Source organism: Gopherus flavomarginatus, chromosome 9 (genome assembly GCF_025201925.1).
Source record: "Gopherus flavomarginatus isolate rGopFla2 chromosome 9, rGopFla2.mat.asm, whole genome shotgun sequence".
NCBI lineage: Eukaryota > Metazoa > Chordata > Testudines > Testudinidae > Gopherus > Gopherus flavomarginatus.
In genome coordinates, this window is record NC_066625.1 from 6,962,106 (window position 1) to 7,963,481 (window position 1,001,376).

The 1,001,376-nt window shown below is 49.6% G+C and overlaps 21 protein-coding genes and 3 long non-coding RNA genes across 56 annotated transcripts; 9 read left to right on the forward strand and 15 right to left on the reverse strand.

Annotated features, from left to right (window-relative positions):
• Positions 1-4,929: 4,929 nt before the first annotated feature.
• On the reverse strand, positions 4,930-36,127 carry PRPSAP2 (phosphoribosyl pyrophosphate synthetase associated protein 2). Its single transcript, XM_050967298.1, has 12 exons — positions 36,029-36,127; positions 32,682-32,802; positions 31,886-32,037; positions 30,614-30,666; positions 29,910-29,976; positions 28,750-28,922; positions 27,560-27,675; positions 22,935-22,990; positions 18,781-18,929; positions 8,586-8,656; positions 6,249-6,395; positions 4,930-5,597 (listed from the first exon to the last, which is right to left on the reverse strand). Exons 3-12 carry the CDS (start codon positions 32,002-32,004, stop codon positions 5,439-5,441), a joined length of 1,110 nt encoding a protein of 369 aa, XP_050823255.1. The 5' UTR covers positions 32,005-32,037; positions 32,682-32,802; positions 36,029-36,127; the 3' UTR covers positions 4,930-5,438.
• A 14,968-nt stretch (positions 36,128-51,095) lies between these two features.
• LOC127058636 (chemerin-like receptor 1) lies at positions 51,096-52,181 on the reverse strand. Its single transcript, XM_050968862.1, has one exon. The coding sequence runs from the start codon at positions 52,179-52,181 to the stop codon at positions 51,096-51,098; it is 1,086 nt and encodes a 361-aa protein (XP_050824819.1).
• A 2,877-nt stretch (positions 52,182-55,058) lies between these two features.
• On the forward strand, positions 55,059-70,062 carry SHMT1 (serine hydroxymethyltransferase 1). Of its 2 annotated transcripts, none has more exons than XM_050968857.1 (12): positions 55,059-55,112; positions 58,364-58,499; positions 59,562-59,707; positions 60,106-60,221; positions 60,462-60,622; positions 61,662-61,743; positions 62,743-62,955; positions 64,051-64,167; positions 65,407-65,529; positions 66,072-66,188; positions 68,368-68,478; positions 69,089-70,062. In XM_050968857.1, exons 2-12 carry the CDS (start codon positions 58,398-58,400, stop codon positions 69,259-69,261), a joined length of 1,461 nt encoding a protein of 486 aa, XP_050824814.1. In that variant the 5' UTR covers positions 55,059-55,112; positions 58,364-58,397; the 3' UTR covers positions 69,262-70,062. The 2 variants fall into 2 exon arrangements, with proteins under 2 accessions (XP_050824814.1, XP_050824813.1); XM_050968856.1 differs by lacking the exon at positions 55,059-55,112 and adding an exon at positions 55,557-55,633.
• Positions 70,063-70,271: 209 nt separating this feature from the next.
• SMCR8 (SMCR8-C9orf72 complex subunit) lies at positions 70,272-81,322 on the reverse strand. The gene is made up of 2 exons (XM_050968855.1): positions 78,427-81,322; positions 70,272-75,055 (listed from the first exon to the last, which is right to left on the reverse strand). Exons 1-2 carry the CDS (start codon positions 80,769-80,771, stop codon positions 74,602-74,604), a joined length of 2,799 nt encoding a protein of 932 aa, XP_050824812.1. The 5' UTR covers positions 80,772-81,322; the 3' UTR covers positions 70,272-74,601.
• A 706-nt stretch (positions 81,323-82,028) lies between these two features.
• TOP3A (DNA topoisomerase III alpha) lies at positions 82,029-97,612 on the forward strand. The gene is made up of 19 exons (XM_050968854.1): positions 82,029-82,627; positions 84,941-85,000; positions 85,719-85,792; positions 86,099-86,174; positions 87,077-87,185; positions 88,237-88,380; positions 88,921-89,091; positions 89,391-89,491; positions 89,663-89,737; positions 89,863-89,945; positions 90,092-90,299; positions 91,156-91,341; positions 91,942-92,071; positions 92,595-92,708; positions 92,790-92,955; positions 93,367-93,510; positions 93,863-93,985; positions 94,374-95,104; positions 96,493-97,612. Exons 1-19 carry the CDS (start codon positions 82,442-82,444, stop codon positions 96,666-96,668), a joined length of 3,057 nt encoding a protein of 1,018 aa, XP_050824811.1. The 5' UTR covers positions 82,029-82,441; the 3' UTR covers positions 96,669-97,612.
• Positions 97,613-99,413: 1,801 nt separating this feature from the next.
• On the reverse strand, positions 99,414-109,953 carry MIEF2 (mitochondrial elongation factor 2). Of its 3 annotated transcripts, none has more exons than XM_050968858.1 (4): positions 109,742-109,953; positions 105,752-105,905; positions 103,400-103,580; positions 99,414-101,896 (listed from the first exon to the last, which is right to left on the reverse strand). In XM_050968858.1, exons 2-4 carry the CDS (start codon positions 105,896-105,898, stop codon positions 100,827-100,829), a joined length of 1,398 nt encoding a protein of 465 aa, XP_050824815.1. In that variant the 5' UTR covers positions 105,899-105,905; positions 109,742-109,953; the 3' UTR covers positions 99,414-100,826. The 3 variants fall into 3 exon arrangements, with proteins under 3 accessions (XP_050824815.1, XP_050824818.1, XP_050824817.1); XM_050968861.1 differs by lacking the exon at positions 109,742-109,953 and adding an exon at positions 107,865-108,097; XM_050968860.1 differs by lacking the exon at positions 109,742-109,953 and having other exon boundaries at positions 105,752-108,438.
• A 1,597-nt stretch (positions 109,954-111,550) lies between these two features.
• Positions 111,551-367,398, forward strand: FLII (FLII actin remodeling protein). Of its 2 annotated transcripts, none has more exons than XM_050967857.1 (31): positions 111,551-111,703; positions 114,361-114,471; positions 116,126-116,197; positions 117,766-117,846; positions 119,942-120,027; positions 120,767-120,928; positions 121,685-121,788; positions 122,605-122,780; positions 123,276-123,433; positions 124,245-124,329; positions 125,389-125,536; positions 125,832-125,968; positions 126,640-126,852; positions 127,431-127,610; positions 127,824-127,906; positions 128,441-128,515; positions 129,164-129,247; positions 129,786-129,957; positions 130,089-130,193; positions 130,964-131,155; positions 131,461-131,649; positions 132,053-132,192; positions 132,436-132,676; positions 134,437-134,591; positions 134,721-134,781; positions 135,647-135,775; positions 136,033-136,139; positions 136,514-136,619; positions 136,957-137,022; positions 137,451-138,361; positions 367,389-367,398. In XM_050967857.1, the coding sequence occupies exons 1-30, from the start codon at positions 111,641-111,643 to the stop codon at positions 137,583-137,585; spliced, it is 3,816 nt and encodes a 1,271-aa protein (XP_050823814.1). In that variant the 5' UTR covers positions 111,551-111,640; the 3' UTR covers positions 137,586-138,361; positions 367,389-367,398. The 2 variants fall into 2 exon arrangements, with proteins under 2 accessions (XP_050823814.1, XP_050823815.1); XM_050967858.1 differs by lacking the exon at positions 111,551-111,703 and adding an exon at positions 113,542-113,561.
• Positions 145,788-206,738, reverse strand: LLGL1 (LLGL scribble cell polarity complex component 1). Of its 3 annotated transcripts, none has more exons than XM_050967869.1 (23): positions 206,570-206,738; positions 191,313-191,410; positions 169,508-169,589; positions 168,892-169,007; positions 165,019-165,177; positions 163,972-164,134; positions 163,263-163,398; positions 162,000-162,054; positions 160,258-160,412; positions 159,938-160,155; positions 159,557-159,624; positions 157,085-157,238; positions 156,358-156,462; positions 155,187-155,479; positions 154,032-154,185; positions 153,251-153,404; positions 152,170-152,453; positions 151,285-151,549; positions 150,824-150,938; positions 150,361-150,455; positions 149,406-149,526; positions 148,143-148,222; positions 145,788-146,480 (listed from the first exon to the last, which is right to left on the reverse strand). In XM_050967869.1, the coding sequence occupies exons 1-22, from the start codon at positions 206,648-206,650 to the stop codon at positions 148,144-148,146; spliced, it is 3,150 nt and encodes a 1,049-aa protein (XP_050823826.1). In that variant the 5' UTR covers positions 206,651-206,738; the 3' UTR covers positions 145,788-146,480; position 148,143. The 3 variants fall into 3 exon arrangements, with proteins under 3 accessions (XP_050823826.1, XP_050823825.1, XP_050823824.1); XM_050967868.1 differs by having other exon boundaries at positions 163,263-163,395; positions 168,877-169,007; XM_050967867.1 differs by having other exon boundaries at positions 168,877-169,007.
• Positions 237,276-259,767, reverse strand: ALKBH5 (alkB homolog 5, RNA demethylase). 2 transcript variants are annotated; one of them, XM_050967877.1, is made up of 5 exons: positions 259,545-259,767; positions 258,366-259,213; positions 249,583-249,663; positions 241,960-242,115; positions 237,276-239,413 (listed from the first exon to the last, which is right to left on the reverse strand). In XM_050967877.1, exons 2-5 carry the CDS (start codon positions 259,112-259,114, stop codon positions 239,230-239,232), a joined length of 1,170 nt encoding a protein of 389 aa, XP_050823834.1. In that variant the 5' UTR covers positions 259,115-259,213; positions 259,545-259,767; the 3' UTR covers positions 237,276-239,229. The 2 variants fall into 2 exon arrangements, with proteins under 2 accessions (XP_050823834.1, XP_050823833.1); XM_050967876.1 differs by having other exon boundaries at positions 258,366-259,767.
• On the reverse strand, positions 267,563-348,778 carry MYO15A (myosin XVA). Its single transcript, XM_050967845.1, is given in 62 exon segments — positions 267,563-270,156; positions 272,469-272,609; positions 274,030-274,163; positions 275,025-275,158; positions 277,330-277,463; positions 279,737-279,897; positions 282,613-282,709; positions 283,613-283,690; positions 284,605-284,699; positions 291,921-292,051; positions 292,650-292,732; positions 293,134-293,207; positions 294,156-294,228; positions 295,473-295,545; positions 296,458-296,600; positions 296,925-297,130; positions 300,015-300,126; positions 300,633-300,774; positions 301,725-301,843; positions 302,517-302,632; positions 303,194-303,269; positions 304,369-304,428; positions 305,459-305,580; positions 307,624-307,747; positions 308,111-308,219; positions 308,597-308,735; positions 309,753-309,807; positions 312,164-312,316; positions 312,769-312,830; positions 314,148-314,268; positions 315,200-315,294; positions 315,904-316,016; positions 316,700-316,891; positions 317,461-317,533; positions 318,171-318,349; positions 318,865-319,100; positions 319,857-319,952; positions 321,115-321,222; positions 322,014-322,148; positions 325,034-325,118; positions 325,970-326,145; positions 327,667-327,784; positions 328,171-328,295; positions 329,887-329,932; positions 330,356-330,510; positions 331,961-332,038; positions 332,273-332,398; positions 333,949-334,080; positions 334,840-334,935; positions 336,494-336,617; positions 338,170-338,228; positions 338,811-338,924; positions 339,696-339,857; positions 340,201-340,314; positions 340,400-340,463; positions 342,327-342,430; positions 345,501-345,506; positions 346,315-346,405; positions 346,877-346,951; positions 347,550-347,659; positions 348,059-348,122; positions 348,696-348,778. Coding segments are annotated over 62 exon segments (6,903 nt in total). The 3' UTR covers positions 267,563-270,054.
• A 16,846-nt stretch (positions 367,399-384,244) lies between the features above and the next one.
• DRG2 (developmentally regulated GTP binding protein 2) lies at positions 384,245-398,434 on the reverse strand. The gene is made up of 13 exons (XM_050967878.1): positions 398,267-398,434; positions 396,984-397,144; positions 396,394-396,483; positions 394,571-394,631; positions 392,678-392,768; positions 391,775-391,847; positions 391,490-391,580; positions 391,056-391,153; positions 390,266-390,342; positions 389,674-389,762; positions 388,370-388,428; positions 386,437-386,490; positions 384,245-386,346 (listed from the first exon to the last, which is right to left on the reverse strand). Exons 1-13 carry the CDS (start codon positions 398,328-398,330, stop codon positions 386,260-386,262), a joined length of 1,095 nt encoding a protein of 364 aa, XP_050823835.1. The 5' UTR covers positions 398,331-398,434; the 3' UTR covers positions 384,245-386,259.
• Positions 398,435-400,570: 2,136 nt separating this feature from the next.
• GID4 (GID complex subunit 4 homolog) lies at positions 400,571-416,580 on the reverse strand. Its single transcript, XM_050967882.1, has 6 exons — positions 416,278-416,580; positions 409,537-409,596; positions 408,216-408,323; positions 406,260-406,361; positions 405,300-405,430; positions 400,571-403,375 (listed from the first exon to the last, which is right to left on the reverse strand). The coding sequence occupies exons 1-6, from the start codon at positions 416,467-416,469 to the stop codon at positions 403,312-403,314; spliced, it is 657 nt and encodes a 218-aa protein (XP_050823839.1). The 5' UTR covers positions 416,470-416,580; the 3' UTR covers positions 400,571-403,311.
• A 487-nt stretch (positions 416,581-417,067) lies between these two features.
• On the forward strand, positions 417,068-429,625 carry ATPAF2 (ATP synthase mitochondrial F1 complex assembly factor 2). Its single transcript, XM_050967879.1, has 8 exons — positions 417,068-417,446; positions 422,157-422,201; positions 422,632-422,777; positions 423,433-423,530; positions 425,809-425,889; positions 426,405-426,517; positions 428,134-428,249; positions 428,887-429,625. Exons 1-8 carry the CDS (start codon positions 417,317-417,319, stop codon positions 429,022-429,024), a joined length of 867 nt encoding a protein of 288 aa, XP_050823836.1. The 5' UTR covers positions 417,068-417,316; the 3' UTR covers positions 429,025-429,625.
• Positions 429,626-429,975: 350 nt separating this feature from the next.
• Positions 429,976-451,819, reverse strand: DRC3 (dynein regulatory complex subunit 3). Its single transcript, XM_050967875.1, has 13 exons — positions 451,763-451,819; positions 450,944-451,120; positions 449,176-449,292; positions 444,202-444,368; positions 443,142-443,288; positions 442,681-442,800; positions 441,160-441,275; positions 438,858-439,029; positions 435,798-435,929; positions 434,591-434,661; positions 433,510-433,633; positions 431,716-431,847; positions 429,976-431,445 (listed from the first exon to the last, which is right to left on the reverse strand). The coding sequence occupies exons 2-13, from the start codon at positions 451,101-451,103 to the stop codon at positions 431,332-431,334; spliced, it is 1,572 nt and encodes a 523-aa protein (XP_050823832.1). The 5' UTR covers positions 451,104-451,120; positions 451,763-451,819; the 3' UTR covers positions 429,976-431,331.
• A 682-nt stretch (positions 451,820-452,501) lies between these two features.
• TOM1L2 (target of myb1 like 2 membrane trafficking protein) lies at positions 452,502-514,901 on the forward strand. Of its 4 annotated transcripts, none has more exons than XM_050967871.1 (16): positions 452,502-452,612; positions 477,175-477,259; positions 479,323-479,401; positions 481,545-481,694; positions 485,875-486,009; positions 487,128-487,286; positions 489,214-489,330; positions 492,007-492,140; positions 495,896-495,944; positions 496,477-496,600; positions 498,575-498,692; positions 501,421-501,496; positions 503,943-504,008; positions 510,138-510,197; positions 512,068-512,104; positions 514,445-514,901. In XM_050967871.1, the coding sequence occupies exons 1-16, from the start codon at positions 452,561-452,563 to the stop codon at positions 514,591-514,593; spliced, it is 1,590 nt and encodes a 529-aa protein (XP_050823828.1). In that variant the 5' UTR covers positions 452,502-452,560; the 3' UTR covers positions 514,594-514,901. The 4 variants fall into 4 exon arrangements, with proteins under 4 accessions (XP_050823828.1, XP_050823829.1, XP_050823831.1 ...); XM_050967873.1 differs by lacking the exon at positions 452,502-452,612 and adding an exon at positions 454,060-454,302; XM_050967872.1 differs by lacking the exon at positions 503,943-504,008.
• Positions 511,490-526,432, reverse strand: LOC127058239 (uncharacterized). Of its 4 annotated transcripts, none has more exons than XR_007776323.1 (4): positions 526,371-526,432; positions 514,895-515,014; positions 514,502-514,622; positions 511,490-512,270 (listed from the first exon to the last, which is right to left on the reverse strand). It is a non-coding gene; the product is annotated as an uncharacterized LOC127058239 (long non-coding RNA). The 4 variants fall into 4 exon arrangements; XR_007776322.1 differs by having other exon boundaries at positions 526,330-526,389; XR_007776321.1 differs by lacking the exon at positions 526,371-526,432 and adding an exon at positions 525,006-526,186.
• An 83-nt stretch (positions 526,433-526,515) lies between these two features.
• SREBF1 (sterol regulatory element binding transcription factor 1) lies at positions 526,516-552,841 on the forward strand. 7 transcript variants are annotated; one of them, XM_050967866.1, is made up of 20 exons: positions 526,826-526,922; positions 535,672-535,879; positions 539,690-540,115; positions 540,832-541,004; positions 541,111-541,251; positions 542,107-542,325; positions 542,756-542,870; positions 543,319-543,512; positions 544,194-544,395; positions 545,611-545,780; positions 546,177-546,438; positions 546,825-546,991; positions 547,351-547,519; positions 548,015-548,153; positions 548,505-548,614; positions 548,974-549,106; positions 549,436-549,598; positions 550,338-550,523; positions 550,735-550,846; positions 551,517-552,841. In XM_050967866.1, exons 2-20 carry the CDS (start codon positions 535,864-535,866, stop codon positions 551,738-551,740), a joined length of 3,321 nt encoding a protein of 1,106 aa, XP_050823823.1. In that variant the 5' UTR covers positions 526,826-526,922; positions 535,672-535,863; the 3' UTR covers positions 551,741-552,841. The 7 variants fall into 7 exon arrangements, with proteins under 7 accessions (XP_050823817.1, XP_050823818.1, XP_050823819.1 ...); XM_050967864.1 differs by having other exon boundaries at positions 526,828-526,922; positions 535,669-535,879; XM_050967863.1 differs by lacking the exon at positions 526,826-526,922 and adding an exon at positions 535,001-535,098 and having other exon boundaries at positions 535,669-535,879.
• Positions 552,842-560,581: 7,740 nt separating this feature from the next.
• RAI1 (retinoic acid induced 1) lies at positions 560,582-696,609 on the reverse strand. Of its 12 annotated transcripts, none has more exons than XR_007776318.1 (7): positions 696,249-696,609; positions 643,990-644,085; positions 569,633-575,249; positions 565,189-565,282; positions 562,889-562,938; positions 560,943-561,272; positions 560,582-560,832 (listed from the first exon to the last, which is right to left on the reverse strand). XR_007776318.1 is itself a non-coding variant. In XM_050967848.1 (7 exons), the coding sequence occupies exons 4-7, from the start codon at positions 575,231-575,233 to the stop codon at positions 561,258-561,260; spliced, it is 5,760 nt and encodes a 1,919-aa protein (XP_050823805.1). In that variant the 5' UTR covers positions 575,234-575,249; positions 643,990-644,085; positions 692,033-692,142; positions 696,249-696,609; the 3' UTR covers positions 560,582-561,257. The 12 variants fall into 12 exon arrangements, 11 of the variants coding, with proteins under 11 accessions (XP_050823805.1, XP_050823806.1, XP_050823803.1 ...); XM_050967848.1 differs by adding an exon at positions 692,033-692,142 and having other exon boundaries at positions 560,582-561,272; XM_050967849.1 differs by lacking the exon at positions 696,249-696,609 and adding exons at positions 677,483-677,795; positions 680,142-680,343 and having other exon boundaries at positions 560,582-561,272.
• On the forward strand, positions 695,083-712,224 carry LOC127058240 (uncharacterized). 2 transcript variants are annotated; one of them, XR_007776325.1, is made up of 4 exons: positions 695,083-695,642; positions 707,360-707,433; positions 708,332-710,040; positions 711,962-712,224. It is a non-coding gene; the product is annotated as an uncharacterized LOC127058240 (long non-coding RNA). The 2 variants fall into 2 exon arrangements; XR_007776324.1 differs by lacking the exon at positions 707,360-707,433.
• Positions 712,225-766,993: 54,769 nt separating this feature from the next.
• LOC127058242 (uncharacterized) lies at positions 766,994-768,756 on the reverse strand. Its single transcript, XR_007776326.1, has 2 exons — positions 768,584-768,756; positions 766,994-767,781 (listed from the first exon to the last, which is right to left on the reverse strand). It is a non-coding gene; the product is annotated as an uncharacterized LOC127058242 (long non-coding RNA).
• Positions 768,757-792,067: 23,311 nt separating this feature from the next.
• Positions 792,068-885,726, forward strand: PEMT (phosphatidylethanolamine N-methyltransferase). Of its 2 annotated transcripts, XM_050967881.1 has the most exons (8): positions 792,068-792,304; positions 798,600-798,707; positions 835,640-835,755; positions 855,942-856,087; positions 867,771-867,882; positions 880,177-880,251; positions 881,950-882,013; positions 884,877-885,726. In XM_050967881.1, the coding sequence occupies exons 1-7, from the start codon at positions 792,233-792,235 to the stop codon at positions 882,002-882,004; spliced, it is 684 nt and encodes a 227-aa protein (XP_050823838.1). In that variant the 5' UTR covers positions 792,068-792,232; the 3' UTR covers positions 882,005-882,013; positions 884,877-885,726. The 2 variants fall into 2 exon arrangements, with proteins under 2 accessions (XP_050823838.1, XP_050823837.1); XM_050967880.1 differs by lacking the exon at positions 884,877-885,726 and having other exon boundaries at positions 881,950-884,719.
• Positions 885,727-909,757: 24,031 nt separating this feature from the next.
• On the forward strand, positions 909,758-912,427 carry RASD1 (ras related dexamethasone induced 1). Its single transcript, XM_050966600.1, has 2 exons — positions 909,758-910,096; positions 911,103-912,427. Exons 1-2 carry the CDS (start codon positions 909,811-909,813, stop codon positions 911,651-911,653), a joined length of 837 nt encoding a protein of 278 aa, XP_050822557.1. The 5' UTR covers positions 909,758-909,810; the 3' UTR covers positions 911,654-912,427.
• A 2,954-nt stretch (positions 912,428-915,381) lies between these two features.
• Positions 915,382-920,885, reverse strand: MED9 (mediator complex subunit 9). The gene is made up of 2 exons (XM_050966611.1): positions 920,644-920,885; positions 915,382-916,201 (listed from the first exon to the last, which is right to left on the reverse strand). Exons 1-2 carry the CDS (start codon positions 920,844-920,846, stop codon positions 915,985-915,987), a joined length of 420 nt encoding a protein of 139 aa, XP_050822568.1. The 5' UTR covers positions 920,847-920,885; the 3' UTR covers positions 915,382-915,984.
• Positions 920,886-920,958: 73 nt separating this feature from the next.
• LOC127058517 (basic salivary proline-rich protein 3-like) lies at positions 920,959-921,711 on the reverse strand. The gene has a single exon (XM_050968644.1). It carries the CDS (start codon positions 921,709-921,711, stop codon positions 920,959-920,961), a length of 753 nt encoding a protein of 250 aa, XP_050824601.1.
• Between the last annotated feature and the right edge of the window lie 79,665 nt (positions 921,712-1,001,376).

Below are 1,001,376 nucleotides of genomic sequence, written 5' to 3' on the forward strand. Positions count from 1 at the left end.
GTCTCAATGCATGGATGAGACGATGGTGTAAGGAGGAGGGGTTTAGATTTATTAGGAACTGAGAAAATTTTGGGATGAGGGAGCCTATACAGGAAGGATGGGCTCCACCTAAACCAAAATGGAACCAGACTGCTGGTGCTTAACATTAAAAAGGTTGCAGAGCAGTTTTTAAACTAAGAGATGGGGAAAGCCGACCGCTGCAGAGGAGCACGTGGATCGGACAGAGACTTCTCTTAGAGGAGAGTCTATTGACAGAGATTCTCTAGGTTTTAGTCAGGAGGAGAGGATGGAAGAGGATAATGTAAGGGCCAGATCAGATGAGAAACATTCACATAAAAAAGAATCAGACACATCAGAAAAGGGCAGACAAATAAATGGTGACAAGTTTTTAAAGTGCTTGTACACAAATACTAGAAGTCTAAATAATAAGATGAGTGAACTGGAGTGTATCGTGTTAAAGGAGGATATTATATATCATGTACATATTATGATAATATGTATCACGGAAACCTGGCAGAGTGAGGACAATCAATGGAACACAATCATTCCGGGGTACAAAACATATCGGAAGGACAGAACAGGTCATACAGGGCCTGGGCCGTGGCACTGCATGTGAAAGAAAATGTAGAATCAAATGAAGTAAAAATCTTAAATGAATCCACATGTTCCATAGAATCTCTATGGATAGTAATTTAATTCTCTACTAAGAATATAACAGTAGGGATCTATTATCGATCACCTGACCAGGACAGTGATAGTGACTCTGAAATGCTAAGGGAGATTAGAGAGGCTATCAAAATAAAGAACTCAATAATAGTGAGGGATTTCAATTATCCTCATATCTGGACCAAGAGGTAACTATAACAGGACCAGTTGGAAATAGTGACCATAATATAACAACATTTAACATTCCTGTGGTGGGAAGAACCCCTCAACAGCCCAACACTCCGACATTTAATTTCAGAAAGGGGAACTATGCAAAAATGAGGTTAGTTAACCAGAAATTTAAAGGTACAGTCACTAGAGTGCAATCCCTGCAAGCTGTGTGGACACTTTTCAAAGACACCATAAGAGAGGCTCAACTTAAATGTAAACCCCAAAGTAAAAAACACAGTAAAAGAACTAAAAAAGAGCCACCGTGGCTTAACAACCATGTAAAAGAAGCAGTGAGAGATACAAAGGCATCTTTTACACAGTGGAAGTCAAATCCTTGTGAGGTAAATAGAAAGGTGCATAAACACTGCCAAATTAAGTGTAAAAATGTAATAAGAAAAGCCAAAAAGGAGTTTGAAGGACAGCTAGTCAAAAACTCCAAAGGTAATAACAAAATGTTTTTTAAGTACATCAGAAGCAGGAAGCCTGTGAAACAATCAGTGGGTCCCCTAGACAATCGAGATACAAAAGGAGCACTTATAGACGATAAAAGTCATTGCAGAGAAACTAAATGAATTTTTTGCTTCTGTCTTCACAGCTGAGAATGTTAGGGAGATTCCCAAACCTGAGCCGTCCTTTGTAGGTGACAAATCTGAGGAATTGTCACAGATTGAAGTGTCATTAGAGGTGGTTTTGGAATTAATTGATAACAGTAACAAATCACCGGGACCGGATGGTATTCACCCAAGAGTTCTGAAAGAACTCAAATGTGAAATTGCGGAACTATTAACTATGGTTTGTAACCTGTCTTTTAAATCAGCTTCTGTTCCCAATGACTGGAAAATAGCTAATGTAACGCCAATATTTAAAAAAGGGCTCTAGAGGTGATCCCAGCAACTACAGACCGATAAGTATAAGGTCAGTACCAGGCAAATTAGTAAAGAATAAAATTGTCAGACATATAGAAGAACATAAATTGTTGGGCATAAGGCAACATGGTTTCTGTAAAGGGAAATCGTGCCTTACTAATCTCTTAAGAGTTCTTTAAAGGGGTCAACGAACATGTGGACAAAGGGGATCCAGTGGACATAGTGTACTTAGATTTCCAGAAAGCCTTTGACAAGGTCCCTCACTAAAGGTGCTTACATAAATTAAGTTGTCATAGGATAAGAGGGAAGATCCTTCCATGGATTGAGAACTGGTTAAAAGACAGGGAACAAAGGGTAGGAATAAATGGTAAATTCTCAGAATGGAGAGAGGTAACTAGTGGTGTTCCCCAAGGGTCAGTCCTAGGACCAATTCTATTCAACTTATTCAAAAATGATCTGGAGGAAGGGGTAGACAGTAAGGTGGCAAAGTTTGCAGACAATACTAAACTGCTCAAGATAGTTAAGACCAAAGCAGACTGTGAAGAACTTAAAAAAGATCTCACAAAACTAAGTGATTGGGAAACAAAACAGCAAATGAAATTTAATGTGGATAAATGTAAAGTAATGCACATTGGAAAAGATAACCCCAACTATACATGCAATATGATGGGGGCTAATTTAGCCACAACTAATCAGGAAAGAGATCTTGGAATCACCGTGGATAGTTCTCTGAAGATGTCCACACAGTGTGAAGCAGCAGTCAAAAATCAAACAGGATGTTACACATCATTAAAAAAGGGATAGAGAATAAGACAGAAAATATCTTATTGCCCTTATATAAATCCATGGTACGCCCACATCTTGAATACTGCATACAGATGTGGTCTCCTCACCTCAAAAAAGATATACTAGCATTAGAAAAGGTTCAGAAAAGGGCAACTAAAATGATTAGGGGGGTTTGGAACGGGTCCCATATGAGGAGAGATTAAAGAGGCTAGGACTTTTCAGCTTGGAAAAGAGGAGACTAAGGGGGGATATGATAGAAGTATATAAAATCATGAGTGGTGTGGAGAAAGTGAATAAGGACAAGTTATTTACTTGTTCCCATGATATAAGAAATAGGGGTCACCAAATGAAATTAATGGGAAGCAGGTTTAAAACAAAAAGGAAGTTCTTCACACAGCGCTGAGTCAACCCATGGAACTCTTTACCTGAGGAGGTTGTGAAGGCTAGCACTATAACAGGGTTTAAAAGAGAACTAGATAAATTAATGGAGGTTAAGTCCATTAATGGCTATTAGCCAGGATGGGTAAGGAATGGTGTCCCTAGCCTCTGTTTGCCAGAGGATGGAGATGGATGGCAGGAGAGAGATCACATCTGTTAGGTTCACTCCCTCTGGGGCACCTGACACTGGCCACTGTCAGTAGACAGGATACTGGGCTGGATGGACCTTTGGTTTGACTCAGTATGGCTGTTCTTATGTTCCTAAGGATATTTACTTTGTATATTTTGATGTGATATTTACAATTTAGGTTAACAGTTAAAAGCTTGAATGTTTTGAATATCAATGTCTACTGTCATTAAATTGTCTGACCCCCAACTGTCTGATCTCCCAGTAATTTCCCACAACTGCAAAAACTTAAATCAATAAAAATAGGAAAAATGTGCTTTAAAATAAACAGATTATCTGTGGAAATTATAAAAACTATATTCTGATGCTAATAATTTGCGCTGAAATTTTCCATGACTGTTTTTGTAAGTTTCAGCCATAGCAGTTCAGCTGTTTGAGAACAAGGCTAGGGACATTTATATATTTTGCCCATGGTAAAAAATTCTTGAGAACTTTTCTTTCAAATGTTCTAGCATTTCTACGCTTTAGAGCAGGGACCTAAAGTTTGTTAAGGAGTGGTCTTTATGTCAGGGATGTGCCTTTTCCATCCCCATGAAAATCCACCTGAATTTGACCAAGTTAAAGCTTTTGGGAGGGAAAAAATGCAGTCTGTACATGCTCAGCAGGACTTTAACAAATCTCTGAAGACTGTCCTCCCTGAGCATGGGGAAAAAAAAGTAGTATGTGATCATGTAATTAGTGACTATTATAATGCTTACCCACAAGGGGGCTTTATTAAAGTTGCACAGGCAACCTCCATTCTGGCATTTCCTAACTTTTGAATGCTTACCCTTCTAACTTGAATTATCTTGCAATGTAGTTTATTCCTGCGTAACTATAGACAAGAGTCTGAGCTGGGAACACATCTCCAAAACTGTACTGAGTTTTCAAAGAGATTATGGCCTTAATTCCCTCCTTGCCAGAACCTGTGGGGTCCTTTAAGCTCCCTGACTCTCACACATTGTCTAAACTGACTGTGTATATCCTCCCCCCTAGAGTATGCCAAACTCGCTCAAGGCTCCTGATACCACCACAATTCCAGGGCTTGGTGATTTAAGCAGTGGTAGAGGCCTGTGTTTCTATTCCATAACATAAATGGCCTGAAACCTAAGATCAGAAGCCAGTGTTGTTGCTTTGCATGCTTGTCTCTAGTCCAACCCTCCTCACACACTGGCAGGCTGGAAAAACCCAGGGAAGCACTATTTTCTTGTTTTTGACACAATGACTCATCCCTAATGAAGCATAGCAATATTTATTTGCCATTGCCAGTAAACAGCACTCAAAAAGAGTACCCAGCAAATGAATGGCTGCAGACTGATCTAACGAAGCATGTGTGAAACACACACATCTGGATAATGGAGGTTAAGGAAAGCCAAGCCTTCCAAGTTACAAACAGGATGGTCAACAGCAAGACATGGAACAGAAATTGATACCATGACAGTGAATAATAAATAATATACATATTTATTATAGATGAGCCCTATCTACTTGTCTGTAAAGTACCTTGCACACCCCTGGTGCCATATAAACTACTTAGAGAAGTATGGCAGTTGAACCAAAAAGTGATAATATATTTGTTTCCCTCCCCACCACCCCCTTTGCTCTTTTACAGTAAAGCAGCGACAATATGCAGCCAATTACCTTCCCTAATGTTTATGCACACTCAGCTTATATTAGTAAGGAACATGTACCAAACCTTACAACTTTATTCAACATCGCAACCCCCCAAACGGCAATTTTTGATAGGGCCACATTCTGAAATGCAAGTAATTACTGAATAAACATTTTTTAAAAAGCTCACACAAAACAAATCTTTATTCTTTGTTGCAGAAAATAAATACAGGTGCATATTTCATATGCTTTTCTATAAAAGCACTTCTACAAAATGTCACTTAACTGCATACAACAGTACAACCTTTTTGGCTTTTAAAATGCAAATATTATACAGTCACTTCATTTATCAACTTTTTAAAGCACTTGTAGCAAGCAGCTTTGGAAAAGGAATGTTTAGTTTATGAGCTAAATTCTTGCTTCAAGTGTTTGTTTTCCATACATAGTGCAACTAACCTAAAAGCAACTAGAACAACTTTTTTTCCTCTCTTTTTGGAAAACGTTTGGGTCTTTTTCAAAAACTGCAAAGAAAAATAGCTCTTGAAATCTGGTTTAACTTCAAATTTAAACCAAGAAAAACAACAAAACAGAAAATGACTCAATTGAAATATTAAGGTAAGCATGATGCTTCACAGCTTGTTTTCTATACAATTCCAGTTTGGCCCTTGGTTTTTCTTTAGAATAAACAGAAAAGATTAATCATCTAGTCCTATATTTCTGAAAAGGTAAGACATGGACTCCCCATTATGGATTCTGCGAATGGCTTCTGAGAGTATCATACTGATATCCACAGTCTTAATTTTGGGACACTGGAGTTTTTGTATTTCATGTGGAATCGTGTTGGTTACAACAACCTAGAGAGAGAAAGAGAGAAGCTGTCACAGTAGAAGTGATTTTTCCCTGATCTTTTCCCTTCAGTTTCTGATCTGCACCCTACCACATCAGAGTCTGAAAAGGCAAGTTCTACCCTCCAGATCCCGAGAAAGTTAAATAGTTGATGCAAAGCAGGATCTCCTTTTGCGGCTGTTTATTGACAGGATTATAGCCTTACAAAAGGTTAGCCATTGCTGTTGGATGCCTTCCAACTCACCTATCTACGAATGCTAAAGAAACAGTCCTTCCTTGCCTTCATCCTGTCAAACAGGCACAAGGGGATGCACTCTTAATTACTCTTCACTTAAGGAGACTCTCCATATGTTGACAATCCTTTACCTAGGCCCTTATTATTATGCTGCACTCATCACTAAAGTAGTCATGAAGACTTGAAAAAAAGGAATAATTATATGTTATAACCTTAATCTGTACTGAAAAGTAAAGCCAGTAACAAATAGCCACAGTATTGTTCCTGTAATTTGTAATTGATATTGTAATTAGTAATAATCCATATTAAAAATTTTAGGAGCCAAGCCAGTGGGGATTTTAAAGCTGGCTGAATTTTCGGAAGAGTTTTCATCATTTTCATTTGCTTCTGGACTTTGAAGCTAGCCCATCCTGCCCACACTTACTTCATCAATAGCAGACTCTTCTATCAACCTGGGAGCATCTGAAGACAGCAGGCCGTGGGTCGCCATTACAAAAATCTTGTATGCTCCCCTTTCCTTGAGAGTCTCTGCTGCAGCAAGGAAGCTGTCAACATCATCTATAATGTCATCCTGTCAAAATAAGACCAGGCCAATGAAGACTCCACACTTCCTCGAACAGGCCATGCAACAGAGGCAGACAGATCTAGTGTAATTCTACTGGTGTCAAGGCAGTAGATTTCTCTAGTCTATATACAAACCATATTATTAATTTACTGATAGTAACCCTTACTATCCTATATGGTGGCTCAAGGAACAGAGTGAGGGAGAGGAGAATTGCCATGGCTCTAAATATGAAACCAAAGATTCCCCTATAGAAAATGTTACTCCAAACATTAAAATCTCAAATTAATAACATTTTATATTAAAAACCCTAAGAATAAGGCAATTTCTCCAGTGTCCTTTAAGACAACAACATCAGTCTTTACGTCATTGGCACTTCTAGATCTGCAATGTTAATATCCATGATACTTTGTTTCTCTGAAATGATGCAGAGTCCAGCTACCAGGTTTTCACCTTATCAAAACTCTCATGGACAGAGTTTCAGATAACCCATTCAGTAGATACTATCAGGGCCAGATCCTGCTTTTCTGTGTCTATCACTGTGTATTTTGGACAATTAATAGCAGTGTTGTTCACTAAAGCACAAGAGGATTTTTAAAACCTATATAGCAAGATTCAGTCATGTAACCAGGAGGGCACACAAGGGAAGAAACCAAGCATTTTAAAAAAATTCCAGAATGTATTTACTAATAAAATAATAAATATTCCCACAGGACAGTTAAAAACCTGGAATATTTTTTTTATTTTTGAACTTTGAAATTCAAAGGATAAAACGTTTGATTTTAAAAAGATGTGGAAAGACAGACAAAACAACCATTAATCCAAGATGATGTACAGGGACCCCAAAACTTACAGTCATTATGTAAAGCTTTTCCAAATCATCTCAATTTTTACCCAAAGTTTAGTTAATATGGCAAAGAAACTGGTCCATCCTTTCTTTCATTTTATTCTTATACATGATATTTAGTCCTTTAATATCTTGCATGCAGCCCTGTTAACTACTATTAACTGTAGAAGATAATTTCTAATCAGTCCTTTTTTCTTCACTCTGCCTTCCCCAACACACTGATGTCCTCCTGGCTTTTAATACAGGAGCAGTGCCCGGAGAGTCTATTAAAGTACAAGAACTGGATTAACCAATCAGTTTCAGAAGTTACATCAGAAATTTTCATCAGCAAGTTACATTGGCACCATCATCAAGAACTAAAACAGCACTTAAGTATTTTATTAAAAAATAAAAAAGACTTCAGAGAGATAGAAGGGAGTGATCCATTTTATTTTTAAACTCCCTCAAATGTCAACGTATGTGTAATTCGTATTAAAAATTCTCTTGGTCATTTAAATTATGAAAGTGGAAAGAAAATTGAAATTAATGGCCTTAAATGCAATTTTTCCATTAAGGCTGAGCAGCTTGCCATTCTGCTCAAACTTATGAGCCACTACACACAATTACACCAATATTCTGAGCGTAAGCTTCGGAGAAATCCAATGTATTTTAGCAACATCTTCTACTTAATTATCTTCAACTACTTTACTAATCTTAATTAACCTCTCTATTCCTGTAAAGTAACCTGCTAAACTCATTTTATCGAAGGGACACAGAAATATTAAGTCCATAATCAAGGAGATTTATACTGCAATTTCAGCTGCCCTCAGATAACAGAGCCTGTCAAGGGTATTAGGAAACCCCAGAGTCAACCTAAATGTCTTCCTTATGTTCTTACAATGTCTGTGTAGTGAGCAAACACCCAGATAATCCATGTTTTTGCACTAGTTAAAAGTTTTAAATGCCAACAGCTCAGCATTTAATAATGACCCTTCAACAAGAAACTGGCAAGATTTGTGGAAGGCCATTTCAAGCTTATTATAAAGAGAGAGAACTAGAGTGTGATGGGATCTTTTAAAAAATAATCAAACAAGTTGCTTTCAAAAGATTTCACTTATATTTGGGAACCAGGACATGAATTTTTGAGGCTAAAAACAAAGATTGGATCTCCCACTGAATTCTTGCCCTGTGTATCCTTAATTTAAGACTAGAGTGACCACGAGCTCTCTTATATCTCAGGAGTTTGACAATTTTAGCTTAGATACAATAAGAAAACCTTCAAAATTAGCCCTACTTTAAAGGATACCCACAAATATACACACACATTCCTAAATTCAAAGCTATCAGAGTTTTGATCCAAAACATTCACTTACCACAATGATGGCTATTCTTCCTCCTACATCTCCAACAACTGTGATAGGTGGTTTTTCCTTTGGAATCAGCACTGATAAAAGGATTTAAAAAAAGGGGGGGGGGGAGAGAAAAAATGTACATGCTAAAATTAATGAGGAAATTCTTGCTTTGCATTAGTCATCATTTCTCATTTTTTCCATAGATAAAAGCAAAGCAGCAACTGTCTCCACCATCACTGCTCTGCTTCCTTGGACAGCAGAGTCTCGTGCACAACGCACTGAGTCTTTCCACATAGGATATCCACTATAAATATTTAGGTCCTGATCCTGCAAGTTACCCTGTATGAGTAAACACCTGCACAGAGCCCCTCTGAAATCAGTGGGGTTCCAGATGGGCACAGGGATCCACCCATAAAATAATTTGCAGGACTGGTGCCTTAAAGGCATATGTTTGCTGTCTGCTAACTCATGTCATTAAGTCTTGTATGCAGTGCAATTTGTCCAGTAAAATTTAGGAATGCTGTGCTGACACTCAATTCCTAGGGAGAAACTGGGATTTCTGGGCTCAACAATGGTGTAAAAATCATATGAAAAAATGGTTACTTTCCTGCACAGTAACTGTTGTTCTTTGAGATGTGCTGGCCATGTAGTCATTCCACTGTAGGGGCGTATGTGCCCAATACACTGGAATCAGAGACTTTTGCCTGCAGTATCACTAGGTAGCACTTGTGTCCCCGCTGTCCTCTCGCTCAGAGCCGAAGGGGACTTGGCTGCCATCTCTCTTTCCATTCATTCATATGCCCATCCAATACCCAAAGCAGTGGGGAATGTGGGATGGTCATGGAATGTATATGTGCATGACATCTCAAAGAACAACAGTTATGTAACATTTTTCTCCTTAAAGTGATTGTGCACGTATACATTCCAGTGTAGGTCACTCGTCAGCAGTTCTCTTAGAGGCTAGGACACAGATTACTTGAAAAGCAGACTGCAGCACTGACTGGCTGAAACTGACACTCTCTCAGGAACCTGAGTGATAATAGCATGGTGTTTAGAGAAGATATGTACTTATGTCTATTAGCAGCCTTGCAAATGTCCACTACTGGTATGTTACTCAGGAAGGCTGATGAAGTGGAACAAGCCCTAGTGCAATGGGCCATTGTTCTCAGAGGAGACGCAACCTTTACGAGATCATAGCAAAGCTTGATACTGTCAGACATTCAGTGAGATATAGGATAAGATTAAAGGGCAGCCAGTTACAGCCTATCAAAAACGGTTACAAAAAGAGTCTAAGAGATGACCTAAAAGATTGTTCAGGCAAGATTGTCACGGAGTCACCAGGCGATGTTCTGGAACTGCTCCCCACCAAGCCAGTCAGGACTTTGGGGAGCCTCCTCTCCCTTGGAGCAGACTTGTTCAGGGCAAGAAGCTCACACAGCTTCACCTCCTGGGTCTCTCCTTGGAGCATTCAGCATCCTCTGCCCCTCCGTGCGCTTCCCACAGCGAGTCCACCCCAGCGGGGTCCTGGGGAAGCCACAGGGTCCTGCACCCCCACTTTGCAGTCAGACGTGACTCTCAGCCAGCCAGTAAAACAGAGGTTTATTCGAGGACAGGAACAGGGTCTAAAACAGCTTGTAGGTACAGCGAACCGGCCCCCTCGGCTGGGTCCATTCTGGGGGGCAGTGAGCCAGACCCCCAGGTCTGCCCTCCACCCTTGACTCCAGCCAGCTCCAGACTAACAACCCCTCCCAGCCCCTGCTCTCTCCTCAGCCCCTTTCCCGGGCCAGGAGGTCACCTGATCCCTTTGTCTCCAACACCTTCAGCTGGCACCTTTGCAGAGGAGGGGCCCAGGCCATCAGTTGCTAGGAGACAGAGTGTCAGGCATTTAGGTGCACTGGCCCTTTGCTCTGCCAGATACTTAAGAACTGCCATGGGGACACTGAGGCACCAACACAGTACTCAGAGAAAACATTAAGAACTTTCCCAGTTCGTCACAAAGATGAAAGGAGAGAACCCTTTGAACATCCGAAGTATGAAGCCTCTCCTCAGCTTTGCTATAGTGAAGCTTTGGAAAACATACTGTAAGAGGAATAGGTTTGTTGAGGTGGAGTGCAAATACTACAAATAGGCATAAACTTACAGTGTGGCCTAAGAGAAACCTTGTCAGAGCTTCTGGTGGTGGTAGCAGGACCCTTCTTTCACAGAGACATGTTTCTCACAGACATAATCGCTATCAAAACCACTGTATTTACTGATGGCAATTACAAAGAATTTGTTGCTAGAGGTTTGAAGGGGGAACCCATTAAACAGGACAAAACTAAATTCAGGTCCCTTGAGTATATGTGTAAATGAGACCCTTTAAAACCCAAGACAAGAAAGGATGCGAAAAAACCAAAACCCATCTACTGGAAGATGTATCAGGAGATGGAGCCTAGATACACTCTTATAGAACAGATACAGAGATCGGAAGATTTCAAATGTAGCAGGAAGTCTAATATATGTCTAATTTCAACAGTGTTCAGTGACTACTGGCAAGACTCAATTCAGGCTGAGAATCTTTTCCAATTTGCTACGTAAGTGCCCATGGATGTATCCTTCCCTTCTATGCACCAACTAGCATAGACGTCTTGGGAGCAAATTCTTTCCTCATTTCTAAACCAGAAATCAGACACACTATAAGTTCCATGGCTCAGTTCTGAGACAGGAGGTCCTCAAACAGAGGCAGAACTATGGGAGGTCAAACTGATAGTTGATGTATGTCAGTGTACCAGTATTGTTTTGGGAAGGCCAGCACAACAAGGATTAAAGTTGCTTTGTTGCTTTCAGCTCCATGATCACGTTCAGGATTAGGAGGATGGAGAAAACATACACTGGAAGATCTGACCAAAGGAGAAGGATGGACTGTGACCTGTTCTGGAACAGAACTTCCTGCATTTGTTGTTCAGAGTGGTTGCAAAGACAGTGCTAGCATCGGTGCTTCCAACCAGACCCTGACTTGGCAGCAGAGATTTTTTTTTTTTTAAGCACCTTTTTATGAGAAAAGAAGTGCAGCCTATCAGCCTCAGAAGGCTTTGAGTATGTCGAGGAGACCATAGGCGAGGAAGAAGATCTCATACAAAGACTGTTTTGGAGCAGAGACCACTGAAGGGGAAATCCCTGGAAAGGAATTCTCTTCTCTGTCGTGGTCAGGGTCAGGGCCAGGCTCTAAAGAGGGATGCATTGTCTGTTCCAGAAGAGGAAACTTAAGACAGAAATCCCTCTGTTTCCCTGTCCTCTTGGGGAACGAGGTACAGATAGGACATTTGTCCCTCACATACTACTCACCTAAATGAATTAGACTTTTGCGCCTGTAAGAGGGATGACAGACCCGCTCATGCATATTGCTGTGGAGAAATCACCTGGATTTAAACCAAAATAACCCCTGAAAGGACTATAAACTAACTAATTGAACTAAATACACACAAAGAAGAAAAATGTTTCTAAGGTGGATAACCAGAGGTCAAGATCAACAGGGGAGCTCCAACTCTCATCACAAGCGATAAGAAGGAACTGTGAGGGAGGTGGCAAACACATCCCTTTTATGCCCTCAGCTCTGAGCACAAGGACAGCAGGGGTACATGCTCTACTCAGCAGTACTGCTGGCAAAAGTCTCCAACTCAAGTGCAATATTAAAGTGGAATGTATGTGTGCATAATCACTCGAAGGAGAACTTTATCAAACCCCCCATACACACAAATCAATGCAATACGAGATGTTAAGATATTTTATTTCCTTCCAATGAACTGCTAACAGAAAAGGCCCTACCTAATGACCAGGTACACATGAAGCATGCATTCATTAATAAAGCACAAGACTATTTGTTAGGACTCCAAACCTATTCATCATTTGTACAGTGTAAATGTAAAGTGATCTGCAAACACTTTCCCTTCTGGATTCTCTCACAAAGACTTGTGAGGCACCCTAGAGAAGCCTCTAACTCAGTTTCCCCATCTGTAAAATTGAATTAAACAAACCTCCCAGCATCCTGGGTGTTAATGTCTATAAAATGCTGTAAGAGCCTCAGATGAAAGAGGCTGCAGAAGTACAAAACATCATAAAGCAATGTTTCCACACATGGTCACTTGCCCTTTTCTTCAGCAGCTTGGTTCAGTTGAAATGTTAGCACCGCTGCATTCTTTTCTGGATGTCTGACAAGGTGTACAGAGGGCTAAATTTCTGACACAGGCACCTAACGCTAATGTATACTAACAGATCTCCAACTTCTGAATGGCCATCAGTCCTATGCTCTGCTGAGCAGCATTTCTGGAAGCAATGACCCTGACAAGAAAAGCAAGTGCCACCTTCAGAAGAGTGGGCTCAGTGTGGCAACTGAAAACCATGCAAACCTTTAAAGCTGGCAGTCTTAAATAAGGCTGCTGCTTTGCCTTAATTTATACCACATGCCCTATTGCAAAGCAGCATGATATGTTCTTCTGATAATGACTCATCCTTCACACAGGGATCACAAGAATTGGGAAGATACAAGAAGGAATTGCCACATTTGAGACAGAACAAAACTGATATATAAAGGACAAGCAGATGTATAAATAAAGCTTTCAGCCATTACGAGATCATATAGTCAAACATACTTTAAGCATATTTGGGATCTTTACTTTTTTTTTTTTTTTTGCGCCATTTTCTGCTCTGTAAGTTTGTATTTCCCTAAAACTTTTAAATCTCACTGACAGAAGTGACACCTGCTGGTGAATAAGTTTACAGTCTGTCCTTTTGCTAAATTATTCTCAGCTCCAACAACTAGCTGATATTAAAGGTTGTTAAGGGGTAACATTTATCCCACAAAAGCAAGAAAATTCAAAGCTTTAAAAAAAACTGACATCCTTCATCTACTCAGTGCATTTTCAATTTTATTTTATTTTCCACAATTACAAAGGGAAGGGGAAAACACAAGCTAAAAGAAAAATATAAATGTTAAAGTTAAACCTTTTCACGGTGCTGGTTATATTTGTTGTAATTTTGAAGACACTGATTGCAACTCCATAGTTAAGCTTCCGTTCTGAGATTACTTTAAAATGGAACATAAGTTTCTGTTTTTCCTATATTTGAGGTGGCCTTTTGGTGTGAAATTTCAATATTAGAAACCTAAAGGGTATAAATACTGTCATTTTTATCCACAGATGTATTTCAGACCAACTTCAATCGGACATTTTTGTCAACTGGTATTTTTTTTTTAAAAAAACATTGGTCTATCTAAACAAAATTAATAGAAGAATCTTTATTAGATCTGTTACATAAGGTTTTTTGGGTTTCTTTTTTTTTTTAAAATACATTTTTATCACTACAGGTCTTTTTTTGCCATTGTTCATCACAACAGAAAGTTTATACACAATAGGTGACCAATTGACAAAATCTTCAGCATACACAAAATCCTCTGCACAGATAAAAATCTTTTCCATCAGAAGCTATATTCTATCAGTTTTTAAGTGCCAAGAAAGCATAGCTGTTAATGGAGAAATCTGTATACAGTGTTGTAGCCACACCAGTTGCAGGATATTAGAGACACGGTGTGTGAGGCAACATCTTCTATTGGACCAAATTCTGTTGGGGAGAGAGAGAAGCTTTCGAGCTTACACAGAGGTCTTCTTCAGGTCTGAAGCTCGAAAGCTTGTCTCTCTCACCCACAGAAGTTGGTCCAATGAAAAAATATTACCTAATTCACCTTGTCTCTCTAATGGAGAAAGTTGTCATTAGCCACTGCTCTAGTATATTTCCAGGAACCACACTCCCTGGAGATCCACCAGCAATACCTTGCTCACAATCTTGTCCCTCCACCCCAACTAAAACATTAAAAAGCCTACGAAAATAAAAACACAAAAAATGCTGTGGAACTGTTACAGTTGCTACACACACCATATGACAAAACTACTTCAGCAAAGAAATGAAAAGTTAAGCCACGCCACTTTACAGTACATGCCTTCTACTCTTCCATCCACAGGAATGCACCTAACCACTACCACAGCTACCATACACACAACCATAACTGTACCCCAATATGGACAGCAGCCTTTATCACTTTATTAAACTGCGAGGAGGGGAAAGATCCTATCTGCACAAGGACTGGCTAACCTAGTGAGGAGGGCTTTAAACTAGGTTCGACGGGGACAGGTGAGCAAAGCCCACAGGTAAGTGGGGAACATAAAGATCTGGGAGATGGGTTGGAAACAAGAGGGAGCGTGGGCTATAACGGCAGAGAAAAAGGAGGGTCAGGGCAAAACTGGGAGGCAAGATCAAACCAGTATCTTAGATGCCTCTATACAAATGTGAGAAGTATGGGTAAATAGGCAGGAAGAACTGGCAGTGCTAATAAATAAATACAACTATGACATTGTTGGCATCACTGAAACTTGGTGGGATAATACACATGATTGGAATGTTGGTGTGGATGGGTATAGTTTGCTCAGGAAGGATAGACGGGAAAAAGGGAGGAGGTGTTGCCTTATATATTAAAAATGTACACACTTGGACTGAGGTGGAGATGGACATAGGAGACGGAAGTGTTGAGAGTCTCTGGGTTAGGTCGTGCTAGGAGTCTACCACAGGCCACCTAACCAGGTGGAAGAGGTGGACGAGGCTTTTTTTAAACAACTAACAAAATCATCCAAAGCCCAAGATTTGGTGGTGATAGGGGACTTCAACTATCCAGATAGATGTTGGGAAAATAACACCACGGGGCACAGACTATCCAATAAGTTCCTGGACTGCATTGCGGACAACTTTTTATTTCAGTAGGTTGAAAAAGCTACGAGGGGGGAAGCTGTTCTAGACCTGATTTTAACAAATAGGGAGGAACTCGTTGAGAATTTGAAAGTAGAAGGAAGCTTGGGTGAAAGTGATCATGAAATCATAGAGTTTGCAATTCTAAAGAAGGGTAGAAGGGAGTACAGCAAAATAGAGAACGGATTTCAGGAAGGCGGATTTTGGTAAGCTCAGAGAGCTGATCGGTAAGGTCCATGGGACTCAAGACTGAGGGGAAAAACAACTGAGGAGAGTTGGAAGTTTTTCAAAGGGACACAATTAAGGGCCCAAAAGCAAGCTATTCCGATGGGTAGGAAAGATAGAAAATGTGGCAAAAGACCACCTCGGCTTAACCACGAGATCTTGCATGACCTACAAAATAAAAAGGAGTCATATAAAAAACGGAAACTAGGTCAGATTACGAAGGATGAATATAGGCAAATAACACAGGAATGCAGGGGCAAGATTAGAAAGGCAAAGGCACAAAATGAGCTCAAACTAGCTATGGGAATAAAGGGAAACAAGACAACTTTTTATCAATACATTAGAAGCAAGAGGAAGACCAAGGTCAGGGTAGGCCCACTGCTCAGTGAGGAGGGAGAAACAGTAACAGGAAACTTGGAAATGGCAGAGATGCTTAATGACTTCTTTGTTTCGGTCTTCACTGAGAAGTCTGAAGGAATGTCTAATATAGTGAATGCTTATGGGAAGGGGGTAGGTTTAGAAGATAAAATAAAAAAAGAGCAAGTTAAAAATCACTTAGAAAAGTTAGATGCCTGCAAAGTCACCAGGGCCTGATGAAATGCATCCTAGAATACTCAAGGAGTTACTAGAGGAGGTATCTGAGCCTCTAGCTATTATCTTTGGAAAGTCATGGGAGACGGGAGAGATTCCGGAAGACTGGAAAACGGCAAATATAGTGCCCATCTATAAAAAGGGAAATAAAAACAACCCAGGAAACTACAGATCAGTTAGTTTAACTTCTGTGCCAGGGAAGATAATGGAGCAAGTATTTAAAGAAATCATCTGCAAACACTTGGAAGGTGGTAAGGTGATAGGGAATAGCCAGCATGGATTTGTAAAGAACAAATCGTGCCAAACCAATCTGATAGCTTTCTTTCATAGGATAACGAGTCTTGTGGATAAGGGAGAAGCGGTGGATGTGGTATACCTAGACTTTAGTAAGGCATTTGATACGGTCTCACATGATATCCTTATCGATAAACTAGGCAAATACAATTTAGATGGGGCTACTATAAGGTGGGTAAATAACTGGCTGGATAACCGTACTCCGAGTAGTTATTAATGGCTCCCAATCCTGCTGGAAAGGTATAACAAGTGGGGTTCCGCAGGGGTCTGTTTTGGGACTGGCTCTGTTCAATATCTTCATCAACGACTTAGATGTTGGCATCGAAAGTACGCTTATTAAGTTTGCAGACGATACCAAACTGGGAGGGATTGCAACTGCTTTGGAGAACAGGGTCAAAATTAAAAATGGTCTGGACATATTGGAGAAATGGTCTGAGGTAAACCGGATGAAGTTCAATAAAGACAAATGCAAAGTGCTCCACTTAGGAAGGAACAATCAGTTTCACACATACAGAATGGAAAGAGACTGTCTAGGAAGGAGTATGGCAGAAAGAGATCTAGAGGTCATAGTGGACCACAAGCTAAATATGAGTCAACAGTGTGATACCGTTGCAAAAAAAAAAAAAAAAAAAACCACACCACACCAAACCTGATTCTGGGATGCATTAACAGGTGTGTTGTAAACAAGACACGAGAAGTCATTCTTCCGCTCTACTCTGCGCTGGTTAGGCCTCAACTGGAGTATTGTGTTCAGTTCTGGGCACAGCATTTCAAGAAAGATGTGGAGAAACTGGAGAGGGTCCAGAGAAGAGCAACAAGAATGATTAAAGGTCTTGAGAACATGACCTATGAAGGAAGGCTGAAAGTACTGGGTTTATTTAGTTTGGAAAAGAGAAGACTGAGAGGGGACATGATAGCAGTTTTCGGGTATCTAAAAGGGTGTCATCAGGAGGAGGGAGAAAACTTGTTCACTTTAGCCTCTAATGATAGAACAAGCAGCAATGGGCTTAAACTGCAGCAAGGGAGATTTAGGTTGGACATTAGGAAAAAGTTCCTAACTGTCAGGGTAGTTAAACACTGGAATAGATTGCCTAGGGAAGTTGTGGAATCTCCATCTCTGGAGATATTTAAGAGTAGGTTAGATAAACGTCTCTTAGGGATGGTCTAGACAGTATTTGGTCCTGCCATGAGGGCAGGGGACTGGACTCTATGACCTCTCGAGGTCCCTTTCAGTCCTAGAGTCTATGAATCTATGAATACACACAACCATAACTGTACCCCAATATGGACGGCAGCTTTTATCACTTTATTAAACTGCTACTCTAACAAATATCCAAAACTGGTAGGCACTGCGAGGACTTACTTTAGCAGAAAGGTTTGTGCAGAAAGAAGAGCTGAAGTAGCAGAATTACAGATGTGGTCGGGGTGTTCCCTTGCTTTTGTGGGTTTGAGTCTAATGCATTGTGCATATGTAGAAACCCCACCTGTTACACACAATTTTTACACCAAAATTAGCTTATAAACAATATGGAGCACTCCTTGGGATTAATTCTTTTCAGCCAGGAAAATCTCCATCTCAGCTGTTTAGTTCTCTCTCACTTTGTGGCAGTTAACAGATACACTTCTCACCACAAAAAATCCCATTTAATTATACTTGACTCTCACATAGCATTTTAACTAAAGTAATCATGAGCGGAACCTGAAGCAAATGACTTGTCGAAGATCATACAGTGGGTCAGTGGCAGACAGGAACAGACTCCAGGTTTCCTGACTCACAGTTCAATGCTCTATCTGCTGGACCATGCTACCTTCCTAAATTGATTTATTTACCTCAAGTGGAGAAGGGAAGGGAGAAGAGGGCTTTTGTCTGGGAGGTTGCTGTTGTTGGTTTTTTGTTGTTGTTGTTTCTTTGTTTTTTTGGGTGGAAGATGGGGGGTTATATACTGTTAACAAAAAAAAAATATTTAAATAAATCAAACCTAAACAGCCTTAAAGTAATGTGGAAGATATGAACCAATGAAATTATGAGGCAGAGGAACTCACTAGTCTATTTACCCAGGTCAGTGTTGATATTGCAAACTCATACAGGATACACAGTCAGACCTAAAGAAGAGCTCTGGGTAAGATCGAAAGCTTGTCTCTCCCAAGAACAAAAGTTGGTCAATAAGAGATATCTCACCCACACAGTCTTGCACTGCTGCAAACCATAGGCACCACAGGAAAAGGGTATCTGTAGTAATGCTTTGCTAGTGTATTTCTGGCAGACCCTTTTTAACATCCTCAAATCGGCTAGAAAAACCCAATATATACGCAGTTACACACACAAATTACTTACTGGGTATCTCCAAACTGGGATGAATAGCAGCTACACTTTTGGCTGTAGGAGGTGAATGTCGACCATCTACCAGGTCAGATTCAGCATCTTGGGCTTCCCCATGAATCACAGCAATTCCCAGCCTCAGGCGCTCAGCAAATGACTGTGCCCTGCCGGAAAGAATACATTACATTTAAAATAACCTGAACATTCAGCACAAGCCTATTTTTTTCTTCTGAAATAGAGGAAAAATTGAATGATTCCTACAACTGAGGGAAAGAAAGCAGGGACTACTTCTAGAAGACACCTTCGAATCATTGGGTTTAGAAAAGTTTGATAATCCTGAAAGCATTTGCACTCGTCTTGCCAAGTGTTCCAAGCCTTTGCAAGTAACAGAACAAGTGTTAATCGTTAAATTCAGATTATCATCTTGCTTCTTCCATTTTTCGGCTGTAACATGAATTAAAAATCAACTGTTAAAATCATATAAGATTGCCTTACGCTCTTCTACTTCACTTCTGGCAGGAGTTTAAGGGCCACAGTGCCAAGACCCAACGTTGCTAGAAATTAATGCTGTATACCATTGGAAAACTAGGGATCTCAAGTGAACTTTTCCAACTGTATATATCCCTCGTTTCCAGTCCTGAGGGAACCTGAGATCTTGGGCCTTAAAACTGTCACTAGTCTCTCAGTGTTTCTGAAAGTGGTCCATAACTGACTGCAGCAGATTCAAGACTTCAGATTAACTTGCATTCCCTTGGTAAACATTTTTTCAAATGGGAATAAGTAAAACCCAATTTAAAATTAAGTATACGAACACAAGAGGTGGACTAAATGAGCCAGAATAACCTAGACAGTCTGGTTTGCAACTATGGATATCCTATAGGAATAACAAAACTCAAGAAATCAGCTATTTAACCTATTGCCAGATCACCTGCTGCAAGTCAAAATCTGAGTTTTAGTAAATTTGCTAAATGAAAAAAAATCCCTTACCATACACCATTTCTTCAGTTGCAATCTGGAATTACGTAAACAGTTAATATCAAGGAGTTTAGGGTACAAATTTAGATGTGTTAAAAATAAAGCTTTCAATGACATTTTAAAATGTCAGTGAACTGTTTGATTGCTTGGGGGAAGAAAAGAAGGTAGATATATTTTTTCCTGCAGTATTAGCATCTCAAATGCTGAGTGGACGAGGATAACAAGTGAAAAATCAGAACTAACAAGTCCCGTTTCATTGTACAAGCCAAATGAAGTGCAATAAATAAAGAAGCAGCATCACTGGCAAGCTAAGTTAGATTTAAGAGTTTTTCACTTACAATGTATGGAGTTAATAAGGGTTTCTTAAAACAAATATTTAAATACAGCATATGATTTTTATTCCAATCACCTGCTTTTTTAATTAAAAATTCCAGTTAAACAAAGAGTTTTATAAAGTCTAACTGGCAAAATTAGGAACCATACTAAACTGAATAAAAGCTCAGACTATGCAAAATGATTTTTACCTGAATTTTTCAATGAGACCAGAAACTGAACAAACATTCTGAATTACAACAGACTAAGCCACCTCCTGTCACAGATATACAATCTAAAGAAAAAATTGTTTCAGGCTGACATTTGTCTTCCTTGGTTAAACTCTTGACAAAAAAGTATCTCCCCTGCCCAAACAATTTATTTTCTTACAGAACATTTCAGCTTTCTCAGATTTACAAATGACTACTTAAGTAAACAATAGTAGGAACCAACATTTTGACTAACAGTTGCCTTCAATGTTTTCTAGGTCATGCTATTTAGGCCAAATTTTCAGCCACAGATGCACATACAGAAACAGGAGTATATGCAACCCCTCATATATTCCTGTGAAAATTTATTAATTGTGCATTTAGGTTCTCTATTTGCACGCACAATTAAGTGACAGGCATAAGCAAATGCAAGGACTTATATTTTCATTTTTGGATAGTATGTGCAGATATGTCCCAATAATACATCTAGGGAATGGGGGAAGAGAATGCAGGCACCCATGCAGGAACTAGATGCTTCAAGAGGAGCAAAAACACAGCACCCCCACCTTTCCTCAACACCAGCCACTGGAGCCAGTCAGCTCAAAAGAAAAAAGGCATCATGTATCTCCTTAAGGAGTAGAGCAGATATACTCTACACCCGCATGCCTGAGAGCTCTGAAAAACTTTGTGCTTCCTTGATGCACAATGCCTACAGGAGCTGCCAGAAGAGAACGGCAGCTCTGCTCACCCTCCAACACAAACCTGTGACTAACAGGCATGATTAAGCCCCAAGAAACACTAAGGGATCACTTTACTCATCACCAAAATGCAAGCAGTTGTAGAATGGAAGGCCAAAGACTAGATACCACTTCAGGACAGAAAAATAATCTTTTATTACCTTACACTGTTACAGCTTCACAGATTTAGATGCATACTTACAATTCAGATATTTAAGACATCAAACTGGTGCCAGAAACAGAATTAATATTTCACAGTGCTCATAGGACTTTATGTATGCTTCACTACAAGCAATAAGGAGGTATTCCCAGAACAGTAAACTAAGAAATCAAAATGATCCTGTTAATATTATTAGCTGCATAATCCTGTTGACAACAGCTTATATGAAAAACAGTAAAACTTAGAAGTTGAATTACAAGACAGGGATGCAGTTGGGGACCAGAATAATAATTTGTAAACAACTTCTATTTAAAAAAATAAAGTGCATCCGCTCATATAGCATCTGTCACATGGAAGGCAGATTAAACAGGTATTTAATACAAGTAGTGGAATATTTAGTTCATATGAAGAATACTGCTAGATAAAAACATTAAATTGTTTTTCCTAGTACACTACTACCAGTTAGAAACTGTTCTGATGTGCTACAAAACAAATGTTTCCTACTAACAAAGTCATAATACCTGATATAAAAGTCTAGGTTACACTTCCACAAGTAATTAGTTGTGACTGCAGAAAAGCCACCATTAATTCTTAAACTATCATCCAACTCCTTATCAGCTTTTTAAAAGGAGTGAAATTCCATCAGAGAGCAGAGGGATAGCTAGCCATAAACAAACAAAACCAGAAATCAATGATGATCACTTAACAAGCATGTTAACATGATAAAAAACACTCATCTCAATGAGTAGAGAAAGCTTGCCCTGGACCCTGCACACTTTAGCCAGACTAGAGAATAAAGTCCCTATCTTTAGGATTTGGCCAGTCACTTTCTAATCGCGATCACATTAAGCAACCATTTTGGACCACTGGAGTTGTAATATCTGCCTTGCCATTGTTCTTTGTCCATAGTTGAAATTTTATATACTAGATTTTTAAATATAAATACACGTTTAAACGTAATAAAATATTCCTAAAATATTTTTAGAATGCTAAATACTCTTTGTTCTTCCACTGTTGGATTCACTTTTTCATGCTTTCAATTTTTAAAAGACCCTCTAAAATAGCAATGAGTTATAATAAAACTGGAAGAGGCTGAAGGCCGTATCTTAAATATTAGAACAAAGGTACTGAGATATGGACAATTTCACAAACATTCAACTAACTGCTTGCAATATTAAAAAAAAGAAAGGTAAAGCATAATGTCTAAGAAATAGCAATATGCATTAGGTAGTGAATCAGTTATTTTTATCCATATACTTTATTAATCAGAAAAATATTTCATTCTGCAGATTTGGCAGAAGATGGAGAAGCTATCTTTTTAACCTTCGAACCATGGCAGTGTTCCTTTATACTACTATGCTTTTATTTATCCCCTTCACGTTGACTTCAAGTCCCACATTAGGACAGAGATTCAGATGTAACAACATATAGAAACAGTTTCTATATATTCATACATACATATATATCTCCACCCACATTGGTAAAACTTCAAATATTTTGAATAAAGCTTCACTGAAAAAACTAGTCATCGAGGCCACAATGATTTCTGAAGTATTCTATGCCCACATTGTTAACTGCACAGTGCTGTAAATTATTAGTATTGGCAATACTGACCACTGAAACAATATGGAAACTTTCATGTATAAACTGGTCATCGGAGTCTTTCATTTTGAGTCTCTCATTTCATAGGACAGTGCCCTGAACTTAATGCTAAAATCAGGGACCACGTTAGTTACATATTGCTTGCTTAAATCAAAGAGAGTAGCTCTTACTCACCTCTTTGCAGATGCAGGTGATTTGGCCACAATCACAGCATTCCTGTAATCTGGGATCTGTAGCAAACAACAGAGATCAACTATGTCATATCTTTTATGGAAATTTAAGCTCATTAAGTGCCACAGATAATTTAAAATTTTTAAGAATGTAAAAAAAATCTAAAGTATCAAATACTTCAAGTTTAAGCAAATAACCCTAGCTTTGAATGCCTAGATTTTACAACCTTAAAAATGTTCTTTTAATGTTGTTTTCTATGTGTAATTTCCTACATTTTTAAAAACAAACTGAAAAAAACCCAAATTCCATCATGTGGCATCATACTGACACCCATATGGATCATCAGCAGGGATGGAATATTTACATCCACTCCACAGATCACTACCACTTGATCAAACAGAATAACTGATAGCAGTAGTAGGTTGTCATCTTCTGTGGACCAGCACTACAGGTGGATGGGACACTTATCCAGAGGGTTTCACAGTTATTTGCTGACAGCAGAGGAATGGTGAGACTGATGAATCTATTTTGGGTTCTGGAGGGGAATGCAACCTAGTGGGCACAAATTCTTCAACTCACTCCTCCCAAGCATGACTTGCCTCAGTCTGGTCTCTTTCCCACGCTTGGCTTCTCAGCCAAGTTCCATTCTCCACACTTAGCCAGTCTCTTTCTTTCCCCTCTCCCTACATCCCTGTTCTCCACCCCCACTGGGTCCCACCTCAGGCTCCTTGTCCAATCTCAGTGTTCTTACCCCCACCCATAGCTCCGTGTTCCAATATCTTTCCCCAGCCAGTCCCAGTTCTCCCCCCCAACCTTGGCTCCTTATCAGTTCTCTCTCTTCCCCTCTCACCACTGGTTCTGGATCTCAATCTACTCTCCCCCTCCATCCCAATTCCCTCTCCCTGTTCAGTCTCATCTTCCTCCAACCCCAGGGTCCTTGACCTGATCTACCATCCATCCGCACCACCCCCCTCAAGTTCAGGTCTTGTCCCCTCCACATTTAAAATCAGGAAGCTTACTCCTTCATGATGCCTGGGCCCAATGGGGAAGAGGAGTCACTGAGAGCACATAGGCTCCCTGCCCCACAGTTCAGATGGCCAGACACCTTTGCAAGGAAAGTCCTCCTCTGCCCCAAGCTAGAACATGTGGATAGCGGAGAAGCAGTAGACATGGTATATCTGACTTTAGCAAAGCTTTTGATACTGTCTCGCATGACCGTCTCATAAATAAACTAGGAAAATGCAACCTAGATGGAGCTACTATAAGGTGGGTGCAAAACTGGCTGGAAAACCATTCCCAGAGAGTAGTTATTAGTGGTTCAGTCATGCTGGAAGGACATAATGAGTGGGGTCCCACAGAGATCAGTTCTGGGTCCGGTTCTGTTCAATAACTTCATCAATGATTTAGAGAATGGCATAGACAGTACACTTATAAAGTTTGCAAATGATACCAAGCTGGGAGGGGTTGGAAGTGCTTTGGAGGACAGGATTAAAATTCAAAATGAACTGGACAAACTGGAGAAATGGTCTGAAGTAAATAGGATGAAATTCAGTAAGGACAAATGCCAAGTATTCCACTTAGGAAGGAACAATCGGTTGCACACACACAAAATGGGAAACGACTGCCTAGGAAGAAGTACTACAGAAAAGGATCTGAGGGTCATAGTGGACCACAAGCTAAATATGAGACAACAGTGTAATGCTGTTGCAAAAAAAGCAAACATCACTTTGGGATGTATTAGCAGGAATGTTGTAAGCAAGACATGAGAAGTAATTCTTCCACTCTGCTCTGTGCTGATTAGGCCTCAACTATTGTGTCCAGTTCTGGGCACCAAATTTCAGGGAGGATGTGCACAAATTGGAGAGAGTCCAAAGAAGAGCAACAAAAAATATTAAAGTTCTAGAAAACATGACTTATAAGGGAAGATTGAAAAAACTGGGTTTGTTTAGTCTGGAAAAGAGAAGACTGAGGGGGGATATGATAACAGTTTTCAAGTATATAAAAGGCTGTTACAAGGAGGAGGGAGAAAAATTGTTTTTCTTAACCACTGAGGATAGGACAAGAAGCAATGGGCTTAAATTGCAGCAAGGGAGATTTAGGTTGGACATTAGGAAAAACTTCCTAATTGTCAGGGTGGTTAAGCACTGGTATAAATTGCCTAGGAGGTTGTGAAATCTCCATTGTTAAAGATTTTTAACAGCAGGTTAGACAAACACCTGTCAGGAATGATCTAGATAATGCTTAGTCCTGACATGAATGCAGGGGACTGGACTAGATGACCTCTCAAGGTGCCTTCCAGTCTTATGATTGTACGCCCAGTGCGAGCAGAATTTTTGTGGAATTTAGCTGCTAAAATCTAAGAAGCCTCTACTAAATATATTTAAATTGATTTTTCAAAGGCTTACATTACAATTTAGCCAAATTTGGGTGGATTTTCATGGCACAGCAAAAGGCACATCCCCGACACCAAGACCACCCCCCTTTCCACATGTCAAATCCCCCCTCCAAAGCATGGGGTGCTAGATAAAAGATACTGAAGTTTTAATGTGGGCAAAATAATGTATTTTCCCCTAGTCTCACTTCTGATACAATGATCCATTTTGGCTAAAAACTTCCAAATTATTCAGCTTGAGGCAGACACCCAGAATGGAAAATGTTAACCAAAACAGTTAAGTTTGGCAAAAGTTCTAAGCAATAGAAGGTAGAGTCTTACAATGGGAAGTGTCAGGCAACATTAATAATAGATAGGACTACTAGCCCTGCTTATAATACAAGAAAAACGACCAGGAAAAAAAAAAGTGCTGAAATTTCCCTCCTCCCCTTGTAATTGTGCTCCTTTACAGACCTTGTAAAATTAGACAGGCCATATGAAAGAGGCATACAATGCAAGGTATGGACAAGGTAGGACATGCCATTTAACATATTGAAGGCTCTATTTCTGTTCAAACAGGATTGTCTCACTTATAACTGCCAAATCTCCAAAGGTGATTTCCATTACTCAGTTCATGCAAAAGCTAAGTCAACAACCTGGAACTGTTCAACAATGCCCTTTAAAACTTTAAATATGAGCACTGGCAACTCCTAGCAGCAGAGAATTATGACAAGTCACTAACATCTAATGTGCACGCTGTACAGTGTGTGAAGGTGATATGAAATGTTCACTAAATAAGCATGCTCAGACATATACACAAACATGAAGGCTTTTGCCACACAGTATCCAACTAATAGGTATGCTGGGATGAAGAAAATCCAATCTCATCTTAGATTCTCATAGGATCTGGGTGGGAAGTGATCATAGAATGGCCACCAGCAGCTCCCAACCTTTACAATTTGACTTATGGTTTAAGTTCTTTGTAAATAATCTTCATTCTTATCAAGCTGAACTTGTTTCATGCTATTCAATACATCCCATTAAAGACACTAACAAACATTTAGCAGGCTGTAGTATTTAAAATGCATGACATCCAAAGCATATTTGGTAATCATGAAATGTAGATGATGTATTAAGTTCTTCCTGATCAGCGTTACATGGCAATTTTATGAAGAGATACACACAACTTAGGCCTTTAGATTGGCTAGAAAGCACTAAGAAACCAAGTATGTCAGGTCCTTTTAGTTAGCTTACTTTCCTTTAAGTCATTCTATGAAGCAGAGAAAAGATAAAGGAAGTGAAATAAGAAAAACACCTTCTAAATATTCCACCCCCACCTCCCCAAGGAGTTTGCTAGGTTCCGAAAATCTGCAGATGAGTTTTATACTATTGCCATCTTAATTTGAGAGAATTTTCTAATGCCAAACATATATAACCAGCTAACCATTGGCTGAGAAATAATCACTGCCATAAATTTGCTAACTTCCCCACACCAGTTTAAAATAATGTCATAACAAAAGTGCATCATGGAGTTTTTAGTACAGACGAAAGCTATACCTATATAAAACAATCCCTTGGGTTGAAGAGTACCCTCCATTTGACAGGTTAGCTATGTGTCTGTTTTAAGGTGGGAAGCATTCATGTTCTTCCAAAGCACTGGATATTAACCACTGACAGAAGCAGGATGTTACAACAAATATTTTTCACTAAAACAGCACTTTACATTCACAAGTCTCTTGGTACTTTGTAAAATGAGTACTGCCCTCTTTTATAATGGAGAAACTGGGGTACAGAAGTTCAGTTTCCCAAGATCCCACACTCTAAGGAGGTAGCTGATCAACAGATCAAGGTCTCTTGACTACCAGTCATCTGTTCTCACCATTAGACAATGCTGCCTAGGTGACCTCTAGTTTGATCTATTATAATTTTACTAAATGTCCTCAATTAACATTTGCACAATGCTCTGTACATTTACGCTTTCACAATTAAAGATCTCTATTCTTAACTTTTTATTTTGGTGTCTATAGAGTGGGAAGAATGTTGATGCCAAGAATAGAAAAAACAAAAAACTTACCATTTTAAAACTCTCAAAAAATATTCCTCCTCTCTTCAAAAGACTTAAAAAAAAAAAAAAAAAAAGTACTCAATTTCACTTGATAGTATCTTTACTGATGTTCTAAACCCAACAAATGTAGGGATAACCTGAAATACAACATTGAAATGACAACTCTCATACACATTAGTAGGCCTTGCTCACCTCTTCTTGAATGTACTGAAGCAAGAATGGAGAGGCTCTCAAATTATCAACCGGAATATTAAAGAATCCCTGTATTTCCTTCTGATGTAAATCCATTGTAATAAGGTGAGTTAGACCTTTGAAAAGAGAGTAACACTTAAAAGCCACTGTATGAAAAACAAGCAGGACAAACCTAAATATTATCTGTAGATACCAAATTTACTCCTCCTGTAATTTTCACAAAAGGCTGTTTAGAACATTAATATTTTGTTATAGTGCAACAGAATATTCTAGTTTTTATTGCAGTATACATGGTAAATAAAATCTTCCATTAAGGTTTATGGGGTATCAAATAAACAGGAGTACTTTGCATTTCTATGGTACCTTTTACCAAAGCCCACAGAGCAATTTACAAAAATTGACTATCTATATTATGGGCGTGTTGAGAATTTTAAATGCCACCTTCTTTCCACATTTGAAGAAATTAAGGTAGAGATTAAGTAATTTGCCCACGGTCACACAGTAAGATTGTGACAGAGCTCAGATTGTAACTCAGAACTCCGGACTCTCAATCCCAAATTCTAATTACTCCCACACTTCTTCCCATGAAATGAGAATCAATATTTAATTAAATCTACAAGACCAGACTGCACAATTACACAGCATATATATATGAAATGTTCATTATAACCATCCACATGCTCCCTGGACAGATGCCATGGGAAAGAGCAGGCAGGTGGTTGCCCTGGAGGAATCAAGGGAGTTTCATCCCATTCTCAGATGCCACCTTAAAAGTAGGTGTAAGTGCGATCACCCAACAGAAAGGTAAGAGAGAAATTGACAGAAATACAACTGCCTAAGAGAGAGTTAGGAAGGGAGAGAAGGGACCCAGCAGCAGTATCACAGCAAAGGAACCCCACCTTCCAGGATAGTAGGAATTCCAGAAGACTTATCTCACCAACTCAGCTTGGCATGGACTCTGCAATGGATGTTATAAAGATGTGCTCGTTTTTAATGCAGCATTTCAATCACTTTGTATTGCTTTTACGTTGGATTTTCCTCTCTAGGGTTTAAAATTTCCTCTTGCTAAAAATCTTTATAGCTATTTCTTATTAAAGTTCCCAGTTTAATGCACACAGCTGTCTAGAAGTTAAATATGACATCAGAAGCCCACCATGCCCTGATTATTTCACAACATCCTGCATTCTTACCAGCTTTGCACATCATCGAAGCCAGTAATTTAGAGACAATGGAGCCCCTTTTCCTCATCTTGCACTGCTTGCTGTATGGGAAGTAGGGAATCACTCCAATAATGCTTTTGGCACAGGAGGTTTTACAAGCATACACCATGATCAGGAGTTCCATGATCGTAGTATTCACATCCCTGGAATGAGAAGTTTCTAGTTCTGTATCCATGCATAAATATCCTTTAGCTGAATTCAATGTGATACCTACATCTGCTTCAAGGGACTTGAAGAAAAACTGGCAATTGAAATATCCCTATAAGGAATCCAAATATGTACCCTAGGTAGGCCACTGCACTTGACATACTATTTTAATTTCTCACTAGGACTATACTTCATTATTTCTTCTCCCATTGTCTGTTCACCAACCTCATTGCTTAGAAAGTCATTTTCAGGACCGTATCAACACAACATGTTGCTGCAATAAGGCCTACATTGTAATTTGTCTCCCACATCTTTGCACCACAAGATAAAAATTGAGTAAATATGTTTTAACTATGGACAGGACTAACAGTTTTAGATTCCCACAATACATTCTCCTATTATTTTGGCCAAAAATAGGCCTTGGCCAACACTAGGCTTTAAATATCTAGCAACTAACATCCTATCTCCTGTCTCTAAAGAAAAAGATTGAGTGGTATATAACTGATCGTCAGGTAAACCAGTCCCATCATTTCTGCTGCTGTTAGAAACTGGAAGTATGCCTTTGAATTGTAGAGCTGTGTATGTTCTTGAGAACATACAATTATGTTGCTTAATGAGTCACATGAGCCATTTGCTTTGAAGAGAGTGCTCCCACATTTAAAAGCATTAAGTGGTGCTGCACTCAGGGTAGTCGATCACAAGATTTTAAAGAGAACAAAGTAAGGAACAGAGTCTACATTGCAAAAGAATGCAGAAACCCATAGAGCAAAATCCAGATTCATCTGAATATAAACAAAGTAAATGGTCAGATTATAAGAAGATCCCTCACATACACACCTTTTAAATCACAGAGACCAACTGGCCCCTCTGTGAATCTCTCACATGTACAAAAAAAAGAAAACCTAAGAGAAAAGAATTCTTAAAGATAAACCATGTCTGGAACTACTCTAGTTTCTTTAGAATATGTGTTAGCTGTTACTCACTTTGAAACTGTTTGGATGATAAAGACATCTTTTCCTCTCACAGACTCTTGAATCTGCACCCTTGTTTCTGCCAAGAAGAGAAACATACAAAGATTTAAGAAACATACAACAGGACTTCAAGGAATTACTCCATGAGGTCGTCATACGCTATAGACAAATCTAAAAAATAAATAATTTCTCCATCTTCAAACTGAAAGAGAATAGCCGTATTGAAGACAATACTTAAGGTCAAGTTTACAGACTTCTGTGCATTAGGTGCACAACTCCCACTAAAGATGACGTGAGTCATGCGGTAAGTTCCCACACGAGGACTTGAAAATGTACCCTTTGGATCTAAGGAAGGTGATGATGTTGGCTACATACATGAACCCTCTGACCAATAATATTGCACCATGACAATACCAGCATTTAATAAGGATGAAGGAACAACATAAAAAAAACTAATCAGAGAGAGAGAGCATACCACAGTGTGTGTGAGAGAGACAGATGTATGCTAGTGATCACACACAAAAATAGGTGGTCTGGAAGAATGACAGTCCTCAGAAGGCAGGAAGAGGAAAAGTGAAAGTTCACATGTATGAGAGAACACAAATGTGAGAAAGTGGTGCTTCACTTTTCTGTAAGTAAGTTCTAAGGAGGGTTAGGTAATATACTGTCTCCCACAGAGGCAGAATGAAAGGTTTATTTAACCATTAAATGCTCACCTCTGTTTGGCTCCTGATAAACCTGAACTTTGCCCATCTCTACCCCCAAGCGTCTGAAGAAAAAGAAAAGCAAAAATCAGTACATTACACCAAAGGGAATGGAAACCAGCATAAAGAAGCCCAACGCAATGTTCATAACACTGTACAAATTTACACTTCATAAATCACGGTGCAGCTGGAGCGGCAGCGCTGGGGGTGGGGAGTTGGGGACCAAAAGAAAAACAGCACGGCCAGCAAAGCGGGGAAAAAAACAAAACAAAAATCTCTACAGGGCGGCCAGAGCCAGGGAGCAGGAGGACTCCCTGTGCTGCAGAGTGCGCGCCCGGACTGGTGGAGGGGAGGGGAAGGTGACAGGGGGGAGGCCAGCACTTCAGCAGGGCGCTCACCCCGCGGCCCCGACTGCCGCGCCACCTGCCGGGAGGGCTCCACTCCGCTCTGGTCGATAGGGAGGGAAGGACGCAGGCTGCCCTGCTGAGTTTGCTGCAGGGCACTCCCCTCCTCCGCCCCCTACAGGGTGGCCGGAGCAACGAACAAAAATAAATAAATAAATAAATAAATAAATAGCGGCCGTGCTGCCCTAGGTTTGGCCAGAATGCCACCCTGTAGAATCTGCAGCCCCAAGCACGAGCTTGCTCAGCTGGTGCCTGGAGCCAGCCCTGTTAATGGGGCCTTTCACAGCTTGAAAACGAACAGGCCGAGCTTAAGTGTTTTCTTTGTTATTTCGTGAATAAATTACACAGTATATTTACAAAATTCAACTACTATAAAGATTTTAGGTGAGGTATTGACAACCTATCGCTGGAAATTGTGTTCTCTAATTTGCATATCCTACAGTAATGAAAAAAGGTTTGTCAGGGGCCATACTACTCTACATGTAGTTGTTAAATGCTATGGATGCCAGGGCAAGATGATCCAACAACAAACTCTCCCAGCTTGCTATACTAAGCTTCACGGTTAACACCTTTATTACATGTACTACAGACTGCCCTGGGGCACAGTTCCCTAATTAATTCTTTAAAATAATAGCTCAAAACAAACATCGATAATATTTATTTTCAGAGATGCAAGTTTAGTTAATTAGGAACAAAGATTTATTGTACTGACTGTGTACCTTGTAGGTAACTTTATTTTTCCAAACAATGGCTCCGTTTTACTAAGTAACTTTACAAAATATTCTTATCTGTTGAAGACTGATCTCTACTCCCAACCCACCTACACCAATATCCTACATGCTATGATGGCAGCAAAGACTAACCACAGGATATTACTCACTCAGCAATTCTCCTCGATAGTTCCATGCATGATGAATTGGAATTAGCTGAAAACAGCACCAGCCCACCCTTTGTTATATTCATGATGGCTCCTATTTCAGTTGATGCCACACAAAACATCAAAACCTACTTTGTCTTTCCGCTTCTAAAACACTGCAAAAAAAATAAGACATATTAAGCATTACAATATCTACTGTAGAAACAAGTTTCCTTTGAATATGGGCTGCAGACTAATTCATCCTCCTGCATCCTCATACAGAATTGTTTAGTAAAACATAAAGAACAATACTACAAAGATTTAATCCTTACAACAATCCTCTGTGCCATGTAAGCATTACTCTTTTTAAAGATCTGGGCACTAAACAGTGCAACCAGCAACAAAACATGAGGAGTGAGAGTGGATCTGGTCCTCTCTACCTTGTCTTGTCCTGAGCACTCATGGCAGCATCTAGCAGAAAGGCACCGAGAATGGTTTCTTCAAACTCCCATCAGATCATATCACAAATTCTACAAAATTTTTAATCATCTTCCTCAGTTTACATCTGACAGAGCAGACTGTTTGCCTACCAATTTTATCTGCTTGTCTAATTAACTTTCTGCCATTGTCATTCTCCAGCTGGGAGAAAAAGACAAAAATTAAGTGATTTTTCCAAGATTACACCATCAAATTGGTGATAGGATTGTTATTAGAATGGAGTTCCCAGTTCTGTGCTAAATCCACTACTGCAGCCTCTCTATGTATATACTATACATGCACTGTATGTGTTTGCTTATTTTGCAATAAATTATAAACTTACAAATAACGGCTGAACTTAAGGAAGAGTTCAATAAAAGTTGGCAGATGTAACTAACGCCCTCTTGTACAATGCATCCACTTGGTCATGTAGCTGCTGTCATTCTTCGACACTAAAATTGCTCCTATGGAAACACCACAGAGAAAACAAACATCAAGAGACAATTTAGACACTTTTATTCAATAAAGGCGCACACACAAAAATCAATGAATCACTTCAGGGTTTCTCCATACTCTTTATTCCAGTTTGTAATATCACATTTTTGTGCCACAAGGTAATAGAACACTTAAGTGACAGTATCACGCTGAACTGCAGCCATCATTAGAGAGATAAAATAAGTACCATCTTAATTATCAAAGTGCTAAAAACCAGGGCTTTGGGGCAGAGCCCAGAGCAGCTCCAGAGCAATGGGGCTGCAGGTTTTTCCCTGGAGCTGGAGCACAGCTCCAAAAAGCCCTGCTAAAAACTCAGCAACTTGATTTTTTAATATATAAATACTCCAATATTACTCAAATAACTGAACGTATCAATATCAGCAGCATAACTCAAACAAAGGAAGTTAATTTAGGCCAGTGTCTTCATCTCATACCTTACCACAAATGTTTCCCAGACAGGGATTGTAAGCATCTAGCAAAGGTACAGAATCCATTTTAGGACTGTTAGTACACCCTCTTATTAAGTACTCTAAAATAGCATATACAAAAATGACTGTGTATTAGTCACATTTATGGAAGCAGCTGCTGGATTCAAACGCTGACCAGCTATAGTAAAGCTGTTTTACCAGCCTTTGCAACTAGACCTACTGTTACTCAGTCTGTCCAGGATGCAGAAGCTATATTTGTCTCATCAGCAGTTGAGAGCCAAAAAGAGGATGGGTATTTCTACAAATAAAACATGCCACCACTGTGCAGCATTATGCTCAGTTCCTGTGAATCAAAAACTGGCTCATGATACCACAGAAACTTTTAATAGGGAGAGGTTGCAACAGGTACAACAGTAGAGCAGAACCCAGGAGTGTGCCTCAATTCTAACCTTAAAAAACAACCTGGACAGTTAAGAAGACAGAACAGACCTTGGATCCTTTCAATCCCTGCCCTCAGCTGAGTCTATCAACAAGGAAAACTATCAGGTTATGTCTACACTAGCACTTTTGTCAGTACAACTTATGTCGCTGGGGGTATGCCCCTCTGAGTGACATAAGTAACACCGACAAAAGCATCAGCGTGGACAGTGCTATGTCAGCAGGAGAGTCATATTTTGGGGGTTCTCTATAAAGTGAGCCTAAAAACAATAATACTTAATATTTGTGCAATGCTTTTCAAACTTTGGCCTTGTTCTTATCCATTTTTCATAGATGGGGAAACCCAGGCAGAAGAGTTAAGAGATTTTCCCCAAAGTTATGAGTTCCTGGCTTCCAATTTATTGTTCAGATCACATCTCACTTTTTAGTAGGACAGGAACATTTTCATGAGTGATTTTGAAGCACCAGTTCTGCAGGTCAGTAGGATATACTGCAGACGTAAGAATTGGGCTAAAATAGGGGAGGAAATGCTAGGTATATGCATAATGCAAGCTCCAGGATGGTAAATCTGGGGATAATATTGACCTGGTCATCCTGAAACAGGTGTTGGGGTTACCGTCAACTCATTCAGCAAAACTATGAGTAAAGTCATGGTCTTGAAACAAGTGCATATCTATGCAAACACATAACTCAATGGCTCTGTCCAGACTGACCTTCGAAGTTTGGATCAGGATTGAGAAAAGAACATTTATCCAAGATTGCCTTCCCAGCACCATCTTACCCTCCCCACCTTCCCCAAGCCCCCAATTCCCATTGTGTTGCTTTGGCTATAAAGTAACATACCACTGCCACTCAGGTACATAAGGAAAATAACATTGTCGGATTAAGCCCCAGTGAAAACTGATCTCAATTCATAATAGATTCTAGACCCTCTGGGATTTCAGGGCCCTTTGATAGAAAGAAGGGAATGGAGACAAAAAATACCCAAATATCACAGCTTCCAGAGCATAAGGGAGATGAGCCATTGCCACCAGGTCCCGCCCTCATTGCTCCTACAGAGGATGATGGACAGAGATGAACTTCCCACTCCCACCTCACCCACTCCAGAGGAAGGCTAGGGATTAATCCCTCCCCTCTCACACACACACACACACACACACACACACTTCCCCTCCCCATTTGCAGCTGGAAATATTTATACTATGATAGAACCCAAAGGTCCCAGTTGGGATTGGGAACCCATTGCATACAAATACACAAAGGAAATTCCCATTCCCTGGAGGGCTTACAATTTATTTCCTATGCTAGGAAAGGAAACTCCCCCACCACAAGATTTCCCCTTGGGAGGAGGAAGAGGAGAATGGTGATGAACCCATTCCCCAACCCACCTACCCAGAGACACGGAGGCGGGGGAAATAGGAATTAACCCATCCCCTCTCATCCCACACCTCTTTCTCTGTGGAGCAGGGGCAGGAGGAAAGGGTACAGCAATGAACCCATCCCCCCCATTACCCACCCTGAGGCAAGGAGGAGGGGAAATAGTGAACCCAACCCCCACTCCATCCAGAGGCACAGAGGGGAGAGTAGGAATAACTCATCCCCCATCCCACCTGCCCCCAGCTCATGGGGGGGGGGGAAGGGAAGAGAGGGAATAGCAATGAACCCATCCTGCACCTTACCTGCCCTGAGGCTGCGGGGGGGGGGGGGGGGGGCATAGCAGTGAACCCATCCCCCACCTTACCTGCCCTGAGGCTGCGGGGGGGGGGGGGGGATAGCAGTGAACCCATCCCCCACCTTACCTGCCCTGAGGCTGGGGGGGGGGGAAGAGCAGTGACCCCATCCCCCACCTTACCTGCCCTGAGGCTGCGGGGGGGGGATAGCAGTGAACCCATCCCCCACCTTACCTGCCCTGAGGCTGCAGGGGGGGGGGGAATAGCAGTGACCCCATCCCCCACCTTACCTGCCCTGAGGCTGCGGGGGGGGGAGAATAGCAGTGACCCCATCCCCCACCTTACCTGCCCTGAGGCTGCGGGGGGGGGAGAATAGCAGTGACCCCATCCCCCACCTTACCTGCCCTGAGGCTGCGGGGGGGGGGGGATAGCAGTGACCCCATCCCCCACCTTACCTGCCCGGAGGCGGGGGGGGGGCACAGCAGTGATCTCACGCCCCGAGCCGCCCCGGGGTGCCCACCGCGCTGGGCAGGAGGACGGGCCGGTGGCCCTCCCCGGCCGGGGCAGAGCGGGGCCGCCCGCGGCGGAGAACAGGCTGGTCCCCGCCGGAGGACGGAGCGCGCCCCAGGCGGAGATGGCGGCGTGGCCGAGCCTCTTACCTGCCGTTCAGCGCCACTCCGGCCCCCCCGGGTCCCGGGAGAAGGCGGCGGCCCAGCCGGCCGGCGCAGGGAGGGGAGGCGGCGGCTTGGCTCAGCCCCTCGCCGTCCGGCTGTAAAATGGCGGCGCCGTGCGAGGGGGAGGGGCAGGGGCAGCCGCGAGACTCCCCTCAGCGCCCCGCTCGGGTGGGGGGGTGGCGGCCATGGGGCACCACTCCCCTCAGCATCCCCCCCTCGGGTAGTGTGTGTGGGGGGTGGCTGTGGGGCCTTACTCCCCTCAGCGCCCCCCTCGGCTCGTGTGGGGGGGTGGCTGTGGGGCACTACTCCCCTCACAGCTCCCCAACTCATGGGGGGGGCTGTGGGGCACTAGTGCCCTCAACATCCCCCCAGCTCATGGAGGGGGGGCTGGGGGGCATTACTCCCCTCAGCATCCCCCCAGCTCATGGAGGGGGGGCTGGGGGGCATTACTCCCCTCAGCATCCCCCCAGCTCATGGAGGGGGGGCTGGGGGGCATTACTCCCCTCAGCATCCCCCCAGCTCATGGAGGGGGGGCTGGGGGGCACTACTGCCCTCAGCTTCCCCCCAGCTCATGGGGGGGAGCCTGTGGGGCAGTATTATATTGGGTGTGGCAGGCAGGAGTATCCATGGGCGGAGATGCATGTTGCGGGGTAGGGTGACCAGACAGCAAATGTGAAAAATCAGGACGGGTGGAGGGTAATAGGCGCCTATTAAGAAAAAGACTAAAAAATCAGGACTATTCTTATAAAATCAGGACATCTAGTCACCCTGTTTGGGGGGAAGATGGTATAGGAGTAGTGACAGGGTCCATGTGTAGGGGTAGATAGATGGGGGCCCCTGAGCTGTGATTGCCTGGGGAGAAGAGGCGGGTGGTAGTAGGTGGATGTAAATAAGGGGGTGAAGGGCTTGTGGCGGGGGCAGATTTGAATAGGAGTCAGGAAGTAGGTGGCAACAGAAGTAGACGTAAGGGGCCAGGAGTCAGGGTAGAATTGATTGCACAAGGAGAGCAGTGTGTTGGAGGAACATTACACTGAATGGGAGAGCAAGCGTAGGAGAAACCAAAGTTGTGTATGGTAAAACACCCTGTGCAGTGATGGAGCCCAAATAATATCATTTATTACAACCATTTCCTGAAAATAATGAGCCTCCTCTCTAAGTCACACTTTGGCAAGTCAAAAACACAGGGCCCAGAATCATAGGATTAGAAGGGATCGCAAGAGTCATCTAGTCTGACCCCCTGCCAACATGCAGGATTTGTTGCATCTAAACCAGTGAATTTCAACCTTTTTTCATTTGTGTACCCCTAAAATTTCAAATGGAGGTGCAGGTACCTTTGGAAATCTTAAACATGGTCTGCAGACCCCCAGGGGTCCACAGACAGTTTGAAAACCACAAGGCTTTGTCAACACAACAAATCTTACAGATGCACAGCTGTACCCGTACAGCTGTGCAGCTCTAATGTCTCCTGTGTAGCTGTTCTTTGCTGGCAGGAGAGAGCTCTCCTGCTGGCATAATTAAATCATCCCCATAGCAGGATTAGCTATGTCAGCAAGAAAGCCTCTCCTGCCCACATAGCACTGTACACACCAGCACTTTTGTCAGTGAAACTTATGTCCACCACGGGGGTGTTTTTTTCACACCCCTGACAGACAAAAGTTTTACCAACAAAAGTGCTACTGTAGACAAAGCCCAAAACACATAGCTCTCCAGCCTCCTTTTGAAAATCTCTAGTGAAGGAGCATCCACGGCCCCTCTAGGCAGTCTGTTCCATTGTCCTACTGTTCGTACAGTTAGGATGTTTTTCCTGAGATTTCATCTAAATCTGCTCTGCTATTGTTTGAACCCATTGCCTCTTGCCCAGCCTTCTGTGGCAAGAGAGAACAACTTTCCTCAATCTTTTTTATGGCAGCCTTTCAAGTATTTGAAGATTCATGTCCTTCCTTAATCTCCCTTTTCTAAACTAAACATATCCAGTTCCTTCAGCCTTTGTTCGTATGGCTTGCATTCCACCTGTTTGATCATTTTTGTCGCTCGCCTCTGGATCTTTTCCAGTGTCTCTACATCCCTTCTATACATTGGTGATCAAAATTGGACACAGTACTCTGGTGGAGGCCTAACCAGAGCTGACTAGAGTTGTACTATCACCTACCGTGACTTGTATGCTATGCCTCTGTTAATGCAACCCAAAATTTTGTTTGCAACAGCATCACATTGCTGACTCATGCTGAGGTTGTGATCCACTTCAACTCCCAGATCCTTCTTAGCAGTCAGCTGCTGCCAAGCCAGTTATCCCCCATTTTGTATCTGTGCGTTTGGTTTTTCTTCCCTAGATGTAGCACCTTCCATTTGTCTTTGAGGAATTTCATTTTATCGTCTGTCTCTAATTTATCATGATCCCTCTAAATTTTAGCTCTATCCTCCAAAGTGTTGGCAATGCCCCCAGCTTTATGTCATTTGCAAATTTGCTTGCCTGATTCGCTATAGCCTAGTACTGCCTTTACGCTTCTCTGGTTGCACAAAGAGGTCCTAAACCTGATGGATCCAACCCCTGGAAAATATCCTGGAGCAGGGGAAATTTTAATGTGACATAGTGTGACATCAGGCAGGTATAACATCTACATTACCTACCTTCACCATCCCAACATAGAGGATATGGTAGAGGCATGAGTAGGGAAAGAGGTTGTGGCTGGAACACTGCTGAGCTCTGGCTATTCTCAGCTACAAGAATGGTCCTTTGAGGGCTTGACAGGCCCCAGAATATGTGAAGGCCTCAAAAGGTGTGGTAAAGTCACCCCTGCCCCCCACCCTAGTCTTTTTTAGTCACTTACAAACATAGAATCATGTATCAGAGGGGTAGCCATGTTAGTCTGTATCCACAAAAACAACGAGGAGTCCGGTGGTACCTTAAAGACTAAGATTTATTTGGGCATAAGTTTTTGTGGGTAAAAACCACTTCTTACCGATGAAAACTTATGCCCAAATAAATCTGTTAGTCTTTAAGGTGCCACTGGATTTAACATAGAATCATAGAACTGGAAGGGACCTCGAGAGATCATCTAGTCCAGTCCCTTACACTCATGGCACATCAAACACAATTGTACTTAATTTTGAGTTTCTTAGCAGGACCCCCTGCATTCTGTATCTAACATTGGCTGAAAAGGTAATTTAAATCCCCAACTGCTTTGCAGAAAGAGGCAGAGTTAGCTATTCTGTCTTTAAGCCTCTATGTTTATCACAGCCATGATTTCAATGATTTTCAGATTTTTTTTATTTTTATAAAATCATGGTCTTTGTCATCCTGCAAATAAGTAAGACTGCCATGAATTTTCACACGTTTGGATTTGTATCTTATATGAGGGATTTTTTAAATGGCTTTTGGTTTTTAAATGAGTTTAAAACTTTTTATTGTAAAATGGAGGATACTTTAGTTTTTTCAGTTTCCCATGATAAATAATGTTAATTATAATCTGTTCCACAATTTTAGCTTTTTTAAAAACCAAAGTTATGATTTGTGCAATTTTTGCCATGACAAAGCTGTGGGGGTTTTTTCCATGACGAGCAGCCAACCTCTATTTTTCATTGTGTGGCTACATATATCATTACTTTGGAGTGAAACCTTGGGCTCCTAGGCAGTTATTAATATCAGTACTGAACCCTCCCCCTCTCCTTCATAGTTCTGAGAGCCCAACATAAATGGGGAAGTGAAGTCAAGTGATATCCATTGCCTCCTGGCAGGCAAGTGGTCCTGCATTCAGTTTCATATCTTTAAATTACAGCTTTCGCTAACATGAGATGGATTATTTATTTTTGGTCTGCATATAGCACATATCACTCTAGTATCTCATGGTTGCTCATTTCACTTAGATTCCATAACCTTTGCTTATATTTTTAAAACTTCCTTCCATCAACCAGTTTATCATCTCTCTTCATATTCTGGTAAAACTGAATGGAGCTTATCGATCCATTTAACATGGGAGCACAGAACAGATTCCAGATGAGAAAGCATCATTTTTCTTCTCCACGTGTTCACACAGAACTAAAGCATTTATTTCTGCTGTGTGAACAAAATAAATTCCATACTGTGAGCCTGATTCACCAGTTACACATTTTCTGTTCAAGTAACTTTGTTTACTTCTGTGGAGTTCTGATTTTACACTGTTAAGTGAAAGGAAAAAATCAAGCCCTGTAAATGTATTTCTCTGTAACCTGACAGGTGTTTCCCAAGCTCACTGAGCCCTACATTTCTTTTAACTATTTTTCAGTATCTTGGGTTGATTCCCTCCCTGGTGCAGCATTGATTTTGCCCCTAACAGGAGCATCCACTGTAGCACCTCACCTCTAGCAAGCAGGGCAGGTCTGAAAGTTATTTCAGAAGTGATGGCAATAAAATGTCTTGGAGCACTTGATCATTGACACAATTGGCAACTTCCCCTAGAAACATTTAGCTAGCTTAGTACACCCAGAATCTGCTGGTTGAGGGTCTGATCTGGACTGCATTGCTCCAGTTCCCTGACATTATTGCTACAGGTCCAAGCAAAGAGAGCAGCATTGTCTTACCACAGGTCTGGGAACCAAGAACATCTGACTTCTGATCCCTGCTCTGACACGAACTGCTTTCTGTCGCTTTAATCAAGTCACTTTACCTCTCTCTGTGTCTCCTTTTGCAAATCTGTAAAATGGGAATAATTAACTCCCAGGGAGAACAGGATTTGTTAATTTTACAATGTGTATACAAGTGCTAAGAATTACTAATACACCTGTGCCAAAGGATCGGGCATGAGCATGGTTCTTTTTGTGTTTGTATTTTATAAAATATAATTATTCAGCTAACAGTCACTTGAAGGCCTATGCAAGACACCTCAGCTGGGACTGAGCCCTTGGTATAAGCCTACTACAGTTCATACTGACTCACACAGGGAAGTTTGCTTTTGGCAGCTGTGACAGAATTGGTGCTCACTGAAGTCCCTGTTTGATACTTGGGAGCAGTAACATGCACCAGGATGGGGGATTCTGCTAATTGGTTAAGTCTCCTCTAGAATCTGGCCATAACATAGACACAACAGTTCCCCTCTAACACCTGTCATGTAGTCCACAGTATCGCCAACCCCAAATGTTCAAAAATCATGAGTCAGGCTCACCAAAAATCATGAGATTGGCTTTAAAGTCATGTGATGATGTACATAAAATAAAGTTGATGGTGGTCTTATTTGCCTTCTCTTTTTGATCCTTTAGTGAACTGAGGTCACATTTTGAAGCTTTCTTCACAGCCACATGGGCTAGAAACTTATTTTTTCTTTAAGAAAAGAATGAAGACTGGAATCAGCACATATCCACTTGACTCCAGGAGCTGGGGCTTTATGGAAAACAATAATCATCATCAGACTCATGATAAAATCATGAGAGTTGGCAACACTGAGTCCAATACTTCCCCCTCCCCTGGCTACCATCACCCAACTGTCTTCCATCCAGCAAAGCTCAGCAGCATGTTTTTAAAGTGTGTTTATTACACAATCTTTCTGATTATGATTGTTAGCAAGACTGGAATACCATTAGGGAACCACAGATGTACTCAGAAACTACAGTGATGGAGCCATATAAACAGGATTCATCTTCCCCTGTAAATTGGAGTTCAACAGTGCATACAGCCTCCATTACAATGCATTGTCTTCTAGAGCCTGCAAGAGTGGTCTGCACTACTCAAATACTTTCACATGGATGGGAGTTTTCAAAAACCACCATCTCTGCTGTGAGCCATTATCAGCCTCTCCCTCTTCGCTGCCTTGTAAGTAATGGACGAGAAGAGCTGTTCCCAAGTCAACATAGTGGGAGAGATGGACAGTGGCCAGCAAAGGAGGCAGAACATACCAATGAAGCTATAAATACTGTTACAAGTCTAAGCAGCCATTGGTGCAATTTTCTCATTCCTTCCCCACCCTTGAAAACATTCTGGGAAACAGCATTTCCCACATTTTGATTCTTGACAACAGCCTGGTTCACTACACTCATGGAGCAGGTCTTATCTATGCTATGTTAAGTGTCATGTAAACACTATATAAATATTTTATCAACAACTACTGCCTTATGGTGACTTAATAGCCTAAGAGAAATAGGCACCCTAGCTATTTGTTACAGTCTAGTTTCTGCAGAGTTGGGAGACTTTTCACTGATAAACACACCTTTCAATTGTGGTTTTCCTGTTCGCAGGAGTTCTCAGCTTCGGGGTTAGTCTGAACTGACTCACAGATTTGCCGTGTTTGCAGGAATTAAAATGGCAGCATACGTTATGGGCACTTGGCTATTCCTTCCAGCTGGTTTTAAGTGTTTGTGAGGGATGAGGAGCTTGACAGAGTATCTAGTGTCTAACGAGAAATAGCTCACTGTGCACGCACGCACATACACACAATGTCTCACATTTGGAACAAAAGTTGGGAGAGAACAGATGTGTAACAAGTGTTGCCTTAAAAGTAGAACCCTTAGTGCACGGGTGAGCAAACTTTTTGGCCCAAGGGCCACATCGGGGTTGTGAAACTGTATGGCAGGCCGGATAGGGAAGGCTGTGCCTCCTCAGCCTGGCCCCTGTCCCCTATCTGCCCCCTGACTGCCCCCCTCAGAACCCCTGACCCATCCAACCCCCTCACTCCCTGTCCCCTGACTTCCCCGATCCTATCCACACCCCCATCCAAACAGCCTCCCCCAGCCCAGAATCCCATGCCTATCCAACTGCTCCTACTCTCCGTCCCCTGACCACCCCCCCATCCAACCGCCCCCTGCTCCCTGTCCCTTGACTGCCCCCCGGAACCCCCTGCCCCTTATCTAACCCTCCCTGCCCCCTTACCATGCCGCTCAGAGCAGCAGGAGCTTACAGCTGTGTGGCCCAGTCGGAGCCAGCCACCCCACCCAGAGTGCTGGCAGCGGGGGAGGAGGGACAGCAGGGGACGGGCCGGGGACTAGCCTCCCCAGCCAGGAGCTCAGGGGCCAGGCAGGATGGGCCCGTGGGCCAGATGTGGCCTGCGGGCCATAGTTTGCCCACCTCTGCTTTAGTGGCATCTGTTTCCCTCTGAACCAACTGATATTTCCACCTGCCAGGCCTGTCTGGGCCCAATCCTGTGATTTAGAGTCCTGTCATTTGGCAAAATTTTTTAGTAATATCATTCAATTTGCTATTTTACAGACACTTTTTGCACTCAAACTCATTTACAAAAGAGGGAAGTTCAGTCGAGCCGATTCACTGGAGTCATCAAGTTTTAGAACAGGGAAAACGAAAAGCTAAGTACTAGTGGTGAAATACCCAGGCACCACTTAGCACTTCATTTGCGTCCTCCAGTGCCTTGCATTTACTGCTTCACTAAAGATTAGGGCAGGAGTGGGCAAACTTTTTGGCTCAAGGGCCACATCTGGGTATGGAAATTGTATGGTGGGCCATGAATGCTCACAACATTGGGGCTTGGTGTGCAGGAAGGAGAGAGGGCTCCAGCTGGGGGTGCAGGCTGTGGGGTGGGGCCAGAAATGAGGAGTTCGGGGTGCGGTAGAGGGCTCTGGGCTGGAGCAGGGGGTTGGGGTGCAGGTGGGGCAGGTGAGAGCTCCAGCTGGTAGTATGGCCTCTGAGATGCAGGAGGGTGGGACTGAGGGGTTTGGAGGGTGAGAGGGGGATCGGGGCTGGGATAGGGGGTTGGAGCACTGGAGAGGGTCAGGAGTGCAGGCTCCAGACAGCACTTACCTCAAGCAGCTCCTGGAAACAGCGGTGTGTCCCCCCTCCAGCTCCTACACAGAGGCATGGCCAGGCAGCTCTGCACACTGACTTGTCCATAGGCGCCGCACCTGTAGCTCCCATTGGCCACGGTTGCCAGCCAATGGGAGCTGCCTGGGCCACGCTTGGGGTGGTGGTAGTGTCCGGAGCCCCCTGGCTGCCCCTATACGTAGGAGCCCGAGGGGAGACATGCTGCTACTTCTGGGAGACGTGTGGAGCCATGTCATGTGCGGAGGGGGGCAAGCCCCGGACCCCACTCCCTGGGAGGAGCTCGAGGGCCAAATTAAAACATCTGAAGGGCCGGATGCAGCCCCCAGGCCGTAGTTTGCCCACCCCTGGATTAGAGGATTCAGTCAGTGTTATGGCCTGAGTAGGCATTTGGTTAGTAGCAGTAGCATTTTCTTCATAGGAGTTGGTATGGAACAGGCTGTAATTACTTGGATATGCTAATCCAGAACAGGTTTGTATTTTAGCATAGCAAGAATCTATACAGAGGCACAAAATTCACACAACAGAGACAAAAATTCTGTTCATAGCATACATAGTGGGGCGAGCAGAGCAGCATTTACATCTGGCTCCAGGGCGGCTCAGGGCAACCGGCAGGAATTGTGTTACTGACTGCACTTTTCTGACCCTTACAGGAGCAGCCTGCACCGTGGCTAGTGGGTGCTGCATGCTGCATATGTTTTGGCCTCACCCCTGAGCCTGCAGACCACACTTCCTTAGGCCGCAATGCACTGGCAGGGTAAACAGACCCCTTCCCTGCTGCTTTTGAACACTGGGTGGGAATCTGACCTTTCTGCTGCACAAAGAGGCTGTGGTACCATTTCCATTCATTAGCTTAGCACAGGTCAAGCTATGCCTCTAAGCTTGCTAGGCCAAGGTCAACAATAGTCTTAGTATCCTGTATTCTGCAAACAGAGCCAGCCTTCCTACTAACCAATCCCTGTCTAGCCACAGACAATTGCCCTGCTTGCTACCCCTTAACGCCAGCCCTGGCTTTGAATCTACTCTGGATAGGCAGAAAAACAGTTGTTGTGGCACAGGTGAGCCATGGAGGTTTTTATAGCATGTTGGGGGGGGGGGGGCTCAGAAAGAAAAAGGTTCAGAACCCCTGGGCTTGCCTGCCTCATCTTCAAGTCTTAACCACATCTCATTCATGACAGGAAACTGTAGCCTACATTTCCTGTCAAATCAGCAGGCTCTAAAAATGCTCCCCTTTCTCTGAGCACCTGCGTACTATGTTCTGCTTGAACTCAGAGCTGGGCTATTCAACCAGTCCATCTCCCAGCCCAGCAAGGAGACACTTATTTAAAAGGTTGACTTACCAGGAAAGTCTCATAGGAGGCAGCCTCTTAGCTCCATTGGAAGGCGTGGTGGGTGGGGGTGTCATTAGGTTTTACAAGAGGTTCCTCATGTCTGAGTCACCAAACAGCTTGAACTTCCTCCCCTGTCACATTGCCTCCCCTCTCCTTCCCTTCCCTGGCCCTTCCTTCTCCACAACATTCAGCCCAAGCACCCTGTTCTCATCTTCAAGGCTCGGTGTAACTCTTCCTCTGCTTCCATCTCGGCTCTCAGTTCCTCTGGAGCCCTCTCTGGCTTCCTCTTACCTGTTCTGTGTTCCCCTCTACCCTTAGCTTCAGTCCTTTCCTGGGTATTCTCCTAATCTCCTGAAGGAAATGCCCTCTCCTCCAAACCCACTTTTCACCATGGCCTCCTTGATGGGTCTCCTGCCTGATGCTCACACCTGTACAGTAGCCGCTCAGACCTGGGTCAGGCTAAGATCATTCTTGCCTAGGGGCTCACCAAACACTTCTGAATCTACAGTGCCCCTTCCAGCAAGAGTCATCCTCCCTCCCAGCCTGCATATCTCCCTCACCAAGCTACTCTGAATACTTCTGTTCACCAAACAGTACCAGCCTTGCCAGCTCCACCTCTGCTGTTAATCCACGTCACTAATCCACATTCATTCTTCCTATCCCCTGCTGAGGCTCATCCCTCACTCAGACCATTCCTAGCAGTGCAGATTTAACCCTCCACTTGGCTCAAACAAGCTGTGCTTTCATAGGCTCATCCAGGGAGCTGATCATCACAGGAACCAATCAGGTCTTCACATCGGTTGGGACAGCAGATTTAACACGTTTCAGCTACTGCAAACACTCACAATGAACTCTCAGCCTTTTCTGAGAACACCTCTTCCTCCCTGCCCCCCCCCATTAAATTTAAAATCACCTTGAAAGTACAACTGCATCGGGGGGAGGAGCTGGGAATCTATTGCCTGGACTCACTGGTCAGCTTTGAAAGAGTTTTATGGTTTTGCTGACTATTTTATGCTTTTTTCATAATTAACCTTTTCCCATAAGAGAGTGACAACTAAAATGGACATGGAAGAAAATCAATAGGTTGCCCTTCGGTTACAAATGAGAGATCCTGTGATAGTGAGGGAGTCTGACATGGGAAAACTCAGCACAAGGGAAGATTTATGTTGGGACTGATCTTGTCTCCAGCGCCAGCTGTATTGATGTTACTGGGGTGTTCGGTTGGGTAAGGGCTATAGGATCAGACTATGATACTACCAGGCATGTCTCCAGAGTGTTCATTAACAGAGCCAGGACTGTGAGCAGTTAATTATTTTGTTAAAAAAATCATCACTGCCCTTCCTGTGTGTAGCATTTTGCAATACCTACAATATTTTTTGGCAGGTGTCAGCAGGTGGTGCTGCTACAGAGTCTTCCAAGTTCTTTTTCCTGGCATGCGCAACCAAATGTTCAGTCCTGGGAAGACATGTTGTGTTGTTGTTAACTTTGGCTAGGCACAGTTCTGCGTTGAAGCCAGTTTCTCTGCGAGCAGCAGGACAGTTTGATTTCTGGCCTCGGAATCTGATTTGAGTCAGTTCTTAGGGCAGAGTGTCCTGTGAGAATTGAGGATGGCTGAGAGTCCTGGAAAAAGGGATTGCCTGCTGTGTTGTTTGACCACCTCTGTTCCAGGCCTGGAGTACATGTGTTAATGACACAAGTTACACTTAGAATATACCCAGGCATCACTGATTTCTTCTCTACTGGGAAGCCACCTGGAAGGCCTCAGACATCTGCTGCTGCTCAGCAGAGGGGCAACGCTGCTGTCAGAATGGGACACTGGCATCAGGAGAAGGCAGTATATAAAGGACTAAGGAGGGGACATGAGGGTGCTCAGCACCTGTGAACAATCATGGCACATGGATATTATCACTGGTACGCTGTGCAGAAGGCATGGGTTTTTGGAAGTGATTTGAAGATGGGGCACCTGGCAGGCATTATGGGGAAGCTTTCTGGAGCATACAGGGAGGCCTGAAAGAAGGCACCAAGTTCAAGGTAGGATGAATTGACAAAAAGATCTGTAAGGAGGCATGTCTAGGCAGAGGACAGAGTGAGTGGGAGTTAATGAGGGCAAAGGTAAACAATGGCAAGAAAGGAGGTGGGTCAAGTGGGGACATGGGACTTGTAGGTAGAATTCCAGGATTCTATTTCTGACTCTGTGTGACCTTCCCATGCCTTAGTTTACCCCTAAGATTTTAGTCTGCCATAGGGTTTTCTATAATGCCTAACATTAACATCTAATATCAGAGGGGTAGCCGTGTTAGTCTGGATCTGTAAAAGCAGCAAAGAATCCTGTGGCACCTTATAGACTAACAGACGTTTTGGAGCATGAGCTTTCGTGGGTGAATACCCACTTCGTCAGATGCATGGCATGCTATTCACCCACGAAAGCTCATGCTCCAAAACGTCTGTTAGTCTATAAGGTGCCACAGGATTCTTTGCTGCTTTTATTAACATCTAAGTTCCTGCAGGTAATAATACCTACCATACAGGGGCATTGTGGGGCTTGATTTACTAACATTTGCACACTGTTTTGAGAGTCACTAGTGTATTTTCTTTCTTTCTAGGCACTACAGCATTACAAATAATAACTAAGGCTCACGGCACCCTTGAGACATGCTGCAGGGTATGTATTATCCCCATTTTACAGGTATGGAAACAGAGGCATATAGCTGTTGAGTCCTGCATTTTCATATTTGGGCACCTGAATAAGTAACCTGATTTTCAAAGGCACTAGGCACCTGCTGCTCCCACTGAAATTAGTACAAATCTAGGCAATTAATGTTAGGTACCCACGGTTGCCCAGTTTGGTCTAAGTCATTTTCTCTCTGTCACATGGGGTGCTGGAGTCTGTGGTTCATAAAGGCTGCTTTGTGGTTGTGCCTCTCGGAGGGACAAAGGGCTGTTGTGGGGGCACCCAGAACCCTGCTGCCTGAATGCCCCCTGAAGGCTGCTCACTTTTATGTTGGGGACTGGGTCAGTGTCCAGAGGCTTTGGGATTGAGGCCTCCTCCTCTGGATTTCTACCAAACATAGTGTAGCTAGTCCAGAGAATCTGTGTCAGAGTCAGAGCCAGGATCAGAAATGCCAAGGTCTGTGCTGTGAGAGCCACTCCTCTGTAGGAATTACATGGACTTTGCAAACATAAGTAAAAAGCAAGGAGGTCAAATGCTGGTCTGAACAACCTTGATACTGTAGTTCACCTCCGGGACTAAGTAAATATCCCCTCAGCTGCATGCTGCAGAGCAAACATTGCACTTGTTGGGTGCAGTTTGATCTGGAGAACAGTCAGCAATTTCTGGCAAAGGTCAACTCTCTCTGAACCCAGCCCTGCAAGCGCTTACCAGGGTGCCTGACTTTGTGAATAGTCCCATTGAGTTGAGTGGAATTACTCACATGCTTAAAGTTAAGCACCTCTGTGGCATTGGAAGGATCAATGTCTACATTAATTCTGTTAAATACTGCATGGGCCAATGGACCCCTACTGCCTCCCTCCATGTATGTGAGCGACAGTGCTCATTCTACGCAGCCACACAATGTGTTCATATGAATGTGAACCATACTGACAAGTAGGGAGAGCAGAGCAGATATAATTTATGTTCTTTTTTCTCACTTGGATTAACAGACTGCTATTGAACACCGGGTTTTCCAAACCTGGTAGGTGAAAGGAAAGGCAGCAGAGGACAAGTTACACAAGGACAGGAAGAAGAGAATGATACTCTCCTAGAACAGCATCTCACTCTATGCTGAAATGCCTTTTCTGATCATTGAGGTTTTCTCTTCTAAAAAATAAACCTGGCCAAAGACTGGTCACTCCTGCTGAACAAAAACCCAGATCCTCATCCGCAGCAGTTTCCAGGCTGATGCTCAAGCAGATACCGTCTGGAGGCATAAGGGGGGTTATTATTTTGTCATTCTCAAGCAACTGGTTTTCCAATGTATCAAAACCACTGAGATCGACTCATAAGCGAGGACCCCAGTCTTGCAACTGGATCCACAGGTACAGATCCCTGAGCCCAGGTTGGAGCCCCATTTACTTCAGTTTTGCCCCTAACTCCGGTGGTCTCTGAATTCCAGATGGTTCGGCTGTTTTGGTTAGTTGTCCCATTGTCCAAGGTGAACTTGCATGGTCAGTTGTGATCACTGAGGATTTCCATGTATTTCAGCACAGGGTGACACGACAGTCAGTAGAGCCATGGGCTGTGTGTTTTTAAATGTTTTTATTGATTTTTAACATTCATTACGTGAAGTACAAACTATCAGGTCTCAGCTATTTGAGGGACAGTAAAATGTCTAACATTGAGAGCTGCCAGTCAGAAAAGCGTGTATTTTATATCAAACTTGAGTAACAGGGCACAGCTATTAGTCCATGTCCCAGTATATATTGGGAGGAAAATGATATAGTTTTACTACCTAGAGTCCTGGTCCTGCAAAAACACATCACTTTACTCACATGAGTAGTCTCATTAACTCTAAAGGGATTACTCCTAGGAGTAAAGTTATGCTGTTATTACACCCGTTGAAGGCAAAGGAAGCCTTTCTATTGACTTCAGTACATTTTGGATTGTGCCCATACACAATAGCATCAGCGAGGATAAGGGCACAATGTGAGGAGGATCAATAATCCTTGTGGATCCTACAGGTCTTCCAGTCACCTTTTTGCTGAACAAGTTATTTTCTCCTAAGCCTCTAGTTCACTAGGACCAGTGCACCAGATAAAAATACATGACATGAAAAAGGATCTTCACATCTGCTGATCTGACTTATTTGTAAACAGGACTCAGCAGATTATCTTCCCTCTTTCTCCTCTGTGTGTGGATATATATATATATATATATATATATATAGGAGCAGCAATGCAGCATGTTGCCACTTAGTGGTGCCCAAGCATTTTGGGACCTCTGCAAAGAGCAGTTTATAGGACACTTGGCAACAGCTATAGCTACGCTCCTGCCACCGGACCAGTCAGGTGAAGTCAATGAAGCTACACAGCTGTAAATATAAGTGGGGTTTGGCCCTGGGTATATTGCATCAGAATCCACAAGGTGACCCCCGAGGCGACACTGGATAGAAGACATTTGTTAGATGAGTCACTGTGGAGAGGATCCTAATATTTCTTTATGGGGAACCCGAGTAAGATAAGGAAGATGCTGGGAGACCTGTCAGCGGATCAACAAAATAACAAAATGCACAAGCCATTAGGTCTAAAGGGCTGGCTCATCAGGTCCTGGATGTTTGTACAGAAGGTGAGCAACACGGAACTGATTACTGGTATGGTCTGACTGCTGGTAAAGGAAACCTGAAATGGCACCTTAATCTTTTAAACATGGGTATTGTAGAACACATTTTGCTAAGCAAATATTAGCTTTTTTCCAAGGGAACACTGCAGCGGGTATCAGAGAAGGCAGGGCAATAAAACAGACAAGCTTTATCTAGAAATAACGGGCCAGGTGCAGACTGGGTATAACCCGCCTGCTGTTACATTCTCTGGGCCACATTCAGTGCTTATGTTTCAAGTTAAAAATGAGCAGAAGTGGCAAAAACAGAATAACTTGCACTGATCTGGTCCTCCACGGCTGTGTCAAAATGAGTGCGACTTACACACCGAGGGAAATGAAAAAGGGGGAAATAGCAGGAAAAGCAACCAACAGGAGAGTGTAAAGTGTATGTGGCAGGGGGTTGCTACTTATTTAACAACCCTCTGTCAGTTGCTTTTCATTCTACAGCCCCGCTCCATCCACCTGTTTCACCTCCTTGGTGTGTAAGTCCACCTTGGGCTTTGCACATCCAAACTGGAGCAAATCAAACTTCTTTATTACTCAGAGCCCATTTCTGCCTTCAGTGACACAATACGACTCTGACTGAAATCCACGGGAACTGCACCGGTGTGGCAGAGGACAGAACTGGGTCTCCTGTAACTTACCACTAAAATTTGGGCCATTAGCTATTGATTAAACCCCTGGAACTTCCGCTTCAGAAGTGGCTCTGGATTTTCTCTTGCTGGCCAGGGTGATCAGGATGGAGTCCTCACTGAAAGCCCCCTCGAAGGCAGAGAGGATGGACTGTCGGAACTTCTCCTTGAAGTCCTGCCCCACAAAGACATAGAGGATGGGGTTGATACAGCTATTGAAGAAGGCAAGACTGGAAACCAAGGGGATCCCTATGTAAAGGGCCATTTTCAGCTCCTGATTGGAAGAGTTTTTAGACATTTCCAGCAAGCAGAAGACATGGTACGGGAAATAGCAGAGGAAAAAAGACACTGTGACAGCAACAATGATCCTGAAAGGCTTAGTGGACCTGACTAGATGGCTCCTTTTCATCCTGACCGCAATGATGCTGTAGCAGACGAGGATCACGGTGAAGGGGATGAGGAACCCACATAAGAATCTGGTTATGATCATAGCTTTGTGTCTCATTCTCCACAGCTGACGTGTCACCTCAGATTTATAGTCATCGGACAGGGCAAAGTTATTGTAACAGCTGGTGACATTCTTTGAATTAGTAGCCGTGTCTCGAAAAACAAGATATGGAGAGCTGATGATGAAGGCTAGGACCCATGTGACCAGGGCAATGTTGGAAGCCAACTTTGGTGTCCGGTGGTTACGAGACCACACAGGGCAGATCACCGAAATGCACCGGTCTATGCTGATCACCGTGAGGAGGAAAACGCTAGCAAACATGTTGAGGAAGGCAACGGTGCTGTTCAGTTTGCACAGGAGCTTCCCAAATGGCCAGTGAAAGCCCAGGGCAGTGTAGGCGATGCTGAAGGGGAGAAAAAAGGTGAAGATGAAATCAGCAACAGCCAGATTTAGAAACCACACGGCATTAACTGTCTTCTTCATCTTGAAGCCAGCGATCCAGATGACAAGGCCATTGCCCGTCACCCCCAACAGACACGCAATGCTGTAGACCACCATGGAAAGGATATGCATGCTCTTTTGGAGGCCAGAGAAGTAATTGGACACGGTGGAGTTTTCATGTTGAGTGGTGAAGCTGGTTGAGAACAGCGAAGAGGAAGAGACGTTCTCCATCACCATCTGGACTCCTGAAACTAGACAAGCACACTTCTGCTATTATTTGCGGCACTGGCAGTTGCCAGGCAATTGGTGTGAGGTGAAAATCTTTGCCAACAACAGCGCACCTAAAACCCGTAAGACCACGAATCTGGGAAATAACTGACATTTAGTATTGACTGTGCTTCTCTAGAGCTTTTCATCTGAGGCTCTCAACAACCCTTTACAAAGGCAGACCTATGTTACTGATGGGGAAAGTCAGGCCTAAGGTATTTAATTGCCTTGGCCGAGATCCCAGAAAGGCAGTGCCACAGCTGGGAGTAGGGAAGAGCTGCATGTGAATATCAGAGGGCTGAAACTGGTCCTGAAGGAGCCCTGTAGCTGGTTCCTGATTTTGTCCAGCAGTTAAAATAAGCTGGTCAGGCGTAAGCTCAGCTGCCATTGGAGCATCTTGGAGCCCCACTACTACAAATGGAAACTTTGAAAGCACAATACCCAACTCACCGGGAGAATCGCACCGGGACGCTTTTCTCCTCTAACAGCATAAAAGAAGAAAGCCAGACACAAAAAGTCTCTATTTCCCTCCAAGCACAGTTGCCAACTTTCACATGGTAAACTAGCACCCTGATTTTCACAATCAGCCCAAAATCAAGCTAATCCCATCTCAAAACAAGGCCAAAACAAGCCAGTCCCTACGAACCCCAACACTCTGTGTGACTAGATCCCCCCCGGCATGCAGTCTGGGACTGTGGTGGGCCCGCTCTGCCCCTCTGATTCTCTCCCCCTTTCCCCCCCCTTTTCCCCTGCTTGCCAGGAGCCGATCAAAAAAAAAGAAGCTACAAGTCAAACAAGCAACAAGCCAAAAACTAGCCAACAAGCAACTCACAAGCCAATTAAGCCAAAAACGAGCCCAATTTCTGCATTTTTTTCACAGGTTTGGCATGTCTGCCTCCAAGAAGGAGCACATTTTTGTGGAAAGGTTACGTGGAGGTGACGCTCCAGTTAGGAGGAGATGGTATTCCAAAGGCTGGCACTCAGCTGGTCCTGGAGACCCTAGAGGTTTAAGTGCTGTGTTAACACTGGGCACAGAAGCTACTCTTTATCTCAGTAGGTGTGAAACGGTCACTAGCAAGTGGAACATTTTAGGATGGGCATGTGGTCTTGTCACTGCTCTAAACGTCATGGGTGAAATCCTGGTCCCCTAGAAATCAGTGGATGTTTTGCCATCAATTTCAGTGGACTCAGGATCAAAGCCCATGTGAAAACTACCCAGGAAATTAATCAGCCATGGGCAAACTAGCAAAAAAAAACCCCTCTCTTGCCAGCAGACATCTGCCCACACCTCCCTTAATATGCTCTGAATGGCCCTGCATCTCGCCAGCGATGCTGGTAGGATCTGAGTCTCATGCACTGACATGCATCCCACGAAGTGGGTATTCACCCATGAAAGCTCATGCTCCAATACGTCTGTTAGTCTATAAGGTGCCACTGGACTCTGCTGCGTGCACTGAATGGTACCTTATTCTAGCCCTCAGTGATCCTGTTACCTGGTGCTTTATAATTGAATTCTGTTTCAGCACGGTGCCTTCTAGGATACATCTTTAAGTACAAAGTATAATAATTTATTATAATCTCCCATTTACAAGCAAATCCCCCTTTGAAGTCCCAGCCACCTCCTGCTTTTTTCACTGCATCCCATCCCCATTTAATTCCTGGCACTTGGATTAATTTGGGACCACTCACCGCTGCCTTATGCCTCTCACCGCTTCTCTGCTCTCAGCTTCTGGGCACAGTGAGCAGTGCAGCCGCTGGACTTATTGTAAAGAAGCTTTCGAGACAGTGAGTGGCTCTGAGAGTGATTCAGGTTAGCTTGTCTGGTCTTTCCATGGCCTGAGTTCATGGGGAATTTACGGGGCATCATTTATTCCACTGCCTTGTTCCTCAATTTACAGGGAGTAGAATTTAGCCATAGCCTGTCCCGAGATGTTGTCCTAAGCAATCACTTTGGTTGGCAGGATGAAAGACGTCTCAAAGGTGCAGCTGTGAAAATGTGCCAAGTGACCCAATCCCATCCCCAGCGGAAGCTGTAATGGTGGGGACATGTGGCCCAATTCACTATTATATTGGGATCACAAGTCAAAGAGAATTCCCCAAGCGGATCACAAAGGGACAGATGCCTTGAGAGACCATCTGAGGTGGGTACAATCTGGCCAGAATGAGGATTCACGTTGTATTTGGGGGTTGATCCTCAGTGTCTATTTAGCATCACTGTCTATTCGTGCCCCATAGACCTCCTGTCTGTCCACAGCGGGGCAGTTTTTCCTCCTGGCTTTTAAATCATTACCGAGAACAGGAGGGAACCTGCTCTTACTGCTTTCGATCTCCGGTCTCGCTGCCTCCTCTGCCATGCGAGACGCACAGGCGTCTGCAGAAGTTACGGAGGCCCCCTTCTAGGATTCATTAATTCAAAATCACATCCTTAATATTGCGTGACGGCTGCCCTCTTGGCTGACATACTGCGGACTGAACCAGTGACCCAGACAGCTATAAAGCACAGGCAACTGCAACTTGAACTGCAGAGAAACGGGTGCACCTAGGCTGTGCGGTGCCGATCCCAGCCCACTGGGGGCCCTAAATTGGACTATCCCCCCGCCCTACATACTAATAATTAAGGGAGTGGGGGGCTTGAGCTGCTCAGGGCCCTAGGCAATTGCTTAGCCTGTTATGCCTAGCGCCTGCTCTGGCTGCACGGACTCCTAGTCTCTGCGGACTGGCACAGATGGGGGGTCCGGGGAGCAGGGGGTCTGTAATACACATCCCCAGTGGGTAACATTTGCATTAGTGCAGGTGCCCAGTGGGGGAAGGAGGAGCGATGCACCGCGATGAGCCGGCTAGTGAAGAGCTCTGGGTGTTAGCCAGGCTCCCAGAGGCAAAGCGCTCGCCCTTCCTCAGCCGGTGAGGGGGTCCCCTTTGCCCACCCAGAGGCGGATCGACCTCCCCCCCCGCCCGCTGCCTGCTGGGGTCGATCTCCCCCTCCCCGCATGCTGAGAGCCGGCGGGGCTCTGCGTCTCTCCGGTCTCCCCGCGCCGGCAGCCATGCTCCCCTCCGCTGGGCATCGGGCCCCTCTTCCGCCCTCGCCACCCCCCACGCGGCCCGGCCCCGGGCGAGGGGCTCTAGCAACGCACGACCACCACCAGCCACCCACGTGCTGCCCTGGGCTCGGCAAGGCCCGGCCGGCGAACTCGGCCTGGGCCAATCGTGCGAGGGGAGAGGGCGGGACGGCTGGCATGCGCGCCTCCGATTGGTTGAGGGGATTCCGAGGGTTCCATGTGCGGGGCCCGCGGGCTGCTCGGCGATTGGCTGAGACCGAGGCGGGGCGTGTCTGAAGGTTCCAGCGCCGGGGCATGGTGCCGCGCTAGGTGCGAGCCGGTTGAGTCTGCTCCGAGCTGCGGCAGCCCAGGCGCGCCGGGAGCCCGGTGAGTGCGGCGGAGTCCCAGCCTGGGGGCTGCAGTCCCGCGAGGCTCTGGGCCGGGGACACCGGGATCCGTGTAAACCTGGGCTGGGGGTGACTTCGGTTAGCTCCAGGTGCACGTGGGGCTGGGGGTCGCTGTGTCTCCCCTTCTCCTGAACTGTGTGGGCTAGCGCGTGGCTGGGCTGGGCTGGGCTGGGCTGAAAGGAGTTTAGCGGCAGCTGCCTCTGCTTTCTGCATGGGGGGCTGGGAAAGCAGCAGGAAGTTGCACCCAGGGTCTTGATGTGTCTGTTTTGGGGATCCATAGACTCCCAGGGCTGGAAGGGACCTCAGGAGGGATCTAGTCCAACCCCCTGCTCAAAGCAGGACCAACCCCAACTGTATCATCCCAGCCAGGGCTTTGTCAAGCCTGACCTTAAAAACCTCTAAGGAAGGAGATTCCACCACCTCCCTAGGGAGCCCATTCCAGTGCTTCACCACCCTCCTAGTGAAATAATCACAGACTGCCTGCCTGTGTCTTTTATGCCCCCAGCACCTCGCTGGCTGGGGTGGCAGAATTGAAGTTGGAGGTAACATCGCAGAGGCTGGGGCAAAACCACTGTTGAGATGGAACATGATTTCCTCCCTCTTTTGCAGCAGCATACGAAGATTTGGGGTTGTTTTAAAGAATGGGTCTGTTGGGAAAGTGGGTTTCAAGTGTAAACTAAATTTCCTCTTACATCACAGTGACTGAAAGTAGTTAAAGGTTGTGAAGTGGGAGGGAATGGATTTAAAAGTTTATTAGAGAATGTTTAAATAAAAATGATACAAAGTTCTACACTCTCCTTCTGTCTAAAACAAACAATCTTTTCTTTGAGGCCTACTGCAGCTGCACAGGAAAATAATTATTTTACTGATTGTAATATTTTATAAATTGAATGGTAGCTGTCTCCAGCCAAAATGTATAACAGACCCTAGCTGAAGGGCACAAAGTGAACTACATAGAGCTTTTCCTGAAGCATCAGATGTTGGCTACTGCCAGAGTTGAGATACAGGATTTGATGGACCCGTGGGTCGGATATGATCCTTGGATCAGGGACTGTATCCTTTGTTGCCTATATTGTGCTGAATAAACAATAAGCACTTAATGGACAGCATGGTCCAGTGGCTAGGGCCCTAGAATGGGAGGGAGGGAGGGAGAGACTCAATTTTGTACACTGGGTTCCACTTCTGCCACTTACTCTTTGTGACTTTCGGCAATTTGCTTAACCCTGCCTTGCTTTCCCCATTGGTGAAGTGGAGAGAAGGGTACTTGTCCACCCACCTTCTGTAAAGTACTTGGGGATATGCTAGTGAAAAATGCTATACAAGAGCTTATTATTTGTTAGTTAATGATGATCTGGTCTGGCAGGAGCTGGGATATCAGCCTGGACGGAATGGCAAATCCTACTTTTCCAACCTAAGCAACATTTAATTCTGACTCCATTTTTGCAATTCAGCTTTTCTGAGGTGCAGAAGTTACAGTGCCACAAAGAGATAACAGCAGATTCATAGGGGAATAAAGGTACATTTAGAATTGCAAGGGCGGGGCAGGGGGGAGCTCTTCTAACCAGCTGCTCCTTGCCAAGACAAGGCAGACAGATTTCCAGATGGACTTTAGTTATTTGGCACTAGCAAACAAAATGTGATTGCCTAATTAGCTGTACATAGCCTTTCACTAGCCTTGAGGAGTTAATGTTTAAAAGGAGTTTTTGTTTTTGACTAAGACATGACTCTGAGAGTTTATGCTTGTTAGCTTATGATCTCCACAGAAGTCACATTGATGGACTTTGATTAGTGGATGCCTAGCTTTTTGGATTGCATTGGTCAGGCCTGATTGTCATGCTTACTGTGAATATGGAGCTTGGCATGGATCCAGTGTACTATAACACACATGCTCTGGGCCTTTGACCTGCTCTGCAACCCTTATTCATTTCGAGCAGAGCCTTGCTCGTATGAGAAATCCTGTCATCTTACATGGGATTACTCCTGCATGCAAGGTGCTATTTGTAAATAAGGGTGGCAGAGACATTTATTAGACATTGTGGTGAATTTAATCTCTCTTGTATGTGTCAAGCAGATTGTCGCTTTAAGTAGAGCAGCCATTTAAAAAATATATATACTTCTGTCCAACAATGTATTTACTAATTACTGTTACAAATAGTCCTAACCTTTCTAGAACTAAGAGTTTGGAGGAAAAAACATAACTTCTCTCTCTTCAGTGTGATTTTGACCACACCAAGTGCTGGCAAATGCCCAGTTTCTCTATTTCCTGTATAGAGTCAGGTCAACAGGTTCCCCAGTTGTATGTGTGGATCTCTACCCCAGCAACAAGCAAAAGAAAAGCAGCTAAAATAACCAAGTGATTGTGGAACCACAACACTTGGCAGGGGGAGGGATAGCCCTGAAATGACACACTTTTTAAAAAAATTGACTAGATTTTAAATGGATGGGATCTCTAAGAATTGTAGGGTTTTCATTATCAGATTGGTCCCAACCCCACTGATTTGGATCAAGCCCTGTATTCATAGATTTTTTGGAATTCATAATTTATAACTCAGCATTTAATTCACTGCAGGCTTCAGACTGGAATGTCAGGTCACAGCCGGGAAGGAATCTATTTAAAAACAAGAGAGGAGTGCTATAGGGAGAGCTGACCTCCGGTGGGGGGCTCTTTTTAACAGTGCTCTACAATCTGTCCCACTCTGTTCGTTTTCAGACCACGTTATACCAAGCAAGCAACTGCCCCCGCCATGGCTTATTTAACCAGGGTCAATGGAGAGCTCCCCAGTGCTGAACTCTGGGTGTCCCATAACAAGATGGTCCTGGAGCCGCTTGATACCAGTGACCCGGAGGTGAGACGTGTTTGTGGTGGGGAGAGGGTTGCGTGCATTTTGGCAGCGGGGAAACCCATGCAGTCGCGGCACAAGGTCTTGATTCATCCTCCCAGCTCTGGAAACCGTGCAACCAAAAGGGATGTTGATCTTCCTGAGGCAATGACTCGGGCTGGTGGGTCAGTGCAAGTTTGATCATCCAGTCCTGGGTTGTCACTTGCCTCTACTTACCTCATTTCCCATTCCCCCTGCCTCATGCTGCAGCCCCAGGGGGGTGGCAAAGGAGAATGGTGGTAGCTCTCCTCACCAGTGACTGGGAGCATCTGAAGGTCCCTCCAAACCCAACGCTCCCATGTGCTAACCTACAGCTGTACCACATAATAGGTCTATTCAGCGTCTCATCCCAGATTTCTCAGACCCAAGGTCTCTCTTTCCTTTGTGGGATCGGATATTATTTATACGGCAATGGGCACAGCTGTGGCCCTTGCAGCTAGCACCTTGTTCCATGACAATGGAGCGAACGAGAAGGGGAGATCTATAGACATTAGAAAGTCATCTGCTTCTTTCTTCCAGCCAGTTTTCACTTCCGTAGTGCCTTGCTCCGTTCAATTTAAATGTTCTTGCACGTGCTCACTTTTGGGAAACATCTTCTAACATGCAGGCTAATGTGTCCTTAATTTCATCGTGTTAGGCCTAGGTTATTACCCCTGGCACCGCCCTAAAGTAACTTCTCCCCATCCTGCGTATTCACATCTTTCCAATATTTGTGGATGTGTCTTTCCTCCGTCTACATTCCCTTAGCAAAGCTCTATTTTTAACTGCAGTGAGTCAGCCTCCCTCCCCGGGTCTCTCCTTGCTCTTCTCTGCACGCACTCCAGTTTGTCAGCATCTTTCTGGTAGAACGACGCCCAGACCTGAGCCCAGTGGGCCAGGTTCAGAGCCACAAGGGAGGATTCTGCCTCCCTTGTTCATGGGGGGATGTCTCTGTATCTTTCCATTCTACCGTCGGTCGCGAGAGAGCGTCTCCCAGCGTCCAATGCTCTGTACAGAACTGATAAGGATGGGGCTTCTTCTCTCTCAAAGGTGTACAACCTCATCAAGAAAGAGAAGCGGCGCCAAAGGCTTGGGTTGGAGCTGATTGCATCTGAGAACTTTGCAAGCCGAGCGGTTCTGGAGGCTCTGGGCTCCTGCATGAACAATAAATACTCGGAGGGGTACCCGGGACAGAGGTGTGGAACATGGGGGATATTCACATCCAAAGGTGGTCTCTGTGCGTGGGAGAGAGTCCAACTCTCCCTGGCTTGGCTCACTGTCCTGGAGGAAGCGATTGCTGCTCCACTGCGGGCCCAAGCAGCCGCTGGCTGTAAATTGTTCCTTTCCCAAGGCAGCAACAGACCCCCTGCACTTTGCTCCTCGCAGAAGGAGGTCAACGTGGCCCGTCGCCCTGCAGCTTCCCTGCTAGGACTGTCATTTCCAAGCTTGTGGAGCATCAGGCCGGATCCTGCCCAGACCCCTGAGGGAGGGAAGAGGGGTCCGGTTCGCTCTCGCTCTGCCACTGGCATTGGGGATGGAAACACAGGGCGTCGCTGATGCTGTGAGACTCCTGCTCTTCTCGTTCGTGTTACAGGTACTACGGCGGGACGGAGTTTGTGGATGAGCTGGAGATCCTCTGCCAGAAGAGAGCTCTGGAGGCTTATGGGCTGGACCCACAGAAATGGGGGGTCAATGTCCAGCCATACTCAGGTAACAAAGCCCAGATCCTCCCTGGGAGTAGGGGAAAGGGGATGGCCTTGCCAACTGCCGAGCCATTGGGACCCTTGCATTCCATATCCTGATCATCTCTTCGTGGGCTGGGTAGAAGTGGGGGTGCTCAGAGGAGACTGCGTTTAAAAACCCCTTCCCAAGGTCACAGTCCGGATCTTGCCCCCCTGAGAGCTGCGGTACCAAAGGCTCGGGGTGCTCAGGGGCTGCCTTTTGTTGTAGGCTCCCCCGCTAACTTTGCGGTGTACACGGCCCTGGTGGAGCCCCATGGCAGGATCATGGGTCTGGACTTGCCTGACGGGGGGCACTTGACACACGGCTTCATGACAGACAAGAAGAAAATCTCGGCTACCTCGATCTTCTTTGAATCCATGCCCTACAAGGTAAGCGGACTCCGCCTGGCTTCAGAAATCACTGACTGTGGAGATCAGTGCAGGCCAGCAATTGTCATCCCTCTTCGATGCAAGCTACTTACGTTGGCTTCATGCCCTGCCTTGGGAGCTGGGATTTCTTAGTGTGTCCCGTATTAGCAAAGAGAGGGTGTGCTAAGATGGTGGATACCGAAGGGTTAAATAGTTAAATAGTTTTCCTGAGGCAACCGACTGCAGGGTTATTTCAGCAGCGATGGAGCCCCCGCTGAAACAGTGCTCACCAGGGTGGAAGTGCGAATTAGCCAGGATGGTGCTGAGCTCACCTTTATATTCCAATCACAAAGGACATGTGAGCAGAACATCTGCCCAGGACTCAAGAGATCTGCTTTCTGTTGCCAGCTCTGCCAGTGATTCAAGTGGGTGACCCTGGGTTAGTCACTTCAGTGCCTCAGTTTCCCTATCAAATGGGAACAGTGATATTTACATCTTTCACAGGTTGGTTCCCAGACTGTGTTAACATCTTTGACCCGCTCTGTAAAGGTTCCATCTTATTAAAACATGGCAAATTCTCTCGCTAGCGTGGTATTTGGGCTGCCATATTGAGCCTGAATGCCCTTTTTGTTACTGTTCAGCATGACCCATGGCTATGACTGACTGACTTTGGGTTCTGTGTTCTCAGAGAACAGGTGGGGAGGCCAGTTGTTCCCTCCCACACTTGGTAACGACTTGCTGTGTGATGTCACGGGGTCCCAACAGCTGACTCGACCTGTGGTTCTTTAATGGAGGATACCAGGGAGATCAGACCATGGCGGTGCAGAAAGTTCTCTCTGACAACCCCAGAGCAGAGAATAGCCACTGTCTGCTCTGCAGACCTGTCACGGAGCCGCCGTTGTTAACCCTTTAACTCTGCGAGGGCTTCATGGGAGGCTGGGGCGGGCAGTGCTGCTAGCTGATGAGCTCTGCCGCAGAGTGAGATGTAGCTATCTCACCTCTAAGGCTAGAGGTGCATGGTGCTTACCCTGCACGTCTCCTCTGGCTGCTCCCTTACCAGGTCAATCCCACCACTGGCTATATCGACTATGACCGGCTGGAGGAGAACGCCCGTTTGTTCCACCCAAAGTTGATCATAGCAGGTAAGCGGCTGGGGAAGGAAAAACAACTGTCGGAGGCTCTGGGCAGCAGGTAGATTCTGTTCAAAATCCAGCAGTCCCCAACCTTTTTTGTCTGGTGGGCGCCAGACAACGAGCCACTCTGTGGTGGCGGACGAGCATCCACCGAAATGCCACCAACAAGCGGCAACATCAATAGGTGTCACCGCCAAAATGCTGCTGACAAATAGTGTCATCCAGAGACGTCGCCACTGAAATGCCGCTGAAAATCGGTTGCATTTCAGCGGCGCTGCCTCTGGGTGATGCAGCTTGTCGGCGGCATTTCAGTGGATGCTCGTCCACCGGCCAGTACGCGGGTGCACTTAGATGCCCCAGCAGGCACCATGGCACCCGTGGGCACTGCGTTGGGACCCCTGCTCCAGGCTATTGAAGAATCCCAGCCACAGGGCTTAGTCGCTGGCTAGACACTTGGGAGCAGCGTGGCCAATTTCAGCAAGCATGCAGCATCCTGACTTCTGTTCTGAGCTGGCGACTTGGGGAGGGGGCCTTGTGGTAAGAGCCAGGATTCCTGTGTTCTGCCCCCACCAATGCATTGCATGGCCAGCAGCAAGTCACTGCCCCCTCTCTTCCTGTCTTCAGTCTCCGCAGGATGCACTGCTTTGGATCTGAGCCCAAGCACCCTGGGGGGCAGTTTAGCAGCTGCTACTTTGGTGGCCTGGACCAAGCGTCTGCCTCTTCCTGCTGGGCAGTCGGACTTTTCCTGCCACTTGTCTCACCGTGGCCTCATGGCCATATCCTGGGCCCTTCCCATGGTCTGGCTCCTGGGCTTTGAAATATTTCCTCCATGTGGTCTTGTGCTGAGAGAGCTGCCTGACTAATTACCCAGGGTTTGGGTGGGTTGTACAGCCCGTGCTGCCGCAGCTACACTGCTGTTGATGCACAAGCTAGCTCGATTAGCACTCACTTGGGTGTCAATCACACAGCATAGACACACCCTGAGGCTGGTGTTTTCTCCTGGCCCAGGCGTCAGCTGTTACTCGCGTAACCTGGACTACGCCCGCATGCGGAAGATCGCAGACGAGAACGGGGCTTACCTCCTGGCCGACATGGCCCACATCAGCGGCTTGGTGGCAGCTGGGGTGGTGCCGTCGCCCTTTGAACACTGTGACGTTGTGTCAACCACGACGCACAAGACGCTGAGAGGCTGCCGGGCCGGCATGATTTTCTATCGGAAAGGTTTGGGCCGCGGAATGAGCAGAGGATGAGAGGCCCCGGGCTGGGCTGGGTGGGCCATTGGGGACCTTGAGCTACTGCAGAATAGGAGCCAAGGCTGGTCCGTCCTCCCTCTGGCTAGCGGGAGCCATGGAAGTAAAGTTTGCAGCTTTCAGAGAAGGGGGGGAAAGGGCTTGTCCTTTCCCTGGAAGTATTGGATCCCTAACCGAATGGGACAGGCTGGGTGATCAGCTTGCTTGGCAGATGCCCAAGGATGAACTAGAAGTTCCAGGGAGCGGTGCGGGCTATTCAGTAGAGGACACGCTTCCCGTGAAGCCTGCCTGGAACCAGTTCCGCTGGAGCAGCCCTCGTGTTCGATATGAGTTAACTAAGTCCCAGGCTGCATGTGGTCAGCGATGCTCCCAGGTGGAGCTGGACAGATTTATCATCACCTTCTTGCAAAGCTTCTCAGTCTGGCTTCCTCGGCTCTGCTCAGCCGGGCTTCCCTCTCTGCTCTCTTTTACCTCCACCCTGAGCCGGGCTTTGCCAGTGAATCCCGGTTTGCCGTTCCCTTGGGAGTTCCTCCATGCTGCCCCCTGCCGGCCCTCCCTCCCTAGACCAGCTCAATTCCCTGTACAGGCCTGGGGCAAGGCAGCAGGGATTGAACCGAGGGCTGTGGATTTTATGGCCTGAGCCTCTACTGCCTGAGTTAAAAGATCGACCTTCATCCAGCAGGGCTGTCGCAGGCTCATTAACCTCAGTCTGTGGCCCCGTCACCCCTTGAAGGGGAAAGAGCACCACAGAGCGGGTTACACATTCACCCTTTCCTCATTCAAATCCCTCCTCAACTCTCTCCTGCTAAGCCCGCCACCCTCCTCTCCCACTCCCCTGCCTAGCACCGAGCTGGTGCCCGCGTGTCCTGGGGCGCTTTGAGTTTGCAAGTTCCACAGGCTGTAGTGGGCTCTGCACAGCTCCAAGCACAGTGCTGGGGCGTACCATTGTGATGGCCTGACTCCAGCCACCCCGGGGTTAAAAAGGGACTGATCTAAACTCACCCGGGTACAGAACATGGGAGTGAGCTGTTCCCCTTAGACAGTGACCATCCCCCTTCCCTCCTAGGAGCTCGCAGCGCGGATCCCAAGACTGGCAAGGAAATTCCGTACAACCTAGAAAGCCTCATCAACCAGGCTGTCTTCCCAGGGCTTCAGGGAGGGCCTCACAACCATGCCATTGCAGGTAAGGGGCCCTGCAGGGCTGCTCAGGGGCTGAACTTTAGCGCTGCACCACCACTCAGGGCTGGGGGGTGTCTAGTTCTAGCCAAAGTTGCAGGGCTTGAAGCAGGAGAAAATGTGCTTGTTGCTTAATGGTGCCCGCTGCAGCTCACGGCCAAAGGCATATTTGGCTCCATGCAGGAGTCCCAGCCAGGCCACATAAGCTGGGGAGGCAGGGCCCCACGGATGAGTGGGAAGGATGAGTTTGCAGCCCCCCCGCCGCCCAATATTCTGCTGGTCTCTTGTACTTCCTCTTACCTTGTACCATATGGGAGCTAAAACGCCAGTACTGAAGGTGGCCAAGGCTGCTGGCTGTGCACGGGGACATGAAGGTCAAGGGCTAGCGCCCCAGGACTGACCCTACCTCCACAGGCAGGCCCCAGCATGAGAGTGGGGAGCCCTGCCTTCCTGTCAATCTGGGTCAGATTCCTTTCTGCCTCTTTCCCCAGCTGTACAATGGCCCTACAGGTCAGAGGGCGGGAGGGTTAGTCAGTTTGCAGCAAGCTTTGAGATCCTCTGATAGCCGGCACTGAAGAACAGCAGAGCAAAATCCTCTGGCTGGAACCCTTCTCCCCTGGCCGAGCCCCTCCTGTTGATCAGCAAGAAGAGCCTTTTTTCTGTGGATTCCCACATTCCTCTCCCTATTGATAGAAATAGGCAGCAGGTGATTTTCCTCCAGTTGGGAGAGTGCAGATCCACATCTTGGTATTCAGTGCTGAGGTGAGAGAAAGACACCACGCAAAAGACAGTTGCACTCCACCCATCTGGCCGCTGCACTGGAGAAATCTGGAATCCCTCTGGAGAAATCTTCCCCTGCAGTGGGCCTATGACTGACTCATCAGACCATTGGGCATCAGCTAGTGAGATTTTGGCAGCTGTATAAATGGAATTAAATCCTGCCGTGGGGTTCACAAGCCCCTTGTGCCTTGCACTAGAGCAGATCACCAGGACTCATCGTGAAACACAGCTAGCATAGACGTGGACTCTGCAGCACTGACGGCCAATAGGTGCTTTGTGTAGCGAAGATCAGCTCTGGGACATTGCACTGCTGTGTCTTTAAAGCCTCGCAGCCGTGATTCTAGTTCCTCAGCTTTCCAGGCCAGGGTTTCGTTGTCAATGCTCCCGGTCACTGCTGACCTCAGGCACGGAGCAGCCTGGCTTCCCGCTGCCACCTGGAGATGCCACACTTTTCCTTTCTGCCCAGGAATCGCTGTCACTTTGAAGCAAGCCATGACCCCGGAATTCAAAGCCTATCAACGGCAGGTTGTCGCAAACTGCCAGGCACTGTCTGCCACTATGATCGCACTGGGCTACCATGTCGTCACTGGTAAGGACAACTACTAGGTAGCCCCTGCATTTCCTGCTGCCTAGGGCCCGCTCCCAACCCTAGTGAAGGCCACTGACTTAGGCTGAGTCGGGATGATTATAGAAAGGGCCGGAGCTCTGTTATAACACAGCCTTTTGGGATACACATGCAGGGAGATCTTCCCCTGGCCACCCGTCCGGGGAGAGTTTGAGCACAGAGCTTGGTGCACAGAAATGATATAGATGCTTAATACATTGTTGTGGCCCGAGCCATAGACACAGCAGCGAACCTCAAGCCAATAAGAGGGACACGTTAGCTAGTAGGCCGGTTTCCTTTGGACGCGAGATAGTTCCTGTTCTCCCAGCCCTGCCTTTGCCGGAAAACTTCCCTGCCCCATGGCAGCCTGTTCCACTACCCTGTGGCCCGACTCTTGCTCCCTGCAGCATTGTGGTTATAACTACAACAGTCAGTGGGAGTAGGACTGAGCTCAAGTGCTTAACTTCCACTATCCCAGCCTCAGCGACTTCCAACGCACTAGATTTCATGTCCTTGTATTCTCCCAGGTGGCTCTGACAACCACTTGATCCTCGTGGACCTGCGCAACAGAGGGACAGATGGCGGGAGAGCCGAACGGGTGCTGGAAGTCTGTTCCATTGCCTGTAACAAGAACACCTGTCCTGGTGAGGAGGTCCTCTTTCAACTGACTACTTAGCGGAGTTTGCAGTTTCACACAGGTTGCAGCCTGATACAGGGCAGCACCCAGAGAGCTGGGATTGCTCAGGATCCCTGGGGAAACAGGGAAATTTTGGTAGGTGCCAAAATATGGATTTAGGAGCCTTATCTTGAGGGCTGCAGATCTGAGGTCTTGGCTGGCAACTGAGTGTTGCAGGTGATTTGAGCATTGGCCTGCTAAACCCAGGGTTGTGAGTTCAATCCTTGCGGGGGAGGCAATTAGGGATCTGGGGCAAAATCAGTACTTGGTCCTGCTCGTGAAGGCAGGGTCTGGATTCGATAACCCTTTGGGGTCCCTTCCAGCTCTATGAGATATTATTTATTATGATAGGCCCACTAGTGGCCACATTTAGAATTGTTTCAATCAGTGAGGGGAAGAGACTTCATTGAAGTAAGAGGTAAGGTCAAGCCAGACAAACCTGCCCTCACTTGAGAAGCCTTCCCTTGGTGGCGGGGACAGATCTCTGCTCTGGGGTAAGATCCCAAGAGGAGGAAGGTCTGAGGCAGGCAAGGTGGTTTCCTACAGCGTAAGGATTGAAACGGGGCAGGTGGTTCTGTACTTGGTGTGTTCGGCTGAAGGCTGGAGAGCCACCAAGGACAGCACCTGGGAATGTTCCTTCAGCATGAATAGGTCTTTCTTTCCCAGCGTTAACCCTTCACCTCCCTGTGCCCCTGGGGTTCTCGCTTGTGAGCTTGTTCTCTGGGAAGCCCTTCAGGTAGAGTTCCTCTGGAGTATTGTTGGTAAAACTAAGATTTAGTCATGGGTATTTTTAGTAAAAGTCATGGACAGGTCGCCAGCAATAAACAAAACTTCACAGGCAGTGACTTTTACTATAAATACCCAGAATGACTAAACTTCTGCTCCTGGGGCCCTGCTGTTCTGGGGTCCCCCTGCTCTAGCAGAGGGGGCTGACTGCCCCCGGGGAACTGCTCTCGGGACATGCTCGGGCATTCCCTGCGGTTGCTGCTCGGGCCATCCCCATGGCCAGCCGCACCGGCCGCCCGAGCAACGGCTCGCCAAAGGACACCCGAGCGGCTGGCCCCAGGGTGGGTCCTGGGGTCAGCTGCACCAGCTGCTGCAACTGCGGGGGTTGTGGAATGAATGACTTCCGCAACCTCCATGACAGAATCACAGCCTTAATTTCTGGAGGAGCCAGCTTCACGCTGATGCGTTTGGTCTGTGGCCCAAGCAGCCCCCATGCCACACTTCCAAGCCTAGGGCTAGTTCAGGGAGGTGAACTCAGCTCCTCTTCCCTGCCTCATGAGCTTGGAAACACTGGGCAGGGATAGTTCAGGCTTCACTCTGCTAAGTTCTCTGGTGCATGTGCAAAGCCGTTAAAGCAGCACATGCCCAGCTCCTCTGCAGACACTCCCACGATCGAGTACTTGTTTTCCTACTGCCCTCCACTGCATTGCGCTACACTCCACCCCAGAAGTGGTTGCATTTCCATGCTGGAGCTGCCTGTATAAAAGGAACTACATAACCATGTAGCATTTAAGTAGGTGCTCCTGCTCTCTCCACATCTGATCAGTGCGTCAGACCAGTGGGCTTGGGGGAAGCCTATAGATACAGGAGCTTTGCAGGCTGGAAGCAGGGGCAGGCTTCTCTCTCCCATGCTGACAGCGAATCCTAGAATGCAAATGTCCTAGAACGAGACTCACCTCATGGCCTTGCTGGCTGGAGACGTTTCCCATGGGAAGCAATGACAGGCTGGAGCATGGCAGCTGCTCTTTCTTTCCTTCTAAGCTCTGGTTCATGCTGGGGCTGAAAGGGAATTGGCACTGGCTGATCAGGACCTGGCTTCCAGTTCCCACCAGCCCAATGACCATTAAATGTACCTCTTCACCGTTGCTTCCAGGCGATCAGTGGGGTCACGGCCAAGTCTTGGGGCTGTAAACCTAGAGGCCAGTGGCTTTCCTGTTTCGCCATGCAGCCTCCTTATGAGAGCTGGGCAGAGAGGGGCATGTGGACAACCCCAAACCAAGCTAGAGAGAGCTCCAAGATCCCACTCTCCTGCCGCTCCCCCCCAAATAACTCCAGCCAAGACCACTGGTCCTGGGATTACGCTTGCTTCCTTCAGTGGTGCTTGTGGGAGCATGGTTCTCCTGACTGTTCTTTTGACACAGGTGACAAGAGTGCCTTGCGCCCAAGCGGCCTGAGGCTTGGGACACCAGCTTTGACCTCCAGGGGATTCCGGGAAGGGGACTTCCAAAAAGTAGCTCATTTCATTCACAAAGGTAAGGCTGAGGCAGCTGCAGTTGGCTGAGAAAGGGGGAGCTGTGGCTCCAGCAGGTTACAGAGCAAAGGTTTCTGCTGTAGAGGCCTAAGCCAGCTCCTTTTGTGACTCTGCGGATTACACTGGGAGTTGGACCACGGCCTGGGTGAACACTAGATTTCAGTGTGGCTCTACTGTACCAAAGGATCCTGGCCGGTCCCTGTGCTGTGTCCACTCCTTATCTAACTTGCCCATTTTCCAACTCGAAGGCGCTTTCCGAATGGTTGGTGCCACAGACTCCCCTTCAGGCCTGTAGTAACCTGGCACTAACGGTGGCTGCTGGGACGCACTCAGACCTGCTCTGTGTTGCCCCGTGGTGGAAACAACCACACTTCTGCTGAGAGCAGCAGATCCCATGCAGGCTAGGCCCAGCGTCCTCCTGACTCCCCCCCAGTTGCATTTGTTAGAGGAAGGTGTCTTCAGCCCACCAGCGTGGTGCAGGGTACAGCCTGCGCCATGCATTCAGACCCAATCTCCCCTCAGTGCCGGGGGCTGGAGAGCTAACGGGTTTGCGGTACATGAGCTATGGGGAGGGAACGTTTGTCAGTCTGAGCCCTCGATCGCCCACACAGGGATAGAGCTGACGCTGAGGATTCAGAACGACATGAGCCCCAAAGCGACGCTGAAGGAATTCAAGGAGAGGCTGGTGAGCGATGAGAAGTACCAGGCAGCTCTCAAGTCTCTCAAAGAGGAGGTGGAGACCTTTGCTGCTGCCTTCCCGCTCCCTGGCCTGCCTGTCCTTTAAAACAGGGCAGCAGCTGCACCCAATCCAGAGCTACCAGAGAGCTCTGGGGAAGCAAACAGGGATTGTGGTGCATTCACACCCACTAGCAAAGCCTCTGTTGCCATCTGACAAGCAAAGAGACCTGACAGAAATGTGTCATTCCCCCCTTCCTCCCCCACACTTCTGTTAACCTCCTCTCTTCTCCTCTTTGTGATTTGTTCCCACAAGGCAGGTGGCTTTTTAAAAGTTAATTTTTTTACCCGCCTGTCCCCCTAGGCTACCCCTGTAGGGCATTGCCCCAGGCTTGTGGGCACAACCAAGGGACTGGTAAGCCTCCGTTTAGGAAACGGTTTCTTTTCTAGTAACTGAATGGTGCAGCACTTAATTCTTTTTAAAGGATTGAAATTGGCACCTGATTTTTAATACATCAACTGCACTTTTAATGAGGACAAACATGGTTGCTCTAAAGTCCAATTACTGACAGATCTGCAAAGGTGCTGATGTGCCCCCCCCCCACACACTGGGGTTAAGGGGGGCTGCAGATGCTCAACTTATAGCTAGCATATTTCCGAACTACTGATTAATGGAATGCATGAACAGGCCTTGCTCTGAGCCAGGGATCTAGGCCATATTTTAAAGAGATTCTCAGCAATATAAGCTGTTATATTCAGATTTCCCATGGGAGCCACTTAACATACAGTCACATTTTGTATTTAAAGGTTGCAGTAGGAAAGCATCAGACTTTACTACCTTAAAACATGTCTTGCTAGTTTCAGAATAGCGAATTCACAATCCCACTCTCCATGGGAAAGTAACTCTGACCAGCAGATTTCCATTGTAATCGTGACTGGCAAACATACTAGTCCAGATGCAATTTTGCAAGACTGAGCTAGTGAAAGAAACCAATTTCTGGTGCTTTTCTAACTCCAAAGCACACACCACAGACTTCCCCTATTAATCCACGTTCCGAATGAGGTCAGTATTTCAAGCCAGCACATCCAGACAGTTTTTCAGACATCTGAGCCCAAAGCTTAGTTAGGACCATTTTTTAATAAGCACAGTCAAATTAGAATTTAACCACAATGTATGACAAGAATAAGCTTTAAAAAATACAACCAACTTTTTTTGTATTTCAAAAATATCTGAACCCAAATAAATAATTCTTTTAAAAAGTACATTTGTCCTACGATTCATTTGGTGTTAACATCTGTTAAGCTCTTGTGCAGCAACACCTACATCACTACACATTAGAACATGCGGCTTGGATTTCTTCCAGGTGACACTCCGTCTAACTACTGAGGCAGGTGCTCAGTACCCAGGTACAGACAAGGAACTTGACATGCAGTAATAAGATATGGTGCTTTAAAATGAGACGAGAATTCATCACAGCCTACTCATGGCCCTCAAAGGCAGTTCTCAGCCCAGCCCCACGGGTGAGCTAGATACCCTGTGCTTCTGCCTTCCAGTTAAAATGCATCTCTCAGCAACCAGCATGTAGTAGGGTTATGATTTCTCAAGCTATGGTAGCAGGTTCTAGGCTCTCACTTTAAAATGTCTTGGCGGTCCAGTCTCCCATCTGTCACTGGCTGGCTACGGATACGTCTACACTTAACACACTACAGTGCCAAAGCTGTAGTGCTTCAGTGTAGACACTACTCCAGTGGGAGGGGTTCTCCCATTGCTGGAGCTAGTCCACCTCCCTGAGAGGCAGGAGCTAGGTCGACGGAGTGAAGAATTCTTCCAGCGACCAAGTAATTTTTCACACCCCTGAGACGAAGTTCTGTCGACGTAAGCCCTTACGTAGCACTATTCACTTGGGGTCCCGTGGACAACGGGCGCTCTGTATTTCAGGACCAACCTCCTTTGCAGCTCACTGAATTTCCAGTTGTAACGCTTGTTCTAGCTTTTCACTGGGACAGTTGGCTTTTGTAACTGCTGTAACCCAACAGCAGCCCCATGTGTGTAGCAGCTCCCTCCCATCCACTGCGGGGGGTGGGGGCCCAAACCTCCCAGGCACTGAGTCTGAAAGTTAGTTGGGCACTCAGTATCTTGCACCATCAGGCTTTCTGACTGCACTGATGCTGCTGCCTCACGAAAACCGAGAACAGCATGCGATGCAGAGCCCTCAGTCAGTCCTACAGGCTTTCAAACCCCAGCCACATATACAACCCCTTAAAAAGTGATCGATTTCTATTGCTATAGCACAGGTAGTACTTCCCTATTATAGCTGAAAGGCAAAACAGCTTCTGAGCTGCTTAGAAATGATCACTACTGGCTTACGGTAAATCTGAGCACTATTCTCTGAGAAACAGAGCTGGTAGAGGTGATGTTAATCACCTCTCTCCGTATGGCTGACCATCCTAACTGTTGTTAACCCCACCTGGCAGAACATTAGACACCACTGCAGTTTTGCACGTAGAGAAAAATGAGAATCTTCATTTACCACCTTAGGAATCTGATTACAAAGTACAGATAAAGGCTGCTGCAATTAGAAAGTCCCATAATACTGTATCCTGCAACCATCACCAGTCCTGCTCCACTGTTCTGAGCTGTCAGCTAGGGACAGACAAAAGTCTTCACGGACTTGGATGCATCTTAGCCTCCTCAATCCCAATTAGCATCAGGTTATTTTTCAGTACAAAGATGAGGTCTTGAGATTAATATATTTCCACTCTGTCAGTTAATAGGTAGAGAGGTTATGACTGAATCATATTACCTGTACTATTCATTTACAATCCCAGCTGTTCTTTTTCTACTTGGAATCTTGTCTAGGCTTAAGGTTATTAAGACATACCCTTGATTTAACAAGCAGTGGCTTCAGTCACCTAGTACATTACAGTGTTTTTATATAAGCATAAAAATAGCTTTCACGTAGCAGATCCAATAGCTGCATGCAGGCGGTCAAATTTAGAATCTGATAAAAGAAAAGTTCTTTAAACATGCTTTCTAAACGTGAAAACAATTCTGCAGCGTGGTGCACAGACACATGTAAAGCTGACAGTACACATGCACACACTGCTCAGCCCTTCAGCAAAAAGCTACTTTACGCCGGCTCCCAACTGCATGCTAAAAAAATCACAAGCAACCTCCAACTTTAGTGAGCCTGCAGTAACTCACTATGTCCTGTTTCACCTGGTCGCACTGTAGTAGTGATCCTAACACTTAAGACAGTCTTCCCTCCCCATTGCTGCGCCTGGCCTGCTTCAGTCCTGTCTCAAAGACATTTCTCTGTGTGTGAAGGAGTCAGTGTTACAGCACTATAAACGCTAGGAACATACAGTGCAATATGTCTCTAAGGAGCCTCTCTTTGGCCACGTGGGTAGTAATCAATCTATTGGGGATCCATTTATTGCGTCTCACCTAGACGCGATAAATGGATCCCTGAATCGACGCCTGTACTCCAATTTGGCAGGAGGAGTAAGGGGAGTTGACGGGGGAGCCGCAGCGGTCAACTTGCTGCCACAAGGATGGCCAGGTAAGTCGAACTAAGATACTTCGACTTCAGCTGCGCGAATAGCATAGCTGAAGTTGCTATCTTAGATCAATCCCTCCCCCCCACAGTGTAGACCAACCCTTAGTTTGGGATGCACGTTACATAAGAGCGCAGCTATCGCATCAAGTTTCAGCAGAATCTAAAACTAACAAACCCAACACTCTGCATTGCAGCTTCCTCTGGTACATTAGAAATTTACATTCAATTTCAGCACTGTCTCACATAATCACATTAGACAGACATTTAAAAATATATATATACGGTTCAGCTATTCTAGTAAAACCCATGTCCCCCCCGAATCAGACAAGAACAGTGCTAAAAAGAAATAAAACCAAGGTGATCTTTTCCACCAAGACTTTTCTCTCACGTAAAAGAACTTTGGGGGCTGGCATCGGATGTACTGCAGTAATCTCTAGCCAAGGGGTGGCAATGGATGAGATGTAACTTCAGAGATTCTCCTGGAAGGAAGAGATGCATGACAAAAGCAGAGCATGAATCCTTCAGCACTCACCATAAAGGCATTATGAAAGTTCTGGCACAGTTTGCAATGTGAGAGGAGCTTTGAAAGTCCTCAATATCCAACAAAAAGGCTCAGTGAAATGCAGTACTGCATGCAGCATCCAGAACTACCCAAGGGATGCTATGGGAGAGGTAGTAGAGAAGTTGCAAAGGCATTAAAAAATAAATAAATAACTTGGAGTGGTGAGCCAGAAGCAGCACTCGCTGCCGCCGAGCCTATGCTCGTTTTCTGATCCAATGCAAATCTAGCCCCCGACACAAAACTACAAAGAATAAAACATTTAATCCAGTCCATTCATTCCAGATCTCTCCTGAGTGCCTGCCCTAAGAGGCTCCTTGTCCCCCCACTCGCGTGCAGCTTCAGCCGAGTTGCGCTATTCGTTCTCTACACTCAGAGAGCAACCAACAGGGGTCCTTTTTGCTATTCAACTAGCATATTTCCTTCAAGGTTACACCACAGCAGTGCTGCAAAGGCCTAGCAAGCTTTAAAGACGACTAAGTCTCCTTCCCCATCCCCAGGTCATCAAGAAAAGAGTCTGCTGCAAATTAACAAGGCACAGTGCTCTACATTCACGCTGAAAGGGGAGCCTCCATGCAGTCTAAGATACAGAAGGACTCCTTACACCTTTTCATCTTCCAGCAAAGCTGAGACGTCAACAGAAAAATACATGCTTTGATCTCTAGCTCATAGGCTCAGCAACAATCAATTCCATGAACCATTAATGAACCCAGACAATGCAAAGGGGCACTGTGAACTATTTAATGTGGGCAGGTAATTTTTAGCCTCCATCATAGTTGGAAGCTTTAATATATATCTCAGTATCACCCCCACGCTTGGGCAAATGTATTTTGCTGTATATATAAAACAGTCAAAACCCACAGGGGTCACACTTTATTCCTGTCTATGCACTAGCCAGGAAAATGCGAAGTTTTAACTTGAATATACAAGTTGTCATGCACTGAGGGGACTGGACGCTACTCAACAGATATCACCCTATAATGATAGCCGACTTCTCCCGCCCTCCCTGTGCCGTGAACATGATAGGAATGGGGTTCTTGGTAAGGTTTTTAAAAGTTCACAGTGTCCCTTTAACATTTAAAGATGGAGTGACCAATATTTTTAGATCTCATTTCTTTGCTGGGGTACAACACATCCAGTTCTCAGCTGCTGGGAGTCGCACAGAAATCAGGTTCCTTCAGACACTGTTTTCTACACAGCAGACTCTTGCTTGCAAATATGTTGACTACTTTGCATTCTTCCCGATACATCAGATATTTGTAAATAGCCAAGTCAAGCATAGATGATCTTCATCAAAATCAGAGTCCACAGAAGGACAGCCCAGGTGATGCTAAATTTTGTACAAAAAGCTGGGAACATAGTCAAATCTGAGCATAGGGTTAATACCGCTGACAGATTCCTGAATGTACTGCAATTTCAGCAGCTCTGCTAGGTACTGTACGACTTTGACATCTTCATTCACAAGTCCCAGATGAAGTTTCAGAAAGTTCATCCTGCGAGACGCAATGGATTCCTCTGTTTCTGTCTCATTGATGGGAAGGTGCAAGTGATGGCAGAAGGCGTACAGGAAGGCCTTAGAACACAGCTGAGTTAGAATATTTTGGACGTGCATATAATAGGTGCTTCCTCGTTTGATCTGAGTGCGGTGATCGGCAAGCCTGGGCACCAGGGTTCCTTTATACAGGGGGCAGCGCAGAGTCTTACTGTCTGCATCCAGAATGCTGATGTACCGGCTGTATCGACCCAAGGAGTGCAGCATATTAACACCAGCAGGGGAAACCACTCTGCGAAAGAGAAGAGAGAAACAGCATGCTAAGGAACACACGGGAAGCTGTGAAACACTGACAGACGATACAAAGACACGACATTTGTAGAAACTAGATTGAAAGGTTTCATAAATTACAGTGTGATCATCTTTAAGAGGAAACTTGTCACTTGGATTTGGTAGCAGAGATCGAATGTAGAGGAGCCTCTAAAAGTGTCCATAGTGAACCTTGGCTTACACTGAAATACCCCTGAGGGAATTCTGCACCAAAAAATTAAAAATGATACGCACAATATTTTAAAATTCTGCAAATTTTGTCAATAAATAAATGTGGCCCCAGCATGGTATGGGGAGCAGAGGCCACTGGCTGCACTGAGGTGAGAGATCACCCTGAAGCCCCCACCTCTCCCAGTACAGGGGCTTGGCAGTGAGCCTGCACCTCTGAGCCTGACACAGTGCAGGGGCTAGGCCTACCCCAGAAACATCTCGGGGCCCTGCCCCTCTGTGCCAAGGACACCTGTTGTGGATGGGCAGGCTCAGCCCAGCAGGATCCAAGTGTGGGCGGGCCTATTGTGGGGTGAGAGGTTTCTGTGTGGGGCAGTGTGGATGCAGGCGGCTCAGTGAGAGATCTAGATGCACAGGGGCTCATTGGGGGGTTCCAGGTGCAGGGGCAATGGGACTCTGCAGGGGATGCAGGTGAAAGTGGTTGGGGCTCAGCAGAGCGGGGTGCTGTCTGGGTGTGGGGAGAGGGGGCTCGGTGAAGGCATTGATGTGAGGAGTCCAGATGCTGGGGAGGGCTCATTGAAGGGGTCCAGATGTAAGGTGGTAGGGCTTGTCAGGGTGAGGGTTCAATGGACCTGCTTAACGGGGGAGCCGAGGGGATACCGCTTCCCACCCACAATTCCTCTATTCCCTTTTCTTCTCCATTCCCCTCCCACATTCCTCTGCCCCGTTCTATTCCACCCCCTCAACTCCCTCACCTTGGGCACTCACTGCTGCACAAAAAACAGGAAGGCTCCCAGCACAGAAAAGGGTAGCAAAATTGGCACTAGGATCCAGGAGGCAACATTCAGCTGCAGAGTCAGCAGAGCAGAGATGCAGCCTCCTTCCTTCAGCTGGGCAGCTCTGTACTTGCAGAAATGAAGGGCGGAGGCAGCGGCATAACCTGTGTGCCCCCCCAGGCCTCGCCTCTGTTTGGGGGAGCGACCCCGCTCCCCCTCCAAAAAAAAAAAACCAAAAACTCTGCACCTGTGGTCATCCCCCAGCCCTGGGCGGCTTCCCTTCAGTTTTCGGCAGGCATACACAGGAATTCTGCAGGGGTGTGGGGTGTTCTCCGGGCGCACTGTCCCGCAGAATCCCCCCAGGAATAACTTAACCAAAATGCCTGAAGTGCTTCAATGGGATGTCAGTTCTCAGCAAAGCACCAGTTCAACTAGAGCAGTGAGCCAGTGTGCTAACTGGCAATGCACAATCACCACCTGGAAGTTAAATACTACACCCCAGGGGATTACTGCTTCCTGCTGAGTGGGGGATAAGAAGTCAAGTCACTACTATCCAGGGGCGTGCGAGAACTAAGAAGAAATCGCTGGTGAATAGATACAAATATTGCTACTGTTCTCTGCTAGAAGTGAAGGAATAGCCTTTAGGGGTCCCCTTTCCAACAGCTGACTATGTCCCCCAGAATTATTTTTGCTAGATAGTTGCTTTTATATTGGTGAAACTCTACCTGTAGAGAAACTTTTTCTAAACAATCCTTAGACAACAGAGTTCCACTACAGAGTCTGGGCATTTCTCCCTGAGATGGGAAGTCAAAGGATATTCACAACATGCAGTCCCCTAACAAGCGTGTGTGATTTAACCAAGATAATCATAACCCTAAGACAACTCTGTCCAGTGTTCCCAATTCTGCGTGGTTATGGTCGCCTTGTCAGGAGAGGTGCACCCCACCCTCAAACCAGAGGAAAGAGGTGCTGATCTGTAGCGGGCGGTACTAGCCATCCCTCCAACCTCTGCTTTCCACCCAGATACCAATGCCGGAGCACAGTAGTAACTGGTAGCACAGTTAAAGAACTGTCATTTTGACTTACATGGATGTTTGAATAAACGTACTATTCAAGAACACAGCTTAATTCTATAAAGGTAAGAAAAGCAACATGCAAAGGCACTGTTGTATGGCTGTTTTTATATAGCAGCAAACAAAGTAATACCGTACATTTTAAGAACTGAATAATTAGATTTTAGAAATATCTTACAGCCCCAGGGAAACCCTCTTCCAGTGCTGCTTTTCCACCAGATATCTTCACGTAAAGCAGAAGTTTCCCAATAAGCCAAACTGAAGTTTGAACCTTGCAGCACATGGAGCAATTTGGGCCTTTCGTGCCATTTTACAGTGCACTTTCACTCTAAACACGTTCCACTGTATTTAGACATCACCACAGGGCTCAGAACAGGACTTTTGCATCTCTCCCCATCACCTGAATGGCAGGGTTGCTAATACATGGATACAAGCAGGCTGCTTTCCCTCTAACTCAAACAACTGCTGTTGGTCAGATGTTCCAGCCTTTCATTTAATCGAAAGCACATTTCTTAATAGAAACCTAATGGAAAACTAAAGGCCTATGTGACAAGAAGGATGGTTTAAAACAAACTTTAGCTAGACGAAAAGCAGCCTTCTACCCAAGAGGTTCCGACCCCTCTGGTGGGAGCACAAGAAGGAATTAAAAGAGACACCTTAAAGTATTACGGCCCTGCTCCAGCAAAGCACTGGACCAATACACTTGCTTGAGTGCTTTGCTGGATGGGGGTCTTTGGTATTTCAGCTGTATGATTTCCCATTGACTTTAACAGGAATCTGATGGCTGACACCCAACAGAATGCACTGGAAGTTTAACACTTAAAAGGATTTCTGGGAAACTGGAGGAAATACCACTCTTTGCACCAGTGGTCCCCAAACTGCGGAGCATGCCACCATAGGGGGGCACAGAGGAACATTTGGGGGGGGGTGCAGCAGGTTCAGGCCAGCTCCTACAGAGGACAGGGAGGTAGCGCCCACCAGCTCCAGCCCCACCCCCTGCAGAGGCCCTAGCTTCAGCTCTTGGCCCCCAACCGCGGCACTGCTCCTGGCCCCTGGGTGGGGTGTGACATAAGTTAGGGGACCACTGCCTTATACAGATACATGTGTACACCTAACAAGCAGAAATGTGTAGCAACAAGCCCCACTCAATGAAAGTGACTAGGGTGGTGGTGGTGGGGGGTGCTTCCACTATCAATTCCCCTTCAATACTTCCTTTTTTAACATAAGAAGTCTCAAAAAAGGAACTATTCACTTGGACCTCTTAACATTAATAAGCCCATGAATCTACTATTTGAAGGAGATCTGTGTTAGTTTACCTCTGCAGTCCAATCAGCTTCCACTTCTGAAAATCCATGATATTCAAAGGGGAAGTGACCCAGTGTTTCACAGGCTTGGCATACACCCCACAATTAGGAACAAAGATGGAGAGAGCAGTCACAAGTTTCTTTACCATTGCTTCATCTTCCCCCAGCACTATCAGCGTCCTTCCACTGAGCAGAGAATATATTGCAGGATGAGCAAAGGGATATTGCCTAATGAACTTCAAGGCATTCTGGCCAGCCTTTTTTTTGTGCCTTTCATTAATGTGACTGAGAGGATGAGCAGGAGAAGGAGTCTCAGAACATGTGGATGCTGCACTGCTCACATAGCTTGTGGAGTCTGAGTGTTCATCCAGACTAATTCTACTGGCCTCTCTACTGCTTAAGTAATGGGGATCAAGTTCATATGAAAGCAGTCCTCCTGAGACGACATCATGTGAAGAACAGTCTGTGAAGTTCACATGAAATCCCTGATCCACCTGTCTATATGGCTGTGGTGGAATACTGACCACACCATCATCATCACAATGTTTGTGTGTTAGGTCAGCTAGAGGTTCTAAAAAGTTTGGAGACTCTTTCCCAATACAACAGGCAGAATCAACTGGCAATAATTTCTCCTGTTCAGAATTGCCTTCCATCTCTTCAATATTAGATGGATTTAAACTTGGGCTGATGTGAATAACTCGACCTTCATCATCTGCATAAGATTCTTCATTAATGGCACTTGGGTAGCTTGCTTTAAAATCTTCAGGGATCAAAGATTCTGAAGGACACAAGCTGAGGACTTCAATGCTGTCCTCACTGATGGTCCTTCGGCTGACTGCCTTGCTCCTGACCACCTGTGGACTTGGGTGGATAGGCAAACTTGCCTGGCTCTCAGATTTTGTCAGAACAATAGTAGACTTTTCTGTTCCCAAAACCTCAATGCTTTCACCACTACTAATACTCCCTTTAATGTCTGCATCAAGGTATTCCAAATTCTCCTGGTCAAAAGCAATAGGTTCAGTCACTTCTGGTTCTCGGGAATCTTCAATCTCCCGCTCCATCTTGATAGGTACAGACTCCACACTAGATTTGTAAGATTCCAAGCTGATTAACACTTTAGGAATTGGAGATTCTTCCAAACACTTGGTGTTGACAGTGTCTTGATTAGATCCCTGGCAACCACTGTATTGTTTTTCAGCTGGTTTTTCATCTAAAACAGACTTATCTTCAAAAAGGAAGTTAGTTATACTTTGCTGCTTTAAAAGTGCTTCACAGATCTGATTTGTCAAAAGGTAGCACACATCACCTCTAAATGTTTTCTCTATTTGATTTAACTGATCAAGAGTTTGGGTGAAAAAATAAACATCACAGAGTTCCTCCAAGGTTTTCAGCTTCTTGTCAAAACATTTGGCAGATTTTGCTTTGATGAGTTTAGGGGTGTAAGATGGCATCCGTGCATAAAGATGCGTTTCACCAGGATCATCAAGGTTAGAGGTAGTAGAGTCTTGATCAACGCTTGCGTTAGCTTGATCCAGTGCACACTCTGGCTCATATGGATGGAAATCAGAATCCTTCAGTTTTCTATAAGGATATGACCTGATTTGCTTTAACAGGTCTTGATGCTCAATAATGGACTTTTCAACACTAGCCAGTTCATTAGCTTTCTCAATGGCCTGGGTTGTGTAAAATCCTTTGTCATTTGCCTTCTTCTGTATCTCTGTTTCATTGTGCAGCACTGTCCTGGTGTAATCAAGGTCTTTCAGTTTCTTTTCAAGTTCATTGGCAAAAGCTTTCCTGTTACCAGTCTTTAAGCACTCTGATGCTTTGGAGAACTCTATAGAGAGCTCCTGAAACTGTTGCATGATTTTGTGCTCGTCAGTGGAAATGTACGCCATGCAGAAAGGCCTCACAAAGCCTCTAGCTTCAAGGTCATAAAGAGTTAAATGGTGCACATAAGCAAAAGCCCCTTCCTTGGAATCTCCCAACACCACTTTGGAATCCTCCACAAAATTTAGCTTTGGGTAGGAGCATCCAGGAGGGTGCCCCACAAAGGAGGCTTGATAATCCACAGACATGATCCGGAGGGAAAAATAGTTCAGATCAAAAGTGCCAGAAACTTTGGCATCATTCGGGATGGTCAACAAAGGCTGTGGGCCCACTTGCTCTGAGAACTCGGAGATGAGAATGAAGTCCTTAGTGAACTTGGAGCCTGAAAACTTGGACCAGGGGTTGGCACCATGGTTAGAAAAGGGGAACAGGGGCACAGAGTACTCCTCAGGCAGGGATGGTTCATTGTATGCCTCCTCTTCAAACTCTTCCTCTCTGGTAAAAGCCACCACATCAGGGGCGCTGATCATATTTATAGGTGAGGTGAAAGGACATGGAAAAAGAAACCCTACCCCCAATCCCAAAAATGGAAATATTAACCAGAACCCATCCGGGGAAAAAATGCTTCTCGCACTAAAGGAACTGCCTCCTTTCCCAAGCCCTGTCCAGGGCTAAGGTCCTCCCACCTCAGGGTTTCTGCGGGTGGGAGGGGAGGAAGTCGGCCCTCCTCATCCAAGGTGCCTGGCAAGTTAGTTCCCCATATCCCTTGGTTCTCAGCCCCAGCCACGCACTCAGCACCCCAGGGATCAGCCTTACACGTTTCCCGGTACCCCTAAGTCCCGCAGTCCCTGGGGCTCAGTCTCAGCCTCTCCCCCCAGCGCAGGTTCACGTCACGAGCCCAAAGGACCGGGCCCCCCGGCAGCCCCTCGCTCACGCTGGCCGCCTCCCGCACAGGGCCGGTTCTCCCCCCGACTCCGGACACGGGCAGGGGCCGGCTCTTCCCCGCCAGCTCGGCCTGTCCTGGCGAGCACGGAGGGCGGGCTGCTCCCTCGGCCCGGGGCCTCCTCCAAGCCGGGCGCTAACGCCAGCCCAGCCGCCCCGGCCCGGCCCGCTTCGCCCCGGCTGGCGCTCGAACCAGGAACCGTCACTTCCCTCACGGGGCCCGCGCCCCGGCAGACATCTGCCGATCACATGACCCGTTCGGGCTGTGACCTCTGACCCGGAAATGGTTTCCGCGCCCGCAGGGACTGTTCTGTTTACCGTTGTCAGGGTAACCCTCCAGACGTTATTGAAAGCCTGGGCGGCGCCTCGCGGGCAGGAGCAGAAACGAATCACCGTTTTAAAAATAGAAATGAAGCTGCGAGGCCTCTTGGGAGTTGTAGTTCTCGCCCGCAGCAGGCGGCGGTGTCACTTTACGGCAAGGCGTAAAATAGGTAAACGGCGCCCTTTCCCTATCTCGTCACGACAGTGTGCGCCGCGGCGGCGTGGAATTCGGCTGGGAGGCGGGAAGGGGAAGTATTGGAGGGAGTCGTGGCGCCCTGGTTCTAGGAGCCCTCAGCACAGCGGGGACCGGAGCCCCTGGCATTAGGCTGAGGGGAGAGGGGGATCCCTGCCATTGGGCTGAGAGGGGGCGGGGGGAGGGGGATCCCTGCTATTGGGCTGGGGGAGCGGGGGGGCTTGTAACTGGGCTGAGGGGGGGACAGAGGGGGAGCCCTTGCCATTGGGCTGGGGGGACGAGGGGGGCTTTTCATTGGGCTGAGGGGGGGGAAGGGAGGAGGAGGGGAAACCCTTGCTATTGGGCTGAGAGGGGGAGGGTTCAGGAGGTTGGGTCTAGTTGGGAAAGGACATGGATGATGGGCTAAATAGTGCATTGTTATTGGGGAGGGGACTGGAAGTCTCATAGCTGAGATATACATCCTCAGCTAGCATCTGCTTTAACTTTTAAAAACACGTGGGGTGGAATTTAGAGTGAGCTGCCAGCAGACATCAGTGGGGAAGCTTGAGGGTCTCTAACTACTGCCCCATCAAAATCATGCCAGGGGTACTTTAGAGTGGTTGCTCACCGTGTGAGATTGCCTCCTGGAGGTGGAATCCTTAAGCCAAGACTTTTACTGATACCTGTTTGGTGTCTGAAAGTGGCAGCAGCCTGAGGAAACGGCAACATGTCTTGGCAAGTTGGGAGCTGCCCTCAGCTCTCAGAATGAACTTTCAGGCCAGGCTTTTTGCCCGCTGTGGGGTCAGGTTGTTGTCTCAGTCCTGGAGTCTCTTCTCCCAGGCTGCAGAGGATATGACATTCCGAAAGATTCAGAAGGTCCTCTGTGTGGCAGAGAAAAATGATGCTGCCAGAGGAATTGCAGATATTCTCTCCAATAGCAGAATGAGGCGGGTAAGAGAGTAAAAACAATGGTTTCTTTTTGGGTCTAGTTGTGCTTTGTTTTCCCAGCTACATAAACAACTTATTAGAGGTACTTGCCAATCATTCAGTTGTTTCTTGGTTAATTCATTTTGTCTTAAAATAGATATAATGTAGTGGGGCTGCCCTAGCGAGTCTAAATACCACTGCTGAGACTGTTTAAAGCTGGTGTTATTTGGATGTGATCACATTAAAATGCAAGGCTTGCGTTGTCTGCTTGAGCGCCCATTAGAGCCAGGAAATGTGCAAGCTGCATCCTTATTCTAGTACCAATTTAAACCAGTCCCGACCTGCAGCTCCTTGTTTTGTTAGAACCGTGGGCCACTCTGCAGCGCACTACCAGTGCACTTCAATCCTTACATGCAACAGCTTGTGCTATTCCAGTTCTGGCCTTTCCCAAACAGATTCCTACTGAAGGTGAACTGTGCCAGGTTAGATGAGATGGAAAAATGCATATTGGACAAGATGAGGCTGACAGCACTAGGCTCATTTCCCCTTATGACTGAAGCAATATAAGAATCCTGTTCTTTAGTCCCAATTCTTGTTTCCAGATGCACAGAAATATGGACTGTGTCTTGTCTGTTTGCAGTGAGGTGTTGCCTTGGTGAATTTTCCGCTGTCATTCGTAACTTGCAATCTGTTGTATATGTGAGAAATATTAGAACCTGAAACAGCCACGGGCATCCCCTGCCACGTATTATAATTGGTTTAGCAGGTCAAAAAATGCTGCTTCTTGCAGTGCTGTTATTGCTTATCGAATTCCAGTGGCTTAAATTTTTAACACAGTGAATATGATTTAATGGTTAGAGCAGAGAACTCAAATGTTCTGTTCCTGTTCTGCCATTGATATAAAGCAACGCTTTCCTTTTTCCCCTTCCTGAGCAAGCTATACCCTTCTGTACCAATATTCCAGTCATGCATATTATCCCACCTCTGTGATGCCAACTGTGCCATCGTTGTGTTCATTAACTAGCATTTCAAGTTCTTCCTGCTTTTTCCCCATACTTCAAAGGGCATGGCTACACTGGAAATTTCAAAGTGCTGTCGGAGGACCCGTCGCAGTGCTTTGAAGTGTGAGTGTGGTCACGCGTTCTCCCAGCGCTCCTGGTAATCCACCTCCATGTGCTCCCAGCGCTCGGAGACTGTTTACAGTAGCGCTTTAAAGTGCTCAGACTTGCTGCACTCAGAGTGATTTTTCACACCCTCGAGCCAGCAAGTTAGAGCTCTATAAAATGGAAGTGTAGACAAATACTGATTTGATTTCCCCTGTATGTTCTCTCTCATCTCTCCCTTATCCCTGCTACAACACCCATGCTCCCACCAGATCCGACCCTTTTCCCAGGTCTCCATATTTTTGACTTACCTGTGGGCTTTTGTCATCTGCCCCTGTCGAACTTGGTTTAAAGCCCGCCTCGCTAGGTTAGCTAGTCTGTATCCAAATATGCTCTTCCCCTTCCTAGATAGATGGACCCCCCATCTCTGCTTAGCAGTCCTTCTTCCTGGAACAGCATCCTGTCATCAAGGAAACCATTGTTATGTGACAATGGTCAATTCATATAACCTATCAGTACCTCAATCAACCCTTATGTAAAATAGGTCTAATATCCTTATGGCAGGGTGCTGGGAGGCTTAATGTTTATAAAAGTGCAGGTAGATCCTAGGTTGAAAGATATGGTAGAAGTAAAAAAATTATTGATTACTTGAGAATTGATGGTCTGAATCAATCTAGATAACGACACACTTCCAAAGAAGATAATGTGAAATGTTTGGGCCCACTCTAGAAACCTCTACAAACCTTGATAAGTGGAGGATACCTTCGGAACAGTGTGTGCTGGATTAGGTATCGTTTTTGTGAGCTGACAGTTGTTCACTGGAAACTTGGAATATTTTTCAGTCTTCATCCAAAGAGTTAAATCTCAGCTGTGCCACTGGCTAACTGAGTGACTTCTTCAATCTCTCATTGCACCTGTTTCCCCATCTATAAGAGGGTGATAACTCTTAAATGTCTCTCAGGGGTGCTCTACAGTGCTCTGACGCTGTAAAGCACCATTAACTGTCAACTGTTTCTATAAATGGCCGGTATTATTTCCATTCAGCCTGCCTTTCCTCTAGATCTTATTTAATTCACTGTGAAATGATTGGACACCTGAACACCAGCAGCCTGTTTTTCATTTGTCATGTGTTTACATAGTTTCTGCTATAGCTGTCATTTGTGTACATTGATTTGGAGTGGGTTTTTTTTGTGGGGGAGCAATTTTTTAAACATCTTTTCCATTTTTTGTCTAGAGAGAAGGGTTTTCCAAATTCAACAAGATCTATGAATATGACTATCATATGTTTGGCCAGGTAAGGTTCCATCTCTTTTTCATAACACTGTATAACCATTCTGGTTCAGGGAAACACAACATGCTGATTGATCATCTAACAAAAACATTAAGTACAATGGTACAGAATTATGTATTTGGTAATGGAGATATCTGTGCAAGGAATATTTGTACGAAGAATAACCAAATTACTGTGAAATTGAGATCTCAAGTTTTCATTTGAACACATAGGGGAAATGTCTTTTCCACTATTAGTGTTGTGCTGTCTTTATCTCCTACAGATACAGCATGGTTCAGTGGTTAAGGGATGGGTCTAAGAGTCGGGAGATCTGACTTCTACGTCTGGCTCTGCCACTGACCTCCAGTGTGGCCTGAAGTCACTTTACATCTCTTTGCCCTGGTTTTCCCATCTGTAAAATAGCATTGTGAGATCCGCCGACGAAAAGCTCTCCATACATGCTAAGCATTATAAAGTCAAGGAGGCATTTTCCATCTGACCACTCATATATTCAGAATTCCCAGATTACATACGATAACGTATGTACAATGCTCAGCTGTGGCTGGAAGGGAGAACTATTACTATGTCAATAGAAGCAAGGCAGATATCATTGACTAGAAACTGATGTGTCCAATCCATCAAATGAAAGCCATGTGTCTAGAGCTCGTGGACACCAACATAACCAGGCTTTAACAAAACAGAAGCAACTGTGAGAAACTAATTCTTAATCCATTTCCTGCAGAATGTTACTGTGGCGATGACCTCTGTTTCAGGACACTTGCTGGCTCATGACTTTAAGATGCCATTTCGCAAATGGTTAGTACCACTGATCTGAGAGAGATGGTGACATGCTGCTTTCATCTTTTTTATGCTGAGATGTGCAGTGCAATGAGCCATTAAGGTCAGCCTGTGAAACGTTACTTATGACAATTAATGAACTGGCTAATGTGTATGTGTACCAGTGTCCTCATCTAAGACAAGGACAGTAATACTGCCACTATAACCACCATTCTGGCACTTCATCGGTACACCGATAAAAGATAGAAAGCACCAGGTAATCACTTGTGAATGTTTTGATTTCTTTTGTACATTGAGTCCTGCTGTTTATCATCTCTTCCCCAGGCATAGCTGCAACCCACTTGTACTCTTTGAAGCTGAAATTGAGAAATACTGCCCTGAAAACTTTGTGGATATTAAGGTATGTGCTTTTAAAAGGCTACATGATACTCAAATATTAGTGACAGGTTCCACAAATATTGGTGCAGACAGAGAGAGGACTGGACCTCTGTCCATAACCTTTAGCTGTCTGGGACTGTAGCCAACATAAATATTTCCTCTCTCATTCTTCAGACTATACATGCTGTCTGCCTTTGAACTTAGTTTCCTAGCCTACGCAGTCAGGCTCAAAGGACTGATTTATTTAAAGTAGAATCCCCTGTATTGGAATCAATATATTAATGGCCCCAGTTCCATCTAGATTACATCGGAAAGTCCTGTGTTTAATAAAAAATAATAAGGGATATTTTTTGTAAAAAATGGATGCAGATAAGTGAGTATTTAGTATAGTCATCAAAACCTGTTAGCTCACTGACTAGCCTTGTGAGATACAAATCTTGTTCTCATAAATGGTCATGTGGAGCTGCTCTCATACAGTGTTACTCCAGCAGCCCGTTACAACCAGGAAATTAGTACAATGCCTGAACACTCCTCTAATTAGCTTAAGGAAAATTAATGAGGTCCTACTCTCTCTGTATTCATACAAAACACACCAATTATATTTTAGCTGAAAATTTGCAGAGCAGCCAATGCAGTTAATTTCAGATATATGCACAAGAGAGAGGAAAACATACGGAAAGCACACACATGGAGGTCTCATGTGCACATACATCTCTACAGTCAGTAAAGCTAAAATATGTTGCATGCAATAGAATGGAAAATGAGAACAATTCATTAGAATAAATTTGTCACTATGGATACGTGTTCCATTTCAAGATCAAGTTAGACTGTTGACATTGCTGTTGGTGATTCACTCCTGGACTAAATTAGGTGGCATGATAAGTAACTTGCTGTGTCTCATGCTGTGCCATTCTCTCATCTCAGAAAACCCTAGAACGAGAAGCCCGGCAGTGCCAGGCTCTGGTGATCTGGACCGACTGTGATCGAGAAGGAGAGAACATTGGTTTTGAGATAATCCATGTTTGCAAAGCTGGTGGGTGGAAGTCTTACTGTTTCATTCTTTGAAATGCTGACTAAAAAGATACCTTGTTCAGCATGTAACCCCAAAGGCTGCTGCTGAATGTTTGCAGGAGATTCAAGAAGAATTCACTGGCTGTGGTGTTGACTGTACCAGGGATGTGTTAATGTAACACGTCACCAGCAACAGGGCTACGTTTCCACGTTTCCAGTCCATTGATTTCGATGGAGTCTTGGTGGGTGGAGGCAGCACATCTGGTATGAACAGGGTTAACATTTAGTGAGGGGGTTTTGTCCACAAATTTGTTGCTGTGATAGCCAAAATATACAGTTTAAGTTGGACAGAACTTGCAGTCAAGGTATAAAAGCTCGTCTTGGCTCTTTGGTACTGGTGGGTATCAGAAGTGAACATAGAATTTTCTCAGCTGTATTGTAAACACATCTTTCTACCCGTACAGTGAAATTCCATCTAGGCTTGCTTAATTGTCACTGGGCCAGTTCACTTCCCAGATAATGTAAAGAGATGAGATGGGGAGTGTGAACATAGTCACATTAAGATGACCCAGCAGGAGTAACTTAGGTTCTACTCTCTCGAAAGTAACTGAGCTTTTCCCTCTGTCCCTCCCTCCCACTGCTAGAGGTCTTGTCAGCACTTTTCCATTTATGTTACGATAACTCTAGGCCAGTTTTGGGAGCTGCAGCCTGCAGCTGGGAGTGCAGAGGGGTGTAATTGGAAACCAACACCTGGATCCTTTTGACTGCAAAGATATAAAAATGGCCCCCATTTACTAGATGCGGTGTGTGTGTGTGTGTTTGTTTTTTAACTAGATTTACAAGAGTGAAATCAGTGAAACTAACTAGGACATTATAAAGCTTCAGTGGGCTAAAAAGGACTTTATTTTTGGACTCCAGATCAGCCTATATATGTCGTCTACCTTGAATGGGGTTACTTTGAAAGCTTAAACTGGTTCTGGTTCTACTACCAATAGTTTTAAAGGAAATCACTGAGTATTCAGTCTCTGCCATTGGGTTGAAAATCATGTTTGATCCCTCTTTCTGGTTGACAGTGAAGCCAAGCCTTCAGGTATTCCGAGCCCGCTTTTCTGAGATCACTCCTCGTGCCGTAAGAGCAGCCTGCGAAAACCTCGTCCAACCCGATCAGAATGTTAGTGATGCTGTGGATGTCAGGCAAGAGCTGGACCTTAGGATAGGTATGAAGCTAGGGTGGGCAGTAGCTAAGTTTTTGATGCTCTGTAAATCTCTCCTTAAAGGGATTCTGTAAAATTGCCCTGGCAGGTAATTGATGTTCGGGAGCGTTCATTGCTTTACTATCAATATATAGCTCAACTAATTTGAAGGGTTAAAGTATCTAAACTCCTTTAGACTATTGTGTTAGTTCCAGGATAAAGAGCTGGCATCAACCTCTCATCCTTTATTCTTCCAAAGCACAGCAGGTGATAGTGGTTCAAAATAATCTGTTAGCACATCCCTGTGACATGAGACAAATGCAAAAATTGATTCCTGGGGCAGGAGATTTCGTTCTGAGACAAATAGATCATGCCTTCACTCAGTTGTTTCCAATAAAATAGTTGCTCTTTGAAGGAGCTGTTAGGTTCTTAACTATTCCTGTGACACTTGCTTGGCCTCTGCATTTCATGTTAGTTGAGTGACAGAAACCAAGCTTGCAGGTAGTGTGATTACTGTTTAAAATGATTATCCCAACTTTAAAATCCCTTTTTGTTTTCTTCCAGGTGCTGCCTTCACCAGATTCCAGACCCTTAGGCTCCAGAAGCTCTTCCCCGACGTTCTAGCCGAGCAGTTGATCAGCTATGGCAGCTGTCAGTTCCCAACTCTGGGATTTGTGGTAGAAAGGTTTAAAGCCATCCAGGCCTTTGTTCCTGAGGCCTTCTATAAAATTAAAGGTATGTTCTGGGACATAAGTACAGTGCTCTCAGTGTCCGACAGGGTTCAGCGCCTTTGAAAAGAAAACAAAACATGGCTTTACTGAAAAATACGAATGAGGGAGATGCTTCTGAGTAATGCACAAATATTGGTACAGACATGCGATTTTCCCCTTCCTTTGCCATGGTCATTCAGCACAGTTGGGAAGGTCTTCCCAAAAGTATGCAAGCTTTCTATGGCCCCCTTTCCTTCCCTGTCTAGCCAGTGCAGTCTTGCTCTGCACCGTATCTCTGATGTAGTGACCTCCTTTTCAATGCAGTGACCCATGAACATGAGGACGGTATGGTGGACTTCAACTGGAAGAGGAACCGACTCTTTAACCACACAGCATGCCTTGTCCTGTACCACATGTGTATGGAGGTAGGAAACCTTGTCAGCCATACAGGGTCCAGCATCAAACAAGCATTTCTGTCTTTTACCTTCTGGTTGGCAGAAGCGTTAGACAGCAACTGATGCCTCGTGGGGACCCTTAAACAGCACTCCATTTAGACACTTCAGTTTGATTTTCCTTTCTGCGTGCTCTGTTCTTAGGATCCGATGGCAACTGTTGTCGAGATTGGGAGCAAACCAAAGAGCAAATGGAGACCCCTGGCACTAGACACTGTGGTACGTTTGATATGATCCTGAAAAGATTTATTATTTTTTTTAAGGAGCATTGAATATGAGTTTTAGTGACTGCCCAGGTTTGGGTGGTGAATATTCCCATTCTTCTTTGTCTCTTTCTGACACAGGAACTTGAGAAGCTGGCTTCCCGGAAGCTGAAAATAAATGCCAAAGAAACCATGAAAATCGCAGAAAAGCTGTACACTCAAGGGTAAGAATCCCAGACCTGGATGTGCTGGAATTAAATACCTTGTACGAAACAGCAGACCTTTAATCAGAAATGGGAAGAGCCCACAAGAGGAACGGTGACTGGTTAGCATCCAGTGTGGCTTATTTGTTTTTCTTTTTGTCTCTAAGGTACATAAGCTATCCCCGAACTGAGACCAACATTTTCCCCAAAGACCTAAACCTCTCCTCTTTGGTACAACAGCAGACCCAAGACCCCAGCTGGGGAGCCTTTGCACAGGGGATTCTAGACCAGGGTGGGCCAACCCCTCGGAATGGGACCAAATCCGATCAGGCTCACCCTCCCATTCACCCCACTAAATATACATGCAACCTGCAGGTGAGTCTAACACAGAGCAGAGTTAAGTCACTAACACGATTTCTGCTACTGACAATGCACCTTACCAGTGACTGGGTAACATGGTGATTATAAAAGACAGGGGCTTGCTGTGCATTTATTAGCAAACTGAATTAGACTTTCCATATCTTCAAAAGTGGGTTTCTCTCCTGAAAGATCCTTTCTAAAATATGCTACCCTAATAATAAATGTTTCTGCACAGAAAACTGGCTGAAAAATACTAGATGCTATAGAAAACCTAAGCTGGAAATATGCACCTCTTACCCACTTCCAAGTTTTGACCTTTGAAGTCCACGTCAGATTTTCAGTGGAGGTTCTCTTTGCTTATCCTAAAGCTGGTCACTGCCCTTAGTTACATTTCCTCATGAGTCCCAATACAAAGAAGATGCTGCTTTCAGTGCATGCTGGACCTCCTACTTATAGACACTTTTTTTTAAAAAACATAGGGACCTAAACCACTTGACAGCCTGAAGCAAGTGATGTTTTAAAGTCCTGCTTCGTGTCTATGGGGGGAGTAATTATTATTATAAGTCCCTTTCATGCAAAGATCTTAGTGCTTAATAGAGGTGTATAAGTACCTGTTAGATGTATTTTAAAGCACAGAAGCTAAATGACTTGCCTAACAAGGTCAGTGGTATAGCTGGGAATAGAACCTACATCTCTTGACTCTTAATCTCTTGCTCTGATCTGCACTTGTACTGGATTCCTTTTGATGTCTTCACTTCTGGTCTCAAGGGACTTGCATTCTGAAGAGGACTCTTAAACTTATACTTGAAGAGTGTGGTGTCCATTATTTGGAGGAGACTCCTGACCCTCTTCTCTTCATGTGTGGTCTTAGGGGAATGAACAGCGACTATATGAATTCATTGTGCGTCACTTTTTGGCTTGCTGCTCCCAGGATGCCAAGGGACAAGAAACAACTGTAGAGATTGACATTGCTAATGAGCGATTTGTTGCTCATGGGCTAATGATCCTGGCCAGAAACTATCTGGATGTCTATCCTTATGAGAAGTGGAGTGACAAGGTAACCGTCTTGATCAAAGTGTATGTGAGATGGTAAATTGGGGAGAGATCCTTACAAGATGCAACTGGGTTTAATGTTACTCAGTAGTTCAGCTTGCCTTGGCTCTATGTGGATGTGTAAACACTTAAGGGCCAAATTCTGCTGTCAGATATACCTGCAGGACTTCCACTCAGAACTTCCTTGTTTCAATTGTTGTTCTACCTAGAGGTTCATCTCTCACCTGAAGACCTCTGCAGCTCATTTTGGCAGTTTTGATTGCTCAACTCCCTTTCCCCTCCCACATTTTACCTCCCGAGGAAGGGGCCATGTCACTGGTCTGCATGAGGGCCTGATTGATTATTTTTTTTTGTTGCAAACTTGTTGGTGCTGTCCCTTAACTTGCCAAAAGGGGTCGTTGTTGAACAATGCTGGGCCCACTTTTTCTTCCCAAGTATTGAGCGTGCTATGCTCAAACCCTGTTAAACCCCCGGAAATCAGACACGAGTCTCCTGCAGAACAGTACCCCATGACCCACGCCTGCGTTGGGTTTTTAAATTCTATCTTAAACAAATGTTGCAGAAGGTTGTTTCATTGGAGTCTGCACTTTTCTCCCTCCTTCAGGTTCTCCCAGTGTATGAAAGGGGGTCTCGCTTTCAGCCCACCACAGTGGAGATGGTGGATGGGGAGACCAGCCCACCCCAGCTCCTCACGGAAGCCGATCTCATTTCACTCATGGAGAAACATGGCATTGGTCAGTATCCGCAGCATGCGGAACCATGTGACCTCATGCTGTCTAGCAGAATGGAGTTTGTATACCTCTCCCCCTTTCGTGGTCATCTGTTAATCTGTAGCTGTAATGGTCTCTCGCTTCCACCAGGTGGAGAATTCTCTAAATACAGCTGATCCAAGATAAAATAAATTGTGTGGACGCTTGCATTCCCAAAGTAACTTATGGAGTAATGGAAGGGGGAGGATCTCCAGGCCAGGTCTGGAGTCTATTGTATAAGACTCTGCAGATTGCAGTTTAGCGCACTGGAGATACAGCTTTACTTCCCATCTCAGTCTATTTAGGGCCCAGTTGTGGCCTCCGAGGCTCCCTTACAATTGGCATTGGAGTCAGTGGGGGACAAGGGCAGTATAGGCCTGTACGTGCCAATTGTGATAAATTTGTGCCTGTATTTAGCATCCCACATCTCTGCATTAATAAATACCAGCTTGCAAGCCCTGATGGTTTCTTCATGCCGGCTATTAAATGACTGTACAACCGCTTTCAGGGACTGATGCCACTCACGCTGAGCACATCGAGACCATCAAGTCACGGATGTACGTGGGGCTTACTCCAGATCAGAGGTTCCTTCCGGGGCACCTGGGCATGGGGCTGGTAGAAGGTAAGGATGATGATCGCAATTAGGCGTGCAGATCCCTTCGCTATCCCTTCCTTTCGCTTAAAGCAAGGTATTGTTCCTCAGGCTACGATTCCATGGGCTATGAGATGTCAAAACCTGACCTTCGTGCTGAGCTGGAGGCTGATCTGAAGCTGATTTGCGAGGGGAAGAAGGACAAATTTGTGGTGCTGAGGCAGCAGATCGAGAAGTATCAAAAAGTCTTCACAGAAGCTGTGGCCAAAGCCAACAAGTGAGTATCAGTAAAACCCCCGCTTTGCCTCTGCAGTCTCCCAGAAAATGGAGGACTTAGCTTCGTCTGGGGGTCTGATCATGTCCGTGACATGTGCATACGCATTTCCAAGAGGAGGCGTGGAGTCTGAGTGCTGATGCTGTGTAACAACCCTTCATTTACATCTTGTGGACAGCTTCAGAGCTGGTGTCCAAAGGTGCCAGTCTGTGCTGACCTCTGGAGTTGCACCCACACCACAACTGAAATGGACGCATTTTTTCCTCATGACATTCCTAAACGGACTTACTGTGAACTTTGTTGGAGCCCAGCTGGGGGAGCAGCTACTCACCCACCATCTCCGTGGTATGGAAAGTGAGAGCAAATGTAAATGCTTATGGCAGAGGAAACCAATGGGACTGTATGTTTTTCCAGGTTGGATCAGGCTTTGTCTCAGTATTTCGGAGAAGTAGCGACACTTGCGCAGCAAGAGGAGATCTACCCAGCCATGCCCGTTTCCATTCGGAAATGTCCACAGTGCAACAGTGACATGGTCCTGAAGAGCAAGAAGAATGGCGGGTCAGTGATCTCTGTTAAACAGATGACAGCTCAGCCTGTTCATGTTGTATGGCTCCCTTGTAGCTCAGCATAGAGCACTCTCCCAGCGACAATGACAAGGTGTGTGGTTATGCCACCAGGCCCCTGGGCATAAGGCCAAAGTTCACATGCTGTCTGCTGTAAGAACTGTGCAACCCAGTTGAGCTGTAATTCTGGAAGCACATGATCGCTTTTATAAAACAGCCTCATTACGCTTGTCTTTAACAGTGGGCTGCTGAACCCTGTCCCATACACTTTGTAGCTGCAGGTGGAATGGCTGCTGAGTTCTCTTGACTATTCCTCTTCCTCATACTAGCCCTTTACTCCTCCACAGGTTTTATCTTGGCTGCATGAGCTATCCTACCTGTAAAGTGGCTGTGTGGTTTCCTGACTCTGTGCTGGAAGTCAGCAAGGATGACAGTGTCTGTGCTGTGTGTAAACCCCATCCCGTTCATAGGTGAGTATCATGAGTTACATACAGACACACACAACTGCCCTGTAGAACATACTGGTTGGCTGCAGTGGCCTGCACTGCTCTGTAGGAAGCCATGTCCAGTTTTTGAGCTGGGCTTGGATTGCTACAGAGACTGCACATCCAGTCCCAGGACAGTCTGAGGAGGATGCTTCAGCTGGCTATGGCCACTTTAAAAGCAACATTGACTGGCTTCCAAAGAAGTGCAGTCCTGGACTGGCCCTAGACTGGATGAATGATAGGTGCAGCACAAGCCCAGGAGGGCAGGTAGAATAGAATAAGCCTGTTGAGTCTCGAGGTTCCAGCGAAGAGATGGAGGTCCGAAGAGGAGGAGAACTCTGTTCTGAGATACGGATTTTAATTTTTCATTTAGGCTGAAATTTAAGTTCAAGCGAGGTAGTGTCCCACCCCTGCTACCCCTGGAACTTGTTGGATGTATTGGAGGTTGCGATGAGATGTTGAGAGAGATCTTAGACCTGAAATATTTACAAGGACCATCCAGACCGGTACAGTCAGTCAACCCGCCAGCTAACCACCTACAAGTCAACCAGTCCCTTAACCGCATGGCCAGCTATGAGAATGGCCACGTGAGACCTATCACAAACCCTGGTGCAGCAAGGGCATCCAGAGCTGCTAGTCACCCAGCTCCCACCGCTGCTGCTGCTGAGAACAATGCAGTGGTGTGCAACTGTCGGGAGGAGGCAGCATTGCTCACGGTGCGTAAAGAAGGGCCCAACCAGGGCAGGCAGTTCTATAAATGCAGTGCTGGCAGCTGCAACTTCTTCCTCTGGGCCGATCAGCAATCCGATGATGGAAACAGTGTGACCCACAGGGGCTTTTCTGCACCCCCTGATTCCTTGGGTGAAAGGCCTCCAGGAAGCTTCAGGAGCATTGGAGGAGGAAGAGGTCTGGGCCGCTATGGAAGCAGCGGTTTCGACTCGGGCGGAGAGGGCGGTGGCGCGATGTGTAAGTGCGATCAGCCGGCCATCACACGCACCGTCCAGAAGGAGGGACCCAACAAAGGACGTCAGTTCCACACCTGCCCGAAGCCGAGAGAGCAGCAGTGCGGCTTCTTCCAGTGGGTGGATGAAAACGTGGCCCCAGGTGAGGCTGGGCTTGTGCTCGGAGTTGGGGTTTGGGTGGGATGCAATGGCGGGGGGCTGTGTTTTCAAGCTGAACTGAAGGGAGATACTGGTTAGTCCTCAGGCACCATCTTAAAACACTTAAGATAAAAATAGGAAAAGGATTGTAGAGGTACAGAGCTTGGCAGAGAGACTCGGGCTGCTGTAAGGTAACTCGTTTGAAATGCATCAGATGCGTCCTTTAAAGAACAGTCAGTTTATTCTAAAAACCTTACCTGGCTCTTTGTAACAATAAGGAAACTCCGAAGTCCCTTTGACTGAGCTGGAGCGGAGTATGTAACAGGTACACAGGTGCCCTGATACAATGTAGTTCTGGGCCGATTTATTCAGGTAAGAGGACATCTTGCGGCTGGCTGTGGTAAGCTGAGTGGGTGTTCATTTCAAAGGCACAGTTCAGTGCACAGAACGCTTGACCTTTCCTAACCTAAACTTCATCGGTTGGGGAACGTCCTCCCAACTGGAAATACCCGTTTTCAGAAAAGCTGGTGCTGAGTGGATGAGAAGTTGAAAAGGGGAGTGGGCACCAATTTGGTGCTTATACGCCCTCTGCTGGCACTGGAGCTGCATTTCATCCCACCAGCTGAGCTGCTACCTCTGTTTAAGCTCCAGTAAAAGTGGATCCTCCTCCCTCTTGTATTTCTTAATGGGAAAAGCTAAAACTGCCAGGTAGGGCAGCATCAAACCTTCCTCAGAGGGACAACTGGTGCAATCAAATATTAAAGGGACACAAATTGCCTGTTTTTAAGAACTTTAAATCCTCTCTGGAATCCTTTCATTCCTGCTCCCTTTGATTCCTAATGGTCTCTTCAGCAACCGAGAAACTGACCATATGGGGGGAATCGTGAAAGTGACTATTCCCGGAGTGCTGGCAAATTACAAAGGAGGAGGAGCTGAAAAAAGATGTTTGTACAGCTCCTTTCACTTATAGTAGGTACAGAAAGTTTTTTTTTTTTTTTAAAGAGATTCAAGTTTTTGATGTGACCTTTAAAAAAATTGAAACAATCAGGATATTTTTAGAAAATTTAGGGGCGGGGGGAGAAGGAAGTGAACTTAGCTAAAGTCAAGTAGACACTATTTTTGCTGTTTGCAGTCTGGACTTTGTATAGTTTAACAGCTGGGGCAGCTTCTCATTTTTATCTCGTGGACTAGCCCGGAGCTGCAAGATGCTGCACAAGAACATATATAGCCAAACAAGACAGGAGCATCTTTAGTTTCCTGAACACTTTGAATAGTGGGATTAATAAATGGACCCAAGCTCCTTGGCCATGTCCCCTCATCACTCTTCCCCTATTCCTGTGGCTCACATGGTGTTAAACTGCTTAGAACCAACTGCCCCCTCTCTCTCTGCAGGAGCCTTCTCTTCAAACCAGTTCAGGAGCGAAGGGCACTCAAGAGGGTCTGGAAGCAGAGCTAAAAGACCAAGTAATTTCTCTTCTGAGAAAGGACCTACTGTCAAGAGACAACGGACCTGTGGCATTTGCCACCAGCTTGGTCACACTAGGAAGACATGTCCTCAGGACCACTGAGGAAGGACAGTAGATGGGATGCTCTTGTAAGAAATGCTGAAAAAGCCAGAGTCCTGAAGGGCTCCAGGCGTGGCTGGCTGTAGAGATGCAGTGGATTTTAGAAGCAGAATATCTCTAGGGCTTGTGTTCAAACTACTTCCTGGAAATGCTGGCAAAAGCCAGTGTTCTCCTAGTGGTGACCAGTTCATTCAACTATGCCTTGGAAAGTTTCATTCTGACTTATTCAGACACTGGGCTGTCTTCTAAAGGAGGCTCAACTACTGCTGCCTTTCCTTGGCTTATTATTCTGGGGGATATTTTTATAAACACAGGCAGTGTGTTTTGAAACCCAAAAGACTGGGTCCCTTCTCAGCTAAAGCTTTGGACAAAAATACAGATGGTTATTGGGAAGTGGGAGAAGATTTTCAGAGCTGCAAATCCCAAATCTCACCCAGCCTCCATTCCCCCCGGCCCTTCAGTCTACGAAATAATACGGGGCCAAAAAGAGTAGCATTAAAGGAATTGGAGGAAACCTTCTACAGACGCTGCTGGAGCAGCTGGTGTGGGTTGTTTGCAGACCAGGGAGCAGTTGGGGATGATGCTGTCCAGGAAACCATCTGCTGATGGTTGTGAATCAGTTTTTCTGACTTTTCACAGGGTGGGGTTTGATATTTTAAGTTACCCTTCCAGGTTTGGGTTAGTCAGTCAGTGCTCCCTAATTCCCCTGGCCCTCACCTGGAAGGAGAATGAATGGCAGAGAATGTAAAGCCACAATCCCTTGCCCTGAAGGGGGAGCTCAGTGCAAGTGCTCGCAGAAGAGAACCTGCACTTCAGCCGATACTGAATTTAGAACCTAGCTACTCATCGGACACTGTCAGCAAGGGAACTTAATGAAGCTGCTAGTTAATGCAAATTATTTTGGGCAGATTGGTGCCTTTTAATAAAGAGGAGAACTCAGTGACGCCGTTCCTGGGCATAATTTAAAACACACTCTCCCCTCATTACTGCCTCTTGCTTAAAGAAGTTGAGTGTAGGCTCAGCTGAAGCCTCTTTTCCTAGAAGCAGCTGTTTCCACTATTCTCTCCTCCCTCCCCAGCTAGTCACAGGAACAACGTGGCCACGTGGTGGGCAGTAAGTCCAGGGAGCTTTATTTAGACGTGATCTGCAAAAGAAAAAAAGCCTGAACTTGTTCCCTGCTGGCTGCTTTTATGGCGTCTTCCCCAGTCTAACGAACTAACGAAACAGTTACAAGCAGGTGAAAGTCAAATGGAAGGGGATTCTGAGTCACACTATTTTCTTCCTTTCTCCAAGCTGTTAAAAGGTGTTAAGTTTATTAGTCTGTGCATAATCACCTGCAAACCAAGAGTTGACTTGATATTGCTCAGGAAAGAGGAAGAATTAAGGCTGCCTTTATACATCACAGCATAAAAGGGCATACAAGCCTAGTTTAAAGTCCTTCGGCATTCAACATGCAGCTTGCCTGTACCTCTGAAAGAACCCCCCCCCCCCCCTCTGGTGGCTAGTGGAGCTGTTCAGAAGAGCCTTGACTTCCCTTTCCTCAGCAGGCACTGCAAATGAAGCTCTAGAAATACATGAACTGGACTCCCTTTGTTAGTACAGAGAAGAGGCCAAAGGTTCAGCAGACAGGAGGGAAAGAAGCAAAAATACTTACTTGAGGTGACTTGAGTCAGAGAAGCTGATTTGATCAGTTATAGGTAGCCCTGCTCATTTCCTGGGGTGAGTACATCAACTGAACCCCATGGAGTTCTTCCCCAGAGAGCCAGTCCCATTTTAAAATGCTGGAGGATGAGGGCAGGGGAAGTATCCTTCCTCAAACTGAGTTACAGCAGCTTCCCCACCTTCAGCCAGCTTTGCAGGAATCCTCCTGGGATCAGGTTAACAGAAATACCACGGAACATGTTCCATTTTACTTCCCTGTCCCTCACTTCTACTGGTAGGAGCAGCTGTGGCCTAAAAATACATCCCACACCTGCTGGCTAAAATCGAAGGCTTAAGAGAGCTTTGTAGCCCAAGCACTGAGCTGGCTGAATACTGTAGCAGAACTTTAGTCAGCACTATTATTACAGAAACAGTAAGCTGGCTGCAGTCTATTCAACCCACAGAAACACGCCTCTGCTGCTTACTGCCACACAGCTAAAACATTCACAGCGTGATCTCATAGCAGTTTCACCGCACCACACAGTGTGGTTTAAAGGTAGTGTCCCCAGTTGGCCAGCTGAGTATTTCAGGTGCCAGAGCAATATACATGCATTCAGCTAAATGGAACGTAAGAGTGAGCTCAAGACGGTTTTGAAACTAGTAGCACATACAGGAATCTTGTTCTCCCAAAAAACGAAGGCAGCAAGAAATGCCTTTTACACTACAGGTGATCATGAAATAAAATTAAAGGCCTGAGCCCCTCAACTGGTAAACTGCTATTTCCTGAGTGGAATCTCCCCTCAGTGTGAAATTTGTGTAGGGGCTAGGGGAAAGTGAGAGTTGTACTATCTTTAAAGCAGGGGGAGTCGTCATCTGGTAGCAAAGGCAATAAGTACCCGGATAGGCAGAGCAAATGCTGTTATCCAACACGAGACCCATTCCGCAGTGAGATTTTATTCTCGTCACTAACATCTGGAACATGGTTTAGTGCCTACAGATCACGTAGTCTTCAGATTAGAGGGAATCACGGTACTCAGAGAAATAGATTATTCTCCCCTCACAAACAAAATCCCATCTCTGTGGAGAAAACTAAACACCAGTCGATACTCACAGTAAAAGGCTGCAGGTTTATTTTCTACCCATAGTGTGCAAAACAGGCATGGGTCTTAATTCATGAGAACAGTCAGAAAACGTATTCTAGTATCTGAAATAGAGCTGGTACCAAAGTAAATCTCTCAGCAGCACTATAAAACCATCTCATTCTTAACAGGAAGACAAACATAAAATCACTTCAGCTCTTGCTAACAGGAAGCCTTCTGATTAAAGCATTGTCCCCTCCTGCCCCTTTCCGGGGGTAAGCAGAGTCTTACTGGTGACCGAGAAGGGGCAGGATCTAGATAGCAGCAACACATGCATAAAAACACTTTAATCTGAAAAGCTGGAGTGGGGACTGTCAACATGATTCATTTTAAAGCAGAGGGGGACTTGGGAACAGCACTGTCCTATCTTGCAGCCATGTGACAGTCTTGTGTGTCTTCTCGACAGCTGTAGCAAGATTCAGGATCACTTAGTTCCATCTACACGGAAAGGCTTTGTGGAAACAACCCTGTAGGACTCATCTCTCTCCCTCAATCACCACCACCCTTAATCCTGCCGTGGAGCCCCTGCTGAAGTGCATAAGGAGGGAGAGTTAAAACATAAAAAGACTCACGATCAGGATACTGAACCCCTAGTATTAGAGCTCACACGAACAGAACGAGTAACACCGGTTAGATTTAGCTTGCCCTGTTGGGAGCTACACTAGTAACACTGAAAATGGGTCAGGAAAAAGCAGATGGGATTGGATTGGCTATGGCAATTTCTTGTGGTGCTTAATCAGTTTCAACTGATCCTCCCCTCAGCCCTGTCCTTTCATGCTGCCAGCATCCTGGGTCTGCAAATACATAGAGGGTGGTGCTGGAATCTGCTGATAAGTTTAGAGTCTGGCACTTTCAGAATGAATTTTGTGCTCATGAAAGGGGCTGGACTGAGAGCCCTGAAGACAAGTCCAGTTTAGACACAGCCAAGGTGCAGCGGCAGTGTAAGGTTTCCTACTCACCAGCGAGGGTCTTGGTTTGGAAGGGACTACCTCCAAGAACAAGGGGAAGTTCAGGTTCCAGGCCCATACAATCCTGGGCTGCCTCACGCTACCGTGACAACCATGATGGCAGTTTGGTAGGGACAGGACAGAGACCAAACACTTCACCCAGGCCTCACCACTCAATAGATGGTACCTGACTTCTCATGACTACAGCCATGGGCTGGATTGGAAGTGACGAGACCTGGTGGTGACGGGCTCCAGATCCCTTTTCCCCTTCCCTTTACTCAGGCACCTTGGGTCAAAAAAAGTGACGACTTTGATCACTAAGTGCAAGAATTTCACCTGGTAGCAACTAGGACGTGAAAAGCTTTGCAATCCACTCAGCTTGGAGAAGTGGATGCAGAGAAGCGCAAAAAACCAGGAACGCCCAGGCTAGCAATTCATTTATCCGCATGTTCCTGCAACAAGAGGTCTGGCTGAGATACAGCACTGTAGAGTGCATACCCCAGCTCATCTATCTCCTCTTCCAGCAGCTCGCAGAAGAGATTAATTTGACTGTTGAAATAGCAGGGGAGGAAGCCAGTCTCCAGGTAGCCAACCAATGCTTCAAGCACGTGCTGGAACCTCGCAGCCAGGGCTTCCTCTGCCCAGTCGGACTGAGTTTCACTCATGTGGAGGAGGACATGAGTCAGGTGGCTGCCAGTCAGTCTGCTCAAGAAGGGATGATTTTTACAGATGCCTTTTAGGATTTTGAGGCAGCACTGCCTGGCTCCAGAGTCTGCAGCATCCAGATCTTTAAGCTTGGAGACCTCTGATCTATAAAAGCTTTGTCGCCAGAGGTTTTCCACTAGTCCTTTTGAAGGCTTAGCAAGAAGAACCTTATCCCCAGCTTCTGTCACTGGGCAGAGGGTTATGTTCAGCTGGGTCTCGTAATGCATAACCTCCAACTTCAGCTCCTCAGAAGCCATCACGGGTCTGATGAGGCAGTCCAACATGCTGCCTATGGCAGGCCAGTTGACGGAGGCCACCAGCATTTTATGGAGCGCCTCATTGATCACGTTGGAGGAGAGGTACCCGCCCACTAGGAACCTGTCCCAAGGGCTGCTCCCACGCGGGAAGTACTCCAGGTCAGTCCGCCTGATCATCCAGAACTGGGGGTCTTTTACGATGGTGTCCTCTCCTGGGATGAGGCTCCAGAGCGTGGTTTCAAGTACCAAGGGCAGCATGAAGCAGACATGGTCGGCAGCAACAACCTGGAGGTCATCACAGAGGGAACCACTGAGGAACATGCTGCCGAAGGGCAGTTCTGGGCACTTGTTTTGCAGGAAGCTCTGCAGTTCAATGCAGATGTCCTTTGCCAGCTGCTTACCAAGGGCCACGTCCGTCTCCGGGATGGTGACATGGTTTCTGTAGTAAGAGAGGAGTTTCTCCTGGAATGTGAGACAAAGCAGAGTCCTGGATTCTACTTGGGGAGTCTCTGGGGAGGTGGGATGGCCAAAAGGCTCAGCGGCTGGGAAGGAAATACAGAGATGTATTAGAGTCAGTGCTTCCCAAGGGGGCACAGCAAGTACAAAAAATAATGATCATGATCATCATCATCAGAGCTGGAGACCAAATCTGTACTCAGAGCAGCAGCAGCATGGACAGTGGCAGTGCCAGGTTCCCCCATGCAAGCTGCATCTGACCTTGACCTGGAAGGATCTTCAAGACTTCAGCTTGATATCCAGGGTCATCCAATCCTTGGCCTCTTAGCTGAGATTGCCAGCAAAGTACCAGTGAATGCTTTCACTGAAAGATCACAACCATGCTGGGACAGGGATTACCCGCATATGTCAGACTGAGAAGCCACAGTAGGAAAGAATTTGTGACTTGCCTTGGGTCATCAATTCAGTGCCAAAGCTGGAAATGAGACCCAGGTCTCCTGACCCAGTCTGGTCCTCTAGAGACTCAGGGTATGTCTGCCTGCCATAAGAGATATGCAGCTGGCTTGGGCCAGGCTGACTGGACTCAGGCTACATGCAGCGTAGATGCCTGGGCTCAGCCTGGAGCCTGGCCTCTGGGACCCTAGGAGAGGGGACAGTCTCTGAGCCTGAACCTCTACTCTGCAATTTTATAGCCCCGTGAGCCTGAGTCAATTGGCCCGTAGGTCTTTTATCACTGCACAGACATCCCCTCAAGTGCCACAGTGAGGGCACCCTACCCTGGTGGCTTTGATTCAGGAATACCCCTCACACCTCATTATAAACTGGACTAAAGCCACCACACAAGCTCTTGGGGGCAGTTACTGTCTGTTCTGTGTTTGTACAATCGTCAGTGATGAGGCTCCTCCAGGCTACAATACTACAAGGAATTGATGGAAGCCAATGCCGACATGGAAACAGTGACTTGCAATCACTGCCAGATGGGCTGGCTTTGAACGGGCACCTAGATGAGAAGAGCTCCACAGTTCAGGACCACGGTCTGCTTGATGCAGCAGAGTATCTGAATTTCTACCCCGACTACCTGGCTGATGTTCCAAGCTGTCTAGATAACCCTCCCACAATCCAGCCAGCTTTCCCATTTCTGGATTAAAATATGCCCTACCTGGTCTAGATGGCAAGGAGACTCAGGAGTGAGTGTAACCATTTCTGCCTACTAAAGTGATGTGGAACCAGCTGTGAACTGTGCCATCAGCAACCCACTAGCCAGCCAGCTGGAACATAGTGGGCCAAATTAACATTGGTGTCACACCCCAATGCCAAGCAAGGAGCCCATGGAGACCAGTCGAGGTGGCTAGCTGGAAAGGGTAGGCAAGGACTGGTCCCATGACAGGAGACAGGATGAGTTCCCCAGGAGCCAGAGGATAGAGTTCTCATACGGTCGTGTAGCATAGTGTTACGTAGGGAACACCAATCAGTACGAAAACAAGAGGTTGCCTGATGGCAGCAACACACAGTGAACACCTAGGATGGGTGTTTTAACACTGTCTAGAACTTGGACACTAGGTGTACGGAGACGCAGCATAGATCCTGACCTTGGGCAGGAAGGGTCGCAGATGGGGACAGCAGAGACTCGCTGAGGTCTGCCCGGCTTTGCTTCTTTGAAGGCTTCGGCTCTGCCTTGATCAAGCTCAGATCTTGCCAGCTCTCCTTGATGGACTTCTGCTCTGCCTTAGCATCGTCCTCGTCAGGCGAGCTGGTGGCTCGGTCTATCAGCTGTGGGAGCAAATGGAAGAACAAAGGTTCACAGCTGCATCGATGCTCTTATCAGCTATGATCTCTGAGTGACTCACCCCAGCTCTGCTGCCAAAGCATCCATCCACCCAGAAGCAGATTGAAATAAAACTGTTATAGAGTATTTTCATGTAAGTTTTTACTGCTCACGAAAGGCGCTCAGCTGCCAGCACTACAGAACAAAGAATACAGACGGCAAGCAGCAGTGCAGCACCCGCACACTGCCCCACACTGGATGTGGAGGGAGCATGTCTAGACATGCAGAGGGTACCATAGATTAACTGGTTCTGCAGACTGACGCGTTTGTTTCAGAGCTGCAGCCACAGATCAGCTTTTCTTCCCCCTTGTGACTGTTACAAGGGATTTGCTGTGTCTTAGTCTAACTATAAGAAATTAGAATTTCCATGCCAGACAAACAGACTCTAGACAAATCACAGAGCGCTTCTGTCAGGGGTGAACATGTAGAAAGAGCACAGTCTTTCCTCGCCCTTTGAGGATAAGGAGCAAGGATTCAATCAGGAGGGATTAAAAAAAGGGATTAAAAAAAATTTCCTTATTTTAAATGAAAACAAGGATGATTTTTTAAAAATAAATCGATTTAAAATTAGCAACCTATGTTAAGGCCTAAACTTCTTATAGGCATTTAAACTAAACACCCTAGATAAAATTAAGCAGTGAACACTTGCTGCCAAGTTGTAAACAAGTCAATTCACTGCACTGATGGAAGTCTCTGGCCCAGAACCTAGAGCCAGAGTTTGATGATGTGCTTAACTACTTGTGACAGCAGTGGCCTCTTCTACAGACTCAGATGAAAATATTTTCTTTATTTCAGTTTATTCAACTAGTTCAGTTCAATGATTAGTTCATTCAAAGATAAAAACACCAACTGGAGCTGAAAAACCAGGAGAGCTTCAATCTACGGGTGAAAACTAGCTGTGAGAGGACCTAAAATCTTGACGGATGCAGTGGCCAGAAATAATGAGTTCAAGTCACTAACTATAGTTAATACTTCTTTTGTTTAATACATCAGTTAATTTGCTATGAGGGGAGAGACAAGCTCAGTGGTTTGAGCACTGGCCTGCTAAACCCAGCGTTGTGAGCTCAATCCCTGATGGGGCAATTTAGGGATCTGGGGCAAAATCAGTCCTTGGTCTTGCTAATGAAGGCCGGGGGCTGGACTCGATGACCTTTCAGGGTCCCTGCCAGTTCTAGGAGATAAGTATATCTCCATATATTATTTAAGGTTGTTTTAGTTAATAAAAAATTTAAATGCTGGTTTTGTGCATTTTAATTGAATTTGACATTCAAATTCAAATCCCATTTGGATTGACTCAAACAACAAGTAAAAAATTCATCTACTAAAGATGGAATGCATCATTCACCACTTTCTAACTAAAAAATTTAAGTTATGCTATATAATTGCATAAATAAATGTTTAGACACTATGTATCCTCCTGGTTAGCAAAAAAAGAACCACCAAATATACCTAAATATAGCTGTTACAGTTTAATTTCAAATCAACGTAAGAACATACAGTTACCAGTCAATGAAAATCAACCTTTCTTTAGGGAAAATAACTAAATAGTACAAATGCAAAACATAATTAAAATCATTTAAATCTCTTGGATTGAAAACAATTCACCTTGTTCTAAATGAGAAAATCTTGCACTCCTGTTGTTGTTGGGTTTTTTTGTTGAGGAAACTAAAAGGTTATTTTCCTTTTAACAGAAAGCCAAATCGCCTTCATAGGCAGAGTTCAGGGATATTTCAGTGTCCCAGGCTGGGAAGAATGATGGAGACAAGTCACTCTCTCTCCCTTCCCCCCTGTAGTAATGCTCTTCCCTCAAAAAATACACTCAACGGGTTTTGTGATCTTTGATCACAGGGGTATCACATGCAGGGCTTCTACAGGCTCAGATCAGACTCTGCTTAGAGAAGGCCAAGGACCGTTTGGAAAGAGACGTGTATGGAACATCTGCTGCACTGGTGTGGCTAGGGTGGTTTTGGGAAGGATGCATTGCAAAGTCTTGTTCCTTTGCAATCTGAGAGTATCGCTCTTTTTTCAGTTCCTGAAGTCCCAATGCATAAGTCACGGCTTGACAGTGAAGAGGACATTAGTCACTTGTCATGGTCCAGAGGGAACCCTGGCTTACCCGTTTCACCACCAGAGTTGCGATGGCCAGCACAGCAGCACCCCCCACCCCAAGCACCAGCCTGGCATTGGCCAACAGGAAGTCAACAGCACCGCCCAGTCCATTGTCATCCCGCCTCTTCCCCCTTTTATGAACCAGGTCAGCCATGTTCAACCTGCAGAAGAGAAAGAAAAACGCAAGGTTAGGAGCCCAGGCTGGGGTCCAAAGTGGCTTTGTGGAACCATTTGAGGATACTGAAAAAATCAGGGAAATTTCTCTCACAAGAGGATCTACTAGTTTGTAGAACAGCCTCCCCAGGGAAGGGACGGATTAGGGTTGGAAGAGACCTCGGGATGTCATCTAGTCCAACCCCCTGCTCAAAGCAGGCCCAACCCCGACTAAATCATCCCAGCCAGGGCTTTGTCAAGCTGGGCCTTAAAAACCTCTAAGGATGGAGATTCCACCACTTCCCTAGGTAACCCATTCCAGTGCTTCACCATCCTCCTAGTGAAATAGTGTTTCCTAATATCCAGCCTAAACCTCCCCCACTGCAACTTGAGACCATTGCTCCTTGTTCTGTCATCTGCCACCACCGAGACCAGCCGAGCTCCATCCTCTTTGGAACCCCCCCTACACCCTTTTTCAGGTACTTGAAGGCTGCTATTAAATCCCCCCTCACTCTTCTCTTCTGCAGACTAAATAAGCCCAGTTTTCTCAGCCTCTCATAAGTCATGTGCCCCTAGCCCACTGATCATTTTTGTTGCCCTCTGCTGGACTCTCCAATTTGTCCACATCCCTTCTGTGGTGGGGGACAGGGGGCAAAACTGGACACAATACTCCAGATGTGGCCTCACCAGTGCCGAATAGAGGGGAATAATCACTTCCTTGATCTGCTCGCAACGCTCCTACTAATGCAGCCCAATATGCCGTTGGCCTTCTCGGCAATGAGGGCACACTGCTGACTCCTATCCAGCTTCTTGTTCACCAAAATCCCCATGCAGCCAAATCTAGACTAGACAAAGCAGGAAACAGACCCAGTAGATCTCTTTGGTCTTTGATAGCTTCTTCACACTCACCTTCCTGGGTCTACATAATCACACCTCCATCTCCCCTCTTAGATCCTCCTGCTCCCTGTCCTCGTCAACACCTTCTTACCATTGTCAGCTCTGTGCCCTCCTCCCACCAAACCTGGAATTGCCTCCAAGTTGCTAGAACAGCCCCAATAACCAGCACTTGGTGATCAAAGGAGAAGTTCTCCATTTAACACGTTTCTGCTACAGTGCGAACACTGAGTCCTCTATAGGGTACTGAACCCAGCCCTGGAAACATGACAGGGATGGGAGAGAGATGATTAAACAATGATGGACACTAACAGATGTCCTCCCCTGTTTCTCTTACACTGAGAAAGGGAGTTATTTGGTGCAGCAGGATTTTCAGACTCTTGTAATGGAAAATTAACTGAGACCGAGATGGGGCTCAAATTCAGTTTCTAGACAAGATCTTTGCTTTAAGATGGTAGTTAGAGCAGGGGGCTGGGACAGGAGTCCAGACCACTAGTGACTCACTGCAGTACCACAGTCACATGACCTCTGTGACTCTGTTTACCCAGAGGTATGTTGTAAAGTGCTTTTAGAGCTTCAGCCCAAAGGAAGTAGGCAGTTACAGAGCATCATTATAAAGCATTGGCCAAAGCCTAGACAGGACTCCCTTAAAGATACAGTGCAGGGGGACTGTCTAAGATTGCTCAAGCAGCTCAAAGTCCATTCAAGATAAAGGCACCTCACCCTGCCCTTTACTTGGAGATTCTGCTTCCGTCAGCCAGTGAACAAGGGCACGAGCGCCTCAGGCAGCACTAGCAACCAAGCAGCTGCCTTGTCCTATTTCCACCAGGCCCTATATCCACGCTCTTGGTTTAACGTTGCAATCCTCCCTTGCCAAGCTGCATAGAGTGACCAGATGCCCCAATTTTATAGGGACAGTCCTGATTTTTGGGTCTATTTTTATATAGGCTCCTATTACCCCCCACCCCCTGTCCTGATTTTTCACTCTTGCTGTCTGGTCACCCTAAAGCTGCAGGACCACAGGGGCATTATTCTAACTCCACAGCCCGCAGAGGAGACCGCCGCACACATACCTTCACAGGCCAAGCACTACGTCTTTCCTACTGCAGCTTTGCAGCAGAAATGGGCCGCGACCAAATGATTAGATCCTGCAACACTGAGAGTGTACAAATCTGTACGGGAACACCACAGCCTAGACCTCCCCTTCCCTAGAGTTTGAAACCCACACAGCATCTGTGTCCAATCTTCACAAGGCAGGCACAGCTCATGAATAATGATCCCAATATGGCTCAGTTTCACTGTGTCACTAAGGGAACAGAAGAGATGCAAATCAACAGTTTATCAGGGGCTAGGATCTCAGGCTACTAAGAGCTCAAAATCTAGTTCCGAGCAACAGTTCCTGTTTCAGAACACAGGCACCACAGGGCAGCCTGCCTATCGCTTGGCGTTCTGGTGCCAAGCCACTCACTCTAGTACGCACCACCCTCATGAGTGGGCAGTCACCGAATGCTGAGTGGGCCTGTACTGGGAGCTGCTCTGTAAATTCAAGCTCTCAGGATTTTCCAATGAGTAATGGAATGGTTTTAAAGGGTCCCAACAGGGCAAACTCTAGATCAAGGAATCAGCAAAGCTGTGACCATGCAGTAGGCTCACCGAGTTAACTGGGTTAAAGAGAGGAAAAGAGTCCGTTAGTCCCTCGAGCATACGGCATTTATGGGAGTGGGCAGCATGTCCCTGAATACGCTGGAGCTTGTCGTCTACAGACACGAAACAAGAACATTGTCCTGGGCACAGAATGTCTCCCTCTCTGTTTGGAGATGATCCATCACAAGCCACACATGGCTGCACTGACGCATTAACATGCGATTAACTAGCACACTCCATGCAAAACAAATTTAATATTAAGCCCCAGCACCACACCAGCAGGCAAGTACCCCACCCTCGCCCAATCTGTCTGCCTGCAGATAAAATAGGCCCAACAAGCCTAATGGCTCAAATGTACACAGCCATTTAAGTTGCTGAGCTAGCTACACCAGATACCCTTCCTGCTCTAACCACTAGACTACACTTCCACTGGGAACAACACAACCCACAGCCAACCCTGGTGGGTGGCTGCCCACAGCAGGACTGACAGGTGCAGAAAATTTAGGACACCAGAGCAGGAGTCTCCAGGTGGGGCACGGAGGGGGGACGCCACCTCTGCTAGCTCGCAACCCCACAGCTACTTGAGCATTGCCACTTTTGTCACTCTGCTTAGCTGCCATTTTCAGCCATCCCCCCAGCCAGAGCAGCTCCCCATTCACACCCTGGGGTGCAGAGAACTACACAGGGGAGGGATGAACGGGTCACATCGCATTCCCCAGCCCCACTACACAGCAGGAGGCAGAGTCACCCCCACAACACCCACCCTGTAGGGCCCGATTCGGTTTGCCCCCTCAGCTGTGGGCTCCTGTCCCCGCAGGGTGGGGGAGAGCGGGCAGCGTGGCAAGAAGCCAAAGGTGCCCGAGTCGGAGAGCGTAGGCTGGAAGCGCTCACCCAGGGGGATCGGCCCGGCCTGAGAGCCAACGGGGATCAACGCCGCGTCCCAGGCGGGACCGGACGTAGGCTGCCAGAAACACCCAGCGGGAAGCGCCCCCTCTCCCCTACGGTAACCGGACGCACCCGGTCCCCTACACCGGCCCGACCTACGCAGCTGCAGAGCAGGGACTCTGCTCCCGCCCCCACGTGCCCCCTTACTGTGTAAACCAACGGGGAGCGCGCACACAGCGCTCTAGATTACCCCCCCCACCGTGCCCCCTTCTAGATCACCCCCCCCACCGTGCCCCCTTCTAGATCACCCCCTCCCCACGCGAGTCTCCTCCCCAGGTCCAGATCACGGGACCCGCGCTCTGGATCCACCCCCCGAGGCCTCCTTGAGCCCGGCCCCTGGGGGAGGCGCGGCCGCGCTCACCTTGCGCAGCGAGCCCCGCTAGGTCAGGGCATGTTGAGGCGGCTCCCGGCAGAGCCCGGGCCCCGGGGGCTGGAACACGCCTCAGCCGGCCCCGCAGTTAGGCCAGCGGCCGGTTCTCCTGCAGCCGCCCCGCAGCGAACGTTGGCGGCCGTGAGATTCCGACGGGCTGCGGCAGCCAATGGGAGCGCCCGCCCGCTGTCTCAGCGTTCCGAAATGGAACGACCGGTTGGGTTGCCAATCTCACCCCGCCCCGGCTGCGGGCTCGTCGCACGTGGGCGGAACCCTGCAGCTCTTCGCCTTAAAGACACAGCGGGGCCAGGGCAGGGCTTGGGGCCATGGGAGCTCCGCTCTAGCACAAGCAGATGGTCCTACATACCGAGCTGACAGAGACTCTGGGGGGAAGTGCTGAAAACCCGACCCTCCCCCGCCACACACACGCATCTTAAATTAGGGTTGCCACCTATGCATGTTTTCCCAGAATCGTCCCTTTTTGGAGGTCGCTGTCCAGGGAGTGGGAGATCTGTAACTGTAGGGAGGTTCAGTACACACTGCTACCTGTGCAGCTTTATGGGCTCAGGATCTTCCCCGATGTCCTGGCTTTTGGGTAGCTCAGAGGTGGCAACCATAGCTTGCCCCAGTCGCGGCCCAGGAGGAGGCTGCTGTGCTGGCATGGTACAAACAGAACCAAAAGAGGGTCCCTGCCCCCACAGGATCTGAGTATGAAACAAGAGGGAGCAAGTGAATACAGACAGAAGGGGTGGGGGGAGCACAATGAGACAATTAGCATTATTTTATTACTTAATATTTGTTAGTTATGATTAATAACCTGTCTCCTTTTGCCCACAAAGACAGCCAGTGTGTGGTGCAGACAATGAAATACACTGAAATCAATTAAAACAATGAGGAGTCCGGTGGCACCTTAAAAGATTTATTTGGTCATAATTTTCATCAGTAAAAACCCCCACTTCATGTGCAAAGCCTAAGGGAGACCTTAAAGGCTGAGGCCCTACATGCTCCATGTTGATGTTGACGAGAGGACTGGACTAGACGAGACCTCTAGACCTAGGTTCTAGTCCCAGCTGGGTGACTTTGGGAAAGCACCTTGACTCAGTTCCCCCTTCTGTGAAATGGGGCTAATGATGCTGACCTTGTTTGTAAAGCATTTTGAGATCCGCTCAATATTATTTTCCTAGCAGTAGATATCCATCCCAGCATCCTTCACAAATACATCCCCTCTCTTTCACCGATTGCTGCCCTTCACCCCAAAATGGCTGTGTTTCAGTAGTTTGGGGAGCACTTTGGATCTTTCATGAGGACAGGAGCTATAATAAAAATGAACAAAGCACCTCTAATGACTGCAAACAACACATACGAACAATAAGGCTGCGGTGCGAGTAGCGTGCCATTAAAATGTTCCACGTCACACATGAAAATAGTGAGGTTGTATCACTGGTGTTCTCTTCTCGCCATCGCTGTTAGGGGGGGCTCTGCCGGGATACATGAGGGTATGAGAAGCTATCTAAACACCGTGCTAGGAGCAGCACAGCTCGAAGAGTTCTCAGCTGTAGGCAAATGAACTGCAAAAGAGAATGGGGACAGATTTCCCCCCCGGGACCAAATAAAGGGGGATTTGCACCAAATGGTGTGTCTGCACAAGACAGGCAGCTGCAATCACTTCTCCCCCGGGGGGAGGGGAGGGTCAAAGCAGGCATCCTCCAAGCCTGGGAAATGTGTTAGCACCCCTGTCGATGAAGGGGTTAAAAGAGGGAGAGCCCTGCCTCCATCAAGCTTGTCTGTAGTGTGCGAAGGGCCGGCCCCTGCTTCCTTTGGGGCTGTGTCAATGTAACACACCCTGCCAGGAGGAACAGGCAGCCCCGCTGGCTGCAGCTGAGAGGAGTAATGGCTGCCACTGGAGTGCTCCCCTTTATCAGGGGGGTGGATCTGAGTGGGAATGACTTCAAGGTAACTCAGGGCCCCCCTTAAACCGGGCTGGGTGGGGGGAGGGAGAGTTTAATTCTGGGGCTGGGCGGTGGGCATAGCCCAGGGCTGGGAGACAGACAGGGAGGTGGCCGGGCAGCTCCAGAGCCTGGGCCCTGCCTGCTTCCTGCCTGGCTAATTTTAGACAGTTGCTCACCCCTGTGGCTGCACTGTGGGGCCTGAGATCACGCCCTGAGCCACTGTGGTGGATTTTTACCCCCCACAAGCCCCCAGGGGTTTGAGCTGTGCCTGCCTCTGTTGAGCTGATTTTTGGGAGAGGAGGAGAGATGGTGTTTAGTTGCCAGAGATGCCTGGCAATTTCAGAGCCCCTTTGTGGGGCCGTGGAGGGAGAGATGAATGGGTCCCATGGTAGGCCTGTGGCTGAAAAGCGCCATGTATTGGCACCTTGATTCTGGCCCGTGCTGTGATTAATGGCTGCATCGATGACATCTGGCGTGTGTCTAGCAGTTTTAATTCAGGGCTCCATGCACCGAAACTAACCGTGATCCCTGTAAAGGAGACAGGTATGTAAAACAGCAGTTCTCAGCTGGGGGCCCGAGCAGGGTCCGGGGGGTTTGCCAAGCAGGGCCGGCATTAGACTTGCTGTGCTCAAGCCAAAGCCCCACCATCTGGGGATGAAGCCCAGGTCCCTGAGCCCCGACTTAGCTTCATGGGGGCCCCCGTGAACTGCCCTGCTTGCTACCCCTTAATGCTGGCCCTGGCTTTTATATGCAGAAAACCAGTTGTTGTGACACAGGTGGGCCGTGGAGTTTTACAGCTGGTTGTGGGAGTCTGAGGCTCAGAAGGAAAAAGGTTGAGAACCTCTGATGCATCCTGAAGAGATGAAATGACTCGGCCAAGGCCACGCTGGCAGAATTGGGAATGGAACCCAGGCGCTGTTCCCAGACCCCTGCTCTAATCCCACAGTCGTGTTTCCTCCTTGGCAATGCTGCTCTTCTGAGCTCTGTTTCCCCAGCCTAAGTGCCGACCAGGGGTTAAAATGCTGCTGGGGGCTAGTAGTCCTTTGGCCATGCTTGCAGGTCACCCCGGTTTCCCTGGGCCCCTTACTTGCCCTTGGCCACAAGTGGTTTTGCTTGTGTACGTGAGCCATAAGTGACTCACCCAGCTTTGCCCCGTGGTGTGACAAGACTGATATTTTATGCATGCATAGTCTGACTGTGTTACTCAGGAGCTTGACCCCTGGGCTGACCCAGTGTGCTACATTTATACGGATTCCTACCGTGTGTGAGACTCTAACCAGGCCTGGCAGATGAGCTCATGCTAGCCCATGAGGAACAAGATTTCAGCTCTGCCAGCCCTTGATGGGGCCCACAGAGATTTTACCTCCTCTGCAGTTAAAATTCAGGTTCTTCCTTTGCGATTGCTCCCCCCCCAACAACTGAGCCCCCCTCCCATTCCAGTGTTGGCATACCTGACCTGGAAGGTAGGTAAACAAAATAATAGCCACTTGGGCCCTGGTCGTGCCAGCGGTTCTGTGCAGGTGGGCCCCCATTGGTATGACTGGGGATGGGCGCAGGGGTCTGTCTTGTGAAGTGGCTGGCAGGGTCGAGGCCTCCGCCTGTCGCTGGGAACCTACTGCTAAGCAGGCCCTTAAAATGCAGTTACACAATCTGGGTTAAGCAGTTTGCACCTTAGAAAGGCCTTTTGTTGTGGGTGTGTGGATCTGCCTCTCCTCTCCCAGGATGGGGCTCTGGAGGCTGGGTTGTTTTTTTAGAAAAGAAATCGTCTTCCTAACAGAGGTGGCAACATGCCTGCTAAGGCCGTGATCCTGCAGTGACCGAAACTCGTGCATGACGTCACTCCTGGGAGCAGCTCCCTTGAAGTCAGTGAGCAGATGCTTGTGAATGAAGTCACATGTGTGCTTGGGCCTCTGCAGAATCAGGGCCAGCTGGTGTCAGTTCATGTGACTTATGCTACCTCCAAGCCCCCTAATATTGCATAACCTGCCTGACCATTGCTCCATTCATACTCTGCTGTGGAGATGTTCCCCTCCCCTGTGTCCATTCCCAGGGCCGATCCTAGCTGGGCATGTGTGCACTGGGATAGTTTCTCTAAAACCTGTAGACAAGGCACCTGTAGCCACCCGTATTCTAAGCTAAGAGGGCAACCATGATCCTCAGCTGCATAAGCGGGGAAGTAAACCATAAGCAGGGTGGGAGAGGGGAGGGGTTGAGAGCCACACCAGAGGGACAGCAGGGGGCTGCTGTTGGGGTGGAAGGGCCCAGGGTAAGAATCCCATGTGGGAGTTGCAGGATGTTTGGGGGAGGGAGTCAGGGGCTGAGAGCCCGTGGGGTGGGGGCGGCGGGGTGCTGCTCAGAGTCCTGTCCAGCTGTCTCTGTGCCGATCCGATGCGTCAGGCTCTTGGTATCTGCGACATCCGATTGCATTTCATTGGGAGTTTGTTACAATAAGTCATACACTGTCAGAACAGCCTGTCACCTTGGTATGTTTGGCAGGGATCTTGGGAAAGTGGCCTTGGTTGGTTTCACACCTGGGGTGTGGTGGAGGGTGTTAAGAGCACAGGATCTGTTTCATCTCAGGTGGATGAGAAACCCGGCAATGCACATTTCTCTGCCCGTCGGATGCCGTCAAATGCCTCTTTCTCTCCCCTCTCCTCTCAGGGTGGCTATTTTCCTGACCACGTGAAGGCCATGACCAGCTTGCGATGGCTGAAGCTGAACAGGACGGGCCTGTGCTACCTGCCGGAGGAGCTCTCTTCCCTCCAGAAACTGGTAAGGGCTATGCAGAGACCCGCCAGTCCTTGCTGCTGCATAGACACTGCTCTTGGGAAGCTGGGCTTTTGGGGGGTGGGGGGGTGAGTTGTAATGCAGATGATTGCATGGAGCGGTTGAGCACCAATGAACAGAGCTGGCAGGCTTCAAACGGAAAGCATTGTGGGCAGGCAGACCCACCCGAAAGCTTCCCCTACAATCATCACCCTCATAATACCTAGTTTTTAACTAGTGCTTTTCATCCATACAGTCTCCAAGAGCTTTGCAAAGGAGGTCAGTGTGATTATCTGCATTTCACAGCTGGGGAAACTGAAGCTTGGGGAAGTGCTGTGACTTGCCCAAGCTCACCCAGCAGGCCAGTGGCCAAGCCAGGAATAAAACCCTTGTGACTTGGTCCAGTGCTCTATCTGCTAGGCCATACTGTCTCTCCTGCTGTGCATTCTAATGTGCGTGCATACACACCCTCTTTAAGGGTGACCTGCAAAGGGTCTTTAAAAACTAGGCATGGGGCTTTTCTTTAGCCAAAGTGCTCATTAGATGTTGGAATGAAACCAAGAATGGAGTCCCCCTGTGTGCGGCACTGCACGGTCTCTCTCTCCCGCCACTGCTTGGCTTTCACTGTCTTATGATAAGAGGAATGTGGTGGATTCACCATCACTTGAAGTCTTTTTAAGTCCAGACTGGGTGTCTTTCTAAAAGATCTCTTGTAGCTCAATCAGAAGTGATGGGCTTGATGCAGGAACTGCTCTGTGGTTTTGTGTGGCCTGTGTTCTAACTAGGTAATTCCAAGGCCTTGGAATCTGTGCATCTGTGTCATAACTTCACTAGTTCTCCATAGAGCCTTTCTTCGTAGACACGATCTGACCATCTAGTGGTGTGGGCCTTTCCGGCCTGCTTTCTACATTATAAAGAAGCAGAAAGAACTTTACAAAGGAGGCTCTTCTCTGTTCAAGGCATTTATCTTAGCCCCCACACAGTCTTTTCACGTATTTATCCTCACAACACCACTGGTGGTAGGGAATCTGGTAAACTGAGGCACAGAGACTGTGATGTGCCCAAGACTACTCAGGAAGTCTGTGGAATAGCAGGGAATTGAAAGAACCTGGGTCTCCTGAGTCCGATTGAGGCCACCCTGCCGCTCAACAAAATCCTGCAATGTATGGGATGCAGCAGGGTGAATATTTAAAAAATAAATAAATCCCAGTTTCTGTTAGAATGAGAAAAGCAAATGCTGGGAAACTCTTCTCTAGCATCCATCTGCCTAGGGGTGTCTAGGGCCTATAAAAACAATGTTTTGGAAAATAAGCCGGAGTGTTTGGGACTTGACTGAAGGAGTCTGCCTGTGTTTGGAGCATGGTTTGATGCTCTAGCTCCTAACGGGATGACGAAAGCAGGATGATCCTTTATTTCCCTTTGAAAGCACCAAGACGCTGGTTAGGCAGTAGCTTTTGGCCAACCACAAATGGGGTCCCGCTGTGCTAGGTCAGTAGTAGACAGTCCCTGCCCCAAAGAGCTGGACAGTCTAAAGAGACAAGGCACCCACAAGCCGGGGGAAGGGGCAGAAGGCTCAAGCAGAGTCCAAATGTCCTGGCAGTGCCACCGTTTCTTTTCATTCTGTTTATAACCAGGCGTTTGTTCTTCGCTTTCCAAACAGGAGCACCTGTCTGTGAGTCACAACAACCTCACCACGCTCCATGGAGAGCTCTCCGGCCTGCCGTGCCTCCGGGTGAGTAACCCGCGCCGTGTGCCTCTGTGGCCCAGCACCCTGCTGCGCCAGGAGAGAGCATTTCTCTGCAGACGCTCGGCAGCCAGCCCTTAGCGGCTGGCCTCTCCTCTCCCGCTCATCGACACGAACCCGCCCCGGACGTGTCTGTTGGCCTTGCCAAGCCTGGGCCCCGCTGGGCCAATGGAAGAGCTCGGAGAGCTCCCCAGTGCTGCCGAGTGGCACCCATCCGAACAGGGCCACCGAGCTCTTCAATATGGCCTTAGAAACTCACCCCGCTCTAGAGGTGGAATCTAGCTGCGTGGAAATGCTCTGGGGCTGCCTCGGTGTGGGGGTTGCTCTTCTCTGCAGTTACCGCACGCAGGCGTCCTGTGCGGCTTCTCCTTTTGCAATTCCAAGAGTGAGTGCCAGTGCCTTCCCTGTGGCCCCTGTAGCCGGTCCGCCTTGCGCAGGGGAAGAGGGATCGGCTGCTCTGGAGCCGGATTCTCCCCACGCCCTGGTCGGGGAATGTTTTGGGTCTGCTGCAAACCCTGAAGGAGGGCTTAGTCCACAAAGATCCAACCCCCCTTTCCACCCTGCCGCCCTGTGCTTTGGTAACTTCCTGAACCGCTTGCTGTTCTGTAACCCGGCCGGCTTCCTGGCTGCCGCTCCTTCAAGGGGCTGGCAGCCTGGGTCGCTCTCGGGCGGAGGGCCAGGCTGCCGGGGCTGGGTGTCTTTTAAAGCGTCTCATTGCCAGGGTCAGCAGAGCGATGGTGGAGCTGAATGGTTATCTCCTCACTAGGGGAGAGGAGCTCTGCCTTTTGGGGCTCACTGCCTGCGGAGGTCCCTCTTGGTGCACCTGTGCCCATGACGATGCTGTCAGCATATTTAAGGCTTTAACCTCCAGACGGGGGTGTCACGTTACACTTGGGAACCCCTGTTAGCTAGTGGTGACAGGGGATGGATCACTTGGTGATTCCCTGCTCTGTTCATTCCCTCTGCGGCACCTGGCACTGGCCACTGTTGGAAAACAGGAGACTGGGTTAGATGGACCTTTGGTCTGACCCAGTATGGCCGTTCTTATGACACCTAGCATGGCCCAACTGTGGCGATGCATCCTGGGGCTCTCTCCTGGTGGGGGTGGTGCTGGTGCCCTTCTCTGGGGGGCGGGGGAGGCTAGATGCCCTTAACAGCCATTGGCACTGCTGGGAGATGACAGGATCGGGCCCTTAGTCTGGCTAAAGCTTTGTTTGGTGGTGGGTCGGAGGAGATCCCTGGATGTAGCACTGTGGCTGAGAGGCTGAATGGGTCGGTATCCACCCCCTCCCCCAACCCACGGCTTCCCTTGCATGTGGCAGGAGCTTTTCTGTTCTCAACCCTGATCCCACCCAGCTTCTCCTCTGTCTCTCTTTGCCCTTCCTTCCACATGCTCCCTCCCTCTGCTGATCCCCCCACTTTGGACCCAGTGGGACCTGCTCACGTCTGTCGGTCTCTGTCCCCGTCTGATGTGGGTGCTGAGTCAGGGGCTTGCGAAGGCCCGGCCCGGGCCTGGCTCCAGAGCTGTGACTATAAATCTCTCTTCCCCTTTTAAGGCAATTGTGGCTCGAGCGAACAGCTTGAAGAATTCAGGAGTTCCTGATGACATTTTCCAGCTCGATGACCTCTCGGTGCTGGTATGTGCTGCCTGTTCGCTCCGGGTCCCTCCTTGCTCTGCTAACCCAATCAGTGCAGTGAAACTAAAGAAGCAGAGAGATTCCAACAGCATCAGTGGGGAAGGGAAGGGAATCCTAAACCAGCATGTTCAATCAACCCAAAAGAGAGGCAGCATTGTCTAGTGATTAGAGCAAAGGGTGCGAGCCCAGACTCCAGGGTTCAATTCCTGCCTCTGCCACTGACTTGCTGTGTGACCTCTGCCAAGTCTCTTTGCCTGTCTGTGCCCCTTTTTAAAATGGGGATTGTACCCATCTTTCTGAATTGCATTGAGTCACACTTTGTATTAAGGGCACATTCATGAATGGTTTCATGCTATAGAGGCTCAGTAAATCCGTGTTTTAATAAATGGCTCCTCGGTTGTTAAAGTCCAATAGCACCAAAGGTTGCTTATAAACTAGAGCTTAGAACTATCTCTAACCCCACCTACTGATGTGCTTATCCCCACCTATAGCGAGGCGAAGCAGCGTGGGATTTATTTATTTTTAAATTTATTTTACAATGTCAGTGAAAAATAATCAGTGTTTATTTTTAAGCATTTCTTAGATTTTTATCCGTTTAAATGATCTCAATTGTGTGAAATTATGGGGAGGTCTGACAGAAATTAGTCAATGACAGTAGATGTTGAGATTCAAAAAGTTAAAGCTTTATAACCGTGAAAACACAAATTGTTAACATCCCAGGTCAATATATATATAATTTTAATTTCGTTCGATCAAACTCCCAAGTTCTCAAGCAGCATTTTTCTGACATTGCCTATCTGTAAATTATGACTGTTGGAAATATTTTTCCGGTGGTTGGTGTGTGCGTGCGGTGAAATCCACGTTTCCAGTAAAATCGAATCCTTCCAAACCTACCTAATACCACATTCTACCTGATTGTTTGCAACATGCATATCACATCTATTAATCCTTGATTAACCCTTTACAAATGTACGTGTGCCGCAAGGTGTGACTGTTTGAGATTTCTGGCTGTAAAGGCACCATCCTGTTACTGAGGGTGAGCCTGTTAAAAAGTGCCTAACTCCCATTGGCTCCCCTTGGGAATTGGGAGTGTAACTTTCGTCGGCAGGTTTGACGGTCCCGGCTCTTATTAATAAAACCTGGCAAAAGAACCCAGCTACGGACAGTATAATGGCTTCATTCTTAGATCCCCTTTTCAAAGGGACAGGCTGTTAACTCTGGGGCAGGGTTTTTCTTATGTGTCTGTACAACAATGGAGCCCAGATCCTGATTGGGACCTTAGGTGATCATTGTATTATGATAATGCCCAGTTTGACGTCTGATCAGGATCTTAGGGCATCACTGTAATACCCTTTGCCATAATTCGCATCATAACCTGCTTGACCTCTAAATTAGTCTCCATTTTAAAGCTGATCTTGTCTGCTCAGGAATATCCTTGGGGATTTCTAATCTTTCTTTCATAAACACTGTGATCCAGCTGAGAAATAAGTAAAGGTCAAATAAGCAGCCTCCATTTTGGTGTGAGACACCAAACCCCCAACATGCGTGAGCTCTCCCCGGGTAGCTGGCAGTTGCCAACTCCATTAGCGGCACTGATGCCCCTCGGAAGGGAATCGACGAAGGGCTGCTGCTGTCTTGGAAATGGCACAGTACATGGCGTCCTTGTGATCTGCTGGGCAGGTGGCACAAACCACAGCTAAGTTAGAGAGACTGGCGGCCGCATCCTGGCTTTGGATGTATGCACAGAAAGGGGGCAGGCGTTGAAATCAGTGGGAGCTGGGTGCATGTCCCCAGAGCTAGAATCTGAGCCTAGGATTGATGCTGGCTGTGGGGTCTTAGAAGCTGGACTTCCTTGGTCTCTTCAGGTTGAATTTTCCAGCAGGGAGGTCCCAGAGCTGGGTGCTCTGATGAGGTGCAGTCATGGTGACTGCACTTTGTGCACAATCCAGGGCATGTGTTTGCCCTTGGGCCTGTTCAGCAGTGTGGCCCTGAAGAGCCTTGCGGTGATGGGAGGGGACTGTTGCTGAGCGGACCACTCCGTGCCAGCTGAGATGGAGGGGTTCTCCTGACAGCTCTCTTGCTTCCTCTCCCCCAGGACCTGAGCTACAACCAGCTCACGGAGTGTCCCCGGGACCTGGAGAATGCCAAGAACATGCTGGTGCTCAACCTCGGCCACAACAGGTGGGTCTGGCTGCTCTGGGGTTCCGCCAAGGCTGCGTGCAGGGGGTTCCTGGGCTGGCTGCACCAGCTGGGCATGCAGGCGGGGACCCCCGGCTCACCAGGCGTGGATTTCCCTTTCAGACAACTCCCCTCTCCAGAGCTAGGGGAGGCCTGTGCCTCTGGGGGCTGGTGGCGTGTGAGAGAAGGGAGGCGGAACTGATGCAAGGGGCACTTGAAAGCAGCTGGTGAAGATCACTGTGCACTTGTCCCATGCCGCCCGGCTCCTCCATGTAAATGCCTTCCCTCCCCAGGCCGGGGAAGCCCCTGTGTCCCTGTCGAAACCCGGGAGAGCCCCAGTCTTTGCCTTGCTGCCAGGATCATGCCCCTGGCTGTGCTGGGTAGCTAGGCTGGGTCACCTCCCTGCTGCCCTGTTGAGCGGAGGAGAGAGCTGAGAGCCTGGGCTCGTGTCTGCACCCAGTTGGGGGGCAGGGTGACTGCTGCGCGTGGAGACCTGAGCTAGCGTCTGTAACCGCAGCAGTGAAGCTGCAGCAACCCAGGCTGTATGACCCTGACCTGTGCTGCTTCACTGGCCAAAGATCAAAGCCAGCACAGGGACGTCTCTCGTGCTGCGGTCCCGCCTGCTGCAATGTAGACTCTCGGTACCCTTCCCAGCATGGTGCAGCGCGGCTCTGGGGAGCTCCCTCCGTCCCTCCCCCTCTCCTGGCTGGTAAGCAGAGCGTGGCTTGTCTGTCTTCTCCAGCATCGATAACATCCCCAACCAGCTGTTCATCAACCTGACGGACCTGCTATACCTGGACCTGAGCGAGAACAAGCTGGAGAGCCTGCCGCCGCAGATGAGGCGTCTGGTGCACCTGCAGACTCTGATCCTGAACAACAACCCGCTGCTGCACGCCCAGCTCAGGTAGAGCGGTGTCCTGCTGCGCTGCCTGGGCGCAGGCTGCTGGCGCTGGTAGGGGGCGGGATGTGCTCCAGAGAGGTCCCCTTTGGCTGGACTCTCTTCTAGCCGCTCTCCTGGGAAGAGCCGTGTCCGGCCAGGGGTCTGGTTTCTTGACGGGTTTCTGGTTGCATAGGGCCGCTGACAGACAACCAGAAAGGTCTTCTCCCTGCTAAACGTCCGAGAACCCAGCCTGGGGGGCGCCTTCGCTCCTCTCCAATGAGCCCTTTTGGAAGGGACATGGCCAGCCTCTTGGGGCCTGATCCAGAGCGCCCCCGTGCCATCAATGGAAACCTCACCCTTCTGAAGCTTGGGATCCGGCCCTGAAGTCTTTAAATAAGACCAGTTTCTTGGACCTCGTGGTGCTGGCCACAGCCCTAAAGACTGGTCGACTCTCTCTGCCTAGCTCTGGCAGACACAGGTCCTGTCCCCCGCCCCCTAGCAGCACGGCCTCTAGGAAGGAAGGGCTGAGCCGGTTCCCACGGCCCAGTCCACCCTGGGCCTCCAGGAATGGCTCTTGTGGAATGGGCTCATGTCCCTGGGGAGCTGGGCTGAAACCCAGCAAAGCTGAGACCAGGTTTAAACCAGTCCTGGTGTGGACGTGCTGCATCTCTTGAACCAGAGCTTGGGCTCCTGCTCTGCTCCGGGATCTCCCCTGCAGTCCTAGGCTCGGCCCAGCGGTGGATCTTCCCTCACTGCTTCTCTCTCTCTTTCCATGTAAAGGCAGCTCCCTGCAATGACCGCTCTGCAGACCCTGCACCTGAGGAACACGCAGCGCACTCAGAGCAATCTGCCCACCAGCCTGGAGGGCCTCACCAACCTCGCAGGTGAGCCGCCCATGGGGTTTCACTGCAGAGTCCGGGGCTGAGGGCGCACGTGTGGGGACAAGGTGGGGAAACAGCACCTCTCCAGGCCTCCTTCCGACTGCTGCCGGGCAACAGGGCCAGTCCAGCAAGGAGGCCCTGCACTAGGAGAAAGGTGTCCCACTCCTGATAAGCCATTGGCTGAGCTCACGCCACCCACGTGGCAGCTCGTGTCTGCAAGCAGTGGGTGAGCTGGCTGGGTGCATCTCCCAGGACCAGGCCTGGCTGACCCTGTCTTCCACAGCAGCATCTTCCCTGATGACAACCCACAACTGTTGCATCTTCCCTGGTCCAGCTGTTCCTCCTCCCTCCATCCCACAATGCGGTGCCTTGTGTCTGGGGAAATTACCCAGAAGCCCCTGCTCCCAGTACCCGTGTGGGCAGCCCATGGCATAGCTTCTCCTGCAGTCCCAGAGTGCACTGGGACAGCCACCTGGTTGAGCCACATGGCTGGGTGGGGCAAGCTGTTGCAAGGATGATGCCTCTGTAATGATCCTGTCGCATCCGGCCCCGTCCTGAGCCTGCTGGCCAAGCTCCTATTGGTGGAGATGGTCCAGGCTCTGACGCTGGGAAGAGCGCAGCTGTTAGATGGGCTGCCTGCCCCGTCCCTGTGCCAGTGGATGCATTCGGGCCAGGACCTGCTGGATTATCCTGGCATCACATCCGTGCACTCGCAATTACTGTGTAACCCAGCCAGAGCCCTGGGTTCTCCGTGCCTCTCAGCTGACCTGGGCCCAGTCCAGTTGGTGGCATCACATCCCTTGTGCTCTTCTTCCCCAGACATGGACCTGGCCTGCAACGAGCTGAGCCGGGTCCCCGAGTGCCTCTACACCCTCTCCAGCCTCCGCCGTCTCAACCTTAGCAGCAACCAGATCTCCGAGCTCTCGCTCTGCATCGACCAGTGGACCCAGCTGGAGACCCTCAATCTGTCACGGAACCAGCTCACGTCGCTGCCCGTACGTACAGATCTCCCCCGAGACGATGTCCGGAGCTGGCTGGCTTCCCACGGCCAAGCTTAGGGCAAGGTCTCAGTGAGACGGGCCTGGTGGCTTTCTCTGGAGTTTGGTCCTTGGCTTGTGAAGCTGTGAATGCCACAGAGGCATCACAGACCCAAGGGGATGCTCCCACCTTCCCACTGGCTCCCCATCCTCTGACTCAACAGGCCTGAGCTTTCCTTGCTGATTCAGGCCGAGCTAAGAGCTCCTAGGCCCCCCACTTACCATAGCATCAGCACCCCTTGCAGTTTGTAATGGGTTTATCCTCACAGAACCTCAGGGAGGCAGATGGTGCTGTTATCCCCATGGTACAGTTGGGGAAACTGAGGCACAAAGCGGCTAAGTGACTTGTCCAAGGAGCTGGCAGGATGCCCTGGATGGTAGCCTCTGCAGAGCCCAGTGGCCCAGGCTATCAACTCCCCCTGATCTGTGGCATGTGTCTCTCTCCGTCCCTAGTCTGCCATCTGCAAGCTGACCAAGCTGAAGAAACTCTACCTAAACTCCAACAAGCTGGACTTCGATGGCATTCCCTCTGGCATTGGCAAACTGACCAGCCTGGAGGAGTTCATGGCAGCCAACAACAACCTGGAGCTGATCCCTGAGAGCCTGTGCAGGTGAGCGACCCGCCGGCTGCCCTGGCCTGGTGGAGTTGGGTTGGGTCTGGGAGGACAGAAGCGGGATCTTCCCCACACTCTGGGGCAGAGTCTCCCCCAGGTGGCTGCTGTGTGGGGATAGGGAAGGAAGCCGTTTGCTTGCTGTGGATCTCTCTCTCTCACACACGCACGCACGCACGGCTGGTCTGACCTCGGTGAGGACTCAGCACCTCCGACATCAGCCCTGCTATGTGCTGAGTTCACCTGCCGCTGACAGCGTCCGCAGCCTGGCTGCAAAAGACCCCGCCCCACCCCCTGCAAGCTCACAGCCCACCCCCCGAAGCCCAGCGGGGGTGGATCCCTAGCGCGGAGTGCTCACGACTCAGTCTGACTTCTCCAGGGCAGACCAGCTTGGTGCAGAGCGCTGAGCTGCCGCCCTCCTCCCTGGCATGTCTGGGGCGGAGGGGAGGGAGGAGCAGGCGGGTGCGTTCTGCAGAGGGGAAGGAAGGACTTTGCATTTCTTGCAGGCGAAGCTGGGCCTGAGCATAGAGCAGTGTCCGGGTGGGACGGGACAGATGGACGACGTACGGAGCAGGGAAAATCTAAGGACTCGGCTCAGGCCGAGCCGGCTTCCCAGCCTCCTTCCATGAAGAGCTGAGCTGGCTTGTGACGGCTCCCCCAGCTCCTTCCTCTGGATGGCACTGTCCCCTCTGCCCCCTGTGTCCCTCCTTCCTTCCCTTCTGGGATCCCCCTGCCCGGCAGCTCAGCATCAGCCCAGCGCGTCTCGGGAGCGGGGGCCAGGCTTCTCCTAGCGTCTCTTCTGCCCCTCCAGGTGCACGAAGCTGAAGAAGCTGGTGCTGAACAAGAACCGCCTGGTCACCCTGCCAGAGGCTGTTCATTTCCTGACGGATGTCGAGGTGAGGCTGCAGAGGGACGGGCCTCCGTGCTTCTCTGGCGCCTGCCGGGCAGACATCCCAGGCCCCATGCTTCTGTGGGAGCCGGTCCCTGGGGAGATCCATGCACCCCAGGGGAGTGCTGGCTGGCGTGCGAGCGGAGGGCAAGGCTCCACTCTTGACCCCTCTGCGGAGGGTAACCCCACCAGCAGGGCCAGCCTGTGCTCCCCACCCCCGACACATGGCAGGGGGGAGGCTCTCTGCGCCCCTTGCCAACCGTGGGGTGGCCCGAGTTAATGTACTGGGTCGGGATAATCCCATTGCCCAGAGGTAGGAAACTGGGAGCCTAAACCCATCAAGGATGTGGGCCTGACGGTCTATGGGTTAAGACCTGCGGCCATGCAGCAAGGCACTGGGACTACAGCTAAGGGACTGTGGGGCTCTAGCCCCATGGCCAGTCCTACTGATCATGCTGCCCCTCGCCCTCGCCCAGCACATCCCTGGGCAGGAGCTGCTCCGATGGAGCCATCTGGGAGCCCTTTGTTCCCTCTGCTGCACAGCGGTTCGGTCTGGGGCGCCCAGCCAGGCCTAGCGAGCTGGTGCCATGCTGAAGGGGGTTATGCCGTGCAGCACGAGTGAGTGGGGAGACCCTGAATCACCCCTGCTGGGCCTTGCCTGGCGTAGACTCCCTGCCCGCTGGGCCTGCCTGCCGACAACCAGTGTGTTCGGCAAGGGGCCTGTTTCTGGGGTCGTCGGGTCTGTTCTGAATGGCGCTTGGCTGGCCATAGGCCCTTCTGCCTTGATTAATCCTGGGCCCCTGTGTGGCCGGTGCTGGACGTGGGTCTCGTGTTGGCAGGGGAGGGCGTGGCATCCCAGCGCCTGGGAAACGAGTCCCATTCGCCCTGCCCAACTGCAGCCTTGCGCCCTCAGATGCTGACCCTAAACCCTGATGGGGCACAGGAGGATCCCCTCCCTCGGCCAATGCCCCCTGAGCTCTCCAGGGTAGAGCGAGAACCAGCTGGTGCCCAGGTCTCTCTCTTGTGGCTGGTGTTTGGATCACCTCTCTGTCCCGTGCCTCTGCAGATCCTGGACGTCCGGGAGAACCCCAACCTGGTGATGCCCCCCAAGCCAGTGGACAAAACCTCTGAGTGGTACAACATCGACTTCTCCCTGCAGAACCAGCTGCGCCTGGCTGGCGCCTCACCCGCCACCGTCGCAGCAGCTGCAGCAGGTGAACTATGGGGCGGGGGGCGGGAAACGTCACCTCCAGCTGAAGCCTGGCTCCTGGGGAGCCAGGAGGACTGGGAATCTCAGACGCTGGGAGCAGGGTACAGAACCAGAGGGCTCCTGGCCATGCTGTGGCATGTCTCTCCTGTTGTGGCACCGGCAGTGCCAAGCGATTCCCGCCTTGGGCTGAGAGCGCCCTATGGCGCAGGGTCCCCAGTCCAGCCTGGGGTCTTGAGTAGGTGTCAGTGATTTCTGGGCTGTGATCTGCCGCTGCTCACCCATATTGCCCGTGTTCCCAGGGAGCGGCACGAAGGACCCCACGGCCCGCAAGATGCGACTTCGCCGGCGCAAGGACTCGGCAGCACAGGACGATCAGGCCAAGCAGGTGTTGAAGGGGATGTCAGACGTGGCTCAGGAGAAGAACAAGAAACTGGAGGTAGGAAGGGATGGGGTGGGGTGGGGCGGTGGGTGCTGTCTGTCCGTCCGCACACACAAACCTTTCTCCACCTCAGCTACCTCCCTTCCACAGCCCACGTGCGTCCACCCTCGTCCCGAGGCCAATGCAAGCAGCAGGGGCTCGGTGCCTCTGCCTGCCAGACCCTCACTCTCTCCCATTGGGCACCCAGAAACGGGGGCACCCGACGGTCGAGGCCGCTCCTGAGAACGCAGGTCTCGCTGCCTTGTCCCAGGCCGCAGCGGGGAGTCCGCGTCGAAGCCGGGATCGGAACTCGCAGCATCGTGTATGTTGTGAGCATGGGGTTCAGGACAAGGGCGTCCATCTGCGGAGGGTGCTCCCGACCCAGCTGGTCCCTGGGTGTCTGAGTCACAGTTGCTGGCATCACTCCCATGAGCCCTAGTGGAACCAACGCAGCGGGCTGGATCCCGCTTCTGCCTTGCGCGTGGCCGGCCAAGCTCCAGGGAGGAGCCTCGATTGCTGGAGCCTGGCGTGAAAGTCGGGTCCCAGCCCCAGTTTGCCCCTAGGAAGATGCTCAGCATCTAGGGACGCTGTGGGCTCGAACATGGCCCAAGGTCTAGGCCTAGGGCTGTGAGTGGAGAGAAGCCAGGCCGCGTCTCACCACCCTTTCTCCCCGCCCCCGCCCCCGCCAGGAGAATGGGGACATGAAATACACGGATCCGAAGACGCGCCGCTGGGACCAGAGCCTGGAGAAGCCCCAGCTCAGCTACTCGGATTTCTTCACGGAGGACGTGGGGCAGATCCCCGGCGTCTCCGTCTGGCAGATCGAGAACTTCGTGCCCACGCTGGTGGACGAGGCCTTCAACGGGAAGTTCTACGAAGCCGACTGCTACATTGTGCTGAAGGTACCGGCGCACCCGTACCCTGCCCCATGCCTTCCTGCGGGGTGCCTGGAGCATGGCCCAGGGTCCTGAGTCCCCAATCCGCTGGGGAAAGTGAGCATGGAGCAGCGCAGTGACTCATCTAAGGCCAGGCAGGGCCGAATTGGGAATAGGATCCAGGCGTCCTGGCTCAGAGACCCCCCTGCTCTAGCCAGTAGGCAACACTCCCTCCCAGCTACAGCTAGAACCCAGGGGTCCTGGCTCCCTGCTCTACGTTCAGAGGGTTTCCTGTGAAGAGGTTTAATACTCTGGGTGGAAGATAAAATAAGACAAAATCCGAGGTCCCACCATCCCCAGGCTCCCTCGAGGCGAGTGACAGTCTGCCGGGAATGGTTCCCTCATCCCAGTCGCCCCTACCGCGGCTCCAGTTCCTCCCATGCCGGGGGCCGCGAGCTGTGCCAGGCTGCAGGGAGCGTCCCAGGGCCGTGTGGGTAGGCAGGGCTTCTGTGGGTGGCCCAGAGAGCAGGGAAACTTCCCCCCAGCGACCCACGCAGCTTCCTCCAGCCCCACCGACTGCTCTGCCTGTTGGCCTCTCCCTGCAGACGTTCCTGGACGACAGCAGCTCCTTGACCTGGGAGATCTACTACTGGATCGGGCAGGAGGCCACGCTGGACAAGAAGGCCAGCGCCGCCATCCATGCCGTCAACCTGCGCAACTACCTGGGGGCCCAGTGCCGCACCATCCGGGAGGAGATGGGGGACGAGAGTGACGAATTCAGCCAGGTACCTCCCCCCTCGACCACCCTCCTCCCAGCCCCTCCACACAACCCCATACAGACCAATCCACCCCTGTATGGACCCTGCCCCCCCCTTCCTTCCCCAGCTGTCCCAGGGCTGGAGAACTGGGCACCAACCCCCTGCAGCCAATCCTCGCCCTGCCGGGAGGGAGGCAAAGAAGCCTTTTGCTGCAGGCTGACCCCTTGTCCCCACCCCTAGGTGTTCAACCACGAGATCTCCTACATCGAGGGGGGCTCAGCCAGCGGCTTCTACACCGTCGAGGACGCGCAGTACATCACCAGGTAGGCCGCTGCGGGGGAGCCGGGGGGTGCACTACCGGCCACAGTCACCCTCTGCGGTGCCGTGATTACACGGCGTACAGGCACAGAGAAGCCGCCTGACCGGAGCAGAGCCACAGCCCGTCAGGTCTCTGGGCCCAGTCTGTCTCAGCACCCATCCGCGGGAGCCCGTCCATTGTCCTCAATGGGAGCTGGCTCGGGCACTCCAGTCCTAGACACATGCCCACAGGATGAGCTTCTCCAGGCCCTCTCTGTTCCCCTAGAGCAGGAGGCCTCATGAATAAAGCAGCTGTCACCAGAGGTGCCTGTGACCCACGGAAAGGTCTAAGCCCGGCTGGAATCCGACAGAGCACTTGAGGTGTTCTATTATCTTGTGGCAGTGAGTTCCAGAGGCCAGGCCACCCCTTGATCCATTCGGAGCGCATTGCTGCCCAGTCCTGTGGGGCGCGTTGTCCCCCTGCTGCCCCTGTGAAGGCAGGTTCTCCTCAGGCGGTGGGCTCTCTCGTGACCCCCCTCACGTACCATGTGTCCTTGCAGGCTGTATCGCGTCTATGGGAAAAAGAATATTAAGCTGGAGCCTGTGACGCTTAAGGCTGCTTCGCTGGACCCCCGGTGAGTGTGGAGGGGGATTGGGACGCTCTGCAGACATGCGGTACCCAAGTCCATGCCTCTCGTGCGGAGGGGCGGGGGGACTGGCCTGCCGGGATAGGTGTGGGGACCTGCAGACCCCCATCCGGCAGTGGAAGCTGCAGAGATCGTAGTGATTCAGCTTGTCTGGACTGGAGCCTGCAGTGTTAACACCGGGGCAGCCGGCGGGAACGGTGCGTCAGGCCCCACGTGCATCGGCAGAGGCTCTCGTCACTGCCCTGGGTTGGGACTCAGGATATTCGGCTCCATTTTCTGCTCTGAACAGGCTCCCTGGGCGACCGCGGGTGAGGAATGGGGCCTCTGGGCTTGTCCCGTCTGGGCAGTGGGCCTGCGAGCCCTGCCCTGCCTCCCTCGGGCTCGGGGGTAAATGCATTCGTTGCTGGGAGGGGCTCGGGTGCTGCCCTCCAGAGCTCGAATTGCCCTCCCCTGCCAGCAAACCAAGCCATTGCTATTCGTGTCGGCAGCCACCGGACCAGTAGCTCTCTCCTGTCCCCGCTCCCCCAAGCAGCCACCAGCTGGGGAGCAGGGGCATGTCTCTGCCACTGAGTTCCCATCACAGCTCTTGGATTCAACCACGCTGACCCCTCCACCCCTCACCTGTCCTGGCTTCAGGTTCGTCTTCCTCCTGGACAACGGCCTTGAGATCTCCGTGTGGAGGGGGACCCAGGCCACGCTGAGCAGCACCACCAAAGCCAGGTAGTGTCCGCAGAGGGGCAGCCGGGAGGGGGCATGGCAGGGACGGAGCCAGTGGGCGCTGACACTAGGGGGCACAGAGTGCGCTCTGCCCCCTTCCGCTGCTCCCACTCCACCAGCACCCGTCGGGGAGCAGGATGATTGCCACACACGCCAGCTGGGAGCTTGCCAGGCTGGACAGAGATGTGTGAAAGGCACCTGCTGCTGCTCTGCCATCACTGGGCATGGTGACCCCTGGCCACCTGCCCTCCCTTTTGCCATCATGGGCTGGGCGACCCCTACGCCGCCTCCTGCAGTCGCAGGACATGGCATCCGCCACCCCCTGGCCTCCCACCTGCCATCACAGGGCATGGTGGCCCCCTGCCATCTTCCCTTCCTCCTGCCATCGTGGGCTGGGTGGCCCTACCCCCCCACACTCACCTGCTGTTGCCGGCCTGGTGCCTCCTGCTCTGCCAGCCCCACTTGGCCCCAGCAGTGCAGCTGGACTGGGACCTAACTGGAGTCTCTCCGGCCCCTCCTCTCCCCCAATCGTCCCGCGTAGGCTTTTTGCTGAGAAGATCAACAAGAATGAGCGGAAGGGGAAGGCGGAGATCACGCTCCTGAGCCAGAGCCAGGAGCCACCCGAGTTCTGGGAGGTGCTGGGGGGCCGGCCTGAGGAGATCAAGGCCAACGTCCCGGACGACTTCCAGCCAGCCAAGCCCAAGCTGTATAAGGTAGAGACCCCTTCCCGCTCCGCGTGCCCCCGGAGCAGCCTCTCTGTGGCAGAGGGGTGCCCGTGCCCTGGGACTGGGCTCTGAGTCGTCTTGCCACTCCCCCTCATCCCTCTCCTCTCTCCTCGGCTCAGGTCGGCCTGGGGCTGGGCTACCTGGAGCTGCCCCAGATCAACTACAAGCTCTCAGTGGAGCACCAGAAGCGGCTCAAGGTGGACCTGCTGCCGGAGATGCGACTGGTATGGCAGGGTGGGGCGGGCCGGAGACGGAGGGGTCCGTTCCATCAGGCTGTGCGCCATAGGCCGTGCCTGGCCGGGGTGGGGCCGTGCCTGCTAAGGCAACGGGGGCTGGGTATGTGGATGGAGGATCTGAGATTTGCCGGCCCTCTACTGCCTCTTCCCCCTGCCCCTGTTCCCGCCAGGCTCTGGAGCGGGAAATGGCCTGGAGTTCAGGCCCCGCTCACAAACTTCTCCGGATTGCTTCAGCAGTGGATGGTGCCCCCAGGCGGGAGAGCCATTCCCTGGGGTGGGGCCTGGGTGGAGCTCCCAGGCGGGAGAGCCGTTCCCTGGGGCGAGGCCTGGGTGGAGCCCCCAGGCGGGAGAGCTGTTCCCTGGGATGGGGCCTGCGTGGAGCCCTGGAGCGGGAGAGCCGTTCCCTGGGGCAGGGCCCCGGTCTCCATTTCCAGCCCAGTGGGAGGTGGAGACTGTCGGGGAAACCCCCTCCTTTTTGGAGCAGGGTGGTGGGAATCAGGGTCGGGAGCTGAGCTCGGGCCCTGCTCCCAGCTGGAGGATGCTGCCAGGGCCTGGCCCTGAGGCAGGGCGAGGGGCCGGGCGGCTCTTGCTGGGAGGGGGAGTTATCTGAAGGTGCTGGGCTGGCAGCCTGTACGGCTCCCTCTCCCTCCTGCTTAGCCCCCCAGGTCCTGTTATGGGAGTGGGGGGAGATCCCAGCAGGGGGCAGGCCCCCCTTTCTCCCGCCTGCTCAATTCCTCCTCTGCCCGGTTGCCCCGCAGCTGCAGAGCCTGCTCGACACCAAGGCCGTGTACATCCTCGACTGCTGGTCCGACGTCTTCATCTGGGTGGGCAGGAAGTCCCCGCGCCTGGTGCGGGCGGCGGCCCTCAAGCTGGGGCAGGAGCTGTGCAGCATGTTGCACCGGCCCAGGCATGCCATGGTCATCCGCAACCTGGAGGGCACCGAGTGCCAGGTAGGGGGGCGCTGGGCTCCGGGCTTGCCTTGCCCCTCGGGAGTGGCCAGCGGCGCTGTGCTGGGACTGGCTGGGGAATCCGGGTCTGGCCAGCTGCCGCCCTGGGGTGGCCCGACCGGTCTGCGGGGTGGGAGAGGGTGTCCATCACGCTTCCCTTCTAGCCATGCCGGGAGCTGTTCTGCGGGGTGGGAGAGGTGTCCATCTCGCTTCCCTTCTAGCCATGCCGGGAGCTGTTCTGCGGGGGGGCTGTGCCCCCTGGGAGAAGCTGAAAGGCCCCGTGCCAGCGTGTCTTCCCCCGGCTGCAGGTGTTCAAGTCCAAATTCAAGAACTGGGACGACGTGCTGAAGGTGGACTACACCCGCAACGCGGAGAGCGTGCTGCAGGCCAAGGGGCTGGCCGGCAAGGTGAAGAAAGACGCTGAGAAGAAGGATCAGATGAAGGCTGACCTGACGGCGCTGTTCCTGCCCCGCCAGCCCCCCATGGCCCTGACGGAGGTATGACGCAGGGGTCGAGGGGTAAATGAAAGACCCACGGGGGAGTCATCTGGGCCCTTCCTTCCTCCCGTCTGGGCTGGAACCTTCTATGCCAACACAGCTGCCCTAGGCTCCCCCTCCTGAGGCCTTGGGACCAGCATTGTGTCCCTTCCAGCTGGCCATGGGGCAGCCAAGGCTGGGGTGGGAGAGAGAGGGGGTGGGCTGGGGCTCTGGCTATGCTCTGGATATCCCCTTATTTGCGGGGGGGGAATGCTATTGCAAGCCCCTCCCCCCCAGCCCCGTTCTCAGGACTAGGACTGGCCCCAGGGTCCCCTAGGCTGCCATGCCTAGCAGTTAGCGCTCTGCCAGCTTGCTGCCCGTTGCAACGTCCTCCTAAGTGTGCGTCTCTTGGCGTGCGGCACAGGCGGAGCAGCTGATGGAGGAGTGGAATGAGGACCTGGACGGCATGGAGGGCTTTGTCCTGGAGGGCAAGAAATTTGCTCGCCTGCCCGAAGAGGAGTTCGGACACTTCCACACGCAGGATTGCTACGTCTTCCTGTGCAGGTAACACCCGCCCCTGCCTTCTCTAGGCAGCTCTCACCCCCTCCCGCTGCCCCCTTTCTTAGGTGTCAGAGCCCCCATCCCTCAGGCTGATCCTCTGCCAGCAGCGCCCCCCCCCTGCCCCCCCAGCCCCCAAGTGAGCGTGACACGAGGCTGCTGGGTTGGGGAGGCCAGGAGAGCTCTGGGATATGGGGGGACTGGGACTGCCCTCCAACCACATCACTGGGATCCCGCCCGTGCTGGCAGGTACTGGGTGCCGGTGGAGTACGAGGACGAGGCGGAGAAGAAGAAGACGAGCGGTGGCAAAGGGGACGGAGAGGGAGGGGAGGAGGACGAGGAGGAAGAGGAGGAGGAGAAGCAGCCGGAGGAAGACTTCCAGTGCATCGTGTACTTCTGGCAGGGGCGCGAGGCCTCCAACATGGGCTGGCTCACCTTCACCTTCAGCCTGCAGAAGAAGTTCGAGAGCCTCTTCCCTGGCAAGCTGGAGGTGAGCTGGGAGCCTGATTTCCCACCCCCCCCATCCCCAAGGGCTGGGAGCCTGAGCACCAGCACCCCCCTCTGCTCTCAGGACCCAGGCTAGGAGCCTCAAGACCCCTGCCCTATATGTGCCCTCCCATGGGCTGGGAGGGGGGCTGTATGGAAGGGGGGCCCATACAGCCCCATGGGCCCCCCCTTCCATACAGCCCCATGGGCCATACCACGAGCTGGGCCGTAGCAGGCAAAATCCCATTCCCCAAGGCCATTTAATCTCTGCTCCATGGGGCAGGACAGGACATTACCCGTCCTCCTCCCAGCTGCAGAGCTCAGCCTTGATGCCAGGACCCTCTGGGGGCTGCTGTCCACCCGGGGGGGGGGGGCACCTCGAGCTGCCCTGAGGTCGGTGTGACACATGCAGGTGCTCCCGTTGGCTGGGGCAGGTGATGCTGACCTGTCCTGGCTAACAGCAGAGGATCCAGTCTGGCTCCTGCAGGAGCCGGTGAGGGTGACGCAGGCCCAGCCCCATCCAGGTGGCTGGAGCATACAGCTGAGCATTCCTGGGGTCAGGCAAGCTCCTGCGCTTGCCTGCAGGGGGCAGCCTGCTCCTCGTGTGGCTGCATCCCAGAAGGCAGCTGGGGCAGGGTCTCATTTGCATGTAGGTACAGGAACTCCTCGCTTCACATAGTAGTTCTGTTCCTGAAAAATGCGACTTTGAGCGAAGCGACTTTAAGCGAATCCAATTTCTACATAAGAATTAATGTAAATGGGGGGGTTAGGTTCCAGGGAAATTGTTTTTCACCAAACAAAAAAAACTATATAGACACACCGTATAAGTTTTAAACAAACAGCTGAATACTGTACACAGCCATGAATGATTGTAAAGCTTGGTTGAGGTGGAGGAATCATAGGGAGGGATATTTCCCAGGGAATGTCTTACTGCTCAGAGCTGAACTAGCACTCGCTGAGCCCTCCAGGGTTAACACATTGTTGTTAATATAGCCTCACCCTCTACAGGGCAGCAGGAATGGAGGGAGGGGAGACAGCATGGCAGAGAGAGACAGAGACACACACACTGTGTGTGAGAAAGAGAGATGCCATTGCCCCTTTTAAGTACGCTGACACCACACTCTTAAGTATGTTGCCTTTAAAAAGTTCATGAAGTTGAGACAGCGGCTGCGGCCAGCTCTCTCCGTCCTGAGCCCTGTTGTCTCCCCCCTGCTCTATATGGAGAAGGGGTAAGCGAGGGGCAGGAGCAGGGGAGAGGGGGACACCTTAACATTAGCCCCCCCCGCACAGCAAGCAGGAGGCTCCCAAGAGAAGCTCCAAGGCAGAGGGCAGGAGCAGCACATGGCAGTGGTGGGAGGGACAGCTGAACTGCCAGCAATTGGTAGCCTGCTGGGCGGCTACTGCACAGGGAACTTAGGGGAGCGGGGAGCTAATAGGGGGGCTGCTGGTCCACCCTGGTTCCAAGCCCCCACCAGCTAGCTTCAATGGGCTGTTCTTCCTGAAAGCAGTGGACAAAGCAGGCGGCAGACAAACAAGGTTATAAGGGAGCACTGCGCAACTTTAAACGAGCACGTTCTCCAATTGATCAGCAACGAAACAACCCTTAACCGGGACGACTTTAAGTGAGGAGTTACTGTACCCAGCATGCTTTGCTAGCCATGGCTCTCTGTCACTTGATGGGTCTGCACATGTCCTGGGGTCCCCTCCAAGTGTGAGCGAACTCCCCGGCCCTGGATGTCTCTAACACAATCCCCTGGCACCTAGGTTGTGCGCATGACCCAGCAGCAGGAGAACCCCAAGTTCCTGTCTCACTTCAAGAGGAAGTTCATTATCCACAAGGGCAAGAGGAAATCCAAGGACAACAACTTGCAGCCCAGCCTGTACCACGTCCGCACCAACGGCAGCGCCCTCTGCACCCGGTGAGAGCCAGAGGAGCTGCTCTGCTAACCGGAGCCGCCTCCTCGGAGGGGTTGAATAGGCCGGCCCTGCTGGGGTGGGTGGGGATCCAGGCCGGGGCTGAGAACTCCTCCTCCTCTCGTCCCTTGCAGGTGCATCCAGATCAACACCGACTCCTGCCTGCTGAACTCAGAGTTCTGCTTCATCCTGAAGGTGAGCATCCTTGGGACTAGTGTCAGGGCTAGCACCGTCTCCAGCTGGGCCCGCTGCAGCGAGGGCTCACGCCGCAGCCCTGGGTCCACACGGAGCGAGGACAAGAACCTTTGTAGAAGTGGGGTGGCCAAGACCAAAGTTCTCCCCCGTCTCTGCAGCTGGCTGCTCCAGGGGTGACACCCCAGCAGCCCCTGGTGGGCAAAGAGTGTAATTGCAGCACCTCCCCAGCAGAATGGATTGTTCTGTGAGGGGTGGGGGTGAAATCTGTAGGGGACATGAATTCTGTGCTTTGTTTCTTTTGTTTAAAAAGTGGGAGCAGGCATGACCCCCTCCCCCCGGGTTCCAGCGCCGGTGAGCAAGGAGGACAAGGTGGAGTCCTTTGAAGCTTTCTGCTGCCACCCTCCTCGTCTTGACTTTGCTCCAGCACATACCGCTCACGGGCGTCCTTCTTGTGGCTGGTCCAAGGAGGCGCCTTGCATCCATGGCTGCCCTTGAAGGTGCTGGTTGCCCCACAGATTGTGGGCAAGGAGCATCTAAGAGAGAAGAGGAATGGAAGCCTCCAGCTTGGGGGAGGAGGGTGTGGGGCAGGATCAGGACCCTGCATAGACTGGCTGGCAGAAGAACCTGGTCCATGTCCATGAAGCCACTTTGTGGGGTGACCTTGGGAGCATCAAGCTCTCTAAACTCTGGTTTAAGCCAAAGCAGCACCTCCCTCCACGTGCAGCCTCCCTCCGCCCTTCTCTGTGTGTTTCCCCTGTCGATGGAAACTCCATCTGCTCCCACGTCTCCTCTCCTTATGCCTGGGCTTCCCATCCAGCCCAAGGGCTCTGCTCCTGCCACTCTGACCCACTCTCCACTCCCCTAGGTGCCGTTCGAGAGCACCGATAACCAAGGCATCGTCTATACCTGGGTGGGCCGGGCCGCCGACCCCGAGGAGGCCAAGCTAGCCGAGGAAATCATGAACCACATGTTCGACGATTCGTACAGCAAGCAGGTGAGGCAGGCCAGAGCCTCTGTGGGCATGGTCCGGTGGCTGGTTCTCAGTGGTGCTCTATGCCATATGGGCAAGGCTGTTCTAGCTATGCTGCCAGCCACTGCTCTGGGGTGCAGCCATGGAGAGCAGAGCCGGGGAGAGCTTGGGCCTCTCCCTGCTTCTGCTCCCAGAACCCTAGAGCAGGAAGTGACTCAGGAGCCATCTGAAACCCTCCAGCCCTCGCGGGCGCACCCTGACACCTCCACTCTGTGTGCCAGGTGATAAACGAGGGAGAGGAGCCAGAGAACTTTTTCTGGGTTGGCATCGGGGGCCAGAAGGCCTACGACGAAGATGCCGACTACATGAAGTACTCGCGACTGTTCAGGTGCGTGCCCGGAGCCCACGCTGGGTAGACAGGTCCCCCGCTGGTCAGCGCTCATGCCATCCGTTTGCTAGGTGCCTGTTCAAACCACGGGGTCGCACGTCCCCTGCTCAGCCTGCTCCTTAAGCCACCAGGGCACCAGGATAGTCCTTTGGGCTGGCCAAGGCGGGAGGAGACCCTAGGCACTGGGACATGCTGCCCACTGGACCAGCAGAGCTCGGGAAAATGTTCCCCAGGGTTCGGCTGTGATCTGACAAACTCATGGCCACTGGGGGCCTTCCCGCAGTCTGACACTCAGGATCTGCCCGGGACAGCCGGGCTGGCCCGAGGCAGGGCACGCCCCCCCTCGCTAATGGTGGCTTGGCTCTCCACTGCAGGTGCTCCAACGAGAAGGGCTATTTCTCCGTGTCGGAGAAGTGCTCCGATTTCTGCCAGGATGACCTGGCGGACGACGACATCATGCTGCTGGACAACGGCCGAGAGGTGAGTTCCCAGGGCCTGGCGCCCCCCAGTGGGGAGGGGGCATAGCCACGTGATTATCCTCGGTAACTGTTCTGCATTCTGCAGCCACGTCTAGGCTCCCTTGCAGGGAACCTCTCGCTGCAACCCCCGAGAACCCAGTCTCTCTCCCAGGACCTTCCAGCGGGGCTTCCTGGCCCAGATCCTCCCACTTCCAGTGAGTGCTAGATGCCACGTGAGGCCCTGCCCGTGTGCGGCAGGGGAGGAGCCAGGCCTGGGTGGGCTGCAGTGGATCTGCTCTTCCCGTCTCGCGCTCTGGCCAGCGCTCCCCTAACCCTGCTGTCTCTGCTGTACCCTGCAGGTTTACATGTGGGTGGGAACCCAGACAAGTCAGGTGGAAATCAAGCTGAGTTTGAAGGCTTGCCAGGTAAGGGCCGGGCCCAGGCCTTGGGATTGCCCCCTCCTGGGGCTGGGCTGGAGCATCTCGAAAGGCTTCCCTGGCTATGAATGAAAGCTGCTGTGGAGGGAGACGCTCCTCCAGCCTCTGACAGCTCCTGGGAGGCGGGGGGTGGGGGGGGAGGGTGGGATTCTACTGCCCTGGCACATGGTTCCTGGAGGGTGGGTCCAGCAGCTTGGCCCCTTCCCCTTGAGATGCTGCAGCATCTGCCCTGACACCCGCTAGGGCCTGGGGTACGGGGGCAGCGGAAGGCCTGTTTTGCGGCTCCAAAGCCCCTGGCTGGGAGCACAGCAGCCCTGGATCCCCAGGGCCTCCTCCCAGTTTGTGCAATAGGAACGGAGCAGGATCTGGCCTTCGGGGGGGCCAGTGCCTGAGGCTGCCCCTCCCGCTTCTTTCAGGTGTATATCCAGCACATGCGCTCGAAGGCAGCCGAGCACCCCCGGAAGCTGCGCCTGGTGCGGAAAGGCAACGAGCCCCATCCCTTCACCCGCTGCTTCCATGCCTGGGGTGTCTTCCGAAAGCCGCCTGCCTAAGGGGCCGTGGGGGAGCACCTGCCCTGCTGGAGCCGGCACCCAGCCCGTGGAGAGCACGGGGTCCTCTGCAGCGTGACACTTCCCCAAGGGGAGGAACAGAACCTGCCTCTGCCCTTCAGGGCTGCCTGTCCCACCCCTTCCTCCCCGCTGCTTTGCTGCTGCGTGCTGCCGCCTCTCGCTTGCGCAGGGGCTGGTTCCTAGCCAGGCCTGGCCTGGAGTTGCCCTTCTCCCGCAGAGACACCCCAAAGGGAGTGGGGAGCAGCCCATGGGGCAGGCTGCGCTGCTGAAGCTACATGACTAAAACTTCTCAGCCTGACCTGAGTGGCTGGAGGGGGCTGCATCTCACTTGCCCCTAAAGCGACAAGGCCCAGCCCCCCTCCGCTCTGGTACCAGCTCCTGGCACTGAAGAGGGGCTCAGGCAGCATCAGGCTGTAGCACAGTGTAACGGACTGGGGCCATGGCTATATTGGGCTGATAAGGTTATTTCTTCCCCTGCCACTGTGCGAGGGGCTTTGGGTACTTTTGACCAGGCCACAGCTTGTGGTCTGACCCTAGCAGGCAGGGGCACACTTTGGGGAGAGCAGAGTGCAGGGCCTGCAGGGAACAGAGCCAAGCCAGGGCAGAGGGGGGAACTCGGCTCTAGGCAGGAGAGGCTGGGTGCTGTTAGCTGGCTCTGGAGAGGTGCCTGTAGCTTCCTGTTGAGGGAATGCAGGTCAGGGCTGGGCCCAGAGCATAGGCCTAGCGCCAGCTCAACAGCAGGGAGGGGAGCAGTGGGTGTTATCAGCCACAAGGCTACATAAGCGCCAGGAACCTCCCGCTCTCCATGGTAAGACTGTGGCTGTATTTAAAATCCCTGAAGCAGCTGCCCCCAGGAGAGCAGCGGCCTGGTGCCAGCCTGCACCTCACACTGTGTAAGTCCCCACCCTGCTGTGTGCTGCCTGCAGCAGCCTGGCTCTTTACCCTCCTGCAAGCAGGCTGGGGCCTCTGTCTGGTAAAGGCGCAGGCCACAGGTTGGTACCAGCCTCCTATTGATTTTCCATAGGCAATAGGTGCCTTTCACCTCCCTTCCAGCCACTGTGACACTGCTGATAGGGGAGCTATTCTTCCTGAGGGCAGGAGCCCCTTCTCTTGCCCGCCTGGGGGACAGTTAGAGGCAGGTGGGGGCTTTGCTGCTGTCTGTTAAACAGCATGAAGTCAGGCAGCCAAAGCTGGGATTGTAACCAGGATCCTTCGGCTGGCACCAGTGACTGGCCCCAGCCCCAGCTGTGCCAGGCACCTGTGCAGCTGCCCCCTGCTGAACCTTGAAGCCTGCTGCTGTGGTGAGCCATGTTGTGGTCAGCGCTGGCCACGAGGGGGCACGGTAAGACCACCCGGGGCACTTGGGTTTTAGCACAGAGTTTTTCCCACATGCTGCAGCGACTGGAACCAGCTGGCTGGGCCCCCTGCCCTGCACTAGGGCAGTGCTGCTTGCTGAGCCGCAGGAGCAGGGTTAAATACCATTCCCTCCCCCCTCCCTTGGCACTCAAGGTTGAGAAGCACAGTTTGCACTCAGTGGCCCCCTCAGTGACTGTAAGTGCCAGCTCTGTGCCTGGCTGCTGCGTTCTGGATCATATCAATAAAGACTGCACTTCACCGAGCCCGGCCTCACCTGCTCCCATTTCACTTGTGGCAATGTAACTTGAGGTCTTTGAACCATGTGCTGAGGCCACCAGTAACACAGCTGGAGGTTAGGGGACTGTTACAGGAGTGGGATCAGGGTGCAGGTCACACTGGAGCAGGGGTGGGAGTTGCTCTGTGGGGCTCGCAGAAGCACTGGCATTTCTCCCTCCCGCTCCTATGCATGGGCTCTGTTCTGCTCATGGCCCCCCACCCCAAGCACCACCCCCATTGGTCAGGAACCCAAGAAAGCTGCAGAGACAGCACCTGCAGAGTCAGATGGGTGAGCATGGAGCAGAGCTGCCTGGCTGTGCCTCCACCTAGGAGCCGGAGAGGGGAACCTGCCACTGCTTCTCGGAGCTGCTTGACATAAGTGCTGCCTGCAGCCCTGATTGCCCGCTGCAGCATTCGGTCCCAGCCCAGAGCAACTGCTGCATCCCCCAACTAGAGCCCTCACCCTCCATGCCCCAGCCCTGATCCTTCTCCCACCCCACCAGTCCCAGCTTAGCACACCCTCCTACCCCTCAAACCCCTCAGTCCCAGAGCCCCCTCCCACTCCAACTCCTAATTTCTGGCCCCATGCTGAAGCCTGCACACCAACCCCACATTCAGGCACATTCATGGCCCACCATACAATTTCTATACCCAGATGTGGCCCTCAGGCCAAAAAGTTTGCCCACCCCTGGACTAGCTGGGCCCATCTGCTCCCAGAGTCTGAGCACAAGGGTAGCTGCAGCACAGTGAGCTGTGCTGGCACATGAAGTTTTACAGAAGTGTGACAGAAAAAAAAAGCAGCCAGAACCTGTGCCCTGCTTTAAGTGGAAATAGGCTGTTCTAAAGTGTCCCCTTGCCTGGGTGGGTGGGGGTCACATGGCACTAGCCCACTTCAAGAGACAGGGGAGGAGAGGGGCTCTGGGCATGGGAACAAACCAAACAGAAACCTGCCCCCCTGGTCTTTACCCTGGAACCCAATGCCCAAGGAAGAGGGTTTTCTACCCCAGCTCCTCCAGGGCAGGGTTCTGGGCCTTGCTCTGGTTACACACAGCCCACGAGGTGAGCACAAGGGTCCCAGCCAGCCTTGGACTCTGGGTCCATCGGCATTGCAATAAAACCCCTGCGGCAGCCAGTCTCTGAGGCCAGGTCAGTGGCCTCTGGCTCCCAGGGCTCTGGCCACACAACTACCTATAGCAGCGCAGGCCGGCGGCTTTGGGCTGGAGCCCTCATGGGGTGGGAGCACCAAGGGGCTGAGCCCAGGCTCCAGCCCAAAGGGTGGCACTACAGTTAGCTGGTGAAGGCTGGATTTAGCCATGCCCAGCTGGGCTTCCTCACCAGGGAGGAGCTGAACTGGGGGTGGGGCCGACCTGCTTTTCCATTGCTTCCCTTTCTCCACAGCACAGGGCTGCGAGAGGGTTTGGCCACAACCCAAGGCAGCTGCTTACCTGGGAATGTGGTTTTCCTTTTTAAGCTGGGGGGTGTGCAGCATTGGGGGCTGCACAGGGCCCTCCCTCCTCTTCCTCTGCGTGCAAACAGCAGCCTCCTTGGGCAGGGCACATGCTCAGCCCCATGCTGGATGGTGGAAAGGCCCATGAATGCAGGCTCTGACTGGAAGCCCCCCTCCCCAGCTGCTAAGGCTTTAGCCAAGCCAGACTAACCCCTCCCCACAAGCTGGTTTCCCTATCAGGCCCCACTCCGTCTAGCACTTTGCCCTAGCACTGCCACAATGGCCATCCCTGCACCAGGCCTTTGGCACACAGGTTAGCGACTGTTCGGACCAGGAAGGTGCAGCACAAGGGAAAGAGGCACCCGGTGCACAGCCAGGACCAGCCTGGTGTGGGCAGGGACCAACCCCCAGGTCCTAGGGCTGGTGATACAGAGGGGAAGGGGAGGAAACAGCTCCCTGCCCCAATGGTGCAGGCACAGGCTGTGCTTAATGACTTCTTTGTTTCGGTCTTCACTGAGAAGTCTGAAGGAATGTCTAACATAGTGAATGCTTACGGGAAGGGGGTAGGTTTAGAAGATAAAATAAAAAAAGAGCAAGTAAAAAATCACTTAGAAAAGTTAGATGCCTGCAAGTCACCAGGGCCTGATGAAATGCATCCTAGAATACTCAAGGAGTTAATAGAGGAGGTATCTGAGCCTCTAGCTATTATCTTTGGGAAATCATGGGAGACGGGGGAGATTCCAGAAGACTGGAAGGGGGCAAATACAGTGTCCATCTATAAAAAGGGAAATAAAAACAACCCAGGAAACTACAGATCAGTTAGTTTAACTTCTGTGCCAGGGAAGGTAATGGAGAAAGTAATTAAAGAAATCATCTGCAAACACTTGGAAGGTGGTAAGGTGATAGGGAATAGCCAGCATGGATTTGTAAAGAACAAATCGTGTCAAACTAATCTGATAGCGTTCTTTGATAGGATAACGAGCCTTGTGGATAAGGGAGAAGCGGTGGATGTGATATACCTAGACTTTAGTAAGGCATTTGACACAGTCTCGCATGATATTCTTATAGATAAACTAGGAAAGTACAATTTAGATGGGGCTACTATAAGGTGGGTGCATAACTGGCTGGATAACCGTACTCAGAGAGTAGTTATTAATGGCTCCCAATCCTGCTGGAAAGGTATAACAAGTGGGGTTCCGCAGGGGTCTGTTTTGGGACCGGCTCTGTTCAATATCTTCATCAACGATTTAGATGTTGGCATAGAAAGTACGCTTATTAAGTTTGCGGACGATACCAAACTGGGAGGGATTGCAACTGCTTTGGAGGACAGGGTCAAAATTCAAAATGATCTGGACAAATTGGAGAAATGGTCTGAGGTAAACAGGATGAAGTTCAATAAAGATAAATGCAAAGTGCTCCACTTAGGAAGGAACAATCAGTTTCACACATACAGAATGGGAAGAGACTGTCTAGGAAGGAGTATGGCAGAAAGAGATCTAGGGGTCATAGTAGACCACAAGCTTAATATGAGTCAACAGTGTGATACTGTTGCAAAAAAAGCAAACATGATTCTGGGATGCATTAACAGGTGTGTTGTAAACAAGACACGAGAAGTCATTCTTCCGCTCTACTCTGCGCTGGTTAGGCCTCAGCTGGAGTATTGTGTCCAGTTCTGGGCACAGCATTTCAAGAAAGATGTGGAGAAACTGGAGAGGGTCCAGAGAAGAGCAACAAGAATGATTAAAGGTCTTGAGAACATGACCTATGAAGGAAGGCTGAAGGAATTGGGTTTGTTTAGTTTGGAAAAGAGAAGACAGAGGGGACATGATAGCAGTTTTCAGGTATCTAAAAGGGTGTCATCAGGAGGAGGGAGAAAACTTGTTCACCATAGCCTCCAATGATAGAACAAGAAGCAATGGGCTTAAACTGCAGCAAGGGAGATTTAGGTTGGACATTAGGAAAAAGTTCCTAACTGTCAGGGTAGTTAAACACTGGAATAGATTGCCTAGGGAAGTTGTGGAATCTCCATCTCTGGAGATATTTAAGAGCAGGTTAGATAAATGTCTATAATGGATGGTCTAGACAGTATTTGGTCCTGCCATGAGGGCAGGGGACTGGACTCGATGACCTCTCGAGGTCCCTTCCAGTCCTAGAGTCTATGAGCTCCCTCCTCACGTGAATTTTGCCTTGGAGAAGAGGCAGAGTTTAACTCTCTGCTCCCCTCGCTCCAGCAGCAGGTACCTTGTGCTGCCAGGCTCCAGCCCAGGCACGGCTGCTGTGCGACGAGTACACTGGTGCCCTGCTCCCTAGGCAGATCCCAGCCTCCTGGCCGGAGTGCAGCTGCCCTTGAACACAGGGCTTCTGATGCCCAGTCCCCCCACCCCCAGGCCCCGCTTGCAGAGGGAGAGAGATGCTCCGCTGGGTGTGAGCAGGGACAGGCACTGCCACAGCTAAGAGATATTAAATGCTTTATTTTCAATATTAAAAACCAGTATTTCATAACTAGACAATGCTAAATTCATCTTACCAAAGACACGGGGGGAGAGGAGGGAACGTTCTACCGGGGCCACTAGAACCCCACAGGGCTGGGTTAGACTGCAGGGGACCCCATGACAACTACATTTCTCCCCTCCCTCCTGCCTCTGCCCCCTACAGTTCTAGTACCAAAACAGCCACACAAAGTATCGGTTCTGCAGCAAAGGTTGGGTGTAGAAAAATACTATTAGCAAACAGAACCGGGAGGGGTTCAGAGGGTTTGTGCAGTTCAGATTCTTCCTCTGCCCCAGCCCCAGCTCAGCCAGTTCCTTCAAAGACTCAAAGTATCGGCCGCTGACTAACTGAGCCCCCCACCCCACCCCCAACACGCTTCCGAGTAACAGCATTCCATCTCCGGTACCAGGCTGACACGGGGCCATGCTCTGCCAGGCACCTCCCGATTAAAGAGCCACAGAGAGAACCGGGGTTGGCCCAGAGCCTACAGCCATGTGACAAGGCAGCCAGGGGCCATTCCCAGGCCAGCTGTTTGCGCGCACTGGTAAGAGGTGGGGCTGATGACCCATAAAGGCCTGGTGAGGGGGCTGCAGGCGGATGCCCCCATCCCAACCCTTGTAACTCCGGCTTTCAGGCCTCCAGGAGTCAGGGCCCAACAGGCCCGTTGGCACTTTGGAAAGAGGAAAGCAGCCTGAATCAGGCACCGACGGGGTATGGCACTTGCTCTATCCTGGGCCTGCCCTGGCCTCCAGCTCCAGGCTCCCAGTCCTTGCAATGGGGGTGGAGGAAGAGGAAACAATTCCTGCCCAGTGGCCTTGGGAGTGGGTGCGCACCCTGCGAAGGGGCCTCCTGAGACGAGGGAGAACACTCAGAGGGCTAAAGCTTGGGATGAAGGAACGAGAGCTGACCTGGCTGCGAGATTCCCCCCCCTTCCCCGTGGGAAGAACAGAGCGGAGCAGGTGATGTTCCCCAGGCACAACGCTGGTCAGGCAAGAATGGAGAGCTCAAAGCAGAGAGATGGCAGCCAGAGACTGCTAGGGAAGCCAGGCCAGGCTTGATCACTTCAGCTTCCTCCTTCCCAGCCCCGGGGGGAGAAAGGCTGGAACATTTGGGCCCAGGAGAGCCCAAGCCAGCTGGTTCCTTTGGTCCCAGAAGTCACCTTCCAATCCAGTTTAGAGTCAGGAATCCCCAGCGGCCACTGGGCTTTGCTCTACATGCCAGCTCAGAGCAACCAAGGAAACTGATACTGCAGGAAACGGGACCTACCGCTCGACAGCGGCTCAGGCTACGTTCTTTAGTGCTGTCTTCGCCCCATTCCCCTACCCGAATTTTAAGTTTGACCAAGTCAAAACAAACCATCTTCAACATTCGCGGAGCGTGGCCTCCCCGCCCTCCATCCAAAAGCCTCGTCCCACCTGTGCAAAGAGCTCACGCAGCGCTGAAGGAAAAACAGGATCCTAAGGAAATGGATTAAAATATCCCCACTGAAACTGACCGGTCTGCCAGCAACAAGCCTTTTGATCAACAGGCACCTGCATTTCCGCTGCCTGGGAATGAACTTCCCGGACCCGCAGCCACCTTTCACCCAGTGGATGGGGAAGTTTCAAATGCCACATGGGGTTAAAAGTCTAACTCGGGCCAGGGTCCCCCCTCCCCCCGAGAGGGGCCAGGGGCTGTCGGGTGGCCCACATTAAAAGCCAGTTCAGAGGCTGCTTTGCCCTGAAGCAGCAGGAGCTGGCTGGGCCCCAGTCTGCTTGCAAAGCCTGGCTGAAAGGAGAGGCAGGGAACCTCCTCCAGCAGAACTCAGGCCCTGTCTCACACCTGGCTGAGGCTGCGAGCGGCCTGTAAATTCACACCTGCATGTAAACGGTCTTGGCGCAGGCAGGCAAACAAACATCTGGGGCCATTTTCATACAGAGGTGCTGGAAACCAAGTGTGTAATCGCCAGGGACTGGGTTCCAGAGCACTTGCAACAACCGGTGACACCAAGAGGCAGCTGCTCAGCACCTTGGAGGGGGAGGGGGGAAAAGAGATGTTTTGGCATCTAACTCTTAGGCACGCCTGTCTGAAGGCGCAAGCCTTGGGTCACCCATGCCTGGCTCAGCATGGCAAGGTCCCATCTTGGGCGAGCCGTGCCTGGGGCTGACTGGCTGTGCCCTGGTCTCCTTCATCCCAAGGTGTTCCAAAGGCTTCGGGGGGTTGGGGGCGAGAAAAACCAGCTGGAGCCAGATGTGAAGATGGAAGATGAAGGCCCTTAGAGACAACCAGCCCCCAAAATAAAGGCTGCTAAACCAGAGCAGGAACTTGGCTCTCCTGCCCCCCAGGAGGAGGGAAAGGTGCTAAGAAAGGAGCTGGACCCTAGTGTGGCTGTTTCACCTCCAGTGCCAGTGAGACGCTCTGGAGTTGTGCTATTGTCACAGCCATCACCTGCCCACTACACAACGGAGGAGCTGGCACCAGCCCTCCGCCCCCGCCAGCTTCCCCTGTCCTCCTGTCACTTTACAGCGAGAGCCAGTGGGTCACCAGAGGGTGAACCCTGCCCCTTGAGACAAATGGAGATCACTCCCCACGAGCCTTGTGGGGGGAAAGCTGCCAACCCCACTGAGACACCAATCCAGTATTGAGTGAGAGGGCCCCCAAAGGGCAGATGGGTGTTAAGGCGAGTCCAGCCAGCCCTCCCGGACTTACCATCTGCAGCAGGCCAGCTGGTTCCGTGGAAAGTAGAAGTATTCAAAGAGCGGCTGGAGTGAGGAGTAAACATGTAAACACTCCCCCCCAGGCCAAGCAATGTCCCTATCCCCCCCCCCCCCCTGCCCCATCCCAGATCAGAGTCCTTCTGGGAGCTCAGCAGAGGGGGGGCGGGGAGGGGAAAAAACAACCCAAACCAGAGACGATAACTGTGTAAAACCCTCCCCCCAGGTGTCCGTGCGATGCTGTGCCCCAGCAATGGGTCCTGGGAGCTGGATGCAGTCCCTCCCGGTCTAGGCCAGGCGGAAGCAGTGATTCCACCCCGCTGCCCCAGGTGCGGATTCTGCTTTAGGGGGACAAGGTCAGAGCTGTAGTGTTGCAGTGCACTGGGCCCGCTGGCGGAAGGCGGCTCGGCTCGGCAGAGAGAGAGAGAGAACCTTCGAACCGGGGCAGAGCGGGGGGGCGGCAGCGTCACGCTCCAGCTTCCCGGCCGGATGTTAGAGAGAAGAGGCGAGTCTAAGTTATGCGGAGGGTCTCTGAGGAGAAGCGGAGCTGACAGCCTGGCTCAGTCAAGTCTTGTGTCCATGGAATCCAGGCACAGAGATGGGCCGGCATGGTCCCTGCGGAGAGCACAGGCAAATCCATCAGTACAGCATCCCGGGCGTGTCCTGTCAATTACATTATTAGCCACGGTGCAGCTGGGGGCGTGGGTGGGGACAGGAGATGCCCCCCCCAGGGTCATAGACAGCTTTCAAGCAGTCACACCCACCCTCCGTTTATGACTGGGGGCGAGGGGATCCGAGAGTTTGTTGTACTATGGGGTGGCAGCGTGGAACGGTAGAAACCTCTGAGCCTTGAGCAGAGTTTAAAATCAGGCAGCGTCAAGAGGCTTTTCAAACAGCAAAACAACTGCACGAAAACCAGGCTCCTCTCAAGGGTTTTTGTTTAGCTGTGGTCTGCCAGCTCTTGGGCTTTGTTCTTCATTTAGAAGGGGAAGGGGGAAAGCTTTTATTTCTTTATTTTTTAAACTGGCAAACAATAAGGGAAGTTATCAAAAAAGGGCCACTTCAAACCTTGTGCAGGGAAAAGTGGCTTAACAAACAAACAAACCCAAACCAGAAGTTTCCCCAGCTCTACTCATGAAGTGGCTAATTCAGATGCTGCCCTCTGCTGGACACAATCAGCACTAGGTCATGAGCCCTGTACTGCTGGCAGCCAATGGAGATTCTTTCGCCCCATGGCAGCAGCTCTGCTCTCAGTTTGGTTAGGTAGCAAGCAGCAGAGAGTTGTGTAACCCACCCAGCCTAGCACTTTGCGCCCTCTCTAATAGTGGCTGGGCCATGGAGGTGATAAGCCTCCTCTAGGCATGGCTGACAGAGCTGGGTTTTTTTAAACTCAGGCTTTAAGATTCAAGGTTCAATCCCCACTGCAGACAACCCACCCCAGGGCACAGGCACAGAAACAAAGGACCGTGCAGACCCCAGGCCTGCACTAGTGCAGTCTAAGACTCTCCAGTTGAGCCCCACCTTGCACAGCTTCACAGAACCAGCCCGGAGATTGCCCCAGAGCGCACCCCCGCCCTCCCTGCAGGACCATGTGCTGCCACTTATTAAACCTAGAAGATCCCCCAGGGGCCAACTATTAAATTAACACACTGCCCAGCTGCCTTTATTAAATGAGGAAATGATGCAGGACAACTGCAGCAGCTCCCGGAATGACATTAAGGCCCTAAGTGGAGCATTTCAAACCAAACCATTTCACAGCTGGGGAAACAGGGCCCAAGCTCGGCCAGGAACAGCACCCAGGAATTCCTGATTCCAAGCCCCAGGCCCAATCCACTAGCCTGCAGCAGCCCTGAGGTCTGCTCCCAAGTCAGTCATCTGGGCAGGAAATTCTCTCGCTGCAGCGCAGACGCTAGGACCCTGCTTCCTATGAGGGTTCCCACGCTGGGCAGAGCCATGTGCCCAGCTAACGGGGCCCCGCACCCCAAGCCAGTGCAGAGCAGGCAGATCCAGCATGGCTGCCTCCCAGGGGCATCCACACAGCCTCACAAAGCCCAGCAGAGCCCGGGCCAGGTGCAGGAGGAAGAAAGGCAGCCACAGCGAGTAGAACAAGCCAGGCACTGGGCTCCAGCGGCCAGGTGAACAGGCACTACCGGCAGAGTGGCGCTCTGAGCAAGCTCTCAGCAGCAGCACCAGGGCCTAGGGAGGCAGGGCGCGGGAGAGCGTGGCACCAAGTCCTGCCTGACCCGCAGGGCAAGAACCCCCTGCCTCCCCGCGCACCTCATTTAATCAGGATCCCAGGAGAGCGGGCCTCCTCCTCGCTCACGTTCCTCAGGTTCCTCTCCACTTCCTCCGAGGAGCTGGAAGACAGACACGCTGACACTGAGACTGCAGCCGGGAACTGGGCCAGAGACGCCCTCCCACAGCCGCTGGGCCAGCACAGCCAAGCTAGGAGCTCCTGGGCTCCGGACACTCCCCAGCCTCCTGGACATTAAGGACAAGCCAAGACAATCCATTGCTCCTGCTTGGCAGGGGATGCTGGTCGAATCGCCCACCTGCGTGTGCCCCATCAGAGCAGGGCAACGCAGACCCGCATCTGAGGCCAGACGCGGGACGCGCCAAGCGGCTTCCCCACTAATGGAGACAGCTGGGCCTGGGGACGAAGTCCAGCTCCTAGGGAAGGTGCCCACCCCACAGAACCATCCGCAGCCCCAGTCGCTCCTGTTGATGCCTGCTGGAGAGGTCGACTGGGCAGGATCGCTGACCCGCCGGCAGAGACGAGCTCTCCAGGTCTTGGCTGCGCACTGAGGCCTCTCGTCGTAAGGAGCTAGGCTCCCGCAGCACTGCCTGAAGACAGAACTAGCTCACGAGAGGGCCCAAGGCCAGCCATGTCGCTGGGCAGTGCTGACTCCAGGCCGTGCCACGCACAGAGCGACACTGGCTGGGGCAGGCCAGCCAGCACTGCACAAACCCAGCTGCACGGCAGAACGTGTACAGAGGCGGAGGGAGCCCCTCGACTGGCCTAATGTCCCAGGCTCTCCATGCGCCCGGCCAAGGGGCTCCCAGCAGAGAGGCTGCCCTGTCCGTACAGCTGAGGTCTGACCCAGGTGCAGGACCCTTACAGCTAGGGACGGGCCCTAGGGGAACAGACCAGGGTGAAACTCCTCTGCCACCCTTCAGGTGCACCTCTCCCCTCTAACACTGCAGAGCGCTCTGGCCTCAGGGCAGGCAGCTCTGTGCAGGTACAGCGCCCCCCAGAGGAGCGCAGGCGCCATCTCACCGGATTCCAGTTTGCAGTAATCAAGTGCACGCTTCGATCCCTAGGCATGGCCGGACGGGGCTGCATGCAGGGAGGGAGAACAAAGTGACTGCAGCCTAGGAGACAGGGACTCCTCTGTCTTGCACACATCCCCTAGGCCAGATGCTGACTATTGGCAGGGAGCACCAATGGCACAGCTGATGCTGCCAGGCCCCAGAGCGGAGCCCCCCAGCCGAGAACACTCAGGCTTGTTGCACCAGTGACTCCCCAGAGCCTGAACTTACGCCAGGAAATCTTTCACTTCCTCCACGGTGATGTCCCCGGTGGTGTCCAGGGAGCTCTCTGGGCTGCTCGGCGAGTCGGTGGGCGTCGGGGAGAAGGCAGCCTGGGGTTCCTCAGGCGTCCCTGGAGAACATAGGCAGCACTGGGATTGGTTCCAGGACACACCTCATGGAGCCAGCCCTGCTAGAGGGCTGGCCGAGCATCTGCACCCCAGCCCAGCAGAGCAAGGGGCTGACGACTCCCCCAGACAACACCCCCTGCCCTCAAAGACTGCACATCTGGAGCTGTGCCAATTACACTTGTGCCTCTTCCTATGCCAGGAGCGTCCCGACTGCCGCACCCATGGGATGAGCCTTCCCACGGGACCCAAACTGTCCCAGCAGCTGTTCAGACCAGAGGCAGGGAAGTCCCCGGTCCACAAGATGGGGCATGCTTTGGGAACCGCCTGGGGCACTGGGTGGGCCACGTGGGACAGTCACTCTGCCAGGCTGCACTCCAGCCTCCTGTCTCTCAGCAGGGTTCCCAGCTGCCAGCCTGTCGGAGGGGCCTGCTTTGGCATAAGGCCTTTTGGCTGGAGATGCTGCGTGCACCGGAGAGGGAGAAAGATTCACCACCCAGCAGCACTTCATCTCACCACAGGCCAGGGAGAGATCCCGTCCCTTTGGGCAGCACATGTCAAGGATTGCCAGTGCAGCTAGAGTGCATTGTATTCCCACGGGCTTTGCCTAGGGAGGAGACGGGCAGCCTTGCAGCGAAAAGCACAAGGACCCTCCTTCTGCCATGATCCCCACAGATCTTAGCCAAGTCCCAGCCCCCCATGCCTCGGTTTCCCCATCTGTATCACCGAGCAGTGGAGGTTCGGCAGGCTGTGAAGCCCAGCTCTGTCGGTGGCTGCAGCACACCGAGCCCCTCAGCAGATGGGCAGGGCAGTTCAGAGAGTCAGAGCGGTTTCCTTACGGGTGCCATCACCAGGGGAGCCGTTCGCTTCAGAGCCCTGCAGCATGTGAGTCCCATTGGCCTGGGTCATTTTCGGTGTCTCGGTGAAATTGGGGCTGACAAGGAAGAAGAGCGAGTTATTTCCGTCACCGCCAGCTTCCAGCCTGTGCAGAGGGGAGGGCAGCGAAAGGGTGATGGGGACACTTTGCTGCAAGGGACCGAACTGTAGATGGGCCCACGGTCACCCCCAGCTTCTGCGTCACCGCACCGGACAGAGGGCAGGGCCTTTGGGATCTAGGGGCAGTTAGCCAGCCCAATCAGGGCAGAGAGACTAAGGGGTCATGACACAGACAGCAGCCAGTTTGCTTCGGCCAAACAGTGCTGGGAGGCTGCTCCCGCCCTACAACCCCAGCATTCCCCCCAGGGACACCCTACTCAAGGCGGCAGCAGCTTGCAGTTTCTGCAGCCCAGGCGGCCGGCCTACCTGCGACAGGTGGTGCCCCGAAGCCGGACGAGCTCCAGCGAGCACAGCGGCTCTGTGATGTTCCGGGCGCTCAGGGAGAATCGCTCGAACTCGGAAGGCGAGATCAGGTAGAAACCTGGGGAGAGGGAGCCAGAGGGACTCAACAGCGGGCACCCACTCGGACAGATTAATGAGGGTGGCTTACGCTCTCCTGGTGTCTCAATGCACCATCATTCCCCAAGAACTGGTCCCCAAAGCTGCCCCCTCGGTGGCCCAGCAGGCAGCACAGACGGAGAGTCCATGCCAGCCAAGAGATGAGAGGGCAGGTCCCAGGTCCCAGGTCCCAGCCCAGCGCTCTATCCACTGTGCAGCACCGTCCCCCACACCACGGTCGCCTGGAGCCAAGCAAGTGGCGCCGAAGGAGCCCAAGCTGGGAATCCATGTCCCGGCCACCGCCAGTCCCACTGGCGCAGCGCACTCACCTTGCCCATGCTTGGTGAAGACGCAGGAGGCGATGCCGCTGATGTCCTCCTTGCGGATGCAGTTGTAGTGCACCTGCGGCCGCAGGCCGGGCACCGTGAAGATGTGGATGTCCCCCAGGTTGGTGAGGCAGGCCAGGCAGTTCTCCGTGTAGTCCTCGCACGCCAGGCTGGTGAAGCTCACCAGTGCCACCTTCCGCACCCGGCAGCCCTCGTGGGCCGTCAGCTTGAATTTGGTCTTGGCACTGACTTTTGGCAGCGTGAACACCTGGGTCAAGGCGGAGAGCAAGCCAGCTGGAGAGCGGAGACCTGGTCCTGCTCCCCACCCCACTACTGTGGGGCAAGGGACCCATGTCGTCTATGGTTATAAACTCCATAGAGGCTCCAACCGCAGGCCGGCTGAGTCTTACCAGCAAGGATCAAGCCTTCTGGTGTAGCAGGGCTCTAGTCAGCAGCAGCAGCAATGGCCACTCACGCAGCCATGTCCATGCCCTTCACTAGCCCCTGGCCACCAGCCTAGAAAGCCCATGGCTGGCTTAAAGGGATCACTCTCTCAGGGTGGAAGCCACTGCCCTGCTGGGTTAGGGAGCGTGTTCCCGAGAACCAGGCCCAGCTCCAAGGGAGGTGTGGTCTGTGGAAAGGCATATGCCCAGGACACTCACTTTTTTTAGAGCTGAAATGCCCTGCACCCAAGCCAGGGTTTGCCGTGTCCGCCCTCTTGCCCCCTGCCAGACACCCCTTTCCCTCAGGAACGGGAACGTCCCCACGGGAGAAGCCAGCATGAGGCAGCGTCTCCTGCTACCTACGCCACTCGGGTCAGGGTAACGGCGGCAAAAGGCAGCAACTCAGCAGCGCGAGACGCAGCCATCGGCCCCTCCCCTCTCTTACCTTGAACTGCTCCTCCGAGGCGATGAGCACAGAATGGCTGCCCTGCATGTCAGGGGCTTTGGCCAGGTCCCGGGACACCTCGTAGGGCTCTGGGAGAGGGTTCCCCCGCCCGTCCAGGACCGCGATCGACACCACCGGTGCCCTGTGCATCAGCTGGATCTCCTTGCCCAGCACCGCTTCCACCGAGCGCTCCGAGAACTTCTCCTGGGACGGGACCTCCAGGGCGTAGGCAAACACAGAGCCCGAGTTGGTTCCAGCCCACATGGTGGGCCCGTGGTGTGCAGCTGAGGAGCCGGGGGAAAGCAGCAGCATTAGCAGGGCTGTGCAGAGGTCCTGGGGGGGCCTTGCCCCCTCAAAAGAGACCGACTGAGGGGTGGCCCCAGGGCGAGGAAGTATTGAAGTCACCTCACCCCACAGCAGTGTTTCCTATCCCACGGGGCTGGGTCCAGATCCCCATTCTGGACACTGCAATCAGGCGTACGGGGTCACAGCACCACTCAGGTTTGGGCCAGGCCACTCTGTTTGGGGGCCCTCGCAAATGGGGGCCTCTGGGGCAAACTGCCTCCCCCCAGGCAGCCTGAGTGTTAGCACAACATCAACCCACACCAGAGCCCTAGAGGCAACCCAAGTCAAATCGGCACTTTGAGCTTGAGGTTTTTAGCACTGGCTAGTCTACAGACCAAAGGAAGAACTGCACAAGGCAGTGGTAGCCTGGGGAACTCTCTGCCACATGGTTTTACTGAAGTAAGCAGGGTTTAAAGATTAGACCTTTCTATGGAGTAGAAACTCTCTCTGCAGCACTACTAGACAGCATAGCTAGAAACGATTAATCCTCATGTCTCAGGGCATCAGGTGAGCACCAGATGAGGTTAGGAAGAAACTGCTCCTGCTTCAGTACAGTGCTGTACCAGCTGGGGATCAGGGGTGTTGAACACCTGCCTCTTGGGCATCCTGTATTGGGTCCGGCCAGGAGAGCTGTCACTCCAGCCCAGCACGGTAGTGCTTGTGCCAACAGGCCTCACGGGATCCCCTCCCTGGCTGCACAGTTGTACCCCCTCTCAGAGCTGCGGCCAGGCCTTACCGTCGCGGAGAAAGGTATCAGCAAAGTACAGGCAGCGCACGACCCCCGAGAGCGAGTCATCAGCTGACCGGGGTTCGATCCGCCTCTGCACGGGGGTCATCTCCACGTCGGTGGGGCCGGCCTGCTCGGCCAGCTGGGCATTAGCTTCCTGCACCTGGGGGAGGAGACACCAGTCCTGTGAACAGCCTGGATTCCAGGGGACAACTTCTTTCCTCCATCAGCTAGGGAGCAGCCCCACAGGACAGCCCCTCCTGGGGTCCCTGAGAGAGAGCAGGGACTCTCCAGGTGCTGGGAGTTAGAGCTGAGGTATTTGGGGGGAGGGGGGAGAAGAGGATGGTCATGGCACTAGTAAGAGACATGGGAGGGTCAATTCTCTCCTCTGCCACAGACTTCCTGTGGGAACTTGGGCAGGTCACATAGCCACTCCGGGCCTCAGTTTCCCTTTGCCTGGAAGACTTGTGTCAAAGAAACGCAGGAGCACGGATTCTGCTTGGTTTATACATTTGAAACTCAGGCCTCACTGGCCCTGGGGGATTCTACTGAGTGGAGGTGACTCGGAAGCAGCTGCAAGGGACGGGGAAAGGGCAGTTTTATTTTTAAACGGTCTGACGAACCCCCTGCTCCGTCCACATCCCACTCCAGTGCGTCTAACGCACTAGGGACAAAGGACGTCTGTGTTAAAGAGCCAACACGACGCCCTGGCAGTTCAGGTGCGAGAGGTCACAACCCCCCAGCCCAGGGGGTAGGCGCAGGATGGGACTGTCCCCCACCCCATGGTTACCTTGCTGGAGGAGCTGTTGGCACCAACTCTCTTCTTGCCAGAGACTCGGCTTTTGCGGATCCTGCGGAAGGACTGGCGCAGGGACTTCTTCAGCGACTTCACTCGGGAGAGGGGCCCCTCCATGGCCAGGGAGTCGTTGGGGTGGAGCGTGCACCTGGGGCGGCACAAACAGCTGCTTAGCGCCAGCCTGGGGTGCAGAGCAGGGAGCCTCAAGGATTCACCACGTTCAGAGGGGAGACTCGTCCCAGACCTTCTCCCCAACCATGCCTATGCCTAGCTCTGCCCTGGCGGCTCAGCAGGGCCTTCTCCCCAACCATGCCTATGCCTAGCTCTGCCCTGGCGGCTCAGCAGGGCCTTCTCCCCAACCATGCCTATGCCTAGCTCTGCCCTGGCGGCTCAGCAGGGCCTTCTCCCCAACCATGCCTATGCCTAGCTCTGCCCTGGCGGCTCAGCAGGGCCTGCCATGTAGACTTCCCCCTGCCCCCCCGCCTGTGTCACTTGGAACAGGCGGTTATCAGGTAACCCAAAAAACACGGGGGACCCCCCTCAGCAAGGCCCCTCTGCAGGCTGCGGCCACCAGAGGGCATCTCTCAGCCACCCTATGACACTAGGATCAGGTGTCCCCAGGGGAGCCCCTTTCATCCCAAAGCATTCCACGACGCTGAGCGCCGAGCAGCCTGGGTCCAGCTAGGACACTGCCCCGCAAGCATTCGAGTGGCCAAGCCAGTCAGGACACCCAGGTCGGCACCTGCTGCCCCCCAATCAAGGAACTGATCCATCGAGGGACTCTCTTCCTGGCCACACTCCCACAATGCATTCCACTGCCCCATGCAGCGCTCTGCCCCCGGGCTGCAGCAGGAGAAGGAATGGCCCTCCCAGGGCTGTCTGGAGAGGTTCCCGACGCAAGGATGGAGCAGCTGCTGCCAGGCGGGGGAGATGGACAGCTCTTCCCTGGGCAGGGACAACGGGGGGCATAGCCCCTTCTGCAGAGTCATCCATTCCCCCCTAAGCAAGCCCAGATGGCCACATCCGCTCTGTGGGAGGCCAGAGAGTGGCAGCAGAGGGGGGTGAAACCCCCAGGGCTTCTGCTGATCTGCTCCGTGGCTGGAGCCAGTCCCCTGGGGAGGAGGGAGTGCAGCTCCCAGGTGCCCCTACCGGGCCAGCACCGGGTTGCGTCGGTAATAGTCGAAGAGCCCGAAGCCATGGCTGGTGCCGAAGGCCACTAGGTTCCACTCGGAGTGCAGCGTCACGGCGGTGACGGCAGCCGGTGGCATGCACTGCACCAGCACGCTGGGCTGGAAGCCTGGTCTGAAGGTGATGGAGCCGTTCTTGGGGGTGAGCCGGTCGTGCCCCTTCCAGGTGAAGCCCTCCCGGTCCTGCAGCAGGTCCACCATGGCCACACTGATCATGTGATTAGACTTCTCATCACTCAGCTCCATGACGAGCACCTGGAGAGAGGTAGACGGGGCACTGAGGGTCAGTTCCACCGAGGCATCTCCACACTACTGCCAGAGGCGGGCGATGCATACAGCTCAGGGGAGAGCTCCTGGTCTCCAGCTGGGAACCTGGTGCCCATGAAAGCAAGGCACAGACAGCACTGGGTCTGGTAGACAAGTGCAGGCTCCAAGCAACCCTCTGCCCTGAGCAGCAGCATCCGCCGTTCTCCAGGGCCAACACCCGCCCTGGCGCCAATGCTCAGTGCCCCCACCCTCCCTACCCAGTCCTGCCAAAGCCAGGTGAGGGTTGCAATGAGAGCAGACGCTCAAGCCATGGAATCTCATGCAACAGCTGGGCCGGGGGAACCTCTCCTCTAGGAAGCCACAGGTATATTCCTGCCGCCATCAGTGCAACGGCCCAGGGGTAGCTGGTCACTAACAAAGAGGTTTATCCCTGCTCGGACTGACGCTTTGCAGCTGGATGGCTCCCCAGAAGCAGAGCACAGAGCAGACGCTCCACAGCTGATTGGAAAAGTACAAAGCTTCCCCAGCCAAGTCAAACCCACTCCCAGCAAGGCTGCCAAGCCCTGGGGCAGATCCCACCAGCCAAAGGGGTGCTGCCCTTCATCCTACAGACCAGGTCACTGGGACGGCTGGGGGAAACACCCTGGCATCAGCTCTCTAGCCCCAGGAGAATCCCTTTTAAGAGGCAGAGCGAGAGCACGGTCTGAGAATCCCACCCTCCCCCACCAAATACTAGCGCTCTGCCCCTGGCCCCCGCACTCCCTTCCCCCTCCCCAACTTTGCCCATAAGCAAAACCTGGCAACACAACAGGGCTGGCTCGCTGTTCCCATGGAGCGTCACCCCCCACCCCCTCAAGCTGCCCTACCTGCCCGGCAGTCCCAGCCACCACCATCCGGGCCGTGTATTTACACAGCGCAATCTTCTGGATGCCCAGCCGGGGGTCGTCGCTGTACGGATCAAAGCAGCCAACCTGGATGACGGAGACAGGGCAGCGGGGGTCAGAGGCGCGAGAGGGCAGGACATAGCTTGCGTTCAGGGTGCCGGTGAGCCATTGCACACACCGACTCCTCCCAAGTGCAGGCACCCCTTCTGCCCCCTCCCTTCAATAGTCTCAGGATCCTACCTTAACGCCCTGCCAGGACCGGCCCTCGCCAGGGGCCCCTGATCTGTGACATTAGGCTGCATTATTAGACAGCTCCTTTCTATCTGCATTTGAGACGGGCCTGGACAGACACCCCAGGACTGATGCTCCCCACACAGCCTGCCCTGGCCCTGCTCAGAAGGAGAGAGCCCATGGCCTGGCCTCTCTCCAGAGGCAGCAGAAGGGTCCCCTGGGGTGGGTGATGTGCAGAGCGAGTCTGGCTCTCTGGCTGCCCCATCAGATGGCAGCACCTTGCCACCCACCACAGCCCTGGGCTGGCAGCAAGCCACCCTGCACGGGGGGAGCTTATCCAATCCAGGAGCATCCTGGGAAATCCTCAGTCAGCCGGGCCCGGGCTGTGACATGGCAGCACAGGGACACTCCTGGAGAGGCCCAATGTGAAGGGGCCCCACAAGGAGCTGCCAGCATGAGGATGGGGTGAGGGCAGTACCTTGCGGAAGGGAGGCCACTCCTCCTCGCTGGCCTGGTTGAGGCAGTCGCTGTGCTCGCAGTCCGTCTGGAAGATGTTGGCCGTGCCCAGTTTGTACAGAGGCCGCAGCGACACCCCCGAGGCATCCCAGAAGCGGACCGTGCCATCCTCGTGCCTGGGAAGGGAGAGGGAGAGACGTGCCGCTCGCTGAGAAGCTGGGAGAGCTGTGTCTGTCCCCTGCTCGGGGCCCTGACTCCCCACATGCGACCTGCTAAGCTGCTCCATCCACGCCAGCCCCATGCCTTACAGTTGGGCCTGCCACAATGCCCTGGCCTGCCCACTTCTGCGAGGAAGAGGCAGAAGAGGGGAACAGACTCTCCATTGCCTCTGTTAGCGTGGAACTGGTTTTGACTCCTGTCCAGTGGCTCTGCCACTCCAGTGCCATTGCATGCCGCCACCCCACCCCACAGCCATCAGGGCCGATCTCCGCACGCTCGGATTCGGTCCCTCCTCCCTCCCCCAGCCCGGAAGCTTAGGAACGAGCTCAGGGGACCAGCAGTCACACCCAGTTGGCTCAGGAGGGTGGCGAGGTGAGGCAGAGATCTCCTTGGTCCACAGCATGTCTGGATTCTGGACTAGTCACTGGACCACGGACCAGGCGATCTGCCGCTATGGGGATGCCCTCAGGATGGAGCCGTCACAGAGCTCGATGGGTCCATCAGGCAGGGGTCAGGAGGAAGGGATGTGGCTGCACAGCCGGCCCCTGCTCAGCTTGGCTTAAGCCAGCAGTGCCTCGGTAGCACTAGACCATCCCACGATGGTGAAGGGAAGCAGTTCCTCAGCAACCACGGGCCAAGCTGACATTTCCCTACTGACGTCAGGGCTAGAAGCCACCCAAAAACTCCGTGCTTCACAACAGCTCGAGGTGAGCAACCGACACGCCATAAATACAGGTTGCTAAGCAATGGGAAGAGTGAGGGGCGTTCTGTGGTCGGCTGCCCATGGCTCCCCATTCCGGGCACAGCACAGCGATGGGAGCCAGCTCCCCGACGCAGCCCCTGAGCACACCAGTCACCACTACCCAGGCATAGCTCCTCTGTAACATATCAGCCCCCCTGCCCCCCCCCCCACACACCCCATCCCCAGCCTGCCCCATCTAGCAGCAGGCAGAGCAGCTTGAGTGCTGTCATCCCCACTGGATCAGGTCTCTGGCTAGGGCAGCCCCAGGAAACGGACCAGAAGTAACCATGCAAATGGGACACAGAGGCTGCCTGCCTCCCAGTCAGCAGGGCAGCGAGCCACCCAGGAGCCCCCAGGCAGGCGTGCGTGTCAGGACAGCAGGCTCCACCCAGCATGACAAAGTTCGTCTCGAATTTTCCTTTGCCCCCACCTCCCCCGCTCCAGCCTGAACATCTGCGGACACTAACAAGCCCTGTCTGCATCTTCAGAGAAGCCAGGGCAGCGCTCAGCCAGCGATGCCTCTGGCAACAAGTCGCCAACTCGGAGCCAGGATAAAACAACCACCAAGAGTGAGGAGAAGGAAAAATAAACAGAGTGACGCATCCTTGCCAGGCTCAACAGGGAGGACTGTTAGCTAGCCCAGCCAAACAACTGAGGAGGGGCTTCCCCCACCTCTCCCCTGGCATCTGTCCACCCCCACACCTCTCGCCCGGCCTCCTGGCTTTACATGCCTCTTCCCTTCCCCACTCTGGAGCAGCAACATCCCCCACCCTGCAACTCTGCAGCAGCAAATCCAGCTCTCCCAGCCCCCTGCTCTAGCCAGGACACACTGCTACCCTCCTGCAGTGGCAGAGAAGGCCCTTCAGGACAATCAGCCAGGAAGAGGCCCCCTTGCCCCGCAGCCCCCCGAGATGTGGCTTTCTCCGCTGGACGAGGGCTGGCAGAATCCCTCGCTGGCAGCCTCTAGGGCATGACACAAGCCACAGCCGTTCCAGCACGTTTTAGCCTCGCCCATTGTATGTCTCTGCCCCAGTCCCTTTGCTGCCCCTACTGGGCCCTCTGTTGGAGGGGTGGCTGCTAGACGGCCATGGGGCCAGCACCTGCCAGAGAGCTGCATTCAGGTTGGGTGGTTCTGGGTTTTCCCGCTTTGTGCCTGTGCTTTTATACCTCACGCTCCCTTCACGTACATCCACACTGCAATTAAAAACCCACGGCTGGCCCATGCCAGCTGACTCGGGCTAAGGGGCAGTTTCATTGCCGTGTAGAGGTTCGGGCTCGGGCTGGAGCCAAGGCTCTAAGACCCTGTGAGGGGGGAGGTCGTTAAACCGCCCCTTGGCCTGAGCCTGCAGGCATGGGCCAGTTGTGAGATTTTAACCAGAGTGTAGACGTACCCTTCGATACCCCACACGCTGCTCCCTGGGACACCTGCCAGGGACCAAGACCCAGTGAAAACCCCAGCACCCGCCCGCTCTCTAGGGCAGGGCTGAGGAAAAGATTAGCCATTCGAAGGGGTGGTGGCCAAGCAGCACTTACCCAGTGAGAAGAAGGCCCCTCTGGGTGGGTTCCTGGGCTAAGTTTTTCCCTCCACTGATCGGCCAGTTCTAGAAGACAGATCCCACCCACACAGGGTGGGGCGGAAACATTAAGCAACAGCCCATTCCACAGGCCTATTGGGGCTCTCACCCACATGCACCCCTCCCGCCCTGCTGCTGGCATCCAAGCAAATCGAGATGGGTTTGTGCAGCCCAACTGGATGCTGCTTGCCGAGCCAGGAGGTCGGCGTGACAACTCCCCACGGAGGCTGCAAGTGTCATCAGGCTCATTGTGCCAGTTGCTGCATGGACCCCACCCACCTTCTGGCAAGACCCAGTTGCAGCTCAGTGGCTTTTTCTCCAGCAGGGGTCGCTCCCTTACCACAGAAGAATGCGGGGGACTCTGCTGCTCTCCAGCGCTGATGATCCGCTCCCACAGCTTCAGGGGGACATTGGAGATGTGATAGGAGCAGGTGATGGCGGAGGAATGGAGGGGCGCCAGGTAGGGGGCAGGAACCGTAGGCCAGCCGGGCGTCTGTAGGTCAAGAACCACCAGCTCTTCCTCCACCAGGACCACCAGGGCACTTGGGTTATCGAACTCTAGAAGGCAGAGCAGCAAGATGTCAGCCGCCAGGTGTCAGGCTGGGGGGGCGGGAGGGGGGAGACCGAGACACGCTCAGTTCTGAAGAGCTGGCCGCCTACCCTCCTCCGGCTCCGTGTGGTGCACGGTGAAGAAGTCGATCACGCGCGACGTGAAGTCCAGGGTGACCAGGCTCTGGCCCTGCAGGATGCTGACGCAGTGCCGGTCCCCGTAGCTGGCGCGGGGCATGCCCCCGCTGAAGATGATGAAGTGATTTCTGCAGGTAGAGGAGAAGTAGCTGGCTATCGCCATGTTTGCTGATAGAATTTCCCCCTACCCCACGGGCTGGGGCTTGAGACCTCGCAGGCCCCTATGGGAATTCAGTGCCCCACTAAAACGTGATGGGGGTGGGGTGCCCAATCCCCTCAGGAAATCCCCAGCCAGACCCACCTCCAAGGACAATAACCCAAGGCTTTATGGGCCTGGCAGGACACCACTGGCAGGGGAGCAGGGTGCCTCAGCCAGCCCTGGGACACCAACACATTCCCTTCTCCCGACGGCTTGTGTGACGCCCAAACATTAGCTGCCTGCGGGGTACAAAGGCCATCGCCCCCAGGGAGAGTTTTGCTTGAAGGTGTTTGCTGGCAGCATTTTGAATGGGGAGCTGCACCCAGGAGGGCATGGGTCAGGCACCCTGTGTCCCTGGAAGGGGCCATTCAGAGGAAGGAGGGTACTGGGGTTGGGGCACTAACCTAGGCACAGGGAGAGCCAGGTTTAATTCCCTGCTCTAACCCAGCTTCCTCTGGTGAAGGCATCATTCATGCTATTCCCCACCCACTCTGTAGAGCAGCTTGGCCAGTTCTGCCGAGACGTCCTACATGCCCCCCGCCACTCCACACAGGCTGGGAGGAGCTAGATGAACGCAGCAGATGCAAGACATGGCCATGCTGCCCCGATGAAGAGGCAGAGCACAGAGAGGCTGGTCGAATGGACATTTCTCCAGAGAGAGAGAGAAAGCCTGGATTAACAGAGACATTACGAACGGAACAACGATGCTCGCTCTAGGTCTGCAGTCTCTACCCATATCCCTCGCCTGCCCACTCAGGAAGGCCAAGATGCCGGCATTGCACATGCCATGGCTACCCGGGCTGGATGTTCAGCTTATGTGGATTTGGGTTCAAGACAGCCCAGGAGCTGGACTTCCCTGCGTTGGAGTCCAGGGTTTTTAATCCCCTTGGCAAAACTTCAGACCCAGGTTTGGATTCCATGAGCTCCTAGAGCTCCGGCTTGCTTAGATCCAGGCTTTGGTTTAGGGCTCCCACAGCTCCCTTTCAAGCCTTCCCCCTACTTTGGTCCTACCCCTCGAGGCCTCACCACAGCCAAGCAGCCTGTCCCTGACCGGAGTGACTGCAGCTGAACTACACCAGTAGCTTCCGCAGGGCCATGTGCTCCTGGGCAGTGCTCCCGTTACAGGGGACTTGGGTGGACCGAGCTCTCCTTCCTACTTTTTGGGGCTACCCCATCTCTGTCTTATTCAAGGGCGCCAGGGGACCACATTTTAGCTAGTTCACAAGTTTACCTGCCAGCGGTGAAAATGTGATTTGTCAGGTACTGTCAGTTGTATTAAAGAGCGTTTAAAACAGGAACTTGGGTGCCTGTCCTGAAAATAAAGTCTCCGACTTCCATTAAAGGTGCCCTCTAGTCGTCCCCCGCCATTAATTCGCACACTGCTCCGCACCCAGTGGGACGGTCCCCCACGGACACAGCCCTTTGCTGCAGGAGCTGCGCCAGAGATGAGGACCGAGATCAGAACCAAGTGCCACCTCCCCAGCGGTCCGACAACATTTGCCTGCAGGGGACGTACCCAGAGTCACAGGTTCTCCACAGGATTTTGTTGATGGCTTTACAGGGGAACGGACCTGGAATGAAGACACTCGTCACACTAAAGCCAGCCTCCCTGCTCAACACCAGCTCCAAGGAGCCCCCGTAAATCCACTCTGTCTTAGCCCCCGTAAATCAACCCACTCCCATTTCTTTAACCCACAGCAGCTCCCCCAGCAGGCTTAAGAGTACATTTTCTCTCCTAGCCACCTCAGCTGGAGCCCAGTTTAAGCTCCCAGATATTCCCTTCTGTATCAAGATAGATGCTCAGCACAGCACAGCACTCTGTGCTGACATACACAGCATCTGTCCCCCCCGCCCCCATTAGAGCAGCCTTCAGGGCCCGACTGGGACAAAGGACACAACCATCACGAGCTGCTCTGGGCTTGTCTTTGATGTAGCATTAAATCGAAAGTTCCCAGTGATTCCTGAACTGTACTTCGAGCAGCCTTTACATCACCCTTCCCTAGCCTGCTAGGGTCTGCAAGGGATCCAAGCTCGGGCCTCCCTCCCCACCTGCACACCACGCAGAGGCCGTAGGGTTCTGCCCACAGAAGGAGCTTCTGGGGGAAACACCCCACTAGCAGCAAGTTGCTGATCCGGGCTTGGTGATGCGGGCTTGCTCCATCCATCCAGGTAACGGGACAACGGCCAACTCCAGAAGGAAGCTGGAGCCGAGTCATCCTAAATTATGGGGATCACTATCCAGCCACAGTATGTGACTCCATCTTGCACCACGTATGAAGCAATAGGTTTAGCCTCCTGTTCCCACCTCCAAGGGCCCAGAGGGGAGCCTCCATTGCTCTCTGTAGGTGGGCTCTTTTCGGGAATTCAACATTTCTGGGATCCTCAAGGTGTAGGAGATGTAGCTATAGGATCCACTGACATGCCAGAGCCCAAGTTAAAGCAGGGAGCCCTAGCAGCTAAGACAAAGTTTGCTGGCAACCCAGGTCTGCAGCAGTTCTACGACACTTCGTGTCCCTCTCCCAAGCCCTAGGACACCAGTGGTCAGTTTCATAGAGCATCCTGTCGAGAACAGGCACGACTGACCATGTGAGTTAATGGCTCAATCAAGAGGCTCCCTGTGGCCCCATATCTACCTCCCCCTCCAAGCTTGCCCCCAACACCTTATTGAAGTCAGAAGTGGTGTAAGGACAAATCCTGTTAGAGGGTAAAACTGCCCTTGGGGCTGTAGCTTTCTCGCAACGGAACAAGGCGGGTGGGTCACGAGGCAAAGCAAACTCACCATAGGGAATAGTTGACATGAGTGGCTGCAGAGTCTTATGGCAGCTACTGTTGATGGACCACACCATGTAACCTCCATCACTGTGCGAACTCACCACCGTCCTGCCACTTCGCTCCCAGCCAAGGCTCTCCAGCTGCTGCAAGGAACAGATGTTGCCAATAAACCGAAGGTGGCGGGAGACAGGGGGCTACAGGAGGCAGCTGTGCCATCTGGTCCCCTGTGCATACGTAGCCCAGGGAGAATCTGGTTTTGCCAAAGGGACATGGGGAGCAAGGCATAGCACTTCAGAGCAGAGATGGAACAAGAGGTCAGCAATGGATGTTTGGGAACCACTGCAATATCACAGGTGCGGCTGTAAGTTAGAAGAGTTAAGTCAAATGCATCAAATTCAGTTTGGCAATAGGTCATTGCCTGCGAACCCTCCTGTCTCCCTGACCCCGAAAGGAGGGAGCCTGGTTGAAAGCATGATGGACTCTGTAAGCGTAGCCTCTGTGATGAGGCCAGCAGCATTCTTCGAACTCCGGGCTATCAGCTTCCAGCAGGCGAGCCATCATGTCTGGCAGAGCCCGGGAAGCTGGCTTACAGGGAAGCCACAGAACTCATCTAACAGATGGCTTGGCCAAAGCTCCTGTGTTCTGTGTTAAGTGGGACACCCACAGGCCACAGCGCGCGGTGTTCTCGGCTCTTCATGAAACCCCATTCAAGGTACCTGATTGCCCAGGAAGAGGTGATGGACGTTTCTGGTGCTTTGGTCCCACACGATCACCAGCCCCCTGCTATAGCCAATCAGGATCTTGGAGGAGTCTTGAGGGTGTTCCTGCAGCGACTCCACTGGCCCAAGAGCCTTCCCGCAGCGGTAGTCATCTGGCACGCTAGTATGGAAGTGGAGGGGTTGGGGAACACCAGGCTGGTTAATAGCCATGAAGCTTAGTACCTTGCTTTCTCCTCTCTAATCCCTCCCCAGCACTGTGGGCAAGACAGCGCAGCCCCACTGTTCCGTAACGGGGTGGAGGAAGATGGTGTCCTCTCAGCCCAGGATCAGGATATTTACATCCCCGACAGCCAGTGAGGACACAGACGGACCAGCCAGGGCAGCCTGTTCACACAGGGCACAGAATCAGTAGCTCATCCCTCCAATGCGCCAGGAGGAATGCAAACACAGACAAGCGTGTTAGGGAGCCCCTTAAATCAAGGGACAGGCTTGAAACTGAACTTGAACTTCATTGATCATCCCCGCTGCACAAGGATACACCCAGCACTGCTAGTCCCCAGAGTCCTGTCTCAGCGGAACTAGGATCCATGTAAGACCTGGGATGGATTCTCTGGCGGCGGTACCCACTTTGGTCTTTCCCAAGTCCTGCTTGGGAATCTGGGAGAGGACAGGGTGTTGTAAAGGTGGAGAGGTACTAGCTCACCACTATGTGACCTACGTAGATGCTACCCATCAGTCATGGGGCTGCGGCATCTCCAGAAACATCTCAGAGGGAGCAGCCTCCAAGCATCCCAGATCCACCTTAGGAAATTGCTCAACACAGCCCTCTGAAGAGCTGCAGACTCTCTACACTTGCCAGGCAGCATACTAGCTTTACAGCTAACATTTAACAGGTGCAACCGCAGCCAGTGCAACCCTGGGTCGGATGGCTCTTTCCACAGACCCCTGCCGGCAACCCGCCCCATCTGCCATGTACCTTGGTGCCTACAACCATGAGCTGATCTCTACTGGTACCAGTTCACGGAGCTCCCCAGGCCAGCTCACCTCTGCATGATCTCCTCTTGATACAGGGTTTTATCTTCCAGCAGCGTTAAGCCAGAGAGCTCCAGGAAGTACACGCCACCCCCTTCTGTGCCCAGGCAGGCCACATCACAGGCCGATTTCAGCAAGATCACCGTCACCCGGGTAATGCTGGGAGGAGAGCTACCAGGAAGACAAGATTCAGACAATGAGAGCCACACCGGTTTACAGGCTGGATGTTTACATGCAAAGTTGCAATTGCTCATTCTGAGAGGACTTCCCGTTCCCTCCAGGAGAGGCACAGGCTGCACCATGGGCCAAAGAGGAGCCTGGGCTGGTTTCCTCCGGCCAATACTGGGTTGACAAAAGTCACTTCCTTTTATGGACCCCAGAGGGGCCTGAAGGAGGAGCAGACTGGCCCCCAGCAGCCTCTGGAGTAAGTCAGCAGGGCACGGTTCTCCCCAGCCCACCCTCCATCATAGACACTTAGCCAAGCAGCCTCTTGCTCTCTATTAACACAAGCCCGCCATGGGCATGAGGGTGTTTTAAAAGCGGGTTTGGACTTTGGCTTCTAGCACTGGGCCTGAATTCAATGCACAGCAGGTGCGGCAGAGGCATGCAGAGAGAGATTCCAGCAATAAAATGACACGCTCCAACGGAGGGCGTGGGTCTGCATGTCAATTAGCCCTCAAGACCCCTCCTCTGCTGTCAGAAGGGTTGCTCCGGGCCCTCCTGAATGAGGGCTGCTGGATGCAGCACCAACGCAGAGGCAGCAGGGAGCAGCGTTGCCTAGCATGGAAGGAAGCCAACAGGCCAGTCGAGCCAAGCCCCATCAGTACCTGGGCTCACACAGTTGTTTATTGGGGATTTGATATGCCATGTGCTGTGGAGTCCCCGCCTTCCTCGGAGGTGCCAGCTCTTGGAGTGATCCTCCACAGCAGCACATGGCCGACAGGGATATACCCTACCCCTGGCCTAGCGCTTGAGCGGGGCTTGGGACTTCCTTAAGCTCATTCAGTCTCAGATGTTGCCTTTTACTGTCACCTTCCATAGCGGGCGAGCAGCATCTCTGACCTGGGATTTGTAACCCTACAGATCCCACCTCATGGTCCTCTTCAACCGGCCACCGCAGCAGCTGGTTCTCTGACTGCAACGCTTCACTCCCTCCTCACCCCCAAACCGCCTTCCCTGTGGGCTTTGGAACCAGGAGTTAAGTTACGTCCATGGAGCCTGCTCAGCTCACTGGAAACCGGAATAAGACAGGTCTACTGCCAAGATCAGTCATTCCAAGCTGTGGATTAGCTTCCTGAATTGCTATAGCTGGGCCAGTTTCTATTCCCGCTCTCTTTAGGAGATCTCATTGTCTAGGGAAGCGATCAGTTAACTTTTGCTCCGAGTCTGTATTGTTCTCGAAAGTATGAGATCCAAATAAAGACGGCCCCAGGCAATGATCCAGGCAGTCTCTCTTTGTAAACCCAGATGCTGCACTGGCAGGTTGTGGACGTACTGAGAGGTAAATAGGAACTATCAGGTATTTGTATGTACACTAGAATCCTGGAAAAGCCACGACTGCAAAGCGACTCACACTCCTTTCGCGTGCTGCAAGTTTTCACAGCCCCTTCACAGGGCTTTCCACCCAGAGAATGAATAATGCCACTGCCTGCACTCCATGGTGCAAACGGCACAAGAACAAAGCCTTCATTTAAGGAGACTGCTACACAGGAAGAAGATCTTGCATCTTCCAGAACTCGCCAGCGTTAAAGGGACACAGAATTTACCCCTTGGTTTTTAATACTGTGATCCTCTCAGATGAGTAGCTGTAGATGCAAAACGCATCATTTGAGCATGCAGTTGTGGCAACCGAATGCTCAAATAAGTAATTCTTGGCCCTGAGCATCTGCTCAAGTCGCACACAAAGGGATTACTTCCAGAGATGCTAAGCATCCACCTCATCTGCCATTAGTTTCAACTGGAATTCTGGGTATCCAGCACTACTGAAAATCAGGCCAAAGGGCGTGGGGAGTCCTGGCACCAGATGGTTTTAAGAACCATCTTGCTTTGCTGACATTCTAATTTTAGAAATTAAAAAATGTCAACATTTTTTGAAATGTTACTCTTCAATTTTTGCTCTTCTTTATTTAATGCCCAGAAACAAACGGGCTAATGAATTCTACTCTGTTTATCACAGGCTGTGCAGCAACTCGAGGTTTGCTGAACTTTGGGAAAATGTCTTCCATTATCTTTCCAGAAAGATCGCAGAAGTATCTCCATCAGCAGCAGGCGCCGCAAAATTTAACTCCCGACAGCATCCATTTAAAAAAAGGAACAAGTGCTACCTCCCTAGAAGAGTCAGTATCAAGTTTAACAGAGTTTATTTGGGCTACATTCAGAACCAAAGAGCAAGATCTGCAGTTGAAGGAGTCCTTAAAATGAACTCCAACCATGTTTGGTTTATACTGATGATTGGCCAAAGAGATCCATCCCATCCCAGGAGAATTAGGCTTGTTTCGTCATTCCCCACCCTTGTCAGTAAAAAGCGGCCAAGCAGATTTAAATCATTTTTTAAAAGAATAAACGTTTGCATCTGGCAACACTGGAGCCAAATTTCACCCCAGCACAGAGACTTGAGAATAAACTCTGGCAGACCTTTCGCAAGAGCTCTGCTGCTATCCTTGCTGCTCGTTCAGGAGGGGTTTTGTTTAAATTTAAAGACAAGAACATGCAGAGTCCAGCAAGAGCTGAAACTCAGACATCAATTCATTGTCCTGTCAGTTACTCATCCATGCTTCCTTTCCCCATTTATAAGCCGAGGTGTTTGCAGAGCCAACACTAATCTCAGTCTAGCAGGCTCTGTCTATTTTCTCCACCAGTGCAACCATTCCCATGGTAACCGATTGATAGGCAAACTATACAGCTGGGTACAAAAGGGACAGCTTTGGAAACCACAGAGCCAGATTCCCAGAGGGGAGAAGGAATGAAACTGCATCTTGGGCAAAGTGATTGAACCAGATGGATAAAATTAAACTGGGGGGTTCAGCCTTCTAAATACCCTTTGGCTGTTTCCATAGAGTGGCACGTACAGGGCACAGACTGGAATTTCGATTCAGTTCAAACAGCCCAAGACCTTTTATGCTGAAATCTGGGCTGTTTGGACAGCCTCACGAGGCAGAGCCATTAAAGATTTCACGGCTGGCATGCCAAGCCCGTAACGAGTGCTTTAAAGCAGGGCTCCATGGTGAACAGTGGCTCCAACACCTGCCTCACGTCCCAAAACGAGCAAGGCACAGTCAGGGGCTGCAGCCTCAAGTTACTGCTGGGTAAGTTGGCTCAGTTTGCCCTGCAGCTGGTGAGAGACTGGCTCTGCAAACGCAACCTAGGATCTGACAGGCCCATGCCGAGCTCTTTCTGAGTCGCACATCACCACCAGCAACACTGGCAGGCCCATGGTTCCCCAATGCATGTGAGGTTAAAACTGGGCCCTGGAACTCCCTAGGAGGTGGTTCTGGGGGGCTGGGGGAGAGGGCATTTGGATGATGCACAAAGCAGAACAGAGCCCAGGTCCCTCGGAACTGAGCTGATTCTGCAGCACTGCCAGCAGCAAGGGGCAGTAATGGTCACTGAGTCAACAAGACACAGGTCTGGCAATGCTGGCAGAGCTGCACAAGGCAGCCTGGGTCCTGTGCCGGCTCTAAGCACCATCTACGGACAGGCCCTATCTGAGCCATGGCCGGGCCCGGATGGATTGTCGGGTCAGCCAATCAGGGCCATGCACAATTAAATCCTAGGAGCACTTGGTACCCAGCAGAGCCCAGGAGCAGCCCCTGCTACAGTTAGGCCTGAACTCCTCAGACCAGCGTGAAAGAGGAAGGCAGCAGTGAGTACTTAGTGCTGTCGAACCCTGGTCGGCCTGGGAGGATGAAGCTGCGGGTCTCCTCCAAGTGCGAGTAGCCATCCTTCTGGTCGATGTCCCACAGGTGCAGGGTGTTGTCATCCAGCAAGGACAGCAGCCGACCCTGGGAGAGAGACCGACAGGGAAGGAAACAAAGGATGTCACAAGATGATGAGTTCAGTCTCCCCCACTCCACAACAAGGCCCCTGCTGCGGCAGTGAGCACGCTGGACTTGGCCACACCAGCCCATGCATCTGGATCAGGACATTGGGGTGCAGGTATCTTTACGCATCATCCCAATGGCACAGCCTGGCATCCACTTACTGGCCTGTTGGCCGTACCCTCCCACCCACCCCAAAGTACTTGCTAAAAACTCTTCCCAGGCCCTGCCCAGCAGAGCTATCAGAAAGGGGCAGAGGATTTTATAAAAGGCAGGAGGCCCCAGTAGGGGGATCAGCAGGCCAGGAGGAGTCCACGGGGTTGGAGACATTGGCCTGCCGCCTTCCTTGCCAGAGAATGATCATGAGTCTGGCTAGTTCAGTGGATGGGCTGCTGCACCCTAGTGACAGCATGACATGGGTTATTCTCCTCCACAAGCAACGAGAACCGAAAGCAGCAACGTACCTGTCCAGGCAAAAAGTGTATCTGTGTGACGGCGGCAGTCTCCTTGTGTAAGCCAGTGAACTCCACTCCTGGAGCACCGTATCTGGCACGGGCAGAGAGTCAAGGAGGCAACGAGCGGACAGAGACAGCCCTGAACCGACCCAACCCGCCCTTCACCCCAAAACCAACTCTGCCAGCACCTGGGGAACTCTGCCTTTAGCGCACCAGCAAGTAACACCAAGGTTAAGAACTGAGGACTAAACACTTAAGACCCAGCTATGCCCATTTTAGTGGCATCTTGCTTGCCACCCAGCTATCCCTGCACCGAAGCTGGTCCCTCTACAGGAGACTTTAAAAGCCTGGCATTGCCATTCTGCAGCCAGGCATTCCACCGGACTGCTCAGCAAGAAGCCACCCTCCCCCAAAGCACCTGAATGAGGCTCAAGGTTTACGTGGTCCTCAGACACCTCCAGAGAGTTTCACACCATCGTCTGCCTGCCCGGTCTAGGCACACCTACTGGACTGCACAACACACACCGGGGTGGTGCCTGCCAGAAGACGGGTCCCAGCAACCCGTGTGTTTGGGAGCTCAACGGGCAGCAGGAGAGGGACTGGGGTTATTCCGCTATACCCAGCAGGGGATGTATTGTCTTGGGGAGGGGGCTAGGAACTGCTTGCGCTTTCCACGCCTGGGTTGGGTAGAGCAATACAGGATAGCGTTAGACTGGTAAAAGCAACACACCAGCTCCCACAGCTGATCCACTCCAGTGCCTCCGTCCAGGATGCTCAGAAAGAACTCTAGGGTCTGTCTACACTGCAGTTAGACACCTGCGGCTGGCCCATGCCGGCTGACTCAGGCTCGCAGGGCTCAGAGGCTGTTTCACTGTGGTGTTGACGTTTGGGGTCAGGCTGGAGCCCAGGCTTTGGGACCCCACAAGATGGGAGGGTCCCAGAGCTCAGACTGCAGCCCAAGCCCAAACATCTACATAGCTGTTAAACAGCCCCTTAGCCTGAGCCCCTTAGCCCGATTCGGCAGGCACGGGTCAGCTGCGAGTGTCTAACTGCATGGGGGGAGGGGACGACACAGAGTGGCTGCAGTAAGAGCATGTGGGTGGGACGCGAGGGCCCCCACAACCTGCCTGTTTAGCCGCAGCACAGCAATGAAGCCAAAGATGCTAATTCTTTCAGCAGGATTAGAGTGCAGCAATTCCTGATCCCTTCACACAAAGCCCCCTGGTAAGACCGGCTCAAGCAAAGTCCCATATTGGAGTCGACAGCCTGTGGCGTCCATCTTGGCTGTGTGGGCACACAGCAGACCCGGCCTTCTGCAGCGAGTCAGGCTGGCAGGAGGGGTTCTTGGGGCAACCACAGATCAAGGTCCGTGTGACGAACTAGGAATGTTCTTAATGTTTTCTCTGAATACTGTGTTGGTGCCTCAGTGTCCCCATGGCAGTTCTTAAGTATCTGGCAGAGCAAAGGGCCAGTGCACCTAAATGCCTGACACTCTGTCTCCTAGCAACTGATGGCCTGGGCCCCTCCTCTGCAAAGGTGCCAGCTGAAGGTGTTGGAGACAAAGGGATCAGGTGACCTCCTGGCCCGGGAAAGGAGCTGAGCAGAGAGGAGGGGTTGGGGGGGGTTGTTAGTCTGGAGCTGGCTGGGGACGAGGAGTGAAGTGCAGACGGGGTCTGGTTCACTGCCCCCCAGAATGGACCCGACTGAGGGGTCCGGTTCGCTGTATCTACAAGCTCTGTTTTAGACCCTGTTCCTGTCATCGAATAAACCTCTGTGTTACTGGTTGGCTGAGAGTCACGTCTGACTGCAAAGTGGGGGTGCAGGACCTGGTGGCTTCCCCAGGACCCCGCTGGGGTGGACTCGCTGTGGGAAGCGCACGGAGGGGCAGAGGATGCTGAATGCTCCAAGGAGAGACCCAGGAGGTGAAGCCGTGTGAGCTTCTTGCCCTGAACAAGTCTGCTCCAAGGGAGAGGAGGCTCCCCAAAGTCCTGACTGGCTTGGTGGGGAGCAGTTCCAGAGCATCGCCCGGTGACTCTGTGACAGTCCGCACAACAGCCAATGCAGTCTGACAAGGTGGCAGTTCCACCCCACTGTCCTGGTCGTGGCTAGGCAGGGCAGGGGCTGCCCACCCACCTCATTAGGGAGCATGTTTATCTGCAGCAGATAGGCAGAACAGGGCTGCACAAGGACAGGAGTTCATGCTCCGAGTTGGTCTTGGCAGGGTGAGTCTAGACAACACTGTCATGCCCCAGACATCCCGCACTTTGGCACAGCCAGCAGGTGTTCTGGCCCCAGGGCTGTTCTTGATTTGCATAAGGCAGAGCTGGTTTCCCCAGCCCTGATCTTCAGAGAGGCTGCTCATGTCGAGGCCTGCAGCCTTCACATGGTCCCCCCTCAGAAGCAGGACCACCTCCAAGGTCTGCATTGGAGAGCTGTGCTTTCCACAGACAGCCACCTGTAGAAGTTGGAGTTCACACACACATCTGACTGTAGAGGTGCACGACTGTCGGCATCCTGCACCTTCAGCCCCACAGCAGCCAACACAAGCGCTCTACCTTTCTCCTCCGGGATTTGTAACTGCTAGAACAGTACCTTAATTTGTCTCGCTGCAGCCAAGGGAGGAAGCTCCTTTAACATCCCTGGGGACGACAGGCAGCTGGAACTCAACAAGCACTCCTTAGAGGGCTCACTAATTCAAAAGCCTGTGTGCTCGGGAACTGTACATATCCAGGTGGGGAGAGGTTGGGGCAGATCCGTCCACAGGTACAGGTTTGTCAGTAGTCTGCCTGGCAGGCCCTGCCTGGCTCTGTCTCTGCACCTTCTGAGAGGTTAACAGGGTGGATATCAGCTCCTGAGCCCACAGTGCTGCATTCTCCACCCTCAAGCGTTTATTCTTGCAGCATCCAACGTGCTAGTAAAATCTACCCAGCTAGCAACTCGGGAGACCAGAGTCGGCTAGCCCCAGAGCAGGCACCAGGACCTGGAAGCAATGCCAGATAGGCCATGCTGGCCAGGTATGCCTCCAGACAGATCAATTCTCTGGACAAGCGAGTATTTCAGCCTTTGGGCCCATTCAGTCCTTACCCGCACTGCCAAAGTGCCAGCTGATAGACAGTCACAGATCTGCCTGCTCTCTCGGGTGAGTTTGGATAAGTCAACCCCTACCTCAGGTAGGTTAAGACGGGGTCTCTCGGGAAGACTGTCCCATTGCTCATGATGGATCTCCCAGAAGCACTGCAAGTGGCTTAGGGATAGAGAAAGTTGCACTGAGAATGTGCTCTCCCCTCCCCCTTCTAACAAAGGCTAAATGCTCTGGCAGAGCCCCAGGACACCTGGGTTCTGCTGTCTCCATCACATTCTTCTGGAGCCCCCTCTCACAGCTGGCTGAGTACCACAATCCCACCATGACGTTTCCTGGGTCCCGCCAGTACCTCAGCTCCTGGAAAGGAACAGGCTGCCCCCGTTAAGCTAACCAGACTGAACTCCTTGAGTCTATCACCGTAAGACATGCTTTCTAACCTGGTAATTATGTCCACAGCTCTTCTCTGAACAATGCATCAACATCATTCTTGAATTGCAGGCACCAGAACTAGACACAGGATTCCAGTCGCAGTCGCGCCAGTGCCAAATACAGAGATAAAATAACTTCTACTCAAGATTCCCGTTTACACATCCAAGGATTGCACTGGCCCCTTTATGTCCCAGCATCACACTGGGAACTCATGTTCAGCTGATTATCCACCAAGACCCCCAAATCTTTCAGTCACTGCTTCCCAGAACAGAACCCCACTCCCCATGCTGTAAGCACGACCTGCTTTCTTTGTTCCTAGATGTACACATTTAGCCCTATTAAAATGCATATTGTTTGTTTGCGCCCATCTTAACAAGCAATCCATTTGACTCTGTATCAGCAATCTGGCCTCTTCCTGATTTACCATTCCACCAATTTTGGTGTCATCTGAAAATCATCACTGATAAAGTTTGATGTTTTCTTTCAGATTACTGATGTGTTAAATAGCGAAGGGTCAAGCACCAATGCCCGCAGGACTGCACTAGAAACAGAACCTCTCAATGATGAGTCCCCATTTAGAGGTAGATTTTGAGACCTATCAGCCAGCTTTTAACCCATTTAAAACATGCCAGGTTAATTTTACATCATTTTCGTTTTTAATCAAAACATCATGCACTACCAAGTCAAATGCTTTACAGAGGTAGATTACATCGTCACCTTTATCAACCAAACTTGTAACCTCAAAAATATACATCAAGCTAATGTAACAATTTATTTTCCATGAACTCATGTTAATTGGAATTAGTTATATTTTCCCCTAATTCTTTATTAAAATTCCATATCACACACTCCAATATCTTGCCCAGGTTTGATGTCAGACTGTTCCACCAATAATTACCTGGACCATACCATTTACCCTTTTTAAATGCCGACAACTTTAGCTTTCTTCCAGTCTTCTCCAAGTTCCAACATTTACTGAAAGTCATTAATGGTCCTGTCAGCTCCTCAGCCAGCTCTTTTAAAACTTATGGATGCAAGTTATCTAGACCTGGTGATTTAAAAATGTCTAATTTCCATAGCTGCTATTTAACATCCTCAAGAGATACTAGTGGAAAGGAAAGTGTTATATTATATGACTACATCATCTGTGTTTGGGGAAAAACAGAACACAAATATTTATTAAACACTTCTGCCTTTTCTACATAATTTCTAATTCTACCATTTTCATCTAGTAATTGACAAATACCATAGTTAGGATTCTTTTTTGTTCCCAATATAATTTAAAAACTCTTCCTTATTGTCCTTAACGATGCTGGCCATAGATTTCTCCTTGTGTCCCTTTGCTTTCCTTATCAATTTTCTACAATTCCTTGCTTCTGATTTATATTCATTGCTATTAACTTTCCCTTTCTTCCCCTCTAAACCAGGTCAGGTGTTTTTTTTTAAAAAAAGGAAAAAAATACCACTACAGCCTTCTTCCTCAATTGAGATGAAGGAAGCCATTGACTAAGTAGCCAGAAGCAAGACTGCTATTCCATTCTCTGCAATGAGCCTGTAGAAGTTGGTCTTGGGTATTAAGACTGTGAGCTCTTTGAGGCAGGCACTCACTATGTATGTGCAGCACCCAACACAACGAGGTCCTGTTTTCGGTTGGGCCAGAGATACAAACAGAGCAGTACCTACTGGAGCCATTACAAGGAGTACTATGCTAATAGAGTGAGCCTACAGTTTGCAGCAGGAACACGCCAGGGTTATTACCCAATGCTGCAGTCTCTCTAAAGTGCTAACGGGAACAGCAGCCCACAACATGGTTCCCAAAGGATCACCAAGATACGAGCAATCGCTCTGTCCGGGGAGAGAGCTATCGAGTAGCCAAACGGCCTTTTGTTGCCAGCTGAGGCTTAAAGTTTAAATCGCACAGAATCTGCTGCCCTCCCAATCTGAATTACGGTGTCCCTTTCAGAGACCCCATGTCTGCCTGTCACTTGTTTCCAGGGACATTTCTCACCGGCTTTCGCTGAGAGCAGCTTGAATGTCTCTCCCTGCAATTCCCCTAGGAGCAGAGTGCCCTGTGAGGAGTCCCTTGCTTCTCCTGGTGCCTCCCTTCCTTTCTTTTTGGTTTACTGTGGCCTCCCAGAGCTGTATTCTCTGGAATCCCTCACTAGAGGGTCACCAGGCAACCAGCTGCCTGCTTGCCCGTTGCTCGGAGCAACCACCTCTTCTAACTCCAGACTCCACGCTATGCTTATTCAGCAACTCTCCAGCGCTCGTTTCCTGTCCCAGAAAAACAAAAAGAACTTCTGAAAACACAAGGAAACGGAACGTGAGCAGAAAAATCCAGTGCATCCGAAATGGGGATGCAGCAGCTGGAGGATCTGGGCTCCTTCCTCGCTCAAGGGCCAGGGGTGCCTCCTTTGCCATGAGGTTCCCCTAGAAGTTTGGGGATGGGTACAGATTAACCCTTGACTGAACACCAGGCCACAGAACCTGGGGGACAGCTGATATGGGAAAGCCACTCCCCTTGAAGAGGATCATGCTATGCCTAAGGTATTGCAGAGGTGTAGTACAAACACAGAATTTCAAGTGTAAACATCTCCAATGCTTGGAAGAAGATTTGGTCAGATCTTCACCAGAGACACTTTCCCCAGACAAGATTCAAACTAGGTCGATTCAGTTAGTCTGATGTGGGTTTATACAAGCATGGAGGAGACTTGACCCTCCCACTTTGAAGTTAACCAAAGGGAAGGGGCAGGCTGGAGTTACAGGCTGCACCTGGATTCGTTCCCTGGACCATCCGCACTCATGCTATTGTCCTGACTCCGTAAAGCAGCAGCTGCCGCCGCGTCCGCAATGCAGCAGGAGCATGGGGAGGAAAGAGGGTGACATGATGAATTTAAGTCACTTTCATAAACTCGTTTCATTGCCCAATTAAAATCCCAAACCGCTGGCGCTCCCAAGATGGGTAATGCGATAGGCTGGGTATGTCTGCAATTAGCTTTGCTCCTTTGGGCACACACAATGGCATTAGCGCTCATGCTCTCTAGGACCCTGAACTTTCCCATGGGTTCATTCTTCTGGCTTTCCTACTGCAGAGGCCAAGCCGCAGTCTACCTGCGCAGTCAGCTGCCAGAGCCATGCTACTGCAGTTGCAGGAAGGCAGTTTAAGAGGGATTAGTGGCACAGGACCAGCCTGGGCTGGCAGGTCTGAGTTCAATTTCTAACACTAGGGAGCCAGGTCAGCTATGGTCCTGGGAGACATTAACCCACATGATAGCAGGGCCACACAACTCAGCCCCATCAGTGCTACCTCCGCCCACTGCAGGACAGGACTGACATATGCTGACAGTCCTGCCTTCCACAAGGCCAGGCTGCAGCAAGACACCTGAGATCAGGGGTGGGCAAACTCCGGCCCGTCAGACGTTTTAATCCGGCCCGCGAGCTCCTGCCAGGGAGCGGGTTTGGGACTTACCCCACTCTGCACGGCTCCCACAACCAGCGGCACGTCCCCCTCCAGCTCCCACAAGGCTCAAAAACAGACACTATGTACTGGTTAGGTGCTTGTATGCAGAACCCCAGGTCACTCTTATAGTAACCTGCCGAGTTCAAGGATCAAGAGACTCCAGCCACGTCTACACTACAGGTGAAACAGCAGCATGGCTACTGTGCACTAGTGCCATGGTGCAGACGCACACCACAGCGAGGGAAGGGGCTGGCCCCTTGCTGTAGTAACTCTACCTCCCCCGTGGCGGAGAAGACAGAGGTTTTAATGAGGCTGGCAGCAGCTGGAAAGCCAGGGTAACTGGTTTTCAATAAACTGGCAATAGCTAGTAATTAACCACTCAGTGAGAGGAAACAGCCCTGAAACTCCCACTGCTTCACTGAAGGGGAGGAAAGTAGCCCCAAGACATGGCATAGAGGGAAAGAGGGTGGAGGGTTTCAGATTCCCCCACTCAATTCAGTTTTGCGTGTGGGTTTCAAAGCTGATTAGCAGCCCAGAGAGCAAGGAGGAGCAACTTGGATTCTTAAAAGTAAATGTTTAGTGATATAGAGCTTGAACGCTTCCCATTCCCTTAACCCGCCACACCGAGCCCTTCCGACTCATCCAAGCAGCTGTTGCAGATGGAATACAGATGCCCGGAGACAGGAAGTCCCCTGGCTGGACGCCTAAGCCTGCTGCAAGGCAAAGCGTGCTAGGTAAGCTAGTGGGCTGAGCCCAGATTCCTCCTTCCTGACACCCTCCTTCCCACTCATGAACTGCTGGAGAGCCAGACACCCCTGGATGCTAAGCAAGTGCCTGGTCCCCCAACAAGGATCTCTGCTTCCTGCCCACAGGAAAGTCCTGCACAAGAAGCTAGTCCGAGCACCGCACGCTTGGGTTGATTTGGAATAGTATAAATATGCTCCATCTGGGATCAGCTCTACAAAGCTTCCAGCAGCAAGTAGCCAGAGAAAGACTGGAACCCCTTATCCAGCCAGGCCACTACAGCTGAAGTACGGTAAACATTCCATTCTTGGGGGGATTACAGCCCTGGCCCGTTGTCACAGCGTCCTACACTCAAGCACGGACAAGATCAAGGAAGTCTGGTAGGTTTCCTCTCCTGACTCCATGGGAGTTTGATACAAGGTGCGTTGGCTTGGTGACACAATAGAACCATGGGCAGGGCGGCTGTAGGCACGTGGATTTTGGGAACAGTGACTGTAGCCCAGCCATTTCATTCCCCTAAATACCCAGAACAGTGTAGAAAGATCCCACGCTCATTCCACCCAGGCCTGGAGATCACAGCCTTGCACTGGAATTGGAACGAATCCCCTCCCCTGGCAGAGACGCTGGTCACAAGAGGGCACAACACTTGCCACTCCATCACTGCTCCCGACCTCTTAGCGCTGCCTCATTCACACCTTGTGCCCACGGGGGAGGCCAGGGTCACCTTGCACTGGAAGAGCCCGAGTGTATAATGCCTACTTGACAGCCAGGCTCTAACCCACACCAGCCAGCACTCCAAAGAGTCAGTCGTGCACTGGTGGGTGCCCCACATGGCAGACTGGGAAATGCAGACGGGCTCCTAGAACAGCTACCGGCTCGGTCAGCAGCTTGGTACAATTCAGGGGGTTGCACGCAGCAGCGGATTCCCAGATTGAAAAGCCAGAAAGGATCAGCATGGTTATCTAGTCCCACTTCCAGTATGACACAGGTCACAGAACTTCCCCAAAATAATACCTAGAGCAGATCTTAGAAAAGACATCCTATCTCGATTTTAAAATGGTCAATGATGGAGAATCCACCATCACCCTTGGTGAGTTGCTCCAAAGATCAAATTACTCACTGTTAACACCTTATCTCCAGTCTGAATTCGTCTGGCTTCAACTTCCAGCCATTGGAGCAGGTTAGATCTTTCTCTGCTAGATGGAATAGCCCACTATTAAATATTTGTTATAGACATAGACTAACTAAATTACCCTTAAATCTTCTCTTTGTTAAGGTAAATAGATTGAGCTCCTTCAGTCTGTCACTATAAGGCAGGTTTTTCTAGTTCTTGAATCATTTTTCATGGCTCTTCTCTGAATCCGCTCCAATTTATCAACATCATTAATTGTGGACCCCAGATCTGGACACAGTATTCCCGCGGTGGTCGCAACAGTGCCAAAAATAGAGAGAAAATAACCACTCTAGCCCTACTCGCAATTCCTCAGTTTATGGATTCAAGGATTGCATTAGCCCTTTCCGCCAGCGTCAGAGAGTTCACATTCATTTGATTATCCACCATGACCCCAAGTCCTTTGCAGAGTCACTGCTTCCCAGAAGAGTCTCCCTCCACCATCCCGTAACCCTGGCCTGCATTCTTTTCCCTTTGATGTATAACTTTGGCCATATTAAAATGCGTATTGTTTGCTTGCGCTCAGCTTACCAAGCGATCCAGATTGCTCTATTTCAGTTTCTTGTCCTCTTCATTTATCACTCCGCCAATTTTGGGGTCATTTGGGAACTTTAAAGATGATTTTATGTTGCTTTCTTCCAGGTCATTGATAAAGGTGTTAAACAGAGTAGGACCAAGCAAGCACCAACGCCTGCAGCACCCGACTAGAAACACAACCACTTGATCACTCTCCATTTACAGTTACATTGACACCTAGCCGTTAGCTAATTTTTAAATCCATTTAATGTGTGCCATGTTAATTTTATATCATTCTTTAATCAAAATGTCATGGGACACCAAGGCAAATGCCTTACAGAAGTCTAAGTATATTACAACAACACTACTGCCTTTATCAACCAAACACGATTCCTTTTTTACAAGCTTGGCTGACGGGCGCTATTCCTCATCAATCCACATTGATTGGAATTAGTTACCTGCCTTAAATTAATAGAGTCTCATATCAGCCACTCCATTATCTTGCCCAGGATCAATGTCAAACTGCCAGGCCTAGAATTATCCGGATCATGCTGATCACTCATTTTAAATATTGGCACAAAATTAGCTTTCTTCCAGTCTCCTGGAACATCCCATTTTCCAAAAACTTATTAAAACAAAACCCAAAATTAACAGTCTAATGAGCTCCTCAGCCAGCTCTTTTAAAATACTCTTGGATGAAAGTTATCTGACCTGGTGATTTAAATACGTCTAACTTTAGTAGCTGCTGTTTAACATACTCCAGAGGTACTAGTGACACCAAAAGCAAAGTGTGTCACATGGTATGACTATATTTGTCCCCCAAGCCCACCCTAGTACAGAACATAAATATTAATTGAACACTTCTGCATTTTCCTGCACTATTGATGAGTCTACCATTTCCATCTAGTAATTGACCAATACCTTTGTTAAGATTCTTTTTGTTGTTAGTATACTTCAAAAACTCCTCCTTATTGTCGTCCTCTCTGCTGGACACAGATTTCTTCATGTGTCCCTTTGCTTTCCTTATCAATTTTCTACAATTTCTAGCTTCTGATTTCTATTCATTACTATCAACTTCCCTTTTCTTCTATGATCTGTGATCAATTCCACTTATCTGTCAAGACAAGGTCTAATATACAACTCACCTGTGCTGCATGTAACACTAATTTAGGAAATTGTCATTTCTAATATTTAGAAATATTAAGTAACCCTCACCTTCACACTAAGCTTTATGGTCAGGAAGGTGTGGAAAAGCCAGACCTGAAAAGCAAGCTGCAGAGTTGCAAAAAGAAACAGCCCTTCTCAAAGGGAACCAACCAGCCAATAGCCTGAATAGATGCAGCTCTCTGCAGCATTTTGCAAGCATCTCTGCAAGGAGGAGAGACCAGGCCCCATGAAAAGCCAGGCTGTGGGCTCCAAGGCACCACAATTAAATGTCTTTTTCCTCCTCTCAGGCTCTCCCCTCCGGCAGGAAAGCAGCAATAAATTAGCGCAACCCCTGCAATGCCATCTACATAAATCATCAGCAGTCACCCATTGGTGCCACAACACAGGGCCAGACTTAGCCCCAGTGGATGAGTTTCTGGACAGGATGCAGTTGCCACAGGCCCCACGCAGAAGGGTGTTTGAGGAGCTGTTCAGCTAGCGGAGGAAGCTGTTAGGAAAAGGCTTACGTTGCTCGTTTTACAGTGTTTGAGCCAGGCAAATTCACAACAGAACTGCCAAGGCATTGAAAGTCTTGTTCTTTGAGGACTATTTTAAATGCAAGGCTGCCTGGCAATGGATTTGCCACGCGGATGCGTGCTCTCCAGGATGGTGAGTAGGGAGAGGTTTTAACCAGCTAGTGCAGAAACCCAAAGATAAAAGCCAAAACACTCAGGCTTCATTAGGGATTTTGCAGCCCAAGTGTAGGCTTGTCAGAGGGAGCTGCAAATAAATCCAAGTCCTGGACCGTTTCTATTTAAATTCCAGCGAGAGTTCTGGACGCAAGTATTCCCTCCACCCAACCTGCTTCTGCACATAGGGTGACCAGACAGCAAACGTGAAACATCGTGACGGAGTGTGGGGGAGAATAGGAGCCTATATTAGAAAGATTAAAAAAATCAGGACTGTCCCTATAAAATCGAGACATCTGGTCACCCTAACTGCACAAGGCAGGTGCAAGAGAACTCGAAAGTGAAACCCACCAGTCTGTTGTTGGCATTAAAGCCAAGCAAGGTGTCAAAAGACATTCTGCTTAAGTCGCTCTCTTTCGGTGCCGCTTTAAAAGGTGTTTTAGTAACAGATAAGGCAGCATGGGAAAGACCAGCTCAGTGTGATAGTGCTCCTTCTCTAAAGGCATTTCCTCATTTGTTTATCTGACCTCATTTCCGGGGCTCACTTCACAGCATCCAAATGTTTAACCACACAGGAAAATACAACTGGCAGCAAACAATTTACAGAGGAGCCTAATGCAAGAAGTGGATTTTATTTTTTTAAACCCAACAGTTTGCATATATGTTATCACCTATCACGAAATCCTCTGCTGTGATAAACTCAGAGTGCCAGTGAAAGGAGAATTTGCTATACTGCAAGTGCATCAAAGGCTTCAGCGTTATGCATTTGATGTCATCAGTATCTTTTACAGAGAGAAGCCTGTAAATCTGGTCATTTATAAAGGTTTAGGCAATGTACTTGTGTTACATGCTAATTCGATATACACCATCTCACTAAGTGTCTCCAACAGGACAGCACCAGAGGCAAGGTGACTGTCCCTCTGCTCAAACTCGTTATCGTAAGCCTCATTCTAAAACTCTGCCTATGCACTCATTAAGATCCTGCTGACTCCTACATGCATCTTGGCTGGAGCTGCAAGCAGTGCACCAGCGTTAACCAAAAGCTACGTTTCAGTTGGAAGCTTACAACAAATTCCCCCCAATAAAGACACTGCACGTTAGCAGGAGACAGGATCTCTTCAAGGGAGACTGCACACTCCACAAAGGCAGCCTTAGAGCAAGGGGATGCTAGCAGTGGATGCTTCCAGACTGCCACAGCTGGAAGTCCTACAGACGCCAGAACAGCAATTAGAGGCTGCCGATGGGAGGAGTTTAAAATGATCCCACGCTGGCAGTTAGCCTATCTGCATTCATGATCACCAAAGAGCCTTCTGTAGCAGGAACTGGTGAGCTCCCTGCACAGAGGGGAAACTGCTAATGCCCCAGCTGAGACGAGGACGTTACAGGGAAAAAGGCTGCTAGAGCTCCAGGACCAGAACTGAAGCCATGCGAGACAGGAAGGAATACAAATCCAGAAGGAATTTGATCCTCAAAGGCAGCAATCCCATGGCAGCATCTAAAGGGGCATTTGCTCTCTGCTCCCACTTGACAGCATTCTGTCCAGCCACTAGGATGATGTTGGAGAACCTTTGGCACCTACTTTGCAACACAACCAGGGACAGTAGCTAGTGCTACAAGGAATTGGAGAGCAGTGCCCGCCAGCCACAGAGCTGGTACCGAAGCAGTGCACGTCTCCCACAGGAGCGTACTGGAGTAACTTCACACCAGCTTTAACAGAAAACCCAATGGCAAGAGAGATGCACACTTGTGCCAGAGTGCGGGCGAAGCGCTCATTAAGAGCGACACTACCAAGGAGATTTCCTTATGCTCTCGTTACAAACAAGGTGAACTGCTTTGCGTTTCAGACACCACGCTGGTTACTATCTGCACTTCCCTCAGGTTGGGCATGGGCAGCAAGCTACTGACTGTTGCTTCCAGATTCTCATGCACAACCCTGCTTTGTTTAGAACTCTGGTCCCATCGTTCTAGTGTTTTAAGTCTTAGGTTTGTTTAGTAAAATGTGGTCAAAATTACCTTTTTAGCTAATCAAGGTCCCTCAGATACATAGGAGAATGGAGCAGGGACTACAATAAGCAAGAGCTATTCGAGGCCAGTTAAGAGCAAATCTGGTATATGATAGCATCTCCACGAGAGATGCTAAGACTGCAGTTTCTTTCTGCAGACATCGGTTAGGTGTCACTTGACCATCTGTACAGCTCTATTCCACAGGACCACGGACGCTCGCAACAACTGTACAGGAGGAGGGCTGCAGACTCCCTCCAAAGCCAGGCCGAGCAGATCAGAGGGAGGACTGTTGCATAATGAAACCTTTCCATTGACTACTGCAGCACGACAACACACAAACCCCTCGCTTTTAACACCTCAAAACCAAAAACACATTGAAACTCTCATTTACTTTTGCACTTTGCTCAGCTTAAGTAGGTAAAACAGATGGGTCACTTTCATTTCTACTGCTACGCAGTTCCAGCAGCTCACCTGACAGCCCAGGCCCAGGCCATAAAGAAACACAAGACACTTTTCATGGTAATTCTGACGGGGGAAAGTTTCCATGTTCAGTATTCTCTTTTGTCAAGCGCAGGCACTCACGCATCCTGCCAGTACTTTAATGTCTGGGGGAGAGTGAAGAGTTAACAATAGCAATGCCTGAAAAAAACACCCACTAAGCACTCTAGCTAAGCAGTAATATAGGGAATTGAAAGCTTTTAATATTCCTGGGGTAGATCCCTTGAATTCACCACACACAAGTGCCCCACAGATCCATGTACACAAAGAGAAGGGCTATTAGCTCTCCTCCCTTCCCCCCACTGTCAACATTATCCACAGCGGTGCTCGTTTGCATCAGGCTGTGGTTTGCACAGCTACTGTTCTACATTTCACAGCAACGCTGGAGCCAGTTGTAGGAGTTTAAAGACTGAGCTCAAAACAGTGTCAGAGCAGCCTTCCACGCTGCTGCTAGTCCTCCAGAGCTGTGTGAAGTGCTGAAACCACACCCCCAGAGTGGCTTTTTTTTTACTGTGAGTGTTTGCACTAGCTTTTCCCCCCTGGCATTCCCCCACCATTTCATTATTTCTTGCACAGCTTCACCAGAAGCAGCTCAAGAGCGAGCCTGCCTATAGCCTGGGTAAGCTGAGTCCTAGTGGGTAAGACCACCAGCGCCCTTTCCACACTGGCACTGCCAGAGAAGTTAAGTTACATGCTATCGGAGAGAAAACCTGCCCTCAAATATAGGGGGGTCCGACGGATAACCAGGCTAACTAGGGACCACCTCAGGTCAGGACTATTCAGAAAGTGCCAAGTATTCTTGCAGGACCAAGCCATTGACATCTGCTTTCAACAATAAGCCTTATCCACTGAAGGTGAATTAGCAGTAAGAGGACGTCCAGTGAGCTGAGCCTCCCAGACACAAGCCCAGATGTGAGCTCTTGTAACAGGGTGCAATAGGTATACGACACCCAGAAGGGCTGGGGAAAAAGGATGTCATTCCTCCTCCCTCCTCCACCAGTCAGGGTTATAACGGGTTAACACCAGATCTGTGACAGGCCTAGTGTGCACCATTCCACTAGTTACTGCTAGTGAATCATTTGGCACACCTTTAGCCCTCATCTACAGGACAGCCGTGGTGTGTCACCAGATCGAGAGGCAGCAAGACAGGAGGGCATCCAACGAAGGTCTGTTTCTGTCCTCCCAAGCAGGCTTGGACGGGTCACTAACAGGTACCGCTAACCTAGGTAACCTGAGGCAACTGAAGCCTAGCCTCCCTGTGCCTATGGACACAGCTGCATTGTTCTCCTGGCTACCCAAGTCTTCCAGCACCTCTCTCTACCCCACTGCAGTTCCAGAATGAGACTCGTCCTCTGGAAACAGCCCCTGGAGAAGGGAAAGGCCGTTGTGCACTGGAATGACAGGCTTCCTTAATGGCACACGGCAGCTCTATACAAGGCCCAGGTATGTATCCAGATCCACTGGAATTTAGCAGCCTCTTGACAACACCTCAAGCCACTGGGGGTAGAAACCAGCCTTGCCCAGACCCCAATAGGAAGTGGCTGATTTAAGCTATTTCTGTCTCCAAGTCAGGCTAGGGTTGGGGAACCCCCACATCAAGGACTTTCCCTCCGAGCGCTGAAGTCACTGCTGCATGGCCTTGGGCAGAACATTTCACCCCAGTGTCTTCAATCGTTGGATGGCCAGCGATGAAGGGTTGATCCAGACACCCAATCCCCAACCTCAAAGAAGTATCCCCCGGGTGCCTCTCTCTGCAAAAAGAGCTTAACAGTCATCCAGGGGCCACAGGCCAAAGGTTGCTGACCCCAATGTGGAACAAGCCCTTGGAGGAGTCTGCTGGGAGGGGCCTGCAGCTTTCTAAAGCGGAGTTGCTGTGGGAGGAGGGGAAGCTGGAACCCAGTTCTCCAATGGAGCCAGTCAGAGTGAAAAACAGGCCCCTGCATTTCCGCATACGCAGCTCATTTCTTTGGCCGACTCAGGAGGAATGGAGTGTTTTGGAACAAAATCGGACAAATAAACGGCAATAAGTCACCAGGACCAGATGGGATTCATCGGAGAATTCTGAAGGAACTCAAATATGAAATCGAAGAACTGTGGTATGTAACCTATTGCTTAAATCAGCCTCTGTACCAGATAACTGGCGGACAAATGTAATGTCGATTTTTATTTTTAATTTTTTAAAGGCAATTACAAGCCAGTAAACCTATCATCAGTACCAAGAAATTGGCTGAAACTATAATAAAGGACACAATTATCAGACATAAGACGACCACAATTTGTTGGACAAGAGTCAACAGAGTTTTTGTAAAAGGAAATCACGCCTCACTAATCTATTAGAATTCTTTGATGGGGTCTAACATGTGGACAAAGGTGATCCAGTGCATATGATGTACTTGGACTTTCAGAAAGTCTTTGACAAGTTCCTTCACTAAAGGCTATTAAACAAAAAGTTAGCAGTCATGGGATGTGTGACGGTCCTCTTATGGATCAGTAATTGGTTAAAAGATAGGAAAAAGGTTAGGAATAAATGGGCAGTTTTCACAGTGGAGAGAGGTAAATAGCTGCATCCCTCAAGGATCTGTACTGGGGCTGGTCAATATTCATAAATGACCTGGAAAGGGGGGTAGACAGTGAGGTGGTAAAGTTTGCAGATGATAACTAACTAACTATCTTGAGTAATTTTGTAAGTCCAAAGTTTACTGTGAGGAGTTACAAAAGGGATCTCTCAAAACTGGGTGACTGGGCAACAAAATGGGAGATTAAATTGACTGTTGCTAATTACAAAGCAATGCACATGGGATTATTTGTTTTCCCAAAACTATACATACAAAATGATGGAGTCTAAATCAGCTGTTACCACATGAGAAAGACCTTTGAGCCATTGTGGACAGTTCTCTGAAAAACATCCCATCAACGTACAGAGGCAGTCAAAAAAAGCTAACAATCTCAGGAACCATGCTACTATAGAAATCCATGGGACACTGATGCTTTGAATACTGCGTGCAGACTTGGTCACTCCAGCTCAAAAAAGGTATCACAATTGGAAAAGGTACAGAGAAGGGCAACAAAAATGATCAGGGGAATGGAACAGCTTCCATAGCCTGGGACTGTTCAGCTTGGAACAGACAGTTGGGGTTGGGGGGAAGAATAGAGGTCTATAAAATCATGACTGGTGTGCAGAAAGCAAACAGGGAAGCGTTATCTACCCTTTCACATAACCACAAGAACCCAATTCAGTTGATAAGCAGCAGGCTTAAAACAAAGGGGAAAGAAACAGTCGGTGCAGCCAGCAGTTAGTTAGGATCTTGCTTCCGCCAATTGGGCTGAGCTAGCAGGCGCTGACCCTCCTGGATCCAGCTCTTGCTCCCGTGGAGAAGTGGGCTTGGAGATTGGGAGCAAGGGGAATGGGAAGCCGCTCACTTTGTCTAAGTTATCCACTGCCACTGGCAGATGTTCAGTCTTACCCAACTGAGGCTATTCCTTGCTGGGTACAATCCACCCAGCCGATGCTAAAGCGGCTCTAGCCGGCCCTGTCAAAAGCAATAGCTTCAGATACGGGCTACGTGACCTGGCAACGGTGGCTTTCCTTTGGTGATGAAGGGAGGAGCTTTTATGCTGCTAACTCAAACCAGGATGGAGTGAGAGAAAAAGGCATGGAGGCCGCCCCTGCCCAGTTATTCGTACTGTTACTGCGCGTCACCCCGTAGGGGTGCACAGCATAGAACAGAGATGGTCCCTGCCCCAAGGAGCTTACCGTCTAGATGGCTATTTGCACGCCAGTTAGGCAGTACCGCCAGCACACGTATGGTTAACGTGGACCAGCTCAAGTACAACTCCTGAGGAAGGGTATGTTTTATTCCCCCATCAAGTAAGGAACAACTTGTGCCAGGCCAGAACAGGTTCTCTAGAGCTAAACTCGACCTGTACAAGCATCTGTGCTCCGAGGTCAGTTTTGTGTAACTGGGGCGTGGGAGGGGGGCGAGTTGCCAGGGCAACATACTGGTGCCAACACACACACACAGTCTGTTGTGCCTGTCAACTCAGCTCTCTGCTCCGGGGACAAACAGAGCCATCTTCTGGCTGCATGGCAAGCGATGTCGCAGCTGGGCCGGCATTCAGGCCTGGTACACAATGGAAAGAAATGCCAGCTTTGTGCTAGGACGCTGAATAAAGGGAGCCCCTCTCGGATGCGCACACAGTGACTGGGTCTTCCATTTCCTCCCCCTCTCCCATGCAGAGAGGCTGCAGTGGTGCTGGGAGAAGATCCTACGGCTAGGACAGGGCCAGTTCTGCACCTTGTCCTGTCCGGCACGTCCGACCAATTTCTGACTAACACCCCCTCGCATTCCTGCGGGGCGGGGCCCGGAGAACAGAGCCTCAAAACCCCTGGGACAAATTGATTCCTGGCCTGCAGCCAGCAAGCCCTCTGAAGTCCCTCCACACAGCAAGCAACAAAGGATGCTCTCTGCCAGGCCTCGCAGAACATGCCAGCTCCCCTCTCCTCCGAGTGCCTTTGGCTATGTGCAGCAGACTGGTCAAGGATGCCCTGGATACAATGGGTCAGCTTCCCCCCGCCCACAACCGCTCGAGACAGACGCTCGATTCAGGGGCAGCCAGTTAGCCTCGGAGCTGGGAAAAGCCCTTTCCCAAAGGATCCCTGTAAGGCTGCGCCCTGATTCCCTGAAAACGCCAGCCTGAGTCATTAGGCTGCTGTCCAGGGCGTTCCGGTCCATTACTGGGGCTCCCAGACAATGGTAATAAAAACAAATGCATAGCAGCATCCCTGCAAGAGATGTGCTGGTAGCCGCATGCAGACACCCCATTTCTAAGGCTGTGGTTTGGGCCCATATCTTGCCTCTGGAGAGCAGTCTTTCCTCTGCACTGCAGAGAACAAAAACAAAACAAAACAGCATATTTGCTAACAAGTGTTGTCCAAGCCCTGGGCCGTGATGCACAAGAATCGGGTGGGCCTCAGCATTTAACTGATTGCAGTTTAAGCTGGACGTACATGTATTATTTTTTCAGAAAAATCCAGCTCCTAATTGGACACAGACTTGTGAGCTCCATGTATGGACACATTTATTATTTGTAACAACATACACCTCTACCCCAATATAACGCTGTCCTCAGGAGCCAAAACATCTTACCGCGTTATAGGTGAAACAGCGTTATAGTGAACTTGCTTTGATCTGGCGGAGCGTGCAGCCCCGCCACACTGGAGCGCTGCTTTACCGCGTTATATCCAAATTTGTGTTATATCGGGGTAGAGGTGTAGCACTTATGAGCCCGCCGTGGGTCAGCACTCCACTGTGCTAGGCCCTATACTAACAGAACAAAAAAAAAAAACAAAAACCCACAGTTCCTTCTCCCAAAGTCCTGCCAATCTATGTAGAACCCAGATTTCCAGCTCAGGTTATTAGACCTTGCTAATAACTGCCCTATTCGTTTGGGGGAGAGAGGGACCCCTACAGCTTCTTGTAAGCCCACTTGGCGGGCTAGTGGTCCCCATTCCAGGTTCGCCTTCCCCACCGATTGTTTGCAGAGGTGGAAGAACAAAAAGACAAACACCGGGCAAGGAGCTTTAAACACCAAGTACCTGGCACCCCAGACGGCAGCTGGCCTAGTGTGTCCCCACCAGCCCTGCTCTCCCCAACCACCTCTGCAATTTGTCATCCTCAATCTGCAATTTGTGCTCCTTAAATAAACCCCTGGGATGAAGGTTTGTTGGAGCAGGAGGAGGAAGAAACACACATATCTGCTCCTTCTCCCCAGCCTGCATCACTGCTCAATCCCGACTTGCCATTGGCACGTATTCTTCATGGAGAGAGGAAATGAACAGCATCACAGCACCATGAAGAGAGCTGGAGGGACGCAGCAGGAAGCCGCCAGCAGAGGAAGAGTGTGAGCGTGAACGTTCTCCCTATTGCAGGTCACCAGCGGGATCCGAGAATGTCAATTTTTAGTGCCTGATCTGCCGTTTCCTCTACGCACCGCTCCACGGTGAGCAATGACACTACGTCTACTTAGAGCGGAGGTGGACTCCATTCATAAGTCACACGCCGTATTTTTGGAAGATTGAGCAAGTTCAGCTGTTTCCTTTCCCACCCTTTGGGAATGAGGAGTTTGGATTTATCCTCTACTCAGCCATCCACACACACACAGCCAGACAGCCCAGCTGCTGCAGAGATCCATGTAGGCCCTGGCTTTGGCTCTCCATGGAGAGATCCCCGATGCCCAGGGCAAGCTATAACCCGGTTATGCCAACAGGACAGGCTTGTGCTTGAAGCGAGGGACCGCAGAGAGGCGTTTGGTTTGCCACACTTGAAGGAAATCTAAGATCTTCAATCAGGTGGCCCCTTTGGCTCACGTGGGCACTGTTTTACCCCGTCCATTAAGGGCAGAAAGTAGAGCCATGGCAGGAAAGCCACTGCCGCCGTGGCTGGAGGCAGGAGGAGAGCACAGGATGGCAAGGCTCGCTGGCATCAGACGCGAGGCTGCCATTTGGTCACTGCTCCCACGTCTGCCCCTACCCGCAAGCTGGTTTCTATGACCACTTTGCCAAGCCAAGGCCCATACGCGGCCATTCAGCTATTTACCAGAGGGCCGGTTGCTAGGCACGGAGTAGGAAACATGCTAGAAGAGGAAAAAGCCATGCCCCTGCTGAGAGCTGGAGGATCAACTCTGAGTCACTGCTCTGCACAGACAGCTGAGTGCAGAGGCTGGAATCTTGGCAAGACCGATTTGCAGCAACACCCTTGCAGGGAGAGGGCAGGCGCTCCCCCCTGCCCACCCTATCTGGAGCACTAGCAGCCTTCCCCTCCCCCACCCCAACCTGGCCTATGCGGCCATGACTTCACTTCCCATCCCCAAGGCGTGGTGACTAACCCTTACGCAACAACACTCCTGAGAAGCAGGTAAACACCATCATCCCTGTTTAACAGATGGGGAAAACTAGAGGCACAAGCGAGGACCCATGAACAGAAGGGATCAGTGTCAGAACTAAGAGGTCCTGAGCTCCAGTTCTGTGCTCCAAACACTACCTCCAATGTGGGCACTCGGAGGTTAAGATCTACACCCTCTCCATACAGACACCTTTCCCAGATGCTGGCTGTCCTCCCACCCACCTCGAGCCACTCTGCTCCACCCCATCCCCTCCACTCTCACCTGCCAAAGAAGGTTGGAACAGTACGGCCCCCTTGTTTTCCAAATTTTAGATGCGTATAAACAAACCACACCCACAAGAAGCCAGGTACTAGCAAACTCACGTGCACAGCAAGAACACACCCATTCGCAGTGGGCACAATGCTCATGACACAGCCTAGCCTTGCTTCCAAGAGGGCTATGTACAGTCCTCCAAAGCTACAGGCTCTGCAGCCTTCGGCCCTGGGTGGGCACCGAAGTGAAGCAGTTAATCCAGGCCTTACGCTTGGTTGCAATCACCGCTGTGAGATTTTGCAGAGACAAGAAAAGTAACTGAAAGTTCCATGCTGTAAGCCTGAATTTTCACTCTCATCTGGACAATGCAGTCAACCAGGGTCCGAGCCCCAGGACATCTGCTGGGAAGCTCACAACACTCAAGGCTATTTCATGGGACAAGAAACCCCACTTTCCCGACCAGCACTACAGGCTCTCACCCAGAGGTTCCCGTTTTCAAAGTTGCAGATGAGCTACTGAATCGAGATCAGCAGTCATATTAATCCCGGAACCACAGTGGGCTGAGCTGAAATACAGCCCTAGCGTAGAGTGGTCCCAACACCTTCCCGAGCCAGGAAGGAATGCTTCTGCCTAAGCCAAGGCTGAATCATTCCCCCAGGTCCCAGCCGTTTGGCCTGCGAGGTATTTTGAGAAACCATACGAAATGCTTAGCTAGCACCTACCAAGGTGAACAGAGCAGACCAAGCCAGTGTCTACAGTTAGCCAAAGAGTTCGAATGAGACCAACACAACACTGGAGCTATGTGCAGTGGCCATGTCAGGCCAATTTGTAGCTACGGCGAGTCTGCCCCCCAGCTGGCAGGAAGTGACCTTACCTTCCGCCCCTTTCCGGAGAGTCCCACAAGTCCCTGGAAAGGATACATTTTCACAGCCCCTGATTTGGTGCCAACAGCCATAATTCGCAGCTTGGGGTCGTAGGCCAGAGAACTCGGCTGGTTGGGGAACCCATGTTCCACAGTCTAGGAGGAAGACGAGAGAAACAAGACAGCGTCACATGTCACGGAGCTCAGCAGTGCAAGACTGACTCTCTTGTAGCCCCCAGAGATGATTACACGGGGCCCATCCCAAAGTCTTCGGCTGGCGCTGCCTCCATAGGCTTGGACAGCGCATGCAAAAAAAGTTCAGTTGCATCCCTATTTACAGGGCCCAAGAAGATCTCACAATTTACATGTCCCCCTTCTCCCCAGCATTGCAGGGAAGGGTGAGGACTCTCGCTAACTTGCCGCTCAGAGACTGACTCCCTCTTGAGCACCTGCCTGAAAGCCTTTTCAATGGGATGTGCGAGCAGTGTCAGGCAGTTCTGTTGCCCCACTGCCCAGGCGAGCTAGGCAAGGACCACACACACAATAGCCTCATCTAACGTTTCTAGCTCTTGGCCAAACCTGGGCCTTGGCATTGTCTGAAAATGGTCAGACCTCGCCTTCCCTGCTCCTCAGAGAGGGACTTGTGACTCAGAGCTCAGCCAAGGACCAGGGTCCATTGGGCTTGGCAAGGTCCAGAACGTGGGAAGCGGGGCCCTGCCCCAGACAGACTGGCAGGAGCATTACAGGGAGACAGTAGGTCCAGTCTCCACCCAGCTTGTAAACTGCAGCCGAATTTAAGCGCCACAGCCCAAGACACTTTGCAGCTACCAAGCCTCGGGACGTCCCTGGAATAACCAGCTAAGTAGGGGGTGGCCAATAACTGTGCATCCCACTGACTTCATCGAAGCCTTTCAAACAGCCTGCGTGAGCCCTGACTGGGAGGCAGCACCAGAATTGCCACGGCTCCGGCCCACGCCTGTTCTTTGCCGTGAGGATTCCCAGCAGCAGCTATAAAAGCAGCACTGGACAGACAGCACCACTCCTTAGCCTGCTGGCAGTCGTCTATTACTGGCCACAGCTTCCTTTCAGGAAGGTTAATAAGAGTCAACGCAGCCCACACAGTGCAGGTGCAGCCTCCCTTAGCGCTGCTCCCACCCCAGTGGCCTCCTAGAAGGCCATATTTTAGGAGAAGTGGAAGGGAGGAAGAAGAGAAGAGATTAATCAGGCTTGGCTGGAAGAGCCGCCTGGAGCAACCGCTCCCTCCCACCTCCCCTGAGCAATCCCAGCAAGGCTCCAGCCAAGGACTGGGAGGTTGTTTTGTTTTTTTCAGGACCAACGTGCAAGTATCCGAATTCCAGCTACGTGTCTCAAGTGTCAGGGTCAATCTGAGCTCAGTACAGGAAGGGACTGAACCTTAGCTCTCGCTCAGCAAACACTCCCCGCTTCCCCTTGGCAATCAGTGTGCAGCTCTTAATGCGGTCACGCAGGGAATATAGTCCTTACCCACAGAATGGATGGAGTCCCTTGCAGCCGAGCAGAGGTGGGCAGTGGGATAAGGGCATTCTACTAGGTACCTGCAACCAGAGCTGGGGGACAGCCCAGCATAAAGGCTGCCTAGAGGGAGGACTCCTCTTAGCAACTGGATAGAGATTACTGGATGAACTTCAATCACTTGCCAACTCCGAGAAACAGAGGCTGTTTTTGTATCGAAAGTTTTCATAGCGGACAAGTTATCCAGGAAGCGATGGCAGTAAGAGACCCTATTACAGGCTCAGCGTACAGACCAGTTAATTCCTCCTACCCCAAGTGAAGGAAGCGTGTTCCGTCTCCGGCACCCCTTTCCCTAATGCTCACGGGCAGGACCCATCTCACCAAGCAGAGGTATTTAATACTTGGCATTTCTCAGACTCTCCCCAGCGCTTCACAGCTGGTTCTAGGAATAAGGCCACGTCGATATGCACAGTGCCGCTGCGGCAGCTGTGCCACTGTAATGCATCTGGTGAAGACGCTCTGTGTCGATGGGCGAGAGCTCTCCCGTTGGCATAAAAATCCCACCTCTACAAGTAGCAGAAGCTCTCCCGCCGACATGGCACCGTGCACACGAATGCTTATGTCTGTGAAACTTACATCGCTGGGGGGGGAGGGGCGGCACAGTCACACCCGAGTGACATAAGTTTTGCTGACACAGGTTATGGGGTAAACATAGCCATAGTGTCACCATATGGTCTGTAGGATCTTCTCAACTTCACCCTCCACACGCACTCTTAACTCTTGCGTCCACTTAGCGCAGGGTTCTCAAACTGGAGGCCGGGACTCCTCGGGGGGGGTCATGAGGTTATTACATGGAGGGGTTACAAGCTATCAGCCTCCACCCCAAACCCTGCTTTGCCTTCAGCATTTATAATAGTGTTAAATATATCTTAAAGCGTTTTTAATTTATTCGGGGGGAGGGGGGGAGTCGCACTCAGTGGCTTGCTATGTAAAAGGGATCACCAGTACCAAAGTTTGAGAACCACTGGACTTAGCAGATCTTAACCACCTGCTTCCTCATGGCTGCTGTGGGTGACAGGTGTTTCAAGCGCCCCTTTTAACGCAAAAGTGTTTTCTCCAACAGTACGTAACAGGGAGTTAGACGAGGACCAGACTAAGGATGCTCTTGTGCAAAAGAAAGGCCAGAAAAAAAATGGTTTTTTGTAAACTTACAGTCCAAGGACAACTAAATTTTTAAATATACAATCAGATTGTAACAAGGCAGCTCGAGAGGTAGTGGGAGAAGTTTGCTAGAAGCCAGTAAGAGGATGGCTTGGCAAAAACCCCTTGAGAAATCAGTGATCAGCCCCACCTGAAACATACGACTTGTTCTGAAGACCATGCACTCCACAGACACCAACTGCAGCATCACCAAATAAGGCCCCCCTGAAATCGCGGCCCCATGTGGTTACTTTGCAAAGCAGCAACACAAACCAGACTCAGGATCTGGTCATGGTAAGTACGAATCGTAAAACCGCTGATTTGCTAGTGGCTGCTGGGCCTACTCTGGCATTTCGAGACCAACAGCTCTCTTTACTTGTGGGATATTCTGAACCAACATTACACACAAGGTTAGTGGAAAGACTCTGAAATGCCATGGGACCACCACAAAGCTCTAGTCCGATGAAGAGCAGGTTTGGGGACTGTCTGCCGGCAGAGGCTTCGCACCCTGGACAAGGGGACACCTTGTCACACCTTGCACTTGAGGATGCACTGGACATGATACCACCACAATTCTCTTGGGAACAGCGCTGGGACCAGAACTAAAGTTTGCCATATTTTCAAGTGGAGAGTTCCAGTGAACAGCCGTCAGGCAAAGGCGATCCAGGGAGCAAGACATGGGTATCCTCTCTCCCACCCTGAAAGACAGCAATCAGATAGCTTCGAAAGACGTGGGCGCCAATGTTACCCTTCCTGCAGGACATACCATTGCCAAGCCTGACAGCTCAGCTCCCTGCCGTCATGCCACCCTGGCCGGTCAGATTTCTTAAGCTAAGCAGGGCAGGGCCTGGTGACTGCATGGATGAGACCAAGGAAAACAGATTCAGCAGCGGGTAGCGTTGGCTGTTAACGTAGTTGCTACTGCTCAGAGCCAGTACTGCACCCACTGTCCCTACTGCCATCCCACGGACTGAAGACACAGTCCATGGGAGGAAGAAGGGGACAGGAGTTGTATCCTCCGCAAGCCAGAGTCGTCACTGAGTATGAAGCAAGGGTTTGGAATGCAGGCTCCTTGGAGCTAGACCAGAGCAAGCCGACCCACCCTTCCGCCCCAGGGCACTTTACTAACCACACTCCCTCTGCACCTTCCATCCAAGGGCCTCTAGTGCTTTGCAGCTACCAGTTTGCCTCCAGCCCCTCTGGGATGTAGGTCTCCATTCTGTAAGTGCGGATACACCAAAGAGGCTGAGTGACTTGCCAAAGGTCTCAAAGTAAGTGGCTGAGCCAGGAGAGTCTTTGCTTTAACTACTGGGCTGTTTTGCCAGCAGAGGCGCTCCAACATGTGGGCTGGAGACAGCCAGCGTATGACATCACCACCGAGCTTCTCACAAGTAGCGAGTGACATTTACAGTCTTCAACACCCGCTCTCACAGGGGAAGCGTCACCCACAGTCTAGGTTGGGAACAGTGCCAAGATCATAGGTCAGCATGAGCGCCAAGAATTCAACCCAGCTCTCCCAAGTTCCTTTCACAGGGAAATCCTTTGTTATTGACAAGACACTGCACAGTTGCAAGAGGTGAATGGAGGGGAAACAGTCACATATCTCCTACATCAAGGGCTACGGGATCTCCTGAGTCCACAAAAGGATATCACCGCTGAAATAAAACAGGTATGGAGTTCTCTCTGTAACTGGAGGCTTCACCTCCAACTCCCCGAGAGGGGAACGGCACACAGTAGTTAGGCCACAGGAGACCCAGGTTTAATTCCTTGCTCTGCTACAGACTTCCTGTACAACCTTGGGCAAGTCACTTAGTCTGTGCACCACCTATATAATGGTCATTAATATTTCCCTACCTGCAAGGAGAGATGCACGAAAGACTGCAAGGCGCTCAAATATAATGGGACTGGGGATCATATAAGCCCCTAAGACACATCACTGCATAGAGCAGGGATGGGAAAACTTTTTGGTTCAATGGCCACATCTGGGCATAGATGTTGTATGGCAGGCCATGAATGCACACAAAATTGGGATTGGGGGGGGGTGCAGGCTGTGGGGTGAGGGTGGGGCTGGGGATGAGGGGTTTGAGGTGCAGGAGGGTGCTCCAGGCTGGGATCGAGGGGTTTGGAGGGTTGGAGGGGGATCAGGGCTGGGGCAGGGGGGTTGGGAGGAGGCTCAGGGGTTTAGGCTCCAGGCGGTGCTTACCTCAAAACAGCTCCCAGAAGTTGCAATATGTCCCGTCCCCCACTACAGCTCCTATGTGGAGGTGCGGCCAGGCAGCTCTGTGCACTATCCTGTCCACAGGCACTGTCCCTGCAGCTCCCATTGGCCACAGTTCCCAGCCAATAGGAGCTGCAGGGGTGGTGCTTGGGGTGGGGGCAGCATGCAGAGTGGAGCCCCCTGGCTGCCCCTACGTGTAAGAGCCGGAATGGAGCCACTCCTCCCATAGAGTATTCCCAGATGATCAACCTGCCAGGCCTGGCCAGGAGACAACCTTTCCCTTTCAGCTGAAGCAGGACATACTGCAGATGCATATAGTACTTCCTCACGTTTCTCTTGTGCTACAACGAGCAGCAGATTAGCATGTTGTCCCCTACCACGCACTCACTGACATTAGCCATCTGCCATTTTATGTTTCCCCCAGCTCCCACCTCTCAAACCTCCTCCTCCGGTTTTCCCACTGGGAGCTGAAGATTTGGTTTCTCCCGAGCCATCAGCAGCAAACACACTTTATTTTTATCTCAGGCTCCAGCTGCTCTGAGCTCTTCCCTTGCACTGGTGTTCTCACTTAATTGGTGTGTGGAAGCCTTTCCAAAAAGAGGTAGGTATTGCAGGTGCACAGCTGTTTAACAGCCATCCAGCTGCATGTCTCACCCTGGTTTAATTACTCAAATATCAGATCAATCACTGTCCCAGGACAACTAGGAACCCAGAAAGCAGTCCAGCTGCAGGATTCCTTACAAAGCTAATTAATTAGCTCTTTCCCCATTTTCCTACAGACACCAGATTCCTAGCCTGGCCTATTTGGAAGGGGAGTTCAGGTGCAGCTACCCAGATGGCTCCTCCCCCTCTCCAGCCAGAGGAACAATATGATAGGGAGGGAACATCAGCTGCATCTGGTATTGAATTCAGACATCAAGGCAGGAGACAGGGCTGCGAGATTAAATTCTTGGCCTTGCCACAGATCTGTACACGACCTGAGGAGGGCGTGTGGATCTGTTTGGCCCTTTGAGCGGCGACGGGGTTTCCTCACCTGGGGGAGGCTAGAATACTTTGAAGCCTTCCAACGGGAGGAACTATGAACATTCAAATTAATAAAGAATTTGTCGAGGCCGAGCACATGGTTGCGATTGTCCCCGCCCGGCTGGCCATTCTCATCTGGCCAAGGATTTGTCATTTTCAGAGGGCCAGTGGTCAGATTTCCTGTGCTGTCAGCCAGCTTGCAAACAGTCCTCTCGTTCCGTTTTTCTCAACCTTTTTGATACCAGGGACCAGTTTGCTGCCCTCCTAAACTGTGTCAGGGAGAGCTCAGGGACCAGAGCCGATCCACGGACCCATCGTTGAAAAACACTGCTTCAGTTGGCCATCGAGCCACTAACGGAAGCAAAACTGAACCAAGGGAACAATACTTCGCGCATCTTTCTAGGGAGCTTAGGGAAAACCACCCAGAGAGCTGAATATTCAAGCACTTTACACATCTGGAGAATACCGCAGCACCAGGACAATCTATGACGACTCTGGGAGGCAGCTTACCAAAGCTCATGGGCCCATCCTGCTCAAGCAGATCCAGTTCGCACTGTACTTGTCACCACAACGTCCAAGGACTGCCCGATTATAACTACTCCAAAGATTACAGCAGGAATCAGTGGGGGCATCATGCCTGTAATTAGCCTGGCCTCCTCCAATCCCCTTGTCCGGTTTCATGCAAAGCCTTTCAGGGCAGGAACTATGTCCTCTTGTTTGGTTGCATTCCAGTTTGCGTTCCTCTGCCTAGCTCTGCTCTCGAACCGTTCTTTGTGGTCACTTTTACAGCCAACAACTGACAAAGCAGAATCTTGGCACAGGGCTGCTGCCACCACCAGGCCCCACTTGGACAAGACGCAGTGCATTCTTCTGGTCAGGAGTTACCCATCTTGAAAACAAGGCGCTTCATTTCTAGCGCATTGGAGATGGGTTATTTTGAGAGAGGACCTTCAGACATTCATAAGTGGCCTGAACAATCATATCTCCCCTTGGAAAAGAGACGGCTAAGGGGAGATATGATTGAGGTCTATAAAATCATGACTGGTGTAGAGAAAGTAAATAAGGAAGTGTTGATTACTACTTCTCATAACACACGAACTAGGGGTCACCAAATGAAATTAATAGGCAGCAGGTTTTAAACTAGCAAAGGAAGTATTTCTTCACACAACACACAGTCAACCAGCGGAACTCCTTGCCAGAGGATGTTCTGAAGGCCAAGACCATAACAGGGTTCAAAAAAGAACTAGATAAATTCATGGAGGTTAGATCCATCAATGGCTATTAGCCAGGATGGGCAGGGACGGTGTCCCCAGCCTCTGTTTGCCAGAAGCTGGGACTGTGCGACAGGGGATGGATCACTTGATGATTACCCGCTCTGTTCATTCCCTCTGGGGCACCTGGCATTGGCCACTGTCAGCAGACAGGATACTGGGCTAGATGGACCCTTGGTCTGACCCAGTAGGGCCATTCTTATGTTTTTTTAAACACTCCCTCAGAACCAGAACGGAGAGGAAGAGACAAGGAGCCCTGAACCGCAACAGATCCCTTTAAAGCACCCATTTACAAGTGGCCATCACTCAGCCTCGAGACATTCCTTCCTCCATAACCCACGCACCATTCTCTAGACTAGCGAGTGCCCCAGGATGAGAGGCCACCTCAGAGTCATGCCAACCCTTTTCATTCTGTTGCCATTTAGTGGGAAAAAGGGCCCAGGAGCTAGTTCCCCATAGTCAGCCCTCCTTTATAGTAAGCACCATTGCTGCTTGAGCCATCCAGAATATAGCTTCAAGAATATACCAAAAAATAGCTATAGGGCTCCAAGTCACGTGCTCCTCATCCCCATGTGATGGAACAACACTGGGGAGTCAGATTAAGTCATTCATGACTTAGGGGGAGCATGGCCATGAACACGACCTGGGGCAACAAGAAGGACCAAAGCAGATCAATAGGTGTGATGGGAGGGAGATGAGCTCCCTTCTCATGAATGACAAGCTAGAGCATCTACAAACTCCCCCCAGATACTACACACTGAGAGACACCCAGTGCCACCAACCCCCTCCCCAGATTTACAGAGCCAAAGCTCTGGTGAGTTACAGATTTCAGGGAGCTGTCAAGCACCCCGAGGGGACTGAGTAAGTCTTGTGTTTTGACAAGGCTAAAGGTTTAGCAACTGGGCCGTGCAGAAACACAGCTTATTTGGGAAGAGCACTGGTCCCACCGCTGGAATCAGGATCTGTCATTGCCCGCGAGATGCTCTTCTCCCCACCGATCAGGGGCCCACCCTCCCAACCTCCATCTGGTGTTGGAAGAGGTCTGTAGTCAGACAACTCTGCACTCCTCAGAGACAGTGAGTGAGAGGAAGAGGAGAGCCACACACATAGTGCATGACAGTGCCATCAAGGAGCCATCGGTGCCAGTGGAATGGCTATCAAGAGGTACCTGCCACTCCAGTGCTAGGTCTCGTGCACGGGCTGCCTGAGTTATGCAGTGAGAGAGAGTCGGTGACCTCTAGGGATCAGATTCAGAGGCAACGCATTTTACTTGTTAACTGACAGGTCTCCAGGGTGAAAGGTTAGTGCATTAATCCTGCTACAAGCCTCCACTATTACCCCTCCCTAACATCTTCCTTCTGCCACTAAATCCACAGAGAGCTTTCAAATTCCTCGTCAGAGCGACAGCTTAACGAGCTATTCTGTACGACCCAAGCCCATATTACAGCACATCCCCTCCCTCGCCAGACGACATTCCCAAGAGCTGTATCTGGCACGCAGAGGCCGCCTTCTCGAACGCAAGCTCTGGGCCTGGTTACAGCAGACACAAATCAGATTTCAAGCAAGCTGAGAAGGAGGGAAAAAAAGTCTTAATAGAAGTCAGGTGGACGATCCTACCCCGAAGTGCTTAGCAGAGCAGAACGCGGTTCAGAGCCGCTCCTTAACAAGTTCCTGCTGCAGTGCAGAGACCCCAGCCACATGCAAGTCCTGCATCACAGAAAGCCCTTCAGAGAAACAACCTTGCTTTCCCCGGCATGCCTCCCAGCACTAGACAAAACTGCCTAGGGACTCAAAGCAAGAACTGCACCACACTGCCCCACCCCTGCAGCTTGTAACAGCCTTGAATGTATCTGGTTTAACACAAAGATAAAAATCATACACCCAATTCCTGAAAACGCTCCTCCTGAGTGAGACTAGCCAGGCAATAAGTGCTATGACCGGAACCGTCCGCAGGATCAGGTCCCGTGTCAGCGATTACAGAGGCCTGCCTATAGCATGGGCAGGCCACATGGCCACACTACACAGGGCCGGTGCACTACAACAGTCTGTTCAGAGCTTGGGTTGAGACCGCACTTCAGTCTGCACGTGGAATGGGACCAAATCAGTGGCCCACCTTAGCCCTGGCTGGGAAGGATTTAGCCATCTACTTCCACCAGCCACCCAAGGTGGCGAGCAGACCTCTGGAAACGGGAGGTGAGACTTACTTCCGTCAAGCGCTTCGAGATCTACTGATAAGCACTACGACACAGTGCAGCACTATTCTATCCACCGAGGACGGGGCCGGCTGGGGTCCAACATGTGGTGGGGCCACAATATGTTATCAGCCACACATGCTCCCAACTAGACTATTCATTTATACTCATCTCTGACTTGACAGAGGAAGACAAGTTACTCAAATTGAAGGACCGTCTCTTTACCCTGCAGTTTCACAGGGCAGGCTGCATTCGGCCGCCCAGCACCAGTATGGACAGTGCTATGTCGATGGAAGAGCTTCTCCCACCAACACAGCTACCGCCTCTCGCGGGGGTGGCATTAAGCGCTACAGCAGCGCAGCTACACGGCTGGATATTTGTAGCGTAGACCTGTCCTTACTCAAACTGAACAAATGTCTCTGTGCCCTGCACTTTCCATAGAGAAAGCCACATTCGGCCTCCCAACTAGATGCGAGCAAACTGATTTTTCAGTTGGGTGGCAGAACCGAGCAAAGTTTTCCTTTGGGTCAAACCCAACCTGGAATGTTTGTTTTTTTTCACCAAAATAAAAACTGTTTGGGGTTGAGCTAAATGTTTTGTTTGACCCCAAAAAACCCACCATGTTTACCCTTTAAAAAAATCAAACCAATCTAATCCCCTTTTTAAATACGTTTCAGCATGAAAAGTTAAACGCTTGGCTTGCAAAGTGTCAAAATCAGCTGTTGTGATTTTCTTTTTTTAAATTCAGCCAAAACTATTCACCAAAATCACAAATGGCTTTGGCTGCCCTGAACATTTTGGGGCACATAAGCTATTTGACTGAAAAGTTTCACCCAGCTCCATTTCCAACCCTTTAAAGGTGCAAGAACAGCGGCAAGGGCTAGAAAAGCAAGAGCGCTCACGTCTAGTTTGCATTTTGCAAGAACCCTAATCCAGGCACTCGTGGCCAGCAACCCCAATGCTGACCCCAAAGCACAGCACCTGGGTTTGCTCCTACTGAGCAAACTGGCATTCGCCTCAATTCCAAGTGAGAGTAAACCTCATGTAGCTCTTCCAGTGCAGCCCTGTTCACGCCCTTGCTTGCACTTTGGGGTCAGCACTGGCGCAGTTGCTCCAGGGCAGAGTTGGAATTACTCCCATCTGCAGCCTGACTGTGAATACAAAGGTTCTGTAAACACAAATTGATGTCAGGACTGCGGGAGGGGATGATATAAGCTCACTGACTGTCCAAACGGTTTAGGATGGGTGCCCGAGCTTGGCCTCAGAGCCATCTGGATTCCTTTGCAGTTGTCTGCAAGCATTGATCAGTCCAGGCCTTTCTCTGGAATGCTCTGACCCAGTCCTTAGAGGAACCATTGCCAACGCTGACAGTCCTTCTTCCCTTTCTAAGTCCAGAACTCGCAAGGAGCCTCAGGAAGGAGACAGCCTGAATGAGGGACAGATCTGGAGGTTGTAACTCTCAGTCAGGATTTCACAGCCCTTAATCCAGTGAGATCCAGTTCAAAACCCTCACCATGAAGTGACCCCCTAGGGTTTGTCGCTTAACCTGCTTGGGGAGGTGACTAACAGGGCTCCATGCACAGACGATGTAGACATCTATACCCTAAAAGACTGGTCAAAGTTCAGCACATCACAGACCATCACGTGAGTAATTCAGATCCCAGTCCTGCAAGGTACAGAGCCCTTGCCTACGCTTCAGTTGGGATGGAGAGAACATCCTACCTCATGGGATCAAGCCCTGGATATGAAGGCAGTTAACACCAAGAGACCAACTGCACTGGCCACAGATCTTCTTGTACACAGCTCTGCCCTGTATCTGACCCACAGCATTTCCTGGCTTCTGTAGCAGAGGCTACCCTTTAGGGAGATCGCTGTGCGATTGGGACAGGTATCCAGGCCAGACTGGCTTTCAGTTGCAGACAAAACTATCCCCAGGTCTACAGAGGCAGAGAGGCTGTGCTGACCCATTTCTGACATGGACAATGCAGCATCTAAAGCAATCTGTTACTATTCTATCCCTGATCACGATGATCTGGCAGAGACCCTGGCAGATCTAACCCAATCCCTTGCAAAACCAAGAGCTACCACGGCCAGTGCACGAGAGATGGCCATTGTGCATCTGTTTATGAAATCTGAATCTATACCAGCTTCGTTCGCTGCCTGCTGGCATCGGAATTCTATAGCTAGCTCCAGGCATACAGCCCATTAAGTCTTCTTATGCTAACAGGAATGGATAAAACCAATATTTGCTCACAACTGTCAGCATGAAGCACCACAACAGGAGTCACTATCGGTTCAGACCACGCTCAGCTTCATGGTCACGCTTCCCGTATTGAACGCGGAACACAATGGGCCTGCCAGTTATAATGCTGGCTATGCCCACCCCAGATCAACTACGCTTGTCTCATTGATAGCCATGCTCCTGGCCATTAAGAGACATCCCCACATTCCAGAGCATCACGCAGAGTGGAGCTTTGCCTCCTTCCCAAGCTGCTGTTTACCGCCGCTCCCTCCGGATCCTTCATTCAAGGCAGATGGAAAACCCAATTGCAAGTCAATGGGCGTCCAGCATTTTGCTCCTCTGGGGGCAGGCTAGTCATCGGAAAGCACAGCTGCCTGCGGAGGTGAAGGCAGCAAAGGAAACTGCTTCTGGCAGGCTGCAGAAGAGATTGGGAGGTTCCGAGCCTGGCGCCCCACCAGTTGCCAGAGATATCCAGGCGATGTCCCAGAACCGGGAGCTGTGTGCCAATCCTATCAAATGTAGTTAGCTGCTGGGGGAGTGGTCCGTTCTTCCTGCTCAGGAGATTAATGGAAGACTGTCTAATTCCCTAGCGCAGCTAGAGGAGGAGATTATGCGATCACAGTCACTGTACATTTCATATGCAGACTTAAAAGACTCCACACACAGCTCATTTTTCCTATTTCACATCAATGGGAAATCCACTGCAGATCAAAAGGTAGCACAAGACCCAGAATCCTTCAGGGCTTTGGCCCCAGCCCCACTGAGGAGACCTACATAATGAGGGAGCTTTAGCAAAGACAGGAACAGCCAGTAAATTGGCTACAGGACTCAAGTGCTAGTAACATTCCCAAGCCCAAAACACACAGCTCGCTGATTTGGAAGACGTCTGCATCACTACCCCCCTTTGAATCCTGGACTAGGAGCCCTAGCCACTGCTGGCTTTAGAAATTCCCCAAGCAGGCTGTTCTTGAGCTACCTCTCCAAAGCTGCCTAAATTCACATACAGCACTAGTGTGCTGAGCGAGCAGCACAGCCACACAGCCTGACACGGGAAGTGTAGGACCACCAAGCACAAAGGGGGGGGGGGGGCCTGGCCTGGCCGTTTAGGCACCCAAGCCTCACGGTTTGTGGGTCCCCAGAGCCTGCTTTCTCACATCCCCTATTTCATTAGGTAAGTTACAGCTTCGCTTTGGGAACAGATTAACACCATGAGAGAAGGTGGGCAAAACCTCCACAATCTGACAAAATGAGCCCCAAGACAGGGGTGTTTTATCCCCATTTCAGATCCACTATGAGCTTTCCAAGGAAAAATCATCCCCACTAAAGTCCAGCTCTACCTCCATTATGGGGCAACTGGGAGGCCTGTGAAACATACAGACAACACACAAGAGCTCCGAGGCCCATGGGAGGTGGACAGAGCTCTGGACTGGGACTCGGATCCTGGGTTCTATTCCCCAACTCAGCCACTGACCTACTGCGTGCCAGTGGGCAAGTCATCACCTTTCCACTGGCTTCCCCTTTCCACTCGCCCTGCCAGCTCTCTGGGGCCGGGATTGCACAGTGGGGCCCTGCTCTCTGCTCCAGTATTACTGCAATCCAGGAGACACCGAAGGACAAGCACTAGGGAACAGAGCAAGGCTGGGAAGAGACGGCCAGACAAAGTCTTCAGGTATTGATTTTTCGGGGATCGATATATCGCGTCTCATCTAGATGCAATATATCGATCCCCGAACACGTTCCCGTCGACTCCAGAACTCCACCGGAGCGAGCGGCGGTAGCAGAGTCGACACGGGGAGCCGCAGACGTCGATCCCGCGCCGGCAGGACCTGCGGTAAATCGATCTAAGATACTTCAACTTCAGCTACACTATTCACGTAGCTGAAGCTGCGTATCTTTGATCGATATCCCCCGCAGTGTAGACCAGCCCATCAGGTCAGAGCTCCCAGGTGTGACCTACAACTCCACAGCGGTACAGCAACAGGCATTCTTCCTTCAAGTATCCCACGGCCTGTCAAGCCACGAGCACAGATGTTTGCACAAAGCAAGTAAGGCTCCTGCAGCAGGATCATGCTGCATTCCCTTCCAAGCTAAACAAGCGATAAGGTGGAACTGATCTCCCTTCCTTTAGTGTGCAAGTGGCAGGACAGAAAAAGCATCAACCTTTGACGTGCTCATTCAGGATGGACTCCAAGCAAGTGGGGAGATTTTATTTAACTTCATTTAAAAAAAACAAACAAAAAACCCAGACCACACAGCTGTGCCGAGGGGGTGCTGATCGGAAGTGCACGGGGGTGCAGCACAAGGGAGGGGCATCCCTCCACTTCCCAGATCAGAGAGCTTGGGGAGCCCCTAAAGAGACCCAGTGAGAGATGCGAAAACAAAAGTGCAGCCACATTTACAGCATTTCTACCGAGGCGGCTTCTGGCTGCCTCATAAAATGTGTTTGTGGCCAGGAGGCCAAGGACCGCAGAGTCCCGTTTGGCCGTAAAGGAAGGAACAGAATGTCAGTATTTTCAGGGAGAGCGCGCATGCATTTGTCCACAGAGCGTCGCCCCCCTTCTGGGATCCCTGGTCTTCTTCTGTATCACTCCCCCCACCAGTCACTTACCAGGTCCATGCAAAGATCCCAGGGGGCTTATTAAGCCTGCACAATAAGAGAGACAAAAGTCTGGGATGAAAAGGGCTATAAATCAAAGGGACACAGCTCTGCCCCTTCAAAGGGGAAGGGAGCACGCAGCTCAGAAGGGAATTTGGCATTTTAAAGCCCCCTTTGCTGAGATGCGTCAGAACTCGCTGCAGAGTTTCACCGCCAAAAGCCACACCACTTATCAGCCTCTGCACCAGAATAAAACTCAGGTGCTAAGCTCCATCTCAGCTCCATTCCCTCCCCTACAAAACGCCTATTTCCAGACCATGTCCGAGCACAGGAGTAAGTGAAAACTAACTGTTTCTAGCCTAGCCCTGCCCGCACCAGCCTGGCCTGTGTTCCTGTAAGTCTGCTGGCTGCCTCCTACTGGAGACGGAGTATTCCTCGAGCGCCCAACATACACCTATTGTTTCGCTTGAGCGTGCAAGGCACATGCAGAGCCTGACTCTTGCAAGGGGGATGGATGGATGGGGGAAGAGATGCACAACTGGGGGAGGGGGAAGGGGGGCTCAGCTTTCGGAACCGACGTGGTATTTCCCTGCACCCGAAATTCAGCGGTGCACACAGGAAACATCAGGCAAGTCGCCTCCCCTGCCCAGTCTCAAGCAGCCACGCTCAGCCCCGCAACGCTGCAAGAAAAACGCTCTTGCAACAAACTCCAGCCCCCCCGGGGCCTGCAGGAGAAGTGGAGAGAGAGACGCGATGACAAACGCCCCGAGAGAGGGAGCAAACGCAGCCAACGGCATCGCAACGGAGCCCGGCTCAGCCCCTCCAGCCCCAGCCGGGGAGAGGGCGCGGGAGCGCGGGGCGAGCCGCCGCCAGCCCCGGCCCTGGCTTTGCAATGCGCTCGGATCCCGGCCAGCCCCCCGAGCGCCCCCCAACCGCAGGGGATGGGGAGCTGCTGGCTGAGGCGCTGCACGGGCTCCCTGCCCCCCCACGCCCCGGAGTGCAGCGCCGAGCACCCCAGCTGGGACGGGCGGGGGGGGGGTCGGTCTGCCCCCCCCGCCTCCCGGGGCCGCCCCCCCGCCCACCTTGTTGAAGGCGAAGAGATCCAGCTTGAGCTTCTCCCGCTGGGGGTCGTGCCCCTGCCTCCGGAACCGAAACTTCATCATGGTGCCGGGCTGGGCGCTCGCCGCCGGGCTCCCTGCGACGCCAGCCAGGCAGCGGGCTCGCCTGCCCCATGCACCCGGCCGGCCCGCAGCCTGGATGCGGCGGGGGGAGGGGAAGGGGGCGGGGCGGGGGGTGAGCGACGCCCGGCCGAGCCAATCAGCGACCCCGGGGGAGAGCGAACCAGACAATGGGGGAGAGAAGCAGGCCAGAGTTCCGCGGACGGCTTCTGCTGGGAGCATGCGCCCTGGCGCGGGGGTGCCTGGGAGATGTAGTTTTCTCCCCTCCCACGGGGGGCCCGATCCGGAGTGGGGATGCAGAGCACTCCTGCAGGATAAGCCATGAGTCCGCAATGAAGCACTTGGGCCAGATCCTAGGTACAGCTGCCTTAGGAGGGGAGATGCAAAAGATGAGCACTGTTCAGCTTAGAGAGAGATGACTGGGGGTGGGGAGGGTATGACACAGGGCTGGAAAATCACCAGTGGTGTGGTGGAAAAAACGAGAAGGGAAGTGTTATTTACCCCTTCACATAACACAGCAACCAGCGGTCTCCCAATGAAATGAACAGGCAGCGGGTTTAAAACAAACATAAGGAAGCCCTTCTTCCAGCAACATACCATCACCTGTGGAACTCCTTGCCAGGGGATGTTGTGAAGGCCACAAGTGTAACTGGGTTCAGAAAAGAATTAGATGAGTTCATGGAAGACAGGTCCATCAGTGGCCATTAGCCAGTATGGTCAGGGACCCATGCTCTGAGTGCTTTTAAACCTCTGATTGCCAAAAGCTGGGACTGGCCGACAGCAACGGGGGATGGCTCCTTCGATAATTGCCCAGTTCTGGTCATTCCCTCTGAAGCACCCGGCATTGGCCACTGTCAGAAGACAGGACACTGGGCTAGATGGACCTTTGTTCTGACCCAGTCGGTCCACTCTTACTTTGGCCTAATCCTGCCAATGCTTGCACATGCAGCTTTCCTTATCTCACTGAGGTGACTCACATGCTGGACTGTTGGCACCTGGCAGAAACAGGCCTTGCTTTGAACACATCAGCCCCCCTAGTCCCCCAACTTTCTGCTGGGCTCCCCTCCCCCAACCCCATCAGGCTCAGGCATGTTGTCCTCAACCCCTCCCTAGCTCTTGCACACAGGGCTCCCTCCTCTGTCACTTATGCTGAGCATGCTAAGCAGAAAACTACGATGGTCTAGGCCTGAGTTTCTCAACCTTTTTCTTTCTGAGACCCCTCAACACGCTATAAAAACGCTGTGGCCCACCTGTGCCACAGCAACTGTTTTTCTGCATATCCAGTAGATTAAAAGCCAGAGGCGGAGTTAGGGGGTTGCAAGCAGGTCAATTTCTTGGGGCCTCACACCACAGGGGGCCCCACGAAGCTAAGGTGCTTGGGCTTCAGCTTCAGCCTCTCATGGTGGGGCTCAGGCTTCAGCTTTCTGCCCTGGACTCTGGTGAGTCTAATGCTAGCCTTGCTTTCTGGTTTATTTGGAGGATCCCCTGAAACCTGCTCGCAGTCCTCCCGGAGCCCTGTTGAGAACCTCTGGTCTATGCTTTGAAATGCCAGGGTAGCACTCATATGGTGGCTAAGTAATCATCATTAGTATTATCATACTAAGCAGCACTCGCCTACTTTCAGCAGGGAATTACTTGCTGCTTTTTGCAGCACTCAATAACTCCCAAGCTTCTTGTACAGAGATGAAACAATAAGAGACGTGTCTTGTAATAAGGGACTGCTGGTGACCCTACCTGAGGGCTTGAAAACTGAGTTTCTCATGCAGTCACCTCCAGGATCCAGGGCTTTAAGAAAATCACCAGCTATCCTGAGTCTCACAGGAGGTGCCGGCGCTGGTTCCGTCCGGAGCAGTTTGTGGTTTTTGTGTCATGGGTGGTGGCAGCAATTTTATTGAGCTTGTAAACGCTGCGGAAGAAGGGAGAACTGAGGAAGGATCGTAGCTTAATCTTCGGAGAGGCTCAAGCCCAGCAAAACATTTAAGCACATGCTTAAATCTCTGCTCCTTACGTAAGTGTTTGCTGACTCAAGGCCATAGGGTTCCGGTACGTATGCACAGACCAATGCATATAGCACTGGATGTCTGGCGTTTCTTTCTGTGTTTCAAGCACACGAACAGCGCTTCAAAACAAATATTGGCTTTCCCAACCTCTCTAGGCTTCTCCTTGTACAGATTAGAAATGGGGGCCATGGGGGCAGCTTTTAAAGTATCTCATTCACATTGGAAGTGTTCATCAGAGACATGCCGATAAAGAAGCCCATCGCAGGGCATTCGTGTCGCTGCAGAAGCAGTGTTGCCAACTCTCAGGCTTTTGTCAGGAGTCTCATGGTAATTATTGTTTTCCCTAAAGCCCCAGCTCCTGGAGTCAAGTGGAAATGTGGTGATTTTCCCCTTCATTCTGAAAGAAAAAGGAAGTTTCTAGCCCTCGTGGCTGCGGAGAAAGCATCCGAATGTGACCCTCAGTGCACCGTAAAGGCTCAAAAAGAGGCAGGCGAATAAAAAGAACACCAAATCTAGTATTTTACATAATCTTATGACTTCAAAGGCAATCTCAGGATTTTTGGTGAGCCTGACTCGCAATTGCTGACCACTTGGGGTTGATGATACCGCTGCTGACAAACCAGTGCAGAGCTGAGCTCTGCAAGGGGTGGGACCGAAAAGGAGCAGTGCGATTTGTACCGGCCAGCAGAGTACAGGTCACACACCTGAGGGCACGCCGAAGCGAGTCACCATGATGCTGTGGGTGGGTGGTGTTGCTTGCACCGTTGGGGGTTTTACACCAGCGCTGGCTGGCACAGCGTGGGTAGAGACTGGTATGGTGTTCTGGATTCATTCCAAAGCAGCTTTTACAACACCCGTCTCGTGCCATGCAGGGTTTTGGTCTGTGTGTTGCAAAGGAAGATGCAGAAGCTCACTTGTGTAGGTTTGCTTTGCTTTGATTTTTCCAAACATCTCTGAAATTAGCACAGCTTGACAGACCTATTTCTCCAGGAGGTGTGTGGGAAGTGGAGGGGGAAAGCACAGAATAAAGCCCTGAGCCAAAGCCCTTTGAAACTAACTCACTGACCGTTTGGATCAGGCCCTAAACAGGTGAAACTGCAGGCTTCTGAATAGGTCCTGCAAGATGCTGCCTGCTTTCACGGACAGCAGTGGGAGCTGGGGGTGTTAACGCTTTGCAAGATTGCACCCAATATCTAGGGAACTGGGTTATTTTGAACTGGAAATAAGAAGGGTTATGATATCAGTCTATAAATTCATGAATGATGTGGACAAAGTGAACAGAGAAGTATTATTTATCCTTTCCCACATTACAAAAAACAGGGGTCACCTGATGAAATTAATAGGCAGCAGGTTTATTACAAACAAGAGGAAGTATTTAATCACACAAAACACAGTTAACCTGCGGAACTCCTTGCTACGGGATGTTGTGATGACCAAACATATAACTGGGTTCCAAAAAGAACTGGATAAATTCATGGAGGATAGGTCCATCAATGGTTATTAGCCAAGAGAGGGACAGGGTTATAACCTCATGCTCAGGGTGATCCTAAATGTCTGACTGCCAGAAGCCAGGAGCGGAAGATGGGGTAGATCTCCCCAAATTACCCTGTTTTGTACACTCGCCCTGAAGCTCTGGTACTGGCCTATGTCAGAGACAGGATAGTGGGTTAGATGGATTGTTGGTCTGACCTAGTATGGCCATTCTTATGAAATGGATAATAAGAAACATTTGCATCTGGAGCTGTCTCAGACATCTGGAGCACTACATAATTCCAATTCCTGTCCCTGGTGTCATTCCATTAGGGCCAGTGTCGCAACGTGGATCATTAACTTTAATTAGCAAATGACTGCACAGTGCTTTGAAACATAAACTCCCCTATAGCTGCTAAATATGATCACAAGTGAGTCACATTCACCCCTGGGGTAAAAGCAGTGATCTGAGTTAGCCAAGGGACGATTTTGGCCCACAGTAGGTGAGAAAGAGCTGAATGCTGGAAAGAAAGGGACATTGTAAGGCGAGAATAAAGTCAGCATTTTCCAAAGTGGCTAGGGGTTCTGGGTCCCTCAGTTTTGGGGGAACCCAGCCAGACCCCAACAGCCTAATGTTCAGAGATGCTGAGCACCTGCAGCTCCGTCACAGAGGGCTATGGGGTTATGAGTGACTGGTTTTGGGAGGTGTTAGAGCAGGATGCAGGATTGTACTGGATAGTTTGGGGGTGATTTTCTGGGGAGGGAGAATCCCCTTCTGGTACATTCATTGGCCTTTGCTTTCTTTATGAGCTCTCGTTAGTTTCACTTGGAGGAAGCGCCACCTAAAGTCATTTAAAAGATTATGATTTGTATCACAGTAGCCTTGCAACCCAGCTCAGGCTTCTACTGTGCTGGGAAGTGTACAGCCCCAAAGTGAGAAACCCGAAGTGCCTGCAGGCTAATTGACAAGACAAATAAAGGTTAGGAGGGGAAACTGAGGCACAGAGAGTCAAAGTGGTTCACCCAACATCATCCAGCAGGCCAATGGCAGGGCCAAGAATAGAATCCAGCTTTCCTGATTCTCAACCCAGCGTCCTACCCACTTGACCACACCACCTAATTAGTGATTATTATTCACATGAGGATGCCAGAGATATGAAACTACGTATCACACGCACATAGACCAGAAGAACAAGAAGATCTATTGCCTCATGCTTGCTCCTGACTCTACTCTGGCTAGGGGCCAGTTTGCCATACTTTTTAAATTTACATCAGCCACAAATTCAAACATCCCCTGAGTTCAGCTCCAGGGTTTTAATTAATTCCATTGTAGAGATGACAGGAGCTAACTGAAAAATCTGGATTTGGATTTTGCTCCAGATCCCAACTTCCCCAGAGTTCTGCAGTGATTCAGACCTCGGGGTTGGGTTTGGTTCCAGCTAGAAAACATATACCAGGAAGGTCAGTGATGGCTTGAAAGAAAGATCTGAGAGGAGATTTTCACAGTTTCCTTGGGCAGTTGGCTGTCCAGTTCCCATTCGAATTAACCAGAATTGGGTCTCCAAATCTCAGTCTGGGGTTTACGTCCAGTGTTACCCCTTTTAAAGAGAGCCAGAATTCGTGCTCTTTCATGTTGTTTCCATTAGGAGGAGAAAATGGCGATGGAGTCGGGTATTTCTCTGATGCAACCCTGTTAATTTACAAAGAATGTACATAAAGCTCTGTTTCCCTGAATGCAACAGGTATCAAAGAGCAAGAGACAGTTTCCTTGCTCACAGTTCCAAGCCTCTTTCTAGCCAGCACTCTACCCACAAGCTCTTCCTTTAAGCTTTTTCTCAGGGTCATACTACAAATGCTTGTGGGGCTGTTTGGGGCTTCCTTGCTGCCTTTGCTGTGTGCCTCTGTGGCATTTGTGCAGCTTCTCTCTGTCTCTCCCACTTTCATTCACTCACGCACATGCACAGAGCTGCAATCAAAACAATCCTCTGTCCCTGTATGCAGGGCCGGCTCCAGGCACCAGCACAGCAAGCAGGTGTTTGGGCGGCCAGCCGGAAAGGGTGGCACATCCGGCTCTTCGGCAGCAATTCGGTGGCGGGTCTCTCAGTCCCTCTCGGAGGGAAGGACCTGCTGCCGAATTGCTGCCGAAGAATGAAGTGGCGGCGGGAAAGCTGCCGCCAAAGTGCCGCCGATCGTGGCTTTTCCTTTTTTTTCTTTTTTCTTTTTTTTTTTTGCCACTTGGTGTGGCAAAAACACCGTAGCCGGCCCTGCCTGCCTGTGTCATCAGAACCCCAGGAAATCCCTTAGACCACATGGCCCAGCCACTGCCCCACATGGTGTAGTCCTTGGGCAGTGATTTTCCAAGATTTCACCTATCACTAAATAAAAGGGGATTTAATAGTTCCATCACTGAGCCTGCATGGAAGGCAGCTGTCACACTCAACTGCTTGAAAGAGGACTGTGACCGCCCAACCCCCAACATCACATCCATAATTGAAGGCATGATAGAATGAAGCACTTTGTGGCCGAGGAAAGAAAGATTTTTTATTATTACCACCCTGTCCCTTCAGCCCTGAGCACAATTTGTTGCCCTAACAAGGTCTCATCTTCAGGTGCCTCCGTCAGGGGTTTGCATCCTCCAGCTGCAGATCCCCGGTGAAGCTGCTCTTCCGTGGCTTGATCTTTGCAAACTGTAGCACATTCTGCAATCCCGCCCTGCCCCGAGAGACGGGACCCACGGGAGCTGGCTCCCAGGCCTAGAAACATGCTCGTTCCCCTTTGCCGATCACGCTGCTGAGCCTGCTGGGAACCCGCTCTTCTGATTAGAGATACAGCCAGTTCCTCAAACTGATAGCCCCCTAGCGCCACACAAGGGAGAAGAGTGTCTGCCTAGGGGGCTGCTACCTGCCCTCCACTGGGGAACACCCAGCCTGCCAGCACAGCCCTCAAAGTGGATGGCACTGGATGGGGCGGGAGCACGCGTAGGCTAGGTGGGAGATGCACTGAATCAGGACACCTCACGGGCAGCCTCTGCTGGCAGGGCACCTTAGCAGTCCTGGCTGTCACCCAGTGCCTTCCCCCGGCAAAAAAAACCCAGGGAGGGCATGTGGCGAGTTCTCCCCATGGGGTCCAAAGCGCTGGCAGGGGACAAATTCTGACCTATGTGCTTGTGCTGCTGAGAACCGTGGTTGCCGCTCCCTGCCTGGCCAGGGCAGATCACCACGCACAAGAAGGGAACCAAGCCGGGTGGCTCAGCTGACTGCAGCCTGAAGTGCCATGTGCCAAACAACCAACGCAGAGACAGAAGCTGCTAAGTCGTGTATGTTCCTCCCCTCCCTGCCGCCTAATGGGGCCTTTGTGTGCAGTGCTGCCAGGATGGATTTACCTGTAAGTGCCTCAGGGCAGAAGCCCTTCTGAGTCCCCCAGCAGTGCAGCCCCATGCACACCAGTGGCATTATTGAAATAATAATTCTATGGGATAGTAAGGAGTCTTGGCATGCAGCTTATCAGAGACCTGACTACCCCCACCCTCACGCCCTCCTTCTGACCAAGGAGAACTAGACAGAATTCCACTTGGGATCTGCATGGACCACCTGCTAACAGGCTGCAGGGCTCACCATAGAGCATGGCCCAGGCCCGTTTCCATCTCTGGGTGCTAAAGGCAAACCTCCTGCATTCCCAAGGCTGAGACCACACCCAGCTGCACTGAGAAGCATCGTGAATTAGGGTACCAGGCTGGCAGAGCTGCTGGCTGGTAACAAAGAGAATAATCAGATAGGAGAGAGAGCGCTGTGGTGATTACACAGGAAGTGGATGATTCACCAGGCAGGTTTACGGGGCGACTGGTTGAACATGTCTGTGCCTCTGTCTCAGACGCTGACATCTCCTCACGAGGGCCAGCTGGATCCTGGGTGTAACTGGAGAAATCGGGCCTGGGTGGTTACCAAAAACATGTTCCATTTAAAGGAGAAAAAAAAATTCTCCTGCCCCGGTCTTTGCAACTAGCCCAGGAAGGAAAATTTTAGTGTGTTACAAAGGCATAGTTTGGGTCCAGCTTCCCTGCTATGAATCCCATCCCCTCCCCAGCCCCACGCAGTCACTCACACCCGACAGCTGTAATAAGCCATTTTCAGAGCCCTGCCACCGGAGGGGTCAGATTGGCCCCATGCAGCATCCACCAGCAGACAGAATCGCCAGCCCCAGGCATTCCAAATCCCTAGCTAGCCCCTGCTCCCCAAATGAGATTGGTGTCAGAACAAGGAGATTTAAAAAAAATAAAATGGGGGAGGGCATAATCTTTGCCTTCTGGTGCCTAAGCCTTTTGGAGTCCACTTCTCAAGCTGTCTTCACCCCCAGAAGGCTGAAAATTTTGGGTCCCCCCCTCAGTTCAAGCTGATATTCCTGCATAATCACCAGAGTCCAGGAGCTGGGGCTTCAAGAAATTCACCAAGTCATCAATGGTGAAAAAAAAGGCTTCTAGCCATTCTGGCTGCAAAGCCCAGCCAGCCAGCAGGACCAGCGGCAGTGCTGTCTCCGAATCTGCACGCAGACAGTGCCAAACACCTATCCACGTCCTGATCTTGCCGTGTGATTGTGGAGAAACTCTCTGCCCCTTGTAGACTAGCCTTCACTGGGTGGGTGAACATCAGTGCTAACAGGAAAGGGGGCAGTGAGTATAGTGCCCTCTTCTGGCTCCGGCTAGTGGCCACGCACTGGAGCAGGCAGCCAATTAGCATGTCGTGTTTGTTACTGCAGCCGGCTGAGTCCCCCCGGTGTGATGCTCGGGGGACCGTCACCAGGGGTATGAGGCACCTGCCAGTGGCATGACATGTCTTGTCTGGGCCTGCTGAAGAGCAGCTCCCTGACCGTACCAGCCTCTGGCAGCACAAATCCTGCTGTCCTGGCCTCCGCAGACCTGGCTCCCTCTGTCCAGGGAGTGACAGGCACACGCCGGGTCCCCGAAGCGTGCCCTGCGGCGTCCAGCCCCTTGGCCACTCGACCTAGTTCAGAGTTACCCAGCCTGCTGGTCCCAAAGGAACGGGACACACCAGCTTGTCAGGGTCCACTCCAGCTCATCACTTTGCTTTGCACCGCAGCACGGAGGTCTGGCTGTAGTGAACACGGGAGTGTTTATTAGCAAAGAGCTGAGATTCAAGAGATAGGGAGCAAGACGATTGGAAGCCAATGGTTACATAGAAAATGAAATCAGAACATGCTTCCTGGAGACTGAATGTCACTGATAAGTTACCCTCCTGTCTAAAGCTTGGCTCACCCCGCGTTCTCTCCAGCATCTTCAACCAGGCCTGGTTGAGACCCTTGTTCATGAAGCAAACTCACTGGTCCTTTACTTCCTCAGTGAAGGATGCCAGGGTGTCTGCCTTGACTCTCAAATATACTCGAGAGCACCTTTGATGTGCACCTCAAGCTAGGCTCCCCCCTCCCCGCTTGCTTTTCCTGTTACTTTCCTCTTTTTGAAGTTTTCACAAGCCTTCATTAGCATTCAGTTCCGACTGGTGAGAGGAGACGCACTGTGAACTATACAATACTTAACTCAGCTAGAAAAACATTTCTTGTCGGACAGAAAACCTGGTTTTCACCTTCGCTGGTGCCCAGTCTCTAGACACAGGCCTTAAGGATACAATTTTCAGTGCACAGACATCACCCATGGGCCTGCGTTTTGTGACTCTATCGAAGGCCAGTGCGACACTGGTTTTTGTTAGAGACCTCTCTCTGGCGAATGAAATGTACATACCAGACCCAGGAGATCCCTGCAACCCCTCGGTGCCCCGAAGAGGTTCTGGGGTCCCACTGGACAGCAATGCAGCCAAGTGAGCCAAAACCGGAGTGGGCAGCAGGAGCTGTACCAAGCCAGTGTCTGTGGAAAACTGCCCTTTGTGGCCCTCGCACAGGCTTGTCACTGTGAGCAAGGCCCAGAGCCTCAAAGGTATTTAGGCTCCTAACATCCATTTCAAAGCCTAAATACCTTTTGAGGATCTGGGCCCAGACATTTAGTACATGGGAGGCAGGTCTCAGTGAAAGCTCCTTCTGGGTGGGTTTGTAGTCTGTGTCTGCGAGCATTTGTGCCCCGAGAGATCCCTGGCGCCAGTCAAATGCTGGCAATGTGCCGCCTTTACTTCAATTGTGGGCTCATTGGGGCAGAGACCCACTTCACCTTGTTCTGGGTTTCTCTAGCGCCTGGCACTCTGGGGGCAGGCTCCATGCCGAGGGCATTCACTGGCTCTAACCCCGCACAAATTAATAATAATAATATTGGTTTCCTGGTGGCACAAAACCACCTCTTCCTGCTTCCTTTGGTGGTAAGTTCTTATGGGGCCAGGAGTGGTGTTTCATCATATACATGTACAGTGCCCGCACCCCGAGCAGGGCCTCTCCACCCCACCAGAAGATGAGTAATAAAAGCAGCACTTGGGCTAATACTGATTCTGAAACAGTAGCCATGGTGCTAAGGCAGTGGGGGTGCAGAATCACAGCACCAGGGCTGCACGGGCACCGTCACCAGCTGGCAGTGGCCCTGGCCTAGTGCCAAACTCGAACATCAGCAAGCTGCAGTCAGGCAGCACCTCCAGCCTGTTGCTAACATGTTGTCCCCAGCCCCTCGCTGTGCGTTTGTATGTCGTGTGCTGCCTGGGGCAGGAATGGGGCCCCGTTTTCCATTTGGAAAGCGTCTGGTGCTGGGCCAGTGGACACAACTAATGACAATAATCCGTGTAATGGCCACGCACAGTAAACTTGCTTTGCTGCAGGCACCCATGACGGCAGCTACTGTGATGTGGTGAATCAGGGCAGTCTTTGAAGTGCTTACATTCCGCTATGGCGAGGCCGTACCTGCTAACTGCAGCAGCAGTAGATGTGCATCTGCTGCCGGGTACCTGGTGGTGCTGCACAGCACAATTCTGCTGGTGGAAGTGAATGATCCAGATGCATTCATCACAGCCCTTTGGGATGGGCTGCACATCCCTAGCTGTTTGCCCTCACCTAGCATGGTCTGTATTATTGAATAGTGGCAGGTGAAAAGAGGATGGGTAACGTGGTGGCAGAAGTAGCCCTGGCTTGATGGGTGAATGTCTCTGCATAAGGAGGCGCTTGTCGGGAGCAGGATGTAACAGAAGACAAGCCTCACATTTAATAATGCATTTGTTGAGCAGCAGCAGAGGCAACAGAACTCCAGAGTCCTATTCCCAGTTCTGACACGAACTCCTTGATCAAGTCAGCTCACATCATGTGCCTCAGTTTCCCCATCCATAAAATACTAATGCCCCTTTGCAAACGTTTTGACTCATTCAAAGAAAGGTTGTTATAGAAGGGCAAGGCCTTATTAGTAACTATGTTTCCACTGGTGACCAGAAGCGCATTCTGAGGTTTCCAAAGCCTGCGCTACACCTGAAGACTAAAGGTGAGATTGGGAACCTATTTAGTGCCACTGGTGCCACTGTGTGTGTATACACCGCTCAGCAGATTTAATCCTGCTTTATAGCGGTTTAGATTGCACACACCATTTTTGTGCTGGCATAACTAGCTGTGTCAGCGAGCAGGGGATATTTACCATTATAGAAAATAATATACCACACCTTAGCATAGACAGTTAAACCAGTATAAAGTCCCCTTCTTGTACCACAATAAGCTATATCAGTATAAAGCACCTTCATATGATACCACTGCATTCGCACTGGGAAAGAATATTCTGCTTTAACTCTGTCAGTACGTTCACAATGGTCCAACTGTCTAGCGTAGACATGGCCTGAGAAATGAACCAGTATAGCCAGTTTGAAACCAACAGAAGCATGACCATACATTAAGTTGTCCCTGTTTAACGAACCAGGTGGTTTAAACCAGCGGTTCTCAGCAGGGGTACACGTACCCCTGGGGGTACCCAGAGGTCTTCCTACGGGTAACCAACTCACCTAGATTATTGCCTAGTTTTACAAGAGGCTACACAAACAGCACTAGCGAAGTCAGTACAAATTAAAATTTCATTCAGACATTGACTTGTTTATACTGCTCTACATACCATACATTGACATTTTAGGAACAATATTTATATTGCAATTGCTTCATTTTATAACATGGTAAAAATGAGAGTCAGCAATTATTCGGTACTAACAGGCTGTGACACTTTGGTATTTTGATGCCTGATTTTGTAAGAAAGTAGGTTTTAGGTGAGATGAAACTTGAGGGTACACAAGACAAATCAGACTCCTGAAAGGGGTAAATAGTCTGCGAAGCTTGAGAGCTACCGGTTTAAACCAACCAGCGTTAATTTGGGGGACACTTGTCCAAAGGTTGCCTAGATGTCCTAGCAAGAGAGGCAGAGGTGGTCTGGATCCCCCCTCCCAATCAAAGCCTGCTGCTCTCTGGGAGTAGGGAGGGCTACGCACTCTTGCAGTTGTAACAGATATTCGCGGGTAACTGCACCACAGTGGAGGTCACGCACCTGTCAAGCCACACAAAAGGTTAGCAGCGGCTATTAGAAGGAAAACCGCTAAGCCAAGAAGACATGCCTTGTTTTGCTTGACACGTTCACAGGCCAGCTGCCTGTGTGAGTGCATGAGAGTGGGATTGACGGGAGAGTCACCCACAGGGCTCCTCACAGACGGGACACAGCTGGCCCCTACCATTACATTGCAATGACTCAAGCTTCAGCAGCGATAGCATTTAAATAGTCACCCCTGGGCTTTGAAGTTAACACCCCATTAAAAAGAAATGAGGGCAGTTTGCACCGCTGCTGGAGCTATTGTTCCAGACCATCAGGATGCAGGACACTGATTTCCGAGGCTGGGGAGTGTTTAAGTGCAGCTTCGGGCCTGGTCTGTTTTCTCTATCTACAAACAATAAACACATCCTCTCCGCCAAATCATGGTTGACAGCAAACCAAGAAAGAACCAACGCCAAGTGTCCGTGGGTGAGAGCACAGTGTGTGTGTCTCTCCTCTGCACTGAACACTGGAACCCAGAAATAACCCCTGTTTCTGCATCTAGGAGAGTCTCCAAGATTTAAACACATGACACAAAGAAAAGAAAAGGCATAACAGTTATGTCCACATCTGATTCCACAGGTTCATTGAAATGTTCCTCTCAGGCCAGGGCTATACTAGAGATTTTGTCCAGTTTGGGGTGTGAGTCCCCTACTCCGACACTTCTATGCTAGCCCAACCTCTAGCACAGATGCCATTATACCAGCATGAAAGTCCTTTTGCTGGCATAGCTTATTTTGCTCAGGGAACTGGTATCAGCTGCACTGGCCAGAACATTTCTGTTGCTGGTATAAGCTGCATCTCCGCTAGGGAGGTTGGCTGGTGCACTGATGCCAGTGTTGCCCCATTTCGACCAAAGCAGCTAGTCAGAAGTTCAGGGCTCTCTGGATGGTCCAGCTGAGAGCAGAAATTGACAGGAGCTGGGGGGTGATTTCTTTGATGTGCTCTGGTTTATTTACAACGGAACCTACAAAGTCCTGTGTCTCTGAACAGAGAAGGAACAGAAACAAACGCAACAAGGTGAGTGAGGCAACGCCTTTACTGGGCCAACTTCTGCAGGTGGGAGAGAGAAACTCGTCCAATAAATGGTGTCAAATATCAGGGGGTAGCTGTGTTAGTCTGTATTCACAAAACCAACAAGGAGTAAAAACGTCACTGATGAAAGCTTATGTCTAAATAAACTGGTTAGTCTTTAAGGTGCCACCGGACTCCTTGTTAGTTTTGTCCAATACAAGATATTACCTTCCCCATCTCTCATATCCTGGGACCAACATCACTAACTACATTCAAAGAGAAAAGCATCAGTTTCCTAGCTCTACACACCTCCCCAAGCCTCTTTAGCCAACACCAGACCCAAAAGCAGTCGCTCTCTCTCTCTCTCCTCCCTCCCCTCTTTTTCCTGGGTCACACAGGCTCCTGCTTGGCTTTCTTGCCTCTCTTCTTCTGAATGTCTCTCTTTTTGTTCTTGTCTCTGACCTGATCAGCTGCGTGCTCACTCCCCGCCACACCTACCCAAAACAACACTCAGTCCAGAAGCTCCTGGGCAGGTTCATACACACTTTTTGTCTTCACCAGGGGTTAGGTTTACAGTTATGTTAATTGCAGGCTGAGTTCACACTGGGGTTATAACCCATCAATAAGAAGGTTTCACCCAGCTCATAACACCTGCCAGCCTGTAGTATAGACCTGACCTGAGCCAGTTTTGATTGCCCCTGTGTACGCCCTGATGGTTAACACCAGCTATTGGAAATGGGCTTCGGGGTATGATCAGGGTGCTAGCCAGACACTCACGTTTAATTCCCTGCTCTGCCACAGACTTCTTATGTGACCTTGGGCACGTCTGTCCGTGCCTCAGTTTCCAGTGTGGAGATAACAGCCCTGCCTCTCCTGACAGGGGGTTGTGAGGAGAAATTAACCAAGGACCGTGAGGTGCTCAGATACCATGGGAACAGGGGCTGTGTATGTACCACTGACAGGGATGATTGCGTTCATGGAAACAAGGTCTAGTGAGAAGGGGAATCTGTCAGGCCGTGAGCCACATTTCAATTTTTTGAATGGTTTGACAAGGGGATCGGCTGCTTTACACATATTTGCTCTGAAATAACAGACAGGTGTGAATTGCTCCTGATCTTGTTATTTCCGGACACGTCTCTGGGTGACCACTTTTGTTTTGGAATGAAAAGGGTTAAATTTGATTTAGCTCAAGTCAGTTTGTGTCCAACCTAAAGCCTGGTCTCCATGGCGAAATGTCTCCAGCAATTTCACATCACTCCTGTAAATGGAACTAAAACCAGATACATTGGTGCAAACCCCTGCCCTGGACACAGTTATATCAATTTCAAAGTGGTGAGATTTATTGCAAGTTTCAAAGTATTGTGTCCATATGATACAAGCTGGTCTGATAAAAGCTGAAATTGATGAAACTGATGTAAACACTTACATTGATATAACTGCATCCACTCTAGGCAAATGCACTCATTTAACTGGTCTGTTTTCATTCTGCTTTGGTGAGATCAGTGGAAAAACTACACATAGATGGATCCTTAGTTAAATTAATTTTAATCACTTTCATTCCAAAATAGGAGCGTCCACATGTCGACTCAAACCGAAATAAATGCATGATGTCACAGTCTTACCCGTTCTCCAGTCATCCATGAAGTCTTTTCAAAACCAAACTATATGACCGCTGAATCTCAAAAATACGCAGATTCTAGAGCTGAGATTTGAACTCCGCTCTGCATCCAGGGCCTTAACTGTAAGACCATCCTTCTTTTTTTTCGATCCATAGCAAGAGTTCATTTCAAGCGGCCTGAGGCTGGGTGCAGAATTCCCAAGGGGGGGTGGGTTATACATGATGTGCAGGGGGTCTCTCAGGCTACAGAGGTATATTTCAACCCACGGAAAATACCACTTCACAGCATAAAGCCATGACATGGGGGAGACAATTATGCAGCGCTGAGGGACAACCACGTTAGCTAAATGCTGGCAGCGCTGCTGAGCTTGTCAAGTCTGGAGATAATCTCCTCCAGGTGCCAATGGCTGAGGACCCAGGCAATTCAAGAACCTGCTTCTCGGATGGCAGGGAAGGGGTCTGGCTTATACACAGGCTAGTTTAATTCTACATGTGAGATCTCCATGCTGCCCAATCAAATTCTAGCTTCTGCAGCAAGATCACTTTGTCTAGCCTCAGATGCCTCTACCTGGCCATGAGGTCTATTTCCTATTTCTTTGGCCTCAGAAGTGCTTCCTCCCTCCTGGGAAGGATTGGAGGAGGCCCACAAGCAGTCAGTCCCTCGTGGATATTTTTAGCAGGACTAATCACAGCCGCTCGCCATCAGAGGGTGTGTGAAGAGCCCGCTAGGACCGGAGCAGGGAGATAAGCACCGCTGTGGTGCCAGGCCTCGCCAGCGAGTGGCTGCTGGGCTCTTCCCCGGATACCCAGCTGACCCTGCATCCAGGATGTGGGCTGGTGGCTGGCAGTGAGAAGGATATTCCCATCTCCCTCCAGCTGGGAGTTCTTTGGTAACGATTCTCTCCCTCTCCCGCCAGCTCGGGGTTATTGACTAGAGAGCAGAAATGCTGTGGGGAGTTTCCTATGGGCCAGGCGCGTGGCCAGATGCGCTATTGCTGTGGGAGCTGAGCCAGAGAACGGCCTGGTCACCTCATTCACAGGCTGCTCCCTCCCTGTGGCCTTGTGCCGAAAGCAGCAGATCAGCCCGGGCCCTGTAGCCAGATGCACACGTGCTGCCTCGTACAGCCCCTGCACTCTGCCCACCAGCACCGCACCTCACTAGCTACAGCCAGGAATCACTCCTAAAGGCTGCTGCTGTTTAATGGCACAACAACAGGGTGTAGGGCAGGAAGTGAAGGAGGAGACTATCCTTGATTGAGGGGGGTTAAGTAGGTCCCAAGGTCCTCTCCACCTCGGCTGGGTTTGGTTAGGACACAGAAGCCTCTCTCTAAACCCCTGAGCCAGCCATTTTCACCCCCAAAACTCCCATCAACACGCAGACGTGCTAAAGCAGAATCTGAGCAGGTTAAGACAGCATTAGGCAGTTCTCTAGATGTTTTCAGAGTTTCTGAGAATAGTCCCACTTGGATGCCAAAGCAGAAGCTGTAGGTGGAATTTCCCTGGGAACCCTTCAGCCCTGGGGAGGATGATGAGGGCTAGGGACAGAAACAACATCATGGGAGCAAGCCTGTGTCACTGGCTGAAAAAACAGCTGTGGTTGGGGTGGGATCTGATGAGAGAAGGGGTAAATAGCTGAGAGGAAACCCAGAGCCCCCCGGCCCCAGTCAGGGCAACTCGCAGCCCCCAGTGATGTTCCATCCCTGTTAACACCGCAAGGATTTGAGGAGGCATCGTGTGGTCTAGCCATTTATCACTGGACTGGGCGACAGGACTCCAGGGTTCTGTTCCCAGCTCTACCCCAACACGCTGTGTAAGTCACTCCATTCCACTGTGTCTCAGTCCCCCCTCCACTGATGATATTTCACCCCTTTCTACATTGCTTTGCGATCTCTGGGTGAAAACGGCCTTCTCAGTGCCAAGCGTTATTATCAAGAGCTAGTTATTAAAAGATTAGCTCAGGTCCTAAAATTCCCTGTCCATGTCCCACTCTAGAATGGCTCATTGCAACCGAGACCTCAATGGCGATAAAGGAGCTGAAAGGTCCCGGACAGCTAGAGCAGAGGTGACATGGTTCTGACCGACCAACGGACACAATTTGGGGTGGCGTGAGACGCAAGGCCAAGGATCAAAGGCCTTTAATCACCTAGCTGTGCAGCAATAAACGAACAGGCTGCTGAGCCCTTCACACAGAGACAAAATGCTCCTGGGATGACATCACTCAAGGGCTGCTATAAAAAGGACCGTGATCAATTGCTCTCCTTGTCCCCTGAAGGTCGGACATGAAGTAATGGGCTTAATCTGCAGCCAGGGAGATTTAGGTTAGAGATGGGGGGAAACTCTCTCACTCTAGTGAAGCATTCTGTTCAGGTTAGCAAGGGAGGTTGTGGAATCCCCAGCATTGGAGGCTTTTAAGGGGTTGGGCTAGGATTACTTGGGCCTGTCTCAGCGCAGGGGGGCTGGACTAGGTGTCACTCGAGGTCCTTTCCAGCCCCGACATTTCCCTGTTTTTTCTCGCAGACAGAAAACTCTGTTAGTGAGGGAATGCCTGAGTTCGGGAATTTGGAATAACTGAGACAGATGCCTTAGCAGCAGCCTTAGCATCTGACAGCTGCCCCCCATGGGTCTGGTAAAGTCACCACTGGACTTGGGGGCACAGTCTGCTGGTATGTGACAGGTGGCACGTGGGACAGGTCTCCTCCCAGCATGATTCAAACTGCTGCCTCCAAGCACAGCATGAGCTGGCAGCAAGGCCCCCCAGAGGATTCAGGGGGCTTGGGGCAAAGCAAGTTCTGGGGCCCCTTCCATAGAAAAAAGTTGCAATACTATAGAATACTATATTCTCATGGGGGCCTGGGGCAAATTGCCCCACTTCCCCCCCCCCCGCACCCAGGCGGCACTGGCTGGCAGCCCCAGTAGTAGCCTCAGAGAAAGGCCAAGGAATAAATGGCTCAGGAGACTGAAGTCCCTTCTGAGCCCTAAAAGCAGCCCCTCCAGGGCACAGGAGAAGCACTCTGGCAGGAAGCTCCCAGTGCTGCTCCCATTAGACTGAGCAGACAATAGCCATCGCCACAGAAAAGCATCCAGCCCAGAGAGCCAGCCCCAACAGCTGTGAAAGATGGAACCCTGGCACCAGCTGTGTGACCCCGTCCACGGGGAAATTGCCTCCGAAGCCCAGCCTGTGCCCTGGCGCCCGAGGAGTCATGGTCTGTGGCCCTCCGCCAGGAGCACTGCAGATGTGCCTCTGAAGCAGGACTGGTTAACCCTTTACTCTGAAATGCTGCAGCGGTCTGGGCACAGGACTGGGAACCAGATGTTCTAATCCCAGCTCCGACTCACTCGACGGCCTTGAGTGAATCCGTTTGTCGCTCTGTGCCTCAGTTTCCCCCTCATTAAAATGGTTTGGCTGGTGCTCACTGGCCAGCCTCCCTGGGGGTTCCCAGGATTGGCTAGTTAAGGAGGCAATGGTTAAGTGCTGCGTTTTACCTACATACTGGGGCCCTGGTTTCAGCGGGGGCCGCTAGGCACTACCGTGACCCAGGCGTGATGCTGGTGTCTCTAGAACACACTGCAGTGGGATACCCCAGTGCCTCTGTGCATGGACAGGCCTGTTGCTCACACACCTAAGCAGCATTCCCTAAAAAGAGACACTGAGGTGCATTGTGGGCCAGTCCCAGCTGGCTAGGGAGAGCTCGAGGCGCTTTGCTCGGCTGCTTTCTAGCTGTGGGGGTGAGGTGGCTTTGCTGTAGCAAGCAGGCTCCCTGCACCCTGGCAGGAGTCCGCTCCATGCTGTGGCTGGGCTCAGCAATCGGCAGATACAGCTGTTCTTCCAGGCCTGCTGGGCGTCCCCAGCCCAGGTACGAGCAGTGCTGGGCCCGGGCCACCACAGCTTTTTTAAATTAATTGGGTGGATTTTTCCTTCCTCCCCCTCCCCTTTCCACCCACTCCCACGTCAGCCACATGCTGTCCAGCCGCATCCCGCAGAGTGTCGACACCTCCGCTCACAAACGACATCCAGCTGCAGCCACCAAAAGGCAGGGGGAGGGTCACGACAGTTTCCACCAGGAGCTGCCCCAGCCTTTCACGCCAGTTTCCTCTGCTCCTCACCCCAGCGCAGGGTTTGGGGTAGATAGAGCCAGGATCCCCCAAGGATGTCCAGCCCCCCTTACTCCCTCATACGGCCCCTTCCTCCTAGTGTCACTTCTCTCTGCTTTGCACCCTCCCCCTTAGCTTTCCTCTCTCAGCCCCCCAGATGGGCGCTTGGTTTCTGTATCATACAGCTCCAGCTGGAAGCAGCAGAGACCATGGGCGCTGCGTGGCGGGGGCGTGTGTGTGTGTCTGAATTTGGTTGCCTGAGTGGCTCGAGCAGCTCCCCTCCCGTGCGAGAGGATGAGCTCTTAGCAGATGTGCATGTGGTTTGTTAAGCAAAGCTGAAGACACTGACTGTATTAATCCCAGGGAAATGCTTTAATGTGGGGCCCGGGGATGTTTTTAAAGCTCCCAAGCACACAGGCCCCTGTCGCTGCCAAAGCAGACAGCCGGAATTTGCACAGGGCATGACTTGCACAGGAAATGCCAGCAGAGAGAGGGGTTTTGCCCCTACAAACAGCCCAGTAACTGTTGCTCCCCACTCCTTACCCCGGCCCCTCCGCCTGTCCCCAAACAAGCACAAGTTTCCGGGATTAGGGGTCGCATCTGTGGGGATCTTAGGAAGGAGCTGGCAGCTCTGCTTCCCCCTGCATAGAGTGAACTGTGAGGAATGATAATCTCTCAGCAGAGAAGCGGGACAAGACTCTGCTTTCGAAAGGCTCTGCTCAGCGGCCTCAGACCCAGCCCTGAAGAAAACGGGCTGGTCCTGGGCCTTGAGAGAAGACATCAGCTCCATGCACCTAGAAACTCCATCTCTGCTGTGAAAGCCCCAAGCTTTGCCTCCTGTAAGGCCAGGAAGTACTTTGAGTGACATTTACATGGGCTAAGTGCTGATAGAGCACTAATTAAACAAGGCTCCTGCAGGCCTGTGAGGTGGGTGTTATCCCTGTTTTACTGGTGAGAAAACGAAACACAGAACAGGGACCGGCTGCAGGTCACTCAGCGAGTCAGGAGCTGGCTTAGAACTCAGCAGCTCCAGGCTCCCAATCGATGTATAGCTCACGAGAGCATGCTCCAATTAAGGACAGGTGAAAAAAAGTGTTAGAATTGACGAAGCGAAGCTTGTTATGGAGCTGCATCGCCCCGGCAGAGTCAAAGCAAGCTTCCCCTGGGACCACTGACAGAGCTAGTGCTGGCCCTGGCTGCTGAGACTGCGTGAGTCTACACCATCTCCTACACCAGCAAAGAGCTCCGAGGGTGGACACAACGTGCTCCGGCAACGCTGCATTTTGGCCAGCGACTGGCAAAAAAAAATACCGTGTAGATGCTAGGGGCTTTGCTGGCACAGCCACATCCCCCAGAGATCACACAACCGTCTGACAGCTGTGCTGGCACAAGGGTGTAGCGCAGACCTGGCCTGCCAGCTGTGAGAGCCTGGTTGTGATGTTGACATGTACCTCTGGGGAAGTGTCTTGAGACCCCCAAACTCATTTCACACAGGAGCCGCCCAGAGTGTTATCAGGCAGGGGTGGGATTTGAACCGGTGACCCACTAGAGAGGTGAAAAAGCAGCTCCTGTGCTAATTAGCGCTCCCCTAGGCTGGCTAGCCCCTGCTAGGCTCCCAAAGCCTCAGAGCAGGGCAGCAGCACTCTCCCCAATCCAGGACTAATGGAAGGTAGCTCTGGAGCTCATGCTGCATGTTGATCTGGAGGACGGATAGACTCTGATGGGACGTGAAGCCCCAACCACAGAGAGCCAGCCAGGAGATTTACACGCTGGTGCCGCTCAGCTGCTGGGCTGCAGTTTCCAATGCGGTTTCAGGCAGCCGTGCAAAGCATTAGCAGAGAGGACCGGGGGCTGGATTGATCCATGCCCCAGACACCTCACAGAGGGAAGCACCGGCTCATCAGAGGCTGTTCCCTAAGCAGACTCACTCTCCATGTGTCAGGGACCTCAGTTCAGACCGGCACTGAATTCTGGGAAATGCAAGGGCAGCTCAGCTCTAGCACAGGGCTCAGGCCCCTGGCTGGGCCAGTCTGGGGAACTTAAACTGAAGCTAGACACTTCTCTGTTTCCAGGGGCCCTTAATGCTCTAACAAGGCACCTGAATATTGAGTGAGAGCCATTGTTCTCTCTGCTGATCCTGTTCCAGGGGGACCCTAAGGAGGGCTGAGAAATTCCTGGGGAATATCATCTTCCCCCCCCTCCTTGCTCAGTACAACAGCTCCGAAGCCAGGCTGTGGGGAGCAGGGGTTCGCCCACCTCATTTCTCACAGGGTTTTTTGTTTTGTAGCCGTTAAGTTTCAGGGCTAGTTTCCAGGGATGGGAAATGAGAGACACATGGAGACTTCCCCAGCTTGACTGCTCTGCAATGTTAAGTGCCCTTCTTGAAAACACCTGGGCACATGTGTAACCAACGCAGACCACAAACATTCAGCCTTTCACCATCCCTCCCACTGCAAGCAAGGCTCCCTCCCCCCACCCCCTCCTCCAGGAAAGGCTGATGGACCCTGCAGCATGGCCTGTGAATCTCTGGCAGACCAAAGGGAGGGGGAAGCTCAGGATCAGCCTGCTCCCAACCCATCCTCTGAGAGCTGCTGGTTCAGGCACCGGGACTGCATCTCCCTGTGGTGGCAGGTCACAAGGAGACCCTTGTGATGAGCTCTGGAGGAGAAAGTCAGCTCAACCAGGTCACAGCTTGAAGCTCACCACATTTGAAGAGACAGTCCTCCTGATTTAGGCTCAGCTGGTACAACCAGGAACCCTGACCCCAGTCCCAGCCACGCTTTGCACGGGAAGAAGGCACCAGGGCCGGCTTTAGGAAGTGTGGGGCCCAATTCAAACAGTTTCGACGGGGCCCTGGCAGGGATGACTTAAAAAAAAGAAACACATTAAAACAAACACATGGGGTTGTATTCACCGGGTGGTGCTCTGAGTCTTTGGTGGCACTTTGGCGGTGGGTCCTTCACTCGCTCCAGGTCTTCAGTGGCACTGAAGGACCCGGTGCTGAAGTGTCGCCGAAGACCCAGAGTGAGCGAAGGACCCGCCGCTGAAGTACCATTGAAGACCCGGAGAGAGCGAAGGACCCGCCGCTGAAGTGCCGCTGAAAACCCAAAGCGCTGCCAGGTGAGTGAAAATTAAAAAGGCGCCTCTAGCCAGGGAAGGGATTCTCACTGGGCGTGGGGCCCGATTCGGGGGAATTAGTGGAACAGGCCTAAAGCCGGCCCTGGAAGGCACGCTGGGAGCTTGGCCTCGGGGAAAGGTGCCGGACTGACAGCCCTGCAAGCGTCTATTTACCCATCTGCTGTCCAGCTTGGAGCCTGGAACAACTGCACCGCTCTGGGTTTAGACCAGGAACAGATGCAGCATGAGCAGCCAAACAGTGAGCTCCCCGCATCCCTGGTGCCCCACCCCAGACCTCAAGGGACAGCTGGGCTGTTCAGACTCTTTGGCCCATCCCATCTGGAGCCTACTGCTGAGATACCGCTGGGGGCTGGGGCTAGCGCTACTGGTAGTGGGTTGCTGTAGGCACAGAAGCCTGCATTAGATTTGGGTGAACGATGGTTCTGAATTGAATTGGGAGATTGGCATGAGCAACAGGCCCAAAGCAAATAGGGACCAGAAAGCGCTCAGGAGAAAGAAGAGTAGTTGTGTTAAACTGGGAGTGACCCTTTGAAATACTGGTGTTATCCTGGTTAAGGATTGGGCTGAAATAATAGAAATAAAACACACTGACTTGGCACCAGGTGCAGTTGCAGTAAATAAGCGCCTAGATCAGTTGGTTTAATGTATTATCAAAAAACTGCTTCCTCTGGCCTTAGCTAAGGTCTGAGAATGGGCAAGGATATCATTTCTTTGTTAAAGGGGTATAAAAAGGAAAACTGCTAATGGCTGCTGTGACCCGAAGTCTGAAGGCCACCCAAGTTACACGGCAGGTGGTGACACCTCTTACATTCTGGTTTTCAATCCAGACTAGTGACCCCTACCTGCCCACGTTGGAGCCAACCTATATGGGTTTAGCCCTCCTGTAAGTATTTCTAATGCAATGCTTGTCAGTGTTTTGGCACTGTTTTTATGTAGTACACAGCTTAAGATTTAGGATTGTTTTAGACTGTTTAGAGCAATTGTAGGAATGCTGTTCGGCCTTAAGATTTAATAAAGGAATTTTGGTTGAAATGGATATTGTGGTAGTATCCTACGTTAATAATAATTCCAGCAGTTGCCTGATGACTAGGAGTTGGGCTGAGCCTCACCCAACTCACTGCACTGCTGCAGGGGGACACAAATTGGGAATAACTTTCAGCCCCTACTGTACCGGGCTGGCTTGAAAGCCTTGTGAGAAGAGGTCACCACAGGGTGGAGGGAGGGGAGAACCTTAAGTGCAAAGGAGAACCCAATGATAGACTTGGCCAGTGAGAGGTGGATTTGCAGCCGCTGTTGCACTGATCCACATCAAAACCCAGAGAGCACAAATCCCTACCCCTCGCCTGCTCTATTTCAGTAGGGCTCGTTTTCAGGGAAGCTTTCCCACCGCAGTTCCTTATCTTTGCTTCTGACGCCACCAGGTGGGCGAAATGGGGCATTGCAGCTGACAGGATGCAGTCCAAACCCCAGCTTGCAATTTACTGCGTTGCCAGAGTGATGATGTGTATTATTGGAGAAGCGACCGGGGGGGGCACAAAAGGCAACATGGCATTTAATTCTGGGAGTGTGAATCACGGCTGGATGACTCAGCCTTAAAGTCCAGAGAGACAGATGCTGGATTTACATTCCTTGCGCACCAGCAGCCCATGGGGGCAGAACCAGAATAGTTAATGAGAGAAAAGAGGGGAGGAAAGCGGCATGTCACTGGGATGGCGCAGCCGAGAGCTGGCCTAGTTTCTTGTGAGTCATCCTAGAATGCCAGCAAAGGCTTTAGGACAACTCGGGAACAGGACTGAAGGTGAAAAGCTAACTGCAAACATCCATCAAGAACCTGTCAGTCAATGGCATATATACCAAGGTGAGCAAGCGCAGGCCAGGAGCATATACACACAGCTCACCGTGAAATCCAAACTTCCCAGAATGTTTACACCACAAACTCGGGTATCAGACATGAGTGGAAAAAGTAATTTACATGCATCTGGCAGCTTCCAGCCTAAATGACTTGACATTTGGATTTTATTGTCCCCCAGTCATTGGGACACAGCTAGCTCTAGGGTGGAGCACACCAGCAGCCATTTTAAACAGCAGGAGGAATTTAGGTGGCAGGAAAGGGTTGTGTGTGCTGAAAGTTAGCCACCACATGTGGGTTAATGCTTTCAAACACAGGATGACAGGACTGCAAGTGGTCAGGATTTCATGATGAGCATCACTTCTGTCATTATCACACACTTGGAGGGCACTGACTAGGTAAGCAGCCAGCAAGCACCACTTGCTGACTTTCCTCCCACAGCCATCACTACCTATTACACCACCTTTCTACCCAGGTCTGATACACAGTGCCCATTCCTGGCAGCCTCCAATGCCATTCAGTGCTAGACACAACAAAGGGAGCTGTCAGAGTACCATGGTTTTCGCATTCTCCCCCTGCCTGCCCAGACTGTACCCCATCTGCTCATCGGGTGGGTAAGAGCCCAGAATCCCATCCCAACCCTGCATAGCGCGCTGCACTTGTTACAAGGCAGTAGAATTCAGTGCAAGCACCAGGAAGCATCCACATTCTTCTTAGGTGGTATTAACTCTTCCCCTCCGAACCAGGCAACACCCGGAGACCTCCCAGGTCCTGCTCCCAGCCATGAAATCAGACCTGCTTCTTACACCTTCAGCCTCTCTGGAGCAGATTAACGTACAGTACAGTGTACCCCATCCCAGAGATCATTGCAATAGACCCCTTTTAAAGGCCGCTCAGAGATATGAAACTGCTGCCTGCCCGATTGCTTGCTTTGTATAGTGTTCTCAGGTCCAGGGAACGCCAGGAAGAACAATTCTATCTGTCCAACTCAACTAGACTGATGAGCGTCAAGATAAGCCGATTCTGGACAGCTCTCCAGGAATGGAGGAAGAAGCTGACCTCACCCCTAGCAACCACATCAGGGTACAGGGAACTCCCCCTACTTCAATCCCCTCTGCGGGTCAACTGGATGCAGCATTTGTGCTAAAATTACACTCTTCCAAGCTGGATTTTTGCTTCCTCTATAGACTGCCTCTAAGCATCCATCATGGAGGATCAGTCCATCAATAGCTGTTAGCCAGGATGATGTCCCTGGCCTCTGTTTGCCAGAAGCTGGGAATGGGCAACTGGGGAATGGATCACTTGATGATTCCCTGTTCTGTTCATTCCCTCTGGGGCACCTGGCACTGGCCACTGTCAGAAGACAGGATACTGAGCTAGATGGACCTTTGGTCTGACCCAGTATGGCCGTTATGATGTTCTTAAGTGAGGGCCAAGGCTGTGACGAGCCAATGAAGTTAGTTTCATTAGCAGGTCACAAGATATTAGGGCTGAGACAACTTGTCTGGATACATTTCCTGTGGGTAGGGCCAGGTAGAGAAGCATTTTTAATGCAGTATCAGAGGGGTAGTCGTGTTAGTCTGGATCTGTAAAAAGCAGAGTCCTGTGGCACCTTATAGGCTAACAGACGTACTGGAGCATGAGCTTTCATGGGTGAATATCCAGTCTGTCAGTGTAGCAGAAGAGTGGATACCCACATAAAATGGTTGTCTTTGCCCTTTGGGGGAGCCGCCATGCCGCACAGGGACTAGCCAGGCCTGGCACACTAGGACAAAGCCCTCGTCTCCGAAGGGCAAACAGCAGGTCTGCTAAACCCATGAGAGGAAATGGCAAAGGCAGGTTTATTTCCACTCTGAAAAGCTCCAGAGGTCTCTTGTGCCTGCCCATTGGGACCCAGACTGTCCAACCTGGCTGACTGAAGTCAGGTTCTTAAATCCATGGATTCTCAGGCCAGACAGGACCACTGTGAGCCTCTGATCTGACCTCCTACAGGGCACAGGCCATAGGACTTCCCCACGCTAACTCCCAGAGCAGAGCTGTAGGAAAATAGAAGTCTCACATTTAGAAATTGCCAGTGATAAAGAAACCACCAAAGCGCAGGCACCCACAACTCCCTCTGCAGCTGCAGACCACTTATGGTAGGTGCTAAACATGGATTTAGGAGTTTAAGCTTGAAACCTGGGGCAATAACATTCAGGACTTCGGCATCCTTGGATGCAGCAACATGAGGAGCCTTGCAGGAAAATATTGTGCCTGGTGGTGTGAGCAATTGCTGCTGCTTCTTGGTTGAATCCCTCTTTCGGGAGATTCTGAGATGTTGGGTAACAGCAGCCAATTGGCTTAGCCCTTTTCTCCATCTACGTCTCAGAAAGGAACGTATGGGAACATAGGGCTCCCTGCTGCTGAGAATTAGCCTCCGCCATCCTGTCCCCAATCCCTAAAACCCAGTTGGTGGGTCTCACTTCCTTTTACCTCCTGGGGGAGTGGTGGATAACACTGCTCCTTCATAGTCAGTCTCACTCACTCACGCCCATCACCCCAATCGGGGTATGGGCCGCCAACCACAGATCTCCAGAGTCCTCTATCCTGGGCCATTCGCTCTAGCTGGTTCCAGGTATAGCCCATATTTTTGCTATACAGCCCCTCAATTGGGGCGGGGGGGGGGGAATGAAGCACAGAAGGAACTTCATTCACCTCAGGTCACGGAAGGAGCCAGTGAGGGAGTTGGGTGCAGAACTCAGGTCCCCCGACCTCTAATCACAAGCTCTACCACTCCCTAAATAACTGGAGCATGTGTAACAGGTGTCCTGTGATTGGCCTGTTACCTTTCAGCTGTAAGGTATTTGGGGGAGATTCCGACACTATTACAGAGACATGGATACCTCAAAGATAGAGGGGAAAAAAGCTACTTCTCACTAATAATCCAAGGACTGGGCTAAACCATCCAATCCAAGAATTATCTTAAACCAAAACCCATGAGGTGGCCCCACAGCAGAATGACCACCAGTAACTCCATTTATAAGACTGGGACCCTGCAGACTGAATAGGGAAGCGAGCACAGCCGCTGGTAGTTGTGCCAAGACTTCGGATAGAGCCTGCAGAGAGAATGGAAACCATCTTCCAAGCAGTTTGTAGGCTGTGGCACATTCTATCCAAGAGAAGAGAAGTGGTGAAGTCCCACTGTGACAAGATGCACTAGCAGCATACAATGGAGGCGGGAGAATGCTTCACATCCACCAGAAAAGGTGGTTTCCAAGTCTATATTCTAGCATAGCACCAGAAGGGATGAATATTTCTTTGCATGTATGATGCTTTTTGTTCAGGCAATCTAGAAACTACTCCTTTGTAGAGGTGGTAAGTAATATTCTCTCCTTTCCTACTCATATGTGGGTATGCAAAGCCCAGAGATTAATGGCCCAATATTCACAAGTGCTGAGTACCAGCAACTTCAACTGAAAAGCATTTGTTCCCTTGGGTTCCCTGAAGCAGTATGAGCCTAAGCAACTCATTGTAGATAACACAGCAAGTCAGTAGCCTACCTGGGATCAGAACTGAAGTGTACCCCGCAAAAAATCCCACAGAGTCAAGTGATGCTTTCTGCTTTTATTCAATTAAATGCAGCATTCTATACAAGGAAAAAAAATGAAATCCATGAAATTCCAAACCCTGACAGTGAAGAACTAAATTCTTCCTAAGAATCAACCAGAATTAAAAGATTCCCCCATGGTACTGTACATAAAATAATCTCTTCCCCATTTACAGCGTTCCACACAGTACTTTGTTTTGTATCTCAAACTTCAGAACTGTACAACTTTGTTACAAACTACGCTTTCCTATGAAAAACTTATTACAGAAAAAAATATTGCCACTTTTTATTTATTTATTTGTAACAAAAAGTTAGAATCTTTTAAAAAACAAAATTTAAGTCAGCCAGAACTCTGTTACGAGCATGGGGGGGAGAGAGGGGTTTGAAAATGAGGGAAGGGGTACTGTGGAGCTTGTCAGAGCATCAGATTAGCATTCCCTTTCTCTGTCTCAAAAAGGGAAACTGCATTTGGCATATAAAACTACTTATCACTAGAGGTGGGTCCAAGCCACAGGGTTCAGGTCCAGCTCTGAACATCTCCCAAATTTCAGGGCTGTTTGGATCTGGGAGTTTTGGTTTAGAGCCATCTCCAGTGAGCACTGCTATCAAAACCTCATACTAACAATATTACAAACCAAGAAACAGAGCCCTACCCTTTCCCTGCACAGGAACCCTGGGAAAGAGTTTGAGAACTTGGGGAAAGAAAAAAAAAAGCTTACGCCCGCATGTGTGTGTGCGCGTGCGTTACAGTAGAAGCTACCTGACTGACTAACTCAGAAGTGTGCATGTCAGTTGCCAAAATATCAACTCATGGACTAACCTTCAAGATGAACCAAGCCTTTGGATTACAGCTCATGTGTGCCACAGATCAAATTTATTTACAACAGCTGGATTAGAATTTAGCAGGTGGTAAAAGCCAGATGTGCCAACCCACATCTTCCCATCATTGTGTAATTTACCTAGATGCGGTTAAATGGAATGGCTGAGGTTGCCAGATGCTTAAGCAGCAAAGCAATGTTCTAAAGAAATCCCCGTGCCAACGCTTCTCTTCTGTTACTAGCAAAGCTTTTCACTCTCTTCCTAGGGGGACACCAAGCCCAGGCGACGGGCTCAGAATTTTGATTCCACCACTAGAACTGATTAATTTCAGCTACATAGAGCCACATGTAGCAAAAATACAAATTCCTCCCCAGCCTTTGTTTGCAGAGAAACAAAAAGCATCCACTTTCCTTAGGTACGAAAAATACCGTCATGGTTGAGGTTGGGGGGCGTGGGGTGTTTTTTGGGTTAATTTTACAGTGTCTCAGATTTAGATGATAGTTTAATGAATTATGCATACTATATGCAGATTTACAGAGAGGAATTGGGACCACATTACTGTACCAGACTATGAAAGATTTTAAAGCCAAGTTGGTCAAGTCTGTGAATAAGGCCTTGTTAGAAGCTACCTGGCTCTAGCTTCCATTTCTGAACAGCTGGTAATGACCCAAGCTTCACCCCCTGACCCCAGAAATGAAAAAGAGGTGGGACTGGAGTGGTCATTAACCAAACCAGAGTTGCCAGAACTCACCTCACATCTGGACATTCTCCAGGTTAGGAGAGTGTATGGAAGTCTGACCTGGGACTTGCAAGCAGCCCCATAAGCCACCGCAAGCCAGCTACAGAGTACATGTGGGTGTCACTAACACCATGAGCCATTGTTCCAGCAAATAAAATACAGTAGGTTCTCTAGACATTAGATCTGTGTGAAAATGGAAAGACTCCATTTTTTTTTTAATTCAAGATTTCACTTTGAGTGATGATCAGTGCAAAACGTTAAAAAACCATGTATCTACAGATATACATACGTGTGGTCTATATAAAATATCTGTACAACTGGGGAGGATGGCCTGCCAATACACAGGGTGACATCTGCCCGAAAGAGAAAGATGCCTTGAGTCCAACTAGTTGTGCCCCAATCTCTCCAGGCAGTCAGTTTAAAAAAAAACCCAAACAAACAAAAACCCAACGAACAACAAAAAAAACCCCACACCAAACAAACCCACAACCAGCTCAAAGAGTTGAGACTAACCCTGAAAGGCTTTCCTGACCACTTCGGCAAAACCTGTACAACTGAACAAACAGCAAAGATGGAAAACGGGAAAAAGTTGCACTGAAGAATACAAAAATAAATCTGAAGTAAAGGTACCTGTTGTCTACACAGAATGCATAAGAGTTAGAATGAGGTGTCATTTGTACCATGTTAGAGGAGAGGCCTCTATAGATAATGCATAAGTTGGTCTTGAGCTCCTTTAAGACAAATCCAGTACCTCATTCCCATCTGGGTCACACAGCAAACCTTGCTCTATCAAGTGCTGCTTTGGGAGCCACTAATATCACATCACAAAGGAGGCACAATTGCAATCAACTTCATTTTAAGTTGGAGCCAGAACACAGTATCCTTACTGCAGAGGTAGACTTAAGGTAGCGTGTTTAGGATGGGGGTGCACTGCGCATCAGCAGAGGACTGTCACAGGAAATAGAGGCACAGATCACTATGGTTTCTGCTATTTATCCAGCCAGAGCTACGTTTAAGCAAATCAGAACGCTACTATTTAGAAAAAAAAAAAAAAAAAAAAAATGATGTACTCAGCATGGCACCCTAGAAGCACAGAGGGCATTTTAGCGGTATTTAAATTGTGAATCCAGAAGTGTTCTAATTAAAACCATTCCTCAGCCTCCTGCTAGGAGTCACCATCTTAAATCAGTGACATTCACGAGGCCTGCCAGAGACAGACAAGTTTGCAGCAGATCCAGCATGAGAAATGGAAAGAGAAGAGTTTTTCCCCTTTCTGATTGTTAAGCTGGTCTTGGGGCGGGGTTGCTACTCTCCTCAGCAAGCTAGGAGACAGAGCAATAGCAGTTCTAATTTAACAGCTTATTTTCAAATGCAATTTACATTTTAAAGACAGACAGCCAGAAGCACAAACTTCTAGAACTCTGCAGAGAGGTGGGGCTCTCTTCTAAAGAGCTGGCAAAAAAGTCTTCTCAACTTTGAGCGATGCCAACTAAAGTTTTACCCAGGAAAAAAAACACAAAACAAAAACACTGCAAAAAGACAACTCTAGGATAACCTTTGAAAGACTTGGTCTAGTAATCCTTATGCAGATAGCACTTACGCTGACATCTGTAGTAGTTTTGTTTGCATTACCACCAATGGTGGATCTAGTTTGAAATAGACTCAGCATTGAAGAGGGACCACCTGTACACTTTGGGGTAAGAGAACCACACATGAAAAGTCCGAAGGTTGGTAAGCACATGAGGGAACAATGCTTGGTTTCTGGACTGGAAACTCCTCATGACAGCACCAGACATGTTTCAAAATATATTAGATCTTTTTATTGTAAAGTACATAAACCATAGCTAGTGTTCAAGACACAATACCAAGGAAAACTATCAAAAAAAAGTAGTTAGGGAAGGCAAAGCTGTAAAAAAGAAAAAAGCTTTTAAAAATAAAGACCAATCTTTTTGCAATTGCTGACATTTGGATTGAAGGAATCAAATGGAGGAGAGTTTTACTATTTATTAAAATTAGGGTACTAAATAAGTTATTAGACCCCAAACTTTGACAACTCATTGAGGCTTCAAGCCAGGATAATGCAGATTGAATGTGGAAAGATGATCAGAAAAACATATTAGAATATCTAAAGTCTCCTGTTAACTCCTGGAGCTCCAGGAGTCTTATTTGCAGCACTTTAAGTAGCTGGCCAAGAGGCTCATGGCACCAGAATTCCTATTGTCTCTCGGTAAATAGAAGAGGGACACAGACCAGTTGTGATATTTGTTGAGGCTAGGAACAGACAGTGCTATGCAATTTAAATGGGAGGCATCTGACACCTAAGCAGAAGGTTCCTGCCTCAAAAGGCCAACCCCCAGACATCCCCAAGGTACTGAGGGCAGAATAAGTCTGCTAGTTCTACTGGGGTGACAATATCACACACTTCTTCTATGCCTCAGCACATCTTTGTGGCTGAGAAGTTTGAGAGTTTCTTCAAACTGCTGCAATGCTCTGGAGTACCCTATTTGAGGATCCTTCAGAGACAATGCAGTCTGGGGATCCTTTTCCTCCTGAACCAAGAAGGGAGAGATCCACTTCCACCAAGATGCCAGCCAGCATAAAGACACCCCTTCCCAGGGTGTTGCCAAGTCACATTTCCTCACAAGTGCAATCTGCTAGCCCTCCACATTGTTCTGGCTATTCTCTAGCTTGGAGTGGGAAAAAGCACGTATCCAAAATACACACACACACCAACCAATCATTTTCATACTCAAAGGCCTACGGGGCCAATACAAATTTCAGTCCCGTAGTTTGACAGGCCTCAATAAAGCCAACTAAGACACTTATCCAGAGATTAAAAATCCAAACACAATATACTTCTGAAAAATTGTAATGATGCTGTTAGCGAGAAGGGTCAAGTGGATGGAGCAACTTAAAGTCCAATATGCCTCCCTCCTTCAAACAAGCCTATTCTCTCCTTGAGGAGCCCCTCAGAACCACCACCGATGTGAGCAAGAGCTTATGTATGGCCTTCGCAGACAGAATACACCCTCTAGTCAGCAGCGCAGAAAACGAGAGGCTTGCAAGCCCAAACTAGCTGAGGGGGGAAGTGGAGGGAAGCATAGGGCATTAAAAACTGTTACTAAAGTGCAACAAATATCCTAAATCCTTTGTAATCGATTGCAGCAAGGAGGTGCCTGCAAAGCTTCAAACGTCCAGTTGCTGCAGGACACCTTTAAAAACAAAAAGCCCAAACTATGTAATAGCAGTCGTAGGAATTCAGGAACCCTTTGGTGTAGCATGGAGTATGAGGCCACTACAAAGAGTTTCAACTCTTGGGGTCGAACAAGATATTTAGAACATTTTAAAAAGAAACTTAGTTAAACTTAAAGCAAAGGAAAATTAATTTCTTAAATCTTCAGTAACGAAAACAGTTAACTTTTTGGTGTTTTCAAAAATACAGACCAGGCAGCCTGCCACAGCATTAACAATATCCACTTCATGAGGGAGGGGATGCCCATCTGATACACCCCTTGGGAAACTGCAGGTGACACCTTACACATTCCATCAATATTTCTGCCTCAGTATTACCCCATTCATAAAAACAAATAGCCAGATCCTTCCCAATTACTCTTCAGCCTGAAAGGAAACAACAAAACTGAAGCTAGATGAGAAATAGCCGGGGGCAGGGGGGGGAGAAGGGAGGGAGGGAGAAGTTTTCATAGACTGGAGGCCAATCTCTTCAGCTTTGAGACTCCAGAAAGCTCATGCCTCAATGTCGCCTCATTTTAACTTTGCGGGCTGGACTTCCATCCTCCTCCTCCTCATCATAGTCCTCTGTATACTCGTAAGACCTTCGCCAATAGTTCTCAGAGCTGAAGTTGCTCCGTCTCCTATGTTTTGGTAAGAGGACCGAGCGCCTGTTCTCCTCCTTATCCATTTCTAAAATCCGTGGCCTAAGGAAAAGAAGAGAGAGAAACATTTGGAGCAGATACTCAGTTGTGAATTTAAGAGATGTCTCAGACTAGCTGTGTTATTTAAGCTACAATTTCTTGAATATTTTGACCAAATGGACCACTTGGAGCACATGGCAGATTGGACTTCCAATATTGTCAGGTTACAACATTGCAGTATTCCTACAAGTACAGGACGCCTGTGGAGTCCAACACAGGCAAAGCAGACTAGAGTCACATGAATGCTGAGGGGAGGATTTTGCCTGTAGCGATGCATGTTCTTTCTGAATCAAGATCACAAGTTATTAAAAGGCTCTTTATTTACTCTTGTCCTACACTGAAGCTGTTAAACTACAAGAGAAACTACCAAAATATGCAACCGCTCTGCCATTCCTTCCTAGGTGTACCTGACTGTACCAAATATTACCCCCTTTTATGGGAGATTCTTCACCTGTGCTCAGGACCGGCGCTAGGGGTTTTAGCGCCCTAGGCGCACGGCAATTTCACTGCCCCGCGCCCTGGTCCCGCAGCTCCAGTGGAGCTGCTGCGGTCGTGCCTGCGGAGGGTCCGCTGGCTCCAGTGGAGCTGCCGCAGTGGTGCCTGCAGGAGGTCCACCAGAGCCGCGGGAGCAGCCAACCATCCGCAGGCACGACTGCAGCAGCTCCACCAGAGCCGCCTGCCGCACCCTCCAGCAAAATGCCACCCACCAATAATCCTGGCGCCCTAGGCGATTGCCTAGGCCGCCTAAATGGAAGCACTGGCCCTGCCTGTGCTTATCACAGTGGGAATGTCAGCATTAAGGGCATGATCCTTTTTAAGTCAATGGGATTATTGCCATTGTTTTTAATGGGAGCAGGACTCCCTATGCCCTTGCTCTTTTAGGAGCTAGTTTACTGTTTTTTTAAATATATAAAAAGTAGTTCCATAAGGGCTGGGGTTTTTGTGTGTGTAGGGGGCAAGGTTTCTTGCTCTCCCCTCCCAGCTCTGAAACATCTGGTACTGGCCACTGTCAATGGCAAAATCCTAAACTATATGGACCAATGACCTGATCCGGCACAGCAGTAGTTACTGTCCCCATAACAAATGCATCATGTTGACATCCATGGATCATGCATATACTATACTAGAGTCTCTCAGGCTACATAAGGGGACAGACCCAAACAGTGTTGGACATAAGTGACAGAGTAAGAACATAACCTTCAGGTTAAGGAGAAACAACTCCCACCACCACCCACGTTGTACTGACAGTGACTGTTTTTCCTGTACACTCAATTGCGTTTATGTTATATATTTACTCCACATTAGTTTGTGGTACATTTAGATGCAACGCTACATTTGTAGATGTGTCTCGTCTTGGCTTATGCTCATACAGTTAGTCTGGGACTTGAGTGGGATGCTACACAAATAAGACTCCCCTCAAGTGACTGGCTGCAGCATGGACTGGACCTTGCTGTAGCCAAACCATGAAACCAGGCCAATCTTTTGGTTTTACATGATGTTGAGAAGTCTTAACCCTTGCTAAGGCTCAGACACACCCCTGGGTACCACGAATACTGGTTAGACTTTACACAGAACAGCCGGCTTTGAACTATCATGATTCTGCACCAACACACAAGTATGCCAACATTTTTTTTTTCTATAATAGGAGTTATCTATCACTCCTGGCTAGAAACCACTATATAGGCCAAATGCATCACTGTAGTCACAGGTAAAATCTCATTAGGGACAGGATTCCATAAACACTCTCTAAAAGACTGGCTCAACTTCTGGCACTGCTAGACTAACTGGCCTATTTCCAAGAAGGAGTCAGTGTCCAAATCTCTCTTAAAACCAAATCCTGCAAGAGTTCACCAGGAGTTTGGGTATGGAAGGAATGCAGGATTGGGACCACAGCAGGTATGAGAAACATCACAGATTAAAAAACAAACAAACAAAAACAAAAACCCTCACTCTTCCCTGTGAGTGAAGCCTTTTATACTTTTCAAAAAAGTCATTTCGTTTTACACAATAGCTTGGCAATAAAGGTCAAAATTAGCTGCAGGGAAACTTTATTGTTCTGAATGAGTGCACTACCAGGAGGAAGCTGAATCTACTACGTCTCAACCCTGCCAACCATTTGACAAGAAAAAATAAACAGCTTAAAATTCAAGCTCAGCTTTAAATTTACAGGTTTGGCGCTAAAAAAAAAAAGCCATTTTGATTAAACAGACCTATATTGCCTATGAAGTGTGTGTGGAGTAAGCAGCCCTCAGGCAGGGAAGGGGAGAAAACTCGAGTAGAACTTTAATGCACAAGAAAAGAAAAAGCCAAACTAAATAGGATAGACAGAGTTTCAGTTGTTACACAATAGCATTACAGGAATGATGCTGCATTATCTTTGCAAGAATCACACCAAGACCTATGAAATGGGCGGTTCTAGTAACTGTGATTACTACCAGGCTGATGGTGGGTGGGATTTACCATTGTTTTGCCATACCATGAAACCTTGCAGTTCACTGAGACCAGAAGCACTGGAGCCAGATCACTACTTTCACAAGCTCTCATCCTACCTGTGAGCAGCATCAGGGTCTGCTTTGCGATGGGACCGCTTTGGTTTCAGGATCTGATCCCTGTTGCTTCCTGATAGACGGTCAGAGGTGTAACCTGGTGGCAGCACAGAGCTGCTCAGCGATTTTGTTTCCAGTCGAGGAGCATCTAGTCTTGTTCTGTGAATGTTAAAAGACAAGTGTTTCCAAAGAGTCTTTTGAGGAAAGTACTGACGTAGCAAAGTAGCTGTTCTGTCTACAGAGCCAGCTCTAACTTTTTTGCCGCCCCAAGTACTGCGCTGTCCAAAGCTCCCGCCCCCCCCTCCGAGTGCCACCTGGCGGAAAAAAAACAAACAACCCTCCAGGCTGCCCCGCTAAACCAAAACAAAAACAAACAAACAACCCACCACCCACACATACAACCCTGAGCGCCAGCCCCTCCCAAGCACATGCTTGGTTGGTTGGTGCCTGGAGCCAGCCCTGTCTGTCTAATCAAACTGAAGTAGCTACCCTGATCCAGGCCCACCAGCAAGGTTTATGTGACAAGCAGGACAAAGTTCCACAAGGCAAAACTTGCAATCCTCCCCTTCAAACTCCCACTTCCCTATTCAAAAAGAAAATGTGCATGGGATCTAGCACATAAAGCTGATATATTGGCCTATATTAACTCAACTATTAATTCTGAGGGTTAATGACAGTTTAGCAACTTCAAACCCTGGATAAAGTATCTAGAAGTGATGAAGCAAAATTCCCATTTCTGATCCATATTGCAGTGCCTAGCTTCACCATTGTGTTCTCTCTACAAATCTAGCTCTCTTGCTGGGATGAGGAGAGCTAACCTGTGCAAATCAAGAGAGTTTTGCTGGAGGAGATTTTCTGACAAACTCAACAAAAATATCCAGTAGTCATCAGGTGAAGGTCTGGAAGGAAGTCCAAGCAAGCTGCAACATGGTATCTCAACTAAAATATTCAAGATCTAGTCCACACTAGAAGGGAACCGTGCTAATAGCTGCATCAATGTGAAATACGGTCTGGCAAGCACAGTTCAGCTAAAAACAGAATCATTCTGTCCAGCAGCACTGTTTGCTCAGACACAGCTGTAGCTGGCTCACTTTGCGTGCCCAGGAAACAGAGTTGGCAGAAACTATCCTGCAGAAAGACCAGGAGTACTTGTGGCACCTTAGAGACAAAATCCTACAGAACATTCAGTATATAGATTCTTAATGTGGTTGCATTGTTGCTATGCACAGACAAGCTTTTGGCTTCAGCAGTGTCATTTCAAACATGGATCCCAGCCCTAGCACTGAAAGGATGCAAGATGAAAAGGTACCAGTGCTTAGAGCAGCGCGTCTAGTGGAGATGATCCATGCAATCTTCATGAAAGAAAGATGGCTGCAGATTCCTCCTGCTTCCTAATATTATTTTACAATGTGCATCTCCCATAAGGGAAGTTTGCTAAAAATCAGGTTATGGGGTTGGGTTGTAAGAAAGGGGAAAATTAGCTTTCGCGTTATTCTTGAACTATTCTTGAACTTTCAACAGGGGTCTGAAAAAACTTCAGATCCTTTCAAACTCCAATTACAAACTGTTTGCAGTTGCAGAGCAAACCATCGTCTCCACCAACCCTCACCAGCGTACTCTCTTTGCTGCAGGTACAATGTGTCGACACATGAATGAGTATGTAGGTTTGTCAATTACACTGCGCACAGGAAGTAGGTTTGTGTCAGACTAATAACAGTCCAGATTACCTGCCAGTATCCTACTGGAATTCAGATCCAAATCAATTTGTTAGAACACTGAATGCAGAAATGATGGCAGGCCATATGCTGAACCAGTTTATTGCCATTCCAACACTACTCACAAATATGCCAAACATAACACAAAGTTGCAAAGAGTCCTGTGGCACCTTATAGACTAACAGACGTATTGGAACATAAGCTTTTGTGGGTGAATACCCACTTCGTCGGATGCATGTTCTGGAAGTTTCCAGAACATGCATCCGACGAAGTGGGTATTCACCCACAAAAGCTTATGTTCCAATACGTCTGTTAGTCTATAAGGTGCCACAGGACTCTCTGCTGCTTTTACAGATCCAGACTAACACGGCTACCCCTCTGATGCAGACAACTTGTGTTATGTTTCTGATTCATGAAAGCTACAATCAGCATTCCAACAGCGGTTGTAAGCTCGGCAACAGAACCTTGAAGTTCTTCCTCACCCCCAAGCACTTCATGATGGCTCACACAAAAGTGATTTTATGAAAGAGTCAACTTTTGGAGGGAGAATAAAGCTTCTGAGGCTGTGGGATGATATAGCCACCCCCTGAAGTTAATGGATTAAATAAAAAAAATTAAAAAAATTTTCGCACAGAAATTAAATGTGATTGGAAATGCAAGTCTCAAAGTTTTAATTGGATTACAAAAGAGCATAAAATCTTGGCTTGAACTCTCTGAGTTTTTAGGTCCTCTAAAATGTAGCTAGACAGCAAAGGACACTAAAAAAGGAAAGATACGCACAGGCAAGTAAATTATGAAAAGCTGAAGTCATTTAATACACAGTTTCCTTGTAAAGTATTGTACAGGTACAGTATGCAAGATGTATTACAAAGAGCTTGAACTATCGTTTGGAAGTTACTCCCAAAGCCTGTCTGAGCAGGTCTCAGTAGGTTGCACTAACACACTGCTTATTTCCCTAGTTAGAGTTATGCTAAAACAAAATGGGTAGGTGTTTTTTTAAATTTAGGAGTTTCAGCCCCCCTCAGGGCCTCCAACCTCTTAAGCTGAAGATAAATTCCAGCCCTTTCTGTTGCCCTCACAGGCCTACACTCTAGTACACAGGGAAAGCTGTAAATATCATTATGTTCTCGCTGCACTGAAGCGTTTATGACCTACTTGGTAACCATGCGGCTCTCAAAATATTCCACGAAACTAACCAAACATCAGAGCATTTCTCCAATACACAAAGTTTGTTTTACACTCCCTGCTAAAGTAGTACAGAGCTTCACACATATAACTATTCAGGAACAGACTCAAGCCCAAAAGTTTTGCCTGTTGGTCCCTTCACCATGTGACTAGATATACTAGTTCTTAACTATACCGAAGTCTAAAGCTAAACACCCTTGCCATAATACATTGATCTCGGTGAGAATCAGATTCTCAGGCTACCCAAGCAGCCCCTGCAGAAAGAATGCTCTTTATGACATCAATATTAGGTAGTCTGTTGCTAGCATAAAGAGAAAGTAGCTATTTTCCTGGTTGCATAACACACTATTTAAATCTGCAACAGTCACATGACTTAGGATGTGATAAACTTCACCACAGCAATCTGCACTATGGGATGCCAGTGTTTACGAAGGTCACCGCAGTCCTGCGGTGTATGGATGCAGACCAGGTTCAACAGCGAGCAGATGTTTTAGCATTACAGCGGGTATGCAATAGCTAAATAATCTGTAGGGTGCAATGTCCAGAGTGTAGGTACCCTTTTGCAGAGTGGTATATCTGCATTTTAGGGATCAGGCCTGGTAGGTGCTATAAAGAGTGCGGGAAAAGGGGGATTCCACTCCTTCCTTTTAGGCAGATATACCACCACCCTCCCTCATCACACCAGTCAGTCAAGCAGCTATCAGAATCTTACTCGGTAAAGGCACAGAAGTTCTCACTGTGCTCTCTCCTGCTCTAACCTTGAGTGACGCACAGTGTAGGATGCTCAAATACACAAGACCATTCAATTTCACTGACTAAAAAGCAAGCTCTAGAGGCATTGTGATGCCAGCATTCCCAACACAGTTCTGTCAAGACATATAAATCCCTGCACACCTAGGCCTTCTCTAGTATAGACACCTGCACCAGTTTAATGTCAAGTTCAAATCTATTTAAACTGCAATGTAAAAGAAACAAAAGCGTCATCCTTTGTTTACATCTAGATATTGAACTAAACAAAAACATAACCAAGAGATAAAAACACTTCAAGCATGTCCACATTATAGGTTTCTGATAGTTTAAATCTAGTTCACAGGTAGGCAACCTATGGCATGGGTACCGAAGGCGGCACACGAGCTGATTTTCAGTGGCACTCACACTGCCTGGGTCCTGGCCATCGGTCAGGGAGGCTCTGCATTTTAATTTAATTTTAAATGAAGCTTCTTAAACATTTTGAAACCTTATTTACTTTACATACAACAATAGTTTTATTATAGACTTATAGAAAGAGACCTTCGAAAAACATTAAAATGTATGACTGGCACATGAAACCTTAAATTAGAAAGTGAATAAATGAAGACTCGGCACAGCACTTCTGAAAGGTTGCCGACCCCTGATCTGGTTAGTTAACCCAATGCTCTTCTCTAGCACAGAAGAATCTCTAGGCACCGGCCTTTCACGAAGCTCGGATACCAGGCTAGATGGATCATTGGCCTGATCCAGCGTGGCCACTCGTGTTCTGAAGTCTGAAAGGCCCATTTCTCCCATAACCCTGCCAATGCACCTCAATCCGGCCCCACAGTACCCTTGCGTCCCTTCAAATATTTCAACAGCTACAGAATTTGTGAGAACACCTCTAGTGGCACTAGTCCAGATTGGTTTTGTTTCTCTCTGGCAGCAGTACTCTCACTCCAGCTGGTTTCAACTGCAACTGCCCCTACTTCGCACCTCTGCCCTGTGTTTCCACAAGCTGATTTTGCCTCACTAATGTCTCAGGGCTCTTGCCTCTCTCATTCCACGGCTTCTCTCTAACCAGTCGTCTTAGTCTTCACTTTGTCCTTGAGTTGATCTAACTGGCACTGTGCCACATCTTCCATGAGGCTACGTTTCCTTGAAACCAGCTAAGCTGCTTGAAAGCTCAGAGGATCTGGAGCCAGATTTCTGATGACTAGCCTCACTCTTTCCTGGGCTGCAATTCCAGCAGCCTGCCATTGTGTCTACTTCCTTCTGGGTTTTCAGTACTTTAAGCCAGAAGAGCTCCATTGGTTTACACTTTTTTCGTAAGGGAATTTATTGACAATGCAATTACTGGTTGGACACCCCACGGAAGGGACGACCCCAAAACGAGTTTTAAAAACAGAGGCTGCCATGTATTTTCAAGTTACTCAAAACAGTGTTGTTGTTTCTGCTACCAGGACCCAATGAAACAAGAGATACCCAAGGGGATAAGGGGGAGTTAAGAACATAAGAATGGCCATAGAAGGCAAGACCCAATGATCCATCTAGACCAGGATCCTGTCTTCTGATAGTGGCCAGTGCCAGAGACCTCAGAGGGAATGAGCAGAACAATTACTGTGCAATTTATCCCCTGTTGTCCAATCCCAGCTTCTGGCAGTTGGAAGTTTAGGGACAGAAGAGCATGGGGTTGCATCCCTGACCATCTTGGCTAATAGCCATTCATAGATCCAGCCTCCATGAACTCATCTAATTCTTTTTTTCAACCGAGTTATATTTTTGGCCTTCACAACACCCCGGGCAATGAGTTCCACAGGTTGACTGCGCACTATGCTTGTTTTAAACCTCCTGGCCTACTAATTTCATCAGCTGACCCCATCTTCTGTGTTAGATGGAAGCATTGTTACCCCTTCTTATTCACTTTCTCCCACCTTTCATGATGTTACAGACCTCTATTATAGCTCCCCTTTGTAGTCTCTTTTCTAAGATGAATAGTCCCGGTCTTTTTAATCTCTCTTCATATGGAAGTTGTTCCACACCCAAAATAATTTGTTGCCCATCTCTACAACTGTTCCAATTCGAATACATCTTTTCTGAGATGGAGCAACCAGAACTGCATGCTGTATTGAAGACATGGGTGTCCCATGGATTTATATAGTGGCATTATGATATTTACTGTCTTATTATCTATCCCTTTCCTAAGGGTTCCTAACACAGCCAGCTTATGATTGCCGCTGCACACGGAGTGGATGGTTTTGGAGAACTATCTATGATAACTCCAAGATCTTTTCTGAGTGGTAATGGCTAATTTAGACTCCAATATTTTGTATGTATAGTTGGGATGTTTTTCAACATGTACTAGTTTGCACTTATCAACATTGAATTTCATCTGCCTTTTTGTTGCCCAGTCACCCAATTTTGTGAGCTCCATTTGTAACTCGTTGGACTTGAGTAATTTAGTATCAGCGAGGCGCAAAGCTTGCGGATGTTTACCACTTTTTCCAGCTCATTTAGGAGTATGCTGAACAGCACCAGTCCCGATACAGATCGGTGGGGGACCCTGCTGTTTACCTCTCTCCATTCTGAAAACCGACCATTTATTCCTACCCTTTGTTTCCTGTCTTTTAACTAGTTACTGATCCATGAGAGGACCGTCCCTTTTACCCCATGAGAGGACCGTCCCTTTTACCCCATGACGGATTACTTTGCGTAAGAGCCTTTGGCATGGGACCTTGTCAAAGGCTTTCTGACAGTCTAAATACACTATATCCACTTGATTGTTGACACCCTCAAAGAATTCTAACAGATTGGTGAAGCATGATTTCCCTTTATAAAGACCATGCTGACTCTTCTCCAACATACCGTGTTTATCTGTGTATGATAACTTTGTTCTTTACTGTAATTTCAACCAGTTTGCCTAAGGCTGAAATTAGGCTTACCAGCCTGTAATTGCCAGGATCCCCTCTAGAGCTTTTTTAAAAATCAGCACAACATTAGCTACCCTTCAGTCATCTGGTATAGAGGCAGATTCAAGCAATAGGTTACATACCACAGTTGTTAGTTCTGCAATTCCATATTCGAGTTCCTTCAGATCTCTTGGGTGATTACCATCTGGTTCTGGTGACTTATTAGTGTTTAAATTTATCAATTCATTCCAAAACCATCTCTACTGACACCTCATTCTGGGAAAGTTCCTCAGATTTGTCATTTAAAAAGAATGGCTCAGGTGTGGGAATCTCCCTCACATTCCATGTAAAGAATGAAGGTAACTTTTACGCTGCTGAAACTTTAAAGCTATAGGGACAAACACTGGCCAGAAGAAATGCCATCTATGGAATAACATGGTGTCATAAGATGGTGTCATGGGTGAGGAGAAAATTTACAGGGCACTACTTCACACTGCCAATCCCTAAAAATACATTTATAGGCCTAGTTCTGTAATCCACGTGTGTCAGACATCAGCATTTCTATTTCCTTGTTGGAAATGAGTCATCCTCCTCCCAGAGGAAAAAAATTTCTCTGGCTTATTGTGAAAGATGCCCCATATAAAAGTTGATATGGACAATATCTACTTGAAGGGACCATGTCAGGTCATTCACTACTTAGAGATCATGTAAACAGGCCTTAAATTGAGGCCAAAAATTTTTTTTTAAATAAGGCAGCCAACCAAAGACAGCTGTTTGGATGTGAACATACCCTCTGCAGTGTTTTCAAATGTTACCAAAAATATGCTGTTGCAAGAGTCAGAAAATGAACCTAAGAACTTACAGTAACAAAGAAGAGATCAGAATCAAGTAGTCTGTTTTCATTGTTAGAAGCTAGTGCAGTCAGTAATCAGATATTTAAGATTTAAAATGCTGAATAATCTAGTGTTTTATACCAAGTGATTTACCACCTGATACTGTCCTTTTAAAAATGTTCTGAAATGACAGAGTGCTATAGAGTCAAACTTTTTTCTGTCTTTCTTCATCACCCAAAATGTTTTAACACTTACTTTCTAAGAATGATGACAGCTCTCCTCTCCTTGATGTCCTGCGGTCGAATGCAGTGCGTAATTTCATCAGCTGCATATCCACTGGAAAAAAAAACCAACAAAAGCCAAAGAACTATGAGCAGACTGATAAACAAATGAGTCCCTGTTTCAGAGAATCAAGCACTGCTACCTGCTCTATAACTTCCATGGTGCAGTTCCTAAACTTCACACTATTCTGAAAACAAATTAATGTTGTTATCAGCCTTATGGAATTTTTGCTTTAAAGTTCAGGCAGGCCGAGAAACAGATGGACATTAACATTTTTTGCTCCTGGTCATTTTCTGCCACAGTATGTAAGTACCCATCTAAAGAAAATTAACACGAGCCATATTCATAAATAAAGTGACATTTAAAGCATGACCACAGAATGTACAGTCAGCTACCTCATTTAGTAAAGTATGATCAGGATAATTTAAATGAACATAATACCACCACATTACCAAAAGAGATATTCCCATGCAATTCCTCCCATAGAAAGCCATCTCAATTGTAACGGAGATAAATGTGAGCAAGCTGTAGACAAGTGCTGATTACTGGAAGATTCTGCTCTATCTTTTGAGTTTCCCCTTAAGGGTTGTGGCTTTGAGATCACAGGTGGATTTTTAGCCTGGTGAAAAGCAGAGTGACAATGAGTGCCCTTGTGCTAGAAAGACTAACCTGCGTCCCCAACAAGTTCAGATACTTCCCTGCATTCCACAACCACTCCCTGCTCAGCTGCCCCAAGAAAGCAACACAGACTGCCCTATGTAACCAGAGAGAGATTCTACTGCTGGAGTTACCAAGGCCCAGGAACAGAAGCATGCATGAAGAGGATTTAGCTAGACCTGTGTCTTTAGACTAATTTCTGTAAAACAAGACACTGTGCTAAGAGCCACATACTATGGGCATTCAGAAGCATTTGAGGTGTATTGTTGGCACTATCAAGTAGTACAAGTATCAACATTCTCGTTAGAATTCTGTTCTCATGGTTGCCTTTTTGTTGAAAAGTACAGTTTTCAGAGTTCAGGGCAAGCAGCAAGGTATGTAGTCTGAGGTTTCACTGAGCAGGGCCACACTTTACCTTAATATGGATGATTGCAGGCAACATCTGCTTAGACAAATTACCTTGTAAGAACTTCTGGAAATACAACCATTCTTACGATGTTAATTGAAGGTAAGGAATGAAGCTCACTCAGTCTGGGAGGGAAGGGAACACACCACGCCAATGCTTCTCCCGCTTTTTTTCCTAGAGCAGGGGTGGGCAAACTTTTTGGCCTGAGGGCCACATCGGGGTTCCAAAACTGTATGGAGGGCTGGGTAGGGAAGGCTGTGCCTCCCCAAACAGCCTGTTCCCTGCTCTCTCCCAGAACCCCAAGCCTATCCAACCCCCCTGCTCCTTGTCCCCTGATCGCCCCCTCCAGCCCCCCCTGCTCTCTGTCCCAACCCCTATCCACAACCCCCTACCCTGACAGGGCCCCCCCCCACCTATCCCTTACTCCCTGTCCCGACTGCCCCTTATCCAACCCCGCCACCTTACCATGCTGCTCAGAGCAGCAGGACTGGCAGCCGTGCCACCCAGCTGGATCCAGACATGCGGCCACGCTGCCTGGTAGGAGCTTATAGCCCCACCACCCAGAGCACTGGCGGCTCAGCGAGCTGAGGCTGTGGGGGAGGGGAGACAGCAGGGGAGGGGCCAGGAGCCGGGCAGGACGGTCCCGCGGGTCAGATGCGACCTGTGGACTGTAGTTTGCCCACCTCTGTTCTAGAGCATTCTGGAGACATAGAGTGAATCTCCATCCCAGCACAGAGTGAATCTCCATCCCAGCACAGAGTGCCCCATGCCCGAATGAGGCTTAAGAGGGCCCTTCTGGCAAGATAAAAGTCTTTCAGAATGTTCTGAGATAGATGGCAGGGGCTTTCAAGGATGCAAAGGATTTCTAAGGGGACTTGAGAACAGATTGGAGAGATCAGAGTGGGGCACTATGGGCCACTCTCCCATCTCCTCTTTAAAACTTAACACAGATAGCTTGCACATTCTGCAGTGCATCCACATCATTCCATAATTCAGTGATTCTATAAGAGGCTTCTATTTTCATTTTATTTGCTCATTTCCCAAGTGCTTAGAGACTGGCTGGGAAGACACGGCATACCCTCCCCAAAGTAAAGCCCTAACACTAGCCTTCCTCATTGCAAAGTCTAGTAGTCAGCAGTAAGCATTCTTGCATGGCCTGGCTCAGTGGGCTGTAGGTTACTCAAGCAGGTCTATCCAGAGGATAGATGGCACAGGACAGCCCCTCCTAGATGCAGTTACCTTGTAGATAGGACTGTAATTCTTCCTCCAACTGCCCTAAAAGAGAGGGAGCTACCTTTCACTCCTTCCAAGATACAGCACCTGTTGTTTCTAGGACTGAGAAATTCTGGAGAGAAGATCAGTGTGTTTTATTCAGATGTATCACAAAGAATTAAGAAGCGTTATGCAAGTGGGCTTATTATAGGGCTCTATTATGTTTCAGTATCTTTGCTTCAAACTCCAGTGAATCAATTAAGATCAGATCACCCACATTAGCGTTCATCTTAACAGAACCCTAATAATGCCTTTAACTTAAGAGACCAAGCCAATTTCTAAACGTGAACACTCCATAAGACGTCAGGCTGCATGTTCTGATTATTTACTGGGCGGGAGCCTATTTCACAGAGGAGTTTAACACCAATTTGAAACTAACAGGACTCTTGGCACAAAGATTATAAACCTAGATATTCTGCCTCCCTGCTTCAAGAGGCATGTGCCAATAAGATGGCAGCAATAAGTATCCGAAGCTGGTCAGCCCAAGCTCTATGCAGACTGAAATGAAAGTTATATTTGAAATAGCAGAAAATGCTCTGTCCCTCAACAGCCCCATACTGAATACGATCATCGAGGTGAGATCTGACAAAACAAAGTCACTGTTTTGCTAAGGTCAGTCTGCTACATCCCCAAGCCTCCCAACACCACTAACACTAACGCTACAAAGCAAACATTTGTTCCTCATTGTATCGTTTTGAGAATATCTGGATTCTATTCCCTGTTCTTCTGAAGGCTTCCTCCAGGACTTTGGTCAAATCCATTAACCAGTGTGCCTGTTTACACTGCTGTAAAATGAGGTCAATACCTACCACACAGGGGTGAAGAGAGGCTTAGTTTATTGTCTGAAGTGATTTGAGATTCTCAGCTACACCATCTACTATAAGTAGAAGTTTCATCCTAATTTTACAGGCAGGTGAACTGAGGCACAGCCTGGTTAAGTGAGTTGCCCATGGCTGGCATCCCAGTCTCATTCACAGAAGCATAGACTTAAGGTCAAAGGGACCATTATGATCATCTAGTCTGACCTCCTGCACAACGCAGGCCACAGAATCTCACCCACCCACGCCTGTATCAATCCCCTAACCTATGTCTGAGCTACTGAAGTCTTCAAGTCATGGTTTAAAAAGACTTCAAGGTGCAGAGAATCCTCCAGCAAGTGACCCGTGCCCCATGCTGCAGAGAAGGGCAAAACACCCCAGGGCCTCTGCCAATCTGCCCTGGAGGAAAATTCCTTCCCAACCCCAAATATGGTGATCAGTTAAACCCTGAGCATGTGGGCAAGACTCACCAGCCAGACACCCAGGAAAGAATTATCTGTAGTAACTAAGATCCCACCCCATCTAACATCCCATCACAGGCCATTGGGCATATTTACTGCTAACAGTCAAAGATCAATTAATTGCCAGAATTGGGATATCCCATCGTACCATCCCCTCCATAAATTTATCAAGCTTAGTCTTGAAGCCAGATATGTCTTTTGCCCCCACTGCTCCCCTTGGAAGGCTGTTCCAGAACGTTACTCCTCTGATGGTTAGAAACTTTCATCTAATTTCAAGTCTAAACTTCCCGATGGCCAATTTATATCCATCTGTTCTTGTGTCCACAGTGGTACTGAGCTCAAATAATTCTTCTCCCTCCCTGATATTTATCCTTCTGATATATTTATAAAGAGCAATCATATCTCCCCTCAGCCTTCTTTTGGTTAGGCTACACAAGCCAAGCTCTTTGAGTCTCCTTTCATAAGACAGGTTTTCCATTCCTCGGATTGTCCTAGTAGCCCTTCTCCGTATCTGTTCCAGTTTGAATTCATCCTTCTTAAACATGGGAGACCAGAACTGCACACAGAATTCCAGATGAGGTCTCATCAATGCCTCGTATAACGGTACTAACACCTCCTTATCTCTACTGGAAATACCTTGCCTGATGCATCCCATGACTGCATTAGCTTTTTTCACAGCCATATCACATTGGCAGCTCATAGTCATCCTGTCATCAACCAATACTCCAAGGTCCTCCACCTCCTCTGTTACTTCCAACTGATGCATTCCCAGCTTATAGTCCAAAGAGTGCTGCTGAGCAATGAGGTACTCATCTCTGCTGCAGCGGAGCGTATTCCCTACACACGGAACCAACCTCAACAACCTGCTGAGAAGACAGACATAGGCTGTGTACTTGATGCTGCCAGTATAAATCACTAGCGCACTAGACAAAGTGTGTTTGAAGATCTCAGAAGTGCTTTGCATGTTACCCCATTAGCATCTCTCTAGATTTCAAATCAGTGGCAATTGGGTTTAAGGCATCAGCCTATTTTCAGTGATCAGTGGTTTTGAAGGAGCGCTCCCTCCCATCAGCAGAGTCAGTGATTCTCTAGGTTGAAGCAAAGCTTGAAAAATTCACATGCCCACTCATCACTGGCATGAAGTTTCCTTGGAAAAGGGGATCTACACCAATTTCTGAAGTTTAAGCTCTCTTCTTAAAATAAGTTTCTAGCCTGAACAGCTAAGAAGGATTTCTTGAACCACAAGGAAAGCAGGCTCATTCTGAGTCTGCAGCCAGCTCTAGTGTTTCTGCTATTTGGAGCCTTGCCAGCAGCAGGAGAGTGAAACTAACATATTGTCAGTTTCAGAACTGGTCAGCAAGAAGCAAGCAGTGGAGCATGACAGCAGTTTTCAGGTATCTAAAAGGGTGTTGTCAGGAGGAGGGAGAAAATTTGTTCACCTTAGCCTCTAAGGATAGAGCAAGAAGCAATGGGCTTAAACTGCAGCAAGGGAGGTTTAGGTTGGACATTAGGAAAAGCTTCCTGTCAGGGTGGTTAAACACTGGAATAAACTGCCTAGGGAGGTTGTGGAATCTCCATCTCTGGAGATATTTAAGAGTAGGATAGATAAATGTCTATCTGGGATGGTCTAGACAGTATTTGGTCCTGCCATGAGGGCAGGGGACTGGACTCGATGACCTCTCGAGGTCCCTTTCAGTCCTGGAGTCTATGAATATACTGAGGAGGAGAGCCCAAAGAATGGCACAGGGAAGGCAAGAGTGTTAGAGATCTTCCCCTCATAGCAGCCAGAAGGCACCGGGGATCAAGAGTAGAAAGCAAGGTTCCCCCTCCACCCTTTCCAGCATCCAGATGGGGACTTGGTGGAGGCATCATTACCCTAAGACTGATACAAGTGATGTAGTTCCACCACCCCAGTAAAGTTCAGAGATAGCACCTAACTCCAGCTGCTGGACCTTTCATGTGGGCATCGCTCATGAAGCGCACTAGTGTCCATCCCCCTCACACATCTCTGTTAATAATCTCTCACTATTCCTCTAGTTAATAGCAACCTAATCAGTTGTTTTCCAGACTCAAGCTGAAAGATGCATCATTTTTAGCAATCAAGAGAAAGATTTGCTTTCTGCTGAATTTTGTACCTTGCAAAGATCATCACGGCACATTTATGAACAGTCTAATATTCTTAGTGATACAGCAGTAGCTATCAAGACATATCGTTAGATATAATGAAGCTCCCCCACTATGCTCTGAATTTCTTTTTTTTTTGCCGCAGTTTAGGTATTCTTCCCCTCCTCCCCCATCAAGACACATTCTCTTCAGAATGACTGGGAAACTGTTGTATTCCCACTGCCTCATGCACACCAGTTCTATCCTACCAGTACTCGTCAGATTCCCTTAAAAAGGAAACGCTAATATGGCTGAGTCAGTAGTCAACAGCATCCCTTGCATAACTCTAGCCTACAAAGAGTGGCACTGAATGAAAGGTACACAGTACTTCCACCAAGCTTGATTTACACTTCCTAATGGGAAAAGAAATTCAGCTATGGGTTGAAAGTTGGGGAGAAAGAGGTTTAAAAAGGTCAACTTTAAACAAGAGAGAAAGTACCATTATACCTCGGAGGGAGGGATATGACATAGCAAGATACAACCCTTCCTCCGCCCCATAAAAAAAATAAAAGCCTCCAAAAACTCTACTGCAGAGAGTGATAGAATCTTCGGCCAATGGAGCAGAATGAGCGGAAGGGGGAATAGGTGGCTACAAGGTCAGAGAATGAAACAGAGAGCTTTGAAAACCAGGAAGACAGTCATAAATTGACTGTTGATATTAGTAGGAACACCACAGTAAAGGTGACATGGGGAGGGAAAAAGAGAGGTGGAAAAGTGAGTTAAAATGAGAGGGAGAGATGCAACTCCCTCCCCCTCCACACCCCAGACTCTTTGATGGTTCCCACATAGATCTAATCCACACAGCCAAAGCAATGCTGATACATTGGCTTCCCGGAGAACACAGCCCTGCTGAGAACAGCCACTGACCCAGCAATGCTTGAGTCACACAGATATTTTTACAAGCATGTTACTTCTATCCATGCAGTTTCTCATAACAATTGCCTTCAGGAAGTATTTACTTGGATTCTTCCTCCCTCCCACTTTGGAGAACTGACTTTTCAATGTGCCTGAGAGGGATGGATCTTAGGCATCACCTTCAGCAGGATCTAGAAGACTTGCAAGTCATGTTCATTCTCTCTCTAACCTGGAAACTTTAATAAGTCATTACAACTTCAATCCAGCGTGGATCACAGTATCACAAAGTAATCCCTCTGACAGAATGTCCTGGACGTGCTAAGTATTTACTAACTGCTGCATTTAAATGGAAATAATCCATATTTTAAAATATATTATTTACTAGAAACTAATCTCTTCTCTTGGATTAAGCAAATGAATTCCAGCAAGGGTTCAGTAACAAGAAACCCTCAAAGCACTATTCCAAAATCTTCTGTTTCCATTCTACGCTTGTCTCACTCACTGACGTTATTTGTCAATACCGAGCTGACATCCTCCAATAGGAGGCAATGAAAGTTTCGCCATTAACTTAATTTGGAGCAGCCCATATTCTTTCCTTTAACACCTGTCCAGTTAGAATGCTTTGCAGCAATGTCAGATTTACTATTCCAGATCAAACTGCTGGTCCATTAAGGCTGGTTATCCTGCCTATCAGTCTCTAGTACCTTACCTCAGGCCAATATTCCCCACTGGAATAAGCAGGTGGAATTTTGTTAGCTCTCAGAGAGCTGTGCCCACTTACATGTCAATTTTCTATCCCCACCAATCTGAAAGTCACTTATCACAAGGGGTACTGGGGAGAATTACTTAATGTTTGTGCAGCAGTTTAAAGATAAAAAGCAATGAGAGTGCTCAGTATCTGTTATTAATGCACCTGGTCAATTGTACAATGCTGTACGTACATGAGGGGGGAAATTCCTTCCTGACCCCCTGCAGCAATCTTTTTACAAGCCAAAGCATGAGACTGAGTTACCCACAGACTGCCTTACTGCTAGCATAAGCATTTACCAACTCAGACATTAGAACAGCTAAAATACTTCCCTTTGGCAATGTTGAAAAAGTTAGGGGTATTCGACTACCCCTGTCGAAATGAATTCTGCAGAACTGCCCTTAGCATCAGGACTATACATGTTGATCATAAAATTATGCAGCCCCAGCATGTGACTTCCTCCCGTCACTGATACCTAAAAGCCCACCTGCTCCACAAAGCCACATGCACCAATCTCCACATGCAATTTAACTGGCCGCTACCTGTGCCAGTTTCAACACTACATATGTTGTTAAAGAGGCAGCATGACTCGGGGACAGAGAAAGGGATTAGAAGGTTGGGACTTGGAAGTCCCAATCCTGGCTGTACTAGTGACTTGCTGCATGACCTTGGGCAGGTCATTTCACTTCTAGGGCTGTTTTCCCATCTGTAAGAGCGTGGGAGGGACCTTACTGTACCTACCATACAGGGCTGCTGCGCACAGTTCGGACAGGCTTTGAAGTGCTACATGATTTGCACTTGCAAACTATGTTTCACAGGAGATCTCGGAGCAGTCTACAAAAAGGCAGCTAAGACATAATATCCCCACTTTACAGACAGCAAAATGAGGCCAGTCACCTCACCTCACCCAGTTTACCGTCACACAGGAAGTCAGTGAACAAGCTAAGAATAGACTCCAGGAGTCCTAACTTCTAAATCAGCTGCTCTATCACAGACACGCTATTGGGCAGGGGCTCCATTTTATGCCTTACTGTGTATTCTAACCGTAGACAGGAGTGCGCTTCAATCCACCAACGTTTCATGCACAGTCTCACTGAGGCCATTGCAGATGGGCTTGTCTTCCTCCCAAGCATAGCTGCGTCACTGCCTGCTGCCCGAGCTGAATCACTGCTCCAGCCAGATCCCCACTGACCATAATGCCCCCGTCTCAAGCTTCCTTCCTTCATCCTCCCACTCAGTCAGTGGAAAGCCCGTGTAACTAGGATGCTATATAAACAACTCAGGCATGTGTCTCTGCTGATGTTTTGTATTGATAAACAAACTACTAAAGAGCCTCAGTTTAGTCCCTGAAACTCAGAGGCCTTCCACTTAGTTACCTTAGCACAGTGACACTCCCTCTCCTCACTGGCAGGAACAAGACAGGTTCGGAGACTCTGATGGGCTTGAACTGGAACTTACAGCCAAAGCAGAGGGCAGAGTCGCTGAAGAAAGACACGGAGACGATGGGTCTCTCAAAGATGTGGATAGGGTCCACGTGGGAGACAATGCAGCCACCAGGCTGGTAGTCGTTGATCACCGCACTGTTCACAAAGCCCTCAGGGATCACCCTGTGCTCCACGAGCTTTTGGATCACCAGGTCATGCACCCATTCCGGGATGGCATCCACCTCCCCCTGAGGGTACAGCCTTTCCTGACCAGGGCCTCGCCTCTGCAGCTGGGACCCATATGTGTAGCCCTCTCCAAAGAAATACTTGTTCCGAAGAGGGGCCCTGTCCACCGTATGCTCTTTATAGAGGCCTTTCTCAGCTCTAGATACAACATCCTCAATTCGTGCTTCGATCTTGGCACACTCGTCTGGGCTGAAGAGACGAAGCTGCCGGATGCCACTTTTGACTTTCCGGGCCTCCTCCTCCTCCTTCTGCTGCTGCTCCTCCTCGTAGTCACTGGGCTCAGAGTCAGAGTCCTCATGGTACTTGCGTTTTCGCTCCGCAGCAGCAGCAACCCCCCCAACTGCCCCATAGGGGGACTCTGTAGGATCCCGTAGGCTGTTGCCTTTGTAGTTGTCCCGATAAGGCATCATGGACTTCAGCTTCTCTCGCAGGTCTTTGTAGCCACTCCCCGCCATGGTGTGCTCGCAACCCACCTCCTCTATTGATCTCCTCTGTGCACGACTCTTTGGGTTAGAGAGTGGGAAGTGCTGCGGCTATTCATGGCCTCCACCGTCCTGCTGGGATAGTTCCAAAAGGAAGGAGGTACACGGAGTGGATTCTATAGTCAAAACTTCCACATACAGGGGACCCACCCAACTCTCTCCTTTGGTGGGGTAGGAACCTTTGATATAGGTAGCTCAGCTCCACTCTTCCATAAGAGCCCTGACCCCTTGGAGGGGAGAGGGACGTGCTCTGCTCCAAAACAGGAAGTTCGCCCCCCCCCTTTCTTTTGGATAGCAAAACAAGAGACGTATCTTGCACTGCTATAAACTTGCACGTAGGGTGCCCCCTCTCTCCTTGCTGACACGCGTGTGTGTGTGTGGGGGGGGGGATTAGGAAGCTCACCTCCGTCTATGCGTGCAGGCTCTTCTCTCGCTACTGCGTAGGGCAAGAGGGGAGGAGGAGACAGGCAGGCAACACAGGCCAAGCCTCCCCTCTTCCCTCCTAGGGCCGGGGGAAGCTAGCTCGGCCCCCCCTGCCACTTTCTGGTTTGCAGGGGGGGGCTGGGTAGCTCGGGTCCCCGTGTCTTCCCGGGGCGGGAGCGCGCAGTTCCCCGAGCCGATGCCAAACTCACGGCCGGGCCGGCGTGGGAGCAGGGCTCCGCTCTGCGGGGCCACGCGGCCAGCCTCCCTGCAGCACGGCGAGGCCTCCGGGCCGCCCGCGGGCTGTCAGCTGCTGGGCCCCACGCTCCGCGCTCGGAGCCCGCCGCCCATGGGGCGCTTCCTCAGGCAGTGGCGGAGCCTGGCACATGCCCAGCTGCTGGCCCGGCTCCCGGCAGCCCCCGGGCCGCCACCTCTCTCCCCATCGCAGCAGCAGGGGCTGGGGGCGGGGGCTCCGACGCGCTCGCAGACGCTACTCGGACTCCTCGCTACGTCACCAGGAACCAGCCCGACATTATAAATAACTCAGGGGCAGCCTGGAGCGCAGGGCGCGCACTGCGCAGGCGCGGTCACTGCGCCGTCCCACTGCGCCTGCGCCGATGGCCTCCCCTCCCCGCCGCCGGCGCTTGCGCGCTAGGCCCGTCGCGTCTTTTTGCTGCCGACGCACTTCAGAGCCGGCGCCGCTTGGCAAGGCCACCGGGGCTTTTCGGTCGGGGTGGCCCGGAAGGCGGGTGGGGCCGAGCTGGGTTGAGTGAGTGACTGAGGGCAGTATCGTTCTGTGAGGGCATCACCGATACCTCAACATCGCCCCCCTCTTTACGGTGCAACCTACCCTACTCCCCCCCCCCGACGCGATGCTGATTGGCTGAGCTGCCCTGATGAGGCGGGCACAAAAAGAAAAAAATCTAGCTGATTGGTCGTTGTGAGATGGGGTCCTTGTGCAGCAGTTGCGTAGCGCTGTGCGGGATGCCGAGGACCCCTCTGAGAGGAGGTACTGGGGTGCCCCGAGAGGGGCCTGCTTAGGTTGGAGGTGAGAGACGCGCCTAGAAACGAGCTCTTTTCCCGATAGCAAGGTGGGCGATGGCGGATAGATGGGAGCAGGCTGGTGGGGATAGGCAAAAAGAATCAGGCATCGGGCAGGACACCCCAACCCTGGAGCATCTGCTGCGCACCGTATGGCTGCCACATGGCACTGGCAGTTCTGCCAGGAGTAGGGGGGAAATGATGGGACAGACCATGTACCCCCCACCCCCAGGGCACAGGGGATAGTCACCCACCTTACCACCCCTAGGGCACAAGGAATAGGCATTCACTCCAGGGGCTTGCTACCCACCACTGAGGTTTGGATACCAGGTACCAGCCCACCCTTGCTTTGGAGACTGAGCATTGCCATGGGCTAGGGGCATGACCTTTACAATACTGGCCCAGGTCAGGGGAGTCTCTGCACTCGTTCATTCTTCTCTCAGCATCACTGAGCATTTGTGCATCATGCCTTTTCTACATAACTCAGAAGCATCAAGTCCTTTGGAGTAGCAAAGAACTTACTTTTTAAGAAGCCCTGGTAGATTCAAGAGATCAGCTCATAGCATTGTTATAATCTTGCAATCCACCTCACAGTGCTTTATTGGGGTCTTCCGTTCAGAGACTTAGGGGCTGAAGGACATAAACCTTTGTGCCAACATCTGCAGTAACAGTTTTCTTGAGCCCAAGGGTGTGAACTCTGAAGTAGTTACCAAACCCTGTACTAAGTATAGGGAACTAGAATAGGATAAGGCCGATAAGAATTCTAAATAGTTGCCCACATTGCCCACATGTCCCTCGGCCTGCGCCACTTCCAGCAGCTCCCATCGGCCCAGAGCGGTGAACCGCGGCCAGTGGGAGCCACGATCGGCCAGACCTGTGGACGCGGCAGGTAAACAAACCGGCCTGGCCCACCAGGGGATTTCCCTACACAAGCAGCATCCCAAGTTTGGGAAACACTGCAGTAGAGTATTAAGTGATATGACTGACATCTGTCACCTGTAATTTCTTCTTCCATCCTCTCCTGGGGGTGAGTTGTGTGTGCAGTGGAGTATTTTGGTGTGGTAGGGTTGCGTTTGGTTTTTAAATGCACATGCTGCTTTGTGTGAAGGCAGGCCAAAGAAGTGCCCCTCATACTTGGAGCAGAAGGTGGGGAGATGTGGAACAGTCCTTGGTTCCTGGGGGCGTTCATTCCACAGTTTTGGGCCAGCCCCCAAGAGCGCTCGGTCTCTTTCCACAGATGAGCTATATCCATACAGTAGAAAGTTCAGTGTGCAGAAGCAGCGTTGTCAATCATGGCTCTCATCCCAGAGCTTTAGATGATCTAGGTGTCTTGAGCCCAAGTGTGCAAGTCTTTAGATCCTAAGGGATCTGTCTGCAGTTGAGGAGACCCATGTCACCTGTGCCCTACTTTGTTCATTCCAAGGACTCTCAGTCTCTTCCTTGCAGCCACGTTTCCTTTCAAGAGGCTCTAACTCCTTTAACTCGCCCTCCAAGGAAATGCTAGGCAAAGAGAACTGATGTTTCTCGGTTTTCCTTTTCTCAGAGGGTCTGTCTTTCATGGGATTTTTTTCAGCAAGATTTCTGACCTCTGCCTGTTGCTCCATTTCAGACTGACTTGTCCCAAAGGGGAGATTGCTGTCCTAGATGACATACTGAGCTCTGTCACATTGTCTCTTCGGGGACTCATGGTGTTAACCTGTGTATGTGTGCAAACCCCAGCAACACTGGACAGCTAATTCTGTCCATGCCCAACTTGGAAGCATTCAAAATCGCTAAGCTTCTGGATGACCTCGCATGGCAGCAATCATGTTTCTTAGAAGACCTCAGGTTTGAGGGGATGGCGGTGGGGATTAGTAGGGCACTGGACAATTAAATGGCTTCCTAATACTGCAGTGCTTGGAGAGATGGTTATTATTACCAGGCACAAACATGAAGCACTATCACCGTAAACCAGAAGGGGAGAGACTAAGGGAAATAGAGTAAAGGGTGTTTGTGAACTAGGAAGAGCATGGGGAATAACGTTCACTAACTGCATCACCTCAGGCTATTTCCTCCTCCTTTAGGCTAAATAATGCTCTGAAACAGATGTATGGATAGTTATTTCATTTCTCTGTCTATAATTTCTCCTCTGCCTCGTCCTCTAATATCCTGGCATCAGTAGTTAATAATACTTCACACTTCTGTAGCACTTGTCATCCAAAGATCTCAAAGCACTTTGCGAAGTGGGTATTGTTATCCTCATTGGACAGTGGGGAAACTGAGGCACAAAGCGGGACAGGAAATCACCCATGGGGACACTGCCATTGCATGGCCAAACTGGGACTAGAATGCAAGTGTCAGGGCTCCTGGTGCCAGACTCTCGCCACTTAGCACGTATATAGCGCTTTATAGTTCTCAAAGCACTGAGTGTGCGGTGTGCAGTGGAAATCTTCACATACAAACAGTATTTGTAATATCTATAAAAGAGCGAGACCATGAGAGGAAAAGCAGGTCACACGGAAAGCCCAGAATTTAATTTCGCCTCTGCCCTAGTCTCTTACCGCCCTTTGGGAATCATTATCTTTAAAGCTTGGAGCACCAGAAATAAGTGACCTGCTAACCCCTGATTGTAAGTTCTGCTGTGACCCTTGTAAAACTTCTTTCTTTCTTGCTTGCCTGCCAGTTCAATTAACACAGTGTAGCTGGATCCTTAATATGCTCTGGCAGGTTTGTGCTGCTGTCGTGCCATTGATGCCTCCATTGTGGGGAGGCCCCACCCGCCCTCGGTAGAGTTAGGCCTTCCACTGGGGTGGTGGTGAGAGATGAACGTCTGACTGGGTTACCCCTCCAGCATGGCTTGTTCAGTACACGGTGGGCGGTGGAGGTAAATGGCCTGTGTAACTCAGGCTGTAGCATTTGGATACTGAGTCATGCGTGGTTGCCCAGAAAGAGTTGAGGGGGAGGGATTGGCATCTCGGCGCTGTCATCCCCGTAAAGATTAGATTGAAAATGATTCACACACCTGCCCCTTGGAAGGGAAGAATTCTGCTGCCCTGGCTGCGCCCGTCAGGCTCCACAGCTGATCTGAAGACTTGCCCCAGACTGAGAGAACCAAAAACTAATTAGGGGGAGGAGGTCAGGCTTTTAGGTCTCTGTGACTTTGAGGTTGACCAGCTGGTCTCTTCCCAGGTCTTCCGAAGTTCTGGATTCACACTGCTCATTGAAAGAAATGTGACTCTATTTTTACAAATGTTTACTTTAAAACTTAAATCAAGAAAACATATCCGCAAAGCTAAGCTTGTGTTAAGTAACAAAGCTATCAAATCAATATCAAGTCGACAAATTAGTCTCAATGTTGGATTGAAGTTAAATCATCAAATTAGTTAAATGGTCAAATTAATAAAAAAAAAACACCTTCAAATTGTAAAGAGGATTCCAAGAATGTAGCTGCCGGTTTGGATATATAATTAAAGGATTTTACCAAAATCATCCAGTCTGGAACTTGGAGCTGGCTAAAGATCTAAATATGGAAACCAAATTATTATCTAATCCAGGGGTCGGCAACCTTTCAGCAGTGGCATGCCAAGTCTTCATTTATTCACTCTAATTTAAGGTTTTGCATGCCAGTAACACATTTTAATGTTTTTAGAAGGTCTCTTTCTATAAGTCTATAATATATAACTAAACTATTGTTGTATGTAAAGTAAATAAGGTTTTAAAAAATGTTTAAGAAGGTTCATTAAAAATTAAATTAAGATGCAGAGGCCCCGGACCGGTGGCCAGGACCAGGGCAGTGAGTGCCACTGAAAATCAGCTTGCGTGCCACCTTAGGCACGCATGCCATAGGTTGCCTACCCCTGATCTAAAGGCTGAGCCACAACCTCAGACCCAATTATAAATCTTCCTCTTAGCTTTCCATTTTTGCCTGGTGACTAACCCTTTCCTTCTGCCCTCCTATAACACAGACTAACAAAACACTCTTGATAAACCACAGTTTGACAACCATTAGTTTCTAGAAATTACAGGTGACAATCACATTTTAGAGAGTAATTTTATGAGACAATATTTAGAGCTGTTTAACCCTGGGGAACTTTTCTTTCAAATACCTGTCCCATTTGGACTTTCTGGGTGTTCACACACGCACACAGCCATGCTTTCACTTGCATACCCTAACAATGTAAAGGCTGAATAGCTAGGATGTCAGCCAGCTGGTTAAAAACAAAAGACAAAACCAGAAAAAAAAGAGAGTAGCTACTTGAGGGACCAGGGGTTTAGGAGCTCTTGCAGTCTCCTCAACGTTCAGAGTAGGAGTTGGGGCTGCCGTGATGGAGCCAGACAGTGATATGCTGCTGGCACAGCACTTGTTGCTAACAGGCCTCCTTCAGATGCAGGGGCAGACTGATCAAAGTAGTGGGCTGGCCCTTGATGTCATGACTTCCTGTCCCAAACTGAAGGTGGCTGCTCTTGGGGATTTTGGAAGGTCTCTCTTCCCACTAATGGCTTGTTGACCTGAAGGCGAGGCATCTTGGCCTTACGGTTTGTGAACTCCGCTTACTGTGCCTTGCGACACCTTCCTCCAAGATCTTTGCACAAATCAGGTACAAGGCTGACATTGGAGCCATGGAACTTGGGTCAGTCAGGTTTGAATGAGGTCATCTGTAGTGAGCGTCAGTTTTGGGAATAGGCCACTTAAGGCCAGCAATTACAAAAGTATTTGAGTTTTGCATACTGTGGGGACTGGTGTCTGTGATTCCCCTCCAAAAAAATCAAAGTTCCGCACACACAAGACCTGTTTTGAGGTGGCCTTGAGATGACATGATGGGACCAGAAAGTTTGACACCAAAATCTTATAAAAATAGCCGATGTCTCAGGGGGCAGGGGGTTCCCCAACAACCAGTTGCTCGACATTCTGCCATCAACAAAATTAAAAATAACCTGGAGAAACTTCTGATTGATGCCCTCATTCTCGCAAACAAGACAATGTACCGTAACAGTTCTAGTTTGGAACTGGGCTATAAGTCAAACTTTTGGAATCTTTCTCTTGGTGGAGAAAAGCTACTTTGAAACCTATTGAGATAAAACCCACTTCAGATAGAACATTTTATAGGTCAGGCTTCCCACAAAAGTTATAGACTCCAGACCCAGATGATATGCTATTGTTCATTGCGCACAGCTATGCTCTGGAATCTAGTTGGGAAACAAGACAGAACTATACTCTGACAATATTACCTGTCAATAGATTAATTTCCTGCTTCTAAATGAACCCATCCTGAGGCACAGATCATATACAGGAAACCAGCACTGGCTGAATTCGGGCTAGGAACTTGATCATGTTCTTGTCCTAGCTTGTCGCACCACCGTGTAAAATTACACTAGAAGTGGATGATGTTGCAGTTTTGGTTCCTCTCCTTTCGCAGGCTGGATTGGGCACGCTGTACGCAAGGATGTTACGTGAATAGTAAATGATTAATTAACAGACATAGGAGAAGGACAAGTGATGTTTAGGAGAAGGCAGCAATTAATCAGCATCAGTGACTACTGCAGAGATGATGGACTAGAACACGGACAGGAGAACTAGGATGGAGTGCGCACTGGCTCCGAGGGGCTACAAGGAGTCATAGATTGCTTCTCCTCAGCCTGCTAGAGTGAAGTATAGCATCAGCTGAACATCTAATAGAACCTCTCTTGGGCGACTTTATTCTACCCTTCTCTAGTACTTTCCTTCTCCATCTGCCCTGAAGAAGGCTGGTTAAGATCCTCTCCTCACTGTCCATACCTAATGGGAACGGAAGTGACAATGGTAAGGGTTGAGCAGGCCAGAAAAGTGACTTCAGAGACCTAGGGAGAGATCAGAAGACCAGTACCAGGCAGGTGGCTTCAGAACTTGTCCTGAGATCTGTTTTGTGAGCCGAGGATTCACCATAAGCAATAGGGATGTAAATACCATTTAAAAAGTTAAACATTTAAAAGATTACAGATATTTCATTTAAATGGTTTACTGATTAAAGGACCATCAGGGGCCGATCTGGCCAGGCGGTGCTGCTCCAGCCATGCAGTGCGGCTGGGGCCGATCTGGCCGAGCGGTATGGCTGTGGCCGATCTGGCCAGGTGGTGCGGCTGGGGCTGCTCCGACTAACACGGGCTACTGGGGTTGGCCGGCCAGGTGTTAACGGTTAAGACAGGTTAACCGGTAAGACTAGTGCTTACCGGTTAACATTTTACATCCCTAGTAAGCAATTAGGTCAGCCCAGCTGTCTCTTGTCAAACAACAGGGGGTCTGAGAGCAGGATGCAAGCTTGCACCCAAACAACTCAGCTGGTGGGAGCAGTGGTCTCAGCCCCAGCGAGAGGAAAGATCAGCTCACCCGACAACCGTATCTGGCTGTCAAGGCTGGCATCTTCCTCCAAAGGAGCAGGGTCAGTCTGTGGTGATGGGGGGCAGGGTGGAGAAACACAAGGGAAAAGAGACACACACAGATTTCCTCAGTGAGCAATTGCAGCTGAGTGGGGACAGAAGGGGGAGCTCACTCCCTGCCCGGCTCTGTTGTTTCACTGCTTACTGTGTCCAGCCCCCCCAACTCTCAGGGAAGTGGATGGAAGTCTCTCTCCGCCAGCACACGGCCATACACAGGGCTGCTTTATCAGGAAGCAGGAGAACAGACCCTGGGGGATCCAACCCCTCTCCTGCCAGTGAGTCACAGAAGTTGAGTCCAAAACTAGCTCTGCTCTGCAGCTGCCAACAAACAGTCCCACTTGTTGAGATTATCAGCGGCTGGGTGAACCAGCACCGCAACAATCCTCTCCTTCAAAAAGGCCGCACAGTCCAGCCAGCCTGGGAGAGGTGCCTGCAGTGACGTGCTGGTGTCCCGAGTTGTGGTAACACCCTATCCCTTCCAATTCTGGTCCCAAATTTCATACCAGACATAAAGTACATTTTGGGACCAATGCTGCACCTGAGACCAATAAGAACTTTGTCCTGGACTTCAGTGGGAGCAAGGCTGGACAGGTCCTTTCAGGGTGCTGGAGAAGAGAGCTAATCTCTCTACCTGAGTACCTGGCTGGCCCTCTTCTCAGTAGTGTCGGAGCACCTCCCAGTCTCTAATTCCTCACAACACCCCTGTCAGGCACAGAAGTGCTTTATCCCCCTGACAGATTAAATGACTTGCCCAAAATCACACAGGAAGTTTTGTAAATGAGGAACTGAACCTTGGTTTCCTGAGTCACATGCCAGCACCCATCCCACTAGCCCATCCTGCCTTGCAGGCTGTCAAGGCTGTGCTATAGGGGTTTGCTTTTGAGCTGGGTCTGAGCCAGCGCCCCTGCTCAGACTCTCCATCTCTCCCATCCTGGGGGGAGTTCCACTCCACTTGTCACACCCAGCCTCTAGTAAATCAAACCTACCCCAGCCCACTCTCTGCCAACAGTATGATGTGAAACGAGCCTCTGCGTTGGCCTCAAGGAACTCACTGGTTATGAGCTCCTAGGGCCAGGATTTAGGTGCCTAAAGAGGCAGCTAGGCTCCTAGTGGGAATTTCAGAACTCCCAGGGCACCTGGCTGCTCACGGAATACAGTTAGGCCTGTCCGTGGTGAAGGCAGAGGTCATGCTATACAAAGATCTCTGGTTCAGTTCATGGGAGTCACTGTTAACATTTTGGCTGATGCTGGTTCTGCCGAGTTTGTGGCAGCCTTTAACTCTGAGTCCCTTGCAGACAATCTGCCGAGTCACCAACCCAGGCTTGTCTCAGTTCTGCGTTTACATTAGGGCAGGGGTTCAGTTGGCGAACGCTCCCGATATCGCTACAGCTTGGATGCTGCTTTAAATGCCACAGTAATCCCTAAGGGACATGTCCAAAGTCACGTGGAAAGTCTGGCAGGGCCACTAACATAACCTGGATTCCTGGTCCTGTGCCTTAACCACATGATCATCTGTCATGTAAAGAAATGCAGTGATTCAGATGAAGGGCCTGAATGGATTCAGTGAATCGCAGTGTAGAAACTGCAGTTTCTCAAGGCCTAGTTGCCATGGTGGTAAAGCACTTATGGCTGGTCCAGGCTAGCGCCGCCTCTGTTGCTAGCAGCAGAGAAGCTGTAGCGATCCTCGAATATCACCAGAACCTGAGTGCAAATATGACCATCGAGTGCTTCACTGTTCTGTGGGGATCCGTCCGGACTAGAGTTTGGGGGCTTCTTTTAACCTGCGTTAACTGACGGCCAGTTAATGAACATGACTGTAAATAGTCTAGTCCTGGCACACATTTGTCTTAGGATACAGCCTAGGGTAAAGCATAAACACTCTTGTCCTGGCATAAATGTCTGTGAGGTGGTCAGACTGGCATTGACAGTAGGGTTCACTGGCAAGCAGTTGCAACTAGACTGCAAGCTCTGCTCTTGGCTCTACACCAGCGGTTCTCAAACTGGGGGTCAAGACCTCAAAGTAGGTCACGACCCCATTTTAATGGGGTTGCCAGGGCTGGCTTAGACTTGCCGGGACCAAAGCTAAAGCCCCTGCCCAAGGGCTTCAGCCCTGGGCAGCAGAGCTTTGTCTTTGGCCTCCCGGCCTGGGGAAATGGAGCTTTGGTTTGCGCCCTGCTCCGGGGTGACAGGGCTCCGTCGGACTCAGGCTTCGTTCCCCCCCTCTGGGGTCCTGTAGTAATTTTTGTTGTCAGAAGGAGGCGATGAAGTTTGAGAACCCCTGCTCTACACAAATCCTGGGTTGAGGAAAGAGAAAGCACTTAGTTCCCCAGCACACCCAAATGACAGGTGGCTTTGGACTTTAAAGGAATTTTTAATTTTGCACAAATTAGAAACAAAATAAAATCTCAAAGCAACGCTGAGTGCAAAAAGTTAAAAAACGGGAAGCCATTTACAGGGCTAGCGCTACAGAGCAGTATACAAATACAGGCGCCAGTGACACTTATAAAAACGAGAATTAGCTCACAGGACAAACAAGACCAAAAAAGCAGGAGCGAACACAAATAAAAGCCATCTGGTGTATGCAGCATGTTAGCAGTTAGATTGCCGGGTCCTTGGAACAGGCAGATGTGCAAAACTGGGCATGTCCTGCTCAAGGACAATCTGTTAATACGTTGCTAGTAAAATAATGGATTAAATACACTTGATTCTGGAAAAAGGTCATGCCCTATGTCCAGGAGGGCAGTTATTAAATATAAATTAAGGCATCTGTGTTCACCTGTTAACTGGCCGGACTGCATTCCCCACACTCTTCACACTTCAGACCTCACATATGGTCTGTAAATCCCACCACCCCAGCCCCTCAGCAGATGTCCGTCAGCCCCAGCCACTGAAATCAGTGGGGCTATGCTGACTCGAACCAGTTGGGAATCTGTCCCATCGGTGTCTATATTTAGTCTACGTTGCCTCTCCCAGGACATAGAGATATTTGCTTATCTCCATGCTGGCTCTCACTCAAGTAGCTGTTAGGGAGGGAGCGTGCGTGTGTGTAACATGCCTGATCAGAGCAGCGTAATCTCACTGGGAGGGAGGGTGAGTCTCTTCTCGCGAGCGTACAACAGACTTTCCATGTGGGTGGCGATCACGCGGCTCAACTCTAGGCCCTAAAGAGGGAAGGAAGCACAATGCAGCATTACAGCATTTTAACTCGGGTTCCCCCGTGCTGAAATTTTGTTGTGTGGCGTCCAGTCTCGCAGTGGCGAAAGCCGAATGCCAAACCCTCGGCATACACCTCCCAAGTACCTGCGCCCGGTAAAGCAGGGGCCTCTGCTGCCTTTGGGCTCGCTGTTTTGTTGCATTGGAATGAAAATGGTGCCTGCCTGCAGGCGCACAATGCTGTGTGAGCCAGTTGTACTCACAGGGCCCAATCCTGAGAGCTGCTGAGCGCCACCCACGCCTACTGCTGTTGCTGGGAGCACTTCCCAGGCCTGAGCCCGTAATGGTTACCAATACCCAGCTTCTCCGATTTTCTGCTTCTCTCCCTGCTGGTCCTTCCCTCTAGTTACTGTTCTGCTGTGGCCTCCCATTGGCGCTTGACTGGACTCTCTGTGAAACCCCCTCACTCCGCTGGCCTGGAGGTGCCCTTTGCACAACCCACGCATCACAATAGGCAGCACCAGAGCAGCGCCTGCTTCTCCCATGTCCCCCGTATCTGGCAGTGCCGCTGAGCTACAAAATTACAAGCAGTTAGTGTAACACGGCCCTGGTCCACGCAGGGACATTGAGCAGCTCCGAACACTGGTAGCAAGACCGTTGGAAAGGTGTAATAACGAGCCCCAGTTTTCTTGCCTCCCAGTCCTGGGCTTTAAACCATGAGGTCACCTTCCCCTCTGCATCCTGGAGAGATGAACAGAAATTGCTCCTTGCAGGAGTCCACCAGCAATAAAAACCTGTAGATGATTTACTGGGTCCTCATGTTGCAGTTAAAAGGAGAATGCAATGGTGCATTAGACTTTGGACACTGCTGGGCCAGCTGGGCATCTGGCAGAGCCAGGATTTCATTGGGTTTTAGACTCTGAGGATACGTCTAGATTGCAACTGGGGGCTCTGACTGCAGCATGGGTAGACGTACCTGGGATAGCTTTAATCTAGCCAGCTTGAGTAACACCAGCAGTGAAGCCGCGGCAGCCTGGGTGGCACAACCCCGCCCAAGGCTGTGGCTAGATACTTGAGCAAGTAGTCCATGCTGCAGTCTGTGTCGTCACAGCTTCACTGCTGTTGTTTCTCAAGCTGGCTTTGATCAAAGCTACCATACAGGCTGCAATCCCACCTCTGACTGCAGCACAGATGCACCTCGAGTTTTTTTCACTTGGATTCCCTTGTATTTAAGCAGTTGCCTCCATGCGCTGGTTGCCCAAGCAAGTTAGGCAGGGAAAAAGCAAACCCTGTAATGAGGAAATCCTTGCAATGATGTGCTTAGTTTGTGTGCAGCGTTACCGGGATTGCATGTGGGTGGGTAACTGCACATGCAGAGCAGCCTGCTTAGCACAAACGCACACTCACTGCATGTGCTGCTGCACACCTAACTTGTCTGAAGATGTCTCTTAGTTTGCCGATGCGGAGTATGTGGTGCGGAAGCACTTTTGTGCAGTGATCCGGGAAGAGACAGGCTGGGGACGGTGCTGGCTTTACTGTATTTCTGTACCCTCACCAAACACAACCCATGAGCATTCTCTCTGGGAGGCAGCGGCTACCTACCATCTGAAGGTTTAGCTTCAGAGATCCGGGTGAAGAAGCCAGAAGGAGACAGTAGGAAGAGAAGCGACAAGGAGAGAATTAAGAGGGCTGTAGAGAGGATGAGTCACATGGAGCATCCTCTGGGGGGTATTATCCTGAAGAGATACAGGCGCCCTGCCTGCGTTCCCTGCCCTGAGCCTCACCCTGGTGGGGTTCTGTGCTCCCCCAACCCGCTGGCCAGGGACACTGCTGTCTTTACTGTGTTGTAATACAGGGGCTCAGGGTGTCTCACAAGTGCAGTGCACAGGGCCCATGTTGCCCATCTCATTTGTGGGGAGGGGGCAAGCTAGCTCCACACCCTTCACTCCCTGCTCCCAGAGGCCACAGAAACCCTCCCTGGTGCTTTGTGCGGTGGGGTGGGGTAGGATGGGCTCCTGGCATCCTGCCCCCTGCAGAGAGGAACCAGAAAGGCTAGGCTGCATCCCGCCAGCCCCATGGCTGGGGAGCAGGGCCTCGGCAGTGCCATTCGACCCACAAATCCCTGGGAAGCCAACCATCAGGAGTCACATTAGAGTCTAAGAGCCTAAATGGCCATGCAAAGTCAGGGGAGGCGGTAACACCATGGAGCCTTCGCCATGGCCCTCCCATCCCCTAAGCACATCCTGGCATTACCCTGCGCCAGGCCGTGAATCTAGGCAGGGCCGAGGGGTTTAAAGAGAGGGAAAGGCAAGCTCCGTACCTGCTGCAGCTGCAGCTGCATCATCCTCTGTGACATCAAGTCTCCCAGCATGATCTCCACATAGGGGTAGCTGGAGCCGGCTGTGGACCGCTGGGTCCTCGTGGACTGAATCTCCTTCAGCGAGAACTTCACCATCAGCTCCTGGGGATGGATGCACAGCTCCTTCACACGTGCACCCCACCAGGGACCCGGCCCCAATGTATGGACTACAAGCTCATCCTACCAGTTCATCCCATCCTTCCCGGCTACTGTCATTTATCATTCGCACTGCAATCCCGCCTAGGAGCCCGAGCCACGGACCAGGACTCCTCTGTGCTAGGTGCTGTACAACTCCAGAAACACAGGACAGTCCCTGCCCCAAAGAGCTTCCAATCTCAGCACAGGACAGGAAACAAAGGATGGATACAGACAGAGGGACGGGGGAGCACAAGCCATCCCTGCCTTAGGCCCCCTGAATAATACATCTCCATTAGTCTTTGGAAAAATTGCCGTATATCATGAGGCAATAGTTTTCAGGAGCGGCGCCAGGGTTTCTGATGCCCTAGGCGGACGGCCATTTCGCCGCCCCCCAGGGCTCCGGTGGACTTACCGCAGTAATGCCGGCGGACGGTCTGCTGCTGGAAAGGCTCCAGTGGAGCTGCCGCAGTGATGCTGGCGGGCGGTCCGCTGGTCTAAAGGCTCCGGTGGACCTGCCGCAGGCATGCCTGCGGCAAGTCCACTGGAGCCTTTAGACCAGCGCACCGTCCGCCAAAATGACTGCGGCAGCTCCACCGGAGCCTTTCCAGCAGCGGACCATCCGCCAGCATTACTGCGTTAAGTCCACCGGACCCGCGTGCCACCCCCACCCCGGCAAAATAGCACCCCCCAAAAATTCTGGCGCCCTTGGCCATTGCCTAGGTCGCCTAAATGGTAGCGCCAGCCCTGATAGCTTTGCACTGAAAGGTAGATGAGAATGGGGTTGGCACTCTATGTACAGGACATCCACCCTTTCTGGGCCACTGGGGTTAGCCCTCTAGCCCGGTCCAACAGCCAGGGTAACAGCGACAGCAGAATTAAGCTATCACCTGAATCCATTGCACAACAGAGTGAAGGCTCCGGTGTCTAACATGCGGGTCACTGCCGTATTATGAGGCACACGGCTGAGCCCGGGGGGTCGGGGGGGAGGGAAGGGGGCCTCTCTGTGATGTACTAGAGCACACGGCCCCGCTCCCAACCTGTATGATGCCAGTCCCGATGGGTTCCACTCTCAGATCCAGCCCTCCCAGGGCAGACGTCACCCGCCAGCCAATGGGCCTGGCCGACATGCTTCTGTCCTTTCCTGATGGGCCCCTTTCAGAGGGGGCAGCAGGCCTTGACCAAACTTGCAGAGGCGGGGGCAGTTTGGCTCTTTCCAGGCCCAGTGAGCTCTCCTGGAGCCTCACCATGCTGGTGGGTAGCTCTCTGAGCCAGAGCCAGCCCACACGTAGACCAGGCCCCGGCTGCAACTGTGCCCTGCACGTCAGGAGCAAGCACCTCCTGGAGGGACCGGGTGAGGGGCTGGCCTGCTGCCCCCTACACCTACGTGGGTGTCCTTGTGGAGGAAGTGGAGGCCATTCTGGTTGACGGCCAGGATGCACGGCGAGACGATGGCGTTGTTACTGCAGCTCTGGATGTAGAAGAAGGAAGAGCCGAACATGGAGAAGGCGCTCAGGAGCCCTGCGGAGATGACGTGCAGTCAGCAAAGCCAGGGACCTGCCCAGAACCCAACCCTGGTGCTGAGCCACAATGATCAGCTGGGACATAGGGAAAGGGGGGGGTCCCCTCCAGGACAGGGAGATCCTCCCCATTGGGGCAGGCGGTAGTACTGCCACTGCCCAGTAGGGGGAGGCAGCATTCGGTCCTGCCGCCCTGCTGGTGGAATCTGCTAAGGCAGGGAGATGATCCATCATTGCATCTGGCCACATCCCCTTCTAAACAGCCCTGCCCCCTCTGGGCTCCCGCGTGCCCCCAGCGGAGGGGGAAGATTGTCTCCCACGAGGCTCTTCGTGTGGGTTTATGCCGGTAGAGGCCAGGGCCTAGCCATGGAGGGCAGGAGGGGGGTAACTGGGCTCCTTGAGCCTGCTAGATGGGGGAGGGGGGGCATGGTCGGGGGACTCTAACTCGCCCCTCCCTCGACATGCCAGGTACCCAGCACAGCACACACTGTCTCTTCCAGAGCAAGAGCCCCTCCTGCTTCCTCCCCACCCTCTGCCACTGGCTTGGGAATCGGCCTGGGCAGCAACATTTTGCATTGCTGACGAATGAACAAAAGCCAGGACACCCAAGGCAGCACCGAGGACACGGCAAGTGCCTGCGGGGGGAGGGGAGGGGAGAAGCACTGCCGAGACCCACCCAGAGCTGTCACTGCAAAGGCCCTCAACATCAGGGCAGCACTCAGCTGCTTCCGCTCCTGGCTGTCCCATCTTTGACCACGTTCCCCTCTGATCTAAAAACGCTCCCCTAATCCCCAGCTCGGCCAACTCTCAGCAGCGGCTCCCTCGCGAGCCTGCCCCCGGTCCCGGCGAAGGGAAGACTTACCTAGGAACTGAGCTCTGGCCTGGTGGGCGCTCAGGGCCTGGACCTGCGGCATATGCTGCAGCACCGCGTTGAGCCACGACTGAGCCTTCAGCGCTTGGCAGAACTGGGGTGGGACGTAACCCTGCACCTCGCAGCTGGGGGGGAGAGACGCAGGGAAAGGTCACAGCCAGCCCCAGGCAAACGCCTCCCTGCCCATGTCGCAGGACAGAAAGCCCACTGCGGGAGAGTGCTGCCCACCCATCCCTCAGCTCGGAGTACGTGCTGAGCACCGGGGCAGCAGAGAACCAGGGGGTGGGAAGGACAAAGACCCCTCCTTGAGTAATAGCAGCCAGAGCTCAGCCCTCAGGAGAGCTCCTTACTGGCAAGTCCCATGGTGCCTTGCTGAAGTGGGGAGTCCCTCATCCCTGAATCAGTCTCATACAGTGATGAGGGAACTCCCCACCCCACTCCTAATGCAGCACATTCACCACAGGAATTGTCCAGCCTCAGCCCCGTCCCCCGCCCATGCTGGGGCTCTGCCTCCATTAAATAACAAAACTGTACAGCAGGAGTGTGCTTCTGAGCATAGGTCCCCATCCTGCAAAGACCCACACACATGCTTAGCTTTATGAAACCAGTTAAATCACATGTAAAAGCCTTTGAGGGACTGGGGCCTCCTTCCTGAGCAGGCTGATGAGTGTTTCCCCCTGCAGGATTCCTGCCTTCCCACTAGCTGTCTCTTGCAGCAGAGCAGATCTGCTCCTCAGTGGCACTAATGAGACTCACCTGGTCTGGTTACCAGGGAGAGTCAGCAGAACAGCTCTGCACCTCCATGCAGGGTCCTACAGCTTGACATCCAGAGACAAGCACATATATACTGAGTTCAGTCTGAATACATTGCAAACCTAGGCCCAGATCCTGCAAGCTGATCTGTGCAGATGGACCCTGGCACCTGTTGGGAATCTCACTGATGTCAGTGGGGCTCTGCAAGGGCATACCCACATGTATCAGATTGCAGGGCCACCGCAGCTACACACTCAGTTTAATAAGACTGGAGGATTTTGGAGTTGAGCCACGAGGTCACTGCTACCAGGAAACCCAAGTTCACAAAGCAGCCTTAAGCCAACAGCCCCTCAGTCCTTGGCATTTGGTCTGGAACTGAAGTTCCTACATGAGTTCATCTTTCTTCTCATTTAGGTCTTATGTAAGCGGTAGTAGTCTCCCACCTCTCCTCTCCCCTCAGGGCAGCAATTCTGCAGGCTCTCTGCACACCTCTAAAAGCTTCACCTTCCAGGAGATTTTTTGTAGTGACTGAAACTCCAGGAATTCCCCAACCCCCAAGTACATGTGGGATTTAATTCACCGCAACAGGAATAGTTAGTGCTCTGATCTGAGACCGGAATTTTGAATCTTCTCATTCCATGCAACCATTTCTCTGTGCAAGCACAGCTCAGGGGGGATGTCCTGCGCAGACAGCCCAGGTGATCAGCACCAGGGTGAGAGCACTCGGGTTTAGCACCGCCCTGGTGTGAGCAGCCCCACTGCAAAGTCCAACCCGAGTTCCTGTGTCCATGCTGGTGCTATGCTCTCCCACCTGTCTCACTAGTTCTGTTGTGTGGATGCCCCATTGTCCTTGGTGCTGCAGTCAGATGAGCCGCTCTATAATTCTTTCCCAGTGAATTGTGGGAGAACTTGTCTGTCCTTCTGGGCATGCGGGGGGGTGGGGGAATTGTGGGAAGGCACTGGAGGACTATCCACACTCTTTAGCCAGTGTCCTCGCTGCAGAGTGCGTGCGTTAGCAGCCTGAGTGGAAGTGGAACCTGGACTCGAATCCAGAGCCTCAGCCAGGCCGGCTAGCCTGGGTTGAAAGCACCACTAGACTCGGCTGAGAGGTTGTGTGTGTGTGGATGGGAGGTGGGTTAGGGGCAACACCCAGATAAGACACTGTGCTGACTGCAGTGAAGACAGACTCTGGGGTGGCCTGTCAGCTCATACCGATGCCGATGACACCTAGTCTGTCTATAGCATACACCCGTCGAGGACCTGGAGGCACTCTGCAAACAATGGAGCCAAGCAGCTCTGGGAGGTGGCAGGACGTGTCACACACGTTTTAGAGCAACATTAGGCAGAGAGAGGCTAAGTGACTCGCCCAAGGTCGCATGACAAGTAAGCAGCAAAGTGTGGAACAGAACCCAGGAGTTCTGGCTGCTCTGCTCCAGCCACTAGCCGGGGCTCCCTACTCACTAAGGTGCAAACACACCAGGATGGGATACAAGCCGTGATTAGCAGGGTAGCACCCAAGCGCCACCACGCCCAGGGTACCTACACGGTGGGCAGGTACATGCTGTCCTTGGCCCGGTGCTGGAGGGCTGCGAGTTTGGAGACCTGCTGGCATTGCTGTTCGCTGGGTTGCAGGGGAGGTAGGATGTTGAAAAGCCCCTTGAGATAATCGGGCAGGACCTGAAAGAAGATATAGAGCATGCCGGGCGTGCCTTTGTCACACTCTCTCATCAGGAGTCAATGGGAGCTGATCTGGGAGCTGTTGGGCTCCATGGGATGTGCCCAGGAAGTGCACAGCCTGGTGTGAATGCGTTGACACACATACAGGCAGTCAGATACCATGGAGAGGGCCCCGGCATAACAACTCACAATGCAGATTGTGGTAAAGCACGTAACTTTGCATGGACTTCAAAGAGACGCGTGGGGGCATGAGTACTGAACGGAGATGCTTTCCTGAATCGCGGTCTTGGACTGTACAGGCACATCCACACACCCACTCTTTGGGGGACACACTTTGAAGAGTCAGGGAGGGATGCCCAGGGCAGAGGGGGGCACCTGAGATCTGCAGAGGAACTAGGGGAATTCTGGGACTGGCTGGGCAAGGAGACTGGGACACAGTGGGGCAAGGAGAAGAAGGTGGACCTGTTGGAGGGAAAGGGACATCAGGAGTCTAGCTTGAGGGAAATAGGCATAGAGGATGCGCCCATTAGAGAACACTCCCCTCCAGAGGCTGGAATGGAACCCAAGATTCCTGAGTCTCACCATTCCTCCACTGTCAGCAAATATCCATGAAACCTTCTGGCTAAGTGTCCCAACCCCCTCTAGTGCTGGTCCATACAGAAGATGACAACCTACTACTGCTGGACTCCAGTAACTCCATTAGCACACATGGCAGAGGTCTGGGCGATGGATCTATAGGTTCCAGCCCTGCCGATGACACACTTGGGTGGCAGTATGATGCCACATAATGGAATTGCTGGGGGTTTTTCAGTTTGCTTGTCAATAAACTGAGTAAATCACACACAGCAAATGACATTCAAAGAACATTGTTAAGGTTGCCAAGTCAAGCATACAAGTTAGAGAATGCCAGAATCAACAAATAAATACAAAGTACAGTTTAAATAACAAAACACTACTAATAATCTCTAAAAGAAAAAGAAAGTGCCAGAATTAAGGGGGTCTTTGCAGCCTTAATGTGGCTCCTTTGTGCATGCACAGTATGATACAGTTGTTAATTACACGGTCACATCTTATCCTTTTCACAAGCCTCCTGCCTCATTCAATGCCCAGGACGGATCTGCCCTGGGGATGAGTCAGGGTTGTGTAATGAAGGAGGCTGTTGTCTGTTGAATCCTGATTTATTTGCTGCAGAAGTGAAAAGGTCTGTAGTGACCGAGACAGGGGACTGCAGGAAGAGAAAGGCGGAACTCACAGTTAAGGCGGTTGAAAGCTGCCTTGGAGGACTGGATTCGATCCCTGCCTCTGCCACAGAATTTCTTTGTGATTCTGAGCAAGTCCCTTAAACCAAACTTTTCAGAGGTGGTCACTGATTGTGTGCACTTCATTTTCTGGGTTCCCAACTTGACACCTGGGGTCTGATTTGCAGAGGTGCTGAGCACTCACAACTGGAGCTGGGCTTTGAACACACAGAACTAAGGACTCTGAAAAAACAGGGCTTAAGTGTCTCAAATTGGCCACCCAAAATTAGTGGAAATTGTTTACCTTAATCTCTCTGTGCCTCAATTCCCCAACTGTAAAATGGGAATAATACCATCCCTACGTCACAGGGATAAAAATAAATCCACTAATGTCTGCGAAGTGATCAGACACTACAGTGACCAGCACCAGAGAAAAAAGCCCATGAGGAAATGAATAATTCGGCCTTCAGAGCTGGGTTAGAATAGCATACAGCAGCTAAGGCCTGGGGCCAGCCTCTGAACAACCTAGAAAAACTGAAACATTGAATAGCTGCTCAGTAAGTGAAAACCATCCATCCTGTGCACTAAATGAGGCCGTGTCCTGAGGAAAAAAATAGTACGTGATCAAGTTAGGAAGGACTGTACCATAATGCATGGGCACACACTGGCTGAATGACGATTGCACACAGGCCACATCAGTTCTGGCATTTCCTAACTTTTGGGGGCTTGGCTTTGCAACCTGCCCAATGTTCTCTTGTCATTTTTCCAGACCGGTGGGGTGGGAGTGTGAGCTTAGGCAGACAGAAGCTAATTACCTGGCAGTGGAAGCTGGCTGGGACACTGGAGCTAACCCCACTGCTCTGCCAGAAAGGGGCCAGGGGATCTTTAATGACCGCGAGGGGTCAGGAGCTTGGTTTTATGAAAGATTGCTCCTCAGACACCCCTGAGCCCATACTTCAGGGAAGAGAGGAGGATGAGGCCCTTCTTAAACTAAGGTAACTGCCCCTCTGGCCCTGGCTGGGTCTGAGCTGCTACCTGGTTATAGAGCATGGTGACATACAGCTCATTGTCAAATTTCAGCGGCTGGGTCCAGATGATGCGCCGGTACCAGAACATGTAGCTGTTGTCCACTTGCTCCATCTCCGTGGCCACGTCAAGGATATACTCCCGTCTACTCAAGGGGCGGACATTCTGACCTATGGGGAGCACAGGGGAACAGTCAGCTGCGTGGTTCTGATTTTAAAGGCTGCTCTGGTTTTGCTTCTTTCCAATGCGGAAGGGTAAAGCTGGCTGGAGAACTGAATGGCGTATGCAGAGCAGAGATACTGAAGGCAGGAAATCGGATTCATTGCTACTCTTTGACACTTTGGGTTGTGTCCACAGCTACTTAACCCCCGGGAGAACAGCTTGGTTTGTTTAGGATTCAACCACCCAGCCAAGCCGAGAACGCTGCCAGGCCCCATCTCTGAGGCTGTGTCTACATGACAGAGCCTGTGTCGGCGTAGCCCCATCAGCACCTCTTCGCCGGCGTTGTCCCTTTGTGAAGGCGCAGCGTATGCTGACAGAAGGCGATTGTCCTAATCCTGGCAGACACCACCTCCCCACACATTAGCTATGGCGGCATAGCTGAGTCTACTCTGTTGGGGTTGGCGGCAGGGGGACATGGCTAGCTTGAGTGACATAGCTATGCCGGGGTAAGTTTTACATGTAGACAAAGCCTCAGTCATCCGTCAAAAACCGGGAAGACAAGACTGACCATTCCTGATAGTTCTAAGATAAAAAACAGGCAGAAAAAAATCCATAAAACCCCTTTAAAATAAAAGTCCAGGCCTTCTTTACACGTCGTGCCAAAAGGACACAAGCTGAGTCTGTGTTTCCTTCTGCAGCTCGGCTCTAAATGCTTCAGGATTTGGGACACTTGGAATCATCCATGGAACTCCTGAAAGCATGTTATAATTCCAGAGTTCAGGAGAGCCCTTACACAGACAGATGAATGTGGGTGTCATAAGCCCTATTTTATAGATGGGGAAACTGAGGCAGGAGGAGGTGAATTGATTTGCCCCAGGACACAGAACAAGTCAGAGGCAGGGCTAGGATTAGATCCCATGAACCTGTGTCACTGGACTGTGCTGCCCTCTCTCACGGCACAGCCCCCCAGCCAGGGATCAGATCGACTGTGGAGAATCCACATTCAGAGCCTGAGGGCTCCATTTCCAAGAAGAGGCTTCCAACTATCCTCATAAAAAGCAGTGGAGAGGGAGTGAGAGGGTTGGTGGGGCTAAGAAGGCGAGTGACATTCCTAGGGTGATGCAGTGCTTTCCCAGAAAGCAGGATATGACTCAGATATGCTATTTCCTGGCGGTTCTGGGCCCATCCACAATACCATGAACAATTTCCTGGCTTTTCAGCATTTCAGAAGAAAGTCGAGGCCAATAATCCACCCCCCTCTCCTGGCACTGCCCTGGAAGTTGCAAAAATACCAAGCAGGACACCCCTCAAAGGCAGCACAAGCCCCCAGCCAGCCCCAGGGATGGGATACTCCACTGGGACAGGGTGAGGTGGAAACCTGCACGGCTGCTGCCTGCACTGTACCCGTCCTGTGCCTAGAAACGCCAGGGCTGTGACCCTGGCACCATTCACCCGCCCTGAGCTCCGCTGAGAAAGGACAGCACTTTCCTCCTCCCGTCACTGCCTGTGGCTTTCCATCCTCTCTGTGTCTCCAAGCCCAGCAGCTCAGCACCAATGCCATCTGGAGAGGCCTGGCGCTGCCAGAAGATGCCCAGAAAGAGATGTTCTAGGACCACGCGGCAGGCCTCGCTTGTGCCAGGGAGCATCACCGGGCGCTGGATCGACTGGTGATTGCCTCGCACTCCCGCTGTCGGGCAGCCACTGGCCGTTAGGAATAAGCTACACTGGCACAGAAATGGCCGTCTGGGTCACTTTGCCCGTTCTTCAGGGAGGTGGTGGGCTCTCAGTGCAGTATTTTACCTCAGCTGGGAATGCACATCACACAGGGCTTAGCCTCTGGACACACAAAGGGCTTAACCGGACAGCGTCAAGATAAAAACATCCCAATCCAGTCAGTGCCTCCTGAGCCATCTCCTAGGGCAGCCATTTAACTTGGCAGTGAACAGCAGCAACAGCCAGTTCATTAGGCAAGAGACAGCATTGTTCAGCCAACACCCAGGAGCTGACTGGTGTTTAGCCTGGTGCGAAAGTCTCTTACGCTTGTCTTTTCACACAAGTTATATCAGGAGGCAATGTGGGCTAGTGGGCAGAGCGCTGCACTGGGAATCAGGAGGCCTGGGTTATATTCCCAGCTGACCTGCTGCAGGACAGTGATCAAGTCACTTGTTTGCTCTGTGCCTCAGTTTCCCCTCCCACCCTCTGCCTGTTTACACTGTAACCTCTGTCTGTGCCTAGATGCTCGCCCAGCACCTAGCACAATGGCTTAACTGGGATTTCTAGGCAATAATACTCAACAGGGCGAGTATTCCCTCTCCTATGTTTTCATTCCGTACAAGGGTTTCATTTCTCTTCTCTTAATGGGGCAGTGTCTTGATCCGAACAATGGCCTGTGCCGTTACTCCTCGAAGGAGGGGGGACGCCAGGGCTCAGAACCAGGAGGCTGCTGCCCACAGCTAGTCTCTGGAGGCGGGCCACGGAAATCAGGTCAGCCAGGAAGTCCCCCCACAATGCATTTGGGACCTGAGTGCCATCACCTGCTCTGATGCCACCTGCGGGCCTGGGGAAGCAGACTCCGGTCAGCTCAGGCTGCCTGTCGGTGGGCATGCAATATGGGAATGCCCAACGGCAGAGGCAGGTCACTGGGCAGGACTCAAGGGGTGGGATGGGACCACTTCAGAGGAGAAAATGGGGAGAGCCACCCCCTGCCTGCCCCCAAGCCTCACCTCCGTTGGTAACGGCAAAGATGACATATTCGTCAAAGGCCTCGGGCCGATGCAACCCCATTTCATAGCACATCTCCTCGATCACGTCCAGTGCAACCTAGAGAGAGGGGAAAACCACCCGGCTGAGCCCCTCAAAGGCTGGGAAGGAGGCTTTAGCGCTGGCATTGTGCCCCCACCACCATGGTCTCTGCCCAGCACGGCTGGTGGGACTTCCTGGAAGAACACCCCTTCCTGGCTGTCTGGCAAAGCCCTGGATGGCCTGATCCCGCAAGGTGCTGAGCGCCCCGGTGCCCAGGGTGGGCTAAGCATGCAGGAGCAGGCCATGAGGAGGAGCAGCAGGGGAATCTGCGATGGGTTCAGAGACATGGCCAGAAGTTTGGGTGCTTTGCTGCTCCGTCCTAGGGCTGGGCCAGCGACCTCATGGGATCTTTCCCCCCTCTCAGGTGAGAGCAGCCGGCTCTGCCTGAGGTATGCAAGAACCTGAACATACCTTTGATGGGCAGCCAGGTGCCAGCTGCGTCGGGTTAACTGGGGCTCCGAGAAAACACTCCACTCTGGGCAAACCTTAAACATCAGCCCCACTCCCCTGCCATTATCCCCTTCCGCCCCCTGAGCCTATGGACCCTGCAAGCCCCGGCGCTGACCTTTGGAGCCTGGGCCCAGCTGTAGGTGAAACCGATAGCCCTGACATGTCCTATCCCCGCCCAACTGCTGAGCTGGAGGAACAGCTGGCCAGCGCTGCAGCCACCTGGCAGGATTCCACCATGCACTGCGCCAGGGAGAGACGCTGCCTGGAAGCATTGCCTTCCCACCGTAGCCCCCCAAGGGAAATCAGCGACTTTGGGGAGCTCTCCCTAATGCCGCTGTTGGGGAGGGGCTGAGCTCAGCTCCTGGTTGGGGCTCTCTCCGCTCCCGCGCTCGGCTCCATCACTGCACTGAGGGAGCATCCTGAGCGGGAGCGGGGAGATCTGGGCAGTGCCGTGCCCCTGTGCTGACCTACCGAGCACGTTTTGATCTTCAGGTGCCTCTCGATCCCTCCCGGCAGGAGAAACAGCTGACGTTTTGCGCTCCGGCCAGCCTTGGTTGGGGGGTAAAGCACAGAGAAGCAGGAAGGTTTCCGAACCGTTAAGCCATCCATCAGCTCCAGAGGCCAGGCTAAAGACCCCAGGCTAGGTTCTCCCACATTGGTGCAGGGAGATTTCCTGTGGAGGATCCTATTCTGCCTAGCAGAATCCCCGTGCGCTTTCTGTCTGGCTGCAGCACCCCTCTGTTTCCTGCCCTGCGCTGGTAGGTGGGGCTCACACACCTCGGTTAGCCACCAGGGGCATTTCAGGGAGGCGGGAAGCCGTCTTCACGATGCACTCGCCAAGTCCCCAATTTGCAAAAGTGACTCGTGAGCCTAGGGCCCTCTGTTCCCAGGTTCCCGGGCCCCATTTCCAGAGGGCAGGTGCCCAGCACTGCCTGACAAACAGGCTCCCCGCAGGCCTCTTGAGTCACCAGCCCCTTGGTAAAACCGTGGCCTGATCTGCAGAAGTGCTGAGCTACCCAGAGCTCTGGCTGCAGTCAATGGGAGAGGGCAAGCAGGCCGAGACCATCCCCATCCTTGCAAGTTCCTGTCCATTTCAGCCCTTGCCACCACGGAAAGGCCTCTGCTCTCCTCCCCGCAGCCCTATCATTGGCATCACAGGGGTTACACGCCCTGGCTGCAGCCACCCACAGGTGTAGCCGCCTGCTCAGCCCCATTCTAGCCTTCCCAGCTGGAAGCAAGGCACAGACAAACAGCGTAGGCCATGCAGGGGAGCCCGGAAAGTGGAGCCCCCTGGAGGAACTCGGCCTTTGTAAGCCCAGGGAGCTCAAGGGGTACAGTCCCATGCCATCCCCATGGCGAGCTGTTTGTGACCCAGTCTAGCCCCTCAGAGAGCCTTCTCCCCCTGTGCCCACCTGGTGCATGCTGACACCATAGCAGGGCTCCTGTGCGAGCGCCGGACTCACCACCATGGCTTTGAGCTCCAGGCTGCTGGGAAATTCGCGCCGGCCACCAAACTGGAAGGTCTTCCTGAGGTTCTGCTCGCAGGCCTTGGCAATACCTTAAATGTACGGACACCAGAACCCCGTCAAAGCAGAGCCGGGCCCCAGGCTCAGCGCGGGGTTCCAGGCCTCCAGCTCCCCAAACGAGGGGAAGCAGGCCAGACCCAGAGCGTAGCTTTGGGTCACTACAAAGACACTGGTTAACAGTGAAATTCAGGTCTGGTTCAGAGGGGGAACAACCCCAAAATCGTGAGGTGTTGGGGGGGGTATCATAGCACCTATCTGTAATCGAAGGTTACGTTTATTTCTAGGGCTGTCGATTAATCACAGTTGTGACGAACTGGGAAAGTTCTTAATGTTTTCTCTGAATACTGTGTTGGTGCCTCAGTGTCCCCATGGCAGTTCTTAAGTATCTGGCAGAGCAAAGGGCCAGTGCACCTAAATGCCTGACACTCTGTCTCCTAGCAACTGATGGCCTGGGCCCCTCCTCTGCAAAGGTGCCAGCTGAAGGTGTTGGAGACAAAGGGATCAGGTGACCTCCTGGCCCGGGAAAGGGGCTGAGGAGAGAGGAGGGGCTGGGAGGGGTTGTTAGTCTGGAGCTGGCTGGGGTCAAGGGTGGAGGGCAGACCTGGGGGTCTGGCTCACTGCCCCCCAGAATGGACCCAGCCGAGGGGTCCGGTTCGCAGTATCTACAAGCTCTGTTTTAGACCCTGTTCCTGTCATCGAATAAACCTCTGTTTTACTGGCTGGCTGAGAGTCACGTCTGACTGCAAAGTGGGGGTGCAGAACCCGGTGGCTTCCTCAGGACCCCGCTGGGGTGGACTCGCTGTGGGAAGCGCACGGAGGGGCAGAGGATGCTGAATGCTCCAAGGAGAGACCCAGGAGGTGAAGCCGTGTGAGCTTCTTGCCCTGAACAAGTCTGCTCCAAGGGAGAGGAGGCTCCCCAAAGTCCTGACTGGCTTGGTGGGGAGCAGTTCCAGAGCATCGCCCGGTGACTCCGTGACAACTGGTGGCAGAGGTGGGATGTACTGCACCCCGTGAATGGCGCTGCTTGCAGTAAGTGACTGGGGAGCAGTAAAACAAAGGAGGGATAATGAGGACCAGGCGCGCTGAAGGCTCAGAGAGGGACGGTTTCAGGGGGCAGTTAACCTCTGGGAGTGTGTGACCAGCGAGAAGGACTGTTGGAGTAACGGGGTCCCCCTGAGGACGGCAGCGAGCAGTCTCAGGGGCGGAGGAGCTTGCCGCTCGACCCTGGGAGAGAGAAGGATTTTTGCAGTAGCAGGGTTCCCCGGGGGATTGCAGGAGCAGTCCCAGGGGCGGAGGAGTCTGCAGCTCGACCCTGGCAAAGAGGTGGTGATCACAAGAAGGGCTGGCACACCAGGGGTTCTTCCTGGAAACCATGGGAGAGCCAAGAGCACACAGGCCTGTGAGTCCAGAGCCACTTGGGAACGGTGAAGTGATGGCCAATCACCATCTCCTTAAGAAGGACATTGTGATCCTGTGCACAAAGAGAGGGTTACGCATGGGGACGTTCACCAAGGCACAGTTAATCGTGCAGTTGGAGGAGGAGGAGGACCACTCTGAGGAGCAGATTCCTGACCCCGATGGGGCTACAAGAGAATCTGGGAGCAGCTGGAGCAGCAGCCAGGCATTCCCGAGAATCTGGTCCCCAATCAGACAAGGGTCTTCACGATTGGGTTCCCCATCAGGAGATTGGAGATGGATGGGATGGGAGCAGAGCCCGAGAGAGCAAGAGGACCGTGAGAGAGAGCAAGAGCCCGAGGAAAAGCTGCAGGAGAAGCAGCAGCAGCGTGGACTGGTGATGGTGGATCAGAGAGACACAGGGGGCTACCCAGGGGTTAGTGGGGAACCACACCTGCGGGGGCGAGACCCTGGGACAGAGAGAACTGTGGTGGTGCAGCCCCAGACGCTGAGGGACTGTGGGACCTGGGTGAAGTTCCCTGGGGTGAAGCCCCTCGCCCTGCCTATGGCCCAGATCCCTGTGCAGACCCAGGAGGGGTTGGTTCTCCAGGATATCGGCTGGGAGGCCCTGTTGGGGGGTAACTGTCTCCCCATGGGACAGGATCCAGGCCCCGCTCCTGTAACGGCCGAGGGTTTGAATTCAAATCCAGGGAACCAATTGGCTAGGATGGAAATGGTCAGTGAAAATGCAAATGACCTGGCTGGCAGGGGGGAGGGGCTGCAGGGCTCAGGATACCTGCCTACCTGTAACCAGCCCCCTGGGGCTGAGTGGGAGGGAGAGATGCTCCCTGCCCCCCTGCACACCGGAGAGGGGGCTCACGCTGGCTCTGATGCTGTGACCAGAGCAGAGAGCTCGCTGCCCGCCCCCACTGGGACAGCAAGGGCAGCGCTGAGCACGGGGGGAGCTGAGATCCCATCTGAGTGGGGGGACACCCGGGCAGGGCAGGTCAGCTGCCAAACAGGTTTGCCTGGTCCAGACGCGCTGCTGGGAAGTGATTACACAGCAGGGAGGGAGCTACCAGGGACAGGGCTCAGGGGGGCTGCGACCCCAGGCCCAGCCAGCGAGAGGGAGCAGGTCCCACTCCCTGCCCCAGCCGCTGAATCCCAGACCGAGCTGCAGAGGGATCCCTCCTTGGAGAAGCTGCAGGAACTTGCTGGCCACAGCGCTGCAAACCCCCTTGGGGAAGGCTGCAGGGACAGAGTCCTGCAGGAGGAGGGATTCCTGTACCGGAAATGGGCTCCCCAAGGGGAAGTAGAACTGGGGGGAATTGGGAGGCAGCTGGTGGTGCCCCAGGAATCCACAGGGTTCTTCCCGTTCGAGCTGCTGGATGGGAGGAGAGTGAGGGGACCCCTGGACCTGAAGAGGGAGGATTGGATGAAGAAGGGGGAAGACCCCCGGGGGGATCTCTTCGCTGAGGTGGGAGACAATCTCCCCATCAGGTGTTCCCCATTCAGAGTCACTGGGAAAGCAGCCCAGATCCTGGAGAGAGAGGTCAGGAACATGCTGGCTTTAGATGGGATCCAGCCGTTTTACAGCCCATGGGCCTCACCCGTGGGGCTGATCCCCAAGGGAGACAGGATGATCTGGTTTTATGGGGGCTATCAGAAGCTTAAAGCCATCACAGTGTCCAATGCCGACCCCATGCCTAGGCCTGGGGAGATTCTAGACAAGCAGAGGGCGATGGAGAACTTGGCCCTGGCAGACACTGATAACATGTGCATCTTTAGCCAGACCTGGGAGGAACAGGTGTCCCAGGTGAAGAGGGGGTTGGGCTGCCTCAAGGAGGTGGGACTGACCTTAAAAGCTGGAAAGTGTAAGGGGGGACGGCAGAGGTGTTGCGTCTGGGCCACAAAGTGGGAAGCGGCTGCCCAAGCCCAGAGCTGGCCAAGGCCAAGATGGGGGCTCTTAAGTGCTGGGAGAAGACCCCGTCCCAGTTTGGACCCCAGAGGTATTGGGGTAGCAAAAGGGTTCAAACCGCATAAACCTTCCCACATGCGGCCTGCAAGTGCCATCAAGCACACCCGACCTAAGGGAGGGCGTGAGACTGGACTGTCCTGGTGTAACTCACACCAAGGAATGGGAGAGATGCTGGGGCATCCATGGGAACCTTGGTGGGTTCGAACTTCCCCAGGTCACTGGCTGGAGTGACCTCGCTCAGTTCGGTCTCAAAGGGGGGAGAGATGTGACGAACTGAGAAAGTTCTTAATGTTTTCTCTGAATACTGTGTTGGTGCCTCAGTGTCCCCATGGCAGTTCTTAAGTATCTGGCAGAGCAAAGGGCCAGTGCACCTAAATGCCTGACACTCTGTCTCCTAGCAACTGATGGCCTGGGCCCCTCCTCTGCAAAGGTGCCAGCTGAAGGTGTTGGAGACAAAGGGATCAGGTGACCTCCTGGCCCGGGAAAGGGGCTGAGGAGAGAGGAGTGGCTGGGAGGGGTTGTTAGTCTGGAGCTGGCTGGGGTCAAGGGTGGAGGGCAGACCTGGGGGTCTGGCTCACTGCCCCCCAGAATGGACCCAGCCGAGGGGTCCGGTTCGCTGTATCTACAAGCTCTGTTTTAGACCCTGTTCCTGTCATCGAATAAACCTCTGTTTTACTGGCTGGCTGAGAGTCACGTCTGACTGCAAAGTGGGGGTGCAGAACCCGGTGGCTTCCTCAGGACCCCGCTGGGGTGGACTCGCTGTGGGAAGCGCACGGAGGGGCAGAGGATGCTGAATGCTCCAAGGAGAGACCCAGGAGGTGAAGCTGTGTGAGCTTCTTGCCCTGAACAAGTCTGCTCCAAGGGAGAGGAGGCTCCCCAAAGTCCTGACTGGCTTGGTGGGGAGCAGTTCCAGAGCATCGCCCGGTGACTCCGTGACAACAGTTAACTCACGCCATTATCTAAAAAAAATTAACTGCAGTTAATTGCAGTTTTTCTACATTTTTCAATATATTGTATTTTGTGTTGTAGTCTGTTGGCACAAATACTTCTATGTGAAAATAAATACAGTGAGCACTGCACACTTTCTATTCTGTGTTGTAATTGAAATCAATATATTTGAAAATGTAGAAAGCATCCAAAAATATTTAAATAAATGGTATTGTATTCATTTTAACAGTGCGATTAATCATGCGATTAATTTTTTTAATCGCTTGACAGCCCAGTTTATTTCATTTCCTGTCCCCACATTTTCCCCTTTCCCCTCCCTTATTTGCCTGGCATGTTGCCTCAGGCATAGCAGAGGCTCCGGTGCTCTGACTACCATTGTACTGCAGTAGCATCTAGTGGCCCCAATTAGGGATTGGGCCCCATTGTGCAAGGAGCTGTACACACACGTATAATGACAAGACAGTCCCTGCCCTACAGGCCACGCAGCCAGCTAGTCCTGCAGCGCTGCCTGCACTGCTCCATAGATCAGGTTCGGCTCAGGGTGTGAGCATCACCAGATCGGTCTCAGTCCTCGCCCTGGCACCAGTGGGCCCTGCCCTCCCAGCCGCTCCTGGATGCAGAGCCTGTGGGAGGAGGTCCCATTAAGGGCAGCTGAAGCAGGTCTGGCCGGGAGCCAGGCTGGGGCAATCTATCACTGCAGACAATTCTCCTCCCCGAGATCCATTTAAACAGCTAAAAGAACAAGAGTACTTGTGGAGTGTTTAATGAGGAAATAAGTGGTGGCTGGGCTCAGGAATCAGGGGCTGGCTGATAAAGGCTTCACAGATGGGCCGCACTGCCATTTATTAATGGCTCTAGGACAGGCCTGGGCAAGCCCGCCTGGCGCTGTTTCCAAAAAGGGAGCTGCCAGGATTTCTGAGACTGTGTGTAAATGCTGCTAATTCCCCATCCTCACAGCCCTGCTCCTCTGGGCTGGACAAACGCCACGATTCCTAGACCCTGCCAGTCACAGGGAACAGCCTTCACTTGCTCTTCAGCAAGGCTTCTCGGCCACATGGCCAGGGCGCACCTCTGCATGTGAGATACTAGTGTGGAACGGGGGGAGAGTGGGATTCCAAAGAGATGGGCCAGACCAGAGCCAGGGACAAGACTGGGAAACTGAGCCTTTGCCGGCTAGACTGCTACCAGCAGTGACTGAAAGCCAGTGCCATCTGAGAGCTGCTTGGGGGGCCACCACAGGAAAAACAGGTGAGTGAGGCTCAGTTGTAGAAGACAAGTGTCCACAGCACCATGGCCCAGTGGTTTGGCGTTAGCTATCTGGCCCTGTGGCATGTCAGGTTTTGTCTGACCTAGAATGCCAAGTGCAGAGGGCAGATGCAGCTTTGTGTCCGCCACTGACAGCAAACCAGCATTCAGACTCATTCCCAATGCAGCAATAGGACTGGGGCAGCACCTGCTGTGCTGTGCAGGCCACTATGATCCAAGTGACTCAATAAGAGAAGCCAGCCTGAGATTCCCCCCCTCTCGCCAAGGGGGAAACTGAGGCACAGGGAGGGAATGTGCCTTGCCCAAGGTCTATGGGGAGTTTGATGTCAGAGCTGGGTCTGGAATTCCAGAGTTCCTAGCCCTCAGGTTTGGGCTTAAGCCATGCCCCTTGTACGGGGCTGAGCCGGGAGGGTCCCTCTAGCCCTCTGCCCCCGCCCCTCGTCTCTGCTATTCAGAGGAAAGGGCTCAGCGAACATTCCTGACGCGCCCTGTCCCTCCCTGGGGTTCTATTGGCTTTGTCCTGCTTCCGCTTCTCTTTCCATTTGGCAGGTGCCTGGTTCCCGTGTGCAATAAGTGCCTGCCCTGCTCCTTTGAAGCATGTTCGCTGCTATGGAAACTGATGTGGTGGTGACGGAGCATATTTCCAGGCAGTGTCATCCTGGCTGGGACAGCAGCTGAGCTCGTGACGTCCAGCAGACAGAGGGGTTGGGTGCAGGGTTTACACTGAGCCTTGGCACACAAGAGGTGGCCTGATGGCTTCCAGGAGCAGGTCCGTGGTATCAAACACACACGAGCACAACCAGGGAGGTGGAGAGGCACAGTCCAGGGCGTGGGGCAGGGCGATCTAATGGAGTCCGGAAATCCCGGTGTGACCATGGGCGAATTGCTCCCCTGGTCTGTACCTCACCTTCCCTGTCTGTAAAGGGGAGTGATGATACCTGACCTTCACCTTCAGCCTCCTCTCAGCTTAGCCGGAGACTGCAGGGTAGGGGCTCAGGGGCTGAGAGCTGCAGGCAGGCCCACGGGCTGAGCACTGCCCTCGCTATCCACCACCAGCCCTGGGGCTGTGGGGGAGGCCCCCCTGCTGACCCAGAGCGCCCCCCCGGGGGTCCTGCTCTGCTCCCCACGGAGGGAGGTACCTTGATGTAGGTACCAATGACATAGGGAAGGAAAGGAGAGAGGTTCTGGAGGCCAAATTTAGGCTGTCACATAAGAGATTGAAGTCCAGGACCTCCACGGTAGCATTCTCTGAAATGCTTCCAGTTCCATGGGCTGGGCCAGTTAGCCAGGCAGAATTGCAAGGTCTCAATGCATGGATGAGATGATGGTGTAGGGAGGAGGGGTTTAGATTTATTAGGAACTTAGGAAACTTTTGGGAAAGGGGGAGCCTATACAGGAAGAATGGGCTCCATCTAAACCAAAATGGAACCTGATTGCTGGTGCTTAAAATTAAAACGGTCATAGAGCAGTTTTTAAACTAGGGCTGGGGGAAAGTCAACAGGTGCAGAAGAGCACGTGGTTCGGACCTCCCTTAGGAGAGGATCTATAAATGTCCTAATAAGGAAGAGAGGATGGGAGATGATAAAATAAAGGTAAGATCTGATGAGAATAGGCCCCCATGCCAGTCCAGGTCGGGGTTCCCGGCTTTGCAGATCGAGCGTCCTACCTTGGAACTGCGCCCCAGGGCTCCTGCAGGTCTCCTGGAGGTGCCACAGCAGGTAGGGCTTCAGGACCTCGGAGCACTTGTAGTAGGCGGTCAGGATATAGAGCAGCCGCCATCCCTTCTGACAGCTGTCCCTGTTCAAGCCACGGGGCGGGGTGGGGGGAAGAGGTCTCAGAGAGGGAGAGGCCCAGGCTGCTCAGCACAGCTTCGGCCCCAGAAAGTCTTTGGGGCAGACCTGGAACCCGCACCCCCTACCCCCTTCCATGCCAGGCCTCCAGGCAGGCGGGTGGGACCCTGCCCAATCAGCTCTGGTATGTGGGGAGAGCAGGAGAAGGCGAGGAAGAGGAATTGGAGGAGTAAAAAGAAGACACGAAGGAGGAGGAGAGAGCCGAGGGGAAGAGGAGAGAGCAGAGGCCCGGAGTGGTGCTGTAACGTGGAGGGGGGTGGCAGGGTGGAAGGGACCTCCAGTGGCCAAGAAAGGCTCTTCCAGCTGCCGGGGTGGCTAGGATGGCAGGAGCCATATTGACCCATCCAGGCCCATCGTGCCGCAGTGACGCTATCAGCCAGTCCCAACCAGACTGGGGGCGCAGGAGGCTCCCTGGGATTCTCTCCCCAGACCCTGCACTGAGGAGGCCACATAGCCCAGGCCAGCGAGGGGAGAACGGGGTCGGGCTGCCGCACTAGAAGGCCAACCGGGGCCCCACACCATGGGAAGGGGAGGGACTTGCTCACATCTTGGGGCTGGTGTTGTCTGTGGTCTGCTTGACGATCTGGCAATACACTTCATCCCTCATGACCTCCTGGTCAGTGCACAGCTGGAGACAGAAAGGCACAGGTGGGGGTCACTGCCCTGGTGCTGGGGAGCCCCCTGCCCCTCCAGCTGTTCCCCACTCCCCCATCATGCCGGCCGCCATCCCGCCCCCCTACTGCTGTGTCGGAGGGGTGCAGTTTGCAGGCTGCTCCTGGGGCCTCTCCAGGGCCATGTGGCTTGTTCCCTCGCTGGCCAATATGCAGCCGTCTGCTCCCACCTTCAGCCTCCTCCCTGCTTAGCTGCAGACTGCGGGGCAGGGGTTTGGGCTGGGAGCTGCAGGCAGGCCCACGAGCTGAGCGCTGCCCTTGCTACCCACCACCAGCCCTGGGGCTGCGGGGCAGGGCCACCCCACTAACCCAGAGAGCCCCCCGGGGCTCCTGCTCTGCTCCCCAGGGAGGGAAGTACCTTGAGCACAGCACAGACGACGTCCAGCTCCGTCTGCCCCTTGAGAGGCCAGTCGCCCATGAACTTCATCACGGCTGGGGATGACAAACCAATGCACGATGACAGGCTCCACCTCCCCTCGCCCCGAGCAAGGGGGTGGCTTTCCTGGCTCTGGACCCGCTGGGTCGGTCCTGTGACCCGCAGGAGAGCAGGTCACAGTGCCCCAGATGGGGGGAGGGGCTGAGGAGTTCACAGCACCCCCACACCAGTGCGGGAGGAGGATGGTCAAATGAAATCCAGAGCCATCAAACCTCCTGGCTCTCTTCCAGTGGGCTCTCCCTCCCCGGCCCCCGTGGGCTCTCCTTCCCCGGCTCCCATGGGCTCTCCCTCCCCGGCCCCAGTCCCAGGCGCCTCCTGAAGCATTGGCTCCCGGATTCCTAGTTTCTCACTGACTCACTGGTTGCCAGCCCCACGGAAACTGCCAGATCTGGGCCCACAGGCTGGCCTGAGCCCACTCCTGAGTAGGGGCAGCAGAGATTCCAGTGCCCCACCATGGGGTGAGGTCTTTGAGCTTCACTGCCCCTGCCCCACATGGGGCGTAGGGAGGTGGAGGGCAGGCCGCAGTGCCCTATGTGGGGTGGAGGGGGGCAGAAGGCAGACCACAGTGCCCCGTGTGGGGTGGAGGGGGGCAGAGGGCAGGCTGCGGCATCCCACGTGGGGGGCAGGGGCGGGCAGGTTCACGGGGGTTGAGTTTTCAGCTGGACTCTCAATAACAAACCCAAGGCTTTAGGGCATCCCACGAACCAGGCAATGGCACAAGCAGGCTGCCCCCTGCTGAGCATGTTGCTCTCAGACGCCCCTGAGCGGCCGACACCAGAGATCAAAGGCAGGAACGAACCCTGCCTCTGTGGGGTTAAACAACACAAGGGGACAGACCAGGGGAAATGAACTGGCCCAAGACAAGTACCAGGGCCCCTCCCACTGTGGTGGCCCAGCGCCCGTTCCCCCGAGCACCCCAGGGAGACGCAGCACCTCCCATGCACCTTGGAAGGCCTCGGCTGCGGCTCTGTTCAGGCAGCTGTCGGTGAATTTGATCAGCGACTCCTGGAGTGGGCACTGGCCGGGGAGAGCAGAAGCAGAGCTTGCGTTAGTTACCAGTGGGGAACGCTGGTGGGCTTTGCAGCTGAGCTTGCCAAGCCCTACGCTCAGTGAGCCCGCAGGCGCCGAGCCCCTGCCATCGGTTTAGCAGAGCCACAGCCTCCACCCCTCACTGCAACTGGAGATCAACCAATGGGCTGACGGCACCTATCCACACATAGCAATACCCCAATTCTCTCTGCCCAGCCACCCGAGAGTACCACAGAGTGGCACTGAACGACTGGCCTCCCAGGTGGAAAGAAGGGTTGGGAGGAAGGGAGGACACACAGAGCCCCTGGCAGGGAGGAGATGGGGTGGGGGACAGGAAAATGGGGGCACAGGAAGAATGAGGGTGCACAGAGCCCCTGGCATGGGGGAGGGGCAGGAGGAGGGTGCACAGTTCCACGTCAGGCGGGGGCCCCACCAGAAGGACACGGAGCGAAGAGCCTAGCCCGAGAGAGGCACAGGGCGCTATGGTACGTCCCCTGGTCTCATGCCAGCCCATGAGCTGAGTTTACAGGTGTCTGAATGGAGTGCAAATGGTGCATTACTACAGATACCCTGCAGGGACCAGCAGCTCAGGCAGAGCCATTAACACAGCCAGGAAACAGCCTGAGATCTGGTTTGCATCCACAGCCGGCAGGCGTCCTCTGAGTGTCTATCCCACACTACACAGGCATTCCCAGCAAACCCACACTGCACCTGCCTGTGGAAATGGATCCTGACCGTATCAGACACCGCTGGAGACCAAGCTCCTCCACTGAGCCACAGATCAGGTTCAGCCTGACCTTCCCACCTATAGGGACCATCTACCGTCTCCTGTCTCCGTGGCCTGCTCAGCCTCTGACCTGTCTCAGCTCGGCTGATTGCAAATGATTGCAATGGACTTGCATCTCCTAGCAGCCAAATGGAGTCAACGTGTTCATTTCACAGAGGTCATCAAACAGCTTTCTGCTCCCACCAGTGGATTCGAACCAACAGCCCGGAGGGGAGAGACTCTCTAGCACTTTAGCAGGGCCCGGAGCTAATCTGGCCTCCCTCTGGGTTGGCTCCATGTGGAGGCGGTAAGAGGGCCAGCAGGTCCGGTGCCTTTTCCAGCAGGGGCTGCCCTAATGCAAAGGGGGCAGGCAACAGCCTGAAATCGGCAGGTGGTGAGGCTAGGGGGCTGCCCTGCTCCGCTCCCCAACAAAGAGCATGCGCAGCGAGCTAGGGCTCCCCGTTACCTTGGTGAATTTCAGCATCTCCGCTACGCCTGGTGAGTCCTTCCCTTTCCGGGGTTTCTGCTTACAGGAATCCCTGGAATAAATCGCAGACAGAGAATGACAGGTCCCTCTCTGGGCACGAGCTGCTGGGGGCTGGGATGGGGGATCCCTCGGGGGTCAGCACATCTGCCTCCCCCATGGATAGGAGCTGTGGGCCCAAGAACAGCCTCCCTTCTGCTGCTGCAATTGCAAAATCTGTGCCTGAAGTCAGGGGCGGCTCCAGGCACCAGCGCTCCAAGCGTGTGCCTGGGGCGGCACGCCACGGGGGGAGCTCTGCCGGTCGCCGCAAGGGCGGCAGGCAGGGTGCCTTCGGCAGCTTGCCTGCGGAGAGTCCGCTAGTCCCGCGGCTTCGATGGATCTCCCGCAGGCTGGTCCCGCAGCTTCGGCGGACCCTCCGTGCTTGGGGGGCAAACTGTCTAGAGCTGCCCCTGCCTGAAGTTCTGGCTCCCGCCACAAACCGCGGGCTCCCATATGAGAGTCTGATGAGCAGAACCACCCCAGCTGACACACAAGTGCTAGCATTGATGGCTGCAGCTCCCACACAGGCCAATGACGATGCAAGCGCAGGCAGGAGGCTGCGCTGGGAACAGTGCCAGGTGAGCAGTAGGACGAGGGCCAGGCATGCAGCTGGACTGACCGGAAAGCCCGTCAGTGCAGTTCCATAATCAGCTAGAGAGGTCGCTCTCAAGAAATACCAGGCCCTTCCTTCTCTGTATGCTGCCTCCGCAGGCAGCCCTTGGGCTGGGCACTGAGCCTGGGTCCGCAGCGGGGCAGTCAGCCCCAGGGTGCCAACCAGGGGTCAGGTAGCGCCACGGAGGATGGTGCTTTCTGTGACGTGGCTACTGTCCCACTGGGAACTGGGCTGAACCCCACCAAACTCATTGCACACAGGGTCACAGGAGGCTGGAAGGTTAAAGGTCACTCCCTCCCCTTGGCCAGCACTCACGTCTTCATCCTCTGTGCCGCCCGGAAATACTTCATAGCAAACTCCTGCATGGGGAACTGCCTGCCCTGCAGGGCACCGTCCCCAGGAAGCTCGCAGCCATACTCCTCCACGCTCTCCGCACAGTCGCTGCCCATGGGGTACACCTGGGGAGAGGGGGACCATGGGCTGCAGGGGATGCAATGCGCACCTGTGCTGCCAGCGTACGACTCCATGGGTCCTAGAACCATTAACCCTCAGAGGACCTACAGACACTGCAGCTGCATCCTCCTGGTGCCCACTGATCAGTGCCCCACCCTGTGCCAGCTGCAATGTCTCCCTCCCCAGTTAGCCTCCTACCCAGCTGCTTAACCAGCCCCGAGGATCAAGCCCTCCCCGCCACCCACCCCAACCAACTCCCCACCCACCCCAGCCCTCTGAGAGCTCCCAGTTTCCAGCACTGCAAGGGTTACTTGGGGACAGTCCCTCACCTCGATCTTCCTGTCCAGCTCCTGAGCCACGGCCGTGGAGGCCACGGCCACTGCCATGGCCGCCGAGGCCGCCACCTTGCCCTGCTTGTTCTTGGGTTCCTCTTTCCTGTCTGCTGGCAGGTGGATAAAATCTGGGGCTGCCACGGGCTGGACGTACTCGGCAGGGAAGCGCCCCGACCTCCCGTGGATGGCACCGAATTTCCACCCTGCACCGGGACATGTTGTTAACAGCCTAGTGCTCAGACACACACTCCAGCCAGGCTTATACACCCCGCCCTGTCGCGCCGGGCCCGGTTATCGGTCCATCCAATCCCATACGCTCCTGCCTGCTGCGCCATGCCCAGTTATCGGTCCATCCAGCCCCGTACACTCCTGCCTACTGTGGCATGCTCAGTTATCAGTTCATCCAGCCCCGTACGCCCTCCCTGCCGCACCACACCTGGTTATCGGTCCATCCAGCCCCATATGCTCCTGCCTGCTGCGCCACGCCCGGTTATCGGTCCATCCAGCCCTGTATGCACCTCCCTACCGCACCACACCCGGTTATCGGTCCATCCAGCCCTGTACGCCCTTCTCTACCCCACCACGCCCAGTTATCGGTCCATCCAGCCCTGTACGCCCTTCTCTACCCCACCACGCCCAGTTATCGGTCCATCCAGCCCTGTACGCCCTTCTCTACCCCACCACGCCCAGTTATCGGTCCATCCAGCCCCATATGCTCCTGCCTGCTGTGCCACACCCACTTATCAGTTCATCTAGTCCCGTACGCCCTCCCTGCAGCACTGAGCCTGGTTATCAGTCCATCTAGCCCCGTACGCCCTTCCCTACTGCACCATACCCGGTTATCAGTCCATCCAGCCCCATATGCTTCTGCCTGCTGCCCCATGCCCGGTTATCGGTCCATCCAGCCCTGTATGCACCTTCCTACCGCACCAGACCTGGCTATCATTCCATCCAGCCCTGTACGCCCTTCTCTACCCCACCACGCCTGGTTATCGGTCCATCCAGCCCTGTATGCACCTCCCTACCGCACCACGCCTGGTTATCGGTCCATCCAGTCCCATATGCTCCTGCCTGCTGCGCCACACCTGGTTATCAGTTCATCCAGCCCTGTATGCACCTCCCTACCGCACCACACCCGGTTCTCGGTCCATCCAGCCCCATATGCCCCGCCCTGTCACACCAGGCCCGGTTATTGGTCTATCCAGCCCCGTTTCTTGCCTCCCTTCTCTAGCATTTTAGACCTGTCCATTCAAACCAGCACCCCATACCCTGCTGCCCTAGATCAGACATGTTGTCTCTCAAATCCAGCATCTGCCTGCAGCAGTGGCCAATGCCTGGGGCTTGCTAGGGAGGCGCAAACTCCCCATAAAGACATCACATAGCCAGAGCTGTGATTGCATTCAGGGAAGGAAAGGAAGGTTCCTTCCTGACCTCTGCAGAGACCTGTCCTGAAGCACAAGATTTGATTCTCCATATCTCACCATAAACACAGCCAGCCCCCTTTGAAAATCCAGCCGCAGCGGTTGACTGGGAATGGCTGGTATTTAGACCCATATACGCTTCCTTTTGCACAGCACTCTTAAACAAGGGGTCTGGGGCCCATGCACACTGCACATACCACCCCGTCCTGCATGCAGCAACCTGCTGTTCTCCTGGGGTTAGCTAGAGCTTCCCCCCAGAGACTGGATGGGCTAGGGACCAGGATTACATGCACAGAGCAGATACAGGAGTGGGCAGATACAGTAGGGGAAGCAATGTGGTTACAGTTATGGGCTGTTATCGAGAGCATGGCCAAGGGGGCTGTTAGGACTCCAGCCAGTTCTACAACGGCTTCTCCGCACACAGAGTCTGGAGGCCCATGGACAAATAACCCCCATGCCCTGCACTCAGCATACCCCCTAGAGTGCCAATCGCTGGAGTTGCGTGCCCCATACAAAACCGCCCCTAGGATGGCATAACAACATCCTCTCCAGATGCACTTGTGCCAATTCCTGTCCGTTCCCCATTAGCATCCGAGTGAGCGCACTCTGCTCAGGCTAATGCCCATGGTGAGCTGGTGCTAATGGGTTTCTCGGGGCCTGGAATGTGCTCATCTCTCCTGGGGAGCTCTGTTTCTCTTTGGTGGACACGGCAGGGGTCCAGCTTCCCCAATCTCTTGCCAGAGCCCTGGCACAGACACCACTAGAGGAGCAGCTGGAAATCTGACAGCAGCCTGTGCCCTTAGGCCCCTGCATGGGAAATGGATCATCAGCACCACAAGCACAGGCTTTTACAGCTCAGGCTAAAGCAGGAACTCCATTCGCTGGTAGTGATAGTAGGCGCTTGTCCTGTATATGGACTGGCCCCTAGGGGGCGATACAACACACTATGTCAATGTGTTACAGTGACAGAAAGAGGCAGGCCAGGCTACATGCCCTGACCTGGTGCTTTGATCCAGCCCCGGGCAGCAGAATGGGGTCTGGCCATGTGGGTTGCAGTGGGGTCCTCGGGATTCATTGCCGGGAGGGGGGCTGGAGAGCACACGCTTTGTCAGAGGGGAGGGGCGAGCTGGCTCCAGAGAAGAGAGTCCCGCAGGAGAATGGGCGCAGGGGGACAGGGCTCACGCAGGGACAGCACAACATGACACTCCAGAGCCACCCACCAAAGTCCTGGGTGCCCCTCTTCAGCTCCTCCAGGTACGTCACCTTCTTGCGGACCACACATCCATGCCAGTGGTCTGTGGGGAGGGGACAGCCTCAGGGCACCGCGGCAGGACTAAGTGCACCCACCCAACCAGCTCCATCCCCCCAGGCTGCCCAAGAGCGACCAGGGCTGGGGAGGGATCCGGGCAGGACTCTGCTCTCTGGGGAGGTGGCTGGCAGCGTTCCCTTTGTGGGCCCCAGCGCTATAGGGGGTGGGTGGCCCAGGAGGTTATAAGCCCAGAAGGACAGGGCTGGGTGGTCCCATTCAGCTCATTGTGCTCATGCAGGGGAAAGGGGCCCCTGCTAAGACACTCCTTTCCTCTCCTTTGCAAACCGCCCCGTGACTCCCCAAAGGTGGCTCCCAGCAGAGAGTGCAGCAGCGCCAAGAGCGTCCCGCGCTGCTCACCTCTTTCAGGCTGCTCCAGCGGCTGCAAGTGGATGATGTCCCCCTTGTGGAAGCTCAACAGGCTCCTGTCATCTGTAACGTAGCTCTTCACGGCAACCACGTACTGCGAGTCCTGGCACGTGGGAGAGGGGCTGGGTTTGGTGCTGCTGCGGGAGGTTGTGCATGCACACACACACACAGAATACACTCATACATCCAACAGCCCGCTCACATTCAGAATACAATGACACAAAGACAAACCCTGTGCTCAGAGTATAACTGCACAATCAAACACACACACAGCCTGCTCAGAGTACAACACCCCCCTGCCACACACACAAACACTACCCCTAGCTGAACACACTTATATACAACTGTGGCCAGGGGACCGGTTCTGGGGCTCTGTATGGAGGTGTAGAGCTCTCCGGCTGATTCACTCCGGCAGCCAGACCAGGGGGCTCTCATTGGCACCAAGACAGAAGTATAAAAGCTTGAGCTTTTCTAAGGCAAAGGTGAGCAGGGTGAGGGACAGGGCAGTATCTCATAGCATGTGTATGCTGGAGACCCTGCCCCATGGACTGGGTGCGGGAGATGTCAAGAGAGGCCATTCTGGCTCCATTCCCACGGTCGGCCTCTCACCTTCTTGAGCTCCGTGATGAAATAGTCGATCATGGCCTTAACCTGGGGGGCTTTGGGGGAGAAGAGGATGAGCTTCTCGTTGGTCAGATTGAACTCCAGCATGTGCTTGGAGGGGATGGTCACGAACAGGATATCGGTGTAGCTGCGGAGGGGAAGGACGGGGTTAAAAACCAGGGTAGGAGAGCACAGCTGAGAAAGCCAGAGGGCTGGGCACAGCAGCGAGGGGGAGAGTAGTCTTACTGCCAGACCAAGGGCAGAACTAAGATGCCACATATGCCTCCCATGCGCCATGTTCTCCAGCCACTGGACCCTGGCTGTTTGCCACGGACTTGGATGGAGCTGAGGGGACTAGGAGTCAGGAGTCCTGGCTCGTGGGGCTGGGCTCCATGGGGAGTGAGGGGCAGAGCTGGGGGGCCTGGGGCCTGTCCTTTACTCCATCACTGGGAGTGAGCAGTGGACGCACACCAGGACTGTATACAGCAAAGGATAAATCACACTTTGGAGCCTCTCCTCCTGGGGATCCCAAAGCGCCACAGGCACTGACCCCCTGGGTCGGTAGGCATGTGTCGGTGTGTACATAGGCGGGTGTCTGTGGGCTCGTGTGTATAGAGGTGTGTGCAGAGGTGCATGTGTGTGTCTATATGCATTTGTTTCTCTGTGCATCCAGGCGTGCTTATATGTTTGTGTGTGTATATACAGGGGTGTGTGTATGGTTGTGTGTGTGTGTGTGTATGGTTGTGTGTGCGTTACTGCTCACAGCGCTTTGCAAAGGGAGCTCACAGGCCTGATTTGCACAGGGAAGTGGCTCTGTCTAACTGAATCCATTAAAGCAATTCCTTCAACCCTGCACCCGCTGTTCATTGGCAAGGAACCGCCAGGCCCTTGGCTGGAGGCTGGAATTGCCTGGCGTGGTGTGCTAGTGACAGTGCCAGGCAGCATGTGCCCAGCCTGACCCTCCAGCACAGCAGGGTGCTGGCAGCCACATGCCAATCCTTCTCCACAGGTGCACGCAGGGCTGGCTCCTCTGCTTGCATCCCCTTCCTGAGAGCTGCAGGAGTCCCAGCCCTAGCGGGCCGGCTGCCCTGGCCTTACCTGTAGCCCCGCAGCACCCGTAGCTGCTCCCCTGGCATGTTAGTGCCCTTGACCAGCCGCAGCAGTTTAATCCCCGTGTGAGACACTGCCAAGATCTGCACCCCGGTGCCAACACTGCCCTGGGGATAGAAGGAAAGGGGGTACAAGATAAACCAATGAGTATCAGCACCCACCCCGTGCAGCGATGAGCCCTCTTGGACTGGCACGCAGGGCCGGCTTCAGGTACCAGCTAAAGAAGCAGGTGCTTGGGGCGGCCAATACCAAGGGGCGGCATTCCAGCCGCTATCGGGGCGGCATGTCCTGGTCTTTGGCAGTAATTTGGTGGCGGGTCCCTCAGTCCCTCTCGGAGTGAAGGCCCTGCCGCCGAATTGCCGCCGAAGAGTGGAGCGGTGCGATTGCGCTGCCATGGCTTTTTTAAATTTTTTTTTTGCCACTTGAGGTAGCAGAAAACCTGGAGCCAGACCTGCTGTCATGGTAGCAGTGCTGGGCAGAGACCTTCTGCTGTGGAAATGCAGGGAACCAGCCTGATTCACCCCAAAAAACCCAGGAGCACTGACAATTCTGGCCCCTGGGATCTTCCTGGGGCCTGTCTCTAAATCCACAATGGCCTCAGGCCTGTGAACAATCTGACAGTCCCCGGAAAGAGGTTTGCATCCCCTGGCCAGCACAGAGCAGCGGTTATGGGCAGCAGAGGCATCAGACCTGAGTATATCAGGGTCTGCTGCTGAGACCTGTCCCAGCCCCTAGACTATCCCCATGCTCCCTCCTGCTGGGCGTGGGGCAGGCCCTTACCGTGGCGGGGAAGAGGCGGGAGAAGTAAACCTCCCAGCTGTCCCGGGCTGCAATCACAATCTCCTTCTTAACGCTGTCGTCGGCCACTGGGCTGAATGAGTCTAGCTTGTTTTCCGCTGTGGTGAGAAACACACGTCCCCCACCCCCGCCCCGAGAGAGATGTCAGGTGCTGGCTCCCCCTCCCCGGCCAAAGCGGATCTGCTGCTGGGGCAAGGGAATCTGGGCACAGGGGTCCAGCTGGAGAACAAGGACTTCCCCAGGGGGTATGAGCTTTGCTCTTTGCTGTGGTACGGCCCCAGACAGCATGGGACAGAGCAGGTGTTTCCCACCAGCACAAAAGACAACAGCTCCTTGTCGCTGCCGGAGACCCAACCTTCCCACGGGGACTGGGAGACCCCTAATGCCCAGGGCAGGCCAAGCACAAGCAGAACTTCTGACATTCGAGTCCCAGCTCAGACTAAACCATGGCCCAAGAGGTGAGAGGCTGTGGGGGCCAAACCCGATGGCAAACCTCCCGTCGCCTTCCAGGAGGGAAGCTTTGCCCTACGCACTAGACATCCCCTGCCCCAAGGAAGAGCAGGGAAGTTGGGCTGGAGAGAGGAGGCCATCACCCCCAGCGGTGGGGAGGCCAGCCCCTCGGCGTGACGCAGGACTCAGTGGGCAGGACTGGGCGTTACCGAAGAGGGATCTCATGCACAGCCGCTCCTCCGGGGTGATCCTAAGGCAAGCGTCGGAGAGCGTGTCGTGGAAGATCTGAGGGGGGAACCCACGATGTTTTGGTTAGGAGCTTCAGGGCCGAGGCCTCTGTGTCCCTGATGCAGCCTCACTGACTCCTTCCTGTAAGACCTATCCCCCACCCATTGCCACAGTACAGAGGTCAGGACATTGGCCCAGCCTCCCTGAAGCCTCTCAATCCTGCTGCTGAACAGGCTGCAAAGGGCAGAGTTTACCTGAAACACACCACTCCCAGGTGTCAATCCTGCTGGGAAAAGGTTCAGTGGGTCCTGAACCCACCTGCGTTTAACAGAGGTGGGAGTGGCTCTTTACAGAGGACCTAGGGTGTGGGCTGAGCAGTCCTCATGGAGGAACCTTGGGAACAACCCAGCCCAGTGACAAGGCATGGGCTGGACTGTACATTCCTTTTATGAATAAGGCCAAGTCCTAGGCAAGGGAATAAGTAGATCTGAGCCACTACATCTTGCATGGCCTGTGCTTGAACAGGGCAGGGAAGCTGCTGGCTCCCAGGGGCGTTGCTGAGTAAGAGGAGGCATTTCCTGCAGAAGGACAGACTGGGAAACAGAAGTCACGTTGCACATCTATGGGTCTGGGTTCCTCCTACCCCAGGGTCTGCCTGAACCCGTGATTCCGCAGCATGCCTACACCCTGCCCAGACTTTGAGGGAATACAAGCAGACTGAGCTGACAATGCTTTGACTTTCTCAAGTGCTCCCTGCTGAGGATCTCAAGGCATTTCCCGAATGTTCTTTAGCCCTCGCAACCATTCTGTGGGGAACTATCTCTGCTGTACATATGGGGAGAGGGAGACAGGGATAGGGGCTGGTTCACTCAAGTTCACATGGCGAGTTTGTAAAAGCAGCAAAGAATCCTGTGGCACCGTATAGACCAACAGTCTGTTGGTCTATAAGGTGCCACAGGATTCTTTGTTGCTTTTACAGATCCAGACTAACACGGCTACCTCTCTGATACATGGCGAGTTTGTGACCTAGCCAGGAACAGAACCCAGGAGTCCTGACTCCCAGCTCTGGACTTTAAGCCAGAAACTATCCTTCCCTCTTATAATACAGACAACTCTACAGCAGAAAAAGCTTTGGATCTGGAGCCTGGAACCTGACCTGTCTGAAAATGAGATCCAGCAACAAAGGGTTGTTGAAGTTATCCTTAGGATAGAACACCTGCAAGGAAAGAGATCAGAGGGGCATGGTCAGGTGCGGAAAGATCCATTAGTGAACAATTCCCTCGGCCTGTGTTACTAGCTGCTGAGATCAGTGAACCCGAAAGGATTTTCACTGCTTAGGCCCTTTATTTCATTCCTCCATTATACTCAAAGCAGGACAGGAACTCTGGGTGACATTTTCAAAGCGTCTGCATAACTTAGCACTTACGTCTCATCGAATCTGAAGTGCCTCGGCCACTTTGGAAAATAGGACTTAGGCTTTTAGGCACTTTTGAAAAGGCTACCTCAAGACTAGTCAATTTCACCTCTATTCACTTACCAGGGAACGCATCAGCGAATACTGCAGCTAAAGACGGGAAGACGCACAAAACTCTTTCTGTTAATAACGGGGGGGGGGGCCCTGTGGAGCTTTTTTATTTTAATAAAGAATTTAAATTTTAGGCCTCAGCTCCCTGACCATGTCCCTTTGAGGGAAAGTTTCCCTGATTTGGTACATCTGAGAGGCAGTAATGGGCCTGCCTGTGATGTGATACTGATGGCCTCCAGTAGAGTGAGGACCTGATCCCTGACTGGAACCTCTGGGAGTTACCACAATAACAAATCACTCATAAATCGTAATGATACCACTCATGTTAACGACACCCCCTCCCACAGTAGCCAGTGAGCCCTTCTGCTCTGGGGTCTCCTGCCATATCCACAGTAACACCTCTCCACTCTCTTTCATTCAGTATCACAGCCTTGCAAGCTCCCCTCCCCTTCTAAAGAATCCCAGGGCAGCTGGATCTGTTTGGAACATAAGTTCCTAAGGAGAAAACGGACCCGGAAACACACTTTCTCCTCCATGGGGGCGCTTGCCCCTCAGTAGCCTTAACAACCACTAGATGGCACTGTTCCCTCACCGAAACAGAGAAGGGGTAGTTTTCAGGCCAGTTCTTTTGGGGCTCAGGATCTGGCCTGGGCACTGATTTCCCCTGGTCTGGTGGGAGAGGGAGGAGGGGGCTGTGTGGAGCTGTGCCCCAGGCAAGTACCTCTTTCCTGATGTATATCTTCCAGGACACGTTGCGGTAGGCGTAGCACTCCTCGCTGCAGCACCGGTGCAGCTGTGTCTGGACCTGCTCATGCTCGGCTGGGAGCTCCCGGGAGACTGGGACTGAAAAGAGATTGAGGGCAGAGTGCTCACAGGCAGCAGGGTTAGGTGTTAGTACCATTATACGAGGCACTGGTGAGACCTCATCTGGAATATTGTGTGCAGTTCTGGTCTCCCATGTTTAAGAAGGATGAATTCAGACTGGAACAGGTTCAGAGAAGGGCTACTGGGGCAATCAAGGAATGGAAAACCTGTCTTATGAAAGGAGCAAAGAGCTTGGCTTGTTTAGCCTAACCAAAAGAAGGCTGAGGGGAGATATGATTGCTCTCTACAAATATATCAGAGGGATAAATACCAGGGAGGGAGAGGAATTATTTAAGATCAGAACCAATGTGGACACAAGAACAAATGGATATAAACTGGCCATCAGGAAGTTTAGACTTGAAATTAAACGAAGGTTTCTAACCATCAGAGGAGTGAAGTTCTGGAACAGCCTTCCCAGGGGAGCAGTGGAGGCAAAAGACATATCTGGCTTCAAGACTAAACTTGATAAGTTTATGGAGGGGATGGTATAATAGGATAGCCTAATTCTGGCAATTAATTGATCTTTGACTATTGGCAGTAAATATGCCCAATGGCCTGTGATGGGATGGGAACTTAGTTACTACAGAGAATTCTTTCCTGGGTGCTGGCTGGTGAGTATTGCCCACATGCTCAGGGTTTAACTGATCGCCATATTTGGGGTCGGGAAAGAATTTTCCTCCAGGGCAGATTGGCAGAGGCCCTGGGGGTTTTTCACCTTCCTCTGCAGCATGGGGCACGGGTCACTTGCTGGAGGAGTCTCTGCACCCTGAAGTCTTTAAACCACAAGTTGAGGACTTCAGTAGCTCAGACATAGGTCAGAGGTTTGTTACAGGAGTGGGTGGGTGAGATTCTGTGGCCTGCGTTGTGCAGGAGGTCAGACTAGAAGATCATAATGGTCCTTCTGACCTTGAAGTCTATGAGTCACTGTGAATGCAGGGGGAAGACCATTAGCTGGACCACAGCTATTTCCTACTGCACCAGGGCAAATCAGGCCTATGCTGTCTATCCATCCTACTTAACCTGCCCCCTACCCCGTAGCATCTGGGCACCTCGCAGCCTTCAGTGCATTTCTCCTCCCAACCTCCTGGGGGGCAGGGCAGTGCTATGGTCACTAGAGGGGAAACGAAGGCACAGAAAGACTAAAGTGACTTATCCAGGGTCCCTCACAGGAAGTCTGTAGCAGAACAGGAAACAACCTGGGTTTCCTGAGTTCTCGGCCAGTGCACTAACCACTGCACCAGCCTTCCACCAGGGGGTTGGTATCAGTGCAGCTACATGTGTGGCAAAGCCTACAAGTTTCTGCCCCCATGGGATCTGGTATGTATTGGTGCAGCGATAACGCCCAGCCTGTTCCTTCTCCCCTGTTCCACATTGTGCCCAGACTAATGCTCTCTTGGATTTATGGTGCATCTTTTATCCTGAAGGATCTCAACGCACCTTACAAAGTAAAGATGATACACAAGGATCGGTTCACCCACCACTAAAATGCAGCTTCTGGAATGGAAGGCAGCAGGTGTGTAAGAGCAACACAGCACAACTGTTTAATACATGAAGTGATGGGGAAGGCCATATCCAACTGAAATTGCAGGGAGGGTTTAGTGAAGCAGGATGTCATTACTCAAGGGGGAATTTAATCTGGGCATCAGGGTTTTGCCCTTTGATCCCAGGCTCAACTCTTGCAGAAGATACCAGGGGATCTTTAATGGCCATAAACCATCAGGAGCTTGGCTTAACCCTTCTTCAGAAATGGTTTGATACTCTCCCATGCTTCCTGATCTCATCAGGGAATCGATCATATCCCCTGAAACATGAGGATCAAGAGCTCTGGCCACTTTTTCTCCCTCGTGTCACTGCCTTCACTGCTAGGAAAACCTCTGAAAATATCCTGGCTGCAGGGCAGTCGGTGAGGGAACGGCAGCCACTTGCCCAGCCCTCTCCTTCAGAACCTGGCAGGACAGTGTGAGGCTCCAGCATCCAGCCCTGAACCCCGAGATGAAGCTGCGCTGCCTCTCATGCTGTTACCTGGAGGCGACACTGGAGAAGACCTGGCTGTGGCAGCCGGTGAGGGAACGGCGGTTGGTGATGGCAGCGAAGACCTCTTGGTGCTGGTAACAGGCTTCACCATGGCTATTGCTTCCTTGGCCACCTACAACACAGAGGTGGAGACCAACTTCCTGTGAGGGATCAGGCCATTTCCCCGGGCTGAGGGGCTCTCCCTCATCACACCCATGGGCAGGAGCAGGGGACACTGGCTGGCCCATGCGGTGCCCTGCCAGCTATCACTGCGGTTCAGCCCAGGCAGTGGCCAGCCTGGGGATCATGCTCTCCTTGGGAGCCCTGACTCTGATCCCCAGCTGGTGGGGACTCTGAATGCTCGACTGCAGAGCAGCACCCCATGCCCCTGCATTCGCCAGGCAAGCAGCTGGATCTCCCGGTCCACACCCCGCAGTGCCCCAGGTTATTGACAGGGAGAACAGCCGCCTGTGCCTTCCAATCAGCATTTTCGTACCGGAGCGGCTGTTGGGGGGCCCGGCGCCACTGACATCTGCCCCTTTAAGATCATCATAGCCTCCTCATGGGGATCCATCTTCTTCACAAAGACCTTCCCACCTTCCTTCCTGCAGAGACAAACAGCCAGGGGCCAGAGCAGGCTCTGTGAGCAGCTTCTGGCGCACGCGCATGTGTGGTAGAGATACGCACAAGGCCTCATCCCCTGACCTAAAGGGGTTGCCCCTTGAGCCAGCAACAGACTGTTACAGTTCCTGAGACTCTGCTGCTCCAGGGAGATCCCAGCCTCCCAGCCAGTGCATCATCCGGGGAGCCCAGCCAGCCTCGCTGCTGCTAATGCATGGCTGGGAAATACAACCCAGCGGCTGTCCCTGCAGCTTTAAGGGAACGAGCACGAGCCCAGCATCAGATGCTGATGTCTGCAGGGGCTCAGGCAGGAGATCCAAGTTCTGGCCCATCTTTCAGGTCTGGCAGCCCAGGGTCTCACCTGATGGGCTCGGGGAGCCTGGCGGGCCGCTGGCACTGCTTAATGATGTTCTTGATGTGCTGTGTGGGCTCAGGGAAGTGCTGCGAGCTCAGCTTGGCCGGCCGCACCAGCTCACCAGCCTGCAGCCTGGAGGCAGGAGCTGTCGTGGAGGGAGGAAGCAAGCGGGAGGCTGGGGGTTGAGAATCTCAAGGAGGCGGGTAGGCTCCAGAATTGAAATCCTGCCCCACGAAGGTGGGGAAAGGCTCCTGCTCTGGTTTGCAAAGCTCAGGCTACAATTGTAACTTCTGTCCAGTATCGTGCACAAGCCCAGTGCCCCCTGGGCCGCCTCTCCCTGCTGGGCTTCTATCTCCACCTTTTCAGAAATTAGGGTGACCAGATGTCCCGATTTTATAGGGACAGTCCTGATTTTTGGGTCTTTTTCTTATATAGGCGCCTATTGCTCCCCACATCCGTCCCAATATTTCACATTTTCTGTCCAGTCGCCCTCGCAGGAACCTTCCACCACCATGGCCTAGGCTCTGGGACACGCCCTGCAGAGCAGGCACAGGTGTCTGAACAGCTCTTTGCTCCCATCAAGTGTTTGTCACGTGCCAGGGAGAGCTTGAGGCTCCAGCCAGAGACTGTGCAAGCTCCTGTCACCCCTCACGCTTTCCCCCATGCCTGCCTCCCCACCCCCAGCTCTGTCAATACTTCCCAGGTTTGACCTGCAGTCCCCACCCCCGCCTAGTCCCACCTTCCCTCCCTTCTCTGCCCTGAAACCTTAGCTGGAGCCCCTGTACCTGTCCTGGGCTCCCCCCACCTGCTCTGCTGATGCCCCTCACTCCCCACCCACAGTTCTCCTGCACTCCCAGCCCTATGGCGGGTCATTTTCAAATAATAGCAGCAAACCACACCAATGGGAACTAGACCCAAAGCCAGGCTCCCCTCAGTGCTAAGCCAGGATTCGAACCCAGGTCTCCAAAGGCAAGCGCTGCCACGTTAGCCCACAGCACCACTATGCATCTGGGCGGGGTGTCAGCGTCCCCCGACAGCTGCAAGCTCGGAGTTGGAAGGAGTTAGAAAGCTGATCTCGGTGTCCCTGCAGGGGTGGAGGGGTTAGACCCCAACCCAAGACAGGTTTTTCCAGGGGAGGCTGTATTTGTGGCTGATCCCTTACCGGCTTTCTGCAAGAGGGCCGCCGTCCTGGCTGGTGTCCCGCTCACAGCCGTCCTCTGGCCAGGGGGAAGGAGAAGGAGTGTGTCACATCAGCAGGCTTTAACGGGAGAGGTTTCTGAAGCACCATTCTAGGAATTATTTGGGGGAAGTGCTGTCCTAGGCAGGAGGCCAGACTATGTGATTCCTTCTGGCTTTAGCAGCCATGAAAACTGTCTTGGCGAGGGGTGGCCATGACGGGGCAGGGCTGTCCAGCTGCTACGGTGGCTTCTGTTTCAATAGGGTCTTTCACCCCGAAAGATTCCAGAGCACTTTAAAGTGTACAGGGATCATTTCACACACACACCCCACTCCCGAAATGCAGCTGCCTCGGGGTGGGAGGGTGCCAAGCAGCCCAGTGCGCTGTAGAACAAGCGTGGAGGCAGAAAGGCAATTCTGGCCCAGGTTAGATGGTAAATGCCTTGTCTTTCCTTGTCTGCCCTGGGGTCTTTAACGTCCTCCCAGAGCAACGAGGGGTGGCAGGAGGAGGGTGATTAAGCCTCCATCGTAACATTTCCACCATAGAAAGCTGCCTGGAGCGGAGTCATAATTACTAGTGTGGGCAGGTGGTATCTGGGCACCCCCCAGGATCCAAGACCTCCAGGAGGCAGAAAACACTGGAGCCTTTCCCAGCGCACAGCCGCACCACCCAACAGCTGGGGGCAGGAAACAAAACGGAGACCTTTCAGCTGAGAGCGCAGAGGGGAGCTCAGGGAGCCCACAGGAATCATCTGTTGGAATCTGGCCAGGACTGGGGGCTGTGACCCCTCGAGGGGCTTAAATTGTCACCACAGGTCAGGACCTCACTTTTCTCTCTCCAAAGTTGGGGCCTCAGGGTCAGTGCTGATTCCAAAGGGAGAGTGACCCCCACGGCCACGCTGGGGCACTGGGGCCCCAGCACCGACACCCGCTCCCTGTGACACAGGGTCCCCTAGCAACGCACAGGGGCCAGCATGGACTCCCCATCACCTACCTCCCTCCCTGTGGCATAGGGTCCCTTTGCACCACACTGGGCCCAGCACCGACTCCCTGAGTCACCTACCCGACTCCCTGCAGCACAGGGTCCCCTACGATGCCAATTACTTAGTTGATTATTCATGTATTGAGTGTTGTGTGAGGTTAGGATTATAGAAGTAGATGCCTGATCAGCAGTCAAGGGATAAGTATGCATTAGGTAAGGAAGGTGAAACGCAAAGCCTACAGGCTGAGGCCTATAAGATTTTAGCTTAGCCATACTAGGCCATAAGTAAGTGACCAAAGAATGACCCAATGACATAAGTTTACCGGAAGAGAAGTGCCAAGAGATGGTATTGTGAAAAATTAGCTGTAAGATTAATTTTAGATCACAAAATGCTCTCGTGGCACATTTTTGCAAACACATGCCTTAACCGCAGGATACAGGTCCAGAGAATAAAAGGAACTACACACCACCTATGGGAAACAGGGTACCTCCATATTTTGGGGAGACACAATACAAATAAGGAAAAAGAGGGTTGATACTTTCACGCACAGGCGCAGAGGATGAGGTACAGTCAGAATCACATGATAAAAGAGGGTGCCCAGAGTGGGAAAATTGAGCTTCCTATGGGAAAACTCCAGCAGAAGCCATCCCTCTCCTGATAATCCATGAGAGCCCTGTCAGACTAACATTCTCTAGGAGGAAGTGAGAACAACCGTAGCTATAATTTGTGCCTGGACAGATGTAGGATGTATCTATCCTTGGATACTCATAACGCTGTTGGCAGCATCAATACAATGGAGAAAAGATATTAGACATTGTTCTTGTGAATGTCCGTGTTTCTTTCCTTGGTCTTCGTGTGTTCCTAGCAGCTCTAGATCTGAGACTAGTGGCAGAGGTAACTCTGTTGAGACCACGGCCACCGGGGCTGAACCCACAACGCCAGTCCTAAATTCACTTTCAATACAAACAAAAGACTACTCCTAGCACCGCACTGGGGCCGGCATTCCCTCCATGGAGGGAGTCCATCTCCCTCATTCCCTGGGGCTTCTTTTTCTCTCTTCACCCCCAGGACACACAGCTCCAGGGAGGGTCCATTAAGCAGGGCTAGGGCCATGCCAGCCTGTGAGAGAAGAATGAGATGGCCCTGCCTGGGAGCCTGCCATCCGGTGTCCGGCAGCATTCGGCCTCCCTGGAGGGCAGCCTCACACCTTCTCAGGGCTCAGCTGCCTGCAGTGGGGACACGAGATCTGCCAAGAGATGCAGGGTCCTGTCCACTCTGTTCTATTCCTCACTGGGGCTGGTTTGGGCTCACAGCGGAGAAAAGGGATTTTAGGGCCATATGGTTAACTTCTTGCTCTGAACATGGGCTGGGTGCGTTCCCACCCCCCCAGCAGGGGCACATGAGACAGACCCACCTGCAGCGGCAGTGCTGTGCAGGGCACGCTCTGGACTGTGCTGGGGGCTCCATGGGCAGGTCTGGGGCTGGTGGCCTGGGAGGCATTGGGAGAGGCTGTGCCGTCCACCTGATGCTGCTGCAGAGCCGTGGCCTGCCTGGTGATCTGACGAGCCTGTGCCGCCGAGATGAGGGAGCAGGTGTGAGCCCAGACTGCGCGCTGCCCCATGGCTGGATTCCACCGCATCCTCAGACACCCCCTCACTCATCCCAGGTGCTCCCACAGGGCAGGACAGAGATGCGAACCAGTGGCCAGGCCCCCTTCCTCCAAGGCTGCTCCAAATCTCCAGCCCCAACCACATCCCGCTTTGGATAGGAGGGGAGTGTTAAAACCCTGACGTTCTTGTGGCCTGTCATCTCTACCGCCCCTTACTGCCTGGGGCCTCTGCCCACTCCAGCACCCCAGTCACTATCCCGGGCAGGGATTTTACACATTTTGAACTAAGGCACTGGAATCGACAAGGGAAACGCCCCACAGCTCCTGCAGCACTAACATGCATGTTGCGTGTGCTTTACACCTCCCCACTTCCCCCTACTGTGCCCCCCACGTCCCCCGACCCCACTGACCCGGAGCAGGGCCTGCTGCTTGATGTGGTCGCGCTGCAGCACCAAGCTGGGATCCCGCAAAGCTGCAAATGCAAAGAGGAGGGAGCTGGGATGAAACCAGAACAGGAAGCACTTGCCAAAGGCCGGTGGATAGAGCTGCTGCCTGGGCGTGCGCAGAGAAGGGGGCAGTCCAGCAAACACAGGAGCCTAGAAGTGTGCACTGGGGCTCAGACACCACAGTGATGGGTGTAGGGCATGGATCTGGAGAGGACAGAGTGGCTGGGAAAGCAGGGGCAGGGTGCACAGCCCAGCGACACCTGACCCCTCTAGACTGTGGCTTCAAAGGGAGCACTCTCCACCCTTCCTTGGCTGAAGGCCCCATGCTGGTTTGCAGCGCTGCCACCCCTTACCAGCCGGGGCTGGATCCTGTGTGTATCGTGTTCCGAGGAGCCGCATTTTCTGCAGCAGGACAGCTCGCTCACAGCCCATCTGACCGACCGGCCTGGGTGCAGCAATATGGGCATGTTGCTCCCAGAGGCGCCTGCATTCCAGGCACCACCCCTCTTTGTGGGAAGGATATGGGAATGCCCTTGGCTGGCAGGTTGAGATCTCCACCCACCCCACTGAAGCCTCCCCCCCATTACTCCAGTCCCAGCCTTCAGCCAATCACCTCAAAGCTGGGGGTGGAGTGAGGAGGTGGGTAGTTAAGACTCATTTCAAGCCTCAGAAAGGGAAGGCCCCATGGTCACTGAGCCAGCCAGACCCACTGAAATCAGGTGGGATGGAAGGAGGTAGACTGTCCCAGCTCCTAGTGATTTCAACTTCCCTGAGGGAATCTGGCCCTAGCATACCCCTATAGCTTCTCTCGGGGCTGAGGCCTCCCCTGGGATGTGCTCAGAGTCCCCTAACACAGACAGCCCTCTGCTCACAAGCACAGGGCAAGCAATCTCCCTGCAGCTCCTTCTGGCCACAGATCTCACACATCCACACACCTGACCTCGCCCCTCCCAGCTGAGGAAGGAGGCTGTGTTGTCTAGTGGATAGGACACTGGACTGAGACTTAGACCTGGGTTCAAGTTCCAGCTCTGCTCTGCCACTGCTATGCTGAATGACTGTCGGCGAGTCACTTCCCCTCCCACGCCTCAGTTTCCCCATCTGTATAATGGGGACAGTGATCCTGCCCTCCTGTGTAAAGCGACTTAGATCCATGGATGAAAAGTGCTAGGCATGAGCTAGGTATTATGATTATTATGATCATCATCCTGCAGATGGGGAAACCGAGGCCCAGAGCAGGGCAGTGACTTGCCTAAGGTCACCTAGCAGGCCCGTGGCAGAGTTGGGAATAGAGCCTCTGGCAGGCATTGCCCTGTGCAAGGCCAGGAGGCTCTGCCCACACTCACCAGTCTGCTGAGGCATCTCCATGGTTGCTCTGGCACTGCCTTGGTCCACATTGCTGCCCCCACCTCCTACCCGGCCTCCTCCTTTCATCTTCCAGGAGAGAGCAGCCGGCTTCTCCAAGTCCTGGCACGGGAGAGAGGCGGGAACAGAGCACACAAAGGTTCAAGGGTGGCAGGTGCAGGAGCCTCGGTGGCAGGCTGGAAAGTGATCCCAGCCACGGCAGACGAGTGCCAGGGAGATCGAGTAACAGCTCCTTCCCCGCTAACGCTGCACTCGCAGTGGACAGGCAGGGAACCGAAAGCGAACACGGCTGAGGTTGTAACAACTGAGGTTTCATGCCTCCCAGCTTCTCCCGGGCTAACTCGTCCCCGTGCCCCCATTCCGGGAGCCTACCTAATGGTTTTGCCTAGACGGGGGCGTCAGCTCCATGCAGCCCTCCCAACTGCAATGTAACTGATCCCCTTCCCGGGGCCTGCCACCTGGCGCAGCACAAGAGACAAGAATAAACTCCAGCAACATAATAGCAGGTGACATTTATACAGCACCTTTCCTGCCCCTCCCAAAGGGCCACCCCTGCTATGGAAATGCAGCCACCTCTGGGGTGGGAAGGGAAGCGGGAAAACAGAGGCCACCCAGCTCAGATTCTCACCAAAAAGCTGTGGGATCATAGGGGCCCACACAGGTGCTTAGGTGCCAGAGACTTAAAGCCGCAGTGCTTCCAACCTGGTGCTTAAGCCATCCAGCAGAGACAGCAGATTAAACCCGCCAGCCTTGCTGACACCGGGCATGGGGCCTGGTTCGCAAACACAGATTCTGCTGCCCCGTGAATCCAGCCCCAAAGAGTTTTCTGCTGTGGTTCATTCCCTTCTTACCCCCAAGCGCCTCAGGGTCCTGGGGGGAAACTGTTGCAGTTAAGACAGGGACTCCCTTGATCTATCTATGGTCTTTGCCTGGGCCCCATTTCCCTAGTCACTGGGCCCCTCACAGTCCTTAATGACACCCCCGTGATGTAGGGCAGGGCTCCTTCTCATTCCCAACAGGGAACTGTCCTTACCCCATTCCCATAGGACAGGACCGGGTCAAACAGACTGTCCAGGTAACGATCCAACCCCTTGTGCGTTCGAGCTTCGCTGACAGTGTCGGAATCTGCTGGTGGGGTCACAACAGGCAGAGGAAGAGTTAGCTGAAGAGGAAGGTGTTGGCTGACTAGTGCCTATTGCTTCCAAACGCTTCCCAGGTTCATGGGCTAATGGCCCATAACCGCAAAACTCCCTGCACTCCAGAGTCTATAGCTGGATAATTCCATTACAATGGTGACATTAACATCTCTGCAGGCTAAAGTGGGGGTGACCAAATCTCATGCTTCAGGGCATCGGGTCAGGAGGGCCCTCAAACCCCCCTCCTCCATAGAGACCAGGAGTGGTCAGGTCCATTGTGGGAAGGGTTGCCTTTTTATAAAGCAGGGCTGCCCGGGGCGGGGGGGCAAGTGGGGCAATTTGCCCCAGGCCCCGGGCTCCGCAGGGGCCCCCATGAGAATACAGTATTCGATAGTATTGCAACTTTTTTTTATGGAAGGGGCCCCCAAAATTGCTTTGCCCCAGGCCCCCTGAATCCTCTGGGTGGCCCTGTTCTAAAGCCCCAGGCCAAGATGGTTTTGAGCTGGATCCTGAAGTGACTGGGAGTTGCACTGCTTTGTCCGTGGAAAGAGGGGCCCAGTCTGGGGGGAGAAGGCTACAGGAAGGAGAGTTTGACTCTTACCACGACTGTAATATCCATCTGAGTCAGGGGTGTTTGGAGGTGGCACAGTGGGGGCCTTTGTGAATGGGGGAGGAGGGACTTCCTCGTCCGAATCCAAGCCCTGTCCGAATACTCTACAGAGAAAAAAAGGGGAGGAGGCAGAAAGAGGGAACAGCTGTTTAATCTCCACCCCTCATTGCTTTCTCTTCCTCTGCTCATGACCGCAGGCAGTTGCTGGCATCATCGCTGCTTGTGATGTGCTGAGGTGGAGACCCTGCGTGCAGCCAGCTCTGAGGCAGGGCTAGGCTGAGGGTCTGGCAATGGGCTCTCATCCCACTATGCCCAGACACTCCTACCAGCAGCTGATCTCGCAAGATTTCTGCCCTTCCGGATACCTAAGGTCAAAGTGAGCCAGTGGCCCTGATGTGATAAGATCCCAGCTGTTCCTGGCTCCCAGTCCTATGCTTCGCTCCCTCCAGAGGCCACACCTCCCTCCACAGGCCACACCCCTCCTGGCCACGCCTCCTTCTGATGGCCACTCTTCACGCCTCTCAGAATGCATTTGCAGTGCATGCAGTGGTACGCATGCTGCACGCTATGCAGCTGAATGATCAGGAGCGTCAAAGGGGCCCAGCGCTCTGGTAACTGTCACTTTAAAAGCAGGGCTGCTGCGAAGGGCGTCCAGATGCTCCAAGCCGCTCTGGAATAGGTCTGTACATTGGGGTTCTGACCTCCCCCGCAGCCGCTGGGAGCTCATGGGCCCCTGGGCCCAGCCGGGCTCTCCCCCCTAGGCTACTCAGCATCCTCGGATACCCACGCGCTGGTGGCACCGCTGCCCTTGTCCGCCCCTTCTGAAGAGACGATGAAATAAGATTTCTGCTTGGGGAAGCCCCTGGGCAGCTCCAGGTCGGAAACGAGGTCCAGGATGTAATCATGGCCAGCCAGCTCGGCCCACTGGACGCCATCCTTCATGGAGATGGACCAGCCCCTCCAGCCTTCCGTCAGCCCCCTGCAGGCAAAGCACAGCCTCTGAGGCAGGACAGCGCACCCGAGGGGGGACACAGCGAGGAGGAGACAGAGCAGGCCCAGGGCAGGCCTTTGTGGGGTGAGCCCTGCCTGCTCAACCCCATCACTAGGCCAGGCCCTGGCCCTCCATGCATCGGGACCCAGCAGCAGCTGCTCTGATATTCACTCCCCAACATGCACCCACAGCCGCCAAAATAGAACAGGGCCCACCAGCTCCAGAGCCAGCAACTGCTGCGATACCCCACAGCTCTGCTGGGGAAGGGCTCATTGCTTTGTGCCCAAGGGGCTGCGTATGGCTGGAGATGAGGCTTGAACAAGCCCCCTTGCTCCCCAGATCTGGATGCACCCTGCCCATTGGGAATCTGGATCCAAATGGTGTAGGTCAGCTATTCACTGCTTCTTACATGACTAGAGAGCCCCAGCCTAGCCAGCTCTGCCTAGCACAGTGTGGGACAAGGGCTTTCACGGTCCCTGTGGGACCTGGAGCAGACAGATCCATGGCGCAGGTGGTCGGGGTGCTGGCCGTCCCCAGCAGGGCCAAAGCCCGCCTACCTGTGCTTCAGCACGTCCCCTGCCAGCTCCTCCCCTGTGCTCCAGGAGTGGATGGGGCAGGAGAAGCGGTCACCTGAGAAGTTAAGAGCAGACGGTCAAATCATTGCATGTCACCGAGCAGCCGAACCCCAGCCCTGACCCATGCATCCCCCACGTGGGGTCTGTTTGGGTACATGGGGCAATGAGCGCACACTGGCAAAACTGCCCCCGGGGCTAGGGAGGGAAAGAAGGGCCTGGGGAAGGGATGGAAACAGAGGATGGTTAAGGCTAAATGAGGGCTGGGGCGCACTCAAATGTTGGGCTCCCCCAAATTTCTGAGCTCCCACTCTCTCACTCCCATCCCATTTTCCCCTTGCACATCACTTCCCAGAGTGCCTCTGCCTCTCAGTCCTGATCTCCCCCTGCAAGTGCAGCAGCCCAGCCACCAGCCTCCCTGCTTCCCCCACACCCCTGCACTCTGGGGCCGGTTCCCCAAGATCCTGGCTTTATACGCCCCAAAGAGCCCAGAGTCTGGGCCACGTTCTGTCTTCACTAACCCCCATGCGTCCCCACTGAGCCATGGGGGTGTGCGTGGCGTGCCAGCCGGGCCCACCAGCGTCTGGCCCACCAGGGCAGTGGCATCACCTCTCCCTGCAGCCGCCCTCGATCCCCCTCGCCCCTCAGGCTGAGTCTTGACCAAGGCCCCTGGGTTCGTCCCAGAGGCCTCTCACCGTTGAAGCAGTAGATGTCCAAGGCCATGCTTGCTCTCTGCCTGTTGGCCATCCACTCAAGCAGCGATGGTGGGTAGGCCCGGGCCGTCTCAGGGCCAAGCTGGGACCTCAGCATGGCCTGCATCAGCTTGTGCTGGCACACTGGCTTGTAGCCATCAAAGGCGTAGTCGGAAACAAACCTACACAGGAAGGACGGACGTGGTGGGACGGGGCTGGGCCAGCATGACATGCATCTGCACAATGGAGCAGGACCCAACCTCCTTTGACTTTCACTGACTTGTGCTGTCCAGGCCACGCCACGGGCCACCTGGAAGCCCTGAAAGAGCCGTGAGGCAGGGGCATGTCTCCGGCTGTGCATCCAACAGCCCCAACCTTTCCAGGTGCTGATGGACTACCCTGTGCTTAGTGTGAGTGCTGATGTCTCCCCTAGAGGCCAGACCAGGGATTACAATAGCCTCCTGCTGCTGCACAGCTAAAGGAGTTCCTGCTTTAGCTCAAGGGGTACAAGCCAGAGGTTTTGAGGCAGAGGGTTGCAGGTTTGAGCCCTGCGGAGGAGCTGTATGTGCAGATGCCCTTGATTCCCATAGGGTTTGCTGGCAGCTAAGGGGGCTAGAAGAAGCCCAAGACTGGGACCATCAGAGGGATGTTCGTCCTCTGGGCTCCCTCACAGCCTGTCCCCAGCCCTAGTGCTCACTTGAGCAGGTGTTTCTCCAGGCCAGCGGAGGGGGCAAAGCCGCTGAGGCAGGCGGCCAGGAGGAGCCAGCCCCGCTCCTCGTTGTTGACGTTGGTGTTGCGCCACACCTGGTTGGCGATCTGAGCCAGGATCTCATCCCGCAGGCCCGGCACTGAGAGCCCCTTCTGCACGATGTAGTTCCCAAACAGATTCTCCGGGATGCCACCGAGGTGCGGGTCACCCATGAAGCGCAGAATCTACCGCCGAGAGAGGGGCCAGGAGATATGGGATACCAAGCAATGGTCAAAAATCTCTCCTTCCCTTCCCCCAACACAAACAGGCTTCCCCCCTCTTTCTAAGGGTGCCCCCAGAAATTTTTCTCCTGGGAGGCATCATCAATCTCCATGGAGCCATCCGCGCTGCAGCAGCTGGTCCCAGCACCACACCCAGCCCCTGCCTTTGTGCCCAGCCTGCCCTGGTGCAGTGTCACTCCCCATCCCTGACAGGGGACAGGGGTGGCAGGTCCCTGGGCAGAGCACTGGTGCAGGAGCTGGCCCTCTTCCTGAAGAGCTCCCTCTCCCAGCCCCACACACTGGGCTCTGAGTGGGCTGGTTTCACCCCTTTGGAGATGGTGGGTCAAGATCTTTAGCATCACCCGTCATGGGCACTGGGCTGGTGCTGGAGAAACCATGAGGTCCCATAGCAATGCTGTGAACTCCTGGTGGTCTTTTTCTCTCCATCCCTGCTGAAAGGCCCCTCTGAGCATGTGCCTGTGGCCAGGTCAGCAGTCAGGCCAGGGATCAGGGGCTGGAGGCAGCACATGAGGGGACATCCCAGGCCTCCAGCCCAAATTGATTTATGGACTTATGCCCATTAGCCATGAATCCTCCTACCCGTTGGATGGACGGAGCCTTGCTCCCTTCCCTCTGCAATCCCCAGACTGCAAGGGGACGCTCTGGACAAACCAGAGGCCTTGGGGATGAGGCCAGGAGACGCTGTGAATGCTGACCTACCAGCTTGAACAGACTGAGCGCTTCCGACACCAGCTCCTCCTCCAGCTGGGTCAGTGGGGACGCCAGTGGCACGGTGAGCATCCCAAACGACGGCTCCTGCGGGGCAACAGAGGACAGGCTCGTTGAACTCTGCTGCAGGGATTCAACAAAGCTCAGGCTATGAGCAGCCATGAAGGCCAATGATGGGCAAGGCCCATTGCAAGATCCTGGCTTGAACGTGACTAAAGGAACGTTACAAAATCCCCCAGCACCGAATTTCTAATCCTGGCATGTTCTGCTGGGAAGTGAGGGGGGTAGGGCAGCATCCCGCTGTAGAAAAATAGAGCGGTCTGTCAGATAGCAGCCCTACGTGGGCACACACCACTTCCACGAGATAGGCACAGGCCAAATGCCAACTGAGGGGCCATATTCTGCTCTCAGACACAGAGTGACTCCATCACTCCAGAAGAAGTGCAGAAAGCAGGACCCAGCCCCTGTGCACCAACAGATGCTGTGCACAATCTCCTGGGAAGAGAAACGTGTGAGACAGCAAGATCTTCTGGACAAAAATGCAAACATCTGCCTGTGGATTGTGGCATCCTGCTGTATGCAAGACCCGAACGACACACTGGACTAGAACAAAACCGGCTAGGATCCCAGTCTGGGCTGAGTGAAACTCAGAAGGCACATGGCACACACAGGGCAGGGCAGGGACGTTGATTCAGTGATCAAAGGGGAGCCGGTAGCACAGAGAAACATGCTTCCTTTCTCCAATCGTCTGATTTTCTCTCAACCGAGTCCCTTTAAGCTCAGGCCCATTCACAGACGCTACAATCTGCCTGGAGGGAGCCCCTTGCATCCAAGCCTCAGTGTCCTCTGTACTCAGCATGTCACAGGATCAGGCCTCTCCTAACTTCCCTGGGAGGTCAGTAAGCACCACTCGCTCTGTTTTGCAGCCAGGGAAAACATAGGTAAGTAACTTGCCGAAGGTCACTCAGTGAGTCAGTGGCAGAGGCAGGAAGAGACTCCAGAGTTCTGACACCCAGGCCCCTGCTGTAACCACTTAACACTCCCTCCCAGAGCTGGAGGAGAGCCCTGGAGTTTTAACTCCCAGCACGCTTTCTAACCACTAGGATTGACTCCCTCCCAGAGACACGAGTAGAACCCCGGTGTCCTGGCTTCCGGTCCCAGCTAACTACCGAGCATCATTCCCTCCTTGTACTGCCGGTTCTTTAGAGGGCGCGGGGTGGCTCCGGGGGCTGCTCAGTGCCTCCCTTACCTGGAAGTGGACTCGCACGTACTTGGCCATGGAGTAGTTGTTGATGTCGAGTGGCAGGGTGAGCTGGGAGTCCATTTGCAGTTTGGGCGCAGGGATTGGAACGATGCACTGAGCATTCACCGGCTTGTGAGCTGGGGGAGAACAGAGGCACCAGGAGTCAGTGGGAGGAGAGGCTCCAGCCCCTGCCGCTGGCTTAGGCAACAAACAGATGCTCCTTGGGGTGTCTCAGCCTGGGATCCTTCGGCTCCAGGGCAGGGCAGAATCCAATCCATGTTGGTGCAGCCAGGAGGCTGGACTGAGCACCTTCTGGGGGCAGGGCAGAGACAGCGCTTGCTGACTCTTTCTGGAGACTCCTAGACCAGCGTGGCCCAGCTAAACCTCACAGTATTCCAGGGGGAAACTGAGGCCCAGAGGCCAATGACAGAACTGGGAATAGAACCCAGACATCCTGAACCCTGTCCCATGCTCTAACCACTAGACAGCACTACCTAGAATCGAGTGTGGTTGGCCCCCTGCTGCCTCCTCTCTGGGAAGGGGTTGCTCTAGTTGCAGACTTGGTCATGATAACAGCTTCCATCTCTAGCCGGGTTTTCTCCCTGATGGTCCCAAGGCATTTAACAGGCTGGGGGACAGGTCCTTTTTCTCCACTGCATCCTTGTGACTCCCATGGGGTGCTAGGGGTGCAGTAGTTGGCTAGAATTTGACCCCCTAGATTTAGGGAGCTCCTCACCTACCATTGCAGGGCAACCACCTCTGGGGTGGAGTCTGGCATCTGAGCTGCACAAGAGCAGGCAGATGCTGAGTAGAGCAATCTTGGGTTAACAGCCCTGTGGGATCGTCCGCAGAGACAGGAGGCCGGTGCTGCTGAAGCTGACTTTGCTAGTGGCCTGGATCTCCACTGGACCATTCCCAGCTGCTCTGACCTAGCCCTCTGTGGGAAATGAGCGCTTACCTGCTGCCAGCTCCAGCAGCCCCGCCAGCTCAGCAGGGACTTCCAGGTGCGTTACATCCACCACCTCCCTCTTGGTCAGCTCCTGAGAGCAGAGCACAGACACCTGTCACCATCCATGCTCTCCTCCGGTGCTGAGCTGGAGCGCTGGATGACCTAACAGGCTCCCCCCAACATCACCTCTCTAGGTTCAATCCCCTGTGCAGGCTGAGCTCCCAGACCACAGCTGTAGCAGAGCCCAGAGATGGAGAGACGGACACCTGCTTCGCTCAGCCAGGCCCTGAGCCCTTCGACTATCCTAGCCAAGCATAAGGATGAGGGTGAATCCAGCTAACATAGGCAACAGCGGAACGTGACTCAGAACTGCTCCAGTGGGCAGCTACCGTAACCCCACCGTCAGCCCAGGCAAACCTCACCCACCACACAAACAAACACAAACACAAAAACACACTCACACACACACACAGAGTGGCACTGGCATGCACCCCGCACAGCCGTCCAACGTGAGCCCTCTACCCACCTCAGCATGCATCCATCACACCCACACACCAGTGCACTCACGCACCCACCACTGCATGTGCTACACACACACTTCACACACCAGCATCACACTCACACACCAGCATGCGTGCACTTGAGCTCACCAGGCATTACCTGCTCAGCCTTTTTCTTCTCCTCCTCCGCCCGCCTGCGAACCTCCTCCTTCCTCTGAAACCAGAGCACATTGGCACGTGGAGAGCAGCAGCGACACACACCCAGCCGGCTGCTGTGCAAATGGCTCTGGTTGCCTGGGCCTGGTCGTTTGCCCGCTAGGAATCTGGCTGGGATGGGAGGGGCGCGGGAGGATGATGCGGGAATGAAGCCAAACCAGCAGGATCAGAGGTCTGTACCGCGAGGTACAGCAGGCTGGGCTGGTGGCTGGACAGCACATGGACACGCATGACATGGAGGGGCTCCCCTGTTGCCATCACCCCCTTGGCAGAACGGTGAGGGGGAGCCCAGCGCTGGGATAGCAGGGGGCTTCAGGTTGTATTGTGGGGGCATCAGCAGAGCTGGGTGTGGGAAGGGTGCCCAGCCCCTGCCTGCACCACGCCTGGCTCTATCCTCTCCTGAGTGCTCAGATCCACCCTAGTGAAAGGCAGCAGGAGACCAGCCCCGGGGGCCATTGGTATCAGAAGACAGCCCAGTGCCTGCACACAGGAAGGCCCTGGGAGAGGGCACCAGGATCCCTCCTGCACATGCACAGATGCTGCCCCTAGCTCCCCTGGGCTCGTCCCTGTCACCCTGCTAGCCTGGGCAGATGCTCTTGCTGGTTACTCACCGCATCCTTGCCATCCAGCTGGAACCGGACACTCTTCATGGGCCCCGACTGGCTCCCGGGGGCACAGTGCTGCTACTGCTGCTGGGCTTGGGGCAGGGGATGTGCCAGTCCCTGCACAGCTGGCTGGGGCGGGACTCACTGCTTTGAGGCTGCTCTGTTTGTTTGCCTACAGAGCTGGCTAAGCCAAGGCTTAACCCATCCTCCTATGCCGGCACTCGGGTGCCTGGCTCGGATCTCCCGCCTCCAGCACAGCAGCCAGAGCGTCTCTGCTCCAAACTGGGAGCACTGGGGGCCATATGGGGGGGAGAGATAGCTTTAAGCATTGGCCTGCTAAACTCAGGGTTGTGAGTTCAATCCTTGAGGGGGCCATTTGGGGAACTGGGGTAAAAATTTGGGGATTGGTCCTGCTCTGAGCAGGGGGTTGGACTAGATGACCTCCTGAGGTCCCTTCCAACCCTAGTATTCTGTGATTCTATGGTGAGGAGGGAGCCAGGGGCAGGGCTAGGCTGGGCATTAGCACAGGCAAGTAGCCACTAAGGGCTCCTCACCCTGCGGGAGCATGTCATAAGCTCTGCAGCTCCCGGCCCTCCATCCTTCCCTTAGGCAGTGGGGTCAGGCACAGCTGGATCTGTGCCCCCCCTGTAGGCTACTCAGAGCCTCCTGAGTCCCCAACCAGCAGGGGAAAATGCCCAGCCACCACCATGGGTAAGAAGATCAGACGCCACTGACAGTGGACCAGGAGCATACAGGATGCTCTGAGTTCCAGCAGCTGGCTCTGGCCCACAGAATCCGGGACTGGCCTCTCAGAGACCAAGATCTGAATGCCATTCCCTATGCAATCTCACATCTCTCCAGGGGCTTCTGGGCACGTGCCGGCATTGGGATCTTGCTCCTCTTAGGCAGACCAGTTCCTGGCCCACATGAAAGCCAGTCAATGCCCCTGCGTTGGTGGGGCAGGGAGCAGATACACTTTCAAAGACTCCCATCAGGTTTGGGTGAATTCCGTCAATGTCGGTGTCTCCCACATGTCTGGTCGGAGTCACACCCGCTGGGCACAATGACGCAGCGTCGCTGACCCTGTGCAAAGTGGCTGTCACAAACACCAGCCCCGAGTGGCACAGGCCCATAGCTTCTAGATGGTATGACTGCACCACCGCCACACAGTGCAGGAGCCAGGACCCGCTGGGACTACACAACAGGGGATGGATCACTCGATAAATTGCCGTTCTCTTCACTCCCTCTGGGGCATCTGGCACTGGCTGCCATCGGAAGACAGGATCCTGCACTAGATGGACCATTGGTGTGACCCAGCCTGGCTGTTCTTATGTCCTTACTTCTGCCTGGGCGTTTGGTAGCGACACCCCTACACTAAATACACTCTGGATTTTCTGAGTGAATTTGGTGCTACAGACCAAGCTAGAGACAAGTACAGACAGTGCAAGCTTCTGCCAGTGCCCCTCAATCCTGACCTGCTATTCCACCCCGAGTCCCTCACAGTTCTGCTGTTGCCCCTTAGTCCTGACTGACGGAGCTCCCTGCGATACAGGCCCACAGCACACTGCATGACCCCCTTCCCACCCACACCCTCCCCCTGCACCACATCTGCCCTGGCCATTCCGCCACGTCAGCCAGCGGCCACTTGCTCTCACCTTGAGGTACCTCCTGCGATTCACATACATGTGCACCAGGGACCTGAACTTGATCAGACTCTTCCTCAGCCGCTTGTACCTCTGCCTGCAGGGGACAGCAATCCTGTGGTTAGAGGGGGAGGGGGAGTCTCTACACCGGGCCCCGTACATGGATCCCAGCCCAGGGGGAAAGCCCCTGGCACTGCCCAAGCAGCAGGAACAGGTAGCTCAGCTTCGGAAAGGTGGGAAGTCAGGCACAGGGAAGGGACTCTGGGCTCTGCCTGAGCAGCACTGGCCATAGGTGCGTGACACCGGAGTGCTCCTATAGCACCAAATCAGCCTGTCCCCCGTCTGCTGTCAGATGCTCCCAGTCCAGCTCCCCGTCCTCCCCTCCCCAACTTCTGGCTGGAATGGTTAGGGAGAGAACAGTGATTTTCAGCCCAGCCTCTAATTACGGTGGGCAGCTTGGCTTGCTTGCAGGTGCCCCGCTGGTTTGGACTCTACCCCAAGGATTCTGCATACAGGTAACACAGAGGCTGGGGGCCCAAGCCAAGCCCCACTGATGTTGATGGGAGTCTTGCCTTTGGATCAGGTCCTCGGGGGGTGGGGGTTGCCGTGGGGTGAAAGGTCATGCCTACTCCACAGGCCCTGACACCAAGTGCAGTGGGGGCAGATTTTCCCCTCTGTGTTTCATTTTGGAACATGTCCCCAATAGTCTATGCTCTGCCCATTGAAATGGTTTGGGTTTGCCTGGATCCTGCCTGATCCCAAAGCTCAGCGTAGGGCCACTTGAAACTCAGCCCAGGGGCTCCCTGAAGGGCTTGGGGCCTTGGTGTTGGCTTTGGTCCCCCAGTAGCTCGTCCCCATGGCCCTGCCCAAGCAGGAGAGTGAGCGGCTGGCTGGGCCCCTGCGCAGCAGGGCGGAGCAGCATCCTGGCAGTGCCCCGTCCCCCAGCACCTGGCCAGGTAGCCCCGGGACTGGCTTTGGAGGAGGATGATCTTGCGGCGCAGCGAGCGGAAGCGTTTCTTAATGAAGAAGGCGCGGGCGTAGCGCTGCAGGATGAGCGCTGCCAGGTCCAGGGCATGGTCCCGCTTGCTCTCCAGCAGCTGGTACAGGTGCTCCTTCATGAACAGCTGGCAGCAGGGAGAGAGAGAAAAGGCATCGGGGGCAGCTTCTGACCAGCTCACCCACCTACCCAAACGACAGCAGCCAGACTGGGTCCTGCTCCTGCTCCTGCCCCAGCAGCTCCCACTGGCCTGCCCTGAGGATCTTTTTGCTTCCTCCTGCCCCTCCCTCCTGTGAGCACTGGGTCAGTTTGCTCCCTGCTCTTCGCGCCCCCCCTCCCTTCCCCCAGTCCCTCTTGATTCTTGCTACACTAAGGCTGGGAAGCGAGGCAGTGAGGAGTCCCTGAACTTGCAAGTGAGGCTGTGGGTTGTGGGGGCAGAGCTGATGTGGGGCTGGGGGAGGGACAGAGAATTCATTAATTAGAATTTGGGGGTTGGGGAGAAGTTGGAAGCTCTGCACCATCAAGCAACAGCAAGAGCTTCTACAGCAGGGCCAGAACCACCTTACTGGCTATACTAATTGTCCCACACACCCCAGGGGGTGGAGTAGGGGGAGATCACACACTGTAACTGCCCCACATGGGGAATTCAAAAATCAAAGCCAAATCAAAAACATAATCCATTTTTTGAAATCTCATAATATTGAGGCCAATCACATGATAGTCGGGGGGTCTGACTCATGATTTTTGAACTTCTGGGGTTGGCGATACTGGCGTGGTTTAGCACCTTTCTTGCAGGAGGCCTCTGGCAGGCACGACCTGATGAGATTCAGACAAATGAGTTTTTCACAATCTGGGCTGGATTATTATTATAATTAGCATTATTATTATTTGTATGGCGGTAGCATGTAGGAGCTCCAGTCAGAGACCAAGACCCCACACAGAACCACATGCAGCTCCAGCCCCAAAGAGCTTCCAATCTAAGCTGAAGACACAAGACAACAGATGGACACAGACAGGGCAGACCCAGGAAATATCGTTAGGGTTAGGGTTTAATGTCCATATCGTGCATGTGCTAAAAGTGCGTGTGCAATGGTGTGCACGGCGTTGCCAGGATTGCAATGCAAGCAGGTAAGCATTCATGTGGAGAACCCACTCTGTACACCAGGTCCACTGGTGAGTGCAGTTACTTGATTCACAAATGCCGTGCCAGGTGCAAGCAGGGCATGCCGTTCTGTGGGCATGGCTGCACGTGCCCGCTGAGTGGGCACAACTGAAAATTTGACCTCAGGCCCGACATTACAGTTTGGGATTTCACTCTCTTTGCAGGCATTGACCCTAACAGTCCATCAACCTTGACAAATGTCACCTGGCCACCTAGGCCCTTCTCTGCCCTCCCTGGAGTGGCTGGTTCATGCAGAGAACCTGCAGAGGTAGCTTCCCCTGCCAGTCCCTGCAAACAGACCCAGTGACCCACAGGATACAAATGGTGCAGGGTTCCCCCAGACTGAGACATCATCCCATTCCCAGCCAGCCATAAGCCCTCACTATGGGCAGAATCTGCACAACATCTTGCCCTTGATTTCCCTTCCCCTGTTCAGGCTATTCAGACATTCTTAGCCGTGGTCAAAGGGAAAGGCAACAGCCGTACCTTGCTGACTCCAATGCAGTACGTGGTGGGACTCACGGCACACAGCTTCTTCAGCACCTCCACGCAGCTCACACCATCTGGGGTGAGGCCAGGCCAGATATCTACAAGGCACCTGTACCTACAGAGCCCCGGGAGCACAGTTAATGAATGAGATCCAGACTCAACTCAAGTCAAACCTTCATGAGTAATTCCACCCACATCAGAGCCAGGGACAGGGCCCAGAACAGAAATCCGGGAGACATACTCCCCAGTACTCATTTAAATTAGAGAGGGAGGAGACCCGTTAGGACATCTGCAGGGGGCGGAACTGGATTGTTGTCTACAGTGCATTCCACCTGTGTGGGGGACCAGCCCCTTTACAACTGATTTGAATGATGAGGAATCTACCTTGCCCTCCCTCCCACCACTTCCACTGTCTGCTCGAGCTCACTCTTGGGAAATGCCCCTTCCCACCCCCATCCCAAAGCTTCTCAGTCTGGAATCCACAACTCCAGGCAGCAGCACCTGTTGATGAAGATCTGGAAGGGGATGCGAACTGGGAAGCCCTCTTTGCGGATGCGGATGGTCTCGAGGATTCCAGAGTACCGGAGCTGGCTGCTGACAATGTCCTCCTCGAAGACAGCTGGCTCCTGAGCAAGGGGAAAGGTGTGTGGGGGGGGATGTCGTTACAGTCTGGCTTTAATTGCCTGTTCAAGCCAAAGGGGGATAGGGCAGTGGGGACCAGACAACTCGTGAGTGAAGCAGGAGCAAGGAAGACAGGGCTGGTGGCTGTGTGGGGACAATGCAGCATCCTTAGAGCTTCGATTCAGCAAAGCACTCAAACACATGCTCAACTTCAGGCCACTGACTTCAGTGGGACCAGAAGCTACACAGTTACTTAAGAGCTTTGCTGAATCAGAGTCTGGGTGCGAGGAGTGTCACTGGTTGGGGAGAGGTTTCAGGGAGAAGAGAGAAGGCAAAATGAAGAAGGCAGCAGTGAGGAGGAGGAAGCCCTTCCATACGAGACAGCATGGCTAGAGCATCACATTTCCTGATGTTATTGAAATGCTTTTGTGCAATTCATCTGCTTGCAAACCTCCCGCCACCGGCAACTAAAGCCCGATCTCCAAGGGGGTTCTCCTCTCTGGACAGAGCTCTTTTGCCTCACTCTTTGTGACAAAGTGTCAAGCAGCACGTTTGCAAAGAGCTTATATCTGCTCGGCTGTGACAAATGCTATTCCAGGAACAAAGTGGTTGGTGCCACCCAGACCAGATGTGTCTTAAGTGACCAAATGCGCAGTCTGTGGTGGTGATATTAAGGCTTATAGGCTCTCACAATTTCAGCCTCTAGAGGGCGATGTGATCACACACACTTAAGCAGGCCTGAGATTCCAACCAGCGGAGCCCAGGACAGTTGGTACACACATTGCGTGAGGCCAGAGACAGACATCAATGCAGCGTGTTATTGGCTCTCTGGCCAGGTAAAGAGCAGGAAGTGTGTTTGCTCGAGAGCAAACAAGCCAGACAATGGGTGAGGTCCGGTCTCGGTGCATTGTCTCCCTTCGTTCAATGAGACAGCTGCAGGCCAGACATCTCACCAGCAGCCTTTAGAGCGATAGGATCCAGGCTGGGGAACAGTGTCACTGGAGATGCCTGGTGCACTGCAGGCCGCGTGGCACAGAACTGAAAGGCACTGAGCTACCAGCTGCCCCCTCCCTTTACAGCACCCGCTGTGACCCCAGCCAGGGCTGGGCGCACTTATCACAATGCCCATACGGGACACCCAGGCCTTACTTCCTGTGCTAAGAAGAAGCAGGATCTAGTGGGTAAAGCCCAGGGCTGAGAGTCAGGAACTGCAGCTTCCATTCCCGGCCCCGCCACAGGCTCACAGGGTGCCTTGGGCATGTCACTTTGGCCCCCCGTTTTTAAAAGCGGGATCCCTTTGTGGGTGCCTTGCTAGGATGTGATGTTCAGAGGTGCCGCTGAGCACCCACAGCTCCAGCTGATGTCAGTGGGCACTGCATTGCTCAGCACAGGAACAAGACCTCTCGGGACACCGACCCCCTCTCCATACAGCCCGTTCCCCAGCCCACCATTTGTATCACACCCAGGACTAATAGAAACAGGGAGGGAAGGGGGAACTCCCTCTCCAGGGTTATGTCAATGAGACGTGCCTTTGGCACTGCTAACCCAGCATCTGGCCCCCACCACCACCACCTCAGCTGCATGGCGCGTTCTTACCTTCTTGTTGTTGGGTTTGAGGCAGCGGACGAAGAACGGGTTGCACCTGAATCGAAGAGAGAGAGACACGTTTATCCACTGGGGGAGCTGAGACAAAGAAACCCACGAGCTTGGAGGCCACGGGGCTTCCTGGGAAGTGCTGGGAGGTCTTCAGCACAGATCATTCTGGGCACGTCAGCCACGCTGGCAGGGACTTCCCAAGGCACCTAACTCCCCTAGGCCCACTGAGAGTCTTAGCTTCTGGTTCTGGAGACCAATGTATTGCAACTATGTGGTTACAATGTCCTGGAAAGATCCCTTCCCTCTGTGTTCCAGACCAGGACTCTGTGGAACAACTCTCTGAGCAGGTCCATACCCCACTCTGGAATGTGGAACGACGAGGAGCTGCCGGATTTTCCCACCAGCCCATTTCCCCCCCTCTGAATAGTCAATTTCTGAATCCGTTTCTTTAAGCTCCCTGCTCACTCACCTCTCCATCTTCTCCACCAAGTCCAGGAGTGACTGCTGGAACTTAGCTGCCACCGTCGGTGCTTTATACCGCCGGGTGACTGTGCTATTCTTCCCCATCATGGTCCTCTGCTGGGCCACCAGCTGGGCATGGCCGAAGAAGAGGTTGGCCACCACCTTGGAAGGGAGGGGCATGGTTAAAAAGCAGGATGGAATAGGGCTTTGTTGAGATGTTTTCTGTGGTGTTGCCTAGTGGATAGAGCACTGGACTGGGACTCAGGAGGCCTGGATTGATTCCCAGCTCTGCCAATGTCCTGCTGGGTGATCCTTGGCAAGTCACTGCCCCACTCTGTGCCTCAGTTTCCCCATCTGTACAATGGGCATAATGGTACTGACCTCCTCTGTGAAGCTCTTTGAGATCTACTGATGATAAGAGCTAGGGATTATTATTGTTTTTATGTCCACAGTGTATCCTCACAGACTTCAACTCTTAAAGCACAGGAATGGGAGTCAGGACTCTTGGGTTCTTTTCCCAGCTCTGTCACTGACTTACTGTGTGATCCTGGACAAGTCACCTCCCTGCTCTGTGCCTTGGTTTCCCCACCTACAAAATGGGATCACCTATACTGTGTCCTCATGGGATGCTGGGAAGCTTGTTTGGTTTTTGCCACGTGATCTGTCTGAGATACTCAGACCAAAGGCGCTATGGGAGAGCAAAGTGCTATCAGCCAAGTTAGCTGGAGTGAGATAGGGCTAGTATGTCAGGAATGAGTGGAGTTCAGTGGCTGTTAAAGTACTTGTCTCTAGCATCTGCATATGAGTATTCTTCAAAATCCTAGAGCGGCCTCGTCTGTTACATTTTATCCGCTCTGCCCAGGAGCATTGTCTTGGGGGAAGGTGGTACCTTTACAAACCACGTTGGCCAACTTGCCAGGTGGATTAACAAGTGCCCGTAGGTTGGCGGGTGTATCCGTGTTCTGGGTTACTCACAGATCTCTCTAGTTCCAGCTCCACTCACATCCACACAAGCTTCTTGAATGGACTTCAGCAGCTGGACAAATCCCTGGGAAACCTATTATAGAGACCGATCCTGCCCCAAGCTCCTGGGAAGAAGGAGGTGACATCACAGGCCTTCTCCAGCTCCATGATTCAGCCTGGGCAGCCAGGACTTGCATTGTTTGGCAGAGAGCAAGCTGAACAAATACCGCCCAGAGGCATGACAGAGTTCCCAGGAGGGAAATCACATGGCAGCCCCGTTACGTTCACTGCAGCCACTGCTCTGCGTGGGAAAGGGAGTCCCACCAGTGGCAGTACATGTAACAATAACACCCAGCTCTTCTCATCCGTAGACTTCGACACACTTTACAGAGGAGGTCAGTATTATCTGCGGACACTGAGGTCCAGAGGGAGGTCTATTCCTGGTAGGCCAGAGACAGAGCTGGGACTAGAATCCTGATTTCCTGACTCCAGTCCACTGCTCTGTCTAATAGGTCACACTGCCTCTTAGAGAAAATGCAATCCTGCTGTACTATACCATCAGGCAACCCCCAGATCCATCACCAGTGCCCCCCCGCCACTCTCCCAGCCAGCACCGCCAGCAACGGCAGAGGCCAGCGTGAGCTCTTACTTTGGTTTTGCTGTTGACAAAAAGGTCCAGAACGTCCTGGCGAACTTGATCATAGTTTTTATCCAGGAACTTGTGCACCTGGGAAAATAAACAGATCCCTCTCCAATTACTCAAACCCATCGGGTATGACATGGAAGATCTAGAAATGAAGGGCCAGATTCTCTGCTGGGAAATGCCAGCAGAGCACCACTGGAGTTGTGATTTACACCAGCTGAGGATCTAGCGCTCGCTGGACATCTGTGGGAAAGAGAGCCAGACTGGCAGTTAAAGAGCACTGGTCCTACTCCGAATCCCAGTTCTCCAGCTACTCACCTGGTAGGTTACTTTGCCAGCATAGTGTTTGATGGTGAACTCTGGGAGAGGCATCTTTGGTTTGGTGTATAATGCATTGGAGCCATGGTGGTAATGACACTTCTGGAGGAAGGTATGGTCTGTGGCCTGGAAGTAGGAAGTAGGGGTGCACAGGGTTAATTAGGCAACCTGACTGCCTGCAGGCTACAGCCACAAGCATGCACCCTCACTGTTTCTAGCCAGCCTTTATCACTGTTTAATCAGCCCCTATGGACTGCTCTGCATCAGCAGGCAGCCAGATCGAGGGCTGGATGATGATATGAGCATTGGAAACACTTGTAGCCATTCATATTAACTTTGGGGTGGGAAAAAAAATTCATGCTTCAGGGCATGTAAACTGATAGCCTGAAGGGTTAGGAAGGAACTGCTGATACCTGCACTCATCATCACCATGTTCAGCATTGGCTTATAGGTGAGGGGTATTACATCACAAGGAGCACTTGGCAGAGCTGGCAAAACATTTGGAATGAAACCTATAACCAGATGAAACTCACCTGGATTTGGGGCAACAAGCTGGAAGGAGCACTGCCTAATGGCTAGAGCACAGAACTCAGAGTCAGACAGGCGGGTTTTGGGGATCTGTTCCTAGCTCTGCCACTGACTCACTAGGTGACCCCAACCAAGTCACCTCACTGCTACATGTCTCAGTGCCCCCTCCTTCCTAGGGGGCTTGGAAGGCGTCATTTATTAACATCTGCAAAAGTTCTTTGAGATTCCTGGCTAGAAGCCACTCTAACTTCCTGAACCTCTCCATGCTGCACAGGGATCCCATGACCACTCACAACTCCATAGCAACACAGCAGCTGAACTGCAGACCCTCCTGCTCAAAGGGTATGTCTGCACTGGAGCTAGAGTGTAATTTCTTGGGTAGACATGCCCTTAACAGCGTAGCCACAGCAGAATGGGCGATGGGAGAGACTAGCTGCTCCGAGTACATTCCAAGGGTTTCAGACAGGATTGTACTCAGGAAAGTTAACTTGTCCCACCCCTCATGTGGCCACAGCTACACTGCTATTTTTAGCATGCCAGCTCTGTCAGGTATGGCTGCCTGAGCTGGAGATTACATCTCCAGCTTCAGTGTGGACATAGCTTGAAAGCCAAGCCCTCCTACCACACGAGCTAAGGGAGAATCTCATGCAGCAGCACAGGATCTGTGACACACAGTTGTGCAACTCTGATTCCATCCAGTAGGGGGCCCTGGTGTGTGCACATGCACCCACAGAGAGGAAATACTTCCTGTTTCAAGGCAGTTTTGCTCCAATCTTGCCCTTGCTCCAGTTCATTTGCCCTGCTTGGCCACCTTCATCCCTGGTGGGGAGACAGTGGAATTGCACCTGCTCACGCAGCAGCTCTGAATTTGAACCAATGCCTTCCATGTGACCATAGGATGCGTCCAGGATCCCTCTCTAAAGCTACGGTACACATGGATCAGAGTATATAAATAAGGCTATCTGCCTTTATAGAGATCAAGGCATCAGAATGAACCGAGGGACTGGCGGATCAACCCCATCATCACTGAATCTGCAGGAGCTAATGGCACTCGCCTCTCTGGTTAGCTTGCCATGATCACTTTTAAAAATGAATAGCACTTTGCCAATAAGCAGCTGGCAATGCTGAGCCCTCTGCAGCGCCACTACCTGAGGGAAGGAGCTCTGATCATCCAGGATCCTCAGAATCCCGTGTGGCTTTTGAGCAATGAGATCGATGCAGGGCTGGTTGTCGCTGAAGGTGATTTCTTTCCACTCTATCTGTTCCCGGACATACTCCTCCTGCAGGAAGCATATGCAAAGTCATGGGGAAGCAAAAGGCCTCAGTGATTTGGGCTTAATCTGCCAGCTCAATAGGCAGCAGGTTTAAAAATACAAGGAAGTTCTTCACGCAGCACACAGTCAACCTGTGGAACTCCTTGCCAGAGGAGGTTGTGAAGGCTGGGACTATAACAGCGTTTGAAAGAGAACTGGATAAATTCATGGTGGTTAAGTCTATAAATGGCTATTAGCCAGGATGGGTAAGGAATGGTGTCTCTAGCCTCTGTTTGTCAGAAGGCGGAGATGGATGGCAGGAGAGAGATCACTTTGATCATTGCCTGTTAGGTTCACTCCCTCTGGGGCACCTGGCATTGGCCACTGTCGGTAGACAGGATACTGGGATAGATGGACCTTTGGTCTGACCCGGTATGGCCGTTCTTATGTTTTTATGTTCTCTAGGTCTTTATTATGATTAATTGGCCTTGACATAGTTCTTACTAGGCCAACCTTTTCCAGAAGAACTCCCATTATCCAGAGGGCACAGGGATCAACCAAAGGCCTTCAAAGAATGAGGGTGTCAAATAATTCTGGAGCCTGCCCTGCTGGCTTTGAAGTAAGCTCTGGGGACTGGGAATGGTTGCACCCTGTGTAGCTTTCCCTGAGGGGCTGGTGTTATGCAGGGGCACCGGACTGTTCTCTCACTTGCAGGTTTGGCAGGTAGCGTGCACTGAAGCAAGAGGCCAGGCACTACCCCAATTCCAACCAGCTTCCCCAGCTCACCTGCTCCTCCTTAAAGATGATCTTGTTGAAGAAGAATTGCAGATATTCATTTGCATAATTGATACATAGCTGCTCGAAGCTGTTAAAGCTGAGGTCCTGTGGAAAATACACGCCCATGTAAAGCATGCCTGGAAGCAGGAACAGCAGGGCTAAGGGATAGTGAGTGAGCACAGCAGACTTTCACCCCTGGACCTAGAAGTTTAATCCCAGCGTTGCTCTGAACTGCAAATGCATTTGCTGGGCCGCAGCCTCGTTCCCATTGGTGTTCACCAGAGAAGGACCATGTAAAATGGCACCATTGGACACATCCAGCTGCATCTCTCGAGGAGAGGCCCAGGACTGGAATAGCAAGGGGTGCTGCAGGTCAGGGTTTGAGGGGCGAGCAGCAGAGGAGGCCCCATGAAGGGGAGAGAGGGGGATCAGGACTGAGATGCACTGGTGCAGCTGGACTGGAACGGCAGGTAATGATATACAGTGAGACAGCCCAGGGCTGGCATAGGAAAGAACTGGATTGCGTAGGTAGAGGTTACTGACCTAGATGGTCTGATCCCTCCTGGCACCTCCTGTGTTCTTATGCATAGGAAGTTCGCAGGGGGCGCGTGGGGAGTTGTTGGAGGGGAAGGCGGGGAACAGGAGCTCAGGAGCATGACAGCAGAGAGCTAGAGATCAGGGCGGGCTGGGGTGGTGGGTGAGGATCAGCGGAGCTGGGGTGGCGAGGCCAAGACTGGAACACACACAAACACCCCCGATTCTGAAGATATCAGTGCCTGGGGCCTGACAAACCGTTCAGGGGGATTTGCTCTGCTGAGGATGGGAAGAAACTGGGCCTGGACTTTACTGAGCCTCCTGCCCCAGGCAGCAAAACTATCCGAGTCTCCAGACCATTCCCGGATTCTCTGCCACTGGCATGTTTACAGGACATCGAGAGATGTGTCACCCAGGCCTGTACTGGATTAAAACCCACAAGGCTGGAACCAGACGCATGTTAAACAGATCTACTGTTTTACAGTAAGACACCTCGGCTGAGGACCCAACAGAGCAGCAATGATTTACACCAGCTGCGGATCTGGCCCTGAGTTGGGACTATTTTGAGTGCACAGCTGCAAAACGCAAAGCATGCAGGGAAATGCTGGCCAGGCTCCGTGGAGGGGGAAGGGGGAGCCCTGGCCATTGATAACTCTCTCCACAGGTGTCATTAAAAAATTGGGGAGTGAAACGGCCTGGGGCTGCTAGCTCATGGGAGCTGGGGGTGTTGTGGCAGCATCAGAAAGCAGGAGGGCACATCTCAGGTCATGGATGGGATTCCTGTGAATCCTAGCGGGGAGTTGGGGGCAGGAGAGTTTAATTTATGGTTTGATCATTTCCATTCACAATGTCTTTTGTTTCTGACCCAGGTCCCAGTCAGTCACGCTGTGGCTCCCAGTAGGTCACACTGGTGCCAGTATGAGTTGGTAACACACATTTGTACCACCAGGGCCTTCGGTGTTATCTGCTGAGCTCATGAGGAGCCGGATTCAGGTCTGGCCTGAGACCCGCGTAGGCTTCAGTGGGAGATGCCCATACGCACACCCAGGCTACACTTAATCCCACGTTCTGATTCTCCTGACCTGCCACAGGAACATGAGGGATGGGTGCAGCCCTCTGCCTTGCTCACCTCGAACCCATAGATATCCAGAATGGCTATGGAAAGAGCCTCCTTTTTAGGGTAGACCAGTTTGTTGATCCTGTCTGTGAGCCAGCTGAAGAGCAGGGAGTACAGGATCTTGGCAATGGCATCTCTGGGAAAAGGAGGAGACAAGCACAGCTGTTGGGACACAGCGGAACATGTGGAAGGGTCTGCCAGACTGAGACCCAGTTGCTTTGGGAGATTGGTAGCGCTCCCTCCCACCCCACCCCCCGCCCCCAATCCCTCTGTCCCAGTCTGCCCTGGGCATGACCCGGCTGAAATCTGCCAGCCCTTCAGTAGCATTTTGAGCTACATGCATCAATAAAATGATCTTGAATAGGCTTGAATAGAGACTGGGAATGGCTGAGCCATTATACACATTGAATCTATTTCCTCATGTTAAGTATCCTCACATCTTCTTGTCATTATCACTGGAAAAGTTTTTTTATTCCTGCTGATAATTGCTCATCTTTATTAATTAGCCTCTTAGAGTTGGTAGGGCAACTCCCACCTTTTCATGTTCTCTGTATGTGTATATATATCTCCTTACTATATGTTCCATTCTATGCATCCGATGAAGTGGGCGGTAGCCCACGAAAGCTTTGCTCAAACAAACATGTTCATCTCTAAGGTGCCACAAGTACGCCTGTTCTTTTTTTTAATAAAATGATTGAAATAGTTGGTGCATAGTGGAAAGTAACCAGATGGCCAGACTCAAAACCGTAGGATGTCTGTTTCCACCTGGCAGCACTGTAAAATTCTTCCAGCCAGCTCATCCATGGGTGTGAATGGCCACAGCTTCACTGAAGCCAAGAGAGTGACACTGATTTACACCAGCTGAGGATCTGGCCCAGCCTGATGGGTGGGTGACATATGATTCATTTTTTCCATCGTTCTAGAAAAAAGAGGGCACATCAATTGTGTGCCTGGGCTGGTAACTCTCCAGGGCAATTTTGCAAGGCTGAAATAATACAGCACAGGTAAAACCAGGTTGTGCTCTGGGGCATTTCTCACTCAAGTGTGGGTCCCAGGCAGAACAAACAGCCTCAAAATGCCCTCAGATTTGAGACACACATTGGAAAAAAGGCTCTCAGCATTCTCTGGGTTTGTGTCAGTCACAAGGGGGAAGGTTTCCTGCCTTTGCACTGGTTAGCCACAGGGTGGGATACCATGGGAAGAAGCAGGACAGTCTTACAACAGGGAAAGGAAAGGAAGGGTAACACAACGGATAGAGAGAAGGAAAACCTAGTGGTAAGGGCGCTAGCCTGGACTTGGGACACCTGGATTCAATTCCCTGCTCTGCCACAGGTGCCCTGTACAACCTCGAGCAAGTCACTTAGTCTCTCTGTGGCTCCATGCCCCATCTATTAAATGGGAGTAGCCATGCCCTACCTGACAGGTAAAGACTGCGAGGTGCGCAGACACTGTGGGAAGGGGGGCGTATAAGTAGAGAGGGCAGGTACAAAGTAGATTGGTCTGCTGAATCCCGCCTAAAGCAGGACAGCGGGGCTTGCCTGCCACCCTGTCCCTAGCGTCTGGCTGTGTTTATTACATGTTTTGATAAGCTGCCACTGCCTGCCAGCCTTTCCTCATTCTGAATCCCTCAGTCTCCATGTGCAGCGTGCTGATGAGCCAGAGTTAGATCCCAGCATCTCCTCCTTTACCTGGCATCAACGGCACTTTCCACAGTGAGGGGGGTGAAAATCTTCTCCCTCAGCGTTTCCTGTTGAGAAGGGCAAAATCGAACAAATAGGTGAAATCCTCCCTAAAGCCAGTGTGGGGATGCCATCACCTCTTAATGCAGACATGCGGCCCACGGGAGACTACAAGCCCCAGCATGCATTGCTCCATTCTGAACCAGGCAGATCGAGAGCGGGAGAAGAGGGAAGAGATGAAACCGGGTGAAGGAAAATTCAGAAAAAGCGTCACTGTCAGTGAGGCCTATTAGAGGGTGGGACAGTCGTCCACAGGGAGCATCTCTTGAGTCCTTCAGAAATGGATGGAACAAAGGGCTGGTGACTGTCCATGTCAGGAGATGCCAAGACACACTTAGATGTTGTATAAATGGAGAGAGAGATGAGGGGCGCAGAGGACTCCACAGGGATGTTCCACAAACATGAAAAACAAAGCAGCAGTGTCCTGCTGGCAGCTCAGATACCGAAAATACACCAGTCCCCTGTGGGGCAATGAAGTGAGCAGAGTCTCAGAGCAGAGACTCTCTTCACTGCTGTCTACCTCCCCAAGATGTCCCTCTAGCCACAGCACCCATCTGTCCAACCAGCCATCTCGAATCCGTGGGCCTTACTGTCACTTTGAACGTGATGGCCTTCTGCAGCCCCTCTGGGGAGATCTGGAGCAGGTCGGCTACCACACGGATCTCTCTCGCACTCACCACCGACGCAACCTCCTGGCAGTCTGTCTGTGAAGCACAAAGACAGTCCGTTGGCAGGCAACTTCCCAGGGGCCAGCGCAGTTGGTACCCAGGGACAACCTAGGGGACCTCATACTGAAGGCTTTGTCCATCTCTCTTTATGAATATAGGCCCTGATCCTGAGCTGGAGTACATCAGTGTAGCCCCATTGATCTGGTGTTCATAGAAGCACTGACTTCACTTGGGCTACACTGATTTACACTAGCAGAGGATCTGGCCCATTGTCAACATTATTGTTTAGCGCTAGCGGAAGAATCAGAACGTCCCTGCCGTGGGAAAGGCTGATATTCTGATGTTGGTTTTTGACCCAGATGGACCCTAAAATGTCCAAATCTCAATTTGTTTTGCAGAACGGCAAGTTCAGAAAAGTGCTGATTTGGAAACATCAAAACATTTTGTGTCTGCCGGTTCGATGTGGAACTGCGTCTGCCAAAGCTGTTGTGGGGCTTCCTGGGTGTTGTAGTTCAGGTGTCCCATGGTGCCAGGATCCTCTGTGGGCCAGGGATTTTTTTTGGATGCAGATTCCACAAAATGGAGAGAAGCTAAAATCTTGAGTTCAATTTTCTTTTGAGAGCTTCCTCCCTGCACAGGGGCTTAGGGTCTGATCCAGATTCCATGGAAACTAAACTGGAATCTTTGCATTGGCTCCAACAGACATTGGATCAAAGCCCTAGTTGGCAGCATGCATCTCAAGTCCCTGCTATCAGTATCTCTTTGCGCCCTGGGTCCCCTTCCCGTCTTCCCCCAGGAGATGATTACCTCATATTTTTCAAAGTAGACGTTCCCCAGGTGGAGGATGGAAGACAGAATTCGGAAGATGCTGTTTTGGTCTTCGGTGCTGAAGTTCAGGATCTCCATGGCGCTGAGCAACCTCCAGAAATCCTCAGCATCACTCTTGCCAGGAATCTCGCAGTTACCCCCCTGCAAAAGTCCCAATCAAAGCATATCTGTGGAACATGCAACCCGAGGCCCAGGAATTAGACACAACAGGGGACGCAAATTTACTGGAACTGGGGATTTACCGATCTGGGGAGCGAAGCAACCTGAATGTCACAAGGACATGGCTGCTATCACAGCTCCAGAAAGAAATGGAATTGCAGGTTGTCAGCTGTTTGAGGCGGGGCTGCATCTGCCTGTGTGTTTGTACAAGGCCTTGGACAATGGGTCCCAGGTCCTGATTGGGGTTTTCGGGTGCTGCACCAGTAGACACAATAAATCAAGTGAGCCTGATTGCTGAGCTCACGTGCGGACGTGGGCTCCATACCTGGTTCAGGTAATAGTAAGTTTCTGCATCTTGAAGGCAGAATTGCTGCTTCTGCTGAGCAGGAAGGCCAGCCAGCATCTCATAGAATATGTGATAGTTCCTTTCATTTTTGGCCTATGAAACAAGAGGTACAACACTAAGGAAGCATCATGACATGGTGATGGCAGCGGGGGGTGGCACAATAAATGCTGGGACTCACCTGAAACACGATCCTTGATTTCTCAAGAAGGTACTGTGAGGTTATGGCACCACAGATCAAGCCTCTGGGAGAGACAAAGGTTAGCGCCTGGGGGCTGGGAATCTTAGCAAGGCATCTCGTCAGACACAAGAGAGTGAAGGAACTTGGAAGGATTGAGGATCTATCCACACCCAGCCCTCTGCACCTGCAGGACAGTGGCTGTGTGGGAGGTGCCCAACCGATGCCAACCAATGGCTCCTGCTCATCACTCCAGAGGGACATGAATGTTCCCCAAGGTCCCAGGCTGTCTGCTCAGTGGGAAACATCCTACTCCAGTACTGTTCAGCTCCATAGCTGGCACTGCCGGCCCAGCGTCTCATCTAATCTCTCCCCTGAAGTACCTCTGGGTCCAAGGACTAGTCATTGCCCATTGTTTTCCCTTGAATCCGAGCTGAATCTGCCTCAGAGCTCAGCACTGTGGGTATCCTGCTACCCAGGTGCCCATGCTGCAACTCCCAGCACAGCTGAGTGAGGGGAGAGCCACCAGTATGGCATCTGCCTGCTGCTGCCTCTGGTAAACAAAGAACCAACCATGTGCAGCCATCAAAGACAATGGATTGGCTGTTACAGCCTGGCAGACTATGTCAGATAGGCAGCAATTAAACCTCCTGCACTAAAAGCCAATGCAGAAGAGAACCACCTCCTTGTTCTCAGTGGGGAGAGATGGATTCTAGCCTATTCTGCAAAGGTTCTTATGCTGCCCTCATCACCACAGTATCTGAGTGCCTTCCAGCTGTGCATTAAGCAACGTTTGGATGGATGGGCAGACAGAAAACCACAATAGCTGCCCAAGTCCCAGGCTAAGCGAGAGGACCAAGGAGAAGGGTGGAGGATTTGAGTTGCTGAGTGTGGTGTATTGAGGACTGTGTTGGAATTGCAAGCCATCACTTTAAGAGTGGGAGGGGGGTAAAAGGGGGAAAGCAGTTCCTGGTCCTGCTTGCATGCTGGAGGGCTCTGTTGTGAAGTGGCTGGGAGCAGCAGGCAATCTGCAGGCAGCCAGCCTAAGAGCAAGGTGGGGTGACTTATGCTTCTTTGTTTTAGGGAACAGCCTGCTCTGTCACTCTCTGGTTTTGGTTACTGTGTGTTATCATTCTGAATTCTAAGAAATAAAGTCATATTGCATTGCAACCTTCCAGCAAGAGCAGTTACATTTTTGTCTAGCTTCTCAGTGTGTGCCATTAACTGAGGAAGTCACTGCCTTCTGCTGGGGAGCTGGTGCTCCCATGTCCTATATCCCAGCCCCAATGGAAGCCCTCCCCTGCCCCATTCATGTATCTAAATGAGGGACTGAGATGTATCCAGAGACTGGAGGAATGGCAGCCCCGCTACAAGGCCATGTCAGTTGGGACTTGGGGAGCTCAAAAGGAGGAATATTTTTAGGGCCTTATATTTGAAGCAAAGGACTGAGTTGTGCACGTGGTTACCGCGACTGCGTATGCAGCTCTAGCAGTTGGGTGTGCATGCAGCCAGTTATGCATCTATTAGGCAGTGCTCACAGTCACACAACTGGCAGTGCAAATTAGGTGTGCAATGGCACACACATGGTTTTTTTAAAAGCAGGCCCTTAAAATCAAACAACCCCTCCCCATATGCAAGAGGGACAAGGATACAATCTGTCTGGGGAGACACCTTTCCACAAAGTGTTGCCTATGGCTGGGTTGGCTGACTGCCCAGCCCGAGGAGCTGAATGGTTCCTGTGCTTTGAATGGAACCATTAAATCACAGCCACGGAGCACAAGGATCTAACATCTCCCAGGGGTTCTGGTGGTCCCTCCACTCAGCAGCCCAGAGGCAGGATCGTGGGGCAGAATTCCCTCGGGCTGGGGGTCAGTTTCAGACACACAGAGTAGGTTGTTAGAGGGACACTCATAGGCTCATCATTACTTACTCCTCCAGAAAGATTTCCACAAATTTCCCAAACCTGCTGGAGTTGTCGTTCCTCACTGTTTTGGCATTTCCGAAGGATTCCAGCAGGGGGGTCGCTTCGAGGATCTGCCCCAGCCAGACAAAAAAAACCCACCAAGCACTGGTCAGAGTGAGACAGTGCAACCAGGGATGCCAAGACGCTGCAGTGATGGGCACAGTGCAGAAACAAAAGACGGCTAGACACATCAGATTAACCCTCATGGCTGCCCTGGGTCAGGGATAAACATGGTGCCTCCACCTCCAGCCTGCTCCTCTTGGGGACAGGAAGTAAAAGCCTTCCCCATCCTTTGCATAAGAAAATAAGAAGGGCCACAATGCTCCAGCTAGCCCAGTATCCTGTCTTCCAACAGTGGCCAGTGCCGGGTGCTTCAGAGGGAATGAACAGAACTGGGCAATTGTTGAGTGATCCATTCCCTGTCGCCCAGTCCCAGCTTCTGGCAATCAGAAGGTTAGGGACATCCAAAGCATGGGGTTGTGTCTATGACCATCTTGGCTAATAGCCATTGATGGAACCATCCTCCATGAGTTTATCTAATTCTTTTTTGAACCCATTTATACTTTTGGCCTTCTCAGCATCCCCCGGCAACGAGTACCACAGTTGACAAATGTGCATCGTGTGAAGTACTTCCTTTGTTTTTTTAAACCAGATGCCTATTCATTTTATTGTGTGATCATCCGGTTCCTGTGTTATGTGAAGCGGTTAATAACACTTCCTTTTTCCCTTTCTCCACACCAGTCATGATTTTATAGACCTCTATCATATCCTTACTTAATCGTCTCTTTTCCAAGCTGAAAAGTCCCAGCCTTACTAATCTCTCCTCATATGGAAGCCATGCCATACCCCTAATAATTTTTGTTGCCCTTCCCTGAACCTTTTCCAAGTCTAATATATCTTTTTTGAGATGGGGCAACCACATCGGCACGCAGTATTCAAGATGTGGGCGCACCATGGATTTATATAGCGGCAATATGATATTTTCTGTTTTACTATCTATCCCTTTCTTAATGATTCCTAACATTCTGTTCACTTTTCTGACTGCCGCTGCACATTGAGTGGATGTTTTTAGAGAACTATGCACAATCACTCCAAGATCTCTTTCTTGAGTAGTAACAGCTAATTTAGACCCCATCATATTATATGTATAGTTGGGATTATGTTTTCCAATGTGCATTACTTTGCATTTATCAACATTGAATTCATCTGCCATTTTGTTGCCCAGTCACCAGTTTTGTGAGATCCTTTTGTAACTCTTTGCAGTCTGCTTGGGACTTAACTATCTTGAGTAGTTTTGTATCTGCAAATTTTGCCACCTCACTGTTTACTCCTTTTTCCAGATCATTTATGAATATGTTAAATAGGACTGGTCCCAGTGCAGACCCCTGGGGGACACTATTATTTACCCCTCTCCACTCTGAAAACTGACCATTTATTCCTACCCTTTGTTTCCTATCTTTTAACCAGTTACCAATCTATGAGAGGACCTTCCCTCTCATCCCATGACAGCTTACTTTGCTTAAGAGCCTTTGGTGAGGGACCTTGTCAAAGAACATAAGAACAGCCATACTGAGTCAGACCAAAGGTCCATCCAGCCCAGTATCCTGTCTACTGACAGTGGCCAATGCCAGGTGCCCCAGAGGGAGTGAACCTAACAGGCAATGATCAACTGATCTCTCTCCTACCATCCATCTCCACCCTCTGATAAACAGAGGCTAGGGACACCATTCCTTACCCATCCTGGCTAAAAGCCATTAATGGACTTAACCTCCATGAATTTATCTAGTTCTCTTTTAAACCCTGTTATAGTGCTAGCCTTCACAACCTCCTCAGGCAAGGAGTTCCACAGGTTGACTGTGGCTGTGTGAAGAAAAACTTCCTTTTATTGTTTTAAACCTGCTGCCTATTAATTTCATTTGGTGGCCTCTAGTTCTTATATTATGGGAACAAGTAAATAACTATACCTCTATCATATCCCCCCTTAGTCTCTTTTCCAAGCTGAAAAGTCCTAGCCTCTTTAATCTCTCCTCATATGGGACCCGTTCCAAACACCTAATCATTTTAGTTGCCTTTTTCTGAACTTTTTCTAATTCCAGTATATCTTTTTTGAAATGAGGAGACCACATCTGTACGCAGTATTCAAGATGTGGGCATACCATGGATTTCTATAAGGGCAATAAGATATTCTTAATCTTATTCTCTATCCCTTTTTTAATGATTCCTAACATCCTGTTCGCTTTTTTGACTGCTTTCTGAAAATCTAAGTACACTATATCTACTGGATCCCCTTCGTCCACAAGCTTGTTGACCCCCTCAAAGAATTCTAGTAGATTGGTGAGGCATGATTTCCCTTTACAAAAACCATGTTGACTTTTCCCCAAGAAATCTTTTTGTTGTTTGTACAGCAACAGGCACAATGGGGTCCTGGTCCTTGACTGGGGCTCTTAGATGCCATGGTAATAATTTTAAATTAATAAGTACATTTTTTTAAAAAAGATGTTGCCTTGGACATTAGGACCTCTGGCCCATTGGTGGACCCAGCACTGCTCGGAAATGTTTTTCACCATCAGTAGTTGTGACCGACACAAGCCATCCCAGGCATTCAGGACCTGAAAACTGGCGAACACAGCAAAACCTCCATTCTCCCCCAGACGCAGCCTCAGGAAAATGGTGCTTCCAAGTTAAACATTTGGCTGAGCAATGAAGAGAGACCAGGGTTTTGCTTCCTTTAGTTCCTTTTCTATTTAAGGAGTGGAATAAAGTGACCTGTCCGCAAATGCAACAGTCATTGTCTGTTCTGCAACAGCTCCCACACAAGCCTTGGAGCGAGGGTCGGTTCTAATGCGAGAAGGGTTTTCTAGCCTGTCCACTGAGTGCCTGGGGACCTGTAACTCCCCCCTTGATGATGGCTGAAGGAGGGCAGGAGGGGAGAAGGAGAGTAGGGGAGTGAAAGAAAAGATAGTCACTGCAAAGCCATGCACACACACAGGGCTCAAGGCTGCAGGCAAAAAAACTCCCAGTGACTCCTAGGGGAGTTCTGAGCTGCAGGATTTAGCCTCAGCAGAGATAACACAGCAGGCCACTTCGGCATCACTCTGTTAGGGAAGTGGAAATTTTACATCCCATGCACACACCCCGTACCTCTATCTATGGTAGTGCAGCAGGGACGCATAGGAACAACAACAGGTCAGGATCATCAACATACCGGCAGCGAGAAGAGGATAATAAGCCACATTCTATTGCAAAGAACTGTACGTTTACCCAGGAATCACCTGGGGAATGGGACCTACCTCCCTAGAATGGGACCAACATCTGCCCATCCTGCTGCTGCAGGGGGGCTTTGTGAGGCTTCCTAGAATGCAGACCCTTCTCTGGCTTTCACACGGGGTCCGTCTGATGCTCTCTTTGCCAGGCAGAACGAGGAAGGCCCCTGCTCTGGCAGGAGGGGCACAGCTTGGTGTCCCCAGAGATCCCTGAGTTTAGCCACGGAGAGCAAGGGAGAGAGGGATTTGGAGGGAGCCGAGAGACCTCAAGTGGGTCCCAAGGAAAAATGCCTGCCTGCAAATGGCTCCGGGAATAAGGTGCTGAAAGCCATCATGGGAAAAGGCTCCAAACAGCCTTCGGTTTTAACTGCCTCCTGCTGCATGTGCCAGGTACCTCTGGAAGGAATGCTTGCACCTGCTGGGTTGCAAAATGTGCTGATTTTGTCCATGAGGACACATCTGCCAAGCTGCCAGCCAGGTTGGGACATCTGAGGGGGAAGGCACCTGCCGTGCTGCGGGGCAGGCCAGTACATCCTGGTCCAATGCACCTGCCAGGCAGCTGCTCACCTCTGGTACCTCCTGCCAAGCTGCCAGCTCTCAGGGCACATTGGTGGCTTACGGCAGCACAGCAGCTGTAGCCGGCCAGGAGCCAGCGGCACCATAGCGCGTGGCGTCTGGGAAGGACACTGTACCTGCTGCATCACATTGCGTTTCTGATTAACTGCTGCGAGGTAACGCAGGACCAGCTTGGTGGCTTCCGTTTTGCCAGAACCACTTTCGCCACTAGAAAGAGAAGACGCAAACATAAGGAAGGTCGCTGAGCGTGCAGTCAAACAGCTGGAGCCAACCGAGAGGTTACCGAACCGAGCGGCAGCTACACATGCTATGGGTGCTGTGCTCGGCCCTGCTCCCATTGAAATCAATGGCCAAATTCCTACTGGCTTCAGCAGGGGCTGGAGCAGGCCTGGCGGTTTTACCATTATATTGATTTTAATACTGTCGGGCTGGTTAAAGATGCCAGCTAGAGATCGATGCGCTTAATCGACATCCCTTTGGGATTTGCCATGACGATGATGATAAAGATGCCAGCTTCGCAGCCCTGCAGAAGGACGTCTCAGATCTACCTGCAGGCCAGGTATGGCATGGGTGGTGGCTGGGCAAGCTGCCATGAGCGGGCTCAAGCCGGAGCTAGAGGGGCCACCTCTTGGAACGAAAGGGAAGCTCCCTTTCCCCAGCGAGGCCGCAGGTTCTCACCTGATGATAATACACTGGTTGTGTTTGGCATCCATCATTTTGGTATAGGCGACGTTTGCAATAGCAAAAAGGTGTCTGCAAAAGAGCCAGACACACAGAGTGTTAGGGGAAAAATGGTCCCTGCAGAGGAGGGTTCCCACCGGCTCAACACCTTGGCTGGCAGCAGGACAAGGCTTCTGATGCTCTGAGCTGAGCCAGCTCCCTCGCCTTAGGTCAGCCACTGGCACCAAGGAAGTCGGAAGACACCCAGCAGATCAAACCCCAGGCTTGCTACCCATGGGCAGGAAAGATCTGTTCTGCAATCTCCACTCAAGAGAGAGGACAGCTGCTTCATCATCAGACAGACCGTTTGGGCCTGAGTGCCCTGTGCAGCACCTCCCTTAAACTGCTCAGCACTGCCCAGAATCTTGCCAAACCCCGTGGCCTGATCCTGCAAACCCTTACTGCCCCAAGTGGTTGTGGATTGCAGTAGGCCTACTGGGGTGAGAGAGGATTACTCCCTGGAGTAAAGCTCTGCAGGCTTGGGTCCCCGGCCATGACAATCTGAGCTCAAGGAGAACGCAAGGAGCCTGAGCAGCCAGGCTGTGCAACAGGGACACCAGCCGGAAGGGGATTGTAACATGCCAGGAAAAGATAGACAGCACACTGCACTCTGGGTGGGGGATGTACTTACGGGGGATTCTCTCCCAGCGCCCTTCCTTCATACTGCAGCACCTGCTCCGTCCCGTAGATGTTGTACATTTTGTAGGGGTTCACGGACACTAAGATGCTGCCTATGTAGGTCTGCAGCAGCAAGAGACACACAGAGGAAGAGCTGCTCATGTTTTTACACTCAGCCACCGCTCGGCGGAAGATGAGCAGCAGGCATCTAAGCTGAGTGACAGTAATGTCTAATGCCATTTACCAAAGGATCTCAAAGCACTTTACAAAAGAGGGGGAAGGTCCATCTCTGGGAAACAGTGGCACACATTGGGTAAGTCACTTGCTCAAAAAATCACACAGCGAGATGTGGGTGAAGCAGACTAGAACCCAGGCATCCTGACACGCTGCACTGTGAGTGACCCACCCACCAGACACACACTCTGCACATCAGTGTCAGACAGGACCCTCCACCGGTAATGCCAAGGAGACCCTGAGGTTTGTAATAAACTCTGAGTGTGACTTCAGCTGCCAGGAACTTACATAGATTAACTCGCGGTCAAACCTCATCTTGATGTTCTGTAGCACTGCGCCCTCCTGGAGGTCCCTGGAACACACAGCACAAAAAGGGATCAAGGCCACGGCCCTAGTGCAGAGCACCTTCAGAAAGAGGATGAGGCTGATGGCCAACAAATCCGCTCCTGTCCTCTCCACCCAGCCAGCTCAGTGCCACCAATGTGCACCCCTCCCTGGCACAGGCAGTCAAAGCTCCGAAAAGTGAGGCTGGAGTCAGACTAAGGGAATCCACTGCCGAGGCTGGTGAGATCTTAAAGTGGTTCGGGGGAGGGAATCTGCAGGAGCTGTTCACAGCAGTGGGCACGGTCCATGCTAGGGCCTGGGGAGCACATTGTGCTAGTCACTCTACAGAACCAAGGAGAGACAACGGCCCCTGCCTCAAACAGCTAAGACGGAGGGTCGAAGGTGACACCGAGATGATGGGACTCACCCAAGGTCACACAGCAGGTCAGTGGCAAAGCTGGGCCTGTACCCTAGATTCCTGATTCCCAGGCCAGTGCCCTGGCCCCAAGCCCACAATGGTGCTCTGCTGAGTGACACCAGCCAGCCCATGATGATTAGCACTCCTTTTAGATCAACCAGAGCATGCTGGCCAGTCACTTACTGCAGCTGGGTCATGTCCTCCACGCCATCTTCCTTCGGCTCTTCTCGGGGGCTCCTGGATGGTAGTTTGCGGATGGAGTGCATCTACACTCAGGGAGTAAGACATGCAGATTGGGGAGTTATTGCAGGGTGCAGCTGGGTAGAGAACTTCTCTGGCCAGCTCGGGGGCCTCATGAGACAGAGAGTCGGGGTCAGACCCCAAGCCAAGCTATTGCTCCCAAACTGGTCCAACTGGCATGTCTATCTGCCGGGGCTGGGGACAAGATCCCCACTGCTCTATAGTGACTGGACTGGCTCAACCTTCTCCCATCAGCAAGAGGAAACCCTAGGGAGCAATGAGGCTTGTGCAGGTGGAGCTGGAGGTTACAGAAGGGACTTTGCAAAGGGGGAGATCTGACCCAAACCCTTTGCTGCCAAGTCCCTTCATTGCAGCAGGCCACCAGGTGGCATCACCTGGTACAGCCACCGATAAGGCCAGGGACTGTGTGGGGGTTGGGACACCAGGCCCTGGAACAGTTCCGTTCTCCTCATCCCTTTTTGGGCATGGGTGTGTGACGGCCGCCATCTTGGCCAGCATGACTGGGATTAAACTAGGGACCTGCAGAGCTAAAAGCATGAGCTGCGACATCTTGAGCTAAAGAGCCAGCCCTTGTAGCTAGGGCCTGTCACAGGGCCAGATCTCTGCAAATTGGGACATGCATAACACACTAACCAGTGGGTTGCAGTTGTAGCTATGGAGGCACAAAAATCAATTGCCTGATGGAGGTGGCTTTCCAATAAAGTAGAACAGAACTGGCCCTGTTCAGGGGTACAGCAGCTATGGAGTGACCCCTTTAGGCAGGAGCTTCAGCAGAGAGATGTCTTGAGAGCAGACCATGCCACTTCCCTCTGCATCACTCCCCAGACTCCCCCTCACCTACCATATCCAGCTCACACCTCTCAGCCTTGGTTTCCAAACCCTGCACAACTCTGCTCTGGTCTGCATCTCTAACCACATTCCCTGCCCCTCCACTTTGTTCCACTGATGATACCAGCCCTGCTGCCCTGTCTTACCCCTCTTCACCCAGGCTTTCATGCTGGGCCCTATGTGAGACCAGCCCATCAACCCCCTCCCAAAGATTCATTTCTTCTACAAGCTGCAACCCCTCGCTTGCACACACACAGAATATTAGAATGAGGACTTGTCTACATGGGGACATTCAGGAAAGTTAATCCAAATTAATTTTTAAAGCAAATTCATTAAACCATACTTAATCCCTTTGTGGACACTCTTGTGAATTAAGCTAAACCAAATTAAGGCCACTTTAATTCTGAATGAGAGTCTCCATGCATGGGTTCAATGTGGTTTGACTAATCCACTTTTAATCTGAATTAACACAAGGTGTGAATTTATTTTCCTGATTGTTCCCATGTAGACAGAGAGAGAAAATGAAAATGACCGTTAATTATTTGCATTACTGTAGCACCGAGAGCAGGGACTGAAACAGTCTCTGACATAAAAGGATCACAATCTAACCAGACAATGTGGATGGGGAATCCATGCAGTGCCCTACCCACTAAACCACACTGTCCCTCAGTGTGCTAAAGCAGCTCCCCCAGTGTATTGTCCCTCTGCATTCCACTACAGCGCATGCCTTGAACTGCTGGGTAACATACACAGGCCCCTATATTGTCACACTGACACCTATTTAGCTTTCAAGAACAATGCAAAGGGTAGCTGAGGCGCTGCTACAATCCCTGTGTGACATTCAGAGGTGGAAGATACCCATTGGGTCCCCAGGTCACCACCTGCCAGCCAGTGCAGGATTGGTCCCTATCATCTCATTCCCTGTGCTTTGTCTAACGTGATTTTAAATGCCTCGCGCAGCGTCAGCTGAATGCACAGAAGAGCCACAGAGCGTCTGTTACTTCACAGAAAGCCCAGGTAACTAAGAGTCACCAGCTTGGAAGAGCAGACAATAAACCCTGGAGCTTTTTCAATCATCACTGTAGCTCCTAACCTGGAGAGCATCCAGCCCCAGGGTAGGCAGCAAGCATGTAAGCAAATCACCATCCACAGCAAGCCAGTCACGTACTGGGCTAGGTCTCAGATGAGCTCTGTCAGCCAGTGCGTGCCAAGAGAGGCCCCTCTAATTAAAATGCTCCTTCTGTTCCAATGCAGCTACCTGCCACAGATCAAGTCTCTGCATTTACATATATCTCTTTTGTTCCATTGCTATGACAGAGGCCAAACGGCTCCAAAAGTACCAGCTGCCACTCTGGCTGCAGTGCGAGGACTTATAGTTTTACAGTGACAGAGCCCAGGGATAGCTCTGTGCCTTTATTAAACCTCAGTCTGGACTGAGCTGGTTTCCCCTTTCCAGCGTAGGTGCCAGTTGCTAGCTGTGCCAGCTTTGTGGTGCCAGCTGTGGTCTCTGGGGGGTTGGCTGTCAGTGGGTAAGTCAGCCCGAGCAGGGGATGTTTGCATGGGAGCACAGGCTGGCCACTTTAGCTTCTCTCCTGCTCAGAACTGCCAGGTGGGTAAAGCCACGCTCCCACTGGCATGGTCTGAATGTAACAGCGCGAGTCTCATCTTGCCGACACCACCAGGCATCCTTACCCCACAGCAAGCAAGAGGAGCGTCAGAGCCAGGGCCGGATGGCACAGAGGAGAAAACATTTTTTTATTTTCACTTCTGCGGCCAGCTCTTTTGCAAGAGAAGGGAGCCAGATCTAGTGGTTAGAACAGGAGGCTGGCAGTCAGGACTCCTGGGTTCCTCGGCTGGCTGGCTGCAAGCGCTTGATGCTCATTCCATGCTGTGAGGAGGGTGGGGAAGGGGCACAACCAGGGGCTGCACATTAACTCTACTAATAGACAGGGTCTGGTTTTAACCCTTCAAACCGGGGTGTTTTCCAGAGCACTCGGCCAATTTGTTTCTCTGTCCAATGTGTAACTTACACCCCACATCTCACTGCAGATTTGGCCCAGAGGATTTTAAGAGAGCTGTACCTGCTTACCCAAGGGGCCAAATGTTGCTCACTCTTCAGTGTAAGGGCCTGATCCAACGCCCCCTGACATCATTTGGATCTGGATCTTTGGATCCGGTCCTACATTCAGATTAACCCCCGTGGGTTTACTATAACGTAAACTGGCCCCAGGTCTGGATTCTGCTCCAAATGAACCAAACTGACCCATATCCCTGGAATTACCTTATCATGCCAGGGTGGTTTTTTGCCCGTGTTCCCACGCTCCCAGTGGTTCCCATCACCCTGGTTCTGCACTGAGGATCTGTGGGTCAGGTACCTAGCAGTGCTGTCTCCTCGCCGGCCCGACCACTTGTTCAGGCTCTCAGTGGGAGGGTTATGAAGCAGTTTCTCAGAAGACCACGCGTTGGGTGACGCACGGACATTCACCATCTGCTGCTTAGCCCAGTGCTGCTTGTGCATGCAGGACATATTTCTGAAGGTGCCCAACCTCTGGACCTGTGGCGTGACAACAGCGTACCTCCCCGTGCCGTCCTCCCCTGACATGTCCTCATTCTCAAATTGCTCAGCAGGGAGTTTTGCTGGTCTGCTGCATGCTTCCTGCAGGGATGGGGACCTGGCAAAGGAGGGGCCAGCTCCCGTCACAGAATGGGAGCCTTTGAAGGCCACAGTTCTTTGCGACTGAGGGTCCAGATTTGCTTTGCCATTCAGCACAGCGTGGGGGCTGCAGGTGGCTGAATAAGACAAATTCCCACCAGGAACCTTATGTGCCCAGTTTGGGGTAGGTGACCGTGACCTGTTTGCTTCTCCCATTGGCATCGTAGCATGTTTTAGGGACGGAGCAGGAGAGGCCAGCTTCTGATAAAGGATCCTACCAAGGGGGCGTCTAGGATCTGTCGGTGATGGTGGGCATTGTCCCTGGGGTCCATGTCCGCCCTCTCTTACTGAGCATTTGAGAGCCGTGGGTCCTGATGTCTGACCTGCCACTGGCTGTCCAAATTGTTTCAGGAATGCATTCCCACCTCCTGCTCTGCTCGCAGGCATGCTGCTGGTTTCTGCAGGAGAAGGCCTCCTCATGGAAGGGGTGTGGGTCATCCCAGCCAGAGGCTGACCGATGCGTTTGATAAATGCCTTAGGGATCCTAGGAGCAGGGCTGGGAGGTGGAGGTAGCTTTGAAATGCTCCTCATGCTTCCGCCTCCTGCCATCTTGGGTGATGGAGTTCGCTGAGCTGGCATTTCGTTCCCAGGCGCCCCGTCCCAATGCGACCGTGCAGGCAGCTGCCCTGCTGGCCCATTAGCATCCATGGGGAGCGAGGGCCAGCCAGGTAGAAAGTTAGGAGAGTCTTTGATGGTAACACGATGGCTTCCTTGGCGTGTCAGCATCTGAGGGGAGAGTGTTCTTGCCGATCCCCGGGAAGGCGGCCCGCCTCTGACGGACGGCATCAGGGATGGTGGGAGGGGAGACTGAGCTCCCGCTGGACGGCCCAACTGCTTCAGAAACGAGTTTCTCATTAAAGGCTTCACTGCTTTAGTTGGGGGCTCGGGCTGCCTGTTCCAAGCCTGGGGGAGCTGCCTGTGCATTTCCACGGGTGAGCAGCTCAGTCTCCTTGATAGCTGAGGGGAAGATGACTGTCTGCTCCCAGCGCCCCTGGCTGAAAAGCTAGGAGACCTTGCCTCAGGAGGAGACCCAAACTGCCTCAGGGATGGGTGAGGTGAAGAGGGTGCTTTCAGCTCCCTAGGGGCAGGATTATGGAGCCCTGGAGGGGCTAAGCTCCTAGGCAGGGTGGCTGGGGTGGTGCCTTGGGGGGTTGAGCCAAACATTTGAAACCTCGATAAGCTGGATTTTAGGGTGGGCTGTGGGGATGGTAGGCTGGAAGGTGGCTCACCCTTTGTGCGATTGACTTGCTTTAGCACAGGCTGTGGAGACCAACTCCTCTGACTGATAAATGGGTTATGAGCTGTTGGCCTGGGAGATGGCATGGGCTGGAAGGTGGAATCTATAGGTGCTGTGCTCCCAGCGGTGGAGGAGTTTTGTCTCCATGATAGAGGAGAAGAGGAGACATTTTCTCTGGCCACTGGAGACCCTGGTCTCCTCAAAGAGGGAGGAGGAGCAGTAGGAGGGTTCTTCATCCTCAGAGAGGATCGTGGTGAAGGAGGGGGACTTTTGGGTCTCATTGATGTCTGGTAAGAGGGAAGCTGTGGAGAATTCCTGGTCATGTGACTACCAAACCGCTGCAGAAAGGGGTTGTTCGTCTCTGGCTTTTGAAAATCCGGCTGCGACTGGTTAAAGTTGAGCCTTTTCACACTGGGTTTTGGAGAAGGGGGTCTCTGCCACACAGAAGAATGAGACGGTGGCCTGAGGGGCTCCAGGCTGCTTCTGCTTCCCACTCTCCTTAAAGGATGTGGGGAGGAGGAGATGCTCCTCCGGGAAGGCTGAGGGGAAGGAGGCCTTTGGGAGTTGTTGTTGTTACTGGCTGTGTAATCGAATTTCCTCATAGGCAAGAAAGGTGCCGAGTCCAAGGTCTCCATCCCTGCTAATTTATGGCCAAACTTTTTATAGGACAGCTCAATAAATGGATGCTGGTCATGCGATTTCTCCTGGGGGAGGTCAAAACGTCTTACAGAGGGCTGTGGAGAAGAGTGATGAAAGCTCTGTCTCTCTGGACTCCTACGCTGCCTGCTAAGTTTCGGGGAAGAGGTAGAACTTGGCATGTCGCCATGTCTAATTAATGGCTGAGGGGAAGGTGACCTCAGAGGCCCGCTCTCACCAAATGACAAAGATGTTGCCCTCCTTACTGGAGAGGGCGTGGGGGGCCTGCTCTTCACCTCGCTCCCACGGTGTTTTAAAATGGGTTTTGGTTGCATGAGGGATCTTTGTAAGAACTGCCCTAGGGGACTCCCACATCCTCGCGGACAGAAACTTTGCAAATGCGCCTCCTGGACATTGCCTTGCTGGCCACTAGGGTCGAACCTGCTTCCCATTGACTTTGGAGAGTGAGGCCTTGGAAGCCAGCTGCCATGAGCCTGGCCAACATGGCCGTATGTCACTGAGGGTTGGGGATCCCCAACGCTGAACTGGGCGAATGGAGATGCCAGCGGCTCATATTCACCATAGTCATCCTCATCTTGATACACACTGCCAAGAGAAATATGCGGAGAAGGAGGGAGGGGAACGTCAAGTTTGTCTCTTCCAAACAGCTTCACCTGAGGCCTGGGGAAGAGCCTGAACTTCCTGTTTAACGACAGTTTAGAAGGCAACGTTTCCTCGATCCCCTGCTGCTCAAAGAAGGAAGAATTAGGGAGCATAAAAGGGTAATCTCCATTCTCATCCGCCAACTCCTCTGGCTCATCCATCTCTGTTATGTCATCCAAGGGATATGCATAAGGGTTATAAGAAGACTGAGTTGGAGGGCCCCATTCGTATTCACTGTAACTGATTTCATGCTGAGGGGAATAATCATCCAGATAGCCCATTTCATCTACCCTCAGGTTGTAGGGCCCTCCAGAAGGACCATATTTGTCTTCAAAAGAGCTGTATGGCCCTGTTTGCTCTTCATTGTAATCCATATCACTCCTATATTGGTCATAGGGTTCGTATGGTGAATAGCCAGAAGGTGACTCATAATCCTGGTCTTCATAGTCATAGTAGTCAGACTGGTTTTGCAGCGGATCATCGTAGTAGTCCAGGGGCTCTTCGTAAAGCCCATAGTCTTCTTCCATATCATATCCGGGGTAGTCCTCGTAATCAGATACCCTTCTGTTATGAAAGTCGTGTCCGTCTGCATAGTCAGTTGGTGCCTGGAGGTAGCTTTCTTCCTCAGGGTAGCCATACTGAGCTGGGGCCTGCTGGTCATAAAAGCTGCTGTCATCCTGGTAACAGTTGTAATAGTCCAGTGGGACTGCAGGGCCCCCATATCCGCTTCGCCTGGGCTGTGAGAACCTCCCAGAGGGCTGCCTCACAAGGCCACCATGTTCAAAATTTGGCTGGTAGCCATATTCCTCTTCCCCTTGGCCATAGAGCCTCCTGGCTCCAGAGAACCTTTTCATGTTGGCTCTGTGCCTCAGAATCTCGTCCTCTGACGGGAAGGGGAGTTTCTTGGCTCCAATCCTAGACAGCCAGGCCTCATTCATGGACCTCTCACTGTAGGTAAGCCTGGCCCGTTTGGACAGGAACTTTCTTGTCAGCCAGCTGGTGGCAGCAGCAGCTTTGCTCAAGATCTGAGCCCGGGGTTTGAATTTCCCTTTCGTTGTCCTTCGGCGGAAGAGGCTGCTGAAGAACCCACCCTCCTCCGGTTTCTCGCCTCCTAGTCCCAGCCGTATCAGCAGGAAAGAGGGCTTTTTTGGGTTGCCACTGGCCTCCGCTTTCTTCTTCTTCTTCCCTACACTCTTGAAGCGCATCATAAGGTTGGAGGTGGATTTCAGCACTGCCTTCTTCTTCTTCATCTTCTTCTTCGTGCTGTATTTATTCAGCCCCCAGAAAAACCGGGAGGTGTTCTTGAACTGCCCCTTCTTGGAGCGCTTCAGGCCTAGCCTCTTGAAGCCCATGAAGAGCTTGGACGCACTCTTAAGGCTCTTCTTCGTTTTGGACTGGGGCAGTTCCACTTCCCTCCTAGCTAGACCAGCCATAGCCTTGGTAGCCCCTTTCAGCTGAGCCTTGGCATGCTCCTTCTTCGCCCCCTTCTTCTTCCGGGCATCATCACCTGCCAGCCCCATCACCAGGTGGGAGGCACCTTTGAGGTGCAGGTCTTTCTTCTTTTTCTTTGCAGAATAATCTTCCTCCTCCTCCTCTTCTTCCTCCTCCTCTTCCGACAGCACCTTTTTCCCTTTCCCCTGCTTCTTACCACCCATGACTTTGGAGGCCTCCTTTTTGTCCTTCCCTTTTTTTTTCTTAGGGTCTTCCTCACTGTCCTCGTCTTCGTCCTCCTCCTCCACCATCTCACTCTCCTCATCGCTGTCTTCCTCTGCATTGCTCTTCGTTAGTTCAGAGTCCGAGGCCTCCTCCGACTCACTGAGGACCTCCTTCTTCCCCTTCTTGGCATCCTTCCCTTTCTTCTCATCCTTCCCTTTCCCCTTTGCCACTTCCTTCCTCTTCCCCCCTTTGGCATTGCTCTTTCCCCCCTTGACCTCGTCCTTGCCCTTCTTGGCATTGCCACCCTTCTCAGCGGTCTTTTTGGTCTCACCTTTTTTGCCACCCATGCTCCTGGTGTTTCAGGCTCATACTCTACCCTCCAGGTGTGGCAGTGCCATATGTCACCCACGATCCTGAGTATAGGTGTGGGTTATAACAGTGTCTCCCTGGGCGGTCAATCCCCCAAAACCAGGCAGCAGCAAGCCTTCAAAGCCAAACCTTCATGCTGCCCATGCACATTCATGAGACAATTGTAATGTCTTCCCAGCAGCAAAAGGAAAGCTTTTCTGCATTGCCCTGAAACAGGGGCATGCAGTGCCAGGAGCTAGTGCTCGTATACAGGTCTTGGTTTTATTTACCTTTGCAGGATTTCAGTGAGACAGAGCAGTTCTCCATCCTTCCCCTCCTAGGCTTAGTTGTTCCTTCTTAGTCCCCTCTACTGCACTTTAGAATGTGAATGCAGTGTCCCACCGGTGATGAGAACATTTGATACTTGCAGCTGCATCCTCTGGGAGACCCTGCTTCATCCTTCCACTGGGAAGTCCCTGGTCCTGGCTCTTAACATTCCTTACCGACTCCTCAGTCAAAATGTCTCATCCCATCCTGCGATGCACCTTTCTGCCAGGCACGGGGAGTTAAGAACTCAAGTTATTACGACTGTTCTGCTAGACTGTAACTGAATCTCCTTGGCTCCTGGCCCTATGAATAATGCAAGTGGGCTGCCCTGCTTCCACTCAGAGACTCTTCTGAAGGAGATAGAAGAAGCGAAGGAAGAGAACTCAGAAATGGCCTCTGGCCAGCTCTCCAAATGCACTGGCCACAGTAATTGGAAGATAAATCTGGATGAAGGCAGAGTGGAACCATCCTTCTTAGAGGGTGAAATTCACATTCACCACTAGCAGCCTACGCCTCACGTCACCCAAAGGGCTTCAATCGGATAAAAAGTGGTGCATAGTCTCTCTGCCTAGGGGGTGAATTTTCTCCCAGACAGCATAGGTCTTCTCTTGGTTTTCTCCCCACAGTATCGATTCCCACCAGGGATGTTCGCATTAAAACAGGGGCTCTGATTCTCCTTTTGCTCACAGTGCCGTAAATCAGGAGTAAATCAGGAGTCACTGAGAGTCACAGCAGTGTTCCTAGTGGGAACAGTGAGAGGGGCTTGTCCGCCTCTTTCTGCCCCAGACTAGGAGGCTACATTTACGTGTCAAAATTAGAAGACAATGATCATGTTACAGAGGGTGGGACAGATTCAACTTTCATCTACACTGGGGACAGTTGCTGGGGTTGCTCTAACATAGCTGAGAGCACGACCTCAGTTCAGGAGTAAGCAGCAGGGATGGGTGAAATCTAGCCTGAAGACCCTGTTCTCATCCATCATCTTAGCCATTGACAAGGGGAGAACACAAAGGCACAGTCTTTGAATAGAACCTTTCCCATGAGACGTCAGTGACTCGCTCATGCTAAGAAAGCCCCAGCTCTTCAGAGCCAAATTCTGCTCTCAAGGCCACGCACCCGCTGACTCCAGTAGGACTGCCTGGGTGAGAGACCTTCACCCTGCGTTGTTTTTTTTTAACCTTGCAAATCTGACAGCTGTGGTGAAATGAACCCTGAAGAATAAATAATAAGCACGTGGCTTTCCAAGGGAGCCAATGAAAAGAGCAGGACGGGACATCCTGGTTTATAGAGGGCAGCACCTTCCATCGGTGAGCCTGAATTCCACAGCGTTAGTGACACTGGATCTCCAGCCTTCTCCAACTGCCTAAGGGGACATAGGAGCAAGCAGGCCTAAGGCAATACCACTCAGGGGGACTCAGGTGAGCTCCAGAGTCGATAAACAACAGAGAAAAGGACAGGAGGATTGGAATGATCATAAGACGCTAGGCACATCCACGCAGCTTTCCACTGACAGTCTGAGCCCTACAGTAGTTCACATCCCAGGCAGAGACAGCTGTCCGCAGCCTACACACCTGCTAAAAGCATGAGCTGCTACAGATGTGCTTACACTAAACCTGCCTGGCAGGGGAGGGGGACTGTAACAGCTCATAGCCTGTGTGGATCAGGCATGAAGGGGGCCCCATAACATGCACTTGCCAGTGGGTTACGCGTGCAGTTAGCAGGGCAATGCAGGAATGTGAACGTGCATGTTTGCTTGTTGTGTGCACAAGATTGTCTATGAAAAGGCAGGGGTATGTGTAGCGTGCCCGCACGCGACTAGTGTGTTTGCCTGGCCAGGGAGTGCACAGGAACAGCAACTGTGGAATGGGAAATCAGAGCCCTGCAAGAATTTTCAGCCGAGCCCGGTTTTCCATCCCCTAGTTTCCCCATCGCGCACTGCAGGACAATGGGGATAGTCTCCATGTGTTTTAAATTTACTTCCCAAGCCGGGTGGAAAGAATACAGAGATCCTGCCACCACCACCTGCACTGTTCTGGAGGACACTGGTATCTCCTCTAGCATAAGGCAGGCCCTAAGGGCAGCCAGAAAGCCTGGCAAGCTTTCTGCTGGCTGGTATAATGCTGAGGATGATTTCTGAACCTTCAGTCACTGCCAGCTCCCTGTGACATTAATATCACTCCACAGCAAGCCCTGCAGCATGTTTTCTGTGACCAGTAGCAAGTGGCTTAATAGCACTGGGCACTGCTGTGGTTTTTCTATCCCTTCCCCAGGAATTTCAGGCCCCAAGGCCCTTTCTAAGACCCAGACGTCCGTGCTCCTGGCTCAGGTTTCATAAGGAAAGCAAAGGAGCACATTTCATATCGGAGCGCGACTAACTTGAAATCAGACACTCAAATCTTCCCCAGCCTTGCTCTTATTGCAAATCAGGAGGGCTGTTCTCCTGTGAATTCAGTGGCAGGGGAGGCCCAGCCATGCCTCCTTGCGCAGACGAGCAGCGATCAGGCTTGCTTTTCAGCCAGGCAAAATTGTGCTGAGGATACTTGTTAGCTTTGCAGCATGCCGCCTCCACTCCCAGATCCCTGCATAGTGAACTCTGCTCCCCCAGTGACTGTTTCTACAGCGCAATAGGCAGCGCTGTGGGAAATGCATTAATTGGTGGGTGTGCCAGAGCTCTCAGGGCTGTGTACGTGGCGCCCTCACCCGTCTTAGGCTTATTTCCCCTTTGCAATGAGGAGGATTGATCCCCACAGAGACAGCAGGGGGTCCTGTTTTCACCTGCAGCCCTTCCTGACTGACCTCTCCTGAGTCTCTTAGGCCCAGAGCCACCGAGGTATTTAGGCTCCTAACTGCCACTGAAATCAATAGATGCCAGGAGCCTAAATCCCTTGGTGGACCATGGTCGCAGGTGTTACTCACTCCTAGCCTTCACTGAAGTGTGGCCTTGGGTGTCTCACCTGAGTAAAGGCCACAACATAAAGGGCCAAATCCTCAGCTGGTGTAAATCCATGTAGCTCCACTGAGGTCAGAGCTCTGTCACTTTACACCAGCTGAGGATCGGGCTCGTTAAGGTTTGGCCTTTACTCGGGATTCTGAAGGACATTTTTATGCCTCTCTATGTACATCGCCGATCTCCAGACCCAAACCCAGCCAGGCTGTGCTGCTTGCAGGCTTGCTGAAAGCCACCCAGCCAGCGAGCATCACAGCTGACAGCATCTCAGGAGGAAGGAGACGAAGCAAATGAGCATTTTGTTGCATTCAGGCCTCTCTTACCCAAGCTTACTAAGGTCAGACAGCTGCTCCTGCTCCAGCTGACCTCAATGGTAAAAAGCTCCCATTGACTTAAGGGTTCAGGATCAGGGCCTGTGTAAACGAAAAGATTCTTGACTATTTGAGCAGGCGTCACAAACAGGCCAGCTCCTCGGTGTGTGTACATGGCAAAGCTCAATAACGAAGCTAAGCCAATCTAGGATCAGTGCAAAATCTCACCCCTGCCTAAAGCCCTGGAGAAAAATTCACGAAGAGAATGAAAATTGACCTTTTCTGGAGAGACCTGAAGGTGAGTGCTGCAGAGCTGGAAAGCTTTTCTCTTTCACCAACAGAAGTCGGTCCAGTAAAATATATTACCTCGCCCACCTTGTCTTCTAGGGAGAGAGAGAAAGAGTGTAGAGCAGTGTTAGCAACTCTCACAATTTCAACAAGTCTCACAATCATTGCTGCTTTTTCTTAAAGCTCCAGCTCCTGGAATCATGGGAATGTGTGAGAATCTTGGCTTGTGATATTACCTCGCCCACCTTGTCTTTTAGGGAGAGAGAGACAAGGTGTAGGGGTGTGTATGTGTGTGGGTTATACACAAGGAGTGTGTGTGTGGTGTGTGAATGCATAGTGTGCGGGAGGGTGATACAGGGGGGAGTGTGGTGTGTGAATGAATATATAGTGTGTATGGGGGCGGTGGCGCATATGCTCACACTGTTTGTTGCACTACTCTTTTCCACCTTCTTCTATTCACACTCCCCCACCAATCCTGCAGCTTGCTGCCAGCATCAACTATTAATGATGGACCTGGATTCAAGTGGCTGCAAATTCATGAAAATTTAAGCAGAGATGTTCTAAATTTGTCATTTGTTTCACCCACCTGGATCACCTTCCCACCGAAAAGACACTCAGAGCCACAGTCAGTCACCTTTACACTAGATTTCAAAGCTGGCCAGCTCTCCTGCCCCTGAGATGCTGCATCTCTCAGGGGTCAGAGAGCTGGTCTGCCAGCCGATATTTTACATGTACAACTGCTGAATGCTAAGTGCCAAGGACATTATCTCCAGGCATGCTGGTGATTTACATGCAAACAGGACATTTTATGAAACATATGAGCACGTGGACAATAGAGAGTTTTGTACAGAATCAAGGGAAATCAAGACACTATTCCTTAACATGAACTAACAGCTTCTGTGCAGGGGTTTGTGGCCACTCGATCTGGGACACTGCAGATCCACTAACCATCCCGCTCCCCAGCCTGCTCCCAACCCCTCTCCTTGTGCTGGCTGGAGGAGAATCCAGCTTCACCATGCAACAAGACGGTGGAATTCCTGCCTGCCCCTACTGCACTGCCACCCTTCCAACCCACTGCGCAGCAAACCCCCCTGATCCTACTGAGCTGGAGCCTTCTGCAGCCCCTGCTGGCTGGCTTCTGGTTTTCCTCTGTACAAGTGAGGCAGTGCCTATCATGGGTACATCCCCAGGTTTTCTGATGGTCTGTTTTACATGGTTGTTGTAAAGAATGAACAGAGGAAACAAGGCTGGAGCATTGCCAAGTGGCTGGGTTAAACAAAGACAGGGCAGGCCCATGCAAAGAAGTCGACCTTAATGTTGCCAACCCCAAATACTCAAAAATGATGAGATTGGTTTAATAATCATGAGATTATTTAAAAAATGGGTTCTTTTTATTTTCTCTTTGGTTGGTGAGCCTTTAGGGTGCACTGGCTTCACATTTTCACGCTGTTTTCACCTCCCATGAGGGCTGACACTTTAAAAAAAAAAGCCAAGATTCTCACATATTCCCATGACTCCAGGAACTAGAGCTTTAAGAAAAAGCAGCAATGATTGAGACACTCATGTTAAAATTGTGAGAGTTGGTAACACTGCTCTACATTCTGTCTCTATGTCCCTAGAAAACAAGATGGGTGAGGTAATCTCTTTTCCTGGACCGACTTCTATTGGTGAAAGAGACAAGCTTTCCAGCTCCGCAGCGCTCACCTTCAGATCTTTCCAGAAAAAGTCGTTTTTCATTCTCTTCGTGAATTTTTCCCCAGGGCTTTAGACAGAGGTGAGATTTTGCACCAATCCTAGGTTGGCATAGCTCCATTACTGAACTTTGCCATGTACACACACCGAGGAGCTGGCCTGTTTGTGACACCTGCTCAAATAGTCAAGAATCTCTTTGTTCACACAGATGCTGATCCTGAACCCTTAAGTCAATGGGAGCTTTTTACCATTGAGGTCAGCTGGAGCAGGCCCCTAGTACCAAATGTTGACAGACCCTAGGAAGCTCTGGGTAAGAGAGTTCTGAATGCAGTGGAAATGCCACCTTTCCCCAATGACTGGGATCTGCATTGCAGATAGCTCACGTTGGGACTCTGTACTCCCCTGCTCTGTGGAGAATTGATCCATGGTATATGTCTATGTATGGCCATGTGTACTGAGAAGGCTGCTGGTGGGTTGGAGGAGTGGCAGGGCATGGGCAGTGGATCCAATCAGTGCCAACCCACTAGACCTGAACAACACACTAGGGGAGTACTGAGGCAGGGCTTTTTGGAAGGTAAAGGGCTTTTCACCTGCCAAGATGGAGGTCCTCATGTCTCCTCTCACAATGATAATCTCTCTTAGCAGCTACCACCATACAGGGAGTTGTGTTCCTTACCCACCCGCAGAAACACTTTGCTTACCTGCTAATCTGACATCAGGAATTATAACATTCAAAAACCAGTACGAAACACTTCAATCTCTCTGGACACTCAATAACAGACTTAAAATTGGCAATTCTTCCACAAAAAAACTTCAGAAACAGACTCCAACAAGAAACTGCAGAACTGGAATTAATTTGCTAACTGGACACCATCAAATTAGGCCTGAATAAAGACTGGAAGTGGATGGATCACTACAAAAACTAATTTCCCCCCTGCTGATACTCACACCTTCTTGTCAACTGGTTTGAAATGGGCCGCCTTGTTTACATTGGCCTCATTAGCACTACAAAAGTGATTTCCACCCCTTCTTGTCAACTGTTGAGAATAGCCTACTTCCACCTTAATTGAATTGGCTCATTAACACTGACCCCGCCACTTGGTAAGGCAACTCCCATCTTTTCATATGCTGTGTATGTATACCTCCCTACTGTATGTTCCACTCCATGCATCTGATGAAGTGGGCTGTAGCCCACAAAAGCTTATGCCCAAATACATTTGTTAGTCTCTAAGGTGTCACAGGACTCCTCATTGTTTTTGCTTACTGAAATTCAACATTTATGCACAGATCTAGTATGGCAGCATGGGCACCAGCCATGGTAGCCTTGAGGGCTCGTCTACACGCGGGGGCGGGATCGATCTAAGGCCACATCCAGACTACCCGCCGTATCGGCGGGTTAAAATCGATTGCTTGGGGATCGATATATCGCGTCTAATCTAGAGGCGATATATCGATCCCTGAGCGCGCTTATATCGATTCCGGAACTCCATCAACCCCAACGGAGTTCCGGAATCGACACGGAGAGCCGCGAACATCAATCCCGCGCGGTGTGGACAGGTGAGTAATCCGATCTTAGATATTCGACTTCAGCTACGTTATTCACGTAGCTGAAGTTGCATATCTAAGATCGATTTCCCCCCCCTAGTGTGGACCAGCCCTAAGATATGCAACTTCAGCTATGGGAGTCGACGGGGAGTGCAACGGGAATCGATTTATTGTGTCTAGACGAGACACGATAAATCAATCCCCAATCAATCGATCGCTACCCGCCAATCCGATGGGTAGTGCGGACGTACCCTGAGTGTTGGCCAATTGTATCTGTCAGTGTGGCCCTTTGCAGAACATAATACCTGACCTGTTCAATAGATTGTGTGTGTCACCATCTAGAGGCCAGAGCCTGCTGAGGTTACAAATCCTACGCAGCTAACGGTGATTTGATTTTGGTCAAATGGCTTTAGCCTGTGTTTTTGGAGCAAAGGTCCTAAGTTTTGTCTCCAATGCTGCACATGAACCATTTGGCTAGCAATGGCAATGTCCATTGAATGGACCATGTGGCTTCCTTACACATTTAAACTCATGGTCTCATTTCACATAGGCCACCAAACAGCCATCAGATGGCAACAACTTTGGGTTTCTACAGCCCCACACTGGGTTTGATTGGGTGAACTAGAAACAAAAGGCTACAAATCCCCATATTAATGCCCAGGACCAGCTAACCTCCCTTACATTGTTATTTTGAGCACAGAGCTGGGAGATATTTTTCATATGAAACTTTTTTTGACAAAAAATACAGAGTTGGTGACACCAAAATACGTTGCGAATTTGTGCCAGTTTCACCAAATTTTTTTGGTTTAAAAAAAAGGCCAAAAAGTCAAAATGTTTCAATTTTTTTAAAATTACTTTTAATTTCAAAATTTCTTTAAAAAAATGCTCTGTGCGCCTGCCCCACACTGGGTTCTAAGGGGTTAATAGAGCCCTAGAGTGGCAGAGAGGCAGCCGATCAGAGAAGGGCTGAAGGGAGCAGTCATTTAGGGCCCAGCAGACCCATATTAAAAGGGGAGCTGCAAGGCAGAGGAAGGCAGTTCTCTGCTGGGAGCCCAGGGAGGAAGGACTGTGTCTCTGGAGGCTGCCAGCACCCTAAACAAAGCAGTGCTGCTAGCAGGGACTGGGGGAGTGAGAGATAGCTCCTGGCTGGCTGCTGGGGTTTGCGGCTGAAGCCCTGAGGCAAGGGCAAAGAGAATACCAGGGGCCACAAGGAAGTGGCCAGACAATTTGTTGCAGTAGCCACTAAGGGAAATGGCTGAACAGTGGACTGCAAGTCCCCCAGAATGGGGGAGCACAACCTGTGGCACAGCCAGAGGTCTGTGTCGCTGAAGAGGATGCCGCAGTCCTTGGAGAGACATAGGTCCTAGAGCAAGAGTGACGGCAGCGAGGCACCACCCGAAGAGGGCGCACTACCATGCAGAGCTAATTCCCAGGACAGCTAGCAGGAGGCGCAGCAGCGGTGAGTGAACCCCATTACATGCTCAAAATCAAACCAAAACATTTTGTTTTGGGTCAAATTAAACTTTTTTTTTATCTGAAACAAAACATTTTTTGACTTTTTGATTTGCTGAAAATGATGGAAAATGTTGGTTTTGGTTCTACCTGAAACAATTACCACCTCCTTTTCATTTCTGGAGTGCCAGCAAACCGAAAAATCCATTATTCTCCCAGCGCTATTTGATCAGAGTTCTCTCTCAGTGACTGAGTGGTGGTTAAAGCAAGATCTGTATTTATGATCAACAGAACTCAGAGAAATCAAGATTAAACTGACTCCTGCCTGTTACCCTTCAACATAATTCAGTCACAAAGACTGCAGCCTAGGGAATATTTTTAGTGAAGGGAAACAGAAGTCATCTGGACTCAGCTGGAATAGGAGGCTCCTGTGGAGACACCATTAATTTCGTGCTTGGAAGCTTCAGCAAGGAGGCATCCGTGGAGGAGGTTTATCAAAGGCAGAGGATTAGCATAGTTGCAGAAAAGCAAGGGCATGGAGCAGGGAATAAAATTGCAGCTGGGGACAGTCAACCTGGGAGTGCATCTGTGCGGATAATTAGATATCAGTACAATGTCTGTAGGGCTGATATTAAGACTAATTCAACCAAAAATTATCATTTGGATCTAACAGACTCCAAGACTTCAACAGGGACAGGAGCACATCCTAAAGGCTTGTCTGCCCTACTGGGTCTACAATGGCATAGCTGGAGATCTACCACGGTAACCCCACAGCGTAGACACCTCCTACAGAAACAGGAGTTTTCCCATCACTATAGGAATGCCACCTCCCCAAGCCACGGTAGCTAAACTGGGTCAACAGGAGCATTCCTCCATCGACCTAGCCATGGTTACACCCAGGGTTAGACTAACTTAACTATGGCACTCAGGGGTGTGAATTTTTCGTAGATATGTCAATCTACATTTGTAGTGTAGAGCAGGCCGAAGGAAGGGGGGCGTTGAGCTGGGGAGTTGCTCCAGAGCAGTGCTTGCTGTGCAGGGGGTGCCATATTTTGCATGCCCCTGGATTTATGCTTCTTAAAGGGACCCACTCAAGATTCCAAGGCTGGAAGATCGACCTGATCTGACAAAGCCCATCCACAGCATCCTGCAAACCCAGCTGCTTGTCGGGCTGCAAACACCAATCTAAACCACACTGAGACACGGCTTACCAAGACTCTCAGTAACCGGTGCTAGGCCCTACCATAGGGGAGAAGGCATTGGTGCCTGGAGAGTGAACACAACCTAGTGCACAGCACATAGCAACAGACAGAGCTGCACAGACACCTCCTCAGCTGGCAGGACCAAGCCAGAAATACAACTCTCACAAGAGTCTGGGTCTGCCTCCACTGCAAACCCAGCTCGGTGGCGACTGGAAGGTATGTCCCATCCCACAATGCCTGCCTACTGGCCCTCCCTGTGCAAAATGAGTTTGCCAAAATGAGCCCAGTCAAATCCACCCTCACAATTGGCAATAACTGGTCCCCTCGTTAGCAGCTGCAGTAGAAAGGCCAAGCATAGGATGGGGCATGGAAACCCACAGTCCCTCTGATGCCTGTAGGTGAGCCCTATAGCTCAGGGCTGAGGCTCCAGGGCAGGGTGCCTGTCTCAGCACACAGTGAGGTGGCCCATGCTCATGTTTTCTGAATAAAAAAGGGACTTGTCTCCAGCGCTCCAAGGATTTCCCATCAGCCTCCTGGCCAGGGGTACAAGAAGGAGGGGGGGAAGGAGGCCCAACCCCCTGCCCCCTCCAGACCACAGATGTCAATCAGCCCTGCCTGAGCTTACCTGGGGCCTGAACCCCAGAGTTGCACCCTGCAGGGGTCTGCAGAGAAACACTGGCTGGGTGGCTTCATGGCACATGTGTGGTGTGTGGGATCAAGGGCTCCGGGCTCTGCCTGAGGCTGCCCTGGCCCAGCATGGAGCTGCTCAGCAAGGCCAGGCTGCTGAGCTTTCCTCCGTGGCTGTGAGAGTGGCCGAGTCTGCAGCGCAGCATGCTGGAGTGAGCCAGGCCAATAATCCAGCACGGTGACCCATGGCTCCAAGGCGGGGACAGGTCAGGTGGGAGGAGCTGGTGCGGACGGAGGCTTAAGGAGATGATGGTCCCTAACAGGGGAAGCCTCCCATACCTCTGTGCATTGGGCTTCCCCATCACACACTTGGCCCTGGGGAGACACCCTGCCCCAGCCCCTTCCTTAGGAAAATCCTGGCTTGCCTGTCAGCTGTTGCCGGACAGGGAGTTCTGTGACTGTGGGGCCCTCTGCTGTCCACGCGCACATCTGGGCAGAGTTCCTTGGAGGACTCAGAGCAGCGGGCGTTGTCCCGACTCTCTGCTCCCTGTCCCCTTCTGCTGCCCACATTTTGGCCCTATGGCCTGCACCCTGTGAGGTTTTTGTCCCCCAGACTCAGCCGAATTCTGAGTTCTGTCGGTGGCCTCTCCCTCCTCTGAGAGGCTGGAGCCTTTCTGTGTTCTGGTTGGCTCTGCCCAGGTTTTAAATCAGCCAGCACGTTTCCAAAGCACCAAAATGCTACAGACAATTTAAAATAAAGGCCCAAATTTATTCAAACTCAATTTAAATTCCGTGTCCAACACCATCTTTTTTTTTCTAGGGGGCGGGGGAATGGGACTTTGCATGGGGGGACTATGACTGGTATTCAATCTAGAGAAAACATTCTGGGGAGAAGTAACTACACAGTGAAGGTAAATCAAGTCCCCTTAAAGCCAGACTGAGTTCAGTTCCATTGAACTCTCCAGCCAGCCACACCTGACATGCAAACCAGGATGCAATCACCTTGATGCTTTAGGCTGATTACAGTGCAGGGCAGATAAAAGTGGCCTTTGGACTGCTTGGGTTTGTGACAGGGACATAGCACCCCCTCCCTGTGCTAGATGAGAGGGTAAGAGGGCGGGGGGCTATGCCAGCAGATATAGGGGACACCAACCACTGGGCAGAGAACAGAGACTGTTCCACCTTCCCCGGGTCAGATGTCGTACTGATCACTTGCTGAGAATAATAAATGCTGCCGTGCCTTGAGAAGCAAGAGGATCATTGCCCATCAGGGCCAGATTGAGGCAGGGAGACTCTAGGCCCATGCCAAGGGCCCAGCTGCTGGAGTCATGTGATCAGTTCAGAATCTCAGTTTCATTTAAAGAAAAAGTTATGCTTCTATCCCTCAAGGGAAGCAAAGAAACATGCTGTTCACATTTCAGTTTAACAGACACCTGGCTGAGTCTGCAGACAGTCACTCCAACTGCTCCAAGAGAAGTGAAAACTGCCCAATTCAGCTGAACTCTGTTGCCATCCTAAGAAGAAACAGGCCACAGCAAGGGGGTGCAGCCATAGGGGGCCAATGCGGCTTGTACCTATGGCAACAGATTGCCTTAATTCTTCCCTGGTAGTAGAGTGACCAGACAGCAAATGTGAAAAATCAGGATGGGGTGGGGAGTAATAGGAGCCTATATAAGAAAAAGACCCAAAAATCAGGACTGTCCCTATAAAATCGGGACATCTGGTCACCCTACCTGGTAGTGATAACTAAAGGGGGAAGGGTCTGAGAGCCTGCCTAGCCAGCCACTGAGTTGTCAGCGGCGATGCATATGACAAGCAGGCTGAGCCCAGACCTGCAGACGGAGGGAGGGGAAATGCGTTATCTGCAATCTAAAGCTATGTGACTTTCTTGCACCTAACCCTAGGATCCAAAGCCCGCTAAAGTCAATGCAGAGATTCCCCTGGAGTCCAAGGGGTAGGGATTAGGCAAGCCATGGCTGGGGCTCGGGCTGGATTTGTTCTGCATATCCTCGCTCTTCTTAACAGATTCCGTTTTAATGGGTCTCCAGCTGCTGGTTGGGGAGTGCCATGCCGAGCACCCCATCGAGGAAAGGCCCTCGATTCCCAAAGTCAGGGAACAAACAGGGGGCCTAGATCCTCCCATCCCCCCTCAGGGCTCTGGGTCCAAAGGAGCATGGACAACGGAGCCTCTCCTCCATACCGAATTTGCGTTGCTAGCAGGGCTGCTTCCATTGGCCCTCTCAAACTGAGCAGAAGTGAGTGGAGGTGACCGGGGTAGACAGATTCATCATGACAGGACAGGGCCACTTTCCCACCTGAAAACCTTGGCAGCATCCTATTAATCAACCCTCCCCAGGCTGGTGGCTGCAGTGTCACCGGTCAGCATCTGTGAAGATTAGGGGACATCAGCAGGGTATTTGGGATGTAGGACAGAAACCACATGGTGGGCTGTCTAATCTGCTTAGCACATGGGGCTGGCTGGCACGTGTCACAGTAAGGATACAGGGGGGAACAGGCAGGGTTTACAAGGAGCTGTTTCTCACTGGATCTTTGCAGGTGTGAGAATTGGAGGACACAGAGGGATCAGAGATCACTCCGGGCCACTTTGTTATGGACAAGGTGGGACTTGCTGTATTGACCAGTCCCTAGAGTCAGGGATAGTCAAATAATGGTCTCTAACACCTCACTGCAGTACCACAATGGTGACACCCATTAAAGGGTTAATTTAGTGCTCTAAATTGCTAGGGCACAGGGCACTGCCCTCAGGGTAGGTCCAGCCAATGAGCATTTTCTAGCTGTAGTGATTCTACCTTGTGCTTCATAGGTGGAGGGCAGCATCACCGACAAACTGTGTGTGGAGGTCTGTGACCTGCTCACACCTGGAATTAGCTCTCTCCATGCTGCTCGCCTAGTGGAAATTAGCTCCTCACAGAGCAGCTGTTACTTTTCTAAATCACAGCTGGGTCCTGTTATACTTCTCCTCCAAATGCAAAACACTTATCAGTCATGCTTCTGGAATCTGATTGGCTAGTGCAGCCAGCCTAATGTTATTCCCAATTAACACCTGCTGCCGTAGACAATGAGATTCCAGGCTCTTGAATATACTATAATGTATCACATTTTATGGAACAAAACAAGGTTGTGCCAGCTCACAAAAGACACAGAGATGCCTTCAGCTTTCATATCACCAGCAGAAAATCACATCAAAAAGTTTACATCTGACCGATGACCTCATCAGAGGCAACAGTGACATCATAGCCTTGAAACGCGGCCTTGTAATATGTAAATAAAAACCCAAATGTCTTTTACAGCTGTGCCTGAGATCCCTTTTCGGGCACAGTCCTGGCCACAAGCTGTTCACAGCTGATGCGTCCTAATAAAATCTTGTTCTGCACAATCCCTCGTGAAAAGGGCCGTGCCTGAGATCTACCTGATGGGATAGTCACCCTAGACAAATAAATGTGATCACGTCACCCTCTAGTGGCCAAGCTGCGTTGCCTTCTTCAAAAGAGGCCCTTCCAGCTGGGTGAGGAATGCTGCAACTAGGCTTCCAAGGAAACTCCAGCTACTTTTCCTTTGCAAAACCCCATGGGTGGGCTAGCAGAACTATTCTCCAAGGTATACCAGGGACTCCTCTGCCCCATTCCCCACACACACAAAATAACTCCACACTGGTATAAGCCTCTAGCATCGAGCGCACAGCACAGTCTCTGCCTGCCACAGCACATGACCCTGTGCTCTCAGTCACAGTGCTGTAACTATGTCTGTATGCTGATGCCATCAAACACCTGTTCCTGCAGGGAAGTGCCTCATGTCCTGCGAGCAATGATTTACTTCTCATTGTTGCACTTCTGTGCTCTGGGAGACCCCGGCCACAGGGCTGTCTCCTGCCTGCCTGCAGACTAGCAGGAAGCCCTCCCCCAGGGTAGCCAGTCCTAGGAGCCTTCTCCTCTAGTTCTGTCCAGTTGGATGTGATGCAAATCGCTCCGTTGCTGGGTACAGCACCCCGAGATCTGTGAGAGACCCTGCCTGAGCCAGTCAGGAAATGCTAAGACTTACCTTCAGGAATCAGAGCCACCGGGCCACTGCCAGCCACCACGAGTTACACCCCTGAGCCAGATACACAGTCCCCATAGCAACCCCTGGCAAATCTGCACCGCCAGAGAGCACGAGGTCAACAGCCCATCAGGTGAGTCAAATCTGCCCCCAAAACCAAGAACAGGAGGAAGCTAAAAGCCCACAAGGGGCTGGGATCTTAAAATGGGTCCAAGGTGAAGGGCAGCTGCCCTAAGGGAGCTCTTCCAGTGCTCTAGCTTCTGTGGCAGGCTGCTTTCTACCCCCACACCTGAGCTCTTAACAACTGGTGCTTCCCCTCAGACATGCCATAGAATCCCCCCAGCTGGGCACGGCCAATGCCAGCTCACCAGCTGAAAGGGAGCTCTGGCGTCACAGCCGGCAGGAGTAAATAACAGAGACAATGAACTCTGACAAGCCGTGCTCTCCAGCCCACGCCGGGGCAGTCCGGCTATTCTCCTCCTCCTCAGGCAGCCGGCTCTGGGGCAGCACAGGAGGGCAGGGCCTTGCTAGCCAGCCTTTCACAGCTTCTCCTTTAGGGTGCAAAGGTTTCTGTTGTGCATGGGACCAGTCACCAGTGTGGATCAGATCAGAGGTCCCTCTCTCCCAGTATCCTCTCTCTGGCAATGGCTAATGCCTGATGCTTCATCACAGCAGGCTGCTGTGGGATAACCTAGTGCTTTTAATGCCGCAATTGGGTTCTGTCCATGCTTACAGCAGCCGACCGGTTAGACCTGTGAAGGGTTAACACATGGAGCAAAGAGGTGAAGAGCAGCCCCCTCTGCCTTTGGCTGCGCTTTCCTCCCCTGTGCATTCACACTGGCAAACCCTCTGGGTGAATTCTCTCTCCAGCAGCAGTGGCTGCATCACAGCTGATCCACACAGGAGAGAGATGAGACTTTCCCCTTTGGCCCCTGGGTGGACAGTTCCTGCAATCCCAAAGAGTTAACTCTTGGAGATGGGGGAATATGGCTATAGTGCTCTGCCTGGGGCATTCTCGTATCTGGCAGCTTGGCAATCCACAGTGCATGGGCTTAGACAGAGGTCAGTCATTCTCTGCAGTCACTGGAGCCAATTTCAATACCTGGGAAAGGGTTAACTTACCCACAGGTCCAGTTCTCCCTAGTGCTAACAGTGGTGTTGTACCCCGGGGTATGGTCAGCCTATGAGAGCCTGTTTTGACACTATCACGTTTGTATTTTGATCCTGGAGTGCTGAGTCCAACTTGGCTGGGCAACCTGGGCACGCGGAGAGTGACAGTGGGTGGTGCATGGATGGAAGTGGAGAGAACTGGTGTCAGCCCTCGCCAGCTGGCTCCTGAGGTTTTCACTGAGCTCCGTGGAATTGGTCTTTCTCTTAATAAAATTGACTCTTTATTTTTTGAACTCACCTTCGGGCTCTTTGCTGCACTGACTCCAAAGGCACCTCTCTTGCTTTCAGAAGTAGGAGAGACCCTGGTTTTAGACTTGCTGACTAGAGATGAGATGGGAGCCACCCCTGTAACCAGGTCGCCTGACACTTTCCATTATAAGAGATCCTGTGCGCTGAATGAAGCAGGGCTCCTGGGGATAAAATAGTACGTGATCATGTCATTAAAGACTGTATTGTAAGGCGTACTCACAAGGGGACTGAAATAAGGTTGCACAGGCAACTTAATTCTGGCATTTCCTAGCTTTTGAGTGCTTAACTTTACAACCTAAATAACCATCTTTTAATGTAATATTAATTTAGATGTATAAAACCCAAGACATTAGAAAGACCTTTCCTGAGCTCTGACTGTCTCTTCCAATAGTTAATGCTCTGTGATCAATCAGATCACATTAACCCATTCAAACCCACTGCCAGGAGATTCCCCACAGCTCTGCTCCAGCCAGCAACCAGAGAACCTTTCGGATAGATGGCTCTCTACTGTGAGCAGCTCCCAGACACTGTCTGCTGTTCAGATCTATATTTTTCTAGAGCATTTTTGCCGGGGGATTTTCCCAGGTGTGGCGAGAAATGTTTTTCCTCAAGGAAGAGAGGGCATTTTCATAGTGCTGAAGGTTGGGATTTTCAAAGAAACCTAAGGGAATTAAGTATCAGAGGGGTAGCCGTGTTAGTCTGGATCTGTAAGGGCATGCATCTGACGAAGTGGGTATTCACCCACGAAAGCTCATGCTCCAAAACGTCTGTTAGTCTATAAGGTGCCACAGGACTCTTTGCTGCTAAGGGAATTAGGTGCCTAGATATTCTAATTCCCTTGGACTCTCTCAAAAATCCCAATAAAATGTCTCAGTTGCTGCTTAATCAGGAAACCATTAGCAATGAACAATAGCTCTGTTGACCCTACCAGCTGATGAACCATGCTGCATATCCTGATGAATCAGTAGTTGGTGCACACACTATCGATTCTTTCTCTCTCAACACACACACACACACACACACACACACACAAAATCCCCCATTTTAATTAGCACTTCTGTAATGGGATGGAGGAAACCATCAGTTTCCTTTTGAATTTAGAAACCTGGGCGAGGAACCAAAGGCATTGGAAGGAAAAAAGAAAGAGAGAGAGAAAGAAACCGTGGTAAGTGATGGAGATTGCCATTGCACAGCTACCAGAGCAGTTGCCATGGTTTTCCCCAGAAAAGCCATTTTGCTCACCATGATAAGGGCCCTCCAGGAGGGAACCAGATGCCGAGAGATAGGGAGAGGCAGTGGGCACCTGGCACAGCGCGAGTTCCTGGACCTGCTCCCCTGCAGCTGCCTCTTTTATATGCACACACAGAGGTTACGCATCTCTCTCAAACCCACCCATCCCTCACAGGTTAGACACCCATCCCATGCCTGTTTCCCCCCCCCATCACACACACATGCACAATTCCCCCCCCTCATCTCCCCCCCTCACACCCCTGCTGAATGTTGCTCTTCCTGTACTTTCTGTGGCCTTTGTCGTTTCTGTTCACACAGGAAGCCGGAGGCCCAATCCCACCAGACCCCTTAGACACCCCTTCTCCTGGCCCATTATAAATGTAAAGTGCTCACGTGCTCTCCTAAGCTCTCCAGTTTCTTTTCCTCTGGCCCCCATCCCCACAGCACTGAGCACCTGACATACCCCAGTGGTTTACCCTCCCCATGCCCCGGCAGGAGGCACATCTCATCCTCCCCCTTTCCGGACATCCCCTAGGCCCCAGCCCTGGTGTCACTAGGCTCCCACTCACAGAAATTGTGCTACCACCATGTAAGGTGTTGGGTAAGATTCAGGCTCCTAAATAACTCAGGTGCTGTTGTTTCCTCATCTCTAACATGCAACCCCCAGCTCCTACATAGATTTTAAAATGCTGGAAAAAATGCCTCTGGGGTAAGTGCCAATGAGTTACACCAGGGGTGAGTTGACTCAGCGGGCCACATTCTGATCTCACAGCTGTCAATCCAGAGTAACTTCATTGACTCTTCTGGAGATGCTCTGGATTTGCACCCGTGTAACTGAGATCAGAATCTGATCTCACGCCCTGAAGTACAGATGGTAATTTCTGGGTATTATACAGGATCAAAAGAACATCCTTCCTCTCAGCTAGCAGCCTGGACCATCCTGTACCCAGTTCCCATAGCTTGTCTTGTCCAACCAACAGCATCTCCCCACAAATCCCCCACACCAATTGCTAACCACAGTGCAACTCCATCCAGGAGAGTGCACTAGTATTATCAGGGTAGGGGTGATGGGGATGGGGGGGGGGCAAAGGGCCATTCCCCCCCAATTTTTAAACAGGGGTCCATGCTCCCCACTTTTGACAAACTGAACTCAACAGGGGCTCACATTTGACCCAGTTTGGGTGCTTGCCTCCCCCCCCATTTTTGCAGTCCTTCCAGTGCCCCTGAGTCAGGGCACCAGGCACTTTAACGACCTCTTTATGACATGGGGTTAGAGGGCCCCAAGCAGACACCTAGCAGTGTTAGAAAACAACAGAAAACATGCCCTAGTGTAGACAGAGCCATCCCTTCCCGGGCCTTAAGGTATCGGCCACATGGGACTCCAGGAATAATCTCTGTGAGGCTGGAATTAGGAGTGGAATTGCTCTGGCTGCTGGCCTCTGAGACTGCTGTCAAGGTGGAGACAATAATGACTCACTCATGGAGACACCAGGTCCTCAGGGGCTGAAATTGCTGGGAGCATGATCAGGGCAAAATTAGGCCACGTGGCAGCTGCATTTCTTCTGTACACACCTCTGGGGAGTGAGGAAGGCATAGCGCTGCAGACGCTTCTCCCACAGCTGGCCACTTCCCTGGGGTAAAGTTTGTCACGGTTATCATAGACACGTGTGTCTGCCACTGCCCCCTTAGCAACTGGGGCTGAGACCTCATCGGGGGACGGCTTCCAGGATCCTTGGTTGAACCTCGTGGTGGGAGTCAGCGCCTACGCCAGCAGTGCTGATGGGTTCAGAAGTTCAGGAAACTCAATCCGTGTGTGCACCTGCAGGGTGCAGTTATTTTCAAAGCTGTCTGGGTCTGGCCATTTATATCAGACTAAACATGGATGGAAGCCAGATGGAGGCTAGGGTGGAGCACAGGCACTAAAGAAAAATTAGAAACCCAATGAGTGCTCGGCCCTTGGTGCTGAACTAGGGTGCTGCAGCACCCCCTGGACTGAAGTGGTTTCCATCCCACACAGGGTTGATAGTTTGGTTCAATGGCTCTCACCACCCCCAGTATACACATTGTTCCAGCCAGTAGCGTAGCTGGCGGGATTCAGCGGAAGCAGCCGCTTCCCCTCAGGCCGGCAGCTGCGGAGGCGGCGCCTGCCGGCCGGCGCTGCCCACCACACAGCCAGAGGAGCCGCGGGGCTGCAGGCTGGCGTGGAAGCTGTGCCTGCTGGCCGCTGCAGACACAGCCGAGCGCTGGGACAGGAGCCAGGGACAGGCAGCAGCGCAGGAGGGAAGGTGAGCGGGGTGGGGGTCCAGTCTGGGGGCGTGGCCAGAGGGGAGCCAAGGCGGGGGGCGCCTTTTTTATGTTTTTTGCTCCCCCTACACTGAAAACCTGGCTACGCCACTGGTTCCAGCCCCCCGTGCTGTGGGAGAAAACTTTACCCAGAGATTCCCGTATGGAGTGGGTCCAGGCGGGAAAACAGCTCAAAAGTCCATTTCTCGTAGAACAACCTATTGTCCTATATTTGCATCATACTGAAGATTTAAGCTGAAGAAGGGGCTGTCAGCAGGGGTGGTTTTGGGAAGGGAACTTTCCCACTGGAGCAAACACAATAATACCAGTACTTAGCACTCCTGGCTTCCGGCCCTGTACAGACTCCTGGATCTCCCCGCCTCTCCCTGGAGAGGATGTCTCACCATGTAAATTGAGATTTTTTTGTGTCTTCCATCCCAATAACAGCAGGTATTTGTGTTTGCCCCCAATGCAACGTGGCTTCCCCTCCTGCTCTGTCCCAAGCAAAGCCCTGCTCTTGTCTAAGAGACATCCCAGCCTGCCAGCCATGGAACTGACCAGCATGTCCCAAATGCAGCATGCATTGTGATGGCACCACAGGATTGAATGGAAGAGATCAGGGATGGGCAGGAGAACAGTCTCTGCTGCACATTTTCAGTATGTCCAAGCACAGGATAGAGAGCCAACCATGGACAAGTCAAGTCACTCCCCCACCCCCCCCACACACATTGCTTGGCATTCACACTCAGCACTCCATATATGCTACATGTGATATATGCCATCATGTGCCAGCAATGCCCCTCTGCCATGTACATTGGCCAAACTGGATAGTCTCTGCGTAAAAGAATAAATGGTCACAAATCAGACGTCAAGAATTATAACATTCAAAAATCAGTTGGAGAACACGTCAATCTCCCTGGTTACTTGATTATGGACCTAAAAGTTGCACTATTGCAACAAAAAAACTTCAAAACCAGACTCCAACAAGAGACTGCTGAATTGGAATTAATTTGCAAACTTGACACCATTAAATTTGGCTTGAATAAAGACTGGGAATGGATGGGTCATTACACAAAGTAAAACTATTTCCCCCGTCAATTCCCCCCCACATACACACAGTTCCTCACACCTTCTTGCCAACTGCTGGAAATGCGCCATTTTGATTACTACTGTAAAAAGTTTTTTTTTTCTCTCCTGCTGGTAATAGCTCACCTTAACTGATCACTCTCATTATAGTGTGTATGGTAACACCCATTGTTTCTTGTTCTCTGTATATATATCTTCCTACTGTATTTTCCACTGCATGCATCCAATGAAGTGGGGTTTAGCCCACAAAAGCTTATGCTCAAATAAATTTGTTAGTCTCTAAGGTGCCACAAGTACTCCTGTTCTTTTCACTCAGCACACTGGGGACAATGTTATTGCTTGATTAGAATACCTCAGAGGTAGCAGGGGGATCAATTCATAAGGGTTTGAAGGCAGTAAGTTAGATAGATAGATAGAGATATATGGGTGCCTTAGAAATACAGATGTGTGTCAAGAAAAATGACAAGAGACAAGTGAAAGCCACGTTGGTTTATACCTGAAGGCTGGTGCCCACAGGTACTGGAACTAGGGGTGTGGGGGGTGTTCCAGCACCCCGCCCCGGCTTGAAGTGGTTTCCATCATATCCAGGGTTTGCAGTTTGGTTCAATGGCTCTCAGCACCTGCACGATACAAATTGTTCCAGCCCCCCTGCTGGTGCCATTCGCTTTTCTCCTCCCCACAGCTCTAACAAAGCTCCCCTTTGACTCAGAAGAGGGCCCAAAATAGCCTCCCAATTAATACACAGGCAAGGCCCAATCGTTTGAAGTATGAAACAAGCTGTGTGGGCTGCGTGCGGCTGCCATAAGGAGGGAAAAGGCACCAAGCACACACAGAGCACAAGCAGTGCTGAGAGGCAGACAGAAAGGAAGGAGACTTGCAGTACAGTGGCATTTGCCTTGTTCCACCCCAACCAGGAACTAACACGTTTCCCTAGCACTGTACCTTTCACTGCAGCCGTGGTCCTTAGTGTACCTGTAACCACACACCCAGTGGCTGCATCTATTTCTCGAGTGGTTCCGAAGCTCCCTGTGTTACAGGTGCAGCCTGGTGTTGTCTCTGCTGTGTGCATACAGGCCAATGGTTACGCGCACACACGCGCCCATCGTTTGTTCAGTGTCTGCTTGCAGCGTGTTTCATGTTACACAGAGAAGAGCACACTCCCACATCTGTCTGTGTCCTCTGCCTCCACGGAAAGGATCCTGCTGAAAGGCCCCATCCCCACCTCAATGACAAGCCAGCCCACGAGCAACATCTCAGCACGTCCTGAGCAGGTGGTTTGTGCTGCAAGTGGCTTCCCAGTCCCTAGAGGCCACTGTGTAGCCATGGGTTACGGCAGGTTATTAAGGAGAAGTGTTCCTGCACTAGCTACTGCTAATCCTCTGAATGCTAACCTGGTCCAGAGTGACAATCCAAGCACATAGCAAGGGACAAGTTTTTAGCAGGTCACCAAGAAACACGCCCCCAAACCTCACTAACAGACTTGAAGGTTTCCTTTAAGGGAAGGCTGGTCTGCGGGTGGAGACAAGCCTCTGAGGGGAAAGAGCCGCAGCAGCCAGGGTTCCGTGTGCTGGGGGATCTGGGGACGGCGAAAGGGTTCTAAGATGTGGGTTCAGCCAGGCCGTTTTGGCAGGAAAGGCAGAGAACCTGCGTTACGAGGGGCTGCACAGAAATGGGGGCTGTGGGGAAGGGTGGAGGGCAGCAAAAGCAGAGATGAATGAGGCGGCCCCATCCATAAATTAGAGAGACACGCCCTTGGGCATGAGACAGGAGAGGGTTCTAGGCAGCAGTGCAATGGGCAGTTCAGGTTACGGCAGGCCTCAGGCCTAGCAAGCTGGCAGGTGGATGCATGTAGGGGGAACAGAAGAGCTTAAGACAGTGCAGGGTGAACACTAAAGTGCCGTGACCCAAAAGCATCTGTATGTTGCCCAGCCATGCAGCAGACTGTTACCCAGCCTATAGCATCCCTGGGCCTCCGGGACAGAACCCTACAGCATCCTGAGCTGGCTCAGCCTGTCTCCATTGTCCCATGCTTGTCGGGTGATGTCCGCAATATGCACTAACCACCCTGCCTGCCCCCAACTGTCCATCTCCTTTGCCACCCTTGCCTCCAAAACATCTGCAGCCGCGTGGAGGGTAGTTGTGACAGGGCTCCTGTGTGACACGGAGGGAAGGAGACGTAATTCCACCACGCAAAGCCCTATGGCCCCGGTGGCTCGGCTAGCGCGATTCCACTCACCTGGGTTAAGCAGCCTCGCTCGCCCACATGCCGCCAGGGCTGCTCTGTGACAAGCTACATCTTCCAGATCTGCGCATCCCCGGGCTTTGCGGACATTGCCCCGTCAGCCTGTCCTCCAGGGAACTTCACTCCGCCGAACCCAGGGGAACCATGTTTGCTGCAAGGCGGCTGCTGGCTGCTGGCGCTGCCACCCGATGCATATTTGATGAGAGCTATTATTCTCATCTCCACTCATGAACAGAGAGAGGGGAGCTAACCTTTCCTGCAGAGGAGCTGGGGAATGAATGAGAGGCAGGGGGCAGCAGGCACTGACCCTGAGCTGTGCTGATGGACAGAACTGCAGATACCTCCAAGGAGGGAGAAGATGGGTGGGACAAAACCTGTTAACAGGGAAAAAGGAGGGAAAGGTGTAGTCAAAAGAGCAGCTACCTGCCAGGGGCACTAGAAAAGAAAGCCAAACAGACTAGCCCGTCCCACTGCACCTCCTACTGGATGATGATTGAAACAGACATAGGTTTTAGAACAACAGTGGAGGGGGGATACAGGTACATGCAGACACTCAGTATCCAACAGTATCTGTCATGATGAACTAGCTTCTGTATGTCTGAGGGCCAGAGAAGAATTATTTGGGAGAACTCAGACCAATACAAAAGGGCGGCTATAAAGGCAGATGTTATATTTTGCCAACATAAAATTAATCCCTGCACATGAGCCAGATGTGATCTTTAAACCACTGAGGGCAGGTGTTGTCTAATGGGCTTAGCATAGACCTGGCAGGCAGAAGACCTGGGTTTTTAACCCCAACGATAGCACTGACCCACAATGTGAGCTCAGGCAATTCACTCCCCCTCTCTGTGCCTTTGTTTCCCCAGCTGTATAATGGGTATGTTACCTGCCTTTATAAATAAGGCTTTGGAAGTAGCACTGGCAGATGACAGCCCTACAGAGGTATTATTATGCACTCACTCCTCGCACTGGAGCGGTGATTCGTACCAAGGGCTGCGTGACCTGTTAGCCAGTTGCGAGAACTGTTTGCATTAACAGATTGTGGTTTTTATGTTTACAGGTTTGGAGAGTGATGCATTGGGGGGGCACCAAAGGGCCTGAATTCAAATCCCACAAAGGGCTGAGAACCTTTGCAGCTGGTTGCACTGAGACAAGCTCACAGCCTTTCAGACCAGAAGCGATCATCACGATCACCTTGTCTGCCCTCCTGTAGGTTGCAGGCCACAGAACTTCACCCATCTACTCCTGTAATAGACCCCTAACCTCTGGGTGATTTACTGAAGTCCTCAAACCTTGATTTAAAGACTTCAAGTTACAGAGAATCCACTAATTCCTCTAATTCAAAGCAGATCCTAGATGATCTTTTCTGCACCTGTTCCAGTTTGAATTCATCTTTCTTAAACCTGGGAGACCTTAACTGCACAAGGTGTTCCAGCTCATGTCATCCAAGGAACGTCTAATGTGTCCAGCTCTTCTCCATCCTTAGAGAGCCCTTTGTTCACTCTTCATGATGCCACTTTGGTCTTGTTTCAGGGCTGGGTTAGTGTGTAGGTGCTGGGTGGTGTTGGTGGCCTGAGATACAGGTCAGACTAGATATCTAGTGGGTCCCTTCTGGCCTTAAATTCTATGACACATTACAGTCAAAATCCACTCCACCACACAGCCCCTTGCCACCTCGTATTGGCAATACCACCCAACTTTGTGTCCTCTGCCAATTAATTGGGGTCATTAATGAAAATGTTAAATAAGATTGGTCCCAGGACCAATCCTGCAGGAACTCCCTTGAGCTGGACAGTGCACCTTTCAGCATGACCCACTGAAGTCTCTGCTTTAACCAGTTCCTTACCCATCTTTCAAGTCTCGCGTTAATCTGTATCATCTCCAATTTCACTAATAATTTCCCAGGTAGAAGCTGTTACAGCCACACTGTTATATCAGGGACAAGCTTAAACGGGCAGTTTTGTGCTCTTCTCTCCTGTTAGTGAACCTGCAGCAGCTTGCACCTGCTCCAGACTAATGGAATCTGTGGCCTTGGCTCTAATGCAGTGGGTATTCATTATGCCAAGTCTTCAAAAAGCAAGAGCTTAATTGCAAATCACAATCAATAACCCGCACAGGGTGACCTCTGCATTTAAAACATGTCACCAGAAAAATTCAAAAGTATGTGCAGGCAAGCAATCCTCATAGAATCATAGACTATCAGGGTTTGAAGGGACCTCAGGGGGTCATCTAGTCCAACCCCCTGCTCAAAGCAGGACTAATCCCCAGATTTTTACCCCAGTTCCCTAAATAGCCCCCTCAAGAATTGAGCTCACAACCCTGGGTTTAGCAGGCCAATGCTCAAACCACTGAGCTATCCCTCCCACCTCATCTCAGCGGCCTCCTGAGCCACCTCTGCTACAAAGGAGTTTCACAGGCCTAGCGTGTTTGGGGTGACCCCTATCACGGTTTGAAACAATTAAGTTGTCACGGCAAGACCGTGACTGTTATATACTGCCCCTGCAGCGCTTTCAATCTCAACAGGATGGCAGTAGCAAAGAGAGCAGAGAAGAATCCATGGTTGTAACCGTCTCACCGAATTCAGCTACATTTGTTTGAGCCAAGTCCCTTTTTACCACCTTGCAAATGATTCCTGGCTAAATTAAATGATCAAAGGAGCGTTCGGCCAATCAAAGGCGCTTGATTGCCTGGAACACGCACAGCCCTCTAGTTTTGAGCAGAATATGCTTCAAGCCTCAACCCGTTCCAGGATGACAATCTTGAGGGAGTGACTGCTGGACTGTCTGAAACTGAAATCAGACTCATCAACATGTAGGGCTAGAAGGGACCTCGAGCAGTCATCAAATCCAGCCCCCTGTGTTGAGACAAGACTGAGCAAAACTAAAAAACGCTGGAGTTCCTTGACTTTCTAGGGTACATAGACCATCCATCCACTCGCGCTTTCATCAGACTAGGTGGCTGGGAGCTGCGTTTAAAGGGATAGCTTAACTTTACATTTGAGTTGTATTTAGTTTGACAGTGGGCAGTTGTATTTTGCAGATTATGTACATACACTGGGAGACAAATAGGAGCATTCTATTATAATTAATCTGCCTCTTCCCTCAACTTACTGTATGGCCTTGGGAAAGTCTAACTCTTTGGCCCTCCGCAATCTCCTGTGTAATGAGGGCTAACAATCTCTCCCTTTTGTGAAATGTCACACTTGGCCTTTGAGCAACATGCAGAAGCAACTTTAAACACACACTTAATCTTTCTGTGAAGCAGATAAGGGCTGTAACAGGGATTCTTTCACTCAGCACTGAAGTGCAGCTGCTTCTGGGGTGGAACAAAGCAATAACACCCTGTAATTAGGGCAAGACACTGAGGAATACCACATCCTGTTGAAACTGCAAGGGAAGGATGCAGGGAGACGGTAACTAGCCATGTCATTTGGCCAAAATACCCTATTTGTGCTTAATGATACCACCCTGTTTTTCCAAGGGACTGGTGGTATCATTACGCACAAGTGGTATGAGATGTACAACTGTAATCTTACAAGAGACTGCATATAAACACAAAACACAGCCCTTCACTGTTACAGGGGATGAGGTTCTGCTGCTTCTAACCCGAGGGTTGTAATTCAAATGTTCAATTACTCACAACAGATTTTAAATAAACTGCCTGATGAGTATCTACCACTCTATATGGGAACCTCTGCACGGAAGCTGAGCGCGTGCTTCCCACCTCAGACACACACCAGAGTACACACCCCAGGGGTCCAGTTGGGTTTGTACTTAGGCCGCCAGCCCAAGCTGCCAGCCGCTGCAACACTATTATTTTTACTGTGCTAGGTTGAGCAGGGCTAGCCTGTGTACTGAAGATGGGAAGCATAGTCCCAGCTGTAGTGTAGAAATGCCCAATCCCCACTTTGCAAGAGTACCTCCTTCCTCACTAAAGGTCCCGCAAAACATTCTTGAAATGTCCTGGGTTTGCCTGAGGTAACTAGGGGTCTGATCCAACTCCCAGGGGAAATCAATGGAACCTTTCCATTTCCTTCAATGAAAACTGCTGGGTTGATGTTAAATTGTTTGCAAGAATCTAATCTTCCCCTGCAGATAATTAAGCATTTCAGGATTTCCAGTAAAGGTTCTATATGTAGATCTTCAGCCCAATGTGCTCTCACAGCTGATACTAAACTGTAATGCTTGCAGCAAACGTGGGTTGCAGTTAATCTGAAAAGATGGAAACACGTAAAAAAACCTCCTATTTCCAGCTGAGTGACCGTGACCGTGACCCAATGCTTGCTTACTCAAGCTGCTCATGCATACAGCAGAATTAGCTGCTCTTGATCTGTTTCTGTTTTCTTCCCTGCCAAGATTAATCAAAGTTCAGCTGCTTTATACACTTGGACTATGATGGGGGGAAAAATGATTGGCTTCCCCAACTATAGGGCGAGTAGCTCAGATAAATTGACAGTGGTTCCAATAGTGATCAGATTATTACATTTGAGAGAACCAGCTAATTTAAGACAGATGTAATGATTAGCCTTCTGTTAACCACAGCAAGTTTGGGGTGTTGTTTTTTTTTTAAGCTTTACAATGTGAGTTTTAACAAGCTATTTTGAACATTTTTGTTCCCCCGCCCCCCCTCCTGTTTGAGGAAGACGTGCAGTTCAGCATTCTGACTATCAAGTCAGGCACATGCTTTCCTCCATTGTCCTTGTTTATTAGTTAAACACCAGCACCCCTGAAACAGTTAAAAATGAAACAAGAAAAGCTCTGTCATGGTGTCTTGGCCTGTGCAACCTTCACAGGAAATTGAAAGGGTGAGTCAATGTGCTGGAACAGCATCCCACTCAATTAGCAGAGAGAAGTGCATGCATTAGAAAGCCAGCTCAGGCATAATGCAGCTAATTTGGAGATTTTTCTCCAGTAGCTTCTACCTGAGCCCTGATTCCCTCTGCATTCCAGCTGTGAGCAAAATCATTAACATAGAAGGTAACCTACAAAGCTCAGTCACCTTTGTGGCTTGGCTCTTGTGTAATTTATCCATGTCAGGCGAGGAAGGCCTAATGCGTCCAGCTCTTCTCCATCTGTAGAGAGCCCTTTGTTCACTCTTCACAATGCCACTTTGGTCTCATTTCAGGGTTGGGTTAGTGTGTAGGTGATGTTGGTGGCCTGAGAGATACAGGTGAGACTAGATACCTAGTGGCTCCCTTCTGGCCTTAAATTCTATGACACATTACAATCAAAATCCACTCCACCACACAGCCCCTTGTCATCTCAGTTGGCCAAGAGGGAGAGAGAGGGGTGACAAACCAAGTGTCCCCATGTCTACTTCGAGAGAAAAGTGTATAATTTACAAGAAATAGCAACTTATATTTTCTTAAATAAAACGCTTCTGGCCATTTCATCCTTAGTCAGTTTAGGAGGAGCATGAAGGAGGTGCTTGGGGTCACAGGACCTAGCCCTCAAACCAGGCTTCATGGTTCAGAATTCTGCGTTAGGACTGACCTATTTTATCACAAAAGTAAAAGCTATTAGAGGCTCTTGCTCATGGAAAGAAAGAGCCGGTATCTAGCAGACACTATAAACTGTTAGCAACAACATTTAATAAAGCATGATTAGAAAATCCAAGTTTTCTGATGAAAGATCTCCATTAAGAAGCACTATTGTTCATTTATTATAGCCAAAAAAGGCCACAGCATAGAATGGGATTTGAGCCTGAATAGCTATTTCTATGATTTAGGAGCCGTGGATGCATGATTTAGAGACAAGTGATGTCCTGACAACTATACCTCAGGTACTATGGCAGAAAAAGGTGGAAGGAGAAGGCAGAGGTTTCCCACTAGGAAATGCCTAATGCCATCTTTCTGACCCGTGACACGGACAGAAATGAATCCTCTTGGTGCTCTTCTAGGATGTAGCTATGGCACCTGTGGCCTGGCCATGTGTCAATCCCATTGTTAATAGAGAGAGCTGGAAAGTGCATCCCAACAGTACTGATTGGATCAGGACACCCTATAGGCTATGTTAGAGGGTTAACAAGAGGTATGAAATGTTGGTTTTAAATTTGACAGAGTGGGACTTTCAAAAGCTCAGCCTAGGGCTGACTCAGAGGTGGGAGACTGGTGTCTAAAGCCACTGAGGTGCAGAACTAAGAAACCCATGGAAGCTAGAAAGGCTGTGAATTCTAGCAGCCCTCGTACTGGGCGAGTGCAGAAGGGAAAGGTTTGCTTTAATGACACACTTACATTAAAGGACAGGAATGTCCAATGAATGGCAGGTAACATCTCTCAGTGCTGGTATCAATGGCACCAAGAGAAGAGTCATATTTGCATGGAGAAATCCACAGATTCCGACTGATCGAGAAAGCCGGTATAACAGACAGACGTGTATGTGAAATCTGCAGTGGTACAGGAGGCTGCCGGGGAGAGAATTCTCTTCTCATCATAACAAATGGGCTCCAGGATCCAACTTTTAGAGATGCGAGGCAAGGTAGCTTGTTTGCACGAAATGTCACAACCTGTTATGCCCCATCCCCACCTGTTATAATGTATCCTTAGTCTCTTCCCATCTCCAATGGAACAAGCTTCATGGAAGCCTACGTAGCTTTGGCGCACATATTCCCTTTTTTGGCTTTTATACGGTCACAATAAGTCAGTTCTGATTCTACAGCCTAAGGCAGGGTCAGGCACCAGTGAGCAGCGGCTAAGAGGGTTATTTCTTGACAATCTGGATGACATCTTCGTGCTCCATCAAATGAGTTAATCCTACTCTTTGAGGACTGTATTTTGTGCTGGTTCCCTTTAAACCAGGAGAAAGCAAATTAAAACGTGTTAGGAGCGGACACTTCAAATACAGGCAAATCAAATTCAGAGAGTAGTAGTCACTTACCCACACCAAGGCGTATTTAAACTGGCTGGCTAACGTTCTGTGAATTCGATGGCACTGCAATAAGACAGTGTGTGACAGTCAAAGGATAATGCTTCAGTATATATCTGCCTCTATTCTATCCCAGTTCTTATACTGTGCCCCTCACTGTGGTGTCTGAGCACCTAAGAATTAGACTTGAAAACACTGTTTTTGATTATTAGCGCCAACTAATCATGCCTCCCAAGATAAGTGGAGATTTTACCCAGACTTCCAGTACCCACTGCTGTCTTCAATTAACATCTAGCCACTACAGACAGGAACACCTTGGGTCCATGCTGTATACTGCAAAGGCAACTTCGGAGCCACATTCAAAAATGCAGAAAGAGCATAAAGTAAATGTACTAGAATCGTGTTTTCTCCATACAAAGTTCCCAGGAATAGCATCACAAAAGTCACATCATTTCCCTCGGCTTGTTCCCTGAACTCTATTAAGTTACCTTTGTGACGTTACACCCCATATTCTTCATAGAAATATGATGATGATATGAATATGGACTAACATTTTATGCAAGATGGGTCTTGTAAGGTATCATTGGAAAGGTTAAGATTTACTGACTGTGACCATCCAATTTGTCTTGCTTGTATCATTTCTGTATCTAAAGTTCGGAATACTGATTATGTGACAATTACAACTGTGTGTGTATTTGGCAGACACCCACCAGACAACCAGCCATCACAGCCTTGATGGGCCATTAGGAAGAAAAAATAAGACTGTGAAGATACTAATCTCTCTTCTTCCAGAGAGGTGTCCTGGGACATAGCTGTGACACTACAAGGTCAGGTGGTCCTGTCACCTAGTACTAAATACCACCTTGGACACTGCTGGTATTTTTCCTCTGTAGACGGATGGGGACCAAACAAAGGTTTCCCGCCTTAGGAAAATCCTTTGAAAGGCTGGGGAGAGGGTTAATCTGGACTGTCCTCCACCGCCTATCCAAGAAGAAAGACGGCTGAAAATACCTGAAGAGACAAAGGAACACACCTGTGGGAAAGGCAGGGGCGAGACCAGACTGAGACAGGGGTCCAGTCTTTAAGAAGAAATAACGAACTCTAAGCTACAGAAACTCTGCAACTTGCCTAAAAACATTTAGGGTGAGAAATTACTTCTTGAAAGGAGTCTCTAAGATTTTAAGCTCAGTATGCCTGTTTTGTTTTATTTGCTCAATAATCTGCTTTGTTCTGTTTGTAATCCCTTATAATCACTTAAAATCTGCCTTTTATAGTTAATAAATCTGTTTTGTTTATTATTAAAACCCAGTTTGCGCAATTTCTAACTGGGGGGGGGGAAGTTGTGCACATCTCTCGTCACATTGTAAGTGCATAAAAATTCAACCTCTCGTTGTGCAGATCTTTCTATATAGCGCAGGACAGTACTAATTTTGGTTTATTCCACAAAGGGGGTGTGCACATGAGTGCTGGGTGAATCCTCTCACAGGGCTGACTTCAGTCTGCGTCTGCAGCTGGGTGTGGCCCTACCCGTGTGTGTGTGTGTGTGCGCACACGCGCGCTGCAAGAGACTGCGGAGTCTAATTCAGGAAAACAGGGAGAGGGAATCCAGGCTGGTGGAGCAGGAAGGGCTCAGTGAAACCCCAGTACATCAGGTGGTATGCCAGAAGGGGGAGTGGGGAGGTGTCCAACCCATCACAACCTTCATCACCTTTTATTTAGTAAAAATGTTTGTAAAGTACATTACCAGGAAAGAAACATTTGTTTCTATACCTTAGTTAGACCAAGCTAAGGAATGTTAATGGGCAACAAAACATCAACATGTGTTTTTTCATAGGATGACCTGAAATATACAAAATCCTACCAACAGTCTCGGGTAAGAAGTTTGCTTTGGACTCAGTGCTGTTCTACCACCAGAGAAAGATCTTTCTTTCTGTTATTTACTTACCACGTGCTCTACAGAAGCCCCTTTCCGGAGAATAATGGCATCTGTGAAGTCTGGTCTCTCTAGAGAGCACAGAAAAACAAGAAGGGAAAAGATAATATCGCTTTCCTGATCACTGTCCTTTAACATAATCTGACAATGCATTTGATTATGTACAACTCCTTGAATCCCCCCCTGCTCCCATGACACCTGACAGCAGGCTGGCATACAAAGCAGCCATTCACCGGAGTTATACTGCCTACTTAGCTCCATACACACTCCAGTGGGAAGAAATACAAACTGGCTACTTACCTTGGACTTTTGAAGACCAATACACTGAACCAATTCATAATCTTCAAAGACAGTACTTCCAAGATTTGATTTACTCTCTCTCAGGTACCAAAGGTATTTCCTTCTATACTAAAACAACAAGGAGTCCGGTGGCACCTTAAAGACTAACAGATTTATTTGAGCATAAGCTTTTGTGGGTAAAATATCCTCACTTCTTCAGATAAGTGAGGATTTTTACCCATGAAAGCTTATGTGCAAATAAGTGGGACTGCTGAAAGAACCTGAAGGGACAAAGGAACTAACCTGAAGGGAAAGGCAGGGGTGAGTCCAGATAGACAGGGGTCCAGTCTGTAAGAATAACTGGAACTCAGAGCTACAGAAACTCTGCATCCTGCCTAATTCAACATTTAGGGTGAGAAATTACATTTTGCAATCTCTTTCTTTAGTGAATCAAGCTTAGTTGGGCGTTCGGTTTTATTTGCTTAGTAATCAGCTTTGTCCTGTCTGCTATCCCTTATAATCACTTAAAATCTGTCATTTGTAGTTAATTAACTTATTTCTTGTTTATAACATAAGCCAGTTTATATCTGGGGGGTTCAAGAAGCTGTGCATCTCTCTCCTCACATTGAGGGAGAGGGTGAATTTTTATGAGCTTGTGCTGTGCGGATTTTTCTATCCAGAGCAAGACAATATACCTTTGGGTCTGTACTCCATGGCAGGTGGGCACGCAAGTGCTGAGGCAAAGGCCGACCTCTGTGTCTGTGTCTTTCTGCAGCTGCGTGTGGCCCTGCCTGGGGGTGTGCTAGAGGAGGCTTAAGAGTCTGGCTAGGAAGACAGGTTAAAGGGGGCCCAGGCTGGCAGAACAGGCAGCTCAGTGGTATCTCAATACATCAGGTAGCACCTTAAAAGGGGGCAACCCATCACACCAACTTCCCATTGACAGTCAATAGGAGTTGGGAAGATAGTGCCCAACTCCCATTGTACTCCCGAAAATCTCCCCCTTGGACTCTTCTTTTGCCAGTCAGTGTTCTGCTTACGTCCTCTCTTCTTAGTGAAAATACAGGTAAGCGCCAGGTACTCCCACAGCTTCTCCAGTAAATAGTCCAGGTTCAGCTTCATCCCACAGCTGCAAAACACCACAAACATCTCGGCTTAGTGTAATTCTATTCCACAAAGAGCAGCCCAAATTCTGTCTTACTTGGAATCCACAAAGAGGTGTGATTGCAAAGCCTATTAAGTGCTAGATGACAAGGTGAAGCTTTCTGATGGGTCAGTATGGGAAAACTGACAATGCTTTCCAGAAGTACGCCAGCTTCAAAGTGGCAGAACCCATCAGTTTCATTGAACAGATAATATAACATAACTACTGCAAAGACCTGGTTCATGCCTGGCGTGAGGCAGCTTATAGCAGATTTGCCTCTCTCTGGGAATAGAGGCCACTGAATATTTTGTTAAAAATGACAGGGTACTTGTTGAATTTCACCCTCAGCCAGAGCAGCTAAGTGGTGTGCCAAGGAGTGCGCCCCTCTTTGGGACAGCAAAGGAAGAAGGTATTAATGAAATGTAAACCAACTTGCCTTAGTGCAGAGCCTGTAGGAGGCATGGATTGAGAGGCCTGTAAGCTCTTACCTGATCACAACACTGTTGGGTCTCCTAGCCAGACGATCTACTTCTTCCATAGATATCTGGTCAATCTTGTTATAAACCTAACTCAAAAGGGAAAAGAACATATTGACTTTAGAAAGTCAATTCAAGTGACACTGCAAGCAAATATGAGACGTACAAGTAGTTATGAGGTTCTGCAGCTTCCAGTCCTCGCAGACATACAATAATGAGATGCTGGGGCTTGTTAAAAAATGTGGCTCTTATCGATATTGATCAAAGATTTTTGGTAAATTGTTAAAGTTCATAAGTCTCAAAATTACTGACAAGTTTTTCCATTTTAACATTCTTTCCTTTGGGGTCACGCTCTGGTGTCTGTTCTGGGACCTAATTATAAAAATCCAAAACATTATCAAAAGGGGCCCCTGAAACGAAAGGTGAATCTATAGTGCACCAAGGCTGTACACATACAGACACCATGGTTGTTAGAGGAAATCAGCCATGGAACTTTCAGCACCAAAACACAAGTCTCTACATCGCCTGAGCTAAAAGAGGAATGATCAGCTGTAGGTAGCCTGCCACTATAGTCATTGGAGTCAGCCACAAGAGGGCGCTGGAATCATGTGCTAAACCAGCATATCACACAAGCACTCTGTTAGCACATGTGCAACAGGTTACCTAGAAGTTTTATGACAAGTGGTTTTCACACAGAGCGATTCTCTCAATGCAAGAGGTCAAGATCATTCTATATTTAGGACCCCAATCCTATGCTGTCCCATTAATTATACAGAAATAAGGCTGTTTCCGGGATACTCACATAAAGGCAAGGCATGTAGACTCTGTTACCGACAATCACATCGATAAACTCATCAGGAGAACAATCTTCTCTAAACAGAACCTCTGCATTGAAGATTTCTGAGGTGGACATCATTAAGGCCAAACTTCCTTTCTTGGCTAAATACATGAGATAGGCACAATGGGCTGGATCTCTTTAATTTTGTGTGATGGGGGCTGCTCAGACGACCCCCCTGTCTCCCCCTCAAAAAAACAAACAAACAAAAAAACTCCCCAAACCAAACTCCTCCTACTGCTTTTAACCACACCATCCCCCTGTTGGCATGAACACCTTGCTCTGGAATTCGTATTGAAGATACAATCCCATTCTAGGTCACCTTCACCTAGTGGGCTGTGGATCCGACGTGTGAGATGGTGGTCAAGACACTTTCTGGGCTCCCCTTCAGGAAAGGATACTGTATTCATGGAGGATAAGCTGCACCAGCTTCTCGGAGCACTGGGTCAGCGTGACAGTCGAGTTAAAGGAGATGCCCCCACCCTTCTTTGGCTGGATGAATAGAACAAAGAACCTTAAAAAATTCTGTAAGATGTAAAGTCCACGTTATCTGTGACACAACAAAAGGGACAGGCACGGAGGAATTTCTGCTTCCATTGGATGAGCACAGGCACAGAGGAATTTGTACTTCCACTGGTTGAACACACACAAACCCATGACTGTGCAGGGCCACTGGAAAGTCTCACCTTGAAGTAGATGTTTGGTTTGCATTTGTTCAGCCGGATTCCTACAGATTCCAATTCCTTTTCCAAGAGAGACCTGCATAGACATTGCAAATTAGTTGTTGGTACACTGGACTTCACGCAAGAGGAACAAATGGTCATAAGTTTGGGTTTTGACTGGCCAGCAACTTGAGGTTTCCCAGCTCCAAATCACCATCCTGTGGAACTCCTCTATACCACTGACTGGGGCCCTCCCATTCAGCAAGGCCTCTAATTGGGACGTAAGAACACAGCCATGAGAGGAGGAAGCCTCAAATAAAGACACCACCATGTAATCTATTATCCTTCCCTGGACAGACCACATGTTGATATTCTTCCCCTCAAGAAGCCAGAACTGAGGTTTCCTTGCAAGCTTAGTAAATGCCGTGCCTACCGAGCCAGTAAGTATTTCTGTTGAGCACAATCAAGTCCATTGCCCAAGCCTGGGCTGCTTGCTCGGAAGCTACCAACAGGTCATCCAGCCCAGGCAATAATCTGCAGTAACAGTTATCTTGCTGCTAAAGCAATGGCCAAAAAGCCCCGACAGAAGTTTACATTTAAACTGAAACACATTAACAGAGTGGCCTCATGATGCACAAATATTTAGAAGAACCAGCTAGAGTGGAAGAACAATTGAGCAAAAATCAGCACAGGGAGTTCATTTTGGAATGCCTATGGAGAGAGGGATTAAAGTGAGAAGATCATCCCAGGAATATTAAAGAGTAAAATTATTAGCCTAAAATAGATTATATTAAGACATTAGTAAATATCTAGTATGCTGCATACCGGATATGCTAGTTGGCCTCCGCAACTGGAAAGTATCAAGCCATCTGGATTCTTTCATTGGCTGATCAGCCCAGAACTGATTAATCTGCTCCCTGTGCTCACCTCTGTACTTCACCCTTGGTGGCATCCAGCATCATGATGACGACATCAGCAGTCCTAGCCACAGCTATCACCTGACGTCCTCTCCCTTTCCCTGCAAAGGAAGGAGACGATATTATCTGTGGGAAGGCAGAATAGCTAAAAGCTCCCTTGAACCAGGAGCCGTCCCATGGGACTTCTTCAAAGTAAGGAAGAATTTCATTCCCGCTTTGGCTGCACTAACCCGCTGGGAAGGCGGCCAGGCTAATGGGGTCAAGGCCCATTCAGAGCTCCTACAGGCTGAAATATGGGCTTGTTCACAAAAGAAACACACCATATTTTGAAGGCCAGTCCAACAGAAAGCACGACACAGACACACAAGGGACTTGGCTCTAAGCAACCGCAGGATCCATTCTCCTTGGTTGCATGGGGCTGGGATGTGACCCACTCAGCCTCTAGCACAGAAGTGGCCAAACTACAGCCCGTGGGCCACATCCAGCCTGTGAGACCGTCCTGCCCGGCCCTTGAGTTCCCGGCCAGGAAGGCTAGCCCCTGCCCACTCCCCTGTTGTCCTCCCTCCCCTGCAGCCACGCTGTTGTGTCGCCAGTGCTCTGGGCGGCAGGGCTGTGAGTTCCTGCAGGGCAGCATGGCAGCACGTCTAGCTCCAGCCGGTGCAGCTTCAAGACATGCTGCTCTGAGCGGCACGGTAATGGGGCCGGGGGGTTGTATAAGGGCGGGGGGTCCCAGAGGGCAGTCAGGGGACAGTTGGATGGGGCAGAAGTTTGGGGGCAGTCAGGAGATGGGGACTGGGGGGGTTGCATAAGCATGGGAGTCTCAAGGGGCCTGTCAGGGGGTTGGGGTGTGGATAGGGGTCGGGGCAGTCAGGGGACTGGGAGCGAGGGGTTGGATGGGGGTGGGGGTCTTGGGAGGCAGCAGTTAGGGGACAAGGAGCAGCGGGGGTTGGATGGGTCAGCAGTTCTAAGGGGGGCAGTCAGGGGGCAGGAAATGGGAGAGGGTGGATAGGGGGTGGGGGCCATGCTGTTTGGGGAGGTACAGCCTTCCCTACCTGGCCCTCCATACAGTTTTGCAATCTCAACGTGGCCCTTGGGCCAGAAAGTTTGCCCACCCCTGCTCTAGCATGAGGGTCATGCAGCTCCTGATGAGCAAGCACTCCCTCTGCAGGCAGACAGTGGAGAAGCACTGCAATCCCATCAGACTGCCTTCTTTCCAAGAAGCAGCGTGTGTGCAATTCTCTCTCTCTCCTGCACTGAAGCGAGGATACCCAGAATAGTGAAGAGGAAAACCCAGAGATTCCAGTTCAAATCAGACAGACACACTTTCTGATCAGAAATGAAAGGAGACATTTATTAACCAAACTACACTGTGCTCAGACTGAAACATCAGGAGACTCCTATGAACCTCATGAGATGCCTCTTGCCACAGCTGAGCGACTGGCAAATGAAGCAAGAGGAAAGAGGTGGAATGAATTCCTGGCTCCCAAGTCAAGGAGCCACATCAGAACTCTCAGAAACACCCAGGTGATCGTAGCTGAACAATATTTCTTGCCTTGCTTAAAGCCTCCTCCTGCACACCTCCAGTTTCTTTCTCTAGTGACCAACACCAAAGACCTCCCCTTGTACTAGGAGAGCAGATGAGCAAAGCCAAGACTCTCCCTGAATATGGAGGTTTGCTTACTTCTGCTACCCACCTCCAAAACAAGCATCTTCTACAACATAATATGACTTTACATAATTCAGGAACTCTCTTACAATTGTCCCCTACATTCAGGACCTCAGGTTTTAAGTCTAAGGTGTTCGCACAATACATGACCAGGCTGGCAAGGTTGGTACCATTTAGAAACTCTACACAGTATTGAGAGCAATGGCATGCATTAAATGAATGTAAGTGCTAACCAACCTTGTGCAGCTCCTTCAATGATTCCAGGCAGATCCAAAAGCTGAATGTTTGCTCCTTTGTACTGTAAGATAATCAGAAAGGTGGACGATTCTGAGGACCTGCACAAAACCTTTTAACCAGCTTTCCTAACACCAGCTAAGCACTCAATGTATTGTAAACAGAGGGCCAAATTCTGAAATCAATAGGGCTGCACAGGGCAAAATCTGGCCCAGTAAAGTTAGCATCCCACTGAGCTGGAAACAATTTGCAGAGTTTTTACCATGAAGCTGTTTCAATAACTTTCTGAAAATTCCTCTTCCACCTCAAGATACCTTTTACTGCAGCAGTTTATGGCCAAAGCTACTACAATTCTAGACCATCTTGATTTGACTACAAAATGACAAGACTAGAGCACACTATGGCTGTAATATTATTTTGGTCCTTTGTTCACCAAAGAAACTTTTCCGTACAAGTAATAAGTTTCTTATCTGATCCAACAGGTGACATATTGTAATGAGAAGTGCAAACACCACTGCGTTCTCATGGCTGGATTCAGAATTACTCAGCTGTGTGTCATAGGCATAATATTACTACTGTTAACAGAGATTCTCCTTTAACTTAAGCGGTGAAGATCACTTGATTATGGAGCAGGAGGATGAGAGTTCCACTCCTGCTGCCACAGTGAAGTTTCAAATGACGACATCGTGCAGTATAATGAAGTTGAAGGTAGATCTCTCACAATATTTATGCTTGTTTTGACATCAATATGTTTGTTTTAATTATTTTCACTCAGCCTGAATTTTGACCCAAAAATTTCACATTATACTAGGATGCTTTCCACTTTGGTGCCTTTTATAATTTGCTTTACTGATGGATGTACAGGGCACAGATAGCCAAAACTCCTCAAGGACAAGAGTTGTCCTATTTGCCTATTTTGAAGCTTCATTAAAAATAAATCTGTCAAGGCTTCCAGCCATCTGGTCAATGGTGCCAATAACTGATTATATAAGAAATAAATAAATAAATAAATAATCAATCAATTGAGAATTATCTTATTGCCTGGTCCCTCTAAATGCAGAGTCGGATCCTAGTGCATGCTGCCTGTCTCAGAGGAGCAATGCTGCCTGTAAAAGTGCCAGGCTCCACAGACCTAATTGCAAATGCTTGAGACCTTCCAAGAGTTCAAAACAGAAATCAGCTGAGAAGCAGGGACCTTTGGATAAAGCTGGTTCTGAGCCCTACCATACATGTAAGAAGAATACACACATCAGGAACAGCACATCCCTACATACTAAGTTGTAGGTCTTGTTACTAACAGCTTACATTTTAGTCACGGGTATTTTTAGTAAAAGTCATGGACAGGTCATGGGCAGTAAATAAAAATTCATGGCCCATGACCTGTCCATGGCTTGTACTATATACCCTTGACTAAATCTTGGAACCACGACCAATGGGCACTGTGGGGGTGGTGCCTGCTGGCAGAGGCTGCACGCAGAACTGCCTGGCCATGTCTCTGCCTAGAAGCTGAGGAAGGGGAATGTCACTGCTTCCGGGGACCCCACAGTAAGCGCAGCCCAGAGCACTCAATCTGTCCTATGCCCCAACCCTCTGCCCCCTCCCACACCTAAACTCCTGCTGCTGCAGGGGGGAAAAAAGATGGTGGCCCAAGACTGCCCCAGCAGCGGCCGGTGCAACTGGCCCAGGGGCTGCCTGTGCTGCTCAGGAAGCCCCCAGGCCAGGCACACCAGGAGCTGCGAAAGTCACGGAAAGTCACGGAATCCGTGACTTCTGTGACAAACTCTCAGCCTTACTTATGATGTAGAATCCATCCAAATCACACTTACTTCTATGACACCTGGAATACACGTCAGCGTTGTGAATTCATATGAGGCAGCTTCACTGGCTGTGGAGGTCATTAAGCTCAGAAATGTGGACTGAAATGCAAAATATCATAACGTGAAATATAGAAACAAATGACAGCACCACTAAATATATAAAGATACATGGAAACAATGCACATCAATGACTGCTGAACTGGCATGGGGAGAAAACGACTGTAGTTTTAACAGCCATGTGCTCTTGTTATGCCGGGCGTGGGAGTTTTGCGGTGAAGTGGGATACCTGGCATTTTCTCTTGAATGTCAGTTACCAGACTGCTCTTACAGACCTTTCATAGTGGTGTTGCTGTGGTTTTGGGATGCACCAAGTGTGTTTTGCATGCAAGAATGATGAAAGACTTTCCACAGTTTTAGCCGTCAGGTCTGAGTGTGCGAGCAACGTTCTTTCCATTCATTTTTGGCAAACAAACACTTAAGTTGTTTCTGGCTTTTTCTGTATTTCCACATTAGCAGTCAGACAATACAAGCATATTTCAAAAGAGTGAAAACAAACTTAGCAACTGCATGTGCTAGAGTCAACTCGGATAGTCACTGACCTTACCCACAGAGGGAAAGCCAATCAGTGCCACTCTGGCATCTCCAGATTTCATCACATCAAAACCCTCTCCTTTAGCAGCGGCAGATTTGGAGGGTTCTAGTAGCTGAGCTCTGTACTTTGCAAGCTTTGCCTTCAGTAGGCCAAGATGGTACTCGGTAGCTTAAACAGAAAGAATAGTTAGTAACCAAATAACCAGCGATGGCATTGGAACATGCACCTAGTTCCCTATTAGTTCAAGTGACTTGTTTCTAGTTTAGGAATTGCAGCAACTAGGGCATTACTACAAATTAACATTGTAGATCAAGTTTGGTGTTTTTACCTATTTGCTCTTTATACCTGATGTGGCACAAAATACTGAAATAAATGCCCAAATAAAGCTGTTAGTCTTTAAGGTGCCACCAGGCTCCTTGTTGTTTCTGTGGATACAGACTAACACGGCTACCCTTGATACTTGACACTGAAATAAAGGTAGCTCCTGCCTTAAGAGTGTCCATTCTCATAGAGAAGGGAGAGGATTCCTAGTGAGAGAAAACAACAGGGTTTTGTGTTTTCTCCCCCCTTTATTTAGTTACTATAGACTCATTTCTTGTGGTGTAACTTATGTCTTTATATTTAATCTATTCCCAATGACACATCATGACACAGGTGTAAACCACGCATGAGGAGCGAGTGCAAGTTGCATTAGTTTGCACCAATATGGCACCCTGTAGGGGAGTATAAAGGCATCCAGTCCATTCTGTGGGGTGCAAATGGAGCCCCCAAAAGGACGAAAAAAAATCAGTGTAAGGGAAGGCACTGACAGAATGGCCACCCACCTCTCCTCCCCCGACAGACGGACGGGGCGAGCCCTGCCGCCCCCGCTGCCGGGCCCCCCAGACGGACGGGGCGAGCCCTGCCGCCCCCCCCCCGCTGCCGGGCCCCCCAGACGGACGGGGCGAGACCTGCCCCCCCCCGCTGCCGGGCTCCCCAGACGGACGGGGCGAGACCTGCCCCCCCCCCGCTGCCGCCCCCACAGACGGACGGGGCGAGCCCTGCCAGACTCCCCTCCCCCGACAGACGGACGGGGCGAGCCCTGGCGCCTCCCCCCCCGCTGCCGGGCCCCCCAGACGGACGGGGCGAGCCCTGCCGCCCCCCCCCCCCGCTGACGGGCCCCCCAGACGGACGGGGCGAGCCCTGCCGCCCCCCCAGACGGACGGGGCAAGCCCTGCCAGCCCCGCCCCCAGACGGACGGGGCGAGCTCTCCCCAGCGCCGCGGCCGGGCCGGGCCGGGCCGCCCCTGACCTTTGTTCTTCTGGGTGCGGGCGATCTCCTTCTCGATCTCCGAGATCTTCTCCAGGATGCCCATGGCGCCGGCGGGCGGGGGCCGCAGCCGGGCTCCGAAGCGGTCGCCAGAGGCCTAACGCGCCGCGTTCCAGCCACCGCGGCTCCTCGCCCGGAAACTGCCGCCGGCTCGTCCGTCGCACTAATCACCCCCTCAGCGTGACGGGGTGGCGGCCGGTGCACTCGAGCTCCAGTCCGGCCGGGACACGCAGCGTCCCGCCCCCGCTGCAAGAGTTCCGGGAGCATAAAGGGCCCCACGCTGCACAGGGTGGGGGTTGGCCCCTCCTGTGTCTGAAAAGCGCTGGATCCCTCTAACTGGCCTAGCTCCCTCCCTCCAGAGGAGCCCCGGGGCTGGCCCTGCTCCTGCAGCACCCAGCCAGCTCAGACATGGGGGTGCAGCTGCTGTGGGGGAGAAAGGGCCTCCCCCTGTCAGTAGCTGCCCCCATGGCCCCCTGCCCATAAACAGCTGCTACCCTCAGTCAGAGAAAGGAAGAGTTTGTAACTAGCTTCTGTGTGGCAACCTTCCCCCCTGCACTGTAATAGGAGAAGGCCTGTTCTCAGCCCCCACTTCAGAGACTGCACAGTCCACCAGGAGAAGGCAGACTGTGGGCAGACAAAGGAGGCAGGACTCCTCTAACTTAAACAGCTCCTCCTCCTGCTCCCCCTCAGCGTCATTCCTGTTACAGGCATTGCCAAGGGAAAAGACTGGGGCAGCATTTTAGATTGCCTTGCACGAGTCACCCGCCTTGCATGTCTCCCCACCACACACCTTTGCTAAACCAGAAGCTTCCCACATTCTTATCTAGCAGAAAGCTCAGGCTTCTGCAATGGTTCTTCCTTTTAATCTGCAGGCTGATTTCCTTCGATGCCTTGTTCTGTTTGCCATGCCATTAGCTTCAAGGGCTCTGCTATTCTGTCCACAGATTATTTTCAGACAAGAGAAATGGCCACATAGGTTGATTATATAAAGGAGTGGTGATTTTTCATTTGTACAGTAGATAAAAGAACAGATGGGGCATTTAAATAATTAGCACTTAAGCAGATACTTCAAAGCCACTCCACAAAACTCTTCTTACTTTGGTCTAGCAAAGAGGAACATGCTTTTTATACAGACTAAGACTGATGATTACTAGAGGAAAAAAAGTTGATTCTATAGTATCTATTGGGAGAATGCCACAAAATGGTAACAAATCCTATCTCCTTTCCTAATGCACCAAGGTAAAAATATATACTCATGCTGTAATTACCACAAATACGGAACCTGTAGCAAAAGTACAGATTAAGCATGCCAAGAAAGTTGATTACAAATTTAATTAGTTTGATAGTTGCTTACAATACTAGGCCTAGTTAGATTTAGACTGGCCAAACATTAACCCCTATGTGTTCAAGTAGCCCATTGTCAGCTGTGTCCTTCAAACAACATAAATGTACTCCAATATGATGGTGCTATATGAGAACTAGCCTGATTGTAAATGTATTAAAATTAAGTCTTTTTTAACTGCTAAGGGTTTAGATGGTATCCCATTAACATCTGGATTTAGTCACACAGCTCTGAAACTTTAAACAGGATGCCATGGTGGAGGAAAACCAGCATTTGTCGAAAAGTGACCATGGGTTCCAAGAAGATAATGTTAGCACCTCTCTTCACAACCACTAAAGAAACAGCAAATGCAAACAGATGGATATTGTTATTCTAGTCAGCAAACATGACTCTATTCCTAAGCCACAAAAAAACCAAAAAACAAAAAACACACCTTTCAGGCTTTCCAGGAAAGGAAAATAAAAATAAATTATATAAACCAGAACAGCAAGATATGTAAACTAACCACAGAGCTAATTTTCCTGAAGTGGCCATGTTCCAGGTTTGATGTGTGGAGCTGTAAGAACTGTGCTGTCAGTACTGTATCTTTAAGGCCTGGACCACTGTGTTTGGGAGAGGGCATCAGACTTTTCAGCTGCCAGTCAGCCATTGTTGCTTTGAGAAAGCAGCCAAGAAAGGAGGAGGCTTAGGTGCACATACTTAGAAGCTTTATATAAAGCTAACAATCGGGAAGAGTTTTACAGAGAACTTTCTCACTATGATAATTTGATTGTTAGAATGGCAAACAGAAAATAAGCTATTCCAATTAAAGCCAGGGTAATTCACTTAAGACAATCAGTGGCTTATTGGATTCTCCAGCCATAAAGCTTGATCAGCAAGATTCAACTTGCTGTTCCTATGAAACAAGAATTGCTTTAATTTACAAACACACAAACAAGCGCTCCTTAAAATACATTTCTTTTTAATTTGGACGTTGATAGCTCTGCAAAATACTTCTCCCAGTCTCTTTTCCACAATTAATCATAAATATACTTGGACTCTGCACTCATGTTAGTTTTGTTTTTTTTTTTAAACTTTCACAAGATTCAAAGACCCACCCTCCCACTTACTCTCCCCAAGAAGTCTCACCTTGTTAGTTTTCTTTCACCACAATGCAACGTAATTAAGAGCATTTCCTCTTAGCTTAAACAGTTTCAGAAGAAAAAAACAAGCAAATCAAGGCTTTAGAGAATAAAAGCTTCTCCTTTTCTGAATGTAAGATAATCCTTTAAAAAAAATTTCATTCCTTTGCAACTTTTGGATTTCAGCTGAAATATGCTTTATGTGAGGGGGAAAAGAGCCCCCTCTGTCCCAAATCCCTCTCAAAAACACCAAGTCTCAGTGGTTTAGGGAACACATTAGGAGAGCTTCCTGATTATTAGATGACCCCAGGGACCTCCTGCAACCCGGTTTCTGCATATGTCCACCACAGTTTTTAAAGTTAAAGCCTAATTCTAATTGTCATACAAATGTCATAGTGATGGGTTTGGGTATCAGTGACAATATTGCACACCACTGCAGAGGCACACAAACCACTAACAGATTAAAAGTACTTGCAAATTTAATTTTTGTTAAAAGGGTCTAAGGAGGCGTTACCACAGATGGGCCTGATCTTTTCTCTGGAAAAGAGAAAAATGCTCCATTCAGATTTTGTGGCCACAACTGCCTTCTCTGAAATAAGACAAACCCCTCCTAGTACACAGGAGTGAGCCAGCAGCCCCTGTACTGCCAAGGCGCCTTATTCAATCATTGTGTCATCAGAATAGTGGACCTAGACAAGACACTTCTCTCACCCACTCTGCCCTCTGGCTGTTATCAGAGATCATTTCAGCATGTGTCTTCTAGCCATTTTTTAACTTCACCGTTGCTTTCCATCAAGACCTACAAGAAGTTAAGTTCCCTCATCCTCCACCTTTTTCAATACACCAGGTGGTTTCCCATCTAACCTTTAAGATGGAAACCTACTCCTTGCCTGTTTAGGCAACTTTTCCCAAATGCGTCTTGAAGCTGGGGTACAGCTAGGGTAAACAGGGCCACAGGACAAAGCTTTGACTATTATGTCACCGAGCAAATTAAACTGGTTCGTTTTCTTAAGCAAAATAAACCAAGTTCCCAATGTGGAATATACAAAGTGAGCCCACTGAGACCTGAATGCTTTGTCATTAAGGCTTAAACTATCAACTCAGCCTCTGCAAAATACAATACGGACACTGTGAAAAGGAAAAGTTAGTTATAAAAGCAACTTTGCACTCCATAAGTGAAGGGCTTTGCTTTTTGATTGCAAGTGGCAAACATTCTTTAAAAATGATTTGCTCTGTTGGTACAAATCTCCCTTTTCTTAATAGCTTTTTTTTTTTGTATTAAATAAAACAGGCAGAAAAAGCAAGGTAAGTTGTCTCACAAAAGCCCTGCACGCATAGAGTATCATATTAAATATACAACTGATGCCAACTTTTAAAATGTCTTTTAAAAAAACCTCCCCCCACACATACACGCACACACTTTGGCACACAAGCCTTAAGTTATTTCACTTGAACGTTTCAAAGTTGTAGGACAGCCACTGTTCTTTTTGTTGGTTTTTTTCGTTTTGCCTGGTATACAGGTATCAAGCAGTGATGTTGGTGTAGCACGAAAAGTAGGTACAAATGCTAAACAGTTCCCTAGCATCATTTCTGCAATGCTGCTAAACACTTGTACCAGGATGATTTTTCCAAAGCTGCTGGTTGATTACATACATATATATAAAAAACTAATGTAGACATTCACGGTTTTCAATGTGAAAACAGTAAAATGTAATTCTGAATAATTGTGCATTTGCCATAGGGTCCTTGGGAAGAGGAACCATAAAAATATTTTTTTTTTTTATTTTTTTTACCCTTAAGTAAAGAGCAAATATACACTTAGTAAGCAGAGCTCAGATCCACGTCTACTGAAGGCCTGGAAGTCTTTACACTTAATCTATTCCCCGTGGCATATCAAGACAAAGGAACAGCCTGCAGCTCAGAAGTGGCTAGCGTTCCTGAGAGATCTGCAGCTCCGGCTAACCTCATTAGCCAGTATGAGCTGGAGATTCATTAGGTCTTCAAGACTTGTCTGTCTCAGCCAAATGCTTCTGCAGTGGACTCTGCAGATCAGCAGTTCTCTCCACTAGGCAAAGCCTCACTCATGCATTGACACGCCAGGCTCTGGAAGTGGCAGAGCTGTCAGACAGAGTGACAAATGTGAACAGCCACAGTTCTTTGTATTTCAACCCATACTAGGATGTAACATGAAACCATAAGTGCTGAGCTTATGTTTTCTTATTACTCAGAGGAGAAGGTATTGATTCCAGCTAGGACCAAACTTCCAGAAGGGGGTGAGGAGGAATTTCAGTGATAAAGAAACTAGCTGTGCAAAAAGAAAGTGCATTTAAAGGTAGCTTTAAAACCAGATTAAAGATCAAATTGCCATTTGGCAGGAGGGAGACTCCAGCTCCTGCAGCCATGCTCCTTGGGTCGGATGAGCTGACATTCATGCTTTCTTTCACAAGTCCGTTGGGCAGAAGAGAAGCGCGTGTCCCCCCACTCCGACAGGGACATCTCTCTCGTGGCAGATCACACTCTCTCCTGCCCGGGTTGTTTTCACTTGGTACCATTCTGTCCGCCTGTCATCGGAACTCATAAATGGGTGCACTGTGCTCAGGGACATGAGTTAGATTCAGAGACTGATACCTGAGAGGAAGGAAAAACAGGGAAGATAATGACAAGACACAATGAGCCATTTCCCCTTTCGACCTTCCCCTGAGCTCTGCATCTCGTCAGCTGCTTACACTTTAGGATCTGACCATTCAACTTCAGAATGGACGCAAGCTCTAAAACGTGCCTCTTTGATTTAATCCCGATTTTCAGCCCCATCACTTTGGATTGTCTACAGCTGGTTGTATTTTGCTGCAATTCACAAGACACTTTCAAATTAACGTGTGACGCATTCATTACATCCGGAAAGAAAAAGCTGCACCCGCATCAAGGGCTCTCAAACTCTCAGACCGTTTCATTCATCGCTGTGCAGACTTCCCATCCATTCACAATCACCTAACAGCTCTGGCCATTGCTTACTTCCCTAATATTGCTAAAAATACAGGGCTAATAGTCTTTTCAAGCTATCTAGCAATGGAGAGCCAGCACCCTGACTTGCCTGCTCACCATGCGTCCTTGGCAGAGGCTCTGCAGACTGGGATGAAATGAATGAAACCTAACTGAAGGTTGTAACAGCAGAACTGTTAGCTGGGAGAACACTCTTCGCTCTCTTTTCAAAAGGTCCTTGCCTGCCTCCTCCACAGATGCCTGCTTTTCAGTTGGTCCTACCCAGGGCAGATGCAGAATGTTGGGTGCATAGAAGCTCAAGTCACAGGAGATGAGCAGAACAAGTAGTACAGAGGAGGCCAATCCTGGAGTGGCAAGACTGTATTGCTGTCATCCCCCCCTCCCGTCTCTTTTACCCTAGCATGGGAGCAAGTATGAGAGAGGCTTGTGACTTGCTAGTGCAGAGAACACAATCTTACCAAACCCACAGGCAGCCTCTGCGCCACTGATCAGGAGAGCATGTTGCTAGAAGCAAAGTGCACCATGGCCGTAGCAGTGTAGCACAGGCATGGCCAGCAGTTTGGCTCTGGGAAGAGCCTCTTGCACAGTGGTTCCTCCATTCCCTCCCCATGAACTACAGAGATTTCCGGATAGTAAAGATGGAAGGGGGGGATAGCTGTTCAGGAAGCCAGCACCTGCTGTATGCATGGAATTACTGAAGGGGTCAAGTTAGGAGCTACTCACATGGCTTGACATCCGTTATTGAGATGGTGTTACCAAGATGGGGATATTAATATAAGGACAGCTCTATAGCCAGTAAGAAAACCCTATTCACAGCATCTAACAGTGCCCGCATAGCCTCTGCATCCAGCAAGAGCCAAGTCCAGGAGGCAGCCATGAGCCCATGACTCTGACCTGCTAGTGAGCCCTGCAACTAAGTGACCGACACTGGGCATCAGCACACCATGCTAACAGGGCAAGCTGGGAAGGGAAACATCCCGAAAGTCAATCCTGAAGAGGTTAAAAGGGAATCGCCAGCATCACAGAGACAGTATTTTAATCTCAAGATGCTGAGCGTTCTTCGCTATGCCATCATGTGTAACACAAGTCACGGCTTCCTCTCAACAGCGGGCAGCTGAAGAATGAGTCACTCGGGTAGCATACGGTAAGTATGATGCCAGACAAGCAGAAGGAGGGAAAGAAAAGCTTTTGACATGTAGCAATAGTATTTAGCAGTAATTCACCAACAGCTGCCTGACCTCTCCACTTCAGATCTTCTGACCTCGATTTTACTGTGCTCCGTGGCTAGTGACAGGTATGTGAACGGGCTGAGCTGTCAGACAGAGCGACAAACATGACACCACTTTCGGTGCTGGCACCTACAGCTGACCTAAGCACATACTGTGTAGAAACTCTCTCTCCACGCCAGCCCGAGTTTCAGATGTCAGGGGCTGAGAGTAGGGCTGGTAGACCATTGTAAGGTCCTACATCCAATCCCAGGGCTGTGACATGACAGGAGCCCAGACACTGCCAGCATCCTTCAGCCTGTAGACGGGAAGGAAGCTCTCCTTACCATTCTGAACTCCTGTGGTAGTAATAGCCCTCTATGGATGCCGCAGACTTCTGGAAGCTGATGTAATAAAACCCAGCAAAGGAAGCACCGCTGATGTCTTTGATTGTGTGATCTGGGACTAGGAACTGCTCCTGCACAAAAGGTAACAAGGGTTTGTATTTAAAATGGGTTTGAACCTTTGCCTCTTGGTAGTCCTGGGGTCCAGATTTGCACTTGTCACAAGTTAGAGGGGCTGGGCTCTGGAAACTGAGCAGAGAAAGATGCCAAGTGAGTATTTCATAGCGGTGAACTCATTTGAGTCACACCAGCATGGACCCCAGGACTATTCAGCACGTATATAGTGACCATTGTACCCTTTCACAAGAGCTCCACTACAACGGTCTTAAAGGGACACTGTCCATTTGCAACCAACCTGTTTTAAAGAACACATTAGAAATCATTTCAGCTCTTTCACCTGCCAATTTGTGCTTTGACAATCACATTTTCCTATTTTTAAAGGCAGCGATTTTCTCCCACTGTAACAGCATGAAAGACCCACATAAGTGGGAGGAAACAGACTTAGCTACCCAGTGGAAACAATGAAATTGGCTATACAGTGTGTCAAAAACACACAGCCAAAAAAGTCTCTTATTCCTTCCAGCTACCTACATGTGTGGAGTGGTGCAGAATAACTTGACAGAAGTGCCATTTTTAAGATGTTTATGTCTCTCTCAAACAAGGAGGGATACATTCTTAGTGTTGTAAAAGCAGCAAAGAATCCTGTGGCACCTTATAGACTAACAGACGTTTTGGAGCATGAGCTTTCGTGGGTGAATACCCACTTCCTCAGATGCATGTTGCTACAGAGACACCCTTCCTGGAATTTCATTCTGTATGCAGCGCCCATGTGTTTCATGTTCTAAGTATTGGCAGTTTCAGACCAGCTGGCTGGGGGACACACATCTACAGGGAGATTTTTACCTTCCACCTCATGAAGACATAGTCCCCGTTCTTCAAATCCTCATAATCAAAATCATCCGAGTTAAATGTTTTCGCGTACTGGTAAAAGGCCTGGAATTTCCCCTGAAAGTACAGAACACACAAAAATCAATTCCTAGAGCACAGCCGACTTTCAGTGAGCAGAGTTTATGAAGTGAAGAACGTGTTACCAGGTAAGAGTCTCTGGGAACTGCACCCTGCACTGGCAGGAATGGGAAATGGATGATCCAGTAGGATTTTTTGTTTTTATCCCCAAGTTTGGCAATTTATGATTTCTAAGCCATTGCATCACAGATTCAAGTCAGTCTAGCTAGCCAACTCGCCTTGATCCAGGGCAGGCATCCATATCAAAACCACCACTGCTACTGGGCCCTCTTCTGGCAAGTCACAGCAGGGGCACTAGGGATGGAATGGGCCATGGAATCAGAACTCCCCGTGTTCTCTCCTGAAGTGGCTGAAGATCGCACCCTTACAGCTACTCCCCCTGTAACTGTTCTGTTAAAGCAGTGGTCCCAAAACTTTTCAGGGTGCCCCCCCAAGCCAGAGATGGGAGTGGGGCCATGGCTCCCAGGGTGGGGGAGGAACATGTACAATAAGGGGGATGAGGCTGGGGGAGGAAGCGGGGCTGGGCCAGGTGCGAAGCCGCAGCCAAGTGCAAGGCAGAGGGGGGCGGCATAGCGCTCCCTCCCTGCCCTCTGTGTGGGATGGCCCGGGCCCTGGCGCACCACCCCTGAACATTCCTCCGCACCCCCCAGGGGGCCCCACCCTACATTTTGGGGGACCTCTGTGTTAAAGGTTCTCAGTTTCCAGCACTGTCAAGCTAGCACCTTTCACCAGCAATACAGAACATTTTTAATGTTAATGACAAAACTCAAAAATATTTGACAGCAGAAATCCAACGTCCCTTCATCCCTCCCTACAGGAGAGAGGCAGCTCCAATGTCTAAGGCGTGCCACAGTTTGTGAAATGACTTCAATCAACCTGCAAGTGAGACTGGGGTATAATCAGCTTCAGCTGCGAAACACACAGCCGCTCCTTATACTCATTGGGTAGAGACATGAAACTCACTGCCGTGAAGATGGTAAGGGATTGGTGCCCAAGAGAGGTACACCGGCATACATGTGGAATCCACCCTCAGTGAGGAGGGAGAAGCCCCCCCCCCCCCCCCACAGGAGGGTGACTGGCAGAAATCCCTGAGCCTACCTCTCCCTCAGCACAAGTACTATGTTCCATTAGGAACCGAGAGGCAGAAATTTCTCCTCCTTAACTGGAATTGGTTGATCTCTTCCACTCCACTCCCCCTAGGCCTTACTCCAGATGTGGTCCCATCAGCCAGAAGATCATTATCATTCGTTCTCAGGAACACATCTGGAGTAAGGCCTGGGGGGAGTGGAGTGGAAGAGACCAACAGCACTTGTAAAGTCTGCAAAGAAATCCTCCAGCCAAGCCAGGGAAGGTCAGAACTGACATTCCTGATCTATGAGCTTGTCTACATGGGTGATTCTTGCATGGACATAACAGAACAGATGTCACTGCACTGCTGGAAATCACTAGTGCTTCACTTGGGTAAAGAGCGACTTGTGCCAGACGAGATCCCCCCCGCTTCAAAACAGCTGAGTCATGCTGGTGCCAGTCATTTTTTTCACCAATACAGAGTGTCCACACCAGGGCTTTGCACTGGTGCAGCGACATCAGTGGAGTTACATTAGTAGGAGTGAAAAAAAAGGAAAGGAAAGAATCCCTATGGGAGAAAGCGACCAGGAGTAAAGCCTAAGGAGAGAACTTTTCAGGCTGTCTTTGTATATCAACAACAAAGATACACCACAACAAAGCCTTAATTGTTTCTTTTTTAAAAAATCCTTTGCTTATCCCCTTTAAACAGGTAACATGCTTGGGTTGGTTTTAGATCTGTAGTTGGTTGCCAATGTGTTTAATTACCCAGTGTTTACGATCGACGTCTTCATCTGCATCCCATTTCCGTGTTAAGAAGGGGTGTTTTTTACTGATTATCTCCCCTTCAAAGAAAGTGGTAAGGGTCGGGTATTCCTAGGAGGAGGGTAAAAACGATTAAAGATTAAGGAATTTTGCCAACAACAAAACAAAAAACACAAACCTAGATCCTGCGTAGGAGAGGAGAGACACTCAGACACCGGCTAGCATTTCAGCAAACAATGACACGTCAGCATCAAACCCCCCCAAGGTGGTCGGAGAGTTTGGTCTGATGTCCCCCTCTTTCTGCTTTGCACCTTATTTCATCCCGTTCCAGACACTTCTAACAGGATGTCCCTTCCCATCTCTCTCCCATAGCCCATTTCTTCCATTCATCTGTCCTACACTGGTCCCCTCGCCCGCAATCTGTCTGCTGACTCCCCACACCTTTAATTTGCTCCTTGAGAAGGGATGACGGTGAAATTAAAGAAAAAGCGACAGTCTCCTGTGGCACCTTATAGACTAACAGACGTATTGGAGCATGAGCTTTCGTGGATGAATACTCACTTCGTCACCAACGAAAGCTCATGCTCCAATACGTCTGTTAGTCTATAAGGTGCCACAGGACTCTGTCGCTTTTTACAGACCCAGACAAACACAGCTACCCCTCTGATACTTCAAGAAAACAGTGACAGAGATCAGCCAAAGACATACAGAAGAATTAGGTTGGATGGGCTTCCCCTGCTCACGTATGTTGAAACTATGACATACTTTAGAGTTCCACTGTGTGGAAACTCTCCGCGAGCTCCACAACAGCAGTGAGCCATCGTGTACCATCAGCTGAAATAAGGAGCCTGTGTCAGGAGAAGCTCGTGAGGAAAGGAATGCAGAGGTAGAAAGAAACCTGATAATCTGCATGTTAAACCAGTCGTCTTGCTGAATGCCTGAGAGGTCAGCTGTTAATACAGGCAGGTCCTACATGAAAGGTGTGGAAAGAAGAACTTCAGGAAGATCTGGCTTGTCTGGAGGTTTGGGGCAACAAAGATACACACACAGCCAATTAAATGGTGATGGCAAAGTCAGGTCCACTTCAGCTCAGCCCTTGTGAGCTGACAGCAAGTGAAAACAATTTTTAAATAAGTTGCTACAAAGCCATGTATACTTGGTTTACACTGTGTAAAAAAAAACACAGAAAAGGGGTTAAAATACCCAACAGTCTTAATTATGGGCTCAACCTCACAGACCTTCATACCTTTGGCCAGAAACCGAAGCAGAGGCTGCCCTTCATTCCCATGGAGTACAGAAAAGGAGTTCAGTAACACTTGCTCACCTCTGTAAGGCCTTTAATCTTCAAGTATCCACAAAGATAGGAGTTTTCCATATCCACATGCTAGGACAGAGAGCACAAAATCTGTAAGCATGTGTATCCAGGAACAAGATCCCTAAATTGGCCTAATGCACTTTGCTCTCAGCTCTGTTAAGGATGGCATAGAACTGCATTGCCCAGCTTTGTTCATAGGTCATTCACATTGATTACACAGTGGTATCTGAGCTCAGCAGAGAATCATTTAGGGGTATCCACTTCACCTTTTCTGCAAGCAGGCTGGGGAATGTCTCATGTGCTTTCAACTAATTAATAATATGTTCTACTTGTATAGCACCTTTCACCCAAGGATCTCAAAATATTTTACAAAGATAGGTAAGCTTCCCCGTTTTACAGAAGGGAAAGTTGAGTTGGAAGTGAAGTGATTTGCCCAATGTCACAGCACATCAACAGAGCCAGACTTCCTGATTTGTCTGTCACCCTCTCTAACCACATGCTACCAGCAATCTAGACATCTGAGAGTGACAAGAACAGAGGGAACATCCTCAAACAATCAGATCTTTCTCCCTTGCCACCAGAAACTCTGGTTTCATCCTTGGCTTTGATGGCGACTGTTAGTAAATCTGTCTCTCATCACTTCCATAATGTGACCTACCCCAATGAGTTCTCTCTACTGATCTGGCACTAAGGCCTGGTCCCTTCTAAACAACCCCATCACTGCTGCACACAAAAGCCTTCTCTAGAATATCTGCCATCCAGAAAAGTCTGCATGTACCTCTCTTCAAACTGTATCTTAACACATACCTGTCTCACATTCCCAATGCCTTCATTTCTCCCCCGCTTCTGATTGAATGTTCCATTTACTTGCCATGCAGTGTCTAATTACTGGGATACTTCCATTTCTAGAAACTTCTGCTCAGAAATCCACAAATCACCAGAGCAGCTCTCAAAGCCAAATGAAGAGTTTGAGAAACCCTGACTCAAAAGCAAAGATGCATCTTTCCCATCTGTAGCAAATTAAGTTCAAATATTTCACTGCACTTATGCAGAATAATTGTAGTTAACTCCGCCCCTCCGATGACATGCGAAACATCAGAGTTTAAGCTAAAAGACTGGGTATTCTTTGGGGGGAAGAAGAGCTGTAATGAAGCTGATCAGCCATAGGATGACTCCACTGAAGCTAGCTGTTCCAGGTCACTCTTGTGCTGTTGACAAACGTAGCACTGTATGTGAAGATTGACAGTGTGGTTTAAATGCTACTCGTGTCTGCTGACCTTAGGACTTTGACATCATTCCACAACACTGACCAATGTGTCAGGCTGCATCATAGCTCTTGTTATTTAAACCTCCAGATCTTTTGCAGTCCAGCTGGAAACAGAGCTCTAACATGCAGCATGTTTTATTGCAAGAGCGTATCAGATATCTGGCTTGCCACTTACACCCCACCCTACATCTCACCAGCTCTGCCCAAAGTGATCATGCCAGCGCCTACAACTAAAAATAAAGCAAAGAGAAACAATCACTCTAAATAGGAATGGGAGGGCTGCAGAGACAAGTGCTCATTTGAAGAGATCCCTGCAGCACAGCTGGGCCCAGCAGCTGCTCTTGCTACACTCTGTTCCAGGACTGATTGCTACGGTTTGCTCCAATGCCTGGTCTACACTTACAATTTATCAACCTCATTGACGGCTGTGAAAGAATCACACCTGAGCCCCGTAGTTAAGCTGATCTAGTTCCCAGTGTAGAAGCAGCTAGGCTGACAGCCTAAGTCGACAGAAGACTTCTTCTGCATCTACACTTCAACCATTACAGTTGCATGCTGCACTGCTCCAGTGCAGATCCTCACTACAGTGATGGGAGGGTTCAATCCACCTCCCTGAGTGGCAGTAGCTAGGTTGATGGAAGAATACGTCCATCGACCTAGCACTGGGGGTTTGGTCAGCTTTACATCTCTAAGCAACACAGCTGAGTCGACCTAACTTTTACTGTAGACTTGGCCTCAGCTACTGCTGCCTGCAGAGGTGGATTAACTGCAGCAACAGAAAACACCCCGAGTGTTGCATTAAGGAAGGGCCCACACTATGGTACAACGGTGTAGCTGCAGCGCTGGAGTAGACATGGCTGTTGTTCCCTTGTCAGCGTAAGATCCAAAGGCTTCAGAGCCAGAACTAGACACGCAGAGACGGCGAATCTCAAGGCTGGAGAGCTGAAGTCCCAGGGTGAGTCCCACAGGGCCAAACCACCTGTGGTGGCTGGAAAACCCGATGTCTAGGGTATCTTACGCCCAGATGACTAATATCAAGTAGTTTCCTCCCCAGCCCTCCTGATACAGGCTGGCCTGGCCATGCAACTACCCACTCAGCCTATTACTCACCCACTCAACCAATCTCAGCTGCTTGCTTTTTCTCCTCAACTGAAGCTGAAGGATGAGCCCCCAGACTAGCAAAGGGTTTTGTTCATTTACTACATTCTACCCCCATTGCTCCATGAAGGATGATGGGGAGACATCATTTGCTGAGCAGATTTGCTCTAGCTCATGCAGGGACACTCTGGGGTGGAGGCCGGGTGGGTGCCTAGAGAGGTCTCACCTGTCTTGCCCAGCTCAGAGTTTGTTCTTGTCAGTATTACAGCTGCCCTTGTGTTGCAGGCCTGGATTGGGGGACCCACCTCACAGGTGCTGCTGGCCCAAGGTACATTTAGAGCCATGAAGGCCTTCGTAGGGTGGGAAGGGTCCCTAATCTCCCCTGGACATCCACCTCACAGGCACTGATCTCTGAGAATGAAGTGTCCTACAGGCAAGGGTCTCAGAAGGTAGTAGGTCCTGATCTGAGGGAAGGGGTGCCTGGTGAGGGGTGTGTGTCGCACAGGTGCGTGTGTGTTTTGGTGACAATGTAGATCTCAGTCTGTGCAAGAGAAGGTTTGCGAGGGACAGGGACCCATGTGGAGATCTCAGGGAGCAGGGGTTGCAAACTGAGAGAGGGAGGTATTGCATGTATAGATGTTGGATCCTGATCTCTGTGAAATGGGGGGATTAGGGAAAGAGGTCCCCATGGGGTGGTCTTTGGGGGAGGGTCCTCAGGGGGCAGTGGGTGCTTGGGCTCAGGTGGGGTCCACACTCTGGGGAACAGGCATCATTCTAGGGAGACTCTGGTGGGGCAGGGGGTGCCCAAAAGGATCCCCAAGGGCTGCTCTAGGAGAACACGGGGGATCTTAGGAGAAAGGCCCTAAGAGGCAATACAGGGAGTACTGGGGGCAGACCCGGGGGGAGGAGAAGGAGGGGTTGCTCATGAGGGTCCATGGGAGGCACTCTAGGGTGGACTGAGGCACCCCAGAAGGGAGGATCCCAAGGGGATGATCCAAGGGAGCACTCTAGGGGGAAGTCGCTGGGAGGGGAACAGAGAGTGCTCTAGGGGAGACCCCCATGGGCAGAACCTCAGACGGTGTTCTGAGGGATCCCAGGGAGGGGGCACTTAGGGGGACCCAGGGGAGGACCCCAGGAGGCAGCAGGAATGCTCTAGGAGGTCCCCAGAGGAGGGGTGCTCTGAGGACCCCAGAAGTGTGGGGGGCACTCTAGAGGAGTCCCTGGGAGGGAAGCAGAGGATGCTCTGGGGGTCCCCAGGGGGCACCTTATGGGGACCCAGGGAGGGAGCACTCTAGAGGGATCCGGGGGGGACCCCAGGAAGGGATGCAGGGGGCGCTCTAGGGGGTCCCTAGGACAGGAACAGAGGGTGCTCTGGGGGGGTCCCTGGGAGAGGGGACCTCAGGAGGCACCCTGTGGGGACCCGAGAGGGGGTGCTCTAGGGGAGAACCTCAGGAAGGGATGCAGAGGGTGCTCTAGGGGAGTCCCTGGGATGGGAGCAGAGAATGCTCTGGGGGTCCCTAGGAGAGGGGACCCGGGGAGGGGGCACTCTAGAGGGGTTCGGAAGGGACCCCAGGAAGGGATGCAGGAGGTGCTCTAGAGGGTTCCTGGGACGGGAACAGAGGATGCTCTGGGGGTCCCTAGGAGAGGGAACCCGGGGAGGGGGCACTCTAGGGGAGAACCCCAGGAAGGGATGCAGAGGGTGCTCTAGGGGGTCCCTAGGACGGGAACAGAGAGTGCTCTGGGGGGGTCCCTGGGAGAGGGGACCTCGGAGGGCACCCTGTGGGGACCCGAGAGGGGGTGCTCTAGGGTAGAACCCCAGGAAGGGATGCAGGGGGTGCTCTAGGGGTCCCTAGGACGGGAACAGAAGGTGCTCTAGGGGGTCCCTAGGAGAGGGGACCCAGGGAGGGGGCACTCTAGAAGGGTTTGGGGGGGGACCCAGGAAGAGATACAGGGGGCGCTCTAGCAGGGGTCCCTGGAACAGGAACAGAGGATGCTCTGGGGGTCCCTAGGAGAGGGGACCTCGGGGGGCACCCTGTGGGGACCCGAGAGGGGGTGCTCTAGGGGAGAACCCCAGGAAGGGATGCAGGGGGTGCTCTGGGGGGGTCCCTAGGAGAGAGGACCCGGGGAGGGAGCATTCTAGGGGAAACCCCAGGAAGGGATGCAGAGGGTGCTCTAGGGGGTCCCTAGGATGGGAACAGAGGGGGCTCTGGGGGGTGTCTCCAGGAGAGGGGCCGCAGGGGGGCGGGGGTGCTCTAGGGGGGGTCCCGAGAGGTGGTGCTCTAGGGGAGAACCCCAGGAAGGATGCAGAGGGCGCTCTAGCGGGTCCCTAGAACAGGAACAGAGGGTGCTCCAGGGGTTGTCTCCAGGAGGGGGGCCGCAGGGGGGCGGGGGTGCTCTAGGGGGGGCACCCTAGGGGAGAACCCCAGGAAGGGATGCAGGGGGTGCTCTAGGGGGTCCCTAGGACAGGAGCAGAGGGTGCTCTAGGGGGTGTCTCCAGGAGGGGGGCCGCAGGGGGGCGGAGGTGCTCTAGGGGAGAACCCCAGGAAGGGATGCAGAGGGCGCTCTAGGGGGTTCCTAGGACGGGAACAGAGGGTGCTCTGGGGGGGTGTCTCCAGGAGGGGGGCCGCAGGGGGGCGGAGGTGCTCTAGGGGAGAACCCCAGGAAGGGATGCAGGGGGCGCTCTGGGGGATCCCTGGGACAGAAGCAGAGGGTGCTCTGGGGGGGTCCCTGGGAGAGGGGACCTCGGGGGGCGCCCTAGGGGAGAACCCCAGGAAGGGATGCAGGGGGCGCTCTAGGGGGTCCCTAGGACGGGAGCAGAGGGTGCTCTGGGGGGTGTCTCCAAGAGGGGGGCCGCAGGGGGCACCCTGTGGGGTCCCGAGAGGGGGCGCCCTAGGGGAGAACCCCAGGAAGGGATGCAGGGGGTGCTCTAGGGGGATCCCTGGGACGGGAGCAGAGGGTGCTCGGGGGGGGTCCCTGGGAGAGGGGACCTCGGGGGGCGCCCTAGGGGAGAACCCCAGGAAGGATGCAGAGGGTGCTCTGGGGGGGCGTCTCCAGGAGGGGGGCCGCAGGGGGGCAGGGGTGCTCTAGGGGGGGTCCCGAGAGGGGGCGCTCTAGGGGAGAACCCCAGGAAGGGATGCAGAGGGCACTCTGGGGGGTCCCTAGGACGGGAGCAGGGGGCGCTCTGGGAGGGTGTCTCCAGGAGGGGGGCCGCAGGGGGGCGGGGGTGCTCTGGGGGGGGTCCCGAGAGGGGGCGCCCTAGGGGAGAATCCCAGGAAGGGATGCAGGGGGTGCTCTGGGGGGATCCCTGGGACGGGAGCAGAGGGTGCTCTGGGGGGATGTCTCCAGGAGGGGGGCCGCAGGGGGGCGGGGGTCCTGAGAGGGGGCACCCTAGGGAAGAACCCCAGGAAGGGATGCAGGGGGCGCTCTGGGGGGATCCCTAGGACGGGAGCAGAGGGTGCTCTGGGGGGGGTCCCTGGGAGAGGGGACCTCGGGGGGCGCCCTAGGGGAGAACTCCAGGAAGGGATGCAGGGGGCGCTCTGGGGGGTGTCTCCAGGAGGGGGGCCGCAGGGGGGCGGGGGTGCTCTAGGGGGGGTCCCGAGAGGGGGTGCTCTAGGGGAGAACCCCAGGAAGGATGCAGAGGGTGCTCTGGGGGGTCCCTAGGACGGGAGCAGAGGGTGCTCTGGGGGGTGTCTCCAGGAGGGGGCCGCAGGGGGGCGGGGGTGCTCGGGGGGGGGTCCCGAGAGGGGGCGCCCTAGGGGAGAACCCCAGGAAGGGATGCAGGGGGCGCTCCGGGGGGTGTCTCCAGGAGGGGGCCGCAGGGGGGCGGGGTGCTCTGGGGGGGTCCCGAGAGGGGGCGCCCTAGGGGAGAACCCCAGGAAGGGATGAAGGGGGTGCTCTAGGGGGATCCCTAGGACGGGAGCAGGGGCGCTCCGGGGGGTTGTCTCCAGGAGGGGGGCCGCAGGGGGGCGGGGGTGCTCTGGGGGGGTCCCGAGAGGGGGCACTCTAAGGGAGAACCCCAGGAAGGGATGCAGGGGGCGCTCCGGGGGTCCCTAGGACGGGAGCAGGGGCGCTCCGGGGGGTGTCTCCAGGAGGGGGCCGCAGGGGGGCGGGGTGCTCTGGGGGGGTCCCGAGAGGGGGCGCCCTAGGGGAGAACCCCAGGAAGGGATGCAGGGGGCGCTCCGGGGGTCCCTAGAACGGGAGCAGGGGCGCCCTGGGGGGTGTCTCCAGGAGGGGGCCGCAGGGGGGCGGGGGCGCCCTAGGGGAGAACCCCAGGAAGGGATGCAGGGGGCGCTCCGGGGGGTGTCTCCAGGAGGGGGCCGCAGGGGGGCGGGGGTGCTCTGGGGGGGGTCCCGAGAGGCGGGGCGGGGGATCCCCGCGGGGCTCACCTGCATCACCACCTCCACCTCGTAGGCGTTGCCCTTGCTGCGCTGCTGGCCGCGGAACTTGGCCCCGCTGTAGAGCAGGGAGGTGGCGACCCCGGGCTGCGCCGTGTTGATGGGGGGCGGCGGCACCAGGCTGGCGGCGGCCCCGCGCCCCCGGGCTCCCCCCGGGCAGCAGCACTCGCTCCGCACCGGCATCTCGGGGGGGTCCCCGGGCGCCAGCGTGACACGGGCTGCGGGGAGCCGGCCCGGCCGCCTTACCGACCCGGGAACTCGCCGGTACCCCCGCCGCCTGCCTCAGGGCCTCCCGGCGGCGCCTCCGCACATGCTGATTGGCCTAGCGGGCGCTGCGGGGGGCGGGGCGACCTTCCCATTGGGCTACTTACGTCACGCGGGTGGCTGCAATGCCCCCTGGGACTCGTAGTTTCCTTTAGGCCCCAGTGACGGTGCACTCGGAGGGACAAAATAGCGATTATGATGCTGATTGGACGTGAGTGAGCAAGATGGCGGCGCCCAGTGGCAGAGAGGTTAGCAGAGCGGCGGGTGAGGGGAGGCGGCTGTCCCTCAAGCCGCTCCCGTGCGGCCCCTCAAGGGGCGGGAGAAGGGCCTATACACTCTGTAGGGATTCCCTGGGGGTCTGTCCGTCTGTCTTTGGGGCCCACCGATCCCGGCGGGGGCGGTTCCTTTGGGGGCCCGGAGATCCTGGCTGGGGGTTCCTTGGGGAGCCCATTAATCCTGGTGGAGGGCTCTGGGGGGGGCTTGATCCTAGCAGGAGGGCTTTTTGGGGGTGGGGGGGCATTAATCCTAGCAGGGGGCTCCTGGGGGGGCATTGATCCTGGCAGAAGGGTTCTTTGGGTGACGTTGATCAGGGCAGCTCCTTTGAGTGGGGGGCGTTGATCCCGGTTGGGGGCTTTTCGTGGTGGCATTGATCCCAGCTTGTGGGGTGAGGGGGGAAGCCATTGATCCTGGTGGGCGGTCCCAAGTCATTAGGAGCCCAGGTCTTTAACAGGGCCAGATCGTCCCCATCTAGCTGTTGCTCCCGAGAATGTGGCGCAGTTGTCAGCGGCTGTTCTACACGAGGCCGCCCCAGACCCCATGGCTGTGTCTGACTCCTCCTGTTGGGGGCCCCAGCCTTTCACTGCTGGGCACGGCACGGACATACACCCCGCCGACAGGTGAGGACAAAGCTGGACAGCGATCCTGCTGCACGCACGACAAATTTCAACATGCTCATTTCCAGATTGCAGGGACGTTTGTCCGGGGTGGATTTAGCCAGTCCTAAAAGCTGGCTGCGACCACAGTTTATGAGAGGTGCACAATCCCCTATTTACAGAGGAGGGCTCTGGCTTGTGTGGGCCCCAATTGAACATTTGTAGCAGTAGTTGTGGAGACCCAGGTATTTCAAGCCTGACAATGAACGTTTATTGTTCAGATATGTGCAGGGCACTGCAGATGCAAAAGAAAACCGTATCCCTGCCCCACCCAGCTTGAAGTCTAATGCCTCATGCCTGCTGCTGACAGTGTGTGAGTCTGCTCCTGTGCCTGCCTATGGCCGCACAGATGCAGCAGTTAGCACGTGCTGCCAGTTCTATTTTAGGTACTGCTATTACCTCAGTCACCACAGTAGCTGAGTACCTCACGTTGTTTAAGCAGCAAAGAATCCTGTGGCACCTTATAGACTAACAGACGTTTTGGAGCATGAGCTTTCGTGGGTGAATACCCACTTCCTCAGATGCATGTAATGGAAATATCCAGGGGCAGGTATATATATGTGTGCTAGCAAGCAAGCTAGAGATAACGAGGTCAGTTCAATCGGGGACGATGAGGCCCTGTTCTAGCAGTTGAGGTGTGAAAACCAAGAGAGGAGAAACTGGTTCTGTAATTGGCAAGCCATTCACAGTCTTTGTTCAATCCTGAGCTGATGGTGTCAAATTTGCAGATGAACTGAAGCTCAGCAGTTTCTCTTTGAAGTCTGGTCCTGAAGTTTTTTTGCTGCAGGATGGCCACCTTAAGGTCTGCTATAGTGTGGCCAGGGAGGTTGAAGTGCTCTCCTACAGGTTTTTGTATATTGCCATTCCTAATGTCTGATTTGTGTCCATTTATCCTTTCCCGTAGAGACTGTCCAGTTTGGCCGATGTACATAGCAGAGGGGCATTGCTGGCATATGATGGCGTATATTACATTGGTGGATGTGCAGGTGAATGAACCAGTGATGGTGTGGCTGATCTGGTTAGGTCCTGTGATGGTGTCGCTGGTGTAGATATGTGGGCAGAGTTGGCATCGAGGTTTGTTGCATGGATTGGTTCCTGAGCTAGAGTTATTATGGTGTGGTGTGCAGTTACTGGTGAGAATATGTTTCAGGTTGGCAGGTTGTCTGTGGGCAAGGATTGGCCTGCCACCCAAGGCCTGTGAAAGTGTGGGATCATTATCCAGGATGGGTTGTAGATCCTTGATGATGCGTTGGAGGGGTTTTAGCTGGGGGCTGTATGTGATGGCCAGTGGAGTCCTGTTGGTTTCTCTCTTGGGTTTGTCTTGCAGTAGGAGGCTTCTGGGTACACGTCTGGCTCTGTTGATCTGTTTCCTTATTTCCTCCTGCGGGTATTGTAGTTTTGAGAATGCTTGGTGGAGATTTTGTAGGTGTTGGTCTCTGTCTGAGGGGTTAGAGCAGATGCGGTTGTACCTCAGTGCTTGGCTGTAGACAATGGATCGTGTGATGTGCCTGGGATGGAAGCTGGAGGCATGAAGGTAGGCATAGCGGTCGGTGGGTTTTCGATATAGGGTGGTGTTAATGTGACCATCACTTATTTGCACCGTGGTGTCAAGAAAGTGGACCTGCCGTGTAGATTGGTCCAGGCTGAGGTTGATGGTGGGGTGGAAGCTGTTGAAATCATGGTGGAATTTTTCCAGAGTCTCCTTCCCATGGGTCCAGATGGGTATTCACCCACGAAAGCTCATGCTCCAAAACGTCTGTTAGTCTATAAGGTGCCACGGGATTCTTTGCTGCTTTTACAGATCCAGACTAACACGGCTACCCTCTGATACTTGTCACGTTGTTTAATTTATTCCTTCTCACAACCCCCCAGTAAGGCTAGGCAGTGCTGTGATTCCTCACTTTATAGACAGGGAACAGAGGGAAAGAGAAGCTGAGGTCACACACAAAGTCTGTGGCAGAATAGCGAATCAAATCCAGGTCTCCTGAGTTACAGGCTAACACCTCCACCACTAGTCCGTCCTTCCTTAGTCGTAGAAGTGGCGCTTTAAACATCTTTCCTGTGTGGGTTCAGTGGTTTCTAGAGGATGGTAAAATTTGACCCTTTGTTTCTCACAAGCCAAGACCCTGAACTTGCAATGAAATGCATGGCCTGGAGCCCCATTAAAACAGGACTAGGGGTGTGTGTCTTGTTGCAGGATGAAGGCCTTGGGTGCGTGCTTGAATAGTCCTAACAACATGGCATTCTTTAAGTCCCTTGATCCTGCAACTGCCTTGGTCTGAGCAGACTGCCTTTGCCTTCACTGGGACTCTGGAAACTCAGGGCCTGCGTGTGCAGTCCGATGTAAGAAAGGAGCCATAGGCCAGGCCCAGTTTGTCACTACTGTAAGGGCAAGGGTTTGGAGTGGTAGCCCATTCTCCCTGCTTTGTGTGGGAAATGGAGCCAGGTGTCTGTCTGTCTCTGTAAGTGGTCCAGTCCTGTGTTAACACAGACTCGGATCTGGATCCACAGTACAGGCACATAGCTCCCAGTTTGGAACTTGTTATCTGCTGTTGCTCTGCATGTCCTCAAAGAGCCTGTCTTCCTATATTAATTTATTACTACATTGTAAAGCCAGATGGAACCACTGTGATCATCTAGGCTGGCCTCCTGCGTAACAAAGGTCCGAGGTTCCCTTGAATTCATTCATTAATGTTGCCTGTGGTTTTTGTTTGGAGCAGGGAATACGGTGGGTGTGACGGCTGTCAGTGCAGGGATCGAGCTGTGTTGCATGTGGGCACGGTCAGGGAATTCGCAGGTGCTGTTCATGCCATTTAGAAGTCTAATGGTTGTGCCTGGCAACAGTGCAAGTGCCGAATGGAAACTGCTTCTAAGACTGGGGCCTGTAACCCCTAGCGGTAGATTTGCTATTGCACCAGATGGGCTCCTGGGCATAACAGGCGCAGCTGGGAGGGAGATCCTCAGTTTAAAGGCCTGGGGAAGAGCAAAGAGATCATTGCTCCCCCAGTATATTAAATTGCATGCCGCAGTATACCTGGCATCTGTGTGAACGCCCGCAGGAAATGGGTTCGTGCATTGTGGGCAATGCTGCTGGATCCAGCCAGAGGGCATTCAGGGCAGATGACAGGCTAGCTTGTTGTTGTAATTTAGGGGCTATTGTTGAGTCAGGCACATCATTGGCTTCTGTCTGAAATCACACCCGAGGGAGCCGTTTTAAAAGCTGGCTGGATATTGGTGACCCACCTAAGCCACACAGGAGTTGTAGCTCCTGCTGATTGGAGTTGCTGCATCACTCCAGCAGGTGGAACAGCTTTGACCAGCTGAGCAAAGCTCCTGACAGGTCACAAGACTGTGTCCGGAGAGCTGGTCCGCTGACCCAGAGCTAGTTTAATATTCAGTCTGGCAAAGAGGGGCTTGGTGGTAGGGATTGCACCAGCCTGTATTCCAGGCCTGCTCTGTGCCCTTGCGTCTCACATCTGTTTAATATTATCATCCGTCATGTTTATTAAAATTGTACCTATGGGCCAATCAAGGGTGCCCCCACTGTGCAAGGTGCTGGACATACACAGAATAGCAGATGGTCCTTGCCCCAAAAAGTTTACAGTCTATTTGGACCAGACAGATGTGAGTGGGGCAGGTAGAACAGTCAAGCAGAGTGGACACTGGGGTGACAGCAAATGACATGTTAGTGCCATGTTTACTTTTTTGTTTTTGTTTTTGTGGTGGGTTTAGTTAGGAACATATCAGCTAACTGGAGAGAAAAGGGCAGGGCAGGGGAGAAGAGGATATGTGGAGCTGGTGTGGAGAGAAACAGATGAAGAGACTGGGAGAGCAGACTTAGAGCAAACAGCTGATCAGCACTGGGCACAGACAGTCCAGTCACAATCGCTGTAAATTCTCTGTGTCCTGTTTTGGCTTTTCTGCCCTGATCAGCTGGAGTCTCTGGCTCCTCCTCCCTACAGGTGTCTCCAAAGGCCACCCGGTGTGAAGGAGGAGAAGCAGCACCTGGTCCTAGTGCCCCAGAGTAAACAGCATTTGAAAGCTATATGTAGAAAAAGATCTGGAGTGTGTAATATGCCAACACCGTATTCCTCTGTTGAAATACACAGGAGAAGGATTGCTTTTGGGAGGGAGGGAGTGGAAGAATAGTGCTGTAAGTTGGGTGTCTCCCTTCTACCTGGGCACAGGTGGTGCTTAGAAAGTGGGTGGGGAGAGGGGCTGAAACTAAGAGTGGATGACCCAGATGCATCCCTGGGGTGACTCTTTGGTTTCAAAGGGCTCACAGCAGTGCTGAGCCTGACACGTTACTAAGCCAAATGAGCCATAACACACACCTGTTGATGTCATGCCCATTGCTTTGTGTATGGGTGCCGCAACACAGGCATGAGACTACAGCTGGGCCCGGCCTGCTAGAGGGAAGCAGCTGCTCTGCTTCAAGAGGGGTCCGGGGTTCATGGTGAGCTCCCAGGACAGGCCTTGCCCCAAAGCCCTGAGGCAGGTCCAGAGGGATTCGGGTACATGGGCTTGTGTAGAGGGACTCTGAACCAGCTACGGAAGGAGGCCAGCTGTGCCATGCTCAGCACTGCCATGTCAGATCCGCAGTGGGCGGGGATGAGGAGGGGGGCTTGACTGTTGTTCTCACTGCTTTCTGAGTAGATGTAATTTCCCCCCTAGAAAGGAAGAGGTTTTACCAGAACGTTAGCATCTCCCAAGGCGAAGGTGAGTGCTTCTGCGAGGAGACTGGTGGGGTATCCGATGCATGGTCCTTTGTGTGACAGCTGGGTACAGGGAAGGGTGGTTATGGAACGCAGGCCCTGCCTACTGGCAGTTGCTGGCCAGACCTGGAAACCAGACCTTGAGAGCCAGCTTTGTCACAAACCTGGTTTGCTCTTTCCCCATTGGCTGGCAAAACCATGGGAAGGGAAATGACTTCCAAGAATGGTTCTTGGGAATTCTTTTCTGGTAGAGCAGGGCCCCATAGACCTTCAGTGGGGAGACTCCTGGGCCAGGTGTATCACTGGCGTTGCCCGGGGATGAGTTTGCCCCCTTCAGCTTTATCTCTGAATCTGTCCCCTGCCTGGGGGTTGCATGTGGATCCCGCGTGTGCTTTACCCTGGAATCCCGCTGGGTTTCTAATCTGATCCCCCAGGTGGCTTTGAAATAAACCTTGACAACAGGAAGCTGAAAACGCCCCAGGCCAAACTCTTCACTGTCCCCAGCGAGGCCCTGGCTATTGCTGTTGCTACGGAATGGGATTCCCAGCAGGACACCATCAAGTCCTACACCATGCATCTGGTGAGCGCCCTGGGCTTTGGTGGAAGGGGAGCCCCGAGGTGAGGTGGGAAGGAATCTAACAAGTGATTTTGCTGGGGCCACTGCTATGGACAGCCTCATCTTGGATAAAGGTGGAGCATAGCATGCTGGGAGCTGTAGTCTGTGTGGGGTCCCATCTCTGAGCTAAATACATAAACTAGATTGATGTATAAAGGGGCTGAGTCTAGCAATTTTTTTTTTTTTAACACTTTCTTGGCTTTTGCCTGACCCACAGTGCTGGGGCAAAGTGTGCCTCACCCGTTAGCAGCTATTGGGTCTAACCCCAGGGTTAAAAACTGCCCCTGAACATGGGCCGAATTCCCCTGTGAATGGGACATGACTCGCCGCTGGAAATGCTTCTTATCCAGATGATTTTACCCCAAGGCCTCCAGCATGCTACCATGCTGTCACTGCTCACAGGGGCGCTGTCTTTATGGGCCTGATCCAAAGCCAGGAAGATTCCCATCGTCTCCAGTGGGCTTGGGCTCATTAATCTCCTGGGCTAGGTTTTGCATCACTATCCCTTAATCAGTCGCTAGCACAATAAGGATTCTTCAGCTGTTATCTGGGACCTTGTAAAATCAGAGCTGCCGCTTCCCCAGCACTCTGGCTGGTGTAATTGCCTTTTGTTTTGCAGACCACATTGTGCAACACAGTTTTGGACAACCCATCTCAGCGAAACAAAGATCAGCTAATCAGAGCAGCTGTGAAGTTCCTGGAGACAGATACTGTCTGGTAGGAGACTGACTGCACTTGCAATTCATTAGGGAAACCTCTGGCTTAGAAGCCAGGCCAGTCTCATTGCATTATTATGGGTTATTACATCTTCCAGCTGGGCAGACCGGAAGGGTGACTAGAGGTTTGGAAACGCATTAAGCTGGGCGACTGGTTGGCACAAATACAGCCTTTGGGACAGACGCCCTGGCTTGAACAATGCATCTGCCCTTCTCTTTCTGTAGAAGTACAGCCCCTGCAATGACCCCAGTGTGTAGTACGTCCCCTGGAGCCTAGCAGCCCAAGCGGATCAGAGGACAGGCCCCTTCTGAAAGGGGACCAGCACAGAGCCACTCCTTAGGGGTAGTGAAGCACAACTCACTCATAGGGCTTGTCTACATCACAAAGTTGCAGCGCTGGTGAGGGGGTTACAGCGCTGCAACTTAGGAGGTGTACACATCTGCAGGGCATCACCAGCGCTGCAACTCCCTGTTTGCAGCGCTGGCCGTACTCCCGTTTTGTCTCGGGTGTAGAGGATCCAGCGCTGGTGATCCAGTGCTGGTAATCAAGTGTAGACACTTACCAGCGCTTTTCTTGACCTCCATGGAATAAGCAGGTATCCCAGCATACCTGAGGAAGCCTCTGGTAATCAAGCTGGTCTCCTTCCCTGCGGTTTGCTCTCGCGTTCCCCGAACCCCCGAGCAAGCAGGTCTCCTTCCCTGCGGTTTGCAGGGTGGTTCGGGGAACGCGAGAGCAACCCGCGGCGAAGCTGGTCTCCTTCCCCGGTTTGCTCTCGCGTTCCCCGAACCCCCGTGCAAGCAGGTCTCCTTCCCTGCGGTTTGCAGGGGGGTTTGGGGAACGCGAGAGCAAACCGCGGCAAAGCTGGTCTCCTTCCCCGGTTTGCTCTCGCGTTCCCCGAACCCCCGTGCAAGCAGGTCTCCTTCCCTGCGGTTTGCAGGGGGGTTCGGGGAACGCAAGAGCAAACCGCGGCGAAGCTGGTCTCCTTCCCCGGTTTGCTCTCGCGTTCCCCGAACCCCCCTTGAAGCCTCCCAACAGCGCTGCAGTGTGGCCACATCTAACACCACTTGCAGCGCTGGTTGTTGTAAGTGTGGCCACTCTGCAGCGCTGGCCCTATACAGCTGTACTAATACAGCTGTAACAACCAGCGCTGCAAAATTGTAGATGTAGACATACCCATAGTGTCAAACATAGTGCCACCCCGTCTTCTCCAAACTCACGAACCCCTGGGAGACTTCACCACCTGCAAGGGGGCGCCAGTTCAGGCCTGGAGTGATGGTGTTCAGCTCCGTTGAGATGTTCAGCTCCTAGGCCTGAGTTGCTCCCCACAAGATGTTGTGGTCTGTAAGAATTTGGAAGTGCAAGAGCCTTGGATTTGGCTTTAAGGAGCATGGCATTTTCCGTGCTGAGCCTTAACACCTGGTTTGCTCTAGAATTCCTTTCTATTATCATTTATTTTTTCACTGAACCCATGGGCCTGCCTTGTTGAACACCAGGAGCTCTGACCAAGGGATCGGAACTGTCTTTGAAAAGTGCAAAGAAAAACTTGTGGCACCAAGTCTCTGAGCCCAGATCAATTAACTTGGGCTCGTGCTGTGGGACTACAAATAGCCGTGTAGACATTCAGGCTGGAGCATGGGCTCTGGGACCCTTGCCAGATTTTGTGGAAGTGTTTTTTAAAACAGATAGCTAACAAGTTTGTGCTTCAGGGGTCAGTGCCCCTGCTCTGACCACTGGACAGCACTTAATCCCACTGCTGATTTAGAGCCTGATCCAGGGTGCACTGAGGCCGACTGCTGGCCCATTTGATAGCAGACAAGTAAGTGGCCTTCCCTGTGCCTCGGTTTCCCCATCTGTAAAACTGACCCACCTTTAGTCCAAGTGCTTTGTGGCCTGTGGCTGCAGAGGTCTCTCGTGGTGTGAAGCAGAGCTGAGGGCTGGCACTCAGGAGGACCTTGAAGTGATATCACAGCATCAGGCCCTACATTTGGGCAGGGCTGTTGGAGCAGCATCTCTCCTTACAGGGATCAAGAGCTGGCTGGTTGTCTGTCCAGCAGAGGGCTCTGGATCTGGGGGAGGGTCGTCAATGGAAGCTCTTCCTTTCCTTAGCCGGCAGCATCTGCTCACTTGAAGCTTATGGTCAGTACCTGCTCTTCAAATATTGGGCTCCCCTTGCCATCACCGAAAAAGGCTTAGCTGCCTGGTGGGTTTGTTCCATGTACTGTGTGAAGGAGGCCAATAATTTGTCGTTGAAGGTTGTTTTCTTGTTGCAATGTTCTAGCTACAGGGTGGAGGAACCAGCCGGCCTAGTAGAACTTCAGAAGAATGAATGGGATCCCATGATCGAGTGGGCTGAGAAAAGGTAAGAAGTCAAAGATTTTTCCCTTCTCATTGCTAGCTGCCCTCTCTGTGGAATTCCGAGGGTGCTCATCACTGTTGGGCCATGGAAATGGGGTAATGAGGAGGTGTTGGAGGGCAGAGACTGTACCTAAGGGGTGTCAAGTCTCCAGCAGTGAGGAGCTGCTGTTGGCCAGTCTCCAGCATGATGTCTTGGTGACTCCTTCACTGTGTGTCTCAGCCCATTGAGGAGAAAGGGAATTAGGCTTGTAAATTCCATAAGCAAGACCAGATGTTGCTGCACATGCAACATTGCACTGACTGGCTCTGTGAATGAATTAGAGTGGTGCAGTGTGGGTAGGAAATGTCCCCACATAGACCCCGAGGGGAGAAAGCAGGTATAACCCTAGCTGACATAAATGAGGGTTGTATCTGCTCTCGCCAGGGCTAAATTTAGCCAGAGTCTTGCTTCATAATAATACTGAGGCTCCCGTGTCTCAACGACCAATTGTTTGTCTGGTACCATCTAACTCATTCCAGGTACAATGTGGAGATCGGCTCCTCTACTAGCATCATGGGACCCAACATCCCAGCCAGGACCAAAGACACTTTCACCAGCCATTTGGCATCTTACAACATGTGGGCACTGCAAGGTACTGAAGACAACTTACCTGGTGTGTCCGTCCATCCAGGGTACACGTACCATTCACATATATGCCCTTTTCTCTCTCAGAGCAGCAACCAGCACAACAAAAATGTTTTGGGCAAGGAGGGGAGACTTTAAATCAATGGGGAAAAACAAAGGGGGATTGTAGTTTAAAATAAATAAATCCAAGCTAGACCTTTAGATCTGTACGGCAGGGGCTCTCTCTTCACTTGTCTTGTTGTATTAGGCCCTGATTCAACAGTGTCTTGTTGTATTAGGCCCTGATTCTCTCAGAACTACTGACATTTTTTTTTCCCCCTTAACATGACATTTTCAGGTGATTTCGGTCCAAAATTTAGGCTGTTACCAAGAAAAGGGGTTTGAAACCCCAAGTGCACAGAAACGATTTATGGTTTCGTGACTTTCCCCCACCCCCACCCCAGTAAACGAAACCCCCTTGAGTTTAGATTTAAAATGTAAGAGCTGTGGTTACTGGCAGCCCAGCTGTTCTACTCTTGTGCAACTGAGCGAGATCCAGAAAGTGAATGTGCCTGGAAACAAAGGTGAAACTAACTAATCTGTTCTCATTGCTCATCCTCCTTGAAGTGCAAGATGCAAATAAACAGTAAAAATGGTGAAAAGCGCCCAAGACTTTAAAAATTCTTTCAGGTCAATGGTAAATATTTTAAAATGGAGTTTTACCCCAACACATCCCCTCTTTATTCCTTGTGTCATTCTCCTTTCAAAATAAAGATGTTTTAAACAAAGCAGACCAGAAACCCACCGGAATCCCTGGCTTCCTTGTCAGAAGACAATGAGAGAGACCGAATTCTTAGTAGAAAAGTGTGCTCTCTGTTCTGATTTCAGGGCCTCCTCAATCCTTCCTGTAAACAGTTCTGGTCACCTTGTGTTTGGGGTAAAGTGGGGGATGCTTCTTTTAGTTGGTTGGTTGGTATTTGGCATGTCTGTCTTCAGCTGGGGACAGCAAGAGCCCAGGCCCCAGCTGTTGTATTCCTGGGCAGTCAGTTCACTATTGATCCCAAATCTGGCCTTGACTCTAGCTGATCGCTCAGCTCAGATTGAGCATGATTCATGCTTCTTTGTCTCCTCCCCTTCCCTTGAACATGGGCCTGATTATCAGTGGTGCTCAGCACTTCCAGCTGTCACAAATGCTCATCATCGTTGCGGATCAGGCCCCTTTTTCTCTGTCTCCTTCTCCTAGAGGGTTGTGCGTGTTCTCTGATCTAATCCCCAGCTGTTCAGTGCTAAGATGAGAGCTCTGCCATCCCGCAGAAGGGAATCCTTCCAAATTAGTATCCAGTGGTGTGGGATTATTACGTTATAAGGGTTTGTTTCAGAATGAGAGAAAGCGGTTTGCAGTCAGAGATGCAGCCATTTGCATCACAGTAACAATGGATCCTGATTAGCAACAGAAATTTCATGTGTTTATTAACTGTGGACTTGACTTGTAGACTGCATTGATCCAAGGTGTGGGGGATCATCTACCCGTCTGATCCTGCTGAACATGTTACGCCTTGGCTGCACCTTCACAAGGTGTGAAGATGCTGACCTGATTTTGTATAAATAACTGTGGTTCATGGTTGATATTTTCCCTGCTCCCAGGTATAGAATATGTGATCACACAGTTGAAATCTCTGATTCTGTCCATGGGACTGATTGACAGACACATTCCAGTAGAAAAAGCCGTGCAGCTGTCTCGCCTGGAGGAAGAATACCAGGTAAATTATGTTCCAGAGCAACCCTATCATTCCAGTAGTGATAATCTCAGCATGACAAGTGGTCTCCCAGCACAAACGACTGGCCACAGAACTGCCTGCTATTACAGGAGACGTTCACTCCACCAGGCTGCCTCTGGTCAATATGGTTTGAGTGTTCAGCCACTCAATTCACATGATGAACAGCCAAAGGCGCTCTGAGTCCAACCTGCTGAGGGCTGGACTGCTGCTTTTCGGCCCTCGTCCAACCTGCAGTGCAAAGCCCAAGGATGGTCTTTATTCTGTGTATTGGCCAGGCCTAAGCACTTTGCCAAGGACTAAGCTAATGCTAACGTGATTGTTGTGAACAGAAAAAGCTCTGTCCTTGGACAAAACCATCCTTGACCCAAAGTCCAGTGAAGTTAATGGAAGTCTGACTTGAATGAGCTTTGGATCAGGCCCTAATATCTTGTCTTCTATAGCCCCTTTCACTTGAGGGTCTCCGAGCGCTGGGCAGGCACTGGTTAGTGAGGCGTTGGTGCCACTCCTGGGAGGTATTAGCTCTGTTTTACAGACAGCAAAATGGAGGCCAAGAAGTCCTGAAGTCCAAGCCCGTTTCTAACTAACTCTTGAGTGAGCTGCTTATTCTCTCTCCTCTCAGATCCAGCGGTGGGGCAATGTGGAGTGGGCCCACGACTATGACCTGTATGAGCTGCGTGCCCGCACAGCCGCTGGGACCCTCTTTGCTCACCTTTGTTCAGAGAGCTCGACTGTAAAACACAAGCTGCTGCAGGACTGAGGCTCTGGGGAGCGACGCGTCAGGCAGAGCTGGAGAATGCCCAGTACAGATTACAAATGCAGCCTGGTGGACTGGAGCCATTGGCCAGCAAGCCCGCCTGCCAGTGTGGTGACTTAGCATTGCAAGGGCCATGACTTTATCATGATTCCTAGCAGAGGCGTTTCTTCCTAGCTTGGCTAGTGCTGAGGGTGCCGGTGACTCTTAGCAGCCCTGGCTTTTGTTACGAAGGAAGTACAGTCTGAGCTCCCTTCAGCCCCAATGAAATGTCCTGTCCCTGACAGTTGCCACAGGCTGCAGCTCAGCCAGTGTTTATGTTCACTCAGAAGGGTAGCTAGTCTACATTCTACCCTTCAAGGCTCCCAGCCGTGGGACCAGCACGCCAGCAAAAGGGCTTCGGTAAGGCTAGGCACATGCTCCAGCATAGGTCCCACCTTGGCATCTGCCTGCCCATGGCCCATGTTTGTTGCTAAAATCCAATATCATATCCTTGGAGACAAGCCCCAGCTGTACCTGTTCCTCACCCAGTAATGTGCTTCTGCCCCTGTGCAAAGCTGGGTTCAATCCTAGTTTGATTAAAGGCGTCTCCTGCTAGATACTGGAAGCCAGTGCGTGTGGTCAGTTATTTTATACTTCCCCACTGCACTGTGGGATGTGCGCTGCCTCTCTGCCCAAGAGCGCCCAGACAGCAGCAGAGCCATCACTGACTGACAGCTGTCTGCTTCCTCACCCGCAGGCTTCGTCTGTGTCCCTGCCTGAGGATTTCCATGCTCCGTGTGCTCTGTTGCAGGCACCAGCCTGCCTGCCGAGGACTGGACAGGAGCTCCCCCTTGTTTTTGGACTAATTCTAACTCCCCAGCTGTCTGAGGCTCTGATCCTGCAAAGGCTTATGCACGTGCTGAACTCGAAGCAAACCCACTGACTTTAGTGGGACTCCTAATGCATAATATGTATTGAACAGGCACGTATGACTTGTGGGATCAATGCCCATGCCTCACCGACCAGGCCTGTGCTGCAAAGTTCTGATCTAACCTGCCTCTCTCCCCCAAGTTCAGGGGTGTTTGGCCCCTGGGCTTTCATTTAGGCCTGTCTCTGAAGAATTCAGACTCTTAAAGGAAAAGAAAATGTCAGCTGGGCAGTTGTTATAGAAACCTCCTATAAGCACGATCACCCCTGGAATCCTCATTCAGAATCAGCTTTGTTTCCAGTTAACACACGGGGGAAATCAGTAGTGCCAGCACTTTCATGAGTGACCACAGACTTGAGGCCCCTTCATTTCTGGGTGCCCAACTACCCATGTTGAGCTTGGCCTTCCAGAGGGGCTGAGCACCTGCAGATTCCATGGGTTTCAGTTGGAGCCACGAGTGCTCAGCTCTGCCGAAAAGCCAGAGCCCATGTGCAGCCAGGCAGTGCCGTTTCTGCGGTTAGCAATGGCCAGAGGAGATCCTGTTCTCAAACCAGCCCAAGGGAGGACAGTGTTTTGTCAGCTAAACCAGAGCAACTGCAATCAGCCCATGGGCAGGACTAGTGCCAAGAAAGGAGGAGTGGATGTCTCAGGGTATTTGTCTCTTTCCCAAACTGTGCACTGCCACATACGTTCCACAAGCATGGGTTTCCCTTCTTCCCCCTCTCCAGTGCCCTGCCTCCAGCAAGGAGTCCGAGCTCCCTGCCAGGCAAATGGAGCAGCTGCTGTTGAACAAGGAGGGAAATTAATGACTTGGCACTGAGCGGCCACAGGTGAGCTTCTGCAGAGCCATTGGTCTCCCTGCTGGTCAGAGGCCACTCTGGGCACGTTGCAAGAAGCTGCCTTAGTGTGGGGCAGAGGAAAGAGGAGGCTAGCGGGAGTGCAGAGCCTCAAACCTCAGGCTTGCTGGGCCAGAAACCCATGATTGTTAGGGAGGCGGCAGTTAGTCTGATGGAGAGTGTTCTCTTCCCCATCACTGCCACATGCCAGCTGCTGCATGAGTCCCAGGCTCCTGACACTGCCCGCAGGTGCCAAACCTTCCAGGCATGGCCTGCTGTTGGAGAATCGCAGCTCAATCAGGGACCCAGCTGTTTGTGAGCTGGCTTTGATTTGCACCATAAGTCTCAGAAGTCTTCAAAGTGAAATCCTCAGCTCCTCTTTAAGAGCTTTTCCAAACTCAAAGGGTATTTTTATTTGCATATGATTTTTTGGGGGAGGGGCGGGGGGTGACACCCCAGGATGAAACATCCCCACCAATTAGTATTTCAAGGGGGCTGTCAGAAAGGGTGAGGCGCACCTTGTTAGATCACCAAGGCCTGTGTCCTAACAGGGGAGCCACTGTTGGCCTACTCCATCTGCTCCAGGCTTTCCATGTTGTCCAGCTCCTCCTGCAGATGGTCGATGTATTGATTAATCTCTCTCACACGGTTGCGGTTTCTGCTGAGCTCGTTCTTGTGAACCTGAGGAGAGTGCGATCAGACAGTGGGTCCTTGGGCTTATTTCAAACCTTCAGTCACCTGCTGTAGCCAAAAGGCCCAGCAGAAAGTTGGGAGATACCTCCCTCAGCCCCTCTGACTTCCTGGCAGTGGCCCAGCTACATTGGCTGGACCCTGGTGCCTCTCTGCCTGCTGCACTAGGAAGCAGCTGCAGGACAACGTGCTTTCATTGCCTTGCTGCTTGTCTTTTCCCTGAGCAGGGTTTTGCTCCTCAAGCCGCAGGGGTTTCCTTACCTCCTCGATCACTGAAGATGACCAGCTATTGGCTTTGGTGATGATGTCATCCTCTCTGTTATCAATCTTCAGCAGGTGGATATCGTGGGAGGCATTCACTGCATTGACGATGGTGTCTTTGTCCACAAAAAGCTAGGGAGTGAAATTGACCGAGGGATGAGAGATGTGTATTTCACATATAAAAGCAGCAGGTCTCAGAACTAGATGTGTCACAATGCAGCACTTGGTAGCACCATCAGAGAAGAAAATAAAAGCTCCCTTTGGTACATCTCATGCTTTACCTGTTCAAAGCCCTGTACAGACTTAGCCCCACTATAGCCTTGTGCAAGGACTATTTTACAGATGGGGAAACTGAGGCAGTGCTGAAGTAACTCTCCAAAGGCTGCATAGCAAGTGAGAGCTGGAAGTAAACTCCTAACCCCATGCTCATTTCTCCAGACTCTGCTGCCTTCCAGCATCTGGCAAGCCTATCTTGGCAGCTGTCAGTCCCGGGGAAGGCTGCATATGCTCCAACATGCCTCTCCCAGCAGGTATGGTAAATGGAAAACTGCACTCAGAAGAGGTTCACACTGCCACAAACTCCTGCTGTGTTGGAGGGCTTCGGTATGGCTACACTTGCATTTCAAAGCGCTGCCGCGGCAGCGCTTTGAAGTTTCAAGTGTGGTCGCAGCGCCAGCGCTGGGAGAGAGCTCTCCCAGCGCTGCACGTACTCCATATCCTCTACGGGTGTAGCTTGCAGCACTGGGAGCCGTGCTCCCAGCGCTGCGGCACTGTTTACACTGAGGCTTTACAGCGCTGTATCTTGCAGCGCTCAGGGGGGTGGCTTTTTCGCACCCCTGAGCACGAAAGTTGCAGCGCTGTAAAGCGCCAGTGTAGCCATGGCCTCAGAGATCAACCTGAGAGAGCCATGCTGGCCTAGGAGGGGGCAGGTCTGGGCCAGTCAGAACAGACACCTCTCCCAGGCAGCTTCCAGCAGCAGAGCTCTGGCCACAACTCAAATAGGTCTTCATCCCTGGTGGAAAGCTGCAGTGCCATCACCATTTTCCCTTCTCCATTCCAGCTGAGCTGCCCTTGCAGGCCCGGGGTGCAATTTGTCCAGCACTATTGCTTTTTGGGTACAGGTGTAAGAAAATTCTGGGCTGTGATTTTATTGTCAAACATAAAGTAACTTTTTAACAAACATGGCAACTTTTTATAATTGCTGCAACTTTGCCTGGCATTATGACCCTGTGCGCCAGCTCACAATGCCACTCACGCAGATTTGGCCTGGCTGCCCTTCTATCATACTTGTCTTAGAAAGTCAAGGGGGGGCGGGGTGTCACACAATGTCTCTTCCGTGCCATTGCTGTGCTTTGGAAGGGAGGCTGAATGCCTTGGAAGACGGTGCTGGAGCAAGGGTAGTGCTACTTGGGGGCGGGGGGGATACCCACAGTTTCTCATCAGGAAACAGGTTGAGGGGAAGCCTGAGACAAGGCTTGTGAGAGCCCTAGGGAGTATCTGCCTCATGCCATGCTGATGTCTGATCATGCCAAAAACCACAACTTCAACAAACTTCAGCCACAATGTTTGAACTGACAAACCATGACTTCCTTGCAGCCTTATCTGTGGGGAGGTGTGGTGGGGGTGTGTGTGTGAAAGGAAACTACTTCTAGCTTTGGCAGAATAATTCAAAACGATATTGGATCTCTGAAACCCAGTCCAGACTGGGAACATGCTGCGCTCCCTTCCTCCTCCCCACTTGGGATCCCTGCTTCCTAGAAGAGCCTAAGATCCAGACACAACTGGGGGCCTCACCAGTCGAACATCATCTGGCATCTCCTCATCAAACTCGCTCTTGACTATCTTCTCCAGAGTGGTGATTGCGATCTCCAGCAGTTTCTCATGGTGATGATTTTCTAGATCCCGGCACTGAGCCATCGTATGGAAGAAGGTTAAGAAACAAAGAACAGTGGCATTTGAGCGGCCTCTGACAGGCTGGACCTGGTGCTGAACATCAACAGAGAATGACCTTATACATAAGCAAGCACTGCTAACCCTAAAAGGCGATGCGTCCACCTGTGAAGCAGGTGACCAGTAAAAACTCTGCTTCCTCAAGTTTGCATTGCAAACCCCCAAAAGTAATTGAGCTGGCTGTTGGAGGTCCTGGAGTGTTCAGAAGCAATCCCCACTACCCTCATTGTGTTACGTTATCCAGAACTGACACGGGAGGCCGTTGGCACAGGAAGTTCAACGAGGCCTGTGTTTGCATGTGCAAAACTCTGAACATGACAAGCACTTGCACAGGGCCCAGAGTTTTGTGTATATAAAAATCATTTCACCTGCCACTGCAATGCAGCCACCTCTGAGGCAGAAGAGGGCAACTGTTCTAGAGCACACGGCTGCACAACAATCTAGGGCACAAAGAGACAGTACAGGAGGAGTTTTAGGTATTTCACCTCTTAAAATGTCAGCAATACATAGATATCACACGGTCAGATTTACCAAGAGTTTGCTCAGAAACAGAGGTGGGCTTTCAAAGGCACAAAGAGCAGCAAGGAATCTTAATTCCCAGTGCTTTCACTGAAAATTAGGTACCTAACTCTGTAATTTCATTACATCCTCATCATTGAGTTATGTAGCAGTTCCTGACCGGGTTGTCTTGCTGAGAATAGGTAGAGAAGTATTTGAGCAGAGTCTGTATTTCATGAACAGGGAAATGTTTCCTAAGAATTAATCAATCAAAGCCTACAACACATTAATAAGCAACAGTCCATTTCCATACAGTGAGTGCTGACTTCTGGGCCTTGCAGTAATGTTGTGAAGTGAAGCAACACATTTGCCGCAGATCAGATTTATACGACACAGAGTTCAGGCCAGTAGACTGCCAAAAGGATATATCCCTTGGACGTTCTCAATAAATGTTGACACCTGGTCGGCAATGTTTCTTTCAAAATCCTTTATTATTTCCTTAACATGGAAAAGAAAAGGAAAACTTACTGAGTACTCAACCATATACAACACAGATCAGAGCCAGGGAGGAGTCTAAAATGCAGTACACTTTTGATCTGATCCATCAGTTTTATCAGCACCGCTGGGGACTGAAGGTACCTGAGATAAATTAATTATGCACCAAAAGGCATGTGCTTTTCTGCACTGATATGCAAATGTCAGGGAAGATTAGATTCAATCCTTTTGGGAAGAGTTGATGGAGCGATGCATTTATAACAGACTCTAGGAAGTTCACTCCATCAAATCACTTCAAACCTTCTATGTACATTATGACTGGGGAACATTTTGTCTCTGATTAGAGACAGGTGTCAAAGTTTCTTATTTGGTTGATGAGGCTGCAGGCTTCTTGAAGACTTTGCCATCAGGAGCATAACTAACAGCTGGGATGATAGATTTTGTTTAAATCCCGGAAGGTGGGTGCTGCTGCTTGCTGCCTCCCTCAAAAACAGAAGATAGTCTCTTAGAGCTTCTGCTTTCCCTAACATCCCTAATCTAAGGTTTAAAACATCTGGTGCCTCAAATAGGACATGTGAAAAGCGCATCTGATATTTCTGCAAAATCTATTGGTAATAATGAAATAAATAAATTAACCCCTCCCACCCGATCTGCTAAGTATCCGGTTTGAACTCTGCTACAAGCTACCATAGTCATGCTCCCAGTGGGGAGCTCAGGAAAGTGGACTAATTAGGATTGGGGCATGAGTGTAATTTTTCAGTCATAGCAACGATCCCTTTGAAAGAATTACACCACTAGAACCTTGAAATCCTATAGCAGGGAACAGCTTCCACAAAACGGCCCAATAACCTCCCGGATGACCCTTTAGCCAACGCCGATGCCTTCATCCTCAGTAGCAGCGTATGAATAGTAAGTGCCGATGCAACATATAAATACATTGGGTCCAATTCTCCCCTGCCTTGCAATTCGTGTACTCGCTCCTGTGCGGAGTGAGAATAAAGCTGCTCTCAGACACTACCCAGAATGATCGAGTTCTACACTCATTCTGCACAAGTGGGACTACGCAAGGCATAAGGCAACAGAGAAGCAGCCCCAGTGTTTTCTATCTGACACTTAGCAGATACATCCCCTTGCCTTACCTCTAGCTGGTCAACTGTCTGCATTTCCAGGGTCATAAGTGTGTCTGACAGCTGAGTGATGTCCTCATTGTACTTTACGAGTTTAGAGTCTGCAATCTCAAAATTACTCATGTTTTGAATCACGTCCAACAGCTGAACAGAGAGAGACATACAATATCATTTATGCTGACCACTCCATTGCAATGTAATTAACTGTTATTGTTACATACATGAGAAAAGTTCTGGCTCACGATTGGCTGAAATGAAATGTGATGGCTTGCTAAGTGGCTCTGGTTTACATACTCAGAGGTCAGTAATACCAAGGTGCACTACGTTAACCAACAAGATTCCACTGCAGCAAGTTGCGTGAAGACTCTGATTTGCTTGCCAGTCAGCAAATGGCTTTTCCCCTAGACCTCCTACTTCATCTCACATGTAGAAAGTCCGTGTCAAAGGAAAAACTATAAGCTTTCTGAAATTCTTAGCCACAGGGGGGAGACTTCCAATTACTCCTTATTAAGAAATGCAGGTCTAAATCCTGATCTCTTGGAAATCAAGCAGAATTCTGCCTGACTTCAATGGGCCCAGGATTTTGCACTTAGAAGATATGTAATAGAACATCACAAGTGATGAGTTCTTGTTACAGTAAATCTTGCTCTTCAAAGTTAAATACATCAGCCTCACAGCGGTCAACAATCTTAATGTATTGCTGAGCAATGTATATGCTAAGCTAAGGTTATTTTCAAGAAGTGTCTTTGTAATAAATCTCTCCTACTGAAATCTGAGTGTTAAAAATATATTTTGAAGGAGCCTAATGCACCTCACAGTTAGAGCCAATAGAAGGGGCTAAAATTAGGCAAGAACCATTGCAGAGGGCTATCTGTAACAAACGAGATTATGCAGACACTGTAATGTTAAACGGGGCATTTCTTTATATAAATTAATCAAGCCAGGAGGCCCCAAGCAATTAAAACCAGGCTCCTGTTAGCAACCCCTGCTGCTTTAGGGCTTTGGCATAATTCTTTGCTCCTTAACCAGCTTCAGAGCAAGCTGAGCTGTCTTGCAGTTCATATAGACCTGCATGATGGAATTATAGCTAGGCAAATGGAGCCTAGCAATGGTTTATACTTTATCACCTTCTAATCTCCTCCCACACATTTTTAAACTGGTATTACTAAGCCTGCAAGATCCATTTAGCAGCATTTCTGACTGACTGTCTGTCTGTCTCTCACATTGACGAGCTCACTTAGATCAGAATTTTTCATACAGCACAAGGTGCCTACATTCAGCACCTAAATCCGTATCTAAGCTTATAAGCAGGCAGAGGAGTACGCAGACATATTGCCTAAAGTCCAAACTTACCTGCATTTTGAGTGTGGATTTATTGGTAACTCAAATAAAAACACTTTGGGGCTGGACTTTTTGTTCTGTTTGTACAGTACCTAGCACAATGGGGTTGCGAACATATTCCTAAGTGTTCTCCCCCCCCAGCCCCGGATTTCCATTCAACACCTCTGAGGCCTCAACCCCACTTCTACCCTGGCTGGAGTTAAGTCCACTTGTTCATGAGTCGGCGTTAATATACACGGTGCCTGCACACAGGCTTCAAGCACTTGGCAACAGAATGACTCAGCATCCTGCCACGTTGTTACAAAGCACCTAAATAAAAGCAGTCTGTTTTCAGAGGTGTTGAGCACAGGTGATCTCACTGCCGCCAATTGTGAGTGGCTTGTTCTATACAGCTGACAAAGCCCTTTACCAGAGTTTAGCCAAGCTGATATTTCCATGGACCTCTAGAAACAATAATAACTGCCCCTCTATTTTACATGGGTAGAAAGAGATGCAGCTAGAAGCTATGACCTTGCCTTTTCCAGTGATGTGGCTGCATCTCTCTGGAAAGCAGAGCTGGTTAAAAAATGGTATTTGCTGCCAAAATATTCAAAGAAAATGAATGTTTTTTTCTGTTCAAAGTTATTTTGTGGCTTCTTTTTTTTACAAAATGAATTGAAACCAAAATGATTTGAATAAATCATTTTTTGCGGTGTCATTGTAGCCATGTTGGTCCCAGGATAAGGAGACAAGGAAGGTGAGGTAATATCTTTTATTGGACCAACTTCTGCTGGTGAGAGAGACAAGCTTCAGAGATTCCCAGTCGGGAAGAAGAGCTCTGTGTAGCTTGAGAGCTTGTCTCTCTCACCAACTGACACTGGTTCAATAAAAGATATGTCACCCATCTTGTCTCTTGAATAAATAATGATCATCTTGTCAGGTTCTCCCTTTCTTTCTCCTTTTCCAGTGGAGGCAAAGTCCCTGGGTATGGACCAAAAGGCAAAAATAAAATAAAAACTTCTATAGCTCAGCAGTTTGAGCATTGGTGTACTAAACTCAGGGTTGTGAGCTCAACCCTTGAGGGGGCCGGAGGGGGAATAGTTGGGGATTGGACTAGGTAACTTCCTGAGGTCCCTTCCGATTCTATAATAGAATAAAAAAAACTTTCATTTCAGTTAGTTTCATGAAAATTTTCAAAAGAAACTTTTTTTTGTGAACATTGTCATTTTCTTAAAAAAAAAAAAAAAAAACACCATTTTTTTGTGGGAAAAAAATTTCAGTTAAAAATCTTCGACAGCCCTCCTGCCGAGCCTTTAGGAAGAACAATTAACATGAAGACTTGTCTGTAGTAGGAAAAGACTTGGTGTTATTATGTTGAATACACAGATACAAGGACTGTCATGTTTAAAACCACACCAGTTGGTTGTGCTTTGCCCCAGAGGTCAGGTTTAACCACTTTTTAAACCTGACCTCTGGGATGTGATTTTAAACACACCAGCCCTTGTCTATAATGAGTGCTAAGTCATGCTCGATATTATGTTAGTTAACACAATGTCAATCCCTCCAGTGTAGACAAGCCCATAGAAACATATACAGTAAAATCTGGGGCCATATTCTGATTTCCCTTAACCTAGTGTGAACCTGGAGTCATTAAACTGATCTCAATGGAGTTACTCCATACATCCCTGAGATCAGACTCTGGCCTCTGATACACAGAAATCATTTCAACAGATAAAGGCTGTAATCAAATACCCCCTGGCTGCCATTTTCAAAATCTAGGATTATTTTTGTGCTCTGCTGTTGACTGTCCTGTATCGCTTCTTGAAGGCACTCGTAGAAGGTTGAGACTTCAGCTTCTCGCTTTTCATGCTCTTTCAGACCATAGGCAAAGAGGTTCTCACAAATTAATACAAATTTACTCTTGTATGTGAAACCAGAGTCAAGGTATATAATCTGTAATAGTTTAAATGAGTCAACACACTAAGCATGGTTGCATGATAATCAACACTGCTCTATTATGTCCAGCTATTACCAACCTCAACGTGAGGCAAAGCACCTTGACTGATAACTCCCCTGAGCTCACTGTCAGTTGAGGTGCTGAGCTGAGCATTCTTCGCCTTGAAGGCTTGGGCCACATCATCTTCTCGCACTGGGGTTTTGCTACCTTAACTGTGTGGAGGCGCAACATGCTGGGCACAAAAGGAAACAACATGTGCATTTGCCCCTAACTCTTCTCTGCCATGTAAGTAGGATGGAGCATCTGACCCTACCTCTCTGCACAGCTGTGAGTACAGTGTTTGTAAAGTTAAAAAATCCTGTTCAAGAGCCAGAGCCCCAAACACACTGATTGGTAGCACCACAAAGACATTGGCTATTGGGGAGGGGGGAAGGGTTGCAAGTTGCTTGGCAATGGAATTGTTTCAAAAGTCTATTCTATTTATTCTCTGATGAACCTTCCTGACAACAGTGTCGAGCAATGATAAGCAAGCTCAAATGTGGAGCCCTGCCAATGTTCCATTAATCTGAGCTAGAAAAGGAATGATAAAATGATCTGCTTTTTGATCATTGTCCAGGATAAATGGTTAGAAAAATGTACTAGCCATGAATGTATTTGTACTGGTCCTACAGGGCTAGTGTTTCTAACTGGCAGATTTTGAGTTTATAAGATCAAAAGCTAGTTTCTCTGACCAACAGAAGTTTGTCTGTAGTGGAGTGGTTACCCACTCCAGCCCTGGGTGAGGGCTGGGGCTGTAAGGAAAAGCCCAGGCTGCTTACAAAAGCAGGCACAGCTGGGACTATGCCCCAAACAGAGCACAACAGATCCTTATAAAAGGCTGCTAGGTTGGAGCTAGAGTATCTTTTTCTCTCTTGTCTTGGAGGGTGCAGGGCCTGGCTGTTGGTAGCACAGGTACTGGGAGTGAAGCAGGGATGGGGAAAGGCCAGAGGAGCAGGAGTGCTCCAGGCTGGCAACCCCCCAGGCTGCAGTGCCTGGTCCTAGGCCCACTCCCGAGGTACTGGGTGGTAGAGGAAGACAGCAGGTCCTACCCACTTGCCTGTGATGACTGGCTCTTATACTGGAGTCTGTTCCAGGGGGCAGGGGCTCATTGCTGACTGGCAGTAGCCACTGGCTGAGGCAAGGTGGGAATAGGGGGTTGGGAGTTCCTGGGGAGGGGAGACCCTGAGAGGGAAGGGTTACTGCCAGAGGGCAGAACCCCAGATGAAAGGGTACTGGAGTCCAGGAGGGACATGGGGGCCAAGCAGTAGTGGGACACCAGCCTGCAGAGGGTGCTCTAACAGCTGGAGAGCTAATTCCCTGAGATGATCAGTAGGAGGTGCTGCAAGGGTGAGTCCCACATACTTACATGGTCCAATAAAAGATATTACCTCATCCACCTTGTCTCTCTAACATCCTGGGACTGACATGGCTACCACAACACTGCATATAACTGGCAGGCTGGGAGATATTTGACTAGAATAATCCTGATTATTCTTACTATGCCCTACCACTTCAACTGAAACATGATTTTAGCAATTGCTATCTCACAATCTGCTGCAAATGTAAATGAAATCACTATGCCATCTGAAAGGTTGGATGCATTCTGGGCTTTAAGAGACTGTAAATGCCCTGATTTCTAGAGGTTCAGAAGGCATTGGCTTTTACTAGCAAGTCTGATTCAAGTAAAGAAAAAGCAAGATGGTAATCAGAATGATGTGATTATAAAACTTTGAAATCTCATGATCTGTCAGTATTGGAAGCAAGCCTTTTATACAAATGGGATTTCCTAATCTGGGGTTTCCAGTTTGCCAATGGGACAAATCATTTGTTTATAGCCCTTGTGTTTCATGAAATATCAGACCTTAAAACTGTCAGTGGTCTCATGGTCTAGCAGTACTTTTAAGGCACTGGTCCAAGACTGAATACAGCAAGTCTCCAATCTCAGATCAATATAGCTTTCAGTTCTGCATAAAAAGTACAGATGAAGAGTCCCTGTTGATGCACATCCTTGTGAATTGAAGTCATCAGCTTTTATCACTAGATTTTCTAACAGAAGGATATGTCTCCAGCAAGTCAGCCATTCCAGGGAGGTAAGCCAGCTTGGCAGCTTCTGTATCTTCTGCGTACATACTCTCAAATAAGAAGGGTCCATTCAGGTACTCGACGTAAGCAGCCTTTGGAGAGAACCAGGACAATATTAAAAAAAACAAAACAGAGCACCAACTTGCTGCAGAACTTAAGTAACACCTTGCTGCTTCTTGCAAAGTGCTGAGGAAGGTTCAGTCAGGCTGAATGGCCCATTGAAATCAAATGGCACCTAAATATCTTTGAGAATCTGGGCTGACATTATTAACTCTCCAGTTCTGAATGACGGGTGCCTCCTGCTGTGGAATGTGAATCTCATAACAATGGACCAGATGATTATTACTATATAGTGGGGGGAGATTTTTGGCTTTCCAAGGAAAACACTATATTATTATTGACAAGTCCTCTACCTGACTTAAGACAGTGGCTCTTTCACCAAACAATATGACAGAGCAGTTCAACTCCACTTTGTGGTCCTGCAATGTGATATCTAAGCTACTCAGGCACAAATGGGACAGATTTTGTGAGGCCCTATGCAAAGGAACACATGATGGGCCCCATGCAGGTCCCTCAGCATCTATGACTTTCTCCTTGACCCTATCTCCATGTATTCAGCGCTCCTCCACATCAATCTTAATGCCCAGGGATCTATGTCATTGTGGAGAAGGCATAGGCCTCCAACAGCCACCCCGTGGAAGTGCTCCTCTGATCGCTATCTGCTCCTTACTCTGCCCATGTGCTTAGAAGAGGGAGCAAACGCTGATGCCAAGCAGAGTGCGTGGAACAAGCAAGTGACATGGAAACAAACCTGCAGCACTCCCATATAGCCAGCAGATCAGTGGAGGCAGGAAAGCAACACACAGACAGCCTGACAGGTAGCTGAGGGCACCACTCTGCTCTATCCCATTCTCACTGCATATCTTGACAGTTTCCCCATTGTGATCTTGCAATCACTCGTAAGATTAAATTAGTACTGCAGTGTTATCCAGCCACTAAGTCTGAAGGGGGAAATCACTGCACTGTGAATAATTCTAACAGCTCCATCAGATCTGATATTGTGTTAATCTAGCATCAGGCTGACAAGAAACCAAACTATGATTTACTCTGGAGCTTTCCTAGGTTGGTCATGTAGGTTTAGTTGTTCAGCCCAATGAATTATGTTCCTCCATATCCTGCGTATGACACACAGGGTGACCAGATATCCCGATTTTATAGGGACAGTCCTGATTTTTGGGTCTCTTTCTTATATAGGCTCCTATTACCCCCACCTCCGTCCTGATTTTTCACATTTGCTGTCTGGTCACCCTAATGACACAGCAGCTTCCGGTTTTCATTCAAAAGGTGAGATTTACAGACCCAGAGATTAACACTGACCTTATTTTTATCTCAATCAATCAATATTAACCTCCCATTAAATCTTCTAATGGATAAAAGAGAAGCTGTTTTTGATTTCTTTGCAGTATGGTAACATACAGTCAGCTCCAGAGAACATACCTTGTGGTGCTCCAACTCTTTCTGCTTAGCCTGCTCTTCCACCAGCTTAGCCAGAGCCTGTGCTTCACCTTGCTTTAGTTCATCAATGACATATTGATATTTTATGTCTGCAAGTTCTCGCTGGGAAATACACACAAAGAAAACATTTGGGTTAGATTGCCTTGTCTCCTAATAAATCTGGGTCAGATACAGCTCTCTGTGTAATGTACATCCAGACTGCTGTTGCTTTCCTATGTTAGGTGTAATCTACATCCTCTTCATGTTAAAAATATAGCCCATGGGGACATTTCTGTGGCTCTTATTTGTCTAGGTAGTATTTCAGTAAGACAGCAACTGAAAAAAGAGTTAGTCTAACCCTTTGAATGCCTGTGTATTTCCAGAGTGCCAGCATGGTGAATGCTTTGGAAAGTGTGTGGCTAGTCTCCAAATGGTTAAATAAAGGGGAAGGTGGAAGTACTTACTGTGTTCTCATCCACAAGCCTGAAGTCCAAGTACACCAGATCTGGAAGGTGAGCGGCAATGAACATTGAATATTGTTCATTTTCACAGACAGGGTTCCCAGTGAGATTCAATGTGCGTAGGTTTTTAAACTGCCTGAGGTAGACCACCTATGCCAAAAGAGAGGAGATGCTGCATTCCTGCCCACCATGGGAACAACAAGCAGCAATGCCTTGAAATTCATGACATTTATCATCTCCGTCCTAGCTCAGAATCTTGCTCACATCTCCATCCTTAGGAGAGAGTTGGCACAACACATTGGACTGACTGTCCAAGCACAGTTGCAGGTTTAAAGCAGTGGCTTCTAGCACAGTGTTGAATCATTTTATTTGAGAAAGGAACTGCTTTCTATATGGTTCTTATACATACAGTATAACTCTTATTGTGGACACACAGTCTGCGGGCCTGGCAGTGTGTCCTTTATATGGATGGATTATAAGATTCCAGGGCTCTCAGACTAGTAAAACTGCCCTCCATAAAGGCCCAAGCATAAAATCAAAGCACCCAGAATAAATCTCTGCCTCTTTTCTATTCACATAAGCTATATCCACCTTTTCTGGCGTCAACAGGAGTTTTGCCATTGATTTCAATTGTAGCATAATCTGGCCCGATGAGTGAATAATCCAAAAATGGGAAAAGGTAGCTGAAATAGATATTTCCTACTTGAATATCTTACTAGAACCTTACTGTAGACTATACAGAAAGTGAGACTTTGAAGGGAAAGTCACTCCTCTAAAAAGACGTTCAGATTGAGCTAGAGGCAGAGAATATGTATGAGGGTGCGTGGATATATACAGATAGATGGATAATGGGTATATACAGGGCTGGATGGATAATGGGTATATAATCGGGAGGCATGAATGAATGGATAATGGGTATATATTTGGGGAGAAAGGGATGGACGGACAATGGGTATATATGGGGATGGAGGGAGGGGAAGACGGATATATGGATAGACAATTGGTGTGTATAGGGATAGCTAGATAAGGAAGGAAACATTGGCATAAACAATGAGATTCATACATTTTCCAAAGCAGTTAGATTATTGTTTCCTATAGAGAAGACCTGTAGTTCTTGTAGCGTGTCCAGATTCTCAATCTTAGATATTCTATTATTGTAGAGGCTCAAATCCTGCAGTTTCACCAGAGCTTCCAGACCTTCAATGACTTCAATATTGTTGAAGGACAAATCTAGGAAAAAAAATTAAAGTCAAGAAGTTTTACAAGCAAATTGTTTATCTTCAACTAAACATCATTGCTTGGGGCCTGCAGTTCAGTTTGTATCTTGCATCTAGCACATCTATTAATTGTTTTCCCTGGCAGTGATCAGCATTCCTGATGAAGCCCTAAGAAAGGCTTTCCTCTTTACTCTCTCAAGGGTCTGCATAAAATCACCACTCTTTTGGCAAAGAAGGAATAGATGCAACTTTTTCTACCACTTGTTCATGCAACTCTTCAATCAGACAGAGGAGTCACTGAAGTCCTCCTCTGCCCAGAGGCTGTGTGCACAACCAGCACATGACTCCTGCCTTTTAGTGACACAGGGAGCAAGAGATGTAGAGACGAAATCAACCTACATCTTGTCTGTTACAGCTGTCCCCCTGCTGCATTCCTTTTTCCCCTCTCCTTTCTGTTTGTCCTGTGTGGCCGCCCCTCCCGGCCATTGTGCTAACTAAAGTCACAGCCCTAGTCATAGGAATGGCTTGTACAAACTAACTGGAGCCATTGCTCTGCCTAGGGAGGGGGCTTCTTGCTTCTTTGTTTGGCTCCTTTGTTCAGACCCGGGCTCGGTGTGGGGGGCGCTGCCCAGAAATGCAAGACCTGAAGTGGCCAACTAATTAAGCATATGAGTCATACCTGTGGCTCAGAACATGCCCAGGCATGCCTATGCTTATCTGCAGCCTTTCCCTGCCTTCTCTCCTCCCCTGTATCAAGAAGAGCCAATCAAAAGTACTGGTGGGAAACTGCCTGAGTTTGCCTTTAAAGCCGGACATTTTCTGATCAGACCTCGGAGAAGGTCCTTGCTTTGCCACCTGGTCTGATCAGCTAGGGGTCTTTGGGGGGGCCCTCTCTCCGCTCTCTGTTTTTGGGCGTACCCTCGTTTTTAAACTCCCCTCCCACGAACAACGAATTTGTGCCTGGAGATCTTCTGATTATTGTAAGCGAATCGAGTCCTCTCTCCATCCTCCGATACTACTGCTGTTCCTGCCTCTGTGCTTGCTGCTGTCCTGGGGATTGGTAAGAACTCCCTCTTGCAGACTCCCCCTGTCCTAGCTGCTAGCCTTGTTTCCCCAGCAGACAGACCCAAGCTAACTCCTTGGTCTGTATCTGTAATCTGTTTCTTGCTCCGCAGCACCTTTGCTGCTAAAAATAAGCCTGTGCCGCTGCTAAGCTATGCCTTCCTGGACTGTATCCTGGGCCGCTGGCTTGCAGCCGCCCCACTGCTGCAGCCACGACCCTCCCCCCCACGGGGGCTGTACCCTGGGCACACAACACTGCCCTCTGGAACTGCTCCCCCTCCCGATCAAAGAATCGGCATAGTGTAAGGTGCACCTATTAAAATCAGGTTCTTAGTCTAGATAAATTGTAATTTCATTTTGCATAGCTGTGGTTAAGTTAGGTTTAAAGAATTGTTTGTATTGTGCTCTGTAAGTTAGGTTTAAAAAAGAATTGTTGCATTGTGTTCTGTTACTTGCTAATTTGTGTAGTCTTGGTTAAGTTAGATCATAAATAAGATTTTGCTGTGTTCTGTATAATTGTGGTTAAGTCTGTCTTCCTGCTGCCCTAACCCCCACCACAAGCTTGCCCGGGTCTCCCCCCCGAGCTCCCCAGTCACTCGTTGCAGTCTCTCTGCTGTTTAAAATTGCAGCCTGTCTGCTCTCGGTGTCTCCCTGAGTTTAAATCTCCCTCCCCAGCGCCTCTGCCTTTGGTCTCTGCTCCACCACGTGCTCCTCTTCCCCCATCCCCCAACCTCATTCCTCTACCACTGCCTTTCTTTCTCTCTTTTAATCCCTTCCCCCACGTGTTCACCCCGCTCCTACTGCTGCCAAACCTCAATTGTATTACTGAAGTCTAGCATAAAACCCCATTGGTTACCTTTTTTCTCTCTGACACACCTCACATTTTACATTTACACCACTGTGACACATTTTTACCTAGAGTTGTTGGTTATTTAACACATTTTACCCATAACTGTTAGTTGGTTATATGCTGCTGTGACACACCCTTTACACAGAAATTGTTAGCTACCTGTTACATTTATAATTCAGTGTTAATTGGTTACCAACTGTATTGTACCCCACTGTTTTGTACCCCACTATTGAAACCCCCTATACTATTTACTAAAAGAAACCCCTCCCCAATTGTCTACCTTAACAAACCCCATACCCCTCACTATTGAATTTTCCCTGTTTTTGCATTTTCTTAATAAAGTTTATTTTGCACCCCACCAGTGCAGTAGTTGTCCCCCAAGATCCCCTACCTGCTGGCAGGGTCACATCTCTTGTATGGAAGTGCATAGCACAGGGGAAAGGGGTAGGAAATGCCTAAAGAGATGCAATTTACAAGAAAATTTCTGCAACAAATTTGATAGCACCAGCTAGCTTTCTTTCCCTTAGACGGTTACCTGCATCACAAAACCATCACCCTAGGGGTGATGCACCCTAGGCGTGATGCACCCTAGGCCAACTCCTGCTCTCAGTTCATGCAACCCCAGTGAAATCAGTGGAGCTACACCAGGGAAAAGTTTGTCCATTGTGGCTATTTGACTCATGGATACTTTCAACTCATCTTATTCTTCAAAACATCCCATTCAGCACCTAAACTTATATAAAGATCTAGAGTAAAAATTCCAAACTTGTATAAGTGATTTAGGAGCCTACTTATAGGCACCAACTTCTGCTTGTGCCGGTGGGTACATGACCCCCCTCTGCTCCCTGCTCTGCCCTGACTCCACCCCTGCCCCCTCCCACTCCGCCCCCATTCCAACCCCTTCTCCAAAGTCCCCGCCCCAACTCTGCCCCCTCCTTGCCCCTATTCTGACTCCTTCCCCAAATCCCCATCCCAGCCCCGCCTCCTCCCTTGAGTGTGCCGCATCCCCGCTCCTCCACCTCCCTCCCGGTGCTTGCCGCCGCCAAACAGCCAGCCAGCCAGCCCCGGAGCACCCACGGAGTCGGCGCCTATGAGCCTACTTCCCATTTTCAACAGACTGAGGAGCCTACATCCTATTGACTTTCAGTGAGACTTTGGCTCCGAAGTGCCTGAATCACTTTTGAAATTGGGACTTAGGAGCCTAAGTCAGTTATTCACTTTTGAAAATGACATCCTAAGATGAGACTTTCCAAGCCAGATCGACAGGCAGCTTTGAAAATCACTCCCCTAAAATGTTTTCTTAAATATATATTTTAGTTAAAAAAAAAAAAGATTTTACGATATTCATGTCCTCTGACATTTGACAATTAAATTGAGGGGCACTTCAGAGGGCTGACTGTATCCCTGGGGAATGTCCCCCTGAGCAGTGTTTGAGACGGGGCATAACATCCTGTTTTCATTGTGGAGCTGCAGATGGTGAGAGACGCTTTTGTTTGCAGTAGAACTGAGCTCCACTGTGTTCAAGTTCCAGCTTCTTAGAGCCGCACGATGACAACATCAGGATGGTTTTTGTTTTATTTCAAATAGGTCGATATGCCCAAAGTAACACTCTCTTTGGAAACTGATTCCTGATACTAGTAAAGCAGCTAGATCATAACTGGAAGCTGGAGTTGTAGGACTCTACTGGCAGACTCCGAATAGTGGCCAGAGAAGGATAGATCTCTATCTCGAGAGTTTACTCTGTATATCTTAATTACTTGGATGCTACCAAACATAACAGGCATATCTGGCAAAATGCCCCTTACCACGATACCAGATTTATCAGGTGCATCCTCCTGAACATACCGGCAAATGACTGACTGTGGGGTAGCAGCAATGAAGGTGGTCTAAACCTCTCCTCACAGTGTCCCAACCTGGAGTGTGCATTCAGGCAAAACACCCGTTGATTTACTTCAATGGGTCTTTGCCTGAAGAAGGACTGAGTAAGCAGGACTGGGCTGGGAGCCAAACTCCAGCTTCAGACTGGTGTACCACCACTGAAATCAATGCAGTAGTGAAGTCTGTCGTGGGCTTGCCTGAGCCAGTGGAGCATCTTGCACCATGAGCTTGCCTAGTCTTACAGCAGTCACATTAATATTTGACTCCAAACGGCCCGATCTGGGGCCTTACATTCCATAAAGTACAAAACGGGGTTTTGCTGGCTTAAACAACAAAGGCGCAGTCAGGGTTCAGCCAGGCTCCTTGGGTTAAGCCAGACGGATCTCCTTCCTCCTTTGTCCCAGCATTACTCAGAACTAGTCCCTGGAAGCAGCCAGCCCTTTTTATCCTGCCTGCTGGGCCCTGATTTGGTTTCTGGCTGCTCCCAGTCCTTCTAGCTTCTGGAGGCCTGATTTTCACTGGTTCCACCCATAGCTGATCCCAAGTGGCCTTTCTTGGCAGCTCCTGGAGGTCTAAACTCTGTGCTTTTTTCCCCAGAAGGACACTTTCTTTGGGCAGGGTGCACCAAGGTAGCAGGGTCTCCCTCTGGGAGCAACAAATACCTGGTACATCCCATCATATTCTATCACCCTTTCCCATCCTAGCATAGGGTGATTGTTGCCAGTATCTCTTTCCAAACACCGTTACAGTGGAATTTAAAATCTTGCATAGGCATTTCAAAGTACAGTTCTATTTCATTCTAGAAGTGCAGCACACTCGATCTACAGACACCAATTTCATTTCAGCTATCAAGTAAAATACATTTAACATATACTAAAAGCTGAGCCATCAACTGACAGTACCACTGCCTTTTTCCAGTTATGACATGGACCTGAATCTGATCTCACTTACACCAGTGTAGATTTTAATGGAATTACTCCTGATTTACACCACTGCAAAGTGAAGCCAGCCTCATACCCCTAACTCTTACCAAGCCAGATTAGATGGACGAGACTATCCAATGCCTCTATCTTCTCAATGATGTTGTTGTCTAGCTGCAGTTTAGTCAGATTCACAAATTGCCATAGGTTATCAATCTTCAGGATATCTAAACACACACACACACAAAATACTGCAGTTCACCCATGCCAGACTTTAGCTGCAACACACACTATATTGTACTAATGATACGTGGCCAACATTACCTGTTTGAGCAGATTATGATGGTGCACTGGTGTGTGAAGAGCACCATGGAGACTGCTGAAAGGTCCTTAGGCTAGATGAGGGTTTAGATTGAAACAGCTGGGATAATCTCATTGTCTTGCACCACTGCCCACTGCTAATCAGTACTGCCAGGAAGTCATTGAGGGGATGCTGACTGCAACACTGCAGACAAGAGTGGCTTTATGGATTCATTACAGGAAGGCCTTGACCTTCACTTTGATTTCTAACTTAAAGAGTGAGGCTTGGAATGAGACAGTACTTTCCTCTGAAGTTGCAGGCTACTGGTGGGTAGTAGCTAATTGTAAACAGCTACCCTATCCCATTATAAAGTTACCCCACATTCTGTAATGCTCTCCACCTGCTGAGGTTATGGAATCATTGCATGAGAAGAAGGTGGAACTACTATGAGAATTATAATACAATTTTTATGCATCAGATAGTCTTCTGTCTGGAGTGAAAACAAGAATGATTGCATTTTGATTCTTGGAGAAAATTAGACACTTGAGGGCAGGCTGATATGGATTATAGCAAAACACCGGGGTCATGGTGATGGAATGCATAGGAAATTCTAATTTTCCCTTCTCTTTATACGAGTGGGAGTCGAGATAAAAAATAGGAGTAGAAATACAGAAGAGGAAAACAACACAAAAAACACATTTTGACCTCAGACAAACACGGCATGATTTTTTTTAACATTAGGCATGCAACTGCATGTGAAAAATGTGCAAACAACTGCACACTCCACTTGCAAGCAAAGGCATGCACAAATCAGGAAATGGTGCGTTCAAATGACCAGAAGTCATCATTTGCACACACCGTTACCTCATTGGCACACACATAATCACAATAACTGCATGAACAAATTAAAGGTACATTTTGCCCATCAATTTATTTTAATTTTTGTGTATTAATTTACTGCTGGTTTGACAGTGCTAGGGACCGAATTCCTATATCAACACTGTAATGGAGCACACTGCTCCCACACCACCTCTGGAATGTACCTAGACCTGCAATGGGAAGGGCAAGTGGGTAGTTCAGTCTCCTTCACAAATTAAATCCTTGGCCTCTTTGCTGAGCCTTCAACAAAGCTGTCAATCAGTACCAATGGTGGTGTTGGGATATTATTTTAATACTTATGCTCGTTAACTCTGAACTGGACCGTGTCCACCATAAGCTACTCAAGTGCCATCAGATGAGGACAACTTGTGGTCACCAGAAGATTGGATTTGACTTGGCCTACCACAACAGGGCCAAGCTTGGTTGTTGCCATCTGGTGCCACCATGAGATAAATGTTAAATCATAATAGTAATAATTAATAATAACAGAGTTGAGAAGCTTTATAGCCCATTACCATTCAGCTAAGCCATCCAGCTCCTAATATTGTAACTTTCATATGGTTACAGCTAAAAATGTAAATTTAGTCACTTACTGTTTACATGACAAATTCCAGGCTAGTCACAATTATTTAATGGCCAATTTGTCACTTCAAACATACTACTATTATCCTTTAATTAACAAAAAAACTGATACTTACTTCTGAAATCAAGCTGTAGCTCTGTGACATCTTTGTAATCAATGCCTTCCCTTTTGGCAAGCTGTCCTAATTCCTCTTGGGGCCCTTGCTCTTCCACAGCTTTTTGAAGCATCTTTTCATCAATCACATTTGGCTCTATGGTATCATATAACCGACTCATTTTCACACAAAACAGGCCTTCAAGAGCAGAACAAACAGTATCCCATAGTTACCTTTTTCAATGTGTTCACTGAACTGCATGCCGTATACAAAGAAACAATAGCACAGTGGGATATTTAGTGAGCCCAATCCTGCACTACTCAACTCCGATTTATTAGATTTTACTAAACAGCTACCCAGTGCAGGGCCAGAAGATTTTCAAACTCAAGGGCCCAATCCAGATACCATGCAGAAAACCTGCACTGAGATTAAGGAGAAATTTCCATGCAGAAGAACTGCAGCTTTGGGCACAATGAGTCTTTCCACAAACATCAATGAGCAGTTGCCACAGAGCAGAAGGGGGCCCATCCCACTGCAAGGATCGATGAGTTAAATTCACCCTAGTGGAGAGGGCACGTACCAGGCTCTATGGTGAGTGTCCACACTGGGGTGAATGTCACCTCCTCATAAGACTAGATGTACCAGTCAAGAGATAGGATGATGTGCATGTGACAGTGACCAGGAACAGGTTTCTACACTTTAAACACTCATCGGACGCTGCACATGCCGGCATCGCTCAGACTGTGTGTGGGGGGGGGAGGAATTTACACACATGAGCGAGACTATCACACAGCCACCTGCCCGCGTGCCACCCACCCTGCCACGCAGCCACCCACTCACTGGCCGCCCAGCCCGCCCCTGCGATCTCCCGAGAAGCTCGGCCACCCTGCAGGGCGCTCGGCCGGCCGCGGGGCCGGGCGATGATCCAGGCAGCCCGCGCCCAAGATGCCCAGCAGGTGGACGGCGAAGAAGCTGACGAAGGCGGCCACGTGATTCCCGGGCAGCCGGACACCCAGCCCCAGTGACAGCGGAGGGCCCGCCAGCTTGTCCCGCACCACGGCTCGCTGCTAAGGAAGCCTGCGCGGTTGCTAAGCACAGTCATGTGATCTGAGGCACTGGGTGACCTCAGAAACTCCCTCCATCACGTGACAGATCGCGACTGCCAATCGCAGCTTCCGTTCGGGGGTGACTTAGAAAAGCGGGCTGAAGCTTTGACACCAATCAGAACGCAAAAAAGCAGTGTCGGCCAATCAGAACCGGTTCTAGCTATAGGAGGGCTGGAGCTTCAGCGACTGGTGTGGCCATTGCCCAATAGAATTGGAGGCTTAGTGGAAGATTGTCCAATGGCAAGTATCGGTATAGGAGGTTCCGCCCCCCACCACTCAGTCACGGGGGGGTGTGTAACTTTGGGACGGGGGCTCTGATTGGTGGAGGGGCGGGGAGGCAGGACTGACAGTGATTGGCATGATCTGCCCCCAGTGCAGTCGGGGGAGGTCTGTGTCCTGGCCAGTGGGGGCTCGGTGGGCGGGCTGATGGCGGCGGCGGAGTCTCCGGTTGGTCAGTGAGGGTGCCGGTCAAGGAGAGGAGGAGGCCGCGGCTGGAGCGGAGCCCGGGCCGGCTGTTTGTTGTCATCCCAAGATGGAGTTTCTGCTGGGGAATCCGTTCAGCACCCCGGTGGGGCAGAGCCTGGGTGAGGGGGGGCCGGGGCACAGCCGGGCCTGGGGAGGAGGGCGGAGCGCCTGGGGGAGTAACTGGGGTACATGAGGGAGTAACTAGAGGCAGAGCCAGGCTGAGTGAGGGAGGAGAGGGAAGAGCCCGGGGTGGGGGTACAGGGGGCAGAGTCAGGCTGAGTGAGGGAGGAGGGGAAGAGCCCGGGGTGGGGGTAAAGGGGGCAGAGCCAGGCTGAGTGGGGGAGGAGGGGAAGAGCCCGGGGTGGGGGTAAAGGGGGCAGAGCCAGGCTGAGTGGGGGAGGAGGGGAAGAGCCCGGGGTGGAGGTAAAGGGGGCAGAGCCCGGCTGAGTGGGGGAGGAGAGGGAAGAGCCCAGGATGGGGAGCAAAGGGGGCAGAGCCAGGCTGGGTGGGGGAGGAGGGGAAGAGCCCGGGGTGGGGGTAAAGGGGGCAGAGCCAGGCTGAGTGGGGGAGGAGGGGAAGAGCCCGGGGTGGGGGTAAAGGGGGCAGAGCCAGGCTGAGTTGGGGAGGAGGGGAAGAGCCCGGGGTGGGGGTAAAGGGGGCAGAGCCAGGCTGAGTAGGGGAGGAGAGGGAAGAGCCCAGGATAGGGGGCAAAGGGGGCAGAGCCAGGCTGGGTGGGGAAGGAGGGGAAGAGCCTGGGGTGGGGGTAAAGGGGGCAGAGCCAGGCTGAGTGAGGGAGGAGGGGAAGAGCCCGGGGTGGGGGTAAAAGGGGCAGAGCCAGGCTGGGTGGGGGAGGAGGGGAAGAGCCTGGGGTGGGGGTAAAAGGGGAAGAGCCAGGCTGAGTGGGGGAGGAGGGGAAGAGCCCGGGGTGGGGGTAAAGGGGGCAGAGCCAGGCTGAGTGGGGGAGGAGGGGAAGAGCCCGGGGTGGAGGTAAAGGGGGCAGAGCCCGGCTGAGTGGGGGAGGAGAGGGAAGAGCCCAGGATGGGGAGCAAAGGGGGCAGAGCCAGGCTGGGTGGGGGAGGAGGGGAAGAGCCCGGGGTGGGGGTAAAAGGGGGCAGAGCCAGGCTGAGTGGGGGAGGAGAGGGAAGAGCCCAGGATAGGGGGTAAAGGGGGCAGAGCCAGGCTGAGTGAGGGAGGAGAGGGAAGAGTCCAGGATGGGGAGCAAAGGGGGCAGAGCCAGGCTGGGTGGGGGAGGAGGGGAAGAGCCCGGGGTGGGGGCAAAGGGGGCAGAGCCAGGCTGGGTGGGGGAGGAGGGGAAGAGCCTGGGGTGGGGGTAAAAGGGGAAGAGCCAGGCTGAGTGGGGGAGGAGGGGAAGAGCCCAGGGTGGGGATAAAAGGGGCAGAGCCAGGCTGAGTGGGGGAGGAGGGGAAGAGCCCGGGGTGGAGGTAAAGGGGGCAGAGCCAGGCTGAGTTGGGGAGGAGGGGAAGAGCCCAGGGTGGGGATAAAAGGGGCAGAGCCAGGCTGGGTGGGGGAAGGAGAGAACAGAGCTCAGGGGGCTAGAGCTGGGCCTGGGGAGGAGCCATGCGTGCGGCAAACCAGGGGAGGGGCAGATCTGCATAAACGGGACCCCAGCTGGTGGGGTGAGGGCAGACTTCAGTAGGGTTAAGCTTGGTGGAGACAAGAGTCCCGCCACAGAAGAGAGTGGGTGAGGGGGGAATCCAAACTGGTGGGATCTTGAGGGTCTGGCACCTTACGGTGAGAGCTTGTGTGGGGAGGCGCTGGCCGGGGAGGGCTTGCAGAGCCCCTGTGGAGGTGAGTGCTGGGGTGCCCATGGCCTGTTCATTGCTGTGGTCTGTGTTTCTCAGGGTTGTCCCCAGGGCCTGGTTTGAATGGTACGGGTGTCCTGCTTCACAAACAAAATCTTGCTGAAATCCCCTTTCCTGTGGGGTTTCCGGTGACAGCTGAGATACTAGCACCTGTGTTAGTGAAGGCGGGGGACTGGACTCAATGACTTTTCAAGGTCCCTTACAGTTCTGTGAGATAGGTATATCTCCATATATATATGTTTTTATATATATAAAAGCAGGAGTATAACAGGGCAGGGTACCCTGATGCTACTAAAGGATCTTGCCCACTTCAATCTGCTTTTCTAAGCAACCAGTGTTATGGTGTCCCAGGAAGTCAATTCCTTCCTAGACCCAAATAACCTGTATTTGGGCTGTTGCTTCTTTCCCCTGAATATCTGCTTTGGGGATTGTATGTTTATATACAGGGAAGGCTGCATAGTCTGGAGCCGTAAGCACAGGCTTAGAAGTGAAAAAGTTCCAAGTTTTAATCCTGTCCCTGTTCTTGGCTTTCTCTCTCTCTCTTTTTTTGACCTTGGGCAAGTAAGTCATGCAGGGTATGTGTTCATGTGAGAGGTAGCCCAAGGTGTTGTCCCAACCGTCCTCCCAGGTGTGTACACGGGTTTTATTGATGTTTTTAACCCTGGCTAGCTGGAGTCTGGATTAAAGCCTAGGTTCTACTTTCACTCGGGCTGTGAACTCACTCACCTTACAATGAGGGCACAGACTGAGTGCTGATAGTCCTCCAGAGCCTTCACACAATTCCACTGTGTGCCCAGTAGGACAGACACATTCTTCCGCAATTCACTGGGAGAGAATTACAGAGTGGCTTAGCTTACTGCAGCACAAAGAGCCGTGGGGTATATCCCCAGAGATCTAGTGACACACACAGGAGCGCAGCACCAGTGAGGGCACAGTGACTTGGGTAAGGCTTTGCTGTGTGGCCGCTCACCCCTGGGCTAGACTAACCCTGGTGCTCAGGGTAAACCTTACCCTTAACTATTCTGTGTCTCAGTTTCCCCATTTGTAAAATGGGGATAATACTTCTCTACTTCGTCTGAGGGTTGTGCAGACTGTGTGTGTACAAAAATGAAAATCGTTTATAAAGTGGCAGTTCTGGCCACAAAACCAGAAAAGTTCCTATACTTTACCTTCCCACGCCAGCACTCCCTATTAGAACCAAAAAATGTGATCAAACAGATAAGTGTTGCACTGTGCTTTGAAGATGACTGAACTCTGACTTTGGCAGAATGCACATAGCGTATGTATATCTGTCAAGCCAGCTGTCAGTAGCAATCTCGGGGAGGTTTGTTTCTTTAGATTATGGTAAGAAGTGCTGAGTGTTTCTGGATATAATAATGGTGGTGAAAGTTAAATGTGATTTTAAAGTGGGTTTGCTTTGTTGCATTTATCCACCTGATAAGCATCTGCCAGGGCAGCTGTCTGCTTAGCTGGTTGGATAAGGGAGCTACAGGAAACAATGTTAGAGAAAGGAATAGTGTCTGATCTATTTATTGTCTGATTTAACATCAGTAAGTGATGTAACGGTGCCTTCCTAAGTCTCTTAGTAATTTTATCTAATAAAATCTGTGTTCCAGCCTTCTTTTTCTTCTGCTTCTCCATCTCTTCCTTGTAATCATGCTCAAAGTATTTAAAGCTTCATGTTAGTTCTTTCATCCCCTTCCTGCCCCTTGTTCTCTTGGAATTAATAATAGGCAGTCACTGCCTGTTCAAAGTCTCTATGACAGCAAAGCGTTGATTGAGCTATGTTTAAGTCAGTTTATGCAGCATTAGTGATATGTACATCCTGTAAGATTGTTGGATTTTAAGAATTTTCCTCCTCTTTTGGTGGAAGACATCAGCAGATTTTGTTCTGGAAGAAAAGTTTTGCTGCCTGTCCTACAAGTGCCAGGCATGCCTTTCCAAGGTACCAATACAACAAAAACAAGGCTTTCTCACAGAGCAGTGTTCTGCGGTTCTGCTTGAATGAGCTTGTGAGGTACAATTATTTGTTGTACTATTTCTATTGGTGATTTAAATAACCCCCTAGAAATGATTTCGTAGTTCCATTTAAGCATATTGTGTTGAACACTGTGTTGGTGTTTGCAGTCGAGGCCTGATGCTTACCATATTAGAGAACTGTAGAAAATTATGGAAGGCCGTAAGCGCAGGTGGAATGTGTATTTTCTCTGCCAGGAAGCAGCAGTGGTTCACATGAAAATTTAATTAAGAGCATACAGAATGTCTTTAGGTAAATGTCAGGTTTGAAAAAGAAGATTTCGGGGGTGGGTTTTGAAGAGCTGAGAGAGCTAGTACAAGGCATTTCATCTTTCCTCAGAAGCTGGAGCGACCTTTCCAATAAACTGTTGCTTGAAGTATGGTTATGATCAGGAAAATACTATTATTTATTTGGATTACTAGGATGGGACTCTGATGGACTCAGAGATTTAGTAATGGGGATATATAGCATCTTTCACATCTAAATTGACCGATCAAATTCCAGCCAAGTTCATGGTGTGTGAAAGTTATTTACATCTGATTTTTGGCAAATTGCTTTGCTCCATTTCCAGTGGCCAAGTGTCCACTGCACAAAAACCACCACGGCTGCCTCTAACTGAAAGCCACAATGTAAGTGTAAGGAGAGAGGCTATGGATTAGATGGGCTATAAAGAAAATGGACTGTGAAGATTGAGCTATCTTCTCATCTCTAAAAATGGTCCCTGCAAAGCAAGGCTGAGGTGTGTTGGTAGGGCGTTGTGGGGAATCTCACTCTGCTGTTGGGATCCACCTGGATGCTGTGTGTGAATTTATTTAAACAAATAATACTTGGTTCATTTTGTAATGCTTTTCATCTGTACATCTCAAATGTGGGTAGGAATCATTATCCCCATTTTATAGGTGGGGAGACTGAGATACAGAGAGGTTAATATAGACAATATACTGCCTCTCAATACATGTTTTATGGGTAAATAGAAGATTACAGTTTCCCCACCAGGTTGTCAGATGACTAGGAGGTTGTGACCGTCCCTTCTAGATGTGGTCCTCACCAGTTTTCTACACATTAGTAACATTCTGGTTGGATTAATGCAGCGCAGTCTACACAGGACTACTCTTGAAGATGACCTGGAAAGTTTGCTTGTTCAGAATGTGGCCTCTCACATGCTTAACTGTGCTTCTGGCATGGAGCATAACATTACAGCTCTGCGCCATGATTGTACTGGCTGGCTTTCCAGATGCAGTTCAAACTGTTGGTCTCAAAACTGTAATACCCTTTTGTGATTTCAGCTCTGTATATCACTGCCTCTCACCTCAAATTCTACTCCTGTAGTTGAGACCAGCTGAATTAAATGAGCTGATAGTGTCTAGATTTGTAAATCTAGGGCTGCTGCCAGAGTATTCTTAGTGAAACGTGCTCGCCTGTGGAATTTACATCTTCTCATGGACTAAAAGAGCCTAAATGTGTTGACCTTCATGGAACAATGCAAAGCTTGTCTGTTTACCCAGGCTCTTCTGAAGGGGCGAGGCTGTGTGTGTGGAGGTTCTCAATGGTTGCAGAATGGCTGTGTTGTCGCATCTGTTCAGATTAATTTTAGGTAGTGAACGCAAACCTAGATTTTTATTATAGGCTCACAGAGTGAATTGGGAAAAATAGTTTTATGTGGAAGGATGAACTCCAGGTAAATCTATATTCTGAGAATGCAAAACATTGTTTAGAAATGCTGCTGACCTGACAATAGGAAGAATACAGAAAAGTGTGTAGTAAAGTGGTGAAGCCAATTGCTTGGAAACTGGTGATAGCACTCTCCTCAGATGAGACTACATTTTCCAATAACAAGAGTCCGTGCGTCCAGGTTGGAAATCCTCTCTTTAAATTGCATGCTTATTTTTGCTTGCTCAAGAGAATCACCTTTAAAGGGTCACTGCTTGATTAAAGGTTATTAAAACAAATATCCTTTCCCTGTGTTGCTAAACTCATTTTAGATTATTAAAACTGATTGGATTACAAGAATCTGAAGTACAGCTGACCTTTTTGTTCATGCTTCCTGTGTATTTTTTGCTCTTCATTCTGCTTCCACAAGGAAAACAGTTCCATTTTCTACATCTCCTGAACTGGTGAGATCTTTGTAAACACTGCAGGGGAAAGTTTAAATCCAAATCAAATCTTGCTGTGTTGAATTTTTGTAAACATCCTCAAGTGCAAAGGGCTGACGCTGAGCAGTGATCTGTGAAATGGGCTCCTCACAGGTAGAACAAATAACGAATGTGCATATCCATCTTTGGGAACAATGAGGTCCATCATGAGAACTGCTTCAATCAGTCCTTTTCAACAGAGACCTAGGAGGCCTGATTGGCTGTGACCAAAAGGCTGTGCTAACGCAGGACCAGGAGAAGACTTGAATTTAGAATTACAACTACCTAAAACTTGCAGTTTGACAACAATGTACTAGAAATGGAGAAGGAAGTTTCTGGAGCAAAACCTTGCACCATGCCCAGAGTAATTTTGGAAGTTGTTTTTCTAATAACCAGGACTCCAAATGTTTAGCATTATAGTACCTTTATGGCTGTCATGCTGCATTTATTAGTCAAACACCAACTGATTCTAAGACCTTTGCCTGAGGATGGAGTGCAGGATTGGACCCTTGCCCGGGAATCCTTTTTCAGCCGGTTGCACAGTGCTAACTGTTGAGATTTACTAAATAGGTTTGTTTAAGGAAGTTACAAAAACAGTGTTTCAGCAGAGGATACAGAGGTACTTTATTGAAGCAACAGGAAACCAGACAACCTTTCAATCGATTTTTATCAAAGCACTCGTAGTTTCCATTTCAAGGCAGTTAAAGTAATGATGAATATGGTGCAGAGAGAATCTGTTTGTAGAGTTTTTTCATAAAATGAAATATTGGTGCAGTCTTCTTGGCTCTTAACATCTTTTATTTTCCCTTTCTCCCCCTCCCTCCACCCCCAGGAAATATTTAAATGTTTCCTTGAAATATCCTCTAACATGTTTTATGACAGACTTAAACACATTTGTTCAAGAGCTAGTTTTATTTTTAACAGCAAATGCAGGACTAGAAAAATGTATTGTGGTGGACAACAAAAACTAAAAATCTAGAGAAAATTAACCCATGTTTCATCGTCCATATGTGCAGTGTCTCTAAATTCCTTTCAGAGTAAATGTTTGTTTTGTTATGGTGTAAAGCTGGTAAGAGTCATTCTTCAGGAAAATGCCTTTTCCCAAGAACAAAATCAAGCCTTTAAAGAGCATGTTTATCTGTTTTGCTAGTAAAGTGTTCCATTCTCATGACTTCTATTGTCACCCTCCCCCCTCCATCCACTCAAAAAAAAGCCAGCATATGTCTTGAGACTTTATACAGAGACACATATGTACTGTACATTGTTCTGTAGGTGGATTCTCCTCCACTGCAAAATTGGAATAACTATTTTGTGTCAGATTTCTAGACACAATATATGGTACTTGAATACATCAAAAATATACATGAGTTGCCAGCTCATTGTGAATGGGATGGAGATGCTATTCTCTATATAGGTACCTAAAATAACATGGACTGTGGTCAAAATCCAGTCTCCCGGTGTTCATATGGAATTATGCTAGTCATGCAAAACAGTCTGATGATAAGGCGCTTTTAGTTTTATAAGATTACTTAGATCTGCTTTCACTTCGTGATAATGTGTTGCAGAGAAAATCTCTTAGCAAAATTAGTATCTTGCTTTTAAAAGGAGAAAATAAACACTGAGTCATGAATCTGGTAGCTTAGGGAAACTACATATATGTGAGAGCTGGATAATTACTATAATACCATTTAATAGCAGATTCCTAAAGCTGGATTGATTTTTATAGTCACAAAAGTAGATTGCTGCTCATGAAAGTATTAGACTATGTGTTTTTGAATAATGTAGCTTGATCTGCTGCAGCATAGCATGCTTACATGTATATTCCATTTGTTTCTAAATATAAACCTATATGTACCAGGTTACAATCTGAGGATGGCCAGCTCACAGTTTGATATTGCTTCAAGTCCTATATCTTTAAAAGCATGCTAAAAAATTAATGGACACCCAACATTCAGTTTTAGTTTTTAAATCTCCCATAGATGTCTCTTTATTTGAAACAATTTGCGTGCAGTACTATTTCTTGCTTTCTCTGGGTATGTTTCTGGAATGCTGAATTAAGAAAACTTTCATAAAAGGAATGTTAGAATAATTTGAATTCTTAAATTGGGACCAGCCTTTAATTAAACTTTCATTGAAGGTGAATAAGGCATTTGATATGGCGCTTGGTGATATTTCTGTAAAATGATCTCTTACTGGGAGGAAAGAAACTTTTAGTATTTGGAGAGACAGTATTGTGTTTAGTTGGGTGGTGGTGGACTGACCAGCACTACTTCCGTCTATTCTTGGCTCTGCCAGTGTCTTAGTAGGTGACCTTGGGCTAGGCACTTAATTCTGTATGCTGTGGTTTCAGAATCTTTACAATGTATAGGTGATGAGAAGCTAAAATATTTAAGTGCTTTGAACTCATTGGAAGAACGATTCTTATAGAAGCCCCAAGTATTATGAAATGTACTCGAGGGCGAGCCTGTTTGTGGTGGCTTGTGTTTGGTGTAATATCAAAGGGATTTTTGTGGCGACTGGTGCTGTGAACCCACAGAGGTCCTGCAGCACTAGCATTCAAACACAGCTTTCTGCTTGCATCCATGCAAACATCTTCTCTGCATTTTAAAAACTGGTTTAATGTGGGAAGGCAAAAACCCAGTCCTTTCTAAAGTGCCATGTCTGCTGTGTTTTAGTCACATACTATGCTGCCAGAAGATCTATTTTATTCCTGATTATTCTGTTTATTCATTTCAGATATTCTTCCTTGAAAAGGATTCTTTTGAAAGAGGCTGGTTCTTGTGCCCAATAAAGCGTTAACCTGAATGCCAAGCTATGTCTGAACCCCTTTTCCCTTAGGATCAGATGGTTTACTTTAGTTTAACGAGTTGTTTCTCCATGGTTCCAAATCTTTCAACTCTCTTATTTATAAATACTCCTAAAGCTATTCCAGAAGGTGAAATGAAAATAGAGTCAACCCATGTATCGCTTCAATCTATCAGCCTCTTTTAAAAAACAAAACACTACATTACTACTGTCCTGTACAATCTGGAGCAGTATGATGAGCAATGCAGGGATCAAATGCTGTAATAAAGTATCCCAAAAAATCAAGGATTGCATAAATGCATAAACTGATTAAGTGTGTTTATATCAAGACAATGCTGAGGTCAGAGTATCCACACTGGACCACATTTAACGCTGCATCTCTAACTTGAGAATCAGGGTAACCCAGGAACCCTCCAGGGGCTCAGCGTATGAACAATGCCAAACTATGCTACGAGATGCAAAAAGGAGGCTGGCTAGTCACAAGCAGTGTCAGGAAACTGAGAAGACAAGTACACATTCCAGTTAAACCTGTTGTGCTTTGGGTAAGAGCTTGTAAATCTTGTTATTGTATGGCAAGCATGTGCAGACTGTTCTCCCATTTAGTAGTCAGACATTCTGAGCTAGAAAGAGTGGCTGCCTGGCAAGAGCTCGTCTGTTCAAATTCAGGTCAGAAGATGCCATGCAAAATGAGAGCAGATAATTGTTACAAACTTGATTAAAATGTTTTCCCACACTTCTAGGCTGTGTCTACACTTAAAATGCTACAGCGACACAGCTGTGGTACTGTAGTGTTTCAGTGTAGATGCTTATCTCTCCTGATGTTTTGGGTAACCCGCCTTCCTGAGAGGTAGTAGCTAAGTTAACAGAGAATTCTGTTAACTTAGCCATGTTGCATCCTTTGTATTTTTATGGGATACATCTGCAGAGAGAAGTTTAATGAACTTTGCATTTGACAAGAATAACGTGAATAAAAAAATCATATTCATGGCATGGCTGAGTTAATATGGCAGAAGGGACCTTAATGCTGACTTTTGAGTGCTTGTTTCTCAACTTTAACCTTGCATTCATTACAGCTTTCTTCATTTATATTCCCCATGGTTTTTTTTAAAAGAAAAAGACATTCTACTCCTCCCCGCCCCCAAAAACCCAACAGCTAATTATTAGACTTATAGAAATTGCAGCTCCAGCGGCTTTGCCAGCAGAGCTTGAAGGTTCCTTTAAACCTAAAGGGGGTTGCAGTCCTGCAGCGCTTAGTAATTCTGGGCCACTTTGGCTTCCCAAGCTAACAAATACATCCTTAAGTCTGCCCATTCTTAACAGAAGCATCCTGCTTGCATTCTGAGAACCAAATACTACTTTTAATGTGGAAGTATGAAATTACTTTTTTTCAGCATTTGTAGTTTTAAAAAGACTGATCATGATGATTTCAAAGTTGGCCCTTTAAGTCTTCCAAGAGGGGAAGTCTTAAGTCTCTACTTTCAGTCATTTTTGATCTAGAAAAGCTGAAGAATGGTTGTCTTTTCCCCTTGTATTCGCATAACTCAAACTGCTTAACTTTTCCTTGTGGACTAAAATTTTGCCTGCTTAACTTCTGTCTAAAGGGTTTATTTTTGGAGCTGTAGAAGATACATTGATGAGAGATAGTGGTTACTGTAGATTAAAATGTAGTGGCGTTAAGAATGTTTGTCAAAAGTGTTTGCATTGACTCCTTCGTCAGTTAAGCCATCTGGAGTTTTGATTGCTTAGTATCAATGAAAGAGCACCCATGTTGCGTGCTAAATTGCTTATCTGTATGTTAAACAGATGTTGACCACTACATAATTTGGCTACTTGATTTTCATCTCACTATTTAGACTTTTAGGCTCTGCTAGCACATTTTATTTATAATCTAGAAATCTATCTTGTATCATTGTAAGCAGTTATAATCAGAGTGCTCTGGAGTATTTCCCAAGAAATCAAGTACATGGCAAGCGATGTCACAATAACAGGGACAAAAGCAGAAGAAAAGGTGCAAGCAAGGGACCTTGATTTATGGGTGCCATTATGTTTGCCACTAGGGCCTAATGTGGAATAGGCAATAATAAATAATTTGGTTTCTATCTGAATTGCCTTCTATAACGATGACATTTTAAGTTCTAAGTCAGGGATAGGCAACTATGGCACGCGTGCCAAAGGTATCACGCAAGCTGATTTTTCAGTGGCACTCACGCTGCCTGGGTCCTGGTCACCAGTCCGGGGGCTCTGCATTTTAATTTAATTTTAAATGAAGCTTCTTAAACATTTTAAAAACCATATTTACTTTATATACAACAATAGTTTAGTTATATATTATAGACTTATAGAAGGAGACCTTCTAAATATATTGCAATGTATTACTGGCACGCAAAACCTTAAATTAGAGTGAATAAATGAAGACTCGGCATGCCACTTCTGAAAGGTTGCCAACCCCTGTTCTAAGTAAAAGGGTATTTTAGGGAAAAGAAACAGTGTACCACCAATATATTTTGCTGAGATTTGGTAAATACTGCTAAACATCAAATCATTTATTAACCAAGAAATTATTGTGGCAGCCATGAAATGGTTGGCTAATCAGAGTAAGATCAGTTTTTATTTACAGGCATAACGAGCAATTAAGTTTGAGCAGCTGTCAGACTTGGAAAGTGATTAAAGTTAAACAGAAAACAAAATGGGTCAGAATTCGGTTGTGATTGTTTTCTTGACATTACAGCTCATTAGTGTGTGTGTGTGTGTGTGTGTGTTACTGTAATAAGTAAAGCAGCCTTTAAAGTCTCCATCTAATGTAGTGACTTAACACGAGTGGGTGATGAAAATCTGGTTTCCAGCAAAGTTCCCTGGAAGCATTAAATTTGTTTTTGATGCAGCTGGATGAGTTGGGAGTTCTTATATGGCCCTCTTCTGGGGATGGTGGCAGAGTCAGGCACTGCAATGCAGGACCTTATTTGAGGAGCAGACTATGGAATGTTCTGTGAGGTCCTTAACACCATATAGCTCCATCCCTGCAGAAAGTGATGACTTCACCCACCTACAAGACATCCTTTTCTATTTCATTGACCCAATCTGAAACTTTTTATGGATTTTTTTGGTTCATAAAATCTTTAGGATTTTGGCTTTTTGTCCTGATTTGGGATGGGAAACATTTTTTTAACGTTAAAGTCCTGCAGGACTGGAAAACTGTTTCCTGCCCAGTTCTAATGAAAATTGCAAAGACATTTTCCGGATATAAAATGTAGCACCCAAGCTCTATTTTAGCTTCATAGCTAAACATTGCACTGCGACATAAAATCCAAGGGCTTTGAAGTAGAATTGAAATGGTTAACCCTCGAGTCAGTAGGGACTGAGGAGCTACATTTTCAAAGCAGTACAAGAAGAGTTACATACGCACATCTTGTTAACCATTGTAGGATTTCTGCCCATAACTTCCGAACAAGTGCTTTGAAAATGTAACCCTCAAGCATTTGCCTGCCTAATGAGCTTGGCCTCTTGGAAGGGGCGGCTGACAACAGACTACCCCAGTGGAAACGGCTTTAGCGCAAAATTATTTCTTTCACCTTATAGGGTTTCATTTAACCCAACTTCTATAGAAAGGAAACCTTTAAAACTAGTGTCAGTGGTATACTGTTTAAGCCACAGGAACTTGAGTGAGGCGGAGATTGTTGCCTTTTAACAAAGTCTACTGCGTTCTTTTTAGTGATGTGAAGGAAGGCAATGGATTAGAGAAGCAAATTGATGCACTTCCTGGTGCGTATTGCAACTTGGCTACCTCAAAAAGCTACGGATATCTGACTGCCTTGTTTTCTGCTGCTTGTTGGGTAACCCGCATCTTCCAGATGGCACTGAATTCAAGTTTTCTTATGCATAGAAATATTGGAGAGGGATGAGGTGCAATGTTGTGCAATCAGAGTAGTGCATGATTTGTTTGGTTCCACCTATGTTGTCATTACATGCATATATTTTAATGGTTCCACCTATAATTAAGTACATTGTTTTGCTTGTCAATCTGTAGTAGTGCTATAGTTGTGAAGTATGTCTGTTTTTATAACTAGTTTCTGTGTGGGAATGACAGAGTTTGCTTCTCTTTTTTACTAAGTGTAATTAATGTTTACATTTATTTTGAACAAGTGAGAATGCAGGCAATTGACTTTAGTAGTGACCTGCAAAAAATAGAATACTGATTAGGGGTTCTGCAAGGTGAAAAAAATCCAGCAGTTTGTTGTTTGCAGCAAACAAAACTTGTTACGAATGGGTGGGCAGGCGGGGGAGTTTTTTAAATATGAGAAGGGATTTTAGCCTTTGAGGCTACAGTGGTTTGGAAATTCTTAGAACATTTCACCCATGAAAGGTAATTAGTTTTGTTTTATGAATATGAAAGACACATTGCTTGTAAGCACTGGAGTGAAGTCCCAAATGGGTTATTAGAACTTGCTTTATTCATGTAGTACAGAATTAACCATCAAGCACCGATGGATTTCAAATGTAGTTCACGGACACACTGATCCTCCATAATTTTCATAAAGGCTGCTTCTTTACCTGTATTTGTTTGAAATTAAACACCCTCCAATGAGCGAGGAGGTGACAGAACTAAACACTGACATCCATCCTCACTCTTATTTGTGCTTTTAAGTTTGTCACGTAATGTAACTAGGTTGTCAAGCTCCAGAATCTTAAATGTAATGTAAATGCTGACCTGCGGTATACTCTCCTCTTTTCCATACCTCATGGTTTCATCTCTTTGGTTTCAAAGGTAGTAATTTTTTTACATTGTATGGATGGTGTCAGTCCACCTGTATTTTTTAATGTATTTTAAACTAGCTTGTTTATGCAATTTTCCCTTTGCCATCCTATAAAATTTTGAGGTCAATATATCCTTTATATAGAGTATTTGTATATACTTGTTAATTGGAAAAAGGCCAGGTTGGAAGATGAATCTTTAGCTTCACCCCCTTGGAATTTTGGGCAAACAAATATTGGAAGTTCAGTTGTGTTTTCTAACTAAATAGGAAAGTTTCATGAATGTGAATAAGAAGCTTGTTGAGGCTTTCATTGGAGCTTCTTGTCTTTATTGGTAAGGACAATATTTTCTGGCTATTAAAGTACATACTAGAAAAGCTTTTCAGGATTTTTAAAAAATATCTTGTGATAGATATTCAGATCTCCTGCCTTCCTCCAATCATAAATAATTTGCATATGGTCACTCTTTGAATTAAGCAATCTTTTGTTCCCCCTAAAGGAAGCCTTTTTTAATACCTGCTATATTCAGTTAAAACACCATGCGGTTCACCCTTGCATAACATGAGGAATCTGGCCTGCTTAGTTATCCAAAACTGATAGAGAACTGAAAACTGTACAAAAAATGTTTTGGCCAACAATTGGTGGAATGTGTACAGTAGCCAACCAAGATGCATGACTGTAACTTCATGACATCTGTACACAAACACGGCTGCCTTGTTGTGGTCAGGGGAAGGAGTGAAAGTTGATTCGATGTATCAGAATGGAGTTGGATGACTAATCCGAACTTGGCACTGAACCATACCACTCAGTCACAACTGTACTTTGTTGAGTAAGTCACAGCTTAGTACAGAAAAGGCCAGGGAGAACTTTTGGTTACGTTTATACGATCCAGAGGGTTTTGATTTATGCTTCCTTTGTCACTTCCATCCACAAACAAAAGATGGACGCTCGGGATGTGTTAATACTAGAGCACTGGAAGTGTTGCTTAATCGATCACAGGGGTTTGCACACTGCAATAATAAATCAAGACATGAAGTTGTCAAAGAACTTGATTTTTAGAGGAGGGTGTAACCTGTCCTTTTAAGAGTACTTCAGTTCACTGTATGAGGGCAATGAACTAAACAAGCATTACTTTCTCTATGAAATAAAACAGTAAACACCTAAAGAAAAACTGTGTGCGTATGTGTATGTACACACACACACACACACACACACACACACACACACACACACACACACACACACACACACACACACACCCCTACACGTACAGCTACAGCTACCTACCTACCTGTCCAGACGTCCGATGGAAGGTTTCATCTGCACTGACTTCTGACATGAGCTGGAACTCACTAGCCAATTCCAGACCCTATTGGAAAAGTGCACAACCCTTGCAGTACTTCAGGGTCACGGTAAGGTAGGAATTTTGCAGAGGTCATCACTGAAAGAGCTAATGTAGCATATTGGTGCAATGTATGCTGCTTTTAAAGTTCCTGGTTCAGATAAATGCCTCTGGATTTTTGAAAATGGCTCGATATGGCAAGGAAACATTTTCACTTGACCTAGTTCTGAAGGACAGCTATTTACAGTACTTGGGTCAGTGCCTTAGCTTTAATGAGGATACAGCAGAGACAAGGGAAGCTTTTTATTTTCTGACATAAGTGAAAATCCACTAGATTTCAAATGTTTTTTTTTTTAAAAAGCTATGGCCTCCTGCTTGTCCCTAGCATAAAAGACAGACAGGTACTCATACGCACATTTGCATCCCACCCTCAGCCAAGCATGACATCACCAGCAATAATTTCAAACTGATGGGAAGCTGCAGTGAGAAGACTGAGTAAGGATGCTTTTCCTGGCCGGCAAGCGTATTGCTCTGCTTGGGGCACAGACTCCACTTTACCCCTTGGGGCAGCACATTTAAACCATCAAGCCGCACCAGAAAAACTTGTTTTTAATTACGTGTCTATAGGTACCTCTATAGGAAACTGTGTGGCTCCCATCACTGTAGGACATGAGAGCCTCCCAAATGTTTACAAATAGCTACCACCAATATTTCTTTTCCTCTGCCTGTTGGAGAGGGGTCTTGATTGATAGGGTTTTCCTTTGCTGTGTGTGGAAAGGAGTTTTGCATTCACTACTGAAAGGGGCGAAGACTCTGGTCATTCTTATTTCATGTGACAGTTGTTGTTGTGTCTACGTCCAGCTTCTGTGACAGTTCTGTCTCCCACACTCATGATCCCTATTTCTCAACACTTTTATTGTTCCAGTGGAACATATCTGTCATGGGAGGTCATGGTCATGAAGGAAGAGTAGTGGTAGATAGTATTCAGAGCCCTCTGTGAAACTGCTCCTGAAACCTTGAACTGGGTTCTGCCTTGGTTGGGGAGTCGGTGCAGAGCATGAAACAGCAGCTTCAAGTTTTGTCCCAAATGGGTATTTCAGGGCATGATGTGGCTTCATTCTGAGACAAGAGTTCTGATAAAGACTAAAGGTCAGAAATGCCTGGTTGCAACGGCCTGGTATGTATCTTTCTCCCTGCTTTTTCTACCTCAATTCCCAGTAAGGATGTGTTAATTGACAGGGATGGCTTACCTGCTCATCAGGTATGGAAATCATTGACCCCTTTTGAAGGCAGCTGTTCACCTCTCCTGTTCTCTGTGTTGAAGAGAGGAGTCTAAGCACACAGGAGGGATTTTACATAAAAGTGGCTTTCTTAAAACACAAATCTTTACAGTTTGAATAAGGTCTGGATGCTGAGGCCCCACTTTTCATCACAGTCCAATATTGCCTTGTTGGAGCTCAGCTTATATGAGTTTGTACTCTAAGGTTAGTCAGGGTTTTATTCACCTGCAAACATGCTGTGATCCTTATGGGATCTCATAAGCTAAGCCAGGTCAGGCTGATTAAAGAGACCTTATTCTGACATGTAAGGATATCTATTTTTTTCTTCCTCTTGTCTATTGAAATTGTGATCCTAATGTAGGCACAAGGCATTCTTAGTTCTATATAAATGTTAAGTTTGTTTAAGTTAATTATTTAATTTAATTTGTATATTAATCCTCTTTGGCATGGATATGGTAGGCTTTGCTTCTTGTTCTGTCTGCTGTTAAACAGGTGCTGTGTTCTGTCCAGAAGTGGCTGGATTTCAGTGGTAGTTAAACAATAGGCTTTATATACTGTACCTGTGTCACAGGGATGTTGAAATGTAACCATAAAGCACCTTGAGATCCTCTTAAGAGACACAGTAGCAGAGCATTGTTTGTAGCTGTGCACTGTTTATTTGTAACCACAGTCTAATGCCATATGGTGAACAGTCTTCAAAAAGAGAATCGGACTGTTCATTGGGGAAATGACTGTTCCTCAATAAATTTGAACAGACTTCTTTCAAACTTGGAATGTGGACTAAATATTTTTAAGTTTGAGTCCTGAGCATGTGCCCATTCTTTTGCTATTTTGGTGTTTAGTTAGTCTGTGGGTTCAGTACAAAATGGTTATTCATTCAGAACCACAAAGGTGCATGGTGCTCTAGAGACAAGACAGTCAGCCTGCCCCAAATAGCTTTCAACCCAAGCGTAGCTAAAACATGACGTAGGGTGACAATAGGCAGGAGAGAGGACCAGGGCTACAGTAATCCAATTCAAATCATGTTTTTTGATGCTGACCCATTTTCTTTGGAGAGCCAAGCTCAGCAGTTTTAGAATAAGGAGAGCAGAGAGAGAATGGAGTAAGCAAGGTGACAGAGTGGAAAATGTTGGCCTTTTGTCTGGCAAAGAAACTGACCTCCTTTTGGAATGACGTACTTAAAGATGCCATCAGAATTGACCTCTAAATACTGAATGGTGGTTCATATTCAGTTTTAATAGCAGCACTTTGATCAGAAATTCACATCAGCTGCAATGATATCTAATAGTTTGACTTTAAAAAAAAAAGTGAGCATGGAGGAGGTGAGATTGAAGATGCAGTAGAACAATTTGTTCCTTAGCTCTGGCATCCTAGTTTCCCATGTAGGTGTTTTGAATAGGACCATGTCCTAGTTCCTGGGCGTGAACTCAAATGTGCTGAGTCTCATGATGTCAAATCATAGAACTGAAAGGGACCTTGAGAGGTTATCTAGTCCAGTTCCCTGCACTAAAGGCAGAACCAAGTATTATATAGACCATCCCTGACAGGTGTTTGTCTAGCCTGCTCTTAAAAATCCCCAATGATGGAGATTCCACCACCTCCCTAGGCAATTTGTTCCAGTGCTTAACCGCCTTGACAGTTAGGAAGTTTTTCCTAATGTCCAACCTAAACCGCCCTTGCCGCAATTTAAGTCCATTGCTTCTTGTCCTATCCTTAGAGGTTAAGAAGAACAATTAAGAAGAACAAATCCTCTGATTCAGCAGTGTATCTCCACTTGTGGGATAACTTGTGTAATTCTACACTCTATTCAGAAGACTTGTAGTCCTTGAAAGATCTTTGTGTATGCTATAAAGCCATCACAACTGGCCCCAACTTGACAGCCTTTGCTTATAAGAAGTGATCTGAGTAGGGCGTGACCAGTCAGGGTTAAGGTGAGTTAGCAGAAGGTATGATGAGGAGCCTGCCAATATTGTAGCTAGTTTTAACCATGATGACCGCTGTAATGACAGGGAGTGAAAATCAAACTGCTCAAAGATTTAATTTGCTAAAATCAGTCTTGGATCACTTCATTAAAGCACTGCTCTATCTATGACCACTGTAGAGTAGAGAGTTTTGAGATCTGCTACCTTGTGAACTACCAAGGGTAGAAATCAATGCTTTATACCATTTGAAAGCCAAAAGGAGGTAGGAAATTTGATTCATCGGGGACCTGGGCTTGATTTGAAATAAGAATGTCCTTGATTTCCAATTTCTGGAACAAGTACGCCTGTATGCATTTATCTTGCATGCACACAGGAGTTGCTCTTTAGAACAAATCTCTTGGCTCATTTGTTAGTTTGGGATGGTGAGATTCTCCATGTACAAAGAAATCCATGGGTTTTTCACACCAAGGGCTTATCTAGCTGTTGTCAGAACCTAGATCTGCATAGCAGAACGTTTACAATTCAGACTGGAGACCACACCTACATAAACACCAGTCTTTCTCTTTGCGTGTAGTTTGTACACAAGGCAGGATCTAAATGTCCATGAGCAATAACTTGCTACCTTTGCCCAATACTGGCATTTCCACTTGTCTTCCAAGTGTGTTGTGCAGCACAATGATTCTTGCTGTTCGATACTTGGTAGACAGACTTACTGATTGGAGGAAAGGGCGCAGTGTTCAGAGAGCTCTATCCTAGCAGATGTCTTCGCTGCAAGTGAAAGGTGTGTTCTTAACTGGGGTTGGCTATGGTGGGTGAAAATAGCAGTGAAGACACAAGTAGTCTGCTTTTAACTCAGGTTAGCAGCTCAAGTTAAAGCCTACTGGGGAACCTGGGATTGGAGTGTAGTGGTTAACCCAAGTTAAAGGCCACATTGCCGCTGACCTTAAAGTATATGAGTCTGAGTCTTCACTGCTATTTTAACCCATAGTATGAACACACTTTTTTTTTTTTTTTTTTTTTGTTTAGACATACCCCCACATCAGCCTATTGCCTTGTTTACTGCATGCTGTCACCATTCAGCTCGGGCAAGTTTCCATAGCGCTGCCTAAGACCAGCACTTCTTTCTCCAATCTAGAAACATGCATATGATATATGTATTAAATACAGTTCCTACCTGAAACCAGTCTTCTCCGTTCAGATCCTGTTGAAAGTGTTCATCAAAAACCATACATTGGCAGCTGGCATCATTAATAGCAGATGCAACAGCATGGTCAGATGGAGTACAGAAATCGAACTACCCTCGTATTCATCAGTGCAGGTCTCTGAGGTCAGGGTTGAGGTGCATTGTCAGGGTAGGGAGAGGGAAGCTTGCACTGCTGTTGCTTGTGCTGTATCTGTCCTGTCTCCAGGGCTATCGGGCCTGTAGCTTTAAAACAAAAGTACTAAGGGCTGAGTATGAGAGGACTGTGTAATAGGTGACCTTTTGTGCGCGCCATGTCAGCTTTCATTTGTTAGGATGCTACTGAGCAGAACTTTAAATGACTGTTCCTCCTGAGGGCAAGCAGCTGTTTTGTCCATGCATTTAGTTAAAACAAAAGAGCACTTTCTACCTCTCCTGCATAGCCTGTTCCTACACAGTTTCTGGGCACTATTCCTTAAGAAGGAATGATCAATTGCACCAATACAAAAAATGGGAAATGACTGCCTGGGAAAGAATACTGCAGAAAAGGACTTGGGAGTTATAGTGGATCACAAACTAAATGAATCAACAATGTAATACTGTTATGCAAAAAAAACCACCATATCATTCTGGGATGTATGAGGAATGTTGAAAGCAAGAGACAAGAAGTGATTTTCACTCTACTCAGCACTACCAGTTCTGGGCACCACACTTCAGGAAAGATGGGGACAAACTGGAGACAGTCTGGAGGAGCAACAAAAATGATTAAAGGTCTAGAAAACATGACCAATGAGGGAAGATTGAAAAATTGGGTTTGTCTAGTCTGGAAAAAGAGAAAACTGAGGGGGGACACAGGTCTTCAAGTATGTAAAAGGTTGTCATGAAGAGGTGGGTGATAAATTGTGCTCCTTAACCACGGTGGACAGGACAAGAAGCAATGGGCCTAAATTGCAGCAAGAGAGTTTTAGGTTAAACCAGGAGTTCTCAAACTTCATTGCATTGTGACCCCCTTCTGGCGACAAAAATTACTACACGACCCCAGGAGGGGGGACCAAAGCATGAGCCTGCCCGAACCCCACCTGGGGGCCAAAGCCTGAGCCCCACTATCCCAGGCTGGGTGGCCAAAGCCCATGGGCTTCATCCCTGGGCAGGGAGCCTGTAACCTGAAGCCTATGCCTGAGCCCCAACTGGTGGGGCTCAGGTTTCGGCCCTGGGCATTGGGGCTCGGGCTTCAGCTTTGGCCCTGTGTCCCAGCCAGTCTAACTCTAGTTCTGGAGACCCCATTAAAACAAGATCATGACCCACTTTGGGGTCCTAACCCACAGTTTGAGAACCACTGGGTTAGGAAAAACTTCTTAACTGTCAGGGTAGTGTAGGCACTGGAACAAATTACCTAGGGAGGCTGTGGAATCTACGTCATTGGAAGTTTAACTGGTCAGACCATCACCTGTGAGGGATGGTCTAGATAATATTCAGACCTGCCTCAATGCACGGAACTGGAATGGGGATGACCTGTTGAGGTCCCTTCCAGTCCTACATTTCTATGATTTTATGTCTAGCTTCATTTCCTTATGGTGACCTCATCCTGGTCATACTTAGAGAGTGGGCATAGGCTTGGCTGGTAGATGATGTTCATGAAGATTGATGCACAAGGGACATTCTTAGTTGAGTAGCACCTTGTCTGAGTGCTGTAAAATGGGCAGCATGTAGCACTTTTACAGAGATTTCTCACCTAACAACCCACTGAGGTAGGATGGTATTAGCTGTCATTTTATAGATGGGCAAACTGCTTAACCCCTTTGCCTCCATTTCCCCAAGATGTCAGTGGCAGCCTGGAATTAGAACTCCAGAATTTCTGGCTGTGTCCTGTGACTGGACTTCTCTGAGATTTAATGTTCAACAGCCATGAGCGCCTTGGATGTAAGGTGCTATCGAAGTGCAGGGTATTATTCTTTCCCATCCCTGGCCCTGGGAACTAGAGACTTCAGTTAGTATGAGATGTTGTTTGTATAGTGCCCAATAAAAGTCTCCCAGAAATTACTCACTTTTCTTCTTTTTACTTTGTCTTGTCTGGGGTGGGTATCAATTAAGATGTCCTGCCCTATCCCAGAGTTGTGTTGACAGTGTCTCCAAATCCTTTGCAAGCTAATGCCAATTGACATGTGCTGCGAACCTGTTGTGAGCAGTGGAGGAACTGATGCTTTTCTAATATATTAACTGTAGGTGCACCTGCATGAGGAAAATGTGCCATTCTTCCAGGATTCTGGCACCTGCACTAGGTGTTGGAAACAGTTTGACCCTGTCAGTATTATCAGCCAACTATTTCCTGCCCAGTTTGAGAGGGAGTCGCAGGGAGATGCGTGATTGACACCTAATATCAGATTTTTCCAGCATTTAAAAACATTTCTAGTGTTGCTAGTTAAGGTTCTGCAGTTTCCCAGGTACAGGATGGGGATTCTCTTAGAGAAGCATGCTACATGACCCCTAGTTTATACTAATAGCACCGTTCTGATGTGTTTCTTGGGGAGCTGGAATCTATCCCTGCATTGTTGGAGCTACTTGTGAACATGATTGTTGCTTATACTGTTTCAGTTTTGGTGTATACGCGGCTTTCATGTAATCAAGGGAAGTGCTTTCACAACTGTTAGTTCCTCTTGTCCATGTAATGTGTGCCGCTTTTGAAGCGATTTGTATTTAAAATCAGAATCTCAACTCTCATTCAGGAAGTCACAGCCTCTTCTCCATGCTCTGAGGGGAAGAATGATCACTGAAGCAGCAGGAACGTACTAGCACAGTGCCATCAGAGAGAACAGTATGCCTTAAATATGGGGTATTTCTGAGCATGGGCATTTGACATGATTTGTAAAGAAAATCCAAAAATGTGCTAAAGAAAATTGTGTATCCCCATAGTTCTTGCTTAGTCCCTGTCCTGGTGTCTGCTTTCATACTGTGTGACTCAGTCAAAGGCTTGACTTCTCTTCAGAAATCATGTGGGAAAATGCTAACCCTGCACATGGCAATGCCAGCAGCCAGTTCATTGATCTTGTGATAAATATTTGGCCATGGTTTATTTGGGCAAAATGTCCATGTAACACGGCTCTGTGACTGAGAATTGGGAAATCTTTTGAAACTCTTTCTCCATTTAGTGCTGCGCTTTCTCCATTCGTTGGGTGATGTTTTTGGAGGTAGCAGAGAGGTTGGCCATTCAGTTAGGACCACCAACAATTTGATTTATGTGTTGTTGTTTTTGTTTTTTGTCTTGTTGGTTTTGTGTGGCCAAGCTGGAGAATATAGATAATGTTGTGCCCCTTTAAATGTTTTGTTACTGACACTGACTATACTTTTATTTTACAGTTTGGTTATTTACTTGGCTTAATATGTGGTTAAGGGCTTCTGGTCTGTCTGTCTGTCTGTCTCTTTCTCTCTCTCACACACACTGACACAGAGCTGTAAATATTTTAAAAAGCCTTTGTGAGGGGTACTGATTCTAGAAACAACTAGAAGCTTATTTGCTTGTTCATCTTTCCTTAGAGAAAAACAGAATACAAGTTATTTTTGTCATCTGTAGTCCTTTGTCCATTTCGGTGATGCGACCTAGATTTGCTGCTTGTGCTTTTGTGCAGCAAAGGAGTTAAGATGCTGGGAAGAAGTCTCACGAGTATGTATCGGGTTTGTCTGAAGAACAGTATTAAACTTCAGTGACTAGAAACCACCTTGAAATCTTAAAGAATGCTACTATTGGTCAAAACACAGTAGGTCAGAGTCTCTGAACTCCCTCGTTGAATTGCTGGGGAATGGGAATACTTCCTATGTGAACAGATTTTTGTGCTACTTGAACTGTACCATGAGATAAGACTGACTGACTGACTTTTTCGAATCTGTGTCCCGTACAGAGATGGCACTATGGCTGTGGGTTTTTTTTTTGTTTTTTGTTTTTTTCTATTCCTCCTTTGACCTGTGAGAGCTGGACAGAGATCCTTCGAGTGCCTTTCAACGCTCCTTATGAGGCTGAAAGGGTCACTGTTGAGAAATGGAATGATCTCACTTTTCCTGTGTTCCTCCCACCCTGGGATTGAGCAAACCTCTCTTCAGCACTTCTAACTTTGGCCATGTCTATGCCAGTCTTTTTTCTCAAGTTGCTACCGTTGGTGGAACTGCAGTGGTAGGAATACTGGTTGCTGGCATTTTAAGCACCATGTTATGTGGCCCTTGCTCTGAGCTGGCACTTGATCTCTGCTAACATTCCCACAGTTACTACTGCCAGGGGAGCTGTAACCTTGGTCTCAATGGTAGGGGTTTCTTTTGGGAACAGTGTTACCATAGATGCAGCTTTCTGGTCTGGGAAGCACAAGGCAGAGTTATAGAATTGGTTCAGTCTTTTAAAAGTGAATCTACCCTGTTCAGGCAATTTTATCCTTTGAGACAAATGGGTTCAATTTGGGGAATTTGATATAAAGAATTCAAGGTGACTACAAAGGGAACAAAGGAAATTGCACTTCTGCTGTTCTTGCTGCTTTATAATGTATAAACTATGCCTGAAAGATTTATTTAGGAAAGTTTTGCTTGTGTGTTGTACTTTTTGTTGATTAGTTGGGTTTTTTGTTTTGTTTTGATTTTTTTATGTTAAAAATTGACGTCTTGCTTACCCTGTTTTCCTGGAAGCTTGGTAGTAGCTCTGTAATTTCAGATGATAAAGGATCTGAAATAAAACCTGATTAACTGAGGAGGGAAAGTGATGTTTATCCAGACAGCTTAGAGCCCTTTTTGTTTGTAAGCATATTTAAATCAAATGTCCAACAAACAGGTGGAAGAAAACTTCTTTTGTTAAAGATTCAACACTATCATCCCTTCTGTTAAGGTCTGAGCGCACTCCGAGTCCTCCAAGAAACACTTTCTGCAAAATAGGGAAGGCAGGAATTTTACATTTTTTGACACTTGAAAGGTTAAAAAAAACAAGCAAGGAAAAACCCTTAGTGTACAAAAAGGAGCCAGGTCTTCCTCATGAAAAGAGAAATATGAATTCTGACTCCACAAAAATAGGGAGGGATGACATAGAGGTGTTAAAATATAGTAAATTAGAACTTTGAATGATTAGCCCCTTCTCCCATCAAAATATCAGAGGTAAAGTAGAGTGATAGCTAAGAAGATAGGGCAGGAATTAACTGACAGCCCTTCTGTGGTCTGTGGATATTGAGTAATCCAGCCCACAGGATTGATTTTTACTCCAGAAGCTTTTAAACCTGGTCTCTAAATGAGGAAAAACGGTATGATGATGTCCAGAGTCAACAGTGCAAGAGCTTGGAAAATTTGTCCCTTCCTCATATGGGGAGTGCTAACTTGTGTACAAGGCACAGTAATAGAGTGAAGATAAGATGAACTATAGTAACTTAATCAAGAAGAGGTGACAGAGATTTTTGTGTTGGCTTCACAGAAAAGGCGACTGATGGCTCCTTACAGAGTGAGGATTGGACACTTAACATGGAGATCTGTGACATTATCAACGAGACGGAAGAAGGGTATGTGCTATTACAGATAACTTGGGCAGTTCACACGTTTTGCTGTCGTGCTGACACTGATCTTTGTTCTTCAGCATGCTAAGTGGTGCAGTGGACTAATGCACAGGTGTCCTCCGATTAAATTCCATTTTTAGATAGCAAATGAGTTGTTTGGTCTCCTCATCCCAAACTGACACTGATCCACTTCAGACAATAAGCATGTCTCATGGCACTTGCTAGTGTAGACCTCTGCTCAGGAGAGTTGAATGGTTAGAATAACATGGGATGTGGCATGTCAGGATTGAGATTTATTAGCAGAGCTCTATGTTGGCCCAGCACCAAAATGAGAGCACTAGATTTTCGTGGTGTGATATCTAATTCCTGGGTAAAAGCAGCAAAGAATCCCGTGGCACCTTATAGACTAACAGAGGTTTTGGAGCATGAGCTTTTGTGGGTGAATACCCACTTCGTCAGATGCATGTAGTGGAAATTTCCAGGGGCAGGTATATATATGCAGGCAAGTTAGAGATAATGAGGTTAGTTCAGTCAGGGAGGATGAGGCCCTGTTCTAGCAGTTGAGGTGTAAAAACCAAGGGAGGAGAAACTGGTTCTGTAGTTGGCAAGCCATTCACAGTCTTTGTTTAATCCTGAGCTGATAGTGTCAAATTTTGCAGATGAACTGAAGCTCAGCAGTTTCTCTTTGAAGTCTGGTCCTGAAGTTTTTTTGCTGCAGGATGGCCACCTTAAGGTCTGCTATAGTGTGGCCAGGGAGGTTGAAGTGTTCTCCTACATAGCTAAAACCCCTCCAACGCATCATCAGGGATCTACAACCCATCCTGGACAATGATCCCACACTTTCACAGGCCTTGGGTGGCAGGCCGGTCCTCGCCCACAGACAACCTGCCAACCTGAAACATATTCTCACCAGTAACTGCACACCGCACCATAGTAACTCTAGCTCAGGAACCAATCCATGCAACAAACCGTGATGCCAACTTTGCCCACATATCTACACCAGCGACATCATCACAGGACCTAACCAGATCAGCCACACCATCACTGGTTCATTCACCTGCACGTCCACCAATGTAATATACGCCATCATATGCCAGCAATGCCCCTCTGCTATGTACATCGGCCAAACTGGACGGTCTCTACGGAAAAGGATAAATGGACACAAATCAGATATTAGGAATGGCAGTATACAGAAACCTGTAGGAGAACACTTCAACCTCCCTGGCCACACTATAGCAGACCTTAAGGTGGCCATCCTGCAGCAAAAAAACTTCAGGACCAGACTTCAAAGAGAAACTGCTGAGCTTCAGTTCATCTGCAAATTTGACACCATCAGCTCAGGATTAAACAAAGACTGTAAATGGCTTGCCAACTAGAAAACCAGTTTCTCCTCCCTTGGTTTTCACACCTCAACTGCTAGAACAGGGCCTCATCCTCCCTGATTGAACTAACCTCATTATCTCTAGCTTGCCTGCATATATATACCTGCCCCTGGAAATTTCCACTACATGCATCTGACGAAGTGGGTATTCACCCACGAAAGCTCATGCTCCAAAACCTCTGTTAGTCTATAAGGTGCCACAGGATTCTTTGCTGCTTTTACAGATCCAGACTAACACGGCTACCCCTCTGATACTTAATTCCTGGGTGTTTCCAGAAAGCACATACTAAATGTGCTACTAGAGGGATCATTGAGCCTTTATTTTTAGGAGACTTGCTTGTAACTTTCAAGCCACCAAATGCTGCATTGCTACCAGATCCTAACATTTGAAGAGAGGGACCTTTCCAGTATCATCTGCCCCTTCAGCACTCAGGCTGTGTTGCTTGTGCTACACAGCGGGCCTGTTCTCAATGGTGTTACGCCTGTGGCCTCTTCCTGACTGCCTGTCAGTCTTGCTGTCTCATTCATACGTCGCCCTTGTATCTGCATTGACATGCTGAGCGTTCAATGATCATGGCTGGGTTATCTAAAGTTAACGCAAGTGCTCCTGCCCTGTCAGACATGGTTAGGGAAAGCCGATGTTCCCACCTTCTGAGGAGTGAAAATGATACGTTTGTTTCTCCTTCAGTCCAAAGGATGCTATCCGAGCACTGAAGAAGAGGCTGAATGGAAACAGAAATTACAGAGAGGTGATGCTGGCTCTAACGGTGAGTGTGGTGAGCTGGGAAAGTGCCAAAGAAACGTACCACAGTAACGGTCCCCTTCAGAAAGGGGAACTACACAAATATGGGGATGCTAGTTAAATGGAATTAAAAGGAATAGTCACGAGGGTGAAATGCCTGAAAACTGCATGGAGACTATTTAAAAACACCATAATAGAGGCTCAAACTAAATGTATTCTCCAAATAAAAAATAAAAAAAGAAGTAAGAGGACAACACCCCCCCCCCCCCCAAAAAAAAAGAAGCCACGGTCACTAAATAGCAGAGCAGAAGAGGCAGAGGAAAATAGAAAGCAGCATATACTCTGGCAAGTCAACTATAAAAGTATAAGGCAGGCCAAGAAAGAATTTGGAGAGCAATTAGCTAAGGGCACAAAAACTAAGAGGGTAATTTTTTTTGTAAGTACATCAGAAACAGGAAGCCTAAACTAAATCAGCATGAATTACTACATTGTGCATTTGCACAGCCCCACTGCAGTGTGAGGTACTTTGGCAGTGACCTTTCCTGCTGATCATGTCAGCAAGGCTGTTGGTTGAAAAGGGCCTACTGGGTGACATGGCAGATCAGAATGTGGTTTGGTGGGTGAAACTTGCACTTCCTGAATGTAAGGGACAAATACCATTGACTAGATCAAGGCATAATGTGGGTAGGTGATCTCCATGTGTTTCCCCTGGACTCTGCCAGCACACACCTGCTATAGCCTATGCTGCTCCCTCCTTAGGATAGATGGTTGCCAGTTGTGCTGACCTGTGTAGTGGTTGTCACTTGTATGAAGATGACAGTTCTAAATTCTTTTTCATTCTTTACCTAACTGGCTTTGACTCAGTCTCTGAAGATGAAGTGCTCTTGCACTAATCCATTGTTAGCTCTGTCTCCTCGTGGCCACTTCCTGCCCTGAGTTGTCATTTTGATAGCTGCCAGTTAAGGGTTTTGTTGGAGAGAATTAAAATAAGGCCCCAGTGCCCCAAGGAGTAAAATGAGACTGCTGTGTCCATCATAATGTGAATATGGAATTATACGTTGTTTTGAAAAGAGGCTGAAATCTGGACTCGCCCATGTCGTCAGGTGTGAGGACATCAGTAGGAGCAGAAGCTCCTCGGCTATGGGGTCATGGCAGTTATTAGCCATGGTTATATGTAAAAGCTGTGTGTTGTATTTATCTCCATGTGCATCATGTTCTTCACAGAAAAGAGTCGATAGCTGCTGTTCCATGGTAACTGAATGTCCAAGTGAGAGTGACTCCAGCTAAGTTATGGGGAAAATGTGTATTGGGGCATAACCTGTCAAAGAATTCAAAAGCAGAGTGTTTTGAAGGATTTAAGGTAATTTGGCATAATCCTCATGTAAAATTCTATAACATGGGTTGTAAATTGGGGTGTCCTGGTTCAATCACATTTCAGAAGCATTGAAAATGGGTATCTCTAAACCTGACCCGGTGACAGGATATCCATTTGACACGTCCATGCTGTAACAACCTATGTGCTGAAATTTGGTGTACAAACAGCATAAGTGAACAAACTTCAATGAAAATGGCAGAAACTTTTATTTCTTCATCTTGACAATGAGAAAAGTTGGATCACAAAAGTCTCTGGGGTGTTAATATTAGTGATTTATTTTATCACAAGACAAAAGGTATCAAGAAAGGAAAAAACTTCAGTATGAATCACATTTTGTCAGCATCTTTTGGTGCCCAAGGCATAATTTCTAGTGATATTGTCTCATCAGCTGGATCACCCCCTCACTGACTAATGTCCAAAAGCAAAGGTCCAAAATTATTAATGAAAATTATAATGAGAAAGGGCTACATATTTGATCTAATTCAACGTCAAGGTACATCTGAAGGAAAATGGATATGCTTTGGCTGTTAACCAGTTGACTGGTTCCTGGTAAAGGTGACTGAACATATAAATGAATTCCTGGGGTTGTATGTAGAGGAGGAAGCTCTGTAGGGATACTGTGGGGTGTGCGCAGGGGAAAGAAGCAAAAACCTGGTACTAAGCCTCTTCTTCCCCTCTTCCCCCCCCCATGCCTCCTCCCCCCAATGCAGACACTTTGTACCAGGAGGACTCTTCCTGTTGTGCACATGATCAAACTTTGTTCCATCAGAGATTATTTGTGTTTCTTGTGTAGGTATTGGAGACCTGTGTGAAAAACTGTGGCCATCGCTTCCATGTCCTAGTGGCAAACCGAGACTTCATAGATGGTGTTCTGGTGAAAATCATCTCACCCAAGAACAATCCTCCCACCATTGTACAGGATAAAGTACTAGCCCTGATTCAGGTATGCAAGTCAGCTCTTCAGTTCTTTACACCAGCTCTGAGATGAGGGCTGTCTCGCTGAGCACTGTACAGTGCTGAGCATGGTGTTAGTGCTAAATGTATAATGGCAAACCCACAATGAAATGGGAGGCACTAATATATGAAGTTTAGGGGCAGAACTTACCTAGGGGAAAATGCCTTCTCAATTCTGAGTACACAGGATTCTTTAAAGACACCACTTTGGTAATGAGTGTGGTTTTTTTTTAAAGGCAGCACATCTACTGGTTAGACAGGCGACCTAGAAGTTAGTGACCTATATTCTGTTTCCAACCCTAATTGCCTCACTGTGTGAGGTTAGACAAGCCGTTTTAGCAGCACATTCTGCTGTCAATGTTTTTTAAATAGTGCAAGATCAGTCTTTAATCTCTCTCTGCTCCATTTCCCTGTCTGAAAATGGGACTACTTTTCCATCTTTAATAAGCCCTTTGTACTTCTATAAGTAACATACATCAAAAGATCTCATTTCCTCTGCTTGCTCTGCAGCAGCAGCTTACTCTCATACTGTTTCCTGAACTGTCAGCTCCTTGCCCAAAGTGGTAAAGGTCAGAAGTGCACATCTGCCACCTTTTTGTATGCTGCACAAAAAGGTAAACAAAGCCGTGCTAATTTCATGTCCCATTAGAATTGCATGAAGAAACACTGGTGCTGGAGGAAACTTGACAGTCATAGGAAGCTTTATTTGCAAGCTTCTACTAGGCTATTACAAAGTTACAAACTTTGTATATTAAAAGCTACAGTATATAAAGGTGCTGTGGTGGTCCTTGGTGGGAATAGGTTTACAGGCACGTAATACAGTTTTCAAAACATGTCTTTAATTTGAGCGGGGAAATGGGCTACTGAATCTCTAGTTGTTTCTCGGGTGGTACGTATTTAACGCATATACAGGAACATAAATGAAGCTACTAAGACTTACTAAATAATTTATATTTTTTTTAAACAGAAAATAAATTGGGTGGAAGACTTAGGAGTGGACTGCATAGGTGCTTCAGAGGCCTCTTCGCCCTCCCTTCCACCCCACTGCTACTTCCATAAATAATGCAACTTTAATAGAACTATTTAAAAGAGACTCCTCTTAGTCCGAGTGAGCCTTCACACGTCCCCTCCCTTCGGTGGGAAAGCCGACGGGTGAAGTCACAGTACAATAATCTGTATTATGTGCTATTAATAGAAACTTCTGAACACCATAGTGTGTTTATTTCCTTACTAAGGCTTCTACAGTGTTTTTTTAGGATGCTGGCTAACTTGATACCAGATTCACGTTGTTGCCATCCATTAATAGAACTAGAGTGGAACAGTGGTTTGAAGCCAGAGTCATTGCTCTCTATAGTTACATATATTTATATCTGAATAGACCTAGTTCGGTGGGGTTAAAAACCTTCATTGGCTCAGAATCCGAAATGCCTTTTGGTGTATGCAGAATGGAAATTGTGAAGAGTTGCCTGTAGTTGGCTCCTCTCACAACGGCTTTGTTTTGTCAGAGGTGATGAGTGACTTTGTTTTCTAGATTGTCGGATAATTCAGAGAAAGGGACTACGGAAGTACTTCTCAGCTCTCTGATGGGGGCACACAAACATGGAATATCCTTCTTCTCATCCAGCTTTCTTCAGCTTTAAGACTCAATTTTTGTTCTCTGATCCAAGGGGTTGCTGTCTCTTCCCAGCTCCACTCTATTATAGCGTTTTAATGGCCCACACTTCCCCTCTTCTGTAGGCTTATGATTTAATAATAGGGAATGTTAATGCCTATACAAGTGAGGACTAATAGCATAAGCTAGAAGTATGGGAATGTGCTGTGCAAACATCTCCTGAAGCAACCCTTGCTGTTATACTCCTGTGTCTTTCCTGAGTGTGGATTGCTGCAAATTGGATGATGGCTTTATGTCCCCATCTTAAAACTAGTTAGGTAGTTTGTGCCCCTTACTGCTGTTGGGAAGCTGTTCCAGAACCTCCCTCCTCTGATGGTTGGAAACCTTATTCTAATTTCTAGCCTAACTTTAGTCATGGCCAGTTTTATATTCATTTGTTCTTGTGCCAACATTGTTCTGTAGCTTAAATAGCTCTTCTCCTGCCCTGCGGTTTACTCCCTGATGTATTTGTCAGCCTTCATTTTGCAAGGCTAAACAAGCCAAGCTGTTTTAGTCTCCACTAATAAAATTGGCTTTCCATTCCCCCAATCATTCTCCCAGCCCCTCTCTGAAGATGTTAGTTTGAATCCATCTTCCTTGAACATCCGTGACTAGAATGGTACACAGTACTCCAGCTGAGTTCTTCTCAGTACCTTGTACAATGGCATTAACAGTACTACCAGTACTACATTAACTATCCCTGTCGGTACTGGAAATAGCTCACCTGGCAGCTCTAGGTGCTACAGTCATACAAATAATGTTGTACTGACTAAGTTGGCCATAACGTGTAGTATGGCCTCTATAGTCAACCAACAGATTTCACAACATTTTTAATTTATTCCTAGAGTGTCAATTAAAACTGTATTTTATAGAATACAGCTCTCGCCTGTATCAGGTGCTCACAAGATCAAATCTAGCAGGGTTAGGGCCTGCACTGTGCCACACTACAACTTTTGGAAATAGGAGTTCAGTAGTTCTGCTATTTGGATGTGGGGTGAACCGAAGTTCTTTCTGCCCGGCTGTGCCACTGTCCAGGTGAAAGCTGGACCCCTCAAAAAAAAACAAACAAAAAAAAAGTTCAAATCAAAAGGCAAGATTTAAAGACTGGAGATGATTCAATGGGGAGGGAGATCCACACAGGCAGAGCAGCACAAATTAGTGTCTCTCCTTTCTGCAGGGATGGAGAGTTGCAGAAGAAAGGCCAGATTAGCAGGTAGAAGAGTAGGAAGCCACAGAGCTAGGGGTGATGTGAGCTCACTAATTTTGAATTGGATGCAGAAATAGAGGAAGCCAGTTAAGCAGGGGTGCAATTGTCCCTCTTCCTGGGGAACCAAACCATAGTGAGAGCTCTGTGCAGCAATGCAGTGCACATGGGGTGGTACTCGGAGCGTGAGTCATTCTGTGCAATAGCTAAACAGAGCTCACCTGGGGCCGCTTGCGTTTCACTCTATTAGTTAATGGCCAACAGAAAGATAGAGTGGAAAATGCTATTCTATAGAAATGGATTTAAACTGCCTCTCATGTAAATTACAAACATCAGGACAGTACAAGATTAGTTACTTCTGCAACAAGGATGCTTCTGTTGTAATTAAGGAAGCTTCCTTGAAACTGACCTTTGAAAACTGAGTGGCTCTTGCCAATTGGAAATAGTTTCTCCTGCTGAAATGGGATCGGTGGAACTCCCATTGCATCTGAACAATCAGTGCAATTAATTTACTGTAACAGTACTGGGAAGCAGAACTGTTAGCCTCCAAGAAATGATGGATTCTTCACTTGGTATATAGGGTACTAAATACAATTTCCTTGAAGTGAGCAGAGTAAGAGTGTAAGTCAAATACTTAATCTTATTTTTAATCTATTTTACCCTTGATTGAAGTGATGGCTGAAAACTTTTTTGGGGTGAAAATAGTCAAAGTATTTTTTCAGAAAATGACTACATGGTGAGCATTCGTGGAGAACTTACTCCCATCTTACCCACATTTCTCTGAATAGCTCTCTGATTGAACAGTAGTTCTTTACCTTCCATGTGGCTTCTTCCACACGAAAAGCCGTGTGGACCAAACTTTTAATGAAAGTAGGGTCTTTTGGAATATAACCTAAGAGATCTTCATGTGTGCACTTAAATTATCCTTTGCCTTTTATTGCATTTCTTAGGAATTACTTCTGTCTCAATGTTTATTGCAGGGCTGGAGTTAAGTATGAGGGCAAATATCAATGTACCACCAAATGTAACTAAATGAGTGCATTAACTGCTTCTGCCTATGTAATTATTTGGGACTGCTAGCCACTGTGAATCCCCATTTATGTTCTGTTTGTTGCTTGACCATCTGGGTAGTAACTCAGAATCTTTCAATAAGCTTTAATATTGAAAGTCTCCTTTGAGACTGAAATTCATGAATGCGTTTCTGGTTTGGATCCGAGTTGTGTGACATAATAATTAATAATGACCAAAAGAGGTAGAAGGGAACTTGCAGATCATATGGAAGTCTAATGAATAATCCTGTGTATTGTTTTCCAGGCTTGGGCAGATGCATTTCGAAGTAGCCCTGACCTAACTGGAGTAGTGCATATTTATGAAGAACTCAAAAGGAAAGGGATAGAGTTTCCTATGGCAGATCTTGATGCTTTGTCTCCAATACACACACCACAGAGGGTAAGCTGCAGTGAAGCATTTTCCAGGGCCATATAAATAATTGGATACTACTCTTCTGCTCTTTTCCTCAGCTATTGATTTATGAAACTTGCCCCAAACTTTCTCAGACCTGGATGGCCTTTGTAATAGTAAAAAGGAATGGAAACCAATAAGGGAACTGGGTTGACAGGCTGATAAACTACTGGCATCTCCTTGAGACAAAAATCAGTGCAGGAACAGAATGAGTTTGAAGGCATTTTATACACTTGTTCTGTACTGAATATTGTGATGTCTCACCAAACTGCCACACAAATTTAACTAATCTGCTCAGGACCAGCCCTGTCAGGATCTATTGTTGAGTTAATTCTCTCTCCCCCAGAGAGGACAATTGTTTCTGTTGATATGGTGGCACTGCCTTCAATGAATCTTGTGCATATGAACAAAGAAGGCCTGACTTTCAAAGGTTGCAAGCCAGAGTTCTACATTTTGTGTACTTTTTATTTTGCTTTACACAATTCATGGGGGAACATCACGAGAAACCAGTAGACGTCCCCCACTTTCAAAGGTGCTAAGCAACCACAGCTCCCGTTGACTTTGTGTGAACCGCAGGCACTCAGTACCTTTGACAATCAGAGCCTACAAACTTGACTCAGCTATTACTGTTGGAAAGTAAACTTACTGATCGCAAATATTCAGACTGTTCACTATGAAACTGTATGGCAATGCAATAATATAGCTGCAGATTTAGATACACAGAAAAAGGAAATGCACTTATGGTTGTGACAGCAAAGTAAATTACCTGCAATGTGTGTGTAGCAAATGATTTTGTAAAATGTGACTTCATTTCTAGGCTACGTTCCTTTCACTCTCTGACCTTTGTTTTTATTTTCCTTCTTGCCTTTCTTGTGGAGGAAAACTGGAACTAAAAGTTACGGATTGGGACAGAAGAGATGAACGTACCTTGTCATTGCTATTCCACATTTGTGCTCTGATAGGTCGGCTTGTATTCCATAACAAAAATGGACCTTTTCCTGAAGGTGGAGCTATGGCCTGTATTTGGGCATATTGCCTTAGGGTTGATGCAAACCAAGCACTGTCAGCATTCAGCATTTGAACCCTTTCTTTTTCTGGTGTAACAGAGTGTTCCTGAAGTAGATCCAGCAGCAAATATGCATGTGTCCCAGTCCCAGCAAAAGACGAGCACGAGTTCCTATTCATCCCCATCTCCTACTGCATATCCAGCTCCTCAGGCCCCATCTCTGAATGTGACTGGTCCCATCACTGCCAATTCTGAGCAGGTACTGGGATATAATTCTGGTTATTTCAAGTGAATAGGTGAGTAAGGCTCTTAGCTTAGTAAATCAGCCTGTCGTCATAGTCATCTATTTTAATTTTTCTGAAGGTAAGTTTTAGTTGCAACCGAGACCTGGTTTTGTCTAGTGACCATTTCTCCTGTTGTGGATTGTGAAATCAATCTGCCTTTAAGGCTGTAAGAAAGTTGTGATTTTTGTTGTTTAAATGTTGTGGCCACGATTGGTTAAAGTTGTAGTTCAAGGCATGTAGCCTGCCTTCCAAAGCAGGGCAGCAGCACAGAAGAGACGTGATGTGTCCTGCATGGTTCTCAAAGGCAAGCGTGGCAGTGGCTGGAGTGGGCCAGATTTGAGTGGTGGTGTGACCTTGTCCAACAGGTTGCGACACCACTTGCTCAGATTACACCCAGCCATCCTTCTGCCATGGCGGGAAGGGAGGGCAGGCCTAAAGTGATGATTGGCTTTGCAACCTGGTGCAGGGGATTGTAGCATCACTCAAATTTGCAGCAGTTGTAAAAGGTTTTAAAAGGTATTAAAAGTTGTGCAATTTTCTTACAGCTATCTTAGATACACACATGTGAGCCCTATTACTGTACTATCTGAGCATCTCAGTCTTTTAATGTGTCCATCCTCCCAGCCCCTGTGTGGTAGGTAAGTCTTACTATTCCCGCCTCATGGATGGGGAACAAAGGCACAGAGAGACTAAACAACTTGGCCAAGCTTGTAAAGGGAGTCTGTGCTAGAACTGGGAACTGAATTTGGAGCTCTCAAGTCCCAAGCTAGCACCCTAACCATTGGCCCATCTTTCCTGTGAGATGAAATGAATGCAACTTCAAAATGGAAAAGCCCTGATCAAGAGGTCATGCCTCCTTTTCCCCTCATCCATCTGCATTTTGAGAGAAGAGTGTAATGTTTTGTAGCATAATTTGGTTTAATTTAGCTGCTCTTCTTGTTTGCTTCCATGTTTCCATCCAATTGTTAGCACAGCTGGCTTTGTCATGGTGATGAATACCTAAGCCTGGCAGGATTTGATTTCAATCCACAGAGGTCAGTAAACGTCGATTTCAGCTGACACTGAAATCGACAAAAAAAATCAATTGGTAACAGTTGGTGCGCCTTCAGGGAGAGGGTGTCCCAGCCCTGCAGCAGCACAGGGAGCCCTCTGCAGTCCTGCTGTCATGGGAGTGAGGGAGCAGGGTCGCTGGGGCTCCCTGCGCTGCCACAGGGCCAATGAACCCAGACTTTGCAGGCACAAGGTGCAGGGAAGTCTGCTGTCCTGGCGCGGAGGAGCAGAGACCTCCTGGCCAAGATTGCAAGGGGGTGTTGTGGGCCACTGCGGAGGCCACCTTGCTGCTGAATGGCTCCATCCCCAGGCAGGAGCCATTCAGCAACAGGAGTGTCTCCGTCCTTGTGGCTCTGGCTGGGGGTATCTTTCTGCCCCATCAGGACCACAGCTTTCCCCACACCGTGTGCATTGTGATTGAATGTCACCAGCTTTCCAGCAGCACAGGGAGCCATCTGCAACCCTAATCCCAACCCTACCACCCCTTAATTTCCAGCAACTGTAAAAATAACAGTAGTTAAAAATCAAAAAAAGTCTCAAAAATAAAACTGAATATTAATTGTTGAAATTAGAGAAAACAAAAAATCGAATTCTGTCAAGCCTGTTAATTCTGCCACGTCCTTCATAGCTTCTTTCTTCATCACCGGTCTAAAATTTACATTACTCTAGATAAGTAAGCTTCTTTATGATGACATATAGTAGCCTCTCTGTGATCTCCAATGACAAGCATCAGATGTACTGCTCCCAAGTCAAATCGCAGAAGCAGGGGAGTTGCAGAGCCAGTTCTTAAAAATGTTCTGCTTAACACTGAAAGGTAATATGGTCCTTGCTTTCCCTTCTCCCCAAAAACAGATCGCCCGGCTGCGTAGTGAACTGGATATTGTTCGTGGGAACACAAACGTGATGTCTGAAATGTTAACAGAAATGGTTCCTGGACAGGAGGATTCATCGGACCTTGAGTTACTACAGGTAAGTGTGTTTTCCAGCAAATCTGTTCCTGCAGCCTGGCATGATAGGGTTTCCTTTTCCTACACTCCACTTCAGTTCCTTGGTTTGCCTGGTTCTGTATTGGAGGTGTCCTTGTGTCTGGACTCCTTAACAAGCAATAGTCATGCTTTTTGGATGCTTTTGTGCAATTGAGGTATGTGATGAAACACTCAAGGCAACCTTAGTCCTGTTCTGTGAACTTTACGTGCTCCTTTCGCTAATGCTGTGATATGGAACCCAAAGAAAGAACTGACATTGGAGGAAGGCCAATGCAATTTGTACTTCAGCAAATACTCAGGATCATCTTTATAATGGCTGAAAGACCCAAATCCTGACAGAGCACCAACCTATTGTCTGTTCCATGATGGATTAAATTTTACCAAGGGATACTGTCAATTCTTCATCACGTGAAATCGTTAAATCCAGACTGTGTATGTCTCTTTCTAAAAGGTACTCTAGCTCAACCAGAAGTTATGGGCTTGATGTAGGAAACTGTTTGATGTTCTCTGGCTTGTGCTGTGCATTTCAGACTAGGTAATCATAATGGCCCATCTGGATCTGAATCAACTGTGGTCCAGATGAGCCAGCCTTACTGGGACTAAGTTCATCTCCCAGGCTTCATGTCTTGTTCCCCAAGCCAGCAATGGTTAAGGGCACTATTGGGGCAGTGCACTCAGTTTGGGGGCAGGCAGGTAGCAGTATACAAACATGAAGTAAACAAGGTCTCTGCCCTGAGAAACTGATGAGCTGACTTTCCACCTCCTGTCCCTGTTCCTGTAGTTGCCTTCTTTGGAAGAGAAGGCATCGTCTCATCACTGGACCAGTGGGAGGATGGGCCCCCCTTCCCCCCTCCCCCCCCCCCAGTGGCACAATGGGAGCAAGGCAGGGAATTGCTTTCTGTGATGCACTAGAGTTTGAAGTTGGTCCAAACACTGCTCTCTCCGATGCAGCAGCAGTGTGTGTTGTCGCGGAGCCATCATGGCAGCTGATGAGACACTTTACAATAGATAAAGAGCCTTTCAGCTACTAAGTCGTTTGGATTGGATTGATCAAAACAAAAGCAGCTTCCAGGACACTGTGGCAGACCAAAACAGCACAGAACCATTTGTTTACATTTATAAACCACCATGAAAATCCTGACCCAGTGTAATCTCATCTAACTCTGAGGTTAGAGAAATGATCACACAGTGAAGTGTGACAGTAGTGATTCTTTATTCAGACTGGTTCTCTCCAGCTGATGCAGCCTAAATCTGGGTCACTGAGGAAAGAGACTATTTTTGACTTTTAAAGAAGGAAAGGTGTGAGCTGGATACTTATATGTGAAGGAGTTTTTTGCTTTGAGGTTTTATATAGTCATGCTTCTTAAATAGTTCCTGACATTTTCCTTCACAATTAAATGTAAACAGCCTGCCTAAGAGCCAAGTCTGAGCAGAATAGATAGAGACTGTCAGCCCTATCCACTATGGCAGCAAGCAAACCTCTGAAATGTCACAATCTGCTTCTAAAGTGATGGGATCAAAACTGACATTGGAGAACATGTTCCTCAAGCTGTTAAGGCAGCTGGATTGCATGAAGTGAAATTTATCCAGAGCTTAGAATGTCAGAGCAAACAAGGAAAACAAACACATTTTGCTTTCATCCCAAAGGTTATGTACCAACAAGTCATCCTTGTTTAGTGCTGAATTTCCTCTCTGGGGATGGGTGGGAGAAGAGGTGGGACATGATTTCGTTGAAAAGCTTATGCTCATTGGAGTAAAACTGGGGTCTCACCAGTAGCGCCAGGCAGCTCTCCTGATATGTCAGTTTTAACCTCTGGTCCATAGAACTGCAACCCCGTGCCCTCTGAGACTGCCAGAGGTGAAAGAGTACACCCATTCATTGGTGATGGCAGAGAAAGCAGGAGATCACCTAACTAAGGCAAACTAGAACCTATATCCCTTGGGGTGAAAGACTTCTACAGTGCACACATCTATGCAGCCTAGCCTTTAAGGTTCTCTCCTTAATCACTCACTGCTCTGGGTTACATCCTATCAGTGGACACACTGAGCATGATGAGACTCCACTATTTGGTGTTGCGTAATACTACTATCCAGAATGTGTCCACATGTAGTTCAGCAATGTGTGTAGTGTTTGTGTTTGTTTCCATAATACATGGTCACACTTCATACTGTGTGCCTCCACTTTCCCAGCTGCTGGGGTGTTCTTTTTTCACTGTGTCTAGACAGACCAGTGGCAAATACCAGTGATCGCTTTCCCATGCTCCTAAGCCCCACAGAACAATACCTTTGGTGCGTTGTGCTGCTAGGCAGAAAACCTGGTGTCTCCATTCTGGGAGGCCCGTGCTGTAGTATGCTTGCTATTTCTGAAAATAATCCACAGGTATTTAATTTTAAAAAACTCTTTGCCATGTACTTATGATTAAAGAAGAACTGGACACAGAGTCATAAATAGGCCTTCAAGGTTTTAGACCATGGTCCTTCTGAAGTATATGTTCTCTTGGGTGGCATTTATTCTTCCATAATCCACATTGTGTTAGTACTTCTCAGTTGACTGAGAACCCTGAGCCACTGATGCATGTGGCTGCAAACAGAGCCCAAGCAAATATACTTGTTCTTCACTGGTTATCGTAATACAGGTGTGTGCAATTTATTTCCTTAGGAATTGAACCGAACCTGTAGAGCTATGCAACAGAGGATTGTGGAACTTATCTCCCGAGTGTCCAATGAAGAAGTCACGGAGGAACTGCTGCATGTGAATGATGATTTAAATAACGTCTTCCTCAGATATGAGAGGTGCGACACCTTTTCCAGTAGTCCTATTTACTCCCACATTTTGGGTTTTCTCACAAATGGAGGACAAATTATTAAGCATCCGATAAGATGAAACACAAAGCAAATGGGAGGAACTGGACCAAGAAACTTGTATGAAGAATTCATATGTTCTCCGTTGTGATTGGCCTTAAATTCCTCCACGTCCCCAAGAAGGCTTACAGATACTGGTTTTAAAAGCTGCTGAGATTTTTTTTCATAGCCACTTGAATTTTAGTTTATTTTAGAATCGCAAAAAAGAGAACTGATTTGAGTGTAGCTGTGTCTTCTCAAAGCACTGGCTTGTAAAAATTGCAGATAAGGGCTAGGCTCCTACCTTTTAAATTCAAAACCAGAAATGTGTTTTTAAAATTAGGAGACTGATTGCTATTACATTACATACCTTACTAAATGTAGCACTCTTGGGGAAAGTTTAATCTTTCTCTGATTGACTGGTGCAGGAGGCAAACCTATTAAAAAAAAGGATGCTTGTCTCCCCTACTGATAACACAAGCCTCGTTTATAAAAAGCTTTTAAAAAATAAATTAGACTCTAGCTGTCTGATTTTGTGCTGTCACAGGAAAACTGCACGTTGATGCAAAAAATCTGTATCCCCCAATCCATTTCACCTAGCCTTTTGCACCAGACTCTTCACAATTTCCAAACTAGAATTGTTCTTCATGCTCTGAACTGGGACAGTTCAGCATCTGTGAGCAGGATTTTACAAGTAGCGAATTGTAAATGTCTCTGATTAAGGCTCAGAATGAGACTGATCACTGGTAAAATGGTGAAACTTCAAACATTTTTCTCCATCTCTGATCTCACTGAATGGGGTTAAGCTTATTATTGCATTTTTACACCTAAAGGTCAGCTGTGCAGTTGAAAAAAAAATTTGAAAAGAGCAAATAAATTGCAGAATCCTGCGTAGGTTTGAATATTTCAAGCATGTGAAAACCAGTTTATCCTCCTCCTCCTTTACCTCCATTATTCAGCGTTCAAAATTCCAGATGTTGATTTCTGGTGCCATTGATAACATAAAATGCAATCAGTGGATGCAAGCAGGAACTGACTCTTGAATTTAGAGCTTGTTAGTTAAGAGGAGAAAGTGGCTTGTAAATCTTTCTAGTAAGAAATGTGTGCTGCTATGGGGATGCTTTCATTTTTGGGAGTAAGCAGAGGGGGACTTGATATTCCAGAGAAGCTGAGCATGCACAGCCTCCACAGACACTTACGGAAGTTTGGGCCTAAACTTCCCTTTATATTTCCACTTAATTAAAAATTTAGCTTCCACTGTTAGTTTAAGTATCAGAGGGATAGCCATGTTAGTCTGGATCTGTAAAAGCAGCAAAGAGTCCTGTGGCACCTTATAGACTAACAGAAGTATTGGAGCATGAGCTTTCGTGGGTGAATACCCACTTCGTCGGATGCATGTTAGTTTAAGAAATCTTTGCAGTTCACTCTGATATTGGCTTGCTGGCAGAAGGCCCATGGTATTGAATGAACATGCACAGGTCCGGACTTTCATCCTGGGTGGAGGGCGTTGGAAGTTTCTAATTAATCTTTATTCAGAAACAGGCTGACTTTAAAATGTTTTGTTGGGTTTCATAATAAGGAAAGAGGGTGATAGATGGCTTTTATAAAGGGAAATCATGCCTCGCTAATCTATTAGAATTCTTTGAGAGGGTCAACAAACATGTAGAAGGGTGATCCAGTGGATACAGTGTACTTAGACTTGCAGAAAGCCTTTGACAAGGCTCTGAATCAAAGCAAGCACTCACTGGTTAAGCTGGAAGGTCCTCTTGTGGATCAACAACAGGCTAAAAGATAGGAAACAAAGGGTAGGAATAAATGGTTAGTTTTCAGAATGGAGAGAGGTAAATAGTGGTGTCCCCCTGGGGTCTGTACTGGGACCAGTCCTATTTAACATATTCATAAGTGATCTGGAAAAAGGGGTAAACAGTGAGATGGCACAACTTGCAGATGATACAAACCTACTCAAGATAGTTAAGTCCCAGGCAGACTGCGAAGGGTTACAAAGGGATCTCACAAAACTGTGTGACTGGGCAACAAAATGTCAGGTGAAAATCAATGTTGATAAATTCAAAGCAGTGCACATTGGAAAACATAATCCAGACTAGACCTATAAAATGATGGGGTCTAAATTAGCCGTTACCACTCAAGAAAGAGATCTTGGAGTCAGTGTGATAGTTCTCTGAAAACATCTACTCAATGTGCAGCAGCAGTCAGACAAGCTAACTGAATGTTAGGAACCATTAGGAAAGGGATAGATAATAAGACAAAATATCAAAATGCCTCTATAAAAATCCATTGTACGCCCATACCTGGAATGCTGTGTGCTGATCTTGTTGCTGCATCTCAAAAAAGATATATTTAGAACTGGAAAATATACAGAGCAGGGCAACAAAAATGAGGGGTGTGGAACAGCTTCCATATGAGAAGAAATTAAAAAGACTGAGATTTTTTAGTTTGGAAAAATATGAAATCAGGTCTATAAAATCGTGCTGGTGTGGAGAAAGTAAATAAGGAAGTGTTGTTTACTCCTCATAACACAAGAACTAGGGACCACCAAATGAAATTTAATATGCAGCAGGTTTAAAACAAACAAAAGGAAGTATTTCTTCATACAACACACAGTCAGCCTATGGAACTCCTTGCCAGGGGATGTTGTGAAGGCCAAAATTATAAGTGTTCAAAAAAGAACTAGATACATTCATGTGGAATAGGTCCCTTAGCGGCTATTAGCCAGGGTGGTAAGAGATGCAGTCCCATCCTCTGAGTGTCCCTAGCCTCTGTTTGCCAGAAGCTGAGAGTGGAGGACAGCGGATGGATCACTTGATGATTATCTGCTCTGTTCATTCCCTCTGAAGCATGTGGCATTGGCCACTGTTGGAGGACAGGATACTAGGCTAGATGGACCATTGATCTGACCCAATATGGCCATTCTTAGATCTGCATGAGGGCAACCCTGGAGAGTAGGGAAGATCCATTTTTAGTGACTGTTAAGGCTTAGTCTGGGCTACAGACATACAGCTAGTGGAAACAAATGACCCTGCCCAGCCAGGCTTTTTCCTCTAATCAATTTATTTTAGCTGAAGTGGTTTATTTTGTGCTTGGGGAGTGTCTGCCTGGGTATTGGCCCTGAGCAGCTGCTGAGTACTGGGGAGTGTTTAGACAAGGGGACGGACCCATGAGATGTTGAGAGAGATGAGGTTTGCAGAAGCACTGAATGTACTGTAGCGTGCTCCTTGGGCAGAGCTGTGCTAGGGTGCTGCTCTGCAAAGCAGGAAATGCTTGGGGAGGGGCGTGTACAGACGTTTTTTGGGTGATGGGGAGCTCCTGGATGGGAGCAAGACTTTTTAGTACTCAACTCTCCGGTCAGGGGTATTACCCTTCTGGCTCCAAGTTCTCCTACCTCGTTTCTTCGGAAAACCCTGTCAAGTGGCAGTTGATGAAGGGAAACTGTACTCTTCCCTTCACGCTGCTTACCCTGGATGTACTGGCTTCCATGTGCTGTAAGAGCAAATTAGTCAACACTATCCCTGCTGGAGCCCAAGAACACAACCTCTGTAATAGTTTCCTTTCTTCCTTCATAGCAGCTGGGAGATCCCACCAGAAGACAAGGAAAGCTATCTTTACCCTCACAGACATGTCCTGGCTTTGTCTTGAACTTGACTGGCTTAGAGTGCATGTGTTTGATAGTCTCTCTTGTTTTATAACAGGTTTGAACGGTACAGATCAGGCCGTTTGGCACAAAGCGCCACTAATGGAGTAAGTATCCAGTTCACCTTCTACAGGCGTGGTACGCTCAGAGGAAACTTCTGCCAAACACACACTGAGTGTCTGTGTTGTAACACTAGTTATGGTGGAGAACATTTCCATGACTGAGTGGTATTGAATGTACAAAATGAGGTGAAAGAGAGGCCTTTTGGGGCTTAGCTCTTACTATTGCACGGCTCCAAAGCTAAAGGTGGCGCAGAAACAGAAGGCAACTTAACTAATTCGGAGGTAATAGGGGAGATGTGTGAGCGGTTTTTCAAGGCTATGTTGGCTGGGATAATACCATAAAAGCAAGCCAGATGTTGAGCCCATACTGCTTTTTGTGCAGTGACCCAGCAAGATAGATATCTTTTCTGTCTACTTGTGTTGCATTCATAGTCTAAAGGCCTAATTAAAATACTCCCGTTTGCAACAGCTTTCCACAGAGGGCTGTTTTTGGAAGCATCCATCATTCTTCTTCTATTTTGTCTCTGTTATAATTGTTTGGCAGGAGTATAACCTACCATCTTGACTGTCCCAACAGGTGCTGAGTGAAGTGACGGAGGATAATTTAATAGATCTGGGCCCTGGTTCCCCAGCTGTTGTGAGCCCAATGGTAGGGAGCACAGCACCTCCAACTTCACTTTCCTCGCAACTTGCAGGGCTTGGTAAGTACCTAGTTTTTAAAGGGCAGATCAGCATGGAACAGAAGCTACATATGACGAGTCCCTATCCACTCTGTGGTGGGCCTACATTTGGGTCACTGGGTTAACAAGTGCCTGGATTTTGTTTGAGGTAGTAGTTACTGATAGCAGCCTGGTGACATTAAGAAGAGCTGGGGGTAAAAAGCATTGTCCAGTGGTTAGAAAAGGAAATGGATGTGGGCTTTAGTCTGTCACCGATTCACTCTGTAACCTTGGGCTATTCACTTAACCTCTGTGCTTCCATTTTCCTACCTGTAAAGCCAGGATATTACTCATTTACTTGCTCCAAACGGGTTTGAGACTTAGAAGCACTTTTACAAACTTTAATAGAAATCCTCAGATGAATGGTTCTCTCCAAGCACAAAATCTTGTGTTTTAAACTAAATGAGAGGGGTCTTGATCTGGTCATTCCATTTGACCTCTGCATTGGAGTCCCAGCCAATTTAACAATGGAGAGAAGCATAGGGCTAAGAACTATAGCTGAGAAGACTGGAATCCTTGCGCGAAATATTGTCCTCTTCTGAACCTTAAATAAACAGTATTGAACCTTACTGAACAGTAAATATTTCAGTGTGAGCATTTTTCAACAAAGAGAAATGCCAGCATTTGGAACTTGTTTTTCTGTATTAATGCAAGGGACACTGGGGTTTAAAACCAATTAAAATATAAAATTTGTAAAACATGGTGAAAAGATTAAAAACAGACACACCCCAAATCGTCACTGATAAAGTCTGCAGATGACACAAATGTTGGAAGAGTGTTAAATTAAGAGGACAGGTCACGAATACAGAGCGATTTGGATCACTTGGTGCAAGCAAACAATATGCATTTTAATATGGCCAAATGTAAAGTCATACATCTAGGAACAAAGAATGGGGGGGATGGGGCACTCTCTTCTGGGAAGCAGTGACTCTTCAAAATACTTGGGGTCACGGTGGATAATCAGATGAACATGTATGATGCTGCAGCCAAAAGGGCTAATGTGATCCTTGGATTTATAAACAGCGGAATATCGAGTAGGGGTAAGGAGGGTTATGTTACTGCTTTGTTTGGCACTGGTGCAACTGCTCCTGGAATACTGTGTCCAGTTCTGCTGTCCACAATTCAAGAAGGATGTAGGTAAATGCACACTGAAAATAATGCACACATTTTTAACAGGCTAATTAACCATTGGAACAACTTAATAAGAGTTATGGCAGATTTCACCATCACTGGCAATTTTTAAATCGAGATTGGATGCTTTTCCAAGAGAGAGGCTCTAGTTCAAACAGGGAATTAATTCTGGAAAGTCCTTTGCCCTGTGTTACACAGGAAGTCAGACTAGATGTCCCAGGAGTCCATTCTGGCTTTATCATCTATGAATCTATGATAATTGTTTTAAATTAGCTATGTGGCTGTGATTGCTCCCTTATCACTGACAGAACCATATGAAACCAATTGAATCTCAGTGCAAATTCATAATACAGAAAAATGCAAATGATTTTCTCTCATTCCATTAACTTTCTTCATCTCCTCACTTTCCTGCGTTTCTTTTTCCTCATTCTCTCCCTGCCTGGGTTCTCAGAAACATAACAAAACTGGGGGGTGAGAGGAGAGAAAGCAGCTTTTGTACTACTTAGGTGGTATAGTCTATATCATGGTTCTTGAGAGATGGGAAATCTCTCTCTATGCTACTCAGAGTAAAAACTCTGCTAGCAGCTACCATGTATAAACAGGACTGTGGCTAGTACAGTTTCAACCCTCTTGTGGACTGGGCCCAGAGGATGTCTCCTACACACTTCATCAGTGCTCAGTGCAACATCATGACTCATCTACTTTTCACTGTAAATGATGATTTCCTGTGTATCCTACGTATTCCTGACTGGTACTTGATCACAATTCACTATTCTATTGGTCCCTTATGCTCTGTACTCTGTTGTTTTGTTGTTTGTTTTGTAGACTTGGGCACAGACAGCGTCAGTGGAACACTCAGCTCCCTTCAACACTGTAACCCTCGAGATGACTTTGACATGTTTGCGCAGACAAGAGGCAGTTCCTTGGCTGACCAACGGAAGAGGTAAATTAGCATTTAGTTTTAATGCTCTTTATTCTAGGGAACAAAAATGTGAGGCCTCTTCAGATCAAAGTGATTTTATAGCTCAAATTATGTGGATTTTCGTCCACTGACTTTACTTAATCTAAATTTTCTCCTGCTGGATTTCATCGGATTATTTGGGTAGGTGGAGATGTTGCTTTTATAGGCTAAGGTCCACTATAGATTGGTTCAGTAATTTCAGGTGCCATCTCATTTCACCTCTAATTTTCAAGTCACCTAGAAACTTAGGAATTAAGTCACTTAAATTATTTTTCTACACAGTGGTGGTGTGGGAATTAACCTCTCCTAAATAACCCTGAAGGTATCAAAGCATAAGAGTCAACTTTGGGAGACTAGCAGTGGCTTAGGATAAGTCTATACTGCCGTTAAAAACCCATTGCTGGCCCATGCCACCTGCGTTGGGCTCAGGCTGGGGTGCTATTTATTTGCAGTGCAGACATCACAGTCAGCCTGGAGCCCAGGCTCTAGGGCCCTGCAAGATTGGAGGTTCCCAGAGCTTAGGCTGCAGCCAAACTGGAACGTCTGCACTGCAATTAAATAGTCCCGCAGCCTGAGCCCCGCAAGCCCAAATCAGCTGGCACGGGCCAGCTGCAGTGTCTAATTGCAGTGTAGACATGCCTTTAGAGTCTTTCACCTATAGGTTATCGCTTGAGAACTGTATTACTATCTCACACTTAGGGCTGGTTCCTGCTGCTCCAGATCAAGGTATGTTGGCTGGGCATCATGAAGTTCCCACACTCTATCTAGTCTGTAGAAAACAAGACTTCAGCCTCCAGGGCTGCAGATCAGGCACCTTTCCAGGCACTAAATAGGCATGAATATTCTTAATGGAAAAGGAACCCACGTTCTTCTTCTGAGAGCTTTTTATCTCTCTCAAGTGAGGCTCATTAAGAGGACTGTCAAGTATTTTTGTTCCATGTAACCCTTCTCTAGGGCTCTCCCTGGTTTCAAATTCGAGGAGATACAGGTAGTATCAGAGATTGGAAGCAAGTCCAGCTATCACAATAGGAACAGCACCAATATCCTGCAGTGACAGGCACCTTAGAAATTACCTTTCTCAGCCAGTAACTACCCACTGCATTATATTTGTGCCTATTTTCTCAAAAAAATAATCCTCGTCAGGCAGAGACCAGGCCTGGAAAATCACAGCTATGAAGTTACAACTCAAAGGTCCTTAAGAGCAGGAGGGCTTAAGCAGCCATAAATACAGATGTCCATGCTGCTCCAGCTGTAGTAGAAATATATTTGATCAGTTGAACATTTTAATTTAGAGTTCCTAAATTAGTACTAAGGGTTTCTGAATTCACACTGAGGTGCTAAGCCTGGGGTAAATACATAATAGTGGGATCTAAATCCAGATCCCTTACATGGTTTCCATTATGCCTGTTGTACTAAATGAAACGTGAAACTGCTCTTCTCAGCCTGCAACTCCATCTCCACCGTATGGGAAGTAATGGAGCAAAGAGCACGCTGAAATCCATCATTTCAGAAGGGAGGATTATTGTACCTTCATTAGCTCTTATGCTGTTAAAATAGAGTGAAGCAACTCCCTAAACACTTGGCTGTAGCTTATTCTGCTGCAGAAACAATGCAGAGAGGTGCCACAAGGACTACTCATTGTTAAGGCAGAGATTGTGGATCACAGGCCCTCAGGCTGTTAGAAGAAGGCATGCCAGGGAGAGGTGTTTCATCAAGTCAGGCACGTAGCACCACCCAGTGGCTAATTTAAAGGTGGGTGTTGGTATCTGCTTGAGAGAGTCGATTTGCTAGCCCTTGTGCTTGAAGGAGAAGTGCTGGGTAGTGCTCCCTTAGCTTAATAACTATGGTTATGATCCTTTTCAATAGCAACTTTGCTTATCTTTTTAAATATCCAGTAAACAGGCAGCGGATCTGGTGAACTGAGCTTGTGGGTTTTCCTGCATCTTTGTTTCCTTATACCACTTATTGATTACTGAGGCCACCTCCATCATGACCTCCCCATAACTGGTAGGACCTTCTTCCCTACCCATTGTCTGATGAGGTCATATCTCCCCTTCCCTCCACTGGCTCCCCCTTCACATCATGTTCAAGCTTCTTGTCACCATCTTTTAAGGCTTCATAGAAACTTAAGTGCTCTCTATCCAGTCCCAGCATTTTGTGCCTCCCTGCTCTACCATTGATGACAGCTTCGAAGCCCCATGTGCCTGCTTCTTCCCAATCACCTTCAGGCATTCTTCTGTGCTGTCCTGTGCGTTTGGAATGCCCTTTCTGAGCTGACCTCCATAGCCACCTGAAGGCTCACTTTTACCATGATGACTGTAAGAAACTTGCCTATTTAAATCTCATTCTGTCTCAACACCCCCCCCAAAAAAAAACAAAAAACTCTTTGCTCCATTGTGCTGTGCCCTAGCCTTCAGTGAGTAACTTGGTAATCATATTTGATGCCTGTCCTGCCTCCCCCTCACTCCCTACTCTCTCTCTTACACATCACATGTTGCATCATATCTGAAATCCATTTGTAATCTCCTCGGGTCAGAGAATGTATTTTTATCTGTACTGAGAGGCACCTACTGCACTCATAAACATGATATGCTCCATGCTAGTCTCAAATAAAACAAAAGGCAGACTAATAGATCAGTGCCTAATGCATTTGTCCTGGCATTCAATGACAGCTGGATTTGCATTGGTTCTGTTTGTTCCTTTGTTTCAGTGTGACATATGAGGATCCACAGGCTGTTAAAGGACTGGCATCTGCTCTGGATGTTCGAAAACAGAACACAGGAGGGGTACGTCATTGCTCTGAATTACTGCCCTCTGAAACAAGCACTCCAGCACAAAGCTGGGAGCGTGACATGTAATGCTGCATCTGTCTCTGAATTAAACTTTTCATTTGGTATCCCACCAATGATTCGGAAGGTAGCATTGTCCAGTGCATTTAGTGTGGATGCCAGTGAGGGCCATTTTGAAAGAAATATCAAAAGAGCACATACTTGCTTTGTAACCATTCCTAAGGAGAAACTTAGTGTAATCAGCATAGTGGGTGAATGCTTCTGTAATCTTGCAGTCTGCCTGGATGTCTAGCTTTCAGGGAGGAGCTGCTGCAGAATTGAGTGTGGGTAACTTTCTATGAACGCTGATTAATTCTTGTCTGTGAAAGTTAAGAGAGTTGTTCAGAAGGAACACAATCTGTCTGAAGTCATAACAAACTAGATAGTGGTGACTTAGAGCGAGATATCATGCTGAGGACTCCTTTGGCCAGCCCTATCTAAAGATGTGAGCTGAGTAAGGAGCAAGTGAAATGCTCAGATATTCCCTTAACCCCTTTTTACCTTTGTACTCTCGTAGTTGTCAGTATAAGTCTAGTGATGGCTGAAAGAGTTCAGAGCCTCCTCCTAACCTGGCTCTGTATTGACCACTAGGGAGCGAGGCAGAGCCAACGCAGCACACATCCTTCTCCATCAGCTGAGTTGCATCTCCTCATCCCATGTTGATCCCTTCTCGATTCTCTCACATGCTGGCAGGTTGCAATACATTGAGGCATCTGGCCAGCCCAGCGAACTTTCACTCTGAGCCAGTGAGAAATGGGAATGAATGTTTGTGGGTGAGTCAGGCCAGGTGTGCCCAGCTGCCACTTAGACTATTGAGAACAGAATCTTTAATTCCTTCTTTGTTGCTGGCTAACTTTGGAATTACCAGTGGTGAGTGCTGACGTGAGACACAAGCCCTTGGCAATGGGGGCTCTATTCCACTAGTGGCTAAGGGATTAGCAATCTTGTTCTTATTTTATGCCTGCTTCAGGTACTTCTGCCACCTGTCACTCACACCAGTGTAGCTGTTACTCTGCCTGAAGCATTGTCAGTTCAAAGGACCATGTCTGAACTAATCTGACTGGTCAAAGTATTTGAAAGCAGTCACTCTCCTGGACTATTGAACTTTGGGCTGTGGGATGTCATAACAGCTCAGATCTTCACCCTCTTTTCAGATGTTCCAATGACTGTACCACGTAGTCAAAATAGCCCATTTTATGATTGGTTAACATGGGCACTGCTTGTCTGGGAGGAAACGTAAACCCTGAATAGCTAGGAGACAAAATACATTTTACAAAATGATGCAAGGCTGTTGGGCACTGCTACTTAGAGGTGATAAAAATGCTAATAACGTCTAGAAGTTATCAACCCCTGTTGGTGTAATAAGAGTAAAGTTGTTGGTAGCTTCTTGTTCTCTATAAACTAATGTGTGGTTTAATTAGGACAGAAGGCTTAACTGAAGGATGTTTCACTTATAGGGCATCCAGGGAGGGGCAAAAGCCTATTACAGCACATTCTTCTCATTTTAATGAGGTTTTCTTACATTAAAATTCTTCTCATCAAACTGAAGTAGTTCAGTCGTTCTCAAATGGTGGTCCATGGAGAGATGGCTGGTCATAGCCAGTTGACTATCCTCGTTTCCAGCTGCTAAATCATATGATGACAGCTAAAAATATATTACTTTTACCTTTCCATGTTGGGAATTGCTGTAGTTGCCACTGAGATGTTGCAGGATGGCAACTGGGAAGGGCAGTGCCCATGAGATAATCTTTGTTATCCACACTGTGGAGAAGTTGAGAAGACGGAGTGTTCCCACCTTATGATCCGTTCTCCAGCCCAACTCCTGAAATGAGATGTTATGGTGTTGGTCCCCTTAAACTGTGAAGCCCTTAAAGATGTGCATTTTGAAAGACTGCCAAAACATTTCATCCAGCTTGGATTATTTGCTCTCCCCTGGTCACTATCATCATGTCCTTCATAAGGTTGGCATTGCCAGACTAAGCCTGGACAGTCTGTCTGGAGACCAAGAAAAATTGGAGGAGAAATAATGTTTGCTGTGAATTATAACCTCCAAAAAGGGAAGTCCCAGAATGTCTTAAACTTAGGGATTTTTGTGAGGTCCAACAGATTTCTGAGTCGTCTTGTCTACAACCTGACGACTTTTAAGAAAAATAGAAATGTCAGCCTCACTTAGAAATGGTTAGTTCTCTAACCTACTCAAAGGCAGGCAAGAGGCCAGGACTGCTGTTCCTGATGTACAGATCGCACAGAAGGGTGACAGAAGCGGGTGGTGTTTTTAAGTGGGCATTACCAGAAAGGACCCTATGTGTAGTATATGCTTCTATTGTACCGCTGCTGTATTATTACCTTATCACGGGTGTTGCTGTGGTTTCTTTCTTTATGGACATTTCTGCTCTCAACACAGAGGAGAGGTAAAGGTGGGAGCTCAGACATGGAGCCCATAGACAAGTGGCTAATTACACAAGGAATGGTGAGGATTTCACCAATTAAAATGAACCCTGTTCCCCACTCCCGTTCCTTCTGTAGAATAACCATCCTGTGTTTACCTCTCCCACAACCTGCTGAACTACCCCAAATCAGACAGTACAGGGATTTTATTCCCCACCTGTATAATTGTCTAGGGGATGGGGAAAGATTAATATTCAGGGGGTAGGTCTCCCAAAATTCATTTTTATATTGCCCAGAGACCTCCAGCCCCATAAGTCTCTTGTTGGCCCCAGGTGTAACAGTTTCTACTGTCCATATTCACCTTCAAAACAGGGCTGGGGATCCTGTTAGTTCCTTTTACTGTCTTGATTTATATATGCAGTATCCACTTTTCAAGCATAAACACAAGCTGCGTGTATTTAATTCAGGGATGGGTCATCTTCTAGGCTCCTTTAATAGCAGCCCACTCCTGTGGCACTTAACTTCATGTGCTGAGCTCACCATGGAGTTTGCAGAATCAAACCTAATTGGATTGAGTAGCATAGGAGAAGGGTACTTCTCTATGTCCTTCTCTTTTTCTGCTTGTTCTAAAACAAGAGAGCCTCAGTATGCTAGCTGGATTGATATGTTCCATTGGTACTGGCAAATGTCCCATTAAGGAATATTTCCTGCATTAAGGCTTTCAGGAGTGGACTTTATTGGGAGGACCTGGTGCAGTGTTTCCAACTCTGGCAGTTTTATTGTGAGTCTGGTAATACTGGTGTTTTACTTTAAGCATCACGTCTTGGAGACAGCTGAGCAGTTGAGAATCTCCGCATTCATTTAAATAATAGTTCTGTGCTCTGATGCTTATGATGAAAAGTTTGAAAGTGTGACCTGAGTGCACCTTAAAGGCTCAGAAACCAGAGGGAAATAAAGAGAACCCAACAACTGTTTTAAAATAACTCATTTTTAAGCCAGTCTCGATTCCGGGTGGGAGGAGAGGGACTGACTCATTTTTTAATGTTTGAGGTTGCAATACTGTTGTGACCTTCTTTCAGATACAAACACACACATCTTTAGGAGGAGTGGTCAAATTCCTGACATGAGACTTATTACAGGTTTGCAGGTATGTGTTTGGCTTAGATTTTTTTTTTCAGGGGGGCGAGTGGGAAGAAGGGGGATTTTTTTTGGAAGCAAGCTGAGGCTTTTTACTATTAAGCTTTAGAGCTGGGACTATCAAAAGAGCTTACAGGGGCTGGGTATCCAATTCCTAGTGAAATTCAGTGGGGCACCGAACTCCTGGAGGGGCCTTTGAAGATCCCATCCTAAAGGGGACATATTGGGAGAAAAATTAAGGTCTGGAAAGTAAAGGGTGTAGGGCATCAAAACACATCAATTAAATGAAATTGATGGATGCTAAATGGAAGAATATAACATAAGCCCAGGTTTTTAAGTGAGGTGTGTGAAACTGCACGTTGCCTAAAACATGCATGCCAGTGCCCAGTGGAAACACAGCAATCGGATATTAGGGTATTTACATAGCCAGTAAGTTGCCTGACTTGGTCACATTCATTTGCAAATGCCTGAGTGCATGCTGGGTTCTCTGTGTGTGTGTCAGGGGCACTCTATGTGCCCAGTTGTGTGCACCTAACTTTGAAATGGAACTGTGGTTCCCAGTGTTTGTCAGACCCACAATTACTAATATAAGCTTGAAAGAGCCGTAAAAGGAATGGAACCTGCTTCTCCACCGATGCCTTTGGTAGCAGTTCCCTGTGACGCTGGCTGGTCTGTGGAGCTGTAGCAGCCACTGATGATCTATTCCATTTTGTTTGAGGCTCATCCATTATGAATAATCCTGTGATTGAGTTAGTTCCCCATGTTTGCTCTTCCACTGTTTACAAGTGCAGGGAAGCATGAAATTGGTGCCCCTGCTGTTCAGTCCACTCAGGCCACTGCCTTATTAAAAACCCAAACACAATATCTGCTTATTGGCTTGTGGTTATTCAGCCTGGAAAAAAGGATACTGCAGCATTCATGGAGGCACACAGGTTTGGGAGGGGATCTGGCTGCCCTAGTATGAACAAGGTGCCAGTTTCTGCCCTCACAAGGTGCTCACCCTTGTTCGTATTATATCCCTACAATAAAACAGGACTAATGATTAACTCAGTTTCTCTCAATCAGCTGTCGTTCTTAACCATATTTATTAATCCCACTTTGTAGTATTTACAGTGTAAATGGAATAACTAGCATCCTAGTCCTGAACTGCTCTGTGTTGAAATTCTTTGGAAACGTTTTGTACTGCTGAGATATGGAAAAGAGGGATGATATTGACACACCTCTCAACTGTGTCTGTGCAATGTTAGGGATGTTAAAAGGGAGGTTTTTAAAAGGTGCCAGAGCATCATTTAAACTTTTCATGAACCGGCACTTGGGGTTGCCTTTTTTCCAAACTGTGGCAGCCTTAATTTAGGTTTCGTTCCTTCCCCCCTCTCTCTCCCTGACCCTCTTTGTGCCATCCCCCAGCACCATCCCCACATGCATAAGAAGTTCACTCTAGGACTCTGTGCACACTGTTCTAGAGAACTTTGCGCTATTTTCCCCTGCTTATGGTGCTAGCCCATTGGGGGCACCAGGCAGGAATAATTTGGGGGACCACCCATGCAACACATACTTGAGCTGCTTGGGGTCCTAAGCATTTGCTTAGTCTGCTTACACCTACCACCGGCTCTGACTATAGTTAGGGCAACAATACTTTAGTGAACGTAGTTCCAGTGTGTGTCTCCTAGATTTGAACAGCTGCCAAAGTGTAATGAAGATGTTGGTTTGTCTGAGTTATCTACACGCTACCTAGCAGCATGCCAGCGGGGTGCCTGTTACGTAAGTCAAAATCTTACATGGCATAAGCCACCCGCTCTACTTTACAATTCAAAACCACTACTGTTGCCAGCAGGTCAGTAGCCAAATTGTTTGGGTTAAAAAATCAAACCAGAGTTCACCTAAAGCTAAAACAAACTGCTCTCTGCGGCGCGTGCTAAAAGACACGAAGCTGGCAGGGGAAGGGGAGAGCTAGGAAAATAAATTTTTGGTGAAAACAGCTTCAGACGTGCCCAGATGAACTCCCTCAGCCAGAGTTTTTGGAGATCTTTATTTCCCTTAGCAGCAGGATCCCTCTCCCCGTCCTCAGTACACACAGGGCCAGTTGAGTCACTTCCTTCTGAAGACAATGTCAAGCTCATTGTCTGTCATTTCACTGTCACTTTTCCAGGGATTCTGTAAAGTGCTTCCTACAATATTCTGAAAAGGCTAATTCCCTGTACCCATGATGGCTTCAACTGCCTGGGCTTGCCCGACCCATAAGATGTTGCATCTTATTTACAACGGCTCCGGCACAACAGGCTGTGTTACTGAACATACATGAGTTAAAACCTCCGCTGCCGTATATGCAGTAAACACACACAGTTACAAGTTGCAGACAATCAAGTAGCCAATTAAATTGTTTAACATTAGGATACACTTTAGCTGCGTGAGGGTCACTGCAGCTTTAAAAAGACAAGATTGAAGGCTTCCTCTGAAGTAGGTGTCATCACACGTGCCTTAGAGCTCTGCTGCTACCATAATATATCATACGAAGAATTTTTGATCACCAAGCGAGGGAAGAAATGAATAGCAGCTAAGCAAGTATTGATGTCAGTTGTATTAAATATCCAGAAAGGAATAGAGTTAGCTAAGCTTGTACAAGGCTGTAGTCTAGCAACAAGTAGTATGAACCTTGTTGGACAGACATTCGAAGAGCATTAACGAGTTCACCTAGAGACTCGAGGTGTCATTTCATACCTGATTCTTTTCCAGTGGGATCCTATTGAGTAGAAACATAATTTATGTTGTTAACAACACTGCAGGGCCTTTTTAAGGGTAGAATATTGGATGTTATCAGCACTAAGGAAATGGTTTGGCAGTATTTCTTTGGTGGGGTCTTTATTGCTGATGAAACCACAAACAAAAACTTCCTTTAAATAATGGTGTCTAACTTTAATTCCAAGTTTCCTTGGATTTTATGGCTTGAAGGTTCATCCTCTGTTCTCTTACCCCTCCTTTTTCATTTTTCCCGATTGTCCAAGTGATCTCACTAATTTTCGAAAAACCCTACAAAATCGCAAAGAAATCTTAACAATCCATCCTTAGTTTTTGAACTGAAGTCTATTCTTAATGTTGCTTGATTGTTTTATAGGTTAATTCCCATTTTCTGTTTGTATGTAGACTTTTGAAAAAAATGTATTGCAATAGCTTTATAAAATAACCCTCCTTTAAAACAAAACATCATAGGGGCCTCATAAATACATGAGAAAGCGAGACAGTAGTTTAAAACTCCAAGGATGGTTTTTAAATTGCTGCTGGCTGAATAATTGCATGGCTGGGGCTCGTGTCTGAAGTCAGTAATCTCCACAGCTATTAAACCAACTAGTCAGCTCTGCAAGACACAACTTATTCGTGGAGGCTAGCAAGTCAAAAACTGTCTACAGGATCTCTCTCCCTGTAGCTAGTTCTGAGCAACTTGGAACCACTGCCTTCAGCATCATACATGCACGATCCAATTTATCCTTGCAAATTGTAAAGGGAGACTTGTCTTGCACAGAAATCTGGCCTATTCCAATCAAAACGGCAAGTACTTCTGTGGTGTTCAGGATCTTCATATCATTACTATGTCAGTTACTGGGCAAACTGCATCTCTGCTCCCTCCTGGTTCGGTCAAGTGCACCCTGGCCTCAGCCCTCTAGCCATCACCTGTCTCTGGGTGGAATCACATGATTCTCTCACTCTCAGACTGGGCCTAGTTTACCAGCTGTTCTACCAGGATCCCTGTGTGGATGATGGTAAAACTAACTTCCCTGAGCCTCTTCCATGGAGCTTTGCTCTGTCACCTTGTCTCCCCAGCTTAGTGACCTCTTCCTGGACAGCCCCTGGCAACTCACCCCCTTCATTTCCTCCAAAGGCTGTGTTTAGTGTTTAGTCTCCCTGCCTGACAGAACAGCTGTGCCACTTCAGCTTAGAGCCTGCAACATGCCAGTGTCTTACAAGTGCATGCTGGGCTGTCCTTATTTTAAGTCTGTTGTGTTACTTTCCTGTTTGCTCTTTCCACAGCCCCTCTGTTAAGTTAGATCCATACAGTCCTACAGGAACTTCTAAGAGCCCAGTGTACAAGAACTTCCCCTTGCTGACCAGTTATACGCAGCATCAATACAACAGTTACATCCAAGTATTCATAACATTGTTACGGCTCAGATCCACGTCCGTAACCATTACAAAGCAGGAGATGGTGGCTTTTATCATAAAGTGTGACAGCTCAGTGGTTTGAGCATTGGCCTGCTAAACCCAGGGTTGTGAGTTCAATCCTTGAGGGGGCAATTTGGGGATTTAGTTGGGTATTGGTCCTGCTTTGAACAGCAGGTTGGACTAGATGAGTTCCTGAAGTCCCTTCCAACCCTGATATTCTATGACTCTACGGCTGTCTTCCTACCTATTCATAAACAATGAAGAGAGTCCTCTTTAGGCAAACTACCTTAGTAAGATTTGTGGAGACTCTCCTGTGGAAGAAACATTTTAGTATAATTTACTTTTGATTCTGAAGAGTTTATCCTCAATTTGGTCATTCTGGTTTATGTTCTCTCTGGAAGGACTGATCAAATTGGCTTCATTTGCCTGTGGGAAGACTGCAGTATTTGAGCCCCTTTGTTATGTTTGTTACTAACCTTAGACAATGGTTAATGTCCATTTAAAAAAAAAAAAGTGGGGGGTGGGGGGGACATGGTTCTGAAGTTCAGTATTTCAAAATGTAATCCATATCCAATATTCTATCCTGGAAAGTGTTACGTGATCCAGATTAGAGCCATCAGTCCGCATTGATGGCTTTAATATGTAATCAAACAGTTCTCACATCTGGTCACATTCTCCATAATCTTTTGTTTTGGTTTTGTTAGCCTCACTGTTCATAATTGACCTATAAGTGTTGCTTTATTTGCGTGCTATTTGTATTTTGTTGCTTTTTCAATGCATCTCAGCTTATTTTGTGGTTTTTTTGTTTTGTTTTGATTTTTTCCATCTTATTTCTGACATTTTCCATCATTCTGTGGCCATGATTGTGGATGTATTTTGGTTTTGCCTGCCTTGCTGTGTCTCTTGCTGCACTCCATAGATCCCCGTTGCACAGTCCTCTGTCATGGATGACATTGAGGAGTGGCTCAGTACCGACTTGGTGAGACTTGACTTTTTATATTTTGTTTTTCATGTAGGAAGTAGCACTTGTGCATATGCATAACTTTTAATGCAAACTATTGGTGCTGCTCTGTGGGAGGGAATGACACCGTATAAAGCATATCTTTGGGTCCTTCCCCAGGGAAGGAGATCAGTAAGTACATGGACTTATAGTTGCTATTTGCAGTCACCTCATCCAAAACATGTTTCTGAGCTGCCGTTGTATTTTCACGTCTCCATTCTCAGTGTCACAGAGGTGGTATGATTGTCAGGAATTTGGATTTAAGGAGCCCAATTAAGGAAAGCCTTTAAGCACATGCTGAAGTCCAGCTTTATTTAACACAGTATTTAAGCACATGCTTAAGGCCTATAAAGTCATTGGGATTTAAGCACATGCTTAATTTTAAATCTATGCTCAAGTGCTATGCTGAATAGCTGGACTGCTGAATCGGGCCTAGGTTCTTTACAGTTAAACAGTAAATCTTACCTGTCTCCATTTAAATTGCTTTGACAGCAGTGGCACACTTTCAAGAACTTTTAAATGTTTGTTCTCTTCCCCTGCACCCCTCTTCTTTTGGCTAGTGTCATTTTACAATCTTGAAACTTCACTGAGGGAGGGAAGGGGGAGTTTCTCTGCTGTTTTTTGCTTTTCCCTATTTCGACAAATGTTTAGTTCAGCCTCCTGTTCCCCAGTTCAAGGGAGCCCAAAGTACATGACTAGGCCTTGTCACGGAATACTTCAGGGAAGTAACATCAGTACAGCTCAGTTGATGGACACGGTAGAGCAAACAATAGCGTTATACACTAAGCCTTGGCTACATGCTCATTAAAAAAACTTCTGTACAATAGAATGATGCTTACACCTTACATGATGCTTAATCTTCAAAGCATTAGTCTTCCCAAAACCCTGGTAAGGCAGGTGGTATTCCTGTTTTACAGATGGGGAAAGTGAGGTAGAGCAGTTACTCCTCACTTCCAAAGGAGACTAGATTTGTGGGGGGGTTAAAATACTTGATAGTGTCATTTTATTTTTTCATGTGGTAATTATTTGAAAATTATGCCACCTAGTTAGGATTTATTACAGTTTCCTTATTTAATAATTGTGAATTCTCAGATCCTGGTGAAACACATGCTAGATGTCTAAAGGCAAAAAGGTACTAAACTTGTGGCATGCTAACCATTGCTACTTCTCCTGGCAACGGACTAGCTCCCTATCATTTTATTTCAGCCTGCCCATCTTATTCTTGTCTTCGTTCGTGGCGTCACATGCTTTACAATCAGCTTTTTTTCCCCCCCCCCTCAATCATGAATTCTAAATCCAAAATGAACCATCCATTTTATTCAGGAAAAATATTGTCCCTAAACACTTCATGGGGGGGGGTGTCTACCTCACTTGATTTAAGCTTTTAAATATGATGCAATATTAACGAAAGTCTCAGCCATGATGTCCTAAAGGAATTGTAAACAGGTGAGGTGGCATCTCCTGTAGTTATTCAGTTTTGTATCAGGTTATGGCTTCTCTTGATAAGAAGAGGCCTGCTCTCTTGGAAGTGGAGAAGATGGCGATTAACTGACTGTCACTCAGATCTAATGGGGAGTTCACTGATAATGGATGTCACCAATAATCAATAGCACCATCATTTGGACTATTTCTCTTGCTCTGCAACACAGAGAAGTACTGGGTCGTTCATCTGCCTCCTGACATGAGCACCATGTGACTCATCTAGGTCATCATGTTCCTGTAGTAACTGTGGTTAAATAAAGGGACAGAGGCAATGAATGGTTTGGGTTACTTGTAAACATGCTTAGGGTGAAACTGAAAGCGAAGTGAAGTCCATATGTTCATACTTGTTTCTTTGTCCCGACTGCAGAAAGGAGAAGAACTGGAAGAAGGCGTGACAAGTGAAGGTAAGCAGGGAAGCCTCTGGCTTTCAGAGCTGTCTCAGTCCAGTGCTTTTGAGTAGAATATCCATCTTGCTCTCTTCTGATACAATCACCCAGCAGAGATCCTCTTCCAATCCACCAAACTCATGGTAGCTGATGTTCCATAGTGCATCCATCTGGAGCATCTTCCCTGAAATGGGAAATGATGGAGAATTTCAAGAGGGAACTACAAAAAAACCACCTGTTTGTGCTGGTTACCAGAGTAGTTTTCTGTGCTTCACATCGTCTTCACTGTAGCTGTGTAATGTCTCTGTAGCAACATATGAGACACTGAACTCCCTAAGCACTTTGAAATGATTGTCCCCTGTTTATATCAGGATGGGATGTCTCCAGGTCTCTTTTTCTCTCGCCCACCCTGCCTCCTGGTGGAAGGAACTGAGTTTTCTCTTCCTTTTCACCACCTTCCCCTTTTATTTCAAATCTCCCCTCTGCTGATCTAACTGCCATGTGGCAGCTCCCTGGCAGATGGGCATAACATTGTATATTTATCCTTCTTGCCCCTAGCCCCTAGTGATCAGGCACCTTGAGCAGCTTTTATTAGTTACTTTTAGAGAAGTGGATAATCAAGAGCTGTGTAAACATCCCAAATGATCATCTTAAAACGAGCTGTTTAAAAGTGTTAAATCAAGAGCCCAGAAAGCTCCTATTTTTAGCCTCAGTAACAGAAAAAATAATTCTGCAAAAGCAGCTGCACTGGCTTTGAGGAGCAGGAGAAGGCAGGCAGACAGCAGGATATATCCAAACGAGAGCAATCTTTAAAAAAAAAAAATATAAATGCCCTAGTCATATCTGAGCAGCAAGACATGTTGGGGCATATTCTGTTGGCTCTGTGGGGGTAGATGCCATGCTTCCAGGGTATTAACTAGTTAATCCTGATGTAAACAGTGCATCTGATTTCTGAACTTCAGTGAGATGCCATAGTTAATGTATAGGTCAAGGGTTAATGAAGCATGCCCTGGCATGTCATAAAGCTGTAACGAGCTACGCACTATATAGTACTCAGCAAAAAACAAGCCCAAGAAAATGTCCTCCATCTTTTCAACTCTTTCCCCCTCACTGCAATTTTTCCACTTTCCCTGGACATGCCCCACTTGTACTGTGTTCCCAAATGTTGTTCCTGCCCAACATGCCCGTACGCGATGCTCCGAAACCAACCATGGCACGTGATTTGCCCATGTGCTTTGCTTAGCAATTGAGTGTGTGAGAGAGAGGAAAGCTCACTTAAGGGATTCTAAACTCCGTAAGAATGGTGTAAAAATATTGACAGGCAGGACTCAGATAACATCCACTGGCGTGTGGGAAATGATCATTCATAGACTCATAGACTTAAGGTCAGAAGGGACCGTTATGGTCATCTAGTCTGACCTTCTGCACAACACAGGCCACAGAATCTCACCCACCCACTCCTGTAACAAACCTCTAACCTATGTCTGAGTTACTGAAGTCCTCAAATAGTGGTTTAAAGACCTCAAGGTGCAGAAAATCCTCCAGCAAGTGACCCGTGCCCCTTTCCCCACCCACAAGAATAGCACTTGATGGTATTTCTTCCTATGTTTGGGATCGCACCCTTGACTGGCATTTGAGTTTTGATCCACTCTGCTGTTTAAACTGTATTACTGGGAGGCTTCTTTCTAAGGCTGTCTGTACCCTCATGAGGAAGCCATACTTGTGCATGTAGCTTGCTTGTGTCTACAAAAGGTTGGCCCAGGGGATTGACAGTGGGGACAGAGAATGGGTTCTCAGCATAGGGCTCATAACCCCATATTGACAGCGTTCCCCCTCCCATGTAGCAAGGTGGGAGGAGGTCATTCCAAAGTGGAAAAAATTGAGACCCATTGGTACGGAGCCTTTCACTTTTGTCAGTGGTTCAAACCTATCCCAGATTGGCCGTGGTTCAAACCTATCCCAGATTGGCCGTGACCATAGGTATCTGTTACCATCAGATTGTTGTACTGGGGGCCTTGTGTGAAATGAGTTTGGGTCTCTGTGCTAGTTCTGATAGTGGATTCTCTGGCATGGATACCTGTGCTCTGGGAACTGGATTAGCTGCTCACTTTGTTGGCAAGCTCAACAAAGGGATGAGAGGTTTTGATGGCCCATGGAGACAACTCTTATCCCTTGCGGGGTCAAGGATGGAACACACTGGGGCAGGGGGCAGCATGAGGAAGCTTTCAGTGATACTGCCTATGCTCTGCCTGTCCCGTGCATACCCAGAGAACAGTCAGTGCACTGCTAGATTCATGCAGAGGACGATCCCTAGTTCAACCTTAACTCTGATTCTTCTCAATATTTTTTGCGTTGCAGAGTTTGACAAATTTTTAGAAGAACGAGCCAAAGCTGCCGAGACGGTCCCAAATTTACCTTCTCCTCCGCTGGAGGCCCCCACTCCTCCTACGAATCCTTCAGGCAGGAAGAAGCAGGAGCGCTCAGAGGACGCCCTCTTCGCACTGTAAAGAGCACTCCTGGCAACCATCCCCGTGCTCTGCAGAAGAATGTCTCTATACAGTCACATTGTCCTCTCACGGTTCTTGGCTACCATGACCCTCTTGCCCTCCTGGTTTCATCAATTGCTTCTCTTGCTTATCTCTAAAACATCCTCCCTCCCACAGCTGACTTTTGTATTAAAGGCCAGCTCTGCTCCTGCCAGACCACAGTTCTCCAGCTTAACCTGCCCCCCTCCCATTCCCATCCAAGCTGCATAAGAACAGCTCTGAATGCCGAAAACCCCCTTAAAACGCATGAGTTTTTCTTTACCTTGTTGATACGAAAGTGTAGAGAGAGCAACCTTGCCTTTGACTTACATAGGGACCATCCCCTTCTGCAGGTAGGTGCTTCCAAGTAGGCGGGTCTGAGTGTTAATCCACATGTAATGGACTGAAACGGAATGGAAATGTATTTGAATTTTAGATACAAATGTCAAGTTATCAGCTTCTAATAGGTTTAGACAGCAAAGAACAACAGCTTTTCCCTTTCAACATGTGCTTCACAAGTTAAATTTCGCCCCCCTGCCCCCAAATCTAGTACCGCATGGTGGTTGCTTTTCTCCACTCTGTGGTGCTTCAAGTGTGTAGTGTCTCTGGGTTTTTTTTCTCTGCATTGATCTAAGCTTACTCTGATTTGAAAGCAATTTGTTAGCTTTGTCCAGCAGAGCCATGAATAGGAAAATGCTGGGATAAATGGCTATTGTAACACTATATATCATATGAAGTATTTCGCTCATTGAGGGAGCTTTTCCCCTATAGTATTTTGTCTAGAATGTGTGCCTTTTTGAAACCATTACATTTCTCCCTAGCTGGAGAATACTTCTCCAGTAATTAGCTCTGATGGTAAGCAGGCTCTGCCTTCATCTCCTCAGCTGTTTGAATAACATCCATGCAACTGGATGGGACTGAAAGCCGTAATGGGTGTGACTGGCCACACTGGAGCGGCATGTTTGCTGAATGTCCCTGGTATGCCCTGTAGCACTGGATGGGTAAAAACAGAAATGTTATTAGAAGTGGGTCATTAGAAAAAGGGGCCAGAGTTGTGATTTCTTGTAGGAGATTCCTAGACAAATGGATACTGGGGGAAAGATTTGAATTGGCACTTCGGCTGTGCATATTGGAGAGGCAGTTCTTTATTTTCCTGCTAGAAGGTTTGAGCTTAAACACTGGCTGGCTGCGGTCCTATTGTATGTAATGTGAGATAGACGTGGGATGCCCTTTGCCGTCTCTGCCTCCCTAGTGCTAAGAGGTGCCTGTCCCCCCAGTTCTGCCTGCCTGCATGCTTGGATTCTGTTCCCTTTGTTCATCAGAGGAATAAACTAACAATGCTGTCCTCCTTGGAGCTGCCCCAAAGGATTCTGCAGTGTATGTTTACCTTGTGGAGACCGGCATTTCCAGTGTAGTCCTGTGCTACTCTCCCCCACTCCTGCCCCCTCACATACCCTGCACAGATTCCTGGGTAGCAAGCCAGTGCAGCAAGATGGAACAATAGAGTCCATACACTTGAGAGCCGAGTTAACAGAGGTGCAGTATCAGCTAAGCACACTTGCACCTTGAATGCTGTTTCTCCCAACTCACAAGTCATTGTTCCTGAGGGCAAGAGAATTTTTAGGCGGCAAACTGCGTTTTGATTCGGCACGTCATGACTTCCCTGCGTACTGCGCTGTGTGCATGCACCACTCTCACCTGCTTTAGACCACACTTCAAACCATTCTTACAGTACAGTGTTTGATTTAGCTAATGCTTCTCTCCCCCGTGCCAGCTCCCTGAATGTTTATGTGAAATTGGTTTTATTCTGGTCAGTCTCTGTTAGCCTGCATGTGTAGGGTACTTTAGGCTTTGGCTAGGCCGTGATATATGCATGAAGCGTTGTCAGTCCCCCAATGGCCCACTGCAGTGTATTCATCTAGAGACGCAGCAGTGAAGCAGCATTGTCCATGTTGACTCTTACTCTGAAAAACAAATGTAGCTTGCCACTAGGGGCAAACCTCGGGACAGAACCATCAGTTATAGAGGGAAGGGGGAAGCGCCATCTCAGCCTGCGTTTGTTGGCACAGAACAGCTTGGGTGCTGTTACGATCTCTGAAACAGGCCAGCTGGGGACAGGGCTGTTCAACAGGGAGTCTTGGAAGAGGAGCAAAGCAGGAATTTGCAAGAGAATCGTTAGGGGGAGCGGGCGAGGAGAGAGACAGAGCAGGGGTTGTCAGTGATGGCAGCTGAAGGAATGTGACTTGTAGGTCTTGCTGGATAGAAGACCAGGCAACGTGTGATTGGTGAATGGGCTGCCGAGAAGGATTATACCAACTTGCTCAAAGATTTTGGGAGAGTGTGTGGTATGATCTCTAGTCATCCAAGCAGGCATGGTTTCGTGCCCTTCATTCTCCAGCTGCTGCCTCCCTCCCTTGCCCCAGGCAGCCCTTTTCCACTCCCCCTTTTTCTCTCTGCCCCTCTCTTTCCATTGCTTCACCCACCCTTGGTTCATTCCTCTTCATTTAGGGGCTGAGATTGTCCTTCCAAACCCCTGCACTGGTCTAATGTTCCTTCCCTGCTCTGGATGTGCCTGTTCTCAGCCAGCCCTGTGCTGTGCAGAATGTAGGCCTGCCTGCGAGTGGATTCAGAACTGGTGTCAGGACATGGAGATGGCCTGATCTAAGCAGGGGGAATGAAACCATCCTTTGCCTCTTCTCTGCCACCCCACCCCCAACTTAAAATTCCAGCTGTGAGGGCTAGATGTGCTGTGCTCGGCTAGAAATCTGGTTGAGTTACCTGAGGAGGGGAGAGCCAGTGGGATGGGATCACTGTGAGGCTTGGAGATAAAATGTAGTGGTATTGGCATCACGTGATATTGCTATTGGAGATCTACTGTGGAGTCCTCTTCCTCCAGAGAAAGACCGGTAATCTGCCTGCAGTTGTCCCTCACCTGCAGGGAAAGAAGGTGTTAAAACCCCTCCCCTCTCTACCATGCATAAACTAGAGTTGCTTCCTTGGAAAGAGACTGGTCCCTGGGGCAAGATCTTGTAGAGCTGCTAATTGGCTGACTGCAGCCTCTGATAGGGGAAAAATAAAATGGAACAAAACAGATATGGCTGAGTGGAAATGTGCTGCGTATTGCTGAGAGTCAAAGGGCCTCTGAGCTGTGCTGCTAACCTTACTAACCTCAGTCTCTGTGGGTTCCCCTTTGCCATCTGGTATTATCAGGGAAACAGACATAACGTTGGTTTCAGAGGGCAGCAAGTGTTGCAAGCTAACATCAGTTAGTTAATGGAGTGGGCTAGACATTAGCTAGGAAAATATCCCACCTTGGGAGACATGGGCGCACATGTTAGAGGAGGAGATTGTGGATAGTGAGTTGCGTTAACTTGTCCTCGTGCTCAGTCTTGCTTCTGGTCGGACTTTTGATAGATAAATTATTTAAGAACCACCAGTTCGCTCGTGCGCATTCACCCCTCCTCGCACCACCTAAAGAGCCCTGCTATCCAGGCAGGTCAGATCTGGATCCTAAAACGCTGGGGCCTGACTTGGCGAGCTGAGCACTCATGAGGGCTGTAGAAGTCAACAGGAGCTGCGAGTGCCCAGAACGTCTGAAAGTCGAGCCCATGGTCTCTGTTGTAAATGTCAGAGGTACTGCTGGAGCTTTCCAGTATCCTGCATCAGGATCTCTCCTCTGCTCCATTCTGTTCATTGTGACTTGCAAGAATGGGAGCAGTTGAATCCCTTTGAGGAAAGGAATGGCTTGTTCCATTTGTCCTTGGAAAATGGTTACCCCAATTACTCTTCCACCCCTTTATTGTAAATGCTTCCTCTACAGGCATGAGGAGAGAACTGACAGGGCTCTGGTATTCATGGGTGAAGGGGAAGGCCCTGTCTCAAAGAGCAGCATGACTCAGCAGAAAGCCTTTCTCATAGTGTTTAGAAATCATAGCTACATGCTCAGTGACACTAAATTATCATTTGGCTCCATTGTAAGTTCTAGTGATACTTTATTCTAGGTTCTAGTATTTATTTTGTCAAGATATGCTTTCCAATGTCTTTTTTAACATCTGTTAACTCCTTGTGTGCTGAGATGTAAAAAATGAATTGTTTCTATTTAAATATCTCTCTTGGGGTTTATTTTAAATGTTGCGTGTAGATTTCAGGTGCATCTTTGGGGAGTATAATAGATACAATGTGCTGTACGTACTTTTAGAATGTTTAACGCGTATGCGAGGTTCAAGGGAGAAAAAGTTCATAAAAACTTAGCACGGTCCCTCTTAAAGGGCAGAGAATGTATGTTAAGTGGTTCGAGTTGAACCATCATGTAGCCTCCAATGTCCCTTTCTCCTGCCAACTTTAATAACCCTGTCCCCCAAATTACTTTGACCAAATCAGCTCGGGTGCCAGCATTTCAGGTTTTTTTACACTTCCAGGCGGAGGGAGTTTTTAAGCTGCTTCTACCTTAAATGGAGGACTTTACGCAGCCTGACACAGTGATGAGACTTGGTTTCCTCCAGTGGTGTAGCAGTGGATCTAGACGGGGGGCTTCCAGAGGCACAGAGGGCGTTAACTGCCCAAGTCCTGTTGGATTTTAGTGGGAGCTGTGCACCTCCTCGACTCCTGTGGAAGCCCCAGCCAATGTAACCTGTATCTGCTGCTTCCCATTCGCTACTCTTCTGTTTCCACCAGTGAGGATGGTACGTATGGTGATGCTCCCATGTACCATTTTCTTTTCTTTTTTTTTGGCCTTGTAAATTCTAGGGCCTCCTGTGTTGTAGGGATGTGCTGTGGGGCAGGGTTACGCTGGTTGGCTTCATCCCTGGGCTGAGCTGATCGAGCTTGGTCTGTATTTGTTTACCTCCTCAGTACCAATCCCAAGGCTTGCAGAGGCTGCTCTGGGGGGAAAAAACAAAACTCAGGACAGTTTTTTCATGGAAATAATGAAGCAGCAATCGGTGGGTAAATCGCATTCTTCTTGCTGGTAATCCTTTGACTGCCATAGGCATCCTGTTGGCATCTTCCCACTGCCTTTGTCTGACTGGCCCAGTAAAAGAATGCTGGCAGAAAGCCCCTTTCAAACTGATCCCTGTAGGACCAGTTTGCCCCTGTGCTCACTGTTCACAACTTTCCACACACAGCGGGTTGTCCAGATCACATGACTATAACATGGGACTTTAAAACCTCGCCACTCCCATCCCTGCCTCACACAAGCAGCAGCAGCAATTGCACTATCCATCTGAGCTAAGTGCAAGGCTCTATTTGACTGCGAGCTGGCTTTACCCACCCATTGCTCCCTCCTGCTGTCTCCACCTAGTCAATGGCAAGCATATGCCAAACGCATCCCCCACCCCGCTCTGTGTTTTTATAAGTGTGAGCTCTCCTTCATTCTGTAATGTTGTTATGAGCTACCATTAACACTACAAATGTAACCTGTGTAATAGCATCTCTCTGTATATTAAAGCTGTAGGCTTTCCAGATAAAAGTGGATAATATTTATTTACTGAAGATATTGAGTATTTTTTTGTTTGGGGGAGGGGGTAGGGAAAGGGGACTTAACTGTTAAAAAATATTGACTATGTAAAAACAGAAGAAATACACACTAAATCAATGTGTTGCCGTCTTTATGTAGAAAGCCAGTGTGTCTAGGTAAGGATGATCCAAGTATCTTAATCTACCATCCTTACAGAAATCATCTCTCGTTTGCCTCTTGCATGTGCAATACTCACTCCAATAAAAGCACTACTAGTGTGAACTGTCTAGTGATGGCTGTGAATCTGTCTCTTAGATACACCTGGTGTCCTGCTTTCCTTTCCTCCTGCTCTTCCTAACCAGACCACTGATAACGTTTATTTTTGTCCATAGCTGCCTTGAGTTGCTCATCAGCCCACCAAGACTCAACATATTTCCAGTGTTCCTTTCACATGATGCTCATTGTACAAAGCCGTCTTTCAGGTATCTTGAGTTGGTTTAAATGCACCAAGTCTCAGACTTGACCCGCTTTTAAAATTGCCCGCTGGTGGGAGATGTTCTCTGCATTTGTGTTGAGGTGGCTCTAGTTCCTGTGTGATGGTGTTGGATTGACAACCTGGAAACCAAAGAGCTGTCCATAGAACTGGTATAATATGGGCGACAGCAATGCAGACTTCTCTTCACTACTCAGACCAGATCTCTAGGGAGCATGAGTAGAATGAAAGTTGAAATCCGCACATCCTTGGCATCTGAAATGGACTGCAAATTGGTGCCAGTTCTGTTGTTGACACCTGTCCACCTAGTACCAAACAACACATTCATTTCATAGGGACCAGTGAATGGTCCTCAGATGATCACGCACTGACAATTTGATTTGGTGACCTATTAGCAAGAGGGCATTATTAATCCCCTGTCCGTCTGGTTCCTTTTGTGTGCTGTGGATTCTAGGTAGACCCCTTCTTATGAGTCTTCTACCTTGCACCACAGAACTCACAATGTAAATGCTACCAGACCCCTATTCTGGGCACCTCCCCTGCTGGATGTGCAGGATCAGTTAACTGCTGAAAATGCTGTCTCCCTAGAGCTGTGTCCAGTTGTACCATTCTACGGTGGCTGACAGCATACTCGGTACAGTAGTAAATGGAAGAGTAATTACTTTGCTAGTGTAGCACTAGAAATGCCATGAAATACGTTTTCCAAATGCAAACAGGCAGGGATAGAAATTGTGCTGTCTAGTTCCCAAGAGGAAAGTAAAAGCAATAGTGAGTAGTTTAAAAACAAAAATTAAACAAGTGTTTTTTAAAGTATGGAGTTTGCTAATTTGAACTGTTCTGAGAATTAAGCATTTCCCCTCATAACAGCTACAGGTTTGTCTTTCAAAGCAGCTGAATTAAAGTGAAACAGGCTAACTTTGAGATATTGCAAATAAAGCTGTAGTGAAGGTAAGGGATCTGATCCTCTCCCACCCCCCCCCCCCACACACACACACATTCCCCACTGGTTAGATTAAGGGTAGGTGAGTGGTGCTAATAATTGATGCCTTTTGACAGTTAGCTTATCCCTACTAAAGAACTGAAATTTCAATGGTTTTTTCAGACTCATCCATTCTACTGCTAAAAAGGTGTTTAGAACTGATGGGCCACACACGGCCCATCCACTGCTGCTCCCATCGCCTTTCCAAACAGTTGCAGTGGTTTGTTTACTGTTAGTCAGATCATGTGCCAGACTGTGTTTGTGTCAAAAGCTCTGGCAGGAGGTATAGTGCCCAGTTCTATTCAGGACAAAGGTGCATAGCTACTGTTGGCCTGACAGAGCAGAAATGGCATGAACGTTGTACATTCCCCAAACAACAAATGCTGGACTTGCAGTAGCACATTTTAGAATGCAAAACAAACATCAGTAGGAAGCTTTGCCTGGGTGGAGAATACAGCCCCGTAGGAAGTACAGTGGTGTAACAGGCCTTTGTTCTGAAGACCTGGCTTCAAGTCCCTTTGCATATTACAGATGGTGATGAGTAGTGCCATCCCAAGTTCAGGGCTAAGTCAAGCATGCTTGAGTCACTGCTCAGGAGAGGCCAACAGTGGGATGCATGATGGGGGGAAAGTTCAGAGTACCCATGGCACCTGAATCTGTTTACTGTATATATTTTAATTGTGTAAATTCCCCTATAAAAGAAAAGGCACCAACACTGTTCTAGCAAAGGATACTGTAGATCAGGACTGAGGTGCATTAGCAAAGCCCTCTATGGAGTTCAGGCCTGCAGTATAGGGGCACTGCATACTGAGGAGCTCTAAGTGGACCATGAAGTGGAATAGCTGGGTGTGCTGCAGGCCAGATTTAGTGGTGGAGCTGCTGGACCCTGGCCCTGGGGGTGCTGAAGGTTGGGATGGGAGGTGCATGGGAAAGGTGGTTTGTATGGAACGCCAGGCTGGAAAGCAGAAGTGCAGGGGATGAACGGAGGTGCATCAATAGCTGCATAGGCAAAGCTTGCATGGCTACCTGAGTTTCTATTCTCCATAGTGTCTCAGGACAGGGTGTGGGATGGTAACAGGCACCCATAGAAGAAAAAGACCCAAAAATCGGGACTGTCCCTATAAAATCAGGACATCTGGTCACCCAACACTCAGCCCCGGAGTATCCTAGTGCCTTTTGGTTGTTTGCTCTCACATCCTGCTTGGGGTGGTTAGTCCTTCTGGCACCCTGCCAAAGCGAGCACCAGCCCGACCAGCTGGGCTCTGGGCTGGGTGACTCTGAACCACGTGCACCAGCTGCTCCCTCCCCCGGGGCAGCCACATGATGTAATCGCAGCCGGGCCTGAGCTGTGACGTAAAATCACTCCACTCTGGCCGGGCTCGCCCATTGGCTGCTTCCCACTGGTTCTACAGGCGGGGTTTCCCTGCTTCTCAACCACACTTAAGCGGGGGAGTCCCGCCCCTGATTGTAGCCCATTGGTGGCCTGAAACGCGTCCCCGCCTATGGAGACTCGTCCTGTTTTAACCCCTTCTTCTCCACTCTAGTTGGCATTGTTCTGCACGGGACCCTGAGGAAGCTTGTGTGGGTCTAAATAATCCTGCAATAGGCTGCAGCCGCCTTAGAAGGGGCTGAGCCCTGCAAAATTCTGCTTCTGCAGAGCAGGGAGCTTTCTGAGGGCCAGGCAGAATAAATACCTGTCATCGTAATTCCACATGGTGGAGAGCCACTGTAGATTGTGTGTGTGGACCGGGAAATGTTCGTGACCATCTTTTAAGGCTGCTAACTCCTGATCTTACCCCTGTGCTGTGTAAGTCCGAGATCAGCCTGAGAAGCTCTTCCTACCCCCTGCGATACACTTCAGGAACAGTAAGAGAGTCTCTGAAAGAGAACATAAGAACAGCCGCACTAGGTCAGCCCAATGGGCCATCTGGCCCTGTATCCAACAGTGGCCAATGCCAGAGCTTCAGGGGGAGTGTACAGAACAGAGCATTTGGAGTAATTCATCCCTGTCTTCGCCTCCTGGCAGGCAGGTTTAGGGTCACTCCAAGCATGGGGTTGCATTGCTGACCATCTTGGCTAGTACCCATTGATGGATCTTTGTCATAAACTCATCTAGGTTTGGCCTTCCCAATATCCCATGGCAATGAGTTCCACAGGTTGTGAAGTGTGTGAAAAAAGTACTTACTTTTGTTTGTATTAAATCTGATGCCTATTAAGTTCCTTAGGTGACACTTGGTTTTTGTATTGTGGGAAAGGATACATAACATTTTTCCCACACACACCATTCATGATTTTACAGACCTCCATCATATCCCCCACCCTTCACTGTCTCTCATCTAAGCTGAGCAGCCCTCATCTTCTTAGCCTCTCCCCCTATGGAGGCTGTTCTATACCCTTGATCGTCAGAGAAGGGGAAAGCTATTACATGATCCTTGCAACTGTGCCTTTCACCCAAGAGGCTGAAGCAGAGGAATGGGTGTGCTCTAGACTTTAGAGCAGAGCGGTGAATTGGAACTCCTGGGTTCTGGTCTCATCTCTGCCACTGACCTTTGGTAAATCCAACCTCTCTGTGCATCAGTTTCAAGCCTCTGCTGAAAGGTTCTGTAGGAAGAAAGGGGATTCTGCTGTGTGTAGGCCCCCACTTTCAGTGAGATACATCCACATTCTATGGCAGGAGTACATCACGTGTTGCTTGTGTTTAAAACATGGGACAAACTGAAGGATGCTGTCTGGATTGGAGACAGGCAGGCACCTGCAGGTTTCTTTCTCTGTGCATTAATATCATTCGTTTATGGCTAGTTTTAGACTGTGTTGGAGAGCAAGGAGCACCAGCCTGGCTGCTCATTACCAACAGGGAGCGAGGGGGCATGCAGGGATGCCAGCTAGTCAAGCCTTTCAGAAGCAGGTGGCTGTTCTTTGATACTTTCCACTGAATGACTGATGGTTTTTTTCATACCTGAGAACAATGGTCCTGCCCGAAAGATACTTCTAAAGTCCTTTGCCATGGTTTTGGGTGAAAGCATCTGTTATGCACACTAAGGTCAGCCGGATTACGTGAGTAGCAAACAAGTAAGCTGCAGAATAGTAAAGGGTATCTGATTTCATTCCAGGCATTGAAATAGGCAGAGACTCGTGACACAGGCATATGGAAAAACCTTTCCAGTTCTGTCACCTCTAGACCATCCTTCAAGGCATGGTGTGAGACTGCATGCATAAAGCGTGAGTGCTTAGCGCCGTGCACGGATACAAAATTTGTATCCCTATCCAATCCGCGATCCTCAAACATGGTCTGCGGCTATCTGCAGATTTGCAGGGCTCTAGATATAAAATCTGGATCTGGATCGATCCGAAAACATAGCCCGTGGGTGGCTGCAGATATAAAGTGGACAGCGGTAGACTGTCAGGGCTCTACTAATGTCACTGACTTGATATGAGCTTATTAGATGATTATACAATGGTAACCGCACCTCAGAAACACAGCCCTGGCTCTGTTCAGGAGAGTTCTACTTTCCAGGTTCACCACCACCTCTTGCTTCAGAGTAAGTCTCCTTCCAAGGGGGTCTTGCTCATAGGTGTATGTGAGCATTGATGTCTGCAGAGTCTCTCAGACAAGCTTTGCAGAGACTAATTGTGCTGTCTTCCTGGGCTGTTGCCGCCATTAATTCAGACTCCCCTTGGTGATAACACAAGGGATTTCTTTGAGATTTGGGGCCAGCTAGGTGGCACTGTCCCTAATCCTCCGCTTCCAGGCATTTGGAGTCCTGCAGCTCCTCTTTATCCTCCTTGTTAAACCTGCTAACTGTCTATGAGGGCGGGGGAGTCATACCAGCAAATCATGCTGCAGAGCTGTGCACAAACCTAGGGTTAGGTTGCTGCCCTGCAATCGATCTCTCTTAGGAGAGGGCTGCACGTGACCAAAATCAATAGTCCCTAAAAGGCAGGCAGGGCTGGGGAAGGCTTTCCTTTCCTCTGGGTCTCTTTCCTCACAGCCGTTCTATCTAAACCAGATATAAACCTCCCAGAGAGTGAGGCGAAAAAGGACAAGGGGTGGCTCCAGACTGCACAGAGGGATCGTTTATTCTCCCCAAAAGCCAGGCCTCCTGAATGCTTCCTCCCCGCCTGGCGGTGTTCTCCGTGCCTCTGGCAAACGGAAGGGGTAGCACTGCCAGCGGCTGTTTTTCTAGTACAAGGCTGCTGCAGGGTAGGCGAGACAGGCTGTGGCTGCATTCTGCTAAGCCCCGGGGCTTTCTGCTGTGAATAACGGCGGGTGGGGGACAGACTACAGCGGGATAGGGAAGCTACCTGCAGAAGCAGAGGAGCTGCCTGGAATTTTATATTCCCAACGCAGCCTCTGCTCGCTATGATGGAGGGGAGAAAAACTCCGCCTGCATTTCTCTCCCTTTCGGAGACTCTGCGCTGCAGTCACACAGATTAGACAAGAATTGGCCACGCGGCGCGGATTTTTACTTGCAACGCAGCAATACTGCAATGTATATCGAGGCGGGGTGGGAGAGTAACTGTACCCCCGCTCAATGGAAGAAATGCAGCACCACCCCCACCCCATGAAATCCCAACCGTGCTGGGTCCTGCGCCCCGCTCCCACTGCAACTCCCCCGGACGAGCCAAGCGGGGGACCCAGCGTACGCTGCTCGCTGCACCTGGACGCGGAGGCTCGAGAAGGGCTGCAGCTCGCCCTGCTGCGGGACACGCCCGGTCTCCAGTGCACACGGCGGGGCCCTACGCGAAAGCCCTGCACGCCAGCAACCAGCCCGTTGCATCCAAAATCCAAACCCAATCCCGCCGCTGCAATGGGCCGCTTCCTCCTGGGGCACCTCCGCGCCTGCTCACCTCAGACAACTGATCCCGGCGCTGCAGGCTCCGGCTCTGGTCCGCAACCCGGTTCAGCCCAGGGGGAGGGGGAAGGGTGCGCCTGCCCTAAAAGGCGGTGCCTGTCAATCAGGCGGGGAGGCGGGGCCAGAAGCTGGAGCCCCGCCCCTCCCTACCCTCTCCAGTAGCAGGTTTGAGCACAGTTCAATTGAGCAACTTTTTCTCCCCCCTCCCCAGCCCTGGCCATGGGGGTGGGGGCCGCGGGCAGGCTACCGCTGCTGCCCATAAGTTGGGCTGCTCCTGTTTGGTGCTGAATTGCGTGTTTCCATGGGCTTCTCCAGGGGAAGGATTTGTTAGCAGGAAAGAAAACGGGGGGAAGCCCCCAGAGCTCAGCAGCACCCCCCAAAGTGACCCCCCCAGCCGGGGGGGACACTACCCCGCAGAGCCGACAATGACCAGCCTCGGCTTTGATGACACTTCCCTGGACAGCCTGGACCCTTCCCTGACGCTCCAGGAATCCAGCGAGATCAGCACAGCCCTGCTGAGCGACATCGATGGTGAGTAGCGGCCAGGCACGCAGGGCAGAGCTGAGGCCGAGGAGCGGGCATGGACAGCTGGGTCCTGACCCCAGGGTCTGGGGACAGGGAGGAGCTGGGGGTGCGGATGTGGGGGCTGAAGGCGCCTGTGAACCCAGACGCCTGCTGAGGCGGGGGGGAGGGGGCTGGGCTTTATTTCAGTTTATTTCAGCGTGGTGGGGGTGGGAGGGTTTCTTTGCCCCCCCGCCCCCACCTGTGTTTCTAAGCTGCGGGAGGAAGCCGCTCACGTCGCACACGTGTGTATGCGAGAGGGGCAGCGATCCGCGGCTGGCAGCGCCTTTCGGGGGCTCTCTTCTCCCTCGGTGGGGTGGGGGCTCGGTGCATGGGGGGGGGGCCTGTGATTTCCGATCGCGCTGGGGGCTCCGCATGTAACCACCCCCTGATCGATTTTGCTTTCAGGAGCCTGCTGCTGTCCCCTGCCCAGGCTGCCGGCTGCAAGTGGGGTGCACGCTCGGGGGGCTCGGAAGCCAGGCCGGCCCCGGGGGGTGGGGCGCTCCGGGCTCTGGCTCCACGCCCGCTGCTGGGCTGAGTTGTTGCCCCGAGCCCCGCCCCTTTGCTCCCGGGGCGCTGACGTCAGCGGGCGGGTTACTCGCGGTCATTTCCCTCTTGCCGAGGAGAGTTCAGCCGCGAGCGCGCGGGCGGCCTGCAGGCGGCGGGGGGGCGTGGTGCGAGGGGTGGCCCAGGCCCCCAGGCCGGGCATCCATAGGCGGGGAGCAGCCCAGCTCCTGAGCCCCTCGGCGTGCTGATGCACAAGGCCCGCGGGCTTCCCAGAGAGCCCCCCAGGGCCGCTGGAGAACAGGGGCACGGTGCAATGGGCAGCCCCCCAAACCGGTGTCTTCCCCTGGCCAGTGGGGAACCCTGGTGGGTGGTTCGGCCTCGAGCGGGACGTTCGGTCACTGGCCCCTTTGCCCGAGATGCTTTGGGCAGGATAAAGGCGCCTGGCGGAGCGTGGCGCAGTGGGTTGGAAATGCAGTGTCACCGGTTCGCCCCGCAAACTGCTCCTTTGCAAGCCCTGAGGGGTCCCGCGAAAGCTTTAGCCCACAAAAGCTTATGCTCAAATAAATTTGTTAGTCTCTAAGGTGCCACAAGGACTCCTGTTCTTTTTTCCGGGCGGTAGTGAAACCTTAGGAGCCACTACCGTGGTTCAGGCTGCCCGTGGGTCTCCGTCAGCACCTGCGTTCCTGTGGGTCTTGTTTATTTTGGGAGAGCCCAGGAACGGGTCCCATGGAGCTAGGCACTTGCTGAAACGTTCACCTCGTGAGCTGTGGCTCTCCAGGCCTGGACTGTGCCTGGATTAGATTTTATCACATGTCCTTTTTTGTGTTCAGGGACAGTGGGGATGAGGGGGCACATTTCCGGGGGGGGGAACCCCCAAAGTAATCGTGGGTGGGTGTAAGGGCTGGATCCAAAGCCCAGTCGGGTCAATGGGAGGCTTTCCAGTGACTTTTGATCAGACTCTAAGTGAGCTTGGTGTAGCAGAGATGACATTCGTGTGGTTCTGCACGCTCAGCCCATCCTTTCCGATGTTCGTCAGTCCAGGAGTGTCGTCACATTCTGGTTTTGTGAGTGATCTGAAGCACCTGATTCAGTTCAAGCTGGTGTTGCATGTCTAGCTAGTCAGAGGGTGCATTTTGTGTCTCAGAAGGGCCCCTGTGGCAAAGCCACTGGGGCTTGTGAGGTGCTTAGGGCCACTTGCTGTGGAGAAAGGCATGCATGCAGCTGTTGGACTTGTCAGCTGAGTTTGTAAGTGGTGGAAGGCAATTGCTTTTTCTGCCTCCACAAATTAAAAGCAAACAAACTGGAAAATAACCTGCTAAGAGGGCACTTTAATCAAGCAGTCGAAGGCAGGAGGAGATCAATGGGTGGAAGATGCTGGCCTAATCCAAAGTGGAGTTAAGGGCCATGTTTTTAACAATGAGGGTAACTGACCATTGGCCAAGGGAAGTGGTTGCCTCTCTGGCATTTGGCATCTGTGGGTGAAATTCTCCCTCTGTTGGAGTTTTTCCATCAATTTCAATGGGGCCAGGGCTACACCTTTTATCTCCAGATTGGATGTCTTTCCAAAAGACTCACTCTAATTTAACCACAAGTTTAATGGGCTTGATGCAGGAATCTCTGCGTGGAATTGTCCGGCCTGCATTGTGCTGGAGGTCAGGCTAGACGATCACAACAATCCTTCTGGGCTTTAAAATGGATGGAAAAGTCACAATTAAATGCAATCTGAAGTCTGTGCGATCTGTCACTCAAGTGAAGGATTGCCCAGAGTTAAGCCTTCTCCTGCCGTGTTGCCTGGCTGGTAGTTTATATTCTTTGAAGGAGTAACAAAGAGCAATACATTAAGGGTTACATTTAACATGGGAAAGACCATGAGTGGGGGGGCTAATGTGGCAAAGTTTTAAGATTGCACTGGTAATATTAACTCCTACCATCATCAGCCTTCTGGGGGGTTAATTTCACAGCTTAATGATGCAATCATGCTGGCTTTTTACATTGACTGACCTTGAGCAGAAGATTAGTAAAAGGCAGTTATGTTATATGGTCTATGTATTGCACATCCATGGGGCCCAAGCTATGTTGCTGAGAGCCAGAGCAGAGGGAGCTTTGGATCTGGCGTTCATGGTCCAGATCCACCTCCAGTTAATTGCATTCTGTTAGACACTAAAACCTGCCATCATTAACCACTCAAAGGGCCTCCTGCTCCCCTATTCCCTGCCGTATAGTCGGAAGTTTGGGGTGTGTGCCCTTCTGCTAAAGGTGGAGCAAGTGTACTTTCAATATGGCCCTGATCCTGCAAGCTGCTGACCTGGGCAGACCCTGACCTGCTCGCTGAGTCAATGGGGGCTCTGGCTCAGGGTGCACTGCGCTGACCTTTTTTGAAAGGGGTGCTTGAGTGGATTCCCTGACCACTGTGAATAGGTCACCCCTGGGGCCCTGCTCCTGCTCCCATTGAAATGTACGGCAAAGCTCCCGCTCGTGCTGTAAGGCAGGTAACCTCCAACACTGCAAACATCAGAAGATTCCCACCACCCTCCAATCACTGTGAGAGCTGGGGAAAGGCAGGGGCTGCTCAGTGGGTCCCTAATTCCCCACCCCCACCCCCCCGAGGCCCTGTGCACGCCTTATCATTTATGAAACAGGCACTTTTGTATTAGCTCACATGTGAGTCATGTATGCCCAGCACAAGCCTGACCCCACTGATTTTGTGCATTCAAGGGGCCCTGTTCTGGGCACTGCATGGACATGCAGTGAAAAGCAGCCCCCACCCATGGAGCTAGCAGGCTGACTAGGGCCGAGACATGTCGCTCGGCTGGCATTCATAAATACAGTGAACCCTGCCGAGAGCCACCCGTCCTGCCTGGGCAGCTCCCATGAGGATCCCTTCTCCCATGATCTGCTCCACCATCTTCCTTAGGAGAGCCCCCTGCTGTGCACACCCCCTGCGTCGGTCCCTTAAGACTGTCATTTCTGCCCTTCCCTGCCCCATGGAAGCTGCTAGCAGCACATCTGACATCACTATCCTGCAGAGTTGTATGCTGTGATGCCAGTCGCCTCCATGCATCTCCTCACCAGCCAGCCCGCCTCAGGGGTTCTCCCCAAGCTCCAGCAGAGCCACTCAGAGGCGGGGACAGGTTGTTTCTGCCAATGCTGATAGCAGCTGTGCTCACCTGCAAGCTTGGCTTGCTCTGAGGTGTCCTGGCGTGGTTCCTCCAAGCAATGAGTAATCCTGATGGGTTGGCTGCTGCGGCCGTGGGCTGGGTATGGTACCAGCAAATAGGCCCCACTGGAGTTAGGGGGAGCCCTGCTGAGGGTGTGGAGAGCCCCTGATGTGAGCTGGGGAAGCTGGAGCAGGCAAGGGCTCTTGCCAGCAACCCAATGGCAGGACTTGGGGACAGAACGGTAGAGGAGCAGGCTGACCTTTGCAAGGACTTGGGCAGCGTTGCATTGTGGGATCAGAAGCCCAGCTTGACTGCCGCTGCCTCGCTGTGTGACCGTGGGCTAGTCCCTCCCATTCACCTTTGAAACCCGCCTTGAGACCTGCACAAGGACAAGCACTCAGGGCCTGATTTTCAAAGGTGCTGAGCCCCTGGTGCTCCGCTTGATGGCCATAGGAGACATGGACACTCGGCATCCGTGGAAAACACTGCTGAGTGCCAGGCGGTACCCTCGCTCCCAGGGGAAGATGGGTGCGTCAGCAGCCTCTTCCAACGCAGGAAAGAATTGGGAGCTGGTGCAGAGACAGTGATCCCCAGCCTGGCACCTGTGAGCCTTGCAGGTGGCTGCATTTGCTCTTTGCCCTGGGAGTATGACTGATGGAGCAAGACTCACTCTCTTCTTGTGTCAAGCTGACATCCCGGCATTCCCCAAGGTAGGCATGATGCCCAGAGAGATTGACAACAGTCTCTGAAAAGCAAACGTGCCCACCTGCTGCCCAGGGAATTCAGAAGGTAACTTCCAGTCAACTGCAATTCAAACGTGGACTTTATCCCAGGGCAAAGGGCTCGCCCTGTTTCGGAAATGCTGCACAGCTGTTGCTGTTATCTCCAGGAGCACAGTGTGGCTAAATTCCTGGCGGGGCTTCAGTTTTGATGCAGATGTCAGTGGCTTGCTTTTAGTCCCATGCTATAGGCCAGATCCCCAGTAGGTCAGTTGCATTCTGTCTGTTAAATTCCTCCCCTCTTCTGTGTTTAGTTAGCTGCCATGTCCCTTACTCCCTGTCCTAAATGGCTGTTCCGGTGTTGCTGTGCGCAGTTAGTAGCTGCCATGTTGTGCTCCAGAAGTGGCTGCATTTTGGCTATGCTAGGGAGAATGCCATTCCTGGTAATAAATAGCTTGTGCTTTGGCAGTGGAAGACTATCCCATTTCGCATGCTCCCATTCCGCGGCTGGCTGGGATGACACACGTTCCCAAGGGGGTGACGAAAGACAGGGGAGAATGAGGATAAAAGGATGGGGAAGAACTAAGGTGCCTGAACTAGGCTATTTTGCCATCCATGCCCTTCACCCCTCATCCTCACAGCACAGCAGTGAGCTCCCACCCTGGGGCTCTGCCTGGGATCCTGGACAGAGCAGTGTGGTATTTGGTGGGCAGAATGAGGCATTGTGGTTATCTTCAGGGAAGTCTGGCTGCATTTCTCCTGGGTCCTGGTTACCCGTTGAAAGAGGAGGAGGCGTGAGCCGACTATTCTGGGAGCGCACAGGTGGTCGGAGATGGGTGGCTCGGGCCAGGGAGCTGACCAGAAAAGGGCCAGAGCTATCTGAGTACGAAGGAACCCCGCGGCACAAACAAGTTTTATCTGACCCTCTAACAGCGCATGGACTTGTCCCTTTGGGCCAGCGTCATTCCCTATGGCATCTGGTTTCTCCGTGGGGCCTTTGGGTTCACGTATTCGGTATCGGCATCCTCTGGATTGTGTTTTCCTTGCTCTGATGCAACAATAAAGAATTTCTCTGTTGTGGAGTTAGCCATTCCCCACACACACACTGTGTGGGGTGACCTAGGCTCTCCTGCCCAGTCAGACGTGCCCTGGCGGCATGTGGTGCCCACTGACAGCAAGAAGCTTTGGGTGACCATATTTCCAGAAGTGAAAATGGGACACTGCATGGGGCTGGTCCAAGGCCCCTCCCCTCCTGATGGGCTGGCCCCAGCCGCTAGCCCAGCCCTCCCTTCCCTCTCCCCCGATGGACTGGCCTCAGCTGCTCCGCCAAGGAGCACCCCCTGGACTGTCACTGGTCACTCGGACCCTGCCAGACCACCCTCCCCCCACTGGAGGCCGTCACTGGTCTCTCGAACCCTGCAGGCCCCCTGCTTGAGGCTGTCACTGATCTCACTCGCCCCCCACACCACACCGCACTTTTTTGACAGAAGTGAGCATTTGTCCTGTTTGCTCTTGCCAACCTGATCAGTCCGCAGGAGCAAACGAACAGGACAAATTCCCTCTTTTGCCAAAAAAGTCAGGATGGTCGGGACAGGGCTTAAAAAAGGGACTGTCCCGGCCAAAATGGGAGGTCTGGTCACCCTAGGGCAGCGCCTCCTCACATCTGGAGCGGAGGGCTGTGTGGAACCCTCGTGAAGCCACTTAAATCGAGAGGCTTCAACTTTCTTCCAAGTTGCAGACCTGGGAGTTTGCAGGGTGTGGCACTGGGACTCCAAGGGAGAAGCTGCGTCCAGTTGCTCCTGATCAGCTCCAAGTCCCAGGGTGCAAAACAATCCTGCTTAGGCCCCGGCACGTGGCTCCCATCCAGGGATCCTCCAATTCTTTCGTAGCACGGATCGCACCTTAATGGAGGGACTGTCTCGTGGCCCCTCCGTTGTTCCCATGCACCATCTCTTAGCCACCCCTCATGCATGATCCCCATGACATCCCTATGGCTACAGCAGTGATTGCTTACTTGGACAAGCACATCAGGGAAGCGTGGGATACCATTGCACGTGCTTCTAATGCTGTTCAGCAGCTGGGTATGAGCAGAAGGGGCCAGCCCCATGTGACAGGCCAGCCCATTGGGCTGCAGACTCCCAGCAAGAGCTCCACAGGCCCTAGCCTGGGACTCTCCGAGCTAGTTCACCCCTTCCATCTCTGCTGAGTGGTTCTCCTGTACTCCCAGGCAGTCACAGGTCTCTAGATGCCGCTAGGCTTCAGAGAGGAGCTCTGGAGTCTCAAAGCACCAGGGCAGCGCCAGTTCCAGAGGAGGGGGCAGCTCGAGTTTGCTTTTGCTCCAGTGGGTTTATTCATGTGAGGGGGGCTGTAATTGGTGGGCGCTCCTGGTGTCCCTGCTGCACGGTCCTGGTGTGAAAGATGCTGATGGTAGAAGTGGTAGAAGTGGGAGGGGTGGATGGGGACAGAGGGGTTTCACGACCGTGTTTTTGTTATTTGTTATCTGTGTTATTGCAGGGCCCGGGCCCCCCCCGGCACTAGACGCTGTAGAAACTTGTGCATGGTGCCCATTCCTCAAGCAGGCCACTAGGGACTGGGGCTGGCTCCAGAATAGAGCCTCGACTTGTTTCCAAGGCCAGATGGGACCATCCTGGGCACAGATAGCTGAGGGCCTTGGCGCTGGAGGGTCCAGCAATCTGCCCTGCTATCTTGGAGCTCAGGGCACAGAACTGTCGCATTGCCACTGGTGCCAGCAGCCCAGAGGGCTGTGCATGCTGGCACCAGGGTGAGCAGGGCTGAGAGGCAGGCCCTGGATTCTGCAGCTAGGCAGGGTGGGGATGGAGGAACTGGTTTATCTGCCTTGTTTTCAAATGGATTTGTGCTGTTCCAAACACAGACTCGACCCAGCCAGCGCCGGGGGCCTGGCCTCAGGTTTTTAGACTCTTACTACGTGACTTGTCTCTGCTATTTTTATGCCAGTCCCCAGGCCGCACCACTGGGCTCCAGCTATGTTGCGTTTTTCGGGCTCAGTTGGGCTCCCCGTTTGGCCAGTGTGGCATGGGAGGGGGGCTCTGCTTGGATCTTCGCTGGCAAACAGATGGGGCCACATAACCCCTTGCCCCCGATGGTTGGCGTTGGCTTGAAAGGCACGGAGCCAAATGCCTTTGTTCCGAGTGGGCAGGGCCTGCCGTCCGCTCTGCCCACTGTCTGATCCCCAAGCCGTGAGACCAGAGGCCAGGGCCTGGGATCCTCCCTCGCTAAGGGAGGTGGGGGTGCAGCTGTGTCAGGTGGAAGGAGAGAAACAAGGCACTGCAGGGCAGCGTCCTTCAAAAGCGCCTGGCTCCCAAGGGGTTAACTGTGAATGACCGAGAGTAACCCTGGCTGGCAGCACCGGGGTTAAGGCAAACGGCCTGGAGTAACCCAGCGCCATTCACCTTGGAGGCTGCGCAGGGAGGCCCAGGCTGTCTGGGGGCGGTTGGCAGGGCCGGATAGCGAGGCCGGGCAGGCGGGCGCCGATTGGTGGAGAGGGATCACCTCATGCAAGAGCCGTGATTCACAATTCCACCCGCACTCCTTCCCCGACGGCTGGGGAGGCGGGACAGGGCGGGCGGGAGGCACCCGGGTTTGAAATAATCACACACGGCCCCGCTGCTCAGACTCTGCCACCCTTCTCCCTCCGGCCTGCCAGGCTGATCTGGGCTCGTGGGCCCCGCGGGCACTTGACCTGTCCCTGGGCCATGGCTGGGATGGAGTGCACTTTCGAAGGTATCTCCCCCATCCCGCGCACACTGCTTATTCTGTGCATATAGGCTTCCAGATGTGCAGTTTGCTTCCCCTCCACCCCCCGCCAGATGTGCACCCGTCTTGTGGGGAGACTGAGGTGGGGCATCTGGGCGAGTGTGTCTCCCCCCGCAGTAGGGGAGGGTCACCTCTGTTTGCGGTGTGGGGGGAGGCTGAAATCTCTCCTGCTTGGTTCCATTGAATGCTGCCCAACTAGAAAGCTAGGCACCCCCTTCTGTGGGGTGCAATCCATTGATGGCCTGCAGCACTTGCTGAGCTCAGCCGTCCCAACAGAACTCCAGTGCTGCTGGAGTGGAGTCACAGCAGTGCCTGGCCCCGTCCCTTTGGAAACTGCATTGAGGGGAGGGAGGGAGGATTGCACGATTCTGCAGGTGGCTGAGTCTGGGGAGCGTGGGGTGAGTGAGTGGTGGGAGAGGTGGGGAACTACTCACCTATAACAGGTGACAGCCTGTCTCCTGCGGGATCCACTTGCTCAGGGACTTTCCTGGGCTGCAGGCTTTTGTATTTTGCCTGAGTCTGTCATTTTCCTTCTAGCAGCCGCCAATCCATGTCCCCACTGCCCTCATACTTGCTTCCTGAGCTCTCCCTTCTTGCTCCGTTTGGAAAAGGACATTTACAGCATCCCTATAAAGCGGAATAAACGTGTTTGTGGAAGAGTGGAGTGGGGGGCTGTTACCTGCCAGCTCTTCGGTGACCACCTGGAAATGCGCCATGCAAGACCTCTGAATTATGCCACGATACCATGGTGAAGGCCACATCGGAAATAGACGGACTGCTCCATAATGTGTGTGTGTGTGTGTGTGTGTGAGAGAGAGAGAGAGAGAGACAGATAGTGTGATTAGATACTTATAACGCAATGTGATCTCAGATAGTCCATAACCCCTACAACGTGCTTCCTAGTGGTGCATGCTGTGTATTGTGTTATAATTGTATAATGCTACTCTGTGCAGATATACAGACCCAGAGTGCAGCCGTTTGTTACCTGCGCTGAGGCTCTGCCCAGCACCGTACAGGTGTGATCACAGCAGGGACAGGAGTTATCCAAGCGGTGCTAGGCTCTGCCAGAGTGTTACAAATCTGCCCTAATTGCACCTGTGGCCTTTTTGTGTGGCAGGAAGATGTGAGAAGTGTTCTCAGGCGACGGGATGGGTCGGAGCAGGGGCCTAGGACCCGGGACTTCTGGCTTTTGCTGACATGGTACATGAACTTAGGCAAACATTTTCAGCCTGGTTCTGGGTGTCTCCAATTTTGGGAGCCCAGCTTAGGACCTCGGGACCTGATTTTCCCAGGTGCTGAACAACCACAGCACCCATTAACTTCAAGTAGGGTTAGAGGTGCTCAGCAGCTCTGAAAATCAGGCCCCACGTGGCCCAGGCCAAGCTCCCAAACTCAGTACTGAAAATGTAGGCTGAGATTTTTGAAGCTGACTAGGAGAGTTAGAATCAGGACTCCCCATCCAATGAGTGGGGCTGTGAATCTAACTCTCCTAGTCAGTTTTGGAGACTTCGCCTCAGAGACCAACCACTCTGTGCCTCAGTTTCCCCAGGCACATGGTGAGTACAGTGATATTGACCTATCTGGTAGCTGAGCTGGAAGGATCAGTTTGGTATGAACCGGCAGAGGAGGCACCAGGACAGTGCACAGTATTAATTAGTGGCTGGCGATAATTGCAGCAAAGCCGTGGCCATCGGAAGGCTGGGTTCCACTTGAGAGAGGCCACTGGCTCAGTGTGTGACCGGGGGCCATCTCCCCTTGCCGCACTTGTAAAACACGATGAAAAAAACCCAGCAGCTACTGCTGTGTGAGAGTGGAGTCGTCCAAGGTGAACAGATACCACAAGAGACCCTGCGTGGCCTGGCTGGCTGGCTGCAGCTTTCTCCTTTCCCTGCTGGCGTCAGTGATGCCTGCGCGTCTGGTTTCAAGCAGCAGCTTAGACTCTGCTTCCTGCAGCCCCAGGCTCATTTGGCAGCCTTGTCTAGGTGAGGAGGGAAGGGCAGCTCCCAGGATCTGGTGGCAGACTGTAGCTCTTGAACGCAGGTTCACCCTGGATGTTGAGAGCATGCGTTTCTTGCACACCTGCCAGAGGCTAGAGTAGCATCCCCGTGGATTCTGGCCCTTTCTCACCTGATCGCTGGGCGTGGTGATGGAGTAGCCATCCCCTCCCCACCCCAAACTGAGATGTTGGCCCATGGGAAACACTGCCACGGCAGGTGAGCATGAGCACCAAGAGCTGTGTTTACCCGGCTGGGGGCCCTGTCCCCTCCTTAGTTTGAGCAGCCTCAGGGCGGTATAGACAGGAGGGTTGCAGGTCCTCTCACACTGCAGGTCACGAGCTCAGGCCGTGGGCCCTGATCTTGGGCTCTGCTCTGCGCTCCCCCTGCAGAAACCCGGACGCCAGGCTCCATGGTGCAGGGAGAACTGGGGCAGCCTGCAGGAGACAGCAATACCTAATGGGATGGGCCCAGGTGACTGGAGACATCTCCTCTGTGCCGTGCCTAGGCTGTCTGTTTCCTTTCTGGGGGTACAGGATTGACATGGCTCAGACCCAGATTCTCCCCTCCCCCTGGTCCAATTGCCGGCAGCTCCCCAGCTCCGTCTGCAGGTTGGGCCTGGCCCCCAGGTGCTTTTCTCCAGTGTTGGTGTAATTGGGACATTGGATCACAGCTGAATTTACACCAGAGAAGTCCACGACAGGGGCACTGAGCAGCCATGTGGAGGGGGAAAGGAGTGGGGCGGGGGTTGGGTTTTTTTAGTACCAGTTGGTCAGAAAAAGCCTCTGGAAGCCTGAAGCAGAGCGCAGACGGGGCTGTAAGTAGCAGGAAGCATTGATCCACAGGGAGGGTGATGGCTGCTGGGCTGGGACACAAGAGACCCAGGTTCCATTCCCTGCTTTGCCGTAGACTCCTTGGGCTAGTCACTGACTTGCTCTGCGCCTTGGTTTCCCCTCCATACAACAGGGCCAGGACCATAATCCTGCTTTTCCCCTTCCCGTTGTTGTGGGGCTGGGCAGCAGGGCTCTTGCTCTCGTTACAAGTACATATAGTCCCTAAGCCAATGGGTCGTTATCGACCCTCTGTGCTACCACAATACGGAAAACAATAATAACCCTTCCCCATCTACAGCCGGCACAGGATGGGGCCCTGCAGCCTCTGCTCCAGCCCACGCAGGGGGCTTGTCAGCAGCCCAGGACGTCTCCCTCCTCCTGTTCATTGTTTTCTTGCCATTCAGCCTAAGGGTCCCCTGTCAGTTCCCCTCGCGGGCTGGATGGGGTAGAATCCGGGCCCAGCCCCCTTGCTCGTATGAGTAGCCCTCTTGTGAAGCCAGGGCGGCACCCCACGTCAGGAAGGGTGCAGGATCGGACCCTCTGGGGTCCGGCCGGGCATGGAGCAGCCGTAAGAGGAGGGGTGTCTCCTCCCTGCCTCTCCCACTTCTTGCCTGGATCCAAGTCTCCCCTTGGCAGCTGGTCTTCAAGCTCCCCCTGCTGGCAGATGCAGTTATCACACCCACAGCTGACATGCCAAGGACGGTACCCGACTCCCCTAGGCTGGCGCGCTGTGCGTGGGTGGTTTGTACAGAGTTCGAGTGGGCTGGGCTGGGCCCAGTGGGTCTGAAGGCTTTCAGTCTAGCCTGCCAGCTTGGTCTTCTACCCCCTCGGAACCCCCCCCACCCCACAGTCCTGTGCGTGGCACTGATGCTGCAGCTGGGGGCAGTTGATGATGGGGACTTTGGCAGCTAGCCCTGCAGCCACCCAGTAGAAGGTGCTTGAGGAGCCCCGCCATCTCCCCCACATGCTGTCACTGAGGGCTGGCGGCTGGGACCCCATGAGACAGGCCGGGATGGAGGGAGCTTTAAAGCAAAGGTGCCGGAAGCCAAAGGCAGCCTGCAGCCACTGAATATGGAGAGGTGACCCGCGGGGGCTGCGTGTCGCAGCGCGCCCTGCTCTGCCCATTGCGGAGCAACCTCCTTGCCCTGCTGGCAGCACGACATGGTCTAGGCGCGAGTGTGGGCAACCCCTGGGCGGGAGGGTGGGCATGCCCCTGCTGGTACATGCAATAGCCAGAGGAAGGTGCAAATGGGAACGCTGAGCGTGTGCAGTAAGACTCAACTTTTGGCCCCAGTTGTTGGTTCAGTCCAGCCTCCCCTCTCCCCACACCCCAGCTGAGATGAGTTTGGGGGGTTCAGCCCCGTTTCTAAAGGTGCCCACTAGTCAAAACCCGCAGCTGGCACAAACACCAGATTCAGTGGCGAGGCCCAGGGTGCAGTTAGGTCAGCTGTGCCAGCCCTGAGGCTCAGCTGGTGGGGCAGCATAGAGGAGCTGGCCTGGTTGGGGATACAGGACCTCTGGGTTCCCAGAGCTGTTTTATCCAGCACCAGCCTCTACCCTACTGGCAGTGTAATAACCGAGCTGGGTCTGGTTGCAACGTGGGCAGCTCTCACCCTGCAGGGTGTGTAGATCCCCCTCCCTGCCAGACAGCAAGCCCTGTATTCAGGGGGATGTAGATCTCTGTGGTATGGGATCCCTCTCACGGCTGGGCTGGCTTGGGGTGTTTTCCAGACATGCTCCAGCTGATCAACACCCAGGACAATGAGTTCCCGGGCTTGTTTGACACTCCATTCGGCGCACCTGCCGCCCCGATGCCAGAGGCCAGCACGTCTGTGGGGCTGCCATCCACACCCGGCTCTCTCAACGGCTACCTGGGGCCCAGCCAGGCGCCCTCCTCCACTCCTGTGAGCATGTACCAGGTGCCTCCGCCACTGCAGAGCTTCTCACCGCAGCCCCAACAGAGGGCCGGGCCAGGCCTGACAGTGTCGCCAGCGTCGGACATCAAGGAGGAGCCCATGGCAGTGTCTGCCAGCCAGCCCCGGCCTCTGCCCCAGCCACAGCAGGGGGTGATGACAGCCCAGAGCTTCGTCCCGGCTTCCCAAGGCCAGTTCACCCCACAGCCCTTGGTGGGCTACCAGGGTCAGCACGGCTTCACCGGTGAGGCTCGGGATGGGGGCAGGGCCCCTTGAGATGGGGCTGGGTCCTGCTGCGCTCCCCTGTCTCCTGTGGGACTCCGAACTGGCCCCGAAAGGGCTGTAGTCTATGGGGCAGCACTGGAGTGGGATCAGCTCCTGTAGATGATGCGATGTCCCCCATAGCTAATACTGTAAGGGGTTCATTTAAAGGCATGCTGGCAAATAATTTAGACCTAATCTTTTGGCCTCAGTTTTTTTCTAGCCTGGGTGGGAATATCCTTTTGGGTCTTTAAAAACATGAATTTAAAAACCAAATCTCACTGAACAGTGGGGTTTTTCTGTTTTGGAAAAAAAAGTGGGAGACAATGTTTATATAGGACCTATAGTATTGTCACCTCTGCTGCTGTCGGGGCAGCCAGCGGGAAGAGTGCAAGCTGAGCACTAGTAATGAGGCCCTGAGGGGGATATCCCCATGGGGGGGGGATCTGTTTAATGGGGAAAGGGCAAAATGGGTGGGAGACGTGGGCTGATTTCAAGGGTGTGATCAACTCTGGCTGGTTCCCTGGCAGAGTGTGGGGCATGATGGGTGATAGTCTCTGGAGCATCCTGAGTGAGGAGAGTAGATGAGCTGGGCCCTTGGTCTGCCTGGCTGACGCAGGCTCGTGGGTGGGCAGGGCCCCTGGAGTGTGAGGAGCAGGCTCCACACTGCGTCTAACTCGCTCTCCTTTCCGCCCTCAGCAGTGCAGCCCGGAGGGGCTGCCCAGTCCCCGGCCAGCCTCCCTCACTCCTCTCCACAGATCCAGCCCGTCACCCTTCAGGCTCACGTCCAGAACATCTCGCCCCAGCAGCTGCTGGCCGCAACCACCACCGGCACCTCCCAAGCTATCTCCTCCCAGTTCCAGCAGGTCCCGGTAAGCTGGGGCCAGGAGCATGGACAGGCAGCAGGAGATCCAGGCACTCCTGCCCCCCGCGCTGGGGGTGTGGAGCTCCAGTGCTGACCCTCTACCCACCCTACAGGTCCTGCTGCAGCCCCACTTCTTCAAGGCCGAGTCCTTGTTCCTGACAGCTGTGAAGACAGATGTCTCTGGGGCAAAGACCTCCAGCCACACGTCACTGGCCACCACGGCGGCCGTCCAGTCTGCGCCACTGCAGGTCCCGGTAGGTGAAACCCTCGGGGGTCCCTGTGTGTGAGTCTCCCCCACAAGCCCACGTCTCCACCCCCAGGCTGGATCTGCTGGTTGGCCTCAGGCCTGTGGTCAGAGCCAGTCGGTGGGGAGCTGGGAACAGACCCAGGGCTTCTGGAGGGGGCCACTTAGGGATCTTGGGCAAAATCAGTACTTGGTCCTGCTAGTGAAGGCAGGGGGCTGGACTGGATGACCTTTCAGGGTCCCTTCCAGCTCTGTGAGATAGGTATATCTCCCTATATATATTTTTTACCCTCCCTTCCTCCATATCCTCCCTTCGTGTGTCAGCCAGGGCCTGGGACTGCCTCAGCGGTTCTGTCGTGGGGCATGGCTCATGGCACGTCCCCCCTGCCATCTGCAGACCTCCGCCAGAGGTGGGGACCTTCCCTGGAGACCAGCAGGGGCTCAGCCAGTTAAAGCCATAGATAATATCTGAGACGGGGGTCAAGGCATCGGCCAATTGCAGCTAGAGAGCAGAGCTCGGGTCCTGGCTCAAAGGGGACGAGTTTGATGGGTCTCAGCAAGTTCCACATCTCAAAACTAAAATGGAGCTTGGCATGGTCAAATGTCAGCCCCAGAGCGGTTCACGGGTGGGAATGTCAGGAGGGGGCTGTGGGTTGGGATTGGGGGCAGGAGCAGGGCTGGGGGTGGATGGAGCCCAGGGCTGGAACAACAGGGCAGGGGGCTGCTGTGTCAGAAGCAAGGCGTCCTGGCAGAGCTGTGCAGGGGAGCTGCCTGGGGTAGGCGGAGGGGCTCTTTCCTCCCCGCACCATGGGAGGGTGGGCATACTCCTGGCTCCGGCTGGCCGCAACGCCCTGCTCTCTCGCAGACCCTGGTGAGCGGAGGCACCATCCTGGCCACGGTGCCGCTGATGATGGATGCTGACAAGCTGCCCATTAACCGGCTGGCGACCAGCGGGAAGCCAGTCTTGGTGCAGAACAAAGGCGAGAAACGCACAGCGCATAACGCCATCGAGAAGCGTTACCGCTCCTCCATCAACGACAGGATCATGGAGCTCAAGGACCTGGTAGTGGGCTCAGAGGCCAAGGTACCCGAGCAGTGGTGGGGCCTGTCGCGGCAGGGTGGGGGTGTCTGTCCCAAGATGCAAGCACTGTGGTTCCCCCCTCCGTCCAGCTGCTGGGTGCTGGGAGGTGCTGCAGGCCGGGAATGAGGGGCATCAGCAAAGCTGGCTGAGGGTACAGTGGGGCGGGGGCTGAAGGGGCTCCTGCCCGTCCCTGTGCTGCCTGGGTCTGGCGGCCATGTCGCATCCTGGTGCCACCATGACACGGGCATGGCCAGTGGGTTGAGTTCTGCCGCCCGGTTGCTCCTCCGCAGGGACAGCACCCGACAGCGGTCGACACGGAGGTGGGGGGAGGGCAGCATTGCTGGGGGCCACTCTAGACCTTCTCCCCAGGGTTGGCTGCACCCGGCGGTGGGGGGCAGCTGTGCCTGAGCACCCGTGTCCCTCTCTCGGGCAGATGAACAAGTCGGCCATTCTGAGGAAGGCGATCGACTACATCCGCTTCTTGCGGCAGAGCAACCAGAAGCTGAAGCAGGAGAACGTGGCCCTCAAGATGGCCGCCCAGCAGAACAGTGAGCGTGGGGTGACTCTCCCAGCTGGAGGGCAGGGGGAGGGGTTGGGAGTTGAACCCAGGTTATGCCACCAGTGAAGTGAGTTTGGTGGGTCTCAGCCTGGCCACAGCAGAGGCCCAGGACCACAGTAGCAGGTGTGAGGTGTCATGGGGGCAGTGGGTTGGGATTGGGGGGCAGCAGCAGAGGGGAGGGGGGACTGCATGAGGGCTAGGCAGGGGGGAGATGATGTGTGGTGGCACAGTAGGGGAGAGGGGCAGTGGGGGGTGCTGTGGGGCGGGCCAGGCAGAGGGGCAATGGGGGGGATGCTGTGGGGCACTGCACAGCCCAGAGCGATGAATGCCCCAGCCCATTGCAGGGTGGCACAGGCTCTCCAAAGACACGGGGCTGGCTCAGCTACCTGGGGGGAGCTGTAAGCGGCAGCCTCTCCTCATGCCCCCTCTGCTTTCAGAGTCCCTGAAGGACCTAGTGGCCACATGCGGCGGGAAGACGGATGTGCCCATGGAGGAGATCAAGCCAGAGATGATGGACATGCTGACGCCCCCACCCTCGGATGTGGGCTCCCCCTCCCACAGCAGCTCCCTCTCACTGAGCAGCAGCAGCAGCGATTCGGAGCCCGACAGCCCGCTGTTCGAGGAGACCAAGGTCCCGTGACCGGGGGTGCTGGGCTGGGCAGGAGACAGCTCTGACGGGACCCTGCCTGGAGCCAGGGGCTGGCGGATGCCCATGCAGAGCTAGGGACGGTCGAGTCAAACACCTGACCCAGGAGCGAGCCCTACCCACGCTGCTTAGAGACGGTCCCTGAGCCTGGCCCGTTACCCAGTCGGCAGACATGCAGGCTCCTCTCGGGTGCCACGGCGTTGGGGGCAGGCCCAGCTTGGTTTGCCCTGGGTGAGGGGGTGACGGATCTGTGCAGCACAGCCCCCCAGTCATAGCTGATGCCTTTCACCTTAGAATATCAGGATTGGAAGGGACCTCAGGAGGTATCTAGTCCAACCCCCTGCTCAAAGCAGGACCAACCCCAACTGAATCATCCCAACCAGGGCTTTGTCAAGCCTGACCTTAAAAACCTCTAAGGAAGGAGATTCCACCACCTCCCTAGGGAGCCCATTCCAGTGCTTCACCATCCTCCTAGTGAAATAGTGTTTCCTAATATCCAACCTAGACCTCCCCCACTGCAACTTGAGACCATTGCTCCTTGTTCTGTCATCTGCCACCATTGAGAACGCCCTGGCACGCTCTGTGGGTACCGTCCCTCCAGCTCAGCCGGAGCAGACCCACTGCCTGTAGCAAGGACTCACGCCCACCTCTGTGCTTGGCTTTCAGGGGAAGAAGGAGCAGCAGCTGTCCACCGGCAGCCTGGGTATGCTGGATCGCTCGCGCATGGCTCTCTGCGCCTTCGTCTTCCTCTGTCTCTCCTTCAACCCCCTGGCCTCCCTGCTGCGGGGCACCAGCCCCAAGGGCACCCCAGAGAGTGGGGCCTCTCCTGGCCCTGGCAGGAGCATAATGGGCCAGCCGGATTCCATAGGTAAGTGTTGGGAGCAGCACGGAGCCAGATGCTTGGCTGGGGGTTTTAGTGCTAGAGAGTGGCAACTAGGGCCAGAACCCCCAGGCCAGGTGGCTGTGGCAATGGGGGCCAGGCCAGAGACTAGCAGGGAGTTCGGTGGCTGGGGCGATTGGGTCCAGGCCTTATGGTAGAGGGAGCTGGGTGGCTGGGGCAATCAGGTCCGGTCCTGGAGGTAGAGGGGGCTGCGTGGCTGGGGCAATGGGGGCCAGGCCGGAGGGGAGCAGAGGGCTGGGTGGCTGGGGCAATTGGGTCCAGTCCTGGAGGTAGGGGGGGCTAGGTGGCTGAGGTGATCGGGGCCAGGCCGGAGGGGAGCAGAGGGCTGGGTGGCTGGGGCAATTAGGTCCAGGCCTGGGGGTAGAGGGGGCTGGGTGGCTGGGGCAATCGGGGCCAGGCTGGAGCGGAGCTGAGGGCTGGGTGGCTGGGGAGATCGGGGCCAGGCTGGAGGGGAGCAGAGGGCTGGGTGGCTGGGGCAATCAGGTCCAGGCCTGGAGGTAGAGGGGGCTGGGTGGCTGGGGCGGTCGGGGCCAGGCCTGGAGGTAGAGGGGGCTGGGTGGCTGGGGCAGTTGGGGCCAGGCTGGAGGGGAGCAGGGTCTGGCTGGCTGGGGCAATTGGGTCCAGGCCTGGGGGTAGAGGGGGCTGGGTGGCTGGGGCGATCGGGGCCAGGCTGGAGGGGAGCTGAGGGCTGGGTGGCTGGGGCAATCGGGGCGAGGTTTGGAGGTAGAAGGGGCTGGGTGGCTTGGGCGATCGGGGCCAGGCCTGGAGGTAGAGGGGGCTGGGTAGCTTGGGCGATCGGGGCCAGGCCTGGAGGTAGAGGGGGCTGGGTAGCTTGGGCGATCGGGGCCAGGCCTGGAGGTAGAGGGGGCTGGGTGGCTGGAGCGATCGGGGCCAGGCCGGAGGGGAGCAGGGTCTGGCTGGCTGGGTAAATCAGGTGCAGGCCTGGGGATAGAGTGGGCTGGGTGCAGTCACGTGTCCAGGGTGCTGGGAGGAGCAGCCAGTGCTGGCAGGCGGCCCTGAGTTTGGGGTGTGGCCCCACGTGGCCCAGTGGGCTGTGACGCCCCTGCTGGGTGATGTGGTCCGTAGTGTGGGGGGGCACTCCGGGCCATTGGTGGGGCCGGAGCTAGCTGTGATGTGCTGCTAACGCCGGCTCCCCCATCCCTCTCTGCGCCCTGTGCCCAGACGAGGCCTCAGGCTGGCTCACCCTGATCTTCTGGCTGCTCAACGTGCTGGTCGTGCTGGGAGCCTTCGTCCGGCTCTTCATCTATGGTGAACCTGTCACCCGCCCCCACTCGGAGCCATCCATCCTCTTCTGGAGGCATCGCAGGCAGGCAGACCTGGACCTGGCCCGGGTAAGGAGCAGCGCTGGCTGGCTATGCCCTGGGAAGGGGGCTCCAGGCTCCCATTGCCCCAGGGCAGGTCCCAGCCCGGAGCCTTGTGCATCCACCCCACGTTAGCCCTGGTTTGATTTCTCCTTCCTACTCACTGGGTGCTCAGCTGCTTCTAACAGCCAAAACCCTACCCCTTTCTGCCTGCCTGGCACAGCCCCACCCCTAAATCCTGCCAGGAAAAGCCCTGCCCCTCTCTGCCCACCTGGCATGGCCCTTCTCTGGCCCTGGCTGCTTGGCATGCCCTGCTCCCAACTTCCCAGAAAACCCCCTGCCCTGGCAGAGGCCTGATACTCAGCAGAGGGATTCCCCACCACACAGGCGGCGCGTTAACACCCTGCATCCTCTCCGCGTTGGCAGGGGGACTTTGCTCAGGCCTCCCAGCACCTGTGGACGGCCCTGAAGGCCCTGGGCCGCCCGCTCCCCACCTCCAACTTCGACCTGACCTGCAGCCTCATGTGGAACCTCATCCGCCACCTGCTGCAGCGCCTCTGGGTGGGGCGCTGGCTGGCCGGGCGGGCGGGCGGCTTCCGGCGAGACAGCGAGCTGAAGGCTGACGTGCGCAAGAGCGCCCGTGATGCTGCCCTGGTCTACCACAAGTTGCACCAGCTGCACATGACAGGTAAGGGGCACCTGAGGGCCTTGATGGAGCTGTGATTACTGGGGGTTGGGCCACAGGGATTGGGGCTGGATATGTGGTTGCCCCATCCCTGAGCAGGTTCCGTGCCAGCCTCTCACTCAGCTGTGCCTGTCCCCGTCAGCCCTGAACCACAACTCCCCTCTACCCCCCACCCCCACTATTCCAGCCCGTGCCATGCAGGGGGGAGAGGCACCAGGTGTCCAGCTGCTACCCCCCTTCTTCCCGCTCGCGCCGCTGGTAACCTGAGCCCTGTGGGGAGCCAGGAGCTCTTGGGGGCCATGCCCCCCGACAGGACTGAGCGTGGAGGCCCTGGTAAGGCAGGAGTGCCCCCCCGGCCAGGCTGATGTCCCACATCCTCTCGCCCACAGGGAAGCACGTTGGGGGCCATCTCTCCGGCATCAACATGGCGCTGAGCGCGGTCAACTTGGCCGAGTGTGCCGGCGACACCGTCTCTGTGGCAACGCTTGCTGAGATCTACGTGGCCGCGGCGCTTCGTGTGAAGACCAGCCTTCACCGGCGCGTCCACTTCCTGGCGGTGAGTATGGCTCGGGGGTGGGGCTTGGCTCAGGGGAGGCGGGGTTCCTCCATGCCCCGCCCTCCCAAATTGCAGACACCAACCCCGAGCCCACCTGCTGGGCTCCTCCTAGAGGGGATGCTATGGGAAGCCATCTAGCCTGGCACTGGTACCCACTGCCAGGAATCTATCCAGCCTGGTATCTGCACTGGGCCCATGTAGCTTGATATCGCCTCTCCCTACCTTCCTGCTGCCTCAGACCTGCCCTGGAGCTGGCTGCCAGCTCTGGCCATGGCTCTCTGCCCAGACAGCACCATCCTGCCTGGCTGCCCCTAGGGCCATGCAGCTGGAGGGGCTGACCCGTGTCTCTGCCCTGGCAGCGCCCCTTCCTGTGCAGCGCCCGGCAGGTGTCCCTGTCACACAGCGGCACTGTGCCCCCAGGCATGCAGTGGCTCTGCCAACCTGTGGGCCACCGCTTCTTCGTTGATGGCGACTGGTCTCTGAAGGGCACCCCGAGGGACAGTATCTACAGCTCCACCGGCAATCCAGGTACCCCCTCCCCCCGCATCTCACTGCCCAGCTCCGTCTCTGCAGGGCATCAGACTGGGGGTGGACACTGCCCCGGTGGGAGGCAGACAGGGACTGTGCCCACACTCCCCATACTCAGCTCTGCCAATGCCCCTCAATCCTGACCCACAGCTGCCATGGGTTCACCTACAGCTCTGCTGATGCCCCTCACTCCTGAGGTTTAGACACTGTGGCCTTTGTCTCCAGAAAAATGGGCCTCTGTCACACAACCTAAAGTGAGCCTTGCCTGCCCTGCCCTTGGCAATAGGGATGCTGGGCGCCCTGCCAGGCTCCAGCCTGCCCTTGCCTTTATTAACATTTTGGTGCCTGGACCCCCTGTGCCTGGCAAGGGTTCCAGGGTCTGGAGATACGGGGTTTGGGCTCCAGTGCCCCTCAGCTGGTTCCTCCCCCCAGCCAGGATGCTCCAGGCACAGGAAGGTGATAGGGCCTAATCCCGCCTCACCACCCAACTAACAGGCCTCTCTTGGCGTTTCCAATGGGGGCCAGTGGACCCTCTGGCTCAGGTGACCCAGCTGTTCCGTGAGCACCTGCTGGAGAAGGCCCTGTGCTGTGTAGCCATGCCGGAGCCCAGCCTGCCAGTGGCTCACGGAGAAGGGTAAGTACCAACCGTGGGGTCCAGGGCAGGGATGCACCCAGCCTGCCAGCTTCTGGCTTCCTCCCAGCCTGCAGCACCCTGCCGGCGACCACTCAGTCCCCGTGCTGCAGGGATGTGGCCCAAGCATCCACCTGAGGGTTATGCCTGGTGATCCCTCCCACCAATGGCTCTCTGCCACCAGCAGGGCCCTGAGCACCTCGGCCCTGCTGGGGTGAGCCAGTGCCACCCCATATCACCAGGAGCCCAGCTGCTCCCTGCAGCACCTCTAATTCCTGGGGAGGGGGTGGGGACCCAGGACGGTTCGTTCTTCTGGCACCCGTCCCTAATGGCTCCTCTGCCCCTCGACCCCAGGGAGTTCTCCGATGCCCTGGAGTACTTACAACTGCTCAACGGATGCTCGGACACTGCTGGCACCCCCAGCTGCACCCTCTCCATCAGCGCCGGCATGGTGGCTGGCACAGGTGAGGCCATCGCTGACGGGTGCAGACAGGGGGCAGGGGAGGGGAGCCCGGAGCCTGGCATGTGGCCTGGCGCTGAGAGGCAGGGCTAAAGCTGTAGTTGGGTCTCTGCATGGGAAGCTTCCTGGAGCACCCGCCACCTGGGGTGTGCAGGCCGAGGTGGGCATAGTGACCCCAGGGAGTGTGAAAGTTACCGGCTGGAGATCCAAGCTGGGGCAAGTGGGTATGGGATTGGTGTGGGGGGTGCTGTGCAGGGCAAGGCATCTGCGGGGGTAGGAGGGAGTTGGCCTGGGCAGGCGAGTGTCTGTTGCTCACCATGATAGGCTGGCTGATGCCATCGGTCCCGTGTCCCCCACTCACAGGCAGCGACCCTGTTGCCAAGTGGTGGGCGTCCATCGTCACCGTGGCGATTCACTGGCTGCAGGGGGATGACGAGGCGGCTGAACGGCTATATCCGCTGGTGGAGACCATGCCGAGGGCCCTGCAGGTGTCAGAGTAAGTGTCTGCAGGGATCGGGAGGGGGAGCGGGGCGGGAGGTGCATCGCTGGGATGGGAACAGCATCCCCTTGGAACAGCTGAGCTCTGCAAGAGAAATGTACCAGGGATCTCAGGGTAGGGGAGTGACACTGTGTCATGTGATCAGCTGTGCAGTCACATGATCTCCAAAAGGGGGTGCCCATTGCATCTCAGGGAGCCAGCTTTGGGGGTGAGGCCAAAAGTTGGGGCAGCATTGAACAGGGGTCGGTTATCCCAGCCCACCCCTCAGTGCTGGGAGACCCCAGCCGGGGGCCCCATGATGACCCTCTCCCCCTCTGCCTGTGTAGGAAGCCCCTGCCCAGGGCCGCGCTGCACTCCTTCAAGGCGGTGCGGGCGCTGCTGGGGAAGCAGGACAGCAGCCAGGCCAGCCTGGGCCAGTGCGAGAAAGCCAGCGGCTACCTGCGGGACAGCCTGGGGCTCAGCTTGCCCGCCACTGGCACCCTTGACAAGGTGAGTCCCTGTGGCCTCGGCCTGGGGGTGGGTGAGAAGCTGCGTGTGACCGGACTCTCCCCTAGCATGCACCACATCCACTGAAAGGCAGCCACCTCTGGGGCGAAGCACACAGGGCTCCAGGAAGCAGGGTATGGTGCCGTATGCAGTGGAACCATCTGGCTTTCTCAGGCCATGCATCCAGCTGTCCCCGGGGCCTGACGCACCAGACACACACCTCTGCAGGAAAGGACCGTCCAGGGGGGCACAGCGCAGTGGCCGCAGCTGTGGTGCATTGTAGTTGCATTGCATGTGTGAGAACAGGTGTGCAATGCCCCTGCAGTGCAGCCCAGATGGGGCTTCTTCCAGCACCAAGCACCAGCCTGCAGCAAGGCGCCAAGGCAGCAGTGCCCCCGCTGGGTACTGCAGAGGGCTACTGTCCAGCACCGGCCCTGGCAGACCCCGAGGAGACGCCCCCAAGCCATAATTCCCTCGCACCGGCCATCACCTGTCAATGGGGCATCACCGTAGCCAGCAAGGAACTTGGAAAGATGGGACCCAGATGGGCCAACCAGTTCCATGGCACTGCGGTGGGTGGGAGGGCAGGGGAGAGTCAGGCCCAATCTACCTGGGCCGTGCTTGTTCTCTGCAGTGTCTCTGTGGGCGCAGCCCTGGGTGGCGTGTGTCACACAGTCTGTCTCCCCCCGCACCCAATGTCTGGCTGCCCCTCCCCCTCACTGGTGCCCCTTTCTCCCCCCAGGCGGTTCAGCTCCTCCTGTGCGATCTGCTCCTCGTGACCCGCACCAACCTGTGGCAGCAGCACATGAATGTCAGCCAGCAGCTGAGCTGCGTCTACCAGGCCTCAGCCCTGGAGCTGCAGGGCTTCCAGCAGGACCTGAGCAGCCTGCGGCGCCTGGCCCAGACCTTCCGGCCAGCCATGCGCCGGGTGAGCCTCGCAGGGGAGGGGCTCGGGGGGTTCAGCTCTTTGATTGCTTTGTCTGCTGAGCACATGCTTCCCACCATGAGCAGAGGCTCCATGGCTGGCACTGGCCAGGGGATGGGGATGGGGTCAAAGTCCCTGCGTGCAGACCCTCCCTGGGGGCTGGGCTGGTGCCGGGCTGCCCGGAGGCTGACTGTCTATGTGGGCTGCTCCCCAGGTATTCCTGCACGAAGCCACTGCCAGGCTGATGGCCAGAGCCAGCCCCACCAGGACCCACCAGCTGCTGGACCGCAGCCTGCGCAGGAGAGGGCCTCAGAGCAGCAAAGAAGGTGAAGAGGGAGTCTGTGGCCCAGGTGGTGTGGGAGCAGCAGGGGGAAGGGAGCCCAGATTGCCTTCTGCCCCCCAATATGGGGGGCGCTTCACTGGGCCAGCAGGGACTGGGGCGTGTGCCCAGCCCTGCCCTTGGACTGGGAGGAGGATGCAGCCTCCATGGCCCTGTCTGTCCTGGAACTGCCAGCCGGTGCCAGCTGTGGGGCTGTATGGCTGCCCTTATGAGAGGGGCTGAGACCCAGCAACTCATGACATGGAGAAGTCCGACCGGGTTAGGGCATGGGTGGGCTGGGCGGAGGACTGCGTGCCCGAGTGGCATGACACCAACCCACCCTGCCTGTGGCAGCAAATGGGCTCAGTTCAGCCTACCACTGCAGCCTACTTGGTACAGGACTGCAGGGGGCCAGCCCCAGGCCAGTCCAGGGTGTAGGGATCAGCAAGATCCCCAGTGTGTGGCTGGCAGGGCTAGCGCTGGAGCAGTTGTTGGCACCCTGGGGGCAAGGGGCAGGACCAATACCCCCGTCCATCTTTGCACATCTCCCTCTGTGCAACGGGCGCATGATCATGGCCTGGGCCTTCCCCTGCATGGCCTTGTCCCTCCCCTGGGGCCCCTCTGTCCATGCGGGCAGCTAGCGCTGAACCAGCAGGGCCCTGTGTTTGCTCTTGCAGCCAGTGAGCCGGAGAGCCACCCCACGCCACGGGAGCATGCCGAGGCCCTGCTGCTGGCTTGCTGCTACCTCCCGCCCAGCTTCCTCTCTGCTCCAGGCCAGCGTGTGGGCATGCTGGCCGAGGCCGCCCGCACCCTGGAGAAGCTGGGTGACAAACGGATGCTCCATGACTGCCAGCAGATGATCATCAAACTAGGCAGCAGCACCACGGTCACCACCGGATAGCACTGTGGCTGGAAAGCCATGGACCATGGGGGTGGGGAGGCCACTGCTCTAATGGGACTGCTCCAGTAATAACTGCTCCCTCAGGGCTGCTGTGCTGTGTCGTGGTCTATGTGTCTCCTTGCTTAATTGGCGGGAATGTTAGTCATTACTGCTGGGAGGGGCTGGGAGCCAGGACTCCTGGGTTCTATTCCTGACTCTCTTCTCTGACCCTCGTGTGCCTCAGTTTCCCCATGGGTGTAAGACACTTCCCTACCTCGGGGGGTGCTGGCTGCCAAGTGGTGACACTGTTGGCGGGTGGCTGCCCTGGGTGCAGAGATGCTGTCATGGCAGGAGGAAAGGGTGGGTGCTCTGAGGGGGCTAAGTGTAGAGGCTGGGGCTGGTGGATGGGGGGTTGCTGGCTGGGGGTGATTGCTGAGAGCCAGCCCCCTGCACCCACAGATGGAAGGGGTCCAGCCTGGCCCTGGCTAGAAGAACGCCTCCAGCATGTGTGGGGTGCCAGGGGCCACGTGGCCCAGGCTCTGTGCGGGTGACTGTGCGCTGGCCCTTGGAGCCACAGCCAGGGGGTCTGTGGGCACCCAACGAGCCTCCCACCCCTCCCCTGTGCTAGGGCCTGGACTCCCAGCTGCTCTCCTGCCCTCACCCTCCAGCATAGCCCCCCCGCTCCCTGCCCCACCCCAGCTCTTCCTCCCTGCTATGCTGGAGGTGGGCACGGGGGACCTCTAGTGGCACCTTCTCAGTATTACAGTATTGGTCTCGCTCCAGCCCTTCTCCCTGGCCTCCAGGCAAAGCGTTCTAGGCTGCTGCCCCCGCCTCTGCCCCACCGCCCACCCTAGAGTTCCCCCGTGGAAGGCCTCTGCCTCCCTTCCTCAGCCGCTGGCAGTGCCTACCCCGGTCGTGCACGGTGCTGGTGCTGGGCATCAACTGGGGGGGCTTCAGGGAAAGGGAAGAGGGCAGTGCTGAGGGGACGGGGGGGCATCTCCCAGGGCTCACAGCATTGCCCCCTGCCCTCCCTGCCTTGGCCCCTTCCCCTGCGCTTCCTTTTTAAAGGTTATTTTCATAGTTGGAGAGTTTTGTACAGACGATTAAAGCTGCTTATTTATAGTTGTGCCTGTGCTGGATTGTGGGGGGCTGGACCCGACACTCCACCCTGGGACAGTCACAGAGCGCAGCCTCACCAGGGCCAGGCATACTTGGGGGTGGCAGTGGTATTGCCGCATCTCCCCAGCAGGATCCAGCCGGGGTATGTTTCATCCAGCCCATCACCTGACCCCGCAATAAATGAGGATGAGGAGGCTCCCACTGCAACCGGTGCACCTCTGGGGAGCCAGGTGCTGCCCTTGGCCTTGCTCCCCCCTGGCTCTGGTGACGCAGCCTGGGTGCAAGGATCGTCTGGCCTGGGCCTCTCCTGGAGGGACAGGGGCACTAGCATGCAGGGCCGGCATTAAGCTGATTCACCCGATTCCCCGGAATTGGGCCTTGCTCAGGGATCTTTGGCGGCGAGGGGTCCTTTGGTGCCGCGGAAAACCCAGAGCAGCTGCCCTGCCGTGGAGTATTCTAATGGGGCCACGTGGGTCATAAAGCTGTCCCTGCTAGCATGGACCCAGCAGGAAGTCCCTGTGCCTGTGGCCTGCTCCTGCTGGCTCAGGGCCAAGCACTCAGAGCTGCTCTCCTAACATTGGAGCCTTTGGCTTTTTCATGTTGCCAGGGAACCCTGGTGCCTGGCGGGATGCAACACAAATGTCAATTCCCAAGGGCTGGTTGCCAATATGGCCCCTCTTGCTGCAGAAATTGGGGGACCCCATCTCTGCCCTCACATTTCAGCTGAGCAGAGGCTGACTCTGCTCCCTTCGAGGGGGACCGTAGCTCGCTCTGCACAGCGTCCCCCGAGCACAGCCTGACCCAGCTGGCTCCCATCACAGCCTTGGTGGTGCCTGGAGAGCCAGCAGCCTCAGAGGGCCTAGAGCTGCTCGGCTTTAGGGGTGGGGTCTCCAGAGCCCCCAGCTGGTTCTAAGTAGAGTCACCATGGTCCTATCCCACCCTCAAGCTGGGAAAGGATCTTGGGCAAACCAAGTCTCCTGGGTTCTATTCCTGACGGCCATTGCCATGCTGCATTACCTACGGGGTATCACCCCCGCTCACTGGGCCTCAGTTTCCCTCACTAAGGGCAGGAGGGATGTGTTGTGTCACAGGGGTTCCACCTGTGATGCACATGGGGAGGGCAAAGGCACAGACTCCTCCTGGGGTTGGGTTGTAATGGGGCGAGGGGAGACCAGGGCATCAGCACAGGGTGGCCAGGGGCTGGGCCCAGCTCAACAGGGAGAAGAGGGGGAGACGGGAGCAAGCTGGCCCCTCCGCTCCCCCTGCTGCTATCAGGGACAGGGTCTCTTCCTGGGGGAGGCACATCACCCCACCGCTGAATCAGCCTCATCTATGTGAGCTAAGATGGGGCCCACATGGGTGTTTTATACCTTCCCCCTTCAGACCTCTCCCCTCTTGGCTGCTACCCTCCCGCCCCCACGGCCTGGAGCAGAGCACCCGAAACTGTCACCACACACCCCACGGCCAACCGTCACACGGGGCCGCCACCAGGGAGCCTGGACCCACTCCTTGGAGCAGAGGCTCAGCCAGCCATGGCAGCTCCGCCAGGGCATGCCCAGGGTGGTCAGCAGGGCTGGATTAACCCTTGTAGGCCCGGCACCAAGAATATTTGTGTGTGCCTATGGGGGCAATGGAGCATGGCACGAGGGGGAGATCAGTCCCTGGACCAAGAGGCTGGCCAGGGGCATGGGATGGCAGGGGTGGCCCTGCTCTGCCCAGCCCAGTGTGAGGGCACTAGTTACAATCCAGCAGTTGCCAAATGCACAATGGTCTGCCCAGCCCTGTGCTGCCACCATGCCCCATACTGCGCCACACATCCTCCCCACCCAACACTGGACCACCACCACCCCCAATTCCCTGTGGCCACAGCCCTCTGGGCTCACTGTGCCCAGAGCCCCCTCCCAAACCCTGCCACAAACGCAGTGCCCTGCACAACACCAACCTTGCCCATCACCCTCCACAGCCCAACCACAACTGCCCAGCACCCACCACAGACCCCCCTCCAGTGCCCCAACACAGTGATCTTCCCTGCCCCCTCACAGCCCAGCACCCCCACCCCCAGAGACCCACTCCCCCAAGGGCTGCCTCCCGGCCACACTCAACGGCTCTGCAGTGAGGCAACTGACTGCTGGGCTGAGCCGGCAGCGCAGACAGGGCCGGTCCCAGGGCGAGGAATTGCTCCGGCCCCTTGGGAGTGGCACGATCAGCCAGGCCAGCGCCTGGCCCGGCTGTGGTCCCTCAGGACCCACTTGCCTGCCCCCCCCTACACACACACACACGCCCCCTGCCCCCCCCCCCCCCAAAACTGACCAAGCCTGGCCAGGCTTCTGTACCAGTGCCAGACGGCTCAGCTCCGGGCAGCGGTGGGGCCCCACAGGTGGTGGGAAGCAGAGCCTGCCTGGAGCCCTTTGTGTGAGCTGTTTAGGGGGGGCTGGGACCACGACCAGGTTAGGGGACACTCCCTGCAGCAGGCAGGGGGCTGGGCTCAGCTAAAAGTGCTTAGCCAGCTCACCCCGACCCCCACCCCAAAGCCAGTAGGACTCACAGGAGACCCCCCCCCCAATGGGGTGTGTAACTGCAGGAGCACCACGGGCACTCAGTGGCACCTGCAGAGGGCAGAGCTGGCAGCTGAGCCAATGTATTGGCATTGGTGCTGCCCCATATGTGCACATGCCCCCCCCCTCCACACACACACCCCGCCCTACCCTGCGCTCCAGCCCAGCACCATGGGGCGAGTGCTGCGGCTTAGCCTGCAGGCCTCAGGGATGGGGCACAGGAGATGGGCTCCCCGCCTCTATCCAGACAGGAATGAGGGGCTATGGGCATGGGCCTGCCTGTGGTGAGGGACAGCCCCCGCCCCCATCCCCATCCCCCCCATGTGCCTGCGGGGGTGGGGGGGAGGAGGGATTACGTGCCCCTCAGGGCACTGTAGGCAGATGTCGGCCCCACATGCCCAGCTCCCAGCAGAAGGGCAGGGGCACCAATGCGGGGTCACTAGGCACAGCCTCAGGCTTCAGCTCGGTTGATGCTGGGGGAGGGCCAGGACTCTGGCTGGCATCGGGTTGGAGTGGCCCAACAGGGCCTGTGTCTGTGCCGCTTCTGGTGCAATGCCCTCCCCCGCCCACCCCCACCCCCGTCAATGCCTAGAGCTCCGGTGTGGCACATTGCTCCCCCACCAGGGGGCATCACGCTCCTCACTGGCTCTCCAGCCCTTCGCGCTCCCCACTTGCCCCCAATCCACTTGGCACCTTGCACTGGCCCACCTGCCCCATGCCCCAGCTCTGCTCCGCTGGATTGGCAGGGCTGGGGTCTGTGAGAGCAGTACGCATTGGTGTAAGCGCAGCAGGAGAGCAGCCCAAGGACCAGCCCCTTCCCCTGTGCCAGGCCCCCCCCCCCCAGGCTATGTGTGTCTCATTGCTACAGAGAGGGGTCTGACTGCTGAGCTTGCAGAACCGCACCCAGCTCAGTGGTACCACCATGGCTTCACTGACCGAGATCCCTGCATCCCTCGGCATGGGGCACATTAGCCTTGTGTGGGCAGCCCTCGCTGCCACTCCCTCCCCGGTCCAGTTAAGGCAACCAGGCCAGATCTGGCAGTGCTGGGACCTCAGGGGAGCTGTTTCCAACACCATGTTGTGCCCTAGCTAGGCACAGCAGCAGTGCCCACAAGCAACAGGATACCCCCTGCCAGCCCAGGGAGCCCAGGCCGTGCCAGTGCCTGATACGCGGGCACCACCGTCAAGCAGCAATGCAGCCGCAAGCAAAGCTGTCTCTCAGCACCTCTGGGCAGTGAAGCTCTGCAGGTGTGAACAAGGCTGGAGATGGTACTAAAGGCCAGCTCCTTCCAGCCATTAGGCTGTGAGTTCATAGCGGCCGGTGGCAGAGGGGGTCTGGAGGCGGCCTGCAGGATGGCTTTGGGGCTCCCTTTGGCACCTGGGCGGGGGGGTGCTGCTATGGCAGAGGGCAGGGCGGTGTTTGCATGAGCTAATGATACCTGGCCAGACACAGCTGGTGGTGTTGGCAGGAGGAGACCTGAGGGGACCCTGGGCCGGGGAAGATGCAGGAAAGGACTCCGAGCCCAGAAGCTGGACCATGCTGGGCTGAAACAAGGGGAGTCAGTGGAGCGGGGGAGATGACGCGGTCAGGCCAGGAGCAAGGCTGGGTTTTGTGGATGTTGGCGAGACCCCAGGAGGAGGACGCAGCAGTCAAGCGTGGGAGGCAGACAGGGAGGTTTGGCTCATTGGGCCAAAAGAGACAGGCAGCCTTGCAGAAAGCAGAACAGCAACCAGGGCACCAGCCAACCACTGGGGTGAGCAATCCCCATCCCGTGCTGTGCTGCAGCATGAAGACAGGCTACCAGCCTCGCTGGCCAATGCGGGCTGAGCCATTCTAGCATGGTCCCTGAAGGAGGGCCAAGGGGGAGGAAAGAAACTAGTAAGGGAAGGCCAGAACTCCACTGCTCATGTCATCCTGGGATGTGTGCACAGAGGGGACCCTCCTAGGAACAAACACTCCCAGATGGGAATGGGGAGTCAGCGAGAACCACTGCTGGTGACAAAAGGCCTGGTGGGAAATCATTGTTGCAACCTGCATTCTCTTCCTCAGCTGTTTCCAGGGGAGGCGGGTCGGCGAGAGAAAAACAGGCTACGAATGGAAGGCCACATACTTCCAAAACAATTGTTGAATCTTTATTGACGTTCTGAATGCAATGACCTGTTTTTTACTCTTAAGGAAAATAAACATCTTTTAGAAACAGCTTGTTACACACAATCTTCAGTGTGAAGCAATATACTAATAAGTACACTAGTCTTAACATTTACAGTCTTCATATATATTATATATATGTATATGTATACATATATATACACTATATAATGAGGCAATATATAATACACACGATTTACCATTTTACAGTCATATGTACAAGATGCCACCAAAAATAGCCAGGATTTCAGGCAATGGTGCCAGGGACGCAGATAAGTTTTTTTTCTTGTGGTCCGTGGCAAGCTTCTGAAACAACAGACATTTCTTGGCCAGCAAACATTGAGGGCGAGGTGAGCGGTGGTGAGATGGCTAGCCAAGCGTGGCAGCATGAAACGCGCACACTACTACCAACAGACAGGTTACAATGGGTGAATTGGCTTTGCTTGAGGAGGGGTCCAGATTCTTGTCTGGCGCAATGGAACAACTGCTTAGGCTGTTGGGGATAGGCCGGGGGGTGGGAGTTGTTGCTCACATCCAACCATGTGTGATTCCCCGAGCGTGATGTTAAACAGCTATCAGTTCTCTCTCTCTCTCTATATATACGTAAGTAGAACCTCAGCGTTACAAACGCAGCGGGAATGGAGTTATTCATAATTCTGAAAGGTTCGTAACTAGGAATAAAACGTTATGGTGATTCTTTCAAATGTTTACAACTGAACATTGACTGAAGAGAGCTTTGAACCTTTACTATGCAGAGGAAAAATGCTGCTTTCCATGTAGTAGTTGACGTTTAACACAGTCCTGCACTGGATTTGCTTTTGTTTTGTTTTGGTTTTGGTCTCAGCTGCTGCCTGATTGTGTAATTCCGGTTCCAAATGAGGGGTGTGCTTGCCTGGGCAGTTCGTAACTCTGGCGTTCGTAACGCTGAGGTTCTACGGCAAGTTATATTCAGATGGGCTTATTCTTTCTGGTGTATGGCAGCATGGCCAATCTTCAGTAACGATGCCATCCAACACACTCGGACAAATACCAACCCAAACTGCTGCCTTTGACCCCTTTAAACGGTGCGTGCGGCTCTAGTTCGTCTCTACGTTGCTGACTATCATGGATCGGATTTTGGAAATCTCCCGTAGGTCGTCTCATTGGTGTCAATGGGCCAACACACCCATGGGCTGGGCAGGTCTAGTTCTGCCCTAGTGGGCTGTTTCCATCCCGTTTAGCCCAATCCATTTACTATCCCTCCAGCCTCAGTGATGGAGGCAGCATGTGGGAACAATGAATGGGCTGGGACATCATGGAGTGAATCAGCTAAGTGGCAAAGGGGCCAGGTCACGGTTACACGAGCGTCTCTGCAACCAGCAATGCTGGAGAACCAGACATGGGGCGCCTGTATGTTGGTTTCATGGAGAGGAGTGTGTGTGCATAGGAGAAGGAGCTGGTAAATTCCCACAGCTCTAAATGGTTGCTGGCTGCTCTCCGAGGGCAATTCTAACAAGGGGCGCTGGAAGATTGCCTGTTTAGGCATCTGTGAGTTCAGGACTCACTAGTTTTAAAAAAAGGATGGGAACAAAGCTAGAACTGCTTCCAGCCCGACCCGCCTCCAGCTGGAGCCCAGTTAGCCAGCCCCAGGGGTCACCCAAACCAGCAATGAGAGAGGGCACTTCAGACCCCATCACCTCTCCTGTCACATAGGCCTGTTTCTAAGAGCACGCTTTCAAGTCGGAAGTGATGCCAGTGGCTGTTTGGGCTGGCTCAGGCTACAGCTACTCAGCGACTGAACTGTCTGCTCCGCACGGTGGCTGCCAGCTCATCACAGGGTACGGTGAGGGAGTGCCCTTCACCCACCTGAACTCCCACCAATGCCGGGGCACAAGGGGTGGCTGTTGAGCAGCACAGAGCAGACGAGCTACAGCCCTTGCTGAGGTGAAAAATGCTGGGGGGTCTGAATGGCCCAGAAGTCCAGTTTCCAGCACATCGGAGAGATGGGAGCTTGACCCAGATGTGACCCCCAGGGCAGGGTGCTGGGTGAGTGTAAGTGGCCTCTCAGCCGCATACTGAGCCAGGCCAGCCCTGCGGAGAGGGTGAGATCTGACAAATCTCTGCCCAGCAGGGTGACTAGGACAAGTGCCAAAATCTACATCTGCTCCTTAGAACCCAGCTGCCAGCCAGGCACCTTGGTCACTTTGTGGTTCCTGGTTATGACAACGATGCACTCTTATCTAGCCCAAGCAGCGGGGAAAGCGCAGCCGTACAGCTCACCAGCGCACATGGCGGGGGAGGAGGGAGGGATTGGGACTCTTGCATGGCACACAGCAGCAGCAGGCAGCACTGGGTACAGAGGGAAGAATGGTGTGCTGGGTTGCTGAAGCCAGCAGCCAGGGCAGGGTCCAGACTGATCTAATGGCTAAGTATTGCTTGTCACTCCCTGCCTGAGCTGTTGCGGGTGCACACAATGCTCCCTCTAGAGTAGCACACACCAGTACACAAGTCCGGTCCAAAGGGAGAGGGAGTAGGGGCAAGAGGGAGGCGCTGAAGGCCCAGAGACAATGCAGGGAGGCAGGGTTGAGATCAAACTCCCTTTTCCCATCCTGAAGCTCAGCCCAGCCTTCAGTGTGGCTGCAGCAGGGGAACCTCCGAGGGCCAAAACCGCGTTTCTGTATCCCCATGCACATACCAACTGCCACCCCCCAGCGTCTCCCGCAGCAGCCTCTGCCAGTCGCCCCCCGCCTGCCCACATGCACCCCCCGCCCCTTGGGCTCGCAGCAGGGGACCGGGGCTGAAAATGAAAAACCAAACCAAAAGAGCAAAGTGTTGTTTCAAATATCAGGCCATTTTTTTTCTCATGTCGAGCACATATATACAGACAGACACCATGAGGTTTGCTGAAGGCAACATCTCAGATCAGATCAGAGTGAGATATGGAGGACTGGAAAGCTCTCATTGTCCAGCTGTTCCAGAGTAAGACAACATCATCAGTAACCCTTTTACACTGTACCCCCTCCCTCGCCCCGCCCCCCATCCCACCCCACCCCACCCCACCCCTGTGCAGCTAATGTAGTTCTGAAACATAGTCTGTGTTTGCCATGGGTTTTGTTATTTGCATCATCTGGGACCGGGTCAGAAAAGCCACCGTCCATGCGCCGCCTTCGTTCTCTGGTCAAGGGAGTCCCACCGCAGCAGGTGTACCCAGAATCCACTTCAAAGGGAGGTGCTGAAAATGCTCCAGGACGGGATTTACCTGGGGCCTTGTCCCAGGTGAAAGATGTTACTATCAGTGTCAGTTACAGGTCCTAAAGGGGAGAGGAGGAAAAACCTGGAACTGGATTTCTTTGCCCACTGGCTCCGGGGTAGAGTTCAGAGGGGGAAGGAGAAAAACGTGGAACTGCTTTTATGTGCCCACCTGGAATGGCTCTGGATAGAGTTCCAAGAAGACCCTGGAGCTGGATCTCCGTGCCCATCCGGAATGGCTCTGGTAGAGTGTTAAGGGGAGCAGAAGGGAAGAAGTAGAACCTGGAACTGGCCTGTATTCTGGGTGCTCCCCCGTCCCAGGTAAACACTATTGCCCGGGGGAATGGATGCAGATGGGTACATCCTGCACTTTCGTCCTTGCCTTTCCCTGTGGGATCTTGTCGTTGGCAGCCACCGCTGAGACAAGCACCAAGGAGCCTCTGGGGTGACCTGGGCCTGGCGGAGGGGCGACTTCCCGGCAAATGGATTATAACGGCTGCCTCTGAAAAAGAAGTCGAACAGGTTAATGGATCGGCAGCGAAAGGGTTAACTTGCTGCTCTGGGGGGCCCACCCCCTGCGAGGAAGAGCGTGAATGGTGTCGCCTTCCCGCTGAGCTGGCTGAATGCCAGGCCTGGCTTTGCCAGCACACGGGGAACAGGGTGGCATGAGGCAGCTGGAGCCACTTTGAGGACTCCCTGGGTTCACCCTGCAGCTGGCACTGCTCACCTGCGCCGGGCACAGGGCAAAATAACATCAAAATAACAGCTAGTATCTGCAGCCTGTCAGCTCGACAGAGAGAACGGCCACCACCGGGGGGCAGGAAGACACATCTCTCAGGAACCTGCCCTCCTCTGGCTTGTCCCTTTGGATTCAGTGCATTGCTAGCCATCTGCTGGCTTGCGGGTATCCTGCCCTCCCCAAAGTCTTCCAGAGAAAGGGATGAGTGCACCTCCCCCCGCTGCTGTCTTGTCCTTCCCACGCTGGGACATGTGTCCTCTTCGCCATTGGTCCTGCACCAGAGGAACTGCCCTGCACGGCCTGTCCCTCCAGCCTCAACTATACACTCTGCAACTTCAGCTTAACAAATCCGCTAGTGGGAGCCCATTCGTCTACGGGGTGCTGTGCATTCCCCCCGGGCCCACAGCCCCTGGCTTCCCTCCCTGGACATCAGCCCGGAGCAGCTACCAGACACATCTGCACATTTCTTCCCACTCATCAGACCAGCTGGTGATAACCTGCCCAGTCTTGTCCCGACCGGATTACAAATGACAGCTGGGCCTGGCTCAACCCACCCCCCGCCCCGATCCAAACACTCAACTCCCAAGCTTAGTCTGGATCCGGGCTGTGCAGCCCAGACCTCCCGTCTGATTGCCTGTAATAAGGTGCACGTGCTGGGGAAGGAGAGAGGCAGGAAGTGCTTTTAGCGCTGATTAAATTATCGGGCCCCCCCACCCCCCTGGTCAGCATTTGGAACTGAGTTCCTGAAGGAAGACAAAGCCCTTTAGTCCCAGCCCTTCTCCTGTTGCTTTGTGGGGAGGTGGTGGCAGCAGCAGTGACACTCCTCCCCCCCTGCCTCTTCCCCTCCAACACTCTCGCTTCAGCCTCACTTTGTTCCCTGCCTGCTTACACCAGGCAGAACAACCCCTGCCTGCTTACACCAGGCAAACGGCTCAGGCCGCCCACGGAGCAGGAACCTAGAGGCAGCTTGACTCCGTCTCTCTGGGAGCTGGAAGGGAAATCAGGGGGTTCGTTTCCCCAGGAGGGCAACAGACGTCTGGGACGAGTTGCCAGAGGCTGAAGCCAACAGAGCAAGGTGTATAAAGAGGCTTCAGAGGGAGCTGAAATTTGGGGGCAGGAGTGGAGGGCGACATGGCCAGAGTGCAGAGGTGGCTTGGAGGCCAGACGGGATGGACAGGCCGTTGGGTTTGATTCCTGCTCCGTAGCACTGGCCATGAGCTGAGCCCCTAGGCTAGGAGGATGGCAGTGGGGTTACCCCAGCCAGCCTCCACTTCCCTCAGCCTGTTGGGAGCTGTGCAGGGGAACCCACAAAATTGCCAGGGCTGTGGCCAGGAAAGCCAGGAGAGGACAGATTCCTGGGTGGGGGGCTCTGGACTCACCTTATGTTTGGGACATTTCAGAGAGAAGTTCTCTTCAGTTAATAAGCAACCTGTGAACAGAAAGCAGAGCCCTACTTTAGAGGGTGCGGGTGAGGCAGCCATGTCCCCACACCCAGCCTCTCACAACCACCCACCAATAGCCTGCAGGCTGAGTGCTCTGAGCTGGGGGCGCTGGTGGAGCTGTGAAGCCTTCTCCCTACCCCTGCTGATTTCCCCTTTGCCACAGGCATTGTCCTGCAGTGGCCTGAATGGGACTCACTCTAGTGTCCATAATGGCTCCTCCTCCAGCAGCCAGAGGGGCCGCTCCTGGCTGATGGGAAGCCCAATGGCTAGAGCCCAGCAGGGGCCGTGCCAGGCCCCCCGCGGCTAACCCAGGACCCCTCACCCTCGACCTGCAGCACCCACAGAGCTCTCCCTCAGCTCCTCAGCCTGGACCTGCTCTTAAAGCCCCGGGACTGGGCTGGGCTCTGCTCTGCTCCCCCAGTCCCGCCATTGCCCCTCGGCCCCAAACTTTGGTCTCTCCTGCCAAGCACACTTCGTTGCACTAAGTGAGCAACGGGGTTTGCTATGGCCACGTTTCTGCCAAAGGGCTAAGCTGAGACTGGCCATATGTATGCCCCGGGGGCTTGAGCGGGATTTGACGCAGGCTGTCCAGAGGGTAGAGTCTAGGGAGATCTTGCTCGGTGGAGCCGGTCCTGCCCCATCCCAACCTGACACACGTGCCTGGGTGACTGCTGGGGGAGCTGGCGCTAGCTGGGAATAGGGCTGGCAGCAATTCCAGGCATCTCCTCTCCACAAGAAAGCTCCCAGTACCAGTGGATGTCTGCGAGGCTGACAGTACGGCAGCACAAGCTGTGAAAGAGGCTGGGGCTGTTCACAGCCTCCGCCGGCTTGACAGCTCCCCGCCACCTGGTGAGGCCGCCAGGAGGAAGGGACACAGAGAGACAGGGGATGGGGAATAACGCTTGTGGCTGCTTTGATTCGAAACCACTTTCCCAACACCAGGCCCAACCGTGTCACTCCTGCGGAGATCTACAGGGCTGACTCTGGCCCCTTTACTTTAACTGCTTACTGCCCACAACATCTCTGTGCAGTGGGGTCCTCACCCCCATGGATAAACTGAGACGCTGCGTGTGGCAGGGTGCAGATGGCAGGGATGGGATCAGAAGTGCCCCCCTCAGCCCAGCACCCCACACGGCTCGCTTCCTTTCACTCTCACCCTGCATTCCTTCTTGCCTTTCTCACCCTGCCTTTCTGCATCGAACCCTCTTCTCCCAGCAGCCTCCAGGAGAGGGGCTGGGTGAGCTCTTTATAGCACCCCAATGGGCATCTTGCTGCCTGCGACAAATCTGTGATATGGCAACAAACTCCATCATACCGCAATGTCCTTCCCTCCACAAGTCCCTCAGCCGGGATGAAATCCTCCCTGAAATCTGTGGGACGCAGAGTGAAGCTCCAAGATGGGCTGTGGCAAAGTGCCCAATGGTGCCATGCTGAAATTACCTTTAAGACTGGGTCAGTGGTTTTTGACTGCCACATAAATACCGTCCCATCTCTCTAGAGCACATGCATGGCAAACTGACACTCAGTAGTAACAAAATCGATTGCAAGGGCGTGCAGAGAATAACACACTTGGTCCTGGCCTGTTAAAAAGGCTTTTCCCTTCTCTGGAGCCTTCCCGATACAGATCACCAGTAACTCTGGTACCATGAACGAATGGGAAGTACCATTATACCCTTTCACAGCTAAAACCCAGTGAGATCGAGTAACTTGCCCAAGGACATGCAACAAGTCTACGGCAGAGGCAGGCATAGAATGCAGAAGACCTGACTCCCAGCCCCTCTGTTCTAACCACATAGTGCCACCCTGTGAATGATCATGAATAGGACATAATACAAACTAATTAGACCAGCTGTGGTTCCTGTGAAGTGGGGACTAGGCCTGGAATAAGAGGCACACTGGTCAGTACTGGCAGGGCACTGGCAGACCGGCTGAGGGAACTCAGGCCTGGCATGAGTGGCGGAGGGCTGGGTCTGAAGTGCATTGGGAAGCACAGACAAAGCTGGGTGCAATGCGCTGGTGCCTCTCATTTATGAACCCCCAAATCCCATGGAGTGTTAACGCTCAGAAAGGGGGTCTCCGAGCCAGCCGCAATGGAGGCTTATTCCCCATCTTGTATAACTCTCTTCACGCACAGGACTCGGGAATCGCGCTAGGAGCAACTGAACTCTGGGGAGCAGGAAGTTGAGGTCCTTCAAGCCCTCTTGACCCAAATCCCTCCTCTCCTAAGTGAGCCTTACCTGTGTCAATGGCACATGCGTAATGATAGGCTTGGACACATCCCTTGTGGCAGCACCCAACGGTTGCTCCTGCTTGTTGGCAACTAGAGCATCTCTTTAAATCCACCAGTGAGGCAGGGGGGAAAAGGAGAGAAAGAACCCAGTGAGGTCCAGTGAAGTAAATCCCAGATACAAGAACTAGCTAATCCCCTGGCAGCCATGGAAAGGCCAGGAAAAGCTGCCACCTTCACATCCCCACCAGGTTCAGATTTATCCCGTTCGTTCCTCAGTCTCACAAAGCCTGGTTGGGCCCTACTAGCGTTACCAAACTCATTCACTTCCTCATGACGGTGCGGTGCAACCCTTACTGCAGATTTGGCAACAGAGCATGCTTCCATTGCTCCCAATGACTTCAGTGGGCATATGGCTGGTCCCTGGAATAGCACTCCTGCCCCCTTCCTAGCTCCTCCAGTACAGGAACTCTGTCCCAGTTACCACTTCCCCCCCCACAACCACTAACAAGTGAGCTATCCAGTGGACATAGCCTTTAACCTGTCCTCTCCAAGGCCTACCACTGGGTTTTGTTAACCACCCCTTTTCCATTGACTGGAACCAGAATTGCAGGCCAAAGAACACCGTAACCAGACCCAAATTTGAATGCTCAGAGGCTGTGGCAACCCTTTATGTTCTAAAAGGGCATTAGCCCAGTGGGGTGCTGGGATGGGGTGGGACTAATGCAACCTGACTGTGTGTCAGGGCAGGCAACTCCTCTTACTGCAGTGGCATAAAACGCTCTTCCGGTGACTGCCCAATGAACTCGCTTGATCTATAATAACGGTCAAAATACTCGACCCTTCCTGGTGCCTTCCACCAGAGGATCTCAAAGCGGTTCTCAAATATTCATTAGTCCTCACAACCCCCTTGTGGGCTAGGTAACAGTCGTCCTCTCTATTTTAGGGAGGCACCCACAGGTGGAGTGACCTGTCTAAGGCCACCCAGTGAATCAGGGGCAGAGCTGGGTCTAGAATCCCAGTTCTTCATGCGCTCCTGTCTCCAGCTCACCCTGCGCTGCGTGCAAAACATGTATGGATTTTGGGTGTGCTCCTCTTTCTGGGAACACGAGCTGTCCCTTACAAGGCCTGGAACAACTCAGAGTCTGCGTACGCTGCATAGCATCGAACGGCCGTGCTGGAGAACACCCAACCAGGGACCTGCAGGTAGAAGGGGCAGGATAGAGAGGGCACCTTGCACTGTGCTACCTGTAGAGGCCCAGAGGGAAGGATGCAAGTGGAACATAGCCCAGAAGGGGAAGATGAAAACTCTGGAACTGTGGGGAACTGACTGTTCGATCCACCCTCCTCATGCTAACTGATCTCAGTTCCTAGCCATGGCTGCCTTAGCATATCCTTGGGCCATATCCGCTCACTCACGCCAGCCTGCTCTACAGCAGAGCTTGAGAGCAGAACTGGCCCTTTGCTTCTCTGCTGTCCTGAGACTCAGCAACTCCAAGGTACATCACTTATAACAGTACAAGTGTGAGGTGCAGGCGAATGGCGGTCCAAGACAAGGGATGGCTGAGCAAGCTCTACAGAGCCACCCCTTCAGGGGCTTTGCAGCTGGGGATAGAGGGCGAATGGATGTTTAAAATGTTCCAACCCTGATTAATTCATAAAGCTATTTAAATACTAGTCCTGACATGCTGTAAAAACACAGCAGAACGCTTTATAATATGCCATTATCTGCACCCAGCGATACCTCTCCGCACTCTGAGGGCCAGATCCTCGGCCGTAATCAATCAGGTTAGCTTCGCTGAAGCCAATGGAGCTATGCCGAGTGACACCAGCTGAGGATCTGGCCCTGATTGGCTCTCCTTTGCCCAGCAGGTTCTGATGATGAATTATTACCAGTTCAGTGGCCCCACTGCTGAGCATGGTGCTTCAGAGACACGGAAGAGGGTGCAGAAGAGATCTCTGCCTGGAGAAGCTAATAATCACTCTGCTTTTGAGCTTGTTTATTCGGCTTGTGGAACGGTGTGTGTACAAATGAGAAAACACACTTATGCACAGGTCTAAATGCACCCAACAGTGTAAATGGTTCAGGCCGAGGGACATTTGTAAGAACAGTCCAATGTGGCATATCCACTGACAGCCTCAAACTACTTGGTGTTTTGGGGCACAGCTCCCCCTTCGGTAAAACCATGGATTTATAGACTTTCAGCTGAACAAGGGCCATTATGATCCTCTAGTCTGACTTCGTGCATAGCCCAGACCAGACAATGTCACCCACTGTCCCCTGCATCCAATTTTGGCGGAGCTAGAGGTTTTTTTAGAAAAACATCAAGTCTCGATTGAAAGGCTTGGCGCCTTGGAGAAGCCATCACATTCCCTAGGTAAATTGTCCCAGTGGTTAATTATCCTCACGCTGTGTCTTACTTGCACTAGAACTTTTTGGTGCAGAAAAGCAAAAGGGTAGAAGTGAACGAAGAAGGGTCCCTTTGCCCTCTACTCTGCCCGTCACTGTGGAATCTGGCCAGGCAGCTTCTGTTCCTTCATCCCATTTCCCCTTCCCCTTCTGTCCCTGTTCCTAGCTAGCATTGCACCTTTGAGACACACGCCAAGCCAGCTGTGGTAAAAGTGGAACAGTTTGCTTCCAGCGGATCTCAGAGTCCCCACGGGTGATGGATCACCACAATTTTATGGGAACCTGGAGGGTCACCTTCCCGCACAAAGGAAGTTTAATTTGAGGCCAAAATAGGCAACATGAGTGGGATTTTCAAAGGAGCACGTGTCTCACCGAAAGTCAATGGGACTTGTGCAAATACATCACTTGGGTGCTTTTGAGAATCTCGCCCCTTGCTTTCAGTTTCTGCCCGGGCCTGATGCGTGGTTACAGGATACCTGTCACCAGACAAACCCCATCTATGCCTGTGCATTATTTTTAATATCCTGGGAGCAACATTTCTTAAGACAATTGGCAGGTTTTCATTGTTGCTCCTCAGGCTTTTTATTAACGCACCGTTAAGCCTGGCTGTCTAACTGCACCTGTGGTGCTGCTGTTTACTGTGTGTGCAACAGTACCGGAACCGCATGGGGGGCAAGGGCAGAGTGGTATGGGAGCTGTTCTGTCGCCCACCGCGCATCCACAAAGAGCTCAGGCACACGGGGAAAGTAACTAGAATCGTGGAGGCTGGCGAGGTGAAGGTGAACGTGCTAAGGTGCCATTTGGAGCCAGTCGACAGCAGCAAGTAAGGATCAAGTGTCTGACTCAAAATGAGGTAGGTATTGGCTCTTCCTGATAAGACTCGGCTGGTGCATGTTTAAATCCCCTTTTCCTTCCACCTTCCTCTTCTATTTATTAACAGTGTGTGAAGTCTGGGGATGCCAAGGAAAGCTCAGTACAGGGCCAAACCCTGCAGTCTTTACCCAGGCTGACTTCCCACTGGAGTTGGCAGGATGTGGCCCCAAATGAATACTAAAGACAATGGCTGCTCATTAATTGGTGTTCCGGTTTCCAATGGCTTCCCACCAGGGGGCACGTGGCGTTTCGCTGGTGAAAAGGGCCCTGTGGGGGTTTTAATTGCCCTATTTGAAAGTTGGCTGTGTGCTATTGGGACAGTTAGACAACGGGCTCTATTTGGGACGAGCATCGAATGCCCAGAAGAACAGGAACACGTCATGGGGCTCAGTGCAGCGGTAACTGGGTGAAAATGCTCTGGCCTGCGAGATACAGATGATCTAATGGTGCTGTCTGGCCTTAACATTCTATGAGCCTCTGACAGCCTCCCGCTAGCCTTCAGTCCAATATCAGAAAGGGTCTGCACAGGCCAAACCCCATATTTGCGTATGGACGTTGTGCTGCATGTCTGTCTAGCTGCCCAACGGCAAAGGCGGATGCAGTCTCTACGGGAAGGTTCAGAGAGGCTCTTTGGGAATCTGGCACTAAGCACTGCTGGCGTTACCTGTTTGCTCCTGCATTCAAACGGGGGGCACCCAGCACAGGGGCATTCAGGAGGATGCCCTGCCTAGGCGAGGTGCTAGCTATCCAGAGGGCCTAATCGTGTAAGGTGCAGTGCACCCTTTGCTCCAGCTGAGGGGGCTCGACACCTTGCAGGATGCAACTGCGAGGCACCCGGGGTTGGAAATCCGAGCCTGCCTCTCAGGCAGCCCCATGCACACTGGAATTCCTTTCCTAGGATGGCCTCCTAAAGGGCGACACCTCAACTCCCCAGCCAGTGACTGCAAAGAATGTGGTTAGACTTGTTTGGAGGATATAGTCCTTATGTCTTATGGTAAGGCTCCTCTCCCTCCACTCCCAAACGCCCCACGCACAATCACAGCTGTGGGTTTGACCTGCCCTCTCTGATCTGGGCGATCCCAGATTTTTGCTAACGGGACGCAGGTGTGTAGGGCTGGTGAGCGGGTGTGCATGTTTCAAATGGCCCTTTAGCCTAAGGAGAGGCTCTTACCACTTCAGCAGCCACTTTTATCGCCTCCTGTAGCCCATACAGCTTCCCTGCAACCAGGTAAACCCCAGCGGTCCATACAGCACAGGCTTCGTGAACCCAGTGCTCCTGCGTGTCTCCCACTGACTCCTGAGACGGGGACTCGGCTTTGTTGCACTCGTGCCGTCTGGGCTTCTCTGCCGCCTCCTCTCCCTCTGTCCTCTCATCACAGCAGTAACAGCTTTGTAGTTTCCTAAACATCCCCCTGGAACTCGACCGGAGAGCGCTCTGTTTCGCTGAGTCAGCGGCACTGTCCAGCCTTGGCGGCTTTCCACTGATTGTACTCGTTGTACAATTATTATCTGTCGTTTTGAGTGTTCTCTCTGCCGGCGAAGGCACGGGAGCCTCTTCGCTTGGCCCCTCCACTTTAATCTTTTCTTTCAGCCTCGATTTCTTTTTCGGCAGGCAGTGCTCTGGGTAATATGGACCACAGAGGTCCCCAAGGTCTTTGTAATTGGCTGGGTTCCGGCAGAGGCAGCAGACCAGACAGGCTGCGTTGAGGGCCTTGGACACCACTGGGCCCAGGTGCATTGTGGAAGATAAAGGCAGCGCCGCCTTGGGCTGCAGGGAGGCCCCACCAGGAAGCAGGGCCTGGGCCGAGGACGAAGGCTGTTGCTCCTTGCGGAGCCTGGCCTCCTCCCCGGCTGAGTTGATGACTGTGCAGGTGGTGGTGAACTCGTTGTGCTTTTCCACCCGTACGTAGGGGGAGAAGGGCGGCGCTCGGCTGTCCGTCCGCAGCCGCTTGCACGAGATGTACTTGAGCCTGATTTCAGGCTCCGCGGGGTTAAGCAGAGGGGCCTGCTGCTGCCGCCGCCGCTTCGCCCTGCTTTTACACCTGGAGGCCACGTTCTTGGCCTTGCTACGGGTATGCCGTTTCCTTTGTCTCTTGGAGTAGCCGTTGTAGTTGGAGTGGTTCGCTCGCTGCTTCTGGGCCCGGGTTTGGGTCTGGGAGCTTCTCCCCTCAGGGGGTTCCTTCTTGGCAAAGTCTTTGTCCTCGGTCTTTGGCTTCTTCCCGTCCCTTTGTCCGTCATCCCCATTCCCCAGCGCATCCCCCGCACCTGCCCGCTCTCTGGCCGTCAGGAGCAGAGCAGGGGCGAGATGCGCATGCCTGTCCAATGGGTTTTTGGCCACGCTGAAGGCTGCTGCTTTCCCTTTTCGGTTCCTCTTCTTGGGCAGCAGGCTGATGCTCTTTGCAGCCATGCTGCTGCTGTTGTACTGCACTGTCTCAGGAGATGAATAGGCCTCACCCTTGAAACAGTCAGAGGACAGTTTCTTACTGTTCATTAGTTTTCCTTTTAAGGATCTGTTGTTCGAATTTCTGCATAATTGCTCTGCTACTGAAGCGGCAGGAGCCTTTTGTGCCATGCCCTGGTTTAATGGCCCCGCTTCTCCCACCGCTGGGGTTACACTTGCATTCTTTAAGGCCCGCTCCTTCTCTGCGCCAGCAGGGCTCAGAGGATTACTGTGTGCAGTAGCGGTGACAGCGGCCGTTTTGCATGCAAACTTCTTTAAATTCGGCGAGGTGATCTTCTGCACAATGGCCTCCAGCTTGAGGCCCCTGCCTTTCCTCGGGGGTAGCACTTTTGTCTTCATGGCCCCCTGAAATGCTGCCCGAGAGGTGATTTTAATACAGACGTTGGGGGGTTCTTTAGCTGGAGGGGGCATCAAGGCCGCTTCGCAGGAGCTCTTTGTGGGCAGTTTAGCTCTTGCCTTTTTGGTTGATGGCATCCTTTTAAAGAGATTGGGGGAGGCTTCGGGCTTCTCCTCTTTTGTGCTGCTGCTGCTGCTCCTTAAAACTAAATTTCTCTTTTTGGTAGGGATAGGGGACACGAAGGTGGATTTTCTCTTCAGCGAATGCAGTGGCCGCTCAGACATTTTGCTGCTCATTCCGGGCCCGGATTTGGGGAGTTTCATTCTTTTGCCCACCTTCCCTTCTTTGTGTGGCCCCCCTTGGGGTGTGATCTTGAAGGTGGGGGGTAGATGGTTGTTTGAAAGGAGCTTCTTGGGTGTTTTACAGTTTTTGATCCTGACCTCTGCTGTTCTCTTCTCCCTTCTCCTTTTCGTATAGACCTCCTGTGTCTTGGTCCTAGATCGCAGGATCATGGATCTCTGGTCCTTCACCTCTGCATCGTGGGGCTCTAGGCCTTTAGCATTCTGGCCAATAAAGTCCTCGTTCTGCACCAAGTTTGGGACCAGGAGAGAAATGGGATCGCTGGGATTTTGGACAACTTTTGGGGCTGGTCTTCCGGTGCGTTTCCTGGCTTTGAAAGCAACTCTCTGCTTCATGCCACATATTGGTTTCTTCCCTAACTTTTCTTGATGGGCCAAGACCTTCAGTCCTTCCAGTGGGGCTGGCATCCTGGGCTCGCTCAAGGCAGTGAAAGAGCGGGTACACATCCGAGCTGGCAAGCCTTCATTTGGAAACCTAGGAGTCTGGCCATGGGCATTTTTGCTTGTTGTTTCCATCGGGCCATCTGGCCCTACACATGTGTTGGCCACCATGCCAGCTGCCTGGATGTCTTTGAACAGGCTTGGTACTGGTTTTCTGGATTCCTCTCCTTCTGACAACCTGGAATGAACTCTCTTGCTGCGAAGAGTCTTGCCCCTCGAGATTGATTCTGATTTTACCAGCAAATTTTCCGGTAGCATTTGCTTCTTTACCTTGACCAACAAGGTTGTTTCGGTCTCTGTCTTCTCCTGGAGGACACTTTCACCTACCGTTGTGTCCTCCTCAGGTTTAATGTGAGGCAGGGAAGATTCAAACCAACTTTTCACCTTGGTTTCAGTGCCGACTGCCGGGCCTAAGAGGATAACAGACTGTCCAGACAAACGAGAAGAGGGACCTGAATTTTCTTTCTCCACTGCGCTTACAGTTTCTTCTGCTGATACCGGTACATCCTTGGAGGAGAGCACTGCAGCATTCTCAGGAGGTTTAGGCGGAGATGTATCGTAGATCACAGACTTCTGCTCTGAACTAGCCAGCTCACACAGAGATGAATATTCTTCTGGTTCCAAATCAGACTCCTTCAGATCTGGAGATGATATCATCGGGATTTCACTGAAGTCCCCACCTGAACAGCAGTGCCTGGTATCCTCCAGCCACCTCTCACTATCTGCTTTGGTGGCCTCATCATACATCAAAGTGTCTTCCTCTTCCTCCCCCATCGGCTGCTGGCTGAAGTCCTCGGCTTGCTCATTCTTGGCTGGCTGTTCGCCGTCACATATATCCATGCAGCAGGCATTTTTTTTCTCTTCGCAAGACCCGGCCAATTTGCTGTGGAACAAACCCTTAGAAAGATCTGACGATTGCAGGCATGGCCCAAGCTCCTTCCACCTCAGGCATGATTCACTGATGCTTTCATCTGGCCAGTCAAAAGACTCCATGGCGTTTTCAGAACCCACTGAGTTGGCCGTGGTGTTTGAATAGCAGCTGTAACTGGCGGCCCCAGAACTCGAAGTAGCAGCTGGGATATTGGGTTTGGAATTATATGCCAGGGAACCGGTGACTTTAAGAGCATTCTTTGTTTCAGTTGTTGTAAACTCCACCTGGGCATTCTCATAAACCTCTTCACTGAAATCTTTACTGTTGTTTCCACCAGAGGCTTTGTCCAATTTCAGGGGTTCAGTGTGGGTACCCGAGTCGCCTTGGTTGGACCAGGTGCTCTTAACCATTGAGTCCAGACACGTTCTGTGATTTTCTACATGGAAAGGGGATTTGGCGGAGTCTTTGTTTAAAGCAGGGGAGTTGGCCCAGGCTTTGTCTGCCTTCTCGTTGATAGCGTCCTGCAGCACAATGATTTCGGAAGCCAGTTCCTCCTGAGACAGCGTACTCAGGAGCAGCCTCGGGCACTCCCTTTCATTGGTCATGTACTTGGTGAATGTTTCCAAGGGCAGGCTAGCATGAATACTCTGGAAAGAATCATCGGACTTTGTGGACATGTCGTCTGGAGAAGTCACCGAGCAAGTAGAGACCGACTCAGGCTTGGCCTTGGAGTTGCTGTTGACCCTCGCTGGACTGCGGCTTTGACCGCAATAAAGGAAGTTTCTCTCTAGCTGATCTTCAGACCCGCTCAGATAATCGGCATCCTGAGCTTCAGCATGTACTGACTGAGGGGTGCTAAGCGGGTCCGACAGGGGGGTTCCTACCTGCTCGGCAGAGTACGTGCTACTCTCTGGACTGCAGTGTTGGCCTTTTAGCTGTTCTGGTGTCCTAGGAGGGTTTTTGATGCCTTTTTTCTGGGGCACTGCTGATTTTGAAAGGAGAAGCTGCTGGACGGTGTTGGAAATATTCTCAACTTGTGAGGTGAGCGCAGTTAGACTTTGCAAACTGAGATCAGACAGAAGATTTTCAGGGATCTTCTCCTTCTGCAAGTTTTTGCAGTTCCCAGACTGAGCATCTGGACTCGTCCCATCTGTTGGAGAAGGATTCAATAAAGGCATGAAATGGCTGTGGTCAGTGATGCCAGCAGGGAAAGACCCTGTGCTGAGAGATTGCTGGCTGTATTGGAAATTCTCCAGGTTTGGCATCAGAGGGGATGGAGTGGAGCTATAGGATGGAGATCTACCAACAGAACGAGCTGGAGAATGACTTGAGCTAGGACTAAATGTCTGGTAATATTGCTCTGGGGTCCTCACTGGGGCATCAGTCTGGCAATAGGTCTGGCCTGGCTGGTTATAATGTTGGTACTTTGCTAGGTTTTGATAGTGAAGCGTTTCCTGGGCATGATGCCTTCCTTGCAAGGGCTGCTGCTGCTGTTGCTGCTGTGGTTGCTGCTGCTGGTCGTAGCTAATTCGGTTTGCCTGATAGCCATGCAGGTTCTGTACTCGCTGCCCAGATGCTAGGTTAGCAGCCCCTCCAAGAGGCCGCTCGTGCTGTTGGCTGGAGGGTGCGGTGCAGCTTTTATATGAGTGAGCTGCCTGGCTCCCTCCTGGGACAGAGGAGTACGTTGAAGATGCTGGGAACTGGGACTGGGAGTGCTGGGTAAAGTGGCCGGTCTGGGAAAAGGACATGGGTGAGGAGACGTCATTTTGGATCTTCTGCCTTTGCAGCTTGGGATATGTCAAGGCAGGTGGCTGCGGCGGCTGCTGCGGCAGGTGCAAGGAATGAGTTCGGAATGGAAGCTGAGCCGTTTGCTCATGGTACTGCCTGCTACCGGCGGGAGCCGGGCTCTTTTTCATCAAGTTTTCCTCATACTTTGCCACTCCTCCGGCTAAGGATTGTTGCTGAGCTCCCCAGGGCTGCAGGCTCTCCTCGCCAGAATAGCGGGCTGGGTACGGGCTATTCTCTTGGACTGCATAATTCGAAAAGGCCGGCCGGCCTTGCAGCTGCTGGCCAGGCAATTGCTTATTTCCCCTGTGATATTTCTCCACAGAGCTGTTCTCGTATCCTGGGTAAGGCAGCTGCTGCTGACTGTAGTACTCTTTCGCCACCAGCCTCTGACGCTCGCAGTTCGGCCCTGCCTGACTTTGATGCCTGTAATTCTCCAGGCGTGATGTATCTTGTGAAGTCTGCTGGTAGTTCTGCTGGTTGCCATGGAAACCACACCTTTCTCGAAAGGACTGCATGGCTCGAGCTTGTTATCTGTGAAGAGAGAGAGAGAGGATTCAAATGAACCATTTTCTTTTACCTTGGGTTTGCAAAGGATGGGGGTGTGTGTGTTATTTTATTGTTTGTTTGTTTAAAAGCCGGTGCGAGATTTTGGAGATTTGTGCCTGTATTGCAGCTGTTGGTTTGCAACGCAGGCCTCCCGACTGTGCGCTACAGTCAGACCTCCCCCTCCCGCCCCTCAGCCTTAAAAGGGAAACAAAACAAAAACTCCAATGACAATTCCTTTCCCCCCTTCTTTCTCCCTTACCAGCTGCAGTCTATTGACACCCTCTGGTTCAGGAACATTGAGCCCATCCTGCCAGCCCCAGCATCCCTGTGGGCTCAGATCTGCCAAGGACGGCAACCAATGCAGGCGGCGTCTGGATGTGGCTTGAATGGTGTTAGGTTGCTCAGCGTTTCACACACCTGTTTTCTCATCCCTCTCTGCCCCTCGAGTGCTGGCAATCACTTAGCAAAATGATCCTCCCTCCTTTCCCCACATCCTCCTTGGGATTTCAGGATCCTGCAATCCAGTTACAATGCCTCAGTTTTTTTTAAATTATTAATCATTATTGTTGTGTTATTATTTGACCTATCAGCACTGAGAACAGAAACACGGGCTCTGCTATGGAAAGTCATTTCAACTTCCCAGTTCTGCTTCTCTGCCGCCCCCCACCCATCAATAACCTCCTCAATTGGTGTGATACCATCTGGACTCTGTCTGCCCCTTGAAGCAGATGTCTATTGGAAGAGCAGTGAGGCACAGCCATCATAAAACGTCCCTGGTTCCTATCCCCAATTCCGTTAGGAAAGGGCAGTGCCTGCCTCATGGCTTCCATCTTCTAGGTAGACAAACAGATAATGTGCAGTGAGACAATGCGTGCCAACAAAAGGGTAAAGGTATATCAGCATGGACATTAAAGGCTCAATCCTGTGAGGTGCTCAGGGCCAATGGGCATAGAGAGGGCGTAGCAAAGAGCAGGCCCCACCAGTGTCTCTCTAACTTGCTTTCCCTGGAGGGGCCCAGGGTGAGGATTTACTGTTGGCTTATCTGCACCCTGCGCAGCACCGGAGTTTACCGAATAGCGCCAGTGGTGTGTGAAATCCCGTTGGTGAGGGATACCACTGCCTCTCCCACCCCAAACCACCCTCACAGCTTCCTCTATTGCCTGTTGCTGGGGCCAGGCACAGGTATATTCTCACCCTGGAAATCACATGCTCTATCCACATTAGAGAAGGATTCTGGTCATGCAGGTTTCCTTCTGACTCTTTCCAGGGGGAGCTAATAAACCCAGTGGGATGTGACCAGAAAGGTCCCTCTCAGGGGATGCGGTCACAGCACAGTTAACCCAGGCTCTTACCTGGGGGGTTAGACCCAACCCCGTACCATCCACACACCATGTGACCTGGGTTTGGAGGTGCTTTAAACCCAGGCTGCCTGACACAGCTGGGGGTACAGGTGAGAGCGCAGGCTCCGGTTTAGCTTGGGCTGAAACACACTCACTTTGCAGCAAGGATGCATGCAAGAGCAAGAGCTGACAGTCCTCCAATGCATTCCCACAATTCCCTTCCAGTTCTCCCACAACTGACGGAATGGATTGGGAAAGAATCCTGGAGTGTCTCAGCACAAAGAACGTGGGATACGCCCCACATGGGTGAGTGTAGAGATGGTGAGGATGCAGGGCCGTGTGGAGGCTCACGTCACCCAGGCTAGACCAACCCCGGTGCCAATTACCTGGGCTAACTGTGCAGTGAAGACATCCCCTACAACAGGTGAGAAAGAGCTCGTTCTGCAGGCCTGTCCCCAGAGATGAAAGGAGGAGGAGATGGAAAGAAAGAGGAATGCCTTAGCCGTGTGCAAATGGGGAGTCCTCCACGTGAGTCATTAGGGTTGGCCTGACTCCCCTGGGAAGCACCTGGAGGGGAAGCATCTCCATTCTTGTTGATTGACTGGCCCTAAACAAAAGCACTGTGAATGCTTGGGGGGCCCATATCCTGGCCAGCCAGCCTGCTTTCCCTACCAGGAGTGGTGACAGAAAGGGCCAGTGCCCCATCCTAGAAGCTGGGGTGGGACACACCATAAGGCCAGCCCGGTTCCTCTTCATACCGCTCCCATTCTCTGAGGAGCAATCTCTCTCGCTCTCTCTCCCTTCTGTCCTCTCTCCGTGTTTATTAAGGAAATGACTTTAACACGGGGAACGGCCTCTCGCCCTAGTTCCCCACTTCGGTTCCGGCTTTGGTTGGTGCATCTAACACATTACACCAGACACCTGCTGAGAGAGTCAAACCAGAGCTGTGCACAGAGGCAGGAATTTTCTCTCTCTGTTTTTTGACACGGGCGTCTCTCTCTCTCTCTGTGCAGATCTGAGCCGTCATCTACTCCTTTCGCTAAGGCTTCAGGCTGGCTGTTAAAAACAAACTACCCCTACACAGACCCACATGCAGCCCTCCCGACACATGCAAAACACATGCACATACATTAAAACATGTGCACGCATGCACCCTCCCACATGCAGTCAGACATGTGTGCACACCCGATCAAACATGTGTATGCACCCAGACACAATTTCATTCCAGTCTCGTAACAAGCGTGGACACAAATCCCCATCACAACGGCCCTTGCAGCAAGTAGCCCATGAAACAAGGTTACCCCTGCCCCTTTGCACCTTCTGCAGCACAACCATAAAATCCCCACGTTCCGTGCGGCCCCATCCAGGGAAGGTTGCGCCCCCCTCGTTCTGTTGCATTGGGGGGCGGTATATTTACGAGGCCAGAATGTGCAAAACTCTGTGTGGCTCTAAATGAAGCTGCCTGCACCTTTGCCTGTTGAGCCCTGTCTATCTGCACAAATTACATTTCTGCTTTTATTAGTCCCAGATTGCTCTCATTTCCTGCTGAGTGTCCTGTGGATATCATTAACATTTCAGCACCTTTTATTTATTTATTTTGAAAACCGAAGCCTCTGAAATACATGACCAAAAAACGCTATTAAAAGCTACTAAGAAAGGTGCCATTGCTAATTTCCCATCCCCTCCAGCACCCCGTTATTCCACTCCCCCTCCCCTTGAATGGAATGCTGGCTCTGCTTAATCAAGCTCTTCTGTATTACAGCTGGATTTCCCAATACGCACAAGCAGCTGGATGCGGTTAAAGCATATATCTTGGAGAAAAGACAGTTCGATTAAAATACGGTGAACCTTGTGCTTAAGTCACCCGATGCACAAATCTTGGCTTCAACATTCCCCCGTCCCACCAAAGGGGCTAGGGGGGAAGGAATCGCGGAACAAAAGAACACAAATGAAAGAGAGGCCCTGGGGACATGGGGGGGGGGGGAAGGAGAAAACGAAAGGGTGGAAAGGGCCCAAAAGCTACACAAGGAAGTGGGTTTGAAAAATGAAAGCAGCTTGAAAAAAACACTGAGCTGTTGCTTTAATGGAAGACGCCTTCCTTTCTCTTTGATTATTAATTATTATTACTTTTCCAAAGAGCCCAGGCAACGCCAGGCTGAGATAATGACACCGTTTGGCTGTGGTGGAAGGAGGGACGTGACATTAGCACAGAGAGAAGGGAATGAACCGGGGGAGATGGCGAGCGAACGATCCAATTAGAATCAAAGCGGGTATGGGTCACGGTGACATTTCCACTGAACTGATTCCCAGGCTGGATGAGGATCCTCGCGTGAGGATCTCCGGATTTGTCCCTTACCCGTCAACCTCCAAAAGCAATAGTGTGTGAAGCCCCTGGAGTCAGTGAGGAAAGAGAAGGCCTGGAGCAGCCTAGCAGTGGGAACTGATTAGCAATGGGGAATGTGACAAGTGAGGACAGCAGCCACCTCCTGACAATAGCACCTCCAACAACCGATGGCCCTGACGATCTGTGCCTCCCAGACTGTAGGCTCCCCTCCCCCAGCCCCACACATTGGCCAACACCGAGCATCAAGGGCCCCATCTATCTCTGATGTAACTCCTTGGATTTCTATGGGGACCCCTAACTCCTTTGATACTCACACAGTAGTATTAGGCCTTGTTTGCATTATGCCACACGTTGGTAGCACAAGTGGGTTGAAACCCGCTTTGGTTCAGCAGTGTAGCTAGGGCCGACTTTTGCTACAGTTCCTAAGCTAAAACCTGGCTTTCAAAACCTGGTTATAAACTCACCTGGGCCCATCCACTCCGGCTGTGCAAACCACATGATCGCGCAGGTCAGCCACACAGCCGAAGTCAGCGAAATGGGGTTGTTTCGCCTGTTAGCCAGTCCCTTCAAGCCAGTGCAGCAGCATGCAGCATTCCAGGTCAGCATGCCCTGCTGCACAACAGCCGGGGAGAGGGTTGTGTCAGGGTGACACAAATACCGTATGGCTTCATGCCACAAAGCGCCTTCCCTCACTCTCCCCTGGACTGAAAGAATCCGAATGCAGATAAGCGACAGCAGGGGGGAGAGGCGGATTCAGAGTTATGGCAAGGGAGAAAGCTGCTTTCAGAGGAGATCTGAAAAGAGAGAGAGTCAATGAGGCTGAGATGATAAAAAGCGGCTGTTGCAGAGACTGTGTGGGGGGACAGGGAGGAGGCTGAGCTGCATGAGGGTTGGAGCAGGGACGGGGCTAGAAAGGGGGTGGGGTCTGCGATACTGGCTACAGCAAAACCATGGAGGGTTTTAAAAACAAGGCCGATGAGCTGGTTCAGGTCAATGGGAGTTTCGCCCCCGACTTCAGCAAGAGCAGGATTTAGCCCAAGGGGAAGCAAGGCAAATAAAATCGACAGAAACCGTGGGTGGATTTCCTCCTGAGTATGTCTCAGGGGGAGCCCATCAGCACAAGAAAACACCCACACAACCCTGGATATTCCCCCTGGATCCTCTGCTCTGCTTCTTACACACAAGGCTGCACTCTGCTCTCTGTTACCTGGGACACATCCAGAATTCCTCCCCCCAAGCCCAATTCTGCTTCCAGTGAGGCCAGTGTAAATCCAGAGAGGAGCTCTGTTTGAATGAGTTCAGTGTTTTGGATATATGCGGCACAGAGTTTGCCCGTTTCCTTTGCTCCCACGTGCTGGGGGTCCTGACCCGGGACACTCCAGATCAGATCCATTCCCACAGTCTGTGCTGGCTCCAGCGTGTCAGACATTCCATCCCCCGGCACCTCAGCCCCCACGGCTCCAGAGCAGCGAGACCTTGGCAGTATGCAGTTGCCATGGGGACAACCTCTTATATGACCAGTGGTTCGGACGATCACACTGTGCAGTGCAGGAGATGCTGTTCAGCTGCCTAGAGCCCCTCCCCCACCCCGGCTCACAACTGTGACCGTGGGAGTCTCACAGAGGGAGATCCCCCAGAAATTATATTTCACAGCCATGGGAGAACAGCCATCACTATGGAGGGGAACATTATTTGCCTGTGATTTTGACCTGACTCCTCTGGAAAGAAGTCAGCGGAGATGAAAATGCTGGAAAACCTTTGCAGAAATCTTATGTTGTTAAAAATAATATATAAATGTTGCCTTCCTGGAATGAGTGATGAGACCTAAAGTGCATCAGTAATGTACCAACGCTTTGCCCTTCACAACCCCTCTGAGACAGGGGAATGTTGTTATCCCCCATTTTACGGCTGGGGAAACCAAGGCACATATTAGGCCCAGGAGGGGATGTAAGTAGCTTCCTGCAACACTCACCACAAGCCCCTTTGATGAGGCAATCTTTTTTCAGCTGCAAGGAGGAATGATGTGGCAGGGGAGCTTTTGAGGACAATGATCACAGCATAAGGTGGGAAGGATGTTGTGTTGGGCAGATAATGGGAGGCCACGGCTGGAGAACAGAACCTGTGAAAATATCTCTGCTTCATCTTGGAAAGGGTAAGGGAGAGGGGAGAAGAGTCAGCTGCTCTAGCAACAATCCCACTGAAATATGGAGATCCATAAATACAATCTGTTTACTACAGTGGCGGACCCTATAGAAACTGCTTTAACATCATGAGTCTTACAGACGTTGAAGATGGTAACTTGTGCCTCAGAGCTCCTGTACATCTCCCTGTCCTGCCCCGGTCAGACGGCGTCTGCGCTTGTTGGACTGGTCCCAGTCTCTCTCTTTAGACGGTTGCGTCCAAAGACAGCTGAATATTCCTGCTCATGAATATTAAGGAGCAGACAAGACTGGCATGATAAGCAGTGATGACGGGAACTCCTCATATCCACCCAAAGCACCAGTGCCCTGTGTAAGCTGACCAAGAGTGACCCTCAGTGCCCCGGTTAAGATGTGATTTTATTCTTCATGTTAGCTCAAATCCAGGCCTCGCCCTTCCGCAGGTTGGTCATCCTGTTACAAAGAGCTACCCAGAGAGACTACATGACTGACACACAGGACAGAGGAGCCCTTTGGAGTCCCCATTGTCATTCAGGAGAACAAACTCCTGGCAGTGTGTATCTCGCCCTTCTCTGCTGCTGCTGGAAAGAGAGACCCGGACACAAGTTTGGATCAGATCACACGTGAAATGAGCTTACTGTACTCCCTCCCCACCCCGCAAACTGCGCACACAAATTCAGCACTGCTAATGATGGCTGGTTAGGAGAGCTGGCCCAGCAAGCAGACAGGAGCAGAGCTGCGGGTGCTTTTGGGATGAGTTGTGCAGTTTTGCATGGACTCAGGACTGGCACAGCTGGCCACGCCTCAGGTCAGGCTCGAAGTGCATGGTGGGCAGGCCTGGGCGGGAGTATCTGGCTGCATCTGCAGTCAGGCTTGCAGAGCACTGGCAGAGCTGTTTGGGAGAAGAGTGGGGAACATGCACAGCACTCACTCCCCAGCCAGCAGTCCCTCTAACAAACACTAAACAGGAATTCACTTTCCTCACTCCCATCCCACAGAAGGACGCTGATGAAGGGTCTGACCTTATGAAAGTGCTGACATCAGCAGGACTGGAGGATGCTCAGACCAACCCAAGAGCAGCACAGCACCCTGCAGGACTGGTTCTGAAATGCAGGTCCCAGCATCCCTGCCACCTGCAAGACAGCCAACCCCTCCCTCCCTTCCAAGAGGTCTCCTACGTCCCCTTGCTAGCAGTCTCCCATCCTGTGCTGTAAGGTTGGGCTTAGCCAGGCGAGGTCTGTCTCTTCTCAGCAGGTGCAGCTTTGACACAGCTCCATTCCCTCACCTCTTTCCCTCCTGAGGCTCTGTCTCTGCTTGTGGCCTGGCTAGCGTGGAACTTAACAGATGCTCCAGCCTCTGATGCAGGCTGGCCTCAAGACAAGCTGTCTACCGGGCTGAGACCTAGCCTCCCCACCCCCACATTCATGCTCCCAGGTGCCCCACCCCGCGAGACTGCTCAATGCTCTATTCTCCAGGATCCCAGCTTTCAATTATGAAGTTTCTAGCCCAGCCCCGTGATCACAATCACAAAGGAAATCAATAGGCAGCTGTCTCATTGAGTCTGCAGCCTGACAGACTGAAACAATAGCACTGAGGCGAGGTGGGAACTTAACCTCCAGGGCCTAGTTCAGACTGTTGAACTAGCAGGCCCAGCTTGCCAGGGTTTTGACTCTGAGCCTATGTCTACAATGCAAAAATAAACCAAAAAAAACCCACAGTGGCACCAAGACTCAGAGCCCGGGTCAACTGACTCAGGCTCCTGGGGCCTGGGCTGTGGGGCTAAGAACAGCTGTGTAGACATTCCTGCTCAATGGCGTCGGGGCGCAAGGGGGAGGGTCTCAGAGCCGAGTGGGGACAAGGCTATTTTTAGCCTGGCAGCCTCTGCCCCAGTGAGCCCAAGTCAAATGATCCTGGCTCTGAGACTGGGTGCCATGGGTTTTTCTTTGCAGTGTAGACATACCCAGAAAGCCCATCCAAACAACCACCCCCACTCTCCACCACGTACCAGCTGTGCACACCCAGGCGTGGTTCCGGGACGCAGCCCACTCCTGCAGAAGGAGATATTTTCTGAGGGCATGGGGAGGGGAGGAGAGGGGAGAATCACCAACAGGGGGCATTCGCTTGTCAGAAAAGCAGTGGAGCAGCAGTTCTGATGAGCGTGAGAAGTAGAGGCGAGACCCAGCAGCACTTGCCGGCTCCAAAAGGGCAATGAGGAACACTCTTTGGCTAGAATGGTGACGAGGAAGGGGAAGGAGAAAAACAGGAGCTCCGTGGAGGAGCCCCTTAGGCAGACGGAAAACTCCAGGTACTGCCCACTACCACCTTTTCACGCAGGCGATAAACAAATGCCGGCGAATGGCAACTTGGGATATTGGAGGGGCACTTTCTGGAGGGTCCCCACACATTTCCCTGCTGAGTAGGAGATTCCACTCCAGCGCCCCTCCAGACATCAGCGGCACGCTTACCTGTCTGTCAAGTTCGACACAGGAGCGCTTGGCCAACGGGAAAAGACATTCCCCACAAGAGTACAAAGAACCCCTCTCTCTCTCAGGATCTCACAGCACTTTCCATCACTCCGCGACTTGTGTCTCACAGCCCCTCCACCAGTGAGGAGGTCAGGCTTGTCCTCATTTTACAGAGGGGGAAATGGAGGCACAGTGCGGGTCAGGGACACGCCCTAGATGCTATAGTCCTATTTTCTAACTAAAGGACCTATTTTTACAGCCTGTTGCCCCCTGTAACTTCACTTCAGTTTTCACCTCTCCATATTGGAGGGGGATAAGAACACAAATTAGCATTAAAACACCCACTTGATGCAGGGCTGGGAATGTGCAGTCACTGGCCAAATCCGCTACAATCCTTCACTTCCTTTCACAGTGACCTGCCACTTATCATCAGCAGCATCCTTGTGAGTGGTCCACAGCTGACCCCTCTGTTGTGCTAGGAAAGAGAGGTGGGCCCAGAGCTTAGGCTGGATGTGGGGGCCAAGTGCTCCACAGATGGAAAAGGTCAGAGAGGCTCAGCCATTCCCAGCAGGCGACCTGGAAACTGCTTAACTCAACACCCATCTCATGAGAAACACTGCATACTCGCCCCTTCAGGTGCCCCAGACAAGGGGTTTACGCTATCGGGCCGGACAAGCGAGATGGAGCCATGCGGTGGCGTTGAGGTGTCACGACACAGTTCTGCAGACGCTCGCGGAAGTGAACGCCAGCCGCTCAGATGCACTGAGACTTCCGCTGCCGTTTGTGATGGTTTTCTGATGCCCGCTCGGGGGGAAGGAAAAGGCACAGAACTGCAAACGAAGGCCCTGATCCAAAGCCCTCTGAAGTCAGGGGGACTCTCTGCACACGTCAGCACGCTGAATGAAAGAACGGAGGCTCAGGGACTTCACCCTCCAACGTCACTCACTCTGCTCAGAGGAGGGGCGGCTACCAGGAATGGCACATGTTTTCACTGACAGTGCCTTTGGACCTTGTCACTCCCCCTCCGGCCACTGCAGTCCTGGGCTGCTCCAATCCTCTGCCAGCTCCCCGCACCGCTCCAAGACTGTCTCCTGCTTCCAATTCTCTAAGGGCCTGGTCCTGAGAGAGGCTGAGTGCCTGCAGCTTCCACTGACTTCAACAAGACATGGGAGTGCTCAGCTCCTCGCAGGATCAGGCCCTCGCTGCTACCACTCAGCTGCTCCAGCCTGTTCTCTCAGTCTCTGGTTGCTCACTCTTCGGGTGATGTGACATCAGCAAGGTCTTGCAAACTAAAAATAACCAGTGCTGTTGCATGGTAATAATCTGGGGAAAGCACTGTCATTATGGCTCCCTGACTGTTCCCAAGCCCCCAACCCCACCACCCCGGAGCTCTCCAGATGGAGTGTTACAAAATGCAGCCCCCTTGCTAAGCAGCAACCCCGGGATGCCAGCTGTCAAGACACCTAGGCAGCAGGCTGCCGACCATCTAGCCTAGATCCTGGGTCTGCTCACCTTCCGCCAGGGTAGCAGGGGAAAGGGCAGCCCCATGCAGTGACCTGCCCCCCCGCTCCAGCCCCAGTGGGAAGAGAGCAGCAGCAGGGCGGGGGGGTGTGTGTGGCAGATTTCACATTGCAGCCTGATCATCCTTTGCACAGGGAGCCGTGGAAAGGCGGGGGAGGCTGGCGCTGTGCAGCCCTGCCCCCTGGGCAGAAAGCGCCTGGCAGCCCAGGAGCTGCAGGCTGGAGATGCCAGCAGCATTTCCCAAACCGTGCTCTGGCAGGCTGCCACACCACAAACTGCTGCATGTAATTTGATTATTAAGGGTGGGGGGGGGAATCAGAAATTGCCCAGCCCCCGCCAGGCTATGCTGCGCCATGCTAAGACGGGGGCCCCTCTCCAGCTGGCAGAGGACAGAGCTAATTGTGCAGCCACTCTCTGCTCGTGGGCACTGAAATGAAGCCGGGCCCCACTCCCAGCAATTAGGCTGCGACTCAGGGATGATGTCTGTTAGCCGCCTCTGAGCGAGAGATGAGCCGTGACCCCTCCCCCCAAAATGCATGCACCCCCTTGGTGGGGGATCTGGGTGCACAGGTGCTTCCCAGGGGGGTGGTTTGTGTGTGTGGGGTGCCTCCTGGCGCCCATCGGGTTCGGGCACCCATGGCTGGGATCCGAGCGTGGGAGAGGTGGCAGCCAGGCGGCTGCTCGCGACAGCTGTTCCCTCGACGTGCTAGACCGGCAGCAGCACGCCCTGAGCTGCCGGAGGAGTGGCAGGAAATCCGCAGGACTCCCCCGGGGCCACGTAAAACTTCCTGGGGCTCATTTCTGCTCTTCACATCCCGCCCCCTTGTCTTGCCTGTGCACCGGCACTCAGTGGGCTAATCGGGCGATGAGCAGGCGCCCAAAGCCCCTCTCCCTGCCCGGGGCAGCCTGGTGTAAGGTCACCCAACAATCTCGCCATTGCCTTCCGCTGCAGGGACACAGGGCAGGAGAGGAGCAGGGCAGCCCCGGACTTCTGCCCCCCTCCAGTATTAATTAGAGAAGAGGGGGACGGATTCTTACGCCACCATCAACAAGCCGCAGCAACTACCCCCTTGGCTCTGCCTTTCCAGACATGAGGGCACGCACAGGGACGCAGGGCGGCTGGGCTAAGGGGACCCCCCCACAGTGGGGAGGAGGCAAGAGAGAGCAGCTCTCCTCCCCAGCCTCCATCATTCATCTTGCTCGATTCCCCGCTGCACACTCCCTCGGAAATCAGCCGAGTGAAGCAGCTGTTCCTTGCACACTTCACTTGACCACAGATGATGATAAATGAGGCTGGGGCTGTGCGCGTGGGGGGAGGGGACGGCTCACTCCCCCCCCCCCCCCCCCAGGCAGCGGGGAATGCCCTAGGCGGGTTCCTCCAAGCTCAGCAAAGGGCGCAGCGCGAGGGGCTGGAGCCGGCGGCCCCGGGGAACGCGGCGCGCGGCGCGGCCCCTGAGGAGCCCTGCAGGGCGCAGCGGTGCTGCCGGCAGGACGCCCTGTGAGAACGGCCCGGCGGGCTCAGCCCAGCAGTCCTAGCTCAATAGCCTGGCTCCGACCGTGCAAAGCCTGCGCCTGGGAGCTCCGCGCATGGGGCTCCATTGTGCCTCCCGGCAGGCAGGCACAGCCTCTGCTTCGTCCCCTCCCTCCAGCTCCACTGCGGCTCCTCCTCCTCCTCCAGGCTCCACCTTGGGAGCCCCCCTCCCTGGCTCTGGGCTGAGCCTCCTAGTTCCTGGGTCCCCGCTGAGCCCCTCCCCTGCTACCCATTGACAATCGTAAACACTGGGTCTCTTTCCTCCAGCCGCCCGCGCCGGGAGAGGCGGCGGCGGCGGGTGCAGATTGCTGCGGGCTGCTCATGATCCGGTGGTAGCACGCAGGGCTCTTGGGGCGCTCAACCTCCTAGTCAGCAGCGGGGCTGGCGCTCTCCCGGGCGGCTTTGCAAGGCTGGAAGCAGTGCTCTGAATTCAAGGGGGAGCCCTGTGAATGCTCAAAATGCTCAGTAACTTCCCGGCCAGACAATGCTCCTCCCTTCCCCACTGGGCTGTCTTCCTTCCTTGGAGGTAATACATGACGCTGTCCACTGCAGCTTCTGCCCAGCTCATCTCAGAGGCCTGTTGCTCTCTGCCTTTATGCTCACACTCATCCCTGTCCCCATCTGGAAACCTCAGCACAGCCCTCCCTTTGGTTCTCAGCCTGGAGCCTCCACTCCTCCCAATCTAGGAATTTCAAAAGAAAACACTGGCTGGGAATACGGGTAATGACTCAACGTTTCTTCCTACCACCCAGGATCCGATTCTCCTCTTGCATGCACCGCTAATGCTCCACTGACTTGCCCCACGTCCGTTTGAATCAGAGCCTTCTCACTCTTCTTTTGGAGAACGGCTCAGATGCTGGCTGTGGGTTTTTTCCCTAAAGTAGCTCTGGTGCATTCAGTCTCACACCAGATGTGGAGGAGAAATGGCCTGGGTGTATTAATCCCTGTAACCTCCCCTCCCCCCTTCCGTTTTTGATTCTTTCTTCCTCAATTTTTCCTTTCAATTCTCTACCTTTCCCAAGCAACTTAAAAAACAAAACAAAAACAACAAATTGGCAGCCCTTAATGTCATCACAAGTCAAAAGGGCAAAGGTCGGTCCTTTTCACCTCCTCCCAAGGCCGAAATCGCCAGAGGAATTACAAATGAGTGAGGGGAGGCATGTTATACTGAACTCCAGCCATGAGAATATTGGGAAGATCCTGTGCTCAGGGTTTTAGAACAAGTCTCCTAACTCCCTAGTGCTTCAGTGAAATGCCAGCTGGCAAGCTCAGTTCAAAAAAAGCCAGGAACCTCCCTGCAAACCAGATGCTCAACCTGAGCTGAGCATTCCCAGGCAAGTGATTGGTACAGCAGGGAAGGATGCACTGTCGCAGAATGCATAGCCCAGGCTTAACATGTAGAGAGGAAAAACTCTTGTTGATTACTTCTCCCACCAATCCCCCCTCCCCTGGATTGGCATCAACCTTGAGAGGCTTGCAGGGGAACGGCAAACAAGCCAATCGTTGTGCAGAAAACAGAGCTAAGGTTAACGAGGGACTTGGCACTTCAGCCTCTGCACCTAAATCTTTTCGGCACTCTGCCTGAAGCTTGTGACGCAGGAAGACAAAAGCAAGGACAGCTGGAATGATATACTGACCCTCTGGCCTTCACGTCTCTCACTGTGCCTAGGTATTGCAGCAGGTTCAGAGAACTGATTTCAGACCAGTAACCACTGGAGGAACAATACAATGCCTAATGAAAGATAGTGCCTCATATACTTAGTACTGACCTGATGGCCTTCTCTTAACCGATGGACTTCACAAATACTGTCAATCTCTAGTTTGGAAGTGTTCACATAAACAAGACTGACCCGAAATAGTGGCGTGAGAAGACTTAAAGACCCAGTGTTATGAGCTGTCTGTTCTCAACCTGCCCCAAGGGAAGGAAGCGAGATGGTGTATTGAAGTTCATTCACGGGGGTCCCTACAACGCACCAGACAAAAAAGCATTGGCAGTGACTGAATGGAACCTCCTGCGTAAGTCCAGCTGCTCGTCATATGCACTGAGGAGCGTATCGTGGTGCCAATCAAAGAACAGTTCCATAGGTGGACAGAATGGTACGTTTCCCTGTAAGCTCCAAAGCTTGTCTCTCTCATCAACCGAAGCTGGTCCAATGAAAGATATGACCTCACCCATCTGGTCTCTCTACTATCCTGGGACCAACATGGCTACAACAACACTGCATGTGTCCCTACCATCACACATCTGCTTGGCCCATCCTGGTCTCCTCTGCGTATGTACTCACTTATGCAGGCTGCGCTGCAGCCCATGACACTGCATCCTGATTGCTACTTTTAGCGAGCTAGCGAGGTTAAATCTAGCACAGGTACATCTACATGAGCTGTACATTACACTTCTGGTTACATATCCTGAGGCCCTGGCGGAGCCCTCCATCACCTCGAAAGAGCACCCGGCCTCTTCTTTCACCACCATGGCCCCACACCGCTTCAACCAGGCTTTACAGGAGGATCAGACGGGGTCCCTTCAAAGGCCAGCAGTGCTGATCCTTAAGAAGTCCCTACAGCACTTCTGTCCATCCCCCTGAAGGAGAAAACCTCCACCAGTTTTGTAAAAGACCCCACTAGACATGTTGCCTTTTGTGTGAATTTCACACAGAGTTCTTGGGCTCCTACCAGGTGGCATGGATGTTGAGCACACACTCAACTGAAACTCCTGGGAGCTGAAATGAGGGGTCCTGTCACCGCTCTAGATCTGAAAACAGGGAGTCCTAGTGAAAATGCTGATACAGTTTTAACTATAAATTGCCTGAAAGTCTCCCACAACCACGATAAGCTTTGGATAACCCTCCACTGCTGCTCAGAGCAAAGTGATGGGCGGTCCGGATGGAAAGCATTTCCTTTTTTTTTTTTTAACATATTTTCTGTCTTATAGACTGTGACTTTCCTTCCTTCAAAAGAACTATGAGATTCCACAGTAGTTTAAATGTAAAAGAAAACACCCCAACAACCTTGTGTCTTAAAAGAACCAAATCATTCCCATGCTTCTTTATAGTATCATTCTGTTTTAAATTACAGATAGTTCATTTACACATTTCTAGTTAACCTATACCTCTCTCTCATTCACCATTTTCAAGCCATTACTGGGCAAGAGCTTATAAAATTTTAGGTACATTCAAAATCCACACCATATTTAATCATGGAATTAACTCACTTGCTTATGCAATCACAGTAAATGTCCTGTACGAAGGGAACATAGGAGTTGTCTGATCACAGCTTGCCAGCAGAAATATTGGTCCAGGCCTAACAGGAGAGGGGAATGGTCTTGTGAAGCGTGCATGCGTGCGTGTGTGTTCTAGTCCCAGCTTTGTCATGGACCTCCTTAGGCAAGTCACTTCCTCTCTGCCTCACTTTTCCCATCACTGAAATGGGGATAGTAATGCCTACCTAGGAGGGATATTGTGAAACCAAATTCACTGCAACTTGTAACAAGCGGTACAAGTGCTGTTATTATTACTAAAGCTTTTTTATCCTGCCTCTCACTCTAGTGCAGGCAGTCTCAAACTGGGGGTCAGGACCCCTCAGGGGATCACGAGGTTATTACATGGGGGGTCATGAGCTGTCAGCCTCCACCCCAAACCCCACTTTGCCTCCAGCATTTATAATGGTGTTAAATATATTAAAAAGTTTTTTTACTTTATAAGGGGGGATCGCACTCAGAAGCGTGCTATGGGAAAGGGGTCATCAGTACAAAAGTCTGAGAGCCACTGCTCTAGCGCATACTGTGTACAGATCACAAGGTCTTCTCTGCCTGAGCTGATAATGGTGAATTGCTCTAGGAAATTTAGTGCTCTGCTCTCATGCAACTGGTTGGAGAGGCCTCCTCCATCAGACCCAGTTAAGTAGGGTGTGAAATGCCCTTTTACCAGCACTGTGATCGGACAAGCTGTGTCACTGAAACTATAGAACAGGGATAGGCGACCTGTGGCACGCGAGCTGATTTTCAGTGGCACTCTCACTGCCCGGGTCCTGGCCACCGGTCCGGGGGAATCTGCATTTTAATTTAATTTTAAATGAAGCTTCTTAAACATTTTAAAACCTTATTTACTTTACATACAACAATAGTTTAGTTATCTATTATAGACTTATAGAAAGAGACCTTCTAAAAACATTAAAATGTGTTACTGGCATGCGAGACCTTAAATTAGAGTGAACAAATGAAGGCTCGGCTCGGCCCACCACTTCTGAAAGGTTGCTGACCCCTGCTATAGAAACTAAAAGGCTGTTTCATTATTACGAGGCCAGGTGAGAGGAAAGGAACCACCAGCGTCCATGGGCCAAATTCTGCAGTGATGGAAACTGCATAGTTAGGTGTCAATCGGTCAGTCAGAAACTCGACTGATTTGGCTTCGAGTGGGATTGCAAAATGAAGCCACCTGACCTGCCGAGGGGGCAGATGAGGGTGGGGAAGAGAGCAAGAAAAGCAGGAGGAGCGGGTATGAGCAGGTGAGGAGCTCTCTGGTTTACAACCTCCTTTTGCCCCCTGTGGCTGTCTTAGGAGCCAGCGTCCCAGGAACTGAGTGCCCACAGTGTTCTGGAAATGGGATTTAGCCATCTCAGTCACTTAGGCCTTGCAACTCTACGTGGAGCAATGCCAAGACACCTATAAAAATCTAGGCCACAGTAACTCCATTACCTGTTTAGGCTCTAGATTTACATTGGTGTAACCGAGGGCAGAATCTGGCCCCGTTCTGTGTCTATTACCCTCGCTTTGCACACCTACTGAATGTCAAAGGCATTTGGTTTTACCCTGCTTCACCATTTCCATCCACTTTCTGACCCACTTACTCCCACTGTGTAAGTTGCACCGTTGTTTATATTGCCTCTGAAGTCAGCTCCGAGGCATCCATGGGATACGCTCTCGCTCCATGCTGACTCTGGGCTCCAAGGTGACCACGCTTGAAATACTGGTTCTGTCTGTTTGACGAAGGAAATTAACCTTTTAGGAGTAAAGATCAAATCAATCCTTTGCTCTGTTTATGGATCACACTGCTTTGTAAGCAGCTTCCTCCTTTTCTGGGGCTAAGCACCTACCAGGGCCTTCAGTTCTGTCTTCATTTGCATTTGAGTGTTTCTTGCAGTTTGCTGGCTAGAGCTTTCAAGTCCTGTCTGAGGAAGCTCTTATACGCTCTGTCTACCAATACCCTGGGCTCCACACTGCTGGAAACTCCATGCTCTGTCTGGAGGTTGTGTTAAATAAAGACCAGAGATAACTGAAATCCCAGTAAAGACTTAGGCCAGGGGTCTCAAACATGCAGCCCGAGGAGTTATTTGCTGCGGCCCGCCAAATTCCCCGTGCCCTCCCCCTCGAGTTATTTCCTGTGGCCACCAAGCTCCTCTCACCCGACACCCCCCTCCCACCCAGTGTGTTGCATCCCTACTCCTCTGCCTACCTCCGGGTGCATCCCGCCGCCAAACAGCTGTTTGGCGGCGCTTAACACTTTCCAGGAGGGAAGGGGGAGGAGCCACGCACTCAGGGGAGGAGGAGGAGGAGAAGAGGAGGGGCAGGGGCGGGGATTTGGGGAAGGGGTTGGAATGGAGGCGAAGAAGGGGTGGGAAGAGGTGGGGCAGGGGCGGGGCCTCATGGAAGGGTGGAGTGGGGGCGGGGCTGGGGGCAGCAGGGGATGTCAGTGATGCGGCCCTCGGGCCGATATACTAGTTCTCATGTGGCCCTCATGGTCATTTGAGTTTGAGAGAGGAGAGGGTTAAGTCTCGGGGTGCCAGCATGTGGGTTTTGCTGATTCGAAGCACTGTTTTCCTAACTCCCAGGGACAGGATTAAAAGCATTCTGTCATCCCACCAGATCATATAAACTAACAGGGTTGCGCCAGGTCACGATTTGCACTGAGGCCTACGGCAGGAAGTGGCAATGATGATTCAGCAAGTGGTGTGCAGCAAGGCTATGCAGTTGGAGGGGGTCTCAGATGAGGCTCTGGCCACTTGCGGTGAATGAAGAGCCTAGGGCATTTTTCATAAGAGTGGGCGTCTCAGTGTCTGAATAAACTGCAGTCATTGCGAAATGCCTGTTTCAATTCTACTGGCTGTTAACTGGACACTTCCTCTCCTAAACAGATGTGGAGCGTTGCTGGGAATTGGAGAACAGCTGCTGAGTAACAACACCCATGTGGGTGAACTGTTACCTATGTGCTGGATCCCTTTCCTGTTGTTCCAGGGCGTGGCCAGTCCTAAGTCGCCAATGTCTGTAAAGCACTGCCAGATCCCCGTGCTGTAGGAAGTCGAAGAGTTCACGATGACTCTACAGGAACTGCTCCAGTTGCACATCTCCACCAATTTCTCACTAAGAGAAACACCTTGTAAAAATCTAGAATTAGGGACGACACTACATGGGGCACCAGAAGATAAACTGATATGGTGTCAACAACACGGGCTTGTTGGCGCTTTTCCAGGGGAGACCTCCCACTGGTGTCACTGGGAGCAAGACTGGCACCGAGGGTTCATTTCTCACCTCTCCGCCATCTCCAAACCCAAGGTTTGCCAAAGCAACTCCCACATACAAAACAGAGAAGCCACAGGGCTACTCTAAATTAGGCCCATTAGACTAATCCCCACGGAGCTATTCTGCCTGCCCAGGATCAGCAAAAGGCAGAGTGCTTTGCTTGCCTTCCCACCACGATATGACCCCTGCTTGGAGAAGTGGCGAGACAGAGCTGGATTCATGTTCCTAGGAGATTCCCCAACAACAGAGGAATCTCCAGCTGCTGCTTTACCCCACCAGAGGAGCAGAAAGGGGACTTACTCTAGGCGGAGGATCAAGTCTCCACATGGGTCCAATGAGGAAACAGAGCCAGAGAGGAGATTCTCCCACACTTTGCACGAAACTTGGCTGACATCTGTAGAGGTTGGAGGTATTTTCGGACGGAATGAGGCAAGGAGCCTAAATAAACCTACTCTTCCCTTGTCTGTGTTAGACAAATATTTGTCCAGAATTCAAAGGACGATTCCTTTAAAAAGACAGAGGAGGCTCTGTGCATTCCTGCCCTCCCTGAACCTTGCTTAGGTCAAGTCTGTGCTCAGTTGTTGTTCTGCTCACACTAGCCCAAACAGACACGCATGTTATCTCTCCTCTCTAACCCCTGCAGAAATGATTACACCTCAACAAGGTCACCACTTAGCCACTCCTTTTCCAAGAAAAGGAGAGACCAGGGGCCTGATTCTGCCCACATGCTGCCATTCCCCAATGGACCTCAGCGTGGTTACATCCTCACTTATGCCACTGCAAGATCAGAATCTCTCAGCTTGCTGGCAGCACTGTGCCATGTCTCAGGCCCTTCTATTATATCACGTATTTGTATGGTGCATCCCCCATACAGAGCATCACAGAACAATTGAGAGAGGGGGAGAGCACCCTAATCAGTGACTGGAGAGAGAAGGCTGTTAAACTGCAGTTATAGTTTAAGGGTTAATCACCAATTATGGCCCCAACATTATTGCAATAAGGACCGACCCCCCCAAAAAAGTCAATAACGGATGTCTTAGGATGAGATTTACCCCTATTAGTGTTAGAGTGATGGGGACAGTAGCCTCTCATCCCCATGCTGCCCCCACGGCTGAGATCTTGGGATATTGCAATGCCAATTCCTTTTCTTTCTGGGCTTCTCTACACTTAAAATGTTACAGTGGCACGGCTGTAGTTTTTCAATGTAGACACTACCTCCCCTGACAGGAGGGGTTGTCCCATTGGTGTAGGTAATTCATCTCCCTTAGAGGCAGTAGCGAAGTTGACAGAAGAATTCTTCCATCGACCTAGTGCTGTCTACACGGGGTGGTAGGTCGGTATAGCTGTCTCTCATAGGGGTGTGGATTTTTCTCACCCTGAGAGATGTCGCTATACCAATGTCAAATTTCAGTGTGGACCAAACCTCTGTTTCTCTAATGTTTGGAGCAGATTCGACAGACATGGCTCCAGTCCCCAGTCCTGTCTTTACCTCTGCTGCCTTCACGCCCATCTCTGCTTTCATTCTTGCAAATCTCTGAGCGGGAGTCCTGACCCCATGAAGTCAATGGTAAACTCCCACTGATTTTGATGGGGCCAGGATTTCACCCTATGCCATCTCCATTCCCATCCTCGATCACTTGTGTGTATCCACTGCTGCTTTTCCTTCCAGTCCCCTGCGTAGCCATTGCAAACCAGGGAAAGATGGCAGCCTCTCCCCCAAAACTGAAACATGAACCAGTCAGAAGTAGGAGTTGAGCTAGGAAAGGAGGGTTCTGCTGGAGGAAGGCTCAGGGGTGGGATTCTTTCAGGGGAGAGGTTGGTGGCAAAAGCACTAATGATTGCTTTAAACTCGGAAAAGTCCTAGGAAGTGTGCAGGTGGTGGATTACATCGACTATATGCTGGACAAGGAGAGAAAGGTGGGAGGCAGGCAGCTACTGAACTGAAAGGGGACTGATGGCAGAGGAGATGATGGGAGGTGGAAATGGGACGCTGAGTTACAAGTGAATCAATGGAGAATGAAGAGTCAGCGAGCAAGGCAGAAGTGGGAGTCCTGTATTTTGTTTTAATCTTTATTCTGTTGATAATCCAAAGATCAGAAGGGCACCCAGTGCTCCAAATAGGGCCTCACAAATCCCTTAGTCAGAGCTAGAATGATTTCCACCAAATAATATTGGATGGGTGTCTCTATGCATTACCATAGTACGCTAGCTGTCTAGTGTTGCTGCTGCTAAGCACTGCACAAAGCGCTCAGACGTTTTAATCAAGGGCAGTGTGGTTGAATGGTTAGAGGAGGGAACTGACATTCAGGACTCCTGGGTTCTAGTTCCAGCTGTGACACTGACACCATGTGACCTTATGCAAATCAATCTCACTGTGCCTCCATTTCCCTGTCTGTAAAATGGGAGTTAATAATACCCATGCCAGAGGGCTACTCTCTGGCTTAATGAACTAAAGTTGTAAAGTGCTTTGAGATCCTTGGATGAAAGTTGCTGTGGAAGGGCAAAGTATTACTATGATTCCTCTCTTGTGCCATGTATTTGCAGCGTACGGCCAGGCTGGATAGAGCCCTCTTCCACATCCACCATCTCCACCCTCCTCATTGCCAACCCATTTCAGAGGCCTGACTAAGCCAGGTCCGGATCCTCATAGAACATTTCTAGTGTGCTCACCTCCCTTCTTAGGAGATTCTGCTTGCAAAGCGCCCACTGTCTTTCAGAGCTGTGCCAGTTCTACTGCCACTCAAGCAACTTCCCACCTCTGATGTTAAGTCTCCCTGAACTCTTGGAAGAATCTTGCATAGCATCAGAGGACTTGCATGAAAGAGAGGCCGTGGTCTGTCTGTTCTGTGTTTGTGTAGTGCCCAGCACAACAGGGCCCCAGTCCATGACTGGGCTCTCAGGTGCTGTCACAATACAACTCACCACTAATAACAGTAAATTATAGAGATGTGCCAGGACCCAACCCCAGGACCCACATGGAGCAGTTTGGCTCTACCGCCAGTCAACTGTACCCACAGCTTTCTCCTTTATCAGTAACTGGATCTTAGATCCATGGAATTCAGGAATGATATTTTCCCAGGGACGTGATGGAAACTGCTCCCACTCTTTGAGACATTCAGAACTAGGCTGAACACAGAGCACTGCCTGAGAGGTCCAGGGCCAGCTCCAGGCACCAGCTTAGCAAGCAGGTGCTTGGGGCGGCCACTCCGGACCGGGGCGGCACGTCCAGGTATTCAGTGGCAATTGAGCCAAGGATCCCTCACTCCCACTCGGAGCGAAGGACCTCTTGCTGAATTGCCGCAGATCGCAATTGTGGCTTTTTTTTTTTGCTTTTTTTTTTTGGCTGCTTGGGGCAGCAAACCCCTGGAGCCGGCCCTGGAGAGGCCTTTCCCCATCTAACTTCTAAGAGTCAAATTCCGCTCTTGTTTTCAGCAGTGGAAATCCAAAGTCACATCACTGAGTTCCAATGGGCACACTCCAGACTTAAGCCACCGTAGCTGAAGCCAGAATGTAGCCTTCGGACTTCGTAATGAGCATTCTCCAGATCTGCCCCCACTCATGCCTGTATCACTTTCCTCACGAAGACTATGCACCTGATTCCACTCACTGTGGCCGCGTTATACTGAAGTAAGTGAAATCAGTCCCTGGGTCCAGCTCTGCAGTTTCCTGGTCCTCCTCTCAATCACTCCTTGGTTACAGTCTCTTTACATTAACTTCTCCCATTTCCAAAGAGGTTTTAATCAGATGGAAGTCTGGGGCTGTGCATGGTATTTTGTCATTCCTCAGGCATCCTCATTTTTTTGCTCACCTATACAAGCCCCGGCCTGATTTTCTTCAATATTTCTTCTCCTTCCCCAGGGAAATTTCTCTCTCTTGTTCCAGGATCCATCCTTTTTCTCTCCTTTGTGAACATGGAGGTGAAGAATTCATTTAAAAATTTTTTTTAAAGCAACTATTACCTCTTTTTGCCAATAAATTACCCTTTCCAACTTGTAGGGTCCCCCGCTGTCTCCTCCTCTGACCTCTTGTTTCTTGTGTACTTGGAAAAGGTCTCATTATTTATCTCAACCTTTTGTGCAATTCTCCCTTCAGTCTGCACATTTGCTTTTCTTATCATTTCACTCTCTTAATTTCTGTCAGTAACCTCCTCTGCTACCCCATGTCTCACATCGCACACAGCCCCCCGTCTGACACTTGATTGCTATTTGCTTTCCCTGGCTCAGTCCACATTGGATTTTTTTAGACACACACACACACACACACTTTTTCTCCCTCCCCACTGATGTGCAGCAGGATTTATGTTCACAATTCCCAATAGTATTATTAAGTATTACCCACATAACCTCCTCCACCCTCTGCCACGTATCAATGTGAGACCAGACCACCCCAGAGTGTATTTATTGCTTGATGTTATACCATAACCCTTTGGGCATAAACGGATTTACCTTTGAACACTCTCCATTTCCCCTCTGTGTCCTTTTCGCTTTATTTCAATCAATTTCACCTGAGCGTTCTTTCAAAATGGCTCTGCTGAAATTCAAGGGCTCAAATCCTGCTCTTGGTTATGTCACTGTAAATTCAGAGTAACATATGGAAATCAATGGAGTTACTCCTGATTTACACCAGTGGAACTAAAAGCAAGATTTGGCCCCAGGTCTTCATTCCCTTCCCGGACCCCTCCTTTCTTTTCTTTGCATTAAAATGAGCCAGAACCAAAATCCCAGAACTTGGCATCTCCCAGCCCTCCCTCTCTTAAAAGTCTAACAAGTTCATAATCACAACAGCTTGGCTGCTTCCCCATTGGTCCTCATAGCCCTCTAGTCACATTGCTAGGATACGTAAAATCAAGGAAAGAGTTATTCCCCACCTCACTTTCCTGTTTAGTTTAGTTATTTTTAAACATATTGGGCCCAATTTTCAACAGCCCTCTGAAAATGCCGCCTCCAGCCCCTGTACGTGCAGGCAGATAACAGGGCCTCTGTGCGTCAAGATCAGGCAGACACACACGTCCGGATTTTCACATGCTGGTATTTGTGGGCCCAGAGGAGCTCTCCTGCACATTTCAGCAGCGAATGCTTTTTGTACTTTTCACAGTCAGGCACCCAACTCCCATTTGGACCATCGAAAAGGTCCCCTTTAGCGAGTGCATTTTCAGAGGGTCTCATAAAATGTTGTGTAAGGGAGCTGCCTTGCACTGCATCTACAAAAGAAATTTGAGGCCAAGTCAAGCAAATCTGGAGCCCCCAGCAAAGCCATTTGATCTATGTTCCCTATATAGTCCCTCCCGAGGAATCGAATGTTTGGATTCCCCTACACCTCCATCTGGCTCACCCTTGACCTGAGCCCCCCACCACAGCAGGAGGTCTGGCAGCCTGTCTGGGCTCGGCCTGCTGATCAGAGTAATGCAGCCTTAGCGAAGTGTGTTGTAGACCCTGATGCTTTCCCCTGACTACACAGTCCTTCACAACAGTCTCCTGAGAATAGAGACCATCTCTAGAAACAAAAAGAGGCAAATACCCCTCTGAACAACCCGTGTGATGCCAGGCGTTCTGCAAATCACGCTGCTTTCGCTGCATGTCCTTCTCCCGGCGTTTAGAAATTGCAGAGACGATACTTCACCAACTAAGGAAAACCTCCCCCCCACATCCCCCGCCTTCTTTCTCCTCCTCTCACCCGTTTGAGGCTGAGCTTTGGCGTCTGCCGGCAGACAGGTCTGTACGCCAGAGATGTATGCAGCTGTACTGCTGCCAGGAGAGCCCTCTAAGTCATCTCCCTGAGAGGAGCAGACAGCTCTGTAATGAAGCGTAATGCTCTGACGCGCCCATGAATGACACTGGCCAACACCAGCTGAGTCTCAGCAGCTTATCAAAGCCTCATTTTTCTTTTTCCCTGTTAGAAAAAAAAATTAACATAAACCCCCCTTTAGACCAGTTATCGCGCATGTAACAAAAGAGGCATTTCTTTAATAGAGCCCCCCCCACATCCCGACGCTACACGCAGCCTTTCCTGGCTGCAGCCAGGTCAACGTCTGGCTGGCTCGCTGACTCCGAGCCGTTGGCCATGGGGAGGGGGAAGGTGGGGCAGAGACGACAGGAACGTTAAAGGAGGAAGAGAGCAGGGAGGGGTAAAGGTGGGTGATCAGAGGAAGAAGGCAAAAGAGAAGAGGGTCAGAGCTGCCTGCACAGCCAGCCATGGTGGCAATGGAAGGAGGTGGTTCTAGGAAACAATTTCCTCCCCTTGCCCAGAGAGGGAGGGGATGGAGGATGGCTCTCAGCAGTGCTTTGGGGCCATTGGAAGGAGTAGGCAGCTGCTCCGCAGGGAAATACCAACCCCCCCATCTCTCTCTCACTGACGGGCTCAGTGGTGGAGTCACACTTACTCTCCGACTCTCCAGTCCCAGCCAGTACTTTCCCAGTCCCTCTGCAGCCAGACGTAATCTTCACTGTGCACGCTGCCCCTTGGGCACGCTGCACCCCCAAAGTGTTCTGCTCCCCACTTTCCCTGAAGGCAGTGTAATGAAAAGACCAGGTGTGTGCGCAGCGGGGGGAGATTCAGTGGGGGAGCTCAGGGGAAATGTTACCGCAGGCTTAACCTATTTCACAGGACGCCAAGCAGGAATCCCAGGGAAGGAAATCAAGGTCTGATGTGTGGTGAATTATTTTGGTATTATACATTCCCTCTCTGAATCCTGAAGACAAATACTCTTGCAGGTTAACTAGGAAAGCAGGTTTTAAAAAGGCTGCCTTCTCTTGCCCTTTTATTGACTCTGTCAGTCATCCCAACCAAGGCCCCTAACCTCACCTCCCTGTAAAATCTTGGCTGTTCCTTTTGTTCCAGCTGGGGAAAAAGAGGGGGGAGTGTGAGGGGGAATTTGGGGCAGGGAACTTCCAAAAGGGATGATTAAGGAGTTAATCTGCCTGAGACAGATAAGGAGCTTAGAGCCACTGGTATTTTACTGTCCAAGTTTGGATTCAGTGCGTCTTAAACACTGGCTGGAATGTACTTAGATATGACCAAAGTACATGTCCCCCTGGGGAATTACTAGGCTGCCAATTAGATTTGCTTCCTAGATTCACTCATCCCCTCACAAGCTTCTTCAGAGGAGGAAAATTGCTGCCTGTCCCCAGAGATGAAAGGAGGAGGAGGCGGAGAGAAAGAGGAATGGCTTAGCCTGCTGCTATACATACGCACAATCAGTGATGCTGCTTCCCTTATGAATGAATAAATCAAGGCTACACGGATGCAACCTGGGGGACTGAACAGCTGAGTGGTGCTCTGGATGCCATGGGCAGGCTGGGAAAGCTAGACCTGGGGCTTTTCGGGGCCTATGTCCTTTTTCATTTGCTGTGAACGGGAGAGAACAACTATGGAATTCCAGCAGAGCCGGCTGACCTTTTGACCTTGACAGGTATTAGCTACGCTGTCGTCAAAGTGTAGCCACTACAGGAGGGGGAGGGAGCGAGGTGACGGGGGGGGGGGACGTCTGGTGCCAGGCAGACTTGCTCAAGAGACAAGCCGCTGTGACACGGAAGTGGCTGATTCCCAGGAGTAAAGGAATCCTAACAGTGAGTCACTCCGAGAGGCCTGTTTCTATGTGCTTTGATTTCCTGCCTATTACAGAGAGCTCTAAGTGCACACAAGCTCAGCTGCTCAGCCGTAGGAAAGTCAGTATTAATAATAATTATACATGTGCAGGACAATAGACAGACAGACAAAATAGATCCAAACCTCTGGAGGCTTCACAAACTAGCCCTGGATCCAGATCAGAATGTGATTCCTGGTTCCTATGTGATCGCTAGAAAGGGCTTGGTTCCTCCCAAAGGAAGGAAGAGGGCTGCAGAGTCAAAATGTGAATCCGGTCTCATCTCTAATACAGATTTAACCCAATGTGCTCATGGCTGTGGTTCTTGTGCACAGACAAATCCAAGTGCTTCCAAATACAATGCAAATTAACCAAGAGAGACACCCCACCTGAACGGGAGTGATCTGCCCCTCTCTATATGCCCTTGCACTGGAGCACAAGGTTGTATAGTGCGCAGACACAGACCCATGGACACTGCTAATTAAAGTCTCCAATCGTGAGTGCACGAGTGCACAAGCATCCTGCGGTGGAGCACCCATCAGGACACTAACTCAAAGAAGAACCAGAAGATAAAGCCAGCTTCTTTGGGCAAAACCTGACCAAAAAGAGGCGCTATACTCCACGCGCTGAAGGATGACGAATTCTAGTGATGCAACAGGGGAAGTGAATGTCAGAGTCAAGGGTCCGATGCTGAAAAAGCCCAGCCATTTAAATGTGGGAACCTCTGCTGAGAATACACCAGCTGACTTCAGTTGCCACGGCAGTGCAGAAGAAAGAAGCAAGGACCCAAACCACAATACACCAGCAGATTATACACATATGCAGCAGGACCTCACTAATTGATACTCATAGCTAGGAGACGTATGGCAAATTACTAGGATTTGCGAGTTGGCAAGTAAGTGGAGAAGTACAATCTAAAAAGCAAAATCCAGATAAGCAATAAGAAAAATAAGCAATAAAAAACAAAGATTTTCCATCACAAAATATCATTTGTTCATTTATTTTCACTAATATAGTCTAGTTTTCATTATTTATGCTACTCCATAGCGAACTGGCAACGTGCTGGAGTCTATTTAGTAAAAGTAATGAAGTTTGGGGATTATGAGACCTCATTACAGCGCTGGCTTGGCCATTAAATCTTTTCTGAGCATGGAGAGACAGATATTTGGGGGTAAAAACGAGAGAGCACGTGCATCAGCCATACAGAGAGCAATATTCACACACACAGACAGCCAATGCAAAGCGACAACATAATCTGAGCCGTTTACGCAATTGGCCCTACCCAGGCTACTCGAAGTATGGTATGTATGTTATAAAACTCTTAGAGCTAGAGAGATGCTCTCGGTCTCTCGGAACATCTGGTTTCCCCAGTCCAGTTCTCTGCCCTCCTTTTTGCTATCAAGACGTGATCCTCCCACTGACTTCAAAGCGGGAGGGTCAGCCCGAAGTCAGCACCGCGGAGGCTGGCACTGGCAGCCACTACAACAGCAAGCGGATTTAAGGCTAAATGATTGGTATTATATGTAGCACCTAGAGGCGCGGATCAGGGATCACGGCCCCTATGCGCAAGGCACTGCACAAATGTATAACAAAAGGACAGACCCTGCGCCCCAGGGCTTTCAGCCTAAGATGAGAGATGACGGGTGGATACAACAAACTGACACGGGGATATTGACGATGCAGACGAGCCCAAGGTAACAGTGAGATGATGATGATTAGTGGAACAAGCACTAGTCTCAGCACATCAGCAACCTAGGACTATGTTCACTGGAGTCCTGCAGAGCTCAGCATATGGCTGCTATAGGCAGCTCAGCTCAGCTCTGTCCATTTGGTTACACACGTTCACCACACCTTTCTTGCCTCTCTCTTGTTCCAGCTCTAACTGTTGTTGGGCCCAATCCTGAAAGTCCCGAGTTAAGCTCTAGATCCAACAGGGCAACTCACGTGCTTAAAGCTACACACAAGCTGAGTCTGCGTCTACACTACGAGCTAGGGTGCAAGTCCCCTGATCGTGTAAGTGGTCGCAGAGGTAGTGGCAGCAGAGGCACGGCTGAGTTGTGCCGAGTACAAACCCACCTGACAACAGCGGGTATGTACTCAGCACAGCTACACTGCTATTTATACTCACACTCTCTCCCATTCAGCTACTGCGAGCATGTGTGCAGGAGCCGGGGACTCACCCCCCCAGGTCGGAGTGCAGGCAGCCAAAGAGAGGCTTGCACAGATAGTTGCATAGATCAAATCTGCAACCACAAAACAGGTGGACTTTTAAGTATGCAGACAGCTCACAGCTAGCTACTTATCCTGGCCTCATCGCCATAGCAACTGAGTGCCGCACAGTTATTAATGGATTTTATCCTCCCAGTGCCTCGGTGAGGTAGGGAAGTGCTACCCCATTGTACAGATGGGAAACTGAGGCACAGGGAGATTAAGTAATTTGCCCTGTCATACAGGGAACTTGTGGCTGAGTCAGGAATTGGTCCCCAGTCTTTGGAGTCCCAGTGCCATTAGACCATCCTTCCTGCCCAAACTTTAGCCACGTAAAAAGGGGTCAGGAAAGGAAAGGGTGGTGGCATTGTGGTTTAAGGCACTGGACGGGGACTCAGGAGATCTGGGCTCATTTCTTAGCTCTATCACAGACCTCCTAGGTGGCCTTGGACAAATGACTAAGCCTATGTCTACAGTACAGAAGTTAAGCCGGCACAGCCCCCTAGTGCAGACACAGCATACACAAACAGGAGTATTTCTGCTGGCACTCTTCTGTCGGCATAACTGCGTCTACCCCAGGAGTTTTGTCAGTGTAGCCATGGCGGCTGGAGGGTGGCTTTCCTACACCTTTAACAGACACAGCCATGCTGATATAAGCCTTAATCTCTATGTACCTCTGTTTCCCATCTGTAAAATAAAGACAATTATCCTACCTTTTGTCAGTCTTGTGCATATAGATTACGAACTTTCTGTGACACATACTGTCTCTTACTACAGCGCATGTAAGTCCAGTCCCTGGGAAAAGGGACTTTCATCAGAAATGGGGCCTCTAGCTGCCACTGTCAGACAAAATAACAATGATCTAGCAGTCAACGCAAGAAATCTGAAGACAAGCTTCTAACCCAGACTCCGCCACTGAGTTGCTGTGTGGCCTTGAGCATGTCATGTAACCGCTCTGTGCCTAATCTTATCCTGCTGTAAAACGAGCATAACAATACAGCCCTCCCTCACGGGTATGTTGTAAAGCTTCTTTCATTACCGCCCCTAGAAGCTCTCCAATGAAAGGAAATACATAAATACTAAATATTACCATTGTATTATACACTCACGACGATACCCACAGTAGCGGGTGGTGATCAAATTGTCATGTCTCCAGGATCCTGACGATGTACTTCCCATGTATATAAATACACATATATAATTTACTACAGAGAGAGCTTGTATGGGCTGCATTTGCTAACTCTCTGATTGTTTTCCAATCAAGTGAACATGTACCAGGAACACCAGCATGTTTCTTGCTGGGCCTGTCTAGTCATCGTCATCCACTGCTGGAATACGCTGTTGTGATTTAAAGTTGTTGGAACATCAGCGTAAGATGCAGAGTGTCTTGGTAACAGTTGCTATGTAAAACATTCTGAGGTAGAATTTACTGTCACAGTTAATAATAGATGAAGGTTTTAGAATTTTTGATGCTTTACATTTTAAGCCGTTTGATTTTTAATGTTTCAGAAAAGCGGGGGGAAGAAAGGAAAAAAAGGCAGAAGTGGAACCGCAGCATGCGGTAAACACACTGAATCTTAAGACAACAATTGTAGGGGTTCATTTCTCCATCGCTACCCACATCTTACTCACATTAATGCTGACAGGTATCACCTGTGCTCAGTAATTGGAGAACAGACACCAATTAGTGGGCCAAATCCTGCCTTTGGATACTCCCATAGAAAAAGCCCCATTAAGGTACCCTAGGGCAGAATTTGGCACGAAGGGCCAAATTCATCCCTGGTGTAACTGCAGCGAGGTCTTCAGGGCTCGATTCTGATTTAATTTACTCCAGTGTGAATCAGTGGAGTTACTAAACCAGTGTAAAACTGGTGAGCGAGGAGAATCAAGCCTGTAAGTGTTCAAATCACTCACAAGGCAACACTTTCTTTCCCCTATGACATCTTTTATCTTTGCCTCTCTAATTCTGCAGGCACCCTTGCGGGTGTTTTTCGATGGGAGGGCTGCTTCTGTCATTTATTTACGGGGTGCTTTTAGGTTCTCTCCCCTCCTGCAGGTGTATTTCAAGTAGTCTCCTGAAATAGAACAGGTCTGTGCACCTGTGGTGGCATGCTGTTGTGCTCTCTTGATTAGAGACATTGTGCCAAAGAAAAGAAGATAAGGTCTTATTGTCCTTTTGAGATGCTGTTGTGTATCTTACAAGATCCACTGACGCCTCATGGTGGGAGAGTGCTGTGCTGGGGGGAAGGTTCTGATCTCAGCTACCCCAGCGCAAACTGGGTGTAGCTCCACTGAGTCCAGCGAAGTTACTCCAGATTTACACCTGTGTAACTGAGATGCAAAACTAGCCCTGCCCCGGAGACAATACAAAGTCCATATTACGGGTTAAAGGCTGAAATCTTTACTTCATTTTTACTGTCTCTCTTCTTCGGCAAAAATCTCATTTAGATCAGTGAGAGAACTCCTGAAATCCTTCCTTAGTTCTCACTGAGGATAAAACTCCTTTCGGGCTAAATCCCACAGTCTTTATCTGTTTTTTCTTGGTCCTCATTCAGGCTAATTGCCATTGACTTCAATGGCAGTTTGGCCTGAGAAAGGACTCAATAAAATCTGAGTAAAGGATTTGGCATCAAACATATTCTCAATTTTCTTCCCTTTTTAAAAAACAAAACAAAACAAAAAACACACCGATTAATATTCAGGCTCAATCTTGGGGGCAAATTAATTCCTGGTGTCACTTAGTCGATTGACTGAAGTGAAGTTACACCAGGGAAACATTTGGCTCTTTGTTTTTAATAGTCTGCAGAGCTTCTTGCTCACCTGGAGCTATAAATCCTGGTACATCGCAATTGGCTGCTGTGAAACCATTTATATGACCACAAATATTAAATCCTTGAAGGATCAGGATGGCTTCAGGAAGGGAATAATTAGCAGGAGCGGAGGAACTCTAATGACACACTCTTGCTGCTTTGGCACAGATCTCCTTGGTAATTAGAGCGAGGCAGGAAATTTAGAAAACTTTTGATAAAATCTGGGGAACAAATTATGAGACATTTTTTGTTTTCCAACCAGCCCTACCAGTAATAATGAGCGAAGGTAATACAAGGACTGGTCCAACTGAAGGCAGTGGCAAAGCTCCCTGAAGTTCAGTGGCACCAGAATTTGCCAACTGTGACATACAAAACGAAGGGAAATAATGATGTGGCTGAGAATCAAGACAGCTACGTTATACTCATGGTTCTATTACATACTTCCAGAGTGACCGTTGGCAAGTCGCTTAACTTGCCTGAGCCTCGATCTCTCCCGCTATACAAGACATATAATATTTCCCCTCCATGTTGAGACTGGCATCATTAATGTTTGTGAAGCACATGGAGAGCCTTGGATTTCAGGTGCTACCATATGCAAAGGCAAAGTGGGATTGTTCTACAAACCAGAATTGTTTGCAGTTTTCCATGAGGCCTTAGCAGTGCAGGAGGACCTCATGCCCATACATGTTCTGCCATGGCTGAATACTGCTGTGGGATGCACTGTTGCATGAAGCTCTCACAGACACCCTGGTGACTTCTTTGGCTGCTTCTCCAGAGCTTGTGATCTTACATTATCTACAGGAGATGGATTTTCAACTGAAAAGGCCAAGTTCCACCCTTGACTGAACCAGGTGTATTACTCCCATTGAAGTCATCCTCGGGGATGGTTAACAGCATCATCTGCAGGAGATCATCTCCTGGAAAATGAGGCCGTGACAGGTACATTTCCACCTAGGTGGTGCACTGCAACCAGCTGTGAGTCAGCTGGAAATGCCTGGTGACTCATTCAAACACATATCCATCTACAGTTAACGGGAGCCTCCTTGAGCATCCAAGGGCACAAAGTTGGCTTTACACATTTGCATTCAACTTACTGGCAAAGCCACATTACCGGTCATCACTGACAGCAACATTAAAGCCAAGTGAAAACTGACTTGTAGTCTTTGCCACAGTGTGCCACATCTGCAGAGGTCACCAACAACAAGATGGCGAATGTGCAGCAGGTTCACATAAGCCAGCTTTGGGCCTGATTTTCCATCATTGTATCCAATTTTACCTGCATAATCGGCTGCCCCTCCAGAAGTACTCATGGATTTGTTTGGGACATTCATAAAGGGAAGTGGAGCACTTGGTGGGTGAAAATGTAGAATCTGCATGCACAAAACAGGTGCTCACCCAGTTTTCTGGATGCAATCAGTTGCTTGCGCAAAATCAGAAGCTGGCTGAAAATTTGGCCCTGTTGTTTATTTACAGTTTATGAATTTGGAGATAAGTGCTCGTCGCCGTGTCAATTTCTAGGTGCTGCTTTTTGCCCTTTCAGAGAGCGGCCTCACATTTTCAGCTATGACATGATATGCATGTCCCCAGCCCTCTGTTACTCTTATCTAATTGTGGTATTTGGAATGCCTGTGAGCACCAAGCTGAATATGTACCCACTGATGTCTCAATTAAGGATGGTATACTGCCTACAGCAGGATTTGCCTAGACACAGCTTCTACGAGGTAGTTTCCTTATAAAACTTGACAGATAAGGTATCTTGCCTTAATGAGGAGAATATTCTACAAAGATCAATTACTAATGGGCTTCAGTATGGGTAGGAACTGGAAGCAACCTCCTACCACAAATGATGAACCAAAACCAACTTTATTATTTGTCTGGTTCCCACCAATCTCATGAATTCAATTAAAGATCTCGCCTCCACTCCATTTCCGCTTTGGTCATCCTGTGACTGTTTTTTTTTTTATTTTAGAATTTCTTGACATTCAGAGCTCACATATTACATTATCCTCTTCCCTCCATTTCCCAGCTACATACTAATAGCACATCTTCTGGCTTCTCTTTATAGTCACCTCAAGTATCACCCCTCCATTGTCTCAGAATCCACCTTTCCAGCACAGGATCCCACCCATTAGCTTTGTATCTGTTGTTGCATATTAACCTCTGCTGCATGCAGTTCACTACCATAGCCTCTTCTCCAAAGCTTCCACTCTCCCATGTCTCCCAAAGTCTCAGCTTCCCAGTTTCTCTTTCCTTCTTGTTTTGTTTTCCAGCTGAACAACAGACCCCACATTCGATGCTGTATTTGGGAACCTTTCAGAGAATACACTGTGCTGTAGGCAGATTGCTGCCTTTGCAGGAAAAGTGTTTCCAAGTCCCAAGGAGAATTAGAAATATAATGCTTTGTCAGTAAGGGTATGCAATTCCACCAAGTGCAACTGAAACTCATAAGCAAACTCTAGAGGGACAGTTCCACCAATGCTCCAAACACGACATCAGGCTACAAACATTACATCATCACAACAAACCCACCATGCGGTCACCCTCAAAAAGCCCAACTCACATGGCAGCTGGTTCCTTTTAATGTCCTGCACTTCCCATGATGGGGACTAACTGGCTGACTCTCTCCCCAGTGGGAAGAGTCGTCAAGTGTATCTCCCATGGTCTCATGCACAAACTAGCTAACTATAGCTGAGGTCTCTAGCCCGAGAGGCGCAAACCAGCCCAAGAAGAGGATTTGGCTAGCCAGCCAGTTCCTCTTGGCTGGCTGAAATCAGGGTGGCCAATCAGTCTGAGCTATTTTGTAAGCCCTTCTCTCCATGAGGACTTCAGTGCCTAAAGCTTTCCCCACAGAAACACAGGTGTTGAGGTCTTTAGGGGCATAACCCCCCAAGGGGTCAATGGATCACTGCTGTAAGCCACTGCTCTCTGACAGAGAACACTGGCTGTAGATGCTACGGTAGCCGTAGGCCCGCAGAAGGGGCCGTAGAGCAGTTCCACCGCCACTTCATGAAGTATGTGTGTGTAAAACCCATAATCCCAACCACACTGGGCCCTTTGCATCTAGCCAGTCAAGGTGCAGGAGGAGAGCAATTGCTCTTACAGATGGTAACACATGTGACTGTATGTGCATTCATGTCACATGTGTGTTTGCTGGCTAGGAATGCTGAAGCAAAGGGAACCGCTTGCTCTGCTCCTTTGCATGTCAATACTCAGCATGTCTTTTCCAGCTCACAGCTATTACACAGCAATGCTGGTGCCTGAGCTTTAGGAAGAAACGGAAAAGACTGAGCGCTGCCCCGGGTGCCTTCCATTCTGCTCTGCAAGCCAGAAACAGAGCGAGCTTTCCTCTTTTCTAGCCTCCAGCCCTTTCTTGCAGGCACTGTCTACGTACAGCTGGCAGGGGTATTACAAAGGGAACAGTGCAGTAGGCTGGTGACGGATCAGATCATGCCAGACACAGGGAAAACCGCTGCAGAGGTTGAGAGCGTTCAGCCTGTTACCAAACACACGCCCCCTCCCTCTCTCAGGCTTGAAGATACTTGACCCCACATTGGATCCTAAGCATATGGCACTCCGGTAAACTGTATGTATTTAGGTATCTATATATAGCTCTCTCTAGTCCCTGAGGGTACCTCTGTCGGCAGAGGGTGCCTCATTAGCTTTTCTGATTCAGGAGATTTGGTGATGCTAAGTTACCGAGCTCAGTGTCTCTGCCCTAGACACCCTATAATACAAATATAGGTGCACTAAGTCCCAGGGCACTGTTAAAAGATATTAATAGAAAGGTACAAAAAATAAGCAGTAACAAAAATAAAGGCTATAAGCCTACTCCTGCTGCCCTTACTCGAGCAAAACTCCCACCAAAACTCCCCAACAGGCTGAGTTACAGCTGAGGAATTTTGACCTATTGCATTGAAATTACACACATTTTCCTTCCCTCCTTCCCCATCTCCATGTAACTATGTAAGATGGAAAAGGTTGACAGATACACTAGGTACGTCCATGAGCAATTAGTTCCAGAAGCACGAGGTACTTTTCTCTCTACGTGCAATTATAAGGTTAGGAAAGTGGAGTCCGGTCAAAGTGAATAACTTGAGGGGGAAATCTTGCCCTGCTGATGGCGATGGGAGTCTTGCCCATGCTGCTTGTTTGAACAGATAAACAGCTTTGTTCTGTAACGTTGTAGGCAACGGTGCTACCAAGAGATTCCAGGTGACATCTTGAATCACGAGAGGAGCCCGAGCAGCTTCTTAGCCAAGCCTCAACAAGCCGCTGTCCCTAGCATTACAAGATTTGCAATTGCTGAGCCAACCCAGCGATGTAGAGGCAGTGGGTTAATGGTGTAAGCAAAAGAAAAACTACCAGTCATGAACTGCTCAGTTCTCGTCCCGCTTCTACTGCGCACCCTGTCTGTGGTCTTGGGCAAGTCGCTTACTCAGTCTGCCTCAGTTTACCCATCATTACCCAACAGGAAGGTAATGATACTTGGCTCCCTAACAGGATCGGTGGGTATTTAAGAGCTCTGTGCACACTGAAAATCTAGAGCCCATGTAAGTGCTAAAGATGATATTCCAGTCCAGGTTTAGTTCTGGTCGCCACTAGAGGAAAGCAGCTTCCTTTCCCCTATTGGACCATCCTGCTCTCTTCGGCCATAAAGATAAGTCAGCCCAAAATACAGGGGTGCTTGAGCGGTTACAGAATAGAAGAGAAAGTGCACAGAACATGCTTCCCCAAAAATCAACGTCCGGCCCTTTCTATTTGGGAGGTGTTATGTGGGCACAGGGGTGGGAGTTAGGAACTCTGGTACACTAGTTCCCATCACTCCCTCACTCTGCGCCTCAGTTTCCCCACCGGTAAAATGGAAAAGATAATACAGTCCTCCTGGATGGTTTTCATGTCTCTAAAGCACACCAAGACTCACTGAAGGGAGGTGCTAGAGACATGTAACGTCTTATCATCATGTGTTTAAAAAAAACCCATCAGTTATAGCGTCTGCCTTACCGGGGGTGTAGAGCAAGCACCAGTGCTGGGGTTTTAACTGGGAAACTGCAGGTAGGGGAGGCTTCTCCTGAACGGAGAAGGAGATTGATACGCCACCTCCCTGCCCTCTCCCCCCGAGAAATAAAATGCTTGCTCCTTCCATGGGAACCTCTCCCTATCCATCCAAATACATGCATTAAGCCCCGGCGCTTGCAGGGCAGCTGGAATGAATGCACGTACATACCTCTGCCTCAGCATGCGTGTTTGCTCTTCTCTTCCTCGGCTGTGATTGATTAAAGGATCAGGGACATCTGAGAATGGAGGCAGCCGCAGCAGCAGCGGCTCCCTTTAGACTTGAAGAGCTTCCTTGCCTGCTGCTTGCTGCTGCCGTTGGCTGTCAGGCAGCTTTTAATCAAGGTTTGCTTATATCTGCAAAGGCCTTTCCCAGAGGGATGAAGGGTGGGGGGAGAGTGCATTAACATGCCAGCCACCCTTCCTCCCCCTCTCCTTTGTTTATCGAGAGGGTCAGTGTTTAGAAATGTCTAATAGGGATGGGGAAAGGGGTTGCAGTAGGGTGATGGGGGGCACTGGCTAGGGGAGCAAAGCGTCTGACTAAATGGTGGCATATCTCTGCTCTCTGCCCGCACTGAGCTTGGGGGATAAATAGGCAAGTTAAGGTACTGGACGGAAGGGCAACGTATTTATCTGATGAGGAAACAAGAGCCCAGATCCTGTTGGCTCTTACTCAGGGAATCAAAATCTCCTCCACTTCAACGTGGGCTGTGCCTGACCGGGGATTGAGGAAGGACCTCAGGGTTTGGCTCAGTGAGGGCTGGAAAAAGTCCAGATTGTTTAGGAAATGTGATTACACTGTATGGAAGGAGCATGGTCTAGTGGTTAAAGCCGGGAACTGGGACTCCAGGGTGCAAGTCCACTGACTTGCTGTGTGAAGGGGGGCAAGACATTAGACTCTGGGCCTCAGTTTACCATCCTGTAGAAGGAGAATAACGCCTGCTGGCCTCCCTGTATTACAAAGCAGCGGTCTTACTCTACAGTTAGAGCTGGCAACACAGAACATCACAGGGGGAACGGGCCACGGAAGGGGAATTACTCTCCCATCCAGAGTCCTTAGGTGAGTATCCCTTAGCACCCTCCATAGACAGAAGGAAGGGCCTTTTCAAAGTGCTCTACAGACTTTATCTAATTAGCGCTCCCAACCCTCTCCAGACAGGTATCCCCCCGTTTACTGATGGGGAAATTGAGACAGAGCTGTGCAGCAACATGCTCCAGTTCCTAGAGGGAGAGTAGCAGAGCCAGGATTAGAACACAGATGCTCAGCCCTGTGCCCGCTCTCCATGGAGATGCCTCGAACAGATTTTCCCTGATAAAAGCGGGAGACTCAGGACTGACATGTCTCTTTACACACAGCAGAAGCAATCTATTTGGGAACAAACCTGGGGGGAGGAGGGGAGCACATTTTCCAGGAATGTCAGTGTGGTTGTGACCCCGCTACCCTGGCAGGCTTCCCTGGAAATCAATGGAGCAGGGTGCTGCCATCCAAGATAGGGCCCGCTAAGTCCAGTGGCATCGTCACACACTTACGGGGGGGAGGAGGGGGCATTTACAACAAGTCCTCACAGTAAGTGCTGGGATCTAAGGCTGGCCTGCCAGCGGAGAGGCAGCAGAACACTGTCCGGGCGGGAGGGGCACAAAGGCAGAAGGCCACCTGCTGAAGGAACCATCCCATTGGTAAAGAGAGTTGGGCCGTCAACGTCGGACTCTGTCCCCGGTGCTGGGCCGCGTGGGTTAGCACGGCTAGGGGCCAGCCTGCCGCTTCGTGGAGCTGCTACGGGTCTCCCCATGGGATTACTGTGGGACGTGCCACCCCCTCTGATCTCTCCTCCTGTAGAACTGCAGAGCTGGGGCCCAACCCATGCTTTCTCCTTCCTCCAGTGTAGCTGTGAGGGAGGGCCAGACAGGGCTGTCTCACCTGAAGCTGAGAAGTGGGTTGGCAGACTCCCCGTTAATTTGCACTGGGTTCTGTCTCCTCACACTGAGCCCATGGGTGATGAGGACAGAGTCTGCTGGCTCCACCTGCCCGGCAGCAGCCTCAAGAGCAGAGCAGCAGAGGGGAAAACCAGGAGGATCCTTGAAAGTCAGAGGCAGGAGAGCTGGGCTGGAAATTAGGAGTGTTTACATGTGTGGCTCATTCCTGTTTATCCCTAATGCAATCTCATTTCGCCCTCCCCAGCTAGGACTTGCAAAAGGAGTGAGCTAGATCTCAGGGGTGATGGCATGTGCCCGGCCAAATCTTTTCCTGGTGCAGCTCCTGACTGTGCTGTAGCTCCCCAAGCAATGACTCAGGCCCATTATCCCACATAATATCCCACAGGGTACAAACACAAAGGAAGACGTGGTCCCTGCACATCAGCTAAACAGCCACCTCACACCTCTTCTTCCTGATTCTAAGCCCTGGAGGCAGGTCCCAGCTCACCTCCCATTCTGTAATCTCAGGGCAAGCCATGCATCTTTCTACGGGTTGCCAATTACCCCTGCCCCTGCCTCACCTCACCAGCTATGAGCCACTCCTCCCCCTTTCCCTCTGGCAGTGCCCAAAGCAGCGTGGACTGGCATATTCATCAAGCCATCTTAAGCTGCTCATTTTGAAGCAAGCCTCTGCCGTCTGTTCTGTGCCACCTCTTTCCACAGCAGCATCCCCCTCCGCCCCTCCCATGTCAGCTGCTGTAACTATGCAGCAGGCTGACACCCAGGAGGCTCCTGGAATCAGGTAGCAAGGATGCGCTAAAACCAGCTTCTGCCTCTGTGGGTGGATTGTGTCACAATCCATGATGCTCCCGGCAAGGAGCCAGGGAATCTGTCACTCCTCGGCCCACTCCTTTCTCTCACACACACACCAAACTCGCTGCTTTGGTTTCTTGCGGTTTACCTGGCGATTTGGAAAGCTCTCGTCACATACACAGCCCCAGCTCATGCTTGTTTTCTGCTTGCGCTTGCATTAATAACCCTCCGTGATTTATTTGTAGGGGAAATCCATCATCACCCTCCCTCTCAACTATCTGTTCCCTGGCTCTACACAGCCAAGAACTCTCCTGCCTGGGAATTTATTTTCTTCCCTCTCGGCTTGTCTGGGGGACTGATCCTGCTGCTGCTGGCATCCATGGGAGCAGGAGCCGCCCCTGTAATGGTCTGGGGCTGGCACTGTCGCGTATTCGCAATGGGCCAGTGCCAGCAAACGTGGGCATGCAGGAATGGTCCTGATTCAAGTGAGCCATCCCGGGAGAGCCAGTGACTAAAGAACGCTCTCAGGCTCGAAGCACCACCCGTTTACCTCTGCCTGCTGCTCTGAGACCTTTGCCAGCTGTCCCACGCATCCAGGAATTTCACATGTAAATCACTGATAACCCCATGCCTGCAACAAGACTACAACAAGGTTCCTAAGCCCCTGAGTTCATACCTTTGATTTTATCTTCCATGACCCTCTATGCTTCTTTAACACACGACACAACAGCAGTCTGTCTGTCTGTCTGTCTCTCTCTCTCTCTCTCACACTCACACACATGGTTTTTATTAATTTCTACTCCTTTGGTTTTTTAACTGCCAGGTCTGGAGCAATGGCTCGGCCCCTAAAGGGAACATCTGTCAGCCTGCGTCGCTCTCACCTCTGCTTCTCTGAGGTGCCCGCAGGCTGGCAGTGTGGCTGACAAAAACAACAACAGGACCGAAACCAAAGCAAGTCATGCACGGCAGCGAAAACAAGGGGGCAGATTAGCTGCTCGCCCAGTCTGCTGCTTTCCCGGGCTTGTGTTTGAGACAGAAACAAACCCAAATAATCTGGAGACGAAGAAACCCCCCCAAAGCATTCAAATACCAAACCCGTGACCAAAACCCTCCAGTCCATTTCTCTCCTTCTGCCTGATTTATCCTGACAAACGGCTCCAGAAGGGCAGGTTATTATCCACCCTCTCCCACACGCCCAAATGAACACAGTGTGAATTTTTCTCAGCTGCTGTTCTAGTGCATCACTTAGGTTCTCCATGTTGTCCTATTGCTCAGCTAATGACCTGCTAAAAGTATTATGTGAAAAACCCCACTCTTAGCCAGCCATTAAACTGGTTAGGACCAGCAGGTCATGCTTTATTGCCTTAATAACTGAGTTTATGAAAGGTCGTCTCATAACTGATAACATGATAATTTTTGTAACTTAATTAATGCTGCTAATATAGTGAAGTCTCCATCAGTAGCTGTTGCAGCAGCTGTACAGTTTGCATACTGATCGCAGATTGTTAACGTTACCCAAACCAGATTGCATCCTGCCTTTCTCACCCAAGGAAGGCATAAAAGACCTTGGACTGACTCAAAACTGGCCTAATCTCAGCGCTTACAGCAAAGATGCCATGTAACTTCTCACATCAGCTGCCCCCTTACCAACTGGTCCTTTCAAAAGGGCCACTGGGCGATTTGGGTCGGACAAGTGGCTTTTCTTCCTTTCTTCCATGCATGCAACGTTCCAAACGTAAATGAAATCTCAGAGCCTGATTCTATCCTCCTTGTTCCTGCTAAGCAGCATCTTCCTCACAAGTGCCCCAATGAGTAACAAGCCTTCTTGTGAGTAAGGTAGTACTCCAACGTGAGTATGGATGTCGGAAGCGTGTCCTTTATGTTTGACACCTCTTGGGCCAAATACTACTCCCAGTTACCCTGCTTTAAATTAGGAGTAACTCCACTGATTTCAGCAGTTTTAACCAGTGACTTCAGGAAGCATTTTTCCTGAGTAAGGACTGAGGGTCTGATTCTCCTCTTATACTGGGGTAAATGAGAAGTAATTCCATTAAGGCAAGGAAATTTAATGGGTGCGCATGTGACGCAAGAGGCAAATCAGGTGCTGAGTAAATATGAGGAACCCTGAGTGAGGACTCCAGGGTTCAATCATATGTCAGTTTTGCCCAACTAAGGGCTTCAGGATCTGGCCTCTAGTTTACTTTTAATTTCTCTTGGTTGCTAAATCAAATCAAGATCCTGGAGGCCAGATCCTCAGCTGGTGTAGATCAGTGTAGCTTTATTGGAGTAAATGGAGCTATCCTGATTTACACTAGTGGGGGATCTGATTTGCTATTTTTCTCCTTAGTTGTTCACACTTGTAAGTACATCCTTCAGGACCAGGATGCATTTTTCTCATTTTAAAAAAAGAAATCAACTTTTCCTCATCAGCTCCTAGTGCCTGCACACCTGGAGAGCTGGAACCCATGTTAGGAAGAGTCTGACTGCCGGAAGCTGGGACTGGAAGACCGGGGATGGATCACTTGACAATTGCCCTGTTCTGTTCATTCCCTCTGGGTCACCTGGCATTGGCCACTGTCAGAGACAGGATACTGGGCTAGCTGGACCATTTGTCTGACCCAGCATGGCCATTTTTATGTTCTGATTTTAATATGCTGGCAATTCTAAGCACTCTCCACTGAGTATGTAACTGCGCCCAGCCCTTGCAAAAGAATGTAAATAAAAAACCAGGTGCAACTAATATGCAATTCACTGATATGCGGCAATGAGCAAATACGGTGATCTGCAAATTTGAGGCACTATAGCTAGTATATCTAAGCCAGCAAGTGTTAGCTTCTTTAGTTCATTTGCTTAGTTTTGCAAATTATTTTGTGCTGGCTGAGAAAAGCCAATATGTCTGCTGCTACTGTTACACAGCAATAATTGTTCTGAGCCGGTTGTCATACTGTCAGAAAGGCACCAGCTACTGCGGAGAAACTCGACTTGCTTTAAAGGCATCTATATTATTTCATAGCAAATTAAGTTTCCCAAGGAAGCTGGAGGAATCCTCAAGCCTTTCTGCTTTTGTTTTTTAAAAAGAGGTGCACAGGAATCTGCTATTGTACAATCCCCTCTGCTCTAAAACACCCGTACACACATGCAGAGTCGTCCCCCGGGGAGCAGAAGCTTTGCCCATATTCTATGCAATGATCCTGCAGAATGAGGCTATGATCTTTCATCAATCATTGCCTGAGCAGTCATGCACATACACGCACACACACACTCACCCACCAGAGTGTGCACATTGCAAGTACAAATTTTGCAGCCCTTTTTTCCAAAGGGACAAAGCCACCTGGTGTAATTTCCCTGGTCCTGATGAGAAACGTATTTAGAGATATGTATATGCACCGGCTGTGGGGAAAGCAAATGAACCCAGACCCTCAAATTCAACTCAAAGGGTACCTGGGATTGGTTGATTGCTGCAGGCTGCTCATCGTACTGTCCAGTATTTTCTGTTTGAGCTACCGTATCTCCAATCACACACAGCATGCGCTGTGCAAATCGGGGAGATGCAAAGGCTGCATATAAATCATAGCGAACACTCACATGAATACTATTATCTGCTCCAAAGTTACAGCACCTCCTCCCGCCGCTGATCCTCATTAGAAACATCATCTCCCCCTCCAACTCTCTCCCCGCCTCCCCTCCACCATCCCTAAGTCACAAGCCACTTTCTCGCTTCTGAAGAAGCCTCACAAAGAAGGTTGATCTCTAGCGTTTAAGCTGAGTTAAATTGTGGCTCTGTACTTACACAGCTGACGTGGCCATCTAGGACTGCCGCTGGGGGAGGCAATTAGACAGGGCTGAGGCCCTCCCCGCGCTCCCCCAGTGTGGGAAGCAGAACCTCACTGCGTAGGATTCCTAGCACCATCCTTGCTCACCTAGCGGGCTGAAAGCAGGATCCAGATCCACAGTCTTTGAGAGTGCACCGCAGTCTGCGTCTGAGAGAGCGCGAACAGGAGAGTTCTGTGACTCTCAAATGCCTGGGCTATCAGTTTCCTCTAATAACCAATAAAAGGCACTAGCCGCAGAATAGAAACAGGAGCACAAAGCAACAGCAAGAACAACACAACTTCTCTCTCGGAAAAAAAAAACCCAACAGCTATTTGCTCATTCCATCACCTCCCGTGTATTCATGGGTGCCTGTGCGGAGATCCCTGCTTTCTATTCTGTTCTGTTTAGGTTCTGGCACCACTCTAATCACGCTGCTAGCTGAGTGCTTGCTGTCTCAGTGTGTGCATGTCGATGTATACTCCAAGGGGAAAGCTCAGTTTTAATAGCTGATTCAGGATCTTTCCTGTCAGGCTGCTAATTATTACAGCAAGAAGGAGTGAGAAAAAGAGAGGGGAAGACAAGGAACCTGGTTCCAATCTTACTCGTGCTGGGTTTGACAGCAGAGTCACTCTGTTGACGCTAGGGGAGTTACTCCTGATTTACTCTTGTGAGTGAGATCAGGATCAGACCTACGGTTGGAGAGGAGGGAGAAAGCTGTTTCCTCATTTAAGAGAAGGAAAATGATTTCAATCTAGAGACTCCCCAATACTTGGAGAAACCTGGCACCCTGACATCCCTCCATCTCTCCCGTTCCCCTTTATTTGTTGATCTGTCTGCATCCATATATCTACGAATACCAATTATGGTTTGGGAGAACGTATATCTGAGATGTGCAAACACAAAAGGCAGGAAATAAAAGTCATCTCTTACTGAAGAGGAGAGGTAACCATGACTACCTGGGACCTCATTTAAAACTGTGCTGGCCGCAGGCTAAGAGGCAACACTTCCTATTGTCATACGCATTTACGGAAAGCTTTGAAAATGCTAAACCCCTGGAAACCATCTGGGAAGTAAGAATGAAAATGAGAAAGGGGGGAAAATAGAAAAGATATGTATTTCTGTTGGGTTCTTGTTTCCCTACCCAGGAAAGCAAGCAAGCTTGAGGTTCAAATGAAAAACTTTGGAGGAAAACAGGAACTGATCATTAGCTCTCTTCCCTCCATCCCCAAGGTGGGGAGGGACCAGAATAATACTCATTTTCAGAAAAACAAGCTTATGCTAAAGAAGGGTTTGAGGGTTTAAGGTACTGGGAATAAATTCTCTGACAATTTAGCCCTGTTTTCCTGTTTGTGACAGGATCCTGATTGCCAGAAATGCATTCATTGTTTGTATTTGCCAAATGGCTTGGATGAGCAATTTTCCGCCTATGGGATGGTTTGCAAACTGTTTGCTAGTTGTTATTCATGGCATGCGATTGGTCACCTTGATCATGTTGCATGGTTTCTGCTTCCCGATAGGACAACCGACATTTTTAGAACAGGAGAATAACAAATGGCGAACAGTGAGTAATGACTACTCTTCTTCGCTCATGTGAATGGGGCATTCATATGAGATGAAACTCATTCCTCTGCAGAGAGACCAGGCACGACTGAAGTCCTTCAGAAGCCCTCACAATAGGCAGGGCCTCTGTACTGGGGTGAATTTCACCCAGGAAGAACAATCATTTCCCAAACTAAACCGTCTGCATCAGTGCTCACAAACAGGTCCCCGATCCTGTGCGGTGCTGAGTGATTTGGCCGCAAACCAGCAAAGCAATTATCATTGCTGCCAGCTCTGGTGATTTTATCACAAGTCTTGTGATACCTGATGGTTGTCTGACAGCCCCAGCTCCAGAACTGCAGTGGACAAGGCAGAATCTCGGCTTTCATTTAAAACAATCGAACACACAAAAAAACAAACAAAAGGTAAGTTTCTAGCTCTCTCATGGCTGTGGAATTAAAGCTTGAAAATGAGAACCCCAAAGGCTCAAAAACCAGAAGGCAAATAAAAAGACCCTCAAGTCGTCTTTTTTTTGTTTTTTAAAAGCTTCTGATTTTTAAGGCAAATTCATGATTTTGGAAGCCTGGCTCATCATTTCTGCATGCGTGAGGCTGGCAGCACTGACACGTGTGTGCTGAAATTTAAGCACAAGCAGTGGCACTGAACACAGTGGCACCACTCACTTGGAGTTAAACATGAGCTTAAGCACATTGCTGGATCCGGGCCCGAGTGCTTGGGACCTTGCAGGATTGAGTTGATGGTGGGGACAACAATCACAGTGAGACTAATTTTTTCAGAATTTGAAAGAATGTTCACGAACTGGCAGCGTTTGACAGGCTCTAGTTTAAAGGCTACACACACGGTGCCTTGCTCTGTGCAGGGGAAAATCCACGGCAGTTTTCATTTATCCCCAGCCCTTACTCTTCTACAGGCCTCAAGACAGGGCGCCCGTTATGGCCTCATCCTGTGCCCACTCAAGTGAATGGCTGGACTCCCATTGGCTCCAATGGGCCTCAGCAAAACCTAATGGGAAGAGCATTCACAGGTCTAAATGCCTTCTGCCATTTCTGATCCCAAATGGGACAATATCATCTACTCTCCCTTGGTAAGGAAAGAGTTCTGAGGATGGGCCCAGCGCTTCAGCTGTGTGCTCCCTTCTTCTAATATAAGCCTGCTCTTCTTTTAAAACCTCAGGGAACTGCAGACCTCTTGAAAGTGAGCACAAGCAGATGGCAATCAGGTTTCTCCTACACAGCTCTGTTAATGGATCTTAGCACCCACCTCAACACACACGCGCCGCACACATACACACACACGCTTCTAGATTTTGGAAAGCCTGGAGCAGACTAGGTACTGGGCCAAACTCTGGGATGGTTTTGTGAGCTGGATGAATGTCTCCTAGAAACAATGGGCCTCCTCCGCATTTACACTAATAGCACCTTAGTGTAAATAAGAATCAGGCCACAATGAGAAATACCAAGTTTCCACGGACCCATGATAAAAGTTAAGAGGATGAACACAGAGTGGCCATATGCAGACTAGGAAAATACAGGAGATCTTTTTTTAAATGTTAGCTCACACCTTTAAACTAACATATTTTAAATGCTAGTGTAGACAGGACAAGTTGTGTTTGAACATGTGTTAGCTACTGCTGGGCAACCTGGAGGGGCACCTAGGTCACCCATGACTTCTAATGTGTATTTACACAACCTGCCCTGTCTACACACGGGTTTGCTAACATGTCTTTAAAAACAACCTCCTTTCCTAGTCTAGACAGACCTTCTGACATGACACTCACTGCCCCTCAGACATCTTACTTCAGGCAGTTATAAACTAGCTGATTCACCTACTTTCCCACTTTGCTCTGACAGAGTGGACAAGGCAGTAGCGAAGGTTGCTACTTTTCGTTGCTCATGTGGGCATTTGTAGCGCCTGGCCTGGTGGTCAAAAATGTTCATCCCTGAGGGGAAAGGTCAGAATTCCCTGCTCCACCAAGCCTGAGTCCAGCACTTCTCTCAGAGACGAATCTCCCGATCCAGGCACTAAGGCAGCCATTATTTTTAAAACCCTTCTCGTCTTTGTTCCCTTCATCTTTCTCAAAAATCGTTTGACGGGTGTGTCATCCATCGCCTTCCTGAAGAGTCCTGAGCTGGTCCTGCAGCTTGGCTGCATGGTTCAGGCCATGCTGTGAATGCTATCAGAGCAGGCTGTTTGGACTGGTTTCCTCTTTATCTGAAACAATCAGCGCACTGGTAGGGTTGTCACCTTGGAGAGGATAAACAAACAGATGTTTCTTTGAATCTGGAAAATACTGGAGGTGCCCAGAAGTCTCCATCCAGATAATAAAGGTCACAGCGTTGACCCTATTCCTTACAGTATTCTGTGCGTTATACAGATTTGTCTGTATGTACATGGAAATGTAATATCTCACATGCAAAGACGCTATCAACATTAGCCTGTGTCAAGAGACACCAGAAAGGAATAAAATGAACAGTCCCTTAAAAATCTATAATGAGCCAACGTGTTCTAGTGGTTACTATATAAACATGAAGGATGACAGGGCTAGAGAAGTATAATCCTCATGCAGCCATGTATTTGCTGTTTGGCAACAAAGAAAATTAATGATTATCTTGTTCCAAAAACAACCTATGCATAAAACTGGGCAGGAAAGTGATCCCAATGGCCAGAGCAGGGAACTGGGGGTCAGGGCGCCTGGGTTCTATTCGAGACTCCGCTACCAACTGGATATGGGGAAAGACACTTTGACCGCCTCGTGCCTCAGTTTCCCCAGCCCACAGAATACTTGCTGATCAGGGGACTAAGAGACCTAATCCACAGGTATCAGTAAAATGCTCTAAGACATGGGGTGAAAAGGGAATGGCAAAGCTCTCTGGGGCAAGGGCTGTGTTTTTGTTCTGTGTCTGTACAATGCCTCGCACCAGCAGGCTCTGGTTCAGGATTGGGGCTCCTAGGCACTACTGCAATACAAATAAATAAATCAGTAATAATAAATTAAAGAATAATAACTAGAGCCTCGTTTAAAGAGCAGGAATGTCACCGAGAACCAGCCACTGCTTTTCAAGTGAGCTGTTTTGGTAACAAGGGTAACGGAGAAGATGAGTGTCTTGGATTCTAGGTATGGCGGTGGGCACGGCAGCAGAAGAGACTCGGCGATTCCAAAGCCAGAAGGGATCGCTGTGATCATCTAGTCTGAACCTTCTGCGTAACGCAGGCCAGAGAGCGCCCCCAAAATACTTTCTAGTGCAATTCCTTAGCTTTTACAAAAACATCCCATCTGGATTTAAACATTGTCAGTGATGGAGAATCCACCACGACCCTTGGTAAATTGTTCCAACGGTTAATTACGCTCAGTGTTAATAATTTACGCTTTATTTCCACTCTGAATTTGTCCATTTTCAACTCTCAGCCATTGGCTCATGCTATCCCTTTCTCTGCCAGACTGAAGAGCCCGTTATCTAATATTTCTTCCCATGCAGGTACATACAGATGGTAATCAAGTCACCCCTTAACATTCTCTGGTATCCGTTCCATCTCGCTTGGGATTGCACAAGGGAAAATCCCAAGAGAGCATACTTGCGTGTGAGAAGAGGATAAAGATACCTTGTAACTTCCTAGGGCTCCAAGACCAAGGGCCATCTCTGTGGTGGAGGTGTAAATCCAGAGAAACACGACTGACTCCAGTGGGTTTCCTTGTGGTTAGTCTGGTGTAACTGAGCAGAATTTAGCTCAAAGCACTTACTGAAGGAAATTTAGCTTTTTCTTCTGCCTAAACCTAGCTTCTGCCAAGAGCAACCTCATTCTACTCAGGGTCTATTATTCTCTTTTGCAGTGGTGGTCTTCCAAGGTTTCAAACTGCACTAGTCAACTTGCTTTTATCCCTTAGGTGAGCTCCCCTTGGTCAGCCATCCCACCCGCTTCGCTGCGGATTTCCTGGAGAGATTTCACCTAGGACCACACAAACTGGATTCTTCCCCTCCAGGCAGGCACCCAAGACAGGAATTATGGTCTGTACAAAAGACAATGACAGTGAATCTTGTTACTGGCTTTTCAGCAAACGTAATTCCTTTTTATTAGAAAATTAAAGGGTACGAAAAGCTTTCCAAAGCTGAAGAGCTGAAATGTGCTTTCATAAAATATGCAGTGTCTGATAAAACGGATTTGCTCATCTGCCTTCCTCACCCCCCTCCTCATTATTATTCTAACAAAAAAGGTGATGCTTTTTGCCAAAATATTGACTCCTTGTTTGGCCAGCTAACATGTCAACACTCTGTTAAAAAGGATGTTGGTCCACCTCAGTCCCCAGAATTTCTGCTCTGGGATAACTACACAGGTTGGATTTTTTAAGCTAAATAAAATTCCGAAGGACAATTTCCCCTCTTCATCTTGATAATCTAAGGTTTCAGGTGAAGGCTGACAACAGCTACTCCAAACCGAGCAACAAGGAGGCAGGCAATTACAGAGAGAAAGATAGGTAAAGAGAGGCAATTACTGTGAGAAAGATATAGATTACCCCCTAGCCATCTCACAAAAAGCAACTATTAAAAACCTCCTAGGCAGTCCTCTCCCACAGAGAACTCCTTGATCCCCTCCCATTCCTTGGCAGAAATCACGACCAAGGGTCTCTCTCTTGTTAATGGGGCGATCCAGAGCTCTCTGGAGAATCTTTATATACAAAAGGTGATGAACGCCTGGAAGCTGGAGTCATTAGAAACTGGGTAACTAAGGTAACCCAAGGAATCTAATTTTCTTTTCTTTAATGTTTTTCTCTCCTGTTTCCAATGGTCAGATTCACCCTTCCAGGTTTGGAAGTTTTAAGATTTCTTCTTTCTCGCTCTCTTTGTTTGGGTGTCTGTGTAACTCCCATTAATAATGCTGCCCTGCTTTTGTACAGGCTAATGGGAATGGTATGCAAGTGCTGTCCATGTGTCTGATACGTGGATATTACAAACAGAAGATGGTTCATATGCAGTACTCCAGCCTCTCACCTTTCAAGGACAATGTATTTCTCACCACCCTTCCATAAAGAACAATAATGCTGGATTTTACCTCCTCCCTTTCACAGGAATAGGCTAGTTTTGCCTAAACTTTGCTCTGTACATTTCCCCAAAGCAACCCAGGGACTGTAACATAACCAATGCAGGACAAACACAACCATGGCAAAAGGAGGGTTTAAACTGAATTGCTACTAAACGCAATCATCATGAACAAAAACACCACAAAAAGATCTTAATATTTGCTATGGTTCTAAAAATATTACTGCTTGGCCTTGCTCCGCACCTGCCACCCAGTGGTAACAAATTAAGGCTCACAAAATCCCTCGCTTTTCCGATGGGGAAAGTGAGGCAGGACGAGGTGATTTGACTTCCCTAAGATCATGACTGTGAGCCCATGGCAGAATCGGAGATTTGAACCCAGGAGTCCTGAGTCCTAGGCCCTCCTTCTAACCATTCGACAAAGACACGAATTGCAGAGAAGCAGATAATTTGGGGGAATGGGCCGGGGGGAAGGAGTCTGTGTGACCAGAGAAAAGAGGGCACTGTATCTGCTCACACGGGTGGGCTGCAGTAATGAGCAATGACCCCGTCTCACAGTAACGGTAGGGTGGAGGGTGAGCCTGCTGTCCCTTTGTCTGGGCTGAAGGTGAGTGGGTCGGTCTGTGTGGTAAGCCGGCTGGCTGGCTGCCTGCCATCAGCGCCTGAGAAACAGCACTAGCTGCTGTGGCATGCATCCCAAAGACAGTCTGTAGGTCAAGCAGAGCCAATGACAATTTCACTTCTGATGGAGGAGCTCCCTGGCACTCCTCCTCCCCATCACTGCAATAAACGAGCCAGCCCCTGGCCCCAGAGCTCTCCTATCAGCACCCCGCCAGCCACTGGCACCCACGAGTGAAGCAGCATTCAGAGGAGGCGAGAGAGGGCTAGCCTGCCATGGAATCCAAAACGCACTGGAATAAAAGACAGAAGGAAACTAACCTAACCTAGGGAGCTGATTTGATCCTGCAGCAAGGAGAGCTGAGGAGGGAGGGAGGGAGGAAGCTGGGGGGGGGGGGGTGGAAGGGACGACAGCTTGCACTAGAGTGACAGAGGGTCACTTCCCAGCGACAGAGGTTTTATCCTCAAGCCCTGCAGACCCTCCCTTTTGGTGCACAATACCCACGTTACTGTCCTGAGCTCCTACCGCCCCAGCCACTGGGGCAGGCGGGGGACAAACCCTCCCCCCTGTACTTTGTGATGTCCCCCTCGGTATGGCTGGAGAATTAATGCACACTCACTCCTGGGCTCCTTCAACTTTTTATTTTGATGCGGTTGCACTGCTGTGGCTTGCTAAGCAAATGTACCGCAAATGAGATCTTGGATTTTCATTTACACCCGGTATTCATTTCCCCTGCTTCCCCGGAGCTGACCTGTCCGATCCCCCTCCTTCGCCCCTTCCCTCTCTCTCAAGCAGGGCTGTGGACGTCACTCCTCCTAGCCCACTATTACTACAGGAAAAGCTGTAACATTACAGCCTCAGCGTTCAGCCCTGCTACAAATCAGGGTCAGTCAGCAGTGCTGTTAGACAGAGTCTCACAGTACGTGCTTCTGATCTTAATGTCTTCCTGAGCACACTTAATGGGGACAGGGAGGAGAGATCGGTGCAGCAGTGGAGAGACTCATTCCAGCTGCTAATCCAGGGGTTGCTGCCCTCCACTCAGTCTCCATCACAACCACTCCAGCTCGGGGCCACACGCTCCTTTTCCACATTAGCTGTGTCTTGCCAGAGCCTTCAACTCACATTGCGATCACTGCTGTATCACGGCCGAAACACTCCGAGCCATGGTCCCTGGGAGGCTGGGTGCACGCGCAGCAGGCTAGCGCGGTAACCTCTCACCGCTGGCAAACCCCGAGTTCTACTCTGGCCTATGTCCTGAACTGGTCCCCATTTACACACACCATGACGCTTTCCCCTACATCCTGCAGAGGGTTAAAGCTGGTGATGCTGGGGAAGGAGAGGGGGAAACTTCTGAAGGGCTCTGGGATTATTTTTCAGCTTCAGTGCCCACGGGGTTGGTCTGACTTTACCTTCACATCTGCAAATGTGGTTAAAAGTTTGCTGATCCTATTTTTAGAGCCTTTCACCACATGCAATTTCTCCACCGTGAGACAGGAAATGCTGATGAGGTCGTTCAAAATGTAGCTTATTTCTCCTCTCCAAACGGTCTCTGAACTGGTGCGATCGGTTCATTAGTGCAACATTCTCTTGGCCTCCCTCCTGTCACTAGCATCCCTCATCCCGCCCCGCCTTTTTTTTTTTTTTTTTTTTTTTTTTATTATTATTAAAAAATGTTGGTGAACCGTGGTGCTGGCAGAGGTGAAGGGACTCGCCCTGGCAAGCTGTGAGCTCAGCGAGGTGCTGTGTAAAGTTTCACCTTGCCAGAATCTGTCACGCTGAACTGCAGCAGCCTTCCTCCCTTAGCAAACGGGTTGGGTCTTGGCCTCCATGAATCATGGAGCCAATGTTTAGGGAGCCGCTTCGTGGCGCAGACAAAACATGTGCTAGGAACTTGAGTGCAAGACCACACTAGGAGCTAAGCTGAGACCACCCAACTCAGTTCAAAGACTCCAGCCAAGCATCTAAAGGTGGAGAGATCCTGCCTCCCAGACGCAGTTTAAGGTCCTGTCCACTCTGGGATGGGCACTTTGCTCACTACAATCCTACTTAAACACAGCGGCTGCGAGCAGAGCTCTAGCATGGTTTACCTGACCACCGCAGACAGGAACTTTATTTTATTGGAGAACCTGTCTAGCCAACCCACATGACAAATGATCTGCCATGGTTCTAACACTGTTCTCAGGCCAAAGTTCCTTGTCCATGGTGGTCTAGGAAACCATCATGGAACTGTGTTTAACCAAGCATGAGTCTGCTCCTAGTGTGCAGATGGAGGCAGTGTAAATTACAGCAGCGGTTCTCTGCTTTTTCCATGTTAAAAAGGGAAAAGTGCCAGGATTCCCGTCACAGCTAGCCACACAGGAAGGCTAGACCTTTACGTTGAGAACCAATCTACTGGCTAAAGCAGAGGACTTGGGAGTCTGGAGAGCCAGGTATCTATCAATGACTCCGGCACTGGCTCATGGTATAACATTATGCAAATCACTTAACCACCCTGTGCCTCAGTTTACCTATCTGTAACATGAAGACACTACTAATTGACCTTTGTGTCTTTGAGATCCTCCAATGCAAGGTGCTAGCTGGGCCCGATCCCGCAAGGCACTCGGGCCCAGATCCTCAAAGGCATTTAGGCTGATGAGAGCTGGGTTCCTAAGTCCCTTTGTCTCTTGAAAGGAGCTGAGTGTGCTCCGCTCACATGGAAGGACTGGGCTCTAGAAGTGCAAAGGCCAAGTTCTGCAGCCTTCCACCGACCCAAGCTCACGCTGGCATCAGTGGGCAATTGACTTGATTAAGGATTGCCTAATTCAGCCCGGCTTTCCTAGTACTACTGTCGTTAATAATAAATGCTTCCTGAGTAGAAACCGAGAGCCCGCCTGCTGCCTGTACTCCCTTCTGCTGCCTTTCACAGCCCTGGCTCCCCCGTGCCTGACTCTGCACCATCTCCACAGATAGCAAACAAGGCTCATGCTATATGGTACAGTACCTGCTGTTTGAATGTCAACACCTCATTTGTATGTCTTGATTGGCCCTTATCAGCCATGCTGTGCTACACCTGATTGCCGGCTGTCATCAAGGGGTGTCGTGGCAGTCTTCAGATGATAATTTTATTTAATTGGCCCTCTATTCAAAGAAAAAGAAGAACACAAAAAACAAAACAAAAAAAAACCCCAACCCTTTGTTTTGAAACATTAAAAGACAGCACATTATTAATAATATCACTAATAAGAAGGCTGGTATGTCGGGAAGCTATCAGCGCCGCTGGGGGAGGAAATCCTCTTCCACAGCCTCATTAGGGAATGGCTGGCTAACCCTGCAATGGCTGTACCCTCCCATGAGTTATGAGATCGTTTGCCCACCTGTGGATTCAATAAATTCCCTCTCCCTTTCGGACCATTACGCAGCCCTCCGTTTATGTCATGCTTGCCTGGGCCTCCTCCCTCGCACGTTCTAGCAAGTCACTGAGGCTTAAATTTCAATTAAGAAAGAGAAATAATTACCCACCGCTCCATATTTTCCTCTAAAATGGTAGCCAATGCCAGTAGACCAAGTCATCACTTCCTGTTGCATCCTGGCATGTAAGAATGGGCTGGTACGCGTGACGTTTACAGGGAGATTTCCAGTCTACAGGCTGCTCGCCAGCGGTGACCACTTACAAAATAAATGAAACGAGGGGGGCAGAGCTATCTGGCTGTGGGAGGCACTTGGGAAAAAAAGGACGTTTGCTCTCTTTGAAAGAGCAGGAACAGCCTGAGCCAGAGTCCCCGTCTTCCCCTCATTCCCATCACTTAAACTCGCCTTCTTCCCCGTTCCTGCTGCCTACGCCATAAGTTGCCCCTTTGGTCTCCTTGTCACAATCTCTCCAACTGCAGATTCCCACCATTCTCACTGTTGTGGACTCTCTGTTGTGTGTCAGAGGCTCTCCTCTCATCTGAATGGCACTGCACATTGAGATCTCTATAGTCCCATGGCAGAATTACTCAAAGACACAGTCCTCAGGAGCCCAGGCAATGGGTTAGCACCCTGGCCTTTCCCATCTGAACACCCTGAGTTTTATGCCTGGGCTTGGTCACAAGCGATAACGAGTTGGCAGTTCTTATCCTAGTCCCTATTTAGTCACATCAGGGAATCTTCACACAATTTCCTATGACTGGCAGCTTCCGCTCATGAAAACTGGGAATTGTAGGGGGTTGCTGAAGGTCAAGACTGAGATGCACTGGCAAAGCCCAGCATGGCTTTCAGGATTGGCGGCTCAGGGATGCTGCAGATTAGGATTGGGGCAGAGTGGCGGTGCTTTGTGCGGGGGGGGTGCGGGGAAAGATTAACAAGGGCTGTCACAGGTCAGGATGGAGGCGCACTGGCCAAGGTGGGAGACATGTGTGAGGGGAAGACTCAGGCCAATGTGAGTATCTGAAGAACTTTGTATTCACTCACCAATGTTACACATTACCAATGTGCGTTCCCTGAAACATGTTATACCACAGAAGATTTTGCAGGAGCAAGAAATGAGGGACACCAAGAACAGGACAAGGCGGGCCTCCAGGAAGCTCCAAAGATCTTTTCTAATGGGTGCAAATCCCATCAGTCAGGATGGCTCATATCCCAGAATTTTTTTCATCATTTCCCCACAGTTCAGACCTTGTAACATACAAATGTACTTGTTCTACCTTAGAAACAGGTTGCGCACAGCTTCAGTCTCCCACAACAAGCATTGTGGTTGGATAGCACAATCATCTACCAAGGTGAAATGGTGCTCTAGGAACTGAGGGGCTGAACATGAGCTCCCAATGTGATCCTTGGATGCATAAACTGGGACTCTCAAGTAGGAACTGATTATTTTACCTCTGTATTTAGCACTGGGGCGACCACTGCTGGAATACTGTGACCAGTTCTGATGTCCACCATTCAAGAAGGAAGTTGAAAAATTGGAGAGGGTTCAGAGAAGCGCCACAAGAATGATTAGAGTATTAGAAAACCTGCCTTATAGTGATAGACTTAAGGAACTCAATCTACAGTTTACCAAAGAGGTTAAAGGGTGACCTGATCCCAGTCTTTGGTTAAACTACTGCAAAAAAACGGTTACTAACCTTTCCATAACTGTTGTTCTTCGGGATGTGTCACACACGTCCATTCTAGTGTAGGTGTGCGTGCCCCAAGCACAGTCACCAGGATTTTTCCCCTTAGTGGCATCCATTGGGTCAGCTCCAGCACCCTCTGATAGTGCGCGCTCATTGCGCCGATATAAAGGGCCCTGCCAACCCCGCTCCCCTTCAGTTTCTTCTTGCCAACTGCCTCTGAAAAGAGGGAATGAAGGAGGGGTTTTGGAATGGACATGTCACGTGCAACACATCTTGAAGAACAACAGTTACAGAAAGGCTAGTAATCGTTTTTCTTCTTCAAATGCTTGCACATGTCCACTCCAATGGAGGTGACTCACAAGCGGTGGTCCAGGAGGTGGGTTCAGAGTTCAAGGACAGGCTGACGAGAAGGCTGCGCAGCTGAAACCGGCCTTGTCTCTATCCTGCTGTGTAATGGCCTACTGAATTGTGGACAGGCAAATCGAAGACCAGGCTGCAGATGTCCTGAATCGGGACTTGTGCTAGAAAAGCAGCAGAGAAGGATGCTTGAGACGTTGTGGAGTGAGCCGCTAGATTAGCTGGAAGCGAGATGCTCGCGAGTTTGTAACATGCCCGGATACAAGAAGTAAGCCATGATGAGATTCTTTGTGCAGAGCTAGGGAGACCTTTCATTCTTTCCTCTATCGCTAGGAAGAGCTGAGTGGGTCTGCAGGAAGGTCTGGTTCTTTATCAGTAGAAAGTCAGGTCCTGCCTCACATCCAAAGAATAGAGGTGCTGCTCCTCTCCATTCATGTGCGGTTTAGGGGAGAATACTGGCAGGTAGACTGCTTGGCCGCAGTGGAATTGCGACACCACCCTTGGAAGGAATGACAGGTGAGGTTGTAACTGGACTTTGTCCTTGAAGAACACCATATATTGGGGCAGGCTGGGGTGATGGCTACCAGGAAGGCCACTTTCCAGGAAAGGTGTAACAGTGAACACGTTGCTAGTGGCTCGACCAGGGACCCCATAAACTTTGCCAGGACAAGGTTCAGGTCTCAGTGGGGGAATGGGATCGCCAATTTACTGGTACACTATCTCCAGTCCTTTGGGAAAAAAACACTAGGAGAAAGTTTGCCTGAGCAATATGGGATTCCAACAACTGTCACAGTCGCTAAGAAGGAACTGAAGGGGAGCAGCGTTGGCAGGGCCCTTTATACTGGCTGTATGAGCATACGGCCCCAGAGGGCAATAGATACCACTAGGGGGAAAAAAATCCTGCAACTGTGCTTGGGATGAGCACACAGCTACATTGGAATGGACATGCACAAGCACTCGAAGAACAAAGAGTAACTATTAATGGAATGATGTCAAACTGGAGGGAGGTCTCAAGTGGGGTTTCACAGGGATCTGTTCTGGGTCCGGTGTCATTTAACATCTTTATTAATGACCTGGATGTAGGAATAGAGAGCATCCTGATCAAATTTGCAGATAACACAAAGCTGGGGGGCGGGGGAAGGTCTGCCAACACCTTGGAGGATAGAGCTAACATTCAAGGGGATCTTGATACACTGAAGAACTGGGCTATAAACAATAAAAGGAAATTCAACAAAGACAAACATATGGACCTACACTTAGGGAAGAAAAAACAAATGCACAAATACAAAATGGGGGAAAACTGGCTTGGCAGCAACGCTGCTGAGAAAAATCTGGGAGTTGTAGTGGATCACAACCTCAGTGTGAGTCAGCAACGTGATGCTGTTGCAAAAAAAAAGGCAAATACAATTTTGGGTTGCATTAACAGAGGCATAGCGTGCAAGTCACGGGAGCTGATAGTACCGCTCTACTCGGTGCTGGTTAGTCCTCAGCTGGAGTACTGTGTCCAATTTTGGTTACCAATGTATAGAAAGGATGTAGAGAAACTGGAAAGGATCCAGAGGCGAGCGACAAAGATGATCAAGGGGAGGTAATGCAGCCATACCAGCAAAGGCTGAAGGAACTGTGAAAAGAGGAGATGCAGTCTTCAAATACTTGAAAGGCTGCCATAACAAAGATTGGAAAAGTTGTTCTCTCTTGCCACAGAAGGCAGGGCAAGAGGCAATGGGTTCAAACTACAGCAGAGCAGATTTAGATGAAATCTCAGCAAAAACGTCCTAACAGTTAGAACAGTAGGACAATGGAACAGACTGCCTAGGGAGGCTGTGGAAGCTCCTTCACTGGAGGTTTTCAAAAGGAGGCTGGAGAGCCACTTGTCTTTGGTGGTTTAGACACAACAAATCCTGCATCCTGGCAGGGGACTGGAACAGATGACTTTCGTGGTCTCTTCTAACCCTATGATTCCAAGTATCTACCTGAGGAATAAATATTTGCTAATGGGCTCTTCCATCTAGCAGTGAAAGAGAGCTGGAAGATGAAGCTAGGCCAATTCAGACTGGAAATAAGGTGTCAAGTTTTCACAGTGAGAGTAATTAACTATTGGAACAACTTACCAAGGGTCATGGTAGCTTCTCCATCACTGACAACTCTTAAATCAAGATGGAATCTGCTCTAAGAATTATTTTGGGGAAGTTTTATGGCCTGTGTTATGCAGCAGGTCAGACTGGATGGTCTCTTCTGGCTTTGGAATCTATGAATTTATAACAAAAACCAAAACACTCTCCCCTACGGAAGACAATTGCCATGGTGGTGGAATACTGAAAACAGCTGTAATTTGGCCCATCACACATTTCTCCCCCTCTTCTGAACTGCTACATGTTGCTATCCCAAAAGACCTACCGCCACCAAAGAAAAAAACTACTCACACACCCCTAGTTTCAGAGGGGTAGCCGTGTTAGTCTGGATCTGTAAAAGCAGCAAATAATCCTGTGGCACCTTATAGACTAACAGACGTTTTGGAGCATGAGCTTTCGTGGGTGAATACCCACTTCGTCAGATGCATGCATCTGACGAAGTGGGTATTCACCCACGAAAGCTCATGCTCCAAAACGTCTGTTAGTCTATAAGGTGCCACAGGATTCTTTGCTGCTTTCACACACCCCTAGGTAACCTAAGCTGTACGACGTGCATACAGAAGAGAACTAAAACGAAGCCTCGTACGATAATCTTTATTTTTAATCACCCAGAGAATCGCACGCAACCGAAGTTCCACCAACACTGGTCCTGATTCTCATCACACTGTCATGAAAACATCAATGGCACGGGACTCAGCACTGAAAAAGCAATTAACACGAACTAGCTTAGCCCACATACTGTGATGATGGCTACTCTAGAGACATGACAGACAGATAGATATAGATATGTTAGTGCTTGGCAACGTCACTGAAATCTGCCTGTGACATCCTGTACTACAGTAGCTGTTACCTGAGTGAATAATAATTAAGCTTTGCACTTCTACATCTGAGGATCTCAACACGATTTGCAAATATTCATGTTGCCGCACTATCATCTCAGTACCGCCAACCTCAAGCCTTCAAAAATCATGAGTCAGGCCCAAAGCCAAAAGACAAGATTGGCTCAAAAATCATGAGATTTGATTACAGTATAATAAATGTGGTGTTCTTTTTATTTGTCTTCTGTTTTTTGAGCTCCTGGGGGTTTCCACCTTTTTCCTGCAACCTTAAGGGCTAGAAAAAAAATTTTAAATGAAAGCTGAGATCTAATGTAATCACCTGACTCCCGGAGCTGCGGATTTAATAAAAACATTGTGAGATATCATGAGACTGCAATAAAATCATGAGAGTTAGCAATACTGTTAAGGCCTATGATGCAGATTATCCCCATTTTACAGCCAGGAAAACTGAAACACACAACGGTTAAGTCATTTGTCTAAGACCACCCAAAACATTTCTGCGGGAAAGCCAGGGATAGTACGTAGGGCTCCTGTCTGCTCTAAACCACATTATCATCCTTCCTTCCCTGGGAAGAGAGACCAAAGCAAGACCACAAGTCTCTCAGGAATTCCTGTAATGTTAGACCCCAGCATGTGACTTCATGGCTCACACACGCTGGAATTATTTTGCAAACGACTCCATGTGCATTATGTGTACAGGGTATGCATTCAAAATTATAATACAGTGGCTTTTAAAGCCCCATCTAAATGCAAATCTAATTACGTTTTCCCCTGTCTGTTTGGCCAGCCAAACTGCAGAAACTAGTTTAACCAAAACACTGTTTACCTGAGTTTAAATACAGTTCCTTAACACCAGTTAAAATGTGTAGGAGACCTAAATTGCATGGAAGCCGCAGCATACAGCCATTCATGTTCCTACAAATAGATACGTTCCTTTCCTTACCACTGCAGCTAAGTGCCGCACAGTCTTAACCCCCCCTTCAAATGATAATTTATGATCCCTGACCCACTTACTCCTTCTAAATCAACCTGATCAATAGAGAAATCAGACAATCCTTTTAAGAAACGAGCCCATCTGATCCTTCCAGCTAATGATCTCTGCTCTTCTTATAGCTGTTTGCAGATATGTGGCATAGGCTGCTGAGAAGGGAAAAAAGGAAAAGGTTCTGAAAGCCATGGGGCAAAATGCTGCTTTCATTTACATCCAGAGAAAACTGGAAGTGATGCCACTGAAATCAACTGAATCATTTCTGATTTACATGGGTGTAACTGAGAGGAGAAACTCGCCTGTTCCTTCCTGAAAATGAGCACATAAGCTCCTCTCCCTGATCTATTAGGTGCTGTTCTGAACACTCCTGCAAACCTTATCTCAAATGCCAACTGCTGAGCTGCAGATTGCCTGAAAATGCTTGCTCCTAAAATGTGCCTCCTAATCAATCTCTCAGTCTCTCCTGCGAACAGTTGTGAACTTTCCCTTCCAAGACCCACAAATGTCTCTTATCTTGGACTCATTCATCCCTGCTCCTCCTGCAAATTGAAATCTCTCCTGATGGCTTTGCATCATGTCCCCTGCAAAGAAAACCCAGTGAAACAAAAACCAACCAACATCAACAGAATCCCGTCACCAGCTGGGCTTCAGCTGCTTGCTCTTGGTGTCTACAGCTGCACCTTAAAGACCTCCCAGAGGGCCTGGCACTATGACTTTCTGCTTTGGATTTTATAAAGGGAGCTCTAATAGGAGAGCATCTCTTTCGGAGTAAGACCATTGCTGTGCTATGTCCTCACAGCCTAAGTTACAGTGACTGCAAAACCCGGTTCCCTCCTGGGACCCCTTTATATCTCTTTGTCTCTTTACCAAAAGGTTACAAGAACATCTACATTCTGCCCACATATTAACTAAAGCTGTTTGTTAAAGAGGGGAAAAAATGTACAGTGCAATACATCCACTTCAGAACATTAAAAAAAAAAGAAGCAAATTTATACAACAGAGCCTCTGTATGGCTTCACTGTCCACCCTGATGTCTGTATTTAAGGAGTAGGGTCAACTAGCTAATATGGACGCATCACAGAACCCTTTACATCTTCACAGTAAATCAGCTCCTGAAATGACTGCACTGAGTATGGCCCCTACTTCTTTACATGCATGGGGTTATTTTTACATTTATTGCACCGCTAGAAAACCAGCCAGGGGAATTTCCTCCCCCCACCTTCTTTCTATCGAATACATACTCCATCCATTGCTCTGCCTGAGGCATCGGGTAGGGATTTCACTTATAATGCAGGCTATATATGCAAACACAAGAGAGCCCAGTTAATCTGTGAACCTCTTATAATTCATCTCTCAAATGCTGCAGATGGAGCTGGAACGTGCTGGGTGCTGGATACTCATTCAGGGGTTGATCCGGCTCCACTGAAGTCAGTGGGGGTTTGTCACGCACTTAAATGGGAACTCGTCCCTATCCACCTCCATGAATCACTGCAGCAAGGTGCTAAAGGCTCTCAATCCTTACTGAAATCAGCTGGAGTTGAGGGAGTGACGCAGCAGTCAGTATCTTCCAGGATTGAGCACAGAATGTACATTCAGAGCCCAAGCCACTACTGACTTGACCTAAATCCCGCCCCTAGTTTCAATGGGGTATACAGCTTTTCACTTCCTGTTTTGCTTAGCAGTGTTGTTATGAGCTTTTAAACAGTGTGTGTTTCCACTCAAGAAGCAGATGAATTTAAGCAGTGGGGTAACTGTCTCTTGCACACGAGAAGTTTCGGAAGTGGTCCTTTGGTGTAAAAAGTGCTGTCTAAATGTTACAGCAGCATTCAGCTGAAGGAAATAGACATGTTCACAACATCCTACAGGGTATCACTTTGGTGAACTATATCCTGCGAGCCCAAGGAGCAAAGATAAAGGGAGAGAAGTATTATTACAGGGCTTGCTATGAAATAGCAATAAAACCGCTTAAATGCCTCACTTTGGCCTCTACTGTGATTAATCTATGATTCCTTGGTCCTCTGCTTTGCTTCTTAGATCGTAACCTCTCTGGGTCCAGGCACTTCGTACGTGTTTGTACAGTATCTGGCACAATGCGGCCCCCATCCTCACTGGGACCTCACAGCACTGCCGCAACAGAACAACAATAACAAACGGCACCAATGCACAGATGAGGCATCTATAACTACCCATAGTGAATAGCAGTGATTATACCCTTTCTCTGGCTTTAGAAGGGAGACGACTCCATCGGACCATGTTATTAACATCTGCAGGGGAAAATTTATTTTCACTACAGAGTAGGTGCCCAGATTGATTTCAGGTAGCTCAATCTCTACACACACACTGAAGCCTTAAAGATCTCCTCACTTAACTCAAATTTACACCCCCACCTCCAAAATTCAGCGTCATCGTATCTGAGCTGGACAAGACAGATCTCTTCATAGGCAACAGTTCTGCAAGGCCTTCATTTCTCTTTTCCTTCCCTTTCAGTGATTGCTTTACTTCTCCCTACTTTCTTTCATCCATCTTCTCTTGGTCTTCCCCCTTTGCCTGTATCCACTCTTATCTCTTGTCCCATTTTCTCTTCAGCTCCTTGCTTGGTTTCACATTTTTTCCCCTAGTGGCATTAGTCCTTGCTCAGAAGCCAGACAACAGATAGAGAGGATGCTAACGCCAAACAGTCTTAAAATCTGACACAACATAATACAGGGCAGGACTGTTCTGTGGATCACATCACAATAGTCACAGTGAATTACAAGGTATTAGAGGACTCTACTGTTGTGTGTCTCATATAGCAATGGTCACGCTGAAGGACATGGTATTATAGGACTACACTTTTCTCAAGCGCATACGGCAACAGTCCTGGTGACGGGCCATAGTATTACTGACTATACTGTTCTAGAGATCATCTAGCAATAGTCACGGTGAAGGACATGGTTTTATAGGACTATGCAGTTCTGTAGCTTATATAGTAAGAGACATGGTGAAGGTCACGCTCTTCGGTGAATACAATGTTCTGTGGCCCATATCTCAACAGTCATGGGGAGGGATACAGTATTACAGGACTAAATCATGACCCCTCGCCTCCGTCTCAGCAATAAACCAGGTATTAGAACATTAGTGATGCATTCATTTTAGCAGTCAAGAGGCAGAACCATTTTTATAACAATTGTTCTTGTCTGCTGAATGCAGTGTTAACTTTTCATTTGCATGAACGCCATGTCTACACGGGGACAGGGACTGGAATGGTTCTTTCAGATCAGCTCCCCACACAGACCTTCTATTGTGGATAGCGTCCACACGCGGCCCCACAAGGAGCTATTCCGGAATAGCTTATTCCCCCATAGGGATTCTGGCCAATTTCCCTGTGTAGATAAGTCCTAAGGGCACTGCCCTGCCAGTGTAATTCACACTCCCTTTAAGGTAGTGAGCACAATAGCAAGTTTTAGCCATTACCATAAATGCAGCAAAAAAGGTATCCTCTGGTGAGACATCAAGCCGTGACTAACAATAGAGATGCAGTTAAAGCGAAGGAAGCAAAGTCTGACAGTAAGAAAGTAAAAAATAACCCCCAAAACTCAAGGGGTTTTACTGAAGATTATATTCCAAATTAAAACGAAACCAGCCCACTTTCATCTCATGTTTTATGTGAGCTGAAAACCTGGGGCTAACCAGAGTTTAGCCTCTTTGCACCAGGACTGAATTTGGAACCACATTATAAGGCATGACCCTACACTCCTGAAAACACCACAAAGCTACCATTGAACTCAATGGGAGTTCTTTTTGCATCAGGACTGCAAAGCTAGGTCCCTTAATGGAACAAATTTCACACACACACACACACACACACACACACACACACACACACACACCCCGCCCCATATAAATCTACCCTGTTACAACATTCTCATTGGCAGCTGTGGTGTAAATCACGCACGGCTTGACATATTTATGCATATTTAGCCCCAATGACATAACCATTCGTGATTTTTGCTTTCCCCATCCACTTGGGTATAATGCAGCCACCACAAATGCAGCTGAATAACTCTTGTTTCAAATAAGGCAGCACTACAGCATATTCCCTACATACCAAACACTACACAATGGGCCAAATTAATCTCTAATGTATCTCCACTGACATCAACAGAAGGATTTGGCTCGTTCTTTTAAATATGGCACCCTCCATTTTTTATTTCTTTTATGCTTGTGATTAGATTAAATAGATAGATAATCTATTTTCTATATCCATCCATCTAGACACACCGCTACCTCGATATAACGCCACCCGAGATAACACCGGATTTGGAGATAATGTGGTAAAGCAGCGCTCTGGGGGGGGGCAGGGCTGCGCACTCCGGTGGATCAAAGCAAGTTCAATATAACACGGTTTCACCTATAACGTAGTAAGATTTTTTGGCTCCCAAGGACAGCGTTATATCGAGGAAGAGGAGTATGTGATAGGAATTTCTCTGTCCACTCCCTAACTTCTTGGAGGCAAGTGGGATATATGCAAGAATGTCTCAATCAAGACATAATAATTTTAATTAGCGGGTGAATCATTTTCTGGGCTGATCTCCTTGGGGACAAAAAGGAAAGAATCTCCTTTAAGATTTCCATTTGCCTTGCTGCTCTGGTCCCCTCCTTTCCACTAGTGTATCTTCAATCTCAAACGCCGCATAAAAGGAAAAACGCCTTGATATTTTGCCTTGACTTTTGCTAAGACTGGGACACATAAGAGGGACTTTTGTTTTGTTTTTTAAACATTCAAGATCACCTTTTCCACAGGGGCAGGGGGAGGTAGAGGGCAGAAAGGAGAAACATTTTTTCCCCAGCTGTGATGCAAAGGCTGTTGACACCTTCCTTGCAGCCTGGCTGTTCCCCAAGGGCAGGGAGTTGAAAGGTTCACCTACATCAAGTCATAAGTAATGCAGCAGGAAGCTCAAATATACTGTAGGCAGGGAGGACCCGTAGCTAGGGACCAGCATCACATCCTTTGCAATTGGTGCTTATCCTGCATCCTCCTCCTATTCCATGGATCCGGAGCATAGGACAACGTCTCTCTCTCTCTCTAAGTGAAAGTGTGATGCAGGAACTTCACAGGCACTGACTGACTGCAATTATTGACTGCCTGCTGCAAAGGCTCTCTTTTTCCTTCCCACTCTTCTCACTTGTTTTCGTCTGTGCAGCAGAGTGTGAGCCTTCGGAGAGTACTGCTGCTGGAAAAGGCTGGGACTCACGGAACGTTGGCTTTTAGCAATCACTTTCATGGGGGGAGCAGAGGGTGACCAGACAGCAAGTGTGAAAAATTGGGACAGCGGGTGTGGGGGGGTAATAGGACCCTATATAAGAAAAAGACCCAAAAATCAGGATTGTCCCTAAAAAATCGGGACATCTGGTCACCCTAAGGGAGCAGTACGTGTCCAGGTCCAGTGACAGAAGCTTGGCTATCTCCAACACCCCCACCTCACCCCGTTTCAATCAGGGAGATGCACTTAAGCCACAAGAAGCCTTCTCCTCTCGGCCTCAGCCTGCTTGTGCTTTTCTGAAGCTCTCAAGATGCTAGGGGAGAGGAGAGAATGGAAAGTAGCAAAAGGGGGAAGGATTCTTCTTATCTGAACAGTCTGCCCTTCTGTGGATTTTCCTCAAAAGTTCTCGAAGTGTTTGACAAACGTTTATTGCCTACCTCAGGCCTAATTAGGTGTCACAAGGCCCATTTGATAGATGGGGAAACTGAGACACAGAGTGACCAATTGAGTTGCTCAAGATCACCCAGAGAGTCAGTGGCCTGGCCAGGAACAGAAGGTCTGAGTTCAGACGCCCCCTCTCCCTGCATTAACCACAAGAGACACCGGGACCAAACACTGGACTCATTAAAATCAACAGGAGTTTAGCCATTGACTCAAATTTGGCCTTAATCAAAAGACAATTAAAAGCTGCAGAGCTGTTGAAGGACAGGTTCTTGTAGCTCATGTATCTACGCAATTCCCGCAGGTGATGTCAGGTGCCCAACTAGAGGTTTTCCTATACTGGAGATCTATAGAGATGACACAAAAGTGGAGTTCCCGCTTCCGTGTCAAAGGAGAAGAACTCTAATATGGAGGCTGAGAGACTCAAGGCACGTCTACAGATACAGTGCTGCGGTACACCCGGTGAAGATGCTCTATGCTTACGGGAGACAGCTCTCCCATCGGCATAATAAAAGCCCCTCCACGAGAGGCGTAGCCATGTTGGTGGGAGAAGCACAGTCCACACCAGCATTTATGTCGGTGTAACTTTTCTCTCTCAGGGAGGTGGTTTATTCACACCCCTGAGCAACATAAATTAAACCAACATAAGCTGCAGTGTAGACACAGCTTTAGTCTTTGCAAAATGCTTTGAGATTGTCACAGGACAGGCGCTAAGTAGTGTTATTTTGTACAGCAGTGCCTGAAATTAAACCCAACTCCACGTCTGTGACACCCTGTAATGGAAGGACAGGCACCAATGATATAGAATCTGTAGCTTCTGATGCATCACCGTGAATGTCAATATGCAATTCTTTAAGTGAGCTGAAGTCTAGGTTAACTGCTTCCCTTCATTCTAAACCTACCTATTGATGGTATTTCTAAGGAAGTGTTTAAGCACCAAGCTTTCCCCTTCTCCCTGTATTATGTAAGTCTGCAGCCTTGCAAACGGCAAATATCACAGAGCAAGAGCCGATTGTGCTCCTGATTTTTAAATCTACATCTAAATTGTAGCTGCAAAAGGTTTCTAGCGGTGGGAGAGGAGCAAAAGTGGAGTGAGTCAGTGGGGCTTAAGAACTGGCACACCTAGGAGTCTTATCAGGCAAGCCTCTCTGCTGCACAGAACCCGACCAGCCTAGTCATTGCGTTCTGCACTGCTGTTCAGGAGATGCCAGTTCAGCTCCCAGGTTCAGCCCCATTTTTACCCAGAGTGGCAAAGGGGATGCAAATGCTATGGACACTCAGTAGCAATCTCTAGCTGATTAAGGAGCAGCATTACTAGGCATCTTAGTGGATACCATTGTATACTCCTCGTTGGCCAAGTTGGCTGTCAAGCAGTGCCTGGGTGAGGGACACCAGGAACATGGGGGGAAAGGACAGAATCACACTGGCTGTGACAAGGATACTCTCAGATGACCCCTTAAATTAATCCAAACAATTATATGACCACTCAGCAAAAGAGATCCGACATGCGCACAGCAGGGGCAGGAGTGGTGTCTATGGTTCTTCAAGAGGTCCGCCAATCCCCTAGAGACAACTCCCCGCCCAAAAGGGGCAGATATTATTATATGGGAGGAAGTGATCACAGTGAGAAAGGAAACAGTGAACCGAGTCCTACATTATGGGCTAGATCCCCCTCGCCTCAGCTGTGACTGAGCTCTGCTCAGTGCAGAACCTGAGAAGGGGGCAAAGGTAGCTGTACCCCAACTTTTTGCTCCCTCTTCCAATCCCGGGGCTGGCCCAGGGCCAGTTTGGCTGTTGACACAATTTAGAGCAGTCTCAGGGCTGCTACAGTTTGCTTGCAGCCGTAACAGCCCCTGGGATGGCGGCACAACTCCGGCCTCATTCCCATTCCCCAGTCGCACTCCTCCTATGCTGGCAGTTGGCCGTGCCAGCTCTATGCCCCTGGTGAATTCCTGAACACAAGGGGAATTCTCAGCTGGCTGCATAGGAGAACTTTAAGTCTGCTTTGCACTGCTCCACTGGGGAAAAGCAGACTTGGTGAGGCTGAGGATCTGAGCCCATGTACCCAATAGAAGCTTTGCTACTACTTGGGTCCCAGCTCCTACGTCACTTCCCCTGCTCCGCCTCAGAAAGGGTGCGTGCATATCGCAGGGGCCCGTGTAAATTTCACTCTCGAGTCTCATCAGTGACCTCGACCTCAGTGACGATACTCTGCATTTACACCACTATAACTGAGATCAGAACCTGGCCCTTAGTGTCCCACGTAGCCTGAAGGACATGCAGGCAGGGAGATCGCCTATTTTTAATCCTTTGAATCCCAGAGTTATTTTACCAGGGTGTCTCTTAGCTGACCGTGGTGCATCCATCAGAAAACGCCAGGCCTACCCAACCAAAAATAGCCTGCGTACTGGGCCATTTACAATGAGGAGATGCCCTGGCTGTGTACTGGGGCACCTTGCCTGCCAGGGGCCAAAGTGGGGGGTTTAAAAATAGTGTGGCTCTCTCACACACACCAAAAAAACTCCAAACCCAGACCGAGGCAGGAATAACAAAAGCAGTGATCAGTAAAGAATATCCCAAGAGGCTGTAAGTTCTTCAATTAGAGCTCTCATTATAGGCCGAGAAACTCCACTCTCTTCTGTACGGCTAACACATTTTTTTTTTCCTTTTAAAGAAAAAAAGGGAGGAGGGGAAAGAGGAGGAACGCTGAATCCTTAATGCAACAGACAGGTCTGCTGAGATTCACTTTGGCTCTTATTTTGACTTTCATCTAAAAGAGCTGCCCTGGGAATCCATTAAGTCCAATTTAAATCGACTCTCCGCCCCTATGCTTTCTCCCCGCCCTGCCCAACCCACCCCCCCCTTCTCCCCTTGGAAACAAACAAACAAAACGAGCAGGGGAGGGGGGAGGAGCAGGGAAGGCAGAGCCTTGCAGGAATGGTTTTTTTTGAATTTTGAAAGATGTGCTCCAAGGAGTTCATCCCTCCCAAGGCACTTAACAGATTTTTATTGCTGCACAAAAATAAAATCCAGAACGGTGGCCACACTTGGATAAGGTCTCAGTATTAGTATCTCAATCACCACCTTTCTCTGGCTGATAAGGTTTCATGGGCTCATGCTGTACTTTTGGTTCCTAATTTTCACGTGTTTTTTCTCTCCTATCTTTTTTTTAATTATTATTAGCTGGCTTTGTAACAATATCAGCCAGTAAAGTTTGAATGGATCTGATTTCATGTACCACTTCAGTTCCGGTTTTCCTCTGCTAGTTCGACAGTTGCAAAAATCATTCTTTGCATTCAAAAAAATCAAATTCCATTCCACACACACGCAAGCCCCCGTGAGCTGCTCAGTAATGATAGAGAATGGACAGCCCCCCTTGGCTGTCATGTACTACACGGTCATTCAAGCGCTGCTTCTGTAGTATAAGCACTTTTCCAACCCCCCGCTCCCCCCCTGCGCCATACACACACATTCTGCATTGCACTCTATTCATATGTTTTCAATCATTGCCATTTCTTTATTTAAAACAAAAGCTTTCTCGCTCTGTCTCTCACACACACACATTCTGAAAAGTGAAATCTCTATAAGGGGGCTGTGAGTTGGTTGTTTGGGTTGTTTTTTAATGACAATGGACGGGTTTTGTATAAATTTGCCATGGGAAAGGAGGAGCAGGAGAGCATGTGAAAGTCTCACGGAGGGGGTTTCCGAACACCCAGCCAGATGTGCAAATCCTGGGATTACTCATATCTCGGCTAGAACAATTTTTTCTGGCAGGCGCGCCTGATACACACCAAATCAGCGAAAGACAACAAATCAAATCAGGGTTCGCACACAAAGACAACAGCAATGATTGTGGGACGCTGGGGCTCATCAGTGCTGGAACTTTTTAAAGTAGAAAAACATGCACATGAATAACTCTACCACTAAAAAAAACCTCCTTGACAGACCTCGTTCGCATATACATCTGTAAACTCCAGTTTTTATTATTATTTCAACTTCCAAAAAGTGGGGGGGCGAGACTAGCGACATGAAGAAATCTCTGTCGTATACACACACAGACGCACAAATATTCAGTCTCAGCTGTATCTCTGTTCAGATGCCCATTACCAATAAAGTCACTACAAATTTGCAACAAATTTAAACCCCTTTTTTAATTATAGAAAAAAAACACACACGCACAAAAAAACCCCAAATATTGCAAGCAGGACACAGACAAACTCGGCAATGCCAGAAACATACGGTGTAGTCTCAATTGAAAAGGGCAGCAAGTTGCACAAGAGAAAAATAAATCAGGAAAAAGCGCTAGAAATTCCCAAAGAACATTTTGCAGACCCTCCAGTGAAAAAAGGCACAAAGATGTAGCTGGTAACAATACCTGCAATGTTTCTTGTGCTCCTCTCTCTCTTTCACTCTCCCGTGCTGTCTTTCTCTCTCCTCCTCCTCTTCCAGAACACAGTAGCCAGATTAGATCCTTAGGAAAAAAAATGTGAGAAATAGCACAATTCTTTTTTTTTTTTTTTTTTTTTTTTGCTTTCCTTCTCAGCAACCCTTCTAAGCTCCTTCAGTAGCCATTATTCATGGACCACTAGGGGATATAAGGTAATTAGAAACGGCCCTATAGAATCCAGCCTGAAAATTTAATGCCAGTGGTAGGAGTGGTTGGGGGGTTTGGCTGCAGGCTGCTACACCAGACAGGAGGGCGCTTTGGTGGAGCTAGGGAAGAGGTGAGGGTTGGGGGTAGAGGGGAAGGAAAGGAAGAGAGCGTGGTTTGTCTGATCTCTCGACAGAGATGTCAGGTCACTGGGCAGAATGGCCAGAGATGCAGAGGGGCTAGTGACAGTGTGTGTCTTATTATTATTAATTATTATTATTATTATTATTATTGAGTGGGTAGCAGGCTTGCCTTGCCTGTGTGATCTATGCTAGGTTTGTGTGTGTGAGTGTGTGTGCGCGTGTTTGTGCCAGGAATAGCAATCAGCAGCAGAAGCAGCACACAGAGCACAAAAATGCCATCATGCAGGGTCAACAGAAAGCTGCAGACATTTTTTTTTTTGGCTTAATCCTCTAGAGGAGGAAGAGAGAAAAGGAGGAAGGAGGTTGCTAGTTCCTTTATAGTTTTTCATTTTTCTTTCCTCAGTCTCAAGTGGTCACATTAACAACAAAAAAACAAAACCACCCACCCACCCAAACATCCCAGCTCCGAACTAAGCCTGCATCAGAGAGATACAGAACAGTCTTGAGGTCTGAGGCTGTGTTTCATTTTTGAATGGAATGATCAGATAGGTGGACGCGTAAGGTAGCTGGGAAAAGAAAGAGCGTGGCAGAGAGGGGGCGGAGAAATGAGAACAAATCACACCTGCAGCTTTCTCTGTTCTGCGTAGCCAGCTGCAGCCAAGGCAGTGACTGACAGGAAAAATACAGAAGCTCGGACTCCAAGCTTTGTGCATCTGTTGGGATTTAGGTGGATGGTGGCTGGCAAATTAGATCTGACGGCAGCTAATCTCCTTGCATGGTGGTTTTAGGTTTTGTGTTTGGAACGAGGGACGGGGAGCATTAACAAAGACCAATCCTTCCCCATGCACCTCTTCTAAATGAAAAATCATGAGAGAAACAAGGATGTTAGGCACTGCCAGGTTAAAGGAAATCAACGGCTCTATGAAAAGTTTCAAAACCAGAGGAATCACCATGACACTGCAGACCATTGGTCCCCAAAGCCAGGTGTCCTGCTTCCAAGTGTCCCATGCTGGCTGCCCCAGAGGAAGTTGTAAAACCCTCTTACTACAGTTCTTTGGGTCATACTCGCCCATGGGGACAGTGGGAACTTTTGCCTGACCCCAGCTGGTGATCAGATGATGCCCGGAATATGATGATTGATATCCCCTTCTGCAAGTGCTACTCTTATTTTTTTTACGCTACTAAGTTATTTGCCTCAATGATCTCCCATGGCAGCAAGTTTCAGGGTTTAATCGTAAATTGTGAAAAAGAGAATTCACTAGGATCCATTTCCAGTCTGTTGGCTTTTAATTTCACATAGAACCCCCTGTTGATGAATTATGGGGTAGAGTACATAGGAACCTTCTTTTCACTATTATTTTTTGTATATATTCAGAGATCAAACAATAAATAGAGATCAATCCTCATAAGGCGGCAAAGGTTTGACTATTAGTCGTCCATGAAGTCCAGAGTCATTCAAAATATCTCCTCCTTCACCCAATTTCCCACTCCTTGGGACTGTTCTTCTCCCAGCTGTCTTCTCCTCCTCCCCACTCCTCCAAGCTCTCTCCTAGCTCCAGACCCAGTTGGGCTGGTTTATTCTCTAACATAATATACTATAACAAATCTGTGATCACTTAGGACTTCACAAGTGTCACATTGCTGTACACTCCAGCCAGTCAGAACTTCAAGGCAGTAGTGGGGCTAGCACTCAGATCCTCTTAATCCAAAAACACAGATCCCTTTCTACCACTTGACCTGAAAGAAAGTCTCCTTTAGCACTTAGCAGCAGAGGGGCTATGACCCATAGCTGGACATTTTTGATTCCACAAAGCAGACGGGAGACACACACTAGTTAATTCATCACAAAAAATTTTTTTCTAGTACCGATGTACAGCTCCTTGGTCTATAGTTTTTAGGTCACCTTTGAGACCCATAAAATATGCAGTATTGTCAACTCTATCATACTCTCTTAAATCCCCAGCTCCTGGAATCATGTGATTGCATGAGAATCTCAGCTTTTGTAGTTGTTAAGTTTCTAGCCCTCACACTTTCGGAGAAAAGCTTGACTATGTGAACCTTAAAAGTCCAAAAGTCAGAAGGCAAATTAAAACAATCCAAAATGTACTATTTTTAAAATCTCATGATTTCAGAAGTGTCTGCCTCATGATTTTGGGATGTTTCAGATTGGCAATGCTGACTATGGTTCAACATTGCTTATCCGTTGATGTACTGGTACAGTAGCTATTTTAATGATACGTTACAGCTGTCTCAGTCCGATCCAATGGAAGTTTTGCTTGAGTAATGACTATAGCTCATGCCTCTGCTTATCAGATTAATTACTTTATTCTTTAGCTCCTTCAGCTACCCCAAGTGAATCATACCGTCCAGTTGCGATGAATGGGTGGTTGGGGTCCACCTTTGTTCCTGGAGTACTGCTCAAGCAGCACATGGAGATATCAAACAAAGCCCATTCTTCATTTTCAAGATCGTGCAACAGTGGGTTATGGTTCTCTTGCTTATCACAGTCAGTGACCAGCACCAAGCAAATGACCGCCATTGCCAAGGTACCATGAATACAGGGAACGATAAGACACTCTAGTGCATGGTACAGAAAGAACCACCTCCCTGCTTCACACTTATCACAGTCCCTTGTTCCACACCCAGCTCTAGAGGGCAGAGTTCACTAGGGTAATAAGAGGCAACGGCTTCCCTTCAAGTAACACACCCCCGTTGCACCACCACTTCTCAAGCTGTTAGAACAACGCCAGCCGAGTTCTGTCAGCGTCTCACCTTTGCTACCTACAAACAGTAACTGCCCCAGTTGTGATCTGCTGGGCTGGGAGCTCCACTGAGTCTCCCACGGGGCTTTCTGTTTCCCAGATATTGAATTCATTTCTTGTCATTTCTCTTTAAGACATAGGCTCTTCGTTCTGCAGATTTCCTCTTCAATTCCAGTTTACACCTAACCTCACAAAGTTTACATTCTGTTCTATTTCCATTTTCTCAGGGATACTTGGTTTGAAACAACCCTCCTACCTTGCCATCTCGCTGTACCGTTTACTTCTTGTCCTTTGATTCCTTATTCGTAGAGAATATTCAGCCCTTCTCTGATTCCAGTAAAGTATCTTATGCAGTCTCCAAGCTGAGCCGATGGATTTCCATTTCCTAACTTTGTCCTTCAGGCTGTTTTCTACTAGCTTCCTCATTCTGAAAAAAATCCTCACAGCGTTAACTCCCGGTGTGATTGCATCTGCAAGGATGTCGAACCTTAATTATCTGTGGTCACTGTTATCTGTGTCCAGTCACACTTCACTTCTTCGCCCAACTCCTGTGCTTGAGTCAGAATTAGGTCACAAGTCACCTCTCCTCTTCCAGAACAAACTGTTCCATGACCCAATAGCTCATGATCTTGAGAAATTGTTTCTCCAAATCATGTCTTCGTGTGACGTTCAGTTTATATTCAGGTAGCTAAAGCCACCCATTTTTACTGTTTTGACTAGAGTTTGTTCCCTCCCTGACTTCTCACCAGGGCCGGCTCCAGCTTTTTTGCCGCTCCAAGCAGAGGAAAGAAAAAAAAAAAAGAAAAATCCGATTGAGCTGCCACCAAAGTGGAAGACAGGGAGTGAAGGACCCACCTCTGAATTGCTGCCGAAGACTGGACTGATTGGGCTGCCAGAAAAGTGCCGCTGCGCCGCTCCAACAACAGGTGCACTGCCACCCCCTTCTATTGGCCGCCCGAGGCACCTGCTTCCTTCGCTGGTGCCTGGAGCCAGCCCTGCTTCTCACAGCACTCGGTATTCCCCACCCATGTTCTGATCCAGAAATTGATGCCACAACTCACTGTTTTCATGACCTTCAAATTATATCTACAGGGATTCAGCCTCGTGACTACACATCCCCTCCCCCTGCCCCACTACATGGACGCACTTGTGTAGCTAGGAATTACATCAGCCCAATGGTTATTCTCATCACAGATTTCAGAAATGCCAGTTAACGTCCAAGCCTTCTTCCAGTGCAGGCTGGTACAACTTCCCTTCTTGCTTTTAAGCTTCTCACCCTGTTACAAATAAGGATGACAAATGGTGACAGAGCAATCTGCCCATTTTCCATAACTCTTTTTGCCAAACTCTTATCTTATTGGACGGCTCCTCCTGGACCCCCTCCTCCAACCATAGTCACTGCCTTATTCTCTGCCATCCAGAGCAGATTTCCTTGTCCAGCATAAGTGAGTCTTGGCACCTGCTTCTCATTTAAATAACTTTAATTTTCTTCATTTGTCAGCCGTCAAGCTCTCAGCTGATTCCAGTGGAGACTTTCTGCGCACCCTGTCCCTTCCTCAAAGGCGTTCCCCTCCGTCTAATCAGCTCAAATCCTGCACTCCAGTTTCAGCCTAGCTGGGGCTACATGGAACCAGAAGCATGTCAGAGGAAGCCACTGTAGAGAATTTGGACTTCAACAGTCACCATCAGAATGATCTAAATTTAGTTTCCAGGACTTCCTTTCTGCAGTTCCTGACGCCACTGCTGCTGACGTACACTGTGATCGCAGGCTCCTCCCCAGTCCTAAGGGACGGAGCCTGCACCTACACACGTCACCAGGAATTTTGTCATTCACTTGAGTGTGCGTAGGATGGGACGTAAAAGGCTGAGCCTGACGCTCCTCTCACTTATGCCGGTTGTACACCACTGACTTGAATGGGGTTACTCCGGATTTACACCATAAGTGAGCGGTGCATCAGGCCCCATCTATACACCTTGGGTATGTCTACACTACGGGATTATTCTGATTTAACAGAAAACGTTTTTTTAAAACAGATTGTATAAAGTCGAGTGCACGCGGCCACACTAAGCACATTAATTTGGTGGTGTACGTCCATGTACAGAGGCTAGCGTCGATTTCTGGAGTGTTGCACTGTGGGTAGCTATCCCATAGTTCCCACAGTCTCCCCTGCCCATGGGAATGCTGGGTTGAGATCCCAGTGCCTGATGGGGCAAAAAAATTGCCACTGGTGCTTCTGGGTACAGCCTCACCTCTCCCTCCATGAAAGCAGCAGACAACCGTTTCGCGCCTTTTTTCTGGGGGAACTGTGCAAACGCCATAGCACAGCAAGCATGGACCCTGCTGAGCTCAAGACAGCAATCATAGACGTTTTAAAGACCTCCCGCATTCTCGTGCAGTCAATGCTGAACCGGGACCTGCAAAGCCAGGCGGGGAGGCAGCGGCTACGGCAGCGTGGCGACAAGAGCGATGAGGACATGGACACAGAATTCTATCAAACCGCGGGCCCCTGCGCTTTGGAGATCCTGCTGGTAATGGGGCAGGTTCTAGCCATTGAACGCCGATTTTGGGCCCGGGAAACAAGCACAGACTGGTGGGACTGCATAGTGTTGCAGATGTGGGACAATTCCCACTGGCTGCGAAACTTTCACGTGTAAGGGCACTTTCACGGAACTTTGTGACTTGCTTTCCCCTGCCCTGAAGTGCCAGAATACAAAGATGAGAGCAGGCCTCACAGTTGAGAAGTGAGTGGCAATAGCCCGCTGGAAGCTTGCAACGCCAGACAGCTACCGGTCAGTCGGGAATCAATTTGGAATGGGCAAATCTACTGTGGGGGCTGCTGTGATGTAAGTAGCCAAAGCAATCACTAAGCTGCTGCTACGAAAGGTTGTGACTCTGGGAAATGTGTAGGTCATAGTGGATGGCTTTGCTGCAATGGGATTCCCTAACTGCGGTGGGGCGATAGATGGAACCCATATCCCTATCCTGGCACTGGAATACCAGGGCACCCACTACATAAACCGCAAGGGGTACTTTTCCATGGTGCTGCAAGCACTGGTGGATCACAAAGGACGTTTCACCAACATCCACGTGGGATGGCGGGGAAGGGTTCATGACGCTCGCGTCTTCAGGAACACTACTCTGTTTAAACAGCTCCAGCAAGGGATTTACTTCCCAGACCAGAAAATAACAGTTGGGGATGTTGAAATGCCTGTAATTATCCTGGGGGACCCAGCCTACCCCTTGATGCCATGGCTCACGAAGCCATACACAGGCAGCCTGGACAGTAATCAGGAGCTGTTCAACTACAGGCTGAGCAAGTGCAGAACGGTGGTAGAATGTGCATTTGGCCGTTCAAAGGCGCGCTGGCGCACATTACTGACTCGATCAGACCTCAGCCAAACCAACGTCCCCATTGTTATTGCTGCTTGCTATGTGCTCCACAATCTCTGTGAGAGTAAGGGGGAGACCTTTATGGCAGGGTGGGAGGCTGAGGCAAATGACCTGGCCGCTGATTACGCACAGCCAGACACCAGGGCGATTAGAAGAGCACACCAGGAAGCGGTGCGCATTAGAGAAGCTTTGAAAACCAGTTTCATCACTGGCCAGGGTACAGTGTGACTGTTATGTTTGTTTCTCCTTGATGAAATCCCCTCCCCCCGCTTGATTGACTCATTCCCTGTAAGTCACCCCCCCTTCGATCACAGCCTGCTTTCTAAGGAAATAAAGTCACTCTGATTCAAAAATCATGTATTCTTTATTAACTAATTATAAAAAGAGGGAGACAACTGACAAGGTAGCACTGGTGGGGTTTGGGAGGAGAATAGTATGGAAGGAAAAGGCCACTAAAAAAATTTCATAATAATAAGAGCCTATTGGTTGGGCTGTCCACTGAGGTGGAGTGGGCGGGTGCACGGAGCCTAACCCGACGAGTTCTTACTCGTCTGGTGGGTGAGGAGGCTAAGGAACATGGTGAGGAGGGAGGGTGGTTACACAGGGGCTGCAGCGGCACTCTGTGATCCTGCTGCCGTTCCTGAAGCTCCACCATATGCCGGAGCATGTCAGTTTGATCACGCAGCAGCCCCAGAGTTGCATCCCACCACCACTGATCTTCCTGCCACCACCTCTCTTCTCGAGCGTCTCTCCTGTCCTCACGTTGGTCCCTCCTGTCCTCACGCTGGTCCCTCCTGCCCTCACAGTCACTGGCATCTTTCCTGTATTTTGCTACTATGTTCTTCCACTCATTCAGATGAGCTCTTTCATTGTGGGTCACTTCCATGATTTCCAAAAACATTTCTTCTTGCGTCTTTTTTTTCCGCCGCCTTATCTGAGATAAGCCTCCCTACTCTGTCCCGAAGGCTGAAAAATTTGCAGCTGCATGAGGGAGGGAAAAAAGGGAGAGAAGTATTTAAAAAGATACATTTTAGAGAACAATGGTCATACTCTTTCATGGTGAACAACACGATTCACCTTACATAGCACATGTGTTTTCACTACAAGGTTTCATTTTGCATCTTAATATTGAGTGCCTGTGGCTTTGGTGTTACAGATCACAGACACAGGTCCGGGCAGCAGAATTCGGCTTGCATGCGGCCATGGTAAGCGATTGTCTTTCGCTTCTGCAGCCTTCATCTATTCAGCACCCTCCTTTCCCAAATAGCAAGCAAAGCCCGTTGAGTGCTGCTTCATTCCTGTTAACGTGCAGCAGCAGAAACCACCCCGTGGCTGGTATCATGGAAGATCACTGCTAAACACCCCCTTTTCCCCCCTCCCCACAACCGTGTGGCTGGTAGCAGGAAAGATCCCTGCTAGCCAAACGTGGAAAAGCTCAGCGCCAGTCGCACTCCCCCCACTTGGCTACCTGCAGGGAAGGTTTTCTTTTAAGCCACAGGCAAACAGCCCAGTAGGAATGGCCATCTCTGTCCCCTTACTTAAATTCTTGAATTTCAACCAGGTTACCATGAACGGTATCACTCTCCTGAGGATAACACAGCGAGATAAAGAACGGATGTTGCTTGAATGCCAGCAATCACCGGGACCATACGCAGCTATGCTTTGTCATGCAATGATACCAGATTACTTGCTACATGCATGGCGTGGTCAAGTGTCCTACCATGGAGGACGGAATAAAGCAGCACTGCCGAGAAACCTTCTGCAAAGGCTTTTGGAGTACCTCCAGGAGAGCTTCATGGAGATGTCCCTGGAGGATTTCCACTCCATCCCCAGACATGTTAACAGACTTTTACAGTAACTGTACTGGCCGCGAATGCATCCCAAGTCCTCAGGGCAAATTAATCATTAAAAAACACTTGCTTTTAAACCACGTCTTATATTTACAAGGTACACTCACCAGAGGTCTCTTCCATGGCTTCATTGTCTGGGCTAGTGGCTTGGGAGGGCCGGGAGGGTAATTCCATCAGGGTGAGAAAAAGCTCCTGACTGTTGGGGAGAACAGAGTGCTGTGTGCTCTCTACAAGCTCGTCCTCCTCATCTTCCCTATCCGCAGAATCCTCAGCCATGGCTGCGATTACCACCCCCACCTCGGAATCCACGGACAGGGGTGGGGAACTGGTGGCGGACCCCCCTTAGAATTGCATGCAGCTCAGCGTAGAAGCGGCATGTTTTTGGCCCTGCCCCGGACTTTCCATTTGCTTCTTTGGTAGGCTTGTCTGAGCTCCTTAAAACTTCCACACGGTACTGCACTGAGTCCCTGGTGTGGCCTTTCTCCATCATGGCCTTGGAAATTTTTTCAAATGTTTTTTCATTTTGTCTTTTGGAACAGAGTTCTGGTAGCACGGAATCCTCTCCCCATACAGTGATCAGATCCAGTACCTCCCGTGCGGTCCATGCTGGAGCTCTTTTTCGATTCTCAGGAGACTGAATTGTTACCTGTGCTGACGAGCTCTGTGTAGTCACCTGTGCTGGTGAGCTCTCCACGCTGGCCAAACAGGAAATGAAATTCAAAAGTTCGCGGGGCTTTTCCTGTCTACCTGGCCAGTGCATCTGAGTTCAGATTGCTTTCCAGAGTGGTCACAATGGTGCACTGTGGGATACCAAATGGAAGCCAATACCGTCGATTTGCAGCCACACTAACCCTAAACCGACATGGCAATACCAATTTCAGCGCTACTCCTCTCGTCGGGGAGGAGTACAGAAACTGGTTTAAAGCGCCCTTTATATCGATATAAAGGGCATCGTTGTGTGGACGGGTGCAGGGTTAAATCCGTTTAATGCTGCTAAATTTGGTTTAAACGCGTAGTGTAGACCAGGCCCTTGTGAGAGCAGACACCCTAACATATGGTAATCGGCTATCTCTATGAGCCTTACAATCTTTGTCACACACTCAGCTAATGATCCAACCCCCTGTGACCACAGCCTGTCCACTTAGCACAACCAGGTCCCCTGCTCCCCGAAGGGCTGCATTGGTGGGGGAGGAGTGATTATTTGTCTTAAAGGGTCTGTTATAATGGAAACCATCTCTCCATTCCTCCTTGGTCTCCTTCTGCCTTGACCCAGGCTTCCTTGAGTGGAGTTCTGTTCTGAGTCAGTACCTTGTTTCCATGGAAAGAATGAATAGCAGAGTTCTCCTAGTGGTTTATTAGAATTCCTTTTACTTCAATGGAGAGTCTAGAGTGGAGTAAAAGGCTTTAATGTGGGGCTAATGGAGCCCCTGGGAAGTCCAGGAAGGAAATCTCCCCTGGAGAAGAAGAGGCATGAGGGGAGGGAGAGGAACTGGACAGGTTGAAATTTTTGCAGAAGCCATCTCAGGCAGCGAGAAATGGAAATGAATGTTTGTTTTATTTTTAACAGATGTTACAAAAGACCTGCCAGTAATTCAGCGAATGATGCAAAACCTAGATCCCACTCACTTTTCCCCGCATGCCTCCCATCTCCTCCCTCTCTCTAGTCTGTGAGTGCTTATTTGCATTTAGCAGATTTTTTTTTAAAAGGTAAGCAATAAAAGAATTGTAAGCCATTTCATTTCCCCTCTCCCCAAGGTCTTGGTTTAGATCCTTGGTCCTCGCAGCTATTAATTGTTTTTCATAAATTTCACTGTCTCCTCACATTTTACGAAACCATGTACTTCCCCGCTTTGGCAGTTCACTTCTTTTCTTTTCCTTTCCCCTCGTCCGTTTCTATGTGCCATGTTCCTGGCACTGCAGCTTTTGGCTCAGCAAAGCGTTACGATGATAATCACATCTATGCTGCTACCTGAGGATCTCAAAGCGTTTCACAAACAATAGCGAAATAAGACTCACAACACTTGGGGGTGGGGGATAAGGATTATTCACCCCATTTAAAAGACAGGGGAAGATGAAGTATAGGGAGATTATACCTAAGATAGTAAAGCAAGTCGGTGGCAGAGCCATTATTTGAAACCAGGGGTGAGCCTGTTGTATCCTCTTTAAATGTCATAAAAGGGTCTGAAAGGCATAAAGGGGCCCTAAAAGACCTGTCTCCTGCAACAGGAAGATTCTCCTGGGGCAGGCATCATGTAATATAGCCCTAAGGCCCTCTGAAAACCCCCCTCATCAGCCTTGGCCTCAGGGTACGTTGAGGGCAAGGCCGCAGCCCACAGTGCCGTGGAGATTCTGGGCAGACTCCTATAACAGACAGGCCCCTAGAGTGGTCTAAGTTGTGCTGGCCTCTCCAGAATCTCTCTCCCTCGGGCGCAGCACAGATTCTCAGTCCAAGGCTCCTGCCTCCCATTCCTGGGCTCTAACCACAAGACCATCCTCTACCCTAACTCTCCCTACAAAGCACTGGGTAAGAGAGTGCTTTATAGGGAACGTTCGCTCTCCCTCTCATGGGTACAATTATAACACACAGCACTTTGTTAGCACAGCTTTTAGGGGCTGCAGGTGCCTGTGTACTAAGCTTCTGAACATGAGAGTTTAATACCCAACGCTTGCACACTGGAAGACCATGATGCAAAGCTAAGGACCTCCACTTCCCATATCCCTTACCAGAGCGTTGCAGGAGAGAACAAACTACACACACAAAACCTGCCCCTACAAGGATGCCAAGAGATGCTGATGTTCCCAGCTCATCTTACCCCTCCTGAAGCCTTTTGCCGATTGCGATCTTTACCACAATGCAAGAATTACTCCCCGAATCAATGGCGTGATGTACACTAAGAGATGCATTGCAGTGTCTGAGTAAGGTCCTGATTTGGAGCTGAGGTGGACACCAAGAAAACGGCTTCAGACCTTTCCAATCGTGTACGGCCCTCATTTCTAGTTCTGCAGGATTGTGAGGTGTTGGGCCTTAAACCTGTCACTGACACAGCACTGAATAGTGCCCATTCTGGTCCTTGGGCCTGCTAAATTTTCTGGGGAGGCAATTTTGAACCTGACTGTAAACTGAACAGAGTCCTGGTAGAGGCATTTGAGGATAGATGTGACACAGTCATGGCTTTTGCTGCACACAAGATAGCAAGAAACAGTATTGTAAACACAGTGGAGTCTGGAGTTCTGAGATCTAGAGAGGTTATGGAAGAGGGACCTCCAGAAATCATGGTCAGATGACATGAAGGCCTAGATAGAAAAACAAGTTCTAATTGTGCTGTTGTTTACATGGGTGCCAGGTTCCTAGAAGCTTGGCAGCTAGCACTGAAGCTATTTGTTAAAATCTGAAAATAAATAATAAACCAGGATGCCAGGTTTTTTAGTTAACGTTTAAAAAAACAAATCAAAACCAAAACTATGACCCCTGTCCTCCCTTTGTGAATCCAGCCTTTAGCAAAGCAGGTTCTGAAATGACAGTATATACACCTACCAGCTTCTTTCCACCAAAGTTGATAAGCCCCATATCAACTTCACATATCCAGTGCATATATGGATAATGGATTTCAGCATTTCTCAGCATGTGGTAAACTCCCACATACTGCTGGGAAAAGCTCTGAGGACTTCTACAGATTTTAGTCACAGGGGGTGGGGGCTTGCTTTTCAAAGCAAGATTTGGTAGACAGAAGGGCAGAAAACCGAGAAGACAACTCTGCCTAACTCAGTTCTCATGAGTTTTCATGCTGAAGTTGCACTGGTATCCCACTGAATGTATGGGTTCACTATCTTCACTTGGGAACAGAGGGTCATCATAAAGCTTAGCAATGAAAGGACCAACATTTTCCATTTCTAGCTAAATATAAAACCTCTGTATGTTGGATTTCTAGATGGAAAATGGAAATCATGTACATTCCCCAGGTGAAGTAGGCAAGTTTGCTGCTATCTTTCTGCCTTTTCTCTGTCACCAACTTGGATTTTCCATCCAGGTAGTGATCCCGCGAAGGCTAATTGTAGCCAAGGTTTACATGTTCACTAAGTTCGATCCTTGTTACATTGCAGTGGGATACGTGTCCGTATTTTGTGAGTAGACTTTAGCTGCCTCATGCTTGGGTGAATCACAAAAGTTTGAGTTTATAAAAACAAAAATAAAAAGACAACCACCACACGGGGACATGTTCATTTCACAAGCCAGGTCAGCTCCATGTGTGCCTCAAATTCACATGTGACTTGTGGTTAAAGGGAAATCAGTTGATGTGATGTTGGTACAGCTGTCCTTTCACGAAAAGTGCTTTTAAGGGGTTAGGATTTTCTAGCTGGCTTGCTTTTAATGCATGGTAGAAGGCCCCGTCACTAAATCTCTTGTTTGTATAGGGACTGATCTTCTGAGGCACTGAACGCCCACCTCCAGTTGGGTGTAAAGATCACTCCGCACCTCACAGGATCAGGTCTTAACAGAGTAAAGGGTTGAAACTAGCACTCAGCTACCTCATTTTGTTGTTGTTGATTTCAAACCGGAACAAACACCTGTCCTACAGCTTCTATTTCTGGACCCCTCCTGGGATGATCACCCTCCCTTCTCAGCCAGCCTCAGAATATAAATGGTTTTGCAAGATGCTTGAGTCCTTCTGAGGCGATGCAGCTGGTGCCAAGCAGGCTTTAGGGCTACTGCTTCCACAAAACACAACCGCTTTCATCACGGGGAGAGAGAGGCAATTGTTGTTTTCCTTCACTTCTCCCTACAAAATGGAGAGGAATTGATTCTAGAAGGAAATCACTTTTGTTCTAACCCCCTCACTGTAACCGGATCTCCTCACATTTCGGTGCGGGAGCCTGAGCGGATCACAGAGTGTTTATTTCTTCTCTCGGTGCCAGACTGTCATAGTCTCACAACGCTCAATGAGGGAAGGGGAGGTATTTCACATAAAGCTTGTTTACCTTGGAGCCAGCCATGAGGGGCGTACCTTGTTAATGAGGAAAAGCTGTGAGGAACAGCTTTCAAATTCGCAGCATCATACCAACCCCTTCCCCCCACAAACTCTCAAGCTGCCCCTCATTGTCAAGGTGCCCCACGTGATCCCCCCATTTACCTCACTCTGGCACAGTCTTATCATTATGGGTACATCAGTTTGTCTGCAGAAATGCTGCTTCACGGAGCACAACTGGAAGCAAAGAAAACCACGCAACCCCTCTAGGTGCAGTTGTCTACTTGATCAGTGTCTGAACCTGAGATATCCCTTCTGAACCCCTTTCTCCCAGCTGCCCGGGCCTTCTCCAGGTGCTTTCACACTGCTGTTCGGCCACAATACTTGGATGTGAAGTTTCTGCAGATTCATCCACTTTGTGCTCATGTGACACCTTTTGTTCCAGGGGCTCATCATTCTGAGAAAGGTTTATTACATCACACAACCCCCCCCCCACAGGGGTAGCTCAATAATTCTATCCCCATTTTCATAAAGGAAAAACTGAGGTTCAAAGATTTGCCCATGATCACAGAACACAGGTCAGTTGCAAATCTAGGCCTAGCTGTCTCTGTTTCCCAGCTCTAGCCACTAGCCCATACTCCCTCCATTCCCTGTCTCTTTCTTCTGCTGCAGAAGAAGCCCTACCCTGGCTTGGCATGTAAACTTTAGAAACATGTCACGGTCAACGCAATGTGATCGCAGTGGCTGTGGCAACATGATACGACTCATATCAGCTTCTTAATTCCACCACACCTACTTTATGATTTGCCTGGAGCCCAGTTCACCTGGCACTGTGCTCCTGTTAGACCTCACACGTTAAATGGCCTCAGTCTTTGGATGGGAGGGTGGTGCAGGAAGTGGGCCTGGTGTTTCCATACAGCGGGTGGCTCTCTGGCCTCTGAGCATACAGCAAACCAGTTGTACGAGCTGCTGCCTTCTGGAAGGCCTGAGGATCTTGTTATCAAAGATCTGATGACAATTTTCATACGAGGCGTGTTAACCTCAAGTCGTGGCTAAGTTCCAACTCAGGGACGTACATTCTATCCACTTAAATTCACCCTGCATTGTCAATTGCATGCAGTGTCATTCTGTCCTTCCTCCCCTTGGGGCCACACTTCACCCCAGAGTTGGCTGCATTTCAGAGATGGATGCAATGACCCATATACACAGACTGTAAAATGCTGTAGCACCTTGTGGGTTGAACAGCACTATGTAAATACAGGATATTATACATTCAGCCGTGCAACTTCTATATTGCACAAGTGCAGCCCTCTAAGCAGGGTTCTATTCAGGCTCGATCCCACACACTGCAGGGGACGCAGTAATGCGTCTCTGAGCAGACGGCAAAAAGGGATGAGCAGGGCAGTGAACACAGGGCACCGGATCCTGCTTTGGCGAAATTGCTGCTCTGCTGTAGCCTAGCTCCTCCCGCTTGATAACAGGCAGGGGGCTACAAAGGGAACTGCACACCTAAGCCCAAGGGCATTAATAATTTTTGGACAGGCCCCCAAGACAGCCCCCATTCTATAGGCATATTCTTGCATTCCCATGATCATGCATCAGTGTGCGAATTCATGCATGCATGCACCACGGTGCACACGCTCATTAACATATCCAGCCGTGCACACGCCGATGATCACGCATCTGGCCACGCATCTCCCCAGGCACTCACCCATTTAAATCCCATTTATCCTGCAGCAGGAAGGAATCTGTTGCCTCCACTCTCCGGTTTCAACCCTCCCCCTGGCTCCCAGCACTGAAAAGGAGGAACCTGCAGGTGAGGGTGCAGAGGGAGGAGACCCTGACTGACCACTCAGCAACAGGCCCTGGTATAGGACGGAATGGAAGCAGTAGCAGTGGCTGGAGCTGATAAGCTGCCAGCAGGTCTGCCTGCCCTGGCTCAGCCAAAACCCAGAATAAATTTGAATAAATGTATATATGCAAGTGTAAAATCCCCAAATGGGTACCCCAAAGCCAACAGTGACCCACACACAAATGAATCCGCTTCCTACTAATACGTCGTCAATTCTCCATCTTCCCGCTTCCATTATTCCTGCTACATGTAGTCAATACACCTCTCTCCTTGCACTGCTTCAGTCCTACCCCTAATTCTCCCCTTCCACCCACCATTGATCCTAGTCCTCCTCCATTCACCCCAATCCCTTACACACTGCTAAGCTGGCAGCTTTCCTTCCTTCTCTCCCTCTCTGCTTACCCAGCAGGCTGCTAGTGCTCCCTCCTCTCGCCTCTGCTTCTCTGGCAGGACCTCAGGGCAGGGGTCTCCCTGGTTGGCGGGCAGGGGAAGGAGGAAAGGGAGTTTCATCCACTGGCTGCACCCACCCTGGACCCCAGCCAAAAGCCAGCGTCACAGCAGGGGGAACAGGGAAAGGAACCCACAAAAGCTGGAGGTTAGGTAGCTCTAGATGCCAGAGCACTGCTGCTGGGCACTGTGCCTGGAGGCCCTTGCACCCCAGTGCTTCATCACATCCGGAAGATTAAGCCAGCTCTGACACACCCACTGTCTGCCCACACCTTGCCCCATCTTCACCCATCACTGAGCAGAGGTGTGGGTGGGCAGAGGGCTTGTGATTTATGCCTAGCGCGTAGCCCAGTCCCCACAGGCATCCTCCACTTACAAAGGCCATGCATGACCAAGACCACGGTGTTCTTCCCCGGCGGCATCGCTAAAAGAAAATAGTCCGGCTAAAAACAATGTGCAAAGCGCTCTCCCAACAGTAGCAGATGCGGAGACAGAAAACAGACCTGAAGTCTCTGCATTAATCCTATCCAATCTCCTCCTTTTTCATTCATTTCAAGTCAGGACAAGATGAGGTTCATATACTTGCCTAGCAAATCGCAGAGGATGACACGGGGCCTGTCGTATGTCAAGCAATTAGCAAGTAATCAGGAATTCAGACACAGTGGACAGGACTGGGTCCCTCAAAAGACAGAAGGCAGCAGCAGAGCAAGCCCCATCAGGGAGCTTTCAGGTCAGGCAGGGAAGGCAGCAGAGAGAGCAGGAGCTGTTGGTGAGACATCTGCAGTGAGAGCAGACAGCTACAGTGGCAGCACAGTCTGCTAGCATAAACCATCTCATGTTTAGCTTGTGCTGTAGCTAAGAGGCCCCAGGCATTCAAGCATAGAATTTCCCTCACTCATTTCCAACATCAACCAGGAGCTAGGCCAACTGCAAAGTGTAGGTCCTAAGGCTTTCTCCCAGACATTGCATTCTGGGACACCTGAGATTCCCAGCATAATACCTCTCTCCACCCCTTACGCCTTAGCCGAAAACCAGTGTTACTGCCCGAGGTCCCCTACCCCAAACACACACTGGATTTCACTCAAAATCCTAACTCAGAGCCAAATCCTGCTCTCATTGAAGTCGGCTGCAAAACGTCGACTCATTTCCATGACTGCAGGTTCTAAGCAGTGATGAAAACAGGACGATCCCAACTTCATGAGAATGATCCCATTTCAAACCTCACATTTCCCTGGTTGTTTCTCCTTATTTAGGTCTTGTAAAATCTGGCCAAACAAACACTGGCACAGTGAGTAAATGCTGCCATTTTACGGTAATCGAGGGCTGGGCCCCAATTGCACCCCTTCGCTGGATTGGTAGAGCAATCGTTCCTCACCACCCAGCCAGCGGGGGCAGGCTAGACCCACCCAAGAGAGGAGATGAGGGGATGGAAGAAAGGTCAGTGTGACGCAAGATCTTTTGCTGTAGTTGAGAATTTGGGGATCTCAGTGGATCCTCCTGGAGGGGCTGGGGGAGACCATGAATATTGTTTCCAATTGTACCTTTCCCAGCCCCAAACAGTGTGTCAGCCCTAGTCCCTGTGAACACACCCTGCAGCGGGGATGATGGGACACAGGCACAGACAGGGTAAGCATTTTGGTTCAAGACCACACCAAGAGCGAGTGGCAAATCTGGGAACAGAACTCACCACAGTCTCCAGCGAGGCTACAATGCCACTAACAGACATGGAGTGTCACGTCATGCAAGGAAAGCAGCTGGCTTTGTTGGTGACTTTCAGAAGGGATATCTAGTCTTCCACCCTCCCTTCCTCCATGAGTCGAAGGTGACCAGCCTCCGGAGCCCCACCCCATCCAATGAAGGAACGCGCTGAGGTTGCATCTCGCACGTAGCATCCTATAAAGTTATCTGCTGGGTTGTGAGCCTGACGCATTCCCTTCCTCCCCTTCCATCTGTCTCCACGTGGGGATTTTTACCACTCCAGCCAAACTAATTCAAAACTGGATCAACAATGCTTTGTTAATAAAACAATTTTTGTGTGTCGAGCCCTCTTCCTTGTGGTTTTTCTGAGTCCTCAGTGGGTCAGCTTTGTGTGGTGTCCTACATTTTTTTGTTTCTTTCACATTTTCAAAGCTCTATATTCTGGCACAAAAGTGGCCTTCAGAGCAGCTTTTATCTGGGAGGTGTGATTTGACACACACGCATACCACAACTGCGGCAGGAGCTTTGTGATGCGGTGGTGAAGGCTGGTGTCAGGACCTTCGAACAATTACGCATTATTTTCAGAGATTTGTGCCTCTGGGATAAATATTAGTGCTGGGCTGATTCTGTATATTACGTATTTATGAGCTGCAATCATGAAAGGGATAGGATAGATGAGGCAAAAGAAAGTTTGGGGAAGGAACAGATGGCTTGTCTTCCACCCTGAGACATTAAACCTTTGCAATGGTGTTTGCCTCCCTTTGTAAAGACCTTTGAGATCTGCTGATGAACAGTGCTACAAAAGAGCTAGGTACTCAGTTAAGGGCAGCTGTGAGCCATTCCCCAAATCAGGGGCCTGAGCCCCTACATGAGAAGCAGATGTCCCAAAAGCTATATAAGGGTGAGGGGTTTAAAACACGAAAACCAGTACTCTTACTCTGGGCAGCCAAGGAGACCCTGTGACCTAAACCACAAACCTTTCTTTTTTTGTCCTGTAAGAACCCAATGGCGGCCTTGAAGCCTGAGCCCTCAATCCCACAGGGTACGTCTACACAGCATTTTGGAGCGAATACCCGGCCCAGGATGACCAACTCTGAAGCTGCAGCTCGGGCTCTGAAGCCTAGGTATGGCTTTCATACCGTCCCCGGTGACTTCTCCCCAGTACAAAGCCCTACTCATCTCCCTCCTTTCTCAGGTGAGTGGCAGCCAGGATAGGGAGCCCTCGATGAGATCTAAACAAGGGCTGGCCTGGCGTGGGAATAAGAACTTTTGTTTTTGTGTCCATTTTTCTGCTCTGTCCCAGTCTCCTGGGACTGGCCCCTGGCTCAGAAATCAAGAGGGAAGAGGCCTAGATGTCAGTCATGTCCTCTTCTCTCCAGCTAGGGCTCAGCTCCATCTGTGACTCCCTCCAAAGCCACGTCCTATTGTTTTCTACAGTTTTGTGCTGCCTCTTCCATGGCCTGTCTCTGAGACTGCTTTCCAACGCTGCTCCTTGCGGATTCCCCTCTCCCTTACAAAGCTGGGGTTGTGCCCTTATCCTAGGGGCAGCATGGCACCCATTTCCACACAACCATGCTCAAAGAACGCTCCTCCCATTGGGTCTCTTCGAACTTGGCCGCATCCTAGAAACATCTGAATTGCCACATGGGATCAGACCCGAGGTCCTTCTAGCCCCATATCCTGTATCCAATACTGCCAGCACCTGATACTCAGAGGAAGGTTCACAAACCCCAAACGCTAGGCAGATGTAGGATAATCTGCCTCCTTGAATGTCACATCTTAATCCCATATAGTTCAAGATTGTCTTGAACCCCGCAGCATGAGATTTTATATCCCTTCCAAAGTTTTTGTTAGCACTAACTATTATAACTCTGAATATTCTTGTTATCCATGTAACTATCTGATCCTTCTTTGACCCCTGCTACGTTCTTGGCCTCAGCTATTTCCTGTGCGTTCCACCGTTTAATTGCACGTTGCACAAAAAAAGTATTTTCTTTTGTTGGTTTTGAATGTTGCCACCTGTTTATTTCATTGAATGTCCCTTGTTCTTGTGGTATGAGACCGGGAGAACAGTAACTCTTGATGCACCTTCTCTAGACCTTCATTATTACAAGCAAGACTGGTAGTGCTGTCTACTATTAAAGTTGCCCAACACGTCTCATTTTAAGACCTGGCTTTCAGTTGTGCATAACTTTGCCAAACTTTAACATTCTGGGTTGAAATTTTCCATGTCAGGTGTCAATCTCAGAGTGAATTCGTTTTGGAAAATTTCAGCCAAAACAGTTCAGCCATTTCCAAGGACAAGGGCAGGGAAAAATAGGTTTTGCGCTTATAAAAAAATTCTGGTGGCCTTTTCTTTGAACACGTTGAAGCATTCCCATGCTTTGGAGAGGGACTTGAAATTCAGCGGGGGGTTGGCCTTTGTGTCAAGGATGTGCCTTTTGTTGTCCCTGGGAAAACCCACCCAAGTGTGGCCAAGTTATAAGCCTCTGAGGAGAAAAAAAATCACAGTTTGCACACAGTAGGTAGAGAATAATTCAACTGTAGCAGCTAAAATGGCTGTCCTCACTGAGCATGGTCCATCCCCTCACAGACCCTACTGCTGACCAGACTGAGAGTCTGCCATCCTCACAGGGACGAGGGTGCTGAAAGCATATATTTAACTCTATTACGTTCACCCTTTTTTCTTGCATCTCATCCTAATCCTTTGCTGAACCACAGGCCAGAGCTCTCTCTTTTCAGGACTTTCAGAAAGCACTGTTCACAGCTAAACCTCAGGGCTATTTATGCAAAACCCTGAATGCAGCTGCTCCAGCCAGTTGAATGTCTTAATAAGACATACAATTTGTTAGTAAACAATCACTTACTACACACAAAAACATGGTTAATGGTATTTGGACTATTTCGGAATACTTTTAAAACATAAGCTATTAGGCAGTAAATCTACTGGTTCTTCTCCAGGCTTCCCTACTTTGCAGCTGTTACATATATTTAAATGCAAGGTTTCGATGGAACATTTATGCTTCTGTACTTTAGCATACACTCTCTCATCATCTTCTCTCAGAGATGAATGCTTGGTCTCTATAGTGGGGCCGTAACAGGTATTGTGTCACCTGGATTCTTCAGGGCTTGAGAATAATGGCAGCATCTGTGTTCTTTTCCAAACATTTCAGAGCCTTGGCAGCAAACAGAAGTCTGGGGACCCTTGCAGCCCTTGGGTTAGCAGCTGACTGGTCTCCTTCGCTGCTGGGCCCAAGTGGGATCAGCATATAAAGCATCCGTCCCTGGATTTCTATAAGACTTTCACTCAACAGGCCACTCTCTTTTCCCCATAAGCTCAGCTAGAGTCAGGTAAGACTTTACATATCTTCACCTCACTGAGCTCTACCCTGTTCTCTCTTTAACTTGGACAAAATCCTAGTTTAAAGCAGTTAAATGCAAATTCTTTAGGCTCTGTAGCCTCGAGGAGTGAAAAATGCTCCCCCCCCAGCTCTCCATGTAGGTCCAGAAAACACACTCTGCTAGCCCACACACTGTCTAAATGGAGGCTTTCCCTAGCACGTAGATCTGGAATAGCACTCACCTAGATCCAAAATGATACGGGTATTGTCCTCCCCCCTCCCCCCCGCAACAAACATCTCTTGGTCCTGCCTTCATCAGCAGCTGACTCCATAGGGCTGTCTTTCATTAAGTCTGACATTTATAACCTTCTCCCTGAGCTCTAATAGGCTCTGCTCTCAGATGATGAATATACGTGGGGCTTGGAAGACTGCATGTCCCAAATGAAAACTTTTTATACAGCATCCGAAACAGGTACCGAGTATGTCTACTGACACCCACATCCTAGCTCTGGGAATTGCTGGGCCTCTCTAGTTGATTGGCCTTCCCCTGCACTCTGCATATGCGCAGAGACGCTGAGTATTCCAACAAAAATCCATGGTCCCTGCCCACTGCTTCACTCTCCTTCTCTGGGTCAAAGAAATCAAATGCTGTTGTATAATGCATGTGGGTTACACATAGAATCAAAGGGTTAGAAGGGACCAAAGGGTCATCTAGTCTAACCCCACATCTGCCATCTCCACGACTAAGCACGTTCCAGCCCAGGGCTACAGAAGCAAAGCCGGGCTTCGCCTGTAATGGTTAATCCCAGCTGGGGTGGGGTTGGGCAACTGAACTGAGAGCAGGGAGCCTGCCTGTCCTGTGCTCTCAGTGATCCCCTCTCCCAATACCTGCTGGCGCCTGGGCAGGGTAGAAGAGGATTCAAATTCAGAGTGGCCAGACGCCAGACCAAGGGGAGGGAAGGGAGTAGATTGAGACAAGGATTCTGGTGAGACTTGGACTGGAGGGATGGAGGGGGAGTGAAAGTGGGATGGGCTGCATATGGAGACCAGGACTGGGAGTTGGAGGGGAGAGGAGGCCAAGAAAGGAGACTGGGACGGAGCGCCGTGGTGCTGGACAAGGTGACTGGGAGTAGGAACCAGTGGCAGGCAGAAGGGAGGGGAGGCAAGAAGGTGCAGGGAGAGAACTGGGACTGGCTGGGCAGAGAGATGGGGAAAAGGAGCCAGGGAGCAGAGAACTAGGACAAGGAACTGGAGAGGGAGGACTGGGAAGATTAAGAGGAGCCTGCGGAGACTAGGACTAGGAGGCCAGAGACAGATCTGACAAGAGCCAAGAGGAGGGGACGGGGCTGATTAGGGACGAGATGTGGCTGGAGCGGGGAGCTGGAACTGGATGTGGGGAGTGGGGAGACTGGGCATGGCAGAGTTCGATTAGGACTCAGGGTATGTCTACATCTACAATTTTGCAGCGCTGGTTGTTACAGCTGTATTAGTACAGCTGTATAGGGCCAGCGCTGCAGAGTGGCCACACTTACAGCAACCAGCGCTGCAAGTGGTGTTAGATGTGGCCACACTGCAGCGCTGTTGGGCGGCTTCAAGGGGGGTTCGGGGAACGAGAGAGCAAACCGGGAAAGGAGACCAGCTTCGCCGCGGTTTGCTCTCGCGTTCCCCGAACCACCCTGCAAACCGCAGGGAAGGAGACCTGCTTGCTCGGGGGTTCGGGGAACGAGAGAGCAAACCGGGAAAGGAGACCAGCTTCGCCGCGGTTTGCTCTCGCGTTCCCCGAACCACCCTGCAAACCGCAGGGAAGGAGACCTGCTTGTTCGGGGAACGCGAGAGCAAACCGCGGCGAAGCTGGTCTCCTTTCCCGGTTTGCTCTCGCGTTCCCCGAACCACCTAGCAAACCGCAGGGAAGGAGACCTGCTTGCTCGGGGGTTCGGGGAACGCGAGAGCAAACCGGGGAAGGAGACCAGCTTCGCCGCGGTTTGCTCTCGCGTTCCCGGAACCACCCAGCAAACCTCAGGGAAGGAGACCTGCTTGCTCGGGGTTCGGGGAACGCGAGAGCAAGCCGGGGAAGGAGACCAGCTTGATTACCAGAGGCTTCCTCAGGTATGCTGGGATACCTGCTTATTCCACGGAGGTCAAGAAAAGCGCTGGTAAGTGTCTATACTTGATTACCAGCGCTGGATCCTCTACACCCGAGACAAAACGGGAGTACGGCCAGCGCTGAAAACAGGGAGTTGCAGCGCTGGTGGTGCCCTGCAGATGTGTACACCTCCTAAGTTGCAGCGCTGTAACCCCCTCACCAGCGCTGCAACTTTGTGATGTAGACAAGCCCTCGGAGTGAGCCTGAGGACTGGCTGCACAAGGAGACTGGGACTGGGATGAAAAAGCTTGAGGAGTGGAGACTGGGAGGGGCAGGCTAGGAGAATGGAACTGGGACAAGAGCCAACCCTGGGGAAGAGACAGGACTGGGCCAAGGACAGGCTGGAGGGGGCAAAGCAGAAGAGGTCAAGCTTGGGGGAAACAGGCAGAGACGTCTGTGCCCATTAGCACGTGCTCCTCTTCAGTCTCACCATTCCGCTGCTGTCAGTAAACATCTGTTAAACTCACTGGCAAAGGGTGTGACTTATCCCCTTCTTGTGCAGGTTCATGTAGAAGATGACAACCTACTACTGCTATAAGTTACTCTGCTAGCACAAGTTGCAGAGGTCTGTGTGGTGGATCTAAACCCTGCTGATGACCCATGTGGGTGTCAATATAATGCCACATGATTGAATTTCTGTTTTTTTTTTCCCAGTTTGATTTTTTTAAAACCTAGGAAATTACACACGCACGCAAACATTAAAAGAACATTATGAGGGTTGCAAAGACAAAAACACAAAAGTTAGGAAATGCCAAAATTAAAGGTGCCTTTGCAACCTTAATTTGGCACCCTTGTAAGCATGAGGAGTCTTTAATTACATGATCGCATATTATTTTTTCCACAGGACTTCTTCATTCAATGCCCAGGATGGATCTGCCCTGGGGATGAGTCAGGGTTGTGTAATGAAGGAGGCTGTTGTCTGTTGAATCCTGATTTATTTGCTGCAGAAGTGAAAAGGTCTGTAGTGACCGAGACAGGGGACTGCAGGAAGAGAAAGGCAGAACTCACTGTTAAGGCGGTTGAAAGCTGCCTTGGAGAACTGGATTCGATCCCTGCCTCTGCCACAGAATTTCTTTGTGATTCTGAGCAAGTCCCTTAAACCAAACTTTTCAGAGGTGGTCACTGATTGTGTGCACTTCATTTTCTGGGTGCCCAACTTGACACCTGGGGTCTGATTTGCAGACTTGCTGAGCGCTCACAACTGGAGCTGGGCTTTGAACACACAGAGCTAAGGACTCTGAAAAACCAGGGCTTAAGTGTCTCAAATTGGCCACACAAAATTAGTGGAAATCGTTTACCTTAATCTCTCTGTGCCTCAATTCCCTAACTGTAAAATGGGTATAATACCATCCCCCGGTCACAGGGATATTGTGAAGATAAATCCACTAACATCTAAAACACAGTCAGATACTACTGTGATGAGCACCAGAGAAAAAGCCCATGAGAAAATGAATAATTCTGTCTTCAGAGCTGGGTCTGAATAGCATGCAGTATGTAAGGCCTGGGGCCAGATATTGAACAATAAGGAGAAAACCAAGTATTGATCAGCTGCTTATTAAGTGAGTACTGTCCATTCTGTGCACTGAATGAGGCAGGGGTCCTGTGGAAAAAAACAGTACATGATCACATACTTAAAGACTGTATTGTAATGCATACAAACAAAGGGGCTGGATTAATGTTGCACAAGCAACTTTCATACTAGCATTTCCTTATTTTCGAGTGCTAGACTTTGCAATCTCAATAAGGGTTAACAACAATAAACAATCCCAGTCTTTTCAACCTCTCTTCATAGGAGAGTTTGTCCATGTCCCTAATCCTTCTCTGAACCCTTTCTAATTCTGCCATGGATTAGTCCATTCTAAATCCTTCTGAAGATGGGGTAACCAGTACTGCACCCAGACGAGGCCCTACCAACTTCCGCTTTGGTGCTCTCTTAAGACTCCCCTCAAAGGCCGAGCCAGCCCCTTGGTGGTCTTTCCGCCATGTCTTTTATGCAAACCAGCCTCTGACAACAATTGTATTATGCAAATAACCCCCCTTGCACATAGGGGAGGGAAGCAGGGACGGTTTGTAGAGTGGCAGTTAAACTGCCATAACGGATTTTCTTGCTTACTATTAACCCACGGAAAATCACTGTGGGGAGAGGGTGGGACGGGGGGCATTTGGAGGGATTTGAGCCCTGCGACTCATCTGGGTCCCGCTCAGCTGCCATATCATACCACACGATTCCTTTAGTTTCTAAAAAAGTCCTAGTGAGTTATGCCCATGTCTTTATTGCTATTAGTTAATGTCTGTAAAGCCTTAGGTAAGTGCTCAGATACCATTGTAATATATGTGCAGGAGGGATGGATGGTTAGGCCAAGTCAGCAGCTCTCAGAAAGCGGCCCACAGAACAGTTAGCCGTGAACCTGTGGAGAGCTGATTTCACTGCCTAACCTTCCAGTTGGTTCTTTGGGCCTGCAAGCTCTTTCTTGTAAAGAAGAGCCTTGGTATCTATAGAAGCCACTGGAAACAAAGAGGAGCAGCCAGTCTTGTAACCTGCAGTAGGGGCAGGTCTATACTTAAAATACTGCAGCACGTTAGTGAAGACACTATCTACACCGACAACAGGGGCTCTCCTGTTGGTGCGGGTAACCCACCTCCCTGAGAGGCAGTAGCTATGTCGATGGGAGAATTCTCCCATCAACTTAGCACTGTCTACACCGGGGGGGTTAGGTTGATTTAACTGTGTTGCTTAGGGGGTGGATTTTTCACACCCCGGAGCAACATAGTTATACTGACCTGACTTCCTAGTGTGGACCTGGCCTAGAAGTCACCTCTACAGAATACAAGGAGGAGAGAAAACAGGAACCACCTTAAGGGACCAGAGCCACCAGCTGAACAGTTAAAGATGACTAAATACTTTCCTGACATATATTATTTTTCCATGTAAGCAATTGCTGTTATTGCCCCTGGGGTTTTGCACAATCACTGGGAGAGGAGGTTGTTCAGATGATTGTAAATGAGGGAGGAGGTGAACATGTCAGTGTGAAAAGAAGGCAGGTGTCCAAAAAAAGTCTCTGCCTCCAGTAAAATGTGGTCCACTCTATGAAAACACTTGAGAACCCTGTTGTGGGTATTAGGAAATAGTCCCACACGGCCATGCTTTCCACTTCCCTTCCTCCAGATGGAGGACTGAATGGGAATCCCTTTAGGACCTATCCACACCACATGCCAGAGGAATGACAAGCGCACTCTCTCGCCAGCCCCTCGGGCTAAGCATGTTGCCTCCACAACTCTTCTAGCATCTGCTGCCTCAGGGGGCAAGAGAGCGAAACTAGGAACTGAACCCAGGTTATGCTTTATGGCAACAAAGATGTAAAGGCTGCCATTCAGCCTCTCTCTCTCTCTGGACGTTTCATGCAGAGCAGCTGGTCTTTGATGCAGCAGGAGCATCACACGGAAGACCGGGTGGTTAAATTCCCAAGTGTTTTTATTACTGACGCTCAGACAGGGGCATCAGGCTCAACCCTGAATCATTTTTAATGTGATGATCGATGGCAGGACACAAAACAACACAGGACTAACATGGATCCTATTGTGCTTTCTATACCAGTCCAATGATATTGCGGGTAAAACATTGGCCACTACAGACACCAGCTAATCTGCGAAAGTGCTGGATCCAGGCTAGATGTTCAAAACTGTCAGCTCTCAAAGCAGTCTGCTGCTGCTTGAGCTAAAAAAGAATCTATGTTAGATGTAGTGGCAGGTCTTAAAGTTTCTGTGGGCCATTAGACGGCAGTGCTAGTCATACAGTGAGCAGGCATCCAGCAGAGAACAGTGCTGACGCATATGCACCTAGCCGCTATATAGCCATTCGTTAGCATTACCTAAATATATAGCACCATGCAAAGAGCAGCCTCCCTTTAGCAACATACCTCCTCCCCACCACACTCTGCCCTTAGAAGAATGACTTCAGCTCTTTTGCAGTATAACAGTGCTCACATTCATTCAAGGCGCACTGATGGCAAACGACGTTGCTAGGCGTAACTATACGCCGTATCTGGGACGCGTTCCTGTACTTTTGGGTGGCTCATCTTCATCGGGCCTCATGAATTCGTAAGGCAACCTCTGCCCACAGCTGCTTCTACAACCACAATAAAATTCCCCTGCTCTCCTAACAGATAGGTAAAGAACAGTGTACCAGAGTGGTTCACACTCAGATCTCTCTTAAATCGCTTTCAGACAACTTATTCTGTGCCTTGGGATGAAAGGGAATGCATACAAAATGCCTTGTGCACCAGTGATCACCAGCTGTGTAATGCCCCGGGGGGTCCCTACCAGCCAGTGTGAATTAGAGCAGCCCCTAAGGCTGGTTGTGTGTACTCTAAAGACTGAATTTTAAACCACTTTTGCCCTGCCATCTTGGGCCAGACCCAAAGATCTGAGCCTGAGAGATGAGGGGCACACATCTGGCACAATCCCCTAGTGCCATGGCTTACTTTACGCTCACACAGCACAGACAAGGACTTGGTTTTTAAGACATCACCTGAAAGACCTGCACACACAATCAACTTCCTGGAACTCACTTGATCTGTTTCAAAAAATTGGAAGGGCTCAGTTGATCCTCCTGGGATTCCAAACTGGGATTCCAGGAAATCTAGGTGCCTTCAGTGGAGCTATTTCCAATGAGCATCACTGTAATGAGAAAAGAACCGTGCCCTCTGAGGCCATGTCTACATCTAAAGTTTTGCAGCGCTGGTTGTTACAGCTGTATTAGTACAGCTGTATAGGGCCAGCGCTGCAGAGTGGCCACACTTACAGCAACTAGCGCTGCAAGTGGTGTTAGATGTGGCCACACTGCAGCGCTGTTGGGCGGCTTCAAGGGGGGTTCCGGGAACGCGAGAGCAAACCGGGAAAGGAGACCAGCTTCGCCGCGGTTTGCTCTCTCGTTCCCGGAGCCACCCAGCAAACCGCAGGGAAGGAGACCTGCTTGCTCTGGGCTCTGGGAACGAGAGAGCAAACCGGGAAAGGAGACCCGCTTCGCCGCGGTTTGCTCTCTCGTTCCCGGAGCCACCCAGCAAACCGCAGGGAAGGAGACCTGCTTGCTCTGGGTTCTGGGAACGAGAGAGCAAACCGGGAAAGGAGACCCGCTTCGCCGCGGTTTGCTCTCGCGTTCCCGGAGCCACCCAGCAAACCGCAGGGAAGGAGACCTGCTTGCTCTGGGCTCTGGGAACGAGAGAGCAAACCGGGAAAGGAGACCCGCTTCGCCGCGGTTTGCTCTCTCGTTCCCGGAGCCACCCAGCAAACCGCAGGGAAGGAGACCTGCTTGCTCTGGGCTCCGGGAACGCGAGAGCAAACCGGGAAAGGAGACCCGCTTCGCCGCGGTTTGCTCTCTCGTTCCCGGAGCCACCCAGCAAACCGCAGGGAAGGAGACCTGCTTGCTCTGGGCTCTGGGAACGAGAGAGCAAACCGGGAAAGGAGACCCGCTTCGCCGCGGTTTGCTCTCGCGTTCCCGGAGCCACCCAGCAAACCGCAGGGAAGGAGACCTGCTTGCTCTGGGCTCTGGGAACGAGAGAGCAAACCGGGAAAGGAGACCCGCTTCGCCGCGGTTTGCTCTCTCGTTCCCGGAGCCACCCAGCAAACCGCAGGGAAGGAGACCTGCTTGCTCGGGGCTCCGGGAACGAGAGAGCAAACCGGGAAAGGAGACCAGCTTGATTACCAGAGGCTTCCTCCTTCCACGGAGGTCAAGAAAAGCGCTGGTAAGTGTCTACATTGGATTACCAGCGCTGGATCACCAGCGCTGGATCCTCTACACCCGAGACAAAACGGGAGTACGGCCAGCGCTGCAAACAGGGAGTTGCAGCGCTGGTGGTGCCCTGCAGATGTGTACACCTTCAAAGTTGCAGCGCTGTAACTCCCTCACCAGCGCTGCAACTTTCTGATGTAGACAAGCCCTGAGGTATTCAGTCATAAGCCTTTGACCACTAAGCCTTCCCTCCAGTTCTGTCCGTTCTTTTATCTCCCTTCAGTCCATCGAAGTCTGTCGCTATTCCCTCCATTCCCACACCAGCCTTATCTCATTCCCTTTTCCACTATGATCGGGTCTTTGATTGCGTGATCACACAACTATAATGAGACAAATATTTATTTTGCAGCTATCGCTTAATCAGGCTGAAGGTATAGAAATATTTCATATACTAATCAGAGTATCTTCAGTAATCAGGATAGTAAATAACTCGGGTAAATTAACACAGGAGAACTTGCATATCAGGTTTTAGCCTTACACATATGAACATTAAAGACTAATTTCCCTCCAGATTTGGGCCTGATCCTAAAAGGTGCTGCGTCCTAGCTCCCATAGATGTTGGTGAGAGCTGCGAGTACTCAGCCCCGGACAGGATCAGACATTGGTGAGGCGTATTTAGTCATGCAGACGTTATGCTTTGTTTTCTGTGTACTGCACCTTTGCATCTCCGAGGACTGTGCTGTTTGCATTCGTTTCACTGCAGACTGTCACTGAAGACACACTGGGGCAGGTTTTGTCCCCTGCTCTGGTCTCCACATGCCACTCTGGCAGTGACTAGGGACCATACAGGAAACTAGCCAGAGGAAAAGTCCTCCTGCACTCGCATAGTGCAGGGCAGCCATATGCAGCCCTGCGCTGCACTCCTTGTAAGCCCTAGTGGAGGGGCCACGCTGGAGGTGGGGTTGCGAGGGGACAGGTCCATAGCACATGGCACTAAGGAGATTCTGGGCTGTGATGCAGCCTACAGCCACTCAGGATGGGTTAACGTAAGTTAGAGCAACTGAGCGTTCTTCATGGGAGCCAGGGAGTCTCTCCGCATTGAATCCTTCGGGTGAGACCTGAAACAGATAACCTGCCGGCTCCACACGGACATTAATGATCAAAAATGACACTTTCTGTAAGTGTAGGGGCTGCCCAGGTCAAAATGCACCCCACCCCCCACCTCCAAAGTGTGCAGTTTGCTGTGAACAGGCCGAAGCCTTTTAAACCATAAGTGGCTGCAGTCCTGAGGCTATTCCTATAACTACAGAGGGCTGTATTCTGCTGTTCTCACTCAGTCACAACTCCCACAGAGCACAAACCAGGTCGGGACTTAAGGATTTTGCCCCTAGTGTGTGAAATGTTTTGGGATCCTTGTGAATAAACAGTACTAGATGAATGGGGGATATTAGGATAATGATGACTATAAATGTAATTAGTGCAGGAAGCTCCTGAGTGGATTTCAAACGACATCGCAAATCCTTGTGTGAAAACAAGCCTCTGCATTGTGGTCTGGTCTTGTTGGTCAACACGAGTCCCCACTGAGCTATCTGACCAAAATCTACCCAGGCATTCTTTAATGTGCCTTCTTTATCTCGAATTTTCCCACACACTGTCACATTCCCACTGTCTGGAAAACCTAACCATAGAACTACAGATGTGCAACTGTCTGTCCAGAGTGTCATTCAAAAGAACCCTTCACTACAGCCCAGACACGCTATCCCGCAATCTTAACTAATACATCCTGGGGCCCTCAAGGAGTTGATAGAAGTATACAGTTCCTCTTCTCTACAGCTGCAGTCCTTTAGAGACGGTATCTAGACTCAACAATAGACCTGCTGTTGCTTTCAAGAAAGAACCTCTTCAGCCAGACTGAGCTAAATTCTGCCCTCGGTTACACCCGGGTGATTCTATGAAAGTTCAGGAGGGTTGCCAGGGTAGAACCGAAAGCAGAATCTGGCCCTTTGGAGACAGTGTCTGTAGTTTCACCTTGTGCAACAGCCTCAGAGAAATCTGGGAAACTGGCTGGAACTGAACCACTTTGGGGACAAGGCAAGCAGAGAGGAGCAGGTAATAAGATTTCTAACTGGTGCTGGTAGAAAGAAGGAAGTAATATAACAGTTTAATTAATCTGTGCCTATTAGCGTTATTAAAGAAAACAGGGAGCGACTGGAGATTTACCTCCGAGAATATCATCAAATGGGGAAACATCGGCAGGGAATTATGTGTCTCAGTGCCCAGTTTAAATACCAGCATGGAAGTGTGGTGTTACTGACAGGTAGTGCTCAAATGCCATACTGCTTAGAAGTCATTAGCTGGGGAAACAGAGAGACAGAGAATGGAGGAGGGGGGCAAGGGAGAAACAGAGAAGGAAGGAAAGGAATTAATTTAATAATTTAATTAAAAATGATCTTTAGAGTCTGCTTCTTGATTGGTGTGGCTCTGGGGCTTGGCAGAGCTGCAGAACAGTATGGAAGGAAAATCAAGGTTGCTGGGGCTTTTTGAAGCTGATTAAAAAAAATAAGCACTTTTCATGTGCAGGAAGATAAATCCCCATTTTCTCAGTCTCAAGACAATCCAGTTATTTACTGACAGTTTTACTGTGAAATAAAGGGTTTTAAGCTTCTTTCTACTTGATGTCTCCATAGCCTGAATATTATTAGATCCCACCCTGGTGCAGACCGAGTTTTGGTTAATAAATTGAATGTCATTAGACAGGAAAGCCTTCTACTGAATGCTGCGATTTTTTATATTTTTTTTCTGTTGTTGCAAGTCAGGCTGTAAGTAGGTGGCAAGAATCAAAAGAGAGGAAGTGTGCTTGGCAAACGGGGGAACTCAAAGAAAACATTTCAGTTGGGCTCGGGTTCAGCACGTGGAGGTTTGTTTTGCCAGTGTGATACTCAGCTGAATCTCAATTTGGACAGACTGAGCGTCTCTCCCGTCCAGTAATGTCCCCCCAAAGCTGGGAGCTGGTGCCTACTCTCTCTAAAAGTTGAGCATTTGTAGAGTTGGTGTAAAATTGTGGATCCCTCACTTAAAGCATCTTTCTATAAATGCTCCTGCTTTTCTCAGAACCCAAAATCAAAACAGAGCTTCACTATAATTGCCAATGCACTGCCGCCCTAGGAACTCAGCCTAAACCACACCCAGCACCAACTGACAGCAGCAGAAACGGTGGAACTATTAACCTAGTTACGGCACTAAAGGTGTGACACAGCTGGGAAAAGAATGGTCTTTATTGCCTGGTGCTAGTCACATGACAAAGGACAGCGTTACCCACTGCACATCAATATCTATTGGCTCCAAAGGAAAAGGCACAGTTGGGACCAACCGCATCCTTTCTTACTGGCAGTCACTTAAACCAAGGCCCTGACCCTCGATAGTGAGATACGTTACTATGATCTTTACTGATCGCATCTGGCACCACCTGGGCATCCACACAGCTACTGCTCATATAGTCTCTCTTCATGGCAGGGCCCGGCTTAGGGTACGAAATGGGATGGATTTTCTGGGAAAAAGTCTCCTCTTTAGCTGATCCAAATTCTTCATCAGAAATGTTGAGGGATTGCACCCAGGACTTTACAGGGTGGGCCATTTAATATTAAGGATTTAAAAAACAAACACTCAGCTTGAGTGTATGGACCCGATTCTTGGATCCACGACAGCCCTTTGGGGCTGCAGAACTAGTGAATCTGCCCAGCCCTGCCATGGCTTTTCTCCTTAAACTAAGGTTTCATCTCCCACAATGCAACACTCCCTATGCACACAGGAAATGAATCAGCTGGTAGGCAGTACCAAAGGAGTCACTAGAACCCTCTTCCCCTTTGCCCCTCCGGAGACAAAACCCACTTCTTCCCATCAATCTCCTCTCCAGAAGCTGAGGAGAGCACTGCTTTTTCCCTCGAGAATCCAGGCCCTCCACATGGCTTTCCCTGTCACTTACTCACCTATTTTTATAGTCTGGCCACTGTGCATTTGTATTATAGCAGACACTCGCGCAAGTGAACTACAGGAGGTGAAATGCATCAAACCACTCAAAGTTAATTCAGGCAAGCGAGCTGGCCAAGAGCGGTATCAGTTGTTTGGGAGCAAGTGCTTGGTCAGTTACTGGGGGCATTCGCCTACCTGCTGCAGGAAAAAACAACTGGCAACTATACACACAGACCTCTAATTCTGGGCCAAACCCTGATGCAACAGCAACAAACGTGTAAAAGAAGCCAAATCCCACAAATTTAGGGATTAAGGAAAGATCTTTGGATCTTTGGGATCTGGGCTCAGCTGTCTGAGTGTGGCAGCAAGTCCAGAAGAAACCAAGAATCAAATCCTGCCCTGACCTATACCCATGATTGTGATTTTAACTTGCGTAAAAAGCATAAGAGCCTCAGGCAAGCCTTTTAAAAAATAAATACTTAAAGCTGGAGGATGGGGAGAGGGATAGGAGAGGAAGATCAAACAGTGACTGGGGAAAGAAGTGGAAAGGAGAGTCTGCTCAGTGAACAGGACTTGGGGAGGAAGTGAAAGGAGCCCATAGGTTAGGGGACTGGGAGGAAGTGACTGTCAGGAGTTGGGAACAGTCTGTTTTGGGACACTGGGGCAGAGATCAGGGAGGCCAACAGGAAGCAGAACTGGCTGGGAGGAAGTGTTCAGGGAGTAGGATTGAGAGGAAGGCTCCTTTGGGGGTGGGGAGGAAGAGAGCATGAGTAGTGGGGGACTGAAGAAGAGACTGTGCTAGGAGCGTCATTGTTTTTGGATGGCCCCTGCAATACTGCTGGGTTTGGGCCCTATCTGTTTTCTGCACAAAAAGTGCTAGGTTCCCAAAAGTGCTTTTTCTCTGGTGAATGAAAACAAAACGAATAATTGCACAAAGCGAGTAGCGTTAATTAGCAGCAGATGGCTTGCAGTGACTGGTACCTTCATACCTGTGCACCCCTACTTAACAGCCTTGCACTTGGAGGTGCTCCCAGATTCTGCTGCTTTCGCCAGCTGAACAATTGCAGATCTGCGAGAAGCCCAGATACTGTAGCAGAGACAGCAGCTCCCCGAGCTGCTTTAGGGAAATCCAGTTTACAGCCAAGGCAAGGCATGCGGAGTCATTAATCTAGGTCTTCTGCCAACAGGGATGGCTTTGCATTAGCGCCGGGCCCCTTTGTAGTTCAGACAATCAGCCGTATTCAAACAGCGCGAGATAACACTGCAGAAAGCTGAGACCACTGCAGCTCATTCCTCCTGTAACTTGGGGGAGAGGATTTACAGGGGAAATAGCATTGCATTAATGGGACTGCTCAGTAGTCTGCACAGACGCTGGCGGATAATGTCTTTGCAAACTAACTGCAATAAATTAATTAAATTAATCTACTATGCTGTGCTTTTCCCCACCCAACAGGAAATTCAAGGATGATCGGGGCTTGCCTTATCCTCCATAGCCTATGAAAGAATCTGATCTTACTTTCTCCGAGTTTCTGAGGCACTGAATTGCAAAGTACCACCTGCCTCACTAAACTAATCACCAGCCTGGTGGTTTAGATCACATCAGTTTTACATGTAATTAAGACTGTCCAGGAGGGCATGCAGCTGCTTACATGGTTGTTCCCTCTATACAGCAACCGTGCCTCCTGCTCAGATAGGTGCAATTAAACAAGCCTGTTCACAGTCATTAAGCATTAATGCACCTCATTAGCATAAGAACTGGAAGAAGCTTTGATGCAGGGAACCCCGCAGGAGAAAGCGATAGAGAGAGACATACACATAGACAGAAAGGCAAAGGGCTGGCCCAGTATTTCCTTGTAGCACCAATCAGCCATTCTGGGTCCATTTCTCCAAAGCAATGAGCCATACCACGGCTCCCTCCCCAGAAATGCGACTGGGTTTTCTCCTCCCCTCCCCCTTTCTAAATTATGCTGGTGGGGAAAAAAAAAATGTTGGGACATTAACCGAGTGAATCCATTAATAAGCTGAACTCTCTGTTGGCTTTGACACTACACATTAAAGCTTTAAAGAGACAGTGCCCCAGACATTGGAGACAGGTCAGGGACAACGGTGCTAACAAAGAAGCATTGTTGCCATCAGGGAGTACAATCCCTGGCAGGTCCAGTTCTCGTTGGAGTTATGTTTTTCATACACAAAGAGCAGCTCTATATTTTCAGTCTGAATGACTTATTTGATGTTAAGGAAAAAGAGGAAAGAAAGAACCAAAGCAAAGATTTCACTGGAGAGAGCACAGTGTGTGCGCGCCCTCAGTAACAAGCTGCGGAATTTGGAAGGCACAATGGCTGCTGTCTCTGCAACACAGGCGGCGTGCTCTGAAATTTACAGCAGTGACGGTATCACAGTGTGAGAGTAGCATACACCTCTGAGAGTAAGGTACAGTTGGTGAGTGGGGACTTAGATTTACTTAGCTTACTTAAACGTCAAGTTCTCGTTATTATGTTTTTGTCCAGGGTCTAGCTAGCACAACAGGGCTCGGCTCTGCTCTCTAGGCACTACTGTGATACAACAATGAACAACAACAATCTGCCTAAGTAGATTGGAATCTTCTTAAGGCAGCGACCATGTCTTCCTTTGTGTTTGTACAACACTTGGCACCAATGGAACCACTCTGGACATAGGCGCCGACTCCGTGGGTGCTCCAGGGCTGGAACATCCATGGGGAAAAAATGGTGGGTGCTGAGCACCCACTAGCAGCCAGCTCTTCCCCTCCTCCACCAGTGCCTCCCGCCCACCAGCGGCCCCACCGATCAGCACCTCCCCCTCCCTCCCAGCACTTCCTGCCCGCTGCGGATCAGCTGTTCCGTGGCATGCAGGAGGTGCTGGGGGGAGGGAGGAGCGAGGGAGGGACGTGCTCAGGGGAGGAACAGGGTGGGAAGAGGCAGGGCAGGATGGGGGTTTGGGGGAAGAGGTGGAGTGGGGGCAGAGGCGGGGAGGCTGAGCACCCCTCGGTAGATTAGAAAGCTGTCGCTGCTGGCTCTGGACACCAGCACAATGCCAGTAAGTAATAATTCCTCCACCTCGGCAGTTCCCCACCGGCCACAGACACAGAGATTCCCAGTACAACTCCAGAGGCGCTTCAACCAGAATCCCAAACTCAGTCTGGGAGGGACTGATCTCTCTACAGTGGTCGTAACTGGAAACCAAAACTGAACTCTGGCACAGGGCCTTGCAAAATCTAGATGCACAACTCAAATGTCACACTCGGTGCCTTGATCCATCAAGGGATGAGTCCAATACACGGGCAGGGAGGTAAATTAGAGATCCAAATATCATGATTTCCCCCCCTACTGAATCTTTATCATGGGCCAAACGAGGACCCCACTTTGAAGTCGGACTTGAAATCCAGGTCTGAAATGTCCAACTGTGGCTCCTATATTATAAAACCTTTGCACAGCGCTGAATCATAGCAATTAAAGCTGAAACCTATGAAATCACCTATCCCATCTAGAGAACAGCGCAGGCTTGTTCCCTACAGAATATTCTCTGACTCAGTTTTAAATGACCCAAGTGTCCACACATTCACCTCATTCCTGGGAAGTGGCACACAGCTTAACCAGCTCTCACCAGTGGACAATATTTCCTAAGACTCACCTTGTACTTTTCTTTCCTATTCCTCATTCCATTGCTGCTCGTCATGTCCCCTTGTACCAGTCTCTTCCTCCTTGGCACTTAAATCCTCCAGCTCTAGACAGTTATCATATTTCCCTTAGTCATCTGGCCAAGCTATGCACATTGATAACAGCACTTTCCCTTCTCTAGCACCTCCTATCTCGGGGTCTCCAAGCATTTTGCAAACGTTAACTGAATCAGTCTTGCAACCCCCTCGTGCAGTAGGTTAGTATTTCATCATCCCCACGTTAGAGATGGGAGACGCTCAGGCATGGACTGGTTACAGGCCGGATCCTGCTAAGTTCTGGGTCACCTCAACTCCCACTGGACACAATGTGAACTGAGGGCACTTTGCATTTTATAGGATCTGCTCTTAAGTGACCTGAGATCACACTGGGAGTGAGTGGCAGAGCCAGATCTACACCTGAACCACAAGACCATCTCCCCTCCTTAAGAACCTGACCAAAAGCCCATCAAAATCATTGGCAAGGTTCTCATTGACTCCAGTGGATCAGATCAGGCCCTGACTTGGGTTAATGCAGCTTTTTTGGGACTAATCAACCAGCAAGCTGGGCTTTTAACCAGCAGTGGGCTGGGAGAAGGACTGATGCCAACGATGATCCTTGGTGAACCCAGCATAGCATTGCTCCCCAATTCCTCCCCAGCTGCCTTTTGTTATTGCAATTGGAAAATCACCCTCTCCGCCATTGTCTGGACCGAGGCTGGCTCGCATCTGAGCACTGCAGTGCCCAGCCCGCTGTACTGTTGAGAACGGGACAGGAGATGCTTCGGGTTTCACTGAAGGCAACTTCAATGGCACATGGAGGAAAAAGCCTTGAAAATCCACACCCCTCCTCTCCCTCCCACCCCTCAAAAAGCAGAGACGGTCTTTGTTATTAAACCAATGCCTCCTTCCTATAGCTCTGCCTAAAGTGAGGAAATTTCTTGCCAGTAGCAGCCGTCCCAGGGCTGTGACATTGCTGTAATGGTTGGCACTCAGCTCTCTCTCTCTGGCAGCAGCAGTGTCTTTTTGTCATTATTGGCTGTGATTGCAGGGGGTGCAAGCCAGCTCTCTTGAGCCAGCGCTGACACAAGAGCTGCCTCCTCCTCTCCCCTCCCTCGAGGGCAGGTCGTCCAGGAGAGGAGGGGGCGAATGAGGGAGTCCGTCTGCTGCTACTTCCCCTCTGTGAGCTCCACATGCCCAAGCCCACATGGATAGGTAGGAGTCCCAAAGGGGCAGCTGGGACGCTCATTAGGAAAGTAGTGACAGATGCATTCACTATTATAAGGGGGATGTGGGTAGCTATGAGAACTAAAAAAAAAAAAGAAGCCTCACAGTTTTAACACTGTCAGATCCTTTTTGAAAGTGTGCTGTAAAGCAAGAGGGGTTGGGGAAATCTCTCCCGTGCCCGCACTTCCTCCGTCTAACGTAACTTGCAGTCCAGACCAGTATTTACCATGTACCCACCAGCAGTGCATCCAGCATTGACCATCCCACTGTGGAATACCACCAGCCCTTGCTGCTTGAGTTAGGTTTTTTTTAATGGGACTGTGTTGCATCCCCAATCCCCTCCCCACACATTGCCCCAGGTGCATCCAAGCCTCTCCCAAGCAAGGTCACTGGCACAAAGACCAGCCATAAAACCAGAGATACCGAGGTGCAGCTCAGAGAGACGACAGGTCCCAGCATGAGACGCACCTTCTGGATCTCAGCAGAGGCTGCTGGGATTGCACAGGAGCATCGCGTGCTGAGACCTGTCGGCTCTACAGGCTCCAGCAATGTGTTATATAAGGGGATGGTCACAGGTCACATTGTATAACTTCAGAGTCTGTGCTTGGCCCGCCGCTGTGCTCTGGCCACCTCTGCATTGCCCAGAGCACGACTGAGAGAAGAGCCAGATCAGACCCACCTAATGCTGTTAAGAGAACAGCTCTAGTGATAACCAGAGTACAACAGATGCTGCACCTGCAAGACAACTCCAACACAACACAAGAGTCGGAATTCACATCGCAACCGCAACAGCAAAGACCCTTCTACAAACAGCAGCAAGAAGCTGGGATCAAAACACTGCTTCCCAAAACTCTCTTCCAGCACACCTATTGCCTTCACAGATTTTGTTTTTAATTATTATTATTCTACGACACAGAGCGCTGCTAATACCTAATGCAAGAGGGCTATTGACAGCTGCAATCATGTCTCCTGATCTTCTCTGCTCCTGCTTTTTAAAATAGGCTAAGACTTTCAAACCCAACTGTGGGGACTTTTCCCCTCGAACTCCCAACAGGAGCTGTGGGGTTAAATGCCCTAGTTGCCTTCAAATTGCAATCAGAATCCATAAACCTAGGTATAAAAAGCAAAAATCTCCCCACTTGTGAAATTCTAGCCGGCCCCCAGATGCCTTCCAACAACCCCAAATGAGCCAGGCCTATTGTGTGCATAAATCTCCGCACAGGGCCCACACGCCTCTGCGCTATTGATAAAGTGAAACGAGTCTTAAATATTTAATGAGCGAATAAACCTGTTAAGAGGATATGATTAACTGCATGCCACAGCTCTGCATTTAAGCTATCCCCACCGTACCTTTACGGGGGTCTTATTTTTAAGGGAAATCAGCAGCAGCAGCTGTTAGTAGCAAGAGGCCATGGAATGTGTGTGCTGTACCAACAAGAATGCTAACACAATACTCCACTTTGGAGGCATAAATATGCCAGGCCAGTGTACGTTATTAAGTGGGGGGAAGGGTGGGGCCTTACTGACTCACACTGATACCAAAAGAGAAAAAAAATAAACCCTAGAACTGAAGAGATTCTACAAGAGGTGGCAGGAGCCAGCCTGCCGGTTAGAGAAAATGTCTGAACTCTGTGCACCATTTAGTTTTGATCTCTAAATGGGAGAAAGGAGGCTCTTGTGGTCAAAGCACCAGAGCAAGAATCAAGAGACCTTAGTTCCATTTCCAACTGTATCACAGACCTTCTGCGTGACCACAGGCGAGTCACTTGGGTCATAAACTGCCCTTACTCCAACTCTGTGAGAGACGGCTGGAGTCTTGTTTGCATAGGGTGTAAATCAGGGAAGTATTTGGTCTTTGATCTCGCTCTGCTTTACTTGCATCCTATTCTGCAATGAACGCCAAGGATCAGAATCTGTAGTATAAAATGGGATCACACCACGGACCAAACTCACAGGGGGCTTTGGCTCAACTAAACGGTGTTTGTAAAGCACAATAAGATCATGAGATGGAAGAGTTTATAAGCAAAGTATTGTTATTATCAATGTCTTTTTACATTATTTTTATGCATTAAGATTATTTTGATTATTATTATTATTACTGGAACTAGGGGAACTCTGCAAAAAAGTCTCCATAAACCTTCACTCAAATTTCTACATAAATGAAATTCGGTTGCACTTGTGCCACTTTTGTGTTTACATTCTCTGAATATTGATGCCAATGCGTTTATCAGCAGGAATATTCACCAAAACAGTTATTTTTTTGAACAGGGATTGCAGGATATTTGGAGAAAGTGGATTTAAAATTCTTACCTGCAAGTACTCGCACCAGAAACCTGACTCTAAGAGTTACACTCATCCAATCAGGAAACAGAAACATAGCATGTGACCTAAGAAGCCAATTAAAACACCGCTAATTTCTGAAATTGCATATTCACAATGTACGCCTCACAAAAAAGCGAACGTCAAGAATTATTTGCAGAAATTATCTAGAGAATAATTGTGAACAACAAATACAATTGGGGGAACTCAGAAAGTCATTTTGAATAATGAATGCAACTGGAGGAAAGCACAAACGACTTGTGAAGAGAAAAGAAGTGAAATTCATTGAATAAATTGTTACGAATTATTCATGCAGCATTAATTATTATAAGATGCCAGTGCCCAGATGCTAAGACAGATAGATCGATCCCACAACATTCTTGGTACTGTACAAAACACAGAAGAATACACACACCACAGCTTCAAGATGTATAGTATTTTTCATGCAAACTCTAATCCAAAACGCTTTCCAGAATTAACAGTAACAGCAAGATAAATTACGTATTGCAGGCAAGGGGGAAATTATTTGCAAACCAATGGCAAGTTAATGAAGCAACAAGATACAGGAAGGCTGCTCCAGGTGACAGATGCTCTTGCACCAAAAGCAGTTTGGTTGCGTTTAGGGACCAAATGTAGAGAAGCAGAATGACGCTGAGGTCCCTGAGACAGGCTGGGCTGAGAGGGTTTAAAAACAAAGAAGACATTTCGGGACTGGGTCTTTACATGAACAGGGGAGCCAATGCTGGCGTTTGAGATTGGGGTGAAATGACAGAGTCCTGGTTTTGCTTGAGAGAGCGGGCTATGCCATTCTGCATGTGCTGGAGGCTGGATAGCTGGAACTCAGGGCAGCCTCAGAATACAGAGTTGGACGAGTAAGAGAAGAGAAAGGTAAAAAGCAGAAGGCCGGTGTGACAGATTCAGCCATTTCCTGCAGTATCCCGGACAAACCTTATTAAATTAAGTTAAACCTTATCAAATTATGTTTAAGCATTTTAGGAGTGCACTGTATTGAAAATGAAAATATTTATGTACGATTGTGGGATTATCTAGAACATCTCTGGGGGGGGAGACATGACTAATGTAAACCCCGGAAGTGTTCTGAGTCTTTTAACCAATGGTGCCAGACACGAACGAACCCTTTGCTGAGTGGGGTTCCTAGGAAATACATGGGAGGAGGGGAATACAAATGCTCACTTCCAGACCAGACATGCCAAACCCGTGAAAAAAAGAGAGAAATTGGGCTTGGTTTTGGGTTAATTGGCTTGTGCATTGCTTGTTGGTTAGTTTTTGGCTTGTAGCTTGTTTGGTTTGTAATTTGTTGGTTGCTGTAGCTTGTTGCGTCTTTTTTTTGATTGGCTCCCGGCAAGCAGTGGCAAGAGGGGGAGAGTGCCAGAGGTGCACAGCGGGCCCACCACAGTCCCAGATTGCATGCTGGGGGGAAGAGGGAGGGAAATCTAGTCACAAATAGTGTTGGGGTTCTTAGGGACTGGCTTGTTTTGAACTGAGATTAGCTTGATTTTTGGCTTACTGTGAAAGTCGGGGTGCGTATTTGCCGTGTGAAAATTGGCAACTGTGCTCCAGACCCAACCTTTTGAAGCTATGTCCGGAGGAGTTAACCCATCGTCTGTTCCCAGGGTCCCAAGATTAAAGGCCCAACCTGTATAAAGCAGTGACTCTCAGATTCGGGGGGGGGGGGGGGGGATTGTTCTGAGCAAAAGGTGTTGTGAACTTGTAACCACAGAAAAACCTCTGGGTAGGGTTTGAAGGACTGATCACCTGCCAGAGACCACGTCAGCGTTAGGATGATCTCTGGTAAACTTATTAACATGTGTGCAGGTTCTTGTATTGGTTTTAATATGTTTTCTCTGTAATGCTTTCACTTGAAGAATACATGTGCTTGCTTAGAGAGCGCTGAGTGGTAACTGCTAACTGTGGGCAATTACGCTGCTTATAGTCTCTGGGGAGAAAGCCAAGCAGGCCTGTGTTGGCTGTCCGGCTCGCTGGGGACCTCAGTGTCAGCAGGGAGCTATGCAGTCTGGAAAAACCTGTCAGGAGGGAGAGACACACAGGTCTCTACACAAGAGAGGTGACAGCTTAGGAGCTGGGAGCCTAAAGTGGGTGTCATTGCTGGACCATGGAAAGGGAGAACCTGTGGGACTGCCCTGACCTGTGACAGATGGCCAAGTGGGTAAGGCTTCAGCCTAGGACTTGGGAAACCAGGGTACAATTCCCTGATCTGCTACAGACTCCCTATGTGACCTTGGGCAAGTCACTTAGGCCTAGAGCTTCAGAGGTATTCTGGCACCTAACTCCAATTGATTTCAATAGGAGTAAGGCCCCTACATATCTCTGAGGAGCTGGGCCTTAATCCCTCAGTTCCCCCACCTGCCTAATGGGGATAATGGCACTGACCTACTTCACAGGGCACGTGAAGATATATACTTAAAGACTGCGAGGCACTCAGATACTTTGATGATGAGGGGCATGGTAGTCAGATGAGATTTTGTCAGATCCCAGCACTGCTCTGTACTTCCCGCTGTATCAGGCTGAGTCAAATCCCCGGCTTCATCATATAAGTGGTTAGAGCAACCTTCCAACCTGTTTTAATGTGTCTGCAGTGGGGAAGGGCGGAGCAGCCAGAGGCAGGCAGCTTAGCCTGACCTGTCCATTTCGCTAGGAATCAAACGCTAGGGGCTTAGTTTGATTTTATTATACAGTGGTTTTTGTACTGCCTTCACCCGGCTCGGCTGCTGAATCCCCAGGGGGGCTGGTCTGTGCTGATGGGGAGGTAGGCCTGAAATAGGGAGCAGGGTGGTAGAGGGGCAGTGTAAAGGCAGACGGAGCTGTGAGAAGGCAGGCATTTCATGGAGGCAGCTGAGGAAGGAAGGTGGGACTGGAGCCTGCCATTTGGGGACCAGTTGAGAGGAGAGGCACAGGGTATGAAGGGGGCCCTGGGCATGAGAATGAGTTGGGACGAGCTGTTAGGGTACACGGCTGCAGAGGACACGGTGTGAATTCAGAACTGCTGCTAGGTTAGGGAAGGTTGAGGGTGTGTAGAGAAAAGGGCAAAAGGAGGGGGGGCATGTTGGGAGGAAGGCGGCTGCACTCAGGAGCTGGGGGCACTGTCACGACAGCCATGCCAAAGCTAGTCGGCTGGAACAGCTGACTGGCGCCAGTGCATCGCTAGGCTGATTGGAGAAACAGCATCTGTCAGTCACCAGCCAAGTGGATCAGTTAATTTGCACTGCCGCCTCCCACCTCTCCTTCTCTCGATTGCTTTCATTACTGCTAAAACCACTATAATGTGCCTTTCATTCCTTTGTGTTTCCCTGTCTTTTTCACCCCTTCTTCTGCGCTGCTCTGCTGGAAAAAATACCAATGAGGGGTCCCGGCTTTTGACCAAAGGGCTAGTACATCCTCACTCAGAATAGGGGATTGGAGAACAGTGGCCTAAGCTGACAGGGCTTGTCCATCCTGAAAAGGATTAAATGTCTTTTAAAGGTCTCCGTGGACCTCCCCAGCAGGTGGCAATGAACACCATTGAGCCTCACAAAGGCTGACAGGTCCATGTGGCTTGGTTAACGCCATCGATAATAGCACTGGTGGCGTGTTTCCCTGGCAGGCAGAGTGAACCAAGAGCAGCCAAGATGGCAAGAAGTGACCAAAGTGTAGCCTGACAAGGCCCAGGCTTGTTCTTACATTTAACATGGAGGTCTGGCCCTTGCAGACTACATGACCCAGCATGCAATGCTCCGACTGGATCCAAGTGAAAGTCCCCTGGCTGAAGATGGAGCACTGAATGCTTGGAGCCCCATTCTCTGTGTAGGAACCCCACTGCTGTGTCAAAGATGGGAATTCTGCAATTGGCGCCCTATTTTTGCAAAGCTCTTTGCTAGTGGTTCACTTTCCCTCTGCTGGGCAAAGCCTGTTGGTACAGGGCGGATCACGGGTAACACTATCTGAGGATACGGACTTCGACAGGTATTACTGCTGTAATCAAGTGTGAGAACACGGGAGTGCTGGGCTGATAGGAGACTGGTTTTATTTCCAAGTGACATGAATGTCTTACCCCAGCCAACACAACAGGGGTTGGCTACCACTGCACCTTCCCTTTCTTGTGAAAAATCAAGTGCAACAAAATAAAGTCAACCAAAACCACCCACCACAAACCAACGCTGGTAGTTACCAAGGGACACAAATAGAAACGGCCAGGGTGGAGGCCATCAAGAACTATTGCACCATCTCTGAATCTCAGGGGTTTTCTGATCACACAGACACTTCTTGAGAGCCAAACAATTCTTTTGGCTGTGATCTGGCTGGCTACGGCGGCAGGTCTGCCACCTGGGGCCTACCTTCACTGTTCTTGTCATTGTCGGTAAACTAGAGGGGCAAGTGTTACTTTGGTGAGTGCATGGGCACCTACAACACCATTCTGAACATCCTAAAGAGAAAGCCCAGCTTTTTCTGGTTTGCTTCAACTGTCTTTTGTTCCTCCAGCAGCACTGAACCTCAGGGTGGGTTATCATGTATGACACTAATGTGGACAGTACAGTCATTTGGCTGGCCACTTGCCAGCCATTCTCTTCCACTTGCAAAAGGGGTTTCTCCTCCTCTAATTTCCTGGTGTATAGCTCTTTTGCAGCTACTTCAGGGTACACGCTCGTTGGCTCTAGAAGCTTGCTACAGCAGATGCAGGCATTACGGTGTTTGTCCTTCAGCTCATAAGTCTCTGAACTGGTGATCCCAATAAAGCATTGCGAGATCTGCTTTCATTGGAACTAGTCCAAGTATCTTTTATTTGTACCAACTTTTGATAAGTGTGCACAGAAAGGGCTTGGCATAATGTGCTTGGCCTGATGCATCAAAAAGAACGGTTGAAATTTGCCATTCATGAATCGAGGGCCACGCATCTGGAATCCCATGTTGAGCAAACTACATTTTTATACTGTGGTGTGGCTTTGTTACTTGATGTGTAGTGCAACAGACCAAATTTTTTAAAAGTTGAATAGCCCACTAATAAGAGGTAATCCTTCCTACTTAGTTCCCACTGACCCCAACCTTGGACTGAGGGCAACTAGGAATCTCACTGTGGCTTCAACGGCTCTTTTTGCATGCTCTTTTCTGTGTTTATTGCCATTTCATATTTGGACACATTATCTGGTCACAGTAGGTCATCTCAGACTCTGTTCTTACACTTCTCCATACCCAAGTAGGCATTGGGGATGACTCTTAGTATTTTCAGATTCACTTTTCACCTCTTTCGGCAGAGCCAAACAGTGTCCCCTGGAAGGAAAGTGACACTGCACCTGATCAAGGCTCACAGAAGATGCCGCATGGGGAAGGGGAAAAAAAAAAATCAGCATCTTTTCCTTTTCTTTTCAAAGAAAAAAATCAACGGAAAAGCTTCCAAAGATGGAAAATCATGCCAGGGAGACAGAGAGCATCCCAAACTCAATGGGCTCTCCTGATGTCTCTTGCAGTAGGAATGCCCAAATGGATTAACCTCAGCAACAGCTTGGTGGCTATGGTGTTTGCATAATAAAACAAACAATTTTATACTTCAAATAGTGCCTTTAATCCAAGGCGCTCAAAGCCTTACAATGGTGGGTAGCTATCATCATCCCTGGTTTGCTGATGGGGAAGCTGAGGCCTGGCACTGTTAACTGAGTGGTCCAAAGTCACAGCGTGAGTCAGCAGGAAAACCAGGGAGCAGAACCCTCGCGTCCTGATGTTGTAACCATCAGACTAGGCTGCCCATGCTTTGAGATCTCAACAGATGATTGGCTGAATTTCCCCTCACTTCCACTCTGGGAATCCAGCTCAGCTCCTCACGAAGCACCATCTTCGGTCGGTCTCTCTCTCTAGACTGAGTCCTTGCTTTGCTACCAGACGGGCCCACTTACTCTATGCCATTGCGTAGTGCCCCTCTCCTGCCCACGCGCTCGTCAGCTGGGGAGGGCAGACGGTCACCAGGACTGCCAGATTTCCCTCCGCATCCCACAGAACCCTTCTCTGTTGTGACACAAGCGGCTTGCGTCAGCTTCGCCGTGGCTGGAAACAGCAGGGCTGACAATGACATTTGCTGCCGAGCGCCTGACATTGAACTCAGCCAGTTAGAACATCGGGTGTCTCGCTGGCAGGAGCAACCGCTCGGCTTCAACACCGCCAGCCAGCGTGGGGACAGGGGAGGGAGGGGAATGAAAAAGCAGAAGCGGCAGCCAGACAGCTGCCTCCTCCTCCTCCTTTTGTGCAGAAATGTGTTTTTGTTTGTCAGTCAAACAGATTGTTTCCCCCTTCCTCACAGGCCAATTGTTTCTGCTGCCACGAGATAAGGGATTGAAAAGGGCTATATTTTGATGGTTCTGAATCTGGGACCTCAGAATTGGAGGGTAGACATTGAGGGGGAGGAGATTCATGTTCAAATTGTCCCTTTTTTCCCTTTCTCCCTCCTTCTCCTGCCTGGAAGCTGCTTCTGCCTCCCAGCTCTCCTGCTATTAAATCTCCACATCTCTGGTGCACTCAGGAGGTTTATGCAATTTCGTCCTCTTTGCACCAGCTGCCGAGAAGAGTCCTTCTGTCACCTCGCTGGTCTCTCGCCATGGCTCCTCCCTCCATTCTCCCACTGAAAAATACCAGCAGAGCAGAGCTGGACCCACTGCAGACATACATCAAAGGGCGAGGCCTTGGTGAGGTTTTCCCCCATGGTGAAGATTCTGTGCAGGAAGCTCCTAGGAGGGTCAATGCCCTCAATGGGCTTGGACAGTAAATGGAGACGTGGAAATAAACTAGTTGGTAGGAACAAGACTTCATCCCAAGAAGATCAGGACTAGCAAAAGGCCAGCCTAGCACAGGCCACCAAAACAGTGTTGACATCCAAGTTCAGCTGGAGGAAGTGTCTTCTGCTATAACCCATCTTGGCTGCTTCCCCAGAAAATTAATACTGGCGATATTTAGGCCGATTACACCAAGTTTCTGGGACTGTGGAGAGATGAGAGGCTAGGGCTGAGACCCCCTAAACTCTGTATTATTAGGATAAGTAAATTATTTATGTTCTGGAAGCACCCAAAAGACCCAACTGGGATCAGGGCTTGTGGTGCTGGACTCTGAACAGACACAGATAAAGAGAGTCCCTGCCCTAGAGGCCTTCCATCTAAGATATCGGGTCACACTGGAACTTGTGGGGATCAGTCATTGATGCGAAGGCCCACAGCGAGAGTCCCTTTGCTCCTGTATACTGGTCACATCTTGTTTAATTATCCAGTGCTCAGGAGCAGAGGGAGGGGCTTTGCCTCCCATCCTCTGGGGATCACAGCATGGAAAGGGCCAGCGCGGTTCATATCCAGCTCATAAGCCTCTCAGAGCTCAGGCTTGAGGAGTGAGATTCACTCAATTAATTTTGCTTTGGCAAAAAGTCCATTTTTATTGCTATTTCATGCCTTCTGTATAGATTTTCTCTGCTCGTCTCAAAGGGATAATAAAACTCGACTCGTTCTTTTTATAAGAAGTCTCACAATCCCTCTCACATTGGGCTGTTGTGTTCCCCACCTATACATGTAAATTTAAAGGCAAAGAGGTGTCACTAAAAGACAAAAAAATGACTCAGAAAGCCAATCTGTGAGCAAAACCCAGCATATCCTGGCTCTCAAACTAGGGCACTCAAACTTGGTGACATCAAGGGCTGCCTTGTCAACATCTAACTGGCCTAGAATGGAGCAGCCTGGAGCTGCCTGTCCTATTTATTAGGGTGGAGTGGCCTGGGAGACAAGTCCTAGCAGGCCATGCTCCATCCTGCTTCAAAACCACTAAGATCAAGATGGCCGAGGGCCTGCTGGGAGCTATGGGCCACACTCTCACATTACAGGTGACAGCCGCTTGGGCTGCATTCAGCTCCTTGTCCACACTTGGGCTGTCTTTGCTGTAAAAAGTTTCACCTGGATGTGCTAGATCTGATTCCCTTCTACCTTACGCTTTGGGCCCTGTTGACCATTGCTGCGCAGTGCTGACACAAAGGGGTCACAGGGCAGGTGCCAGGGTTTCCCCGGGGGAAGATCCCTGGTGCACATGTCCCCTATGCCAGGAACAGAGGTGGCTCCAGGAACAAGGAATGTTGCGGCGTGGGCTGAAGAAGAGGGGACAGAAGCCCCCCCCAGCTATTCCACCCCCTGCAAAACCTTATTGGGGCCACTGCAGCAGGGTTGCAATTTAAGGGCATCCCTCAGAGTTGCCCTAGCCTGCATTACTGGTCACAATGAATAAGGGAGGTGCAAATTGTCTCTCCTCTGCTGCTGCTAGCACATGGATGATTCCTGGTGTTGTCACTTACATGAACAGAAAGTCGGTATAGGACTACACCATTCTGACGTGGCAGCGTTTTCACACTCAGGGTAAATGACAACCCAAGGTGCGGGGCAGTGTGGAGTCGGGTGGGAGCAGCTGATAGGAATAAGAAGAGTTCAGCTGAAACAAAGTCTGTGTTTCCCAGCTGTAACTGTATGTTTGATACAACAACCTGCATCTATGGGCCTAACCCTGCAGCAGAGCCTACCTGAAAACACTGGTCTTGATTCTCCTGTCACTTACGCTGGCGTAACCAGGAGTAAACACCAATGGAGTTAATGAGGCAACATCTGTACAAAACTAGGCAAGGCCCTGACTTCATGGTGGCGTTTTGCAGAAATGTAACTATATCAGCATAGCTGCATCAATGCAAACCATTAGCACAGATATGCTGCGCTGGTTTGAAACAGGGCTTCTCTCTGTATAGACCAGGGTAAAGTGAAAGGCAAATCAACTGGCCCAGCTGGTGAGGATCTGACTGTTTACAGTAGATTATAAATGTGAAAGTTTGAGAGGAATAATTTTTTTGTTTTTTTTTCCACCTAACCTGCCCCCGCACCACCTTTCCCAACCCAGCCTGTCAACTGTCCTGTTGGGTCACTTTTCGACTTCATTCTGTGAATGCAAAGCCTCCATTGCCAGGCATGCAGCACCTGCAGCGAGAGGAAACCCACAGATGGATCTGCTCCTGCAGGTGTGGCTGCAACTGACAAAAGTTTTAAAGGTGGCCTGCGCTGGAATGGGGGAAAACGATAAGAGGAAACCCGTGAGAATAAAACCCTGGTTAACTGAAACTCTCGGGGTCCGGAGGTCGGTTACTGGCATGTCGCCTAGGGCTCAGTTTCACGGTGCTTTCAGGAGTTCACATATGTGAAGCTGCAGCCTGGTTCTACCAGTTAAACAAACCCTTTAGTATCCCAAAGGTTCGGGTGTTTCCACTGACCAGTGAATGAGCAGGATTCACAGTTCACCTTGTCTTTAACAGCCAAGCACTAGGTGGTTACAAAGATGTAATTTAACTAGGGATAGTCCTGAATGTAAAGCCTAGATCTAAGCAGGCCTGTATTTTGGAGAAGTTTGAGTGTGGAAACTTCATGGGTGAGCCCTATATGGAGTGGAACCAAAACCCAGATCTGAATATCCCCAGATAAGAACCTAACATTTGCAGCTCAGAAAGAGGTTTAATGCAGGAGAAAAGACTGGCTTTGCAGGGCTCTCAATGAAGTAACAAGGGAGGTCCCATCTACAAGGATAAGCCTCTAGGCTGCCTTCTTCCAGCCTGTGGCTCCCCCTACTTGGGCTCTGGCACCAGTTTGTGGGGGAAATCAAAATGGACCCAGTTACTCAATCTACAGAGTAGTAGTAGAGTGACTCAGAGACAATGGGTGGCAGGGACTTCTGGGAGAGGCAAACCATTTACCTGAGTGCAAGCTGTGTGTGAGACAGATGGGCCCCTTAAAATACATGTTTAGCAGCAGTTGCCCTGCCTAGATGAACCCAGAAACTCTTTTCTGAGAGCTGTGGGTTCTGAAGAGGAACATTGTGTGGGTTTCCAACTATACTGGGAGATATATCTTATGGGTGAGACATTGGACACAGGTCCCCAGCATGGGTGGTCTTTTCAGGAGACCAGGATGGTATCCATAATTGTCTTGTAACTAAATTCTCAATTTAGATCTATTCTACTTCTCTAAATTTCCCCACGTAGCTTTGAGCGGGTGTAGTATTCTTCCTCATTTCCTGTTCTGAACAACTCATGTCCCACCCCAGAGGAAGCTGCATTTGGTTGCTGAAGTATCAGAGGGGGAGCCATGTTAGTCTGGATCTGTAAAAGCAGCAAAGAGTCCTGTGGCACCTTATAGACTAACAGACATTCTGGAGCATGAGCTTTCGTGGGTGAATACCCACTTCGTCGGAAATGGGTTGCTGGAGTGACCCCAGTGCAACCTGCAAAGCACTTTGCAGGCCTCCTGGACAAAAGGCAGTAGAGAAACATTAAGTCATTGTCATTATATCATGTGGCTGCTATTTTTAAAGCCCTGTCTTAATGTAGTTGGGGACCTCGGTCATCCTTATGTCAGTGGGAGATTCCGTGGGGTAGGAGAGAGACCTACCATAAAACAGGTCCTTTTCTCCATTTTTACTGGCTGCTTAGTATCCTTTTCTAACCCATCCCCCAACATAGCTCAAGCTGCATTTTCATCAGCCAGTGGGTGCAATGGCTGAGCGGTTAAGTCACGACTACAATCCTGAAGGTTTGCATTTGAGTCTCGCTCGATCTCACACTGAAAGGTCACCTCCAGTTCACCCAGCTGCAAAATGGGTTCCCAAACCATCAGGTTAGGGCAGTTAAAGGCAGTGGGATGTGATGCGGGCCACATTGCTTCCTCCTGTCCCTTGGCTGGGACAAGGGACATGCTTCAACCACATCAGCCCAATGAGCCAATGGTTCAGGGGAACTTCGATTGGTATAAACGAGGGAAGTCCAGCGGATAGGACTGGGAAATCAAAACTTCTGGGTTTTAGACCTGTCTCTGCAACTGACCAATGGGGAGACCCTGGGCATAACCGCTCCTGTCCCTCTGCTTTCCAGACATTAAAATGGGGAAAGGAACCTTTTTATCCCCATTTGCAAAGTGTTTTTAGGAACAATAAATGAGAATGAAAATCCTTCCTGTTATGGTGCCCTAGGCACAGATCATTACGTGACCCAAGCGCCAAAGAGCCGAATACAACTCACAGACCATCCCCTCCATCACAACAGCAAGGCCGATGTCTCAGGTTCTAGCACTACATTGGTTCTGTTCAGATGTTATGGAGGGTGGGGGGCAGAGCTGCATCCGTGGGGTGGGTAGGATCCTGCTCCTCACAATGTGCTGGCAGGGAGGCACTTTTACAGGTAGCACCGAAGACACACAGCATGAGGCAGCTGCTGGGCGCTGAAGCGTCTTTACAGCTGGCTGTAGGCAGGAGCAATTGCATCTGCCTTGTGAGAGGCCCTGCACCTTTGGGGGGCCTCAAATGTGATCAAACAATGTGGCCATATGAGCCCAGCCCATCCTCTCCCAGGCCTCTGGGCCACTCCCCTAGCTGGAGTCCCCATCTCTGATTCAGGCTGAGTACATGGCTCCATTCTGAGCAGTCACAAGAGGCCAGCTGGAGGGGCAGGTTGCTTGGCAGCAGCTGCAAAGGGAGCAGGTAGGGCCCACTGGCCGCTGCAGGCTTTTGCAAAGAAGGGATTGATCCTGTCTCAGGGGCCGCTTGGTTTTTCTGTCCAGGCAGCAGGGAGCAAACAAACACCCCAGCAGTTCTCCTGCTCTGACGTCAATTAAAGGCTCCGACAGGTCCGCGACGTCAGCCAAGATGTATTGCAAACAGATGGAAAGCCCTTGAAAAGTCTATTCCTCGCGGAAGGGAAGTAATATACAGTGTCTCCTTCAGGCTGACGCTCAGGCCGCCTGGTGCAGGGGGCTGTTTACTCGCCATGGAGAGGCCTCAGGGCTCCCACTGCCTTTTCTGTCTGAGGATTTCTATGCTGTAGCCAGCGCTGCACAAAATCAGGTCTGCGGCTGAAAAAATCTGCTCCAGCAGAAGAGGTAGATTGGGGCTGCCAGGGCTCCCAGGCCGGGGGTCCTCAAACTTTACTGTGAAATGCAAAGTTCTGTCTCGGTGCTAGAGGGTTTGGTTCAGGGTCTCCCTGCGCTTGGGAACTGCAGCAGGAGCGGAGGGGAAGAGCTGATCAGCTGCAGGGCTTGTCTTGTTCCTCTCCCCGGGAGCCAGGCACGGGCAGATGCCGGGCCAGGCTCGTGGGGGTGGGTGCAAGGGAGAGAAGCGCAGCTCGAGGGCTCCCTGGGAAGCTGGCAGCAGGAGTTTGGGAATCACTAGGGGCCCGGAGCACAAACCCCGAGCGCCCAGGGGCTGGGCTGCGGCCGGCCGGGCCGCTGCGACGTGGAGTCAATTGCAGCCGGGGGCTCTCGCCTCCCCGGGGGGCCCCGGATCGGTCTCCGGAGCCGTGCGGCGGACAGGCACCGCCGGAGCCAGAGTAGCTGTCCCCGGCCCGACCCCCGGCGCCTTGTCCGCCAGCCCGGCCTGGAGCCCCAGGGCACGCTCGGGCCTCGCCTCCCCGAGGATCCGCTGCTATCGCAGCCCCGTGCGCTCCGCTCCACTCCCCCCGCAGCCGGGCCAGGCTCCGCCGCTCTTACCTCGCTCCGCCGCCGCTCACCGCAGGCGCCAAGCGGGGCAGCCGGGCCAGGGACGCGGGGCGCGGAAGCTCCTCCGGTGCCCATCCATGGGAGCGCCCCCCGCGGCCGGATTTCCTCCCCGCCTCGCTCCGCTCCGCTCCGCTCCCGCGGGCCGGTCAGGGACTGCGGCCCCCGGCTTGGCCCCGCTCCGCCTGCAGCCGAGCGCGCTCCGGCGCGGGTGTCGATGGCAGCCAGATCCCACTTCGCACAGGAAGGGCGAGCGGGCGAGGAGGGGGGGAGAAGAAAGTTAGAGGCATGGCTGGATGCTGTCGGAAGTACACGCTCATGTTTCCCTCCGGGGAAATCCAGGTGTTCTGCCCGGGCCGACAGCCCCATCTGCCGGCCGGCCGGCCCGCAGCCCGGCTCGCCCACGTGGCCCTGCCCGCTGGGGTTGCAAAGCTGCCCCGCCGTGGGATGGGCCTGGCGGGCCGAACCTCCCCGCCGTGGCCGCCCGCTGGGGGTGCCCCGCACGCAGCCTCCCGCAGGACGCTTGTGGCAGGGAGCGATCAACTCAAGAGGGGGTTGACTTAGGAAAGCCAAACTTCTAGCTGGAGACAGGGCACTGAGGCGTCTGGTTGAATGGAGGTGGCTTATTCCAGCTGTTTGGGAAGCTGCCTCTCTGGCAGTTTTGCTGTTAGAATTGAATAGGGCTTTCAGAGCCCAGCCTGGGGAAGGAGGGATGTATTTGGAGCTGAAAGCTCGTGTATGGGCAGATAAACCTCTCCTCACCCTGAGAGGTGATAAATCCACAGCCAGGTGGGGTCACCATGCTGCACACTCTGGCCACTTGGAGGGGATTTCATATACTGCGGCTCCAATCCTCCATCCAAAAGAATAGTGATGAGAAGGAGAATCTCCATTAGCAGGGCAGGGCCTAGGAAATCCAGGCCAAGAACAGGCTTCTGTCGGAGTGGTAGGACCGACTGCCATCTACATTTTAGCTTGAGTCCCAGAATTATAAACACATAACGAAGTGGCAAGACAAAATGGTATTTGTTTAGGTTGGCCTGGCAACTTGACAGTTGTGTATCTTTGCATGGAGTCAGCTTGAAGGAAATGGGGTGCAGTGGGGAGACAGGGCAGAGGAAGCATATTAAGTGAAGAAAATTGGCTGGAGCCAGCTGTACTGTCTAATGCTTATTTTGTATTTTCTCTGCCATGGGGTTCTTTGTTAGCCTCATAAGATCTTAACTGTTTGCATGCCAGAGTGGGTGTAGCAATGTTCACTGAAAGGACCTTATTTCTTTACATTAAGCCACATTGCTGTTAGGCCCATAGGAAACATCTATGCTCTGTTAGGACTTCTCTCTTAACACCCCACGTTTGCATTAACCCTACTGGTAATTCCAGCAGGCCTCTGCAGACCGCTCTCTGCTGCAGGGATGGTGCATCTCTGTTTGTAGAGCACAGCAGCCCGGGCCTCAGTCTTGACAGGCAATTTGGTGCTACAGTAACATCAAGGTTTGATAATAATCATAAATGAGACACTGAAGGGGACTCCGAAGGAATTAATAGGCCTTTGGGTGCTGTCCCTTCTCCCCTGCCACGCTGCTACTTGTGGTTTTACAATCACATTTAAACAAGTATTTTCCTCTCCCACGTTTTTGCAAAAGCCCCAGACAAAAAGAGGGCAAAGTGCCTATGCTCAGAGTGCTGTGAAACGTGTAGAGCAGGGGTAGGTAACCTATGGCACAGGTGCCGAGGGCGGCACGCAAGCTAATTTTCAGTGCCACTCTCACTGCCCGGGTCCTGGCCACCGGTTCAGGGGTCTCTGCATTTTAGTTTAATTTTAAATTAAGCTTCTTAAACATTTTAAAAACCTTATTTACTTTACATACAACAATAAGTTTAGTTATATATTATAGTCTTATAGAAAGAGACTTTCTAAAAACATTAAAAGGTATTACTGGCACGTGAAACCTTAAATTAGAGTGAATAAATGAAGACTCGGCACAGCACTTCTGAAAGGTTGCCGACCCCTGCTGTGGAGGAAACAAAGTGAAACATAGAGGCTATTTTTCCTCTATTTTCTTAGCGACAGCCCTTGTAGCCTTGACTAGTAGCGATAGTGGAGGGAAACCATTTGTAGACAGATGTATGATTTTTAAGTTGACGATTTCCCTTTAATCACAGAGACAGCCATCATCTAATCTCCCCCCTCCCCGCCCATGCCTGCCTGCCTGCCAGCCAAGGCAAGTAATAGTGAGCAAGTGGTGTAGGGGTCCTGCAGGCCGAGGCCTTTGGCATGAATGTCCTGGCTGACTCACCTGTGCTCTCTGGCACTAGCCTGACAAGGAGAGGTTGTTTCTTTGGTTTGAGTTTTAACAGATCTTAGCAGCTGTGTGCATTTTGGGTTCAGCACGTCCCTTTTGAAACCAGCTAGACATGCAGATGGAGGCCAATAGCAGGAAATACCTACAGCTCTGCTGCTTCCCACTGCGAAAACCAAACAACCGCGAAAGTGTTAACAGGGCTTCTGCCCTATTCTACACTGCAGAATAGCAATCCCAGGCAGAAGGTGTCTCCAACAGACAATACAAGCCATTGTTTCTTAAACTCTTGGGATGCTAATTGAGGTCAGCCTGTCGTTTGACTCCAATCACTATTTAGACTGGTCAAATCCCAGGCTTTTAATAGGAACCTAGCAATTGCCATGCTGGGATCCATCTAGTATAGTATCCTGCCTGTGACAGTAACCCAGAACCAGTTATGGGATATTCTGCCCCAAGGGAAATTTTTCTGCCAGCCCCCAATAGTTAGAGCTTGGCTTATGCCTCGGGGCTTATATCTTTTCCAAAGCTCTTGTTTATATTTCTGGTGTTTACTGTCAGAACTCTGGATAGTCTTGTTATCCATACACAGGCCCAATCCTTTTTTGAATCCTACTTAGCTCTTGGCCTCAGTGAAACCATGTGGCAATGAGTTCCACTGGCTACTTGTGGGTTGCATGAAACAGTATTTCCTTTGATCAATGTAAAATTTGCCACCTCTCAATTTCCTCAAATGGCTCCTTGCATATATACCTTACACTTACATCACACCTGTTAGTCCCAAAGATCCAATAATTCTTTTTTTTTAAAAAGCACCACGTATGTGATATTGCAAACCATTTTGTACTCAAGTAGTTCCGTAGAAGTCAATGGGCTTACTTGTGTGAAAAAGTATTATTCCTGTGAGTGAGGATTTCCAAGCTCTGCCCTATGTGTATTCCAGAAACAACAAAAAACATTTAAAGAAATGATCAAGGTTGCCAAGTGCTAACAGTGTATTTCCCTATCACATCATCTAGAAGAGCAAGGAAATTAAAATCTAAGGACTTTGTGAATCTTAAGTTGCCCACATAATAATAGTGGCTATCTTCTCTTAGTTCTGTGTTTTTACAGTGCCTAACCTAGCACAATGTGTCGCTGGGCCCTACCACAATGCAACATAAATAAGAATAATACATTTATTATAATATAATGGGAGATATAAGATAACATATTCTTGCCCCCTTTGGCCTGAGCATTTAGCCAATTTTGTGGGCCTCGCTGGGTTTTTCTAGTGAGAGGAAAAATTGATGAGCTGAGTATTTATAAATTGACAGTAGTTGTTTTTGGCCGACATAACTGCTGTTTCTTTAGAATAATGTTGAATATGTACAATATAACTCCCTGGTAAAATTGTGGAGATGTTCTGTATGAGCTTGTATTTGAAGTTGATCAATATGTGTTATTAATATGTACATACAAAATTTTGTATTTTGAGATTGCTGATGAAGGAATCATTTTTATTTTGGGTCAGAGATAAGGTTGTTGTATGTATATGCAATTCTAAGCCAGAACAACGTATTCTATTTATCATTTAAGCTATGCTGGATTCATGGTGTCCTTAGCTATTCCTTTCCTTGCTTTTAAGAGCTTCTGCTTTTATAAATGATGTGAGAGTAAATACATTTATGTCGCTTAGTGACCTTAACTGGTTCTTTAAACAAAGTTTTTTTGGTTTTGGAATTTCCCCGGTTTTTTATTTTTAAACATCTTTCATTTTTTCTTTTGTGTCACCAAAGCTGAAGAGATCATTTATAAATGTTAACTAAATGGAATGGAAGGGTCAGATAGTTACATTAAAGAAGTGAGCAAAGCTGTCCGAGTTAATGAGGGCTGCCAACCTACCTCTAAAATCCCCTAGCAATTTTGAAATTGGAATGAAATGACTCTATCAGTGAAAATGCCCTGTCCATAAGCAACTCACTACCCCAGTAGCTTTGCTTTGGTCACTGAAAGACCTTGTTTTTAATAGGGGCCATCATCCAATATATTCTGTATTCTTTCTTTTCCCCGACTGCTTCAGAGGCAGAGAGCTTCGTCTAATCTTCCAGCACTAGCCATTTCTAAGACATTTTCCTACTCATGCCCTTGGAAATGGTCTCTTTCACCAACCAGTATCAAAGTCTACCTCTGGCTCAAATGTTGCAGCCTGTCACCTTGTTAGGCAGATAGAGGGGTACAGTGTTAGGGTCTGTCTTCACCGCAGAGTTAGCCTAGACACTGACTCAGGTGTTGCCCCTAACTTGCCTCCTTTCCACACACCAAACCTTCTCACCCAATTTCAGTGATGCTTTCAACCCAGGTGCCTGGCCCAGCTGGGGTTATAGACTCGAGCTTGGGTGCTGCTTTCACTTCTGCTAGTAACTGGCCCACTTTGCAGTGTAGACGCTGGCTAAAGCGCTGATAGTCCTCCGGTGCCTTCCCACAATTCCCTGCATACGCCTCGCAAGATAGATAGGAGCTCCTACAATTTCCTGGAAAAAAATCCTAGCTCAGCTCAGTGTGCTGCGGTGCAGGGAGCCATCGGACACGCACCTCGAAATCCTAGCAACACACATGGGGGAGGAGCACAGCCCCAGTGCAGACACAGTAACTTGGGTCAGGCTGTGCCGTGGGGCTGTTCACCCGACAGCTAGGCCAACCCTGGTGCTGATCCGCTGGGCTAACTCTGTAGTGAAGACATCCCCTCAGGCGCTTTGCCAAGACTCTGTCGAGGAGCTCAGGGCAGCATTTTGGGCCATTGCTCTTGTTTTGAAGAGAGGCTTTCCCAGCAAGGTGCATGGCAGGGCTGGGCCCCGGCAGCAGCAGAACGCTAGCTAACCTCTCTCTCCAGCAATTGCTGTAGCCATTTACGGGAAGAGAGTCGCTTCCAGGTGGAGGCCCCTTGGCTGGTTTTGTTCAGAGTGTGAGGGGCGGAAGTCTCACTCACAAGGGGGCATCATCACCCACGTGGGGGTTGGGGAATGAGGAGAGAGAATGGCATAGAAATGAGAGCAGCAGCAGATCTAGTAGATCCTATAGGAAAACAACCATCTAGCAACCATCTCATGCAGAGAGCTGGGGTGTAGCGCACAACAGAGTGTGTGTGTGTGTGTGTGTGTGTGTGCACGTGCGCGCGCCACATGGTATTGTGTGGTGAAGACACTAAGTAAAAGCCCTGGAGTCCCTCCACCTTTGATCCGTGTTCCAGGGCCAGCTTTGCAATTTGCAAGTCTCCACACCCTAGTAGGGTCACAAGCTGCCAGAGGGGGTGGGTTCGAACCAGGAGTTCCCTCCTCCTCCTTCAAGGAGCAGGACAGAGCAATAACATAAGTCAAGGCTGGGGAGGGACCCAAGCCCGCACTTGTGTTTTAGCCTGTCCCTGCTGTGTAGCCAAGGGGATTTTCCCAGGCTTGGGAGGTTGAGTTCAGAGGGGAGGGAGACAGGAATCTGACAAGATTAGAGGGGTGAGGGCCCCAGCCGAGCCAGCGTGCATTTGAGTCTCAATAGATTTCAGAGGCTCCAAATATGTTTTCAGATGAAAGCTGCTCCAAGCCCCTCCCCTGCAAAGGCAGGTCAGTGCAGGAAGCTCCATGCATGGAGAGAGGCTGCAGGCACCAGATTTGTTTGACTTTCTTGTTATTTTGCTTAAAAAAAAAACACAAAAAAACCCCAAACCCACCACCACACCAAGAAAGGAAAGAGCTTTAATAAGCCCAGAAGATGTCACCATAGTAACAGAAATCAGAGCCACTCCAAGGATTCTGCCGCCTGGGAAGGAGATAAAATGTTTTCTATCGATCGCTGTCGGGAAAGTCACTGTTGATAAGCCATCCGAGGCGAAATGAGAGCAGACACAGGAAAACGGGAGCTCTTCAAATGAGTCTCCAGATGCTCCCACAATCTCCCCCGCTTTGCAGTTTGGGGTTGGAGGGAATCAATTGCTCCTTTGTAGCGAGAAGATTTCCAGTTCTCCCGCTTTGCTGTGTGTGTTTCTGTGTCCCTGGGCGGGTGTTTGTGAGAGTGTGTTTGTCTCTCTTGGGGTGAGGTTGAGAGGAAATCTGTGTGTGCGGGGGAGCGTGGGTGCAGATGTTTTATGGGTGTCTATGCACGAGCCATAATTAACACACAGTAGAAAGCCCTACATAATTCTCCCGTTTAGCAGCTTTGCAACGTGAAAAAGTGGCTAAACTCTCTGTTTTAGGACTGTCTGAAATAAAGAGGCTGCAGGTGACTGTTCACCCACGCTTCCCCCTCTGCTGTTACCAGGCATGTCACTGCAGTGTGGGAGAAGAGAGAGAACATGGCTGTGTCCACATGGAGGGTATTTCTAAAATTACCCCACTCAGACCTTCTTTTACCACGGGGGTTAACAGCAGGTCAGTTGAATTAGTGCTAGCACTAGTAGGGAATTTTTGTTTGGTAAATTTCCCCTTTGGGGGCAAAGCCTGCATGACTCAGGCCTGTATCTCCTCTATATCACCCATTCCTAGGTGTTTGGTTGTGGTGTAGGAGTCTGGTGGGGTTCAATCCAGCTTTATCTCCATCACAAAACCCATCCCCACGGCTAATACTAACTGTCCCCCTCCTTGCTGACTATCTCAGCTGAGAAGCCAGGGATGGAATGGGTCATTAAGACTGACATAGCCTCTCAGCTTTGGAGTGGATCAGTTCAGGTTAGGTTTGAGGCACATCAGCGGGGCAGGTCTGGAGATAGATCCAAGATGTTGGTCTCCAGGCCTGCTATCCTGGTCTCTTTCCATTCCTCATGGCTGTGATCACCCCTTTGATATCCATCCAATATGCCCATCACTGTCACTTGGGCTGGGCTGTTCTGTAGCTGTCTTATAAATACTACTACTATTTGACTGTCTCCTTCCCGAGGCAATGCCTGGGAAGCCCGCTAGCTGCCTGGTGTCTGTTTTTTCAGCGCTCTGCTCAGCAACGGGGGCTGGCCTGCGTGCCCTTTGAAGAAATGGAAAATCCTATTATCTGCTCATTCTTTTCACAGCATGAAACCACAGAGCATTCACCAGGAATGGAGTGTGGTCTGCAGCTCAAAGCCCTGCACCGGCTTGGCTCCCACTGAGATGTGAAGGTGCCCGGGTCAGCCCCAGAGGATGGGCAGCCTCTCAGCTCTGCTATCCATATTCATGTAGCTGGAGTGGGAGCTCTGGGTGAGGGCAAGGGGACAGATGGGAGCGCAGACCAGGAGAGAGCAGCTGAACCTGGGAGCAGAAAACAATCAGCCAGACTTTGTAGGTCTCTGGCCCTTGCACATTCCTGATCATCCCCCTTCATTGGGTGGCAGCACTGCCTATGGGGACCAAAGGGAGCTTGTGTATTTGTGGGGGGTTGGGTCATTTCTTTAACCCCTTGAGCACTGCAGCTGAGCATGTTCTGCCCAGGTAGCAATGTGAGAAACCTGAAGTACCTGTAAGGCTGCAGACATCAGTAGGGCAGGGCAGGAGTTAATGTTACATTCTTTGCTGTTGGCAATTGGTAGCAATAAAACAGACAGTGAATTCGGGTCTGCGTGGAACCAAGGCACATTCAGTTCTGCAATGAAAACCACACTGGCAGCGGGGGGCATTGGAGGACTGCGCTCCCAGACATGATTTGCAGCCCTTGAGAGCTGGTCAGATGCCACAGAAGGCACTTGCTAGGGATTGTGTTAACGATGCAGGCACAAGCCTTATGCCCTGGTCTGTGCTAAAACCCTGGCTCGCAGAAGCTAAGGAAGTTTGGCTTGATCTTATACCAGGTGTTTGTCTCTGGCTTGTAGACTACTTGTCTGTTATTGGGGTGGCTCCATCACGGAGATAAATAAATAAGAGATTAGTGGGTAATTTAATTTGTTTTTAAACTGATACAGGACACTTACCTTAGTCATTTACTTTTGAACGTTAAAAACGAAGCCCAGAGACAATGACTGGATTTATGTAACTATAGGAATGTGATATTTTGATAAATAGTGATATGTGCCATTCACCAAATACACTGGTTGAATAGAGCAAGCCAGATCTGGTGACTCAGACCCATTGGTTGGAGTTTGAAAGTAGATGAATAAGGAGTTAGGAAGATCAGCTGAATTCCACTTCCGTGTACTTGGATTATTAAAAACAAAAGGATTTATTTAAATTATCCAATGTCCTTTTCCACACTTGGCTTAGTGTGGACAGTGCAGAAGCCCTGGTCGGTGTTACCAGGGCTGGATTAACTTTTTGTGGGCCCGGCACCAAACATTTTGGTGGGTCCCCTTGGGGAATGATTGTAAGAGGGGCCGGTGGTAAAAGCACAGTGGGGCAGGAGCTAGAGTTGGTCCCTGGAGCAAGGGAGGGCTCAGGGGTAAACTGCAAGCGCAGCAGGGCTGGGGAGGGGGTAAAGAGGATCCCCGCCCCTGCCCACACAGAGCGCGTACCTACCCGGTTCTAGCCCATTCTCTTTGTCTCTGTCTGCACTGAGCTGCCCCTCCTCCCGCAGCAGCAGGACAGGTTCTCTTCCAGCCCTCTGGGGTGGATGTTGGGAGTGGGAGGAGCAGAGGCTAAGGGGGTTACTCCTATAACCAGACATTTAGTTTCCAGTCAGCACTGCTAACCGGACACTCAGGTCCCATTTTCTACTGGAGTTTCCAGTCTATAACTGCATACCTGGCAACAGGGCTGCCAGAAAAGCCTGAGGGGGGAGAGGGGGAAGCAATCATTTGTAAAAATAAGAGGGCTAAGCCTTAAGGGAGGGGGGGAGTGGTGGGTGGGCTAGGGAGTGGAGAGGAGCTAGTGGGCAGGGCCATGTCTGCTGTACTGCCCAGGTAGGTTGGAAACTGTGGGGAGCTGACACAGTATCCAGGGCTGGTGCAAGGATATTTTTTTGCACCCTAGGTGAAACTTCCACCTTGTATCTCTCCCCCCGCCCAGAACATCGCTTATTATAAATTTTCAAAAATGAATACAGTGGAGTCACATCTTATGCTGGGGTTAGGTTCTAAGGTCAGCACATAAGAGGAAAATCACGTATAGTGAAAAGTACAGTACACACAGTATACGCTAGAACAGGGGTCCTCAACCTATGGCACACATGCCAAAGGTGGCACACGAACTGATTTTTTTTAATTTTTATGTTTTTAATGGCAGGCTGCGGGTCCCAGCCGCCGCTGAGCCTGCTGCCGGCCTGGGGTTCCGTTCACTCAGCTGCCAGCCGGGGTCCTAGCCGGCGGCTCAGCTCAACCTCCTGTCATTCATCCAGGCTGGCAGGAGGTTGAGCGAGGCCGGTGGCTGAGACCCTGGCTGGTAAGGGGCCGGCAGCTGGAACCCAGATTGTCAGCAGGCTGAACAGGGCCGGTGGCCAGGACCCGACCGGCAGCGGGCTGAGCTGCTCAGCCCACTGCTGGTCTGGGCTTCCGTCCGCTGGCTCCTGCCAGCCGGGGTTCCAGCTGCCAGCCCCACTCAGCCTGCTCAGCCCGCTGCCAGCTGGGGTCCCGGCCACTGGATCTACTTAGCCTCCTGGCAGCCTGGGTGAATGGAACCCCAGACCATTCACCCAGGCCGGCAGGAGGCTGAGTGGAGCCGGCTGGGACCCCAGCAGGCTGAGCGGGGGCTGGCGGTGGGACCCCAGCTGGCAGGAGCCGGCCCACTGCCGGCCCTGCTCAGCCTGCTGTCGGCAGAGTGAACAGAACCCCAGGTCGGCAGCAGGCTCAGCGGCGGCTGGGACCCACAGCCTGCCATTAAAAAAAAAATCAGCTCACGTGCCACCTTTGGCCTGCGTGCCGTAGGTTGAGGACCCCTGTTCTAGTGTATACTGTACTTTATGGTAATTTTCACTATACACGATTTTCCTCTTACACGATGACTTTAGAACCTAACTCCCGCATAAGATGTGACTCCACTGTAGTGTAAAAAAAAATCTTGGGGCACGTGACAGCCAGTGGTGGATTTAGAGTTGATCAGCTACTAGACCAACAAATAAAAGGCCAGGTGTCCAATTGCTCCCTGAGGGGCTAATTCATGGTTTTTCTGTGCCAGGTGTTTTTCTTTGGTGCAGATACAACAGGGATCAGATTAGAAGACTTATGCCAAAACCAGAGAGGTAGCCAGCCAACGCCCAAGGGGCTGAACCAACCTGCCAGTCAGAGCAGTGAGAGTGGGGGAAGTGGAGGTGGGGGAAGGGAAGGCAGGATTCTAGCTGGAGTTGTATTAAGCCTTGTTTCAAGAAAAAGTTCCCACACAGTCCCATACTCAGGAAAAGGACTAGCCAGCACAGGCAGACAACGGGCAGAGGGGTTGTTCCTAGAGCTCTGTGTCTTTTGCAAATGGAAAGTAACACAAAATAAAACAAAAAACTGGAGCGACGGCTTCTGTCCCACAGGGCTGGACCCAACAACCCCTTCTGGGCGTTGTGACCTGGCACCACAGATCACAGAACTGCTCCAGTTAGGCCTTGTCGTCCTTTGGTCGTGGTGGGGGAGGCCAGATTTGAGTGAGTGGCTTTGCAGCCTGGCGCACAGAGTAACAGCACCATTCACGCAACTTTGGCCCTGCGATCCTTCCATCATCATTGCTCTGCAAACCCTGTATCCATGGGGCTCCCATCCTGGGGGCAGGACCTATCTCTCCCACCCCCTGAGATCTCCCACCCCTCAAGGGCAGGACTTGACTCCCTCCCCCCATGATAAAGTGAAATAACACAAAATCCCCCCCCAAAGGAAAAAAAATAAAAAGAATTTGACAGCAGTGCTAGTGGTTTCCAGCCAGCGCTTAAAGCATGTTTGTTTTCATCTTTCATTCCCAGCAGAGCACGTGTGAAGATATTTTGAACAGCTGCACAAGCCACTGTGATTGGAGTCACGTTGGTGTCCCAAGTAGGTGGGTCCTAGCAGGTGGACGGAGCCTGACCATGAACCACTAGTCCTGCCTCTACAATTCAAGCCCTCTGAATTCTACTAGAACTTTTTTATGTAACCAACCACATTTATTGTTTCAGGGAAGATGTGTGTGGGGGGAGAGGGCTGGATTGAGACAGGAGGTGCCTAGATACTCTGGTGATGGGCAGAGACAGAGAAAACAAGGATCTGTAATGGTGTATTTCTGTAAAATTACTGCAGTATTGTCACTCCAGTTGCTCCAGATCTGGTGAAAGTTAATCTAGTCCACAAGCCATTCCATTGTGGAGCAGACACCTGGCACTCTGCAATGTAAGGCTAGACAGTCTTAAAGGGTCAATGGCAGAATATTCTACCAGCATCCTGGAAAAATTTTCTGCCCTTCCTTTTCCTAACCTTGTTGGTGACCAAAATATTCCTGTGTAAATAGAAACCTCTCTGGGGTGATAATCCCTGTCCTTCCATCTGACCTGACCCACTCATTAACACCACCATTCCGTGTTTATGACATCATAAAGGGTTCTATGACGGTTGCTTCCAAGGTCTCAGACACAGGATTCCATATCAAGCACCTGAAGCAGGGTGGGGGAGCTGGTTATGAATGAGAACACATCTGTTCCAGGCAAAAGCTTTCTGGAATCAGCTACATCAGAACAAGGGGAGAGGGGAAGAGAGAGCAAGGAAACAAAGCTTTCCAGGATTCTGGAGACAATACAGTTGTAGGCTGGTGGATCCAGGCAGCTGCGTGCACCTCCCAGTATGATCTCATCTATTTATAAAGGTGACTACTAAAGGACAAATAAGAGGGTTGTGTCCCTTTTTGATGTACACAAAGGAGGCCTGGAAGTTCTTTAATCAAACTACTTGTTTTTTTGCATTAGAAATTCCGGTCTCATTGACCCCTGGAGACTCTATGGATGACTGGAGAACTAGCATGTTGATGACATCACAGATCCCAATGAAGTGAAACCACATTCGCTGAGAGGGGAAATTGGTTTTATTCAGCCTCTTTAACCCTGGCTCCGGTTTGGTTTTTGTGTCGCCCGTTTAACTCAAACACCCAGCAAAAAGATAGAAGAGATGACAGTGTTGTTAAAGATTCATATTCCCCTGACCCTTCCATTAAAGACTGAGAAAATGGCCAACGTACATCTGAGACCCCGCCCCTCAGAAGGATAAAGGCACAGTGCAGAGGAATAGCATCACCATTTCAAGCTGTATACACAGGAAAGGGCTGACAATTGTTCCCTCGTGGTGGTGGAAATGCTGCTCCCCCAGGAGAGCCAAAGGAGCTGTGAAGTGTATCCCAGGTGCCCTGTTTGCATCCTCTGTCCCCAGCATAGAAGTGTTGACCTGCAGGCTGCCAGGAGCTGAAGTGGGTTGATGGCTTTGCCGCTGATTTAACTTCCCAGCTAGTGGACTTACTCTCCCTGGGGCTCAAACTCACTGCCCCAAACTGAATTGAGCCCTAAGCCTTTATACAACCTACCACTCAGTTGCTGATAAATAAAAAAGACTCTGGGCTTTCTGTTGTCATTTACAACAGTGAAAAGTGAGTGTATAACGCCACCAAATCTTGGATGAGATTTTCAGAGCCCCCAAAGGACACCTATTTCCCATTCATGCAGATGAATGGGAACCGGCTGTTCAAATCTCTTCGGTGCCTTTGAGGATGTCAGCCCTACGCTCTCTCAGAAGGCAAATGAAAAGAACCCATTATTATTATTTTTTTACTCCCCTCATTTTAAAGACAATCTCGAGATTTTGACCCCTTGAGGTTGGAAATGCTGCAGTACAGCACTCGTGAAAGGATTTCCTGCCACGTGACCACCCACCAACTGAGAACTGGGAGTGTTCATGCGATCTGTCAATGTTCAGTGCTATCAGATGATTATTTTTTTTGGACTCCCCAGTTTCAGATAAATTGTGTTTCCTTATTAGGCTGTCAGTGCATTGTTTGAACCTGGAACCTTGGTTACTTTCAGTGCCAGGGTGGCATTAGCATCCTGGTGTAGTTCAGTGGCTGAGAGGTGGAGTTAGAACCTTAATGTAATTCGTGGGGAGTGTGTGTTAGAACCTGGGTTTTTTTCAGTGGCAGGGGGGCAGTGTTACCCCCAGGTTGATAAAGATTTTTCATGGAATTTGGGAGTGCAAAAGACCATTGTACTGCCAAGATAGTTCAGAAGCATTTTGTTAGCTCAGAGGCAGAATTTCCAGACAGAATGTTTGTTGTTTATGTTAGAGATGGACAAAGCTCTGTGGGAGGAGTGGGATTGGATCTGGTTTCTGTATTTAGATGAAACCATAGCCCCCTCTCATGCCAAAACCTTAGAAAAGTGGGAGCATTCAGAGAGATGGTTCAGGTGTTGCTCCAGCTGGTTTATTTATATATGGCTCTATCCCCATCTGTGCTGAATTACCAATCCTTTGAGTTGATTTATGTGTGTCCTTATTGCCTCATTCTCAATCAGGCTCATTCTTGCTTTCCTTTATTTTTCCAATCTTTCCTTCTGGACTGCTGTGTTAATCACCTGAGATGAGAGAAGCTGTCTGTTGTCATGACGACTCCTTCTCTGCTCTGGGCTTCGAGGTAAGTCACCTGCGGATGTTTGATTTGTGCTGAGTCCTTTTGGAGGCCAAAGTGCTAGGAAGTTTTTCTCTGTTAGAAAAGTTCAGTTGATTAACTACATCTTTTCCCAGCCATCAGCAAAAGCTCCAGAGAGCCATTTAAAGGGGTCCAATCATGAAAGCCAAGAGGCCACTGGCATGGCCTCTGTGCTCCCAGTTGGGGTATGGGAGTTAATGGCATTATTACTCTCATTTTATTTAAAAATGTGGCTATTTGAACCCAGGAAAGTGAGGGGTTATGTCTGGAGCCAGGCCAGGTGCAGACAGACACTGCAAGCCCCCTGCACACAGCTCTCCCAAGCCACAGCCCCCACCGCCGCTCTGCCTATACCCCTCAATTCCAACCTGCAGACCCCTCAATTCCAACCTGCAGCTCCCACCTTCCCACAGAGCTCTGCCAATGCCCCTGAACCCCAACCCACAGTCCTCCTGCTATTCCAGTCCTGCATTCTCCTCACAGCTCTGCTAATGCCAGTCAAGCCTGATCCATGGCTCCTCTGTTACTCCAAACCTGGGCCTTTTTGTGATGTGGGCAAATAGCCCCTTGAGATTAGGCTGACATTGATAAATCTGCCTAAAGTGCCCATCACCATGGTATCTGAGCCCTTACCACCTGTGACCTAAGAGAGGATCTCTCCCTGGATAAAAGACTAGAGCCTGAGTCCATTATACCACCTTGGCCTCTAGCACATGAATTTATAGTAAAAATGGCAGAATTCGGATTTGGGTCCACATTCTTAACACCCCCAAGTTTGCTTTGGACCTGGGCTGAGGGCTCAGTCCACTCCACGGAGGAGGAGCTGGACTCTGGGGGTGACCAAATCATATGTAGTAAGAAAGAAAGAGTGTGATCCAGAGCCAAGCAAGCGCATCCCCATCCAAGTTCACCGTGGAGGATAATGAGCCTTAATGAGCAGGCCACACTAATTGGTAAGTGACCCCAGAGCCCGCTGTGCCTGAGGAGAGGGGGAAGATGAAGAGTCCAGGGGAACAGCAGTGGCTCTGTGGCAGGCTCTGGGTGAGTGGAGGAGGCAGACTTTGCCAGTGAACCCCAGATGAAGTGAGAGTGCAGCCATTGGCTCGGCATCCTGCTAAGATCAAGTGGTGGGATTAGCTGCGAGGGGAGAGATGAATTTTGTTTAACCCTTTCACACCAGCAAGTGCATGGGTGTGAATGCTAGAAGGGAAGCAACCTTTCCTGAGTGGACACCGAGGGTCTCCTACTCCACTCCAGCTGAGACGACTGCAGCACAGGAACAAGGGTGGAAGGCAGGGAGAAGTTGCTTTACGGCCTCTCCTCTCCAGGAGTCTAACTGACCCCTGCTGCAAATCAGAGCAGCTCTGGGGCTGAGAATAGCCAGAGCACAGCAGCTTTCTGGCCACATGCCCTGTACCAGGGAATATAAAGGGCTTATAGCAACTAAGCCAGCTGGGAAAGGCCTTATGCTGGTGTATTGCCCAGTGGGCTGGTCTGTTGCCTGTATGGCCCCTTTGTGCACCACAGCAGCATAAAGAGGCTGTAGGGCCATGGAGAATTGGGCCCTGTAGCCTCCACTCCTGCTTTCTAGTTCAGCTCTGGGCTGCTGCTCTGACAGGTTAAAAAGAATAATAAAGATGCACGAGACATGCAGATCACATGATTGCCACAACCACTCTTCCTTCCCGACTCCACTGCACCTGCCCCACAGTGCAAGGCCTGGATCAGACCCCGATGTAAGGCCCAAGCTGGTGGTCACCTCCCTATTGCACCTGCTGAGACCCCAGCGCAATGACTGGCCTTTGGCCAGGAGAGTCAATGCTGGTAGGGCCAAGGTGCATTGGGCAACCCCCAGCTGCACTGAGCCTGGGAAAAGGTGGTGATCCCTGCTCTCCCTTCTTTACAGTCACATCTAACTTACCTTGGGGTAAATGCCTGTGACTGGAGGAGATGAAGGAGGAATTGAAAGCCGTGGCGTCCTCTTCCCAAGCAGGCTGTTGCTCTTGCAGTGATTTTAGTGTGGTATCAGCCCAGTGGTTGCTGCAGGGCACTGTGGGGGAAGTGCTGCACCGGCAGAGGTGAGGTCCTTCCAATCGGATGTTGGACTGAGATTGCTGCAGTCTGGGAGATGTTCAGGGGCAAGTCACAGCTCTGACTGCACCATTCACAGAGAGCCAGCGGGCCAGCTCTCATGAGGTCAGGTTCAAATGTCCAAACCTGTGCATTATTACTGAGCACATAAAAACTTTTTGCAATGCGCTGCATTGGCAGGCTGCATTGCCATTGTTCGCTGGACTGCATGGCGTTGACTGGCAGCATTGCAATGCCTTTTGGGCTGAGTGAAGTAGCAAAGATGCCATAAAATAAAAAAATCTGTACTATTGTAAAAACTGAAGCGACTCTGAAAGCATCAGTAACCTAAGCTCGGCAGCTGAAGGCCAAGGTGTGTGACAGCCTGTCATTTCTCCAGTGGTCTAGTGCAAAGGAGCCCAGGTCCTCAGGAAATATTGTCACCTGCAAGATTAATCCGGACAGTGCAAAGTGTGGCATAGTGCAATGGCTCATGCTGCCACCTGCTGGCGGACTCTGGAATAATACCTTTTCCCCCAGGGCCTTCTTTCAGCATATTGCTTCCATGTGCAGTTTCTCTGGCCACTGTCTTGAATGTCATGCAAACAAAACAGAGGTGGTGCTATTTCTGTTGCCCACTATTTCTGCTTGGTGAATCCAGCTTGTATGGCAGGCAGCAGGGAGGGCTGACAAACAGAGCTGGCATTTTTGGTTGGACTACTCTCCTGCCTAAGGATATGGCTTGGGCCACTGGAGGTGGTTACATCTGCTTTTTGCTGCTTCCAGTATAGAGCCCTGTATCCTCCCCTCTCTGGACTGCATTTGACAGTGAAAAGAGTCAGAACTGACCATTTACAATGCAGACTGCAGGTACAAAAGGATAAGCATCCAATGAGGACAGAAAGTAACACTTTGTCCTTCTGTATCCATTCCATCTAAGAGTCTAAGAGCACTTAAATAATAATTAGTTAGAACCCTCTAGCTCCCAGGGAAGGAGATACAGATGGGAAACTGAGGCACGGAAAGACGGTCAACTGCCCATGGTCTTGTAGAGTCTCTTTAGCAGAGATGTTATTAGGACCCAGGAGTGCTGTCTCCACATCCTGTCAGGATGTTTTTTTTCAATGTTTGCATGGGGGTGCCCCCTCCTCTGCCCCTAGGGATATATCTGGAGCCCTCTTCGAGACAAGAGGTCAAAGAATCAGTAAAGAAATCTGTCCATTTATAAGGTGCTAATCTCTCTAGCGTCCTGATGCCAAGACGGTAATGGAGAAATAAGGCTCAAAGAGAGAGGCCTTTCGTTAACAGCTACATGCAGGATTTGCAAAGATTTCTCACTGGATTAGCTAAGGGCAGCTCCTACCTGTCCTGCCAATGGGAGACTTGGTGCTGACAGACCCCGAAGGGTCCCTGTGAGTGTTTTAGGCAACTGAGGGACTAGTTTTTTCCCAGTTGTCAAATGGGGCTAATTGTACAGGTTAAGAGCTGCTGAGAGGATGCCTCCTTCTGCCACCCAAAACACAACATCCCTGGATGGATTGATGGCCGTGGGAAATGAACCTTGGACTTTAATGCCTGAGCCTGTACTGCGTCTCCCAAAGCCACAGAAGGCTCATTGACCTGTGTATATGGCCCAGCCACCACTAGAAGGCAGGCAGAGCACCCAACAGAGTGGGTGTAGCTTACAAGTGCACAAGTTCTATTGGTCCTACAAAATCTGGTGTCTTCACCTTGTTCTTGAGCGTTGTCTCTCAGCACCTGATCTATTAGCTAATAAACTACATATGCACAGACATCTCGTTTATGGAGCACTGTTGTAACAATATTTATCTCCCCGCTGCTGGGAGGAGCAGTCCCTGTTTGCATAGTGCTTTGAACATGCACGGTCAGTGCTGAGTGCTGGCCAGATCTAAACCTAACAAACAGAGGCCACGACACCCTAATTGCTAACAGGGACCATCAGTCTCCGAAACCAGGTCACTTGAGTGGATGGAGACCTTTTTAAATCGTGAGCTAGTAGAAGGTTGTTACTGCTACTGAGACCAGCCACTAGGGGGAGACAAGATCATGACCACTCAGCCAGCGTATTACACTGAACCTTGACGGCTCCCAATCCAGAGCCGGACCTGAATGTTGTTGCTGAATGCTTCCCAAAGGGAGAAACAGTCACTGGTGTTCCCTCACAGACCAGGGTGGCACTGCCCTGCACGGGGAACTCTTGGCCACTGGCTCGTTAATTGGCTTTAATGTCTTTTCTTCCTCAGTGCCCAGAGGCCTGCTGGTTTTTGTGAGCTGTCATTAGAGAGAGATGGGTCAGCGGAGGAAAAAGAGTTGTGACAAATTAGACAGCAGTTGCTGTTCCAAAGCTCTTTAGCTGCTGATAAATGGAGCAGAGACTGCAAGCGACTCCAGAGGAGCCAGAGAGGCTTTCAGATCAGACGTGTGTGTTGTGATTAGCAGATGGTGGGATGAACCCAGGTTTCATTTGTGTCCTCAGCCCTAAAGCTCATTGTGATGCAGACAGGAAGGGGTGGGACTGACTGGCCGGCAAAGTCCAGCAGAGATATACAGCACTGATGAGATCTTAATCAGAAATCATAATAAATTCTCCTCTCAAATGGACTGGAATAAAGCTATTAAGCTAATATAACATCATGGAGGAAGGACGTTCTGTTGATGCAATCTCTGGGGAATCTCAGCCGGAATGAGGAGAAGAGGCCAAAGGTGCCAAAGCTCTAGCAACAGAACATGACAGACAGCACATTTTTCTGTGTGTGTAGGGGCAGGAGGATGGTAGCACACTGTGAGATGATGGAAGGACTAGGGGAAACAGCTAGGACTCCAGGGTTCCATTCCCAGCTCTGCCGCTGACTCACTGCACAACCCTGGGCAAGTCCCTTAACTTACTTTTCCTGCCTCAGTTTCTCCATCTCACACAGGGCGGGTTAGTTCACTAGTATTTGTAAAGTGCTTGGAGAGCCTCAGAGGGCAGGCGCTGTTGGCTGAGCATTCTGTTAAGGGGCCTGGAGCCTGGCAGTAGTTAATGTCCCCTCGAACCTACATTAAAGAGACGCTGTCAGCCTGGACGGTCCATAGTTGCTGGGGTTGTGGAGGGGCCTGGAGAGAAGGGGTTTCCTTGCACCTCTTTATATTGCAGCTGGCAGCTCTCTGTACAGTGTGTCTTGAACTGCTTTGCCGGTGGTCCCGAGTGCTGCTGTGAGGATAACCAGACAGCAAATGTGAAAAATCAGGATGGGGGTAGGGGGTAATAGGAGCCTATATAAGAAAAAGACCCAAAAATCGGGACTGTCCCTATAAAATCAGGACATCTGGTCACCCTAGCTGCTGTGAGGAGAGCTCAGATGCTCCCCCTTCCTGGTGCCCTGGCCCTGCTGTTAGGGGAGGGGGAGAGCTCACATGCACACTCCACCCCCACCCTGCTGTTAGGGGGGAGAGCTCATTTGCACACTGCACTCTCCCTGCCCATTGTGCCCCAGGCCTGTTTGAGCCCCACAGGGGAGGGAGAGCTCTCATGCCTGCTACACTTCCCCCACACTCTAGGCCCTGCAGCTTGGAGGTAGCTCTGGGGCACGTGGGGTTCAGGGATCACAGTCCCCAATACCACACTGCATGCCACTTCCCAGGCCCCGGTGCCCTGTGGGAGCTTGCTCACACTGACCCTTTGGTCCCAGGACTGTCCAGCCAGCCCCTTTTGCCAGCCTCAGACACTCCCTGTAACCTAACTTTGCTGCTTTTCCTCTCCCCTCCATCCGCTGATTTGCCTGGTCTAGGGAGAAGCTGCTTAGGAGCAGGGCCAGATTTAGGGGCAACCGGGCTTGGAGGTGGGGTGTACGTTTTTTGTTGTTAGCGACAAAAGGGAAAAGAGAATGTTTGAAGTAACATGTTTCAGGTATGCCACAGGTGGATTCATTTTTCACTAACCTCCTAGAATGTTCCGGATCTTTGTAGAATCTCATGGAACCTTCCAGACTTTCTGAGAACTACATTTTCCTTGAACCTTCTAGAATGTTGCCAGCCCTGCCCTCGGGGGTATATAAGGGGCAGGGCATCACCAGTTAGTCGTATAAGAAAGGGATAAATCATGCACACAAATCATGCATCTAAGTTATGAAATGGGCTACAAATGCAATAAAAAATAAGGCATTCAAAAGTTTAACAGATGGAGTGGGGGGACTGGCCCTCCTTGGAACAGTCAGGGAGACAACTTGGCTTCCCCTGACCTGGTTCCGGGGGAGCTCCAGACTGTTCTAGGGAAACCAATTCCCTTCTCTCATGGTCCCCTCTGCTGTGCTGTTGAAGCCCCCCTAGGGTCAGCCAGGCCCTGCCCAATGGCTGCTGGCAGTTCACCCAGGGCTAGGGGGTTACAGTCTGGAGATGGTGGAGGAAGGGCTGGCGGCATTCATGTTCCCAATGCCCCTCCCCTCCCCGCCTCTTGTTTGCCAATCACCAACATTCGCACAGATGGGGCTTTGTTCACGTTAACATCTGGGGATGGTCTTCTTTGAAGGCTGGTGGTTTGGCCACTAGCCTGGGCCGTAGGAGGCCTGTGCTCAATTCCCAGCTTTGTGTGATTGTGGGCAAGTGTCCCTGGGCCTGCATTCTCCACTGCCCTCCCTCATGCTGGGCTGTGAGAGTAAAAGTACAGATTGGCCCCCAGACATTATGATTCATTATTTGCATTAGCCTAGAAGCCCCAGGCATAGGGCAGGGCGCTATTCTGCTAGGCCGTCTACCAGTTCTAGTGTTGAGGGCCAGCTAAGGCCTACAGTCCGTAGATTTGTGCAATTATGCATCTTGCAATGGAAAGAAGAGCTTTTGAGTGCCAGTAGAGGGATCCTAGCCGCCTGCTTAAAGAGTTTGTCATCAAACCCAGTAAGCCCTTTGGAGAGAGACTGCCTCTTTGTTTTGTTTGTTTAGCTCCTAGCACAACAGGGTCCCGGCTCAACGGAGCGCCTATGGACTTCTACAACATAAATAATCCAATCCAGGAACAGAAACACTTCTGTGTCACGTAGGTGACCAAACAACATGGATAGTTGGAGGTGATCAACCATGAAGGCTAACTTTGGTTGATAAAAATTCTCCTGCTCAATTGCAAAGTGCAAATAAACCCCTAAGAGTCATGCACACGTGCTGAAGAAATGGGCTCTGTTTGTCAGGTAGCTGATTTGCAGCAAGTAATTTCTGATGTTATCCATGATGGGGAAGAGGTCAGTGCTGCTTCTGTCTGGTTCCATGACTTCACCATGAGTTAGCAGATCAGCTGCCAGCATTTCAGAGCTGATTTTGCCAGTTCCTTTCATGCTCTGGGGGTTGCGGTCCTGGTTAGAGCTGGGCAAATAAAGGATTTTTTGGTTCCCTGGCGATTTTGAACAGTAAATGACAACAAAAAATGTTTTGGGGGCAGACAAATTGAACATTTTGAAAACTCTGGGCAAATCAAAAAGTAAAAGAAAAATCATTCTGGGTGAACTCAATTGGTTCATTACAAGAAAACTGCAACATTCTGTCGACTATTTTTCAAAATGGTTGAATTTTTAAAAAAGAAAATGAAATGAAATTTTGAAACAATAAGTTGTTTCAAACCAAATATTTTCAATGTTTTCTTTTGAAAATGTTGAAACAAAAGTGGTATTTTTTTTCTGAAGTTTTTCTTTTTAAACAAACAATTCAGTGAAATCAACAAATATTCATAGAATGTTTTGGTGTTGGCAAATCTGTTGCTGTTACAAAGGAAAAAGCACAAACTCAATAGGATGTGAGTGTGTTTGTGTATCAGCCTTTTCTATTTCCTGCTTTTCCCCTGACTGCAGCGCTGTCTGGCATCATGTGACAAGAGTTACAGATCCCAGAAAGGATTGCTTTCTTCTATCACTGGACAAAGGAACTTTATTAGAACAGTGTTATCCATAAAATTACTCTGCCTTTCCCTCTGCTTCTCTTTATCATTTCCTGCCTAGAACTACCTTATCTCGGCAGCTTGCTACACCTTTAATGTAGCTTGATCACAGAATACCAGGTGTCATAAACAGATAGCTAAGGGTTAATGTCTCTTTCACCTGAAGCACCTGACCAGAGGACCAATCAGGAAACCGGATTTTTTCAACTTTGGGTGGAGGGATTTGAGTTTTTTTTGTCTTTGTTTTCTGGCTGCCTGCTTGCTCTGAGCTTTGGAGAAGTAGTTCTACTTTCTAGTCTTCTGTTTCTAAGTGTAAGGACAAAGAGATCAGATAGTAAGTTCTATGGTTTCTTTTCTTTGGTATTTGCATGAATATAAGTGCTGGAGTGCTTTGATTTGTATTCTTTTGGAATAAGGCTGTTTATTCAATATTCTTTTAAGCAATTGACCCTGTGTTGTATCTTAATACAGAGAGAACATTTGTACTTATTTTTCTTTCTTTTTATATAAAGCTTTCTTTTAAGACCTGTTGGAGTTTTTCTTTACTTCAGGGAAATTGAGTCTGTACTCACCAGGGAATTGGTGGGAGGAAGAAATCAAGGGGAGATTTGTGTGTTGGATCGCTAGCCTGATTTTGCATTCCCTCTGGGGGAATAGGAAAGTACTTTTTGTTTCCAGGATTGGGAACAGAGAGGGAGATTCACTCTGTTTGGATTCACAGAGCTTGTGTCTGTGTATCTCTCCAGGAGCACCTGGAGGGGGGAAGGGAAAAAGGATTATTTCCCTCTGTTTTGAGACTCAAGGGATTTGGGTCTTGGGGTCCCCAGGGAAGGTTTTTCAGGGGGACCAGAGTGCCCAAAAACACTCTAATTTTTTGGGTGGTGGCAGCAGGTACCAGGTCTAAGCTGGTAACTAAGCTTGGAGGTTTTCATGCTAACCCCCATATTTTGGACGCTAAGGTCCAAATCTGGGACTAAGGTTATGATATGGTGTAGCAGCGGGTGGGATCTAGACAGAATCCAGAAGCCAGTAGGAATATTATATTTTTCTTTTCTCTGCTAAGGGCTTTTTAGCAGAGAGAAACAGTTGGTTTTAAAAGGGAACCAGAGAGAATTTTTTTTTCTGCTCTCTCTGGCAGTTTGTGGCTTGCATGTTAAGCAAGAAGCCATTACCAGACTGTTAAGGGTCTTTTGTCATGCAATAGCCCTCCCATTAGGAGGCAAGTTCCAGCACTATATGCATGCAAATAAAGTGGTTTTTCAGGTTTACTTAACATTGAAGATTAGCTAAAGGCACTGTTGCTAGGCAGACTTCAGGAGGCAACAGAGAACCTGCAGTTCAGAAGATAAACACCGGAGGGCACCCCAACACAAGAAAACAGGAATCATGACTTCTAAGGCAAAAATTGAGGCCGAAGAGCAATTCAGAGAAGCTGAACACAGGCGACAACTGGAAATAAAACAAAAAGAGATGGAGATGAAAGAAAAGGAAGAAAGCATCAAACTGGCAGCCTTCCAAAGAGAACAGGCAGCCCAAGAGGCAGCACACAAAAGAAAACTAGAAGAAGAAGAGGTGGCCTACCGAAGGAAACAAGCAGAAGAAGAGGCAGCCCACCGCCGAGACATGGAAAAACACCAAAAAGAAATGGAAAAACAACAAAAAGAGAATGAAGAGAAGGAAAAACAGAGAAAACATGAACTGGAGTTGGCAAAAGCTGGGCTGCATGTGCCAGCCAACCCTAACAACCCGGCGCCAATTATTGCTCCACAGCACAGGAAATTTCCCACCTACAAGGCAGGTGATGACACCGAGGCCTTCTTGGAAAATTTTGAAAGAGCCTGTCTTGGGTACAGCATTCCTGAAGACCAGTACATGGTAGAATTGAGGTCACAGCTCAGTGGACCTTTAGCAGAGGTGGCAGCTGAAATGCCTAAGCAGCAAATGAATGACTATAAACTTTTTCAAACCAAGGCCAGATACAGGATGGGGATAACCCCAGATCATGCCCGTCGGCGCTTCAGAACCCAAAAGTGGAAACCAGAGGTGTCATTTCCCAAACACGCCTACTACATTGCAAAAAACTATGAGGCCTGGATAACAGGAAACAACATTCAAACCTTGGAAGAACTGCACCTCCTCATACAAATGGAGCAGTTCTTGGATGGTGTTCCTGAAGACATCACACGGTACATACAAGATGGAAATCCCAAAGATATCGCTGAGGCGGGGGAGATTGGAGCCAAATGGATGGAACTGGCAGAAAGCAAGAAAGCTACTGTCAAGGGGAACGATTACCCCAGGGGGCACACAGACCATAAACCCTACAACCGAGGACAGCCAAAGACCCCACATACCACCCAAGTAAAGCCACAGACACCCTTCCCTTCCACCTCACCAGTCTCCAGTAACTCACCTCGGCCCAGTGACCCATCAGATGGAAGATGCTTTAAGTGTAATGAACTGGGACATATCAAGGCCAACTGTCCCAAGAACACCATGCGAGTGCAATTCATTACACCACCATCACACCAAAGATCCCCAGGCCCGGATGCCTCTCAAATACCCTTGGAGCGAAGGGAAAATTTGAGAGTGGGCGGAAAGAAGGTTACTGCGTGGAGAGACACGGGGGCACAAGTGTCAGCTATCCACCAATCCTTCGTTGACCCCAAATTCATCAACCCAAAGGCCAAAGTTACAATTTACCCCTTCATGTCACAAGCTGTAGACTTGCCTACAGCTCAACTGCCTGTCCAGTACAAAGGCTGGTCAGGAATGTGGACTTTTGCAGTCTATGACAATTATCCTATCCCCATGCTACTGGGGGAAGACTTGGCCAACCAGGTGAGGCGGGCCAAGAGAGTGGGAATGGTTACACGTAGCCAAACCAGGCAAGCTTCCAGACCCATTCCTGTTCCTGAACCGTCCACAGACGCCCCGTCTGGGTTACCAGAGACCCAGACAGAGGTAGTGGACCCGGATTCCATGCCAACCACTGAAACAGCCACAGCACCTCCAGTCCCAGGCCCCGGCAGCTTGCTACACCTTTAATGTAGCTTGATCACAGAATACCAGGGTTGGAAGGGACCTCAGGAGGTCATCTAGTCCAACCCTCTGCTCAAAGCAGGACCAATCCCCAGACAGATTTTTGTCCCAGATCCCTAAATGGAGCCCTCAAGGATTGAACTCACAACCCTGGGTTGAGCAGGCCAATGCGCAAACCACTGAGCTATCCCTCCCCCAATAATTGGAGATATACCTATCTCCCAGAACTGGAAGGGACCTTGAAAGGTCAAGGAGTCCAGCTCCCTGCCTTCACTAGCAGGACCAAGTACTGATTTTTGCCCCAGATGGCCTCCTCAAGGATTGAGCTCACAATCCAAGGAATACTACCACACGTCCTCATGCAAAGAGGGGACTTTTGGTGGATCTACTATGATCCCCGAGTGTTTCAGGAGTAACTGAGCTCTAGTACTATTTTAAAATCACAGTGCTTTCCCTTTACGCTTATAAACTAAAATATACCCCAGTCACTGAAATGCAACTGCTTCTGGGGTGCAACATGGCAGCTTCTTGACACCAACACTACAGGACAGGAAATGAAGGTTACTGCATCCAACTGAAGTCCCAAGGGTAATTTTAGGTAGGCAGAACTAACCTCAAGCAGTCAGGACCTTCATTTGACACAGAGCTACAGGGCCAAACTCAGAGCTGGTGTAAATGCAAGTGCAGCTCTACCAAAAACAGTGGATTTGCACCCATTTAAATGTGATCCACATTTGTCTCATTGTCACAACTGTGTTTCCAAAGCCAGTGAAGGCTGGGGGAACCAAGGGTTAAAGTGAGAGCTCAACATTTATACCACTGTAGTGCATAGAGGCCTCGCCCTGTGACTAAATGGCAGGTTCTCAAAGAGCTTGTAGGGTTCTCCATCTGGCTGTGACATTATCTTCATTTCTTTCCCTTACCACCACCCAGTCTCGGTGGCTTGGTTCTTTTTTCAGCCTTATCCTAATTTACACGCACATTAAAAGCCCAAACCCCACAAGTTCCTGGGACCTTTGGGCTGGTAACGATGCTGTACTCATTAGCGTCACTCGGGCAGCATCTCAAGGGGAGCTCACGGAGAGAGACCTGCAGGTGCTTCATTTCTGGACTGTCCCGTCCCTCCGGTTTGCCATTTACTACACCCTGCAGGACGCTTTCCCTTTCTCTCAGAAATTAATCGCCTTCAAGAAAACAGCAGAGCTGTCCTGATGTTTGCCCAGTGAGTCAAGCTCTGAAGTGCACATCTGGGAAACAGTAAAGCCAGAGCAGGACAGGTCGTGAAAGCGTGTTGCAGTAATGCTGAGATGGCCCAATGCAGTTGTTTGGCCCAGGAGGAGTGGAAAGGGGTCATGTGCGGTGAAAAGCTAGCCCTGAGAGCTGCTGTTGTACTGCCAAGGGGACATGATGAGTCAGGGAGGTGCTTAAATTAGCTCTATGATAGTGGAAGAACAAGCAGCCAGGGTCAGAAATAGCAGCTCCTCTCACCTCCTGTGACATGAGCCTTTGTCAACTGCAAGAAGCCTACACCGTGATGTGCATGCAAATGAGCGTGCAAATCTCTGTGCACTGTCCTTGTGCACACGAGCATGGGCAAACACAAAGCTGGGGCCACATGGCAAAGGTAGGAACCCCAGTTGATCGGGGGCGCAGCTCCATTGGTGGCAGCGAGGCTGGAAGCTGTAACAAATGCAGGGCGTATCCCCACAGACTTGTCTAAGCTGCTCTGAGCAGGCCGGGTCACAGATCTCAGAAGGAACAAACCCGGAGAGACCACTTCAAACTGGCTTTCTGTGAAAGCTTCAGGAAAAATACATTCACAAGACTTGTGGGGATAACCGGGGTGGGGAGCGGGCTGGAGCTGTCACGTTCCACAGCAGACCTAACCATTCTGCTCCCCCTTACTCAGGGCAAGCTGCACCGGACCCCTCAAGTAACCCTGGAGACTGTGGTAGAATGCAGCCCTGAAGTGGCTGAAACCTCCCATCAAATTCTGCACTCAGTGGCCGATGGCTCAGCCCTGCTGTAGTCAGCGGTGTCGCTGTGACGGGAGGGAGAGCAGCATTTGGCTGGCTGGCTGGCTGACACAGTGCAGGGCATTAACCAGCTGGCTTCTGTGTAGCGCTTGGATGATGCCAGCTGCACTTTAAGTGCTGCTGTTATGTGACGACCGTACCTGCAAAGCTCTGCAGCCAGCATGTCAATGGACAAGCTCAGGCTCTGTAGTCAGCAGCTCAAGACTGCTGGGCTCGGCTTAGCGCCAACCCTTTGCAGATCATAACAGCATTCAGCGTGCCGGGGGGATGCTTATTAGCGAAGGGACAAGACACCCATGTTCCATCATGTGCTGGGGAGGGAGCAACGGACCTCCAGTGCATTCTTGACGCATGGCTGACAGCCTTGGCTGTCCCTCTTCTGATGCACAACCAGCCAGGCTGGGATGGTAGGTTCTTTTCTGCCTATGGCCCCCGTCACTGGAGCATCTGATGGGTGGGTCACACAAGTCACGGACATGATACCATTTGTGGCAGGTCTCCGGAGAGCCGGCTGCAGGATTTCTGCTTCCCAGCTGCTGATAGCACAGGCTGCTTCTGGCAGCTCCTGGCTGCAGCTTGGATTTCCTGTCTGCCACTGGGCATTTGGCTGCACTCAGCTAGGGCCCTGAGCCCTGGGGGCTTTAGTCTGCCCCTCAAAGTTAGCATTTCCTCTCCTTGTGTGTGCATTAGCACTAATGGGATGTAACACACACAGCAAGGGGAGAGACTGAACAGAGACGTAAGACCCTTACTAGGAGCAGGAGAAGAGACAGCCCCTGACGCTAGCCGGGAGGGACACTAAACAGATCCTGGTCATTTCTGTATAATCTCTCCCTGCTGAGCTCCTGCCATTCTACACACCGGGCAGTTTGTCAACAAACTCTTCAATCCTGTTAAAAGCTCCTGTCATCAGTGGAATGTTCATGAGCAACCCTACAATAACAAGCCAGCGCACACCAGCCCAATGCTCACCAGCAACCCTACAGCAATACACCACTTCATCAGAAGCTTCCCTGCCCTAAGCTACTGCCCATAGGGTGGGTTCTAGTCCCAGATCCCCCACTGACTTGGTACGTGACCTTGGATAAGTTTCTTCACCCCTCCGTGCCTCAGTTTCCCTTACTCACTCTGTTGACTGTCCTTTCTACTTAGATTATAAACTCTTCAGGGCAGGGACTGTCTCTCACTGTGTGTGTACAGCTCCTAGTCCCGATTTCAGTTAAGGTCTGTACAGAATATAAACAATTAATTGTAACTCACACAACCCGACTGTGACCCTACCATAACAATCTAGCAGTGCTGCGTGCTGTATTTATGCCAATGGAGTCCCCTCTCTAGCTTCCATTAGAAGCAGCAGCCTTAGTGTTTCTGTGGTGCTTTTTGTTTTTCAAAGGCCTTTGCAGCCGCTGCTGTGTTAAAAGTAGATTTCTCATCATCTTGTTTCAAATCTTTCAAACACGATGCCCTTTCAGGTCATCCGTGGCTACTCCATAAAGGGTCCTCTTCCAGCAGAAAAGATTAGTTTTGTTCAACGTCTTCATTAATGATCTGGATGATGGGATGGATTGCAGCCTTCCTAAATTCACAGATGACACTGAGCTGGGGGGAGAGTTAGATACACTGGAGGGTAGGGATAAGGTCCAGAGTGACCAAGACACATTGGAGGATTGGGCCAAAAGAAATCTGATGAGGTTCAACAAGAGTCCTGCACTTAGGACGGAAGAATCCGATGCACAGCTACAGGCTGGGGACCGACTGGCAGTTCTGCAGAAAAGGACCTGGGGATTACAGCGGACGAGAAGTTGGATATGAGTCAGCAGTGTGCCCTTGTTGCAAAGAAAGCTAATGGCAAATTGGGCTGCATTAGTAGGAGCACTGCTAGCAGATCGAGGGAAGTGATTTTTCCCCTCTCTATGGCACTGGTGAGATCACAGCTGGAGTATTGTGTCCAGTTTTGGGCCCCCCCACTACAGAAGGGATGTGGACAAATTGGAGAAAGTCCAGTGGAGGGCAACAAAAATGATCAGGGGGCTGGGGCACATGACCTATGAAGAGAGACTGAGGGAACTGGGCTTATTTAGTCTGCAGAAGAGAAGAGTGAGGGGGGATTTGATAGCCGCCTTCAACTACCAGAGAGGAGTTCCAAAGAGGATGGAGCTAGGGTGTTCTCAGTGGTGGCAGATGACAGAACAAGGAGCAATGGTCTCAAGTTGCAGTGGGGGAGGTCTAGGTTGGATATTAGGAAACACTATTTCACTAGGAGGGCAGTGAAGCACTGGAATGGCCTCCCTAGGGAGGTAATGGAATCTCCATCCTTGGAGGTTTTTAAGGCCCAGCTTTACAAAGCCCTGGCTTGGTCCTGCTTTGAGCAGAAGGTTGAACTAGATGACCTCCTGAGGTCCCTTCCGACCCTAAATCTTCTATGATTCTATGAGCTGCAAGATGCAGCACCTTGAAAATGTGGGAGGGATGGTAGGGGAAGGGTGTCTATTTCAAACTAAGATGGATTCAAGCTACAAAATCAGGTTCCTCTGAAGTTCTGAAGATGCTGGAAAAGGCAGGATGGGACGAGAGTCAGGTTTTGAAAAGCTGGTGTCACATTTTCTGTCTCCCCGCAGCCAGGCTGTGACCCAGCTAGCGCAGAAACAGCTCACGTCCCAAAATGCAGCTTCGTCCCAACCGCGCCCGGTGTCATTACCCCATGTGGGATCTCCGCTAGCAGGGCAGGCAGATGAGCTCATGCTGCTGTCTATAGCAACCAACTAACACCGTCCTTGCCAGGGCCAGGGGGACGGGAGCAGGGCTGCTGGGCGGCTGGGTCTGGTCAGCGGCAGCTGCGGCTGCTCGTTAGGCAGGAGGATTTAATGAGTCGTGGCTTGAAGCTGGGTTGATTAATATTGGAAAATGAGATGATGGCTGATGCAGCCTGCCCCGGGCTGGAGGGGGATGGTAACCGGCTGACATCAGGGGATGTGAAGATGTTGTGGTGTGACTGTGTCACACAAGGCGGGCATAGCCCTGAACTCCAGTGATCCCCATGGAGCTCACGGGGATGGGAGAGAGGGGCTCAAGACCAAACCCAGCCACAGGAGGGAGAAGTGTGAACCCCACGGGTAAAATCAATGCTCCACGATCTGCAGGTTCTGTTGTATGACTGATCGCCTGACGCTCCATGTATTCGCATGGGCTCCAGTGGTTTGATAGAGGCTGGGTCGATGGCAAGCGAGAGGGAGGGTTGGGATGCTGCTGGTAGCCAGGTCTTGGGCAGGTGGGTCTGGCAGGATGAGGGCTACACTAGTGAATTGTAGGACTGAGAGAGAATTTGAATGCCCCTGTGGGAAGGGAACAGCAGAATAAGATACTTCTTGTCCTTTGGCCCAGAAGGGCTGGTTTCCTGTCGCTTAGGATCGGCTGGAGTTTATGGACACCCCTGACTGAGTCTCTGTTATTGGAGGAGCCCTGGTTGGCAGCCCTCCTCCTGCTCCGTTGGTGCCCCAGACAAGGTCAGAGAGGGGGCACACGGCTGGGTACAGCTGTTCTGGAGATCCCCTCTCCCCCAGGGCAACGGCCAAAGCTAAGCAAACATGGAGCGTGTTCCTTTTCTTCTGGACCCAGCTGCTGGAAGGGAGACGCACAGAGACGTCCGGCTCCCTATAACCTACCTCTTCTCCCACTAAATGAGAACAAACCCTGATTAGGAAATTCTCAGACCATTCTTGAAAACCCACAGGCTTCTGCTGTGCAAAAGCGCTGGGTGCACAGGACTCTGGTATCCAGGTGAGCTAGTCCCGGGGCCGATGGGATGGTCAGTGAGCAAATATGGAAGATGTCTGATCAGAGCTTTCCTCTGCAGGCCTGACCCCTGTAACGCTAGAGAGAAGCAGGAGCAGCTCCATCGAAGTCAGTGGACGTGATGGCTGACATCACACGCACCAGAGGAAAAAAACCATTCAGTCTCTCCCTGCCAGCATCTGCTTCCGACTCCCTCTCTTGGCAGTCTGGGCCGAAAACTGGCTCTTCAGAACACCCTCTTCATATTTGTCCCCGAGTGGTAGTACTAGTTCTCAGCACTAAGTGGCAGTCTTTGCCAGGTTTTGGGGGCAGAGCATGCGGAGCAGTATAAACAGGGAAAAGGCCAAACTTGCTGATGGCACCGGATTACTTGGAGGAGTCAAGAGGAAGGAAGGCTGTACAGGTACGTCTACCCAGCAAAGAAACCCCTGTGGTGGCCAGTCTCAGGGTCCAGGTCGACAGACTCAGGCTCATGCTACGGCGCTGAAAAAGCAGTGTGAACGTTATCTCTTGGCATGGAGCTCTGCCTCTGAAACCCGGTGTGGGGTGGGTCTCAGAGCCTGAGCAGGCGCGTCTACACTGCTATTTTTTACCACCATAGCGCAGGCCTGAGTCAGTAGATCCAGACTCTGAGACTCACTGCCCCAGGTTTGTTTGTTTTTTTGCAGTGTAGACGTACCCTGACGTACTTCAGAGGGGCCAAGGGAAGGTAGATGAATGGACAGCACAATGGCAGATGAAATCCGGTTTTGGCAAATGCAAGAAAAATGTATAGTGGGAGGTGGCATTTGAACTACTTTACTCCTACACATTACCAGGTTTTAAACTGCCTGGCCTCTCTCAGGATAGAGACCTGGATTATCACTCTGGGCAGCTCAATGGAAAACTTCTGTCCACTGTGCAATGCCAGTCACAAAAGCAAGCCCAGCATAAGGTGGGATGCATAAAGAATGCACCTCAGAACACGATGGGAGGTGAGATATCACAGTCTCTAATCAAATATATACATGCCCGATACAGACAGACACACACATGCACATACAAATATAGATTACATGCATGCTAGCATCGATCAAAATTGTTGCGTCAATTTTTTTGTGTTGAAAAGTAACCTTTTTTCTAAAAGAAACTGTTACAGAAAATTTTCACTTTTGAAATTTTTCAGTTTGGTTCTTGGTTAAAAATCCAGAACATTTCCATGAACATTTTTCATTTCTTTACAATTTTTTTACAGTACCATTTTCTGATAAGAACAAATATAATTATATATTCTATCATGTAACTATATAACAAATATACAGATGTTATGTATAATATTAGAATTATAATGTATAATTGAATAATATTCTGCCTCTATAAACTGTTACCTGTAGTTGTAAGTGGAGAAGCTACATACACCTGTTATTATAGCTATTATTATACACTTCTACCCCGATATAATGCGACCCGATATAACACCAGTTCAAATATAAAGCGGTAAAGCAGTGCTCCAGTGGGGCGGGGCTGCGCATTCCAGCAGATCAAAGCAAGTTCGATATAACACAGTTTCACCTATAACGTGGTAAGATTTTTGGCTCCCAAGGACAGCATTATATCGGGGTAGAGATCTGCCTGGACAGTGTAGGTGTATACATGTTATATAATAATTTGTGGAACTCATTGCCATGGGACGTTGTGATGGCCAGAAGTATAAGTGGGTTCAGAAAAGAAATAGATAAGTTCATGGAGGATCGGGCCATCAATGGCTATTAGCCAGGATGGTCAGTGATGCAACCCCAAGCTCCACATGACCCTAAACCTCTGACTGCCAGAAGCCAGAGGGGAAGACAGGGTGGATTTCCCCAACTGCCCCATTCTGTGAACTCCCCTGAAGCTTTGTTACTGGCCACTGTCAGACACAGAATACTGGGCTAGATGGACCCATATGGCAGCTCCTATGTTCTTAATATATTTCTATGTACTTACATATATAAAGGATTTTATATAGCAAGGTCATTACTCTGTATATATTTTCCCATATATGGCATATGATATAGATACTTTCCCTTGTTTTTGTCTCCTTTATTGTACTATTTAGTTTATAAAACCTGAATGGTTTATAAGGTGGGAGGTGCTGAGGGAACATCAGGTTCCTATCTATGAATTATAGCTTTTCCCATGCAGTCTAATGACAATTACAAAATATATGCATGCCCTGGACAGGGCAGAGTTTGTCCTGGCTGATGGCTGGGTGGCTGTTCAACCGGGAGCAGCTGTTTGCCATTTCAGAAGGAGATGGGAACATCAGGTGGGCATATTGTGTTATTGTAACTGGTTCAGATAGTCCTACATCGCGATATGACTGTGTGCACCGTGCACGGAATACATCTGCAAAACATGCGTCGTAATTTTGCATTCAAATGGAAGTTAAGTTCCTGGACAAAATGTTCCTCATCAATTAACAAGAGTGCTTCTCAACGAAGAGCAGACTCCGGATTAACGTAAGGGACAAACCTCAGAGCCTGAGACATACATCTCTGTCCCTTCCAGCTGCGGGACAAGGGGCAGTGCCTTCAGTACAGCTCTATACATCCCGCCTAGATAGAGGAGCTTGTGTCTTAGCATTGCCGCCTGGCTGGGTAGAGGGAACCCATCTGACCAAGGCACCGCTGCAGGTAGGAGCCGTTCTGAGAAGTCCAGGGGAATAGGCACTGAAGGGTAAATCAGTAACGACGTGAGAGGCTTGGGAGTGGAGTGTGCATGGCTCAGATGAAAGAGCCGGCCACGGCAGGAGAATGCCCCCAGTGAACTCATGCACCCACTACACTTAGTGTCCCCTGAACTCATTATGCCTGCAGCTGCCAGGAGCTGAATTCCTCAGGGGCAAGACCCTGTCACATGGCTCTATGCTGCTGCTTGGAATGCTAAGAGGCAGCCAAATATTCTTGCATCATGGGGCCCTAGTTCGAAGGGGACTGCAGTGTAGTGAGGGGGTGTCTGGGCCCTTGTAGAAATGAACCATGCAGCCAATAGCTGCAGATATGGCCGGGCTGCCTTCCTTCCCTGCTAATGGACATTTACAGAGGGCTTTCACCAGCACCTTCCAATGCCCACCTGTACTGACCCCCACGCAGGCACGTGTTTGCACCACTTTTGAGCGCTGACCCGTGGGCACCAACGGTAGCATTTACCCATTATTACTCTTCTGCCAGGGGCTTTCGGTGGCAACAGGGGCTGGGTTCAAATATCTAGGGGGTTCCTCTTGAAATGAGCACACGCCACCGACTCAAGACACAACCCGGAAACCTGGGAAAAACTAAACACTTTTCCCTTACCAGGCAATACAGCCCCACTCGCCCATACCGAGTCTGGAGATGAAACAAGGAAAGATTCTTAGTGGACAGAGCATCCACTCGGGAAAACACAGCAACAATATATATAAATGGGTAAGTAACATCCCCACCCTGACAGTATATGAGTTCAGATCCTCACTCAGCATGTCCAATAAGCGTTTGTGCCTTTAACAGGTCACATTCCACTCAGCTACACCCCACTCACGGCTTGGTGTCAGGGGGCAGCGTATTCCCAGAGTCTGGGAGCACACCCAGGCAAGCCTGTCTCCAGTCCCCTGGCCTGGTCTTCCTCCACCTGAACTGGCTATAGTGATTTCAACTTTCTTGTGCTTGGCTGGGGGGCCTTCCGCAGAGCCACCCCTTGGACATCTCTTATCATAGAAGTTGCCTCTGCACATCAATGGAGTCCCTTCTCCCCCCTTCCCCTTCTCAGCTCAGGCCCACTACCCCACTAATTTGGGGTTCAGGTATGGTTCTGGTGAGTCTCCAGTGACACCTGGCAGATCTGGGATTGATTGGATCTGGTGTTCCAAAGTTCTTGTGTTAGAGACATGGTATTTTTACACACTGTAGTAACACACCCACAGCTGGCCCATGTCAGCTGACTCGAGCACCCAGAGGCTCGGGCTGCAGGGCCATAAAACGGCAGTGTAGACATTCGGCTTCGGGTTGGAGCCCTGGGTCTGGGACCCCGTAATGGGGGAGGGTCCCACAGCCCAAGCTTCAGCCTGAGCCCACGGTCTACACTGCAATTAAACAGCCTCTTAGCCAGAGCCCAATCGGCTGACACGGGCCAGTGTAGACATACCCACAGAGACCTGTGGGTGAGGCCTTGCTTTGTTCAGCCATCCAGCCATCCTAGTCTATTCTGCACCTATATCGTCGTCTGGAGCAGCCACCACTGGCTATAGGCAGAAACTAGGGAGTGCACTGGACAGACCATGCCACTCTGGTCTGGCAGGTCCAACGTTCGTGAGCCATTTGCAAAATCCACAGATGCTGTCTCCTTCCTAACCAGCCTCTGCTTCCTGCCTGAGTCATTCAGTGACACCAAGGTTTTCTGGAGTGGAAGTGGATGGCGGCATCACAACGTGATGATAAAGGAAAATGATTTTTTCCCTCATCTTAACTTTGTGATTAGTAGGAGGCTGAAAAGAGTGTGTGTGTGGGGGGGGGGAGGGGATGCCACCTGTATCACGCTCACCTGCAAACCAGAACAGCTGAATATTTCTGCTCAAATGACCAGTGGTGAAAGCTTTAACAGTGTTCACACTCAAAGTGCTATCATTAGGCTCAAGAATCAATGACCCCATTGGGATAACTGGGGCAGAGCCTATCTGGAGTCTCTGGCTGTCTCTTTGCAGCCTCCACGCTGTCCTGGCTCGCATGGCAGGTGCTGCTCACAAGCTAGGAAACCCAAACTGTATAGGCACCGACGGGTCGCTGGGAGAAATGATAAGCTGGATAGAATGGGTCAGCTGGCTCTCTAGTGAGGAGGGCTGGAGAAGAGATGTGGCTGCAGCCCCTGAACATGTGGCAGAGAGAGTGGCTTTGTCTATTTGCAAAGCAACTCCGTCTCTGAGGGCAGCAGGGTAAAGCTAAGGGTGCGTCACTGAGCCTGCCCAAATTATGTGAAAGAAAAGCCACTGGAAAGCAGGTGATGAGAGATGAGTGGAGAGGGAAGCAGTACCAAAGTGCAGATCAGCCTGGAAATCGCAAACTCACTACATCTACTTATGGCCCCAGCCAGAGGCAGGTTAGGAGTTTGGGGGCCCCTGGGCCAGAACAAGTGGGGACCCCTCCCCACTCCTTCTGCCTGCAGTCCCCCCTGCCCCATCCATGTTCCTGCTGGGGAGCAGGGTCAGGGCACAAGGGCACCCATGTTTCCAGGGGCTCCCATGTTTGTGTAAGCAGAGTCAGGATAAGCTCTACCTTGACATCTGGTGGAAAGAATTTCAGAGAGTGTATTTGCATAGGCACGCCTACCCTATCCCAGACTGCTGAGCTGTGGGACTGCTTGGTGACAAATGACTCACCCTCAGTTGGGTGGTACTTGCTAGACAAGGGACATGGGTTCCAAAACCCAGTGAATGGAGAGAGGCTGGGGACAGGTATCTGTGCCTGGTGGTGCAGTCTCCTTGTGGCGCCAGAAGCACCAGTTCCACCCCCTCCTCTCTCCACTGTGGAATGTCAGAGTTGATTTTTTTTATGCCCTCAAGAATCTAAATACAGGTTACTGAGCTGAACGCACTTTGGGCTAATGGTGCACTAGCACTGGGGCTCCCCCACTAAGAGCTGAGATCACTAAAGAGCTGAAATTACTGAGCTGAGAGCACTGAGTACTGTGCTAACTAGTGGGGGAGCCTGAAGCTATACTGTGGAACAGAGCGGCTGGTGGAGTGGAGCAGTTGTGGGGATGGCTGGAGCGGATCACGGGACAGCTGGTGGCAGCGGAGCGGCTGGCAGAGTGGAGTAGCTGTGGGACGGGTGGAGCGGCCCACAGAGTGAGCGGAGCCAAGCAGGGAGAACTGGAGCAGCTCATGGAGCAGAGCAGCTGGTGGAGTGGAGCAGTTTCTGAGGACGGCTGGAGGAGCAGAGTGGAGCAGCTGGTGAAGCGGAGCAGTTCGTGGAGAAGGTGGAAGCAGAACCCATGGAGAGGCAGGGCAGTTGGCCCCGGACCACGTAAGGTGCCCCTTTCTACCCAGGCTGCGGGGAGGGACCTCTACGGATAAACTCTCGAACTCTGGGGTGGCATTGACCAGAGACTTTTGGATTGTTGGACTTTGGGGTGATTGGACTTAAAACCCTAAGGGGAAAAAGGACAGTGCCAAACGTACTTGGAGGTGGGTTTTTGTTTATGGTTTGTGTTATAACCCTGTTTGTGGTGTTTCTCCAATGGGATGCTGCACTGATTCCTTCTTTTATTAAAAAGATTTTGCTACACTCAGACTCCGTGCTTGCGAGAGGGGAAGTATTGCCTCCTAGAGGCACCCAGGAGGGTGTGATATGTGAGTGTCCCAGGTCACTGGGTGGGGGCTCGAGCCGGTTATGCATTGTGTTACTGAAACGGAACCCCTGGATACTGAACCCGGCCCTTGTTGCTGCCAACTCAGAGGGGCAGAAGGGTAGGGTTACATTTGTATAATTTTTGGTGGTGCTCAGAACAGGCCCAAGCAGAACTGTCCTGTCCATAGGATGGACAGGTGCAACCACCTCAGGCCCTGCACTCTGGGGTGCCCCACACTTCAGGGGGATGCAGGGTCCAGGGCAGCCTGAGGGGTTAGCAGAGGGCCTGGTGCTGGCACAGTGAGAAACCTGGCTCCAGCCTGCCCCTGCTCTGCCCCCATCCCACCCCTTTCTCCAAGCCCTGCCCTGCCTCTTTCCGGCTTCCACCAGGCCCCCCAGTCCACTTTGGTTCTGCGTTCCCCTGAAGCGTGGGGGCCCATCAAAGCACGGTAAGCCCAAATATTGGTGGAGCTAGGCCCACATTCCTAAATATTGGTGGAGCACAGGCACCACAGGCCCATATAACTTGCCGCCTATGGGCCCGGGCCCAATTGGCCCAGTGGCTAATCAACCACTGGCCCCAGCTCCATAGGATCTGGGCATCTCATGCTCTGTGATGGAGCTAGACTCACATCATCCCTTGCTCTGGAGGAGGTTTAGGTTGGATATTAGGAAACACTATTTCACTAGGAGGATGGTGAAGCACTGGAATGGGCTCCCTAGGGAGGTGGTGGAATCTCCTTCCTTAGAGGTTTTTAAGGTCAGGCTTGACAAAGCCCTGGCTGGGATGATTTAGTGGGTGTTGGTCCTGCTTTGAGCAGGGGGCAGGACTAGACGACCTCCTGAGGTCCCTTCCACCCCTGATATTCTATGATTATGAGATATTTCCCCCTCTTGGCAGATAAGGTGAAACAGAGCGATTAAGGGCCACAGTCCTAGCAGGTGTAAATCGGATGCTTCTGATGTGATCGTAGGCATTCAATGGAGCTTTGCCGATTGCCACCAGCTGAGGGTCTGGCCAGCACTAGGCAATCTCTCAAGGTCCCAGCCAGCCCTACATTTCTGTGATTCTAAGCGACTTGTCAGAAGGTGACGTAGGAACTCTGTGGGGGTGGGGACTTGAAGCCAGCGTTCCAGAATGCCATGCCCGGGCCTTAACCTGCACAGCATATGGGCTTGCCTGGAAAAAGCACATTACAAACAGCCCTTTAAAGAGGTCTATTGGGAAGGGCAACAAAGACACCCCTGAGTGTTCTTTAACCAGACGCGGGGCTGCAGGTGCTTTGGGAAAGATGGCTAAATGCTGACTCCAGATATAGTAAAACCCCGGAGACGGGCATGCTCTGCACGTCAGATTTCTTTATTTCATTTCAGACTGACTGTGCCATTTACAGACATTAGCCTTTCTAAAAATAGCCCTGGAGCCTCATCTGAGCATTGGAGGAAGATGTTAATTGCTCCCCCAGCAGCGTTCAGCTTTTGCTTTTCTGAGCCCAGTGCCAGCTTCGTTTATGTCTAATGAGCCCCACATAGCACGGCGGTGCTATTTACAGCTCTGTTTACGAGCATGGCGCAAATGGTCATTTCCCAGCTGGGTCCTCACTGAAGCAAGGTTAATGTGGGGGTGCATGTATGGTGCTGCAGCTGGAAGGTAGCTCTACAAACCGTGTTGGTAAGTGTTGAAATAAAGGATGGCACTGGAACAAATTATGCCTGGGTTCAGTTCCCACAGACCTGGGCCAAGTGAATCTCTCAGTGCCTCAAGTTCTCCCCCATGTAAAATGGGAATAATATTTTCTTTGGCTGTCTTGCCTATTTGGATGGTAAGTTCTTTGGGGGCAGGGACTCTTACTCAATTTATGTACAGCAGCCAGCATCAGAGGGTCCCACAATCTGTGTTGGGTTTCTCTGGGTGCGACCAATTTTTTTTTCCATGGAGTCTTTTATCCTGAAGGATCCCAAAGCTCTTTTCAAATTGCCTCTGATGCTCACTCCCTCACCACTGAAATGCAACTACTTCTGGGGTGGAACACAGCAGCCGTTCGGCCCTAGCAATGCCGCACAGCAGGTGGGGGTTAGGAGGGGAAGTGAAGAGACATGGATTTGCTCAGGAAACTAAGGCCTTATTGCAGCAAATGCAGGGACTGGAGCCAGGATTTAATCAGTTTCAGTCGGTGGTTGAGTGTCTACAATTGTCTCACACAATGGAGCCTGGCTGGCCAGCGAGAACAAAGGTCTCCTCAGGCCTCCGGGCACAAGTCAATCCCATACCCAAATGGGAAGGTGGCCCAGTGTGTCCTAACCTGGGAACAAACCCAGCCGTACCATCTTCCATGCAGCCCCAGCAGCGAACAAGGCAGGGGGTCAGAACCACCAGCCACTGGTCCTTTTGCTGCTTATGGTGCCATTAGGCAGGTGGAGGAGAGCAGCCCCTTTCTGCTGCTGCTCAGACACCAGTGAAGCAAGTGGCAAAGTCTCATTTAGCTGCGGCTCGCAGTGACCTTTTCTCTGCTGAGCCATTTCCCACCTCTTCCCAAAGAGGCTGTTTTGTTTCATCAGGGAAAGGTCAAAAGGGGGTGGGGACAAAGTTAAAGCGTCCTCTCCATTCACACCCCCCCCAAGGAGACCCACAAAGGAATCATAACTCACTGCAAATAACCCACCCCAATAATTCACCAGGAGACCCAAACCAGGGCACAGCACGACCGGTTTCCTAGCATATTGGGACACGCTGACCTCACTTGCTGGATCCAAATCGGGCAATTACAGAATTCACCTCTTGCCAGTTGAGATCTACTGCAGGACAATGGAGACTCAAGGCAGAGGCAGGTGCCAAATAAGCCCATTTCCTGGAAAACTCCAGCTGCAGGAGGGCACCCAGGCTGGGTTGAACTGATTTTAAATTAACCCACAGGCTAGTAGAGCAGTGATCATTCCAGCGGTCTAAGACTTTGTATCTTCCATTTAGCTCTCCCTCATCTAAGGCTACTTATTCTATGATTTTTTCGTTTGATCACTGTTTTACCGTGGAGAAATAGGGCATTGTACTAACAGTGAGAGAACCTGGCAAATCCTCTGCGGGTGTACATCAGTGGTGCTGGGCTGATTGACACCGGCGCTATTCAAAAGTACCTATCTGGGTTAGGAGTGCCTTTAGGACTTAGGCATTTGCGCTAATACATGGAATAGAGGCAACTGATCCATACGTTTTGGCATACCCTTTGACAGAAAGATGCAGCAATTAGCTATTATTGACAGTGAAATATTAACTAAGGGCCACTATCCAGCCCAAGCTTCAGCCTGAGAACACCGTCTACACTGCAATTAAACAGCCCCTTAGCCAGAGCTGAGACAGTCCCAGTCCTACCTGCTGCGGGCTCGCTCTACCAACCCCTCCTCCCCCAGGGGTTCCCATTCTGGGGACAGTGAGGGAGTCCCCTATCTCCATAGTGCACAGGGCCCCAACATTCTTGAATCCAACCCTGCTGAGGATCTCAAAGCACCTTAGCTGGTATAGATGATTTAACCCTCACAAAACCCTTGGGGAGATGCGGGTTGTGAGCCCCATTTTACAGGGAGAGAAGCTAAATTAGTGAGACTAAATGAGTCAGCCAAGGCCATATAGTAAGTTACTGGCAGAGCCAGAACTGGTACAAAGTTCTCTTGCCAACTAGTCCTGTGCTTTAACTAGTCCATACTATCTCTTCCCCCTATTATGATGCAGACTGCATTTTGGACCCCAAACTGTTTTGGACATTTCTGCTAGAGCTTCAAGCCCACCATTCAGTGACTGGCACGGGGGTCACTACCATTGTAGAGCAGGGGGCCAGTCTGGTGGTGGAGTATGAGATGCAGAAGAAAGCCAAAAACAAGAGACTTTCCAAGCTGCAGCCAAGTGCCATATAGTCTCACCCCACTAGCCTGGCTTGCGCAGTGTAGTTTTCTGCTGATTCCCTTTACTGGTCTATACCTCATCCTTTTAAATGTAACACGCTAATAGTATATTTCTGAGACTGCATCACTCCCTCTGGAATGAGACAAAAACAGCTAGACATACTAGCAGCAAAGGAGAAAGGACTAGGTAACCTGTAGCATGTAGATGCAATATGATCCCTGTAAGGCTGCAGTGGTGTCTCTCTCCCAGATTTAAAGGGCAAGCAATCAGCCAAGCATGCTGGGAAATGAGCTTATAAAAGGGTAAAACCAAAGTGATGGGATTAGTGCCAATCAGATAATTGTAGGAGAGGCTGCTTTTAGCAAAGGTGCTATGAGTTCAATGGGTAGTCTGAGCTCATACTGGTAGAAATGTAGGGGGGACTAGGTGAGGTTCTCTAGGCTGTGATATGCAGCAGATAGGCTAGATGATAGAAGGGTCTAGGAGTAAATAAGGAGACTCTCCTGGAACAGGACTGATGTAAATATATGAAACTGCCCTAACAGCTAACTCAAGGTTTAATCCTGAGATTTTGTACTTACCTGAGCATGATAAAAAGCACCTGGAAAGTGTCTAATGGTTGGAAATTGCTGTCTGATAACTCCAGCCAAGCAGAATGTTGCTAAGATTCCCACACACATAATTCTGGCTCAGAATAAGCGGGGGATAGTCCCAGCCAAAGGACAATGTTTTATTTTCAAGTCACAAGTGCCTGCAATCTGGCTTGTTTGGATGGTGCCTCCTCACTCTTTGCCTTACCAGCTTATTCTCATGATACGACTGTGTTTTGTGAATGGAAGGGCTTGGCCAAAATCCTCCAGGAAAATAATCTCCTCTGAGTGTAACTCCGTAGCAAAGGTCTCCTATCCCACTGAGTCAGCTTGTTCCCCTGAAATGTGTGCTGATGATGGCACCAGCTCTAGTGGAGCTGTTTTCATGGCTCAATCTGGACTCAACAGATCAGACTGCAGCCTTGAGCCCATTTTTTAAGTGGGATTTCTCTTTATGCTGCACTGTTTGCACAAGGTAACATCTCTGAGGAAAAGACGTCCGTGTCACCTCTCTGGGCAGCATGTCTTCCAGATAGACAAGCAGAGCACAACTGATACGCATAGCTCTCCATACATCAGTCCTGTGTGCTGTAAATCATCCCCATGTGATCTAAGCAGCTACGTAGTCAGGCCTATTTGGATTGAGTCCAATGGCCACAATCGCACAAGTTCTTTCAGTGCTTTGACTCAAGGGCATAACTTGTGTTTGTGTCCAAGACCAGAGGAGAGACCCAAAGAAAAATTCCAGCATTCTCTAGTGTCTTCCATCTTTTGTTCCTGCCTCGCATACGGTAGAGACAGTGCGTGTCCGCCTCTAGAGTTAGCCCAAAGTGGGGAGCTCTATGTCCGAGATCTGATATCCTGGGGGCCCTCCATGACCCAGAGGGTTGGAACAGAGCCTTTCACAGGAAAGTGACTTCTGACAGGTGTGAACTTACCCAACATAAACTGGTAACACCTGCATGGGGAAACCTTTGTACATTTCCCATGACTCTGCTCAGAGCCCAGTGCATGCTGGGATGGGACACATATCAGATGTAGCGAATAAATCTGCTAGTTCCTTGCCTTTATGGCAAGTCACAATGCTGCAGTTCCAGGTTCCCCTAGTCAAGTAACCCTTATGGATGGTCCCGTGGTTAGGCCAGTGGCTTGAGACTCTAGAGACAGGGGGTTGAATTCCTGGTTCTGCCACAGATTCCTTTTGTGAGCTTGAGCAAGACACTTGTATGTGGGCCTTGTTCTCTCACCTTCACAAGGGAGATAATGTTAACCTACCTTGCAGCAGGGGCATTGTGGGGTAGTCAGGTGTGGGTTTGAGCCGTTCAGATGTTACAGCAATGACTGCAGCTGTCTGAGCAGATAGATAGGCAGGTTGTTTCCCCTGAGAGTCAACTTACACCTCCTTCTCTTCAGTCTAATCCCATTGCTGCTAATTTTAGGCTCACCGAAGCCTAAAAAATGCCCCCTGCTGCTTGATGCAACCAGTTACTGTTGCAGTTTATCATGCCTGCTTTATTTGATTATAGGCACAGACTAAAACCAGCTTCTGTTTTTACTTTTTTGTAGCACCTTTCCCCCAAAGACTTCAAACTGCTTTATAAACATGGAGAAAGGAAGCCTCCCACCACACCTCTAATGTCCCCCTTCTACAGGAAAGGAAACTGAGGCATGGGGAAGTGATATGACTTGTCCCAGGCCACTCAGCAGAGCTGGGAACAGAACCATGGGATCTTTCCTAATGGGGGTGGAACTAGTCCTGTTACTCTGAGCTCAAGGGAGAGAGCTCTGCAGGGAATTAGCAGATGGGGGGGGGAGAGAAGTAGGGTGACTGGTAGGGAGGGAGACACGTCTGCTCTTTACATTCATGAACCTTGCATGCGCCAACCCTCTCCTGTCACTTGTAGGAGTGTCAAAAACTTTGCTACAACCTGCCATGTTTATGCAGGAATCTGATAGGTCCCGCTTCCAGTAAGAAGGCATCCACAGCACTGAAGTCCCCATCACTGCTGGTCTCAATCAGTACCCCTGTTGGCAGCTCTACCAAAGAGGCTGAGGGGGGAATGGGCTGGGGAGACTTAACCAAGTTCTCCTTCTTGCAGATGATCCCTCCAAGCCAGGGTTAGAGCACCTTGGTGGGGGCTATGGAAGTGGTGCTTGCCCTGAGGCCACCAAGGCTGGCAATGGATACAGAAGCCCAGCCCCCAGAGCTGTCAGTACTGCACTAAGGGCCTCATCTGAAGCAGAAGTTCATGGGAGTCTTCCTAAGTTCTCCATCCAGGAGGAGAAATCCTGAAAGCTGGCTGAGAAATTGTGTGGCAGGTCCCCCTTTGGACCGACTGCCTGCAGCAGGGATCATGGGCTGTATACAGTTGCCCAGAGCGGCAGTCGCATTGCACAAATAACCATGAAGGGCCGATGGACTTTGGAACCTCAGATGCAGCCCTCAGGGTAGCACTGAGTTATTATATAACCTGCTTGGCTCACGCCGGCCAGGCTCTTATGATAATCCTGCATGACTGGTGGCTGTTTTGCTCTGTGTCCTCATCTGGCAAGGCAGGGAGCGAGCAGGAAACCCCATGCCCTTAATTCCTGGCAGCAGATACAGTGCTCGGGCCTGTCCTCAGAGGGCAACACATCTAGAAATCAAGAGCTGGGAGGGGGGCAGAGGTTGGAATCTAAACTCACGCAGAGGCTGATGCTGCCAAATGAGACATGGGGCATCTCTCCTCCCTGTTTGTGAGGAAGGGATGGCTGCTTTGGAGCTGTTTATCAGGGCTGGGAACTGCCCCAAAGTTGGTGAAACATTGCAGTTGCAAGTTAATAGCCATGTCCTCTCAATTCTCCTCAAAGTGCAGAATGCAAGGATTTGCTGGCCATGAAGCAGGAAGCCCTGACACCAGACACTGGAGGCCTCTTGCTGGGTGTGTTGCTAGGGAAACAAGGAAGACCTGGTTTTTCCTCTACACTACACCGCTAAGTGGCTAGAGAATCTGCCTGACTGCCAGGGTGGTGGCCATTTTGTGATGCCGAATTCACGCAGCGTGTTGCAGAGGAGACATATGTCCTGCACCTCATTCCCAGGGAGACTTTACTTTGGGCCTTTTTTCTAGCTATTAACCTTAATCCAAAATAAAAGCCACTCAGGCTGAATGCATATGGCAGATCTGCGTGCTTGGGAAAACGCTTCATCGAAAGGCGGCTTCCTCCAGACAAGGGGTGTTGGATTAATTTTGATGGGGATATAGAAGCCTAAAGAGTCAGAGGTGTTAGCATGACTCTATAACTAACCAATATTAAACCACTGTAAACAAGGTTTGGGGGTTGGTGGACAGAGCCCTCAGTTTGCTTAGTTCCGTGGCAAATGCACCAAGACATTTATGCCAAAATTTGGAGATTTATTGGTTAGGATACACCAGAGGAAAGGAACTAAAACAAGTGACAAAGCACTTTAAAATTGAAATGGAATGATTTATATAAAATACACAGAACCAAACTCCAGGCTATCAATTAGTCTTTCTGATGGGGAGGAAAGTCTTCATTTTGTTGGTCAGTTCTGATGGAAGGATCAGATGCTTTTCCTGCTTTAGAGAAACTGAGGCCTGAGGGGAAGAAGAGGCAGGATGGTAAAGGTGGGGGAAATATAGCTTTCATTAATGTTCTCAGGATCCTGGGTGGCAGGTCAGTCACATAGGGATGCTCTGGGCTGGTGGATCGTCCACATTGGTTGTTGCTCTGGGCTCTGGCTCACCTGACTGGTCTGACACATCTCCTTTACTGGTCAGTCTTAGGCTGGGCAGAGCCGGATGGGCAATCTCGGTTCATTGTGCCGCGTGGTGCTATTGACCTCAAGATCAAAAGGAAACCCTAGAGAGAGAGGCTGGGGGGTGGGGTGGGGGCTGAAAGGAACATACAAACGAAGGGAAACCAGAGCAGAACCTTGCGTGTTTTCAGCTGGAGTCTTCACTAGTGGTGGTCCTGCTGATGTGCTGAGGGCTGGGCTTCATGCAATGACTTTCGGGATCCATGGGTCAAGGATGAAGTCCGTGGAATGGAGCAGAGGCCTGGCGGCCTTCCCCCTCCTCCAAAAATCCCTCAGTCAGTCCATGCCCTGCCCAAGTCTCTTTTTAAGGGCCCTGAAGGAGCTAATAGTTCAGCCTCTCATTACTTTGTCCACCTTATTTCTGACGTGCCATATTTGTGCCATTCACTTCTGGTCCCACACTCTTTTACTTTACCAGGGTTGGTCTCAGCATAGTCTTGGAGTTATAGCAGCAAAGCCCCTTGGTTTAGACTAACTTTGTCTTTCTGTTTTTCACTTTTCCTGAGTTTTATGAAGCATTTTATGTCACAAGCTGACACGGGCTTTTGTTCCCTTTTCCCATTAACGTTTGTTATGACAGGTGCTTGGACCATTTCGTAAATGCTCAGCCACTTTCCCAGCCAGCCTAACAACTGGGGCAGGCCGACTACACCCCAATTAACACTGCGGGGGCCAGGTTGTCAGCTGGTGTAAATGACCATAGCTTACTGGGCGTAGCTTTGCCAAGTGACTTGTTGAACTGCCTTTTACCTCCAGACACTGAGCTTTCAAGTAGCTGAATCATCATTTGCCAGCCACTTGAGAGTAAGAGATAATTCACTTTTCAGCAAGCATGCAGCCAAGGCCTGTGGTCCTCCACTCTGCAGAAAGGAGCATGTTTGGTTTGATTTCCTTGGTACTTTAGGCATGCTCTGACTCCATCTCATCCACTTAAGCCAAGACCCTCATCTCTTAGCCGCCATCTCTATCATCTCACTCCTTGTTTAACATGGTTTCATGCATGTCCGTAGAATGACAATGCTCTCGCATTCAGATGATTCACCACTGATTGGTTAACTGTCACCAGTAACCCTCGCACCATGGGAGGTGAGAGAGAATTTCATACATAACTTAGTCAATCATTTGGTCTGGATGCTAGAGAGGCGACAACATCGTTAGACATGGGGCACGTTGTTATGAGATCTTTCTGTCCCCCTGTGATTATTAAACTTGGTTTTCGGTCTCGTCAGAAATTTTAGCACTTGCACACGTTTCCCCATTGATGGTGCTTGTTTCCTTTTGCTTTCACTGGAGTGAGACACACTAGATTGGTCAATTTCAGATTCTGGGGCTCTAGCAACAACCCTGCTGGTTACTTCTCGATCCGTAGAAGATGTTGGGATCTTGTCCTTGGTTCCCTGTTGGAGCAGAAATCAGTGACGTGGAATCTAGGGATTTTCTAAGTGCAGTTTGCTAATTTACATTACATATGCCAGTCCTGGAACAGAGGTGGTCACAACCAGCACACAGGGGCTTTCACAAATATCAGGCAGGAAATCCCTTCATTCAGCAATCTCAGCCCAAACACCAATGCCCATTCCCCAGGAAGCAGCTCTGTCTCAAGCATTGACTGTGGTTAGCAAGATTAAGGTAAGAGAGCAAACTCTTATTTGCCACAGCCTCCTTCCCCCTCCTGCTGAAAGGGTGTACGTCACAAAACTAATAACGCTGCATTTCTTCAAAAATTAACAGTGCCCCCTGGTGACTTCTGCCATTGGTCATCGTGTTTCTAGAAAGAGAAGACACACCTGCTAAAAGGGAAAATTCCAGCAGTGGGTAACCTAAGTCTACCCCACCCACCTAGCATTCCCTAGAGTTCTGAATAGCTGCATAGCGTAACTCCCAAGCCAGATACCCTTCTTCCTTGTGCTTAAGAAGAATCTCTGACGGCTGCAACATTAGAGCTTATATTTGCCTTAAGCTGACACCACTAGAGTGACTTGAGCACACAGACTTCAGGAGGTGGATCACTCCACCCACTAGAAGGCAGTCATGCCCCATTCACAGCCTCTGGTGTATCACAACCCTTCCAGCAAAATAAGAGTGCCGTCTGACAGGAAAACAATGATTTACCATCAGAGAAGCTGTGGGTAAAGAGCTTTCGAGAGAAAGCATTAACTGAGATTAATTACAACACGGGGAATTATCTGCACACATCAAATCAATCATACGAGGCTCTATCACCATCAATAAATTCCATTTATCTCCTGCTTGACATAAAGCCAGACGAGGCTACTCCACACAGATGATGCAGCCCGGCAGGTTATTGATGGTGCTTTATATCTCTGGAAGCACCATTCCTGGAAATGCAGATAAGGAAAAGGAAAGAGATGCATTTTTCTGTCTGTCATTGACTTCCCAAAAAGTTGCCCTCCTTCTTGTCACAACTCACTCCTGACTTCTCCTGCCAGCGATGTCCACCCAGATATCTGGGTATGAACATAAACAAAGTTATCTGCGGGCTGTTGTATGACATGACTGGTGTATGTTCCAGGCCAGAGGTGGATGCATGTCAGTGTTGGGTGAGGACTCCCTGCCCACGTGTGTGAAATTCAGTCCTGGTCAGGAGGACACCACGTGTTCTGTGCAAAGCAGTGAGTGTTCTTCCCAGCTCCCATCCCTTCTGCCTTCCCTGTTTTGTGGAACTGTTTTCTTGTTTTGAACGACCAGGCAGACACAGTGACTGCAGAGAACAGCTTCCCCAGAGCTCTGGTCTGGCCCAAAGCACATTGTGTCTGTTTATTTAGCTCCTCCCTACTTCTTCATTGCTAGTAACCTCTAGTTTTCCAGCGGTGGCAGCAGAGAAGACTCCGGCAGTGGGAAGATGGCCTCCGATAGCTCATTCCAGCTGCTCAGAGGAGGCATCTGGATCCCAGGAGTGAAAGGAAACAAGAGTGGCCGGCTTGTTGTTTATTCCTCTCACTGCCCCTTTCCAGCTACTGGGACCTTCCAAGCCATGGCCACTGTTGGAATAAACCTCTAATGGCTGCACTAGAGGCTATGGGTCCCAATTTCATAAGGAGAATGAGTAATGTTAAATAAAACCTCTCCTGGATTTCATCAGCTCATCCTCTCCCTCCCGCCCCCCAAGTGTGGCACGTGTCTCTGAAGGCCTCAGCAAACCATCCTACCGCTCACCCCGGCTCTTTTCAGTGCATGCAGAGGAAAATGTTGAATTACCTGCAGAGCTTGTCAAACTGCTTGGAATGGCCAGGACTGTGAACAGAAACAAAGCAGGCACTACCCAGCCCTGCACTCTTCAAACAGCCACTTCGGAGCAGCAGCAAGCCATGGGCCCGCAGATCTGGTGCATCTGCTGGCAAACCTTCTCTGCTTTGCGTCAGAGGGCAGCATTCTCCCTGTTGGACAGCAGCAGACACTGGACCAGAGTCTGATCAAAGACGAATCCAGAGTAACACCCTTGACTTTGCTGGAGTCATCCCGGAGGTAAAGCTTGTGTGAGAGGAGAACTGAGTCCCATATATCTAATCTGGAAGTAAGGCAGAACCCATCAAAATTCTCCCATCAGCTCCCAGAAGGGTGACAGAAGAAAACCAATATCTCCTTAAATTTGGGCATCAGTATTCTTGAGAGCAGATCAGTGTCACCCATCCAGGCCCCAGGCTGGGTAGAGTGGAGAGATGGAGACAGCAGCTGCTTTGTTTGCCATCACTGGGAAAAAAACCTCCCTTCACAGCTCCATGAAACACGAGACGTGTCCTCAAGTCTCTGGGGAGCGGCAGCATTTCTGGGTGTTACAATGCTTTCAGTCAAAGAATCCTTCACATGCTTGTGTGTTCCTCTTTCATTACTACGATTCCCCTGCCTCCAGGCTACCCAGTAGCAGCGGGGAATGGGCAAACGCCAATAGCACGTCACACACTGGGACCCTGTTCTCTAGGGCCAGGCTCATGCTGCTGAGTTTCCCCTCATTCCTGTTGGCCCCATTCACGCCTGAGCTTCTCGGATGAAGCTACTGCCAGAGAGCTGGAGCTGAGCTGTCGAGGAGCAAAATGTTGTCAAGCCCTTGAGGCAGAATCCTCTTCTGTGACCTCTGACCTTCCGCGGGTGCTCTGCACTTCTTCCGTGGGTGGAAGTTGTGTCTGAGTTTGGGGGTAGCAAGCGGAAAGAAGTTGGTTTCCCCCAATAGAGCCATTACAGCTGAATGCTGCTGCAGGTCTTAAAAGGAGTCCTAGATGATATATGATGCCTGTGCACATATAGTATGAGGTGTGTGTGTGCAGAAGATGGGTGCAGACCAAACTCCCAGCTCCAACCCTTCTGTGCATTTTTGGGTGTTCCAAATTCAAACGTGCATCCAAATTTTGCAGCTGGCCCAAGCTCATCCCTGGTGCCACTGTCTCCATTGACTTCAATGGAATTACCCCAGGGATGAATTTGCACCCTTCCCTCTTCTCTTCACTTTATAATGGACCTTACCAAATCCCTGCATCCAAACCCTGTGGCTATCAGCTAATCACACAACATGCACAAACCTTTTAGGACACCAAAACCCCAATCCTGTTCTTAAAAAAGGTCAATTTTATTAAAAACAAAAAGAAAGAAAATACATCTTGAACGTAGGCTTTTGCTAGATTTTGAAAAAGCAATTCCAAAAACCAAGCACCCCAGATATCTCTCTTGGGGATTCAGCTTAAAGGTTACAGGCAAAGAAAAAAATCTGGGGTTAGCGCAGAGGAGTCCACAAGCCAATAAGAAATAACCTTGCTCGCGCCTAGCTAAACATTCTGATCTACTTACGCATTTGGAGTTCAGATAAGTAGTTCTAGGTATGATCTGATAATTTACGATCACACCTGGCTTAAGGTTCTATAGCATGGCTGCTTTGTCCCTCTAGCCCAGAGAACAACAGGGAAAGGGAAAGTTTCATTCCCAATTTTAAAGAGTTCTACCTTCCCATTGGCTCTGGTGGTCAGGTGCCCACTTTTTTTTTTCTTTTCCTGGGGGACTTTTTAACCCTTTAGAGGTAAAGCAAGTAAAGAACAGCTACCAAGAGGGATTTTCCAGCTAACTGGCTGGCTGGGTGTCCATCAAAGGGAGCCAACCCCCACCCCCTTTATTTATCACAGTATGTCTGCCTTCCTGGGCCCTGTTACCATTACCATGATGGGCAGCAGCTATGGGCATGGTACAATCATGTGACAAGGCCTTAGCTGCACGGGAGCTGGCCACTCCACTGGCTTAAATCAGCAAAGCTCATCCAAAGTCTCTGGCATTATTCCCATTCACACCCACCCCCTGCTGCCCCAATGTCCCCGGGCTCTGGCCTGAAATATTTAGCTAACATTTAGCTAAATGGCACCTGAACTGCCAGCCAGGACTGCGCTGTTTCCCCAGCCAGGCGTCTCAGTTATGGGGAGAGCTCTTATCTGCATGCTAGGAAGTGTGGAGAGTGTTTGCGCGTCCCCTTTGAGTCGGACAGCGCTGGGGCTGCGTGCAGAAAGGCTGGTAGGAGGGATCAGCTGGGGGCAGACTCTGATCTGAAAGGCCAGAAGAACTAGGCTTGCTGCCAACCAAGGTGGTCCTTCTCCTAGAGTGACCAGATGTCCCGATTTTATAGGGACAGTCCTGATTTTTCGGGTCTTTTTCTTATATAGGCTCCTATTACCCCCCATCCCCGTCCCTATTTTTCACATTCGCTGTCTGGTCACCCTAAAAGGGGGACCCTTGACTGTTTCTAAGTATAAGAGGCATCTTTCCACATGGGCTGGATCTTCCAACTGTTTCTCCAATGAGCAATTTTATTTGCAAGAGTCATCCCATCCCGTGGCACCGACTGCAGGGTCAGGCCCTCTGACCCCACTCTCAGTGCCAGGCCTGTGGGAATGGAGGCAGCTCACTTTTCATCACCATTCAGGGATGACTGACACTGCTTTGTTGTGGCAGGGACGGAGGAGAGGAGCTGGGTGGCATTCATCCCTAGGTGGAGGATCAGCACGAGACCTGCGCACTTGCAAAGTTCCTGCCTCACACAGGCCTTATAGAGGGGTGATCTTCACAGATCAGCCTTTCCCGTGTTCTCCTCTCCAGCCTGTGTTGCAGTCCATTTGCCCTCTCAGCAAGGGGACACACTAAAGGCAGCAGCAGGCAAGTGATTAAGGCTGCACCTCTGGCTCTGTGCATCTCTGTGATGAGCTAGGAGGGATGCATAGAGCTAGTGGGAATAACCTGGCACCACAGCGCGGTCACTGTGACTGCCCATGTGTCATCGCTCCATGTGTTTTCTTTTCCGTGTCTCTCTCGAGTTGGCGCCAGTGTCTCAGCTGGCTTTATGTTTGCAGACCAGAGCAGTGTCTGGTACCGAACTTTATGCAAGCCTTAAGGCTCCTCTGTGAGCGTCGTATTATTATTGTTAGATACCCCTTACAGCTGGGGAAACCGAGGCACAGAAAGATTAATTTTTTTTACCCAGCAAGTCAGTGGTAGGTGAGGATTCTGGAAGTAAAACCCAGGAGTCTCGATGCCCAGCCCTGTACAATGGCTGCTAGTTCACAGGGTCTGCAAGCCTTTGCATGTACACCGACCAGTGTGACTAGCTAACCACAGGCGAGCAGGGACAAAGTCACTGGCAGATCCAAGCCTTCCACAAAGACACAAACGGCTGAGTCAAGACAGTTGCTGAAAATGTTTCCTTGTGCAAGGCATAAATTGCCAAGCTGGCATCTCAATGGACAGTTTAACTATGTTCCATTCTCTTGCGGGAGGGGGCAGCTCTGTTTTGCTGGCTTGCTGCACAATTGGCCCCGCCCCCACACTTTGCCTTTACTGTTTGTGTTTTCATATTTCTGCATCATAAAATTTGCCTAGGAGGCAGAGTTCACCCCAGCTATTGATCATGCCATGCAGGAAAACATCCACCGTTGGGGAGAGAGGAAACACACCATGTCCGGATGGGAGATCCCTGAGCGAAGAGAGGCTGAGATGAGCTTGGGAGCACCGCCAGTTTACTCCCCCGCTCCTCACCCCAACCACATAAAACTGTTCAGGACAGTAAATCTCTGCAGCTCAGCGTAGACAAAAGGCAGCTGCTTTGTGCCCAGCATTAGCTGCGGAGATGTCATATTGAGAGGCGCAGCCTTGAGAGAGCCTGGAACAGACTGTCCATTCAGGCCGCGGTAATAAGGAAATTCTTTGAAAGGCCAGGCTCCAAGGCCGGCAGGCACAGGAACAATGTGGAGTGGAAGGATCTGTGGCAGCGTGACCTGGCAGGAGCACACGGCATGCAGGGAAAGAATGCATGGGGAGAGGAGGTGTGTGGGTGGATGGGGATTCCCTGCTCATTGTTGTCTCGGTTGAGTTTTCCAGCTCATGTCTGCCGTGAGCTCCAGGGTGCCCCGTGCATTGAACACACTTGTTCCACTGACCCAAGATGGGCAGGAGCAGACAGATTTGGTTGGAGACACCCACGGGACCAGGCGCATTGAGCGTCAGTTTGAAACAACGTGCAGGAGGGAGAGACTGGGCCAAACCCCAAAGTCCTCACTCAGTTCCCCTGGTGAGGAGAACCTCCTTCTCCTTGTAATCCTTGCTAGTGAAGCTTGCAGAGTGAAATCCTGACCCCACTGAAGTCAATGGCAAAAACTCCCATTGACTTTGAGAGGGGCAGGATGCCACCTTTGTGCGTCCACATGGCACTCAGAGGCTGGCTTGCAGCACACCTATACAGTCCGCTAACTTTGATCTAGCGAGCTCCAGTGACAACTGCCGGGAAGCCATGGCAGCATAGGCTGTATCACCTGCACCCTGGCTACGGACTTGAGCAGCTAGCCTTTGTCTGCAGCAGAGACACACATCCTTACTCACTGGGAACCAGGCAGTTCTAAACCGGAGTGCCAGCTGCTGTCTCAGCTTGGTTCTCGAGAGGCAAGGCACTTGGTTGCTGGTGCGGTACATGTTGTAGTCACCTGCTCAGAGAGCCCATACTGGCCATATGCCTATGTAACACCCACGCGCCCAGCTGCCACCTGGCTAGATGGATGCCAGCATCTGCAGTTTTGCCTTCATCCCCGCCCCCTTCCCACAAGCAGTCTGTCTGCACAGAAAGTTTGAATTCAACAAAAGGAGCTTTTCCCTTTGTTTCTCCCTCCCAGGAGCCCTGGCCTTCATTTGGCCTATGAATAATAGTCGCAGTGTTAAATAGAAGCGTTTGACTCACCCAGCTCAAAGCCGCTCGGTTGCTGCTAATGAGCTTGACTAACTTGCCTTACACAGGATGCAGAGGGCACTTATTCCAGGCTGAGTTAATAACTCTGACTTTCTCCCCTTTCTTTTCCTCCTCTGTTTGTTTCCTTAACCCATCAGGTAATGAGCTCTGTCACTGGCTAGTTCCAGATCCCAGTGACTCACTGGCCATCACTGTAGTAGCTAATCATTCCCAAACCCTGGCCCCGAGGGCACCAAACCAAACAAGTTAATGTTCAGTGATGCTATTGCCAGGCTCGGTTAAAAGGGGGTGCTGCTTATAAGGAGGCAGCAATCTGGAGGGACTTTAAGGAAGTCTCAGTTGGATGGAGTCTGCCCTTCCTCCTCCTCTTCTTCCTGGCCACAGCTGAGATCAGGGCCCATGCCACAGACACATAGTAAGACAGTTCCTGCCCCAAAGAGGTTGTAATCGAAACAGACCAAGGAAGGGAGAGGAAACAAACTAGCCAAGGTCCATGGTGAAGCCAGGAATAAAACCCAGGTCTTCTAGGTCCCAGGCCAGTGCACTACCCAGTACACCAGGCTGCCCTCTTGTGTAAGGGAGAAGATTTGTGGTTAGAAGACACATGCTGGTCTCAGTGGGTCTAGTACTTCTTTGTTCCATGCTGGCTGTCACGGCCCGTGCCTGCCCCTGAGAGTCAATAGCACCCCACAGCAGTGTGCATGGCCCTGGGGGAGCAGACCATGGGGCTATGCCAGTGATCAACTACTCCACACCAAAACCGGCTGATTTCTCAAACCATTGATAGCTAGAAGAAATTACCCAGGCCGGACCCTGCCAGCCAGCCCATGCTTTGGTGGCTCAGATTAATCCAACTGGGATATGAATCTCCCAGAATTGCTTTTTTCCTAAATCCCAAACCACCCCTGTTTCTGGGACAAAACCAAACCCGCTAAGAGGGACCCCTGAGCTCTGGGGGTTCAGATGCACTGGAACCAGGATTGGATCCAGCTTTGGTCCGGTTCTAATGCTAGGGCTTGGTATCATTGAAGGCAGCAATTGGCAAGGCACCTGGGGCCAAATGCACCTCTGATGTAACTCCACTGAAGTCAATGTAGCTACACCAGGGATGCACTGGCCCAAGGAAGCTGAAGGGAACCCCCCCCGACGGTGCTGACAGCCGCCCCTGAGCCAACACACACAATAGCCTCTTCTGAGCTGTTGTCTGCATGGAAAGAGTCTGATCCGGTCAGGCGAGCCTTCGGGTCCCTGGGCTCCAGAACAGAGCTAAGGGCCCCTGACAGGTCAAAGGGCCCCTTGCAGTCCTGATGGGCTCAGCACCCAGGCACAATGGACAGTTCCGGAAAGGCCTAGGAGAATCTGATTAGCTCCAGTCGTCTGGGGCCTGGCAGAGTTACAGCGGCTGACCTACCTTTGCTATCAAGCATCTCAAAATGCCCCCTGTGTAAGAGTTTTCAGATCCTGCCGCAGTGCAGGGGGATCCCTCGCCGCAGATTCTCTGATACTGCTGTGCCCTTGAACCCTTCCTGGACTCTAATTCCCTGTGTGCGCTGGAGCTTTCTCCAGCGTTGACACTCTCCCCAGCTAGCCAGGTGCTGGCTTCCTCAGAACCACACAACAGCGAGGAGCTTTTCCACTCAGACAAGTGAATCAGCCATGTTAGAGGACATATTGCATGTTTACCACAAAAACGGGTTTTACCTGTGTTACAAACACCACCAGAGACAATTCAACCTGGCAGAGCCTCAAAGGACTCATTTACTTTTCACTCTCTCTGCTTTTGCTTGACCCCGAGCATGGACACTAGATTAGTTATGCTAGATGTTTCTAGTCAATTTCCTGCTCCCGGGTCACCACAACCCGTGCAACAGCCAGTGCTGGAGCTAGCCACAGCTGACGTTGGAGGAGCAGGGGATGAAAGTCATTCCAGCAGCCCGATTGTCCTGGGGGAAGCTTTGAAGGGCAGGGCTGAGCAATGCTGCCGAGTAGAGGATTAATGTTTCCTGCTGACACATCCCTTGGCTTTAACTGGTGTGCTAGGTGCTCAGGTTCCTCGGCGGGAGGCAATGCAACGGGGGGTGGGAGTGGGGGAGTGAGTCTGTCTGTCTGCAGTGCTAGCCAGGATGACAGGCGCATCGCAGAGTCAGCTGCCTGGTTTTGCTAGGGATCAGCAGAGGGAGGATGATGAATAAAGGCAGCTGGGGTTGGGTGGGACAGGATAAACTGGTAAAGGGGGTTATGCTGAGTGAAGGGAGGCCTGGAAAGTCCTGATTTGGTACAGAACTCAGCATGGCGATGGATGTTCCAGCCAAGCCTTTACAGACAGTCCCCTTGTGAGTCCAGTCTCTTCCTTTAGCCAGGGAGCCCCATCCTGGCTCCAGGAGGTAGCTGAGCATGAGCAGGGGTGGAGAGGGCTCCGTAGAAGAGGAGTGGCCTCCAGAGGCCAAGGTAGCTGGGGGCTGAGTGGGTCTTTTAACTGAGTTCTCCCCTTCATGTGTGCTGGAGCGTGACTCTGCCGCCTCCTCTTGGCTGGGGCCTCTGAGGAAGGAGCTGGGGAGAAAACAGTGGGTTTGAACAAAACGGTCCCAAATAAGGTATACGGGAGCTCGGATTCACCCCTTCTATGGGCATGCTGGTTAGTCCACAGCCCAAGTGGTCAGGCATTGGTAGAGAGCTGGGCTGGGTGGCTTCAGCGGTATTTGTCTAGCTTCCCTGGTTCTAACACACACGCGCTCTCTGTCACGCCTCAGACATGAGCCCTGATCTGGACCTGGATGGAACCCCAAAGGCTGAAAAGAGCTTTGACCAGGTGCCCCAAACAAACTTCCAGTCCTGGCTACGTTATCCCTATCTGCACCACGCTCTCTGGATCACTCCACTACGAACCCTCCAGCTTTGCCATCCCAGAACGGAGACACCTCTTCGGCCCCATCTGCAACAGCACGACAGTCCGGAGCCACCTCCCCTCACACCATTTACCTCCCAGGCCTTCCCCTTTTGATCCATCCCCACCCAGGGCCGGTGCAAGGATGTTTCGCGCCCTAGGCGAAACTTCCACCTTGCGCCCCCACCCCGTGCCCCTGCCCCGAGGCACCCCCCCGTGGCAGCTTCGCCCTGAGGCACCTCCCTTGCAGCAGCTCCCCACTCCCAGACATCCCCCCAGCTCACCCCTTGGCACTGCAAGCCTGGGAGGTGGGAGAAGAGAAGCGGCCATGGCGTGCTTGGGGAGGAGGCGGGGCAGGGGTGAGCTTGGGCAGAGAGTTCCCCTGTGTGCCGCCTCCTCCCCAACTTGCTGCTGGCAGCCATCCCCGCGCTCCCCTGCCCCAGCTCCCTCCGCTAAATGCCAGCGGCGACCGGGGGCGGCCAAAGATCCGGCCACTGCGGTCGCTGCCGAAGAAAATGGCACCCCCCAAAACCCAGCGCCCTAGGTGACCACCTAGGTGGCCTAAATGGTTGCACCAGCCCTGTCCCCACCAGCGCTCCAATGCCAATAGCAGTGCTGGCGATAGAAATTCGGGACCTCCAAGCACCAGAAAACATATGGAACAAACGTCCGGGATGGGCCATTTATTTTGTCTCGCCGTCCACACTCCTCAAGGCAGCGTCCTTATCTTCATACTCACCTTTAAAGCACAGAGCATGCAGTTGGTGGAACACAAATCTCCCGCCAGCCCCCTTGAGTATTAATCACCTGGGTCCTTCTTAGTGGTTAGTGCTTCAGTTAAACACTGCCGGGCAGGATGGCTCAGCTGGGGCAGCCGCTGATCTGAAAGGCGAGAAGAACGAGGCTTGCTGCCAACCATGCTGGGGGATTGAGCCCCTAACGGGGGGGGCTTTGACTGCTTCTAGGCATAAGGGGCATCTCTCCATATGGGCAGCACTTGGTACCTCACAGGATCAGGTCCTTATCCCTTACCATGTAGTGATAATCATATGGTCCTTACAGCTAATCCGGTCTTGGGTCATTAGCTGCTACGGGCTCTGTATCCCTGTGTGATGCACTGGTCTCCTGCAGCATGCGCCTGGCACATCCACTCTCCTTTTAAGCATCCCCTAAAGGCCCTTTCCCAAGGCACCTCACCAAGTAGCTGTCACGTTTGAATAGGACTTAAGACACAACGTTCCTCAAAGCCAGCGTAGCATGTACTCACAGGGCTCAATCCCTGATCTCAGCAGGACCAGGGGCAGATTCGTAAAGGTCTCCAGGTTCCTAAAGATGGAGAGAGGCATTTCTGAAAACCCCACTGGGTGTCTCTCTGCATTGCCAGCTGCCCTAAATAGCTTTAATAGTCCAACCCCAGGTTCTTACAGATTCTAGTTGCTAGTAATTACATATATCTTCCATGTAATTAACACCGCTGCATTCCAGCCCCCGAACAAACATGGATGTGGTTATTAAGAACATAGAACAAAAGAATGGCTAGCAGGGCCGGCTCCAGGCACCAGCGCAGCAAACAGAAGCTTGAGGTGGCCCATGGAAAGGGGTGGCACATCTGGCTCTTCAGTGGCAATTCGGCACGGGTCCCTCAGTCCCTCTCAGAGGGAAGGACCTGCCGCTGCATTGCCACCAAAGAATGAAGCGGAGGTGGTAGAAGTGCTGATCACGGCTATTTTTTTTTTCTGCCGCTTGGGGCAGCAAAAACGCTGGCCCTGATGGCTAGGCTGGGTCAGACTAAGAGGCCATCTAGCCCAGTATCCTGCCTTCTGACTGTGGCGGGTGCCAGATGCTTCAGAGGGAATGAACAGAGCAGGGCAATTTGAGTTACCCATCCCCTGTCGTCCACTCCCAGCTTCTGGCATTTGGAGGTTTAGGGGCATCTGGAGCATGGGGTTGCCTCCCTGACCATCCTGGCTAACAGCCATTGATGGATCCATCCTCCAGGAACTTACCTAATTCAGTTCTGAACCCAGTTTTGGACATCACAACATCCTGGCGACGAGTTCCAAGCTTATAACCAGCAAGCATCACTTCCTCACCCCCCACTATATAACAAAGGGGTGAGCTGGATTTGTTCCTTTTCCTGGAAGTGTCAAGAGATCCCAGCTTAACTCACAATGAAACGTTACCACATAGCACGGTAACAGGCACCCTAAAAATCCACATAGCAATAACTATAGCTACCAGGAGATCCAAGGTTGTCACAGGTCATGTAAATATCCAGCCATAAATTTACCCTTTAACTTAGCTTTATCATTCAGACTCAGATGAGTTACCTGAGGTCCATTGGAAACAGAGCAGTGCTGGAACTGATGGGACTTTCAGACACTCAATACCTCTGCAAAGCAGGCGTTTGGTGCCCCAGGATGGGCGCTCGAAATCAGAGTCACCCAAAATTAGAGGCCCCTTTTGAACATTTGGTGTCTGCTGCACCAAGAAGAGCTGGGAGGAATTGGCATGATCTAATTGTTCATCAGAAAAGGGGTCTCCAGCCTGTTGAGGACCCATGTCAAACCAGAAAGAAAGAACCCAGCATGTGACTCTCCCGCTCCATTTGTAATATTTTGATTACATGTGGGTTAGGATATTTTAGTACTGGGCCTTCAAAAAGGGGCTGGCTTAGATAAACTGTCAAAGCTAAGGCTTTCTGCTGGAGAGAACAAAACTTGGGCTAGATGAACTCTGGGTGCTTGGCAGAGCAGGTCTCTGTCCCCGATGTAATACCAAGCATAAAGAAATGATTTCTTTGAGATTGGAATGTGAGTGAAGTTGATGTCAACCTGGCTGGTATATTAAACCACCACATTACATAAAATGTCCATGGCTGAGTATATACAGACCCCAAGAGGTACAGAACCCATGACATTCCGGATAAGCTCCTATCTCCTTGAGCTAAAGGACCAGCTCTGTTACTGGGAGTATGTAGCAGGCTGTTTGCCTCAATGTGAACCAGCCACTTGAGGGTGACATAATCACACCTAGAGTCTGATGCGCCAGTAGGAGAGATTGTTTTCCACTCTGCCACTGCCTCGCTGAGTGATCTTGGTCAAACCACCTTGGTTCCCCGTCTGTAAAATGGGGCTGATGACCTTTACCCACTTTTGAGACCCTATGGATGAAAATATGAATCTCTGGAAGGCCTAAGAGCCATGCTAACTTCTATGGTGCACCAAGACTGCTGCTCTCCTTGCATTCATAAGTGCTGCAAACACAGAACACTGCCTCGCCTTTGTGCGCTTTAGGATTATGTTAATAATACCTAAAATAACAGGATGAAAAATTGGCCCCCTGTGAGCTCTAAAAGCCAAGCCCCAAGGTTAAGCGTCTGCCATGCAAGAACAGCTTTTGGGCTCTGCAGTGGCTTAATTAGTGTCACTCTGGCCAAGAAAAGAGAGCCAGGTCTAAATGGTACCACATGCCCCCACGTCTATTTTCTTCGCCCCACGTCCCTTGGAGAGTTGATGGATTGCAATCTGATTGCCTCTGTAAGGGCAAATTCTACTCAGCAAGCAGCTGCCAAATTGGAGACATTCACACAGTTGCCAAGGAAACTAGCAGATTCTCCCCAGCCGGCTTTGCAGGTGCACAAGCAAAGCAGCCTAAATGATGCGGCCCCCGCGCTGCCTCTTCTGTGCATCAAGTTTCTAGAAACGTAGCAGGTGTCTTTTGATCCGATCTGGGTGCCCTGAATGGAGAAGGATGATGAAGACAAGAACACATCCAGATGAGAACACTTCAACAGGCCTTACACCCAGGGAAACCCAAGGGTGGGCATACATAGAAGGCAGTGGGAGTGCAGAGGTACCAGTGAGGGTACAAAATGAAGCCAGAGGAATTGTGAAGGGGTCACTCTTTGTCCAATTTGGGCTACAGGTTGCTGATAAATACGGAAAGAATCCAGCTTGACTCCCAGAGCCTGAGAAAAGTTTACAAGGCAGCCAGTTAGGAATTAAGCTCTCTCTTCATTAGTAAACTGAGCATCTCTGGGCTGGACAATAAGTGATGCCATTTTTGCCGGATCAGTCTTCTGAGCAGAACTAGGCTTTGCGGCTGACGCAGAGTCTGGAGTGACTCGGCACATCAGCAGCCTGCAAACGGGCCTGATTCGGTGAGATTCAGAGCATCAGCCTCAAGGTGATATCGTGGTACCTTCGTGGTATCTCCTCCCTTTGGGCAGCATGGCACCTTTTTCCATTAAGGCCCACTCAGAGTGAGGGCTAACTCGGGGGAGGGCGTGTGGTCCCCCAGTAAGCCACTTGGCTGGTTTCGTCTATTTAGATGGAGATTTTTGGGGCAAGGCCTGTCTTCCTGTGTCTGTACTATGCCTGGCACAAAAGGGCCCTGAGCTGAGTCCTTAGAACTCCCTGCTGTGATGCCTACAAAAATGTAACAGTGGTTAGAGAGGTCGTGTGCTGGGACCAGTGCTTATTACACTATTGTAACTGTCTCCCAGGTGGTGGACTCCACCGATTGTTCCCCATCTTATACATAGCATCTAAATGCTCTACAATGCCACACGGTCCGGGCAGCTGTGGCTGGGGGCCCGATGCGTAGGGCCACCCTGACAAAAGAGAATGGGGTGCAGGTCCACGGCTGGAACTCCGAGGTGCTACCACAATACAAATAGTAAATGCCAATAATCGCTAGGCTATTCTGCTTCCTTGGGATGAAACAAGAGACAGAGGCAAAGGGGCAAAGTAAATTACTGGCTGAGGGTGAAAATGAAGGGAAACGTTAACACACTTTGTCCCTGCTCTAAGTGCTTGACCTGCTCCCCGCTTACTAAAACAGCTAGTCAGTTTCACACAGTAAGGCAAAGAAAGCCCCCTAGAAAGTCCCGACGCTTGGTGACAGGGAAGGGTGATACAGGAATGCGACAGATGGACAGATGGTGCTTATTGATGTCACATTCCCAGCCTGAAAATTAAACTCGCTGCAGGATGTTTGCGGAGGGCACTGTCTCTCACCAGGGGGTTGTACAGTACCTGACACCAAAGGGGCCTCGATCCTGGTTATACCATTAGCTTTTTCCCTGTAAGGAAATGACAAACCCAGACTCGTGGGATGAGGAGCGAAGTTCTGGAACAGCCTTCCAAGGGGAGTAGTGGGGGCAAAAGACATATCTGGCTTTAAGACTAAGCTTGATAAGTTTATGGAAGGGATGGTATGATGGGATAGCTTAATTTTGGCAATTGATCTTTGATTATCAGCAGATAAGTATGCCCAGTGGTCTGTGATGGGATGTTGGATGGGATGGGATCTGAGTTACTGCAGAGAATTCTTTCCTGAGTGCTGGCTGGTGAGTCTTGCCCACATGCTCAGGGTTTAGCTGATCGCCATATTTGGGGTTGAGAAGGAATTTTCCTCCAGGGCAGATTGGCAGAGGCCCTGGAGGTTTTTCGCCTTCCTCTGCAGCGTGGGGCATGGGTCACTTGCTGGTGGATTCTCTGCAGCTTGAGGTCTTCAAACCACAATTTGAAGACTTCAATAACTCAGACATAGGTTAGGGGTTTGTTATAGAAGTGGATGGGTAGGATTCTGTGGCCTGCTTTGTGCAGGACATCAGACTCGATGATCATATTGGTCCCTTCTGACCCTAAAGTCTGAGTCTATGATGAAGGGGCTGGGGGCACTGAATTCTGAAGTGTCCTCAGCTGGTAGCGCAGCCATGTGGCTCCCTCTATTGGCACATGACGTTCCCTGAGCCTGGTTCTGATTCATGCCCCCAGTGGCTGGCTGCAGGAGCTCACACATGTGGCATCATAGTTTCCATCAGACACAGGGTTTATAGCAGGGATAGTCAGTTTATTTTTTGTGAAAGTCCAAATTTCTTGGTCAAAGTACAGCCAAGGTCCAGACACCAGAGAAGAAAATAATAATAAAAAGATAAGTAAATAAAAAGATTTTGGGGTCCGTTCAAAAGTGTCTGGCAGTCTGGATTTGGCCTGTGGTCCGCCTACTGACTACCCCTGGTTTACAGTCATAAATGAAGGGGAGGGTGCTCCCTTTTATGGGCACCCAGCCAGCAGATTAGCTATAAAAGCCCTCTTAGTAGCTGTTCTTTACTTCCTTTACCTGTAAAGGGTTAAGAAGTCCATAGGTAAAAGGAAGGGAGTGGGCACCTGACCAAAAGAGCCAATGGGAAGGCAAGAACTTTTTAAAATTGGAAAAAAACTTCCCCTCTGTCTGTCTGTGTTGTTCTCCCAGAGAGAGGAGACAGGGCTGGAAGGAACTATGCTGTAAGAGCTGCGCCAGGTACGAAAAATCATCAGATCATACCTAGAAACTACTCATTGGAATCCCCAGATATGTAAGTAGATCAGGAAATGTCTAGGAAGATGCGATTAGGTTTATCTCTTATTTCTATATGGTTTGTGGACTCCTCTGTGCTAACCCCAGGGGCTTTTGTTTTGTTTGTAACCTTTAAGCTGGACTTCAAGAAAGCTATTCTTGCTTCTTAATGTTTGTTTTTGCTCTTTTTAAATCTAGCAATAGCCTGAGTTTTTAGATGTATTTTTTTCTTTTCTTTCTTTTTTTAATAAAGTTTATCTTTTTTAAGAACAGGATTGGAGTTTTGTGTCCCAAGAGGTTTGTGCACATGTTGTTTAATTAGCTAGTGGCAGCAGCTGATTTCCTTTGTTTTCTTTCTTCCCCGGAGGGGAGGGGGTGAAAGGGCTTGAGGGTACCCCCATAGGAAAGAATTCCCAACTGTGCCTTCCTGGTTTCTCAAAGGGGTTCTGCACTTGGGTGGTGGCAGCATCTACCCATCCAAGGTCAGAGAAAAGCTGAAAGCTTGGAAAGGTTAATACAAGCCTGGAGTGGCCAGTATTTAATTAAATAAATAATTGATTAATTTTTAGAATCCTTGCGGGCCCTCCCCCCCCTGCACTTGAAGTGCCAGAGTGGGGAATCAGTCTTGACAAGGCCTGTATGGTAAGCACGGTGGTAACAGTGGGGAAGGTCATACCCAAAGCCAAACACGGTGACCTGTGGAATGCTGAACTTGCAATTGTCAGTTTCTCAGGCCAGTGTCCCTCCTTCTGTGGGTCACATGCCATTGGCCAGAAATGTTACAAACAATAAACGCCAAGGCTTGGGAGGCTTTGGTTCATGCCCAGCTCTAAGCCACAGTCCTGCAGGCGCTAGGAGCAGAGTTGAGTGAGTGGCTGGGAAATCAGGTCTATGCTAGAAATGTACATTGGCACAGCAGTGTCGCTGTAGCGCGTCTGATGAACATGCTCTAAGCTGACAGGAGAGAGCTCTGTCCCCTGTCTGCTTAATAACTCCAGCTCTGAGAGGCGATAGCTATGTCGAAAGGGTGTGGACCCCCTGAGCGACATAGTTATATCGAAGTAGTGTAGACCAGGGCTAGGTCTCTTCTTGCCTTCTGCAGCACCCCCGCACTGGTACAAAGGGAGATTTAAAAGCTGAGTAGTCAGTGCCTCTTTTCCCCTAGCCTTCCAGGAGATTGCGGAGCATGAGAACAAAGCTCGGGAAGGCTGAGTTCTAATTAATAAATACATAACAGCTGACCCCCCCCACCCCTGGCATTGACTACTATGGAAACATGGTGCCCAGAGGATTCTTTATGCAAGACTTGAGGGACTCAGCAATTGCCGTGAGAGCAAGAGCTTCATGTGTGCGTAGTGAAAGGGAGCGAGCATGTCACAAGAGTAAAAGAACCAAGGCTGTAGTTGCTGGGCAGAATCTATTGGCTGGAGCATGGGCTAATGGTTAAAGTGGGAGACTAGGAGCCTGGATTCCAAGCCCAACTCTGCTACTGACTTTCTCTGTGTCTTTGTGCAAGTAATGTCTCGGTACCTCAGTCTATCCATCTGTGAAATGGGAGTAATAACAGTGACCTACTTCCAGGGGGTTGTGAGGTTAAATTCATTAATATCTGCAAAGTGCTCTCTCAGCCTTTAACCACAGGAGTCCCATACAGTTGCAAATAACGATCCATCTATCCTTCCATCCTTAGCCAACTTAGATTTATCATATAGCGTCTGTCACTGTTGAGTCTAAATGCTTCACAAAATTAAAGAGCAAAATGCCCCAGAAGGATTGATTAATAGCAGTAATTATTATTCTAGTAAATATCCGTGCAGTAGAAGATACCCGCTCCTGGGGCAAAATGCTGAGGAATCTCCACTTCTAAGCTGCTGTTCAGTTAATGACCTTCACAAGGAAAATATCTGTCCTGGAGAGCTGCTCCTCTGCTGTTTACCTTGTATTTGTTCCTAGGCTGATGCAAAGTATTTGTAATGTGATGCAAGAACTGGCCATATGAGATAAAAGAAGCATCGGTTTCAAGTGGAGGACAAAATGGTGTGAGTTGACCAACCCCAGATCTGCTCAGCTCTCGTAGGTGGTAGGAATTCCCAGCAGCATCTGCTGGACCCTCCCTAGAAGCAGCCTGGGAGTTGCCAGGCCACCTAATTCTGCTGTCCCCATTTGGGATTGGAGGCTGTTGGCCCAGGTGACGCCAGCTGAGGGGCAAGGGCCCTGAATTAAAGCATTTGGGGGTTTCCCTTTGCTTGACGGAGAGGAGGAGGGTGTAGAGATAGTGTTATGGACCGGCAGGTGTGAGAAGTTCACAGCCCCACCTTGGGGCCTTCGGTGGCTATTCTAAGCTTGTGGGTCATGGTGATGAGCAGTGATGTTTTGGTTTGGGGAGAGCACCTATGAGTCGCCCCTTCCAGCTCGGTGCCCCCACACCTGGTTGTGAAGCTTCCACTGTCCTTAAGTGATGCTAAGAGCCGTGTTCACTGCCTCATTGTAGACACAGTATGCTGGCTGTAAAGACACTATAGGGGAATTCCCCTATCCTATGGGAAGTTCCTGGTTGCTGTAGAGTCAATATAGCTGGACCTACAGTATCCCCAGTGTGGGGGGCGTGTAGGGGACATTCCAGGGGGAAAGGAGTGTGCCTCGAGTGCTCTGGCTGTTCCCAGCTGCCAGCACAGCCCAGAGACGATGTTGGACACTGGCTCCATGTTAGGGAAGAACAGAAGGTATCTCAGCCGCACCAGGGGCTGCAGGAGCTCTTGACAAGCCTAAACAGACCCGAGGCACAAAAGTGGCTTCAAACCACGTTGTTCTGCTCAGCTGCTCTGACGGATTAGGGCCACAGTGTCTCTTCTCCAGCATCCCAAGGCCATCCAATGGAACGAAGGGTGGCGGTTTACTCATCTGCTCTTCTGGGCTTGGGCTTAACCCTGTAAAGTGCCTGGAAATGGCACAGCGGAGTTCCATGTTTATGGAGGCAGCAGAATTCATAGGCAGTTCGCTCAGTTTCCAAGCCAAAATAAACTCAGCTTAGGAGCTGAGAGTCAAGCTGCCTAGATGTGACTTGCGCATCATTGTCGTCATCAAAAACAAAAGGGCCACAGGTAAGGTTATCACTGTGCAGCTGTCTCCAGTACCTTCAGATTCTGCTTCACTTGCACCTAGCTGGGTTGTACAAGAGAAAGTTGAATGCGGCAGTGCAACCAGAATGGGGGTTTATCGGAGGTGAGCCAGAGCAGAATCCAGCTGGCTCCTCCTTAACTGCTGCCCTGGCATCACTAAGAGCACTTGGAACCTCCTTGGGTCACTGAAGCGAGCAGATGCAATTCCGAGCACATTCCAGGAGCAGTTGAAGAAGGTGTCGTTTTTACGCAGTCCCTTTCCAGAGTAGAACGGCACTTCGTGCCCGATCCTCCCCTCAATTGACCTCAATGGATATTTGCCTTCAGTGGATCTAAACCTCAGAGGACCTGACTTTAAGTTTGTCATTGAAAAGTTAAAATAAATTCAAGTAAAATCATGGCTTTTACTGGGGAGCGGGTGGAGAAATGTTCTGTATTTCTAGACCGGTTACACTTTAAAATCACAGCCTGGCTCTCATTAATTCTCTGGCGTTCATCAGAATCTCATGAAACCAGATGAAATCATTCTGTATTAGTGTGGGCGTCAGAAGAGCACTAGTATCAAGAGGCCACTTACAGTAGCTTTATTTTGTAAGTGTTACCCAGTTTTCCCTGGCTGTAGAGAGCTGACGGCAAACGGAAAAGGAAACCGGTTTTGTCTCTCTTGGAGATTGTCAAGGTGTTATTCCCACTTTGAACTTTTAGCGTTCAGAAAGTGGGGACCTGCATGTACCCCTCTAAGCTTAATTCCTAGCTTAAATCTGATAACGCTGCCACCAACCAAAAATATAGTGTTTTGGTACACTTTTTGTCCCCCCAAACCCTTCCCTGGGGGACTCAAGACCCAAATCCCTTGGGTCTCAAAACAGAGAGAAATAAACCATTCCCCCTCCTTCCTCCCTCCCAGACTTTCCCCTCCCTGGGTAACCCTGAGAGAGTACTGTGATCCAAACTCCTTGAATCTTAAAACAGAGAGGAATTAACCTTTCCCCACCCTTCTTTCCCTCCACCACTCCCTGGTGAGTTCAGACCCAATCCCCTTGAGTCCTACACAAGGAAAAAATCAATCAGGTTCTTAAAAAAAGAAAGCTTTTAATTAAAGAAAGAAAAAAGTAAAAATTATCTCTGTAAAATCAAGATGGAAAATGTTTACAGGGTCTTCAGCTTATATAGACTAGAGGGAATCCCTCCCCCCTAGCCTAAGATACAAGTACAGCAAACAGAGGGGAAAATATCCTTCCAGCAAAATACATATTTGCAAATAAAGAAAACAAACCTAAAGACTAATCCGCCTTCTATCTAGTACTTACTATTATTGAACATGAGAGACTGTTTCAGAAAGATTGGAGAAACCTGGTTGCATGTCTGGCCCCTCTTAACTCCAAGAGAGAACAAAGAACAAAAAAAACCAGCACAAACAAAGACTTCCCTCCACCAAGATTTGAAAGTATCTTGTCCTCCGATTGGTCCTTTGGTCAGGTGTCAGCCAGGTTCACTGAGCTTGTTAACCCTTTACAGGTAAAAGAGACATTAACCCTTAACTATCTGTTTATGACAGAGATGATGATAGATATGGGTTTATATAGCTCCCTTGCCACGGAAGGAATCAGAAAGCACACCACAGTTAGAGCCAGGTAATTACTGCTAAACATTTTCTATGACTGTCCATTCAGCTTGGTCATTAAATTCGTTTTGTTCGTGTTTCCGCCCCTTCGTTAGAACCAAAGTTCTAGGGAACAAGCTGGCAGGAGCGTTCAGGCAACCAACAAATCTTCTAGCAAATTAACCTACAACTAATTCTGAATTTGCCATTGTGACTATTCACCTCAGCAACCTGATTCTACGGGTTCTGCTCCATCTCACTTCTCCAGTCAGGGAACCGAAACAGGATCATGTGATTGGTGTGTCCAATCAGAGCTAACCAACGTGCTCGAATTTTCAAGCTTCGCAACAAAGGCGTTACAAGCCGGGAATCCTTCACAGAAATTGTTTGCACAAATATTTTGTATAATAAATACAGACAAAAAGTGCCTCAAACAAACTCGGTAAAGCTATTCGGGGACCCATTTGAGAACAAAGAGGAGAAATTCTTCCCACAAACGTTTTGCTATGAGCGGTTCACTAGGCTGCTCTTACAGAAGCGAGTGAGACCGTCGAGTGGCAGCGTCCTGAGCCGTGTTTTAGACTTCACAGCGGATTTGGCCAAGGGTAAATCCCGGCCCAGTCACTGAAGTCAATGTGCAGTCGTTGTGTAACTCACTGAGTGTGTTACGGGTTCTCTTCCGTGCCTGATGCACAAAGGATACGAATTGGTTACAGACCCAGCTGAGACGCCTTGGGTTTTTATCACAACCTCTGGCAGCCGGTGCCATTAGCACTGGAGGTCCCTAGTGTTGGCCAGGATGGTGGCACCCAAGGAGCTTTCTTAAAGAGAGAGAAAGAATGTGAACTAGGACAGACATCAGGGTTTCCTCCCACCCCTTTCAAAAAATGCAATTTGCTGCCCCTATCCCACCCTGCCAGCAGCTTCCTGTCTCATCTGAAGGATGATGCCTCTGTCTACACTACAAACCCTTAGCCCCTCTCTAGGACTCGAACGCAATGACCCCATTGGCTCAAAGCAGCCCCCGCAATGACATGCTGTCACCAGTTCAGCAAGAGACTGCCATGAAAATTTCTCTTCTGTCGCCTTCCACAATCGGGGAGCCGTGGTGGCACAGAGGAAGGACCAAATGCCGCCACCCTCACTAAGGAGGCAGGCAGCAACACTGGGCAAGATGTCCAAGTAGGGTAATTAGATTGTGAAGCTCCTCAGTGCAGGGACCGTGTCTTTCTACCAGTACATGACCGCAATACAGGAGAGCATCCCTATTGGCACAGCACTTAAGCACATGCTTACGTCCCATTTAATCACATGCTCTGTTTGCCAAGCCCCTAGCAAAATGGTCTGAACTGGGGATTCCCAGATTTTTGGCACTATTGCAATACAAATAAATAATAGTAATAAGTGACTGTGCTGGAACTCCATCCAGAGCGGTTTGTAGCTCAGGTCCATTGCTAGTTATTGACCCACCAACCCCTGAGGGGACTGTGGGAAACACACCTGATGGGGGACTGGCAAGCTCTTGCCTTCTCCTGTACTCCTGTTAATTAGAAGCCTCTAACTTTCCAGCAGTGATGCCAGGAACTGGTTTCCTCTAGAGCAGGGGTTGGCAACCTTTCAGAAGTGGTGGGCCAAGTCTTCATTTATTCACTCTGATTTAAGGTTTCGCATGCTGGTAATACATTTTAACATTTGCAGAAGTTCTCACTTCTATATGTCTATAATATATAACTAAACTATTGTTGTATGTAAAGTAAATAAGGTTTTTAAAATGTTTAAGAAGCTTAATTGAAAATTAAATTAAAATGCAGAGCCCGCTGGACCGGTGGCCAGGACCCAGGCAGTGTGAGTGCCCCTGAAAATCAGCTCGTGTGTTGCCTTTGGCACGCGTGCCATAGGTTGCCTACCCCTGCTCTAGAGGTTTGGCTTCCCACAGTAGCACTGATGAGGATTCAGCGTCACCCTTTGCCCTAGTTTCGTTTTTCTGCCATGTATGTTGATAGATGGTAGGAATGAGAGAGATGGCCAAGAGGAGCAGTTACTGACGAACACGGTCTGTGGATCCTCCCACTGTGAGACCAAAGCAAATCAGCACTCTGCAGAAGGGACGCGCCTGTGTGGGGTTTAGTGTTATACGTTATCTATAAAGCACTAACAGCTCGAAAGACAGAGGCAACACGGTCTAGTGGGTAGGACAGTGGCCTGGGGCTCAGGAGATCTACATTCTAATCCTGTCTCTGGTACTGAGCTGTTGTGTGACCTTAGCCAAATTACTTAACATCTGTTTCCCTCCCCCCCTTCCCTTTGTCAACTTGGATTGTGTGCTTTTTGGGACAGGGACTGTCTCTTGCAATGTTACTGTACATCAGCTAGCACAGTGGAATCCTGGTATTGCTTGGGATCTCTAGGTCCTACTGCAGGAGAAATAATTATAGCTTAGCAGCAGCTCTGCTCTAGTTAAGGCTGATTAACAGCAGTCAAGGTTCCTGGCCTAATGAGATTAGTCTAAACAGAAAACACGGGGATCAAGAGTAGGATGCAACAGAGCACAAATGGCGGAGCAGTGAAATTTGCTGTGCGGTTTGTTCCTGTGCTGTACAGGGTTCAGGAAGTTGGTGCAGGGAGCTGGCGTTACCTTGATGTGCATGCTTGGCAACAGGGCCCTAAGGGAGGAATAGCCACATGGGTCCAGTGGCCAGTGTAATACAGATCAAAATGTGGTGCTTCACTGTGAGGCAATCTCTATGAACTGAAACTCTTCAGAGCAGGGCCATCCTCCTACTATATGTATGTACAGCACCTAGCACAATGGAGCCATGATCTTCACAGCGGTCACCATACACTATCACGATACAATTAATAAATTATAATAAATAAAGGAATAAAGGTTTAAAACAACATGCAGCCGAGTGAATTAAAGGGAAACGAATAATAAATTAAAAGGGAATGAAAAGGGTAACAGATCTGGTGTGTGCGAGAGAAAGCAGATATTTACAGCAAGCTCGTAAAGTTCCTCACAATTAACCCATATGGCTCTATAAAATCCCTTCCTACGCTCCCCAGAGTAATAAAGTATTAAGCGCTGCGGTTCACAAAGCAGTCCTTTCCCAGGGTTTTTCTGTTAGGGGTGACTTGGGTGGGAGGGGTAGCTGATTGGGGTAAATGTTTTTAATGCGGAGGCCCTGGGAAGTGAGCTTCACGTGGTTTTTAGACACCACTTTGAAATGCAGAGATATTTCGGAAAGCTGAGACCAGATCTCTGGCTAGCTGGATTTTATTGTGTAAATGTAAAAGAAAAAACAAACTCCCAAGGGCCAGATCCTCAGCTGGTGTAAATCAGTGTAACGTGCCATTGAAAGTAATAGAGCTATGGTGACTTACACCAACTGAGAATTTGCTTCCCTCCCCCAATATTATTATTGCTGCCACCGCGTGTCTGTGCCACTCCCACGCCCGCAGCAGAAGTCATTGGTCACCGGATCAGCAATTTTTTTCCAGAGCCCTTTGCAAACGTCTCTCTTTCCAGGTCATTTTGCAACAATCTCACTTGCCCCAGCTGGAAACAAAGTGGGATTCCTGTAAACAGGAACACAAGACAAAGTCAAGGCAATGAATGTCACGCTGGCTGCTGTACAGTATCTTCTGGGTGCCATGACTCATACCCCCTTTCATATCCCTCTGGATCCAAGTGCAGGATGTTTGTCTGAAGCGTTAGCCAAACTCTTCCACTCCAGGGACGGTGATATTAAAAGGTGCACGCTGTTCACTTGGGGAACTGGCTGAGCATCAGGCTGCAGATAAAGCAGGACTTTGTAGTCAAAGTCCTTGTTCCTTTGGCTTGAGAGGCCGCTGCTGGGTGATGCAATTCTCAGCTCTGGTGTCACTGTCACACTCTTTGTATGGGCACCACCTGCGGATTCTTTCCCTGTCTTCCTTGCTGTAATCTCTTTTGAGTGGCAGCGTTCACTGGGCAGTTCCATGTGTGCAATGGCCATTGTTAGTCACGTGCAGGGAGCGGGACATCCACACTGCACTCGGGAAGAAAGACCTGGGGATGTGATGATGCTGAGCATGGGTTGGAAGCTGCAGTTACATACACACCGGGCCTGACTCTCCATTATGCCAAGGCCCCTTTGTGCAGCTCTGGCAGTGACATGGGGCTTAACATTGGTGCATGTGTACCACTAGGAATATCCTTTATGCAGGGAGCGTCTCCAGCCAGTGTAGACTGAGGTGAGGGCCATATCCCAATCCTGTTCCGAACCCCTCGTGTAGGGCGTGTGATAGGGCAGAGCCAGAATACACTGTGGCTATTCTGTGCTTCCCAGGACCAGGGGAAGCGCATCATGCATAAAAGCACCCTTGAAACTGCTCTGACTTACACCAGGCCCTGGCCAGACCCAGAATAAGGGGGCTTGGTGTTATCTTTGCCTCCTCTCCTGTCCCTGCCCCAAGTGCAGCATCAAGGTAACTGAAAACCAGGGCCACTGTTTTCAACTGGACCCCAACAGAGGGAAAGGTGCCCAGTCGGTCTCTGCATGGGGCGGGAGGAAGATCCCTGCTTTCCAGTGGCTTCTTGGGCTCCTCTACCTTCGGGTCCATATATTAGTACATATGCAAATCTTCACCACTGCCCTGATCCACAGGGTCACAGGGATCCATCCCGGATCATCTTACGGGATTGGGGCCTATGAGAGGAGATCTAGGTGAAAAGGGCTTGCTTTGCATGGTACCTCTCCTCATCAGCATGCTGGAAGCAGCACCAGTGTCTCTTATAACTCCTCGCATCAGGCACTGGGTGACCATGTCTTTACCCACAGCCAGGAGCTGCTGTAGCAAGACAGTCTCACCTTTAGTCCTTGCTGGGAGCAGCAGGGATCCTTCCTTAGCTGCCGGTGGGGGAAGCTTTCCCTACTTTGCCAAGGAGAGTACCAGAGATCAGGCTTACCCTGCCACTTCCTGCCGTCCCTTTCCTGAATCCCCTTCTCTGACTGCCCTTCCGTCCTGGCCAGAGCTGGGCAAAAGTTTTTGGGTGGAACTTCTTTGCTGGGAAATGCAGATGGGGGTTGGGCAAAACCATTTAGCAAATTCATGGTGAATTTGCTGGATTGCTTCAGTCTAAAAAAACCAAAACACTCCTGCCTCCATCCTGCCCCCAACAACGTGAGGAATAAATTGAAGTGTTTCATTCCAATTTTTCAATTTCTAAATGATTTTTCAGTTTGGATTTTACTTCATTTTTCTATAATAAAAGGTTTTAGACAAAAACCCTCAAGCAGATGGAAACATTTTGTTTCTGTTTGAAGTGACTGTTTTATTCAACCCCAAAGTATTTTGTTTTTCTACTTTTTGGGTTCAATGGGAAATGTTCAAAGTTTCGTTGTCTTAGCCCTAAACATTTTTTGTAACATTTCAGTTCCATTTTTTGCCCCCAAACTCAGTTATCTGCACAGCTGTTATCTTGACCTGCCTTGTTGTAGCAGTCCTGAGACCCCAAACAGAGCTGCCCTTGATTTCTCCCCTGGGATCCCTACTGCCCTCATCCATTACACCTCCCCTGCTGTCTAGGCTCCCTGCCATTGTGCTGTCTGCTCCCCTTGTTGTATGGCTATAAACCCATATGGGGCCAAGATCAATGTCAGGAAACACTGAGGCTGCAGGCTGGTTTTGGAGCACACGCCGACTAGAGATGGTCCTTCCGGTAAGGAGCACTGATGGGGGAATCTCACACTGCCCATGTGCGGGACCTGTGGATAACAGAGAATGTCAATCTCCAGGGCTCTAAAACCCAGCCCTAATTTTACCCACTGCTGTGCGAAGGATTAACTTCCTTCCCATGGCCCCTCCATTCTGAGAACATAATGTCTGGTGTCAACAGGGTGATGAGGAATGGAGTGGTTTTATTTTAGCTGGCCAGATTGTTTAGTGTTAGGATAAAAACGAGGCCACCAGCCAGAAAGGACTAGACTCTGCCTTAGTCATCTAAGTCGAAGAGGATTTACAATTCCATCTCCATGGCTACCTGTCACCAGACCCTAACCGGAGCGAGAGCAAGGCAATGGCTTAACAGAACTGGGCACCCTGACCTTTCGAGAGGCAGCCGGGGGGAATGGCAGCCTGGTGTAAAGAACACTTTGTCCTTCTATGTCTGTCTGTCTATGATACGTCAATAGCCCTTATTCGTCATAATAGTGAGTGCCTCACAGTCATTCAGGGACAGATCATGCACCAGCCCTGGGTGTAGGGAAGTGCTGTGGATGTTGACAAACTGGAAGGGGTTCAGAAAAGAGCTACCAGAATGATTTGAGGGCTGGAAAACCGGCCTTGCAGTGAAAGACTAAAGGAGCTCAGGCTTCTTAATGTAGGGGAAGAGGTGATGTGATCGCACTCCAGAAGTACCTGCGTAGGGAGAAGATGTCTGATAGGAGAGGGTTATTGGATTTATCAGACAGAGGCAGAACAAGATCCATTAGCTGGAAGCTGAAGCTAGACAAATTCAGATGAGAAATGAGGTGCACCTTTTTAAAAGTGTGGGTAATTAACCATTGGAACAGTTGACCAAGGGACAGGGGTGGTGCCAGCCTCTTTCGCAGCAGGGGCTGAGGTGGGCTAGACAGAAAATTGGGAGGACTGTGCCCCCTTCGCCACAAAGCCAGGGCTGCGGCTGTTCCTCAGGTCCCCCACACCCTTTATCTGCTTGCAGCAGGTAACAGCCGCCAGGACAGGGCAATCCAGCTCTGGTGCTGGCAGAGCCCTCAGGGAACAGCGACTGCAGGGGGCAGGGCCCAGGCCAGAGTGGGTCAGTGTGGGCAGCTGTGATGAGCCCTGGACCCTCCACCTGCTCTGGGAGGTGTGCCCCGGCGGGCAGGGACACAGGCTGGGAGCTGTTCTCAGGCCCCCCTGCCTCCTGCCTGGGTTTTCTCCTGTGCTGCTGCTGGCAGTGGCATTTCCGCCTTCAGAGCTGGGCGCCTGGGCAGCAGCCACCACTCTCTCTGCTCTGCCTTCAGAGCTGGACGGCCAGAGAGTGGCAGCTGTTATGGGGGGGCAAGGCAAATTTTGGGGTGGCTACAGACCCCGGTACTCCCCTCAGCACTGCCCCTGTCTAGGGAGGTGGTGGATTCGCAATCATCTGAAGTTTTTAAATCAAGATGGCATAGCTTTCTAAAAGATATGCTCTAGCTGGATGAGATATTATGGCCTCGATGTGGGAACCACTTGGTGAAATGCTGTGGCCTGTGGTATGCAAGAGGTCAGACTACATGATCACAATGACCCCTTCTAGCCACAAAATTAGTTATCCCCATTTCACAGATGGGGAGCAGAGTAGATTTAGTGACATACCCAAAGCCATTCAGAAAACTGTGGTAGATCTGGGAATTAAACCCAGATCTCTTCCGTCCCTATCCAGGGCACCATCTTCTCCACTCCATGGCACCGTTCATCCTAGCAGCTCAGTGTCTGCACAGACATTAATGAAATGAGCCTCCCAGCATTAGAGTGGAGACCGTATTGCCCCATTTTACGGCTGTATGTACCATGTTATGTCCTCAGGAACACCATCCAAGAACTGTTCCATTTGTATGAGGAGGTGCAGTTCTTCCAAGGATTTAACATTGTGTCCTGATATCCAGGCCTCATAATTTTTCCCAACGTAGTAGGCATGTTTGGGAAATGACACATCTGGTTTCCACTTTTGGGTTCTGAAACACCGACGGGCATGATCCGGGGTTATCCCCATTCTGTATCTGGCCTTGGTTTGAAAAAGTTTATAGTCGTTCATTTGCTGCTTAGGCATTTCAGCTGCCACCTCTGCTAAAGGTCCACTGAGCTGTGGCCTCAATTCTACCATGTACTGGTCTTCAGGGATGCTGTACCCAAGACAGGCTCTTTCAAAATTTTCCAAGAAGGCCTTAGTGTCATCACCTGCCCTGTAGGTGGGAAATTTCCTGTGCTGTGGAACCATAATTGGCGAAGCGTTGTTAGGATTGGCTGGCGCATGCAGCCCAGCTTGCGCTAAGTCCAGTTCATGTTTTCTCTGTTTTTCCTTCTCTTCACTTTCTTTTTGTTGTTTTTCCATTTCTCGGCGGTGGGCCATGTCTTCTTCTTCTTGTTTCCTTCTGTGGGCCACCTCTTCTTCTTCTAGTTTTCTTTTGTGGGCTGCCTCTTTGGCTGCTTGTTCTCTTTTGTAGGCTGCCAGTTTGATGCTTTCTTCCTTTTCTTTCAGCTCCACCTCTTTTTGTCTTTTTTCCAGTTGTCGCCTGTGTTCAGCTTCTTTGATTTGTTCTTCTGCCTCCCTTTTTTCCTTGGAAGTCATGGTTCCTGTTTTCTTGTGTTGGGGTGCCCTCTGGTGTTTATTGTCTGAACTGCAGGCTCTGTTGCCTCCTGGGGTCTGCCTAGCAACAGTGCCTTTTTCCCTTTCTTCCTCTAGCTAATCTTTTCAATGTAAAGTAAACCAGAAAAACCACTTTATTTGCATGTGTATAGTGCTGGTATTTGACTCCTAATGGGAGTGCTATTGTGTGACAAAAGACCCCTAATAGTTACTTAATGGTTGCTTGCTTAATATGCAAGCCAGAAACTGCAAGAGATAGCAGAGAAAAAAGAATTTTCTCTGGTTCCTTTTAAAACCAAACTGTTTCTCTCTGCTTAAAAGCCCCTAGCAGAGAAAAGAAAAATATAATATTCCTACTGGCTTCTGGATTCTATCTTTCCCATAAACGCTGCCACCATGTCATAACCTAGTCTCAGATTTGGACCTTAGTGTCCAAAATATGGGGGTTAGCATGAAAACCTCCAAGCTTAGTTACCAGCTTGGACCTGGTAAAGCTGCCACCACTCAAAAAATTAGAGTGTTTTGGGGCACTCTGGTCCCCCCAAAAACCTTCCCTGGGGACCCCAAGACCCAAATCCCTTGAGTCTCACAACAAAGGGAAATAAACCATTTCCCTTCCCCTCTCCAGGTGTTTCCTCCCTGGGTTCCTGGAGAGATACACAGAAGCAAGCTCCGTGAATCTAAACAGAGGGATTCCACCCTCTCTATTTCCAGTCCTGGAAACAGAAGTACTTCCCTCTTCACCCAGAGGGTATGCAAAGTCAGGCTAGTAAATCTAACACACACAGATTTCCCCCTGACTTCTTCCTCCCACCAATTCCCTGGTGAGCACAGACTCAATTCCCTGGAGTTCCCCACTAAAGAAAAACTCCAACAGGTCTTAAAAAGAAAGCTTTATATAAAAGAAAGAAAAAAATACATAAAAATAGTCTCTCTGTATTAAGGTGACAAATACAGGGTCAATTGCTTAAAAGAAATATGAATAAACAGCCTTATTCAAAACGAACACAATTTAACACATTCCAGCAACTATACCATGTAAATACAAAAGAAAAAAAACAATAACCCCAATTGTTTTTATGATCTCTGTACTCACAACTTGGAAACAGAAGATTAGAAAGCAGGAAACAGAAATCCTCCCATAGCCGAGAGAGAGACAGGCAGGAGACAAAGAACTCAGACACAAACTTCCCTCCACTCAGATTTTAAAAAGTCTTGTTTCCTGATTGGTCCTCTGGTCAGGTGTTTCAGGTTACTTCTTTCCAGGTGAAAGAGACATTAACCCTTAGCTATCTGTTTATGACAGAAGTGCACAGTGGTTAAGAGTGACTTGGCCAAGCCAGGAAGAGAACCCAGAATGCCTGATTCTTATTCCCCTGCTGGAACCAGTGTCCGCTGCTCCTGCCAGTATGTAAATAGGGGAGGCTAAAAGAGTGGAGGACTTTAAACTAACGTGCAGCCACAGAAGGGAATTTTTCGTGGATCTGGCTTTTTCCTGAGTGGATAAGATTTATTTATATTTTCAAATTAGTATGTTTTGCCCTCTGGCTCACACAAGTTTTAATATATTCAGAAGCAGCAAAGAATCCTGTGGCACCTTATAGACTAACAGATGTTTTGGAGCATGAGCTTTTGTGGGTGAATACCCACTTCTTCAGATGCATGTGGTGGAAATTTCCAGGGGCAGGTATATATATGCTAGCAAGCAAGCTAGAGATAACGAGGTCAGTTCAATCAGGGAGGATGAGGCCCTGTTCTAGCAGTTGAGGTGTGAAAACCAAGAGAGGAGAAACTGGTTCTGTAGTTGGCAAGCCATTCACAGTCTTTGTTCAATCCTGAGCTGATGATGTCAAATTTGCAGATGAACTGAAGCTCAGCAGTTTCTCTTTGAAGTCTGGTCCTGAAGTTTTTTTGCTGCAGGATGGCCACCTTAAGGTCTGCAATAGTGTGGCCAGGGAGGTTGAAATGCTCTCCTACAGGTTTTTGTATATTGCCATTCCTAATGTCTGATTTGTGTCCATTTATCCTTTTCCATAGCGACTGTCCAGTTTGGCCGATGTACATAGCAGAGGGGCATTGCTGGCATATGATGGCGTATATTACATTGGTGGATGTGCAGGTGAATGAACCAGTGATGGTGTGGTTGATCTGGTTAGGTCCTGTGATGGTGTCGCTGGTGTAGATATGTGGGCAGAGTTGGCATCGAGGTTTGTTGCATGGATTGGTTCCTGAGCTAGAGTTATTATGGTGCGGTGTGCAGTTACTGGTGAGAATATGTTTCAGGTTGGCAGGTTGTCTGTGGGCAAGGACTGGCCTGCCACCCAAGGCCTGTGAAAGTGTGGGATCATTGTCCAGGATGGGTTGTAGATCCTTGATGATGTGTTGGAGGGGTTTTAGCTGGGGGCTGTATGTGATGGCCAGTGGAGTCCTGTTGGTTTCTTTCTTGGGTTTGTCTTGCAGTAGCAGGCTTCTGGGTACACGTCTGGCTCTGTTGATCTGTTTCCTTATTTCCTCGTGCGGGTATTGTAGTTTTGAGAATGCTTGGTGGAGATTTTGTAGGTGTTGGTCTCTGTCTGAGGGGTTAGAGCAGATGCGGTTGTACCTCAATGCTTGGCTGTAGACAATGGATCGTGTGATGTGTCCGGGATGGAAGCTGGAGGCATGAAGGTAGGCATAGCGGTCGGTAGGTTTTCGATATAGGGTGGTGTTAATGTGACCATCACTTATTTGCACCGTGGTGTCAAGAAAGTGGACCTCCCGTGTAGATTGGTCCAGGCTGAGGTTGATGGTGGGGTGGAAGCTGTTGAAATCGTAGTGGAATTTTTCCAGAGTCTCCTTCCCATGGGTCCAGATGAAGATGTCATCAATGTAGCGTAGGTAGAGAAGGGGCGTGAGTGGACGAGAGCTGAGGAAGCGTTGTTCCAGGTCGGCCATAAAGATATTGGCATATTGTGGGGCCATGCGGGTGCCCATAGCAGTGCCACTGATCTGGAGATATATATTGTCATCAAATTTGAAATAGTTGTGTGTAAGTATAAAGGCACAGAGCTCAGCAGCCAGTTGTGCTGTGGCATCATCAGGGATAGTGTTCCTGACAGCTTGTATTCCATCTGTGTGTGGGATGTTTGTGTAGAGAGCCTCTACATCCATGGTGGCTAGGATGGTGTTTTCTGGGAGGTCACCAATGCATTGTAGTTTCCTCAGGAAATCAGTGGTGTCACGGAGGTAGCTGGGAGTGCTGGTGGCATAGGGTCTGAGTAGAGAGTCCACATATCCAGACAGTCCTTCAGTGAGAGTGCCAATGCCTGAGATGATGGGGCGTCCAGGATTTCCGGGTTTGTGGATCTTGGGTAGTAGATAGAATAACCCTGGTCGGGGCTCTAGGGGTATGTTGATTTCTTCTGGTGTTAGTGTAGATGCTGAGTAGATGCTGTAGTTTCTTAGTGTATTCCTCAGTGGGATCTGAGGGAAGTGGCCTGTAGAATTTGGTATTGGAGAGTTGTCTGGCGGCCTCCTTTTGGTAGTCAGACCTGTTCATGATGACAACGGCACCTCCTTTATCAGCTGAATGTATTCAGAGTAATTTCTTTGAATTTCTGGGGGGAGGGGGAGGGTGACTAGACAGCAAATGTGAAAAATCAAGATGGGGGTGAGGAGTAATAGGAGCCTATATAAGAAAAAGACCCAAAAATTGGGACTGTCCCTATAAAATCAGGACATCTGGTCACCCTAGGGAGCGGCGAGAGTCATCTGATGACAAGGACTTGCTCATTTCCATCCAGATCTGGTAACCTCAGGCTCCTCAAGCCTTGAGTTCATACTCTCCCCTGAGATGAATTATTAGTGATGGTGCAGCGAAAGCAATCTACCTCCAAGACTGTGAGGGAGCATGCCTTAAAATAGACCTGATGAGCCAGAAAGAGGTAATATAGCAACCTGCATGGAACTTAGAGGGAGAAGCACAGGTTGCAGGAGGGAAGAGTTTGAAGGATCCACCAGCAAGTCAGTCTATGTGCACATGGCTGGAATGCTGGCTGGAGTTGCAGCATCTCTGTAAGTAGGTCTCATAATAAAGACCAGATTAGTTTTACAAGCATGGAGTCCTCTCATGTTATTACCCAGCGTGCGGTGCATGAAACATAATGGTGGTAATGCTAGATATTTTAGGCTCTACTTAGGGGCAAACAGTGTGTTACATGGCAGATTATCTACATAAATCATCACAGAAAGGATGGGAAAGAGAAGAGGCCACTGAGGAAACTGGCCAACCTGAAGACTCTCAGGCACTGTTAAAGGTAATACATGCCCGTGGGATGTAAAGTTTAATCTGGCTTCTAAAAGGACCATTGTTTATATTTAAAAAAACAAAAGGAAATTTTGAAATGCTCAGTAATGATTCCTGATGTCTGTACACACACACACACAGACATAGACACACACATACACACACACACAGACACACAAAACCAATGAGCAGTGGTGCCAACCCCAAGCATTCAAAAATCACCCCCCCATCATGAGATTGTCTACAAAAATCATGAGATTAAAATAAAAAAATTTAGATTGTCTTATTTACCATCTGGATTTTGAACTTTTAGGTTGCAGTCACATCTTTTTAAACTTTTCTCATAGTGCCAAGGGCTAAAAATTTATTTTTTAACAAGATGAAAACAGAGTTTCATGTATTCACAAGATTTGGGCAGCTGAGGATTTAAGAAAGACATTGAATCTTGTGTGACTCGCGATAAAATAGATAATAACCCAAAGCTCGAGGAATTTCTTCCTTGTCAAAGCCCTGAAGAATCCTTCCTTTTTTACAATCCATTGGAAACCTCTCTGGAAGGGCCTGAGTTGAAGACAGTGTTCTCCCAGGCTGCAAGAACTGTAGCAAAGACTTCCTCTGCGTGCTGTCCCTTAATCAACCACAGGGGACTGCAGTTAAGCAACGCACAGTACCCCAGGAGCTGAGTTGCACTGTTTGAGCCCAACTCACGCCAGCCAGGGGAGTGAGAGACCTGATTTCCCGCTTGGCATATCGATCAGGAGCAGTCAGCTCAGTGACCACTTAGAGTAATCCCCTCCGGTTCTAAGAGGGCTGAATCTAGCCCTTGAGACTAGTTTTAAATCCACCCAAATCTTTGCTCAAACTTTTGCAGGGCCTAAGAACTTTGGCTGGCTCAGAGGATGGATGCTGCAAAGCTCCTTAAAACTCAACTCTGCTCACTTTGAAGCTTGGTCCCTTTGGAAGAGGCTGCAGCTTGGGCACCAAAGGCCACAGTTTCAGCTTGTAGTGAAACCTGGGGAGAGCGGGGCAGAGCGAAATGTGCTGTGGTCAGAAAGAGGCTTATTAGTGATGTTGCCTGAGTTCCAGTGCTCACTCTTTGTTGCTCTTTTGTGCAGACTCGTGTGTGGAAACTACTGTGGGAAGGTGGCTAAAAGGTTTTGGGAGGCTTGTGTCGAGCCTGGTTTTATTTCTGCCCGGCTCTTGATTAAATCGATACAAATCCCAGCTACTTTCCTGAATAAAGCAGTGAAGTGAGATCAGTGATGCTAATTCACCAGCTCCAAGCAGCTGTGATCCAAAGGGATATTTTGAGGTCGGCTGTGACTGGCTTAGAATCCTTGAGGGCCACGCGTCCATTGCCACAGCAACCACAGGGCACCGTGAGGCACAGTGGGCATCACTGAATAACAATCATTTGTTTTTTCGGAGCTGCCGTCACATATGGGGCTGCGTAGAGCCAAATTGATAGGAGTCCAGTGAAACAGACAAGCGGCCACAGTGCCCTGTGGTGAAACCAGTGGCAATGCAGACAAAACAGCACAGCTGACATTTGGGGAGACCGGAGAGGATTCAACAGGGCAAAGGCGAGTGAAGATGGCCAAAGCTGACACATTACAAATGGCTGCAGAAAATTGCTGCCTCGGACAAAGTCCCTTAAAAATTCAGTGTTATGTCACCTGAGAATGCTGCAGGGCTGGGAATATCAGGGGGTTGCTTAAGATGCGCTCTGTGTATCCTGGAAAAGTAAGTGCACCGTTTTAAACGTCACTGCACGGTTATAGGCCCTTGGGCATAATGGAGTCCACAAGTCCAATTCCCCATTGCCCTGAAGCCCCTCCGAGCTGCTGCATGGGGGTGAAGAGTTCTTAAAGGGCAGCAGACGTCCTCTCCCAGGAATACACCTCATGTCAAGAGCTCCCAGGCCTGAACAGTGCCAGTGAAACGGCCCGGTGCTGGTCCCACTCACAGCCCATGGGGCAGGGAGCTTGTGGGGGGTGGGATTAGAGGGCTGCTGCTGCCTGTTAATTCTCAGCCACCCACAGTCTGTGTCCTAGGAAGAATGAACAGACAGCAATTTCTCCACCTGTTTTATATGCATTTCTAAGGCAGTGTCTACATGTACAGCGCTGCCTGCTGCAGAGCAGATGTACCGCTGCGGCATGTCTGGTGAAGACGCTCTGAGCTGAGGGGAGAGAGCTCTCCCATCGCATAAGAAAACCATCTCCACAAATGGCAGAAGCTTCTCCTGCCAACATAGCGCTGTGCACACGAGTGCTTAGGTCGGTGTAACTTATATCGCTTAGGGTGTGATTTATTCACATCCCCACCCCGAGTGACATAAGTTATGCTGATATAGCCTAAGGCCCTCACCAATGTAGCTTTGTGTGAGCCAGATAACTTAATAATGACTCCTATGACTGTGTCCTCCTTGGTACTGCTCATGGAGGCCCAATCCTGCTCCCACAGGAGTCAATGGTAAAACCCCCAATGACTTCAGTTGGGGCTGTGTTAGGCTCCTACGAAATCCATCCAAATTCTCATCCACTGTTCTCGCTGTCAAGGAATCACTATTATGATGCATGAGTTAAAATAGCATTTTGAATGGCTGAGGGGCGGATATTTCCTTCTGTGCAGGAGGGACAGCATCCACTGTGTTCCCTGGTGTATTTCTGATTTCCCCTCTCTGATTAGCGCCCCCCATTGTGAGGTTTCCTATCATAGCCATGCAGCCTTCAGACAAGACCTACTGGTACAGCATCACTGCCCTGCAATGCTGCTCCTTGAGTCACCTGTAGGGGGTGACATTGAGCACTACAATATATCTGTCTGGTTTTGTGCCCCGCACCAGTCTCTCTACTGCCTACTTAGGATTACTCTGTTAGACGAGGATGGTTACTCTGAAACCCTTGCTCAGGCTGAGTTGTACGTACTCATGCGAGTAGTCCATTTACGTCAACAGTTCCCATTTAAGCCAGTGGAATTGGTCCCTAACACAGTAAGAAGCTGGGAGGAGCTGAAAGTCAGATGTGGGTTTTGGAGATGGGAAAACAGGATGCTACTTTGAGATGACAATCCACCATGTCTTCTGTAAGGCAGCCGGGAGTACAGATACAGTGGCGATGGCATTATTGTGAAACACAGGCTAGGGAAACATGACGTGCTTTTAGGCTGAACGGGGATCCACTAACCATGCATATTTAATGCCTTCTTGCCACCTTTGTTAATTAGCATTTGAGGTCAGAGTTCTGTCAAGGATGGGCCATGGGCAGCCTGTGTGCACCTGTCAGTAGATGGATAACAGCGTCAGGAGTGAGCCAGGTAGTCAGGGTCAGGCACCAAGCTGCAGGTGGCAGGCAAATAGCAGAGTCGGTTGAGCCAGGTGAGGATATCAGGAAGTTAGTGGCAGGTGCCAGGTTATAGACAGCAAGCAAATAGCAAAGTCAAGGACAAACCAGTGTCAGAAGTTGGAGTCTAGGATCTACAGTTAGCAGGGCCTGGAGTGGAAGCAGATGGACAGTCTGTATTCTTGCTCAGACAGCAGCCCATGCTGTCTTCCTGCTTTAAATACATCAGCCAATCAGTGGGGTGTGAGGGGCCTTGCTGGTCACAGAGTCCTCCAGCAGAAACCCAGCCTAAGCTTCCAATGATAATGCAGAAGTGTTATCAGCCCAGAACCTCTCAGGTTCTAGTCCCTCAGGTTCTTACAGGTCCACTACCTAGGAGCCCATCTTCACCTGGAAGTAACAATGTTTCCAGCATCATACCAGGCACCTGCCAGGCGGAAAGCCTGGGCCCTGGGAGGAAGTGTGGATGCAAACACAAATGTCTCCAGTAGTTACTGAGAAACTGCTTTCGAAGGAGCTAGTCATCTGCATGTGACACACAGAACCCTTTGTGGAAGTCCCACTCTAGCTCCGGTTGTGTTTGAGGGTTGCTGTTTCATTCAGAACTGGGCTCAAGCCATGAAAACCAGACCTCTAACTCCCCAAAGTCGAAGGGTGTTTGGACCTGGGTTTCGATTCAGCCCAGTATAACGCCTGCAGACATGAACAAAATACGTTTCAGAACTTAAACATCTTAAGATTTTAGGGAATTCAGAAACATAGTTTTTGTCCAAGCTAATCTCTGTGTTAATGTCTATACGTGGTGGATAATACACAGCTCTGTACCTTTAAAGAAAGGGAGGGCAGGTGGCAGTGAAGGGATGAGGAGGAGGAGCTGTTACTCCAGATTTACACAGTATTACTGAGATCTTGAATCTGCCCTGATGCAGATACTCCAGATTTACACAGATATAAGTGTAAACGGAAGCTCACCATGCATTGTATGTTCCAAATTGCCAAGTACTATCAAGCCCAATAAAACTGATAAGGAAGCACTGAAAACCTGGTGATTAATTCTTAATGACCTGTAATGGTGGAGCAGTATGCCAATTACCCTGGTAAATCATTCATTGTATAAACAGAGCTAACTTCTTCCATAAACACTAGAGACCCCCACTAGGACTGCAGGTCCCTAAGGTACTAATGACAATAATTGTAGCTAATGGAGGATGAGATAATGTAGGCGATTTCAGAGCCACTGACTGGGTTTTTCTGTTTCAGAAGCCGTGCTGAGTAGGGTCTGACGTCTGTTCCACTGTGCCTGTTGACGACACTGGGTAACTGGGAGCACAGAAGCGTTACAACTTGTGAGGAACCCTCCAGGTCTGGCATTACTCCACAGCAAGTTTGCCTTTTTGTGCCAGGGCATGCAGTCACCAAGGGGAAGGAGATGGTCTCTGGGAAGCGAACTGGATCTAGTGAAGACGGCTCTGCTGCTGACTCTGGATTTTGGGCCTGAAGCCAGAGTTCTATGAATAGGGCAGGTTGGAACTCCTCTTCCCCTCTGTAGTGATGCACAAAGCTGGCTCAGGGTAGTTCCCAGCTGGTCTAAGATCCAGGAAAGCAGGGTTGCTGGGAAATGTAGTCCCTCCTGGCAGCCTTTTTGTAGTCCTAGCCTGGGGAAAAGCATGTTGGGAAATCAGGGACATATATAAACCCTGATCTGTCCTAGGTATAGAGAGACCTGAAAGGAAGTAAGTTATGTTGGTGGGACTCTCCCAGTGCTTGATTTGTGCCAGGGCTGAACCTCTGGGCCTGGCAACTCATAGCCCTGGTACCTCTGGGCCTGGCAGCTTAGTGCCCTGGTACCTCTGGGCTTGCCATGTCAGTTATGAAAATAAAAAAATGGTTTCAGGCCTAGCACCTAATTGCTCCATCTCTGACATCTCTTTCATTACAAATTAAGCACTGTGCTCCCATTCAGGTAAATGTGCTCCTAGGCTTTAGATAAATGAAGCGACTTGGCTTTGCTTTGTAAATGTTTAGGGTACAGCTCTGAGGACTCTGTTTTGTGGCGGATTCGGAAGTTTGGGTTCTGATTTGGAATGGAAAACAAAGACTTTGAAATTCTCTGTGAAATGGAACCCACTTAGTGGGCTGCCCTGGGGCCACCCAGATTCCAGGCTGCTGCAGAGCCCTGAGCTTGGAAATGGGTTTTCTGGCTCCTGGTCAGCTAAGCAAAGGCAGGCGGCTGAGCTGGTAGAAAAGCAAGCAGGCTTGGAACCCTGCCTAGATTCTGGGGGGGATTTCCTTGAAATTGAGCCACCTCTGTGAAATGTGTTGACTTTTGTGAATTGGCAAATTCTGATGAAACTGTCTCTTGTCAGCTACTCTACTCTGAAGCACACTCCTGTGAGGGGAATCCAGGCCATGAGTTCTTTATACTACAAGCTGAAACAAAGCCCCTGGGTCAGGACTTTCCTCTTCTGTCAGCAGCATGGGCCTGCCTGTCTGTCCGGGGCTTGCCCTGCTACATAGCCTTTATCAGCAAAGGGGTATCTTTCTAATGCGGACAAGCCCATTGTGCTCCATTGTCATAACTGAGATCTACCCAGTGGTTGTCACAATCAACCCAGGATTTCTTTACCTGTGGCTGGGAAGAAGGGCCTTCAGTCAAGGGCAGGGTTTCTCAAACAGGGGTTGCTGCTTCTGTAGGGAAAGCCCCTGGCAGGCCAGGCTGGTGTGTTTACCTGCCCTGTCCGTAGGTTCGGCCGATCATGACTCTGGGCCAATGGGAGTTGCTGAAAGTGGGAGCTGTGATTTAATGGACCTGCGGATGGGTCAGGTAAACACAACGACCCGGCTCACCAGGGGCTTTCCGTACAGAAGCGGCGACCCTTGTTTGAGAAACCCTGGTCAAGGGTTCCTGCCTTTGCACTGAATTTCCCCCCTCCCCTGTCCCCACCATCTGTTTACTAGACTCTGGGTTTGGGGCAGCCAGCAAGGACAATTTTGGCAGTTGACCTGTTTAGTTCTGGCTGGCGAATGATGACAAATGGTTGTGAGACAGATGCCTGGCCAAGTCCACCTTTGAGCTTATGCCCACTGTACTGACCACCGTTAGCTACAGAGGCCAATGAACAAACTTAAACAAAGGGAGCGGCTTATTTCTCTTGACATTATAGCAGCACAACATCAGGCTGTGTTTGCTGTCTTCCCTTTGCCAGGCCAGTTCAGCAGTGCCATTAATGGCTGCATAATTTTTTCACCCATCTGCAATTCCATTCCATTCTCATCAATGACCTCTTAGTAGCCATAATGGGAATTGAAATGGTGCGTTGAGTGTTCAAATGGGAGGGGGACTCAGAAGGGCTGGAGGAGGAAGGGGCTGAGCTTTCAGCCTCTGCTCCGGGGGAAGGAGAGTTTAAAAAACAACAGACTGTAAGCGAAGTCAGGATGAGCTCTACCCTGAATTATGGGAAGTGTGAAATCTCAGATATTTGCATGGGCACGCCCAGCATAGCCCAAGGCAGCCTGGGATGGTTATTTTGACAGCTCTGGGATCCCCAATTTCTTTGTTATTGGGGCAGGATAAGTAAAGTGTTGCCACCTGATTATGTGAATGAGGAACTATGAGACTGCTTTATGACAGAGATGTCTCAATATAACTTAAGTGACACTTGCTAGACAAGGGACATAGGTTCCAAAACCCAGCAAATTGAGAGAGGGTGGGGATTGGTGTGTTTAGGTGCTGGGCTGCCTTGCAGGGCACCAGTTGCACAGCCTCTTCTCACCACTGTAAAAGAGTAGAGCTAATTTTGATTCTATTAGGTGTCTATCTAGAGACTGCTGAGCTGAATTCATGTTGGGCTGAGGGTGCACCAGCACCAGGGCTCCCCTACTAAGAGCTGAAATCACTGAGTGCTGTGTTATCTAGTGGGGAAGCCTGAAGACCTATCGTTAAGTGGCTGGCAGAGTGGAGCAGTTTGCAGCATATTGGAGCAGTCCATGGAACAGTGAGTGGAGAGAAGAGGTTTGCAGGGATGGGTGGAGGAGCGGCACAGCTGGTGTAGTGGAGCTGGTCGTGGTGAAGGCTGCAGCAGAACTCCACGGAGAGGTGGAGCAGTTGGCCCTGGCCCACGTAAGGTGCCCCTTAACACGTTCTGTGGACTACCCCCCCATTTCCACCAAGGCTAGGGGGGTAAAACTCTGCAGATAAACTTTTGAATTCTGGGGGGGCACTGACCAGAGACTTTTGGGTTGTTGGACTTTGGGGTGATTGGGCTTAAGACCCTAAGGGGGAAAGGACAGTGCCAAAAGTACTTGGAGGTGGGTTTTTGCTTATGGTTTGTGTTATAATCCTGTTTGTGGTGTTTCTCCAGTGGGATGCCACATTGTTTCCTTCCTTTATTAAAAGGATTTTGCTACACTCAGACTCCGTGCTTGCGAGAGGGGAAGTATTGCCATGTAGAGGCGCCCAGGGGGGTGTGGTATGTAAGTGTCTCAGGTCATTGGGTGGGGGCTCGAGCCGGTTATGCATTGTGTTTATTGAAATGGAACCCCTGGATACTGAACCCGGCCCTTGTTGCTGCCAACTCAGAGGGGCAGAAGGGTGACAAGAAGAAAACATGACTGGCGATGGACAAGGAAGGATCAAACTAAGTGAGAAGTGCCTCTTTGTTTTGTTACCAGCTGTCAGGATATGTCAGAGAAGCAGGATAAAAAGTCTAAGCTGGCGGAGGTGGATAGGGGCCTGGCTTTGGATACACCATTCCCTTACTATGCGGTAAACGCTCTGTTAACAAAGGACTAGGCAATACACTGGGATTAAGGGAAATCCTGGGGAGCTCACTCCTGACATGTTTCCCTGCCTCTGCTTCCTCGCAACCCAGTCGGCCTAGCGGCAAGATTGCATTTCAGCCCATTCCAGTGCAGCTGAAGTTCTTGTAGCCACCTGTTTGGTTCCTAGTCAAGGCTTTCGGGTTGTCCCTGTCACCAGGCCACATCCCTGCCAGTGGGGAAGTGGCCTTCCAACCATAACAAGTATTAGCCTCCTCCACACTTGCTGTTTGGCTGAGGAGCCCTGGCTGGGGTCTTGTGGTTAAAACAGGGAGCCAGGGGCCTGGGTTTGATTCCTGACTTTGCCGCAGAGGACCCTGGCATGTCACTGAGGGCCTGGTTTTCAGAGATGGTGGGTGCCTACAGCTCCCATTGATTTTGTGCCCTTTTTGAAAATCAGGCTACTGACCTGCTAATGCTTCAGAGGGGTGACAAGGCAGAATTCAGTGGGCTTTGAGAGTCTCGCATGGAGGGTGCTGTGGAAGTGCTAAATCAGGGATTGGCAACCTTTGGCCCACGGCCCGCCAGGGTAAGCCCCTTGGTGAGCCGGGCCGGTTTGTTTACCTGCCACATCCGCAGGTTTGGCTGATCGCAGCTCCCACTGGCCGCGGTTTGCTGCTCCAGGCCAGTGGGGGCTGCCGAAAGCAGAGCGGGCTGAGGGATGTGCTGGGGAGGACGGGATGTGGGGGGTGAGGGGAGCTTGGCTGAAGGTGGAGTTGGTGCCTCTGGGCCACAGGAAATAACTCCGTGGGCCGCATGCTCTACAGTCCAGGGGCAGAAGGTAGGATCACTGCTTATCTCTGTGTCACTCCCTCATTGCTCTCTCCCAGCCTCTGCTGCTTCTTCCTCTTTCTACCTCCAGCCTGGCTGACACCTTTCTAATCCTATTCCCCTCTTCTCAGAGGTGCCTTGAAGTCCTACAGTCTATGATTCTATTCCCTTCCCCACTCCCCCATGCACACCACCAATTCACCATGCCCTCCCTCACCCAGCTCAGCTCCCCACCCACTGGCTCAGGCTGGGGTAGGTGCATACCTCTCCAGAACCAGCACTCATTTCCTGCTTGCCAGCCAGGCTGGGCAAGACTGAGGGACATTCAGAGGTCAGAGACATTCTGCATTTGTTGCAGGGGTTTCTCCTTGCTAACTTCATTCCAGGAAAGGAGGGAATGGGTTACAATCGGCCTTCCCCATTAGTTCCTCTCTAGCCTCTGGAGCTTTCCTGAGTCATGTTTCATTCCCCCACCCAGTCATAAGGAGCTAGGTGCTAGGACTGCAAAATAAACAACATCCTCCCATCTGCCCTCATATCTCTGCTTTGGAAATTATAGGGGTGCTAATTATACACTCAGCATAAGCATCATTGCCATTCGCTGTGAGTAATTATCCAACTAGAGGGATTAAAGGCCTGAACCTGCTGTAGATTATCCATTGGGGTGGACATCTATCCCAGCCCACACCTCTCTCCTATGGCCTGCTCTATAGCCCACTGAAATCAATGAGAGTCTCCTTGACTGTAATGGGCTTTGGATCAGGCCCATAATTATTATTTGTATTCTAGTAGTGTCTAAAGGGCTCTAAGCAAGATCAGATCCCCCTTGTGCTACATGTGCACAGACACACAGCCACTAGATCTTACTATCTAAATAGACTGTGAAACCTTATGTGGTGTTAAAACCTCATTGAGATCAGGTGTGAACACACCCTTCAATTAACATAACTTTCCAGATGAGTTCATCAGAATTTCCCCATCCCATCACCACCTGACTCCAAGACAAAAAGAGCTTGTGTGAACCCACCTGGACATTTGGACTGAGTGGGCAGAAGGCTTAAGTTTTGCTGAGTATTGGGTGAGTTCTCTGTGTGTGAAAAGGCAGAAGTTGGAACACTCAGGCACTGAGAGGGAGGCAGAGGCAAAAGGCACGAAAGCCAAGCAATAGCCTGTGAGTATAGTGTGACCCTGGAAAAAGCTAGAGAGACACCATTTGGGTTGTTGGATAAAGAGACTTGGGGCTGTAAGCTAGGAAACTGGTTCTTTGGTCCCTGGTTCCTCCTGTGGGTAGAGAAGGACTTTAAACAAGATGGCATTCAAAGAAAAAAACAGACTTCATCAACATCCCAGGGCCCTGAACTTTGACTGGACACCCAGGTCCAAAAGGAGCAACATGGACAAAACAAGAGGGGGAAACAACAGTGAAGTGACTTGCCTAAGGTCACAGAAGAGGTCAGTGGCAGAGCTAGGACTAAATTTCAGGTCTCCTGACTTCCAGTACTGTGCTCTGCCCAGGAATCTGGGCTACTCAAAGGACTACTGCAGGGATCTCCTTCTATGGCATCCTTGCACCTCTCCCTGTACCTAACACTGAATGCCCATGTGAGCCGTGAGGGCTCTGGCTGGTTGGCACAGGGCAGCAAAGTGGTGCTAAGTGGTTCTGTCACCTACTAGAACTTGACTACCTCCCACCTCCTGGGGCAGAGCCTGACTGGCAGCGTACCCATGAGCAATACTAGATGAGCAGAGAGGTGGTTCTGTTCAGGTTCTTATTCTTATGTCACAGGCCCATCAACATAGTGTCTAGGCACTGGATCCTCATGTGTATCCTTGGATGACGCTGATGCCTCAATGCCTCATCCCCACCCATGGCATCCTGATATCATGTAGAACTATTGTCTTGGCCAATGTGTCCCGCTGTAGTCAGACGCGCCCAAGTGTTTGTCCGCTAGTGCCCAAAAGTGGTATAAGTCAGAATGTTTCTATAACTGTTGGAGAACATTATTGACCCAAGCAAGAGAGTCTGTGGTTTTCAGAGCAGGAGGTCTCGGGTGCTGTCGCTTGTGATGACTGGGGTGGCTGTAACGGTGGGTTCCTGACAGTGTCATTGCTTTTATAAAATATTTGTCATCACTCTTATGTCAGTAGTAGCTAAGGAGTCTGATGTGACAGCACAAGTTGGGTTACCCATGCAGTCAGGCTCCTCATCAGCTAGGGTCTTCCTTACATAATGCCCACTGTTGTATATGCCTTTATAATGGCAACATGACTTCCTTCTGGCTGGCTATGGATGGGGCAGGGATTCATAAACCTCAATTTTTCCTCCTGGAAGAGGATTCCCAGCCTTCCCTAGACTGTTAAGAGCACTTATGCTGCCAGTTCATGTGGTGTTGTGTCCTTCACGGTTTTGGGAGCTTCTTTTCCTACAACCTTTCCTAATGCTTTCCTGCTTGTGTGTGGGGAGAGGTGCTTCCTTGGTAGTGACCAGTGGAGAGGGATATATTGGTGGGTCTCTACTCAAGCTGCATCCACAACCCCAAATTCCACTTACAATTCAGAGTAGCTGAATGTTTCTAGTAAAAGAATTCACAGTGAAATAGTTAACAATGTTGACATTCCAAATATCACCATTAGGCTCCAGAGTAAACACTCAATTTAGAGGTATATCTATAAACGTGTATGGTTCAATCTGTCACTCTGCAGACTCAGGCAGACAGCAATTATTCTAGTCAAATGGAGGTTTCTTTCTTAACCATAAGGGCTAAGTAAAAGCTTAAATTCTTTAGAAATTTGAAGAGGCAACCAGAGAATTTGAGTGCATCTGAGTCCCATCCCATCTAATCTCTGAGGGAGATGTGACTGCTTCAGAAGCAGAACTGGTGGGCTCAGGGAACTATACCCAGCTGGCTGTAGCCAAAGTGCCACAGGTGGTAGCGGGAATATAGGAAAAATGAATGAATCTTCCTTAAAATAGCTGAGACTTGGTGGATCTGAATTTTATCCTTAATAAAATAAAGTTTTGTCACCAGCTCGCACTGTGCCAGATGGAACACTGTGTGTGTTTGCTGACAGTTCTGATTCCAAAGCAAACACTAAATATAGATTGTAGGCATTGCCATAAACTAAAGAGAAGGCATCTCTGACTGGCTTGAGCCTGCTTAATGGACACACAGACTCTGGCTGGAAGTGCAGGGATTATTCTATGGCTGTATATATTGCAGATCTGAATAGGCATATTAGTTTGGGGTGAGTCTCCTTGTTTCTGTGTTCAGTGTCTTTAGTAACAGATTGTCTGTCTTTATTTTCAGGGAGGATGTTACACAGCCCAGAGGGAATGAGGGAACAACTGTAGGACTCTGAGGTAGCGGGGGGCTGGGCTGGGCGAGGCTGCCCTCTGAACCTAGGGGCCCTGGATGTATGATGGTGGAACATGGAGTCCCTGGGAGGAGCCTAGCCCAGCCCCCCACTGTCTCAGCTTGGCTGTGCACAGTGCAAGGAGCAGGGCCGGTGCAAGGATATTTTGGGTCCTAGGCGAAACTTCCACCTTGCACCCCCCACCTCCCGGAGCATCGCTATTATAAACGTTCAAAAATGAATACTGCATAATGTGGCATTGTTCATTAGAATTAATACAAGGGGGTCAGAGGAGATGATCACAATGGTCCCTTCTGGCCCCAGGGGAACCTATGAGCAAGGAGGAGGCTGAGAATGCTCCCAGCTTGCAGGGTCTCTAAACGTTCTCAGGTTCTGAGTACTTCGCCCTCCTGGGGGGACCCAGGGGCAAGGAGGGCAAAGCCGGGCTCTCCCAGGTGAGGCTCTCCCTGGGGATCAGGGCCAGCTCCCTACATTGGCACAGTGCCAGCGGGGGGGGGTCGGTGTTTGGAAGTGGTGCCTGCACCAGCCCTTTCCCCTCCGTTGCACTGCAGGGTTTAGTTTCACTTTCCCTGGCCCCAGGAGGTGGCAGCGCCTGGTCCCAGGCGCAGCGCATGGGAGGGTGGCACTCACCTGAGCTATGGACCACATCCAGCCTTCCCCCTCTTGGCTAAGCTGGTCGCTGCGCCCGCCCAGCTGTCTCCTCCTCGCTCCGCCGCTGGCTCCCACTGACTGTCCTGCGTGGTGCCCCTCGCTGCAGGGGTGGGTTTGTTATAGAGGCCTTGCTCCACGCCCTGCCCTGCTCAGCTGCCTCCCGTGACGCCGGACACCGCTTTTTGGTGTCCCCAAATCTTGGCACCCTAGGCAGCCGCCTAGTTTGCCTAGTGGTTACACTGGCCCTGGCAAGGATCCACTTGCAGGTATCAGCTAAATGGCACAGCACAGAGCCCATGTCTCCAAATTTGGAACTTCGTTGGACTTCCCACACCTCCCCTGCTCTACAGCCCTGGATGTTTGTGTGGCTTTCCATGCACCAGAGCTCCAGCCCTTTTGTGGTGGCTTCCCTCCCCGGCAGCCTTGGCTTCCTCCAACCCTAGCTTTTCTGCCCTGACTTTCCCCATACTTTGTAGGAACTCCCTGTATAAATACAACTTTTACACAAATCAAAGCTCTTCAGTGTCTTGTTAGGTGCAATGAAACTGGCACAGCACCACCTATAACAGGTTCCCTCCCCCATCCTGAGGATAGGTCAGAGGCCTGGAGGGAGGTGTGGGGGAGGTTTGTTTTTGCTCTGTTGGGAGATGGATAGGACTCTGCTCTTCTTACTGTGCATGGGGTTATAGGTGCCGACTTCCCCTCCGCCCAGTGGGTGCTTGACCCCTGCCCCGCCCTCACCCCGCCCCCATTCGATCCCCTTCCCCAAGTCCCCACCCCTGACCTGCCTCTTCTCAGCCTCCTCTGCCTCCCTCCTGGAAAGTCCTAAGCACACTAAACAGCTGTTAGGCGGCGGAGAGGGGGAGAGAGAAGCACTGGGAGCGAAGGGGAGGAGCTGGGACATGGCACGCTTGGAGGGGGAGCTTGGCTGCCAGTGGTTGTGGAGCACTCACTAATTTTTCCCCGCTGTTATGCAGACAAAAGTACACAGGATTGTTTCAGGGAGCACGGCAAAGATGCCACATTTATTATGATAACACAATTTGATTTATAAGCACTAGCTAATACCTAATACATATATACCCCCCCCCACCAACACCAGTTCTGAATGTAGCTTGAGTTCATGGCTTGAGTTCGCAGCTTGGGATCATAGCTTGTGTCGGCTCATGGGCCAGGAAAGCCAGGCACAAGGAAGGGTTGGGTCTGCCCTCCCATGTTGGTAGCAGAACGTTACCCTTCAAAGTCTTCCATCTCACCCATCGTTTTTGTAGGCTTTAGTTTGAATTCAGAGTCTATAGGTCTTGCTGTGTCACGCTGCCTCTGGGTTCGGTGTGATTGATCACTCATCAATTTCAGACGTGACTTTCAGCCTGACTTGGATTTTCCTTCTATTGTACCTTCGTTCTTTTCTTTTTAGGGTGGACTCTTTTACTTTGTTAGGGCTGTTGTCTGCATCTTCAGCCATTGGCGTTTGGTCTCTGTTTGATCAGGACAGGCTGGCGCTGGCGGTTGATTCCATTATTCATACATATCTCATTCACACATTTAAACTAAATTAATAAGATTCAGCAGGGTTTTGCAAAAATGAAGGTTGGCGCAAGCTTTTACAAAATGGAGTAAGCATTTTAAAATGGAGTTTGAATTACAATATTACAGATGTTACAATGTAGGCAAGTGTAATGAAAGGCAAACAATGAACAGAAGTTACAATGTTGAAACAGTGCAAGTCTCAGTGATTTAAGCAGGAATTGGATTGACAGTGAAAGTTACAAGGGCAACTGGCTGAACAGCTATGGCTCTTAACAAGCACCTTAATTGTCAACTAGCCAGTTATTGGGGTAACCGGTTTTATGAATGAATGTTGTTTCATTCATAAAACTTTACTTATGAACAATTTCATTAATCAATTCTACACCGTGGGTTGGGTGCTCCAGCCCCAGAGCACCCACGGAGTCGGCGCCTGTGCATGGGGTCTTGCAAAACATAAGGCTGGCCCTGCATATAAAACCACCAGATCAGGCCCCAGTCGCACCCTGCGAGGGGCTGAGAGCCAATCACAGCAACCCTTGAAATCAATATGAGTGGAGAGGGGTGTTCACCTCACAGGATCAACCCTCTTGTGTCGTGGAAGGGCGCCAATCAGGATCGGCCCCGTCGGACTAGGTCCCATGCGTGCACATTTGGAGGCACGGTCCCTGTCCTGAGGTGACTGTGATAAAGAGGGATGAAAGCCTCAGCTCGGCTGCAGACTTTGGGAAGGCCCGATTGATCTGCCCCCTTCTCCCTGGCACCGGTTGTGACCGCCACGCAGCTGGACAACTCTCTAACTACAGGGCGAAGTCCAGTGCAGCCTTGCCCTGCTGGAGCCCCACCGAGCCGGCCCCACCAAACCCCTCCAGCCGGCAGAAGGTGGCACCTTACTGAAAAAGGTCAGTGGTTTGCAAGTTAATTCCCATCCTGCCCTGGCCCGCCTCCCTGGGGCCAGGTTTCAGTGTTAGTCTGTATCAGCAAAAACAACAAGGAGTCCTTGTGGCAGCTTAGAGGCACCTGGGGCCAGTGGCCCTAACCAAGTGGAGCATTACCTCGGCTGCACTGGAACATCCTGCTTTGAGTTTAGAGGCTTTTGCTAAGCACTCAGCCGCCCTGCATCCTCTGGGCCTTGTAGTTCTCTGCAGAGAAGCAGCTGGGAGGCCTGGGTGGAGGAAACTACACTTCCCAGAATGCCTGGGGAGGGTTTAAAGTAGTAACCAGGAAGTAGGGCTGGGTGCTTGCTGGGGGAAGGGCTGTTACAGCTGATCAGGGGGTGAGGGCGTCTAGAGGTTCCACTGAATGCCCCTCACCCCCAGCCTGGGGATGGCTTGTGTCCATACAGGTTATAAAATGCTCAGGGGCTGGTCAGTTTAGGAGATAAGCTGAACTTTGAATGCTGGCAGGTGGTGCTCTGCCATCCCACTTGGACTGCTGTGGAGGACTGAATAATTTGGATTATAGCAAGGTACTGGTTGAAAATTTTGCTGTTAGTTTGTGCAGTGGTTTTGTGTGTGTATGTGTGTGGGGGGGAGGCACGAGGCATGCATTCATTCACTAGGATTTAAAACTAGGGCTTAGAGAACAGCTAATCATGTGCATTAACTAGCTTCCCTGGTCTGTAACATTGTCACACACACGTGCACGCACACACACTCTCTCCCCGAGGTGTGGGGTGAGGCAGTTAGTTTGTCAGTGGATTTCAGTTTGTGCTTCCTGATTTAGGGATAAATCGGTAAAATCAGGGGCAGTTCCCTTCTCACACAAGAGGCAGCTGTGTTAACAGGACTGTTTTTTGCACAACAGAATCTGACTGCAGGAAATCATAGTTATGACCTGACACTAACATACCAAAATATTGTCATCCATAAGTATTCTTATGTTCTGTGCAGAGCTGCACTGATAAATATATCATCCTCTCCTTGCCCCCATCTATTATTCCATAGAAATTAGGGCAGGGCTAGGGACCAGCTCAGCTTTAGTGGGAGGCGGTGGAGGGGAAGGGCCTTTATCAGCCATTAGCTGCTGCTTTGGGGTTATGCTGACCTCACATAATTTGCTTTTGCTATCAGTGCACTGGCAGTTACAACTAAGCCATTCATGGCCAAGTTATTTATTGTATCTTTCAGAAGTCTTTCTGCAGAGTTTAATAATAATTTGTATGGTAGCACTGCTCTTAGCATGGGGGTGGAGTGGGGGATTGTTGCAGATGTCAGTGGCTTAGGAGGATTGAACATTCCTAAAATGATCTCATCACATTTTGGCAGAGTAGTTCGTCTTGTATTTACATTGTAATTCTTGCAGCTGCTTTGCTCTGTATTGAGAATCAAAGCAGGGAGGAAGGGGAGGCTGTTTTCTCAGCTGTTCTAGGCCATCCTCCTGCTTGTGAGCTGCTGAGCACTCTCCAGTCTTGCTGACTTTGGTGAGTGGTGTTTGGGAGCTCCCTTTTTTTAAATGGAGATATATCTGTCTCATGGAACTGGAAGGGAAAGTCATTGCATCCAGTCGCCTGCCTTCACTAGCAGGATCAATTTTTGCCCCAGATCCCTAGATGGCCCCCTCAAGGGTTGAATTCACAACCCTGGATTTAGTGGGCCAATGCTCAAACCACTGAGCTATCCCTACCCCTCGATATCTTGCAGCATGGTCGGAAGCCCACGTTGCTGCAGACAGGGGCATGCTGTAACTTGGATTGTTCCAAAAATGAGCAAAAATGTGAAAGCAGGAGAGCTGTGTCACACAAACCATATGTAACTTTATCAAACTCTGCTGAAAACAAACCAACACACATCGGTGAATGCTACACTTTGACTTTAGCAAACTAGTATAATAGTTTTGTGCATCTGTTTTCATATTTATTTGTGTTGGAAGAAATCTGCAGGCTATATTTAGTTCTTCCCTGTGCATAGATATATTTGTGAGTAGTCGCAGTATGTTCGTTGCCTACGAAGCTAGTGATGTGATTTCATCCTTTATTTCAGTAACCTTTTAGGGTGCCAGTTCCAATATTTACCTGGATATATTCGGTCAGATGAAGCCCTGGTGTAAAGCTCAGTGGAGGTACCTCCATCTGTTCCAGGGCTGATTGTGGTCCACTGTGTATGTTTTAGATACCATTGTCTTTATAAATTACTTAGACGGTCGAGCCCAATGGGAGTAGAATCAGAGTCTGAGCAAGGTCGCTTTAGATAGGCACTGAGAATCCACTCCATTTAGCTTACCTGGTTTTTCCAGCACTCCTATAACTGGAGTGTGTCTCCCAGCGTAATGTTTACAAAAAAAATATCCAGTGGCTTGGCTGAGGAGCAACTGGGGAAAGCTGTTACTTATCTGTGTAACTACTAAACAAAATAAAGAATAGCACGTGTGCAAAAATGTGATCCTCTCTCTGTTATTTGCCTTTTTAAATTGTAAATTCATCAAGGCAGGAGCACGTCTACCTCTAGGCCCTTGATCCTACAATGGATGGGCTGCTGAGTCTATGGGCAGCCTCACTGACATCAATGCAGTGCCCCCTCTGTTTGTACAGTGCACGGTCTGATGCTGGATCAGGGCCCGTGTCTGTACAGCATCTAACACAACGTGGCCCTGGTCTTGATCCAGGCCTTTGGGGCAGAACCATAATATAATCTAGGCCGTGTTTCAACTCTTCTATCCCCCTTTTTTTCAGAGCGCCCCTTTGCAAGTCCCCCAGGGACTGTGATTTCTTGTGCTATCTTTTGGAGGAAAGTGAACAGCCCTTTTTCTGAGATGAGTCTTTCTTGTCTTCCACATACAGTTACTTAGTGACTGATGTGGTGCCTAGTTCAGATTGTGTTGCGTTTGTTTTAATTTCATAACATTACAAACCCCTTGGAGAGACACCATCCTAATGAGTTTCCTCCTTTGCCTGCGAAAGCACAGCCGAATCTGTTTCAATCTGCTGCAATTAATTTGATTGTTTCAGGAGAAGAAAAGAAATTCAGACTTCTATTAATGATGTTACTGGCAATGAGTTAATAGGTCAGCAAGCCCGGATGTTGCTTGTTAGGTACTGACAGGGTGCTCAGTGCTGTACGAAATGGGGGGGGGAAGTCCCTGTCCCTGCTCCAAAGGGTTAGAATTTAAATTAGGTACAGACCATACAGTCCGGACATGTTGTGCATTGGATTATTAGAAGACGGACCATTGGTTAATGCTGAGAATTCTTGCCTTTTAAGGAGACACTTGACTGAAAGGAAGAAATCTAACCAAGGGGCTGTAAGGGATGAGGGTGCAGCTGGTCTGGTCTAGTGTCCACAAGTAAAGGACTGCCACAAGGCAGTAGTCAGCAAGCAGGGATCACAGTAATCAAGGGTTGCCAATGCCAACTTGGTAATTATTTAAAAACCAAACACTCCAGCAGGAGTGCTAGAACCCACCCCAGGAACCCACCCCTGCCCGCCTTTTCTTCCTGCCCCCTACCCTCATCACTCCCTGCTTTTCCCTTCCTCCCCACCTCCTCTGGCCCAGGTCAGGAGGGACTTGCCTGTGGAACAGGGGATGGGAGCTGCAGCCACCTGACGAAGGTAGGAGGCGGCCCTGGCTGAGTAGGAGCTGGTGTCGGTGATGACCTGGCACCTCCCCCACTGGCAGTGACCAGACTTCGGGTGTCCGGTCAGTAGATTCATAGCTTCTGGGACTGGAAGGGACCTCGAGAGGTCTTTGAGTCCAGTCACCCCCACCCCGTGCCGATCTGACTGGACACTGTCAGGTCTGACTGGACTTTTGGTGGAAAACTGGGCACCTGGCCACCATACAGTAATCACCAGAGCTAGGATTGTTAGGCAAGGGTCAGGGTCCGAGTCAGGCTCGGGTTGGAGACCAGAGATGTGAACTCATAGCAAGCCAGACTTCTTCATGGTTACCCAGACAACTTCTTGGGGCCTGCCTCCAGAGTTAAATAGAGAACGTGGGCCAATCAGAAGGCCACAGGGTGCTGTTGCTCTGATCCTTTGGGCGATACTTCCTGGGGTGCCTAACTTCCACAGCGCTCCTTCGGTGTGGCTCTGCATGGCCTTCGGCGGTGATGCAGGAACACCAGTTGTCCCAGGCTCTGCAGGTTCTGGTCCCATGGATCCTTTGGGGGACAGCAAGGAGGCTTGGAGAGGAGTGGCAGATGGTGGTTGACATGGAGGGCAGCTTGCTGGGAGGAGTTAGGAAGGAAGACGTGTGGGCAGTAATGGAGCATGCCTGATGCCTGGAATGTGACAGAGATGTTGGAATGTGGCGTGAAAGGCGAGGCCTAGCTAGTAGAGGGGAGAGGAATATGGCTGTGCGACCGGGGAGAGGAAGATGGGTTTACTCACAGCAGTTTGTATAGGCTGGGGATGTGGAGGGAGAAATTAGATGCACGAAGCCTGGCGGATGGCGTGAGTCAAGGCATGATAGAAGGGTTGCAGTGGGAATGGAGAATGGAGATGGATATTAGGTAGGTCTTGGTATCCAGTATAGGCCTGAGCCTCCACTGGGAGTTTTGTCTGGGCAAGGAAGGGCAGGATCAGGCCTTGTGTGAGCTATTCCTGTAGCTTAGGGTGACCAGATGCCCTGATTTTGTAGGGACAGTCCTGATATTCGGGGCTTTGTCTTATATAGGCACCTGTTACTCCCACCACCACCCCCTGCTGATTTTTCACACTTGCTGTCTGGTCATCCTACTGTAGCTCCTTCCAAGCACTGGTCATTTTCAGAAACACTCTGTGTAATTGAACCCTTGCGACCTCCCCCTGGATTTAGTAATTCTCCATTTGTCCGTGATTGTACAGCATCTGAAAGACGCCCTGTGAAATAGCTTGTATAATTCTAACTTGAAAGTGAAAAGGCAGAAAGGCGGCTAAAAGAGCACAATGTGGGAATGGATTCCTGAGGCTTGAGAGAATTCAGTTCTCTGTGGTGCTTTTGCCTTGCAAAAACAGGGGTTGAGCTGTAAATAAATTGCGTCTGATCTAATAGCCCAGCTCTTCACAGATCGTACTGCAATTCCAGATAATTCAGAGGACCCATGAGGAGGTCAGAAGTGCGAGTGAGCTCCTTTCTCTGTGTGTGCGAGATGAAGCTATTTCATGCTTGATGCACTGCGTACCCTTCAGGGAGGAGGCCTCTTTCAGTCATTGCTCTTATTTAAATATTGGTATTGCTTGCACAGTGGTATCTGAGATGTTGGCTCTGAGAATCAGACTCCGGTTGGAGCTCCCATGTAGCTCTCATGTGGCCCCTCCTTCACCATGGTGTCCGAGTGTCTCACCAACAGAGCGGTTCAAACAGTGAAAACCTTCAACAGCTTGAAGTGGTTTTAGCTTCGGAACTGTTTGAAATGGACCCATTTCTCAGGGTTTTTTTTTGTCCTGAACTGCCTTTCAAAGTGGTTTGCAGAATGTTTTGGTTTTGCTAACTCCTAAATTGAGGTCTTTTCAATTTAAAAAAAAAAATCGGGGTTGGAGAATAAAGGTGGGAAGAGTTTTTACCGAAAATATTGACAATTTTCTCTTTCAAAAAAGGCCTCCCCTTCCCCCCCCTTTTTAATAATAATAATAATAATAAAAATAAAAAGTCTTGCTCAAAAAATAATGATCCGCCCTACTCACAGACATGGATGAATTTATCCTCCAGACACCTGGCGAGGCAGTTAGGTATAATTCCCACTTCACAAAAGGAAACCTGAGGGTTGGACTTTGAGTAGTGACTACCAGGTCACATAGGAAGCCTGTAGCAGAACTGGGAACTGAATCCAAATCTCTGGAGTCTCAGTCCAGCTTTAACCACCAGGCCACCTTTCCTCTCTGGTAGTGAGCTGAGGCGCTATGAAATACCATCCCCTTTTATTTGCCTCCGAAACACATTTGGATTTCCCCCACTACACACACTTGCGGTGCCTACCCAAATACCACCCCTCCCCCTTAAACACATTTAGTTGTGTCTGAGTCAAGCTGAGAAATCTACAGGACGGAAGTGGTTGATGCTCTTGTCTCTGAGCGCTTGCAGCTTCTGCTTGTCTGGCAAGCACTTGTGGCCTGATTCTCAGAAGCGCTCAGTAATCCAGTCGGGGCAGGGGACTTGGTATTAGTCACACACTGTCCGTCTTTAGAACCTAGCATCCTAACGTCACAAAGCACTTTGCATACCTTCCTAACGTCTCTTGGGGGCAGCAAAAGGATTTGTCCACCAGTGCCACTGAAGCCAGTTCTGGGGTTACACATGGCACAGTTATGCTTTGCCACAGTTTAGGACAGGAAGTGAAGAAGAATATTATATCCAGCTGACACTCGAGAGGGAATCTAGAATGTGACATCTGAGTCCACATTTCAGCAGGCCGCTGGCGATGATGGGCCCCTTTTACCAAAATAAATAAATCAAGCCATGGATTCTTCATGATTTCAACTCTTATCTCTTTCATTGGTGCTTCCAGCAGCAGAGCATCCTTTAGTGGCTCCCAGCCCAGAGCTGCCTTCTACTGGACTGTAAGTTTCCTTGAATGTCCATTGGTCTCCAGTCCAAGTACTGACCCACTCCAATCCTGCTTAGTTTGTGGAAGCTCATGGGACCAGAACGCACAGTGTTAGGGCTACAGACATTTATATGGCAGGAATATACTGCAGTAGACTCAGTTGCTGGAAGAATCTGATTTACCCTTCCCATGAGCCTCTTGCTAAACATGCTGTATTCATCCTTCTAAAAGAAGCAATCTAGAAACTAGCTAGTGACAATGCGAGATGGATGCCCCTGCTGACTTTGTTCCTTTCCCACAGGTGGATTCCTCAGCCATGACACTGCTGCTCGGCTATGTCAAACTGACCGATTCCACCTTCGCTGCTGCTGTCCTTTGCATTGCTTTTAACCCGCTTTTCTGGAATGTGGTAAGTGTGCTATCCAATGTTCCCTCGAACTTTTCCCATGCATGTGCAGAGTGAATTTTGCAATGTGCACCAATATGGAGTCGTGTGGCGGGGGTGAGGCAAGGGGTTCGGAATGTGGGAGGGGGCTCCAGGCTGGGACAGAGGGTTGGATGAGGTGGGGGAGAACTCCGGATGGGGGTGCAGACTCCGGGGTGGAGGGCAAGGATGAGGGGTTTGGGATATAGGCTGCCCTGGGGCTGCAGCAGAGAGAGAGGACTCTCTGCAGCAGCACCTGGGGACAGGCGCCTCTCCCCGCTGTGGGCCCTGAGCGCCTGTGTGGCCCTTGATATGGGGCTGGGCAGTTTAGAGGGAACTTAGGTGCTATCCATTCCCAAGCCAAGGTTGTTCATTTTGGATGCCATCTGTGTCAGTGACTGCATTTGGCCTGGTTTCCCGACTGGTCATTTTGTCTCTAATGATTCCACCTGACAGTTGGCATCTTTCTTTTTTCTTCAGCGCTTGACTTTCTTTTTTTCCCTTGGGGGTGTGTTTAGTGCTCTGGGAACGTGGGAGGGCTGCGATGGGTTGGGGTGGACTTTGTGATGCAAGTTGAGTGCTTTCTCCCTGAGAGTTTGATTGTGCCCAGTGCAGGTGTGGAAAGCTGTGCTTAGAAACATGTGATTAATAAGGGGTGAATAAAGCAGAGACTTGTCTACCGAGCGCAGCCTTGCAGTTCAGGAGCAGCCTGGGCCTGATTCAGTGAAGAGTACTGCTGCCAGATTACTCCTGCTTTAGAGCATCAGGGAGACCCAGGAAAGGGAGTGCTTAGCTTGATGCCTTGTTTTAGCACAACAAGGATCACATTTAAGCTCATGCTGCGTCCGACTTCCCTACCCTTCGCCCCCAACCTGCCCCCTTGAGCCCTGTGAATAAGGGAGAGTGGCTTGAAACTTACTACCCGTCAGTCTGGAGGTTGCTATCCTTACGTGTGCCTGTGTGTTGCTGCTGCTTGCACTTGTGCTACAGCCTTGCACCCTCTGTCACAGGTTGCAGGATCTACGTCTCGCTGTCTGCCCACCTGGTTCTGTTGCAGGCTGTAAAGACCATTGCTAAGGTACATTTCTTCCCCACAAGAGGGCAAACAGTGGAGGAAATGCAATTTATTTTCATTTTGTTCTTGTTACTTCAAAAATGCTTCATCTCGTAAACCTGCCAGAGCTAGATTGTCTCTGTTACATTGGTGTGAAACTGGAGAATAACTCCCTAACTTTGGCACAGCCACTCCAGTTATATATATCTGCAAAGCAGAGACCAGAATGTGGCTCCTTTGACGAAGTGAAATTAATGTCATTGAATGCCATGGAATTTCGAAGCTCAGGGACCTTGTTCTATTTGCAGCAGCTATGATCTTTTGGCAATTGCATCAAATAACCCTGCGTTTCCTGCTGAATTACTGTGAAGAGGGCTACTTAGGAAGTTGGCATGATCCCTCTTTAGAAACAGATTAACACAACTTCTAATACCTTGAGATGCAAATGTGCAATAATGCCTTACAACCCGGAAGTCTCTGGCATGTCCTTTTGCCCCTGTTTATTGTGCACTGGTGCCATACAAAGAAGACAGTCCCTGTCGTGGGTTCCTTAAATCAAAGGCCTGTTCCGTTATTCCTTAAAACTCCTGAATTAACTTCAGTGGGATGGCTCACATTAGTAAGGGCTGCAGGATTGGGCCCTGGCTCAGATGCAGACCGTACAGTAGAGGTAAGTATAAGGCACCGGCTGGAGGATCAGTCAGGAGGTGGTGAAGATCAAGGCTCTTGCAGTAGAGCGTTTTCCGGGGGGATCTGAATGAAGAGAGGGAAGGCTGCGTGCTGCTGAGCAGTGGGAGGCGGTGCCAAGTGTAAAGACAACGCTAAAGGTGTGAAGATGAGCCGGAGAAGGATGGACAGGGGAGTTAGGAGTAGAGCTTGGGAGGCGCATAGCAGGAGGTGAGCAAGAGGAAATGATAAACATTTAGTCCTTTATACAGCACCTATCACCATGGCAGCTGGGCACTAATAGTTACAAATATAAAAACATAAACTGCATTAGCCACCCAGGATGAGTTGTTAGATAAGTCACCCGCTGCTGCTGCCAAAAATATGTTGACAATCAAGTCATGGGGCATTAAGGAAACAAAACAATCAATGAAAGGCTAAACCAAGTAAACACGCTTTCCGTCATCTCCTGAAGTCCAGCAAAGAGCAACTGTTTTTTTTGCATAGGCCATAACTCAGTGCTCACGGACCCTGGCCATGGCTGAATGCACGAAACTAACATTGGTAGCTGATGTTGTGTTATGCCCAGTGGCACCCGCAGTGATAAGTGCCATCCATCCCCGGATCACAAAGCTCTTAATAGGCATTAATGAATTTTAATTTCACAACACCCTTATCGGATAGGGAGGTGGTATTATTAATATCCTATTTTAGAAGGTCATGTGGCAAGTCTGTGCAGAGTAGGGGCTAGAATCCATGTCTGACTATAAGCCATGTGCCTTGACTACTTTCTCCCTGGGTACATCTAGGGGCGAATCCAGCTAATACAAATTATTGTAGCTCCATTGAAGTCAGTGGAGGGATGTTTGTCTGGGAAGCATTTATGGAAATTAAACTCAAAGTGGAATTTTGACCCAGGGTTTTAATAGTGACTAGTGATTTTAGGTGCCCTGATGTTTGGATGCCCATCTGGAGCTGCCGTAAAGGAGCCTGATTTTCAGCATGAAGATGCTTCGCATTTTCAGAATATTTGGGCTCCTTAAAGTGTCTCAATTGGACATCCAAAAAAAATTAAGGCTGTCCAAATCAAAATGACTGGCGTTCTATTCACGTTTAGTTCCCTAATTTTTCAGGTCATTCATTAAAAAGTCTCGTTGTGTCTGTACCTCTAAAATGAATATGCCACATGAATTCCTTATTGGAATCCTTATTTAGCATAAACCCCGCCCCTGCCCCCCCCCCCCAATACTCAGACTCTGGTCTGTTCCGAAAACATGAACTCTAGGTGAAAACTTCATAAAAAAGGAGGAAAAAATTCTCCATGCTCTTGTTTTGTTTTTGAGTTTGCTGGCTAGGATTCCTGATGGTTTGGATTTCTGACTCTTGGAAGGTTTGCGAATACCTTGAGGGATGGCTAAAGAACTAACATAGTTTTGTATGGCTAGCTTGTCTGCTCTTAAAGGAAAGAGAGGAGATGTACCAGCAGAAACTTCATGTGCTTTTTCTGGGTCCGTTCTAACAACTGAACCACTTTGTCTTCATCAGTAGGTGGCACTGCAGGCAAAATGTGGATGGTCTTTCTGGTAGCAGGGGGAGGGCTGAGGATGGAGCCATAAAAAGGAGCCAGACATAGGTGTTTATAATTTTTACTGTGGAATTGGGTATTTCTTCAGGTGCAGGGGATCTGAAGGGGCTGTCGCTATCTACCGCTCTGCTGCAGATGACCAGCTGATTTACACTTCTCAGCTTGCTGCTAATGCTGCTCTGGAATGTATTATGAGGGACTGCGGGTCTCGAATCCAGCTCTGGGGGGTCCCCAAGTGGTACCCAGACCATCATCACTAACTGACGGCTCTCTGGCACCAGCAGGGAGGAGGGCAAGCTGAACTCTGGCCCATCACAGGCTCCAGCCCCTCCAACTGGCTCAGATGCACTACTTAAACCAGATACAGGCACAGGAAGTTGTCTGAGCAGCTGAGTGGACTCTGGATATGCTGCTATACTGGCCTCTGACGCCTGGCTCTGGTTTGACCCTGGTACTGTTCCCTGACTCCTGTTTGACCTTTGGTACTGCCCTCTGACTCTGACTTTGGCTTGACCCAGCACTGCCCTCTGGTTCCTGACTCTGGCTTGACCCATGGCATGGCTGTCTGACCCTTGGTGTGACTCCTTCCTGACCCTGATTCTGGCTCAACCTTTGGCATGACTCCTGACCCTGACCACAGCCTTGACTCTTGGCATCCGCCTGACCTAGCTCGGGTTCTGACTGAGTATTTCCTGGGTTTCAGCCCTGGTTCTGTCCACTAGGCCTGACTCCCCACGCCCCAGTCTCTACATGTATCCATGTACTTTCACTTCGCCAGGCACTACATACTCAGGGTTGCCATGAGATGGGCTTAAATACTGTGCTCACTTATTTCTGGGCACTAATATCCAGTAACTAATGCTCCTGTGTCTTGTCTTACAGTGTATTCCGTCTGGGAACGTGGCCTGCCTGAGGGTTTTCTATAGTAGTTGTTGCCATGATAACTGAATGCTTAGGCTGAGATTTTCAATGGACGCCTAAGGCACCCAACTCCTACTGACTTGGGCCACTAACTCCCTTAGGCTGCTTTGACAATCCCAGCCTGGGACGATAGTGCTCAGAAGTCTTGCCTGGCAAGTTTAGGAGCACTGTGGATTCAGTTCAGGCCTGCTATAAGTGGGCGCAGTGCTGTTGGCTTCAGTGGAATTGCAACTAATGGCATCACTTCTGGATTCGCCTTTGTGTCTGCTTAGATGAGTAAAAGAAATGGGCTTAGAAATGGGACCTGATTTCCATTTGTTTGTCTCGCTGTAGTACCCAGGTGCCCTAGTAATGCACCAGGCCCCCGTTGTGCTTGGCACTATAAAAATACAGAAGAAGAGAGTCCCTGCCCTAAAGAGCTTCCAATCGAAGTGTTTGACAACAGTTGAATACTGACTCTGCCCTGACCCTTCCCAGCCCCCTTTCTTTGTATCCACCCCTGCCAGACTTGTCTTTGTCTTTTTCCAATGCCGCCAGTCTCCCCTTCATGCACCAAACCACCTGCCTTTCTTTCTCATTCCTCCCTGAAGGCCACTGCTGCAAAGCCTGTCAGTAATGATCTCTTTGATTGCTGTACCAGCACCCAATGTACTATGTGTCTGAATTGTTTTGTCTGTGTCTGCACTAGTTTGCAAGATCCTTGGTGCAAGGCCTGTTTCTCTGTACAGTGCCAAGTACGCAGTCTGCGCTCCGTAAATAACGGGGGCTGCTGGCCAAAGGGCCGCTTATGTGTGGTTAAATACCCACTCTGTGGTTAGAAGGTGATTTAGTGATTGGGTGCACCAATCACTTTGCCTGTCTCACTGAATTTCTTCCTGTACAATTCTTGCCGTGGTTGACCTGGGTTTTCCATCTTTGCTTTGCATTGTGTTAGAATAAAGACTTGAGATGCCATCCTGGCCCCACTGCAATCAATGGCAAAACTCCCACTGACTTTAGTGGGCACAGGATTTCATCCTTGGTCTTGATACTTAATCCTTCTGTATTTGGGCTGCGTGTGCTTTCATGACAGCAACCAGATGGCAGCTGGCCACCTTCTTTGTGATATAACACCAGGTGTGTTTGAGATGCATTTGTTCCTGTAAGCTTAAGTGTGTGTGTGTGTGTGTGTGTGACCACCCCCCCCCCCCATGCCTCTACCACAGAATCCCATAAAACTCATAGGGACAAATCTTCTGCTGGTGTATCTCCACTGGAAGTCAAAGGAGATGCACTGAGGATGCATTTGGCTCATATTATCTATCCTTTCAGCATCCACAGCTGCTTCTCCCTGTTCTGGTAGCCAGATGGATGAAAACTTAAAAAGCCATCCCAATTAGAAGTCAGCTATGCCCAACAGGGGACCACAGAGTTATGTTGCTTCTGGACTAAACTTGGACATGTTCTTGCAGTGATTTTTTTTACATCCATCTCCTCCGGTTTACCGCCTGCTGCTGACCATTATGAAATGAGCTGTTATGTGCTGTGATTCTGAGTCACAATGCAAGAGAAGAATGGGAACGAAATACGGGACATGCTGGAGCTTCTGCTTCATATAACTGACTTCCTTGTGCATTTTTACTGGGGGGTCAGTGATGGTATCTACTGGTTAGTACATGGGACTGGGAATTAGATGATACGACCTAGGTTTTCTAAAGTGACTAGTCATTTTGGGTCTCTGACTTGAGACACCTTAGAAGGGCCCTACTGTCAGAGGAGTGGTTGCTCAGTGTTTTGTGAAAATCAGGCCCCTTTAATGTGTCTTGAGTTGGGCACCCAGAACCAATAGTCAACTTGGAAAATTGTGGGCAAGTCTCTCAAAAGTCACAGTCTGGGATTTTCAAAGGGGCCAAAGGAAGTTAGATGCCCAGATCCCATTGAAATTCACTGGAACTCCAATACCTTGGGCTACTTTGAAAATCCCCACTTCCTCTGTTTTGTAAAATAAGGGATAATAATGTTCACCCACCTTTAGGAAAGTGCTTTGTAATTCTCTTATGAAAGCTGCTGTACAGCTGTGATTATTATGTGCTTGGGCACGTAGAGGTTGTCAAATCTAAAAACGATCTGAAAGGTACATTTGCGGGCCAATAAAGTGTTGAAGCATTTCTTTATTGGGTGAAATTCAATGATGGAGTCTCAAATCCACGCTGACATCTGTTTTTACAATGTGTCGCAGCGCGAGGTCTGATACATTTTGTCATTCTTTGTGTTGGGAGAGAATTGCGTAATCATCATCATCCTCAGCCTTTCAAAGCAGGCAGGGATAACTGTCTTCATCTCCTATAACTCTTGGTAGGACCAAGTGAAAGTTACTGGTGATTTTTATCTGTGTGGCTAGTCAAACCACAGTGGATTTGTGTACTTTCCACCTGGGCGGGCAGTGAAGGTTCAGACAATGCTGTGTAATGCTTGTTGCAAGTATGTGACCTCTGTCATCTTGGCTAACTCATAACAAAACACCCCAGGATCTCGATTGTCAGGACTGTAACATTCTTTGTCTGTGCCAGCGCACCTGTTTTAGCAGCTAAATTTAGAGTTTCAGCATCTATGCACCGGCTCTGATACGTACAACAAGCACTAAAATCTGGGTCACAACTCATCCTACTGTATTCAGTGACACAGCTGGGAGGCTTGTCATCTTGAGACAAAGCAGTGCCCGTTGTCCAAAACCAATTGGCAGAGGGGCAGAGTGTTTCTCTCTTCTGTTATTTCCTTCCTCTGTGCATTAAAAAAAAAAACCACCACACAAACAACCTAAGATACTTAATCTTCTAGAAAACATGCAGCATCTGTTGTTAAATATTTTGAATGGCTCAGATTTTTACAGTTTGTATATGAGAGGAGGGATGGCTCAGTGGTCAAGGTGCTAGCTTGGATTTAGAATCATAGAATATCAGGGTTGGAAGGGACCTCAGGAGGTCATCTAGTCCAACTCCCCTTCTCAAAGCAGGACCAATCCCCAGACAGATTTTTGCCCCAGGTCCCTAAATGGTCCCCCTTAAGGATTGAACTCACAACCCTGGTTTAGCAGGCCAATGCTCAAACCACTGGAGGCCAGGGTTCAGTTTTCTGTACTGCTGCAGGTTATGTCTACACTACAAGTACTACGACTGCAACTAGGCTACTGCAGTGTGGACACTCGCAACAGTGACCGAAGGGGGTTTTCTGTCACCATCCCCTCAAAAGCTAGCATTAATACTGGGCCTTAGCTTGGCTTAACTATGCTCTTTCACACCGCTGAGCAACGTAGCTAGGTCGCCCTATGTCTTAGGTGTAGGCCACGCTACAGACTTCCTGTGTGACCTTGGGCAAATGTTGCCATAGCTGTATTGGTATCCGGATATTAGAGAGACAAGGTGATCTCTTTTATTGGACCAACTTCTGTTGGTGAGAGAGACAAGCTTTCCAGCCACACGGAATTCATTACCTCGCCAACCTTGTGTCTCTAGTGACCGTGGACATGTCGATGAGAGTATGTCTACACTGCAGCTGGGAGTATGTTTCCTAGCACAGGTAGATGGACCTGCATGCTAAAAATAGCAGTGTGGCCTGGGCAGCGGCTCATGCTAGCCACCCATGTACATGACCAGGGAGTACATAATCAGGGATTGCACTCAGGCAGCTAGCCCCATTTGCCACTGCTCCCCTTTTGAGTACGCTGGTGCATATCTGTCCCCCCTGCCTTGGGAAGCATGCTCCTAGCTGTAAGGTAGGCGTGCCCTAATTAACGTGTCTGCTGTTTGGCAGAACAGTGAACTGAATCCTGGTTTTGTAGGTCTCAGACAGGGCTGGCTCCAGGCATCAGCGAAGGAAGCAGGTGCCTGGGGTGGCCAATAGAAAGGGGCAGCACTCCGTCTGTTATTGAGGCGGCCTGTCTGAGTCTGTGGCGGCAATTCGGCGGCGGATCCTTCAGTCCTTCTCTTCGGCGGCAACTCAGTCAAGTTTTTCTTTTTTCTCGGCTTGCGGTGGCAAAATAGCTGGAGCCGGCCCTGGTTCCAGATTAGCATCCTAACCATTGCACCCTCCTGTCTATCCCACCATCATAAAAATCTGGGCCATTAGAAGCCGTTAACAAAAGATGCTGCACGTCTTCTACAGGATTTTATTATTATTCTTTTTTTTTTTTAAGAAAGTGCTAAGATAATTAGAAGCCCAGAAGAAAGGAAACAATGAAAGGAAGGAGAAACATCTTTCATTTTGCAACAGAAACGTGTATCGTTTTATAGTCTAGAATCCTGCGGCACCAGCTGAAAGTCCTGGCTTTGTCCATTTACGTATTTTAGATAGAGAAGCCTGTGGAGGAACATTTACAAAGCAAGCTTGAGAGGTCCACTTCCACTGGTACCCTGGGAAGAGATGTGCACTGTACCTTGGGCTCTCTAGGGGTGTCTAATGGTTTTGAGACCTCACTGTCCTTACAACAACCCTACAGTGTATTTGGAGAGCAGCATACTGTATCAACCCCAGGACTGTTAATCATGGTGCATATTTTTGAATGGACAGGTTGTGTAAGAGCTACTTTGGTACAGGATGGAAGATGGTTTGAAGTACAAGTAGCACTCTTTCCCGTCCAGTTGCCACATGCTGCTGGCTTTTCAGATTTCATCTTCCGCTTCATAGGCACTTTTGTATTTGGCCGTGAGCCTTACGTGCTGCCAGTCACTGGCTCCGTCATTTGCTTAGCAGAAGTACTAGACTCTCTGATCCCCGCTTGGTTGGGAAGCAGGCGGTTTCCTTGTTGGAAGAGAAATGTGCGGACCCAAACTCAGGCTCTTTTCGCTTTGTCTGCTTTTGATTGACAAATTAATATGCGCACCGCCTGTGCTGATTTGCAGAGCACTGTGCAGCCATAGCGGCCGCTGGAGTCTGACAATTCTGCAGCATTTCAGATCTGACTGGCAGCTCCATTATTATTTTGAGTGAGGAGGTGGAGGGGCGCTAAAACAGCAAAAGTAGCCGCCAAGATTACACCATTGTAGCCTCACAGGTAGAGCTGGGGCAGAAGCACTCTGTGATCATGTTCCAGCCAGACTGTAGATTTTCTGTGCCTTAATTCTGAGACTCCTGAATGCTGCTTAGGCTCATTGGTTTGAGATACTGGCCACCTGTCAACCTTTTCTACTCCTGTTCTTCGCTGTTTGAATGCAGACTCCTACTACTGGATCAGATTCAAACTGGGTGTGAGAGGCAGCAGGTCCACTGAAGTCAATGGAATTGAACCTGCCTACACCAAAAGGCAGAATTTGACCCATTGTGCTCTTAAGTTGGGAGGCAGGGTGGTGGTTTGTTAGCATAGGGGACTGGTCCCATTGAAATGAATGCAGCTAAAATCAGTGGCAAAATGAAGCCAGCATTTCACCTCAGGAATCGTGGTTTCTGTTCCTAGTCTGTGCGATCAACTTGCTGCGTGACCTTCAGCAGCCACTTAGCCCCTCTGTGCTTTGTGTGTAAAATAGTGGGTAATGACACTGAATGATAAAGTGCATCGAGAGCGTCAAGTGCCAGACGCTGTGTAAGTGTGGAGTCTGATGATGATGCATTTACTACTTAAACTTCTGTTGCTAAGGCATGAATTACTTTGACAACACAAGCACTAGGCAGTTGCCCAATAGTCGTTTTCTCGTGCTTCCCATTAGCTGGTGGGACTCCTGCCACTTTTGAGGCATCTCCCTGATTTTCCCTTTCCCCAGTTAGGCCTTTCGTAGCAGGGGGAATGGATTGGCCTTGGTTTGGAACCAGCCTGTGTCATTTCTGAAGTTGGTCAGCAGGGGGCGATGAAGCAACAAGATTCCTTCTGCCCCCTCCCCCCCCCGTTTTTGAAAAAAGTCCTATGTACTGAAACTTGTCCTCATTGATGAACCCTGAAGGATATTTGTTATCAAGTTCTTGAGTTCAATGCAAAAGAGAGAATAAAATATACCTGTCTCTACCTTTCTCTGTCTCCTTTTTCTTTACCGTTGTTTCTCTGATGAAATAAGTACCTTAAGATGACACTCGACAAAAGTAGAGTGTATTCATGTTGTATTGTGTGTGAAATGAGAGAGCTTGGATGACAACTGCATCTGTTGGGCACAGCGTCCTGGTATCCGTTAGGAACCTTGTCCCAGTTAAAAGGTGCAGGCTTCTTCTCTCCAGTCCCTTGTTTCCCCCCTCTTGTACTTGTATCACCTCCATCACTGTAGTATGTGACTACATGGCTTCTGGACATCTGCCATTTGTCTCAGGGCTAGTTACAAGTCACTTTCTGAGAGTGTCATGCACTCGGATACTACAGTGACTGGGGCCATGTAACTACCAGAGAGAGGGGCTGGGAAAACACTTTTAAATGGACAGCTCCGGGTTGTCTTTAGATTAAAGATACAACCCTCATTCCTTTCCAGAACAAGTTTGTTTGTGAAGTCGGTTGTGTCTTATGCCTCGTTCCTAAGAATGAGTTTCTGATCTGACCGGTATTTTGTGGGCATGGATTTGCCTATGACAAGGGTGGGCAAACTTTTTTTTTTTTTTTTTTTTGGCCTGAGGCCATGTCGGATTTCTGAAATTGTAGGGAGGGCCAATTAGGGGAGGCTGTGCCTTCACAAACAGCCAGGCGTGGCCTGGCCCCTGCCCCCATCCAACCCCCCCCGTGCTTCTTGCCCTCTGATGCCCCCCCACGACTCCTGCCCCATCCAACCCACCCTTTCCCTGTCCCCTGACCACCCCTGGACCTATTGCCCTGCTGCCCCATCCAACCTCCCCTCTCCTTCCTTACTACCCCCTGGGGACCTCTGCCTCCATTCAACCCCCCTGTTTCCCACCCTCTGACCACCCCGACCCCTATCCACACCCCTGACCACCACCCCGAACTCCCTTGCCCTCTATCCAACCCACGCTGCCTGGAGCGCTAGTGGCTGGTGGCACTATAGCTGCGCTGCCCAGAGCACCAGGATAGGCAGCTGTGCTGCCCGGCTGGACCCAGCCACGCCACCGTGCAGCACAGAGAACTGGGTCAGGATGTGGCTCGGCAGCTGCACTGCCTGGCAGGGGCTTGCAGCCCCACTACCCAGAGCATTGCGCTGGCGACACAGTGAGCTGAGGCTGTGGGGGAAGGGGGACAACAGCATAGACATGAGCTCAGGGGCCGGGCAGGAGGGTCCTGCGGGCCGTAGTTTGACCACCTCTGGCCTATGAGCCGAAGGAGGGGAAGGGTCTGGCAAGCAGGGAAAGAAATCCCTTGAGAGAGGTTGGACCAGATACTCTTTCCATTCCTTGCAAAACCAGTATAGCATCACCTCCCACAACCTGTTACCGTTGCTTTGCTTACGGGGTTGTGAATTTCACTCACCAGGCACCGCCAGCCTTGTGGCATGAGAGTATCAGGAATTCAGACTGGTCAGTTAAAATACTAAAGACCCAATCAGCAAATGTATGATATGAGCTTTCTCAGTTCCAAAGTGTGGCATCCTTTCCCCAGAATGGCACAGCTCCCATATGTGGGTGGGTGGGGTCTTTTCCCCTCTAGTCATGAAGCCTAAGATCAGATCCACCATGTAACTGTGCTGACTCTGTGCCATAAAAGTACAGAAGTGTTTTTAGGAACAGGAAAGTTCCTCTGGTCCAAGTGTTGCTCTTCAAATGATCCTTTAGTGCCCCCTTCCTGGTCTTTCCCTGCCCTTTTTCAGAAGCAAATGCATGCGTCCCTTGAACTAATCTGTGCTCTTTGCTTTGGTCACCTTCCCCAGCAACCGTGAGGTGAATTCTATCTTTGATGCACATACATTAAAGGGTTGGAAAAGATGCCTTGTAGTGAAAGACTCAAGGAACTCAATTGATTTAGGTTGTCCAAGAGAAGGAGAAGGTCACGGTCTCTTAGCACCTGCCTGGGGAACGGAAATTTTGTTAATTGTCTCTTCAGTCTAGCAGAGCCAGGTATAACCAGCTCCAGTGGCTGGGAGTTGAAGTTAGACAAATTCAGACAGGAAATCAGATGCAGCTTTTTAGCAGTGAGAGAAATTCACCATCGGACCAACTTACCCAGCGGCGGCTCCAGGCACCAGCGCTCCAAGCACCTGCCTGGGGCAGCAAGCCACGGGGGGCGCCCTGCCAGTCCCTGCGAGGGCAGCAGTCAGGCAGCCTTTGGCGACATGCCTGCGGGAGGTCCCCGGTCCCATGGATTTGGCAGCAATTTGGCGGCAGGTCTGCTGAAGCCGCGGGACTGGCGGACCTCCCACAGGCAAGTCACCGAAGGCTGCCTAACTGCCATGCTTGGGGCAGCAAAAAAGCTAGAGCCGCCTCTGAACTTACCAAGGCCTGTTTGGTGAATTCTCTCCTTCCTGTTGTAACAGGTTTTAATTCAGGGAAGTCCTAGGGCCTGTATTATACAGAAGGGCAAGTTGATCACAATGATCTCTTCTGGCTTTATAATCAATCTATGAATACACGGCTCACATTGATTTCCAGTGGAGCACTGCACATGCAGAACTTGCCTGGAGTGGCTGAAGGCATAGGGTGGCTAGCTGGTCCTATAGGGTTTAACATTTAAAGCAAAGGGCACTGTGATTGGGAGAGGAGCTCTGCTCACAGCAGGAAGAAGCATTCTATCCAGAAGACTTCCGCAGGTGCCCATTCCAAAAAGGATGTGATTGCTGGTTGGAAGGCAAGTTCTTTGCCTTCATAGGTTAAATTAGAAGATATGTGGAGGAACGTCAAAGCAAGCTAGAGAAGCAGAAGAGATGGGTAAATGCTTTGCCTACATTTGGGTATAAATGCACCTAAGGTTTGACCTGTTTTGTGCATTGATCACCCCGTGTTCAAGAATTCTACCTGCATTTGCTACTTACTCTTGGCTTCCTATGGCCCCATTCTTATCTATGCTGGGGAAGCTATTTATGGGGGCAGAAAATTGAGTTTCTTCAGTTATTCTGGTGGGCTGAAGATTCCTTGGAGAACGGGACCCCATGGAGTCTTGATGCCTGCCAGGGCAACGCCACAAGTAGAAGACACATGATCATGTGGTCTTCAGCAGCAGTACAATAAGTCTACAAAATTCAGAACCGGGGAGGACAGGAAAGTGATTGGTTTCAGATCTGCAGTTCCCACTGTATCTGTTAAATTCAGGTCTGGGTTTGGATTTCAAATAGCCCTAGAGTTGGGATTGAAGGTTTGGGTGCAGAACCATCTTTGATAATAAAGATGCTCTATCTTAATGTCCGACTATTATGGAGAGAAGATTGCAACATACTCAGACACAGGAAGATTACATTTCTCTCCCATTATCATCATGAATGTCACTGCTACAATAGATGTCCCTGAAAGGGGGCAGAAGTAGGTTAATGCTTGTTCAGGTTTGCTTTGCGGCTAACACAGCCACTTGTATTCAAAATGGGATTACTGCAGCTTCCTCAAATTAGATTTCACTCTTAACTGTGAGCTGTTCCTAGTAAGTGACCTTTCAGGTGTATTTTTATAAAAAAAAAAATGTTTTTTGAATGACTGTATATCCAGTCATTTTACTCTCAAGGCTGGCAAACTAAATGGATCTAATATTGTTCCAAAACTTTCTCAAGTGATTTCTAGAGATGTGATTGCTCAGAAAGTAAAGTGAGCAAATTGCATGTGCTGCAGTAGGCGACAGCACCATAGACAGGAAGCTTGGACACTGGCATGGAAGCTGTGATCTCGTTGAAGGATCTAGGAATTCCTAATCATTAGCAAGCAAGGGCTCGTACCATGAATTGCTGACTTGGTAAATAGTAATGTGCTCCAGAATAATGATGTGTTTGGTGGCTCTTTCATATTCACTGACCCAAGGGCCCAGAACAACTCAGGGTCTGCCACTAATAGCTTTCATGGTTGGGAATACTTGGTTTCAGAAAAAGTTGACTTCTCAGTGTGTTGATTTCCTCCTAAATAGCTTGTCTTCTGAAGTTATTATGGTGTAACAACATGGCCTTCGGTGGGACGTAACAGAGAGTATCAATTCAGGACAAATTGCCTAGAGCAGAGTAGTCATAGCCCAAGGCAAACCAGCCAAACAGAAAACTTCGGTTTTACCCTGCTGGCTAACCAGAAGTCCCACAAGCAACCCTCAGATAGTCCAGTTCCCTTTTATTACCACCAGCACCACTCCTCACAGGGATAAATGGTTATGAAAACCAATACCCCAGCAAAAGGAGAAAAGGTTCTCCTGATCCCAAAGGACCAAGCTCCAGATGCAAGTCAGATCTTACCCACAAATCACACTGTTGCCAGTTCTTTAGCATCTTAAAGGTTTATTCATAAAAAGAAGGAAATATAGATGAGAGCTAAACTTGGTTAAAGTAATCAATTACATACAGCAATGGCAAAGCTCTTGCTTCAGGCTTGTAGCAGTGATGGAATAAACTGCAGGTACAAATCAAGCCTTTGGAGCACATCCACACCTTGGATGGGTCATTCAATCCATTGTTTAGAGCTTCAGTGTAGCAAAGTTCCTCCAGGGGTAAGAAGCAGAATTGAAGACAAAATGGAGGGGTTTCCAGGGCCTTTTATATTCTTTCCCATTTAGAAGGACCCTTTTGTTCTTACAGTGGAAAATCACAGCCAGGTGAAGTTTGGGGTCACGTAGAATCTTAAGGTTGGAAGGAACCTCAGGAGGTCATCTAGTCCAACCCCCTGCTCAAAGCAGGACTAATCCCCAGGTTTTTACCTCAGTTCCCCCAAATGGCCCCCTCAGGGATTGAACTCACAACCCTGGGTTTAGCAGGCCAATGCTCAAAGCACTGAGCTATCCCTCCCTCCACGTCCATGCATGACTCAGTTCTTTACAGGTAGAGCAGCCATTGCTCACATGCTACCTTGAATGTCCCCAGGGAGGCTTTTCATATGTGGATTGGAGTCCCCCAAGGTCCATTATCAGTTAAGTATTTCTTGATTGGGCACTTAATCTGAAAATTCCTTTCTCAAGAAGCTGACCAAATGCTTCACTAATGCTACTTAGGCCATGTCTACATCTAAAATTTTGCAGCGCTGGTTGTTACAGCTGTATTAGTACAGCTGTATAGGGCCAGCGCTGCAGAGTGGCCACACTTACAGCAACCAGCGCTGCAAGTGGTGTTAGATGTGGCCACACTGCAGCGCTGTTGGGCGGCTTCAAGGGAGGTTCGGGGAACGCGAGAGCAAACCGCGGCGAAGCTGGTCTCCTTTCCCGGTTTGCTCTCTCGTTCCCCGAACCCCCGAACAAGCAGGTCTCCTTCCCTGCGGTTTGCTGGGTGGTTCGGGGAACGCGAGAGCAAACCCGGGAAAGGAGACCAGCTTCACCGCGGTTTGCTCTCGCGTTCCCCGAACAAGCAGGTCTCCTTCCCTGCGGTTTGCAGAGTGGTTCCGGGAAACGCGAGAGCAAACCGCGGCGAAGCTGGTCTCCTTTCCCGGTTTGCTCTCGCGTTTCCGGAACCACCCAGCAAACCTCAGGGAAGGAGACCTGCTTGCTCGGGGTTCGGGGAACGCGAGAGCAAACCGCGGCGAAGCTGGTCTCCTTTCCCGGTTTGCTCTCGCGTTCCCGGAACCACCCAGCAAACCTCAGGGAAGGAGACCTGCTTGCTCGGGGTTCGGGGAACGCGAGAGCAAACCGGGGAAGGAGACCAGCTTGATTACCAGAGGCTTCCTCAGGTATGCTGGGATACCTGCTTATTCCACGGAGGTCAAGAAAAGCGCTGGTAAGTGTCTATATTTGATTACCAGCGCTGGATCACCAGCGCTGGATCCTCTACACCCGAGACAAAACGGGAGTACGGCCAGCGCTGCAAACAGGGAGTTGCAGCGCTGGTGGTGCCCTGCAGATGTGTACACCTCCTAAGTTGCAGCGCTGTAACTCCCTCACCAGCGCTGCAACTTTCTGATGTAGACAAGCCCTTAGAATCAAACACATTGAGATACAAGTATGTAGCCAATATTTATAACTTCAAATTAAAAAATGATGCACACGTACGGACAGCATAACCATAACCAGCGAATTACAACCTTTTCATAGACACCTTACTTGACCTCCTTTGTACAAGATTTTGTGCAACTATAGGACCTTGGTTGCAACAATGATCTATACAGTCCCAGTTCATGTCAATAATGTCACATATGGTCTTGTATGTCAAGATCTAGCTACATAGGCAGCCTTTGATGTGAACTTCTGACATACTGATTATTTCTGGTGCATCTGTAGAAATGCACTAATACTATACTCAGACTCCAGGTTCTGCTTAATGACATTGCTTTGCCGGACCCATTACAGAAATATAGTGGCTTTTCATTTGAAATAATGGATACAGCTAATGTCATTCTATACTGTTCCACACTCTGCAATGAGATAAGTATGGAGGTACACAGACCATGAAATGAGAGTATTGAGTGAGAGGGTCAGATTCTTCTTTCATTTACATTAACATAAATCTATGGACTTCAGTGGGGGCTCTGTCATGCCAGTTTTATACCAACATAACCCAAAGCAGAATCTCCTTGAATCTTGTCCTCCAAGTTTGATGCTTCCAGCCACTATAGTTTTCTATGCATAATGAGTCAGCTGCCTATGTGTTTGTCAACTCAGCATTTCTTTATAACATGCCCAGCCTGAGTTTGTCCATTGACTGTGCTCTATCAGTTTTGTGTAGTATAGTAATTTATGGAGTGAATCCTAGCGCAAATCGTTCCGTGTGTAAAGCTCTTCTATCCATTTGCCAGGCATGCTCCTCGGATAAAAATGTGTGAAGAAAAAGACCATCTCCTGTATACCACTCTTAGACTTCATGCAGGGATTTATGTACGCTTAGCATGAAAGACCCATGCTATAAAATGAGAATAAACTCTTATGGAAGAAGATCATTATTTCTATTAAAGACTCTAATAGTTTTTTATTTTTGAGTTATATTTCTTGCATTGAGCATACACATATAAGTGCGTGCAGGCTAAAACTGGTGTCTGCTATAAAGATCCCAGTGATCAAAATATACCTGTTTTTTTAATCCTTGTCACTCCTTTTCCAATCTACTTATGTATTTAGCTCTTTGGATTCTTTTTTGCAGTTGTCTAAAAAGCAACTCAACTCCCCAATCTCTCTCACATTGCACTATGTCCTTCGGAGTCCAGTAATGATACCATTATGATGAACCATTATGAGAAAAGTAAGGCAAGTCCAATTATTTCTGCAGTCCCTTTGAAAAAGAAGTTTAAAAAAAGGACCTTTTCTGAGCTAGTCTCCTGCTTGTTATGTTGTGGAGTTTGAACATCTCATCCCCAAGGACAGAAGAACAGAGTGCTGCACTCCCTGTATTAGATAAAGATCAAATTGTCCTTATCTATTGTTGGCCTTTCAGATGACAGCAAAATCATAAACATTCTTGTCCTCAAAGATCCATGGGAAATGTTCCAAAGTATAAGTTACCATGGAACATGGAACATGATATTTTGAACTGTGGTTGTACATAGAGAGAATCAGAAGCCTTCTAGCCGAATTTTGTGCTCAGTCGAGTGAAGCCAATACAATAAGTACTCTCTTCAAATTAACTCTCACTGCTTTGTGAAGGGGTATTAGATTTCTCTCCGGTTTTGTACTCTGAGGTTTTTTTTTTTTTTTCCCCCTTAGCACCCTTTGGGAGAGCTTACGCCAAGTACAAAGTGTCCATAAGGGTGGACTTGTTATGAGCTCTCATTTGCAATGCAGAGAAGTAGTCCGCAGATGGCATAAATTATTCGTTTCCCTTTGCATTTGTTTTTAATCTGATTATTTTGCCCTATTGAAATGTATGCACAGGATTCTAAACATCATTTTTTCCCTTGTTCTTCCTGTTAGAAGTATGCTGCAGATTAAGGCTGTAGTCAGCAAAGGACTGCGCTTCCATAGCTACTGATTGCAAAGCCTCCTGAGGAGAGCACCCAAGGAGATGAATGCTGATTTTAGCTTCTCGCCTCAAGGAGACTTGATGGCAAGTGGGTTTTTTCCCCCACTTCAGCAGAACTGTGTGACTTGCTGTACATGGGGCCACACTTTGCATATGCTCATAGGGGATAAGGTACCCCGTTTGTCACTGGGTATGTCCCTTTTATCGTCCTGACCAGGACTTCGGAACAGCCCAAGAAAAGACTGCTCCCTGAGAGTCCAGTGCATGGTGGGGCAGGAGTTTAGTGCTGTGTGGATACACAAAGCCCTTGCACTTTCTGTCACTGCAGGCCCTTCCACTCCATCAGTGATGTCAGTCTGGATGCCCCATTTGTCTGTTTCTCTGACAGCTGCCTGCATGCTGCCTTCAGTTACTCTCTGGAGTGTTAAATTCCTTTCCTGGTTCTCCAGGCCACATTCTGATTCCTCCTAAAGTCCCAAGTTTTCCCCTTGATACCCCGTAGAAAGGAGTCAAAAATTTCATAATACGGTATAAGCTTTAAAAACACAAAAATCTGAGTTATTCTCTGAGCTTTTCAGTGCTTCTAGTCTCCTCTGTGCTTGATTTACTCAGCTTGTGCTTGGGCGCAGGGCCAGGCTGAAATTCATGTCTGCAGCACACTCATCAAGAAGACCATTCCTCTGCTGAGGTCTCAGTTCTAGAGACCTGTGCCAAGTGCACTAACACAGTGCAGTTCTTTGTCCCCCTCTAGTGGTTAGGTCGTGTATAGAGATTAATGAGTGGTGCTCTTGCCTCTAAATTAATAGTCTTTATCCTTTAGCAGAAGCCGTAGAAATTAACCCTTTTCGATCCAGAGGTCCCAGATTCAGTCCCAAAAAATGATTGAACCAGGAGAGTCATTACGTTTAATGAAGATCTGTGATTTGTATAGCACTGAATATATGTTGGTGTGTCATTCTGAGAATGTGACATTGAAATAAACAGTAAAGAGACTGCAAAATTAATTACAGGCTAATCTTCAATCGTTTCCTTTCATTGCAGGGTTTCTTTGTTTTGGTTTCTATTATGGGAGAGTATTGTGTTTTTATTTTACATGTCAATGTTTGACACCACTAGCGTTCTAACTGCTCAATGTACATAACACTTTTAATTGTTTCCTGTCGATTTAACTGTTGTGCCTAATTACAAACTGCTGCAGGACACTCTCTGCATTGAACAGAGAGATGCTAATGGAGAACATTAGGTACCATACTAAGGGTGAGCAAGGTTCAGACTTCTTGAGATGTGTACTTGGTATACTAATCATGCCATCCAGGCTGTTTACATTAGGAACTGTGTTGCTATCCCTAATCAGCCACTGGCTGATGATTGTAATTTTTACTTGCTGAGGAGATGTTGTTTTCTTCCCTCCAAAGTCCATCCCCTGCCTGCACGGTAGTGTAGCAATAGGAATGATCCCGATTTAGTATTGAATTCGACTGTGTGGCTAATGAGGTGGGCAGAGCTGGAATCTAAGCAGAGCAATTAGGGGAGACAAATTGCAAATCCCTGTTTAGGTTTGAAAACCAACATGTCAAACTTACAAAGAATGAATATAAACAAATAACACTAGTAGGTAGGGACAAAATTAGAAAGGCCAAGGCACAAAGCAAGATCAAACTAGATAGAAGCCTGGTCCACACTACAGCATTAAATCGATTTAACGCTGTACCCGTCCACACTACAAGGCACTTAAAATCGATTTTAAGGGTCTTAAAATCGATTTCTATACTCCTGCTCAACGAGAGGAGTAACTCTAAAATCGATATTACTATATCGATTTAGGATTAGTGTGGATGGAAATTGAAGTTATTGGTCCCATTCTTTTACTGAGCTACCCAAAGTGCACCGCTCCAGAAATCGATGATAGCCTGGGACCATGGACGCACACCACCGAAGTAATGTGCCCTAGTGTGGACGCGTAAAATCGATTTTATAAAACCTGTTTTATAAAATCTATTTTATTAATTTTGATTTTACTCTGTAGTGTGGACGTGGCCAGAGACATAAAGGGTAACAAGAAAACATTCTACAAATACATTAGAAACAAGAGGAAGGTCAAGGACTGGGTAGGACCATTACTCAGTGAAGGGGGAAAAAACAGCAACAGAAAATGCGTAAATGGCAGAGGTGCTTAATGACTTCTTTGTTTCAGTTTTCACCAAGCAGGTGGGCTGTGATTTGATGTCTAACATAGTGAATACCAGTGAAATGAGGTAGGATCTGAAGTGGCTAAAATGGGGAAAGAACAAGTTAAAAATTTACTTAGACAAACTAGATGTCTTCAAGTTACCAGGGCCTGATTAAATGCATCCTAGAATACTCAAGGAGCTGACTGAGCAGATATCTGAGCATTTAGAAATTATTTTTGAGAAGTCAGGGGAGATTCCAGATGACTGCAAAAGGGCACAGATAGTGCCCATCTATAAAAAGGGAAATAAGGACAACCCAGGGAATTACAGACCAGTCAGCTTAACTTCTGTACCTGGAAAGATAATGGAGCAAATAATTAAGCAATCAGTTTGCAAACCTCTAGAAGATAATAAGGTAATAAGTAACAGCATGGATTTGTCAAGAAAAAATCATGTCAAATCAACCTGATAGCTTTCTTTCACAGGATAACAAGCCTTGTGGCTGGGGGGAAGCAGTAGATGTGGTATATCTTGACTTTAATAAAGCTTTTGATACTGTGTCATATGAGCATCTCATAAACAAACTAGGGAAATGCAACCTAGATGGAGCTACTATAAGGGGGGTGCAAAACTGGTTGGAAAACCATTCCCAGACAGTAGTTATCAGTAGTTCACAGTCATGCTGGAAGGGCATAAAGAATGGGTTTCTGCAGGGATCGGTTCTGAGTCCAGTTCTGTTCAATATCTTCATCAATTATTTAGATAGTGGCATACAGAGTAAACTTATAAAGTTTGTGGATGATACCAAGCTGGGAGGGGTTGGAAGTGCTTTGGAGGATAGGATTAAAATTCAAAATGATCTGGACAAACTGGAGAAATGGTCTGAAATAAATAGGATGAAATTCAATAAGGGAAAATGCAAAGTACGCCGCTTAGGAAGGAACAATCAGTTGCACACATACAAAATGGGAAATGACTGCCCAGGAAGGAGTACTGCGGAAAGAGATATGGGGGTCAGAGTGGACCATAAGCTAAATATGAGTCAACTGTGTAATGCTGTTGCAAACAAAGCTAATATCATTCTGAGCTGTATTAGCAGGAGTGTTGTAAGCAAGACACAAGAAGTCATTCTTCTGCTCTACTCTGCGCTGATTAGGCCTTAACTGGAGTATTGTGTCCAGTTCTGGGTGCCACAGTTCAGGAAAGATGTGGACAAATTGGAGAGAGTCCAGAGAAGAGCAACAAAAAGCTCTGGAAAGCATGATCTATGAGGGAAGATTGAAAAAATTGGTTGTGGTTGAGATGGAGAAGAGAAGACTGAGAGGGGACATAACAGTTTTCAAGTACCTAAAAGGTTGTTACAAGGAGGAGGGAGAAAAATTATTCTTCTTAACCTCTGAGGATAGGACCAGAAGCAATGGGCTTAAATTGCAGCAAGGGAGGTTTAAATTGGACATTAGGAAAAACGTCCTAACTGTCAGGGTGGTTAAGCACTGGAATAAATTGCCTAGGGAGGTTGTGGAATCTCCATCTGTGGAGATTTTTAAGAGCAGACTAGACAAACACCTGTCAGGAATGGTCTAGATAAGTGATTCTCAAACTTTTGTGCTGGTGGTCCCTTTTATGTAGCAAGCTTCTGAGTGTGGACCCCTTCTCCATCAATTTAAAAACTCATTTTTTTATATTTAACACTATTATAAATGCTGGAGGCAAAGCAGGGTTTGCGGTGGAAGTTGACAGCTCATGACCCCCCATATAATAACCTTGTGACCCCCAGTTTGAGAACTAGATAATACTTAGTCCTGTCCCCTGCAGTCACGGCAAGTCTAGATGACCTCTCAAAGTCCCTTCCAGTTCTCTGATTCTACGTCCAGCTGAAGATTTGGCATGGTGTAGTTTGGTTTTTCCTTGTTTGGCCATAATGGGATGGTTGTATGTTGATGTGTTTGCCGTTTGAGAAGCTTATGTTTATAGTTTCTCCAAAACCTCCAGATTGTCCCTCCCCCACCCGTTAACGGAGTATGCTGGAAGGGCTGTCTTCATCTTCTGAATCTTTAACAATTGTCCTACTTGACATCTTAGCCGGTCCATCTCCCCAACCTAAATTTTCAGGTGAATGAAGAGGGAAGTCAGAAATTAACTGGGTTCCAAGCTACTTGCACAGTGAGGTACAACTCAGCGTAAGCAAAGATGGCAAGATTGGCCCCTTTTGCAACCCCTAATGTCGTGATGCGTCAGAGGAACCACTGTGGTATGTTGCAATGTCCTATGGAAGAACAAGAAGCAACTCAAGTTAGCTCTCATGCCTTACTAGAGCAATGATCAGAGGATTTAATAAATATCAGATTCCTCAGATTGCTTCATTTCTATTACACCTGGAACCACTTGATCTTTCAAAACTTGCTAGGAGTGATTTCAGAGCTCAGTCACTAAAACACTGTGGCACCTACTGATAATGTGACATTTAAAAGATTGGCAGATGGTTAAAATACTTACTGTTTCTGCGGGTGCCTCAGTGGAGATTTGGGCACTCAGATACGTTTGTTAGGTGGCTGCATTTGCCAAGTGCTGCTGACCATTTTTAGTATAGCCAAACCCCCTAACTATATTTGACCAATATTAATTGCTACTGCGGTGGTGAGTTTGGCTACAGATTTGCATTTATTATTTGACAGCATCCAAAAGTGTAATAGGTGCCTCACAATATAAAAAGACATAAACAGGTCCCCCAAAGTCTAGGGGCCCCATTCCTGCAGTTGATTCCACCTGGGCTACACCATTGACTTCAGAGAGATTCCATCCTGATGCTCTTTTCTGCCCATGTGGGCCAGATGTCAGGATCAGGGTCTGATTTCAGAAATGTCACAATGGAGCAGGGGGGACAGGATAGGAGGGAAAGGCTACCTAGGATCTGTAAATATCATTGTTGAGTAACTTTTTTGTAGATGTCACAGTAGAAGTGGCTCTTCAGAATAGAGATAAGGCCTGTTCAGTAAAGCATGCAGGCATGTCTTTTAAATCCCATTGACTTCAATAAGACTTAGGCACTTCGATGAATCATGGCCTAAACCAGGAGAGGAATGTCGCTTTGTGCACTGGCTCAGGAAGAATGCTCCGTGCAGAGAGGATGGCATGGAAACAAACCCAGTTAAGCTTAAGAAAGAGGTGGTCAAATAAGCTGCCAAAAGTGATATCGTTGGTAAAGAGGATGAGGTGGGAGGGCAACGTAACGCAGTAAGATCTCTGATAACCCGTGTGCGAGTGACTCTGAACATTGTTCTGCAGTGTAAACTCTGTGGGCTAGATAGTGTTCACCAACATGAGGAAGGGTGAATTTATATTAAAACAAATAGCTCTGTTGACTTTCGTAATCTAGCCCGAAGCCAGGTGCTTTCAGAGGTTTAGGGAAAGATGATGTGCCTTGATTTCCTTGATATTAACACTTGTCAGCAGCACTGAAATGGTAACAGTGATTTTGATATTTTTTTTTTCTCCCAAAAATATATTCTTCTAAGGCTGGAAGGGACCACTACGGTCATCTAGTCTGACCTTTCGTCTAACACTGGCCATAGGAATTCCCCAAATTAGTTCCTGTTTGAACTAGAGCATGTCTTTTAGAAAACCCTCCAATCTTGATTTTAAAATGGCCATCACAACCCTTAGTAAGTCATCTCAGTTCTTTGGAACGTAAACTGGCTTGTATGAAAGCAAACTCAGGTTGAGAGATGAGCACAGTATTCTAAACCAAGTGAAAATCCCCTCCCCTCCTTTGACCTTTTGTTACGGATTTGAGAATGAGCCTGGTCACTGAATGTTACAAGGAAAAATGGGCCTATATTTGGGGGTGAAAATGGCTTTTGCATCAAAAATGGGAAAGTACAGGGCTGGGGGAGTTAGTATGCAGAAGTAACCATTTAATTAGAGTTGTAAATAAAGTGAAGTTGTGCATAAATCAAAGTCGCTGAAACTGCAAGTCCCCTCCCCCGCCCTCCCTCCCAAAAGTTGGGCAAAATTCCATTAAACAAACACCTGTCACTTTCTGTCCTAGGAATAACTGAAATAAGTAACATCCAGCTAGCCCTAGGACTAGTGTTCTTCCAGGTTACCTCTGGTACAAACCCCAAATATGAATACATTCCCTGAACCCCTTCCACCGTGACCTGCTCCATCTGGGCCCATTCCTTTGCTCATAAACATAAGTTTCTGCAGCTGGCTTTGTTTTTACTCCAAGAGACTCTGCTTGTGGTTGTACAGGGAGTGAAGTGGGTATTCAGTGTATTTTAGCAATGTGGTCTGGTGACTTAAACACAAGACTGGGAGCACAGAACTCCTCCATTATATCCTGTACTCTATCTGCGCTGCATAATATGATCTTGGCCAAGGAACGTTGCATGTCTGTGCCACACCTTAAAGTGGGAGTTCAGAATAGCTTTCCACCTCCCTTAGGGTGTTGTGGATCAATTCGTATTTTTGTAGCATTTTTGTGTGTAAATGCTAAAGCCAGAAAGGACCATTGCAATCATCTAGTGTAACCTCCAACCTGGCACGGGCCAGAGGCCCCAACCCGGTAATTCTTCCATTGAGTCCAATAACATCTAGCTAGAGCATATCTTGTAGAAAGACACACAGTCTGGATTTAAAGACTCCACCACCTCTGTTGGGAAGCTGTTCCAGTGGTTAATTACTTGCAGTGTTGTTGGTTTTTTAAATTAAACCTTATTTACAATTTGAATTTGTCTATCTTCAGCTCGGATCCTGTTATGCAAACAATGGGCTCTCTGCTCCGAAGAGCCAGTGTTCAGATTTTTGTGATGGAAATTGCTAGTGAATGTGAGATTATATTCCGCGTCATTTGTTTTTTGCTAAAGCGGAAGAGGATTCGGCTCATGGAACATTTACAAACTTACGCTGCTTTAGAGAACATTGAGCGGGGCTTGTTTTTATTGCAGCGGGCTAATGAGATGGGACTTCCATCACCAAATCACGTAAACACTATTAGAGAAATGAAATTATTATCAGGCTATTTATCATGGGTGGATTTAAGGTAAAAGGTGCGTGTGGAAGTAATCTCAAAAGACTACTCCGAGGTAAACTACACTCTAGTCCTTATGAAACCCTTCTCTGTTTACCTGAGGAACTGTTTTGTTTCCCCAGCTCAAGGCTATTAAACCGAGGTGACCTATGTCGTTTCAGTCCAATTACATTCGCTGGAGATAGTTCCTTTAGGCTAAACTCATGCATTGTTTAATTAACCCAGCTTTCTCTAGTATTCATTTTTACCCCTTTTTAATACCCAGAGTAGTCTTACTCTGGCCCTGTTGCTGAAGATCTGACACCAGCCCCAAATGACTTCTCTAGTATCTAACATGCACCAAGCTCTTTGCAAAAGAGACACCAGAGAAAACCATTTAATTTCTGGTGCTTAATTTGCCATTTTCGGCATAGGCTATTGTGTTAACAGCAGCTGGTGCTTATGTAGTCATACTAAACCCTTTCAACACAGAGAGATGGGCTAGTATCGTCAACTGGAAAAATGAGACCCAAAAACCCCGTCAAAGTTCCAGCAGAGTTAGGGCCAGAGCTGCTCCTGCTGCTAGGCCAAGCATCTCTCCCAACAAGACACATACACAATCTTGATTTTTGCATAAAAACCCCTTGATAAGTCTGCTGTTTACTGGGATTTCTCTTCTTCAGTTTTCTCAGGTGTTAGTGTCTCTCATGTTCTTCCTTGGATTTCTCGCCTTCTGCTCTCTCAGGAATTCTGCAGATCCTTATTTTCTGTGTGAAACTATTCCTTCATCTGCTGGTTGAATTCTAGAGGAGACAAGAGTTAGTAAACTGATCACTCATGTGCCATTTTACCAGGTTAGGAAATGCTACCACGTGTGTGAACTCTCCACTGCTGTTTCTTTTGGCTGAAAAACAACAACAACAAAAACTCAGGGCCTGTTCCAAAGAGCAGTAAAGCCAATGGAATAACCTCCCTTGACTTCAGCTGCAATTGGACCAGCAGCTTCCACCTGAGGATCTCTAAACTGTTTGTAAATATTAATGAGTTAAGTCTCATCATCCCATGAAGGGGAACCTGAAAAACAGAGGGCTTGCCTGGGTTAACCTTCTTGTTTAACCTTGGACTTGCCAGAGTCGGAAACAAAGCCCCGATCATCCAGGATCTAGTCTGATGCTGTAATCACAAGGCCAGCCAGGTTCCTGGACAGAAGGGCCTTTATTTTTGCATTACTTTTAGGCCCTAGAAGCAAAACCAAACAAAAACCGTATACTAATTCCATAAGGAAAGTTGATTACTCCGATTCGTTGCTGGATAATGTCATGAATGGAAAATAAGAAGGGACGGGTCGTAGGTCCTATCAAGCTACTGGGAATTACACTTTTCACTGTGAAATGTGACTGCATGAATTTTGCTATGGTACATTTTATACCTAATTATTAGTAGTATTGGCATAGCACTGTAAATGGACTTGGCTCTTTACAGAATGTGTGGAAAGATGAGCTGTCCAGCCCAGAGGTCCTGACACTCTCGGGTTTGGCTACCCCTGTACAGCGCTGGGAGTTAAAGCTGTCTTCATACAGCTGTGCAGGGAAAGCGCTGCAGTGTGGCCACATTTGCAGCATTTGCAGCGCTGTTGGGAGTGGTGCATTATAGGCAGCTATCCCAGCGTTCAAGTGGCTGCAACGTGCTTTTCGAAAGAGGGGGGTGGGGTGGAGCGTGACAGGGAGCGCGGGGGAGACAGAGAGTGGATTTTTTTTGTAGCTGACACTGTCAGCTCCCTGCCTTGCAAGTTCCCACCCCTTCCCCCACCCCTTTTTCATTCACTAAATGCAAATAGTCGTCTTTGTTTTTTTCCTCACAGACCAGATAAGCAGCTGCTCTGAAATGGACCCCCCCCCCCCCCCCCGTGACGCACTGCTTCTCTCCTCAAGCAAACACTAGCTGTGGACATTCCAAAGGGATCCCCCTGCCTTCCTCATTCACAGCAAACAGGAGCTGGGTTTGTTTTTTAGATAAGCAGCTCGGGGAGCCCCGAGTTCACAACAAAACAAACAGAGGCATCACAACAAAACAAAGAGTGTTATCTTTACTTAAAAGCATTATGGGAAGGTTCTGGAGGTCAGTTACAGCATAGTAAGATTAATCACTGTTTACGCTGGCACCCCAGCGCTGCATCACCAGCGCTGTTCTCTTTATTCCTCTCGTCGAGGTGGAGTACCTGCAGCGCTGTAGCCAGGGAGATGCAGCGCTGTATGTGCCTTGCCAGTGTGGACGGGGAGTAAGTTACAGCGCTGTAAAGCCACCACTAGTACTGTAATTCTCAAGTGTAACCAAGCCCTCAATCAGACCATTCACTTAACACCTTGGGAAATGTTTTCATTTACTTTTTTTCTGGTAAGTTGCATGCACCGGTTGGAAGCTGGTGATCCACTAGCTGCTAGTGGAAGATTCTTGACTAAAGTTGCTGCATAGGTTTATTCTTTTATTTTTAAAAAGCTCTTTTAGAAATCCATTGCCAGCTCATTGCTGTCTGTAAGTGACCACCTTGCTGCTACAGAAAAGACTTGCAGTACAGAGCTGCTGTTTGAGTCTGTGCAGGAGGGAAGCAATTAAATAGCTTCTAGCAGCTGAAGATATGAGCAGAACTTATTAGTCTGAGATCAACTGGTGGTGGCTTCCTCCAAGGGTGCTGGAAAACAGGATGGATCATCCTGTGTTTATCAGAAACCCTCTGATCGATACCGGGAGTCGAGAAGCACTTTGTCTTCGTGGTCTCTCTGAGTTGGCATTTCTGGGAATGGCCTTGGCATGGCAGTACTCAGAGCCATGGCAGGAGTGAAACACCAGCTCTCCAGAGTTAGGTTGTCAAAGGGTAATGCCCGGAGTATTTGGAACAGCTAATGGAAGCAAAATACCTAACACTTTCCATGCCTCCCTGCCCTTCTTTATGGAGAGGGCATTTTCTAAATTTGGTTTGGGTCTTCCACTTCCCTGGCCCACCCACACCTGGACTTCAGTGTCCTTATTGTGATGATGACTCCCAGGGTTCACTTCATTTGCCATGTGTGTGTTTCTCCTCAACAAACTCTTCTGTTTGCTTGGGGCCAGATTCTGATGCCCTTGCTTGCAGGAAGGGTAAGGTTCTACTCAATGTAGACCTCTGCCCACACAGTTCAAGGCCTGGACGTATTTGGCAGCCAGTGAAACTGAAGTTCAGGTTTACTGCCGTGCCACTACCCATTTGCAGCAGGAGCTGTGCCAGCAGGTGCCATTATGGGACTGAGGTCATACTTTGCCCATTTCCCCTGTGCTTTGTGTGGCTCTTTCACACCGCAACCAGGTGAGGGGAAAAATAGTTGCTGATAAAGAAAATGTGGTTGCAATGGCACAAAAGTTATCTGGGGTGGACAGAACTAAGGGGCAGTTGGATCATCTGAAACTACTTTTAAATCTTAATTTTTCAATGGCATTATTAGTCGATATTTGCATTGTGTTAGCAGCCCCAGTCAGGGAGGAGAATCCCATTAAGCGAGGCATGGTACACATGCCATAAAATGACAATTCCTGACCCCAGGACCTTAGAATCTAAGGCTAAGACAAGAGACATGTGGATTCAACGAACCTGTGGGGCCTACAAGGTAACCGTGAGATGACTGTGATCAGTGTAATACCCGGCAGTGGTAGAACAGCAGCTGCCTAGCTGTCATTCAGTGTTATGTAGGCATCACCGTAGAGGTGAGCTCTAATAAGAGACTTGGAGGGTGATACTGTAGTGGCTTTGCAGGGGTTTATGGGGAGCACCGCCTGTGCATAAAGGGTAGCATGGGAGAAAGGATGCAGGCGTTAGAGCAGAGGTGGGCAGATTGCGCCCGTGGGCCACATCCAGCCCATGGGACCGTCCTGCCCGACCCCTGAGTTCCCGGCCGGGGAAGCCAGTCCCCGGCCCCTCTCCTGCTGTTCCCGCTCCCCTGCTGCTGCGCAGGAAACACTCTGACCTATCGCTTCTGCTGGGCTGCATGGCTTGTGCCTGCCCACCTCCCGGGCTTTCCAATAAGCCAATCCTGCTGCTCTGAGTAGCCTGGTAAGGGGGCAGGGGGAGGTTGGAAAAGGGGCAGGCAGTCGTGGGGGCAGTCAGGGAACAGGGAGCGGTTGGATAGGGGGTGAGGTCCTGGGGGGCAGTTAGGAGCAGGGGTTTCTGGGGGGTGGTCAAGGGACAGAGAGCATGATGTGGAGGTTTGGGGGTTTGATCAGGGGATGGGGAACGAGGTGGGGATTGGATAGGCTTGGGAGTCCTGAGGGATGTGGATGGGGTTGGAGCAGTCAGAGGACTGGGGGTGGGGGGTTGGATAGGGGGCGGGGTCCCTGGGTGGCGGTCAGGGGACAAGAAGCCGGGGTGAGATTGGATGGGTTGAGGGCTCTGAGGGGGGCAGTCAGGGAGTGGGAAGTGGGAGGGGGCAGATAGGGGGCAGGGGCCAGGCTGTTTGGGGAGGAACAGCCTTCCCTATCCGGTCCTCCATACAGTTTCACAACCCCAATGTGACCCTTGGGCCAAAACGTTTGTCCACCTCTGCGTTAGAAGAAGCATGGGACTGCTGAAGGGTAAAGACTGGCATTGTTGATGAGGCCTGGTTGGGAGCTGACACTCAGCAGTGCACAAGGGTCGACGGGGGCTGGGGAAGAGGTGAAGACCGGTCATTTGTATCTGATGTGCTGGAAAAGCTGGTGTCCCTTTAGAAAGTCAGTGGGACACGAATGCCCTCTTTCATTCAAGGCAATCTGGCTCTTTTCCTCTCGCGCCCATTCTTTCAGTGGCACTGGGGGAGGCAGACGTGCAGCTAAAGGGAAATGGTCTTAATCTGAAAGATTTAATTCAGAAAACCAGACCCTCAGATGGGCTCTTGATATCTATTCTTCTACTGTATTATGGAATACTGTCGAGGTGAGATGATGGCTAATTGTAAGAACAAGTCAAGTACTGTTTAAACAGCTAATTAATGTCTCCTAATCAGCACTTGGTCCCTTGAAGACTGCATGGCAATATCTCATCTGCAGAAACACCTTGATAATTCCTGTATGAGCTGCATGGAGAACATATTTAAATAAACTCATTAGAGATTTCATACAGATAGCAGCTACAATTACCAGCTTGTACAAATTAATTTGGGTTTTTTTCTATTCTTTTTTTTTTTTTTTTCTTGCCTTGACTGCCCAGAGCTTCTGCTGATCACGTTCTTGCTGACAGTGGAACATGAGTCCCGATGGCAGTGTAGTAAATGCCTTCAGAACGCTTGCCGATGGATGAGAACACCCCCTGGTGTGAGGGTGCAGGTGATGTCTTAGGCACAAACTGTGATGCATGTAGATAGAGACTTAGAAGAGCTCCTGCTGGTTGAGTCTCCCGCTGCTAATGATGTCTAGTTAAAGCGTTGCTAATGCTTCCATTCCCTCACCGCAGACAGCTGTCACTTTGACAACAGCCCTATCCTGGCTGAGGATCCATTTCATTCTCAAGTCCTTCTTCAGTTACGTGAAAACGTGCCTGCTGAGCCTTGTCAGTGGACAAGTCCAAGGGGAGGGAACTGGTGTTGGATCAGTTAAGTGATACAGTTTGGGGTGATTTATTAATGCAGTCCACAGTAACAGTCACGGCTAAATATAATCGGACCTATGGCAGACATCTACTTAGCACTGTTTGTTGCTGGATGGTTATGGGTTATACACCGTATCTGCTCTCTTAGTCCAGCAGTCATGTGAGAAAAGCTTGTGGAGGGTAAGGATAGGGTCCAGAGTGACGTAGACAAATTGGAGGATTGGGCCAAAAGAAATCTGATGAAGTTCAACAAGGACAAGTGCAGAGTCCTGCACTTAGGATGAAGAATCCCATGCACTGCTACAGTCTGGGGACTGACTGGCTAAGCTGCAGTTCTGCAGAGAAGGACCTGAGGATTACAGTGGACAAGAAGCTGGATACGAGTCAGCAGTGTGCCCTTGTTGCCAAGAGGGCTAACGACATATTGGGCTGCATTAGTAGGAGCATTGCGAGCAGATCAAGGAAAGTGATTATTCCCCTCTATTCGGCACTGGTGAGACCACATTTGGAGTATTGTGTCCAGTTTTGAGCTCCCCACTACAGAAGGGGTGTGGACAAATTGGAGAGAGTCCAGCAGAGGGCAACAAAAATGAGCAGGGGCTGGGGCACATGACTTATGAGGAGAGGCTGAGGAAACTGTGGTTATTTAGTCTGCAGAAGAGAAGAGTGAGGGGGGATTTGTTAGCCACCTTCAACTACCTGAAGGGGGGTTCCAAAGAGGATGGAGCTAGGGTGTTTTCCATGGTGGCAGATGACAGAACAAGGAGCAATGGTCTCAAGTTGCAGTGGGGGAGGTCTAGGTTGGATATTAGGAAACACTATTTCACTAGGAGGATGGTGAAGCACTGGAATGGATTCCCTAGGGAAGTGGTGGAATCTCCATCCTTAGAGGTTTTTAAGGCCCAGCTTTACAAAGCCCTGGCTGGGATGATTTAGTTGGGGATTGGGCCTGCTTTGAGCAGGGGGTTTGACTAGGTAACATCCTGAGGTCCCTTCCAACCCTAAATCTTCTATGATTCTATGTGTTGTTTCATTGGATCCTCTAGACTCAGGAAGGAAATGAATTATTCAAGGAAACCATCCAGCAGAAATCAGTGTTTGTTGTCATAGCACACATGCAATTTGGGGTTCAGAATGGCCAGATATAGGCGTCCTCTAGGCCACAAAAAGCACAAGAACAGACGGGTGGCTTGAAAGATGACTTCTTTCCCCAGATTTGCATTGAAGTCTTGTGTTTGACTTATGAACAAGATAATGCCAGATACTCATGAGCTAATGCAGGTGATGTACAGGCAGGCAAACTGTGCATTGCTAGGGGTCTTATGGTAGAATTGCAAGGATTTTATTAATTTACAAGGATCAACTCAGATGCTATGCTGCCCTCTACTCCTGTGAGGTGTAGGTCGCAGGGCCCAGAAGACTGGGTCCATAAAGAGATGTTTCTGCCTTCCCTTCTAACCATATGGAAGTCAGAGTGGACTTAGTCTGCCATCACTCCTGTGGGTTCACTTGCCACAGACTAAATCCATCCATGAATGACATCTGCCAGTGGGCAGCATGACTTCTGGGATTGTGCTCCCCTATGGCTGCGGGGCTTGGAGGCAGTGTGGCTCTGATCTTTGGCAGATCCCCTAGGATCCATGAGTTCAGCAGGACACTCTGCACCCCACCTCAAACCCTCTCCTTTGCCTTCCTTTGGGGCTAACCCACCTAGGAGCAGCTAGCCCTCAGTAGATCTTCTTATAATTTTAACTCAGTCGCACTGACTACAGCTTAGGAGCCTAGGAGTTGCCACACTGGATCAGAATCAAGGTCCATCTATCCCAATGTCCTGTCTCCGACAATGGCAGCACCAGGTGCTTCAAAGGGAAGCTGTAAGAACCCTGCAGCTGGCAAATGTGGGGTGATTTGCTCCCCTGCCTCACTGGGTCTCATCCTGGTGTTTACTAGTTAGAGAATGGCCTGAAACATGAAGTTTAATAACCCTTCACAACCTTTTGTTATCACGAATTATGTTAATGACACATCGCGCTAATTGTGCTTGTTTTACCTGCCTGTCAGCAGGACCGTGCCTCTGCCGGTGTGAAAAGAGTTCTCCTGTGTCTTGTTTCCTAACCACTGCATAGGTAGATTTCCTTGTGCCAGTGAATGATGCAATATACACTAGGTCTAGGGACAAATCCTTCCCCTTCACTCTTCCTCCCCTAAACCCAGGTAAAGAGGCAGAATGAATTGGAGACCAGCTCAGGAGCACCCACAGATCCCGGCACCCTTTTCCTCACACGTACCGTGTGCTGGAGCACACCTTTGCAAGCGGGAGAGGGTGCTTCCTACGCTCCATGGGAGAACATGTTAAAACATACAGGGCACCTCGGCTGTCTCTTATGGGCATCAGGGTGGCCTCGGAGCGAAAGCACCAAACTTCAGTCTCGGGAGATCTGGGTTTACTTCTCAGCTCTGGCACGTGCTCCCTGTGTGGCTTTGGACAAGTCACTTGGGCCTTGTCTACAAGGCGCCGCAATCTGAACTATGGGGATGTGAACTGTAGAGCGCTGAACCGTGTTGCATTCTGGTTGCCCCATGTAAACCCTCCTGTTGTGAACTTAAACTTACCTAGTTTGCACTGATGTAGTTGCTTCTACACAATGCTAATCCTTCCTTACCTCACTGGTACTTTGTAAGGCTAAATTCACTAATGAGTGTGAGGGGCTCTGATACTGTGGAAAGGGGGGTCAGATAACAACCTAGACAGATGGGTTAGCATAGAGATGCCAAAGATCTCTCAGGCTCAGAGGCATCTGGTTTCATGCTGTACATCTATGGTAAACCAAATACAAAAATGGAGTCACACAAAATAGAACCAAGCCTCTATTTCAAAGCTGGGGATGAGCAAATTAAAATGTAACACATTTAAAAGTCAACTCGCTTGGATGATGGAATAAAATCCAGTTCCCTGGAACAAACACTAAATATTAATGAAAGGATATTGTCAGTGGTGCATGCAAAGCAATAAATAGCATTTCCAGTTGATTAAATGTTTAACCAAATTTGAGAGCTGAAGCTGCTTTTGGAGTGGATGTCACATTTGTAATGTGATTTTTACAGTCCTGCTCAAATTAAATGATTTAGTTGGGGATTGGTCCTACTTTGAGCAGGGGGTTGGACTAGATGACCTCCTGAGGTCCCTTCCAACCCTGATATTCTATGAAATAAATGCTGTAAGATTTTTGCCCCTATAAAAGACCAAGCAATCCAAATCAATTTCTTGTTCACTGCAGTGGCAGCCATTTGAGGTGTGTGTTTGTTTCCTTTAATTGTGTTTTGAGCATTTGTACAAATCGCTGGGGAAGGGCTCAAATCGAGTATGAATCATGGTTTGTGGGAAACGTTGGATCACTTGTAATATTGGCATGCTGTTCTGGTCAATGTGAAAAAATTTAACAAGAAATGACACGGTACATGGGACCCTAGAGCAAGCTTTCTAGAGACTTGCACTGAATTATTTTTATTCTGAGTGCTGGAAAATGTTACACAAATAACTTTTGGTTATTGCTGGACTCATCAAGAGCAAGGGAAGCGTTGCAAGGTAGTGAAAGTCTTGGGCTGTGTTTTCACAAGAAGCGCCGCGGTTGTGCTGCTATAGTTTAGACTGGGAGCGGAGGAAGTACCCTAAAAGTGTGGGGGTACCTCTCCCCACATCGGTCGTCCTGATGGCTGGTAAAAAGTGGGAGAGCCCTGACCTCGGTTGTGCTGGCGACCCTGGTTTGGACACTTATCACAGTGATGGAAGAGGTTCTTCCATCGCTGTACTAAACCCACCGCTCCGAGAGGTGGTAGCTAAATTCTTCCATTGACCTAGTGCTGTCTACAGAGGGGCTCAGGTTGGCTTAAATCTGTCTCTCAGGGGTGTGAATTTTTAAATATACCCCCAGAGGGATAGAGCAAGGTCAATCTAAATTTTAGGAGACCTGGATTTTACTGTTGTCTAAACCCAAACTTTTGTTGTGTGACCTTTGGGCAAGTCACAAAACCCCTTATTCAATCTGTAAGACTTAGCTACCTCCCTCACACAGGCACTGTGATACTATAGATGTAGGGTCAGATTCTCTGTGGTTATGACTTCAGCAAAGTAAGAGGGCCTGGCAGCAGAGAATTTGTGTGATTAATGCACTTTTAAGATCCTTCTAGCCACTCCGTACCCCCGTATTGCTGAGGTATGTGGACAGCAGGAAGAGGTGCTATAGAAGTAATAGTCATCTAAATAGTCATTTGGTATATCCCAAATCACTTCACGTTAATTGTTGTGGTTTGTATCATTTATTATTTGGAATGGGGTAGCACCTAGAGGCCCCCAACACAATTGGGTGGGGCCCCAATGTGCTAGGTGCTGGGCAAACACATAGCGAGAGACAATCTCTACTTTGAAGAGTTTGAAATCTACCTGTCAGGTGTTCATTCTCAGCTGAAATTCATTGAAAATGTATCAAAGATGCACAGAGTTTTTTGTTTTGTAAAGGCCAGAAGGGACCAACGTGGTCACCTAGGTGGACCTCCAAAGATTTGTGTTTCAGGAGAGACTAACTGATGCACTCCACTCTGATCCAGCAGGGGCAGCCTTGCCAATCTAGGTGCTGTAGGAAAAGTGTGTGTCCTGATTTGTATTTGACCTGCTCTGTGAGTGAAGTACTCTGTGGATGTGTTGAATGCTTCCAAAATAAGCCTCAAGTCACAATCCAATTGAGTGCAGCCACAATAATTCCCATTGAAAGCATCAGTATTAAGAAGTTTGCATAAATTACCAGCACATAGCTACCCCTCCCCCCCACCCCAATGACTCAATCATCTGTTTGTGGTCCTTTTTAAAAAAAAAAAATAAAAAAAATCCAAAAGGTCATAACTCATCCGACCTCGTTTCTTCCTTTGATAGACTCAAACAGCAGATCCCTTTTTAGCAGCAGCGTGATGCACTGTGCTTTAAATTCAATTTAAAATACAAACTATTTATACCAGCAAGCAAGAGACTATAAATCTGATTTCTCAGTCATTAGTGGATCTGTAATTTCAGGACAATTGTTGCATAACTAATTGAATCAACTCTTGGCATGCAAAACCGATGCCCTACTTATCTGAGTGTTGCATCTCTTCACCTGCCGAAGTCTGCCTCACTCACCAGAGGTCGCACTTTGTGCTTTTGGACCAGCATTGCCTTCCAAATTCCCTCCTCTCTGCTTCTAAGAACTGGTCATTTATCAAATACACCTAGAATATATGCATAGATGGAGTAACAAGACACATGCAAGGCGGGCCATGTTCAGCCCTGGTGTAAATAGGTGAAACTTGGTTGAAATCAATGGCATGGCATTCCCTTTTTACAGATGAATTTGGTCCTAAATGTGCCACTTAACATAGCTGCAGCCAGTTCACAAACACAAAGTTATCTGTACGTTCGTGAATCAGGCAGGTGCCAATCCTGTGTATGTGAGCCTGGTCCAAATTCTGTCGAAGTCACTGGAAAAAATTCCCATTGGTGATTCATTGATGAATTCCCAGATGAGTCAGGGGCAATGCTCTTTAGGTCATAAGATCTTTGGGGTGGGGATCCTGCTGTCTGTTTGTCCATACAGCCTCATTGCATCTGTGCTGCCTCAGAAATCATTGGAAATTGAAAACAGAATGTGCTATACTGGGTGTTAATTCATCGTCCAGGGATACATTGTGCATGCGTGGGTGCGCGTGAATGAATACAGAACCACTACTAACAAAAAAACATATAATAGAATCTTGGACATGTAGGGCTGGAAGGGTCATCTAGGGTCAAGAGGTTCTTAACTCCATCCCTGTGTGCAGAGTCAAGATGATCAATATCTTCTGCTCCTTTCTAATGAATTCTTGAATGATCATTCGGCTTCTGGTACTTTTTAGTTATTATAAAAAGATTGTGTCTGTTACGGGGGTAGCATTGTCAGCACTAAAATAAGAAACCGCAACATGTGTCTCACTGCCTCAAACACCCTTTGTTTTTTGTTCATTTAGGTAGCAAGATGGGAACACAAAACCCGAGTTCTCAGTAGAGTCTGTGGCTCTCCATATACTGCATGTTACTGCCTGGGCACTGTCATCCTGCTGCTTAACTTTATACGAAGCCATTGGTAAGGAGCCTATTTTATCACTTCACGTTAAAGCAGGGATCGGGCTAGTGACTATGCAACCGGGGCTGGCTATATCATGCCCCACCCTTCTTTGAAAAGCCATTTGCCTATTATGCCAAACCAGCCAAATTTAGGAGCCAAACCCAGTCCCCCCCCCTTTTTTTTTTTTTTTGCCACAACTACAGCAAAAATAAAATCGAAGAAGGAAACAAAAATATTTCTATTTCCGAGGCGCGAAGGGTGGGGAGTAAATAGGAAAATCAGAAATATTTCAAGGTGGCCTCATTTAACTATCACTCACTGAGGGTCAAACTTTCTTGCTTTGTATCTCTGTTCTACAGAGAAAAGAGATGGCCCAGTGGTTTGAGTACAAGCCTGGGATCTGGGCCTTTGAATCTCAGTTCTCTGTTTGTACACCTGAGCCAGCAGTCCTGCCCTGCCTTCCAGAGGTCATGTGAGGGTAAATACATTAAAAATTGTGTTCAGATGCTATGATAAGGGGGCCCTAACCCTATACATATGTAAGATCAATAGATTTCATATGTCTTTCCACTGACCTGATCGTGATTGATAACTAGCAGATTATTTTTAAAAAGAGCATTATACAGTTCCTTGTAAGTTTTATTTTCTGTATTACTATTTCATGAACTGGATGCTGTCCAAGGATGCCGGACTGCTGCTGTTTGGGGAGTAAGTCTTGCAGGCGCAGAACAGGTGTGACATAGGAATTGCCTGGACAAGGTTTTCCCATGCTTCCCTGGCAAGACCTTCATTCTCCCTGAGGGGGTCTTTCTGAGGAGACCCCAAACAAAGGTGCTTCTGGCTCTGTGATCTGAATGCCTGTTGACTGGGCGTTGCTGGCTGAGATCAACAAGTTATTTCACATGGGTTACCATGTATAGCCCTTAGGTTGCATCAGCTTTGGGGGATCAGCAGCCTGGGCTAGATTTGAAACGGCAGAATTGGGGAGATGACACCAGCTGGGTCCTAGTGTCCCCAGAGTGCGTGTGTGTTGGGGAGTTTCTCCCATGCACAGTGCTGGGTCAAAAGGAGCATTGCGGGGAGAGGTGGCCCAGTTTTATCCACTCCCTTCCCAGTGGAGCAGCATAAAAAGGCAATGCAATGGAAAATTCGGCCCACAAAGTTTACATCACGGTTTGTGGCTCTATTTAAATCTGAAGTTGCTTCTTTTGGTACATCTGCACAGACCCAGATACATAGTGAAGCATCACACCGACACATACCTTTCCTTCCTTCCTTAGGATTGTTGAGGCATTTTTAGCTTCCTTTATTTCTCAGCTGCCTCCAATTAAAAGATTTCATAATCTAATCACATGGAGTCTTAATGCTGAGAGAGTTCAATAAGTTCTGCCTGTGATTGAAATGCTTAACTGGAGAAATATAAGGACTTTGTGAGAACTTAGTTGCCTGATGGGAAGCAACCGACCTGTGCTAGGCTGAAAGGAATAATTTCATACCACGTTAGATGATGATCATTTAGGTGGTGTGTCCATGGACCAGGCATTTAGCAATATGGAGCTTTTTGCCTTTCACTCACTGGTTGGAATCCAGAAGGAACCTATGGGAGTGTAGTGTCCAAATCCCACTGCCTTTGAAAGCCTCCCCTGAGCTATTTTAAGTACTTGTGTGGTCTCTGTTACCACAGTATTTGAGCACTTCACAACAGGGTGGTGCTATTATCCCCCTTGCAGCACTAGAACCCAGGCCTGAGGCGTCTGGGGCAGCCGATGTTCCCATGTTGCCACCAGGAGGCCGTGTAGAGCCACATCCAAGGAACACCGTGGAGATTAGGCGCCGCAGGAAGAACCACTCAAAGGGGCCAGAGCAATAGCAGCCTGCAGCCCTCTGAGGGTATGTCCACACTACAATTAAACACCCATGGCTGGCGCGTGTCGGCTGACTCAGGCTTGCGGGGCTCGGGCTATGGGACAGTATAGACGTTCAGGCTTGGGCTGAAGCCTGGGCTGTGGGACCCTCCCCCTTTATAGGGTCGCAGAGCCAGAGTGGGGATGGGGTGGAGTGGGGAGGAGCATGCCCCTGGCAGATTAGAAACTCTGCGCCTATGTCTCAGGCCACTCCATCCCCTAGGGACGACCCTGGGTATGCCGCGACTTTCATCCAACTGCAGCGCGTTGAGTTGGTGGCCTCTCTCTCTCTTAGTGGACAACAGTCCTTGTGGCAAAGATCCCTGATAAAATGGATCTTAAGGCTGGGACATTGGGTGACTGGAGAGCTGTGTGCTCTCCCAAGCCCTGCCACTGACACGCTGTTTGATCCTTGACAAGTTGCTTAACTTCTCAATGTATCCATCTGTTTAAAAAAAAACTCAAAATAAAGCACCAACTCTCTGGGGCAGGGGTCTTCCTTGGTGTTTTGAAAACACCCACGGTGCACTTTGTGTGCTGTAGTGGTGTAAAGAATAACTCACCTGTGGGTCTTTGGCAGGTATGCACAGAGACACCCCTGGGTATGGCCAATCGGGGTGACCGCCTCAGGCCCCATGCTTTGAGAGGGAGCCACATTTCGAAAAAATCATGAGCAGGCGGATGGGGAGGTGAGGCGGGCGGGCGGGCTGGGGAGGTGAGTGGCAGGCGGGAGGGGGGGTAGGGAGGTGGTGGGTGGGCAGACAGCGAGGAGGAGAGTGGTTGGGGGCGTGAGGTGGAGCCCCCCTACCAGAACCTCCCTCTCTCCCAGCACCTCCTGCCTGCCAGTGGGCCCTGCTGATCAGCACCTCCCACTCCCTCTCAGCGCCTACCACCTGCCGCAGATCAGATGTTTTGTGGCATCAGAAGGCACTTGTGGGGGGAGGGGAGAGGAGAAGGAACTGGGCGGGGAAGGGGTAGGGGCAGGAAGAGGCGGCCTGGTGGGTGCCCCAGGAAGTTGTCTGGGCAACCATGCAGCCATTCTGGCTTGCTGCAGCTCTAGGCTTGCATTACCTCGCTTTCTGACGTCCAGTCTCTGACCCTGACTCTTGCCTCCCGACTTCAGCCTGATAACTAGTCCTGATTGCTGGTCTCTGACCCTGGTCTTTTGATCCCGGCGCTAGCAGCTACTCTGATCCCTGTTCACCTGCTGCCTCATGGCCGTTCTTGACTCGGTGACACCAGCCCAGCAGCGACCACTAGGCAAGACTGCCTATGCTCCAGTCCTATACACCCATTTTGCTGATGGGAAACTGAGGCACAGAGAGACTAAGCAAATTGCCCAACAGCAGGGAACTGAACCCATGTCTTCTAAATCTGCGGCTAGACCTTTAATCATTGAACCATCATTCCTCTGCTAATGTCACCTGAAAAGTCAAAGAATGGCCTGGCGAATGAGAGACCCTCTCGCTCTTAGAGATGATCCCTCTAGGTTAGAACTGAGTTGCACTGGAAAGGCAGGATGATTAGGGAAGCTCCCACTGTTGTGGTCTCTGTTGCCTGGCTAGAGAATATCTGTCTAGCATATTTGACCAATGGGCTGGGATGCGTGCGTGGAGGATACATTTTGAACTCTGTATTGAAACAAATGGGGGAAGCAGAATCGAGTTGTGTTCAGTTAGTAGAATCAAGTGATCTCTGTTAGCAGCCTTTAAGCATCATGTTTTCTTGCTCTGCTCTCTTAAGGTTATTTACCCTAACTGATTTCATACTGGAATGATTGGAGGGTCTTCATCGTGATCTGTTTGCACAGTACGTGCATGTACAGCTGCTGCATTTTTTCATCTTCAGGACCAGAGGAAACAAATCTATGCCTCCTCATTAAGAGTTACAGCATTTCCTGTGTAGAAGAGGGAGGATTACCTGTGCATTTAGCAAGCAGGATGTTTAAACTCTTATCTGAGATCTCCCTTGATAATGCCTATGTTAGCTAATAATATAGAATGGATGAGATTCTGTACATTATGGTAATATGTCCTTAAATGCTAGTTCAGTGGAGGTAACACACAGATTCTTACAGACTTCCCGCATTGCCACATTTTGTCTAGGAGTCGATAGGTTAGAGTCACTCTAGCCGCAGCGTGGTCATTAAAGATGAGTCTGAACTAAATTCCCAGATCTGGTTATGCCAGGGTCAGAGCTAACAGGTTTGTTAGTACTTCAGATAATTTCAATGGCATAAAAATCGGAGGGGAATTCATACATGGTTTTGACAGATTTTGCTTCTTAGAAATGATACTGCCCACTGCCCCTCACTCTCCTGTATTCCTCACGGCCACCACACGTTGCTGAAACGCATGTAGGGAAGCTCGTAATTAGTTTAGACCATAATTGAATTTAAGGCCATAAAAAATGTCGTGTGTATTTGGCTTATATAATACAGAGATAAATCTGTTTGGATTTCACAGGGGAACGGTCTCACCAACCAGTTTCACAGCTAAGCTGGTTGCCGGCTTTCTGAGATGCAGCACGATCTGGTTTTTGACATGCACAACAGCCAGGTCAGAGGTGGAGGACTCCACGTTTTCAGAGGCTGTGCCAGCTTTTAAACTTGTTGGCATGGCATGCACAGCCCTGGCAGAGCTCCCTTTTTGGACACTGTTGTTAAGGTCTCGTACGCTAGACCGGCACACTCCTAACCTTCCCTCAGACTGCAGCACTGTCTTTCCCCTGGCTTCTCTGGCACATAGGCACAGGCTTTCTGTTTGTTACCCCTTCAAGGAAATTGGGTTCCACAGCCTAGTTGCTCTGGGCCCCCAAGCAGGCCCACTGAGAGAAATTTAAGGCCGTAATACCTCATGTTCACAGGGCCTTCCCTCCCATTTTACTGTATTTACACAGACATTACAGACGTGGTGGGGGCCTGAACTGGGCCTTGCTACAGTTGTCCCCTATTTCTCCCTCTCAGCTCTGCCCCAGGACCAGTGCTGACCCCTTAGATTTCCCAGTAGCTTGAGCACACATTCTCCTTGGGCTCCAGCTGTATGTGCACTTTGCAATTTAATCCTTCAGGGCTTGTGAGAGGTAAAGCAAACAGGTCCACACGTGGGCTTTGCAGAGGTTTCTGAACACAATTACTCTTTGCTTTAGAGAGTAAAAACAATAAACAGATCCAGACAAAAATAAGAGATGCCTACATGCGTTTTCCAGCCTCAGTTTCCTCACCACTCTTCTTGTGAGCACTCTTTGGGCTTAGGTCAGAATCCTGTTGGGTGTCTAGGATCCTTTTCCTCCAGCTCATCACTTCTCCTCTGAATGATGGAGTTTCTCACTCTGACCCTGTAGTCAATGCCCTTTCACTCGCGCTCTCAAAATGGCTGGTGAAAGACCCTCTCTTTTATAACCTCCGGTCCGCTTTGTTCAGTGATTCTCTAATCAGCCTCATCAATTGATCAGCATCCCTCTCCAAGTGATCTGTTGCTTAGTTAGCTTCCCCCTCTGGAGTTCAGACTTGAAAACCTGGGCCTGAGTGGCAGCCCTCTCTTTGTCCCCAAGTGCTCTAGTTGAATGGACAATCATCAAAGTTTAACAACCTTGTTATTGCCAGCCCTGTGCTGGGTGCAAGAATTTCTCCTGTTTCCTCCTGTGGATTTTAGCTCAATATGGAGGCAAAGGCTAGCTTTGCAGTCAAAATAGAGTTTTCAGTCTGACACAGATACATAGGGAGTTCCCACTATCACCTAGAATTCACAAGCGTTACCTAGACATGGTCTCCAAATCACCACACAGGTCATAATGAAGGCTTGAAGGAAGGACCTGACTTTAAATCCTTGAGTGAAGGTCTCGCCATGGGACAGCCAAGTTACTGGATATCACTAATGTCACACTGAACAAATGTATGTCTCTGTCCAATTATGCAATAATACTTAACATGTATCTAGTGCTTTTCATCTGAAAATCTCAAAGCACTTTACAAAGGCGAGTAAGTGTCATCATCACTAGTTTGCCGAGGAGGTAAACTGAGGGACAGAAAGGTGCAGTTACTTGGCCAAGGTCAGACAGCAGGTCATCGGCAGCAACCCAGTTTCATGACTCATGGACTTATCCACTGGATCAAGTCCATCTTAAGTGACCTATTCGTGTAGTAGTTTTTGTGTTTTTTTTAATTTGCATGGCTTCCCAAGATGACCATGTTTTTGTTTGTGTGTGGTTTTGGTTTTAACCTCTGCATTTAATTGGTACCAAAGTAGGTTCAAAAGGTGCTGTAGTCCAAACATAAATCTCTGCCAGGTAATCTTGAGTGGCGAGAGCTGTGGCTTCAGAATGGTGGTGATGTGTGCAGATGAGTTTTGTTAAGAGCCATCGCCTCTCCAAAATGAGCCTGCTTTCAGCATTGCAGGGCCCCTACTGAAAATGCTGACCTTTGTTTCTTTGCTCAAAATCTGATAAGTTACGATGGCCTTCACTGCTAATTCCTGGCCCCTGCACGTCCATAAAGACATCAGCAGGCCCAAAAGACTACAGAGCACAGATGGCAAAAGAGCAACAAACATGATTGTGAAAACATAAGCAGTGCCCCATTGCCTAATGGAGATGCTGTAATCTCAACGGCTGATTATGTCAGGAAAGTGGCTGTCTTGCTGTTTCATTCGCGGCTCCTTTCTTTTCTTTTTCTGAGTCATTTCTGCTTCAGCGTGGCAGAGCCAAACTAACTAGTAAAGAGCAGACTGTTCCTCATGCATTAAATAAATTACCGGGCAGGTTCCTAGTCCAGAATCTTTGGCGATGGATGGTGGTTAGGGAAGCAAAAAGAGAACATCGTGTGGTTTGCGGGGGTTTGGTGGTGGTTTCAGATGCCAAGTTGAGACTGTAATGCTAGCCATTTAAAAAACAAACCCATCAAATGTCTTATGTGGGCAAGTGGTGTCTCTGAGCAAGAATGAACTGTGGACTCCACCAGGTGTTAATTTTTTCAATAGCTGCAGTTTTTTTTTATTTTAACTGCAGTTTTAAAAGACTCTCTCAAAGCCAGGGGAAGGGAACAGAGCATCCCTGGAGAAAGCACAAGCGGTTAAAATAAAGCTTCGCAGCGTGTTAGTTTTTCCTCCAGTCTTGGAAATAAATCCTGCTGCACTGGACAAGAGAGGACAATGAAAAGCAATGAGAGTCTTGCGTGTCTTCAGTGTAGTTGGGTCTAAATATATTGTGCACCTTAGACAGTAGGTGCTTCCTATCTGGAACCTTCTTTATCAAACTCAGCTCATTTCTTGGAAATGGCTCATGGAGGGCCTCTGACCTAGGGAACTGTTAAGCAAACTGCGTAAGAGAATTAATTGCTTTTGTGCAATTGTTATGGCCGTTAGATTAAAATTCTCTGTGATCAAAGTTCTTTGTTCTCGCAGGACCTCTCTTACCTGTAAAAACCTTTTCTGATCTTCTGTTGTTTGGCTGCCCTAGAGGTTTGCGACATTTATCCTGAGAGTGCCTGACTTGGCAAGCCTTTATTCTTCCCTCAATTTATGGCTAAAATGACTCTCCAATGCATTAGCCTAATTGTTGATATCTTTCCCCTGTGTGGACTCAATACAGCCTCCCTCCAGTGCTGTCACCTGATCCCTCTAGTTTCTGTTTTTGCAATGCTTTCTGAATATGTATGCTAAAGTCCCAGTTACTTTCTCTCGGTTTCTATGCCGTGCCCATCACCTTGGTATCTGAGCATCTCTCAGAGTTATGAAGTGAACATGCACACCTAAAGAGAGAGAGAGACTGACTTTTCTGGCTATCAGAGGCTGGATTTTGGTTGTTTGTGTTATGATTTATTTTTGGATAGAGTATTATGGTTTGGGGGCTGGGCAAAGTAAGTGGGGTTTACATTTTGCTCTGCTGGCACTAAGGTTCCTGGCCATCCTGATGTCTTCTGGGAAGGAGTTCCAGATCTGTGAGCCAGTTGTCGAGCTCTGTCTCCTGCACGCTGGCGTTTCTCTCCTGAACTTGACAGTTCCAGGAGAATGAAGCCATCCCAATGGGATCTTACCAACCCCTGCCACATCTTTCAGGCAAGACAGCAGGATTGACCATCTCAAATGCTGCAAAGAAGCCTAGCAATGAGTATTGGATGCCCATGGCCAGAGGAGAAATCCCGTGCCATCAGTGCCAGCACAGCTCCATGCCCTGAGCTGATCGGGAGAAGTCCAGGGTATTGGCCGTGTCTAGACAGAGCTGAAGGTGAGCTGCTCAATTAGCTCGCTTAGGAATGGGAGGTTAGACACTAGGAGAGGATGGTTGCATTGGGTCATTGTTTCTTAAGCACGGGTTGGATTGCAGGAGGATGGTCTATCTCCCTCCTCAAAGGGCACACTGACAGTCTTGGTAGGCAAGCTCCCCAGCTGCTCTCTCATTGCCCAAGAAGGGCATGGAAGGGAGGCCTCTCTTTTCCTGCCCTGCTTTGGACTTCCTGTTGCGAGCGGGCTGAATTCAAAGAGATGTGTTATTGGGCCGATGTCTCGTACGCAGTTCCTGCTTTTCTGAGAAGCCATCTCCGATGCAGGTGATTTTCTCTGAGAAGTAGGTAGATAATTTGTCACCGCTGGAAATGCTGATGATTCATGATCCATCCCGGGTCTGAATGAATCAGATGATCTAACATTCGGCCCTGTGGTATCATTTAAACAGACACTGTCAACTTGAATTTCTTTTAAATGGGCTACTTTTTGAAAATGCATGTCCCTTTAAAGAGCATTTGGCAGGAGTATTTAAAATTCCTCTTACAACACATTTGATAAGGCTTTCTCTCCTCCCCTGCTGCCATTGCTGGTAAAATACAGCCTTGCAGGGTTTGGAGGAACAGTATCCATGAGCATTGAATGCATCTCTGAGAGCAGGACACGAGAGAGTGATGTCTGCCACACTTCAGGGTACCTGCACCTGTGTTCCCTCTCCATGGTCCCTCAAAGGTACCCACTTAAGGTTTCTATCTCCTTGCCATAGGCACCGACTCCATGGTGCTCCAGGGCTGGAACACCCACGGAGAAAAATTAGCTGGTGCTTAGCACCCACGGGCTGCCAAGCTCCCCCCACCAGCACTGCCCACCTGCCAGCAGCCCACAGTGATCAACTCCTCCCCCTCCCTCCCCATGCCTCCTGCATGCTGTGGAACAGCTGTTCTGCAGCATGCAGGAATTGCTGGGGGCGGGGAGGAGTTGGGACAGGGTGTGTTCGGGGGTGGGAAGAGGCAGGGCAGGGGTGGGACGTTAGGGGAAGGGGTGGAGTGGAGATGGGACCTGCAGCTGAGTGGGGGTTGAGCAGGGGTCGGAACCTGTGCTCCCTGCCATCAGCCCTCTTGGATGGAGACGCTCATCTGTGTCCTTCCTGACCAGGGGGGGTTAAGGCAGCATTACACTGCAGGATGCCCAGCAAGCCAGACTACCTAACAACCAGCGGCTGTGCTTTGCTTTCTCTCCGAGTGCTATGAACTGTGCATCGCCAGCAGTTACAAGTTACCTCACAGCTCTTTCTGAGCCAGCATCTTTGTTCTTCAGGTGAAAGCATCACAGAGAAAACATTTAAAAAAAAATTCCAAGTTCCTAGACACAAGGTACATGCTTACCAGAGGTGTCCTTTGGAACTCGAGGAGGCCAGAATCTTTCCAATCCTTTGGCACAGGTAGGGATGACCCTTTAACTGGAGGTCCTGTTCATTGGTTGGATCAGAAAAAAGGCCCTGAGTCAGTTTAAACACAACCCTTTTATGCTGAAAGCCCTCTCTTTGGCCACGGCTGTGTGGAAAGCCCAGTTGGAACCAGTCTATGTAAGTCTCCCCAGGGTAAGGTACCTGTCAGGAAGTGTTTACAACCTGCGTGATTCACCTTAATCACCCCTCACTGTTTTGAGTTCCTGGAGGAGCTAAAAGCACCCCTTTCCCTCCCTGTTGCTGTGTACAAACCCTGGCCCCCAGTGATACATAAACCATTCATAACCTTAATACAATATATTCCCCCAAACTACTGTATGCAGTTGCAATATCTGTCCCAATTTTGTTGTGCTAGGGCACGAGGTAGGAAGTGCAAATGACAGTCAGCAAAACAGAGAAGTTGTCTGTATACACAGTGCTGTCAAGCAAACAAGGGGAGCAAACTTTAATGAAAAAAGACTTTTTTTTGTGGGTTTCTTGTAGAAATAGTAGATATGAATAGGCTTGTGGGCTGCAATTGTCAACACCGCCCGGGAGGAGTTACATACTGACCTAAATAATATGCAGGCAGGTGCTGTTAGAAATGTTACGTAATTATCAGTGAGAAGAAACTGGGAAGAAAATGATGGACAAAGGAGTTGTTGATGGTAAAGGCAGGAAGAAATAATCTGCTATTGTGATGCTGCTGGTCACAGCGTTCGCTGCAAGTGAATTATTGGATCTTCTACCACAATCGGCCCCCGTTGACTGAGAGGAGCACTCACTGCCAGTCTAATTATTCCTGTGTAGTGGGACTGGTCTGTGAATAACAGACTAAAGGGCAGTATTGTTACAGCCACTTTCATATTTGCTGCACCTGAAACCTTTGCCAGGGAAGAAACACTTGCATAATTCTCACTGTGATCTCCCTAAATAACCTCCCACCTCTGTCTAGACTTTCCCGTTATTAAAAATCTTGCTCGATCGTGCAGAGACATCCTTTGGCGATGCTCTCTGCCTTCCTATGTCCAGTTCTTTCACAACCATTTTTAGTTCTCCGTTTTGAGAGGGTTGCTAAAATTTGTGGGGCAAATAGTGGGAAGTGCTCATTCTCACAGCAGCAACCCAGCCTTCTTGACCAGGCCCTGGAGATCTTCCAAAGGAAGGTGCTCGCACAGGGCTATTACTGCAGCTCCTAGGATGACCGGATATCCCATTTTTATAGGGACAGTCCTGTTTTTTGGGACTTTTTCTTATATAGATGCCTATTACCCCCCATCCTCTGTCACCCTAGTCAGGCCTGAAGCCAGCGTGGAAGATTCAACTAAGTGCAGATTTCAGTGCCCAGTTACTTGGTGGAGATTCACACGCCCGGAGCATCATGTTGCAGTTCTGCTCTGGAGACTGTACAGGCTTCCAGGTGATTCTGAGTGTAGTTAAAGGTGCTGGCCCAATCAACAGGGAGGGCCAAGCCCTTTTGAAAATTGACTCACTGATTTCACTATCCTAAATATGGATTTAGGAGCCTAGCTTCAGGCTTCTATTCTTGACAATCTTGGTGTTTGTCCCCTCTGTACCTGGGTGGATTCCCTTCTGCAACCTGTAGGAGAAACCTTCCTTTCCCATAAGCCCAAACAAGCTTTATTCTTGCTTTTTCTGTCTTTGTACCCCTGGTCGGGCACAAGTTTGAAAATCATTCCCACATTTTATGGGCTTTATTCTCTGCAATTTCACACCTCGTTTGTTAGTTTATTTCTAGTCCATTTGTTTTAGCTCACAAAGTTAGTGTCACGTGCAGAGCAACAGATGGATCATCTCAATGAGCTTGTGTCTCTCAAGAGAACAGGTGGGGAGAATCGGGCCTGTTATCTTGGGCTCTGAATTTGAAAACTCCCATCCATAACAACCTACAGAAACGTGTTGTGCAGTACTATTTCTTTGTACTCTATGCAGCCTCTCCAGACGGAAGTTTTTGGAGAGAGCCTTCAGTTTTATAGACTCATAAACTTTAAGGTCAGAAGGGACCTTCAGGACCATCTAGTCTGACCACCTGCACATTGCAGCCACAGAACCTCACCCACCCATCTTGTAATAGGCCCCTAACCTCTGCCTGAGTTACTGAAGCCCTCAGTCAGGTGCTGCTATTAATCAGGCAGTTCCAGATCAGTGCAGCTGGGCCGATTAGTTGCCTAGCAGCAGAGTTAGCAGGGAAGCAGGCCAGTAGCTGGTCCTAGTTGGCCAGACCCGTGATGCAATCCACCTCCCCTCCCCCCCTGCAGCAATTCTTTGTATAGGAACATTAATATTGGGGAAACATTTAATGTCTCAGTCTCGGCGTTTGGAAATGCAGTCCGGCAGGTGGAAACAAGAAAAAGCCGGAACCAGGAGACCTGCCAGCACTTTGCACATCCCCAGCGAGTGCATCACTGCTCCACGAACTACAGCTTGCGATCCACTGGGATGGTCCAGATGGTATCTTGCATTAGGCTGCACTGAGTGTGCTCTGATCTACAAGTAGGCTGCAGCTGGTGGAGCCCAGGATGGACCTTCTTAGGGGCTGAGGCAGGGCATTCTTTATGGAGGGCCCTTAGCTGTGTGCTACCTTTCTGCCAGAGGTTGAGACAGCTGAGACCACCTCACTTCCAGAGTGCAGTGCAAAACTAACCCCTGTACACAGACCTTCCCTTGATAAGAGTTGCTGAAAAGTGGCTCAGGGATGCAGCTTCCTCTCCCGTGCCATTCAAGCAGTGTTACAGAACATGTTCTTCCGTCAAAAAGCAGTAGTGATTTCTTAATCCTTCGGATCGGTCAGGTGCTTGGATCCCACGGTGATCCGTGCTTTAGAAATGCATACCGTAGATAGGTAGATGGCTGTTAGGTCAGTGGATCTGGGCCTCCATGCATGTGCTTTGGGTCATGCCCAGGGCCCACTTCGATGGTGGTCCACTCTCCTTCCCTGCCCTGACTACATGAAATAGGGGGAGGTTTACAGCAAGAAGGGTCATAGGGTTCCTATTTGCAGTGGATTTCAAACCTATCTGGACACAGCATGGAGTTAATTGTCTCTTCCTCCTAACAGATGACATGATGCTTTGGTAGGACACTGGGCTGGTACAGTAAAGATGACATATCCAAGACAAATGGTGCAAGGAGCATTGCAGAGACATATGTTAAAAGGGTCATTTTAATGATGCATCTACTACTTTTCTTTTGTCCGAATGAAGGGTGATTGGCTAGTGACTTACCCACATAATAAGGCTACCGTACAGTGAGATAAGATTGTCTTGCAGCTGCCAACGTCATGTTATAGATGCAAAAATGATTAGAGTTGCTGAAGACTGTGTGTCGATTGTCATGGCACAAGTTAATAAATGCTTAAAAGGTTTATTTACCAATTCTGAAAAGTCCTGTGGTCATCATGTATAATGCAAATAGAGATTCTGTGTAGGAAGATATAAAACTTTACTATAGGGGAAGACAGTCCATTATCTCAGTGCAAACACGTCCCTCTTAGCTGTAAGCTAAACACCAGGGGACCAAGCAGACATGCTGATTAGAGGAACTGATGTTTGCATGAGTATCCACGCATGAAAAGAAAGGTTGAGATCATTTGGAGATAACAGTAAGAGGCAGACCCTGCCAAAACAAACCACATCACATGCTGGCTGTGGCTGGAAAGACCTGAGGTCTGATTCTCAGTTACCTCATCCTTGTGCTTTAAGCCACCTTTGTGCTCTTTGTACTCTGGGGCCATGCAGGGTCCCCAGTGTAAGTTAGAGCAACCTTGTGGTTGCTGTAACATAAGCTTTAGGAAGCAGAGAATAGCCTTAGTGCAGGCCACGTCTACGCTACAGCATAAAATCGAAATTATTAAAACCGGTTTTATAAAACTGGTTTTATACAATCGATTTTACGGGTCCACACTAGGGCACATTAATTCGGTGGTGTGCGTCCATGGTCCTAGGCTACCATCGAGTTCCGGAGCGGTGCACTCTGGGTAGCTCAGTAAAAGAATGGGACCAATAACTTTGATTTCCGTCCACACTAATCCTAAATCGATATAGTAATATCGATTTTAGGGTTACTCCTCTCGTTGGGGAGGAGTACAGAAATTGATTTTAAGAGCCCTTAAAATCGATTTAAAGTGCCTTGTAGTGTGGACGGGTACAGCGTTAAATCGATTTAACGCTGTAGTGTGGACCAGGCCGCAGTGTGCGCTAGCCATGCTGCTGCTATGCTCCCAATGCACCTTTTATGTTGGGGCCTGGAAGTAAGACATGCAGAACCTTGACACTAGCTCTGCTCTGGCCAGAGAGGCCCCTTGCACCGAGAGTATCTTTCCTGCCCACTTTGATGCGTCTTTGCCTGCCAGAGCACTGTAGACAGGCCCTAGCACAGCTAAGGGGCAGGCCCTTAATGCTATGCAAAGACATGAGCGACCTAATCCGCAAACATCTGCATGACTGAAGAGTTCTGGAGCATCCCTAGAGGGTTGCTTTAATAGGCTGTATGTTACTTTGCTTAGTGATTTTATTTTGAAGCGAGCAGCATAAATGACAAGAGGTTGCTCTTTGCTATGGGCAGTGTCCCTTTCTTGCTGTCATCCTCCTTGTCTCACTCTGGGATTTGTGCAGATCATTTAAGAAAAACTGGCCACACCTGGCCTTACTAGCCTGCTTTGAACCAGCTGCCCCTGGGGCCATGTTTAGCCTACTCAGCCATATCTTGGTGCTGTTGAAGTCAGTGGCAGTTTTTGCACTGACTTTGGTAGGAGCAGATCTTGGATCTATGCGCACAAATATTCCACAGGGTTGTAAGTGGAAAGAGGTGCTGCATATAATGTTTTCTGTCGGCCCTATTTCCTTTATCTGCCTTGGGTAAAATATTTGATCTGGCAGATGACGAACCTGGTTGAAATGCTCTGTTTGATGTAACTTGCTGACGTACTCCCGCTAATACTGCTCCTTCCACCGGGGTGTGAGTAACCAGCTTGTCAGATAATTGCAGCCATTGCAGAGTTTTGGAGTGACCTTGAGCTGTGTGGAACAGCAGGATGGAGATGAAAGCAGCAGAAGACGGAAGAGATGATAAGATGCAGTATGTGAAGGTACAAGCGTTAGCCTGTAATGTTAGAAGACGCCCACATGACCACTTTGTGTTTTCCATCTGCAGCAGTGTACGTGATTCTTTTGCACGGGAGAGAATACCTGCAGGGCCGGCTTTAGGTCTATTCCACCAATTCCCCCGAATCGGGCCCCGCGCCCAGTCAGAATCCCTTCCCTGGCTAGAAGCGCCTTTTTAATTTTTACTCACCTGGCGGCGCTTTGGGTCTTCAGCAGCACTTCAGCGGCGGATCCTTCGCTCACTCTGGGTCTTCAACGGCACTTTGGCAGCGGGTCCTTCAGTGCCGCTGAAGACCTGGAGCGAGTGAAGGACCCACCGCCAAAGTGCCGTCAAACACTCAGAGCAGCGCCAGGTGAATACAAGCCCCACGTGATATTTTACATGGTTTGTTGTTGTTTTTTTTTAAGTCATACTTGCCAGGGCCCTGTCGAAACGGTTTGAATTGGGCCCCACACTTCCTAAAGCTGGTCCTGCTTAGGAACCCTGACCCTGGCTCCAAGTGCCCTACCCTTAGGAACCCTAACCCTGGGGCGGGAAGCCCTACCCATAGGATCCCTAACCCTAGTTCCAAGTGCCCTACCCATAGGAACCCTAACCCTAGCTCCTACTGCCCAACTCTTAGGAACCCTAACCCTAGGGCTGGAAGTCCTACCCATAGTAACGCTAACCCTAGCTCCAAATGCCCTACCCATAGGAACCCAAATCCTAGGGTGGGAAGCCCTACCCATAGGAACCCTAACTCCAAGTGCTCTGCCCATAGGAACCCTAACCCTAGGGAGGGGTGCCATACCCATAGGAACCCTAACCCTAGCTCCAACTGCCCTATCCATAGGAACCCTAACCTTAGCTCCCAGTGCCCTACCCTGAGCACCCCTAACCCTAGGGCAGGAAGACCCAACCATAGCAACCCTAACCCTAGCTCCAAGTGGCCTACTGTTAAGAACCCTAACACTTAGGGCGAGAAGTCCTACCCATAGTAACCTGAACCCTAGCTCCAAGTGCCCTACCCTCAGTAACCCTAACCCTAGCTCCAAGTGCTCTGCCCATAGGAACCCTAACCCTCGGGCGGGGCGCCCTACCCGTAGGAACCCTAACCCTAGCTCCAAGTGCCCTACCCTTAGGGCAAGAAACCCTATCCGTAGTAACCCATAGGAATCCTGACCCTAGCTCCAAGCGCCCTACCCTTAAGAACCCTAACCCTTAGGTCCAGTTGCCCTAACCAGAGTCACCCAAACCCTAGCTCCAACTGCCCTATCCATAGGAACCCTAACCCTAGCTCCCAGTGCCCTACCCTGAGCACCCCTAACCGTAGGGCGGGAATCCCTACCCATAGGAACCCTAACCCTAGCCCCAAGTGCCCTACCCATAGGAACCCTAACTCTTAGAGCGAGATGCCCTACCCATAGGAACCCTAACCCTAGTTCCCAGTGCCCTACCCATAGGAACCCTAACCCTAGCTCCTAGTGCCCTACCCTTAGGAACCCTAAACCCAGGGCGGGAAGCCCTACCCATAGGAACCCTAACCCTAGCTCCAAGTGCTCTGCCCATAGGAGCCCTAACCCTTGGGCAGGGCGCCCTACCCGTAGGAACCCTAACCCTAGCTCCAAGCGCCGCCCTACCCGTAGGAACCCTAACCCTAGCTCCAAGCGCCCTACCCATAGGAACCCTAACCCTAGCTCCAAGTGCCCTACCCTTAGGGCAAGAAACCCTAACCGTAGTAACCCATAGGAATCCTGACCCTAGCTCCAAGCGCCCTACCCTGGGCAACCCTAACTCTCGGGCAGAAATCCCTACCCATAGGAACCCTAACCCTGGCTCCAAGTGCCCTATCTTTAGGAACCCTAATCCTAGGGTGGTAATCCCTACCCATAGAAACCCCAACCTTAGCTTCAAGTTCACTACCCGTAGGAACCATAACCCTCGGGTGGGCTCCCTACCTATAAGAACCCAAACCCTAGATGCAAGTGCCCTACCCATAGGAACCCTATTCCTAAGGCGGGAATCCCTACCCATAGGAACCCTAAACCTAGCTCTAAGTGCCCTACTCTTAGGAACCCTAACCCTACGGAGAGAAGCCCTACCCATAGGAACCGTAACCCTTGCTCCAAGTGCCCTACCCATAGGAGCCCTAACCCCAGGGTGGGGCACCGTACCCATAAGAACCCTAGCCCTAGAGCGGGAAGCCCTACCCTTAGGAATCCTAACCCTAGGATGGGAAGCTCTACCCATAGGAACCCTAACCCTAGCTCCAAATGCCTTACCCATAGGAACCCTAACCCTCGCTCCAAGTGCCCTACCCTATACCTGAATCCTAATTCAAGGCTGTTTAAATCACAGCATGGTGGTAACAGGGCCACCCAGAGGGGGGTAAGTGGGGCAATGTGCCCTCGGCCTCGCAGGGTGCCCCACGAGAGTTTTTCGAGGCCCCTGGAGTATAGTCCTTCACTCGCTCCGGGGGCCCCGGAAAACTCTCACAGGGCCCGGCCCCGGAGCTTCTTCCTCTCTCGATCTTTGCCGGCCAGGATCCTTCCACTCTAGGGTGGAAGGACATCCCGCTACCAAATTACTGCCAAAGTGGGACCCGTCGCCGAAGTGCAGCCAGATCTTCGGCTGTAATTCAGTGATGAGGGGTTCTTCTGTTCTGGGACCCGCTGCCAAAGTGCCCCAAAGACCCGGCTGCGCTTCGGCGGCAGGTCCCGCTTCGGCGGTAATTCGGCGGCGGGGGGCTCCCACCGCGAGTCTTCAGGGCACTTGACGGTGGGTCCCATAGTGGAAGGACCCCCAGCTGCCGAATTACCGCCAAAGCGGGGGACCCTCTCCGCCAAAGACCCCAGGCCCTTGGAATCTTCTGGGCAGCCCTGGGTAGTAAATGGGCACCTTGTCTCCCTCCTTCCCCCAACACAAATGTATAGTTAGGGGGGCACATACTGCTCTGTGGGGAGTCTGAGTTGGTTCTGAACTCAGTTCCTCGCTTCTGAACAAGCCACTTCCCAGCAGAGCAGGGAACTCAGTGTGATTGGTCCCTGTAGGAAGAGCACCTCCATTTGACTGGCACAAGGAGCCCCATTAGCAGGAGCCTGACGGAGCCCTGTCTAGTGGCCTGTCTAGATGAGGAAGCTGCATTGGATTAACTTCAAGTGTGGTGTTGAACTGATGCAAAAAGCTACGTGGCTACTCTTGTTCCAGTTTAAGCCAGTCTTTTTTTCAGCTTAGTTTAAACTAGCAATTACGAATCAATTTAAACTAAACCAAAATAAGCCTGGTTTAAGCCGAAGTGACAGTGTCCACACAGCCTTTTGCACAGGCTAATTTTAAATCAGTTTAAAAAATGATTGGTGTAACATCTGTGTGTAGACATGGCCTTGTGCTTCTTTACCAAATGGGGGAAAGAGGGACAAAAATAGCTTGGAGAAGGAATCAGAGGGTCAGGACACGCACTCTGAGGCTGGCCTGCTTACCTTTCATGCACATTTGCAATTTAAGAGAAACCGTGTGTTGTGCAGGCTAGTTCATGGCATGTACAGCCCCAGGTGCTTTTGGGGCAGCACATGGGCTGAACAGAATCACTATGGATATTCTGTCTGTTGACTGCTGAAGTGGACTGAATGCATCTGTGCACACCCAAGAGTGGTAACTATTGACCTTTCAAAACGATGTGTTTTAATGCTTCACCTCCTAGTTGTGGGATTGCTCTCATGACTCTTGCGCAGGCTGGTTTATTTGTGTCAAGAAAGGGGTATGTTTAGGATGGTTAAGAGAGTGGGGAATGTATGTAGGTATGTAACTGATAGGAGATGTCATTCTGTGCCTTTAACACGGAGAATCCCCCCAGGCCTGCTGTAGTGTCAGCTACCAGTTTGAATAGCTGAATGTTATAATGAGATACTATGTGCTTGCTGTCTCGTGAAGATTTTACCCTTGTTCTTTCATTGTTGGTTGTTTTCCTTCATCTGAAATAAAAAAAAATATAAAAAGACAGAAGAATACACAGTTTGCTCTTTGTGCAAAGGAAAACACCATAGTTAATTTAAATGGTACTGCCAAACTCCAAAGAGTTCAAAAAGCATAATTTCTGTCCCCAAAAGTCATATGATCAGTTTAAAAATCATGAGATTTAAAAAATTCCCAATAAATGTTGGGTTCTTTTTATTTGTCTTCTGTTTTTTCAAGTGTTCACATTTTCAAGTATGATGACTAGAACCTTTCAGCTTTCATTTTAATAAAAAAAAATGAGTCTCATACTCACATGACTCCAGGAGCTGAGGCTTTAAGAAACACACCACTGTCACAAGAGTCACAATAAAAGTGTGGGAGTTGGCAGCACTGTTTAAGAGCCACATCAGAGTGAGTGGGAAGAATAAAGTTGTACTCAGTCCGCTCGCAGAAATTGGGGCCATAAGGAAATGTAGCTAAGATATGTTAGTGAAGAGAGTTATGTAGAATAGGTACAGTGTCACATGCACAGCTCATAGGGACCACTTTGTAAAAATAATTACTTGGGACTCTACAGCAGACAGGGTGACCTCACATGGCAACAATTTTCACAGAAATAATGTGCATAAGCTTGCAGGTTCTCTTTCCTTTTCTCTATTTCTTAATAATAGCACTATCTCACATTGAAATGTAAATGTATTCCATCAGTAGTACCTGGGAGACTGATCCTGCCAACCTAGGGTGACCAGACAGCAGACGTGAAAAATCCCGACGGGATGGGGTGTGATAGGACCCTATATAAGAAAAAGACCCAAAACTCAGGACTGTCTCTATAAAATCGGGACATCTGGTCACCCTATGCCATCCCCCACTCCTGGGCATAGTTTTTAAGTCAATAGGGCCATAAGTATTACACTCAGTAATAAATCAATAGAGGGTTGGACCCTAAATTTCAAAGTCAACATGTAATTATAAATCTGTGCTTTCTTGAAGGTATTGTAGGCTATGTTTATCAAGTATATTCTTGGAAGAATTTCCTCACTATCTTTTTTCACCAGTCCAGACCCACCCTCCCTCTTGAATTTCTAATCTCACGTTCCAGTTGTGAACCGTTCCTGAGCCTGTGTCTAACTCTGCAAAATGTTTTGTTGAGGGCATACAGGGGAGGATGGACAGGATAACCCTGTAGGTCTTTCACAGCTCTTAATTCTTGTGAAAGTCCTGCCTTCCTGTCAGGCTTTACAACCCAAAGCAATAAATGTGGACAAGGCAGGTGACTTTTTTTTCCCCAGAACCTCAAGTGCGTGGGACAAAATGCATTTAAACATGCTACTATTTTTAGCCCTGTGTTAGGTTCCAAGTAAAAATGACTGTGTCAGCCACTGCTCTCATTGCTAATAAAACTTTGGCATTTGGCTTTTCTCACGAAGTAATCGGCACGTATGACAAGCTGTATTCTGAGGAAAAAAAGTCTTTCTACCAAATTTCTTTTCCATGTTCTATTTCCTACTGATGCCAGGAAAGCTGCTGAAGAGATGCTGCAACTAAAAGTCTCCCTTTTATTCTTGCCTCCTGCAGTTTCACGGAAGCCATGAGGAGTCAGCCGAAGCTGGAAGGTCTAGATTGCCTCTCTGTCTACTATGCAGGCTTGGCTATTCTGGGAATAGGGTTCTTGTTCGTCATCTCCAGTTTTTTAGCACTGGGATTCATCGGGACATTTTTGGGTAAGGCTGCCATTGGGCACGCATGATGCAGTTTTCACAAACCATGTCTACCCTGTGAACAAGGGGTGTTGTTCCCAGCGTGCCGACTACCAACATCTGTAGGTAGGTAGTTGGCACGGCTAAGTCGGGCTCCTGCTACCTGTGCGACTGAATCTCCACTGCTGTTTATACTCATGCTAGCTCTCTTTGAACTACTGTGGGTCTGAAAACCCCACCCCTAAATTGTGGTGTAGATGTAGCCACAGAAAGTGGTCCTGGGGGCATCTAGCCTGTATTTTTCAAAGGTGGTTGGATACTTTGGATGGCTCGGTTGTTGTTGTTTTTTGGCGGTCCAGTTCGAGACCCCGTGAAGGGCCAGGTGCTCAGCCGATTCTGAAATTCAGGTTCCTTTCAGGTACCTCAACTGAGAAACAAGCCACTCAAAACTACTAGCTACCTTGGCTATCTGACCCAGGGAGAGCAGACAGGAGACAAGTTTTTAAGCTTTTGGGTAAAATTTTCAAATGTGCAGAAAGAGACTAAGTCCCACTGACTTCCAAAGAGACTTCTGTTTCTAAGTGCCTTGGGCACTTCTGAAAAAAAAATGGGACGTAGGCACTTAAGCGACTTAGTCATTTTGGAAAACGTTCCCCCTGCCCCTCATCAGAAGGGAGGGAGGTAATGATCATTCCCATTTTGCAAAGGGGGAAGCCTGGGCGCAGAGAGATGTAGTGACTCGCCTGAGGTCTTGCAAGTAGGAAGACCAGGGCTCCAGAATGCACAGTCTGGCCACTAGTCGGTGCTTCCTCATTCCTTAATAGATCGTCCTCCATGTTTGTTGGTCACCCAGCACAGGCTGGCTTCTCACCAGCATTTGTCTGACAGCTACCTTGTGCATAGCTCCTCCTTCACAATTTCCTCTTCCAGTTGACTCCTGATATCGAGAGCCTTGAAACCAGACAGCCAGAGTCCTGGGGGCCTTGTTTCCCCTCCTCCCTGTGTCCAGGCACTGTGTAAATGTGGTTATTTGGTCAGGAAATACGAGCCCATTAATAGTTTGCAGCGTTGTTGTAGCTGTATCGGTCCCAGGATACTAGAGAGACACGGTGGGTGAGGTCATATCTTTTATTGGACCAATGATAGAGCCAAGCTTTTGAGCTTATACGGAGCTCTTCTTCAGGTCCCTAGATAAACAGGACTCTGAAGAAGAGAGATTATTACCTCACCCATCTTGTCTCTCTAAAACCCATATTACTCAGCCAGCAGGTGTCACTCTAGAATGAAAATGGGAAGAATTGAGAGTCGTCCAAGGGGAGAATAGGGAAGGGATGGGCAGTGCTGCTGAAACAGAGCATCCCAGAGTGGAAATGGACTTGAGTCTGGTTTCTATAGGGCCCTGAACTCACCTCTGCAGTAGAATTACTGGTTTGTGCCACCAACTTGGACTTTACTGCAGACCCAGCTATAATAAGTGCAGTGCTGGAGCCTTGCTATTCTCTTTTGAGACTCATAGACTTTAAGGACCATCATGATCATCTAGTCTGACCTCCTGCGTGTTACAGGCCACAGAACCTCACCCACCTATTCCTGTAATAGACCCCTAACCTCTGACTCAGGCCATGTCTACATCTAAAGTTTTGCAGCGCTGGTTGTTACAGCTGTATTAGTACAGCTGTATAGGGCCAGCGCTGCAGAGTGGCCACACTTACAGCAACCAGCGCTGCAAGTGGTGTTAGATGTGGCCACACTGCAGCGCTGTTGGGCGGCTTCAAGGGGGGTTCCGGGAACGAGAGAGCAAACCGGGAAAGGAGACCCGCTTCGCCGCGGTTTGCTCTCTCGTTCCCGGAGCCACCCAGCAAACCGCAGGGAAGGAGACCTGCTTGCTCTGGGCTCCGGGAACGAGAGAGCAAACCGGGAAAGGAGACCCGCTTCGCCGCGGTTTGCTCTCTCGTTCCCGGAGCCACCCAGCAAACCGCAGGGAAGGAGACCTGCTTGCTCTGGGCTCCGGGAACGAGAGAGCAAACCGGGAAAGGAGACCCGCTTCGCCGCGGTTTGCTCTCTCGTTCCCGGAGCCACCCAGCAAACCGCAGGGAAGGAGACCTGCTTGCTCTGGGCTCCGGGAACGAGAGAGCAAACCGGGAAAGGAGACCAGCTTGATTACCAGAGGCTTCCTCCTTCCACGGAGGTCAAGAAAAGCGCTGGTAAGTGTCTACATTGGATTACCAGCGCTGGATCACCAGCGCTGGATCCTCTACACCCGAGACAAAACGGGAGTACGGCCAGCGCTGCAAACAGGGAGTTGCAGCGCTGGTGGTGCCCTGCAGATGTGTACACCTTCAAAGTTGCAGCGCTGTAACTCCCTCACCAGCGCTGCAACTTTCTGATGTAGACAAGCCCTAAGTTACTGAAGTCCTCAAATCATAATTTAAGGACTTCATATTACAGAGAAACCATTTACACTTGTTTAAACCCGCAAGTGACCTTTGCCCCCATACTGCAGAGGAAGGTGAACCCCCCCCCCCAGAGTCTCTGCCAATCTGACCCAGGGGAAAATCCCTTCTTGTCCCCAAATATGGCACTCCAGGATGGCAAGGAAATGTTTTTCCTCTCAGGGAGCTGTCTTTTGAGTGTGCATTTCTGTTCGTTCTTTGAAACTATGGGCACCTTTCACTTTGAGAAAGAAGTGGGGTGAGTTCTCTAGTGCTGGTGGGATCTACATTTTGCTTTGGGAAAGGAAGGCTGTGTTTGATCCCTAAGAATGAGGTCATTGTGTTACATCCAAGGGAGATGAAAGCTTAGTATAACCTGAAACACCCAACGGCCTCAAAAACGTATGGGAGTCGGATCCAACCCTTCAGCAAAATCAAGTTCCCTTTTGTCTTCTGTTACAATGATGGAGGCCATATGAGCATCTGGCTAGACAGATAGCTTCTGGACTGATCTCTTCAAATAATATGTTTAAATTGCTTAGAAATGGCGAATCATTTTGCCTTTTCAATGTAGGCTAAACTGCTGGAGCCTATGGACGACAATGAGTCACTCTTCCTAAACGAGTTTTTCTGTGCCACCCAATTTTCCACCCAGCAGCGTTGGTTCCACACTCCATTTTGCGGCTGTTGAGCTTGTTCATTTCAGTTCATGCAGCTTCATTTTCTTTCCCGCCCACAAAATAATTCTTCTCAGCGGTCACTGGGGCTGGCTCGCCAGCATTTCCTTTCCTCATTGTGCCTTCACAATGGGAGCAATTTGCAGAGCTCTAAACACTTGCTGGAATTCTAGTTTAATGTTTGCTTCCAGTGCAGTTTGCCCTATTTTCTGACATGCATAGTGGTGGAAAGTTGCCTTAAATGAGGTAATGGGGTTTTTTGCATGAGGGATGGAGTGTATTTTTCAGTTCATCTCTCTCCCATCTGTGCATTATTCCTTCCAGCAAGGAAAGCATTGACCGTGGTTTCAAGTAAACCCAACTTGACCAAACGCTGTCAGGTGGGTTACATTGAAACTTATTAGTCTCTATAGAGAAGCAGTGGTAGTGAGGCTTTATAGCCAGCTAAAGCAGAGGTGGTTTCCAGAGGAGGCTGTAGAAAGCCTGACATGTGTATACTAAACTGCTCTGGAACCACAGAGATTCAAAATAACCCCTATAGGGTGGACGGGCACCTTGAATTCTTTCCTATGAACATAGGAGCCAGAAGTCCCAACCAAGACTGCAGATCCCTACCTCCTGAGAAAGGACTGTTCCCTATTTTGGGGACTTCCTTGAGACTCAAGTGGTGCCCAGGGCTTGTGTAGACATGCAGCACAGGGGTAAATTTCACCCTCAGAGAAAGAGACGCTCCAGTGGACAGTCCACCAGAAGTTTCAGGGCTTGGAGAGAGGCAGTGTTGCCTAGTGGTTAGAAAACTGGACTGAGATTCAGGAGACTGACCCAGGTTCTAGTCCCAGTTTGGCCACTGGCCTGCTGGGTGACCTTGGACAAATCACTTCTCCCTGCATCTTTGTTTCCCCGCAAGTAACATGTGCCTACCTCCTTTATAATGCACTTTGATCTCTACTGAAGAAAAGTGCTTTATAAGAGGTAGGGTTATTTATTGTTATGTAAAGCTTCTCCACTCCCCTTTGGCTGGAAATCTTACCAGATCTGTCCCTGATGACCAGGTGATATCAGTATTGCTCCAGCTAGAAATGCTGCAAAAACTGCCCTCATTTTGGGATTTTTGCTTCCACTTTTGGCTTAAACCAGGAACTGCAGAAGCACCAAATATATATAAAAATCACAGCTATGAAAACAACAAACCAAACGTATTTCGAATCTCAAAACAGTCCCAAGAAGTTTAGTTTGAGATTGGGAAAAGGTTCAGTCAAGTTCTTCGTCCATCCAGATTGGTGCTCCCAAGCCTCGTAATCTCTACCATCCTATTATTGTTCATTAAAGGGAGAAACCTGGAGTGAAACCTGAGATCTGAGCCCCACTGAACATTGGCACAGCCCTCGCAGAAGGCTTCTTATGGACTTGGAGGCAATGCAACTGATTTCCAATGCGGGGAGATATTATTTTATTAGAGATTTTAGAAATGACATTTACCTAGAACCTGGAAAGTATCTGAGCCAGAGATCAGTCAAGCTCCCAAACACCCCACAGTTTGAGTCTAAATTTCTGGGGTTTAGATATAGCCCATTAGCAAGACCCAGGGCCATTTACAAAATTGAGATACATAAGAATGGCCATACTGAGTCAGACCAAAGGTCCCTCTAGCCCAGTATCCTGTCTTCTGACAGTGACCAATGCCAGGTGCTCCAGAGGGAATGAACAGAACAGGTAATCATCAAATGATCCATCCCCTGTTGCACATTCCCAGCTTCTGACAAACAGAGGTTAGGCGACACCATCCCTGCCCATCCTAGCTAATAGTCATTAATGAACCTGTTCTCCATGAACTTATCTAGTTCTTTTTTGAACACTGTTATAGTCTTGACCTTCACAACATCCTCTGGCAAGGAGTTCCACAAGTTGACTATGTGGTGTGTGAAAAAATACTTCCTTTTGTTTGTTTTAAACCTGCTGCCTATTAATGTCATTTGGTTCATGAATTTCATTTGCCATCCAGGTTCATCTTTCTCATTTTTTTTTTGGGGTGGGGGGATGTTTGGATCTAAGATTTTAGCCCATGAGCCCCCTTTTGTAAAGTGTAGCCCGGCTGAAGGAGGACAGTATTGTGTCGGGAAAGGCTGTCTTGGACTGCAGAGATTGCTACATCGCTGATATTGACTAAAAGCTTCTTAGCTGAAATGGTTCCGTCAGTGTTCTTAAATTTGTTTTTCCTTTCTGCACTGTGCACATTCTGATATTTGATTTGTTACTTGTTTCAGGGGTCGGCAGATGCTCTCCCTCTTCCCATTATCAGTGCTGCCATTGATTTAGCCTCCATACTCAGACTTCATCTCCATTGTGATTTGTCCCTGCCGAAGATAAAACATACCCGTGCAGCAAAAGCATTTACCTTCTCCAGAAGCTCCCAGTACAAGCAGTGTGGCATTGCCGGAAGCTTTCTTTTTGCCTTTGTCTTCCTCTGTATGAAGTGTTCAGCTGCAGACCAGAGGCTTTTCTCCACAAAGCTACAAGCCTCTTATGCAGGAAGAATTAGTTTGAAAGCAGGGCAATGGAATTGATTTGCTGGGGCCCTGTGACAGAGAACATGCTTTGCTTAGCAGAGTTGTGCAGGGAGTGGGCATATGTTGTTGCCTCCATTAATAGAAGCCCAAATGTACTTTAATAGTCAACAGTAAATAAATGTATTGTGAGAGCAAATAGATGCGAGTGCTGATGTAGATTTAGAGAGATGCTCCTGATTCAAGGCATGTTCACATAGCTAGGATGTCTAGTTCTCCTTATGCTTGGGTATTTGTGGGCACGTTATTATTTATCTGTACTATGATAGTGCCTGAAGTTCCCATCTGTGATCACGGCCCCATTGTGCAAGGTGCTGTACATACGCATAGTAAGACAGCCCTTGCTGTCAGACCAGACAAAAGGCGGATATAATTTTGCAGGCCTTAAAAGGAGGCAGGTTTAGAACAGAAATGACTAAGGGAGGAACATGATAGAGGTCTAGACAAGTGTGAATGGTACGGAGAAAGTGAACAGGGAAGCATTATTTACCCCTTCACATAACACAAGAACCAAGGGTCACCTGATGAAAGTAATAGGCAGCAGCTTTAAAACAGACAAAAGGAAGTACTTTTCACTATGAAACTCATTGTCAGGGGATGTTGTTGTAAAGGCCAAAAGTATAACCGGGTTCAAAAAAGAGTTAAGTAAGTTCCTGGAGAATAGGTCCATCAATGGCAATTAGCAAACATAGGGACACAAACACAACCCCATGTTCTGGGTGTCCCTAAATCTCTAATGTCCAGATGCTGGGACTAGATGACAGGGGAAGGATCACTTGGTAATTGCCCTGTTCTGTTCATTCCCTCTGAAGTCTCTAGCACTAGCTGCTGTGAGAGACAGGATACATTGGTCTGATCCAGTATGGCCGTTCTTATGTTTTTATATTTTAAAAGCCATGCCTGTGTTGTTTTTTGCTGCAGGATGTCAGCATGCAGGCTGGCCAAAATGAATGCCAGTATGTTTTTCCTAGGACTTGGCTTGCTTTTGAAGAAAGGTATTCAAGCTATTGTTCCTTTTTGTTTCTTAACTGTGATGGTTTAGGTTAGAGCTCCCGCTGAGCAGCGATGCAGGCCTGAGGAATGTTAATAACAGGCCCCACAAACTCATGGGGGCTGCATGTGTGTTTATTGGTTTGGAACAGGGATTCGCAAATTATGCAGCATTTGCCTCCCTGGAGATCTATGCACTGCAGCCCCCACAAGGCATAAATCTACCGATAAGCCAGAGCCAGCAGGATAGGTGCATTTTTTTGCCGTTGACCTTTGGAGGAGCTAGCACTGTGCAATGAATGGAGGCATTGACAGCCAAGTACAAAGACGGGGGGTAAGAAAAAGTATTTGGCACCTGGATACACCCAGAAGGTGCAGGAATTGAGTCCGTGGCATATATGTAGCAGGACATACGGTATCAGTGGTATTTTTGGTGAAGCCCAGAGCATTTCAACACAGCCTATAGAAGTGACTCAAAAAATGATTGCCAAGCAACCAAGAGAACAGCTCAAATGTATAAGATTTGTACCAAGCAATTATTACACCTAGTCGCATATAGCAAGAGCCATCAAGCCTGGTTTAATTGGACAGGAGCTGTTTAATCTTGGAAGCAAATGTTTTGCACTGTGTGAAGCCAAGGAAAGTGCAGCACGATCCAGGTAATAACAACAATAATAATAATGATAATGGCTTGCCCTCCTATAATGCTTTTTATCAGAGGATCTCCAAGCACTTTACAAATGTACATTGAGCCCACTACACTCCTGGGACCTATGGAAGTATTATGATGATGACGATGATGATGATTATTCTACTAAGCACAGAGATTAAGTGGCTTGCCAAAGGTCTCAGAGCGAGTCAGTGACAGTGCTGGGAATAGGACACAGGAGTCCTGCCTCCCAGGTCTAATCATGCTCTGGCCTGTTTTATTCTGATTAACTATGTTGCTCCTCTGCCCCGATGGCCAGCAACAGAAACTTAATTGTGCCTTAATATGCTTATTTGTTTTGCAAATTAAGCCGTGGAGGTGAAATTTCCTCCTATATCAGGGCCTTGAATGAGGAGAGAGATGTTGGAGGTGGAACCAACAAAGCATTTCAGATACTGGTTCTGAAATCTGACCGATTCCTACATTAAAGCTTCCGGGATGTGCCCGAGGTCAATGTGTGATCAGACAGACTGGCATGTACTGTCCAGCCCTCTTAGGCCTTGTCTACATGGGGAAATTGACCAGAACAGCTGCAGTGGAATAGCTTCCCACCTTGAGTCTTGGCAGGGTGCTAATTATTCTGGAGGAATAGAGCAGTTTTTATTCTGGAATAGGGTCCACATGGGAAGGTATTCTGCAAGAACTATTCCAGTCAATTTCCCTGAGGAAGACAAGCTTGTTACCCTGAAATCATTTTTTCCTTTAGTCCTTCATTCACTCCAAGCGGAGATCTTGCTGTAATCCATATTGCAGTCTGCACTTGATTCAAGTTGAGACTTTGATTCTACTTCACTCTTGGTGGAGTGACGCTCTCTCCCACTTCTCTGGAGGCAAGTAACACTGGATTTCTTTCTAGGAGATTGTTCTTCAGAGCTTCCATATATACAACAAACTTTCTCCTCCCCCTTCCCCCAAACACACACATTTTAAGATCCCACATGAGTGGTAACCCTGCATTCTCTTCTATGTCCCAAAATAAAACTTAGAAGCAATTCAAGCTTTGCTTTGCATGCCATTTTCTTTCCAGTCCGTTTTCAAAGCGATATGGAGGAGTCACCATAAGATAGTGGTGTAAGATAGCTGTGTCAGTGCTCACCTGCTGCTAATTGGACAGCTCTGAAAGCTTTTCATCATCATCACACACAACCATAATGTCCCTAACCAAGTGAGTTATCGTTGAAATTGTGAGGCATTATCCGAGCTAAGAGATCAGTGTGACGCGGTGTGATGACATTGGGTGGTGATTATTCTGATCATTATAGCATCTTGAGATACACGTTGACCATTCTCCCCCAGGAATATTTTTTTCCAGTTAAGTATTTCTGCTTTCATGTGTTTCCTTCCTCAGTCAGCTGCTTCTGAACACGCAGCTTTAAAATCAGTGGGCGGGAGTGCTGGAGCAATGTGTATAGTGGCGGTGCTGAGAGCCATTGAACCAAACCAGTCTGAGAACACTTCAACCTCCCTGCTCACTCAAATACAGACCTAAAAGTGTCAGTTCTCCAACAAAAAAACTTCAAAACCAGACTCCAATGAGCAGCTGCTGAATTGGAATTAATTTGCAAACTGGACCCCATTAAATTAGGCTTGAATAAAGACTGGGAGTGGATGGGTCATTACACAAAGTAAAACTATTTTCCCACGCTAATTTCCTCCCTACTGTTACTCACACCTTCTTGTCAGCTGTTGAAAATGGACCATCCTGATTATCATTACAAAAGTTTTTTTCTCCTGCTGATAATAGCCCACCTTAATTGATTAGTCTTGTTATAGTTGGTATGGCAACACTCATTGTGTCATGTTCTCTGTGTGTGTGTATATATCTATATCTATATATAACTTCCTACTGTATTTTCCACTGTATGCATCTGACAAAGTGGGGTTTAGCCCACGAAAGCTTATTCCCAAATAAATGTGTTAGTCTCTAAGGTGCCACAAGTACTCCTCATTCTTTAAACTGTATATAATGAAAAGCATTTCAAGCCAAGAGGTGCAGCAGCACCCCTAGTTCCAGCATCTATCTCAGGCCTTGGCTACACTCACACTTTACAGTGCTGCAACTAAGGTGTGAAAAAACACCCCCCTTGAGCGCTGCAAGATACGGCGCTGTAAAGCGTCAGTGTAATCAGGGCAGCAGCGCTGGGAGCGCGGCTCCCAGCGCTGCACGCTACACCCGTAAGGGATGTGGTTTACATGCAGCGCTGGGAGAGCTCTCTCCCAGCGCTGCCGCTCTGACTACACTCACACTTCAAAGCGCTGCTGTGGCAGCGCTCCCGCTGCGCTGCCGGGGCAGCGCTTTGAAATTCCAAATATAGCCATACCCTCAGTGGGCCAGAATCATCCCTGATCTGACTCTGGGCTTCAAGCACTGGGTCAGACTTGCATTGGGAGGTGCTGCAGTTCCGGCTTGAGGCGCTTTTGTGGAGTTACATCCAGCATGATTTTGGCCCAATGTATCCATCGTGCCATGGCATTGAAAAGCGTATGGTAGATGCTTGAAAGGAAAGCCCTAGGAATGCTGTATTACAGCTCTCATCAAGGACAAAATGGAACTTAGAGTGTTGAGTTTTCTTTATGAACTTCATGAATAGTAATCGCTTATGCCTGCGAAGCCCTAACTAGAGACAGGTACAGTGTAGGCTCCCCTGCACTCATGCACAGCAATACACATCAGGTATTCTGGTGATGAGTGACAATATAAAACCCTAAGATGGAGCCTGAGCTGCAGAATTCTCTTGTCCTGCCCCACACTGTGGTCCTCACCAATGTACCTAAAAACTGACCTGCAGCTCCAGTACTGTCCCAGTTAAAGTGACCCTCATGAGCAAATGTAGTCAGCCATGTCCCATTGTGCAATGACGCTGCGGAGTGGCTAAATATCCAGTGGGACTCATCTGAGCCCATTTGTAACCAAGTCTTCAGAGGAGAAAAGTTAGTCCGTTAATTTTCTGGCATATAAACTGCAGGAAATAAAATATATTGCTGAGGGTTGTTAATGTACTTTAATTATTAATTTCTAGATGTTATGAAGATGTGAAGTTTAGTGATATTAAAAACCACAGAAATTGCCATATCAGAACAGTTCAGTGGTCCATCTGGACTTGCTCTTTCTGTCTATCCATCCATCACATTTCTAAGGTATTTTACCATCATGGTGTCTAAGCACTGACAATGTCTCTGGCAGTGACTAATACCACATCCTTCCTAGGAACTGACAATACTCATAAAACATGCAGTTCTGCACTATTGTATCAAGGGGTCAAGTTCTTCCTGACCTGCAGCTGGTGATCCCCTGAAGCCTAAACATTAATTGTTCTTGTGTTTTTCATCCCATGTAGTGTCACTGCAGATGCTATTCTTAATCCTATAAATGTCAGGTATAATACATATATATATATATAAAAATCAACCTAGAGGACTTGAACATAAGAACGGCTATACTGGGTCAGACTATAGATCCATCTAGCCCAGTGTCCTGTCTTCCAACAGTGGCCAAGGCCAGGTGCCCCAGAGGGAATGAACAGAGCAGGTAATCATCAAGTGATCCATCCCCTTCCGCCCATTCCCAGCTACGGGTAAACAGAGGCCAGGGACACCATCCCTGCCCATCCTGGCTAATAGCCATTGATAGACCTATACTTCAGGAGCTTCTAGTTCTTTTTTGAACCCTGTTATAGTCTTGGCCTTCAGAACATCCTCTGGCAAGGAGTTCCACAGACTGACTGACTATGCTGTGTGACAAAATACTTCCTTTTGTTTGTTTTAAACCTGCTGCCTATTAATTTCATTTGCTGACCCCCTAGTTCTTGTGTTATGAGAAGTAGTAAACAACACTTCGTTATTTACTTTCTCCACACTAGTCATGATTTTATAGACTGCTATCATATCCCCACTTAGTCATCTCTTTTCCAAGCTGAAAAGTCCCAATCTTATTAATCTCTCTTCATACAGAAACCGTTTCATACCCCTAATAATTTTTGTTGCCTTTGTCTGACCCTTTTCCATTTCCATCCCTGCTGGGCCTGACAAGAGAGTGGAAAAGGGATTGCAGAGGAAACCTCAGAGCCTCCTTCCCCTACCAAAAAAATACCAGCTCAGTACATTGTGATGAGGTTGGTTCTGTTAGAGTGGAAATGAAAAACTAGGCAGCGAGTGTGCTGGGTAAGGGTTGTACAAAGTGCAGAGAAGGCAGCAGAGTGGAGAGGAGAGATCCCAGGTAGCTTAGCCCAGTGGTGTATGTAATGACCCAGCTCCCTTTGAGACCCTGCTGCCTCCCAGTGACCCTCCGGGGTGCCTGATCAATATTTAACAAGAAACTCTTTTTCTTGTTCACAGGTGATTACTTTGGCATCCTGAAGGAGGAGAAAGTGACTAGCTTCCCGTTTAATGTAATGGACAATCCCATGTACTGGGGCAGCACTGCCTGCTACCTCGGCTGGTCCATCATGTGAGTACAGCTCCAGGCAGTCGTGGGCCACAGCCTCTTCACCCTGTTATTTCATCATTCTCTAGGGTCAGTGGCAGTGTTCACTGGGTCTGATCTCGTGACATGCTGGCCAAGTTAGCTGGGGAGGGCATTTGCCGCTTTGCAGGAACTGGCCCATAAGTGCCACTTGGTTATTAACCGCTCCTTGGTGTATAGGTGAAATCCTGCCTTGTCCTGTTACTCAGGGAGGAGTAGGGAAGGATGTGAGGAGTCTCTTTCACCCATAAAAAGAACAGGAGTATTTGTGGCACCTTAGAGACTAACAAATTTATTTGGGCATTAGCTTTCGTGGGCTACAGCCCACTTCATCGGATGCATAGAATGGAACATATAAGACGAGTATATATAGACATACAGAGAAGATGCCATACCAGCTCTAAGAGGCTAATTAATTAAGATGACCTGTTATCAGCAGGAAAAAAAACATTTGTAGTGATAATCAAGATGGTCAATTACAGACAGTTGACGAGAGGTGTAAGGATAGTTATCGTAAGGAAATAGATTCAAGTAGTGTAATGACTCAGCCATTCCCAGTCTCTATTCAGCCAGAGTTAATGGTATCTAATTTGCAAATCAGTTCACCCATGTAAGAAGCAGGGAGGGATATTTCCAGAGAGGACTAGGAGGTCCACTAAGGCAATGCCCCACGCACCACGTTCTTGGAGTTCCCAGCTGTTGAGCATGTATGATGCAGGAGGCAGCAGGCATTAGGTAGACCTGCACTGCGCTCCTCAGAAAAACCATGAGAGGTGTGAGGAGGCCCGCCTGGAGCCACCCTGCCTTGCGGTGCTGGATGGCTCTTGTACCAGCTGCACTCTTGTGGGGCTGGAACTGACAGCAGTATTCCTACCAGGAGCACAATGGCAGATTATCTCTGGAGACAAAGGAAAATTCCTCCAGGGTGGGATTGTCCCAGAACATCTACCTGGCATGGCTGCTCATCTCTCCCGCTAGTGGCTGGCCACAATGCCTAGAGTCAGCCATTGGAGGATACATGAGCGGCCATGCCGGGCGGATGTGTTACACATGAGAGTGGTGGAACTATTTACCGAGTCGTTTCTGCGGAGACACGATGTGGAGGTGGCTCATTAAAGTTACTCCCAACATCCTGGAGAGGTAGCATAGGTAAAAACTCACGATGGGAAATTATCTAAATGTTCTAAACCGTGGGGACGATCTGGCAGTGATGGGAAGGTGCCATGCATTCTGGCTTTTAATTTGCCGAGTATTATCCCACAATCACAAAAGTCTCTCATAAGCCGCGGATATATTTAGCACTAATTTGAGCAAAGTAAATAATCTCCACATTCTAGAAAGGAAACCTTGGCATCTGCTCTTCTGCAGCACGGAGTCCTTGGCAGACTCTGCAGAATGGAAAAAATCAACATCCAGGGCCAGATGTGTTCCTGGCATAACTCTACAGAAGCCAAGCAATTAACACTGAGAATCAGTGTGGTCCAATAATTACCTTTTTAAAAAAAAAAAAAAAAAAAAAAAAAGACTGGAGGACTATGGGAACCTTGCAACAACACTCCTTGGTTAGCTTAACAAAGTTTAATGGACTCATTGGGGGGGAAATGAATAGTACGTATTCTGGCAACTAATGAACAATATGCTCTGTGCTGTATTCTAACTTTGAAGTGGTTTTCATATAATATTGTGTTTAATTTTAGTTGCCCGGTAGCAAACGACAACCACCACAACTTTACATCGAGAACTCAGATCCATACAACATCACAAGCTATTTATTATTTGTTAATGTACCTGCCAGGCAGGAGTACGACAAAACAGAAACTAATTTTGTGATTTTATGACTATATAAAGCCCTGTTTCTTTATTTTCTGCCTTTAATGTATATTGTACTGGTGTAACTGAGGCCTGGGCTACACTAGTGGCGGGGTTCGAACTAAGATACACAACTTCAGCTGAAGTCGAAGTATCTTAGTTCGACTTACCTGGCTGTCCTCATGGTGGCAAGTCGACTGCCACAGCTCCCCCATCGATTCCACTTACTCCTCCTGCCAAGGTGGAGTACGGGCGTCGATTAGCGGATCGATTTATCACGTCCAGATGAGACACGATAAATCGATCCCCGATACATCGAACACTACCCGCTGATCCGGTGGGTAGTATCGACGTACCCTAAGACATAAGTCTTCTCTCCTGTGTGCTTCTCTACTGTACATTTTGCACCTGGGCTGCCCATTGAGATCAGGGAGAGCTCTGTTCAGAGGGGCTGATCCAACTCCTGTTGAAATTGATGGGACATGGTTTGGGTCTCAAAAGAGTGAAGACTGTGTACCGGAGATGGTGTCAGAGGGAGCTCTCTCCGCAGGTGATGCAGTGGGGATGTTGTTGGTGAAGGCTCTGCATACAGGATCCATGCATGCAATGCAATGGGAATTATGTTGGGAGGAGCTAGCAAGGGGGACCAGGTGCAGAAGATGCAACAGAGCTAGCACTGGTAGGAGCTCCAACAGCAAGACACAACTCGGATGCCACTCATGGGCGCAGGCACAGCTGATGCAGAGGAGAGCCACATGACAGAGTAGAGAAGAGAGCTCAGGCTATAAACAGGGCTGGCACCAGGGGTTTTGCCACCCCAAGCAGCCCCAAAAAAAAAAGCCACTATCGTGATCTGTGGCAATTCAGCGGGAGGTCCTTTGCTCCAAGCAGGAGTGAGGGACCCTCTGCTGAATTGCCACCGAATACCTGAACGTGCCACTCTGCTCCGGAGTGGCCGCCCCAAGCACCTGCTTGCTAAGCTGGTGCCTGGAGCCAGCCCTGGCTGTAAAGATGCTTTTTAAAATCAACTTAAACATTTCCAGGTCTCTTAGGAAATGAATCAGACTTTGCAGAGCTACTGCAGCCTCGGCTCCATCTTCAGGGTTGTCTTCTGTCAGAAGCAGAGACCAGTCTCATATTTTTTGTATGTTGCTTAGCTTGATTCTCGGCAATATAGGCCCTGATTCTCCAGTTATGCACATGTTTTACTTATGCAGTGCAAGCAGTCCCATTGCTAAGTGGAAGCAGTAGTTTGCCTGAGGGCTATCTGAAAAGGCTGACCCGAAAACTGATGAATGAAGACCAATTGCTTTTAGTGCAGACCAGGCCTTCGAAATCTGACTGTTATAGAGATGTAGGGAGATACCCTCACCTTCCTAAAAATATTTTGTAGTGGTTAATTATCCTATCGTATGGTCTTTAAAAGGTGGCCCACGAGAACCTGAAGACTAAGGGCTTGATTGTACATGGTGTGTGTGTGTGTGTCACATAAGACAGACTGTATTTATGAGTGCCTGAGTTATAGATGATTTTACGAGGTGTGTCGTGGATGATTGTCAGCGTATCTTTCAGCAAGGTCAAGCCCTGAATTCTGAGAAAGCGACAGTATCCTGTCATATGACGCATCCCCCTCTCCCCCGCAAACTCACACAAGCCTTCTCATTTACAATTTCTACTCTTTTAATTAGCTGCTAATGGGAGCTATGATAAGCTGCTGATGCTTCTTAATGACTATATAAAATAAAGACAGATAAGGTACCAACAGAGCCATGCAGCGTATCCTGGAGGAGTAAATGGAAGCAGGCACAGGACAGAGCAGTGTGGGTGCAGGCTTTCAAAGCTGGTACAAGGAATCTCTCTGAAGGCTGGAGAAAATGGCAGGCAGGCTCAATGGTCATGGATGCAGAGATAGCTGAGGGCAGTGTGCTGAACCCCTTTGCTCTCGCTGAGTCCTACCTGACTCCTTGAATAATGGGATTTCTTAGAGAGGAAGGTAAGGCTCAGCATGAGTAAGGGGGTCAGAATCTAGCTGTGAATTTTTGAATTCAGCCACTGAAGCAACACATGTAAAGTATTGCCTGAAAGAGCAGTAGGACTGGAGGACACCATCTGAGATTGCATCGGGAAGCTTGTTTTCCTTATTTCCACAGCTGAGTTCGATGCTATTCAGAGTCATCTCTTTTTGCTCAGGAATGCCTAAACCTCTGGCTTACAGGGAGATCAATTTCTCTCAATCCTAAAGATGAGAGTCTGTTAAGGAGAGAGAGAGGAAGCTAGCCCAAGGCAGCTGTACCGCAGCTTTGGGCACTGCTACTTACCTCTGGAGGGATACTCAGAGGATATTAGTTATTACTGTTCCTATCTCCTTCTGGTCAGCGTTCCCCTGGAAGAAAGCCTGGGATTATCTAGATGTACTGAAAACGTGAAGCCACGGCTCCACATGGCAGGCAGGCATGAGCCATTAATTGCCCAGAAATAGCAAGAAGCAGTCAGAGGAAAGCTGTTTCTCGACTAGAAACAGAAACGTATTTCTTCACTGATGGTCTCTTTCCCTAATGAGCTTTTCTCCCTTCTTAGCTCAGCAAGGTCAAAATCAGGTCAGGCCCTGAGAAATAGCTGAAAGTTAGAATTTAAAATTCGACTTTTGCTCTTTGGATTTTAATGCTGTCTGCTTGGAGTATGCTCTTAACTTCCTGTCAATTGCTCTAGAGTCTTGCTCAATAGATAGCGGGAGTTTGTCTTCTCTAAGGCTATATCTGTACTCTGAGGTAGGGGCGTGAGTCCCCTGCTCGTGTATGCACACATTCGCTAGCTGTCATCAAGCTAGCGAGAGTATAAATAACGGTGTAGTGTGGTAGCACCGAGAGCGGCAGGGGAAACATGGCTGAGTACAGACCCACTGTTTTCAGGTGGGTGTTTAATAGAAATCATAACATAACAGCCCAGCAGACTGAAATCCTTATCGCAGACATAATAGGCTAGAGCTAGGGAAATAACCGATTTTATGGTTTGCTGGCTGCTCAAAAAAATCGTAGAAAAATAATGATTTTGAGTTGACCCCAAACAAAAAAATGATCATTTTTTTCCTGCAAACTGGAGGGGGGAGAGAGAACAAAATCATCATTTTGTGTCAAACAAATCGTTTTGTCCAACCAAAAATGAAATGTTTCATTTTCACGTTTCTTTTTTATAAAACGAAAGCAAATCTTGAAACAAAAAGGTGTTTTGAATTGAAAAATTGAAACATTTGGTTTCCAAATGTCAGAATGAAAAGTCGTTTCAATTTTTGAAGGATTTTTGCTTATTTGGTTGGTTAGGTTTTTTTATTGAAACAGTTTGACAAATGTGCAAAATCTTTCAGTTGATTCGACTCTGCATTTTTTGGGGGAGGGAGGGAGTTTAATCTGAAAAGTTTTGCCCAGCTGTACAACAGAGTGACTAGTAGAGTCTGCTTGATTTGATTTTTTTTAGTACTGTCAATTTTCTTTCTAAAGTTGCTCAAACCAACAAGTCTTGTTACTGCTGATAATCAGTCGCTCGAAAAGTAACCCAAGTCCATTAGGCTGGTGCAGTCCAGCCTACGGACTCCAGTGGCAATTCCTACATTACAGAAGCCATGGCCATGCAAAAGCCAGAACATACTAGCTATGTCTATAGCATCTTACCCTTCTGTTACCACATAAATCTGTTAAGCTTTCAATAGGAACTGGATAACTTCCCCATTGTAGCTTTTTGATGCCTGAGTCAAGCGGTCATGTAAATGAAACGTAGATTATTTAGGGAATGTTTTGTGTATCCTTTTAAAGTGGAATGTTTTAATGGTGACACCCCTCTTAAATCAGTGCTGGAACTGCAGCTCCATGATACAATTAGAGCTCTTGTTGTCAACAAATGACTATGCAAACATGTATTGATATGGGATTGAGGAGTGGGGAAACTGCCACATAATCCTAATGGGTGGGGGCTGGGGGAGATTATGATGATACAAGTATGATAGTGTAATGATATCATAGTATGGTATCAGGCTGTTGATCTGTGGGAAACGATCTGTAGCTCTAGCAATCAGGAATGAGCTAGTCCTGGTTATAGCCCTGTGCTTTACCAGGGTTTGAAAGCAGAATGGCAAGATCCTCTTCATTCCCTCAGGGCATTATTAGAGGAGGCGGTGATTCTGGGGATGTCTAGAGACAGAGAGCTCGTCTACAGGAACAATTAGGTCACAGCAAGCTGGAGTGTGAATCTACCCCACACTAGCCTGCTGCTCACTAACTATCCACGTGAATCCGGCTAACATGTGTTAAGAGTTTGTTAATGTGCTTTGATTAGTCCTCTTTGAACCAGGACTAGGTCAAAGCATATTATCAAACTCTTAATGTGCATCAGCAGAGTGCCCACAGACAGTTAGTGTGCGACTGGCTAGAGAAGGGTCAATTCACACCCCAGCTTTCTGCCACCTAAATGTTCCTGTAGACAAGTCCCGAGCCTTGTGTGGCAGTAGCTGGCCTATCTGGAAGCAGCATTGGGATGTCTGTTTAACGTGCTGGAGAACAACCCTCCCCGCCACTAGAACTTAGGGGCCACCATTGTAAATTCAGTCCTGAATCTGTATGACTGCTGAGTCTGCAGCTATGCTCCCAGACAGGCGGTCAGATGCCATGGTGATGGGCAAGGTATGAATGCCCAGATAGACAATTAGCGGGTTTTGGGAAGCCCCATATTTGGGGGCGGGGGGTCAGCTTTCTGCACTTCATTCCCTCCTGTTCCTCCTACCTTCGCTCTCCCCAATCACCTCTCTAACTGCTGTCTTCATCTCTTCTCCAGGCCTTACTCTGTGTCCCCTGGGGCTGAAGCCACCTCCCTCTTCTCAGATGCCAAAAGCTCTCCTCCCCCTGCTCATACCATACTGGGTTTGGGTTGGTGTCTAGCATGGATCTCAGTCCCAGTTCAATAAACTACTCATGGCTTTGCTGGGGTTGAGACTTCAGCCCTGAAACTGGTGGTTTTCATAGATTTTTAAGGCCAGAAGGGACTGCTGTGATCACGGAGGCCATGTCTACACTAGGACACCTGACCAGTAGAGGAGTACCACCATACTAGCCTGGCAAAGCACTCCTGGGGTGGACGCAGATATCTTGGCAGTCCCGCCCCCTAAACGAAACAAGCTACACCTGTAAAGTTTTCTAGTGTAACTGTATCTGCCTATGGGACTTCTGCCAGCACACTGATGTCGGTCAAAGATCACAGCTCTGCATGCCCCTGAGCGACCCAGCAGGACTCCGTAGTGTAGACGTAGCCTACGTCTGACCTCCTGTGTAACACTTGCCTTTCTGGAAAGGCAGGAATGTTTCTGGGCACAACAAGGAAAACGTGCACACCTAGCCCATTGGTGAGTGTGTGTTACCTGCCCCCCATGGTGCCTGATCTGCAGATGAGAGAAGTCTGTGAAGCCTGGGCTCTTAAACCCAAGTGCAGCAGCTTGTGCTTTTAGCTCTGGAAGTCCCCGGTTCAATCCCTGCTTTGTTAGCCAAGAGGGCAGTTGTCACACTGGCATCCTGCCTGGCTACTACTGCATCTTGTACTACAATACCCATGCGATCCTGGTTTGCCCATCATCCCTGTCACTCTCTGAGTACAGTCTTTCTGCAGATTCTATGCATGAACGCTTTCCAGGCAAATTGCTTTCGTGACCCTTTTTTTCCCCCTTAAATTAACAAGAAGGGAGCAATTGCCACTTATCTGTGCAGTCAACAAGAAGGAAAATATATTCAAGGCTGGAGATGAGTAAATGACACGTATCCCTTCAGCCCTGAACAGCAAGCGGGGTGCAGAGGCTGTTTGACTATTCATAGCGCTGGTTTTATAGACTGCCACGGGCTGTCCATTACCATTGGACAGTCTCTAACCTGAGATGGAGAAGCGGTGGGAGCTTGCTTTTGATTCTTCTTCTCCCTGACCTCTGTCGTGTTCTCAGATTCAGTAGTGCCACGCACATGCAGTCGAGTGTGGTGTCTTTCCCGACGGAGAAGAGAAGGGACCCCGCTCTGACAAGCATGAAGAATAGTTTTGATGGACACAGCAGCTGTCTTACTCCCAGACTGATTGACACCAAGGCTGTGATTTTTTCAAAAGTGGAGGGCCTGAAGTAACCCCTCTTTCAGCATCTAAATCTGTGGCTTGGTTGTCAATAGGGCCATGCACCCTGCAGCTGCCACTTGTAACTGATTTAGGTGCTTAAATATGGACTTGGGAGCCTAACTTTAGCCAGCCAGTTTTGAACACCGTAGCCAGCCTACACTGCTGAGTGTCACTGTGCTGAGGGCGTGTCGACACTGCAGTCAGATCTGTGAATGCAGCACATGTAGGCAGCCCCACACTAGTTTTGTTCTAGCTCACTCAAATGACAATAGCAGTGAAAACATGGCAGCATGGGTTGTACAAGCCCACCCAGGATCCTGGGTTTGCACTTGAGTGGCTAGCCAAGGGAGCAGCTGTGTTCACAGAATCATAGAATATCAGGGTTGGAAAAGGCCTCAGGAGGGATCTAGTCCTACCCTCTGCTCAAAGCAGGACCCAACACCAACTAAATCATCCCAGCCAGGGCTTTGTCAAGTTGGGCCTTAAAAACCTCTAAGGTGGAGATTCCACCACCTCCCTAGGTAACCCATTCCAGTGCTTCACCATCCTCCTAGTGAAATAGTGTTTCCTAATATCCAACCTAGACCTCCCCCACTGCAACTTGAGACCATTGCTCCTTGTTCGGTCATCTGCCACCATGAAAAACACCCTAGCTCCATCCTCTTTGGAACCCCCCTTCAGGTAGTTGAAGGCGGCTAACAAATCCCCCCTCACTCCTCTTCTGTAGCCTAAACAATCCCAGTTTCCTCAGCCTCTCTTCATAAGTCATGTGCCCCAGCCCCCTGATCATCGTCGCTGCCCTCTGCTGGACTCTCTCCAATTCCACATCCTTTCTGTAGTGGGGGACCCAAAACTGGACGCAATACTCCAGGTGTGGCCTCACCAGTGCCGAATAGAGGGGAATAATTACTTCCCACGGCTTCCTGTCTATAATGAGTCAAGCTTGTTCGATCACAGTTAGCTTGGATATATCTACACATGCTGGAGTCATGCCTTGACTGCAGCGTAGACATAGGGTGAAATCCTGCTCCCCCCAGAAGTCAGCAGCAAAACTCTCATTGATTTCAAAGGGCCTGGTCTTTCATCCGTTGTCTCCTTACATCCTAGGTTCAAGTAAACAGTCACAGATTGGACTGCTGCAGTTCACTACATGCAGCGAAAGCTTTTCTGGGTCAGGAGGTGACTGGAATATTTCAGTTCCAACTGTCTTGCCTCGGCTGTCCATGATCCCAATGTAAAAAAAAAAAAAATCCCCCACCTCCTTTTTTGGGCTGCGTGTCTGATGTACCCAGCTTTGCTTGTTTGAACTACATGTGGATCTCTACAATCTAATATTACAATAACTGAATGCTGTCAGGTGCTGCTATGAACGTCATTCATTCATTTATATCTTCACGGTGACCCATTTCTGAAAGATAAAGCTCAAGTCGAGCCGGAAGGGGGAAATTGACCATGTTCTCCTTTAACTAAAACATTTCTAAATGGATTTAAACACAAACACAATCATTTCTTGGTCCCCATTCACTAAAAGTACTGCACTACCAGAAAACAAAGCTGACAACAATCTTGAACGGCAGCTATGTTGGCTGTAGAATACGCAACATGCGCCAGCAGGAGCTGAGCTTTCTAGAAGAACAGGCTCCCCACTGGTAAACTGAGGGTAAACAAAATGTTCCGAACGTCCGTGTTTAAGTTCAAGTGGTGTTGGAGGAGAACCAGACTGATGAGCCATTTATTTTGGGAAGCGTTTGTGGAAGACTCAGGTTGAGCTTTGGGGCAGATCCTCCGCTGCTATAAAGCACCTTAGCTGTGTTTAACTGTCAGTGATGCTATGCTGACATACAGCTGCTGGTGATCTGGCCTTTTTCATGCCCCCCGCTGTCCTTTCCCAGCAGTTAGTCACAGCTTTCTGATCCCTGATGGAACTGCAGAATATCGCATTTGAAACGTTATGTTGTTGTTACTGTAGTATCAAAAGCATGCTAGAAGCTTTACGGACAAGTCAGAAGCTAAGCTCCCAACCTCAAAGAGCTTACAATCTGCCCAGATCAGGTCTCATATCCTTTAAGAATACTCATGCAATTTATATGGGTGGTGGCAGTGTGCCTCAAGTCTCTGCTCTGCCCTCCTATACGTGTGATTTAACAGTTAGAAAGAATCCCATGATTCACTGCTGTCTCTCCTGTAAAAACATCAACCTTTACTTGATGGGGGGACCAATAGGTTGAAACTCTTGGATGGGCGGATTTGGAGGTGAGGTTCATCTGGCTGTACAATACTTACATGATCCATTTTGATGGGCATAAGAAGGAAGTGGCAGTAGATGGATCTATCAAAACCAGCTGGTCCCCTTGTAAAGCCTGCTTTAACTTGAAGGAGCAATGGAACAAAGTTGGTTAACTGATCTGTCTCCACTTAAATGGATTTTGAAATAGCCTGTTTACAAATCCCTGGCCCATTGTCACCTCTATCAGTTATCATAATAAGATTGTCAGTTGCCAGGAAACGTGAAGTTTCATGATGCAGCAATTGTCATGAAAGAAGAGATGAATCCCAAACTAATGTTGGGTTCCAGCAGAATATGATCATCCATTTTGTTAGGGCAAATAGGCAAAGCTAGAATCTAACCTCGCTGGGCTTTCTTTCATCAAAGGTTTTGTGGCAAGCTGGCTGATTGAAATTTGTCAGGACTACATTATCTTTAAACGCACACACCTCCCCACACACACACAGACAAGATATGACAGTAGAACACTTATTTGACTCACTGAAGATTGAGGAGCTCATAAAATCAGAAAGGTCATAACATGCAACACCTCCAAATTACAGCTGTAGCGTGATTGCAATGCTGTATGAGTGGCGAACAGCTTTTCAAGAGCAGAGGATAAAATACTTAGAGAATCTGAGTCCCAGTGGAGAAGTTTTTTAAATTACTCCACCATGGAATTACAGTAGGTCTGGTGCATAGCATCAGTTTCTTCTTGTTCTTCACACCATGGCAGAGGGATTTCCAACAAGGCATCAGGACGTGAAAGATTTTTGACTTGTTCTTCATCAATGCCACTTTCGTAGTGTGATTTCTTTGTTTGTGTTCCCCATCGGGAAAAATGGCCCAGACAACTGGTCATTTGGAAGACGGGTGTTCGTAAAATTGACGTTCTGCTTTTATTATCATTTAAGTGTTTTGCTGTAGCACCTAGACTCAGATCAGAGCCCCTTTGTGCTGGGGGTGTATGGACAGGTAATGAGAGACTGTCCCTGCCCTGAAGAGTTTACAATCTAAACGGGCAAGGCTGAGGCACAGGGAGATTAGGGAGGGGCATTTCAAAGGTGCCGATGTGATTTAGAAACACAAATACTTTTGTTCCTTTCGGTGGGACTTGTGCTCCTAAGTCACATAGGTGCTTTGGAAAATTCCGCTCTAAGGGTATATCTACACTACCCGCCAGATCGACGGGCAGCAATCGATCCACCGGAGGTCGATTTATCGTGACTAGTCTAGACGCGATAAATCGACCCCCGAGCGCTCTCCCGTTGACTCCTGTACTCCACTCCGCAAGAGGCACAGGCAGAGTCAACGGGAGAATGTCAGCCGTCGACTCACCGCAGTGCAGACCTCACGGTGAGTAGAGCTAAGTACGTTGACATCAGCTGCGTTAGTCGCATAGCTGAAGTTGTGTAACTTAGATCAACCCCTTACACCTCCCCCGCCCAGCGTAGACCAGGACTAAGTGACTGAATGGGACCTTCCTAATTCATGACAGTTTATTGTAACTGCTAGAATAGAGCCACACAATAGAGTGTTTAGAAAGGCCCTGGGTGTCCTATGTTACACCTGTGCCATCAGCCTGTGTCCTCACCATTTCAGTTCGGTAGTTCAGTCCCAGCCTTGGGAGCAAAAGTCCTTAGGTTGATCTGGCTGTTATTTCCACATGGCCTGTACACACTAGCGATATTTCATCTCCCAGGAGCTTCTTCCCTCATGGGTCTGTGGGCATCAACCATTTCCTTTATGGTGCTGGGGCTCCGTGCCCGGTCTTATGTAACAGAGTTTTCAACACTTAAATGGCCTTATAGTCTCAGGACTTATCTTCCAAGCAGCAGCACTGTTAGCACAGACATAGTTAGCTTACCTGAAAGAAGCTGGTCAGGAAATAACCTTTGCCAAGTGACCTCTGTCTAAGTTTACATTCAATACAAAATAATAACTCTTGCCTGTTGTTTGTTTAAGACGGGTGTGCTCTCATGGAGTGCATCATCCCATTTCACTTACTAAACCACGTTACGTAAACCCATTGACTTACCTGATCTTTCACTTCTCTCTTTTGAAAACAGGCATGCGAGCCCAGCTGGCCTTTTACTGACAGCCGTAGTAGCGGTTTCTTATATGATTGCAATGCTGTACGAGGGGTAAGTAGCTTTTCAAGAGCACAGGATAAAATAATTGAAGATAAAGCCGGAGTCCCAATGGAGAGGTTATTCCACTAAGCCCACCATGGAAAAAAAAAACATTTTATTTTTTTTCAGTCACCTTGATAATGTACAGATTCGGTTTTTAGGACAGCTTCTAAGGAAAAAGGAGATTCGATATTTTTAATGGCTGCTTCTGTCTTGAATTTACATGGCAACAACAATAAAGAAGTCCACAGGAGTAGAATGGGTCTCCTGATGGTGCACTGCAAAAACTAGTTTGCATTCTTTAATTCCTTTTCTGGGCTCCTTTGATCTTTTGCACGGCACTCTCCAGGGACATGCTAAACATGGCTGCCTGGAATATCCACCAGAGGCATCAATTGTACTTTAGCAATGACATATATTTCAAATGGCCTTAAAGGTGATCTGCAAAGGATGAAAATGGTAGGTTGGGCGTTGGCTTCTGATGAATAAAAGAGAGCCTGAAAAGCGAGGGGCTTAGTGTCCTGAAGCTTTGTTTCCCACTTGGTTGTTCATTTTTCTTTACTTTCATTTTTGTCTTGAAGGGGAGCGAGAATGGATTTAAAGGGCTAGATCCTTCTTTGGCCATACTGCCCACAGATCATGTGAAACAAAGGGGGCTTCGAGCTCACCTCTGTGCTGCCCTCATTCTGCTGCGGCTCTGGGCAGAGCCAGTCCTCCTGCACCAGGTTAGAGCAGCCTTGAGGACTGCTCTCATTTATGTCAGTAGCCAGTGTTCCAAAGAGGCTGAAAAGCCCAGGTTTTGCACCACACATGATAGTATTTTGGCCACACTCTGCTTCCCAAGCTACACTAGCAGTCAGGAGAGGATTGTGTAGGAGCCCTTATGCCCACTCTGTGCCACCAGAGGATCACCATTCCCCTGGGGTGATCCTTCTGGGACTGGACAGCAGGCTGTAGGGCAGGAATATGCTTGCAGTGAGAACTTAGCCCAGGCTCTGTGCTTGGAACAAGTCTCATTTGTTTCCCTACAAGGTGAGCCTCTTGCCTCCCCACAGTCAGGGATTCTGAGTATTTTCCAGGATGGGTGTTCCTAGGAGCTGTCATTAAAGCTGGATGGATTTTGAAGACCTCCAAGTCTTGTCTCTGGCTCTCATTGTCCATTCCCTCTTTGCACACATCAGCGGTAGCTGCAGCTGGACATTACTGAGCCTGCTGCAGAGGGAGCTGGCAGCCTCCCCTAAAGCAGCGAGGGGCACCTTTGCAAACCACCTATGACGGTGCAGGGGGCTTAAAGTGACATTGACACCCTGGACCTTGTTTTGTCACAGACTTGCATGCTGCAGGCAAAGGTCCCAATCACTAGGTGAATCACACACGGGGAGAAGGGGCTGGAACCTTGCTCCTAAAACAAAGGCTAAAGGAGAACTTTGTTAGCTGATGCTATAGCAGGTCCCATACTCTCTCCATAGGCCCAGCCACTAAGGGTTACACATACCTACAAAGCCAGTGCATTAGAGAGTGCCACCCACACTGCTGCATTCCAGCCAATAGGTACGGGAATTACCAAGACTACTGTATTGTTTCTTGTTTTCCAAAGCAGAGTCTCCCTGATCTCTAGGTGTTAGGAGGGGCCAGGAGCAGAGATTGTGGTATCAGTTTAATGGCAAATAGTTGTCTTGAATTTTTTCTGCCTTTCCCCATCCCCAACAGACCCTTCACAGAAGAAATCTATCAGCAGAAACAGAAGGCGGCAAAGAAGAAATAGCAGCAGCAGGTGTGTTTGCAGAGTACTGAGGAGAGCGCAAGAGCTGGGTGATTTCAATAAGGGGAGTCAGTCTGCTGGGCCATCCACCTGCGTGAGATAATTTGACGGGATAAGAGAACTCAGCCTGACTTCTAATTATGCCCTTCCCTGAGCTTTGCATTCGCTGACTCTTTCTAATCCCTCTCTCTAGTTCTCAAGAGATTTTGAACTTCAAAACCCCACAAAACCCAGCTAGGAGAGTTTCTTCACAATGAGTTTTGTTCCCACTTCCCAGTTGGTTCCAAACCAGCCAAGGCAAAAGTGTTTTGATTATAGGCCTGAACGTGAAAGAAAGGCAAAACTGGCGGGTAACTTGAAATTAAACATTTAACCTCTATAAAGCCGCAAGAAAAACCCAGCTACTGTGTGAGGCCGAGGTTCAAACGTAACAAGTGCGATTGTGCAAAAGTGCACCCACGCTCTGTGAGCCTGCATTGTGGACATGCAAACCAGGTAGAGCCATGCCTGACTGCCCCGTTGCAAGTGGAGATCAGGTCATTCCAGACACACATTTGCACATGCTTGTGTTATGAAAATTTAGCCCAAGTGGCCTGATTTTTAGACTTGCACGTGTAAAGGCCTATGCAGAAAGGCTTGGGCAAGTACCTGGCTGGTCTGCATGTACAGTTACTGCCACTGCACCTTTTGCTAGTCTTAAATTCACCAAAATTTGGCCAAGATTTTCCAAAAGTGACTAGTGATTTTGGAGGCCACAATTTTTGGATGGCCAGAGGGAGACATCTTTAAAGGACTAATGGTCAGGAAGTGCTGAGTGGCCATCGGGCCCCGTCAAAGTGCCTCAAGTTGGGCATTCAAAATCACTAGTCACTTTTGCCAGTCTTGGCCAAAGCCCACTTAAGCTTCCAGCCTACTCTCTAGCATCAATGCGCATCAGATTAGACCTGCCACTGGTCCTACAAAGCATGCCTCATCGCAGCCAAAAGGAACCATGCAAGAAACGCTTCTCCAAAGAATTCTCTTTTTCACTTGCAAACAGCAGAAGTCAGAGAATCCCAGGATCTTGGTGTGGATCTGAGAGGTGCTCAGATGGTGGTGACATAAGTCTTTTTTTATTTTTCTTTCTCTCTTTTTGTGAGACAGTTTCTCGGGCAGCTCCACACACGCATGGTTTGCTGGTCCTCTGGATGTGTGATTTGCCCATTTTCCCTTTGAAATGTCTCTTGCTAATTAGCCAAACAAACCCCTTCCTGCCAATGAATTCTACCACGGCAGTTGTAACAATCAGAGAAACAACCAGAATAAAAGCTCTCGCAGAAGCCCAGGAGTTCTCTATGGCTCAGTCTACCCTTTGTCTCCTCTTATTGCCTGGCTCACAAAAGCTGAAGCCCAGACACACAAAGAAAGTAACCAAGAAGGAGATTAGCTCAGAGGAATATCATGCAGCACCTTTCAACCTTTCTCCCACCCATCTTGGGAGGAAGCAAAACCAGTTTTTAGAAACCAGCAAAACAAAACTCAGCTGTATTTTCTAATTACAGGGCCCATGAAATAGTAAACAGGGCCCCGTGGAGACATTTGTAAATAGTTTCTCAGGACAGCAGTCGCCTGTTCCAGCTGATCTTTCATGCAGATGTCCCTGGAATGAGACGGTTAAGTAGAGTGACTTTCAAAAGGCTGTACAGTATTGATGTCCGTAGTATTCAGCTGATGCTCTGCACTTTTAATACGGTGCATTTAATCCAGGCATGAGCTGTAATTGCACCGTTTGCTTGAAAAGTCGACACTTTTGACTTTGGCAGGGCATCCTGGTTTCTCTAAATCCTGTAGTGACTTTGCAAATAGCCTCTAGTGTGAAGGAGCGTGAAACACATCATGACTCCGCCAGTCAGTGGGGGCAGAAGCTCCATCCTCACGGATCAGCTGGTGTCCCACAGAAGGTGGCACTCTGCCATCTTTGAACCAGCAACGGAGAAGGAAGGGAGGTGTCTGCAAAGCACTGTGACCTGGGATCATGTTCCTAGGGGAGCAGGGCGAGCAGAAGCACCGTGCAATGAGCGTATTTCACCAGGGCCAAATAATGCAGGCACCTCCGAGGAGGGAAGATGGCAGTGTTGTCTGGGGAGTAGCGCGAGGGGCTCGCAGTTGGGGCTCCTGAGTGCCTGAGCTCTGCCACTCGCTCAGTGGAAGTTTGGCATCTAAATACGCTTGAAGCTCTGGGCCTTAGGGCTCAGTTGTTAGAACTGTTGAGCCCCTGTAACCCCAGCTGAAGTCTAGGGGAGCTGCAGGTGCAATCATGGCCTTTGCCTCCCATCGGTAACGCTGACCCTACCTTCACAGGGCTTTTGTGAGGCTTATTTCAAATTAACGTGCTGAAAGTGTTTTGAGATGCTGGGCTGCAAGGTGCCATGGAAGGGCACTGTGTCTCTCCGGAAAAGGGTCCCTGCGAAGAATAGAGCCTTGATTCATTGTAGTCTCTATTGAGTTGCCTTTTGACTGTCTCATGCCCTCTGTCTTTTTGTTCCACTCACTGGCTTGCTACATCGTTATTAACAAGAGTGCTTGATGGCGGTGCAGGGACAGCATCTACGTGTTTGGTGCTTGACCAAGGGGCAGGCGGGGTTCACTGTGCAGAGTGAAAGCTCATCTCCCCTCTTCTCTCTCTCTCTCACTCACACACACTACTCACACTCACACACCACACACACTCTCACTCTGTCTGTCTCACACTCACACTCACACACACTCTCTCACTCTCGCTCTTTCTCTGCTACAAAATGTTGTACCCTGAATGGAGCAAATGACCTCAGACAGTGTTGCCAAAGCACAGCGCCCCAAGAGGAATGTTCCAATTTTCCTCCATTATTTTTTGCAGAGAGCCTGCATTCCTGACCGCCATCGCCGACACTAATGATCTTTTCATCTGTCCCGCTGGGGGGTTTTTAGGTTATTTTTCTTTCTTCCCTATTGTTTTCATTAGCATTGAGCCATTCAGCCATCCCCTCTGCACACCAGGGGTTGAAATCCCAGCCCTTGTGTCTAGTTATTCAAAAGATTCTAGGGGTCAAGTTCATTCTGAATGGGAATGGCAAAGAGTTAAAGGCCCCAGCCTGAGTGAGTGACGTGTATAGACTCCTGTGATGGCTAGAGGCACTCTGAGAAGAAAGCCATGTGAAGAGTCCGTTTTAGTGAGGGAATGGAAAGCCATGTGAAGGGGAGCTTGCATTGTTATGGAGAGGAATTGGGGTTAAAGCTAGAGATTGGGAGTTAGGACTCCTGGGTTCCTAGGACACCACTGACCCATTCCATGATCTCAGGGAAGTCGCTTAATCTCTCCATACCTCCGCACCCCCGTTTGTGCATTGGAAGTAATGATCTGACCCCCGGCCCAGCATCGTTGTGAGTATTAAGTAGCGTTTGTAAAGCGCTGAGATCGCTGGCTGGAAAGAATGTCAACACGTGGCATAACTGAGCATGATAATATCCTTAGTAAATGCCAGTGGTCCTCTTACTCCCTGTATTGTCTGCCATTGTGAGTCTGCCCCCACCCTTGATTCCCCCTGGATTTCTTCTCTGTCGCATTCAAACAGTCTAACATCCACCTGATTTAGTTCCTCTGCACATTTCACTTCAAGTCTCTGGAACTCCCCACCTCCCTTTGGTTTTACTTTCTGAACTGGCTCCAGCATCCAGGAACCTTTGCGCGGGTGCCAGGAAGGAGGGGGGGAAATGCTGATTTTTCTGCAAATAAAATGAAACCCCCAAACTGTGCCAGACCATGTGTCACCTGGTGGTGCTTCTGTTTCCTCCTCTCAAGTCCACCCCTGTAAAATAGTGGAACATGCTGTAGCTTTTGCATGGTTGTAATTTGCTCCGTTCCCTTTATATGTCACTGTCTGATGTTCCCAAAAGAGAATTAAATCCGTTTTTGAATCAAAACGTTGTTTGCATCCAGTCTGTCTTGCGGACACTGCATTTCTGTTTGCGTTTCAAAACCATTCAGTCGGGGGGATTCTTCTTTGTCAGCAACCTTCTGTATAAAGACTTTTGCATAGTATTTTATTTTTAGCAAAGTTTCCACATCTCCTTCACAGCTGATGTTTACAGTCAGATGTTAAAGTGGCCCTGTACCCATAGCAACCAATGAGGAGAAGATACATTATATTATGCAGCCGATTTATGTCAGAGCTGCTTGTTGTGGCTTCAAGTAACTGATATAAACAATCCCCCATTTGTGGATGGATCGTTAGTATTTCCAAATGAAAAGATTCTTTCCTAAGAAGTAAACATCTAACTGGAATAAAGATAGGGCCTGGTTATTATTTATTTGTATCACCATAGGCCCAGATCCTAAAAGGTTATTTATCCCCTATTGAAACCACTGGAGTTAGGAGCCTAAATACCTTTGAGAATCGAGGCCATTGTGCCTGGGAGCCTTAGTCATGACCCAGGACCCCAGAGTGCTTGGTGCTGTACTGTCCTCTTGTCACTTCGTCCCTGTTAAGGGTTAGATCATGTAGCCTTTATTCTGGGCACTCAGCAACTAGACACCTGTGGCTAGCCTGGGCCAGCCGACTCGGGTTGCGGGGCTGTTTTATTGCTGTGTAGACTTTGAGCCTTGAGTTAGAGTCCAAGCTCTGGGACCCTCCCCCCTCGCAGTGTGCCCGGAAGTTTACACAGCAGTGGAACAACCCCGAACCCCGTGAGCCCCAGTTGGCTGGCATAGGCCAGCCACAGGTGTCTACTTGCTGTGTAGACAGACCCTTACCCTGATTGTCCTGGTCACATCAGCGGGGCCGGTCGTGTCAGTGCTCACCCTTGGGAGATGGGGTTGCACATTCTCCTCCTGAGCCGGTACAATCACTGGGGCAGGGACAGCCCTTGCAGCACGCCACAGAGCGGGACCCCTGAGCCTGATTTGGGCCTCAGGGTAGCATCTCAATACAGAGAAATACATTCAACAGCCCCCTGCAGCAGTCAGTGGAGAGACTCTGGGTAGAACAGGGGTAAGCTCAAGATGAAACCAGAGGAGCTTAGTCTCAAGGAATCATAAGTCAGAGTTTTCTTTAGATGAAAACAGTGTGGGGGACAAGCAGAGGCTAAAGACACTTCAGAGCATGGTTTTGCATCCCTGCCCCTTCGGGACCTATCCTCCAGGAACTTACTTAATTCTTTTTTGAACCCTGTTACAGGCTTGGTCTTCACAACATCCTCTGGCAAGGAGTTCCACAGGTTGACTGTGCATTGTGTGAAAAAAAACTTCCTTTTGTTTGTTTTAAACCTGTTGCCTATTAATTTCATTTGGTGGCCCCTAGTTCTTGTGTTTATGAGAAGGAGTAAATAACACTTCCTTATTTACTTTCTCCACACCAGTCGTGATTTTATAGATCTCTATCATATCCCCCCTTAGTCGTCTCTTTTCAAAGCTGAAAAGTCCCAGTCTTATTAATCTCTCCTCATACGGCAGCCGTTCCAAACCCCTAATAATTTTTGTTGCCCTTTTCTGAACCTTTTCCAGTGCCAATATATCTTTTTGAGATGGAGTGACCAGATCTGCACGCTGGGCGTATCATGGATTTATAGAGCGGCGGAAAAGAAATGCTAGGGAGTCGCCCTCAGGGAAAGCCAAAGAGCAGGATGCTGGGCTCTTTGATGTTTTGGGGGAAGGAGGTGGAACTGGGCCATTGCACGAAGCTGCATTTTAGCCTTGCTAAGTCTTGTGAGGCACCTGGCACTGTGATAGGTACAATAGCAATCAGCAGCGGGGCAGGCCTTGATTAACTCCCTACCAGTCACTGTGGGGCTCAGCTGATAGACCCCACCTGTGCTGCCTGCCGCCCCCCATCCCAGGCAGGTGTGTTCCATTGCTCTGAGGAGAGGCCGTCCCTCACTGAGTCACTCCCTCTTGCCTTCCCTTAATTAGCTGCCCCTTGACTGTGTGCCGCACACCTGCAGGCTATAAAGAGAGGAGGCTTGGGCCTGCTTCATGTTTCACTCCATAGAGATGTGCAAGCCAGGGAGGGACTAGGTGGGAAAATGAGGCCTAGTTTGCTACATAGAAGAACAGGGACCTTTGTGAATAGGGACAGTTTGGGAGTGGGTGAGTGAGAGGGAAGGAAAGAAAGAGCAGAGCTGGGGTGCTGGCCGGTTTAGAGCACAGGGCAGAGCAGGGGCCCGGTGCCTGGGCTGCTCCCCCACCCGCTCACAGTGGAGGACTTTGCCTGAGCTTAGGCAGAGCAAAGGGATCATGCTGCCTGGGTGCATAATGCCAAATGTGAGATGGGAACAGGCAGCGCTTGAGAGGTGGAGACAGAGCCTTGTGGATTGTGCATCCCTTCCCACGATGTGGGGCTTGTGCTGGACAGAGGGTGTGGCTGAGCACCCCTGCCAGGATGAAGAGCCTGGAGCTTCCCTAGAGAAGCCGAGAGGGGAGAGTTGCTCCTGTTTTAGGGCTTGTCTACATCACAAAGTTGCAGCGCTGGTGAGGGGGTTACAGCGCTGCAACTTAGGAGGTGTACACATCTGCAGGGCATCACCAGCACTGCAACTCCCTGTTTGCAGCGCTGGCCGTACTCCCATTTTGTCTCGGGTGTAGAGGATCCAGCGCTGGTGATCCAGCGCTGGTAATCAAGTGTAGACACTTACCAGCACTTTTCTTGACCTCCGTGGAATAAGCAGGTATCCCAGCATACCTGAGGAAGCCTCTGGTAATCAAGCAGGTCTCCTTCCCCGGTTTGCTCTCGCGTTCCCCGAACCCCCGAGCAAGCAGGTCTCCTTCCCTGCGGTTTGCAGGGGGGTTCGGGGAACGCGAGAGCAAACCGCAGCAAAGCTGGTCTCCTTCCCCGGTTTGCTCTCGCGTTCCCCGAACCCCCGAGCAAGCAGGTCTCTTTCCCTGCGGTTTGCAGGGGGGTTCGCGGAACGCGAGAGCAAACCGCGGCGAAGCTGGTCTCCTTCCCCGGTTTGCTCTCGCGTTCCCCGAACCCCCGTGCAAGCAGGTCTCCTTCCCTGCGGTTTGCAGGGGGGTTCGGGGAACGCGAGAGCAAACCGCGGCGAAGCTGGTCTCCTTCCCCGGTTTGCTCTCGCGTTCCCCGAACCCCCGAGCAAGCAGGTCTCCTTCCCTGCGGTTTGCAGGGGGGTTTGGGGAACGCGAGAGCAAACCGCGGCGAAGCTGGTCTCCTTCCCCGGTTTGCTCTCGCGTTCCCCGAACCCCCGTGCAAGCAGGTCTCCTTCCCTGCGGTTTGCAGGGGGGTTCGGGGAACGCGAGAGCAAACCGCGGCGAAGCTGGTCTCCTTCCCCGGTTTGCTCTCGCGTTCCCCGAACCCCCCTTGAAGCCGCCCAACAGCGCTGCAGTGTGGCCACATCTAACACCACTTGCAGCGCTGGTTGCTGTGTGGCCACTCTGCAGCGCTGGCCCTATACAGCTGTACTAATACAGCTGTAACAACCAGCGCTGCAAAATTGTAGATGTAGACATACCCTTACTGAGAATTCCTGCAGCGCTGTAGGGCTGGCTCAGGGACATAGCTGGGATGCTGGGTTGTGGGTGGGAAAAGGTCCTGAAGCAGAAGGGCCCCTGGACTGATAATTAGCCAGCTTCCTTTGCATCTCAGACAGAGATACCTGACAGCCCTAATCTTCTGGGCTATTCAAGACCCAGAGCCAAGTCTTACAGCTTGAGACCAGCGCTACCTCGGGTCAGTTAAAACTGGAGTCATTGCACTAAACTATGAAATCTCTTTCCCAGTTGAACAGCCCGAGAGCTGAGTCTGATCTCGTAGTAGTGGTGTAGCTCCATTGGCTTCAGTAGCATGAGTCTGAGCTTACACCAGAGTCAGTGTGTGCAGAATCAGGCCCCTAGTTGCTCAGATTGCTTTGCACAACTAAGATCTTCAAGCTCTCACCCCTCCACCCGCCACCACCCCAAAAAAACCCCAAGCCCCATCCAGTGTCTAAATGCATGTTCCTGCCACTCTCCGCCATGGCTGTTATTACATTTAACATTCAGCTTCTTGCCATGATCTTTCCCGTCTCTGGCTATCCCTGCTGTCTCTCACCAATTACCCACGACTTCTCTTTCTTGACCTTTAAATATACAGTAGACATTTTGTTTTTCACCTACAAATCCTGTCTGGAATCCTTAGCGTTTCTTCTCTGTATCTTTTTTCTTTTGTTGCTTTACCCCTCTGTGGTGTCACCCCCATGCAGCAGTCAGATGGGGAAAGTATGCTGATGCTAGCTACAAAGGACCCAATTCTCCCATCAGTTTCAGCAGAATCTAAGCTTCCGTCTCTCTTTTTTTCCCCTTAAATTAGTTACAAATCCTTGTGGCGGTGCCGTCTTCCTGAATCTGCTAACGAACAGTCTGAAACACTAGTTCTGAGAGAGCTGAGCTGTCCTATTTGTCTCTTTGGGAGTGTTGACTCCAAAACCCAACAATGTCACTTTAACTTTTCATTTTTTTCTTTTTTGCTGACCACTTTAAGAGAAATATTCAGCTACTCTAGGTTCATGGGAGGAGCATGGGTTTGTGCGCAGAGTGTGATTCGTGTACACCACCCTGCCCTCCCCTACTCTGACCATTACACCCCATGCATGCAAAAGGTCCTTTATGACAGTGCAAAGCCATAGCCATTCTCCCTTGAGTTTTGCTTGAAAATAGTTTACAAACAGATTTAATTATGATTTAAAATCAGAATATTCTAAAAGTTGGAGTGAGGAGTTTGGACCTCAGTCAGAACCAGCCCTGTTTGAGGTTTTGCAAAACTACTTCCACTCTTCGATTAGCCCATTTTAAATCATATTCCAGCTAGTTTGATGCTTCTCCATTTTTACATACCAGTCATGCACCAATTTTGTCCAAAAAGGGGGACATACGATTTCTCTGATTTAAGCTAAACGTGTCCTGTTTTTTACTACCTCATCTAATGGCATTGACATCTACTAATCCACTCTGCTGTATGTTTGAAACTAGTTTTGCCTGCTGTGAATCTGGGGTTTGCAAAAGTCCATTGGTAATTCATAGCTAGCTGCTTTACTCCTTAAAAAAAAATAAAATAAAATAAAAAAAATAGGCTAAAGGTTGTGTTATAACAAAATTCAAGGTTTGTCTTTTTTTCCATACAGGTTATCACTTAGGTTCCATGACTACCTGCATGGTAAACTCAGGTGTGGCTTGGGTGGAATATTCTTTACTACGAAGGCCACAGTGGAAAAGAAAATACAAAGGCTCCATTTAGAATTTGTGGACAATGTTGACTTTCAGGGAAGGATTCTGAGACTATCCTGGCCATTTCGAAGGAAAGGTTTAACTCGTCTCTGATAAATTAACGCAGTATTTCTAAGAAGTTGAAAGTACTGGTTTGACATCATCTCTGTGTCTGGCAGCCTAGTTCTCGCCATGAAAACCACCCAGTAGGAGCCAGTCATTATTTCCTCCATCAGTGGGGAAACCTACTTAGAACTAGATTGGATAAAGTGCTAGAAAACAGAACTGGAAGGGAACAATCTTTCAATAACTTGGGGATGGACTAGATGACCGAATAGATTTGGTAGATGTTTGGGCACTTTGTCTGAGCTTCTGCATAACACAGGCTGAAGCAGTTCACCCAATAACTCCTGCAGAATGTCCAACAATTTGTGGTTGAACTCCAGCATCTCTGTTAGAAAGACATCTCGGCTTCATTTGAAAGCTTCAAATGATGGAGAATCCAACCCCTCTCTTGGCAATTCATTCTGGTGGTTAATTACCCTCACTGTTAACAATTATTTCCAGCTTCAGTGTTACTGGTTGACCTTAAATTGCACAGGAAGTGTTTGTTTAGTAAGTCTTGGAGGACACCTAGGGTTGGGTTGGGTTATGTCCAGCAGCCTCAATGCAAGCCTCCCCATTAGAGTTAGTGATGGTGTCTCCTGTCTCTCCCCTACAACCAACTTCATGAGAGGCAAAGTGAGACACAATGTTTCAGTCCTGGCCTGAATGTCCCCTGAGTTCAGGAGGGTTGAATTGGCGTGGTGGGCCCAGCTCTGTTATGGAGTGACTATTTATTCAGGGATCGGAAGCACCTGGCACCTGGCGAGGCACTAACCTACAGTCCTTTCACTTCAGGTGACTGCGGCACAAAGAGGGCACCGCATGCTGTTCTGAAAACCAAAGACAGACCTCCAAGCCCTTCCTCGCGGCTCTGGAGCACGTGTGATCAGTTGCTAATGTTTGCTTTTTGCCCCTGCAAGCTGCATTTCTTAGACTGAGCTGGCATTGGGAGGGAGGGCTATCAGGCATTCACCACCTTAAACAAACACTGTTAGCCAGTGCAGACCTTTGAAGAATAAACATGGGCTGCAAGGTAAATAAACCCTGCTCGTCTCATCTGAACTGGCACAAGTGGAAAATGGTTTAAAAAGAGCTAGCATTTACTCTGCAGCACACCATGTGCTGCCCCACAGCACGGCTGCACTCGCCGTGACAGTATTTGAGAGGCCAGAGGGAAATGAATGCTTCCCACTGTTTGCCCAGCTTGACTACATTTTAGCTCCAAGACTCTACACCAACATTAGCTAATTCATCCTTATATCTCCCCTAGGAGTCAGGTTGTGGTTCGGGATCTTGGGGAAACTGAGGCACAACAAAGTGACAGGTCTTTCCAATGGTCAGATAGTGAGTCAGCGGCAGAAATTAGGAGTCCCTGATAGTGACCCATGTTTTAGTCCACTGGACCATGCTGCTTCCAAGGCTGAGGGAGATGCAACCGTAACAGCTTTATTAAGAGAGAAATCCTCCTGTGTAGGCAAAGGCATTGGAGTGTTCTCTGCGCCAGGAGAGATCAGTTCTGAACAGTTCTACCCACAGGAAGATCCCCAGCATGGCAGGGAGGGACAATGCACTCAACTAAGGAAACATAAGGCAAAGTCATTATCAAAGATGGACCCAAACCAAAACCGTGGGTCCTGAGCCGAGCTCAGATCTGAGTTTGCCACTTGAGAAATCTGGGGAGGTTCACGCTGGGATTCAATTTTTGAATCTACAAGTCCCAGCGTTCAGGGATCTGGGATTCTGGTTCTGCTCATCATGGAGAGATCCAGGTCCTGGATCTGCAGTTTTGTTTTGGACCCCTCTTGGACCATTCCCATGTCAAAGCAACTCCCATTGGCTGACTAATGATCTCCTAAGCAGGCCAGTGCCACTTGGCTCCTTTGTACATGAATGATTTCCTGGGCCCCAGACCACAACTGCAGGGGAAATTTCTTACACAAACACCGACAAAGAAATGTGGATAAAGGAAAGAGGCTTTTGTGTAAACACACCTAACCGCATTGTGTGTCTTTCAGCCCTCTTTAAGTGTTGCACAGGAAGTGGTTTGTGGCCAGTAATCTCAGGCTTGTTTGCTTGTGGGAACTTTCAGAACCTCCTAATTAAAACCCTGGGCTAACCAGCACCTCCTAATCAATGCTGGAGAACACCATTTTTATAGGGGACCCTTGGTCTCCCTGATCTATAGGAAACAGTCACTCCCCCCATGTGAGTGCAGGGAAGCTTGCCTTGCAATCCACTGTTCCTTGATTTCCATCCGTTCTTCCCAGTCCATTAAATCTTCTCATAAGATCTAATATACCAGCCTGTGAAAATGATTGAAAAAGAATAATAACTACAGACCATGGACTCCTGGAGACCATTTTCCTGTTGTTCACAGGTGTTGTGGTTGTTGTAGGCTGATTAGCACAATGGGTTCATATTTGAATCCCTATCAAGAAAGACAGGATTTCACCTAGGGTATAATCCAGTGGGTTTCAACCTATTTACCGCTGTGGGCTGCATATGCAGCTCTCTGTGTGTCATATGGGCTGCAGCCACAATATATATATACTACCTGTATGGTCCTGAGGATGTCACATGGGCTGCAGCTGTGTGCCGATTGGGAAGTGGCCTGTGGGTAGAGAACCACTGGTATAATCTGTATTGAAACAGTCAAGTGTGCATGTCTGTTTGCTGGGAATGAGCGACGGGATGGATCACTTGGTGATTACTTGTCCTGTTCATTCCCTCTCAGGCACCTGGCACTGGCCAGTGTCGGAAGACAGGATACTGGGCTCAGTGGACCTTTGGTCTGATCCAGTAGGGCCATTCTTAGGTTCTTATGTTATGCTCTTTTCCTTTTCTCTGCTGGCTGGCAATTTGGCATAAGAACTGCTCAGTCATGCATCATCCACCTTATATTGCTCACAAGTTATTGCAGATCCTGCTTTGGCCGATGCTTCTGGAGTGGGAGGATCTGAATTCCACCCTTGATGGCGGCTTGAAGTTCCAAGCGGCCAAGGTAGTGCTGCTAAGCGGTTGTGTTGCTGCTGTGCCACCAGCTGTGAGTTACAGGCAGGTCCCAGGTCTTGGGACTATCAGCACAGGTGGTTCTTGGTGGCAGTGGCACGCGCCGGAGTGACCCGCCACACTCAGCAAGAGACTTTCAGAAAGTTCCTGCTGTTCAAAGCTCCCAAAGCACAGAGTGTTCATTTAGAGGCTGCAGATACGTCAGCTCTATGCGCTGTTCTGTGCTAAATGTTAGAGGCCACTAAGGATCTCTGACTGAGACACTCTTCAGCCATCCCACTCAGCTGAGCACAGCCAGTACATTATCAGGGAAAGAATCAAAGTGACAGGCTTAGCTCTGGCCATTTCGCTTCCCATTAACTCCTTGGGTCCCCTGTCAAGAACAGGCACCAGTGTAAATCAGCGCGGAGATGTCTGGGAGAGGAAGGAAATTCATCTTCAAAATAGCATTCATTGGCACATCAGCTGCCTGGATGTTTGCCTCTTGCCGATGAATTTCACTGGGGTCAGAGGGTCAGTAGCAACACTGACACGCAGTTAACTACATGCAGGGATATTGTTTTGTGACTGTAAGTAAATAGCGAAAGATGGGCACCTCAGCTGCTTCGGAGGGAATCCTCCTTCTCCCCAGGACACAATAATCCCATTCTGCCAAGGTGTCTGCAAGGCGACTCCACAGAGGCAGCCACATCAAGTATTGTACAGGCATATTTGAATCACTCCTCAGTCTCCAGCACAGGCGTTGGGCTGGTGGAAGTTTACGGGCCATTACCCCCACCTACCTTGTTGTCATAAGGGACCTACAAAAAGAGGAAATTTTCAGGAAGAAAACTGACCCTTCGCATTTCCTCCTTGGTAGTGTTCCATCATCAGCTTTGCATTGGAGCGAAGGGGACGGTAGCACCAGCTGTCTTAGTACAAGATGATGCCCTCTTGTGGAAAGCTCAGCTAGGTGAAGAAAATGCAGCCGTTCACCCAATCCAGCACAGGCCACAGAAAGGCTGCCACTTTTCTCCCCTGATGTGGGACACGCCCTATTACCCTATCTCAACTGGATGGTCTCGGTGGGGCACGGCTGACTTGGCCTGATGGCAACCCAAGAGTGGGAAGGACCAGATTGTTCCCCTCAGATCCCCTGTTCTTGTCCTCTGTACCTCCCACCTACCCTGAGAATCAGCTGATTGCCTGGAAGGCACCTGATAAATCCCAGAATCGCCCCAGCTTGAGCAGAAAGTTCCGTTTCAGTATCCCCATCCACATCTCCATTTGCTTTGATCTCACCAGCCAAGCTAAGTAAGGGCAGGCTAGGTCAGTACTTGGATGGGAAGTGCCCTGCTCCACCCTACAACCCTGCCATGTGTTGTTAAAGGCCTGTGCATTTTAGTTGCTGCATCATCCTCCCCAGCTAGTCCTTCATGCTCCTTCCTCTTAAGGAGCTACTGGAGTACATCTTCCTAAACTGATCCTTACTCTCCTTTCTTACACGCTGTGGTGTGCAGTGAAATACTTTAAATGTCAGTACTGTTAACTATAATCATTGGCATCGGAGTCAACACCCATTGAGATGAATGGAGCACTTCTCACCTCATATCTGTTGTTTGAGGCTCTCTGCAAACTCAAGCAAACATAACTGCTTCACATTTACAAGTTTTTCTTCGCCATCATAAGAGAGAAGGACTTTCAATTTTCATTTTTTAAAGTGACTCTGGAACACTTGAGACTCTAGCCACACACCTAAAGCTAGACCTTCATGCCACCCCAAGAGGAGTACACTCATGCTTTGGGAAACAATGCATTAGCAGGATGTGTCAGACAACACAAATCCCCCAGTGCTCTGTGAAATTGCAATACACCTGATAAGTTTCCTGCCCAGCCAAATCAATCCATAAACTAATTTATCTGTCTGCCTCCTTAGACACACAGGCTAGAGTGTGGAGACCAGATTGTTCTTCAGCTGGCACAGTAGGGACAGAATCCTAGATCAGGTTGGAGGGTTTTGCTTTTCAGACTTTTATCCCATTTTGTCACTAGTGTTGAGTCGCTTGGGTTTTTTGATACACGTAGAGGGTTTGTTTATTTATTTGAGCCATTTTCTGTTTTATCGAGTTGGTGCAATGAGCTTGGAAAGTGTTTGCTCTTTCAAACAGCTGGCCACTGAGCTGAGCCACTGCAGCAAAGGGCTAGTTGCTTTCCAGTCTCTGTCCAGCTGGTCCGTCTTCCTCCTCCTGCAAGGCCTTGAGCTCTGTACCATTGAAATGAGACATGGTCTCTAATGTTAGACAAGCCTGCCCAGTATTGATGGGGGTATTCTCACACTCTGCCAGCGGAAGACCTGCCCCAGCCCCAACCATAAGAACGGACGTTGTGGCTGACCCCTGGAAAGTAAATCACATACACTTGATAAATCCTGATGCCTTGAGTACGCTGGTAATTGAGGATAGAAAAGTCATGGAGGAACTGAATGACCATGACCATTTCCATACCTGTGTGTTTGGGGAAGGAAAGTCACAGCAAGAAGTGGGGGTCCCCTTCTCTTTTATTTCCTTTCTAAAACTACAGCCACTCCACCTCCATGAGAAAGTCTTGGGATAAACACAGCCTGCTGCTGTGCTTTGCTCTATTACAAAGGCCATGAGAAGGGGCGGCATGGTATGGCAGGCGGGCTTTGAAGAACAGAGGTTGGTGCTGGAATGATTGAAGCCAACAGCACAGAAAAGTCCGCAAAGATGCTGGTAAGTTAGAACTGTGCCGATGGAAAACGAGCACAACGCAATGATGGGGCCTCATAGCAGCCACATGCCCAGCTGAGCTGGGTGAAGGCCAGTGTCTTGAATCCGGAGTCCTTTGAGCTTCGGAAAGTGGGGAAGAACAATTTGAAGCCACCTTCTGAGCTCAGACTCTGTTCCGATGGTGTGGTTCCAAGCTGTAGGGGCCAGTTTTCTGGTTGCAATCAATACATCCTTTGGGGCTACCAACCTTGCAAGAACCACTGGTGAGATTTGGATTCTTCAAATCCCAACCCTGGCCCTGACTCAACCTAAACTCAAACCCCAAACTCTAGCCCTGATCCCAACTCAGACCCCAAAACTCTCGCCCTGATTTGACCTTGAACTCAAACCCCAAACTGTAACACCAAGCTGAGCTCAAACTCGGAGCATAAGCCTAACTCCTGTCTTGGCTCCAACCTCCTCAGCTATCTCTAGGCAGCGGGGGGTGAAGCGAAGGACTTGGGGCAGACAAGTGACACGTCTAAGTCTGTAATACAGAGAGCCTGGCCTGTGCAGCCCTTGGCACTGTCTCGTAGTGGTGAGGCTGATGCGCCCTAGTATGCTACTTCTGTCCTTTGAAGGGCTTTGTTTCTGAGATGCTCCATTGGTAACAGCTGATATTTCCGCAGGAACCTGCTTGAATCCTGCAGTGACTTGGCAGTCGGCTCCCTGCTCTCCATGCCCTAGATTTCAGGGAGAGTTGTACTTTGCTCAGGGTGTCTCTGGTTACAGGTGACATTTCCTCCCTAATCCCAGGTAGGCTGCCATGCTTTTAAAGCAAACAGAAGGTACGTGTCTGGGTACAGCTCCGGTACCTGTTAATGCCTCCCACCCCACTGGCAGACGGACACTGAGCCATTCTTCTAATCACAGCAGCACAATAGCGAATGCTATTTCTAAACAATCGGTCCTGCATAACCATTGTCCCAGCAGTGTAACTAGGTGAGGCTCATGAGAACTGGTTTCATTCAGTGCCTCGCTTATAACCAGGTAGGTATAAAGCCTCTGGTTACAGGAGACAGAACAAATCAAGGTACATCGCATCTGCTATCCATGTGCCATGCAAACAGCTGTGGCGTTAATACCAGCACGTGGCCCATGTTGGTGAGCTCTCCAGCCAATGAGGAGCCAGTCTCTGCACCTTCAGTTTCATCGGAAAGGCCATGAGAGACAATGCCGAGCACAAGCAGATTCCTAGGGCACGGTAACATAGTGGGGAAAGTGCTAAGTGCATCTGGGCCTTGTCTGCAGTACAGCTCCCAGCAGCTGGGCTTCACCCTTTGGGAGTCCCAGTTCCAAGAGGGCCTTGGGCAGTCAGAGAATTAGATACGGTCATGGCAAAAGTCCAGCAATAGCTATTGCCAACATGGTCAAAAGATGCAACCCCATGCTCAGGGGGACCCTGAATCTCTGACAGCCAGCAACCAAGAGAGGAAATAGGAGTGGATCTCTCCAGAACTGCCCTGTTCTGCACGCTCCCCCTAAAGTGCTGGTAGTGGCCACTGTCAGAGACAGGATGCTGGGCTAGATAGACCACCGGGCTGAACCAATCTGGCCGTTCTTATACTGAGCGTTAAAGCTCTTTGACGCTGACGTATGTTACCATAACCAGCTCCTGCCCCGCACCTACTACCTGGTGTCCCTTCAATGTAGCGGCCTCATCCATGCGCCACCACTTGCAAAGCAACAGTGCTGAGTCACACTGCGTGTGTCTCCTTTGCACCAATCTCGCCAGCATTCCTAAAAAACTCTTTAGTCAACTGACACTCTACACCCAGGACAAGTGGGCCGTGTGTTTCCTTGCAATACAAACGGTAGGAAGGCAGGGCTGATAAACAAGGGCTGGGCAGGAGGATGCTGGACAGTGATCTAAGTTATCAGCTGTCCCTTTCCAGCTAGAAAGATGACTGGGCCAAAGAAAAAATCCACCGCCTTACATGGAGGCCGTCGCACCCCAAGTGCTAAGCACTCAGGAGGGCTCCTCCTACTTGCCAATGTTTCCTGGAGGACTGATGATTAGAGTGAGCAAATAATTGATTTTTCGGTTTGGGAGCCAAACTGGAAAAAAGAAAATCACTTGTTTCAAACCAAAACTGAATTTTTTGTCCACATTTTTTCCTGACAGAACAAAATGGAAAAACAAATTCATATTGGTCAAACAAAACATTTCAAATGCTGATTTGAATCAACATTTGCTAAGTGAAATTGTGAAGCGTTTTGGTTTGAAAATGTCAGAATGAAACAGTTCAATGTTTCCTGGTTCATTTTTTCAGTTTGTTTGTTTGTTTCGAGGGTGTGGCTAAAACTAATGGCTACATTTAACCCAAATTCATGAATAATTTCACTGCCCCAAAACAATTATTTTGGGGCAAATTCACCAAAAAAATTCACCAAGCTCTGCTGAGGCCAATTTTTTTTAAGACTTACACAACAAGAAGAGGTAGAGCTTGCCCCATCTCCCTTGCTCCCTCACAACTCCTAGCCTCTTCAGTATCCCATCTGGCCAGGGGGTAGCTTGACCAGAGAGCAAGTGTGAAAAATTGGGACATTTTCTTTTTCTGGGTGTGGGGCAGGGCAGGATAATTGCACATATAAGACAAAGCCCCTAATATCAGAACATCTAATCAGCCGAGGCAACAGGTAGATTCTTCGCTACATTCCCCAGCCAACCTTTGCTGCTGACATAACCCAAGTCTAATCAGGTCACGGAATAATTTTTCAAGTCTGTGGGGATGCTATTGAGTTAAAGGCTGTTTAGACCCCCAAAGCTGTGGCCGGCATCATGTGCTTTGTTAATAAACATGAGTTTACCTAGCTAGTTATGGAAATGAAAAGCACTTAGCTATTGATCACAGCATGTGTGACTTCCTTATGCATCAACATTTAGATACAGTAGGAAGTCCCTTTGGTGTGTTTGTAAATGATAAAAAAGGTGTACTGAATTTCACTCCGCATGTGTGTGAGCCTTGAATTGTCAGTGGCTGTCACCCCTGTTCACACCCAGCCCTATCCCTCACTCCCCGGGAGAGCAACTCAGCAGGCTTCCAGGTAAAAGACCTATTTGAGTCCTAACGATATTCTCCCCAGGAGTGAGTCCCTTCGAATGCAATTTAATAAGAGTCTACATGTTTAGACTGTAAGTTTTTACTCTTACTCTAGAGACGTACACCACCTTGCACGATAGAGCCCCGACCCCATTCGCCTGTGGGCAGGACCACACTGCAAATGCCAACTTATAATACTTTAGTGCCTTTTATCCTAATGCCACTGATGCTGAAACTGGGAAAGGGGCCCAGGGGGGCATGCCACCCCCCTTTTTAACAAAAGAAGCATAAGCACAGAATTCATGTCCCCTGAAGATTCTCCTCCCCCCCCCCGAATAATCGATTATGCTGGGGAGGTGCTGCAATTACACCTTTCAACCACCAGGGGCTGCCGTGGTGCCGGAAGAGAGGGAGGAGGCTGCCCCTGGTGGTTGAAAGGTGTAACTGCAGCACCTCCCCAGCATAATCAACCACCAGGGGCTGCCAGAGCTGCCAGCCATGGAGAGGGAGGAGGCACTTGAGCTCCCCCTCCCCACTTCTACAAAGTTTCCTGTGCCCTTGCCTAAAGCGCTTTACAACCTATACATCCATCATCGTTGAAATGCAGCCACCTCTGGGGTGGAGGATTATGGCCAGCAGATGCAGAGCACTGCAGATGGGTAGAGGAAAAATGTTCTGGGGCAATCCCCATACTCTTACAAATATGGGCCAGGGGTTCTGTAATGCTCACACAAAGCAGACAGGACCCTGGTTCTTAAGGATCCGCACACTGTGAACTACACAGAACTCATTTTGTCTGCCTCAGAAGGATCAGCCATTCCTGCTGGGGTTTGGGCCTGTGTTTCCCGGGCAGCCTGATTTGCAACTCATGATGCTTGTAACGAAGCCTGAGTAAGTCTGAATAAATCAGTAGCAATCTTCAGTTCAGTGCCAATAGCCTCTTAAAACTGCCAGCTTGGAAAGCCACAAGACAACAAATTGCCAATTCAGACAAGAAATAAGGCATGCCTAGCAGGGTGCAGCTGTCAGTTTGAAACTCATATGCTCAGTGGATGATCTGTTGTTTCCCAGACACCCAGGTCTGCACTAGAAGCGTGTGATCTCCCAAGGCAGACTTGCCATTGCACAGTCTGATCACTGACACAGCAGGGAGAGCTGCAGAGAGCATCCAGCAGGGAACTGACAAGAAACAACACACCCTGCAAATGTAGGATAAGCAATGCAGAAAGCTAGCACTTGTCTCTGTGGGGTGCAAGGTGTCTGTCTTCCAACACTTGGGGTACATCCACACAGCTAAAAAAGACCCATGGCAGAGCCTGGGTCTACAGACTGGGGTTCATGAGATGGCAGTGTAAATGTTTCTACTCGGGTTAGCACTCAGGCTCTGAAACCCGGGAAGCGGGGGGGTCTCAGAGCCCAGACTCCATCCTGAGAAAGAATCTCTCCACTGCTAGTTTTAACACTGTAACGTGAACCCGAGTCTGTAGCCCCAGGCTCTGAGATTCACTGCTGCAGATTTGAGGTTGGTTTTTTTTTTTTCGCAGTACCTGATGAGTCCAGAGCCAGCCTTCAACAAATTAATAGCAAGACTTGAATTGACTCCAATGGGAGGTGGCTGGAACCTGCAGTACTCACTGAAAGTAGGTCTTGGGTGGCCAGGTTGGAGTCACCAAAGCACAGGGAGCCAGAAGTACAGCCCAAATGAGGTGCAAGGTCTTGCCTCCATGTGCAATCAGGCAGAGGGCGACCTCTATGGGCTGCCGAACTCACGGAAGCTTTGTGCACTCTGTGGATTGCTGGCAAAATGCTCAGCTGGCAAGAGGCCTATCCAGGAAATTGTGACGGGGAATTCAAAATGTAACAGGAACTTATCGGAGGTGGTGGAAGGGAGTTTTGTGGAAGAAGATATGAATTGCCTTGGAAGTCTAGTGGAAGGGATGCTGCATGTCTAATGCTCTCTTTCTGGCAGACAACTTATCTCTACAATACTGTGACTGTGCTAGTGTAGACTGGCACTGCTTTGCCTACAAAGTGCACTTCTGCTTTTGATAGCACTCTGAAGCTTCTTTGTAGAGTGAGCGTGCATCCATCTCCATCCATGGTATCTTCCAAAGTCCTTCCTCTGTGGCTGCTGTAGGTCTTCCTTGCCTAGCCTTGTGTTCTTCCAGGCGCTTTGATTATATCATAATGTAGCTCCTTGCATCAAAGATGGGACTATCCTTCACTGTGACACACCAAAGACCAAAGGGCCCCACAATCAGTAGGGGAAGAGGCCTAGAAAGAAAACAGCATTTCCACTTCTGAGCGGTCCAAGATGGGTTTGAGTTTCTGGAGTGGGCTAATTCTTTTCTGGGTGAAAATACGATGGACTCAGACTGCATGGAACCTGGGGGGAAGGGAGGAGTTGCAGTAGGGAAGAGTTTGGAGGAGACATCAGGAAATCAGTCTGTGTACACATGGCTGGAATGTTAAGCAGCAGCTGGAACAGCTCTGCAACCAGTTGCCAATGAAGAGCCTAGCCAATACTTAACTCCTCAAAATAGAACTTTCCACATGTGCGTGAATGGCACGCAGTATCTGCACAGCTCCCATCCACCTGGAACATTATCGTGTGATGCAGCAAAAGACAGCAGCTGAGCTCAGACTCAAGTCGCTCCATTTACTCCAGCTAAACAGCGTTCTGGAGTCTAGTTCCCCAATTCCAGGGTGCCTCTCTGTGGCTGTGTAAATCCTGTTCCCCACAGTTGGTTCCACTCAGACTGTCTCAACCCCACCCTTAGCCAATTCTGTGTTAGAGGGGCCACCCTTGAAGTCACTGTCTCAGTACTGCCAACCCCAAACATTCAAAAATCAAGAGATTGTCTTAAAAATCATAAGATTTTTTTTAAAATGTGGGTTATTTTATTTACTTTTGGGTTTTTTCACCTTTAGGCTGCACTAGGGTCTTGTTTTTAAGATTTTATCCCTAACCATCAGGACTAGAAACTTTTTTTTTTAATGAAAGCTGAATGGCTGGAGCTGTAAGAAAGAGACCGTGTCTCATGAGAATCAGCAGCACTGCTTCCTCAGCCAGTCAGAACTAGTGCCCAATTTGGGACACCTTGTCTTAAACGCGCCAAAGCAGAGAACCAGCCTCTTTTTTGTTCTTATCTGCAATGGCCCTGTACCCTCCTCCCCACCGCCCCCCAAATCCCAGCAAAATGACAATATCTTGGTTATAAATGCAGTATGTCTGTAAACAATGTCATGTTATGAGTCTGATCCAAAACCCATTGAAAGAGTCTCATTGTCTTCAACTTGCATTGGATCAAGATCTGTTTTCAAGATGATTAGTGATTTCCCTGCTTTGATGATTCAAGAAATTAGGGAATTTAGAGATGTCTTAGGGTTTCACGGTGGTTCTGTACCAAATCCTAAGTAGTGGATGAAATCGAGATACACAGAAAATCACTGCCAGAGAAATGGGCAACCCCTCCCCGCCTACAATCCACTAATGAAATACTTGGAGTTCTGTATTGCATCACAGCTGGGAGAAATTATATGCTGCAAACTACAAACAGCTTGGAACAGCCTTCCAAGGGGAGTAGTGGGGGCAAAAGACATATCTAGCTTTAAGACTAAGTTTGATAAGTTTATGGAGGGGATGGTATGATGGGATAGCCTAATTTTGGGAATTAATTGATCTTTGATTATTAGCAGGTAAATATACCCGATGGTCTGTGATGGGATGTTAGATGGGGTGGGATCTGAGTTACTACAGATAATTCTTTCCTGGGTGTCTGGCTGATGAGTCTTGCCCACATGCTCAGGGTTTAACTGATCACCATATTTGGGGTCAGAGAGGAATTTTCCTCCAGGGCAGATTGGCAGAGGCCCTGGGGGTTTTTCGCCTTCCTCTGCAGCATGGGGCATAGGTCACTTGCTGGAGGATTCTCTGCACCTTGAGGTCTTTAAACCTCAATTTGAGGACGTCAGTAACTCAGACATAGGTTAGAGGTTTGTTACAGGAGTGAGTGGGTGAGATTCTGTGGCCTGCATTGTGTAGGAGGTCAGACTATAAAATCATAATGGTCCCTTCTGACCTTAAAGTCTATGAGTCTGGAGGTGATTTAACGAAATGAGGCAGGCTAATAATGTATGGAATTAATAGAACCAATGGCTGTTGCATCTTGATTTAATCAGATGCTTTCCCCCAATGGATTTAGTTGTAGCACCACAGCTGGGCCTCCCCTTCCCTAACCAGCATCTCTCCTCTTCATTTTAAAGCTCTCTTATTCTTCTAGCCACGGGTCAGTCCTGCAGTGCTGACTTCAGGCTAAATCCGGGCCACATGGATGGGAAGCCAGTAGGAATTGCATAGAGCCGAACGCCGAATATTGACCTTTAGTCTGCACTGATGGTGCTGATTTAGGGCAGCAAGATCTAACCCTATTAGATTTTCCCCAATTGTAGCTTTGGGAACGAGGAGGCTCATGGGTGGGGACAGGGGAATGAAATATACAACATCCCCCCCATGGATTTACAGAGCCCTTCCAGAGTCCAGCTTTTGACAGAGATGACCTGTAACTGCCATCAGAGCAGGGAATGGCAGGGGAGGAGAGTGAGGGCAGCGGCTTCAGCAGATTTAATGGAGCATGCTCACTCTGTGTGCTCACTCACTGCTGGCTTTTGAGGGCCAGTTACTGCTCCTGGGAAAGACCACTGTGTTATTCATTATTATTATTTAGTATCCCTATTGCAGTAGTGGGTGGGGCCTCAATCACAGACCCCATTGTGCCAGGCGCTCCACAAAGGCAGACCCAAAAGACAGGCCCTGCCCTGAGGAATTCACTCGCCCCCCACCAAGGAGACGTACAGCCCTGTGGTCACTTCCCGCCCCTGGCCTGAGAAAGGACGGAGGTGCAGAAAGTTGGGAACGTTTCTGGAAAGCAAGTGACAGAAGCAGCGGCCCTGGGGAGAAGAGCAGAAGAAAGAGAAAGCTCTCCTGTTAAGAGGGCTCTGGGGAGCCATAGCTCATAACTGGCTCCAGGCTGACGTCAAAAGATTGGTGAGAAAAAGCCCAGTGTAATATTTACCAATCGCTTTCCAACCCCCCCGTTCCAGCAGGGAGAGATGTTATTACTGCGCTTCGGACGGAGCATAACAGAAGGCCCTTAATCAAGAGAGATGAAAAAACCTATGACACACACTGCATTTGGGGCTCTTTATTAAACTTAGTGAGGGGGCATAATAGAATCAATGCGCTGCTCGTAACTGCATGCTCTGATGAAAGGAGCGCCTTTTAGAGAGCAGTGGTGAGTCAGCAGCACAAGCCCAGTGGGGAGACATCAGGAACGAAGTCCCTCCCATTTCAGGTGGTCTCTAGAGGCTGTAGCAAGGGACTGGAAATCTGGCCTCCAGGATTCTGTTCCCAGCTCTGGGAGGAAGTGCCGTGAGACTGGGAACCAGGATTCCATGCCCAGCTTGCGGGAATTTGATCTGGTGGTTAGACCAAAGGGGACTGGGAGTCAGGTTCTGTATGTGTCCTGTCATTGGCTCTCATGTGTGATCTTAGGCAAATTGCATAAGCCCATTTGTTCCCCCATCCAACCATCTGTAAAATGTGCAAAAGACGCAATACTATCCTCCCCGTGCTGCAGCATCCAAAGCAGAGCCAAACTGGCGAGCCAGGTAATAACAGCCAAGCCATGCTGATCATTGTTAACGGCTGCCAGCAAGGAGCTGTGTGTCTTAGATCCAAAGACAATCACGAACCTTGGTAAACCCAATGGCTGGGCCACATGTTCACTGTGCGGTTCAACATATGGTCCCCTGACGTGTGTGTTTGTAGGGACTCAGCAGGCTCCCGCTGCCCCCATGCCCCCATGATTGAATGCTGCTTTGAACACTGTTTAAGCCTCATGAACTCCCACCAGCTTTTGATCCCGCAGGGTAGAAATCTCACAAAATCCTCTTTATGCCTGCACTTTCTGCTGATTTGGGCCCTGCGAGAACGGCATCTTGGCGGGGGCCGGGGGGGGGGTGCAGCCAATCATGGATGGGAAAACAGGTCACTTCCAAACAGATGCGCTTGGCACCGTACCCTGAAAAAAAAAAACAGTTGCGGTTTGTCTGACCAGAAAGGTCAGTGGATCTGATGGCCCTGCATTGAGAGCTCCCTGGCCCTGGGCATGGTTAGCAGAAGTTACCTAGGTGTCCTCAGCCATTTCAGTCATAGGACAGGGCATCTCAACTAGCTGCCGACTCATGGTGGGCCTCAGGAGGTCATCTAGTCTACCCCCCTCACTGAGACAGGGTTAAATATAGTGAGACCATCCCTGCCAGGTGTTTGTCTAACCTGTTCATAAAACCTCCCAGCGATGTGGATTCCACAACTTCCCTAGGTCACCTGTTCCAGAGCTTAACTATTCTTAGAGTTAGAACATTTTTCCTAATAGCTCACCTAAATCTCCCTTGCTGCAGATTAAGCCCATTACTTCTCCTCTATCTTCAGCCGAACTGAAAACAATTGATCGCTGTCCTCTTTATAAACAACCTTTCTCATCTTTGAAGACCGTTATCATCAGCCTTCTCATCTCTAGACTAAACACGCCCAATTCTTTCCTTGCAGGTCATGTTGTCTAAACTTTTTATCATTTTTGTTGCTCTCCTCTGGACTCTCTCCAATTTGGTCACATCCTGCTTGCAACTTGCACCCAAATGGAAAATTCAAGTTCAATCCTGATCCTAGCTGCACCTTCAGATTTCCATGTGCCAGGTTTTGCAGTTCAGCCTGTGTTGATGGGATGAAGCAGTGTCTGGATGAAGAACATGCTGCTTTTCCTATCACCGAGGAGCCTCACAAAGGGAGCAAATGGATTTCCCATGTACTGAGAAGAGCTAACTTGAGAGGAGGCTTTGAAGAAGCTATTTTTATTCCCCCTGGGCGTGATTATGAAGTGTGTGGTTAGCGATAAATTCTGACCGAGATGTTCGATTTGTCTATCTCCAAGGAAAAGGCACTTTCTAACTCCCTTGTTGTTTTCAGCCAACCACTTCTATTAAGTGATCTTTGTTATTTCGAGGATTGACCAACTTGTGTTTTAGGACCATCTAATGAACCCCCGGCACTCTCATTTATAGACCAGGAACATTCCCAATCTGGGAATTAAACGCTCTCTGCCTATAATCCCCCTTGTGGCTTCAACTGGCTATGATGTTTCTCAACACCTGGGTTTCTGTGGGCTGTTTAAATAGCTACTGCATTCGCCCCCAGAGGAAGCAGCATTTTATAGCTGTAGGGATGGCCAGTGTTTACAATCGCTTCTGGATTAGGCTTCGGCTACAGTCTAGATTTACGGCCAATGTGGGTTAGGTCCAATGGTATCAGATTTTCACGAGCTGTTCTTGTGAAACGTCCATCATCTTAAATCTTACAAGGTCAGATATTTGGGGCGGGGGGATTTCTCTCCAGCCACATCTGAAAATAAACCCTTCCAATACAGGGTCTGCAATCAAAGTTGCATGGGATTTTAATCCAAGCCATCTCATCTCTGTGCCCCAACTATGGTGATCCTGGCCTGCATCATAGCAGCAAAACATCCATAAAGCACCAGTTCAACAAGGGTAATATGTCCCCATGAGGGTCCTGAATTGATGCGGTACTTAAGCAAGCAAGTAGGTTCTATCCCTTTCTCCTCTGTCGTGTCTGTTTAGATTTTAAATTCTTTTTAGGCAGAGCTATCGATTGCTCTGTATTTGTACAGCACCTAGCACTCTGGGCCCTGCTCTTGGGTGGCACTACTGTGAGCAGTGTGATTAACTGGAGAACTTTAATCACATGGGTAGTTCTATTGAAGCAACTGACTTCAGTGGCACTGGTCCTGTTCGTGTGCTTGATGCGTATACACTTGCATAAGTTTGCATAAGTATCTCGCTAACTCAAGGGCTACATAATCCCTCCCAAGGGAGCAATGGAGCCCAGGGCCATATGGCCGTGTCAATGAGTTGGAAAACTGCCATAAAAGGCCTGACTGCAAATTGCCATCTTCAGCTTAGTCAAGAGCTCTGTTCTGCTGGCTTCCCCCGGCCCCTTTGACGCTAATGTCTCCCCACACTCTCACCTGGCAATGACTGGGGCTCACTTTTTGAGCTGCTTGTGTTCCAACCTGGCCCAGAGCAATTTTGTTTCAAGCACTTTTTCATTTCCTGCTAACTGTCTTTTGGCAACTGATGCAACTGATGCTCCACAGTTTGTGGGGTTCCATCTGCTCCCCTAACAGCTGTTTACTCAGGTGCTTCTTTGACCTGTGCACCCTTCATAACACCTAACATTGCTCCCGGGAAAAGGGACAAGCAAGCCGCACCCTCTGCTGCCCTCTAGCGGAGACACTCCGCATTACAAGACACTTCAATTTGGCCACATTCGGACGCTCTTCTTGGTAGTGATTCGTTTTTCCGTGTTTCGAGGCACCGTTTCTTTTTCTTTGCATATTTTTAAATGGGCAGAATAACAGCCCTGCTGCAGCAGCACATAAATAACAGCGCACAAGGCGTAAGGAGTCAGTGGCGTTTACCCTTCTTGTCTGTTAATGCTTGTTGACGACTGCCACTGCTCGCCCAAGGTGAGTGGCTTTTAGGCTGGGGAAAGCAGCTGGCAATACGAAGAGCCACACTTCAATAATGCATCACAAAAGCTTCCAGCCAGCCGCAGCAGGAGGACTGGAAAGTGTAACGGATAGTAGGAGCTGACCCGCAAAATCCTGTTACTTGTTTTATGCGTCCGCGTCCCTGCAAACTATTTCCAGAGAGAGGGGGAAATACACAGGAAATGAAACCACAAGGGAAAAACAAAGGGGCGCAGTTCCCCAGCCACCCACAGCCTGGATAGAAACGGCAAAATCGGGGGGGGGGGGGGGAACGGCAGTCATCAGTATAGACAGAACCCGCCGGAGAAAGGGAACTAACCGGGCTTTGGGCGGTGGGATGGGGAGGCCAACTTTGGTACCTACATTAGAGCGGGAAAAAATCGAGGAAGCTAAATAACTTTACACACACACACACACACACACACACACACACACACACACACACACACACACACACACACACATATGTACGTGTGTTGGGATCACAAAGCCTTATCCGGCATATTTGTATGTAATTGACAGACAATAGCCAGCGATTTCCCGCCCCCCTCCCTCGCTCCACTTCTGCCCGCAGGCAGGTCCCTGAACTGCCCGGGAGCCCCCTCTGGGCTGAAACAGACCAGCCCGGAGCCGGGGCGCTTCTGGCCGAGCAGGGAGCAGGCACCGTGTATCCAAGAGGAGGGTGGCACCGAATCCAGCTGGAAGTGGAGGGGGGGGTCATTGCAAAGTGCCCAGGAAATTGCACGAGCCCCGTCTCATCCGGGGGTGGGGGGCTCTGCATGCCCCGGGGATCGGGCTCCAGCAATGCAGCAGGATGGTCGCCCCCCTCCCAGCGCAGGCAGGCACAAGCGGCCGTGCACGAAGCCGCGCCCCCGGAGGGCCCGGCCAGCCGGCTGCAAGCAGCAGCCTCCCCGGGCTGTGACGCTGCCGAGGGGCGGGCACGGCCAGCTCTATATAAAGCCAGCGGCGCCCGGGGTCGCTCACATCGGACTCGCAGCCTGCCCAGGAGAGCGGTCGCCCAGTGGCCAGCCGTTCCCCAGACCCTCCTTCCATGAGACCCGCCGCCATGATCAAGAAGCTGTGCCAGAGCGAGTCCGAGCTGAGCATCCCGGCCAAGAACTGCTACCGCATGGTGGTGCTGGGCTCCTCCAAGGTGGGCAAGACGGCCATCGTCTCCCGCTTCCTGACGGGCCGCTTCGAGGAGCAGTACACGCCCACCATCGAGGACTTCCACCGCAAGTTCTACAGCATCCGCGGCGAGGTCTATCAGCTGGACATCCTGGACACGTCGGGCAACCACCCCTTCCCAGCCATGCGGCGCCTCTCCATCCTGACAGGTACGGCGGGGCCCCCAGCCATCCCGGGGCCGGGGGGCTGCAGCGCCCCTCTGGGGAGGGAAGGGAGCCGCGGACAGTCCCAGCTGGGAATGCTCTGTGCCGGGGTCAGGGGACAGTCACAGCTCTCTCTGTGCCACTTCTCCCGCTTGCCAAGCGATGGGGAGGATTTTATATGTGCCGCTGATAGGCCCGGGTGGGATCGAACCTGGGACTCCTGGAGTTCAGTGCAGGAGCCTCTACCCCATGAGCTAAAAGCAAGAGGGCTGTTAGCTGAGGCTGGAGAGCAGACACATTAATCTCTCTCTAAGTGGTCTTGGTGCCACTAGATGAGACAGCACCATACCCAGACGGTGTGTGAGTTATACTATGAGAGTGAACCAAGCTAGGGCCGGGTGGGTGTGTTTACCCAACACCCATGCAGCGGGGCTGGAACAAGTTGTATATTGGGGGGGCTGAGAGCCATTGAACCAAACTGTAAGCCCTGTATAGGATGGAAACCACTTCAAGCTGGGGAGTGCGGCAGCCCCTATGCACCCGTGTGTCCCCAGTGGTTTGCTCACACATGGCATGCCTTGCAATGTAAATCTAAAAGCAAAGCCTGGAGCTCGCATAGCTGCTTCTCTCCCCAGCTGCGTCCTCACAGTCCAGCCAAGCCCCTCTACCCAGGCTGGAATTTGCATGCAAGCTCAGAAAACAGCCTGGTGCAGGGAGTTTGCAAACTTTATTTCCCTAGGCAAAGGTGCGAGGAAATAGGGAAATGCAGAGCACTGCTGCTGGTTAGTGGCAGGGTTCATTAGGGGCTGTCCATAAATTACCTAGGCATATTTTGTTTTTGAAGAAGACTCCCAACCCTGAAACAAACACACAATTCCATCCTAAAGTGCAGTCGTTTATGGACAGCCCTTAGGGCAGTGCTGAGGTTGGGGAGCTGATTGGGGATAGGGCTCTGCCTCCATCCAGGACCAAGTCCTAACGTGCCTTCTCTCTGTCCCCCTCTCGCCTACAGGAGATGTCTTCATCCTGGTGTTCAGCTTGGATAACCGGGACTCCTTTGAGGAGGTGCAGCGGCTGAAGCTGCAGATCCTGGAAACCAAGTCGTGCCTGAAGAACAAGACCAAGGAGAACATGGAGGTGCCCCTCGTCATCTGTGGCAACAAGGGCGACCGAGACTTCTACCGGGAGGTCGAGCCCCGGGAGATCGAGCAGCTGGTCGGGGCAGACCCTCAGAAATGTGCCTACTTTGAGATCTCAGCTAAGAAGAACAGCAGCCTGGACCAGATGTTCCAAGCACTCTTTGCTATGGCCAAGCTGCCCAGTGAGATGAGCCCGGACCTGCACCGCAAGGTCTCGGTGCAGTACTGTGACATGCTGCACAAGAAGGCGCTCAAGGGCAAGAAGCTGTTGAAGGAAGGGGCCGAGGGCAGCGGTGGGGAAGCCTACGGCATCGTGGCCCCCTTTGCCCGCCGGCCCAGTGTGCACAGTGACCTCATGTACATCCGGGAGAAGGCCATCGGTGGCAGCCAAGCCAAGGACAAGGAGCGCTGTGTGATCAGCTAGGAGCCTCCTGCTGCCCCGCTCCCCGACCTCCCCAAAAAGTGAGGGAGATACATGGGGGGGGGGGAGCTTGTTTGATAATAAACTCTGGCTGCCCAGGGGTGGTATGTGCCTCAGCCAGGGTGGCATCTGCCCCGGGGGCAGGTTACCTCCCACGCTCTGCCCAAGGGGATGATTTGCATCTGCTGTCCTCTGCACCCACTTTTGGGGTGCAATGGGGTGGGGGCTGCTGCTGCTGCTGGGGACACCCTCCCCCCCACACCCCCCAAGGGTGAGAGACTGAGAACTTTATGAGCACAGACGAGGTACCTGGGAGTGGAAAGACATTGACTCTAAGGCACCTTCCCACCTTCGCCAGCATAGGCCAGTGCACTGCCTTACAGAAGATGGGGGCGGGGGGAAATACGGTTTGGACTTGAGAAACCAGCCAACACTGAGCTCTGGAAAGGGGCTTTGTGTGTGCATGTGCGTCGGCATTTCTGAGCCAGGAGAGCTGCAGGAGGACACTTCGGCTGTTGCAATCATCTGGCAGGCCTCTTTACTGGCCCCTCTTACGGAAGCAGAGATGGGTGTGTGGGTGGGTGTCAAAAACTGACTTTTGTTTACATTTGTCTTGTCTGATTTGGAGAAAAAAAAGCGCATTTTTTTTTAAATAGGCACTTTATGTAGGGTAGTGTGTGTCCTGGACATGAACAAAATCTTATCCAAGTGTTTTCTACGCTCCATGTTCTATGTTTACTATTTTTTCTACAAAAATAAAACCGTTTTTTAAATTAATCTGTGCTGGGTTTGTCTTTGGTTCCTCACTGTGTTTCTCAGCATTATCAAAGCCTCATCCTATGTGCTATGGAACATCTATACTGAAGCTGAGCAACTGTGTTTACTTATGATAGCCCCCTCAAATCAAAACCTTTCCTCTACGTACTTCCCTTCATCCCCAGAGCAAAGATTCCCCTTACTGAAAGTGCTTGACAAGATTTATTTCAACACAACAAAGTAATTAGGGGGAGAGGTGAAATGAACTGTGCTGCCAAAACAGATCACTGATTGGACTAAAACTTTTTCTAATTACTGTACCTTGCATTGAACCATAGAGTGACATCTAGAGGGCAGATGGAAAAGTGAAATATTTCCAATCCTAGCCCATGAATGCATGTGATCATAAATACTAGCTGGGCATTTGTCATAGGAAATGTGGGTAAAATGAGACATGACACAACTTCATACTCAATTAAAATCACCCCTAGGACCAGGCATTACGGTAATAGAATAATCTCTTAGCCTGTTTTTCACACTTGAAACACACGCAATTTAATCATAAAAGGCTTTTTACAAATACTAATTTGCACTCAGATCAGAGAGACCTTTTCTCCTTTGCAACACACCTGAAGGAAACATTCCACTTAAAAAAAACCCCATACTTGCATTTGAAAGAACTGTTGTTCCAAGTAGCCAAGATTGCCAGAACTGAAAGAAAATGGGGAAGGAATAAATTCTCATTTGTTCTAGTTTGTTTACTTGGTGATTTTGACAACACGTTAGGGACTGGTTTTTCAGGGCTGCTGAATACCGCTAGCTCCCACTGAGCTCAATCGCTCAGATCCTCTGAAAAAGTAGGCCTTTTGTGTTTAGCCAGTCTCCTTGTTTCACTAGTCCGTTTTCCCTGTTACTTCCCTTGCCCCCTACCCCAGCAATAGGGGCCAGAAATATATTTTTAATTTAAAGATAAGGAAAATGTGCGTATGAAACCATAAAAATAGGCCAGGAAACTGATGTAGCATCTGAAACACCTTTTAATACATTTAAAAAAAAAACAAACCAACCACCTGACTGGATTTTAAGTTGAAGGGGTCACTTTCACCTGCAACTCCACATTTCTCTGGACTTATACTTGATTCTTCCATCTCTTGAGTACGTGCACAGTTCACTGGAATGTATATTGAAAACAAAATGGATTATTTCACCATCTGAAACAGATGCCAAATGTACTGATCTTAGACAATGGCTGGCAGAAATGCACTGCCCGTGTTCATTTTCTAGTGTGTATTTTAAGAGTTCTGTTTCACTGACAAAGGAAGGTTTATCCCAGGCCACATTTGCATCTTCCCAAAGAAATGAGTTTAGCACTATTTTAAATGGGGTGCAGAGTGGCATATAATAAGCAAGCTGCTAGTAATTTGGACTATCCCACCAGCATGGTGTCCCTGACCTTACCAGAAACACTTTCCTTCTGGCTGGCAAAGGGAAAGCAATTTCAAAACAGAGCTTGTTGCTCTTTATAGGAATGAACTTTATCTCTCTTCCGGGCACTCTACTGGCTTCTCTGTGTCCTTGTGTTATATGCAAATAACCTGCATTCTAGTGACTGGCACAGTATTTCATCATAATTTATAAAAGCACTTCACAAGAAAGGCTGGGACCCAGCCAACCCTGGGCGCACATGCTTGAAACTGTACACATAATACTTTTATTAGCCAGAGAGATACAGTGCCACTTACTGAGATCGCCTATGATAACCGGGTTTACCTCCATTTCCCATGGAAGGGGCAGGCAGGCAACAGGAAATTCTGAGCTAGGACTCAGCAAGCTGCCCCTTGCTCTGTTTGAACACGATCCAATGGTCAGCAATTTTCATGAGTTGTAACCGGAGGCGCCCCTCAGTTACTTCCATGGAAACCCACTGGGACGGATTCTCATCTCTGGGTCCAGTGCACTGAAGCCAATGTGTTTACATCAGGAATGAATCAGAGCAGACAATGGCCCAATCCACCACCACCCAGATCCCCAATCCAAGCAATTGCTGCACTCTTCCCCGTCAAGTCTACTTGTCCTCCTGCCTCTAGTTTCTACAGTTGAAATACTGGGGGGTGAATTTGCTTCTTGTGAAAGCGAAGGTAACGCAGGCCTGGCTAGCACTACTCCCGGCCTGGCCAACGCATCTCAGTCTGAGTCAAGTCCCAGGTTCCCCTTGAGCAGAGACCAGCTCTTATGCTGTAGTGTGTGGTGGCCGCAGTGGCCATGGGGTGAGGGAAACGAACCCACAACTGTTTTTATCCTTGTGACTAAGGCCCGGATCCTGCAAACCTCACTCCTGTGGCAGGGCGGGGCTCTTACACCTGAGTTGCACCCACGTCTGAAGAAATGAAAGGTTGGAGGCCTTAATCCAGAGTCACCAGCCTATCTATGGGCTAAACTCTTCCCTGGTGCAGCTCCACTGACTTGAATGGCCCAGTTGCTGCTAGTTGGCTATAGGGCCAATTTCCCTTCCCATCTCCATGAGGCTGTTTACCAGATACTTGTCTGGGTCCTGCGCTGGATCTGCACAAAGCACTTCATCTCCATCCATAGCTGGGGGGGTGGGGAGGGTGTAACACAGTAGTGGACAAGCGTCCCAAATGCAGGAAGAAGCCCATGTAGGCAGGCAGTGGATTCTGCCCTTGATTAAAGTACTCTGGGGCATGCAGCTGGCCTCCGAGAGATTCTGCCGGGAGTGACACTGCCTATGTGAGTTGGGAATCGAGGTACCTAAATCCCTGTGACGTTCACTCAGAGCTGAGCACTGACCACTCCTTTTAAAATTCCCAGACTAAATCTACTAGGCTATTTGGCCCCAGCCCTGCTTTTAGAAAAGCAATGGAAGGATAAAGCACCCAGAACAGCTCCGCGGTCTCCTGTGCTTTCAGAATATCCCTGTGCCGGCCTCGCAGGCTCAGTACAGATGCAAATGCCACTCAGGGTTTTCAAATCTTTACTCGGATCATCTCAGATACAAACATCACTTATGCAAAAAAAATAAAGATGATAAATACAAAAGCAGGTGTAACCAATCCTGTCTCTCCAGACACACACTCTGCAACCGGCGCACGGGGAACTGCATCCACTGCCTCCTGGGAGCAGGACAGGGAGCTTCATTCTGCTCTTTTCAGTCCCATCCCTCCCACCCACTTTGCCCAGCGTCGATTTCCACAAAAGGGAAGAAAATGCCCCCTCTTTCTGGCTGCAGGCAGTAATGTCAGCACCAGATCATTTACTCCTCATAACGAGGGGGAAGCGTAATCCCTCCTGCGCGCTTGCATTAAAATAAAAAAAAAAAGACGCACTCCAGAACAGAGATATATATAAATACACGCAGTCCCACAGCAGATCAAAGCAAACGTACCGCTGTAATCAACATACGTCAGGTACACAATGTTCTCCAGGGCTAATGTCACGTGGCTGTGATCCACACAGCAGCAACCTTGTAGGAAGAAGACAGAAAAGAAGGGGAGGAGATGTCTTGCTTTCCCCTGGGGCCCCAGTTCCATACAGCAGAGTCCCGTCCCGTCCCTTCCCTCCTACTCCTTGGGGATTTCAAACATGCAAAGGCTCTTGTATTTCTGTAGCAGTTCGTTCTTGGTCCTGACTTGCTCCCTCAGGCTGCGCAGCTGCTGTTGCTGCTGCTCGGGGCTCACACCGATGCCGGGCATGGCGCTGATCATCTTTCTCATCTCCTGGAATTTGGTCTTGAGTTCGTTCAGCACCTGGTGGACATCCTGGCTGTCCTTGTCCATGCTGCAGGGAAGCAGAGAGCAGATACAACAGTTCACATCTTGCATCAGACTCACTCACGGGGCTACGTCCATCCCTACACAGACTCCTCTGCAGCCACTCACCGGAAACTGTCAGGGATGAGTTCACTCTACTGCGCCCGCCCACGTCCATACATCCACCCTGAGAAGAGGGGCGCAGCCACGGGCGGTTAGCTACATATGCCAACTCTGACACAACTGCCGATATTCTGGGAAGCCCCTGTTAAGTGACGTTAGCCCTACAGCCTCATGACAGCTCTGGATCACTGTGTCTTGTTGAACGCACACACCCAGGGGATAGTCACACTTGTCAGGGGCAGACGGCTTAAGGCTCTAACGTTTACCATGAATCAGGCCAACTTTCCCCCCTGTTAAGCCCCCATCCCTCTCCCTTTAAAGAAGTCTCTTATCACCATCCCGTTCCTCTGGCTAGAAAGGCTGCATGGGATCCCTTCTGGAGCCTCTCAACAACATTCGTTGATCAGCCAGGGTGTGTCACCACAATATGATGCACATTGTCCTCTTACCGTAGAGCTTGCCATGCCCACCCTCGCCCCCGGGGCTTTTCTCTCTTCCTAGCCCAGAGGGTGAGACAGAACCAGTGCCCCCAGCTGTCCTGGCAGCTGAGCCGCAATGCTGAAGGACCCCAGGCCTATATGGTCTCCCCCAGCTTCTGTGACTCATGCTCACAGGTCCTGCCTCCTGTTGCACTTTCCAGATGTGAACAAATGGTTTCACCTTGAATGAGCAGGAGAGGGGCTGGCGGGGAGGAGGAGGGACTGAGAGCCAACAGGAGCCAGGCTCAGAGCAGGGAAGCTGCGGGTGCACATCCCTCCACGCAGCCTCCGCCTCGACCTGCAACATGCCTTGCTGCCTTCAGCCTGCCATCCTCACCCCCTCCACAGCTTTGCCAATGCTACTCCGCAGCCGTTCCTGCTATTCCAGTCCATGGCTCCCTACGTCCAGCTCTGCCTCCAGCATCCTGTTATTCCAGCCCTGGGTAGCATAGGATCAGATCTGTTTTGAGGCAGCACTGTCCAGCAGATAAGGACTCAGGAGACTTGGGCTCTATTCCCAGCTCTGCCACTAACCTGCTAGGGGACCTTGGGCAAGTCACCCCCTACTATACCTCAGTTTCCCCTCCCTCCTTTTGCCTATCTCCTCTACTTAGACTGTGCACTCTTCAAGGCAGGGACTAGCTCTTACTACATGTACGTACAGCACCTAGCACAGTGGGGATCCGATTTTGGTTTGGGGCCTGTAATACAAATCATTAATAAACAACAGCAACACTGGTAGCTGACAGGAATCAGATGCATTCTACCATTCAAGCTACAAACAAGTTCCTTGAACTAAAAAATAAGGAACGCCAGAGAAAACCATGCTGCACAGACTCCAAAGGACTCTCTCTCTTGCCGAGGGGACAGTAACGTACCCAGAAAGGAGAGACGGTGCCCTATTTTTAAAACAGCTGCTTCCTCAGCATGCTCCATTTTTTGAAATAGCTGCTTCACTTCACACCAGGGCAGCTCATTAGTATCTGCGATGCCATTGTTAACACTTACAAAAGTCTCCCCTGGCTCAGAGGAACAGGCAAGAATTTGCTTCCCTGCTTTGGAAAACAATTGCTAATGGATTGGGGTTGGAAGGCCTGCTCAACAGCCAGCTCTAAAAATAAAGCCTGCTTGGCACTGCAGGGGCAGAGGGGGACTCAGTCATTTGGGGAATAATGACCCAGCTCAAAGGGAAACGTTTAAGCAGAGAGTGCCCATTGGTTTGAATATTAATTCTTTCCAAGCTTACTCAGGTAGGACATTTTACCAGCAAAATATTCATCATGCTCTTTGTACGTAAAACTGCAGATGGATGCTGTGACTGAGCTGTCAGTGAGAAAGTATCTAAATTGTGATCAATCATGAACACTCAGGTAGAATTGAATGACTGCGGGTAGGCCCTTTCGGAGAAACAAGTTCATCTAATCATTGACTGGCCTCCTCGCTCTCCCGCCGGTGTAACTCTAACTTCAGCGGGATCACTCCTGATTTACACCACCAGGAGAGTTTAGAAATAAGGCCCTACACGTCTGCGAGAGCCTGCTCCACAGTCTGTGGAAAGACGCCTACTCACTCAATGACATTTGGATCAAGCCTCGAGAGCGGTGGAGCTTTTTAGACTGAGGGCAAAGAGCTGGCAGAAATTCCAGGGATTGAAACAACAGGCAAGGGTGTGTGTTCTTGAAGGTCTGTTAGCTTACAACACGCATCCCCAATGACACTGGAGATCCGAGACACGCTACCTTATGCTCAAGTCCCAACTTCATGATAAGCGACCATTTGTCAGGATGAGACATTTGCAATCTGCCAGGGTTATGATGGAATACTCCCTAGCACAGGAAAGCTCAGCTCCCCAGCTGCCAGTTGGATGAAACATCACTCTCTAATGCTAGCAGTTAAAGAGGCTGGCTGCTAAAATCATGCTGGAATTGACACAGGGACAGGTGAGTGAATGGTGATCAGAGGAGAGTGGATAGCCCAGGGATGGGCAATGGGACACCGGGGGCCTTTCATCAAACCTTCTCATTGTAGACATGCGCAGCCTCCCAAACCCGCCTTGTATGGTCACCATCGAGATCCTTCCTGAAACTCCCCTCCTCCTACGACACTCACCAGCCGGTGAGTTCAAAATGATCACTTCAGTTATTCCCCCTCCTATGTTCATTCCCCAGTGTGTCTTGCTTTCCCTGGGCCTGTGTGTCAGATTGCAAAGTCTTTGTGCATGTCTACACTGCAGTTAGATACCCACGGCTGGCCCTTGCCGGCTCACTCGGACTCGGGCTAAGGGGCTGTTTAATTGCAATGTAGACGTTCGTGCTGAGGCCTTTACCTCCAAGTGCTCCCTGAAGAACAGGGTTAAGACACCAGGGTGGGGCAGCGTGGCAGGAGTTGGCACTGCCATCCTCTGTGTTGACCCTGTTTTGTGCGTACATGGCAGTCTTCAGTGTCCAGGGCTGTTAAGCCAACCCTGACTTCGCACAAACAAAACATGTGAAAAGGGGGTTATCAGAATGTCAGGGCTAGAACTCCTCAGGTGGCCCCAGATATACCGTACTTGTCCAGACACTGATCCTGAATCAGAAAAACAAAATTTGGATCGCTGACATGAGATGATCCACCATCCTCTTTTTAAGGAGCTAGAGCAGGAAAATGTTTCTGAACTGGCCTGCGCTGACCAGGCCTTTACTGTGTGTTTGTCTAGCACAATTAGATGCAACTCAAATCCAAGATAGACATTGATTTTTAGATTCCAGGTTTACACTGCAGGCACGGTTCAGTTACTGAATCCGACTGACCTATGCTCACGAGAGAAACAACACCTGATTTAAAAACGCATTTCTTGAACGCCGGAGATCAGCCAACTTGAGACAGGTTTCAGAGTGTTAGCCATGTTAGTCTGTATCAGCAAAAACAACGAGGAGACCTTGTGGCACCTTAGAGACTAACACATTTATTTGGGCATAAGCTTTCATGGGCTAGAACTTTCTCAGAAACCCTGAGCCAGATCATCAGCAGGTGTAAACTCCACAGCACCTGCCCTGATTTACCCCAGCGGAGGCTCTGGCCCACAGTGTCAATGCGGGAAAGGTACAAGCAGATCAAGATGAATCAAAAAGTAATGAAAATAACTTAAAGCTAATCAAGCCTGGAGCTAAACGGCCTCATTAAATCAAAGCAGCAGGTAGAACCGAAGGTGTTGTGGAAGGAATTCCAACACACTCAATGCAGGAACGTTACTTGCATTTTACCACCCATGAAAGGGGATTGCCATCCCCTTCCTTGACCCTAGTGACTCATGGTACCCACCCATGCTGCCTGGCCCCAGAATGCCATGCTGCTAGGCTTCAGATAGCAGGTGACATGCCAGGAACACTAATCTCTGCCAGGGATGCCCTCCTTGCTGAAGAGGAGGGAAGCCCAAGCCTTCGCCCTGAATGGCTCCACAAGCCGAGTGTTGGCCATTCTCTGTAGTGTGGCTGGTGGCCTGGGGCAAGCAGCGGACCCAGGATGGAGGGGATCACCAGAACCCTAGTGATCTCAGCCCTCTGGAAAGCAAAGTGTGGCTCACCCCCTAATTCTCTGTTTGTGAGATGGGGGGATACTGAGAGATACCCCAACAACCTCTGGGAGGGCGGGGGGGATCCCTAGTGATCTCTCTGCTCCGGGGGGTGTGTGTGAAAAGATCCCCAGATCTCTAAAGGACAAGGGGAACCCCAGCGAGACCCCTGGAGCTGTCCCATGGGATATCCCCAGAGATCTCTCTGCAGAACGGGGCGCTGGCGGGACCCCCGGGATCTCTCCCCGGAGATGGCCGGGGGGGGACCCCAGAGCAGCGCCGCTGTAGGGGCGGGGGGGGGAGCGGGCACATTACCATTTGATGATATCATGGACCAGGGGCAGGAAGGAGAAAGCCTCCTGGCCCGGCTGCTGGGAAGGCGGCTGCTGGGGCGGCGGCTGGAGCTGGGGCTTCTGCTCTCCCTGCTGCTCCAGGGGCTGCGGGGCTTGGAGCTGGGGCGGCGGCTGCTGCTGCTCCTCCACCGGCCGCACCCCCACACCAGCCCCGCCGGTAGCCATGGTCCCCCGGCCCCCTCCGGCTGCAGACAGTCGCGGCTAATGCGCGTCCTCCAAGCCCGGCCCCTTGCAACCAGAGATAGGCCGATTGCAGCCGCGGCACCTCTCTAACACGTCAGACGCGCTGGGGGTGTGCAGCGGCCTGGCTCGTCCTGCCTGCTGCAATGTCCGGGGCTGGGGGCCCCGCGCTGCCTGCTGCAATGGGGCTCGGTGCCGTCTGCTGTAATGCCCGAGGCTGGGGGCCCCGCGCTGCCTGCTGCAATGGGGCTCGGTGCCGTCTGCTGTAATGCCCGAGGCTGGGGGCCCCGCGCTGCCTGCTGCAATGGGGCTCGGTGCCGTCTGCTGTAATGCCCGAGGCTGGGGGCCCCGCGCTGCCTGCTGCAATGTCCGGGGCTGGGGGCCCCGCGCTGCCTGCTGCAATGGGGCTCGGTGCTGTCTGCTGTAATGCCCGAGGCTGGGGGCCCCGCGCTGCCTGCTGCAATGGGGCTCGGTGCCGTCTGCTGTAATGCCCGAGGCTGGGGGCCCCGCGCTGCCTGCTGCAATGTCCGGGGCTGGGGGCCCCGCGCTGCCTGCTGCAATGGGGCTCGGTGCTGTCTGCTGTAATGCCCGGGGATGGGGGCTCGGTGCTGCCTGCTGCAATGGGGCTCGTCCTGCCTGCTGCAATGGGGCTCGGTGCTGCCTGCTGCAATGCCCGCGGCTGGGGGCCCCGCGCTGCCTGCTGCAATGCCCGCGGCTGGGGGCCCCGCGCTGCCTGCTGCAATGCCCGCGGCTGGGGGCCCCGCGCTGCCTGCTGCAATGCCCGCGGCTGGGGGCCCCGCGCTGCCTGCTGCAATGCCCGCGGCTGGGGGCTCGCTGCATCCAGGGGCATCGCACTGGGGGCTGGGCTGCAGCCGTGCAGCGGGCGGCTCCCGCCTAGGGGTGCAGGAGCGTGTTTGCTGGGGGTTGCTGTGCTGCATGCATGAGACAAGCGGCGAGGGCCAGGGAGTTGGGGGCGGCTGGGGTAGGAGCAATCGGCCCGGCCCTTTAGCTGAGCTCTCTGCCCATTGCCCGAAATGTTGGCCCCGCCTGGAGAGAGTGGGGCACCTTGTGCAGTTCTCTAGTTCAATGGGTCTCAAATTTCTGCCCTGGTGACCCCTTTCACGTAGCAAACCTCCCAGAGGTAACCCACCCCCACACACATTAAAAACACTTTTAAAAAATATTTAACACTATTATAAATGCAGGGTTTGGGGTGGAGGCTGACAGCTCACAACTCCGCATGTGACAACCGTGTGACCCCCCCCCCCTTGCAGAACCTCTGCTTTAGTTGCTTGTGTGCAGACATCCTCCCACTCGTGGGATTAATTTTAAGTCGTGTTAAAAGGCCTTCCCGTGAGGGAGGATTTTGGGCCCTGCACAGGGATCAGTTTTTAAAATCACTCATTTGCTGCCTTATTTTTGTGGCTCTCACAAAAATGAAAGGGAGCTTGTTCTGCCGCAGCGTTAACCAGCCCTTCTAGCTGGGGTAGTATCAACCTTGGGGTCTAGTGTGTAGTCCCTGATTTGCGTGTTAGTGGGTTGTGTTCAACGCTGCAGAAGACTGGTGTGTGTGTGTGTCTGTCCATCCTTCGGTGACCAGATATCCCGATTTTATAGCGACAGTCCTGATTTTGGGGTCTTTTTCTTATATAGGCTCCTATTACCTCCCACCCTTGCCCAATTTTTCACATTTGCTGTCTGGTCACCCTAGTGTGTCTGCACATTACACACACACACAGTGAACAGAGAGCTGTTAATAAACAGTTCAGTTAGGGACCCACAAGGAAAAATCAAATGCACCAATACAAAATAGGGAATAGCAGGCGAGGCTCTGGTACTGCAGAAGAGGATCTGGGATTATTCCCAGATGCATATGAGTCAACAACATGATGGTGTTGTGAAAAAGGCAAATATGCGGGGGTGTATTAACAGGAGTGTTGTGCGTAAAACATGGGAGGTTATCATTCTGCTCTGCTTGGCACTGGTGAGGCATCAGCTGGAGTATTGTGTCCAGTTTTGGGTGCCACATAAGGGAAGATGTGGACAAATTGGAGAGAGTCCAGAGGCGAGTAGCAGAAATGAGAAAAGGTTTAGAAAATGTGATTTATGACAAAAGGGTGTTTTTTGTTTTTTAAAAAGGACATGTTTAGTCTGGAGAACAGAATGCTGATGGGGAACCTGGTAACAGGTTCTAATATGTTCGGGGCTGTTATAAATAGGTTGATGATTGATTGTTCTCCATGTCCAGTGAAGGTGGGAAAAGAAATAATCAGCTTAATCTGCCACAAGGGAGATTTAGTTCAGTTATTAGGAAAAACTTCCTGACTACCAAGGAGGTTAAGCACTGGAACAGGTTACCTATGGAAGGGGAATCCTGGAAGTTAGATGAACAGGGAAATACAACCTGGATGGAACTACTATTAGGTGAGTGCATAACTGATTGGAAAATCGTTCCCAGAGAGTAGTTATCAGTGGTTCACAGTCATGCTGGGAGGGCATAACAAGTGGAGTCCCGCAGGGATCGGTTCTGAGTCCAGTTTTGTTCAATATCTTCAGTGATTTAGATAATGGCATAGAGAGTACACTTCTAAAGTTTGCAGGCGATACCAAGCTGGGAGGGGTTGCAAGTGCGTTGGAGGATAGGATTAAAATTCAAAATGATCTGGACAAACTGGAGAAATGATATGACGTAAATAGGATGAAATTCAATAAGGACAAATGCAAAGTACTCCACTTAGAAAGGAACAATCAGTTGTACACAAACAAAATGGGAAATGACTGTCTAGGAAGGAGTACTACAGAAAGGGATTTAGGGGTCATAGAGAATCACAATCTAAATATGAGTCAACAATGTAACACTGTTGCAAAAAAAGCAAACATCATTCTGGGCTGTATTAGCAGGAGTGTTATAAGCAAGACACGGGAAGTAATTCTGCTCTACTCTGCACTGATTAGGCCTCAACTGGTGTATTGTTTCCAGTTCTGGGCACCACATTTCAGAAAAGAGGTGGACAAATTGGAGAAAGTCCAGAGAAGAGCAACAAAAATGATTAAAAGTCTCGAAAACATGACCTGTGAGGGAAGATTGAAAAAATTGGGTTTGTTTAGTCTGGAGAAGAGAAGACTGAGAGGGGACATGATAATAGTTTTTAAATACATAAAAGGTTGTTACAAGGAGGAAGGAGAAAAATCATTCTTAACCTCTGAGGATAGGACAAGAAGCAATGGACTTAAATTGCAGCAAGGGTGGTTTAGGTTGGACGTTAAGAAAAACTTCCTAACTGTCAGAGTGGTTAAGCACTGGAACAAATTGCCTAGGGAGGTGGTGGAATCTCCATCATTGGAGATTTTTAAGAGCATGTTGGACAAACACTTGTCAGGGATGGTCTAGCTAATACTCAGTCCTGCCATGAGTGTAGGGTACTGGACTAGATGACCTCTCGAGGTCCCTTCCAGTCCTATGAGTCTAAGTTTTTAAGAACAGGTTAGATGAACACCTGTCAGGGATGCCAGGGTCCTGCCTCAGAGCGGGGGTGGGGGAGTGGACTAGATGTCCTTCAAGGTCCTTTCCAGCCCTGTAATTCTATGCCCACGATGTTCTAGCAATACACCTGTCTGCAGACAAAGCAAAAACATTTTGGCATTTATTCTTTATTAATCAGTTTCCTTTGGTGTGACTTTGATTTAGCCTGGGATAACCTGTTTCGGTGGACTGTAAAAGTGCTGAGACGTGCTCAAAGTGCCTCAGAGATGGGCATTTTTACTTTAACCTGGAAGGAAATTATACTTAAATTAGTTTAGGGGAAGAAAACAATGGTAACAATTTAGGGCCTGATCTGGAAGCCTTTACAACCCCACAGCTCCCAGTGAATCAATAGGAGTTTTGTCTTTTGCAGCATAGGCCCCAGCTGCACTGAGCAAAATTACAAACTCTTCCCTTCTGGTTCCGCTCAACTAGGGTTAAACTGATGGGAGCTGTCCTATAGACACAGCTCCAGTGGCAGGATTGGGGATAGTGAAGTTGTATGGAAAAAGTCAGGTGTTCAAGTGAGTGCAACATAGACTGATAGGAAAAAAGACTTTCACTCTAAAGCCTTGATCCAAAGCGCAGTGAAGTCAATTGAAGGCCTCCCCTTACTTAAAGGGAACTTGGATTAGGGCCTCAGAAAGATGGTTCTACTGCACTTAAACGTTGGATTCAACACACTCGGATTATGTTTCTCTTTTGGTACAACAACACTAACAGTCACTGGGTTTTTTTCCTTCCTGGAGTGCTACACTCTACCCCGATATAATGTGACCCGATATAACGTGGATTCGGATATAACACGGTAAAGCAGTGCTCTGGGGGAGGGGGGCTGCGCACTGTGGCGGATCAAAGCAAGTTCTATATAATGCGGTTTCACCTAGAACGCAGTAAGATTTTTTGGCTCCCGAGGACAGCATTATATCAGGGTAGAGGTGTATATAGAAAACATACAGCTTAGTCTCCATCAGATATTTGCATTTGCCAATTATCACAGGAAGAGTAGGGGCAGGAAAGCTACTTTCTTTTTTTACACTCATTTATGTATATAAATAACTATGAACAGGCAGATGCTAATTATATATCAATTGCAACCCTATTACGCAGATGTACACTGGCATATTGGCCATTTGCTCTAAAAATAACTAACGCAATCGGTGACTGAATACCTAATGTTGGAAATAAACACCAGCTACGACCCTGATTCAGTTTTAAGTGCTGTGCTGAATTGGGACCGCAAGCTGGGATGTTCAGGGCAGCCAATGAGACTTAGGTACCTAAGTCCCTGCAATCAAATTGATCTCCATGTCCAGTGAGCACCAGGGCGTAATCCTTTGGCACTGATTAGAAAAAAATATAGCTACTTTCGTTTCCTTCTGCTTGATAAATAGGCAGATAAGTTTATTTTTGCTTATTGTTCTACGGGCTGTTTTGAAAATGTCCATTGAATTTGACAGAAGGGTTTTTTAAATCTTTTTTAATCAGTGATGATTTACTATTTTACGTATTGTTCTTCGGGCTGTTTTGAAAATGTCCATTGAATTTGACAGAAGGGTTTTTTTAATCGGTGACGATTTTTTAAAATGTGGGCTTATTTTCTTGAGCATTTTGTCTAATTGCTAAATTGCTTTATTCATATATTTGGTGATTTGAATTTGATAAATAGGTTAAATATCAATGGAGCATGAGGCTGTGTACACACACATGGAGCTGAGCTCTAATGGCAGAGCTGTAGACTAACATTTTTCTCTGCCATTTGGTTTCCATTCTCGTTTCTCCTGTGCAGTTCGTACTGTATCGGTCACACCGTAGTCTGGTTTATTTTTGCACCTTCTCTTTCTCATGATGTGGCCCATCCAAAACCAGTCACTGCCGTGGAGAGATCCTGCATCTCTCTTGAGCCCTGGATCTCTACTCTGGAGGATCTCTCTATGCCTAGCTGCAGAGGGGGTGAGGTTGAGTCCACTAGCTGTTCTCACCCATGGAGGGGATTGTACCAGCTACTGCAGCCTTAAGGTGCAGGACATGGGTGAATTGGGCCCAACGGGAATTACGCGGTTGATGAGCTCCTTGTCCAAGAGGATACTTAGGCATAATGCAGATCTCTCTTCCGTTCTGTGCCTGCCTGTTGTGTGTTCTGCATTCATTTCATGGACAGGTCACCTATTGATGTCCATGCCTATTCTACCTGGCTAGAATGTGCCATAGAAGGGGGACTGGATCTCTCAGGGGATTGACGAATAATGGGATATGGAGCCTTTCAACTTTAGGAGGCATGTTCATAGCTATCCTCTGAGACAGTGACCCAAGTTCTTTCCATGGGATGGCTATTTGGTGAAATGAGTTTCACCCTCTCAGTCCAGTTCCCAACAGATCACAAAACACAGAATCACAGATCACATCACAAAAAGCACGTTCAGGCCTGGTGTTAATTGGTTCCCTTCTCGACAGCATCAGCAGAGGTCACAGATTGAATGGGCCGTGGAGACTGAACTGAGCTCTCTTACGTGTATCCAAAGTGGTCCCTCCAGTTTGGGGGTGGGGCAGCCTGGCAAAAACTTGCACTGCCCACCCCATGTTGGGTCACTTGGGGGGATAAACATGAGACCTGGGCCCCCATAGTCACCAGTCTGAAACTTTTCCCATACATTGGATTCATCAACAAAAAGTGATGGATGGTATGCTACAACAGCCCATAACAAAACTTTCAGACAAAGACAAGAGTATGTAACAGCGTGGACAAAAGGTGCTTATTAATATGGACAGGGGAGGATAATTTCACCCTTGATTTGGTAATACAATTGACCTGCAAGCCACTATGTCCTATTTTTTCTCTGTATAGTTTTGATTGTCATTTTAATGTAATTCAGTTGGCCGGTGCTCAATTCCTGGAACTTTCAAATGTCTAAAAACTGCCTGATCCTTTATGTCTTAAAACCCGCTCATCAACTCGTTTCTCATTCAAATGGTTACTTAACCTATTTTCCTGGAGACCAGCTGAATAAATGAACCTTATTATATTACTAATATAACTTCCCTTTCTGTCATCCCATTTTGAACTGCTTCCCTGCCTCTCAATTCGATGTAGTTTCAGAGGTTGCTTTCTTTCTCTTTGGATTTATTATCAATCATTTCATGCAACATCATCCAGTTCTTTTTGAAGCTCCCCTATGTTATATTTTATTCGTTAATAGCCTCATATTTCAACTTGATCCACTTCTCTTTGCGTTGCTCTCATGGTTTTACTCTATCATTATCAGTACCATTATGATTTTTACTCTATGGCCGTTACCATTTGCAGTTTTATCTCATCCCACTGCAGCAGACTCACACCTTTGACCTTCTGGAAATCTCACTGGGTATTCTATTTAAAGCTTGCAAGTCTCAAAGATTCTTCAGAGGTTGTGTTCATTGAAGGACCATAAAGCCTTCAAATGTTCACCAGATTCTCGACCTGCTTCTGGTGCCATTAAATTCCATGGCAAAACTCCTGCTGGCTTTGACAAGCACAGAATTCAGTTTCTTGAGACTCCAACCATCAGCTTGCAATGCCACAGGAACTGGAATTTGCATGAGATTTCTGCTATCCCCAGCTCCTGATTGGTCCAGAATTACCCTGAGAAGTAATATTTTGGCTTCCAGATCCAAGGAACATAACTGTGAAAAAGCAGGGTTAATAGGGGAATAAAAACTTTTTGTTTGGTTCCTGAAAGGTTTACCTTAAAATTCAAGTATCAGAGGGTAGCCGTGTTAGTCTGGATCTGTAAAAGCAGCAAAGAATCCTGTGGCACCTTATAGACTAACAGACGTTTTGGAGCATGAGCTTTCGTGGGTGAATACCCACTTCCTCAGATGCATGCATGCATCTGAGGAAGTGGGTATTCACCCACGAAAGCTCATGCTCCAAAACGTCTGTTAGTCTATAAGGTGCCACAGGATTCTTTGCTGCTTAAAATTCAGTGCAAGATGGGCCCCGCCTTCAGGAGCTGTGCTGCTTGAAAAGCATTTGACGGGACAGTTTTCCATCAGAACATGCAGCGGAGTTGAAATGAAAGATTCATGCTCTGCAAAATGTTTCCAACACAAATGTACCTGGGAGAATGTTGAAATGAATCTGTCACGACGTAGCTGGCCCTCGGAGGGGGTCAGCCCCAACCCTACCTATGACAGGCTTCAGTAAAGAGAACATGCCAACCCAGCCTTGAAAAGAAAGCCCCTGAGTGGCTTGCAACAGGCTACTTGGACCAGGCAGGAGCACAGGGCTCAGAACTCAAGTGACAAAGTAGAGCCCTGCATGGGACTATTTTTTAATCCCACTGTTATAGCACCGGGTCCTGTGGGATCCCAGTCCTACTGCTAGTACCATGCAGGGCTCTGTCCAAAGGGGCACCAACCAGCCAGGGGTCCTGCCTCTCTGACTGGTGCAGGGCACGTCCCCTTGTCACTGAGCATGATAGTCAACAGGGAGAGTTTGATGTTTCCCAGCTCATGCTTGTTTTGCACATCTGTGATTTTTTCCATCCCACTGAGAGAAGAGGGGGGGAAAGTCTGGAATTGCAGGGGGCTTCCCGGGGAGGGGCAGGGGAGAAAAGGGAGCAGATACAGCCACGAAAGCAGGTGACTCTCAGGAGAAATGGGCATAGAGGTCATGTCAGCAAAAGGAAATGAATATCTATCATCAGAGTCCCCTTGTGAAGGATTGCACAGGTATACACACATGGCACTTCCCTTTTCACAATGACAAATGAGCCTTGTAACCCGTACAAACCTGAGAGTTCAACCCTTCAAAGAATGGCATTTTTCCAGATGGTCAGTCAGATGAATGCCTATGCAAATGTCAGTACAGTGTATCCCCTTTCTCCAGAGTGTTTGGCATCTGGACAACGTAGGTAGCTTAGGAGCTATTTTTTGGGTAGGACGCTTGTTCTGCAGGTTGGTGCAGTTAAGTCTGTGATGTTTTGTTTGCTTGCATATGTATAACCAGTAGGCAGCAGCTGTACACTTAGGAATGATATTTAGAGAAATTCAGGCAGGGTAGATAGACATGTTCAGCTTCTTCAGAGAACCTTCACCACAGCTGACAAATGGCATTCTCCAAGATCTAACTTATTCATTCAGATAAACGGAACTTACAACACTATGTATAATCATGCTGTCTGAGGACTTCCAATATTGTTACATACACTCTGTGATATTCCCTGGGTTCTTTAATAACCAGAATATGGGAGAAACAACACACAAATGTAAAGGTCAGCAGGAATTAGAACGGTGTGAGCAAGCCAGCTATGCTCTTCCAAAACGCTACTGGCTACTCTCAGGACCGTCTCCAAATTCACATATTGAAAGTCTGAACATGTTAAGGGTGTATTTATAAACTCTATAATCCTTTAACATGTATCCCTCAAGCTGCCCATACTGGGGAGCTGGCGTACAGCCACCATACAGACAATTCCTGCATGCCGGTGAGTATGGAGATGGTCGAGTTGCCCATCCTCTGGCAAGGTGGATGAATGCTGTTTTCAGAGATGTTTGCAAAGGATCAGGCCAGTTTTTGCATCACAGCTGCTCTGGTGGGAGCTGACCAGCTAATCATCCTCCCCAGGGAATGCTTTGAGGGAGTGGGGAAAGGATTGCTGGTCCATAGAACAAAGAGGTGCGGTGCTCCAAGATCCCCCATTCAGGCATAGAACAACTCTGTCCAATACTTGGCAGAGCAAGAAACAAGCATGTGCTTCAGAAGCTCTGAGAGTGGGGAGCTGCTGAATGTTCCTTATCTCCTTAGGGTAGCTAGGAGTGGCAAGGGGGTAGGGATAAGAGGCAGCTACTGCAGTGGGGACAAGTGAGGGTAGATAGAGGGCACTGGAAGCCAGTACATCTACTATTTTAAGTGGCACCAGGTCTGCAAATCTGGTACTGGTACTGGATGTAAAGTGCCAGCGGAATCTATACAGGTGGAGGGTGTGGAGACCCCACTTTGTCCAGTTCCTGGCAGGTACTGGTGTCCCTTAAGCTGCAGAAACAAACCATCAGAACTCAACAGGCCAAATTCCTTCTTGGTGAGACTACACCGAGGTCTGTGGATTTCCACCAGTGAAGGACTCGGCCCATTGTCCGATGCTCACTGTCAGGTATTTACATCTGCCGTTCGTCCTTCGACTCAGCAAACTGGCTTCTTAGTCTCTGCAACTGTCTTAGCTGCAGCGCTCCTTGGGTTAAGGTGCCCCACGCTGGTTGCCTTCCCCGCTGTGCATGTTTAACGCCTCTCAAGCATGCTCATTGCCTTGGTTAGGCGTGATCCTGCTGGCTGGGAGGCGGGGCGAGTGGTGTCTGATCTGAAGTGCTGGGATGCTCACAGGTGAATGGAAGTGCTGGGGTGACCCAGACCTTTTGCAGCAGCGCTGTAGGTCTGGGGTGGCCAATCTGGCTCTGGAGGCCCATGCGACTCTTCAGAAGTTAATAGATGGCTCCTTGTATAGGCACCGACTCCTGGGCTGGAGCTACAGGCACCAACTTTCCAATGTGCCGGGGGATGCTCGCTGCTCAACTCCTGGCTCTGCCACAGGCCCTGCCCCCACTCCACCCCTTCCTACCCCCTCCCCTGAGCCTGCCATGCCCTCTCTCCCCCAGAGCCTCCTGCACACCACAAAATAGCTGATTGGGAGGTGCAGGGAGGGAGGGGGAGGCTCTGATTGGTGGAGCTGCCGGTGGGTGGGAGGTGCTGGGAGCAGGGGAAGAGGGGGAGCTGATGGGGGGCTGCTGTATTACTGTGGCTCTTTGGCAATGTCCGTTGGTAAATTCTGGCTCCTTCTCAGGCTCAGGTTGGACACCCCTGCCGTAGGTGGTACAATAGCTGGGAAGCAGGGGTGGGAGTGGAAAGATTGGCCTGGCTTTGGTGGCACCTTAAGAGCCCCCCCAAACTGGTCACATAATCTTGCAGGCAGGGGTACTCACCATATGGGCTGACAGGGAAGGCCAGCCCACCAATGCTGTCAGTCACTAAGTACTGCAGAGGGGATTCAGCCAAGGGCACAGCAGTGTCTGGAGGGCTCCTGCTGGTCGCTGCCCAGACAGAGCCAGACCACGTGGCTTCCATCCGTCCTTGTGATGAAATTGTTCCTTACTAGGCTGTGTTCGGTGTGTGTTGGAAATGTTTGTGACTTGCTGCTAAGTGCAAACGGAGGCAGATAGCAGCTGGCAGCAGCTTGGGATCATGGATCTGGAGACATGCGTGATAAGAGAGGGGGCTGTGATGTAGCCATCTGAGCACTGATCTGGGACCCAGGAACTACTGGCTCTCACTCCTGTTGCCTTGGCCAAGTCACTTACCTTTTCTGCCTCAGTTTCTCCACCTGGAGGATAGGGTCAGGAATAGCAGCCTAGCTCCTGGGCGTGAGGCAGTCGTGAGGATCAGTTAGTGTTTGGAAAGCACTTGGAAGAGGAAAAGTGCTACTGGAAGTGTCACTGTTATAGTCATTTCTGATTGTCAACCCTGGGCACCAGCACAACGTGTCTTGGGGATACCACCCAAGGACCCTGTTCTGTGATCTGCTAAGCCTCTGGGAGGATCTCTTAGGCAACAATATCTGTGATCCCACTGCCCTGGTAGCTTGGAGCAAGTCACTTACCCTCTCTGTGCCTCAGTTTACTCATTGGTAAAATGAGGTTTATGAAATTTACCATCCAGGTGGGAGTGTTGCAAGATGTAATTAATTCACATGTGTGAACTTTGGAAGTCTCAGAAGAAACCTGCTATAGTAGTGCAAAGTAGCGCTATTGTGGGGGCAAATTCACCCCGATGTAACTCCCATTGGCTTACTCCAGGAATGGATTTGACCCATTATTCTGATTTGGCAAAATCAGTCTTTAATTGAGAACTAATTGATCCAAGGATGTGTAAAACGTGCCCCAGTCAAACAGCAGCCATTAGGTGACTGTAATAGAGAACCCTGTGTAATCCCAAATACTCAGACCTGGGGCTTCCTTCTCTGTGTGAAGAATGCACACAGCACGTGTGGCAGATTCTGTATCATCGCCCCCAACATGTACCTGTGAGAACTGTTCTGATTGCACTTTATGCACAGGGAGAGTGCATCATAACGTGCTGATGGATGTGGGTGCGTGCTACCCACGACTGGATGGGCACACAACTGCTCACCTGTGTTTCATAGGCAACGACACACCCAGCAATACGTTTCTTTTCTGCTGAGTTGGTGGTAGCCTGGGCTTTTGGAGCTCCAAGACCTGACACATTGCACAGGGCCATCTTGGAATGGCTTGATGCCTGAAGGTTTGTTCCAATGTTTCCATGATCCACCCATTGGGTTTGGCCTCTCTGTGCTCTGTCAGTCAGGCAGATGCCAGCCCACACTTCACCGGCATTTGCTCAAGTCTCCTCCTGCTCTGACTTTCCTCCCGTAAGATCCACTGCTGCAAAGGCATGTGGTGGCCGTAGCCCAGGTGTACTCCTAGAATTGAGTCGACCAGCTCGGCCTAGCCTGGTGGTTGCTGTGTATTCTCACTAGTGGCTGCCGAGTGAGGAGGAATGCTGGTGACAGTCCCTTCTCTCGGTGAAAGGTAATTGCAGGGCAGGGAGAACCCAGGCTTGTCAGAACTGGAATTGAGCAAAATCAACACTGGCCTGGACACTGTCCTCCTCCTTGTTATTTATGGGCCTTTGTTTTGCAAAACAAAAGGCCTTGCACGAAAGCCTCTTTCTGGATATGCCCCCGGGTGTGTCCCCCAACACAGAGCGTGGCAGGCAAGGTTTCCTGTGAACAGCAAGGGTGGAGCTTTGCTGCCCGGCTCATCCACCGTGTCCCAGCGGAGGCGATAGCAGGGTCAAGCCAGGATTTGCCGTGACTTAGACGAGCTTTTCTTATTCTTGTCTCTTCTAGAGTCTCCATCCTCTCTCCATAACCAACCCTGATGTTCCTGCCAGGGATCAGCGTGGGCCCATTGCAGTTACAATGGCACAGCTTTGCTGGGTAGTTTTTAAGTTTTGGGGAAGTTCTCCCAAATGGGAGGAGACAGCAGATGGAGCAAATGAATGGGCCAGTGTTGGCTTCACTTTGACGCCTCGCTGAGTGTTTCCAGTCCCGGTGGGGCATGTACAGGTGGAGTACTGCCGGCTACTGCTATTTGTGTAAACGAGCCTGGCACGCCTGATTGAATGGGCTCAGGACACAATGAGTCCCAGTCGAATGCTTTTGACCTGGAGTGGAGATTGCTCTCTCAGGCTGCATGCGCCCAGGTGTGGGGCTTTCAAAGCAATGCTGGTTTTGACACAGAAGCTGGGAGGTGGAACCAGAGAAGTTTGGGGCATGCCTCCCATTGCAAGATTGGGGCCCGAATCAGTTGCAAAACCAGATTTGTAACTTGGGCATTCCTGGCTCCCAGGAACACATTAATTCCACTAAACTACTTTGCTTCTCAGTAACCCACAATGTAATGCAAACTGGTGTATTCACAGCAGCCTGGATCCAGTAAACCCTTCTAGTGAAACCAGCCTGGAAATGAAGTTGGATTTATGATACCATAAAACGACTTTTTGCCCAGTGTGAATTCCCTCTGCTTTCACATCATGTTTTTTTCAGGCAACGGCACTGTACAAAGACATGTTTGTCTAGATCTAAGCGGCAGGGACTTGATAATGGGGCTCTGTTATTTTCCAGGGTGCTGTTGAAATCCCACATGCTTCTTGCTATTGTCTTTATTTTGCTGAACTGGGTCAAGCTGAGTGGGAGTGTTGGTTTTCTCTCAAGTCCCACAGGCAAAGTAATCTCAGAAATACATTTTCACAGAATGAACCCTGGGCATTCCAATTCGCAGTGAGCGGGGCAGGAGACAGGTTTTGTTTAGACTTTTCTTGGCCATTGTTGAAAAGGGGGTAGGTGGTATTTCAGCCGGTGCTAGGCACACAGCCTTTCTCCCTTTCATTGCAAATATTGTGCTTCAATAATTGGCCTAATTACTGAAAATAGACTAATATTATGTACTCTTTTTGTAGGATGAATCAGGCATCTTTGAAGAATATGTTTTATATGTCAGGGCAAGGGGTTTCTAGGACAGCTAGGCGCCTGGTAGCCGACAGAGGCAGAGCCACCTCTCTGCGCTCTGTTTTATGCAAGGACATCTCTAATTTTTTACCCACTTTTCTCTCCATCCCATACAAGCCTGGTGCCCTTGTGGCTCTGCTAATCTGCAGATTATTTACATCAGAGATGTTGAATGGTCAACATGGAGTTAGGCTGGAGATGGAGTCTAGAAGTTTTCCATGTCCTGTGAGAGTAAGAAAGAAAGGGATAGATAATAGGACAGAAAATATCGTATTGCCTCTATATAAACTCATGGTACACCCACATCTTGAATACTGCATGCAGGTGTGGTCGTCCCATCTCAAAAAAGACATATTGGAACTGGTAAAGGTTCAGAAAAGGGCAACAAAAATGATTAGGGATATGGAATGGCTGTGTATCTATTGGGTGTCTGGGAAGTGGGCGGGCGAAGTCCGCCCACTGCTAAAGGATCCCCCCCAGCCTAAGGGGAGGACCCACAGGACCACAGAACCCACTGAGTTCGGGGGACAACTAATAAAAGAACAGGGACAGGAGTGAGGTCAAAGGGTCATAAGAAGGGAACCTGACGGGGACACCGAGCAGAGAACCCCGGACAGTGCCCACTGCTCCTCAAAGGCGTCAAGGGAGCCAGTGGACGCCGCCCAGAGGAACTCCGCCCGGATGCGTGAGGAATGGCTGTGTAGCAGGATGGTTACCCTGCTCCTGCCCTGAAGGGCTTAAAACAGCCCTGGGGAAAGGTTGTGGCTGGGAACTGCTAAACTGGGCTGATTGGGGCGTGGCTGCAGCTGGGCCATGCCCCAGTCAGGCCACAGCTGGCCTGTATAGAGCCTGGGAGCCAGGAGCTCAAGAGTTTCCCTGTCAAGGTTCCTTCCCCACTCTGAATTTTAGGGTGCAGATGTGGGGACCTGCATGGACACTTCTAAGCTTAATTATTAGCTTAGATCTGGTACACTGCTACCATCCAGAATTCCAGTATCTGGAGCACTCTCTGTCCCCCCAAAACTTTCCCCTCCCTGGGTTGCCTTGAGGGACTTCACTAATTCCCTGGTGAACACAGATCCAAATCCCTTGGATCTTAAAACAAGGATAAATTAACCATCCCCTCTCCTTTCCCCCCACCAATCCCTGGTGAGTCCAGATCCAATCCCCTTGGATCTTAAAACAAGGAAAAATCAATCAGGTTCTTAAAAAGAAAGCTTTTAATTAAAGAAAGAAAAGTAAAAATCATCTCTGTAAAATCAGGATGGAAAATACTTTACAGGGTAATCAGATTCATATAGCCCAGAGGAACCCCCTCTAGCCATAGGTTCAAAGTTACAGCAAACAGAGGTAAAATCCTCTCAGCAAAAAAGGAACATTTACAAGTTGAGAAAACAAAAATAAGACTAACACGCCTTGCCTGGCTATTACTTACAAGTTTGAAACATGAGAGACTGATTCAGAAAGATTTGGAGAGCCTGGATTGATGTCTGGTCCCTCTTAGTCCCAAGAGCGAACAACCCCCAAAACAAAGAGCACAAACAAATGACTTCCCTTCACCAAGATTTGAAAGTATCTTGTCCCCCCATTGGTCCTCTGGTCAGGTGTCAGCCAGGTTTACTGAGTTTCTTAACCCTTTACACGTCAAAGAGACATTAACCCTTAACCATCTGTTTATGACACTCCCCCTGCCTGTAGAGTGAGATGGGCCTGGCTGCAGAGAGCGAGACACAGAGTACCTGAGTGGAGCAGGGCTGGGGAAAAGCGGAGGACCTGGGGAGCTCCAGCCTGGAAAGCCCCAGGCTGCAGCCTAGCATAAGGCCTGGGGGTTGCAGAGGGCAGTCCAGGTGTAGGCCAAGGCAGCAGGATCAAACCCAACCTTGCCAGTGATGAGTAAGCTGATACTGCAGTCTGCCCCAGGGCGCGGGAGCTAGACAATGACTGGGGTAGGGATGAGAGGCAGCTACTGCAATGGGGACAAGTGAGTGCTGCTTAGGGGAATGCCTTTTGGGATGAGATACCCAGAATCCGTCACGAGACGTTAGGTGCATCAGCCTTGGGAGCTGACTTCGGTTGTAGTTGATCAGACCCAGGTTGGGCTCCCAGAAATGGAGGCACCCAAAACCAGCAGCCGCTTTTGAAAGGCGGAGCCTTCGCCTCTCTGGGGCAGTGTCCCCATCCATCAAACGGGTTTGATAACACAAGCGTCCAACCTCTGTGCAGTGCTTTGAGATTCTCAGATGAGAATGCTCTGAGCCCTGTCAATGCAGAACTCACACTAGGGAGCCAGCTGGTGCACATCTGCCTGCCTGATTTGCAGGTGAACCGGGCTCTGCAGACCTTCCTTTCTCCAGCAGGCTTTGCCAGCATCCCCCACTGGCAGCCCTGCTCCCTCATTGCCTCTGGCATTCCTGGGGTTGTATTTTTTAATGTTGCAACAGGTTCCTGCCCTTGGTAAGCAGCTTTCACGTGGCTCTGAACTCAAACGTGACTTAGTGCCTACTGTAATCCCTCTCCACAACGGGGTGTCTATCCACCAATTACAATGGCTTGCCTTGGAACAGGATTTACTTTTAATTAAGCCTGGGTGAGTGCAAGCAGTGCAGAGAGGAACGGGCAGCTTTGTCAGGGGAACACTCTTCTGTTTCTGTGGAGATCTGAGTCTCCGAGTGATCCTTGCCCAGCACCCAAGCTCTAGCCTATAGCCCCACCCGGGTCAGCTAGCCTGGGTTGAAAACACCGCCAAACTCGGATAAGTGGGTTTTGAGTGTGGATAGGAGGGGGGTTGGGGCAACACCCAGGTAAGAACCAGGTTAACACTGCAGTGGAGACATATGCTGTGTGGAACGGGGGACTTCCAGGTTCTTGGGAAGTGACGAAATCAGCTGCTAAGATGAATGATGAAGGGAATGGGTGGGCTCCAATCTTAGGATCTCCAGCCACACTTTGGACTGGCTATGCTGTGCCCTCTGCTCACACTTCCTGTGCTTTTCCCAAAGTTGTGGTGCTTTTGGGGACAATGTTTCCATCTGTCCAGTTTATGAGGTGCCTCTTTCTCACACTCTCTCTCTCTCTCTCTCTCTCTCTCCCATGATCTCCACAGACAGTTCAAAGGTGTCTTTGTTCCACCATTCAGTGTAAACTGGAGCAGAGGTGTTTTGGGATGGCGAAGAATTTGCCTGTAAGAGGCGGGGTCCAGCCCCAATCAACGCCCGCCCTCGCTGCTTCTACAAGTTGTGCACTTTTCGAGCTGCATTCGTGACCCCTTGAAGTTTTTATTCTTTGCAAGTCTGGCTGGCAGCTGCAGTGCATTGCAGACAGGTGAGAAACTCTCTGTCTCTCCGGGGAGCTGCTGCAGAGTCAGTCATGGACCACTAGTTCAGCGGTGATGGCATATAGAGGTCGGGCAGATGCTGCCTCAGGCAAACTCCATTCCCAGGATCCTCCCAGCAACAGCGTGGGAATTCCTAATCTTGCTGCCCTTATGGGGAGGCCAAGCTGGGACAAGAAGAGGAGTAACTGGCAAAAGCAGGGGTCCAGGTAATGGCTTCCAATGGGTCCTGGGCGAGCCCCCTAAAGAGCATGAATTGGCTCAGTGCCCAAGGAGTTTGGATGCAGAACTGTCTCTGACTCTGTATAATAGGCAAAACTGCAATTACCCTAAAGCCTCCTCCCAATCCAGTCACCCTCAGACATTTTAGGAGGGACTGAAATCAAAGCCTGAATCCAGAGCGGCATGTTGGGTCCAGCCCCCTGTTTGACTGAACTCCTTCACATCCGGTCACGCGCCCCTTCCACCCTCCTCAGGCTGGAGAGTGAAGTACTGATCCTGTAGGTGGGTCTCAGGCCCGTCTGTGGGAGGAACAGGATCTCTGGTGAGATTTGAGCCCCGCCAGACCCAGGGAGAGCAGTGGCCATGGAATAGGGAGGGGAGTTGAACTTTTCCAGCCCTCACAGAAGGTCTGGTCCAATTCCTGAGGGACACTGAGTGTCAATTTCTACTTTAGCCCTTCCCAGTGTGTATCCCTGGGCTGGTGGGAGGCATTTTCCCATCGTTTGTCAGCCTCACATGGAGCTGGCACAGTGAAGGGGGTTTCGCTCCAGACACTGCCCAGCAGGGACACTCCATCCTGCTTCTCTTGAGTGCTGAGCTCAGTGTGTTTAGCAAACACAGGGAGACGCTCTCCTCCAACAAGGGCTGGTCAGGGCCCATCTCTAATTCGTCGTGGCTTCCAGACCTAAGGCTGAGCCAGGGCACCCTACCAGGGAGAGTTTGCTGCCAGAGCCAGGCCACCGCTTCCTGAAAGCCCTCTGCACTACCAGGCATGGGTTCTGGCTGTTTGCCAAGGGCACTCTCCCTGAGGAGGGGACTGGCAGGAGAAAGAGATGTTGAGGGAGGAGGAATGATGGCAGGAGAAGAGTGGCATGCAAGAGGGAAGATGGAGAGGGGATGTGAGGGGAAAGAAAAGGGCCAGATCCACCCTTTCTCATTCAGGCAAATTCCCATTGCTGATCGGTTCCAGAAAAGGGGAGAGGAAAGAGACGGGGGAGAGAAGAGAAGATGGTGGCACAAAGTGAGACAGAAAGAAAAACTAAAGAGGAGGAGGGGAAGCAGGGCAAGAGGTCACCTCTGTAGCATTCTGCTCTCAGTCCCACCGGTGTAAATCAGGAGTGACTCCACCAACTGCAGCAGAGTGACTCTGGAATGATGCTGGTGTCACTGAGATCAGAAGTTGCCCTCTGTGTTGTTGGGCAATGCCCATTGTGACAGTTCAAAGCAAGCACTGCACTTGGGAAACACAAGGCTTGGATGGTGAATATACTTTCCATTTCTGTATCATCCTCCACTGAGGATCTATGCAGATATTAGTAACTAAAGCAAAGATCATTTCAGGTATGTCTACACGGCATTGTAGACTGGGCCCAGAGTGAGGTCTGAGACCAAACCCTCCTACCATCCACACACTAATCTGTCTGATTTGGGTCAGCAAGCATCCAGGACCTGGCTCCTAGGACCCATCTGGAAGGCGGGGGAGGTCTGAGTCCAAACCCTGTCATTCTGCGGTATGAACTCAGCTCAAGCCACAGACCCGAGTCAGAAGGTCTGCGCAGTGCAGTATGGATGGTTAGAATGGCTGTGAGACCCGGGTCCAACAATTGTAAACCCAGGGTTACATGCAATGTGGACACTCCAGCATGGACTGAGACACCAAGTCCACACGCCCAGGTCCATGGAAGCAGGTTCACAATGCAGTGTAGACGTATCCTCCCAGGCCTTGAGAACCTTCAGGTCTGAATCATGCTTGGCCTGCAGGTCTATATTGGGCTGAAGCAAGCTGCTCTGTACTGGTGCAGTGTCCTCCACTGCATGCACCCCCGGCTCCCCTTCCACATCTCTGATGTGTCAGTCATGTCAGCCACGCCCTCTGGCCCCTTCACTCCCCACACTAACCTGCTGCCCAGCTCTTGTGGTAAAGCTGTGAGGGTGGAGAGCCCAGGCCATTGACCGGTTGGATTCACGTGTTATTTTCTACCTGGGACACATCACAGCACATTCCTATTGCTCCTTTTGCTACCCTAAAACATTCTCAGTAACTCATTCACAGGTGACACACGTGTACGCAAAGAGGCTAAACCAGGGATCATCAACCTTTGCATGCGGCCCGTCAGGGACAGCCACTGGCGGGCCAGGACGGTTTGTTTACCCACAGCATCCGCAGGTTCGCTGATCGCAGCTCCCACTGGCCGCGGTTCACCTTTCCAGGCCAATGGGGGCTGCGGGAAGAGGTGACCTGGCCTGCACCTCTTCCGGCAGCCCACAGTGGCCTGGAACAGCGAACCGCGGCCAGTGGGAGCTGTGATCGGCAGAACCTGTGGACGCTGTGGGTAAACAAACTGTTCCGGCCCGCCAGAGGCTTTCTCTGACAGGCCGCGTGCCAAAGATTGTGGATCCCTGGGCTAAACATCTGTCCAGAGACAAGCGTGTTGTCACCCAGGTGGAATTTAAACAAAGGAAGATGAGGCCACAGAAAGGCTATCAGCAGGGTTCTCAGCTACTAATCTCTCTATTGTAGTGATAATAGCAATAAAAAGGAATCACCTGGAATGTAGAGAGATTAAAGGCCATGGGTATGTTCTTTAAAAGAAACTAACATCACAGCTTAAAATAAACAGGCATCCATCTATCTATCTATCTATCTATCTATCTATCTAAAAACCATCCCACCCCTGACATACACACAATATGCAAAAAGTCAGGCTGAAGCAGGCACGCACTATAGCAGGTGCCGTGGGGCTGTGGTCAATACCATGCCTTGCAGCAGGGGAGGGCTGGGTCATGAGGAGAAAAGGGCAACGTTTTCCTAGCAAAGCCCAATGCAGGAAAAGCTCGGCTGGGTTGGGCAGTTGTCTGTAAAGCCGAGAGTCAGGCTAAGTTTGTTGAATACATTGTGGAGGTTTGCAAACCAACTCAGGGCCTGGGAGAGGAGCAAGCCTGGGGGTCTGGGTCTGGGTTTGGGGTGAGGCCAGAGCCTGAGGAGGTCTGGATCTAGGCCAAGGCCAGAGGCCAATAAAGGTGCATGCCTGGAGCCTGCAAGTTGGGCCTGAGATAAGAGTAAGCCTAGATCCCATAGAGGTGCCAGCCCAGAGCCTGGATTCAGACTGCAAGATGCTCAGGTGACACATCCCTGCACACTGTGATATCAACACCATTTTATAGAATTAACAACCCTGCACTTTCTCACTGGTGGCTGGCGTGAGGCTCCCTCCCAGCAGGAGAAAGCACTGTGGGACCAGCACGCACTCTGGGCCTCGCCTCGAAGATCACTGAAGCCAGGTGACTTAAATATGAGAGTGAAACTGGCACATGGAGCTGAACTCAGAGCCGTGATTAAAGATCGGAACCCATCTGATCCCAGGCAGGGCTGGCGATCCCATCCTGGCTGCCTCCATCGCCACAGAGCTGGCACCAGCCACATCCCCCTGTCCTCCCCTCCCCCCAGTTTTATGTACCTGGCTCCCAACGCCAATGGTGCAGAGATCATTCCCCAACCCTGGCTCCCAGCCGGGCTGTGTGACCCCGTTGCCCCACTTCTCTTTTGTGCCATGGTGTCACTGAGTTCTGTTTGTAAGGGGATTAATAATTAGCTGCCAATAAATAAATTACATTGGAGACTCATGGGTAAGCACTTGCTGACCTGGTAATAAAATTTTCCATGGAAGTTTCCCATCTCTTACAGGGCAAATAGCCCCAGGGCACTCTAGCATGGCTGCCTAGCACAGACACTTGCTGATCAAGGGGAAACATTCTGTGTTTTCCCACAGCTCTGCTCCAGAGATCTCAGGAAAGTCAGGCTCTTAAGCGATGAGGAATGGCATTTCTCAGGGCCAAAGAACATCTCATGTGTCTCCCCTGATACTTCGGGTGGAAGGTGGGGGAGGTGGCAAATTTACCGACTGCCCCCGCCACTTCACCCAATCTGAGTGAGTTCTGCCTCTCCAGGCATGACAGTTCGCAGTAGAAATCTGCTGCACTCACAATTAAAACTTACAAAGGCGGCTCCAAGACTAGTGGTTAGAACAGGATGGCTGGGTCCTATCCCCAACTCTGCCACTGTCTGACTCTGTGTCTTTGTGCCAGTCAACTAGCATTGCTTCCCCCTGCCTCCGCCCCCATAGATGGGGATAGTAATACTGACCTGCCTTTGAAAAGCAGTTTGAGAACCTTGGATGGAAGGCGGTAGCTTCTTGATCAAGTATAACTGGAACTGCTCAGTTGTGTCTCATCGGCTTCATACTACTGACAGCTAATGAAGATTCTCCTTCACCTCAGGAAGTGGGGGATCTGTGATTCTGAAGCACACAGAGTCACCATGAAGTTCCAAGTGGCTTGTGTGTGCAGTAGAGTGACAGTCGTGGGTGGATGTGGATGTGTTATAAGACAGGGTTCTATAACATTCCTGCAGTATAGACAGGGTTGAATCCAGCGTGGCTTGTTCGCAGGAGTACTGCTGGTGAAGTTAATAGAAAGGGACAGTGGTGTGTTAGACAAAGCAGGATTTTGGCCCATAACATCTTTTTCCAGATCTCCAGCAGAGCTGTCAGTTACATAGATCCGCTTTTCTAACTCAATTGCCAACAATTAATGGGAAGAAATACGTGCTTGGAACTTTTTTGTATAGAATTTGACATGTTCCAGGCTCTGGAGAAAGACTAGCTAGAAACATAAGAATGGCCATACTGGGTCAGACCAGAGGTCCATCTAGACTAGTATCCTGTCTACTGACTGTGGCCAATGCCAGGTGCCCCAGAGGGAGTGAACCTAACAGGTAATGATCAAGTGATCTCTGTCCTGCCATCCAGCTCCACCCTCTGACAAACAGAGGCTAGGGACAGTATTCCTTACCCATCCTGTCTAATAGCCATTAATGGACTTAACCTCCATGAATTTATCCAGTTCTCTTTTAAACGCTGTTATAGTCCTAGCCTTCACAATCTCCTCAGGCAAGGAGTTCCACAAGTTGACTGTGCACTGTGTGAAGAAGAATTTCCTTTTAGTTGTTTTAAACCTGCTGCCTATTAATTTCATTTGGTGGCCCCTAAGTTCTTGTATTATGGGAATAAGTAAATAACTTTTCCTTATCTACTCTCTCCATATCACTCATAATTTTATATACCCCTATCATATCCCCCCTTAGTCTCCTCTTTTCCAAGCTGAAAAGTCTTGGCCTCTTTAATATCTCCTGATATGAGACCCTCTCCAAACCCCTAATCATTTTAGTTGCCCTTCTCTGAACCTTTTCAAAGAAAGAAAGAGAGCTGAGTTTTAAAATTAAAATAAACTCCTCCCTCCCCAAACCTCAATCTCTTTCTCTCTCTCTCTCTCACACACACACACACACACACAAACTCCAAAATCTTCAGGCATTGCAGGAGAAGATCATGGCATATTACATTTTTTTAATGATAAACACAACTCCTAACAAGCCCAGGTAACATTCTCTGCTCATAATTATACAAGCAAACCGGCTGCCGGCTGGCCCATTCCGGTCTCTCTCAGGAACTGCAAAGGTAATTGGTGTGAGTCTAATTGTTCCTGCTAGATAATGAGCATTTTGCCTGCTTATCACCGGCTGGCCGGAGCATCATTCAAGTTGCTATTTTGGGGTGTGGCATGCAGCAGCTCTGGGCTAGGAAAATGTGCATAAAGCCGGCTTCTACCATTATAAAAAAAAAAAGCTTTCACTTAACCTGGAACCACAGAGCATAGGACATTATGAGGAAAGGCGCTCTCTCTTCATCCTGACCCAAGAGGTGAAAAATAGGCTGGATTCTCTTCTGGTATAAACCAGTGGAGCTTCATAGAAATCAGTGGAGCTGCATCAGTTTATGTACACCCGAGAATCTGGCCCAGCTGCTCTTTAGTAGACCTGGCAGCAAGTTATGGATCCTTCTTGCACTGCTCAGGGTCAGCTGATGCAAAAAGGAAGGGGAGTTGCTCAGGTACAATGGGATGAGTCCCATAGAAATTCGTTCCATTCTATGCATCCGATGAAGCGGGCTGTAGCCCAAGAAAGCTTATGCTCAAATAAATGTGTTAGTCTCTAAGGTGCCACAGGTACTCCTGTTCTTTTTGCAGTTACAGACTAAAACAGCTGCTACTCTGAAATAGAAGTGCTTGTGAATAAGGAAAAGTGAAGACTGGACTTTTCAAAAGATCTCATGGGAGCTCGGAGACAAACTGGCTTGAGGGTGGTTTCCCTGTGGCGATGGTCTGTTAGAATCCTTAGTATTTATTAATGCTCAGCGTTCCTCTGAGGGAATGGGTTATTGTCCCCTGTTGTCCCCTATTGTCCCCTGACATTGAGGCAGGACCCAGTAAACCTCGGCATCCCTGAAAAGTGTTTGTCCAACCTGTTCTTAAAAACTTCCTGTGACGGGGATCCACAGCCGCCATAGGTCACCTGTTCCAGTGCCTGGCTATCCTGATAGGTTACAGTGGTAGGCCACAGAGATGGACTGTAATATTTGGGTGTTCCTCAGAGGTCCCGCATCTGAGGGCTGATCTGCTACAAGGTAGCGCGACTGCAGTGGTTTTCAGACTGATATTAAGACGTACGTAGTAACTCTGACAATACATGTTATTGTAATGCCTTACATGTCATCCCCCACCTACGGCATTATGGGTTGTCCCTAAATGCAGCATCAGAAGGGAGCAGGTGCATCAACTTTTGCTGATAAGGCCCCCAATCTCTGGACTCCTTTGAATAATGATTGAGATGAACGAGCACCGTCAACCTGAGTTTCGAAGCAGGCCAGTGATGGTTTTGTTTTCCCAAGCTTTCCAATCAATCTAGCAGCACTCGCTGAGCTAGGCCCCAAGGGCCTCAGATGAATATTGACCTTGGGAGCTGTTCTTTAGCAGCATTTGGTCCCTGTGAGACTTGGCAGAGCAAACGGGGGCGGGGGGAGGGGGAAGCTGTTGCAAGCAGCAAGAGTTTGCTCCCTGCCTGAAGCTCTCTAGATAAGAGTTAATTCAGTGGGTCAGAGTTGCTTCCTGGCAACGGTTTGGGGCTGAGCTTTCTGGAAGAAGGGTTTGCCTGCATGGCGTTTGTGACCACCTCTGTTGCAGGACAGGTGCGCATAGTGTAAACAAACAAGCTGCATTAAAGAAAACACCCTGACTCCACGCTGCTTATTTCTCCTTCAACTGCAAACAGCCCTGCAAATCCAAGGAACCTGCTGCCCCTTAGGAGAAGGGGCGCCAATAATCAAAAAACACTTTGCTATTGTATGCAAAAACTATCCTAACTGCAAGGCTACTGGGGCAAACGTTGTACAGAGGCGAGGAAGGGGAGCATTGTGCTTGGAAATATTTGGGATGTCCTGGCTCGAAAGGGCTGCTGCTTTGCAATACCTCAATTGCTAGCTGAGAGCACGAGCATTTCTGTCCCATTGTTTCTCTGCTACCTGTTCTGTGCCCACAGCCCCACGTGGACACTGGTAATTGCTCTGCAGATCAGCAGGATGTCCTTGTTAACCAGTGGTGGGGTTCCCCGCTCTGCCTCTCCTCCTTTGTTTAAGGAAAAAAACATGTTTCTGATGGCACCATGGGAGGGCTGGCTCCATTTGACTGCTTCCTGCTGGGTTCCTTTGATCTCTTTATATTGATTTGTTTTAATGCCACAAATCAGGAGACTGCAGCTCGGTGCGAGAGCAAAGCTTGCTGTCTCCGCCATTCGCACTAAGTTAACCCTTTGGCCCTGTATGGGCAGACTCACTTATCTGCTTCCAGGCAGGACCATGGCTCCCTCTGAAGGCCAGCAATGGGTCAAAGACTTCAAAAACCCCTCCCTGCGCCCATCATCGAGGCAGCGTGAGCCAAGGCCCTGGCCACTGGAGCAAGACTCAGGCGATCTAGAAGAAGGGTGATCCTGTGGTTGGGGTGCTGCCATGGGCTGTGGGAGACCTGGGTTTGAGTCTCAGCCCTGCCTCAAGGGGTGTTGTGAGGACAGATGCAACAAGGACACACCTTTGGGGGCCCCTGGCCCAGCCAACCTCTCTGAGGGGGAGAAGGGTTCTGTGGAACCTGTTGTTGCTCCCTCATTGCCTGTGGGGTCAGGGCGGATACAGGCCATTAGCCATTATAGTGAGGGTGAAATAGCAAAGACCCCCCCCTGCTGCCCCCCCAGTGAGGGCAGGCAGTAGTGACAGACCAGCGCGGGGGAAGGGAAAGGCAGAGGAGCCAAGCAGAGTCCACCAACACCTGAAAACATTCAGTATGCTAAAGAGTGAGAGCTTGTAATGCCCCCCCCCCATCCAAGAAGTTATTCTCACACTCTCCCTCCGTCTACACAGCAAAATAAAACTAGCCTGGGCCAACTGACTCGGGCTTCTGCCAGGGGACTAAACAGCAGTGTTCACAGCCTGGGCTGGAGCCAGAGCTCTGAAGCCCACCCTCCTTGCTGGGTTTCACAGCCCAGGCTCCAGCCCAAGGGGGGATGTTTGCACTGCTATTTTTAGCCCCGTAGTGAGCCCCCCAAGCCCAAGTCAGTTGACCCAGTTACTGAGACTCGCTGCCATGGGGTTTTGGTTTGGAGGTCTTTTTTTGTAGTGTTCTGTTCATTCCCTCTGGGGCCCCTGGCACTGGCCACTGTCAGAAGACAGGAGACTGGGCTAGATGGACCCCAGTCTGGCCATTCTTATGTCACTGCTCTCCCCTTCCTAGCAGGGATCATCCTCTGTGTCGAGTTCCCAATTGTACAATGCTAGCTAGTGCAGGGGTTGTCAAACTGTGGGGTTGCCAAGGCTGGTGTTAGACTTTGCAGGGGCCCAGGGCCCAAGCCCAAAGCCCAGTGCCCAGGCTGAAGCCGAAGCCCGAGCCCCACCACCCAGGGCTAAAGTTATATGCTCCCCGCCCAGGGCAGAAGCCCTTGGGCTTCAGCTTTGGTGGCGTTGAGCATGCTCGGTCTTTGATCCCCCCTTCCTGGGGCCGTGTAGTAACGTTTGTGGTCAGAGGGCGATCACGGTGCAATGAAGTTTGAGAACCGCTGAGTAGTTTATGTATTGCAGCCCGCTGCTAGGCAATATGTTGGGGGAGGAGGAGTTCTAAAGGCTGCAGACACTATAAATAACCCTACCAGTCCCAGAGACTCTCCTTTAGCTCAGATCAGAGGGGGTGTACGCATATGGAATAGGAGGTCCTCCTATCCTCAGAGGTGAAAGTAAACCGGTATGGCCCAGTACGGTGTACCTGCAAGAGCCACTACATCGTGTTGGACCAGACCGGCTGGTGATTTATAGAGTCCCGGAAATTTAAAGGCCCTGCCTCTTCCAGTTGAGGCCATGCCTCTTCTCGTTGAAGCCACACACCCTGTTCAGGACTCCGGAGTATCAGTAAATCCTTTCAGTTACTTTCACCTCTGCCTAACCCTCAAAAGGACCTTAGGGCCAGGTTTTTCTGGTAACCAGAGTGGCTTGTACCCTCCCCTGTCATCTTTTGTAAATCCTTGAGATGCTTTTGGACGTTACTGAGCTGAAGAAGCCTCAGCAGAGGCACCCAGGATGATTCAGGGGCTGGAGAAACCAGGTCTGGACTCCATTAGGATAGCAGAAACAAAGCAAGAGCCTGCAGGGAGCAGGGAACAAAGAGGAGAGAGACAAGGTGGGTGGCTGAGCTATCGTCAGAGGAAGGAAGTGCAGAGCCTTAAGGAGCATGAGGCATCTGGAAACCAGTTGACAGACGCATGAAACAAAGCAGAGTCTATTAATTGTGCGGCAGCTGAGCCATGTGGTGGAGGAGGGTGCTCTGAGGGTCTTATAGAGGGGGCAGAATGACCCCCATATCCCCTATGGCTTGTGGAGAGGAGCAGATCTTCCGGGGACATGACTCACTTGTCTTGGGACAGCCAAGTTGCTTCTTTGAAAGCTCTGCAGATTTCTCCAGCTGTTGCACTTCCTCTGCAGATGAGCGGGGGAGAGAGATGGGCCCTTTCGGGGGAATGAGGGATGGATTAGCCAGGAGGCCAGGCTGGGGATGTTCCTTTGCTGTGAGCCTCTTGGGGCTCCAGGAATGTGCACAGAAGGCCTGCTATGTCAGTACAGTGTCCCAGGGCAGCGTGCCAGTGACGTTCTTGCAAACAGGCCTTTAAACTGGAGGCTGAGGGAGCCAGGCAGCATAGGCGGTGCAGAAATCTAGCCAGATGCTCTGCAGCCGAGCTGCAGCAGGGAGCAGTATCTCTGGGAAAGAGAGAAAACAAAGGAAAGGAAGCCAAAGAGCCAGAGTGTTACTGTACTGCACGCTGGAAATGGCAGAGAGAAAGAGACATCTGGTATGCCAGGGTAACTGGAGAAGCCAGCGTGGCAGCTTGAGGCCACCAGTTGTGCAGCAATGCTGGTCTCTGTCTGAAGCAGCTGGTGCATGCCCTGATGCCAACTAGAGTTATTCCCATAGAGGTGGCCTGGCTGAGGTTTCCACGGTTGTTCTTGGCCGATTCAGTGCCTCTGATTCGTCTCTTCCCTTTCAGACTCTGAAAGGGTTTAAAGAGCCTAGTGATGGAGATTCCTCCAGGGAGACTTGCCTCTCACATCTGGAGAGCACTAAGGGATCACTGTAGATTTACTGTGAGGAGAGGGACACAGAAAGAGACTAGTGGAAAGCCCAATAGCTGCCTTTAGAGTCCTTCTGCCGGTCGCTGTGAAGAACCAGTAGCTCCAGGAACCCAAAAGCCCCTTAAATCTAGTCACCAGCCGGAGTCACTTGATAGTTTTCAACTGGAAGCTGAGTAAGGAAGAGGCAGAGTTTTCTTCTGGGAGCTCTGCTGAGGGGGTGAATTTATCTGGTGGCCCTAGAGCAGAAACCGTGTGGAGAAGGGGCAGCACAGATAACGTGCTAACTCTAAGAATAGTTAAGCACTGGGACAGGTTACCAGTGAAATAAGAAAACATGCGCTCTGTGTGCTGGAATGCAGGGATCTGTCCCAGAGCCAGGGGGCTGGAGTGCAGGGATCTGTCCCAGAGCCAGGGGGCTGGAGTGCAGGGATCTGTCCCAGTGCTCAGAGAGCTGTGTGTGCCAGTGGGACTGAATATATGCAAAGGTAGATGGAGGAATGCAGCATGGATGTGGGGCAGATGTGCTGGTGTCAGGGACCCAGGGAGCCAGGACCCAATTCATCCCCCGTGTCACTGCACTGAAGCCAACGGGCTTACACCAGGGAATAATCTGGGCCCCAGGGATCCCTATTTCAGCCGTTCCAGTGAGCTGTGCGTATAAAATCCAACATCCCATTCCTCCCATCAGACTGACACTTGAGATGCAGCCTCAGCATTGCCTGGAATTCATGGGACTAGACCAGATCTGCCATGCCCCCCAGAAGCTTCTCTTCATTCCCCCTTGGAGTGAGACTCCCTCCAGCCTTTAGAAGGTGATTGCTCCTCCAGAGGCTTTGCTGGGGTGGGGATAATCCGTCCCATCACTGACTGATTGCTCCATTGCATTCCTTCCTGCCCATCCAGGCTTCGCTACTGGAGAAGGGACAAAAGAACCCAACACTCATCATAGAGGGATGTGACAGGTCTCTGTGTGCCTCGGATGTTCCCAGGCAAGGTTTTTCAGGAACGGTGTCTCCACAGAGCAGCTGTCTCCTGAGTCCTGTTGAAGCACCGTTGTGGGTGATTAGCCTACACAAGACTCCGGTTCCAATCTGTGCTTATCGGCTCCCTTTCCACCGCAGCTGGTGCAGAATAGCTGCCCTAGCTATAACATTAAGCTCCTGGCACCATCAGAAATGCCAAGTCTGCTCCCGAGGTCATGGCGAGGAAAGGAAAGGTGAGATGAGTCAAGCAATTTTCTTTGTCTATGAGGAACAGGTGTAACAGTGGTGGAGGAGACAGTGAAGAGAAGAGCAGGGAATCCCACAGCTGGGAAGGGTCATTTGTCAGCAGAAGAGAACATAAGAACGGCCGTACTGGGTCAGACCAAAGGTCCAGCTAGCCCAGTGTCCTGTCTTCCGACAGTGGCCAGTGCCAGGTGCCCCAGAGACAATGAACAGAACAGGTAACGATCAAGTGATACATCCCTATCGCCCATTCCCAGCTTCTGGCAAACGGAGGCTAGGGGCACCATCCCTGCCCATCCTGGCTAATAGCCATTGATGGACCTATCCTCCATGAATGTATCTAGTTCTCTTTTTAACCCTATTATATTCTTGGCCTTCACAACATCCTCTGACAAGGAGTTCCACATGTTGACTGTGTGCTATGTGAAAAAATACTTCCTTTTGTTTGTTTTAAACCTGCCACCTATAAATTTCCTTTGGTGGCCCCTAGTTCTTGCTTTTTGAGAAGGAGTTAATAACACTTCCTTATTTACTTTCTCCATACCAGTCATGATTTTATAGATCTCTATCATATCCCGCTTAGTCGTCTCTTTTCCAAGCTGAAAAGTCCCAGTCCTATTTATCTCTCCTCATACAGCAGCCATTCCAAACCCCTAATCATTTCCGTTGCCCTTTTCTGACCCTTTTCCAATTCCAATATATCTTTTTTGAGTCGGGGTGACCATATGTGCACACAGCATTCAAGATGTGGGTGTACCATGGATTTATATAGAGACAATATGATATTTTCTTTTTTACTATCTATCCCTTTCTTAATGATTCCCAACATTCTGTTTGTTTTTTTGACTGCCACTGCACATTGAGGGATGGATGTTTTCCCACTGATCTCTTCCCTTCCGGCCCCAAAGTAGAAGACCCAGGGGACACTCCAAGAATTGAATATGCACCAGCTGTGGCTCCAATCCCAGGAAATGCTACTGTGCATGGTGTTTATTCTGCCATCAGCCTGTGGGATTCACTATCCCAAGGGGTGAAGGACTGTTTGACCACCAGTAACACTGGTAGCTATGCAGAACTGAGATGGTTGGGGCTGACCCACTGTGGGTCCTGTGCAAGATAACATGCACGCTCTTCACCTGTGACTGGCTTTCCCCAGCCTCTGTGTACCCAAAATGCTCCCTTCTACCCGATCTCTGCACCTGATTGTGAAGCTGCTTTGGCTGGCTCTCCAGAAGAGATCTGGGAAGCCAGAAGGTGGGACCAAATAGCATATTATCCAGACAGGAACCAGAGAATTTAGAGCAGTGTTAGGAAATTCAGTCCTTGCCGCAGAGAGGAGCCATCAGAGAGGAGCACTGCTAGTGAATTGGGGGTGCTACTGTGGCTAGCACACTGGGTTTGCATGGTGGTGTGGGAGCTTACATATCTGCTTAGGTTTCATAGGCATAAGGCTCCCACTGCTAGATAAAGGGTAATCAAATCACATGCTTCAGGCTGTCAGCTGATCAGCACCAGGTCAGAAAGTAATTCCCCTCCTCTCTAGTGTGTACAGCATTGCACAGTTAGCTCAGTGCATCCTGTAATGGCCACTGCACATTCTGTATTAGATGGACTAATGTGGCAAGGCTAATCCTATGTTGCAGGGATACAGGGGAGACGCTTAGGGGGGGTCGCTACAGAATGGGAAGGCCGGGAGAAGGCAGGATGCATGGAGGATTATTTAGACAGACTATCAGCAGAGGTAGATATGTGGGTTATTCAGTTCACTATACAGAAACGTAAAGGCTAAGGACAACAGAGAACAGAATAAAGCATTGAGTGAGTGGGAGAAGGATCAGTACTTGATAGCCCTTGAACTTCCATAGCAAAGCAAACGGGGCATCATTGCTCTTATATAAAAGGAGAGAGAGAGGTCTGCCCTCCATTAAGTGTGCGTTACGTAGTGTCTGTTATATAATAAATGGGCCAGAAGCACAGCTACCCACTCTGCAAGCTCCGGCTGTGGAACACTGGCCTTTTAAACGTGTGACAAAGACCTCAAATAATAGCTGTGCTTCTGCCTCCAAACCTCCTGGCCTTCAACCACTAGGCAGTGCTTCCTGGAGAACTATCACTAGGTTGCAGTGGAAGACAGGAGTAGGGTCCCAAATGAGTTACATGCCTCATAAGCTGATCCCAGTTGAGAGGGCTGGGTGGGAGGAAATGCTGCAAGTATCAGAATATGGAACCATGGAAAAATATGTCGTTGAGCGACTGACTCTATGGGGAGCTCCGAGAATAGGTGTTAAATCATAGAGATGTCGGGCTGGAAGGTCAGCAAGTCCAGTCCTATGCACTGAGGCAAGACCAGATAAACCTAAACTGTCCCTGACAGGGGTGTGTCCAACCTGCGCTTAAAATCCAGTGACAGGGATTCCGCCAGCTCCCTTGGAAGATTGCTGCACAACTTCACTACCCTTACAATTAGAACGTTTTTTGTAGTATCTAACCTAAATCTCCATTGCAGCAGATTAAGCCCATTACTTCTAAATGCATTACAGTAGCACTTGTGCACTGTCATCCTCTACTGGATGGACTTCAGAACTGCTCAACTGTGTGTCATCAACCTTATACTGTCCACAGCTAATGGAGAGTCTCCTTTCACGCAAGTGGTAGAGGCTTGGGTTTCAGTAGCAGCAGCAGGCCCCTGGTTGTCACAATGGGGTTCCCACTGACCATAGAGTGCAGTCTGATGATAACAGTGAAGTGGCTACAATTTTATTAGTGTGTTTGAATATTTGACTCTGTAAAGGAAAACAAAGGGTGTGAATCTATCGATTGTTACCACAAGCATCAGCAGGTGAGGTATTGTTACACATACTTAGTCTTCTAAGTTCTTTTTCTTATTGTGTGAGCAAGTTTTGACACTTGGGGAGACACACCGTGCTGTTAGTTTTGGGTTATGCAAGGTTTGGGTTTAGAGGCACCTTTGAGGGAGAGGTAGCTGTGCAAGCCACAGGATAGTTTGCTCTCTGCATTGGTCTCTGAGAGGAGTAGATTCTTAGAGCCACATGTTTTACGTAAATGCAAAAGAACATGAAATACAATTAAAAACAACATATGAAACAAAATAAAATGAAAAACTCAGCCTGCAGCAGTGGTACCTGCAGCTCCCATCCTGCGGGGCAGGGCCCGGCTCCCTGCGCGGGGGGTTGCAACATAGAGCATGGGGTCACAGCACCACTCCGGTTTGGCCCAGCCCTCCACCATGATGCTGGGGTGGCTGGCCCAAATCTGAGTGAGTTGGCGTTGCAACCTGGCACGCAGTGTGGCAGCATTATTCAAATTTGGTCCAGCCACCTGGCCAGTCATCATGATTTCCCCTCCATTGGAAAGCCAACCTGCAGAGCCCTGGACATCTGCTACTGTTCTGCAGAGGGGCAACGCTGGTGTCAGAAGAAAGGTTGAGTCGCTCTATCTATCGATCTACCTATCTATCACCATGGCCCATGCCTGAGTGAATCTGTGCATGAACTTCTGAATGCATCTGGCCAAGGAGCATGCCACCAGACAAAGCTTTCCAGAAAACACTTCACTACCAGCAAGAACTCCCTTGTAAGTTTCTACGCACTCTGGTGTGTGCATCCTTTTACACAGGAGAGAAAGATGCTTGTTTAGTTCTATTAAACAGCTATTAACTCATGTTCTCTCTGCGACAGTAATGAATGCCCTTTGGGGGTTTAAACATTTCTGCCTTTAATATCAGCGCTTTCTCTCCATCTGATCTGGGGGGGGCAAGGAGGATGGACTCTTTGTACTGGAACAACCGCTGTTGATGCCAACAGGCTGTTTTGGAAGAAGGGACAGGAGAGAAGGAGCCGTCCCCCAGCAGCTGGTTGAGCGCTCCGTGGTTGATTTGGGTATATTGCCTCCTAATTACAGTTCTTGATGTTCTCTCAAAACAAACTGTGTAATTAGCCAGAGGACAGGAAACACATGGAGCTGGGACGAATGTGTAATAGCACAGGATCACATGTAGGGCTGGATCTGAGAGGGCGGCTTGCAAAACACAAGCCTGGAGGTGCCACTGCAGGAGAAAGATGTTTTTCTACATTTCTCTGTGAATTTTAAGGCATTAATAATAGTGCCACTGGCTTGATCCAACAAAGGCAGGTGCTGTGCAAGTTTTCTCTGTCCAGCTGTACCCCTCAATCCTGCCCCACAGCCCTCTGCTAGTCCAGTCCTCGGATCCTCCCACATGGCGCTGCTGATGCACATCAATCCTCCCCTGCACCCTGGTATTCTAGTCCTGGGCTCCCCAAACACTACTCTACCAATGCACCTCAATCCCAACTCTCAGCCCTCTGTCCTTCCAGTCTGGCGTCCCCATACACGGCTCTGCTGCTGCACCTCTATCCTGGTCTGTAGCACCCCCTGGCTAGTTCAGGCCAGAGCAGACTCATTTGTGAAGTGGGTTTTGAGATGAGCAAAGAAGGGCACCAACATGCTCATTTTCAGCTGCATCCTTCAACTTGATTTGAACTTGGATCTGTCATTGAGCCACTGTGTCTTCTGGGGATCCTGAGAATCTGTTTTTAACAGCAAAGCAGGTGCTATGGGAACAGAGTACAGTACGATGCAGGAGGCAACACGAGACACGGTGGTGTTTACAGTTAACCCCTAAGAAAGTGCGTCTTGTGCAGATGCTGCCTCATGCAGCAGGGAAGCGTGTGGTGCGCAGATACTGTGCTATGTAAGGGATCTGTGGTACGTATACTAGACACGCAAAACAACTCTTATTTTTGCAATCAGATGATGCGTAGCGTTGGAATACACCACCCGTTTGCACCGGCTCTCCCCTCTCGGAAGCACATTCAGAATGGGCCAGGCAAAGCGAGTACAGGGAGCATCAGGCTGTGTCCGACAAGCCCAGATGATAGAGTCAGCTTTCTAGGCCTGTACCCTTGTCAGTCTCTCTTTAAGCTGGTGTGGCAAACCCAACCAGAGTGGATATGTGCATACAAAAGCCTTGAATGCAGAGCCCGTTGCAAGATGCAGTTAGGTGGCCGCACAGGACTCCAGCAGGTCACAGAATGAGTATCTGGGTAATTATCACATAGCTTAACCATGCAACAACCATGCAATGATGCGTGATATTTTCCTCAACTGAATCAAACAGTTCTTTTTTCAAATGTCTCCCTTCTCCTCCCCCCAGTTTGCTTTCTGTCCTTTTCTCTTTCGACACCTGTGAGGAAAGGTGATGTGATGACATGATGGCTTCTGTTTCCACATACGCACTCTCTCACACACGCACACTTTCTCTCTCTCACACACACACATGCTTCTCTTGCAAGATCCATCTTTGCCGACACTATATACCGTATAATCCACCCGCCCACGGAGCGTCAGAGCTATATTGAGCTCTCCAGGACAGAACATCCCTTGTGAGTCCAAAGGTCAAACACCTGTCAGCGCTGGTGCATTAGGCCTGTGTCAGCAGGAATGTCAAAGCTCCTTCAGCTTTGAGTGCGTGGAACTGGCTTTGCTAACTTAGGGCTGTATGATCCCTGGGAAAGGAGTAGCAGCATATGGGCCGGGGAAAGTCTGTGGAAGTGGAGAAGGATTGTGATCACATTGCTGGGATAAGGTCAGATGGGCGACCCATCCATGACTGCTGGCCTGTGATTTCAGGGTGGAGCTTACCTACTCTATAGGTAGGTAGCTATACTCTAATATGCCTGGCTAATAAATCTGTGTAAAAACAGAGGGCATGAATCCAATTTGCCATGCACTGCTATGAACCGGAGTAACCCCCCTGTGTCAAATGGAGCTGCACAGCACGACAACCAGAGAAGCTGAGATCAGAATCAAGCCCGTGATTACAGTAGCTGGGATCAGATAATATTATGTCGGGGATGCAAACAGACATCTTTTCCCTCCCACTCTCTCAAAGGAGCGTGCATTCTGCCTCGCCTCCTGGCACATGGACCTCACGGCTCAGAGATGCCCGTTAGCTAGTCTCCAGGCTGGGAGCGCACTGCCTGCTCGCAATCCTCTTAGCTCCAGCAGGCAGCCTGCTTGTCCATTGTTGGGTGTCGAGAATGGAAATTCGGCATCTCTGGAGGTTCCCAGCTGCCATCTGTCCTGCAGAGATACCCAGAATTGGACTATCTGTCTCTTGGGTGTCCAACCTACAACCATCCACTTCTGCAGTAGAGCTTGCTTTGACGTTGGGACTCAGACTGGAGCTCTGGCTCTCCAGCGCCCACCCCAGGCTGGAGAGTCCAAACCCCAACCTTGAGCTGCGATTTTTGGCGTGAGAGCCCTGCTAGCACAAGTCTGTGGACCTGAGGTCAGAGGCTCGCTAAATTGGAACTCACCATGACCAGTACTGTAATGGCCACAGACATTGCAAGTGTTGCCTGATCTCCAAGGAGAGGGGAATGGCACGGCATGGCTTCTGCCCCTGTGCCAGTCCCAGGGTGAAGGGGCTGGCTGGGCATGGCCCTTGCCCCAACCCTAGGATGAGGAAGCTGTCTGGGCATGATTCTTGTCCCTGTCCCAGCCCCAGGGTGATTCCTATACAGTGGCACTCTCAAAGAATAGGACATTTAGCCATCTTCTATTTTAAGACAGACACAAAGTAGCTTGGCCTGCTGAAATGTCGGACAGTCCTATAAAATGAGAGTATCTGGTCAAACACCCCCGAATGTGGCCAGATACCACCATGCTGGGGACAGTACAAGAACCTAGCTAGACAGACATCTGGTGAGGGGTGGGTCAGTCTATACAGAAGATGATACATCGGGGGAGCAAGGGGACAGGCCAATGAGATTGCTGTGTATAAATATTGGAAGGAAAGCAGCACGTAAAGGGGTATAAACTGTTGACCCCATGCACCTGTATTAATGCCTAGAACACAGGCATTTTCCAGACTCTCAACCCAATGAAGGCTGGGGGAGGGGCGGAAAAGATCACGATGAATGGTGGGTGGTCATGTATCATAGGCTTGGCTCTTCCTTGCATGATAGATTAACTACAGTCTCTTCTTCACTTCCTGCCCTAAATTGGTACACAATGTTATTATGTGCTGTTAAACAGCTGCCACGTTTCATCTCAGAGGTGGCTGCATGTCAGTGATGGGCAAAATGTTTCCCTCAGGTATCTTCCTTCCCTACAGGACCTGACAGTGAGGTGGGGAAGATGATTAATTACTTCACGTTTGCAAGGTGTTTTGAGATCCTCAGGTGAAAGGGCTGCTAGGAGTCCAAATTGCCATTGTTTATTTATCTTACCTGCTCCCAAGGACACATACGCCGTTCGTCCCCCACAGGGAGGGAGCTGTGAGAAGGAACAGGGCAAGTCAGCATCTGGACATACCAAACAGTGGATGAGGTCACTGCTGGGAACGTGGAGCTGGCAGGTCCCATGCTTGGCTAGCAGGGTTGTCACGGCCCTGACTGCGGAGTGTTTGAGTACAGAATGGGAATGAGATGGACTCTCATTTTCGGTTCAGCAGCTGAAGCAAAATGTGACTTTATTGCAGCACTGCCAAGTCTGTGCCATTCATGCTGCATTAGAGCAGCCCCTTCTGCCAGAGAAGCGCTAGCATCAGGGAGGGGCCTGTCCATGTTTGGCCTTGTCTTTAGGCTTTTCACATCTAAAGCGAGGCTCCAGTGGCCTAATGCAGATGCTGATCCAGATTCCAAACACCACAAACTTTCCAGAGCTGGGGTTTGGATTTGACCCACTGTAGAGATAGGGACTATTCAAGACTTGGATCCAGATCTGGGGTTGGATTTTTGAACCTTTTGTTCCCACATCACCCAAGAGTTCCAGGGTAGGGGGTGGGATCTGGGGCTTAAGGGTGCACTGCTCTCTATTATAAGCACTGGTTCCTCGCTGAAGCAGGACAGACAAGCTCTCCGTTCTAGGAACACTCACCCCCACCCCACCATGCAGCATTTTTATTTTAAGATACCTGAGTCCTGGAACCAGCTGTGTTTTATGGTTCTCCTGCTAGCTCCAAGACCTCCTTTGGGTTTGGTCAGTGACTTTATCTGTATTCTGTTGTAAATAGTTTAGCTCTGAGCCAATTCCACTCTGAAGAGCGCAGGCCTTACGAAGGGACTACATTCAAATGCAGGCCTCAGGGGCTATTGGGCTATTGCACGTGATCGTTCATCCCTGGAAAGGTGAGGCGGGGCAGCTGAGTGATGGATAGGCCAAACGATGGCTGTCCTCCTCCTTTGCAGTGCAGAGCAGTGAACCACAACACCACTGGTCAAAGAACATGGGCCTTAATCCGGCAAGGACCTTGAAAGCCTGTAGCTCCCTCTTCAGTTCGTGTCACTGAGCTTTGGGAGGTCTCTGCCCATAAGGTGACAATTCCTGGGCCCAATGGGGTAAGTTATTGACAGAGTTTCACTCTTCACCTAGGTAAGTTCTACACTGCAGACCTATATCGGTATAAATATGTCAGTATTGCAAAGACTAAATGTTAAAAAAAATCATGTCAGGCCCCTCAAAAATCATGAGATTGGTTTAAAAAATCATGAGTTTTTGGAAAAAATAATACATTGAGATTTTTCTTTTAAAACGTGTCTTCTAATTTCCAAGCCTTTGGAGTGCACTGGAGTCACATGTTTATGTTTTTCTCCTTAACTAAGAGGGCTATAACCATTTTTTAAGTGAAAGCAGAGGGTCTTCCATATTTCACATGGCTCCAGGAGCTGGGGCTTTAAGAAAAATGTCCAGCGTTGTGAGGCTCACAATAAAATCCTGAGAGTTGGCAACACTAAATTGGGGTAAGGGTTAGGGTTAGCAACATAACTACCGACCTAACCCCCTGTGTAGACAGCGCTATGTCAGCGGGAGAGCTGCTCCCTAGCTCCCACCTATTGAGGAGATGGATGAACTACGCCAGCAGGAGAAGCTCTCCCATTGGCACAGTAGCGTCTTCACTAAAGCGCAACAGCAGCGCAGCTGCACCAGTGCAGCTCTGCCCATGTAGACAAGCCCTCTGTGTGTCCTCTCTCTCGTGTTTTCCTACACCAGTCCCTTCAATCTATCTGATTTCACAGTCCAGCTGATGGATTACACCTCACCTCCCGCTGCCGAGTGCAGCATTGCTGAGGTGATTGTGAAACAGAAAGGCAATGAGCGCTTCGGATGCACAGTCACTGCTGTGATTAACGAGAGAACATGCGGGGTGCACTTGGAGAGCGCAGTTGCCGCATATCAACCCACAGCACGCCGGGTTGAGAGGGGTGGTTGCGGGGCTTGTGCAGATACAAGGAGCTGATGAGTTAGCCTGTCACCTCTGGACGTTTAGGGTCAAATCCCCAGTTGGGCCACAAGCAGGAGTGAGTTTGTTGATTCCACCCTAGTGCAATGAGGACATCAGCCCCTTGATCTGCAGCACTGCCATGGAATGTGGCACACAGCTGAGTCTCTGCTCAAGGAAAGTCCAGGACTAAACTAGAAGGAGGAAGTGTGGGGAAGGCTGGAGGGACACTGACAAAGCTGCGAGTGGGACTCCAGGGTTGGAACAGCAGGGAAGTGGCTGCAGGTTAGGTTCACTGACAGACTTGGATAGCAGGCAGGGGTGCTGCATGTCAGGACTGAGGGGCATTGGTAGCTAAATGTGGGGACAGGATTCAAACATCAGAGGATGCTGCCATTCAAAATACGGGTGTCTTGGCAGGGCTGCACGTGATGGCCCAAGGATGGACGAGCAAGGGATGATGTTGATCTGGACTGAGGTATGTGAGCACTCTTGGGCACCCTACAATAATGAACCGTTGTGCATGTTTAACCAAGGAAAAATTAAAGGCTTGATCCTGTTCCCATTAAAGTCATTAGCAAAACTCTCATTAAGGACAGCAGGGCTGCCAAATCAAACTGGAAAGCTTTCAGAGCCCTGGGGGGCGGGGTGGGAATCACAGAGCAGGGAGGAAAACTCTTGATTATTTTAAAACGACAAAACCTCCCTGGACAATGCCTCTCTAAATAATAAAGAGCATATGCAGGGCAGACTCAGAGGGTGGGCAGGGGGAAGATTTACAGTGATGGTGCAAGACCTGGTGACAGATGAAGGTTGCACTTGAGTAGGGCGTAAATTGCTGAGGTGAAAGACGGTATCTGTCAGAGCCTTTGCTGTGCCATCCTCTGCTCATAGAAAGCACAGTTTAAATAAGGATTACACTGTTCTGTTATTGTCCAAGGTGACCCTGCTTAAGGCTCTAATGAGTTAATTGGTTTCCCTGCTAACCTGGCTCACCCTGACCTTGTCTCCTTTGCACTTGGTATATTGTTTCCCAATATCCAACAATGAACTATCACATTCAGTGACCCCAGCTAATGTGACCGGGAGCTGGGATTTCAATGGAGCGTAATGGTTAGGATTAGATGCCCAATTTCAATGGGAGTTAGGTGATTAACTCCTTTAAGCCCTTTAAATATCCCAGTCTAGCTAGACAGACAATAAGGAATTGAGATCTTCCAGATCTCATGAAGGATGCAATAAGCAAGAGGTGTTTCTTATGTAGCACTGGTCCTTACAGAGCTCCATAGAACCTCCTGATCACAGCTGGGCCTCACTGCTGAGATTTCCATGCTTCATAGCCTAGATGAATACAGCAGTCAGATTGCAAAGACTAACATTAAAAAAAATTGTGAGTCAGGCCCCCCCAAAATCATGAGATTGGCTTAACAAAGCATGAGTTTTTGGAAAAAATAACACATTGAAATTGTTCTTTTAGAACTTGTCTTCTAGTTTCCAAACCTTTGGAGTACACTAGAGTCACATGTTTATGTTTTTCTCCCCAACTACGAGGGCTATAACCTCTTTTTAAGTGAAAGCAGAGGATATTCTATATTTCACATGACTCCAGGGGCTGGGGCTTTAAGAAAAATGTTCAGTGTTGTGAGGCTCACAATAAAATCCTGAGAGTTGGCCACACTAACTTGGGGTAGGGGGCAGAGGACATTGCATCAGGTTTTTTGGTCAAGGTTTTACATTGAGAGTTTGGAAGAAGATCTGAGATGAGAGCATTGTTCAGCTTAGAATCGCTATAAGGGGAAATTTTTCATTAGGCTTCTAAGTCCCATTGGCAGTCAATGATAATTGGGCAGCTAACTACTTCCTGTGCCTTTGAACCTATCCAGTAGGGGATAATAGACCCAGTCACGTGGCTTTTGCTTTCACACGTTGATTCCTTCTTATCAAGTTCCCAGCTATGCAAATAGAGAAAAAAGCTCGATTGTTCTTGTACTAGAGATTGCAGAACCCACATTGACGAGAAGTTACATGACCACTGCCAAGTCTATGCTGAAAGGAAATCACTGTTTTGATAGAACCAGGGGTGGTTTTTTGTTGTTAAACATTTTTGGTAAATACTTACAGTACTGCCGGTTCAACGATAACCTAGTGCTGGCCTCTGGGTTTGTACTGCCTATTGTTTTCCTGTGCTGTATGATATCCAAAGAACACTAAATCTTGTTCATTGACAAATTCATCTCACCCTGAAGGTTCAAAGAGGGAGGAGTGATGTGACACTGGCAAACCAGGGACCAGCTCGTGCCAAGGACTCCGTGTCTCAACTGAACACTGGCAAATACCTGGCTGGAATTAGGCTGACTCACCTGTGTGCTTGTATTGTTAAAACAGATGTTAAGTTTATAAGTCTGTATTTAGTGTAGACATTATGAAACCCTTCAAGGAGGCAACATGTGTTAATCTTGTTTATAACAGCTGTGCCTCATGTGATAAAGTGATATTAAGTGTTTGCATTGTCATCCTCTGTAATCGAGTAAATCATCAAACTGGAAAGAAACATTACTTAATGTAAAATGCTGGCTTCTTACAGAAGGTGTTAGGTTCTGCCCACCAAGAAGGCCATTGAAAGCAAATTAGCCACTGTGAAACATCAAAGAAGGTTTTGTCAATTGCCTTCCTCCCATTCCGCCACCCCTAGCTGCTCCAATGAAGAGGAGACATGAGGGTGAACTCATCCCATCAGCTTGAACTCTGAGGGGAAGGGAATAAAAATCCCTAACCAAAAGAAACTGTATCACTATATTGCTTGGGCTTTGGGAGGGCAAGATTTCTCAGCATATGCAAGGGATCCCCAGCTGCTTAGCCTGGGTTAGCACTAAAGGACTTCTAGAGCTTGCCCATTGCAGTAGCTTCGATCACGTTTTGGAACCTACGACTGTAACCAGGGCCGGCGCCAGGGTTTTTGCCACCCCAAGCAGCAAAAATTTTTTAAAAAGCCACGATCACGATCTGCAGCACTACCGCCGCTGCTTCAGTCTTTGGCGGCAATTCCGCAGCTGGTCCTTCACTCTGAGGGGGAGTGAGGGACCCGCCACCGAAGAGCCGGACGTGCCGCCCCTCTCCATTGGCTGCCCCAAGAACCTGCTTGCTGGGCTGGTGCCTGGAGCCAGCCCTGACTGTAACACATTTGTGTGTATATGTTTACTTGCTTGAACCTTGTAAATACTGTAACTCTTTATTTTTCTGGGTGAATAAATCTTTAGACAGTTTATTATAGGATTGGCTACAAACCTTGTCTTTGATATGAAATCTAAAATGCAATTAACCTGGTATAAGTGACCAGTTCTTTGGGATTGGTTGTAACCTGAATGTTGTGATTTTTGGTGGAAGGCACCATCTATGACAAAGGCAGGCTTCCCCAGGTGCAAGACAGACTGGAGTACCCAAGGGGATTGACTGTGACACCATGTTAAGACTGCTGTAGTGCCAGAAGAGTTCACACTTGACCCTTGGTTAGCAAAATCCAACTCACAACCCATTTGGGGGGTGTGTCCTGCTTCTTAACAGTCTCTCCTGAGGTTGGCTCTCACGCTTTTGAGCCACTCCAGATAGGCTTCAGGCAGAATCAAACTGGTTGGCTGACTAGGGCCCAGTATTGCCACCTCAAGCATGCCAAAATGATGAGTCGGGCCCCAAAATTCATACAATTTTTATTTAACAGCACCTTTTGGGTTCTTTTTCTTTGCCTGATGGTTTCTGAGCCTGTAGGTCTCACGCACTTTCATTGTTTTCAAGCTTTTCTCTGCAACCACGAGAACTAGAAACTTGCTCTCATTTCAACAACGAAAGCTGAGATTCTCATGCAATCATATGAATCCAGGAGCCAGGGCTTTCAAAATTACACCCAAGACTCACAGTAAAATCATGAGAGTTGTCAACACTGAGCAAAGTGGTGAATATGGAACATGTTTCATGAGCATTAAGTGACACAGCATGCAGGCCTGGTTGCAAGACACATAAACATGCTGAGAGACCATTGTTATAGGCTGAGGTTCTGCAGTTGATCTAACAATGGCTAAGGCCGCAGGCTTGCATCCATGAACGTCTCGTCCCACCAGTCTATCTCCCTCTTGAGACTTGACCCTCTGTCTGAGTCCAACTACAGGGCAAGGCTGCTGGATGGCACTGACCGACAGGGGCTGCTCTAGGGATTTTGCCGCCCCAAGCATGGCAGGCAGGCTGCCTTCGGTGGCTTGCCTGTGGAGGGTCCACTGGTCCTGCGGCTTCAGTGGACCTCCTGCGGGCGTGCCTGCTGGAGGTCCGAAGCCGAGGGACCAGCGGACCCTCCTCAGACATGCCTGCGGGAGGTCCACCGAAGCTGCGGGACCAGTGGACCCTCCGCAGGCAAGCTGCCGAAGGCGACCGGCAGAGCGCCCCCCGTGGCTTGCTGCCCCAAGCACGTGCTTGGCATGCTGGGGCCTGGAGCTGCCCCTGCTGACCGAGTTGAGACTGTGCAGCTTCTGCTGTGTTTTCCTTTGGGGGAATGTTTGGCAGAGTGCACGCTCCAGCCATCAAACTGCCAAGACCCAAATGTCTGGCACGGGCCTTACAAATCAAGAAGAAAGGCCCCAGAAGAAGAAGGCAGCTAAATGAACCAGAGAGCTCGACACAAGCTGGGGTTCGTTGTGCTGTTTGCTCAAACCTGTGTCTTCTGAATCACTGCCATTCCTCTTGCCAAAACCAGGGAGCTGTGATCAGCGTGATTCTCCCCCGCAGATCTGGGCCTTGGGTGCCATTGTAAATGGAGTGGCTGGTGTAACATGGTTCGAGTGCCGTGTAGCGTCCTGCCCGGTATCACACTAGTTCCTTCTCTCAAAATGAGCTTGGGCAGCTGTTATGTGAGGTGAAAACTGGCAGTGGGACCATAAACAAAGGTTTGTACTAAACAGCAAGGCATGGGCTTGTGGAGGGGGGGGGGGAAAGTGTCTCATGGGGCCATCTGAGCACATGGATGCTATTCTCTGTACCTTTTTGGGCCAAAAGAAATCTGATGAGGTTCAACAACAACAAGTGCAGAGTCCTGCACTTAGGAAGGAAGAATCCCATGCACTGCTACAGGCTGGAGACTGGCTAAGCAGCAGTTCTGCAGGAAAGAACCTGGGGATTACCGTGGACAAGAAGCTGGATATGAGTCCACAGCGTGCCCTTGTTGCCAAGAAGGCCAACAGCATATTGGGCTGCATTAGTAGGAGCATTGCCAGCAGATCGAGGGACGTGATTATTCCCCTTTATTTGGGACTGGTGAGGCCACATCTGGAGTATTGCGTCCGGTTTTGGGCCCCCCACTACAGAAGGGATGTGGACAAATTTGAGAGAGTCCAGCGGAGGGCAACAAAAATGATTAGGGGGCTGGGGCACATGACTTAAAAGGAGATGCTGAGGAAACTGGGGTTATTTAGTCTGCTGAAGAGAGGGGGGATTTGACAACAGCCTTCAACTACCTGAAGAGCGGTTCCAAAGAGAATGGAGCTAGGCTGTTCTCAGTGGTGGCAGATGACAGAACAAGAAGCAATGGTCTCAAATTGCAGTGGGGGAGGTCTAGGTTGGATATTAGGAAACACTATTTCATTAGGAGGGTGGTGAAGTACCAGAATGGGTTACCTAGGAGGTGGTAGAATCTCCATCCTTAGAGGTTTTTAAGACCCGACTTGACAAAGCCCTGGCTGGGATGATTTAGTGGGTGTAGGTCCTGCTTTGAGCAGGGAGTTGAACTAGATGACCTCCTGAGGTCCCTCCCGACCCTGATATTCTATGATTCTATACACTGGCTGCTGTCCAATAGCTGGGCCATTGTCTTACCCAGATACAAGTGTGATGTGAAACCCTGGATATAGATAGCATCTTCAAACCCTTATAGCTCTGAGGCCACCGTGGTCTTTGGCAGGCTGCCTCTGACTTTACCCCTAGCATATTCAGCTGATCCTGCAGTTCTCACCTGTGAGGGACACTCTCAGTTCAAACCCAGGGGGCACAGACTTAGAACAGTCTCAGAGGAAGGCTCAGACATTCATAGAATCATAGAAGATTAGAGTTGCAAGAGATCTCCGGAGGTCATCTAGTCCAACTCCCTGCTCAAAGAAGGACCAATCCCCAACTAAATCACAGTCTTGCCAACCCCCAAAGTTCAAAAATCATAAGTTAGGCTCCCCTCCCCCAAAAAATCATGAGATTTTAAAAATAATCAGAGTCGGGGCTTTGCATTTGCCTTCTGGGTTTTGAGTCTTTAGGGAATCATGTTTTCAAGTTTTTTCTTTGGAAAAAATGAAAAAGCAAGCAAGCTGGAGTTACCCCATGTGACTCCAGCAGCTGGAGCCTTAAGAAAAACCAAAGCAGATATTGTGAGACCCATGATTAAATCCCAGCAATGCTGAATTTGCTAGCACTGGACCCATAGCCACAATGCAGCGTGGGACTCTGCTCTTTCGACAGGATGTTTCCTAGGAACTGGGTGAGGAAATGGCCCTGGCTGAGTACTCTAATAAGCCACCTTGCACTGATTCCTCTGACTAATTAACTCTGCACCTCTAGTCTGGGGTGGAGGGGTGGGCACTTTGTTCCTCTTCCTTGACGGAATTTCCTATATGTCTGCAATGGCATCCGGGTACCTCGGGGATTGGTGCCACGGGAATAAGGATAATATGATAATAACAAACAAGACAAGAGGGAGTGAACATCATGGTGATAAAGCTTGCGGCTGATGCTATATTCCAAGGGTAGGCAACCTAAGGCACGCGTGCCGAAGGCGGCACGTGAGTTGATTTTCAGTGGCACTCACACTGCCCAGGTCCTGGCCACCAGTCTGAGGGGCTCTGCATTTTAATTTAATTTTAAATGAAGCTTCTCAAACATTTTAAAAACCTTATTTACTTTACATACAACAAAAGTTTAGTGATATATTATAGACTTATAGAAAGAGACCTTCTAAAAACGTTAAAATGTATTACTGGCACGCGAAACCTTAAATTAGAGTGAATAAATAAAGACTCTGCACAGCACTTCTGGGATTGAGTGGGGGTCAAGCACCCCCGGGGAAATTAGAAAGTCTACTCCTCTGGAGAGCAGAGCAATAAAACAGAGCAGAGGGTGGGAATATTGTCTTGCGAGGAAGGATGAAAGGGTTAAATGTATACAGCATGGAAAGAGATTACTAAGGACATGATAACAGTCAACAGATATTTGAAGGGTGTAAAGACTGAGGTGGGAGAGGAAAGATCCGTTGGGGAGGGGAATTCCTAGGGATAATGGAACGGAGTGAAGAAAGGCAGGGGGATATCATCTGAATGCAAGGAAAAGCTTCCCAGCAGCAAGATCTGTTCTGTTGTGGGTCCATCTCAGCTCCAGGTCAGGAACTGGAACTGATGGATTTGTACATCTAAGAGCTTGGTGGCGGGAATCCTTGGCGGTGGAATTTTCTCGTCTCCTTGGCTGGGCAGGGTGCAAGGCCGAAGCTGTTTACCGGGTTTGTGCACAGGGCTTGTTTGAAGGAAAATTCGGAAGGCCGTGATTGATGAGGGGGTTGTTCTTCTGTTTGCTTTACTCGGCACTGGTAGGGTTACATGTCAGATGGTTGTTTTCGGTGTTAAGTGGGCTTGGAGGTCAGTGAGAAGGAACAGTCCTGCACTGGCAGGCTCAGATCAGCACCAGGGACTAAGCAGATCTTCTCCAGGTGTTTTACTGGGGAGAGGAGCAGAAATGAGGACAGCTTAATTATTATTTATTTGCATTCTGTTAGGCCCTAAAGGTGGCCTCTGAGATTGGGGGCCCCTTGGACATTGTATAGGAAGAGTCCCTGCTCCAGTTACACAAGGCAGACAAAGAGCGGAAGAGTTATTATCGTCAGGCTGTTACAGGTGGGGCACACAGAGACAAGGTCACTCAGGGAGACTGACAGAACTGGGAAATGAACCCCCCTCTCCCAGGGCTTTCTTTCCAGCATTTCCCTTTCCTGAGTTACACTCAGGTAGATTTTGAGGCGTGGAAGGAAAAAAGATTGAGAGCAAAAAAAATCCCCCAATACTCCAATGCCTGCTTCCCACTGGCCCTCTGCCTGCCAGTCACATGCGATTACTTTTATGGCAGTTTCCTTCTTATCAGCACGGATTTCGCAGCCCTGCAAACAGACCAAGCATCATGAACGTCCCGGTGTTAGAGATTGTGGAATCTGAGGTGAACGGGAAAGTACAGGACATGAGGTTAGCAACGTGCAGGCTTAAGAAATCATAGATTAAATAAGAGCACATTGTTTTCAGTCTCCCAGGGTAAATTACCTTGGTGCTCTGGTAAGAGAAGACCCTGTTAAATTCCAAGAGCAATTAAGGATGGTTGTCCAATGTTATAACCCCACCTGGACAGATATAAACCAACTTCTGAAAGCTGCCCAAAGAAACATTGAACTGCCTTTTACAAAAGACTGGCTGGCCTGAGGACCCCAGCATTGGCATGAATCTCAGTCAACCTGATTTGGATACACACTGAAACAATCTAGTAAATGCAGTCCTCGCCGTATGCCCACCAAAGGCAGACTGGATCAAAATTCGTGCCTGCAAGCAATCTGAGGGGGAGAACAATTGCATCACAACTCTGGCCGCCTGTGCCTTCCGCCAACTTTTGCTTTCCTTTTCTCCTCTCCCTCCATGCCCCTCGCTGTGTGATATCCACCAGCGCTCTGCCTTGTTTAGTAATGCATGGATTTCACCCCTGGGCCCTCTCATTGCTCTGTGCAGAGATTAAGAACAATTTGTCTCCAGGGCAGGCGAAACCACAAACTCAGCCCACTGTGGATCTGGTCCGGATGACGGGGATCAGGCCGCGTTGACTTCCTGGGGTTGTCATTTTGGAGCTGGTGGCAAGGAGAGAGGTTTGCATCCCCTACAAAATCCATGGCACTGAATCATTATTAACAATGCTAGTAAGACACAAACAGCCCTCCAGCTGGGTCAGGGGCCAGCAGCGGTGAGGGCCCGCAGGGGATGTGCATCCCCAGTGCTACAGCTTGAAGAGCTGTGCTCACCTCTAGGGCAGGACCAAGTTCCAGTGCAAAGGGGGACCCCACATAAACAGGGGGGCTGCTACCCTTGCACATCCCGGAGCCCAGGAAGGCAGGGTGAAGTTGGGGTAGAGTGTGTGTGTATTGGGGGGGCAGGCAGGGGTCACCTAGCTCCAAGATCCACCAGTGTCTGTGAAACAGGGCAGTGCACGTGCTGCTGATGCTGCAGTGGCACCGAGATCTGATAGTGGCTTCTAGAAACCACAGCAACAGGAGCCTTAGAGCTGCAGAGGGAGACAGGGGGTGAGTTCCTGTGTGGCCTGGGGACGGGGAATCTATCTCCCTCCATATCAGTGGGTCCCTCCTTTCCTGAGCCCAACTGCTCAGTATTGGCTCAAGGGGGGTAGGATTTGGCCTTAAATACAAACACCCTCAGCAGGAGAAATACCTATGGACCAGCTCCATGTTGATGCAGTGGGGAGCTGTTACAGGGTTACTTGGGGCTCTGTCTGTCTGTCTGTCCCAGTCATTGGTTTGTTGCACCCTAGGCTGGAATAGGTTATATTGACTCATCCAGCACTAAACTCAGCAAGATGTCTCCCCAGGCATGTGTAGGAATTAGCATAAACCACCACCCAGCTTTACAGGTCCTGCTTGCCTTTAACTGGTGTCTGGCTACCCAAGTTACCAGAGCACAGCGGCCTTTCACATCCCTTCCCTTCCTGTGTGGTGTGCACTGGCAGCGTGTGGATTCTTTACACGCTGGCTGGGTTCAGAAGCTCAGGCAGGTGATTTCCTGAGTCTCACGCAGGGAAGGTGTGAATTTCTCCATGATGCACACTTGTCCCCATGATACTGGGGACAGGGCAGCAGAGGTCTGAATGCACCGAACGCTTAATAAAGCCCAGAGAGAAGTAATTCCAAGAATCAGTAAAGATTCCTTGTATGCTAGAGACTTTGTGGTTTGAATTTGTACAGGGCTGCAGTGAGTTTTCTGGCAGCACAACGCCTCCTGTAAAACCACCAAGGGCTGGTTCTCCATTCGCTTACATCAATGTCTCTCCACTGGAGTTACTCCTGATTTACACCAGCATGAGGGAGGGTGAAATCAGCTCCCAATACGTTCTCTTAGGAAAAAGAAGAAGCTAATGGTAAGCTTTACATAGGAACAACTGAGTTGTTAAGCTGCTTGTACTGCCCTGACATAGCCAAGTGGGGCAGGGGCCATGTTCAAGTGGGTATTTGTTTGCCACATGGGTGGTGGTAGGGTGAGGTTGCCACAGATTGCATTACTGTTTGGTGACTTACGTGTCTTATTCTGCATCCCTGACTCATCCTTTGAATTCAGTCTGATTAGTGTGGGTGAGGACAGCAGGAGTGGGGCCAAAGCAAAAGGATCCTCTGGCGTCCTGCTGGAAGTGAGCGCACGGTCTGAGAACCCTACAAACCTCCCCATTGCCTGGGCTTGGCCGGCTGGGAGCAAGTGCCCATGCTCTGCAGACGCGCAGCTGGGGTGAGTCTTCCTGGGTGAGAATGATCTGGATTTGGTCCTAAGATGTGACATGGCGCTGGGGCCGTTCATCGACAGGGGTTATAGCTGCCTGGCATGGAAGCTAAACCCATCCCGACTACCTGAGCCCAGCTGGGGTTTGCTTCCTGCTCCACACTGCGTATTAGGAATTAGGTGGGAAATGTAACCCCACGGTTTGTTTGTATGGCGGGATCAAAAGCAAACAGCTTGTGGATGCTCTGAAGCAATTAACTTCCTGCAAGCTGGATGCAGTCCAGGTCAGTTGAGTTCATGCTGGTTGGGCTGAGAGTCTCTGTTATTTTTCTTTCTTATAAAAGGCCAGAGGTTGACTCCTCTGAACCCGTGGATCTGCCTTTTGATCTGCACTTATCTTGGGTAACTGCCTCTGTATGGAGCCCCCCATCGCTGCACTCCCATCTGCCTCCCTGTGCCTCCCCTTGGCAACACTACTCCATGCTGCCCACAACCCAGGCAACAGGTGCTGCCCCTGAACTGGGGCCAGGCTCTGTAGGGCAGAGAGCAACCTCTCAGACACCCTCTAAGGAAGCTTGCACTGATTTGCCTCATAAGTTTCCAAGTGGTGGTATGAGACTCTGGAAGGATCAGATTCCCCTAACCCTATTTTGGATCCCCGCTGATCCTGCATACAGGGGGCAGCATGCCCAGGAACCAGCTCACTTGGCTTCTGCTTCTTCTCTGGCCTCATCTGCAAGTGTCAGCTGCCTTCTGCTATGGGAAGAAGAGGGGTGTATGGGGACCACAGAAAACAAACCCAGGGATTCTGGCCTTTGCTGGTGCAATAAAAATAAGTAGGTAATAACACACACACACACACACACACACATGGGTATCATATATCATATACAAGAACAAACCAGAGGCCCATGCATTCTGGTGTCATGTTCCTGGAAACAGAAATTACTCTTCACATTCCATTAGCAACGAACCCACTATATATTATTATATTCTAGGAAATACTCACCCACCTTCATTACTGATAATAGACTTCATGCATACAGCTCCTTTCATCCTGAATGTCAGAGCCCTTTACAAGCATTAATGATTTTAAGCTTCACAACACCCTAAGAGGGAGCTGAGTATCAGAGATGGGGAAACTGAGGCACAGAGAGGCAGGTGACTTATCTAATGACACTCAGTGAATGGATGGCAGTGCTGGGAAAAGAACCCAGGAGTCCTGATTCTCAGTCCTCTGCTTTTACTTTTACTGGGAAAAAAAAAAAGCTATTTTTTCAGAGTATTAGCGGTTTCACCAAGAAACCGTATTACAACTTTTGACTTGCAAAGGTCAGTCCATCCACTACAATGAGGCTAAGATGTAAGAAGTGAAGAATCTTATAGCATGTATCAGGCACATTGGAGATTTGTTTAGAGAACATTGGGTTCTTGTGATTAGTCTGCTCATATGACTCAATAGCTATCAACACAGTTACACGCTAGATTTAATCTAGGGGCAAAAGTCATGGATAATTCAAGCCCTGCAGAAATTGTCTGTTGCATGCACACTGTAGCTGTGCTTATGCTTCCATTCCGGCTAGGCCAAACAGTCTCTGTACAGAAAGCAGAATAGCACAGTGGGAGTCAGGGCACGTGAGTTCTGTTCCCAACTCTTGGTTCGGACTTGCTCTGCTAAACTCTGGAGTAAAAGGCACAAGAAAATTCTAAGCCTTTATTATTTTCTTGGGTCAGTTCCTCAACTGGCGTAGATCAGTGTAGCTCTGTTCAAGTCAATGGATTTGTGTGGATTTACACAGACTGAAAACCTGGCCCCATGAATTTCAGCTCAGAAAGTTTCTACTTCCTTATATAGGCAATAACCTAGTATGTTTTTATATGGACGGGGATGAGATCTGTCCTGGGATTCCGGTCTGGAGGGTGAACCAGATTCTGAACCCAGTTACATCACTGTAAATCCAGAGCAACTCCACTGAAGTCATTGTGTTACTCCAGCTCTAAGCCCACATAAGCATTGGTCCTGTAAGAGATTTGGCATCCAGTTTAGTGCATCATCTAATTCAGCCATTCACCCCTTGATCCTGCCCCACTTTCTAATGTTGGGCTGTCTGTTTCCAATAGAGTGACCAGACAGCAAGTGTGAAAAATCAGGACAGGGGGGTAATAGGCACCTACATAAGACAAAGCCCCAAATATTGGGACTGTTCCTATAAAATCAGGACATCTGGCCACCCTAGTTTCCAAACTGAGTCATGAGTAGTCATAAATGAAACCCAATCTCTTACAAAAAGATGCAAGATGGAGCTATTTATAGAAGTTCCGCCCAGCTGGGCTATATTTAGGGGTTAATTGATCAAAGAATTTCATGTCAGAGCCTTGGGAACCCTGATCTAGATAAAGAAGCTGATTGGATTCCGATCTGGCTCAATATTTGCATGTGAATCCCTGGTGTAAAATCCAGGGTATCAAAAATATTTGCTGATCTGCACAATGAAGTGCTGATGGTTTGTTTTTCACTTGTTTCTAGGTAAGTTAGAGGTGAGTGGGATTAAAATCCTGCTTTCTTAATGATGCAGAATCTAGCAGTGCATAATACTAGACCTGATTTTTATCCATCTCATAGAAAATGATATTTTGCACTTCTATACTAGCAGCGATAGTGTGGGCCAGTAGCTAGGGGCCTGGACTGGGAATCCACAGATCTGCATTCTACCCAGGCCCTGCCACTGAACTACTGTATTAACTTGGGCAAGTCATGCCTTCCACTGTGCCTCAGTTTCCCCTTATTTAAAATGGAGATGATGATACTTACCTTCCCGGACAGATAGAAGAGCAGAAAGAAGGGCTCGGTTTTGCTAAGCATCTTCTAGTCAATGCTTGCTGCAAATTTTACTGATAGCTAGAATAGCAGATAGAAGAGCTCTGTTTTGGCATAGCCTCTTCTATTCAACTCCCTGTGAGAAAGGAAAATTCATCTGATAAAGGAGAAAACTGAGGCATAGAGAAAGAAAGCAGCTTGCCCAAGAGCACACAGGGAGCCTGTGGGAGAGCCAGGAGCAGAAGCCATATTGCATGGTCCTTTAACCACAAAACCATTCTTCCCATACCACTAGAAAGCATTTATGTGACAAGAGTGATTTTAGTCCTGGAATAGCTTATTCTGCTCCTCTCGCCACCTTGAACGCAGCTAGAGGAACTCCCTTGGGATCAGCAAGAGTAAACACTGGAATAGAAATAAATAGCCCAGTAACAATAATCATTATAACAGCACTCAGCACTTACATGGCAGTTTACAGATCACAGTGCTTTACACACATTAATTAGTTCCGGCAGAATGTTCCTCCTGATCATTCCTGTTCTGGCAACTAGGGAAAGGAGCAGAACTGACCAGTTGCTTAAATCCTCTTTAGTTTAATCCTTGTAAAATGCTCCTGTGCCTATTCCAACATCTCTTGAGCTAGGTGCACACTGGCTCTTTAAGTCTCTTTGATCCTTTGATGGTTGCTCAAGTGCAGGAGACGCCGATGTAGACAGGCACCTGGTCAGAATGTAGCTGTCTTGAGATGTGTCACACCAGTGCATGTCATCATAGCATTGGGGCTGTGCGATGGGTCTGGAATCGGATCCACTCGGAGGCTGGTGGCATTTGGAACATGGTTAAAGACACGTGGTGTTGTTAGTATCAGAGGGGTAGCCGTGTTAGTCTGGATCTGTAAAAGCAGCAAAGAATCCTGTGGCACCTTATAGACTAACAGAGGTTTTGGAGCATGAGCTTTCGTAGGTGAATACCTACTTCATCACCTATGAAAGCTCATGCTCCAAAACCTCTGTTAGTCTATAAGGTGCCACAGGATTCTTTGCTGCTTTATGGTGTTGTTAGAGCACTTGTGATTTAAATCAAGGCACACTGGCTGGAGCATTTGTGGCTTGCGATTGTACAGGGTGGCAGGTTTGTTTGGATTTCTCTTATACCTTGTCTTCTCTGATTGATGGATTTCTCTGATGGTGGTTTAATAATATTGCAATACCGTATATTCTCTTAGAAAACTAAAGATGTTAGTGGCCAAGAAGTTTCATAAGAAAAAAAAAAGATGTGACATTTTTTTGAATGGTGTAGCTGATACAATATTGTCATTGGGCTCAAATCCTCCTTGCTCATGAGATGATGCTGTAAGGTACCAATCTGGTGTGAAAAAATCCCCAAAACTCCATTTTTTTTCACAGACTTTGAATTTTGTTTTCTGACTAGCTCTAATCATGAGTCATTTTATCAAGGAACATTTGTCCAGAGTGAAAGCGGGATGATTAGTGTCACGCTGTCTGGAGAGGCTCCCGACCATGACTGCCAACCTCAGGGCAGACTGTCAAAAGCCGGGCAGAGACCCCAAACTGATGGTATGTTTGATAATTAGATTTCTCCAACCCAGTCCCAAATGTGAACACCCAAAGTACGACAATAGTCATATAAAGGAGTCACAGACAGTTCCCTTAGAGACTCCACTCTATTTTTCCACCCAGGCAAGCTGGACTATGTGATAAATAGTCACTTACACCAAAAATCACAAATATTCCAGGTTACTCCCCATCCCAAGAGACCAGTCATTCATCCAGGTCAAATTGCATCCTAGAGTTCACATCAAAGACATTGCTAGTAGCCAATTCTATAGTAAACTAACTAAAGGTTTATTAGCGAAGAAAAATAAATGAGAGTTATTGAGAGGTTAAAGCAGATAAAATATATGTACAGGTAAGTCACAGTCTATAATGCCAAATGGTAGCAGAGATTTAGTAATCTGCCAGTTTCCCAAAAGTCTCTCGGGGCTGCCCAGAGTAACTCTGGGGATCTCTGTCTTCTCGTTCGATTAGTCCACCCCTGTTAGAACCCGAACAGCCCAGAGATGCAGGATCTTTCCCCGAGTCCATACTTATAGCTTCTTCTCACAGAAAACAAGCTGACAGGGTTACCACCCTTGAGGGCTCTTTCTTTGGTTGGCAGAGAGAGGGGAGTGTGTTTAGAGGCTGTGATCTCTAATCATCACACACAATGACCACTTGTCTCCAAATGCGCAAGAATTAGCACTTCATTTGCATTATACAAGGCTTCTTTCTCGTTTGATGGGTTATTTAGTTACAGGGGTATATTCAATGTAAATGTTTGCTATTACATTATAACAAGATATAGTAAGTAAAAACAATGCATGTAACATCCCATTAGTTTTTATGAAGTTTAAACACCAACTACATTCTCATACATTTCACGCACACTTTGATCTATACTAATACACAAGTGAATTGGTCTGGGGCTTTGGCGTGAGCTGGCACCTGGTCTGCCAGCATCACAATTAGTTTATAAGGGTTAGTTCAGCAAAGAACAGAAACTATAGCATGTACCTTAGGTGACCAATCACAAGCTAGGAATAAAGAAGAGCAAGTAGTCCAAGCAAAGTTGCTGAACAACCCATAGGCAGCAAATAGTTGGCAGATACCGTGTGTCAAACAGTTTCAAATAAGAAACAAACTATTTCAGTGGATAGTTTGTGGATAGGAAAAGGGCTAAATTATTCAGATAAATTGGTTGCATATAGCTCAATATTCCTGCTAGAATCCTGTCTACTATCAAGGACAGCAGAAAATGTGTTTATCAACCATCCTCCAATGTTTAAACTTACAATCCTTTGCAAAACACCGCATTCAAATCTCCCAATGAACATAAAATCTAGAGATGGAAAAGTCTGAGTAAGTCATAGTGCACCTCCGGACCAGTTCAGGATTGCTTCCTAGTGTCGATTTATTAGTTTCTTGTTCAGTCTACTTTTAAATTTGCCAAGCAATGGGATTTTCATTTCCCCCTTGGATCCTCATTCTACTAATTGAGGCCTATAAGGTGATGAATCATCCTCGAACTAGAGCTTGATTAAGCCACAGGCACTGATGGGTCATTCCTGTGCTAGGCTCCAGCCGATTCACAAGCCATGATCTGGACTGGTGATTCTCAAGTCAGATATCTAAGCCTTGCAGGACTCCAGTCTGTTCAGTGTTGCTCCAGGGGTTGGAATTCTCCCCTGCCTGATAGTGGCAACACGCTCTCCAAGCCTTAGCCTGCTCCAGCCTCGGTTTTGCTCCAGCCAGGGCTGGTGCTTCCATTAAGCGACCCTAGGCGGTCGCCTAGGGAGCCAGGATTCGGGGGGTGGCATTTTGTGCGCTCCCTTTGGGGTGCACAGGAGCTTCCGGTTCCACTCCCATCGCGCTGCCAAAGAAGGACCTTCTGCCGACGTGCTGCGGAAAACAGCGGCAGGCAATTGAGCAGCTCAATGACTGCCGCTGTCGCCTGCGGCATTTCGGCAGAGAGTCCTTCTTCGGCGGTGCAATGGGAGTGGAACCGGAAGTTCCCGCACACCCTGTGGGGAGCGCACAAAATGCTGCCCCCCGAATTCTGCCTAGGGTGCCAGAAACCCTGGCACTTCTCCTGGCTCCAGCCCTATTCCTAGTCTTGCTCCAGGCTTCACTCTGGCCTTGGTCCACCCTGTTCTGGACGCCTGATTCCAGCTCTGACCCTGAATCTGACCACTAGGCCTGAGCATCCCCATCATAGTTTCTGAAACCACTTCCCTCGGAAGGAATGGGGACAGACCTGGGGGCCGTACATGAATACGCAGCCTCAGGCAGACACAGCCCTTAGCTGTTTATTGAAGATTTATTTCACCATAAGTTAAATTAGTCCTCAATGCACGTAGATCTAAATCCTCAAAGATATTTAGGTGCCTGATTCCCATTGAATTCATTGACCTTAAGGGAATTAGGTGCTTAAATACCATGGAGGATCAGTCCTTGTTTCAGCAAAGCACTCAAAAGTCTTTGCTGAATAGGGATAGACTTACACATGTGTTTTAAAGCTAAGCATACGCTTAACTGGAGCCACCGAAAGTGCTCCCTAGCTACCCCTTCCTTCCCCGGCTCCAAATGGTAGAAATGCCAGCAGGTAATACGTGGTACAATGAACGAACCATTTGAAATCTGCTGGTAAAGCTGAGTCAGAGATGTTCTGGTTTTCCATATACATTCAGTGTGAATGACTTTTACTTTAGATTAACAGCAAGAAAGTATCTCCGAGAGAGCAGTGTGTGTGAGTGTGAGACTGCCATCAGGGCAGAGCTGGCACATCAAAGATTGAACTGGTGCCCTCCTGAGATAAAACCATGAGCTACTGCAGCTTGAGCTATAAGCCAGCGCTGCCTATATGGGGCTGTAACAAACTCGTATCCTGTGTGGCGCCGGCATGGACAGGCGCCTGTGACGGACACTGCCTACTGGGTCCCGTGCACGTCTCTTTAGCCTCACAAATGGCAGCATCACTGCAGGCAGCCGACTCCCAGAAACGCAGAGCTGCACTGTGCAGAAAACAAGACTGTAGCAGAGAGCTACATACGGCACAGGGTTGTCCTTGATGCTTATGGTGGCGCTTTGAAGATTTCCTCTGCTATTTCTCATTTCCCGTCCCCTGTGTCATGGCCAAGGAGGGCTCCATGGGATTCTCTGCAGGCGTTACTGACAACATCTGCAAATGAAATAGAGAGGTGAGTGCACGGGTCTGAACATGCTGCCTCCATGGTCCTCCTAAGCCAGGCAGCCCGAAAAGCAAAAAGCCAACCAGACACAGGCCCCTGTCTTTGGCTGCAGGGCAGGACAGGAAGGATGGAGAGAGCAGCTGATGACTATCACGAGTTACACAGGACCAGGTGTTACAAGAATGCTCCATAACCGCACGTACATAAACAGAGAAGGTGCCAGAAGATGGCACTGAGAAACATGCAACATAGTTGCTGGGCTTTGTACGACCAATAACAGTTGTTGTGCATTGCAAAGAGCAGCTCTTTACACCAGGTTGCTTTATTAAGTGTCTGATTTGAATTTCTCTCCATCAGGATCTTGAGGCTAAGCAATTACACAATAGTGAGCCAGTCATCCATAGTGAATGCACAAATCTAGGTTTAATTGGCCTAACAATTAAATTCAACCCTCTCTGGTTTTGCCCAGTTCTAGTTATTATCTCTTCCTATGTGTGCTATCTGCTGATCTCTCCATCTTGTTAATTAACAAGGAAATTTCACCCCGAGGGCTGTTTCTCCCACTCCCCCAAAAAACAAGAATAGAAAAAGAATCGAGAATAAGCCAGTTTGTGCTGAAGCAACAAATTCCCATCAGGATTGATCTGGTGCAGACTGACTCTTGTTAGAGTGTGTAGTGCTGCTGATGTTCTCTTGGGTTTCAGGGGAGGTAGAAGCTGAATGCCAAGGAACAGATTCTGTGCTGCGGCAGCAGATCCATATGCTCAGTGTTACACACTTGGCAAACATAAGTTAGATACTTCATTGATCCAGTGTGCACGAAATGGCTGAGTCCATGGATCTAGCTAGGCCTGTGGGACCATACAGAGAACACACTTTGCTGGCCCATTGGCATCTTTATCCAAAAGCTACAAAGCTAGGTGGGCTTGTGCTCCTAAATGCCTTGGGTGCTTTTGAAAACCTTCCTCTGTAACCCTTAGGTGTCTGTGCAAAACCACACTAATTAATGTGATAAACAGAAAATGTTAGTTCAATGCACTTGCTGGGATGCGGGCGAGATGGGACCTAAGGGGATTTTGCCGTCTCTAATGTCTATGATTCTGTATGAACATCAAAGAGCAAACACTGGTCCTTTAAATTCCTCTGGCTTCATAGTGCATGCACAGGGTCAAACCTGTTGACATTGGCACCAGTGTGACTGAGGTCTCCCCTGGGTGTCTAGAGATGCTTCCATGAATGTCTTCATCAGACTGGAGAATCAGATCATTTCCTTGAGCTGTGGTGTCTGTCTAGCCCCTGTCATATCACCTGGAGGTCATCTCTTCCTGCATCCTCAGCTGTCTGACTTAGACACAGGCTTCTGCAGCTTCTGTTCTCCTTTGCCTGTGCATCTGGCTTGTCTGACTGCTCCCTTCTTTCAGGTGCCGGGTCTCCCTACCCCATAGCAGCCTCCCCCAGACCTTCAGGAACTGGTGAGCCATTGAGGGAGTAGGGCAGAATATCTGCCTTGCCATGGCTTAGGACCTGTGATGAGGCAAATCCAGCCCCATTCTGTAGCTAGGGCTGGAGGTGGAGATTCTAAAGCCAAGGGGACTGTTTAATATGCACATGGAGAACCCAGCACATCCTTCCAGCTCCAGCCAATTCCTAGCTAAGGGGCAGATCCTTCAAGTCTCTCCCATTCCAGTTTGTTCCGGTGAAGCCTGCAAGGAGGAGTTCTCAAGTGGATAAGAATTACACGAAATGGTAAGAGCTACTTAGTCCCCGATGCTGCAGAGGGACCACTGTGCCCAAGCACAGCCCCATGTGGATCCAGCTGCAGGATTGGGACCTTATCTTGTGAACTCTGCTTGGCCAGGGCCTTGGCTTCTTGTGTCTCTTTGGAAATGTTAGGAAGGAATAATAGTAATTTGGCTGCATTTAAAGAAGGTATAAAGTCCTTTTCATTATTTCAAAGTTTCCCCTAGGTCTCTCTGATTGATTCGACTGCTCTGTCTGGTCCTAATCATCTCTTTAATTTGTGCGCTGTCTTGTTTTATCCCTGTGTTGCGTTAATGGAAGCCATTGGCAAATAGGAGTTGTATAAATCTTACTATGCAGCGCCATGTGTTGTTGCTAATGGCAATTGTCTGACTGAGGTGTCAGGCTGCCTCCATTATAATTGGCGTGTGGAGGAAAGGAACAAAGTTACTGTTCCTTTCTCCTCGAGAAAAAAGCGTAGAATTTAAATCTTGGTACCATCCACACCCGGATGCCTTATGGCCTGGCTCTTTGGCAGCCTAAAACAAAGGGATTAGTGAATGATGAAACAAAGGTGACGCAGCATGGCTTGCTCTCACTGGGAAGGATTAAGCACATCCTGCGTTGAAAGGCACTTGTCCTGTGGTTTGGTCGCTTGTCCTCATTTTAAAATTCCACTTGCCCCTGAGGGTCTTGTGCAGATCGGGGCCCGGTGCGGCTCCAGGCACCAGCATGCCAAGCACGTGCCTGGGGTGGCAAGCTGAGGGGGGTGCTCTGCTGGTCGCCGCAAGGGCGGCAGGCAGGTTGCCTTCGGTGGCATGCCTGCAGAGGGTCCGCTGGTCCCGCGGCTTTGGCGGACCTCCCTCAGGCTGCCGCCGAATCCACGGGACTGGGGACCTCCCGCAGGCAAGCCACCAAAGGCAGCCTGCCTGCGGTGCTTGGGGCGGCAAAATACCTAGAGCCGCCCCTGTCCGGGGCTATGCTTAGTTCTTGGGATGTGGTGTATTTATAGTATCTGCAGAGCACAGTCCAGATCTGCCTGGAAAATATGAGTGCCTGGTTGTGTGGGTGTGTCCTTTGTGACCCTGTGTTGATCTATGCTTCTGCATGACACACCTCTCTGTGCATCTCTGTGCCAGGTACGTGTGTGTGTGGTTTTTCTGTATGTGTGTGTGTGTGGTGGTAGTGGAGAGATATATGTGTGTTTACTGCAGCTGCCTGGTGATAATTTTAGAGGGCCAGACAGTTATCAACCCCTCTGCCATGGGGCAGCTGCCCCCTTTAAGGGAAGTCAGGACCCAATCTACCCGTAATAGATTTCTTTAAACAGAAAGAGCCCATCTGGGCCCACCTGTAAGCAATTAACTGCTTATGTGGCTGGCTGGCAGCTAATTGACTAACAAGCACCTTAGCTGGATATAAAGCTACCAGAGCGCAGCTGAAGGAGGGTGTATGATGGGAGGGGGGAAACCCTTAGAGAAGCTGGATGCCTACCTGCCTTCTTTCTAAGCTAAAAGATAAGCAGGGTGCTCTGGCTGGGGCTACAGGTTACCTGAATCTTAACCCAGCTCTGGGAGGAGAACGAGGAAACTCTGATCTCAGAAAAGCAAGTCTTTTGAATTATAGCCTGGCTCTGGGACACCTGAACTTGGGAGAGGACAGTGAGCCTGAAACCCAGCAGAAGGGTTGGACTTGAGGACCTGATGAGGAAGTTTCTTCCTGCTCTGTGGAGGAGTTTGTAGATGAGAGCCCACAAAGAGCTTATTGTGGTCTTGGTAGCGGGGTCTGAGTCAATTGTACACGCACCAGAAGGGAGTTGAGGGCTGTGTAGCTGTACAATGTGCATACTGGGGGATGGTGCCCTGCTAGAGTGGGAGAGTGGAAATTGAAGGGTCTCAATTTCTGAACTAGGCACACTCAAGTGTTTGCATTAAAGAAAAACAACCTGCAGCGCAATCAGGCAATGAGGTATCTTTCTAACCTCAGGGTAATTAATATGCCTGAGCTAGGGTGACCAGACAGCAAGTGTGAAAAATCGGGATGGGGTGGGGGATAATAGGAGCCTATGTAAGAAAAAGCTCCAAAAATGGGAACTGTCCCTATAAAATCCGGACATCTAGTCACCCTAGCATGAGCTCTCCTGAGGTATCAATGCGGTAAAGAGCAGGGACTTTAGTTTTACTGTGAGGTAAACTAGAGAAGGTCCCCACTATTCCTGTGCCAGGTGTTGACTCTGTGGTAAAACTGAAGTTACCGTGAGGTAAAAACCACACCTTTCCCAGCAGTGAAGATAAGGCCCTGATAGCCTGCAGCGAGGACACTGACACAGCTGCTGCTGGCCTCCTTCAGTCTCTCCGCCCCCGGTACCATGCAGTGTCTTCTGTTGATGGTAGTGGCTATATAGAACCGCCCATTGTAAAAGAGTCTAGGCCAATGAGACCTCTGTGGCTGGCCATGCTTCTCTGCTCAGCTGAATCCGTGTGAAGACTTGAAGGAACAGGGAGGCTTATGAAGAAGACTGAGATCAAGGCCAGAAGCAGTGTGGTCTAGTGGCCTGAGCACACGTCTGGGATGTGGGAACTCGCCATGTTCATGTTCTGCCAATGTCATAGACTCCCTGTGTGTGAATGTGGATGTCTTTCTCCACCTCAGTGCCTCCATCTGTAAAATGGGATAGGATTTCTCTGCCTCTGAGAGCGTGAGGCTAAATTAGGATATGTCTGTTAATACTCTGAGTATATGAAACACTAGTTGACAGGGGCTCTTAGATGCTACCGTGATGCTAAATGGTATAGAAACTGAAATCCCTACAGTGGGAGCCCTAAGCAGAAAGAAATGCTAGAATTGGGCCCTCGGTATACATATTTGTGGCCTCAGATTGATATTGCCATGTTGATATTACACGCTGAAACAAGGTTGTATCACTAAGGCCTCTTGGAGGATGCTGCCATTTTATGTTCCCTTCAGTCAGGGCCGGCTTTAGGCCGATTCAACCGATTCCAGGGAATCGGGCCCCGCGCCTTAGGCACCTTTAAATTTTTTTTTTAACTTACTCCAGTCCCCGGCTGTGGTCTGCTCCGGGGTCTTCCGTGGTCCCACTCCTTTGAGCGAAGCGCCAGCGGGAGCGCGGCGTGGCCCCACTGTCCCAGCTAGAGCTCCAGCCGGGGCGGTGGGGCTTGCCGTGCTCCAGCCAGGGCTCCAGCCGGGAGAGCGAGGCCGCAGGGCTTTGCCACGCTCCGGTCGGAGTGCGGCAAGCCTGGCGGCTCCGGCTGGAGCGCGGCAAGCCCCGCGACCCCGGCTGGAGCTCTGGGCCCTTTAAATAGCCCCCAGAGCCCTGGGGCAGTGAGAGGCTCCGGGGGCTATTTAAAGGGCCCGGGGCTCCAGCTGCCTTTTCCACCCTGGTCCTTTAAATAGGCGCCGGAGCCCCACCTCCCCCATGCATTCCCCAGCGCTCCCGCGGCTATTTAAAAGGTCCGGGGCGGGTAGAAGGGGGTTTGAGGGCTACTTAAAGGGCTGCGGTTCCAACTGCCTCTGCTGCACCCCCTGACCTGCCCACACCAGTCCAGCCCCCCCTGCCTGCAGCCAGCTCTGCACCCCTTGCCCACAGCCAGCCCCTGCCAAACCCCATGTCCTGTCTCCAGCCAACCCCTGCCACACACCCCTGCAGCCCTGCCCAAAACCAGCCAGCCCCACACACACTGCTGCCCGCACCAGCCCTGCACACCCTGCCCAGCCCGCACCCTCTGCCTTGTCTCCAGTCAACCCCTGCTGCACCCCACTGCCTGAAGCCAGCCTGTTCCACACTCCGCTGTCTCCAGACCTGCAAACCCCTGCTGCACCCCCCTGCGGCCCTGCCTGAAGCCAGCCCACCCCACACTCCCTGTCTCCAACCAGCCCCACACCCCTTGCCCTGCCTTCAGCCAGACCCTACCTCCAGCCAGCCCCTGCCCTGCCACCAGCCAGCCCCATGTCCACTGCTGCCCTGCAGTTTCCAGGGCAGTAACCCTGCACACCTGCTTCAATGAGGGGGGCAGGGAGCAGCTGGGACCAATACATGTGCACACCCCCAGGGAGTGGCGGGGACCCACACATGTGAAATGGCGGTCATTAATAGCCAATCAACAGCATATATGATGCACTGTACATAATATATAATTTTATTATTCATATAGTTATGGAAAGTAAATAATACATGAAAGAAATGAAAGGCGTTTTTTTTCCACTTTTTTTTTTAAGTCATCCCTGCCAAGGCCCCCCCCCCCCGAAAATGTTTGAATTGGGCCCCACACTTCCTAAAGCCGGCCCTGCCTTCAGTGTGAATCATTACAAAAGACACCCACATACTATACTCTCTCCTGGACTCTTTACTTCTGCTGTTTTCTTCACCTCAAATAAAAGCCATTCATATGCAAAGCATTTCTGGGCTCTCTTTATGTGAAGAGACACACTATATGTAAGGGTCACTTCATTGTCAATAAAGGGCAGCTATCTCTGGGGTGGAACGTGGCAGCCATATAATAGTCACAACAGCACTACATAACAGTGCGTGTTGCAGGGGTGTGTGTTGGTTGGTTGGTTGGTTTGGGTGGGTTTTTCTAGGAGTGGGAAGTAAAAAACACTGTATCCAAAGAAAGCTGCAGGGGGAATTTCAGAGACAAAACTATAAGGACTCCTGCTGGAATTTGGCCAGAATATAAATTTGCAGGATTTTCAGATGCAAATACTCTGGGTTTTATTCAGGGGATTATTATTTAACCTCCACCAGGCTGAGATCCTCCTAGTGCTGGGTGCTGCACGGACATATAATACATGACAGTCCCTGCCCTAAATGGCTTTCTTTAAAAGAAAAGACATAACAGGAGGATGAGACAAGCAGATGGGCTGGGGGAGAGGGAGCGAAGAGGGGAGATGAGAGAACAAAATAATAGGCCATGTGCACAACTCAGTCACCCTCTAGTGAGGAAGTGTGGTGCAGTGGTTAGGGCACTACATTGGATTCAGGAGAGAGCAGTTTGCTCCGCCACAGACTTCCCATTTGACTTTGGGTAAGTCACAGAGGCCCAGATCCTCAAAGGCATTTAGGTTCTGCCCTCCCATTGATTCAGTGCCTCAGTGTCCCATCTGTAATAGCACTTTCCTGTGAGGTGCTCAGATACGACAGTGATGGGGGAGCATGTCAGTGCCTTAGAACTTGCCAGATACATGCTGTACAGGAAGCTTGGCCCCTGCTATCGTACTGATTTTGCTGGATAAGTGCTACTCAGAAGGGACCATTCTTCTGCCATCTGCCCTGCATTCTGTCCCCAAGGTGCTGACAGTGCCCAATTAAGGAAGAATCAATGGGCTTGTATAGCCCCCTGCCTCCTCCCACAAAAGTGTGTCAGTTTATTTCACACGATGACCTAGTTCCCATGCAGGCTGACGTCAGAGGCCTCGGATCATTAAGACGGCAAGTTCCGGTCTCTTCGTCATCCAGCGTTCACTCAGCAAATCAGATATTGAAACTTTCCATTTCTGCATCGATCGGCTCTGTGACCAATAGTGAGCTCCAGCTGCTTTTCCTGACTTAATTGGAAGATGAGGAGGTTTTAAAGGACTCAATCCAACACTTGCAGTAAATAGTTTGCACTGCACCTACTGAGGAACTCAGAAGGTGACTCTTTTTTACAATCAGTAAGGGGCAGAAGGAGTTGGGGCGGGTGTTGGTTTAAATTTAAATTTGTTTCTCTGATGCCAGTTATATTTTGCAAGCAGTAAATTCACATCAATAGCGTAGAGTTATATAACAGTACAACAGTCATGTAACAGCAACTTACAGTACCTTCGTGGGAGGGAGCGTGTCTCGCTCTAGCAGGAGACACTGAAATGAATACATAACAGTGTTATGGGTAGGAGCAGAGGAAGGGGAATTAGGACTCCTGGGTTCTGTCCTTGGCTCTGCTGGTGGCTCCCGGTGTGATGTGGGAACCCTACTGTGCCACCTGCATGGAGGATAATTCCTGAGTGTATTGAGGCTTTCATATTTGTACCGGAGCCCAGGCCAGCTGCAGGGGTGAGTTTACACCTGGCGCATTTATCCAGCGCTATCAGCCACATCACTCCACCCATGTGAGGTGACTTAGCCAGAGCAGCTTGGGCTTTCCCTCTTGGCGCCCCAGGTGGTGAGGGCACTAGCAGGCATGGGAGCATCCGAGGGTGGATCCTGGCCCCAGTTTCTGTTCTATTGCTCTGCTCTCTGACTTCCACATTCCCTATTATCTCTATTAATAGGGTCAGCTGTGACATGCCCCCCACTCCATCCTGAGGCTTGTAGAGCTTCCAGGATGTCTCCCCAGCTAAAGCTCTCTGTTTCACAGAGACCTAGAAGCCATCTTTATGGCACGGACTTTTGTGCCACAGGCTTTGCTTCTTCTTAGAACTTCTTTCCTCACCTGCAGCTTCTTCCCAGTCCTCATCCTGCTTTCACCTTCTTCTGCCTGCTGGCACGCTCTTACTTCACATGGCTTCAGACTGAGACGTTTCTGCTTCTCCCATCCACGTCCCCCCACCCCTGCCTTCTCAGAGAACAGCCCCTACACATCTTCAGTGGAGGACATTGCCTCATTAGGCCTCCCTCTAGGCTATCCAGAGCCCTGAGGAAGAGGGAAGGAAGGATGGTACGGGGCTATGTTTATAGGCTGCCTGCAATGCTCTCATTCTCTGGGTGCACCCTGAACGCCAAGCCAAATCCAGCCCAGGGGCAAGTAGTCAGGAGGCTGTTGGAATCAGTGCAATGGCGTGTGCCAGTGCTGGAGTTAGCTCTTGTGCTCTAGTGATGAGACCATAGTCCTGCCACAGCCCTGGGGTGTTGGCCGTGGACCAGATGTCTTGCTAGACTAACCTCACTGTTTTTATTCCCATTGCTGATGTTCCTGTGTCTCCTCGTTCTCTGGTGAAAGCCCTACCAATGGAGGCTGTTGTGGGAATGAGGTCACAGAATCTGACACACCGACGGCTGCTGGTGTGGCGTAACCCCGTTCCCAGATGCTATTTCCAGGGAAAACGTCTACGCCCTTGGGATTGACACACATTCAGTTATTTAATTTTGAATGGCCTTGAGGGGCTAGCAGGCTGATAAGTGCCGTGTTCTGGGACAGGGCAGCTTGGGAGAGTACATTACTTTTCTCTACAGCAATCTCGATATATCCCCCCTGAGTTCCACAGTCCCCTGCCGCCTAGGGCTGCTTGCTCCAGGGAGAAATCTCCTTCCTGCCCCTCACCATGGCCCATCTGGTGGCTTCCTTTACGGTGTATTGCCTTTATTCAAATAGCTGACCATAGGAAACTCAACTGCATTTAACTTTCCCCCAGTTTAAACACTGTCTCGAAAGTCTCTAGATTCCTCTCGGAACAGTAAATAGCTGCTCCAGGGCTTGGTGTCTGTGCAGAGAACATCTGTCAGGCCTTATCAGTCCCGTCTGTTTGTTCTTTGTATCTTTATTTCTCCCCAAAGATTACAAGCACATACAAACCTGGGAGAAGGACACAGCAACTCAGGTGATGTGCATCTCCGCGGTCCTGAAGAGAGGGGCTTGGACTGGAACCCAGGCTAGCCTGTCCCTGTGTGACAGCTCTGCCAGGGGAATTCAAAGGAGAGTTTGCCATGGGAGGAGCACAAGCAGGATCTCAGCAGCTCAGTTGCTCTTCACCATACTGCAGAGTACAAATGCAGCTCTCAGAAGGCAGGAGATTTGCACACGTGCAAAGGCCTGACCCTGAGCCTCCTGAGGTCAATGGAAAAATGCCTCATTGTCTTCAGTGGCAGCAAGTCTGGGTGTGGGGAGCTGAGTGTCAGGGGGTGTCCAGATGCTCGGGGAGTGGGGCTCAGTGGGGTGGGGATCCAGATGCAGCTAGTTGGGGCTTGGTAGGTGGCAACCTGGGTGCAGGTGGCTTGTTGGGGTGGTCCAGGTTCAGGGAGAGTGGGGCTTCTCGGCGGTGTTCTGGATGCGGGGGCAGTGAGGCTCGGTGAGAGGGTCTGGATGCCCTGGGGTTGGGTGGACGGGGGAGCAGCTCCCTGTACAGTGATCCCTCCCCCTGCAGCTGAGAAGCGATGGGTGCAAGAACCAGGGGTGGGGCTGGGGGAGTTTTCAGTGCTTCCAACAGCCAGGGAAGAAATCTGGGGGTGGGTCTGACACAGCCCCGGATGTCGTGCAGGGGAAGAGGAAGTCCTGTCCTCCCCAGCCCAGCCTGGACTAGCAGCTGAGCCAGGCACAGGGTAGGAGCCATCAGCCGGGTCTTCCCCAGTCCTGCTCCCTGCCCACAGTCCCCAGTCCTGCCCCCTGCCCTCTTTGCTGGCTGCTCTGGGCACCCAAAACATACTGCTGGAGAGGGTCGCATGACTGCTCTTGTGGTTTCCCTTTGCTTCCATGTCAGAAAGTCATTTTTCTGCAGGGAAGCAAAGAAATCTGTGGGGCACACAAATTCTGTGCATGCACCGTGGCACAGAATTCCCCCAGGAACAGCTGTAGATGAGCTAAGGGGCTGTAAGTGTTCTGTGCAAGCTGCTCAGCCCTCAGTGTCCCTAGCTTTAATAATAACAATAATGTCTGACATGTCTGCAGCACCTCTGATTGAGAAGAATCCCAAAGCACTTTACACAGAAAGGAGCTATTCCATCCAACCCCAGTGCAAAAAGAGCATCTGCAGATGGAGCTAAATTCACCCTGGGGTTAGGCAGAGCTAATGAGATAAACAATATCCCAGATGACATATGCTGGACCCTTGGAGCCAAGCCACCATTACAAAGTCCTAGGTGCATCTCGGATTCTCCTTGACATTGATTAACCTTCTCCTGCTTTGGAGCATGGAACATTGCATAGCAAGGCTGGGTCAGACCGATGGCCCACCATGTCTGGTATTCAGCCTCCAGCTGGGGCCTAGATGTTCTTTCAAAGAGAAAGGCAGGAAAAACAATGCCACCTCCATGCTCGTTCCACTCTGTGCCTGGGGGAAAGGTTACCTTCCTGACCCCTCCCTGAGGCATGAACTTAGCAGATATAGCTGCAAATATTATTTGACCTGCTCCTGCAAGTCCCCACTTAGTCCTATGGGAATTTTCCCTGACTCAGACAACCCCAAAGCCAAGCAGCATCTGACTGCTTAGAAAAAGGGGGAGGAGGTGTCTCAGACTTTCAAGAGGCCCTACACAGCCTCACTAATGTGTAACCCAACCGTCTCTCCAGCTGTGGGACTCGCAGTGAAGACATACAGGACCTCAAGTCTCTCCTTGAGGTGACAAAGTAAAACTGCCCCTGAAAATATCCAGTCCCATCCCCCAGCCATCTCAGGAGCTGTGACCACTGCTGTGTCCTAGAGGTACAGCTCCACATGGAGGAAGCTTTGGAAGGGAGCTAGGCCAGTTCTGCAAATAGATCCTTATGAGTAGTTTTTTTGTGTCTCACTGAAGGGCTGTTGGTAAGAGGCTGGCTCCCTTACATCCCCTGTTGCTCTCAGAAGCTATGCCCAGGCCAAACTGAACTCCTGGGGGCCTTATCCAGCTTCCCCAAAGGAAATGTCCCTTTTTTTTTGTTTTTGGCTTTTCGTGATTCCAAGTGGGGAAGGGGAGCACTTCTCCGTGGGGAGGTGGGGGGAGGAGTTTTTGTGTTCAAGCCATTGACTTGGTTGGTTGGTTTGAGCAAGGAGGTTGACAGAGGGAACAAATTCACACCAAAAACAAGAGGGAATCTTTTAAAATGACCAGCCGTAAGTTTTGAAAATTCACCAGGTGGGAGTGAAAGTTTCACTCTGGCAAGAGCGGCAGCGAGGGCATGCCACAGCCTGGGCCAGGCGGGGCTGAGGGCACTGGTCCCCTGCGAGAACATCAGGCACCTCTCCTGCTCTCTTGAGGAACAGCCCGGATGAGCTCTGAAGGAAGCACAGGGTACCCGTTCCTGGGGTGGAAGGACTGATCGGGGAAATTGATGAGGGGAGGGGCTCTGGCATGCGGGGGGGGGGATACAGCCAAACAAACACAACTCTCAGTGTTTGACAATGCCTGTGTTTACATGAGTACTGAGAGCAACACACCCAGCCCTGCCTCCTGGTGCTATTTGAAATAAATAAATAAATCTCCTCCCTTCATACTTGGCTTGAGCTGCTTGTGGAAATAATCAATTCCTTCCTTTCCCGGTGAGTTGCTTCTTTTATTAAAATATTTACAGGGTGCAGCCTCAAAGCTGTTCCCCTAGTGCAAAAGTGGCTGTCACGGGGATGGGATCTCCCTCTCTGAAAAGCCAATGTGCAGCCGGGGTCCTCATCTCTGCAGAGCCTATGGTGATGAGCATAGTATGAGAATAAACTAGAACAGGTGGAGGATTGTGTCCCTCCTGCATCTAGCACGAGGGGGATGGGGGACCATCAGCAATGCTAGCACGGGGCCACAGAGACTAGGGGCGTGACGAGTGGAGGCAGGAGAGACGGTCAGCAATGCTGTGGGGCGAGGAGCTACAGGCAGGGCAGGGCAGTTCAAGTGTGTGGCCAAACAGGGAAAGTTTGGAGAGCTGCAGGCCTCGAATTCCCCTGACTTCCAGCTCTTTGCCTTTTCCCACAGTCTGACTCTTTCTCCAGCGCCTCAGTGACTAAGCCCTTTGAGCTGGTCCCTGCTGCCCCTTCACACGCTGCAGATCAGGTTGCCAGAGGCCCAGGGTAGCTGACAGCAGCAGAATTGCCTCCATGGCGCTGCTACATCATCTTCCTTGGAGGATTATGTGTCAGGCCTCAGCAGGAGCCAGAGAGTTAAGAGGAGTGAGAGACCCTCTCATGGAGGGCTCAATACCTGTCCTCTCATGGTATCACAGCATCTGCCAGCTCCTTAACTGGCAGCAGGGAAGGAAGTGAGCTGAGTACACCAGACAGCTGGGAAGGGAGATTTCTGTTAATGAGACATTGTTGGCTAAGCTGGTCTAGCTTGGGCAGGTATTGAAGGGCTAATCTCCATCCTCAAACGCAGCCTCCCTTTTCTTCACACACACACACACATATACACACACACTCTCTCTCACTGATACACAGGCTAGGTATTAGATCCTGGCAATGCTGTAGTGCACCTGGGAGAACCTCCCCAGGGATCTGCAGGCTTGACGCCACTGGCCATGCCCCTTATGACGTTGCACCCAGATGTGAGAATGCTGCGGCCTGGAATGCAGATACATAAATTGCATCCAAGCATGGGCTGGGCACTGAGCCTATGCGGGTGCATCCAAAACCTGCCGTTGACCCTGGCTCTCTCTATACAGAGAACCACTGAAACCTTCCCTCTGAAGCTTAGAATCGCAAGAGACAAATCCCACTGGCCTTCTGCAGGGAAAACTCCAGCTGAAGCTGTTAAAAGTTTTGTTGGAGCAAAAACAGTCAGAGCCTCAGGGTCTGTGCTTGGAAAGGAGATCTCTGAGGAACCCCTGACTCTGGCAGGAAGTGGTAGTCATCCAGGTGTTGCTCTCCCCGGGGACCCAGTGCCCCAGCATGATATTAAGGAAGTGTTGTATAATAATATATGGAGATATCCTATCTCCCAGAACTGGAAGAGACTCCTAAGGGTCATCAAGTCCTGCCCCCTGCCTTCACTAGCAGGATCAAGTACTGATTTTTGCCCCTGATCCCTAAGTAGCCCCCTCAAGGATTGAACTCATAACCCTGGGTTTAGCAGGCCAATGCTCAAACCACTGTGTTTTGCAGGAGATCAAAAGCCCAGGTCTTGGGCACTTATGGTAACTGAAGATCTCATGGTACTTTTTGTGAGATAGTAACCTGGGTGTCCCACAATTCCAATCTGTTTGCAGTGCACCTCCCTAAAATGCCAGCTTCCATTGGGTACACCATTACTCATCCCCTCCTGTGCCGGTGCTATGCTCTGTGTTCCAGCCCAGACGTGAGGGACGTGACCCACGTGCATAGACTCATTGACTCTAAGGCCAGAAGGGAGCATCATGATTATCTAGTCTGACCTTCTGCACATTGCAGGCCCCAGAACCTCAGCCACCCACTCCTATAATAGACCCTTAACCTCTGGCTGAGTTACTGAAGTTCTCAAATCTTGATTTAAACATTTCAAGTTCCAGAGAATCCACCATTTATACTAGTTTAAACCTGCAAGTGACCTGTGCCCTGTGCTGCAGAGGAAGGCAAAAAAAAACCCAACACAGTCTCTGCCAATTTGTCCCAGGGGGAAATTCCTTCCTGACCCCAAATCCGGCGATCATTCAGACTCTGAGCATGTCATCAAGACCCACCAGCCAGACACCTGGGAAAGAATTCCCTGTAGTAACTCAGAGACCTCCCTATTTAGTGTCCCATCACTAGCCACTGCAGATATTTGCTGCTATTGTGGTGCATCCTGAACCCGTCTCACCAGCATGAGGCTTCAGGAATCAGTATATGTAAAGGGCTTTGAGATCCTCAGATGATCAGGGCTATTGAAAGCCAAGCTATTATTATTGCATTATGATTTCTGCTGCAGCACGGCCAGAATGGCTTCTGGGAAATGCTATTTGGCTTCCTTAGCACAGTGTTTGCAATCTGTGCTTTAAATGGATGAATCATAGTGCAGCTGGGCAGAGGAACTGGCAGGAGTTCTGGGGGAGATGTAATTTGCAAAGAGGAGAAGAACCCAGGGTAGCACTCCCCAGATTGATTCAGGTGGCCAGCTATGTAGAGGGATTAGGGCTTTGGTGAATGTCCCCTGGGTGCCACCTACAATGTGGTTTGTATCTAGCAGATAACGAACCCCCTGCTCTGTCAATCGTACCTGGTACTTTCAGTGTCTGTGTGGCTCTTATGCTGTCAATCATACCTAGCAGCACATGCTCCCTGCCTTGCTGATGGTAGCCAATGCCTTTGGCTGAAAGGTGTCACCTGTGGTACCTAGCATGCCTGGTGCATGTAATGGATGGATGTTTCCTGGGCTGCCTGGTATTTACAACAGCAGCATACACACCCCAGAATCAGCTATTGGCTAATCCAACTGCTAACATGGGTGCTTGGACAGGAGGAGAACCTGGAGGCTCTAGCCAACAGTGACAGAACTCCAGAGACTTGCGCTCAGCAAGTTGGATGGTGAATCACTGGACTGGATAATGGGCTGGCATAAGCGGACACAATTGCCTTGAAGTTAATGGGAGCTGTGTCGGGTTATTCCAGGGCTGAGCTGGGTCCTCTGCACTGGGAGCATCTAGGCAGCCTGCCAAGGAACCACCTTTCCCATTCTGTCTCCTGGGGACCCATCACATGCTTTGCTCCTTCCTGCCAATGTCACCCAGCAGGAGACTGCAGCTGGTTTTGTGATGTATAAAACTTGACTTCTGGAATGCAGAGAGCTGCACGCTGGCAAAGACTCAGAATGTGTTGTGGACAAGTGGGCTGGAGGGTTCAACGGTTAGCTGGAAGCCCTGAGTTCCTTGCGGGGTTGCTTTGCTCTTTGGCAGGGGAGTGAAGTGTTTTTGCAGGGAGCTGTAGGTGTTGCCTTAGAACATGGAGAGTACTAGGCTGGTTTCTCAGTAACAGGCTCTAAGTTGCTGCAGCTAATCTTTATTCACCTGTATCTTGTCAGGTCAGAGATTGAGCTGGCATCAGTCCCCTGTGGCAGGGTACACGGCCCATCTGGGTCACAAGATGGGGCTGAGCATGAAGCTAGGTAAAACCAAGGCCCCACACTCAGTTTCCCCAGAAGTTCCTGCAGAAGTTTGGAAACAGACAGGAAGCAGTTAAGGTAAAAAAAAAAAGACTACTAAGTTAGGGGGTGTCAATTTTGGGGAACCCAACCTGAGACCCCTTGGGCCTGGTTTTCAGAAAGGCCACACATCCGTCCCACGGGTTGATGTCGATGGGGGCAGCAAATGAACAGCATTGCCTGCAAATTGGGTCCCAGGTGGACTCCTAAAACCACAGGCACCCAGCCCTACTGACCACTTTTGCAGATGTTGGCCTAATTGCCTGTGGAGTGAGTGCAGCTGGGGCTTGTTAGCCTAGCCGGCCCAGCTGGCATCCTGGAGTGGAAGAGGAAGAGGGAAGGAATTGTCAGAATTGGGGGAGGGGTGGTTTAGATCCTGATTCAAGGGCTCGTCATTCCAGGATTGATTTGAACAACAAAGAACCAGGGAGGAACCAGCATCTCTCTGTTTCTGTTTTGAGAGTGAGCTGCTTGCGCCATTGCGTAGGGGTGTCCCACTCTGTGGCCCCTCCAGACAGCCCAATGCTTCCCGGAGCTGCGTCCAACTCTCTGACCTCCTCCTAGAATAACCAGCATGAAAAGACGTGCTTTCAGATAAGAGAGATCCAGCTCTCCGAGCAACATCCTCTTGGCCAAGGGCAGTGGGTAGCAACGTTTGGAAAGAAATGAGATGGGGGCAGGTTTGTTTCTAAATAAAACATATTCCACAGGCGTCAGCAGCTCTTCACCGATGCAGCCCCAGAGATGCACCCAAGGACCTTTGTCAGACAGATGAACTCAATATGCATAGGGGCCTGGAGGTGACAAAAAACCGGAGCCAGCAGCACCATATGTGTGTGACCTCAGCCTCCCTACATACTGTGTTCCGGTAAGAGGAGTCCTGTTCCCCGCTGGGACTGGACTATTGAGAGGTTCCATTCAGAGCAGGATGAAACCCGGTAAACCTCCAGAGAGAGGAATGCAGGGTGTGGTGCTGATCCAGCAGAGGAGCAGGTTAGGGAATGTTCGGAATCCTTCCCGACTCCACCATTGCACCCCCCAAAATAGCGTGTAAGTGGAGGGATCGGGGAGTGTAGAGAGTTGGGGGGTGCATTAGGGGTTAATGAATTAGCTTGATCTTCAAGGGATATTTGTCAATAATAAGACATGATGAGCAGTTTCTGCTCAGGAGGCCCAGCCCGGGAATAGCTGAAGGGGCTGCATGTCAGGACTGAGGTACAATGGCAGAGCCATGCACAGGGGCCCCGTGGCTGGAACAGCAGGGGCTGTTGCCGGTTGAGAGGGATATGCCTTGGCAGGCCTGAGTGGGAAAAGTTGCCCGGAAGATGGCTGTACTGGCTGGTTCCTCGCTGGATGCTTATGGCGAGTGTTTTAAAGCAACGAAGATCAGCGACGGCAAAACAGCCCTGCCAGCTCTTGGTGGTGTTTTCGGTCACCCTGGCACAGTGCCAGTTGCACTGGTCGCCTGTGGCACGGGTCTCTGTTGTGTGTGGTACTGTGGCAGTTACGAGTGTGTGGCACTTATCTCAGTCCCACTGTAGAGAGCCTTGCAGCCGCAGTGCTGCGAGTCGCACGTTCCTAGAACCCCCCTACACACCCGGGCACCTTATTGTTTTCTTCAAGCTGTGGCGAGGAGAGCAAGAGACAAAAGGCTGGGGACGGGGGGAAGGGAATGTGCAAAGGTACTGTGGGGTTAGCAGATACTCCTCTGGTCATCGGTAGTCTGCTACCAGTGTGATGAGCATGGGACAAAAGCCTAGGACAGAGCCCAGTGACTTGTTTTGAACCAGTTCCTCACGGAATCCTTGGAAGCACACACACTATAATATCCCAGCTGGAGAAAATTCCTGGAATCAGTTACAAATTTCCAGGGCAAGGGTTTAGGGAGTCCCGTGTCCCCCCTCCCCACCACCCATTCTTTCATTACTGTGACACTGGAGTCACGATGACCAGATTTTGTTCTCCTTCACTCTGCCACTCCCTGTAAGATTCAGCTCTGTTTCTCAATGAGAGGCACTGAGGGTGCTAATAACCCTTGGCATTTACAGTCTATATCAGAGTACCTTGCATCCAGTGAGCTCAAAGCCCTTGACAAACAGGCTAGCTATGAACTATATACCATCACTGGCCAGTAGTTCTCAAATTGTACTGAGAATCATTGCTGCCTAATGAGAGTGGCCTGCTGCCTTTCTCCAGTCTCTGGTTAGCTGCCTCTCCATCGTGATCTCAGCTACCCTCTCTGTACGCTGGCTTGCAGAACTACATTTCCACCCTGACCAGGCTCCCGCCATCCAGTCCCAGAACTTTGACTCCTCCTCCTCCTTCACATCCAGACCTCGTCCAAATCTTGCTGCTTCCTCCTCCATAACTCTTCAAAGACTCACCCTCTTCTCTCTGTGCACTTCACTAAAAATCTTTCCCAGGCTCTCATCCCCTCTCATCCTGACTACTGTAATCTCCGCCAGGACACCCACCTCACCCTCATCCCATCTGCTTCAAACCCAGTCGCTGAGAGCCCCTTCTCTGCCTGTGGTTCCAACACTGCCCCTTTCTGAGTCCCTCCAACTCCACTGACTCCCCTTCCGTCACACACAGCTTACATTATTGTACTTTGTTCATGGCCCTTCACAACTCTGCCCTTCCCCACTGATCGGCTCCTGGCTGCGTCCCATCACTCCCTACCTCCGCTCCGCCAGCAACGCCAACGCTGAGCACCTGCTGGTGAGTATCTCTCACCGCTGTCTTTGTGCCTTCTGCCCTTCCTCATGGAAAACCCTAGCAGATCTCCCCCCGCAGGCCCTCTCCTCCTTCAAAGGCCAGTTCGGTGACACTTGGAGTATGTCTACACTGCAGTCGGAAGGGTGACTCCAGCATATGCAGACATACCCAATCGACATAGATCAAGGCCAGTTCGCGTAACAACAGTGAATCTGGGGCAGTGGCTTGAGTACGTACCCAGGGTCACATCCAACTGCCTGTGCTACAGGTGCCTCACTGCTATTGTAACACAAGCTAGCTTTGATCTAGTGGCAATTCCCCCTCCTGATTGCAGTCTAGACCTCCCCTAACAAGTAGTTAGCCTGTGGTCAGTGTCTGGGTCACAGGGTCATTGGGGGGTTGATATCTGAGGGAGGGTAGAATGTGTAGCTGTTCTGTCTTAGCCCACGCCTCCTGTACATTGTCAGGCTTCTCTGGTTACAAGTGCTTCAGAGCAAGGACTGTGTCTCTGTGTCTGGAAAGCACTTGCCAGAATAGGAATCCTAACTGGCCTGAAGACTTACAGCTGCCTATCAACACCACTTTAATAGGAGCTTTACCAGTATCTTCTGCAAAGTTCTTCTAGTGACACTTTCAGTATGAACCCTAGAAACCCACCAATTGCTCCCTGCATGACCATCAAGGGGCTAATCCAACAGGCTTCCCATGTAGACTGCATTCATTCCCAAGTGACCCTTACCTGTCTGCCTTGGCACGAGGCCCTCAACCCACCTCATCTCAGATCCAAGCTTCTCTCTCCCACCTGAGTGGATGTGTTTACTTGCTTTTCATTCTACTGAACTCCCTGACCCAGGCGTTCTCAGTGAAATCACCACCTTTGGAATCTGCCTTCCTGGTGATACGCCAGCACACAAGGCAGGCGGCCTTCAGGGTGAACTGCAAGGCTCATTAATTCTTGCTTAGCGGTTGGCTGTATGTTTTTATTTGGCTTGTTTCTGTGTCTCTCCTAGCAGTTCAGCGGTCAGTAGCAACTGCTGCAGTTGACAAACCCTTAGTGTTTACACCTGCCATTGTGAGAAGTACATAAAACATCCCATGTATGTCTTAATGGTGGCCTCGTAGTGCAGGTTGCATGGAGGAATGCCCTGGGTTACCTCTCCTGGGCTGACAACTGTATGTAGCCCTCAGAGAGAGCTCTCCCCTTGGAAGAAAGTAATTATAGCCATGAGGCAAAAGCCTGAGTCCCTCTGGGGCAATATCCTCCCTTCTCCCCCTCCAGGGTAGGTTTCACAGGAGTGGCAAAATCCACCTGCCTAATGGTCAACGCACAAAAAGGGATCTGAGGTGCACAGGGGCTTGGAAGCATTCTCAAGCCAGACTCCTTGCCGGTCCAAAGTTGGAAACTTTAGAGGATGCATGAATGTGTCGCTCTAACTCCTGGATCGTCTCGCTGTCATTACTGACCTATCTGCTTCCAATTAGCTCATTAGTGTTTGTAAAGAGCTCTGAGATCCTTTGAATGGAAGGTGCAATAGAACGGCAAAGCAATAAGTAATCACTATGATTGTGGTCATGGTCTATGTGGGAGGAGACGGGATCTTGAGCAGGCAGCATATGTTGCTGGGACCCATGGAAACATGCCATAGCGCTGTGGCTGCAGTACAGCTGTTCCTCTTTTTCTGTAGATGGCTGATGCTCAGATATCACAGCGGAGGCCCAGAAGTGCCTCGATTAAACACCCTGCCCCTCCAGGTGACAAATAAATTACAAGGCTGGAATACAAGAAAGGGGGTTCCCTTTGTCCTGACCCCCCAACCCCAGCAGGTTACTGAGGGATCAGTTTGATGGGAACAGAGTGTTGGAAGAAACTATCCCCTTCTTTCCTCCTGAAGCCTGTGCAACAGGTGTCTATGGGAATGAGCAAGTTCCAAGATTGTTACATATGGTCATATAGCCTCCCCTAGTGGACACTTACAGTTACATCCGAGGACTAAGCAGTCAGTTTAACAGCCCACATGGACAGCACAGATTGCTCCACTCTGATAGGACAGCCTCTCCCTAGGGTCACATTTGACCCAGAACCTTGATGCCAGAACATGGTCCACAGCACAGTTTTGTTAGCAGGAAACAACATAGAGATGGGCTCATGATGACTTTGTGTTTCTTGGACGGGTCAGGATTTGGACAGAACTTTATCCCTCTGGTTCCAAACTGAGCTGTGCTGAACCTTCTCTCCAGAGCTTGGGATGAACATCTAGTTCGGCCCGCGCCCTCATCCCCTCCAGTATAAACGCCCAAGGATGGGCAGAGTTGTCGGGTTCTGCCACTCGTTTTGAGCCTCGCTTGTTTCTCAGGGACTCATTCTGCTTCTTTCACTTTTCTCACTGATGTTTCAGTACTGCAGGGCGTTGGCACCAGCTACTGTGGGCACAGCACTCTGAATTCAGGAGTCTGTCTTTAAACAGAATGCTCCCTGCCTGGAGGGCAGCTCTTCACTCATTGCTGGCAATTGCTCTGCGTGACAATATTGGCTTCATCCATGCACCTGCTCAGACCACATCTTATTCCTTTCTCCCCCCGCACCCTTTCTGATTACCCTGGAATTTCCTGCCTTTCCCTGGTTTAAGTCAGACTCAGGGATGTTTGCTCATTACTCCATGAAATACAGAAAAGTTACTAGGGAGTAAGCGTGAGACAATAGCTCAGTATGGCTCAAAGTGAGATCACGTTGGACTGTGCTCATATTAGGGCTTGCAAGATGGGTCAGGACTTGGATGGGAAACATCTATAAAACACACAGGAAGTGGTGCTGGTGATTTAAGCACAGGGCACCCCCACCCCCTCTAAGCTGGGACTGGCATTAGCATCACAGATGCCCTGGCCAAACATCACCCCCTGGATTATCATATTGTTTCAATTGAATATAGTGCCCTTCACGTCCTGCCCTGAACTGTTTAGCACTGTTGCTGTGTCCCACCCCAGCAGTGGCTGCATTTCAGTAGTGAGTGAGGTGATCCCTATCTCATGAGGGTACTGTTTTTTCAGACCTTCCATTAAAAGGACCTGTGGAAGGGCAGCAGATTTGCATCTATTCCTGTGGCCGTGCATTGGATTTGATTTCTCTCTAAACATAAATGACCGAAATTGGAGCTTCAGACCCAGTATATCTCAGCCGGGTCAGAGATGTTGTATCCTGTACCTTCACATGTCTTTGTCTCATGGTGGCAGCTCTCAGTGAAACACAGAAGCCTCCAGAATGAACAGCCACGACCCACATGTGGTCTTTGCTGATGTTATCGTGAAGGAGAAGGACCTGGCATGGGGGTGAGGGTACGAGCGAAAGAACTGCCCCCTGGTGTGAGGGCAGCTTGCTTCTGCTTGCCATTAAGTAGCCGCTCCTTCCAAGAAGCCTGGATCCTGTCCCCTGTGTGGAGCAATCAAACAGTTGTAACCTGAGTTCACAGCCGTCTTCGGGAGATGTTCGGATGACCTGATCTCCTTGACCCCAAGCCATTCTTGACATTCTCCACTTGACACAGCGGGCAGCACACTGCAGAGAAACAGCAGCTTTTCAAAAGGCCTGCATCAGAGCCGGGGGAGGCCACCAAACTCCCCCTGATTAGCATGTGCTCTTTAAAACCAGTCTTCGTCACAGCACCATTTGCTGTGTTAAATGCCTAGTTTGGTATTGTAGCGCCACCGGCTGAGAGAAGGTTTGTCTCTCTCCCCCCACACCTCCATGGTGGAAGAATGCAGCCTTTCACTGGCTTGCTCCTGGTGTCCTCACTTACACCTGGGCTAAACAGCTGTAAAATTCTGCTCATACTTTACGCCTGCTCAATATAAGTAACTGATGACACTTTGTGGCAATGTGCAGCCCAAGAAACTGTGGAGACTCAGCTGCCCCTGCCATAGGAGGGGTATATGAGCTGAGATCTAGAAATTGCTTTAAAATAGAGCAGAGGCATCACTGGAACAAAGTAGCTAGAAGCAGCCAGGAGCATTGTTGCAAGCCCAGCTGTGTTCCTCAAGTAATACCAGAGGCAATTTGCATAGCTCGTCCCCCTCGCCACCTACCCACAAAGCTCATTTCTGGCTCAAATTATCATGTTATTGTTTGTATTACCATAGCGGCTAAGGTGCCCCCCATCATGCACCAGGATCCCACCATGCAAATGCTGTACAGACAGAACCAAAAAAAAAGATGGACCCTGCCCCCAAAGAGCTTCCAGTTTAAGTACAACTCAAGAGACGACAGATGGACACACAGACAGATGTGGGAGTACAAGGAAACACTGAGACGATATTGGTCAGTATGACAGGACGTGGAAGGGGTAGTCAATAGGCAGACCATGGGCCAAATCTGGACCACCAAATGCTTTTGAATGGACCCTGAAATCTTTTTATTTACTTATTATTGTTGGACATGGGCGGTGGGTATCATAGGCCTGGGAAGGCTGTGCCTCCCCAAACAGCTGGTGAGGCCCCACCCACACTCCATCCCCAGGCCTCCCCTGCCTGCTTCCAGTTCCCTTCCCGGTGCTCTTCCATAGCTGAGAGGCTGGAGCAGGCATGCTGGGGCCAGTGCTCACGAGGCCTAGGGCTGGGGGTGCTGGGGCTGGGACCAGGACCACGCTGTGCCACCATCCTCCCAGCACTGGGGTAAGCGGTGCTCTGGCCAAGCCACCCGCCTGGTGCTCCAGCCACGCCACCTGCCTGGTGCTCCGGGGCTGGGGGCACTGGGACTGGGCTGCCCACCTGGTGTGCTGGGGGAACACAGGCAGGCTAGTGGCTGCAAGGGTGTATGCTTTTGGCTCCGGTGGGAGAGGAGAGATCAGAAGGGGAAGGATGGGGTCTTGGGCAGAAGAGGAGGGGCCAGGGGCTAGCCTCCTCCAACGACTTGTTCACCCGCCACCCATGTTGTTGGGGGGTTTTTTTTATTATTTTCTCTGGAGTCTGGACCTTGACCAAGAAATTTGGATATTGACAAAAAATAACTAACTACCCCCGGGGTTTGTGGTTTTCAGTTCACAAGCAGCGTAGGCACTGGTGAGTGTTTCTGTAGGCAGCACAGAAACCGAGAGTTCTAAGGAAGTAGCTTTGCCGAGGTTCACAGGAGCTCCTCCCAAGCAAGAGGGCAGCAGTGGAGAAAGCATGAAGATGCTTGTTTGAAAGCAAAACAAGTGGCCACTAGAGGCTGGCCTGGGCTGAGCAGAGTTGGGAATTGACCTCTGAGCAGTAAATGAGATGGTAGGTAGGGCAGGGAAGGGCCTTGAAAGTCCAGACGAGCAGCTTATGTTTGATGCGATGCAGAAGGGGCGGTAGTGGAGGGCTGCAAAGAGGTGGGGTGACCTGATCAAAGCAGCAGGCTAGGAGAATGATCCCTGCAGCACCATTCTGAATGGATATGAGCAAGACCACGTCGCATTTGGCAAGGTCAGAGAGCTGGTGTTGCAGTGGCTGAGATGTCTCTTCCGGCGGTCTGGATGGATAGAACAGACCGTATCTTAAGGTCCATCTAAACTTATGCCGGCGTGTAGAGTACAGACGCTGCACACCCAGCTAGCACGGTAAAAAGAGCAGTGTAGATGGTGAGACACAGCTTAGATGAGTAGAGTGCCCTATATGCCCGAGTCCTGCTAGAATATATGCCCTACAGCTCTCTACACACCCAAGCCATGCCTCCCATGTCTACACTGCTGTTTTTAGCAGTGTAATGTGCTACTGTCTCCCTGCTGCCTGAGCCTTTCCCCACCGCCTCCCCCTGCCGGAGCCTTTCACCGCTGTGGGTAGCTATGCTGTAGTTACAAGTGTGCCAGCAGCCTGCCTTTTACTGCAGGGTGTAGCCACATGTACCCTACGTGCCGCTGCAAGTATGGACAAGGTCTGAGAAATGTAATGCAGAAAGACCTGGCAAGGTTTAGACAACCTGAAAGTGAGGTCCTAGAGAGAGGTCTGAGCTGAAGGTGATGCTCAGGTTACACCCCGAGCGACAGGCAGGGATGGTGGTGTTGTCCACCTTGAAGGAGGTAGCAGGGAAGGCTTGGGAGGAAGGATTAAGAACT

What these genes read in the sequence shown, in the direction of transcription:
- FLII (XM_050967857.1), top strand. Translation starts at nt 111,641, where the DNA reads ATGGCTGCCACTGGAGTGCTCCCCTTTATCAGGGGGGTGGATCTGAGT. An exon ending in TCTCTTCCCTCCAGAAACTG is followed by an intron (nt 114,472 to 116,125) that starts GTAAGGGCTATG and finishes CTTTCCAAACAG; the next exon opens with GAGCACCTGTCTGTGAGTCA. An exon ending in CTCAACCTCGGCCACAACAG is followed by an intron (nt 120,028 to 120,766) that starts GTGGGTCTGGCT and finishes TGTCTTCTCCAG; the next exon opens with CATCGATAACATCCCCAACC.
- PEMT (XM_050967881.1), top strand. Translation starts at nt 792,233, where the DNA reads ATGCTGGCAGGTGGTGCTCTGCCATCCCACTTGGACTGCTGTGGAGGA. An exon ending in ATAATTTGGATTATAGCAAG is followed by an intron (nt 792,305 to 798,599) that starts GTACTGGTTGAA and finishes CCTTTCCCACAG; the next exon opens with GTGGATTCCTCAGCCATGAC. An exon ending in ATTCATCGGGACATTTTTGG is followed by an intron (nt 856,088 to 867,770) that starts GTAAGGCTGCCA and finishes TCTTGTTCACAG; the next exon opens with GTGATTACTTTGGCATCCTG.
- LLGL1 (XM_050967867.1), bottom strand. Translation starts at nt 206,650, where the DNA reads ATGATGAAGTTTCGGTTCCGGAGGCAGGGGCACGACCCCCAGCGGGAG. An exon ending in TGGAGAACCTGTGACTCTGG is followed by an intron (nt 160,413 to 161,999) that starts GTACGTCCCCTG and finishes CTCTACCTGCAG; the next exon opens with AAATCACTTCATCATCTTCA. An exon ending in CGCAACCCGGTGCTGGCCCG is followed by an intron (nt 154,186 to 155,186) that starts GTAGGGGCACCT and finishes GTGCCGCCCCAG; the next exon opens with GTGCACGCTCCACCCCAACG.
- RASD1 (XM_050966600.1), top strand. Translation starts at nt 909,811, where the DNA reads ATGAGACCCGCCGCCATGATCAAGAAGCTGTGCCAGAGCGAGTCCGAG. An exon ending in GCGCCTCTCCATCCTGACAG is followed by an intron (nt 910,097 to 911,102) that starts GTACGGCGGGGC and finishes TCTCGCCTACAG; the next exon opens with GAGATGTCTTCATCCTGGTG.
- MIEF2 (XM_050968858.1), bottom strand. Translation starts at nt 105,898, where the DNA reads ATGGCTGACCTGGTTCATAAAAGGGGGAAGAGGCGGGATGACAATGGA. An exon ending in CAACTCTGGTGGTGAAACGG is followed by an intron (nt 103,581 to 105,751) that starts GTAAGCCAGGGT and finishes TTGCTCCCACAG; the next exon opens with CTGATAGACCGAGCCACCAG. An exon ending in TGCGACCCTTCCTGCCCAAG is followed by an intron (nt 101,897 to 103,399) that starts GTCAGGATCTAT and finishes TTTCCTTCCCAG; the next exon opens with CCGCTGAGCCTTTTGGCCAT.
- ALKBH5 (XM_050967877.1), bottom strand. Translation starts at nt 259,114, where the DNA reads ATGGCGGGGAGTGGCTACAAAGACCTGCGAGAGAAGCTGAAGTCCATG. An exon ending in GCTGTCATCATTCTTAGAAA is followed by an intron (nt 242,116 to 249,582) that starts GTAAGTGTTAAA and finishes TAACATTCACAG; the next exon opens with AACAAGACTAGATGCTCCTC. An exon ending in GACCCTGATGCTGCTCACAG is followed by an intron (nt 239,414 to 241,959) that starts GTAGGATGAGAG and finishes TCTTTTCCTTAG; the next exon opens with GCCACGGATTTTAGAAATGG.
- PRPSAP2 (XM_050967298.1), bottom strand. Translation starts at nt 32,004, where the DNA reads ATGTTTTGTGTGGCATCAACTGAAATAGGAGCCATCATGAATATAACA. An exon ending in TCCCAGTTTGGAGATACCCA is followed by an intron (nt 8,657 to 18,780) that starts GTAAGTAATTTG and finishes TCCTTTTATCAG; the next exon opens with TGCTGATTCCAAAGGAAAAA. An exon ending in AAGAGTCTGCTATTGATGAA is followed by an intron (nt 5,598 to 6,248) that starts GTAAGTGTGGGC and finishes TTCTCTCTCTAG; the next exon opens with GTTGTTGTAACCAACACGAT.
- TOP3A (XM_050968854.1), top strand. Translation starts at nt 82,442, where the DNA reads ATGAACTTTCAGGCCAGGCTTTTTGCCCGCTGTGGGGTCAGGTTGTTG. An exon ending in AAAACTTTGTGGATATTAAG is followed by an intron (nt 86,175 to 87,076) that starts GTATGTGCTTTT and finishes CTCTCATCTCAG; the next exon opens with AAAACCCTAGAACGAGAAGC. An exon ending in GGGCATGGGGCTGGTAGAAG is followed by an intron (nt 92,709 to 92,789) that starts GTAAGGATGATG and finishes ATTGTTCCTCAG; the next exon opens with GCTACGATTCCATGGGCTAT.
- SMCR8 (XM_050968855.1), bottom strand. Translation starts at nt 80,771, where the DNA reads ATGATCAGCGCCCCTGATGTGGTGGCTTTTACCAGAGAGGAAGAGTTT. An exon ending in AAGCTGATTGGACTGCAGAG is followed by an intron (nt 75,056 to 78,426) that starts GTAAACTAACAC and finishes TCTCTTTCGCAG; the next exon opens with AGTGGTTTCCCCTGCTGGTG.
- MED9 (XM_050966611.1), bottom strand. Translation starts at nt 920,846, where the DNA reads ATGGCTACCGGCGGGGCTGGTGTGGGGGTGCGGCCGGTGGAGGAGCAG. An exon ending in GTCCATGATATCATCAAATG is followed by an intron (nt 916,202 to 920,643) that starts GTAATGTGCCCG and finishes GCTTCCCTGCAG; the next exon opens with CATGGACAAGGACAGCCAGG.
- DRG2 (XM_050967878.1), bottom strand. Translation starts at nt 398,330, where the DNA reads ATGGGCATCCTGGAGAAGATCTCGGAGATCGAGAAGGAGATCGCCCGC. An exon ending in TCTACATGCCTTGCCTTTAT is followed by an intron (nt 390,343 to 391,055) that starts GTGAGTATCCCG and finishes CTTTTGAGTTAG; the next exon opens with GTTTATAACAAGATTGACCA. An exon ending in GGGCTTCTGTAGAGCACGTG is followed by an intron (nt 386,491 to 388,369) that starts GTAAGTAAATAA and finishes GTCTTATTGCAG; the next exon opens with TGCCATCGAATTCACAGAAC.
- ATPAF2 (XM_050967879.1), top strand. Translation starts at nt 417,317, where the DNA reads ATGTGGCGCAGTTGTCAGCGGCTGTTCTACACGAGGCCGCCCCAGACC. An exon ending in TAGCATCTCCCAAGGCGAAG is followed by an intron (nt 422,202 to 422,631) that starts GTGAGTGCTTCT and finishes CTGATCCCCCAG; the next exon opens with GTGGCTTTGAAATAAACCTT. An exon ending in ATCGAGTGGGCTGAGAAAAG is followed by an intron (nt 425,890 to 426,404) that starts GTAAGAAGTCAA and finishes AACTCATTCCAG; the next exon opens with GTACAATGTGGAGATCGGCT.
- RAI1 (XM_050967853.1), bottom strand. Translation starts at nt 575,233, where the DNA reads ATGCAGTCCTTTCGAGAAAGGTGTGGTTTCCATGGCAACCAGCAGAAC. An exon ending in TAAAAGTGGCTGCTGAAGTG is followed by an intron (nt 565,283 to 569,632) that starts GTAAGAGCCTCT and finishes GTGGATTTAAAG; the next exon opens with AGATGCTCTAGTTGCCAACA. An exon ending in CGCATGTGCCATTGACACAG is followed by an intron (nt 562,939 to 565,188) that starts GTAAGGCTCACT and finishes TTCTGTTCACAG; the next exon opens with GTTGCTTATTAACTGAAGAG.
- LOC127058636 (XM_050968862.1), bottom strand. Translation starts at nt 52,181, where the DNA reads ATGGTGATGGAGAACGTCTCTTCCTCTTCGCTGTTCTCAACCAGCTTC.
- GID4 (XM_050967882.1), bottom strand. Translation starts at nt 416,469, where the DNA reads ATGCCGGTGCGGAGCGAGTGCTGCTGCCCGGGGGGAGCCCGGGGGCGC. An exon ending in ACGTCGATCGTAAACACTGG is followed by an intron (nt 406,362 to 408,215) that starts GTAATTAAACAC and finishes CTGTACTTTCAG; the next exon opens with GGGAAATTCCAGGCCTTTTA. An exon ending in TACCACAGGAGTTCAGAATG is followed by an intron (nt 403,376 to 405,299) that starts GTAAGGAGAGCT and finishes CCTTCCTCTCAG; the next exon opens with GTATCAGTCTCTGAATCTAA.
- SREBF1 (XM_050967860.1), top strand. Translation starts at nt 526,817, where the DNA reads ATGACCAGCCTCGGCTTTGATGACACTTCCCTGGACAGCCTGGACCCT. An exon ending in TAGTGGGCTCAGAGGCCAAG is followed by an intron (nt 542,326 to 542,755) that starts GTACCCGAGCAG and finishes TCTCTCGGGCAG; the next exon opens with ATGAACAAGTCGGCCATTCT. An exon ending in CAGACCTGGACCTGGCCCGG is followed by an intron (nt 545,781 to 546,176) that starts GTAAGGAGCAGC and finishes CCGCGTTGGCAG; the next exon opens with GGGGACTTTGCTCAGGCCTC.
- LOC127058517 (XM_050968644.1), bottom strand. Translation starts at nt 921,711, where the DNA reads ATGCCCCTGGATGCAGCGAGCCCCCAGCCGCGGGCATTGCAGCAGGCA.
- DRC3 (XM_050967875.1), bottom strand. Translation starts at nt 451,103, where the DNA reads ATGAGTCGGTTATATGATACCATAGAGCCAAATGTGATTGATGAAAAG. An exon ending in AAGAGTTGGAGCACCACAAG is followed by an intron (nt 441,276 to 442,680) that starts GTATGTTCTCTG and finishes TTCTCTCCAAAG; the next exon opens with GCTGCTTACGTCGAGTACCT. An exon ending in ATTGAGAACGTCCAAGGGAT is followed by an intron (nt 433,634 to 434,590) that starts ATATCCTTTTGG and finishes CTTCTTCCATAC; the next exon opens with GATGGCTCAGTGCCGGGATC.
- TOM1L2 (XM_050967871.1), top strand. Translation starts at nt 452,561, where the DNA reads ATGGAGTTTCTGCTGGGGAATCCGTTCAGCACCCCGGTGGGGCAGAGC. An exon ending in CTCGCAACTTGCAGGGCTTG is followed by an intron (nt 496,601 to 498,574) that starts GTAAGTACCTAG and finishes TTTGTTTTGTAG; the next exon opens with ACTTGGGCACAGACAGCGTC. An exon ending in AGAAGGCGTGACAAGTGAAG is followed by an intron (nt 512,105 to 514,444) that starts GTAAGCAGGGAA and finishes TTTGCGTTGCAG; the next exon opens with AGTTTGACAAATTTTTAGAA.
- SHMT1 (XM_050968857.1), top strand. Translation starts at nt 58,398, where the DNA reads ATGGCTTATTTAACCAGGGTCAATGGAGAGCTCCCCAGTGCTGAACTC. An exon ending in TTGAATCCATGCCCTACAAG is followed by an intron (nt 60,623 to 61,661) that starts GTAAGCGGACTC and finishes CTCCCTTACCAG; the next exon opens with GTCAATCCCACCACTGGCTA. An exon ending in CATGATTTTCTATCGGAAAG is followed by an intron (nt 62,956 to 64,050) that starts GTTTGGGCCGCG and finishes CTTCCCTCCTAG; the next exon opens with GAGCTCGCAGCGCGGATCCC.